The sequence below is a fragment of the Sus scrofa genome, chromosome 4 (assembly GCF_000003025.6).
Source record: "Sus scrofa isolate TJ Tabasco breed Duroc chromosome 4, Sscrofa11.1, whole genome shotgun sequence".
Classification (NCBI taxonomy): domain Eukaryota; kingdom Metazoa; phylum Chordata; class Mammalia; order Artiodactyla; family Suidae; genus Sus; species Sus scrofa.
Window position 1 is genome coordinate 79654930 of NC_010446.5, and position 1153433 is coordinate 80808362.

General features: G+C 40.1%; 6 protein-coding genes, 2 long non-coding RNA genes and 1 pseudogene across 20 annotated transcripts; 4 read left to right on the forward strand and 5 right to left on the reverse strand.

Moving 5' to 3' along the window:
• Positions 340-30559, forward strand: LOC102164310. Its single transcript, XR_002343341.1, has 3 exons — positions 340-462; positions 17513-17606; positions 30081-30559. It is a non-coding gene; the product is annotated as an uncharacterized LOC102164310 (long non-coding RNA).
• On the reverse strand, positions 19808-32035 carry MCM4 (minichromosome maintenance complex component 4). The gene is made up of 17 exons (XM_021089418.1): positions 31685-32035; positions 31494-31563; positions 31266-31355; positions 30976-31139; positions 30789-30890; positions 29888-29983; positions 29710-29805; positions 27950-28088; positions 26002-26222; positions 25423-25543; positions 24548-24807; positions 23942-24307; positions 23550-23677; positions 22555-22762; positions 21403-21631; positions 20918-21051; positions 19808-20258 (listed from the first exon to the last, which is right to left on the reverse strand). The coding sequence occupies exons 2-17, from the start codon at positions 31555-31557 to the stop codon at positions 20166-20168; spliced, it is 2511 nt and encodes an 836-aa protein (XP_020945077.1). The 5' UTR covers positions 31558-31563; positions 31685-32035; the 3' UTR covers positions 19808-20165.
• On the forward strand, positions 32446-195217 carry PRKDC (protein kinase, DNA-activated, catalytic polypeptide). 4 transcript variants are annotated; one of them, XM_021089419.1, is made up of 86 exons: positions 32446-32603; positions 33794-33870; positions 33970-34062; positions 34415-34489; positions 35193-35301; positions 37206-37318; positions 37412-37511; positions 44044-44099; positions 44181-44211; positions 44665-44822; positions 49154-49300; positions 50549-50713; positions 51164-51332; positions 52249-52298; positions 52896-53021; positions 55504-55656; positions 60761-60876; positions 61508-61667; positions 62604-62690; positions 63631-63750; positions 64001-64160; positions 70474-70580; positions 72257-72365; positions 73583-73746; positions 74390-74542; positions 79033-79140; positions 82051-82277; positions 91214-91308; positions 92785-92884; positions 95635-95768; positions 98525-98779; positions 101044-101270; positions 102032-102240; positions 102477-102609; positions 103033-103191; positions 103854-104057; positions 109252-109437; positions 109829-109933; positions 111434-111601; positions 114623-114750; positions 120526-120733; positions 121682-121860; positions 123139-123307; positions 123419-123484; positions 124747-124819; positions 126981-127129; positions 129297-129434; positions 129988-130107; positions 131928-132071; positions 132914-133065; positions 133547-133678; positions 135074-135185; positions 136332-136456; positions 136560-136709; positions 138976-139149; positions 139619-139717; positions 140943-141150; positions 143012-143201; positions 144257-144469; positions 146513-146625; positions 147952-148083; positions 149085-149264; positions 152176-152381; positions 154101-154239; positions 155213-155401; positions 155881-156105; positions 157109-157217; positions 159277-159388; positions 167437-167611; positions 170845-171019; positions 173294-173487; positions 174555-174735; positions 175227-175387; positions 177739-177950; positions 179188-179275; positions 179358-179501; positions 181405-181609; positions 182957-183024; positions 183478-183698; positions 183857-183949; positions 187345-187434; positions 187627-187698; positions 187769-187970; positions 188397-188585; positions 189176-189315; positions 190522-195217. In XM_021089419.1, the coding sequence occupies exons 1-86, from the start codon at positions 32450-32452 to the stop codon at positions 190724-190726; spliced, it is 12411 nt and encodes a 4136-aa protein (XP_020945078.1). In that variant the 5' UTR covers positions 32446-32449; the 3' UTR covers positions 190727-195217. The 4 variants fall into 4 exon arrangements, with proteins under 4 accessions (XP_020945078.1, XP_020945079.1, XP_020945081.1 ...); XM_021089420.1 differs by having other exon boundaries at positions 173297-173487; positions 190522-192628; XM_021089421.1 differs by lacking the exons at positions 32446-32603; positions 33794-33870; positions 33970-34062; ... (9 more) ...; positions 52249-52298; positions 52896-53021 and having other exon boundaries at positions 50838-51332; positions 190522-192463.
• On the forward strand, positions 217934-219552 carry CEBPD (CCAAT/enhancer binding protein delta). The gene has a single exon (XM_005663091.2). The coding sequence runs from the start codon at positions 218025-218027 to the stop codon at positions 218793-218795; it is 771 nt and encodes a 256-aa protein (XP_005663148.1). The 5' UTR covers positions 217934-218024; the 3' UTR covers positions 218796-219552.
• On the reverse strand, positions 220008-535815 carry SPIDR (scaffolding protein involved in DNA repair). 6 transcript variants are annotated; one of them, XM_021090636.1, is made up of 20 exons: positions 535650-535815; positions 528497-528643; positions 527314-527380; positions 522612-522794; positions 515851-516011; positions 444014-444261; positions 428677-428774; positions 399927-400134; positions 334992-335187; positions 332871-333088; positions 260002-260142; positions 242127-242214; positions 241141-241284; positions 240990-241049; positions 238619-238823; positions 237568-237714; positions 224321-224414; positions 223428-223545; positions 223185-223238; positions 220008-220498 (listed from the first exon to the last, which is right to left on the reverse strand). In XM_021090636.1, the coding sequence occupies exons 1-20, from the start codon at positions 535680-535682 to the stop codon at positions 220334-220336; spliced, it is 2775 nt and encodes a 924-aa protein (XP_020946295.1). In that variant the 5' UTR covers positions 535683-535815; the 3' UTR covers positions 220008-220333. The 6 variants fall into 6 exon arrangements, with proteins under 6 accessions (XP_020946295.1, XP_020946297.1, XP_020946296.1 ...); XM_021090638.1 differs by having other exon boundaries at positions 522612-522791; positions 535650-535809; XM_021090637.1 differs by having other exon boundaries at positions 223428-223542; positions 535650-535788.
• Positions 270356-273609, reverse strand: LOC110260429 (annotated as a pseudogene).
• On the forward strand, positions 535958-798286 carry LOC106510093. Of its 3 annotated transcripts, none has more exons than XR_002343698.1 (3): positions 535958-536165; positions 640762-640865; positions 757142-757990. It is a non-coding gene; the product is annotated as an uncharacterized LOC106510093 (long non-coding RNA). The 3 variants fall into 3 exon arrangements; XR_002343697.1 differs by lacking the exon at positions 757142-757990 and adding an exon at positions 642373-646980; XR_002343696.1 differs by lacking the exon at positions 757142-757990 and adding an exon at positions 795903-798286 and having other exon boundaries at positions 535960-536165.
• PRRX1 (paired related homeobox 1) lies at positions 772753-847760 on the reverse strand. 2 transcript variants are annotated; one of them, XM_021090643.1, is made up of 5 exons: positions 846109-847759; positions 790839-791014; positions 786064-786245; positions 782227-782298; positions 772753-776136 (listed from the first exon to the last, which is right to left on the reverse strand). In XM_021090643.1, the coding sequence occupies exons 1-4, from the start codon at positions 846347-846349 to the stop codon at positions 782244-782246; spliced, it is 654 nt and encodes a 217-aa protein (XP_020946302.1). In that variant the 5' UTR covers positions 846350-847759; the 3' UTR covers positions 772753-776136; positions 782227-782243. The 2 variants fall into 2 exon arrangements, with proteins under 2 accessions (XP_020946302.1, XP_020946301.1); XM_021090642.1 differs by lacking the exon at positions 782227-782298 and having other exon boundaries at positions 846109-847760.
• On the reverse strand, positions 913606-935780 carry GORAB (golgin, RAB6 interacting). 2 transcript variants are annotated; one of them, XM_021089423.1, is made up of 5 exons: positions 935614-935780; positions 926715-927063; positions 924392-924493; positions 921830-921970; positions 913606-915408 (listed from the first exon to the last, which is right to left on the reverse strand). In XM_021089423.1, exons 1-5 carry the CDS (start codon positions 935672-935674, stop codon positions 914931-914933), a joined length of 1131 nt encoding a protein of 376 aa, XP_020945082.1. In that variant the 5' UTR covers positions 935675-935780; the 3' UTR covers positions 913606-914930. The 2 variants fall into 2 exon arrangements, with proteins under 2 accessions (XP_020945082.1, XP_003481451.2); XM_003481403.3 differs by having other exon boundaries at positions 913606-915387; positions 935614-935779.

The following is a 1153433-nucleotide window of genomic DNA, read 5'->3' on the forward strand; positions in this document are numbered from 1 at the left end:
TAGTCTGGGAAACTCCATATGCCCGCAGGAGTGGCCCAAGAAATGGCAAAAAGACAAAAAAAAAAAAAAACAAAACAAATATGGGGGTGAGCTTGCAAGCAGATCCTCCCCGTTATCTCTTTGGATGACACTGCATCCTGGGCCAGCCCCTTCATTGCCACTCTGCTAGAGACAGAGGAACCAGCTAAAGGTGCCCAGATTCCTGACCCACCAATAATGAGATAATACATGTTTGCTGTTTTAAGCCACTACATTTTGGAATAATTTGTTTTGCAGCAATAGGAAACAAACACACTCTCTCACAGTACCCAAGACATGGAAGCAACCTAAAGTGTCCATCGACAGAGGAATGGATAAAGAAGATGTGGTACATACATATGATGGATTATTAATCAGCCATAAAAACAAATGGAATTTTGCCTTTGTCAGCAACATGGATGCACCTGAGGGGTATTACGCTAAGTAAGTGAGACAAAGACAGATACTCTGTTTTCACTTATATGTGGAATCTAAAAAATCAAACAAACAAGTGAGTGTAATGAAACAGAAACAGGTTCATAGATATAGAGAACAGACTAATGGTTATCCGAGGGGAAAAGGAAGAAGGAGGGGCAAGGTAGTGTTAGGTGAGTAAGAGGTACAAACTACTATGCATAAAATAAATAAGGTGTGAGACTATATTGTGAAGGATAGGGTATATAGCCAGTGTTTTATAATAACTTTATTATTTATTTATTTATTTATTTTTTAATAGTTATTTCCCCAATGCAATTTTTTTTTCTGCTGTACAGCATGGTGACCCAGTTACACATACATGTACACATTCTATTTTCACTTATCATGCTCCATCACAAGTGACTAGACATGGTTCCCAGTGTATAATAACTTTAAATGGAATATTATGTAAAAGTTTAGAAACACTGCGTTGTACACCTGAAACTAATAATATTGTAAATCAAGTATAACTCGATTTTTTTAAAAAAAAAACTTTGTAAATTTCTCTTGCGATTTCATCTATACCTCAAGTGTTATTTAGAAGTGTGGTAATCAGTCTACACATATTTTGGGAGTCACTGAAGGTATTTGATGTCTGATAATGTTTACTCAATGTTTGGAGGATAAGCTAATGTACAATAACAGTAAGCAGTTATATTTTTTTTCCAGAGCCTCACCGCAGCATATGGAAGTTCCCAGGCTAGGGGTCGAATTGGAGCTGTAGCTGCCGGCCGACACCACAGCCACTGCAACACAGGATCCTTAACCCACTGAACAAGGCCAGGGATCGAACCCGAGTCCTCATGGATACTAGTTGGGTTCATTACCACTGAGCCACAACAGGAACTCCAAGCAGTTATGTTCTTGACTTCTTTGTTGTGGATTGACCATAAGTACATGGGTTTATTTCTGGGCTCCCTATTCTGTTCCATTGATCTGTGTGCCTGTTTTTTGTGCCAGTGTCATACTGTTTTGTTTTGTTTAGTTAAAAAACTTATTTGAGGAGTTCCTGTTGTGGCACAGCGGAAATGAATCCTACTAGGAACCATGAGGTTGCAGGTTCGGTCCCTGGCCTCGGCTCAGTGGGTTAAGGATCTGGTGTTGCCGTGGGCTGCGGTGTAGGTTGCAGACACAGCTTGGATCTGGTGTTGCCGTGGCTGTGGCGTAGGCTGGCAGCTGTAGCTCTGATTCGACCCCTACCCTGGAAACCTCCATATGCCACAGGTTCGGCCCTAAAAAAAGCAAAAAAACAAACAACAACAACAAAAAACCTTATTTGAACTCACTGTTTTGACCAAAGCATCTATTTACCAGCCTCCCAGTAAGCCATAGTGTTTGCTAGTGCCTTTCCGTTGTGGACCCCGATTTGGGGGCAGAGGAGGAAGCCAGGGAGACAGATGACAGTCCATGAGAGGGGTACACCTCACTCACATACACTAGTTTATCCCACTCAGCTCATTTAATGGGATTTGTTAGACTTGGACTATTTCTGTTTTCAACCTTATCTACCATGCAGCCTTCTGTAGATCTTGGTTGCCTCATCAGCAGCTGAGGGGTGAGGACTGAATGACATTACCATACTGTTGTGATTAATGTAGCTTTGTACTGTAGTGTGAAGTCCAGAAGCGTGATGCCTCTGGCTCAGTTCTTTCTCAAGTTTGCTTTGGCTCTTCAGGGTCTGTTTTGCTCCATATAAATTTTAGAATTATTTGTTCTAGTTCTGTGAAAATGCCATTGGTTGTTTTTTTTTCCCCTCACCTGCAGCATATGTAAGTTCCTGGGCCAGGGATCGAATCCGAGCTGCAGCTACGACTTGTGCCATCGCTGCAACAATGCTGGATCCTTAACCTGATGCACCACAGTGGGGACTACCATTTGTATTTTGATAGGGATTGATAAAAAGCTTTTTAAATGAATGAAAATACAACTTACCAAAATTTGTGTCACATAGTAAAAACAGTATTTTGTGTGTGTGTGTGTCTTGAGGGCCACACCTGTGGCATATGGAGGTTCCCAGGCTAGGGGTTGAATGGGAACTGTAGCTGTCGGCCTACACCCCACCACAGCAATGCCAAATCCAAGCTGCGTCTGCGACCTCTACCACAGCCCACGGCAACGCCAGATCTTTAGCCCACTGAGCGAGGCCAAGCATCAAACCTGCATCCTCGTGGATACTGGTCAGATTTGTTTCAACTGAGCCACAATGGGAACTCCTGAAAACAATATTTAGAGGGAACTTTTAGCATTTAGTGGAATATTACACAAGAAGAGAGGAGTTCTCACTGTGGCACAGTGGGTTAAGGATCCTGCATTACTACAGCTGTGGTGTGGTTTGTAGCTCTGGCTCAGATTCAGTCCCTGGCCCAGGAACTTCCAATGCCACAGGTGCACCTGGGGGGTGGGGGGAGGGAAGAACTGAAATCAATCATCTATGCTTCCACCTTAGGAAACCAGAAAAAGAGACAATTAAATCCAAAGTAAGCAGAAAAAAAAAGAAAGAATAGAAAGGCGTGAAATTGAAAACAGGAAGTCAGTCACATCAACAAAACCAAATTGGTTCTTTGAAAAAATCAGAGCAGTAAGCCCTCTAACCAGGTTAACAAGAAAAAGGAGAGAACATACAAATGACTAATATTAGACATGAAAGAGGGTACATCATTGTGAATCCTATAGACATTAAAAGTATACTAAAGGAACACTATTAACAAACCTGTGCCCCAGATTTGACAACCCAGATGAAATGGACCAATTCCTTGAAAGATACAATCTGCCAAAGCTCACAGACAAAATAGACAGTATGATATATCTATATAAACAAAGATGAATCACTAATTAATAACCTTCCAAGATAGAAAGCACCAGGCCCAGATGGGTTCATTGGTAAATTCTATGAAGCATTTAGGGGAAAAATTATATGAATTCTCTACAAAATCTTCCGGAAAGTAGAACAGAGGGAACACTTCCTACTTCATTCTGTGAGGTTAGCATTACCCTAATACCAAAACCAAAGGCATTGTAAGAAGAGAAAACTATAAACCAATTTATCTATTCACCATAGATGCAAAAATCATCCGTAGAATATTAGCAAATAGAATTCAATAATGTATAAAAGGAATTAAATGCCATAACCAAGTGGGATTTATCTCAGGAATGCAGTTATTTCAGCATTCAAAAATCAATATAATTCATCATATCAATAGGTTAAAAAGAAAAGCCACGTGACCATATCAACAGACGCAAAAAGCTAGGATAAAATCCAACACCGGAGTTGCCGTCGTGGAGCAACAGAAACAAAATCCGACTAGGAACCGTGAGGTTGCGAGTTTGATCCCTGGCTCTGCTCAATGGGTTACGGATCCACCATTGCTGTGAGCTGTGGTTTAGGTCGCAGACGTGGCTTGGATCTGGTGTTGCTGTGGCTCTGGCATAGGCTGGCGCTACAGCTCCAACTAGACCCCTAACCTGGGAACCTCTGTATGCCGTGGGTGCAGCCCTGAAAAGACAAAAGACGAAAAAAAAAAAAATCCAACACCCATTCATGACAAAACTGAGTAAAATAGCACTAGAGGGGACTTCACTCAGCTGGATAAAAAAAAAAAACTACGAAAAAAGCCTACAGCTGATGTGATAGTGGTGACAAACTAGATTTTACACTAAGATCAGGAACAAGACTAGGATGTTCCTTCACACCACTCCTTTTCAACATTGTACTGGAGAAGAAAGTCACTTTCACAATGACATGATTTTATATGTAGAAAATCTGAAAGAACAAAGATCTGGAACTAATAAGTGACTATAGCAAAGTTGCAAGATACAAGGCTATTATACAAAAGTCAGTCATTTTCCTAATAACAGCAATGATCACGTGGAGTGTGAAATTAAAACAATATCCTTCATGTTTCAGTGGGTTAAGAATCCAGCTGCAATGGCTTGGGTTGCTGTGGAGGCATAGTTTCAATCCCTGACTCCAGTGCAGTGGGTTAAGGGATCTGGCATTGCCAAAGCTGTGGTGTGGGTTACAGCTGCAGCTTAGATTCAGTCTATGGCCTGGGAATTTCCATCTGCCTCAGGTGCGGCCATAAAAGAACAAACAACAGCAACAAAAAAACCACAGTGCTAATGTAAGTATCCTCCAAATTAAATTCTTAGGTGTAAATCTAGCAAACTGTATAAGATCTATATGAGTATACTTACAGAACTCTGATTAACAAAAATCAACAAAATAAATGGAGAGGTATTTCGTGTTCAGGAACAAGGAGACATAATATCTTTAAGAGGTCAGTTCTCCCCACCTTAATCCATATATTCAGTGCAATCCCAAAGTCCATGAAGTTATTTTGTTATTCTAAAGTTCATACAGAGGAAGTTCCCACTGTGGCTCAGTGGTTAACAAACCTGACTAGCATCCATGAGGATGCAGGTTCCATCCCTGGCCTTGCTCAGTGGGTTGGGGATCTGGCGTTGCTGTGAGCTGTGGCGTAGGTTGCACATGTGCTCGGATCCCGCATTGCTGTGACTGTAGTGTAGGCAGCGGCTACAGCTTCGATTTGACCCTTAGTCTGGGAACCTCCTTATGCCAAGGGTGTGGCCCTAAAAAGAAAAAAAAAAAAAAAAAGCCAAAGTTCATATAGAGGCAAAAGACCTAAAATAGCCAACACAGTATTAAAGGAAAAGGACAAAGTTGGAGGAATGACACTACTGGGATTCAGGACTTACTGTGAAGCTACAATAATCAACACAGAATCATATTGGTGAAAGAGTAGATCAATGAGCAGAATATAGAGAGCCCATAAACAGACCTATATAAATAGAGTCAACTCATCTTTGACAGACAGCAAAGGCAATGCTATGGAGCAAAGATTGTCTTTCCAACAAATGATATTTGAACAACTAAACATCAACAAGCCAAAAAAAAAAAAATCTAGGAGTTTCTCTTCTGTCTCATCAGGTTAAGAACCCAACATAGTCTCCATGAGGAAGCCTGTTCTATCCCTCGCGTCACTCAGCGGTTAAGGATTCAGCATTGCTACAAGCTGCAGCATAGGTCACAGATGTGGCTTGGAACTGGTGTTGCCATGGCTGTGCTGTAGGCCTGTAACTGCAGCTCACATTCGACCCCTAGTCCAGGAACTTCCCTACACTGCATGTGTGGCTGTACAAAGAAAAAAAAATTCATAACTTACTTTAGTATATCTTTTTTTTTTAGTTTCTTGCATATCTTTCACATAAACGTTTTTATTCATCGCTCTTTTATTCTGTATATTATTTACTACTTTCAGTGAAAAATATTTTTCCACACAATCTTTGTAATTATAATTTTAAAGGCTTTAAAATATTTATAACATCAGGCCATTCTCTTAATTTTGGACATTTGTCAATTGCTTCCAGGATTCCTCCTAGAACAAGTTCTTTTATCTGCATCTTTAAGCAGTTAGAGGAAAGGCTAAAGTTTCTTCCTAAGTCTTCTGGACCCTAAAAATAATCAGCCATAATTAATACTCATGTCACTGACCAGAACTCAGTTTCACTCACCTGGGTGCAGCAAAGCCAATCCACTGACCCTTGGTTGTGGTGAAGGAAAGTGCGGCATTTCCTTGCAGGCACCAAGCAAAGAGCAGGCAGCTAGTGCTTGAAAGAACTCCCTGAGGACCTCAGGGAAGGTGTTTTTTTTGTTTGGTTGGTTGTTGGTTTTTGTTTTTGTTTTGTTTTTTGTCTTTTTGCTATTTCTTGGGCTGCTCCCGCGGCATATGGAGGTTCCCAGGCTAGGGGTCTAATCGGAGCTGTAGCCACCGACCTACGCCAGAGCCACAGCAATGCGGGATCCGAGCCACGTCTGCAACCTACACCACAGCTCACGTCAATGCCAGATTGTCAACCCACTGAGCAAGGGCAGGGACTGAACCCGCAACCTCATGGTTCCTAGTCGGATTCGTTAACCACTGTACCACGACAGGAACTCTGGTTGTTGGTTTTTTTGTTTTGTTTTTGTTTTTTGTCTTTTCAGGGCCGCACCGGAGGCATATGGGGTCTAATCAGAGCTGTTGCTTCCGGCCTACACCACAGCCATAGCAACATGGGATCTGAGCCATGTCTGCGACCTACACCACAGCTCAAGGCAACACTAGATCCTTAACCTACTGAGCGAGGCCAGGGATCCAACCCACAACCTCATGGTTCCTAGTCGGATTCGTTTCCGCTGCGCCACAACGGGAACTCCAGGAAGAGTTTTTAAGGCAACTTTAGGGATGAGGGTCACAGGTGAGATCAGCTGATGGACATGGACATTCTTCTGATTGGTGGGGATATAACAGGATTATTTTAGGGAATTTTTTTTTTAATTTTATTGGAGTATTGTTGCCTTTCAGTGTTGTATGTTTGGGGCATTTTAGTCCTCTGTCTTCTGGTTCCAACCAGTCTGTTGTTGTGGTTAGAGTTTCTATCTAGTAGGGTCCTGGTTTCTGTGACGACTCCAGGATATGTATCAGATTGTGATCTCTTTCCCTTCAGGAGGAACTAGGAGTCCGAGGACGGTTTTATCACTGACCTGTTGTTCAGACAGTTATTACCTTTCTTGCTTAATTGCTTTTCCTTTGTTTCTGCATTTTTCTCACTTCTCTAAATATTAATGTTTGAGGCTCCTCTTTTGTTGTTGTTGTTGTTTGTTTGTTTTTTGCTTTTTAGGGCCGCACGTGCGGCATGTGGAAGTTCCCAGGCTAGGGATTGAATCTTACTGCATCTGCCAGCCTATACCGCAGCCACAGCAACGTGGGATCCGAGCTGCGGCTTCGACCTACACCACAGCTCATGGCAATGCTGGATCCTTGACCCACTGCAAGGCCAGGGATTGAAACCCCATCCTCATGGATAGTAGTCAGGTTCATTACTGCTGAGCCACAATGGGAACTCCTTGAGTCTGCTCTTTGGATCTCAGAGGAGGTGTGGAAGACTACAGGTTTTTCTACAAACAAGAAGCAGAGGAGACGAGGGACCAGTCACTGGGAAGGCCCCACAGGGTCCTGCTTGGTCTCGCCCATGCCAAAGAGACACATTTGGGGGGAGGAGTTAAATTTGGCTCCCTTTCATTGACAAGTCTACAGTAAGCATATGTCTTTGAGTTTGTTATCTGGACACACAAATTCATGTGCCTGACACAGTGAGGCTAAACATTGACAGTTTAGAGCAGAGAAAAATTTATTGCAGAGAAAAATGTTCCACAAAGAAAAGCCTTGGATCAGATGACTCACTGGTGAACTTGACCCAGCATTTAAAAAAGAATTAAAGCCAAACCTCTAAAACACTTCCCAAAAATTGAAGAGGAGGGAACGCTTTTTAATGCATTCTCTGAAGTCAGCATTACACAATAACAAAGCCGGACAAAGACACTGCAAGAGAGGAAATTGCAGTCCAATATTCCTTATGAATACTGATGCAAAAATTCTCAACAAAATACCAATCAACTGAAATCAACATAGTAAAAATACTATGCACCATGAATAAGTGGGATATTTTCCAGGAATGCAAAGTTTGTTCAACATAGTATACCACATTAATAGAATGAAGAAAAAAATTACATTGTAATCCCAATTCATGCAGTAAAAGCATTTGACAAAATTCAAAACTCTTTCATGATAAACAATGCTGAAAAACTAGGAATAGAAGGAAACTCCCTCAAGACGAAGAAGGCCACACATGAAAACCCCATCGCTGACGTCATCTTCAGCAGTGAGACTGAACACTTTTCCCATAAGATCAGCATTAAGACAAGGCTACCTACTTTGCCACTTCCATTCAACACATTTTAAAAGTTTTACGAAGAATAATTAGGCAAGAAAAAGAGATAAAAGTTATCTCAATGAGAAAGGAAAAAGTGGAGTTCTCTTGTTTCACAGCAGGTTAAGGATCGGGCATTGTCACTGCAGTGGCCCAGGTCACTGCTGTGGCACTAGTTTGATCCCTAGCCCAGAAATTTCTGCATGCCATGGGCAGGGCCAAAAAAAAGGAAGAAGTAAAATTATCTCTGTTCGCTGATGGCATGATCTTATATGTAGAAAATCCTAACAAATACACACAAACTTTCAGAACTAAGAAACTAATTGAGGAGTTCCCACTGTGGTGCAGTAGTTAACAAATCTGACTAGGAACCATGAGGTTTCGGGTTCGATCCCTGGCCTCGCTCAGTGGGTTAAGGATCCACTGTTGTCGTGAGCTGTGGTATAGGATGCAGATGCAGCTCGGATCCCGAGTTGCTGTGGGTCTGGTGAGTTACTGTGGGTCTGGTGTAGGCTGGCGGCTACAGCTCAAATTAGACCCCTAGCCTGGGAACCTCCATACGCTGCGGGAAGCGGCCCTAGAAAAGGCAAAAAGACAAAAAGAAAAACTAGTTGAGCAAAGGGTCGGGATACAAAATCAACTCACGAAAATCAGTTGCATCGCTATACACTAATGGTGAACAATCCTTAATAGAAATTAAGAAAACCGGAGTTCCCTTCGTGGAGCAGTGGAAACGAATCCAACTAGAACCTTGACATTGAGGATTCGATCCCTGGCCTCATTCAGTGGGTTAAGGATCCGGTGTTGCAGTGAGCTGTGGTGTAGGTCACAGATGCAGCTCGGATCTGATGTTGCTGTGGCTGTGGTATAGGCTGGTAGCTACAGCTCCAGTTAGACCCCCTAGTCTGGGAACCTCCATATGCTGTGGGTGCGGCCCTAAAAAGAAAAAAAGAAATTAAGAAAACCCTTTTACTTACAATGGCATTAAAAAGTACTTAGGAGTAAATTTAACCAAGGAGGAAGACTTGTACACTGAATATTACTGAAAATATTGCTGAAAGAAAAAGACAGCCCACGTTTGTGGATTGGAAGACTTAACCTTGTTAAGATGAAAATATAGGGACGCTGCTGCAGGTCAGCCCGCAGGGAAGCAGTACGTGATGTTGGGGATGTCAGAACAGACGAGGCCGAGGCCGTGCTATGTCTCCCATCTTGGACTTGAAGAGTGGTGGAGCCCTTTGTCATAGGCTGTGCTCACACCTGCTCCTGGAGGAGGTGACTTCCTCCTACCTGCAGGTGAGCCAGCAGCTCTGTACCGGGAGGAAGTGCAGCTACAGAGGGAATGGCTGTTCCCTTACTAAACCTTCTTGGTCTCTGGCAGACCTCTCCTGCGACCACTGCAGCCCATTCAATTCAGGGAAATGAATTCCACAAAACATAGTACCAGCTTAATCAAGGTGACAGAGAACACAGCCACTCTAAGAGCTAGATAGTCTTTTTTTTTTTTTTTTTTTTTTGACAAGTCAGGAGGATGTGAATGCTTTCACTAGGATAATTGTACCATGTTGTAACTGTTTTTCTTCCTGGCCACGCCCGTGGCTTGTGGAGTTCCCAGGCCAGGGATCAAACCTGTGCCGCAGCAGCAACCAGCTGCTGCAATGACAATGCTGGACCCTTAACCTACTATACCACAAGAGAACTCCAAGATGTGTCTGAACTTACAGTGAATTTACTCTTTCCTTTTTCTTTTCCACCTTGGTCCGAAGTAGAGTATTTTTTTCACACACTATTTTTAGAACTAAATATATTTTATTTCTTTTTTTTTCTTTTTAAGGCCATACCTGTGGCGTATGGAGGTTCATGGGCTAGGGATACAATCAGAGCTACAGCTGCTGGCCTATGACATAGCCACAGCAATGCCAGATCTGAGGCACATCTGCAAGCTACCACAGCTCATGGCAACGCCAGATACTTAATCCACTGAGTAAGGTTAGGAGTTGAACCCACGTCCTCATGAAGACTAGTTGGGTTCTTAACGTGCTGAGGCACAACAGAAACTGCTGGAATTAAATATATTTTCTGATTGTTGAAATAGGTGTTTTAATTCCTATCTCCCTGCTGTTGCCATTTATAAAACACCTGACTTTTTTTTTTTTTTTTTTGTCTTTTGGGGCTGCATCCATGGCATATAGATGTTCCCAGACTAGGGGTCGAATCAAAGCAGCCTACACCACAGCCACAGCAATGCCAGATCTGAGCCCACATCTTCGACCTACCTCACAGCTCAGGGCCACACCGGATCCTTAACCCACTGAGCGAGGCCAGAGATTGAACCTGTGTCCTTATGGATGCTAGTCAGATCTGTTTCCCCTAAGTCACGATGGGAACTCCAACACTTGAAATTTTTTAATGCTTCTGATAGTTTCAAACTTAACAGTACAGGGGAAAACTGTAAAAAACTTTGAAATGGACTGAGAAGCCCTTTGGCATATGTGATGGAAACAAGTATTGTCCGAGTGACCTGATCCTGCAGGTTTTCTGCCTTTTTTTGCTGTCTCTGACCTATTTTACAAGGCGTTAATTGTAAAAAACTGAAAACAGACAGGAGTCAGTCAGAGAAGGCATTTCTCGTGCAGAAGCACCAGCTGAGGGGGGCGTGGCAGGTCCAGGGGACACGTCCAGAGGTGAGCAGGGCACCTGAGCGAAGGCTGGCACCTCCATCCCTGTGCTGCTGTACCAAGTAAAGGGCCAGAAGCAGAGTGGCTTACATGCAATGGAAATTTATTTCTCACAGCTCTGGCAGCTGCGGATCCCAGGGTCATATCTCCAGCAGATTCAGCATCTGGTGAGGCCCCTCTTCTGGGCTTGCAGAAGGCTGATGGTGTCCTCACAGGATGGTCTCCATTAAAAGGGCACCAGTCCCATCAGGAGGCGCTCAGTCACCTCTCAAACCCACCAAGACCATCGCCTGAGGCATCAGGTTTCAACACAGGAATGTTAGGGGGACTTAGCGCTCAGCCCACAGCAGCTGGCCAGCCCTGGGCTCTGAAGGACTGCACCTGGCAGGTCACACAAACAGGAAGCTGTTTCTGCAGGAAGAGATGCTGCTTTGTCAGTAGAGTGCCTCATGCTCACACTGCTCTGCTGCTGCCTCTGCCTCTGGAGAATTAGCTGAAATCCAGGACAACAAAGTGGAAAAGTTCTGTTTTGCTCCTTTTTGATATATATTTTAAGTTTATCTGAGACATTTCTCCAAAGAAAACATTCAAATGGCCAACAGGCACACGAGAAGATGCTCAATCATCAGGGAATGTGAATCAAAACCACAGTGAGATTATCACCTCACATCTGTCAGAATGGCCATCATCAAGAAGACAACAAATGGAGTTCCCACTGTGGAGCAGCAAGTTAAGGATCCAGCATTGCCACAGGTATGGCATAGGTTGCAGTTGTAGCTCAGATTCAATTCCTGGCTTGGGAACTTCTAGGAGTTTCAGGTGCAGCCAAAAAAAGACAACAGGTGCCAAATGTTGTTGAGGATATAGAGAAAGAGGAATCCTCATACACTTTTTTTTTTTTTGGCTTTTTAGGGCCACACCTGCTGCATATGGAGGTTCCCAGGCGAGGGGTCGAATTGGAGCTGTAGCCTATACCACAGCCACAACAACACGGGATCTGAACTGTGTCTGAGACCTACACCACAGCTCATGGCAACGTCAAATCCTTAACCTACCAAGCGAGGCCAGGGATCGAACCTGTGTCCTCATGGATGCTAGTCAGATTCATTAACCGCTGAGCCACAACAGGAACTCCGAATCCTCATATACTATTGGTGGGAATTTAAATTGTTGCAGCCACTGTGGAAAACTATGTGGAGGTTCTTCAAAAAGTAAAAATTAAACTATATGATGCAGCAATTCTACTTCTGGGTATTTGCCCGAAGAAAACAATAACACTAACCAGAAAAGATACATGCACTCCATTGTTTACAGCAGCAGTTGTTATAGCAGTATTAATTATTTGCATTAACCAGGACAGGGAAGCAACCTAAGTGTCCATCGATATATGAATGGATGAAGAAGGTGGAATTCTACTCAGCCATAAAAAAGAATGAAGTTTTGCTGTTTGCAACAACATGGATGGACTTGGAGGATATTATCCTGAGCAAAATAAGTCAGAAAAAGACAAATACTGTATGATATCATTGATATGTGGACTCTAAAAAATAAACTAGTTCCCCTGTGGCTCAGTGAGTTGAAGATCAGGCCTTGTCACTGCTGTGGCTCAGGTAGCTGCTGTGGCATGGGTTCACTCTCTGGCCCAGGAACTTCCACACATTGTGGGTATGGCCAAAAATTTAAAAAACAAACTGGGAGTTCCCATTGTGGCTCAGTGGTAATGAACCCATCTGGTATCCGTGAGGATGCAGGTTCGATCCCTGGCCTTGCTCAGTGGGTTAAGGATCCAGCATTGCCATGCACTGTGGTATAGGTCAAAGACATGGCTCAGATCCTGCTTTACTGAGGCTGTGGTGTAGGCCGGCAGCTGTAGCTCCAATTCGACTCCTCGCCTGGGAACCTCCATATGCTGCAGGTGAGGCCCTAAAATGAAAAAAAAAAAAAAAAAAGCAAACAAGACTGCAGCTCAGATCTGATCCCTGGCTCAGGAGCTCCATATGCTGCTGGGGTGGCCAAAACAGGAAAAAAAAAAAAGAGTAATATTTTAACCTTGTTCTAAAAGAATCAATATGTACATCAGTACTTTGGAAAGCAGGGAACTCCACAGTCAAATCCTATTTCGTGGAACTGTGTCCTGTATCCATGAGAGGAAGAGTTTACCTAGGAGCATATACAGTTCGGAAATCTGACATTGAGAATAAGTGAGCAAAGTGTTTCACATGCTTGAAGATTTGCCACCCTGGCATCTTTTCTTCTGAAGGCTCATCTCACTTACAAATTCATTCTGAGGAAGATTTCCCATTTGATGGTGTTTGATGTGTAAGCCCTTCTAAGTAGGTCCTTGGGAGCGATTGTCATAAATGCTTGCAGACTTTCACTGAGAAAGTAACCAGACATGCGCTGTACCTGCTTCTGAAGCTTTCTTCTCTATGATTGTCTGTAATTTTTACTTCTTTGCTTGCCTTTACTATATCCGTTTTTAATTTTCAGGAGCCTTGTAGGAAGCAGTCATTACACTTTATTCTTGAGTAAGATGTTTTGCTGTAACAATGCTGGAGTCCTGGGGCAGGGAGCATATTGCCAATAATCACTTCTTCTCCAGCGCATTTGCCCTCTCCAAAGCTCCTGGTTCAGGGGAAGAGGTTTCATGCACTTAAAACATGTCACTGAGCTTGAGTTTGGCACTCTGGTTGCTTAAAAGTTCAGAATGTGTCTAATAATGTAGAAGTAGTTTTTAGGGATGTTTTACTATAAACCTGCTGGAAGTAGTAGTAGTTTTTAGGGATGTTTTACTGTAAACCTACTGGAAGCAGTCACAATAGATATGACAGAAATTGTCAGCATAGGTGCTATATGCAGTTTGAAAATGGTTTCAGTTTTCCTCAGCTATCATGTGACAATATAATTTTCCAACTAAGGAAAAAGACTTTTCGTTTTTGTGAGATTGTGCGTTTAGAGTTCACAGTGCTTAAAGCCGTGAGGTCACTCCCCTTGCCTTTGAAATCGAACAGAAGAGTGGGGAGGGCAGGCTGCTGTCAGAGGAGCAGAAGAGGAGTCTGGAGACTTGAATTTCTTGAGCCACAGATTTCATCAAATCAGAAGTTTCCTTTTAAAGGCTGATGCTAGTCTATTGCGCAGAGCAGGAGTGTACTTGTCTAACTGATCCTGGCAGTCCTGGAGCAAACCCTGGGGAATTCTGGATCTTCCCGCCCCTTCAGAAACCATCCCTACATTTCTGTCCTTGGCTGAGATCTGCTCCTCTGTGACCAGGGTTGGAGCTGGAACGTGTCTTCCTTTGCAGAGATGCCAGAAAGGGAGCAGCACTGCCTGTGGCTGTTCAGAGGCGAGAGCCCCGCATGTAGTCTGGGAGAAGCCCGCTTGTGAAATAAAATGCACCAGCCATTGCTGGGTCTCTGAGAGAAGTTTGAGAAAGTCTGGAAGCATATTTTAAAGTCTATAACTTTCCTTGAGTTCCCTTGTGGTGTAGCAGGTTAAGGATCTGGTGGTGTCACTGCACCGGCCCAGTTGTGTGGGTTTGATCCCTGGCCCAGAAACTTCCACATGCTGCAGGCACAACCAAAAAAAAAAGTTTATTACTTTCCATTTGCAGTAAATAGGCAAAGATCAGTTAGAGGAAGGAAGGAGTCTAGAGGATAAACACCCCTATGTTTTTTATTTTGTTTTTTAGATTCCACATATAAGTGAGACCATACAGTATTTGTCTTTCTCTGTCTGACTCATCTCTCTTAGCATAATGCCCTCTACGTCCATCCACGTTGTCACAAATGGCAGGACTTCCTCTTTTTTTTTCAGGGCCGCACCTGTGGCATATGGAGGTTCCCAGCCTAGGGGTTGAATTGGAGCTACAGCTGGCGGCTTAGCCACAGCAATTCTGAATTCAAGCTGCATCTGCAACCTACACCACAACTTATGGCAACAAGGAGTCCTTAACCCACTGAATGAGGTCAGAGATTGAACCTGCTTCCTCTTGGATGCTAGTCGGGTTCATTAGTGCCGAGCCACGACAGGAACTCCAGGATTTCCTTCTTTTTCTTTTTTTTGCTTTTTAGGTCTGCACCCTCGGCATATGGAGGTTCCCAGGCTAGGGGTCTAATCAAAGCTGCAGCTGCTGGCCTACACCACAGCCACAGCAACTCGGTATCCAAGCCTCATCCATGACCTATACCACAGCTCACGGCAATGCCAGATCCTTAACCCACTGAGTGAAACCAGGAATCGAACCTGCAACCTCATGGTTCCTAGTTGGATTTGTTTCTGCTGTGCCACGGTGGGAACTCCCAGGATTTCCTTCTTTATGGATGAATAATATTCCATCATATATATATACATATATATATATATGTATATATATATATGTCTTACACACTCTTTACCTATTCATCCATCAGTGGAGTCATAGGTTGTTTCCATGTCTTGGCAGTTGTGAATAGTGCTGCAATAATTATGGGGCCCTTGGAGTTTTATAAATGGCTCTTTTTATCTGGAAAATTTGTATATGCCTTGGAAAAAGTCCCTGCTTCATGGAACTTACATGGTAACGGAAGCAGACAAACAGTAAACTCTTAAATACATGTATGAGACCATGGTAAGTGCTAAAAAGAAAGAAGGGTAATGGACTGAAGGGTGACAGATGACCACATTGGGCCCCTCGGTTGGGCAGTTAGAGGAGGTCAAGGAGGTCCCTGTGCCCCTTTGTCAGGCAGGTCCTCTTGGGAAAGGGTTGCCTACAGCTCGACCATGGGTCAGGCAATGTTGTATGAAGCCAAGCGGGAACCCAGGCAGAGGCGGCAGCTGAGGGGAGGTGGGCATCACAGAGCTTTCAGATGGGCCAATATGGCCACCAGAGGAAATCCAGTGTGACTGGAAGATCCTGCATTAGCCATGGGGGCCCAGGATTGGACAGGGGTTAGACTCTGCAGTGTTTTAGTTATAAATGGCAAGAGGTTTCTATTTTATTTTAATTAGAATAGGCAACCTCTGAAAAGTCTTGAAACATGATAAATGTAGTGTCAAATTGTATGGCATTGCCAAATTGGGGTGATGATACTTTTTTTTGTCTTTTTAGGGCTGCACCCGCAGCATGTGGAGGTTCCCAGGCTAGGGGTCAAATTGGAGCTACAGCTGCCAGCCTACCCCACAGCCACAGCAATGCCAGTTCTGAGCCTCATCTGTGACCTATACCACAGCTCATGGCAATGCCGGATTCTTAACTCACTGGGCAAGGCCAGGGATCGAACCTGCATCCTCATGGATGCTAGTCAGATTTGTTTCCACTGAGCCACAGTGGGAACTCCTGATTTAATTTTTTTAAAAGATCAACTCCAGAGTTTAAGGGTAAAGAGGAGCATGTGTGTAACTCTCAACATTTAATGAGAAACAGTATATTTATATAACCCTAGATTGTCTCCCCACATGCTACTTAAAATTTCAAGGGAAAAAAATAGTTAATTTAAATGAAGAAAACTGGCAGACACTTTACTCAGGTGATCAAGGTTAACCTGAGGAGTGAAGGTCAGTTTTGTTGACCCCTGATGGATGCACTAAAGCCACAGCCTCACTTTTGTGCAGCTCCTGCCAGACCACACCCAAAATCTATCCATAATGACCATTGGTGAGATTTGAATGTCTGTAGATTAGGTGACAGTATTAATTGATTGCTATGAAGTTATTCTGTGGTTATTATATGAAGTAAGGCTGCTGTTTTTAGGATATACATGGTTTTTAGGACGTATTTAGAAGTAAAGGGCATCCTATCTGTAATTTAGTCTTAAATAATTAAAATATTTATAGAGAATGACAAAAAGTAGATTTGAGAAAATATGTTACAGGAAATTAAGGGTAAATGGGAATTATGCTATTCTTATTTATGTAAGCCTGAAGCTTATTTTTTAAAAAAGTTTTAAAAAATAAAATGGCAGGAGTTCCCGCCATGGTGCAGCGGAAACGAATCTGACTAGGAACCATGAGGTTGTGGGTTCGATCCCTCCTGGCCTTGCTCAGTGGGTTAAGGACCCACTGTTGCTGTGAGCTGTGGTATAGGTTGCAGACACGGCTCAGATCTGGCATTGCTGTGGCTGTGGCATAGGCCGGTGGCTACAGCTCCGATTGGACCCCTAGCCTGGGAACCTCCATATGCCACAGGTTCGGCCCTAAAAAAAAGACAAAAAATAAATAAAAAATTAAATTGCAGCCTTTTAAAAATAAATAACCTTAGATTTAATAAGTAACAGTTTTTTCTCAAACTAAACATGCAAACCTAACCCCATGTAAAGAGTCATTAAGTTCTGGGTCTCTTCAATCTTGCTGACTTTTGATTCCTTGGGTGGAGTTTGTTATTTATGACGAATGATGGAAGGACAGTGACTTTGTGTGTGTAAATCAAAGCTGTTCCATCTAGCAGGTCTGGTATCTTTCAGGGTCAAAGTTAGAGGAAAAAATTGAAATGCAATTACATTATATTGTAACATTTAAAAAATATTTGTAGGAATTAAGCTGAACTGTATTGTAGTGAGAAGAACCTACATTCTCCTTTCCTGTTCACTGACCAGGTGCCTGAGTCCTCAGGTCCCAGCCTGGGCAGCCACACCTGTGCTCAGAAACTACCTTGGACCATGGGGATGAGGCTGACCTTTCTGCTCGGGGGTAAGGCGGCTCCAGCTGTTGGGAGGCTCCCCTGAGGGGGCAGCTCAGGACTTGGGTGGGCAGAGCTCTAATCCTGGACTTCCTGCCTTTAAGGATGGCCTCTTATGGATGTTGCATGCTTCCCCCCCCCCCGCCCCATTTTGGGACAAACACCTCACAGGCACCTGTCCCTGCACTGCACTGAGGGTGAGCCCCTCCCTGCTTTCAGAACCCACGAGCATTGAGCCATCACACGAGGATGGAACCCTCATTATATTCATTCAGCTCACATTCCCCGAGAACCAAACTTCAGTTGCAGCTGTTAAGTAACTTCCATCTTGGTGTTGAATGACAAGGTTCAGGAAAAATATCTCTAGGGTATACTTGCGGGGGGAAGGACCTCCGTCGACATCCTCAGGGTGCACTATTTCCCAAGGGGCTCTGGGTACTGAGCACATGTTCTGGAACTTCCAGTGTTTCAGCCGTTCTGCAGGCTGAGAATCATTTGGTGGAAACCCCTGTCTTATTTCCATATCAGGTCTACAACCTGTGTAAAGGAGGAATTCTCCAGTGGTGCAGTGGGTTAAGGATTGGGCATTGTCACTGTTGTGGCCTGGATTCAATCCCTGGCCAAAAAAATCCCAAAAAATCTGTGTAAAGGAATCAGCTCCAGAACCTGGTGGTAGCAGTGGTTTTTAATTAGCTTATAATTGTGTAAGGACTTCCGATGACTTTATACAATTTAGTGAGTTCCCTGGTGGCCTATTGGTTAGGACGTGGTGCTTTTCACCTCTGTGCCAAAAAAAGAAAAAAGAAAAAAAGACAATTTTGGGCAAAGCAGCTCTTGCTGTGGCCCTGCTCATTGGGTCCCAAGAGACGGGTGTGCCCCCCACAACTGGTCAGTGGCCTGAGAACCAGCCACCTGGAGACACGTGGACTCAAGACTTCTGACTCGGGCATGGTGGGGCTCACTTTCCCACCTGACTGGACCTTGAGCAGCATCCAAACACACTGAACTGAGCTGGAAGGCCAAGCTTGGTCCTAGAGCTGAAAGCTCCAGGCCTTTGCCCCAGCCCAACCATGGCCTCTAAGTAGGAGGCACTGAAAGAAGTAGGACGCACGGAGACCAAATTTAACCCACACTAACATTTTAATGCTGTTTAAACACTCAATTAAATCATTTTTGGAGTTCCTGTCGTGGCTCAGTGGTTAGCGAATCCGACTAGGAACCATGAGGTTGTGGGTTCGATCCCTCCTGGCCTTGCTCAGTGGGTTAAGGACCCAGCGTTGCTGTGAGCTGTAGTGTAGGTTGCAGACGCGGCTTGGATCCCGAGTTGCTGTGGCTCTGGCGTAGGCCGGTGGCTACAGCTCCAATTAGACCCCTAGCCTGGGAACCTCCATGTGAGCAGCCTTAGAAATGACAAAAGGAAAAAAAAATTTTCTATGAACACTTTACTAATGAATGTTGATTCTAAATAAAAAAGGCCAATTCATGAGAGTTCCCGTTGTGGCGAAGCAGAAACGAATACAACTAGGAACCATGAGGTTGTGGGTTCGATCCCTGGCCTCGCTCAGCCAGTTAAAAGATCTGGTGTTGGCGAAGCAGAAACGAATACAACTAGGAACCATGAGGTTGTGGGTTCGATCCCTGGCCTCGCCCAGTCAGTTAAAGATCTGGTGTTGCTGTGAGATGTAGTGTAGGTTGCAGACGCAGCTCGGATCCTGCGTTGCTGTGGCTGTGGTGTAGGCCGGCAGCTGTAGCTTTGATTTGACCCCTAGCCTGGGAACCTCCACATGCCACAGGTGCAGCCCTAAAAAGCACCTCCCCCCAAAAAAAGGCCAATTCAGATCTCCTTTGCAGCAGGTTAGGGATCCAACACTGTCACTATGGAGGCTTGGGTCATTGCTATGGTGTAGGTTTGATCCCTGGCCTGGGAACTTCCATGTGTTGAGGGTATAGCCAAAAAACAATCAAAGCCTTTGTCAAACTCCAGTGACTTCTGTGTTGCAGGGGTTACTTACCACAGCAGCATTTCCACCCAAGATTTTAGCCTATGGTGGTTTTAGGAGAATGACTGCTAGGAATGAGGTAATTTTTGAATAAAATGAAATTTATTCCATTTTAGTTCTTTTATGATTTAGATAAAGTACTCACCATCATGAATTTCCATGTTTATTAAAGCTTTTTTTTGTAATGAAAAATAATGCCAGATAACCAAGTATTATTTATTCTATCATTTATTGAGGAAAATGTTTGATACATATTAGGATGAAATAATAGAAAGTGACCAGACATTGGGCTGTTTCCAGCCTCATAGTAGCCAAAGGAACAAGCCAGGACTCAGCAAGGACAGGAACCCTCCAGGCACCATCACAGATCCAGCACAAGGCCAACACCCACCTGGCTGCCTCCTGTGGTCTGTACATGGTCCAGCCCTAGTGCTCAGAAGCAGGACTTGAGGACACAGGAAGATACTCTCCACCGTGTGCTCTTTACTCTGCACGGCACCTCTCTAGTAAACTGAACATCTAAGGAGCCCGTAACGACCCCGAGGCTCTCCCCAAGGCTGCTCACGGGCTTCAGAGCAAGCGCACTGTCTTGCCAGTCACCGTCAGGAAGTCGTCATCGGCCAGGGCACGTAGTGCTTCTTCAAACATGTCCCTGGTAATTGCCTTCAGGGAGAGAAGAGAAAAAGAAGTTGTGTATGTGGAGCCCCTTGTCACTGCGGCATCTCCTTTCTTGGCAGCTGCACACTGTCTCCTGCTCCCACTCAGGAGGCAAACATTCCCTGCTGAGAGGCTCTGCTCTGCGTAGCCACTTAGCTCTGCCTTGTGGGGCCAAGAAGAGTGTCACAAAAGCAGGCGAGGAGGGCATCCGACCAGAGGTCTTTCTGTGAACAGCTCAGCCTCCCTTGTTCACAAAAGGGAATCCAAGTGTTTTATCTCCCAAACAAACTTATTACCTCACATAGATTTGATAGTTATTAAGATGTGTGACAGTAACAGTGTAACAGCAAAAATATACAAACACTCTGAATATGTTATGAGGTTATTCACCGTCACAGATGATGCTAAGAGTGTATCACGGATGAAAAAGAAAAATAGTGAGTGACAAAAACGGAAACTGATAAGGTTCAAAGGCCACGTGTCCACATTCATATAGAAACGGAAAACCCAACAAAATTCTCATTGCAGTTGTTCCCTGATGGTGATTCTCTTTTGTCTATATCCACGGTTATTACTTCAACGGTAGATGCAGGAAAAAAAAACTTTAAAGCAGCATCAAAGGAAAAGAAAACTCTATTAAACAAAATATACACATTAACACTTACTATGTCAGACTGTCCCCGAATATCTTCAAAAAGTTGCTGATATTTCAAGGCTGGTGTTTTGCCCTTGGATAAAATAAGCTTTTTCAATGCTTCAGCTAACTCTTCTTTCCGCTTACGAGAAGTGGCACTCATTCCTGATTTAAAAGAAATTAATGAAGACATTTCTGCTATAACAAAGTGAAAATGTTTTAAATTTCTATTAATGTTTCTTTAGTCACGTCACCAAAAAAGGTTAGGGGATGGTGGCTGAGTGCCAGAATACACTCAAAGTCAGAACAAGTTCTGAATTGCTTCCCATTTTCTATAAGCACAAAGCTGTGACTTTCCACTGAGCAGCCCAGGCCGTCCGCATAGAAGCAGAGCTGCCCTCGCCCAGGATGCTGGACAGCACGAAGCCCTCTGCAGTCAGACACTGCTGCGTGGGCATGTCTGTCTCTCACAACCCCCACCAGTCTGGGGAGGGACACGGTGCCCGTGCAGCGCACCTGTGGTCAGGATGGAAATGTCCACAATGCCGGTCCGAGGGTCGGTCGCAGACTGCTTTAGGGCCTCCCGGTGCAGGCGCTTCGCCTCCTCCACGTCAACTGCCTCTACCTTGTTTGAAAAGCGCACTTTGGCGTGGGCTTCGGCTAGACGGATCAGTGACTCCAGCTGCCGGGGGTACGCGGACACCATCCCTCGGCTGCTGCCAATCTTCCTCATGTCCACATAAGCCTGCGAACACACAGACAAGCTGCCACTTCTTGCATGATGACGTCTGAACCCTGGTTGCTTGGGCTCCCCAGAAGCAAACCAAACCCCTACCCACCTCTCTGTGCAGACCAAGAGGGGGGCAAGAGCCAGGTCCAGCTCGGGCCTCAAACTGTTAGGGCCGAGGGGTCTGCCCAGGACACACAGGGGCCTGGTGCTCAGAGGATGGGCTGTATCAGGAACCCATCTGGCCTGTTTACACAGCAGCCAAGGGTTACTGGGCTAACGTGCAATGAGGTCAACTGTTTAAATGCACGTATGGATGACAAATTCCATCGAGATGATATAGATGGGCAGTTGCCTATCAGGTGTAACTCTCATCAGAGCATTTTTTGGGGCCTGTGTCAGGATGTAAAGCCCATCAAGAGCGAATAAAAATCCCCAACAAACAGAAAAAGGAGTTCTACAGTGGTCTAGTATCGTCATTGCTGTGGTGTGGGTTTGATCCTGCCCTGGAAACTTCCGCATACTGCAAGTATGGCTGAAAAAAAAAGCAGCCCAACAAAACATCAGGAACTTCCTTAGTATCATGTGTGAATAACCTGATGTGTGTCTTCATGCAGTGCTGCCCATGTAAAAGTTGCTGAAAAGTGAACATAAAAACAAGTAGATGAAGACCAGAGTTACAAAACTAAGTAGCACCACCTCTATTTTGGCTCAGGTCTTAAGGATACCATGTTTACAAGTATTTAAATAGAAAAAAAGTGCTTAACATGTAGAAATGAATCCTTTCCCCTTTCGACATTTGGAAAAGTCAGTTATGCAACACAGGAGGGAAAGTAGTTGCAGAAGAGCGTCTGTTGCTCTTGCCCAAACACTGGCTGCTTCAGAGGCTGCATAGCGCCCACAGTGCTCGGGCCTTAGGCAGCCTCGAGCGGACCTGGTACCTCGATGAGCGCCTGGCTGGCGTCCTGGCTCAGCCGGGGCAGGACGGTGCTGTGTGCATAGGCGATGTAGTCCCTGAGCACTGCCATGTCCATGACCTCCTCCTGCGCCTGCTCCTCGCTTTGGTAGTACAGGGACACCAGGTGGTGCGCCAGACGCCGGTCATAGGCTTCGTCCTGGGGGTCCAGCATGAGGAAGATGAGGTCAAACCTGAGAAGACATGGTCAAGGTTCCCTGTGGAGACAGCAGTGCACCTGCAGGGATGCCCAGGTGCACACCTTGAGCGCATGCTCCCTGCAGCTCTCAGGCACCAGAGGCTCCTGAGTCGGGAAACACCGTGACAGTTCTGAAGACTGAAGATGCAAATGGAAATAATTCAACAGTTCCAGGGGAAAGGAACCATTTGTTAAAAGAGTTGAGCCATCGAAATCTAAAATCTGCTTATGAAATACACCTATGTCTGAGAAAAGTGTGGGCTACGTGACTCCTTTTCCACCAGCTACATTTTCAGAACCTTTTCTACCACACGAAGCTGCTCTCTGCACTTTGCTGCTGACCCTACAGCGGCTGTAGGACCCCGTGCCCACAGAGACAGGCTTCTGCAAGGGCCAAGGTGAAAACACAAGCCTACTTCAGGGGAGCAGAGAAACACACAGTCCTCATCTTGAAAACCCGTGACGACCGGATCTGCAGACATCTACATTGCAGTGAACAGCTTATGACGGTGGCACGCATTGTCTTGGTGCTTCCTTTCGGCCACCCCCGTGGCACACAGAAATTCCCAGGCCAAGGGTCGAATCGGACCTGCAGCTGTGACCTACTCCATAGCGTGGCAATGCCGGATCCCTAAGCCACTGTGCCACTTACAGGGAGAAGCTGGATCCTTAACCCACGGTGCCACAGTGGGAACTCAACTATTTCCTTCTCTTCATCTCACCCCCAAGCCTTTCTAAATGAGCAAAGCATAACCATCTTCCATAAAAATACACTTCCATACCTCGATAACAGTGTGTGGGGCAGCTGGATGTTTTCAATGGTGGTTTTTTTCGGGTTCCACTGAGACTCGATAGGGTTTGCAGCTGCCAGGATGGAGGTGCGGGCGTTGAGCTGACAGATGATCCCAGCCTAGTAGAGGTACAGTGCAGTTAGAAGCCTTAGTCCCTCTGTCAGGGACCTGCTGTCACCACGAGCCACAGGGCCTAGCACAGTGACCTCACCACCAGGGACAGCGCCCTGAGTCAGATTTGTGCTGTTTCAGATCAGCTTTTGCTCTGAACACATCTTTCTCAGGAACTGACCCCTCGCACAACATTTAGGACAAACTTGAGTTCTATGAGGACAGTGACAGGAAAATACCCAGAGCCTGAGCTCCAGGCCCCGGTATGTCACCTTGGCGATGGAGAGTGTCTGCTGCTCCATGACCTCGTGCAGCACCGACCGCGTGCTCTCGTTCATCTTGTCGAACTCGTCGATGCAGCAGATGCCATTGTCACTCAGGACCAGGGCCCCCGTCTGCAGCACGAGCTGCCGCGTCTCGGGGTCCTTGGTGACATAGGCGGTGAGGCCGACGGCACTGGAGCCCTTCCCGGATGTGTACTGGCCCCGCGGCACCAGGTTGTACACGTACTGCAGCAGCTGGGACTTGCTGGTCCCGGGGTCCCCGCACAGCAGGATGTTGATCTCGGCCCGGAACTTGCCTCTCCCTGTGTGGCTGAAGTCCTTCCTTGTTCCGCCAAAGAGCTGAAGCAAGATTCCCTGGACACAGACAGGCCCAGTCACCAACAGCCAGCGGTGGAAACGTGGCTGAATGCTTGAGGCGCTTTTCTACCCGGTGAACAGTGTTAGTCACCAGAGCGCAGGAGGACCAGGGGCAGGAGGCAAGTGCTCTGCAGCTGTGACACCGGCCGAGCCGTCCCGCCAGGCATGGCCCTGAGCCTGGCTCTTAGTTCCTTGAGGCTGTTTACCCAGAGGGCCCGAAACCCCAGCCCGCCTTACCTTCTTTATATCTTCGTGTTCATAAATGCTCGGAGCCAAGGCTGAAGCAAGTCTCTCGTAAATGTCTGGTTTTCTGGAAAGCTCCTTAAGCAATTCCACACGTTTCTCTGAGAAAAGTTTCTGCTCCGCCTCTTCATCGAGGCCGTGCAGACGTTTGGAGTCGGTTTTGCGGTAGTGAATGACGTCAATGTGGGTTTTGTAGACAGACTTCACGTTGCTCACTCTGGGGTTGATGCGGATGGGGACAGCTCGGTAGATGCCTGAGGGCACAAAGGGTTACTCTCACCACCCGAGGTGGGCAACTCAGACAAGGCACGGCTCTGGGCACAGCTGCCAAGGTGATACAAACCACTGTCTCTACAGGACGCGCTGCTTACACCTTTGTTTGAAACAATTTTCATTTCTCTTAAACCAGATGTACTGAATCTAGTTATAACTATCTGACTGAAACAAACACTGTGATCTTATACCGAAAACCTGTAAAGAGAGGAAGTCCTACCACTCATAGGTTATTTCTGGCAGTAACAGTGGGACAGCCTACAGCCTTTGGGGACACCACGTTGCCTTCCCCGCCAAGGCTTCCATAACTTAAGGCTGAGTGACAGTTGCTGGACCCCACGGCCAAATTCAGCGCCCATGCTCTAGGACGAGGGCGGCATGCTGTGGGGCACCAGGGGGAGCATGTCCTGGCACAGCCGCCTTGGTGACACTGAGGCCGCCTGTCCTCCTACCAGAAAAAGGTTAGACCTGAACCAAGTGTTTGGGAAGGCGGCAGAGTCAGCAATGCCAGCTCCTTCTTGAGACACCAGGGCCATCAGGTCAAGAAGCACACAGCTGAGACAGAGAAGAGGTGACGCAGGGGACACAGCCCTCACCTGTGACGTGCACTCTGTCCCCAGGCTGGACCTTGTCCACCAAGTCGTTGTGAGCAAAGAGGACGACTGTGTGTGGTGTCTGGCCAGCGGGCATGTCCTCAGGAGACTCCTGGAGCTTGATCTGAAAGAGCCGTGCAGACCCTCAAGACAGGCCGCGCCCTCCCCGCTCACAGCTATTTCCACCTCCTTGGGAAGATTTTCACATTAAACCTGCTATGGAATAAAGTGTGCACGAGAAGCCGGCACACACTCTCAGCCCAGTGGCTGCCGGGTCACCCACCTGCCAGCTGACAGACTTAGCCTCCACGTTTGGGGACCTTCAGGTTTTACATGTGCCTGCCTGATGGGCTAGAGACTCTCCAACCTTAGTATTTCCCACAGAAGCATCTCATTAAATTTGACTTAATCACAAGTGATGCTAAACTGAGGATGCTCCCTTACAGAACCCCTGCCCCTGGCAAGACCCCAGAGGAGCACCCAGGGCCCGGCCCAGGCCTCTAATGAGCCCGCCTGCCCCAGAGCAAATGAAGTGCGGTTTCAGGGGTCCGGAGTGGAGAGGGCATGTGGAGGGGCACGCACCATCTGCTTGTCGGAGAAGACGGAGCGGTTGTGGATGAGCGCCATGCTGTGGGTGGTGTGGCAGCGCTCGCAGGTGCCGGGCTCCGCAATGCGGCCTCGGTCTATCTCCACCCGGGCCGTGTGGGCGCACACCTGGCACTGGAAGAAGGCCTCCTGCATCTCGGGGATCAGCTGGGACGTCCTGATCACCATGCCGCTGATGGCAATGAGCTGGTCGATGTCTGCAGGGTGGGGAGAGGGCAGCTGTCCTCTCTGAGCTGGAGCAGACGTCCAGCCAGGAGGGCCTCAACTGAGGTGTCGGGATGGCCAGGGTCACAGAGCAGACGTCTCGCTGGCTACCCTGGGGTCTGGCCTCAGACACGCTTCCCGTGTCTGGCTTGCTCCCCCCAACCCCTTAGGTCCACTTACCCGTGCTGAGCTGGGCCAAGCAAAGGCTACCTGGAGATGTGGGCCCCAGGATGCAGCCGAGAGCCATGCTTGTGACCATCTCCTACAGTCACAGGGGCCATCCCCACGTCAAACACCATTGCTTGTCTGTTGTTTCTTTGCTGGGGCCCTGTCCCAGGCACCCCCATCTCTTCCCTCGTCTGCCTCCTGTCCAGCTCCACTTTTTGCCTCCATGCTTTTGCCCATGTTGTTCCCTCGCCTGGACCTCACTCTTGCCACACGCGGGGACCCTGGCTCCTAGTGAACCAGGTAGGCGGGTGGGCTGGGTGGGGTTCCCGTGTGCCCTTGGGAACAGGCTGAGCCTCCGCAGCCTCACCCATGGGGCAGGAGTCGGGCCCCCCTGCTGCTGAGGACTAGCACCCTGCAGAGAACCACCTTCCCCACAGCTGAGCTTCTCAGGCCGCCAGCTCTCACCAGGGCTCACGTGGCCTCTGCCATCTGGTGCCCCCCCAACCTCCTGCTCCCTCCCACCAACCCTCCTCTTCTTTTAAAATGTAGCTGTTGTGATGGTTGGATCTCTGGAAGTTTCTTGACTTCCACAACCATGGTCATTGCCAACCTCCCTGGAACTTGCCCTTTAGTAATAAAGCAGCCCAGCACCCTCATCTGGACAACTCCTACCCACCAGGGTCCCTCCACAACCTCCCAGTGTGGGGATGGTACCAGAGTCAAGTTCCCAAGGGAAAATATGACTCTTCCTTCGTAAATGGCCAAGTCCAATATTTGCTGCTGTTTATTGGTTGTTTCGCTTTTACTGAGATTTGCGCCTTTAGCACATTTACCTACAGGAGTACTTGCTAATTTCCTACAGCTTTTATACCTCACTCAACCATCACATCTGCCCTGTGTTTTCACTCCTATAGGCACCGTCCATGGTGGAGCATCCTAACTGCACTTGAACATACCCTGCATACTCAGGAACTTCTCAGGAGAAATTCTTTCTCCTCAGAAAGGATCAATGGCTCCCCACTGGCTTAGGATTAAAAGCCTAAGCTCCTCAGGCCCCACCCAGACATCCCTGCTGCAGCCATCACGTCCTGTCTGAAGTCTTGCTTCACTTCTGCTCACATCCCTTCTTTCTGTCTAGAGTGAAGCCCTTAGGTCTGCTTCCCAATCCTTCCCACTGGACCGGCACTGCCTCTACTTGGGCTGAGACTTACCCACCACATGCTTCTGCCTCTTCCACCATTTCTTCTGTAAGCTTCAGGGCAGGGACTGCATTTTATATTTGTTTTCAACACTGACCCTGAATTTAGAGAGCTACCGAGTTATGGTATCTTTTTTATGGTTTTACTTTAGGTAACAATAGGTATGGTGGATCTAAAAGCTTATGGGTGACTGGATCTGTCACTAGGTCTTGTCAATTTATAGCCCACAACCAATGCTTTTAAAGTTCCTTGATGAGGTTTTTGTTTACTTTCACATAAGGTATTTTCCTGCTATTAAAAGTGTTACCCTCTATATGTCATCTCTATCTCAGTAAAAGTGGAAGAAAAATCACCTTCTGGATTCAGGTTCCTCATATTCTTAGTCTTCAATGCATTGAATGGTCTTACTTGAATCTGATGTTCTAAGATCGAGTCAGGATAACGGTCAAAGAAGATCTCATTGACAGCCATGTCGAAAGTTGGGATAACTTCCTTTAAAAACAAACATAATGCAGGCTGTGTTTGTGTTCTTATTTCAATATATTCTTATTTTTTTATTTTTTGTCTTTTTAGGGCTGCACTTGTAGAATATGGAAGTTCCCAGGCCAGGGGTCAAATTGCAGCTGTTGCTGCCAGCCTGCGCCAGAGCCACAGCAATGCAGGATCCAAGCCACGTCTGCGACCCACACCACAGCTCACAGCAATGCCAGATCCTTAACCCACTGAGCGAGGCCAGGGATCAAACCTGCAACCTCATGGTTCCTAGTCAGATTCGTTTCTGCTGTCCATGATGGGAACTCCCAATATAGTCTTAAATATAATAAAGCAACTCATGTTAGCAAAGCATCAAAGCAAGAAACAAAAAAACCCCACAAAAACTCACAACCTGCATAATCCAAAAACGTTACCTTGTAAAATCACAGACATGCTGTTTACAAACCCTTGGGCACCCTGAACTCTCTCACCTCTGCATATTCCCACTTGAGTTAAATAATACCAGACAGACAATAGTGCCTTCATGGAGTTCCCTTGTGGTGAGGGTTCGATCCCTGGCCTGGGAACTTCTGCATGCCATACCCAAAAAAGTTGCCTTTATGATACTGTAGTTACATGAGCTTAGTAATAGAACCTCATCCTCTCATGACTTACTTTTTCTCTATAACAAAATGATATCAAAATATTCATTCAAATTTTTTAATACCTATTCCCCATTTTGCAGATAAGGAAACAGCCTCTTGGAAGCTGAGGAACTGGACCAAAGTCTCAGTTACTTAGCAGCAAAATCAGGATTTAAAACCAAGTCTGGGAGCCTTTTCTCGAGGTTACCTGAGCTGCTACCTCCCAGGCTTAAGTCCTAATTTCACCCCAAATAAAACTTAGCTCTCAACTTAAAAATAAAGCAAAACCAAGTGTACCTGCCTTCAAAGCCTCAAGCTAGATTCCATGTAGCTGCTATTTTGTTGATAAAACCTGAACTTAGTAGGTTAATGTATCCTGTTAGACTGTAGGAATGGGAACACACCTAGGAAACGTTTCCATTTAAGATACTTTAAGTCACCAAACCCAACAAGCTGTCAATTATAAGTCACCATAATTTTATATAGAAAGACACATGGCCAGTTCAGTTACGGCATGCTGTTTTTTCATTTGTTTGATCTTTTGTCCTTTTTAGGGCCGCACCCATGGCATATGGAGTTTCCCAGGCTAGGGGTCTAATCAGGGCTGTTGCTGCTGGCCTATGCCAGAGCCAAAGCAACGCCAGATCTGAGCCACGTCTGTGATCTACACCACAGCTCACGGCAATGCCGGATCCTTAACTCACTGAGCGAGGCCAGGGGTTGAACCTGCAACCTCATGGTTCCTAGTCGGATTCATTTCCGCTGCACCACAACGGGAACTCCACGACATGCTGTTGACATTACCACACGCCCCAGTTTCAAATGTTGAAGTGTGGAAAAGTGTTCCTCTTAGAGAAGAAAGAACAGGGTTTTAAGAAGTTGTTTTGCTTTGGAGGCATAGTCTGTCTGCTATGAAGTTAATTCTACTGTCCGGAAACCCGGCACACGCTCTAGATGCCTACTGTAGTTTCCCAAGGTGAAGGCCAAGTCCTTACCTGTGGGTAGCAGATGAGCTGTCTGTACAGATTTGTGTCAAATGATTTTATGTGTTCACAGTTTACGTTCAAAAATGGCTCTCCAGTAATGTTAATCTATGAAACAGAAAAAACAATTTATATTCTGCTAATTGTTTTACCACCTACTTTGAGTTTTGAGGTGAGCATATTTGATTACCTCCCCAAGTCGCTGCATGTACAGAGGTTCAGTAATGTCTATGCCAACATTTTCTTCTTCTTTAGCCAGAGGATCGATAAAACGCTGAATAAATCTCTTAATGGGGAGAGAAAAACATTAAGCTTAATGCAGGTAGGAATAAGCAACTATACAAAACAAAGTTATAAACATTGGGGTGCATATATCTTTTCAGGTTAGTCAAGACGTGGAAACAACCCAAGTGCCCATCAACAGAAAACTGGCTTAATAAGATATGAGAAGAAAAGACATACACAGTAATACTACTCAGCCATAAAAATTGAAAAATTGCTGTTTGCAGCAACATTGATGGGTCTAGAGAACATTATACTTAATGAAATGTCAGGTAAGAAAAAGACAAATGCTATATGATATCACTTATGTGTGGCATCTATAAACACAAATAAATCTATACACAAAACAGAAACACACAGACATAGAAAGCAAACTTATGGTCAACTGTGATAAAAAAAAAGAAAAAAGAAAACAAATTTACGGTTATCAAGGGGAGAGGAAAGGAGGGAGAAATTAGGAATATGGGATTAACAGACACAAGTGCTATATTTAAGATAGAAGGGCAATATGGGTTTACTGTATAGCACAGGAAGTTATAGTCAGTATAATAACCTATAATGGAATATAAACAAAAAAACACATATAATAACTAAATCACTTTTCTATACACATGAAAATAACACAATATTGTAAATCAACTATACTTCGAAAAAAATAGTGTGTCAATTTGGAGACAGCCATATTTCTCTTCTTAAAAACTTGTCAGCTACATAAGGATCTGCCCCTAAATATCACAGGTTACTTAGATGCAGTTACAAACACTTTCTTCCAGCCATTTCTGGAGCCTGCAGGATGACAAATATCTCACCTGAAAATTTTCTTTGCACGTTGCCACATTTACATCTGTTCCCCAAATCACGAGCTTCTGGCCCAAAGACTGCTCGCTTGCCACTATATCCTCTGCGGCCGGCTGTATAGGAAAAGACGACGTGAGCAGGGTCACGGGGATGGCTCACCTCGCCCGGCCCCTATGCCCGGGACCGCCCAGCACTCACCCCGTCCGAGTGCAAGTCCACCTGCAGCCCCTTGCGCGCCGACCCCAGGTCGGGCCTCTGCCGCACCGGTGTACCACGAACGCCACTCCTTGGGGTGCCCTCCACTCTTGAGCTTGGGGTGCCGTAGGTCAGCGGCGAGCTCATGTCCAGGTCCAGGGGGGCCCCTGGGGACCGGGTCCCATGGGGTGAGCGCAGGGGCCTGATTCTCGTTCACTACCCCCACCTGGGAGCACCCCACCCCAGCCACCTCCCAATCCTGCGGACCCCCGAACCCCGACCGGGTGGCTAACCTGCCGACGGCGCACGGGGCGAGCTGCGGAGCTCGATGCCTGGCGACAAGGGCAGCAGCTGAGGTTCTCCAGCTGACGGGGGGTCCTGGCCTAAGGGGAAGGGCATGGCGGCGTCGGCGCAGGTGGCCCCGGAGCCGCACGGAGACTGGGGACTCGGGGCTGACCCGGCACTGCCCGCCTGCCCTCCCCGGGGACCCCACGGGGCACAGCCCAACCCCGGGTATTCACCTGGCTGCGTAGGGGCGGCCCGCCGAGTGCTGCGACGGCTTGGGGTGGACGCCGGGGACGACATGGCTGGCTGCACGACAGGGATACTGGCTCGAGTGGATCCTCCCAGATGGACGCCCGCCTTCTTCCCGCGTTCCTGAACCCCTTCCTCTCAGCCCTTCCCCCAGCCCCGCCGACCCGCGGGGCCACACCTGAGGGTCGCGCTTGCTTTGCTCCAGCAGGGCCCAGGTTTCCCGCCGGCGGCACCGTTGTCTCCGCCCCCTGGCGGCAGCCCACCAATCAGAGCGGCGCCCTGCTTCCGGAAAGGACCACTGTGTAGCAGCAGGGGAAGCTAGACGGCCTCCCCACGCGCCCCGCAGGAGACTGACGCAGAACTCCCCGGCTCGAGTGGTCTTGTCCGCGACTGGAGCGCGATTTCGCGGGAAATCTAGGGAGATCGCCTGACTGCGTTCAGGGTCCAGGCGCCAAAGGGCGTTCCTTGGTGGAGCCGCTCCTGCGTCCTTTGGAAGTCCAAAGGATACGTCCCTGCTCCTTACACAGGGCTAGCTGTCGTCCCTGATCCGAGCCCTGGCCTGTCTCTTTCTGCCTGGGGCACTTGGTCAATTCGCCACCTGTCCTCCGCATCTACTTCTGGAGGTCGAGCCGTTGAATTCCTGACTCTCCCCAAGTTCTAACGTTTTGTTTTAAGGGTACTGTGGACCCCACGTTCATAACCCTCCCCAAATCTTAAAGTACGTGTAAGTAAGTCACTATTCCTACAGGGAGACCCCCTCGAGGGTCCCGGGAAAGGTTTCAGCACGGAAAACCGAATCGAAGGCATTTCAAGGACCGGAAAGTGTGTGCGCAAGCGCCCGGGAACCTTGCAGGTCCGCGAAGCCCCGCCCACAGCCCCACCCCCTGCGCCACCGCACTTCTGGGCCGGGGCCTGGTGTGCGCAGGCGCGATCCTCCGCCGTCATGGCTGATTCGGGGTCCGGCGTGCGGCTCTCCCTGCTGCAGCTGCAGGAGTCCTTGTCGGCCTCCGACCGCTGCAGCGCGGCGGTGGCCAGTTGTCAGTTGCTGCGTGGTCTGGGGCAGGAGTGCGTGCTGAGCTCCGGCCCGGCGCTGTTGGGTGGGTACGGTTCCTCGCTTCCGTCGGCTGGTCCAGCGTGGGCGACTAGGGCGGTGTTTGAACTGGGTCCTCAGAATTTGTGATGTGTTCAAAAGTGGTTTAACAGCTGCCTCTTAACGGCAGAGTTGAGGTATTTAAAGCAAAGCCGAGGGTGGTGAGGGAGTTCCCGCTGTGCGCAGTGGGTTAAGAATCCGATTGCAGCGGCTCGGACCGCAGAGGTGCGGGTTCATGCTCCTGGCGCAGGGGGTGAAGGCTCCCTCCTTGCCCTCTGGGCCGGGCATTTCCCCGTGTCCCCTGCGGCCATAAATCAATGCCCTGAATTGGGCCATCATTGCTCTCCACAGTGGGGAGGGTAATCGAGAGGATAGTGTTTTCTTCCACGTCACTCTCGCCTAAACCCGCCAGTCCATCTTCCAAAAGTTTCACTGGGAATATTCAGCGTATGTCTATTCTCTTGAGAGGTTATCCAGAAGTGTATTGATATTCTACCCCTTCTCAGACATAACACAAGCTTAGTGTTTAAATCAACACAGGGTTGTTAAAGTTTTGGAAGCCCAGCAGGCCTCTCATCAAGCTAAAACCAAGGTAGCAGGCATGTCCCCTTTCCTTTTTCTACAGCCCTTGGGGAAGAATTCATGTCCTTTTTCATTCAGGTTGTTAGCAGAATTGAGCTCCTTGCAGCTGTAGGAGAGAGGTCCCTTTTCTTCTTGCTGGTGCTCCTTGCTTCTAGAAGGCATGTGCAGTTCGAGGACTATTCCTCCCTATCTTCAAAGCCAGCAGCAGTGGGTCGGGCAACACAGGTGGAATCCTTATGTTCTCTGATTACCCATCTTCCTCCCCTCTTCCTCTTGTGAAGGCCCTTTTGAGTGAACTGGGGCCCCAGGTGGCCCAACAGTCTCCCCAGTTTAAGGACAGCTGAGTAGTGACCTTAGTTCCACAGGCAACTAATTTTCATTTGCCATGTAAAGTGAGCATACTGACAGGTGTGACACTAGAAGTTAGGATATGGACATCTTTGGGACCATTATTCTGCCTACCTTATCCCTATGGAACGTCATCTAGAACTTCCTGTTTTCCTTGCCAAAATATGGCCGCCTTAGGCTAGTGTTTTATCACTCAAAAGGCAACAGCTTTAGGGGGCATTTATAGAGTACTTCTTGGCAGTTTACTAATTTGTTGCTTTTTTACAGCATTACAGACTTCCTTAGTTTTTTCCAAAGATTTTGGTGTGCTTGTATTTGTTCGGAAATCACTTAGCATTGATGAAGTAAGTTGAAGATTTCCATTTTATTCTTCTTGATATGCCTTCATGTTGAGGGACTGTGATTCTTACTCATGTATACTATGATTTTTTTTTTAATTATAGTTTCGTGATTGTAGAGAAGAAGCCTTAAAGTTTTTATATATTTTCTTAGAAAAAATTGGCCAGAAGATCACACCTTATTCTCTCGATATTAAGGTAAGGAGGAAAAAACATACCTTGTGTACCAAAGTCCATTGTAACTTAACGGTGTAGATTAAACTTGGATTTTGATTTTATGTCTACATTTCTCATTGGGGAGCTTATTTATTTCTTTCTCTCTCTCTTTTTTTTTTTTTCGAGTTTACTTATGTCTGCTTGATTGTGTTAGAAATGCAGTGGGCTTTTTTTTTTTAATTTAATGAAGTGAGGTCCTAGTCAAGAAGTAGTAAATGGGAGTGTGTTGTATTTTGGTGCTGCTCTTCTCAGAAGTAACTTTAGTTGTTGTTAAATCTTAGTTAAACAACTAAGATCTTATTGATGATTTGGAATATCTCCTTTTAAAACCTAGAATACTTGTACCAGTGTTTACACAAAAGATAAAGCCGCTAAATGTAAGATTCCAGCCCTAGATCTTCTTATTAAGGTAATTAAAAAAAATTTCCAAGTGCATGTGTTTCATATTAAGTGTAACTTAAATAGAAAGCTGGAGTTTGGGGTTATGTTTTGGGTGAGAGGTTTTGGGATAAGCTCAGATCACATCCACGTGTGGGGAGGATGCACGTTTCCCAGCCATCACCTAATAATGTCTTGGTATTTTGCCTTCAGACCCTTTTGGGAAGCAAGGGAAGAATTTGGGGTTGTGAGGGGGATGAGGGGGAAGACAGCTGAGGAACTGACTTGCTCCTAAAACCTAATGCTGCTAAGAGCTGCCAGGCTCCTCCTCATTGTGCCTTTGAATGTTTTCCAGAGGGGCCTGTGTGTTGTTTTTAGTGGTTGTAGGGGCTCACGCTCACCTGGGTCTTGGTCTTAGATGCATCTCTCTTATCTTGTCTGTCTTAGGATTTCTTTGGGTCTGTTTGGTCCTTCTTGGCCTCAGTGCCTGAGATCATGGGTCTAGTGATAACTTTTCTTAAGTCTACATCCTCTTGCTTTTGTAAACCCTATTTTTCCACCACCCACCTCAAATTCCACCTCCCAAATAATTTGGCTGGAGAAGAGTCCTGATGGGTCAAGCGTGAGTATAGGTCAAGCACGAGTGCCCCAAGGTCCACGGTTGTGGGCCTGTGCTGTGTGCAAAGTCGGTTCCCTCCATCCTCTGTAAACTTTGCTGACTTGCACTCTTTCAGTTACTTCAGACTTTGAGAAGCTCTAGACTCATGGATGAATTTAAAGTTGGAGAATTATTTAGCAAATTCTATGGAGAACTTGCATTGAAAACAAAAATATCAGATACAGGTGAGATTTATATTTAAATATTATTGTAAAATATTTTAAGAAATTTGGAATTCTGTTATTGCCTTGTTGCCACGGCTTGTGTTGCTGCTTTGGCATAGGTTTGATCCTTGGCCCGGAACTTCCACATGCTATGGTCTTGGATTTAAAAAAAAGCTAAAAACATTTTACGCTAAAAAATTATCACTGCATTCATGTCGTGGCGCAGCGGAAACAAATCTGACCAGGAACCATAAGGTTGTGGGTTCAATCCCTGGCCTTGCTCAGTGGGTTAAGGATCTGGGGTTGCCATGAGCTGTGGTGTAGGTCGTAGATGCGGCTCAGATCCCGCGTTGCTATAACTGTGGTATAAGCTGGCAGCCGTTGCTCTGATTGGACCCCTAGCCTGGGAACCTCCGTATGTTATGGGTTTAGCCCTAAAAAAAAGTGAAAAAAAAATTATTACTGTGAAACTTAGGTTTTCCTTTTTTTTTTAAATGGCTGCACCTATGGCATATGGACATCCTGGGGCTAGGGGTTGAATTGGAGCTGCAGTTGTAGGCCTATGCCACAGCTGATGGCTCTGCCGGATCCTTAACCCACTGAGCGAGGCCAAGGCTCGAACCTGCATCCTCACAGACACAATATCAGATTCTTAACCCCCTGAGCCACAACAGGAACCCCCAAAACTTTTTTTTTTTTTTTTTTTTTTTTTTAAATTTTATTTTATCAAGGTACTTAGATATTTTACAGATCAACTTTTTTGGCTGAAAACAGACCAATGTGGAAACGAAAGCAATGTGTAAAGACTTTGCTTTTAGAAATTTTAATCTTTTTTTTTTTTTTTTTTTTTTTTTTTTACCTTTTAGGGCCACACCCGCCGCATATGGAAGTTCCTAGGCTAGGGGTTGAATCAGAGCTGCACCTGCCGGCTTACCCTACAGTCACAGCAACACCAGATCCTTAACCCACTGAGCGAGGCCACGGATCAAACCTGCATCCTCATAGATCCTAGTTGGGTTTGTTAACTGCTGAGCCATGAAGGGAACTCCTAAAAATTTTAGTCTTTACAAAATGATTTTTTAAAATAGAAAACTCCCAACCCGTGTCCAACTCTAAAATAATAAAAGATAATAATAAATTATTATCTTTTCTTGTCAGAAAAGATTGAGCACATAAAGTACCTTATTGTAAAATTGTTTTGAATGAAATATTCTTTTTTTTTTTTTTTTTTTTTTAACGGCCACATCTGCGCCATGTGGAAGTTCCTAGGCTAGGGGTAGAATCAGAGATACAGTTGCAGGTCTACACCACAGCCACACTGGGTCTGAGCCACACTTGAGACCTACACTGCAGCTCATGGCAACGCTGGAGAGCGAGGGCAGGGATTGCCTGCACGCTGACAGAGTCAGTGTTCTATCCTTAACCCTCTGAACTGAAACCAGAAGTCTTTGTACATTTTTAAAACATAATTTTTTTTTTTTTTTTTGTCTTTTTGCCATTTCCTGGGCTGCTCCCATGGCATATGGAGGTTCCCAGGCTAGGGGTCCAATCGGAGCTGTAGCCGCTGGCCTACACCAAAGCCACAGCAATGAGGGGATCTGAGCCGCATCTGCAACCTATACCACAGCTCCCGGCAATACTGGATCCCTAACCCACTGAGCAAGGCCAGGGATCGAACCCGAAGACTCATAGTTCCTAGTCGGATTCATTAACCACTGAGCCACGATGGGAACTCCAAAACATAAATTTATTTACATTTTTTGGCTGTACCCGAAGCACATGGGAATTGTTGGGCCAGAGTTCAAACCTGAGCCACATCTTCGACAATGGGGCTTAACCCCACTATGCTACAGGGGAGCTTCCTCTTTATTTAACTTATTAAAATGTCAGTTTTGGTCTTAATTTGTCTAAAATTTATTTTTCAGTCTTAGAAAAAATATATGAACTCCTAGGAGTACTAGGTGAAGTTCATCCTAGTGAAATGATAAATAATTCAGATAAACTCTTCCGGGCTTTTCTGGGTGAACTTAAGACCCAGGTATGATGAACTTTCTGATATTCTTTTCTCGTTGCACATATTGGGTGTATTTTTCTCCATGAATGCAGCTTTTTGATGAAACTCTTCTTCTAGATGACATCGACAGTAAGGGAGCCCAAACTGCCTGTTGTGGCCGGGTGTCTGAAGGGACTGGCTTCGCTTCTGTGTAACTTCACCAAGTCCATGGAAGAAGGTACTGCTTAACGGCACTGAGTTTCTGTCCTTACTTGAAAACCGTCAGTTTAGGAGTTCCCATCGTGGCTCAGTGGTTGAGGAATCCAACTAGTACCCATGAGGTTTCCGGTTCAATCCCTGGTCTCGCTCAGTGGGTTAAGGATCCGGCGTTGCCATGAGCTGTGGTGTAGGTTGCAGACACGGCTTGGATTTGGCGTTGCTGTGGCTGTGGTGTAGGCGGGTGGCTACAGCTCTGATTTGACCCCTAGCTTGGGAACCTCCAAATGCCGTAGAAAAGACCAAAAAAAAAAAAAAAAAAGGAAAAAAAAAAAACCTAAAAAAACCAGTCAGTCTAAACTGTATTACTTGTGAAGGTTTTTGAGCTCTCACATCAGTGGTGGACTTGCATGCGGTTGTAGGAAATAACCCAGAGGCTCTGTGTGCCCGTCGTCAGCCTCTCCTGGAGCCGTGGTTCAAGAGCACTCAGACCCTACCTGCTTCCTGCACACACTTGGCAAGAGGCACTGGGTTCCAGCAGGGTTGTCACGTGTGGACTTGTGTCTGGCAGTCCATCACTACCAGCCTCCTTCCTGCTGCCCTTTTGGGGGTACAGGCACCTCCTCCCTCAGCCACTACTGGCCTGGCTGTGTCTTGAATGTCATCATTTCAGGGTGACATAAGGGGACTTGTAGCATGTCATGTTCTGTGACTGGCTTATTTCACTTTGCACAATGTCCTCAGGGTTCATCCAAGTTGTAATGCTTGTCAGAATTTCTCTTTTAAGGTTGGCTGATATTCTATTGTGTGAGTATACACTTGGGTTGCTTCTTTTTGACTGTTTGTGAGTAGTGCTGCTGGAAAATGAGCGTGCAGATATCTGGAGTCTGTTTTCATTTTGGGGGTGAATTCCCAGAAGTAGAATTGCTGGACTGCAGGATAGTTCTGTGTTTATTTTTGGGGGACTCACCATCATGTTTCCCACCCTAATTTACATTCCCACCAACAAGCACTGTTTGTCCACATCCTCTCGCCAACACTCATTTTCTGTGGTTTGAAGTAGCCGTCCTAGTGGGTGTGGGGTGGCACCTCCCTGAAGGCTGATGGTATTGAGTGTCTTTACGTGTGCCTGGCTCCTGCTTGTGTGTCTTCTTTCCATGAAGGCCTATTTGGGTTCTCTGCCCATGTTTAAAGGGTCAGATCATTTGACTTTTTGTTATTGATGTGTAGGAGTTCTTTATATATTCTGGGTATCAATTTCTTATCAGACATGTGATTTGCCGTTGTTTTCTCCCATTCCGTGGGTTGCCTTTTCACTGTTGATTTGATGTGCAAAAGTTATTCATTTTGATGAAGTCCAGTTGATCCATTTTTTCTTTAGCTGCCTGTGATTTGGGTGCCAAATCCATGAAATCATTGCTAAGTCCCTGAATTGTTTGGGCCTTTGTAGGAATCGTTGGGCATCAGTGTGTGGATCTGATTCCTGAGTTCTCTGTTCTAATCCATCAGTCTGTGGTCTGTCCCCTGCCAGCACCACTCTGTCTTTTTGATGTCAGCCTTAGCTGTCAAGTGCAGTTAAGTTCTCACATGTTACTCTTTTCAAAATCATTTTGACATTAGAAGGCCTATGCTTGTCCATGTAAATCTTAGAATAAGTTTGTGTCTGTGAGAAAACTTGTTTGGATTTTGACGGTCATTGTGTCAGGGGGTGAGTCTGGGGAGAGTTGATGTCTTCTCTGTGTTGAGCCCTCCGGGCCACGCACACAGTGCATCTCCGTTTATTTAGGTCGCCTTTGATTTCTTCCACTCACATTTTATAATTCTTAGGATGCAGATCGTTGCCTATTGATTTTAAACTGTTTAATATAATTTGTTCCATAGCTATCAATAATGTTTTTCTGTGGTATCTCAAAATTAAAGGTTTGGAGAATAATCTATGACAGCATTATAAGGATTATGAAGTTCAATTTGTCTTAAAAGACAAATAAAACTTGACTAAAAGATTCTTTAAAGGGAAAAAAATCGGAGTTCCCGTCGTGGCGCAGTGGTTAAGGAATCCGACTAGGAACCATGAGGTTGCGGGTTCGGTCCCTGGCCTTGCTCAGTGGGTTAACGATCCGGCGTTGCCGTGAGCTGTGGCGTAGGTTGCAGACGCGGCTCGGATCCTGCGTTGCTGTGGCTCTGGTGTAGGCCGGTGGCTACAGCTCCGATTCGACCCCTAGCCTGGGAACCTCCATATGCCGTGGGAGCGGCCCAAGAAATAGCAACAACAACAACAACAAAAGACAAAAAAAAAAAGGGAAAAAAATCTTTTTGCTCTTCCTTAACATTTTTGCTCTGGTAACTGCCAAATTTTTCTACTTCCTACCTGTGTTTGCTTTTATTAGATAGGAACTTAAGAAATTGCCACTATGCCATGATTTTTTACCTGTGAAAACAGGACTTTTGTATGTTTCAGCCACTGTTGCTGCTTATCCCTTCTTTGCTGCCTCTGACTGAGAGCGCTGGGGCAGTTCTGCCTGGTTTCCCTTCCTTGCCCTCTCCCCGCCTGCCCACGCCTGGTCTGTGGCCCCTTCTTGCTCTGTCACATTGCTGCTCAAAGATCTCCTGATTGCTGGAGCCTTTCTTCTCCCCCGTGAGAGGCGCCTCCTCTGGCCTCTGTAGTCCTCTCTATCGCAGCTCCCGTGACGTGTTTTTAATCCACCAAGTGTATGTTTATTTCCGTCACCTGACTGTAGTGGCAGGGAATGTTGCTTTTGCTTCTCATTAATTGACATTTGGTGAACAGGAAAAATAATAACACTTATTGGTCATGTAATGTGTACTAAAGATTATTCATGTTGCAAGGAAAATTCCTGTAGGAATTTTCGCTAAGGTGGGTGATAATCTCTTTGTTTTACAGGCTAGCAAACTAGAACTAAGGTAAGTAACTTCTTTGTCCTTCAGGTAGTGAGGTGGGCAGAATCACGGCACTGTGACCCCAGCCCCGTGACCGTTAGGGCACACGGCAGAGGGGAGTTGGGGCTGGAGATGTTTGTCTGCTGACCTGGGGACCTGGCTATCACAGGGCACTTAACTGTGAAGGAGGGGCAGTAGTCAGAGCTGCGCTGTGACGCCAGGAGGTTGGCTTTGAGAAGGGCCCAAGCCAGGGGTGTGAGCAGGAAGAGGCAGCCCTTAAGCCTCTAGAAAGGAACACACCGTGATGGCACCTTGACTTTGTTATTTTGCTTTTTTTTTTTTTTTTGCTGTACCCAAAGCATATGGGAGTTCCTGGGCCAGGGATCAAATCTAAGCTGCACCTGCAACCAGTGCTGCAGCAGTAGCAACGCTTGATCCTTAACCTGGTGTGCCACAGTGGGAACTTCTATTATTTTGCTTCTTTAATTGAAGTGTTGCAATGCAATATGTTGATTGTTTCAGGTGTACGGCATAGTGATCTGACAATTAAGTACCATAGGAAACCGTCTGTCACCAACAAAGTTGTCATAGTGTTGTTGACTGTGTCCTGGTGCTGTGCATTACATCTCTGGGACTCAGTATTTTATAACTGGACGTTTCTACCTCTTAATCTTCCTCACCTGTTTGACTCATTCTCCCACCTCCCTTCCCTCTGACAACCATCTGTTTGTTCTCTGTATATGTGAGTCTGCGTCAGTTTTGTTAGGCTTGTTCATCTGTTTTTTAGGCCCCCGCATGTAGGTGAGATCACATGATATATTTCTTTCTGTGACTTGTTTCACTGAGCGCAGTGTCGTCTAGGACCATCCATGGAGCTGCAGGTGGCAAGACTTCATTCTTTGTTCCAGCTGAGTCGCAGTCCTACAGATACACACACAGATGTGTACCTTTATCCATTCATCTCTTGATGGGCACTTAGGTTGCTTCCCTGTCTTGGCTGTTATAGATAATGCTGTTATGAATATTGGGGTGCATGTGTCTTTTCTTTTTTTTTTTTTTTTTGTCTTTTTGCTATTTCTTTGGGCCGCTTCCGCGGCATATGGAGGTTCCCGGGCTAGGGGTCAAATCGGAGCTATAGCCACCGGCCTACGCCAGAGCCACAGCAACGCAGGATCCGAGCTGCGTCTGCAACCTACGCCACAGCTCACGGCAACGCCGGATCGTTAACCCACTGAGCAAGGGCAGGGCCCGAATCCGCAACCTCATGGTTCCTAGTCGGATTCGTTAACCACTGCGCCACGACAGGAACTCCCGCATGTGTCTTTTCTGATTAGTGGTTTCATTTCCATCGGGTAAATACACAGGAGTGGGATTTTCTGGATCACACCATAGTTTTATTTTTAATTTTTTGAGGAACCTCCACACGTTTTTCCACAGTGGTTGCACCAGTTTACATTTCCATCAGTGGTTCCCTTTTCTCTGCATCCTTGACAGCACTCAAGGTGGCCAGCCCTTGGGGCGAGAGCCGCTTTGGAAGGATGCTGGTGCTGGTCAGGGGCACCTGGTATGGCAGGGGCGCTTTGGGGCTCTGGTGTGGCCGAGGGTGCCCACCAGGGCTGGTGGGGGATGGCTTGGAGGAGAGCAGCTGGATCGGGTCCACAGGTGAAACCAGGGCAGGGTGAGCGGTGCTGATGGGTTAGGTGGGGAGTCGGGAAAGGTGCTTGCGAGTCTGGCCAGCTAGCTGGAGGATGAGCCACACAAACAGAAGCCCACACGCAGAGGCTGGTCCCCACCAGCCCCTCTGTACCCTGAGACTGCCAACACATCGCTGCCCCCCACCCTCTGTATAAGTTAGCCCAGGACTCTCCTTCCTGGGAGCTCTGGCTGCTTTTTCCAGCTGCTGCCTCTGCGCCACTGGAACTCTGGCCCTGGTTTCCTGCAGGCCTCCAGCTCTCTCAGGTGTTGTAGGCACTCCTCCTGTGGGTGCAGCTTCTCCGGCTGCGGAGCCCGATGTGGGGTGGAGACCTTGTTCTTCGGAGGAGCCTCCAGGGCTGTGATTCCCTCTCGCCGACAGAATGCTGGGGGCGTGGGCCAGGCAGAACTGCCCCTTTGAGTGGCTGTTCCTTGGTGTCTTCAGTTGTGTCTTGAGGTCGTTCTCAGACAAAGTTTTTCTACTTGGAGCTGTGATCGTGGTGTGTCTGTGGGAGGAGGGGAGCTCGGAATCCTTCCCTGCCCCCCACCCCCCTTTATTTTATTTTTTCAGTCTTGTAATTATGCTTTATGAAGATGTTTTTCTTACTCTAAAAATATGTTCCTCATAGGAAATCCAGAACTAATAAAAAAGAAAACGAAAATCACCTGTTAGTCCACCATTAAGAAACACATGTTGCTAATATTTTGGCATGTTTCCTTCATACCTTTCTAGTTCCCAACCCACACATCCCTGGCTCCTCTAGCAGCACCTCATCTAAAAGACTTCCCAGACCTTTCATCATGACCTGACACCTTGATTTTAGCTCAGTGCCATCCATTTCAGAGTTCTCAACTTCCAGGACTACATGGTAATAAGTTTGTGTGGTTTTAAGCCACTAAGTTTATGATAATTTATTACAACAGCAACAGGAAGCTAATCTAACCAGCCTGTGGCAAGATTGAGGTTTAAGCCTGGGCATGAGGCTAAAATGTAGATGTTGGGCGTAGTGTGATTCTGTGACCGCAGGCACCAGGGCTGCATACCCACCCGCTCATTCATGGGACACCTAGTTGCTGGGTGCCTTTTGTCTGCCGACTGATGCTTTGGGCGAAGTGATGAGAGTCCCCAGCTCCTTGCCATGGTGAGTGTCTGCAGGAGACAGATGAGGCGCTTCGCAGGTTTCAGCGCTTCTTTGGGCAGACACGCTGGGTGCAGTGAATAGGCATGTGGGAGTGTGGGGAGATGGAAGAGGCACAGCGGGTGGTTCTCCTCAAGGGGGAACGAGAGGCGACGGCCTGCAGGCTGGCACAGAGCCGGCTGGGAAGGGCATGCCAGGCGGAGTGGCCTGTGAGTACCCGGCGGCAGCCTGCGGCTGTGGCAGGCAGGCTCAGGAGGGCTGGGCTGCCTGATGTGGCACTCTAGTGGTGAGCTTGCCCAGCCTGTGGGGGCCAAGTGTGAGGGGCTTCTAAGGCGAGCCCTGGTTTTCCTATAGGGAGCAGCTGTGCCAGTGGCTGACCAGCTGAAGGCATCGGGGGCGTGGCCTCGGCGGGCGTGAGCAGCTAAAGTCTTGCCCAGGTTGCTGAGCGGCAGGCGGAAGCTGCGCTTTCTGTGTTGGTTACGTTTAGCTGTGGTGGCTCCGCAGCCTCCAAGCATCTGTAGGGCTGGATCCTGCGGGGGAAGGAGCCGGCTTCCGACGTCTTCAGAGAGGAGCTGAGAGCATGAGCAGGGTTAGCTCTGGAGCCAGTGCAGAGAAGCAGGGAGTCTGCTGCCAGGAACTGGCTTGTGTCTAGCTCGGCACAGGCAGCTCCAGTGGGGTTCAGAGCACAAGCTGACGGGTGCTTAAGGGTCAGCGGAGTGAAGGCTTGGCGAGGGTGCCGCCTGAACTAGGTTGCTTGTAGGGTTCTTGTGAGGTGTGTCCTTGATGCACTTGTGATCTGACAGCCTGTGTTCTCTTTTTCCCCAGATCCCCAGACTTCAAGGGAGATTTTTGATTTTGCATTAAAGGCAATCCGTCCTCAGGTAGGATGAATATTTTCTCTAATTCCTTTACAGTTGAAACTTGTGATTGTCAAACACTGATGGTAAATTTTTTTTTGATAGATTGATCTGAAGAGATATGCGGTGCCTTTGGGTAAGAGTCTACATTTAATGAAGTGGAATGTTTCCGATTAAGTTGATGCCTTGAGTGAACTTTTGCTTAAATTGTGAATGAGAGCATGATGACACCTGTGACTGACATGCCTATGTGGTAATTGATGGGAGTTTACACAGGCAGAGGTGGCAGGCAGAGGTGGTCACATTTAGATTATGTGACTTCAGAAAACTGCTTTAGAGCAACTTTCAGGGAATTCAGATTGTTTGATTCTGACTTTATCTAAACAAATCCCGATCCTACTTCTGATGCTTGTTTTGGGGTCATTGGCCAAGTCATGGCCCTCTTGGTTCCAGTGGAGGTCTGAGAGGGTCCTATGTCATTAGCGATGATTAGTAATGATGCTGGAGCTTGGGGAGCACAGTTTGACTTTTGACACTTGTTCCACCCTTGGTTGTCCTACTCTAAGTGTGATGTGTTTTGCATCTGCAGCTGGCCTGTGCTTATTTACGCTGCATGCCTCCCAGTTTAGCACTTGCCTTCTGGACAACTACGTTTCCTTATTTGAAGTCCTGTCAAAATGGTGTAGCCATCCAAACATGGAATTGAAAAAAGCTGCACATTCAGCTCTGGAATCTTTTCTGAAACAGGTACTATTTAAAAATATTTTATGCAAAAAATTAAATTCCCATATTGTGTGTGAGCATTTGAAAATGAGTACAGGCTCATCTCTGGTGCTTAGGGAAGGTTGGCCACCAGGCGCAGGGTGGCAGCCGGTCTGGGGGAGAGCTTGGAAAGCAGCAGATCGGTCAGGGCCTCAGAGCCAAGGCTGGACAGAAGAAGGGGCAGCAGTGGAGAGGCAGGAGGGAGGATGGGGGTCAGGGTCGGGGTCAGTGGTCCTAAGACAAGATGCTTCTCTGCGTTGCTAGGAGACTGAGGAGAGCCCACCTGCCCTGGGGTGTTTCCATCCAGGTGGGATGTGGGCGTGGAGCCCGAGCCAGCAGTTGGCAAGGCGTCTCCATCAACCAAGGCGCGTGTACCTGTGCTTCTGTGCGCCTAGTGGCAGCTGGAAATTCCCGAGGACCAGGCTGGTGGTGGGAGTTAGCCTGGCTGGGTTGGCCCTGATGGAAGAGCCGAGCAGCGGTGCTGGAGTGGGGGTTAGATTCACAGGCTGACCCGAAGACCTCACCCGTGGCACAGTCGGGGTCCATGCAGAGACCCCCACACCTTGTTTATGGACTTCGGGTTGTTCCTGGTTTGGGGCTCTTTGAAAGAAAACAGCTGAGAACATTCATGACCAAGTGTTTTCGTGGGCATGTGCTTTCTCTCAGTAAACACCTAGCAGTGGTATTGCTGGGTCACATGGTATATTTTAACTTATAAGAAACTGCTAAGCTCTTTTCCAAACTAGTTGCACTGTTTTACATTCCCACTGGTGAGCCCTAGTCTCTCCACATTCTTGCCAGCACCTGACACAGTCACCCTTTAATTTTAGCCCTTCTCGTGGTTGTGCCGTCACCTGCTGTGGTTTTGAGTTTCTGTTGAGTCTGTTGATGATCTTTTTTTCCTGTGGTGGTTTGTCAATTCTTATGTTTTGTGAAGTATTCATGCAGATATTTTGCTTGTTTTAAAATCAGGTTGTATGTTTTTTAATCAACGAGCTATAAATATTCTTTATACAGTCGGGAGGCAAATTCTTTTTTCAAAATATTGCAGATAGTTTTCCTTTGTGGCTTTTGTTTTCATTTTCTTAACTGCCTTTTTTGAAGAGCAGGAGTTTGAAGCTTAAGTCCAAGCTCCCAGTGTTCCAGCTGACTCTCTTGCTGACCTCAGAAACTTTTGCCAGTCCGTGGTTGCAAAGGTTTTCTCATCGTTTTCTGCAAGAAGTTTTATGGTTCATAGTTTTAGCATTTACATTTAGGTCTATGATCCATTTTGAATTAACTCTTTTTTTTTTTTTTTCTTTTTATCCCCACTTTTTAGGGCCGTACCCACGGCATATGGAAAGTTCCCAGGCTAGGGGGCAAATCAGAGCCACAGCAAGGTGGGATCCAAGCCACATCTACAACCTACACCACAGCTCACGGCAATGCCAGATCCCTGATCCACTGAGCCATGCCAGGAATGAAACCTGCATCCTCCTGGACACTAGTCAGATTCGATTCCACTGCACCACAAGGGGAACTCCTGAATTAACTTTTGTGTGTGCTGTAAAGGAAGGTTTAAAGGTGCTTTTTTTCCTCTCCCATTTTTTTGGTTTGAGCATCACTTGCTAAAGGTTGCTTTCCCTCTCGACTAACCTGGGCACTTTTGTCACAAGTCAGTTAACCAAGTGTGTGAGTATGTTGTGGACTTATATTTCACTGGTCTGTTTGTCTGTTTGTATAGTACCTCACTGTCTTTTTTTTTTTTTTTTTTTTGCTTTTTAAGGGCGATACCCTAGGCATATGGAGGTTCCCAAGCTAGGGGTCGAATCAGAGCTACAGCTGCTGGCATACACCACCTCTCACAGCAACGCCAGATCCTTAGCCCACTGAACGAGGCCAGGGATAAAACCTGCAACCTCGGAGTTCCCGTTGTGGCACAGTGGTTAACGAATCCGACTAGAAGCCATGAGGTTGTGGGTTCGATCCCTGCCTTGCTCTGTGGGTTAAGGATCTGGCATTGCCATGAGCTGTGGTGTAGGTTGCAGACACGGCTCGGATCTCGCGTTGCTGTGGCTGTGGTGTAGGTTGGCGGTTGCAGCTCCGATTGGACCCCTAGCCTGGGAACCTCCATATGCCGAGGGAGCGGCCCTAGAAAAGGCAAAAAGACAAAACAACAACAAAAAAAACCTCTGCAACCTCATGGGCCCTAATGGGCCCTAGTCAGATTTGTTTCTCCTGTGCCGTGACAGGAACTCCTTTTTTATTTTTATTTTTTTTTAGTACCTCACTGTCTTGATGACTGCAGCTTTCTGTTAAGTCTTGAAATTAGGCGATGGATGTCTTCCAACTTAGTTTTTCTTTTCCATTGTTTTGACTTTTTTTTTTTTTTTTGTCTTTTTGCCTTTTCTAGGGCCACTCCCTTGGCATATGGAGGTTCCCAGGCTAGGGGTCTAATCAGAGCTATAGCTGCCGGCCTCTGCCACAGCCACAGCAACACGGGATCTGAGCCACATCTGCGACCTACACCACAGCTCATGGCAACGCCAGATCCTTAACCCACTGAGCAAGGCCAGGGATCGAATCTGCAACCTCATGGTTCCTAGTTGGATTCGTTAACCACTGAGCCATGACAGGGACTCCTTGAGTGCACATTTTTTAATTTAAACGTTACTCCTGTGGGAAGGAAGTTTTTCCTTTTTTATTTAATAGCATTATGTAAAGTTGTTAAAAACATGGCAGGATACTAGCATGTAATTTAAAAATGTAGAAAAATACAAAGGAGATTGTTAAATCTTTTGAAATCTTACCACCAGGAAAAAAAAAATCACCATTTTGGTGGTGATGCTTCTAGGCACCCTTTCTCTGTCTGTTGTCCCCGTCTCGTTATCTCCTTTCCCCAAGGAAGAGGATGGGGAAGGAAGGAGGGAGAGAGTTTGACATCAAGGAGTAATTATTTGTAATTTCTGTAGTCCTGAAATTTTCTGCTCTGTGGGCTCTGTTTTCCTCCTGCATCTTGGGATCTACTTGATGAACTGTAGTGGCAACATACAGATAATATGTGTCATTGTATTAGCAAAAATGTGGTAACCTCTTGTCTACCATTGGGGAATTATTTTCAAGTTTATGCTACTATATACAGAAAATAATTGGGTAAATATGCATAAAAGGGACTTCCCATTGTGGCTCAGCAGTAATGAACCCAACTAGTATCCATGAGGACATGAGTTTAATCCCTGGCCTTGCTCAGTGGGTTAAGGATCTAGCAGGTTCAAGCCCTGGCCTTGCGCAGCAGGTTAAGGATCCAGCGTTGCTGTGGTGTAGGTCTGATTTGACCCCCGGCCTGGGAACTTCTATGTGCTGCAGGTGTGGCCCTAAAAAGCAAAAAATAAATAAATAAATAAATAAAAAGGGTGTTTGTTGAAAGTAAAATAGTAAAAATTTAGAAACAGCTTAAATGTGTAAACATTATAATATGTTCATAAAATGAAAAACTGTTCTGCGACTAAGATGACAGCGTGTGTTCCTTCCTGAGGAGCGTGTTCAGGAGTCTGGGAAGGGGATCTAGGATGCCACGTACCTGACGTCTGCTCTCCTGAAACGGATGGGCGCCAGGTGCTGCAGGGGCGTGTTCAAGGCCTGGGGGCTGGTGCGGGGCCTGGTTGGCCACACAGGGCCCTGTCTTCTCTCTGCCTTTGCTGATTTCCTGGCTTCTTCCCATTCTGGCCTCAGACCGTCTTAGCGGATTTAGGAATTGGGGTCGCCTGATGCCCTGCCATCCCTGTCTTTAGGCCATTGACTCTTGGCGTGGTGAGCAGTGGTCTCCTTGCTTCTCAGAGTACTTCTTGCCTCATGGAATTTCAGCTTTATATTTTGTAGCTTATTTTGCAAAATGAGATGCTGTGTCTTTCTGATATTAGTTCTGAACCCTATTCTGTGTTGCCCTACTGGGGGTCCAGTCTGTTGGTGACTCTGAACTCACTGGCCACTGGGCCTGCCTCACCGTGAGTCGCAGATGAGTCTAAAGATGATTTCTGCTTCAGCAGGAGCCTTAGCCCCGGAGCTTGTGTTACATGTGTACATTTTTCTGCATTTACCTGGTCTCTTTCAGTTGCTTTCTCTAGGAAAAATGCGTCATGTGTAATAAAGGCTTACTTAAGAAAGTGCCTTTTCCAAACCTAATGGAGACCAAGCAAGTTGACTGGTTCTTTACAGTAAAAGTGACTGTGGTGGCAATAGCCCCTAGGTCACATCCAGTCCAGCAGTTCTAGCCTTCCCACGTTTGCATAGGTTTCTTTGTTAAACATACTTCTCCAGGGAACGTCATGCTCTTGCAGGTTTCTCTGATGGTGGCCGGCGATGCTGAGAAGCACAGGAGCAAGCTGCAGTACTTCATGGAGCAGTTCTACGGGATCATCAGAGACAGCGATGCCAGCAGCAAGGATTTGTCTGTCGCCATTCGTGGATATGGACTGTTTGCAGGGGTGGGGCTCCTTCATTTCTCTTTTCAGTTTCATTCGAGTGTTTAGAGGAGTGTGATTTATTGCATTTTGAATAGCATCTCACACTTGTGGTGTTGTTCTTTTTTGCTTTGTTAATTTGTTTTTTCAGTGCCTGCTATGTACTGGAATTCTGTCTGTGTATTATTTCAAATAGTCATAACTTTCCTACAAGTTTTTAGGAGTATTATTCCACTTTACAGATGAGGAAAGTGAGGCCCAGAGAAATGAGGTCACCTGTGAAAGGACACAGTTAACAGGTGACAGAACAAGATGTAATTCCAGCCTGAGGACTAGAGATACCACGTTTTCCCTGTGCTGTGCTCCCGTTCCTGGGGAAGGGACGTCGAGCTCCATGACACTCACTGCTTAGCAAAGGCCCCAGGGCTACGGGTGGTCTATTGAGGGTTGTGAAGTGTAGCTGAGGTTGCTTCCTTCCTGGTGGATAAGTGGTGTCTGCTGGACAGACAGAGTCCCCCGCTGCCTCTCTGTGCTGACCTGCCCACCAGCGAGACTCCCAGCCTTCTACTCTCACACCTTGTTTCATCCCTGAAACGTCCTCATTTGCTTCTAGATGATCTTTCCCCTTCAAAAAATCTTCATTTGTCTCTTTTGTCCTTCCTAGGGCAGAAGAGCCAGTGTGACAAGGCTGAGAGGTGCCCAGTAGTGAGGGGTGTCTAGCCTCATGGCCAAGCGCTAACTCTTGTGGACATGTTCATGGTGCTTAGGTGCACACTTGACTGAGTTAGGTGGTCAGAGCGTGGCCTCAGGCAGGAAGGAAGGGAGAGCACTCTGAACAGGCACAGGGCCGGAGCCTTCCGGAGGCTGGGCTGCACCTTACGTCTGAGGAAGCCCTTGCACCACCCTCAGTGGGCAGTGGGTGGCCGGTCAGACTGTGAGTTATGAAGGTAGCGCAGTCCCGCGTGCTCTATGGGTGTGCTTCTGTCCCTCATCTGGGCCACTGGCCTCTGCACAGGGACTCCCCTCCTTTGTCCAGTGCCTAGAATGCAAGTGTGATTAGTAGGTGTTTTGTGTATCAGTAACAGTTTAGTATGGCTTTCAGATTTTTTTCAAGTATCTTTATAACATACACTATTTAATATCTGTATTTCTTCTCCATTAAAAAGCTTTTTAATATTCAGTTTATGACAATGTGGCTTAACACAAAACCTTATGTATCATTACTTAGACGTTGGTAAGGTTGACCAAGAGTGTTGTTTACCTTTTCTCAAGCCTTGCAAGGCTATAAATGCCAAAGATGTTGACTTCATGTACGTGGAGCTCATTCAGCGCTGCAAGCAGCTATTCCTGGTGGAGACGGACACTGCTGAGGACCACGCCTACCAGATGCCCGCTTTCCTCCAGTCTCTGGCCAGCGTCCTGCTTTACCTGGATACAGTAAGGGAAAGAGTTACTGAAAAGGAGTACATCTTTTACTATTTTATCTCAGTTCTTCAAGTAATCTGGTGGAATAGTAGGAGTTTTATGCATTCGGTACAGGCACCTTTGTGATCAAGGGGGTGTTTTTAGTTAGTATTTCGGGTTGGTATAATTTTGATCCTGAAACTTGACATTTTGTTCCCAAAGTAGGAAAAATTATCTGGTGCTCTTTTTATCTTTCTAAAAGATTAAGATTGTTGCTCGGGATGGAATTAATTATACCTTGAGTATCATTCAGATGGTTTCCTTCTGATTTTTTTAGTCACAGCAGTGAATGTTAAGCCTATTAGCAGATTAGATAAGAGGCTCTGCTGTGTGTCCGGCTGGGTTCTGGTCGCTGTGGCGCTTTGGGTATCTTTGTGCTTGTTTACTCCCTCCCCTGACTTCAGCTGGCTTTCTTCTCTGAAGCTTCCTGAGGTCTATACTCCGGTTCTGGAACATCTTATTGTTGCACAGATAGACACTTTTCCACAATACAGTCCAAAAATGCAGTCTGTGTGTTGCAAAGCCATAGTGAAAGTGTTCCTGGCCTTAGCGGAAAAAGGACCAGTTCTCTGGAATTGCATTGGTACTGTGGGTGAGTTTGGAATTCACTCTTGTTTTTATGATGATGATGATGAATACCTAACGTGTTGTTTGATATAGATAAAGAACATCTGGTTTGCTTTTCTTTTTTCTTTTCTTTTTAGGCCTGTACCTGAGGCATATGGAGGTTCTCAGGCTAGGGGTGGAATTGGATCTACAGCTGCTGGCTTACACCACAGCCACAGTAATACAGAATCTGAGCCGTGTCTGTGTCCTACACCACAACTCACGGCAACTCCGGATCCTTAACCCACTGAGCGAGGCCAGGGATCGGGCCCACAAACTTATGGTTACTAGTCAGCTTCGTTTCTGCTGTGCCACAACGGGAACTCCTATTATATCTTAAAAAAAACCATTTTTTTTTATTATAGTTGATTTATATTTATTCTATCTTTTGATGCCTCTTAAAGAACTCCTGATGTTTTGGCGGACCAAAATCTCCTTTTTCTATCTTTTTTTGAATTCTTTTCTCTTGCTTTTGAATCTTAATAGTCTGAAATTTAAAAGTAAAGATAATAGCAAACTTAGGGAAAAAGATTGAGAGGTATATTATGTTAAAAAACAATGGCTGGAAGTTCCTCTTGTGGATCAGTGGGTTAAGAACCTGACATAGTGTCCATGAGGATACAGGTTTGATCCTTGGCCTCGCTCAGTGGGTTAAGGATCCAGTGTTGCTGTGGCTGTGGTTTAGGTCGCAGACGTGTCTTGGATCTGGGTTGTTGTGGCTGTGGTGTAGGCCGGCAGCTGCAGCTCCAATTCAACCCCTAGCCTGGGAACTTCCATATGCTGCAGGTGCGGCCCTAAAAAGAAAAAAAGAAAAAAAATGGCTGTAATTTCATTGAAGGTTTGTTTTTGTTTTTATTGAGGGTTTGGTTTATTTTTCAGTTTTTCATTTTCTTTTTTTTTAGTGCATCAGGGTTTAATCAGAATATGCTCTAAACCAGTGGTTCTTCAAAAGGTAAATTCTGACTCTGATTTGAAAATTAGCCTTTATTATCTTGTGAGTTAGAGATGTTGCTGGAGGTTTCAGTATGTGAATGTATAAAAGTGGCTTTTTTGTTATTAGCCATGCCTCACATTCTGAAAAGTGTAGGATGTAATACCTGTGTATTTTTTTAGGTAAATGAACTTCTAGGTTATGCAACATCCCTAAACATGACCTATTATGCATACATTTTTACAAAAAGGGATATTTCTTCTCTTGAAACTCCAGTACCAAGTACTTAGGTGTGTGATGGGAGGCATGTCTTAGTTATTTGAAGTACAGGAAATAGAATGAGGTGAGAGATCTATGTCCGAAGGTGAGATAAGTTATTTATGACACATACCTTTGGTATTGTTTTGAAGCATTTGTTAGTGCATTGCTATTTTAGTCCCAGTTAGAAATTCATGACTTTTTCCCCAAGTTTTTATTATGCTTTCACACTATGCTATCTTCCTTAACCAAATTGTAGCCTCCAGCTGGTGGCTGTTTTCGTTGAGAGAATTCTGAAATCAGGAAGTGGTGCTTGTTCTGAGAATCCGTCCTCAGTACTTGGTGTCTGTCTTCCCCCAGGGTGCGGAGTCTGAATCTGAGGATGCCCATGCATCAGAGGAAGTTAGGACCAGAGGGTGGAAAGTGCCCACATACAGAGACTACTTGGATCTTTTTAGAAATCTCCTGAGCTGTGACCAGACAATGGTAAAAACAACAGGTCTAAAGCCATAGAAGTACCTTGGTTCCTCTTTATTAGCCTCCACGTTTTACACACTTAGGACTTAATTATTTCAGAAGTATATTTTATTAGCTTTCAATTTTTTTTTTTTTTTTTTTTTTTTTTTTTGCTTTTCAGGGCTATACCCTTGGCACATGGAAATACCCAGGCTAGGGTTGGAATTGGAGTTGCAGCTGTCGGCCTATGCCACAGCTCATGGCAGTGCTGGATCCTTAACCTGCTGAGCGAGGCAAGGGATCAAACCTGAGTTCTCATGGATACTAGTCAGGTTCGTTTCTGCTGAGCCATGACAGGAACTCCCAAAAAGTTTTATTTTAAATTTTTTAATCTTTTTTTTTTAATCCTTTTGGGGCCTCACCTGCAGCATGTGAAAGTTCCCAGGCTAGGGGTTGAATTGGAGCTGCAGCTGCCAGCCTACTCCACAGCCACAGCAACTTGGGATCTGAGCCGTGCTTGTGACCTATACCTCAGCTCCCTGCGATGCCAGATCCTTAAGCCACTGAGCAAGGCTAGATATCAAACCTGCATCCTCTTGGATACTAGTCAGATTCATTTTCCCACTGTGCCACAACAGGATCTCCCCAAAAAGTCTTATTTTTAAAATTTAAAATTTTTTATTTTTTTGGCCATGCCTACAGCATGCAGAAGTTCTGGGCTAGAGATTGAACCTGTGCCACAGCAGTGACAGTGCTGGATCCTTAACCCACTGCATCGCCAGGAAACTCCAATAGTTGTTTTTTTTTTTTTTTAAGTACTTCAAGTAATGAAAAATTAAAACAGTGTATGTTAGCATAGTTAAAGTGAGACTAGGAAAAAAAATCAATTAAAAGGAACAAAATCTCAGAACTCAAATTTAAAATTAATTACTGTAGCTGGGTCCTTCTTCATTTTGTTATTCATTTATTAGGGCCACACCTACAGCATTTAGAAGTTCCTGGGCTAGAGGTTGAATCAGAGCTGCAACTGCTGACTTGTGCACAGCAGTGCAGGAGCCAAGCCACATTTACGACCTACATCACAGCTCACGGCAACTCAGGATCCTTAATTCACTGAGCGAGGCCAGGGATCAAAGCTGAATCCTCATGGATACTAGTTGGATTCTTAACCTGCTGAACCACAACGGGAACTCCAAGGGTCCTCCTTTTAGCTTAAGAAGCAGCATTCATGATATATAGTTGGTGCTATGTTGTTCCTTTGAGCAGATCCAGCCTGGTAGATGACAAAAATGTGACAGTGTTATCATCTTGGAAGAGCTGTGTTCTCATCTGTTAAACTGACCTAATAGGTCTTATGATTGTTGGTGCACAGCTGTTTTTCATGATTAGCATAATGCCTCCTGCCTCATGTTTCTGGCCAATTTTTTTTTTTTTTTTTTGTCTTTTTGCCTTTTCTAGGACCGCTCCTGTGGCATATGGAGGTTCCCAGGCTAGTGGTCTAATCGGAGCTGTAGCTGCAGGCCTAAGCCAGAGCCACAGCAACGCAGGATCTGAGCCACATCTGCAAACCTCACCACAGCTCACGGCAGTGCCGGATCCTTAACCCACTGAGCAAGGCCAGGGACCGAACCCGAAACCTCATGGTTCCTAGTCAGATTTGTTAACCACTGCGCCACAACGGGAACTCCCTGGCCCATGTTTCTTAGTGCCTGCTTTAAGCCAGTTTCTGGCTACCATGTAACATAAAGTCTTTGACAAAGCATTAATAGCCTAGGAGAAGCAATTTTTCTCAAAAGATGGTTCCCATCCTCTGAAAAAAATCTTAGTAGTTTTTGTTATTGAGGTAAAATTGTGTAGTAATGTTAGTAATTTTACCTAAAAGAATTCTTTCTTTATTTTGGTCACGCCCATGGCATATGGAAGTTCCTGGGCCTGGGCTCAAACCCATGCCAGAGCTGTGGCAATACCACATCCTTAACCCGTTGTTCCCAATGGGAATTCCAAATAGTTCTGTCTTCTGTGTGATGTTAGGTGTATTTTGAGGTAAGTTCCATAGAATATTTTAGGAAAGGCATTTTTGAAGAAGTAATAGATAATAGTGCTTTAAAATCCATTCTGAGGATATTTGTCTGTATGCATGTACATGTGTGTATTAATATGTGTATATGTGTGTGCATGTGTATTTGCGTGAATACATACATGACAGGTGTGTATAGTGCACACACACAAAGTTCGTGAAGTAAACACTTTGGCAAGGATTGCCCTAAATCTTCTCCTCCTCTGCTGTGTATGTGTAAGTGTTTGTTATGTTACTGGCCAGTCGTATCTGACTAAAATGATATTGCCCTAATAGTTTAGGAAGTACATTTTCCAGCTTGAAACCTTTGAAGTAAATCTATAGTTTGCACAGCAGTTTCCATTGTACCTAAATTTGCATGTATATCTGTATGTCATAATGCTAATTTAATGCACTTTTTTGCAGATTTTGAACTTTATTTTTTTTTATTTTAAGGATTCTCTTTTAGCAGATGAAGCATTTCTCTTTGTGAATTCCTCCCCTCGAAGTCTGAGTCGTATGCTGTACGATGAATTTGTAAAGTCAGTTTTGAAGATTGTGGAGAAATTGGATCTTACACTAGAAAGGCAGAATGTTGCAGAGAAAGAGGTTAGATTTTGTCGTAATAATTCTGAACTATTTTTATACCATCTCTCTGTAGAGTGTTGCAGGAAATTGGTTTCTTCAGTATTACTATGTGTCATTGATCCTTTTCTATTTGAGTTGCATAATGTATAGAAAATATTCTGTAGTAGATGGTTTAAAAAGCAATTTATATGTTGAATAACAGAGCAGTTTTTTTTTTGGAAAAAATTATTGCAAGGATTGTTACTCATTCTTAAGCAATATTAAAGAGCCAGATCTTGTTTAGGGTAGAGGTTTTTGCAGTAAGATTGGGAGACCTGGGATCCCTCTGTTTCCTAGCAGGGGAGACGCTATGCTCTTGAGACAGTAGATAGTAGGCAGAGGCAGACCAGGAAGAATGCCCCCTCCCCTTTTTCTGCACTGTTTTCCTGGCCGGGGTCACAGGTGTATGACCTGGAGTGAAACTGCGGCTCAGGGCTGCTGTCCTCTGAGGATTTTTAGTACCAGAACACTCAGATAACGAGACTCGTGGCAAAATGCAGTTGACTCTTGAGCCCTGTGGTCCTTGGAGTTGATTTTGCATGTCAAGGTCTGTGCATGTGCGGCCGAGCCCAAAGCCATGTGGGGGCAGAGTAAGGCCCTTGCTGCACTGGTAACCTTCTGCTCTTACACTTATTGGCAGGGACGCCAAGTGTGGTCTGTCGCTCTTTACGCTTTCTGCTATGCATGTCTAAAGCATTTCATTAACCCTGTGCCCTGGGGACTCACCAGGCCTCTCAGCTACCCATCCGCGTTTGGAGCACACGTACTAGTCTCTGTCTCTGCTCCCCTGGCATCTTCCAGGGGAAGATAAGTCCAAGCTCCTGATCCCTCCCACTCCCTCCCCCTCCCATCAGGCAGCCACAAGTCTCTTCTCCAAGTCCATGATTTTCTTTTCTGAGGAGATGTTCATTTGTGCTGGATATTAGATTCCAGTTATAAGTGATATCATATGGTATTTGTCTTTGTCTTTCTGGCTCATTTCACTCAGTATGAGATTCTCTAGTTCCATCCATGTTGCTGCAAATGGCATTATGTCATTCTTTTTTATGGCTGAGTAGTATTCCATTGTGTATATATACCACATCTTCCAAATCCAATCCTCTGTGGATGGACATTTGGGTTGTTTCCATGTCCTGGCTATTGTGAATAGTGCTGCAATGAACATGCGGGTGCACGTGTCTCTTTTAAGTAGAGTTTTGTCTGGGTAGATGCCCAAGAGTGGGATTGCGGGGTCATATGGAAGTTCTATGTATAGATTTCTAAGGTATCTCCAAACTGTTCTCCATAGCGGCTGTACCAGTTGACATTCCCACCAACAGTGCAGGAGGGTTCCCTTTTCTCCACAGCCCCTCCAGCACTTGTTATTTGTGGATTTATTTATGATGGCCATTCTGACTGGTGTGAGGTGATGTCTCATGGTAGTTTTGATTTGCATTTCTCTTATAATCAACGATGTTGAGCATTTTCTCCTGTATTTGCTGGCCATCTGTATATCTTCTTTGGAGAAATGTCTATTCAGGTCTTTTGCCCATTTTTCCATTGATTGATTGGCTTTTTTGCTGTTGGGTTATATAAGTTGCTTATATATTCTAGAGATTAAGCCCTTGTCCATTGCATCATTTGAAACTGTTTTCTCCCATTCTGTAAGTTGTCTTTTTGTTTTCTTTTTGGTTTCCTTTGCTGTGCAAAAGCTTTTCAGTTTGATGAGGTCCCATGGGTTTATTTTTGCTGTAATTTCTATTGCTTTGGGAGACTGACCTGAGAAAATATTCATGATGTTGATGTCAGAGAGTGTTTTGCCTACTTTTTCTTCTAGAAGTTTGATGGTGTCCTGTCGTATATTTAAGTCTTTCAGCCATTTTGAGTTTATTTTTGTGCATGGTGTGAGGGTGTGTTCTAGTTTCATTGCTTTGCATGCAGCTCTCCAGGTTTCCCAGCAATGCTTGCTGAATAGACTTTCTTTTTCCCATTTGATGTTCTTGCCTCCCTTGTCAAAGATGAATTGACCATAGGTGTCAGGGTTTATTTCCGGGCTCTCTATTCTGTTCCATTGGTCTGTCTGTCTGTTTTGATACCAGTACCACACTGTTGTGATGACTGTGGCTTTGTAGTATTTCTTGAAGTCTGGGAGAGTTATGCCTCCTGCTTGGTTTTTGTTTCTCAGGATTGCTTTGGCGATTCTGGGTCTTTTGTGGTTCCATATAAATGTTTGGATTGTTTGTTCTAGTTCTGTGAAAAATGTCATGGGTCATTTGATAGGGATTGCATTGAATCTGTAGATTGCTTTGGGTAGTATGGCCATTTTTACAGTATTGATTTTCCCAATCCAGGAACATGGAATATCTTTCCATTTCTTTACATCTCCTTTGATTTCTTTGATTAAAGTTTTATAGTTCTCGTCATATAGGTCCTTTACCTCCTTTGTCAGGTGTATTCCGAGGTATTTGATTTTGTGAGGTACAATTTTAAAAGGTATTGTATTTTTGTATTCCTTTTCTAATATTTCATTGCTGGTATACAGAAATGCCACTGACTTCTGAATGTTAATCTTATAGCCTGCTACTTTGCTGAATTTATTAATCAGTTCAAGTAGTTTTGGGGTTGAGTCCTTAGGGTTTTCTATGTATAGTATCATGTCGTCTGCATACAGTGACAGTTTTATCTCTTCTCTTCCTATATGGATGCCTTTTATTTCTTTTGTTTGTCTAATTGCTGTGGCTAGGACTTCCAAAACTATGTTGAAGAGCAGTGGTGAGAGTGGGCATCCCTGTCTTGTTCCAGATTTGAGTGAGAAGGCTTTGTTTTTCCTCATTGAGGATTATATTTGCTGTGGGTTTATCATAAATGGCTTTGATTATATTCAGGAATGTTCCCTCTATACCCACTTTGGCGAGGGTCTTGATCATGAATGGATGTTGGACTTTGTCAAATGCTTTTTCTGTGTCTATTGAGATGATCATATGATTTTTGACTTTTTTTTTGTTAATGTGGTGTATGATGTTGATTGATTTGCGTATGTTGAACCATCCTTGTGAACCTGGGATGAACCCAACCTGGTCATGGTGTATGATTTTTTTGATATGTTGTTGGATTTGGTTGGCTAAGATTTTGTTGAGAATTTTTGCATCTATATTCATCAATGATATTGGGCGATAGTTTTCTTTTTTGGTGGTATCTCTGTCTGGTTTTGGAATGAGGGTGATGGTGGCCTCATAGAATGTCTTTGGGAGTATTCCTTCTTCTTCAACCTTTTGAAAGAGTTTAAGGAGGATGGGCACCAATTCCTCTTTATATGTTTGATAAAATTCACCTGTGAAGCCATCTGGTCCTGGACTTTTATTTGTAGGGAGTGATTTTATGACCTCTTCAATTTCATTTCTAGTGATCGGTCTGTTCAGTTGGTCTGTTTCTACTTGATTCAGTTTTGGCAGGCTGTAAGATTCTAGAAAATTGTCCATTTCTTCCAGATTGTCAAACTTGTTGCCATATAGTTGTTCATAGTATTCTCTTATGTTTTTTTGTATTTCTGCAGAATCCGTTGTGATTTCTCCTTTTTCATTTCTAATTTTGGTTATTTGGGTTCTTTCTCTCCTCTTTTTAGTGATGTCTGGCCAGGGGTTTGTCAATTTTGTTTACTTTTTCAATGAACCAGCTCTTGGTTTTATTAATTTTCTCTATTGTTTTTTGAGTCTATTTTATTGATTTCTTCTTTGATCTTTATAATTTCCTTCCTTCTGCTGACTTTAGGCCTTTTTTGTTCTTCTTTTTCTAATTCGTTTAGGTGGAGGGTTAAGTTGTCAATTTGGGATCTTTCTTCTTTTTTGAGAAAGGCCTGTATTGCTATAAATTTCCCTCTGAGCACTGCTTTCGCAGCATCCCATAGATTTTGAGAGGTTGTGTCTTCATTATCATTTGTTTCAAGGTATTTTTTAATTTCCTTCTTGATTTCCTCATTGACCCATTGGTTTTTTAGTAGCATGTTGTTTAGTCTCCATGTGGTAGGTTTTTTCTCTTTCCTTTTCCCGTGGTTGGTTTCTAATTTCATGGCATTGTGGTCAGAAAAGATACTTGAGATAATTTCTATGCTCCTAAATTTATTGAGGTTAGCTTTGTGTCCCAATATGTAGTCGATTCTTGAGAATGTTCCATGAGCATTTGAGAAGAATGTGTATTCTGCTTTTTTTGGATGTAGTGTCCTGAAGATATCAATTAAGTCTAACTTTTCTATTATTTCCTTTAGGGTCTCTGTTGCTTTATTGGTTTTCTGTCTAGAGGATCTGTCCATTGATGTGAGGGGGGTATTAAGGTCTCCTACTATGATTGTATTCTCATCAATATCTCCCTTTATGTCTGTTAATATTTGTGGTATGTATCTGGGTGCTCCTATATTTGGGGCATATATGTTGACGATAGTAACATCCTCTCCTTGGATGGATCCTTTAATCATTAAGTAGTGTTCTTCTTTGTCTTTCTTTATGTCTTTTGTTTTAAAGTCTATTTTGTCTGTTATGAGCGTTGCGAGTCCTGCTTTTCTGTCATGTCTATTGGCGTGAAATATTTTTCCCCACCCTTTCACTTTCAATCTATATGTATCTTTTGTCCTAAGGTGAGTTTCTTGTAGGCAGCATATTGAAGGTTTTTGCCTTTTTATCCACTCAGCCACTCTGTGTCTTTTGATTGGGGCATTCAGTCCATTGACATTTGGGGTGATAAGTGATAGATGATTATTTATTGCCATTTTGAACCTCGTGTTCCAGTTGATTCTATGGTTCTCCAGTCTTCCTTTCTTTTTTTTTTTTTTTTTTTTTTTGGTTGGATGGTCTCCTGTTATTATCTGTTTGATTGTTTTGTTTTGTTTTTTTTTTATTTTTTGCAAATGCAATATTTGGTTTTGGCTTGTGGTTGCCCTGTTTCTAGTGTTTTCTGAGGGTCCCAGCTTTTCTATCCAGCTGAGCTTCTTGGGCAGGTCTGTGCCTTCTCACCTCTGTATTCCTTCTTCATAGCCTCAGGTCATAGAGTCCTTTGCTCAGTTGTTTGTTGAATGATTGAATGGTGCAGTGTCTTCTTGGTACAACTTATTTTTCAGGGTGAAAATGAAGCTACTGGTGTTTGGGTGATCCCAACTTCAGATCCAGCCGCTAATTTACATCCTGCTAAACCTAAAGATTTTTCAGCTTTCATCAACCTGGTGGAATTTTGCAGGTATTTAAAAAATCTTAGGATTTCCTGTCGTGGCTCAGTGGTTAACGAATCTGACTAGGAACCATGGGGTTGTGGGTTCGATCCCTGGCCTCGCTCAGTGGGTTAAGGATCCGGCGTTGCCGTGAGCTGTGGTGTGGGTCGCAGACGCGGCTCGGATCCCGCGTTGCTGTGGCTCTGGCGTAGGCTGGTGGCTACAGCTCCGATTCGACCCCTAGCCTGGGAACCTCCATATGCCGCTGGAGTGGACCAAAGAAATGGCAAAATAAATAAATAAAGAAATAAAAATAAAGAAAATCTTACATGTTTAAGAGTGGAATTATCAGTTATTGGCTATAATATAGGAAGATCACTTTTGGAGATGTAAGAAGTGAAATTGTAGGGCTTAAAATATAAAACCACTTCTGCGAAGCTTTAAACTCTATCTAAATGTACCAGCTGAGGCTTTTTTTTTTTTTTAATATATTTTAAAAAGTCCTCAGGTAGGGAAAATAAGGAATGTATATATACCTGAAAATGCTATGTAATGGAATCACAGATTATAATTTTCATTATGTTCCTTATAATTTCAAAGCCAAATAAAAACAGTTTATGATGAGAACTTCTACATTAAGTTTTGAGTTTGTTTTTATAGAGACATTCTTCCTGAGACACACATAGAGTTTTTTGAGCCATGGCTGCACCCCTTTGCATATGAGATAATTCTGCAGTCTACACGGTCACCGCTAATTAGTGGTTTCTACAAATTGCTTTCTGTTGCCGTGAGAAATGCCAAGAAGATAAAATATTTTGAGGTAAGCGTTTTTTGGAGGACATCGAATATTCCTTTGTTTATAGGTTGCGTGAGTGTGTATAAGTGTATTATAAAATACAGCATTATAGTGTATTGCAGTTTTAAGGGATATTGGTTTTATGATAATATATGTATGTATGTATTTATTTTTGGTCTTTTTTTGTCTTTTCTAGGGCTGCACCCACGGCATATGGAGGTTCCCAGGCCAGGGGTCGAATCGGAGTTGTTGCCGCCAGCCTACACCACAGCCACAGCAACGCCAGATCTGAGCCTTGTCTGTGACCTATACTACAGCTCACAGCAACACTGGATGCTTAACCCATTGAGTGAGACCAGGGATCAAACCCGTAACCTCATGGTTCCTAGTCGGATCCATTAACCACTGTGCCAGGACGGGAACTCCCAATATGTATTTTTTAAGAAAAGTGGTAGTGTGAGCTGATGGCACTCTTTTTAAAAAGTTAACTAGTTGCCCTCCCTGCACCTGGCTGACTATGTGAGCTCTGCAGAGGCTCTGAGGGCCTGGTTGGTGCTGGGCCGGTGTCACCAGCACCACTTGGAGGGTCTCATGCTAATCAAACTCTGGGCCGCAGCCCAGCAGCCTGTGCCTGGGCCACCCTGGGGATGTGCTGGCTCGTGAGGCTAACCGGGTTAGTGTCCGAGGGCTGTGGTCATGAGCCCGTGTCTGCTCTGGGCGTACACCATGGGGAATGGACTCAGGCCTCTAGCTTTTGACCAGCTGTCTACCTCCCACCTCACGCTCAGTTTCTCACTGGCCTCTGCCTGCAGTGTTTTCAGGGCCGAGTTCCCTTCCCCTCTGTGTGAGGCCTGAGCAAGGGGATAATGGGTTGCCCGGGGAAGGATGGGGGAACGGCTGTTAGGACACAGGTTTAATTGGTTATCGTTCACTGAACTAATTTAGTGGTTTATTCCACAGGGAGTTGGTCCACAGAGTCAGAAACAGTCTCCTGAGGACCCAGGAAAGTATTCCTGCTTTGCTTTGTTTGCAAAATTTGGTAAAGAGGTAATTTTTAAATGATTTATCCAGTGTTATCGTCAGTTATTTAAGGATGAATGTAGGGACTTCCTGTTGTGGCTCAGCGGTAATGAACCCGGCTAATACACATGAGGATGTGGGTTTGATCCCTGGCCTCACTCAGTGGGCTTAGGGGCTTGTGTGGCTGTGGCTGTAGTGTAGGCTGGCAGCTGCAGCTATGGTTCAGCCCGTAGCCTGGGAACTTCCATATGCCACAGGTGCAGCCCTAAAAAGCAAAAAAAAAAAAAAGACTGTATGTCGAAAGTTATGTAAATGATCTGATTACATAAACATTGGTTGTTTAATACACGTGAGAATTAAGGAGTTGAAAAACACTAACAGAGGAAATCGTGGGGCTTCCTCAGTCCCCTGAGTTTTTGCAAAATAATTTGCTGACAGCTCAGAGTTAATAGATTCTTTAGCTTTTCCATATGGTGGGGATTAAGTATTAAACAAATGAACTTTTCCTGGAGATCAGGCCTTCATTTTTATTTTATTTTTATTTTTATTTATTTATTTATTTTTTGTCTTTTTGCCATTTCTTGGGCCGCTCCTGCGGCATATGGAAGTTCCCAGGCTAGGGGTCTAATTGGAGCTGAAGCCGCTGGCCTACACCAGGGCCACAGCAATGCTGGATCTGAGCCGCGTCTGCGACCTACACCACAGCTCACAGCAACGCCGGATCGTTAACCCACTGAGCAAGGGCAGGGATCGAACGCGCAACCTCATGGTTCCTAGTCGGATTTGTTAACCACTGCGCCACAGCGGGAACTCCCAGGCCTTCATTTTTAAATGAATGTGTCTGGGTCAAACAAAGACCACATGGTCATTTCTCATATTTGAGAGTAGGGTGTCTTGAGTTGAACTTGTAGTCGAAGGCTCTGTTCAGGTGCATAGCACTGACCTTCTTGTCGCCTTTCTTGCTAAGGTGTCGGTTAAAATGAAGCAGTACAAGGATGAACTTCTGGCCTCCTGTTTGACCTTTGTCCTGTCCCTGCCACATGCCATCATTGAACTTGATGTCAGAGCCTACGTCCCAGCACTGCAGGTGCGTCGTCCTGTTTCCTGCAAAGTGTGGCAGTTACAGTGGGCACTCACCCATTAGATGCCCTGGTTCAAGTTCTGCTGCCACAGAGCAGCGTGGAGACAGTCGGCCGGGCCTCTCAGGGCTCTCAGGGGTGTGAGGAGGAGACACCACTGCCAGGCCTTCCCCAGAGGCCACTCAGGGCACCTTCCTCTCCTGCCTGTCTGGGGAAGCCCCTTCCATCCTTGGTGACCTTGTTTGTACTGCCATGCAGATGGCGTTCAAGCTGGGCCTGAGCCACACCCCACTGGCAGAAGTAGGCCTGAATGCCCTGGAGGAGTGGTCCGTTTGCATCTGCAGAGAGGTGATGCAGCCCTATTATAAGGACATTCTCCCCACCCTTGATGGATATCTGAAAACTTCAGCCTTATCAGGTAAGGTTTAGGAGAATTTTGACATGTATCTTAAATAAAATGACAGCAAATAACTATAATAAGACTGCGTATTTATATTTTTGCTACTTCTGAAATTTGAGCCCAATATATTCAAAATATGTTTGGTATCTTTGTAATCTCCCCAATTCATTTCAGTATAATTGGGACATAGAAAATATAGCTGAAGTATTAAACCAATTTTTTATTTTACTCACTTATATCCTACCAAGATTTACAAAGTCTCCAAGGGCAGAAACTCTGCCTTAAGTGTCTTGAACTCCTTATAGATCCTAATAATACTACCTTGCAAAGAGACATTTTTTTTTTTTTGTCTTTGTGCCATTTCTTGAGCCGCTCCCGGGACATATGGAGGTCCCCAGGCTAGGGGTTGAATTGGAGCTGTAGCTGCTGACCTACGCCAGAGCCACAGCAACTCAGGATCTGAGCTGCGTCTGCGACCTACACCACAGCTCATGGCAATGCTGGATCCTCAATCCACTGAGCGAGGCCAGGGATCGAACCCGCACAACCTCGTGGTTCCTAGTCGGATTTGTTAACCACTGAGCCACAACGGAAACTCCGCAAAGAGACTTTTGTTTAATAAATCAATCAGAAATTAAAACAATAAGGAAACCCACTAGTAATTTTATATTTTGACCTAATCCCAACTGACTTTGATTGGTGTTCTTCAGATATAACTGATGAAGCACTAATATTAGTTAGGAATTGTCAGACAAGAAATAGGTTTGGGAAAAAATTCAGTGAATAAATTCTCCTGGTCAAGAAAAGTAGTATGTAGAATTGAGGGGAACAGATTTGCATGAACCAGGTGGACTGGATGTCATGACCAGATGGACTGGACGTTGTGATCACAGATGCAGCACAAAGAAAGGTTCATACTGGAAAAGACCCTGAAGTATTAGTAAGAATTTAAATGAACTGTCACCAAAGTCAAAAGTCGTGTTAATTTGTAAAATTTTATCTACGTAAATCATTTTCTTTTCCTTTTTGTCTTTTTAGGGCTATACCTGTGGCATATGGAAGTTCCTAGGCTAAGGCTCAGATTGGAGCTACAGCTGCCGGCCTGTGCCACAGACACAGCAATGCCGATCTGAGCTGTGTCTGTGACCTACACCACAGCCCACAGCAATGCCGGATCATTAACTCACTGAGCGAGGCCAGGGATCGAGCCTGCGTCCTCATGGATACTAGTTGGGTTCATTACCGCTGAGATACAATGGGAACTCCAGCAAGTCATTATTTTATGTTCAACTTAAATACTGTTGGTTTGAAAACAGTAATTGAAAATTGTGTGACAAGTTTTGTTTACTGTGCCTAGTTTTTATGACACCTCAATACATATTCAGAGTTCATGAAGAAAGTCACAATTTTGGGATAGTAATAACAAGTATTGTTTAGAAACAAAAAATACAAAGTAGTTGATGTTTGAACCCTATCTGACTTCTGAAATTCACTTACTATAAGGAGAGCTGCTCTTTGAGTAGTTCACTAAAAATACGTGGATTTGGTTAAAGAAAATGAATGTGGTACTTTAATTTGCTTTTTTGCATTTAGTTCTGCCAGTTACCTCATTGAAAGATTTGTATTTCGTTTAAGTTAATGTGGGACATTTCTGTGATTCTTCTAAGCAGAGGATTGTTTTATATCTTGGTAAACATATGGATAATTAGGTAGGGCAAAGCAGAGGGAGGTAAAGTAATAAACTCACTCCCTGGTCTCAAAGGCCACCCCTGTTTTAGTGATATTGCATAGGAATTAAACTCCCAGAACTGTTGCTTTAACAGTCAGAGAGCCCCTTTGCTCTTCACCCAGACCTAGCAGCTCCATTGTATCCCCCCGCCCTGTTGCTGCGTGTCCTTTCTCTGTACCTTGTGGTAGTGGGTGTGCACACAGGACGCCGTTTCCTGACCCTTGTGTCAGGCAGTTGCGGGCACCATGGGTATTTCTGCCTTAATCCTGCATGTGCATTGCCTTTCTGCACCTGAGGCATCGTCGTCGTCAGAAGCAAGCCGGGTCGTGGACTCCTCCCCCTCCCCTGCAGCCCAGTGTAGGCTTTCAGCTGCTTGTAACTTCCTCCGAGGCTGTCCTTTTAGCCGAGTTTTCTGGGGCCAAATTCAGGCCTGTCTGTGTCCTGTGTTCAGTTGTTGTGCTTCTCGATGGGCATCTGTCTGGGCCAGTTCTCAGATTGTCACGACGGTAGAGGGTGATGGATGGGATTTGGGAGAAGGTCCTGCTCCACTGGGCTCGTCTTGCGTCCCCTGGTGGGGAGCTTGGGGCTGGCATTGGTGCTGCCACAGTGGCCATGCTCTTTGGCGTTGGCTTAGCAGGAGCCCCGTGGGGCCCCTAGGATGGTGAGTAGGTCCCAGAGGTCCTCCTCCCTCTCCTCAGGTGCTGGTGCTGCCGAGCAGGGTAGGGCCCCAGCTCCTGGGGTGGGGGTGCAGGCAGGGTGGGGAGGGCAGCATGTGGGGGTCGGACTGCTAGATCAAGGTGCTGTTGGCCAAGGAGAACTAAGGGGCCCCGAGGAATCGCCCAAGGGGGTGGGGGCTCAGGGCTGCCGCCTTCTCTGCTCTCACCGTGACTCTTCCACCCACATGGTTGATATAAGCATACACACATGGTGGGATGGACGTAGGAACAGGGAGGAAGGTGTGCGTGTGTGGGTAACGCACACCCACGCTCCCCCTCTGTCCATGGAAAGGCCTGCCCTGGGCTAGTGCTACCTTGACAGCAATGAGCAAACCCATCCCCAGAACATGGCTTTGCAGAAATGCCTGGTTCCAGCCTTGGACAGGGAAGGACAGGAAGAACCTGGAATTTTGTATTTCCTGATATATTCAGAAATCAAGGAAGTGTCCAGAGAATGATGGGGAATGTTCCAGGAAATGGGATAATCTGAGCATCAAGATGGGTCATTCCAGCCAGAGCCAGAACCATAGGCTCAGGGAGGCCCTGTTAAGTGTGCAGTTACAAGTGGCTGAGTACCTGGGGTCACGTGGTACCCTTCCTCCTGCTGTGGTAAGTCACTGCAGGCCGAGCAGTGGAAGCATCACCACCTGTCATGTCCCGGTCCTGTGGGTCGCAGGCCTCAAGTCTCCCACAGCTGGAATCCAGGTGTCTGCTGGCTGGGCTCCTACCTGGGGATGAGTCTTCAGGACCGTGTGGGTTGTCTGGCACTTGAGGTCCCCACCTCCCTGTTGTGTTGGCAGTCCAGGCTCATGCTTGGCCTCCGGAGGCCTTTCTCTGGTCCTTCAGTGTCACAGCCAGCAGTGTGCTTTGAACCCTTAGACTTGGACTCTTCCAGAACAGAAGCCCAGATTCTCAGTGAATGTTCCCCAGGGGTCTCGCTCACTTGGCACAAGCAAACCAAAACTCCGTCTGAGGGAGAAGAGTTGGAGAAGCAGGGGGTGGAGCAGGTGAGGTTCTGTTGTCACGGGGTCTCGTTTCTGGGAGCCAGGAGAGGTGGGTGCAGCCATGGTGGAGTCAGCGCATCAGCACTGGAAACTGCCATGACTCCACCAGAAGAAGGTGACCCCGTGTCAAAGGCCTTATCTGACCTGGGATTAACAGGACTAGTGAGGTGTCCCAGGCGGTTCCTGGAGCCTGAACGCAGTCAGGAGGCAACGTTTGACGAGCCCAGATCGAGGGACATGTACCGCCGTCCTGGCGCCTAGTTTTGTGAATGTCTGGGTCTTGAGGTTCCAGGAGAGACCGAAGAGAAAAGACTGCTGAGTGTGACCTGCGCTTCTGCGCTGAGACAGCTGAGGGCGAAGTGGCGTGTCTGCAGCTCAGCACCCTGACCTGGGCAGCGCCTGGCTTTCACGGGGACAGGGACCTTGCAAGTCACACGCTCTTTAGGGTGGCGGAACTCTCATCAGGTTGCTAACTTACAAATAGGTGGTTCGGGAAAGAAAAGTTCTGTCCTATATTTGCATATCCTGTAGAAGATTAATTGTTTTAAAAGTAAGTTTAATAGAAGCTGCTTTGCAGCCGTAAATGTTCTTATTCTTCAGGGAGCTCTCACCAGGCTGGTGATTCTTCTGAATCAGTTATTACTATCAAAGTGGTGAAATGGTGGTTTTCTTTATTTAACATTTTTTAAATTAAAATACTGTTGAGGAGTTCCCGTCGTGGCGCCGTGGTTAACGAATCCGACTAGGAACCATGAGGTTGCGGATTCAGTCCCTGCCCTTGCTCAGTGGGTTAAGGATCCGGCATTGCCGTGAGCTGTGGTGTAGGTTGCAGACGCGGCTCAGATCCCGCGTTGCTCTGGCTCTGGCGTAGGCCGGTGGCTACAGCTCCGATTCAACCTCTAGCCCAGGAACCTCCATATGCCGCGGGAGCGGCCCAAGAAATAGCAAAAAAAAAAAAAAAAAAAAGTGTCGATTTACAATGTTGTGTTAATTTCTGCTGTACAGCAAAGCGATTCAGTCACACATACATATGTTCTTTTTCGTCATCTTTTCCATTATGGTTTATCGTAGGATATTGAATGTAGGTCCTTGTTTATCCATCCTGTGTGTTACTGGTTTGCATCTGCTAATCCCAAACTCCTAATCCTTCCCGCCCCCATCCCCCTTGGCAACCTCAGGTCTGTTCTCTTTTTTTGGCCACACCTGCAGCATGTGGAAGTTCCCAAGCCAGGGATCGAACCCACGCCACAGCAGTGACAACTCCAGATCCTTTGGCCACCAGAGGTCTGTTTTCTGCATCTGTGACCCTGCTTCTATTTTGTAGATAAGGTCGTGTGTGTGGTATTTACCTACCTATCTGCCTTTTTGGCCACGTCCATGGCTTGTGGGAATTCCTGGGCCAGGATTGAGCCCATGCAACATCATTGACCTGAACCTCAGCAGTGACAGTGCCTTAACATGCTGAGCCACAGAGGAACTCCTGTGTTATGTTTTAGATTCCACATTTAAGTGATATCCTATGGTATTTGTGTTTGTCTGACTGACTTCACTTAGTATGATAATCTTTAGGTCCATCTATGTTTCTGGAAATGGCATTATTTCGTTCTTTTTTATGGCTGAGTAATATTCCATTGTATTTATGTACTGCATCTTCTTTATTCATTCCTCTGTCACGGGACATTTAAGCTGCTTCCATGTCTAGGCTATTGTGAATAGTGCTGCGGTGAACACCGGGGTGCACATATCTTTTTGAATTAGAACATCCTCTGGATAGATGCCCAGGACTGGGATTGCTGGATCATAGGGCAACTCTGAAATGGTAGTCTTCCAACTCATCATCCCTTTTATTTAATTTGTATTCTAGCTTGAGGAACAACTTTGTTTTTCACCTATTTCTTTCTATTAGGAAGGACTTGTGGTTCTTATTTTTTTGGTGGGTGTCCTTTCCTGCTCACGGATGGTGGTGCTCAGCTGGCCCTCATGTGACTGGTCTGTAAACGGTGGGGGTTGTCCTCTTCCTGAGCAGCCCCTTCTCTCTGGTGCGTCTCATCAGGATAGCCTGCACCATATGAGAACCAGCCACTTCTCCAAGGAACCGTATTTCTTTAGTCAACCAATCAACAATGATACTTCAAACCAAGACAATCATTATTACTGTTTGTGTTCTAGAAATTTCATTTTTTTTGTCTTTTTGTCTGTTCAGGGCTGCACCTGCGGCACATGGAGGTTCCCAGGATAGGGGTCTAATCGGAGCTGCAGCTGCCAGCCTATGCCAGAGCCACAGCAATGCAGGATCCGAGCTGCCTCTGTGACCTACATCCCAGCTCATGGCAATGCCGTATCCTTAACCAACTGAGCAAGGCCGGGGATCGAACTTTTGCAATGTCATGGTTCCTAGTCGGATTTGTTTCCTCTGCACCACGACGGGAACTACTAGATATTTCATTTTTTTTTTTTTTTTTTTTTTTTGTCTTTTTGTCTTTTTGTCTTTTTGTTGTTGTCGTTGTTGTTGTTGTTGCTATTTCTTGGGCCGCTCCCGCGGCATATGGAGGTTCCCAGGCTAGGGGTTGAATCGGAGCTGTAGCCACCGGCCTACGCCAGAGGCACAGCAACGCAGGATCCGAGCCGTGTCTGCAACCTACACCACAGCTCACGGCAACGCCGGATCGTTAACCCACTGAGCAAGGGCAGGGATCGAACCCGCAACCTCATGGTTCCTAGTCGGATTCGTTAACCACTGCGCCACGACGGGAACTCCGATATTTCATTTTTAATCGTAAATTAAATTAGGATTTTTCTGTCTCTGTGTGCAGTATAGTGTGTTTTCCCTTGTATTCACCAATAAAGGATGCTTAAAATTGACTTTTGTTGACTGTTGATAGATGAGACCAGGACTAACTGGGAAGTGTCGGCACTTTCTCGGGCTGCCCAGAAAGGATTTAATAGAGATGTGTTAAAGCATCTGAAGAGGACCAAGAACATTTCATCAGTAAGGAATCCCTTGTCTTGTCTTTACTTTAAACAACGGAGAGATCAGATTCTAATGCTTGTGAAAAGTGAAAATCTTCATTTAAAATATTAATTGTTCTTATATATAAATTAGAGTTTAGAAATAATTCAAGTTATATATGAATTGAATTTAGAAATAATTCCAGTACATAATTTAGCAATAAAAATGTAAATGGTATTGGTGTTCCCTTGGCACAACAGGTTAAGGATCTGGCTTTGCCTCTGTGGTGGCTCGGCTTGCTGCTGAGGTGCGGGTATGATCTCCAGCCCAGCGCAGTGGATGAAGGATCTGGTGCTGTAGCCGCCATGATGTAGGTTACAGCTTTGGCTCAAGTTCGGTCCCTGATCCAGGAACTTCCATATGCCATGGGTGCAGCCAAAAAAGAAAAAAAGAAAAACTGTGTTAACTGGTTTATTTCCTTGATCTTATTTTCTCTTTTTTGGCTGCTCCTGTGGCATGCAGCAGTTCCTAAGATGGGGATCGAACCCAGGCCACAACAGGGATAATGCCAGATCCTTAACCCACTGAGCCCCAGGGAACTTCTTGCTATTGTTTTCTTGTTTGGCATAAGCAGTTGCAATACTGATATTATGGATGTGTGGGATTGATTCATTTACTGATTTGATCTGAAATGCATCATTTTGTCAACTTTAATTCATGGCAGTTTTTTTTTTTCAGTGATAATATCTTGAACACTTTTTAAAGATGTGGTATATAACATAATAAAAATGATGTAAATAGAGAAAACTGAGTTAGTGCAGGGAAAGTATTTTAGGTGTGATGTAAAAAAATGAAATTTGAAAAACCTTTTATGTCTGGAACTGATACTTCAAGCTCTGGGGAAAAGTCCTCCCACCTCATTATTTTCAACATCTTTTTTTTTTTTTTTTTCTCTTCTTTTTAGGACTGCACCTGCGATATATGGAGGTTCCCAGGCTAGTGGTGGAATCAGAGCTGTAACTGCCAGCCTACACCACAGCCACAGCAACATCAGATCTGAGCCATGTCTGCAATCTACACCACAGCTTGTGGCAACGCCAGATCCTTAACCCACTGAGCAAGGCCAGGGACCAAACCTGTGTCCTCATGGATGGTAGTCAGATTCGTTTCCGCGGAGCCACCACGGGAACTCCGAACACCGACCAAGCTTTAAGAAGCCACCATGTGCTCAGTTTGGAGAAGTAGGAAGAAGGGCTGCCTGCTGGCCCTCCTTGTCCAGCCACAGACATGAAAACGGAAACACACCCCTTGCCTGAGGTTGTTTGTTTGAAATACGTAGTTACTTTTCCTAAAAGTATGTCATTGGTTAATATGCAATGGATTTAGTATTTTTAAATAAGATAACTATTTAATATTTCAGTTTTAACTTTTATTATGATAAATATTGGGAAATACAACCCACATAAGCAAAAGTTGTTCAGGGATTTTCATATTTTTAGGAGTATAAGGGGGTCCTCACAAAAGTTGGAGCCACTGGCCTAGGAAATGGACATGTAACTGAAAAATTGGAAGAGCTGTGACTTCTTTTCATGGATTTACAATGAAGTTAATGCAGTACCGTGTAGCCTATCATGAGCCCTTGGAGCATCAGTAGTGGAGGGAGACAGGGAAGAGTTTTATTCTGGCTCACGTTTGTCTTTAATATTTTCACTCAGTTGTCTGCACATTCGCAAAGTGAAGCACTGTCCTTGGAAGAAGTACGGGTTCGAGTTGTGCACGTGCTTGGCCGTCTTGGAGGACAAGTCAACAAAAATCTCCTAACAGGTAACCTTTCCTTAAGATAAATTAACCTTTGCAAGTTCCTGGTGGCTCAGCGAGTTAAGGATCAGGGTTGTCACTGCTGTGGTGCTGGCTGGATCCCGGGCCTGGGAACTCTGCAAGCCCTGGGCATGGCCAAAAGAGAAAAAAAGATGAACTAACCCTGTAGCTGTATTTTTGTACTTCAGTTTGGATCCTTACAGACGGTGGTATATCCAGATATTCACTCCCATTTGTGATTTTTGTGTTTTCAAGTAAGATTTCAAAGAATCCCGTTTTGCCTGATGAAATGCTTCATCTGGGCCCTGCAGTCAGCGGGGTTCTGTGCCCTCACAGGAGTGCTCTGGCGTCTTTTCCACTTGAAGCAGAATCTGAGTCGATACTCTACATTAAACATGGTGTTGGGAATTCAAAGTTATCTCTTTTAAGGCTGATATTCTCAATATTTAGACATTTTCAGATTGTTTTTGATCAGAATTAGTGTTTTTGATTTGCTGACTTGGCATTTAGGAAGTTAGAGCCTCTTGAAAGAGAATAAAGGAGAGTAAGTGTTAAAAAAAGATTTTTTTTTTTTGTTATTGTTGCCCTAGGGCATATGGAAGGAATTTCCAGACCAGGGATCAGATCCAAGCTGTAGCTGTGACCTCTGTGGCAGCTGTGGCGACGCGGATCCTTAACCCACTATGCCTGGTGGGGATGGAACCTGCAACCCAGCGCTCCAGAGACACAGCCCATCATGGCACAATAGTGGGAACTCCCAGCAGATTTTTTTTTTTTTTTGTCTTTGGTCTTTTTTCAGGGCCGCACTCGTGGCATATGGAGGTTCCCAGGCTAGGGGTCGAATTGGAGTAGCCACTGGCCTACACCAGAACCACAGCAACACAGGATCCAAGCCTTGTCTGCGACCTACACCACAGCTCATGGCAATGCCGGATCCTTAACCCACTGGGCCAGGCCAGGGATCAAACCTGCAACCTCATGGTTCCTAGTCAGATTCGTTTCTGCTGTGCCATGATGGGAATTCCATTTTTTCTTTTTTTTGGCCAGCAGATTTTTAATCAAAATTGTGTTCAATTACCATTCTCCCACAGAATAGTAAGTCTTACTGCAATTAGAAATTAAACATTCCTGACTATGATACTAGTTTAGAAATAGCTAAGTCAGATCTGCAGGTGCCTGGTGACCCCTGGTCAGCACATCTGAACCTCTGAATCTCTGGACAGGGGTGTCCTCGCGGGATTGTCTGCGGAAATGCGTGGCGTGGGACCCACAGCGGAGGCTCAGCTTCGCGGTGCCCTTTCCGGACATGAAGCCTGTGGTCCATCTGGACGAATTCCTGCCTCGAGTCTCAGAGCTGGCGCTCTCAGCCGGCGACCGCCGCACCAAGGTACTGGGTGTGCCTGCTGCGCTGAGGGTGTGTATGTGCGCACGCGGAAATGGTGCCTTTTCTGTCTGACAGTGGGTAAAAAACTGCCAGTTTGCAGAAGTATACGTCCTTGGTAAGAAAAAGTTACCTGTCAGTTACCTCAACAGCTAATAACCTGGCAAATGTTTACCCCCCAGGGCTCTTCATAGTGCGAACATAGTACAGAGGCATTTAAGGTGATTTTTAGTCTGCTTGGTTATCTCCTCAACCAAAGAGACTAGAAACAGATAATCTCAAGTTTTTATATGATTTTGTTCATTTCCAAAGTTGGCGCTTTAAAAGCGTATTTACTCAAATTGATAGTTGAAAATGTGCTGAGAGATGAAGCACAGTTCTGGGTATGGCAGCACTGAAATACATTTCTTATGGATGTATTAGTCCCAATGTCTAAACATTTTCAGTTCATTTCTTGACTCTTGGATATGGGTGCATCAGAAGTGGACGGAAGGAAGCACTGCTCTTATGCAGGGGGTGCTCCGTGCAATCAGCTTCTGTTTGGGTGTGACGCTTACCTGCTGCAGGGCTGCTGCCTTTGGGGAGCCTTTGAAATGCTCTTCTCTTGTGAACTGAGAACGTCACCTTGTTGGACCCTGGCCTGTTATAGGTTGCAGCCTGTGAACTTCTGCATAGCATGGTTGTGTTCATGCTCGGAAAGGCCAACCAGATGCCTGACGGGGGCCAGGGCCCGCCCCCGATGTACCAGCTGTACAGGCGCACCCTTCCAGTGCTGCTGCGTTTGGCGTGTGATGTGGATCAGGTGAGTGGGTGATGAGGAACTTGAAACAGTTTCGAAACTTTAACAAGTCTTTGGAACCACTGGGGATCTGCCATCCTTCCACCTCTGGTTTAGTTCTTCAGGGTTAGGACCTGGGGCTCGGGACTTTTAAAAGCTCCCTGCGCTTTTTGAATTCGTGGCACAAAGTCTGGGAGAGAACTGCTGTTCCAGGTAAGTTTCCCGAGAGTCTAGTGTCTGGCTGTTTGCTGTCAGCCCCTTCACATCGGGGCTTGTGTCTTTTTTTTTTTTTTTTTTTTTTTGTCTTTTGTCTTTTGAGGGCTGCACCTGCAGCATACGGAGGTTCCCAGGCTAGGGGTCTAATTGGAGCTGTAGCCACCGGCATACATCAAAGCTCACTGCAATGCCAGATCCTTAACCCACTGAGCGAGGCCAGGGATTGAACCAGCAATCTTGTGGTTCCTAGTTGGATTAGTTTCTGCTGAGCCATGACGGGAACTCCCAGGGCTCGTGTCTTTCAAAGGAGTCGGGAAGAAAGGAGGAACTTGAGCAGGCAGTCAGGGAGGGGACTGGAGACGTCTGCAGGTCGCCTCTTCCTCATGGCTTTGTGGAGTGAATTCTCCATTGCTACCGCTACGCAGAAAAAATTTGAATTGTCACTTTGTTTTTGAGGCTAGCAGAACACTGATACCAGGGTGCACACATAAAAAAGAAAACTAGGCAAAAAACTCATTTATAAATATAGATGGAAAATCCTTCAGTATATGTATGAATGAATACAAGCCAGCTATGTATGAAGATGCACTGTGACTAAATAGAATTTGGGGTTAAAACTGGAGATTTACCACAGAAATAGATTTCGTAGGACTGATAAGCCTTCAGGGTATTTTAGTGAAACAGGAATGGTTTAGTTTTGCCTTTAAAATGATGAGGGATGTTTGTCTGAATGTCGCATTCAGATCACACCCAGCCGTGAAGCCCTGGCGGTGCCGTGGGGAGAGGTGATGTGGCCTCTCCTCTGTCTGGAGCAGGGCCTTGTGTGGGTGCTTGCTCGGGAGGCCTCGTGTGTTCCATCGGTCGCTTGCACTGATTTGTCCCTGGGCCACTCTAGGCCCTGAGGTCCCGGAGGGAGGGGAAAGAAAAAATGATTATTTTAATATAATTTTTAAAAAAATTATGAAAGCTCAGAGTATCAGCTGTTAAATCTAAGGATTAATGAAGGAAGGAGAAAGCTGACGTATTACAAAGTTGAATTCTCATATGTCAGTATTGACCACTTGGAAAATATGTCTACATTATGCCATTCATAACAGCATAAAAATATAATAATAAAACATCTAGGAACAAACTTCAGTGTGCCAGGCAAACAGATTTTTATAAATATAAAATTAATATGCTGTGTCCCTAAAGAATCAATATTGAGGCATTCCCTTCGCGGCTCAGTGGTTAGTGAACCTGACTAGGATCTGTGAGGATGTAGGTTCGATCCCTGGCTTCACTCAGTGGGCTCAGGATCCGTTGTTGCTGTGAGCTGTGGTGTAGGTTGCAGATGTGGCTCGGGCCCTGCGCTGCTCTGGCTATGGTGTAGGCCGGTGGCTACAGCTCTGATTCAACCCCTATCCTGGGAACCTCCATATGCCACTGGAGGGGCCCTAAAAAGCAAAAAAAAAAAATCGAAGAAAATGCCAGTTCTTTCTAAAACATTCATCAAGTTTGGTGTCATTCCAACAAAAATCCTGGAATTAATTTCATTGTTTTTTCATTTTTAAAGTTGTATTGAAGTATAGTTGATTTACAGTGTTGTGTTACTTTCTGTTGTACAAGTAATTCAGTTGCATGTACACACATACCCATTCTTTTTCGTAGTGTTTTCCCATATAAGTTGTCACAGAGTATTGGGTAGAGTTCCCTGTGCTGCTCAGTAGGTCCCCTTGATCATTCATTCCATAGACAGTAGTGTGCACAGGCCAGCCCCCAACCCCCATCCATCCCTCCCCACAGCCGTTCCCCTTTGGTAACCATAAGTTTGTTTTCTGTGTCTGTCGGTCTGTTTCTGTTCTGTAAGTAAGTTAATTTTTTTCGTGTTTTAGATTCCACGTGTAAGTGATATCATAAGATACTTGTCTTTTTCTGTCTGGTTTACTTCACTTAGCATGATAATCTCTGGATCCATCCATGTTGCTGCAAATGATTATTTCTTTCATTTTTATGATTAACATCCCATTGAGTTATGCACACACACACACACACACACACACACACACATTCACACCACCCCCCACATGTTCTTTATCCATTTCTGTGTTGGTGGGGCTTCCGTGTCTTGGCTATTGTGAATAGATCTGCCATGAACATTGAGGTGCATGTATCTTTTCAAATTATGGTTTTCTCCAGATAGGTGCCCAGGATGGGATTGCTGGATCATGTGGTAGTTCTATATTTCATTTTTTAAAAGAGCCTCCATATTGGTCTTGGTAGTGGTTGTATCAGTTTACATTCCCACCACCAGTGTAGGAGGGTTCCCTTTTCGCACACCCTCTCCAGCATTTTTTATTTGTCAACTTTTTAGAGATGGCCATTCTGACCAGTGTGAGGTGGTACCTCATTGCAGGTTTGATTTGCGTTTCTCTAATGGTGACGCTGAGCATCTTCTCATGTGCTTTTGGCCATCTGTGTGGCTTCTTTGGAGAAATGGCTATTTAGATCTTCTGCCCATTTTTTTTTATCAGATTGTTTTTTTGATATTGAGCTACATGACCAGCAGCTGTTATCCACAAAGGTGTTCAGGATTTTCTATATAAAACAGTCATAAGCTAGAAATATCTGCATTTTGGGTTTTTTTTTGTTTTTTTTTTTGCTATTTCTTGGGCCGCTCCAGCAGAAGGTCCAAGTAGCTTATGTATTTGTAGAAAGTAGTTACAAAAGTGTATGTTTATTTTTATTTTTTATTTTTTTTTTTGTCTTTTTACCATTTTCTTGGGCCGCTCCCGCGGTATATGGAGGTTCCCGCTAGGGGTCGAATCGGAGCTGTAGCCACCGGCCTACGCCAGAGCCACAGCAACATGGGATCTGAGCCGCGTCTGTGACCTACACCACAGCTCACAGCAATGCTGGATCCTTAACCCCCTGAGCAAGGCCAGAGATCGAACCCGCAACCTCATGGTTCCTAGTCGGATTCATTAACCACTGAGCCACGATGGGAACTCCAAAGTGTATGTTTGTTTTTATACTCATGTATATACATATTTAAATGTGTATAAATCAAACATGTTGAAATTTTTTTGCTTTTTTTAGGGCTGCACCCATGGCATATGGAAGTTCCCAGGGTAGAGGTCGAATCTGATCTCCTGCTGCTGGCCTACACCACAGCACATGAGGGATCCAAGATGCATCTGCGACCAAATAGCACAGCTCATGGCAAACTTGCATCCTCATGGATACTAATTGGATTTGTTACTGCTGCACCACAATGGGAACTCCCTCAAATCTATTGAAATTTAACAGTGATTTTGAATAGTAACAGTGATTACCTTTTGGAAATAGGATTGTAGATGGATGATTTTATACTTTTACTGCAATTTCTGTAAGGGGTATGTGTGTACAAATATATATAATTTACTTGCTAAGATTACAAAATAAGGATTTCCCTGAAGGTTTAGTGGTTAAGGATCCAACATTGTTACTGCTGTGGCTCAGGTGTGATCCCTGGCAGGAATTACTTCATGCTGCAGGTGCAGCTGGAAAAGAGAGAATACAAAATGAATCTTTTAGGAAATAAAAGTGATGCTTTAAGACCAGGTTAAACTTCCAAGCTGAGATGTAAGACCCTTGTACTTTGATTATGTAAAAATTGCTTCAGAGTTTAGAAAGATATTTTTTGGGGGAGATTTAGCAAAGTGCAAGAGAACTTGTTGTGGTTCCCATTGTGGCTCAGTGAGTTAAGAACAGAACATAGTGTCCTTTGGATGTGGTTTTGATCCCTGGCCTTGCTCAGGGGGTCAGGGATCCAGCATTGCCGTGAACTGTGGTATAGGTTGCAGACACGGCTCAGATCTGGCGTTGCTGTGGCTCTGGCGTAGGCCAGTGGTTACAGCTCCGATTCGACCCCTAGTCTGGGAACTTCCGTAAACTGTAGGATGGGGTACCTCTCCCCTGGACGTCCTGTGTGTGGGGCATGGAGCTGGCTCCCGGCCTGTCACCACGGGGGTGGGAGGTGGGGCTGGATAATGACCTGCATCCCGTGCTATGCATGTTCAGGTCACGTGAATCTAGATGAATCTGGTGAAAACTGGCACTGGTACCCTGTCACCCTCTCGTTAGAGGAACAGAAAGTCTTAGTGCTCTCAGGAAGGACAGCAGGCAGATGGCATCTTCCACAGAAGTGAACTAGAGAAGGAATCCAGTAAACCATCGTGGCTTTACTGGATTTTATTTTAATTTGTCTCTTGTAAGTAGAACTCTTTTTGATGTGAAATTTACATGAAGAAAAGAAACTGATGGTGCTGCTTCCTCAGGTGACAAGGCAGCTCTTTGAGCCGCTAGTCATGCAGCTGATTCACTGGTTCACCAACAATAAGAAGTTCGAGAGTCAGGACACTGTGGCGCTCCTAGAAACGATACTGGTGAGTAATGGTTGTGCTTTTCCTGTTGTTCCCACTGACTGCTTGTATTTGATCCACACTCAGACCTTTAAGGAAAGCTACCTGTCAAGGTATCAGAAGGTAGCACTGGCTCTGATTGTTATCATCTTTTGCTCTTGTCGTAGAGAACTGGAGAGGTGGCATTTTAATGAGCGGGGTACAGTATTCATTTAATTAAGTGATAGTTTTTAATATTTGTAAGACGATATTCGCTTTTTTGGTTTTTTGGGGGGCATGTTGTGAATTTGACATGCTTCATCTGATTAACAGTGTGGTGTGTGTGTTCAGGGTGGAAGGGGTGAATCAGAGTATTCTTGGACTTTGGTCAGAGTTGCAGTATTCTTTATTATTCTTTTTCGTGTCTACAGTATAACAGTTAACTCAGGTGTGAAAGGAATTTTTTGAGGTTCTCCCATTTTCTCTTGTATTTGCATTCAGTGACTAAGACCCTGGGAAGTAGTAGCTCACCGTTTGCATAGAGCATCCTGAGGTGCTGGAGGCAGAACTGTCGGCATCATCACTGGTTCACTGAGGGTAGGAGCTGTGTAGTCAGGGAGTTCCCTCTGTGGCGCAGTGGAATAAGAAGCTGACTCTAGCAGTTTGGGTCACCGGGGAGGTGTGGGTTTGGTCCCTGGTTTGGCACAGTGGGTTAAAGGATCTGGTGTTGTTGTAGCTGTAACGTAGGTCGCAGCTGTGGCTCAGATTCAACCCCTGGCCCCGGAACTTCCATGTGCCTTGGGCGTGGCCATTAAAAAAAAAAAAGAAAAGAAAAGAAAAAAGAAGCAGTGTAGTCAGTCAAATCTTTACTGTCTTTCCACACTTATAATACTTTTCTGAATTTATGCAAATGGCTTTACATTTCATTTGTTTAATGTCATTTTTATTTTTTTGGTCGTCTCTGTGGCATGCAGAAGTTCCTGGTCAGCAGCAGTGACAGCACTGAATCTTTAACCACTAGGCCACCAGGGAACTCCTGAATGTCATCTTAATTGGTTTTTACCTATTATTTCAAACCTATAATTTTGTCCCCAGTTGAACACATAGCAGATTTGTCCAAACAGACATTCTTTTTTTTTTTTTTTTTGTCTTTTTAGGGCAGCACCCGCGGCACATGGAAGTTCTCAGGCTAGGGGTCGAATCGGAGCTACAGCTGCTGGCCTACACCACAGCCATAGCAACACAGGATCTGAGCCTTGTCTGCAACCTACCCCACAGCTCATGGCATCACTGGATCCTTAACCCACTGAGCAAGGCCAAGGATCGAACCTGCATCCTCAAAGATGCTAGTTGGGTTTGTTAACCACTGAGCCACCTAGGGAACTCCCAAACAGACATTCTTAAATGTCATGTTTTTGCAAATAGGTTCGCATTTGAATCTGTGTCGTCTCTGTTTAAGATGAGATGACGTGTGTCGGGCAGAGTGGCAGAGGTCGCACAGAGAGCCACCAAACACCTGCTGTTGTCCCCGTGGTGTGTGGAATTGTTAGCAGTGAGTCCTCTTTTGGCTCTCAGAGTCGCCCCAGTCAGATGCTACTTATGGGCGGTGGGAGTTACTGAACGTTTTTAATTAGGAGGACGAGGTAGACATACCTATGGTTTAACTCCCTGCAGTGTCTGCAGTGACATCTGATTGGAGCAAATACATTTAACTATGTTTAACTTGTGGCTTCTTCAGATGGATTTATTCTAGTGTTTCTAGTCCAGAGTTTCTATCTTTGCTGTTTCTTTTCCCTTTTTGACCTTCGAAGGTAGCTTAAGTCAGGGCTGCAAAAAAAAAAAAAATCGGGAGAGATGATGATGGAAAATGAGGTGCTGTGGAAAGCACAGCTAGAGGAGGAAGTGAGAGGCTGGCGGCCCTCCAGCCCGAGTGTCCAGCGGCTTCCTCCGTCCAGGCACAGCTCAGCGCTGAGGGCCCTGAACGCCTCTGCCCTTTCCCAAGTCTGTTCCCATCACTTTCGTTAATTCTCATTGGTGCTGTGGTCAAAGGTGACAAAATCAAAGTAGCAAGGGACTGGGGATGGAGAGGGAATTCTTACTTCAGTGTCAGTTCACTCGAACTGTGCGGCTCGAAGAGGGAAACAAACTTCAGATCTCCTTAGCTGTTTTTTAGAGACTGCCTTTGTGGAGACTGCACTGACAGAAAGATCTATTTTTAGAGCCGCACCTCTCTTCCATTTTTCTCTGTGTAGCATTACAGTTTCCTTGGAATTTGCAAGGGTCTTATTCTCCTTTTTTTTTTTTTTTTCATGGCTGTACCTGTGACACATTGATTCTCAGACCAGGGATCTAATCTGAGCTGCAGCTGTAGCAATGCTGGGTCCTTAACCCACTGCACCATGCTGGAGATCAAAGCCACCCCTCTGCAGAGACCCGAGCAGCTGCACTCGGATCCTTTACCCACTGTGCCACAGCAGGAGCTCCTCCTTCTTTCCAATAAATAAAGTATTTCAGACACTTGTGAAGTAGAATCAACAGCAGTTTGTAGGATATAGTCATTGTGTTTCTAAAGGGAAAGAAAAAGACTGCTTTGGTGTTATAAGTGAAATATTCTCCCTCTCTCTCTTTTTGGACACACTGGCACGTGGAAGTCCCCTTCTTCGGGATCAACAGAAGCAGTGACAACACCTGACCTTTAACCAGCTGAGCCCCCAGTGACCTCCCTGTTCTCTTTCTCCCCTCCCCCCACAGATTTTTTTTTCTCATAGATTTTTGTTTAAAAGCATTTTCATTATGTCAAAGGGAATCTGTTATTAGAGTCTAGATTTTAGACAGTCAGATTGGTTTGACTAGTGTGTGTTTTTTCTTAATGCTCTATGTTAACTTTCATAAATACTCCAGTTATGCTCAGAAGCAGACTAGGGAATTCAGTTCTCATTTTATCCTTTCTTTCAGGATGGAATTGTGGACCCTGTTGACAGTACTTTAAGAGATTTTTCTGGTCGATGTATTCAAGAATTCCTCAAATGGTCCATTAAGCAGACAACACCGCAGCAGCAGGAGAACAGTCCAGTAAATACCAAATCGCTTTTCAAGAGACTGTACAGCTTTGCACTTCACCCCAATGCTTTCAAGAGGCTGGGAGCTGCCCTTGCTTTTAATAATATCTACAGAGAATTCAGGTGAGTAGCCACACAACAGGAAAGCATGTAAAGTTGTTTAAATGTTGAGTAGTGGTTTCATAAAGCGACTGGATTTTTTTTTTTTTTTGGCTTTTTAGGGCTGCACCCACGGAATATGGAGGTTCCCAGGCTAGGGATCTAATCAGAGCTGTAGCTGCCGGCCTACACCACAGCAACTCCAGATCTGACCCGTATCTGTGACCTACACCACAGCTCATGGCAATGCCGGATCCTTAACCCACTGAGCGAGGTCAGGGATTGAACCCACAACCTCATGGTTCCTAGTCGGATTCGTTTCCACTGCGCCATGACGGGAACTCTGGGACTGGATGTTTTTGATCAAACATTTAGTAAATAATTACATGCTATTTTCAGGGGGTTAAATGATTGGAAAAATGCAGTTTGCATTCCAAAAAGGTCCTGAGCACTAAATTCAAGCATTACACTGCACAGCCTGGTAAGAGCAGCACAAGACATTGTGCAGAAGAGGTGTGTCCGACCCAGTCTGGGTGGGTCAGGGAGGCTTCCTCCAGCACCAACACTTGGGACGAGACTTAGAGGGTGAGTGCACACCAGCCCAAGCATTTCAGGTTGGGGGATGGGGCAGCGGTCAGAGATGGGCCATGTATAAGGAGGTGAAGGGGTTTTCTCCTCCTTGTCATACAGTTTGAGGCTTGGAAGGGCCCCAGCTGAGGCTGGCCAGTAGCTTCTGTCTGAAGAGTTTAGACGTGAGGTGCATGTGGCGTAGGAGTGGGGAATGATGTTGTTAGACTCCTCCTGAAGATCACCTGCCTGTGGCTGTGTGGAGAGTGAACAGGCTCTTTCACAGCCCTGACCTAAGGCTCTAGTAGGGTGTGTTCGTTAGTTCATTGCTAATTAGGACCGATAACATGCGTGCCAGATGCTGACTATACAAAGATGTGGCCCTTTGTGAGGGTTGCATTTTAAAGAGAGGTAGAGGGAGTTCCCTGGTGGCCTAATGGGTTGAGTGTCCAGTCTTGTCCCTGCTGTGGCATGGGTTTGATTGATCCCTGGTGGGAACTTCCACATGCCATGGGCACAGCCAGAACATAATGATAATAAAATGAAAAAGAGAGGTAGATAGTATTTAATCAGTCACATAGATAAAGGTAAAATTTGTAGCTGAAATCAGTGCTTTTAACTAGTGGCACATGATCACTAAAGAGTCTTATAACGAGGAATCTGACTACATGGTCACAATAGCTTCTCAGGAAATGGCAGTTGGGATAGTGATGAGGGAGCAGGTGTAATAGTAAGAGAGATGATGGATGGATGGGGCTCTGGCTCTGTGTGTAGGCCTGTGCACATTTGTATGAAAATCGACTGGAGTTGGAAGTCATTGTACTGATTGATTGATTGATTGATTTTTGCACATCCACAGCAGTGGAAGTCCCTGGGCCAGGGATCAAACCTGTGCCCTAGTAGTGACTTGAGCCCTATCAGTGACAGTGCTGGATCCTTAACCCACTGGGCCACCAGGGAACTCCAATTTTTTTTTTTTTTTTTTTTGAGGTGTACTTGATAGAAAACATTACGTTTCTGGTGTGCAGTGTAGTGACTGACAATTTTTGAAGATTATGCCCCCTTTATAGTCATTACAGAATATTGGCTGTGTCCCCTGGACTGTGCCATGTCTCCTTGTTGCTTCTCTATCTTACGCACATAGTACTTTGGGTCTCTAAGTCTTCTCCATCTTGCCCTCCCCCTTCCTTCTCCCCATTGGTAACCACTAGTTATCTATATCCTCAAGTCTGTTTCTGTTTTGTTATATATGTTTAATTTTTTTAGAGTCCTGGTATGAGTGATATCATACAGTGTTTGTCTTTTCTCTCATCTATTTCACTAAGCATAATACTCTAGGACCATTCATGTTACAAATGGCAAGTTGTTGGGGTTTTTTTTTTATGGCTGAATAGTGTTCCATTGTATATATAAACCACATCTTCTTTATTCTTTCATTTGTTGATGGATACTTAGGTTGCTTCCATGTCCTGGCTATTGTAAATAAGGCGACAATGAACATTGAGATGCATGTTTTTTGTTTTTTTTTTTTAACCCTGGCCACACCCATGGCATGTGGAAGTTCCTGGGTCAGGGATTGAACCCGTGCTTCAGCAATGTTACAGGTGACAGTGGTTACAGTGCTGGATCCTTAACCAGTTGCACCACAGGGGAACTCCTGCATGTACCTTTTTTTTTTTTTTTTTTTTTTGGTCTTTTTTTTTTTTGTTGTTGTTGTTGTTGCTATCTCTTGGGCCGCTCCCACGGCATATGGAGGTTCCCAGGCTAGGGGTTGAATCGGAGCTGTAGCCACCGGCCTATGCCAGAGCCACAGCAACGCGGGATCCGAGCCGCGTCTGCAACCTACACCACAGCTCACAGCAACGCCGGATCGTTAACCCACTGAGCAAGGGCAGGGACCGAACCCGCAACCTCATGGTTCCTAGTCGGATTCGTTAACCACTGCGCCACGACGGGAACTCCATGTACCTTTTTTTTTTCCCCCTTTTTTCTTTTTAGGGCCGCACCAGTGACATATGGAAGTTCCCAGGCTGGGGGTCGAATCGGAGCTATAGCTGTTGGTCTGCACCACAGCCACATCAACATAGGATCTGAAAACGTACACCACAGCTCACGGTGATGCCCAATCCCTGACCCACTGAGCGAGGCCAGGGAACGAATCTCCATCTTCACAGATACTAGTTGGATTTGTTTTTGCTATGCCACAAGGGGAACTCCCTCTTTTTTTTTTTTTTTTTTAGCTATTTCTTGGGCCGCTCCTGCGGCATATGGAGGTTCCCAGGCTAGGGGTCGAATCGGAGCTGTAGCCACCGGCCTACGCCAGAGCCAGAGCAACGCGGGATCTGAACCGCGTCTGCAACCTACACCACAGCTCACGGCAACGCCGGATCGTTAACCCACTGAGCAAGGGCAGGGACCGAACCCGCAACCTCATGGTTCCTAGTTGGATTCATTAACCACTGCGCCACGACGGGAACTCCCCTCTTTTTTTTTTTTAAATGGCTGCATCCCTGGCATATGGAAGTTCCCAGGCCAGGGACTGAATCCATGCTGCAGCTGTGGTAACGCTGGATCCTTTGGCCCATTGCACAGGCTGGGGATCAGACCTGCTTGTCCTAGCAACCTGAGCTGCTGCAGTACGAATTTTAACCCATTGCGCCAAGGTGGAAACTCTCCATGTGTGTCTTTTTGAATTGTGGTTTTCTGCAGATATATGCCCAGGAGTGGGATTGCTGGGTCATTTGGTAGTTCAGTTTTTAGTTTTTTGAGATATTGCCATACTGTTTTCCACGTGGGTGTACCAGTTTATATTCCCACCAACAGTGCACAAGGCGTCCCTTTTCTCCACATCCCCACCTGCACTCGTTATTTGTATTCTTTTTGATGACAGCTGTTCCTACAGGTATGTGGGGATATTGTGGTTTTGATCTGCAATTCCCTGATGATTAGTGATATTGAGCATTTTTTCGTGTGCTTGTTGTCCATCTGTGTGCTTTCTTTGGAAAAATGTATATTCAGGTCTTCCGCCCAATTTTTAATTGGGCCGTTTGTGTTTCTTTGATGTAGAGCTGTGTGAGCTCTTTATATATTTTGAATATTAACCCCCATCAGTCATGTTATTTGCAAATATTTTCTCGCATTCAGTAAGTTGTCTCTTTGTTTTGTTGATGGTTTTCTTTGCTGTGCAAAAGCTTTTTTTAAGCTTAGTTAGGCAACATGTGTTTATTTTTGCTTTTGTTTCTTTTGCTTTAGGAGACAGATCCAAGAAAATACTGCTACAGTTTATGTTAGAGTGTTCTGCCTTTGTTTTATTCTAGGACTTTTAAAGTTTCTGGTCTTATTATATTTAGGTCTTAAACCCATTTTTTTTTTTTTTTTTTTTTTTTTTTGGCTTCTTAGGGCTGGACCTGTGACATATGGAAATTCCCAGGCTAGGTCAAATGGGAGCTGCAGCTGCTGGCCAGCGCCATGGCCAAAGCAATCTGGGATCTGAGCCACATCTGTGACCTACACTGCAGCTCATGGCAACACTGGATCCTTAACCCACTGAGTGAGGCCAGGGGTTCAACCTGTATCCTCATGGATACCAGTCAGGTTAGTTACTGCTGAGCCACGACAAGAATTCCTTAAATCCATTTTGAGTTTATTTTTGTGTATGGTGTTGGAGAGTATTCTAATTTCGTTCTTTTACATGTAGCTGTTCAGTTTTCCCAGCACCACTTACTGAAGAGATTGTCTTTTCTCCATTGTATATTCTTGACTCCTTTGTCATAAACTAATTGACCATAAATGGGTGGGTTTATTTCAGGGCTCTTTGTCCTGATCTATGTGTCTGTTTTTGTGCCAGTACCATACTGTTTTGATTACTGTACAGTGTAGTCTGAAGTCAGGGAGCGTGATTCCTCCAGCTCTGTTCTTTCAAGATTGTTTTGAATACTTGCAATCTTTTGTATTTCCATACAAGTTTTAAAATTATTTGCTCTAGTTCTGTGAAAAATCCCCTTGCTGTTTTGATAATTTTTCTTTTCTTTTTTGACCTTTTAAAATTGTGAAACATATGTGTACAGAAGAGTGTTAAAACATGCTAAAACTACCACTATTTGCAGGAGACATGACATATATAGAAAACCCTAGAAGACACCACTGATAAAAATTGTTAGAACTGATAAACTCAGTGAAGTTGCAGGATCCAAAATCATTATATGAATCAACACACAAAAGTCTATTACCTTTCTGTGTGTTCACAATGAACTATCAGAAAGTGAAATTAAGAGGACCCTATCATTTACAATTACGTTAAAAAGAATTAAAAAACCTTGGAATAAATTTGACTAAGGAAGTGAAAATCTATGTACTGAAAACTGTAAGACATTGATGACAGAAATTTAAGAAGACACAAATAAACAGATATTTTGTGATCATGGGCTAGAAGAATTAATATTGTTAAAATGTCCATAATACCCAAAGCTATGTACAGATTCAGTGCAATGCCTATCAAAGTTCCAATGGCTTTTTTCACAGAAATAGAACAACAATCCTTAAATCTGTATGGAGCCACAAAGACCCCAAATAGCTAAAGCAGTCCTGAAAAAGAACAGGGCTAGAAGCATCATGCTTCTGATTTCAAACTGCAGTGTGAAGCTATAGTCATCAGAACATATGGTTTTGGTGTAAATACTGTCATAGATTAATGGAACAGAATAGAATGCCCAGAATTGAACCCACACACGTAAATGAATAAATATATAGATAGGCCATTCACAGAAACTAGCTTGAAATGAATTAAAGATTTGAATGTAAGACCTGAAATCATAAAATTCCTAGAAGTAAACATAGGCAGTAAGCTCCCTGGCTGAGGTCTTGGTGATGATCTTTTTCTTTAGGGCCACACGTACCGCATATGGAAGTTCCCAGGCTAGGGGTCAGATTGGAGCTGTGGCTGCTGGCCTTCACCACAGTCACAGCAATGCCAGATCTGCGTTGCATCTGTAACCTATGCTGCAGCTTGTGGAAATGCTGAGTCCTTAGCCCACTGAGCGAGGCCAGGGATCAAACCCGCATCTTCTCCAACAGTATGTCGAGTTCTTAGCCTGGTGAGGCATAATGGGAGTCCCATTGACAGTGATTTTTTGAATTTGGCACCAAAAGCAAAATAATGAGCAAATGAGACAATTCAGACTAAAAAGCTGCACAGCAACAGAAATGATCAACAAAATGAAAAGGCTCAAGTTCCCTTGTGGTGCAACCTGTTAAGGATCTGGTTCTGTCACTGCAGTGGCTTGGGTTGCTGCTGTGGGCAGGTTCACTCCCCGGCCCAGGAACTTTCATGTGCCACAGGCGCGGCCAAGAGAAAAACATGAAAAGGCAGCCTACACAGTAGGAGAATATATTACAAATCATTTATCTGATAAAGGGTTGATATCCAAGATATATCAAGAGCTCAATAGCAAAAAAAAAAAAAAAAATCTGATTAAAAAACCGGCAGAAAATGTGAATAGAGATTTTTGCATAGAAGACATAGAAATGGCCAGTTGTTACGTGAAAAGGTGCTCCACATCCCCGATCATCAGGGAATGCAAATCAAAACCCCAAAGAGTTATCCCCTCACATGTGTCAGAATGGCTGTCATCAAAAAGACAACAAATAAATGTTGGTGAGGATGTAGAGAAGGGGATACACTGTTGGTGGGAATGTAAACTAGTGCAGCCACTGTGGGAAGCAGTGTGGAGGTTCTTGAAACTAAAAATGGAGGTACCATATGACCCAGTAATTCCACTCCTGGGTATTTATTCAAAAAAAGAGAAGCTTTATTTACAATAGCCCAGATATGGAAACAGCCTCCATGCCCATTGACAGATGAATGGGGACACACACTCATATACATGTGGTGAAATATTGCTCAGACATAAAAAGGAGGAAACCTTGCCATTTGTGACAACATGAATGGGGCTGGAGGGCACTCTGCTAAGTGAAGTAAGTCAGAGAAAGACAACTACTGCATGATCTCACTTATGTGTGGAATCTTAAAAAACAAAACAACAAGCTCATAGATAGAACAGAGGTTGCCAGAGGCAGGGGCTGGAGGCTCAGAGAAATGGGTGAAGGGGATCAAAAGGTACAAACTTCCAGTTATAAAGTGAGTCCTGGTGATACAGTGGATAGCACGCTGACTTTGGTTAATAACAGTGTCCTACATGTGAAACTTGCTAAGAGATCTTAAAAGTATCTTGTCCAAGACAAAAATTTTGTTACTGTGTCTTGACTGATGTAACTGGGCTTATGGTGACAAGTCCTTTTGCTGTACATATAATGTACAATTATATACATTGTTGTAATGTTATGTCAGTTACACCTCAATTTGAAAAACTCTAAAGTGTTTATAGTTCGTAGGATAATAACATAATAAAAGAAGTTCCTGCATCCTTACCACCTGGTTTAGAAATAGAGCATTATCAATATTCTGTTCCTGGGTTAATCATTCTCCGGGCTTCAATATTACTTCTAGCCTTGCTTTGCTTTTTGCTTCGTTACCTGTGTATGGTCGCTAAGCGGCACACTCTGGATTTTGGAAAGTAGCTGTTAGGCATAGACATGGCCAGGTAAGGATGGGTCAATGTTTTCACTGTCAGGTTAAGGATCCTGGGAAACTGCTGAACAGAGACTGGCTTCAGCTTCCTCGAGAGGTTCCAGGAGCTCTGTCCAAGGAGTTCGATTGATAAGGTCCTTGTTAGTCCTGGAAAGCCGAGCTCTTCAGAACTGCTGAGGGGGACGCACAGCCGTGAGTGCTGCTGCTGAGCCTGTGCACAACCCTTTAGTTTCCTCAGTCCGCAGGCGCCTGCCTCAGCTGTCGGGTGCGGGTCGAGCACAAGTCACTGGTGGGGTCAGGCGGAATGTGGGCCAGAGGGCAGCTTCTCTGGTGGGGCTGCTTGGGTCCCGCTCCTCTGGGTCTGTCCGCGTGGAAAACCCCGTCAGCAAGACCCTTGCCCGCCCTGTCACCTACCCTTGCTCCTAGGCACTCCTTCCCTGGTCCTGTCAGACCTGGTTTCCTGTCCCCTGTGCCGCCTTTCTCAGGTGCTCTGATTTGCTGGACCATATTCCAAGTGGCCTGGGGAAAAGATGCTGGAGGGAACCATGTCTGAGGGCCCATCCGTTGAATAAAGACACAGCTTCTGATGTTTCCTTCCTGTGTACTCATGAACTGTGCTGGAGAGCTTTCTTTGGACGTGATTTTGTTGTGTCATTTTTCTGCTCACCTCTTTGATTGGCTTCCATATCTAAGATAAAAGCTCTTAGACTCAGCCTGGCTTGCTAGGGCCTCCAATTTCAACCCCAGGCCCTGTAGTCCGACCGTGGAGTGCGCTTCTCCACGGCCTTTCCTGCTCCCGCTGCCTCCATGGCCTGTCCACACACCTTGATTCCTTTATTTTCTTGTCAGATCTGGGGGTGTGATGGGGAGTGTGGCAGACGTATGGTGCTTGTGGAACTCTGGGAGGCTTCTCAGGTCTCCCTCTGGGATTCAGAGTTTTTTTTTGTTTTCTAAATTAGGATAGGAGTTCTCTTGTAGCTCATTGGGTCCAGGATCTGGCTTGTCACTGCAGTGGTGCCGGGTTTGATCCTCGGCCTTGGAACTGCAAGTGTGGCCAAAAAAAAAAAAAAAAAAAAAAAAAAATTAGGATAATATTCCTGCTAAGCCAAACACCAATTTCCAGTCTTACTCTGCGTTGTCCTTGTCCCAGTCTAACACCTGCTGGTTCCTCGCTGTGGTTCCCGTTGTTCCAAGAAAGCGCTCCTTCCCAGAAGTGGGGCAGTGACCCTGTGCTTGGTCACACAACTGGAATGCCTGGCATTTTGTACTTAGTCATTCTCTGTCCTGTGTTACTGAGGAACAGATTTTCCAGGGAGAGGCTGGCCTGTGTCCGTGGCCTGCCCATGACTGGGGTCCCTGTCTGTAGGTGACCCACATGCAGCAGCTACACTTGTAAAAGGCCCAGAGATTATGGGTGGTGGTGAGCTTTTAGATTTTTGGATAGGTGGAGAGCTTTTAAAATGCCTTCATTGGAAAAGACTGTGGATGTGGTACCAGATCTTTTCTGTTATGTGTGATTTTAATGAGGTGTATGGAGCGTGGTCAGAACTGTGGCTTTAGAGTTTGGGTGTGAGCAGACCCACAGGTGGAGGGAGGTGCCTGTGAAAAGAACCTGTGTCTCTTGGGTCTGCTCTTGAGGAAGCTTTCATCTTTGAGAAGTATTTTAGGTTGTTTCATGTTTTAGAACGTTGGAGCCATTTTTGAAGACAAGTTGAGTTAAGGCATGTGTTGTTTAATAGCATTGCTTTTTCTCCTAATTTCTGTTCTGTGTTTTCTCAGCTGAGGCTCAGGACCCTTTATTTTGCAGGGAGGAAGAGGCGCTCGTGGAACAGTTCGTGTTCGAAGCCCTGGTTACGTACGTGGAGAGTCTGGCCTTGGCCCACGCAGACGACAGGTCCTTGGGTATGTCTCATTGGTGCTTTCTGCCTGCCCATAGCCTGGGAGAGCCTGTCTGCTGGGGGCTGGTTATTCCCCCGTGAGCAGCTGTCTGTCTTCTCTTCCACGGCTGACATGTAGGGTAACAGGTGAGGGGAAGATGGGCCCCCACTGTCTCAAACCCAGTTCGTACCCGAGGCATCCAAGTCTCCCCGCTAAGCCTCCCATGGCCCCCTGGTGGCCACTCAGCTTGACCCCTGTTTGGTCAGCAGCCTGTGGGGCCGTTTGATTGTAAAGGTCTAACGAAGCATCCAGTTAACTGTGGTGACACAGTTTGTGAAAACTTAGGATTGCACAAGGTAAAGAAAGCTGGATGCAGTAACCACTGACATAAGTTAAGTGTCTCTGAACTCATAAAGATAGAAGAATGTGATAAAGCTATTTGGACAGTAATTAAGACATAATTTTAAGATTCTGAGTTAGAAACAGGCTAGAGTGGCTAAGAGAGTGATGAATGATGGTCCTCACTTTCTCTCTGGAAGCCCAGGCGCTCTGAGCTGGGGGCCTCTGGATGGGCTGCACGCTGGGGCTCAGGCAGTGCTATGGGCTCTGCTGTGGGCCTCGCCACGGCTGGTGTATGGCTCTCCCTCCCACTCACCCAGACGGGGGCTGAGGGCGTGGGGATGCATCTCATCTTTTAGCAGATGGCTTGAGCTCTGTTACCCTTCATGTTGTTAGCTCTACTAATGAGCAAAAACACTTAGAATTGAGTCCTGCTATCGACAGCTTAAATTTGCTTGTCTCCACATCACATGTGGGTGAGTTTTCTCCACAAGTGAAACTTTACTCTTTTAAAAATCACTGCCAAAATGCTATAAAATGTGGTTGTAATGATCATTGTACAGCTATAAATGTAATTGAGTAATAAAAAAAATGCTATATAAAAAAAAATCACTGCCATATTAGAAAGCAGAGAAAGAAAACTTTCCCTGATATGGTATCAGAGGTCAAATAAGTTGTGCGAGACCCTTTTCTAAAATAACCCTAGAAGCCTGTAGATGGTTTTACCCTTGTACTTCTCTTCTACTCCGACAGTGGCTCTTATTTAGCTACAGTATGTTTGACCTAAATATTAAGGGGAGGTCAGGGAACTTATACCCCTGAAATAAGAGCACTAAATGGAGGTGCTCTGGCCTGCTCTGGGGGTCTCGTAAGCTGTGGAGTCCTCCTCCCATCTCAGACCCGGCCGGGAGGCTGTGCTGTGCCGGCTGGAGTTGCCGGTGTTGCTTTCTGGGCACCGCGCTATCCTGCAGCCTTGAAGATGGGTTTTGTTTTTGGACATGCACTCAATCATTTATTTAAATTTTGTATTTTGAGAGATGAAAAATACTATCTTTTGTAAAATCACCTTTTTAATTAAAAAGCTAGCCAGTAAGCCTGTGATGCTCTTCATTAATGATGACCAGTTGTCTTTCCCTCTGGAAACGGTGTCTGTGAGAGCAGGTACGGCCCAGCAGTGCTGCGATGCTGTTGACCACCTCGCGCGCATCATTGAGAAGAAGCACGTTTCTTTAAACAAAGCAAAAAACCGACGTCGGCCCCGGTATGTAATGTTGCTTCCTTTTCCATTTTTTCCCCCCACCATAAAATGAATTAGCAGTTAAAGGAGAATCTGGGAGGAATTTGTGGAAGTATGAAGTCAGTTTTCCAAAGTCATTAAAAAGCTTTCTGTTTGAAATGCTTCAAAGTATAGTTCTCGTTTATCTTGGTTAGGATAGTGGATACATTTTGAAAATTAGTTTTGTAACTAACATTTATTTTCTCAGCACTAACTTTTCATCTTTCTGTTTTTGTTTTTATTTGTTATTAAAGTATAGTTGATTTATAATGTGCCAATTTCTGCTATAGAGCAAAGTCACACACACACACACACACACACATTCTTTTTCTCATATTATCTTCCATCATGTTCTGTCCCAAGAGACTGGATCTAGTTCCCTGTGCTGCACAGTAGGACTTCATTGCTTATCCATTCTAAATGTAACAGTTTGCATCTACAGCAGTTTTTGAATACAAATGTGGAATTATCTGACTGAAATATGCATGAACTGCTATGGAGTAAGTTTGAAATGTAAGAACCAAAATATTGAAATAGTATGATTTTGACAGACAAGGAATTACAGAATTATGAAATGAAAGTACTCGAAACCAGGGCTGGGTTATTGCCCAGTGGTTTCCAGTCTTATCTCTCATTTCCATCCCAGCAGGGTCTCATTCTCCAACAGGATGGGGGGATGCCATCATTTGGCCCCGCCTGTGTTTGGTGTCTGCTGGCTGCCGCCATTCTGCATACGCCTTGGCCTTGTGGACTGGTCATTAAATTCCCTCTGCAGTTCTATTTTTTTTTTTATTTTATGATTTTTATTTTTTCATTATAGTTGATTTACAGTGTTCTGTCAATTTCTACTGTATAGCATAGTGAGCTAGTCACACACACATAGATATATTTTTTTCTCACATTGTCCTCCACCATACTCCATCACAAGTGACTAGATATAGTTCCCTGTGCTATACAACAAGATCTCATTGCTTATCTATTCCAAATGCAATAGTTTGCATCTATTAACCCCAGATTCCCAGTCCATCCCACTCCCTCCCCCTTGGCCACCACAAGTCTGTTCTCAAAGTCCACAAGTTTTTCTGTGGAAAGGCTCATTGTGCCATATATTGGATTCCAGATATGAGTTGTATCATATGGTATTTGGTTTTCTCTTTCTGACTTCTCTTAGTATCAGTCTCTAGCTACATCCATGTTGCTGTAGATGACATTTCCTCCTTTTTTCCTCCTTTATGGCTGAATAGTATTCCATTGTGTATGTGTACCACATCTTCTTAATCCATTCATCTGTTGATGGACATTTAGGTTGTTTCCATGTCTTGGGTATTGTGAATAGTGCTGCAATGAACATACAGATGCATGTATCTTTTTGAATGAAAGTTTTGCCTGAATATATATATGCCCAGGAGTAGCATTTCTGGGTCATATGGCAATTCTGTATTTAGTTTTTGGAGGTACCTCCTTGCTGTTTTCCATAGTGCTTGTACCAGTTTACATTCCCACCAACAGTGTAGGAGGGTTCCCTGTTCTCCATGGCCTCTGCGGTTTTAAAATTGATTCTTCCAGATCCTGCCACTAACTTGTAACATCTCTTTAGGTCATTTTTGCTCAAACTTGAGCATCAGAATTACTTTGAGGTCCAGTTAAAACGAAGATGGCTCAGCCCTACCCTCAGAATCTGCTAATTTTTTGGGTCGGCTGAGAATTTGCCTTTCTGTCAAGTTTACAGATAATACTGATAGAGGTGGTCCAGGGGCCACAGTTGAGAAGCACTACTTTAGGTCTTAAACCACCTTTTGTTTCAAAGTGCATTGAAAAGGAAACATGACAATACTTTGTGCTGTTCTTTTAGGAAATGCTTTTAAATTTTTCCCTCAATTAAAAATAAAGGTTTAGCAGCATTTAGGACCTATTTACCCTGTGATGTTTGGATTATATTCTTCTTCTTCTTCTTCTTTTTTTTTTTTTTTTTTTTGTCTTGTGTCTTTCTAGGGCCGCACCCGAGGCATACGGAGGTTTCCAGGCTAGGGGTCTAATCGGAGCTGTTGCTGCCAGCCATTTATTTCCACTCTGCCCTGATTGTATTCTAATGATAATACCTTAAAAGTAAATTCAGAAGTTTCTGTTGTGGCTCAGTGGGTTAAGAATGTGACTAGTGGAGTTCCTATTGTGGCTCAGCTGAAAGGAACCTGACTAGCATCCATGAGGACACAGGTTCAATCCCTGGCCTCATTCAGTGGGTTAAGGATCCAGCGTTGCTATGAGCTGTGGTGTAGGTCACGGACATGGCTTGGATCTGGTGTGGCTGTAGCTGTGGTGTAGGCCAGCAGCTACAGCTCCGATTCAACCCCTAGCCTATGAACCTCCATATGGCGCAGGTCCAGCCCTAAAAAAACAAAAAACAAACAAACAAACAAAAAGAATGTGACTAGTACCCATGAGGATGCCGGCTGGTTTGATCCCTGGCCTCATTCAGTGGGTTAAGGATCTGGCATTGCCACAAGCTGCTCCCAGCATTGCTGAGGTTGTGATGTAGGCTGGCATCTCCAGCTCCAATTCGACTCCTACCCTGGAAACTTCCATATGCTGCAGCTGCAGCCCTAAAAAGGGAAAAAAGTAAATTGAATGCCTTTTAATGAGGTTTCTACATGTATCAGGGTAGCAAAGTCAAATTTATGGTTTTAGACTCTGGGCTGCTGGGGCATGTGTTAAATACAGCGTGTTATCTCCTGCAGAGGGTTTCCACCTGCGGCATCCTTGTGCTTATCGGATGTGGTCCTGTGGCTGTTCGCCCATTGCGGGAGACCCCAGACAGAATGTCGACACAAATCCATAGAACTCTTTTATAAATTTGTTCCGTTATTGCCAGGTAAGGTGATCTTTATGTCCTATAAATGATGGGCTTTGTTTTTACCAGTAGTTTAGAGAGGCACTTAGTTAAAATGTGATCTTTCTATTCTTTAGAGAAATGTAGCCTAATAAATATAAAAGATAAGTATGTTCATTAGCCATTGCAGATCATTTAAATTTTTTTTTTTGGTCTTTTTGGGGCTGCCCCCATGCATATGGTGGTTCCCAGGCAGGGGTCCAATCAGAGTTATAGCCGCTAGCCTAGCTACAGCCACAGCAATGCTGGGTCCAAGCTATGTCTGTGACCTAACCCACAGCTCACTGCAACACCAGATCCTTAATCCATTGAGTGAGCTCAGGGATCGAACCTTTGTCCTCATGGATCCTAGCTGGGTTTGTTAACCACTGAGCCACAACGGGAACTCCAGATCATTTGTATGACAGGTGATAAAATATGGCTGTACCTTTCTCAAAGATTTATAGAAGGAAAGAACAAAAATGATGCTTTGTTGTTAGTCAGATGATACAAATGAAGTAAATTTAGAATTCCCAGTATCTTTTTTATTCCACTACATTTTTTCTTTTCTGTCCCATATTTAGAAGAAATTAAAGAGTTGGATAGCCATTGCATTTGTTAACATGCTATTCAGTTAAGATTTAGGGATCTTATTAATAGTTAAGGAAATAATGCAGTTGTTTTATTTCAGCATGTAATTAGGAATTGCCAGACTCCTAGTTCTGAATGATCTTAGATCCCATTGTGCTATTAAAAGAAAGCCATGGACCATGCTTTTCAGTAATTGCTGCACTAAACCATTAAACTGCTTACAGAGTTGAGATAGTTTCTACATTTCTCTGGAATAAATGTATTGTCCTGTTTCCTTCTGTAAGCCCATCCCCGAGTCTGGTAGCTCAGGCATGGGGAGCTCTGCCCCAGGAGCAGGACAGCCCAGGCTCTGGCTCCCCCTTTCTGGGCACTGAGCTCTACTCCAGGGCCAGGATGTGCGGGGCGTCTGGGTGAGCGCAGGGGGTGCTTCAGGAGCCATGAGCCAGAGACACTGTGGGGTTTCTTCAGGGAGGAAGAGGCGAAAGTTACTGTGTGTAATTCTGAAGGATTCTGCATTCTACTAAAGAATAGGTTGTGTTAAATACTCTACGTATTATGTATTATATATTGTAATGGTATTCATCTTATATATTAAATATACTATTTAAATGTGTATAGTATGTATATACTATAATTTTATGTGTATTGTAGGAATGTATATTTCTATTTTCAATTCAGAGAATCATTTCAAAAGCATTATTAGTATTTTATATTTGTTCCCTGCTTTAGTTTACAGAGTTAGTTTGACATGTTGTCATTCTCACAGCGGAATCAGTGCGGGGTGGATGGAGTGGAGGTTGGGGCGCTTCTTATTTTTGAAGGATATCAAGGCCTAGACACTGCAGAGGGAGGACGGCTGGCTGCAGCCCCATGATTTCTAGTGACATCAGCTCAGCTGACCCCAGGCATTTCTGCTGCTCCTTCTGTCAGCTTTCGGCCAGGGGGACTGTGTGTATTTTCAGTGAGATAACTAGAACTCCACCTCTCAGAATTGTCTTTGTTAAACTGGTGAACCCTGCCCTGCTGCCACCTTACGATTTACCCTCTTGTGCATCCTCCTGTGGGGCCTCTGCCTGGTGACTTTTAAAGGATGGGCTTAGGCATCCTTTGATGAGAGAGGTCCTGTGTCCCGCAGGAGTGCCCCGTGCCCTGGGGCCGGGCTGTGGACACCCAGGCCTGTGGGATGTAATGACACGTGCAGGTTCATCCGCACTGTGTGTCGGGGCCTTTGGGTGCTGGCGCTGTGAAAAGGGGCGGGTTGGGCAGAAAGGCAGAGGGACGGGCCCTGCTTGCTCTCAGCGGGTCTGGTTCTCCTTTGGACCTGTCCTCCCTGGTCCTTCATTTCTGCACATCCTCTTCTGCCGCTCTGACCTAACCCTTGGCGTAGAATTAAAATGTCTTCTCATTTACTCGTTGGAGTTTTATTTTCTTTGTTCTTTGCAAAAATAATGGAGTGTTTCATATTTCTTTCTAAAACAAACCTTGAAAACATGGTACTAATCTTTTATTTATATAGCTTGTGATAGGTGTTTTTTTGGTATAATAAACCCATTTCTTCTTCTTTTCAGAAATATATATATAACTGTTTTGGATTCTGCTCTAACTTCTCTAACTTAGAGTCAGAATGACTTAACCTTTTCAGAACTAGTGATTTCAGAGCATAGAAAATACATTTTTGATGTTTTTTTCTTTTTTTCTTTGCAATCTACACACACCACAGCTCATGGGAATGCTGGACCCTTAACCTAATGAGCGAGGCCAGGGATTGAACCAGTGTCCTCATGGATTTGTTTCTGCTGAGCCATGACAAGCACTCCAGATTAGTGATTTTTAATTATGTGAAAGTTATTTGTATGTCTATTTTATTTTTTTATTTTTTATTTTTTTGTCTTTTTGCTATTTCTTGGGCCGCTCCCATGGCGTATGGAGGTTCCCAGGCTAGGGGTCTAACTGGAGCTGTAGCCACCGGCCTACGCCAGAGCCACAGCAACGTGGGATCCGAGCCGCGTCTGCAACCTACACCACAGCTCACAGCAACGCTGGATCGTTAACCCACTGAGCAAGGGCAGGGACCGAACCCGCAACCTCATGGTTCCTAGTCAGATTCGTTAACCACTGCGCCACAATGGGAACTCCTGTATGTCTATTTTAATCTTCTCTTTTTTAAGGCAACAAATCCCCTTCCTTGTGGCTGAGAGACGTTATCCAGAAAGAAGATATTTCCTTTCTCATAAACACATTTGAAGGGGGAGGAGAGACTTGCGATAGGCCGTCTGGCATCCTCGCTCAGCCCACCCTCTCCCACCTGCGAGGGCCTTTCAGCCTGCGTGCGGTGCTGCAGTGGATGGACATGCTGCTGGCGGCGCTGGAGTGCTACAACACCTTCCTGGGCGCGAGGACCCTCGAGGCGGCCCAGATCATAGGTGGGTCACACCTCCCTGAGCCAGCACATCTGGGGAAAACCATCGGGATTTAGAGTAGACAGGCCCCTGGCCCCTCAAAGCTGTGGAAACGAGGAGAACAGGGGTCCTTTATTTAGTTCCACTGCTTCTTGGGCTCTCAGCAGGGGTGGCTGTGGCTCTTGGCTGAGGCTGCAGGTACGTGTCCAAAGTCGGTGCTGTTTTTTCACCCTGTTCACAGGGTTCTTTTTTTTTTTTTTTTTTTTTTTTTAAGGGCTGCACCCTCGGCACATGGAAGTTTCCAGGCGAGGGGTTATATCAGCTGCAGCTGCCGGCCTACACCACAGGCATAGCAATGCCAGATCCAAGCCTTGTCTGTGACTTACACTGCAGCTCCTGTCCACGCCAGATCCGTGACCCACACTGAGTGAGACCAAGGATCAAACCCACATCCTCATGGGTACCAGTTGTGTTCGTTAGCCCTGAGCCACAACAGGAACTCCCTGTTCACAGGTTCTTGATGACTCTTCCATAAAATAACCTTTTGAGGTTTTTGTGCCTGTTGTACACTGAGTTCTTCCTGACACGAGGATCTGTGGTCTTACTCCATGTTTCTGTGTAGCAGGTCTTTATTTTCCTTACATTTTGCTGTTTCTTGAGCATTTTTGCTGTGGTATGGCAGTGACAGTGTCGTTTGCAGAGGAGAGCAGCTAGGGTGGAACGTTTGTGTGTGAGGATGGCTCCGTCGTTGTGACCTGGGTGGCCTGTGGGAGTGGCAGCCCTGAGAGGCGCGGCCCCTGGGAGGGAGCGTCAGGAGCTGGTGGGCAGCTGAGAGATGTGCCCTCCGCTTGGAGGTTCTCTGAGCTTTTACCTGGATCCTCTCCCACGGGCTGAACTGAACCACAGACCTGCCCCTCAGCTCGTGTTCCGCTGCTTAGAGGAAGGGCCCCCACTCCAGCCACGGGGGCCGCTGACCAAAGGGACCGCCGTCCCCTCCTCAGTCTGTCAGAGGCAAGGTCTCTGTTACAGGCATTAGAGAGAAAGGCGCCTGGTTGCCTTCCTTCCAGCTTGAGGCTGGCAGGGCCAGGCCGGGGGGGCAGTGGGTACTGGGTACACATGCCCTAGGGCCAGGAGAACAGGGTTTATGCTGAGAAAATCTGACGCCAGCATGAGATTCTCAGAAGGGCAGGTCATAAAAGCTGTGCAACTTTATCGACAGCAGTAGTGGCTGTTCAGTTGCAAACAGTATCTTAAATGTGTTGAGAGATTTCATATATCCTCATTTGGAAGATTAAAATAAGGAAAAAGCATAGGAAATACACAAACCATTCTCCCCAGTTGCATTCCCCAGTGATAAACACTGTAATAACAGAGTAGTGTTTACTTTTCTAAACTTTTTCTCTCTATGTATACATAACATATGTATGTATTTTAACTTTTCAATTTCTACACATATGTGTAAATAATTTTTTGTTAACGGGATTATTCATGCTTTACTGTAATATGCTTTTTAGAAAGAAAGTACATTGGACATGCGATGTCAGTATATATAGCTTGATCTGTGAATGACCACATATTCCCAAGTTGTGTGGCTATGTCACAGTTAAGTGGTCTTCAAACTATTTTATTCATGTACTCTGAGAGGAGGGAGACATTAAAAACAGTTTACTTTCTCTCAAGCTTTAAAGTTGACCAAAAATTTTTCCTTACGGCTTTGAATAATTGAAAAAGTTTTAATTTCTGGAGTTCCTGTTGTGGCTTAGTGGGTTAAAGAACCTGACATAGTGTCCATGCGGATGTGGGTTCGATCCTTGGCCTTGCTCCGTGGGTTAAGGATCCCAAATTGCCACAACCTGTAGGTCACAGATGAGGAGGCTTGGATCCCACGTGGCTGTGGCATAGGGCGGGAGCTGCAGCTCCAGTTCGATCCCTAGCCTAGGAACTTCCATTTGCCACAGGTGTGCACATTTTTTAAAGCTTTTGGTATGATTTGGCAAATTGCCCTTCAGAAAGATCGTTATTAATTTATGATCCCACAAGTAGTATTTGAGAAGTAAGACCTAACCATTCATAGATGTGTTCTTACTGTTTAAGTCTAAATTTGAATTCTCTTAGGGTGGTTTTAATTTAGAAGTGACAAGCAATAACTGCCATTTTATTCAGCCGTCATTAAACTTGCACAATTTTGACTTAAAGTATATCATACCTATCCCCAAAGAAGAGGTTTCACGTGAATCTAGGGGCTAAGCAGGAAGCGTGTGTTAATATTTTCATGTCATTTTTTCTAGGTCCTGACACACAGTCTTCCCTCTGGAAAGCGGTGGCTTTCTTTTTAGAAAGCATTGCTCTGCAAGATATTTCGGCCGCAGAGAAGTGCTTTGGAGCCAGGGCAGCGGGTGAGAGACCCAGCCCGCAGGAGGGAGAAAGATACAACTACAGCAAGTGCACAGCCGTGGTCCGCGTCCTGGAGTTCTGTACCACGCTGCTTGGCATCTCTACGGACGCCGCCTGGAAGGTAGGCTCACGCCCTGGCTTCTTGCTCTTGGATCTCGCCGGCCCCCTGCTTTGGTGTTTCTGGCCTTCTCAGACTGTCTGCTGCTATGGGAATTACCTTTTTTTTTTTCTTTTTTTTAGTGCCGCACCCACAGCATATGGCGGTTCCCAGGCTAGGGGTCTAATTGGAGCTGTAGCCATCGACCTATGCCAGAGCCACAGCAACACCAGATCTGAGCTGCGTCTGCAACCTACACCTCAGCTCGTGGCAATGCCAGAACCCTAACCCACTGAGCGAGGCCAGGGATTGAACCCACAACCTCATGGTTCCTGGTCGGGTTGGTTTCCGCTGCACTACGATGGAACTCTGGGAATTACCTATTCTTGAAAATAATACAACTCTGCATGTGCTTTAGATTCTCATTATGTGAATGAAAGGCACATTTTAAATTTCATTTATTGGCTGTTGCATTTTAAGCTCTGGTCCAGAATCTGCCGTAGGAAACACGCCTCAGTTGGTACCTGTTAGTGTGTCTGGGAGCCTCCCAGCCACGGGTCCATGGGGTCAGTGCATTCTCAGTGCTTGCTGGATGCCAAGCCCACCCCTCAACCAGGGCTGGATGCCTGCGGCCACACTTTCCGCAGTTGTGGCAGAAGGTCTGCAGCGGAGACCCAGCGGCCCCAGAGCCTCGGGGGTGCTGTACAAGGCCCCACCAGCCCTGCCCCGGTGGGAGGAGCCTCACCTCCTGGGCACGGACACCCACGGTCGGCATGTTTGTGCAGCTCCTTGGGACCGGTTCATGCAGCACAAACCTCATGAGGCTCCTGGTGACCACACTGTGTGCGCCCTCGAGTGTGGGCTTCAATGTTGGAGACGTCCGGGTGATGGACCACCTCCCCGACGTATGCGTGGGCCTGCTGAAGGCCCTGAAGCCATCCCCGTACTGCGACGCGCTGGAGACGCTTCTCAGGGCGGAAGTCCCAGCCCGGAGGTGGGCCCTGGTCCTGGGGGTGGGTGGAGAGGCTCCCAGCACCTGGCTGCACCTGCCCGGTGCTCAGCCCCGAGATGTCCAGGCGCCACTCGCCGGCCCTCACTCGCTTCAGCTCTGTGGCTCTCAGGGCTGGGAGGTGGGTCAGCATAGGCCACTGGACATACCAGTTTTTAGTGTTCTGTGACATAAGGAGAATGGCGCTCACCTGGCTTTCCTTCTGTCTCCTGCGTGGCCAGCATTGAGGAGCTCTGTGCCGTTGACCTGTACTGCCCTGATGCCCATGTGAGCAGGGCCAGGCTGGCTTCTGTCGTGTCCGCTTGTAAGCAGCTGCACAGAGCTGGCTTCCTGCACGTGACAGCGCCATCACAGGTAAGCTCCCCTTGTGTTTCCATTTCTCTTAGCTTATTAGTCCTGTTAGTCTAGTTATTCATAGTCTTTTAAAAAACATCTGTTATGTACAGAGTATGCCAAGGTGGGGATTAGAGAAATACTTACGCCAGGCATGTCAGTGTTGCCTAGAATATAAGTATGAAAGTAAGTGTACAGAATTATAAATGTGAATTGAAAATAAAGGAAAGGATGCTGGAATAGTTCCAGCAGCCTCTGAAGACCTTTAGGCACTGACTGCCCTTGTGCATCTGAGGCCAGGAGGCAGGGGTGCATGAAGATGTCCACGACGATTGGAGGGCAGTGGTCAGTATTCGCTACCAGGGATTTTTCTCAAGGAAGGTGGGAGATTGTATTTTCTCTAAGCAACCTCCTTGCTGATAAGTCAGTGTGGCTTTGCTTTAGTCTACAGAGCAGCAGCACTCTCCTGGTACAGAGCTGCTCTCCCTGGTTTATAAAAGCATCGCACCTGGAGTTGAAGGGCAGTGCCTGCCTTCCCTGGACCCCAGCTGCAGGCGACTGGCCAGTGGGCTTCTGGAGTTGGCCTTCGCGTACGGAGGACTGGTAGGAAAGCTGCCACATGCCTGTCCTAGTGCTGTCCCGGTTCTGTCCTAGCGCTGTTGTGTGTAACACATTTGAAGCGTTTCTGGATGCAGGGATTTGTTGGGTAATTCCTTAGCTGCACGAGGACTTTAATTGATTTACATGAGGTGACTTTCTAAAGTTCTTCTTTTTAATAAAAGAGAACGACGTTCTGAGGTTGAGGTTTTGGGTCTGTCCCAGTTTGTTTCCGTACAGAACGCTTGTGAGTGTAAAGCTGACCTGTGGCCTCTTACTCCCCCCTCCTCGGTGATTCTTTGGATGGCGGATTTGGGAGAGACCTGGGGGGCGAGTCCAGAGTCCTTGTGGCTTTTAACTGTGGGGCTGGCCTCCCACGGCCTCTCTGAGGCTTGGCCCCCTTTGTCCACTCAGTGCAAACAGAGGACACCTAACGCCACTTGTCCTTCCTAGACTCTCCCCTCAAGGCTTCAGCCGTGAGATTTTCTGGAACTCTGGGAGAGTTCCTTACCCAGAGTGAAGCCTGGAAAATGGGGCCGCTCTGAACCATCTGCAGGTTAGACCACCAGGGCCCCCAGGACCAGGCCCCATAGGTGCTGTGTTTTCCACTGTCAGAGTTAACAGCTGCCTGGGGTCTCTGTGCCATCGATCTTCTCCTGTGTCCACAGTGTGAGCGTCTCGTGGGTCTCCTACTGGACACGGCGGTGGTGTCCATGCCGGTTTCAGGGGCATCCAAGAGGGGCATCGTCACCTTCTCCCACGGACAGTATTTTTACAGCTTGTTCTCAGAAACAATCAACACCGAATTGTTGAAGAACGTAGATCTTGCTGTTTTGGAGCTCTTGAAATCATCTGTGGATAATCCCAAAATGGTAATGGAATTTTCCTTTAAGTAAAATATGTTTTCTTTAGTAATGCCTGTGAAACGATTGCCCTCTTCCTGAAGTAATACATCATGAAAACAAAGTAAGGTCTCTTCTAGAAGGTTAAAAGCCCTTGCTGATGTCCAAACACAAAACCAAAGCCAGCAAAGCACAGCCTGGTGAATGGCTGGCAACATCAGTGGGTTTGAGACCTTGCTCTCTGTTTCTCTCGGGCCTCATGCAGTGAGGCCCAGCTCTGTTGGAGGGACGTGGCATCGGAGGCCCTGATCCTGGCCCCAGGCCAGCCTGCCTTTGGGTCCCCACCAGCCCCTGGCTGGCCCGTGCTCATGGTTTCCAGGGGCTCAGCTGAGTCCTCCTCCCCATGTGTTCCCGTGGAGTCCTCTTCACCTTTACACTGAACCTTTGCAAGTCCGGGTTTAACGTGTACATGACTCCGGTTTGCTGAACTTACACAGTTTTGAAATTTAACCTGGTCACTAGACAATCAAAAATTGTTAACTGTTGGTGCTCCTATTGTGGTGCAGTGGAAATGAATCTGGCTGGTATCCGTAATGATGCGGGTTCAATCCCTGGCCTCTCTCAGTGAGTTGGGGATTTGGTGTTGCCATGAGCTGTGATGTAGGTAGCAGATGTGGCTCTGCTGTAGGCTGGCAAAAAAAAATTTTAACTGTTGGAATAACCATTCTTAGGGAGAGGCCTAATTTCCTAGAGTTAATAAGCTCTTATTCCAAACAGTGCTTTTTGTCTGTTGTAGGGGAAGATTGCACTAGGAATTTGTCTTTTAAAAAGTTAGAAATAAAGGAGCAGTAGGCCCACAACACTCAAATACGACATTTTGACCTTTTAAACTATTCAGACTTATGGGGAAGATGATGGGTAAAGCTAACTCATTTACTCCTCAAACAACAGGGTTTTAATTGTTGTTTGAGGGTTTTTTGGGCTGCACCTGTGGCATGTGGAAGTTCCTGGGCAGGGGATGGAACCCGCGCCTGAGCCACAGCAGTGACAACGCTGGATCCTTAACCCACTGAGCCACAGGAGAACTCCATGTTGTTTTTTTTATTTTAAAGCACAATCTCGAAGGACACAGAAAACGTAGAAAAGACGAGTGTGTCAGCATTTCGGAAGCTGGAAAGCAGAAGGACCAGTGGTGAAGAGATTTCAGAGTCTGGGAAAGCTGCAGTGGGGCCTGCAGTGGGGCTGTGCTATGCAGGGGCCTGGAGGAAGGACAGTGGGATCGTGTTGTACAGCAGGCTTGGAGGAGGGAGAGGGGACTGGGTGTCAGCTAGCCCCGTCCCCCCAACCCTCCCTATCTTCAGGGGACGCAGGAGGCTAAAGGCACTGATTCCCTTGGATCAGGGATCCTGGGCATGGTTGAGGGTAGGGCCACCTTTTTCTAAAGAAACACCTTTAGTGAAGATTAAAATCACAGGATATAGCACAAGTATTTTTTTGAACAACATGGTGGAGTTTGAAATGCTTTTCACGGTATCAAAAGCACTTCATTGCTCCACTGGTGAGAATTTCGTTTTGTACTTTTATCTCCGCAGTTTAACATTAGTTCTTCAACTCTTCTGATCTTGGTCTCCTACTGATTTTTTTTTGAACAGCCAGAGTGTTTCTGGTGTATGCTGTATTTCTTATTTTGCCCATTTTTCTGTTAGGATGTATTTTCTTATTCATTTATAAAAGTTCTGTATCGCAAGGGTAGCAGATCTCTTCCATGTCCTTGAAAGCAGAAAGTCATTTTTCCTACTGGCCATTTGTCCTGCTTACTCGGAGTCTTTTTTTTTTTTTCTGTACAGAAGTATTTGGTGTGTGAAGTTTGAAATGCTTTACACCATAGCAAAGCAGAAGTGGCAGAAGTATTTGAGTTTTTACCGTTGGAGAGATACTAGTTGCCTTTTTTTTCCCTTTCTTTTTAAGGTGACACCTGCACATTGTTTTAATTTCAGCAATTATAAGACATTTTAACATCTACTAAGGCAGTGTTCCTTCTTAGCATTTTTTTTTTTCAGAATTCTTCAAGCTGTGCTTGCATGTTTATTCTTTGAGGTGGAAATTTAGAATCATTTTGTCCAATTCCACACACCCCGCTCCGAAACATGGAGGGATTTTGATTGTTAATACATTGTGGATAGAAATATATTTAACCAAGCTGACCTCTTTTAAAAAATTAAGGCACATTTTCTATGGTAGATCTCTCCATTTATTCAAACCTTTATTCATGTTCTCAAATCTTTTTCTCATACTGTTTATGTGGAAGGTTATAATTGTATATTGATTTTGTATCCTGTTTCCTAAGTTTTCGAGTTAGATTTAACAGTTTTGGGCAGAGTCTTTAGGGTTTTCTGTATATTGGATCATTTGCAAACAGGACAGTTTTACTTCCAAGTTGAAAGGATACCTTTTATTTCTTTTTCTTGTCTGATTGCTGTGGCCAGGACTTCCAATCTTGTATTGAATGAAAGTGGGGAGAGTGGACATTCTAATCTTTTTCCTGATCTTAGAGGAAATGTTTACAGCTCTCCATGGTTGAGTATGATGTTAGTTTGTGGTCTTGTCGTATAAGGCCTTTATTAGGTTGAAGTGTGTTCCCTCTATATCCACATTTTGAGAGTTTTTGTTGTGGATGGATGTTGAATTTCATCAGATGCTTTTTCTGCATCTATTGAGATGAATTTATGGTTTTTACCCTTAGTTTTTAATGTGGTATGCCACTTAGATTGATATGCAGGGACCGAACCATCCTTGCATCCTTGAAATAATTCTATCTTGATCGTGGCATGTGATCCTTTTAATGTATTATTGAGTTTTGTTTGCTAACATTTTGTTGAGGATTTTTGCATCAGTGTTCATCAAGGATATTTCTCCATAATTTTCTTGAGGTGTCTTTGTCTGGTTTTGGTATCAGATTAATGCTGGTCTTGCAAAGTGAGTTTGAGGAGGTGTTGGTTCTTCTTGAATGTTTGGGGGAATTCATCATTGAGGCTGTCTGCTTCTGGACTTTTCATTTGTTGAGATGTTTCGATTACCAGTTGTATCTCCTTACTAGTGATTGGTCTGTTCAGATTATTTATTTTTCATGACTCAGTCTTGGTAGACTATATGTTTCTAGGAATTTATCTCTTTGTTCTAAGTTGTCCAATTTGTTGGTGTGCAGTTGTTCGTAGTGGTCTCTCATGGTCCTTTGTGATGTACGGAAACCTTGAACACGGGGAGTTAAGTGAAAGCCTGTCTAAATTCTGAATTTGGAGGCTTTAGCCCTTTTTCTTCAATTTGGCTCCCAGAATACAGTCAGCTAGATATGCTTTCAGGCAGTATATCAGACAACTTGGAAAAACCCAGGAGAAAATCAAGGTCCTAACCAGATGAGCTGCAGTGACCCTCCCCGCCCACGGCTCGAGCATCCGCCAGGTCCTCGGTGGGCATAGGCCCTGGAGGCAGACTGTGCAGTGAGAAGGGATTGTAAAAAAAGAAACCACAGAGAGGTGAGAGAAGAAACTGTGTCCACAAAATAGGAATTACTCCCGAGAAAGAATGTCAGAGAAAGAAAAAGAAAGCTTGTGAGTTGAGATCAGCATCAGAAATTACACGTGAAGTGGATTTGGAAGATGGAATTGAGGAACTTCACAGAGAGGAGGGTAAAATGGCAAAACAGCACATAGAGGAAGATGAGGAAACTTGGGATTTATCTCTAAGGCCTGGCTCCAGGGCCTCCACCCCAGAGGGAGGGCGGGCCAAGGTGAGGCTCCAGGATGATGTTTCACAAAGGAAGGTGTTGAGTTCCAGGTGAAAAAGGCTGTCGAGGCTCTGGCACAGGGTATGAAAATATCCCTACAAGGAGCAGACTTGAAAATTCAAAACCTGGAGGGCTGACCAGGAGAAAGATCCTGAAAAGGTTCTACAAAAGGATCAGGAACCTGGATGGCGGTTGTCTTTGCAAAGCAGAGTGCATGCTGGAAGACAGAGGCAATTGTCTTTCAAAGCCCCACATAGAAGGTTTCCAGCCAGGAGGCCTGAGCGGCCAGGTCGTGAATTAGGGTGTCTCAGGGGCTCCGGTTCCTGCACCGGGAAGCTGCCAGGGACCTTCTGCACTGATGTGGGGCGGCAGGAGAGAGGGTGGGGACTCCGGGAGTGAGACCAGGTGGGTGCTGCAGAGACAGCCTGCGGCCTCCTGGATGCTTGCACGTCTGCAAGAGGTCAAGTGGACTGGGGAGAGCTGGATGACAGCAGTGGGAACAGCGAAGAAGGTGGGTGTTTGACCCCCAGGTCCCTGGGCTGGCGCTGAATCCCCACCAGGTGGACCCCCGCGTGTAACTGGCTTTATGGTTGGCCCTGAGTCCGCGTATAAGTGGATCACCTAGGTTCAAACCCGTGTTGTTCAAGCATCAGCCATTAACTCGAGGAAGGTAAAGTGTTACATCAGGAAGAACGCATGTGCCTGTACTTGGCTTGGGTCACCTGTGAGAGATGTCACATTGCCACCACGGCAAGAGTACTGAATACATAGATCTAACGATGTTGCTTTTGGGATGGAAGTGTGCGTGTGCATCCCCAGTATGTCCCTGTGTGTGTCCCCGTGTGTGTGAGCATTCCCATGTGTCTCTGTGCGTATCCGTGTGTGTCCCCCATATGCACACAGCGGGGATGGTGACAGGAGAGCTGATTTCCACTCCAATCAAGAATGACCCCAAGTAGGAGTTCCTGTTGTGGTTCAGCAGATTGGGGACCCAACGTTGTCCCCTTGAGGACTCAGGTTCAACCCCTGGCCTCCCTCAGTGGGTTAAGGGTCTGGCGTTGCTCCAAAGTGTGGCCTAGGTTGCAGGTGGGGCTCTGATCCTGCATGGCTGTGGCTGTGGTGTAGGCCAGCAGCTACAGCTCCGATTTGACCCCTAGGCTGGGAACCTCCACATGCCGCACATGTGGCTGTGAAAAGAAAACAAAAATGGCCGCAACTAGAACAAATAGTAGTTTAAGCTGATTCATCAAGGGCACCACCGTGGTAGAAACATTTGTGGAAAATGTTTGTGTTAAAGTGCTTAATGTTGTGTGGTAAGCAGCCATGAAGAGGTGGTGCCATCTTCATCTTCCAAGAATAGCTTTGGAAGGAGAGTAGATTTCATGTGTGTCCAGCAGCCGAGATGCTGAGGGTTTCTTCCTTCACGCGCGTCTCTTGCAGGTGAGTGCCGTTTTGAATGGTCTGCTCGATCAGAGCTTCAGGGACCGAGGCAGTCAGAAGCAGCAGGGGCTGAAACTGGCCAGTACCATCCTGCAGCACTGGTGGAGGTGTGACGCGTGGTGGGCCGAGGGCTCTGCTCCCGACGGTAAAATGGCAGTGCTGACCTTACTGGCAAAAATTTTGCAGGTATTTTGAGAGTCTTTGAAAATATAGTCTGTTTGCTGTTGGCATCTTTAAAAATTTGATGGAAGTTTCTTGAAAAAGCTCATTGGTTTGACAAATAAAAAAAAATTTTGACTGTTGCTGGTTACCTTATGTTTTATACCTTTTTCTGTTGTTTTACATCCTTTTATTCTCCGTATCAACTTTTATACTTTTATCTTTTTAGTGTAACTTTATATACATTGTCTTCGTGGATAGTTTAAAAATATTTCAGAACTAGAATTGTTGAAATACCGTTGAAGCCGAAGAACAAATTTATAGGTTATTTCTGAAATTTAAAAGTTTGAAAAATGTATTAAAGGAAATTGGAGGCATACCATAGAAATCTATTGTGTTTTTATTTTGCCTCTTTTAGATTGATTCTTCTGTAACTTTTAATGCAAATCACAGCTCATTCCCGGAAGTTTTTACAACGTACCTTAGCCTCCTTGCTGATTCGGATTTGGGTCTACATTTAAAGGTAAGTGGTGTAAAAGATTCCTTCCAGATTATGTTCTCCATTTGCTTTTTCCATTTTATATTTTTGTGTATTTGTGAAATTTTTTATTTTCTTAATATGGAAAATTTCAAACATATTTGAAATCAGAGAGACCGGCATAGTAAACCCCTGGGTACCTGTTGCCGGCTTCCTAGCCAGCTGTCTGTGGGGATGTTCGTTTCAGCCATAGTCACCCCCAGCAGGACGTATGGAAGGCCCTGTATCGCATTATCTGCACGTTTTGTAGTTCATCTCCAAGAGATAAGTGTGACCAGAGTGAGATTGTTGCAGTTGGAAGAAGAAATGTTTATCCTTACATCTGGATGACTAAAATGAGCTTTTTCTTGAATTCCCGTTGTGGCTCAGTGGTTAACGAATCCGACTAGGAACCGTGGGGTTGTGGGTTCAATCCCTGGCCTTGCTCAGTGGGTTAAGGATCTGGCGTTGCCATGAGCTGTGGTGTAGGTCGCAGACTTAGCTCGGATCCCACACTGCTGTGGCTATGGTGTAGGCTAGCAGCTACAGCTTGGATTTAACCCCTCGCCTGGGAACCTCCATATGCTGCAGGCGTGGCCGAAAAAAGAGAAAGGAAAAAAAAAAAAAAGCAATTCTCAGAAAAAGCCCATTTTATTTTATTTTATTGTCTTTTTGCCTTTTCTAAGGCCGATCCTGCGGCATATGGAGGTTCCCAGGCTAGGGGTTGAATCGGAGCTGTAGCCTCCAGTCTACGCCACAGCCACAGCAACACCAGATCTGAGCTGTGTCTGCTACCTACACCACAGCTCACGGCAACGAAGGATCCTTAGCCCACTGAACGATGCCAGGGATCCAACCCACTTCCTCATAGATGCTAGTCTGATTTCCTAACCCACTGAGCCACAACAGGAACTCCAAGAATTGCTGCTTTAATGAATAAAAAAAGCGTAAACTATTGCTCATTTTTACTTGAATCAATAACAAAGTATCTTGCAAATCTTTAGGATCAAGAACTCAATGGACTTTGTGATTTTAAAGTCCTATAAAAATGAAATTTTACGCTCTAATAAAATGTAACCTTTAGGAAAGCCATCTTTTTGCTAGATCCTGAAAGGGTCTCTTTGGCATTTTCTGCTGTCGTGATTAATCAGGCTTCAGGTTTATTACTGGGAGTGGAGGACCTGAGCTGCCCCAGGAGGGAGGGAGGGAACAGTGGTGAGATGCTCTGCGGCCCAGGCTGAGGGCCTGGTCTGCCTGCACCTCCCAGATGGTCTGTCCTCAGAACTGAGGCCATGCGTCCCTAGTGGAAGGAGAGGTTGCACACAGAGCCATCCTGCCCGCCTGGCACCAGTGTCCTGCCTCGCCTGAGTGCAGGCAGAGGCCCGGATGCGCCCTGTTGCGGGCCTGATGCCCTAGAAGGCATCCAGAAGTCATTGGGTCCACACAGCGCTTTCTTTGCACTCTGGAAAGCAGTCATTTGCTTGTTGTGTGTCCCTCGCTCTTCAGGGCCAGGCTGTGGTCCTCCTCCCCTTCTTTACCAGCGTCCCGTGCGGCCGTCTCGAGGAGCTGAGGTGCGTTCTTGAGAAGCTCATCGTCTCCAGTTTCCCTATGAAGTCTGAAGAATTTCCCCCGGGGACTCTGCGGTACAATAACTATGTGGACTGTATGAAAAAGGTTAGTTTTTAATAGCACCTACAATTCAAACACTGCTTGTTTGCTGTTACATTTCTTTATGAAAGAATTGAAATATTCAGCCAGAGTTCTGACTTTAAGGATTCAGTTTAATTCATTTTGAAAGCTGTGTATCTGTGGAGGCAGATGCATATCCGAATTCTATGAAACTGATTTTATCCCCATATTTATTTATTTGCTTTTTAGCGCTGCATCTGCGGCATATGAAGGTTTCCAAGCTAGGGGTTGAATTGGAGCTGTTGCTGCAGGCCTACACCATAGCTACAGCAACACCAGATCCAAGTTGCATCTGCGACCTACACCATAGCTCATGGCAACGCCAGATCCTTAACCCACTGAGCAAGGCCAGGGATCAAACCCACAACTTCATGGTTCCCAGTCAGATTCGTTTCTGCTGCACCACAACGGGAACTCCTACCCCCAATTTTAAATGGTGAAGTATTTTATGCCTAATGTATAAGTTTTGAAGAATAATACCAAAAAGAGCTAAGATAGAATATTACCAATACAGTTCAGTTTCTGAAGTTTAGTTGACTAGTGGTTATTCAAGAAACATGTGGTGGTTCTTATGTATCTTATGGTGGAAGTTTCCTGAAACAGCAGGGGCTTAGCCACGGTGGTAGCTTCCCTTTCTCCCATACAGTTCTTCATCTGCTGTTGTGACCCCTGCATAGAGCTGCAGCTCCTGTCTCGTCCCTTTTGGGAGGAAGGGAGGGGAGAGATCCTTTCCTGTAAGGGCTCAGCCCAGAACTTGCTCTTGTCAGTTCCCGCTTGACACGTACAAGTGAGCAAGGCTGTGAATGTTGTTTTTGGCAGCAGGATGCTCAGCTAATAACGTCATGGGCCAGCCAGTGGGAAAAACGAGAGCAGCACCACGGGAGGGTGGCTGGCGGTCTGCCACACTCGTGGTGGACAGAGCCCTGGGCTCAAGAATCCTGAGGCATGGAGCCTGTGGTAAAGCAAGGGGGAGAAACGGATGGTTAAAGCACACACTCTAAAAAATGCCAAGGTGGTTAAAGCACACTCTAATAAATGCCAGAATGGTGAAAGCACACACTCTAATAAATGCCAAGGTGGTTAAAGCACACACTCTAAAAAATGCCAAGGTGGTTAAAGCACACTCTAATAAATGCCAGGATGGTGAAAGCACACTCTAATAAATGCCAAGGTGGTTAACGCACACTGTCTAATAAATGCCAGGATGGTTAAAGCACACTCTTTAATAAATGCCAGGGTGCGGTAACCATGCCCTCCAAAGACAGCTGCTCCAGTACCTCCAGTCTCACGTGTTCTTACGGTGTAATGTTTCCATTGCCTGGAGAAAAAGAGATGTTGCACATTTTGAAAGATTCAGCCAGATTTTCATCCCATTGGTATGGCTTGGCCTTAAAGACTCACTGATGATAATGCAGTGCAGTGGATGTGATGCTTATGACTTCTAGGTCTAGTCTCAAAGGCTTCTGGCTGGCTCCCGACTCCTTGCTGGGTCTCGGGGTGTGGGCCCCATCGCCGTCCTGGACGGAAGCCAGGCGGCCACACGGAGAGGCCCGTGCATGTGGACGCTCTACTTCCTATCCTTTTCCTGTGATTTGATTTTTCTTTGAAACACACAGAGAAGTTGAAAGAGTAGTTAGTAAACAAGCCTCCAGAGAACCATCTCCTGTGTTCAGCAGTTAACTTTTGGTGATAGTTGCTTTATCTGTGTGTGTTTGGGGTGAAACGTGTATAGCTGGCTTCAGACATTGCGCTGCTTCACCCTGAAAACCTCAGCAGCGCATCCGCACAGTCAGGACGCAGCAGTGACACCAACCCAGGAACACCTGCTCCTTTCGCACCCTGTGCCCCTTTGTCCATGGCCACGTTTCTCCAGGCATCCCCAAGCGTGGCTGGATTTTTCAAACCAGGATCTAAACGATGGCATCACATTATCGTGTCTAGAACTACTTCCCTCCCATCCTGTTTATTTCCCATAACGTTGGATTTTGAAAGAAACCAAAGAAGTCCTCCTGGCTGCTGTCCCGTTGTATTGTTTCCCAGCATCCCTCACTCTCCTGTTTCCTCTAAACTGGCTGTTTGGCTTCAGGTTTGGTCCTGGGATGAGTAGCATTTGCTGCAGCAGCATCAACGCATCAGGAGGTAGATGGCACCCTGTCCTGTGGAGCAGCCTCTTGCCCAGTGGGCTGGCTGGGCTGGTTACTGCCTCACTTCCCAGACTGCACGTGCTTTTTGCAGTTCCACGTCACAGGTGGGGGACACCACTGTGCTGGTGCTGGCTGTGTAGCCTGCTCCCCACCAACCTTCCAGCCAGTGGTTGTTACGTCCACAAAGGTTCTCAGTAAATCTTTAGTACTTTCTCTTAATGCAAATACAAGTGCACACGACCCTGAAACACTGGAAGAAAGCTTCTAGTCTAAGAAAGATTAAAACCAACAGAAGAACGCAACTCGGAGGCAGCAGTCAGCACGATGAGAACATCAAAGAGGCTGTTGAAAAGGGCTTTAGAGACAGGCGCTGCCGCATGTGTGGGATAGGACAGGGGCTTTTGGAAATGAAATGTACAGAAGCAAAGTAAGAGCCCTCAGAACAGAAGATGGGATTGTGTCCCTCCCCTGGGCAGGAGAGTAAGGGGACCTGGCCATGGCAGAGGGGAGCTGCCTGTGTTGCAGGAAGGAGGTGTGGGAGGGACGCAGCCCCCAGGGGCCCAGGGTTGAGAAGGAGGCCCTGCCAAGGACCTTGTTATGCAGCTTCAGACCTGAACACAGTTAGAGGGGAAGTCTCTGCAAAACCTTGAGAGACTCAACTCAAATACATAGTGAATGTCATCATATGCCAGGCATTCGTTGTAGTTGCAGAAGTGACGTATATTAGCTCTTGTTAATCTTTGTGAAATTGTTATAATAGTATCTCTTTGTTTTTCCTTTGAACTTTGAGAAATAACACAAAAAGAAAAATCCAAAATTATTCTTGTCATCATTGTCACTGTTGGTATGTCTTTCTTTCTAGTTTCTAGACGCATTGGAATTATCTCAAAGTCCCATGTTGTTGCAGTTGATGACAGAGATTCTTTGTCGGGAGCAGCAGCATGTTATGGAAGAATTATTTCAATCCACTTTCAGAAAGATCGCCAGAAAGTAAGCCATTCTGTTCTAGTCCAGGATCCCAGGAACCATGTACGTTGTATTTCTGTGGGATATTATCTTTTTGTTCCAGGGTGAGTGCAGTTGCATGCTGACCGCTGAATTTTGTTTGGTTTTGTTTTCCTTTGAGGGAAAAAAAAAAGACTTACTATGAAAGTTTCAAATATGCTCAAAGCTGGAGTTCCCGTTGTGGCGCAGTGGTTAATGAATCTGACTAGGAACCATGAGGTTGCCAGGTTTGATCCCTGCCCTTGCTCAGTGGGTTAAGGATCAGACATTGCCGTGAGCTGTGGTGTAGGTTGCAGATGCAGCTCGGATCCCAAGTTGCTGTGGCTCTGGCGTAGGCTGGTGGCTACAGCTCCGATTAGACCCCTAGCCTGGGAACCTCCATATGCTGTGGGGGCAGCCCAAGAAATGGCAAAAAAGACCCCCCCCAAAAAAAAAATTCTCAAAGCTAAAGCTAAGGCTATAAATTAGACTCCGGACTGAAGAAACATCAGCTTTTTCCAGCTCGATCACCCTTTTTAGCTTTTTCCTCTTCGCTCAAAATTTAAAGCAAATCTTTGACACATGTAATTTTATCCATATTCTCTATGTATCTCTAAAATACGCTATTTTCTTAGGTAGCTATAGTATCATTATCGACTAAGTAAAACTATCAGCAATCTCATACTCAGATTTCTCTGTTCCGCTTTAGTGCTCTAGTCTGTTGGGTGATTTTAATTCTGATACATTTGGTCCCACACGTCTGCTTTTGTCTGCAGCAGCCCCTTCCCTCAGTGATTCCCTCTTGTTGTTGTTGTTGGGATGCTTGCCCCATGTGTTGTCTTAGTTATCTGTTTTTTTTTCTGTTCCTTTCATTGGACATATTCATTCAGCCCTGATGTTTCATGTAACGGGAAAGTTAAGTCTGAAGGCTCAGATTTGGGCTTGGGTTTGGTGAGGTTATTTGACGCATATACGCATGCTCTGCACTTCACATTGGCGGCATGACCGGCCCTGGTGTCGGGGTGCTGAGATGGATCAGCCACCTTCCGGGCAGCCTCTTCCTGGTGGTTTCCTAGCGTCCATTCATCAGTGTACTAGACCCCTTACTTCATCAGGACTTGCGATGCTGTAGAATAAATACTGTAATGAAAAACTGGCCCTCACCAGGCATGCCACTGACAGTATTTTAGTGAAATAGGGTGGAAGAGATGGGGTAGGTTTGATTATTGGTTTTTAAAGTAAAGACTTGACATAAAAACAAGTGAAATAATGCATTTGCAGCAGCATGGATGAACCTAGAGATTATCATACTAAGTGACATAAGTCAGACAAAGACAAATACCATATGATAGCACTTACATCTGGAATCTCAAAAAATACAAATGGACTTATTTAAAAATCAGAAACAAACTCACAGACTTAGAAAACAAATGTGGCTACCAAAGTGGGGAAGGAGATGGGTGGGGTTACATACATGCTACTATATATCAAGTAGATAATCCACAAGGGCCTGCAGTACAGCAGAGGGAATTCTGCTCAGTACTCTGTCATAACCCCTATATGGGAAAAGAATCTCAAAAAGAATGGGTATATGCATATGTATGACTGAATCACTTTGCTGTATACCAGAAACTGATACAACGTTGTAAAGCAACTGTACTCCAATATAAAATAAAAATTAAAAAAATAAAGTGAGGAGTTCCTCTCATGGCTCAGCAGTGACAAACCCGAATAGTGTCCATGAGGACATGGGTTCATCCCTGGCCTTGCTCAGTGGGTTAAGGGACCTGTGTTGCCATGAGCTGTGGTGTAGGTCACAGACGTGGCTCAGATCCCATGTTGCTGTGGCTTGGTGTAGGTGGCAGCTACAGCTCTGATTCAGCCTCTAGCCTAGGGACTTTGCTGCAGGTGCAGGTGCAGCCCTAAAAAGACAAAAAAAAAAAAAAAAAAAAAAGTAAAGTAAGGGCTTGATACCACAACTTGCTTTCAGTTGTGACAAGAAGGCTGGATCTTTAACCCACTGAGCAAGACCAGGGATTGAACTTGTGTCCTCATGGATGCTGGTCAGATTTGTTAACTGCTGAACCATGATGGGAACTCTATGGAGGCTTTTTTCTTAATTGGCATTATATATATTGAATATGTAAATACCCATATTAATTTATCTTTTGAACTATATTTTACATATTGTAAAATTCATCTGTTTTAAGTATATAATTCAGTGATTTTTTAATTTTACCAAGTGGTGTACAACCATCACCATAGAATAATTTCATCCTTCCAATGAGATTTGACATGACCACTTATGATTAATTGCCATTCCCAGCCCAGGCAATCACTAATCTGCATTTGCTCTTCATAAATTTGCCTTTTCTAGACATTTCATGTAATGGGAATCATACAGTATGTGATCTCATGTCTGGCCTCTTTATTCAGCCTGTGGCCGAGGTTCATCTGTGATGTAGCATGAATCAGTGGTTCATGTCTTTTTATTGGCATTTAAAAATAAATGTAATAATTAACCAACTATGGAACATTCGACATGACAGTGGGAAAGTACACATTCTCTCTGCCCACATGGAACACTCCTCAGGACAGTCTCCATAGTAGGTTGTGATACAAGTCTTCATACCTTGAAAAGGATTGAAGCTTTAGAAAGTATATTTTCTGTTTTTTGGTTTGTTTGTTTTGTCTTTTGAGGGGTGCACCCATGGCATATGGAGGTTCCCAGGCTAGGGGTAGAATTGGAGCTGTTGCTGCCAGCCTGTGCCAGAGCCACAGCAACGCAGGATCCAAGCTGTATCTGTGACCTATACCACAGCTCATGGCAACTCCAGATCGTTAACCCACTGAGGAAGGCCAGGGATCGAACCTGCAACCTCATGGTTTCTAGTTGGATTTGTTTACCACTGCACCACAACAGGAACTCCCAGCATTATGGACTTTTAAATTTAACTTCTTTTATTTTTTTCACTTACGCTATATATGTTGTTTTTTTTCTGTTCAATGTTGTTTTTAATAACATTCCAGGAGTTCCTGTTGTGGCTTAGTGATAGTGAATCCAACTGGTACCCATGAGGATTTGGGTTCAGTCCCTGGGCTCACTCGGTGGGTTAAGGATCTGGCATTGCTGTAGGCTATGGTGTAGGTCATAGAGGCAACTCGGATCTAGTGTTGCTCTGGCTGTGGTGTACACTGGCAGCTGTAGCTCCAATTCAACCCCTAGCCTGGGAACTTCCATATGTTGTGGGTACAGGCCTAGAAAGAAAAAAACCAAAACATTCCAGAGTTCCCATCATGGCTCAGTGGGGACGAATCTGGCTAGCATCCATAACGACATAGGTTTGATCCCTGCCCTTGCTCAGTGGGTTAAGGATCCGGCATTGCCATGAGCTGTGGTGTGTGTCGCAGATGCAGCTCGGATCCTGCATTGCTGTGGCTGTTGTGTATGCCAGCAGCTGTAACACTGATTTGGCCCCTAACCTGGGAACTTCCATATGCTATGAGTGTGGCCCTAAAAAGACAAAAAATAAAAAACAAAAATAAATTTTAAAAAATTCCATCATTGGAGTTCCTGTCGTGGCTCAGTGTTTAACAAATCCGACTAGGAACCATGAAGTTGCGGGTTCAATCCCTGGCCTTGCTCAGTGGGTTAAGGATCCGGCGTTGCCATGAGCTGTGGTGTAGGTCACAGACTTGGCTTGTATCTGGTGTTGCTGTGGCTGTGGTGTAGGCTGGCAGCTAAGCTCCGATTTGACCCCTAGCCTGGGAACCTCCATATGCCTTGGGTGCAGCCCTAGAAAATCCAAAAAAAAAAAAAAAAAAAAAAAAAAATTCATCATTACTTAATTGCTTTATCCTATGATACAAGCAAAATTTTTTCAATAATGGCAATACTAGTATTAATATTCAGAATAATTGTAGCTGGATGAGTTAAAATTTTTAATTTCGGTTCTGATTTACTTAGAATATCCTGAGGACATACAGTCTTAATTTTGTGTTCCAAAATCACTTAACAGTTTTTGGCAATGTGTGGTTAGTATACCATTTAGTTAGGAATGCTTTCATTAATTTTTGGATCTTGGAAGTTGTTTATGTTTTCTATTCTGATATACTTTTCATTCTGAATATATAAAATATGTATATAATTCAGAGGTTAGGAGTACATAAAGTTGCACTCAGGAGCCTTGCTCCTGTCCCCCTCTAGCCTCTTCTGTCCCTTCACTTTTGTTTCTACTTCAGATCTTCTACAGGTCACTCAAGATCAGCATGTGGAGATGGTCTCCTTGCCTTTTAGAAAACCAGCTCTGTAATTTTTCACTGTGTGGAAGTGTCATGGTTTTGAAGCTGCCCAACTGATGGGCTTTTGGTCAGTCTTTTGCTGTTAAAAATAAGGGCACAGTGACTAGCCCTGCACATAGGTCATGTTGTATTTGCCAGTTTATCTTTGGAGTGGATTCTTAAGTGCATGGGACAGGGTAAATGCATCTCTATAGTTTTGCTGGCTGTCACCATGGCCCCTTATTCAAACAGCTCCAATAACATATGAAAGGGACTATTTCATCATTCTTGCCAATAGAGTATGTTGTCAAACATGGGGATTTTTTCTGGGTGTTACAGGTGAGAAAGGATCTCTCAGTGTTGCTTTAATTTGTCTTATTATGAGTTAATGGGGACATGTTTTTATGTATTTAATGCTCAGATGCATGCATTTTCCAGGAAACCACCTCTGTCCTGCTCTCGCATTTCCCCTTTCCTCCTCCTCCCCTTTGCCTTTTTCCGGGAGGACCTCACGTCTCCACTCTGCTCCCAGCAGGAGCTGGAACCCCAGGCAGCATCCACGTGAACATTGCAGAGCCCGTGGAGATCTGTGTCCACAAGTTTTTATGGCTCAGTTACCTTTGGATCTAATATTTTTGCCCTGGGTCCTATCTAACTTATGAGCATTGAGATTTTAGAACTGGAAAGGATTTTAATGACCTTGTGTTTCTGTAGGTGAGGTGACCAACTCTGCACTCTTAACTTAGAGATCGATAGACCAGGTCTTGGGGGGTCATCATTCGTGTACCGTATTTTCCAGATGAGAAAATAAAGGGCCATGTGGATGTATCTCTGCACAGGAAGTAGGAGTGGTGTTTCATTACTGAGGGAGAGACTGGAATTTCTCATCAGAATTCATGGGTTTTAAATTCTGAGATGTGTGATAGTCTTCAGGCTGAGACTCTTGCAAAGCTTTTCAGATGTTTTCTGAGCAAGACCAGATTAGAAAGCAAATGAAAAGAATCCTTCCTAATACATAAATTGGCATGAAGATTTCTGGACATGAGTAAAATAATATGGTTTATGTACAAATACTTTTTGTATTTCACTGTTTTTATATATAAAATCTTTAACGTTATTTTTCTATTTCTCTTTTAAATTTTTTTTTCCTATCTTTTTAGGGCCCCACCCACAGCATATTGGAAGTTCCCAGGCCAAGGGTCTAACTGGAGCTGTACCACTAGCCTACCCTACAGCCATAGCAACACCAAATCCGAGCTGCATCTGCAACCTACACCACAGCTCACAGCAACACCAGATCCTTAACCCACTGAGTGAGGCCAGGGATCGAACCTGCATCCTCATGGATACTAGTCGGATTCATTTCCGCTGAGTCATGATGGGAATGCCTTATTTTTCTAGTTCAAAATCATTGGTGTTTACTTTGCTGGTAACGTAGTGGGCCCACGTGAAATATTTTTTTAAAGCATGAATATTCATATGATTTTCTTTTTCTCTTAGGAGTTCATGTGCCACACAGCTAGGCCTTCTGGAAAGTGTCTACAGAATGTTCCGGAGGGACGACCTACTTTCCAGTGTTACTCGCCAAGCAATTGTGGACCGAGCTCTTCTCACTCTGTTGAGGCACTGTGACTTGAGGGCTTTGAGAGACTTTTTTAGCAGAATCGTGGTGGATGCCATTGATGTGTTGAACTCCAGATTTATGAAGGTTATTAAGTTAATGTTTTTTTTTTGTTTTTTTTTGTTTGTTTGTTTGTTTTTGCATTTTTCAGGGCCACATTTGTGGCCAATGGAGGCTCCCAGGCTAGGGGTCCAATCAGAGCCACAGTTGCCGGCCTGCACCACAGCCACAGCAACACCAGACTGAGCCTCGTCTGTGACCTGAGCCTTGTCTGCCTGGCAGTACCTTTTTTTTTTTTTGCTTTTTAGGGCCACATTCTCAGCACATGGAGGTTCCCAGTCTAGGGGTCAAGTTGTAGTTACAACTGCTGGCCTACACCAGACAGCCGCAGCAACACAGGATCTGAGCTGTGTCTTCGATATACACCAGAGCTCATGGCAACGCTGGATCCTTAGCCCACTGAGCAAGGCTGGGGATCAAACCCGAAACCTCATGGTTGGATTTGTTTCCACTGCACCATGATGGGAACTCCTCCAACGGTCCCTTTAATGTCGACATTTCCACCAGTAGTCTCCACACGGCCAGCCGGGCTCTCGCTGTCATACTTGGGAGAATTTTTTACACTGGTACCCTCTGTCTAATTCCAAAGCCACTTACATATTTTTTTTCAATTGTTATAATAGCCCCCAACTCTTGGTACCAGAGTGTGTATTAGTTTCCTTACGCTGCTGTAATAAATTTCCATGAGCTTGGTGGTGTAGAACAGCGGAAGTTCATGCTCTCCAACTTTGGAGGCAGACTTCGGACCTGGGTTTCACTGAGCTGAAGTCAGCATTTGCTGCCACACTGAGTCTAACCCATTAATACTTAACATACATCGTTTAGCCCCCAGGCCTTCTCTTACTGAAGTGGTTTAACATCTTTGTTAAACTTATTCTTAATGTAGAGGGTGTTGAGTATTAAATTTGATTTATTCAGTAAAATAGTTTTCATGTTTGACAGGACCAAAGGTAATCATTTGTTATCTTTTCTTAGCTGAATGAGTCTGCCTTTGACACTCAGATCACCAAGAAGATGGGCTATTATAAGATGCTCGACGTCATGTACTCTCGTCTCCCGAAAGATGATGTTCACTCTAAGAAATCTGAGATCAATCAAGTGTTTCACGGCTCGAGTATTACAGAAGGAAATGAACTGACAAAGGCACTTATTAAGTAAGTAAAGTTTGGATCACATTTAATTTGTTAATATTTTTCATGCATGTATTTTTATGAATGCATGTAATGTGAATAAATGTTTAAACACTGAATTTTTATAGTTTTCCTACATACAGACTGCTTAGATGGACTATGATTCAGCATGTTATTGGGTAGCATGTTTTATGCTACGCACATCTTTTATAAAGAATAAAGCGTAGAGCTCCATGGTAGCACACACAGTTAAGGATCCAGCATTGTTGCTGCAACACAGGGTTGCTGCTGTGGTGCAGGTCCAATCCCTGGCCTGGGAATTTTTATATGCCATGGGTGCAGCAAAAAAAGAAAAGAAAAGAATAAATCTTCTTTCCTTTGGTCCTACCTGTGCCATACAGAAGTTCCTGGGCCAGGGATCAAACCCTTGCCACAGCAGTGACAACACTGGATCTTTAGCCCCCTGCACCACCAGGAAGCTCCAAGATATTTTTTCTTTCTTTCTCAGTGGCTTGATATATTTTTAATGCTATGATTTACAGTAAGAAAGGAGTTGGTGTACTTCGTTTTTTCCATCGTTTGAAATTAAAGGAGTGTTAAATGTTCTTCAGTAGACAGTCTAGAAAGGAGAGTCTAGTCATGAGATTCTTTTCTGCTGAATCTAGCCTTCTGCCGTGGTTCCCTCTGGGTCCATGCCCAGTACCAGTGGTGCCAGGTCTCATTCTGCACGCTCCCCGTGTCCCTACTTGTGATGATGTCACCACCACACATTTGCATAAATGAGTGGCTTGGGGGTCCTGTTGCTTTTTGTGCATTTCTCGCACCTCCTTGCCCTCCCGCCAGGCCCAGAGCTGGTGGCTTTGTCTCCGTGGAGCTCCTGGAACCAGAGGCCTACCTTCCTTGCCTCCTCGTGGCACCTGCAGGCTCCTGCACTGCTGCCCTCCCTGCCTCGAGGCTTTGTTCTGGATGCTGCCTGCCCGGTTGCCAGGGACAGCAGCTCTGTTCTGCCAGCCTGGTAGCGGGCTACAGTGTCAGCGTCTTCGCAGGCAGCGTGCAGGGGAGGGGCAGTTGCTCGGGCCACTGCATAGGCCCTGCAGCATGAGGGCCAGGCTCCCCTCCACCCCTGAGGGCCCGCGGTCGCTTTTCCTTGTGACTCTGTCAAGGATCAGGTGTGATGGGGCCTCCTGGTGCCTCTCCTAGCCCCCGGGCCTGGGCTGGACTGCTGTCACCTCCCTGCAGCCCGTGCTTGGTCTAGCGGGCACAGCGTCCTGGCGAGGGCTGACTCTTTCCGGTGCCCCGTAGGCTGTGCCATGACGCCTTCTCGGAGAACATGGCAGGGGAGACACGGCTGCTGGAGAGGAGGCGGCTGTACCACTGCGCTGCCTACAACTGCGCCATCTCGGTGGTCTGCTGCGTCTTCACCGACCTCAGGTTTTACCAGGGCTTCCTGCTCAGCGAGAAGCCAGAGAAGGTAGGCCCCGCCCTGCTGTGGGCTTGGCCGCCCGCGGGCTGTGCCTTGGTCTCCCCTGGCGTGGAGCGTCCCACCACCCAGGCATCTCTGTGTGCTTCTTTGCATTTGCAGAACTTGCTCATTTTTGAAAACCTGATAGACCTGAAGCGCTGCTATACATTTCCTGTAGAAGTGGAGGTGAGTGAAACTTCTCAGTGGTATTTCTAAGGTCAGAGCACTTACAGAGAGGAGCATGTTAAAGCACCCATATTCCAGTCTGCTTTGAACTGTAAACACTGGCAATTTTTCACAGTTTGACCTGAGATACAATCTCAGGCAACATGACTCGGATCTTTCCTTAACATGTCAAAGAGAGAAAATGCCAGTAAAAGGGGCAGTTAGGACACATCCTGAAGTTGTTTTCTGAGTAAGTTCCTCTGGTCAGTTGAGGTCTGCCCCCATCCAGAATTAGGGCCATTGTAGGTAGGTCATGGGGGCCAGGATCAGGGATTCTGATCGGAGATGCTCTGGCAGAGGAAGAGCCAAGCCAGCCTCAGCCAAGCTCAGTGGTGGTGGGAGGCTGTGGAAGGCTGCGGGAGCCTGTGGCAGGCGTGCAGAGTGCTTCTGGGTGGGAAGCGGGGCAGAGCCACACAGCTCAGCCTTCAGAGTGAGTGGCAGGGAGCCTGCCTCTGTCAGGTACAGCTGCCAACCTTGACACTGTCTTAGTGGCTCACAGGTTAGGGTGAGTGGCTGTTTCCTGCTTGGTGGCCCTTCCTAGACCTGTGTTCAAAGAAGTAAATGAGAACACAAGAACAGAGTCCTACTAGTTTAATAAGCCTTGAGACACATGCTGTGTTACTACTGACCTTACAGCCGCTGGGAGGTGCTAGAAGCTGTCATGAGCGCATAGTCAGGAGCTGAGGGTAGAGGGTGGGGGCTCTAGGCCTGTGGCAGGAGCAGCTGAGCCCAGACTGGGTCCCAGAGCCCGAGGGGCCTGAGCCTGCTGGGCCCCCTGGGGTTGTCTTCCTTAAGGGTGCCTGCCTGCCCTTGTAGGTGTTTTTCAGTCTTTTAAAAACTTTTTTGGGGCGTTCCCATTGTGGCACAGCAGAAACGAACCCGACTTATATCTATGAGGTTGTGGGTTCCATCCCTTGCCTCACTCAGTGGGTTAAGGATCCTGCATTTCCGTGAGCTGTGGTGCAGTTCCCAGACATGGCCTGGATCCTGAGTTGCTGTGGCTGTGGTGTAGGCTGGCAGCTGTAGCTCCACTTCAACCCCTAGCCTGGGAACTTCCTTATGCTACAGGTGTGGCCCTAAAAAAAGCAAAAAAAAATATTTTTTTTTGGTAAAGTGTTGCTTAAAAATTAATAATTTTAATTTTTTTTGCCAGATTGTTACTAAAACTGAAAATACGTGATCGCAATTCTAAAAAGTTTTAATTGTCTATTTTTGCCTAAAAGGTTCCCATGGAAAGAAAGAAGAAGTATATCGAAATTCGGAGAGAAGCCAGGGAAGCGGCAAGTGGGGATTCAGGTAGGATCTTCTCAGAATGAGGAGAAAGATTCCAAGAGTTGATGTTTGTTATGCAAATAGACAATAGTTTAAATGCCCCCGAGTGTTGATACTGAATTTGAAAATTCTTACTTTGAAGCGGCAAATGGAATTGTACTTTTTTTTATTTAGGGCTGCACTCTCGGTGTATGGAAGTTCCCAGGCTAGGGGTCTAATTGGAGCTTTAGCTGCTGGCCTACACCACAGCCACAGCAACTCAAGATCCGAGCTGGGTCTATGACCCACACCACAGCACAGGGCAATGCCAGAGCCTTAACCCCCTGATCAAGGCCAGGGATCGATCCTGTGTCCTCATGGATTCTAGTCAGATTCGTTTCCGCTGAGCCATGACAAGAACTCCTGGAATTGTACTTTGAAAGAAATGAAGTTAGTTAAATTCTACCAGCATAGAAATGTCTCAAAGGGGCCAGAGGGGCTCAGATCTGGTATAAGTTTTTCACAGCTGCAAGATTAGCTCAGTGTTTGTTGGTGTTTAGCCACATTCAGAACTCTGTGTTAAAATACAGTCCATCCTGCCACTCTTCAGCTCCACCTCCCGCAAAACAGCTGCCCGCAGCCCCAGCAGCCCACCTCCCAGCCTCCCTGCTTCCCCGAACCCCAGGGCGTTTGCTATGATGTTCCCTCGGCCCCAGAGATCAGCATGGCCATGACACTGTGTTTCAGGCCAACCTCTGTAGGAAGTTCTCCCAGCTTTCCTTGTTTAGAACCAACCCTCTATCTTCTACATGCTCCTTCTTTCAATTTTTTGCTTGTTTTGGCTTTTTTTAAAATGCATTTTTTAAATTAGTTTTTTTGATTAAAGTATAGTTGATTTACAGTGTTGTGCCAATTTCTGCTCTAGAGCACAGTGACCCAGTCATACATACGTTGCCTTTCTCATACTCTCTTCCATCATGTTCTCTCCCAGAAGATTGGATATAGTTCCCTGTGCTGTACAGTAGGACCTCAGTGCTTATCCATTCAAAATATCATCGTTTGCATCCACTAAACCCAAACTTCCTGTCCATCCCACTCCCTATCCCTTCCCGCTTGGCAACCACAAGTCTTTTCTCTATGTCTGTGAGTCTGTTTCTGTTTGGTAGATAGACTCACTTGTGCTATATTTTAGGTTCCACATGTAAGTGATATCATATGGTATTTGTCTTTCTCTTTCTGGCTTACTTTACTTAGCTTGAGAATCTCTCGTCGCATCCATGTTGCTGCGAATGCATTTTTGTTTTTTGTTTTTTTTTTATGGCCGAGTAGTATTCCATCATGTATATATACCACATCTTCTTAATCCATTCATCTGTAGATGGACATTTTGGTTGTTTCCATGTCTTGGCTATTGTGAATAGTGCTGCTATGAATGTAGGGGTGCGTGGATCTGTTTTTTTTTTTTTTTTTTTTTTTTTTTTTTTTGGCTGCCCCATGGAATATGGAGTTCCTGGGCCAGGAATCAGATCTGAGAAGCAGCTGCTGCCTAAGCCACAGCTGCAGCAACACCAGATCCTTAACCCACTGTGCCAGGTCAGGGATCGAATCTGTGTCCCAGTGCCCCCAAGAGGCCACGAATCCTGTTGTACCACAGTGGGAACTCTGCAAATATCTTGTGAGTTGTAGCTTTGTCTGGGTATATGCCCAGAATATGGTAGGTTTTGTTTTTTGTAGTGGCTGGACCTGAGCCATATGGAAGGCTAGAGGTTGAACTGGAGTTACAGCTGCTGGCCTGTACCACAGCCACAGCAATGCAGGATCCCAGCCACATCTGCAGCCTACACCACAGCTCACAACGCCAGATCCTTAGCCCACTGAGCGAGGCCAGGGATTGAACCTGCATCCTCACGAATACTGGTCAGGTTTGTAACCTGCTGAGCCACAATGGGAACTCCACATCATCCAAATTTTAAATGCAAAAAAGTTCTGTGAACGTTACATCCAAAACTGAATCTAGTTCAGTTTCTTTGTTGGTGATGAAGAGCAGCTCTCAGTGCGGACAGAACCCGAGCCCCCAGGCCCTGTGCTTTGTTGGCTCGGATGGTGATGGGGAACCACTGGTCTGGAGAACACCTTTGCTGGAAGAACCCTAAACCCTGCTCTCACTGATTTGAGTACATGTGTTTCCTCCTCCTTCTTCCCTTAGGCAACCCCCAGTATATGTCATCCTTGTCACATCTGGCAGACAGTAGCCTGAGTGAGGAAATGAGTCAGTTTGATTTTTCAACGGGAGTTCAGAGCTACTCATACGGGTCCCAGGACCCTAAATCCACTGCTGGTCGTCTCCAGAAACAGGTAACTCTAAAAGGGGGCAGTGGGCAGTGGGGACAGCCTCTCCTCCTGGGGTGCATGTCTGATCCCGCCAGCGCGGGAGGGGCCTGGGTTCATGTCACCTGGACTGATGTCGGCATCCCTGGCATGAGTGGGGCCTCCTTGAGAGCAGGTGATGAGGGTGGGCACTAGGTTGGTGGCTGCTTTTAGGGTGGGGTTCACTCTGTTTCTTCTTGGGTCCAGCAGCTGACGGAGTTGGTCACCCCTGTTTCCTGGGTTACCCGCTCCTGCGCTGTCTCTAGCTTGGGTGCATCTCTAGCCAATTGCTCTGAAATTTCAGGGAGAAGACATGCCTGTCTTCAGCCCCTCCCCTCCTGCCCTCTCTGCCTCCCGCCTCCTCTGCGCCGTTCATTCTGGTCTGTGTGTCCTGAGTGCTTTTCAGCATCTTGGCGCTCGATGGGCTGGTTCTCAGACATGCCTGCGGCTGCCCTGGCCTCTTGGCAGTGAGCTGTGCTGACTCTTCTAGGTGGGCGGTCACCTTGGGGGCCCTTACTCCACCTCTCTGACTAGTCTTTGTTTTGAAAGTGACTGTTTTCAAACCTTAGAGCAGAGTCTGACTCAGGAGGGGCAGGAGCAGTGCCCAGATCCCTGAAGCCCCGGCTGTCTGGTGGCGTCTCTGTGGCAGGGGTCCTGCTCCTGTTTGCCCAGGGCAGGAATGTGACTGCCAGGGCGATGCCCTGCTCTCCTGGGGAGAGGGGTGTAGACCCCATTTCTGAGACTGTGCATTTCATTCCTCACCCATTTCTGCCTCCTGGTTCTGCCATCCACTGAGGTCCGTGCTGCTGTGCTGTTGTCTGACTGTCCCTGGGCCCCGTCAGCCGACCTCATGCCGGTGACCCGCTCTCCCCTCCCCACGTGCCCTCTGTTGGCAGTTAGCAGTGTCATCTCCTACCTCCTTTTTTTTTTTCTTTGTTTGTCATATTTCATTATTTCAGAAGCATTTTCTTCTATTATATCATCAAATGTTTTAAAAATTTTAAGAAATTGTGATAAAATATATATAATCTAAAATTTAGTATTGTAACCATTCTTAGGTGTCCAGTTCAGTGGCATTAAGTACATGCACATTGTGTAGTCATTACTACTATTCATCTTTAGAAATTTTCATCTTCCCAGACTGGAACTTCACAGCCATCCAACAGTGAGCCCCTCTTCAGTCTCCCCTCATCCCCCTTCTCCCCTCCCTCCTTCATCCCGTCCCCTCTATCCCCCTTCATCCCCCATCCCTCCCCCCTTATCCCCCTTCATCCCTTCTCCTCCTCCCCCCTCATCCCTCCTCCTTTTATCCCCCCTTCCTCTCCCCTTGCCCCTCCCATAGTTCTTGGCAACCACTGCCCCTACTTTTTCACTCTGTTCAGTGAGTCACCTTTATTTATTGTGATGCTCAGATTGTCCTGGCCTGGCCAGTGGGCCTGGTCCCTATGTGCTGGCATCTCTGTCCCTGAAGTCCTTGTCGTCCTTTGAGCAGTTCCTTGCTGGAAGCACTTCCTTGCTGGAAGCACCCCCAGTTGTCTCCTTTCCCCAACCCCACCCTGCTTGGGTGCTCTTCCCGGGGCCCTGGTCCGTGGGTGGAGGGTGGCAGGGCTCCACGCACACCCACACGTCTGTGTGAGTATGTGTGAAGCCGAGCTCCACGTCAATGTCCTTTTCTAGCTCCTGACGCTCGCTGACCACCCCGCCCTGCTCTGCACACCATCACCCTCTGTTGGGCCCTCGACTATGCCCCCCCCATCCTCCTCCCCCACCTGGCCTGCTGGCAGCACTCCCCTCAGCTCCAGGGCCTCTGCCAGGAAGGGAACGGGGGCTGTATCTTCAGGTTGAGTTCGTGCCATGATGGCAAGCTGGTGCACGAGTCCTTTGGGGAGACAGTACATGGCACAGGTCACCCTGGGGAGGCTCTGCTCCTCTGCTTCCAGGACACACATCTAGAAAGATGACTGTGTTTGTGTGAAGCGGCCTGTGTCTACAGCGGGGCCCTGACCTGCGTGTGAGCAGAGGAGGGCCGTGCAGAGGGGGCCGGGCAGCTGTTCTGGGAGGCATGGGCCCCATGTGGGGTGCTGTTCACTGAGGAGGTGGTCGTGTATTCGGAGCTCTGCCGTGTGCCCTGTCTCACGAGCTTCTCCTCTCCCAGGAGCGCAGAGATGCCGCCGTCCTTAGCGACGTGCTGGAGATGGAGATGGACGAGCTGAACCAGCACGAGTGCATGGCCCGGATGGTGGCCCTGCTCAGGCACATGCAGACGGTCCAGGCCGAGCAGACAGGAGAAGAGGTCTTGTTTCCCCTAATCTTGCTCGTCTCACTTGAGAGCACGTTGAGAAGGAACGTGCACCCCACCAACCAGGCCAGATTCCATCTCGGGCAAACGTGGCATCTTCTCTCGTGTCTTGCTTTGTCATTGTTTCCTAATATCAAAATGGGAAGCTGTGCCGTTCTGTTTTCTCACGAAAGTAATTCTTTTTTTTTTTTTTTTTTTTTTTTTTTTTTTTTTTTTTTTTTTTTTTTTTTTTTTTTTTGTCTTTTGTCTTTTTCGTTGTTGTTGTTGTTGTTATTGTTGCTATTTCTTGGGCCGCTTCCGCGGCATATGGAGGTTCCCAGGCTAGGGGTTGAATCAGAGCTGTAGCCACCGGCCTACACCAGAGCCACAGCAATGCGGGATCCGAGCCGCGTCTGCAATCTACACCACAGCTCACGGCAACGCCGGATCCTTAACCCACTGAGCAAGGGCAGGGATTGAACCCGCAACCTCATGGTTCCTAGTCGGATTCGTTAACCACTGCGCCACGACGGGAACTCCACGAAAGTAATTCTGAGTGTCGTTTCAGGGTTCAGTGCTGAGCGATCTTCCTCCTTGGATGAAATTTCTTCGTGACAAACTAGGAAATCCATCGGTATCATTAAATATCCGTCTCTTCTTAGCCAAGCTTGTTATTAATGCAGAAGAAGTAAGTAATTTATTATTTCTTTAAAAATTCTTGGCAGTTATGTGCATTTACTTAAAAAAACCCACAGTGGAGAAAGATATAAAAGGACAGAGCCAGGCATTATTCACTGAATAACCGAGGCCCCCTGTTATTTGTTCAACATCGTTCTTTCATCATTTTCTTGTAAAACACGTGAACTAACTTCCAGTGACCTTTGTTATGAAGTTTTCTCATGGCTGTTAACCTTCTTGGTTTATGGCACAAAGAGCGTGGTGAAAACACTCCTGTTGACTCCACATTAGTCCAGTGGTCCCCGGGGCTCCGGGTGGGGGTGGGGGTGGGGCTGCTGCACAGGTCCCCACGGGCGGGGGCTTGCGGGGCAGAGGGAGCCCATTCATTGTGTCCCAGAGGGGCTCCTCTAGGCCGCATGTGGCAAGGCCTCGGGTGGTGGGGGCTTGGCCTGAGGCTGCTGCAGGACCCCTTCTTCAGGGTTACACTTGGTTTCTGGCTCCTGGGTCTCAGACAACACCACCCTCTTGGTTCTGGAGCCAGAAACTTGAGGCTGTGGTGTCAGCTGGCTGATTGCTTCTGCGGCCACGAGCGGGCCTCTTCCTGCTGCTGTGGCCTCGGGCGTTCCATGGCCTGAGGGTGGTTTCTCTCTGCACCTGCAGTGAGTAAAACTCCCTATTAATGAGAGTGTCATTGGGTTAAGGCCCACCCCAGTGACTCCTAACCGGATGCTCTTCTGAGACTCCATTTCTGCTAAGTCCCACTTACAGGTTCTGAGAGTTAGGGCTTCTGCATCCTTTGGGGTTCACAGTCTAGCTTGTAAGACTCGGGCTAACACGTGATTTCTAGCTCAGGACCTGTGGCTAGGACCAGCTGACTCCATGGCTGACAGAAAGGAGCTGGTGTCTGTTTTTTGGCTTGACAAGGAGGCTGCTGCAATGTGCTCACACATGAGGTTGTGGGCCTCTGGACATGACTGAAGGTGGCCCTGCAGCCTCCTATGTGCCCGGAGCTCAGGGACAACTAGGGCCCATTGTTTTATGGGACAAAATAGGAGAACTTGTAGTTACGTTTCTCTTTAAAGTTTGAACCTTTAATTTATCCTTTTCTTACAGTTTAGTAATATAGTAAAGAAGGTTACGTTTCCAACTTATAAATAAACCAGTAGACAAACTTAAAGAGTGTAAATTTTTCTTACCTGTAGGGCACATGATCAAAAAAGATTTGAGACCATACAGAGCTAAGCTGTGAGAGTAGATGAGAAACCCCTGCACAAACATTTGGAGGAAGAAGGTGCCAGAGGGGAAGGAAGGTAGTAGCCTGAGTTACACTTCAGTATGCAGTTTTTAAAATAAATTAAATGGAGTTTAGTATGCCAGAGGCACCATGGTTTTCAGAGATCTTGAGCATGTGAAGCTTATAATAAAATGACTTCTACAGCGACAGAAGAAATGAAAAAAAAATTAGCCACATGCCCCTAATTTTGATCTTCTAATTTTTCACGTATCCTGTGCCTGTCTCCCCTAGAGCTGCGTGCCATTCCCCTGGGACAGGCTGGTGCAAAATACTTCGATTTTTACTTCTGCCAGCTTTGCTGTGTCAGGAAGGTTTCATGCAAAGAGAAGATCAACAAGAAGTCCATTTCCGCTGTTTGTGGTTTCAGGGCCCATGCAAAGAGAATTAATTGAGAATCTGACTGAATTAAGCAGGAGTTGCTGGAATTTGCATCTGTTTTGACTTTAGGTCCAGCAGTAACATAGAATAATGTTCCTGAACTCACATTTTGGTCGTTTAGAGCAGTCTTGTGACATTTGACTTCTGAACTCTCCTAGGTCTTCCGGCCTCATGCCAAGCACTGGCTCGGCCCCCTGCTGCAGCTAGTAGTCTCTGAAAACAACGGCGGGGATGGGATACACTACATGGTGGTTGAGATTGTGGCAACGGTCCTTTCATGGACAGGAATAGCTACTCCTGCGGTAAGAACAGAAGCGTCCCCTCGCATCCCCAACAGAGCCTGTGCCATGTCCAGGCTTCCACCTGCCCATAGTCGTTTCCAGCCTGGAGCCATTGCAAGGGGCCTCAGTAATGCACAGAGCTCTCCTGGAACGTGTCCTGGGACAGCCTGTCTTAGGCGCGAGGTGCATCCATGGTGCTATTGCCCATGTCTGTGTGGGGCTGCATCTGTCTCATTTCACAGCAAACCAACTTCAGTGGGAAAGAGTGACTTTGATGTTAGGAGTGGGCTGAGCCGAGAGCCGAGCTGCTTGGGGTCAGGACACCAAACCTTCCACCACTTGTTGCAAAAGTCTGAGCGAGAGCCTGAAACCAGAGGAAGTGTGTCTCCCCTGCTCTGTGTGCCTGGGGCATAGCTTCTGGGTCAAGGGTCAGGGACCAGCATGACCTGGGGGTCATCTTGCCTCAGAGGGAGTCCCAGTGCGAAGGCTCCAGCACTTTGGTGGCCCTGCCTTAGATGTCGAGCCATAGTGGGGAGAGGGGCCTTCAGGGTCCCCTCCCTCCCTGTGGGGAGGTCTTGGCAGAGGCCCCTGGGAGGAAGCGTCCAGAGCCTGTGAGAGAACACGGCCCTGAGTGCTTGAGGGATGCCCCGGCCTGGGGGGAAGAGGGTGGCTTTCTAGGAGGCTGGCCAGGTAAAGTCTTTGTGATCACCTAGGGTCTCATCTGCACAGTCCCAGATGGGTTTTCACCAGGAACCACACACTTCCGTGGAAGGCCAGCTTTCTTATAAATGGACTTTGGGGCTAAAAAAATGCTTTCCCAGAATGGAATGCTACATATTAACAGAATTTCTGTACCTTTTTAGGGGGTCCCTAAAGATGAAGTGTTAGCAAATCGATTGCTCCATTTCCTAATGAAACATGTTTTTCATCCAAAAAGAGCTGTGTTTAGACATAACCTCGAAATTATAAAAACCCTCGTTGAGTGCTGGAAGGATTGTTTATCCGTCCCTTACAGGTATAAGTTTACTGGATTTTGCAGTGTTGTTTAAAGATCTTTGATGTGTTGTACGTAATGATTACAGTGAAAATTACTTGGAATGAGAGAAGGAAAAATGTAACCTGAAATGGAATCTATTTGTAAGGTGTAATGTTGCCACCAGTGCATCAGATCCAGAAGCATCTCTTGGTGGCCATTGTCTCTGGGTGGCTCCCTTCGTCCCTCTGGGCGTGTGGGTGTGCCCTGCCCCTCTCTGCCCAGGCCAGTCATGCAGCACTGGCCTGGGACAAGCTAGAACTTCCACAAGGTTGTACTGTCAACCAAGGGAGAATTGAGGCAAATGATTAGATTGTAGGAAATGTAGACCTGGATGTGAACAAAGAGGGAGCAGCAGGAAAAGAATTCTTCCCCTGAAAAATTAGCCACAGAAAATTTACATTTGTCTTCCTTCCTCCTTGTAAGTGACAGCTGATACTTGTCCTTCATGCTCATGTTTCAGGTTAATATTTGAAAAGTTTTCCAGTGAAGATTCTAATTCTAAAGACAACTCAATCGGAATTCAGTTACTAGGCATTGTAATGGCCAATAACTTGCCCCCCTATGACTCAAAATGTGGCATAGAAAGTATGAAGTAAGTATCACGTTTTGTTTGCTTTGTTTCTTTTTTAGGTTAAAGCATACCTGAATTGAAATAGAGCTGGAATATTTCAGTTTTATAAATTTAAGGACTATAACCCATGTTAAAAGTATTTCCACCCAGTTCCCGCTGTGGTGCAGTGGGATGGATAGGTCTTGGGAGTGCTTGGACACAGGTTCGATCCCTTGCCTGGCACGTGGATTAAGGATCTGGCATTGCTGTCACTGTGGCCTAGGTTAAAACTGCCACTTGATTCTGATCCCTGGCTTGGGAGCTCCATAGGCCTTGGGGTGGCCAAAAAAAAAAAAAAAAAAAAAAAAAATTCCACCCAAATTACGTAGTTGGGTTTAGAGGTCATTTGGGAGGAAAAAAATATGTTAGTGGAGTGAATAAGGAAAGGAAGTTTTTTTTTTTTTGTTTGTTTTTTTTTTTTGTCTTTTTGCTATTTCTTGGGCCGCTCCCATGGCATGTGGAGGTTCCCAGGCTAGGGGTCCAATCGGAGCTGTAGCCACCGGCCTATGCCAGAGCCACAGCAACACGGGATCCGAGCCACGTCTGCAACCTACACCACAGCTCATGGCAATGCCGAATCGTCAACCCACTGAGCAAGGCCAGGGATCAAACCTGCAACCTCATGGTTCCTAGTCGGATTCGTTAACCACTGCGCCACGACGGGAACTCCAGGAAAGGAAGTTTTTAAAATAGTGTAATTTTTTTCACGTATATTTGGCGGACAAGACGTTAGCTATTTTTGTTTGAGCATCTACTCCTGACAGCAGCATGAGCTGTGGAGCCCGTTACAGGTCATGGCCGTTTAACGGGGTGGCCCAGACCCTGCCCCCCATCCCCTGGCCTCTGCCGGAGCTACAGCCTCTCGGCTCCTCTTCACAGGGCTGGGGGCTTCAGGAAGGTGTTTCCTGACCTCACAAGGAGGCACTAAGACCTGTGCGGAACCTGTTACTTGGTGGATTTCGCATCTCCCGAGCTTCTCCTGGTTCTTTGGAAGTTGTCACTGTCCGTTGGTCCTCCTTTGTTTGCCTGGTGTCACAGACAGACATGTGGCTCAGCACAGATTCACGGGAAATGGTTCCCTTTTGTGAGCTCACATCCTGCTGTCACAGGCCTGGGAGCACCCCCCGCGTTTCCATTTCCTTCTCTTGATATGTAGACTATTCAAAAGGTGCCGCTGATGTCAGCGGTGGGTCCTGCTGGCTCACCCTCCACGTCCCATGTCAGCCTTGTGTTCATCTGCCCCCGGAGCTGCGGGTGGTCTGGGTCCTGGTTGGGTTTCATTCATTCAGGCTCGGTGCGCGAGGAGTGGGACGGTCGTGTTCTCATTGCTGACACAGAATGTGCCGTTCATGCCTCTGCTTTCTGTGCTTGTCCTAGATACTTCAAAGCTTTGGCCAGTAACATGTCCTTTGTGAGGCATAAGGAGGTGTATGCGGCAGCAGCCGAAGCGCTGGGCCTCGTGCTTCGCCGTCTGGCTGAGGGAGAAAGCGTGAGTGCCGGGCGCCTTGGAGTCAACATTCCTCCTCATCTGTGACCTGACACTGGTGTCCTCCATCCTGGAAGCTAGCCTGGGCATTGGGCATCAGTGACAGTTTACTCCTTCCTGCTCTATACAGCATTTCAGGTTTTTAAAATGGCGTGGTTTTTTAAAAATGCTCGGAAACTTGGCAAACATTTAGATGGGTAACTTAATTTTTAATTAATTTGACCCTCTGAACTTGGTCTCAGGAGTCCCATTTGGAGAAACTGCCATTAGAACCTGTTGTGGTTTGGGCGAAGTTCCAACTGGTGAAGTTTTGCGCTTGCAGCTTTTGACACAGTGTAGTGGACGCCCAGGAGGCGACCAGGGAGGGGGACCAGAGTGACCAGGAGGATGACCGGTGGGGAACCAGGATGGGGACTGGGGGGGGACCAGGAGGGGACCAGGAGGGGGACCAGAGTGACCAGGAGGATGACCGGGGGGAACCAGGAGGACCAGGAGGGGGACGAGGATGGGGACTTGGCGGGGGGGAACCAGGAGGGTGACCAGAGTGACCAGAAGGGGAGCTGGGAGAGAACTAGAGGGACCAGGAGGACAACCAGGGGGACAGGAGGGTGACCAGAATGACCAGCAGGGGGATCAGAGTGACCAGGAGGGGACCAGGAGGGCTACTGGGTTTCTGTGCTCTGCCCGCCTCCAGGCCTGTGAGCAGGACCTGCTGCATCTGCAAGCACAGCACACAATCTCCACAGATTGGCATTAAAGATGAAGAGAGCCACGTGGGCTTGGGATGGAAACGGCCCCCACGGGTGACAGGGACTGCCCAGGAGGCATGCCGGCCCTCGGCCCTTTGTCCCTGCTCCCAGGACCCTGGGCCCTCCTTCCTGGAACTGTCCTCTCCCCAGCCTCCTCTGCAGCTCTGCGTTTTATCCTCTTCTCTCTCTCTGCCCCCTTGCTGGTCACCTAACCTCCTGGTGTTAGGAACAGCTCCTCCCCCCGCCCCAAAAGAGACCGAAGAAGTGCAGTCACCTGAGCCCGAGCCTCTGTAGGTGTCCAAGCCCAGGGCCCTCCATCCGTGACTCTGAGCACTTAACTCCTCTCGGTTCTCAGCCTAATTTCCACCTTGTGTATCTAAAAAGAAACTTAATTTTTCAGATGCTGGAGGAGTCTGTATGTGAACTGGTGGTGACACAGCTGAAGCAACTTCAGAACAGGATGGAGGACAAATTTATTGTGTGCTTGAACAGAGCCACGAAGAACTTCCCTTCCCTGGCTGACAGGTGCGTGGTCCTGGGGGGTCAGCACTGCCCCCTGCCCCCGCTGACAGGTGGGGACTGTGTGGTCAGCACTGCCCTCGGTTCACTGGCCTTGCCTGCTGGCCAGGTTCATGAACACCGTCCTCTTCCTGCTGCCGAGGTTCCACGGGGTGATGAAGACGCTCTGTCTGGAGGTGGTGCTGTGTCGTGCGGAGCAGATCACTGACCTGTACTTGCACTTGAAGAGCAAGGATTTTGTTCAGATTATGAGACACAGGTGAGTGAGAAACAGCCTCATCCCCCAGTGCGGCTGCCCCCTCAGTTCAGGAGCACTTGTAGGTGGTCATGGAATGTGTCTTCGTTCACTTTGAATCTGTGAGGAAGAGATGGTGGGGCTGCCCCTGGCTCCTCTGACCTGGTACCAGCGAGGCCCCATCTTGAGTTGTCTGAGGCTCTTCTCAGATCCAAAGTATGCCTAGTTTTGAGTTCTATTTTGTCAAGTAAGTGGCTTCTGTTATTTTTTTGTTTATTTTCATTTTTTGGAGTTTTATTGAAGTATAGTCGATTTAAACAAGGTTGTGCTAATTTCTGCTGTACAGGGATTCATTTATACATGTACATACATCCATTGTCTTTCAAATTCCTTTCCCTCTTAGGTTATCACAGAACACTGGGTACAGTTCCCTGCTGTGCAGCAGGTCCCCAATGGCCAATGGTTCCATAGACCTCAGTGTGCAGATGCCAGTCCTAATCCCAAGTCCATTCCTCCCACTGCCCCCCCACCTGTCCCCTGTCCACTTTGGTAACCGTAAGTTTCTAAGTCCATGAGTCTGTCCCCATTCTGCAAATAAGTTCATTTGTATCCTTTTTAGATTTCACATATAAGTGATCTCATATGATATCCATCCAATGTTGTGGCAAATGGCACTATCTCATTCTTTTTTATTGCTGAGTAATATTCCATTGCATATATGTACCACATCATCTTTATTCGTTCCTCTGTTGATGGATGTTTAGGTTGCTATTTGTTAAATTTGTTTATTTTCAAAATTGCAATATGCTATTAAAGTAAACGTTAGGAGAGGATGCTCTTGATGACTTAACATGTTTTCATTTCTCTGTCTTACTGCATATTTGTTATGTCCTTGTTGCCTCGATTCCCTCCCCTTGGCACTTACTCGGATCCCTGTGGTAGGGCGTTCTCTGGGTGTGTCTTTTAAGGAGGGAGGTGGGTGTGTGTCCTGTCGGGACATGCTGGTGCCTGACCAGCTCTTGAAGTCATGTTAAAAATTATGAAATCCTTTCTTTTTAGCTTATTTTGTTTGACATTGTCAGGTTTTTAAGAATGAACTTTCTATTTTGGAATGATTTTATTTTCAGAAAAGTTAAACGATAGTACACAGAATTCCCACACACCCTTCACCCAACTTTCCCTCTGACATGACCCTGGTGAGTTTGCCAAAACTGAGAAATTTACCCTTAGTACATTTGTTTTGTTTTGTTTTGTTTTTTTCGAGGGCTGCACCTGTGGCATATGGAGGTTCCCAGGCTAGGGGTCTAATTGGAGCTGTAACGGCTGGCCTATGCCAGAGCCACAGCAACGTGGGATCTGAGCCGTGTCTGCAACCTATACCACAGCTCACAGCAACATCAGATCTTAACTCACTGAGCAAGGCCAGGGATCAAACCTGCAACCTCATGGTTCCTAGTCAGATTTGTTAACCACTGAGCCACTCTGGGAACTCTGTACATTTCTGTTAATAACACTATATTTGGAGTCATCAATCTCCTTCTTTTCCAGGGTCCAGTCCAAGGTACCACATTGTTAATTTGTTTTTAGTAATTCAGCCCACGATAATTATTATTTTTTATTTTTTTTGCTTTTTAGTGCTGTATTCACAGCTTATGGACGTTCCCAGGCTAGGGGTTGAATCAGAGCTGCAGCTGCCGGCCTACACCACAGCCGCAGCAACGTGGGATCCGAGCCATATCTGCAACTGACACCACAGCTTATGGTAACGCTGGATCCTTAACTCACTGAGCAAGGCTAGGGATTGAACCCACAACCTCATGGTTCCTAGTTGGATTCATTTCCACTGCCCCACGACGGGAACTCCGATAATTATTTTTAACAATGTTATATAAGTGTAGTATTGCCTATTATATTAAATTCTGAAATACAGAACAGTGCAAAGAAGAAAAAGTTATCTGTCATATCTGAAAGTATAATTAAACAGCTGTTAAATTTGTGTGTTTTTAAAAATTCCTCTTCTTTTTTTTTATCTTTTTAGGGCCACACCCGCAGCATATGGAAGTTCTCAGGGTGGGGTCAAATCAGAGCTATAGCCGCTGGCCTATGCCACAGCCACAGCAACGTGGGATCTAAGTTGAATCTGCAGCCTACACCACAGCTCACAGCTATGCCAGATCCTTAACCCACTAAGTGAGGCCAGGAATCGAACCTGCATCCTCATGGAGACTAGTTGGGTTTGTTAGCTGCGCACACCACGACAGGACTCCAAAAAAAGTCCCTCTTCTTACAGAGATGACGAGAGACAGAAAGTGTGTTTGGACATAATTTACAAGGTGATGGCGAAGTTGAAGCCCGTGGAGCTCCGTGAACTCCTGAGCCCCGTGGTGGAGTTCCTCTCCCACCCGTCCACCCGGTGCCGCGGGCAGATGTATGACATCCTAATGTGGGTCCACGACAATTACCGGTGAGTCTGCGTCGACCATTGATGCCACTTTCCACGGAACGTTTGGACGCCTTTAGAATCTGGAACAATAATGATGATACAGCATTTAAAAATATGATTGATAGTGAAGATATAACCTTATGTTTTTCCTTTTTTTAAAAATTAGAGCATAGTCGATTTACAGTGTTTTGTCAGTTTCTGTTGTATAGCAAAGTGACCCTGTCACACATATAGCCCTATATCCTTATTATAATTCACTTTACACACGTATGGGGAACATTCAGTATGAAGTTACTGGTTGAGTTAAGGATGTCATTTGTTTTCACAGCCACCCTTCTGCTCTGACCTGGTGACTCCTCCTGGGCAGGTGGTTGGGGTGAGACGCAGGGGCTGCTTGGAGCTGGCGGGCAGAGGCAGGTTTTCAGCATTGTTGGGGTTGAACAGACTCAGAGGGGGCCCTGATGTCTTGTCATTGTGTGTCTTCTCACAGAGACCCAGAGAGTCAAGCAGATGGTGATTCCCAGGAAGTGTTCAAGTTGGCGAAAGACGTGTTGATTCAGGGATTGACTGATGAGAACCCCGGGCTCCAGTACGTACCCCGCTGCACCCCAGCACCCGGGCCAGTCGGGCACACTGAGGTTCTTTCTTGGCCAGTGTGGGGCCTTTAGAGGCGTCAGAGGGCATTTGCAGATTAGCATTTTCTTTGCCTCTTGCTTTCATTTTTTTGTTTTTTTGTTTTGTTTTCTTTTAATCTGTTTTCCTTACAGTTGATTTACAGTGTTCTGTCAATTTCTGTTGTACAGCAAAGTGACCCAGTCGTACAGATGTATACATTCTTTTCCTCACCATAGCCTCCATCATGGTCTGTCACAAGTGAGTGGATGGAGTTCCCTGTGCTGTACGGCAGGGTCTCACTGCTTATCCGCTCCAAGTGCCAGTTTGCATCTGCTGCCTCTTGCCTTCACAGTGTGTAGCAGACACGTATTTTAGATCACATTAAGTCTAAAAACCCTGACCCCCGTTACTTTATTATGAAAGTGGCATGACTCACTCTCAACTGTGCCATGAGTGATGGTCTTTTCAGCTGGGAAATTGGACATGAAGCTGGGTTATTGTTTACTGTTTAACCCAGATACTTAGGTCCCACCATTCATTCAGTGTCGAATGAAAAGCTTGAAGCCTTGGGAACAGGAGGAGACTACACTGCAGTCACGCATGGAGATAAGACTCGGTTCTCATAAATTCGAGCTTTGTGAGTTACAGGGCATGTGTCCAGTGCTGATGAAACTTCATAGGAGGCTCAGACCTCATACAGTCTGTCAGCTCACCTGCAGCTGTGCTGCAGTTGTTAATTCACTGAGCTTTTAGAAATTGTATTTGGACTTCATAAATAATCGCAAATTGTAAAGCATAATCTGCTTTTTAACTAGATTAGTTTGAATATTTTATATTCATATTATGTTTTGAATACTTTATGGCACTGATTTTTGGAGTCAGTTTTCTTAACAAGGCAGTGAAGGACTGTATATCTTTTTTTTCCACATTTTCTCAGTTTGAAAACAGCTAGTGGTATATACTTATCATCGAAAACTTCCCATGTAGTAGAGATGAAAATAACATCTCCCAGTTTCTCCCCTCTTGTTAAACGTGCTAGCATTTCTCCCCTTGAAGGGATGCGTTGTTTGTAAGTCAGCTCGCTGTGTTGGTAATAGTTTTGCGTGTGGGTTCCCTGCCTTGAGCCCCTGGTGGAGGAAGAGGTGCCTTCCTGCTGGCCATATACACGGGCCTCCTCTTGCTCCCTCTCTGCCTTTCAGGTTAATTATTCGGAACTTCTGGAGCCATGAAACTAGGTTGCCTTCAAGGACCTTGGACCGCTTGCTGGCACTAAATTCCTTATATTCTCCCAAGATAGAAATGCACTTCTTAAGCTTAGCAACAGATTTTCTGCTCGAAATGACCAGCATGAGCCCTGATTTCCGGAACCCCATGTTTGAGCACCCTCTGTCAGAGTGTGAGTTCCAGGTGAGTTCTCGTTCCTGCGATTCTGAGCCTTCCCTGCCTGGTGGTCAACAGACACTGTCCACTAGTGTGAAATGGCTCCTGCCTTCCTTCCTCCCTCCCTCTTCTTTTTTTTAATGGCTGCACCTGAGGGTCCCAGGCTAGGGGCGGAAGCGGAGCTTCCTGTACCATAGCCACAGCCACACAGGATCAGAGCTGCAGCTGCCATATGCGCTGCAGTTTGCAGCAACACTGGATCCTTAATCCACTGAGCAAGGGCAGGGATCAAACCCGTGTCCTCATGGATACTGGTTGGGTTCCTAACCTGCTGAGTCACAGTGAGAACTCCGATTTCGTTTTGTCTTTAATTGAGGTATAAGTGACACCAGCGTTGTGTTAGTTTTAGGTATACAATGTAACAATTTAATACCTGTACAGGTTACAAAACCATCACCACAATAAATCCTTACTTCAGGTAGTTACAGATTTTTTCCCCTTGTGATGAGAATGTTCAAACTTTGCTCTTTTAGCAACTTTCAAGCAAACCAGCAGAGTGTCCTTGCCAGGGACCCCTTGCTATGCATCACCTCCCATATGTGTTGATCTAACGGGTGCAAGTCTGTACCTTTTCTCTCCCTCACCTGTTTCTCGCACCCTATCTGACTCTGGCAACGCCATTCTATTCTCTGTTTCTGTGGGCTTGGTTTTTTGTTCGTTGTTTTAAATTTTACATATGAATCACATCATACAGTATTTGTCTTTTTCTTTTGGACTTTTCTTTTTTTTTTTTTTAGGGCCTAAGAGAACCGGTGATCCAGTTTGTTCATGTTTTGAAAATCTTTTTTTTTAAATTTAATTTTATATTTATGTATGTATGTATGTATTTGCTTTTTAGGGCCACACCCATGGCCTATGGAGGTTCCCTGAATAGGAGTCAAGTTGGAGCTACAACTGTTGGCCTACGCCACAGCCACAGCAACACAGGATCCAAGCTGCATCTGCAACCTACACTACAGCTCACAGCAACACCAGATCCTTAACCCACTGAGCGAGGCCAGGGATCAAACCTGCATCCTCGTGGCTCCTAGTCGGATTCATTTCCACTGCGCCACAATGGGAACTCCTGAACTTATTTTTTATTGCTGAGTAGTAATCCATTGTGTATACAAACCACCTCTTCCTTACCCATTCATCTGCTGATGGATACTTAGGTGGCTTCCACATCCTGGTTACTGTGGAGAATGCTGCAGTGAATAGTGGGGTGCCACGTGTCTTTTCACATTAGTGTTTTCGTTCACTGGACAAATACCAGGAGTGTCGCTGGGTCATCTAGGAATTGGATTTTGAAGTTCCTGAGGAACCTCTGCTTGGTTTGCACCGTGGCTACACCGATTTGGATTTGCACCAGCAGTGCAGGGGCCCTTCTGCCACACCTTCCACTGCACTTAACTGGAGCGGCAGCTCACTGGGGCTTTGGTTTGCTTCTCCAATGGCTGGTGAGGCGGGTCACTTGTTTTACTGGAAACCCACTTGTGTTCTTTCTGGAGCACCTGCTTGCGTGTCCCCTGCTTTCCCCACCCGCCCACAACTCACTCTTGTCCTCCCAGCCCCCACGTAGCTCTTCTGCTCTCATGCGCCCCACCCGGGTTCCCAGCATCTCCTCGGAGAACCCTGCAGTCCAGAGTGTTGAGGAGTAGAAAAGGGGGTTTTCTCCCCCAGTGCTGATTAGGTTTTTAGTTGGCAGATAATTGTTGTTAAGACCCTGGAATTTGAAAAGGTGGTTCTTCAGCTCCTTCTCACGGAGCAACGTGAGTTATAGCACACACCTGCCCAGGGGCCCTTGATCCTGGAGGGGCCGTTGCTGCATCTGAATGTCTCTCCTCAGGAGTGTGCCATCCGCCCTGACTGGCGTTTCCGCAGCACCGTCCTCACGCCGCTGTTCGTGCACACGCAGGCCTCCCAGAGTGCAGTGCAGACCCGGACCCAGGCCGGGCCCCCCTCGGCTTGGGGGGTGATGGCCGGGCAGGTCCGGGCCACCCAGCAGCAGCATGACTTTACCCCTACGCAGAGCTCAGGTACGGTGCCCTGGGCCTGTCCATGGGATGGTGCTAGGAAAAGTGGCAGGAGCCTCGGGGGAGATATGTGGGTCAAAGGACAAGGGGGTGAAGGTCCTGGATCTAGAACTCCTGGAGGCAGAGGTGGAGGGTAGGCTGGTTCATGGGGACCAGCGTGCGGAGGGGAGAGCATGTGGTGGGGGAGCTTCAGGCCTGGATGGATGGTAGGGATGGCTGTGGGGCTTCAAGCCTGCTGCCCGAGCTGGCACCTGAAAGTCTTAGTGGAGCCCATCAAATGTGATATGTTTTTACCACAATAAGAGAAAAGTGAGAAAAGGATTGTTTCTAACTGAGAAGGACGGAAAGAGTTTCAGTACATGTATGTTCTTTTGTTTTTGTCCGGAAAAATCTGTTTAGTGCATCACATTTAAAGCCACTTATCTCACAAGCAAAGCAAAGCTAAATTCATTTACTATGTTTGTAGTTGATAAACTTCTTTCTCAAATGGTTCAGCTGTTTGCTTTGATCAGCAAAGTATAAATTGTAGCGTTAAATATCCAAATGATTCTATGTAAATACTTCAGTGTTCTTCCTTTGTGTAATTCGTTCATGTTCTGTTGGTTCTAGAAGTAGGACTAATTTGGACATTTACAGTGGACACTTTATGAGGCCAATGTTAGAAACACCAGGGCTTAGAGCCTCACAGGTGCAAAATGTCGTTTTTATGAGCAGGTGACGTGGTTCCTACTTTTCAAATGAGGGCCCGTGGCTTGGCCACCTGGGCTGCCCAGGTTGCCCACTGGGGTCCCAGTCAGTGCTGCTGGGCAGCCCTGCTCTCACGGCATGTTCTGTGGCTTTTCCCCTGGTGTGTCCCGTGTCTTGTGTCTCATCCAATGTCCTATGGTGTGTTCCCATGTCTTGGTGTGTCCTGTGTCTCATGGTATGTCATGGCTGCATGTCCCCTGTCTCATCCCATGTCCCATGGTGTGTTCCCATGTCTTGTGGCATGTTCTGTGTCTCATGGCATGTCCTGTGTCCGGCTGTGTGGAGTGACTAACCATTGCACCTGTTCGCAGGGGGAAGAGGCTCCTACCACTGGCTGACTGGGGGCAGCATTGACCTGCTGGGGGATGACATGGCCTCTGCTGAAGAGTCCTCGTCCTCGTCCTTGCTCTTTGCCCACAAGAGGCCTGAGAGGTCGCAGAGAGCCACCTTGATGTCGGTGGGACCTGACTTTGGGAAGAAGAGGCTGGGTCTTCCGGGCGATGAGGTGGACAGTGGAACGAAAGGTAATGAGGTCACCGCCATGCGTTGGAACACCTGCCTCCGAGTCCTGTCCCCTGGGTGGAGCACCCGGGAGCCTGGAGTTAGGTGTCCAGAAAGTGTTGTGACCCCCTCCCTGGAGATGTTCCAGAAATTTAGAGGTCATGAGAGGAGGCAGAACTGGGAGGCTGAGTCTCAGGAGGAGCGGAGGGGTCTCAGGGGCCATGAGCGGGTACAGGCTAGGCACCCCTGCTCCCGGCAGGAAGCACAGCCTGTCCTTCCCAGACCCCAGACCTGGCTTCTGCCTGCCCTCCAGCCAGACCTTTGTCCCCAGTGGCATTTTTATTGCCCCCCTTTCTCTCTGGGTCAGTGTCTGGGACATTGAGGACACATCCCCCTTCCCTTGTTCCCCTCCCCCACCCCGCCTCACTTGCGGCAAACCTGGGGCGCCACCGTGTCATGTGCTTAAGCGTGGGTCACATGGACTGTTTTCCTTCCTGTGCGGCCATTTCCCGGGGCATCAGTGACCGTCTCCTCTGGACCTTCTTTCTCCCCGTCCGTGCACAGGTTTCCTCTGAGCACATAGCTGTCCTCTCTCTGAACCCCCAGGCCTCCCCCTGGCCGTGACCTAAAGACCGCGCCATGTCTGCTGACCTGAGCTTGCTCCTTCTTTGGCCGGGTCGGGGGCACCTCCCGGGCACTTTGGGGCAGAGCTCAGCATGCAGCTTTGGGGCCAAGGTGAGGCTTTGAGGGAACGGGCCCCTGGGGTCGTAGCTCTGGACTTGGGGCTCTGATGTGGCTCTCATGTTTTCCAGCGTTGGGACTGGGTCTCTGCCCTGGGGATGCTCTTAGGATCTTCTCTCTTCAACCAGTTTTAGGAAACATCACAGAAGTGTCTTTTGGTGCAGGTCTGTTTTAGTCCACCTTCCTGGGCAAGAGGAAGGCCCTTTCCCATTGCTCACTCCTGTTTTCTGGCTCTGGGGTGTTTTCCTTGGTGATTTTGGATGATTTCCACATGTCCATCTCTCTTCAGGGAACCGTGGCTTGAGTCATGGATCCCTCTCCTGATTTCCTTCTGTTCATCCTCCTGTTTCCTCTTCTGGTGTCTCCTGGACCCCATCTTCTGGGCTCTGCTGTGACTGATGAAATCCTCTTTCAGGATCCAGGCGCCCTCGGTGCCTGACCGTCCCTCAGTCCTGACCCTTCTGTTATGATGTCTACTCTGATCTTTTTGAGAGATGGTTGCATTTCGAATTTATTTCCTAGATGGTCTGCTTTCGACGTTTACTCTTTCCCTGTTGTTTTGGTCTCTCTTTTCTTTTTTTTTCTTTTCAGGTCCACACCCACAGCATGTGGAGGTTCCCAGGCTCAGGGTCAAATCAGAGCTGCAGCTGCCAGCCTACACCACAGCCACAGCAATGCCAGATCCGAGCCTCATTTGCGACCTACACCCCAGTTCATGGCAACGCCAGATCCTTAACCCACTGAGCAAAGCCAGGGATCAAACCTGAGTCCTCAGAGATGCTAGTTGGGTTCATTAACACCAAGCCACAAGGGGAACTTCTGGTTTCTATTTTTCTCATGTGAAGCTTTCCTCTAATGCCTGGTGCCTGGTGATCGTCAGCTTTGTGCTGTGTTGCAGGCATTGAGGGCACTGGCAGGTGTCGGGTTGGAGCTGACTCACCTGCCCCGTGCTGGCTGCTCACCTAGAGGCATCATCTCTGCTCTCCTGCCTTCAGGCCCAGGGCTGGAGCCGGGGACCTGGGGCCATGTGGGAGTGGGGGGTTGCAGCCCTGCTGAAAGTCCTCTAGCCTTGCTGCCACCTCGAGTTCCCGAATCCCCTGTTGTCCCTTCTATGTGACTGCCCCACTCCCCACGTGGCCATGGGCTCCAAAGCCAGCCAGCCGTCTCCCGTGCTGGCCTTCGTGTTTCACGGGTTCACACTGCTCTAAAAACCAAATGAAGGAAAGGTGAAAAAGGGCAAAGAGCAAACAGTCGCACTTTTGTTTTCGGGATTGGGGAGGAGGCAGAGTCGGGCACAAGTAACAAACCTGCTTTCCGTCCTTCAGGTTCAGATAATCGGGCAGAAATACTGAGGTTACGCAGACGATTTCTAAAGGACCGAGAAAAGCTGAGTTTGATTTATGCCAGGAAAGGTGTTAATGAGCAAAAGAGAGAGAAGGTTTGTATCTGTTTCTCGCCTTCATTCTGTCGAGGGACGTGTGCTGAGAAGCAAGCTTCCCCGTTGGCCAAGAGCCGGGCCTGAAGCAGCGCCACACAGCCTCTGTGTGTGGCTGGGAGGCCCCAAGCCTGGTCCCGCCTCTCTGGACACGTGGGCTTTCTCTGTGTGGGGCAGACAAGACCACCCGTCCTTCCTAGGTTTGCGTCTGACTTCAGCCCCTCTCACCTCAAGGCCAGGGCCTTGACCCACCTCAGGACCAACATGCTGAGCTGCAGGGGGAGGCCGTGCTCGTAGAGACGAGGGGCGGCCGGCAGGGGAGCGGGAGTCCTGAGCCCTCTGCTGGGGCACAGGGGGGCTTGAGGTGGCAGCTGAACATTCCTCAGAATGTGGGGATCGTGGAAGAATTCGTTTAGCCACGGCTTCAATGTGAGACACAGGTCAGTAATGGTGACAGTGTTAGGGACCAGGTTGTGAATTAAAAAACCCGTCTTTGTTCCAGCTCAGTGTAAATCCTCAGCTTAGTCCACAGTGAGTTCAAAACTGAAGCACGAGACTTCAAATCTGAGCGTGAGCTGGTCGAACGGTTCCATTGTATCTTCTGTGGAAAGAGAAGGACCTTTCCACTCCATCATGGCTGTAACCACGACTCCTCAGGCCTCTCGCTGCCCACGCACCTCGGTGGCTTGGGGATGCCTGGCCTTGGGGGGCGGTCCTGTGCTCTCTCCGGCTGGTGGCGTTTGTGCTTGCGGAGCTGCGTTCCATGTGAACTGCACACAAAAAAGCTGGGGCCGCGTCATTGGAAATCACCAGGATTGAGCACATTGGGAACTGTTCAGAGGCCCTGGGGAGGGTGCCTGCAGTGGGAAAGCTGCAGAAACACTCCAGCAGAAGGCGCCGTGCATCCATGGCCCATGGGCAGGGCGGGCGGCCAGAGAAGCAGGTGTGAGTCCAGCAGCCTGAACAGAGCAGGGCCAGAGGGGCCGGCGGCCTCGCTGGGCACAGCCAGGGTTTGGCCTCAGACTAACAGAAAGGAAGTACAGCCTTCTCTTTTGCGGTTTTAAAAAGTTTTAAATCAAGTTCTCTGATTTCAGAGAAACTCAGGTTTTTGGTAACAGATTTTTAAATAATCTTATTGTTCATCTGCCTGGGATTTTTACTTTGGATTTCTCACCTGCCGGGCTGGTAGAGCACAGCAGCCACACCCTTTGGATAGAAACTGTCCCTGGTGCACTTTGCGTTGTGCGGCAGAGACGGTCCCGTAGCGGGGGCACTCGGCTTTCTCCACCGAGAGCCCTCAATTCCGCTCTGTGTTGCTCTTGATTGTAGGAGATCCAGAGTGAGCTGAGGCTGAAGCATGAGGCCCAAGTGGTCCTGTACAGGAGTTACCGCCACGGAGATCTTCCCGACGTCCAGATTCCCCACAGCAGCCTGATCGTCCCCTTGCAGGCCGTGGCCCAGGTCGGTGCTGGAATCCGTCTAGTGCTCCAGGGGCTGCCACTGGGAGGGCTCCCTGCGAGCACTGCTTTGTCCCTGAAGTGGGCGTGCTGAGGCCCTTGTCTCAAGTCTTGGCTGTGTTGCCTCGTGAGGCCCTGACACTGACATGAGGCCCTGTCCAGACACGCTGCTCTGTGCAGTGTCTCCATGTGCAGGTCACAGAGTGGAGCCACTCAACTCACAGAGTCCCTGGGTGAGGCCGGGTCGGGAGAGCACCAGTGGCTCAAGGGCCTCCGGCCCCATGAACTGCCGCTGGCTCAGGGCTGGCTGGGAACAGTACTTCGAATGTGGGGAAGAGTAATGTTTTCTAGCCAAATTTTGACAGAAATAGGATGTTTATCCCTTGCAAGTTCTTTGACTTTAATTGAAATGATTTTTAAAATCAGAGAGGATTATTTATTATTCTAGGTACAGAATATAATGTTTTATATTTCTAAAGATTGCAAATCTAATATTGATTATAACAATAGGCTATATCTGTGTAGCCCATTACTGCTTTATAATTTCTTTTTTCCCCCAGGGCCGGACTTGTGGCATATGGAGTTTCCCAGGCTAGGGGTCAAATTAGAGCTTCAGCTGCCGGCCTACACCACAGCCACAGCAACGCCAGATCCGAGCTTTGTCTGCGACCCACACCACAGCACACAGCAATGCCGGATCCTTAACCCACTGAGCAAGGCCAGGGATCAGGCCTACATCCTCAGGGATGCTGGTTGGGTTTGTTACTGCTGAGCCATGACAGGAGCTCCATTAAGCCAGGTTTTAAATCAGCATCTTTGGGTCCAAAATCCATGCCGCTGTGCCCTTTACAAGACTCGTGTCAAATCCAGCTCCTCCCCCGGGGGCGGCCGCTGCCACACTCTCCATGGAACCGAGAGGTGTCATTGGGTTTGCAGCAGTTGGTGCTCTCTGGGACGTCTGGTGCTGCGGGTGCCTTACAGGGCCTGTCTGCCCCCCCTCCCCAGAGAGACCCGATAGTCGCCAAGCAGCTCTTTGTCAGCCTGTTTTCCGGGATCCTGAAGGAGACGGACAAGTCCAAGGCCGCAGCTGAGAGACTCAGCATCGCTCAGCAGCTGCTCCAGGACCTCACACGCTTCCTTGGCACCACCTTCTCCTTCTTTCCGCCCTTTGTCTCCTGCATCCAGGTAAGGCTGCGTCCCACCGTCCGCCCGTCACAGGCCGGTATCTCCGCAGTTCTGCTCACTTCTCTGGGTGAAACAAGGTTTTCAGCAATGGATGTGCTCTGCTGAGGCCTCCTCTTCCCAGATGGTAGATGCCATTTATTTGTATTTAAAACTGAGATATGACAGAATAATCAGAAATGAAATGTGGCATCAGTCGTTCTGATCTTGAATAAGCCAGGCTCTTCCCCAAGTCCTGTCCCCCTTGCAGGTGTTGGCAGAGCCTGAGCTGCCTGTGCTCAGGGGTGGGGCCGCCGCCGCCCTGCATTCTGGGTGGGCAGACGTGGCAGGGCGCCAAGGCAGCCTCGTGCCAGGAAGCCGAGTGTTGCGATGCGCTGAGTGGTGTGGGGTCTGCTGGGCAGTAAGCTGGCTGCCTCCTGGGCGGAGTGGGCTGTGCATCATACAGATGATGAAACACAGTGGCCACAGTCCTACTTTGATGACCTCCAAACGTGCTCATTAGGAGATTACTTTCTCATGTAGGAAATGTTTCCTTTGCCATTTAAGACATGGATCCTTACAGAGGCCCTAATGGAAACTCTTTGGGCTTCATTTCAGTATTTTTGTAACTAGTTAACCTTCCTGGAGGGCTTCAATAATCATATTCTTTAAGCAGCTTTGATGTGCAAACTAAATAGGTAATAATTCTCCAATTAAGTACTGAGTATTCCTACTTTGTTCTTTTTTTTGGTCACACCCATGACATGTGGAAGTTCCCAGACCAGGGATCGAACCTGAGCCACAGCTATGACCTGAACCACTGCAGAGACAATGCCAGATCCTTAACCCGATGAGCCACTGGGAACTCCCCTACTTTGTTCTTTTTGGAGTAGCGTGAAACTGTTGGTGTGTTTTCTTTTTATGTATTAGTTCTATTTTTATTGGTTTATAACTTACAAATGAAACTTTTTCATTGGTTTGCTCTTGGTGATACCAAAGATTTTGCATCAGCCAGTATTTCAAAATAAGTTTCTCTCTATGTTGTATTCTGGTTTCTTTCTTTTTTTGTTTTTGTTTTTTTAGGGCTGCACCCTCGGCGTATGGAGGTTCCCAGGCTAGGGGTCTCATTGGAGCTGTAGCTGCCGGCCTACACCAGAGACACAGCAACACAGGATCTGAGCTGTGTCTTCGACCTACACCATAGCTCTTGGCAATTCGGGGTCCCTAACCTACTGATCGAGGCCAGGGATCGAACCCTCGTCCTCATGGATCGTAGTCAGGTTTGTTACTGCAGAGACCCGACAGGAACTCGTCTGTCTATTGTATTCTGAAATGGCTTTTTAAATCTGAATTTCTAGTTTTGTTCCTGTGTTTATTTAAATAAACAATCACGGGAAACACTGGGCAGGCAAGCTTGCTGTCAGGCCCTGAGCTTGGGAAACACTGCAAGAGTGCAAGGCAGGCTGCAGGTGCAGACTTGAGCAGGCCGATTTCTGCTTCGTGTCTGAAGCCTTGGCGTCTCCCCTCCCTCCAGGCCTCACTAAGCCTGCCGGGGGCGTGAGCCAGGCCGAGCGTCTCCAGGACGCTGCTGCCACCAGCACTTGGCACAGTTTGCTCTTGTCCGCGGCACCCTGCACCTGTCACACTGTCCTGACCATGCTGTCAGACACACTGGGAGGGCGTTGTGTGCAGACCTTTCAGAAGAAGAGAAAGTCTTCATCTGACACAGTGAACTCACATCCAAGCAGGGATAGTAGGCAGCTCAATTCTTTCTGTGTGGGAATTTAGAAGTGAAATCAGTTGGCCAGTTGGCTACATGTTTTTGCTTAGCAAACCCTTTTTTATAAAGTAAAAAGATACTGTTAACAGGATCAGACAGAATAGTCAATTTTCCTGAAAATGGAAGTTCCTGAAAATGAATTTGTCCTGAAGAGCTTGTTTCATTATAAGCACACACTCATAAGGTGCTGTCCCACTGATAGGTGTTTGTGCATTAAAACCATTTCATGAAGGACTTTTCTTGGGCAAAAGGAGTAAATCTTAAACCACACAAAGTCAGAGATAACACTGTGTACACGTGCCTGAAGCATAGGAGGCACTCAGTATTTGTAGGATGAGTGGCTTTTACCTAAAAATTAAAATACATTTATTTAAAACACCCCATTCCGGGTCTCACTCTCAACGTTAGCCTAGTGCTGTCTGGAAACATGACCCTCAGTTAAGACAGAGCTTTGCCGCGTCATTAATGGAAATAGAGTCTCATTGGATCTTCCTTCCTTCACCGCTCGTTCCTCTAAGGGAGCCAGAGGCTCCTGTTTACTCTGCAGACTCCATGTTCTGCCGAGACCCCTGAGGTAGAACCACGTGGGTTTGTGGTCACTTACTTGTCAGTCTTGGCGAGGGGCCTGGAGCGGGGCTCGGACACAGGCCTACTGTTCATACTGTTCTCTGAGATAGAACGCTCAGTGGAAAGTGAGGGTCGCAGTGATGATTCTGAAGTCTTTTGTTCAGTGTTATGAGCAAGTTTGCCCCTGGGTGGAGGGCGATGGAGAAGCCGCTGGATAACAGAGCTGAGGGCGCATGCTTTGTGGCGACTGGATGTGAAATCCTTGTATCTCAGATACTTTTCTCATCCACTCAGGCTCAATATTCTTGGGAACCTCGATTTGTCAGGATATGCACAATATCTATAAAAACCTTCATAGTCTGCTGGGGGTTTGATGGTTTAAGTTAATCCTGGATTGCCATTATAAAAATAAAAGGTCCTTTCCTCCTCTGAGCAAATTGCAGATAAGGAAAACATAACAGAATTACCTAGAAATGTTCGGTTTTATCACAATGAAGTCAGACTTTGTGTTTAGGAAAGCAAGTTACTCGTTGTGCAGATGGGGTCCAAGAAGCACGGACTAAAGTTCTACTATGTCTGCCTTTGCAGGAGGTCAGCTGCCGACACACCGACCTGCTGAGCCTCGACCCGGCCTGCGTCAGTGTGGGTGGCTTGGCCAGCCTGCAGCAGCCCGGGGCCATCCGCCTCCTAGAGGAGGCCCTGCTGCACCTGACGCCCCAGGAGCCTCCTGCCAAGAGGGCTCGGAGGAGACCCAGCCTCCCTCCAGATACTGTCCGATGGATGGAACTCGCCAAGTAAGCCTTGGGCCCTGGGCCGCTGGGCCCGCAGTGCCACAGCAAGTGGACAAGTTAATAGAAATGCAGTCCATGCATCAGGAATCCCTGTCACAACAGGGATGTCTTGCTCTAGGGGAGGGAACGTAAAAGGAAACCTGTTCATTTTTCTCGGTGTCCAGTTTTTTAGACTCTGTAGTACTCACCAGGTTTAATTTCATGTGGAGTGTGGTTGGTCATATCTGAAAGTTCCTAATATTTTCTGTGTTTATGCTGCATTGCTAACTAGAGGATGGTGTGTTATTTCAGTAGGACTCAATCTTTAGAAACGATCTAATATGATGACTGTTTATTTGGGAGAAACAACTTGTGTTTTCTATGATTCTTCTCTTACCTGAGGTTTTATCATAGGAAAGCCCGTGCTGATTCTGAGAAGATGTTGGATTAGGTTGCAGTTTAGCTTGCACTGCTGTTGTCTAGCACTGATGGTGAGATCTTCAGCTTCTAGGGAACAAGAGAGAAGAGGGAGGGTGGAGTTCTCACCTCGTCCCCGTCTCTGGTCTCTCTGACCCGAGCCCTGCAGGGGGAGCAGGGGCCATAAGAAAGTGTGCCCTGGGGCTCCGGCCACGTCAGGTCATCGCTTTGAGCATGTCCAGTGATGGGTCCAGCGGTGGGGCTGGTGTAGGGTGGCCATGACGCTGGTCTCTTCTATCCCTGGGAGATGAGTATAGCTGCATCTCCTCTTGGGCTCGTGGGCTCTGAGCTGTGTCCCCACCTCTGCCTGCCTCTGACTTGTCACCTCCTCCCCTCTGAGCTGGGCAGTAAGTCAGAGCTCTGAAAGAGAACCATAAACACAGGAGACTCTGCCCAGGGAAACACCAGACTCAGGAAAAGCAAGGAGGGAGGGGGTCCTTGGGTGACTGCGGGGTTAGGAAGAGAGGGCTTTTCTGTGGAGACTCAAAAGATGGAAAAAAGTCTCCAGAGGAGTGAGTACCTGAGACTGTCTCAAAGGGGAAGCTTGGCTGATGTCAGGCAGATGTTTTGTTAAGATCGGAGAGACGAATGCTCTAGCAGACGTTCAGGCTCTGAGAAAACCACTTGTCCGCAGCATTGAGGTGGCCATAGAACAGGGATAAAACGTGGCATCTTAGGACCAGGATGAGTCTGTACCTGTAGCTGGGGTCTTGACTGGGTTCCAAGTTTCAGGGCTAGACAAGGATTCCAGGAGGTTACCAGGTATGTGCAGTGTTTCTCTGATGGATCAACCTGGAAGGAGCTCCCTTAATGAGTCATCTATGCATATGATACTTTCAGATTCTACTTTAAATGCACATTGGAATAATTTCTGACTTCTGTATGGCTAAAGTCGTAAAACTTAATGGTAATTTCAGACTTTGTAAGATCTTATATTTTTACAAAACAAAAATAACATTTGTTTTTTAATATACTGACATTTTGATGTAATATCATTTCATTAGAATAGATTTAAATCTGTTGGCAATGAGATCCTGCTATATATATATATAGCACAGGGAACTGTATCTAGTCACTTGTGATAGAACGTGGTGGAGGATAAGGTGAGAAAAAGAATATTTATATGTGTGACTGGGTCACTTTGCTGTACAGTAGAAATTGACAGAACTAAGCCAATTTAATTGACAGAATTAAGCCAACTATAATGGGAAAAATAAAAATCATTTTTAAAAAATTGATTGGGACTCTCTTGGGTTTGTTTTATAGACTGTATAGGTCGATTGGAGAATATGACATCCTCCGAGGTATTTTTAGCAGCGAGATAGGAACAAAGCAGATCACTCAGGACGCATTATTAGCAGAAGCAAGAAGTGATTATTCTGAGGCTGCGAGGCTGTATAACGAGGTAAAATTGACCTCTAGCATGTCAGTTGCTTAAACATTTTTGTACTCTGATTCAAAAACTACTAACTTTAGAATTTAGAGCTTCGTAATGTTTCATTTTTATTCCCCATTTCACACAATAATTAATAGCAGAAAATGGTTTCCTAATAACCAAATGTGAACTAATTACTGTTGTACTCTTATTCTTTTTAAGAAAATTCATTGAATAAAATAAAGCATTTTTTTTTTTTACCGAGTACTATAAAATTGTAAGATGTTATTTCAGTATCTGATATTACTATATAACCTCCATTTGAGTAGTTTGTTTTCCTTAAGTTAGCAAAAAAAATTTATTAAAAGGTCAGTAAGAGTTGGTTTTGGGAAGATGACTTTTAGTTGTCTTGAGTGTTCTGTGTTCGAGGTGCCAGAGGCCGGTGAGCGGGTAGCAGGATGTACTTGAAATTGAGGTCTGCGGCCTGTGCGAGAGTGAGCAAGGTGGTAAAATTCTCTCCGTTTTTTAAAATGTCTCAATTTCTAATTTTCATTATAAGATCCTTTAAAGTAGTAAATAATCCGTGGTATTTACATCAAATTATGGGCATTTAAAGTCTTCGGTTTGGAGTTCCTTGTGACACAGTGGGTCAGGGATCCGGCGTTGTCGCTGCAGTGGCTCCGGTCGCTGCTGTGGTGTGGGTTCCATTCCTAGCACAGGAACATCCGTATGCTGCTGACATGGTCAAAAAATAAATTAAAAAAACCTTCAGTTTCTTAATTGGCTTCCTTGGCAAATTTCCCAGAGAAATGCCTCCCTCTTGGCCTTTATGTTGGTTTTTTCCTGTTAGATTCTCTCCAGTTCCTGTTCAATTTTCCCTCCTCTCCACCTGTGGTAAACGTGAAAAGAGTCGTTCTCAGTAGGGACCTTACACAACCTGCAATGCGGTGTTTTCATTTGCATCATTTCCAACTGAAATAACACAGGAACTTTCCTCTGCCAGGCTCTCAATAAACAAGAATGGGCAGACGGGGAGCCAGCAGAAGCCGAGAAGGACTTTTGGGAGCTGGCGTCCTTGGACTGTTACAACCAGCTTGCCGAGTGGGGCTCGCTGGCCTACTGTTCCACGGCCACGGTGGACGGCGCCAGCCCCCCAGACCTGACCAAGGTGTGGAGCGACCCTTTCTATCAGGTGCGTCGAGTCACTGCTGAGGCCACCGAGAGACACGTTCTGATGGTGAGGTGTTTTCTGCTTAGTGACATTGTTTAAAACTCCTCAGAAACAGGGCAGTGGTTGTGAGGCAGTGGGGTGTTTATATGACCCAACAGCTCCACAGTGTTGCTGAACCACTTACTGGTAGCTTTTAGCTTGTAGCCCTTTCAAAGCAAGTGGCTGCGGCAGCCCTGGTGGGACCCAGGGACCCGGGCGCCTCCCGTCAGGTCTGCGCTGGTCGCACTGCGGGGCCCCTTGTCTGCAGGACTTCTTCCTTATGTCTCATGGTTGCTAGATGAGCAGTGTTAGATGAACCTGTTTAAAAAATTGTAGTTTTAGGTTTGAAACATTTGAAACACTCTAAACCATGACCTGTAACGTGACGCCAAAGACACCATAGTATGAAATCATGAGGCGCCGTCGGCCCTCTGCATCACAGGCTGACTTGGGCTCTGCAGGAGGCCTGCCTGCCTTCCATCATGCGCAGCAAGCTGAAGCTGCTGCTCCAGGGCGCGGGCGACCAGACCCTGCTGAGCTTCGTGGACCAGGCTGTGACCTCAGAGCTGCACAAGGCCCTGCTGGAGCTGCACTATAGCCAGGAGCTGAGCCTGCTGTACCTCCTGCAGGATGATGTCGACAGAGCCCAGTACTACATTGAGAATTGCATTCAGGCATTTATGCAGGTAAGACAGGTACACCGATGTGAAACCTGCCATTCCTGTGACGTTTTGCTCAGGTCAGCAGACTTGTGGAGGAAAAGCCACAGCAGCAGTTTTCCACTAACTGCATGTCATGCCCTCTGGGTGCATTTGTCCTGGTGCCTCTTAGACCTTCTGTTTTATTTATTTATTTATTTATTTAGTCTTTTTGTCTTTTTAGGGCCGTACCCTGCAGCACATGGAGGTTCCCAGGCCAGGGGTTGAATTGGAGCTGTAGCCGCCGGCCTACAGCCACAGCAACAACAGATCCAAGCTGCGTCTGTGAACTACACCACATCTCATGGCAACGCCGGATCCTTAACCCACTGAGTGAGACCAGGGATCAAACCTGTAACCTCATGGTTCCTAGTTGGATTCATTAACCACTGAGCCACAACAGGAACTCCGACAGTCACTGTCTTCATCTTAGTTTTTAAATGTGTTTGAGGTTCATTAGTACACCAAAGACGAAGCTGAGCAAAGAAGAATTGGCTTCTCTAGTTGGCAGTTTTACCCTATAGGGTGTTGTGATTATTAAGAATCGATGGCAAATAGGGAGTTCCTGTTGTGGCTCAGTGGGTTAAGAACCTGACTAGTATCCATGAGGACAGAGGTTCAATCCCTGGCCTTGCTCAGTGGGTTAAGTATCCTGTGTTGCTGTGGCCGTGGTGTAGGCTGGCAGCTGCGGCTGCGATTCCACCCCTAGCCTGGGAACTTCAATATGCTGCAGGTGTGACTAAAAAAAAAAAAAAAAAAAAAAAAATTTGGTGACAAATAGAGTCAGTGGTGCCTGGTTGTGTTGCTGTTATTGAATGTGACTGAAAACCTAAATTAAAAACATTTAGACCATTTGTTAACTGCTCCTGTGACTTAATGGTTAACCACCCAGAGACATTTTGTTTAGTTGCTGTTTCATGTTGTTGAGAACTGTGTTAAGATCTAAAGCAGTCACTTGACTTGTGACCAGTGCCAAATCACTTTTTTCTAGAATTATTCCAGCATTGATGCCCTCTTGCACAGAAGTAGACTCACCAAATTGCAGTCTGTACAGACTTTCATAGAACTTCAGGAGTTTATCAACTTTATTAGCAAACAAGGTAATTTTAAGTTTATACCTACCATTTTTGTTCTCTTTACAATTATGGAAGAGTTTCAGCATTTGATCTTTTGGCTTTTTAGTGCTAGTACATTTCTTAATGTATGAGTTAGAAACTGCCTTGAGTTTAACCAACAAATAACATATTTCGAGATTGTTGAAATAAATGCTTATAACAGTCAAGCGCTGTTCTCGGCCTGAGGAAGCTCAGAGTGGTGGTTGGACACGTGGCACCTGCCAAGGCAGGTACAGGATCACATGAGGAGCCTGGGTGTCAGGACCTGCTGGGGCGGGCCTTGGGTGGGGTGTGCGGGGAGAGGGGCTCACGGAGTGCTGTCCTGAGCCTGAGGTGATGGGGGGCTGCTAGTGACGGTGCCTAGATCTCGGAGGCCTCCCCTGGAGTCAGAGGTGACATCCTAATTGTAAACCTGAATTTCAGTTTTTGTGCTAAATAATTAAAAATCAGGGAGTTCTCGTTGTGGCTTAGTGGTTAACGAATCCGACTAGGAACCATAAGGTTGCAGGTTTGATCCCTGGCCTTGCTCAGTGGTTTAACGATCCGGCATTGCTGTGAGCTGTGGTATAGGTCACAGACGCAGCTTGGATCCCACGTTGCTGTGGCTCTGGCATAGGCCAGTGGCTACAGCTCCGATTAGACCCCTAGCCTGGGAACCTCCATATGCCGAGGGAGCAGCCCAAGAAATGGCAAAAAGATTAAAAAAAAAAAATCATTATGAGAGACTTCAGAGTAATAATAAAAATTGGTATTCAGGAGTTCCCGTCATGGCTCAGTGGTTAATGAATCCAACTAGGAACCGTGAGATTGCAGGTTTGATCCCTGCCCTTGCTCAGTGGGTTAAGGATCCGGTGTTGCCGTGAGCTGTGGTGTAGGTTGCAGACGCGGCTTGGATCCCATGTTGCTGTGGCTCTGGCGTAGGCCGGTGGCTACAGCTCCAATTCGACCCCTAGCTTGGGAACCTCCATATGCCGCGGGAGCAGCCCAAGAAATGGCAAAAAGACCCAAAAAACCCAAAAACCAAAAAACAAAAAACCTTGGTATTTGGAAGTATCTACCTAATTGTTCTCTGTTTAAGTTTGGAGATTGCTTCTTTTTTTTTTAGGGCCGCACCTGTAGCATATGGAGGTTCCCAGGCTAGGAGTCTAATCAGAGCTACAGCTGCTGGCCTATGCCACGGCCACAGCAACGTCAGATCTGAAGCGTGTCTGCAACCTACACCACAGCTCACAGCAAGTCCAGGGATCGAACCTGCAACCTCATGGTTCCTAGTCAGATTCGTTTCCACTGCTCCATGACGGGAACTCCCCGAGATTACTTTTCAAGTACTTATTATAAATGACGTCACTCTGGGAGCTGTGTTACCAGTCTCTTTTCTCTATGTTACCTGTTCTTTGCAGTAGTCTTTTGAGAGGTAGGTTTTTTCCCCATTGTACAGAGCCTCCGAGAGATCCAGCACCTTGTCTAAGCTAATACAGAGAGCGTCCAGATTTTGAACTCAGGACTGTTGGATTTCAGCTTTGGTCTTAAGCACTGCTTTCCAACCAACAGAAAGAAAATCGAAGGCTTAAAACTTAGCAATGCGGAATTTAAGTCTCATGAGGATGTTCTGAATCTGTGGTGATGTGGCCTTGGGCAGAGCTCTGTCTCAGACACCACTTGGTGCACGTCCCCCGGGTACCCTGTGACGGTTGAGACCAGAGCTTCCAATAAGAAAATTGGCTGCAACTCTATGCAAACTTGTCAATTTTCAGTGCTGTCTAGGTTTTGGAATTGTGGGTGGAGGCTTGTGGGCCTGGGATGAATGTGAAGGTTGGGTATGTTTATTTCCTCATCTTTGCTCTGGGGCCTTAAGAAGTTGAGTTTTAATGTAAAAATGTATTAAATACGGTAATTTTGTGCTCCTGTTGTGAAAGATGAGACAAAATGTTTTAGTGTGGACCAGAAATTTGAATTAGTTTCTTTTGACTAATGGCAGCTGGGCTTTGGAAAGTAATGTGATCCTCGAGCTGTGGATAGTCATATGCTCTAATATTGCTTGTAGGTAATTTATCGTCCCAAGTTCCCCTTAAGAGACTCCTAAAAACCTGGACAAATAGATACCCAGATGCAAAAACAGACCCGATGACCATCTGGGATGACGTCATCACGAACCGGTAAGGTCTGACACTTTTGAGTGGAATGTGGATTCTTTGCTGAAGTTGCCACAAACTGTGGTTTAGAAAAATGTGGGGTTTGAACGTTTCAACGACGGGCCAGTTTCCACGAGTCTGTCCTGGCCTGTCTTTGCTGGCGGCGGCCCCGTGGTCATGCTCTGGAAGTGAGAGAGGGCAGGGCTACCTCTGCTCCTGTCTCGGGGCTGAGTGTTAGGGAGGGAGGTGGCAGTGAAGAAGGTACTGCTTAGGCATTTCTCATAATTCTGCTGTCATCACCTGGATTTTTGACATGGCACCTCCTGCTCCCAGCTCTGTCAACTCCTGGAGTTTTCACTTTACCAGATCTGAGAGGATTTTCCGTCTCTCATCCTTTCCTCACCTGTAACAGCCACAGGAAACCATATGTTTCAGAGAAGAGGTTGTGAGTTGTTTGGTGCAAATACAGGCAGTCGATGGAAGAACTGTGACCCTGTCTGCTGTTCTTGCCATCAGACTCTGTTTCCTTGTTTCCTCTGCTACTAAGCTTTTACAAATTTACTTTTTATACTCTTTACTTTTCATACCTTTTTTATTTTTTTATTTTGAGATAAGTTCTTACCTATGAAAAAGTTACAAGAAAATTGGAACTCTGGAGTTCCCATTGTGGCTCAGTGGAAACGAACCCGACTAATATCCATGAGAATGTGGGTTCGATCCCTGGCCTCGCTCAGTGGGGCGGGGATCCGGTGTTGTCATCAGCTGTGGTGCAGATTGCAGACACGGCTTAGATCCTGTGTTGCTGTGGCTGTGGTGTAGGCCGGCAGCTGCAGCTGTGATTCAAGCCCTAGCCTGGGGACTTTCATATGCCACAGATGTGGGCCTAAAAAGAAAAAAAAGAAGAGCTCTCCTGTGTACCTTTCATCCAGATTCATGGTTTTTAACTCTGTTTTCTTTTCCCTGGCTGCGCCCATGGCATGTGGAAGTTCCTGAGCCACAGATGGGATCTGAGACAGAGCTGTGACCCATGTGACAGCTGAAGCAACACCGGGTCACCCACTCCCAAGCCGGGGATCAAACCATTACCTTCACAGAGACGAGCCGGGTCATTAACCCTGAGCCACAACGGGAGCTCCAGCATTTTTCACATGTCCCACATTTTTCACATGTCCCACATTAGCATTTTTTTCTTTCTCTCTTTCCACATATGTGTATGTATTTTCTGAACCGTTTGAAGGTAAGTTGCACGCATATATTTCCTTACCTCGTTGTCAGCGTACCTTTTTCCTAAGACAAAGAGTATCTTCTTCGCACTGTGCTACAGTAATACCATCCCTGTTTTCATTTTAATCTGTAGCCTCAATTTCAGTTTTGTCGACTGTCCTGTTAATGTCCTTGAGAGCATTTTCTCTTCTCAAGACGGGATCCAGCGCAGGGCCCTGTGCACACTTGGCTGATGTCTTTAGTCCCTTTAACTTGGAGCAGTTCCCCACTGTCCTGCACGACCCTGACACTGGAGAGGGCTTTTCCTGAGTTTGGGTTGACTTTACCCCCTCATGATGACCGGGCACCGTGCCCCTAGCCAGAAGGCCTCCCAGGTGGAGTGTTCCTCCTGTGGTCCCCCTCTGGAAGCACAGGGTGTCTACCTTCTTTTCCCGTGATGGTCGTGCTGGCGGCCTCGTTAAAGTGGCATCTGGTCTTTCCAGAGTGAGGCCCGTCTTCCCTCTGCCACTGAAGAGCAGGGCGGGAGGTGCTTTGAGACACACCTGTCCCCTGCTTCTCCCGAGACTTACTCCTCATGCTCTGTGTCTGTGGACGACTTTGTAACCCAAACCAGTCTGTGTGTGTGTGTGTCTTTTTTTTTTTTAGGGCCGCTCCCGTGGCATATAGAGGTTCCCAGGCTAGGGGTCAAATCAGAGCTATAGCCAATGGCCATAGCCACAGCAATGCCAGATCTGAGCCGTGTCTGGGACCTACACCACAGCTCATGGCAACGCTGGATCTTTAACCCTCTGAGCAAAGCCAGGGATCAAACCTGCGTTCTCGTGGATGCTAGTTAGATTTATTTCCACTGAGCCACAACAGAAACTCCCCAAGCCAGTCTTGCCAGTGACAGTTGCAGAATGATGCTCTTCTTGCCCCACCATCAGGTTCCTGTTCATTAGTCTGTGTCTTATGAAAAAGCACTCTCCCTTCCCCCAAGTCTTCATTGACTGACGTACCTAAATTTCACAGTATTACTCTAGGAGTGATACCACGGTTCCTGTCATGGGCAGCAGAAACAAACCCGACTAGCATCCATGAGGGTGCAGGTTCCATCCCTGGCCTCGCTCAGTGGATCAAGGATCCGGTGTTGTCGTGATATGTGGTATAGTTCGAAGATGTGGCTTGGATCCCATGTTGCTGTGGCTGTGGTGTAGGCTGGCAGCTATAGCTCCAATTTGACCCCTACCCTGGGAACCTCCATGTGCCGCAGGTTTGGCACCCAACCCCTCACCACCCCCCCCACCAAAAAAAAAAGAAAAATGAAATGAAAATATAGTCTTACTATAGAATCATGGATTCCAGTTTTATTTAATGAAATAGAATCCATTACTTATTTTCTGTTCAAATTGTCTCAGATTTGGCTAGTGGGAGACCCTTCAAGCTGATAGGCCAGGCTCAACTTGCAAAATTATTCTCCTACTTTCTTCTAGAATTGTTAATGGCTTTAGTTTTTACATTTAGGTCCTTGAGAAAGTGGGAGATGATTCTTGTAGATGCTATAGGGTGGGTTAGATGTTTCCTGTTTCCATATGGAGACCTAGCTGTCTAGTCGCATTTGTACAAAAGTCTTTTTATAATTGAGTTGTCTTGGTACCTTTTTTTTTTTTTTAAATCAATGACCATTATGTCTGTGGGTCTATTTTTGAATGCTCTGTTCTGTTTCTTGATTTTTTTTTAAATTTATATTTTTTAATTGTTATTTCCCCAACACAGTTTTTTTTGCCACTGTACCACATGGGGACCTGGTTACACATACATGTATACATACTTTTTTCTCCCATGTTTCTTGATTTTTATGCATCTCTTTTTACTATAGAAATCTGTCTTCTTTACTGTTGCTTTATAGTAACTCTTGAATCAGAGTGAGTTCTTCAACTTTGTTTTCCTCTTCTTTTCTCTCTCCTTCTTTTCTTTTCTTTTTTTTTTTTTTTCCTGCTTTTCAGGGCCACACTTGCAGCATATGGAAGTTCCCAAGCTAGGGATCAAATCAGAGCTTCAGCTGCTGCTGGCCCACGCCGCCACAGCCACAGCAACGCCAGATCCAAGCCACGTCTGTGACCTTCACCAGATCTTGTGGCAAAGTGGATCCTTAACCCACTGAGCGAGGCCAGGGATCAAACCCACATCTTCATGGACACTCTCAGCTTCTTAACCTGCTGATCCACAATGGGAACTCCCCAAATTTGTTTTTCTTTATGAAAATTACTTTGCTTATTTTAGATTATTTATGTTTATATATATAGAATTTCTGTCAGTTTCTACCAAAAAAAAGAAAGAAAAATAGAGTTTGATTAGGATTTCATTGACTATGGATCAACTTTGGGAATTGCTGCTTTAACAGTATAGAGTTCTCCAATTCAGGAATGTGTTATGTCTCTGTTTAACGCCTTTTTAATTTCAGTGATTTGTACTTTTTCAGCACGGAGATCTTAGATGTCTTTTGTTAGATTCATTCCTAAGTACTTAATATTTTTTCAGCATTGTAGAAAATGGAGGGGTTTTTTCGCTGTATTTTCCAGTTATTTGCTGCTTGTCTGCCGGTTTTCTAAAAGTTTTGTTTTACCATGAATAGGTGTTGAATTTTGTCAAGGGCTCTTTTCTGCTTCTATTTAATTGGTCATGTTGGTTTTCTCCTTTAGTGTGTATATATTTATATATGTCTGTTAGGTCTGTTTTGTCTGTAGGGTTGTTTAAATCCAGTTTCCTCACCGATTTTCTGTCTGGACGGTCTGCCCTTTGTGGAAGGTGGGATGTTTACGTCAGCTATTGCTGTGTTGCTGTTTATTTCTCCTTTTAGTTCTATGAGCATTTGCTTTATTATTTGCTTTATTGTTAACTCTAACCCATTTGCTTTATGATGTTGGGTGCATAGATATTAAGTCATTATATTTACTTGACAGACTGTCCCCTTTGTCATCATAGGACAATGTTCTTTGCATCTTTTTACCATTGTTCGTTTAAAGTCTGTTTTGTCTGATGGAGTCTAGCTACCCCCACTTTTTGGAGTTGCCATTTGCTAGAAGTCTTTTCTCCATCCCTGTTTCTGTCAGTGTGTCTTTAGAGTGAAAATGAGTCAATTGTGGGCAGCATATTATTGGATTTCTCTTTTTTTAATCCATTTTGCCTGAAGACTGACCCATGTACATGTAAAATGCTCATTGAGTAGGTGAGGATTTACTGTTGAGGGTCCGTCACCCCTGGCTGCTTATCCTGCTCTCTTCCTATGGTTTGATGACTTTTTGTTTGCTGTGCTTTCACTTCTTTATAGTGAGTTTTTCTGTAACCACTACAGGTTTTTCTTGTGTGGTTACCATAAAGCTTACGTAAATGCTCTCGTAACCTGATTTTAAGCTGATAACAACTTACTTGTGATAACATTCTTAAACTTTATGCTTTTATGTCCTCATCGTCTTACATTTTAAGTTATTGATGTTACAATTTACTTTTTTTTTTTTGCCTCTGCAGCATGCAGAATTTCCTGGTCCAGGGATCACACCCACAACACAGCAGTGACAACACTGGATCCTTAACTGCTGGACCACTAGGAACTCTTCCATATTTTTATATCATGTACCCAGTACCAGATTATTGAAGTTGTGGTTATATTTAACATATTTGTTTTTTAAATTTTAAAGTAGAGTTGTCAGTGAATTAAATACCGTCATCACCATACTGGAGAATCTATGTGTATGGTTACCAGTGGGTTTTATACTAACTTCATGTGTTCCTGTGATATTAATTAACACCTCTTTCTTCCTTCCTTCCTCCCTTCCTTCCTTTCTTTCTTTATCTTTTTAGAGCTGTACCTGTGGCATATGGAGGTTCCCAGGCTAGGGATCAAATTGGAACTATAGCAGCCGGCCTACACCACAGCCACAGCAACTTGGGATCCCAGCCACATCTGCGACCTACACCATAGCTCACGGCAATGCTGGATCCTTAACCCACTGAGTGAGGCCAGGGATTGAACCTGTGTCCTCATGGTTACTAGTCAGATTTGTTTTCCACTGAGCAGCGACGGGAATGCCCACCTTTATATTTCTACTTGAAGAACTCTCCTTAGCATTTCTTATAAGGCAGGCAGGCCTAGTAAATACCCCTTAGCTTTTGTTTGTTCAGGAAAGCCTGTCTTGTTTTCATTTCTGAAGGACAGCTTTTCCAGGTATTGTCTTCTTGGTTGACAGGTCTTTTATTTATTTTTTTTTCTTTTGATATTTTGAATGTATCATCCCGTCCTGAAAAGTTTGTCTTTTTTAAAAATTTATTTTATTGAAGTATACTTGATTTCCAGCATTGTGTTAATTTCTTCTGTACAGCACAGTGATTCGTTTATATATATTCATACATTCTTTTTCATTTTCTTTTCCATGATGGTTTATCCCAGGATATTGCATATAGTTCCCTGTGCTACACAGTAGGACCTTGCTGTTTACCCATCCTATATGTTTCCTGAAAATTTTCTTTCTTTCTTTTTTTTTTTTTTTTTTGTCTTTTTGCCTCTTCTAGGGCCGCTTCCATGGCATATGGAGGATCCCAGGCTGGGGTCTAATCGGAGCTACAGCTGCTGGCCTACACCAGAGCCACAACAACACCAGATCCGAGCCGTGTCTGTGACCTACACCACAGCTCATGGCAACGCCAGATCCTTAACCCACTGAGCAAGGCCAGGGATCAAATCCGCAACCTCATGGTTCCTAGTTGAATTCGTTAACCACTGAGCCACGACAGGAGCTCCCTGAAAATTTTCTTTTGAGAACTTCACCTTACTGGGGGAGGGAGGTTTTCCCTTGTGTGATGTGTCAGAAAATCAGGCTCGACCGTTTCCAGTGGCCACGACATGGAGGCAGCTCTGTGTGCATTGGCCCAGAGTGGGTAGAAGAGTTGGTGCACTCACTCTGGAGGCCCCGCTGTGTGGGCTCAGCTCTTTTATGCTGTTTGGGTAAATGAGGGAGATTCTGTTCCAGCAGCTGGTGGACTTGGATGTGGCCTCTGTCATGCTTTCTGATGGCTCAGGTCTCGGTTTGGTTCTGAGTCAGTCCTACGCACATGTCTGTCGGGAGCTAGAGGCTCTCTTCTCTGGTGCTGCCCCTCCAGGCCTCCTCCTCCAGCCTTTGGTCTCTCCAGGCACAGCACAGAATCCCAGCCCCTGGGGCTGGCACACTCCATGTCGTGGTCACCCTGCTGGCAGACCTGGAAGGAGGGAGAGAAAATGCGGGCAACTCATCCCAGTGGCAGAGCCTTCTCTGACTTTGACTTCCTTCCACCTGAAGTTGGCTGTGTTTTATTTACTCTCAGGGTCATTGGGTGGTTATAGGTGCATTTTCTCCAGAGTTTCTAGTTGTCATCAGCAGAAGGATGGCTTTAGGGGCTTACATGGCCCTACAAGAACTAGGACTCTCTAAACTTCAGGAAGATGAGTCTTTCCTGCTCCTTCCCCCCCAGGCTAGTACAGGAACCCAGCAGGGACACAGTACTGGGAGCTTCTGCCTTGGTTTAATTTGTGCCTTCTCTCTGGGACGTCATGGTCTGTGCTGCCTGGAGTGGAGTGCCTTCCGCTGTCCCCACACCTCTGGGGGCCCAGGCCATGTTTGTGCCACAGCATAACATTCCATGTCCCCCATTACTTGTTTTTCCAGAGGCTTATCCAGCACCCAGTTTCCACCCCCTTTGCTTGCTTAGCTTTGGGAGGGAGGGGCACGTGTGTGTTGGGCATGGGATGGGGGCATAGAAGCAGATGAATGACAGGTTGTGTGTTGAGGAAAAAACAAGACAAACAAGAGAGATGTGGCTACAGTATGTCTAAGAAAATTGAAACTAGTCCCTGGATGAATAGAAATTTTGCTAATTATTAAAAAAAGAATATGACAATTGATTTACAATGTTCTGTCAATTTCTGCTGTATACCAGAGTGACCCAGTTATACATATATATACATTCTTTTTCTCACATTATTTTCCATCATGTTTTATTACAGTTGATTAGATATAGTTCCCTACGCTATAAAGCGGATCTCATTGCTTATCCATTCCAAGTGCAAGACTTTGCATCTCCTAATCCCAAACTCCCAGTCGATCCCATTCCCTCCCCCATGGCAACCACAAGTCTGTTCTTCATGTCCATGAGTTTGTTCCTTTTCTGTAGAAAGCTTCGTTTGTGCCATATATTAGATTCAAGATGTAAGTGATATCATATGGTGTTTGTGTTTCTCCTTTGGACTTACTTCACTTAGTATGAGAGTCTCTAGTAGTTAATTATTGATGAGGGGTACATTTTCCATACTTAGGTCCTTTGTCAGTATTACTGGCAATGAAAATAATGAAAATAAAATCATGGGAACCAAGTCATATATAAATCATGCTACAAATCAAAACAACCTTACAGCTCTATGACTTTATTGTCACTGTTCCCAGTGGCTATGGCCTGCTTGATGCTTGACCTTGTCCCCCTTTGAGAAGAAGACTTTGGGTTTGGAGATAAAAGGAGAAAAATGGATCTGATGCAACACAGGCTCTATTGTCCGTTTGTTCAGAGAGCAGGTTATGGGTGTGAATACTTTACTTTTGCGGAGGTGGAAGCTGTGGCCGGTACCTGGAAAATTCTGTTGAAGTATCCTAGTGATCTTCCAGGAGTTGGTTAATTAAAATGGAGATTAAATCCAGTACTGAGAATGTACATTTACAGTCCAAAAATGAGCACAGTTTGAACGAGTGTAGCGTTTCTGTCTGAATGCTACCCAGTAGCTTCCTGTGTGTCAGAGATTTCTTTCATGGGTCTGGCATTAATTCTCGTTGTCTTGTTTTGTGTAGTTGTTTCTTCCTCAGCAAGATAGAGGAGAAGCTTGCTCTGCTTCCAGACGATGCAGATGTGGGTGTGGACGGAGGTGGGGGCCCTGGGCACCAGGTGGAGAAGGAGGCTCAGTCTCTGATCTCAAGCTGCAAGTTCTCCATGAAGTTGGAAATGATAGCGGGTGCGAGAAAGCAGGTAGGAGCTGCTGCTTCTTTTTTTTTTTTATTGCTCAAATGAATTTATCACATCTGTAGTTGTATAATGATCATAACAATCTGATTTCACAGGATTTCCATCCCACAGCCCAGGCACATCCCCCCACACCCCAAACTGTCTCCTCTGGAGACCATAAGTTTTTCAATGTCTGTGAGTCAGCATCTGTTCTGCAAAGAAGTTCAGTCTGTCCTTTTTTCAGAAGGTAGGCGCTTCTGAACTTGGCTTTCTTCACACAGTAGAATCTAAGGCTGAGGAATAAATTAGTTGTTAGATTTGTTTGCTTGTTTGTTTATAAGAAGGTAAACTTGAAGAAACACTTAAAATTTTCCAAAAGCCTCTGTAGTTTACTCTATACTTGTTAATTATTTCAAAACGATTATTAGAAAATAAAGCTAATTTCAGGTATTCTCTTGTTCAGCAAAATGAATGCTTGCCAGTTAGTTACAAATTGTATTTAGGTTTAGTTTGTGGAAATCTATCATTTTTTGATGCAAGTGTGCTTTGCTTAAAAGTTGTGTATAAACATTTTAACTGTATTAGATCATACTTTTTGTGTAATTAAATCATATTTGAATGTCTTAGGGGAGCTTGGTCTGATTGCTGTTGTAAAGCAAAGAATGTAATTCTGATAGAAATAATATTTCTGTTTTGTGGGTTTAAGTGCTCAGTTACAGGTTTTTGTTTAAGATGGGTGTTGTATCAGTTAGGAATTTTTATATTTCAAATAACAGAAAGCCCAGCCCAGAGCGGCCTAAGTGAATAAAGGACATATATCAGTTCCTCAAATGACAAGTCTGAAGGAGCCACTCTCAGCTGCTCTCAAACACTCCGCCAAGGACGTGCTTCAGCCCTGGTCTCCTGGTCCACACGGGTCTTGGCCTCAGATCCCACAGGATGAGTCTCTCTGGCAGCTCCGGGCTCGCCCTTCGAAGTTGGAAGCAGCTTTTTCATGTCTTACTTCCTCCGCACTGCATCATCCTGGAATTAGTTTCTCCCTGACAATTTCCCGCAGAAGGAAAGGAGATGCTTTTTCCCAGAAGGCCTGGCCATCTCCTCCAAATCCTCAGCTCCTGGTGCAGCAGCAGTGGCCATGGTCTTGGGCATGTGGCTTCTCAGCAGGAGATAAGGGGCTCATCTCAGAGGGGACAGTGGGTGCTGGGGGTGCAGGAAGGGGGAGGAGGGGAAAGAAGGCTCCCTGGAGGTGGCGGCAGGGGGAACAGCAAGAGAGAAAGGTCCTGGACGCATTCAGACGGAATCCTGAAAGTGAGAGACTGGGAGCTAAGGTCTGCTGTGAGCGGAGGGGTTTTCTTGCGATGCTGGTTTGAGGTGGACTGTGGAGCACGTGGCCAGGAACTAGGCCTGGAGGCTCGAGGGACACAGCGGAGGCTGCTGAGGGGCCAGCCAGAGACACCATGTGGAAAGTGGGGGCGGGAAGATGCAGATGGGACAAGTCAGGATCAGCAGGAATGATGAGGAGGCTTGGGGTTTTCGTCTGAGTGGTGGAGGGGAGGTGACTAGGCAGGCACAGGTCTGATGTCCGTGTCTTTGAAGCTTAACACAGAGTGAGATTTCAAAGATATCCACATAACAACCGACTAAATAAAACTAGATAAATTGAACTTTGAAAACTTCTCCACCTCAAATGACACACCCGGGAAAATGAAGTGACAACCCATAAGATGGGAGAAAATACTTGGAAATCCCGTAGCTAAGAAGGGTCCACTATCCAAAATACATACATCAGTCCTTATAGCCGGATAACAGAAAGTCGAACAACCCAGTGAAAAATGGGCAAAGGATCTGATTAGACATTTCTCCCAAAAAGACACAAGTGGCCAGTGAGCCCATGAAAAGACTCAGCTCCATGAGACATCAGGAAGATGCAGATCAAACCACAGTGGGGGCCATGGCCCCCCCCCGATGGCAGGTGTGAGGCCACTGGGTGTTCGTTCTGTGAGCTCCTCCAGCCCCGTCACCAGTGGCCCAGCAGGCCCCCGTCTCGCCCTGCACCCAGAGAGATGAGGAGGCGAATACATCCATCCAGAAATTTGCGAGCAGATTACGTTCAAGCGAATTAGCAAAACGAGCATTATTCAGAATAGCCAGAGGGTGGAAAAAGCTGAAAGTTTATCACTAGGTAAATGGATAAATAAACTGAGGTTTATCCAGCGAAAGGAAGAAAGTTCTGATAACCCCACACGCAGAGCCAGCGCCCACCTTCTCACTCTGTCTGTGGGGAGGGTCCAGAGGCTGGGCAGTGGTTTCCGTGTGTGTTGGTGAGTGTGTTCTAGAATTGGGCGACAGTGGTGGCTGCCCAGCCTGGTGGTTCCTGGAGACACCAGATTGTGTGCGGTCCTTGAGCCCATCCCCACGGTAAATACACAGACACCCTTGTGACTGACGCCAAGGCCATGCAGTCGCTGCTCCTTAGAGAAAACTCCTTGTGTGCAGACACTTCTAAGTTGTCCCATGTGTCAGCTTGCTGCTTTTGTAATAGGGGCGGGTGCAGCCCTTAGTGTGTGTGACCCTTAGTGCCAGTTAGAGGTCCCCCTCCTCCAACAGTGGTGCCCCTGGTGGTGGGCGGCGTGAGCGGATCGCAGCCTTTTCCCTGGGGCCTCTAGGCCCTCCAGCTCCGGGCTGCTGAGGGAGCTGGGGGTGGCGAGGCTGTGGGCTGTGACCTGCTGAGACCATGCCACCTGCCCACTGGCCAGCCCAGCCCCACCTCTGAAATCTAATGACAGTAGAGGCCTCCCAGAGCTGAAGATGCTTGTGACCTTGAAGAAGTAAGATAAAGGGTGGTGATGATGCTTTGCCTATGGGATTTGTTAATGGTTAACAGCTGCCAGGAGGCATGGAGACAGAGTTTAATGTCTCCCTTCCCTTTCCTTCCTTGTGTGTTACACCTTCAGATTAAAAAGTGGCAGAACAGAGGGTGACATTTGTTCGATGGGGGCTTACAGGAATATCCTTCTGGGCAGCCTCAGGAGCGAAGGATCCAACACCAGGAAATTTGCAGCAACTCGCCATGCTCCTCCCTCACCTTTCTCTGTAAAGCTGTGCTAAAGGCTCGGGGGAGTCCAGGTTTTCGGGCACGGGCCACCGGTCTCCTCGCATGGCCTGCAATAAAGCTTGCCTGCTCCAGACTCCTGTGGCCTCACTGTGGGTCGGGCACAGACCTGCGTTCCGTGACGCGCTCTTTCTTCTGCGTGCAGAGCAACTTCTCCCTCGCCATGAAACTGCTGAAGGAGCTGCACAGAGAGGCCAGGACGAGGGACGACTGGCTGGCGCGGTGGGTGCAGAGCTACTGCCAGCTCAGCCACAGCCGTGCCCGGGCCCAGCGCCCATCCGAGCAGCTCTGCACAGTGTTGAGGACCGTCTCCCTGCTGGGTGGGTACATGCGCCGGGCGCTGCATGGGAATTAAAGTGTGTAAACATTTATAAATATTTAGAGCCAAGATACTTTGTGTCCTAATCATACTATTGAATATGACTTCTGGAGCTTTTATTTCTTTACAAAGTAAAGTTGAAATAAAAAATGTGCTCTTTATGAAAGCACTTACATGTGAACCTAAAATATGGCACAAATGAACCTGTATACAGAACGAAACAGACTCACAGAATAGAGAACAGACTTGTGGTTGCTGACGGGGAGGGAGCGGGATGGACGGGGAGTTTGGGGTTAGATGCAGACAATGACATTTAGACTGGATACGCAGTGAGGTCCTGCTGTGCAGCTCAGGGAGCTATAGCTAATCTCTTGGGTAGAACATGATGGAAGATAACGTGAGAAAAGGAGTGTATATCCATGTATGACTGGGTCATTTTGCTCTACAGCAGAAATGGGCACAACATTGTAAATCAACTCTCCTTCAATAAAAACAAAAAGTAATAAAAATGTTCTCTTTAGTACCTAGCCAAATTTTGGATGTAATATTTAATTATTCTGAAAATGTTGTGTTTACATGTAAGAACTGCCTTAAAAATTAAACACGAAAGCCTCTTCTCTTCCTCTGACAACACTGCCTTTAAGGCTGAGGGGCCTGCGTGGCCCGGGTCGCGTGCACACGTCCAGGGCTACGGTCCTGAGCTGACTCCATCGGGCACTGCCTCCAGGTGCAGCGGGACTTGGGACGCACTTCCACAGTGCCCTCAGGATCGGAAATCATCCTGTGATTGCTCAGCCATTTCTGATGGTTTTCAGGCTGGGGGTGGGGTGGGGAGGAGTTTGCCGACACTGAGATACCATTTAATCCTGGTGACAGTAATTGCTTGTTTTTGGTAACAGCCCTGGGAAATGTGCAGGGCTATTCCCGTGATCACCTGTCTGAGGGCACAGGAGTGTGGCTGTCTGGACCTCCTGGGTGGCTGCCCTTGCTTCTCGACCTCTGCAAGCTGCAGGCTTGACCAGAGCTGAGTTAGCGCCACATGGCAAGACCAGCCCTAGACCTTGGACTGCACTGGTCACTGTTGCTTTATCGGCTGTAGGTTTAAAGATCTGGGTCATGGAGTTCCCATCATGGCGTAGTGGAAACGAATCTGACTAGGATCCATGAGGATGCGGGTTCGATCCCTGGCCTTGCTCAGTGGGTTAAGGATCTGGCGTTGCCGTGAGCTGTGGTGTAGGTTGCATACATGGCACGGATCGGGCATTGCTGTGGCTGTGGTGTAGGCTGGTAGCCACAGCTCTGATTAGACCCCTAGCCTGGGAACCTCCATGTGCTGTGGGTGTGGCCCTAAAAGGCAAAAAAAAAACCAAAAACCAAAAAACAAAAACAAAACTGGGTCATTAGTGTAGATGCAGGGGGCATTTGAGCCCTGACTATTCTCTGCAACAGAGGTGCTTTGAGAAAAGCAGAGGGTAATGCTTGAATGACAGTGTATTCAGTGTTGTTTTTATTTTTTAAATGATATTTGTTTTTTCCATGATAGCTGGTTTACAGTGTTCTGTCAATTTTCTGCTGTACAGTAAGGTGACCCAGTCACATATACGTATATATATTCTTTTTCTCTCATTATCCTCCATCATAAGTGACATGATAAGATATGTATTCAGTGTTTTGATTGTTGAGCCTTGATCAGCTGTGGTCACTGTTGACAAAGAACGTTTTTCATTAATGTGAGTTCAAGAAATTCCCAATGCTTGAAGTCAATTTCTTATATCTTCAGGATTTATTTTAATTGGTTTCTTAATAGAAAATAGCATTTGTACATTATGAATATCTTCTTTTTAATTTGTGGTATTCACTTCTCAAAAAATTGTGTGTGTGCATGTGGTTGGTGTGTGTATATGTGTGTGTGTCTGGGTATGTATGTGTATATATGTGGTGTCTATTGCCTGGTGTGTGTGTGTGGTGTGTATTGTGCATATGTGTGTGTATGTGGTGAACGTGTGTGTGTGTGTATGTGGTGTGTTTGTGCGTATGTGTGTATATGTGATGCGTATCGTGTATACATGGTTTGTGTATGCGTGCACATATGTATATTGTGTGGTGTGTGTGTATGTATGTGTGTATATGTGGTGCATGTGTGTATATGTGTATTGTGTGGTGTATGTGTGCATATGTGTGTATATGTGGTGCATGTGTGTGTATATGTGGTGTATGTGTGCGTGTGTGTGCATATGTGATGTGTATTGTGTGGTGTGGGTGTGTGTTTAACCAGCAGGTGAGAGCACTCTGAGCGACTCAAGTGGGAACCTTCCATCCTCCTGGGACCAGAACGTTCTCCTGGGCACAACGTACCGGATCATGGCTGACGCGCTCAGCAGCGAGTCCGCCTGCCTTGCAGAAATCGAGGCGAGCAAGGCCAGAAGGGTCGTGGAGCTTTCTGGATCCAGCTCAGAGGGCACAGAGGAGGTGGGAGTGAGCTCTGAACACCCGTGTGTGTCTCTACCCTGCACACTGCTGCAGAAAGATGCTGCGACTCTTGCTTTGTGTTTTTAAGGTGTATTTGACAGTTACCCACAGCCAAGTTTCTTATTGGAAAAATGACATACTCTGTGTGTATCCTGGTTATTTGAATGACACCATTTTTCTTAGTCTTAAAAATGGGAAGTCTGTGATGGACCGATGTGGGCAGTTCTTCCATGAATCCTCTTGTTGGAGTCTCACCACTGGTCCCATAGACACCCCACTTGCTCATGGCAGAATGAGCTTTTCTGCTTGTTTATTTTTTTTATTTTTTTATTTTTTTTGTCTTTTTGTCTTTTTGTCTTTTTTTTTGTTGTTGTTGTTTGTTGTTGTTGTTGTTGCTATCTCTTGGGCCGCTCCCGCGGCATATGGAGGTTCCCAGGCTAGGGGTTGAATCGGAGCTGTAGCCACCGGCCTACGCCAGAGCCACAGCAACGCGGGATCCGAGCCGCGTCTGCGACCTACACCACAGCTCACGGCAACGCCGGATCGTTAACCCACTGAGCAAGGGCAGGGACCGAACCCGCGACCTCATGGTTCCTAGTTGGATTCGTTAACCACTGCGCCACGACGGGAACTCCCTCTGCTTGTTTATTTAGTTTGTGGCTTTGTTGACTTTTTTCAGGTGATGCTGTGTTTTCAGAGGTTCCTGGGTGCTCCTCATCCTGCCGTGTCCCACTCACTGTATCTGTGTCCCCGCCTCCTCCCCCCAGTGTCCCAGCCTGCAGCCTCCTCCCCGCCAGTGTCCCTGCTTACCCCCACCAGTGTCCCAGCCCACAGCCTCCCCCACAGTGTCCCTGCCAACGCCTCCCCCCGCCCCAGTGTCTCAGCCCGCAGCCTGTGACCAGGGCTGTTCAGCCGCATGTGGTTGGGGGCTGCGTTATCCTGGGCTTTAGGCCCTTCCCAGCCTGGGCAGACTGGCCCGTGCACCTGACCAGCTTTCTGTGTGCCCGTGGCTGATGGGTCCTGGTGCGGAAGCCAGGCCCCCTCAGGTTTCGGGGTCTGAATTCTAGGTGGCTGCAGGTCTGTACCAGAGAGCCTTCCACCACCTCTCGGAGGCTGTGCGGACAGTGGAGGAGGAGGCCGGGCCTTCCACGCAGGGCCAGGGGCCCGTGGCAGCGATGATAGATGCCTACCTGACGCTGGCCGAGTTCTGTGACCAGCAGCTCCGCACGCAGGAGGAGGGCCCGGCCGGTGAGTGTCTCCTGCATCAGCACAGAGTCTGAGGGTCTTGTGCGTCCTTCCATTTTCCTCTGGTTTTAAATGACTCACGTTCTCAGAGAAGCCCTGTCTTTTTAAGAGGCTGTGACAGTGCCCACACTGTGGCTGCGAGTGAGCAGAGTCAGGCTGTCCGTCCTTCTGTTGGCTTAACGGACACGTGTGTCAGTGGCTTCTGCGGCCAGCATCCTGCTCCTGGAATGAGCTCAGTAACCAGCGGCTGCACTGCCTTTTCTGTTCCAGCCAGGAAGCAAGCTGGGCTTCCCCCCATGGAAGAGGGGAGCTTCGGACAGAAGCCGTACACACAGTCCAGCCCCGTGTTGGTGTCTGTGGAGCTGGTGTAGTTGTTGGAAAGGGCATGGTGACCACAGAACGAGAGCCCAGAGGGGAATGTCGCCATTGCTGAATCTGCACTTGGTGTCTGCCAGGGTCCGCTGACACTGTCTCTCCTTTCCTGTCCTCGCCAGTCTTCCGGTCTGCAGACGTGCAGGCATATCCAGCCCGCGTGGTGGACAGTACACTGAAAGCTCTGAAGTTAGACTCCAGCGAAGCCCGGCTGAAGTTCCCCAGGCTCCTGCAGATAGTGGAGCAGCATCCAGAGGAGACCCTGAGCCTGATGACAAGAGAGGTCAGTGCCTTCGTTCTGGCGGAAGGGAGCGAGACTGAACCTGAGGACACGGGCCTGCTTCCAGCCAGACGCGGGACATGAGAAGTGTGTTTACTGCGGCACTTCCTCACCGCTGAATTGTGCTCCATTCCAAGAACACATGTCATCAGAGTGTCAGACCCACATTCCTCTGTGGTTGTCGATCTGAGCCCTGCATCTGACAAGGACCCAGGAAATAGAGGTGGGGCATCCGGGCAAATGGAGCCCTGGCCCACAGTCAGCTGCCTGTCAGGACCAAGCTGCATCTGTAACGCTCAGGTCACTGCTCCGCAGCGAGAAAAGGAGAACATTTCAGCGGGTGTCCCAGGATCCGAGGTCCCGCCCAGGCTGGTCTCTCCGCCAGGCAGGGCTAGCTGATGGCGGAAGGGCATCAGAAAGGCCCCTTTGTGGCTTCTCTGGATGGTTAACTGGAAAATAGGGCCAAGCTTTGAATGAGCAAGGTCGTGGTTCAGAAAGGGTGACGAGCTGCTGTTGACTTGCACAGCAGGCTTATAAACAGTGCCGGTTGCTGAGCTCAGGCCTCAGTGTCTGTGTGCTTTGTGTGGTAGGACTTTCCAGTAGGTCCTAGACAGGAGATTCAAGTGAATTCAAAAATGCAGCACATAGGCGTTTTTCTCAAAGATAAATATTTCAGTAAGTTATGATTTTATTTTTTCCCCAGACGGTATTTATAGATAATGAAGATGGCATTTTGAGTCTGCGAGGAAGTAAGTGGGATGGTGGGCAGTGTTGTCACGGCACTTGAGCTGGGCAGCTGGCTTGTGCTCACGGCTGCCTCAGCCTCCGTCCTTCCTGGTTTTACCAACATCCCCGGTGCATCATGTTTTATCTTGAAATGAACACCTGGAAAAGCATTAGAGGAAAATCTGAGCAAAATTTCTAAATGGTCTTGGAGTGAAGAGACAAAAACCAAGAACCCTAAAGGAAAATAATTTGATACTTCTATCATTAAAAAATAACCATATACAAAGTTGGAGAGAAAAACTAGGAGAAAAATATTTGCCACACGTGCTAGAGACAGGGGAGGCTTGCGGTCCCCGGAGGAAGCAGCCTGGGAGGGGAGCAGAGGGCCTGCGCGGATCCAAGCACATAGGGCTGGTGACACAGGCTGTCCAGCCTCACTCATGATGAAACATATAGACTAAAGGCAGATAGTTTCCACTTCTTAGATTGACAATATGTTTAAAATTATTTTATTTTATTTTATTTTATTTTTTCTTTTTGTCTTTTCTAGGGCCGCACCCACGGCATTTGGATGTTCCCAGGCTAGGGGTCTAATCAGAGCTGTAGCCACCGGCCTACACCACAGCCACAGCAACACCAGATCTGAGCCACGTCTGCGACCTACAGCACAGCTCATGGCAACACTGGATCCTTAACCCACTGAGCAAGGCCAGGGATCGAACCTACAACCTTACGGGTCCTAGTTGGATTCGTTAATCACTGAGCCACAACGGGAACTCCTAAAAATTGATCGTGTCCAGTGTTGGAAAGGATTTGGGAAAGTAGTCAATCTGATACACTTTTAGAACTGAAAACTGGAAACATCTTCTTTAAGGGAAATCTAGTGATGCTTTTTTCAATTAATATTCACATTAAAAGTAAAAAGGAATTGAAGGAGTTCCTGTTGTGGCTCAGTGGAAGCGAGTCTCACTAGGATCCAGGAGGATGCGAGTCTGATCCCTGGTCTTGCTCAGTGGGTTAAGGATCCGGCATTTCCATGAGCTGTGGTGTAGGTTGCACACTTGGCTCAAGTCTCAAGTTGCCGTGGCTGTGGTGTAGGCCGGCAGCTGCAGCTCAGATTCAACCCCTAACCTGGGAATTTCCATAAGCTGCAGGTGCAGTCCTGAAAACCAAAAAAAAAAAAAAAAGGAATTGAGGAATTTGTTTAGGAATTTCTCCTCTGGGTGTATTGCACAAGTACAAAGAGATAAACATAGAGGGTTGTCCATTGTAGGATTATCTGTGATAGCAAAAATTGGAAAATACCCTAAAAGTTCATTATAGAGCACTAGTGAAATGAGGAATACTGTCCAAATGCTGAAAGAAATAAGGTAAATCCAAAAAAACCAGCAGTGGCACGTCTCATCTGATCCCACTCCTGTAAAGGGAGGCTCTGTGCACAGCCTGGGGAGGATCTGGTTCCCAGTGGATCAGGAACCGAGAGGGAGAGGTGAGCAGGCTTTTTCTCTAGACCTCTGTCTGTTTTGTGCTCATGCTGTATATACACGGGCACTTCCACAGTGGACACGCAGTGCTGCTATAGGAAGGCTGAATGCTTCCTCATGACTAAGTCCCAGGTCTCTTTTCAGATTTCATCCATTCCTTGCTGGCAGTTCATCGGCTGGATCAGCCATATGGTGGCCTTGCTGGACAAGGACGAAGCCATCGCTGTCCAGCGCACTGTGGAGGACATTGCTGACCACTACCCACAGGCCATCATCTACCCATTCATAATAAGCAGCGAAAGCTATTCCTTCAAAGGCACTTCCGCTGGTCATAAGAACAAGGAATTTGTGGCAAGGTGATAAAAGAAAAATTAGGTTGATCAAACATTGAACGTTTATAAAAAAAGTGTGTGGTCCGGGCCTATGTTTGTTCTCAAGTTAATTAGAGCTGCTGTCAAGGGTGGGAGCTCTTAGACACCTGCTTATAGGCTTATCTGCCTGGTGTGTTACTTGCTGTAGAATTTCCTTCCTTCTGTAAACACATTTCATCTTAAAATGTTACATTCATGAAGCATTTCTACCTTTGTGCCCTTAGTAATCTGTTGGCTGAGACACTGACTAGATGGGTGCTTTCTGAGGTCGGTTCCTGAAATTGTTCTTAATCTCCAGGGGGCCCTTCTTCTTCTTTTTTTTATTTTGGTCTTTTTTTGCCATTTCTTGGGCCGCTCCCTTGGCATATGGAGGTTCCCAGGCTAGGGGTCTAATCGGAGCTGTAGCCACCGGCCTACGCCAGAGCCACGGCAACGTGGGATCCGAGCCGTACCTTCGACCTACACCACAGCTCGCGGCAACGCCGGATTGTTAACCCACTGAGCAAGGCCAGGGATCGAACCCGCAACCTACCTCATGGTTCCTAGTCAGATTCGTTAACCACTGCGCCACGATGGGAACTCTGGGGGCCCTTCTTCTTAATTAAGACTCAGTGTCATTTTCTTCAATTCTTTTGATTTGTGAGTGGGGGCAGTTGCCAGAGCCGGTGATGGGGCTTCAGCCGGAACATTGGTAAATGCACGATATTTTAGTGACCTTCTCTGTCAAGAGCTGATTTGCCTCATTGGACGGTTTTGCTTCTGTGGGACGAGGCAGAGGAAGGCACAGCTCTCGCCACAGCTTGGCAGGGCGAGGGGGGGTGGTGTGGGGGTGGTTGTCCCCCTTGCCCCCCGCCCCTGTCTTCTCTCACCAGACCAGCTTCAGCTGATCAGTTTCTTGAAAGAGAAATGTTGACAGCATGTCCAGAAGGCCTTTGCTCTCATCACATAACTTGAGGAGCTGGATGTGTTGGCTCATGTGCCCCAGAATGCCCATGTCATCTGCCAGGGGCTTGGCTTGGCCTTGTCTAGGGACTTCCCTTCTGCATAAGAGGCACACTCTCTGCAACCTCTGTTTTGGACAGAAGGTTTAAATTGCTCCTTCCCTAGGCTATGTCACTGGTGAAGTACAGTTTATACGTAAGTGTAATCATATACATATAAATTATAGGCCTTGATCCTTGGAAGATGCTTGAGCATCTCAGCTTGGTGGTTTTTTTCCTAGGATTAAGGCTAAGTTGGACCGAGGAGGAGTGGTTCAGGACTTCATTAACGCCCTGGAGCAGCTGTCCAACCCCGACATGCTCTTTCAGGTAGCATGACCGCTTCTGTTGCCTGAGCCACAGCCCAGTGAGCCCTGCCTGCAGCCGGCCTGACTTCCTTCCTTCTGCACAGGACTGGATGGAGGACATGAAGGTTGAACTAGAGAAAACCCCTGTCAATAAAAAGAAGATTGAGAAGATGTATGAAAGAATGTACGCAGCCTTGGGAGACCCACAGGTCCCGGGCCTGGGGAGCTTTCGAAGGCGGTTTATTCAGGTAGGGTGGACGGCTACACGTGCAGTCATTGGACGGGACTGGATAGTAATTGTGGTTTAAATGTCTGTTGAATTTGTAAACTTCTTTTCCGTCTTGCGCTCACTGCAAGCTGTCGATGGCGTATTTTCAGGTCAGATGATGCCAAGTGGGGCCATGGGTAAAACTTCAGGGTTTATTACATTCTGTGCTTTCGGTCCGATCCTTAGATGCGAAGGTTTCATGTAGTCTAGGGTTTGTAATTCTCAGAGCGATGTGCACGTCACATCAGAAAGGCACTTGTCTTTGCTGTGGGCTGATTGTGCCCCTGTGAGCGCTTAGTTTGTCCAGGGCCTCTGCATAGTTGCCCCCAGTGCATACATAGAACTGGGGCGTCAGGGCGGACAGGACCCCCTCTGTGTGTGTGTGTGTGTGTGTGTGTGTGTGTGTGTTTGGGGGGGCCCATCCCTTCTCTGCAGCTGCCCGGAGCCGCCTCCGCCTCCTCACCATCCCCCGACACAGCGGGCCCTCCACCTGTCACTGTTCCTGTACTGGGTTGTCTAAAATGGAGCATATATTTCATTTATACCAGGTTCATGATGTGGGGTTAGTTTTAAATTGGGGGGAACATTTCTAATTAAAGACGATCAGGTAAATCTTGACAGCTATAAGTCATCATTAGTAATACACTCTTCAGGTTTTTAAAAAAATTTTGATGTTGAGATTATAATTTAAATAGTATTTGAGTAGAAACAATACAAAGAATGACTTGGTATGTTCCAAATAGGGAACTTCTGATAATAAATGCTTTTAGAAATACAAATTATCCAAATAATATTTATATTGGTTTATGATCCAAAATAATGGCTTGAAAGATCCTCACTAAGGGAAAGTGTTTTCTTTCTTATGTTTTTCTCTTTTGCTCCAGTGAGGAATTGTGGGCTGTTCATTTTTATTGAATTACTGCCTTAATTTTGTACCTTGTCCAGTTACTCCTATTACCATAATGCTCTAGGTCAGCAGGTACATAGCAGACACACAGAGGTTAAGGGACTAAGCTCTTTGCCAAGTTTTCTTCTTCTTTTTTTGTTTTTTTTGTTTTTTTTAGGGCTACACTGGTATATGGAAGTTCCCAGGCTGGAGGTCAAATTGGAGCTTTAGCCGCTGGCCTACACCACAGCCACAGCAACGCAGGATCCCAGCCACATCTGTGACCTACATCACAGCTCATGGCAATGCCGGATCCTTAACCCACTGAGCAAGGCCAGGGATTGAACCTGCGTCCTCATGGATGCTAGTCAGATTCGTTTCCACTGAGCCACGATGGGAACTCCTTCCTTTTGTTTGTTTTTGCAGCCGTGGATGTTCCTGGGCCAGGGATCTAACCCAGCTGCTGCAGTGACAGCGTCGAATATTTCACCTGCTGAGCCACAAGGGAATTCCTGGGATTTTCCCAAGTTTTAAAAAGCCCTTGTTAGGATTTATGCCCAAAAGTTGAACCCCAGCAGTGCATGGGTGTGCTGGGTGCATGGGTGTGCTGCAGCTCCAGTTAAACCCCTAGCCATCACCCTTTCCATCCTTTCAAAGGCACCAAAGAAACAAACGGAAAGTAGGCTTCAGTGCTTTAGTGTTGAAACATTCAAGGCAAGTGAAACTACATTAAAAAAAAACCAGTTATCACTGAGTACCTGTTTATTTTAAAGAGTCATAATATGCGTAGAACCTTTTTAGAAGCTCAGACTAGGGAATTCCCTTGTGGCAGAGTAGTTTAAGGATCCAGTATTGTCACTGCTGTGGCACAGGTTTGACCCCTGGCCCAGGAACTTGCATATGCTATGGTTGTGGCCAAAAAAATAAACTAATTAAATTTTTAAAAAGGAGTCCAAACTAAACAGTAATACTTAAGGTAAATTATTATGGATTTCAGGCTTTTGGAAAAGAATTTGATAAGCACTTTGGACGAGGAGGTTCCAAGCTGCACGGCATGAGGCTCCAAGACTTCAGTGTCATCGCCAGCTCACTGCTTGAGAGGATGGGCAGGGCCTCAAAGGCGCCGGGGAACCTGAAGGAGTTCTCGCCCTGGCTGAGTGACTTCCGGGCAGAGGCCCTGCGCGACGAGCTGGAGGTTCCTGGTGAGCTGGCCTGCGGGGACCACAAGGCGGCCTCTGAGGGGAGTCCTGCTGCAGCAGGAGCTCTTCATTTCCAAGATAGTGCTATCCAGTCTCTACTGTTTTCTTTTCTTCAAAAGAATTTTAAATTCCATGTATCCTTCGCCATTAGGAAAATCTACCCTTACTATGAAGAGTACACTTAGCAAATGTCTAGTTAAGTTAGAGTTCTCTTACGTTCCCGATTATGACAAGAGCTCAGATGTCCATCCACTAATAGTAAGAACTGGTAATTTCCTCTGAACATACCACATATTGCCCCCAAATAACTTCTCTTCAGAAATAAAACACAGGCAGCGGCAGAGATACTGCAGATTTGGCCCCGGTCATGGCAGCAAAGCAAATTAAAGCAGGTGGTTTCCCAGTGCACATGAAGTTGTGCTCACACTTACTCAAGTTTATTACGTGTGCAAGAGCAGTGAGTCTGAAAATAATGTGTGGGCCTTAATTAAAAAATAATTTATAGGAGTTCCTATTGTGGCTTGGAGGATTAAGTGAGCCAACATAGTGTCCATGAGGATGTGGGTTCCATCCCTGGCCTTGCTCAGTGGGTTAAGGGCCTGGCGTTGCTGTGAGCTGTGGTGTAGGTCCAGACTCGGCTTGGGTCCTGTGTTGCTGTGGCTGTGGTGTAGGCTGGCAGCTGCAGCTCCAGTTCAACCCCTAGCCTGGGAACTTCCTTATGATGCAGGTTTGGCCATTAAAAGAAAAAACAAAAACTTTATAGCTGGAAAATGCTACCCGTCTTTTGGCAGTTTAGGGTTGCCACAGACCTTCAATTTTTATAGGTACGGGATCTGTAAAAGGCAGGAACTGTGTCTGCACAGCTAGAGTGCATGTCACCTCTTGGGACACATGCTGGTCGCACGTGAAGTGATGAGGTGGTGCTACAGACACACCTTCAGGAGGAGGGAGGGTGATAGTGGGGACAGAGCAGCAGTGTCCTGGTCAGATGTGAGCACAGTGGGATTTCTCACATCTCGTGTGAGATTATGAAAAACGGTAGCATGGTGACTTAGGTTCTTGCTCCAGTCACGAGGATAACAGACCACATGGTGAACACTAACCGTGCCTTGCACACCCACTCGGTCCCAGGACGACTGCAGGGAGCTGGGGCCTCCTGATGCACCCTGGACTCTGCTGGGGGCAGGGTTGCTGGCCTCGTCCAGCTGGACTCTACTGGCCAGAGCGGCTCCGCGGCCAGTCCAGTGGCAGCTACAGTGGCCGTGGACCCCAGCAGTGCATGGGTGTGCTGGGAAGTTCAGGGCTCGGCCACCAGCGGCATCCGAGCCGGGCCCCTGTGTTTGGTTTCAGGTCAGTACGACGGCGGAGGGAAGCCGCTGCCTGAGTACCACGCGCGCATCGCCGGGTTTGACGAGCGGGTAGGTGAGGGGCCCTCAGGGGGGCCAGCTGCACCTTGGGCACAGGAGTCGCTTAATGTCCCTCAGAGGAACTTAGCGACCTTCATATGACATTTCCAGCCTTTCGATCGTATTTGAGGATCTAGTAATGCAAAGAATAAGTGGGGTGTGTGGGGTGTGTGTGTTGGTTACACACGTGTGTAGACATGAACTCATTGTAAGAAGTTGGTGTGTTATGAGCGGCCTGCTGTGAGGCTGCCCAGCTGTGAGCTGCTTTGTCACCAGGAAGGTGGCATTTCTCAGCCATGATGGTTGGGCGGGAACGGGGAGCAGGGAGGTTGGCCGCCCTCACTGTCTATCCCTCTTCTGTGGCCTGCCTGTGTCCCTGGGGACAGCCCAGCAGCCTCGCAGGCCCTTGGTGACAGATGCTGTGCTGCCCCCGGTTTCACCTAAAATGCTTCTCAATTTTTACAGGTGAAAGTAATGGCTTCTCTCCGGAAACCGAAGCGCATCGTGGCCCATGGTCACGACGAGCGGGACTACCCCTTCCTGGTGAAGGGCGGTGAGGACCTGCGGCAGGACCAACGCGTTCAGCAGCTGCTCCAGGTCATGAACGGCGTGCTGGCCCGCGACGCCGCCTGCAGCCAGAGGGGCCTGCAGCTGGAGACGTACCGTGTGGTACCCATGACCTCCAGGTGCCGCAGCCGAGCGGAAAGCCCGACCCCTTTGCCAGGCGGGGGTGGGGGTCACCAGCCAGAGCTGGCGGGATGGTGCTTGTCACCCGTGCGGCACGTCCTCGTGGAGACGGTGAGGGAGAGGAGGCCGTGTGTGCATAACCGCCCTCCCCTTGCAGACTGGGGCTGATCGAGTGGATTGAAAATACTTGCACCTTGAAGGAGTTTCTTATGAGCAACATGTCCCAGGAGGAGAAGGCGGCTTACACCAGGTACGTCGAGTCTGAGGGCTCCTTCTCCGGCTCTGCCTCCCCCGACACGCTCCCCAGCCTGGGCCCACTGGGGACCTTTTAGGGTCTCATTAATTAGCGCTGTTGGCCACAACCTGGCCTGTGCTTTAATCTGCCTCTAGCTGGGGGAATAAAGGAAATGGAGTTCAGGGTTCAATGGTCGCATGTGTTTTATCAGAATTTCTAAAAAGGATGGGGAAAAAGAAAAATCTTACAAGGTGAGTGTTGTTGTTGCGTCCATACAGCTGAGGCAGCTGAGGCCAGAGGGGTGAACTGACTCCAGTGTATAAGTGGTAAAGGTGGGCTTATTGGTGCTTAGTTCATGATAAAGGTGCGGCCTTTTTTTTTTTTTTTTTTTTGCTGCACCTGTGGCATGTGGAAATTCCTGGGCCAATGGTCAAATCTGTACAGCGACTATGCCTGATCCTTAACCCACCGTGCCACAGGGGAACTCCAGGTGCTTTTTACTTTCTTTTATCCTTTGGTATTTTCCAAGTTTTCTACAGTGAACATGTATTTTTAAAATCAGGGATTTATTTATTTATTTGCCTTTTAGGGCTGCACCTGCAGTATATAGAAGTTCCCAGGCTAGGGGTGGAATCAGAGCTACAGGTGCTGGCCTGTGCCACAGCCGTGCAGGATCTGAGCCATGTCTGCAACCTACACCACAGCTCACGGTCATGCTGGATCCCCAACCCACTGAGCGAGGCCAGGGATTGAATCCACATCCTCAGGGATGCTAGTCAGGTTTATTTCTGCTGAGTCAGAATGGGAACTCCAGGAATATTTTTATTTATTTTTCATTAAAGTATAGTTGATTTACAAAGTCGTGCTGCCAGTTTCTGCTGTATAGTAAGATGACTCAGTCATACATATATATATATTCTTTTTTTATATTACTTTCCATTATGAAATTCTGTTTCCTTCTATCTCAGAAGATTGGACATAGTTCCCTGTGCTGTACAGGAGGACCTCATTGCTTATCTATTTTAAATGTCATAATTTGCATCTACGAGCCCCAAACTCCCTGTCTATACCACTCTCCCTCCTCCCTCTTGGCAGCCACAAGTCGGTTCTCTATGTCTGTGAGTCTGTTTCTGTTTTATAAATAGGTTCATATTTTAGATTTCACATATAAGTGATATCACATGGTATTTGTCTTTCTCTTTCTGACTTACTTCACTTAGTATAAGAGTCTCTAGTTCCGTCCATGTTGCTGCAAATGGCATTATTTCGTTCTTTTTTATGGCTGAGTAATATTCCATTGTGTATATGTACCACATCTTTTAATCCATTCATTCATTTTGTTTTGTTTTTTATCTTTTAGGGCTGCACCTGAGGCATATGAAAGTTCCCAGGCTAGGGGTCAAATCAGAGCTGCAGCTGTCACAGCCACAGCTTCTCAGGAGCTGAGTCTCGTCTGTGCCCTACACCACAGCTCACGGCAAAGCCAGATCCTTAACCTACTGTGCAGGGCCAGGGATTGAACCCTCATCCTCATGGATCCTAGTCAGGTTTGTTAACCACTGAGCCATGTTGGGAACTCCCCATTCATCTGTTGATGGGGATTTAGGTTGTTTCCTTGTTTTGGCTATTGTGAATAGTTCTGCTAGGAATGTTTTTTAGATTTGTCTTTTGTTTATGTAAAGAAAAATAAGGACAGCATGACCTAAAGACATTTTGAAGCAGTTTTGGTGACCAGCAGTAGGATGGAGGGAGAGAAGAAGGTCACAAATAGCTTTAAGGCCCATTTCTCTTCACTGTCCTCGTGTTATTTCCTGGGAGTGTTTTCTTAGCCTGTTCTCATCAAACTCTTATTCCCGGGTAACAGTTGCTGCTCAGGGCAGTGTCTACCATGTTTAATTTCAGTCATTCGAGGCCTTTCCCTAGAACTGTTCCTGCTTTCCCTAGAGGAAAAGGACACTGGTGAACAGCTCCCCTGGGGTCAGCAATCCTAGCTGTCGCTCGTGCTGCCACCCAGGGGGCCAGATCCCACTGGGACAGTGACTTTCCCTTTCCCACAGCTGTTGCCACTTTTAAGATGGGAAAGCGTGGGAAGCGTGTAGGCCAGCGCAACTGTCAATGGGGTGCATAGCGCTTTTCCAGCCGGGGGTTGTATAAATTACTTCCCACCACCTTTTTTTTTTGGCTCACTGTGGCATGTGGAGGTTCCCAGGCTAGGGATTGAACTCATGCCACAGCAGTGACAACGCTGAGTGCGTAACTGCTAGATCACCAGGAACTTCCCGCTACCTTTTCAAGACAAGGCACTTCCAGGAGTTCCTGTTGTGGCTCAGGGGAAACAAATCTGATTAGTAACCATGAGGATGCAGGTTCGATCCCTGGCCTTGCTCAGTGGGTTAAGGATCCAGCGTTGCCGTGAGGTGTGGTGTAGGTCACAGACGTGTCTCAGATCCCACGTTGCTGTGGCCCCTGGCCTGGGAACTTGCAGGTGCAGCCCTAAAAAATAAATAAATAAATAAATAAATAAAACAAGGCACTTCCAGCCTCTACTTCTAAAATTGTTGCTATTTTTTTCTTACTTCACGTGTTGCAGTTTCCCCATATAAGTATTTTCATCTAGTTGAAACTGGGAGAGAATTTAGATGGAAATGGAATTTAACTTATTAGAAGCAGCTCAGAAAAGATTCGCCTTACATGATTTAACTACTAAGCAATGTGTCCTGAAGTTGTTCTTTAGATTTTTTTTTTTTCCAAGAAAACTTAAGCTTTTGACACCAACCACAAAGTGGCTAAATATCATATTTGTATTTTTTCAAACTGGCCAGACATTGCTTTTTGCCTGTGACACATTATTGAAAACAGCTTTTCAAATTCAGTTTAAATCCATTGTCATTTAAGAAAATACTTCACTGCACTTTACGGATGTTGTATATCTGCATACTGGAAATTGTTAAAAAGAGAGAGAGAGAGTGTTTAAATAATGACAAAAGCAGTGTCTGTTTTTATATAGCTTGGGGCTGTTCTGTCTGTGGAAGTGACTTGCCTGCTCTGCTCTAGTCGCCCGGGGAGCTGTCCTGCCCGAGGCCTCTCTGAGAAGGCAGCTGTTCGGAACCACACGCTTTTCAGCTCCTCTTGTTCCTCCCTGTATGAAGTGGGAAGTTTACTGTACTCAGTTGCTTTGTACCTGAATTTTTGCACAGGAAATAGCCATGGTTCTTCAGGAGCAAATAAGAATAAATAATGATAGATTGGAAGTCTAGGTCCAGTGTAGCACGAGTTGTTAATATTAAATACGATTAAAAGTCATATTTACTTTTCCCTGTTGCTCAATGAATTCCTGGTGACCTCTGCCTCTGAAATCCTCTAACCCTAAATATCTTTCCGCTGCCGACTCCCTTTTTCCTGTGTGTTAGTGGCCCCACAGCACCAGCCCATGATTATAGAAACTGGCTGATGAGGATGTCTGGGCGGCGGGACCCTGGTGCCTACATGCTCATGTTTAAGTAAGTGCTTTTCCGACTTTGCTTTGTACTAAGTCATTCTTCTCAAAGTTGCATTTACACTATTTTTTTTTTGGCCTCAGAGAAATTAAAATCTAGTTATTTGATATTTGGGCTTCAGCCTAACAGAGAACTTTAAATTCCGAGTCACGAGAAGTTTGTTCTAATCAGACATTTCCTGTTATTAAATCATAGGGGAGCAAGTCGCACTGAGACAGTCACATCTTTTAGAAAAAGAGAGAGTCAGGTGCCAGCCGACCTCTTAAAGTAAGTGTGTTTCTGGCTTTACAAGCTGGCGGGGCCTAGGGCAGAGGCTCCATGGACTCTCCCTCTGCAGGCGGGCCTTCCTGAGGATGAGTACCGGCCCCGAGGCCTTCCTGGCTCTCCGCTCTCACTTCGCCAGCTCCCACGCGCTCCTGTGCGTTGGCCACTGGATTCTGGGCATCGGAGACAGGCATCTGAACAACTTCATGGTGAGCTTGGAGACGGGCGGCGTGATTGGAATTGACTTTGGACACGCATTTGGATCAGCCACCCAGGTGAGCTCGCCCTGCTGTTCTCGACGGGTCTGGCCTTGTGACCCCTCTGGAAACGGTTTGTCATTGTCGTTAAAGTTGACATTCTTGCAGAAAGGGAAAATTGCAGCTTTGTTTCAGCCTTATCCACAGGTTGTAGAAGGAGTGATGATAAGTTAATTATATAATCAGAGCTAAGAAAAATGTGTTCCTGTAAGAAGGTGGGAGGTTTGACAACGCCCCATCACCAAACAGCTTGCAAAGACACAAACCTTCCTGACGTCACACTCGGAGCCTCCATCTCTGTGGCCTCAGGCACGGTGATGTCACACCCTGGGGCTGCTTTTAGGAAGAGAGCAGATGTGCTCTCCCCTGGGTGGGCCACAGCCACGGGGTCTGCTTGGCCTGCCTCCTACCTGCTGCCTCTGACACACCCCGTTTTCTCTGTAGTTTCTGCCGGTGCCCGAGTTGATGCCTTTTCGCCTGACTCGCCAGTTCATCAACCTCATGTTACCGCTAAAAGAAACGGGGCTTGTGTGCAGTGTCATGGTGTGTGCGCTGAGGGCCCTGCGCGCACGCCCAGACCTGCTCATCACCACCATGGATGTGTTTGTGAAGGAGCCGTCCTTCGACTGGAGGGTAAGGTTGTTTCTACACACTTTTCACCTCTATTACAGCACACCGCGATTGAGCCGGCATCTCCCGTTATCTGATGGAAGTGTATCCTATCGTATTTACCAAAATTCTTTTGTTGTTATGTACAGCATTTTTTTTTCTTTGAAATGAACATTTGGGGTCATTTAGCTTGAAAATCACACAAGAGACATAACCTTTATTTGGAAAAAAAAAACCTGTTGTTTCAATTGAGAATATTTCCAACCCTTTGGTTCAGTTTCTCTCTGAGACAACTTTTACTTTAAAATCTGTTCTACATGAGGCTTGAAATTCATAAAGCCAGATGCTGCTTTTTTCTTAAATTTCAAAGGTTCGTTATAACACAGCCCCTAAAGGAGGCCCAGCAGCAGCGTCCTTCACAGGGAGCGTGGTTTCAGCCCTTCATGGTCATTGTCACAGTTATGTGTTCCGCCACAAGGGTTTCCATGAAAAGCCACAGATCCCTCCACTGTTACAGAGATTTGTTTATTTGAAGATCATTACTTGTTTAATCTGTTGGAATGTGATCATATATTGTTACAATAAGCAGATAAAGTCATGTTCTTTCCCTTTAGAATTTTGAACAGAAAATGCTGAAAAAAGGAGGCTCGTGGCTTCAAAAAGTAAATGTGACTGAAAAAAACTGGTACCCCCGGCAGAAGGTACATTACGCGAAGAGAAAGTTAGCAGGTGCCAATCCAGCCGTTATTACTTGGTAAGATGTTGTTTGTGGATAAAATCCTGGTGTTTCCTGAAGGGTCACCAAGTGCCGCGTGTCTCTCTTTGGCCTGTGGCGTCAGCACTGTCACCCCTGCTTACCAGCAAGCAGCGGAGCGTGTGGGGGCCGACCTCGCCATGGCCTGGCCCGGTCCCAACTCTGACACATTCCTAGACGTTGTAGGAAGATCTTTACTGGCACAAGGAGATGTAGGTTTTATGTTTGCTGTGGTCCTTTTTCAGGACAAATAAGATCCTGGTGTCACAGCCCCGAGGTGCACATAGCACGGGGGCTCGTCAGCAAGTGTGCAGGTCCATTTACCTTTAACTTGGTTCTGGCTGAGGTCTGAAACCAACAGGAATTTATAGAAATGATTCGCAAGAAGGAGACAAAGTCGGCCTTCACGATTAATTAATAGTGCAAGGCAATCTGTGGTCAGTGGTCTTCTGACAAAGGTGCCAAGACCATTCAGTGGTCTTTCCAGCACATGGCAAAGAGATGAAGGTGCAATGTCTGCACACTACATACAGAGTTCATTCAGACTGTCAGGCCCTGACCGATGAGCGAAGGCTGCAAAATACTTAGGAGACAGGGGTAAATACCAGGATGTCCTCAGGTAGGTAAAAATACAGCCCATGGAATGGGAGAAGACATTTGAAAGTCACTTAGCCAATAAGGGACTTGTGTATAGAACACTAACAATTTAGAGCAGAATAAAAAGACCACCCAATTGAAAAATGACCCAAGGACTTGAAAAGACGTTTCTCTAAAGAAGATATGCAGATGGCTAGTAAGTACTTGGCAAGATGCCGAGGTCATTAGTCATCAGATAAATGCAGGTGGGATTCCACCTGACACCCACTGGGGTTGCTGGACCACACACCAGCTTGTTACCGAGCTGGGTGGTGAGGAGCCCTCTGACGTTGCTGGTGGGGATGGAAAACAGTGCAGCAGTTCTTCGAACAGTTAACCGTGGGGTCACCATGTGACCCTGCCTCCACCTTGGGTATGAACCCCGGAGAGGTGAGAGTGCGAATCCACACAAACACCTGTAGACAGACGTTCATGGCATCCGTCACGCTCTGTCTTCCTACAGATCAGATCTCTTACCTTCAGGGTTACGAGCAACAGAAATGCCCTATGTGATGACAGGAAAAATAATGCATGGTTTGTATCTTCATATTTGTTGAACCTTTTTTCCAGTGATGAGTTATTTCTGGGCCATGAGAAGGCGCCTGCTTTCAGAGATTATGTCGCCGTAGCTCGAGGAAGCAGTGATCACAACGTTCGGGCCCAGGAGCCAGAGAGTGGACTTTCAGAAGAGGTGCAGGTCAAGTGCCTCATTGACCAGGCAACAGACCCCAACATCCTTGGCAGAACTTGGGAAGGGTGGGAACCCTGGATGTGAGGTCCAGATGAGTCAGCAGATCGGGCACAGCGAGTGTTTGAAGTGTGCCCTGAACTTTGAGCGATCCGTGAGCTGCGCTTCCTGAAGAGGAGTCTGTTTAGTGACACACTCCTGTATGACAAGTTTAATCAAGGTCATGACAGAGAAGTGAGTGCTGGTGTGTGTACAGGGTTGGGTCATCATCACAGATTAGGCTTAGGGCTCACATGGATGTTTAAGAGAGAAGCATATAGCCAGCCTCCTGCCAGCACTGGATGAAGGGTATCACAGGTTACCAATGCCAGGACTGGGGGAGACGGTGTGTGTGTGTGTGGGCATTCCATGCAGTGTTCCCACTGGTAATTACCCAGGAGACTTGCTCCCTGAGACTTTGTGACAGTAACTGGGAGGCTGTTATATTGTATTAGGAACACAGAGATAAGAACAGGTCAGGCTCTGATTATGGCTTATCATATATAAAAATGATTGTATTTGACATTTTAGGATAACTTTGTAGGGTTTTTTCTTTCACTTTATTTTCTTCTAGTTTTGATCTTTTATGACAGAATTGCTCTCGAGCAGAGAGAAGATGTAGGAGGTAAAAACCTCAGTCTTGGAGTTTCTGTCGTGGCGCAGTGGTTAATGAATCCGACTAGGAACCATGAGGTTGCGGGTTCAGTCCCTGCCCTTGCTCAGTGGGTTAAGGATCCGGTGTTGCTGTGAGCTGTGGTGTAGGTTGCAGATGTGGCTCGGATCCCGCTTTGCTGTGGCTCTGGCGTAGGCCGGGGGCTACAGCTCCGATTAGACCCCTAGCCTGGCAACCTCCATATGCCACGGGAGCGGCCCAAGAAATGGCAAAAAGACAAAAAAACAAAACAAAACAAAACAAAACCCTCGGTTTTGGTGTGCACTCTTGCTGCTTTGATCACAATAGCAGGGAGAGAAAGGGCTTTGCATCCCAGACTCAGGAGAAGTTCAGAAATTTCAAGTATGACAAGAGGGGTGACACTAAGCATTCCAGTTCTAGGAAAATAAAAGAAATGCTTGTTGAAATGAGTCTTCTTTGGAGATAAAACATGCATTCTAGAGCAGTAAGATCAAGTTAAAAATGAAGAAATGACTTTCTCTACGTCACAGAGCCTCTGGCTCTGCCCCAGCCCTCCCCACCGGGAGCCACACCCACGTCGCCTGGAGGGTCCCAGGCTGGGGGTGGAATGTGAGCTGTATCCACCGGCCTTCACCCCACAGCCACAGCAATACAGAATCCAAGCTACACCTGCAACCTACGCCGAAGCTCGCTGCAACACCAGATAACCTGCTGAGTGGGGCCAGGGATCAAACCCTCATCCTCGTGGAGTCTAGTCAGGTTCATTACCACTGAGCCACAATGGGAACTCTGGCTTTGAGCTTTTTGTGTTTTTCCAACACTTATAGTTAGAAACTTCTGTATGATTTTGAGAAATAGTAACTCTTAAGAACATTAAAGCTTTTTTTTTTTTTTAACCCACAGTAGTGTATAGCTTTTATGCTATGTCAAAAGCAAAAATGTTCATCTTATAAATTATTTCATTATATTATTTAACAAACTTATTCTGATAAATACAGGTTTATGGCATTATGGCATTAAAATAAGCCTTTATCAACAAATAGTGTCTATTCATTGAAAGAAATTTTTTATTTTAAACAAAAAAGTGATCATGGTTTGAAAAACAGTACCTACACATATGAGCTAGTAAATGTGTTTTTGCTATAGCAAAACAAGCCACTTTAGTGTTGAGTGTTGTATTTTGTTTTCTGTAACAACTAACCATAATTTTTCCTTGAGTCTTGACAATGCTAGATTTGTTCCCTGATCCCTGTATCATGGGAACCCCCTTTCTCAGGGACTACTTTTTGTATCAATAAAAGTTCATCATGACGGATGAATGTGTGTCTGAGGCCATTCTCAACATTCTCTTCTTGAAAATTCAGCGGGACCCCATGACAGTGAAGTGAATAATACAAAGTTGATTTTTTGCAGCATCCTGAAATCCTCGCCAGTCACTTGGGGTGGGCAGTGCTCCACACTGAGGGTTTGTGTCCTGCTCACACTTTGGTTCACACTTAAGCTCTGTGATCCCTGCTGAATAAAGATGCTTGGCTTGGAAAACAGGAAGTAAAAGACATCTCTACTGATTATAAGGAAACCTGAAAATATTAAGCATATTTTTATTAAGTTATTAAAGCATTTTAATATTTTTATCTCTTTTCTTTTTATGGCCACACCTGTGGCATAAGGAAGTTCCCAGGCTGACTAATGACCAGTAACTTCTGCAAAGGTGGATATTTTTGAACTTTGGAGTACTCGCTGTGTGTTCAAGTGAAAGCCCAGCTTTGGGGGTGGTACTTACTCTCTCTGAACATTATGAAATTGAGGAATTTAAGGATTGGCTATTTGAAAAGCAAAGGCCACTAGAGTTTGGTTTGATTAATTTCTTTCAGCATTGGTTTGTAATTTTTACTAGTTTTTGGTGTTTCTACTTTTCAGTTTCCTTGTTTAAATTTATTCCTAGGTATTTTATTCCTTTGGATGCTATTATATCTTGTATTATATAGTTTCCTAATTTCTGTTTTGGATTGTTCATTGCTACTGTACAGGAACACATTTTTTTTTTCTTTTCTTTTTAGGACTGTACCTGTGGTATACACAAGTTCATGGGCTAGGGGTTGAATCAGAGCTTCACCTGCAGTCCTACACCACAGCCACAGCCACACCATTTCCAAGCCACATCTGCGATCTATGCTGCAGCTTGTGGCAACACCTGATCCTTAACTCACTGAGCAAGGCCAGGGATTGAACCTATGTCCTCATGGATAATAGTCTAGTTCTTAACCTGCTGAGCCACAACAGGAACTCCTTTATTTTTCATTTTTTTCTTTTAGTTCCCAGACTGGGGACTGAATCGGAACTGCAGCCACCAGCCTATGCCAAAGCTATAGCCACATAGGAAAAACAACTGACTTTGTGTGTTGGTCTTTTCTCCTGAAATTTTGCTGAATTAATTTATTAGCTCTAGTACTCATTTTGTATATTCTTTGGGATTTTCTATATAGAGGATCACTGACTATGATGGAGGTAGTTTTACTTCTTCTTTTCCAGTTTGAATGCCATTTCTTTTTTTTCCTTGATTGATTTGGTTGGAACTCCCAGTATTGAATAACAGTGGTGAAAGTGGGCGTCCTTGTTTCTGATGTGAAGGGAAAGTTTTAACCTCTCACCAATGAATATGATCTTAGCTATGGGTTTTCATAAATGTCAAGTTGAGGAAGTCCATTCTAAGTTGCTCCATATTTTTATCGAGAAATAGTGTTGAATTTTGTCAAATGCTTTTTTTTTTTGCATCAGTTGAGATGAACCTGTGTTTTTTCTCTCTTGTCTGCTAATGTTACCATAACTGATATTCGATGTTGAGCCCCCGCCTCCTCCACATTGCTAAGACAAATCCCACTTGGCCATGATGAGTAATCCTTTTGACATGCTATAGTATTCGATTTCCTAGCACTTTGTGGAGGATTTTTGCATTAGTGTTCATAAGGGGTATTATTGGTCTGTAGTTTTCTTATAGAACCTCTTTGACTTTGCTTTCAGAGGATGAGTTAGGGAGTTTTCCCTTCTCTGATATTTTCTGGAAGAGTTTGAGAAAAACTTGCGTTGATTTTCATTCAGTGCTTTGTAGAATTTGCCAGCAAAAGCATCCTTTCCTTTGGAGAGGTTTTTTTTTTTTTAATTATTACTATTTCTAATTAAATCTCTTATTGCAGATCTATCCAGATTTTCTATTTCTTTAAATTATTCAATGAATTTTATTACATTTATAGGTATACAACAATCATCACAACCAAATTTTGTAGCATGTGTTTTTTAATTTCTGCATGTGTTTTTTAACTATTCCCAACACTATTTGTTGAAAAGATTTTGCTTTTCTCACTCTTGGCTCCCTTATCAAATATTACTTGACCATATATGTGAGGAGTTAATTCTGGGGGCACTATTCCATTGGGTCTATGTGTCTGTTTTTGTTGCAGATCTCATACTGTTTTAATTACTGTTGCTTTCTACTATAGTTTGAAATCAAGAAGTGTGATGGATCTGGGTTTGTTTTTTTCTCATCACTGCTTTGGCTATTTGGGGGGGGGGCTTTTGTGGTTCTGTATAAATTTTAGAATAGTCATTTTTATATTTCTGTGAAAAATGCCATTGTGATTTGTAGAGAGATTGCCCTGACTGTATAGATGGCTTTGGGTAGCAGGAAAATTTCCAGTGTTACCTCTTCCATCTGATAAATGCAAGATGTCCTTCCACTTCTTGGTGTCTTTTTGGGTTTCTTATAATTTTCATTGTATAGATCTTTCATTTCCTTGTTAAAATTTATTCCTAGACATTTTATACTGTTTTTTATGCTGTAGGACAGTTTTCTTTTGCAGATGTTTCTCAGTATATAGAAATGAAGCTTATTCTGTGTGTTGATATTTTTTTAAATGGCCACACTCGTGGGATATGGAAGTTCCTGGGCCAGGGATTGAATCCCACCTATAGCTGCAAACTGTGCCATAGCTGCAGCAATGCCAGTTCCTTTAACCCATGTGCTGCAGTCAGATTCTTAACCCACTGCACCACAGTGGAAACTCCTGTGTATTGATTGTTACATCCTACAAATTTACTGAATTCATTGTCTATATCCAATAGCTTTTAACTTGAGTCTTTGGGGCTTTTCCTAAGATTACATCATCTGGGAGTAGTGATAATTTTACCTTTCCCTTTCAGATATGGGTATTTTTTTCTCCGTCTTACTTGATTGTTCTAGATAGGACTCCCAGGACTGTGAATAATTTGTGAGGGTGGATACCCTTGTCTTGTTCTCAATCTTCGAGTAAAACTTTTATTTTTTCCATTGAGCACAATGTTAGCTGTGGGTTTGTGGCATATGGCTTGTTATGTTGAGGTATTTTCCTTTCAGCTGAAGGTTTTCATTATTATAAAAAGTTGTATTCTGCCAAGTGTGTTATCTGCATCTATTGAGATGATCATGTGACTTTCATCTTTCATTCTATTAATATGGTTTATCACATTTATTGATTGGTGTATTTGAACCATCCCTGCACCTTTGGGGGAAAAAAAATCCCACTTGATGATGGTATATAATTCTTTAAATGAATTCTTGAATTTGGATTGATAATACTTTGTTGATGAGTTTTGTGTTTATCAGGGATATTGGCCTAGAGTTCCCTTTTCTTGTAGTGTCCTTATCTGGCTTTGTTATCATGATAATACTGGCCATGCAGAATGAGTTTGGAAGTGTTCCCTCCTCTTCAGTTTTTTGGGGTGTACTTGAGAAGGATTGATGTTAATTCTTCTTTAAAAGTTTGGTAGAATTCTCCAGTGAAGCCATCTGGTCTTGTTTTCTGTGTTGGGAGGTTTTTGATTTCTGATACAATCTCTGGACTCATTATTGGTCTGTTCAGACTTTCTGTTTCTCTCTGGTTCAGTCTTGGTAAGTTGATCTAGGAAATTACCTGTTTTTTCAAGGTTGTCCAGTATATTGTGTATACTTGTTTTTAGTAGTTGCTTATGATCCTATGTATTTTCATGTCTGTTGGTGTTTTTTCTCTTACATTTGTGATTTTGCAGTTTTTCCTTTTTTACCTAAGCCTCACCAAGGGTTTGTCAATTTTGTTTATTTTTTTGGAAAACTCATTTTTATTGATCTTTTCCATCATTTTACTGGTCTGTTTCTTTTATTTCGGCTGTGATCTTTATTATTGCCTTCCTTCTGCTAACTGTAGGCTTAATTTGTTTTTTTCCAGTTTGTTATGCTATAGTTATATCGTTTGTGATCTTAAAATTTTTAGCCTTTTTTTTTTTTTTCTTTTTTTTTAGGGCCACACCCATGGCATATGAAGTTTCCCAGGCTAGGGGTCCAATCAGAACTACAGCTGCCAGCCTACGCCACAGCCACAGCAATGTGGGATCATAGCCGAGTCTTCGACCTACATCACAGCTCATGGCAACGATGGATCCTTAACCCACTGAGTGAGGCCAGGGATCACACCAGCATCCTCATGGTTCCTAGTTGGATTTGTTTCCACTGTGCCACAACGGGAACTCCTTAAAATTTTTAAATACATGATTTTATAACTAAACTTCCTTCACTGAACTGCTTTTGTAAGGTCCCAAAGGTTTGAATATATGTTGTATTTTCATTTTCATTTGTTTTGAGATATTGATTTCTTCTTTGACCCATTGATTGTTCAAGAGTGTGTTTATTTTCTGCATATTTGTAGAGTTTTTAGCTTTCCTCATGTTTTTGAATTTGAGTTTCTTTCCATTGTGGTCAGAGAAGATACTTCCTATGATTCAAATCTTCTTAGATTTACTAAGAATTGTTTTGTGCCCTGTCACATGATTTATCCTTGAAAGGGTGCCAAGTGCCATTGAGAAGAATGTATTTTGTGGCTATTGATTTTATAGTTATCTATTAGGTCCATTTGGTTTAATGTTTGATTCAAGTCCACCATTTCCTTGTTTATTTTCTTTTGGGTCATCTGTCCTTTGTTGAAAATCTGCTATTAACGTGTCCCTACAATTATTATATTATTTTCCCTTTCATTTCTGTTAGTATTAGCTTAATATATTCTGGTGCTCCCCTGTTGGGTACGTCTGTACTTAAGATTGTTATATCTGCTGTAATGATCTTCTTTGACTCTTGTTACCATTTTTGTCCTAAAGTGTATTTTGTCTGATAGAACTACTCTTGCTTTCTTTTGGTTTCCACATGAATAAAATATTTTTTTCCTATCCCATCATTTTGAGTTCATGTGTCCCTAAGGCTCAAGTGAGTCTCTTGTAGGTGCATATTGTTTGGTTCTTTATGCTTTTTTTTAAGGGCCACACCCATGGCATATGGAGATTCCCAGCGTAGGGGGTGAACTGGAGCTGTAGCTGGTGGCCTACACTACAGCCACAGCCATGCCGGATCCTTAACTCACTAAGCAAGGCCAGAGATCGAACCTGCGTCCAGATGGATGCTGGTCAGAGTTGTTAACCACTGAGCCAAAACAGGAACTCTGGTTCTTTTTTAATATATCCAGCCATTCTGTGCCTTTTGATTGGTGAGTTAAACACATCTGAATTTAGAGTATTTGTTGATATGTAAGAACTACTGCAATCTTAGCTTTTACTTTCTGGTTGTTTTGTATTTCCATTGCATCTTTTCCCCTCTGTTTCTGCTTACCTTGGTAAATTTGTTATTTTCTGAGGTAGTATGTTCTGTTTCCCCCTTTTTTGTTTTTTGTGGTTACCATGGGGCTTACATAAAACATCTCATAGATAGAACAGTATGTTTTAAGCTGATAATGATGACTCGAATCAAGATGGCAGACCAGGGAGTTCCCGTCGTGGCTCAGTGGTTAACAAATCTGACTAGGAACCATGAGGTTGCGGGTTCGATCCCTGGCCTTGCTCAGTGGGTTAAGGATCCAGCATTGCTGTGAGCTGTGTTGTAGGTCGGAGACGCAGCTCAGATCTGGTGTTGCTGTGGCTCTGGCGTAGACCAGCAGCTACAGCTCTGATTAGACCTCTAGCCTGGGAATCTCCACATGCCGTGGGAGTGGCCCTAGAAGAGGCAAAAAGACCAAAAAAAAAAAAGATGGCAGACTAGGAGGACATGGAACTCGCCTCTCTCTCTGTAGAGACATCACAAGTACATCTACACAGAAAACAATTATCACTGAAAACTAACTGGAGACTAGTGGAAAAGACGCCTGTGCAACCAAGGCTATAAGAATGATCCACATGGAATCAGGCAGGAAGGAAAGAGGAGTGATCAGGTCAAGACCTGTGTCTCTGGGAGGGGACTCAGAAGAAAAGGGAGGTGACTTGGGCAGACAGCCTCCCTGGAGAGTGAGAAGTTGGGGCTATACACTAGGCCCCCATCCCTAGGGGCCAGCAAGGGAAGATGAACCTTCTTGGCTGGTAGCACTTACAGGAAGGCTATAGGGAGCCTGGACTCGGCTTGTGAGCAATGCGTGAATGCTTGCTGGCTCTGAAAGCTGGGCGGGGGACAGACTGAGACCAACCCAGCATTTACCCTAGCCAGAGTCAAGGTAACACACCAGCGCCATTTGCCATGTGTTGCGTCTCCACCATGGAGCAAGGGCTGCCATGACCAAGGAAAAAAACTTGTACGTGAAATGCCTGGCATCTGAGCAGGAAGGAAGCAGCCATTACTGGCAGGTGCAGAGGCAGCGGATCAGAGAGCAGATCTTTGTCAGTAGCCAGACTGCCATACCCCATGCCCTCACCCTTGCCCAAACCATCTGGGACTGAGGGTGTCAGTGCTGGGAGGGGGAAGGGCACACACTTTAAGGGGACTGAGTGAGCTTGGACCCAATCCTCAGGGCTTCTGCTCTAGCAACTTGGGATCTGAGCCTGCCCCCAGTAGAGTGGTGGTGGCCACTGAGCAGAGGCAAAGCCCCGTTTCACACAGGGCCCCCACCCTTGGCCTCACCGTCTACCGTGGTGACAGCTGCCATCATATCCTCAGAAAAGATGTGACCGGCCTTCACATCAAATTCAGCTCTCCCATGAAGCCACTGAATACATGCAAACTATGGGGACACCCCATCAAGACCACCAGAGCTAACTATTTCATCTAATTTGATAGATGGAGCAGGATGAGCAGAGATTTATCTCAACTGAAAGAGCAAGAGAGGGTTAATGATCCGGCGTTGCCGTGAGCTGTGGTGTAGGTTGCAGATGCGGCTCGGATCCTGTGTTGCTGTGGCTCTGGCGTAGGCTGGCAGCTACAGCTCCGATTGGACCCCTAGCCTGGGAACCTCCATATGCCGCAGAAGCGGCCCAAGAAATGGCAAAAAGGACAAAAAAAAAAAAAAAAAAAAAAGAGCAAGAGAAAAGTCCTGAAAGAACAATGAAACAATTTATTAGATAAAAGCATCAGTAATAAGAATGCTAACTAAATTAGGGAAAAAAATAGATGAACATAGAATTTTAACAAGAAACTAGAAAATTATACATAAAAACACCTAATCAGAAATGAATAATTCAATAATAAATGAAAAATACACTAGAAGGAATGAAGAGCAGACTGGGTGATACAGAAGAATACATAAGTGATCTGGAAGACAAAAGAATTTACATCACCCAATCAACAGCAATAGGAAAAGTTTTTTAAAGTTTGAATGACTTTGCTGTACAGGAGAAATTTACAATGTTTTATTAATCAACTCTACTTCATTAAAAAAAAAAAAGAACTAAAAAAGTACCCACAAATCTAAAGGTTATACTATTTTTTATTTTTATTTTTTTGCTTTTAGGGCCATATGGAGGTTCCCAGGCTTGGGGTTGAATTGGAGCTACCCCAAGCCTACACCACAGCCACAGCGACACAAGATCTGAGCTGCGTCTGCGAACTACATACACCACAGCTCACGGCAACGCCAGATCCTTAACCCACTGAGCAAGGCCAGGGATCAAACCCTCAACCTCATGGTTCCTAGTCGGATTCATTTCCTCTAAGCCACAACGGGAACTCCTAAAGGTTATGCTATTAAGAATTTTTGTTAGCTATGACCTCACTACTAACCCAGTTAAGTAACAGTCCATTTATAACATTTTGCAATAGGAGATATTCTTGTTAAATTCCACCTGATTACAAAAACAGCCTAAGGGATCTTTGGGATAACATCGAGAGTACCAACATTCACACTATAAGGGTCCCAGGAGAGAGAAAGACAGAGGGGGTCAAAAATGCACTTAATAAAATTATGGCTGACAACATCCCGAGTCTGAAGGAGGAAACATATCCAGGTACAGGAAGCACAGAGGGTCTTAAGATGAACACAAATAGATCCACACCAAGAAGTATCATTAAAATGGAATAAAGAGAAAAATTCTAAAGGCAGCAAAAGAAAAAGTCATTTACGAGGAAACCAGCATAAGGCTATGAGCTGATTGATTTTTTCTTCAGGAACTTTCTAGGCCAGAAGGGAGTGGCATGATGTTTTTAAAGTGCTGAAAGAGGAAAATCTGCAACCTAGTATACTCGACACAGCAAGATTATTATTCAGAATAGGAGAGATAAAGTACTTCTAAAAACCCAAAGAGTTCCCCAAATGAACCTAAAATGTTAAAGGATCTAAGTGGAAAAGAAATGGTTACAAGAGTAAATATAAACAGGAAAGGAAAAATCCCACTAGTAAAGGCAAATAGATATTAAAGGCCGAGGACAAACTAAGATTAAATAAAGAATAAAGGGAGTTCCCGTCGTGGCACAGTGGTTAACGAATCCGACTACGAACCATGAGGTTGCGGGTTCGATCCCTGCCCTTGCTCAGTGGGTTAACGATCCGGTGTTGCCGTGAGCTGTGGTGTAGTTTGCAGATGTGGCTCGGATCCTGCGGTGCTGTGGCTCTGGCGTAGGCTGGTGGCTACAGCTCCGATTGGACCCCTAGCCTGGGAACCTCCATATGCCGCGGGAGTGGCCCAAGAAATAGCAAAAAGACAAAAAAAAAAAAAAAAAAATAAAGAATAAAGGACAAAAACTGATAAACTCAAGTATAACAATAGTAATTAATAAAGGGGTAACACATGATATCACAAAGTGTGGCAAGGGAATAAAAAATGTGTACCTCTTAGAATGAGTTTGAACTTAAAAAGAACTGTTTGAAACAAGTAGAGTTCCAGGTCTCCAACTACTTGTTTTAAAACCGAAGGATAACTACAGATTGTAAACCTACAAACGAGAGAGTAGCTAAAATGGACCCTGTGCTCACCTCCTCTCACAATGCAAGCCACCAAAATTACAACTACCTGCAGGACAACCTTCAGTGAAAAGACGAACCTGCCGGGAGTTCCCATTGTGGCTCAGCAGGTTAAGAACCCAGCTAATATCCACGAGGACGCAGGTTCAATCCCTCGCCTCAGTGGGTTAAGGATCCGGTGTTGCCACAAGCTGAGGTATAGGTTGTAGATGTGGCTCGGTTCTGGTAATGCTGTGGCTGTGGTGTAGGCCGGCAGCTGCAGCTCAGATTCAACCCCTAGCCTGGGAACTTCCATATGCTACAGGTACAGCCCTAAAAAGAAAAACAAAGCAAAACAAAAAAGGTGAACCTACCAGAAAAGGTCTACAACTAAAGACATAAAGCAGGAGCCACACTGAGATGACATCAGGGGTGGACTCACTGTATGATCAGTCCCATAGCACTGTGTGGGTGACCCTCCAGCTGGAGGATAATTACATTGCGGAGCTTTTTCCACAACACTGAGAGTTCTGGGCTCTATGGGTCAGGCTTCCCAGGCCAGAATCCTGCACCAGGAGGATAAGTCCCCAGAGCATTTGCTTTGAAGGCCAGCAGGGCTTAATTTGGGGAGTCCCAAAGGAATACAGAAAATAGAGACTCCACTCATAAAGGGCACACACAAAAAATCTCATGCTCAACCAGAACCTAGGGCAAAATCTTGGCCAGACCTAACTGCTGGTCTTGGAGGAGTCTACTGGAGTGATGGGGAGAGGATGCAGCCCACTCTGGGGACATAGACACTGGTGGCAGCCATATTTAGGAACATTCTACTGCTGCTGGTGGCTTCCATCCTGGCTCACTAGTGCCAAGACCTGCCCCTCCCAAAAGCCTCTGGGCACCAAATGCTGGGATGCCTCAGCTCACATAACAAGCTGGGCAGGGAAACAGTCCAACTCATCAGCAGACAAGCTCCCTAAAGACTTCCTGAGCCCACAGCTGTATCCAGACATGCCCCTAGACAGTCCTGCCCGCCAGAGGGCCAAGACCCAGCTCCATCCACCAGTGGGCAGACACTGGCCCCTTCCACCAGCAAGCCTGCCTAAGCCTCTAGACCAGCTTCATCCACCAGTGGACAGACACAAGAAAACCATGATCTTGCACATCCAGCTTGCCCATAGAAAGCCAGACCAGTGAGTTCCCACTGTGGCTTAGCAGAAATGAATCTGACCAGTATCCATGAGGATGCAGGTTCAATCCCTGGCCTTGCTCAGCAGGTTAAGGATCCAGCATTGCCATGAGCTGTGGTGTAAGTCACAGACGCATTTCAGATCTGGCATTGCTGTGGCTGTGGTGCAGGCTGGTGTCTACAGCTCTGATTCAACCCCTAGCCTGGGAACTTCCGTATACCGTGGGTGCAGCACTAAGAACCAAAAAAAAAAAAAAGCCAGACCATACCTTGGGTCTAGCTGGGCCTTGGCCCTGCACAATAGCAGGCCAGCATAAGCTCTGGGACACCCCAGACTCTACACCCAACTGCTTGTGTGAGGAACCAGACTCCCCACCCCCCATCACTGCCAACAATCTAAAATGAGCTCTGGGATCACTGGGCCCTGCAGCCAGACTCTAGGAATGAGTCTAGCATAACCCCAGGACCTGGCTTCACTTGCCAGTGGGCAGCCAACAGCCCTGGAGTCTTTGGGACCCTGACTCCACCCATTACTGAGCCAGTGCTAGCCCCAGGGCCCCTAGGGTTCTGTAGCCAGCCTCCACACTACCAGGGCCCACTAAACTGCCACCAGCAGCATCTGCACAAAGCGGAACCTGTCAACTAACTGGACTAGGGGCCAGTCAAGCTTAACAGACTGCCCACATAGCCCACCACAAGAGAAGGACCTATGCAGCCCTCTTAGGGGGAGCCCCTAGAGCATACAGCTTGAGCAACAAGAGGGAAGTGCATGGTGGGATTCACAGGACGTCTCATGGTGGGATACACAGGAGGCCACTTTTCTAAGGTTGAGAAACATTTCTAACTTATGCATACCAGAAAATACAAATAGCAACTTAGACAAAATGAGGCAGAGGAATAAGGTCCAGATGAAAGAACAGAATAAATCCCCAGAAGGACAACTAAGTGAGGTGGAGATAGGCAATCTACCCAACAGATTTCAGAGTAATAATCATAAAGATGACCAAATAACTCAGAAGGAGAATGGACGCTCAGAACAAGAAATCAGAATTTTTTAGCCAAGAGAAAATAAAACTGTAAGGAATCAGTAGTAGACTAAATTATGCAGAAGAACAAATCAGTGAGCTGGAAGACAGTGGTGCAAATCACTATCACTGAAGAGAAGAAAAGACAGTTTGAGGAATTTCCGTCGTGGTGCAGCAGAAATGAATCCGACTAGGAACCATGAGGTTGTGGGTTCAATCCCTGGCCTCACTCAGTGGGTTAAGGATCTGGCATTGCCATGAGCTGTGGAGTAGGTTGCAGATGCAGCTTGGATCCTCAGTTGCTGTGGCTCTGGCAGAGGCCAGCAGCTGTAGCTCCAATTTGACCCTTAGCCTGGGAACCTCCATATGCCACAAGTGCAGTCCTAAAAAGCAAAAGAAAAAGAAATGACAGTTTGAGAGATCTCTAGGACAACATCGAGTGCAATGATAATTTGTACCACAGGGCTCCCAGAAGAATAGAGATAAAGGGACTGAGAAAATATTTGAAGAGACAACAGCTAAAAAATTCCCTAATCTGGGAAAGAAAAGTCACCCAAGTCTAGGAAATGGAGAGAGTCCCATATAGAATGAACCCAAAGAGGAACATATCAAGACACATTCTAATCCAAATGACAAAAACGAAAGAGAATATTAAAAACAGCAAGGGAAAAGCAAGAAATAACATATACTGGAACTCACACAGGCCATCAGATGATTGTTCAGCAGAAACTCTGCAGGCCAGGGGGTGTGGCACATTATTCCTAAAGTGATGAAAAAGAAAACCTATGACCAAGAATACTCAACTTAGGAAGGCTCTCTTTCAAATTTGATGGCAAAATCAAAAGCTTTACAGACAAGCAAAAGCTGAAAGAGTTCACCACCACCAAACCAACTCAACAATAAATGCTAAAGGAGGAGTTCCTGTCGTGGCACAGTGGGTTAAGGACCCAGTATTGCTGTGAGCTGTGGTATAGGTTACAGATGTGGCTCAGATTCCACAGTGCTGTGGCTGTGGTATAGGCTGGCAGCTGTATCTCCAATTTGACCCCTAGCCTGGGAACCTCCATATGCTGGGGGTGCAGCCCTAAAAAGACAATAAATAAATAAATAAAAATAAATAAATGCTAAAGGAACTAATCTAGGTGAAACAGAAAAGACCATAACAAGAAATAAGAAAATTACAAAAAGGGAGGTTCTCTTCGAGCAACAGGTTAAGGATCTGGTGTTGTCACTGCAGTGACCCAGGTCACTGCTGTGGTGAGTTTGATCCCTGGCCCAGGAATTTTTACATGTTGTAGGTGCAATAAAAAAAAAAAAAATTACAAAATGAAAAAGCTCTGAAAAAGCTCACCAGTAAAAGCAAATTTACAGTAAAAGTAGGAAATCATCCCTACACAAAGCTAATAGGGAGCTTAAAAGACAAATATAGTAAAATCAATGATATTTACAATTTGCAGTTGAAGGATACACAAAACAAACCTAATGCATGATATCAAAAACAGTAATCATGGGGGGAGGAGAGTAAAAATGCAGGGTTTTTAACATGCATTTGAAACTAGGAGATCAGTAACTTTAATCACACACACACACACACACACACACACACACACACACACACAACTATACAAAAATCTCATGGTAACCACAAACCAAAAATCTATAACTGATACACACAGAAAAAAGAAAAAAGGAATCTAAACATAACACAAAAGATAGTCATCCAATCACAAAAGAAGAAAGAGGAAAAAGACCTAAAAAGCAAATTCAAAACAATTAACAAAATTGCAATGAGACCATACATATTGATAATTACCGTAAATGTAAATGGATGAAATGTGCTGACCAAAAGACACAGATTAGCTGAATGGATTCAAAAACAAGACTGACACGGGTTTGATTCCTGTCCTTGCTCAGTGGGTTAAGGATCTGGCATTGCTGTGAGCTGTGGTGTAGGCTGGTGGCTACAGCTCTGATTCGACCCCTAGCCTGGGAACTTCCATATGCCACAGGTGTGGACCTAAAAGGACAAAAAGACAAAAACAAAACAAAAAAAATAAAAACTCATATATATGCTGGCTTACAAGAAACTCAGTTCAAATCTAGAGACACACATAGACTAAAACTGAGGGAATGGAAAAAGGTATTCCATGCAAATGGAAATTAAAGGAAGCCAGAGCAGCACTAATTAGACAAAACAGACTTTAAAATAAAGACTGTTACAAGAGACAGAGAGGAACACTACAAAATGATCAAAGGATCAGCCCAAGAAGATATAACAATTGTGAGTATATATGCACCTAATACAGGAGCACCTAAATATATAAGGCAAATATTAACAGACATAAAAGGAGAAATCAACAGTAACACAATAATAGTGGGGTACTTGAACACCCTACTTACATAAATAGACAGATAATCCATAAGGAAACACAAGCCTTAAATGACAAATTAGACTAGATGGACTTAATTGATAATTATAGAGCATTCCAACCCAAAGCAGCAGGATACACATTATTTTCAAGTATACACAGAACATTCTCCGGGGTAGAGCACATGCTGGGCCACAAGGCAGCCCTTGGTAAATTTAATATAACTGTAATCATATCAAGCATCTTTTCAAACCACAGTGCTATGTGACTAGAAATCAACTACAAGGAAAAAAATTGCAAAAAACACAACATGTGGAGGCTACCCAGTATGCCATTAAACAACCAATGGATCACTGGGGAAATAAAAAAAAAAAAATTCAAACAAAAACAAGGCTACCCAAAACCTATGGGATGCAGCAAAAGCAGTTCTAAGAGGGAAGTTTATAGTAATACAAGTTTACCTCAAGAAACAAAAAAATCTCAAACAACCTAGCCTTACACCTAAAGCAACCAAAGAAAGAACAAAAAACAAAACCCAGTGTTAGTAGAAGGATAGTAACCATAAAGGTCAGACAGAAATAATATAGAGACTAAAAAAAATAAAAAATAAAAAACTCAATAAAACTAAAAATCTGGTTCTTTGAAAAAATAGACAAAACTGAAAATCTTTAGCCAGACTCATCAAGAAAAAAGGGAAAGAACCCAAATAAAATCAGAAATGAAGAAGTTACAACCAATACCACAGAAATAGAAAAGATCAAAAGAAACTACTATGAACAACCATATGACAATATAATGGACAACCTAGAAAAAAAGGACAAACTCTTAGATATAATCTCCCAAGACTGAAACAGGAAAAAAGAGAAAATAAGAACAGACCAATTACCAGCAATAGAATTGAATCAATAATTTTAAAACTCCCAACAAACAAAAGTCTAGAACCAAATGCATTCACATTGGTAAATTCTACCACACATTTAGAGAACTGACACCCATCCTTCTGAAACTATTTCAAACAACTGCAGAAAAAGGAATACTTCTGAATTTGTTCTATGAGGCCACCATCACAGATACCAAAACCATTCAAAGATATCACAAAAAAAGTACAGGCCCATATCACTGATGAACATTGATGCAGAAATTCTCAACAGAATACAAGCAAACTGAATCTAACAATACATTAAAAAGAACAAACCCCAGGAGTTCCCGCTGTCCTGCAGTGGAAACAAATCCAACTAGTATCCATGAGGATGCAGGTTCAATCCCCGGCCTCGCTCAGTGGGTCAGGGATCTGGCATTGCCATGAGTGGTTGTATAGGTCACAGATAGGGCTTGGATCTCATGTTGCTGTGGCTGTGGCACAGGCTGGAAGCTGTAGCTCCAATGTAACCCCTGGCCTGGGAACCTGTGTATACTGCCAGTGCAGCCCTAACCCTCCCCCCCAAAAAAATTCAAACACCATGATCAAGTAGGATTTATCCCAGGGAGGCAAGGATTTTTCAATATCCACAATTCAATTTATGTGATACACCACATTAATAAACTGAAGAAGAAAAATCATACAATCATCTCTATAGATGAGACAAAGATTTTGATAAAATTCGACATTGATTTATGAGAAAAAAAAACTCTCCAGAAAGTGGCATAGAGGGAACATACCTCAACATAATGAAGGCCATATATGACAAACACACAGCTAACATCATACTCAATGGTGAAAAGCTGAAAGCATTTCCTTTTTTATTTTTTTACTTTTCTAGGCTGCACTTGTGGCATACAGAAATTCCCAGTCTAGGGATCAGATTGCAGCTGCAGCTGAGGCCTATGCCACAGCCAGAGAAACACTGGATCTAAGCCACACCTGCAACCTATGCCACAGCTTGCAGCAACACTGGATCCTTAACTACTGAGGGAGGCCAGGGATCAAACCCTCATCCTCACAGAGACAATACTGGGTGTTTAACCCACTAACCCACAATGGGAATTCCTGAAAGCATTTCCTCTAAGATCAGGAACAAGATAAGGATGTCCACTCTCACCATTTTTACTCAACATAGTTTTGGAACTCCTAGCCACAGCAATTAGAGAAGAAAAAGAAATGAAAAGAATCCAAATGGGAAAGGAAAAAGTGAAACTGTCATTGTTTGCAAATGCCATGATACTATACATAGAAAATCCTAAAGATGCCACCAGAAAACTACTAGAGTGCATCAAAGAAATCAGTAAACTTGCAGATTACAAAATTAATACACAGAAATCTGTTACATTTCTATACACTAACAATGGACTATCAGAAAGAGAAACTAAGGAAACAATTCCATTTACCATTGCATCAAAAACAATAAAATACCTAGGAATAGGGAGTTCCTGTTGTGGCTCAGTGGAAATGAACCCGACTACTAACCACGAGGTTGCATGTTCAGTCCCTGGCCTTGCTCAATGGGTTAAGGATCCGGTGTTGCCATGAGCTGTGGTGTAGGTCGAAGACATGGCTCAGATCCTTCATTGCTGTGGCTGTGGCATAGGCCAGCAAATGTAGCTCCGATTCGACCCCTAGCCTGGGAACATCCATATGGACCTAAAAAGCAAAAAAAAAAAGAAAAAACCGAAACAAAACAAAACAAAAAACAAACCTAGGAATAAACCCATGTAAGGAGGCAAAAGGCTTGTACTCCAAAAACTATGACATTGATGAAACCAGAGATGACACAAACAGATGAAAAGATATACCATGTTCCTAGACTAGAAGAATCAAAATTGTTAAAACGACCATACTACAGATTCTATGCAAATTACCAATGGCATTTTTCACAAAACTAGAATAATTTTATATCCTTTTCCCCAATTTTTTATAATTGATTTACAATGTTGTGTTAGTTTCTAGTGTACAGCAAAGTGATTCCATTTGTGTGTGTGTGTGAGTATGTGAGAGAGAGAGAGAGAGAGAGAGAGAGAGACAGGGTAAGGGTAATGCCTTCAACTTTAGAAGAAATAATTTTAAAATTTGTGTGGAAACACAAAAGACCCCAAATAGCCAAAGCAACCCTGAGAAAGAAGAACGGAGCTGGAAGAATCAGGCTCCCTGACTTCAGGCCATCCTACAAAGCTACAGTCATCAAAACGGTATGGTACTAGCACAAAAACAGACACAAAGATCAACGGAACAGGATAGAGAGCCCAGAAATAGACCCAGGCACTTATATTGAACTAATCTACAACAAAGGAGGCAAGAATATATGATCGAGAAAAGACAGTCTCTTCAATAAGTGGTACTGGGAAAACTGTACAGCTACATGTATAAAAAAAAAATAGAATCAGAACATTCTCTAACACTATATACACAAAGTCAAAATGTATTAAAAACCTAAATACAAGACCAGGTACTATAAGCTCCTAAAAGAAAACACAGGCAGGACATTCTTTAACATAAATCACACTAATATTTTTTTGGATCCAAGTAAAAATAAAAATAAACAGATAAGATCTAATTAAACTTAGAAGCTTTTGCACAGCAATGGAAACTGCAATATGAAAAGACAACCTTTTAAATGGGATAAAATGTTTGCAGATGATCTGTTTGGTAAGAGGTTAAATAGAAAATTTATATACAGCTCGTAGAACTCAATAACCAAAAAACAAAGAACCCAATTTAAAAATAGATATTTTTCCAAATAAGATATACAGATGGCCACTAGGCACATGAAAAAAGTGTTCAATGTTGCTAATCATCAGAGAAATGTAAATCAAACCCACAATGAGATATCACGTCACATCTGTCAAAATGGCTATAATCAAAAAGTCTGCAAATAACAAATGTTAGTGAGAATATGGAAAAAGGAACTCCTAGTACACTTTGGGATTGTTAACTGGTGTAGTCAGTATGGGAAACAATATGGAGGTTCCTCAAGAAAACTAAAAACTAAAACTACAAATGATACCATATGAATTCCAATGTTTGGGTATATATCTTAAGAACACGAAAACACTAATTTGTTTTTCAATTTGTTTTGTATTTTTAGGGCCACATCCATGACATACTAAATTCTCATATTAGAGCTGCAGGTGCTGGCCTATGCCACAGCTGGCCAACACCACAGCCACAGCAATGCAGAATACAAGCTGCTCTGCAACCTACACCAAAACTCATGGCAATGCCAGATCCTTTTAGCCCCCTGAGTGGGGCCAGAGATTGAACCCGCTTCCTCATGGATACTAGTTGGGTTTGTTACTGCTGAGCCACAATGGGAACTCCTAAAAAAGCTAATTTAAAAAGACACATGCACTCCAGTGTTCACAATAGCATTATTCAATAGCCAAGACATGGAAACAACCTAAATGTGAAAACAAATTCACATTTCTTCTTCTTTTTTTTTTTTTTAAGCCTGTACCCACTGCATATGGAGGTTCCAGAATTGGAGCTGTTGCTGCTGGCCCACGCCATAGCCACACCAGGTCTGAGTCCAAGCCGTGTCTGAAAACTACACCACAATTCATGGCAATGCCAGATCCTTAACCACTGAGGCCAGGGATCAAACCAGAATCTGCATGGATATTAGTTGGGTTCATTAACTGCTGAGCCACGATAGGAACTCCCCAAATTCACATTTTTCTTTCTTTCTTTCTTCCTCCTTCCTCTCTCTCTCTCTTTCTTTCTTTCCTTCCTCCAGTGGTATGTGGAGTCATACCATTGGGGGAAAAAAAGCTACTTGCAAGCTCCCTCGAATGTGTGAACGCCTACCCAGGTCAGCACTCACCTAATTTTTGCCCACAATGTCCACAGGGGCCTAGTCCACTTCACTGGCTCCATTGGTTCTGCAGACTGTTTGGAAATTTGCCTGACTCTTACTAGCTGTACTGGTTAGATTCTTCCGGGACGTACAAGGTAAGGTGTTAGATTCCAAAAGACCCAGCAAGGTGTTTTTTTCATGTATACATGCCTAATTTATTGATTTAAAAGAGAGATAACAGGAAAAATGTTTTCATCACCATGTAGTTGATATCATTCCTATGCATTTTTCTTTTAATCCAAATAATAAGAATTTACAAAGTAAAAATATAATTATGCAGGCTGTTACGTTTAACTGTGTAGCTACATTTACCTACATTTCTTTGTATGCTTTTGATTAACCATCCAGTATTCCTTCATTTCAGCTATAAGGGCACCTTTTAAGATTTCTTGTAGAGTAGGTCTCTAGCAAAATACTCTCTATTTATCTGGGAATGTCCTAATTTTTCCATCATCTTGGCTGGATGTAGAATTTTTTATTTCCATATTTTTCTTTTTTCACACTGATACATGCCTCCATGGTTTCTAAGATGGAACTGACTATTAATCTTACTGAGGATTTCTTTTTTTCTTTCTTTCTTTCTTTCTTTTTTTTTTTTCTGTTTTTTTGCCATTTTCTTGGGCCGCTCCCACGGCATATGGAGGTTCACAGGCTAGGGGTCTAATCAGAGCTGTAGCCACCGGCCTACACCAGAGCCACAGTAATGCAGGATCCGAGCCATGTCTGCAACCTACACCACAGCTCATGGCAACGCTGGATCCTTAACCCACTGAGCAAGGCCAGGGATCGAACCTGCAACCTCATGGTTCCTAGTTGGATTCGTTAGCCACCGAGCCACGATGGGAACTCCAGGATTTCTTGATTGTTATGAGTTGCTACTGCTTTCAAGATTCTCTTTTTTGTTTGGCTTCCCATAACTGATTATGATATTTCTTGGTATGGATTTCTTTCAGTTCACTCTGCTTGGCTTTGTTCAGTTTCTCGGTTGTATAGCTCTGTCTTTCATAAATTTTGGGAAATTTTTGGTCTTTATATTTTCAGATATTCTTTCTACCCCTTTCTCTTTTTGGGGACTATGATTATGCAGTTGTTAGTGTACCTAAGTGTTCCATAGGTACCTTAGGCTCTGATCACTTCTTCATTCTTTTCTTTTTATGTTTCCTTGCTTGGATAATTTCAACTGTCCTCTATTCAAGTTTGCTGATTCCTTCTGCTTATTCAGTTCTGCTGTTATAACCCTCTAGTAAATTTGTAATTTAATTTCAGCTTCAGAATTTTATTCCTGGAGTTTCTGCTGTGGTGCAATGGGATTGGCAGTGTCTTGGGGGCAGTAGGACCCAGCTTCAATCCCTGGCCTGGCAAAATGGATTAAGGATCTGGCATTGCTGCAGCTGTGGCCTAGGTGGCAATTATGGCTTGGATCTGATTCTTGGGCCAGGAACTCCATATACTGTGGGGCAGCCTTTTTTTTTTTTTTTTTTTTTTGTCTTTTCTAGGGCTGCTCCTGTGGCATGTGGAGATTCCCAGGCTAGGGGTCTAATTGAAGCCGTAGCCGCTGGCCTACACCAGAGCCACAGCAACACGGGATCCAAGCGGTGTCTGCAACCTACACCACAGCTCATAGCAATGCCGGATCCTTAACCCACTGAGCAAGGCCAGGGATCGAACCCGCAACCTCATGGTTCTTAGTCGGATTCGTTAACCACTGAGCCACAACAGGAACTCCGAATTTTATTCCTTTTGATAATTTCTTAACTCTTATTGATAGTTTCTATTTGGTGAGACATCATTCTCCTGATTTCCCTTAGCTCTTTGAGCACATTAAAAGAGGTGACTTAATCTTTGTCTAGTAAAGCCAAGATGTTTGGGTTTCCTCAGGGATATTTTGTATTAATTCTTTCTTCTGTGAGTGGGTCATACTTTCCTGTTTGTCTCATAAAGTTTTGCCTTAAAACAAACATTTTGAATGTTATGACGTGTAGATCAGATTCTCTCCCCCCCCCCGCTTTTTGGCTTTTTAGGGCTGCACAGATGGCATATGTAAGTTCCCAGACTAAGGGTTGAATCAGACTTACAGCTGCCAGCCTATGCCACAGCCACAGCCACATGGAATCCGAGCTGCATCTGCAACCTATACCACAGCTCATGGCAACACCGGATCCTTAACCCACTGAGTGAGACCAGGGATCGAACCCACATTCTCATGGATCCTAGTCGGGTTCATTTACTGCTGAGCCATGAAGGGAACTCCAGATTTTCCTGTCTCTTCAGGGTTTGTTGTTGATGTTTTCTTTGGAATACCATTTGTTTAGTGACTTTTTTAGAACTATTCAATCACAGTATTCTTTGTTATGTGTGGCCATTTAAATGTTTCACCAGCTTAGTTATCAGTTTGTGTTTTAATAGTTACCTAAAATGCCATAGGCTGCTATACCCATTAGTTTTGCTCTAACATGCTTTTTGTAAATGATTAGTGCTACCCCTTGCTCTGCCTCTCAGGACCTGTGGCAGGTCCAAGCATACAAACTTTGTTGAGAATAGAGTCTATATTGCTCCCTCTGGCACTAGGACCCTGCAACAGGAGTTCACACTGCTGTTCTCATGACCAGCATCCACCCAGAGAGTGCAGGACAGCAAGAAAGACATTTGAAATGCCACAGAACTTTCTTATTGCAATGCAGCGGCTTCTTTTTTCATTAGGCTTTCCTCCAGTTGTTGGAGGTTTTAGACTCCAGAATTCCATGGAAGTTGATTCTCAGGGGTTTGCTTGCAGTTATTATGGAGGGATGGAGCTATACACCACCATTCTTAGCCAATTTGCTCCTGCTGTTTTTTAAAGGTACTCTTTTGTACTCATATCAAGAACTCACGTATTTCCACTATGGCTTAGTGGTTTAAAGTTCTGGCTTGTCTCTGTGGAGAAGCCAGCTTGATCCCTGGTGCAGCGCATGGGTTCAGGATCTGGCTTTCCTGCAGCTGTGGTGTAGGTCTGAGCTCCAGCTCTGATTTGATTCCTAGCCTGGGAAATTCCATATGGCCTGGGGGTGGCCAAAAAAACAAAAACAAACAAAAAAAAAACTTAATCTCCTCTAAACTTTGATTTTAATATCACTCTTATGCATCTGTAACCAGGAAAATATAAGCCAGTTATTTTGCTTAAGATATCCCTAAGTTTTTTCATTTTCACTGTTTGCCTCCTCTGAATCACTTTTTTTTTTTTTTTTTTGTCTTTTTAGGGCTGCACCCTCAGCATACGGAGGTTCCCAGGCTAGGGGTTGAATTGGAGCAGTAGTCGCTGGCTGACACCACAGCCACAGCAATGCCAGATCTGAGCCACGTCTGTGACCTATACCACAGCTCATGGAAACGCTGCCTGATCCTTAACCAAATGAGCGAGGACAGGGATCGAAACTGTGTCCTTGTGGATGCTAGTCAGATTCATTTCTGCTGAGCCATGATGGGAACTCCTGAATCAGTTTTAAACTCAGTCATTGATGTTTGTAATTTTTTACAACATTCTCTCTGTTCCATCCAGAGAGGTGATGACACAGACCTTATAAGACCACTCTTCACTATCATCCCCAGGATCTCACTCCCAGGCTCTAACACTCCTATGCAGGCAATGGCAAATGTCATAACTGATACCTTGGCCAATGGTGATTGTCATATGCATCCTAGTTTCAACAAGATAGAAAAAATGTGCATCCAATAACTGGGATGTATTTTTTCTTAGAAACCAGAGTGGAAATGATTAATTGGGCTAAAACAAGGCACAGAGAGTAACAGAGAGGTGTCATTTTAGTAGGGCTCTAGGAGATGGAAAGATCTTACTAGACGTAGCAGAGGAAGAACCATTGGCATTGCACCTGGGCCTATGCAGGACTGTAAGGTTTTCAGAGTTGAGTCAGGCATCAGTTGCATGCAGTGGGACATGGATGTAAAGAAGTGAGCAGTGGCTATTCACACTTGGAAACAAACCCCATTCTCTTGGCAAATAGCCCTTCAGAAGATTCTAAGGAACAAAGTAATGTGATGGCAAATTCCTCTTTAAGGTATCTTGGCAGCCACCTGAAGAACAGGCTGGGTGGGGAGAAGAGGTTGCAAGAGTGCAGATCTGCCAACCCTTCCTGGGTAAGTGGTTGTGACGGACATGCCACTAAGGTGGCAGGGGAGCTGGGGTGTGCCGGGCCGACAGGTATGGGCTGAGGGAGTCTGAATCCATTTGACAGGAATATAAGATGGGAAGGAAAATTGCTTCTCCCTGTGTTTTATTACTGGGAACATGAGCAAGTGTGTGCCAGGTGGGACACCTGACTCATAGAATCAAATACCTATTCTTAGCTCTGGCTACTTTGTAATCTGTGGGCTCTGTCTCTTAATGTGAGACAGAGTAATATGTTCACTCCAGAGGGTGAAGTAAATGCAGAATTCTTTCCCCATCACAGTAGAGCTCTAATAAAACACACAGCACTTAGCAGTGCCAGGGATGCATGACCCCAATTTCCACTGGCTTCATTCTTTTGGTCCCTAGAGTCCCTTTTACAAACAAATACATTGGGAATAAGGTTTATCCAATAAGTCTATATTTGTAACCACAAGACACATGAGAATATATCATACAGTTAAAATTATCCCTAAACCAGAAGGTGAACAAAAGTTATCTGATAGTTGAGAATCATCATCATCTGAAGAGGGCGCTAAAGTCACAGTTTCCCTCTTTTTGACACTGGCACTGCTCAAAAATATTTTCACTTTTCCAAACTTTAATTTGGAGAACTGTTCTTGTCCCATATCTTGCACCATATGAAACATCCAAAAGTGATCCCTCGTGAGGATTGAGGTATATTCTGTCTTATGATGGGGCAGCCCAATGTCCTATACAGTGCTATACAGCTAAAGCACATCCAGGCATGTACAGCCTCTAGAATTCTGAAAGGATGGAATATGTTTAGAAAGTCCAAGTGAAGTGGGCTGCATCTGAACAACTCAACTGAGCTCAACATAGCAATGCCCGCATAAACATGGGGGAATCCAAGGATCCATTTTTAAGGAATGCTTTCTAACCTGGCCGCTTCCTTTTGACAACTCTACTCAGAACACTACAGCTTGGAGTTCCCATCGTGGCCCAGGGGAAACGAATCTGACTAGGAACTATGAGGTTGTGGATTCCATCCCTGGCCTCGCTCAGTGGGTTAAGGATCTGGCGCTGCTGTGAGCTGTGGTGTAGGTCCCAGACGAGGCTCAGGTCTGGTTTTGCTGTGGCTGTGATGTTGGAGGGCAGCTGTAGCTTTGATTCGACCCCTAGTCTGGGAACCTCCATATGCCACAGGTGTGGCCCTAAAAAGCCAAAAATAAATAAATAAAAATAAAATAAAAATACTACAGCTTCAAGATCCCTAACAATGAGAAATGCAGTAAGTGGAGACATTCAAAAAATGACTGTGAACTACTATCAGAGAGCTATATTGTTATACTGCATTTTTAACAGTCTTTCACTTGTGTTCAATGTCATAACAAATCTATACTTTGCTGGCCTATGACCTCTCCTTTCTCTATTTCTGAAAGAGGGAAGAAAATTCTTAAATCTAGAAGTTATCATTGGGATTTCCCACTCTGGCACCATGGAAATGAATCCAACTAGTATCCATGAGGATGAGGTTCTATCCTTGGCCTCACTCAGTGGGTCTGGGATCTGGCGTTGGGGTGGGCTGTGCTGTAGGTCGCAGATGTGGCTTGGAGCCCATGTGGCTGTGGCGCAGGCCAGCAGCTGTAGTTCAGATTGAACCCCTAGCCTGGGAACTTCCATATGCCACAGGTGCAGACCTAAAAAAAGGTTTTAAAAATAAAAATTATCATTAATTACTGGTTAATACATTTAAAAAATATGAGGATAGCATCTTCCAAGCTCAATCCCAATCTGACATCTGGATGTACCAATCATCTCGCTGAATTTTTTTTTTTATGAGAATATGGTTCTTTGTGCATTCCCTCCCTGGAGAAGTCTTTGGTAACGTTTTTATGGCTTCTGAAATACATGTTTTTTTGGGGGGATGTGCATGAACCACACTCTATGTGTTCCTAGGTTTTACCCTTAATAGGTAATTATAAGTGTGAGATCTATATCATGTCCCTGGAGTAATTCTAGCGCATTATGTATGTCCCTCTAGAAAGCCTACTCAGTACCCTATGGTGTGTTTTCAGAAGTCACCACTGGAATTGACTGCAGACACTCCAGCGATAGTTCATGGAGCGCTGTAGAGCTTGTGGAACGTTGAGTGTTGGGACAAGAGGAAACGAGAAAGGTTGTGGATGAAGGCCAGGTCTGAACAGGGTCTGTGGTGCAAAAAATGGAATTGACCTGAAATGCCTGTCCAAATTGTAGGAAACGCAACAAAACCAGTTCAGTGTCTTTTTCCTGCATTTTACAACCCGGAAAGCGAACATGTTAATACCTTACCAACGTTTTCTTTCTCCTGAAAGGGACCCACCCCACTGCTCTGGATCCAAAGGCACTTCTTTTTTGGAATATTGAATAGAAAGAATCCGGCCTAAAAAACTGAAGTAAGAAACCACCGCAAGATGGCACTGCTCTAGTGGACCAGGAAGCAGCGCCAGGGGTGCCGGGCTCGTGGGGCAGGGAGTTGGTGGGGTTCGCCCGGGGCACTGAGTTATCTAGAAGCTCCGAGCTCGTGGGGCTTGCGGGGTGCAGGGTTCAAAATAGCTTCCCCTGGCCCCAGGCCCGCGGGGTTTGAGAGCGACCCCACCCACCACCCAGGAGCCAGCGGAACGCCGCGGGGCAGCGTCGCGATCCTCCCCCATTCCCCATCTCCTTGATCGGGAAGCACCAAGACCCAAATTCCCTGAAGCTGCGAGGCAGCGCCCCCGTGCAGAGTCCCCGCCGCCCTCCGCTCTGGTTCCGCCCCGGTGCCGCGGGAGCAGAGGCCCCGACCCACCAGCAGGAAGGAGGCGCGGCCGAGGGAGGGTCGTTCCCGGCAGCGCCGCGCGGGCCGGGCCGGCGGGCAGGAAGCGCGGGGGAGGCGCTCGGGCGGGGGTCCCGCGGTCCGCGGCCGGGGCGGAGCGTGCGCGTCAGCCGGGCTAGAAAAGGCTGCGCCCGGACCGCCAGGGGACCGCGCTCGCTGTCGGCTCGACGCCGCCATGAGCGCCGCGCTCTTCAGCCTAGACGGCCCAGCGCGCGGCGCGCCCTGGTCTGCGGAGCCCGCCGCCTTCTACGAGCCTGGCCGCGCAGGGAAGCCTGGTCGCGGAACTGAGCCGGCCGCTCCCGCCATGTACGACGACGAGAGCGCCATCGACTTCAGCGCCTACATAGACTCCATGGCCGCCGTGCCCACCCTGGAGCTGTGTCACGACGAGCTCTTCGCTGACCTCTTCAACAGCAACCATAAGGCTGGCGCCCTGGAGCTGCTGCCCGGGGCCCCCGCGCGCCCTGCGGGCCCCGGCCCCGCACCGCGACCGCTCAAGCGCGAGCCGGACTGGGGCGACGGCGACGCGCCCGGCTCGCTGCTGCCCGCGCAGGTGGCCGCGTGCGCACAGACGGTGGTGAGCCTGGCGGCCGCCGCGCAACCCACGCCTCCCGCGTCGCCCGAGCCGCCGCGCCGCAGCCCCGCGCCCCCAGCGCCAGGGCCCGCACGCGACAAAGCAGCGGGCAAGCGGGGCCCGGACCGCGGCAGCCCAGAGTATCGGCAGCGGCGCGAACGCAACAACATCGCGGTGCGCAAGAGCCGTGACAAGGCCAAACGGCGCAACCAAGAGATGCAGCAGAAGCTGGTGGAGCTTTCAGCCGAAAACGAGAAGTTGCAACAGCGCGTGGAGCAGCTCACACGGGACCTAGCCGGCCTGCGGCGATTCTTCAAGCAGCTACCCGGCGCACCCTTCCTGCCCGGCGCGGGGGCGGCGGACGCGCGGTGACGCGGGGGGCGCGCGGACTGCGGCCGCAGTGCCTGGAGCTGCCTGGCCGGTCTGGGACTTGGACAGCTGTCGCGTGGACCCTAAGTTACTATGACGGCAGCTTCTCTACATCCTACCCCTAGGATGCAGCTAAGGTACATTCGTAAGAGACTTTTCGAGACTAGCCTTTGTACTGTAGATACGAAAAAAAGACTGAGCATGCTCACTTTTTTATATTGATTTTTACAGTATTTGTAAAAATAAAGATGCGTTAGACCCACCTTGATTCCTGCGCTCAAGGCCCTTCGGACCCGCCGGGGAGGGCGCGTCTGGCCGGCTTGCGCCCTGGGGCCGGGTTCCTGGAAGACCATGGCTTTGCTTCTCAAACAGGCCGAACTACACCTGAGGACTTGCGGGTTAATTTGAGGAGACCCTCTCAGGTGGAAGGCGCCCCGGGATCGTGTCAGAAACTTGCTGGAGCGCGCCCCACCTCGAGTGGGGGCTCCAGGGACGGGGAGAAAGAGGGCTGAGGTTATCCGAAAACGTCTGATTCACCTTGACTGTAATGGGATTTGCTTTCCCTTTGCTCAGTCTTGTAGACAGCTTTAAGTAGACTTCCAAGGTGTGTCAAGTACAGAAGTCACGTAGGAGATGAAAAGAAACAGTCACAAAGCTACTTAAAACCAGCTACCTTGCCAGTACTTGTAATGTTTCAACGCTTAATATGGACGAATAAATAAAGCCTTTCCCCCAAGAGTGTGGGTACTAGGCACCCTTTCTTGGTCTTGGCTGCTACATCTATATTATGTAATGAATTAACTGTGGCCTGTCATGATTATGTAGTCATAAGGGAGGAAATGCAAGATCTTTAGTGTCCAGAGATAATTAATCCGTGGTTTTACTTTTAAACTCAGATCTCTGCCAACACAGTGAAGGATAACTGAGCTTTCCCAGTTTCCATAATCTTGGCTCCGGCCCGGGCTGGGCCAGACTAACCAGACCTCTCAGTGTCTCTGTAAGGTAGCTATCGTCAGGTCAGTTACTCTACCTACACTTCATGAGAAAGTTTTACCTCTGACATAGTTCCCCAGAACACTTTACGAAAAGCACTGAACTGCAAAATGCTTAGGTTGGACACTGATTATGGAGAGCAGTGATAGCACAATAGAGGGCAAAGGTTTAAGCTTTGCAAGGTATTCTTTGGGGAAATGTTAAAGGAAGTACAAAAAAACATGCTGAATCATGGTAAAATTTGAACACTTTAAAATTACAATGGAACAAAATAATTTTTTCTACTATATTCCTGTCTAAGATAAACACAAAATGAAGACCTCAAGCTTATTTAAGCTTTAACGTGTTTCTAAATTTGCAGAAAGGTAATAAAAAAATAATCATAGAAAAAAGTATTTAGATTTCTAGTTTACAAAACCATTTTTCCAACATTTGTCCCAGAAAAGCTAGAGTTCCATTTCAAGATCATAAAGTACATTCACTCCACCCAGAGTTAACCAATAACTCCCAGCCACCACCACCACCACCGTGAAGCCACTTTGTAAAATTCACAGATCCCGCAGCTGCAGCTGGTGTTCTGAAGGGCCTCTCACGTCACGCAGGAGCTCGACCTCCTCCAATCCCACACAGCTTGTAGGGTGGGTGGTCACCGACAGGACAAAACAGGTTAATGGCCCCACCTCCTTTCCGAGGACACGCCTCACTTCATAACTCTGCAGGGATAAAAGGTAGGCTGGTTAAAGCAAACAGCCCTGGACATTCTGTTCCCAGCAGCACAGGACACCAGAGACAGAGCAGAAGGTCCTTCCCCTGCCCATGACCCTGCTCTTCAGAGGTGAGAACAGGCTCCAATAAAAGCAAAGGAAGGAACTCCTTTTTCCTGATACTGGAGTTAGTTTTTACACGAGAACATTACAATTATCTGTTATGGTGTTAGTGGATGCACGGATGCGCGTCTCCCAGCTGGCTGTCCTGGGAGAGGAACTGTGGGGAGAGCAAGTCAAGGGCCGAGCCCTGTGTCCCAGCAGGAAGCACGCATCCAGCCTGTAGCTGGCTCCCACTTCCCCAATCCAGCAACACTTCTGGCCAAAGGACTTCCTTTCGCCCCACTTCCTCTGTAACAGGACCCCGTTTCTTCCAGTTACTCTGAGCTTAAAACTTCTTCCTACGCTGTAGAAAGATTCTCCTTCACACTGGTTAAACTTGGGCAAGTCTCATCTCTACTTGGGAATGCAGAGCCCTGGACGGCAGGGGGACCAGGTGACCAGAAAGGTGTGCTGCGCCCTCCTGGTCTCTGAGGATCAAACCTCAGAACATTTTCTTGCAGAGGTGGGGCTGAAAGCAAAGAGAGGCTTGTTGATCTTATGGAGACTGAAGCCCTAGATGGTCACATGTCCTTTGGGAAATTCCTCTGCTACTACTTGCAGAGTAATGTCAGGGGTGCCCCTCAGCCCCGCCCTGGGCCAGACACTTGACAATGTCTATGATAACCAAGTTCAGTGCTAACTCCTCTCTTCCATCATGAGCGTGTCTTAGCAGAGGAGACTGAGGCTGGAGGATCAGATGACATGGCCAAAGCTGGCATGTCTGTGTCTCCTTGGTGGGCACCTCACTGCCCTCAGCCTGGGTCTGGGCTGGGTGCCCGGCTGGCTTCTCCTGAACTGAGTGTGGTGGGAGGGGCACTGAATGTGTCCCAGGCTTGGCCAGGACAGGGGCCTATCTTTGCCCTTCTTGGGACCCAGACACATGCTGTGAGGGGTCCAGGCTGTGTGCCTGTCTGGTCAATGCCCAGGAAGGTCCCGCCCAGCCCAAAGGAGCCCAACAGCTGCCCGGGAACTGAAGGGCTTCCTGTGAATCCAGCCCAGCCTCCAGGGCACCAGCTGCTGCCCCGTGGATCCTCGCCCAGGCAGCAGGCCTGTGTGCAGAGTGTGGGGGAGCACTGGGCCTGGAGATGGCTTGTTCTGGAGCAGTACATGCCTGTATTGGTCTGGGACATGGACACTGCAGTGCTTGTCTTCCCGTCTATGAGACAGGCCTGGAGCCAACCCCCTTGCCTCCCCAATGTGGCCTGCAGGGAGCTAGCTCTGGCTTCCTTGGCAGCATGTTTGCATGAAGGAAGTTAGAGGATATGGCTGGAAAAGTGGGGAGTCCTCCTGCCTGGGCTCTTGTGACCAAGACATCAAGGTCATGGCCCCCTTGATCCTTCACCCAGCCCACAAGGTGCCTCACACAGTGGATACATAGCAGGAAGGAGATAGAGACGCTGGGTTGGGAAGGTGCCCACACAGGGCTGGAAGGGCTGCATGTGGCTGTGTTGTCTGTTAGGGCTGTACCTGCAGGTGTAGGCAGGGGACCTAGGCATGCTCCCACTGGGGGTACAAGCATGGAACTCTGACTTGAAAAAAATCCTCTTTTTAAAAAGTCAGATTTGGTAGCTATGGTTTTCAGTAATTACTGTTTATAAAGGAGATTAAGTTATAGTTTTATATTCGGGAGAGATGAAAACATGCACATGTGCTGGTCAAATGAAAGCGTGTGTGTGTGTGTTTGTGTGTGTACAAAATGTGCCTTTATTTTTAAAAGATGCAATGTATCTTCCTTTAACTTTTCCTTCTGTGAAGGCTAAGGAAAAAGACAGCACATTTCCTGTCCTTGTAATGTTACCCAGGAGCAGTGGCCTATATGACCACAGCTAGTTCCACTGCTTTCACATCTGGAGCTTGACCTTGTTAAGTGGAGGCATGAGACCAAATACTCCTGCGTCCTAATCAGAAGCTGCATGTTGTTCCCAGGAATGGAGTCGTGGTTCTCGTGGATTTTGGTGAGTGTACATTCTCACACTGAAAACTGGCAGAATCCAGACAAGCCTCATGGCCAGTGTCTCCACACAGGCCTCTCCTACACATGTGTCCGCGTCCTTTCTAAGAACCGCTGCATGGAGCCAGGGGTGGGGTGGGGGTCGGCTTGCATTCTGGTCAACTAGACTCGGCTCCCAGTGCACAGCCGCACAAGGGAACACTGAGTGGCCACCCAGGCCCCTCACCCAGAGCACACATGTACATACTTCATACACCCATGCACACACAGGTGCACACATGAGCACACACATGCCTTCTGAGCTCTTTAGGAGTAGGATGTAAGTGGCTAAGAAGTGTAATGTGTAGAAGGTATAGCCTGCCTCCATCAGAAGGGGCTGAATGAAATGAGGGTGTTCCTACCAGCACCCCCTCCCCTGTCTCCAGGTTCCTGAAGGGAACAGGTGGTTGAGGGCCACCCTTGTGGGAGCCTAGGACCCGCAGGTGTTCTGTGCGCCAACCCCAAGAGCTCAGCTAGGTCCTAGTCATAGGACCCAGCAGAGGAGAGCGAGGATGTGGGCCTGGGCTGGGCACCCGGACTTACCCCATCCTCACAGGCCGCAAACTTCAGGAGCGAAGAGATGCTGTCCTGCAGCAGCTGCAGTAACAGGAAGGGGCTGGGTCAGGACCCCGAAAACACCCCCAACCCGACCCGAGAACTGACATGTGGCTCCAAGCCACCAGCTTCCACCTCAATGCCTTAGGTCAGACAGGGTGACTGTGGTCCGTGGGTGAGTCCTTCCCCTTTTCCCAGGAAGAGAGCTGGGCCACACCTGCCAGCTCTTACCTTGACCCTCACTGTGCACTGGGGTCGAGAGGGGCAGTCCAGGAAGACTTGCAGGTGCCTTCTGAAGAGAGGTGAGGTGACCACGCGGGAGCAGGCCCCACAGGAGAAGGTGCGCCTACTGTTGGAAACAAGACCCAAAGAGAAGGCACAGAGCACAAGGGTCTGGCAGTGGACAGACACTTCCTACACTTGAGGGTCTGCCGAGACAGAGTGGAGCATTCACGTCCAGAAACCCAGGTCCTGAAGCAGGTCAGAAGCAGCCCAGGCTCAGCGGTCTGGCCGTGTGTGGAATGCCTGGAGGACAGAGGCACACGGGCAGGGAGCCTCATCCCAGCTGAGCAGGTGGCAAACAAGCCAGAAGGGCCAGATCAGGAAAACCTGCTTTAATCCTCAGTGTCTCTGCTCCTTCCCGCTTCCAAGTAAACCTGAGAGACACTCCTTCTGTCTCCAAGTGCAACCGGGTGTTGCCTTGTCCAGGCCTCAGACCACCCCCTCAGAGGCCTCAAGCAGCAGGAAAGTGATGACACACCCCAGTGTAAGCCGACAGTCACAGGGGAGCCAGATGGGGGCAGTGGTGCTGGGCAGGGAAGGGGGATCTGCTTGCAAATGACCCAGTGGGTCTCACGTTATGTTTGCTCTGAGTTCTTTTTCTCTTGCCTGATAATTAAGGAGCTGAGGAAACCTGGCTCTTCTTACTTTTAAGACAGGAGGTGGTGCGGGGCAGAGCCGAACCCCAGTTGTAAAGAGAGAAAACATGTTGTATGTGGCCTCCCTGCAGCTTGACCCTGCTCCCTGTGCACTGGGCCCCTGGCCCAAGGCACAAGGCCATCATGGAATCCCCAGCTGGCTGCTGCTGCCCTGGGGTCTCTCAGGCCAGCCCCCTGCCCCCATACCTGTCTTCTGGGCTCCGTTCCAGTCTCTCGCTGCCACACAGGTCACATACAGGCCATGAGAAGGCGGTGCTCTCATCCACAGCAACCACAGAGCCTGGGCCCACAGGAAGCAGAGCCAGGTTCAGAAGCGGCTCTGCCCCCCACCTCCCCAACTTCTCTTTACCCCTCAGGTCAAAGATGGTAACATGAGGTGCTCCAGGTTTGCTTCTCACTGAGTTTATATAAATGTTGCTAAACTTTTTATAATTCCCATTGCAAAAAATTACAACAAAGAGTAAGTTTTTTGTTTCTGTTTTTTTGGGCCATAGCATGCAACAGCTTTATGTGGGAATCTCAATTCCCAGACCAGAGATCAAATCCAGGCTGTAGTGGTAAAACTCCAAATCCTAATCACTAGACCACCAGGGAACTCCCAACAAAGAACAAGGGTTTTTTTTTTTTTTTTTTTTTTTTGTTCCACCCATGGCATGCAGTTCTCAGGCCAGGGATTGAATTTGTACCACAGCAGTGACAACGCCAAATTCTTAACCCATTGTGCCACATGGGAACTCCAAGAGGGAGGTTTTTGTTTGTTTGTTTTTTTGTTGCTATTTTAGGGCTGCACCCTTGGCATATGGAGGTTCCCAGGCTAGGGGTTGAAGTGGAGCTACAGCTGCCGGCCTACACCACAGCCACAGCAATACCAGATCTGAGCCGCGTCTGCAACCTACACCACAGCTCATGGCAATGCTGGATCCTTAACCCGCTGAGTGAGGCCAGGGATCGAACCTGCACCTCATGGTTCCTAGTCGGATTATTTCTGCTGTGCCACGACGGGAACTCCTAGCAAGAGCAAGTTTTAAAGCTTAGACATGTTACTACTTAACCAAATATTCTCATTTTTGGCCTTTTCCAACGTGCATGCACTGTTCCAAGCAGGCCATCACTGCACCATCTCATCCTGCCCTTAGGCTGCTGCATGCTGTCTACTGAGGTTCCCTCCACCACTCTCCAAACTGGACACCAGGCCTCCAGGCTACCCCAGTCAAGGCAACTGGCATCTATCTATCTGGCCCCTTCTGTGCAGGACCCTTCCCTTGGGAAAGTCATGGAAGCACAGTTACCGTGTCACAGTGTATGAGGGTTAGAGACAATGGAATCCTTTTCAGAGATGCTTCCCATGGAACCTTCAGATTCACATTGTCCACACCCACCACTGCACTGATGGTGACATTAAGTATTTGCCTCTTTGGTTGGTAGAACAGAACTCCACACCTTAGTTAAATATTCTTATTGATTTGTTAGGATCTCCTCTTATGTGACTTCACTGGTTTCCTTATTTCTTTTTCACTCTAACATTTGTGATTTACTTATTCAACAAATCCAAGTCCAGTGCTCTTTAGTGTGGGATAAAGCTTAGCACTTCAAACATAAGGATAAGGGAGTTCCCGTCGTGGCGCAGTGGTTAACGAATCCGACTAGGAACCATGAGGTCGCGGGTTCGATCCCTGCCCTTGCTCAGTGGGTTAACGATCCGGCGTTGCCGTGAGCTGTGGTGTAGGTTGCAGACGCGGCTCGGATCCTGCGTTGCTGTGGCTCTGGTGTAGGCTGGTGGCTACAGCTCCGATTCAACCCCTAGCCTGGGAACCTCCATATGCCGCGGGAGCGGCCCAAGAAATAGCAACAACAACAACAACAACAACAAAAGACAAAAAAAAAAGACAAAAGACAAACATAAGGATAAATGACACAATCTATACTTTCATGCACCCCCCCCCCGATTTGGCTGGGAAACTGGATAGTTTTACTCAAAAGAGGAGTAAAAATTTCATGAAATGTAAGAGAGAATATCTGCAAAAGACACTCTGGTAAAGGACTGCCTATCCAAAATATATAAAGAACTTTCAAAACTCAACAATAAGAATCAGAATAACCCAATGAAAAAATGGACCAAACACTCTGACATCTTACCAGAGAGGATATCCAGATGTCAAAGAAGCACATGAAAAGATGTTCAGCATCATGTCACGAGGAAAATGCAACTTAAAACAACAATGAGCTATCCCTGCACACCTATTAGAATGGCCAAAACCCAGACATTGCCAACACTAAATACTGATGAGACTGTGGAGCAACAGGAACTTTCAGTCATTGCTACAGGAATGCAAAATGGTGCAGCCACTTTGGAAGAAGTTTAGTGGTGTCTTATAAAATTAAACACAGTCTTACCATACAACCAAAAATCACACTCCTTGTTATTTCCCCAAAGGACTGAAACTGTGTGTCCACACAAGTACCTGCATGTAGCTGTTCACAGCAGCTTTATCCATAATTACCAAAACATGGAGGCCGCCCGGGCATCTCTCAGTAAGTGAATGGGTACGTAAACTCTAATGCTCTAGAAAATGGAGCACTATTCAATGATTTTTATAAAAAAAAGTGAGCTCTCAAGCCTCGAAAAGGCATGGAGAAACCTTAAAAGTGCTTATTACTAAGTGAAAGAAGTCGACCTGAAAACGCTAAGCACTGTATGATTCCAACTGTATGATATTCTGGAAAAAGCAAAACTATACAGATAGTGAAAACACCAGTGGTTGCCAGGGACTAAGGAGGAGTGAGGGCAGAACAGGTAGAGCACAGAGGATTTTACATTAAGGAAACTATTCTGTATACTGTAATGATGGTCACATGTCACACACCTCTCTAAATCCACAGAAGGTACGACACCAAGAGTGAACTCTGACATAAACCATGGACCCTGGGCGATGGTGACTTTTAACAAGAGCACCGTCTGATGAGGATGCTGATAGTGGGGGGCAGGAAGAATGCAGGGGGTCTCTGTACCTTCTGCTCAATTTTGCTGTGAACCTAAATCTGCTCTAAAAAAAAAAAAATAGTCTATTAAAAAAACATGGAATAAATGCCAAACTAAGAAATGGGGAAAAACCCTCAGAGGTGCAGAAAGGACTCCCTCTAGGCTGGCCTGAGTGTCAGGGGAGCTTCCTAAAAGAATGGACCTGAGGTGGGGCTGCAGGAAGGGAGGCCCACCTAGTACCTACAGCAGGGCTGGAGGCCAAACAGGCATAAAGGAAATGCAAGTGAAACAGCTGTCAGGTCAGCAGGCCAGGACCACCTAGGGTCTTGCTAAGGATTCCAGACCTGGTCTTGGAAGGGATGAGAAGTCAGAGAGGCATTTTAAACAGGGGATGAGTTGGTCTGATTTTCTTGGGAAATGAAGCATTGCAGATACTACTGAGATGCACTGCAAGTCACAGACCATCCTTGCTGAAAAGTGGTGAAATTAGACATTTGAGAAAAAGTAAGATGTGACCTAAGTTTCCAGAAAAACAGAAGAGTCATCTTTCCCACTCTTGGAGCAAAGAATTTCATTTTCCACTAGAACAAACATCAGGAGAAAATTTATCTGCAGAGGATAAAAGAGAATGATGAGAACTAGTAGGCTTGGTTTATTAAAATGCATTCATGTAATGCATCCTTGAATGGCTTTTTAAAAATGAAAATAATACATCTTGATTTTGAAAAGGCTGCCCAGCTAATTTGATTGTCCTTGCAAATCTGATCAAGACTAAGTCAAAGGGATGAAAAATTAAGCCAATAAGAGCTTATAACACAGCCAGAAGGGCATGTCTTCACCAATGGCAGAGCACAGGCTGGGGGGTAGAGGGGCTCCCACCCCAGGGGTGTCAGCACAGAGGCCAACACAGTCCTAGGTGGGTCTGCTAACCGAATGATGAAAAAGAAGACCGCAGTGAACCACGGTTGCTCTTACTCTGGGCTTTCTTTGGGTGTTAATGGCATTTACATTTATGTGTGAGTAAGCAGTTCCTTCCAATTAGGGACTAAGTAAGACGTGAGCTGAGGAAACGCACTTCATCTCAGATCTACACATCAATGGAAATCCCGTGTGGCGACCCAAGGATGGCTGTGAAGTGCACCATTAAAACTTTAGTATCTGTGATATTCACTTCATAAGCATCGGATGGAAAATAACAACTTTCTTAGAGTTTGAGAGTTTGTAGCATCACACTCCATGCTTGGCTGCAATTTGCTATTAAAAACCTTTACTTTCTTTGACTTATTTACAGAAATCTGTTATAACTAGGCTTGGGAAGGTTTATCACAAGTTTATTAAAACAACTTTGGAAAAGGTCCTGCCTGAGGGTCCTGTCGGAATCGCCCCAGGCTGTCCTTTGTGGACAGTTCCCTGGGCCAAAACCTTCCAGTGATGGCCTGCTCTCTGCCACATTCTCCTCACCCTTCTTTCTGGCTGAAAGAAGTTGGGAATCCAGACCTTTTTCTTCTAGTTCAAGGTTGACACCTGGCCTGAGGACTGGACTCTGCCCCCTTGTGTGATTGCATCCCCCACACAGGGCAGGGAAGATCACTGTCCACAGTGAGCAGCGTGCAGAGTGGCAAGGAGTGCAAGGAAGACAGAACCAACTCCCAAACTGTCCCCCAAACAGACTGGAATTACCTGCAGCTCTGGAAGCCACCCCTTAAGGAGGTTCCTCCCTAGAGGTGATGTTGGTTCTCAGTGAGTGACGGACTCTCAGGCCATGCTCTGTGCAGGGAACAGGCTTGCTGTCCTGCCAGGTCCAGGTGGCTGTGGGAGACCCTGAGGCCAATGGACAATCTGCCTGGGGCTCTGCTTGGACTCTGTGGGACAGACTGGGCAGAGCAGAGCAAGGCTGAGGGGCTCTTCTGGATCTGATGGAATCGGATCTGGGAAGGCCCACAGCTGGCTAAAGGGCAGGGGTCCCCATCCCTCTGTCTGGGAACTGGTTCCTGCCCCTTGGCTGGGGGCCCCTGCCAATGGTGGTTTCTGCAGCTGTGCCTTCTTTTCTCAGGCTAATTGGTTTTATCAGAGGATCTGGCTGCACTGCAGTAACAGTCGTCTGCACCCTGCGGGACAGCTTCAGAGAGACCCACAGAATGCTGCTACTAAAATGGCAAAGAAGGAAGATGGTATAGGTCAGAAACTGGATCTACACAAAGGGAAGGTGGGGCATTAGAGAAGGAATAAATGAGGGTAAAGTAAAACCTTTAACCTTAGTATAAATTGATCTGTAAGATAATAGTTTGCTTAAATAATAACAGATGTGATGCAATGCCTATGGGTAAGAGAAGTGAATGACAGCTATTATGAGGGACTGGAGGGAGGAAATGGGAATATGGTTATATCTCGAAGCAGGCAGTATTATTCGAAAGTTGATTTGACTGGTTCTAAATGTACACTGCCAACTCTGGGGCAACTACTACTAACTTTTTCTGGAGTATAATTGATAATACTGAGAGAAGAAAATGGAATCATATGACATGCTCAATTAAGATGAGAAAAGGCAGAAAGTGGAAAACAAAAAAAAGAAGGTCAATGCATAGAAAACAAACATAAAGATGATATCTATTAACCAATTATATACTCTATTATTATTATTATTATTATTATTATTATTATTGTCTTTTTGCCTTTTCTAGGGCTGCTCCCGCAGCATATGGAGGTACCCAGGCTAGGGGTCTAATCAGATCTGTAGCCGCCGGCCTACGCCAGAGCCACAGCAACGTGGGATCCGAGCTGCGTCTGCAACCTATACCACAGCTCATGGCAACGCTGGATCCCTAACCCACTAAGTGAGGCCAGGGATCAAACCCGAAACCTCATGGTTCCCAGTTGGATTCGTTAACCACTGAGCCACAATGGTAACTCCCTGTATACTCACTTTAAATGTCTAAATACACAAAAGAGACTATCAGAGTAGAGAAAATGTGAGCCAACTCTAGAGTGTCTTCAAGAAACCTACTACAAACACAAAGACACACAGAGATTAAAAGCAAAGGGATGGAAAAAGGTACACCATGCTCATGACAGTAAGAGAAAACTGGAGAACTACATTCATTTCAGATAAAGCTGACTTCAGGGCAAGTAAAGTTATCAAGGATAGAAAGGCATGACCTAATGATAAAGGGGCCAGTTCTCCTAGAAGACATAACAGTCCTTAATGTATGTGCCCTAACACGCTGCTAAACTACATGGGCCAACTTATAGAATAGCAAGGTGAGACTGACAGACCCAGGGCTGTATTTTACATTCATGCTTGGAGACTTCAATACGCACCAGTGACCAACAGGTCCACAAGCAGAAAATCACAAGGACATAGCTGAAGTGAGCAGCACCGTCACCTGTGTCTCACTGATGTTTTACAGATGAGATGACTCCACTAATCCCTCTTCTCAAGCACTCATGGGACCACCATCCAGACAGGCCACATTCTGGGCCACAAAACATACCTTAACCCATTTGAAAGTATAGAAATCATGCTAAGCATGCTCCTAAACTACAATGGAATTAAATAGAAATCAATAACAGAAGGATAGCTGAAAACCCCAAATTATTTAAAAATATTTTGAGCTAAATGAAAATTTTTAAATATCAAAACTTGTGGGTATAGCAAAAGCAGTGCTTAGAGAGAAATTTATAGCAATAAATGTAAACACTAGAAAACACCCTAAAATCAATAAATAACAATCTAACCTTTCATTTTAAGAAGAAATAAGCAAACTGAAAAACAAAGCAAGGAGAATATAAACAAATAACAAAAATTGGAGCAGAAATTGAAAATAGGAAATCAACAGAAAACCAAAAGTTGGTTCTTTGCAAAGATCAATAGAAACTGATAAACTTCTAGCTAGGATAACCAAGAGTAAAAGAGAGAAGAATCAAATTATTTATATCAGAAATGAGAGACATTAAAGGGATAATAAAGGAACGTTAGAGACAAATTTGCTAACTTAGATGAAATGTAGCAACTTCTTGAAAGAGACAATTTGCCAAAACTCCCATAAGAAACAAGGGATCTGAATAGGCCCAGAGCTACAGGCACAGCTGAGAGATACTCTGGGCTCAGTTCCAGACCACTCAACGCAATAAACCGAGTCACAAGAATTTTTTTGGGTTTCCCAAAGGATATTAAAGTTATGTCTACACTCTACTATAGTCTGTTAAGTGGGAAATAAATACATTATGTCTAAAAAGCACAATACCTTAATTAAAAAATACCTTATTGCTAAGATGTGCTATCCATCATTTGAACCTTCAACAAGTAATAATCTTTGCAAAGGTAACATCAAAGATCACAGACCACAGATCACCATAACAAATACAATCATAAGGAGAAGTTCCGAAATACTGCACAAATTACCAAATTGTGACACTAAGACGCAAAGTGAGGAAATGCTGTTGAAAAACAGCATGGATAGACTTGCTTGGCATAAGGTTGCCATAAACCTTCAATTAGTTAAAAAAAAAAAAAAAAAAAAGGAATATCTACAGAAGCTCAATAAAATGAGGTAAGCCTATCTTGAAGAAATTGAAGTGATAGTTCATAACCTTTCAAAACAGAAAGTACCAGGCCAGGGTGGGTTCATTGGTAAATTCTACCAAACACTTAAAAGGAAATTATCACCAATCCTCTATAATTTCTTCCAGAAGACAGGACCAGAGGGAATACTTCCTAACTATGAGGACAGTATTCACCTAATGTCAAATCCAGAAAAAGACATTACATGAAAGGAAAACTATAGACCAGTATCTCTCATGAACACAGACGAAAAAGTCCTTAACAAGATATTGGCAATCTAATCCAAATACATAAAATGAGTATTATACTGTGACCCAATGGGACTTACTGCAGGTTTACAAGGCTGGTTCAATATTTTAAAAATCAATTACTGTAATCTATCACATCAACAGACTAAAGTAGAAAAATTATATGATCATTTCAATAGATGTGGAAAATGCATTTGACAGAATCTAGTATCCACTCCTGATAATATCTCTCAGGATTCTAGGAAGAGAGAGGTCTTCCTCAACTTGTAAAAGAACATTTACAAAAACCTACAGTTGGAAGAAACCAATAAAGAAGCTATGTGATTTAGGAAAGAGTGAATCAAACCCAAATGATAATACAGGGAAGCCTAGGACAATACTGACCACAGACCCAGGTTTTGCTCAGAAAGGGGGGACAGCAGCTTCAGGAGGGAAAGGACAAAGGAAACGGGTGATTCCAAAAATCTGACACCATTTTTGAGGATTTGGAAAATAATTAGAGTGAGGCAGGCAGTGCAACAAAAATAAAAGTCAACATAAAACTCCACGAAAAAAACCATACAAGAAAAGTGTGGTATATATACTAGTTTCCTGTTCAGCAATAAGTATTTATATAATCATAATAATAAAATACCACTTACTGAGCTTCATCTTTGAGAATCAACCCGTAGACGAAGAGCAAGGCTTTATAGCTACAGGACAAAACGTTATCGATCTTAACGACACACAGAAACAAACAAAAGGGCGGAAAGGAAGAGGACAGGACAAGAAGGGCAGGAGAGCTATGTTTTATCTTTTCCTTCCATGTGTGCAATAAAGAGTTATTTATCTTTAGTAGACAAAGCAACAAATACACAAAATGCCTACAGCTAACATCATACCTAATAGTGAGAAAGTTGATGCTTTCTCCTTATGATCAGGGAGAGGGCAAGGAAGTCCCCTCTCCTCTTTGGCCAGGTGCTGGAAGGCCTGGCTAAAGTGAGAAGGCCAGAAAAGGAAATAAAAGGCATATAGATTGAAAATCAAGAAAAACACTGTCCTTGACCACAGATGACAGTTTTCTATGTATTATATCCCCCCAAATCAACAAAAAATCTAGAACTACAAAATGATTATAACAAGGTTGTAAGAAACAAGGTTAAAATACAGAAGTCAATTGCTTTCTTTTACACTAACAATGAACAAATGGAATTTGAAATTAAAAACACACAATAGCATTTACATTAACACTAAAATAAATAAAACACTTAAGTATAAATGTAGCAAAATACATATATGATCTATATGAGGAAAACTGCAAAACTCTGCTCAAAGAAATCAAAGATCAGACCTAGAATAGCCAGATAATACTGAAAAAGAACAAAGCTGGAGGACTGACTCAGCCCAACTTGAAGACACAACAGGGCTACCATAAGCAGGCCAGTGTTGAACTGCTGAAAGAACAAATAAATCAGTGCAACAGAATGGAGAGCCCAGAAATAAACCCACATAAATATAGTCAACTTATTTTTGACATTTTAACAGAGAAAGGGCAGTCTTTACAAAGGTGTTGGAACAACTGATAATATACACGAATAAAAATGAATCTAGAAAAAGAACTTACACCTTCCACAAAATTTGATTCAAAATGGATCAGAGACTTAACATATAAAATGTAAAACTACAAAACTCCTAGAAGAAAAGAGGAAAATCTGGGTGATGTTGGGTTTGACAATGAGTTTTTACACAGAATACCAAAAGCTCAATTCATGAAAGAAAAAGCTGATTTTAGACTTCATTAAAGTTAAAACTGGTCTGCAAAAGCCAGTATTAAGATAATGCAAAGACAAGCCAAAGATGGGAAAGAGATCTGCAAAAGACAAATCTGATAAAGGACTGCTATCCAAAATGTACCAAAAACTCTTATAAAAAAATGAACCCCTAAATAAAAAGAGGGCCACATCTCTCTATAGATACCTTACCATGGAAGATGCACAGATGGCAAATGAGCGCATGGACGTCTCCACATCACACGCACCAGGGAAGAGCGGTGAGAAACACTACACACTGGTCAGTGGCTGACAAACTAAAACACTGGTGAGGATGTGGAGGGCAGTGAGGTGGCCTGCTACAAAGCTCTGCTCTAGGGGCATGAGATGAACTTTGCTGGCTCAGCTCTCCGTCCACTGCCCATGTGTCACTCATGGCAGTGCTGGAAGACCCTCCATGAACACCACCCTCTCCAGGGAGGCTGGAGTGGACAGTGGATTCTTGTGCCTTGGTTTTTACCTCCTGAAACTGCCCTCTGTCATCCTGTGTGGACCTGGAGCATCTAATCTCAGTCTCCTCTTCTGTCTCTCTGGAGGGTCACTTTCTGTGGACGCCTCCCCATCAAGCATGGAGGTATCACAGTTTCTTTCTCATTCTACTGATGCTGTATTTATAATCATGGTCCACATGAAAACTATCTAAAACATCAGAAATACACCCAAAGAATAGAAAACAGATGTCTACTCAGAGGCCTTACATGAACATTCATAGCAGCATGATTCATAATATCAAAAAAATGTATGTCTGTATCCGGACAAAACTTTCATTGAAAAAGACACTTGCACCTGTATCTTCATTGCAGCACTTCAGCACTATTCATTGCAGCACTATTCACAAGAGCCAAGACATGGAAACAACCTAAATGTCCATCAACAGACGAATGGATTAAGAAGATGTGGTGTATATACACAATGGAATTCCACTCAGCCATAAAAAAGAACAAAATAATGCCATTTGCAGCAACATGGATGCAACTAGAGACTCTCATACTAAGTGAAATAAGTCAGAAAAAGAAAGACAAATACCATATGATATCACTCATATCTGGAATCTAATATATGGCACAAATGAACCTTTCCACAGAAAAGAAATGCATGGACTTAGAGAACAGACTTGTGGCTGACAATGGGGAGGGGGAGGAAGTGGGAGAGACGGGGAATTTGGGGTTAATAGATGCAAACTATTGCAATTGGAGTGGATAAGCAATGAAATCCTGCTTATAGCACAGGGAGCTATATCTAGTCACTTTGATGGAACATGATGGAGGGTAATGTGAGAAAAAGTATATATATGTATATGTATACACACACACATATGTATGACTGGGTCAATTTGCTGTATGGCAGAAATTGACAGAACACTGTAAGTCAATTATAATGGAAAAAATAAAAATCATAAAAAAATGTATGTCAACTGATAAATGGATAAACAAAACAGGGTCTAGCCATACGGTGAAACATTCAGCCACAGAAAGAAATGACGCCTAAAAAAAGTCTTGAAAATGTTCTGCTAAGTGAAAGCAGCCAGAAACCAAGGAACATGGAATGTATGACTCATTTACATGAGTGTCCATGAAGACAGAGGGCAGAGGGGTGGGTGCCAGAGCCTGGGAGGGAGCTGGGTGCGACTGCTGACAGACACAGCATTTCTCTCTGAAGCTAGTTAGTGGGATGGTTGCACAACTGTGTGAATACACTAGAAACAGTAGAGTTGTGCACTTTAAAAGGGTAGATTTCACCTCAATTACACTGTGATCAAAAACTAGATGCCACTTTTTTTCAAAGCCACTGAAATGACAAAAGACAAAATGTAAAACAGGAAGTGGTGGCACACTATTGTAAATGGACTAATTACCACTGAATTTCTCCCTTTAAAATGGTTAATTTTATGTGTTTTAAGTCTCATTATAAATTATTTTTAAAATTAGGAGGTTCTGGAGTTCCTATCATGGCTCAGTGGTTAGCGAACCCGACTAACATCTCTGAGGATGCGGGTTCAATCCCTAGCCTTGCTCAGTGGGTTAAGGATCTGGCACTGCCCTGAGCTGTGGTGTAGGTTGCAGACGTGGCTGTGGTGTAGGCTAGCAGCTATAGCTCTGATTGGACCCCTAGCCTGGGAACCTCCGTATGCCACGGGTACAGCCCTAAAAGACAAAAAGATGGAAAAAAAATAAGAGGTTCCTTAGAAAGATTGGGTCTCTCCTCTCCCCTTCCCACGAGTGTCTGCACATCTCCTCGGCCTGTGTCCCTTACTTCCTGGCTGCAGTTAAGAGTGGGTCAGGGTCCAAACCCTCCTCGGTGCTCTGGGTGGTGGTGATGTCTGCTCCCCTAAGGCCTGAGTGGTGACTTCTGAATGGGGGATGCTTCCTCACCCTTCTCTGCTCTGAGCCCTGGAGTGATCCCCACTCTGAGGGAGGGGAGGGGATAGGAGCTTCTCCACAGGTGGCTGGAGGCCACAGGCTATGACAGATGACCCAGGGTCTGCACATGCTCTGTCCTCACTGCCTGTCTGCTAGGGGCTGCTCAGCCTCGCAGACTCTCAGCCACCCTCACCCGCACTCCTCCAAATGGCAGTGCAATGGTCTCCCTGCCGACAGCCAGCCCCAGCTTTGCACCAAGCCTCTCCATGGTGCTGAAAGCACTGCTTCTTGAGGACAGAAATCCGATCACTCCACCTCCTTAGCATGGTTGGGACAGCAGAGCAAGACAGAACCAGCCGCACCATGAAGGCCTTCTCGCTGCCCTCCCTCCTGTCTGGAAAGCCTTTACCAACTCTGCCTGAGCAATCCTGAACATCCCAGGGCCATGACCCCTGCGTCACCAGCTCCAGCCCCCAGCCCTCAGTCACCAGCCTATGGCAGTGGAAGCACTGAGTGTTGGCCTCTTCCCCCAGCTCCATAGCCTCACAAGTGCGTCTCACGTACACCTCAACAGTGCTTTGAGGTCAGTTCTATTACCCCTGTTTCAGGGTAGAGAAAGTGGGAGACCCACATGCAGTGACTTAGAGCCCGCTTATTCAGGACTGATAAGCTGTAGCAGTTATGTTTTGATACTAACAGTGAAAGGAGATGTAAAGAGGGGAAAATCCAAATGACCTCAACACAATGATCACAGCTTCAACTCCCAGGCACACAGGGGACTGTGGATTCAAGCAACAGTGGGATCACAGCTTTTGCTGTTCATAATGGGGTTCAGGAATCTAGGGGTCCAAGGGTGGAGGAAACAGGCCCTCAAGGTTATTTTCAGAATTTCTGTACTTTCTGGAAAGTGCATTACCTTCACAGAGGTTCCTGCCTACCACCCACATCGTGTTCCCTCTGGACTGGATTTGTTGCCCCACCTGTCAAGTTTCCTCCCGGCTAAACCCACCTCCAGACCTACTCCTCTCCCTTGTCTCGCCCCACCCTGGCTGTACCAAGGCCATGCCCCACCCCTACCTCACGGGTCAGCCTTCCTCCAGACCCCTCCTTCCAGATCGGGTGCTCACCCTGTCCTGCTGTGGTCTGTGAGAGGTCTGCTTTCTTCCTGCCCCGCCCCTCTGTCTAACCACCCCCCTCCTCCCCCCTCCAACTGGGCTCAAGGCTCCCACAGGTGAGGAAGGTCCAGGCACTGGCACTTGGAAGAGCACTGGAGGCTTCGGGGCTGAGTTTGGCTGTCCTACACAGACCACGAGTTTGAGAGGCAGGGGTCTCTTCTGATTTTTTTACTTATGCAGCCAATGTCTGGAACATGTCAGGCTTCAACAAATACTGGATGAATAAAGAGTAAAGGAATATAAAATAAATGTGATATTTAAGAAAATACAAACACCTCTTCCATCAAGATTGACTACCCACCTTGAACACTGCAAGTGGAGTTGACCTGAGTGACAGAATCCAGGTCATCTAGCCTCACAGGGCTTGGCAGCTCCCAGGCACCAGCAGCCACATCCAGATGGGGCTTTGGAAGCAAGAGGACAGTGCGTCCAACACAAAGGATCCGCCCTGCAGACAGAGACACTCAGCTATCACAGCCGTGGGGTCTGGGGTAAGAGCTCTCTGGGGTTAGGGTGGGGAGAGGGCCAAGGGCACTGCCGAGGGGTCCCTGCGTATCACAGACAGACACAGTGCTGGGCAGAAAGGAAGCTCAATGTCTTGTGCACTGACCTGGAAACACACACAAACACCTGGCTTGAATTTGATTCAGAAAGGCAAATTTTGTGTCATGCAAGTTATAAATGGAAAAATACAATATAGGCCAGATCCTAGTCTGATTACTGGAAAAAAAAAAAAAAAGGGCTAAGTGATATAAGCACACAGGCCTCCGAACCCACAGGTTCTGCACCTGCAGATTCCACAAGCATGGATTCAAATGACGGTGGATAGAAAATATTTGGAAAAAGTTCCACAAAGTCCTGAAAAGTAAAATTTGACTTTGCTGCACATGGGCAACTATTTACACAGCACAGACATCTGTAAGTGGTCTGGAGATAATCTAAAGTGTAAGAGGACATGTGCAGGTCACATCATTCACATCATTTTACAGAAGGGACAGGAGTACCTGCAGACTTTGGTGTCCGCAGTGGGGTGGATACTGACGGCTGACTGTATATATTTAAACGTCCTAGCCTTTGGTCTGTTTTAAAAAATGATGCTGCAGGCAGTGGCCTCAGGTGACTTCCGCACCTGTAAAGTGTGTCCCTAACAGACCACCCCTGTGTAATCCCTGGTGTCCCCTGTAGCTGGGTCAGCACTGCAGAGGCCTCTGGTTCTGTCCAGGCAGCCATCACAGGGGTCATGTCTGCAGTGGACTTCGGGATGGGCCAGCAGTTCCGGAGCAAGGCAGAGGCATCGAGAATGCACAAAGCTATTTTCTGGCATCAAAGCTGCCAGTAAGAGGAAAATATACCTTGGTCTCGGAGAGCATCCTTGAAGAGGAAGCTCTGGGAGGTGGCTTTGGAGAGCGCGTCTTGGACATCCTGGCCCAGCACACATGAGGGGGCCACACATACAGGCATGGTTCTGGGGAGTCCAGAGTCCTCATCCTGCATTTGCAGAGTAATGTCGGTCACCACCAGCCATATCTCCCTTGGCTCTGGAAGCAAACTGTTTACCTATAATTTAAAGACACAGTCAAGGCTGTAACTTAATAGCTATTCTTATACCCCTCAACTTTTTTTTTTTTTAGGGCCACACCTGCAGCATATGGAGGTTCCCAGGCTAGGGGTCGAGTTGGAGCTATAGCCGCTGGCCTACATCACAGCCATAGCCATTTTAGACCCAAGCTGTGTCTGTGACCTACACCACAGCTCATGGCAACACTGGATCCTTAACCCACCAAGTGAGGCCAGGGATTGAACCTGTGTCCTCAGGGATACTAATCAGATTTGTTTCCTTTGAGCCATGACAGGACCTCCTATCCAAAATTACTTTTATTTTTATTGACTTTTTATGGCCGCACCCACAACATATGGAAGTTCCCAGGCTAAGGGTTGAAATGGAGCTGTAGCTGCCGGCCTATACCACAGCCACAGCAACGTGGAATCTGAGCCACATCTGTGGCCTACACCACAACTCGCGGCAATGCCAGATCCTTAACCCACTCAGCAAGGCTAGGGATTGAACCTGCATCCTCATGGATACTAGTTGGGTTTGTTACGGCTGAGCCGTGACGGGAACTCCCAAAATTATTTTTCAAAGCAATAATCTTACTTTATTTTTTAATTTTTGGCTGTACTTACAGCCTTCAGAAGTTCCCGGGCCAGGGATCAAACCTGTGTCACAGCAGCAACAACACTGGATCCTCAATCTGCTGCACCACCAGGGAACTGCACAACTGAATCTTTCTTGCAGTGACTCACGTGCACTCTAAAGTGGATGGTTAGCACCCTAGAGCATATAGGTGGTTTGCCCCAGGACTTAGCTTATTCCAAATCCTCTTTGAGGAAGCTGGGTTCCACTGATTTTCTTTCCCACAAAAAGCAGAATATAGGAAGTATAAAGAAATGCAGTGAATTGAGGAATCTGTTCCACTGGCTCCCTAGTCCTCTGTACATACACCCCCATGATTGCTGCCAGGAAGTGCCTGTGCTAAGGGAAGCCTGTTTCTTGGGACAGAAGGGGGTCCATGTTCTCAGCCAGCCCTGAGCCAGGCTCCTTTGCTCAGTGAGGCCAACAACTGCCTTGGGCCTCCACTAGGCAGGTGGCTGAGAACTGGCTGTGGGGTCAGCCCTGGACATCTGCTTCCTGTACCACAACTTCCGGGCTGCAGGCAGGAGCAGGCGGAGTGAGAGCCACAAGGTTGCTGCTCGTGCCGAGGTAACTCTACCTGCAGGTAACAGCAGCTACATCATGAACCACTGACGTCTCTCACTTGCCACCTGAGATGCATTCAGGGTAACATGCATGTGCAAGGTGCCAAGCTTCAGTGCACCCAAGCTTTCCGCTGACAGCGGGTGAAGGAGCGCAGTCAGCCTTGGAAGTAAGAGGCACACGAGGTGCTGGACTGTGTCCTCACTGGGGGCTGTTCCCTGCCTGTGAAGCAGGGACTTAGAATGGCTTGCAGGAGTGCTGCTGGTGACTAATGTCAGTCACCTTCTTGTTCCGGGAGAGGTGCTAATTCTGTTAAATGACTGGAAGGACATATCCATGCCCTCTCAGATGACTGTGACACAGGGACATTCCCTTGTGAGTTAAGGTCCAGCAGGGATTCCTGGCTTGCTGAGAGCACCCCTTCCCTGGTCTTGGCCTAGCTGACCTGTGGGTCCCGCTCTGCAGAACTGCATGAAGCCTCACAGGCACCACAGGGTCCCTTGACTGTGCAAGAAAAGGCTCAATCCTGAAATGTCTACTTTCACCCCGGAAATGAGGTTCAGCTTCTCTTTCCTTTCCACAACCTGCCTGCTTCACACCCTAATACTATCCTGGTGGCTGCAGTCCCACTGCACAAGGAATGGATTTATTAGTGTTTTACCACAAGTGGATTTGTTCTTTTGGCTGCATCCGCAGTATGTGGAAGTTCCCGGGCCATATATCAAGTCTGAGCCACAGCTGTGACCTACACCACAGCTGTGGCAAATGTCCGATCCTCACCCTGCTGCACCAGGCTGGGAATTGAGCCTGTGCTGCCACAGAGACAATGCCAGGTCCTTAACCTGCCACACTACAGTGGGAACTCCACAGGTGAATTTTGTTTCTATTTTGGTATTCCATTAATTTCTGAGAGATATTATCTTTTAAAAACCTGTATAACACTTAACAAGAAAGAGGAGACTGATTACCTGTGGTCTTCGGTAAATCACTCTGGCATAGAAACTGCAACGGGTACAGAGGCCACCAGTCTGGAAAAGCATTAAAAACGGTGAGTAATGTCTCCCTGAGAGCACAGACACAGCAAACTAATTGAGACCGTGGTAGAAACAAAGACGCCACCTGGAGAATTTCCTTTAAGAAGCGGGGAACTGGAGGCTGGTACAGCTTAGAAATGGGGTCTTCTTCAATGATATCAATTTGTGCCAGATTTGGGTGTGCAGTGAGGATATAACAGAAGCTAGGAGGAGGAAGATGGTTTTTTTCCTGTTCAAAATGAAGACAAAAGTATAACACTATTAACATAAAGCTACTTTTTGATACATACTTATTCATAGATGCAGACCACTCTCTGGAAGGCTCTGTAAGAAACAAGTCATGCTGTCTCCCTCTGGGACCAAGCATAAAAACTTCTGTGCTTCTGAATTCATTACTGATTCCAGATTTCCTTTTAGAAATGTATCCTTCAGAGTACACTGAGAACACATTCAGAAACTTCTTCCCTGTAAATAATCTAGAAACAGCTTCTGACCACTATGCTGCTGGCCTAGCACAGGTCCAGTCACTGCGCAAGCCAGGTGGCCCCAGCTTTCAGCCTGGGGAGCTATGGCCCAAAGTAGTGCTGCCAGCCTGGTGGATAAATAAGACTCCAAGTAGAAAGGAGAGACACATTTTAATCAGTCAATTTTGCTATCTGTAAACAGCTACCATAAACATTCTGATGAGGAAGGAAAGGGAAATCCCTGACTCAGCCAGGGGTTGAGCCATGAATTTGTTTACTGAATTTCTGCTCTAACTGGTGACTGAGTGTCAGCTCTACTACTGACTGGAAGGTGCTGGGAGAACCTACCCCATGTCTTGTTTGATGTGAGGCTGAGACCCTCATTGTGCAGGGTGTGTGATGGTGATAGTCGAGAGACGTCACCATAAAGTAACCTCAGGAAGGATGGACACAGCTCAGTGGGGAAAGCTCCTGCCAGGGAGGCGAGTGGGTCTGGTTCATGCTCCTGGGACTGGGCTTCTCGGGGTGTGGACTGAGCTGTGCACCTCACTCAGCATCTGGCACAAGGCAGGTGCGACCAGAGGAAGCACTTCAGTGCTGGGCTTACCTCTTCACAGGCTGGGCTGTTGCCAGGTGCTTTCAGAAGTGCCACTGGAGGCCACATGGTGTCGATCAAGCTGAAAAGTTCTGCCATCCTGGAAAAAGAAGAGATGTTTAGTAAGTGAGCTGGTCACACACAAACCTGCTCCACAGACACCAGGCCAAATGCCAAGGAACCACCATTAAGGACGAGTGATGAAGACGGTGGCACACAGACATACAGACCTTCAAACCTGACTGCCTAAGGACAGGAAGGAGACTATTCACTAAATTATGATGCACCTGATATACGCAGAGAAAGCTCTAATTCGAAAAGATCCATGCACCCATATGTTCATAGCAGCACTATTTAAAATAGCCAAGGCATGGAAGCAACCTCTATGACCAGTGACAGATGACTGGATAAAGATGTGGTACATATATACAATGGAATATTACTTAGCTATAAAAAATAATGAAATAATGCCATGTGCAACAACATGGATGGACTTACAGATTATCATACTAAGTGGAGTAAATCAGACAGAGGAAGATAAATATCATATGATAACACTTATACGTGGAATCTAAGAAGTGATACAAAATAAACTAATTTATAAAACAGAAAGACTCAACGGAGACACTCTACCAAAGGGGAGAGCAGGGTGAGCGGGGGTAGGGGTGAATTAGGGATTTGGGATTAATAGCTATACATGACTATATATAAAATAAACAACAAGGTCCTACTATATAGCACAGGGAGCTATATTCAATATCTGATAATAACCTATAATGGAAAAGAATCAGAAAAACTTAACTGAATCAATTTGCTATACACCTGAAACATTTTAAATCAACTACATGTTAATAAACACTATAAAAAAGAGAGTCATGATACTTTGCTAAGCGAAAAGCAAACAACAAATTATGTTTCTCTCTGAAGGATATAGAAATGTTTTCAGTGGTTATCTGAGCAGAGGTTAAAGGTGAAACATTTTCTTTCCTGGGCTCGTGTATTTCCTATATTTTTCTAAAACAGATACATGCTACGTATATAAAAAGAAAAATTATCAATAAGTTATCTAAAACAAAGCCAGACACCCAAGGACAAATAGTGTATGATACACTTATATGATGTCCCTAGAGGCAAATTTACAGAGACAGAAAGTAGAAGGGTGGCTGTCAAGAGCCGGGGAGAGGGGTGGGGAGTCAGTGTTTAATGGGGACAGAGCTTCACTTCGGGAAGCTGGCAAAGGGCTGGAGATGGATGGTGACAAAAACGGTTAAGATAGAAAGTTTTGTGTTATGTACATTTTACTACAACTTTAAAAATCATGTTTTAGTTGCAAAAAAGGAAAGTATATCACAAAGTCTTAGATTTTGCCAAGTTTCAACAATATTAAGAGATAACGTTTACTTTTTAAAAAGCAAGTACTATTTTAGGTGCTTAGGATCCAGCAGTTAACAAAACTGAAAACCTCAGAACTGAGAATGAGGGTCTCAGCATCAAGGAGAGCAAGATTCAAAGCTTCCTCACCACCCTCAGCCCTCACTCCAGTCACCAGAGAAAGAGGGCTGTGGGTGCGGCTTTTGGCCAGTACCAAGTTCTTGGTTAAAATCAAGGGCAAAAGTAGTGAGCGAAGGGGGACACAAGTGAAAATTCACTCTCTCCTTCTCCTGGCAGCAGCTGTTTTTGTGGGTAACTGGACAGGGGTGGGCACCCAGGGCCAGGTGAGGTTCAGAGGCAGCCACTGGTCGCTAGAAGCCCATTGGACGCTACGGGCCAGGGAACCTGCTGCGCCTCTCTTTTGTGGCCTGTCTGCTGGCTCCTGTCCCTAACCTCCTTCTAAGAGTGGCACCTCCTGCTTCTTTCCATGCAACTCCCTGAGAGATGGGCACTCATGTGCCAGCGGAGATGAAGGGTAGCATCTCAGTGAATGAATAACCCACACTCATAGACACAGACACAACCTCATTGTGGGTACCAGAGCTGGCACCTCTGATCTCCTACTGTGGTTTGGAGAAATGCATGTTCGGAATGTTGCTGTCACCTCCACACCACACAGATTCACCACCTCCTGCCGTGTCCATTAAGCCATCATTCATGCCCCTCCAACCACTAATCTGCTTTCTGTGTTTATAGGTTTACCTCTCCTGGACAATGTATATAAATGGAATAACATCATACATGTATCCTGTGCCTGGCTTCTTTCATTTAGTATAAATGTTTTAAAAGTTCATCCACATTGCAGCCTGTCAGTATTTCACCCCCTTTATGGGCTGAATAATATTCTATGATATGGATAAATGATATTTATTCATCCACTCATCAGGTGACGGACATTTGGGTGTTTCCACGTTTCGGTTACCGTGAACACCGCTGCTCCGAGCATCTCTGTGGACCCAAGTGTTCATTCGTTTGGGGAGATAATCTAGGAGCGGGACTGCTGGGTCACATGGTAATTCATGTTTAGCTTTTTGAGGGAAAAAAGTGCCAAACAGATGCCAAAATGTTTTCCACGTGCTGTATACCATTTTACATTCCTAACCATGTGTAAGGGTTACAAATCCAATTTTCGCTTCTAAGTTAGGTATAAAACTTTAGGAATTCCCACTGTGGCACAACAGGATTGGTGGCATCTCTGGAGTGCCGTGGCATGGGTTTGACCCCTGGCCTGGCAAAGTGGGTTGGGGATCCGGTGTTGCTGCAGCTCTGACAGGGATCTGATCCTCGCCTGGGAACTTCACAAGCTGTGGGGCAGCAAAAGCAGACAGACAACCCCCCAAAAGCCCAACTTTATATTTAGAAGGATTTGTGAAAAACTCCAAGTACTTTTTCCCCCTACATTTACCTTCTATTTTATGACGATGAAATTTTAATTTGAACATATATCACTTTTTTAATCTGTTTTGAAAAGAAAAAGGCTAGGGCTCTGCTTGAACAGTGGTGACAGTGGAAAGAAGTGCAGCACAGTGGAAAGAGCATCCTCTCTGTCACATGGGCCTGGTCTGCACCTCCTGCTGCCCTCACTGGTATTAGGAGGCTGCCACCTTTACACTCGAGTAAATTCCCAAAGCAGTAATCATTTACTCATAATTATCTAATTACTATCATTTTTATAATCATTTTGTCATTAATTTACTTGATTAAAAAAACTTATTTTAAAATAATTACAGTCACAGAAAGTTGCAAAGGTAGACTAGAGATCCTGTGTCCCTTTCCCCACTTTCTTATGAAAATACAGGACACTGGCGCATGTTCTTTGCCATTTCTTCACAGATGTCTATTCCTGTAACCACCATCAAGATGGAACTATCCCATCATGTTCCTTGTGCTCCCACTTCCACCAGCATCCCAAACCTCTGTTTTCCATCTCTCCAGCTCTGTCACTGAGAAGGTTACATGCACGGAGTCATATGGTGTGTGACATGTTGAGGTTTTCATTCAGCAAGATGACCCCAAGACCTACCCAAGCTGCTGAAGCATCATCAGTCTGTCCCTCTTCGCTACTGAGTGCTGTCCATGGTGGAGGTGACACAGTTGTTTACCATTCACCTTTGAGGGTCATCTGGGTTGTTCCCGGTTTGAGGCTATTACAAACACTTGTGTATAGGTTTTTGTGTGAATGCAGATTTTTTTCTCTGGATAAATCCAAGGAGTACAGTTGCTCAGGTAAGTTCAGTTTTTAAAGGAACTGCCACCTCTGTCCCTGGAGAGCCACACCATCTTACAGCCCCACCAACATAAGAGACAGTTTCTTCACATCCTCATTAGCATCTGATATTGGCACTGTTTCTCATTTTAGTTGTTCTGATGGGAGGGTGGGAATATCTCAACATGGCCTAGATGTGCCTTTTCCTAAGCACAGTGATGTCAAAGATCTGTCCATGTGGTTATCTGCCATGCAAGGGCCTCTGGAAATGTCTCTTTGTGTCCTTTATCCATTTTCTAACTAGACTGCTTATGTGTGTGTTCACTATTGAGTTTTGAGGTTCATTATTTAGTCTAAGATATAAGGTTCACAAATATTTTCTCATGGTCTGTGGCTTGCCTTTTCATTCTCTTAAAATGATCTTTTGCAGTTAAGTAAAAGTTTCTACTTTTGACAAAGCCCAGCTTACTAATTTTCCTTTTATGGCTCATGCTTTTCATATCACATCTCAGAACTCTTTACTCAGTAGGTCCCAGAGGTTTTCTACGAAAGACTGTAGAGATTTTATGTTTAAACCTAAGATCTATTTTGTGGCATGAGATTGGGTTGAGACAAAGTTTTTGCCCATAAACATCCAATCTGTTGAAGACTATCCTTCCTCCTTTGAACTGCTTTATTTGCACCTTGGTCAAGAATCACTTGGTCATAATCCCACAGGCCTGTTTGCAGGTTCTCTCCACCAATCAGTGTCACCCTCCACCAATCAGTGTCACCCTCCACCAGTGCCAGTTTCCTGAAGCCATATAATAAGTTTTGAAATTAGGTGTGATTCTTCCCACTTCATTCATTTTCAAAATTGTTTTATCTACTATAGTTCCTTTGTATTTACAAATAAGGTTAGAATAGGCCTGTCTATATCAACAATAAATTTTTTTTTTCTTTTTACAGCTGCACCTGCAGCATATGGAAGTTTCCAGGCGAGGGGTAGATTTGGAGTTGCAGCTAAGGCCTATGCCACAGCCATAGCAACACCGGATCTGAGGTGCATCTACAATCTATGCCAGCTTGTGGCAATACCAGATCCTTCACCCACTGAGCGAGGCAGTTTTATCTCTTCCTTTCTGATCTTTTTGCCTTATTGTGCTGGTTACCTATTTAGTACTTTTAAAGCACCCATCAGAACCTGACATTTAGCTTCCAGTGTGAACCTCTCTGATAGAGAAGAGACTGCGAGGACATCAAGGACAGAGAATATGAGAACATGGAGTGTGCTATGAGCGTGATGTCAGTGACAGAATGTTGGCAAAGCTGGATGAAGACAGTAGGGATGCCATTTAAAGGGCAAACTCACTGCCCTCTTCTCTCATTTCCTTTAGGCCAATTCCTTTCGCTTCTCCCATCTTTCTCCTCCCCATACCCTACACCCCAAGGATGGAAGCTGTTGAAATCTAAGTAGAAAATATACAAATGAGTCACAAAGGGAGGGGACCAACATGAGGCCAAATTCAGCATAAGAGTCTGAAATGATGTCAATACTCAGGTGCTTCTCTGGGATGCAACAAGAGCCCAGGCCTGCCATGTGGGGACAACAATGTGCTTGCAACCAAGAACCCCAAGTGGGCAGATCCATCTCTGAAGTTCTGGCTGAGAAGGGCAGCTCTTTAACCCTTTCTCCCAGTGCTCTTGGTCACTCTGATGAGCACAAGAGGAGCGGGCTTAGTTCTGGGGCAGCCACAGCAGGGCTGCTTGGAACAAAGAAGAGGCAACAAGAGCAGAGTGTGACTGGGACAATAGCGAGAGGAGTTGTAGAAACATCCACCTGAAATGCTGCTGAACTTCCTTATTTCACTAATTGTATACACTGGTGCAGCCTTGTTGTACCAGGGTGATTTCTCTTGACTAGCAGATGGCCAGTGTCACCTGGAAGCAGATCACAACTACAGCCCATTGAGAGAAAGCAAGGCTGTGAGCTCCCTTTGAGCAAACTAGATCATTCGCCAATACCTACTCTCTGGGCCTGTTCTCAGTTATTTTAGGGTTATTTCCCCACCTGATGCTATCTCCTCTAACTACCCCCAAATCTCCACTGGGTAATCTGAGACTGCCTGAGCCACTTCTTTTAGGTGTAGGTGGAGTGGAACTTGCTGCAGGAGATTTAAATCACAGTGGTGACATCACCCACAAGACCAGACACAACCTGTTCATGGAGTTAATTCATCCTCAGAGATTTCAGAACTTTTCTTAACCAAGCAAATTTTGGGGATGTAAAATGTTCTACAAAGTTGCTAATTTCTCTGTACCCACTATTAGGTTGTACTCATGGCTTTCCAGGACAGGTGATCTGTAGGTGGAGTATTTCAGAGCAGTGGTTGTCAAAGGGGGTCTCCAAGATCCTTTCAGGGCCAGAACTGCAAGGCCAGAACAATTTCCTAGGACCTTATTTTTCCTTCTCTCATGAGTGTAGAGTGGAGTCTTCTAGTGGTTACATGATGTAGACATAAAATGCACAATAGACTGAATGCAGAGCAGTGACACCAGCCCACAATCTTCTATTAGTCCAGACATTAGCGAGAGCTGCAAAACATAGAATGACACTACTCTTCTCACTAAAGCTGCCTTGTTTCAGAAAATATTTTTCATAAAAATGCTATTTATGTTACTAAGTAGGTTAATTATAGGAATTTTTTTTTTTTTTTTTTTTTTTTTTTGCTTTTGCTTTTTAGGGCAGCAGCTAGGGGTCGAATCAGAGCTACAGCTGCAGGCCTATGCCACAGCCACAGCAACATGGAATCTGAGCAACGTCTGTGACCTAGACCACAGCTCACAGCAACACTGCATCCTTAACCCACTGAGCGAGGTCAGGGATCCAACCAGCATCCTCATGGATCCTAGTTGGATTCATTACCGCTGAGCCACGAAAGGAACTCCAATTATTAGGATTTTTAGGTGAACTAATAAATGTTTAATTTTTTCCATTTTAATTTCTAATATGGTAATTATTGGTCAGTATAACCACAGTGAAAGAACTCCTTGGAATCACAATAAATTTGAAAAGTATTAAGAGGTCTGGAGACCAAGAAACCTAGAACTGGTCTTTAAACCTCTGTGCTGCCCAAGGTCCACTTCACCATCTTCCTTCCCTCCCTCTGCCTGCCTCTGTGCCCTTGACTGTCTTCCAGAAGGTAGCTTGTGTCACCTTATGTCCTTTTATGTCACCATCAAACACACACAAGCCAATGTCAAATGAACTAAAACTTTTGCCTTGATACCAAAATACATTTCCTCCAGAGGTTTGGTCTGCTAGACATTAACCAGATGGCCCAAGAGATCATGAACAACTGATAGGGGCCAAGGCAACCTTAAGATCCTGAGGTCAGATGATCAGGGACTAAAATACATCACTATGCTGGTGAGGGAGTAAAATGGGACAGTCACTTTGGAAAACAGTTTGGCAAGACGCAGCAATCCCACTTCTAGGTATCACTCAGGAGAACTGAAATCTTATGTCCATTCTGAATGTTCACAGCAGTATTATTGTTCACAACAACGAGAAAGTAAAGCGGAAACAACTCAAATGTCTATCACCAGATGAATGGATAAATAAGACTGATATAGCATATATTAGCATACCGGCAGCCATAAAGAGGAAGGAAGTACTGACACGTGATACAACATGGATGAACCCCGAAAATATGATGCTCATGGAAGAAGCAGGATGGATCCTTCATACGAAGTGTTTAGTATATGCAAATTCACAGAAAAAAAGAGTACATTAGTAGTAGCAGGGAGTGACTGCTAACAGGGATGGGGTTTCTTTTTTGGGGGGGTGATCAAAATGTTCTGGAATTAGACAGTAATGGCATCAAATCAGGTATTCTGACCATTCTCTGCTAGTAATATCCCCCCAAATATCTTATAGATGTGGGGAATTACTAAACATCTTCCAAGGCTGGTTCCATGAATTTCAGAAAGATATTTTTAAATTGTAGATAGTTGGAGAAACTGAAAAAAGGAAATGAAACACATCTCAAATTAAGCCTTTTGCACCATTCCTTTGAACCATTGCTTAAATTTATTATATAAGTGTTGGAAGATAAATTTGTGATTTTGCATTTTACACGATTATCTGCTAATTGTATTAAAAAAGTGTCCTTCGTAATCTCAATCATTTCCTCAAGATTTAGGATATAAAAATATTAATTAGCACAAGTTTGTATAAGACAAGTTCTTTGCACACTTCTGCTCTACCTCAGCACAAAATATCACACACTCAATTTCACAAGAAATAAGGGATTCTTGCTGCATGCTGCTATCTGGACCTCTGCAGACCATTCTTAATTTGGTCTCATGTCCCAGGTGGAATTTATTGTTTCAAAACTGTCACCTGATCTACTCACCAGTGTGGAAACAGGAACACCCACATTCCCCACAAATCTGTCAGCCTGTAGTTTCTGACAGATCCATATGCTTCTACCAAATGCTATTGTAAGTGCACTCTGGGCGTTCCCATCGTGGCACAGTGAAAGAAGCAAATCTGACTAGGAACCATGAGGTTTTGGGTTTGATCCCTGGCCTCACTCAGTGGGTTAAGGATCTGGCATTGCCATGAGCCATGGTGCAGCTCACAGACGCCACGGCTTGGATCCTGCATTGCTGTGGCTGTGGTGTAGGCTGGCAGCTACAGCTCCGATTGGACCCCTAGCCTGGGAACCTCCATATGCCTCAGGTGTGGCCCTAAAAAAAGAAAGAAGACAAAAAATAAAAAATAAATAAATAAACAAGTGCACTCTGACACTTAAGAAAATGTGCCTCCTTACAGACCACTCTGTTATCATGAACTCACACATCAGGTTGCCTCCCTTCGTACACTCTTCCAGAGACAGTCTGATGGTCCCGCTGGGGCCATCTACATTGGTGTGAGAAGGGAACCAATGAAACCCTCTTGCCAAGCGACTGGTCTTGAGGGACGTCACAAAACGGTAAACTACAAAGAAAACCATGGAGGAACTTGAACGACTGCAATGGCCCTGGGGGCTCAGGGGTGTCATCAGGACACAGGCTAGCCATGGCTTCTGGACACCTGGCACGTTTTGTTTCTTAAGCTTGGTGCTGGTGCCACGGGTATCTCCACATTCATGCACCACACTCTACAATCAGGCATAGTTTGTATCTGCTGTATTTCCCTATAAATAAGCTGAACCTAAAAGACTAGTAAAGAAGGAAGTACACGCACACATGCAAACGTCTGCTGCCGAGAAGTGGCAGAAACTGGAGAGGGAAAAGCAACCAGAGACACGTTTAAGTTCATGGGAGAACATGAGGAATGAACATCCAATGGGAAGGAGATACTACTTTCCTTTTCTCTATATGTTAATTATTTTGACAGCAACGACCAGTGCAAGCAGCGGCAGCATTACTGCTCCTTCACAGAGGACACTGTGACTCCTGACCCGAGGCTTCTCACAACATGTGGTCCAGCTTCAGAGGCCTCCATGACCATTCTCTGCCTTTTTAGTGATTCTGGGGAGAAACGAAAATTCTCTTGCTTTTTAAAAAAACAGTAATGAAAATTACCTTTCTTAAGCCATATTTGGAGTTCCCATCATGGCTCAGGGGAAGCAAATCTGACTAGTATCCATGAGGACAAAGGTTCAATCCCTGGCCTCACTCAGTGGGTTGAGGAGCTGGCATTGCCATGAGCTATGGTGTAGGTTGCAGATGAGGCTCAGATCTCTCGTTGCTGTGGCTGTGCTCTAGGCTGGCAGTTGTAGCTCTCATTTGACCCCTAGCCTGTGTATCTCCATATGCCACAGGTGTGGCCCTGATAAGAAAAGAAAAGGAAAAAAAGCCATATTTTCATTAATAAATGTCTAAGTAAACAGAAAAAAAATCCCTAACTAAAACTGAAGGAATCAGTGTGATTATTTACCAGGGATCTGATGTGCTTCCTGGTCACTCAAGATCATTCTAGCATACAGATGGCTCACTGCTGTTGCTTTAACAAAAATAATGGAAAACACCAAGGATCTAAATTAAATCAACACCCCTGACAAGAAATGATCAGATTTCTGATTCAAGGACCACGGATCATACCTATAAAGCAAATGAGAAATTTACAGAAACAAATTCCCCTAAAACTGTTAGTAATTACACGTCAGCTGTAGCATGGAGGATGCCGGCACCAGAATCTGATAGACCTGGCTCTAGGCCCACTTCACTGGTGCTGAGCCAAGTCATTACTTCATCAAGGTCTTTATTTAAGAACAGAATAACACTAACTAATTTTCTAGCTAGTTGGAGAGTGAAAGGAAAGAAAAGAGGGATTATAGTGACAATGAAACTCCTTTTCTTTCCACTTCCAGCATCCCATATAGACAGGAATTTCATTGGCAAACATAAAGATTTAAGAGTATTTCTCCTAAAATTAAAATGTGTAAGACTCTCTATATTTAAGAAGGCACTTAACGAAAGCATATTTTAAAAATCCGTATTTCATATTTGAGGTTAACAAGGAACACTCCACTTAGTTTCTGAATCACATGTCCCCATAATAATAGCCACTGCCACAGGCTATTATCTTGAGAGAGGGAGAAAAAGAACATATTGATAATGTGACATGTTTATAACAGCAATTAATCCTCAATAATTGCAAACCACGAAGCCCTGGGAGCTGAGTGGGAAGTTACAGTGGCTCCGACCCACCCAGCTCCCAGTTTTGAACAGAACAGTCCCACCACATGGATTTGTTATTAAAATGGAACTTTCTTTTTGGATTTCTATTTTTTAAAAGCTCAAAAGTTTTAAAACTACCGGTCCCCTGCTGGTAGATAATTATGATTTTTGTGAGAATGGTGGGGGGATGGGGGGAGTGTTGAGATTTCTAAGAGAAGGAAAGAATGAAAAAAAAAAAAATCCTGTTCACTTACTGAATTCTAGACTTACTATTGTGTGCAGGTAAATTCACCAGATAAATTCCTAACCTGGAGGGGTAGGGAGCAGTTGTTTTTAATGTTCTTGCATCAGTTGATATTTCTTCTGGTGTCTCCAATCCCTGTTTTAACTACAATCTCTGTATTTTCAACTCCACTGGCTTCATTAACCATTCTCTATCATTATTATCATATAACTGACAAGGCTAGCAATTTCCAAGTGGGTTTAATTCCTTTCCTGGAAAGAAATAGAACACTTCCAACTCTAGTTATCATCCTTCTGGATTACTCATCTTTCTCTTCCCATTTTGTTTGTAAAAATAAGACAATAAAGACATAGATCAATGCTGGCCAGAGTTCTACTTCTGAAGTTTTGGTGTTGTCTTTTAACAGCAAGTCCCCTGGCACAAGCTGGGCTGACACAGCTAAATCCCCCCGATGTAACTGGTGCTATTCTGTCTCTCGATCATGGCAGGGAAGGTGGTGGAGCAAGGGGAATGATCAGAGCCGCTTCTGAGACTGCTACTAAAAGTTCTGTTATGTTTTTATATGACCAAGAACTACTGTGACAGTTTTGGTTCAGACGTCATCATTTTTCGTCAGGTTTTTACTGAACACTCTGTTAACTGCTACAGAGGACATGACAATAAATAACACTTGGCCTCAGCACGGCAGGCTATTTTTTGTCAAAAGATAACAGGAATGAATTTACGGTGTCTGCCTGGAAACTGGATGAACCTACAAGCCCCACCCACCCAGCAAAAATCTTAGTAGACTCTCAGGGCTTCCCTGCTGGAAGCTCAGCAGTCTGAAAACTCGACTGTGACTCCAGCTCTGAGGCTACACTCGGGTGCTGTGTTAACGGACAAGTGGAGAGAGACATGCAAAGGCCAGCGAGAGCAAAGCCTCTTTACCTAACTGATGACGCGGTAAGTGCATCTTTATTAAAGAGTTTTTCGAAACACTACTAGGGCAGTAAACTTGACAATGGTTAATGCTTGGCTTACACAGTTCAAACGACTCTTTCAGGTGGTTTGTGGTTCTTGCTCCTCCTCTTCCTGTGATCAACCTGATGGGTGCGTGGAGCCTTTTTTCTAATCTGCTGTTTTTCCCCTTCAGATGCTTTACTCAGTGTCTCTATCACTGATTATACAGATAGATATGTAATATTTTCCTCTTAAGGAGTGTTCATTGAAAAGATAAAGGTAATGACTGATTTAGAGGGGTAGCCATTTTACTAAACAAATCTGTCCTAAATGGTTAAGGTTAAATAATTGTCATGTCCTTTCTGAGCCTCTATTTCCCAGTTGGTCTTTTTGAGCTATGTGAAATTATGCCCAGAAGTTTCATTTAGAAACTGTTCTTCTCCAACTGGACTTATGAAACACTATAGCTGTTTTCATAACTCAGTGTAAACACTTTTTAGGCAATCAGTTCATTTCCCCCCCAACTTGTAAAAACCCACAAAATTAATGTAAATCAATAATTAGCCACATTAAAGTGCATAGTTCTGTGATACTTTGCACATTCACAATGTCATCTGGCCCCTGTACCCGTCAGTAGTCACTTCTGCTCCCTCCTCCCAGAACCAGCAAACTGCATTCTGTCTGTTTGTTTCATATAAATAGGTTCCTACAACCTGTGATCCTATGTGGGACTATTTCGCTCAGCATCATGTTTTACATGGATCTGTGCTTCATTTCATTCAGTCAGTTCTTTGAGCATCCTTGGTTTTAGGAGTTGGCACCTTCTCTTTCAGTGACATTTTATTCTCCTTCCAGAAACTTGGGTGGTTTTCATTTTTCAAAATGATGAAAGAATTCTTAGGCATGTCCCTTAAAAGAGGGTTTCCAACCACAGCAAGGAGCAAAGAGATTCTGGACATCAAACCCCAAGGGAACTTGGGGTAATCTTTTTGAAGAGGGTAGTCTTTTTGAAGAGGGGAAATCAAAGGAAGGAAATTGCCACTGAAGTTTCTTCCCCCAGGAGAGCTCTCGCCACTGCTTATTTCCTGTTAAGGGAGCATCTGAGATGATTCCTTAATAACGACCCTACCCCCAGCCCCATCGACGCAGACTGTACAACTCCTAAACATTCCCTCTGCTGTACCTCTGTGCACGTGGGCCACACAAGGGTCTCCCAGGAGATCAATGCCCTGGTGCCCCAGAGTCACAGCGGGGCCTGGCCTCTGGCCAGTCACCCTCACCTTGGCTGGGCCCTCCTCCATCCTCCATCCTTGACAAAGAGCTCTCACAACACAACATCATGCATGTACCCCCGGACTTAGTGAGGGGAACCTAGGGTCTGGGACCAGCATACACACAGGGCGTGGTCCTTACCTCCCTGGACACTGGTCTTGGGGCCAACCTAGTCTCCATTTGTCCCACCAAAACTGAGCACCAATAATTACTGCTTAAAAAGTAAAAGTGTGCATATTCAAATCTTGATGAGGGAAATTCTACAATGAACCTAAGTAAACAAGTAATGTCCATTCCACAATTATTTATTGTGAGCCTCTCATCTGGCAGGGATTTAGCTATGTACAGGAAATAAAATGGTGAGCAAGAAGCTAAGCCTGTACCCACAGAGCCCAATGAAGGGCAGGCCAGCCTAAAACACTGGCCATGAGGTATTCCTATCCACAATGGTCTATACCACGCAAATAGGTGTGAGAGTGACAAGGCCAGGTCTGCTTGTCAATGAGCCAATGGGACTCACAGGTGGGCAGCCCAGACATGGCCCATGCAAGCCAGCTGGGGGAGCATCCCAGGGCTCCTCAGACAAGTGTTAATGTTTGCCTATTCTGCTAACATGTCACTCTCATTGACATTAGAATTTGTCCTCTGGTGGGAGTGAGGTCACGTGAATCCCATGCAGTCCTGAGCACTGGACACAAAGTAGCTGCTGCAGGAGGAAAAATCCTTAGGTGAGAACTGGCTGTGAGGGCAGGGGGGACTTGAGAGCTCCAGGCCCTGAGTACAGTGAGCTGGGGAGTGGGAGGGAGGCTTCCAGGGGCTTCTGTATTCTGACCAATGGGGTTAATTTGTGAGCATGCTATCCAAGCTTGGCTTCTAATTTACAGTTTATCGTACTTAATCTGTTACCATTAAAACAAAAGCTGGCATTTAAACAATAAATAATTAATTAGACCATTCTCTGAAATACACCCCCCTCAGAGTGCCCAACCCCCTTCTCTATCATCAAAGCGGACCAGAGATGGGGGAGGGTGTGTGTGTGTGTGTGGGGGGGGTCCTCCCCACCTTCCTGCTCTCCTGCTGGGCTGGGAGTCCTGAGAGGGAGGAGGCAGTGGGCACTCCTGGCGTCCACTACAGCTGCCAGCAGGGCTGCCCCGAGCTATGAGAAATGAAAAAAGCAGTGCTACCTGGTTCTTCCTCTCCTCCCTCAACTGCTGCAGAAGTTTCCAGATTTGAAGCCCTGCTCCAATCTCCCTCTGTGCCAAGTCTATATAAAGTACAACAGCAGGATAATCTTAACTCCATTTTCATGTTTTTATCTCTTCTTCTCTTCTCTCAAAAACCTCTAGGGCCCCTAATTTTCTCTTGGACCAATGCAGAATCCCTAATGATAGGATTTAAGGGTTTATCTAGCTGACGTTTTATTTTGGTATTTTTTTAAAATTTTAATACATTCAGATTAGGATAAATCCCAAAAATCTAGCACGGTAGCAACTAGCCAGGGAGCACAGCCAAAAAAGGTATTAAATATTCAAATAAATGAGAGAGGAGTTCCCGTCATGGCACAGGGAAATGAATCCAACTAGGAACCATGAGGTTGCAGGTTCGATCCCTGGCCTCGCTCAGTGCGTTAAGGCTCCGGCATTGCTGTGTGCTGTGGTGTAGGTCACAGATGCAGCTTGGATCCTGCATTGCTGTGGCTGTGGTGTAGGCTGGCAGCTGCAGCTCTGATTTGACCCCTAGCCTGGGAACCTCCATACGCCACGGGTGCGGCACTAAAAAGGAAAAAAAAAAAAAAAAAAAAAAAAAAAGGAATAAATGAGTGAGTTAACCTTCCTCCTAATCCTACTTTTACGTCTTCGCAGATACCATCTTACCAATTTGAAGAGAAATTTTCTTTCTGCAAGATCAAGATGTTTAAACATCCTTCTCACTTCTTTCAGGAAAACTTCTGAGACCATCCATTTAAGATTTCTATCACTTAAATCCTTGGGCAGGTCTAGCCTTCAGTTCAAAGGGAGGCAATCCAAGGTCAAAAGTCATGTTAGTTGCTTCCTTGTCATTCTAGCACTCAGGTAGGCCCCTCTGTGCTTACTAAATGCTCTTCAATAGACTTCTCCAGTACATTACTCTTAAAGGGCCATTTGAGAGATCTAAATAAAATAGTATCTGGGAATCTGGGTCAGGGGACACGCCTCTGTATTTTAGACAGATTAATTTTAACAAGTTGGGATATAAATACTAGTAGGATTTTAAACTGAGAGGTCCCTCCCCAATTTGCTAGCTATATTTTTCATACATATAGAGTTAACGTTATTTCAGAAAACTTTTTCCCCCTTAGTATTACCCCATCACATAAAAATAAAAGCACATAATAATCAGCAATAAAAAGATAAAGCTCATACACAGAATTATGACACCAAAGTAAAGTGAGGTTTTGGCTTGTCTGACCTCTAAACTGTTGCAGAGGCCACCTGGGATGACAAGGGTCAGGGGACATGCCTCAGTCACTGGACAAACAGCTTGGAGTCCTCCCAGGAGGGAGAAAGCAAGGCAGAGCACATGCCTCAGCAGTGCTGTTTTAAAGTGGCCTTTTCCTTTAAATCCAGGCTATTATTCTCTGACTCTTCTGATTCTGACCAATCAGTATGGCTGCTCAACTCCAAAAATGTGTCAGAGAAACACAAAAGACCTGACAGATGTTTTCATGCAACTGTTCTGAGGAGGCAGGTGGGGGCCCTATGTGGGGGTCCGGCAGCAAATCTCTCTGACTGCCCACCCTACCCAAAGCCATCAGAGGGAGCAGTGATTTCCGTCATGATGAATGGGGACAAGATGAAACCTGGGAGCTAAGATTTAAAAGACTCCATGACATAGGCCAAACTTAAAACTCTCTTCCAACTGGCAAAAAAGTAAATTTCTGTATTAGATATTGGAGTTATATAATTATAGTTATACTTCCCTGAATTTTGGGAAATAAGTGTATTATGCTAAAAATTTTAAGAAGTATATTTTGTTACAGTTTATGAGAGTTGCTATGAAACATAATAATTTTAGAAAAAGAGACAATTTGTCTTTACTGGGCCATGGATGGGCGACCAACAATGGATGATATCACTAATAGGCAGTTATAACAGTCAGCATTCCAAAACTATTTAATAATTTGTTTTGAAGAAATATAGTTTCCAAAAGAACAAAAACAATCTAAATATTTGGATGGCTGGATGATAAAATAAAGTTAAATATATGAGATAAAGAACTTAATTCCAACCTAAAAAAAGTATATATTTAATCACCAATTTAAAAATGGAATAGGTTCCAAAAGTTCGAATGTAAATGAATTACTTAGAGTACTCCATGCATTTCCCATGGAAAAAAACATTTCCTATGGCAATGTTTGCAGATAGTAGTAAGGCTTCCAGTGTAACCCACCAAAGCTGGACAACTATCAGGCACACGTATGGCCGCATAGTGTCACTGTAGAAGAACACGTCCTTTAGAGCCAGAGGCCCCTGGACCCTGCCTTGGCTCTGTCAGTGCCTAGCAGTATCCCCAAGGAAATGCATCCCCAGGAGTGGCCTCCTCTGGGCAGCAGCACACCCAGAGACCTGCCAGCTGGAGGATGAGCCCCATCACGGGGAGCCACCAGCCCTGGCGTGCTAGGCAGGGAGGCTGGTGCAGAGTCTATGCAGCTGGGGCAGTGAGTGCCATCAGGCCAAGGTGCAGGCAGCCCCTTGCTTACCACAACCACATGTCATCTTTTCAGATGCCTGTGATTCTGAAACTGAGGACCAAATGGGGTTCAGACTTCATAAAGATAAGGTTCATGTGACTCAATAAGCTTTCCAAATATCTGGACAGCTCTCTCCCTAATCTATAAGGGATTATTGACAGTGTAACACAGACACCATCTATAAACAAAAAGAAGCATTTGTTAGAGACTAACCTATAAGAATCAATAAAATGCTCTTGTATCTACCTGGAACTCACAGGGATCTGCCCTTCAGGAAGGCCGAGTCTTGGGCACGGTCACTACTCACCTGTTCACTTGCACAGTGCCATGGGGAAGACAGAGGAGGCACAGAGTTGGGGTCAGGGGAAAGCACAGTGAGAGATGTCAGTCAGGAAAAATGCTCAGCAGTGCTCACAGTTTAGAAAGACCACAGGAAGTTCCCACTGTGGCTCAGCGGTAACAAGCCTGACTAGTATCCATGAGGATGCGGGTTTGAGCCCTGGCTTCGCTCAGTGGATTAAGGATCTGGCGTTGCTGAGAGCTGTGGTATAGGCTGCAGATGTGGCTCAGATCCCACATTGCTATGGCTGTGGCACAGGCTGGCAGCTACAGCTCTGATTCGACCCTCAGCCGGGGAACTTCCATATGCCACAGGTATGGCCCTAAAAAGCAAAAAAAAAAAAAAAAAAGACCACAGCTGGAATAGTCATTATACAGACCACTGGAGGTGGCTACCAATGACTGCTTCCAAATCAGAGTAGCATATATGCTTAATGGGTTTTCCTCCATCAGATAACTGTTATAGGCTCAGACATTACTATAATTAAACAAAACATTACCATCAAGAGAGCTAAAATGGCATGCTATGGAGGCTACAAAGGAAACTCCAAATTCACTGTTTACATTAATTCTCTATATGACAGGATAGTTTCATTAAAAATGTTTTTTCTTTTCCCTAATTCACAGATTAAGATGATTATTTGACAGAGAACAAGCTTTCTTGCTCTGGAAAGCAAAAAGATAAGACAAATTAAGAGTGCTGCTTAAAGCTTATAAAACACCTTTTCACTAAGTTATATTTTCATTTATATAAACTGACTGATGCAAAGCTGCCTTGTTATCATAGATAGGGAAATATATAGAAAAACTTTAGAATTAAAACATGTACATAATATTTTTAATCTTCTTGATTTTAATAAAATTGTGAATCATTAAACCTGCATAATTATTTTTGCTGTCAATTATAATTTTTCTCCCAGAAGTACTTTATGGGCTTCACTCAATTTCTGGCCTTGTTTCAGAGGCAAACTCTAAGATCCTAGTTTATTGTCTTTATACAAGTACAATTAGAAATGTTACTATAGTGAACTGGATGCTACTGTGGTGTCCTCACCTTCCTCGGGTGGCCTTCTGCAGCACCTTCATTCCAGCCAGCCTGCAGGACTTCCCCTCCAATTCTCTGTCCTTCAGGGGAGCGCCCTCCGTGTGTACCTCACTGAAGAGTCCGTGGGCATCTTGCACAAGAAGGCAGACTCTATAAAAAAGCATTCACATTTGCTCTTAGGAGACAGGGTTTTTTTTTGTTTTGTTTTGTTTTTTTGCCTGTGCTCATGGCATGCAGAAGTTCCCAGGACAGGGATCAATCAACATGCCATAGCAGTAACAATGCTGGATCCTTAACTCGCTGAGCCACCAGGGAACTCCTAGGAGACAGTTTTTGATTCAGTATAGAGGTCAGAAATTTCCCTCTCCTTCACTAAAAATCCACTGGAATTATCTTCCTAAATGGATGAATCAGGATAAATGACACTGAACTGAAATGTGAACTCCCTAGATTTGTACTTGCAGATGTGTGGATCACTATCCACAAAATACAGGAGACAGAATTCTTTTGACATAAAACTACACCCTTAAAACCAAATGTAGTTTAAATGCACATAAAGACCACCCTTTCAAATCAAATATTTTATTGTTGCCCAGAAAGAGAGGATCCATTTTCATCCTGTCTGCCATGACAGAAACATTTATGTTTGCTCAACACTAAATTGAGTATGGCTGCTCAACACTGAACCAGTCACTCACGATATTGCCCTGTTTGGAGCAACGTGCTGTGTGAAGGCAGGGGTGAAAGCATGCAATTTTGTGTTAATTTATAATGCTGTTTTTGTCCCCTAACTATTCTGTATCATATATAACCTCTTGGAGGGAAGTGCTTTAGTATCTGCCCTGACTTGCCTCTCTGTTCTCTAACTTGGGAAGCCGAAGCAGAGCCCTGGGACCAGGTCCCTGTTTCCCTGATGTGGGAGGGCAGACTGGTGGTCCGACACCTGCTCCCACGCCCTGAAGTTAACACCTGCCCCACTCCTGATGCATCCCACTGCTCTGTAATCATCGCTGTCTGTCAATACACACCAAAGTCAAGATGAATACAAACATCTCCATGGATCTGCTTTTTAGAACTAGAGAGAATTTCAATCGCTTGTGTTGAGAAGGGAGAGGTGGGGAACTGGCTCCTACCTCAGCCTTAAATCTGCTCTGATGTTTGCCAGCATCTCAAACAACCAAGGCAGAGTGCCCTTTTATATACTTCTGCCCTAGAGATGAGCAATTACTACCGTCCTCTTCTACTTTTTCGCATCCAGCCAGACATGCCTTCCCATTTCATTCTGCTCATGCAGCAGGTCTAGGCCTGAGGTCCTCACTGGCTCATCGGGATGGGAACCATGGCGATCCACACAGTCCCAGCCTGAGCTGGCTTATTAGCAATGGAGCCCCATGCCCTCGGAATACTATCTTCTAAAATTGCTGCTGGTGTGACAGTCTGCATGGAAAGGCCCACGATCAACTCATCTTACCTGAACCACCAGAGACATTTTCCATAAATTACAGCATATTCAGGGGACCACAAATGGCTTCGAAGGGAGGAAGCACCATGTGGGTGACCCTGGTACCTGCTGTAAAATATTCCTTAACTCTACAAGCTTTTTTGTTCTCACTTAAACGTGAGAATGAGGGAGCGACCACTGAGGCCTATGTGGGCAGAAACTGATCTCAGGTTTGGCAGTGACTGGCACAAGGAGTCAGTCCTGCCTTTGGGGGGGCACATAGGCCAATTTTTAGAACAGTTTTCTCCATATGGCTCTTGTGCATCTTTGATCAGGTCTATGCCTAGATGGCTCATGGTCTGATGATGTTTTTGTTGTGGCCTGTGAGGCTGAGAGATGAGAGGTATAACTAATGTTTACGTAGTGAACTTCTGTAATCCGTCAATCTTTTTTGGCCGCCCTGTGGCATATGGAATTCCCAGGCCAAGGATCAGATCCAAGTCCTAGTTTTGACCTGAGCTGCACCTGTGGCAATGCCAGATCTTTAAACCATTGTGCTGGGCCAGGAATTGAACTGCGTCCCAGCATTCCCAAGACTCTACCAACCCCATTGCGCCAGAAAGGAAACTCCTGTAATCCATCAATCTTAATAAAATATATTGTTTGTAATACTGTTAATGAGGTTTATGTAATTATTTAATCCTTGAATAATGACAGCTTTGGCTCCTGCCTACTAGTCCTATGCTTTTTACTTATTATCTTTTCTGACTGCTCTTTGGGGTTTCAGCACAGTCTTGAAAAGAAGGCAGTGACAGTGGGCATTCTGACCTTGTTCTCAGTTTTAAAGAAAATGTCTCCAAAGTTTTACAATTAAGAATGATGTTGCTATAGGGTTTTTTTTGGTAGTAGACATCCTTCATCAAGTTAATGATTCCCAGTTTGCTGAGGATTTTTCAAAATCATGAATGGGTGCCAGAGCTTATAAAATGCATTAATTTATTATTAATGATTAATGTATTAATGGAAGAGATTATATGTTTTCACTTCCTTTGCTAATGTGGTAATGACAATTACAGTTTTCCAAGTGTTAAAGCAATTTTTCACTCCTGAGAAAGAACAAAGATTCTATTTGCTTTGTTTTGTTAAAGATTTTTGTATCTAAACCCATGAGTGATACCTTTTATTTTATTTTTCATATTCGATTTGGTATCAAGATTATTTTTATCAGCTTCATATAAGGAGTTGGAAGGGATTCCTCTTTTATTTGAAAAATTTGAGTGATCTGGTTTTTTTGGCAGTTTGAAAGGATTTAGTGATAAAATGACCTGGCTCTTGTGCTTTCTTTTTCTTTTTTTTTTTTAGGGCTGCATGTGCAGCATATGGAGGTTCCCAGGCTAGGGGTCGCATCGGAGCTGCAGCTGCCAGCCTACAGCACAGCCATAGCAACGCAGGATCTGAGCCACGTTGGCAACCTACACTACAGCTCATGGCAATGCCAGGTCCTTGACCCACTGATCGAGGCCAGGGATCGAACCTGAAACCTCATCATTCCTAGTCGGATTCATTTTTGCTGTGCCATGACGGGAACTCCTCTTGTGCTTTCTTTACCAGGGAAGATTTTAACTCTCAATTCAATTTCTTGAACAGTAATTGGACTATTTGGGCTTTCTAATTTTTTCTTGAGACATTTTGGTAAGTTATATTTTTTATTTTTATATAGGGATTTGTCCATTCTGTTCACATTTTTAAATTTATTAGCATAAAGATAGAATAACATCTTCTTACTATGTTTCTAATCCATGACAGAGTTGATGCTCTTATTTTTCGTTTTTAGTACTACTTATTTATATCTCTCCTTTCCTCTTTATGAGTTCTATCATAGAACCATTAACCATTTCAAAGAACCAATTCTTGGAGTTCCCGTCGTGGCACAGTGGTTCACGAATCCAACTAGGAACCATGAGGTAGGTTGCGCGTTCGGTCCCTGCCCTTGCTCAGTGGGTTGATGATCTGGCGTTGTCGTGAGCTGTGGTGTAGGTTGCAGACGCGGCTCGGATCCAGCGTTGCTGTGGCTCTGGCGTAGGCTGGTGGCTACAGCTCCGATTTGACCCCTAGCCTGGGAACCTCCATATGCTGCGGGAGCGGCCCAAAAAAATAGCAAAAAGACAAAAAAAAAAAAAAAAAAAAAAAGAACCAATTCTTGGCTTTGTTTATGTCATTATTTTCCACTTTTTTTTTTTTTTTTTTTTGTCTTTTTTGCCATTTTTTGGGCTGCTCCTGCGGCATGTGGAGATTCCCAGGCTAGGAGTTGAATCAGAGTTGTAGCCGCCGGCCTACACCACAGCCATGGCAACGCGGGATCCAAGCCACGTCTGCAACCTACACCACAGCTCATGTCAACGCTGGATCCTTAACCCACTGAGCAAGGCCAGGGATCGAACCTGCAACCTCATGGTTCCTAGTCGGATTTGTTAACCACTGCGGCATGATGGGAACTTCTATTTTCTACTTTTATGTTTATATTCTCTTCTCTTCTATTTTCTTTGTACTTACTTATTTATTTTTCTCTTTAGGGCTGCGGCATATGGAAGTTTCCAGGCTAGGGGGCAAACTGGAGCTGCAGCTGCTGGCCTACGCCATAGCAACATCAGATCTGAGCCACACCTGCAACCTACGCTGCAGCTCATGGCAATGCAGGATCTTTAACCCAATGAGTGAGACCAGGGATCGAACCTGCATCCTCATGGATACTAGTTGGGTTTTTAACCTGGGGAGCCACAATGGGAACTTTCTATTATTTTCACTTATTTTTTTATGTATGTTGGGCTGCTCCCGTGGGATGAAAAAGTTCCTGGGTCAGGTATCGAACCTGTATCACAGCAACAACCTGAGCCATTTGCATGACATCAGATTCTTAACCCTCTGTGCTACAAGGTCACTCCATTTCTATTATTTAAAACTATTTCTTATATTAGCGGCTTAGCTCATTCATTTTGAGACTTAATTCATTCTAAAATGAGCTACTGGAGTTCCTGACATGGCTCAGTGGTTAATGAACCCAACTAGGATCCATGAGGATGCGGGTTCGATCCCTGGCCTCACTCAGTGGGTTAAGGATCCAGCATTGCCGTGAGCTGTGGTGTAGACTGGCGGCTACAGCTCTGATTTGACCCCTGGCTTGGGAACCTTCATATTCTGCAGGTGCAGCCCTAAAAAGACAGAAAAACAAAAAATAAAAATAAAAATAAAATGAGCTATTTACAATGGTAACAAACCTGACTAGTACCCATGAGCACAAGAGTTCGATCCCTGGCCTGATCAGTGGGTTAAAGGATTCTGAGTTGCTGTGAGCTATAGGTTGCAGATGTGGCTTGGATCCCACCTTGCCATGGCTGTGGCATAGGTTGGCAGGTGCAGCTCCAATTAGACCCCTAGCCTGGGAACTTCCATGTGCCATGGGTACGGACCTAAAAACAAAACATAACAAAAAAATAAGTAAAAAAAAATTAGCTATTTAAACTACAAAATTTCTTCTAAATATCAAATTAATGATATCACATAAATTTTAATATTTATTATTTTTATTATATTAATCAATTTTAGGTAAATTTTCCATTATTATTTCTTCTTTGCTCCATGAGTTATTTGAAAGTATTTAAAAAATCTTTTCTACAAGGATTTAAAATGCACATATTTGTGTTATTAATTAATTTAATGCACTAAGGGGAGCAAATGTGCTCTCCAATAATGCTTCTCTTACATGTGTAGAGATCTGCTCTAGGGCCTAGCACATAGTCAATTTTTATAACAGTTTTAAATGAGAGAAGAATGCACATGCTCTAGTTGTTAAGGACAAGGTTTCCGACATGATCTGTAAGTCAAGTTACTAAGTGTATTTTGCAAATCTTCTGTATGTTTTCTAACTTTTTTTGTTTGCTACACTGATAAGTTATTGCATTAGTTATCCATTCCTTCATGACAAATCATTCTACAAATGAGAAGCTTAAAATAAAAAAACCGATTTTGTTTTACAATGTTTGTGGGTTAAGAATTTATCTTTTTTTTTTTTTTTTTTCTTTTTTTGTCTTTTAAGGCTTGCACCCTTGGCATATGGAGGTTCCCAGGCTAGGGGTCGAATTGGAGCTGTAGCTGCTGGCCTACACCACAGCCACAGCAACACCAGATCCTTAACCCATTGAGCAAGGCCAGGGATCAAACCTGTATCCTCATGGATACTAGTCAGATTCGTTTCTGCTGAGCCAAGATGGGAACTCAGAAATATATCATCTTTACAGAAGTTGGTTAGTGCCAGCTCTGATCTATTTGCATCTTCTTATCCTCAAAAGACCTCAGAGTTAGGCTAGTCTTACCTTTCTTAGCATACAAAGGGCTGAAGATCAGAAAGTTTTACTATTTGCCCAACATCATACAACATTAAATAAGAAAACTAGAAGTTCCTGTTGTGGCTCAGTGGGTTATGAAGCTGACCAGTATCCATGAGGATGTGGGTTCAATCCCTGGCTTTGCTCAGCGGATTAAGGATCTGGCATTGCCGTGAACTGTGGCATAGGTCACAGATGTGGCTCAGATCCTATGCTGCTGTGGCTCCGATTTAACCCCTAGCCTGGGAATTTCTATATGCTGCAGGTGCGGCCCTAAAAAAAAGAAAAAATAAAGACAATTCTAACAAAATAAAACGAATACATAAACATATCTTTTTTTTTTTGGGGGGGGGGCTATACCTGTGGGATATGGAAGTTCCCAGGCTAGGGGCTGAAGCACAGCTGCAGCTTTAGCCTATACCATAGCCACAGCAACACTGGATCTGAGCTACACTGGCGACCTTTGGATCTTTAACCCACTGAGCAAGGCCAGGGATGGAACATGTTCACAGAGACAGTGTTGGGTCCTTAACCTGCTGAGCTGCAACAGGAACTCCTAACATAAACATATCTTGAGGTGTGGGGAATCACCAGGCTTAGAAATTAGCCAGAAATGGAACCCAACCTCCACATTTCAAGACAGGTGGAAGTGATATACAAACAGCTGGAGTCAGAGCAATGCACAACAGACCTTCAGGCCACAGCAGCATATTGGCTCAGAGAACTCCATGTTGATGGAAGGCCCTACACCTAATGTGGCAGCTACATGGCCTACTGGGTACTTCCAATGTAGCTAATGTGGGTGAGGAACTGAAATGTAAGTTGCACCTAATTTTAATTTGTTTAAATATAAATAATCTCATGTGGCTACTGGCTACCCAACCTGACAGCACAGTCTTAAAGGCATAAGAACTAGAGGAACCCAAAATCTATAAATACTTAATGATTGGTTTATCAACCTATTAAAGAGCAGTAAATAAAAAGTGAAAAGCTGGGAGTTCCCGTCGTGGCGCAGTGGTTAACGAATCCGACTAGGAATCATGAGGTTGCGGGTTTGGTCCCTGCCCTTGCTCAGTGGGTTAACGATCCGGCGTTGCCGTGAGCTGTGGTGTAGGTTGCAGACGCGGCTCGGATCCCGCGTTGCTGTGGCTCTGGCGTAGGCCGGTGGCTACAGCTCCGATTCAACCCCTAGCCTGGGAACCTCCATATGCCGCAGGAGCGGCCCAAGAAATAGCAACAACAACAACAAAAGACAAAAAGACAAAAAAAACCCCCCAAAAAAACCAAAAACAAACAAACAAAAAAAAAAGTGAAAAGCTGGAGTTCCTGTCGTGGCACAGTGGAAAAGAATCCGACTAGGAACCATGAGGTTTTGGGTTCGATCCCTGGCCTTGCTCGGTGGGTTAAGGATCTGGCATTGCTGTGAGCTGTGGTGTAGGTCGCAGACGCGGCTTGGATCTGGCATTGCTGTGGCTCTGGTGTAGGCTGGTGGCAACTGCTCCAATTAGACCCCTAGCCTGGGAACCTCCGTTTGCCGCAGGTGTGGCCCTAAAAAGACAAAAGAAAAAAAAGGTGAAAAGCATAAGTGAACAAGAGGTAACTTTCTATTTAAAACATTTCACATTGTATTTTATCAAACACTAATATTCAAAGTGATTAAAAGGTGTTCCTTAAAAACTATCAACAAAATTTTGCTAACAATATTTTTTCTAAAATGTACTTTATCGGATTCTTGGAGAAAAAGATATAAAAATCCCATATAATTATTAATGTGTTCAATTCTTGCAAATATACTTTATACCCAAGAACACCAAGAAATCCCTGACTAGTTGCCTGATGAACATATGATTTTAGTCTGTTTAGTAGCGATATTTATTTATTTTCTTTTTTCTTTTTTGGCCGCACCCTTGGCCAAGTTTCTGGGCCAGGGATCGAATCTGAGCCATAGCTGTGACTTACGGTGCAGCAACACCAGATCCTTATCCCACTGTGCTGGGCCAGAGATTGAACCTTCGCTGCCACAGAGACAACACAGGATCCTTAACCCAAGCATCACAGCAAGAACTCCAGGATCAATTTAACAGGTGATGTCCAGAACAATGTCCCATCTATCTTAAAGATACTAGCCTTAACATTTTCACATTATTATATGACATTATTTGATATACTCTGGCTGTAAGGTATTTACAAACTCATTTCTCATGGTTGACTGGAAAAAGGAAATTTTACACAAAAATTAGGGTTCTGTGGCTTATAAATAGGTCTGGATCAAACACGTGAAAAGCTAGGATTCTTCAACATGAAGATGAACAACTGTGGCCTTTGGAGTTTACAAAAATGAGGTGCTGAGTTGCCTAAAATAGAACAATTAATGTTCAGTCCTACTGACTTAACCTCAGGATTTAAGGGCCAAAAAGGAAGTGTGATACAAATTATTTGTTTCTTCTAGAATTCTGAGTGTTGTCTCACTGCCTTCTGGCTTTCCACTGTTTCTAATGAGAAGTCCCTTGTTTAAGAGGAGTCAATTTTCATTTGCTGCTTTTAGGACTTTATCTTTGGTTTTCAACATTTTGACTATGATGTATTTGAGTATGGCTCTCTTTAGGTCTATCATACCAGAAGTTCACAGAGCTTCTGGGGCATGCAGACTAAATTTTCCCAATACAATCGGAGACATTTTCAGCCATTATTTCTTCAACTACCTTTTCTGTGCCCTCGCTACTGCCCTGCCCTTCGGGTACTCCCATTACACGTGTGCCGGTACACTTAATGATGTTTCACATTTCTATGAGATTTTGTTTCATCTTCTTCATTCTTCTCCCACCCTCTTAGCACATTTGTCATTTGTGAGATATCCATAATTGTACAGAGATTATTATGGTTTTTTTAAATTCTTCATAGATTGTTATTAAAAAGCTTTCATAAGTATTTTTTAATCTAATACTCTGCAGTCATAAATTTGAGATTAAGTTTTAACATCCTATTGAAATTACAATATTCTTTTCTTGAGAAAGAGCTTTAAGTTTGACTAAGGACTTAAATATGTCATATGTACAGGGGCCGTGCTAATCTCTTTATGTTCCAATTTCAGTGTAAGAGCACTTTTCATTCTTTCTCTCTCTCCTTTAGGCTGCACAAGTTCCATTTTTCTAGATTTAACTTCATGGATTCAAATATACGAACAACTCATACAATTCAACAACAACAGAAAAATGACCCAATCAAAACATGGGCAGAAGACCTAAATATACATTTCACCAAAGAAGACATACAGATGGCCTGTAGGCACATTACAAAATACTCAACATCACCAATTATTACAGAAATGCAAATCAAAACTACAATGAGGTACCATGGTTAATGACCATCATTAACAAGTCTACAAATAACAAATGCTGGAAAGGGTATGGAGAAAAGGGAACTCTCCTACACTGTTGATGGAAATGTAAACTGGTACGACCACTATGGAGAACAGTTTGGGGGCACCTCAGAAAACTAAATACAGAGCTATTTACTATATGACCCAGCAATCCCACTTGGGGGCATATATCCAGACAAAACTATAATTCAAAAAGACACATGCACCTATATGTTCAAAGCCTAACCCTATCCCTAACCCTAGCACTATTCACAATAGCCAAGACATGGAAACAACCTAAATGTTCACTAACAGAAAAATGGATTATGATATGGTATATATACACAATGGAATACTACTCAGCCATAAAAAGAATGAAATGCCATTTACAGCAACATGGATGCAACTAGAGATTCTTATACTAAGTGAAGAAAGTCAGAAGGAGAAAGACAAATACCATATGATATCACTTATATGTGGACTCTAAAATACACTGCAAGTGAGTCTATCTACAAAACAGAAACAGACTCACAGATATAGAGAACAGACTTGTGGTTGCCAAGCAGGAAGGGGTATGGAGTGGGATGGACAGTGAGTTTGGGGTTAGTAGATGCAAATTATCACATTTTGAATGGATAAGCAATGTGGTCCTACTGTACAGCACAGGGAACTATATCCAGTCTCTTGGGACAGAACAAGATGGAAGATAATATAATAAAGGGAATGTATTTATGTATGTGTGTACACACACACACACACACGACTGGGTCACTTTGCTGTACAGCAGAAATTGGCACAAGGTAAATCAACTATACACAAAAAACTTTTTAAAAAGTTCATGGATTCTTTCTTCTGCCAGCTCAAACCCACTTTGAGCCTATCTAGTGAATTTTTCATGTTAGTTATTATACTTTCCAACTCCAGAATTTCCATTTGGTTCTTTCTATAGTTTGTGTCTTTGTGTTGATATCCTCCTTTGGATCAGACACTGTAATCTGTAGACATGGGTTTCTTTCAGTCCTTTGAACATATTTATAATGGCTGTTCTGAAATCTCTGTCTGCTAAGTCCAACATCTTAGGCCCTTCAAAAGTGGTTTCTATCATCTTCTTTTTTCCTTGTATATGGGCCGTGTTCTCCTGTTTCTTTGAATACCTTGCAATTTTTTGTTGACAACTGGACATTTTGGATGGTATACTGTGCAACTTTGGATCCTGGCTCCCCAGCCCCAGCCCCATGCCTGGCTGATGATGTAGTTTATTCACTTGTTCGGTCACCTGTCTGAACTGCTTTTCCTTGCAGGCTGCAGTCGCTGATGGTCCTGCTTGGACTGTTTCCTTTTATCTTCGCACAGGGCTACCTAGGGATGTCCCCAAGTTAGGGAAGCTACTTACTGGTGAAAGGTTATGCTTAAGTACCTGTAGCCAGTCAGACTTTTCTCTCTACCACTGGGTATGTGTGCCTGGAGGTTACTCTTAGTTCAAGGAGTGAGGTTTTAGTCCTCATCCCCCTCCTTTCCACAGAGCTAGTAATTCCCCTCCCTAGTCACACCTGTGAGGGTGTGGCCTTGGGCAGGCCAGATGGTCAGACCTGTGTGTGATTTTATTTTCAAGCCTGGTTTCCCAGAGTTGTTCCGGGATCAAAGCAGCTGACTGTTCATCCAGTACAGTTGGAGGTGGTTCTGAGGCCTGTAGGGCAGCAAGGTTTGCACCCCAAATCTTCCCATGGAGGTTCTGAATGCTCCTAGGAGCACACCCTTCCTGTCTTTCAAGTATGACTGTGATTCCAGGAGGGCTCGCGGCTGTCTCTTCTCCCTACTCTCTGTTAAACTTGATTGCTCTTCCACTTGTTGATATGGATTCAGGGAGGTATAAGCACTCTCTGAACTGCTTTCCACCAAGATGGCTCATTCTTTTCACCAAGATGCCCATTCTTTTCAATGACACCCTTGGGCATGGAATTCTCCTGCCCTCTCAGGCAGCCCTATAGAGCTCTTCTTCCCCATATTCTGTCTTCCTCTGGGCAGTGCCCGCTTGTCCTGGACTGATACCTCTGGCCTAGAGTGGGTGCTGAGGGTCTTCTGGCCTGGCCTGTGTGCTTTATCTATCCTGGAGGTGAGCTGGGATAGGACAGTTGGGCCAGTATTCTGGGTCAACTACACTTGGGGTAGAGCTTCTGTAACATGGCCTGGAGACAGGGATGCAGGGGGACATCCCTACCAGAGTGAAACTGTGCCCTGGACTGGAAGCTGTGGGGAGGGGAGCCAACTTCTGGACTCAATCCCTGGAGTTGAGCCCCAGCATAGCAATGGTTGGTGAGGGTCAAGGGCCGCAAGCTCACTGGACTTCCTGACATTCAGTACATCTTCCCCAGTCTACTACTGATGGAGTGTTTTTCCATTTGCTGTATGCCCCCAGGACAATTTGCAGAGGTTTTACATGATAAAATTTTTTTTTTCTTTAAAAACTCTTTAATGTCACATTCAACACACACACACAAAATAACATTAGGTGATTTTAAAATGAAGCTACCTCAATTATCACGGCCCCAAGTTTACATTTTAAATGAGCCCAACTATTGCTAAGACCCTGAATTTCAGGAACTAAGGCTGGTCAGCAGTAGTCACTACAGTGATACAAGTCAACCTTCACCGCAGACGCATCACAGTTCAGTTCTATTGAGTCCGCGAGGAGCTCTCTCAGCTCCTGCACATTACCACATAAGTACCCCAGCCTGGGATAAGCAATGATTCTTTTCAGGGGTACGTAAAACTTATCTCCAATACAGAAAGGTTGGGGAGTCATCGCCATGGCTTTGTCAGCTTCTGTGGGTGTATGAACTGGAAGGCCTGAGATGAATTTTCTTCTGGGGTCGTCAGGGTCTGTGGACTCAGGTTCCAGTTCGTGCCGCCTCAGACTCACTTGGTATCTCAGTCTCATTTTGTTCACTTCTCGGTATACCAGATAAACCACAACACGTCTATGGTAATTTATTTGCTGTAAACTTGGGTATGAGGTCGTATAAACAACTTCATAAACACGTTCGCCAGGGTGCTCCAAAACATCAGATTCAGTTGTCTTTTCTTTCTTCCGGAAGACCCCTATCTGGGTACAATATCCAACATCCTCAGCTTCTGCCGGCGGTTCCCCTACACCGGTGAACTCCACTGAGTAGCTATAGCGATTTGCCACATCTAAAGCCCAGGTCTGAAACTGCACTCTACTCCACTCAAATTTGTGATCTGAATCTCTGAAGACTGAGAGCGGAAACAGGGAATTGAAATCAGAGTTCGGTGTGCTGATGACAATCATGGCTGGAGACATGTACCCAAAAACAACTTCGGGAAACCTGGCCAGATCTTCTGAATCAAAATGTTCTATTAGTTCAATACATGTTACCAAGTCAAATCCGAGCAAACGACAGTCTTTCTCCAAAACAGAGCCATGATACAAGGTAATGACTAAATCCAGCTCGCGGGGATCCAGATGGTCCCCCACACATGGGGACAGCCGAGACCCATTCCATTTAAGTCTGCCTTCATTGATGTCTACTCCGACAAGCTCTGTGACACACTTTAGGTATTTTAATATCGATAGGAGCGAAAGATCACCACACCCTAGGTCTGCAACCTTTTGAGGCTGATGTTGCTCCACTAAATTTTTAACAAACTGGTAACGTTGTTTGTATAACGGAGGATTAAACTTAATTATCCTTTTGCTGGGAACCTCTTCAACCATGCTGTGGCACTCTTTGTCTTCTGCCATTTTGTTTCCAAGTTTCGTTGGGACAAAAATGCAGATGTCTACTTCAATTCTTCCAAATCAGCGAAGACTAGGCTTTGAGTAAGAAGCATCTCCAAATGGAAAAGCAAGCCGCGGGAGCAATCTGCGCACGAAGCTGGAACCTGTGATAAAATTTTTTTAATAGCTTTCTCCAGTTAAAATATTTGTTTGTTAGAGTTTCTGTCGTGGTGCAACAGAAGCAAACCAGACCAGTATCCATGAGGATGCAGTTTTGATCTCTCTACTCACTCACTGGGTTAAGGATCCAGTGTTGCCTGTGAGCTCTGCTGTAGGTCTCACACACGGCTTGGATCCCATGATGCTGTGACTATGGTATGGGCCCGCAACTGTAACTCTGATTTGACCCCTAGCCTGGGAATTTCCATATGCTGCAGGTGCTGCCCTGGAAAGCAAACAAAAACAAAAAAGAAAACTAGGAATTCTCATTGTGGCGCAGTGGAAATGAATACGACTAGCAACCATGAAGTTGCAGGTTCGATCCCTGGCCTCGCTCAGTGGGTTAAAGGATCTGGTGTTGCCAGAAGCTGTGGTCTAGGCTGCAGACAAGGCTCAGATCCTATGTTGCTGTGGTGTAGGCCAGTAGCTGTAACTCTGATTCAATCCTTAGCCTGGGAAGCTCCATATACCATGGGTACGGCCCTAAAAAAAAAAAAAAAAAAAAAAAAAAACACCAAAAAAACCCCCACCACATTTTTTCCCTAGAGAGATAATCCACTGTGTCCTCACTTTGATATTCCAGAAGTCAGTCTTCTATTTGTTTCTTCAACTTACTTCCATGAGAAATAAAGATGATCTGGATAGGATGAAGATGGTGGAAAAGAAGGACTGGAACTCAACTTCTTTCCTAAAAACAACAAAATTTACACCCAAATGCTGGGCAATCATCAACCAAATGGACTGGAAACTTTCAAAAAGATATCCTACTCTAGAAGACAAAGACAAGGCCACATCAAGAGGTAGGAGGGGCAATTATGCGATATAAGTAACCCCATACCTCCTGGGTGGGAAGCCCCACAGACTGGAAACTAACTGGTTCACAGAGACTCACCTACAGGAGTGAGAGTTCTGAGCCCCACATCAAACTCCCATGTGTGGGGATCTGGCACCGGGAGAAAGAGCCCTGGAGCATCTGGCATTGAAGGCCAGTGGAGCTTGTGCACAGGCGCTCCAGGGCACTGGGGGAAATGGAGATCCCATTCTTAAAAGGCGCACACAGACTTTCATGTGCACTGGGTCCCTGGGCAAAGCAAAGTCTCCATAGGAATCTGGGTCAAACTTGACTACAGTTGTTGAAGGACCTCCTGGGAAAATAGGGGTGAATGTGGCTTGAGGTGGGGCAAGGACATTGGAAGCAAAGCTCTTGGGAATAGTCATTCAGCGTGCCTTTCTCTGGAGGTGGCCATTTTGGGAAAATCTGGCCCCAACCATCAGCCCTGAGAAGCCCCAGCCCAAACAACAATCCAGGTAGGCTCACACCTGCCCATCAGTAAACAGGCTGCCTAAAGACCCCCCAGGCACACAGCTGCCTCTAATCTCACCCAGAGACAAAGCCCTACCCACCAGAGGGATAGGAATCAGCTCCACCTACCAGTGGGCGGGCATCAGTCCCTCCCATGAGGAAGCCTACAGCAAGTCCCCATACTAACTTCAGCCACAAAGCGGGGCAGACACACGCCAGAAGTAAGAGAGGCTACAACTCTATGATCTGTAAAACGGTCACCACACCAAAAACCTATAAAAATGAAAACACAGAGAACTATAACTCGGAGGAGAGAGAGGGGAAAAAAACCCCGAAAAACAGCTAAGTGATCAGGAGATTCTCAGCCTCCAGGAAAAAGACTTTAGACTGTTGACGCTGAAGATAATGCAAGACAGTGGAAATAAACTGGAGGCAAAGAAGGATAACTTACAGGAAACACTGAGCAAAGAGATACAAGACATAAAACTTAAACAAGAAGAGATGCAAAATACAACAGATGAAATTAAAAATTCATTACAAGCAGCCAACAGCAGAATACAGGAGGCAGAAGAACGAATAAGCGAGGTGGAGGACATACTAGTGGAAATCACAGATGCGGAACAGAAAAGAGAAAAAAGATTGAAAACAAATGAAGAGAGTCTCAGAGAACTCTGGAACAACGTTAAACACACCAACATCGGTATTACAGGGGTGCCAGAAGGAGAAGAGAGAAGGGGACAGAATAAATATTCAAAGAGATAATCGCTGAAAACTTCCCTAACATGGGAAAGGAACCACTCACTTGAATCCAGGAAGCACAACGAGCACCAGATAAAATAAACCCAAGGAGGAACACCCTGAGACACATAGTAATCAAAATGGCCAAAATTAAAGACAAAGAGAAAATATTGAAAGCAGCTAGGAAAGAGAAACAAACAACATACAAGGGAACCCTGATAAGGTTATCGGCAGATTTTTCAGCAGAAACTCTAAGGCCAGAAGGGAGTGGCATGATATACTTAATGGGATGAAAGGAAAAAACCTCCAACCAAGATTACTTTACCCAGCAAGGCTCTCATTCAGATCTGAAGGAGAAATCAAAAGCGTCACACATAAGCAAAAGCTAAGAGAATTCAGCAACACTCAACCAGCTTTACAACAAATACTATAGGAACGTCTCTAGACAGAAAAGAAAAGGCCACAACCAGAAACAAAAATACCACAAATGACGAGGCTCACCAGTAAAGACATATATACAGTAAAGATACGAAATCATCCATGCACAATTATGCCACCAAAATCCGAAATCGTGAGAAGAGGACAGTACAAATGCAGGACACTGGAGATGCCCTTGCAGTTAAGAGACCAACAACTTAAAACAATCTCATATATACATAAATAGACTCATATCAAAACTTCAGAATAACTGCAAACCAAAAATTGACAATTGATGCACAAACAAAAAGAAAAACCAACTCAAATACAACACTAAAGACAGTCATCAAACCAGAAGAGGAGAGAACAAGAGAAGAAGGGAAGAAAAAAGAGCAACAAAACCAAATCCAAAGCAACTAATAAAAGGGCAACAAGAACATACATATCAATCATTACCTTAAATGGCAATAGACTAAATGCCCAAATCAAAAGACATAGGCTGGCTGAATGGATACAAAAACTGGGAGGTGGTGTAGGTCACAGACGTGCCTCGGATCCTGCATTGCTGTGGCTGTAGTGTAGGCTGGCAGCTACAGATCCAATTCAACTCCTAGCCTGGGAACCTCCATATGCCGCAGGAGCGGCCCAAGAAACGGCAAAAAGACACACACACACACACACACACACACACACACACACACACAAAGCATCAATCCAAGAAGAAGATGGAACGATTTTAAATATCTACGCACCCAACATAGGTTCACAACAATATATAAGGCAACTGCTAACAACCTTAAAAGGACAAATCAACAGGAACACAATAATTGTGGGGGACTTTAACACCCCACTTACAGCAATGGACAGATCATCCAGACAGAAAATCAATAAGGAAACAACAGGCCCTGAATGAAACATCAGACCAGATGGACTTAATGGCTGTTTATAGGATAGTCCATCCAAAAGCAACAGAATACACATTCTTCTCAAGTGCACGTGGAACATTCTCTGAGATTGATCACATCCTGGGCTACAAATCCAATCTCGGTAACTTTAAGAAAATTGAAATCATATCAAGCATCTTTTCCGACTACAACGCTATACGACTGGAAATCAACAACAAGAAAAAAAAAAAACTGCAAAGAACACAAACACATAGAGACTCAACAACATGCTACTAAACAACCAATGGATCACTGAAGAAATCAAAGAGGAAATTAAAAAATACCTAGAAGCAAATGACAACAAAGATATGACACTCCAAAACCTATGGGATGCAGCAAAAGCCATTCTAAGAGGAAAGTTTATAGCAATACAAGCCCACCTCAGGAAACAAGAAAAAGCTCAAATCAACAAGCTAACTTTACATCTAAAGCAGAGAGAGAACAGACAAGACCTAAAGTTAGCAGAAGGAAAGAATCAAAAAGATCAGAGCAGAAGTCAATGAAATAGAAACAAAGAAAAGCCATAAAAAAGATCCATGAAAGGTAAAGCTGGTTCTTTGAGAAGATCAACAAAAGTGATACACCCTTAGCCAGACTTATCAAGAAAAAAAGAGAGAAGACTCAAATCAATGAAATTAGAAATGAAAAAGGAGAAGTAACAACAGACATCACAGAAATACAAAGGACCACAGGAGACTACTATATGCAACTATACGCCAATAAAACGGAAAACCTAGAAGAAATGGACAAAAATTCTTAGAAAAGTACAATCTTCCAAGACTAAACCAAGATGACATAGAAAAGATGAATGGACCCATCACAAGAACTGAAATTGAAACTGTGATTAAAAAACTTCCAACAAACAAATGTCCAGGACCAGATGGCTTCACAGGCGAATCTACCAAACATTTAGAGAAGAGCTAACACCTCTCCTTCTGAAACTATTTCAAAAATTGCAGAGGAAGGGATAATCCCAAACTCATTCTATGAGGCCACCATCACCCTGATATCAAAACCAGACAAAGATACCACAAAAAAAGAAAACTACAGGCCAATTTCACTGATGAACATCGACGCAAAAACCCTCAACAAAATACTAGCAAACTGCATCCAACAATACATTAAAAGGATTGTACATCATGATCAAGAGGGATTTATCCCAGGGATGCAAGGGTTCTTCAATATCCACAAATCCATCAGTGTGATACACCACTTTAACAAACTGAAGAATAAAAACCCTATGGTCCTCTCAATAGACGCGGAAAAAGCCTTTGACAAAATCCAACACCCATTTCTGATAAAAACCCTTCAGAAAGTGGCATAGAGGGAACCTACCTCAACATGATAAAGGCCATAGATGACCAACCCACAGCGAACATCGTTCTCAATGGTGAAAAGCTGAAAGAATTCCCACTGAGATGAGGAACAAGACAAGGATGTCCACTCTATCGCCACTACTCTTCAACATAGTTTTGGAAGTCCTAGCCACGGCAATCAGAAAAGTAAAAGAAATAAAAGGAATCCAAACTGGAAAGGAAGAAGTAAAATTATCACTATCTGCAGATGACATGATACTATACCTAGAGAATCCTAAAGACTCTACCAGAAAACTGTTAGAGCTCATCAATGAATTAGGCAAAGTCGCAGGATACAAAATTAACACACAGAAATCAATGGCATTTCTATATACTAACAATGAAAGATCAGAAAGAGAAATTAGGGAAGCAATCCCGTTTACCATCTCATCAAAGGGAATAAAATACCTAGGAATAAACCTACTAAAGAGACAAAAGACCTATACTCTGAAAACTATAAGACACTGATGAATGAAATCAAAGAAGACACAAATAGATGGAAAGACATACCATGCTCTTGGATTGGAAGAGTCAATGTTATCAAAATGACTATACTACCCAAGGCAATCTACAGATTCAATGCAATCCTATCAAATTACTAAGGACATTTTTCACAGAACTCAAACAAAATATTTTAAAGCTTGTTTGGGAGCAGAAAAGACCCAGAATAGCCAAAGCCATCCTGAGAAAGAAAAATGGAGGTGGAGGAATCAGGCTCCCAGACTTCAGACTATACCACAAAGCAACAGTCATCAAAACCATATGGTAGTGGCACAAAGACAGAATTATGGATCAGCAGAACAGGACAGAAAGCCCAGAATTAAACCCACACACTCACAGCCAACTAATCTATGACAAAGGAGGCAAGAATACACAATAGAGAAAAGACAGCTTGTTCAATAAGTGGTACTTGGAAAACTGGACAGCCACATGGAAAAGAATGAAATTAGAATACTCCCTAACACCATACACAAAAATAAAATCAAAATGGATTAAAGACCTAGATATAAGACCAGACACTATAAAACTCTTAGAGGAAAACATAGGCCAAACTCTCTCTTACACAAATGACAGCAACATTTTCTCAGATACACCTCTTAGAGTGATGACAGTAAAAACAATAATAAACAAATGGGACCTAATTAAACTTAAGAGTTTCTGCACAGCAAAGGAAACCCTAAACAAAATGAAAAGACAACCCACGGAATGGAAGAAAATCTTTGCAAATGAATCAGCTGACAAGGGATTAATCTCCAAAATTTATAAACACCTCCTACCACTCCATACCAAAACAACAAACAACCCCATCAAAAAATGGGCAGAAGATCTAAAAGGATGATTCTCCAAAGAAGACATACAGATGGCCAAAAAGCCCATGAAAAGATGTTCAACATCACTCATCATAAGAGATATTCAAATCAAAACCACTCTGAGGTACCACCTTACATCAGCCAGAATGGCCATTCTCAAAAAGTCTACAAACAGTAAGGGCTGGAGAGGGTGTGGAGAAAAAGGAATCCTGTTATACCCTGGTGGGATTGCAAATTGGTGCAACCACTGTGAAAAACAGTATGGAGATTCTTCAGAAAACTATAGATAGAATGACCATTTGATCCAGCAATCTCACATCTGGGCATCTATCCAGAGAAAACCATGACTCAAAAAGACACATGTACTCTAATGTTCATTGCAGCACTATTTGCAATAGCTGAGACACGGAAGCAACCTAAATGTCCATCGACAGAGGAGTAGATCAAGAAGATGTGGTATATATACACAATGGTATATTACTCAACCATTAAAAGGAACAAAATAATTGCATATTTAGCAACATGGATGGTCACAGAAATAACCATGCTAAGTGAAGTCAGTCAGACAATGAGACACCAACATCAGATGCTACCACTGACATGTGGAATCTGTAAAAAGAACACAATGCACTTCTTTGCAGAACAGATGCTGACTCACAGACTTTGAAAAACTTATGGTTTCCAAAGCAGACAGTTTAGGGGGTGGTAGGATGCACGAGGGGCGTGGGATGGAAATTGTATAAAATTGGATTGTGATGATCATTATACAACTAAAATGTAATAAATTCATTTATTAAAAAAATTTTATAAAAATAAAAAAAGAAATAAAGATCCTCTGATAGTTAGCACATGCTGTGTAAGAAAATGTGATAGCTCTTTAGCTATTATTTGTATTACATTTTGAGAGTATCTGGAAACTTTGCAGACCTAAGTGTGAGCTGTTCTTTTTTACTAAAAAACATCTTGACTTGCTTCAACACAAGAAATGAGCCAAGTACAAAATCATTGCGTCAGACACAGAAATGCCTGATGCAGTGAGGTCCAGAGGCCTGCAGAGCTGTGAAATCAAAGTCATAAGATTCTTAATAACAATGGAACACACAAGGTTGTTAATGTGCTCCAAACAGTGCCCTGACCTTGGGTGTGCCTATTTATGTGCTAAGCAGGCAGGACTGCTGGGGGCCTAGGCCCTGTGCAGGTGCCTTCTGCATCTCCCCAGGGAAAGGCCCGGCACAGGTAACACAATCACAGGCTGGGGAGTGTAGGAAGGAAATAGCAGAGAGCATGCAGTAAGCACTGGGGTGGACTGGCTTGGCCAGGTGGTCAGGAAAAGCTCCTTAAAGACGTGATCTTAAAGCTGAGTCCTAAAGAAAGAGAAGCTCACTGTGCACAGGGTAGAGAGAGGCATTCAGAGGCATTGAAAGCACAGCGCACACAGCCCTGGGATAGCAATGATCTTGTCCATGATTGAAAAATTGAAAGAAGGCTGGAAAATAATCAGAATAAGAAGGTGGGGGAAAGTGGCAATAAGGGGAAAGACTAATATTTGGGGTTTCAATGCATTACCCTTAATTTAAAATCAGTTATATTTAGGAAAAACTTAAATTATGGGAAGCAGTTGTGAAGGGGCAGGAACAGGGTTGGGGAGGAAGCAGAGGTATCTCCCTGGTGGTGTGCATCTGGTGGTGGGTATGGGGCACGTGGCCAGGGGCCTGTGTGGGGGCATAAGGGACAGGCCTGATGGGACTAGGTGGTGAATCACTGGCACTGCGCAGCCAGCACACCCACCTCCTGCCACCAGCAAGCAGTGGGGACACTAAAAGAGTTGTTAGATCGAATGCTGTTTCAGAAATGTAACTGCTGGGACAGGGAGGAGGTTGGCTTGAACAGAGAATTCAGTCTCCTTGGACCTGGGGTGAACTCCCCGCCCGAATCAATGGCCAACAGGGGAGCTGCCAGGTGCTGTTCACAGGCCGAATTCTGCTGGCTATGTTTTGTTTGTTTACTTCATGTTAAATTTTAAAAAATATGAGCTCCAAATATTAAAATTTGCGAGATTTTATATGATTCAAATTTCCCATTGTCTTGAGAAGCCTGAAGCTGTGGAGTCACTGGGCCAACACCTGTGGCGAGGCACCAGCTTGTCAGGCCCTCCAGTGGCCCCTGCCCGCCCCCCAGCCCTCACACAAGTGCTGTCCCCCTGGCCTCATTCAGCATGCCAGCCTGCATTAGGGCCACATTTTAGGGCAGAGACAGAGCACATGGTCTTGGGGGATGGATGTGGGACAGGGAGTGTCCCTACTGGCCTGAGATTTCTAAAGAGGTGAGCGGAGTGGAGAATAAAGGGCAGCCTCAGGAATGGGCAGCCCAGCTGTGGGTCTCATTTCAGAGAACAGAGAAGCTGGGGAATCCAAAGGTAAGGATAGAACTGACCCACACAGGACTCGTGGGGCTCGGGCTCACTGTGGGTCACACAGAGCACAGGTGAGGAGGGCTGGGGTCCTGCCCTGCTCTGCCAACACCAAACTCTGCACTGACCGTCTCTCTCCAGACTGGGGGTCACTCTCTGGAGGCCTTGCCAGTTATCTTGGTCTAAGTCAGGTGAGATGACTCTATTTCTACATGGAAGGTGCTCTGGCCCTGGCAACTGGGCAGCAGCATGTGGACAAGCACAGCAGGACAACTGGCACTGTCCTCAATAAGCTCTGAAAAACAGAATTTAGCTGCAGCCAAGCCACATGGAGATTAGAACTGACATTTCAAGTGGTGTGAGGGGTCAGCACACGTGAAATTGAGCTTCCTTGCTGGGAAGCAGGTTGGGCACATCTGTTCACTCTCTGGCTGCAGGACACCAAAGATGCTCAGTAACACCCACCCTCCACTACCTGCGACCGGGAGGCTCGGGCTCTGATGTTCCACACACACTGAGCACTGGCGCACGTGAGCAGGTCACTGTGTTTTCAGAAGTAGTCAACTTAGATAAATGCTAAGACAGCACAAGGAAAAGGTCTTCCAAGGAGGAGGGGATACTAGTGGTTAGAATGAGAGCCTCAGTAGTGCATTCGCTACATAAGACAGTCTGCCATTCAGATCTCTTGGAATAATAGTCTGGCAAGTGAATGCTACTTATTTAAAAGCAATGTTCCATTCATGCCTAAAACACTGACTTTCACCTAAATAAAATCCCTTCCCCTACCTTCATGATTTTTAGCAAGTGGTGCCTGCTGGCACTGGCCAGGGAGGGGCTGCTTGAATTCTGCTGCTGGTGGACATGGGCCTGGCTGCTGGGAGCTTCAGCTTTCCAACCTGTACAATCCAGATAACTTCACTTTGCTTCACACCCAGCTAAGTGCCCACACCCATATGTGCTCAGAACCCTGGTTTCCTGCACCCACCAGGCAAATTCACATTGTTACCAATGCAGTTTATCAACAAGAAGGTGGTTTTCTCCTATCACGCTTCAGCCCACCCCTTATATCATGAGTGTGCTCCTCAGTAAAAGGGTTGATCTGCAGGAAGGGGCTCAGTGAAACCAGCCTATGGTCAGCCTGGTGGTGCTGTCCCCAATATCCAGCTCCTGAAGTTCTGTTGTAAGTGAAGCTCCTCTCTATGTAAAGCAATCAAGGCTTATTAGCAAACCCAGTGTCCTCTACCTGCCCAGCCACAGGGCACCCCATCCTGGCCACCAGAGCCTGACTACGGCACTTGGACTCCATGAATTTCTGAGACATGAGGGTGAGGCTGGGAGAACTGACTGAAACTGGTGCCAAATGAAACTACACAGCACATGCCAGCAACATAAAATAAGAGAGATAAGAGGTTCCCAGTTCAATCCCAGGCATATCATGATAGAAGGATAAAGTCCATCATGGAGTTAATATTTGTCTTTAAGAATGTTTCTTTCCTTCTCGTAACAGCCAAATGTCCCATCATTAAAGATCACTTTAAAAATTCTAGAAATGCGTGCATTGTTAATCTGTGAAAGCAATGGAACAAAGTACAAGGAATAAGGAAAACAAATGTTGATTCATAGATGGGGTTTTAGTAAGACTATAATTTAATTCCCCTTTGAAGTTTTAAATGCCCCTCCCCAACTTTTCAAAAGTATTTATTTTTCCCTCCTTTCATTCTGTGACTCAGTAAGATAGATACATAAGAACATAGAAGCAGTGTATGTGTGTGTGTGTATCTGTGTGTGTGTGTGTGTGTGTGTGTGTGTGTGTCTATGCTTGTGTTCCGAGAGAGAAGCAGATGAAGTGACATGTGGGATGTTTACACGAGTCAGGGAAGTAGTTCTGAGCAGTCCACCAAGAATTCCCGGAATCAGAATCAGGCTCCGCTGTTTTATTCTAGGTCAGTGTCAACTGAAACAGCCTCTGAAAATCAACAAGGATCTTTCTCTTCACATTATAATCCCTACTAAGCCTCAATTTAAGGACGAGAAACAGAAGAAATTAGAGGATGAAGTGAGAAAAAAAGCAAGAGAGAGAGAGAAAGGGGAAGGAAGCTGAGAGGGGAGTTTGGACCAGACCCGGGGCGGGGGAGTTGGGGGGAGTGCAGAGGAAGAGAGCCGAGGGGGCAGGGCCTTCCCAGCTCCAGCCCGCACGCAGACGGGAAACCAGATACAGCAGGACACTGTGTCCTCCTGAAAAACAACCAGACTGCACTCCTAAAGTAAACAGTTAATCCCGCTGTTTATCTTCTTAACATGAGATGTTAGCAGGATGATCCCTACTGCACAGAAATGTGGTCTCTACTCATTTAAAAATCCTATTTCTCTTTGCTAAAATAAAAGTGTGACATGAAAACTTTCTAGTATCAGTGAACAGGAAGGAATAATAATCTTTCTTTGCTGAAAGTGACTTAACTAAAGGATGGCAAAAAGCCTGAGAAAGGCCTTTTCCACACTCATACTTCCTCTTCATTATTGGAAAATACTGTATTGCTGAAATCAACCAAACAAAAAACACTGCTGCCAGCTTGGTCTTTAAGGAGGACACGAATAATGCTGACATAATTGTGGTGTCCTGGGCTTGGACTGTGGTCTCAGTTCCTAGAGATAAGACTGTGACCGGACCAAGACAAGTCAGAAGAGGACATTTTACACATTCATACAAGTTTGCCTCCAGAACGAATTTTCAAAGGTACAGTTACTCTCACATATTTTTGTTAGTTGAAATTTCTACTGAAGGAAGCAGCTGTGAGAGTCACCAGAGACCCTTATATAAGTACTTGGCCCCTTCTCCCAGTATCCTGGGCATCAGTAAGACTTCGCGCCAGACCCCTCATGGCTATGATCCACCCACCCAGGCCAGGGCTCACTCACTTGACTGGTCTCTCACCTGTGTGTGTTTGGAGCTGTGAAGTTTCATCACTTGTGGAGGACCCTGTGCCCACCAGCACAAGGACCCTTGTGACACCTTTTACCACCTACCTCCCTACCATCCACCCATAACATCTAATTTGTCCTCCATTTCTGAAATACGGCCACTTCAAAATGTTATAAAAATGGAATCAAGTAGTATATGATCTCTGGGATTAATTTTTTTCCCTTAGCATAGTTCCCTGGTGATAATCCAAGTTATTATGCCTTTTATTTTTATAACAGCTTTGTTGAGGCCTAATTTACATACTATAGAAATTCATCCCTTTTATTGTGGCAAAATAACCATAACATAAAATTTATAATTTCACCATCTTCATGTGTACAATTCAGTGGCATCAAGTACATGCACATGTTCTGCAACCAGCAGCACTAACTAGTCCTAGTCCCAGAATATTTCCCCAAAAGGAAATCCCAACCTGTTAAGCAGCCTTCCTTTTGTCTCCTCTCCCAAATACTTGGCAACATACTGATCTGGCTCTATGGATTTGCCTGTTCTAAATATGTCACATAAGTGGAATCATGCAAAATATGGCCTTTTGTGACTGGCTCCTTTCACTAAGCATAACATTTTCAAGGTGCGCCCATGTTAAGGCAGGTGCCAGTCCTGACTTTCTGTAGTTGGCTGAAGAATATTCTATTGTATAGATATACCACACCCTGTTTCTGCATCCATCAGCTGATGAACATTTGGGATGTTCCTACTTTTTTGAAGTGATATTATTATTATATTACTACATATAATAACTATAATAGTATTATGAATGATACTGCTATGAACGTTAGTATAGCAGTTATGTAGATATGTTTTCAATTCTCTTGGGTTTATACTTGGGAGTAGAATTGCTGGATCATGTGGTAACACTATATTTAGCTTTTTGAGAAACTGCCAGATTATTTTTCCAAAGTGGCTGCACTATTTTACAAGCCAGTCTGAGGGTTCCGATTTCTCCACACCTTTGTCAACACTTATTAATGTCAGTCTTTTTTATTACAGTCATCCTGGTGAGTGAGAAGTGATATCTCTTTGTAGTTTTGATCTGCATTTCTCTGGTGGCTACTGACATCGATTATCATGCACTTCTTGGCCACCTATATATCTTTGGAGAAGTGTCTATTCAAATCCTCTGACCATTTTTTATTTGGGTTATCTTTTTATATTGAGTTGTATTCGTTTTTACATATTCTAGATAAAAGTCCCCTATCAGATAATGGGGTTTGCAAAAAGTTTCTCCCAATCTCTGGGCTGTCTTTACTTTCCTTATGATGTCCTTTGAAGCACAGAAGTTTTTATTTTGATGAGACCCTATTTATGGTGTTTTGTTTTTGATTTTTGCTTTTTCAGGACCATACCTGTGGCATATGGAAGCTCCCAGACTAGGGGTCGAATCAGAGCCACAGCTGCCAGCCTACACCACAGCCACGCAATGCCAGATCCAAGCCTCATCTGCAACCTATGCCACAGCTCATGGCAAAGCCAGATCCTTAACCCACTGAGTGAGGCCAGGGATCAAATCTGCATCCTCATGGATAACAGTTGAGTTTGTAACATGCTGAGCAACAACAGCAACTCCTGTATTTTTCTTTTGTCATGTATGCTTTTGGTGTCATATGTAAGAAATCACTGCCTAATATATTCCTATGTTTACTTCTGATAGTCGCATAGTTTTAGTTCTTCATTTAGGTCTATGATCCATCTTGAATTAATTCTTGTGCATTCATTGTGAGGCAGGGGCCAACATAATTCTTTTGCAATATGGATATCCAGTTATCTCAGTGTTATTTGTTGGAATTACTATTCTTTCCCAGTTGAACTCTCTGTCTCCCTTGTCAAAAATCAGTTGACCATACATGTAAGGCATTATACATTTTAAAAGAACATATACATCATCCCAGTGATATTTTAAAAAATATGAATTTTATGAGGATAGGTCTTTTTTTGTGTGTGTCCTCACGAACTCACCATTTAATAGAGGAGATAAAGCACATATTTAAATAAGCAAAGTACCACACAGAAATTCTACGAGTCATAAATAAAATACCATGGAATTTCTGAGAAGAGAACATTACCTTCAGTCTGGACCCCAGGGAAATTTCTGCTGACTGGGGTTATATGAGACAGACCTTTAGAGGGAGGGAGCATGTCGTCTTGTAAGAAGAGGGAATATAGGCATAGGAATGGTGGAGAGGTGGGACAACGTCAGCCAGTGAGCAGTGGGGGCAGCAGAAGGTAAAAGCTAAAAAGAGCAGCTAAAGGAGAATCCTGCCAATGGGATTCTGGCCATCATATCATCTATTTATCTTTTTTTTTTTTTTGGCTTTTGGTCTTTTCATGGCCGCACCCACAACATATGGAGGTTCCCAGGCTAGGGGTTTAATCAGAACTGTAGCCACCGGCCTATACCACAGCTCATGGCAACGCTGGATCCTTAATCAACTGAGCAAAGCCAGGGATCGAACCCGCCACCTCATGGTTCCTAGTCTGATTCGTTTCCACTGCACCATGACAGGAACTCCTCTTTCTGGGGTTATTCAAATGATCTGAAATAAGAAACTATTACTTCTTTAATCAGAAAACAATTAGCTAAATTATTACAAAATATTACAGAAAGTAGATTAGTGGTTCCCTGGAGCTAGCGGTGGGAATGGGGGCTAACTGTGAAAGGACATGAGGGACCTTACTGGGGGCAAGAAAATGTCCCCAAGCTGATTTAAGGTGATGGCTGCACTAGTTGGTAAAGCTACTAGACACCACTAACTCATATAATTGAAAGAGGTGAATTTTATGATCCACCTATTTCTTTTCTTTTTTCCTTAAAAATTTTTTATATTGGATTATAGTTGATTTGCAATGTTGTTTCAGGTGTACAGCAAAGTGATTCATTATACGTATACAGATCTCTTTTTTTCAGATTTGTTCCCCATATAGGTTGATGAATGTAGGTCTTGGAGAGGACTTAATTAGGGTTTTTGACTGTCATTGGTGTATAAATCTATCTATTCTTCCCAGGATACACAGACTAGAGCCGCTGATGTGTTTATTCAGGTTCTCTGAATACTGAGCAAAGGTAACTGGCCAGAATACCTTTTAATCTAGGCCTATTACTTGGCCGTCATCATGTAGAGGACTCCTAAAGCTTCAAAACTGTGCCTCTTCCTCTCTGCTCCTCTTTGTGTAACATGCCCACCTCATTCTTTTAGTCATTTGGTTCCGAAACTTGAGAGTGACCTTTATTTTCTTTTTCAAGTCCAGTGGCTATAGCCTATCCATTTACACCAAATTTAACTTTTTAATGTCATCGCTCCTCCTCATTCCTGTTTTGCTTTCTTGTTCTGCTTGTGAACTCTGCTGACTCCTACATGGACTAGGCAGATGTTGCCCAACCGGTCTCCTGACTTCATTCTTCCCTCAAACCACTCCTGCAGGCTGCTGCTCAAGCAGTCTCAAGGAACAAAGTTAGTCACATCACTCAGCTGGCCATGGACCCTCCAGGGGACCCCAGAGACTTCTGCATATCTCCTGATATGCACAAGCATGAGTCTAAGACCAAGCACTTGAAGTCTCTACTCACCTGAATCTTGGCTCCCGCTGCCTCCTCTAATAAAATCCAATATTCCCTGCTGCTGCCACTTGTCTAAGTATGCTCACTTTTCAAATTCCATTTCTTTCATGATTCTTCTCTCATTCCAATAGCATAAACAATTGAGTTCCCATCGTGGCTCAGCAGTAACAAACCTGACTAGGATCCATGAGGATGTGGATTGATCCCTGGCCTCATTCAGTGGGTTAAGGATTTAGCGTTGCTGTGAGTTGTGATGTAGGTTGCATACAAAGCTTGGATCCTGTGTTGCTATGGCTATGGTGGAGGGCGGGGTTACAGCTCTGATTTGATCCCTAGCCTGGGAACTTCCATATGCCATGGGTGTGGCCCTAAAAAAAAAAAAGTCAACCCCCACCCCCCCCGCAAATCTTCCTTTTTCTTTGCATGTAAAACTGTTCATTTTTTGCCTTTTAGTTTTTATCACATCCTATATTATATTACAGAAACTTGAATAGATCTTTTCTCTGTCCTTTTTGACTGGAAGTTTCTTAAGGAAGGGGAACATATTTTTTATTCCCTATGTAACCATCATAGCCCTGAGCTGAGAGCCTTATGCACTGCAGATGATCAATATATGCTTGGTGCACCAAGCTGAATTAATAGACAGGCATTTACTCAGGCTTTGAAGGGAGAGAAGGTATAAGTAGTAGTTCCTACCCTTAGGGACAGGAATCAGTATTGAAATGCTTTATACAGGTAATTCACAAGGTACACTTATACTGCTGCAAAGGACAGGACAGGGAAGAGAAGTATCAGTAGAAGTAGCAAAGCTCTAAATTGGAACAAGATAAATTAGCTAAGAAAGTTTTTGCTCAAAATGTGCCAAATCAACTCAGCAGTCCTGGGCAGACCATGGTCTTGTTTCCTCTCATTTATCCCCTAACTCACTTTCAAATGAGGGTCATTTGGTATTCCCACTTTTCCATGGCCTTCCACCATGAAACCTGAACAGCCTAGGGTCTGTGAGCATAGCCTTAGGAAGAGAGCATCGGGACGGGGCGGGGCGGGGCGGGGTGTGTGTGTGTGTGTTCGAGTTTTGGTAGCACACCTCCTACGGCCTCCCCCTGATTGCCCCAGGCCACACTGGCCAAACTGAGACTCATCACTGCCTTTCCTAACCAGGGTTCTGTGAGGGTGAAGCCCTGACACTTTGAGGCCAAATTGTATGCAATGGACCCCACCTCCTATGCAGCCAGATGGTACTAGTTATGTGCAGTCTTGGGAGACGAGAGAAGAGTCTGGAATATCCTCAGAGTTCTGTGGTTCCAGTGAGGGAACCAGCTGAGTGTCAACCAACCTTCATCAGGCCTCGTGACGCAGGAGGAACAGCGTTACTCATTCTTAGATGATTGGCTTCTGAGTCACATTCAAAGCTGACTAACTGGCCTAGAAACCAGTCCTGTCTAATGCAGCATCTTATAAATCATCTGTGTTTGTGAAGCAGAAGTACATGTTCTACCTGCTTTGACCCTACCAAATAAAACACAATCTAATGCAGCAAAAAGCATCCACGGAGGGCTTTCTTATTTTTCAAATAACAATGTTGATTTTACAAGTTCTTCGGCAACCCTAAGAAAATCTGTTCTAGGAACACCAGCACTGAGCAATATTAAATTGTTTTAGGATATTTTATAATGATGTAATTTCAAAAGCTAAACCACATTCGGTTTACTGTACTCAGGAGAGCAGACAAGGGTTACTTTCAGAAGACAACTCTATTTCACAGAGAAGGAAGCTTCTCAAGTACGAATCTTCTCTGTTTCCAGCCAGCCTACCTCATAGTAGGACTGCATGCCACACTTGCCCCTTCTCCCAGCCTCCTTCTGCCTCATCTTCCCACCTGACCAGGTACCAGGAAACCCCCTGCCTATGCCCAGGAGACCAGCATCTCTCCTATGCCTGTTCATCTCCTAATACCAGCTCCTGCATGTGGACCAGCAAATGGCACCTGAAAGTGAGTTCAGGGCATTCTCCTCCCAGCTGGTGCCCACATGGCCCTCTTCCCTCTGTCTTCCATAAAGTATGGTCCTCAGGATCTCAAATTTACTAAAAGATCTAAATACAGTATACTCATTAGTGTCCTAATGAAATTTGAAATTGGAACAAGACAAATGAAGGGAAGGAGGAAATTTAGCTAAGTAACTTTTTTACTCAAAATGTTCCAATTCAACTCAGCAGCTCCGGACAAACCATGGTCGCTTCTCTCACTTGTCCCCCACTCACTCTCAAATGAAGGTCATTTCTGCAAACAAGGACTTTCTCCTACATCAACAGCCACAACATGACCACCGAGGGGAGAAAATGAACACCATCTACCCTCTGCCTAACTCTCAGCCCCACTTGAGCATCACCCGCCATGCCTGTTGCATCCTATGCAGAAGACAACTCAGACCTGCATGCTGCACTGAAATCCTCTGTGATCTGGAAGGCTCCTGGTCTTCCTTGACTTTCATGACCTTGATATTCTTCAAGGACACATGCCAGTAATTTTCTAGTACACAAAGCCTTACTTTGTGGTTTTCTGATATTTTCTCATGATGCGATCCAGCCCTGTATCCTTGGAGTGAATGCAGGAAGTGATGCTGTGTTCTTCTGAACAGCTGGCGCTGTACTTCAACTGGTCCCATTAGTGACAATGTTCAGATTTATTACTCACTTGAGGTGATATTTGTCAGGCTTCTAAACTATAAGTTACTTTTTCCTTCCTAAATTAAAAAATATTGTGTGGAAAATACTTCCAAATTATGTAAATATCCTATTCCTTATTAAATTTTCAATTCACTCTGGTATTTTTTTTTTTTTTGATCTTTTTTAGGGCTGTACCCACGGCATATGGAGGTTCCCAGGTTAGGAGTCCAATCAGAGCCATAGCTGTGGCCCTACATCAGCAATGCCAGGTCCTTAACCCACTGAGTGATGCCAGGGATTGAACCTGCGTCCTTATGGATGCTAGTCAGATTCGTTTCTGCCAAGCCACAATGGGATCTCCAATTCATTCATTTTTAATAACTGTGGGTTCATGAATTCTTACGCAGTGGGTAACATTTATTTATTTATTTGTTTGTTCGTTTGGCTGCATCCACAGCATGTGGAACAACCACACCACAGGAGTGACCTGAATCACTACAGCGACAACACTGGATCCCTAACCTGCTGTGCCACAGGAGAACTTCCCATCATTTATTTTCTTGGTCAAATTGCTTAAGACTTGACTGGTGGTAGCCTTTTCCAAGCTGGCTCCCATGTTCTTTTGCTATGTCCCCAGCGTTTTTTTTTTTTTTTTTTTTTTTGTCTTTTTAGGGCCATACCTGTGGCATATGGAGGTTTCCAGGCTAGGCGCCTATGCCACATCCACAGCAACGCCAGATCCAAGCCACATCTGCGACCTACACCACAGCTCATGGCAACGCTGGATCCTTAACCCACTGAGCAAGGCCAGGGATTGAACTCGAAACCTCATGGTTCCTAGTTGGATTCGTTTCCGCTGCACCATGACGGCAACTCCACCAACATTTTTTGAGCATGTTCCTACTTCCCACTGTAACAAAATGTTCAAGGCTCATCTTATAATTTCTCCCATGCCAGTCTGGAATCAGCCATTTCACCAAGGAACCCTGGTGTCTTTCAGATATTTAAAAGCTAATATCTGGGTGCTAAATGTGTCCTTGCTACTGGAGGGTCACTGTCCCAGAATCTTTAGAGGACGGAGCTGGGGACGTACAGCTCCTCTCACACACACTAGTACACATACACCTCTGCTGATTCATCCATAGATCCACCTTGAAAACTATGAGATTACACACTCCAGGGTTCATTTCATGTTTCTCCATTTCTATGTCAGTGTCACAAACTCAGCATGTCTACAACTGAATCCACCATTCTCCTAGCTCTCTCCAAATCAGTTAGCCTGCTCAATTTCTTCTCTCCTTTCATGGTACCATTTATCGTGACCCAAACCACAGAACCCTTCCAGAGTCTGCCCTTTCCTCCACTGTCCACATTCAGTCCTTTGCAGAGTCCTGCCTCTTCTGCCTCTTGGCTGATTCAGGACGTACCATCTCTTTATCCACAGCTCCCCTTGCTTCTCACATGGTCTTTGCAGGTTCTTCCTCTTCCAACAAAACCCTCCAAAGACTTTGGATCACACACAGAATAGAATCCCAAGGCCCTGTCGTAGCTTTTGAGACCTTTTCATGACCAGATGCTGACCAGACCTGACCACCCTGACCTTTATGCACTGGCCTCCCTGCTGTTTGGCAAACACGCCAGGCTCACCTGCCACTCAGCCTTGCATACGTTCCCCTTCCAAACACACGGAGGCTTCTTCTCTCACTTCCTTTGAGATCTTCACTCAATTATTATCTTCTCAGTGAGGTTCTCCTCTATTCTTATGTAAAAAGAGTAACCCCTCGACAGTCACTACCCCCCTGTCCAGCTTTACTGAAGTCCCAACCAATATCCATTTGTCTGCTGTCAGTCTTCTCCAATTTAAAGTAAGTTCCACTACTGTATAGGTTTCATCTTTTTTGTTCTTATTCACTGCCATGCCCCTAACACCTAAAACAATGTGTGACAGAGAAGGCACAAAAATACTTGCTGAATAAATATTTCCAAGTGGATGTCTTAGCTATATCATGTAGTGGCTCAGTATTATATCATGGAGTACGTCATAATTCAGTAATCCACCTTTTACTGAATACTGAGGTGCGTCTCAATTTTTCCCATTATTATAGGCTTTGCTATCATGAAAAATAGTGTGTATTTGTGATTTTCATTGTGTTTCTCGTGAATTAAATTTCTAGAAATTACTGAATCAAAGAGTATACTGACTTCATTGCTGTGTGTTACATACTGCTTTCAAAACAGTTATGTTTAAAAACTCCAAGAGGACTACCTGTATAAAAAGTCCTATTATTTTCTAAATAGAATATAATTAAAAATGTAAAAGTACACAGAGACATGTGACTGTTTCCCTCCCATTCTTGTCTTCCATCCTCTAGTCCCCACATGCCTTTCACAGATAATCACTGTTGCTTTTTCACATGTTCTTTCAGAGTTTCTTTCTTTCTTCTTCTTCTTCTTTTTTTTTTTTTTTCTTTTTTAGGGCCACATCTGTGGCATATGGAAGTTCCCAGGCAAAGGGTCAAATCTGAGCTACAGCTGCCACCTACTCACAGCCACAGCAATGCAGGATCTGAGGCACATCTGTGACATACACCACAGCTCATGTCAACTCTGGATCCTTAACCCACTGAGCCAGGCCAGGGATCAAACCCGCAACTTCATGGTTACCAGTTGGATTGTTTCCACTGCACCACAATGGGAACTCCCCTTTCAGAGTTTCTTATATATAAAATCTCCAAGGAATACAGCACATTTTAAACACCACAGTGTTCCTTGCTTTTTGTATTTAACCAATGTCATAAATGTTTGTGTATCAGATCACAGAGCACTTCCTCATTCTTTTTTTTTTTTTAATAGCTGCATAGATAGACTGCTGAGTAGTAGGTAGGTATTCCATTGCATGTGATTTAATTTTAATCCTCTAATACTGACCATTTAGGTTATTTCCACATTTGCAATAAACAATAGGGCCAAGAATAATCCTGTACCCCATATGTGTGTAGGTGTATCTGTAGGATAAATTCCAAGAAGAGGCAATACTGGGTCAAAGACATAGCATGCTTCAAATTCATGCTCACATGCACACCACACACATTCACATGTACACCTCCCAGTGCCCCTCTACCCTACACAGTGACAACTCATTCTCTCTTCGCCAGTGGGAGCAAAAGCACATTTTTTCTCAGCCTCATCAAACTAAATGCCACTAAAATTTTGGATTACTGCCAACTTGATAAAATTGCATTTCTTTAATCATAAGACAATGAACATATTTTACCTGCTGATTTTTTTCTATGAACTGTGTGTTCATATCCTGAGTTGCAGGCTTCTTCTCTATGAATTTCTGTGCATACTTTGTTATCAGAGAGACTAGCTCTCTCTGATATGGACTGCAAAGGTATGTTTCCAGTTTGCCATGCAGGTTTAATAGGATTCATTAGTAGTTTCTTTTGGAACCTTTGAATGTTAAGTCACAGAAAACTTCCACTTCAAGATAACTCTCCTATGATTTTTTTGAACTGTTACAGTTTTAGTTTTTACCTTTAAATCTCTGATCCATTAGCAATTTATCCTAGTGTAGGATGAGTGAAAACAATCCAATCCCACCCTCACCCTCAGTGGCTCAGCTCCTGACCTTACACCACGTATTGAATGGTTAATCTTTCCCCACTGCTTTGAAATATGTATGTTATTTATGAAATTCTGTATATATTTGGAATTTTCTCTTCTCTTCCATTGGTTTATCTATTACATGTAGAAAGAAAATCCCTTCAACTTTAAAAAGTGGCATTCACTAATTTCTGCTTTTAACAGCTAAGTGTTTCCTATCCAAAGCATTTTTCTGAAGAATAAAGAAGATAATCCCTTCAGGGCACAGTGCCTGGTTCTCTTGTCTTGATTTCTCTCCTCTACTACAAGTTTACATCCAGGTGGGTTTCTCCAGCTCAGCACTTCATGGGCACTTCTGTCTTAACCAGGATGTGCCAGAACTCTCAACTTAAACTCTATGCTTCCTGGTCACCCCACCTCAGTAACTGAGCAGCCATCAAACTACAGTCATCCCTGACTCCCTTTCTTCCGCCATCCCATGCCCAGCCGTCGGCACCTTCAAAACAGACCCTGCATTGCCCTACTTTTCGCCACCTCCTCTCTAGCATGCTTGTCCAGATCACCAGCCTTCCCAGTCTGGATTCCTGAAACAGCCTCGTTAACTTGCCTCCAGCTCCTGCTCTTCCACAGACCTTGTCATCCAGAGCAGCCAGAGCCTTCTTTTCTGAGCACATATCAGATCAGACCCACCCTCTGAAGGCTTCAGAATGGAATAAAGCTGCCTGCATCCTCTGGGTTCATCTTCCACCAGGGCCCTGGGGTCAAGGAGCCTAAACCATATCAGCTCCCTTTCTGCTCCCGGAACATACCAAGTTCATCCTTTTCTTTGCCAAAGATGTTTTCTTTGGAAAGTGTTTCCTGGAGATTTGCAGGCTGGTGCCGCCTCTTCATTTAAGTCCCTCCTCAAAGGGCTCTTTCCTGGGCCTTCCCAGTCAGTCCAGGTAAACTTGACACCACCACCCGCCACACACACACCAGGTTCTTCCACACCCAGCACAGTATCATTTCCTATGATGAGAGCAAACATTTTTTGAGCTCTTAGCTACAAAGGAGACAGAGGTGACCGCAGCCTCCATGTAGATTTATGCTGTGCTTGGATATCTTCTCACCCTCTTGCCAGGAGGTGGCCAGGGATGTAATTCCCAGCATCCTTCCTCACTGGTGACCCCATGGTACTGGTGCGGCTGTGTGATTCAGCTTTGGTGTGAGTGGAAGTCACCGCCAGGGACCAGTCAGGACAGACTGAGGGTGGAGCCCACAGGTTCCAGAAATGTGACCTCTGTAGGCACCGTGCTTAGAGTTTAAGTAGTGCAATTAGCAAGTGTCTGCATGTCACTAACTATGATGAATGACCTCAACAAGTTCATACAGTTAAATAAAACATATCATGGAAAAAACCAAACTTTAATAAATAAATGGAAAGGATGTGTTAGGTACTACCCTACAAGGTCATGGTAGCATATAGCTGAATTACTATTCCATTTGGGGCAGAAAGGCAAGGCTTTCCATTTTGAACACTTCATATTAATGCTTTTTAAAAATCTTTCTAAAAAACTTATAGTTGATTTACAGTATTGTGCCAATTTCTGCTGTACAGCAAAGTGACCCACTCATACATATATATTCTTTTCCTTGTATTATATTCCTTCATGATCTATTCCAAGAGTTTATATTAATGCTTCTGCATACACAGTTCAAAGGTTTTTCAAGGCAAAAATTTTTTTTATATATAATATGCCAAAAACATTTCAACTACTGAGTTGCAGCTTTCTCTAAAATAGAAGATCACAGTTCTTACAATTGTGATAGAAAATAGAAAATAAAGATTATTGCGGTTATTAATCATCTGAATATTAGTATTTTCCATCACAAATACACAGGTGTGGGCTGAATTTGACTTAAAACACATTCTGTTTAAGAGGAGCATCCCACAGTTTGTTTATGAAGTATTCATATTTTAACGCCTTTGTAAATCTTAACAGCTATCTTTGTGTTAGATGTTGGCTGAGAAGACTAAGACACTAGTAGTGATGATCACTGCAGTAGAACAAAGAAGACTATGCGGTGACGCTGGCACGTCTAAGAGGCTCAGCAGAGCAGACTAAGGGGAGGCAGCCCTGGGGTCCATGGTAGAGACCTTGGGGCTGACAGAATTCCTTCTCCAGAAATACTTGCGAAGACAAAGCATGTCATCTACAGAAAGAGAGGTTGGAGGGTGATATGGAAAACTGCGAGCCAAAAATGAGCACAACAGCTAAAGAAAGTTCTATGTAGAGAACCATTTTGAGAGAAGGCGCTCTTCCTCGGACACAAACAATCCCTGCCAAGCAGTCAGAGCTACACACAGAGAACTCCTTCTAAAGCCTCTATCTGGCCATGACCACCAAAGCTGGCAGCAACCCTACAGTGCTTTAAAATGAGCTTGCAGGTTTTTTTTTTTTTTTTTTTTTTTTTTTTGTCTTTTTGTCATTTCTTGGGCTGCTCCCGCGGCATATGGAGGTTCCCAGGCTAGGGGTCGAATCAGAGCTGTAGCCGCTGGCCTACGCCAGAGCCACAGCAACGCGGGATCCAAGCCGAGTCTGCGACCTAGACCACAGCTCACAGCAACGCCGGATCGTTAACCCACTGAGCAAGGCCAGGGATCGAACTCGCAACCTCATGGTTCCTAGTCAGATTCGTTAACCACTGTGCCATGACAGGAACTCCTGAGTTTGCAGTTTTTTAATCTCCTTGTGTTCTCCGGTATCTCAGAATCATTCTCCAACCAAAGGACCTCTTTGGAGGAATGGCTAATTCTAGGGCGGGGCCAGGAAACAAACAAGATAAGCCTGGAGCATCTTGTAATGTCAGGAGGGAAGAAAATGCTCAAAACGAAGCAAAACCAAGCGGGAAGCTCACACTGACAGGGGTATGTCAGAGACAAGAAGTCAGCGCGGAGTTTCAGTGGCCAAAGCTGGAACAATCTGAGCAACAAAATAAATAAAACAGTACTGGATTTTAAACCAAAATATAAAATAAAAATTCATGAGTCCAGGGAGTTTCCGTCGTGGCTCAGCGATTAACGAACCTGACTAGCATCCATGAGGACGTGGGTTCGATCCCTGACTGGCTCAGTGGGTTAAGGATCCGACATTGCCTTGAGCTGTGGTATGGGTTGCAGACATGGCTCGGATCCCAAGTTGCTGTGGCTGTGGTGTAAGCCAGCAGCTACAGTTCCAATTCAACCCCTAGCCTGGGAACCTCAATATGTCACGGGTGCGGCCCTAAAGAGACAAAAAGACAAAAAAAGACAAAAAAAAAAAAAAAAAAAGAGTCCATACTGATCTAAAAAATGAATAAATGAGGGAGAGGAGAAATCTGTTGTGCAGACCCCAAGCACTCACTCTTAGGGTCGTGGAGGGCCAGAACTCACTCCTTGGGCCTGGCTGAGTACAGTGACTTCCTTCTAAATATAGGGAAGAGCAGGGAGAAGTGTAACTTTGCAGTGGAACGCCTGACAAAGACCACCTTAGTCAGTGATCAAGGCTAACACAACAGGCCACGCTGGTGGCACACACCCCGAGGTGTGGTGAAAATGTGATCTTCCTCCAGAGAAGACTAATCATGAGTAATCCGATAAATTCCAGTTAAGGGGATGCTACAAAACCCAGTGCCCCTGAAAACTGTCAAGGCCATCAAAAGCTGGGGAAGTCTGAGGAGCTAACACAACCCAGAGGAGCCTAAGGAGCATGACCACTAAATGATGTGGTCCCTGGAAGGGTCTTGGGGCAGAATAAAAACATTCAGTAAAAATCTAAGGAAATGTGAATAAAGTAAGGACTTTAATTAAAAGATCACAGCGGAGTTCCCATTGTGGCACAGTGGTTAACGAATCCGACTGGGAACCATGAGGTTGTGGGTTCGATCCCTGGCCTTGCTCAGTGGGTTAACGATCCGGCGTTGCCGTGAGCTGAGGTGTGGGTCGCAGATGCGGCTCGGATCACACGTTGCTGCGGCTCTGGCGTAGGCTGGCAGCTACAGCTCTGATTGGACCCCTAGCCTGGGAACCTCCATATGCCGTGGGAGCGGCCCAAGAAATGACAAAAAGACAAAAAAAAAAAAAAAAAAAAAAAAAAAAAAAAAAAAAAATCAAGGCTAGGAGTCCTCTTCTGGCTCAACGAGTTTAGGATCTGGCATTGGCACTGCAGCTTTACTACCTGGCCCAGGGAACTTCCATATGCTGCAGATGCAACCAAAAAGAAAAAAATTATACTTACCCACCTTCCGAAAGTGTTATGTACCTGTAGCAGACATTATTTCAGTGTACACAGACAACGATGACCGTTTACGTGGATCCCAGGACCCCTTGCCCTAAAGCTGAGGACTCTGGTAGAGATCTGGTCATCAGCACTACAATGGGAAGGAATCAGACTTTTTAACTTTATTTTACTCTATTATTTTTTCCCCAGTTTTATTGAGATATAATCGAATAAGTTTAAAGCATATAGCATAATGGGATAATATTTTTCTTAACAAGCATGACCACTTTACTATTTTGTTACCTGTACATTTCTAAATTGCTACAATTTTAGATTTAACCTCATTTTTTACACTGACCAATTGCTTTTCCGACCAAATTTCTATACACTTAGGGAAATAGTTCCCTTTGTGGATGGGCTATCTTGCCTGAAGTTGCGCAGAAAGCCAACACGTATGTTGGCCCAATTTTTACCCCCTTGGATGTGGGTCAGCATGCTGGCCTCCTCCCTGTCTCCTACCCTGCCTCTCTCCCAACCCCCCAGGCCTCCGAGGCACTTTTGCCCAAAGAGCCTCTTCTTAGGGTAATCTGGTTTTTTAATATTGATGCTTAGTTACAGTCCTTTCACAGCTCTTTCTAGCTGTTAATAGAGCAAACTCTGGGGTCCCACTCTCAAGTAAAGTGTTACTTGATGATATATATGCTTTCCGGGGGAAAAGTGTTTAATTTTTATAGCGAGAAATATAAGAGATTCACTAGAAATTTTAGTTAATTATCTCTACGGGTAGTGCAAATTTTACTCTAGCTATTTAATGCTCCATTATTTCATCTCTGTGGGCTAACAAATTGCAAACAGAAAACAGAGGCTGCAATCCTGTAGACAAATATTTCATTGAAGATGAGTCAGCAAATGTTGCAGGATTAGGAGCCAGGTGGTGGTGCCAGCACAGGTCCTGGGCCAGGTGAGACACGCTCTCCCATGCCAGGCAGGCAGGCTGTCCTCTGGCTCAGGTTGGGGCATGACACTCAAAGAGAAACAGTGCCTTCAATGAACATCTCTGCTGACTTCATGTATATAAAGAGTAGAGGTTTTCCTCTGGAAGAATACAGAGACTTAAAACATGAAGAATTTTTCTCTCTCGCTTTCCTATTTGGAAAAGTCCCTTTTCTTTGGTTTTAAAGCTGCATCTGGGATCTAGCTTAGAAACTAGATTAGACTTGAGATCACTTCTAACTAAGTCTGCTATGCATTTCCCAAGCCATAATATTGCCATGTACCTTGACTATGCCTAGTGAATATGAACTGATGGTGAAGGTGAATGCAGTTAGCAGCAAGTGATCTCTGTGTCTGTCTGTCCACTGTCCTCTCTCTTCAACCACACTTGAGAGTGTCTGCCTGGCACTGGGCCCTGCTTTGTAAGGGATGCAGACCTGAATGATACAATTTCTCATATTGATAAAGTTTATAATCCAGTAGGACCCACAGAAAGATAAACTCAGATTTTTAAAAAGGAGCTCATGAAATGTGTCTTCACATGGGGAATCTGAAAAGTACTAAAAACCCAAAACTCTTAGTTGAGAATCCAACCCACCAATAAATCACCAATCAAAATCACTAAATAAAAAACAGTGATAACACCAAAGACTGGTGATGGTTCCTTAGCAGTGTGTGAACCCAGGTCCCTCACACATTGCTGGTTGGAAGGTAAGATGGTGCAGACCCTCTGGAAATGGTGCGGCAGCTTTTCAGGAAACTGAACACATAACTGCCCTATGACCCGACAACTGCACTCTGTCCCAGAGAAATGAAAACATGTTCACACAAAAACCTGTTAATGAATGTTCACAGCAGCTTTACTCATAACAGCCCGGATGTCCTCCAACAGAGTAACATCAGGTCAAACTCGGGCATCCATGGCCCGGAGCACCCTCAGCAACAGGAAGGGACAAGCTACTGGAGCAAATCTCCAGGGAATCATGCTGCGTGAAAAAGCCAACCCCAAAGATGACACACTGCACATGTATACAACACCAAACATTCTTGAAAGGGGAAAATGATAGAAATAGAGAACGGATCAGTGGCTGCCAAGTGCTGGGGTGGGGGCGGGGGGAGGTGGGCCCGAGGAAAGGGGTATGATTATAAAAGGGCATCAGGAGGGATTCTGTGGTGAAAGAACTGTACTTTTCTTACAACTACATGTGACTCACAGTGATCTCAATAAAAATTTTCATTAAGAAAACAAAAAAATCCCATTCGAAGTAAAGCAGTGTTTAAAACTCTACTGAACACAAGCATAGCATTCACTCCCCAGAAGTGCCTGTGGACGCTGTGCTGCACAATGATTACCATGACCCCTGCTTCCACCACAAATGCCTACCAACAGGAGACAGGAAGCAGTGAGACCCAAAGTGAGAGGCTTCCTATCACTACAGCGATGGAGCTGAGGCCCTGGAGGTGTCCCTGTGCACAGGACGGCATGGGCCTCCCACCATGCCCAGGCAGGCCGGGGGGACATGTCCAGATATCTGAGGCACAGTGGGACACACACACTCAAGCCAAGGCCTATGCTTTTCCTCTTCTGGGTTTGCTCTAAGCAGTAGTGCTTTACTCTCAAAATACACGAGTAGTTCTACACAGTGATATCTGACTAGAAGAAATCTTTCTTCCCTCTTTTCCCTTCATGTTAGAAATCTACTTTTCCACATCTTTATACCTGTTTTTTAAAATCGACTCACACACATCAGGTAGCATGGCATGGAGGTCCTGCAAAAGGTAGTAGCACAGTCCTTGTTTTCATGGCTCTGTACCGTCCCTTTTGTAAGAAAAGCGCTGCCACCTATATAGCCAGAAGCAGGAAGAGGCAACAGTGAAATGCCCAGGGACATTTACTTTCTTTCTTCATCAAAAAGTCTAGGCAATTTTCTGACTGGATACATAACTGACTTTTTGTTTAAAAATATGTTTTAGACTTTAAGAAATGTTATTAATATTAATTTTCCAAACACCAGATTATAGCCACCTGCTTTAATGGCTATGTTCTTTATAAGTGAAGCAGACAGTAACTGCTCTCACTTCAAATAAAAATAGTACTTGTAGTTGTGCTATCCGTGCCAGCGTGGGACTAGCAGTAAGTGAGAGTAACTGTGCTGATGTTGTAACTGGTGGTCCTACAGGATGGGAAGTACCTTGGCACCACACTGACAGCAGCAAACTGCTGTGAGGCACACAGACCTCAGCCTCCTGACCTTCCACAGTCTTCTCTGAGCAACAGGAAAACTTAAATCCACCTCTCCTAGGTGCTAGCCTTTTCTAACACTGCTGTACAGGTGCTGCATGGCATTTTACGTGCTTAATAGCTCCTCAAAAAAGCGAACAAAAACACAAACACTTGGCATACTGTAGGTTCTCAACCAAGTTCCTTTTCCTCCCTTGAGTACATAGTCAAACTGAAGTGTTGGATAAAGGGAGTAAAAAATGTTGACAGGGTGCTGACATTCTTCAGGCTAAGACAAAATGTTTCATGATTTCAACCTAAAAGAAGTATTATAAAAAGACTAGAAAATAATATACAAAATAATTATACAGTGAACAGAATTTGAATAATTTTTCTATTAGTGAAAATCATGAAATTTTCCATAGATGTCACCATGTCACTTTTACCATTTAAAAATTACACCAAAATATTAATGGAACAGGTTGTCACTTCCATGGTCACACTATTTCATGCACAAGACGGGCTGTGAGCAGTGCGTGTTGAGCAACGCTGCTTCTCATGTGAGCTCTGCCAAGCCTGGCCCACGCTCGGGTGCCATGTGTTAACTCTCAAATTTCAGAGTAGGTAAAATTCTGCAATTTGTTTGAAAAAGATGGGACTGTAGTTCAACTTTTATTTCACAATCAGTAGAATCAATCACAGTATGGGATATGTTGCAATTAAATAAAAATGTAAATATTTTTGTATGGGATGTAATGCAAAAAGTTGTGAAAAAAACATTTCCTACCCCCCTATCATTTTCCTAAAAATAGTCCATTCCAAAAGGTTTAACTCAAAATATGTTCTGTTTGGGTGTTGGGGAGGGGGATGTGTGTGCAGAATTCTCTTCTACATCTGTGACTCCTGCAAAAATATCTGGCAGTACATTCAGTTCTGCGTCTTAAAACCTCACAGGGCCAATTTAAAAATAATATTATAAATGTTCGTGGTTATCATCACTTAACTAATCTAAAGCAACAAAACACTTGGCTCCACAGTTTTCTCAGATCATCCTGAGGTAATGGCTGAATCCTGGACTTTGGTCTCACCAGAAAGGTAGTTTGTCAAGAACTAAATTTCATATAAATCAAGGAGCTGTATTTCACTGGCCTTTTAGAAAATAAACTACCATTATAAATGAAAACCGTATGTTGATTCTCTGAATTTTTGGTGAGTTGTGAACTCTGAAAAATCAAGTAAGAATTCTTCATCAGCTTGTCATTCCCTTTCATAGGTTCAGAACAAATAAATCTAAACCTGTTTTTCAGATGCAAATTTCCTATTCACCATTTGTCCTAATATATTTATTGTGATGATTCCAGAATTCAGTGCTTTTCTGTAACTTTTTAAAGATCTGCTGTAATATTTGTGTGGTTTTTAAAATTCATTAATACATGAAATGTGTTATGAGGTAAGACATATGTGATTGTAGATGAAAGCCTAAATTCTTATTTTCAGTAACTAACTGTATGACCTCAGTAAAGATTTTCCTTAAAATCTATTGTAATGACTAATTTCAAAGCCTGAAGCCAAAGACAGTAGCCTTTACTGTCCCCACTGCTTCTAGGCCTTGGGGACACCAAAGAGGCTGCCTGGGAGGAGCAGACCTGGAGGGAGAACGGCGCTCCTGGGGGCGGCAGGACCAACCCTTCTCCCTGGCCCTCCCTCAGGACATTGGGGTTGGTGGCATTCTTGCCATGCCCATGAAGGAGGCCTTTGACTTGGTGTGACTCTGGCACTATGACTTCCTGCCAGTAGTTACAGCTATTTTACTGTTTTTGAGTCAGCAGGGCATAGAAAATATGTTAGGGACCTGTCATGTCAGATCAGCCACATGGATTCACTCAAGGTGCAGGAGGCACAGATTTGTGAACAGCTGAATGAGAAGTTGCCTCTTCTCTAGAACTTTCAGACACCTTGCAACCTAGGCTGGTGTGGAAGGCATGACACACATTTGGGTAACAAACAGAAGCCATGAGTCCTCTAGGTCCTGCTCCCTGGGAGGCAGCCCCAAACTGCCCTTGGACCAGTGTGTCTGTCACATGCACAGTCGATGATGCAAGGCTCACAAAGCACTCTGCACACTCTGCCATGTTCCAGGACAATGTAAGGACATGACTCTCTGCTTGCCCAAGGTCATGAGACCAGGGAGGCCACCGGAGCTGGCGCTGAAGGTGAGATCTGAATTACAAATCCTGGATTCCTTCTCACTTCCCCTATTGCTCTTCTCAGAATTTACATTAACACTGTTTTCAACATAGTTTTATTTATATTTTTTCATTTTGCTTTCTATTTTCCCCAATGTTCATTCTCTCACTTGTAAATCATAAATGCTGGTATAAAGGTTTGATTTTTTTTACCTTACTTTTGCTCATAAATTTGCTGTGCTACCTGTGTCATTTTGCAATTCAACATATTTGAGAGATCAAGCATGCAGAGAAATGCCAACATTTCTGAAGTCACATTTTACCACATGTAAACTATTTTACCTGAAAATTAATATATTAGGCACTTTAATTTTACACTTTCTTTTCAGTATATAGTTCAACAATACATAAACATATACCTATACCTCCAAGTGTTATTCTGATGAGCAGTGTGGGAAGTTAACAATTACATTAAACACCAGCTGAAAATTCTCTTTTATTTTATTATTATTATTTTTTTGTCTTTCTTCCATTTCTTGGGCCGCTTCCGCGGCATATGGAGTTTCCCAGGCTAGGGGTCTATGCCAGAGCCACAGCAATGTGGGATCCGAGCCGTGTCTGCAGCCTACATCACAGCTCACGGCAACGCCGGATCCTTAACCCACTGAGCAAGGGACTGAACCGGCAACCTCATGGTTCCTAGCCGGATTCATTAACCACGGCACCATGACAGGAACTCCTCTCTTTTATTATTTAAAGGAAATTCAAGACTAAAGAGATTTACCTCTTTGTATTCTTCATGGGGTGGCAAACTATGGCCTGTGAGCCAAATTCTTCCTGCCACCTGTCTTTATAAATAAAGTTTTATTGGGACCAGCGCATCTCCTCACACACTCCTGTCCAGCGCTGCTCTCATGACACAAAGGCTGAGGCCAGTAATGGGCATGGCCTACAAGTCAATGCTTGCCAACCCTGTTCTGTACGATGAGAACAAAATGAAGCCCCACTGTGAGCTAGGCACCTCACCTTGCCTCCTCGTTTAATCCCCAAAACAACCCCGTGCAGTGGACGACAGTCCAGCCCCTGTCTCCATCCTAACAAATGTAATCCCTAAATCTCTGAGACTGTTGGCCCCTATTCTGGGGGAAAAGAAAGCGTCAGGAGGAACCCAGGGCAGCTCTGGATCTTGGGAGAGGTGGCTGTGTCTCGTCGCACAGCTGCTGGGAATCCCAACCCGTGTCTGCATGACTTCATCACTTCAAACGCCTAAGTTCACTTCTGCAAATAAATTAGGTTTAAAAGGAGAATATATTTTCTAATTTCTGGTGAGACTGATCCAGGAAGTAGCTAAGGCCCACGGATTCTTGGCTACTTTGGAATATTGGCTAAATTGGTTTATCCTTTAATCCCCAAAACAAGCCACACAAGAATCCAATGAACACTCTCCATTCAAAATGTTTTTCATTTTCCATTTAGCTATTTCCATCTAGCTATTAATGATCTCCAAAAAGTTAAATTTTGCCTTCAGTCAGAGTTTATCCCATGAAGAGCTAGAGCAATACAAACAGTTCTGTTTAACATATCCAGAATGGTTGGGAAAGTTATTCTCCCCCCATAAGATGATAATTCCTTGCTGTGGCTAGAGAAAAAACAACTTTTCCATCCAATTTTTATGACACCGATGGGAAAACATCCTAGCTCTTTTCAAAAGCAGCATGCAAGGAAGCATGATCTGTGAAGGACAGCTACTTTAACAGAGAAAGCTATACATATTTTTTGTTTTCAAGGATGATAGGAAGAGCACCCAGGGAGTTCCTGTGTTTTAACAGAGCTATTCTAAATCACATCTCATGACAGACTGGGTGAGTTCATATAAACACAGTCGGTGGTATGAGTAACAAAATCTGTTTCCATCAGAAGCCCTTTATCCTGCGTAAGAGACCTGCACACTAATGGTAGCCCAGGCCAGCGCTAACCAGCTACAGCTGGTTCGATGCTATAAAAAGAACTAATGAAAACATGAAGGCTCCCTCTCACTCCACTTCAGCCAGCCCGTCAAGACTGCATAGACAAGCCTTTCCAAATACTCTGTGAATGAACTGGCTAGGCTTGGCTCTCTGTTGTTTACTGAACAGTGTGTGCAGGGCCAGTGTATGTCCGGGAGGAGCAGGCGAGGGGTGGTGGTGGTGGAGGAACCACATGATCTATCAATGCGCGGGGCCACTTTTCCCAGTGGTCTTGGATTGCACTCTCTCACAAATGGGGAGGGGGGGTGCAGAGAAATTTTTGAAAGCAGAGCTAGAGTACTTTGAGCAATTTCTTACACACACATACACACTTTAAGTACTTAGGCTTTTGTTATGAAAGTGTATCATTAAATCTGAGGTAAATTAATGCCTTATCAGATACGCTAAATTCTTAAGGTAATTTCTCACTGACTTGCATTCTCAGAGGAAGCGATCATCTGATAAAGAAATGATCACCATTTAAATTCTTTACTCAGCTAAAATATTCCAGACTTTTAGTGCTAGATGGGACTGTGGTGATTTTTTCCATTCTTCATCTCACATATGCTCTTGTGGGGCTCAGAGGGTCCTTAGCCTAGTTCAGACCACATGCCTGGGGGCACAGCATCCACCACTGTTCTTCTACTCCATCTTTGCTAGATGTGGCTAAATGAACATGGCCAAGAATAAAACATAGTGCCTGGATTATTTCACAGTACCACAAGTTTTGACCTAAATCAGTCTTTTCACATATGATGTTACTGCAACGTCAACTGAAAGTTTAGGGAGTTGCCCCAGCCTGTCTTCACATTCTTGAATAGCCTGAATGCACTACTCTGCTGGATAAAAGGGTTTTGCCTTGGACATGCAGGGCTGACACTTGGTGCCTGAGACATGAATCTGCAGAGCAGATGCTGACTCACATGCCAGGCCCACACTTCCATCTGCCTGTGTGATAGCCCACCAGGGCCTCCTGTCATCACTTTCATCTCCATATTCACTCAAATTAATGTCAGACACCAAACCACAGATCCAGGAAGTTCAGAGAACACCAAGAAGGAATAAATGCCAAAAAACCTACACCCATCCATGTCAGTTTCAAACGTAGAAGATGAACAATAAAGAAAAAACCCTGAAAGAAGCTGGGGTGGGGGCAGGGGAGTGGTGGAAACACCCTCAACTATAGAGGAACAAAGACAGGAACTACATCTGACTTCTAAGAAATCATGCAAACAAGAAGAGCGGAGTGAAATATTTAGTTTTGAGAGAGGAAAAAAAAAAAAAAAACACCTAGAATTCTGTACTCTGTGAATAAACACTTTCTCAAACAAATATTGGGGCAACTTGTTGCCAGTAAACCTGCCTTGGAAGAAGTGGTAAAAGAAGTTCTTTAGAGAGAAGGAGAATGATATAGGTCAGAAACTCGGACCTACACAAAGAAAGGAAGAACACTGAGAAAGGAATAACTGAAAATAAAAATAAAGACTTTTACTTTAATTCTTAATTGACTTAGTACATAATAGCTTGTTCATAATAAGAGTAGCAACAACGTATTTGATTATGTGTGTTTATGTGTGAGATGAATGACAGTCACAATACAAATAATGGGAGGGAGGGATCAGGACTGTCTTGTTCTTAAAAGGTGCTCACATGCTGAAGTGATCCATGTTATTTAAAAGTGGACTTGGATTTCCTGTAAGTGTATATTGCAAACTCTAAGGCAACCACTTAAAAAAGTAAAAATGTAAGTACAACTGATATGCTAAGAAAGGAGAGAATCTTGAGACAGACCATGATGGAAAATAATATAAGAAAGGGAATGTATATACATGCATGAGTCACCTGGCTGTACAGAAGATATTGGTACAACAACACTGTCAATCAACTATCTGGAAGTTTCCAGGCTAGGGGTCAAATTGGAGGTGTAGCTGCCAGCCTACACTACAGCCACAGCAACATCAGATCCGAGTGTGTCTGTGACATACACCACAGCTCACAGCAATGCCAGATTCTTAACCCACTGAGCAAGGCCAGGGATTGAAGGTGTGACCGCATGGATACTAGTTAGATTCGTTTCTGCTGAGCCACGATGGGAACTCCCTGACTATACTTTAATTTTAAAAAAGGAGAGAAAATGGAATCATAGAAAATGTTCAATTAAACCACAAAAGGCAGAAAAAGAGTAGAGGACAAAAAAGGAACAAAAAAACAAGGGCAACAAATAGAAAACAGTCATGACTATGGTAGGTATTACACCAATTATATCAATGATCACTCTGAACATCAATGGTCTAAATGCACCAACTAAGACAGACTGTTGAAGTGGAAAGAAGACGATGACCTCTGTATTGTTCACAAGAACCCACTTTAAATATAAAGACACCTATGGATGAAAAGTAAATGGATGAAATAAAAATATTCCGTGCAGACATAATAACATGGTTATAGTATTATAGTACCATAATACCTAATATAACATGCTAACAGTAACACAATGAGAGCTAGGAGGAGTTATTTTAATTTCAGACAGAGCAGACTTCAAAGTAAGGTAAGTTATTATGGATAAAGAAGGACATTACAGGGGAGTTCCCGTCATGACACAGTGGAAATGAATCTGACTAGGAACCATGAGGTTGCAGGTTCGACCCCTGGTCTCGCTCAGTGTATTAAGGATCTAGTGTTGCCATGAGCTGTGGTGTAGGTCACAGATGTGGCTCGGATCCTGTGTTGTTGTGGCTGTGGTGTAAGCTGGCAGCTCCAGTTCCGATTTGACCCCTAGCCTGGGAATCTCCATATGTTGCGGGTGCATCTCTAAAAAGCAAAAAGCAAAAAAAAAAAAAAAAAAAAAAAAAAAAAGAAGGACATTACGTAATGATAAAGGGCTCAATTCTCCAAGAGGACACAATTCTTTTTTTTTTTTTAAAGACATAACAATTCTCAATGTATGTGTGCCTAACAACAGAGCAACGAACACTGAGACAAAAACAGAGTGACAAAGAGAAGCAGTGAATCCACTATCATGGCTGGACCACCACCCCTCTCTCAGAAATGGACAGAATCCAGCTGAAAGAAAATCAGCACAGTCATAGTTGAACTTAATGACACTATTAATCAACTGGACATAATTGACATCTATAGGCTACTTCATCGAACAACAGCAGAGGACACATTCTTTTCAAGTCCACATGGAACATTCAACAAGACAGACCATAGTCTACGCCATAGAGCACATGTTAACATGTTTAAAAGAACAGAAATTATACAGTATTTGTTGTCAGTGGAATTAAACTATAATGCAATAACAGATAACTGGAAAATCCCAAAATACATAGAAGCTAAAGAAAACTTATAGTTGATTTACAGTGTTTCAGGTGTACAGCAGAGCGATTCAGTTATACATACACATGTATATGTATATATATTCTTTTTCTGAGTCTTTTCCATTATAGATAATTATAAGATATTAAATATAGCTGTCTGTGCTATACAGTAAGACCGTGTTATTTATTTTATATATGGTAGTGTATAGCTATTAATCCCAAATTCCTAATTTATCCCTGCCCTCCAGCCTGTCTCTTCTGGTAACCATAAATTTGTTTTATATATCTGTGAGTCTATTTATTTTTTGTAAATAAGTTCGTTTGTATCATTTTTTCTAGATTCTATATATAAGTGGTAACATATATTTGTCTTTCACTTTCTGACTTACATCACTTAGTATGATAGTCTCTAGTTCCATCCATGCTGCTGCAAATGGCATTATTTCATTCTTTTTTAATTGCTGAGTAGTATTACATCTATAGCACATCTTCTTTATCTACTCCTCTGTTGATGAACATTTAAGTTGCTTCCATGTCTTGGTTACTGTAAACAGCGATGCTATGAACACTGAAGAGCATGTATCTTTTCAAATTAGAGTTTTCATCTTTTCTGGATATGCCCAAGAGTAGGATGGTTGGACCGTATGATAACTCCATTTTTTTTAGTTTTTTAAAGTACCTCCATAATGTTCTCCATAGTGGCTGCACCAATTTACATTCCCACAAACAATGTAGGAGGCTTTCCTCTTCATACCTTCTCCAGCATTTATTGTTTGTAGACTTTCGTTTGTTTGTTTGGCTGTGCCCACAGCATATGGAAGTTCCCAGGCCAGGGATGAAACCTAAGCCATAATAGTGGTCCAAGCCATAGCAGTGACAATGTCAGATCCTTAACTGTTAGGATTATTCTGACCAGTATGAGGCAATACCTCATTGTAGTTTTAATTTCCATTTCTCTAGTAATAGCAATGTTGAGCATCTTTTCATGTGACTGTTAGCCATCTTTATGTCTTCCTCAGAGAAATGTCTAACTATGTCTTCTGCTCATTTTTTTTTTTTTTTGTCTTTTGTCTTTTGTTGTTGTTGTTGTTGTTGCTATTTCTTGGGCCACTCCCGCAGCATATGGAGGTTCCCAGGCTAGGAGCTGAATTGGAGCTGTAGCCACCGGCCTACGCCAGAGCCACAGCAACGCGGGACCCGAGCCGCGTCTGCAACCTACATCACAGCTCACGGCAACGCCGGATCGTTAACCTACTGAGCAAGGGCAGGGACCGAACCGGCAACCTCATGGTTCCTAGTCGGATTCGTTAACCACTGCGCCACGACGGTAACTCCCCTGCTCATTTTTTGAGTGGGTTATTTTGTATATATATTGAGCTGTATAAACTCTTTGTATATTTTGGAAATTAATCCCTTGTTGATTGTATTGTTTGCAAATATTTTCTCCCATTCCATGGGTCAAAACAACACCTGAGACATAGAAGAAATCTCAAGAGAAATTTTGAAAATGTTTTAATAAATGAAAATGGAACCATAACTTAAGAAAGTGTGTAAGATGCAGCAAAAATAGTTCTTAGAAGGAAATTTATACTATTGAATGTATAATTAGAAAAGAAGAATCACCTAAAATTAATCATCTAAGTTTCCAACTCAGGAAACTAGAAAAAGAGCAAACTAAATCTAGTAATGGATTGGTTCCAGCACTCCACTGGGTACCAAAATCTGCAGATGTTCAAGCCCTTATATAAAATGACATAGTAGAGCTTGTCCTCTGTATCCGTGGGTTCCTCATCCCACGGATACAGAGGGTAGACTGCATAAGACATTCTGGAAAAGGCAAAACTATGGAGACAATTTAAAAACTGGTGGATTTCCTGGGTGTGGCAGAGGAGATAAATAGGGTTAGACGATATTTAGAGCAGCGAAAATATTCTGTATATCATAATAATGAATATATGTCATTACAATTTGGTTTAAACCCATAGAATGTACATCAGCAAAAATGAACCCTAATGTAAACTACTGACTTTGGGTGTTTATGACATGTCAGTGTAGGTGCATCCTCAACAAAAGAATGTACCATTCTGGAGAATGATTGTGATATGGAGGAAGTTATATGCATGCGGGAAAAGAGATATATGGGAGATCTCTGTACTTTCCTCTCAATTTTGCTGTAAACCTTAAACTGCTCTAAAAAAAAAAAAGTCTTAAAGTGATTCCGATTTTGAAAAAATTCAGTTTAGTTTTCTTTCAAGAGTGAATTAAACCAATTCAGCTGTTTTGGTTGAATTGGAATCCAAAAAAAGATGTCACTGATAGATATACCTTTCCTGCAAAAGATAAAGGAATGGAAGATATTTTATAAATTAAAAAAAAAAAGCTGGACAAATCAGCTAGAAATGATACATGGGAGGGACTCTGATTGAAACACAAACCACAAACACAAAAGCCTATAACTATGCAATGACCTCTTGCTTTCTGAGGTCTTTGTCCCATACTCTCAACTTTTACAGCTTCCTTGTGACGTTAAGGTCCACCATGACCTCTGAGGATGTAACACACCCTGAAGATGCTACAGGTGCCCAGAGGACCAGGGTGTGGCTTTTTCTATTCCAACCTTGCGGTCTCCTGGCCCCTGCAGGCATAATACTCATCTCCTTCGAGTTTCCTATCTCCACGTGGCATCAAGTATCATCCACAGCAAGTCTGAGTACAAAGGTGACTTTTGTTAATGTTGTTATTTCAGGATGGGGCTCTAGTTTCTTTTCCGTTAACACTATTTTTTTTGTGTGGCAGGGTGACGTGCCATAGTAGGCTCAAGATAAAGGTCTGCTAATGAACACTGCCCTGCAACACAGGCCTACTGTTTCTCCTTGACCTTTCTAAAGGAAAATAATGGGTCTTCTGATAGCTAGGGCAATGTTTTTCTCACTACACAACTATGTTTGAGGGTAAAAAATCCCAGACTAGTACTTTCAATGTAGAAATGAATGTGAATAATAATAAATGATTCAAAGACAACTCAAAATCTGGATCATAGTTAACTCTCCTTTGAGCTTGTAAAGGTCAAAAATGCTCTTGCTTCAGACTCCCTTAGATACCAGTGAGTGCTCTGGCTTTGTCCCCAGAACATTATCAAACAGGAGTTAAAACACAAGTTAATTTTTTAAAAAGTAACTTTAGAGTAGAAACCTGATAAACACTACCTCATCTAGGAATCAAGTCAACAACAGCAGAGATAAGCCATGTGGACAGGATGCACCCTTGATAGGATGTGGTGAAATGGCTTTTCACCAGTGATTTTCCTCTCTAAACCCATACAAGCCTAAATTCAGAAAAACACAAATTACAGGATATTCTACAAAATATCCAGCCAGTAATCCTCACAGCTGGCAAGGTGATCAAAAATAAAGAGTATCTATGAAATTAACAGTCTGAGTAGCTCAATGTAATATGGTCTGTGGATGGGATCTTGGAACAGAAAAAGGACATTAGGGAAAATCTGAGGAAATCTGAATAAAGCATAAGTTTCAATTAATAATAAGAGTACCAATACTGGTTCAATAATTGCAAGACTGTATCAAAACAATATAGGATGTTAAAAATAGGAGAAACCACACCTGAAACTTACATAATGTTGTAAATCAACTATACATCAATTAAAAGAAAATAGGCAAAACTATGTATGGGGTATGTGGGAATTCTCAGTATTATCTTTGTAAATCTAAAACTTCTAAAATAAAAAATTATTAAAATCAGTTTTTAAAAAAGCAAAGCTAAGTGTATGTTTGTAAATCCGCATTACAGAGACTATTATTGCAAAGAAGGATCATACAGAACAAAACTAGTTCCATAAAATGATGACTCAAAGCAATTATTTTATTATTTTATATTTTTATTTTTCAATTTTTCATTATAGTTGATTTTCAATAAAGTAATTATTTTACTATTTTGGTTACAATACATTCCTTACCAACAATCACCATGTTAGTAACTTCTCTGATTCCTAACTTTATGATGTATAATCCAAAAAGAGTTGGATAAGGCTGTGCAGAAAAAGCATTTGACAAAATCCAACACTCTTTCCTGATAAAAACACTCAACAAACTAGGAAGAGAAGGGATTTTCCTCAACTTTACAAAGGACATACATGAAAAACCAGCACCCAAAGTTCCCATTGTGGTTCAGTGGGTTAAGAACCTGATATAGTGTATGTGAGGATGCGGGTTTAATCCCTGGCCTTATGCAGTGGGTTAAGGATCCAGTGTTGCTGCAAGCTGCAGTGTAGGTTGCAGATGAGGCTTGGACCTGGCAATGCCATGGCTGTAGTATAGGTAGGAAGCTGAAGCTCCAACTTGACTCCTAGTCTGGGAACTTCCATATGCTGCAGATGCGGCCCTAAAAAGAAAAAAGAAAAGGAAAAACCTATTTTATATTCCTGGCTCCTTTGTTGAAGATTAATTGACTGTAGGTATCTGGGTTTATTTCTGGGTTCTCTATTCTGTTTTAGTACCAGTACCACACTGTCTTGATTATTATAGCTTTGTAGTATTGCCTAAAGTTTGGGAGAGTTTTATACCTCCTGCTTGGTTTTTGTTCCTCAGGATTGCTTTGGCAATTCTGGGTCTTTTATGGTTCAATATAAATTTCTGGATTGCTTGTTGCAGTTCTGTAAAGAAGGTCATTGGTAATTTGATAGGGATTGCACTGAATCTGTAGATTGCTTTGGGTAGTGCGGCCATTTTTTATGATATTAATTCTTCCAACCCAGGAACATGGAATATCTTTCCATTTCTTTGAATCCTCTTAAATTTCCTTGATTAATGTTTTATAGGTCTCAGCATATAAGTCTTTCACATCTCCTTGGTCAGGTTTATTCCTAGGTATTTAATTTTGGGGGGTGAGATTTTAAAAGGTATTTTTGTAGTCCTTTTCCAATATTTCATTGTTAGTATACAGAAAGGCAACCAATTTCTGAATGTTATCTTTTATCCTGCTACTTTGCTGGATTCGTTGATCAGTTTGAGTAGTTTTTGTGTGGAGTCCTTATGGTTTTCTATATATCATCCGCATACAGTTACAATTTTACCTCTTCTCTTCCAATTTGGATACCTTTTATTTCTTTTGTATGTCTGACTGCTGTGGCTAGGACTTCCAATACTATGTTGAATAAAAGTGGTAAGAGTGGGCATCCTTGTCTTGTTCCAGATTTTAGTGGGAAGGATTTCAGCTTTTCTCCACTGAGTATTATATTTGCTGTGGGTTTGTCATAAACTGCTTTTATCACGTTAAGGTATGTTCCCACTATGCCCACTTTAGAAAGAGTTTTTATCATGAATGGATGTTGGACTTTGTCAAATGCTTTTTCTGCATCTATTGAGATGATCACGTGCTTTTTGACTCTTCTTAATGTGGTGTATGACATTGATTGATTTGCATATGTTGAACTATCCTCATATACCGGGATGAAACCCACTTGGCTGTGGTATATGAACTTTTTTATATGTTAATGGATTAGGTTGGCTAAAATTTTGTTGAGAATTTTTGCATCTATATTTATCAAAGATATTGGCCTATATTTTTCTTTTTTGGTAGTATCTTTGTCTGGTTTTATTATTAGGGTGATGTAAAATGGGAAAAAGATAGTCTCTTCAGCCAGTGTTGCTGGGAAAACTGGACAGCTGCATGCAAATCAATGAAATTTGAACACACCCTTATAACATGCACAAAAATAAACTCAAAATGGCTTAAAGACTTAAATGTAAGACAAGACATGGTAAAAGTCCTAGAAAAGAACACAGGCAAAACATTCTCTGACATCAGCTGTACAAATGTTTTCTTAGATCAGTCTCCCAAGGCAACAGAAGTAAAAACAAAAATAAACCAATGGGACCTAATCGAACTGACAAGCCTTTGCAGAGCAAAGGAAATAATAATAATAAAAAAACCTTTAAAGACAACCTGTGGAATGGGAGAAAATAGTTTCAAATAATGCAACTGACAAGGGCTTAATCTCTAAAATATACAAACAACTTATACAACTCTACAGCAAAAAAGCCAACAACCCAATTGAAAAATGGGCAAAAGACCTGAACAGACATTTCTCCAAAGATATACAGATAGCCAACAGGCACATGAAAAAATGCTCAACATCACTAATTATTAGAGAAATGCAAATCAAAACTACTATGAGGTACCACCTCACACTGGTCAGAATGGCCTTCATTAACAAGACCACAAACAACAAATGCTGGAGAGGGTGTGGAGAGAAGGGAACCTTCCTACGCTGTTGGTGGGAATGTAAACTGGCAAAATAGCAATGGATAACAGTACGGAGGTACCTCAGAAAAGTAAATATAGAGCTATCATATGACCCAGAAATCCCACTCTTGGGCATATATCTGGACAAAACTTTCCTTAAAAAAGACACATGCACCCGCATGTTCACTGCAGCACTATTCACAATAGCCAAGACATGGAAACAACCCAAATGTCCACTGATAGATGATTGGATTAGGAAGGTGTGGTATATATACACAATGGAATACTACTCAGCCATAAAAAAGAATAATGCCATTTGCAGCAACATGGATGCAACTAGAGACTCTCATACTTAGTGAAGTAAGTCAGAAAGAGAAAGCCAAATACCATATATCACTTATATCTGATATATGGCATAAGTGAACCTTTCCAGAGGAAAGAAATGCATGGACTTGGAGAACAGACTTGTGGTTGCCAAGGGGGAGGGAGTGGGATGGACTGGGAGTCTGGGTTTAAAAGATGCAAACAATTGCATTTAGAGTGAATAAGCAATGAGATCCTGCTGTATAGCACAGGGAAATATACCTAGTCACATATGATGGAACATGATGGAGGATAATATGAGAAAAAGAATATATATATATGTATGTGTGACTGGGTCACTTTGCTGAACAGTAGAAATTGTCAGAACACTGTAAACCAACTATAATGGAAAAATAAAAATCATCAAAAAAAAAAAAAAGAAAAAAAAGAAAAATCCACACCCAATATCAGACTCAGAGCTGAAAGATGAATGTTCCCCCTACAATCAGGAACAAAAAGATGCCTTTTCTTGCTACTTCCATTTAAGCTTGTCCTTGAAATTCTATCCAGAGCAATTAGGTAAGAAAAGACACAAATGACAAATATATTGGAAAGGAAGACGTAAATATATCTCTCCACACTAGCCAGAATACAAGAAAAAGAAAAAGAAAGAAAGGAAATAACAAGCTTTGGTGAGGATGTGGAGAAACTAGAGCCCACATATGCACATATGTATCTGGAGAGACAATAAAATGGTGCATCTGCTGTAGAAAATATGCTGGTGGTTCCTCAAAAAGTGGTTAAACATAGAATTACCATATAACCCAGCAATACTACTCAGAGGGATATATACCCAAGAGAAATGAAAAAAAAAATGTGTCCACAGAAAGTCTTCTAGGAAGATATTCACAACAGCATCATTCATAACAGCCAAAAGTGGAAAGAAAAATCCCAAACATCTATTAGAGGATGAATGGCTAAACAAAACTTGGTATACCTATACAATGGCATACTGTTCAGCCATAAAAAAGAGAAGACAATGACAAAGGCTCCAACACAGACAAACTTTGGAAACATGATGCTAAGTGAAAGACACCAGACCTCAAACGCCCCCACACTGTACAACTCCTCTTATATGATGTGTTCAGAAGAGGCGCAGACGTAAAGACAGAAAGCAGATGCTGGGTCACCAGGGCCTGGCAGGGGCGGGGAAGTTGATGAGGAGGGCGCAGGGTTTCCTTCTGTGATAGGAAAAATGTGTTGGAGATAAATAGAAGTGGTTAAACAATAAACAGACCTGGTGGTTGCACAACACTGTAAATGTACTAAATACCTTTGAATTGTATACTTTAAAATGGTTAATTTTATGTGATGTGAACTTCACCTCTATCAAAAAATTTTGTAAAAGTAAAGGTGATGTGTGCACACACAAGACCCACATGTTCTGACAGGCATTCAGGGAACTAGTCCTAGCACACACAATTCCTCCCAAGGCAGTGACTGTAAATGGCCTCTTCTCATGTAAGCTTCCAGGCAGTCTGTTTGCAAGGGGGCATGTATGGATGGCCCTGAGCAACTGTGCATTCTTTGTGCGGTTTTTACTAAATGTCACTCTCCAAGCAGAAGTGACAGGAGAGCTGCAGCTACCAGGGGGCCAGAAAGAAAGGCAAAGAGCCCCTGGGATGAGGCTCCACTGCTGTACCTTACCCCTTAGACCAGAGCCTCCTACTTTCCACCCATGCCTCTACACAGACACCAGATACCCTTCTTTGAGAAGCACCTGGGAGAAATTCAAAATTTAAACATAAAGGTACACTGGCAGATAGCCCACCATGGTGAATGACACTTGCTCCCCAAAACATAGTAACAACTCTATCATAGCAGGAAATCTCATTCTAGTCTTTTCTGAAGAGATGATACATTAATGAACAGAATAAAAATTGGAATTTCTTGCTTTCAAAAGATTTAAAGATTTCCTGGTATCTTTGCTGACACTGCAGTTTTCTACTTTTCTACAGCTCACAGAAAGACAGGCTTTCAAAGAATGTCCATTGTTTTCTTGTACAGCCAATGTTCTATGGTTGCTTATCTGTGTGCACAGCTGCTTAAGGCACCTCTAGGTTTTCCAAAAGGCAGTTTAAGTGGCAATATTTCAGAAGGTTTGATGTTTATTTCACTCTTCTCTTCCCACTGCCCTACATACACACAGAGGCTGGTCCTCTCTGCTGGCTCCCTCCTGCAGGAACTTCTGACACCTGCATTCAGATTCCACACCAGAGAGAGGGAGGACAGGCTGGGACATGGCTGAGGACCCCGCAGAGCAGCTGTGCCGCAGTCAGAATTACTCTAGACCTGGGCGACTGCCCCCTCTCAGCTTCCCCTGAGCAACACAGACCTTATTCTCTCTTCAATTCAAAGCATGGGTTTCTGCCTCCTCAGCTAATTAAATTTTGTTTAACATTAAATGTTGTTTTCATCCTTTCATCACCTACCCGTGCCATATTTCTCTCAGTCCTGCATTAATTGCAATAAATGCTATAACCCCTCAGTCATTCTCAGCTGGATTCTTTTTTTTTTCTCTTTATAAATATCCTCACTCTAGAGCAGCTCTTACTGCTCCCCAAGAGCCCCTCCTCTTTGCCCTTTTCTTGTTCCTTTACATCCACTGAGCACCTTGCAGGGGCCCTGAGTGCAAGTGTCTCATCTTCTATATTCCCTAAAGCAGAATGTTCTTGGCAATTCCTACTCCTAGGATCAGACTCCCTGTCAGTCTCCTTAGAGGAATAACAGCACGTGAGGCGTGTCCACACAGCTGGTTAGTCCAGAGTAAAGAGAGGGACACAATCATGCATTAGGCTACTCCCTTGCCACTCCTCTTCCCACCCACACGTACTGTTATGTGTCTACTACCTTCAGGGTCCTGTACCATCTGAGGGTCCTTGACCTCAGATGGTTAAATGGGAGAAGCAAAATTTGAAAACAATATGTATTGGCTGATTCACTGACAAGTATTAGTGAATGCCTAATACCTGGCCATTATCCTCACTATATGACAAGCACCTGTCTAGACGCCCTTGTAGCTGTGCAAATAAATGCAAAGGTTCAGAACACATATCACTTCCAGGCCAACCAGTCTGAAGAAACAAGGGTCTCTGTTAACATATCACACTGTCTCTGTCTTCCAAAGAATGGCTTTGGAGGGTATGTTTGCTGCATTTTTCTGTGGCACATGGGGCTGATTAGGATCAAGCTAATTAGAACTGCACGGCCAGGAAATGAGCACAACAAGGGTAAGCCTACCAAGACTGCCAGCTGGCTGTCCCAAGTGCTCTGGGTCCAGCAGCAGCTGGAAGGAAGGCAGGGCAGAATAGGTCATGTGACGGAGGCAAACAGAGGGAAAGGGGGCAGCAAGATGTGGCAACTCAACATGAGCAGGAAATTGGATCTTACACTTGATCTAACCCGTCTGCGGGTATTTGGCTGTTCAGACACGTGGTGTTTTGTGCCAGAACTTGGCTGTCCCCTGCCCCTCGCCCCAAACACTGTCACTGTCTCCCACGGCTCTGCTCTGTGCTGTCGTCTCAGAACGCACATTCAGAGCTGCAATCTGGCTCACAGGGAAGTTCTAGTGTGACCAAAGTACTGCTCCAGATTACAGCTGCAGGCATGGGGCGGGGCAGGGGGGGGGGGATGCAGACCATCAGAGGTCTCCGGCCTCTTTTAGGAACAAAAATTTCCAGGGGAAGGAGATCAGGGACAGGCAGAAAATTCCCTGCCTGTTATATAGGGCCACCTTGAAATCATTCTTGATCTTGATGGAAAACAGGTGCTGGAAAATCACCACGGCCAGATTAAAATGAAAATTTAGAACTATGGATACACATACCATGGTCGTCTGGCTATGAATCTGGAAAATTACTCTTGTTATCTTCATAATGTTACAAAAATTTTATTTTCATAACTGTCTGTATTCACATTAGTAGGCTATTGTTATTCCTTTTGATTTTTTCAAGTGAATCACATAAAAAAGAACATAGATACTATTTCACATTATCAATAAACTCATTGAGGATACATATTCAAGGTATATGTTCACTATAAATATGAACTCCAGCAATGAAAAGTGTTGGTATTATACAGTATTTAAAGAACATGAACATACCGCTTTCATATTATCTACAGCTCTGATTCTACTCTGAAACATTTAAAATTTCAATCAGCTAGCTGTAACCTGACACTAGACCAATAAAATGATAAAAGCTTAAAAAGAGATAAAGAGTAGGAAAATGGATCCATTTTCTGCCATCCAGAAAGGAAGAACTGATACTCACACAAAGACAAACTGTTATAAATGCCAAAAAGAGATACACCTAACTGAAATATATTTAGGGACATATAGAGCAGGCACAATATTTGCAGATAAATACTCCTACATATAATCCTTACCTGAAAGGAGTTTACAACCTTAAAGACTGACATCTCTATAACTAACTACAATGCAAATGACCGTAATAGCTATAGAACAAATCGTGCTGAATATCTACTTGGAATCAGGCATTTCATAAATGTTATCTCATTTAATCTTCAAAATAAACACTCAAGGCTGACAGTGATGGTACTAACTGCACGGTGCTGTTCTACCTACATACCTACCCATCTTTTTTTTTTTCTGTTTTGGCCACCCCACAGTACGCGGAGTTCCCAGGCCAGGATCAGATCCAGCTGCAGTTGTGACCCACACTGCAGCTGTGGCAACACTGGACTCACTGTGCCGGGCTGGGGATCAAACCTGCATCTTGGCACAGCAAAGATGCTACCAATCCCACTGCGCCATAGTGGGAACTACCCATCTACTCATCTTTAACCAATAAACAGTGCGAGAGGATAGCAGTGTTCAGATTCAAACTCAAGTTTGTCTGCTTCCAAAATTTGTTTTTCTCATTATACCACACGGAAGAAGACACTATTTCCCTGGGGGAAATCAGGAGAGATTTCACGGGGCAAATGGCATAAGACTGGGTAGTGAAGTTTGCATAGGACTTCAAGAGACTGAGTAAAATGAGTAGGAAGATGAGCTACTGTGAATGTACCACAGCATCAAATAATAATTTCTATTTTTCTGCCTTAAGATAATGAAAAGAACTTCCAGAACAATTAAGAAAGAAAAAGAAATAAGATAAAACAGATTGGAAATGAAGAAGTAAAACTACCTTTATTCAATGGAGTTCCCATTGTGGTGCAGTGGTTAGCGAATCTGGCTAGGAACCACGAGGTAGGTTGTGGGTTCAATCCCTGGCCTTGCTCAGTGAGTTAAGGATCCGGCATTGCTGTGAGCTGTGGTGTAGGTTGCAGACTCGGCTCAGATCCCGTGTTGCTGTGGCTCTGGTGTAGGCCGGTAACCTCCATATGCCTCGGGAGTGGCCCTAGAAAAGGTAAAAAGACAAAAAGACAAAAAGACAAAAAAAAACAAACAAACTACTTTTATGTATGAAAAATCCTATGAAATCCACTAAAAAGCTATGAGCTAATAAGCAAATTCAACAAGACTTCAGAATATAAATCAATATATAAAAATCACTTGCATATCTACACATTAGCAATAAACAATCCGAAGTGAAATTAAGGAAATAATTCCATTTACGAAGGTATAAAAAAGAAAATATTTAGGTATAAATTTAACAAATATATCAGGCTTGCAGGCTGAAAATTATAAAGTACTGCTGGAAAAAAATTAAAAATCGTTTATTTATTTTTTTTGCTTTTTTAGGGCTGCATCTGAGGCATAGGGAAGTTCCAGGCTAAGGGTTGAATTGGAGCTGCAGCTGCTGGCCTACCTCACAGCCACAGCAATGCTAGATACGAGCTGGATCTGTGACCTGCACCACAGCTCACGGCAATGTGGATCCTTAACCCACTGATTGAATGCAGGGATCGAACCCCCATCCTAATGGATACTAGTCAGTTTTGTTATGGCTGACCCACAAAGGGAACGCCTAAAAATTTAATTAAATGAAAAGACACCCCATAGTTATGGATCCAAAAACTAAATATTGATAAAATGGCAATTCTCTTCAAATTGACAGATTCAACACCATCTCTATCAAAAAATATCTATCAATAACCCAGATGGTTCACTGCAAAAGTTATCAAGTTGATTCTAAAATTCATACGTAAATATAAGAGACTCAGAATTTCCAATATAATCTTGAAAAATAAAGTTAGAGCACTCACAGTCCCTGATATCCAAAACATACTATAAACTTACAGTAATTAAGATAATTGTGGTGCTGGCATGCAGATAGAGCAGCAACGGAGAACTGAGAGTCTAGAAATACACACAGGAGTTCCCATTGTGGGTCAGTGGTAACAAACACAACTAGTAACCATGAGGATACAGGTTCAATCCCTGGCCTTGCTCAGTGGGTTGAAGATCCGGTGTTGCCATGAGCTGTGGTGTAGGTTGAAGACGTGGCTTAGATCTGGCATTGCTGTGGCTGTGGTATGGGCCAGGAGCTGTAGGTCCGATTCAGCTCCTAGCCTGGGAACTTCCATATGCTGCATGTGTGGCCCTAAAAAGCAAAACAAAAATAAAAATAAACACATATTTATGGTCAACTGGTTTTTGACAAGGGTGTCATGAAAATTCCATAGAGGAAGAATACTTATTTTAGTAAACAGAGCTAAGAAAACTGGATATACACATGTAAAATAATGAAGCTGAACTCCTGCCTCACAGCATACACAAAAATCACTCAAATGGGTCACAGACTTAAAACATAAGCGTAAAAACTCCTAAAAGAAAATACATGGAATAAATCATCATAATTTTGGATTAGACAACATTTTCTCAGATAAGACACCAAAATACCAGAAGCATGTGCAACCAAACACCATCAAAATTAAAAACTTTTGTGTTCCAAAGAATATTATCAAAAATGTGAAAAAACCCCTATAGAATTTGAGAAGATATCTGAAAGTCATATATGTGGCAAGAGACTTATATATTCAGAATAAAGATATAAAGATATAAAAGTAAAATATAAATATAAATAAAATAATATATAAAATAAAAATATATAATTCAACAACAAAAAGACAAATAATTCAATTAAGAAAACATGCAAAGCACTTAAAAAGGCATCTCTCAAAAGAGGTATACTAAGGAGTTCCCGTCGTGGCACAGTGGTTAACGAATCTGACTAGGAACCACGACACTGCGGGTTCAATCCCTGGCCTTGCTCAGTGGGTTAAGGATCCGGCATTGCTGTGAGCTGTGGTGTAGGTCACGGATGCAGCTTGGATCCCTCATTGCTGTGGCTCTGGCATAGGCTGGTGGCTACAGCTCCAATTAGACCCCTATCCTGGGAATCTCCACATGCCAAGGGAGCGGCCCTAGAAGAGGCAAAAAGACAAAAAAAAAAAAAAAAAAAAAAGAAAAAGAAAAAAGAAAAAAAAAAGTATACTAATGGCCAAGCTGTATATGAAAAGATGCTCAATGTCATTAATCCTGAGGGAATGTAAATTAAAGCCATAATGAGATACCACTTCACATCTACTAGGATGGCTAGAGTAAAAGAGTCAATCATAAGTGTTGCTGAGGATGTGGAAAAACTGGAGCCCTCATACATTGCTGGTGGGAATGTAAAACAGTACACGTTCTTTGGAAAACAGTTTAGTTCCTCAAAGAATTTTTAAAAAGGGTTATCATATGACCTAGCAATTCTACTCCTAGATATATACTTAAGAAAACCATGAAAAATTACATCCACAGAAAAAAAACTTGTATGCAGATGTTCATAGCACTATTCCTATTAAAGTAGAAGCCACCTAGATGTTCATCAATTGATGGATAAACAGATAAACTAAATATGGTCCATCCATACAATAGAATCACTCAGTCATAAAAAGACAAGTGCTGACATATGTCACGACATGGGCGAACCTTGAAAATACAGGAAGTGAAAGAAGCCAGTCATTAAAGACCACATATTGTATGGTGCCATTTATAGGAAATGTCCAAAACAGGCAAATCCACAGAAACAAAAAGTAGATTAGTGGTTACTGTGGCTAGGAGAAAGAGGAGTTAGTAGTCAATTGGTATGGGGTTTCTTTTTGAGGTCACAAAAATGTTCTAATATTATCATATGGTTATGACTGCACAGTTTTGTAAATATAAAAACTGTTGACCTGTACATTTTGGAAAGGAAAATGTTTACATGTGAATTACATATTGATAAAGCTCTTTAAAAAAGAGGTAGAAATAAGATAGATTCCTTCAGCTTCTTTTCAGTTGAGTTCTTATTTCTACATTTCTTTGTATACGTATTAAAGAACAGCAAGGATTAGATCTATAATTCAATGGGCTTGATACTATTTTACCCTTCAGTATTTCAGACTGTGAATAGGAAGAATGGCAAGGAATTCAAAATATCTGGGTGTCAATTAGTAGGATTACTAGTAATGAGACAGTACTGAGAAAAATACAGGGCTAAATGACCTTGGGATATCATAAGGACCACCAAGAGCTGTTTTAAAGAAGAAATAAGCAAAAGTTAAGAGCTGGGAAGCTGAAACTAAAGGGTTTATTTAAGACTCAGGGGAGCTCTCATTGTGGCTCAGCAGGTTAAGACCCTGACTAGTATCCATAAGGATGTAGGTTTGATCACTGGCCTTGCTCAATGGAATGGGTTAAGGATCTTGCATTGCCAGAGGCAGCTCAGATCTAGCACTGCTGTGTCTGTGGTGTAGGCCAGCAGCTTCAATGCCAATTTGACCCCTGGCCTGGGAACTTCCATATGCTGCAGGTGCAGCCCTTAAAATAAATAAATAAATAAATAACTAAACAAATAAATAAATAAGAGAGAGAGAGACAAAAAGAGAGAGACTTATGAACCACAGAGCTAATGATTAAGAGATAATGTAAATTTACCAAGAGCACACAGGGAAGAAAAACCTAAGGAATGGGTTATGACATCATTTACGAGGATATGTTAAAAAATGATGCTCTGCTCTTATATCTTTGCATCACAATAAAATACTGAAATCACTGGAGAAGAGTGATTGCAACTTTTCTACAACATGGAGAGGAGATGTTTCAGAAAAAAAAGCACAAGTTATGATAATAACCTTATGAAAATGTGCTGCTGAGTAGGTCAATGCAATCACCACACAGGTAGGGTGCAGCAGACACAAAAGAAGAGCAGGTGGGATGGCCTGTGTGCCTCTGTGAGGAAGCCTTGTTGTCCTCCCTTGGGCCTCTCTCACCACTGACACGTATGGACTGGTGTTCTTTCTGTAGGGAGAATGCCATGTCATTCCACGTCCATACATACAAAAACGGAACATGAATCCAGCAAATCATTTCACCAAGTAACAGAAAGAAAGTGAAAACTCATAAGATCTGCAGATGTGGCTGGTGTGCACACAGCTGACAACCTTCTTTTCAAAAGAACTCTAGCAGCTGGAGACAAGATTTGTTCTCTAATGTCCAAGCACACACACACAGGCCTCTGATTTTCTCACTCAATACCTGTCACCTCCTCATTCTGCATTTCCACTACCAAGAGTCTGGGATGTCTTCAACTGCTCTAGATAAAGCAAAACTAGACCGTTGTAGTTACCAGTACCATCCAATACTGGGTGCAGCACTAAGGCCGTTGTTTGAAATGTATTTATTACAGAGGAAACTTCTATACTTCCATCATTTAGAGGCAGCGTTCACTGTTGACAGATGAATATACATAAATGTTCATTTTCTAAAGTAAACAGGCACCAACTCCTTGCTGATGAAGAGGCAAGGACAAGGGTGGTCAAAAGCATGGAAGTAAGGAGTTCCCACTGTGGCTCATCAGTAACAATCCCTGGCCTCGATCAGTGGGTTAAGGATCTGGCATTGCTGTGAGCTGTGGTATAGGTCACAGATGCAGGTTGGATCCTGTGTTGCTCTGGCTGTGGTGTAGGCCAGAAGCTGCAGCTCCGATTCGACCCCTAGCCTGGGAACTTCCACATGCCGCATGGCAGCCTTTAAAAGAAAAAAGCATGGAAGCAAAACCACTTCAGTCAAGCTTCCCCTACAGCCAGAAAACAGATGCCAAACCAACACAAATGTTGATTCATAACTTGATGTCTTTTCTTTGCGTTTAGGTTTCTATTACTTTACAAAGTTGTTTGTTAGTATTTTACAATTTTTGCAAATTCATGCTTGCTTGCTTTTTTTTTTTTTTTTTTTTTATATATATATATGGCTACACCTACAGCATATGGAAGTTCCCAGGCTAGGGGTGGAATTGGAGTTGTAGCTTCCAGCCTGCACCACAGCCATAGCAACACCAGATCCAAGCCACGTCTGTGACCTACACTACAGCTCATGGTAGTAACAGATCCTTAACCCACTGAGCAAGGCCAGGGATCAAACTTGTGTCCTCATGGATACTAGTCAGGTTCCTTACTGCTGAGTCATGTTGGGAACTCCCCATGCCTGCTTCTAAAGAACAAGTGAGCCACCTTCTACTGAGTGCTATTAGTATATGGAAGCGTCATGGTAAATGCTTTACATACATGATCTCATTTAATCTTCACCCATGAACCTGTATTATGGGAATTATTATAATTCCAATTTCACAAATAGGAAATATAATTTGCTCCAAGTCTCCCCGCTAAGTTGCAGAGCTGGAGTCAGCGTGTGAACCAAGACTAGTCTGATTCCAGAGTTTTGGTTATTTCCATTGATGGCCTGCCTCTACCTCAATGAACTTTCAAAAGACAAATGGTATTTGTCTTTGTCTGACTGACTTCACTTAGTATGACCATCTCTAGGTTTGTCCAGGTTGCTGCAAATGGCAACATTTTATGGCTGAGTAATATTCTACTGCACATACATATTACATCTTCTTTACCCATTCATCTGTTGACACACACTTAGGTTGCTTCCAAGTCTTAGGTATTATAAATACTACTGCTATGAACACTGGCTATAAATCTAAAAAATTATACAAATGAACTTATTTACAAAACAGAAACAGAATCACAGGCATAGAAAACAAACTTATGGTTACAAAGGGGAAAGGGGGGGAGGGATAAATAGAGTTTGGGATTAACAGATACATACCATTTTATATAAAAGATAAAAAAACGAGGACCTACTGTACAGCACAGGGAACTATATACAATGTCTTATAATAAGCCATAATGGAAAAAACATGAAAATGAATATATATGTATATATAACCAAATCACTTTGCTGTACATCTGAAACTAACACAATATTGTAAATCAACTATACATCAGTTAAAAAGAAGGGAAAGGAAAAAGAAAGAAAACTGGTACCTCTATTAAGAGCGAGAACTAGAATGCCTGGACTGTGGTTATGCTGTGCTGTGAGTGCTGGGCATCCCCAATACCCTCTGTACAGACAAAACCTTGCTCTCGAAACCTGCCTACACGCCCTGCTCCCAGTCATGCTTCTACACACCCCCTACCCCCAGCAACTCCGGTGCACAAAGCTACCGAGGAACTTGTTTCAGCCTTCAGCTTATGAGGCATCCCTGTGGCACTGTGTTAGCCACCCTCTTTCACACATGGAGGTCCCGCCACTGTAAGTGCCTGCCACAATGACCTGGCTTTCCTTGTGCGTCATGCCCTTCCTCTCCAGTTCCCTCTGTAGTCCCTCTTCCTCCCATTCTCCAGTGCTAGATGACCTGACATGGTGATGTGACATTTCCCTAATGTGACCTCACCCATTGCCCTGGCTGTGACATGGCAGCTCTGAAGGGGGCACAGGGTGGGGCAGCAGGTACTGCCTGTAGCGAGGAAGCTGTTATCTGCCTCTCACAGTACACGCCCTCCAGTGCCTTTGGAACTTAGCACCATGGACAAATGCAACCTATTCAAACTAGCCCTCAAGACAAATCCACATACAAATATACATACTGCCAGCTATAGGCTGAAAACCCCCAAATATTTATCTCCAACTTAAAATCCTTCTCTGAATGTGAGATTTGTACATAAAGACATTTCTCATGTGACATCTTTTCTTAGATCTCAGGAATCTCAAACTAAATATGCCCCAAACTGAATTATCAGTTTCCCCTCCAAACCAGTTTTTCTCATCAGTAAACAGCAATCATTCAACCAAGCAATCAAACTGAAAATCACTTTTTGTTTTTTGGATTTTTTTGTTTTTTTTGTTTTTGCTTTTTAGGTCCGCACCTGTGGCCTATGGAGGTTCCCAGGCCAGGGGTTGAATCGGCGCTGCAGCTGCTGGCCTACACCACAGCCACAGCAATGCAGGATCTGAGCCGCGTCTGTGACCTACACCATAGATCATGGCAACACCAGATCTTTAACCCACTGAGCAAGGCCAGGGATTGAAACTGCATCCTTATGGCTCCTAGTCTGATTAATTTCCGCTGAGCCATGATGGGAACTCTGAGAATCACTTTTTGTTTTTGTGCTTCAATAATGTTTTATTTATTTTTAAATTTTGTAATTATAGTTGATCTCTTAATGCTTCCTTCTATCTTACCCCTCACCCAGCCCTTTACCAAGTCACTACATACCATCAGAAACACTGTCTCCATTTCCCTTGGTGTCACATGGGGCTCAGGAGCCTCTGGACAACAGCAAGACCCTCTTCCTGGGTCTCTGCTTCCCCTGGGGTCCTGCCCCATGAGCATAGCTAAAGTTGTCTGCTGGACTGGTAAACCTTATTTGGGGTTAGGTGGTGGCCACGGCAAACACTGCAGTTCCTGTATGTGGCCTGTGAGGTTGTGGCCACCCTAAATCTGGGTTCTCTGCTGGCTTCTCCATCCCGGCCACTCTGCCATCTCCCACCTGTCTAGGAACTATCAAAGGTACTTCCTCTTGTGGATGCAATTCTCTTTCATCTGATTTTCACCTAACATCCATTTATCTTTCAAGTGTCACTTAAGTAGTACTTTCTTAAAATACTCATGCTTGAATCCCCAAACTAAATTCTGTCCCTTCTCCAGTGGTCTCATAGTGCCCTACTTTTTATTATCAGAGCACTGATCACAGCTTAAACTCATAAATTGTTTTGTCTGGGAATCCCTCAGCAGACTATGCTCCATGAGCACAGGATGATGCCTGGTTTAGTCAACTATGCAGACCCAGAACCTGACCCAGGACAACAGCGGATTTTTTTTTTAATTGAAAAAAGGAAGAAATATGATATAAGAGACTTCCTAAAGAAAGAGTCAAAAGATGAAAAGAGAATAAAACATCATGACATAGAGAAACGAAAATGTGCTTTTTTCCCTGAGTTCAGCTCAATGAATTTCCATAAAATTAAAATGCAAGATAATTAGAAAACCGTTAAATAGGAAGGTTCTGTCCCTGCAGGCTTTTGACCACTGGGTAAGTTCTATGAATTCAATGCCCTCACAAAAGACTAACTCCCCCATAAGAAATATCTCTTCAATGATAGGCTAGAAAGAATGTGTGTCCCTGAGGGATAAAATTAAATTATTTGTCCCTAAGTTACATACCTCAAGGAGAAAGGACATAAAGGTTTCAGGAAGGGAGGAAGAGAGGCAATGTTCACGGGCGATCACCAGGGACTGGGAACAAAGTCGTTTTGTCTAGACTCTACTCTGTTGGCAGGGAGAGAGTCACTAGGGAATCCAATTACCTGTCTTTGCCTTAGTTTCCTTCACTATAAACTGTCTCCAAGACTAGTGCTCCATTTTGGCTAAAAAAGCCTATGGCCTTATTAGTCATGCACTTATCTAATATTCATCCAACATGCAGTGGATTTAGATAAAGGTATATTTTGGCTTTGAACAGACTAACTTGCTTAATGTTTAGGGAGTGTCCTCTGGACTGGTTTTTTGTTACCTTTGATTTTAGTGATTTATAAAACTTGGGTTCATGTTGGTTACTGTGACCTACAACACCTTGAGAAACTGAGCAGAAGTGGTTTCTTTCATAACCCAAGTTAAAGGAAATCATCCAGAAAAACAATGGACAGGAGACTCTTACATACTACATTTCTGAAATCTAAAGTATATTTCTGATGATGTTTCACAGCTCAGAGGACATGAGTCTTTTGACAGAATCTATCCTAGCCTCTTCAGGACTGGCAGGTTTCAAATTTCCTTTCATTTCAAAGCTGACAAAAATTGGGTTTTCTACCATAGAAGAGAAGCTTTTACTGATCTCATAAAAGTGACACTGCTGGAATGCTGGGAACGGACTGAGACGATATGGTCAAGGAGTCAAGTTAGACATAATTTTTCATCACAGTGTTTCACTGGGAATCACCCCACCTGGTTTGGGCAGGAAGACAAGGGAGTCTCATAAGACAAGGTTGTTTATCTTTGCATAGGCCTTAATTTATTCTGACGTGGCAATTTCCAGCTCTTTATAGAAAATACACAGTGTTCAGTTCAAGGATGGTTAGACAGGTTCTTGGGTTAAGACAGGTAAGTAAAGCAGGGACAGCAAGAGATCCCTGGCCAGTCTTCCTCCTGCACCCACCACACTCATGTTCTGGACAAGGATGACTCCACATGATGTATGGCTGCAGGAAGTTACAGGCAGAAATCTCAAGTAGAAAAGAGTGTTCCAAGTAACAGGCCTGAATCTTCTGATGGTGTTTCCTCTGTTGTGTTGCACATGGAGGTGTAAAGGTCCACGCCAGGACACATGCTGCTGAGTGACTCTCCAAGGAGGTGTTTTATACACACCAGCAAAGAATTAATAGAGAGCTAAGTATAATGCTACTTCTATGTCAATTAGATTTGTAAACTGGAGAAGCTGGTCATTATTATAGCAAATGAACTGAGGAAAAACTAATAATCAGTTATATAATAAGATCTCTTTGTATCCCAAAGACATCTCAGAAGCCTTGTCCCAAACCCAAGGCCAAATACTGTAGTCTCTGTCCCCAAGGCTCCTTTTTCTGCACAGTCTACTGAGTTCCCCCAGGCTAGCTTTCCAGGGTGAAAAATGACCCCTGGGTCAGCTGTAATCTAAACACAGACTGGTTCTTACTCAATTTTTTCCCCTGTCTTTCGGCTCCAATATTCTCTATAATTCTGTCATTGGGGGATTCTATATCTCATGATATTTTTCTTATGTCCACCTGTGTAACTGTCAGCAAGTAAGAACCTCTCTGAGGCCCAGTTTCCTCATCTGTGAAATGGGATTAGTGTCCTCCAGCCTCTGTCTACAATCTCATGTGTGCTACAAGAAGCCCCTCTCCCTGCCCCCACAATGCATATTTATTACATCTGAATAACTGAATGCTGTTTTCTTGTTTTTGAGGTTGATGCCTGGCTTGCCTTCAATCTGCCTGAGCACAGCCTCATTCGGTATGTCGCAGGGTGCGTTACAAGGCACAAACCCAAAGCAATCATATGCCGACCACTGGCAACAGCTCACCTTTCAATTTCTTCTCTTTGTTCAACGAGTAAAATAAGTGTGACTATAGGAGCTGGAGGGACAGACTGTGAATCATTATCAGCTTCCTCCCACCCTCTCACCACTTGGCTCAGCACCTGCTGCCCCTACCTCCTTGGAGTTGTGCTCTCTATGCCTCACTCACTCTTATTCCCCTCTCCAGAGCCCACAAGGTTAAAGTTATTTAACCTATACCTGTCTCAGGTAATTCTACTCAGATTTATGCAAATTTAAGTCTAGCACAAAACTGGTTGACAGCCACAATTCATGTTAAAAACCTAGACAATGGTTTGACACACATATATCAAACAAAATAAAAACAACTTTTTTTTCTATAATTCCAAAAGAAATGTTCTCTAACTCTACACATGAAGGGGACTTTTCCGAAATTCACAATACTTTAAAGTAAATTGCCACCTACTAGAAGAGAACTCCTAACTAACAGAGCAATGTTTCTGTTGCTCCTTCCAAATAACATCAGAAGGCACCTTAAGAATAGGATGACTGTGGACTATTATTTCTTCAATATGTGTCTTCTTAATAGTAGATAGAAAAAGAGATCATTTGATGAATGGGTATCTATGCTTTTAATTTCTATTCTGTTATAAATCTGTCTTTCTATTTTGAGGGCAATTTAACATGGAAAGAAAGATAACCTCAGAAGGGTCTGACATAAACACTCAGTAAACAATGTGTCTACAACTCTTTGAAAACACATAAATTCAGGAAGAGTTTATATCTAAGTACAAAAGATGCCATTCCCACAATCTGTTGGAGAAAAGTACACTTTTTTTGAAGTTTAAGTTTTATATGGGGCAAAATGAGGACTTAAGCCCAGGAGGCGGCATCTCAAGTAAGCCTGAGAAAATAGCAAGTACTTTGGATCACAGGTCTGGAACTTGCTCTTATAGCCAACGAGCTACACTGTCCACCAAGGCAGCCACCATCTACATGGGGTTACTGAAAATCAAGTTAATTAAAATTTAAAATGTAGCTCCTCAGTCTCACCAGCCACATTTCCTATGTGGTCAGTGGCTACCTCACTGGTCAGGGCAGCACACAATGTCTGCATCACTGCAGACATCCTGCAAGGAGCACGGATGCAGACTCACAGCTCTCTGGGAGCCACAGATTTACCAACTGCCATTGATTCAATCAGGCTTTTAAGACATAAAACTTATTGCAGCAGTCTTTTTTAAGTATATAACCACACTATGGCTTTTTCAGAACAATGCCAATTGTGCTTGTATTACTTTCAATAACATAAACTATTAAAGGTAAAAATAAATGCAACAAACTTTTTAAGTAGGGCTTTGTATATAAATAAATAAACAGACACAATCTTTTGTAATACCATGTGTCCCAGATTTTGATGTAAGAAAAAAACCAACCAAACAAAAACAACTCATGTATGGTGAATACAGTGAAGAAATGGCCCAGAGGGAGAAGAGCCTCCACTTTCTCTAGGTGAGCCTGGGCACCTGGGCCTTTGTCTTGTCACTCACCGTACTCCGGGGGGGTCTGAGTCTCCTGCCTGCTGACACCTGAAGGGAAGAGAGTACACTCTCTGCACCACCACTCGGACCCCAACTCCCGGCAAGGTGGCAGCTCCTTGGCCTTCCACTGCATCCAGCAGAGAATCCCTCAGGGGGGCTCGGGTGGGGAAGAGCTGCTCTGGTCCTTCATGCCTGAGGGTCCCGTCTGCGCGACCACCACACATAACCTGGCAAGACATGCAAAGGAACGGTTCCAGTCTGAGTCATGAGGGTACACTGCCTACCACAGTGATGTTCTTGGGTAGTCCTCCGCTGTGACTGCAGAACACCTGAGGGATGATGAGAGTACAAAGCACATCCACGGCGTGGGCCTCGTGTCTGCAGGCCACCAACTCGGCCAAGGAGGCCCGGTGAGCCCTAGTGATGGGAACAGCGGAAATAGACCACCTCAGGTCTTTGAAAACATGTAGAAAGCACTGCTATTAAAATACCTTATGGTAATTAAAAACATTTTCTTTTATGAAGTAACAGTCCCAACAACACAAACTAAAAAACAAAATAAAAGAATGACTAGGGTTTTTATGAAGTGCCAGCACTTTGCATACTCCTGTGAACAACATAAAACCCCTTTACAATCCCAGTAAATATCTTAAAATAAGATTACAGCACCTCCAGAGTGCTCTGTGCCTCCTACATTCCGCACGTAGCAGACACGTGTAACCTCACAACCCAAGGAGGCAGGTTGTACCAATACCACCGTTTTACAGTCAGGAATGCTGAGTCAGAATTAAGTATGTGCCCAAGTCACCTAGCAGGAAGTGGCTGAGGAAGGACCCAAACTAGGCACCTAGTTCCAAAGAGCATATTCTTAACTACCAAGCTATGCGGCAGCTCCCTGGTTGCTGACTTGAGGCAAAGACACCAGCTCGTGAATTTAATACCAGACAGCTGTTTAAAATTGTGCTGAAGCAGTAATGTACTTTGAGCTGCCCTTTTTTTTCTTTCCTCTTTTGTCTTTTTAGGGCCACAGCCACGGCACGTGGAGGCTCCCTGACTAGGGGTCCAATTGGAGTTACAGCTGCCAGCCTACGCCACAGCCATAGCAACGCCAAATCCAAGCCGCCTCTGTGACCCACACCACAGCCCACGGCAACGCAGGATCCTTAACCCACTGAACAAGGTCAGGGATCGAACCTACAACCTCATGGTTCCTAGTTGGATTCGCCTCCCCTGCACCACGATGGGAACTCTTGAGCTGCATTTTAATTTCCTTTTCACATAATCCCCTCCAGACAATTGTTCTGATGGTCAAAGGGAGATTCTGCTTGACTCCACACACAGAGCAGGATGAAAATTCATCTGCTTTTCTTTCTGATTTCTTCTCAACGCTGTCTTTGGCCTCAGTGTGGTACTCTGCTCTGACTCAGGAACTCATTGCCCCTGAGGCAGGAGCGCTGGAGTGAGATACTCAGGGCCTGGAGTGCTCCCACTGCAAGTGAGGTTTAGTGGTTCTCCAAGTTCATCGTGGTGGATGATCATGGCTCAGGACCGCTAAAATTACAAAAAGCAATCTCTAGGGTATAACCTCAAAAGTTTACGTGGCTCTTTTTATCCCAAGGGACACAGATATCACGAAAAAGAAAAGCATGCTTTTTAATTTTTTTTTTTTTTTGTCTTTTTAGGGCCACACCTGTAGCATATGGAAGTTCCTGGGCTAGGGGTTAAACCAGAGATGCAGCTTCCGGCCTACGCCACAGCCATAGCCATGCCAGATCTGAGCCACATCCATGACCTATGCCACAGCTCGAAGCAATGCTGGATCCTTAGCTCACTGCGGAAGGCCAGGGATCAAACTTGCATCCTCATGGATACTAGTCAGGTTCTTAACCTGCTGAGCCACAATGGGAACTCCAGGAAAAACGCATTGTTAAAAAATAAATGAAAGAGTCTTAAATAAACTTCTTAGGCAATTATGAGAACTTAAAACTCCAATTTTAATACATAGAATAAAGATTACATATATATTTGAATATTTGGAGAGGACCAAAGGTAAACACCTCTATAAATACCAAAGCCGTTAAACACAATATTATTACAAAGCAAAAAACCTATAAGTAAATGGCAGTTTACCTGGCTTTCGGGTGAGTTATTTGTTAGGCTCTTAAATCTATATATCTGGGCCAAAGTGATGCTTCTTTTTGGAAGGGGCGTGTCCCAAATGTGTACTTCATGTGCTGTTTTTGAGTCTTCTTTGGCAACAACTTTCTGACAAAAATAAGTATTCAGAATAACAGGGAAACTTCCATTTGGGATAATGAGCTTTTGCCTAGAAAGGGAAAGAAATACAAAAGCTTAGTTGTAATGCTGTATTTCCCTCACCTTGCTAAACTGCAAATACAAAGGGCAGTGACTCACTGGCTAAGGACAACACCAAGCCAGCCCCAGTGACAGCCACCCTCTCACACGAGTGGCTGTCAGTGCATCTGGCTCTACTCCTCAGTTTAGAGAGCACGTACTGAGATTTTTTTTTTTAAAGAGCAGGTTTAGACAGCATGCACTGAGACTTAAAAAAAAATGCAAGTTTAGAGAGCATGTACTGAGATTAATACTGTAGCACCTTTAATTAGTTTTTCTGAAGCTCAAACTGAAAATAAAAACAAACCTAAGGGTTAAACCTCACTTGATAAATGACACCACAACCAACAACATTAATGATCAGCATCATGATGCTGGACTCACACAGATTCTGTTAAGGAATTTGAGGAACATGTATTTACTGTCCAGAAAACTCTCAGAGCATCCTTGAGAAGTCAGCAGCCATGGAAGCAGGCAGGCCACAATGTGGGGGAGTTACACACACAAGGGAAATAACAAAAAACTAGACAGTAACAGTCCCCCAGGGTCCAAGCATTAGGGTTTCTCCTGGAATCAGTTAAAAGAGAGAGAGAAAGAGAGAGAGAAAGAATCCTATATGTTCAATAAAAATGACAATTTGTCAGAATATCTGCTTTCACGAAGAGCCATTTTGGTTGCCCTTTACTGAGTATTATATACAGAACCCAGGCAAGCAGGAAAAAATAGACTTTTTTTAATGTTACTAAAAACAGAGAAGGAAAATCAAGTGAAATATCTTTTCATTTTCTATCACTTGTCAACACTGCCAAAGTGTGAAATACTAGGTTTGCAGTTCATAAAACAAACAGTATTTTATTCCACATGACAAATAAGATCAATTTGCTTGTTTACGGTCTAGGACAAATGTGTCCAAAACTGCAGGGTGGCAAAGAAGAATAGGATTAATGGAGTGACCTAAAGAAAACAAAGACAAAGGAATTTTCTTTTCTTCTTTCCTTCCCTCTTTTAAGGTCCAGCTAGCTAAAGAAGTTAGACTAAGAACCACAGTTGTCCAAAAAACAACCTAGACCTAATTCTTCTTCCCACAGAAGACATACTTGGGATAAACCAATCAATTTGTTTACAATTTAGTCTCAAGTGGAAGCCCCACTGCCCCAAGGACGATACTGTCTAGAGGACACATCTTTCCAGCAGTTGAGACGGAGCCATCCTGTTGGGCTGGCTGAGAGGGCTTACAGCCCATGCAGGGACCTACACCAGGACATATACCACCACATGCACTAAAGCTGTAGCAGAAAGAACATGGGCTTCTGGGGGGATTTCTCCATATTAATTAAGATCTCTCTGAAAAGCTGTCTCTGGGAGAGGTCTTGTGTCGCTGGTTCAACAATGACAGAAACAATGTTTTTTTGTTTTTGTTTGTTTGTTTGTTTGTTTTTATCTTTTTGCTATTTCTTGGGCCGCTCCTGCGGCGTATGGAGGTTCCCAGGCTAGGGGTCTCATCGGAGCTGTAGTTGCCAGCCTACGCCAGAGCCACAGCAACACCAGATACAAGTCGAGTCTGCAACCTACACTACAGCTCACGGCAACGCCGGATTGTTAACCCACTGAGCAAGGGCAGGGATCAAACCCGCAACCTCATGGTTCCTAGTTGGATTCGTTAACCACTGTGCCACGATGGGAACTCCAACAATGTTTTTTGAATGAATATTGCCCCTTTTTCTGGCTTCCTTGGGAAAGCTGCTGTTTTTTTCTGTGCTCTTTAGTGCTTTTCATAATACTTACGTCCATCTCTACAACTAAATTCCTCAACTATTAGAATGCAGCAGCTGTCTTTAAATTTTTAAATTTTTATTTATTTTTTTATTTTTTTGCCATTTCTAGGGCCACTCCCACAACATATAGAGGTTCCCAGGCTAGGGATTGAATCTGAGCTGTACCTGCTGGCCTATGCCAGAGCCACAGCAACGTGGGATCCAAGCCACGTCTGCGACCTACACCACAGCTCAGGGCAATGCTGGATCCTTAACCCTCTGAGCAAGGCCAGAGATTGAACCCGCAACCTCACGGTTGCTAGTCGGATTCGCTAACCACTGAGCCACAACGGGAACTCCTTTTTAAAAAATTTTATAATGATTTTAATTTTTTTACATTATAGCTGGTTTACAGTGTTCTGTCCTTCTTCTACTGGACAGCAAGGTGACCCAGTTACACATACATGTATACATTCTTTTTTCTCCCATTATCATGCTCCACCATAAGTGTGTTTTTGAGTGCCAAATAGTACCTAATATGTGTGAGGGACTAAAAAGATGTTTTTCAAGTTAATGAAAAAAACCCATACTTTATTCCTATTCCTCGGATATATGTACAAAGAAATGAGAATGCCTTTCAAATAGATAAATCAGACCTTATACAATTGCTTCTCATGTGCTTTCAAAGAGGAATCTGCGCATAGTATACATTTAAAATCAAGGGGAAGTGTCTGGGCACACCAGCTCCTGTGCACAGCACACGATGACTTGAGACACAGGAGAGAAGAAGACATGCTTTTGGACTTAAGAAGTCCTGGCTTTGCCACTTACTAGCTCTGTGAAAGTGGACAAATTTAATCTGTCATTCAGTTTCTAAAGATGGGAGCATGAACAGAGGCTTAGCTGTAGGCACCACCCAGATTCCTGTGAGGATGAAATGAGTAACCTGATGTGGAGTTCTTGGAGTAGCTTCACAAATACAGGCTGAGGCTGACAGTACTGTCGCTACCCCAAGAGTTACACTGTCAGTCATTTCAGGAAAAACTAGAGTTATTTAGTGTTATTTCCCCAAGGCCCATTTTCTTTCTCCTCCTAAAGATTACTAAGAAGTCTATACCATTAGCAGCAAATATAACTTTTCTCTCACCCTTCATGTACTCTGCTGCTGATATTCTCGGGTTAGACTCTGCTGGGTTCTACTGCACTGGCCCACACTCTGATTTCATCCTCTTCACAATAAGTAGGACTATCCCCATCATCAGAGGAGGTGAAATAACAACTGTGTCCGTGCCAACGGCCCATGACAGGGCTTAAACACAAACCCGTGGCTTTAAAGCCAGTCTGTTTATTTTTCTGGAGGGACCAGTGCACAAGAGAGGGAGCAACATAACTGTCTGGCAGTGACTGGCTGGCCCACAGGATCAGACGAGGCCACCAGGGCAGTGGGAGATGTGGGGGGCTGGTTTGACAAGTTGCAGTGGAGGGACATTAAGTTTAATGCACAAAAGTGCCTGGTGATAAAAGAACATCAGAGCCATCTTCTATACCTGTGCCTACAAAGTAGCTCTTGTAGCTAATCAATTTTAAATGAAATAAAATGAATTTGAAAATGCAGTTCCTGAGTTGGAGGAACCACACTGCCAGTATTTGAAGTGGCTGGTGACCACACTGGGCAGCACAGATAAAGAATGTTTCCATCCCTGCAGAAAGTTCCATGCAGCTGAGAATTTTGATTCTTAGGATAGACAATAAACCACATTCTAGTTACTCAGTAAATGCTTTTTGGTTAATCAACTGGTTGAATTTGAAAGAGACTATTATGCCCCAGCGACTTCTGGGGCAACTTCACAAGCTTTGAACCATTTAAATTCCCTCTTTCAGACACCAGCATCTGAACCCCTGCATGAAGCCCAAGTCAGCAATAACACAATGGTAACAGTGCTTGTCATGAATTTTTTTTTTTGGGCTTTTTTTCTTTTCTTTTCTTTTACGGTCGCACCCATGGCATGTGGAGGTTTCCGAGGCTAGGGGTCCAATCGAAGCTACAGCTGTTGGCCCACACCACAGCCACAGCAATGCCAGATCTGAGCCGCGTCTGTGACCTACACCACAGCTCACAGCAATGCCAGGTCCTTTAACTCACTGAGTGAGGCCAGGGATAGAACCTGCAACCTCAGGCTTCCTAGTCAGATTTGTTTCCACTATGCCACGACGGGAACTCCTTTGTGTGTTTGTGTGTGTGTGATGAATTTTTTAAAATAGTAAAATATCCTGCCCATATTTTCAATTATTTAAATACTGAATAGGCACTCTTCCTCTTACCAAAAATCAGATTATTATAAGAAAAATTTAAAGACATAAGTCCTAGGAAATATCTCTAAACTGAAGAATTAAGCCAGTTTCAGAAATAAGAAGTTTAAGGCTTATACTTCCTTTATTTTCAACTTATTTGTTAAGATTTATCTCTTGGGTTCAGATGTGTTTCTTTTACCTTCCTATCCAAATAACACCCATAGGAGTTCCCACCGTGGCACAGTGGTTAACGAATCTGACTAGGAACCATGAGGTTGCGGGTTTGACCCTGGCCTTGCTCAGTGGGTTAAGGATCTGAACGTTGCCGTGAGCTGTGGGGTAGGTTGCAGATGTGGCTCGGATCCTGTGTTGCTCTGGCTCTGGAGTAGGCCGGCGTCTATAGCTCCAATTCGACCCCTAGCCTGGGAACCTCCATATGCCAAGGGAGCGGCCCAAGAAATGGCAAAAAGACAAAACAAAACAAACAAACCAAATAACACCCATATTATTTAAGAAACTGGTTAAAATAGTGAAGTAGAAAACTAACATTTATACTTGTATTATTTTTAAATTCCCAGAGAGTAGACTTTGTCTAATTCCCTTTTTATCAAAATAAAATCACATCAAGGAGTTTAGTTCCACTCCAAAGTGAACACTAAAACACATTAAAGATGAATTCATGGAAGAGTATAAAATATGAGATAGACTTCCTCTATAAACCAGAAGTCTAGTTCTCTAGGCAAACATAAGTCTCTGACCTATTTCCTTTTTGAGGCACAGGTCACCGGAAAGTGCAATTTAAAGAAAGAACTACCAGATTTCTGGAAGTGGTTATAAACTTTATTTTCAAGGCACAGATCCTATACTTTTATCCAGTAATGAAAATTCTGCCAAATATAATAGAAAATGCAAAGAGGAGAAAAAAGCAGGAGGAACACGGCCTGAAGTTGAACTGACCTAGGTTTAAAATCTAGCTCTGCTTCCTCTTGTCTATTTTATCTTGATCAAACTACTTCAATTTTCTGAACTTTAACTTTTTCATATCTAATATGGGGATCATGTCTACCTAATGTTTTTACTGTGCGATTAGATACATACATTCAAATATACAAGCCACACAGAGACAAGTACATGCAATGCTTGCCATACACACTAGCTGTTATTTAAAACAGTACCTAATGCACTAGCTATTTCTAAAATCTCTAAATGTTATCAATTTTTCCAATAGAAGATAGTATATATTAGAAAAATTTAGTTTTTTCTGGGTTCATGGTAGTTTATTCACTTCTGTATACAACTGGGTAATTAAAGACCTAAAAAATATTCATGCATTTTTACTCAACAAAGTCACTATTGAGAATCTACACCACTGTAAACCAGCTATAATGGAAAAAATAAAAATCACTATAAAAAAAAGAATCTATACCAGTAAAATAATCAGAGATATGGAGAGAAACACATACAAAAATACTAATCACACTCATTTATTATAGTGAAATATGGCAAAGAATCTAACTTTCTAACAAAAAGAAAAACAAATCACAAAACAGCTATACAAAAGACAGACTTAAAAATTCTAATTCAAAAAATGTATTTAATGACATTGTGGGTGGAGCTCCTGTTATACTCTTGAACTAGATACAGACTCAGCTCTATATGAGCTATGAGATCCCAAGATGGTAGGACTATATATGTATAGTGCATATGTATTATACATATATTTTTATCTTTTTATGGCCACACCTGTGGCATATGGAAGTTCCTGGGCTAGGGGTCTAATGGGAGCTGCAGCCATGGCTTCTGCCACAGCCATGGCAACACCAGATCCTTAACCTACTGAGCAAGGCCAAGGATCAAACCTGCATCCTCAGAGAGACAACATCAGGTCCTTAACCTGCTGAGCCACAATAGGAACTATAGGACTGTATGTTATTAATACAATATTCTCGCAAGGAGAAAGTGCTGGAACGAACTGCACCAGAAAATTAAGCAATTTATCCCTAAATGAAAGGATTATATACAGGTAATTTTCATTTTCTCCTTTGTATTATTGCCTTTTTTCCCCCCACAATAAAATGTATTAACAGATATAATTAAACACTTAAATCAGTCTTTAACAATAAACTGTTAAACTCTTATCTATCCACCCATGCTTCCAGCCACACATCCATCCACTCATCCAACCCAATAGCTATGAGTCAACATGCCTTCATCCTGTCTCTTCTCAGCATCCCAATTCTCTCATCTGTCTATCTCTAAGTTTAGATTTGTGCCATGACAGTACCATCTCTACAGAGTTGGCTGTGAGTCTAGCACTCAGAAGGTAAACTATCCTCTTTCAGCTCCTTTGCTCCATTAAAATACAGCTGACTAGGTAACGCAGCACAATGCTATGGCTGGGCTTCCTATAGGTATGGTTTCTGGGTAAAGGATTAGACCTGCTCTATTTAATACTGTTTCTTGAAAATCAGAAATAGAAATCTTTACAAGATCAAAATGTACGCATTAATAAGTGAAGTGCAGAGTGCAGACAGAAACCAGATGCTTACTATCAGTTATGACTGGTCTCTTTCTCTCTTTTTTTGTGCTTTCAGGATCTTTTAATACTTATTTTCCTTTTGAACAAAATACTGAAAGAATAAACTTAAAAGACAATATATGACTGGTCTCTGTTTTTAAGGGTCATTCCACATTGAGTTATAAGGCATCTCCTGAATATAAACCTAAATATATTTACGTGTTGCCAGCACTACTTTTCCCACGGCAATATTAAATCTTTATCTGACAGTCTTTATCTTGTAGTGTGACTCCAGAACAGTTTTCAAATTTAGCATGAATCAGAATCATAGGCTTGTTAAAACATAGACTGAGTTTCTGATTCAGTAGGGCTGGGATGGAGCCACCTAATTTGCATTTTTAACAAATTTCAAGGTGATCCTGCTGGTCCCACCATCATACTTCAGGGATTACAACACTAGAAAAACACACATGACCATTACACCCTCCTAACTTGACTCAAGCACACAGCACACCTCTGAAGTTTACCCTTTTTAGCTACAGAACACCTACTTCATTGTTAGGACTTCACATAAATGTCAGGAAGCTTCTCGGTGGAGACTTCCGGCTTTGCAAGAACTTGTAGGAAAGTAGTACTTTCCTCCTTTGAGCTCCATTACATCTGGTGAGCTGTAGAATTTTAATGATTTAACTTGCTGACATCTAGGGACTGGCTTTCTCACCTCTGAATTAACAATAAAGATCTTATAAACAACAAGGTCCTACTGTATAGCACAGGGACCCATACTCAATACTCCATGATAAACCATAATGGAAAAGAATACTCAAAAAAAGAATGTATATATGTATACAAAATATTAGCAAACCAAATTCAACTATATATTGAAAGGATCATACACCATGATCAGATGGGATTTATACCAGGAATGCCAGGATTCTTCAACATGTGCAAATCCATCAGTGTGATACATCACATCCACAAACTGAAAAATAAGAACCACATGGTCATCTCAATAGATGCAGAAAAATCTTTTGACAAAATTCAACACCCATTTATGATAAAAACTCTCCAGAAAGTGGGCACAAAGTGAACCTACCTCAACATAATAAAAGCCATATATGACAAACCCACAGCTAACAACATCATTCTCAATGGTGAAAAACTGAAAACATTTCTGCTAAGATCAGGAACAAGGCAAGGATGTCCACTTTCACCAATGTTACTCAACATAATTTTGGAAGTCCTGGCAATGGCAATCATAGAAGAAAAAGAAATAAAAGAAATCCAAATTGGAAAAGAAGAAGTAAAACGATCATTGTTTGCAGATGACATGATACTATACCTAGAAAGTCCTAAAGACACTACTGGAAAACTATTAGAGCTCATTAATGAATTTGGTGAAGTTGCAGGATACAAAATCAATACACAGAAACTGACTGCATTTCTATATACTAAGAACGAAAGATCAGAAAAAGAAATTAGGGAAACAATCCCATTTACCATCATATCAAAAAGAATAAGATACCTAGGAATAAATCACCTAAAGAGACAAAAGACCTGTACCTTTCAGAGCACAGGTCTTCTGTCTCTTTAGGTAGATTGATGAAAGAAATCAAAGATGATACAAATGGATGGAAAGATACACCAAGCCCTTGGATTGGAAGAATCAATATCGTCAAGATGACTATACTAACCAAGGCAATCTACAGATTCAATGCAATCTCTTCCAAATTTCCAAAGTTATTCTAGAACAACATTTGTTAAAATTTTCATGGAAACACAAAAGACCCCAAAGAGCCAAAGCAATATTGAAAAAGAAAAATGGAAATGGAGGAATGAAGCTCCCTGTCTTCAGATTATACTATGAAGCTACGGTTATTAAAACAGTGTGGTACTGGAACAAAAACAGAAATATAGATCAATAGAAAGCCCAGAAATAAACACAAACACAATCAATCTATGACAAAGGAGGCAGGAACATACAGTGGAAGAAAGATGTGGTGCTGGAAAAACTGGACAGTTACATGTAAAAGAATGAAACTACAACATTCTTTAACACCATACAGAAAAATAAACTCAAAATGGATTAAAGACCTAAATGAAAGGCCAGATACTATAAAACTTCCAGAGGAAAATATAGGCAGAATGCTCTTTGACATAAATCACAGCAACATCTTGTTTGAGCCACCTCCTACAATAATGACGTTTAAAAACAAAAATAAACCAGTGGGACATAATTAAACTCAAAAGCTTTTGCACAGCAAGGAAGCCATTAAAAAACAAAAAGACAACCCACAGAATGGGGTTACAAACAATGCAACTGACAAGGGCCTAATCTCCAAAATATGCAAATAGATCACACAACTCGATGACAAAAAAAACAAATAGCCCAATCAAAAAATGGGCAGAAGGCCTACACAGACATTTCTCCAAAGAAGCCATATGGTGGCCAAAAGGCACATGAAAAAAAAATGCTCTAATTATTATAGAAATGCAAATCAAAATTACAATGAGGTACAACCTTATACCGGTAAAAATGGCCATTATTGACAATCAACAAATTACAAATGGCAGAGAGGGTGTGGAGAAAGGGAACTCTCCTTCACTGCTGGTGGGAATGTCAATTGGTACAACCACTATGGAAAACAGTGTGGCGGTTCCTCAGAAAAACTAAATATAGAACTACCATATCATCAGGCAATCCCACTCCTGAGTACATATCTGGACAAATCTTTCATTCAGAAAGATATATGCACCCATATGTTTACGGCAGCACTATTCACAATAGCCAAGAAATGGGAAACAACCTAAATGTCCATTGACAATGAATGGGTTAAGATGTGGTACATATACACAATGGAATAAAAAAGAACAAGATAATGCCATTTGCAGCAAGATGGATGCAACTAGATATTCTCATACTATGTAAAGTAAGTCAGAAAGAGAAAGATAAATACCATACGATATCACCTACATGTAGAATCTAAAATACAGTAAAAATGATCCCATTTATAAAACAGAAATAGATCACAGACATGGAGAGCAGAATTGTGGTTGCTTCAGGGGGAGGTAGGAGGAAGTGGGATGGACAGGGAGTTTGGGGTTGACAGATACAAACGACTACATTCGGAATGTATAAGCAATGGGCCCTACTGTTCAACACTGTCCAGTTTCTTGGGATAAAACATGATGCAAGATGGTATGAGGAAAAGAATGAGTGTGTGTGTGTGTGTGTGTCTGTGTGTGTGTCTGTGTGTGTGTCTGTATCTATATATATACATAAACACACTACACTGTACAGCAGAAATTGACACTGTAAATCAACTATATTCTAATAAAAAAATTACATGTGGACTAACCCCCCAAAAGAATTTATATATAACTGAATCACTTTGCTGTGCAGCAGGAATTAATACAACATTGCAAATCAACTATACTTCAATTGAAAAAAAAAAAACAACAAAAATCTCACTCCATGCAGTGGGGAAAAAAAAATTATAAGTAAAGTCTCTGGGCCCACAGCTCCATTGCTGCAGAAAAAACTGCAATCTGATGAACATTTTCTTTCACTTGGTTAACAAGGCTCCTCACATCTCATCCACAGGGTCGCAAGTCAACAAGTAACATGCAGTTCGGAGTTCCCACTGTGGCTCAGCAGAAACCAATCTGAATAGCATCCATGAGGTAGCAGGTTCTATCCCTGGCCCTGCTCAGTGGGTTAAGGATCTGGTGTTGCCATGAGTTGTGATATAGGCCAGTGGCTGCAGCTTCAATATGACCCCTAACCTGGGGACCTCCATATGCTGCAGGTGTGGCCGTAAAAAGGCAAAAACACCCCCCCCCCAAAAAAAAACCAAAAAAAAAAAAAAACCAATTAACATGCAATACACCATTCCACGCATCTTCCTAGGTAGAACTGTCTAATCTGAGCAGCGGTGTGGTACAGTGTGTACAGCAAGAATGTGAAGTCTACAGATGGTAAAAAAACACATGAAAAGATGTTCAACATCACTCATTATTAGAGAAATGCAAATCAAAACCGCTATCAGGTACCACCTTACACCAGCCAGAATGGCCATCATCAAAAAGTCTACAAACACTAAGTGCTGGAGAGGGTGTGGAGAAAAAGGAACACTAGTACACTGTTGGTGGGATTGTAAACTGGTGCAACCACTGTGGAAAACAGTGTGGAGATTCCTCAGAAAACTAAAAATAGAACTACCATTTGATCCAGCAATCCCACTCCTGGGCATCTATCCAGAGAAAACCTCAACTCGAAAAGACACATGTACTCCACTGTTCATTGTAGCACTATTTTCAATAGCCAAGACATGGGAACAACGTAAATGTCCATCGACAGAAGAGTGGATCAAGAAGATGTAGTACATATACACAATGGAATATTACTCAGCCATTAAAAGGAACGAAATACTGGCATTTTTAGCAACATGGATGGACCTAGAAGTTATCATGCTAAGTGAAGTCAGCCATACAATGAGATACCAACATCAAATGCTTTCACTGACATGTGGAATCTGAAAAAAGGACAGACTGAATGAACTTCTTTGCAGAACAGATGCTGACTCACACACATTGAAAAACTTATGGTCTCCGGAGGAGACAGTTTGGGGGGTAGGGGGATGTGCTTGGGCTGTGGGATGGAAATCCTGTGAAATTAGATTGTTGTGATCATTATACAACTACAGATGTGATAAATTGGAGTAATAAAAAAAATAAAATTTAAAAAAAAAAAAAAGAATGTCAAGTCTAGAGATTTGCGTTAAGTCCCAACCTGTCACTTACAAGCAGATGATCTTGATTGTATCACCTGAAAAAACAGAATCCTCTATGTCTTGTACAGGGTTATAACCACATTTATGTTAGAGCATTTTAAGGCAATAAGGCATATGAAAGTATTTTATACATTAAAATGATTTACATAAATGATTATTATTCTTCCAAGACCTTGGATTTATAAAAATTAGACTATACTAGAAAACTTTTAAATAGTATCCTTCCAGTAACAAACCATTTAAAACTATAATTTAAATGCAACTTAATGTTATTTAAACAAACAAAAAACCCTGATTTTTTTTTTTTTTTTTTTTTTACTATCAAAATTCAGGAATCTTTGGTGTATTGTTTTTAAACAGAAATATATGACTTTCCAGGAGTTCCCATTATGGCTCAGTAGGTTAAGGATCTGACGTTGTCTCTATGACGATTTGAGTTTGATCCCTGGGCTCACTCAGTGGGTTAAGAATTCAGTCCTGCCGCTGCAGCATAGGTTGCAGATGCTGCTTGGATCTGGTGTTGCCATGGCTGTGGAACAGGTGCCAGCTATGGCTTTAATTTGACACCTAACCCAGAGATGTCCACATGCCACAGGTGCGGCTATAAAAAGAAAAAAAAAGAAATATATGACTTTCCAAATACACAGGTAACAAAGCCTTCTTCAAGAATGCCTATAACCACAAACCTCAATGTGGTGAACACTTTCAAAGAAAAAAAAAACAACAACTTAGAAACATAAAAATGAGGTGACAATACCTAAGACAAATCAAGAGTCAGAGGAGTGACTAGGTTTTTCCTCATACTCACCTCTACTCAAGCTCTGAAGGAAAACCTGGCTCAAGACAGGCTAAAGAACCAGAGCAGTCCAAACAGCTAAGCTTGCCTTGTTGTCTAGGTTTTTTATTCCAACTGAGCTAAAAAGTTGATTTAAAAAGCCCACTCTATCAAGAAATATCATAGTAAATATTAATATGAATAACTCAATCTGCAAATATATTCAGATCACTAAAAACCAACAAAGGCAGAAAAGCGATAGCATTTTTTAAAAAGAATTCTTATAATGGTCATCATACATACATAATAGAGGCCATCTCAACAAGCCAACGGTACCCATACATAAAAAAATATTTTAATGGTTCAATCTTTTTATTTCATAAGAAATAAAAATTGAGATGACAAAACATGAGGAACAGACTAGAATACTTGAATAGCGTACCTAGAATAGAAAGGGAGGAAAAAAATCATATGAACTGAAAATACGTTTTTCTAAAACCCACAAAATGCCCCAAATTGAAATTTCATTTGAAAATTTACGGTATTCAGAAGAAAGGGATTCACACTAAACGACAATTAAAGAAATTTGAGAAGACAATGATCACAAAAGAGCTGAAGTTGACACTATTAAAATAAGAGAATCAGTAAATTAAAATCAAGAAATACTGTCCTCAAAACCCACAAAGCCTAGGTTTAATTATTACCACAAATAGAACTTAGTGTAGCTTCAAACAGAACAAACCTCAGTTAAACTAGATAAATGTGCAAGGCTGGGTAAAGGACATAATTTAAACTATAAAAGGAACAAGAATGCTCTGGGATCAAAACTGTATTTCACAGAAGAAACACAACTTCTCTTGAATGGCACAGCTAATTTTCGTGAACAAAGAAATTAGGGCAAACAAGAATGGCAGAAACCTCAGAATATCACATAGCAACCAGAGCACAGCAAAACCATAGTAGGGTGTGTCATATGCCAAAACCAAAATAGCAGCCCAAGGTGAGCTTCACCCACCCATGAGAGACACTATGGTAACTAGAGCCAGAAACAAAAAATACATTTTTGGCCCTTTGAAAGTGAGCCTGTGACCCTGAAAAGAAAAGTTCCCCGGAGATGCTACAACTAGCTGAAGGCTACGGTCCTGGTGAGGATTAATCCAGAGAAGGGTATGAAACCGCCCAGCCTTTGTTTCTCCACCTGTTCCTGTTCCGTTCATCCAGACTTGGTTGGTCCTGACAGTGTGTCCTCCTGAGAGCTTCCTGGCCCTTGTCTGAGGTGCCATCATTGCTCCCACAAACGTGCCTGCAGAGCAGAGGAACATTTGGAGGGCCTGAGGGCTACTCTCAGGTTATGACAAAGGACTCCTGAGCAGGCCTGACCTGAAAGTGAGTGTGTGGCCATGGAGCACTCAATGTGCCATTACCCTTTCAACTCTTCACACCTGGAAGAGCCTGAAGCACAGCCTGAAACACACCTTTTAGCTACAAGCTCATCACACTCCCAGGTCTCCCAGGTACAGGCTTGTCTGGAGCTCTGTGAGCCCCACAGGCATTATCAAGACAAGCAGCAAGTACAGTGTAGAAACTTCTATTTACAATTTAGACATTAAAACATTTTTATGGGGAGTTTCCGACATGGCTCAGCAGAAACGAATCTGACTAGTATCCACGAGGATGTGGGTTAGATTCCTGGCCTCGCCAGTGGGTTTAGGATCTGGTGTTGCTGTGAGCTGTGGTGCAGGTTGCAGACATGGCTCAGATCCCATGATGCTGTGGCTGTGGCACAGGCCGGCAGCTGCAGCTCCGATTCAACCCCTAGCCTGGGAACTTCCATATGCCATGGGTACGGCCCTAAAAAGAAAAGAAAAAAAAACAAAAAAACCCAACCATTTCTATGGCTGCAACTGTGTCATATGGAATTTTCTGGGCCAGGGATTGAATCTGAGCTGTAGCTGCGACTTACAATGCAGCTGTGGCAATGCCAGATCCTTTAACCAAATGAGCCAAGCTGGGGATCCAACTCATACTTCCACAGGGATCCAAGCAGCTATAGTTGGAGTCTTAACCCACTGCACCACAATGTGAACTCCTAGACATATTTTAAATAGAATCTCAAGTCATTTATACTTTAGGCTAACCTGTGTTTTTTGGTTTGTTTTTGCTTCTTGTGGTTTTTTTTTTTTTTTTTTTTTTTTTTTTTTGCTTTGCTTTTTAGGGCCACATGTACAGCATATGGAAGTTCCCAGGCTAGGGGTCGAATCAGAGCTGCAGCTGCTGGCCTACACCACAGCCACAGCAATACCAGATCCAAGCTGCATCTGCTACCTACACCACAGCTTGCGACAATGCCAGATCCTTGGATACTAGTCAGGCTCTAACCTGCTGAGCCACAATGAGAACTCCTCCTTTCCTTTCCTTCCCCTTCCTCTTTTCTTTCTTTCTCTTTCTTTTTCTTTCTTTCTTCCTTTCTCTTTCTTTTATTTCTTTCTTTCCTTCCTTCCTTCTTTCTTTCTTTCTTTCTCTCTTTCTTCCTTTCTCTCTCTTTCTTTTCTCTTCCTTCCTTCCTTCTTTCTTTCTTTTCTTTCTTTCCATGGCTAACCTGTGTTAAATTTATTACCTGAAAAATTAATACATATGACTTTCTACTTAACAAACTGTTCTGGTTATACAAAGACAAGCATACAAGGATTTGTTTTCATCAATGATAGGATCATTTGTTTCCTTCTGTCCAGGGGTATTGTTTAATGTTCTCCTCCTTCTGGACACTGTTGAGTGGGTTTGTGGGGGGCGAGGACAGTAGAGCTCCAGTTCCAGCAGAGACTTTGAGTCAGTGTGTGAGAGGGTACAGATTCAAAGGAATGGAGGTCTTCTTAATATTTCATTTTTGTCTTTAAAACAGTTCTCATTTGCAAAGTGATCTTCAAAGGAAATGATGTAGGAATCAATTATACAAGTGTTTATATCTTTTTTACAAGTTTATAACTGACAATATCAACTAAATTCTTGATCCTCTAAAATTTATAAAGATACATGCACATTAAGGTTGCAAACTATCACTCTGATGAGCTATACATACAATGGTAAAGATTATCTACATCATCTTGGTCAAAATAGACCAAATAAATGTTAATTCTAAATAGCCTGCAGCATCCTTTCAGGAAATCAAAAAAACACTCAAATATTTTATGTTAAAGCTTTATACTATTTCAATTAAATTCATCTCCAATACATTTACTGAGCACTTATTACATACAAGGAATTATGCAGAGATTGATACAAATGGTACAGTTGTATATGATTAACTCAGTAAAAAGCCCAGTTTATTAAGACAGGGAAAGCATAATAATAACATGCATTCTTGTTATAATAATCCTTTAATAATTATATGTTTTGTACATTAATTAAATGAGCATTTTATAAATGACTTTCCCTTAAATTACCTCATTTGATTCCTTTTTTCTTTTTCTTTCTTTCTTTTTTTTTTTTTCTTTTTAGGGCCACATAAGTGGCATATGGAAGTTTCCAGGCTAGGGATTGAATCCAAGCTACAGCTGCCAGCCTACACCACAGTCACAGCAACCCAGGATCTGAGCCGCATCTGCAACCTACACCATAGCATGCAGTAATGCCAGATGCTTAACCCACTGAGCAAGGCCAGGGATCAAACCCACATTCTCACGGATATTAGTTGGGTTCATTACTGCTGAGCCACAATAGGAATACCAGCTTATTTGATTCTTATAACTTCCTTGGAGGAAAGCAGGATACTAGAATTATCTCCATTTTAGAGGGGAAAACAGTGATGTGCATAGCAGATAAATGAAAACCAAGGTTCAGACTCCTACAGGTAGTGATGATATTGTAAAGTAAGGGAGCTTAGGATGACAACAAAAAGAGCACCAGCCACAGGCAAAACTTCTTCCTGCTTCTTAGGTGCTAGATACCTTCCAACCCATTAAATCCTTTAAGCTCAAAGAACACCCCGTGAGACACAGAGAAATGCAGCAGCTGCCTAAGAATACACGTTAAAATTGGTGAGTCAAGATTTGAGGTGTGTGACACGAAAAATCACTACTCTTACTGACACTTGTATGACTTCTTTGAAGAAATGTTTACTCAGATTCTTTGCCTATTTTAAAAATTGAGTTAGTTGTCTTTTTATTACTGAGTTATTAAGAGGTCTTCATATATTCTATGCAAAAGTACACACAACCATTTATCAGATATATGATATGCAAATATTTCCTCCCATTCTGTGGGTTCACTTTATTCTTTTCCCCCACTTTACTGAAATACAATCAGCAAATAAAAATTGTATAAATTTAAGGTGTACAATGTAATGTTTTGATATATGTATACACTGTGAAACAACTACCACTATCAGGCTAATTAACATAACCAACACTTTATATAATTACCAAATCTTTTGTGTGGTGAGAACACTTAAGATCTAACCTCTCAGGAAATTCAAGTATAGAATACAGTATTACCAACTACATTCACCAAGGTGTACATTAGGTCTTTAGAACCTATTCACCTTACAAAGGAAAGTTTGGGAGTTCCTGTTGGGACTCAGTGGTAAACGAATCTGACTAGCATCCATGAGGACACAGGTTTGATCCCAGGCCTTGCTCAATGGGTTAAGGATCTGGTGTTGCTGTGAGCTGTGGTGTAGGTCATAGACTCAGCTTGGATTCCCTGTTGCTGTGGCTGTGGTGTAGGTCGGCAACTGAAGTTCCAATTAGACCCCTAGCCTGGGAACCTCCATATACCGTGGGTGCGGCCCTAAAAAGCAAAAACAAACAAACAAACAAACAAAAAACCAACCAAACAACAACAACGAAAAAACTTTGTACCTTCTGACCAATATCTGCCCATTTCCCCTACTCCCCAGCCCCTGGCCACTATTCTTCTACTATGTTTTTATGAATTTGACTTTCTTAGAGTCCACATATAAAGTAAGAACAACAGTATTTGTTTTTCTATATCTGGCTTATTTCACTTGTAGCATAATGTACTTTTCACCATACTGATAGCATATTGAAGCACAAAAGCTCTTAATTTTGATGATGTGCGATTTATTGTTTTGTTGTTACTGCTGCCCATATTTTTAATTTCGTATTTAGGAATCTATCACCAAATCTGAGGTTATGAAGATTTGTTTCTGTTCACTTCTAAGTGGGAATTGATAAACTATAACGTGTTTCAGTGTGGCTTTCCTTGTGCATATCCTTCTAGGAGTTCACTGAGCTCTTGAATACATGTATTCATGCCTTTCCTCAGATCTGGAAAATTTGGGGTTATTATCTCAAGTATTTTTTTCTGCCCCTTTCTTTCTCTCTTTTCCTTTTGAGACTTGTAAACTGTGTATGCTGCTATACTTGATGGTGTTCCACAGGCCCCATACGTTCTGTTCATACTTCTTCATTCTTTTTTCCTTCTGTTCCTAAGGTAGGATATGTTCAATCTTCTTTTTTTTTTTTTTGTCTTTTTAGGGATGCACCCTCAGCATATGGAAATTCCCAGGCTAGGGGTTGAATCGGAGTGGTAGTCACTGGCCTACACTACAGCCATAGCAATGCGGGATCTGAGTTGTACCTGTGACCTACACCACAGCTCACCGAAATGCCTTAAACCCTCTGAGCAAGACCAGGGATCTAACCCATGTCCTCATGGGTACTAGTTGGGTTTGTTAACCACTGAGCCATAACAAGAACTCCTCAATTTTCTTATCTTTAAGCTTTCTAATCTTTTGTCCTGCCAGCTCAAATGTACTGTTTAATTCTTCTAATGAGTTTCTCATTTCATTTTTATACTTTTCAGCTCCAGAATTTATGCTTGGTTCTTTTCTCTCTTTAGGATATTCTCATTTTGTTCATAGTTTTCCTGATCTCCTTTAATTCTTTGTTCAAGGTCTATTATAGCTCAATGAACATAATTAAGACTATTGATTTAAATAATTCCAATGTGTGTGCTTCCTCAGGGATGGTTTCTGTCAAATTCTTATTTCCTGCGAAGAAGTCATTCCTTTCTGTTTCTTTGTATGTTTTTTCTTCAAATCTGGATATTGTGAGATTAAGCTGTGGTAACTGTAGAAATTTAATTTCCCCATTCCCCAGGAATGATTTTTGTTTGCTGAGGGCTGGAGCTATCCTTTTGGACTCTTCTAAACTAGTTTTGCAAAGTGTGTATTCTTGTGATGTATGAGAAACTAAAGCTTCTTTTCATTTGTCTCGGCAGACAGCCACTGACCAAAGCAAAGGATACTTTAAATGTCTGACTCCCAAGAGTTGGTGGGGAGAATAAAAATTCCTCTTTCTTAAATCCTCCAGTGTCTGGAGAGCCACTTCAGCCCAGTGAGGGGTGAGACAATGGCTGACCTCTGTGTCATGTCCTCAGTGATCAAAAGCAGTAATCGACAATAAAAATTCATAACACTCATTTTTTGAGGACAAATTCCTCACTGCATGAGGAATGCTTACCACCAGACAGCTGCCTGTCATGGGGCTGGGACTAGGGGATGATAGCCACTATAGTGTGAAGGCTGAATTCAACCAATATTTACTGAAATTTACCAGTGTCTCCATCAAGTTCTCCCCTGGATGCTGAAAGTATTCTATGAGACCCAAAGTTCTAAAATGGTTGCCCCAGAGAGTTTTGAAAGTTCAGTTGTTGTTTTGGTAGAGGTACACATTCCTGGAGCTTTCTGATTTGCCATCTTCCCTGACTTCACTTCAGAAACAGCTCATATTTACTAAACACTTAGCTTCAAAGAGATGGGAAATGACTGATTGGGGACATAAAGCAGTTTAGCATAAAATTTATTCTCTCAACACTATACTTTGCATATAGAACTTCAGTAGAGCTGGAAAATGCCTTAAAAATAATCAAGTTTGAGTTACTGATTCTGTAAATAAGAAAACAAAAGTTCAAGGAAGTTAGTGAATTGTCCAAAGGTCACACGGAGTCTCCTAATGGCAAAGCGATAATTATAACTCAGCTTACTAAAATTCCTAGTCTCTTTTCTACCATATGTCCTTATCTGAGCACCTAGGCATTTGGAAATAGCATGAAAATCTTTTTTGAAGTAGAAGTATCTTTATAAGCAAGGGCAGAGTCCAGAATTCACATTCTTTAGACATATTGCCTATCCTCCAAAACCAGCTTAATCCCCATTTTCTCCAGGGAGCCTGCCATCATGAGTTAATTGTAACTAGTAATTGTAGTCTCCATTTGTCTATATTACTTGCATGGAATTCATTGCCTTATACTACCATTACTTTGTAGTCATGTGTTTAAAATCTCCTAAAGAGAGAAGAAACTGTTTTTTCTTTTTATTTATCTGTTCCATGTATATATAAATAAAATAAGGTCTGAACAAATACTTGCCAAGTAAGTGACAAATGGAATCTTTCAGCCCAGACCCACAGATTAAGTCTACTTAAAATACAACTTCATAGTGTCATAGCTACACTAAGATAAACCTGAAGGCTCCAATATACAGAATAAAGTCCACTGTCCTTAGGTGATATTTGAGCCCATTCAATTTCCAAGAGTGGCCTGCATGGCCTTCATGGGTGAAACTTTAATTTGTATACTTCTCAGTATATAATACTGTGTCTTGCATGTAGCAGGTGCTCAATGATTACTGACTAAATGACAGAGGCTTAAACTATAGTGAATATGATTTAAGAGCAATGTAAAAAGCAAAAAAAGATTTAAAATATTTAACAATGGTTATAAAAGTCCTAGGGATGTAATGACTATACAGCATGGTGACTATAATTAATAATAATGTACTGCACATTTGAAAGTTGCTAAAAGAGTAGATCTTAAAAGTTTTCCTTACAAGAAATAATAGGAAAAACTGTAATTCTGTCTGGTGATGAATGTCAACTAAACCTATTGTAGTAATTATTCTACTATATATAAATATCAAATCATTATGTTATATGCCCCAAATTAATAATATATAAATTTTTAAAAATTCTAGATAAACAGAATTTTTATACTAACATTTAAAAATGTTTCTAAGAGACTAGAATGACAAAACAAAGATCTTCATTTTTACTTTTAAAATGTGAAAAAATACAGAGTTCCCATCGTGGCTCAGTGGAAAGGAATCTGACTAGTATCCATGAGGATGCAGGTTCGATCCCTGGCCTTGCTCAGTGGGTTAAGGATCCAGTGTTGCTGTGAGCTGTGGTGAAGGTCACAGATGCAGCTCGGATCCAGTGTTGCTGTGGCTGTGGTGTAGGCTGGCAGTTGCAGCTCCAATTTGACCTGTAGCCTGGGAACCTCCATATGCCACAGGTACAGCCCTAAAAAGATAATAAATAAATACATAAATAATGAAAAAACAGTATTTTCTTAGACATACTTTAGGAACTTAGGGTGAACATTATTCTATATTTAACTTTATATTGTTTTCTCTTTTTGTTTTTCTTTTTTTTCACTGCCCAAAGTATGCAAGTCACCCAAAAAGCAAATCAGAATTCCTCATTCAATATCTTTCATGCAAGGTAATAAATCTAATATAAATCTGTGCTGAATTTTACTTATATTTCAAGCATTAAGAAACACCTGCAAAAAAAGAGGAATAAATAGCTTAAGTTGAGCAAGGAAATGCATTTAGAAACTTGAAAAATGATGAAATTATATAATCATTATATATGTGTGTTTGTGTGTATACAGACACATGCATACATGTGTCAAATGTTTTACTTTTGTTTATTTATTTATTTTTTTTTGTCTTTTTGCTATTTCTTTGGGCCGCTCCCGCGGCATATGGAGGTTCCCAGGCTAGGGGTCGAATCGGAGCTGTAGCTGCCAGCCTACACCAGAGCCACAGCAACGTGGGATCCGAGCCGCGTCTGCGACCTACACCACAGTTCATGGCAACGCCGGATCATTAACCCACTGAGCAAGGGCAGGGACCGAACCCGCAACCTCATGGTTCCTAGTCGGGTTCGTTAACCACTGCGCCACGATGGGAACTCCCTTTGTTTTTTGTTTATTTATTTTTTTTGAGATGTTTTACTCTTATACACATTGTTTATAAAGCTCCATGCTGACCCACAGGAACCCTTACATATGGGATGGGTAGAGATGGGCAGTCACTCGAAGAGATGATATGAGGGAGCCTGCCAGGGAGATATGGATGTGGGACCTGGAGGAGAGGCAGGGAAGAGGTAAACAGGGGCAAGGGAGAGATGAGGGAGAGACAAAGATTAGCATTGTAACCATGCTGGTCAGATCCTGGGCCAAAAATGGCAGAGGTAGAGGAGTCAAACAGGATGCAAGCTGGAAAAAGCCAATGGATTCAAAAATTAGTTGGCCAGGAATTTACTACTGAGTGAATAATCTCAGAAGAAAAGTACGCCTAAAGATCAACTGCAATGGGCTGAGAACAGAATGTAAAACCTACACTTGGAAATGTTCAGGCTGCTGAGAGGAGGAGGCTTTCTAGGCAATGTCTGAGGAGAAGCATGGTGCAGAAGGAGGCAGACTAAGAAAGGGGCTCAAGGTAAGTGATGGAGCAGGTACTGAGGAGGCCAGGGGACTCAGGTCAGGATGTGAAAAAGTAATTCTGCTTGGATGATGTGGGGAAACTACAAAACAAATACAATACTCAAATTGAGAAACACTTAAGTTTGACACGAGCCTACGAAGGTACGACCAACACTTCATAGGCCCTAGTTGAACAGGTGGGGCCACCTTGAGTTTCATCTAAATCCATGTACTATTCAAGTTGCCGACTGCAAAGGTTTTATGAAGCACTTGCCCCAAGCCAGGCACTGTGACCAGGTACTGTGTATGCTTCACTTTGATGAGCTGTTAGGCCCGTCCTACAAAGGAGGTGCTGTTAGTGTCACAAGTTGAAAGGTGAGGAAACTGAGGTAGAAACAAATTAATGTACCAAGATTACAAAGCCAGGGATAGAGAAACTAGGTTTGAATTAACTCTGCCTTAAGTGAATCTAACACAAGGTCTAGAAAGGACATTTCCCCCAGACACAGAACTGGCTCAGTTTCTTTTTAGAGCAGAATCAGATGGACTATCTAAGGGGGGGGGTACTTAAAGTGAAATGCTTATTATTTTGGAAAAAAGACACACACAGAAACTAACTCTTCAAGTGGTAAAATGTGAGAGCTGCTCTAGACTTAAGAATAAATAGATTATCCCAAGATATACATGAAGGGAGGATAGGAGAGCAGCAAGAAAAAAAAAGTTGTTTTATCTGATTACTAAAATCATAAATGACCATTATAGATAACTTGGGAAAATCAGAAAAGTAGAAAGAAGAAAAAAAAATCATTAATAGGCAGACAGGCATATGATTATGTTGGTAATTTGTCCCTGAGCAAACCCAGATTTTTGGCAAACTGCCTTTATACTCCTTGGCTGAAATTGGAAGGCTTTTTAGAGAATCCCAAGGGAACTGCTAGATGCAAGAAGAGCTACAAGTTGGATGAGAGAAAAAGAATAAGCATGGGTGCCTGGCTCCTAATGATGCAGAAGTAGAACTTTGAGCGCCTAACTTGAGGAATTCTAGAAAAGATGCTGGGCCGCAAGAATCTGAACAACCTGAAGAGTGGTTTTCCCCTTGGCTCAGAAGTACTAAGTGTGAAAAGATGGATTTGGAAAGGACAGTCAAGACTATAATACACAACTCTCCTACCAGGAGAGTTGGACAAATGTCAAGTTGCACACTAACATATGCACATCAGAGTCTAAGAAAGAGTGTTAATGCCATGAGAAATTATAAAACACTCCTTAGGGTAGCCAATAAGAATGACAACTTTTGATAAGATCATCTGCAATTTTACCATGTGTGGCCTATCAACGTAACATAAGCAAGGAAATCTTTTAGATCACTTTGAGAGTTGTATCGGTGGCTGTTTTCTCCAAAAGGAATAAGCATTTCACTTTTAACCAAATAACATTATATTAAATATTATTCTTTTTTTTTTTTTTTTTTTGGCTTTTTCTAGGGGCCACACCCGTGGCATATGGAGGTTTCCAGGCTAGGGGTCAAATTGGAGCTGTAGCTGCTAGCCTCCGTCACAGCCACAGCCATGTCAGATCTGAGCCGCAACTGCGACCTACACCACAACTCACGGCAACGCCAAAGATCATTAGCCCACTGAGCGAGGTCAGGGATCGAACCTGCAACCTCATGGTTCCTAGTCAGATCTGTTAACCACTGAGCTACGACGGGAACTCCATTAAATATTATTCTTATCAGAAGTTGGTTACATAAAATAAAGTCAAGAACCAAGGTTTTTGTTTGTGCTTGGTACAAACAAAACAATTTGAAAGAGAAAACTTGGATTTGAGTCCTGGATGGAAGATACAAGATGCTACCATATAGTTTTTGCTCTGAAGACTTCTTTCATAATTTATTTCAATTCATTTCTTCACAAAGAGAACAAGGTCCTGTGAACATGGCAGTACATAATGCTGCTGCCCAGCCTCATTTTTAAACCCCTCCAGATAAGCTCAGAGGATGCCTCTGTAGCAACTGTCACTGCATAGAAAACTGAAGGTCTCACCAGGTGTCAGGATTGCCTTGCCTTAGGAGAACACATAATTATTTCTTTATGCCATCACAGACATCATAGACATAGAAACAGAGAAGTATGACTCCTTCACAGGAAATAAGAATTTGACCATTTTTTTCACTTGGCTACTGGACAGCTATCGCCTGCTCTGGTCCCTTCTGAAGGCCCTTCTTTCCTCTCCCCTCTCAGCATATTTCCCCACAAGCCTCATGCCACATGATGGCCACCCCCATGTGCTCCTTAGCTTCTGCCCTACCTGCTGACCTGCATTTCCAGCCTGGACACTTCATGTGCATTCTATTCTAACAACTGACTAGACCATGTAGATTCCAAATGAACCTGTCAAAAATGGAACTAGAATTCTTCTCTAGCCTCAGTATTACCCATCTTTCTTAAGAGTTCCAACAACATGCAGCTGTCTACATTAGAATCTGGGAATTGTGGAGTTCCCGTTGTGGCGCAGTGGTTAATGAACCCGACTAGGAACCATGAGGTTGCGGGTTCGGTCCCTGCCCTTGCTCAGTGGGTTAACGATCCGGCGTTGCCATGAACTGTGGTGTAGGTTGCAGACTCGGCTCGGGTCCTGCATTGCTGTGGCTCTGGCGTAGGCTGGTGGCTACAGCTCCTATTAGACCCCTAGCCTGGGAACCTCCATATGCCGCAGTAGCGGCCCAAGAAATGGCAAAAAAGACAAAAAAAAAAAAAAAAAAAATCTGGGAATTGTCTCAGATTCTTTTCTCTTGCCAGTTCTACCCTCCAGTCCCTTATAGCACTGTTATCATTTATTTCACTTATGGATAAGCTAAAATCACCAGATACATGGTTTTATTATTGTTTGAACAAACTTATCTGTTAGATGAACTAAGAAATATATTTAGCCTTTATTCCTTCTCTGATGTTCTTCCTTTATGTACATCCTAGTTTCTGACCTATATCTTTTCCTTTTTCCTGAAGAATTTCTTCTAACATTTCTTGCAAGGCAGCTCTATGTAAATAAATTCCCTAATATCTTGCTTGTCTGAGCTAGAGTTTATTTTTATTTTGTTTTTGAAGGAAACTTTTGCTAGATTAGGATTTGAAATTGGTGTTTTTTTCTTTTTAATACTTTAAACATTTCACTATGCCCTCTTCCTGCTTTCATGGTTTCTGAGGAGTCTGATGAAATTCTTATCCTTACTTCTCTATAGGTGAAGTGTTTCCCCCATTTTGAACTCTTTCGGGATTTTTTTTGTCTTTGATTTTCTGTGTGTAAGTATGATACGCCTACATGAAGATTTTGTTTTCATCCTGCTTGATGTTCTCTGAGCTTCCTGAATCTGTACTTTGTTGCCTATCATTTATTTTGGAAAATTTTCAGTCATTTTCATATATTTCTTTCCTTTCTGTCTTTCTTCTCTGGTGTTTGCATCACATGTATATTACACCTTTTGGTCACTGTTCCACAGTTCTTGGGGAATTATTTCCTTTTTATCATTCCTTTTTTCCTCTTTACACTTCAGTTTTGGAAGTTCTATTGATGTTTCTTCCAGCTCTTGGATTCTTTCCTTGGCCACATTCAGTCTGCTAAGTTCCCCCAAAGGCACTCTTCATTCTGTAACAGTGTTTTTATTTCTAGCATTTCCTTTTGATTCTTTCTTAGAGTTCTCACCTCTCTGTTTGCATTACCCATCTGTTCTTGCATGTTGTGCACTTCTTCCTTCATAGCCCTCATCATATTATTCACGGCTGTGTTAAATTCCTAATCTGCTTAATTCCAACATCTCTGCTGTAACTATGTCTGGTTCTAATGCTTGTTCTGTTTTTCTTCAAACTATTATTTCTGCCTTTTAGAATGCCTTGCAATTTTTTTTTTTATTGAAAGCCAGGCATGATGTCCTGAGTCAAAGATGTGTAGGCCTTTAGCAGGAGGCTTTATGTTTACCTGATGAGGACTTTACTGCTTGCTACAGCTGTAGTCATATAAACCAAAATGTTCTCTGGTGTCACTATTTTTGTCTGCCCTGGGTCTTCTGCATTTCCCTTAGAGGCTTCTTCTTAATTTAGGTTTGAGATGCATAACTCTTTCGTTTTATTCCTCTGTCCTTATACAGGAGTCCTGATATAGTGGTAAGCTGTAGGGTTAGGGGAAATGTTCTTGAGCCTATGATTAGGTCTCGAGCCTGTTAGTGAACCTGCACAACAGCTTCTCAGCTTCCCTGCCCCACCTTTGATGAGACAGGAAGACTGGAAGAATATGGAGTTGGGTATCTTCCTCCCTCCAGGTTTGCTGGGCTCAGATAAGACCCCAGCAGATGAGACTCTGGTTAAATAGTTTCCTGAGGGCAGGTCTTGTTCAGAAGTACAGAGGGCCCAGCTGTGTTTCAAAACAATTCGTGTTCCCTCTCCATGCTGGAGACGTGAGGGGAATTTTCTGACCTTCCCTGTGAGAACATGTAGGGTTCCTGGAGGTAAATCTCAGAAACTTGCATCCCAATCCCCCAAGACAGTGGCCCCTGGAGTTTTTAATTCTCAATCTTGTCCACCCTGAGTCTCAGCAATTTGTCTATTACAGTTAAGGTTTCTCCACCCCGGTACAGGATCCAGTGGATGTTTCTGCTCCTGCACTTCTATGAGTCTCCACATCCTCTTGTCTGTTTCTCTAATTGAGGGGGCAGCCCTGTGATTTCAGTCTGCTATGGCTCTAAAGAGCTGTTGATTTTGTTTGTTAAGCTTTTTTCATGTTGTGGAAATAGAAGTAATAACTTCCAAGCTCCCTGTATGTCAGACCAGAAACAAAGTCAGAACTCCCGGGAGTTCCCATCATGGCTCAGTGGTTAACGAATCCGACTAGAAAGCATGAGGTTATGGGTTCGATCCCTGCCCTTGCTCAGTGGGTTAAGGATCCAGTGTTGCCATAAGCTGTGGTGTAGGTCACAGATGCGGCTGGGATCCCGAGTTGCTGTGGCTCTGGCGTGGGCCGGCGCTACAGCTCCGATTAGACCCCTAGCCTGGGAACCTCCATATACTGCAGGAGCAGCCCCCCAAAAGGCAAAAAGACAAAAAAAAAAAAAAAAAGAAAGTCAGAACTCCTGGTTCTGCTTCTGGGCTTTTAAACTCATCTTGTTATCCTTCCTGGGCATTTGATGAACCATCCCTGCAGCACTCTCTAGTAGCTTTGGTAAGCTTTCAACCATTTCTTTGTTCCACAGGTCTAGTTTAATGTCCATCTCCATAAAACATACAAGCAGGAATGTTTTTTGTTATTGCTGTTCATCACATTCTGCTGCTGGGTGAGTTTGCTGGGTTTTAGGGTTTCTATACAAAAGAGGACCAGAGGCTCTCTGTGACAAAAATCTGTGTCTTAGGTGTTCTGAGTTTTCTTTTAGCATCTAGCAAAGGAGCAGCAAAGTCTCAGGGCTCTTTGCTCTTCACTGATAAAAAAGTCAAAATTTAATGATACTTATTCAATTAAAGATTCAAATTTATTTATATAAAACTAAGTCTAAGGAAAAGATAATCTGCCTCGAGTCCAATGGGCCAGACTAGAATTAAACAACAAAACCAGAGCAGCAAGAGATACGGAGGGTGCGATGTCTTGTGGGAAGGATGGTGCCACCACACCCCTTATTTTAGCTCCACGTGGTGCTGCCTCGGTGAAGGAGCTGACCCTGGGGATAGAGCTGAACAGACCACCCCTCTTTCTGTCCTTTCCCCAAATTAGGAGTTTCTGAGTTTAACTCCGGGGAAAGACTCTAAATACACTGTTCCTATGGGCACCCAGGGTGGCCGGTGCCACTGTACCATTCTGGACTCCTCACATTTAATAAAGAAACAATCCTTTCTAATATACACTCGGCCGAGTTTTGTCAAGCGTCATCATGGGGTGCCTGGGGTTATAATGATCACACCCAATCATCCTTTTTGTTACTCCAGGCCCAGGAGGTGAGCCCTGCAGATCTTACCCACACATCCAGATGGTAGCCTGCTGACCAGAAGCTTCCTCTAGGATGGCTCAGTGGGTACAATCAGGTTGGACTAGCCAGCAGTGCCACCATCCTGCCTTGTGACCTTTCCCTTATAGAAGGCCTTTCTTTATACACAAAACTTTGTAAAGAGGGAAAAACATAAGATCTTTCTTGCTTTTTTCACCTATATTTGTTACATAGTAGAGTGGGTATTTCAGTTGCTAACCTTAACCCTAGAACCATAAAAAGAGAGACTGGTTTTTGTGTTCTGGGTTTTTTTTTTTTTTTTTTTTAGGCTGCTTCCTGTTCCAGTAAATGGAATATCAGGATTCTCCACAGAGTCACGTGATAACTAGGCAGCACACAGCTGCCCTCTGGCACGGTATGTAAATGAACTCAGTCACCCTTTGGGTTTTCCCCTTTCCTTTCCCTGTTCTTTGCGGAGGACACAGAACCATAGGGAGTAACTAGCTGAAGTTTGCTCTGTACTTTAATAGCAGGCAGAAAGCCAAACTGCAAATACAATGACTGGATTCAGTTTTACAAGCAAACACTGGAACTGAATTCACCCTAGTCCGGGAAGAATGCCTGCGATCAGAACTAGCAGGAAATCCAATTCAAAACAGGGTGTGTCACCTTAATTCACAGTGTGGCCTTTACACCTTTAATGAAGGCCTTTGGAAATGAAAGCTTACTTCCGTAAAAGGTCCACAAAAAAGACTAAATTTTACACAAATGATACTAGAAATGCTATGCAGAGCATCTGAATTCCCACAGCCAGCACCCTTCGTAGGACTGTGAGCTCTGCTCATCCTCCCTGGGATAACTATGGTCATTGTCTTAGAGGATATTAATAATTACTTATTTCCTCCACCTTTCTTCCAAGCTCTGAGGCCCTTCTGACATCATGTCAGTTCTCCTCTTGTTCTCTGGGTCACTTGAGTAACCTGATAGGGGAACCTAGATCCTGAGGGCAGGAGAATAGCCACATACTTTGGCCCAAGCGCCTCTGAAACCTTCCAGGAGGCTTATGTGCCTGTCTTCCGTGGCTCTGGCTGGCTGGGGACAAACCCAAGTGCTGAGTCGGCTGTTCCAGGAGGGGTCAGGAGAGGTCAGGACCTCATCCTACTGCAGTGGTTGGGCCTTACCTAAATTACACGACTATAAGGACCAGGCAGAGGAAAAAACGGGCCAGATGCCCTTCCAAACTGTTAATCTGGGTGTATGGGAGGGGAGAGTAGAAGGAATAATATGAAGTAAAGGCTTCCCTAACTTCAAGGTTTGGGTGAGGAATAAATAAGAAGGAGGGGAATGCTCTACAGCCCCGCAAGGACATTATTTTCTACGAATTTTTAATATTTTATATAATTTAGCCTCAAGTGAGCAGCTGCCAGATTTACCAGATAAAGTATAGAATGGCCAGTTAAATGTGAATTTCAGGTAAATGATAAACAATTTTTCAATGTGAATATGCCCTGTAGTTTACTTGAAATTCACATTTACTTGATTGCCCTCTATTGCATTTGGTTTCCCTACTCGGGTGTCAGTTCCAACAAAATGATCACTAAAATGACTTTTACTGCTGGGATTCAGGATTGTGAATCAGACTGCTACCAGTGAGATGTGCCTGACCCCGGGTGACACTGGGTCCAGCCCTCACTGTGCTTTCTCATGGGGATGGAACAAGATGCCATCTTTTCATCCAATGGCAGGAAAACAAAGATGTCATAACAGCACCCAAGACTAAAACTGTAACACTGAAGAAACTAGGTTATAGATGGTGTCAACACACCACACTCCCATCTTCCTGAGGAAGTCAGTACTTCTTATTGGGAAGACTGAGCCTGCTTATGGTGTTAGTGCCATCACAAGAAAAATCTGAGAGGTATCTTTAGGCTACCCAGTATGGCAGAATAAAGAGACAACAGTGGCAAACCTGGATGCAATGTGATTTATGCTAAGGATCAAATGTAATCTGCATCACCAACCAACGTGTATACAAGTCAGCGCAAGTCCAAGGACAACAGCCTTGAACCAACAACCCTGATGCTGAGGCTGGCAGCTGCATGAAAGGGTTTAAACAGCTCATGGGTTAAAGTTATGCCTCCCAAGCCTATGTGTTCAGTAGGCCCTTTTACCTAAAGCACAACCTTCAAACCTCCACACTCTCAAATCAAGTTCTCAGGTCACAAAACTGACATTTGTGGCCACAATCCTAGCGAGGACTCCTGTGTGCAATGCCTCCATCTTACTGATCTAGTTCAGGTCAAATAAAATGCAACAGGTTTTCAATAAAATACCAGGAAGTTCATTAAATGGAATTTAGGCGAAAATACACAAAACTGGTACCAAGGCTCCAATTTTGAAAGAAAAACTTGCCTTAAAATTTAAAAATATACATATTTTAAATGTTGCTTTTAAAACAATGTGTTAGAGGGAGTTCCCGTAATGGCTCAGCAGTAACGAACCTGACTAGTATCTATGAGGATGCAGGTTTGATCCCTGGCCTTGTTGTGGATCTGGCGTTGCTGTAAGCTGTGGTATAGGTTGCAGATGTGGCTCAGATCCCACATTGCTATGGCAGTGGTGTAGGCTGGCAGCTACAGCTCTGATTTGACCCCTAGCCTGGACCGGGGTCGGGGGTGGGGGGCTTAAAAAGACAAAAAAACAAAACACACAAAAAAACAATGTGGCAGCAGAAACGTCATTAGGTTATTGTAGATTTCACAAACAATATGTAATATTGGAGTTCCCGTTGGGGCAAAGTGGTTAATGAATCCGACTAGGAACCATGAGGTTGCCAGTTTGATCCCTGGCCTCACTCAGTGGGTTAAGAATCTGGCGTTGCCGTGAGCTGTGGTGTAGGTCGCAGATGCGGCTCAAATCCCATGTTGCTGTGGCTCTGGCGTAGGCCACTGGCTACAGCTCTGATTAGACCCCTAGCCTGGGAACCTCCACATGCTGCAGGAGTGGCCCTAGAAAAGGCAAAAAAACAAAAAAACAAAAACAAAAACAAAACAATATGTAATAAAGAGCTTCCTCAGATACAGAATATTACTACCTGGAGGAAAAAAAACTATGCCCAAACAACAAATATTTTCTACTTTTGTCTTTTAAAAAGAATTTTGTCTTTTAAAAACAAGGAGCTCTCTTGTGGTGCAGCACGTTAAGGATCTGACATCATCACTACAGTGGCTTGGGTTGCTGCTGTGGCGCTGGTTTGATTCCTGGCCTGAGAACTTCCACATGCCATGGGTGCATCCAAAAAAAAAAAAAAAAAGAAAGAAAAAAAAAAAAAAGAAGAAAACAAACATATAGCACACAACACAGTGGTATTTTGTGATTTCTGACATGAACATATTTGTACCAACCAATCCTGGAAACAGAAGAGGGGGAGACTGGTCAGCCTAAGGTCACTCTGGCAGCCAGGAAGAACAGACACTTCCTCTTTCCCTGTGAGCTCACAGGCTCTCACATTTCCACGGTGGCTCTGACCAAGCCTTCAGCAGCTTTTCCAACCAAACAGGGAAAATAAATGGATTTTAAAAGTTATTTTCTTCACAAATTCGGGGTAGGAGATCACCCGGGGAAACACATATAGGAACACAGGGCTGTGGGTCACAGTGCTGTACTGCAGAGAACAAAGTACATGCTTATCTAAATGATGGGCAGGCAGCAACAGGACAATTCTCTTAGGACTGAAATTCTTTTTCTCCTGCTCATACATTTCTAAGAAGTAGGAGCACCTCTAATTAACACAAAATGCTGCCCTATCTTAATGGTTAGATTTACATCTACGAAAACTAACTGGAACACTTCCGATATGAAATGCATCTCCCCTCTATTAGAACAACAAAAACGTCTGAGTATTTTTTCTAAAATCCTCCTTGCGGTTTCTGTATTTTCTTCATTTACAACAACATACATTCCATAATATCCAAGAAAGAAATTTCTGGTTTTAACTATTTGTTCTTGAGGAGAAAGTATTAAGGAAAGGAAGATAGTTATTACTATTCATTTATTGAAGGCACTTAATAAAATGTCTACAGCAAAACTAAATGAGGTCATTCTGGAGCACCCCCCTACCACTGGATTCTAACCACTCTGCCTCTGATTTGACACCCACTCTGAGGAGCTTCTCTGTGGAGAGATGACTTAGATCCAAGAGGCATTCTCAAAATGCTACTCACGCATTTTCCTCTGAAAAAGCAAAGCCTTGAAAAGGTCACATCCAGTTAATATGGAAGCTGCACAGCACGTCAGGAAAAGGTAAAGCTGCAGGCATGTCCCTAGAAAACTCTTTGAGCCTCATCAAGTTTGCATAAGTTTTCTCAGGAACCCCAACATTCTCCTTTCTCATCAACAGACTACAAAAGAGTCAAGGAAACTTGACATCCCAGACCTGCTGTGTGCTCAACACTAAAGCAAGTCTAAGATGAAGATGAGTTCCTTTCTGAAGCCAGGACTCTGATGTGCCCTGTCACACAGCTCTACAATCCTTTGTCCCCCATTAAGTTTATTTATTTATAAATTAGTCAAACACACAGAAGCAAGGCACGGCTTTATGGCAGGGTTTACAGACTATCAACACAACAAAACAGAATACAGAGCAAAGAAATATATCCTAGGATACACAGGAATAGAGTAAGTGATAAGGGATACATTTAGAATCCATGGAAGAAAGTTATTTAAAAAATGAAGCGGATAAAATTATTTGGAAAATATTAAAATTGATCCCTATATTGATCACAATATACACTAAAAAAATTTCATATGTACTAAAGAGTTAAATATTGAAACCATAAAATTACTCATAGAGAAATAAGCAAACATTTCATTGAATTGGTGATTTCAATATGTTCTCACTGCAGTAATAATGCTATGACCTTTTCTTTTCCCATTATTTAATTCCTACATATAGCTTTAGATTAAAAGCTTGGTTTTTCTAAGCAAACTAGTAAGTGTAAGTGAACATAATCACTTTGGATACCTAATGAATTTGATACAACTAGAGCAAAAGGACATGTCACTGAAAGACAACCTGATTGGAGAACCACCACCAATCTCTTTCTGAGCCCTGAGAGCAGTGGCCCCAGCCTTGAGTCATAGATACAGATCACATCAAGCAACTGTGTCTGTGGGCTAGAGGGACTGGAATTGGAGTAAAGAAGGCCGGATAAGGAACTCTGCATCTCTGCTGCAAACTTTTGTTTCCTGGGACTACTTCAGAATTTAAAAGTTATTATATGCTCATTATCACCAGTCATTAAGGAAATGCAAATCAAAACCAGGATGAAATACCACCTCACACCAATTAGAATGGCTATTTAAAAAGAAAAGAAGGAGTTCCTGATGTGGCTCAGTGGTTAATGAATCCGACTAGGAACCATGAGGTTGCGGGTTTGATCCCTGGCCTTGCTCAGTGAGTTAAGGATCCGGCGTAGCCATGAGCTGTGGTGTAGGTCACAGATGCGGCTTGGATCCTGTATTGCTGTGGCTCTGGCGTAGGCCGGCAGCTACAGCTCTGATTAGACCCCTAGCCGGGAACCTCCATATGCCGCAGGAGCGGCCGTAGAAAAGGCAAAAAGACCAATAAATAAATAAATAAATACACAGAAAAGAAAAGGAAAATACCAAGCATTGGTGAGGATACTGAGAAACTGGAACCCTTGTGTGTATTGCTGGTGGGAATGCAAAATGGTATAGCTACTGTAAAAAACTATAATTGTTCCTCAAAAAATTAAAACACAAAATTACCATATTATAGGCCATTTTCACCCCTGGGTATATACTCAGAAGAATTGAAAGCAGGGGCTGAAACAGATATTTATATAAATGTTCATAGTAGCATTATTCGCAATAGCCAGAAGGTGGAAACAAGCTCAAATATCAATCAACAGATGAATGAATGAAAAAAAAAAATGCGGTCCATTCATACAACAGTACAGTATTTAGCCTTAAAAGAAAATGAAATGTTGACATGGTACAACATGGATGAACTTGAATGACATCATGCTAAATGAAATAAGCTAGACACAAAAGTACACATACTCTATGACTCCACTTACATGAGTTACCTAGAATAGGCAAATTTATATATAGAGAGGGTATAATAGAGATTACCAGGAGTTGGGAGAGATGGTTGGGGGGAAGAATGGGAAATTATTATTTAAGGGGTACAGAGTTTCTGTTTAAGACGATAGTAATATTAAATTTCTACACAATTACCAGATATGCATGGAAAAGTAATTTATAAAACTTAGTACCTGGACTTGCACAGAGTAATTAGGAACAATGGACAAAAAGCACATAAAGTCCTGTAAGTCCTATTACAGAAACATATATGGCCCTGAGCTTTGAAGATTACCTAAGGATCCAGTGTGGATGGCATGACAGGCTCTAGGCGCAGGGGCGTCACTTCCAGCATCAGGGCTGATGGCTACTGCCTGCTAGTGCTCATTAGTTCTCACTCACGACCCAGGGAATTTGACAAGGGTCTTCTTTACCAAGTGTTTAGAGAGTATACATTTAGAATGATACTCCAATTTTGAAACAGGAGTTTCACTGTGTTCATAAATCCTCATAAACACCCTTCAAAATAGGTCAACAACTCCTTTTGCACCTTTTAGCAGAAGGGGACCTTGGTGAGTGTTCAGGTGAAACAATGAGTGCCCCCCAGAACGACAGCTCAGTGGGTCTTGCGAATGCAAGGCAGAGCATGTAAGGGCCCGTGCACCACTGCCTGTGGCAGAGGCTCTGCTCACAAGAAAGACAAGAGTCCTTCCTTTTAACAACATTCAAAATCACAGGAAACAGTTTTAAAACATGTTCTATGATTCCATGATTACCTGTTACCAAATAGCCAAATTCTTCAAGAGTATGTGAGAAAGGTAGACCTCAGACACGAAGGGCAGTCGTGATGTTTTGTGAGCTGCATGTGTGAACATAAGGAAATGATTTGCAGTGTATGATTTACAATAATTATTAAATTTCCTTTTAAGCAGTCTCAGTATCTGTCACACATACATTACTACTGCCCTCATCTCCCTATCAGATTGTTTTCTTAGCACTGCCTACTTAACTTACTTTCAACCATCAATGCTGACATCCTCAGAATCATATCAAAAGAAACTAACTCCATAGAATTTAGCATAGATCTGAATATCCCCCTTTGTGCCTTGCTGTACCTGTAGCTTTCTACCATAACGTAAAGGAATGCTGCACCCAATTATTGACATGTGTTCCCTGTTCTGGGCTGCAGCACCATCTCCTCTCAAAGATGATACAAGAAGCACATCTTTCGCAGTGCCTAGCAGTTAACGCCTAGAACCCAGCAGCACCATCTTGGCATAAAGCAGTTATTCAGCAAGTGTCTGTGGAATTGATGGATGAATACATTTGGGATATATTAACTTTTTGAGACCAGATAGGTGCTTAGAAGTAAATTTTTGTTATACAAAGCCCCATCCCCTAAAACTAGCAGACATCTCCATACCAAATGAATGAAAATTAATCTCAACCAGTAACTGCATATTCAGATAGTTTAACAAATGTAAAACATCCAAGACAGAGCCAGACACATTAAATGCAACAAACCCTAGTTTATTTCTTAACTATTGTCAGCTAATATTTAAAGTTTTTAATAAATTGTTACTATGAGATCAGGAACTTCTGATCACAGACATAAAGGATGAAATACTACAGGCCATTTTCGGGACCAATCCCTCAAATGCACAGACCACTGTCACTGACGTTTTACAGAGCCCACAGCCAATCACCACTCCAGGCTGAGGGCACGGGGTTCGCAAGTGGGGCAAGACACAGAGAGAACAACGGTAGGCGACTACAACAAAAACAACCTGTTTTCCAAACTCTAATAATAGACTGTAGAAAAACACACATTTAGACACACACCTAACCCTAGAGCTTTTAGTCATTTTAAAGCTATTAGCAAGGATCTTATCCCAAACAACAGCCTCTTCTCCACCCCTACTGCTATGTCTAAAAATAAAATAGCACATTACACAGGCATATTTTGCTTTCTCCAGCCAGGAGCTCAGAAAACCCCCTCAAGCCTTACTGCAGCAGGATCAGTCCACTGTACACTATGAGTCAGCACTTCTCCACATTTCTGGAAATTCCTTACTAGCAACATGACCCACACAGGAAGCCAACTTTCCATTTCAATGTATAACAGGAAATATTCAAACACATTTCACTTAAACTGGAGAATTATTTTAATGTAAAATAAGTAAGAATCTACTAAAAGGCATTTGTTTAAAAAAAAAATCTATTTTAAAATAAGTAGACAAACAACGATTTGCTAAACCAGTATAATCAATCTGAGCAAAGACAATTCAGTGCCTAGAAGAGAGGAAACACAAATTAAGTTTACAATTTAACTCAGTTACTGTCCAATTTTATGTTGTACACATTACTACAAAGTTACATGACTTTGGAAAACCTATTTTGTTATATTAAGAATCTGCTAAGTTTTGTTTTGAATATTTGGCTTGGCCAGTAATGCAATTATACAGAAATAACAATGGAAATGTAAATATTATTAGGAAAGAAACCCTTTATAGCAAATATTATTATAGAATATACCTCCTTCCCTAATTAATGGATTGAAGTTACTTGTTTAGCATAAAATACATCAGTAAGTTACAGAGATTTTATGTTTCAGAAGCGATTTTTTTAGAAGATTAACAAACTTGAAAACAGCCTGTCTGTCCATTAAGGACGGCACCCAGCCCTCAGAGGGCCACGTTTCCAATTTGCGTTCAGAATGCTGCTTTCACAGTTAAAATGTCAGCTACAAGTTGTTTTCCCACAATTCTTAAACAGAGTTTCAAAACTTAAGTTCAGGAAAAAGCCAAATAGCTCAGCTATTACAGTCATTAATAAATGTATTTAACATTCGTGCAGCATCAGAATGTAAGACATCTGGTCCTAATTTCAGTTTTGGCTCAGAATAAAAGTGCCTCCCCCACAACAGTTTGATTATAAACTGTTCTTTTCCTCCTCTCTCTTTTTCTTCTTTGGAAGTTGTTGTCCTTCATTCTTGCTGGAAGCCACCTGACCACTGCCTGGAAGAGGAATGCAAAACATTCCCAGGAGCGGCTGTGACGTCAGCCCCACATTCCACCTCTCTGCGGTCAGGGCTGCCGGGAAACTCCAGCCTCCAGCAAAACCCCTCAGATGAGATAACAGCTAAGGCCTGCACTAAATCACAGTAAGAACTCCTTCACATTGCCCTTTAAAGATGGACATTTAAAAGGGGGAGGGGTACAGAGCTGGTTTTATGAAGCATATTTACCACTGATCTTCAAAATTTTGGTTTCTTTGTTTTCCCCTTTGGAGAAAAAAGCAAGAAAAAAAATGATTTAACAACAATCAACAGCAGACCAAATCACCTTAGGCCTTAGTATAGAGACAGGGTAAGATAAACAACAAAATAATTTGGGCTTCAACCAAAAGGCCTTCCTCAATTAAATAACGCCCCACCTGTCTCCAAACTCTCTTAGAGGAGGAAGAGAAGAAAGTCCCATGCAAGTATGCCTCCAAAAGTGGTGGCTGCATAGAGAAGGGATATGTGTATATGTATGGCTGGGTCACTTTGTTGTACAGCAGAAATTATCACAGCCTTGTAAATTAACTATACTTCAATAAAACTTAATAAAAAAATGAAAAGGAAAGTAGTGGATGCATTTTCTCTAAAAAGAAATATTGTATAAAGAAACTGCACAATGTAAATATTACAAATAAAATACAAACATACATGTAATCTTACATACAATTTTCATTTGCAACTTCCTAGATTTTTCCAAGTGTATTTATTAATGTGTTTGCAAATGTACTGTACATGATATTTTGTCCTCTGTTTTCCTTACATGCTTTACTGAATATCTTCGCATGCTATATAATGAACCTCTATACTTATTAAACTCTAAAACTGTAAAATGTTTCTTGGGGAGGAGAGAGGAGTCTATTACAAAACATGTTCTATGCATACCATTTTTTCTGTTTCTGCTAAATAATACCCTTGGAATTAATTTGCAGGCATAGATAATTAAATTGAATGAAATGTCTTATCACATTTCCTATACACAGAGACACTGATTTCCAAAAAGAATTATTCAATTATAAGATGGATATAAGTTTCCATGTATCCACTGTACTGTAACTTTGTCAGTATTCATATATGTATGTATACATAACTGTACATAAAATAGGCATGGAATAATGTGTCAAAGATGCTTTAATTTTTCTGATTAATAAGGACACTGAAGATTCCTTGATGAGTTTTAGGCAATTTTTATGATGAGAACTTTTAGAAAAAAGTACCACAATCATAAGTAGAAATTACAGGTATTATCAAAAAACATATTTTAGGAGTTCCCGTCATGGCTCAGTGGTTAACGAATCTGACTAGGAACCATGAGGTTGCGGGTCTGATCCCTGGCCTTGGTCAGTGGGTTAAGGATCCAGCGTTGCCTTGAGCTGTGGTGTAGGTCACAGACGCGGCTCGGATCCCAGGTTACTGTGGCTCTGCTGTAGGTTGGTGGCTACAGCTTTGAATTGACCCCTAGCCTGGGAACCTCCATATGCCGTGGGAGCAGCCCAAGAAATGGCAAAAAGACAAAAAAAACACAAAAAACAAAAAACAGATTTTACATTCATCCAAAAAACAACAAAAATTGTCATAGTTCAGCTTCTAAGTAATATATGCTATTATTAAAAGCAATCACCATCTAATACGACTATAAAATATAGTTCCTAGATACGGGCATGTGTGTGTCCCTCTGTGCTGTATTATGTGTGCACATACCCACCTACCACTAAAATGTATGTGTAAATAAGGAGCACAAGATACAGGTCCTACTTCTACCTCCAGAAAAGTTAATTGCCTTTCTGAACCTGTTTCCTCATCTGTAAGAATCTTTTACTTTGCTTACTAGATCCAGCTTGTCTTTTCTTGATATTCAACCTCTGAATCTTCATCCCTAGCACAATGTCTGGCACCAAACGTTCTTATTAATGGCAAATGAATATATTTTAATTCACTAGGTAGATTCAAAATAGGCAAATACTGGTAAAACAAGGGGAGAAATGCTCCAATATATTATCTTACTTTTTCTTCCATTCTTGAGTATCAAGTGAAAATGAAATCACCAGTTTAAGCTGGTGGTCACATTCTCTTTTTACTATGATTCATTTTAAAGTTCAAAGCACAGTGGGACAGAATGTTTTGGAATTTGAAATACCTTAAGCCTTCTGCCTTGGAGTAAAGCCAGGTGACCTAAACACATATCATTAACAAAACAAAACAGAACAAAAAGTAAGAGAAACTAGATGACAAAAACTAAAGAAACTAGCACCATCCTCACAGAGCTCTAGATGGACTTCATCCATTTTCCTAAGAGCTGCTGAGTTCTTGAGCACAGACGATTCTATTCTATTAGCTTAGTAAAAATTACAACTACAACTTGTACCAAATTCCTTCCTGACAAACTGCTCTAGACCCCTTGCATCCCTGCTCTGGGAAGAGCAGGGCAGCTTCAGGATGTTTTCTGCACAAGAATTATACCACCTGGAGGGAGAAATCTCAGCAACAGCACCTGCTGCAGCTCTTATTGCTTTTCTTCCTCTCAGTGAGCAAAGGCAGTTATGGGATGTGCTGCAGAGTTCATTAAAGACACCTGTGTATGACACTATGCCAGAAGCTGCACCCATCTGGCCATCAGAGCCAGGAGGAAATGGTCACCTAACAGATCAGACCATTTCCAGCAAAGTAAAACAGAACAGTGTTCCACATCCCTTTAAAAACTACCTCACTGACGTTATACCAATTTGGGATGAGACGAATGCCACACTAACCAAAACAAGTAGAAAAAATTATTCAAAAGCAAACTATTATTTTATTGCCATAGGCTAGGAATGACCTTGATAAGCTACTGCCTCAGCTGATTAAAAAATGGCTTCAGATCAATTATTAAAAAACCAAAGTTGTGGAGTTCCCATCATGGCTCAGGGGTAATGAACCTGACTAGTATCCATGAAGACATGGGTTTGATCCCTGGCATCACTCAGTGGGTTAAGGATCCGCTATTGCTGTGAGCTGTAGTGTAGGTTGCAACCAAGGCTTGGATCTGGCATTGCTGTGGCCAGCAGCTGCAGCTCCAATTCAACCCCTAGCCTTGGGACTTCTATATGCTGCAGGTGTGGCCCTAAAAAGGAAAAAAAAAAAACAAAAAACCCCAAAGTTGCCTTATTTGGTAAATATTACCCTGTACTCAACAAGGTTATAACTGATAAACTTATCTAAATTATTCAGTGTTTTTTTTTGTTTGTTCGTTTTTTGTCTTTTTACCTTTTTCTAGGGCCACTCCTATGGCATATGGAGGTTCCCAGGCTAGGGGTTGAATCGTAGCTGTAGCCGCCAGCCTATGCCAGAGCCACAGCAACTCGGGATCAGAGCTGCTTCTGCAACCTACACCACAGTTCACGGCAACGCTGGATCCTTAACCCACTGAGCAAGGCCAGGCACCGAACCCACAGCCTCATGGTTCCTAGTCGGATTCGTTAACCACTGCGCCACGACAGGAACTGCTATTCAGTTGTTTGTTATAACCAGTTTATCTCGAAGGGTACATCTGATGTTATACTGCAATCAAGCCTCATGAGTATTTTCTGTGATTACCTTTCTAATGGAGGAATGGGCGCTCATTAACACTCAGGAATGTTACTATTTTATTGGGCTGAATGAAACACAGAATGAAACTAATAATTAATAATGTCTATCAAGGATTCTTTTTTTTTTTTTGCTTTTTAGGGCCGCACCCGCAGCACATGGAGGTTCCCAGGCTAGGGGTCGAATCAGAGCTGTAGCTGCTGGCCTACACCACTGCCACAGCAATGCAGGATCCAAGCCATGGCGTCTGTGAGCTACACCATGGCTCACAGCAATGATGGACCCTTCACCCACTGAGCAAGGCCAGGGATCAAACCTGCAACCTCATGGTTCCTAGTCCGATTCATTAACCATTGAGCCACAATGGGAACTCCAAGGATTCTTTTTGATATAAAAGTCTGAATCAAAATTTTCTTTTCTTCTTTTTGTCTTTTTTTTTGGTCTTTTTAGGTCCACACCTGCAGCATATGGAGGTTCCCAGGCTAGGGGTTGAATCAGAGCTGTAGCTGCCAGCCTATACCACAGCCACAGCAATGTCAGATCCAAGCCACGTCCTCGAACTACACCACAGCTCATGGCAACGCCAGATCCTTAACCCACTGAATAAGGCCAGGGATGGAACCCGCATCCTCATGGATACTAGTTGGGTTCACTAACCACTTAGCCATGATGGGAACTCCCTCTTCTTTTAAAAACTCATCTGTATTGTAGAAAGCATTAGCAATTAATGTTAATAAATAGCTAAAATTCACTGAGCAACTACTATACTGACATTAGTAACAGACACACTGTTTCATTAAATTTAACATACCCCTTAAAGTACTTTTGGCTTCATTTCATTCATTTAGGTACTATGCTCACAGGTGCTCAAAACATTCCCACAATAAGCCAAAAAAGAATAACATCCACAATCTCAATGAATAGCACTGAGCTCTTATGTTGGCAACTTGCACCAACAGATGTTAAGAGAAAGAATCGCCATTAAACTCATTATTATATTATACTTCATACTTTTATTTCTATATTCCAGCTTTGTCCTTTTAAGGACATTCTTCTAAGAGACCACTACTAGGTATGGTAGTCCTTTTTATGTGTACTGGATCTGTTCACATGTAAAACCTTGAACCCGCAGTGAATGAACCTTCTACTTTACCACTGCTTGCTTGCTTCCCTTGCATGTAGATTTCCATATTCATTAAAATCTTACACTTTCAAGTCCACATAAAATCCATTTTAGAACAAGACAGAATACATAAACAAACAAATAAATGTGCATTGCTAACTTAGGTCCATGAAGAATCAGAACTGCTGGGGTAGAGGTGGTAGTCCAAGGATGACAGGTAGTCCTGGGTTGTTGAGATATGTGAGGTGTGAAATATCTAGCAGAAAAGAGAAACAGAAGGCAACTAGTTGGGAAGTGGGTAACTCAAAAGGCCACTGACTGGTACTTCCAACTTAAAAATTATAGTTTAGCTTCAGATACCACTTATTGAGCTGCTACTACTTACTGGCAGCTTTCTGGGTGCTCAAATAAGACATTTTCTTAATCTCCTTGAACAAGCCAATGAGATAGTTATTAATGCTCTGTGTCATCCCTGTGGACAAGGAGAATCATGGCAATCAAAGAGCTTGCTCATATATATCTAATGTCCTGACTTTCCTAGCTGCTGCTTGAAGGATGGGCTTCCAATTAACCTGTATGAGGGAATTAGTAGTCCTCTGAGAGTCCTGGCAGGCATACAGCCTTTGAGACACTGATGGGTTTGGGGCATACCCTCCAAGAATGGAAGCCACTATGAACAAAGCTGCTTGAACAATCAGAAGTTTGAGTGAATGGCCACCAGTAGCCTGGACTGGCCAACTGACAAGGGACATCTCCTACATGAGATTAGTATGATAAGACTGGAGGAGTGGCTGTTTTATATAATCACACAGAAACCAACACAGAGAATCAAGAAAAATGAAGAAATGGGAGATCTCTTCCAAACAAAAGAACAATATAAATCTCCAGAAACTGACCTTAATGAAACATAGTGAGTTACCTGATTGAAAGTTCAAAATAACAATCACATACATGCTCTCCAGGGTTAGGAGAACAAGGCATGAATAAAGTAAGAATTTCAGCAAAAAATAAAAAAGATTTTTAAAGCTCCAAATAGAAATTATAAAGCTGAAGAACAGAGTAACTGAATAGGAAAATTCAACACAGGGATTCAAAAGCAGTGTAAATCAAGGAGTAGAAAGGATCAGTGAATTTAAAGATAGGGCAGTATAATTCACTCAGTAGCAAACTGTTAAAAAAAAAAAAGAAAAGAAAAGAAAGTGAAGACAGCTTAAGATACTTATTGGAACACCATCAAATGGACCAATATATGCTTTTATCCTTTTATAGGGGTTCTAGAAGGAGAAAAGAAAGCCAGAAAGGGGCAGTAAGCATATTCAAAGAAATAGTGACTCAAGCTTCCTAATCCGGGGAAGAAACATAAATGAAGGTCAAAAGTTCCAAATAAGATAAATACAAAGAGAGATGCATAATGAGATACATAATTATATTCATCAAAAGTTTAAGACAAAGAAAGAGTTGTAAAAGCAGCAACAGAAAAGCAACTTGTTATGATAAGGGAATCTCCATAAGACTATCAGTGGATTTATCAACAGAAACCTAGCAGGTCAGAAGAGACTGGATGATACATTCAAGGTGCTTAAAGAAAGCAAATGCTAACTAAAAATACTCTACCTGGCCAAGTAATCCTTCAGAACTGAAGGGGAGAGAAAGAAATTTGCAGATAAATAAAAACTAAACCATTTCATCACCATTAGACTATCTGTATAGGAAACACTAAAAGAAGTTCTTTAAGCTAAAATAAAAGAACTGGAGTTCCCATCGTGGCACAGTGGTTAACGAATCCGACTAGGAACCATGAGGTTGCGGGTTCGGTCCCTGCCCTTGCTCAGTGGGTTAACGATCCGGCGTTGCCTGAGCTGTGGTGTAGGTTGCAGACGTGGCTCAGATCCCGCGTTGCTGTGGCTCTGGCATAGGCCGGTGGCTACAGCTCTGATTAGACCCCTAGCCTGGGAACTTCCATATGCTGCGGGAGCGGCCCAAGAAATAGCTAAAAAGACAAATAAATAAATAAATAAATAAATAAAAATAATAAAATAAAATAAAAGAACTGATCAGTAACATGAAAAAAATCAAAGTATAAAATTCACAAGTAAAGGTAAATATAAAGTTAATTTTAAATAGTATAAAATCTAAAATGGCAATAAATACACATTTATCAATAATTATCTTAAATGTCACTGGACCAATGCTTCAATCAAAATACAAAGAGTGGCAGACTGGATTAAAAAAAAAACAAAAACAAATAAAAGCCTACAATATGCCGCCTACAAGAGACTCACCCTAGGTCAAAGGACACACATAAACTGAAAGTGAGGGGTTAGAAAAAGACAATTCATGTGGATAGAAACAACAGCAAAGTGAGAGTTGCAATACTCATATCAAACAAAACAGACTTTAAAACAAAGCCCATAAAGAAAGATAAAGAAGGACACTTTTAATGATAAAAGGATAAATTCAAGAAGAGGATATAACACTGGTCAATATATATGCCATAACATAAGAGGATGCAAATATATACAACTAACAGACATAAAAAAAGAAACTGATGGAAATACAATAATAGTAAAGACTTTAACACCCCACTCACATCAATGGACAGATCCTCTAGACAAAATCAACCAGGAAACAGAGATTCTAAATGACACAACAGAGCAGTTAGATTTAATTAGTATTTTCAGGACATTACATCTAAAAAAACCCAGAATATACATTCTTCTCAAATGCATATGGAACATTCTCTAGGAATGACCACATACTGGGGCACAAAACTAACCTCAACCAATTTAAAGAGCACAGAATTTACTTCAAGCATCTTCTCTGACCACAATGGCATGAAACTAGAAATCAACCACAGGAAAAAAAATTGAGGGAGTTCCCGTCATGGCTCAGTAGTTAACATACCCGACTAGAATCCAGGAGGACGTGGGTTCGATCCCTGGCCTTGCTCAGTGGCTTAAGGATCCAGTGCTGCCATGAACTGGGATGTAAGTGGCAGATGTGGCTCGGATCCTGTGTTGCTGTGGCTGTGGTGTAGGCTGGCAGCTACTCCTACGATTCAACCCCCAGCCTGGAAACTTCCATATGTTATGGGTGCAGTCATATAAATAAATTTTAAAAAAATTAGGAAAAGAAAACAAACAAAACTTTAAGTCAGCAGAAAGAAGGAAATCATAAAGATCAGAGAGGAAATCAGTAAAAGAGATTTAAAAAATTAGAAAAAACCAAGACCTGGTACTTTGAAAGAATAAACAAAACTGACAAACCTCTGGCCAGGTACACCAAGAGGAAGAGAGAGCGAACCCAAACGAATAAAATAAGAAATGAAAAAGGAGAAATCTCAACTGATACTGCAGAAATAAAAAAAAAAAAAATCAGAGAATACTATGAACAAACACGCCAACAAATTTAACAACTTAGAAGAAACAGACAACTTTCTAGAAACATATAGCCCACAAGACTTGGATCCCACGTTGCTGTGGCTATGGTATAGGCCAGCAGCTGTAGCTCTGATTCGACCTCTAGCCTGGGAACCTCCATGTGCCATGGGTGAGGCCCTAAAAAGCAAAAACAAAAACAAACAAAAAACTGAATGAGGAACACTCCCGAAGACATTCTATGAAACCACCAAAACCAAAGATACCACCAAAAAAGAAAATTATAGCCCAATATCTTTGATGAATATAGACACAAAAATTCTCAAAAAAATTTTAACCAATGGATCCAACAGCACATTAAAAAGATCATATATCATGACCAGGTGGGATTCATCTCAGGTTCACAAGGATGGTTCAACGTACGCAAATCGAACAATGTCATATACCACATTAAGAAAAGTCAAAAGCCACCATGACCATCTCAAAAGATGCAGAAAAAGCATTGAAAAAATCCAACATCCATTCATGATAAAATCTCTTACCAAAGTGGGCATAGAGGGAACATATCTAACTTAATAAAAGTCATTTATGACAAACCCACAGACAATACAATATTCAATGGTGAAAAGCTGAAAGCCTTCCCACTAAAATCTGGAACAAGACAAGGATGCCCAGTCTCATCACATTTATTCAACACAGTATTGGAAGTTTTAGCCACAGTAATCAAATAAAAGAAAGCATCCCAAATGGAAGAGAAGAGGTAAAATTGACACTCTATGCAGATGATAAGATACTATATGTAGAAAACCCTATTGACTCCACACAAAAACTACTCACACTTATCAATGAATTCAACAAAGTAGCAGGATACAAGGTGAACACTCAGAAATTGGTTGCATTTCTGTATACTAACAATGAAATGTTAGAAAAAGAATATAAAAATCTTTTAAAATTGCACCCCTAAAAATTCAATAAATCTGACCAAGGAGGTGAAAGACTTATACACCAAGAACTGTAAAACATTAATCAAGGAAATTTAAGAGGATTCAAAAAAAATAGAAAGATATCCCATGCTCCTGGATTGGAAGAATTAAGATTGTTAAAATAGCCATTCTCCCAAAGCAATCTACAAATGTAATGCGATCCCTATCAAATTACCCATCACATTTTTCACAGAACTAGAACAAACAATCCAAAAATTGATATGGAACCATAAAACCCAGACCACTCCCAGACTCAGAACTGCCAAAGCAATCCTAAGGAAAAAAAGGAAAAAAAAACAAAACAAAAAACAAAACCAAGCAGGAGGCATAACTCTCCCAGACTTCAGACAACATTACAAAGCTACAGTAATCAAGACAGTGTGGTATTGGTACAAAAACAGACACAGAGATCAATGGATCAGAATTTAGTTCCAAAACTAAACCCAGACACCTCTGGTCGATTAATCTTTGACAAAGGAGGCAAGAATATAAAATGGGAAAAGACCATCTCTTTGGGGAGTTCTGGTTGGGACTAAGTGGCACAAACGCAACTAGTATCCAGGAGGCTGCACCTTTGACCCCTGGCCTTGCTCAGTGGATTAAGAATCTGGCATTGCCATGAGCTATAATCTAGGTCACAGACACAGCTCGGATCTGGTGTCACTGTGGCTGTGGCACAGGCCAGCAGCTGCAGTTCTGATTCAACCCTATGCTATGGTGCAGCCCTAAAAAGAAAAAGAAAAAAGAAAAAGGTCTTTTCAGCAAGTGGTGCTGGCGAAATTGGAAAGCTGCATGTAAATCAAGGAAACTAGAATGCACCTTCACACCATGCACAAAAATACTCAAAATGATTTAAAGTCTTAAATATAAGACAAGACACCAAAAAACTAGAAGAGAACATAGGTGAAACATTCTCTGACATTAAATGTTTTCTTGGTCAGTCTCCTATGGCAATAGAAATAAAAACAAAAATAAACCAATGGGACCTAATCAAACCTACAAGCTTTTGCACAGCAAAGGAAACCATTAAAAAAAAAAAAATAGACAACATACGGAATGGGAGAAAATAGTTGGAAATGATGTAACCAACAAGGGCTTAATCTCCAAAATATATAAACAAACTCACACAACCCAACAAAACAAACACCCCAATCGAAAAATGGGCAGAAGACCTAAATAGACATTTCTCCAAAGAAGAGATATGGATGGCCATCAGGCACATGAAAAAATGCTCAGCATCACTAACAGAGCAACGCAAATAAAAACTACAATAAGGTAGCCCCTCACACCAGTCAGAATGGCTGAAGAGGGTGTGGAGAAAAGGGAACCCTCCTTCACTGCTGATAGGAATGTAAACTGGTACAACCACTATGGAAAACAGTACAGAGATTCCTCAGAAAACCAAACATTGAACTACCATATGATCAAAAAAAAAAAAAAACAAAAAAACAAAAACCCAGAACTACCATATGATCTAGCAATCTCACTCCTTAGCATATATCCAGACAAAACTACAATTAAAAAAGATACATGCACCCCTATGTTCATTGTAGCACTACTCACACAAGCCAAGGCATGGAAACAACATAAATGTCCATCAAGAAATGAACAGACACAGAACTCGAATAAAATATTTTAAAGTTTGTTCGGAAGCACAAAAGACCCAGAATAGCCAAAGACATCCTGAAAAAGAAAAATGGAGCTGGAGGAATCAGGTTCCCAGACTTCAGACTATGCTACAAAGCAACAGTCATCAAAACCATATGGTAGTGGCACAAAGACAGAAATATAGATCAGCAGAACAGGACAGAAAGCCTAGAATTAAACCCACGCACCCACAGCCAACTAATCTATGACAAAGGAGACAAGAATACACAATAGAGAAAAGACAGCTTGTTCAATAAGTGGTACTCGGAAAACTGGACAGCCACATGGAAAAGAATGAAATTAGAATACTCCCTAACACCATACACAAAAATAAAATCAAAATGGATTAAAGACCTAGATATAAGACGAGATACTGTAAAACTCTTAGAGGAAAACATAGGTCAAATAGTTTCCAACATAAACCATAGCAACATCTTCTCAGATCCACCTCTTAGAGTGATGACAGTAAAAACAAAAATAAACAAATGGGACCTAATTAAACTTAAGAGTTTCTGCATAGCAAAGGAAACCCTAAACAAAATAAAAAGACAACCCACGGAATGGGAGAAAATCTTTGCAAATGAATCAGCTGACAAGGGATTAATCTCCAAAATTTATAAACACCTCCTACCACTCCATACCAAAAAAACAAACAACCCCATCAAAAAATGGGCAGAAGATCTAAACAGACAGTTCTCCAAAGAAGACATACAGATGGCCAAAAAACTCATGAAAAGATGTTCAACATCACTCATTATTAGAGAAATGCAAATCAAAACCATGATGAGGTACCACCTTACCTCAAAAAGTCTACAAACAATAAGTGCTGGAGAGGGTATGGAGAAAAAGGAAACCTGTTACACTGTGGTGGGATTGCAAATTGGTGCAACCACTGTGGAAAACAGTGTGGAGATTCCTCAGAAAACTAAAAATAGAACTACCATTTGATCCAGCAATCCCACTCCTGGGCATCTATCCAGAGAATACCATGACTCGCAAAGGCACATGTACTCAATGTTCACTGCAGCATTATTTTCAATAGCCAAGACATGGGAACAACCTAAATGTCCATCGACAGAGGAGTGGGTACATATAGACAATGGGATATTACTCAGCCATTAAAAGGAAGGAAATACCGGCATCTTTAGCAACACGGATGGACCTAGAAATTACCATGCTAAGTGAAGTCAGTCAGATAATGAGACACCAACATCAAATGCTTTCTCTGACACATGGAATCTGAAAAAAGGACAGACTGAACTTCTTTGCAGAACAGATATTGACTCACAGACTTTGAAAAACTTACGGTTTCCAAAGCAGACAGTTTGGGGGGTGGTAGGATGCGCTGGGGGCGTGGGATCGAAATCGTATAAAATTGGATTGTGACGATAATTATACAACTATAAATGTAATAAATTCACTGAGTAATAAAAAAATAAAATAAAATAAAAGCAAAAAAAGACAAATGAATAAATTAAGATGATGTGGTACATTTGTACAATGGAATACCACTTAGCCATAACAAAGAACAAAATAATGCCATTTACAGCAATATGGATGCAACTAGAGATTCTCATACTAAGTGAAGTATGTCAGAAAGAGAAAGACAAGTAGATCAATGGAACAGAATGGAGAACCCATGAATAAACCCATGTGTACATGGCCAATGAATTTCTGGCAAAACAGCCACAAATATACAATGGATGAAGGACAGTCTCTTCAACAAATGGTGGTGAGAAAGCTGGATAGCTATATGCAAAACAGTGAAACTGGACCCCTAGCTTACACCATACACAAAAATAAACTCAAAATGGATTAGAGACTTGAAAGTAAAATCTGAAATTATAAAACTCCTAGAAGAAAACATAGACAGTAATCTTGACAAATGCCTTTGTGATGGGTTTTTGGACTTGATACCAAAATCAAAGGCAACAAAAGCAAAATAAACAAGTGCAACTCCATCAAACTAAAAAGCTTCTGCACAGCAAAGGAAACCGTCAACAAAATGAAAAAGCAACCTACTGAATAGCAGAAAATATTTGCTAATCATTTATATGACAAGGGGTTAATATCTAAAATACATTATGAATTCTTACAATTCAACAGCAAAAGCCCAAAAATCTGATTAAAAGAAATGAGCAAAGGAAATAAATTTTTCTAAAGAAGACATCCAAATGGTCAGAGGTACACAAAAATATGTTCAATATCACTAATCGTTAGGGAAATGCAAATCCAAACCACAATGAACTATCACCTCACACCTGTTAGAATGGCTATCATCAAAAATAACAAGTGTCAGTAATGATACAGAGAAAAGGGAACCCTTGTGCATTGTTTACTAGGGAATGTAAAATGGTACAGTCACCATGAAAAACAGTATGGAGGTTCCTCAGAGAATTCCACTAATATGGAGTTTCCTCAGAGAATTCCAGCAATCCCACTTCTGGGAATACCTTCAAAGGAACTGAAAACAGGATATCAAAGAAATACATACATTCCCATGTTCACTATAGCATTACTCAAAATAGGTAATATATAGACACAAGCTAATCTTCATCAATGGATGAATGTATAACGATGTTACACACATATAAAATTTTATTCAGCCAGGAGAAAGAAGGTTATTGTGTGCCATTTCTGGCAACTTATGAGACTTGAGGGCATTATGCTCTGTGACATTAACCAGCCAGCCAAAGACAAATACTTCATGGTATCAGTTATACATGCAATCTAACAAAAACAACAGAAAGTCAAATTCATAGTAAAGTAGTTTCCAGGGCTGGCAGGTGGGAGAAATAAGGAGAGGCTGGTAAAAGCGTACAAATTTTCAGCTATAAGTTCTAAGGATCTAATGCAAAATACGATGACTACAGTTGGTAACACTGTATTAAAATCTGAAATTTACTGACAGTAGAACTTAAATGTTCTCACCATGAAAAAACAAGTGTAAATATGTAAGATGTGTTAATTAACTAGATGGGTGGAAACTTTAACAATGTATACATATATCAAATCACCACAATGTACATTTTAAATACCTTTCAACTTCATTTGTTGATTATACCCCAATAATGCTAGATGTGTGTGTGGGGAGGGGAAGGGGGGAGGGGAATTATAGGGGAAATGTTAACACTTCCAGGAGACAGAAATTAGTAGCAGTTGTGTTTGATTTAAACATTTTCCTACAGCTTTTAACTAGTTTCTGTATTTCAGAGAGTAAGTAAAGTTGAAACACGGTGAAGTTTCATGGACCATGCCCAACTTCACAATCTTTACACCCGCCAGTTGTGAAATGTAGACACACGGAAAAGAACTACATTCCAATGTTCAAATACAGAAGACGTTAACAATTTTCTAGTAATTATCAAAGAATGATACTCTCCTTGAAATTTCATTATAATAGAATTCATTTCCTGAATCAGTACATGATTTTAATTATCACTACATGATCTTTAGATTATTTTAAGATATCAATCTAAGAAGCACAAGACTATTCCTCAATATTTGATTTGACTCCTATGTGAAAGGTAGAAGAAGAGTTAAAAACAAAACAATTTGAAACAACAGAAAGACAGAACGCACTATCATTCTCGAGTACAGAGTATGCTTCTAGAAAATCTGGCAGGGTATGGGGAAGATGGCAAACTGAATCCATATGCCTTTGCTGGACCACCAGTTTACCTTCCCCAACAGCCTTTCCTAAACTAGGTGAAATGGGCCAAAGACAACAATAACTCAACTACATTTGTCTTTAGGGGAGCATCACAGGAAAGTATTGCTGCTTTCAAGATTTTATTTTCCAAATAAAAATCTTCCTTTCCCGACACACTCTCCTATTTCCCCATTGTTACTCCCTCAGCAGTTGAAGAGAACCTATGAAACACTTGGTCCCAGAACATAAAGCTGTCTCCCCCAAAATCCAAAGTACCTTAAATATTAGATAATTTGTTTCTTCTAAGTATCCATGACACTACTGGTAAAAATGGTGACAGATACAACCCAAGCAGATCTGAGAGCCAAGAATTTTGAATGTTATGACCCAGCTACAGACTGACCCAGTTGCTTTTATTAAACAACTGTTACTTAAATTATATAAACTCTGAACTCTCAGCTGTAAAATGGAAATGACAAATGCTACAGACATCCCACGAAAAAGAGCAGCTAACAAGTTAATTCTGTATTGGACTGGATTCATACTTCTTAAACTAAATCAATTATTTCTAAAATTTTTAGAATTCTAGCTGACAGATAAAATATAACCAGCACTTATATTTTCTGTTGTAAGAGGAGAGGTCTGAGGCCAACTCTGTAAAGGGAATAGAAATTCAGAACTCTCTTTTTACAGAATTGTCTTGTCTGAGAGAATATGCAAAACGGCAACCTGACCTGTTCACAGCTCTCTCAAAGGCAAAGAGTTGACCTTTAGTCTCATTAAAAAGTGATCCAAAAAGGAACTAAATACTGACATTTTTAGCAACATGGATGGACCTAGAAATTATCATGCTAAGTGAAGTCAGCCATACAATGAGATACTAACATCAAATGCTTTCACTGACATGTGGAATCTGAAAAAAAGGACACAACGAATTTCTTTGCAGAAGAGATACTGACTCACAGACTTTGAAAAACTTATGGTCTCCAAAGGAGACAGTTTGGGGGGTGAGGGGATGCGCTGGGGTTGTGGGATGGAAATCCTATAAAATTGGATTGTGATGATCATTGTACAACTATAAATGTAATAAATTCATCGGGTAATAAAAAAATATTATATATAGGATGGATAAACAACAAAGTCTTACTGTACAGCACAGAGAACTACATACAATATCCTAGGATAGACCATGATGGAAAATAATAAAAAAAAAGAACATATGTGTATATATAACTGAGTCACTTTGCTGCACAGCAGAAATTAACACGATATTGTAAATCAACTATACTTAAATAAAATTTAAAAAAAAGAAAAGAAAAGAAAAAAAAAAGAAAGTGATCCAGTGTTCAGAACCACCACCAAGAGTGTGATTCGTGATTGGGGTTAGAAAAATCCTTTAGGTATTTTTACTATTTTACTCTTTGGATTATTCTTTCAAGATTACATTCCTAAAACAGGCAGGGATGGCATTTTTACTGAGAAAAATTTTTGAGTAAGGTAATAATTGACATTCATTTTCAAAAAATTACTTTAAAATTTTCTCAAAATATCCATGAATGTTCCAAACAGCATTAAGAGAGGTCCTATATTACCAAAAACCCCCACAAAAAACAAAAAGAAAAAAAAAAAAACCCTACTCCATACATATGCTTAGGATTTGGGTCAAACAGAAAACAGAACCTCTACTGAGCAGTCATTAATCAGGCTAGTTTGATTTTTTTTCTCCTGGTCATTTTTCTTTAGCCAGCAAAGATTGGCAAAGAGACTCTCCACAGTGTCATCATGCCAGGCTGAGAGGGAATGTTGCACTTGAGAACACTTGGAGGCCCAGGGATGATGCCTGCATGGAAGTACTGTCCCTGACTGCTTCGCACTGAGTTAGCAGGAGAGCATTACTGTTAAGTGAACACCACCTGCCCTGTAAGGTTTTATCTAAGCTGAGCTAGGAGGACCTATAAACTGTGTGCTTTCATAGCTATAAATACACATATTCCCACTTCCTCAAAAATGAACTAGTTGTCTAATTTCAAGATATTCTCAGAAAGCATGGAGACCATATGGTTGTACTTGTCTCAAAGAGCCAATTTCCACTTCTACCACCAATACCAGCCCTGCCCCCAAGAAACTCACAGCATAGGAGGAGAGACTTAAGTGTGTTCTAACAGAGGCATGTGGAAGGCACAATGTAGCACGCAAGAGAGAGCAACCACGTATGCCTTGAGCTGGGAAGAAAATGGCAAGGAACGTACAAAGAGAAGGGGGAGGAGGGGTGCAAGTTTTGTCATGTGGACCAGGGGGGTATGAAAAGCCCCTCTAGTAAGAAATAACAGTGCCTTTAAACAGGGGAAAAAGTACGGACCCTTGGTGACCACAACAGTCATTATCATCTGGAGAACAGGACCAGCCAAAGGCCACCTTTATTCTGACATCTGCCTTTATCTCATAGATTACCATTATGCCAAAAATAATAGAAGAAAAAATAAGTTAGAAAAATTTCTTTATTCTAGCTGGGACATGTATGGGTATAGAATGTTGTGCTTCTATGATTTGAAGACAGAAGACAGAAAACATAATTGTTTCCAACACCTTTTAAGCAAGAATAAATTCATACTAAATTATGAACTATCATTTGTGTTCACAGGTATTACTTAATTTAATGGGTACGATTACTGCATATTGGAAATAATTCATGTGCTGAATGTAGTGTTCTTAAAGGAAGATGCACTAAGAGGGCAAGGCAACTGACACCTACCACATTTCCTCTGTGTAGGAGCTCACAGGCCAGAGCTTTATGCCAGGAACTCAAGGGTTGTGCTAACAACCTATCCTTAGAAGACCAGGGCCAGAAAGCAGAACATTTTTAAACAGTGGAACTTTTTTGTTTGCTTTTCCATTCTTTACTTTTGTGATAAAGAGTATGCATGGGCCAACTGGAAGGTTGCATTTGATATGAAACATTCCATTCATTCAATAACGTTTAATATTTAACCATAAGTTTATTGCTTTAACTGTAATGTTCTTAACAAGGCTTCTAAGTGAGATCAAAACGGGCTTGTGTTTCTGCAAGTAGCTGCCTGTGCGGCTGGATCAAAATTACTGATGTCTAGCTTCCCTGAAATAAAGCAACTTTGCTCTAGACAGTAAAGATGCAGTATCCTCTGACCTCGCTGAAAGGGTGAAAACATACTCCTTTAGAAACAAGTCCATAGCGCATCTCATCTCTAGGACTTCACCTAGTTTACCCCATGTGTGTCATCTCAGAGAGCAGTGTTGTACTCAATCCTTGGATGATACCTATACTACTCAGTACAGTTACTTCCCAGTTCTCTACAGAATTCTTACCTGAGTTTTACATGATTTTCCTAATCAATCACTGTGTGAAGACGAAGCCTCTGAACCATACAATTATGTTTTTATAGCACAGAGAAATACATATGAAAACAGGTTCATAATGGACCTTTTTATTTATTATCACTTATCTTCAGTCATATGAAAAGCACAGCCAAGTATTACCTGCCAGGCTAGAAACGAACATAAGGAGGCTCAAGAAAAAAAAAAAAAAAAAAAAAAAAAAAAAGACTGGAAATGTCGTGCTGGACCTTAAACACTGGACAAGTGTAAGCCTAATACACTTTCCACCAAGTTCCCTCAAGTCTAAGGAATCAACATTTCTCTTTGGTCCCACCAGACCCTCAACCCAGCAACACTCTCCCCGCCTTGGCTGCCACTCTGTCACTGGTCACAGCACAGCGCTAAGGTGTAAGTCAGGATCTCTCTCCATCAAGGCTTATTTTTTTTGGCTATGCCAATGGCATGCAGAAGTTCCAGGGCCAGAGACTGAACCTATGCTACAGCTGTAACCAGAGCCACAGCAGTGACAATCTTGGATCCTTAACCACTGAGCCACAATGGAACTCCATCCATCAAAGCTTCTTGAGCCTCACAACTGGACACTGCAAAGTGACAATCCATTATCCCAGTCTCTTCTCGGAGAGAGACAGTAGGGTGAGAGGGATAGGCCCTATTCAGTACTTGTTCGTAATTATTATGCACACCTTTTTGCAGAATACAGTCTTGCTAGTTGCCTTCCTGAGCACTCTTGTTACTGCAGAGGAGTCTTCATGCTTAGGCTTCTTGGTATAGAAAATGAGGAAAACAAAGAGCAAGAGCCCTGAAGGGCTATTGTGAGGTTAACTGAGATTCAGGAACGGAGCACTGTACCTGGCATATTATGAACACTAACGTAAATATTAGCAATTATCACTCTTGTACTATTTAGAAGTTTAATAATGAACTGATTAGTTGGGACAGCACTGGAATTTTGGAAGGCTGTGAACTCATAGATTTGGACCTTGTAACATAGGGATTATTTGACCTATAAAATTTACTTATTCTTAATTTTAATAGCAAACTAAGTTTTACTAAAGATTCCATTTAAATTGTTTCTACACATCTACAGAAAATAATGCCTTCATACTTCCAGAGTGTGTACTACAAAAGTATGAATTTTGGTCTGGTAACTCATTTGTGAAGTGGAACAAACACTCGAGAATGAGTAGCTCTCTTAATTGCTCTCTTCTGCATTTTGTTTGTTTTGTTTTGCTTTTTAGGGCTGCACCCATGGCATATGGAAATTCCCAGTCTAGGGGTCAAAGTGAAGCTAAGGCTGCCAGCCTATACCACAGCCACAGCAATGCCAGATCCGAGCTGCATCTGTGACCCACACCACAGCTCACATCAACACCACATCCCTGACCCACTGAGTGAAACCAGGAATCAGTCCCGGGTCTTCATGGATGCTAGCTGGATTTGTTTCCACTGCGCCACAATGAGAACTCTCTGCATTTGTTTTTATGATGGCAAAAGACATGTAACACAAATTTTACCATTTAACCATTTTTTAAAAATTTTATGGCCACACCCACAGCATATGGAAGTTCCTGGGCCAGGGACTAAATCTGAGCCACTGTTGTGACCTACACTGCAGCTGTGACAATGCTGGATCCTTCGACCCACTGTGCTGGGCTAGGGATCGAACCTGCACCTCAGCAGTGACCCAAGCTGCTACAGTTGGATTCTTAACCAACCACGCCACAGCTGGAACTCCCATTTAAACATTTTTTTAAAGCAGACAATTCAGTGGCATTAAATATATGCATAATGTATAACCATTATAACTGTCTATTTCAAAAACTTTATTGCTATCCCAAAGAGAAGCTCTATACCTATTAAAGGTACTCTCTAATTCCCTCACCCCTTGGTAATCTCTAGTCTACTGTCTCTATGAATCCGCCTATTTTAAGTAACTCATAAATGGAATCAAATAATATTTGCTTTTTGTGTGTCTGGCTTCTTTCATTACGCATAGTGTTTTCAAGGTTCATCCAAGCTGTAGCATATATTAAAATTTCAGTCCTTAAAGGATGAATAATACGTCACAATATGTATATACATTTTCTTTATTCATACTTGGGTTGTTTTCCCTTTTGGCTATCAATAAACACTGACATACAAGTAACCATTTGAGTCCCTATTTTCAATACTTTTGGATATATACAAAGAGAGGAACTGTTGGATCAAATGGTAATTCTGTGTATAACTTTTTGAGGAACAGCCAAACAATTTTTCACAGCAGCTACACCTTTTACAATTTCTACCAGCAGTGATCAAGAGTTCCTAGTTTTTTTGTCTTTGTCTTTTTACAGCCAAACTCAAGGCATATGAAAGTTCCCAGGCTAGGGGATGAATTGGAGCTGCAGCTACTGGCCTACACCACGGCCACAGCAATGCGGGATTTGAGTTGCATCTGCAACCCGCACTATAGTTCACGGCAACCCCAGATCCACTGAGCAGGGCCAGGGAACGAACCTGCATCCTCATGGATGTTAGATTCGTTTCCACTGAGCCACGACAGGAACTCCAAGAGTTCCTATTTCTTTACACCCCCATTAACACTTGTTATTTCCCATGGTTCCTGATCATAGCCATCCTGGTGTGTATGACGTGGTATCTCATTGTGATTCTGATTTGTATTTTCCTAACGACTAGTGATGTTGAGCATCTTTTCATGTATTTATGGCTGTTTATATATCTTCTTCAGAGAAAGGTCTATTCAAATTCTTTGTCCATTTTCAAAGTGCACTGCTTATTTTTTTATATCAAGTTATAGGAGATCCTTATACACTGTAGGTGTGAATCCCTTAGCAGGTATATAATTTGCAAACATTTTCTCACATCCTGTGGGTTGTCTTTTCACTCTCTCAATACTGTCCTTTGATGCACAAATGTTTTTAGTTTTTGATAAAGTTCTATTTATCTTTTCTTCTGCTTTTTTTGCTTTTTAGGACCGCACCTGTGACATATGGCAGTTCCCAGGATAGGGGCTGAATCAGAGCTACAGATGCCGGCCTACACCACAGACACAACAACTTGGTATCCGAGCTGCATCTGCAATCTACACCACAGCTCACGGCAACGCTGTAACCTTCACCCACTGAGTGAGTCCAGGGATCGAACCTGCAACTTCATGGTTCCTAGTTGGATTCATTTCCGCTGAGCCACAACGGTAACTCCTATTGATCTATTTTTAAACTGACTGTTTTTTCGGCATCATACCCAATAAATTACTGCCAAATCCAGTGTTACGAAGATTTCCCCATGTATTTTCATCTAACGGTTTTATAGTTTGATTTCTTAAATTTAGGTTTTTGATCATTTGTTAATTTTTCTACCTGTCCCAATTTTTTTTTGCATATGGCTATCCTGTTTCCCATTACTATTTTTTGAAGACTGTCCTTCTCTCACTGAATGGTCTTGGTACCCTTGTCAAAAACCATTTCAACATATGTAAAGGGTTATCTTGGAGCTCTCTATTCTACTCCATTGTTCTTTATCTCTGTCCTTATTCCAATATGACACTGTTTTCGTTATACAGCTCTGTATTAAGTTCTGAAGTCAGAAAGTATGAGTGTGTTTATTGTAGATTTTTGGTTTGTGGTTCCCATGAGGTTTTGATATAGCATTCTATATAATGCAAAATTGTTTTAAGTTGCTGATCTCTTAATTTCAAATGTGTTTTCAATATTCTCTTTTGTCCTCTCCTCTAGAGAAGCTCATTTAGCATTTGTTGTAAAGCTGGTTTGGCGGTGCTGAATTCTTTTAGCTTTTGCTTGTCTATAAAGCTTTTGATTTCTCTATCATATCTAAATGAGAGTCTCCATGGTTAGAATATTCTCGATTGCAGGTTCTTCCCCTTCATAACCCTAAATATATCCTGCTACTCCCTTCTGGCTAGCAGAGTTTCTGTTGAAAATTCAGCTGATAACCTTATGGTGATTCCTTGTAAGTTACCTGTTGCTTTTCATATTTTCTTATTTTTTTCATTTTTAAAAATTTTTTCAAGTATAGTGCATTTACTATATTGTGATAATTTCTACTGTACAACAAAGAGATTCTATTATACATATACACACATTCACTCTTTTTCAGATTCTTTTCCCATACAGACTATCAGAGAATACTGGGTAGAATTCCCTGTGCTATACAGCAGGTCCCCACTGGACAGTCATTTCATATGTCGAAGTGTGAACATGCAGGTCCTAAACCTTCAGTAATACCCTGTCCTCAACCTATCCCCTTTGGTAATCATAAGTTTGTTTTGGAAGTCTATGAGTCTGTTTATGTTCTGCAAATAAGTCTATTTGTATTCTTTTGTTGTTGTTGTTGTTGTTGTTGCTATTTCTTGGGCCGCTCCCGCGGCATATGGAGGTTCCCAGGCTAGGGGTTGAATCGGAGCTGTAGCCACCGGCCTACGCCAGAGCCACAGCAACGCGGGATCCGAGCCGCGTCTGCAACCTACACCACAGCTCATGGCAACGCCGGATCGTTAACCCACTGAGCAAGGGCAGGGACCGAACCCGCAACCTCATGGTTCCTAGTCGGATTCATTAACCAGTGCGCCACAACGGGAACTCCTGTATTCTTTTTTTTAAGATTCTACATGTAAGTGGTCATATGATGTTTGTCTTTCACTAACTTCACTTAATATAATAATCTCTAGGTCCATCCATTGTTGCAAATGGTATTATTCATTCTTTTTAATGGTTGAGCAATACTCCACCATATAGATGTACCACATCTTCTTCATCCATCCCTTTGTCAATAGACATTTAGGCTGCTTCCATGTCTCGGCTATTGTAAACAGTGCCGCAAAAAACACGGGGGTCCATGTATCGTTTTGAATTATGGTTTTCTCTGGATAGATATCTAGGAGTTGGATTGTTGGAGTTCTATTTTTAGTTTTTTGAGGAATCTCCATGCTGTTTTCCATAGTAGTTGTACCACTCTACATTCCCACCAACAGTGTAAGAGGGTTCCGTTTCTCTGTACCCTCTCTAGCATTTATTGCTTATAGTGTTTTTTTTTTTTTTTTTTTTTCCTTTGGTCTTATTGCTATTTCTTGGGCCGCTCCTGTGGCATATGGAGGTTCCCAGGCTAGGGGTCCAATCGGAGCTGTAGCCACTGGCCCGGGCCAGAGCCACAGCAACATGGGATCTGAGCCGCGTCTGCAACCTACATCACAGCTCACGGCAACGCCGGATCGTTAACCCACTGAGCAAGGGCAGGGACCGAACCCGCAACCTCATGGTTCCTAGTCGGATTCGTTAACCACTGCGCCACAACGGGAACTCCTAGAGTTTTTGATGATGGCTATTCTGGTGGTGTAAGGTAGTACCTCCTAGCAGTTTTGATTTGCATTTCTCTAATAATTAGTGATGCTGAACATCTATTCATGTGTTTTCTGGCCATCTGTATGCCTTCTTTAAAGAAATGTCTATTTAGAGCTTCTGCCTGTTTTTGATTGGGTTGTTTTCTTGATATTGAGCTGCATAAGTTGTTTGTATATTTTGGAGATTAAGCCCTTGTCAATCATTTGATTTTCAAATATTAGTATTTTCTCTTTGTATTTAATTTCTGTTTGATTAGTATGTGTCTTAGCATATTCCTCTTTGAGTCTATCCTATATGGTACTCTCCACACTTTCTCAACTTGAGTGTTTCCTTTCCTACATTAGGGAAGTTTTTGGCTATAATCTCTTCAAATATTTTCTCAGGCCCTTTCTCTCTTCTGGGACCCCTATGATGCAAATATTGGTTCATTTAATGTTGTCTCAGGGGTCTCTCATTTATTTGTCTTTTTGCCTTTTCTGGGGCCACTGCTGCGGCACATGGAGGTTCCCAGGCTAGGGGTCCAATTGGAGCTATAGCTGCTGGCCTACACCACAGCCACAGCAGTGGGGGATCTGAGCCGCATCTGCAACCTACACCACAGCTCACGGCAATGCCAGATCTTTAACCCACTGAGCAAGGTCAGGGATCAAACCCGCAACCTCATGGTTCCTAGTCAGATTCATTAACCACTGAGCCACGACAGGAACTCCAGGGGTCTCTTAGATTGTTCTCAATTCTTTTCATTCTTTTTTATTCTTTTCTGTGGCAGTGATTTCCACCACTCTGTCTTCCACCTCACTTATTTGTTCTTCTGATTTAGTTATCCTGCTAATTAATTCCCTCTAGGGTATTTTTCATTTCAAATATTGACTATTGTTCATCCTTCTTTGCTTGTGCTTTAAATCTCTCTGTTAAACATTTCTTGTAACTTCTTGATGGGTTCTTATATTCGTTTCCTCAAATCTTACTATCATTACTCTGAATTCTTTTTCAGGTAGACTACCTAGCTCCTCTTCATGTACTTGCTTTTGTGTGTTTTCATCTTCTTTCTTTGTCTGAAACATATTTCTCTATCATCTTACACTGTCTAACTTTCTGTCTGTGATCCCCTTGACAGCAAGTGTACAGATGCAGTGGCTGGTGCCCAGTCCTGGAGTTCTTGGCAGTGGTGACAATTCATGTGCATGCAGAGCACACAATGGGAGCAACAGTGACTTGTTACCTCTCTGGAGTCAGGTGGCTGCTACGGATGGGGTTGATGATGGAGGTGGCAGTTGTTCACAGGACTGCTCCTAGGGATGGTGGTGGCTTGCATAATCCCTCCTGGTGCCACCTCCAACTTTGTTCTTCTTTTTCAAGATTGTTTTGGCTATTCCAGATTCCTTTATAGTCTACATGAATTTTAGAATGGCCTGTCTCCTTCTGGAAAAAAAAATGCTGTTATAATTTTGATAAGGATTACAATAAATCTGTAGATACCCTATCATCATCTGAACAATATTAAGGGCTTCTGATTCATGAATATGGGATTTTTTCCATTTATTTATGTCTTCTTTAACTTATTTCAGCAAAGTTTTGTAGTTTTTACTATACAAGTCTTGCATATCCTCAGTTAAATTTGTTCCTAAATATTCTATTCTTTGTGATGCCAAATTATAAATAGAATTATTTTTCTAATTTCCTTTTTTTTGTCTTTTTGCCATTTCTTGGGCTGCTCTTGCAGCATGGAGGTTCCCAGGCTAGAGGTCTAATCAGAGCCATAGCCTCCAGCTTATGCCAGAGCCACAGCAACAGGGGATCCGAGCCGTATCTGCAACCTACACCACAGCTCACAGCAATGCCGGATCCTTAACCCACTGAGCAAGGCCAGGGATTGAACCCACAAACTCATGGTTCCTAGTCGGATTTGTTAACCACTGAGCCACGATGGGAACTCCTCCTTTTTTGTTTTATTTATTGCTAGCATATAGGTGATTTCTGCATGTTGATTTATATCCTGCAACATTGCTGAATTTGTTTATTAGCTCAAACCATGCACGTATGTATCTGTGTAATCTCACAGGGGAAAATCTATGTGAGGACACAGCAAGAGCGTGGACATCTGCAAGCCAAGGAGAGAGTACTCAGTGGAAACCAATGCTGCTGTTACCTTGATCTCGGATTTTCAGCCTCCAAAACTGGGAGAAAATAAATTTATGTTGTTGAAGCTGCCCAGGCTGTGGTATTTTATTATGGGAGTTCTAGGATTTAATATTGGTAGTGAGTCAAGTTTGTCTGCTGGTTGAAAAGACAAGCTGGCCAAGGGAGATGCAGGGCTGCTCTTTCCTCTCCAGTGGCCTGACGGCTCCTCCTCTCTCAGTGACCCCAAGCATCATCTTGTGACCTGCTCTCTGTGAAATAATACCATGATCTAGATATCTTTCTATAAGTGGAAATGCTTTCTCTATCACTGTGTTAAATGACCACCTATTTTAGAGATATATGGTAATTTATTAATCCATCCAATGTTAATGGCTCTTTGGGTTGGTTTTCAATTTTAAAGTTTTAAGCAAAACAGTTATGCCAAAATCTTTCATACGTATTTGAGTTTATTTATAGGATGAAGTCCCAGTAGCAAAAGTTCTATATCAACGTGTACTCACATTAATTTTTGTGACATATTGTCAAAGATGGTACCAACTTACACTCCCACCAATATTTTGGAATGACCAATACTTTAAAATTTTTGCCAAAGTATTTTGCTTTATATATTTGGTACTTGTAAGAATAAATTTTAATGTGTTTGTATTTATTACATGTATTTATGTGTTTGTTTCCTTCTTTTGAGATAGTCATTTTGAAAAAGGTCATAATGACACCAGAAAAACTGATCACATTACATCTACTTCAAATATTTTCACTTTTATAGATTTGCTAAAATTCTTAAAGATATCATTAACATCCAGCACCATCTGGCTTGGTTAACACAATCAGTCCAAGTTGTCTTTCTAGAGAGTAAAATTCATTTTCCACTGGATGGCAGAGTTTATAAAACCAGAAAGATATCACACATTAAAACTGAAAAACATAGGATTAACTTTCACTCTTATTTTATAACCAATATTCTATTTACAGAGCAAAACCCCGCAAAGAATGATAACAAAAAACTTGGGGAGAAAAAACATCCAAATAAAGTTTAGAAGTAACAATCCACATACAGCACCATATACAGAATTCCTTGTATTTTCCTTAAAAGAATGAAACAACCAACCATTGAGGGAGTTGCCCTTAAGATCCAGACCTAAAGACAACCCAAAGTCAAATAATAATAACTCATGTACCTGTAAGGTCTAAGAGGCCAGGGGGATTTGGAAATTTTTTGTGAATATAAATCTTTGCTGCTAACCTTGATCTAATTTTACTTCTCATGAGCCAAAGAAAGAGACCAGCATTTACACAGTGGTCAGCAACTCCTCAAGGCATTCTGCTATAAAGGAAAGAAGAAGAATGAACCTACAGGAAGATGATGTTAGGTGAAGATAAATTAAAAAAATTTTCTTCACCTGACCGGAAAAATAGGATGATGGGAAATTTCGCAGAGAAGAGAATTAATGGCACTGTATTCTTGAGTATGCTCCACAGAGTGACAGTTGGTCCTTACAACATTATATATAATATCCTAAAACTGAAGATAGCCACAACTATCTGTCAACAGAAGAAAAGCTTAATTGCCTAAAGTAAATATGCAATACTATATAGCAATGAAAATGAACAAACTGCTAAGTGCAACAGAATTGGTAACTCTCCCAAGCATAACTTTAAGCAAAAGCAGTCAGGCAAAAGAGAATGCATTATTATACAATTTCTGTATGATTCTATTTATATAAAGTTTTCAAACACTTGAAGGAGTCTACTGCATCAGAAGTCAGGATCATAGTCATCTGGGGCAGGAGGGAGAAAAAGGAGAGAGGGTTGCAGTCTCCAGTATGGACATTCTGTTTTTTGGACTGGATAGCAACTGTGTATTCACTTTATAATTACTGGATGAAAAGGATACTTATAATCTGTGCATGGTTCTATATGTACTTTATATTTTTCAATAAAAATATATGAGAAATTTAAATAAGATAAAGAGATGCAAGTTGTCCTCAGATACCCTTAGATTAGAAACTGATGATTACTCACTTGGAACACAATGAAAAGATTCCTCCTCTGAAGAGGAAGTATAACTTAATGATCTGTAAGTTGACTTTGAATCTAAGAATTTACAGATGAACGAAATTTAAAAACAGCCAGTAAAATTAATAGCCCTTTAAACAAGTCTGCTCAAATTTTTCCTCAGAGTAATGACTTTATTTTTTTTGTGGTAAAAATTAATATCCTATGCAGAAGAAAACAAACATGGTATCCTTAAAAATGATTTCTGATCCATTAATGACCGCTTACGCTCCTTAAGATCAAACTCTATTTTGTCTTAATTCATGATTTTACCCCCTCAAAGTAATTAGCGAAGAAATACTAAGTTAATGTGTATTATCCTACTGTCACATAATAACTCTTATGAAAATGACATTTCTAAACAAGATTAAAAACAAAAAACAGCCAGATTTCATAAAAACACACCACTTAGGCAGGAATCTTGATGTGGCTGTTCCTCCTCACCATCCCCGCTACCTGCTACTTTGCCAAATTATCAAAATTTTGCTGCCAGAAGAACAAACAAGCCATCAGAGAAAGGTCAGAGCTTCTGTTACATAAAATCTATGTCAAATCCTGGCTCCCTTCCCCTGGCATTACTGTATAATAAAGTGACAAAAATGCTCCTGATAAAAATTTCTTCTGAGACAAACTCACAGTGATTGCATGGATCAGTTCTTTGCACTCACCAGGGAGGATAGATGTGGAGGATGTCTTGTGGAAGTCCCCCAAGGCAACGTGCAGTCTCCTTGGTGAAGAGAACCTTCAGGCCAGGGACTCCACCTTGAGAAGGACTGTCACCCTGTAGCCCTGATAACTGCTCACACATGGCAACTTGGATGGTGCATTCCTCATGCAGCTCTAGAATTTTCACAGTTAATACACCAGATTTAATATCTAAAAGATTAAGAAAAGAAGAAGACCAAAAATGAAGTCTGAAAGACATATGGTGCAAGTATGATTAAATTATCATAAAAAAGAGAAGCACATTCATATAGCATTTCCTCCCTGGAGAAAATGGTCTATAACTTGGCAAAGTAAAACAGAGACTATAACATGCTCAGGGTAACATTTTTAAAAATCAAATTAACATTCGTATTGCATTTCATATATGCATTTTAAACAACAGGAAAAGTCCACTATCATAAAGAAAGTATTATACATACAGAAAACCCAGTCCCATCATTTCACAAAGCATGCTTTTTCACTCCAAAACTTGAACCCTGATGGGATTAAGATGGCTGATTAGAAGGACTGGAGCTCAACTTCTCTCCTAAAAACAACAAAATTTACAACCAAATACTGAGCAATCTACAACCAAATGGACGAGAAACTTGCAAAAAGATGTCCTACCCCAGAAGACAAAGGGGAGGCCACATCAAGAGGAAGGAGGGGCAATTATGCGATACAAGTAACCCCATACCTCCTGGGTGGGAAGCCCCACAGACTGGAAACTAACTGGTTCACAGAGACTCACCTACAGAGGTGAGAGTTCTGAGCCCCACATCAAACTCCCATGTGTGGGCATCTGGCACCAGGAGAAAGAGCCCTGGAGCATCTGGCATTGAAGGCCAGTGGAGCTTGTGCACAGGAGCTCCAGGGCACTGGGGGAAATGGAGATCCCATTCTTAAAAGGCGCACACAGACTTTCATGTGCACTGGGTCCCTGGGCAAAGCAAAGTCTCCATAGGAATCTGGGTCAAACTTGACTACAGTTGTTGAAGGACCTCCTGGGAAAATAGGGGTGAATGTGGCTTGAGGTGGGGCAAGGACATTGGAAGCAAAGCTCTTGGGAATAGTCATTCAGCGTGCCTTTCTCTGGAGGTGGCCATTTTGGGAAAATCTGGCCCCAACCATCAGCCCTGAGAAGCCCCAGCCCAAACAACAATCCAGGTAGGCTCACACCTGCCCATCAGTAAACAGGCTGCCTAAAGACCCCCCAGGCACACAGCTGCCTCTAATCTCACCCAGAGACAAAGCCCTACCCACCAGAGGGATAGGAATCAGCTCCACCTACCAGTGGGCGGGCATCAGTCCCTCCCATGAGGAAGCCTACAGCAAGTCCCCATACTAACTTCAGCCACAAAGCGGGGCAGACACACGCCAGAAGTAAGAGAGGCTACAACTCTATGATCTGTAAAACGGTCACCACACCAAAAACCTATAAAAATGAAAACACAGAGAACTATAACTCGGAGGAGAGAGAGGGGAAAAAAACCCCGAAAAACAGCTAAGTGATCAGGAGATTCTCAGCCTCCAGGAAAAAGACTTTAGACTGTTGACGCTGAAGATAATGCAAGACAGTGGAAATAAACTGGAGGCAAAGAAGGATAACTTACAGGAAACACTGAGCAAAGAGATACAAGACATAAAACTTAAACAAGAAGAGATGCAAAATACAACAGATGAAATTAAAAATTCATTACAAGCAGCCAACAGCAGAATACAGGAGGCAGAAGAACGAATAAGCGAGGTGGAGGACATACTAGTGGAAATCACAGATGCGGAACAGAAAAGAGAAAAAAGATTGAAAACAAATGAAGAGAGTCTCAGAGAACTCTGGAACAACGTTAAACACACCAACATCGGTATTACAGGGGTGCCAGAAGGAGAAGAGAGAAGGGGACAGAATAAATATTCAAAGAGATAATCGCTGAAAACTTCCCTAACATGGGAAAGGAACCACTCACTTGAATCCAGGAAGCACAACGAGCACCAGATAAAATAAACCCAAGGAGGAACACCCTGAGACACATAGTAATCAAAATGGCCAAAATTAAAGACAAAGAGAAAATATTGAAAGCAGCTAGGAAAGAGAAACAAACAACATACAAGGGAACCCTGATAAGGTTATCGGCAGATTTTTCAGCAGAAACTCTAAGGCCAGAAGGGAGTGGCATGATATACTTAATGGGATGAAAGGAAAAAACCTCCAACCAAGATTACTTTACCCAGCAAGGCTCTCATTCAGATCTGAAGGAGAAATCAAAAGCGTCACACATAAGCAAAAGCTAAGAGAATTCAGCAACACTCAACCAGCTTTACAACAAATACTATAGGAACGTCTCTAGACAGAAAAGAAAAGGCCACAACCAGAAACAAAAATACCACAAATGACGAGGCTCACCAGTAAAGACATATATACAGTAAAGATACGAAATCATCCATGCACAATTATGCCACCAAAATCCGAAATCGTGAGAAGAGGACAGTACAAATGCAGGACACTGGAGATGCCCTTGCAGTTTAGAGACCAACAACTTAAAACAATCTCATATATATATATATATATATAGACTCATATCAAAACTTCAGAATAACTGCAAACCAAAAATTGACAATTGATGCACAAACAAAAAGAAAAACCAACTCAAATACAACACTAAAGACAGTCATCAAACCAGAAGAGGAGAGAACAAGAGAAGAAGGGAAGAAAAAAGAGCAACAAAACCAAATCCAAAGCAACTAATAAAAGGGCAACAAGAACATACATATCAATCATTACCTTAAATGGTAATAGACTAAATGCCCAAGTCAAAAGACATAGGCTGGCTGAATGGATACAAAAACTGGGAGGTGGTGTAGGTCACAGACGTGCCTCGGATCCTGCATTGCTGTGGCTGTAGTGTAGGCTGGCAGCTACAGATCCAATTCAACTCCTAGCCTGGGAACCTCCATATGCCGCAGGAGCGGCCCAAGAAACGGCAAAAAGACACACACACACACACACACACACACACACACACACACAAAGCATCAATCCAAGAAGAAGATGGAACGATTTTAAATATCTACGCACCCAACATAGGTTCACAACAATATATAAGGCAACTGCTAACAACCTTAAAAGGACAAATCAACAGGAACACAATAATTGTGGGGGACTTTAACACCCCACTTACAGCAATGGACAGATCATCCAGACAGAAAATCAATAAGGAAACAACAGGCCCTGAATGAAACATCAGACCAGATGGACTTAATGGCTGTTTATAGGATAGTCCATCCAAAAGCAACAGAATACACATTCTTCTCAAGTGCACGTGGAACATTCTCTGAGATTGATCACATCCTGGGCTACAAATCCAATCTCGGTAACTTTAAGAAAATTGAAATCATATCAAGCATCTTTTCCGACTACAACGCTATACGACTGGAAATCAACAACAAGAAAAAAAAAAAACTGCAAAGAACACAAACACATAGAGACTCAACAACATGCTACTAAACAACCAATGGATCACTGAAGAAATCAAAGAGGAAATTAAAAAATACCTAGAAGCAAATGACAACAAAGATATGACACTCCAAAACCTATGGGATGCAGCAAAAGCCATTCTAAGAGGAAAGTTTATAGCAATACAAGCCCACCTCAGGAAACAAGAAAAAGCTCAAATCAACAAGCTAACTTTACATCTAAAGCAGAGAGAGAACAGACAAGACCTAAAGTTAGCAGAAGGAAAGAATCAAAAAGATCAGAGCAGAAGTCAATGAAATAGAAACAAAGAAAAGCCTTAAAAAAGATCCATGAAAGGTAAAGCTGGTTCTTTGAGAAGATCAACAAAAGTGATATACCCTTAGCCAGACTTATCAAGAAAAAAAGAGAGAAGACTCAAATCAATGAAATTAGAAATGAAAAAGGAGAAGTAACAACAGACATCACAGAAATACAAAGGACCACAAGAGACTACTATATGCAACTATACGCCAATAAAACGGAAAACCTAGAAGAAATGGACAAAAATTCTTAGAAAAGTATACAGTCTTCCAAGACTAAACCAAGATGAAATAGAAAAGATGAATGGACCAATCACAAGTACTGAAAGCAAAACTGTGATTAAAAAACTTCCAACAAACAAATGTCCAGGACCAGATGGCTTCACAGGCGAATCTACCAAACATTCAGAGAAGAGCTAACACCTCTCCTTCTGAAACTATTTCAAAAATTGCAGAGGAAGGGATAATCCCAAACTCATTCTATGAGGCCACCATCACCCTGATATCAAAACCAGACAAAGATACCACAAAAAAAGAAAACTACAGGCCAATTTCACTGATGAACATCGACGCAAAAACCCTCAACAAAATACTAGCAAACTGCATCCAACAATACATTAAAAGGATTGTACATCATGATCAAGAGGGATTTATCCCAGGGATGCAAGGGTTCTTCAATATCCACAAATCCATCAGTGTGATACACCACTTTAACAAACTGAAGAATAAAAACCCTATGGTCCTCTCAATAGACGCGGAAAAAGCCTTTGACAAAATCCAACACCCATTTCTGATAAAAACCCTTCAGAAAGTGGGCATAGAGGGAATCTACCTCAACATGATAAAGGCCATAGATGACCAACCCACAGCGAACATCGTTCTCAATGGTGAAAAGCTGAAAGAATTCCCACTGAGATGAGGAACAAGACAAGGATGTCCACTCTTGCCACTACTCTTCAACATAGTTTTGGAAGTCCTAGCCACGGCAATCAGAAAAGTAAAAGAAATAAAAGGAATCCAAACTGGAAAGGAAGAAGTAAAATTATCACTATCTGCAGATGACATGATACTATACCTAGAGAATCCTAAAGACTCTACCAGAAAACTGTTAGAGCTCATCAATGAATTAGGCAAAGTCGCAGGATACAAAATTAACACACAGAAATCAATGGCATTTCTATATACTAACAATGAAAGATCAGAAAGAGAAATTAGGGAAGCAATCCCGTTTACCATCTCATCAAAGGGAATAAAATACCTAGGAATAAACCTACTAAAGAGACAAAAGACCTATACTCTGAAAACTATAAGACACTGATGAATGAAATCAAAGAAGACACAAATAGATGGAAAGATATACCATGCTTGCAGACTGGAAGAGTTAATATTATCAAAATGACTGTACTACCTAAGGCAATCTACAGATTCAATGCATTTCCTATCAAATTACTAAGGACATTTTTCACAGAACTCAAACAAAATATTTTAAAGCTTGTTTGGGAGCAGAAAAGACCCAGAATAGCCAACGCCATCCTGAGAAAGAAAAATGGAGGTGGAGGAATCAGGCTCCCAGACTTCAGACTATACCACAAAGCAACAGTCATCAAAACCATATGGTACTGGGACAAATACAAAAATATAGATCAGCAGAACAGGACAGAAAGCCCAGAATTAAACCCACGCACCCACAGCCAAATAGTCTATACTAAGGAGGCAAGAATACACAATGGAGAATGGACAGCTGTTCAATAAGTGGTGCTGGGAAAACTGGACAGCCACACGGAAAAGAATGAAATTAGAATACTCCCTAACACCATACACAAAAATAAACTCCAAATGGACTAAAGACCTAGATATAAGACCAGACACTATCAAATTCTTAGAGGAAAACATAGGCCAAACACTCTCTTACACAAATGACAGCAACATCTTCTCAGATCCACCTCTTAGAGTACTGACAGTAAAAACAATAATAAACAAATGGGACCTAATCAAACTTAAAAGTTTCTGCACAGCAAAGGAAACCCTAAACAAAATAAAAAGACAGCCCCTGGAATGGGAGGAAATCTTTGCAAATGAATCGACTGACAAGGGATTCATCTCCAAAATTTATAAACACCTTCTGCAGCTCCATACCAAAAAAACAAACAACCCCATCAAAAAATGCACAGAAGATCTAAACAGACAGTTTAGACATACAGATGGCCAAAAAACTCGTGAAAAGATGTTTAACATCACTCATCATTAGAGAAATGCAAATCAAAACCGCTACCAGGTACCACCTTACACCAGCCAGAATGGCCATCCTCAAAAAGTCTACAAACAATAAGTGCTGGAGAGGGTGTGGAGAAAAAGGAACCCTAGTACACTGTGGTGGGATTGTAAACTGGTACAACCACTGTAGAAAACAGTGTGGAGATTCCTCAGAAAACTAAAAAATAGAACTACCATTTTGATCCAGCAATCCAAACTCCTGGGCATCTATCCAGAGAAAACCATGACTCGCAAAGGCACATGTACTCAATGTTCATTGCAGTATTATTTTCAATAGCCAAGACATGGGAACAACGTAAATGTCCATCGACAGAGGAGTGGATCAAAAAGATGTGGTACATATACACAATGGGATATTACTCAGCCATTAAAAGGAAGGAAATACTGGCATCTTTGGCAACATGGATGGTCCTAGAAATTACCATGCTAAGTGAAGTCAGCCATACAATGAGACACCAACATCAAATGCTTTCACTGACATGTGGAATCTGAAAAAAAGACAGACTGAACTTCTTTGCAGAACAGATGCTGACTCATAGACATTGAAAAACTTATGTTCTCCAGAGGAGACAGTTTGTGGGGTGGGAGGATGTGCTTGGGTTATGGTTAGAAATCCTGTGAAAGTGGATTGTTATGATCATTATACAACTACATATGTGATAAATTCATTTGAGTAATAAAAAAAAATTCCATGCAAACAGGAATCCAAAGAAAGCTGGAGTAGCAATACTCACATCAGAGAAAACAGACTTTAAAAAGAAGATTATTTGAAGGGATAACGAAGGTTACTAACTCATGATCAAAGGATCAATCCAAGAAGAATATAGAACAATTTTAAATATCTACACACCCAACATAGGTTCACAACAATATATAAGGCAACTGCTAACACCCTTAAAAGGAGAAATCGACAAAACTTGAACCCCTTCAAAATGCACAACGAAGGGAGTAGAACCACGTCCTTCTTTCTCACATGCCCCTCTACCTCATCACCTGCTTTGATTGTCTACTTTGATATGACATAGTGTGACTGGTCAGCTGCATGTATTCTAATAATCATGGAAGTTAAAAGCGGAGGATTTCTGTGGAATGCTGGGAGTTAGGGCTCTAGATTTAAATGGGTGGCCTTTAGGAGTTCCCCTGTGGCTCACTGGGTTATGGATCTGACAATGTCACTTCAGTGGCTCAGTTTGCTGTTGTGACATGGGTTCGATCCCTGGCCAGGAATTCCATATGCCACAGTAGTGATCCCCCCACATTCTTAAAAAATAGGTGGAATTTTATATGGATTCAATCACTGGCACTCATTAATTAAGCTGACTAAGTTATACAGCATTCCAACATTTCATGTGTAAAATGGGATCATGCCACCTTCCTTGAACAACATTTTAAAGAATTAAGTGAGATAAAGTTGACAGTGTACATAACCTATAACCTAGAAATCTCAGATATGTACCCAGAAACTCAGTCACAGGCACAGGAGATCTAGACAAGGCTGTACACCTCAGGGTTCTTTATAAGAGTAGAAGACTGGACCCAGCATCTTTTTCTTAAACACGGAGATCAATAAAATACTGATACAGACTTGTCATTCCAGTACATAAATATGGTAGAGCAGGATTCCCAGAAAACTCGGGATAACCATTGAATCATGCAAGAAAGAGGAGTGTGACAAGGGGAACCCACTGGATTTCAAATTTATTTGTCATATTGTTTCTGTTATAAAAACAGAAGACAAAAGATTAACATGTGTTATTAATTCTAGGTGCTGAATACACTTATGCTTTTCTATTACTCTCTGTTTTATAATTGAAAAAATAAATGAAATAAATGAGATAAAACCCTAGTGTCTGGCACAGTGCCTTGCTAATAAAAGACACCAATACGAGTTTCATTATTTTAGCTAAGTAGTTAGTAATGAGTGTAAAAATTAATATTTAAATAGTGCCAAGGTTTTAGTTATATAATTTAACTTCATTTCTTTCTTCATTTCACTTTTCTCCAGTCATTTTCCACTCTATCCCAAGTTTTCCATGCCCTCCTATCTCTGAGTCCCAGTAGCAAGTATTCACATATGAAGCAAGGTCATAGCATCTCCCCAGTACATTATTTGGGACTACACATTCTAAGGTATGTGTCTATCTTGAGACTATTTCTTAAGGTAGGAAGGAAACAGAAGGGGGAAGGATATGAACAAGCACAATGCCTAAGCTGTGGTGGTCACTATGGGGAGTAAAAACACACTTTAAAGAACAGCACTGCCCAGGAAGAGAAGACTGAGTCTGCTCTGCCACTACAGGGGTCTCTTTATTAAAAATTAGTTCACCCTCAGCTGGTGAGGAGGAAAAGAAGTCAGGATATACAGGAGTCACCATGGTGCACACGTTGTCTTTCCTAGGCAGGGCACCAGGGCAGTGGGTGGACACAGGTTCATTGGCACTGAAGGGAAAAGTCCTAGGTTTAGCGACCACACTAGCTACAGCTGCATTTCTGGACGTATCTACTCGTATCTGTACTCAAGGCTCACTCAACACTGTCCTCACCAGTGGCAGCAGCTGTTGTCCATATCATCATGGCCAGTGTCTCCAGAACCCATGGCCTTGCTCAAGTTCAAGTGGCCAGTGCCTGCCAAGGTACCACTCACTGTCTTGTGCGGCTGATTAAAAAGTCACATAGGTTTTCAGTGATTTGCGCCCAACCCTATAGTCCCCATAGACTCTGGTAAGAGTTTACCAAAGGCAAGACGCTGCAGAAACACAGAAACAGTATTACAGCAGAAACACCTATGTATCTAAGATGAATCATACTATTACTGACTGCAGTTTCTTAGAAGATATTTATAAGAACTCCTGACAATATCAAATAACTATGAATCGCGATTTGAATATCACCACAGCATGCGTGGTGCCAAAATAGGTTTCGGAGTGCCATCTTGTTTGCATACAGGGCTGTGACCAGCATGGCACTCTCCACAGAACACTAAAGTCCCCTGCACAGGACGCGCTCCCACACAGGCTTGGGGAGAAGCCAGTGGCCTGCCTTTCCTGGAGAAAGTAAGCAGCATAATCTCCCATTCATCTGAGGGGGAAAAAGATGAACAACAACCCTAGACAAGTTACGTATTCAGTGCAAGCTTTCAATCTGAGTACAAGAGATACTGGTTCTACAATGAAGATGTTATGCAACTAGATAGAAGGAACATAAAAGGCCATTCCATCACAGTGGGGCAATGTTTTCCATAAATGCTGTGAGATTCGGCCAGTGTTTCACATTGTCAAGAAGGTGTTTTCTGAATCCCAGCCAGAGGCAGTTACTCCTTCCCTTGAAACCCTCAAATATCTTACCTACACTAATCTTACAATAGTGTCCTCCTTTTAAAACGGAGATAGCATTAGCTATAGTCAAGAACACTGCAAAAGTTGAGAGAGAGCACAGAAAGCCCACAGAGCAGAGACTGGTCTGTCACCCATGCATTAATGGCAGCCACTATTATCACAGTCACTGTCACAACATTAGCTTTTCAAGGCATTTTCAAATCTATTACCATACCTGACCCACAATAACCCTATGAAATAGATAAGGGAAATATTAACTTCCCTTTTTGACAAATAAGAAAACTAGTTAGTTGCTCACATGACTTTTTTAAGGTCAGAGAGGATTTACTGGTAGGTCTCATGCTCAAAACTGAGTATCCTCACAAGTCACTGACTTGCAATGTCTCAAGGGTAAAGGCTAGTTAAGGACAGGAAACTGAGGATATTTTTTTTTCTACTTTGTTATGCTAAAATATCAGAGTTGTTTAAAATGTTAAAAAAAAAAAGTGCACTAGGCTGAGAAATGGATTCCAGTGAGGCTTCTCACTGGTTGGACAGTCAGGATTTCAACATATAAAGGGAAAGCCTAATATGACAGAAACCAAACACTGAGAAGGTGGTGTCCCAAGGACTGAGGTGAGAGTAGACATCAACAAAGCTCCAAGGTGGTTAAGACAGAGGAATGGACAATCCACACAGAAAATACACCACAGGATCTAGTAATTTCTATCCAAACATATGCTGAGCAGATGAAACGCTTTGAATTAAAATGGAAAACAGTTAACTTAAAGGCTAACATTTGCTGAATGAATACATGGATGAATGATTTATCAGATAACTGTTTTAAATAAGCCTTGATTTTAAAAGAGCAGGAGCCCTTAAAGGAACTGAGCAAGAGATGTAGGAACAAAATATGTTTGTGACTCCAGAGTTAAATGACTTCTCTGAAATATACAGATAGCCAGGGTCCATTTATATGCATGTTAATTCCAATCCCCCTCAGTGGGTTATGTTTACGGATTAGTATATAGTGTGAGGATAATTTTCACAAAATACTATACAGGAAACTAACAAAAACTATAAGAAGGTACCAAATGAAGCAAGTTAACATGTGGGGAGAAATACTGAAATCATCCTCCTACAGAGACAGAAACATCTGTAATTTTTCAAAAAAATTTTTTCATAATATAGTTGTTGCACTAACTTTAGGTTGTTCCATTTAATTATATAAACACTGACCACAGAGTGATTTGGGGTTTTCCCTATATCATTACTTTCTCCGAATCTTCATAGCCATTGCAACAGGCTAATCCATACAGTATCTTGCTTTAAAATACAGGTTCTACTATTCTCTGACACTGGTACTTTCTCTCTTCTTCATGCTAAATCATCAACAGGTGCCCAAAGTTACTCTTTTCCTCAGTCTTCACCCATCATCTACACACCCATCTACACACACACACACACACACACACACACACACACACACACACAGAATGGGATAGAAGGGCAAGAGAGCATAGCAAGGGTTAGAGATGGAGATCAGGGGAGCTCAAAGTACACCTGCTTCCTGTGCAGACAGAGGAACAGGTTTCTTGGTGTGTGGGGGGGTTAGGAGTGGGTGGGGAGCGGTGAAGAGGCTAAGAGTGATATCAAGATATCAGTTTGGGATATATTAACACTGAAATGCCTCTTAATTATTACAACAGTGTCACCCTAACTGATCTCAGTCTGATACATGAATATTCTGACCTATCACCAGACCCCCTAGAATGACCTTTCTACATGCACATTTAATGACAGCCACCCCTATTCCTGAACCCTTCAACGGCTATCCACATATAATCCAGACAACTGTCCACTGTTTAGAAACCTTTGTTACCAGTTACTTCTTACTGTTCTAGCCTCAAATTTCACAACTCTACTAAATTATTTTTAAATTATCTCTATACTCATGCTTTAAGGAAGTATTTTATCACCATCTCCCAGGTGAATTCTCTGAATACAGCTCTCCTTTTCCATCCAGCAGAGTATATTACCCTCCTCTATGTCATCACTGTACCTCTTACTTACCAAGATTTTATACATAAAAGGAATAATTTTGTCTTTTAAACCATGAACTCTGTGCTGTACCTGAATATATACTGATAAAAAATACATGAGCTGAATGAACTCTAATAATACAAATTGTGAAAAGAACTCTGGAGATTATTTTTCTATTCTTGATTTCACTGCCAATCAAGATGGTTCTGACCTACCTCCTTTACCTCAAACGGATATGATGTGTACCCAGAGGAAGTAAATTAAGCTTTGATTAAAGTGATGCTCCAAAAGCAAAAACAAACAGTTCAGTCCAAAACCAAATCTAGGAGTTCCCATTGTGGCTCCGCAGTTAACGAACCCAACTAGCAACCATGAGGATGCAGACTCAACCCCTGGCCTTGCTCGGTGGTTAAGGATCTGGCATTGCCGTGAGCTGAGGTGTAGGTCGCAGGTGCAGCTTGGATCCCACGGTGCTATGGCTGTGGTATAGGCCAGCAGCTACAGATCCAACTGGACCCCCTAGCATGGGAACCTCCATACACTGCAGGTGAGGCCCTAAAAACTTAAAAAAGAAAAAAAAGACAAGATCAAATCCAAATGATGTTTTAACTATTCACTGTATTGTACTACTGTTTTTCTCCATTAACATGAACTGAAATTTATATGTACACAATTGATCTTTCCTTTTGAGATGCTACAACTATGTCTAATTTTACCAATGATCACAAACACCTTGCAAAATTATACTTCTGTGAAATATTCAATTAGTGAGTCTCTAACCATATTATTGTATTATTATTAATGCTCAGTATATCAAAATTTTAGTTTCTGAGAGAATGTTATAAGCAGCCATCTGATTCATTTCACATATAATTTCACAATAAAATTCAGAAAGCTCTAACTAGGAAGTCTAGATCACAGTACTTAAAAACTAAATTCTTAAAAAAAAAAAAACTCCACAAAACTAAATTCTAAAGAAATTCACATCTTTACCCTGCAAAAACACAATTACCCCTTGTTTAAAATTTATGCTCCCCCATAAAATTTTAAGTCATCTGGCAATGATGAACAGACACATTTCTTAACCACAACTGCTTACTGAACTGTAAACAATTGTGCTTTCACTTCTTGATTCTACATTTTTTTCCCTTTTCACCCAGTTTAAAATATTCTCTGCCAAAAGCCACAATAATTCTAAGCATGAAACAGAAATCTGAAACCCAACTTTTATTAAAAAAAAAAAAAAATGACCAAGCGACTGTAATGTTCATCACAGTCCCTAACAATGAGAACAAACAGACTTTATTTAGCAGAGCATGCCAGCCACCTGGGATCACAGAATCACAGTGCTAGCACCAGACATGTTACTGTGACTTGTTCTGTAGCAGTAGACTCTATCATTCTGTAGATAGTGAATGGGCGACAGAAGGTCCCCCCCCCTTTTTTTTTTTTAAAGAAATCCAAGTTAGGAAAAAGCATACAAAGGCTCCAAGAATAGATCCTAAGCAAAGTTTATACAAACCCAGAGAAGGAGTACTATGGACCAAATGTCTGTGTACCCACTTCAGTTCACATGCTGAAGCCCTAACCTTCAGTGTAGCTGTATTTGGAGATTGAGCCTCCGAGAGAGCAATTAAGCTTGAATGAGGTCATCAGGGTTGGGCCCTGAACTCACAAGATTAGCGACTGTCCTTATAGGAAGAGACACCAAGAGATCTCTATCTCTCTCTGCTGAGCAGGGAGGAAAGGCCATATAAGCACACATTCAGGTTAAGTGCTGCCTACAAGCCAGGGGAGGTGGCAGAGCTCTCACTACAAACTGGCCATAGTGGCACCCCACTCTTGAACTTCTAGCCTCTAGAACTGTGAGAAAATAAATGTCTACTGTTTAAGGCCTGTTGTCTATGTTATTTTTTATGGTAGTCTAAGCCGACTAAGACAGATTTTTGTACCATGAAGTGGGGTGCTCCTATAACAAATACCTGAAAATGTGGAAGCAGCTCTAAACTGAGTGACAGGCAGAGGCTGGAGGAGTTCTGGGGTGCATGCTAGAGATACGGATATTAAAGGTGATTCTGATGAAGTATCAAACAGAAATGAGGAACAGGAGTTCCCATCGTGGCGCAGTGGTTAACGAATCCGACTAGGAACCATGAGGTTGCGGGTTCGGTCCCTGCCCTTGCTCAGTGGGTTAACGATCCGGCGTTGCCGTGAGCTGTGGTGTAGGTTGCAGACGCGGCTCAGATCCCGCGTTGCTGTGGCTCTGGCGTAGGCCGGTGGCTACAGCTCCGATTCAACCCCTAGCCTGGGAACCTCCATATGCCGTAGGAGCGGCCCAAGAAATAGCAACAACAACAACAACAACAAAAAAGACAAAAGACAAAAAAAAAAAAAAAAAAAGAAAAGAAAAGAAATGAGGAACAAGTTACTGGATACTAAAGGAAAGAGAATTACCCCCAAATCTGTATGTTGAGGCCTCACTCCTCAATGTGATGGTGTTTGCAGGCAGGGCCTTTGGGGGTGATTAGGACAGGAAGGTGGAGTCCTCATGAACTTGTGCCTATATAAAAAGAGACATAGCAGTTCCAGTCTTGGCTCAGTGGTTAATGAACCCAACTAGCATCCATGAGGATGAGGGTTTGATACCTGGCCTCAGTTAGTGGGTTAAAGATCCAGTGCTGCCATGAGATGTGGTGTAGGTCAGACACGGCTCGGATCTGGCGTTGCTGTGGCTCTGGCATAGGCCAGCAGCCACAGCTCTGATTGGACCTCTAGCCTGGGAACCTCCATATGCTGCGAGTGCGGCTCTAAAAAGACAAAAAGTCAAAAAAATAAATAAATAAATAAGAGAGAGAGAGAGACAAGCGAGGATCTCTCAGGATGTGAGGATGCAGCAGAAGGTGGCCATCTACAAATTTGGAAGAGTCTCTCATCAGGAACTAAATCGACTGGCACCTTGGATTTGGACTCCCAGCCTCCAGAACTAGGAGAAATAAATGTCTGTTGTATAAGCCAACCAGTCTATGGTGTATTATTAAAGTAGCCCAAACTAAGACAGAAGTTTTTATTATAAGATGGCAAAGAGTTTTGCTGAATTTTTTTAGTGTTGTGCAGAAGGTGAAACTTGAGAGCCATGAGTTCAGACATTTAGCAGAAGAGATTTCTAAGCAAATATTTAAGGTACAGCTTGGGTCCTCTTGACTCTTTTATTTTTTTCATTAAAAAAAAAATTTTTTTTTTTACCTCTTGACTCTTAACAATAAAACACAAGAGGAAAGACATGAATTGAAGAAGGAACTGTTAAGCAAAAAAAGCAGCAGAACTTCAAAATCTAGAAAATTCTCAGCCTGTTCAAAAGAACGGAAAGCAAGCAAGCAAGGAAGAAAGCAAGGAAGGAAGGAAGAGGGAGGAGGGAGGGAGGGAAGCAGGGAGGAAGGAAGGAAGAAAGAGAGCGAGAGAGCATGCTGGGAATAGGATACCAAGGGTATGACTAGACTATCACTTGATTTTTTGACTATAGGAACAGAAACATTGCTAGTGAGAACTGAAGGGAAGAGAGCAGAGGAGATGAGGGAAGGCTGCTGGACTTCTTACAGGGCAAAGAACTACCTGTGAATGTACATCACCCTTCAAAAAAGAGAAGGGTAACCCTGAAGGTGGTTTAGAGATCATCAGGGCTGCTACTCTCACCACAGGCCCAAGGCCAGGGCTGATTTTTTTCCCCCGGGTTTCAAAAGGTACAGCTATCTTTCGGGTTTAGGTGGGCCAAGATGCCCCTCCCAGCCCAGGGGTAGAACCTCTGCAGAGAGCCTTGGGTGAGAAGCCCGACAAAGTTGTGGGGGTGACTTTTCTCCAGTGGAGCTGGAGGGCAGAGGACTGAAAAAAAGGGGATTTTCCCTGAGCCTTAAAATCTAATACAATTTCCCTTCCTGGATTTTGGACTTGCCTAGGACATATGTCTTTCCTGTGCCTGACCGAGCATTATGTGTGGAAGCACACAACTCATCTGGTTTCACGGCGCCCAGTTGTTGAGGAATTTTGCCTCAGGATGAACTGGACCTGAGTCTCATCCATATCTGATTTAGATGCTATCTAGATGAAACTTTGTACTGTGGAGTTGATGCTGGATTGAGTTAAGAGTTTGGGGGCTGTTGCGACAGAATGAATGTATTCTGAATGTGAGAAGCACATAAATTATGGAAGGCCAGGAGCAGAACATCATAGACTGAATGTTTTTGTCTCTTCAAATTCACATGCTGAATCCCTACCATCCCCCTCCCAGCCCCCAGCCGCCTACTCACCGGTGTAGCTATAGTTGGTGATGTGGCCTCTGAGGAAAAGAACTAAGGTTAGATTGAGGTCATGAGGATGGAGGCACTGATCTGATAGGATTAGGGTACTGATAAGGAGAGATCCAGAGAGCTGAATTTCTCTCTCTCTCTCTCTCTTCATGAGCGCACAGCCAGATGGCAGCTGCCTGTATGCCATGAAGACAGCCCTTGCCAGAATTAGATCATGCTGGCACCCCAATCTCAGAATTCCAGTCTCCAGAACTGTGAGCATTAAACGGCCCGTTCTGTGGTAATTTGTTATGGCTGCCCAAGCTGAGACAGGGGCTATTACAGGTTAAATTTCCCAAATGTGGTACATGAGACCATCTAGTGTGCATATTGACCCCTTTCCCCCACACAAAGCAGGGACTTTCTTTGAAAGACCTCCTTATTTAAAAATCTTTCATAGCATTGTAGGTAATATTCTTGGCTCAGAAAATAGGATTGAAATACTGAAAATAACTTTTAAAAAGTCATATGGTTGTTAAATTAACTGTTTTTATAAATTTAACATCAATTGAAAAAACAAATAAATGCACTGACAAAAATTTCAGCACAATTACAAAATAGCGAATTACTTACTGTGGATGGTTACTAGAGTCCTCTAGTGTTTAAAGCTTATACCCACTCTCCTCTAAGTAATCCTAAAGGAAGCTAAAATTGCGTGTGCATCTGTACAGAACAGCATACCCACTGCAAGGCCAACACACTGTAAACCTTGAGGCAAAAACAACTTGCTGATGCGCTGCTAGAATCCAGGGTATCCCTACTACCATGCTATTCTGATACTTACTCCAACACCAACCCTCAACACCTTCCCACTTTCAAGGAACTATTAATAAGGGATATGCTAACAAACAACTTCTTTTTTTTTTTTTTTTTTTTTTTTTTTTGCCTTTTCTAGGGCTGCTCCCATGGCATATGGAGGTTCCCAGGCTAGGGGTCTAATCGGAGCTGTAGCCACCAGCCTATGCCAGAGCTGCAGCAATGTGGGATCCGAGCTGCATCTGTGACCTACACTACAGCTCACGGCAATGCCAGATCCTTAACCCACTGAGCGAGGCCAAGGATCGAACCCACAACCTCATGGTTCCTAGTTGGATTTGTTAACCACTGCGCCACGACGGGAACGCCTAACAAACAACTTCTAAATCATCAGTTAAATCACTTTAAATTGGGTTAAAATAGGCAAAATCTACAATCAGCTGGGGCAGTGCATGTCCCAGTAGGAGTACAATGAATTCACAACTACTAAAGAAAAGCAGATATTCTGGTTTTAGGTGCTATTTCCTTCCAAGAACACTGAGTGTGACAGTATAAAAGACATCATCTCTTGAAGGGCGTACAGGGAGAGACCAGAGAGAGCAATCATAAGTGCAATACCCAGTGGCCCTGAGGGGAAGCACTGAGAATGAATGACTTTACACGGGAACAATGGACAGGGCCAGGTAAAAGTGCAACACAGAATTGCAAAGTAGAAATCAGCAAGACTTGATGAAGTCAAATTTTCTCAGAAAAGAAACAGGCACAGATAGTGATTCACATGTGCCTTCAGCTCCAGCGATTTGGGACCCGCTTTACACTCTGGTGTCACATAACATTTTTACATTCACCACTGATACCATTTATTTACTTCATAACACTGAGACTCCAGGCACTGCTCAGGTTGCTGGGTCAGCTTATACATCCTTGAAACACTTTGCAGAGCTACAATTTGCTTATACTTCGTGTATAAGTACAACACATCAACACCAGAAGTATAACTATGAACAAACTATACTAGGCTTAGTAACTGAGTGTATATCATGAAAGACACATCTGATCCACAAAGAAGATACACAGTGTTGTGACAGGTGCAGGGAGACACAGCAAGGGAGCCTGTGAAAAATAACTAGTCAGGTAGGCTGGGAGCATGACCAAGAATGCTCCCCAGAGAGTTTAATGGTGATGAACATTTACTCCAACACGAGAGACAGTCAATGGAAATTTTTGAAAAGCAGAAGAATGATATCAGATTTGCTACTTAGGATGATGAGCCTGACAGGCTGAAAATGAGGAAAAGGGCAATGGCAGAGAGACCAGATGGAGACTGACATAGTAATCCAGGCACAAGGGAATAGGGGCCTGAACTAGTGGCAGATGGGATCAATGAAGACACCTGACCTAGGGGTTCCCATTGTGGATCAGTGGTAATGAATCCAATGAGTATCCATGAGGATGTAGATGGGAAAGCTTTTTTTTCTTATCCACTATGTAATTCATTTAGAATGAGATAACTTTGTGCAGTCTTATGTTGGGATCATTTACAACAGGAAACAGAAATGAAGATTCTTTTAAACCTCAGATATATGACAAAACAATCTATAGAACTACTATTTTTATTTTCATGTAAAAAGAAGTAGAGAAAGCATAGGTTAAATAAATTTACAGGGAACCTGAAGGCATCATTTAATTCTGTTGTATTACCAAATCTCATTTCATAGATTTTTAGATAGACTCACAAGAGATAAAAATGGACATGGCAGAAGCAGCTAAGAAGTGACAGATACGCTAGCCAGAGAGCTGATTTTGGTTTTAGTATTTCTTCCTCTGTTCTCAGGTCCCATCACTATTTTTAATATAATTCTGAAACAATTTGATATTATGAAAGCCATTATAGCCATTTGGGACACAAAAATCACAGCTCTAACACTGGGCAAACTAGTATCATAGTTTGTTTTCTGACTTAAATAACTCAAGAGTATTGATGTGAATTCCTTTTGTCCATGACTAAAAGAACAGTATTAAATACCACTACTGTACCAAAATGTGGGTCTAGATCTAAAAAGGGGGAAAAAATAAAGCCTAGATACTAATTGGCTTGCTGGTTTTACTGGCCAAAGGAAAGCTGGAGATAATCCAAAGGCAGCTTCCTTGACCCAACAGGAAAGGGGAAGTTAAGCAAAAGAACTGCAGCAAAACCTCTCTAGCAACCTGGAGGCAGCCCACACTGAGTGGGTCACAAACAGTGTCCCTTCACTTGAAACAAAGAGTGGTAAGAAAGGTAGGTCAAGGAGTTTGAGAGAAAAAATTGAACTGACTTTTTGAAGACTTTGAACTAAAAACCTACTACTTTTTTCAGCCCATGTCATTCTCATTTTATAAATCTAAATAAACATGCAGTTTTTAAACTCATCATATTATATCAAAAACCCTGTACAAATTACCAACAATCAGCCAGATTAAATGAACAGCTAACCACACGCATCTCTTTCCTAGCTTAAAACACTCAATATTCAGAGCTCCTGTTGTGGCGCAGCAGAAACTAATCTGACTAGGAACCATGACATTGAGGGTTTGAGCCCTGGCCTCACTCAATAGGTTAAGGATCTGGCATTGCTGTGAGCTGTGGCGTAGGCCTCATAAGCGGCTCGGACCCCGAGTTAATGTGGCTGCGGCATAGGCCGGCAGCAATAGCTCGGATTAGACCCTTAGCCTGGGAACCTCCATATGCCACAGATGCGGCCCTAAAAAGACAAAGCACAAAAACAAAAACAGAAACAAAAAAAACAGTCAATATTAGAAGACTTAGATTAAATATGCCTATTTTTTTTCTTTTCTTTTTTTTTTTTGTCTTTTTGCTATTTCTTGGGCCGCTCCCACGGCATATGGAGGTTCCCAGGTTAGGGGTCGAATCGGAGCTGTAGCCACCGGCCTACGCCAGAGCCACAGCAACGTGGGATCCGAGCCGCGTCTGCAATCTACACTACAGCTCACGGCAGCGCCGGATCGTTAACCCACTGAGTAAGACCAGGGACCGAACCCGCAACCTCATGGTTCCTAGTCGGATTCGTTAACCACTGCGCCACGACGGGAACTCCTAAATATGCCTATTTTCTAACAATTATTTGTCAACTAAATAGAGGGATCTTAGTTTACCAACTAACTTCCTTTGAGAGAAAAAAATCAGCCTAACATTTTCTAACTCAAGACATTTTAGTTATGAAAAAACAATTCATCAAAGAAATTAGGAAATTAGGATACACACATAGCTACATAAAATTCTTGGCTCTTCTTTTTGCTCACACCACTGTCACTATATAGGAAATGCTGACCCTCATATTCCTTCTTTCTCTCTTGACCACTCAAGTGGGGAGTCTGGCATTTCAGGGTGGTCCCAGGCCTCAGAGGGGCTCCCTGAAACCAGTGAGAGAGAAGCAGGGGCCAGATTTCTGGCTTCCCATTCCCAACAGTGCCGAAGGAACCCCACTCCAAGGAAGCCGATACATTACTCTGGAAGCTGGAACCTTCCTGTGCATCGGGGACACAGCAATGTTTGGGAAAGGATAATGCAGGTGTGAGGAGAGATGCAGAAGTGCTCAGGGAACCCCCCCTCCCCACCCCGGCCTTGGAGACTGAAACCAAACCTTCAGGTTGCTCCAGGACAAGTAACAACCAACTGTGTTGTGAAAATGTCTTACTGGGAAAACCAGCCTCATTATTCAAGTTTTCACAAAGGTATAAATTTCAGCACTTCTTGAGTAAAAGTAGTGGAACCTCTATCATTTCACATTTTCCTCCCTTCTTCTCTAATTGTGAAAACAATATATTTCATTTTTAACAGAATTCTTCTTTTTTAAGAGGAATATTAAAAACAAACAAACAAAACACCTATCCCATTACCTTTTCCAATGATAACCTTTGTCAACAGTTTTCTACATTTTATAGCATTTACTAATACTTCTAAACTATTATATATGAAGAAATTCTAAAAGCATTACAAGGGCCCAGGAGCACTATCCTGAATATTTATTACAGTTAATCATCAGAATAAGGAATAGTAATACTCTATCTTTCAATATTTCTTGAAACTGTATAAATACAACATTCTTCAGGAGTACTCACTGTAGTCATTCTCCTTTACAGTCTTATGGAATAATCTTTACTCCCTTTGGCTTTGTTTCTTGTGTCTGATTTTCCAAAATGTGCTTCAATAAGTAAAATTTTACAGACATTACTAAAACATCTTCAAATGTAAAATACTATTTTATCTCTAAAGAACAAGGCTTTAATATTAATTTTAAAAAAGAAAGAAAAATTAATTACACTGTTCTGACAGGGTCATTTCTGTCAGTAATGGACTCATATTTGTTGCTTAATGAAAGTATGAATGAATGAATGAAATGAGAGACAAAGTAAAACAAACAAATACCCACAGGTTAAAATACTAAGGCCATCTGTCATGAAAAAAACAAAAAGATGAGGCAGCAATACACTGTATTCCTCCAGTGAGTAAAAAACAAAAACAAAAACAAAAAAAACTCTGAAATTAGTAGAAAACCATCTATTTCTATTCTTTGAGTAGTGACAGTTATAGGGGTACTCCCTTCACAAGTACTTGTTAAACATCTATGTTTTCTATACTTTCTTTGCTGTGATTTATTTCAACACAAAACGGTAATATAAGAAAAGCAAATATTGACACGGTAAAAGTTCTTCAAATTAAAAATCTGTTTCATTCAGATTTTCTAATGTATCTTTATATTTCTCTGCTTGAATATAATAATGTTCACCAAATAAAGTGTTCCTTATTGGACTTTAATAATAACCTAAACAAAAAAATCTTTCAATTACAAGTACTGTGCCAGTGGAATATGCACTACTCAGGTCAACAATTACATGGAAAGATGCTTGACATTATTAATTATTAGGGAAACACAAATCACGCTCATATCTGTCAGAATGGCTACCATTAAGAAAAAAGAAAAATTGCTGGCACGGATGTGGAGAAAAAAGAACTCTTGTGCATTGTTGGTGGAAATGTAAACTGGTACAGCCACTGTGGAAAACAGTATGGAGGATCCTTAAAAATTAAAACAAGAACTACCATAAGATCCAGGAATTCCAGTTCTGGGAACATATCAGAAAGATATGAAAACAGTATATTGAAGAGATACCTGCACCCCCATGTTCACTGCAGCATTATCTACAGTAGCTAACTTATGGAAACAACCTAAGTGTCTATCAATGGATGAATGGATAATGAAGGTATATTATAAATATATGTATTTGTATATACATATTTGTGTATATACATAAAATATTCCATTGTGTATAAAAGTATACACAAGGAATATTATTTTTCAGGCATAAAAGAGAAGGAAGGTCTGTCATTTCCAACAACATGGATGGACCCTGAAGGCATTATGCTTAGTGAAATAAGTCATACAGAGAAGGACAAATACAGTAAGATCTCACTTGTATGAGTTCTCACTTTAACCTAAGATACATATACATGGAAACAACCTAAATGTCCATCCACAGATGAATGAATTAAGAAGATGTGGTATATATACACAATGGAATACCACACAGCCATAAAAAAGAACAAAATAATGCCATCTGCAGCAACATGGATGGGACTAGAGACTCTCATACTAAGTGAAGTAAGTCAGAAAGAGAAAGACAAATACCATATGATATCACTTATATCTGGAATCTAATATACGGTACAAATGAACCTTTCTACAGAAAAGAAAATCCTGGACATGGAGAACAGACTTGTGGTTGCCAATGGGGAGGGGGAGGGAGTGGGATGGATTGGGAATTTGGGGTTAACAGATGCCAATTACTGCCTTTGGAATGGATAAGCAATGAGATCCTGCTGTATAGCATTGGGAACTATATCTAGTCACTTATGATGGAGCATGATAATGTGAGAAAAAAGAATGTATACAGGTATGTGTGACTGGGTCACCTTGCTGTATAGTAGAAAATTGACAGAATACTGTAAACCAGCTATAATGGAAAAAATAAAAATCATTATAAAATTAAAAAAAATAAAAAAATAAAAATAAAACACACATACAACAACAACCCAACAAATCAAACTGATAGATCAGATTGTTGGGGGAAGAGGCGATTGGAGATAGGTCAAAGGTACACACTTCCAGTTCTAAGGTAAGTAAGTCCTGGAGGTGGGATGCCCAGCGTGGTGACTGTGGTTAATACTCCTGGATGAGATACAGGAAAATGGTTAAGAGAGAAGATCCTAAGGGTTCTCATTCTGAAGGAAAAAATAATATTTTTTTCTTTTTGTTATCTACATGAGATGATTGATATTAATTACACTTGTTGTGGTAACACATATATGCATACCAAATCATTATACTTTACATCTTGCACTTACACAGTGATATATGTCAACTACATCTCCATAAAACAGAAAAAAAAAACCAGGAAAAATTCTCTAATCTATAATTTTTAATTATATCTATAATTTTTAATTATATATTAATAGTTAATCTATAATTTTTCTTACAAAAATTAGTAACAAAACCATTGTTCCATAATTCTTTAGCCACACTCCTCTGGTACTCTAGACTGGAAGCTCGACTGAGGCTGTAGGCAGCCACTGAAAATGTGACGTTCTCCCGCACGGCCTGTCTGGCATAGCACTCACCCGAATGCCTCACAGATGCTTTGCTGTGCCAACCTATACCTATGTTTGCCTTTTTTTTTTTTGGTTATTTTTATTATTTATTTATTTATTTATTTTCCCACTGTACAGCAAGGGAATCAAGTTATCCTTACATGTATACATTTTTCCCCCCACCCTTTGTTCTGTTGCAACATGAGTATCTAGACGTAGTTCTCAATGCTACTCAGCAGGATCTCCTTGTAAATCTATTCTAAGTTGTGTCTGATAAGCCCAAGCTCCCGATCCCTCCCACTCCCTCCCCCTCCCATCAGGCAGCCACAAGTTTATTTTCCCAGTCCACGATTTTCTTTTCTGTGGAGATGTTTATTTGTGCTGGATATTAGATTCCAGTTATAAGTGATATCATATGGTATTTGTCTTTGTCTTTCTGGCTCATTTCACTCAGTATGAGAGTCTCTAGTTCCATCCATGTTGCTGCAAATGGCATTATGTCATTCTTTTTATGGCTGAGTAGTATTCCATTGTGTATATATACCACATCTTCCAAATCCAATCCTCTGTGGATGGACATTTGGGTTGTTTCCATGTCCTGGCTATTGTGAATAGTGCTGCAATGAACATGCGGGTGCACGTGTCTCTTTTAAGTAGAGTTTTGTCCGGATGGATGCCCAAGAGTGGGATTGCGGGGTCATATGGAAGTTCCATGTATAGATTTCTAAGGTATCTCCAAACTGTTCTCCATCGTGGCTGTACCAGTTTACATTCCCACCAACAGTGCAGGAGGGTTCCCTTTTCTCCACAGCCCCTCCAGCACTTGTTATTTGTGGACTTATTAATGATGGCCATTCTGACTGGTGTGAGGTGGTATCTCATGGTTGTTTTGATTTGCGTTTCTCTTATAATCAGCGATGTTGAGCATTTTCTCCTGTGTTTGTTGGCCATCTGTATATCTTCCTTGGAGAACAGTCTATTCATCTGAGATAATGAAAGCTCCATGCATGCAGTGACATGGTATACAGTGTCTAGGAGTAAACACCTCTGGAATGAATAAATGAAGGATGACCCGTTCGGCTCCTTGCCCTGTACTTCTCTCTTGCCACCTTCCCATCTCCACCATCAGATTTGAAGCATCAGTAAAGTAGCAGTATGTTAAAGAGCATTTATTTCATATAACTAAGATCAACACAGAAATATGGGTACACAAAAAATATTGCTCTGCACAAGTGATTTTACAGAAAAAGACACTGAAAATTGCTTGGTTGCTTACCCTCTACATAAAGAACAGGCAGTGAAATTGTAAGATTTAAAGGCCCCGTCTCCTGCCCCCAAATCAGCCTTCTTCATTTAACAAATAATCTCTGACTCATGGCCTGTCAGAGGGTGTTCTAAGGTAAGCACCCACGTACGTGCACTTAGTGACCACTTCCAACATTTTCCAGAGTAGCAAGTTGAAAAAAAAAGAAAATTTAGAGAGAATTCTGCTTTGGCCAACAGTAAATGTTACTACCATGACTTTGCTTCTTTCTTCCCCCTGCCTCCTTGCCCCTTCTTCTTTCTGAAGTTTAAAGGGAAATTTTATGAACAAAATCTCATGAAAAATAATGTATCTCAAGCCCATCATTTTTTGTTCTTGGTTTCACTTCTTCTTTTCTTCATTATTTTTTTTTTCTTTTTACATTCTTCCTCAACAATATAAGGAGTTCACTGTTTTTTTTCATCCAAGAATATATGTAACTTAATTTTTTAATCTTAAAAACAGACATAGACATAAAACATTATAAAAATATTTGCTGCACTGTTGCTAAACTGAGGCCAGACAAGGGAATCTTAATACTCACATCTACAGAACTCATATCACATCTATACTCACATCTAACACAACACGGACTCATGTCCTCAGTGCCTGGATCTGCCCTCCCAGGAACCTATCCAGAACAAGACAGGCCATGACCACAGGCCACTTGGGCAGAATGTCTCATGTAAATCTGGCTCTGCCACCCATTGGCCAGGACACAGGACCCTGCCTGCCCACATTCTCTCCGTTTCTAAAATGGCATCAGAGTACCTAACTGGAAGAGCTGCTGTGAGTATTAAATGAAATGATAAACATGAGAAATATTCTGAATATCACTTAATAAAAACTGGCCACTGCCACCCAGGTGAAAAGCGATGTTGGAAAACTGTTTCCCCTCAAAAAGGAAGAAGAAAAATAAAATGGTTCCTGAAAAGAAATGTGGAAATATTTTCCTCTTGCTTCTACACTCATCATTCTCTATTCCATAGTCACTTTTTTTTTTTTTTTTTTTTTTTTTAAACAGCCACACCTGAGGCATATAGAAGTTTCCAGGCTAGGGATTAAACTGGGGCTATAGCTGTGGCCTATGCCACAGCCATGGCAACACTGGATCTAAGCCACATCTGCAACCCACACTGTAGCTTGCAGCAATGCTGGATACTTATCCCACTGAGCCAAGCCAGGGATCAAACCCACATCCTCACAGAGACAGTGTCAGGTCTTAACCTACTGAGCCGTAATGGGAACTCCCACAGCCACATTTTAAAATGCATATGTGTGCAAGGCATCACACTAGAATAAAACCCAGTCATGGCCTCCAGGCCCTGAATGGTCTGGCCTTTCCCCCCAAACTCTTCTTGGTTTGTCATCCAACAAACCAATCTCTACTGGCCTTCATGCGAGGTACACGTGCTTCTCTCTGTTCTTTCGACAGTGAAGTTGAATCCCCCGAGTGTATCAAAAGAACAAAAACAAACAACAACAACAAAAACCAGAAAATAAGAACACATTAAAATTCACTCAAGTTTAAAGAACCTTGAGATTATGTCTTTTATACTGAAATGTACTAGAAAGTACTAACTAAGAAAACAAAACTGACTATAAAGTAGCCCAGAAAAGTAAGCTATCGTGAGGGAAGCAAAGAAAAACTGAAATCCACAAACTAAAGGTATTAAAGGTGTGAAAAATCTTTTTCTTAAAGTTAGAAAGATGTGTTAGATATTCCCTGAAGTATTTGATATCTGATATTAATATGCAATGACTTACAAAACTAGACATGCCCTTATTTTAACACCTAGCAACTGAACCCTTGCCCATTTATACCAGAAAATTAAACACCTGTGTTCACTCAAAATCTTGTTCATAGCACTTTTATTTATGATTGCCCAATCCTAGAAATGATCCAAATGTCCCTCCACACGTGTACAGTTAAACAAAGTCTGGTACACCCATAGCACAGCTCACCAACATAGACACATGCACATTGGTAAATCTCAAAGGAATGCTGCTGAGTGAAAAAAGTAAATTCCAAAAGGTTATTTACTATATTATTTCACTTATGTAACATTTTGGGGATGACAATAATATGGAAAGAGTGAATAGACTGGTGGTTACAAGGTATCAGGAGGGCAGGAAGAGGCGTGCACAGCCATAAAAGGCAGAACGAGGAATCCTGGTGATAAGTGTTCTGTACCTAGAGTGTGGTGATGGATACCTGAATGTACATATGTAATTAAATTACATAAACAAAACACACAGAAGTGCACGTAAACTGAAAAAAACCTAAGCAAGGCTGGCGAATGCTATCTGGATCAATTCCTGGTTGTGTCAGCTACTAGCGCTAGGGGCCATGTCATCCTTGGGGGAAAGAGGTGAAGGGGAAGGAACCACTGTGTTATTTCTCACAGTGGCATGACCTTCATGTGGATCTACAATTATCTAAACATGAAAAAATTTTTTAAAAAGACAGAAAGATATGGTAGAGACACCCACTCAAATATTTCTAGTTAGTAAGCAGGCTCAATATCCCTCTCAAATGTGAAATAATTAAATGACATTCCTCAAATGGAAGAAACCTGGGAAGAAAGGCCTCAGACTAAATAATTATAATTATAGATTAATTATGTAAACTATAATTTATCATATCTGAGGGAGATGAATAAAGATATTCATGGTGAGATGTCTTGGGGAGATATGTTATACTTAATATCCAGAACAAAAACCAAGATGTGGTTCATAAATTTACTACTAACTCCTAGATTTCTCAAACCCATCAGAAGAAAGTAAAGCCAAGCCTAATACAGTCATCTGATCAGTCAAAATTAACCAAAGCTAAGTAACACTCTTGAGTGTAAATGAAATAAGATGGGATTCTGACTGTGGTACCTTGCAAACCCAGATCCCAAGGGGGAGGAGGAGATGTTGCTCTTGGCTGCTTCTGCCAGAGCCGGCAGCAGGGAAACTGACCTCAAAATGACAGCACCTCTTGTTTCCACCACCTATGGAGTCTGGGGTTGCCCTAAAGGCTGCATGTTCTTCCCATGCAGTATCAGATTTATTGTTAGTACAGCTCATAAGGCAAGGCTCAACAATTATACTCATTTTGACAGGGAAATTAAGAGAGTTAGAGAGCTTAGATTAAGAATGGAGATATTTTAATAAATTCATCATTGAATTTCAGCTGTTTATTCAATTTCAGTTCTTAGGATTAGGGGGTTACCTTTATTTATTTATTTATTAGGAGAGTTATCTTTATTTAATATTTGCAAGTTTTTCTTTTATTTACTCAGTTGCTATAAACATATAGAAAGGAAAAAAAATTATATTGAAATAAAAAATTCTTCTGCCAGGCCACAAAGGAAGCAAAACACTGAATACTGAAATGTTCCTCCTAATAAATGTTTATAATAACATATCAAAAGGAAAGGAAAAAAAGACATAATTTTGTACAAGGCATTAAGGGGAGGATTCACAGATATGAAAAATAAGAAATTTATCTAAGGAAAAGAAACAGAAAGCAAAATCCAAATTCCTAAATATTCAGACTTCTAACAGAAAATACCACTGGAGATGGTTATATATTCATATTATAAAATTCATGGATTAACATTTGGCTCTAGTTTTTTGTTTTATATTGCTTTTGTTTTTCATTTACGGCATGATTAAATATCCTCTATTCTCAAATTTAAGAAGGAAAATCATAAGGAACATCCCAAGTAAACTATTTGGTATTGGAGTCAAACACGGCTTTTCCCTTCAGTCCAGGCATCCAATCACAGACGTCTGATGGTACCTTTCTAACCCAACCACCAGCTCTGTGCTTGACAATTTGGTTAATTCACTATAATGAGAAGCTGTAGCAGCAACTTTCAATCAGCATGCTGCAACTCATTAGAAGGATCCTGCATCAATTTAGTGAGATCAGGATTTTGGTATTTCACATATACTGAGGCCAGTGTTGTTTATTAAATGTTTGCTTCAGATGTGCATGTGTGTGTGAATGTTGTGTGTGTATTGAGAGATGACATAAGATGTACTGCTTACTATGTCACAAAAGTCTGAAAGCTACTAGAATAGATACAGCAAGAAAAAGGTATAACATAGAACCCTCCAAGTCAGCTCTTTAGACACCTGGAGAAAAAGGCATGAAAGTGGTAATGATCAACTTCATATATTTTGCTGTAAAAATACATTTTTTTAATAATGATTTTTATTTTTTCCATTAACTGGCATATTCTTTACTCACAGATGGCAGTGCAGCCTTACCTGAACGTGTCCTCTGGTAAGGACACTGATGTCTCCACAAAGAAATGGCAGATCTCTCTCGATTCTGCAGTCCATTTAGTCTTTCTGCTAGCCCGCCTCTGTTCAATGAATTATAATGTATTAAGTTTAGTTAAAAGAAAAGCTTCAGAATTGTTGAAACATTTATATTTTATAGCCTCCAATCAGGAAGAAATAAAGCATGAAAATTTTGACTTATTTAATACTATATTCTCTTCCTAGAGGCCAAATCCTTCTAGGTTAGTAATCTCTTAAGATTATTTGGAAGATCAGTTTTCTAGTTCTTAGAAATATGGGCTCCTCTGAGATCAGTCCAACTTCCTGACTATTCTTTCTCAGTTTACTTATTCCAAAAATATGTACTCATTACGTGTTTCCTGCTCTACCTAGGCAAGCACCAGATGTCAAGAATATGAAGAAGGCAACAAGCCATGCCATGGTATACCTTACAATCTGATCAGCAGACAGGAGCAAACAGATAAAAGTAAAATGGGTTCCCAGTTGTAGTCAAGTATAAAGCCTGTATGCTGTTAATAAGTAGAACATTCAAATAAGAGGATGTGGGTATGGGCCATTACCTTGGCCAACAGAGATAACTGAGTATTAATCATAAACATAAAACAAGAATACCAATATTATACAAAGACGAAAACCCCCATGTGTGGTAGGAGAACAACTCAACAATGTTTACACGGGCATTTCATAAGAGCCCCTAGCCATCAATTCTTATTAATAGATAGATAGATAGATAGATAGATAGACAAATATAAACACATCTGTATTTTTTCATTCAGTATAAACTACCTGCATAGTTTATACTGAATCAAAAAGTCAGTAGCTCCTGACACACCTGTGATCTCAAGAGAAATCAGGCTCAGCTGTTAAACCTCATTGTGACTACAGCTACATAATGTTTCAACGTATTCTCTTATAAAAGTATGTTCACTAGTCATTTCACTAAGTTCTCTCTCTTCTCCCTCTCTCTGGTGGCATATGGAAGTTCCCAGGCTAGGAGTAGAATTGGAGCTGTAGCTGCCGGCCTACTCCACAGTCACAGCAATGCCAGATCTGAGCTGCATCTGTGAACTACACCACTGCAATGACGGATCCTTAACCCACTGAGCAAGGCCAAGGATCAAACCTGTGTCCTCATGGATCCTAGTCAGGTTTGTTAACTGCTGTGCCATGAAGGGAACTTACTGAAAACAGTTGTTGAAAACAGAAAGGACTTAGCAGTGTCTGGCATTTAGTAAACCTTCAAGAAATGCTAGTCATTGGTGTTACTGATTCTGTTAAGATTCTTTTTTTTTTTTTTTTTTTTTTTTGTCTTTTTGCTATTTCTTGGGCCGCTCCTGCGGCATATGAAGGTTCCCATGCTAGGGGTCGAATCGGAGCTGTAGCCACCGGCCTACGCCAGAGCCATAGCAACGCGGGATCCGAGCTGCGTCTGCGACCTACACCACAGCCCACGGCAACGCCGGATCGTTGACCCACTGAGCAAGGGCAGGGACCGAACCCGCAACCTCACGGTTCCTAGTCAGATTCGCTAACCACTGCACCACTACGGGAACTCCAATTCTGTTAAGATTCTTATTTGCACCCTATGCTTTCCACAATGATGAAGGATCTTAATATATATCATATGCATTATCACTACCACCTACTTTGTTTAGGCACTAATTATTTCTGACCGTGTGTGTGAACAACATTCATAAAAACAAATTTTAATCACAAATATGCCCAAAGAATCTATATTTGTGCAAGTCCTTCTTCATACCATTCTGTTTACAATGAAGTAATTCATCTATACACTGCCTTTAAACAACACAATGAAAACAGGTACTACTGTCATCTGCATTTTACAGGTGATACTGGGACTTCAACACTGCACACGCTGAGACATCTACTGAGGGGCACAGCTGATGCACACCAGGCAGTCTGGCTCCAGCCTCAATAACATACCCACAGTCTGTTAAAGAATACCTACTACTTAAAAATACTAATAATATAATAAACACAAGGAAAAAAGGCAAAACACTGTATGCTTTGCCCAATGATCTAGATATCTGCCAAATGCTGATTTTCTTTTTTGTTGTTGTTGTTGTTGTTGTTGCTATTTCTTGGGCCGCTCCTGCGGCATATGGAGGTTCCCAGGCTAGGGGTTGAATTGGAGCTGTAGCCACCGGCCTACGCCAGAGCCACAGCAACCCGGGATCCGAGCTGCGTCTGCAACCTACACCACAGCTCACGGCAATGCTGGATCGTTAACCCACTGAGCAAGTGCAGGGATCGAACCCGCAACCTCATGGTTCCTAGTCGGGTTCATTAACCACTGCGCCACGACGGGAACTCCCAAATGCTGATTTTCAATCTTATGACTTTAGAGAGAAGCAAAACAAAGACAAAAGACAATCTGAAAGTAGCATATGGTTAATGTCAGGCCTAGAATCTCACAAAAAACTGTAGGAATTATAGGATGAAAGGTAAAAAGCAAGAGTAAAAATGAATGCAGAACAGTTCTCCACATGCAGGAACATCTGAAGCCTAAGAAAGAATCTGCATTTCCACCTTGTTTTTAGTCATTCGGTCACAGAATACCTCTGCTCCAAGAATTCCTGCAAGGAATTCCAAGCAGAAGCACCACAACTTAGGGATGGAAACACCATAACCTATGATCAACAATCATTAATTCTAGTAAAAACCTCCTACACATTTAAAAAACAAATAAGGTTCAATAAGACCCCTTCTACAATACATGCAAATTAACATTTCTTGTTTCCTTTTTCTCTTCAGTTTTATTTAGATGTATTTGACAAATAAATTTGTATTTAGAGTGAAAAATGTGGGATTTAATACATGTATACATGTGAAAGGAACCCCACCCTTTACTTAATTGAGAGAGAACCATTACTTCATATATTTATCTTCTTTGCTTTTAGACGTAAACTTTTTTATTTTAGGGCCATACTTGCAGCATATGTAAATTCCTGGGCCTGGAGTTGAATCAGAGCTACAGCTGCCAGCCTATGCCACAGCCACAGCAACACCAGATCCGAGCCACATCTGTGACCTATGCCACAGCTTCGGGCAATGCCAGATCCTTAACCCACTGACTAAGTCCAGGGATCAAACCTTCTTCCTCATGGATACTATTCAAGTTCTTAACCTGCTGAGCCATAACAGGAACTCCTTGGTATAAACATTTAAATTCTACTCTCTTAGCAAATTTTGATTGCACAATACAATATTTTCAATAACTGTCACCATGTTTACATTAGATCCTCAGAACTTATCCACCTTATAATAAGTTTTCACCTCTTTCATATGATATATTCCCAGAAGGAGTATTTCTGGACTGTATGGTAGATATATTTTTAACTTTCTTAGAACCTCCATACTGTTTTCCACAGTAGTTACACCAATTTCCATTCCCACCAACAGTGCACAAGGGTTCCGTTTTCTCTACATACTGGCCAGCACTTGTTGTCTCTTGTCTTTTTGATGACAGACATTCTGATAGATGTGAGATGGTATCTCACTTAGTTTTGACTTCCATTTCCCTGATTATCACTGATGTTAAACATATTTTCACATACTGTTTATCATTTGAATGTGCTCTTTGGAAAAATGTCTGTTCAGTTAATCTGCCTATTTTTTAAATCAGAGTGTTTGATTTTTTTTTTTTTTTTGCTATTGAATTGTATGAATTCATTAAATAGTTTGGACATTAAACTCTTATCAGATATGTGATTTGCAAATATTTTCTTCCTTCTGAAGGTTGCCTTTTTCATTTTGCTGATGGTGTCCTTTGCCATGCAGAAGCTTTTTAGTTTGGTGTAGTTCCACTCATTTATTTTTGTTTTTGTTGCCTTTGCTTTTGGTATTAAATACAAAAATTCAACATCAGGACCAAGGTCAAGAAGACTACCAGCTGTGTTTCATTTAGGTCTTTTATGTTTTCAGATCTTCCATTAAAGTCCAATACCTTTTGAATTGTTTCTGTGTATGGTGTAAGACGGGATCCAGTTTCATTCTTTGGCATGTGGGCTGTACAATTTTCCCAATACTATTTATTGAAAAGACCAATTTCTCTCCATAGTATATTTGTGGCTCTGTTGTAGTAAGTCAATTGGCCATATATCCACAGGTTTATTTCTGGACTCTCTATTATGTTCTATTGAAATATGTACATTTTTATACCAATACCATACTTTTTTGATTATATTGCTTTGTAATAACAGTTTGAAATCAGGTAGTGTGGTTCCTCCAGCTTTGTTCTTCTTTCTCCAGATTTCTTTGGCTATTCAGGATCTTTGTGGAGCCACACAAATTTTAGGATTGTTTGTTCTATATCTGTGAAAAATGACATTGGAATTTTGATAGGGATTGCACTGAATCTATAGATGGCTTTGGGTAGTGTGGACATTTTAACTATTCTAGTTCTTTCAATCCATAAGCACAGTATATATACCCATTTATTTTTGTCTTTCTTAATTTCCTTCATCAATGTCTTATAATTTTATTATGCTGTCTTTAAGAGACCCACTTCACTTCTAGGGACACATACAAATTGAAAGTAAGAGGATGGAAGAAAATATTCCAAGCAAACAGGCATCAAAAGAAAGTTAGAGTAGCAATACTCATAATACACAAAACAGCCTTAAAATAAAGAATATAAGAGACAAAGAAGGGCATTACAAAATGATCAAAGGATCAATCCAAAAAGAAGATATAACAATTGTAAATATATATGCACCCAACATACCCAATAAATAAAGCAACTAATAACCTTAAAAGGAGAAATTGACAATAACACAATAATAGCAGGGGACTTTAAAACCCCACTTACAACAATGGACAGATCATCCAGACAGAAAATCAACAAGGCAACACAAGCCCTAAATGAAGCATTAGACCAGATGGACTTAATAGATATTTGTAGGACATTCCATCCAAAAGCATCAGAATACACATTCTTCTCAAGTGCACATGGAACATTCTCCAGGATTGATCACATTTTGGGCCACGAATGAAGCCTCAGTAATTTTAAGAAAAATGAAATCATATCAAGCATCTTTTCTGACCACAACACTATACGACTGGAAATCAACAACAAGAAAAAAACTGCAAAAATACGGACACATGGAGACTAAACAACATGCTACTAAACAACCAATGGATCACTGAAGAAATCAAAGAGGAAATTAAAAAATATCTAGGAGCAAATGACAACAAAGATACGACACTCCAAAACCTATGGGATGCAGCAAAAGCCGTTCTAAGAAGAAAGTTCACAGCAATACAAGCCCACCTCAGGAAATAAGAAAAAGCTCCTCAGGAAATAAGAAAAAGCTCAAATAAACAAGCTAACTTTACATCAAAAGCAGCTAGAGAGAGAAGAACAGACAAGACCTAAAGTTAGCAGAAAGAAAGAAACCATAAAGATCAGAGCATAGGAAATAGAAACAAAGAAAAACATAGAAAAGATCAATGAAATGAAAAGGTGGTTCTTTGAGAAGATCAACAAAACTGATAAACCCTTAGTCAGACTTATCAAGAAAAAAAGAGAGAAGACTCAAATCAATAAAATTACAAATGAGAAAAGAGAAGTAACAACAGACATCACAGAAATGCAAAGGATAATAAGAGACTACTACATGTAAATATAGGCCAATAAAATGGACAACCTAGAAGAAATGGACAAATTCTTAGAAAAGTATACAGTCTTCCAAGACTAAACCAAGATGAAATAGAAAAGATGAATGGACCAATCACAAGTACTGAAAGCAAAACTGTGATTAAAAAACTTCCAACAGGAGTTCCCGTCATGGCACAGTGGTTAACGAATCCGACTAGGAACCATGAGGTTGCGGGTAAGGTCCCTGGCCTTGCTCAGTGGGTTAAGGAACCGCCGTTGCCGTGAGCTGTGGTGCAGGTTGCAGATGTGGCTCGGATCCCGTGTTGCTGTGGCTCTGGTTCTGGGTGGCAGCTACAGCTCCGATTCGACTCCTAGCCTGGGAACCTCCATATGCTGCAGGAGCGGCCCTAGAAAAGGCAAAAAAGACAAAAAAAAAAAAAACAAACAAAAAACTTCCAACAAATAAAAGTCCAGGACCAGATGGATTCACAGGTGAATTTTATCAAACATTTAGAGAAGAGCTGACACCTCTCCTTCTGAAATTATTCCAAAAAATTCCAGAGGAAGGAACACTCCCAAACTCATTCTATGAGGCCACCATCACCCTGATATCAAAACCAGACAAAGATACCACAAAAAAAGAAAACTACAGGCCAATTTCACTGATGAACATCGACGCAAAAACCCTCAACAAAATACTAGCAAACTGCATCCAACAATACATTAAAAGGATTGTACATCATGATCAAGAGGGATTTATCCCAGGGATGCAAGGGTTCTTCAATATCCACAAATCCATCAGTGTGATACACCACTTTAACAAACTGAAGAATAAAAACCATACGATCCTCTCAATAGATGCGGAGAAAGCCTTTGACAAAATCCAACACCCATTTCTGATAAAAACCTTTCAGAAAGTGGTCATAGAGGGAATCTACCTCAACATGATAAAGGCCATGGATGACAAACCCACAGTGAACATCGTTCTCAATGGTGAAAAGCTGAAAGAATTCCCACTGAGATCAGGAATAAGACAAGGATGACCCCTCTCACTGCTACTACTCAAAATAGTTTTGGAAGTTCTAGCCATGGCAGTCAGAGAAGTAAAAGAAATTAAAGGAATCCAAATTGGAAAGGACAAAGTAAAATTATTACTATTTGCAGATGACATGATTCCATACCTAGAAAATCCTAAAGACTCTACCAGAAAACTGTTGGAGCTCATCAATGAATTTGGCAAAGTCACAGAATACAAAATTAATGCACAGAAATCAACTGCATTTCTATAGACTAACAATGAAAGATCAGAAGGAGAAATCAGGGAAACAATCCCATTTATCATTTCATCAAAAAGAATAAAATACTTAGGAATAAACTTAACTAAAGAGACAAAAGACCTGTACTCTGAAAACTGTACAATGCTGATGAAAGAAATCAAAGATGACACAAATAGATGGAAAGACTTACCATGCTCTTGCACTGGAAGAATTAATATTATCAAAATGACTATAGCACCTAAGGCAATGTACAGTATCAATGCAATTCCTATCAAATTATCTAGGACATTTTTCACAGAACTCAAACAAAATATTTTAAAGTTTGTTTGGAAGCCAAAAGACCCAGAATAGCCAAAGCCATCCTGAGAAAGAAAAATGGAGCTGGAGGAATCAGGCTTCCTGACTTTAGACAATACTACAAAGCAACAGTCATCAAAACCATATGGTACTGGGACAAAGACAGAAATGTAATCAGTGGAACATGATAAAAGCCCAGAATTAAACCCACGTACCTACAGTCAACTAATCTATGACAAAAGAGGTAAGAATATACAATGGAGAAAAGACAGCTTATTTAATAAGTGGTGCTGGGACAACTGGACAGCCATATGTAAAAGAATGAAATTGGAACACTTCCTAACACCATACACAAAAATAAACTCAAAATGGATTAAAGACCTAGATATAAGACCAGACACTATAAAACTCTTAGAGGAAAACATGGGACAAACAGTCTCCAACATAAACAACAGCAACATCTTCTCAGATCCAGAAGGGGATGGGTTGGGGGTTTGGGATTGAAATGATATAAAATCAGGTAGTGATGCTCACTGTACAATTATAAATGTAATAAAATTCATTGAGTAATTTTAAAAAATGTCTTATAATTTTAAATGTAGCGGTTTTTTTCCTGCTTAGCTTAATTTACTCCCAGATATTTTATTCTTTTTGATGCAACTGTCAATAGGATTGCTTTCTTAATTTCTCTTTTGGATAGGTTTGTGGTTACCATATAGAAAGACAACTGATTTTTCTATACAGAGATATACAGAGGGTTCAGTTCCAGATGATCATAAAATATTTGAGATGGCAATATAGTAAATCACCCAAACTTTTGGGTTTCCCAGTGTATATCAAAGTTATGCTTATACCATACTGTAGTTTATTAAGTGTGCAACATCATTATGTTAAAAAATTTACAATACTACTGGGAAATGGCACAGATAGATTTGCTCAAAACAAGATCATCACAAACCTTCAATTTGTAAAACACGCAAACAAACCCTCACAATGTCTAGAAAGCACAATGAAGCAAGGCACTAATAAAATAATGTATGCCTGTACTGATTTTACATCCTTTACTGAATTCATTTATTACTTTTAACACTTTTTTAGTGGAGTCTTTAGGGTTTTCTGTATAATATAATGTGTGTCATTAAGACAAGTTTCAATTCAACTGTTTGGATGTCTTTTATTTCTTTTTCTTGCCTAATCACCCTGCCTAGAACTTGCAGTACTCTGTTGAATAAAAGTGATGAGTGGATATCCCTGTTGTTCCTAATACCCAGGACACTTTTCCATTTGTAAACCCCTTTCATCAAGACAGACACAACTCTGGCAGTTATCCTCTCTTTCCCCTGCTGATGACCCTTTCCATCAACACATAAAAAATGCTGTCATTCTCATTCATAAAAAAACTCAACCTCCTAACTCCTTTCAATTAACAAACAGTTCTTTGTACCTCTTAGAGCAAAACACAATGAATTTTCTATTCATACTATCTTCAGTTTCTCTCTTTCCATTCTCTCTTAAACCCACAGCAATGTGGTCCTTCCTGACCATTCCACTGAGAAGGCTCCACATTCCCTGCTCTCCAGAGTGCAAACCCAGCAGCATCAGTCTCAAATGGCTATCCTCTCTTCTCCTTAAATACATTTCTTCACTTGCTTTCCAGGACATCATGCTCTCTTAGATTTGATTCCTCCCTCAGCAGCCTCTTCCTCTGTGCCTCAACCACTGCAGAGTGCCTAGTACACAGATTCTCTGACAGACTTTCCTTTCAATGTGTGCTTGATCTATGAAATGACCTGGCTTGTGCTCTAAAAGCAATCTGGACACTGAAGACTACAAATTCACATCTAACACAAACCCTGTCAGGTGAAGTCCAGACTCCTACTCCTACTCAGATATATAATGTCTAACTGAACACAGTCAAAACCCTCATCATTTCTTTGAACAATGTCTTATAGTTTTCACTGTAGAGCTCTTTCATCTCATTGGCTGATTTTATTCCCAAGTATTTTACTATTTTTGATGTTACTGTAAAAGGAATTACTAGTGTCTATATCAATACTACAACTGATTTTTGCATGTTAATTTTGTATCCTGCAACTTTGCTGAATTTGTTGATTAGATCTAACAGAGTTTTGTTTTGTTTTGTTTTGTTTTGTGCAGGCTTTAGGTCTTTCTATATATAAAATCATGATGAAAGAAACAGAAAACACAAACAAGCAAATCGATATCCCATGTTCATGGAATGGAAGAATTTAAAATATCCATACTACCCAAAGCCATCTACAGAGTCAATGCAATTCATATTAAGATTCCTACGGAATTTTTTTACAGAAGTGAAAATTTATATGGAACTGTAAAAGACCCCAAATAGCCAAAGAAATCCTGAGAGAGAGCAAAGTGGGAAGCATCACACTTCCTAATCTCAAGCTATAAGATAAAGCTATAGTAATCAAAAGAGTATGGTACTGGCACAGAAACAGACAAATAGGAGTTCCTGTTGTGCCTCAGCAGAATCCGACTAGTATCCATGAGAATGCCAGTTTGATCCCTGGCCTTGCACAGTGGATTAAGGATCTGGTGTTGCTGCAAGCTGCAGTGTAGGACACAGATGCGGCTCAGATATGATGTTGCTGTGGCTATGGCATAGGTTGGCAGCTGCAGCTCTGATTTGACCCCTAGCCTGGGAAATGCTATATGCCACAGGTGCAGCCCTAAAAAACAAAACAGGCAGACACACAGACCAATGGAACAGAATAGAGAGCCCCAAAATAAATCCATGCATATACAGTCAATTAATATCTGACAAAGGAACCAAGAACACCCCAATTGAGAAAAGACAGTCTCTTCAATAAATGGTGCAGGGAAAACTGGATGGTCACATGCAAAAGAATGAAACTAGACCCTTTATCTTATACCACTCACAAAAACTAACTCAAAATGGATTAAAGGTAGTTCCTGTCATGGCTCAGCAGTTAACAAATCTGACGAGTATCCATGTGGACACAGGTTCGATCCCTGGCCTTGCTCAGTGGGTTAAGGATCTAGCATTGTCATGAGCTGTGGTGTAGGTCACAGATGTGGTTCGGATCCTGTGTTGTTATGGCTGTGGTGTAGGTTGGCAGCTACAACTCTGATTCCACCCCTAGCCTGGGAACCTTCATATGTCAAAGGTGTGGCCCTAAAAAAAAAAAAAAAAGGATTAAAGATTTCGATGTAAGACTTGAAGCAATAAAAAATAACAGCATAATGCCATCTGCAGCAACATGGATAGAACTAGAAACTCTCATACTAAGTGAAGTAAGTCAGAAAGAGAAAGACAAATACCATATGATATCACTTATATCTGGAATCTAATATACGGCACAAATGAACCTTTCTACAGAAAAGAAAACCAAGGACATGGAGAACAGACTTGTGGTTGCCAATGGGGAGGGGGAGGGAGTGGGATGGATTGGGAATTTGGGGTTAACAGATGCAAACTATTGCCTTTGGAATGGATAAGCAATGAGATCCTGCTGTACAGCATTGGGAACTATATCTAGTCACTTATGATGGAGCATGATAATGTGAGAAAAAAGAATGTATACAGGTATGTGTGACTGGATCACCTTGCTGTACAGTAGAAAATTGACAGAATACTGTAAACCAGCTATAATGGAAAAAATAAAAATCATTCCAAAAAAATAAATGTAAGACTTGATATCATGAAATTCCTAGAGGAAAACAGGAAAAACACTCCATGACAGGGGTCCTAGCAATGATATTTTGGATATGACACCTAAAGCACAAACAACAAAAGAAAAAATAAACAAGTGGAACTACATCAAACCAAAAAGGTCCTGTATAGCAAAATAATCAACAAAATGAAAAGGCAACCTACAGAATTGAAGAAAATTTTTGAAAATCATACATCTGATAAGATGAATCAAATACATAATCAAATATATATCAAATACAAAATACATAATGAACTCATATAATTCAATAGCAAAAAAATCCAATTTAAAAATGGGCAAAAGGCTGATAGACATTTTTCTAAAGAAATTCAAGTAGCCAACAAGTGCATAAAAAGGTCCTCAACATCACTAATCACTAGGGAAATACAAATCAAATCAGTGAGGTGTCATCCCTAATGTCTGTGAGAATGACTCTAATCAAAAAGGCAAGAGATAGCAAATTCTTATGAGAATGTAGAGAAAAGAAAACACTTTTGCACTGTTTGTAGAACTGTAAATTGATACAGCCCACTAAGTAGGACAGTTTCTCAGAAAATGAAAAATAGAACTACCACATGATTCAATAATTCCACTACAGGGTATATATCTGAAGGCAACAAAATTACTACTTCAAAGAGATATCTGGGAGTTCCCGACGTGGCACAGTGGTTAACGAATCCGACTAGGAACCATGAGGTTGCGGGTTCGGTCCCTGGCCTTGCTCAGTGGGTTAACGATCCGGCGTTGCCGTGAGCTGTGGTGTAGGTTGCAGACGCGGCTCGGATCCCGCGTTGCTGTGGCTCTGGCGTAGGCTGGTGGCTACAGCTCCAATTCAACCCCTGGCCTGGGAACCTCCATATGCCGCAGGAGCGGCCCAAGAAATAGCAACAACAACAACAAAAGACAAAAAGACAAAAAAAAAAAAAAAAAAAAGAGTTATCTGCACGCCCACATTCACTGTAGCATTATTTACAATAGCCGATATAAAGAAATAACCTAAGTGCCCATAAATGAATAAAGAAAATGCCTTGTGTATATATATGCAATGGAATACTAAATGCTACTTGGGCATAATAAAGAAGAAAAACCTTCCATTTATGACAACACTGATGGACTCAGAGGATGGATTATGCTAAGTCAAATAAGTCAGACAGAGAAAGACCAACACTATATAATCTCACTTACATGTGGAGTCCAAAAAAAAAACTTACAGGAAAGGAGCTCAAACTTGTGGCTACCCAAAGCAGAGGCAGGAGGAGGGAGAACTGGATGAAGGAAGTCAAAAGGTATAAATTCCAGGTATAAGATAAATAAGTATTGGGGATGTAATATATAACATGATGACTATGGTTAACACTGTTTTACGATATATACAAAAGTCACTAAGAGAGTAGATACTAAAGGTTCTTATCACGAGGTAAAAAACATTTTTCAATTTTTTTTAGTATCTATGTGAGGTGAAGATATTAATTTATAATGTATTTCACAATGTATATAAGTCAAGTCATGCTGGAACTTATACAGTGCTATATGTCTATTAAATCTCACTAAAACTGGAGTTCCTGTCATGGCTCAATGGTTAAAGAATCCAGCTAGGAACCATGAGGTTGCGGGTTTGATCCCTGGCCTCACTCAGTGGGTTAAGGATCCAGCGTTGCCGTAAGCTGTGGTGTAGGTCGAAGATGCAGCTCGGGATCCCATGTTGCTGTGGCTTTGGTGTAGGCCGGGGGCCACAGCTCTGATTGGACCCCTAGCCTGGGAACCTCCATGTGCCGTGGGTGCGGCCCTAGAAAAGATAAAACAAACAAACAAACAAAAAAAAACAAAAAAGACAAAAGAAAAAAGAAAAAAAAACTCAATAAAACTGAAAGAAAGAAAGAACACAATACATATAAAAGAAGATTATTACTGTTAAGGATGCAGAATAACTTCTATGTTTAAAAACTAATTGGGAGTTCTCGTCGTGGCACAGTGGTTGATGAATCCGAATAGGAAACATGAGGTTACGGGTTTGATCCCTGCCCTTGCTCAGTGGGCTAAGGATCTGGCATTGCTGTGAGCTGTGGTGGAGGTCGCAGGCGCGGCTCAGATCCCGCGTTGCTGTGGCTCTGGCGTGGGCTGGTGGCTACAGCGCCGATTCGACCCCTAGCCTGGGAACCTCCATATGCTGCGGGAGCGGCCCAAGAAATGGCAAAAAACAAACAAACAAAAAAATAAAATAAAAAATAAATAAAAACTAATTGTGGGAGTTCCCATTAAGGCTCAGCAGTAATGAACCCAACTAGTATCCATGAGGATGCAGGTTCAAACCCTGGCCCCACTCAGTGGCCTAAGAATCCAGTGTTGTCATGAGCTGTGGTGTAGGCCAGCCACTGCAGCTCTGATTCGAACCCCTAGCCTGGGCACTTTCATACACCTCAGGTGCAGCCCTTTAAAAAAAGGGGGGGGGAGATGATGTGCACAATATGACCGACTGACAAAACTGACCACATAAAATATAAACTTTTATACATTGATCCAAATATATGTACACATATAAAATAATTTAATGCCAAAGAGCAAAGCTGGGAAACTCCAATTTTTATTTGAAAGTATGGAATGAAAATAATGAGAAAAATTCAAAGCCCAGTAAACTGTGAAAAGAACCTGAAGAGTCAATTTATAACAGAGAAAGTAAAAGATTAATAACCTTACTCTCTTCAAAAAGCCTCCTCATTTTCCCACCAAGGAAAACCAAACAAACCATAAATCCCCTTTCCTCTCATCTCAGGAAATGTCAGCTCTGTTCTTCCCAGCTGCTCATTAAGCCCATTCCCTGATCCCATTTTAAACCAGCCATCTATCCCTCTTTTTTCTGCTTTTTCTCGATAAAGTTTATTTCCTTTTGACATGACAACTACTTTACTTCTTGGCTCCTCACACACACACAGGCCTTCCCCTCAAAACAAGCAGGGCCTTCACTGAAGCCTCTGTTCACTGTCCTGTCTCCAGGACATGAAACAGTACTTGCCAGGCAGTATGTCCTCAATAGGATTGGGAACAGGATTTTGTGTAATTGTGCAGGATTGTTGCGACTTAAACAATGATATTCAAATCCCTCTAATTAGCTTCCTTTCCCTTTTTCTCCAGAGATTTTTACAAACCACTACCATTCTCATTTGAGGCTATAACTTCCTCACTCTGGGCATAAGGCCTTCTGTCTTACTTTATGTAAACAAAAAATGGGCATCAACTGACTCAGGACACTACATTCATCCCACGAGTCTCGGTTACATCCTCATATTCTTCCCTCCACTCCTTTATTTAAGGCAGGCCTCCCTCCCCCATTTCTTTTCCTGGACATTAATGGCAATTACCCCTAACTCCCCTGTCTCCATGGGTCTTCCCTATTATTCTATAAATCCACCTCACCTTTTCTCTAGGATCGCTTTAGACACTGGAACTCATTCATGCCCAAACAAGCTTAGTTCTCCACTCCTTTTCTACCTTGAATCCCAGATTCTAGACACTTCTTGTCTCTACTCCTTGAGCCCCTCGCCTCCTCCCACAGCAGTTCACCGACACTGCCTGACACTGTCATTGGGCTCTGCTTGGTGTGTATCATACCTGCCCTATCTTCATGTAGACATACCCTAAACAGATCCCACACCATGTTCTTCATTGCCATGTTTATACTTTCTACTGTACTCCTTTTCCTTGAAACTCTCTACTGAGCCTGCTTTGGTGGCACTGTTTCCCACAAGTTCTCCTTCTCACTTTCATTAGGGTTCTGTCTTCACTGTTTTGTTCTAATTTAAAACACAAAAGAGATGATGTACAATGCAGGGCTGAGACATGCCCCCTCACATGGCACATCCCAGACCCCTTCACACACCCTTCTGGGCCCCCCATGGCCCCTATTTGTTCTTCACAAGCACACCAGCCACTTTCTTGCCTGTGAATCCTTGCTCTCATAAGTCTCTACATCTGTAAGTGTTTCCCTGGCCAACCACAATCACAAAAGTAACCTCTAGAGTCTATATTTCTACTTCCCCCTTTAGATATAAGTTACTCGAAAACAGGAACACACATTTTCTCATCTTACTTGTCTAAGACAACACTGGAACACTGGTGCTCAATAAAATTTGATAAACATAAATAACCAATTTCCATTAAGGAAAACAGTCTATATAAGCTGGTTATGACTGAAACAGTGACTGCTCAACTCAGATGAACAATTCCATATATTGCTTCCAGAAATCAGGACTCCGTAAATGATTCCTGGAATTACAATTCTATTCCATTAATCTTCCTTCCCAAGCAAGTAAGTATTCTTAAATTAACATTTTAGGTATTCGGGTTTTTTAAGAAAGAGGAAAATTTTTAAAAAAGTATTTAAAAAGGTGTAATTTAACCTTAAAAGCTTCTTTCTCGCTGAATTTTCTAGAGTCTTGGGAAGCTTTGTGTGTTTCTGGGGTGTGGATAAAACAGGTTCTGTAGATTTTAGCTTCGGGTTTATCAATCTCTCCATAACCCGTCTTCCATCTGATCCAAAATCCATGTGGTATTTGTGAGAGGATTCTGAATCAATGAACAAGGCATTCTCCGAGTCATTTTCTTTTTCACTATCTGATGAATACTCCAAAATTTCTGTAGGACTTGTCTGAAAAATATTAAAAGAAACGCAATTAAACCCGGAGAACTCTTTATTTAAATCTGTATTTATATATGCCTACTATTCTATTCCCTTATGATTATATTCACTGAAATAACTTTGTAAATATGGTATCTACAGCTTAAACTTCTATTCTGACACAAAATCCAAAGCAAGCAAGTCACAGACTCAAAGACAAGAGATTAAATCAACTGCAACACAGACAATATTTCACAGAATCCACCAAATTCAGTACAAATATTTCATTCTTCCTTCAATGAACTAAAAGAAATGTGCCACACATAATATCTCAGTTTCAGAAACTGAACTAATAACAACAACCTGAATGATCACAGTCATTGTAATCTCACAGGGATAGGGAAAAAGTATTGTTTTGATTTTGACTTTTAAAGTGGGGTAACTAGTATTCAATACTTGTTAAAAACCAAACTAAGAAAATTCTCTTCAAGTGTAAAACACTTTATTTACCAAAGTATTCTCCAAGGATAAAGATGAGAAACTGACTTTTCCCACACAATTCCAATATAATATTTCCTAGAGGCTAGTCTGAAACTGCTAATATCAACAGGAATGAGTCACTGAATCTTCTTCCTAACATTTTCAAAATTGTTTCTTCTTTCTTCTATTCAAATTACTGAACTACCAAATAAATAAGACTTTTTTTTTGAAAACCAGATTATAAAACAGGAATTCATACTCAACAGCCAATCCTAAAGAGAAGAATCGAAACGTTCTTTTGTGGTGTTTTCTGTCTTTGTTAGACATACACTAAAACTTTTAAGTGTCATAGGTATTTTATTTTCCCAATACTTGGTTTTGCAGATCAGTCCCACATTGTTCTAATGTCAGTAATAATTTATCCTTTAACATTCTAATTTTCCAGCCTATTAGTAGCCCCTCCTAATTTGATACCTACGCTAAACTTAATATTTACTAAATGTAAATTGTATATTTAGTTGAATGGATCTTCTGTACCCAGTCAATTCAGTGCCGCTATGGGGACTCTCAAGAGGAGCCTTTCTGTTGATGGTCAGCATGGACTGTGTCAGCGGTACTGTTGCAGGCACGTGGCTAGAGACAGTGAAGAGGATACAAGTAAATGAGGGTTATCACTTGTGGGTATAAGTGTGTGCATGTGTATGCATGTAGGTTGGCATTACGGTTTTCATCATTTCCTAATCTACACACGTTAGACAAAAGGCTTTTCACATGCGGCCTTTTTTGAAGATTTTAGAGTTAAAAACCTTTCTAAGAGCTTAAAAAGAGCTCACCACATCTCCTCTAAAAACCAGCTTGGGCAGTCACCTGTTACCAGGCACATTTAAAGTATGAAAAAGTAAATTAAAGGAATTCTCAAATGAAGAGCTTTGTTTCACTATCATTTTCACAGTCTCAGTTGTGTGCCTAAATTACTGCATTACTAAAGTTTTTTTTTTTTTTTTCTGGCCGTGCTCACAAAATATGGAAGTTCCTGGGCCAGGTATTGAATCTCAGCCACACCTGCAACCTATGCCCCAGCTCTGATCCTTAACCAAATGTGCTCGGCTGGGGATCAAACCAGCAACACCACAGACAAGCTGGACCATTAACCCACTGTGCCGCAGGAGTAACTCTACTAAAGTGTTTAATTACTAAATGCTGCTAACCCATTAATAAATGCACAAGGGTTGTGTGTTCTCCCCATAACACTTTCTGAATAAGTATTAACAAGAGGGTGCAAAAAGAACCAGAGCAGCTTACACTGAAAATTAAGTTCCTCAACAATGAAAGCTTTATATATTGCTAGGGAACTCCAATTTTTTTTTCTTTTTTCTTTTTTTTTTGTCTTTTTGCCATTTCTAGGGCTGCTTCTGTGGCATATGGAGGTTCCCAGGCTAGGAGTCGAATCAGAGCCATAGCCTCTGGCGTACACCAGAGCCACAGTAACACCAGATACGAGCGGCCTCTGCAACCTACACCACAGCTCATGGCAACGCCAGATCCTTAACCCACTGAGCAAGGGCAGGGATTGAACCCGCAACCTCATGGTTCCTAGTCAGATTCGTTAATCACTGCGCCACGACGGGAACTCCTCCGAGAACTCGAAATTTAATTTCATCTTTCTGTTGTGGAATGTCTTTTCTTTTAGTACTCTCAAGTTCTGCCCTCCCTGGTAAAGCAGGGCTTCTCAACCTTAGCACTACTGCCATTTCAGGCTGGATAATGTGAGGGCCTGTCCTATGCACTGCAGGGTGACAGCAGCATCCCTGGGCACTACCTACTAGATTGTACCATCACTCCCCACCAGTCGTGACTAAGCAAAAACATCTCTGGGCATTGCCAAATGTCCCCTGGGGGGCAAAATCACCACTTGTTGAGAACCACTGTCCTAGCAAAATGTCAACAAATAACCAGCCCACATGTGACCTGTGCTAGGCACACAAATAAAGAAGCGAAGGGGACAGAGTGCTTTGTGGGGATGGGGAGTTCAGAATGCAATAGGCATAAAACAACTTTGCAGATGTATCGCAACTAAAGCTTTGTTCAGGCTCCATGGGAATAGGTAGGGCCCAGGGAATAGGGACAAAAGAAAGAGCTGCTGCTTAATAAGGAACTGCCACCTAAAACTGCATGCTAAGTCTAAGTTATTAGGCAGAGAGAGAAGGAAGTGCATCCAGGGACAAGGAACAGGAGGATCACACATATGAGGCCAGACAGAACAGAGCATATGCCAGAAAATCTATAAGCAGCAACTGACAGAGAGAAGGCTATTGAGTGCTTTGCACACCACAGCAGAGAAGGCAACTTTATTCAGAGGCACTAGGGGAGCCACGGGACATTCCAATAGGGCCTAACCAAGTTGGATGAGAATATGGAACGATCATCCAAGCATTCTGAAGAACACACTCTAGTAAAAGCATGTAGGGAAAACAGTTAGAAGGCTATTCCACAATCAAAGCAAAACATAAAGAGGTTTAAGTGGTAGTGGGAGTAGACAGAAGTGAATTTAAAAGAAAATAAGAAAAGAGATATAACAATACTTAAGGACTCCCAGATGTTAGAAAAGAAAGTGGCCCAATATCATTGATGAATATAGATGCAAAAATTCTCAAAAAAATCTTAGCCAACCGAATCCAACAACATACCAAAAAAATTATACACCATGACCAGGTTGGGTTCATCCCAGGTTCACAAGGATGGTTCAACATACGCAAATCAATCGGCATCATACAACACATTAACAAAAAAAAAGTCAAAAATCATATGATCATCTCAATAGACGCAGAAAAAGCATTTGACAAAGTCCAACATCCATTCATGATCAAGACCCTCGCCAAAGTGGGTATAGAGGGAACATTCCTGAATATAATCAAAGCCATTTATGATAAACCCACAGCAAATATAATCCTCAATGGGGAAAAACTGAAAGCGTTCTCACTCAAATCTGGAACAAGACAGGGATGCCCACTCTTACCACTGCTATTCAAAATAGTTTTGGAAGTCCTAGCCACAGCAATTAGGCAAACAAAAGAAATAAAAGGCATCCATATAGGAAGAGAAGAGATCAAACTGTCACTGTATGCAGATGACATGATACTCTACATAGAAAACCCTAAGGACTCAACCCAGAAGCTACTTGAACTGATTAATAAATTCAGCAAAGTAGCAGGCTATAAGATTAACATTCAGAAGTCAGTCGCATTTCTGTATACCAGCAATGAAATATTAGAAAAGGAATACAAAAATACGATACCTTTTAAAATTGCACCTCACAAAATCAAATACCTCGGAATACACCTGACCAAGGAGGTAAAGGACCTATATGCCGAGAACTATAAAACTTTAATCAAAGAAATCAAAGGAGATGTAAAGAAATGGAAAGATATTCCATGTTCCTGGATTGGGAAAATCAATATTGTAAAAATGGCCATACTACCCAAAGCAATCTACAGATTCAATGCAATCCCTATCAAATTACCCATGACATTTTTCACAGAACTACAACAAACAATCCAAAAATTTATATGCAACAATAAAAGACCCAGAATTGCCAAAGCAATCCTGAGGAACAAAAACCAAGCAGGAGGCATAACTCTCCCAGACTTCAGGTAATATTACAAAGCCACAGTCATCAAAACAGTGTGGTACTGGTATCAAAACAGACAGACAGACCAATGGAACAGAATAGAGAATCTGGAAATAAACCCTGACACCTATGGTCAATTAATCTTTGACAAGGGAGGCAAGAACATAAAATGGGAAAAAGAAAGTCTATTCAGCAAGCATTGCTGGGAAACCTGGACAGCTGCATGCAAAGCAATGAAACTAGAACACACCCTCACATCATGCACAAAAATAAACTCCAAATGGCTGAAAGACTTAAATATACGACAGGACACCATCAAACTCCTAGAAGAGAACATAGGCAAAACATTCTCTGACATCAACATCATGAATATTTTCTCAGGTCAGTCTCCCAAAGCAATAGAAATTAGAGCAAAAATAAACCCATGGGACCTAATCAAACTGAAAAGCTTTTGCACAGCAAAGGAAACCCAAAAGAAAACAAAAAGACAGCTTACAGAATGGGAGAAAATAGTTTCAAATGATGCAACGGACAAGGGCTTAATCTCTAGAATATGTAAGCAACTTATATAGCTCAACAGCAAAAAAGCCAATCAATCAATGGAAAAATGGGCAAAAGATCTGAATAGACATTTCTCCAAAGAAGATATACAGATGGCCAGCAAACACAGGAGAAAATGCTCAACATTGCTGATTATAAGAGAAACGCAAATCAAAACTACCATGAGATACCACCTCACACCAGTCAGAATGGCCATCATTAATAAATCCACAAATAACAAGTGCTGGAGGGGCTGTGGAGAAAAGGGAACCCTCCTGCACTGTTGGTGGGAATGTAAACTGGTACAGCCACGATGGAGAACAGTTTGGAGATACCTTAGAAATCTATACATAGAACTTCCATATGACCCCGCAATCCCACTCTTGGGCATCTATCCGGACAAAACTCTACTTAAAAGAGACACATGCACCCGCATGTTCATTGCAGCACTATTCACAATAGCCAGGACATGGAAACAACCCAAATGTCCATCCACAGAGGATTGGATTCGGAAGATGTGGTATATATACACAACGGAATACTACTCAGCCATAAAAAAGAATGACATAATGCCATTTGCAGCAACATGGATGGAACTAGAGACTCTCATACTGAGTGAAATGAGCCAGAAAGACAAAGACAAATACCATATGATATCACTTATAACTGGAATCTAATATCCAGCACAAATGAACATCTCCTCAGAAAAGAAAATCATGGACTTGGAGAAGAGACTTGTGGCTGCCTGATGGGAGGGGGAGGGAGTGGGAGTGGGAGGGATCAGGAGCTTGGGCTTATCAGACACAACTTAGAATAGATTTACAAGGAGATCCTGCTGAATAGCATTGAGAACTTTGTCTAGATACTCATGTTGCAAGAGAAGAAAGGTTGAGGGAAAATATAATTGTAATGTATACATGTAAGGATAACCTGACCCCCTTGCTGTACAGTGGGAAAATAAAAAAAATTATAAAAAATAAATAAATAAATTAGGAGTTCCCTGGTGGCCTAGCGGTTAAAGATCTGGTATTGTCACTGCTACTGCAAGGGTTTGAACCCTGGCCTGGGAACTTCCACATTCTACAGATGCAGCCAAAAAATAAATTAATAAAAATAATTAAATTAAAATAAAAAGAAAAGAAAAGAAAGTGAAGGCAGAGTCAAAGGGAGACCCCAAGCATCTGGTTAGGCAACAAGTAAAGAAGGGTACATTTACCAAGGATGGGAATTCGGCAAACACATCTGGAGAGGGGTGGCTGCTAATACTAAATTTGGTTTTGCTATGTTAATACTGCAATGCCTATAACATAGTTTAGGTAAAACCGATCAAGAGACAGCAGCTCTATGGGTCTAGAGCCTTAAGAAAGGGATATGAGATGGAGATACAGGTTCAGGAATCACAAAAACAGAAATAGTGCATGGGAATCTGAGAGTTGGAAAAGATTGTCCATAGAAATGACGTAAAAGTGACAAGAGAAGGTCCAGTTTGGAACCTTGGGAATATCATCAACATTTAGGCTATATTCAGGTGAGAAGAGACAGAAAAGTGGATTGGATTTGAGCAAAAAGAGACTGTGTAGATATGACCCCAACATCATCTGCTGCTCAGCCCTGCCCTCAAGAGCAGGTTATCTTGAGCAATTTACTTAACTATTCTATGCCTGTTTTCTCACCTTTCATTTAGAGAAATAATAACCTCTAACACATCAAGCATTTAGTAAATGTTTTAAATTTTATATTTCTAATTTTTCTATTTACTTTTTAACTTTTTTTTTCTTGATTCCAAAGAGGATCTCTATGTAAAGAATGAGGAATACAACAAATAACATCTTCAGCAGCCAATCAAAAGGACAAGCAATGCCTTAGCCAGCAGAGGAAAAATGTATTCTTCACACAGGCATTTCTAATTTCTAATGGGAAACAAATGGCCATAATAAAAATCTTTAGGAAAAGATAGCAAGAAGCAACACTTTAGCACATTTTATTTTAGACCCGTCCTCCTCACAAGCCTGAATCCTGATGAATGTGTCCTCACATGGACACAGAAAGGAATTACAGCACACCAAACACTAGCTGTCTTGCCCCAGCCTGACAGGAACTCACGTTCTTTTACAAAGGATGGTGTGTGCCTGTGCACACATGTACACACACACGTGTGTGTGCATGAGCCGAGGTGCCAAGTGCCTAAAATGGGAAGAGAAGAATCAAAGACAGGTCAGAGGAGCTGCAGATTGAGAAGCTCCAGTTTACATTTTATCTTTATTTTGTAGAATCTGATTAATTAGAAAGAAGGGCTATGAGTTTTGGGGTAAAAAAGACGTGGTACTAAATTACAGCTCAGCTATTTTATTGTTTTGGAGTTGCACAGTTATTTCACTGACTCTCCCATTCCTCAGTTGAATCACTCAAAAATAGAAAAATTCTTCTAGAAATACTTTGAGAATTAGAGGTAACCACTAATTATTATGAAATAATTCAAGCACATGGAAAAGTATAAGAAATAAAAAATACATGTATTCATTACACAATCACCCTTCATCAAATATTAGCACATATAATTTTTTCTTCAGTATGTATTTATTTATTTATTTATTTATTTGTCTTTTTGCCTTTTCTAAGGCCGCTTCCATGGCATATGGAGATTCCCAGGCTAGGGGTCTAATCGGAGCCATAGCCACCGGCCTATGCCAGAACCACAGCAACGCAGGATGTGAGCCTCTTCTGTAACCTACACCACAGCTCATGGCAACACCCGATCTTCAACCCACTGAGCAAGGCCAGGGATCAAACCCGCAACCTCATGATTCCTAGTTGGATTCGTTAACCACTGCGCCACGACGGGAACTCCCAGTTCTTTTTTTTTAAATGATGCAGTTGAAATTTCCTGTCTCTCTCTTCCTGTTCTAGCTTTCCTCCTTCCTAGAGGTAACTCTCTCCTGAATTTGATGTTTCATTAACATCCTGTTTTTATTCTTTTTTATCACACACACATTAAGAACTGTACAGTATTATTTTGTAAGCTTTTAAACTTTGTACAAAATTATAAAATGGTATCTTATGAACACAGCTCTGAATAACCCACTTTTCTCATTAATGTTATCTTTTTTATATTTATCCATGTTCCTACATGTAGCTCTATTTCAGTGATGCCCAATGCAAGAAAGGTATGTAACTTTAAATTTTCTAGTAGCAATATTAATAAAAGGATGAAACTAATTTAACAATGTTATTTAACCAAGTATATCTAGGCTATTATCATTTCTTTTCTTTCTCAAGTCTCACTAGAAACACCTTCAACAGTCCCTTCACGGCAGTCTCAGTTTCTGCTTCCATGCACATCAAAACTCTTCAGGGAGTTCCCATGGTGGCACAGGGGAAACGAATCCAACTAGGAACCATGAGGTTGCAGGTTCGATCTCTGGCCTCGCTCAGTGGGTTAAGGATCCGGTGTTGCCATGAGCTGTGGGCGTAGGTTGCAGATGCAGCTTGGATCTGGTGATGCTGTGGCTGTGGCATGGGCCAGCAGCTGTAGCTCTGATTAGACCCCTAGCCTGGGAATCTCCATATGCTGCAGGTGTGGCCCTAAAAAGCAAGCAAACAAACAAACAAAATGCTTCCAGCCTCCACAAACCCAGTTCCAAAGCCATTTCCACATTTAAGGTATTTGTGTCAGCACCACCACACTTCTCAGCGCCAATTTCTATATTAGTCTGCTCAGGCTGCCATAGCAAAATATGAAATAGAGGAAGAGAGAGAGAAATTTTCTCTGCTTTTCTTGGAAGGCTAACCAACTGGTGCCCTCTGAAAACTTTCATATATGCTTACTTTCTTCAGGTATAAAACCCAGTTACAGAAATAATACAGAAGAGAAAATTAGTATCTTTTGCAGAAGAATAAATACTGCAGTGTTCAAATTCAGAGAGCCAAAGAATGACTACGTAGCTATGATCATAGCCAATGTTTAAAACATAATAAAATTACTAGTGTAATTCCTTTTCTCTCCTCTGATCCAATGAACTTTAGAACTAAAAGTCTCCTGAATTAGTGATTAAATATCACAAACAACAAGATTAAGACATGAGCAAGGAGTAGTTCCTGTGAATTGGTCAGCAAAGGTAAGGACAACATCCCAACCTGTCCACAGCTGAAGTCACCTGCAATTTACCAAACCCATACCGGCTCAGTTTCCAAAAGTCAGCAATACGCTGTGGGAGACATCCGATACAATTTATTTCTGACCAGCCTCCTCCCTGTGGCAGAGAACCAACTACCTTTCTACCAAGGAGATAGCCATCCACTTCCAAGCAGCCACAGGGGTGGCCTCCAAGGTATGAACCATGTGTCACTATAACAACTGACCAGAGCTGAGACAAGCAGACTCTTGCTCTGCAGATCTTGAATTGAGAGATAGAGTCTGGGAAGTAGAAGCTGAGAGACACTAATGACAAATCTCTAAAGGAAATATCCAGGAGTTCCTACTGGTGAGGCTCCCAGAGCTCCCTGAGGCCCAGCTCGCCCTTCAGCTTTTTCTTAGGTTCCTCAGGGTACACTTGCATGATTCCAAAAAAAATTTACTCTTCCTCTTAAACTGGCTACATTTATTTTCTGTTACTTGCAACTAAGAAGATTAACCATGTGCTAAATACAAGTACAGAAATGTTCCACTGAACAAATACTTATTAAGTACACACTATGTGTACGGTGTTATGCAAGAGTGAAAATTTAATGAGACATAAAGTGCTTGAAATCAAATAAAGGAGATATTATAAGCATGGCTCATGTTAAACGATCCAAACGGGCAAAGAATGGGGCCCTTGTTTCTTGCTGATTTGAAACCAGCAGACATACTGGAAGAGAGTAAAACCTATACTGAGTCTCATAGGATTGAAAAATTCTTAACATTTAAAGATAAAAAAAGAGAAAACACACAAGGCAGGAAAAGTACTATGGGTATTCAAGATATACAGACAAGTCTAGACAAAACAGAGTTTAGAGTTCACGTTGGGAGGCAAGATACAATAGCGACAACCTTAATTCTCAAGATTCGGTGTGTGGGGGTTCCCTTGTGGCACAGCAGGTTAAGGATCTGGCACTGTCATTGCAGCAGCTTGGGTCACTGCTGAGGCAAAGGTTTGATCCCTGGCCCAGGAACTTCCAAACGCCACAGTAGCCGCCAAAAAAAGTGGAAGGAAAAAAAGGAAAGGAAGGGAAGGAAGGGAAGAGAGGGAAGGAAGGAAAGGAAGAAAAATATTGGGTATGTATCTAGAGAGAGCACACCTGTTCTCTTACATAAAGATAATCAAATGACCCATCATCAATGGAGGATACGTTCTAAATTTATTTATTGGACTAGTAATAAATTTGGGCAAATTCGCTCACATCCTTCCAATGTGGTTTCTTGGTACCAGTGACTGCTCTGGGCCAGTGGTACAGTACATGTCTTCAGACTTGTTTCTATTCCCAGTCCCACTGCTGAAATGCAATTAAGTTACTATATTGTTTTAATGTACTAGAAGTCATTCAGCACACTGGCAAGTGCTAATTCATTTCTGGTCTACTACTTTAATAATTACTATTCTAAAACTGTTCGGTAACCAAATAGCACTAATGAAAATGATAGGGATGGAGTAGGATAGTTACACAGGTAGTTGTATAAGTCCCAGTAGGGGACCACAGATAGAGAAGGAAACCTAGGGAACTTTGGGAGACCACTATAAGTTAACGAGCACTCAAGAAAGCCAACAGAATGAAGCAGACTTGCTTAACTATAAACCACAAGTCATGCCTCCAGTCAATAAAAGATAAAAAGAGGCCTGCATTCAAGTTCAGCAAGAAAATGGCCCTAGGGACCAAGGGAGGGAGTTTAAGGACTGCCCTTCTGCTGATCTGACAGTACTAGTTTGACCTTATAGGGTCAAATACTCTCCTATTGGATATGAATGAGGAGCTAATAATGTAAGCCTGTGGCTACTCAAAGAATGAGGAAGAGGCAGTCTTTTCCCACTCCCCAGTTCCCTTGGATTATAAAAATTTAGCCCACCTAATGCTCAGGGCAGAGCCTCCTTGCCTGCCTGCTTGCATCTCACAAGCATCATATCTTAATAAATCTATTTCTTGCCTATCATTTTGTCTCTCAATGAATTCCTTCTGCACCAAGGCACAAAGAACCTGAACCTCCGTAAGTCCAGACGCTGGGTGAGTAATTCTAATTTAAAAACCATGGGTTCAAGTCCCAATCTGGGTTCTGGCTAGTTTCAAGTCCTAAGTGCTGTCAGTTTCAAAAATACTTCAGATAAAGAATTACTTGGTTTAAGTAAAGTACTAGGAAAAGCCAAATTTCATGAGTCAAGATAGTGGTGGTACTACCAATTGAAACAGAGAACACATTTATAAGCAAAGAAAGGGGAAAGAAGATAATTCTTTGGAACTCAAGGAGTTTTAAACAATCTCCAGACTACCCTAGAGACACAGAGCTACCTGGCAGGAGGCTGGAAATTCAGCTGCTTGGCCAAGAGGCCACGGCAGAAGAAATGACTCAAGACACTGACCTATGAGATGCCCTCATGGAAAACACCAGTGAGGACAAGCTGGCCTCAGCACTAATTTCTAGGCCCCCTGAACCTAGTTAAGGTGCATTTATAACTTCAGCCTCATAGTGGACTATCTCCTACAGATTGTATGATAGGAATCACAATGGCTCCATGACTTCCACTACTTTCAGAGATTGTTTATTTTGATCATCTATAATACTGAGTGCCAAGATTATTAAAAAAACAAAAAAAAAAAACAAAAAAAACGGACCCCCAGCAACTCTCCCTTATAATCTGGCAGTTACCTGGCAGTGCATACAACATCTGGGTGATAGTTAGAGTGAGAATGTGTGTGGAAACACATTCATACTTATGAGAGTTGATTAAAAAAAACCCAGAATTTAAAAAACCCTGCAATTTACTAAATAGGTGGATATTCAACAATATTATATACTATCTTTTTTAAAAAACAGATTTTAAACAACTATCATAAATTTTAATTAAAAACTTTAATTAGCATAATATTCTATGCAATTCATCTGATACTCTAAAGCTACTTCCTAAAATCCTATCTACAAATTTCTTCATGAGTTGTTCAGGAAAGATTCTTGTAAGTAAAGAGCTACCCATGAACTCAAGTGTCCTAATTCCTATAAATCAAATCTTAATCTAAATCTGCGTATGAAAGTCCAGAAGTGTAGGGTTTCCTGGATAAAAACTGTGTCCACTAACAAAGGGAGAAATTAAACTGCAAGATTAAGCAGATCCTCACATTAAAGCAAATGTAACCAATCAGCCAAATGAAACACTGCTCTTAAACATTCAGAAATTAAAGCTTTTAATTCTAAAATTTATAGAAAGGTCACACTAAGAGCAACAATGGACCATCAGTAATAAATGATAACCTCTTTATTTTTATTTTATTTTTTTATTACTCAAATGAATTTATCACGTCTGTAGTTGTATAATGATCATAACAATCTGATTTCACAGGATTTCCATCCCATGGCCCAAGCACATCTCCCCATCCCCCAAACTGTCTCCTCCAGAGACTGTTTCACTTAGCATGACAGTTTTTCAATGTCTGTGAGTCAGCATCTGTTCTGCAAAGAAGTTCAGTCTGTCCTTTTTTCAGATTCCTCATGTCAATGAAAGCATTTGATGTTGGTGTCTCATTGTATGGCTGATTTCACTTAGCATGACAGTTTCTAGGCCCATCCATGTTGATAAAAATGCCAGTATTTCGTTCATTTTAATGGCTGAGTAATACCCCATTGTGTATATGTACCACATCTTCTTGATCTACTCTTCTGTTGATGGACATTTAGGTTGTTTCCATGTTTTGGCTATTGTAAATAGTGCTGCAATGAACAGTGGAGTACATGTGTCTTTTTGAGTTGTGGTTTTCTCTGGATAGATGCCCAGGAGTGGGATTGCTGGATCAAATGGTAGTTCTATTTTTAGTTTTCTGAGGAATCTCCATACTGCTTTCCACAGTGGTTGCACCAGTTTACAATCCCACCAACAGTGTACTAGGGTTCCTTTTTCTCCACACCCTCTTCAGCACTTAGTGTTTGTAGACTTTTTGATGAGGGCCATTCTGGCTGGTGTAAGGTGGTACCTGATAGCGGTTTTGATTTGCATTTCTCTAATGATGAGTGACGCTGAACATCTTTTCATGTGTTTCTTGGCCATCTGTATGTCTTCTTTGGAGAACTGTCTGTTTAGATCTTCTGTGCATTTTTTGATGGGGTTGTTTGTTTTTTTGGTATGGAGCTGCAGAAGGTGTTTATAAATTTTGGAGATGAATCCCTTGTCAGTCGATTCACTTGCAATGATTTTCTCCCATTCTGTGGGTTGCCTTTTCGTGTTGTTTAGGGTTTCCTTTGCTGTGCAGAAACTTTTAAGTTTGATTAGGTCCCATTTGTTTATTTTTGTTTTTACTGTCAGTACTCTAAGAGGTGGATCTGAGAAGATGCTGCTGTCGTTTATGTCAGAGAGTGTTTGGCCTATGTTTTCCTTTAAGAGTTTGATAGTGTCTGGTCTTACATCTAGGTCTTTAGTCCATTTGGAGTTTATTTTTGTGTATGGTGTTAGGGAGTGTTCTAATTTCATTCTTTTCCATGTGGCTTTCCAGTTTTCCCAGCACCACTTATTGAAGTAGCTGTCCTTTCTCATTGTATATTCTTGCCTCCTTTGTCATAGATTAGTTGATCAGTGGAACAGGATAGAAAGCCCAGAATTAACCTCTTTATTTTTAAATGATACCTTTGTAGCTAAATACCTACTCAAGTGGTAAAACAAAAGAAAGACTAAACTAAAATCATTCCTTGAGAAAACCAATTATGGGACAGAAAAAGCTCACTTTATTTCATGCAAAAACAAAAGCCTCAAGCCCTGGTCTCAGCCCAGGTTAGAAGGCGTTTCCCCCAGTGAAGTACCTTGTGTACCTACCAGCCCTGCTGTGGGGGCAGGTGCTGGCTGCACCCTACCTGGCAGGGCGAAGTCCTGCAGCACTGGTTTCTGCTCTCCAGGGCTTTCCACCCAATTACTGGCTAGCCCAGACCTGCCCTGTGAGGATCTTACAAGATCAACAAGAGCTGGACTATGCTAAATTCACCATGTTTATCCAGGTTCAGCCTCTTTTTCTTCAAGTCACACTAAAATGAGAACAGTTGGGAATCTTAAGGAAATAATAAGAAAATTATAAGCTCTTATCTGATTAGAAGCTTTTAAATCCAGTAACAACCACTAAATATTTTTAAGGAGGATAAAAGGTAGGAGCAACAGCAAAAATGCTCAAGAAAATATGCCACAGCAACTGTGATGGTAAAATTACCAAAACCAAGACAGCGCTTAAAAATTACAGGGAATGAAAGAGTACTGGTGGCTGATAAGCCTACAAATTTAGTTAGCAAATGCTTTAATTTTCACTTCCAATTCTAAAATGGAATTCATTCACTTAACAAATTAGTTTAATGCCTGCTATGTATCAAAATTCATTCTGGGTACAATGGATATAGTGGTGGAGGGGACACCAAAATCCTTATCCATGTGGTTTTTAAATTCTAGTAGAATCATAACACACAGACAGACACAAACTCCTTAATTAACGTGGGCTGTTCTCTGGCTATTTATCAAGAACTAGCGTGAAACTTGAGTGAAAAAGAACTAGTGTGAAAAAAGATAGCAACACCACCTAGAATGGAAGACTCCAAGCTACTAACAATTTTATGTTCTATTGGGATTAAAAATAAATAAAAGCAACATAATTCTAGACAACAGAGCCTTAAACTACAGATAGGAGATATACTTTCACTGTTTACTTTGTATGCTTTTTGTGACAGAAACTTTATACATGAAAATCATTGCCAGCTACTGAGAGGGAAAACAAAAGCTACAGATTTTTCTCACACATTCAGAAAAAAAAAAAAAACACCACATCTTTTCTGAGGTAAACAGGTTTAACAAGCTACACCCATGGTTACACCTCTGTAAACCACTTGGCTTGCCTTCCTCAAACCAAATATTTCCAACCTTAAATTCCAGCCTGATGAGAACTACACAACTCAAATTCTACCAACATGGGTTCACGAAAGCACCACTCCACCTCATCTTAGTGTCCAAAATGTCTGCTCTGAGGAGCCCAACGAGGAAATGAGAAACAGCAGGGCAAAGGCTCATAAGAGAAAAGGTGACAAAGAGAGAAACTGCAACACTCAAGAAGGAACCTGCTGGGTCAAAGTTCACCCAGCAGCAGCTGATCATAAGAGCCTACGGGCCCAAGGCCACAAAGGCACTGCAGCAGAAGCAGAGACCCACCAGAACCAGGATCACATGGCCTGGCAAATAACTCTAACAAAGAAAAGCACCCTCCCTCCAAGGAATACAGCATACAACTGGAATATGGATGCAGCCTGTGACACAACCTACAGACCATTCTCTCTGTTTAAAATATATTAAAAGACACAGCCCGTCTTTGTCAACACTGTTGTCTAGCAGACCCAGACAAGGGCAGGCATATGTACTCTGGTTTGCTGGAGGCTAAGGGGCATCCAACTCAAACCTACACTCAAAAGAGAAGCCTCAAAATTAACAGAGAAGCAAAAATGCCAGCATACTCAAAAAATTAATGTGTTCATTTATGCAAATAAACCCAGAGGCAAGACATAGGTTGTTGCTCGTTATAAGCCAGGCTTTGCTTTTATTCAAGGCAAAAGAATTAAAATCCTATACAAACTATTAGGTACAAAATAAGCTACAAGGATATACTGTACAACATGGGGACTGTAGACAATATTTTATAATAATTATAAATGGAGTATAGCATTTAAAAATTGTGAATCACTATATCATACACCTGTAAGATATATAATATTGTACAGCAACTATATTTCAATTAAAAAAAAAAAAACTAACCTAACCAAAACTAAAATAAAATCCTACACAATGAGGATGGGGTTGGGGTGTGGGGTTGGAATGAAAGAAATGGAGGGAGGAGCTTGGAGAAGGGAGAAGACTTCAAAGGAAAAAAGCCAGGTAGGAGTTCCCATCATGGTGCAGCAGAAATAAATCCGACTAGGAACCATGAGGTTGCGAGTTCGATCCCTGGCCTTGCTCAGTGGGTTAAGGATCCAGCATTGCTGTGAGCTGTGGTATAGGCTGCAGATGCGGCCAGGATTTGGCATTGCTGCAGCTCTGGCGTAGGCTGGCAGCAGTAGTTCCGATTAGACCCCTAGCCTGGGAACTTCCACATGCCTTGGGAGCAGCCCTAAAAAAAAAAAAAAAAAAGACAAGAAAAGAAAAAAGCCAGGTAAATGCCCTAAGGAATGAGGGACAAACAAAAGCAAAAACAGTGAAAAGCTGGTACACAGACTCACAGGGTTACAGGGCCTAGGGTATACCCTCCAAACATGGGTTCCAGGAGGTGTTAATAGGCATTAAGAGAAAAGGGAGCACTGCCATCAATCACCTTAAATTCTGAGATTTCTTAGGAGCCTTTAATATGTCCTTCCGCAGTGTGACCTTTAGGAAGAAGTTGTAATTTTTCGTAATTTCTTCTACTTCTATCCTCTTACATGTTATATGCTGAATATAATTTAGTATTTTCTTGACAACTCACAATTCTGTTTGTGGATAACCATTATTTTGGACTTGGAGATACTGCAGTTCTGCAAATGCCAGATGGGTTTCCTTTCCCTCTATTTACAAGGTTGCTGGCTGGCCTTGATCCTATGATGCCCAAGTGTGTTTCTAGCCACCTCTCTGATTGACTATCAAAGTCACAGACTTCTTGTTTGCTTTGGGTTTGAAACCAGGAAACAGGCTCAGTGTTGGACATCAGGAGGACTATAAAGGCTAATAAAATATAGATTCTGCTTTTTAGATATTTATATCTGGGAGTTCCCGTCGTGGCGCAGTGGTTAACAAATCTGACTAGGAACCATGAGGTTGCAGGTTCGATCCCTGGCCTTGCTCAGTGGCTACAGCTCTGATTTGACCCCTAGCCTGGGAACCTCCATATGTTGCGGGAGTGGCCCAAGAAACGGCAAAAAGACAAAAAAAAAAAAAAAAAAAAAAAAGAAAGAAATTTATATCTGGCTACTTGTCCACAACTGAGTGAAGGCAAAAACACGTGCTGTAAAGGAAATCTAACAGCAATTATTTCAAAGGTCCAAGGCCTTGTTCCAGATCCAAGGTTAGCTGAAAAGCCTCAATCGGACTTGTGGCCATATCTTATATAAAATGAAAATGTTTCTTCAAAATAATCAAACTTTATCAAATATTAATCCTCACAAAATTCCTTTGAGGTGAAAAGAGGACAAACTAGGTAAAATTAACCAGAGGAAGATAAAATGATTTATATGTAGTTGTCCAGAGTTACACATCGCATTAAGTGAAGAGTCTAAGGAATTCCCAATATCCACACAGGATCCTAAACACATGATACCAGCCTCTGTCTAGAAAATAATGCCAGCCAAAAGAACAGAGGAAAATTTACAAACACACACACACACTTAACTTCAACAGCTACAAAAATGCAACAAGGCAAAATGAAATATCTTCAGAGATTTAGAAGAAATTTGTCTGCTGCATTTTCCACACATAAGGGTCAATAAAGGTGATTCAGCAAACACTTTACATTAGTATTAAGGAATTTAAAAGGTATAAAGTTTCATGATGCTCATTTTATCATTATTTCAATAACTAAAAGATAACATTTAACATACTATTGGGAATTTTATTGGCCATAATGAGCTAAAACTATATTATGTAATCCGGACAAAACTCTACTTAAAAGAGACACGTGCACCCTCGTGTTCATTGCAACACTATTCACAATAGCCAGGACATGGAAACAACCCAAATGTCCATCCACAGAGGATTGGATTCGGAAGATGTGGTATATATACACAATGGAATACTACTCAGCCATAAAAAAGAATGACATAATGCCATTTGCAGCAACATGGATGGAACTAGAGACTCTCATACTGAGTGAAATGAGCCAGAAAGACAAAGACAAATACCATATGATATCACTTATAACTGGAATCTAATATCCAGCACAAATAAACATCTCCACAGAAGAGAAAATCATGGACTTGGAGAATAGACTTGTGGCTGCCCGACAGGAGAGGGAGGGAGTGGGAGCTTGGGCTTATCAGACACAACTTAGAATAGATTTACAAGGAGATCTTGCTGAGTAGCATTGAGAACTATGTCTAGATACTCATGTTGCAACAGAACAAAGGGTGGGGGAAAATGTATACATGTAAAAATAACTTGATCCCCATGCTGTACAGCAGGAAAAAAAAATTGTGTCATTCATGAAAAAAACAAACAAACAAAAACTATATTATGTAGATAAGTCATCTCTAAAAACAATTACTCTTTAACATTCATGCAAGAACATGAATTATGAAAAAAAAAGTGTCAGGCCGTCTCAGTCTCTATAAAAGCTAGGCACAGCAAGACAGTCTACTCTTAAGAAGATACTTGGTTTAATCTGTAAATTCAAATTATCTTGGTGAAATTTTAAAGACCTATGATACTATAAAGTTATGCTGGGCTTGCCTTTTGAAGTCATTTAGAAACTTCTTACTTGAAAATAAGGTAATGCTGGAGTTCCCGTCGTGGCACAGTGGTTAACGAATCCGACTAGGAACCATGAGGTTGCGGGTTCGGTCCCTGGCCCTGCTCAGTGGGTTAACGATCTGGCGTTGCCGTGAGCTGTGGTGTAGGTTGCAGACGCGGTTCGGATCCTGCGTTGCTGTGGCTCTGGTGTAGGCCGGTGGCTATGGCTCCGATTCGACCCCTAGCCTGGGAACCTCCATATGCCACAGGGGCGGCCCAAGAAATAGCAAAAAAAAAAAAAAAAAAAAAAAGAAAAGAAGATAATGCTGACTAAAAATAACCAATTCACTAAAAAAGCATATTTGAAATATAATTGTAACTATCAGAACATTTTATATATACATGAAACCACATACATAAAACACTGTATAGCAGAGCACTTAAAACCAGCAAACATTCACCTATGTTTCTGAGCACTGATTATGGAGTGTGTCAGGAATGCTAACTCAGCAACCAACATGCAGTCAGAAGGGCTGCTTTTGGAGTTCCCTTGTGGCACAGTAGGTTAAGGATTCAGTGTTATCACTGCAGCGTGCACAACCAAAAAAAAAAAAAAAACCAATAAAGAACGGCTGCTTTCCTCACTGGCCCTTGATAGCATATGAGAAATGATCTCTTGGAATATTCAAACTGATAGAAATATCTTGCACACTCAGTACCTTGATCATACTGTACTACTCTGTCTAAATGGTATATCCAAATAATGTAATCTATGGTGAACAACTGCCTTCCTTCTGCGAGGGTGGGTTTGGTCAATCACTGAGCACTGTTACCAGCTAGACAAATCCTCCCAGGAACCAGTAAGATTATTACATTCTGCACATGCTGCTGCAGTCATTGCTTGGGAATCAAGCATGTCATGTGCAAGCCCTCGGATAGGACTCTTGGAAGCTTGTGCCTGGTTCTCCCAACTGCTCTTGATGCACCCTTCTTCTGTAGACTGTGCTTGGTATCATTTGCTGTAATAAACCACAGCCTCAAGTATATAACTTTCAAGTCCAATAATTCCTCCTAACAAATCATTAAATCTGGGGATGGTCTTAGGTACTCCAGATGCAGAGTTTATAGGATTTTATTAATTTTAACACACTCTCCATCATTTGAGTAGAGAGATAGAAAGCAATCTACATAATCCTAGTATTCAGGTATGGCTGGATATAACCTTTGGATATTGTATATTCAAATCTTAGAGAAATATCAGGCCCCACTCATGCAAACCATTTAAGATTAGATAATTAAGATTTTAAATCAAATCACCATCTAGAACAGGGTCTGGCAAATTTTCCTGTAAATGACCATATACAGTAAGTACCTTAGTCTCTGAAGGCCATATATGTCTTTCGCAAATACTCAACTCTGCCATTGCAACATGAGAACTGCCACAGACAACAACATCAACTGGTTCCAACAAAATCTCTTTTGCCAAGACAGATAAGGGGCTTGATGCAGCCTGCAGCTACAGTTTGCCAATCCCATTCCAGAACAACTGAGCTTCAATAAAAACAATTTTTCTCAATTTCCTTACTAGGTAAAGAAAAGTACAGGTTAAAAAATAATAAAACAAAAAAGTAAACAAAGGAGAATACCAAAATTCTTTTCTTTTTTTGTTTAATTTAATTAACTAATTTTATTTATTTATTTATTTTTGTCTTTTTGTTATTTCTTTGGGCCACTCCCGCAGCACATGGAGGTTCCCAGGCTAGGGGTCCAATCGGAGCTGTAGCCACTGGCCTACGCCAGAGCCACAGCAACGCGGGATCTGAGCCGCGTCTGCAACCTACACCACAGGTCACGGCAACGCCGGATCATTAACCCACTGAACAAGGGCAGGGACCGAACCTGCAACCTCATGGTTCCTAGTCGGATTCGTTAACCACTGTGCCACGACGGGAACTCCTCAAAATTCTTTTCTGATGAGAAATTTCAACATACCTTAGTGTGATATAATAAAAGTAAAATTCCAATCACATAATTATAAATTTTAAAATTCAACTTAGTATTTGCTGATATCCATTTGATCTCAGTACAACACCATCAGAAGCTATGAAGAGAAAATCCAAGCGTAAGTTGGCTCACTGGCACTGGGTACCCCTAGAACTGGCTGACATATCCCTACACTGGTTTTCTATTGCTTTGTAACAAATACCATAAACTTGGCAGCTTAAGACAACATACATTTACTAGCTCACAGCTCTGTTGTCCAAACTTTCTCCAGGCAAACAGAGTCCAGGCATGGGAGGCTGACTTCTCAGAGTCTCCCAAGGGTAAATTAAGGTGCTGACTGGCTGCTTCTCTTTTGGAGCTCAAGGCCCTCTTCCCACCTCACCTGGCTGTGAAAGGTTCATTTTCTTGCAGTTGTCAGGCTGAGGTCCCTGCTTTCTTGCTGGGAGACAGCTGGGAGCTGCTCTTAACCTACATAACTTTCCACATAGCCTCCTCCATCTCCAAAGCCAGCAACGGCAATGGATAATTTTATTCCTGTGGGATCCTCATACAACTGCTTGCAACTGATTCTTTTTTTTTTTTTTTTTTTTTTGTCTTTTTGCTATTTCTTGGGCCGCCCCTGCGGCATATGGAGGTTCCCAGGCTAGGGGTCCAATCGGAGCTGTAGCCACCAGCCTACGCCAGAGCCACAGCAACGCGGGATCCGAGCCACATCTGCAACCTACACCACAGCTCACTGCAACGCCGGATCGTTAACCCACTGAGCAAGGGCAGGGACCGAATCCGCAACCTCATGGTTCCTAGTCGGATTCGTTAACCACTGCGCCACGACGGGAACTCTGCAACTGATTCTTACAATCAAAGCTTAAAACATTTAATTTACCCAATAACTAGATTGAGTATTGCTCAACGAATATGTTGAAGTATGCCTGACAAAATTAAAGCCCCTAAAAATCACTGAGAGGTTTTGAAAAGAGTATTTTAAATAGAAAGGATCCTACCCTAACATTTAAGATGACAGATTTCTGGACTTAATCCAACTTCTGAGACACTGGACCAGCATTAACACGAATCTTAAGCATATAGGTAACACATGACTATGAAGTCAAACCAAAAAAAGCTTTTCTATCATGCTATGTTCTTAATCACACTCGTAAGAGCCCCAAATCTATATAAATTCCTTCCTTCATCATCCACAACTTGTTGATTTAATGAAAACTATCCTAAAAGAAACTGAACAAAACAGGAAATTTCTAACTTAAGAATGTAAAACAATTAGAGCTATTTTCTTCAAGATCTTGATTAAAAAAATTTTTTTTGTTTTCTTATTAGCTATTAAGTCTTAATCCATTTTACCAAGACAAAAAAGAAAGGAAAAAAAAATTTCTAAACTAGACAAAGCAAAATAAGAGAATTACATGCCCTGAGAACTTTCTACCAGTTTTGGCTACAAATCTACCTGGCTATAACTATTAAAGCTAGGTGTTGCTGGAGTTCCCGTCGTGGTGCAGTGAAAACGAATCTGACTAGGAACCACGAGGTTGTGGGTTCGATCCCTGGCCTTGCTCAGTGGGTTAAGGATCTAGCATTGCTGTGAGCTGCGGTGTAGGCTGCAGACACGGTTTGGTGTTGCTGTGGCTCTGGTGTAGGCCAGCAGCTACAGCTCCGATTAGACCCCTAGCCTGGGAACCTCCATATGCTGTGGGTGAGGCATTAAAGGACAAAAAGACAAAAAACAAAAAATAAAGTTAGGTGTGGTTATCAACCATACTTTAATAAATAAATAAAAAGGGGATTACAAACTTAAAAAAAAAAAGATCAGGTGCTATTGTTGAAATGGCCTTTCTTGTCTTCTTGATTTAATTAGGTATAATTGAAAGCTGAGTTGTCCAGAACAAATCAGAAGATTAAATCTCAGCTAAAAATGAGGATAGAATCTAAAACTAAACTGTCGCAAAGAGGCCCAAGGTAGAGACAAACAGGAAAATAACCTCTTTTTGTTAGACAGCTATAAAGAAAAGGAAAACAAAAGAGAACCTAAATAGACATTTTAGACTTCAAAGTTGCATAAGAAAGGAAAAACAATTAAACAATTCAGAAACATATTCACAATAGGACAGTTTATATTTTTGTTTTCTAGGTAACAAAGTTTAATTGCTTAGAATAGATAGTCTTCACTTTAGAAGTTTATATGGACAAATAATGATATACCTAAAACAAAATACAGTAACTGGTTTTAATAGAACTGATTTCTATTATGCTATTTTAAATTCTAGGGAAATACCAGGTTTATCTACTTTATTTTTTTCTTCTGAAATCCCTTTTGATTGACTTCCTCCACATCTGTCCCTAATCCTATTTTTAAAATTTCCGAGATGGACCAGAGAAAAAAGACGGTTTAGTAGAAACCACTACCACACCTAAAATGAGTAAAACAAATTAAAAGAACACAGGTCAAGAACAGCTCAACTTCTATTAAAAGAAAAAAAGAGGGGTTCTTGTTGTGGTTCAGTGATAAAGAACCCAACTATCATCCATGAAGACGTGGGTTCGATCCCTAGCCTTACTCAGTGGGTGAAAGGATCCAGCGTTGCTGTGAGCTGTGGTGTAGGTCACAGACTTGGCTCAGATCCCGAGTTGCTGTGGCTGTGGCATAAGCAGGCAGCTGTAGCTCTGATTCAACCCCTAGCCTGGGAACTTCCAAGTGCCATGGGTGCAGCCCTAAAAGATCAAAAGAAAAAAACCCACAATACTAACACATACACACATAGCTGACAGCAGGCTTCATAGGTAAACCTCAGGCATGAGCACTTTCTACAACTTATTTCTCCTAGGCCTGTGCCCCTGGACACTTATTAATATCAGACGACTGCTAACTTTCACGCTTTTAAATTAGAAATTTTAAAAAATGGAACTTAAACCAGAATACTACATTTTAATACAACCAAATATTGACATAAATTCAGCAAAAATTTTAAATAACGGTAATTTGGGCCCATCACAAAAATCCCCCCTTAATTCGCAAATTAATCAAAATGACTTATTTAGGATCTACTCAAAAATCACTGAATCGATCTGGCTAGAGCACATATTTAAGAAGCCCATGTAACAAAAAGCCTTAACTTCTCTTCTCAGAAAAAGAAAAAATCCCAACTAAATTACTGCCAAATTTTAAACCTGGAAATCTCAAATGCTTTGAATGCATTTCCCCTTAAGACTATCCAAAACCAAGCTAATTATTAATGTGTACCAACTCCTATGTCCAATTTTCTCATACCAAAGCGTGAAAATTTTCTGGATTAGAAATGTTTAATTGTGAAAGTGGTTCTATATCTTCTCTATTGTAATTAAAGCTGCAAAGAATATAGGGGTGCATGCATATATGTTTTCAAAATAGTGGTTTTGGGTTTTTTTTTTTCCAAATAAATAGTTCTTTTGTTTCATGTGTTGAAAACTATAAGACATTGATTAAAAAAAGTTGAGGATGACACAGATGGACAGATATACCATGCTAATGGATTGGGAGAAATAATATTGTCAAAATGACCATGCTACTCAAGGCAAAACAACCCCTACCAAAAAACCAATGGCACTTTTCGCAGAACTAGAACAAGTAATTTGAAATTTATATAGGAACATAAAAGACCCTGAATAGCCAAAATAATTTTAAGAAAGAACAACAAAACAGGAGATACTGTGCTCCCTGATTCTAATCTATCCTACAAGGCTACAGTAATCCAAACAGCATGGTACTGATACAAAAAAAAAAAGACACAGAGATCAGAGGACAGATTAGTATCTTTGTTTTCTTCAGGTAAATACTCAGAAGTGAATTGCTGGATTGCACAGTAGTTCTACTTTTAACTTTCTGAGGAAACTCCATACTGTATTCCACAAGGACTACACTAAGTTACAATTCCCACCAACTGTGCACAAGGGTTCTCTTTTCTGAACATTCCTCACCACTACTCGTCATTTATTTCCTTTTTAATAACAGCCATTCTGACATGAGTGAGAATGTATCTACTGAGGTTTAATAGTAATGATGAGCATCTTTTCATGTGTCTTGGCCATTATATGTCTTCTTCGGAAAACTATCCATCTATACAGATTCGAAAGTCACTTTTTTAATCATTTTTTTTAAGGTTGCATTATATAAGTTATTTGTATATTTTGGATATTACCCCTTATCACATACATGTTTGCAAATGTCTTTTCCCATTCAGTAGGCTGCCTTTTCGTTTTGATGATATTTTCCTTTACTGTGAAAAAGCTTCTCAGTTTGATGGAGTCCCATCTGTTTATTTTTGCATTTGTTTCCTTTGTCTGATGAGACAGATCCAAAAAACACTCCTAAGATTATAAAGTAAAAACAGCATACTGCCTATGTTTATTTCTAGCTTTATAGTTTCAGGTCTTACATCTAAGTCTTCAATCCAATTTGAGTTTATTTTTGTATACTGTGTAAAAAAATTGTCTAGTATGATGCTTTCACATATAGCTGTCCAGTTTTCCCAACATTAATTACTGAAGAGGTTGTCTTTTTTTGTTTGTTTTTGTCTTTTTAGAGCTGTACCCACTATGGAAGTTCCCAGGCTAGGGGTCAAATCAGAGCTGCAGCTGCCAGTCTATACCACAACCAGAACAACATGGGATCTAAGGCGTGTCTGCAACCTACACCACAGCTCATAGCAATGCCAGAACCCTTAACACAGTGAGCAAGTCTAATGACTGAACCATGACCTCCTGGATACTAGTTGGGTTTGTTACCACTGAGCTAAAACGGGAACTCCGAAGAGGTTGTCTCTTTTCCATTGTATATTCTTGCCTCTTTTGCCATAGCTTGGTTGACCACATAAGATAGGGTTCATTTCTGGGGTCTTTATCGTATCCATGTATCCACATGACAATTTATATGCCAGTACCATGCTGTTTTGACTAATGTCACTTTGTAGTATAGTTAATTTTATTCCAAGGTATTTTATTCTTTTAAATGCAGTTGTATTAAACGGGATCATTTTCTTAAATTCTCTTTCTGCTACTTTGTCTTAGAGTATAGAAATGAAACACATTTCTACATATTAATTTGTATCCTGCAACTTTACTACATTTATTAGTTCTAACAGTTTACCAGTGGTATCTTCAGGATTTTCTTTTTTTTTTTTTTTTTTTTTTTTGTCTTTTGTCTTTTTGTCATCGTCGTTGTTGTTGTTGCTGCTATTTCTTGGGCCGCTCCCACGGCATATGGAGGTTCCCAGGCTAGGGGTCGAATCGGAGCTGTAGCCACCGGCCTACGCCAGAGCCACAGCAACGCGGGATCTGAGCCGCGTCTGCAACCTATACCACAGCTCACGGCAATGCCGGATCGTTAACCCACTGAGCAAGGGCAGGGACCGAACCCGCAGCCTCATGGTTCCTAGTCGGATTCATTAACCACTGCGCCACGACGGGAACTGTAGGATTTTCTATATATAGTATCATGTCATGTTTCCTGATGTAATAAGCTTTTATCACTATAAACTTCCTTCTTAGAACTACTTTTGGAGTTCCTATCGTGGCTCATTGGTTAACGAACCCAACTAGTATCCATGAGGACACAGGTTCAATCCCTGTCCTCACTCAGTGGGTTAAGGATCCAGCATTGCTATGAACTGTGGCACAGGTTGCAAACACGGCTCAGATCCCAAGTTGCTGTGGCTGTGGTGTAGGAGAGTGGTTACAGCTCTAATTAGACCCCTAGCCTGGGAACCTCCATGTGCCACAGGTGCAGCCCTAAAAAGACAAAACACAAAACAAAATGAAAAAACCAAAACAAACAAAAAACCTGCTTTCACTGCATCTCATAGATTTGGGATCATTGTATTTCTGTTTTCATTAGTCTCCAGGTATTTTTTTAATTTCCTCTTTGGTTTCTTCAGTGACCCACCAGTTGTTTAGTAGCATGGTGTTTAGCCTCCACAAACACAAAGCTTTTGTCTTTTCTAGTTTTTTTCCTATAGTTGATTTTTTAGTCTCATATCATTGTGCTTGCTAAAGATTCATGACATGATTTCAAACTTCTTCAATTTATTGAGACTTCTTTTGTGGCGACACATCTTATCTATCCTGGAGAGTGTTCCATGTGCACCTGAAGAGTGTGTATTCTGCTGCTTTGGGACAGAATGTTTTATCTCTCTCTCTCACACACACAAAGTCCATCTGATCTAATGTGTCATTTAAGGCCAGCATTTTCTTATTTTCTCTCTAGATGAACTGTCCTTTTCATTTTTTTTTTTTTTTTTTTTTTTTGGTCTTTTCTAGGGCTGCTCCTGCAGCATATGGAGATTCCTAGGCTAGGGGTCTAATCGGAGCTGTAGCCACTGGCCTACACCAGAGCCACAGCAACTCGGGATCTGAGCCGTGTCTGCAACCTATGCCACAGCTCACGGCAATGCCGGATCCTTAACCCACTGAGCAAGGCCAGGGATCAAACCCGCAACCTCATGGTTCCTAGTCAGATTCGTTAACCACTGTGCCACGATGGGAACTCCGAACTGTCCTTTGATTTAATTGGAGTATTAAAGTCCCCTACTATAACTGAGTTACTGATGATTTCTCCCTTTATGTCCACTGTCACTTGCTTTTTGTATTTAGGTACCCCTATGCTGAGTACATATGTATTTACAATTGTTATATCTTCTTTTTGGATTGACCCTTTTATTATTATACAATGTCCTTTTTTGTCTCTTGTTATAGTCTTTGTTTAAAGTCTGTTTTGTATGATACAGATATTGTTACCTCAGTGTTCTTTTTTTTTCCTTTTTGCAAAGAATATCTTTTTTATCCAATTTTAGTCTCTCTGTGCCTTTAGATTTGGAACAAGTATCTTGTAGGGAGCATATAAATGTGTCTTATTTTTTTTTTAAATCCATTCATCCACTCTATGCCATTTAACTTAAGTATTTACATTTAAAGTAATTATGGATAGGTATACTTAGTGCTTAACTGTTTACAGGTTGTTTTATAGTTCTCTTTTGGTTCCTTTCTTCTTTTGCTCTTTACCCTGTGATTTGATTATGACTATCTTCACTGTTACACTGGCATTCTTTTCTCTTTTTTGTGTATCTATTATAGATCTTTAGGTTTTGGTTATTGTGAGGTTCATATATAGCTATATAAACATACATGTGTTTGTGTGTGTGTATGATCATTTTTAGTTCATGATCTTTTAAGTTTAAACACACTCTATCTCCCCAACACATTTAATGTTCCTGACAGAGTTTACATCTTTATGTTTTACATATCCCTTACCTACTTATTTTGGAAATAGATGACTGTACTACTTTTGTCTTTTAACCTTCTCACTAGCTTTATAAAGAGGCCGACCTACTACTTTGCCTTTACTCATGAAACTTTTTTCCTTTGGAAATTTTCATATTTTTAGTTGGCTGTGGTCTTTCCTTTGCTTAGAGAAGTCTCTAACATTTCCTGTAAATCTGGTTTTGTGGTGAATTCTGTCAGCTTATGAACAGCCTGCTGAATTCTACTTGTCTACTCTTTATCTTTCCTTCAAATCTGAATGAAAGCCTTGCCAGGTAGAGAAACCTTTTCTTTTTTTCATCTATACATTGTTAATTTTTATTTTTTAAATTTTATTGAAGTATAGTTGATTTATGATGTTGTATTAATTTTTACTCTACAGCAAACTGATTCAGTTATGTACATACACTTATCTATTCTTTTTCAGATTCTTTTCCCATATAGGTTACCACAGAATACTGAGTAGAGTTCCCCATATTATAGTATTTTTGTTTGTCAGGAGTTTTCCCTTGACCACTTTGAATATTGTGCCACTCCCCTCTGGCCTGCAAATTTATGCCGAAAACTCAGCTTATAGCCTTATGGGAATTCCCTTGTACATAATTAGCTGCTTTTTACTTGTTGCTTTTAATTATCTCTACCTTTTTAAATGTTTTAACAAATCTCAGATTGTAGTTTTTAAGGAGTGTGTAATCAGTAGAGCCAATGCTGCTGATAAATCATGTGGAATGAGTATGCCTTAGGATTGAAACTTTGCAGTATTGGGGAGTGGTACCATGCACAGGGATAGAAGCTTGAAAGAAGGTAGAGGAGAGACATTAGAGACAGAAACTTTAAGACACATCTCAAGGAGTTTACATAAGAGTTAGGGAATGAGGCAGAAGGTGCAAGGTAAATGCATTCAAAAACAGTGTGAGGCATTCTTGTTGTGGCTCGGCAGGTTAAGAACCCAACTAGCATCCCTGAGGATTCAGGTTCAATCTCTGGCCTCGCTCAGTGGGTTAAGGATCTGGCATTGCCACAAGCTGCAGTGCAGGTCACAAACATGGCTTGGATTTGGCATTGATGTGGATTGGCTGTGGCTGTAGTTGCAGCTCCGATTTGACCCCTAGTCCAAGAACTTCCATATGCTGCAGGTGCAGCCCTAAAAAGAGAAAAAAAAAAAAGGAATGGTGTGAGTTTTGTTTTGATAGGTAAAGAACTTTCCCTGTCTTTTGCAAACATAAATAAAAAGCAAACAGTTTGTCATTCAAGGCCTTCATGATCTTGATTCCCTACCCTTTTATTGCTCTTCTGTAAAAAAGCCTAACTCAGCTACACCAAAATTTCTGAATTTTCCCCAGAATGCTGTTTTTCTTTTTTTTCTTTCTTTTTTAAATAACTATCTTACCTAGAATGCCCTTCCTCCTTCTTTTCTACCTGGCAAACTCCTTCAATGCTAAAGACTTTGTTTAAAGCATCAATCATCTGTGAAGCCCTTCTCCCTACTCCCAACCTTCTATGAGTGAATTTCATAGTAAGCACCCACATATTCACCTTCTAGAGTCTACCATTAGTATTTCCCATGTTTGCCTTACGTATGTCTACTATACAGTTCTTCCGAACGCACAAAGAAAGAACTGTATAGTAGTTTGCTGTTTGCCTCCACTACTTAGTGTACCCATTCCTATTCCTGAATTTCTATGCACTATTTGTATACATGTCTGTCTGTACTTGAGACTATCAACTTGAAAGCCTAATCTGGTTTTTGTATACATGGCTCCAAGAGTATAGATGACATAGAAAAATTCCCCGTAAGACAGAATATGAAATAAATAAATTCTAATCACATAACTCAGTGAAAACTTCTCTTTATCTGATCTCTAAATTACAGTAACAGAAAAAAATTTTTTTCCACAATATACCTTTCCCATATATGTTGGGAGCCCTAGGTGCAATTGTTCCATCTAAAGAGCAACAAAGGGGACATAAACTTTGTATCACTTCTGCAGTTGACAGAGAAGGAAACTAAAGAGATTCCTTATGCTTTGGGAGGAGAGCAAACATTTCTTTCTGTATTAGATCACACACACACACACACACACACCCTCCAGGTGACCACAACAAAATTTATAGATACTACTCATGTGATAGGTTAACCACTTCTGTTCGACCCCATTGTTGCAGCTAGGAAACCACCTCTTCAGGAGATAATCATGAAATCAGTTCCTATGCAGAGATGAGATTAACAGAATACAACAGACCTTAAGTGTAGAGAACAGGAGAGAATGGAAGATAAATGAATGGAGATTACTTTCTATTCTATTAAAAGAAACGATTTTCATATAATGGTGGGGGGGTAGAGGTGGTGTACATAACATATCTTAAAAAATAAAAACAGACAAACCAGAAGAGTCACTGTTAAAAATGAGTGAATTTAATATGACTATAGGAAAAAAGCCTTGAACAACAGAATCCTTTTCAGACTATGGTGAAAGTATTTTCTTTCCACATGTATTTTGTTCCCCAGATGATTAGACTCTTAAATATACCCTAGAAAAGAAGTTCTTTCTACAAAGCATCCCCTTCATAACTGCCTATCATGACACAGCAACCAAGAAACACAGAGCTTGCACTGGGGATAGTCAACTGGTGACTTCCTGCTAGACTTTCTCAACTCATAAGATGATGAAATTGCTTGGTGTTGCAATGCAGTTATGGCTTTGGGTGAAAACACAGGGCATTCAAGACAGAAGTGGCCAAAGACAATGGTGCCCAGTAGGAAGTTGTTCCTACAAAGGAAATTGCAGTTTCTAAGATGAAGAGGAAGTCAAGAGGGAGAATTAAGTGTCTTAAGAACTTGAGATAATACTGAAGAAACTATTTGTGGTCTCAAATATAGTTAAAACCTTATGTAGTGTATTCAGGTTATCATTTGAAACTGTGAATGCAGCTTAGGGTACAGCTTGCCCACAGAAGTCAAATCATGTCTTCATTAAGTGTCTGTTAGCAGCTGCTGTTCTCCTTCTCTATTCTTTGCAGAAAGCTTTTCTAGAAAAATGTCTGATGATAATATTGAGTAAAAGGGACATAGGAAGACCATTCTCACTCATCTGCTCCTACACAGTAAAAATCTTAGTTACATTCCTCTTCATTTTATGAGGCCCTGTACTGCCCTCTTCATATACAAACCCTTCCACAATGAGCTTTTAGTTTCTGTAATAAATGGTAAATTCTAGGGTTTGCATATTTCCATTTGCCCATAATATGTATCCTAGTCACAACGAATACATTACTAGTCGGTTCCTTAGCATTAAATGAATTAACCCAAACTATCATTTTTAGTTCAACACAACTTTCGTAATAAGGTCTAAGGAACCTCTGGCATAAGTTGTTTCTATCTCCCTCATCTATAGATAATAGAAACTCAAGAGAAACTTCATATCCCACCCACTTATCTCTCTTTTTTATTTTTTATTATGCCCGGAATTTTTTCCTGATGCTTATAAATATTCACAGAGCAGACTTATTCCACTATTAAGCAAGAAACAGCATTGCATATATGATTTTAGTCAACAATAGGCTTTATAAACATTTAAGAGTGGAATTAACAAGAAGGGGACTATTAACAGCTTTTCATAAAAGACCACATGGACTTTCTTTCCTGTGTCTGCAAAGTGGGTGTGACCATGTCAATTTCCTTGCTATTAAGAGTAGTAGCACATGCACCTATGCAAGATTATGTGAGGCACCAAGGATGTGCTTTTTATTCTATTTTCTGAAATCTTGTTTTGGTACTATTTTACTCTAAACAATCTCTAGACACCTTTTTGATGTCTCAACTGCTTCTGACTCTGTTAACAACCACTGAGATCATCCTCCTACCATTTCTAATTTGGCTTTTGAATCACTGTGTTTTCATGACCGCTGGCTTCCTTTCTCACCTTCATTCACTTAACAAACACTGCTGAATACCAAGCACTCTGTTCAATGCTGTTGCACAAACACTGAGACGATGCAGGCTAGCTGTAGACAGGGAATTACGTGTTACAACAGAGTGCATTACATGCTAATGGAAAGAGGAAGGGCTAAGTGCTACAGGGAGTGTAAGGGCAGGAAGCCAGACCCAGGGGTGTGTCCCCAGAGGGAGGGACAGTGAAGATGGCCCTGTGAATATGTTAGAACACCAGCAGCAGAACTTCTTGCCATTTTTAAAACATATTCCCACTGTCTTAAACATGTGAGTATACATAATACATTACCTATACCCTTCGAATGCTGTCCATGAGCTTTATGTTAGTTTTCTATTATGTGTAACAAGTGCCTAAAAACTCAGGGGACTATAGCTGCGCTGGCTTATTAAGTAGTTCTGTAGGCCAAAAGTCTTGTACATTTCAACTGAGTCCTCTGCTCAGGGTATCACAAAGCTGAAATCGAAGTACTGGTTGGGTTTAGTCCTCCCAGTTCTGGAGGCTATGGAGAAAAATCTGATTCTAAGGTCATTCTTGTTGCTAGAATTCCGCTCCTTTTTGCTTTATGACTGAAGTCTCCATTTCCTTGCTGGCTGTCAGCCAGGGTCTACTCTGAGCTCCCCTAGATGCTGCCACATTTCTTGCCCTGTGGCCTCTGCCAACTGTGAGCCAGCAATATTACATAAATCCCTCTCCTGTTTCCAATTCTGACTTCCTCGGTCTCTGACCTCTAGAGCCAGATTTAAAAGGCTCATGGGATCACATCAGGCTCACTGAGAAGCAACTCTTATCTTCAAGCCCATTATGCTATATAACAGAAACTAATCATGGGAGCAATCAGGTGCCATCCTAGTCACAGCCTCAGGGACTATACAAGGTATAGCAGGGAGTGGGGATGTTGGTCATTCTAGAAGTCTACCTACCAAAATTTACAAAGTAAACACAAAAACTAGGTATCAAAATACTTGTCATCAAGGAAGAATTTTATGGCACTGATTAGAAACAGGGTACTTGGGAAGTTCCCTGGCAGCTCAGAGGGTTAGGGATCTGGCCTTGTCGCTGCTGTGGCACAGGTTCACTCTGTGGCCTGGGAAGGAAGGAAGGAAGGAAGGAGAAAAGGAAAGAAAAGAAAAGGAAAGGAAAGGAAAGAAAGAAATAGGATATTTGGGTTTGCTCTAGATACGGATTTTATTTTTCAATTCTAAGATTGCAAAAACCAAAAAAATTACAGACAACTATCAAATCTATGTCTCCTGCTTTTTTATCCTTAATTTACTCTTTACAAATGCCTGAGATATTTATATTTGAAATATCAACTTCACATAATAAAACTGAACTAATAAATAACCTTTTCCTTTAGAGTTACTCCTTTCTGAGATTTCCATTACACCCATAGGCAGCCAGGACTCGAGAGTATCAGCCTCAGCATGGTTATTTTATCTTTTACTCTATGTTCTCTTTGACATCAAGCCAAACTGAAACTAATTCATCATAAATCTTAATACTTTCCCCTCTCTCCATTTTTAAGCAACTTTGTATCTAGAATAGGGTCATGAGAAACAAGGTCTCCAAACCTGATGTCCCCTCCCTGTAATTTTTTCTTCTCCTCTGTCCATGAACAAACTGGCCCCACCCCACACATCTCAGTAAAGTCCCCACCCCCCCTCTCAGCTCACTCAGCAACCCCACGGGGGAACAAGAGCAGCTCTTGTCCCAATCACAGCTATCAGAGCACCTCATCCCAGCACCCAAGGCCAACACTCAGCATTCTCTGGACCCCAAACTCATACTTTGAGCCCCATAATCACCTCTACACCACAGAGTCAGTTTCCTGGACACCTCACCTTCTAGTCCCACCTCTGGCTCTGCACACTCCTCTCAGGCAGACATACCTTGGCTTTGAGGGGTCAGATCCAAAAAGGTTTTTCTGATTACTCTCACCACCATCCGCCTCAAGGTCCTCTGCACCTATACTGCCTGGTATTAGCCTTATCTTGCTCTGGCTCCTATCACTGTTTAACAGGTGCACTCTACAAAGCATACCTCTCCCCCCTATCAAGATGGTTGTCTGTGTGTGTATTTACTCTTCTATATCCCTCAGCATCTTATGCAGCATACACAAGAAATAAAAGAATTACTCCCTCCCCTCCACAATCCAATCTACATTTCCAGTCCTAACTTTTCAGCTGTTTTCATAATCTCTATTTCTCCTTGCCTGGAAGTACAGCGTCTTTAGAATAGAGGTTAATACAGTAGGCCATCGACTCTGGTCTCTACAGGACTGAAATAACAGCATAATTAACAGTCTGGAGTTGCATACAAGTCAATTTATTTATATTTTTTGTCTTTTTGCTATTTCTCGGGCCGCTCCTGCGGTATATGGAGGTTCCCAGGCTAGGGGTCAAATCAGAGCTGTAGCCACCGGCCTATGCCAGAGCCACAGCAACATGGGATCTGAGCCACATCTGCAGCCTACACCCCAGCTCACAGCAACGCCGGATCATTAACCCACTGAGCAAGGGAAGGGACCGAACCCGCAACCTCATGGTTCCTAGTCGGATTCGTTAATCACTGCACCACCACGGGAACTCCAAGTCAATTTATTTAATGTTTAAATTAAATAATATTTAAGACTCTTCAAATAGGAGTAACAGGAAAACAGATTCTAGGAAAATAAACTACTTCTTTTAGATACTAAGGACACATAGCAAAAGAAGTGTTAGAGAGAGTAATAGAACTTGGAAAATGTGCATGAATGTGCAAAACTGCACATACATAAGGGCTGTTTTATTTCATAAGTAAAAGATATGAAACAATTTGAAAGTTCACCCACAGGGGACAGCTAAATGGGTGAGGGTATCACCATGTGCTGGGCCACTGCACCTCAGTGGTAAAAAGGAGACTTCCAAGTCACCACAAAAAGATCTGGGAACATTAAATGTGCACTTTGAGCACACAGCTGTGTGTCAAGTATGCTGTCATTTGTCTAAAAGGGCCAGAGGATAGGAGTTCCAGTTGTGGCTCAATGGTTAAAGAATCTGACTAGGAACCATGAGGTTGCAGGTTCCATCCCTGGCCTTGCTCAGTGGGTTAAGGATCTGGCGTTGCTGTCAGCTGTGGTGGTCATAGAAGAGGCTCCGATCTGGTGTTGCTGTGGCTCTGGTGTAGGCTGGAGGCTACAGCTCCGATTAGACCCCTAGCCTGGGAACCTCCATATGCTGTGGATGTGGCCCTAGAAAAAGACAGAAAAGGGTTAGAGGATAGATCTTCATATACATTTATAGCTCTGGAAGAATTTAATAACAATGTTTGCCCGTGGGGGAAGGAGTCTTTGGGAATGAGGCAGCTTCCATCCTTGCTTATTGTGTGTGGAATGTGTGAGCCTGGTACTTAAAGAGGCCAGGCAGAGCTACTTCTGCAAGTGTGGATATGGAGCAGACTCATCCATGGCTTGTTATAAAGCTCAGTGCCCCAGAAGAAGCTTGATGCCTCGAGAAATAATGCATATACATCTTTACCATTACATTTATGTCTTTCTTCTCTGGAAGAAGAAAAGTTACAGAGGTAACATTCATGGACTTCTTCTTCTGCTATAGGTGCTGCGCTGTACATAGCACAGACACATACAGGAACAGTCACAGACTGTCTGTAAGGGCAAGCAGGTGGAACCTGCATACAAGAGGCTGCCCACCCCTTAATTCTGCCATTTGAGACAACATGGATTGGAGCTTGAGGCCATTATTAATGCTACAGAGAAAGACAAGTATTACATGGTATCACTTACATGCAGAATCTAAACAAGCCAAACTTATAAAGGCAGAGTAAAGTGGGAGTTACCAGGGGCTGGGGAGTAGGGGGACAGAGCAGATATTGTGGAAGGGTACAAACTACAGTATGTAGTAAATAAGCCCTCAAGATCTAATGCACAGCATAGTGCATACAGGCAACAATACTGCATTTTCATCATCAAGCCTGCTTAGAGACTAAAAGTTAACAATTCCAACCACTAAGAAGAAATGATTTATATTTAACAAGACAGAGATACTAATTATCGCCACAATGGCAATCATATTGCAATGCATAAAGGTATCAAATTAACATGTTGTACACCTTAAATTTACAGTGTTATGTGTTCACTATTTTTCAATTAAAAACTTTATCAATTAAAAAATTAATCTGCTACCTGCCTAAGTGTATGCAGAGAAAGCCTGGAAACTTACCTGAGACCTGAGTAGTTATGGATCCAAGACAAGCTCTGACCATAAATTCAAAGAAAAAAGCCAAATTATTAAAGACGGAGCTACATTTTAATAAACATTGTTGGATTATGATTCCTGCTTTACCATAAAGGCCACTGAAAAGACTGTGAGAAACAAAGGTATTTTAAAAATCCAAATCATAGTCTCTAAGATCCGTTACAACCGAAAGAAAGCAAATGGACACTGGATGTTTCCCAAATGAGAATTCTCTATTTGAACTAAAGAGAAACTAGGGCTTGCCAACTGGTAATTAAATGACTGAGCAGACCTAACCAGCTAGCGGAGTTGGTCCCCTCATCCAGGAGCAGGCTCTATACCTCATGTGAAAGAAAAACAAAATCTGCTTTGAAATTATAGGATCAAAAACATTGCTTGACAGATGTTAACTAGACTTATGGTGATCATTTTGCAATATATACAAGTATCAAGTCATTATGTCGTATACCTGGAACTGATATAATGTTATATATCAATTACACATTATTTTAAAAAAGAAAAACAAAGAACCAAAACAGGGCTTGAAACCACAGCCAGGGTTCTTCTGACAGCTTTTGGCCCCGATTAGGCCAAATGTGACAGCAATGCGTCTTCAAGTGAGGCCTAAGCTCCAGAGCCAAGGACCAGGAACACCTGGTATAAGTAACCTTGGCTTGATGGCCAAGAGGTCAGACGCCATAAAAGAGTTGGAAAGAGGCTGAAATCTATTTCAAGTCTATACAGGCTTAAATGCGACCATTTACTGTTTGGGCAAAATGTGTGATACATTCACACAATGAACCAAATGTTTTATTTCATAAGAATAATGCTTTTATAAAAGCAATAAATAAGCTCAGAACGCTTATTCCCCTTTCTCCATGTTCTCTTTTGAAACAATGACAAAAGCATATTTAGAACAGATTCCTACCTTCAAATGAATGCAGTAGATTCTCTATAGGCATTTCAGCCACCCTGCTCTAAGTCCCCAAAACAGCTTGCAGAACTGTGCTGGGAGAGAATGATTTTCCTTAACCTCTAGAGAGGGAAGAAGAGAGAGGGGGAGGAAGGGGGAAGGGAGGAAAAGAGGTGGAGAGGGAGAGGACAGAAAACTACCCAACAGCACGCTGGCAGCAGACACCCACACTCTCCTGACTAAATGGGAGCTCAGTGGCCCCCATACTGAATTGAACCACAAAGCATGTTTCTGCTCTTAACAGCAAAATCAGAAAGTATCATTTCAATAACATGAATAACTCTCTATAACATTTCCATACACACGGAAAGGAGTCATCCAACAAGCTACCTTTTTAGAGAGATCACTGCCAAAGGTTGGGGTAGGGAACAAGAAGGGGAACTAAGAGACTGAAGAGTTTGAAATATTCTTCCTCCTAAATAAAAAATTTTAAAAAGAGCTATAATTTTTATGCCTTTTAATTCTCTCAGAAATACTTTTGCCTCAAGATTTAGCCTATGGATCACCCCTGGAGCTTACTGTAACATGACCTCTGACAAGCACACTGCTTTGTCAGTTCACTAGGTAGAGAAGGGGACAAGACTGACTATTTGAGGTGATGCTGGCCATAAAAAAGGAACGTGAGCAAAGACGGGAGGAAGGTGCATGAATTCTTCCTATGATGTCTTATTTCTCAGGCTCTACAGATGGGTGTCCATGATTTTTTCTCTTTCTATTTTTGTGTACCTAATCTATTTCACTTTTTTTTTTAATAGAGAGGAAGACACAATGTATATATTTCAGAAATAGTAGAAATCTAATGTGGCTGACATGTAAAGGAGTGCAGTCAAAGAACAGCAGGAGGAAATGCTTATGGTGGGACTTGGCACACACATCAGCACAGGTGAGATGTGCCCCAGGCAGCCTTGCAGACCACAAGGCACAGAGGAAGAGCCCCAGTCCGACTCCCATGGGTAGCTCTGCAATAGCATTCTGAATAGAAGATTCTTATCCCACTGCACAGCACAATCACTGTGGGCCTTTAAAAATGATGCAAGTGGTTCTGTCAGCACCATGTAAGACAGGTGGGCAACCTACATCAAAGTCTCTCATTTCTGGGGCAGCAAGGCAGACCTCTACCACACCAACCTCAAAAGAACGTGCACTGCCACCTGCCCTGCTCCATGCACATACACACGCACACAGCACTCCACCTCACAGCCGTTAAGACTCGCACTTCTTCACTGTCCACCAATATGTTTTCCTGGGGCCTCTCCAGCTACCCCAAGGCCTAGACCTCAGATTGTCATGAGATATAAAGCATACAGAACCCCTGAACTGGACAACTAGAGCAAAGCACAGTCTAGGAGTACCAGCCATGCCCCTGCTAATGGTCTTCACCAAGGCACTGCTCTTTCAGATCATATTAAGACAACCTAGTAAAATCTGCCCTCAGGCTAGTGCTCCTGCCCCTGCCTGCATTCAGGGGCCCTGGGTTCCTGACCTCCCCAAACATGCTAGCTCCAACGCTGCTCTCCTACAGGACATTTCGGCTCCTCCGACTGGCTCTCCATCACAGCAACTCCCAAATCACAGAATACCTGCAGAGCTCATGAACACAGGATGGCTTTGCCCCACCTCCTGATTTTAATTCAGTGGTTTGTGGTAGGCCCAAGAATTTGCATTTCTAATCCGGCATTGCCCTGAGCTGTGGTGTAGGTTGCAGACGCAGCTAGGATCCCGAGTTGCTGTGGCTCTGGTGTAGGCCGGCAGCTGTAGCTCCGATTAGACCCCTAGCCTGGGAACCTCCGGATGTCGAGAGAGCGGCCCTAGAAAAGACAAAAAAAAAAAAAAAAAAAAAAAAAAGAATTTGCATTTCTAACAAGTTTCCAACTGGTGCTCTGCTGCTGGCTGGAGGGCCACTGTTCTACATAGTCCTCACATCTGAATAACTGGTTTCGATTCCTGTCCACCTGATACAGCCTTATGTAGCCCAAACTTCTAACCTCTCCTGGGACAGCAGACTCCCTAACTATGCTCAGGGGGTTGTAGCCCCCACCCAGGCCCTTCCTGAGAGCCACAGTGTGTCAAAGATCCACTAACAAGGATAATGTATACTCATCTTATCTCTTCCTTCCTAATGGGCAGATGGATAGAAGGCACTCAGTACAATATATAATGAACCGAATTATTAATAAAATGATTTATTGCCATGATAAATCCACAAAGTGCTTTACCATTTACAAATCTATTTCATTCTATATGTTGCCTCACTAGAAACTGACAACAATCTTTAACAGTAACTATTACTGTCTATATTTTAGGGGTGATAAAGCTGAAGTCAGGGCAGTTTTGAAGCTACCCAAGATCACAGCACTTTAGATACCTTTAGATACCTCCTTTTACATAACTGTGGTTATTTAATCCATTTATCAGATCTTTTTTTTTTTTTTTACAGTTTCATCAGCATCACTCATCACTTATTTTCAATATTAAAAAGCACAACAGCATTCAAGGAAGGTATGAAAAAAGTATGTGAATACTCATCAGAAACACTAAATAAATGCTGAATCAGAGTCCCATCCTACCATGACTGCAAACAGCACCAAAGCAGTGTTTGTGGTCTGGCAGTTCCAAAGACAAGGCTAATGGGCCCCACAAGTTACTTTAAAGCACAGAAGGCAGATTGGCAGCCAGTGAAGTTTTTGGTTTTGCTTTTTGCATTACACAGTTTTTTACTCTTTACTTTTATTTTTCTTTGAACTGGTTGCCTATATGTAGAAATTAGGCAATTTCACATACAGATTTAGATTGACAGCTTCTCTTGAAATTGAGGGGCCTGGCAATGCCAGAATCAAATACTTGCAAGGCAACAGCTGGCCAGAGCTTACTAAGGAATCCTGTGCTTGGCCAGGCCCTCTGGGCCCTGATGGTTTGTACCACTTGCCTGGTCCACAAGCATTCAAGGGTCTTCTGCCCTAGGGCTTGTTCTTACACAGATGGATTACACAAACAAGGTGAGGAGAATACATTTCTCCAGGCTCAATGAATTACAATTTGAGAGTGGTACCATTTGGCTACTTTGGGACTAAAGAGAAATAACCAGCCACACAGCAATGATTCTTATTTCCTGTTTTCTGAGAAAGTCAGTCTCTCCATTTCTATAAAAAGAATATTCCAGCCTCTTTCAAACAGTTTTACATACATGCATTCACACATATGATTCAGTAGGAAAGCCAATCCTGATCACATTGTTATGGCTTGTTGTTACAAGGATCCATTTTTCAGAGTAAGAATAAAGCCAGTGTTACATTCAAAATGAGAACTACCATTCACAACATACTCTTGAGACACACAAAAAATATACGCAAAACACACACATACAAAATGACTGTGCTTTCTTCAGAGATAGGATGCCCTCTACCCTAAATTGTAGGACAAATGCAATAGGGCATAATGTCAAGTGACTGAAATCTCAAGTTTGGAGTTCCTGTTGTGGCACAGCGGAAACAAATCCGACTAGGAACCATGAGGTTTCGAGTTCAACCCCTGGCCTCGCTCAGTGTGTTATGGATGCAGCGTTGCCATGAGCTGTGGTATAGGTCACAGATGCGGCTCAGATCTGACGTTGCTATGGTTGTGGTGCAGACAGGGAGCTGTAGCTCCAATTAGACCCCTAGCCCGGGAACCTCCATATGCCGCAGGTACAGCCCTAAAAAGCAGAAAAAAAAAAAAAAAAGAAAAAGAAAGAAAAGTTAAGACATATAATCACCATCCTGTATTTGCCAACTCTCGTTTCCACTTGGCCTCTGTGGGTACAGCCAAGAAGGACGGCTGTCTCAGGTCCTTTGTGTGATCTGATATATAGAACTGGGACCTGGGACTCCCAAACAAGCAGAGGCCTTGACTGCAGTGCTTTTCAAAAGAGAACTTCTGTCAACATTTAGGATTAACTGTGTTCCAAGCCAATGACAACAGAACTCTACTAAAAAATCTATTCAAGGAAATCGGTCTGAGACCACTATGCCGCATTCTCATCACCAGATATCTATAAAATAGTCACACTAAGAGTTAAGTGTCTTAAAGTGAAAATAAGTTAAAAAAAATGCTAATTCTAACTACCCCAAGTTAGAGAGATTACAGAAAAGTTATTGTGATTATGAGTTAATGATGCAGAGAAAACTCAAAAAGGGGTATATGTGTGTGTGTATGTGTATGTATCATACATCCTAACTTCTTAAATGTTAATAATGATGAGCAGGACTAAAACCCATAAAAAAGAAAGGAACATATAACATGAAAATAAAATCTTTAAAATTTTCCTACTGAAAATACAATGGTCAGAAAGTGCTCTTGAACTGAGAAATTCCTAGGAGACAATCTAAGCCATTCCACGTTCAGAGACAATTACAGAGAGAACAAATGTGAATGTATTTAATCATTTTCTCTTCACAAGCCTGCTGTGGGGTAGATATAAGGAAATCTTAGCCTAAAATCTTAATCTTTTTTTCATTTTTAAGATTTTTGGTCTCTTTTGGGCCGCACTCGCAGCACATGGAAGGTCCCAGGCTAGGGGTCGAATCAGAGTTGTAGCCACTGGCCTATGCCACAGCCACAGCCAATGCCAGTTCTGAGCTGTGTCCACGACCTATACCACAGCTCATGGCAATGCCTGAGCTTTAATTACTGAGCAAGGCCAGGTATCAAACCTGTGTCCTCATGGTTACTACTCAGATTGGTTTCTGCTGAGCCAAAACAGGAACTCCCTTAAATCTTAAAGTAAGAAAGTCTGTGTGAGGTCCTGTCTCCTCCCACCACAGAAAAACAGGCCAAACTGTGCAGTGAACGTACACTGCAAATCTATCACTTTTTACATACTTACCTGTGGAAAAAATACAATAATCTCTCAATATTTCTTTCTTTTTTGTGTGTGTGTCTTTTTTTGCCTTTTCTAGGGCTGCACCTGTGGCATATGGATGTTCCCAGGCTAGGGTTCTAATGGGAGCTATAGACGCCAGCCTACGCCACAGCCACAGCAATGCAGGATCCGAGTTGCGTCTGTGACCTACACCACAGCTCACAGCAACGCCAGATGGTTAACCCACTGAGCAAGGGCAGGGATTGAACCCGCAACCTCATGGTTCCTAGTCAGATTTGTTAACCACTGAGCCATGACGGGAATTCCTCAGTATTTCTTTCTTTAAAATTAAAAAAAAAAAAAAAAAAAAAAGGGAGTTCCCATGGTAGCACAGTGGAAATGAATCCGACTAGTACCCATGAGGATGCAGGTTTGATCCCTAGCCTCGCTCAGTGGGTTGGGGATCCAGCACTGCCATGAGCTGTGGTGTTGGTCACAGATACACCTCAAACCCCACATTGCTGTGGCTGTGGCGTAGGATGGCAGCTATAGCTCCAATTTGACCTCTAGCATGGGAACTTCCAAATGCTGTAGGTGTGGCCCTAAAAAAGCAAAAAAAATTTTTTTTAATTAAAAAAAACAAGTCTGCCCAAATCCCAGTTTACCTGTTAATATAATCTGATAAATAAGGACAGCAATTCTTACTGGGGTAAGGAACAGAGACCATCAGAATAAAATACATGTAAGCCACATACATTTTAGTGAGCAAATACTCATAAATCCATGGAATCACAGGTAAGCATGTTTACATTTAATGCTCTCTAACATCATTTACTGATCTTTAAGCAGCTTTAAAACCTTATAATTTCAGCACATAAGAAATCTTTCCTTTCTTTCTCATCTCTTCCTATTTTCTTCCCCAATTTTTTTTCAGAACTCCAAATTCTGTATTTCATATTTCTTTCTTATAAGTGAAAAACAAAACAAAAGCACATATTTTTAGAAATGAGTCTGAGGCTCTTTGTGTTTTCCACTTTAGAAATTCAGCTGAATAAAAGAACCAGAAATCATATGGTGAGAAAAACAAATGTTATCTTGCTCCATCATACCACGAAAAGAATGTAACCTATAATCAAAGTGAAATGAAGGAAAAAAGAAGAGAAAGGAAAGAAGTCTGACTTAAGCAAATGTCCTCATTCACGAAGACCCTGGCCCTTAAGAAACTTCATTCTAGTTGGGGAGAAAGGCAGATAAGGCAATGACTATTGGGAGCTACGACAAAGGGCACAATGGAAGCAGGAAGAATGCTATGGTGGTGTAATTCCCAAACCTTAACTTTCAACTAACACTACAGCATGCCTCTTGAGCAGAAGGGGAAGTAAGCAGTATATTCCTTTCAACATTTAACAATATAAGGCATTCTGAGAAATTTACATATATCCAATCTACTTTAAAAATACTTAATATTGGAGTTCCCATCCAGGCACAGCAGAAATGAATCCGACTAGAAACCATGAGGTTGCGGGTTCCATCCCTGGCCTTGCTCAGTGGGTTAAGGATCTGGCATTGCCGTGAGCTGTGGTATAGGTCACAGATGTGGCTTGGATCCAGCGTTGCTGTGGCGTAGGCCGGCAGCTGTAGCTCCGATGAGAATCCTAGCCTGGGAACCTCAAAAAAAAAAAAAAAAAAAAAAACCTTAATATCATTCAAAGGTCCTTGGTAAAGTGATAAATTAGTATTTTTGCCAAGATTTGATGGGAAAAAAATTTCTTCTGTTCAAGCTTTATTGAAAGCCCAGCCAAAATAACCCATGCAGAAAAATACCCCAAAGAAATGTTTATATTATAGCTTTTGATAACATGTTTGGTTTTAAATCCTTAATATTAAGTCTATAAAAGCACTTTTGTGACTTATTTGCTTCATTTGATTATTTTTTATGATATGAAATAGATTCCCAGACCTAAATACCCATCATCACAAGTCTGACCTGTAACATGACCGTTACCCATTAACTGACCAGGCTGTTAGTACTTGGTGAGCAGCTGAGGACAAGGCATCAAATTCCAGAAAGGCATTAATGAATAAGACAGTGATTGATCACAAAAAAAGAAATATTACTGGACTTTAGCCAAAAAAAATCACATATTAATACAGACACCAATACAAGCCTTCTTTAAAACTTTTATCAGTATCAACACAAACTTAATCAGCTTAAACACTGCAATGAATAGGGAAAAATGTTATCTTCTGCAATGAATAGGGAAAAACATATCTTACCTTATAACTAGTGAGCTATAAGATATGGTTGCTCATTTACATATATGCAAATTTAGTATTTTTAGAAAAATTTATTTACACATGTATAATTTTCAGGCAAAACTGATCCAACCTTTAGCTTTATGCATACTTACTGCATTTTTTTTTTTTTTTTACTTACTGCATTTTTAATACAACAGAGGCAATACATTTCTGTAACTGGAAAACAAAGATGGTAAGTGAGGAAAAAACCAAGACCCTAAGAAAGAACCATTCATTCCAACGCATGAAAGGATGAATAAAAGCCTTAAAGATGGATATATCTTGACAGTCTTTTTCTTACTTCTAATTGATCTTTTCTAGCTTTAATTTGCATATGTGACTGAGAGAAGCACTTTCTGACTACTGTGTGTTTTCTTCAGTGGTATAAAGCAATACAGCACATAACACCAGAGTGCATGTAGTGCCTACTAGATTCTCCTCTGGCATGGTTCAGAGAGCAGTGAAATTTTACCAATTCAGGCGTGGAGAGTCAACAAGCAGGCAAGGTGACATCAAAAGCAATGTTTGTATATGAAGCCATAAAAACTATATTCTTGAAAGACAAAAGTATTAATAATCTTATTTAAAACAATTAATTCTCCAGACCCACCTAACATGACAAGACAAGAGGAGTGTTTCTCACTCAGTTCAGAACCTACACTGAAACTCATCTGAATGAACTTGACCCTGGGTGGCAGCAAGCCAGAAATCTTCGTCACTGAATGACTTAACAGAACACTGTGTTCTTGGCACAAGCACAAGAAAAGGTGTTGAAATTCATGCTAAAAAGAATCTCAGCTTTCATTTTAAATAAGTTTTTTAAATATGATGATAAAAGATACTTTATATAAGGACTTTTCACTGTTTGGTATATTTTTAAATCAGGTAATTTTTTTACTCCTACTCCATCTGGTTCACTTTCAATACTTCCTGGAACAATCAAGAAAATCCCCCTTCCCCGGTCCCCAGCACTGTGATTCCCTGCTCTGGCCCTCCCCTGTACCTCCTCCTCTAAGGATATACCTGGAAAATTCCAATGTGCCCTGCACTGGCATGGTAGGGAGGGACAGCAAGTAAAGCCAGAAACAATGTATTGACTCACTTCCGCAGAGAGCCCTGGAGAAAAATGTGGGCCATAGATTAGTCCTCTCACGCAATGCAGTTAGAACAGGCAAGAGGTAGTAAAGTTATGTCATTCTCATACAGGTTACGTTAACTTATCCACAAAGCTAAGATGCAAATGAGAAGGCAAGGAAAACACAATTTAGCAGAGTCTATTTACTTTCTTCGAGAAAAAAAAGACACTAGTCTTTTCTCTTAGTTTTTGCCATCCTCTTCTCCCACTCCAGAAATGCCATCCTTGGTATAACACTAGGGTAGCTCATCCTCATGAACTACTGCATTTACAATCCTTCCTACTCTGGGGGAAACCCACACAAGTCCTAGAGTGCTCAGAGTGAACAAGATTCAAACAACAAATATTCTGCAGTCTACACCGGCAGAAATTGACAACGAAACGACAGATGTTTGTTTACTCACCCTTAAACCCTTTAAGTTTTAGTCTTAATTCTTTACTTAGCCTTAATTCTTTTTCAGATTTCTCATATCAGCACATATTCAATGTCTAGGTCAAAGCAAACAGGCATATAAAGCCTCTAACTCTGATACTGACACTGTTGTGCCTAGACTCCAGAAAAAGACCGAACCACATAGTCAAAGGATTGTTCTCAACACAGTAAAATGTTAAGGATTCTTTTAAAATTATACTTTAAAACTTACCCCTTCAAAAGTATAGTCATCTGTTCATAATTATTTCAAGTTATGTTTAAGATAAGTTTTAAGTAATATTAACAAGGAGGTCAAAGGAAAAGAATTTAAATATATATGGTTTACCTTCAAATAAAAGCTTTTTTCATTCAATTACGATTTGCTCACATGAATGTTAAAACTAATCTAGTTAGAACGAGTAAGAGGTAAGTAAAGTGATGTCGTTCTTAACACCAACTGATAACTAAGGATATATGGACCAAAACTGAGTCTACAAATAGGTCTAGGCTTACAATTTTGCTATAATTAAAGTCATCTCTATTGTGTATTTCTAAGACACTTAACCAACAAATAAAAAGTCTGTTCATTTTATTAATGTTATGTAAAATATCATTTATATTATACATCATTTTCTAGAAGGATATATACTTTCTTATGGTGTTCCACAGTATTACATAAAGCACTTCAACAATTTACACCTTGGCATAAAAATTATGAAAATTCTATGTAAAGATCACCTGATAATCCTTGAGAAACTATCCCACCTACACAAAATGACAGAGATGACCTTTGAGGGTATGTGTGTCTATGACTATATACCTATCTATGAAGGCAGTGCTTACAAAACATACATGAATATAAAGATAATGGCAACTTCAATTAAAAGAAGAGTTGTAAATGTCAGGAGTATTTTTTTAACTTTCCATTTTGATACAATTTTAGACATATAGAAGAGCTACAAAAATAATATGTAGTTTCTAAGGGGTCTTCCCTCAGCTTTCCCTAATGTTAACCTTTTACATAACCATGGTACAACTGGGAAAACAAAAACTAACATAGAAACAAATACTATTAAACTAAAAGCTTTAGTCAAATCCCTCCAATTTTTCTGTTTTAGGACCCAATCCAGGATCTCACATGGCATTTAACTGTCATAATCTCCCGATTCTCTTCCCATCTGTGATGGTTCCTCTTTCCTCATCTTTCAAAGTTGGCACCTTTGAGAAGTACTGTTGAGGTACTTTGTAGAATGTCTCTCAATGTGGACTTGTGTAATATTTTCTCATGATTAGATAGAGGTCAGGACTTCATGGTGGTGTGCCCTCAGTTCATCACATCAAAGAGTACATAACATCAATGTCTTATTAGTAACACTGATAACTGGTTAAGGGAGTGATGTCTAGGGTTCAATATGCACAGTTACTATTTTCACCTGTATCATCAATAAAGGGGGTATATTTTAAAGTCATACAAATATATCCTGTTTCTCATTAAGTTTTACCTACTGATTTTAACATTCAAAGGTGGATCTTATTATTCTTCTGGTCTAGATGATTTCCTATTTCCCTCATTCCCTCTACATTTATTGAAATTCTTCTCTAAGTCATTCTTTCTCTACTAATTATTTATTCAATCACGTATCTATATCAGTATGGAGCCACTGGTTCACTTATTTTATTCTTTGTGTTATTACTCAATATTATCATCAGCTCCAACTGTTCCAGCTTTTGGTCAAAGACTAAATGTGACCTTTGGACATTCCTCCCAAAACCCTTTTTTTGAATATTTTCTTATTTTCTAACAACTAAAGATGTTCCAGGCTCACCTTACATCTTCTCTGCCCTGCCACAGACTCAGCCATTCTTTTAAAGAGCCCTAATTCCTTTCACTGGAGTGTGGTAATGAAAACCATGGGCTTGGGGTGCTAGACTGACTTGTTGCTTACTGCTTCTAGGCCTTCTCAGTTAACAGAGATAGGAAAATGCATGCACGAGAACACATACATTTCTACATTTCTTTCTTAAATATATGTGTGTGTGTGTGTGTGTGTGTATACATATATGAAGTACATAAGTTCAGACTGATAGGCTGTACTCCAATATGGCATCATGGAATTCATTTAGCATTTCCCATTGCTTACTTGTAACTTCATTCTCCTCTAGCTCTCAGCATATGAGATGCATTTACTTATGTGCTCAACAATAGTACATATAATATTCTCAAAATTGCTACATCATGCAGCTGTGAGACACAAACATCAAATATAGTACAATGTGTACATACAGTTTGTTCTTAACCTTATAGTATTCAGCCAAAATTACTTAGGTTAGTTCCCTCTTCCTCAAACCCTTAAGTGAGGTTATATCTTTTACCACAGTTTATATTCCACTTTGGGTTCCCCTGACAACCTGATTTATTTAAATGTGTACAAAGCAAAATTTACTCTTTAAGGTTCACAGTTCTATAGGTTGTAGCAAATGCAGAATTGTGTGTGCACTGCCATAGAACACCAAGCACAGCTCCTTCACCTTGAAAACTCACATTTCTCCTTTGCAGTCAATCCCTTAGCTCAACCTTGTCAACCTGCTTTCCATCCTGACAGAAATGTAACATACTTGGTTCTGACTTGTATCACTTAGCAAAATGCATTTAAGATTCATACACATTGTTGCATGGATCCATAGTTTTTTTTCATTACTGAGTATTCCACAATGTGGGTGCATCCATTTACCTACTGAAGGACACGTGGGCAAATTCCAGTTTGAAAAGGATATGACCAAAGCTGCTATTAATATTAACTTCCATGTTCAAGTTTTTGTGAAAACACCACAGCTCATGGCAATGCTGGATCCTAGAATTGAGGTTTTTTTTGGGTTAAGGACATCCTCAGGAGTTCCCGTCGTGGCACAGTGGTTAACGAATCCGACTAGGAACCATGAGGTTGCGGGTTCGGTCCCTGCCCTTGCTCAGTGGGTTAACGATCCAGCGTTGCTGTGAGCTGTGGTGTAGGTTGCAGACGCGGCTCAGATCCCGCGTTGCTGTGGCTCTGGCGTAGGCTGGCGGCTACAGCTCCGATTAGACCCCTAGCCTGGGAACCTCCATATGCTGTGGGAGCAGCCCAAGAAATAGCAAAAAGACAAAAAAAAAAAAAAAAAAAAAAAAAAAAAGGACATCCTCAACCTTGGTATGTATGTGTGTCTCTGTGTATATGTGGTTTTTATTTATTTGAATTTTATTGAAACATATTTGACATAAATTTAAGATGTACACATGTTAACCAGTCATTTTGTAATATGACTGCCATTGTAGCAACAGTCTCATCTCTATCACATCACCTATCATTTGTTTTTTGTGATAAGAATGATATCTAGTCTCCTAGCAAGTTTGATGACTATAATACAATACTGTTGTCTATATTCACTACACTGTACATTAGTTCTCCAGGACATATTTGCCAACTAATGGCAAGTTTGTGCCTTTACATGGCATCCGTCCTGTCCCCTCAGCCCAACAGCCCCAGATAACCACTATTTTACTCTCCGTTTTTACACTTATTATTTTTTTGTCTTTTTTTAGGGCCGTACCCACAGCACATGGAGGTTTCCAGGTTAGAGGTCGAATCGGAGCTGTACGCACCCGCCTACACTACAGCCACAGCAACACCAGATCTGAGCTGCATCTGTGACCTACACCGCAGCTCATGGCAATGCTGAATCCTTAACCCACTGAGCAAGGTCAGAGATGGAACCTTCATCCTCATGGATACTAGTTGGGTTCATTAACCACTGAGCCATGACAGGAACTCCCAGAAAACAGTGTAAAAGTTTCTCAAAAAACTAAAAATAAAACTACTACATGACCCAGTAATTTCACTCATGGGTACATAGCCATAAAAAAACAAAAACACTAGTTCAAAAAGATACATGTACTGCAATGTTCATCGGAGCATTATTTACAACTGCCAAGACACAGAAACAAGCTAAGTGTTCACTGACAGATGAACGATAAACATGCATGCGCATGCACGCTTACACACACACACACACACACACACACACACACACACACAATGGAATACTACTCAGCCATTAAAAACAAAATTTTGCCATTTGCAGCAACATGGATGAACTTGGAGGGCATGATGATTTGAGAAATAAGTTAGAGAAAGGCAACTACTGTAATGGTATCACTTATATGTGGACTATAAAACATACAACAAACTAGCAAATACAGCAAAGAAGCAGACCCACAGATACAGAGAATGGTTACCAATAAGAAGGGGGAAGAAGAGGCGATATACAGGGAAGGAGTGGGAGATACAAACTACTGGGTATAAGACAGATTCAAGGATACATTGTACAACACAAGGAACAAAGGCAGTATTTTGTAACAACTATAAATGGAAAGCAATCTTTTAAAAATGTACAGAGATGAAAAATTTTTAAAAAGTAATTCAGAATGAGGTGTGAGGGAGCTTCCAGAATGGTGAACAGATCCACGCACTGGGAGAGCAGCAGGCCAAGAGAAACTCCTACCCCTTATGCCACCTACACCCCCATCGTAACTTCCCCTATACATCTCTTCCTGGTATTTGGCTGTTCCTGAGTTACATACCCTTTATAATAAAACTGAAACCATAAGTGTAAGAAAAAAATTTGTAGGTATGTATGATAACAGATATTAACTAGATATTGTGATAATTTCACAATATATATAAATATCAAACCATTATGGTGTACATCTGAAACTAATATAATGTTATATGCCAATTATAACTCCAATTAAAAAAAAAAGCTAGGAGTTCCCGCCATGGCTCAGCAATAACAAACCCGACTAGTGTCCATAAGGACACAGCTTCAATCCCTGGCCTCGCTCAGTGGGTTAAAGATCCATCACTGCCATGAGCTGTGGTGTAGGTCACAAACTTGGCTCAGAACCTGAGTTGCTGTGGCTGTTGTGTAGGCCAGCAGATGCAGCTCCGGTTTGATCCCTAGCCTGGGAACTTCCATATGCTGCGAGTGTGGCCCTTATAAAAAGACACAAAAAAATTAAATTAGAATTAAAAAAAAATCTGTATCAAGTGGAGTTCCTATCACTTGAAATAGTGGAAAAATCCTAATTAAGTTTGGAGTTGATCTTCTGCAATTAATAGAAGCTTAAAGTTACTTAAATCAATACAATGAGGACAGTCATACCTACTTTAGATGCCTGTAAAGTTAGTGAATTCAACTGCATTCAATTTACACATCAACTAGGGAGAATTATGTTAATTTTCAAATATCTGGATTTTTCCTGGATATCTTATTATCAATTTATACTTTAAATTCTGTGATGGTTATAGAATATCCCCTCTTCAGGGTGTCAATCTTTTCAAATTTATTGAGATGTTTTATGACTCAATATACGATTTAACTTGGTATGCATATCACATACATATGAACAGAACACTCACAGTATTATGTCCTAGTTACATGTGATACCCTACAAATGTCAACTAGGTAGTTTATAATATTCTTCAGATCTTCTAGGTTCTGATATTTTGGTCTAGATTTCCTATGTTATAGATAGAGTGGTGCTAAAATTTCTACCTATGATTGTAGATCTTAAGTATATACAAATTTATGATTGCTACGTCTTCTTGATGTTTTAATCACTATGAAATGCCTTTTTATCTGCAGTAACACTGTTTGAAATCTACTTCATCTAATATTAATATAACCACGCTAGCTTTCTTATACTTACTATTTGCATGCTACATCTTTTTCCATCCATTAATTTGCAGTCTATCTGTGTCACTATATTTTTTTTTCTTCTGAGGGCCACATCTGCAGCATATGGAAGTTCCCGGCCTAGGGGTCAAATCAGAGCTGCAGCTGCTGGCCTACACCACAAGCCAGAGCAACACCAGATCCTTAACCCACTGAGCAAGGCCAGGGACTGAACCAGAGTCCTCATGGATACTAGCTGGGTTCTTAATCTGTTGAGCCACGACAGGAAATCCATATGTCATTACATTTAAAATGCATCTGGGAGTTCCCGTTGTGTCACAGCAGAAACAAATCCGACTAGGAACCATGAAGTTGAGGGTTCGATCCCTGGCCTTGCTCAGTGGGTTAAGGATCCAGCGTTGCCATGAACTGTGGTATAAGTCGAAGATGTGGCTCAGATCTGGCTGGCGGCTACAGCTCCAATTAGACCCCTAGCTTGGGAGTCTCCATATGCCGTAGGTGTGGCCCTAAAAACACAAAAAGACAAAAAATAATAATAATAATAATAATAATAATAAAATAAAATGCATCTCTGGTGGAAAGGAAATAAGTAGGTCTTGCGTTTTACCAATTTATCAATCTCTACCTTTAAGTGAAACACTTAATCTACTTTCATTTAGTGTAATTGCTAATGTAGGTCTAAATTTTTGTTTTCTTTTCATCTCATCTGTTTATATTGCTGTCCCTCCCCTTACACCTTGTTCTAGAGTCTCTGAATGTATTTCAGAATCCTATTTTGACTTCTCTGTTGCTTTTTAGCTAAATCTCTTTGCATGATTTTCTTCTTGAGTATTTGCTGTAGGGATTATATGTCTTAAACTTTTCATGGTGGACTTAAAGCTAATATTCTACCACTTTTAAAATAAGTACCTAGAGTTCCCATCGTGGTGCAGTGGAAACAAATCCAACTAGGAACCATGAGATTGCGGGTTTGATCCCTGGCCTTGCTCAGGGGGTTAAAGATCCGGCGTTGCCGTGAGCTATGGTGTAGGTTGCAGACGCGGCTTGGATCTGACATTGCCGTGGCTGTGGCGTAGGCTGGTAGGTGCAGCTCTGATTCGACCCCTACCCTGGGCACTTCCATATGCCACGGGTGCAGCCCTAAAAAGACCAAAAAATAAAATAAAATAAAGGTGTTCTATAGCCTGCTGGCCTGCACTGTTTCTGATAAGTAGTTACCATTTGTTACTGTACCATTTCTCAGGGTGCTTTAATGATATTTTCTTTATGGTGGCTCAGTGGGTTAAAGATCCAGGATTGTCACTCTATAACTCACGTTGCTGCTGTGGCATGGGTTCAATCCCTGGCCCACGAATTTCCATATACTGCCAGTGCAGCCAAAAAAAGAGACAGATTTTCCTTATCTGTCATTTTCAACATCTTGACTATGATATAAACTAAGTGTGATTTTCTTGTATTTATCTTGTTTGAAATTCACTGAGCTTCTTGGATACGTAAGTTTATGCATTTCACCAGTTTGGGGAAATTTCCAGCCATTATTTCTCCAACAATTTTTGCCCCAACGCTTCCTCTTCGCCATCTCTAGGACTCCATTAAATATGAAATGGGAGTTCCCATTGTGGCTCAGGGGTAACAAACCTGACTAGCATCCATGAGGATGCAGGTTTGAACCATGAATTCACTCAGTGGGTTAAGGCTCTGGTGTTGCTGTGAGCTGTGTTATACGTCGCAGACACAGCTTGGATCCCGGGTTGCTGTGGCTGTGGTGTAGGCCAGCAGCTGTAGCTCCAATTCGACTCCTAGCCTGGGAACTTCCATATGCTGTGGGTGTGGCCTTAAAAAATCAAAGCAAAAACAAAAAAAGTGTTACTATCACTGAGGCTAGCTTCATTTTCTAAAAATCTCTTTTTTCACTTTTTCAGACTGAATAATTTCAACTGATCTGTCAAGATCACTGACTCTTTTATCTTTATCCAGTCTTCTGTAATCCCACCTAAATAGATTTTTATTTCAAGTATTGTATGCTTTATTACAGAATTTTCATTTGCTTTTTTTTCCAATTTATATTTTTCTGTTGAGTGTTTTGCTGTATATATGTTCCTTTACATCCAGAACAGAGTTAAAACAGTTGCTAAATCTTTTTTTTTTTTAATTTTATTGGAGTATAGTTGACTTACAGTGTTGTATTAGTTTCAGGTGTACAGAAAAGTGAATCAGTTATACATATACATATATCCATTCCTTTTTCCCCATATAGGTTAATACAGAACATTGAGTTGACCTCCCTGAACTACACAGTAGGTCTTTGTTAGTTACCTATTTTATATATAGTGGTGTGTATATTAATCCCATACTTCCAATTTAACCCTCCTGCCATGGTTTCCCCTTTAGTAGCCATAAGTTTGATTTCAAAATCTGTGAGTTTATTTCTTGTTTACAATTGAATTCTTCTGAATCATTTTTTATTAGACTCTACATATAAGTGATATCATATATTTGTCTTTGTCTGACTTACTTCACTTAGTATGATAATCTCTACATCTATTCATGTTGCAAATGACTTTATTTCATTCTTTTTTATGGCTGAGTAATATTCCACTGTATATATGTGCCACATCTTCCTTACACATTCCTCCATTGATGGACATTTAGGTTGCTTCCATGTCCTGGATGTTGTAAACAGTGTTGCCATGAACACTGGGGTGCACATATCTTTTCAAATTATGGTTTGCTCCAGATATATGCCCAGAAGTAGGATTGCTAGGTCACATGGTATTTCTATTTTTTCAGAAAAATATATTTTTCTAAATATATATAATACTATATATTGTTTATATAGTTTTTTAAGTAAGATTCATAATGTTTTCCATAATGGTTGCATCAATTTATACTCCTACCTACAGTGTAGGCTAATTCCAATATACAAGTCATATTAAGGTCCATCTCAATTAACTGTCCTTTCATTTAAGTATAGGTCACATTTTCTGGGTTTGTGTGTGTATAAACATAGGCATTAGAGTGATACTTTTTTTTTTTTTTTTACACTCTGGAATCTCTTATGCTCTTCTGAAGATTATTTACTTTTTTGCTTAAATGGCCGTTGGCTATACTCACTCTCCATAATGCTTTCTCACATGTAGTAGAAAGTAATTGAAATCTGTGTAGTTCCTATATCTTATAAGATATAGATGCATAATTTGGGGGTTCCTTCCTTCCTACTCTAACTTTTAAGCTCCTACAGCCACCCCAAACTCTGTGTTGTGATATCTATACAAGTTTAGCCACTTTAAACTACATTGATGGGGGCAAAAAGCAGAGAATAGTGAAAAACTCTCCTTGTTTGGGCCACCCTCGTCTTCTAAATGACAACCCCTTCAGTTTCTGCCAGCTGCCTGCCCATCTACTGTGCCTTCACTTTTATATTCTTTTTATACCTTTATATAAATATATTTCAAAAATGTTTATTTGTCCATAATTTGCCATTGTTATTTGTAAGAAAAATAATCTGAAACACGCTACTGTCATTACTAAAAGTGGAACTCCTAAGAATTTTTTAAATTAGAAAACTAGAGGACTATAAAAGTCACACTGTGATTACTTATATCATTACATTTTAATTTATATATAGTTGTAACCTGAATTCCTACAGTAGTCCTTTTTCTATTCTATTCCTTCTTATACCAGAAAACAGATAACTGGGGAAATGAAAGGAAGGAGAAGAAAGAGGAAAATGAAGGGAAATGGGATGACAGGGTGATAATGAAAGAGGAGGAAGATTTATACTGGCCCCAAACTGACAAAGTCCCTGTCCTGTTCTGTCACAAACTAAAGTTTAGCCAATTAAGAAAGATATGAATAAATAAGGATGTAAGTTCTGAAACAGATGCTATTAATGCTACTGGCACATTCTTTCACACTCACTTCATTAAAAAGAATAAAAGCCAAAATATGCTATAATATTAAGAGATCATGAACAGATAGACCATAGATATATACACACAAAATTGTAATATAAAATAAAAACCAAAAAATATCTACTCCTCAATACAACTTATAACACTCCACCTTTTTTATCGTGAGAACACACTGGACAATAGATGTTGTTCTTAAGTATAATGTTTCTATAATGGAATCTTTCATATATAATCAAACAAAATCATGACTAAAAACTCCGTATTTCCCTTTACAAATGTTGTCAGTTTTGTTTTTTTTTTTTCCATTTTTTTTGCTTTTTAGGGCCACACCTATAGCACATGGAAGTTCCCAGGCTGGAGGTCGAATCGGAGCTACAGATGCCTGCCTAGGCCACCCACAGCAACGCAGGATCCGAGCTACATCTGCAACCTACACCATAGCTCACAGTAACGCCAGATCTCCAACCCACTGAGTGAGGTCAGGGATCAAACTCGTATCTCCATGGATACTACTCGGATTCATTTCCATTGAGCACAACTGGAACTCCCTTGTCAATTTCTATGTAAACTTATTTTAGAGAGGGTTTCTGAGTGCTTTTGATTATGATAATTAAATTCTTTCAACTCTATAACGATGTATATACATTGGATAGCACTTAGACTAACAATTAATACATAGTCATATCATTTTATTCTAATTCATCATTAAAACTAAAGTGAAATTGAATGTCTTCTGAATATATAGAAATAAATAAAAATAGAGAATTATAAATATGCTCATTCAATCTACAAATACTTTCTAAGTTTGTCTGATCACTTTCTAAATATCCTCCTATGTGAGAATATAAAACTGTGCTTATTCCAATTCTGTTAAACCTTTTCCATATTTCATCTTCTGTGACATACTGAATTATTTGTTCTGCCCCTACTGTTAAGAGTACAAAAAACACAACTGGTTATTTTGTTTGTTTTTTTACCTTTTTTTAAAATTAAAGTATAATTGGAATCCGACTAGGAACCATGAGGTTGCGGGTTCGGTCCCTGCCCTTGCCATGAGCTGTGGTGTAGGTTGCAGACGCGGCTCGGATCCCGAGTTGCTGTGGCTCTGGCGTAGGCCGGTGGCTACAGCTCCGATTCAACCCCTAGCCTGGGAACCTCCATATGCCGCGGGAGCGGCCCAAGAAATAGCAGCAACAACAACAACAAAAAGACAAAAGACAAAAAAAAAAAAAAAAAAAAAAAAAATTAAAGTATAATTGATTTACAATGTTGTACCAAGGAACACATCTGTTTTATAACAATGAATCCATATTTCAAATTTGAAAATCACATTTGTTTTCCCTTTAAAACTGCATGAACTAGAGAGTTCCCGCTGTGGCACAGCATAAATGAATCGGACTAGCATCCATGAGGATGCAGGTCCAATCCCTGGCCTCGCTCGCTCAGTGGGTTGGGGATCTGGTGTTGCTGTGAGCTGTGGTGTAGGTGGCAGACACGGCTTGGATCTGGTGTTGCTGTGGCTGTGGTGTAGGCAGGCATCTGTAGCTCCAATTGGGCCTGTAGCCTGGGAACCTCCATATGCCACTGGTGTGGCCCTGAAAAAGCAAAAAAAGCAAAAAACAAAAAACAAATCCTACATGAACTACTTTCAGATCTTGTTTATGCCAGCCAGCTTCTCTTACGCACCTTCACCAAAAGCTCAAACCTCACTAGGGTTATCTGATATTTATTAAACCTATTAGCCTATACTTGCATAGGAGTCACTACATAAAGCAGAAGAAAATTACATAACAAAGCTCACCTAAATCCAATTTTCTTCACACTTCCTTAAAAATGTAGGTTACACAGAAAACTCACTGCTGTATCTCTGCTGCCCTCTATAGGAATGATTCTTGGAAGACACTAATAAGATAAATCAAAAACCCAGACAGCAATACTGAACCATAGGAAAAATCACATCAATAATCAACTCCATTTGACAAATGTCCTAAAAGGCAACATTATGGTCTTTGATTTCCATCATGCTTTTCCTCCAAGTTGTTATGTAATGATGCTATACTTCAAGAAAATGAACTTAAGTAATTAAGAGAACTTGGGACCAGACTCTATGAGTTAGAAGCTCATTCTGACATTTATTAGCTATGTCTCCATTCCCTTATCTATAAAATGGGGCTAATAACATCTAGATAACACCATCAGCACTTAGCAAAGTGTCTCAGATAAAGAAAGAACTCAGGGTTACTGTGTTTTATTAATATTATTGCTATTACTATTATTGACAAAATGGTCAGGACCACAGCACTGAAGCCAAAGTCCCTGAGTAAAATCTAGGTTCATTTTGAGTTCATATTTGTGTATGGTGTTAGAGAAATTTTTTTTGGGTCTTTTTAGGGCCTCACCCATGGCATATGGAAGTTCCCCGCTAGGGGTCGAATCAGTGCTGCAGCTGCTAGCCTACGCCATCAGCCACTGCAACACCAAATGTAAGCCACAATCTGTGACCAACACCATAGCTCATGGCAATACCAGAGGATCTTCAACCCACTGAGCAAGACCATGGATTGAACCTGTGTCCTCATGGATACTAGCTGGGTTCTTTACCACTGAGCCACAATGGGAACTCCTACAGAATGTTCTAATTTCATTCTTTGACATATATCTGTGTAGTTTTCCCAGCACCACTTATTGAAGAGACTATCTTTCCTCCACTGTAGGTTCTCTCATCCTTTGTCATAGATTACTTGACCATAGGTGCTTGTGTTTATCCTGTACCATTGATCTGTATTTCCGTTTCTGTCCCAGTACTGCTTTGATTACTGTAGCTTTGTAGTATAGTCTGAAGTCAGGATATCCGATTCCTCCAGTTCCGTTCTTCTTTTTCAATACTGCTTTTGCTATTCGGGGTCTTTTGTGTTTCCATACAAATTTTAAAATATTTTGTTCTGGTTCTATAAAGAATGAACGTCACTAGTAATTTGATAAGGATTGCACTGAATCTGTAGATTGCCTTGGGTAGCATAGTCATTTTGACAATAGTGATTCTTTCAATCCAAGAGATTCTCATACTAAGTGAAGTAAGTCAGAAAGAGAAAGACAAATACCATATGATATTGCTTATATGTGGAAATTAAAATATGGCACAAATGAATCTATCAAACAGAAACAGACTCACAGACATAGAGAACAGACTTGTGGTTGCCAAGGGAGAGGGGGAAGGAAGTGAGTTGGATGGGGAATTTGGGGTTGGTAGATGCAAATCATTACATTTAGAATGGATAACAATGCAGTCCCACTGTACAGCACATGGAACTATATCCAATCTCTTGGGATAGAACATGATGGAAGAGAGTATGAGAAAAAGAATGTATACATGTGTATGACTGGGTCACTATGCTGTACAGCAGAAACTGACTGTAAAATCAACTATATTCTTTTAAAAAAAAAAATCCAGGTTCAATCATTTACTACTTTATAACCATAGGAAAATTACTCAATCCCTCTGTTTTAGAATCCTCATCTGGAAAACAGGAATGGTAATAGTTCCCACCTCACAAAGTTACTGTGGGATTTAAATATGCTTTGTATGTAGCTAAGCACTTAGAAGAGAGTCCCACAACATCAGAAGCACTCATGATGTTATTAACAAATGCTGTTACTATGAGTTCAGTAAACTTTACACAAAGACTAGGAGAACTCTGTTACAGAGAACTGATGGAACTGTCTTTATAGGCATGTATGTATGTTTCCTAATTCAAAAACATCCCTCACCCCACCCTGGGAACTGGATTCAAGATAGATGTGAAATAATCAAGGCTTCCCACTGAGTTAAAATACAATTCTTCTGTAGAGTAAATATCCACTCACCATGTATGTTCCATTTCTACAAACACACATGAGATGCAAAAAGTAATAGCCTTGTGAGTTATATAAGGAAGGTTTTATTTCTGAAGAGCTAAGAAACAGTTATAAAACTCCCAATTATAGTACAAATCTTCCCCCTCCATGTTATTCAAAGTGCACAACTCATTTTAACACTGTAACTGACTCTGTCAACACCCTACTCACATCTCCTACCTCTTTTCAGTGATGCTGGCCCTATTTCCAACTTTCAGCACCCTCATTTCTTTGCATCAGGGCTTCATCTGGCTGTTGGGACCCATTTTTCTCTACCTGCACAGTAGTTTGTAAGAATTAGGAAACACTCCTATCCCCTGTCTCCACCAAGAAGCAACCCTCAACCAATGAATGAAGGGATTATATATAAATACTCGGGCTTCCTTAACCCTCTGGAGGCATAATTCTGATGCTTCCAAAGATTCCCAACAGCACTAAGGTCTAGTGCCCACAATGGTAACTTGCTTGATATAGATGCCTTGATTGGCTGCTATCATTTCCCAGGCTCAATGGACCACTTCACCACCAGAGAATTCTCAGGGCATGCTGCTATGGAAATTCAAGGAAAAACAAACTATAAGTAGAGGCAAGTCTACAAAAACTGCACATCACATAGTTGGTTTCTTTCAGCCTATGTGAAATACTGAATAAACAAAGGAGAGTGGTTTTAGGTATGAGCACAGGGAAGTACTAGGAAAAAAGTGCTGATGTGACTACAAGATACTGGGTAGAGGTATGCAGGTATGAGTTAAAGTCTCCTGAAAGGTAGATGCCAACACAGCATTGGCTACTACATGAGAAATTTATTGGGGGAAGTACCTGCAAAGGATAAAGGGGAGAAAGCAGGAGTCAAAGAGAGCTTTAAGGCCACAGTGCAGGTCTGACAACTATGAAAGGTGAAGGAGAAGGAAAGAGGATTCAGTAGAAGAATTTCTAATGGCAGTGAAGCACTAGGAAATTTTGGCTTGGCTGATGGTATGTCGTCAAAGTCACCCCTCAAGCAGTTCTGTGTGACTCTATCTCACAACCCTGCCATATTCCATGGTCAAGTATTGGGACAAGCCCCTGGGAAGTATGGCCCCAGTACAAACATAATAGTGGGTCCTGAAGGATGGCAGTTGGGGCCATCAATCAACTAGGTTCCTCGCAACAGAAGATCTGAGTGCACACTTCTTGTCCTGCAAAGGATGATAGTCCAAACTGACATCAACTTAGGACTTGAAAAATGTGTCTAGAGAAAATCTTCCTCTTCTTCAAGGCTGTCACATTATCATTTGCACTACAGTTTTCTATGTCTATAAACTTCATGTAATATACTATCAAACTGTACCTATCCTTCAGCAAGCTGGCTTAACTTCTCAACATTATCCATTAAACTATAGCTCTCTACTATATAAAAATATACTACAATCTGCATTGATCATATAAAATTAGGTTGCTTTCCAAAGTTTTTTCTCTTGTTAACAATACTATTTTTGCACAACAAAGGAAACCAAAAAGAAAACAAAAAGACAATTTACAGAAGGGGAGAAAACGGTTTCAAATGATGCAACTGACAAGGGCTTAATCTCTAGAATATATAAGCAACTTCTACAACACAACAGCAAAAAAACCAACAACCCAATGGAAAATGGGCAAAAGACCTGAATAGACATTTTTCCAAAGAAGATGTACAGATGGCCAATAAGCACATGAAAAAATGCTCAACATCCCTGATTATTAGAGAAATGCAAATCAAAACTACCATGAGATACCACCTCACACCAGTCAGAATGGCCATCATTAATAAGGCCACAAATAACAAATGCTGGCAGGGGTGTGGAGTAAAGGGAACCCTCTTGCACTGTTGGTGGGAATGGAAGCTGGTACAACCACTATGGAGAACAGTAGGGAGGTACCTTAGAAATCTATACACAGAACTACCATATGACCCAGCAATCCCACTCTTGGGCATATATCCAGACAAAACTTTCCTTAAAAAAGACACATGCACCCTCATGTTCACTGCACCTCTATTCATAATAGCCAAGACATGGAAACAACCCAAATGCCCATCAACAGATGATTGGATCAGGAAGATGTGGTATATATACACAATGGAATACTACCCAGACATAAAAAAAGAATGAAATAATGCCATTTGTAGCAACATGGATGGAATTAAAGACTCTCATCCTGAGTGAAGCAAGTCAGAAAAAGAAAGACAAATACCATATGATATCACTTGTATCTGGTATCTAATACACAGCACAAATGAACCTTTCCACAGAAAAGAAAATCATGGGATTGCTGGGTTATATGGTAGTTCTATGTATAGATTTCTAAGGTGTGGTTGCCTGGGGGGAGGAGGAGGAGGGAGTGGGAGGGATTGGGATCTTAGGGTTAATGGGTGCAAACTATTGCTTTTGGAATGGATTAACAATGAGATCCTGCTGTGTAGCACTGAGAACTATGTCTAGATACTTACAACAGAGCATGACAATGGGAGAAAAAAGTATGTATACATGTATGTGTAACTGGGTCCCCATGCTGTACAGTGGAAAAAAAATTGTGTTGGGGAAATAACAATAAAAAATTGATTAAAAAAAACAATACTATAATAAATGCTCTTGTACACATGTGCTTTGGGGCATGTGTGAAAATTCCTCTCAGCAGTGGCTTTCAAACTTTTTGGTCAAGAACCACAGTAAAATATACATTTATATTGTAATCCAACACATGTACAGTAATAAATCTAAATCTAAAATTTCACAAAAAATACTCCTTACTGTCATTACATTCTAATGTAGTCTATTTTATTCTAATACACACACACACACACACACACACACACACACACACACTTTTTTTTTTTGGCCTTTCTAGGGCTGCTCCCGTGGTTCCCAGGCTAGGGGTCTAAGCCTACGCCAGAGCCACAGCAACACAGGATCTAAGCCGAGACTGCGACCTACACCACAGCTCATGGCAATGCTGGATCCTTAACCCACTGAGTGAGGCCAGTGATTGAACCCACAACCTCATGGTTCCTAGTTGGATTAGTTAACCACTGAGCCACGACGGGAACTCCTATTCTATTCTATTTTTCTAATTTTATTTTTTTATTTGCTTTTTAGGGCCACACCTTCAGCATATGGAGGTTTCCAAGCCAGGGGTCCAATTGGAACTAGAGGTGCCGGCCTACGCCACAGCCACAGCAAGGCCAGATCCAAGCCACGTGTGCAACCTACACCACAGCTCACGGCAACACCAGATCCTTAACCCACTGAGCGAGGCCAGGGATCGAGTTTGCATCCTCATGGATCCTAGTCGGGTTCGTTAACCGCTGAGCCTCAACGGAAACTCATGTTTTATTCTACTATATTTTTAAAAGTCACTGAATTAGTTACAGCATCTACTAATGGAACATAAGCCATATTTTGAAAAAAATCAAGGATAATTATATAAAAACAAAATCATGGGATGCTAAAATATGAACATGTTCAATTTCACTAGAACTTACTAAATCACATAATGGCTCTACCAATTTACATTCCAACAGCACCTATTTTTATCCATCCACATTACTGACATTAGGCACTGTCACATCTTTCTTTTAATAATCTGATGAAAACAAACTATCTCATTTTTAATTTGCACTTCTCATACAACTAGTGAGACATGCTTATTAGTCATTCAGGTTTCCCTTTCCTATTCTTCACCTGATTTTCAATTGGGCTATCTGTCTCTTCTTCACTGTTTTGTAGGTCTCACTTTATTCTGGATAGAATTGTAAAGTGTCCTTTAAAAATTTTTTTAATGTAAGCAATAAATGTACTTGGTTCAAAATTCAAAACAGCATAAAAGGTAACACAAAAAAGTTTCCTATCATTTCAGATAGTTTATAGAAATATAATCTTTCCATTTTTCTACACAATTATTCTATATCCTGTTTTTGTCATTTAACAAAGCATCTTGAATATCATTTCATAAGCACGTAGTCCTACATCTTATACTTTGAAAAATGTTTTATCAATTTTATTGAGTATTTAACTTAAGTACACCAAACCACACATATTTAGAGTATTTAATTTGACCAGTTTTGACAGTACACTCCTATGAAACTATTACCACAATTAAGACAATAAACATTTCTATCACTCCCAGAACTTTCCTCATATCCCACTGTAATCCCCCACTCTCATCCCCAATTAACCACTGACCTGCTTTCTCACTACAGAATCATCTGCATTTTTTTTAGAATTTTATATAAATAAAATCATACAGTGTATACTCTGCCTCATTCATTTTAAGCGCCTGAGGCTAAACTGTGAAGGTTAAGTTACATGGACTTTGATGTGGAGGCAATGGGGAACCACTCAAAGAGTTTCATTAAGTCAGTGATGAGGTGATAATGTTTATTAAGATTAGTCTAACAAAAAGATATAAGAAATCAGTTATGAAGCAACTGAAACATAACAAACATCAGGTGAAAGGGCCAAATTTCGGGTAGAAGTGTTAAGGATGCTGTGGTTTTGAGGCCAAATATGCATGAACTGATAATGAAATAGTCAAGCAGTGAAAAAGAAAAGCCATAAATTGTGACCAAAAACACATGAAGAGGATGAGCCTGGACTAGAAGGAAGAGGGAAAAGACTTGAGACTCTTAGGCTTATAGTAACTTTAGGACATCCACACAGAAATGTCATCATGCAGCTGGAAACCCATATGGAATTCAGGACAATAAGGAGATTAGAAAAGATTTAAATAGTTATCGCTTGAAGAAAATAAGGAAAATAACTGAGGAGGAAGAGAATGGAAAAAAAGGAGGCAGGAGTTAAGGCCCTGGAGAACACTGCTATGATTAGGTAGACCACGATTGCCACATTACAGCAATGCCTCCCAGTGCCTGCCTGGAGGAAACCATTTTTTGAGTGACTTTTCAATAATAATGTACTATGTTATATTTCAATGCACATAATTAATAAAAACAAGTGTACCTGATGAGGAACTACATGGGAGAAGTAGAATTTTTTAAATACAAAGTAAGCCAAGCTCTTCCATCTCTCTCTCCTTTTTTTTGTCTTTTTTTTTTTTTTTTTTTTTTTTTTTTTGCTATTTCTTTGGTGCCGCTCCTACGGCATATGGAGGTTCCCAGGCTAGGGGTCGAATTGGAGCTGTAGCCACTAGCCTACACCAGAGCCACAGCAATGCGGGATCCGAGCCGCGTCTGCAATCTACACCACAGCTCACGGCAACGCTGGATCGTTAACCCACTGAGCAAGGGCAGGGACCGAACCCGCCAACCTCATGGTTCCTAGTCAGATTTGTTAACCACTGCGCCACGACGGGAACTCCTCCTTTCTTTTTGACTGTAAAGTTCTGCCTATTTGCATGCCTCTTCCAATATAAAAGAGCAACCTATGCAGATTCTGAGGCATTCAAACAACACCTGAATACTTTTGTGGCAAGGTTTCACAGCTGCCTTTTTTACTACATCAATAACTTGGTCAGTCATATACTTTTTCCTGACAGTTTCCTATCAGAAAGTTGCACGTAATAGCATCGACTTCACAAAACTGCTTTTTTTCCTCCACTCAGCAGTTGGAAATTCCTGGGCCAGAGATCAAACCCATGCCACAGTAGTGACCTGAGCCACAGCTGTAACAATACTGTATTCTTAACCCACTGTGCCACAAAGGAACTTCCTCACCAGATTGTTTTAAGGTTCAAATGGAAGGTGTACTGCTATAAAACTAAATGCTGAAACCTAATCCCCTCCAAATTCTGTATGTTGAAACCTAATCCCTAATGTGACAGTATCTGGGAGTGGGGCCTTTATGTGTGGTCCTCATAAATGGGATTAATGCCCTTATTAAAAGGCCCCAGGGAGACCCCTCAACCATGTGCAGACAGAGTGAGGCAACAGCTATCTATGAACTAGGAAGCAAGCCCTCAACAAGCACCATATCTGCTTGCTCCTAGATGGTGGAACTTTCTAGTCTCAAGAACTATGAGAAATAAACTTATGTTGTTTAAGCCATTTAGTCTACAGTATTTTTGTTACAGCAGCCCAAAAGGACTAATACACATAAATAAAGCAACTACTACAATACAAAGTCCAGTATATGTTTAATATACATGATGTGATTCTTTTTCTTCCTTGAGGGAAAAGCTAATGATGGCTATGTTTTCCTTTGTTTTATTTAAATTATGAATTAAATATAGCAAAGAATAAGATAAACTGCCAATAATCCTACTACTCAGAGGCACGCTGTTTACATTTTAGAGAACTATGAATGTTTGCTAGTCTTTTTTTTTTTTTTTTTGTCTTTTTGTCTTTTTTCTAGGGCTGCACCTGTGGCGTATGGAGGTTTCTAGGCTAGGGGTCTAATTGGAGCTGCAGCCGCCGGCCTACGCCAAAGCCACAGCAACGAGGGATCCAATCCATGTCTGTGACCTACACCACAGCTCACGGCAATGCTGGATCCTTAACCCACTGAGCAAGGCCAAGGATTGAACCGGCAACCTCATGGTTCCTAGTCAGGTTCAATAATCACTGTGCCACAACGGGAACTCCAGCTATTCACTCCTTATAACTATACTTTACTATTCAAGAGGTACCCTGAAAAGTCCAAGTAATATTGTAATTTGTAATTTTAACAAGCCCTACAAGCTTGAATTTGAACTGCAAGCACTAGAAAACCTGTGTGCAAGGGCTTCTTAGTCAGCAGAGTTAGTATACCTCGCCAACCACCTGCATCTTTACCACGAAAGCATTATAGTCTCTAACAGATGTGGTTAACTTTCCAAGGATAAATATATCCTTAGTTGATAGACTATTTCCCCAAAGAAAAAACCAGGAAAAAAATTTAAAGTTCTAAGAAACCGATAGTTTCTAAAGAGAAAAGTTTCTAATTAAGAGTAAAATATTATATTTTTAATTCGGTGATGGCAATAATCCATGATGAGAACAAGTATATTATTCTTTCTGTTTAAAATAAGAAAAAGGAATTCATGAAGGTAACTTCATTGAATGATTTATTACCAGTGCAGAATCCGCTCATGAAATACCAGACAAAACTTGACAATTATAAAGATAGATAACCTGTAATACGAAGCTACACACAGGAATCCCACCTTTCTTAAAAGAAATAAGATCCTTTAAAAATCCAGGAAATGAAGTAACAGGTAGTTCAGCCAATGAAGCAAGCAACGAGAAGTGAATACTGAGAAAAAACTTTAAGAAATATGTTTTTAATGGCTGGACCTAGAAATGATCATACTAAGTGAAGTAAGTCAGAGAGAGAAAGATAAATATCATGATATCACTTACATGTGGAATCTAAAATATGATACAAATGAACTTGTTTACAAAACAGAAACAGACTCACAAATGTAGAAAACAAATTTATGGTTACCAAAGAGGAAACGGAAGAGGGGGGACAAATTAGGAGTTTGGGATTAGCAGATTCAAATTACTATATATAAAAGAAATAAACAACAAGGTCCTACTGTACAGCACAGTGAACTATATTCAGTGACTTGCGATAAGCTATAATGGAAAGGAATGTGAAAAAATTTGTGCGTACACATATAACTGAATCATTTTGCCATACACATGAACACAACACTGTAAATCAACTATACTTCAAAAAAAATAAAGAGAAGTACATTTTTAGTACAATACGACAACAGAAAGAAAGTAGAAAATGGTATCACAGAAGAATCTGCTTCTACAATGAGTAAGTTTACACAGGTAAAGGGTTATGGGTCCAGTCCACATATTGAAAGTGCAACAGAAACCTTTGGGAGAGCTCCCGTTGGTTGTGGCTCAGTAGGTTAAGAACCCGACTAGTATCCATGAGGTTGCAGGTTCCATCCCTGGCCTTGCTTTGTGGGTTAAGTATCTGGCACTGTCGTGAGCTGTGGTATAGGGCACAGATGCAGCTCGGATCTGATGCTGCTATGCCTATAGCGTAGGCTGGCAGCTGCAGCTCTGATTTGACCCCTAGCCTGGGAATTTCTATATGCCACAGGTGTAGCCCTGAAAAGAAAAATAAAGAAAAAGAAAACTCTTTGAGTCATGGCACAACACTTCCTGGTCGAGTAATATAAGGTTTATTCCATGGGGTTTTATGGCAGTCTCAGGACTTTCAATGGTCTTTTGGGACCTCAGAGTTGAAATTTTACTGTATGTTTGGTATTCTGTCTTTTTCATTTAGCATTCTCTCATAAACATTTTTATTATATCAATGATAAAAAGTACTCAAAAACATATTTTAATGATAGAAAAATATTCTAAAATACAAACATACTGTAGACTTCTTTTTTATTGTGGCAAACTATACATAAAAAATTTACCATATTAACCATTTTTAGGTACACTCCTCAATGGCATTAAGTACATTCACAATGTTCTACAACTACCAACATAAGAACTTTTTCATCATCCCAAACAGAAACCCTATACCCATTCAAACAACTCTTTCTCCTCAGCCACTGGTAACCTCTATTCTAACCTCTGACTCTCTGAATTTGCCTACTCTAGGTACTACAAGTAGAATCAAACAGTATTTGTCCTTTTGTGTCTGGCTTTTTTGCACAGCATAATGTTTTCAAGGTTTATCCATTCCATATTGTACCATGTACCAGAATTTCATTCCTTTTTTTTTTTTTTTGCCACATCTGCCACATGTGGAAGTTCCTGGGCCAGGAATCAAACCTCCCTGTGCCACAGCGGTGGCAACTCCAGATCCTTAACCCACCGCACCACATGAGAAATTCCTAGAATTTCATTCCTTTTGAATGCTGAATAATAACCCACAGTATACCAAACTGAGCAGCACTCTGCTGTGTCTCCTGCCTCTTCTTTGTAGAAAGGCCTTAGCCTCCTAGAACTTCCCAAAGTTCCAAAGAACAAATATAATCAGAAAAGTGAGAAAATGGAAAAACAAAGTAGAACAATCAAGCAAGATAAAATAGTAATAATTTAGCTGTTAAACCAAGTCAAGGACTTTTAGTTCTCCCTCAAGGGCTAAAGATAATATCCTGAGCCATATCCTTGAGTTGTTTTGCAGACACTCAATTGCCGTACCCCAATGGAAGAAGTCGGCTGCATGCTAACCACAATCACAGGGACCCCAGACTAGATGGAACCAGAAGGCTGATAATGTTGACTCCTAATTACTTCACCACCAAACAATCAGAAGAACGTCCATGAGCTAATCATGTACCCTGCAACCCTCTCATTCACTCTGTCTTTAAAAATCATTCCCTGAAAGCCAGTAGGGAGTTTGGGACTTTTGAGCATGCGCTGCACATTCTTCTTGCTCAGCCCCATGTTGGGGCACCTTGCAATAAATGCTGTGCTTTCCCTCATCACAACCTGGTATCAACAGATTAGCTCTACTGCGCACAGGCAAGCAGACCCAAGTGTTGTTCAGTTATACACACACACACACACACACACACACACACGTGCGCACATACATATGGTACACAAACACACAATCACATACACATTTTATTTATTCATTCATCTGTGGATTGGTATTTGGGTTCTTCCTACCATCTGGCCATTGTGAATAATGCCACTATGAATATCACTGTTCAAGTATGTGTTTGAGTCCCTGCCTTCAATTCTTTCAGGTATAGAGCCAGAAGCAAACTTACTAGGTCATATGGTAATTTTATGTTTAACGTCTTAAGAAACCACCAGACTGTTTTCCCCAGTGGCTGCCTCATTTTACATTCTCATCAGCAATGCACAAGGGCTCCAATTTCTCCACATCTTCAAGATGTTTTTCCCATTTATTGATAATAGCCATCCTAATGAGTATGTAGTAGTGTCTCATTATGGTTTTGATTTGCATCTCCCAAATGACTAATGATGATGAGCATGTTTTCACGTCCTGGATTGCATGGAAGGACCAGGAAAATGGCCATGATGGAATAAGAGAAAGTGGATTTATCCACTGAAATAACCAAAAACAAAAAAATAGAAACAAAACCAGACAAAATACATGAAACATTTCAAGACATGGGATATCGGGCAAGAAAAACACTAACCTCTGAAAGTTGGGAAACAAAACACTGAGCTCTGCAATTGCTCCAGGAAGGGGAGCTGAGGTGGAACCTGATGGGCCCCTTGAGTTAAGGAGCTAGAGCTTAGAGTCCATGGAAACAAAAGTAGTTGGAGGAGTTCCCATCATGGCGCAGCGGAAATGAATCCAACTCGTAAACATGAGGTTGCGGGTTCAATCCCTGGCCTTGCTCAGTGGGTTAAGGATCCGGCGTTGCCATGAGCTGTGGTGTAGGCTGCAGACGCGGCTTGGATCCTGCGTTGCTGTGGCTCTGGCGTAGGCTCATGGCTACAGCTCCGATTCGACCCCTAGCCTGGGAACCTCCATATGCCGAGGGAGCGGCCCAAGATATAGCAAAAAAAAAAAAAAAAAAAATCCAAAATTCAAAGCATTACAGTTAATACTGAGGAAGGTCTTGCTTCAGTCGTGGGACCTAAGACTGAGTACTTCCCTGAACTCACCTAATAAATCATAAAGCAACACCCAAAAGGATGAACCTGTTTCCAGGTAACGGCACCCCAGAACAAAGCCCCAGAACATTTAAAGAAATGTTTTTAAAATCCAGCACCCAACAATATATAATTCAAAATGTGTGATAGCCACTCAAAAATCTGGCATGTAAGAAACAAAAAAATACAATCTATAATGAAAAGAAATATCGATCAATAGAAATAGACACAGATGACAAATTTACAGAAAAAGCCATTAAAACAACTATTATAAATATCCTCTTTATGTTCAAAGCACAGACAAATGTATGATCATGTTAAGGAGAGACATGACAATATAAAATAGATTATATTAAACTTTCAGAGATGACAAATACACTGGATAGTATTAACAGCAGATTAGACTGCAGGAAAAAGAGTATTAAACTTGAAGATATAACAATACAAACCACTCAAAACAAAACAAAGGAGAAAAAAATGAACACAACATCAATAATCTATGACATGACACCAAGTAGCCTAATTATTATACACATAATTGGAATCACAGAAGGAAAGGAACAGGGGAGTCAGGGGTGGGGGGGAGTGTTGAATAAAAGCAAAACTCTCCAAAGGTGATGAAAACTTTAAATCCACATGTAAAGAAGAGAGTTAGCTGAGCAGACTTGAAACAAGTATTCCTAGAAAGCCATGATTGTAATGTCAGTCCTTGCTTACCCCTGGAAACTCAGATTTCAGGAGGGTTCCCACCATTCCCTAAATGAGATAAGTGTCTCCCTGTGCCTAAACTGTGCTAGCTCCCCCAGCAGACAACACTGCACATATGCTGTCAAAACTCACTGCTAGAGCAATTAAGCGTATCTTGTGTGACTTTACCAGAAAAAGACTCTTGGAAGATTGCTAATTTTGCTTTTGTATCTTTTCACTGTAAAAAATCATAGCCACGACCATGACTGTATGCTAAGTTCTGAGTGTCTTCTAAGCAAATTACTAAGCCAGGAAGTGAGCTTTGGGACCCCTGATACACCACAGATTCAAGAAGCTTGATAAACTCCGAAGAGAAAGCCACATCTAGGCATATCACAATCAACAATTTAAAACAAGGAAAAAGAGAAATCGTTAAAAGATCAAGAGTAAGAATAGTTTCAGGCTTATTTTTTGGGGGTGGGTGGGAGGGCATGCCCAGGACATGTGGACTTTCCCAGGCCAGGAATCAAACCTGAGCCATAGCAGTGACAATGCTAGATCTTTAGCCACCAGGCCATCAGAGAACTCCATTTCAGGCTTCTTGATAGCAACTCTGGAACTAGAAGACAATGAAGCAATGCCTTCATAATCCTGAATAAAAATTATTTCTAACCGTAAAATTCTATATAAATTTTTAATCACACATCGAAGTGTGATGAATGTACCTTGTGACATGCCAAATCTCAAATCCCTAAATCCTTTTCTTGGAAGTTACTATAAGATGTGCTCAATAAAGTGAGAGTGAAAAACCAAAGAGGAAGATACGGAATCCAGGATAAAGCTGCTCCACACAGGAGAGAGATGAAGGGAATTCCCCAAAAGATGGTGAAGGGAAACTTAAGGGTGGCAATGTTCACAAAGCAGAGAGGACCCTCAGCTGAAATCAGAGCAGCTAGAAGGTCGTAGGAAAGAGTTCTCAAAAATAAAATAAATAAATAAATATAGAATGCCTGTTGTCTGAAAATCTTAATGGGAGACCTAAATAATAATGAAAAATTAGTTTATTCATAATATGTAAAATTAGACAAAATCACAAATGATTAATTCCTGAAAAAATGAGAAGTTGTGAAGGAAAATCACAATTAAAAGTTGCCTTGTTATGAATATTATTATTCAGAATTACATAATGCTGAATCAAATCTAATCTAACCAGACCATGAGACATCTGTCCTGGAGAAACAGAAGGATGGGAAAGCCCCATGTGTAGCAGAGGTGGGGAGTGGGTGAGGAGAGAACTCAGTATTTATCCATATTTAAAAGCACATTACATGGGTATTATTCAGAGAAAAAGAGGTAAAGAACAAAAGAACTCACAGAGTCAAAAGTGGTAGTCCCTGAGGAAGGAGTTACAAACAAAACACCAAAGGCTGTGACTAACGAATGCCATAACAGAACAGAAAGTTAGAATCAATATGTTTGTTCTTACCTTAGGAAGTTCAGGTAGCATCTCTGCAGATGTCGAAGAACTGCTTGCACAAGAAGCACAGTCAGATATTTCCACTGTGCTCTCACAGTCTTCAAATTCATCACAATCACAGGTATCTTCCCTGTCACTCTCAACCTCCCAGTCGATAAATTGTAAGTCATCTAAAAAATTCAATTTTAACCTTATTAAATACTCTTAATGTGTTTCAAATCTATTTTTCCTGTAGTTTTAAAAGACCCATGTTGATCAATACTTAAAAATTATATTCCTACTCTTACCAATAACCATCTTACTTCTCCCAACTCTTAGCCAACCCTGATTTTCAGGTAACTACTTCTATTAGTTGTCTTTGTATTCTAGAGTTTCTCTAGCATGTTCAAGCACATAAAATACACTGTTATTCCATCCTCCTTTCTGATACACTTTTTTCCCCCCTAGGGCCACACCCAAGGCATATGGAGGTTCCCAGGCTGCGACCTACGCCAGAGCCACAGCAACCTGCTGGATCCATGCCGTGTCTGCGACCTACACCACAGCTCACTGCAACACCAGATCGTCAACCCACTGAATGAGGCCAGGGATTGAACCTGCAACCTCATGGTTCCTAGTTGAATTCGTTAACCACTGCGCCATGACGGGAACTCCCACATTTTTTTTTTAATGTAACTGAAAAGTTTTCACCCATGAGTAAACAAAGAACATCCTCATTCCCACCCATGGCATATGGAAGTTCCCTGGCTAGGGGTTGAATCAGAACTACAGTTGCCAGCCTATTCTAGAGCCAAAGCAACACGGGATCCCAGCCTTGAGCCTCGTCTATGACCTACACTACAGCTCACGGCAACATGTATCCTTAACTCACTGAGTGAGGCCAGGGATGGAACCTGCATCCTCATGGATCCTTGTTGGGTTTATTAACCACTGAGCCAGGAAGGGAACTCCAGGAAAACGTTTTTAAAAAGAAAGGCTTTTTTTTTTTTTTTTTGTCTTTTTTAGGGCCACAATAGCAGCACGTGGAGGTTCCCAAGCTAGGGATCTAATTGGAGCTACAGCTGCCGCCCTACACCACAGCCACAACAACACCGGATCTGAGCCGCATCTGCAACCTACACCACAGCTCAGAGCAATGCTGGATCCTTAACCCACTGTGCGAGGCCAGGGATTGAACCTGCAACCTCATGGTTCCTAATCAGATTTGTTTTTGCCGCGCCACAATGGGAACTCCCAAAAAGAAAGATATTTTTTAAAAAGAAAGATATTTTAAAAAGAAAGATACTGAAAAGGCTCTTCCTTTTCAATACTAATTCTGGCATTCAAGACTCAGAGACTCTAATCCAACATAGCTGGAAGAAGCTCTAGGAATATTGTTGGTATAGCTCACCTGATAATTCTGATAAGAAGCCAGGTATGGGAACCACCAAAACAGTACTGAAGCACACAGCACTTAAGTTAGATATCCCTGACACACTTACTAATTAATTACATTACACTTCTCCCTAAGTCCCAATTTTCTTCTGTAAAATGAGGATACCTAGCTCACAGACTGTAGTAGGTATCAAAGGAAATAACCTACATGACATCCAGCCAAGTGTCTGGGATAAAACAAGAACATGACAAGTGGAATTAAAGGTAAAAAGAAGGAAGAGAGGAGTGGAGAGGGGAGACCAGGGAAGAGTAGAGAAGAGAAAGACAAATCAGCAGTGGTACACTCAGAGGCACTTCAAGGGATCACATAACTTGTTATGTAAATGCTCAACTTGTTTAAGAGAAGGAAGTCAACAGTTTGTTAGCTCACTAACTCCTTTTAAAGTAAGTATCATTAGCTCAAAGCATCCTTTCATTCTTAAATAGAGTTTTGGAAAGTACTGAATATCTTTTCAGTAGAAGATAGAAGTTAGAAGAGGACATATACATTTTTTATGCCACTCTTACTGAGATATAATTCACGTACCATACTATTCACCCCTAAAAAGCATAGTTTTTAATTATGAAATTATTTTCTAAAGTATGTGAAGAGAAACCAAGAGTTACATACCAAAGAATTTGATTTAATATGACTGAATTAATAATATAAACCATGTGAGAGTATGTATAACCTTAAAATACCACTTCACCTGGCCATTACTAAAATGTCAACTGACAGACACTAAGATGGCATACAGTGGCCAAAAGAATTTTGTTTTCTTTTTTGGCCACCCCGGAGCATATAGAAGTTCACAAACCAGGGATCAAACTTGAGTCAGAGCTGCAACCTACACCACAGCTGCAGCAACAGTGGATCATTAACCTATTGGGCCATAACAAGAACTCCCAAAAGTGGCCAAAAGAATTTAATCACCTTCTACAGGCGCTGTCTGTACAAACTTATCTTTGACTAAATAACTAACTAATATGAACTATCGGAGTTAAGTCAAAGTTTATTTTTAAAGCATTAAGACTTATAAAAACTCCAGATGAACTACATATTTTAAAATTTGTAAAAAGATCTGAGTTACATAATTCTAAATCTCTAGTTCTCAAGTGAGGGTGATTTTGTCCTGTAGGGGATATCTGACATCTGGAGACATTTTTGGTTGTCACAACCAGGCTGGGTCTGCTACTGTCAACCCATTGGATAGAGGTCAGAGATACTATGAAACATCCTACAGTACTTAGGAAAGCCCCCTCCCCGAACAAAAAAATTATCTGGGGCAAATGGCAAGAGCGTCAATGTTGAAAAACACTGTTTTAAGCTGTTAACAATATGATATAATATAAAATGCCATCAGAGCAGAAACTTTAGTAATATTTTTACCACACATTGGTTGTGATAGTATTTACCCAAAATAGGTTGGCAAGAAGGCAATATGGGTGTAGCTTTATGTACTAGAGCCATCCCTCACTATATTGTGCTTCACATTATTGCACTTTGCAGATACTACACTTTTTACAAATAGAATGTCTGTGGCAACCCTGCACTGAGCAAGTCTATCGGCACCACCATTTGCTTACTTGGTGTCTCTGTGTTGCATTTTGGTAATTCTTGTAATATTCCAAACTTTTTCATTATTATTATAATTGTTACAGTGATCTACGTTCATGATCTTTGATGTTACCATTTAATTGTTTTGGGGATGCCATGAATCATACCAATGGAGAACTTTATGGAAAAGTGTTTGTCCTGACTGCTCCACCAACCAATCTTTCTCCATCCTCTTCCTTTCCTTGAGTCTCCCTATTCCCTGAGACACAACATTGAAATTATGCTCGTTAGTAACCCCACAATGGCATCTACATGTTCAAGTGAAAGGAAGAGATACACATCTCCCACTTTCAATCAAAAGCAAGAAATGGCTATTGCCCTTGTGGCTCAGCAGAAACGAACCTGACTAGGATCCATGAAGATGCAGGTTCAATCCCTGACCCTGCTCAGTGAGTTAAAGATCCGGCATTTCTGTAGGCTGTGGTGTAGGTCGCAGATGTTGCTTGGATCCCAAGTTGCTGTGGCTATAGTACAGTCCACCAGCTACAGCTCCGAATCAACCCCTAGGCCTGGAAACTTTCATATGCCATATATGCAGGCCTAAAAAGCTGGGGAAAAAAAAAAAAAAAGCAAGCAATGATTAAGCTTGGTGAGGAAGGCATGGCACAGTCAGCCAAGGTGTGAATGTAAATGAAAACTTCCTTGAAGGATATTAAATGTGCAACCTCAGTAAACACACCAAATGGTAAAAAAGCAAAACAACCTACTGTGGATCCGTAGAGGTTTTAGTGGTCTGGATAGAAGATCAAACCAGAAACAACATTCCCCTAAGCCAAAGCCTGACCCAGAGCAAACTCTCCTTAATTTTACGAAGGCTGAGAAAAGTGAGGATCTGCAGAAGAAAAGTTAGAAGCTATCAGAGGTTTGTTCATGAGGTTTAAGGGAAGAAATCGTCCCCATGACATAAAAGTTTCAGATGAAGCAGTAATGTGGATGTAGAAGCTGCACCAGGTTATCCAGATGACCTAGCAAAGGTAATTCGTGATTCTGGCTACACTAAATAGCAGATTCTTCAGTGCAGATAAAACAGCCTTCTACTGGAAGAAGATGCCATCTAAGACTTTCAGAGCTAAAGAGAAGTCAGTGCCTGGCTTCAAAGCTACAAAGGATAGGCCAACTGTCCTGTTATGGGCTAACATAGCTAAGCGACTTGAAGTTGACCCAATGCTCCATCTACCATTCTGAAAATTCTAGGGCCTTTAAGAATAATGCCAAATCTCTCTACCTGTGCTCTGTTACGTGGAACCACAAACTCTGAATGACAGCACATCTGTTTACAACATAGTTTATGGAATGTTTTAAGCCCACCATTGAAACCTACTCCTCAGAAAAAATGATTCCTTTCAAAAATATGACTGCTCACTGACAATGCATCTGGTCTCCCAAGAGACCTGATGAAAATATTGTACAAAGGAATGAATTTTGTTTTCATGCCTGCTAACACAACATTCACTCCACAAAAAAGAAAAAAAAAAAAAAAAAAAGGAGTTCCCGTCGTGGCTCAGTGGTTAACGAATCCGACTAGGAACCATGAGGTTGCAGGTTCCATCCCTGCCCTTGCTCAGTGGGTTAACGATCTGGCGTTGCCGTGAGCTGTGGTGTAGGTTGCAGACGCAGCTCGGATCCCGCGTTGCTGTGGCTCTGGCGTAGGCTGGTGGCTACAGCTCCAATTCAACCCCTAGCCTGGGAACAACCATATGCCGCGGGAGCGGCCCAAGAAATAGCAAAAAGACGAAAAAAGAAAAAAGAAAAAAAAAAACATTCACTCCACAGCCCATGGATCAAGGAATAATTTCAACTTTCTAATCTTATTATTTAAGAAATTTATTTTGCAAGGCTATAGTTGCCATAGACAGTGACTCCTCTGATGGAACTGGGCAAAGTCAACTGAAAACCTTCTGAAAAGGATTCACCATTCTAGAGGTCATTAAAAACGTTCATGATTCAGAAGTTCCTACTGTGGCTCAGCGGCAACAAGACCAACTAGTAACCACGAGGATGCAGGTCCAATCCCTGGCCTCGCTCAGTGGGTTAAGGATCCAGTGTTGCTGTGAGCTGTGGCGTAGGTTGCAGACACGGCTAGGATCCTGTGTGGCTGTGGCCAGCAGCTGTAGCCCCCATTTGACCCCTAGCCAGGGTATTTCCATATGTCGCAGATGCGGCCCTAAAAGACAAAAAAAAAAAAAACACATTCATGATTCATGCATGGAAGAGGTCAAAATAACAATACTAACAGGAGTCTAGAAGAAGTGGATTTCAACCCTCATGGATAACTGCAGAGTTCAAGACTTCCATGGAGGAAAGAACTATAGATGTGGTAGAAACAACAGAACTAGAATTAGAAGTGGAGCCGAAAGATGTAACTGAATTGTTACAATCTCAGGGTGAAACCTGAAGGATGAGGAGTTGCTTCTATGGATGATCAAAGAAAGTGGTTTCTTGAGATGAAATCTACTCCTGGTGAAGATGCTGGGAAGAAACCACAATAAAGGAGTTCTTGCTGTGATGCAATGGGACTGACAGTGTTATCTGGCGCACTGGGATGCAGGTTCAATCCCCAGCCCTACACAGTAGGTTAAGGATCCAGCATTGCCACAGTGCCGAGGGGTGGCAAGAAAGAAAGAAAGGAAGAAAAGAAGAAAGAAAGAAAGGATAGAAAGGAAACAAAACAAAAAAGAAAAAGAAATGGCAACAAAGGCTTTAGCATATATATAAACTTAGTTGATAAAGCAGAAGCAGAGTTGACTCCAATTTGGAAAACAGTTCTCCTGTGAGTAAAATGCTAGCAAACAGCATTGCATGCTCCAGAGAAATCCACTGTGAAAGAGTCAAACAATGCAGCAAACTTCACAATTTATTTTAAGAAACTGCCACACCAATCCACGCCTTCAGCAACTATCACCCTGACCAGTGAGTGGCCATCAACATCCAAGCAAGATCCTTCACCAGCAAAAATAAATGACTCACTAAAGGTTCAGATGATGGTTAACATTTTTAGAAATAAAGCATTTTTAAATTAGGGAATGTATATTTTTCTAGACATGATGTTATTGTACACTTTATCAACAGATGACAGTAGTATATAAACATAACTTTTATAGGTAGTGGGAAATCAAAAAATTCATGTAACTTACTTTATTGCAACATTCACTTTACTGTGGTGGTCTGGAACCAAACCCACAGTACCTCCAAGGTCTGTCTGTACTTGACAGAACTAGCTTTGTCATCAAAGAGACACAAAATTGAATCCAACTAATTCTAACATGTTTAAACCTAAGTTTTAACAGTAAAAGTAATACTGGTAATACATATCTTTTAGAGTTACTGTGAGAAATATTATGAGAAAATGTTTCTAAAGGGCTGAGAGGCTGGGACACAGTAAGATGATAATCAATGCTAAGTATTAGAAAAGGAGGTGTTCCCACCGTGGCTCGGCTGAAATGAATCTGACTGGCATCCATGAGAATGCGGGTTTGATCCCTGGCCTAGCCCCGTGGGTTAAGGATCTGGTGTTGCCTCGACCTGTGGTGTAGGTTGCAGACACAGCTCTGATCTGGTGTTGCTGTGGCTGTGGTATAGACCGGCAGCTACAGCTCCAATTCAACTGTAGCCTGGGAACCTTCATACACTACAGGTGCAGCCCTTAAAAAAAAAAAAAAAAAAAGTATTACAAAAGGAGTGTAAATTTTTTCCAATATTCAAACCCAGAACTAAATTTCTTATAAAATTATCAATTTACCTTCACTGGCTCCATCTTCTGGACATAAGAGATTTCTGTTATAAAACCTGTCTATTCTAGAACCATGTCCATTATCTCTCTGTGATTTAAAAAGTGTTTTATCTTCATCAGACAAATCACTTCCACTGGAACTCCATGTTAGAGCTGTAAGGTCACTGGTACTCTTAGATGTGGTAGGTTCTACTAAAAAAAGAAAATATTACAAAATCATCAATTGATATAATTATTTATCAGAATGAGGTTTTATGCATGTTACTTTCCCAAAGTCACAAATACACAGAATTCTAATGATAGTGAAGGTAATATCTTATTTCAAATCTCTCCAACCAAAGGTCTCTGTGCAACCCAGCCAAGATTCCTTGAATGAAAGCGAAATTACAAAGAAGTAGAGCTGACTGAGATAAGTTATAAAAGACAAGGAAAATGATTGGAGTACAAATGAAAACTCAAAAAATATAACCTTGAGGAGTTTCCACTGTGGCGCAGTGGGTTAAGAATCCAGCTGCAGCAGTTTGGTCACGGCAGAGGCTTGGGTTAGATCCCCAGTCCAGCGCAGGAGGGTTAAAGGATAGAGGGTTGCCACAGCTGCAGCCTAGGTTGCAGCTCTGGGTCAGATTCAATCCCTGGCCCAGGAACTTCCATGTGCCATGGGTGCGGTCATTAAAAAAATAACAACAAACTTGAAATAATTATAAAGCTGTAATTTCATAGAATATTTGATCAAACCATAAGGGAAAAAAACACAAAACTAACTACAAAATCAATAGTTATCTATAATTGGAATGCTTCTATGTGTTTTTTTTTTTTTTTTTTTTTTTTGCCACACTAGGAACTCTGCTAGCAGTAATTTGCTTAAAACACTTAATAGCAGGGAGTTTCCATTGTAGCTCAGTGGGTTAAGAACCCAACTAGTATCCATTAGGATGAGGGTTCAATCCCTGGCCTCACTCAGTGGGTTAAGGATCTGATATTGCTACAAGCTGCAGCATAGGTTGCAGATGTGGCTCAGATCCAGCTCTGCTGTGGCATAGGCCAGCAGCTGCAGCTATGATTTGACCCCTAGCCTGGGAAACTCCATATTCTGCAGGTGCAGCCCAAGAAAGAAAGAAAAGAAAGAAAAGAAAAGAAAAAGAAAGAAAAGAAAAGAAAGAAATAAAAAGAGAAAGGAAGAAAGGAAAAGCCAAACTGTTTTTTGGATGGTTTTGCTATTTTACAGGCCCACCAGCAATGTGTGAGTAATTTAGTTTCTCCACATTATCAACAGCACTTCTTGTGGTCACTATTTTTTAAAAAAACTTTTATTTTATTCCTGTGCCTACGGCATATGGAAGTTCCCGAGTCAGGGATTGAATCCGAGCCACAGCTGCAGCCCATGCCATAGCTGTGGCAATGCCAGATCCTTTAGTCCACTGTGCCAGGCCAGGGATCAAATCCTGCTGCAGTCAGATTCTTAACCCATTGTTCCACAGCAGGAGTTCCCATTATTTTTTATTTTAGTCATTCTGATAAATAGGAAACCTTGAAGGAATGGGGAGACTCCACCTGAGTGGAACCAGAAATCCAAGAGAAAACCTTACTGATATTGATCAGAAAAGGAGTAGATAGCTAATAAAAATCAATTTTTCTTATATTGAGTAAGTAATTGAGTTATAATGCTAAAACTCCAAAACCCTCCCTTAGCCATATTTTAATATACTATGAGATTAAGAGATTAGATTTTATAACTCAAGTTTTATAGACGAGGAAACAGGGTCAGAAGTTAAACAGCTTCACTAAATACATAACACCTCTGATACAGTAAATCCTGGGGGGTGGGGGAAGAAAACTCTTGCCCTCAAGAAATGCACAGTCTGAAAGAAAACACTAATTAATCATGAAAAGGAAAATTAAATACTATATTAGAAGTATGTCACAATATAATGATGTCACAAAAAAAGTGGATGCTCCATTTTTTGGTTGATCAGGAAAGGAGGATTCACTGACAAAATGGTGTCTGGAAAATCAACACTTACAAAAGCACAAAAACGTGAAATAATAGTAAACATTTACTGAGCACTTTGTGCCATAAACATCTAAAATTACCAAAGCTGGAGTTCCCATCGTGGCGCAGTGGTTAACGAACCTGACTAGGAACCATGAGGTTGCTGGTTCGGTCCCTGCCCTTGCTCAGTGGGTTGACGATCCAGCGTTGCTGTGAGCTGTGGTGTAGGTCGCAGATGCGGCTCGGATCCCGCGTTGCTGTGGCTCTGGCGTAGGCCAGTGGCTACAGCTCCGATTTGACCCCTAGCCTGGGAACCTCCATATACCATGGGAGCAGCCCAAAGAAATAGCAAAAAGACAAAAAATAAATAAATAAATAAAAATAAAAATTAAAAAAATAAAAAATAAAATAAAATAAAATTACCAAAGCTATCTATCCCTCAAAAGATTAAATACTAACAATTCAGATAAACCTAAGAACCTATATGGACTTAAAGAGTTAATAAAACTAAGCTGTGTACTTACTTGCAAAAGACATTATCAATCTTTTTCATTATTATGCATCTGGAAAAGTAAATCAAATGGAAGAAGTGGAATGCTACAGACTGTATGTCTGTGTGCCCCTAAAACTCACATATTAAAGCCTAATCCTCCATGTGATGGTGTTAAGAGGCATGGTCTTCAGGAGGTAATTAGGTCATGAGGGCAAGGCCTCATTACTGGAATTAGTGCCCTATTAAAAGAAGCCCCATCGAGATCCCTGGCCCCTTCTACCATGTGAGGACATCGAAACAAGACTCTATGAACCAGGAAGTGAGTCCTTGTCAGACACCAAATGAATGCACTAACTTTCAGCCTCCAGAACTGTGAGAAATAAATTTTTTTTTGTTTATAAGCAACCCAGTCTGTGGCATTTTTGTGATAGCAGCTTCAATGGACTAAGTTGTCACTATTTCCAGAATATATAAAGAATTCAGAAACATATAAATTATAGGCACTTAACCATATATTTATATAGGTAAAATCTCTACTAGGAATTTATTACTCAGTAACTCATTTTATTTGCCAAAAAGGGTACCCTTGAAACCAAGGCCCATTCCAATGAAATTCCAGAAAGGTCATCAGCCAGGCTATGAGAATAGTTACCATGCATTTACAAACATTTCTGGGTGTCCAGTGGGTACCAGGCATTGTACTACCACCTGGTGTCATAGGCTGAATTGTGTCCCTCCCAAAACTCATTCATATGTTAAAATCCTAACCCACTGTAAACCAGGAATGATGGAAAAAATAAAAACCATTAAAAAAAATGTAACATCTCAGTACATGATCTTATTTGGATATAGGGTATTTACAGAAGTAATCAAATTAAAATGAGATCTTTAGTGTGGGTCCTAATCCAATATGACAAGTGTCCTTACAAAAAGGAGAAATTCAGACACAGCCAGACATGCAGAGAGGGAAGATAATGTAAAGAGACTCATGGAGAAGACAGCCATCTACAAGTCAAGGAAAGAAGCCTAGAGAACATCCTAGGAGGAACCAAACCTGCCAATATCTTCACTTAGGACCTTCAGCCTCCAGAGTGCAAGATAATAAATTTCTGTTGTTCAAAACACACAGTTTGTAGCACTCTTTCTTTTTTTTTTTTTTTTTTTTTTTTTTTTGGCTTTTTAGGGCTGCACCCAAAGCATATGGAGGTTTCCACGTTAGGGGTCCAACTGGAGCTGTAGCCGCCAGCCTACGCCACAGCCACCAACAACGTGGGATCTGAGCCGCATCTGAAACCTACACCACAGCTCACGGCAACGCCAGATCCTTAACCCACTGAGTGAGACCAGGGATTGAACCCACAACCTCATAGTTCCTAGTAGGATAGTTGGATTCGTTTCCACTGTGCCACAATGAGAACTCCTGAGCACTTTTTTTATAACATTCCTTGTCATATCCTAACCCTAGCCCCCTTGAATATAAAGATGAGCAATGGAGGAGGAACTGCCCTTAAGAAATGTATAGTCCAACGAGGAGAAAAGCACATCAACAAATAATAATTTAAAAATTTATTAATGCCTCACAAGGAGCAGATTTCTGACCTCAATAATAAACAGGTTTTGAGAACATATTTTCCAGGGCATTTCAAGAAAAATATTAAACAGTTTTCTTTTTATTACATAGTTTCAAGTTTTTGGTAATACATTTCTTTAAGTTCTGTCTTTTAAAGAAAATCACTATCTACAAAGGTTCATGTCTGGCCCCCTGGCCTTGTTGTTGCAATACATAAATTCAACCCCATTTCCTCAAACAGTCCAATAGGGTTTCCTACTATTTGTAACTGAAAGCCTTCTCTAATTTGCCAAGTAAGAATTTCACTAAGTAGATAGTCCTTATATTGTAGGTCTTAACTTTATTTCCCAAATCAGACTTTTTAAAAAATTCCTGGAGCCATGAGCCTGAGCTTATTTACTGGGCTCTGTTGACAGGAGTGAACCAAGGAAGGAGACAAAATTTTTTTTAATAATTACCCATAGGAGGCAGAAAAAATGGGATAGATGCTAACTAAGATGAGAGAGATTTTTCAAGAGAATATCTTTTTACATTGTTTTGGCATATTTTAACCATGAATATAGAGTCTATCCAAACTACATAAACAGCTTCTTAAAAAAAAAGCTAATAAATCAAAGGAGGACATATCTTTTCTGTCAAGAAATCAACAACACATTACCTTCCTTGGGTACACAGGACAATTCAAGGTGTTTTTCTGTAGTGGTCTTCTTTTCAGCTATTAATGACTGCAGGCAGATAATGACAATAATAATAATTAATGATGTAATAATTTATGTGAAAAGGGCTAGAAACCAATAATGTTTTGTTTTGCTTTCGTTTTTTCTTTTAAAGCTGCACCCTTGGCATATAGAAGTTCCCAGGCTAGAGGTCAAACCGGAGCTGCAGCTGTAGGCCTACACCACAGCCACAACAATGCCAGATCCAAGCCACATCTACAACCTGCACTGCAGCCTGCAGCAACGCTGGATCCTTAACCCACTGATCAAGGCCAGGGATCAAACCCACATCCTCACAGAGACTATGCCAGGTTCTTAGTCTGCTGAGCCACAACGGGAACTCCAACCAACAATATTTTGTAAAATATTCAAGCACTTATACCACACCCCCTTAACTTATTCCTCAGTTTTCCTTTATTTATATTTGCCAAGAAGTATTCCCAAAGCACATACTTGTAAGTGCTTTTCTTTTCTGCTTTTTAGGAACACACCTGCAGCATATGGAAGCTCCCAGGCTAGGGGTCGAATAGGAGCTGCAGCTGCCAGCCTACACCACAGCCATAGCTTGTGGCAATGCCAGATCCTTAACCCACTGAGTGAGGCCAGGTATCAAACCCGCACCCTCTCAGACACTAGTTGGGTTCATAACCCGCTGAGCCACAACAAGAACTCCCATAAACACGTTTTTATATTTTTCCAGAATCTCAACAGAGAGCTGTCTAAACTTTAGAGTTTATAATAGTGGTGAGTACTCCTTATGTGAGTACTTCAAAGTTATCATAAAATAGAAATTAACAGAATAACTTGCTGCCATAAGATTCGTAATATATAAGCATTTCATAAACATATTTTTTAAAAGAGTAGCATGCTCATCTGTTTCATTTTCTGAGAACATTTTCAATACGTACTCCTCACCAAAAAAAGTACAAAGGTTCTTTGTGACTATTAATATGCCACAATTAAGAAATTCAAGGATGAGGGAAAAAAGTAATACACTAAGTACAGTATTCTAAACGAAATTAAGGAAGGGAATTCCAAAGAAATATAATTACGGTGACCTGAACACTCAGGAATCTGGCATCTATTCTCTAACATTCGGGGAAAACAATACTACAACTACTTTACCGGAGTCTCCTGAAATCCTTCTCCACACCTGAGCCAGGCTTTAGAAAGGGAAGCAGCTGTCCCTACAGTCCTGCGCCCTGATCTTCTGCACTGCAGTTGATTCTCTCCTGGAAAGGATCCATATTCTACATCCCAATTTCTTTTTCTCTGTAGAGATAATTTTCAAAGAAAAAAGATAATGAAATCAACTTCATTAAATGTAGATTAACAATATGGAAACCCAAGAATGGCAGTGGTGAAGGCATAGTTCATAAACATCTCTGAATTCCCACAGAAAGAAAAGATCATGAGAGAGCAAAACCAAATATACTTGGGTAACACTTAGAACCAGATTATAAACTCCAGAGTAAAAGTGGACAATAAACCCTCCAAAATCCTTCATGTTATGATATCTTTTTTTTTTTTGCCTTTGAAGGCCACACCCACAGCATATGGAGGTTGCCAGGCTAGGGGTTGAATTGGAGCTATAGCTGCCGACCTACACCACAGCCACAGAAATGCCAGATCTGAGCCGTGTCTGCAACCTACACCACAGCTCACAGCAACACTGGATCCTTAACCCACTGAGCAAGGCCAGGGGTTGAACCCTCAACCTCATGGTTCCTAGTCGAATTCGCTTCCGCTGCGCCACAACGGGAACTCCCATGGTATGATATCTAAGAAGAAAGAAGCTGAGAGAAGCAAGGAAGCAAATGAGGACTGAGCACAGAGGGATCTGGGGTTCACCAGGAAGGAGAGCAGGTAGTCAGAGAATGCACCCAAAATGGGGGGTGTGGAGAGGACACGGGCTCTATCCCAGAAGACCCAAAGGGGTATGGGCAACCAGGACACTAATAACTAGACAGCCAAGATTACCTTCCTGATAGGGAAGAAACTGCTGGAGTAGAACTAAACTGGAAGAAATCCAAGATCAAGCAGATACCACAGAGAGTATCTCAGAAATAGAGGGTATTATTAAGGAGGAAATTTTAAAGTTTACCCTCCTCCAATGAAGAAAGAATAAAAGAATTCAAGAGAAACAAAGATAAACCCTTTCAGGGATTTAACACAAATAGGAATCCATGAAAAAGAAAAGCAAAGTAATAGGACAGAATATGAAAAACAATTACAGAAAACTTTCCTAAAATTAAAAAACCTACATTAGTAAGCATACCACATAAATATCAGCCCAGAAGCAATAAAAACCAAGATATATTCAGTAAACAGAGTTTTAAAAAATTCCTTTGAGCAATTAGTAAAAAAAACACATGACATTATCATTCTTGTTGATATCATTATTGTTGACAACAACTCTTCAAGCCAGAAAAAACTGGAATCACACATTTAAGATACTCAAAGGGGAGTTTCTGTTGTGGCACAGTGGGTTAAGGATCTGGCATTGTCTCTGCAGCAGCTTGGGTTGCTTCTGAGGCATGGGTTCAATACCCAACCCAGTACAGTAGGTTAAGGATCCAGAGTTGCCACAGCTATGGCAAAGGTTGCAGCTGCAGCTCAGATTCGAATCCTAGCCCAGGAACTTCCATATGCCTCACACGAGTTACTTTACCGTTTTTATAAAATGTCTAAAATAGACAAAGTGTTAAAATTTGCATTCTAAGGAAAATTGCAGATTTGCATTAGGAATCAAATTAAGGTCAACTACTATGAGCTGATCACTTAATCAGAAACAAAATCTGGGAGTTCCCGTCGTGGCGCAGTGGTTAACGAACCGGACTAGGAACCATGAGGTTGCGGGTTCGATCCCTGCCCTTGCTCAGTGGGTTAAGGATCCGGCGTTGCCGTGAGCTGTGGTATAGGTTGCAGATGCGGCTCGGATCCCGCGTTGCTGTGGCTCTGGCGTAGGCCGGTGGCTACAGCTCCGATTCGACCCCTAGCCTGGGAACCTCCATATGCCACAGGAGTGGCCCAAGAAATGGCAAAAAGACAAAAAAAAAAAGAAAAAAGAAAAAAAAAGAAACAAAATCTGGAGTTCCCGCTGTCACAGTGGGTTAAGAATCCAACTGCAGTAGCTCAAGTTGCTGCAGAGATGAGGGTTCGATCCCTGGCCCAGCACAGTGGCTTAAAGGATCCATGTTGCCACAGCTGAGGCATAGGTTGCAGTTATTGCTTGGATTCAGTCTCTGGCCCAAGAACTTCCATATGCCCTGGGTATAGCCATAAAAATTTATAAAAAAAGAAAGAAAAGAAAAAGAAATAAAATCCCTCATCAATGCTATTGTAGTAATTGTATAAAAAAAAGTAAGATTAAAATATACCATTGAAACTTCCTTAACTAAGAAGAAGGTAACAAATTCATAAAGATAACTTCGCCCACAACATAGATGGTATTTTGATACTTAACAGGTCTAAGCATGTTCTTTCTTATGCAAAAATTCCTATGTTGGGGCAGAACTACAAGAGGAAGAGGCATCTGTCCTCAGCAAGGTGCTACCCTCCACCAGCTTGCAGTTATCTGACAGTTCTGAAGAAGCTCACTTAGTTATCTAAAACAAGTAAAAAAAAAGAAAGAAACAAACAAACAAAAAAGTGATCTACATAGAGCAAATAAATATATATATAAAACTCCATAATACCTCCTTAACAAATTAAATCAGCCAAGGTTAGCTCTTTAAAGAAGCTCTTTAAAGAAGTGGGTGAGGCGTTCCCATTGTGCTTCAGCAGGTTAAGGACCCACTATAGTCTCTGTAAGGATGCAGGTGCAATCCCTGGCCTCGCTCAATGGGTTAAGGATCCAATACTGCGGCAAGCTGTGGCCTAAGTCGAAGATGTGGCTCAGATCCAGTGTTGCTATGGCATAGGCCTCAGCTGCAGCTCCAATTCCACCTCTAACCTGGGAACTTCCATATACAGCCGGTGCAGCCGAAAAAAACAAACAAAAATCAACAAGAACAAAAAGAAGTGGGCGGCGATACTAGGGATGGGATAGGGAAGGACAAGATGAGCCTGAGATACTCTGAGCAGGAAGTAAGAAACTGTTCAAGGAATAATGACAACATGTCAAAAGGACATATGAGCCTGCAGAAAGGGGCTCTCACTGGCCAAAAGCAGGACATTCCAGCATCAAATAAATAATGACAGTAAAGTATTAAAATCTATTGAATAAAGTACGAATATAAATCTACATTGATACAAACAAACACATAAATGATGGATTTAGAAAATCATCAATGAATGCTAAAACTAGTGGCTGAATGTTTGAGGATAAAAAGGATATATACAGGGTCACAAAGCACCTCCCCACAAATTATTTATTAATCCCAAAGGTTAAAAATAGTAACTTGACAGTGGAGAAACCTGTTAGACATCATCTTAAGTCATCAATGTTGGCATAAACCAGCATCAAGTGCTTTCTGATATGAGACATCAAGCAGAACACAAGACAACAGCCACAGTATTACTACCAAAAATGCACAACCTAAATCTAAACTGAGAAAATAGATCATTATTAGACAATTGATAACATTTGGACATAAGGGAGTTCCCTTCGTGGCTCAGCAGTTAATGAACCCGACTAGGATCCACGGGTATTTTTCCCCATGTTTCTTCATACCTACAATACTTGCAAATCTTCTAAACTAGTTTTCCTTTCATTTACTCATCAGATATGTATTAGGTATCTAATATACTCAAGGGATTGTGGCAGGTACTCTGGGGGACATGGGTTGAAGACACAGTCCCTAACCTCACAGTATCCACATTATAAGGGAATAAAGGCATAGATACAAACAAACCTAATATGGAATGAAGTTATAAGGATGATACAAAGTTCTACAGGAATACAGAATAAAATTAATTTACAACTGCTTCTTATTAAACACATAATAAGGAGAAGGTAGGATTTAAGGTGGGCCTTGACAGATGATTAAGGTTTCAATAAGCAAAAGTGGAAGAAATGGACTTACTACATACCAAGAACATTAACAAATATCAGGAGGAAAGAAAATACAATGAAAATAGTTTATTTTACCTAAAGGATAAATAATAAAGTTGGAAAATTTAGGGAAAGGTTATGACCACATTATGGAAGCTGTGAATAACAGGCAAAGCAAGGTCTGGAGCTGACAACCTGGATACAAATCCTGGCTTCTTCACTTAATTGTTGTTTGACCCTGGGTAAATTACTTAACCTCTCTGCTCTGACTCAGTTTCCTCATCCATAAAATAACAGTACCTATCTCAAAGGACTTTTGAAAAAATTAAATGAGTTAATACACATAAAGTACTTACCACAAGGTAAGTCCAAAATAAATTATTATGTGTTCAATAAGAAGCAAAATAGGAGTTCCCATCGTGGCGCAGTGTTTAACGAATCTGACTAGGAACCATGAGGTTGCGGGTTCGATCCCTGCCCTTGCTCAGTGGGTTAATGATCCGGCATTGCCGTGAGCTGGGGTGTAGGTTGCAGACGCGGCTCGGATCCTGCGTTGCTGTGGCTCTGGTGTAGGCCGGCAGCTACAGCTCCGATTCGACCCCTAGCCTGGGAACCTCCATATGCCATGGGAGTGGCCCAAAGAAATAGCAAAAAGACCAAAAAAAAAAAAAAAAGAAGCAAAATAATGCCTAAGCAGAGGAATAACAATTAAGATGGGGCCTAAGGGAAAGTCATCTCAGAAGATGGAATGGAAGCATGCTACATGGTTACACACAAATATTCCATGCATGAAGTATTCTGGGCCTGACCTAGGGTGAAAAGAGAAAACAAAGAAAGAAGCGAAAGAAAAAAAGAAAAAGAAAAAAACTTCCTGGGGCAAAATTATCTTGGCAGCCAGGCTCTAAGATGGATCACCAGCTCTTGGCATCCACAACCTCTACGGTCCCACACTATACCATTTTGATCTATGTGATTAATAGAAGACATGGCCTATCACTTCAAAGATTATGTTATAAAAAGACACCAGGGCCTCTTTCTTAGTTGCTCCCTCACTCTTGCTCTTAGGAAAGCCAGCTGTCATGTTGTGAGCTGACCTATGGAATTGGCAAGGAACAATTGCCAACAATCACAGGAGTGCTTAGAAATGGATCCTCCAGCCTCAGTGACCCTTTATTTGATGCGACTTGGGGGAAACTCTAAGGTGGAACCACACCAAGTCATTCTCAGATTCCTGATCCTCAGACACAGTATGGGAAATAAACATCTGTTTTAAGCTGCTTTGGTTTTGAGACAATCTGTTACAGAGTAATACATAGTTAACACAACTACTGAAGAGAAAAACTGGCAAGGTCTTGAAAACTGATATAATGAAGAGAGTAAAAATGAGTATCAAGTCAAAAACATGAACATTTCTAAGTCAGGATGGAGTTTAAGTGTCTGACATTATTAAGCATTTGACCACCAAGTGGCATCCATTTCAGAAATCCATCCTGAATAGATGCATCTCCAGCTGTATGACACAGCTACTTGCAAAACCACCAGGTAAGGAACTACATACACCTCCTCCCATGAAGGGCTTTCTTTCAAAAGCCTTGGGTAATCTAGATAACTGACCATCACAGAGTAACGCTGCGTCTCCCTAATTCCCGGTATTACTTAAAAATAGCCAATGAAAGTAAACCCCAAAATTCCAGACATTTGATCCTCAAACTAATAAAGGCTGACCCCAAGTATGCCATCCCTCTCGCTCTCCCTTTGTCCCTCTCTATGTCTCTCTCCTCCTGACCTTGCTGTGTAGCCCTTTGGTGTACAACGTACTCTCCAGGACCTGTAAGGAATCTTGTTTTGCAAAGTGCCCTGATGGTTTTTGCTGAAGTGCACCTTGCCATCATAATTAGAACCACAAGATCTGGTCCAGCCATAACAATGGGTGGGCAGGAGGATGTCTATGGGAGCTTTGGACAAATAATACAGGCTGAGACCTATAAAACACAGAAGAAACTGTTGACTAGGCGCCTTAGTGGACTGTGGTCGAAAGAATGATTTCACAATACACTGAGTTTAAGCTGAACTCAAGGGAAAGGTCAAATACAGATCTGAAAATCATCATCAATGTATGAGATTGCCCAGAACAAACTTGTAAAGAGGTAAAAAAGCACAAGGTCAAAAGTTAGAACCCGCAGGAAGACAGTAAAGAGAAGTAAATGAGCAGTTGCAAGACAGAAAGAGAAGCAGGTGGCAAATACGTCAAATGCTACAATGACCAATGTTATATTGGATTGAACAGTTCAATATGCTTCCTTGGGAGTTCCCAGCGGGGCGCAGCGGCAACAAATCTGATCAGGAACCAAGAGGTTGTGCGTTCCATCCCTGGCCTCACTCAGTGGGTTGAGGATCCGAGGTTGCGGTGAGCTCTGGTGTGGGTCATAGACGCGGCTTGGATCCCGAGCGGCTGTGGCATAGGCCGGCAGCTGTAGCTCCAATTAGACCCCAGGCCTGGGAACCTCCACATGCCATGGGTGAGGCCCTAAAAAAAAAAAAAAAAAAAAAAAAAATATATATATATATATATATATATATACACACACATATATATATGTATGTATGTATATATATGTATATTTCCTGGACTTTTCCTATGTCTAAAATCAGGATGTAGCCCACAATCTACAGGTATGCGTGTCATAGGCTTCTTTTCCTCCCTAAAGTGGTTATAAAACTGGCAAGGTGTGTGACACTCACTCAGTGGTATCCCAGAAGCGAGGAGATACGGTAGTGACAAGGGGGCTGAGCCATACACGGACTATTCTTTCAGATGGTTTTTTGGTAAAAGGAGCGGAGTCAAGAAAGGAAGCAGTGTCTGCTTTGATAAGTTTTCGGTCAGATGAGACAAGCATATTCGTAAGCAAGGAGCTCAGAAACAGCTTTCGAAGCGCCAAGGGCACTTACACTCCGAACCAGGCTCCCCACACGGACCCCGCGCCAAAGGCTGAAGGGCCAGGGGAGGCGACGTGGCGCAGACCCGGCGGGGACGCAGCCCCTCGCGGACCCAGGACGCCGCCGCCGCTGCCGGGGTGCGACCGGCAGAGACCGGCCGAACCCTGGGAGGTTCAAACCACACGGCCCTTCTGACCCGCCCCGGTCGCCCCACGCCCGCGACCGCCGCCCTCCAAGAGAGCGGCTCCTCCCGCTCTGCCTCAGACGCGGGCCGCTTCCACACTACGGGCGCCACAGACCCCTGGCCTACCCGGAGGAGGCGGCACCCACACGCCCAAAGCCTACCTTCGGGCCGCGCGAACCGCCGCCGCGGGGCATGTCCCCGCACGCCGCGTCCTCAAGAGCGCACCACCCCTCAGGGAGCCGGAAAGCTGCTCACCACCGCACCAATTCGGCGCGCCGCGCCGCACCACGCGCTACGATTGGAGGGCCTCGGGCTGAGGGCAGGGGCTCTCCAGACGTACCGCCCCCCAGGCGGGCCGCGCCGCATCGCACATTGTGATTGGTGAGCCCTCAGTCTGGGGGTGGGGACTCTCCGGGCGCACCGCCCTTCCGACGCGCCGCGCGGCACCGCACGTTGTGATTGGCTGGACCTCGGATTGGGGGAGGGGATTCTTCGGGCGCACCGCCCTCCCGACGCGCTGCGCAGCAGCGCGCGCTGTGCTAGGCTGTTGCTCCCGCTGGAGTGTAGTTTCCTCTAGTACCCCCGCCCCCCGCACCCGGTTGGCCGCTGGGAACTCGGTAGGGACGCCAGGTCTGGATCAAGGTTTGCTGCGGTACTCCTCCTACCTATACCTGGAGGTGAGTCCTGCGGAGCGCCCCTTGGACAGGCCGAAGCGCCGCCTTGGGAGCTATTAAAAGTCCGCGCGCTGTTTTTCAGATAAGGCTCGTACATATTGTGTTTTGTTAGGCAAGGACTCGCCTTAATAAAAATAAGTGATAACCCAAAGTGGGCTATGAATTCAACAATCGATACTTAAGGAATGGTTGCAGCCGTAAATAACCCGAGATAGGGGTGCTATTTCCCCACCTGCTGGGAGATAAGGGGGTTAGTATGCAAACAAGAAATTTTCAAGTTCAGAGACGCCAGAATCCCTGTGGGACTTGTTATAACCGGTGACTAGGTCTTAGACTCCTAGGGTCCGGAGTGAGGCCGGAGAACCTGCATTTCTGATGAGTTCCCAGGTAACGCCGTCCTGCCTCACTTTGAGAACCAAAGGCTGTTCCCTTCCTTAGACCCTGCAAGCCAGTTTGCTTAAGTGTCCCAGCATTTGGAGAGTAGATTCAAAACGGAATGCAATGGGAAGGACAGAGTATAAAGGGAATTAGGTTACAATGTCATAGGGAAGGAGTATTCACTAATAAAGATATGTCTGTGGTAGAGAAAACTAACACCGTGATTTAAGGTGAAAAGCGTCAGCCAGGGCAGGAGGGAAGGGTTCCCATTGGTACCCTCACAAGTATGGCAGAAGTGGGGTTTTGGTCTTTTGCTGCAAAAGCACTTTTGTGTTTTGCAATTTAGCCGTTTTCAGTCTTTTTCTCCTCCCTGGTGCCTATTCTTTCACCATATTGTGTTTGAGTTCCAGTGCCTAAGCCACAACTGCTTAGTATAAAGTAAGATAACTGCAATCACCGAAAAAAAAAAAAAGTATTAGCTTGAGGTAGACCTTACTAATAATGTTCCTGTCAACACTTAGAATAAGATAAACTGGTTCTAAATGTGGGTAGTTTAGGATTTAGAATATCGAGCCTCTGCCAGGGACTCCCCAAAGATTTGCTATTATTACCTCAATTAGACCTTACTGAAGCAGGAGATAGATGGGTCCCAGGCTGAGCAGCTGTAATCTGTTCCCTGTGGCAGATAACTTCAAGATAAAGGCTGCATCCTGCTTGGATAAAAGAGAGATCACCTTTTTCTCATTCTTGAGGTCAAGGAGACTTCCAGAACTACACATTTGCAAAAAGTTTCCTCAGGGTCAGAGAAAGGAGGGGTACCAGACCATAGTACATCCTGTCAACTTCCCAGAGACCCTTGTGCAAAAATCCATCCTGAGGGCAGGGCCCTGAGTCAGGTCACAGCCAGACAGGCAAGGTGACTGGCCAGAGGAAGCCCCAAACTGGCTCTGATGGCCACAGGAACTCACCTCTGAAGGTGAAACCTGGAGGTGTCCAAAAGTTACCATTGCTTTGTTACCATGCTAGGATCTCTGCCCCAGGGAAGGATTTGTACTCTGCTGGGCAAAATTCTTCCATGTGCAAAAAAGCATGGAAGACTGCGCATGCCCCAGCTAGCCCCAGCTAGCCCCACCTGCCTCTGAAAATCTTCACCCCTTTCCTAGAACCCTGGTGAGAAGTCTGCCTCCTACCCCTTAAAATTCTCTTACTCCCTTCCCTTCAGAGAATTCCCTTACCCCCTCTCCATTCTCCATTCCTTGGTCAATGACTAAAGTTTCTGCTCTGCTTTACCCAACTGCATTACTTTGATTGGCATTTGCAATTCCAAGCAAAGGACGCATTGAGGGAGTCACTGACCTGTTGGGGGTCAGTAACAAACCTGTTCATTTTCGCAGACATTTTATCTCTCTTATCAAAGGCCTGTCTGTCCCACATCTATGACTGAGCAGGACCCTATGGGGCCTTCCTGGGACAGCTGCTTTAGCTCCTCTCTAAAGTACCTAGATAACAGTGTCCGATGCATGTTTCCTAGTTGTTTTACAAGTGTGACCCCACCACACATACACCAAATGATAGATATTAACTATTTGATGACCCTGAGTACACAGTCCCCAGGTATTCTGGAGCCTAAGGACTGATAATGTTAACCCCTGTGACCCTGCCCTGTGATCTCACAATCAGCCAATCAGAGAATTGTGCACGAGCTGATCGCTTACCCTATGACCCCTCCCTCACCTGGCTTTTAAAAATGCTTTACAAAGACTGGGGAATTTAGGGTATTAGGGGGCATAAGCATGACCCTGCAATAAACATTTCTCTGCTCCAAACTCCAGTGTTTCAGTTTGTTTGGGGGTCACTGTGCAATGAGCACACAAACTTGCACTAACCCCTCTTGTGTTAATCTCTTACCTACACACTGCCACTACTGTATTTCAGGCCACCAGTTTCTTTTGCCCAGACTACTCGGTAGCCTCCTAACTAACATAGCCTAATCCACTCTTGCCCTGATCCATCACACACTTAAAATCCATTTTCCCTACAAGCATCCCCATGATGTTTATGCTCTCCATATGAGCGTGACTTTCAGTTGTCACTTGTACCCTGGGCCTCAGGGTCTCTGCATTTGCTACTCCATGTCCTGAAAGGCTCTGGCTGCCCTCTCCCATGCCAGTTTGTATACAACTATTGAAAATTGTTGAAGCTGGGAGATCAGTACATAGAGGTTTACTCTGTGATTCCTTGGGATGTTTGAAAAAAAATTTTTTTTAATTTGAGATTTAAAAAAAGCGAAACAGTTCCCGTTGTGGCTCAGTGGTTAACGAATCTGACTAGGAACCATGAGGTTGCGGGTTCGATCCCTGGCCTCGCTCAGTGGGTTAAGGACCCGGCATTGCCGTGAGCTGTGGTGTAGATCGAAAAGGCAGCTTGGATCCCACGTTGCTGTGGCTCTGGCATAGGCCAGCAGCTGTAGCTCCGATTAGACCCCAGCCTGGGAACCTCCATATGCTGCAGGTGCGGCCCTAGAAAAGAAAAAAAAAATTAAAAAAACAAAACAAAACAAAGAAACCACAAAAACCCTGAACCTGAACTCCTTAGTTTTGTTTTTGAAATCTCGGCTGCTTTTGTCCACTGATGCCAAATAGAAATGCGGAGACAGACTTGGAGGAAACAGAAAAAGTGGCTTCAATTGCCAGGCAAAGAGGGGACACAGCAGGCTAGTGCCTCAAGGACTGTGACCCCCTCCTCCCCCCGCCCCAAGAGGTAGTGAAGAGTTTTAGACTGAGGAGCAGGGCGTGATCAGCTCATGGATATTTTCCTGACTGGTGGGTGGTGAGGTAAGTGGGAGTCAGCGTCATCAACCTTCTTGTTCCAACCAGTCTGGGCTCTACATGCTTGTGGGCAGCACACAGTTGACTTCTTCCACCTGGTGGGAGCTTCAACACCTCCAAAACAGCTCCAAGGACATGGCTCAGAATATTATCCACAGTCTTTGAAGAAGAACTGAAGGTCCTTGACTTTGTCAAATGGCTAAATTTTTATTACTCTTTTTCTTTTTCTCTGTATTTTCTCACTGCTCTGATTAAATTGGTTCTTTGATGAAAGTTTTTCTGTAGATAAAAAAGCCAGGTGGAGGATGTGAGTGGGGTTCCACTCTGGGAAGGCCTCCCGGGGTCCTGTTCAGTTAGTTTCCCTGAACTCTCAGGTGGTTGAACCTCCCTCTTCATCATTTTCACAGACCCTATGATCCTTTGAAGATGTTGTAATAATCATAACCTAAATAATTATTTTAATAATTTATCATCTGGTTCCACCTATGTACTATAACATAGTACCATTTCTGTCTTCTTGATCTTTATATCCTTAGCAAAGTGTCTTCCACAAATGAAGCGCCCAAATAAATATTTGATATGAATAAATAAATGAACTGATAATTATGAAATAGAAATAATTTGCCTGAGGTTGCACAGCTAGTACGTGTTTAGGGTTTGATCTCGTGTGACACCAAGTCCATGTTTTCTCCATTTTACTATTTATAGCATACTATAAAAGTGAGCAATTAACAATTGATGACACTCAACCTGACCTAACCCTAACCTAAACATTCTCTGACTCTAACATTGACCCTCATTCTGATGCTGACTCTGACGTGATCCCAGAACTTGAACTTTGCCCCGATCCACATTACCATAACAATGAACTTCATCCTGACCCTGATTCTAACTTTTGACCCAAAGCTTAACATTGACTCTGAACATGAGGCTGAAACTTAACATGACCTTGATTCATGATCTTGACCTTGACTCCCAAGACAGGAGCCCCAGCCATCACCATGACTTGGTCCCTAACACCAGCACTGACCATTACCCTCACCCTCCCACTTGACCCTACCTTTACCCTGACGTACACCTAACCTTGCTCCTTATTTCACCCAACCCTAACCCTTAGCTTTCTTATAAGCTGGTGCTCATAGATCCTAACCCTGACCCTCAACTTTCCCTTTATGCTAACCTAAGCCTGGCTTGAGACTTGCCTATGACTCTGACCCTAAATATACCTGACCTTGACCCTATGCTGGCCTGAATAGTAGCCCTTAAGAGACATGTCCAGTTACTAATGCCAGTACTAGTGAATGTGACCTTGTTTGGAAAAACGGCCTTTGCAGAATTAAGGATTTCAAGAAGAGGTGTACTAAACACTGTTTCCTTGTGGGTAGAGCAGGTACTAGCTTGTTTGGTGATACATTTTGACACACAGAAGAAGGGAAAACAGACTTAGAGGAAGTGCACGAAGATGGAGGCAGAGAATAGAGTTAAGCTACCACAAGCCAAGAAATTCTGGGGGTACTAAAAGTTGGAAGAAACAAAGTAGGATACTCCCCTAGAGCTTTTGGAGAGAGTGTGCCCTTGTCAGCACCTTGATTTCTGACTTCCTTTTTTTTTTTTTTTTTTTTGTCTTCTTTCTTTGTCTTTTCTAGGGCCACTCCAGCGGCATATGGAGGTTCCCAGCCTAGGGGTATAATGGAGCTGTAGCCGCTGGCCTATGCCAGAGCCACAGCAACATGGGATCTGAGCCTCATCCTTAACCCACTGAGCAAGGCCAAGGATCGAACCTGTAACCTCATGGTTCCTAGCTGGATTCTTTAACCACTGAGCCATGACAGGAACTCCTCCAATTTCTGACTTCTGACCTCCACAACTGTGAGAGAATAAATTTCTGTAGCTTTAAGCTAACTAGTTTGTGTTAATTTGTCACACAGATCTAGGAAACTAAAACGCACTCTGATTCCCCATAACAGTGAATATAAAATTTACCATCATCTAGCCCTCACCCTAACACTCATCCTTACCCTGAAAATGAACCTTATTCTGACCTCAATCCTGATAAGAGCCAGAAATCAACTTTTTCCTCAGCCCTCACTGTGACCTTGACTTTCAGACTCACTTTGAGCTAGACCTTGACCATTTTCCTGACCCTCATAATCACACTGATACTGAATAGATCCTTCCTCATAACTTTGACACTGACCTTGACCCTGACCCTGAACTCATCCTGAACTTAACCTTGACACTATTTTCTGCCATTTACTACCACCATGACCTTGACCCTAACTGTGAAGATCCTTATGACCCTAAACCTCACACTTAGTATCTTCTCAGCTCTGATCCTTGTCCTGACCTGACCTCACCCACCACCTGTCCTGACTGTGAGTATGAGCTTGATCCTAATCCACTGCCTAATTCTTTCCTGACTTTGTCCCTGACTTTCATGCTCACAATGACCCTGAAGCTGATGTTGAACCCAACACTACTACATTTGTGATATTTGTTAGATTCCACATCCAAGGGGTATCCTATGGTATTGTCCTTCATTTTTGGACTTATTTCTCTTTGCATGAGAGTTTCTGGTTCCATCTATGTGGCTGCGAATGTCATTTTTTATGACTGTGTTGTATTCCATTGTGTATATGTACAACATCATCTTAATTCATTCATCTGTCAATGGACTTGAGTTTGTTTCCCTGTCTTGGCTATTGTGAATATTGCTGCAATAAACATAGCAGGGCAAGTATTTTTTAAAAGAACATTCATCCAGATATATGCCCAAGAGTGGGATTGCTGGGTCATATGTTCATTCTATATGTATTTTTCAGATTTACCTTGATCCTGTTGTCTGCAGTTTTGGTACTAATTTGCATACCCAACCACACTGTAGGAGGGCACCCTCTTCACCATACCCTCTCCAGGATTTGTTATTTGTAGACTTACTAATGATTGCCATTCGGACAGGTGTGAAGTGGTACCTCAGTATAGTTTTGATTTGCATTACTCTCCTAATGTATTGATCATTTCTTCCGGTGCTTGTTACCCTATGTATATCTGGTTTAGGGAAATGTCTATTCAGGTATTTTGCCCATTGTTCAATTGGGTTGTTGGATTTTTTTTTTTTTTTTGGCTGTTGGTTTGTATCAGTTGTCAAGCTGGTAATATTGAAACTCCATCCAGAATTCCCCTCGTGGCACAGCGGAAACGAATCTGACTAGGAACATGAGGTTGCAGGTTCGATCCCTGGCCTCCCTCAGTGGGCTAAGGGCCCAGTGTTGCCATGAGCTGTGGTGTAGGTCGCAGATGCAGCTCAGATCTGGCGTTGCTGCAGCTCTGATGTAAGCCAGCAGCTATAGCTCAGATTCGACCCCTAGCCTGGAAACCTCCATATGCCGTGGTTGTGGCCCTAAAAGGACAAAAAAAAGAAAGAAAGAAAGAAAGAAATCCTATCCTGACCTGGGCTTTGGGAACCAGATAGAGTGCCTGCAGGTTGTGCATGGAAGGTTGTACAATGGCGATTTTTGGTGAGCAGTTGCAGTAATCTGTGTTGTTTCTTTCAAGAGGTCTCCTGAAACTCCATTCTTTTCTTTCCATGTGAGCCTCCTTTTTTCTCTCTATACACCTGGTTTAAAGACCTGATCTAATGCCAGTTCAGATGAATTAATGCCAGTAGAATGATTACAGAAAGCTCTCATGGAGATGCCTCCTTTTTCCCTGGGAAAAAGATCTCTCTGTGTCTCTGTGCTGGGTTTGTTAACCTCTGGACTTGAAAACCATCGATGGGCAGGCAACTCATGCACGCTTCAGGTGCAGTCAATAAAGTAGGAAAGAAAGAGAAAAAAAAAAGAATCATACTTTTATTGTATGCATGAAGGAATAACACTTGGAAAATTAAGAAAAAATTAAAAGTTACATATATACACACCTGTCTTCCTAAATACATAAGTTCAGGGTTATCTAAAAAAGGAAGAAGGCTGTCATAACATGATGGGTCGGAACTGAGTGTTTGAACAGAGTGGCATGGAGTAGGTTGGCTTCAGGGCTCTGAAAGCCTTTGAGAGAGAAATAGCCCCCTTGGAAGGGTACTTCTTGGTATTTTAAGAAATTGGAGGAAGGAAATAAAACTACCATACTGCCCTCAGACAGTGCAGCCCCCTGGTGCTGCTAAGCCAGAGAGGAGGAAAACCTGAGAGTTGCTATTAGAGCACATTCCACAAGACGTCACCAGAGGACCTTCTGGACACAGGTGCAGCTCCAGGGCTGGAGGTGCTGGCTCAGAGATGGGATTGATGGTGTGTTTCCCAGAACCCACAACAAGCACCCAGAGGTTCGGCGTTGTTCTCTGATCACCTGGGACTCTCTGCTCCAAGATGCCTCATGTCGGGCAGAGGACACAGGTATCCCTTCAGCTTTGGATGTGGATTGGCAGCCTGGTTAGGTAGCAGTGTGCTTAGAATTCATGAGAGATTTGCTGGGTTTTGGAATGTCTTGTATTCCTCCAGAGGCAGGAGCCTAGATTCACACAGCACCTGTGTTGAATCGTGAGCTGACCATTTTCAAGCCCCTGACTGTCGGGGCTTTAGGTATGTGGAGAGAGAGGCTGGTGCTGATGAATGAATGGGGGACTTTGGTGGCATTATGGTGGGCAGCTGTGCCAATCCTTGTGCTTTTTTCTCTCAAGAGACCAAGTGAAATTTCCTTCCTGCCTTTGCAGTTGAGGCTCCTTTTCAGTATGGTGCTAGGTTATGGGGGCCTGACCAAAAGCAGGTATGATGACTTAAATAGGGTTGATTGGTATCATCAAGAGAGCTCTCAGGGAGTTCCCTCATGACTGCCAGGCTTAAGAGTCTATCTCTGTCACTGCTGTGGCTGTGCTAAGAGCTGTGTTGGGAAATCAAACCCTGGCCCAGACCACATGTCAGTGTTGAAGGTGGCACCCAAATAAATTCATAAATAAAAAGATATTGAAAGAATTGCTCAATATTTAAGGAAATCAATAAACACATATAAATATTCCTACAGAGTAGATAAGGGATTTGATAGATAAGGCACTAATAAAGGGTCACCTGTCACTATAACTCTGGTGACAGAGGGTTTTCAGTAGCAGCCTGGGGAAATAAAAGTTTTGATTTCCATTTCTCTCCTAAGGAGTGATGGTGATCATTTTTTCTGCTGCTTGTTGCCCTACGTATATCTGGTGTAGGTAAATGTCTATTCAGGTTTGTTGCCTGTTTTTCAATTGGGTTGTTGCTTTTTTTTTTTCCTCTCTTCTGTTGGGTTCTGTCAGTTGTCGATCTGATAATTTTGAAACCCCATCCTGACCTGGGTTTTGGGAACTGGATAGAGTGCCTGCTGGTTGACCATGGAAGGTGGTTCAAAGGTGATATTTTTGTGAGCAGCTGCACTAAACCCTGTGCTTTTTCTCTCAAGAGGTCTCTTGAAACTCTTATTCTTTCCAGTGAGCCTCTTTTGTTCTCTCTATACACCTGGTATTAATACATGATCTAATGCCAGGTCAGGTGAATTAAGGCCAGTAGAATTCAGTAGAATTGTATAAAAAAATCTCTCACGGACATCCCTCATGACTCCCTGTGTATAAGATCTGTCTGTGTTGCTGTGGTGGGTTTGGTAAGCTCTGTGGCTTGAAAAACTTCGATGGGCAGACAACTCATGCACACGCTTCAGGTGGGGTCAAGAAAGAAAGAGGGAAAGAGAAAAAGAGGAAAAAAAAGAAAGAAAAGAGTCAAGACTTTAGTGTACGAATGAATGAATAACAGTTGGATAATTAATAAAAAAATCAATAGTTCCATATATACACACCTATCTTCATAAGTACATATGTGCAGGGATATCTAAAAATGGAAGAAGGCTGTTATGACCTGATGGGTCAGGAGCTGAGTGTTTGAACAGAGTGGCCTTGGGTATGTTGCCCTCAAGGCTATGAAAGCCTTTCAGAGAGAATGAGCCCACTTGGAAGAGCACTTGTTGGTATTTTAAGACAATGGAGGAAGGAAATCCAACCAGCCTATTGCCAACGTCCAGTGTAGCCCTGGGGGCTGTTTAGCCAGAGAGAGGAGGAAAGCCTGAGAGTTGCTATTAGAGCAGATTCCACAAGATGGTGCCAGAAGTACCTTCTGGACCCCGGTGCAGCTCCAAGGCTGCGGCTGCTGGCTCAGAGGTGGGGTTAATGGTGTGTCGGGTAGAACCCACAACAAGCACTCAGAGGTTTGGGGTTGTTTTATGGGCACCTTGGACTCTCTGCTCCAAGATGCCTCATGTTGGGCAGAGGACACAGGTATCCCTTCAGCATTGGATGTGGACTGGCAGCCTGGTTGGGTGGCAGTGTGTTTAGAATGCTTGAGAGATTCACTGGATTTCAGAATGCCTTGTGTTCCTCAAGTGGCAGGAACCACGACCCATGCAGCATTTTTGTTGAATCCTGAGCTGGCCATTTTCAAGCCCCTTACTGTTAGCGCTTTAATTATTTGAAGAGAGAGGCAGGTGCTAATGAATGAAATCAGGATGTTGGTGGCATTATGATGGGCAGCTGTGCTAATCCCTGTGCTTTTTTTTTGCTCAAGACCTAGTGAATTTCCTTCTTGCCTTTGGAGATGAACCTCTCTTTTAAGCACAGCGACAGGGTAGGGAGGCCTGACCGAAAGCAGGTCTGATGAGTTAAGCAGGGTTACTGGTATCAAGCAGGATCTCAGGGAGTTTCCCCGTGGCTGCTCGGCTTAAGAGCCTATCTCTGTCACTGCTGTGGCTGTGGTAAGAGCTGCGTTGGGAAATCAAACTCTGGTCTGACAATATCCCAGTGTCACTGGTGGATCCTGAATCAATTTATAAATAAAAAGAGATATTGAAAAAATAAGCTCAGTTGATAAATAAGTCAATAAATACATGTATACATTCCTACAGAGTAGCTAAGGGAATTGGTAGATAAGGCAATACTAAAGGATCTCCTGACACTATAGCTCTGGTGACGGAGGGTTTTCAGTAGGGTCCTGGGTTAATAAAAGCAGTGGCATGGATTCAATTCCTGGACAGACAGTATCTGCTTGCCAAAAGTGGGTGCACAAAAATAAATAGGCAAATAAAAAATGAAGATGTTAATATAGAAATAAATTCATACATCCTAGGTAATTACTTCTGGTCAGATATCACATTGCTAAGAAATCTTCATAGATTCCATGGTGTCAGGTTGCCTGTTTTTTTTCTCGAGAGACAGGAGTCCAGACCCAGACACCTTCTCTGGGGAATGCTGAGCAGGCAATTTTGGTTTCTTTTTTTAAAATCATTTTTTATTTCCATTATAGCTGATTTATAGTGCTCTGTATCTTTCTTTTTAACAGCAGAATGATCCAGTCATACATATACATACATATCCTTTTTCTCACATTATTCTCCAACTTGTTCCAAAAAAAGTGACTAGAGATAGTTCATGGCACTATACAGCAGGATCTCATTGCTTATCCAGTCCAAGTACAAGAGTTTGTATCTGTTAGCCCCAAATCCCAAGTCTTCCCACATCCTCCCCCTCCAATCTGGCAACCACCAGTCTGTTCTCTAGTCAAGATTTTCTTTTCTGTAGAAAGGTTCATTTGTACCATTTATTAGATTACAGATCCAAGGTGTATCCTATGGTATTGGCTTTCATTTTCAGATGTATTTCACTTAGTATAAGAATCTTGAGTTCCATCCATGTGGCTGCGAATGTCATTTTTTATTTTATTTTTTTTATTTTTAGGGTTGCTCCTGTGGTATATGCAGGTTCCCAGGCTAGGGGTCCAATCAAAGCTGTATCCACTGGCCTACACCATGGCCACAGCAACTTAGGATCCGAGCCCCATCTGTGACCTACACCATAGCTCACCGCAATGCTGGATCCTAAACCACTGAGTGAGGCCGGGGATCAAACTGGCATCCTCATGGGTGCTAGTTGGGTTCGTTAACCGCTGAGACAACACGGGAACTCCTGTACAACATCTTCTTAATCCATTCATTTGTCGTTGGATCTTGAGTTTGTTTCCATGTCTTGGGTATTATGAATACTGCTACAATGAACATAGAGGGGCACGTATCTTTTTGAAAGAGGCTTTGTCCAGATATGTGCCCAAGAGTGGGATTGCTGGGCCATAGGTTTGTTCTATATGTATTTTTTTGGATTTACCTCAATCCTGTTTTCCATAGTGGTTGTATCAATTTATATACACATCTACACTGGAGGAGGGCACCCTCTTTGCCACACCCTCTACAGGATTTGTTATTTTTATTTTTATTTGCTTTTCAGGGCTGCACCCGTGGCATATGAAGGTTCCCAGGCTAGGGGTCTAATCGGAGCTCTAGCCGCCGGCCTGCACCACAGCCACAGCATTGCAGGATCTGAGCTGTGTCTGTGACCTACACCACAGCTCACGGCAATGCCAGATCCTTAACCCACTGAGCGAGGCCAGAGATTGAACCTGCAACCTCATGATTCCTAGTCAGATTCATTTCCGCTGAGCCACGACGGGAACTCCAGGATTTGTTGTTTGTAGACTTGCTAATGATGGCCATTTGGATAGGCGTGAGGAGGTACCTCAGTGTAGATTTGATTTGTATTTCTCTCCTAATGAGTGATGATCATTTTTTCCGGTGCTTGTTGCTTTCTGTATGTCTGGTTTTGGGAAATGTCTATTCAGGATTTTTGCCCATTTGTCTATTGAGGTTTTTTTTGGTGTTTTTTTTTGTTTGTTTTTGTTTGTTTTGTTTTAACTGTTGGGTTGTAACAGCTGTTGAGTTGGTAATGTTGAAACCCCATCCTGACCTGTGTTATGGAAACTAGACAGAGTGCATGCAGGTTGTGCATGGAAGGTGGTACAAAGATGATATTTTGGTGAGCAGCTGCGCTAATTCCTGTGCTTTTTCTCTCAGTACATCTCCTGAAACTCTGTCCTTTTTTTTACATGTGAGCCTCCTTGTTCTCTCTGTACACCTGCTATGAAGACCTGGTCTAATGCCAGGTTGGGTGAATTAAGGCTGGTGGAATGATATAAAGAAAGCTCTCTCAGAGATCCCTCTTGTTCCCCTGTGTAATATCTGTCTGTGTCACTGTGGTTGGTTTGGTAACCTCTGAGCCTTGAAAACCATTGATGGGCAGACAACTCACACATGTTTCTGGTGGGGTCAATAAAAAGAATGAAAGAAAGAGAGAAATTAAAAGAAATAAAGACCAGAGTTCCCATCATGGCTCAGTGGTTAACGAACCCGACTAGGAACCATGAGGTTTCAGGTTCGATCCTTGGCCTCGCTCAGTGGGTTAAGGATTGGGTGTTGCCATGAGCTGTGGTGTAGGTCACAGACACTGCTAAGATCCCACATTGCTGTGGCTGTGGTGTAGGCAGGCAGCTACAGCTCTGATTAGACCTCTAGCCTGGGAACCTCCATATGCCGTGGGTGTGGCCCTAAAAAGACAAAAGACAAAAAAAAAAAAAAAAAAGGAAAAGGAAAGAATCAAGACTTTATTGCACGAATGAAGGAATAAGAGTTGGAAAATTAAGAAAAATCAACAGTTCCACATATACACACCTATCTTCATAAATACACACATGCAGGGATATCTAAAAAGGGAAGAAGTCTCTCATGAAATGATGGGTCAAGAGCTCAGTCTTTGAACAGAGTGGCATGGGGTAGGTTGGCCTCAGAGCTCTGAAAGCCTTTGAGAGAGAAATAGCACACTTGGAAAGGTACTTGTTGGTATTTCAAGAAAGTGGAGCAAGGAAATCCAACCAGAATATTGCTGAAGGCCAGTGCAGCCCCAAGACCTGCTGTGCCAGAGAGAGGAGGAAAACCTGAGAGTTGGTATTAGAGCAGATGTCCACAAAATGGCGCCAGAAGTACCTTATGGACCCAGGTGTAGCTCCAAGGTTGCAGGTACAGGCTCAGAGGTGGGATTGATGGTGTGTTGGGCAGAACCCACAGCAAGAACCAAGAGGTTTGGGTTGTTTTCTGATCACCTGCTACTCTCTGCTCCAAGATGCCTCATGTCGGGCAGAGGACACAGGTGTCCCTTCAGCATTACATGTGGATTAGTGTGTGGCAGTATGTTTAGAATGCTTGAGAAATTCACTGGCTTTCAGTATCCCTTGTGTTCTTCCAGGGGCAGGAGCCAAGACCCACACAGCCTCTGTGTTGAATTGTGAGCTGGCCATTTTCAAGCCCCTGACTGTCGGGACTTTAGGTAGGTGGAGAGGGAGGCAGGTGCTAATGAATGAAATCAGGATGTTGGTGGCATTATGATGGGCAGCTGTGCCATCCATGTGCATTTTTCACTCAAGAGTCCTAGTGAAATTTCCTTCTTGCCTTTGGAGATGTGCCTCTCTTTTCAGTACGGTGCCAGGATAGGGTGGCCTGACTGAAAGCATGTCTGATGAATTAAGCAGGGTTGACTGGTATCATCAAGCAAGCTCTCAGGGAGTTCCCTCATGGCTGCTGGGCTTAAGAGTCTGTCTCTGTCAGTGCTGTGGCTGTGGTAAAAGCTGCATTGGGAGATCAAACCCTGGCTAGACAACATCCCAATGTCACTGGTGGATCCTGAATCAATTTATAAATAAAAAGAGATATTGAAAGAATGAACTCAATTTTTAAGGAAGTCAATAAATACATATTTGCATTCCTACCAAGTAGCTAAGGGAATTGGTAGATAAGGCAATACTAAAGGATCTCCTGACACTGTAGCTCTGGTGACGGAGGGTTTTCATAAGGGGCCTGGGCTAATAAAAGCCGTGGCATGGATTCAATTCCTGGCCAGACAGTATCTGTATGCCACAAGCAGGTGCAGAAAAATATAGAGATAAAAAATAAATAAATACAGATTTAAGATAGAAAAAAAATCATACAAGCTAGGCAATGACTTCTGGTCAGATGTCACATTGGTAAGAAATCTTGACAGGTTCAACAGAATAAGGTTGCCTGTTTTGTTTTGTTTTTTTCTTGAGAGGAAGGAGTTTGGACCAAGACACCTTCTTGGGTGAAGACTGAGCTGGTAGGTTTTTTTTTTTTTTTAAATCATCTTTTATTTCCATTATAGCTGCTCTATTTCTCTATAACAGCAGTGTGATCCAGTCCTACATATATACACGTATCCTTTTTCTCACATTATCCTCCATCTTGTTCCACAAAAAGTGACTAGGTATATTTCCCTGTGCTATACAGCAGCATCTCGTTGCTTACCCACTCCAAGTACAAGAGTTTGCATCTATTACCCCCTATATCTCAGGCCTTCCCACTCCCTCCCTCTCCAATCTGGAAATCACCAGTCTGTTCTCCAGGCCAAGATTTTCTTTCCCATAGAAAGGTTCATTTGTGCCATTTGTTAGACTCCAGAGCCAAGGGTTAACTTATGATATGGTCTTTCATTTTCAGATGTATTTCACTTAGTATGAGAGTTTCTAGTTCCATCTATGTGGCTGTGAATACCTTTTTTTTTTTATGGCTGTGTACCATGCCATTGTGCACAGGCACAACATCTTAATCCATTCATCTGTCAATGGACATTGAGTTTGTTTCCATGTCTTGGCTATTGTGAATATTGCTGCAAGGAACAGAGCGGGGCAAATCTCTTTTTAAAAGAACATTCATCACGATATATGCCCAAGAGTGGGATTGCTGTGTCCTATGTTCATTGTTTATGTTTTCTTTGGCTTTACCTCGATCCTGTTGTCCATAGTGGTTGTACTAATTTACATACCCACCCACACTGTGGGGGGGGGGGGATTCTTCTCCACACCCTCTCCGGGATTTTTTATTTGTAGACTTACTAATTAATGATGGCCATTCAGACAGGTGTGAGGTGGCACCTCGGCGTAGTTTAGATTTGCATTTCTCTCTTAATGAGTAATTGTGACCATTTTTTCAGTGCTTGTTGCCTTATGTATATCTGGTTTGGGGAAATGTCTGTTCAGGTCTTTTGCTCATTTTTTAATTGGGTTGTTGGACTTTTTTGGCTGTTGGTTTGTATCGGTTGACGAGCTGGTAATATTGAAACCCCAGCCTGGCCTGAACTTTGGGAACCATGTAGAGTGCCTGCAGGTTGTGCATGGAATGTGGTACAAAAGTGATATTTTGGTGAGTGGCTGAACTAATCGGCTGTGCTTTTTCTATCAAGAGGTTTCCTAGAACTCCATCCTTTAATTTCTATGTGAGCCCCTTTTTTTCTGTCTATACACCTGGTATGAAGGCCTGATCTAAAGCCAGAGCTTTGGTAAGCTTTGTGGCTTGAAAATCGTCGATGGGCAGACAACTCATGCCCATTTCAGGTGGGGCAATAATGCAAAAGAAAGAGGGAAAGAGAGAATGAGAAAAAATGAAAAGAATCAAGATGTTATTGTAAGAATGAAGGAATATCATTTGGAAAATAAAGAAAAAATCAATAGTTCCAGATATATACACCTATCTTCCTAAATGCATAAGTGTAGGTATATGTAATAAAAGGAAGAATACTGTCATGACATGGGTTGGGAGCTGAGTGTTTGAAGGGTATGGCATGGGTTAGGTTGGCCTCAGGGCTGTGAATGGCTTTAAGAGAGAAATAGCCCACTTGTAAGGGAACTTCTTGGTATTCCAAGACAATGGTGGAAAGAAGTCAAATCAGCATATTGCCGAAGGCCAATGCAGACCTGGGGCTGCAGAGCCAGAGAGAGGAGGAAAACCTGAGAGTTGCTGTTAGAGCAGATTCCACAAGATGGCACCAGAAGTACCTTTTGGACCCAGGTGCAGCTCCTAGGCTTCAGGTGCAAGCTCAGAGATGAGGAAGATGGTGTTTTCGGGCATAGCCCACAGCAAGCACCCAGAGGTTTGGGGTTGCTTTCTGATTGCCTGGGACTCTCTGCTCCCATATTCCTCATGTCAGGTGTCCCTTCAGCATTGGATATGGATAGGCAGCCTGGTTGGGTGGCAGTGTGTTTAGAATGCTAGAGGGATTCCCTGGGTTTTGGAATGCTTTGTATTCTCCAGAGGCAGGAGTCGAGACCCATAGAGCCTCTGTGTTGAATTGTGAGCTGGCCATTTTCAAGCTCCTGACTTTTGGGGCTTTAGGTAGGTGGAGAAAGATGCTGGTGCTGATAAATGAATGGGGGACTTCACTGGCATTATGGTGGGAAGCTGTGCTAATCATTGCACTGTTTTTTGTTCAAGACACCCAGGGAAATTTTCTTCTTGCCTCTGGAGATGAGCTTCTCTTTTCAGTATGGCACCAGGGCATGGAGGCCTGATCAAAACCAGGTTTGATGAATTAGGGAAGGTTGATTGGTCTCATTGAGAAAGCTCTCAGTGAGTTCCCTCATGGCTGCCTGGGTTGAGAGTTTCTCTCTGTTACTTCTGGGGCTGTGGTAAGAGCTGCATTGGGAAATCAAACCATGGCCACACAACAACCCCATGTCACAGTTTTTACCCAAATAAATCTATAAATAAAAAGTGATATTGAAAAGAATGAGCTCAATTGATAAAGAAGTCAATATATACATACATGCATTCCTACAGAGTAGCTAAGGGAATTGATAGTTAGGGCAATAATAAAATATCTCTAGACATTATACCTCCAGTAACAGAGGGTTTGAAGTAAGAGCCTGGGGTTGTGTAGCCATGGCATGGATTCAATTGCTGGGTAGACAGTATCTGCATGCCACAAATGGGTGCAGAAAAATAAGTAGGTTAAGTTAAAAAATAAATAAATGTTAATATAGAAATATTCATACACACTTTGCATATACATCTGGTTGGATGTCACATTGCTAAGAAATCTGGACAGATTCAATGGAGTCAGTTTGCCTGTTGTTTTCTCAAAGGGCAGGAGTCTTGACCCAGATACCTTCTTTGGTGAATGCTGAGCTGGTAATTTGGGGGTATTTTTGGTTATCAATTTTTATTTCAATTATAGCTGATTTAGAGTGCTCAATTTCTCTTTGACAGCAAAGTGAACCAGACCCATATTTAGATACATATTTTTTTTCCTCACATTATCTTCCATCTTATTTCAAAAAAAGGGACTAGATATAGTCCTCTCATTGCTTACCCACTACAAGTACAAGAGTTTGCATTGATTACCCCCCAAATTCCATTACTTCCCACACACTCCTGTTCCAATCTGGCAACCACCAATCTGTTTTCCAGTTCATGAATTTCTTTTCTGTACAGGGGTTCATTTGTGCCATTTGTTCGATTCCAGGTAGAACGGGTATCCTACGGTATTTGTCTTTCTCTGTTGAACTTATTTCACTTAGTACGGGAGATTCTACTTTTATCCATGTGGCTGTGAATGGCTTTTTTGTTGGTTGTTGTTATTATTATATGTCTGAGTAGTATTCCATTGTGTATACGTACATTTGCTTCGTTTGTGAAAATAGTAACTTTACCTACAAAATCAGGCTTCTCAGAAAGTAGAACATGTTTAGAGCTGGTATCAAGCTACCGAAGTCCACTGCAACCCCTAGAGCCCATAGAGCTTTTGGCAATTAATAGGCTCCAAGTCCTATTTAGAAGAGAAACCTAGTTTAGAAAAAGGCAAGAGTTGCTTTCATTGCAAACCACTATTGGTTTGGTGTTCTTTCTCTGAATGCAGGATATTTTTCAAGTAGGAAGCTTCAAGCCTCCTGTATTGTATCATTTATGACATTGCTATTGGGCATTAATTGCCTTGTCATAGCTATGTGCTTCTTATCCCACTTAGGAAAAAAGCATCATTTCTTACCATATCATGCTTCTCCAAAAAGAAGGACACTTTTAAGGTTGGTATCAGGCTACTAAGGCCTTCTGTCACCACCTGTTGCCACAGAGGTTCTGTCAATTGAGTGGCTCCAAGGCCTAATTAGCAGAGAGGACTATGTGGCCTTTCATGTTGCGTTTCATTGCAAACCACTACTGGGGATGTTGTTCCTTTTCTGAATGAGTTATATTTTGCAAGTCAGAAGCTTCAAGCCTCTTGTTTTTTTGTTTGTTTGTTTGTTTGTTTTTGTTTTTTGTTTTTTTGTCTTTTTTTTTTTTTTTTTTTTTGCTATTTCTTGGGCCGCTCCCACGGCATATGGAGGTTCCCTGGCTAGGGGTCAAATCGGAGATGCAGCCACCGGCCTAGGCAAGAGCCACAGCAACGCGGGATCCAAGCCACGTCTGCAACCTACATCACAGCTCACGGCAACGCCATATGGTTAACCCATTGAGCAAGGGCAGGGACCGAACCCACAACCTCATGGTTCCTAGTCGGATTCGTTAACCACTGCGCCACGACGGGAACTCTTTTTGTTGTTGTTTTTTTTTTTTTTTTTTAAGCCTCTTGTTTTTTTGTTTTGTTTTGTTTTGTTTTTTTGTCTTTTTGAGAATGCTATTGGGTGTTCATCTCCCTAACATCACGATGTGCTACTTTGCCTCGTTTGTGAATTGACCAAACTTTCTACCAAATCAGGTTTCTCCATAAAGGAGAATATGTTTGGCATGGGTTTCAAGCTACTGAAACCCGTTGCAAATACCTAGAGCCCAAGAGCATTTGGGAGAAATGTGGTTCCATTGGCTTAGACAGAAGAGAGGCCTTGGTAGGAAGTAGGCCAGGGTTGCTTTTCATTGCAAACCTCCATTGGGACTGGTGTTCTTTCTCTCAGGGGAGTTTACTTTGCAAGTAGGAACCTTCAAGTCTCTTGTTTTGTATCATTAGTGAGATTGCAATATGGTGTTTATCACCCTACCATGTCTATGTGCTGCTTTGCCTTGTTTGTGAAATGACCTACTTTTCCTAGCAAATCAGGCTTGTACATAAAGGTAAACATGTTTGGAATTGGTTTCGAGGTACTTAGGTCCACTGCAACCACATAGTGCCCACAGAGCTTTTAGCAAGTAAGCAGCTCCAAATCTTATTGAGAAGAAAGGCATAGTTTGGAAAAAAGCAAGGGTTGCTTTTCATTGCCTACCACTATTGGGGCTGATGCTCTGTCTGTGAATGCAGTATATTTTGCAAGTAGGAAGCTTCAAGCCTGTTGTTTTGGGTCATTTGTGAAATTGCTAAGGGACGCTTATCACCTTAGCATCGCTATGTGATGCTTTGCCTCATTTGTGAAAGGATCAACTTTGCCTACTAACTAAGGCTTCTCTAGAAATTAGAACATTTTTAGAATACGTTTCAAGCTACAAAGCCTACTGCAAAAACCTAATGCCCTCAGAGCATTTGGTAGGGTAGTGGCTCTATTGGCATAGTTAGAAGAGAGGCCTAGGTGGGAAAAGGCCAGGGTTGCTTTTCATTGCAAACCACCACGGGTGTTGGTGTTCTTTCTCTGGGTGTACTATACATTGCAAGTATAAAGCGTCAAGCCTCTTGTTTTGTGTCATTTGAGAGATTGCTATTGTGTGCTTATCACCCTAGCATAACAGTGTGCTGATTTTCCCATTTGGAATAAAACCATCATTTCCTACTTTATCTCCCTTCTCCAGAAAGTAAAAAAAAACTTTGAGGTGGTTTTCAAGTCACTGAAGCCTGCTGTAAACACCTAGTGCCCACAAGAATTTGGGAATGTTGGAGTTCCTGTCATGGCTCAGTGGTTAACAAATCTGACTAGGAACCATGAGGTTGCAGGCTTGATCCCTGGCCTTGCTCAGTGGGTTAAGGATCTGGTGTTATCATGAGCTGTGGTGTAGGTCGCAGAAGAGGCTCTAGATACAATATGCTTACCTAGCTTGAAAAATATTCAAAATCTATTCTCTGTGCTGGAAAAGACTGCTTGATATAAAAAGGCACTCCCTTCACTAGTGTTTTCATGCAGTACATACCCCACAAAGGAAGATACCTGCAAGATAAATCATTTTTAGAAAAGACACAAAATAAGATGCTTCTAGCTTCCTACTTGCAAACTTTATGCCACTCAGTGAAAGAGCCCAAGCCCAAGTGGTCTTTTCAACAGGAGAGCAATTGCTATCATGCACTTGGCAGGTGAGCCACTCTGTAATCCATGTTGTATATGGGGCATATGTGGAAAAAAGAAAAGGGTTGCTTTCCCATGGAAAATACCCTTGGGACTGGTGCTCTTTCAGTGAGTGGCATACGCCTTGCAAGTAGGAAGCTAGAAGCCTATTGTGTTGTGTCATTTTTGAGAATGCTATCATGTGGATATAGGCCTTAACTGGCTATGTGCTGCATTTCCACTATAGAGAAGATAGCACCTGTTCATTGGAAATCAGTCTTTTCTATCATGGAGAATATGTTTTGAATGTGTTTTAAGCTAGTTAAGCAAATTTAATTATCTAGAGCATACAGAGCTGTAGGTAGTTGAGCAGCTCTATGAGTTTGTTACACCAGAGGCCTATTGGGAAAAAGGCAAGGGTTGCTTTCTGTGGACAATGTCGTTGTGGATGCTCTTCTTTCAGTGAATGGCATAAACTTTGCAAGTAGCAAGCTAGGAGCCTCTTGTTTTGTGTCATTCCTGAGAAAGTTCTCTTGTGGGTATCATTCTAAGCTGGCTGTGAGCTGAATTAACACTGTAGTGAAAGGAGCGCCTTTTCATACCAAATCAGGCATTTTCTAGCAGGGTGAATACATTTTGAACATGTTGGAAGCTAGTTAAGCGTATTTTAAATATCTAGTGCACACAGAACTTTGGCAGTTGAGCAGCTCAATATGCAACATTATACATGAGGCTTATGTGGAAAAAGGCAATGGTTGCTTGCTGTGGAAATCACCATTGAGGCTGGTGCTCTTTCACTGAGTGGCATAGACTTGCAAATAGGGATCAGGAATCCTCTTGTTTTGTGTCATTTCTGAGAATGCTGGTCTTTCACTGAGTGGCATAGACTTGCAAATAGGGATCAGGAATCCTCTTGTTTTGTGTCATTTCTGAGAATGCTGGTCATCAGCCTAAGCTGGCTGGGCACTCCATTTCCACTGTAGTGAAGAGAGCAATTTTTCATACCAAAACAGACTTTTCCAGCATGAAGAATATGTTCTGAATGTGTTACAAGCTAGTTAAGGAAACTGAAAGTATGTAGTAGACACAGAGAACTTCACAGCTGAGTGGCACTAAAAGTCTTGTTATAACTACTTGTAAAAAATGCAAGGTTTGCTTTCTTGTTGAATACACCATTTGGGCTGGTACTCCTTCACTGAGTGGCATACCTTTGCATATAGGAAGCTAGAAGTCTCTTGTTTGTGTCATTCGTGAGATTGCTGTTGTGTTGGTATCAGTCTAAAGTGGCTATGCTCTTCATTTACTGTATAGTGAAGGGAGGACATTTTCATAGCATATCAACCTTTTCCAGAATGGAGAACAAGTTTTGAGTGTTTTACATGTTAGTTAAGCCCACTGCCAGCATGTACTGCCAAGAGAGCACTTGGCAACTCTGCAGCTCTATAAGCTTTGTTGCATCAGAGGCCTATTTGGAAAAAAGGCAAGGATTGCTTTCCTGTGGAAATCACGACTGTGACTGGTGATCTTTTACTGAGTGGCATAAACTTTTCAAGTTGGAGGCTAAATGCCTCTTGATTTGCGTCATTTCTGAAAATGCTCTTTTATGGATATTGGCCTAAAAGCTGACTACTCACTGCATTTCTACTATAGCGAATGAATGCCTTTTCATAACAAATCAGCTTTTTCCAGCATTGAAAACCTTTTGAAAGTGTTAGAAGCTAGTTAAACAAACTGTAAGTATCTGGTGCACGCAGAGACTTTGGCAATTAAGTGGGTTTATAAGACTTGTTACACCTGAAGCCTATGAGGAAAAAAAGGCAAAGGTAGCTTTCCTGTAGAAAACACCACTAGGGGTGGTGCTCCTTCATTGAATGGCTCACTTTGCAAGTAGGAAGGTAGAAGCCTGTTGTTTTAGGTCATTTTTGAGATTGCTGTCATATGGGTATTGGCCTAAACTGGCTATGTGCTGCATTACTTCTACAGTGAAGAGAGTGCATTTTCAAAGCATATCATCCTTTTCCAGAATGGAAAAAAAGTTTCAAGTGTTTTCCAAGCTAGTTAAGTCCACTGCAAACATCTAGTGCCGAGAGCCCTTGGCAGCTATGTGGCTCTCTAAGACTACTTGTACCGAATGCCTATTTGGAAAAAAGGCAAGGGTTGATTTCCTGTGGAAACCACCACTGAGGCTGGTGTTCTTTCAGTGAGTGGCATACAGTGTGCAGTAGCAAGCTAGAAGTGTCTTGTTTTGTGTTTATTCTTGAGAATGCTATCCTGGGGGTATTGGCTTAAGATGGCTTTGCACTGCATTTCCACCATAGAAAAGAGAGAACCTATTCATACCAGATCAGCTTTTTCCAGCATAGAGAATACGTTTTGAATGTGTTGTAAACTAGTTAAACAAACCGTAAGTACCTAGTGCACATGGAACACTTGGTAGCAGAGCAGCTCTATAAGACTTCTTATACCTGAAGCCTATGAGGAAAAAAGGCTTTCCTGTAGAAACACCATTAGACCTGGTGTTCTTTTACCATCTGGCACACATTTTTTCTTTTTCTTTTTTTTTTTTTTTTTGCCTTTTTGCCTTTTCTAGGGCTGCTCCCTCGGCATGTGGAGGTTCCCAGGCTAGGGGTCTAATCAGAGCTGTAGCCGCCGGCCTACGCCAGAGCCACAGCAACGCGGGATCCGAGCCGTGTCTGCGAGCTACAGCACAACTCACGGCAACGCCAGATCCTTAACCCACTGAGCAAGGTTTACGGACCGAACCCTCAACCTCATCGTTCCTAGTCGGATTCGTTAACCACTGCGCCATGACAGGAACTCCTACAATTATTATTATTATTTTTTTTAATTTTATTTTCCCATTGTACAGCAAGGGGATCGAGTTATCCTTACATGTATATAAATATATTTTTCCGCACCCTTTGTTCTGTTGCAACATGAGTATCTAGACATAGTTCTCAATGCTACTCAGCAGGATCTCCTTGTAAATCTATTCTAAGTTGTATCTGATAACCCCAAGCTCCTGATCCCTCCCACTCCCTCCCCCTCCCATCAGGCAGCCACAAGTCTATTTTCCAAGTTCATGATTTTCTTTTCTGTGGAGATGTTCATTTGTGCTGGATATTAGATTCCAGTTATGTGATATCATATGGTATTTGTCTTTCTGGCTCATTTCACTCAGTATGAGATTCTCTAGTTCCATCCATGTTGCTGCAAATGGCATGATGTCATTCTTTTTATGGCTGAGTAGTATTCCATTGTGTATATATACCACATCTTCCAAATCCAATCCTCTATTGATGGACATTTGGGTTGTTTCCATGTCCTGGCTATTGTGAATAGTATTGCAATGAACATGCGGGTGCATGTGTCTCTTTTAAGTAGAGTTTTGTCCGGATAGATGCCCAAGAGTGGGATTGCGGGGTCATATGGAAGTTCTATGTATAGATTTCTAAGGTATCTCCAAACTGTTCTCCATCGTGGCTGTACCAGTTGACATTCCCACCAACAGTGCAGGAGGGTTCCCTTTTCTCCACACCCCCCCAGCACTTGTTATTTGTGGACTTATTAATGATGCCCATTCTGACTGGTGTGAGGTGGTATCTCATGGTAGTTTTGATTTGCGTTTCTCTTATAATCAGTGATGTTGAGCATTTTCTCCTGTGTTTGCTGGCCATCTGTATATCTTCCTTGGAGAACAGTCTTCTCACTCAAATCTGGAACAAGACAGGGATGCCCACTCTCACCACTGCTATTCAAAATAGTTTTGGAAGTCCTAGCCACAGCAATTAGGCAAACAAAAGAAATAAAAGGCATCCATATAGGAAGAGAAGAGATCAAACTGTCACTGTATGCAGATGACATGATACTCTACATAGAAAACCCTAAGGACTCAACCCAGAAGCTACTTGAACTGATTAATAAATTCAGCAAAGTAGCAGGATATAAGATTAACGTTCAGAAGTCGCATTTCTGCATACCAGCAATGAAATAATAGAAAAGGAATACAAAAATACAATACCTTTTAAAATTGCACCTCACAAAATCAAATACCTCGGAACACACCTGACCAAGGAGGTAAAGGACTTATATGACGAGAACTATAAAACTTTAATCAAAGAAATCAAAGGAGATGTAAAGAAATGGAAAGATATTCCATGCTCCTGGGTTGGAAAAATCAATATTGTAAAAATGGCCATACTACCCAAAGCAATCCACAGATTCAATGCAATCCCTACCAAATTAGCCATGACATTTTTCACAGAACTACAACAAACAATCCAAAAATTTATATGCAACAACAAAAGACCCAGAATTGCCAAAGCAATCCTGAGGAACAAAAACCAAGCAGGAGGCATAACTCTCCCAGACTTCAGGTAATATTACAAAGCCACAGTCATCAAAACAGTGTGGTACTGGTATCAAAACAGACAGACAGACCAATGGAACAGAATAGAGAATCTGGAAATAAACCCTGACACCTATGGTCAGTTAATCTTTGACAAGGGAGGCAAGAACATAAAATGGGAAAAAGAAAGTCTATTCAGCAAGCATTGCTGGGAAACCTAGACAGCTGCATGCAAATCCATGAAACTAGAACACACCCTCACACCATGCACAAAAATAAACTCAAAATGGCTGAAAGACTTAAATAGAAGACAGGACACCATCAAACTCCTAGAAGAGAACATAGGCAAAACACTCTCTGACATCAACCTCATGAATATTTTCTCAGGTCAGTCTCCCAAAGCTATAGAAATAAGAGCGAAAATAAACCCATGGGACCTAATCAAACTGAAAAGCTTTTGCACAGCAAAGGAAACCCAAAAGAAAACAAAAAGACAACTTACAGAACGGCAGAAAATAGTTTCAAATGATGCAATGGACAAAGGCTTAATCTCTAGAATATGTAAGCAACTTATATAGCTCAACAGCAAAAAAGCCAATCAATCAATGGAAAAATGGGCAAAATTATTTTTTTCGTAGTTATTTCCCCAATACTATTTTTTTTCTACCATACAGCATGGTGACTCAGTTACATATACATGTACACATACTATTTTCGCACATTATCATGCTCCATCATAAGTGACTAAACATAGGTCCCAGGGCTACACAGCAGGATCTCATTGCTAATCCATTCCAAAGGCAATAGTTTGTATCTATTAACCCCAAGCTCCCAATCCACCCCACTCCCTCCCACTCCCTTTTGGCAACCACAAGTCTATTCTCCCAGTCCATGATTTTCCTTTCTGTGGAAAGGTTCATTTGTGCCTTATATTAGATTCCAGATATGTGATATAATGTGGTATTTGTCTTTCTTTTTCTGACTTACTTCACTCAGGATGAGATTCTCTAGTTCCACCCATGTTGCTGCAAATGGCATTATTTCATTTTTTTTTTTAATGGCTGAGTAGAATTCCATTGTGTACCATATACGTACATCACATCTTCCTAATCCAGTCATCTGTTGATGGACATTTGGGTTTTTTCCATGACTTGGCTATTGTGAATAGAGCTGCAATGAACATGGGGGTGCCTGTGTTTTTTATAAGGAAAGTTTTGTCCAGATATGTGCCCAAGAGTGGGATTGCTGGGTCATATGGTAGTTCTATGTATAGATGTCTCCATACTGATCTCCATAGTGGTTGTACCAGCTTCCATTCCCACCAACAGTGCAGGAGGGTTCCCTTTTCTCCATACCACCTCCAGCATTTGCTATTTGTGGCCTTGTTAATGATGGCCATTCTGACTGGTGTGAGGTGGTGGTATCTCATGGTAGTTTTGATTTGCATTTCTCTCATAATCAAGGGGTGAAGACCATTTTTTTCATGTGCTTGTTGGCCATCTGTACATCTTCCTTGGAGAATTGTCTATTCAGGTCTTTTGCCCATTTTTCCATTGGGTTGTTGGCTTTTTGGCTATTGAGTTGTATAAGTTGTTTGCATATTCTAGAGATTAAGCCCTTGTCCATTGCAACATTTGAAACTATTTTCTCCTATTCCGTAAGTTGTCTTTTTGGTTTCCTTTGCTGTGCAAAATCTTGCCAGTTTGATTAGGTCCCATTGGTTTATTTTTGCTTTTATTTCTGTTGCTTTCTGAGACTGACCCGAGAAAACATTTGTAAGGTTGATGTCAGAGAATATTTTGCCTATGTTCTCTTCCAGGAGTTTGATGGTGTCCTGTCTTCTATTTAAGTCTTTCAGCCATTTTGAGTTTATTTTTATGCATGGTGTGAGGGTGTGTTCTAGTTTCATGGATTTGCATGCAGCTGTCCAGGTTTCCCAGCAATGCTTTGCTGAAGAGACTTTCTTTTTCCCATTTTATGTTCTTGCCCCCTTTGTCAAAGATTAAATGACCATAGGTGTCTGGCATACATTTTATAAGTAGGAAGTTAGAAGCCTCTTGTTTGTGGCTTTTTTGTGATTTCACCAAAGTGGTGATCATTTGATATTGTAATGAGTGACATTGACTCTGTAGTGAAGAGAGTGCCTTTTCCTAACAAATCAGCATCTCCCCACATGGAGAACATGTTTTGAGTGAGTTGCATGTTAGCTGAGCCCACTGTCAGAATCTAGCACACAGATTTTGGCAGCTGAGCAAATCTACAAAACAAGTTGTTTGTGAGAGACCTATGCAGAAAATTAGGTGAGGCTTGTTTTTTGCTGGAAACCACCATTAGGCTTGGTGTTCTCTCAGTGACTGACATACACTTTGCAAGTAGGAAGCTAGAAGCCTCTTTTTTAGTGATGTTTATAAGTTTGCACCTTAGCGGCAATCACCCCAGGTCTCTTTGTGCTACATTTCCTCTCTTGTGCTAAGAGCATCTTTTAAAAAAAATAGTATTTTCCAACAGGGAGAATATGTTTTGAGTGTGTTGTAAGCTAGCTGAATCCACTGCCAGAATCTAGCACACAGAGTTTTTAGCAGCTAAGTGCCTCTATAAAACCCATTGTGAGAGACCTAGGTAGAAGAAAGGCAAAGGCTGCTTTTCTGTATAAACCACCATTAGGACTGGTGTTTTTTCAATGGCTGGGATACACTTTGCAAGGAGGAAGCTAGAGGCCTCTTGTTTTGTGACATTTATATGATTGCTCCCACGGGGCAATCATCTGATATCAAAATGTGTTGCTTTTCCTCTGAAGTGAAAATAACACCTTTTACTAACAAATCAGCATTTTCCAGCAAGGAGAATGCCTTGAGTGTGTTGCAAGCTAGTTAAGCCCACTGCCAGAATCTGTCACCCACAGAAGCTTTGGCAGCTGAATGCATTTCTAACCACAAGTGTATGGGAGAGACCTAGGTGGAAGAAAGGCAAGGGCTGCTTTTCTGTGGAAACCGCCATTGGACCTGGTATTCTTTCAGTGACAGGCCTACATTTTGCAAGTAGAAAGCTAAAAGCCTCTTTTTTTGTGTGACGTTCATAATTTTGTTCCCATGTAGTGATCATCCAATATCATAATGGGCTTCAATTCCTCTATCAGAGAAGACAGCACCGTTTGCTACCAAATCAGCACATTTCAGCATGGAGTATAGGTCTTGAATGTATTTCTTGCTGGGTGACACCAATGTCTGAATATATGGCTCACAGAGCATTTGGCAGTGGAGTGCTTCTAAAACAATTGATGTATGTGACGGGCCTAAATGGAAAATAGGCAAGGGTTGCTTTCTTGTTGAAACCACCATTGGGCATAGGTGTTCTTTCAGTGACTGGCATACATATTGCAAGTAGGCAGCTAGATGCCTCTTTTTTTCTGACATTTGTAACATTGCTCCCAAGCAGCCATCAGCCAGGCTAAAAGTATGTGCTGCTTTTACACTGTAGTGAAAGGAGTGCCTTTTATTACCAAATCAGCATTTTCCAGCATGGAGAACACATTTTGAATATGTTGCAAGCTAGTTGAGCCCACTGCCAGAATCTCATGCACACAGAGCATGTAGCAGCTTAACTCCTTTGTGAGGCCAATTGTTCTTGAGAGGCCTAGGTTGGAAAAAAACGCAAGGGCTGCTTTCCTGTGGAAACCACCCTTAGCCCTGGTGTTCTTTCAGTGACTGGCATGAACTTTGCAAGTAGGAAGCTAGGCACAACTTGTTTAGTGTCATTTTTAAGATTGCTCACACTCGGTGATAAGCTGAGATCACTATGCACTGTGTTTCCAGTGAAGTGAAAGGAGTGCCTTTTATTACCAAATCAGCACTTTCCAGCATGGAAAACACGATTTAAGTGTATTGCAAGTTATTTGAGCCTGCTATCATAACCTAGTACGCACAGAGACTTTGGCAGCTGAGCACTTCTGTAAACAATGTTGTACGTGAGAGGCCTAGGTGGAAAACTGGCAAGGGCTGCTTTCTTCTGGAAACAAACATTGGGCCTGGTTTTCTTTCAATGAAAGGCATTCTCTTTGCAATCAGGAAGCTAATAGCCTCTTTTTTAATGACATTTGTAAGACTGCTCAAAGGTGGCAATCAACTGAGCTCACTATGTACTGCATTTCCTCTAGTGATGAGAGCTCATTTTCCTACCAAATCAAGATTTTCCAACATGGATAAAAGATTTTGTGTGTGTTGCAAGCCAGTTGAGCTTGCTGTCATAAACTAATGCACACAGAGCATTTGGCAGCTGAGTAGCTCTGTAAACCCACTTATATGCGAGAGGCCTAGGAGCAAAGTGGCATGGGTTCCTTTCCTATGGAAACTACCATTGGGCCTGGTGTTCTTTCATTAGCTTGCTTATACTTTGCAAGTAGGAAGCTAGAAGCCTCTTGTTTGTGGTTTTGTAAGAGTGCACCAATGTGGCAATAGGACTAGCTTGCTATTTGCTGCATTTCCATCATAGTGAAGATAGCATTTTATCTTACCAAGTCAGCATTTTCTAGCAACAAGAACACTTTTTGAGTGTGTTGCAAGGTATTCGAGCCCACTGCCAGAATCTATCACACACAGAGCATTTGGCAGCTGAGCATATTTCTAAACGCAGGTGTGCAGGAGAGGTCTAGGTGGAAAAAAGGCAAGGATTGCTTTCTTGTGGAAACCCAGTTGGACCTAGTGTTCTTTCTGTGTCTGGCGTACACTTGGCAATTATGAAGTTAGAGGCCTCTTGTTTAGTGGCACTTGTAAGATTGAATAAACGCGGGAATCAGCCAAGTCAGCTATGTGCTTCATTTCATTTGTAATGAAGTGAATGCCTTTTCCAACCAAATAAATATTTTCCAGCATGGAGAAAACGTTTTAAGTTGTTGCAAGCTAGTAGAGCCCCTGCCAAAATCTAGCACACAGAAAGCATTTGGCACCTGAGCACATTTCTAACCCCAGGTGTAAGGGAGAGGCCTAGGTGGAAAAAAGGCAAGGGTTGCTTTGCTGTGGAAATGACAATTAGGCCTGGTGTTCTTTCAGTGACTGGAATATATGTTGCATGTAAGAAGCTGGAAACTTCCTGTGTTGTGACATTTATCAGATTGTTCCAACATGGCATTTATCAGATATCATAACGCACTGCATTTCCTCTGTAGTGAAGAGAGTGCCTTTTCCTAACAAAACAGCATTTTCCAAAATGGGGAACAAGCTTTGAGTGTATTGCAAGATAGTTGAGCCTACTGCCAGAATGTAGTGCACACAGAGCTTCTGGCTGCTGAACGCTTCTATAACACACATTGTACATAAGAGTCCTGACTGGAAAATGGCAAGGGATGCTTACTTGTGGAAACCACCATGAGGCCTGGTGTTCTTTCAGTGACTGGAATTTACTTTGCAAGCAGGATCTTGATACCTCTAGTTTAGTGACATTTTTAGATTGTTCACACTTGGTGATCAGCCGAGATCACTATGTACTATATTATTATTTCTGTAGTGAAGAGTGCACCTTTTCCTAAAAAATCAGCATTTTCCAGAATGGAGATCATGTTTTGAGTGAGTTGGAAGCTAGTTGAGCCCATTGCTAGAATCTAGGGCACACATAGCCTGTGGCAGCTGAGCACATCTATACCAAAGTTTTACTTGAGCGTCCTAGGTGGAAAAATGGCAAGGGTTGCTTTCCTGTGGAAACCACCATTTGGCCTGGTATTCAGTAAGTGATTCATGTTCATTTATCAATTAGGAAGCCAGAAACCTCTTATTAAGTGACATTTATACAATTGCCCACAGGCAGCGATCAGTTGACCTCACTATGTACTGCATTTCCTCTATAGGAAGAGAGCACATTTTCCTACTAAATCAAGATTTTCCAGCATGAAGAACAGGTTTTGAGTATGTTGCAAGCCAGTTGAGCCCATTGCCATAAACTAGGGCACACAGAGCTTTTGGGAGCTGAGTGACTCTATAACCCATTTGAATATGAAATGTCTGTGAGGAAAATGGCATGGGTTGCTTTCCTGTGGAAACCACCAATGTGCCTGGTATTCTTTCACCAACTGGCATACACTTTGCAAGTAGGAAGCTAGAAGCCTCCTTTTGTGGCATTTGTAAGATTGCACCAATGTGGCAATTTGCAAATCTCCCTATTTCCTGCATTTCCACTGTTGAGAAGATAGCACCTTTTCCTACCAAATCAGCATTTTCCAGCATGGAGAACACGTTTTGAGTGTGTTGCAAGGTATTTGAGTCCACTCCAGAATCTATTGCACACAGAGCATTTGGAAACTGAGCACATTTCTAACCCCAGGTGTAAGAGAGAGGCCTATTTGGAAAAAAGGCAAGGGTTGCTTTCCTGTGGAAATCTGTATTGAGCCTGGTGTTCTTGCAGGGACTGGCATACACTTAGTAAGTAGGAAGCTAGACACCACCTTTTTAGTGGCATTCATAACACTGAACACACAGAACAATCAGCCGAGCTTGCTATGTCCTACATTTCCTCTGTAATGAAAAGAATGCTTGTTCCTACCAAATAAGAATTACCTAGCATGGAGAAAATGTGATTCTGTTGCAAATTAATTGAGCCCACTGCCAAATCCTCTCACCCAGAACTTTTGGCACATATTCACCTTTATAACAACCATTGTACGTGAGAATCCTATGCGGAAAAAGGGCAAGGGATAATTCTTGTGGAAACCACCATTGGGCCAGCTGTTCTTTCAGTGACCGGCATGCGCTTTGCAAGTAGGAAGGTGGAAACCTCTTGTTTTGTGACATTTATAAGATGGCTTCAACACGGTATTCATCAGATATACTAATGTGCTGCATTTCCTCTGTAGTGAAGACAGCACCTTTCCCTAACTAATCAGCATTTTCCAGAATGGGGAACAAGTTTTGAGTGTGCTGCCAGCTAGTTGAGCCCACTGCCAGAATCTGGCACACACAGAGCTTTTGGCAACTGAGTGCCTCTGTAACATGTTATAAGTAAGAATCCTAGGTGGAAAAAGGCAAGGGATGCTTTCCTACAGAAACTACCATGGAGCCTGGTGTTCTTTCAGTGACTAGCATATTCTTTGCAAGTAGGAAGCTAGAACCCTCTTGATTTTGACATTTGTAAGACTGATGACCTATGGGTAGCTGCACACCTACCTATGCCCTGCACTTCCACGGTATTGAAGAGAGTGCCTTTTCATACCAAATCCGCTTATCCCAGCATGGAGAACTCATTTTGAATGTGTTGCAAGCTTGTTAAGCCCCCTGCACAAATATAGCCCAGGCAGAGCATTCTGCAGCATTTTGCAGGTAACACTAGTTATACATGTGGCCTAGGTAGATAGAGTCAAGTGTTGTTTTCCTGTGGAAACCTCCATTGAGCCAAGTGTTCTTTCAATGACTGGCATAAAATTCACAAGTTGCATTTCCATTGTAGTGAAGAAAGCAGCTTTTCCTAACAAATCAGGCTTTCCAGTATGGAGAACACATTTTGAGTGTGGTGCAAGCTAGTTGAACCCACTGACAGAAAGTAGTACACACAGAACAAATGGCAGCTGAGCTGGTCACTAACCCTATTTGTACGTGAGATGCCTAGGTTGAACAAAGGCAAAGGTTGCTTTCCAAAGATAGAACCTTTGGGCCTGGTGTTCTTTTAGTGACCAGCATACACTTTGCACCTAGGAAGCTTAAAGTCTCTTGTTTGTAACATTTGTATGTTTGCTGATGTGTGTTGCACCCTATCTAGCTATGACCTGCATTTTGCTCTCTCTGTCTCTGTGTGTGTTTTTTTTTTTTTTTTTTTTTTTTTTTTTTTTTTTTTAATTTTATTTTCCCACTGTACAGCAAGGGGGTCAGGTTATCCTTACATGTATACATTACAATTACAGTTTTTCCCCCACCATTTCTTCTGTTGCAACATGAGTATCTAGACATAGTTCTCAATGCTATTCAGCGGGATCTCCTTGTAAATCTATTCTACATTGTGACTGATAAGCCCAAGCTCCCGATCCCTCCCACTCCCTCCCCCTCCCATCAGGCAACCACAAGTCTCTTCTCCAAGTCCATGATTGATTTTCTTTTCTGAGGAGATGTTCATTTGTGCTGGATATTAGATTCCAGTTATAAGTGATGTCATATGGTATTTGTCTTTGTCTTTCTGGCTCATTTCACTCAGTATGAGATTCTCTAGTTCCATCCATGTTGCTGCAAATGGCATGATGTCATCCTTTTTTATGGCTGAGTAGTATTCCATTGTGTATATATACCACATCTTCCGAATCCAATCCTCTGTCGATGGACATTTGGATTGTTTCCATGTCCTGGCTATTGTGAATAGTGCTGCAATGAACATGCGGGTGCATGTGTCTCTTTTAAGTAGAGCTTTGTCCGGATAGATGCCCAAGAGTGGGATTGCAGGGTCATATGGAAGTTCTATGTATAGATTTCTAAGGTATCTCCAAACTGTTCTCCATAGTGGCTGCACCAGTTTACATTCCCACCAACAGTGCAGGAGGGTTCCCTTTTCTCCACAGCCCCTCCAGCACTTGTTATTTGTGGATTTATTAATGATGGCCATTCTGACTGGTGTGAGGTGGTATCTCATGGTAGTTTTGATTTGCATTTCTCTTATAATCAGCGATGTTGAGCATTTTTTCATGTGTTTGTTGGCCATCTGTATATCTTCCTTGGAGAAATGTCTATTCAGGTCTTTTGCCCATTTTTCCATTGATTGATTGGTTTTTTTGCTGTTGAGTTGTATAAGTTGCTTGTATATTCTAGAGATTAAGCCCTTGTCAGTTGCATCATTTGAAACTATTTTCTCCCATTCTGTAAGTTGTCTTTTTGTTTTCTTTTGGGTTTCCTTTGCTGTGCAAAAGCTTTTCAGTTTGATGAGGTCCCATGGGTTTATTTTTGCTCTAGTTTCTATTGCTTTGGGAGACTGACCTGAGAAAATATTCATGATGTTGATGTCAGAGAGTGTTTTGCCTATGTTTTCTTCTAGGAGTTTGATGGTGTCCTGTCGTATATTTAAGTCTTTCAGCCATTTGGAGTTTATTTTTGTGCATGGTGTGAGGGTGTGTTCTAGTTTCATTGCTTTGCATACAGCTGTCCAGGTTTCCCAGCAATGCTTGCTGAATAGACTTTCCTTTTCCCATTTGATGTTCTTGCCTCCCTTGTCAAAGATTAATTGACCATAGGTGTCAGGGTTAATTTCCAGATTCTCTATTCTGTTCCATTGGTCTGTCTGTCTGTTTTGATACCAGTACCACACTGTTTTGATGACTGTGGCTTTGTAGTATTTCTTGAAGTCTGGGAGAGTTATGCCTCCTGCTTGGTTTTTGTTTCTCAGGATTGCTTTGGCGATTCTGGGTCTTTTGTTGTTCCATATAAATGTTTGGATTGTTTGTTCTAGTTCTGTGAAAAATGTCATGGGTAATTTGATAGGGATTGCATTGAATCTGTAGATTGCTTTGGGTAGGATGGCCATTTTCACAATATTGATTTTTCCAATCCAGGAACATGGAATATCTTTCCATTTTTTTACATCTTCTTTGATTTCTTTGATTAAGGTTTTATAGTTCTCGGCATATAGGTCCTTTACCTCTTTGGTTAGGTGTATTCCGAGGTATTTGATTTTGTGAGGTACAATTTTAAAAGGTATCGTATTTTTGTACTCCTTTTCTAATGCTTCATTGCTGGTATACAGAAATGCAACTGACTTCTGAATGTTAATCTTATATCCTGCCACTTTGCTGAATTTATTAATCAGTTCAAGGAGTTTTGGGGTTGAGTCCTTAGGGTTTTCTAGGTATAGAATCATGTCATCTGCATACAGTGACAGTTTGATCTGTGTGTTTTTTTCACTCCCCTCTGATCAACACAGTTCATGAACTGTCATGTTGATCATAACTCAGTGTCTTATACCCTGAATAATGATGGTTCCTTCTGGTCTTTTGTACAAGTGTGATGTGACTATTTCCTCATTCCTTTGTTCCTTGGCTACTCCATGATTCCAAGAGGAATCAAGGGAAGATCCTACTACCAAGTTGGAACTCACTTCCTCCCATTCCAAGTAAAGGATTTTTAGTTTTGATCTTCAAACGTAAAAATCATGTGAGAAAAAAACTTGTCAGTGTCTCAATACAGTTTTAATTTACCTTTCTTTTATGACTGTATATTGATCATCTGTTGATGTGTATCTTTGCTTCTTTAATGAAATGAGTATTCAAGACTACTGTTATAATTTTAACTTGTTTTTTTAAACTGAGATTTGAGTGTTCCTTTAAAATTCTAAATACAAGTCTTTAATCAAATATGTAACTTGCAATTCTCTTCTAATAGTCTGTGCCTTTCTATTCTTTTAAGTTTCTTTCAAAGACCAGAAGTACTTAATTTATCATTTTTTTTCATTTATGGATCATGATTTTGTGTTGTATTTAAGAAATCTTTGCCTAGCCCAAGGTACAAAGATTTCTTCTAATTTCATAGTTTTAGCTTTTACATGTAGTCTTACTTATACATTTTGAGGTAGCTTTTGGTTATGTATAAGATGTAGATCAAAGTTCTTTTTTTGAATATAAATCACCAGTTTTTACAGTTCTATCTACTGAAGTTTATCCCCTCGCCACTGAATTGCCTTTGAAACTTTGATGGAAATCTTTTAACCATAAAAGTAAGTATCTCTTTCTGGAATCTTATTTCTATCAAAAGCACTGTTTAGCAGAAATACTGACAATGCACTTCCTTGTCTTTTTCCTGATCTTATGGGGGAATCATTCAGTATTTCACCATTAAGTATGATTTTAGGTGCAGATTTTTTATAGATGTACTTTCACAGGTGGAGGAAGTTTCTTTTTTTTTTTTTTTTCTTTTATTTTCTTTTTACAGCTGTGCCTGTGGCATATGGAAGTTCCCAGGCTAGGGGTCAAATCAGAGCTGCATCTGCCACAACCACACCAACACCAGACATAAGCCAGATCTGCAACATACTGCCATTGTTTGTGGCAGTGCCAGATCCTTAAACCACTGAGTGAGGCCAGGGATTGAACCCATATCCTCGTGGATATTAGTTGGATTCTTAACCTGCTGAACCACAATGGGAAGTCTGGAAGTTTCTATTCCTAATTTTCTGAGAGTTTTTATTAGGAATCAATGTTGAATATTGTCAGGTACTTTTTCTCTAGCTACTGAAATAATCATATATTTATCTTTTTACATCTGTTAATGTAATATGTTACAATGGTTGGTTTTCTAACATTACAATGACATGGCACTTCCGGATAAAATCCACATGCCTCTGGTATATTATTTTTTTATTTAGTGTGCTTTTGGATTTGCTAAACTTGCTTAAAATTTTTTGTGTAAATATTTTTAAGGGACATTTGTCTGTAGCTTTTTGGTTTTGTTTTTATTTTTCTTGGAATGTCTTTATGTGATTTCAGTATCAGAATGATGCAAGCCTCATGTAAGGAACTGGCAATCATTCCCTCATCCTCACATTTCTTGAAGAATTTGTGTAGAATTAGCATAATTTCTTTCTGAAATGTCTGCTAGATCACTTAAGCCTGGAGTTTCTTTGTGGATGTGGAGTTTTCTTTGCAAGATTTTAAACTACAAATTCAACATCTTTGCTAGATATAGAATACTCGGGTTATCTATTTCTTCTTCAGTGAACTTTCATAATTTGTGTCTTTCAATAAATTTGTCTACTTAAGTTGTCAAATTTATTGGAATGAAGTTGTTCATGATATTTTAATATCCATAGAATCTCTGGTGATATTATTTCTCTTATTCCTTATATTGATAATTTGTGTCTCTTCTCTTTCCCCCCTATGATGTTCTCAAAGAAATTGCTTTTGGCTTCATTGCCTTTCCTTAATGTTTTTCTCCTTTCTAGTTTTGTTGGTTTTTGTTTTGATCTTTATTATTTTCTCTCCTTGCTTACTTTTTATTTTATTTGCTTATCTTTCTCTACTTTCTTAAAGTGGAAGCTAAGGTCATTGATTTGAGAATTTTATTCTAATGTAGGCAAATGGCACTAATAATTTTCCCTAGAGAAACTTGTTTATCTGCATCCCATAAAGTTTGAAATTTTATATTTTATTTTCATTTACTTCTAAATACTTTAAGCTTCCCTTCTTTTTTTTTTCTTTTTTTTTTTTTTGAAGACATATTGGTTATTTAGAGGTAGGTTATCTAGTGCCCAAATTTTTGCATTTTTCAGATATGTTTCTGGTTTTGATTTCTAATTTAACTCCATTTTGAAGATATTTTATATGACAACTACCTTTTGATTTCTTAGGAATTGCTTTATGACCTATAATATGGTCTATTTTGGTAAGTTTCCTCTTTTTTCATAAAAAAAGTTTTTTATTTTTGATTGAGTATTCTATAAATGTCAGTTAGGTCTAGTTGGTTCAAGTCTATATCCCTTATTGATTTTTTTGTGTAATTATGGATTATTGAGAGAGTGATATTGAGTTCCATGATTGTAAGTGCATATCTATTTCTCATTGTAATCCTATCAGTTTTTTTTTTAATGTATTTTGATTTTTATTTTAATATATTTTTGTTTTCAGGTACTTAAGTGTTTTGGATTGCTATGTATTCTTACTTAATTGACCCCTTTATCATTATATCATTATGCAACTACATGTCTTTTTCCCAGGAATCATTCTTTGCTCTTAAATCTCTCTCTCTCTCTCTATATATATATATATACATACACATATATATTACTATAATAAATGCCAATTTATGATATTGATATATATCATATACAATGTGATATTTATATATGATATTGATATAGTTATCTCTGCTTTCTTTTGAATAGTGTTAGTATGTTATATCATTTTCCAGCCTTTAACTTGAATTCTATTTGTGTATTTATATTTAGGGTAGATTTCTCATAGGCAGCATAATGTTGAGTCTTGCTTTTCATTCAATCTAAAATTCTCAAATATCTTTTTCACTGTAGATATTTAGAGCATTTATATTTATTCTGAGTGGGTTTAAGTCTTCATTTTACTTTTTGTTTTCTGTATTTCCTATCTGTTTTTCTTTCTGTTTTTGTCTTTTTTATTATGTATTTTTTATGATTCTATTCTATCTCTATTTTGGCTTATTATATGTAACTCTTTTCTATATTATCTAGTAGTGGCTTTTGGATTAATATTATATATCATTAATTTACCACAGTTTACTTTGAAGTGATATATTATAAATTTATGAATAAGAACCTTAAAGAGTATTCATATTTTCAATCTTTTGTGCTATTTTTGTCATATATTTAGCTTTTATGTTGTTATTTTTTGATTTAAGCTGTTGTTTCTCATTTAAATGGATTTAGATAATAAGGAAGAAAAATTTAGTATTTAATATATTGCAGTCCAGTGTTCTTTATTCCTTTATGTAGACTTAGATTTTCATTTGGCATTACTATTTTTTGGGGCATTATTTTTTGGAAGAATTTCCTTTAAAATTTTTATGCTGCAAATCTGGTAAGAATGAATTTTGCCAGCTCTTGTATACCTAAAAATATCTTTATTTCACTTTTGCTTTTGAAAGATACTTTTGCTGGTTAAAGGATTCTTGATTAATAGCTTTTTATTTCAATACATTATGAGGTTGTGTCATTGCCTATGATTTGTACTGTTTCAAGATAGATTTGTTGTCATCTTTACATTTGCTACTCTGAATGAAATGCATCCCCCACCCCCAGCTCTCTCTTTTATTTTACTTTACTTTAGTCTTTTTAGGACTGAACCTGCAGTATATGGAATTTCCCAGGCTAGGAGTTGAATTGGAGCTGTAGCCACCAGTCTACGCCATAGCCACAGCAACACAGAATCCAAGCTGTGTCTACAACCTAACCACAACTCACAGCAATGCCAGATACTTAACCCACTGAGTGAGGCCTGGGATTGAACCTGCATCCCCATGGATACTAGTTGGGTTCACCATCACTGATCCATAATGGAAACTCCCTACTCTGGCTCTCTTTAAGATTACACTGTTGCCCATTAAAAGATGATAAAAATCATTACTTATTAGAGAAGTGCAAAACAACAATGAGATATTAGCTCATACCTGTCAAAATGGCTATCACAAAAACGTTTATAAATAACAAATGCTGGAGAGGGTGTGGAGAAAAAGAGACCTTCATACGCTATTGGTAGGAAAGTAAATCCGTGCATCCATTATGGAAAACAGCATGGAAGTTACTCAAAAAACTAAAAATGGAACTACAATATGATTCAGCAATTTCACTCCTGGGAATCTGGAAGATGTATCTGGAAGAAAGGAAGACATTAATTTGAAAAGATACATGCATCGCTATGTTCACACCAGCACTATTTACAATGGCCAAGGTACAAAAGCAACTCAAGTGACTATTAACAGATCAGTGGATAAAGAAGATAGATACACACACACACAAATATTATATATATATTAACCTCAACCAAAAAAGGTTATATATATATGTATATATATAATATATATATATTAACCTCAACCATAAAAGAATGAAATTCTCCCATTTGCAGTAAGATGGATGGACTTAGAAAATATGATGCTTAGTGAAATTCAGACAGTGAAAAACAAATGCTGAATATCACTTATATGTGGAATCTAAAAATAAAAAATAATGCAAATGAACATATGTACAAAACATAAATAAACTCACAGATATGGAAAACAAACTGTTGCTTACCAAAATTGAGAGGGAAGAGGGGATGGGCAAATTAGGCATATGGGGTTAAGAGATGCAAACTACTATGTATAAAATAGATAAGCAACAAGGATATATTGTATAGCATAGGGAATTATAGCCATATTTTGTAATAACTTTTAATGGAGTATAATCTGTGAAAATACTGAATTACTATGCTGTATATCTGAAACTAATATAATACTGTAAACCAACTATACTTCACTAAAAAAGATCACACTGTTAATACCTGCTAGAGTATTTTTAATATCAGATATTATAGCTTTCATCTATATAGGTTCAATTTTGGTCTTTTAGAGATATTTCTTTGTCTTTGCTTAACTGTTCATCCTTCTACTTAACTTCTTAAATAAATGGAATATAGTTATTGTAATTGTTTATTGTCCCTACAAATTCTATTGTCTGTTATTTCTGGGTCAGTTTTGATTCATTTTGCTTACAATTATGGGTTGAATTTTGTTTCTCTGCATGCTTTGTAATATTTTGTTGGATGTCAGACATTGCTAATTTTAATTTGTTAAGTGATGGAATTTTTGTATTCCTAGAAGTAGGCTTGAGTTTTGTTCTGATAAGTAATGAAAATATTTGGAAATCAGTTGATCCTTTTAAGCCTTGTTTTTATTTATTTAATTAATAATTAATTAACTAGTTTTTGTTTTTTAGGGCTGTACCTGTGGCCTATGGAGGTTCCCAGGCTAGGGGTCGAAATCAGAGCTACAGCTGCTGACTTATGTCCACATCAGTGCAAAATCTGAGCCGTGTCTGCAACCTACACCACAGCTCATGGCAATGTCAGATCCTTAAACCACTGAGTGAGGCCAGGGATCTAACCCACAACCTCATGGTTACTAGTCGGATTCATTTCCACTGTACCACGACAGGAACTCCTAAGCCTTGTTTGTTTTTTTTTTTCTAATTATTTAAATTTATTTTTTTCATTTTATTATTATTATTTTTAATAGTTATTTCCCCAATTTTGTTTTCTACTGTACATCATGGTGACCCAGATATACATAAATGTATACCTTCTATTTTCATACGTTATCATGCTCCATCATAAGTGACTAGACATAGTTCCCAGTGCTACACAGCAGGATCTCATTGCTAATCCATTCCAAAGGCAATAGTATGTATCTATTAACCCCAAGCTTCCCAACCACCCCACCTCCCTCTCCCTCCCCCTTGCAGCCACAGGTCTATTCTGCACGTCTTTGATTTTCTTTTCTGTGGAAAGGTTTGTTTGTGCCTTATATTAGATTCCAGATATGTGATATCATATCTTTCTCTTTCTGTCTCATTTCACTCAGTATGAGAGTTTCTAGTTCCATCCATGTTGCTGCAAATGGCATTGTTTCATTCTTTTTTATGGCTGAGTAGTATTCCGTTGTATATATATACCACATCTTCCTAATACAGTCGTCTGTCGATGGACATTTGGGCTGTCTCCATGTCTTGCTAAGCCTTGTTTTTAAACTTTGCAAAGTAGAACTAAAACAATTCATAAATAATTTTTTCTCCTCTGAGACAAAATCTGTTTTGAGTAGTCTACTTCATTACTTGTGAATAATGAAGTTTTAATTTCTAACTTGTAGGCGTAAGCACTATTCCAGATCTTTTGGAATCCAGTGTATTTTCCCTCTTTAATCATTTTGGGTACCTGCCCAATCTGGAAGATGTATCTGGAAGAAAGGAAGACATTAATTAATATATATATATTAACCTCAACCATAAAAGAATGCATCAGCATTGTCTAATGAAAAAACAGAAGAAAAACACATTTGCTATGCATAGTCAATGTTAAATATTTGTGCTGAGCCTCTAATACATGCATATCTATGTATCTATATCTATCTATCCATCTATATATCAGAGTAGGATTAGAAATGAGCTTCAGAGTTCACAAAATCTGTATTAAAATTTTGTTTCTGTTACTGAGCCACAATTTTTTCATCTATGAAATTCATAGAACAAATGCTACCTTGTAACAGTTACTGTGGGGATAAGAGGGTAACATTCATGACAAAAAAGGAAGTTCCTAGCAAAGTGATTGGAAATGGGGACTCAGCTAATGTTAGCTTCTATTCCATACATTAGGCAGCTAGTTGTAGGTAGCAACTTCCTAGGATGCTAGGGTAGGGGGTGTGGACATCCCCAAATTTTCATGCTTCACTGTCCATGCATGAAATACTTCAGATCACTCTCTAAGTCACTGGAGAAATGTTACTTTTCTTCCTATATTTTCTCTTCTTCCCAGGGAAATTAATTTTTTAAAACTCAGAATATTTACCTCTGAGCTAATAAATATTTAGATTTTCACCTTGACTGTTTTTTTTTTTTTTTGCTAGATTAAATGCAAATACGGGGGCAGAATGTAAATACATAAAAAAGAGAGATGGAAGAAACATTTTACTTTTGTGAAAGTATGAGTACCATTGCCAATTTTTTTAAATTTTGGGACTCTGGTCACAAGTAGGTTTGTTAAAGTAGTGAGCCTAAAGAATCTTCTTGTCTCTAAGACAAATGATTACTTTTCCTACATAGATAGACACTTGAATGATTGGAGCAAAAGTTGGTGATAAAATTTAAGTTGCAAGTCAACCTTCTAGGGACATCCTTATACCTCTCTCTTTATATTTCCCTTATGTACCCTTTTCCTTGCCTCTCATTTTGCTTGACCCACTCATATCTCTCTGTGCATCTATCTCAATCTTATACACATACATGGATTTATTTCTAAAGAAGAAAGTGAGGTGTGAGGTGACCTGGGTCCTGGGCCAAGAGTATAAGCCAGTTGGATGCTGGGAGGGATGGTCTTAGTAGAAAAAGGGAAGATGATCTCTTGCTTCTGTGGATGTCTTCATTGGATTCTTTTAGACCTAGCCTTCTTTGTTAGGCTACCTGGGGCTCCCCCTATTTTAGGAGTCTTATGATTTAGGAGAATCTAGAAGCAGAGAATAGTGCTTACTGTTTACTCTAAGCCCTAAGGAGAAATGTTTTATTTTCCTCTGGGGAGTCTCTTCTTTGGGTTTATATTCCTAGTTTCTTTATAGCCTTTGGTGCCTACTTTCTTTCACCTGGTATAGCGTTTTCAAGTTTCATTGATGTTACAGTACAAATCAGACTTCATTTCTTTATTTTTTTTTGGCTGAGTATGAATATACCACATTATACTTATCTTTTCATTCATTAATGGACATTTGAGTTGTTTCTGCTTCTTGGCATTATAAATTATGTTGCTATGAACATTGGAATTATTTGTGTGTGTGAATAATTTATAGATTAATCCTAGAACTGAAAATCAATACTGTGGTCTCATTATAGTGACTAAAGTAAAATTTTTCAGTGCATTGGCCACACTCCCTTTTAATTATATTTCCTTTTGGCACATAAATATGTCTTCTCTATTCCTTTTGAAACTAAATTCTCTTCTATGCCCTGAATTATCTCTCTATTTTTGATAATCATTTTGTTCTCTTTATTGACTTGTATTCAGAAGGTTTTCACAAATGTCTCAAAAATCTTTGTTGTCTAGTCATATTTAATAATTGGATGCCACTGGTGGGGTATTGTATGTGAGAAATGCTTATCAACTAGTGGGCTTGGCTTTAGAGTAGTTGGGTGGGGACCCTAGGGTTATGCTGAAGTATATCTAAGCAACAGAATCAAGATGATTTTTAAAGAAAATTTATAACTGTTTTTGAGAAAAAATGTCCTCACATTTTGCCTGCTAATGGACTCATGTCCCCATGGAATATAGTATGTGTGTAAGGGGGGATGGGAGGCAATATAGACTCTTCTGTATAAACTTTCAATGAGTCTTTTCAGCAAATGCTTATGTCTTCAGCTTTCCTCTGCTTCCCAACTTTTGTCATTACTTTGATTTCCACAGCTCCAGACTTTTCATGGTTCCATAGGGCAAACTGCCTCTCTTTTCAGCTGTCCCCCATCCCAGTGTTCATGTACTCCTGCCTTTCGGCTTCCTCTACCGTACTTTATCAGTTACCATCTTCTATCTCCTCTGTCATCCAGAAGTTTCCTGATATTGATAGCTGATTGAGAACCCATCACTAATTCCCTTTGTTGCTGTGGCTTTATACATTTAACAAATTTTATTACTGTTATTGTGTGGAGGGAGAGGAGATAGACATCTGTTAGCTTCCACTAGAAATCTTCCATTTGCCTTTTAAATGCTAACATGCCAAAGGAACAATCCTAGGAAAAAATCTCTATTCATGATATACCATGACATATTTAGCTTAGATTTCTTTGCCTATTTGACAATTAATGGTTTAATTGAAAGGACAAATATTCTTTGACTGTAGCAATTTCTTCACCCTGATGGGTGTACAGGCCATGTAAGAGGAATAGCACATTAAACTATATTTCTAACAGAATACAAATGAAAGGATTGTTTAATAGGACAGGGGCCTCTGAGAGTCTGGAAGACAGAGGCCAGGGTAATTTATGAAGAAAAAAGGCTTTATCCAGTGAATGGACAGTACCTGAGAACAGAATAGGTTAGTTAGAGAATGGTGGAACAAATCTTCATTTATTATTTACAATGTGTCGGATATAGAGATAGACAGACCGTGCCTGTGGGAAGTTTAGCTTTTAATTCTTTAAAACTTTCAAAATTGTTTTATGTATTTGTCCCTCCACCTCCATTAATTTCAATAACTTAATTATCTTTAGAAGACATTATTTTAAAGAGAAGGTTAACTTAGTAAAGTTTTAGCCTTGCATAACTGTGCTAAGCTAGTTGAGGCTAATTCTTAGCACCCACCTTCTGGAAAATGTTGGTATGCTTCCACCTGGTGGTATTAAGCAAACATTGCAGAACATAGTAATAGGTTATCCGCTTGGCTTCTCAAGCAAATCTGTTATACCTTAGGAACCCTCAACAATTTATGAAAGCCTGCTGCTGCATGTGTGAATTTACACATTTCTGCTTTCACAGTTGAGGGGTGGGCTGTGCGCAAGGGAGAATGAATTTATGATTGTAATTTAAGGAGTAATAGAAGATGAAACCCCTAAATGTCACATTTACTACCTGAGTGGAATTCACTGGAAGTTATATATATAACTTATATATACACACACATATACATATAGATTATACATACATATATGTAAAACACATAGCATATATATATAGTATATACATGTACACTAAGTATGTAAATAGTATGGATGTATATTGAAATGCGAAGAGAAGCATATGAATAGTCACCATGAAATACTTGCATAAACCATGTTAGGAACTATGCAGAAAACAGGCTGGAGTGGTCAACTACACTTAATCTCAAGCCTCACTTGTAAAGTTTTCTGAGTCCCTTTGAATGGACAGCCCAAACCATCTCAGAAATAGAGGGGAAACTGCCTTCCTAGGCCAAAGAATCAGAATACTTAAACAAGATGCTCAGTCTCTCTCTTAGGCCCTGAGATAGGGAATCAGCATGATGCAAAGCACATCATGGGCTGTATTTCCCCATGGAAGTGAATAATACTATATTCCAAAGCTGATTTTCAATAAAATAATATTTCAGCTATGTTATAAGGCCAATCTAGGATTTTTGTCTCAATAGGTCTAGAGACTATGCAAGTAATAGAAAATGGATACATGTAGGTAAGGTCACTAATGCATATTACTGATCCACCATAACTCTGAACTCCTGAACTCATTTAAGCATTCAGATTCACAATTAGTAGGGCATTTTTTTAAAAATCACGGTAAAGGATAAGTCATGAAGCAGAGACTGAAAACACAGTATCCGTTAGAGAGAAAAGTGTTCAGAGAAAGTCTGAGGCTTCTTAAAAGGCAGGAAATGATATCATTCAAAATACATAAAACCTCAGTTTTATGAAGTTTTATGGCAATTATAAGACACCCATTTGTTCTCCATCTGAAGGGCAACAGTTAAAAAGTCTGATAATATCCAGGTATGTGTGAAGGCATGAGGAAATGGGCACTCTAATATTCACAGGAATGCAAACTGAAGGACAATTTTGCATTACAAAACTTCAACCTCTTCATACTTTCTGGTCATTACTTTCTTAGCATTGCTGAGTACACACCCACATCCTTGCAAAAAAAAAAAGACAATTTTTGTATAGTTTGAAATTGAAGAACCACAAATATAATTCAGTATTCATCATTTGAAGAATAGTTTAGCAGATCATAATACATCAAAACTATAGGCTGTAAGCTATAGTTAAAAGAATGAAGTAAATCTGTGAAAATATCTGTAGGACATAAGTTGAATGAAAAAAGTAAATTGCAGGCCATACACAAATATGTGAATTCAGTAAAGAAAACTAAATAACAAAGCTATTTGTCTCTGTGTGTGCATGTGTATTTGGATGTGAACAGAGCTGTTTGGCAGGACACCTCACACAATGGCTGGGAAGGAGGTTGGGGAGGTGAGGATAGTGAAGAAGACATCTATGTCTTTAGCATGTTTTACAATGAAAGTTCTCAAGAATTGTGTACATTTGAAGTAAATAAATAATGGCTAAAATATTTTAGGAAAAAGAGAAAGTAGGAATGGAATAATTTGTAAGTTTTAAAGTAACACTGACTGTGATTCACAGAGGAAAATCCAGAGAGTCAGCAAAACTCTGGCTTTTACACATTCATACTGTTTGTGTAAAGCATCAAGGGTTTTAATCAGTTGTTTGAGAAACTCTGCTCTCATTGACATAAATCATGTCGGGTATTGACTCCTTTTCTGGTATCCCAACCCCCTAGCACAATAATACCAAGTAGGCATCTGATGCTCTAAAGACCCAAGACAAGAAAGCAGCACTGTAGTCTTCAGAAGCGGGTGGCATGATTATTACTCTGTGACTTACACATCCCTTGACGTTCCTGGATGCAAAGCTTCGCACTTTGCTGATGATCATCATGACTCTTTAATGTGTGTACACACTCTCTTCCTTCATCCACACAGCCATTTCCTGTTGGGAACACAAAAAAACATAATAGAATCATACTGTTTCCATTACCACTAGTCCCCTTCTTCTGGTCTACAATTTCACCAAGTCAGGTTTCCCCATTGTCTCCCAGTGGTTTCAAATTTAACCTATATTTGTTTTTAAAATATGACAATAGGCTGATATATTACTATCCAGTATAGTACATCACCTATCATAATAACTACACCTGGGTTTTATTTTATTTAATTCTATTCAACTAGGATTTACTAATATCCACTATAAAAGTCACTTTGCAAGCCATCATGAAAAGTTAACATGAGGCTATAATGAGATTATCATCAGCTCTTTTTCCTCTGTTTCAAAATACATATTTTTCTCTTATTTAAAAAAATCATAAGAGCTGCTTTTCAGTTTTTTTTTTTTTTCAGGTTCTTTTTTTTTTTTTTATTTTCCCACTGTACAGCAAGGGGGTCAGGTTATCCTTAGATGTATACTTTGCAGTTACAGTTTTTTCCCCCACCCTTTCTTCTGTTGCGACATGAGTATCTAGACATAGTTCTCAATGCTATTCAGCAGGATCTCCTTGTAAATCTATTCTAGGTTGTGTCTGATAAGCCCAAGCTCCCGATCCCTCCCATTCCCTCCCCCTCCCATCAGGCAACCACAAGTCTCTTCTCCAAGTCCATGATGCTTTTCAGTTTTAAAAAAGAATCAAAATGTGATATGATCTTGAGGTGTCATTTTATCCCAGAATTTCTTCTGCAGATTCACCATTCAGATACTTTCTGGCTCACAGGTTCAGAGTATGTTTCTGGAGGCAACTAGGTGAGAAAATTCTTGCTGATTTTGATTCATTGCTAAAATTGGTCTATCTTGATTTAATTTCTACCTATTTCGTTTAAATCCTCAGATGCAGGGACATGTTTGCAACCTTGGGAAAGGAGGGAGACCACATATGCCTTACATACTGACCACTCAGTAGACTTAAGGCAAAATGTCAGAGCCCTTAGTGTTTAGCCAGCAGTTAGCCAAATTTCATCCCCTTCACTTGCTCCCATTGTGTAATACTGTTCTGAGGTTTATTTCCTAGGGCAGAAGAGTCTCTAAATCTCAGGGGGAGGGAGGAGGTCAGCCTTTGCCTTTTCTGGGAGTGAGGTTCAGCTCTTTTTGAGGATCAGGGGAATTTCTAGAAATGGTAGTATAAGGACTAGGTGGTTAAGTAACAGGGTCCCAAGCTCCTCCATCCAATAGCTGTGTACATATTATTGCTCCTCTCTCTGCTTCCACTTTCTTATCTGCAAAATGGCTTTTTTTTTTTTTTTTTTTTTTTTTTTTTTTTTTTTTTGCCTTTTCTAGGGCCGCTCCCATGGCATATGGAAGTTCCCAGGTTAGGGGTCTAATCAGATTTGTAGCTGCTGGCCTATGCCAGAGCCACAGCAGCTTGGGATCCCAGCCACATCTGCAACCTACACGACAGCTCATGGCAATGCCGGATCCTTAACCCACTGAGCAAGGCCAGGGATCAAACCCACAACCTCATGGTTCCTAGTTGGATTCGTTAACCACTGAGCCACGACGAGAACTCCCCTTTTTTTTTTTTTGTATCCAGATTTTAATGTAAATATAGGTTTGTGGAAAATACATCACAGAAGTGAAAGGTCCTCATCGTGAGAAAGTATCAAATTTTGATTTTAATCAATAGTACTATTTTTCTTTTATCAAATTTAGGGATATGGCTTCACTTTTAGGTAAGCTTTCTTTCCTTCTGCCTTCCTTAGATTTATTTTGAGGTTTTTTTTCTCCCCTAACTTCATTCAATTATTTCCAACATTTCTGATTTATAATTCTAAGTATTTAAAACTATGGATTTTTTCTATACATTCTTCCAGCTATATTCTATAGGTTCTGGTATGTAGTGCTATCAACTTTCTGTAATTTTCATATTAACTTTCTTTTTTACTTTTTTCTTTTTTTGTCTTTTTGTGTTTTAGGGCCACACCCGCAGCATGTGGAGGTTCCCAGGCTAGGGGTCTAATCGGAGATATAGCTGCCAGCTTACATCACAGCCACAGCAATGCCAGATCCAAGCCATGTCTGTGACCTACACCACAGCTCATGGCAATGCCAGAGCCTTAACCACTGAGCGAGGCCAGGGATCGAACCTGCAACCTCATGGTTTCTAGTCGGATTCGTTTCTGCCCACCACAATGGGAACTCCCCATATTAATTTTCTCTTTAACCTAAGAATGGTTTAAAATAGAATACCTTATATGAAAATGGTAGAGTTTTTGGTTTCATAAATTTATTGTTGGCTTTTAATTTTTTTACTTTCTGGTCAGAGAACATTTCTGCTATTGGAATTTTGGAATTTGTACAGAAATACCTAGCTTAATGTAGGTTATCTTTTGTGAGTATACCTTCTTGTGGACACTAGGAAAATATACGTTCTTTTTTTCAGGGCTAGAGATTGATATATGGGTTTCTTTCTCTTTCCCACACACATAAACACACACTTACCTCTGTCTGAAGTATATCCTAAATTCTTACTTGCTTTAATAGTCCTTGATGACATGCTGACAGGTGAATTAAAGCCTTCTACTACTAATGCTGCAAAAGAGTACTTTGTGTTAGTATATGAACCAGTAACTTTCTCATAACTTTGTTTTGAGAAACAAAGTTTCTTTATCAATTTTTACTACTATGAAATATGGTATCTAGAGTATATTAATTTTTGATTGCTGTATAAGAAAAACACCCATTTGTTTTTTTGATGTTTCTGTGGGTCAGGAAGGTCAGGCTGTGCTTAGGGTCTCACATGGTTGGAAACAAAGTGTCCTGTGTGAACTGTGCTCTTATTGAAGGCTCAGGATCTTCTTCCAGGGTCATTTAAGTTGTTGGCAGAATTCGGTCCCTGAGGCTGAAGAACTGAAGTCTGTCCTCTTGCTGGCTCTGTTTGAGGGCAACTTTCAGCTTCTAGAAGTTTTATGCAGTTCTTTGCACTGTGGCCCCACCACAGGCCTTCTCACACTACGAATATCTGACTTCTTTCTCCAACATCAGGACCCAGGCTTAAAGGGATCTTGTGATTACACCAGGAGCATTCATAATCTTCCTTTTGATAAACTCGGAGCCAGTCTTCTAGTATCCTAATTACATCTGTAAAATCCCTTTTGCCATGTGGTGTAACACAATCATATCTCATCACATTTAGAGATTCAGCCTGTATCCTCCCTTGATTTCTCAGCCTTGAGAGGAGGGATTTATACAAGCCACAGATACTAAGAAATAGGAATATTGGAGGACATCTTAAAATTCTTCTGACCAAATGCATTTTTATAATTATTTATTTTCACTATGTATTACAAACTTTTTCATGATGTGATACTTTAAGAAACCACACAGAATATTTTAAAGCTTAAATCAAAGATAAAAGTCAAGATCATCTGAATTAAGATTCCCAACTTCTAATTTATTGCTATTATTGTTTACATTTTCTTGGTATACTTTTTTCTTATTTTATTTACAAACTTTTTGAGATTTTTTTTTTTATAAATGTCTCTAGTAGGTAGCATATTTCTGGGTTTTATTTGTAATTTTACCAGATTCCTTTCTCATTGTACATTAGTTCAATCCATTTTGATTTATTTACAAAACAGATTTTGGTCTTAATTTTGTTCTATATTTGATATTGTGCTTTTTTATGTTGTTATTGCTACTTTAAATATTTTATTATTTGGCATTTTTTTCTTACTATCTTGTGTGTGTGTGATGTGGTGTGTTTTTGTGTGTTTCTTTAAAATGAAAGGTTTATATTTCTGTTGTGATTATGATTAAGATGACTGTAACTTTTTGTAATACATTTATTCCTTGAAACTTTAGACCAAATCTGTTGATTCCCAACAGTGAGAAAAGATGAAATTTGTTCATTTCTATTTCCTCCCCACTTCATTCTCCGTAGGATTTTAGTTGATTAATTTCCTTAGTAAGGTGGAGGCAAAATGGCAGAAGAGTAAGAGGACGTGCTCACCCTCTCCCACAAATGCATCAAAAAAACACCTCTACATGTGAAACAACTCATGCAGAACATCAACTGAATGCTTGCAGGAGAACTTAAACCTCCAAAAAGGGCAAGAAACTCTCGACATAACTGGGTAGAACAAAAGAAAAAAAGAGGGAGAGAGAACAGGAATCAGGATGGGACTAGCATCCTGTGAGGGAGCAGTGAAGGAGAAAGGGAACCCACACCCTGGGAAGCCACCTAACCAACAGAAAGATCAGCTGAATTGGAGGGATCTCCAAGACACTGAGAAAAATGCAGCAGCAGGTCTGAGAACCAAAAAGCAGAGTGAGAGATGCACAGATCATCTGAACCACTGACACAGACCCCACAGCCTGAGATGCTCATGTGGGGGCTGGGGGCTGAGACTTAGGCTCCAGAGGTCAGTCCATGGGAGTAGGCTGGGGTTGGCTGTGTGGAAACAGCCTAAGGGACTAGGCAGCAGTGTGCTGCAGGTGGGGGGAGCACTACACTAAGGGCTGGGGAGTGGAAAGCCACAGCAGAGGGAACACAGGAGAAAGTCCAGACATGCAGGGGCGACAAGGAGCCATTGTTGGGAAGGGTAGAGGAGGAGGGGCAAGCCCCCATAGAAAATTCCTTGTCCCCTAGTGTGTGTGTTTGCCCTCTGGATTGCAGAAAGTGGAGCATTCCCAGTGTACCCCCGCCACCCATGACTGGAAGCCACTTGCCATCTGCTGCAGACCGGCCCCCCTGCCAGTGGGAAGCTGCCCCACTGGCCTGCTACACTCCCTGCACCCATGCCCTGGCCATGTGGAGCCATCCTTCTGGCCACGATGCTCCTAGCAACCATGCCCTGCCTGCATGGAGCTGCCCTGCCAGCCCAACCATGGACTGTGCCAGACTACAGTTTGGTTTCCCCAAATTCTCAGAAAAAGAAAAACATAAGAATGAAGAAGCTCAGAAACCATTCCCAGTTAAAGGAACAGGAGAATTCACCTAAAGCAATCAACAATGAAACAGACCTCTGCAATCGGACAGACTTTGAGATCAAAAGGGAGATAGTGAAAATACTGAAGGAATTAAGATATGAACAGTAATGCAGATTCCCTCAGAAAGGAGCTAGAAAGTATAAGGAGGAGCCAAGAAAGACTAGAAAATTCATTTGCAGAAATACAAACCAAGCTAAAGGCAATAGAGACCAGAATGAATAATGCAGAGGAATGAATTAGTGACGTGGAAGGTAGAATAATGGATATCACGCAAACAGGACAGCAGACAGATAATCAAATTAAAAAACATGAAAGCAATATAAAAGAGACCTATGGGATAATATAAAGTGGGCCAATCTACATGTAATAGGAACTCCAGAAGGAAAAGAAAAAGAAAAGGGGATTGAAAATATATTTGAAGAAATTATGGCCGAAAACTGGCCAAATCTAAAGGATACTGATATCAAGATACAGGAAGCACAGAGGGCCCAAAACAAGTTGAACCCAAATAGGCCTACACCAACATATAGTGCAATAAAAATGGTAAAAGTTAAAGATAAAAAGAGGATCCTAAAGGCAGCAAGAGAAAAGCAAAGCGTTAATGATAAGGGAAGCAGCTGATTTCTCTACAGAAACACTACAGGCCAGAAGGGAGTGGCAAAATATATTTAAAGCGCTGAGGAAAAAAATCTGCAATCTAGAATACCCTATCCAGCAAGAATATCATTTAAAGTAGAATGGGAAATCAAGAATTTCTCCAACAAACAAAAGCTGAAAGAGTACAGCAATACTAAACCCATTCTAAAAGCAATACTGAAAGGGCTTCTCTAAATTAAAAAAAAAAAAAAAAAAAAAAGGAAGAACTAGGATGGAGGAAACCACAACTGGAAAGCAGTCACATAAATAAGCCAGCATACTGATCTAAACATGAAGATGTTAATAGTAAAAAAATATTAAAATCAAAAAATGTGGGCAAGGGAAGTAAGAAAAAATAGAATCTTTTTTTTTTTAATTTTAATGATGTGTTTGGGCCAATATGATTATCAGGCTAAAGCAAGCAGATATAGGAAGGGGTTAACATGCTTAAAAAACAGGGCGACCACAAATCAAAACCAAACATTACATTCACAAAAACTGAGAAGATAAATACTCAAGCATAAAATAAATGGAAACCATCCAACCAAAAAATGAAGAAAAGAGAAACATAGAATCAACTGTAAACAAGGTTTAAAATGGCAATAAAAAAACATCTATCAAATATCACCTTAAATATCAATGGACTGAATGCTCCAATCAAGACACAAAGTGGCAGATTGGATAAAAAGCAAAAACCTTCAATCTACTGCCTACAAGGAACTCATCTTAGGGCAAAGGATACATATAGATTGAAAGTGAGGGGATGGGAAAAGATATTTCATGCCAATGGACAAGACAGGAAAACAGGAGTAGCAATATTAATATCAGACAAAATAGATTTTAAAACAAAGGCTGAAAAGAAAGAAAAAGAAGGACACTATTTAATGGTTAAAGGATCCATTCAAGAAGAGGATATTACAATAGTCAATAATATGACCCTAATATGGGAGCACCGAGATACATACAACAAATACTAACAGACATAAAAGGAGAAATTGATGGGAATACAATCATAGTAGGAGACTTTAACAACCCACTGACATCAATGGACAGATCCTCTAGACAAAAAAATCAATAAAGCAACAGAGATCCTGAAGGAAACAATAGAAAAGTTAGACTTAATTGACATTTTCAGGACATTAAATCCAAAAAAATCAGAATACACATTCTTCTCAAGTGCACATGGAACATTCTCAAGAATTAATCACATATTGGGGCACAAGGCTAAACTCAAAAAATTTAAGTGTATGGAAATTTTTTCAAGTATCTTCTCTGACCACAATGGCATGAAAGTAGAAATCAACCATGGGGAAAGAAATGAGAAAAAACCTACTACATGGAGACTAAACAACATGCTACTAAAAAACTAATGGGTTAATGAGGAAATCCAGAATGAAATTTAAAAATACTTCGAGCAAATGATAATGAAGACACAACCACTCAAAATCTATGGGATACTGCAAAAGCTGTGCTCGGATGGAAGTTCAGAGCAATACAGGCCTTCCTCAGAAAAGAAGAAAAATCTCAAATTGGCAACTTAGCCCACCACCTAAGTGAATTAGAAAAAGAAGAACAAGAAAAACCTAAAGTCAGCAGAAGGAAAGAAATCATAAAGATCAGAGAGGAAGTTGATAAAATAGAAATTCAAAAAACAACAGAAAAAATCAATAAAACCAAGAGCTGATTCTTTGAAAAGGTAAACAAAATTGACAAACCTCTGGCTAGACTCACCAATAAGAGGAGAGAAAAAACCCAAATAAACTAAATAAGAAGTGAAAAGAGGAGAAGTCACAAACGGATATTACAGAAATACAAAAAGCCATGAGAGAGTACTGTGAAGAATTGTATGCCAACCAATTTGACAACGTAGAAGAAATGGACTTACAGCCTGCCCAAACTGAATCAAGAAGAAATAGATCAACTGAACAGACTGAACACTAGAAATGAAATTGAATATGTCATAAAAACACTCCCTACAAATAAAAGTCCATGACCAGATGGCTTCACAGGTGAATTCTACCAAACATTCAAAGAGGAACATGTACCCATTGTCCTTAAGTTTTTCAAAAGATTGAAGAAGAAGCAACACTCCCAAAGACATTCTATGATGCCACCATCACTCTAATTCCAAAACTAGACAAAGATACCATCAAAAAAGAAAACTATAGCCCAATATCTTTGATGAATATAGATGCAAAAATTCTCAACAAAATTTTAGCTAACTGAATCCAACAACATATCAAAAAGATCGTACACCACAACCAGGTGGGATTCATCCAGGTTCACAAGGATGGTTCAACATATGCAAATCAATCATCCAGGTTCACAAGGATGGTTCAACATATGCAAATCAATCAATGCCATACACCACATTAACAACAAGAAAAAAAGTCAAAAGCCACATGGTCATCTCAATAGATGCAGAAAATGCATTTGACAAAGTCCAACATCCATTCATGATAAAAACTCTTACCAAAATGGCTATAGAGGGAACATTCCTTAACATAATAAAAGCGACTTACGACAAACCCACAGTAAATATAATACTCCATGGAGAAAAGCTGTAAGCCTTCCCACTAAAATCTGGAACAAGACAAGGATGCCCACTATCACCACTGTTATTCAACATGGTATTGGAAGTCCTAGCCAGAGCAATCAGACAAACAAAATAAATAAAAGGCATCCAAATAGGAAGAAAAGAGGTCAAACTGTCACTGTATGCAGATGGCATGATACTATATATAGAAAACCCTGAGGACTCAACCTAAAAACTACTTGAACTGATCAATAAATTCAGCAAAGTAGCAGGATAGAAGATTAACATTCAGAAATCAGTCGCATTTCTGTATACTAACAATGAAATATTAGAAGAGGAACACAAAAATACAATACCTTTTAAAATTGCACCCAAAAAATTCAAATACCTGGGAATACACCTGACCAAGGAGGTAAAGGACTTATATGCCAAGAACTATAAAACATTAATCAAGGAAATTACAGAAGATGTAAAGAAATGGAAAGCTATTCCTTACTCCTAGGGTGAAAAATTAATATTGTAAAAATGGCCATATTAACCAAAGCAATCTACAGATTCAATGCAATCCCTATCAAATTACCCATGACATTTTTCACAGAGGTAGCAGAAACAATCCAAAAATTTATATGGAACCACAAAAGACCCAGAATTGCCAAAGCAATCCTGAGGTACAAAAACCAAGCAGGAGGCATAACTCTCCCAGACTTCAGGCAGTATTACAAAGCCACAATCACCAAGACAGTGTGGTACTGGTATCAAAACAGACAGTCAGACCAATGGAACAGAATAGAGAACCCAGAAAGAAACCCAGACACCTGTGGTCCATTAATCTTTGACAAAGGAGGCAAGAACATAAAATGGGAAAAATACAGTCTTTTCAGCAAGCATTGCTGGGAAACCTGGGTTGCTGTGTGAAAATCAATGAAACTAGAACACACCCTCACACCATGCACAAAAATAAACTCAAAATGGCTGAAAGACTTAAATATAAGACAAGACACCATCAAACTCCTGGAAGAGAACATAGCAAAACATTCTCTGACATCAACCTTATGAATATTTTCTCAGGTCAGTCTCCCAAAGTAACAGAAATATGAGCAAAAATAAACCAATGGGACCTAATCAAACTGGCAAGCTTTTGCACAGCAAAGGAAACCAAAAAGCAACCAAAAAGACAACTTACAGAATGGGAGAAAATAGTTTCAAATGATGCAACTGACAGGGGCTTAATCTCTAGAATATACAAGCAACTTATACAATTCAACAGCCAAAAAGCCAACAACCCAATGGAAAAATGGGCAAAAGACCTGAATAGACATTTTTCCAAGGAAAATGTACAGATGGCCAACAAGCACATGAAAAAGTACTCTTAACATCCCTGATTATTAGAGAAATGCAAATCAAAACTACCATGAGATACCACCACCTCACACCAGTCAGAATGGCCATCATTAACAAGTTCACAAATAACAAATGCTGGAGGTGGTGTGGAGAAAAGGGAACCCTCCTGCACTGTTGGTGGGCATGGAAGCTGGTACAACCAGCAACCATACCACCAGTATGGAGGTACCTTAGAAAACTATACATAGAACTACCATATGAGCCAGCAATCCCACTCTTGGGCATGTATCCAGATAAAACTTTCCTTTAAAAAGACCCATGCATCTGTGTGTTTGTTGCAGCACTATTCACATTAACCAAGTCATGGAAAAAACCCAAATGTCCATCGACAGATGATTGGATTAGGAAGATGTGGTATATATACACAATGGAATACTACTCAGCCTTAAAAAATAATGAAATAATGCCATTGGCAGCAACATGGATGGAACTAGAGACTCTCATCCTGAGTGAAGTAAGTCAAAAAGAGAAAGACAAATACTGTATGATATCACTTATATCTGGAATCTAATATATGGCACAAATGAACCTTTCCACAGAAAAGAAAATCATGGACTGGGAGAATAGGCTTGTGGTTTCCTATGGGGAGGGGGAGTGAGTGTGGTGGATTGGGAGATTGGGGTTAATGGGTGCAAACTATTGCCTTTGGAATGGATCAAAAATGAGATCCTGCTGTGTAGCACTGGGAACTATGTCTAGTCACTTATGATGGAGCATGATAATGTGAGAAAATAGAATGTATATATGTATGTGTAACTGGGTCACCATGCTGTACAATAGAGAAAAAAAAAACTGTATTTGGGAAATAATTAAAAAAATTAAATTAAATTAAAAAAAAAGAAAAGTTGCCCTGCAAATCAACAGCTGGGTAGAAGCTGAGAAAAATATATGAATAGAAAATTCACAAAAGAAGAGAACTCAGTGTTCAATAAATATTATAAGGTGCTTAATCTTCCTTGAAGTCATGGAAATGGAAACCATCGAAATACCATTTAGCAAATAAGTCAAAATAAAATAACTAAAAATAGGTAAAAATTTAAAGTTGATCATTCACATACCTACAAAGATAAAAGAAACTGGAACTTTCTCACATCAGTGGAGGAAGTAGATATAGATACTTTGTAGAGCAGTTTGTCACATTTTAGAAGAATTGAAGAATTTGCAACCTAGAATTTCTAATTGTAAGCCCATAGACATAGGAATATTTGTACAATTTGTGCACTAGGAGACATATGTGAAAGGATGTTTATTGAAGCATTGTTTTTATAACAAATTTAAGATATAATTCATATCCCGTAAAATTCACCTTTCAAAGTGCACAGTAGTTTTAAATATAATTACAACCATCATCACTATCTGTGCACACAGTTTGTAAGAAGTATTTGTCAGTAGTTTTCTTGAGATATTTTCATCTCATTTTGTTACCAGGGTACTGCCGGCCTAATAGAATTAGTTGGATGGTGTTCATTCCTCTTCAATTTCTCTGAAAGAGTTTCTAAATATTGGTGTCAGTTTAGCTTAAACATTTGGTAGAATTTGCCACTAAATTCATTTCGTTCTGACATTTTCTTTGTAGTAAGGGTTTTTGGTTTGTTTCTGTTGTTTTTGTTTGATTATGATTTTTTTTTTTTTTTTTGCTTTTTAGGGCCATAACTGTGGCATTGGAAGTTCATTGAATTGGAGTTGCAGCTGCTGGCCCATGCCATAGCCATAGCAATGTGGTACCCGAGCCATGTCTGTGACCTACACCACAGCTTACAGCAATGCTGGATCCTTAACCCACTGAGTGAGACCAGGGATGAAACCTGCATCCTCATGGATCTTAGGTTCATTTCTGCTGAGCCACAGTGGGAACTCCCTGAGTTGTTTTTGGTTTTTGTTTCTTTGGACTAATAATTTAATCTCTTTTTACAATTCTATTCAAAAGTTTTTCTACTTTAAAAATAAATGAAGTATAGTTGATTTACAATGTTGTGTTAATTTCTGGTGTATATCAAAGAGCTTCAGTGATATATATATATACTTTTTGTAGTCTTTTCCATTTTGGTTTATTAGAGGATATTATATATAACTCTCTGGCTATATAGTAGGACCTTGTTTTTTATTTACTCTCTATATAATAGTCTGCATCTGGTAATTCTCAAACTACCAATCTATCCCTCCCCCAACCCCTTGGCAACCATAAGTTTGGTCTCTATGTCTCTGAGTCTGTTTCTGTTTCAAAGTTAAGTTCATTTGTGTCATATTTTAGACTCCACCTATAAGTGATATCATATGGTATTTATCTTTCTCTTTCTGATTTACTTCACTTAGTATGATAATCTCTAGGTCCATTCATGTTGCTACAGATGGCACATTTCATTCTTTTTATGACTGAATAATATTGCACTGTGTATAAGCACCACATCTTAATCCATTTGTCTGTTTATGGACTTCTATTTATTTATTTTTTGTCTTTTTGCCATTTCTTGTGCCACTCCTGTGGCATATGGAGGTTCCCAGGCAAGGGGTCTAATCGGAGCTGTAGGGGCCAGCCTACGCCAGAGCCACAGCAACATGGGATCAAAGCCGTGTCTGTGACCTACACCAGACCTCACAGCAACGCCGGATGGTTAACCCACTGAGCAAGGCCAGGGATCAAACCCGCAACCTCATGGTTCCTAGTTGGAGTCGTTAACCACTGTGCCACGACGGGAACTCCTGTTTATGGACTTTTAGGTGGTTCCATATCTTGGGTATTATAAGTAGTGCTCTATGAACACTGGGTGCATTTATCTTTTCGAGTTATAGTTTCATCTGGATATATTCCCAGGAGCGGGATTTCTGGATCATATGGCAACTCTATTTTTAGTTTTTTAAGGAACCTCTGTACTGTTCTCTGTAGTGACTATACTAACTTACATTCCCACCAACAATGTAGGAGTGTTTCCTTTTTTGCAACATCCTGTCCAGCATTGTTATTTGTAGACTTTTTAATGATGGTCATTCTGACCAGTGCGAGGTGGTACCTCATTGTCATTTTGAGTTGCATTTATCTTATAATTAGTTGAGCATCTTCTCGTGTGCCTGTTGGCCATCTGTATGTCTTTTTGGAGAAATGTCTACCTAGGCCTTCAGCCCATTTTTTATTGTGTTGTTTGTAATTTTTTTCTACTTCTTGAGCCAGATTTGATAGTTTCTTTCTCCCTAGAAATCCGTCCATTTCATATGTTATGTAATTTGTTGGCTTACAGTTATTCACAGCATTCCCTTATAACTTTCAATTTCAGTACAATTTTTCTTAATTTTTGAAATATAGTTTTGCCAGATATAGAAATATTGGTTGACAGTTTTTTTTCTCCAAGCCCTTGGAATATGTTGCCCTACTACATTCTGGCATCCATGCCTCTGATAACAAACCAGCTGTTAATCTTCTGACAATATCTTTTACATGATGAATTGCCTTTCACTTGTTTCTTTTAAATTTTCCTTTGTTTTTCACTTTAGATAGGCTAAGTTCATTGATTTTCTTGTATGTATAGGTTAATGGTATTCTTGGTTAAATTTGGGAAGTTTTTGACTATCATTCCTACAATTATTTCTGCTCCTTTTTGTCCTCTCCTGTTATTCACATTGGGCATTTTTTTTTTTTTTTGGTATATTGTTTATGTACTGCAAGTCACTGAGGCTCTGTTTATTTTTCCTCATTCTTTTTTAAAATTTCTACTCTTTAGACTGGAGAACATCAATTGACCTGTTGGTAAGTTTGATAATTTTTCCTTCTGCTACTCATATCTGCTTTTGAGCCCCTCTAAGTAAATTTTTCATTTCAGTTATACTTTTCACTCTAGAATTTCTATTTGGCTGTTTTGTATAATTTCTATTTTCTTTTTGTAATAGAGACGTTTTCTCTTTTCTAAGAGACATTGTTTTCATACTTTCTTTAAAAACATGGTTTACTTTAGTTCTTTTTTATATTTATATATATATATATATATATAACAGTTTGTTAGAAATTTTTGTATAGTAGATACAATATCTGGTTTTCTTAGCAACAGTTTTATTGTTTTTTTCTAGCTGTATATAGAATATAATTTCCTTTTTCTTTGCATTTGCCATATTTCTTATTAAAATATGGATATCTACAATAATATAAATCTGTTGAAATCATATTGCTCTCCCTTCAAAGTTCTTGTTATGCTTATTTTTGTTATTCTTCATGGTTAATAAAAATAATTGTGAATGCGGTGATTTTCCTGGAGTAATTCTGTAAAGTCTGAATTTTTTGCTCAGTTATCTAATGATTGGAGCGCTAACAGAGCAGAGAACCAAGCAGGGATTTTCTTAAAGGTTTTGAAACAATAAGTCTCCCAACTTTTGCCAAAGAGCTCCGTATGTGTGTGTGTGTGTTGTTGAATTCTTTCTGCACTTCTTCCAGTTTACAACACTGCCTTAGCCTTTGCTTCCTGATTACAAAGAACCTCAAGGTAGTTCAGAGGTAAGAGATTAGAAACTTCTCAAGGCTTTCTTTGGCATGTGCCAATCCCTGAACATGTGCATGACTACTAGATTCCCAGAAATATGTCAGAACTTTCAAAGCCTTCTAGGGCATCTCATTTCCCAATTTTTCTTTTTCTTTTTTTTTTTTTTTTTGGTCAGCCTCCTTTTTGCTCCACCTCTGGGAGATGCAATGTTGAACAACTGCCACTACTAGGTTTTGACAAATGCTCTGGGAATAGTGCTATTTGCACTGAGGGACCTTTGAGTCAGGTAAAATAAAGATAGGCCTTGTGAATAGTACATTTTTCAGGAAGATAACAGAAAGGTCAAATAGTGATGATTCCCCTGGATAATTTGAGGGATCTATGAACATATTCTGCCCACTATAGCAGTGGTTATGCCACTGATTTTCACAGCTACTGTGGTTTTGGGGTTGTTAGTTTTTAACCTTTTAAAAGTAAACACTTTTTAGATGATTGAAAACATTAAGATAATTCCCAGAGTTTTCAAAAATTTGATTTTGCCAGTGTTCTCACTGCTTTTGTGGAGGAACAAATTTTTAGTCTTACCCAACAATTACAAAAGTATTTGCACAGCCTTATTTTTAATAGGAAAAAATTGGAAAAATATGTTATAGCCAGAAAATGGACAAATGAATTGACCTCTTTATAAATGGGACTCAGCAGTTAAAATTATAGACTGATTATATATCTATACATGGATAGCTATAAAAACAAATCATAGAATGATACTTATAGTACAATAATATTTTTATAATTAAAACACATAAAGCATACTGGCTAATATACTTGATGGATGCATATATTGAAAGCAAATTATTTTTACCAAAAATGTCTGGGAAGATAAATATCATATGCATGATACTGATGGGAAATAGGATTGGAATAAAATTTAAAAATATGAGCAACTTTTCCCATGGCACTTTTTATTTTATTAACAAAAAATATGGACACATGAGTGTTTTCTATGTTACTTTTGTGCCTTTCTCTATTTAAAACTTAGGAAGAAAGAAGAAGGAAGTCATAATGGATTGTATTCTTCTGTTCCCCAAATTGACTTTGTTCAATTTTTTATAATCTATGGGTGGAGAGACAACAAAACACAAAAGTAAGATAAATAACACCGGAGCCACAATTGGGTCTATTACAAAATGATTTTAAAATGACTTTCAAATCTGGAATGTCAAATTCTGGTTTTCATTTTGTTTTTAAATAATCACAAGTTCAAATCATGCAGAACATTGTGAATCATTAGGTTCTTCCTCTCTTAAAACTCCATAGTATGTCTCTTCTCCAGGCAAGGAAACTAAACAATCAACACCATGTCTCTTCCTTTCTCCATGGTGTTGGTGTGTAACACCCCCATTGTTTCCAGGGGAGAGAAAAGGAATTGCTTTATAGTTACAACCACTTGAAAGAACATAGTACCTCTCTTTCAGAGATTTTTTTGACATCCCATCAATGATATTGGGAGCACAAGCACCTATTCCATTTTATAGGTAGGAAGTGGGAGAATCTGAATTGCCATTGATACAAAGTAATTGTCCTCATAGACTATTTGACAAGGGTTAAAATTAGAAATAAACCCAAGCCTAGCCCTTCTTGGTCTCTTAGCCAGAGAAAGTATCAAAAGCGTTCTCATTACCACATATAACCACTAGGTGTCACTAAAGATAAAACTTGTATACATTGGCAATAGCTAGGAAAGCAGGAAAAGCAAGTGAAATTCATCATGTTAATGGAGAAAACTAAAATTTCCACCTTCAGGCGACACAATGGAAAATGGCTTCCCTCTAAACCAGTACCCTCAGGAAATGGTTTCAGAACCTGTCTTGTCATATCTGTATGTGGACCCATTTGGGTTGGCAAAAGCATCCAGCAGAAACAACTAAATGATCTCATAAAATTCAAGAAGCATGTTATAGAATGACTCTGTAATTGGGGTTAAAGTTTCAAGCCTCAAATGCTAAAGTCCCTCGTGGGAATTGTGTCTAAAGTTTCAACAACTCCTCTCAGAGAGTCAGATAAATTGAATTCTCTTTAGACAAGAAAAATTGAGATGAGATACAATTTTTTTTTTCAAATTAGGTTCTTCTTTTCACTGTGGTTTCCCCCATTTATGTCTTTATGCTGAAAAACATAACTGGCAAATAGTATGAATTCAATACATATTTGATGGATGAAGGAAATCAATCTTTATTTAGTTCCTCTCTACTGTTATTTATTTATTTGTTTTTTGGCTTACAACATCAAAACATTTTTAAAAATTATTTTATTGAAATATAGTTGATTTATAATATTGTATTTGCTGTCTACTGTACAGCAAAGTGTTTCAGTTACACACACACACACAATTTTATGTTCTTTTTCAAAAATTTTTCCATAATCTTTTTCATTATGGTTTATTACAGGATTTGTTATAGTTCCCTGTGCTATACAGTAGGACCTTGTTTTTTATCTATTCTATGTATAATAACTTGCATCTGCTGATCCCAAACCCCCAATCCTTCCCTTCCCAACCCCTCTTCCCCCTTGGTAATATAAATCTGGTCTCTATGTTTGTGAATCTGTTTTTGTTTGGAGAAGTTCATTTATGTCATATTTTAGATTCCATGTATAAGTGATATCTCATGGTATTCTGATTTACTTCACTTAATATGATAATCTCTAGGCCCATTCATGTTGCTGCAAATGGCATTAATTCATTCTTATTTATAGCTGAGTAGTATTCCATTGTATAGATGAAAGTACATCTATACAATATAGCACATCTTCTTTATCCATTCAACTGTCAACAGGTATTTAGGTTTCTTCCATGTCTTGCTATTGTAAATAGTGCTACTATTATAGAGGTGTATATATCTTTTCAAATTACAGGGTTTTTTTTTTTTTTTTCCTGGATATATGCTCAGGAGTGGGATTTCTGGATCATATGGCAACTCTCTTTTTAATTTTTAAAGGAACCTCCAAAATGTTCTCCATCATGGTTGTACCAATTTATATTCCCACAAACAGTGTGGGAGGGTTCTTTTTTCTCCGTACCCTCTCCGGCATGTATTTGTACTTTTTAATGATGGCCATTCTGACCAGTGAGGTGGTACCTCATTGTAATTTTGATTTGCATTTCTCCGATAATTAGTGATGGTGAGCATCTTTTCATGGGTCTGTTGACCATATGTATATCTTTGGAGAAATGAATATTTAAATTTGTTGATTAGGTTGTTTTAGTAGTTGTTGTTATTGAGTTGTATGGGCTGTTTGTATATTTTGGAAATTTATCCCTTGTGGGTCACATCATTTGCAGATATTTTCTCCCATTCTGAAGGTTGCCTTTTCATTTTGTTTATGGTTTCCTTTGCTGTGCAAAAGCTTATAAAATTGATTAGGTCTCATTTATTTATATTTGCAATAATTATTTATTTTGCCTTGAGAGACAGACCTAAGAAAACATTGGTACAATTTATGTCAGAGAATAGTTTACCTACTTCTAGGAGTATTTAGTGCCATGCATTATATTTAAGTTTATAAGCCACTTTGAGTTTATTTTTGTGCATGATGTGAGGGTGTTGTTCTAATTTCATTGATTTACATTCATCTGTCCATGAGTGCTCAACATCACTTGCTGAAGAGACTTTTTTCCCCACTGTATATTCTTCCCTCCTTTGTCAAAGATTAATTGATTGTAGATGTGTGGGTTTATTTCTAGACTCTATTCTGTATTATTTTCCCACATTTCTGTTTTTGTGCCAATACCACAGTGTTTAGATTACTGTAGCTTTGTAGTGTTGTCTGAAGTCTGGAAGGCCTATGCCTCCAGCTCCACCCCCCCCAGGATTGCTTTGGCAATTCTGGGTCTTTTATGGTTTTGTATAAATTTCAAGATTATTAGTTGTAGTTCTGTGAAGAAAGTCATGGGCAATTTGATAGGTATTTTATTAAGTCTGTGGATTGCTTTGGGTAATATGGCATGAGGTATCTTTCCATTTGTTTTAACCATCTTCAGTTTCCTTTATTAATGCAACAAAACATTTATTATATCACCATTTTTGTGGTTCAGGAATCCAGCCAAATCATGGCTTGGTACCCTGACTCAGGCTCTCTAACAAAGCTGCATTCAAGTTGTTACCTAGGACTGTGGTCTTCACAGGGCCTGTGTCCAAACTCACTCAAATAGTTGTTGGGAGGATTCAGTTCATAGATTATTGTACTGAGGGCCTCAGGTCCTTGTTGAGTGTTGCCTGGAGGCCTCTCTCTGTTCCTTGACATGTGCATTTCCTTATGTGGAATCTCTTCACATGGAAGCTGGCTTATATTAGAGCCAGCAAGAGAGAACAGAAGGGAGAGCCAGACAGAAATCTTAGTCTTTAAGCAACCTAATTTCAGAGCTGACATCCTAAAACGCTGCCATTTTCTATTCATTAGAAATGAGTCACTAGGTCTGGCCTGCACACAACAAGAAGGGATTACAGAAAGGCGTGATTACCAGAAGGGAAGGCTTCTATCTCTTTCTTGCATTCTTTTTTTAAACATAATCTTCACCAAAAAAAAAAAAAAAAAAAAAAAAAAAAAAAAGCATATTGAGTCACAGCTTTGTATAAACAATACTCATGGGATATAATGACAAATGATCTTTAATTTTATTTCTTATTACCCCTTTAAACACATTAAATCATAAATTCTTTCCCTGCTCTTGGATAAAACCTTCAGACATACCTATAATATCTGATCTCCTGTTGCTACTAAAAAATTCCTATGATCATTTTAAGTAGAGAACTATGACAATTTAGTAATGGAAACTGTCCAACTGCATGTAATAACACAATTTATTTCACTCAAAATCACAGCTTTTTTTCCCTCACGCTACAGCTGGTGGCAGTCTGGCAGCTTCCAGAAGGAGTTAAGTTGTGTTTCTTCTATTTTTTTATACTCAACTCCTCCCTGACTCCCTAACATAGTTTGGAGAAGCTGGAAAGAGGAAGAGCTGAAGAGAGAAGTTAAGTGTCCTTTTTCGAATGATGCTTTGAGATATTCAGATGTCCTCACTAGAAACATTTGATTGCATTTCCGAAGATGCAAGCTAAGCATTTCTTCTGACTGGCCATTCTTTCTTGGTTTTTCATATACATTTATTTTCTTTAATATACATTACATTTTTTTTCTTTCATTTACTTTTCATTATTAAATGCTATGGCATTCCTTCCTTCTTCTATAATATTAGATTCCCAAGTTTTAGCTGAGTCCACGTTCATTGCTATTCCCAGCCTTCCTTATCATGGTCCATGTACAAATTCTTGGAAGCATCCTTAAGTGGAGAGGTAGGCTTTGTTTTTCCTTCCATCTTTCCTATTGGCTGCTGCAAGAACATGGTCATTGCAGATTGGACAGTGAGGTGGAAACCCTGTGCTGAGGGTCTGATGATCACGGAGCTTTGTACATTCTAGCTCTAGATTTTATTCATAAAGATAATTAAAATTCTAGTCTCCTGCTTTAAGTTTCTATCACTTGCAGACAAACAAAATCCTAGCTAATAGAAATGAACAACTAAATGAGATTTAATTATAGGAGAGCTTTGTTCATGAATAAAGTCAAGACTTAGGGGATCAAGATGACAGAGGAGTAAGACAAGTCATGCTCACCTTCTCCCACAAACACATTAAAAAAATATCTACATGTAAAACGACTGGCACAGAACATCTCCTGAATGCTGGGAGAACTTAAACCTCCAAAAAGGGCAAGAAACTCTTGACATAACCAGTTAGAACAAAAGAAAAAGAGAGAGAAGGAATCAGGACGGGACTAGTGTTCCTGAGAGGGATCTGTGAAAGAGAAAAGGAACCCACATCCTGGTAATCCACCTAACTGATGGGGAGATCAGCTGAGATGGAGGGACCTCAAAGTCACCAAGAAAACCTGAGTAGCTGGACTGAGAGGGCAAAGTAGAGTGAGAGCTGCACAGATCATCTGCCCTACTGCCCCAGATACCACAGCTTAAGATGCTTGGGCGGGGGCTGGACGCTGAGACTTGGGCTCTAGAGGAACACTGCCCTGCAACTACCACTGCCAAACACTCTGGGCAGCACCCAGATGCTTGATGACTCCCTTCCCAAGACCCTACAACTAGGAGAAGCTGGTGCAGCACCTCCTGCATGATCTAAGCCTGAGGGTGCTTCTTGAGTGGTGTGCAGGTGGCAAGGGCAAACCATTGCAGTTATTTCTGACTCCGGAGGTAGGCGTGGCCTACCACCACTGGGGATCCCTGAACAAGAACCACTTGCAGCCCCAACCACCTCCGAGGGCACCACAGAGAAGGACATTAGAATAGAACAGCACATGTTGTTGCTCTTGCTCCCCTGGGAGCATACCTGCCCTGCTGCTGCCACTACCATATTCTCTGGGCAGTGCCCAGATGCTTGATCACTGTCCATTCCCAGGAACTTACAACTAGGAGCAGCTGGTGCAGCACTTCCTGTGGGGGCTCAGTAGGATGAGGTGCTTCTTGAATGGACTACAGGAGGCAGGGGCAAACCACTGCAGTTATCTCTGACTCCACTGGTGCATGAGGCCTGCCACCACTATGATTCTGTGAACAAGCACCACTTGTAGCCCCAGTCACCTCAGAGACACCACAGAGGAGGGCCTCATGACCAAAAATCACCTGCTGTTGCTTGTGCACCCCTGGGAGCACACTGGCTCTGCTGCTCCCACTGTCAAATGCTCTGGGCAGTGCCCAGACACTTGATCATTGTCCCTTCCCAGGATCCTGAAACTAGGAGGAGCCTCTGCAGCAACTCATGTATGGACTAAGTGAGATGGGGTGCTTCTTGTGTGGTCCGCAGGTGATGGGAGCAAACCACTGCAGTTATCATTGACTCCAGAGGTGGGCATACCCACTACCTATTGGGGGTCACTGAACAGGCACCACTTGCAGCTCCAATCACCTCAAAGGAGGGCCCTGCAATCAAACACTACTTGTTGTTGCTCTCAATACCCAGGGAACACAAACACACTGCTGCTGCCACTGCCAAGTGTTCTGTACACGTTGTCAATCTGCCTAAGGCTCATTATTGTTTCCCAGGACTTTGCAACTAGGAGTATCCTGTGCCACCTTCCTGCAGGTCCTTGCTGCTTTTAAGAACCAGCAACCAGGCACTGACTACCAGCCTTACCCACTGCCTCCTTCTCCCTGGAAACACACTCAGCACCCTGGGGATAAGAGCTGCTCACATTGAAGAAAGAGAGAGCTATTATTCAAACTCCCATGCCAAAAAAAAGTAGTAACACCCCACAAAATAAAAAAGGGTGCACTTGCATAGAAGTAGTCCTCTATGAATACAGTTTGGCTTCCCTAAACTCACAGAAAAAGAAAAATATGAGCAAGATGAAGAAGCTCAGAAACCATTCCCAGTTAAAAAAACAGGAGAATTACCTGAAGCAGCAAACAATGAAACAGACCTCTGTAGTCTGACAGACACTGAGTTCAAAAGGGATATATTGACAATACCCAAGGAATTAAGGCTGAATATCAAGGAATTAAGAGCAGATATGAACAGTAATGCAGATTACTTTATAAAGGAACTAGAAAATATAAGGAGGAACAAAAAAAAAAAAGAAAATTCATTTGCAGAGACACAGACTGAGCTAAAGGCACTAAAGAGAAGAATGAATAATGCAAAGGAACCAATCAGTGACTTGGAAGATAGAATAATGGAAATCACCCAATCAGGACAGCAGACAGAAAACCAAATGAAAAAAGCACAAAAGCAATATAAGAGATCTATGGGATAATATAAAGTGTTCCAATCTAGGCATAATAGGAATTCCAGAAGGAGAGGAAAAAGAAAAGCGGACTGAAAAAATACTTGAAGGAATTATGTCAATAATCAAAAGAAAAAATCTATACATAGAACTATGACATGACCCAGCAATCCCACTCTTGGGCACATATCCAGACAAACTTTCCTTAAAAAAGAACATGCATCTGCGTGTTCATTGCAACACTATTCACAGTAACCAAGTCATGGAAAAAAACCCAAATGTCCATTGACAGATGATTGGATTAGGAAGATGTGGTATATATACACAATGGAATACTACTCAGCCATAAAATAGAACAAAATAATGCCATTGGCAGCAACATGGGTGAAACTAGAGCTTCTCATCCTTTGTGAAGAAAGTCAGAAAGAGAAAGACAAATACCATATGATATCACTTATATCTGGAATCTAATATATGGCACAAATGAACCTTTCCGCAGAAAAGAAAATCATGGACTGGGAGAATAGGCTTGTGGTTTCCTATGGGGAGGGGAGTGAGTGTGGTGGATTGGGAGCTTAGGGTTAATGAGTGTAAACTGTTGCCTTTGGAATGGATTAGAAATAAGATTGTGCTGTATAGTACTGGGAACTATGTCTAGTCACTTATGATGGAGCATGATAATGTGAGAAAATAGAATGTATATATGTATGTGTAACTGGGTCACCATGCTGTGCAGTAGAAAAAAAATGTATTGGGGAAATAATTAAACAAAAAAAATAAGTTAAAAAAAGAAACACAACATGTTGCTAGTAATGAAAAAAAAAGGAAGAAAGTGAGGGGATGGGCAAAGATATTTCATGCCAATGGACAAGACAGGAAAGCAGGAGTAGCAATACTCATATCAGACAAAATAGACTTTAAAACGAAAGCCATAAAGAAAAAAGAAGAAGGACACTATTTAATTGTAAAAGGATCCATTCAAGAAGAGGATAGTATTACAGTCATCAATATATATGCCCCTAATATAGGAGCACCCAGATACCTACAACAAATACTAACAGACATAAAAGGCGAAATTGATGGGAATACAATAATCGTAGGAGACTTTAACACTTCACTCACATGAATGTAGAGGTCCACTAGACAGAAAATCAATAAAGCAACAGAGATCCTAAAGGAAACAACAGAAAAGTTAGACTTAATTGACATTTACAGGACATTACATCCAAAAAAATCAAAATATACATTCTTCTCAAGTGCACAGAGAACATTCTCAAGGATTGATAACATATTGGGGCACAAAACTTACCTCAACAAATTCAGTGTATAGAAATTATTTCAAGTATCTTCTCTAACCACAATGGCATGAAAGTAGAAATCAACCATGGGGAAAGAAATGAGAAAAAACCTACTGCATTGAGACTAAACAACATGCTACTAAAAAACTAATGGGTTAATGAGGAAATCCAGAATGAAATTTAAATATACCTCGAGACAAATGATAATGAAGACACAACCACTCAAAATCTATGGGATACTGCAAAAGCAGTTCTCAGAAGGAAATTCATAGCAAATAGAGGCCTTCCTCAGAAAAGAAAAATCTCAAATTGGCAACTTAGCCCACCACCTAAATGAATTAGAAAAAGAACAAGAAAAACCTAAAGTCAGCAGAAGGAAAGAAATCATAAAGATCAGAGAGGAAGTCGATAAAATAGAAATTCAAAAAACAATAGAAAAAAATCAATAAAACCAAGAGCTGATTCTTTGAAAAGATAAACAAAATTGACAAACCTGGCTAGACTCACCAGGAAGAGGAGAGAAAAAAAAACCCAAATAACAAAATAAGAAATAAGGAGAAGTTACAACGAACACTACAGAAATACAAAAGCCATGAGAGAATACTATGAACAATTACATGCCAACAAATTTGACAACCTAGAAGAAATGGACAACTTTCTAGAGACTTACAGCCTGCCCAAACTGAATCAAGAAGAAATAGATCAACTGAAGAGACTGAACACTAGAAATGAAATTGAATATGTCATAAAAACACTCCCTGCAAATGAACGTCCATGACCAGATGGCTTCACAGGTGAATTCTACTAAACATAAAAAGAGGAATGTATACCCATTCTTCTTAAACTTTTCCAAAAATCTGAAGAAGAAGCAACACTCCCAAAGACATTTTATGAAGCCACCATTACCTTAATATCAAAACCAGACAAAGATACCACCAAAAAAAAACTATAGCCCAGTATCTTTGATGAATATAGATGCAGAAATTCTCAACAAAATTTTAGGGAACCAAATCCAACAACATATCAAAAAGATCGTATACCACGACCAGGTGGGATCCATCCCAGTTTCGCAAGGATGGTTCAATATACGCAAATCAATCAATGTCACACACCACATTAACAACAAAAAACGTCAAAAGCCACATGGTCATCTCAATAGATGCAGAAAAAGCATTTGACAAAGGCCAACATCCATTCACAATAAAACCTCTTACCAAAGTGGGTATAATGGGAACATTCCTTAACATAATAAAAGCCATATATGACAATACCCAACAAATATAATACTCAATGGAGAAAAGCTGAAAGCCTTCCCACTAAAATCTGGAACAAGACAGGGATGCCCACTCTCACCACTGTTATTCATCATGGTATTGGAAGTCTTAGCCACAGCAATCAGACAAACAAAAGAAATAAACACCCAAATAGGAAGAGAACAGGTCAAACTGTCACTGTATGCAGATGACATGATACTATATATAGAAAACCCTAAGGACTCAACCTAAAAACTACTTGAACTGACCAACAAATTTAGCAAAGTAGCAGGATATAAAATTAACATTCAGAAATCAGTCTCATTTCTACATACTAACAATGAAATATTAGAAAAGGAACACAAAAATATAATATCTTTTAAAATTGCACCTCAAAAAATCAAATACCTGGGAATACACCTGACCAAGGAGGTAAAAAACTTATATGTTGAGAACTATAAAACATTAATCAAGGAAATTAAAGAATCTGTAAAGAAATGCAAGGATATTCCATGCTCCTGTGTTAGAAAAATTAATATTGTAAAAATGGCCATACTACCCAAAGCAATCTACAGATTCAATGCAATCCCTATCAAATTACCCATGACATTTTTCACAGAACTAGAATAAGCAATCCAAAGATTTGTATAGAATGACAAAAGATCCAGAATTGCCAAAGAATTCAGAGGAACAAAAACCAAGCAGGAGGTATAACTCTCCCAGACTTCAGGCAACATTAAAAACCCACAGTCATCAAGACAGTGTGGCACTGGTTCCAAAACAGACATACAGACCAATGGGACAGAATACAGAATCCAGAAATAACTCAGACACTTATGGTCCAGTTAATCTTTCACAAAGGAGGCAAGAATATAAAATGGGAAAAAGACAGACTTTTCAGTAAGTGTTGCTGGGAAAACTGGACAGCTGCATGAAAATCAATGAAACTAGAACACACCCTCACACCATGCACAAAAATAAACTCAAAATGGCTGAAAGACTTAAACAGAAGACAAGACACCATCAAACTCCTAGAAGAGATTATAGGCAAAATATTCTCTGATATCAACCTTACAAATATTTTCTCAGGTCAGTCTCCCAAAGCAACAGAAATAAAAGCAAAAATAAACCAATGGGACCTTATCAAACTGAGAAGCTTTTGCCCAGCAAAGGAAACCATAAAAAAAAAAAAAAAAAAGACAACTTACAGAATGGAGAAAACAGTTTCAAATGATGCAACTGACAAAGACTTAATCTGTGAAATATACAAACAACTTATACAACTCAACAGCAAAAAAGCCAACAACCCAATGGAAAAATGAGCAAAAGAGCTTAATAGACATTTCTCTTAATATATACAGATGGCAAACAAGCACATGAAAAAGTACTCTTAACATCCCTGATTATTAGAGAAATGCAAATCAAAACTACTGTGAGGTACTCACCTCACACCAATCAGAATGGCCATCATTAATATGTCCACAAATAACAAATGCTGGCAGGAGTGTGGAGAAAAGGGAACTCTCCTGCACTGTTAGTGGGAATGTAAGTTGGGAAAACCACTATGGAAAACAGTACAGAGGTACCTCAGAATGCTATACGTAGAACTACCATACTACCCAGCAATCCCACTCTTGGGCATAAATCCAAACAAAACTTTTCTTGAAAAAGACACATGCACCTGCATGTTCATTGCATCACTATTCACAATAGCCAAGACATTAAAACAACCCAAATGTCCATCCACAGATGATTGGATTAAGAATATTTGGTATATATATACAGTGGAATACTACTCAGCCATCCAAAAGAAGAAAATAATGCCATTTGCAGCCACATGGATTGAACGAGAGACTCTCATGCTAAGTGAAGTAAATCAGAAAGAGAAAGACAAATACCATATGATATCACTTATATCTGGAATCTAATATATGGCACAAATGAACCTTTCCACAGAAAATAAACTCATGGACTTGGGGAACAGGCTTGTGATTGCCAAGATTGAGTGGGAGGGAGTGGGATGAACTGGGAATTTGGGGTTAGTAGATGCAAACTATTATCTTTGGAATGGATAAGCAATGGGATCCTGCTGTATAGCACTGGAAACTATGTCTGGTCACTTGTGACGTAGCATGATAATGTGAGAAAAAAGGATGTATGCATGTGTGTGTGACTGTGTTATCTTGCTGTGCAGTAGAAAATTGACAGAACACTGTAAACCAGCTATAATGAAAAAATAAAAATCATTAATAAAAAAAAGTTTTAAAAAATAGCCTTTACTCATACATGAACTTTTATAGCTATTCATATATGACATTGAATGAGGTTCTAGAAGAAGGTGAAATAGGGAATTTTTCCCACAAGAGGTCACTCTTCTCCCTTCCTAGTCCTTCCTCCATAAGACATAGGAATGAACACCCTGAGACTGATTGCTTCTCCAGTATTTTAGCTGCTGCTTCTCTGTTCTCTGAGGCAGCAAGCCTTGTATTATTCTTATTAAATTTCAGGAATATCTCTTGGCTTGAGGGGAAATTAATTAATAATGTGACCATAATTTTTTCATGCCTAACTTCCTATAATTCTATTTCTCTTAGATATTATGTATTGTTATATATTATAGAATATTGTGATAAGAAATTAGGGTTGTTCTTTTTTCCTAGAATGGTCAATTCCTTGTCATAGTCTGATAATATTTCTCTCTGTGATTTCCAGCTTAAAGACATGCTCCATGAACATAAGATTCTATAGCCACTACCTCCTTTTGCAAGTTTCATACTGCCTGTTAGCATATTAAATGGCAGAGTACCCAAAGCATTTTCCAATCTCATTTGATTGTGGGATCCTTTTATCGTATAGCATCTACTAACACATATTAGCACAACACCCTCTGCATCCTGGGGAGTGTGTCACAGTGAGCTCCTCATGCTTCCTGTGGTAATGGCCCATGGGTTTGATCACTGATTGCATGACAGTCTTCCCTAATTTGTAGATAAAAGCCAGACTCACGGATAACATTTCTTTAGCTTAAAATAGTTTTCTGGAGTTCCCGTCGTGGCTCAGTGGTTAACGAATCTGACTAGGAACCATGAGGTTGCGGGTTCAATCCCTAGCCTCACTCAGTGGGTTAAGGCTCCGGCGTTGCTGTTAGCTGTGGTGTAGGTCGCAGATGCGGCTTGGATCTGGTATTGCTGTGGCTCTGGCGTAGGCTGGTGGCTATAGCTCTGATTAGACCACTAGCCTGGGAACCTCCATATGCTACCGGTGAGGCTCTAGGGAAGGCAAAAAAGACAAAAATTTTTTTTCTTGTAAATTTTGCTTAAATCTTTGTGTCACTTGTTGATTTTCTGCTTGACCAAATAAATGAACAAGTAATAAGCATGTTAGAGTCAATCATGCTTAGATTTAGGCTTATTTTTCCAAAGTAATAATTTCTATGGTTGTGATTTTATGTTACACATATACGGTATCAAAGATTTGTCAGAAAATTATTTGTAGCTCTTATGATAAAGTATATTTTGACACTGTCTCATGATGAATCTCAAAAGTAAAGCTGAGGAGCTAGAGGAACTTCACTCCTTGGATTGAAAGATGGAAGCTTGAAAGAACAGGAAGGCATTTGGGGAAGGGACTTGAGGGGGAGATGGGAAGGAAAGGAAGAGGAAGCATTGCTTTCTCATTAGTGAAAACATTAGGAAATCCACCCTTCCCAAGTCTATAAACTGTCCCAAAGAAATGTCCTTATTTTCTTTACCCATGTTTCTCCCTTTTGTCTCTTTTCATTGTGTCTCAAAATGGAAAGGACCTGGTTAAGGTGAGCAGGGACTATTCTGATTTTTCTTATTTCCTAGCATTTAATTATAGGAATGGTAAATGTATGAATCTAAAAATAATGCCTACTGGAAAACAATACCTAATGGAAACTGGGAAGCAATATGCCGGCCCCACCCCTAGCATGTGCTTTATAATCTAGCTCCATTGTATTTGATTTTTTATTTAGTTATTTTAAACTTTTAATCAATAAGAACATTTATTTAAACTTTAAATAAGTTTGCTACCTTTTTGTAGGAAAAAACAAAACAAAAATCTTTCCACCTTCATATTAAAGAAAATTCTGCAAACAAGAAGCCTTAATTATTTAAGTTCTCTTTCTGGAAAAGTGGAAATTTTGTGGGTTGGGGGTAGGACAGGGAAGGGACTAGTTATATCACATTTTCATTTAGACATGGTAGTTCTTAGGAAATATAATTGAATTTAGAATGAAATTCTTATAATGGGGAAAAAAAGGAAAGTCCAAAAACAATTACAGTACACAATCTATTGCATTCTATTTTACAGTAACATTTGAGACATTTCAAAGAGACTCAAGATTCTCCCATGGAAGTTTTTAAATATGAAAAATATGTAATACTCATGGTACTTTACCATCAAGTTTTTTATTTTTAAAAGACATACAATATGTGGGGCACAGCACATCATATAATAATTTTTCTGGCCTTCCATATTACCAAATTTCAAAAGTAGATAGAAAATACAGAAACATCTACATTCAGTAAGAACAAATAAATAAAAAATACTCTGAAAAAATATGATCCAGTCAAAAACCTAGAGCTCTCTTTTTTCAAAGCTGTAAAATGAAAACTTAAAAAAATATGTTGATGGGATTATGAAGCATAAAAACTTAAGAGACTAAAGACTCATCACTGAAAAAAATGAAACATTACTTCCCTCATGGTCACCTTCTAGTATGGGAAGACAGACAGTAAACAACTAAATACAAAATGTAGTATATCATATGGTTATAAATACTACACAAAAAGACAAAGTAGAGAAGAGGGGCAGAGATTTTGGGCAAATGAGAAGTGGGCATACTTTGCAATTTTACACTTGATCTTAGCCAAATTCTGAGAAGCAATGTAATTTGCAGTTTTAAAGAATGTGGATAGCAAATGCTTCCATGAAAAAATGATATTTAGGAAAAGACCTAAAAGGAGTGAGAAGAGGAGCCATGCAGCTCCTTAGGGGAAAGGCCTTCCAGCAGAGGAAACAGCAAATGTATAGGCTTTGGGGCCAGAGCATGCTTGGGTTTCTCAAAGAGATCATTGTAGTTGACATAAGTGGGAAAGGGAAGGAAGGAAGCCACAGGGGCTTTGAGTAGAAGAAGGACTTGGTCTGACATGCCTATTTGATAACAGTCTGAAGTTGGACTATTGCATTAGAACAGAGAGCCATTAGAAGTGTTTAATAATAATCTGGGCAAGAGGTACTGGTGCTGGGCCAGAGTAGAAGTACTGCGGGTAGAAACAGTGCTCAGGTCCTGGACTGTTTTCAAAGTAAGGCTTCTGCATTAGGTGATGGATTGGATGTGGAGGTATGAGAGAAAGAAAGAAATCATGAGCAAATAGAAAAATGGACATCCTATTCTGTGAGATAGGGATGGTTGGGAGAGGGTGTATAGTAGGAATGGTATAGAAGTTAAGAGTTTTTTAATACATGAATTATGCACATGTTCTAGTATAGATACTGAGTACACAATTGGATATGAGAAATTTGTTTATGATAAACGATGCATCACAAGATTGAAGAAAAAATGGATTCGTATAAAAAAGTGCAGGCAAAAGTAGTTATTCAAGGGGAAATCAGTTTGGAGCTTAAATTCACACAGTACAGTAAAAGAAATTTAAGTTGGATTAGAAAAGTAAATATTTAAAAAAATAACATTTGGAAAAATATGCTAAGTTTTGACCTCTGGCAAAAATCTGAGTGTAAAAATAATGGAAAAAACAAAAGGGAAAAGATTGGTAGCTTTATGCAGCAATAAATTTGAAACACTATCAAAAATGTAGAATGTGAATAACAATCTAGGGGAAAATATACCATAGATATGACAAACATGGGTCAATACTCTTATATAAAGACGCTCTACAAAGTAGTGATAAAAAGACCCAAATTCAATGTAAAAAATTTAAAGATCATGAAACTACAATTTATGGAAAAAGAAAAGTTGAATAACTATATTTAAGTGTTCAAACTGACTAATAATCAAAATGATGAAAATTAAAGTATTCCCCTCTTCTGTTTTTATTTATCAAAATGTATGTTTCCAGCAACCCTGAAAGAGAGGCAGTATGGGGGCTGTATTCAGACCCTGTCATCCAGTGCTGCTGGGAACACACACCTGGACCTTCCAAGAAACATACATCCTTGGAAGAATTCATACCCTATGACACAATGACACTTCAGAGATTGCAAAGGGATATTCAGTCAAAACTTTGTGTCCGGGGATATTCATCACAGTATTATAATGCAACTATCAACAAAAGAAAAGCGATTGACTCAATGATAAGGCATACCTAAAATTAAAGCATATTATGTAGCTATTAAAATTATGTTATGGAGAATTTTTAAAGATGGGGAAACTCAAACAGTGTAATTTTTACTAAATAAAATATGAGTACAAAACATCATAAATCTAATTATGTAAACATTAAAGAAAAATATATAGGACAAAAATAGCTCCCCATGTACAAAAATTTAATGGATGTTTAATACACCTAACTAGGAACATATAGCAATTGAAGATTATGGAAACAGAAATTATCCACAACCCAGAAATATAAGTGAGGTCTTCTTACATCCTCAAACCCCAGGTGAGCCAGCCCAGACCTAGAGGACCTCTTCTAGGTAAACCATAGGACATTGAGAAATTTTATGCTAAATTTTCTGTGATATGTTACATCAGAAAGCTAATTGATACACTTAGTTACTCAAACCTGGGGAGCAACTGCTTTTCTCTCCATTATTATACTCTCTGGGAAAGGAAGGATCATACTTTCAGGAAGAAGAATGAATGGTACAAGTGAACCAGCACGCGAGGGGCAGACATTGCGCTCCCTTTACTTTATCCCTGCCCACACTTTTACCTTCAGAAAAGCAGTAACATCATCCTGTAGGGCCTTGTGAGAAGCCTGTGAGCAAAGGCTGGTCAGACCTTCAGTACTTCCTGAGTTCCTGCCTCTCACTGCTTCATTAGTTCTCATTTGAAAAAAAAAAATGAGAAATGATTTATTTCTTCACCTAGATGGTAGTTTTTGTAAATCAAGTATGCTTCAATCAAATTAAAAAAGAAAAACCAAGGCAGATAGAATGTGATGACAATAACAAATTAAATATGCATGAAGGGGAGAACCATATTCATCAGTTATTCTTGTAATACTGGGTGTCCCTTTAGTTTGTGTAATGGGGGGAAAGCCTGTACCATAGTTAACTGAATTAATAAAGTCATACTTCAGAGTGGAGAAAGGCATTTGAGTATCATATTTTTCATCAGGTGCCTGAAAAGGAAAAGCAGGGAATTCAGAAGGCATTTGAGTGTTGGAAAAACAGGTTGTCATTTCTTGGCAGCACAATCTTGTTCTTAAGGACCTTGGGTGGAAACTTTTCCCTTCCTTCATTTTTCAGCTCATATGTATTTCCATTGAAATCCAATCCTTAAATTTCTGATTCATTTACACTTAACTCATTACAGTGTTTTTGGGAACTACTTGCAGTGAACCTTTAGAACATGATTCCATTTACCAGGAGAATGAGTTCCCATTCCTGCCTATCCCAGAGGGCACATGTAAAAAGAGGAAGTGACAGTCCCCAGGAAGATTATTGGAATGTAGCTTCATAGGGGAAACAGGGCTGAACTTGGTAACTTGCTTTAATTCTTACCATCTTCAACCGAATTAATGAAGGAAAACCGAATGTCCTGAGGGCCCTCAGCAGCTAGAAATTATCTTGGTGGGGAGAGAGGCTAGAACCATCCTAGAAATGATGATGCCAGGATGATACACATATCACCTTATCTGGCTGAGTGGGCCATCAGTAATAATTACAGTAACTCACTGGGAGAAACCCTTGTAGCAAGGGACTCAAGTATGCTCTCCTGGACAGAATTAAGTAATCTCTTTGGTGATAGTGAATAAGCTCAATCTGATGAATATTTCTAGAGAGAAGCTCAACAATCTCAGAGAAGTTTCCCTACCTTCTTTCTTAAATCAACTCAATTACCTGTATCCTCTTCAAACGTCCTCTTTAGAGAAGTTAATGCATAAACTACTCTCTCTTTTGTATTATTTCTCTATTGCCTTCCATTTAGCTCTCCATTTAAAAGATCCTTCCTTTAAACCTCTGTTTCTCACCATTCATGTTGTCCTTTCAACTGAGATTCTAGGAAAATTAACTCCTATTCATACTACGCATACTTTGATTCTCAATTGCCTGCTGAAGAAAAGGAGAATACTTGACCCCAAAATATGTTGCTTTTGGCATATGGATTATTTTGAGCTGAAGGCAATCAAGACCAGCAGACTCAAAAAACAAACAATAGCAACAACAATAAATTAAAACAAAACAAAACACTTTTCCTCTTCCTTAACTACCTGAAAGAATTTAGATGGAGAGCGTGACTAAGAGAGAGAGCTGTTATTACCAAAGGTAACTTTTATCCAAATAGTATATCTGTATATCAGGGTAAATGTCTAATTATAAAATGTATACTCTTCTTATTGTCCTGTGCATTGCCCTCATCCCTTTTGTTTCATTTTTATTTATTTGTCTGGCTGCACTCTCAGCATGTGGAAGTTCCTGTGCCAGAGATTGAACCTGCACCATGGCAGTGACCTGAACCACTGCAGTGACAATGCTGGATCCTTAACCCACTGCACCACCAGGGAACTCCCTACCCTCCTCCCCTTTGAAGCCCCAGGCTTCTAACCAATTTCTTAGCTCAGGAAGACACATAAGCCTCAACTGCTGAAACTTGCCCTTGGGTCTTATATTCTTATGGGGATCCCATGCATATATAATTGGTTTTTCCTGTTAATGTCTTAGGTTAATTTAGAGACCCAGAAAAAAGAACCTAGAAGCATAGAAGAAAATTTTTCCTCCTCTACACTGCTCAACCCCTAAAATCTATATTTTGCCTCTACCACTCATTTAAATTTTTTTTTTTTTTTTTTTTTTTTTACCACGGCTGGGCAAAGATCTTCATAATGAATATATCTAGTGGAGTGGACACACTGCACATCACTCTTGATGTATCTATTTCTTGAACACTATAGAAGCATATCTCTATATCCATGTGTATCACCAACAAAGAAACTGCGCTAAGCTTCTGTGTCCAGAGTTTTATTGGGGTTTCATTACATAAGCATGATTTATTGAATCATTGGACATGTGGGGGAACTGGATCTCCAGCCCCACTTTCCTTTCTGCAGCCCTCTGGTAACATAGTTGGTATTTCTGGCAGGACCAGAAACTATCTCGAGGCCAGCATGGGTCACTTTTTTAGCATAAATTCAGTGTCTCCCAGGGGGTCACCATGAGTAACAAAGACATTCCTACCACTAAGGAAATTCCAAGGATTTATAGGCTCCCTCCCAGGAACCCAGGACAAAGATCAGATAAATTCTTTTCTTACTGAAATATAGGTGATTTACAAAGTTATGTTAGTTTCTGGTATACAGCAAAGTGATTCAGCTATATAACACATGTATATACATATATTCTTTTTCAGATTTTTTTCCATTATAGGTTATTACAAAATATTGAATATAATTCCCTGAGCTATACAGTAGGACCTTGTTATCTATTTTATCTATAGTACTTTATATCTGCTAATTACAAACTCTTAATTTATTCCTCCCTACCTTCCTCTTTGATGACCCTGTTTGTTTGCTATGTCTGTCTCTTTCGTAAGTTCATTTGTGTAATTTCTTAGATTCTATATAAAACTGATATCATATGATATTTGTGTTTCTCTGTGACTCACTTCACTTAGTATGATAATCTCTAGTCCGTCTATGCTGCTGCAGACAACATTATTTTATTATTTTTATGGTTGAGTAATATTCCATTTTTATATACACATCTTCTTTATCCATTCCTCTGTCGATGGACATTTAGGTTGTTTCCATGTCTTGGCTATTGTAAATAGTAATGCTCTGAACATGGGGGTGTGTTAATATTTTCAAATTAGAGTTTTCTCCAGTTATAGGTCCAGGAGTGGGACTGCTCAATCACATGGCAACTCTATTTTTAGTTTTTTAAGAAACTTACATACTGTTCTCCATAGTGGCTGCCCCAATTTACATTTCCATCAACAAAATTGGAGGGTTTCCTTTTCTCCAATGTCTCTCCAGCATTTAATATTTGTAGACTTTTTGATGATGGCCATTCTGAACAGTGTGAGGTGGTAAGTCATTATAGTTTTAATTTGCATTTCTCTGATAATTAGCGATGTTGAACATTTTTCATGTGCCTGTTGGCCATCTCAGTAGTCTTCTTTGGAGAAATGTCTATTTAAATCTTCTGCCCAGTTTTTGATTGGATTGTTTGGGGTTTTTTGTTATTTAATTCTATGACCTATTTGTATATTTTGGAAATGAATCACTTGTTGGACACATCATTTGCAAATATCTTCTCCCATTCCATAGGCTGTCTTTTCATTTGTTTATGGTTTCCTTTGCTGTGAAAAGCTTATAATTTTGATGAAGACTCATCTTTTTTTTTTTTTTTTTTTTGCTTGCATTTATTTTGCCTTGGGAAACTGACCTAGGAAAACAATATAATTTGTGTCAGAGAATGTTTTACCTATGTCCTCTTCTAGGAGTTTTTGGAGTAATGCCTTATGCTTAAGTCTTTAAGCTATTTTGAGTTTATTTTTGTGTATGGTGTGAGGATGTGTTCTAACTTCGTTGATTTAGATATGGCTGTCCAGCTTTCCTAACACAACTTGCTGAAGAGATTATCGTTTCTCCATTGTATATTCTTACCTCTTTTGTCAAAGATTAATTTACCATAGGTGTATGGGTTTATTTTCAGGCTCTCTGTTCTGTTCTATTTTCCCATATATTTGCTTTTGTGCGAGTACCACACTGTTTTGATTACTATAGGTTTGTATTATTGTTTGAAATTTAGAAGGCTTGTGCCTCCAGCTTTGTTCTTTTTTCTCAGGAATGCCTTGGCAATTCAGGGTCCTTTGTGGTCTCATATAAATTTTAGGATGATTTGTTCTAGTTTTGTGACAAATGTCATGGGTATTTTGATAGGTATTGCGTGAAATCTGTAATTGCTTTGGGTAATATGGCCATTTTAGCAGTGTTAATTCTTCCAATTCAAGAGCACTGGATATATTTCTATTTGTTTGAATCGTCTTCAGTTTCCTTTATCAATGTTTTTATAGTTCTCAACATATAAATCTTTAACCTCCTTGGTCAGGTTTATTCCTATGTATTTTATTTTTTGATGTGATTATAGAAAGGATTTTTTAAACTTTCCCTTTCTGATACTAAATTATTTATAATATAACATTCAGCTAAAGCTTTTGAAATTCTATAGGGAAGAGGTAATTCACAGAAGAATGCTATATGGTTTCAATGCACATTGTAACTGATTAAAAAAATCTGATATATAGAAGTCAGATTTATGATGACAAAATGAATACAATAATAATGGAGAGTTATGGAATAATCATATAGCAGATGTATTAGTGTAGACATTAAAATTATGCTCAAAGAATTTTTTTAAAGGCATAAGAAAAATATAAAGTAATAAAATTTTTTCATATGGAGAGAGAGAAAGCAAAAAGAAGAAAAACATCGTGAAAATACCTTAGCAATGATCATAGTTGGGGAAGAGTAGAAAATGATGATGTAGTAAAGCTGAGAACACACTCTCCAATCAACTCCAGGTTGTGTTTACCTGGCTGAACCTGGGGACAGGCAGTTTTGAAGTCCACACTGGCTGCGAGATTAAAACAGAAAAGCTTTGTGTCTTCTATATATCAGTGTGAGATAGAAAATAAAGCTGCAACCTAGTTTAGTTAAAGGCAATGACGAGACAAAATGTAAAACCCTTCCATATTTTATTCCTACTGAGTTCATACCACTTAGCTGTTTTGTGTGTGTGTGTGTGTGTGTGAAAGACACAGAGGGAGAGAGAGAGAATTTTAACAATAGTTATTTTAAAAATTATTCCTATTTTTATGTCAATTTTTTTTTTTTTTTTTTTGTCTTTGAAACCCATACCCACAGCATATGGAGGTTCCCAGGCTAGGGATCAAATCACAGCTGTAGCCTCTGGCCTACACCACAGCCACAGCAATGCCAGATCCAAGCTGCTTCTGCAACCTACAACACAGCTCATGGCAACACCCCATCCTTAGCCCACTGAGCGAGGCTAGAAATCAAACCTGCATCCTTATGGATACTAGTCAGATTAGTTTCTGCTAAGCCATGATGGGAACACCATATGTCAACTTTTATTTGTATATTTCCCCCTTTTTTTTTTTAAAGTGAGTGTATACTTTTCTTTAAAAAACCCAAAAGGGGGAGTTCCCGTCGTGGCGCAGTGGTTAATGAATCCGACTAGGAACCATGAGGTTGCGGGTTCGGTCCCTGCCCTTGCTCAGTGGGTTAACGATCTGGCGTTGCCGTGAGCTGTGGTGTAGGTTGCAGACGCGCGGCTCGGATCCCGCGTTGCTGTGGCTCTGGCGTAGGCCGGTGGCTACAGCTCCGATTCAACCCCTAGCCTGGGAATCTCCATATGCCGCGGGAGCGGCCCAAGAAATAGCAACAACAACAACAACAAAAGACAAAAGACAAAAAAAAAAAAAAAAAAAAAAAAAAAAAACCAAAAGGGGAGTTCCTGTTGTGGCACAGTGGAAATGAATCCTACTAGGAACTATGAGGTTGCGGGTTCGATCCTGGCTTCGCTCAGTGGGTTAAGGATCTGGCATTGCCATGAGCTGTGGTGTAGGTTGCAGACGCGGCCCGGATCTGGTGTTGCTGTGGCAGTAGGCCAGCAGCTGTAGCTTCGATTAGACCTCTAGCCTGGGAACCTCCATATGCCACAGGTGCAGCCCCAAAAGACAAAAAGACAAAAAAAAAAAAAAAAAAGAAAGAAGCAAAAGGTACAAAATGGTAATATGGCATTAAAAATAATTTTCTCTTTTCCCCTTTTTTCCTTCTTTTTTATCTACTAGAAAAAAAATGTAAAACACATTCTACATAGAAGGAAAAGGCTTTTCTTTTGTACTTAAAGGATTGCCTCCCTGTCCACATACCTATTTTATGAAATCTTCTACATTTGCACTAAAATTGGCTTTAACTCTTAAATTACTTTGAGGAGAAAATTTCCCCAAGTTCTAAGGCCAGTTGCTATTCAATGATGATAAATTGAAGCCACAGATTTTACATTTCTTTGAAACATTAAAGTATAATTCTAAAAAAAGGAATTCTCATTTTTGTATGCTCTACAAGAACTTTCCTAAATTTGCCCAGTGAAGTATTGTCAACCTAAGATTATTCCCATGGCAGAAAGGAAATAATAAAGGGGGAATCCAAATGTATTTTTCACATTTCAGATGCAAAATGCTTTTATCTCATTTAATTTAGTTTCTTATTTTGTATTAAATTTTTATTCTTTTCCGCCCTTCATTTTACCATTGAATTGCAATGATCAGGTTTGTAGATTGCCCCTAAGATTCTCTCCTTTAAGTATCTTCCATAAAAGGTTACCTTTTACATAACCCAAGTAGGAATTAAGCTCTCTTTTTAGAACCTAAGCCAGAATTTTTCCTTGTTGCTATTCTTCTGTAATCTTTATTTCAAGTCATAGGGTAGTCATTGTCAAAGTGTCATCACCAGATTCTTAGAGGCTCCTGAGATCCTTTCAGGAGTACATAAGGTCAAACTACTTTCATAAAAATGCATTTATGGTGCAAAAGCATTGGCAAATAAAACCGCTAGTTCTTTAGCATGAATCAATGCAATGGCACCAAACTGTTACGGTAAACAAAAATAAACCAGGCAAAGGTAATACAAGTCTTTCTAATATCCTGTGTAATGAAATGGGAAGCACACATAAAACACTTCTGCTACAGCATGAAATACAATGACTTCTTGTTTTTGAGGAAAAGCTCTTGTGTGATTCTTTGCGTTGTGAGCTGAACTCAACAATTTATTCATGAAACCTTTTTTTTTTTTTTTTATGTGAAAGAAGGAATGACACACGATCGTTTTTCAGCCTGAGGTATTTGGCAGACAGTTTCTTGAAAATGAGTGAAGTGAGTTTCTCACTTTGGGGAAAGCAAGTATCTGGTGCCAATGATTAAAGTTTTAAAGAGAAAATTTGAATCTTGGAAAATTTTATCTCCCACCATGAGTTTGACAGCTTCCAAATACTTAAGGACTTTTCTGATGAAACTGGTGTTGATATTAATCAGTGTGATTTTGTGTCAGCATTTGGAAGAGCTGCATAACTAAGTAAACCAATGTGTTCCAAGTTACCAATATATAATGTTACAAAACTGGATGTGAGTGAATGATCTCAAAGTGCAAGACAGACCAATGGATTTTAATAGAGTATAAAAAGTTTGATGTGATTTCAGATTCCACATTGTAACTAACACTTAATAAATTATCGCTGATCAAATTTTAGTATAATAGCAAGGAATAGTGAAAATATGTGAAAAAACCCTAGACATGACGTCAAAGGGACTACACATAGTTCAATAATTATTAGAACATTTCTTCTTCAGGCATATTTGCTATTGAAAAACAATTTTAAGAAACTAAACTACTTTGTTGGAGTTCCTGTTGTGGCTCAGTGGTTAATGAATCCAGCTAGGAACCATGAGGTTGCGAGTTTGATCCCTGGCCTTGCTCAGTGGGTTAGGGATCCAGCATTGCCGTGAGTTGTGGTGTAGGTCACAGATGTGGCTTGGATCCCATGTTGCTGTGGCTGTGGCATAGGCCTGTGGCTACAGCTCCAATTAGACCCCTAGCCTGGGAACCTCCATATGCTGCGGGTGCGGCTATAGAAAAGACAAAAAGAAAAAAAAAAAAAAAAGAAGAAAAGAAACTACTTTGTTGAAATTGCTACCTAGTTTACAAAATTCATTCCCCTAAGATATCTAAGAGTAGTAACTGCTTTGTATCAATAATTAACATGGTGAGGGGACATGAAAATGTTGACTGACCTTGGTAAAGGCACATTTTTATTAACAGTGTATTTTAAAGGTAAAGTTTTGAATAACAACTTCAATTTTTAATTTTCTTATAAATTATTTCAATTTAGCGACTGAAATTTCTCAAGAAATAACTGACCTATTAGGAGATAAGTTTAGTATGTCTGTGAAATACACTTTAGCTTTCAAGTTCCTTACAGATGAAAGCTTTTGTTCTTGGCAGTGTAAGAGATATAACACCTTTCTTGAAAACTGTTTTTAGGAAAGAATATGCTTACTTTGAATGTTCCCCATGAGCAACTAGGACACTCTCAAATAAAATAAATGTTTCCTTTATTTCAAGGCAAATAAATGATATGTTCAGATGCCTCTGAATGGGCTTCAAAAATGAGTCATTGAGTTTTTGGAGGGGTCTCACTAGACTTGAAGGAAACCAGAGAACTGAAGTAGTGCCTACAGGCACTATGGCCTGAGATTTGACCTACAAAATCCTTTAGAACCTCGACCCTGTAAAACAAAGAGATGAGTGGTGAGGAATGTTTCAGTTTCCTACTCACCAGTAAATGTTCGTCAGGTTTTGCTCCAGACCTCCTCAGCCCCACTACACTGTTGCCCAATATTTAGGGAAGTCCCCATATAAGACATTCTTCAGCTCTAGTCATAATTGAATTCATGGATAAGTGGACTTTTCCCGTCTATGTCACACTGGGATATAAGAAACACAAACTGTTTTACTAGATCCGATTCTAGAGACTATTTAATTGCTAGTTGTATAATTTTTAACAAATTACTTGTCTTCTCTGGACCCCAGTTATTTCCTCATTAAAAGAAAATGCTAAAGTAGATTTCAGTTACAAAATTCTATAATTTTATGAAAACTGTCCTGTCATTGGTTCTTAGGCTCCACAGAAGAGAGTTGCTAAGTATCTCTACACAATGCAGTTTCCCTACCCTTGCAGACCCAAACCTAAGTTATATTTTGCTGTGCTCACATTTGGGCTCAAAATCCTACTCATTTCAAGACATTAAGAAGCTATTACCAAATGATTAGAGTTGGAATATTTTCTAGATGAACTTTGAAATTAATTCCTGGTTATTAGGATGACTTCTCCTTAAATAGCTAACATTAGCATACACTATTTTAAGTGTATTAATTCATGTATTAGTTCACTGAATCTCAGCCATTTTGTTAGACAAGTGCCATTACTACTCCATTGAATACATGAAGAAATTGAGGTACCGGAAAATTTAGTACTTGTTACAGTTGCTCAGGGGTGAGGAGAAATGGAGTTCAATCTCAGCGGTCAATTAGAGAGCTGCATTCTCAGCCACAACCCAAGACTGTTTCCAGTATTCATTTCTGCCTGTTTTCTCCCTCTTTTTTACACTGCTTATTATGGAAATATTAAATCATATGTGAAAGTAGCAAGAACCTTGTCACAAATCTGTACATACATAGCACCTAGCCTCTGTAATGTTCAAACATGACCAAACATGTTTTATTTATATATTCTTTACCTTCTTCAACTACATTATTTTGAAACAAATCCCATGGATCTTATCCTTTATTCATAAATACTTCAGTATGTATCTCTAAAAGATTTCTACCAATACCATTGTCATGCCTAAGATAATTAATGGTAATTCTTTAATATGATCAAATATTTAGTCAGTATTCAAACTTTCCTAATCATCTCATAATTTTAAACATTTGTTGTTTTGCAGTTTGTTTAAATCAGAACCCCAGAGTGTTTGTACATTTTGTTTGTTCATCATGTCTTTCAAATCTCTTTCAAACCATAGATTTCGCCTCCTTTTTTCCCCCTTGCCATATATTTGTGGAGGGAACTGAGCTGCATTTGCTTATTGAATATTGTGGTGTCACCAACATTATCCTCTGTCCTCTGTAGTTCTGATAAACTGAAAATTTGATCTAGAAGCTTGGTAAGATGCAGATTTGACTTTTGGCAAGAATATAGGTATACTTCAGAGATATTGTGAGTTTGGTTCCAGACCACTACAGTAAAGTGAATATCTGATTAAACTGAGTCACACAAATGTTTGGTTTCCCAGCATGTATAAAAGTTATATTTACGCTACCACTATACTCATAGAAGTTATGTCTATTAAGTGTGAAGTAGAACTATATCTGAAAATGTATATAACTGGGTCACTTTTTTGTACAGCAGAAATTGACAGAACATTGTAAATCAACTATAATAAAAATTTTTAAATGTACATGCCTTAATTAAAAAATATTTTATTGCTAAAAATTGCTAACCATCAACCTGAGCCTTCAGCAAGTCGTAATCTTTTTGCAATAGCATCAAAGATCACAGATTACCATAACAAAATATCAAAAAATTCAAAATATCATGAGAATTACTAAAAAGTGACACACAAACACAAAGTGAACAAATACTTTTGAAAAAATTGCAACTTGCCCTCAGGGTTGCCACAAACCTTCAAGTTGTTAAAAAAAAAAAAAAAAAAAAAAAAAGCAATATCTGCAAAGTGCAATAAAGTGGGGGATACCTGTATTTCATGGATGGTGTTGTGAATGTTCTATGCACCATACCAGTAACCACAAAATATCTGGTTATTTTTCTTTTTGTTACATTAAGACCAGTGGGTTTCAGTATTGTCAGTTTGAGACACCCCTTCAATGTTCCCTTTCAATTTTTGGTCTAATGGTTTAGCATCTGTTGATGATTATCAATCATTTTCTTACTAAGTTTTGCAAAATGATAATTTCTAATTTTATAATTCCTAATGAAGTTGTTAGCTGGAATTCTGATACGAGAAAATAAACTCTAGGAGTTCCTGTCGTGGCTCAGTGGTTAACAAATCTTACTAGGAACCATGGGGTTGTAGGTTCGATCCCTGACCTTAATCAGTGGGTTAAGGATCCAGCATTGCTGTGAGCTGTGGTGTAGGTACTCCAGGTCACATAGCCACAGAAAGAGGTAGAACCAGGTTTTGAAGCCAGTCATTCTATCCCTGGGAACCATTCTTTTAACTGCTATGTTTTACTCCATTTAGAATGGAATCCACAGGTTTATGAGTCAAGCTGCTTTCACTGATCAAGAGGTAAACACACTGGCTAACACAATTTGTAAATAATATCACTCAAATAGTGTACTAATTATAAGATGATTTTTAATACTAGGAGGCTTGATTCTTTACAATTTTGATAACTGAATTTATTAATTAATAAAGTCAATGATCTTGTGAACTGAACTTAAACAGAAAGCTTGCAGAGACTTTGTATTACATCCCTGTGGTGAAAAATAAGATCCATGAAGACTAGCCTAAGGATAAGGCTCCTGAGTGAAAGGAGAGAGGAAGAAAGAAGTAGAAGGGGAAGAATATAAGTTTCTCTTTGAGGTCTAAAGTAGAACTACTTAATCTGGTTTTGCTTGAGAATCTCACGGTAAAAGACCTCTAAGGCAGGAAGTAAATTCCATAAAGGTAGGGACCACACCATTTTTATCACCAATGGATTTCTCTGTGCTTTAGGCACAAATAAAAATTACTGAAGGAACAATGAGTGTTATAGGTGTTTGATTCTTCAGCAGTGAGTCCCTATGGCTCTATAAGAAATGACAGAAAAATCATGAGCTTCCCTGTAGAGACTGAGATACACAGGTTAAAATGTCTACTATCCAGTAAAGCCAAGTATATTTGCATGGGGAAAAGAATTCACCTAATTCACCTTCTAGAGCCAAAGTAACATTTTATAGAGACCTTAAATGCCTTCCAATCTATTGGGGGCTGTAGCTGCATCAGTAAGTACACGTGTATCTTTGAAAATAACTTGCTCAATATGGTAGTCACTGTCCACAGGTGGCTATCTAAATTTAAATTGGTAAAACTAAATAAAATTAAAAATCCATTTTCTTAGTCATTCTAGCCACATTTCAGATGCTGAATAGCACATGCAGCTGGCTAGTGGCTACCAAACTAGATAGCTCAGTTCTAGATTATTTTCCTCATTACAGAAAGTTCTATTGGGAGTTCCTGTCGTGGCTCAGTGGTTAACGAATCCGACTAGGAACCATGAGGTGGTGGGTTCGATCCCTGGCCTTGCTCAGTAGGTTAACGATCCAGCGTTGCCGTGAGCTGTGGTGTGGGTTGCAGACGTGGCTCGGATCCCATGTTGCTGTGGCTGTGGCGTAGGCCAGTGGCTACAGCTCCTATTGGACCTCCATATGCCGTTGGAACGCCCAAGGAATGGCAACAAGACAAAAAAAAAAAAAAGGTTCTATTGGACAATGCTACTGTGAGGAATGAGCAGAAAATAACTGTTACATTGAAAGTTACCATAGTGGCTCATCAGAAACAAATCCACCTAGTATCCATGAAGATGCAGGTTTGATCCCTGATCTCACTTAGTGGGTCAGGGATCTAGTATTACTGTGAGCTGTGATATGGTCACAGATGTGGCTTGGATCTCAAGTTACTGTGGCTGTGGTGTAGGCTAGCACCTACATTTCTGATTTGATCCATAGCCTGGGAACTTCCATATGCCTCAGGTGTGGCCCAAAAAAGAAAAAAAAAGAAAGAAAGAGTAAATCTTGATAAGGTGAAGAATAAGTGAAGAAGTCAACTACTATCACCAATACTAACACCAATATGAACAACAGTCCTTCTCCTTTACCCACACTCCTAGATAAAATTGCCTTTCTGGGGTATGTGGCTCCCCATCTTTTGGATAAAACCTAGAGCAGATCCCGTGACTTTTGTGGTTACTCTGAAATGTGATTTTTATTTATGAAACTTATTTCTGTATTTTGTCTAATTACAAGTACATTTCTTAACTCTGTCCCTACTTTTCAGCCCCTGTCAATTTGCCTTTTTTGACGATGACTCCAGGCTGTTCCTTTGGAAAAATTTATGGTTGTCTCTCCAGGACCCATAACAATGCCTGGCATGAGTACTAAATACATATTTGTGGTTAAATAAAGATGGCCACAAGTTTTGTAAATAAAGAAAATCTAATTTTACCCTCAAGTATTCATCAAGAGTGGAAAAATATGGGAATAGGCATTTATGGAAAGATGAGATCAAAAAGCAAAATTATAGTATTTTTTAATATAAATTTTCCTTCAAAGTTAAAGTAGAATTTTCATCAAATGAAATGGACAGATTTTAAGGATTGATGAGTTTGTCCAAATTCATATACCTATGTAATCCTTATTCTCTCCAAGATATAGCGCATTCTACTCACACCAAAGATCTTTCCTGCATTTTCACAGGCAATCACTGCTAACCACCCACTTCCCAAACTGTAGCTTTGTTTTAACTATTATCAAAGAGTTGAATGAAAATTAAACACTATTTAGTGAACTCAAACTATAGACTCTTTTGTGTTTGGCTTCTTTAACTTAGCATAAATATATATCTTTAATATATGTATTTTATATTATACATATATTAATATTTACATTATATATATAGTATATACATATATATACACATTTCTTTGGTAGTCCAGCCATGTTGTGGCATTATGTGTAGGATTCCACTCTATGGGTGTACCACAACTTGTTCCTGATCTGTTAATGGATATTTGCATTATTTTCAGATTTAAACATATTATGAATAAGGTTGTTTTAACATTCACTTTTTAAAACATTGTATTTATGTTGGGCATGTAAGCTAAAAGTAGGATAGTTGGATCATAGATAGATATATTTTTAACTTTATGAAAGACTGCCAGAATGTCCCCGAAGTACTTTTACCGTATAATATTCCCACTAGCAGTATATAAAATGTTAAATTATTTCACATCTTAATAATTAGTGTTATCAGTCTATAAATTTTAACCATTCTAGTGAGTGTCATTTGGTGTTTGAGTTGTTAGTTTGCTTTTCCCTAATGACTAATTATGTATATTACTTGTACTTTTTATATACAAATTGGCAAAATGCTTGTTCAAGTGTTTTGTTCATTTAAAAAATTTTGATGTATACAACCAAATAGCCCCGCCTGACCCAGCTAGCCCCTCCCTCCAACCAGCACTGCCCACCCTGGGGAAGTGCTCGCCGGACAGGGAGTGCCAGGGCAAGCCCTGCCCAGCTACAGGAAGTGCACCCCCACCACAGTGCCCACCTCCAAGTCCCACCCACCCCTGGGAAGCGCCCTCCACCTCGGAGTAACCTGGCTGGCCCCACCTGTGCTCCAGAAGTGCCCTGCTGCTGCTGAGCAGGCTGGGCAGCACCACCCACCCTTAGAAAGCACACTCCGCAGTGGAGTGACCTCTCTATCCCCACCTGCCTTGGGAAGCGCCCCACTACCACAGAGTAAGCTGGCCAGCACCACCTATGCTCAGCAAACACTCTGCTGTGTGGGAGTGACCTATCTAGCCCCGCCTACCCTCAGGAAGCACCCCCGCTGCTGCGGAGCAAGCCGGCTAGCACTGCCCGCCCTAAGGAAGTGCTCTGCCGCCAGGGAGCATCAGGGCAAGTCCCGCCGTGCAGCCAGGAGTGCACCTCCAACACGACCAAGAAAAATATAAGCAAGATGAAGAAGCTCAGAAACCATTCCCAGTTAAAGGAACAGGAGAATTCACCTAAAGCAGTCAACAAAGAAAAATACCTCTGTAGTCTAACAGACTTGGAGTTCAAAAGGGAGATAGTGAAAATACTGAAGGAATTAGGATATGAACAGTAACGCAGACTCCCTCAGAAAGGAAATAGAAAATATAACGAGGAGCAAAAAAAAAAAAAAAAAGAAAATTCATTTTCAGAGATACAAACTGAGCAAAGGGCAGTAAAAACCAGAATGAATAATGCAAAAGAACGAATTAGCGACGTGGAAGATAGAATAATGGAAATCACACAAACAGGACAGCAGACAGAAAACCAAATGAAAAAACATGAAAGCAATATTAGAGACCTATGGGGGTAATATAAAGCGGGCCAATCTACATATAATAGGAATTCCAGAAGGAAAAGAAAAAGAAAAGGGGATTGAAAATATATTTGAAGAAATTATGGCTGAAAACTTGCCAAATCTAAAGGATACTGATATCAAGAATACACAATGGAGAAAAGACAGCCTATTCAATAAGTGGTGCTGAGAAAACTGGACAGCCACATGGAAAAGAATGAAATTAGAACACTCCCTAACACCATACACAAAAATAAACTCAAAATGGATTAAAGACCTAGATATAAGACCAGACACTATAAAACTCTTAGAGGAAAACATAGGCCAAACACTCTCTGACATAAACGACAGCAACATCTCAGATCCACCTCCTGGAGTAATGACAATAAAAACAAAAATAAGCAAATGAGACGTAATTAAATTTCCAAGTTTCTGCACAGCAAAGGAAACCCTAAACAAAACGAAAAGACAACCCACAGAATGGGAGAAAATCTTTGCAAATGAATCGACTGACAAGGATTAATCTCCAAAATTTATAAACACCTCCTACAGTTCAATACCAAAAAACCAAACAACCCTATCAAAAAATGGGCAGAAGATCTAAACAGACAATTCTCCAAAGAAGACATACAGATGGCCAAAAAACTCGTGAAAAGATGTTCAGCGTCACTCATTATTAGAGAAATGCAAATCAAAACCACTCTTAGGTACCACCTTACACCAGCCAGAATGGCCATCATCAAAAACTCTACAAACAATAAATGCTTGAGACAGTGTGGAGAAAAAGGAATTCTATTAAACTGTTGGTAGGGATGTAAATTGGTGCAATCCCTGTGGAAAGCAGTGTGGAGATCCTCAGAAAACTGAAAATAGAATTACCATTTGATCCAGCAGTCCCATTCCTGGGCATCTATCCAGAGAAAACCATGACTCAAAAATACACATGTACTCTAATGTTCCTTGCAGCACTATATGCAATAACCAAGACATGGAAACAACATAAATGTCCATCGACAGAGGAGTGGATCAAGAAGATGTGTTACATATATACACACTAGAATATTACTCAGCCATTAAAAGGAGAGAACGGCATTTTTAGCAACATGGATGGACCTAGAAATTATCATGCTAAGTGAAATCAGTCAGAAAATGAGACACTAACATCAAATGCTATCATTTACATGTGGAATCTGAAAAAAGGACACAATGAACTTCTTTGCGAAACAGACTCACAGACTGAAAACCTTATGGTTTCCAAAGGAGACAGGTTGGGGGGTAGGGGATGCACTGAGGGTTTGGGATTGAAATGCTATAAAATTTGATTGTGATGATTGTTGTACAACTATAAATGTAATAAAATTTATTGAGTAATTTAAAAACAGAAAAAATAGAACAAAATTTAACCATTGCAGGAATTATGATTGCAAAAAACATCATAATGTTATAACCCTTAAACAAGTAAAAATCGCATAACTAACAAAAATAGGAAGGGAGAGAACTAAAGGAAATGTAGCAACACCAACAGCTTCATTGCTGTGGCAGAGATAAAAATCACACTAAGATTGGAAAAGCAGTTTAAAAAATGACAATGAGACTAATTTAATTTTCTTCATATGTCTTTTTAAAAATTTTTTAACAATTTAAAAAAAATTTTTTAAAGTAATCACTTTGATACATGAGAAAATTTTATGTCACATTTAACAATTTATTTCTTTATATTTTTCTTCACAAAGTAAAATTAATTGTTAGATATTTTATTTAAAATAGCATAAAAGGTGGAATTCCTGCTGTGGTGCAGTGTGTTTATAATCTGAATTGTCTCTTTAGCCTTACTGGTTTGATCCCAGGCCCCATGCAGTGGGTTAAGGATCCAGCATTGCTGCAGCCGTGGCAAAGTTTGCAGCTCTGGAGAATGCAATATCTAGCATGTGAACTTTCATATGCTGCAGCGGCAGCTGAGAATGGAAAATAAACAAAAAATAAAATAACAAAAGGTATCATCTCATTCTTATAAAATTAATTTCATCTACCTACTCTTCTGATACTATTATTTTGTTGTGTTCAAATTTCATTAATTTTTTAATTTTTTTAAGGATAATTTCTCTTTTACTTGCCTTTTGAGTATCACATTAGTTAAAGCCTGACACATAACAAAATTTAGTATTTTTGTTATTATTTAGTTGTGGATATATTTCTGTTATCTTTATGATTTCTTATTTAAGCCATGAGTTTGAATAGCTCTTTTTAAAAAAGACTTCATGTATATGGAATATTTTAGTTACCTTTTTGTTATGGATTTTTCATCTAATTTTATGTGGTTAATTTTTTATACATTTTATATTCTTGAAGACAATGTATATTTTCTTTCTTTTTTTTCTTTTTTTTGTTTTTGTTTTTTTTGCTTTTTAGGGCTACGTCTGCAGCGTGTGGATGTTCCCAGGCTAGGGGTCCGATCAGAGCTATAGCTGCTGACCTGTGCCACAGCCACAGCAGCAATGCCAGATCTGAGGCGTGTTTATGACCTACACCACAGCTCACAGCAACACCGGATCATCCTTAACCCACTGAGTAAGATCAGGGATTGAACTTGCAACCTCATGGTTCTTAGTAGGATTTGTTTCCACTTAGCCGGGACAGGAACTCCATATTTTTAAATTTAAGGTAGAAAAATAATCTCTATAGATAAAAAGATAGAAATATGGATATTAGATCAGACTTGGTGATATTTGGTTCAAGTCTCCTATATCCTTGTTTTTGCTCTGCTTTGAAGGACATATCTCTTACAGATATATTAGAAACCGTGCTTCTAGGTACATACACATTTGTGATGATTATTTCCTTTGTTGTTATGCTGTATAACACCTCATTTATGTTAACTGTCTTGCTCTACTCTGGTATTAACATTATAAAATAAGCTTTAATTTGGTTTGAGTTTATATGTTATATTTTTATAACTTCATTTTCTGCCTCCAGTGCTTAGTTTCAACTGTGTCTTGTCAGCAACATTTAGATGTATTTTATTCTTTATTTTATCCAAACCGCTAATCTCTGTCATTTAATAGGTGGTTTCATTGCATTTATATTTAATTATTAAAATGTGCATTTATTCCTTCTCTTTTATTTAGTGTTTTTGGTTTATCACTACTTCTTTGCTCCATTTTTCTTTTTCATTTTCATCTGTTGGATTAATGCGGTTTAATATATTTCTTTTTTCTTTCCCTCTCTTAGTTCAGAAGATAAGTATCTCTGTTCCTTTACTGCTTATCCTAAACTTTCTATTGTTCTATCATGCATGATTAGCTCTAATTTTTTAATGGTGTATAAATGTATTAGTTATTGGCATCCTCCTCATGAATGAGATGCTAGCATTCTCTTAACCCACAAAAATTAGTCATCAGTTGGCTTTTTTACAGCTACTGAGTTATTAATTTAGTGACAATGTTTATTACTTTCCATATTTATGGTTATTTCTTATATGCTCTTCCTTTTCCGTAAGTTCCCTTTTCTTCTCAGCTTCGCCTAATATTTGTAGGGCCTAGAGCAGGAATATAAATGGAGGTCACATATCCTATGCCTATATATTTAACATTTGTAAGTAGAGCATACATATTATTAAATAAATTATATTCTATCCTCTTTTTTGACAAACATACCTTCCTAAAAACCTGGAAGTCTATGTTCTAAACTAGAATTCTTAGATTTCTTGGACTTTCAAGCCAGAAAAGCATGGCTTGGGAAAAATAGTCCCTTGGCCTTTGTTCTTCAGCTTGCAGCCATTCTGTTTTCACTCTGGTTCTATCCCACACAGTTAAAGGCCTTTCATACATGTTTATAGTCTCCACCACCACTACAACCAAACTCCATGGACATTTCCTGCAAACAGCAACCGGTGGGCCACCTCTTGGGTTTAGGGGTATGACTACTGGTGGCACCTCTCATTTATGGGACAACAGACTGGGGAAGGAGCCCCATGCATGATCTGTAAGCAGGTTCAGGGCTGTTTTTGTGGGAAATTGTGGGGGTTCTGGGTATTAGGACCAGGGTCTAGAAGAAGAAGCTGATTCCAGGTGGGCACTTCTCCTTTGCCCTATAGATTCTACTTCATGGATAGAGAATTAGAAAAATCAAGGGCAGAGAGAAGGCTGACAGCACAGGGTTCAGGAGAGCTGCCTGGTTCTCAAAGTAATAATATCACGAAAAGACTGTCTTTCCTCCATTGTATATTCTTGCCCCCTGTGCCATAGATTAATCAACCTTAATTGTGCGGGTTTATTTCTGGGCTTTCTGTCCTGTTCCATTGATATATATTTCTGTTTTTGTGCCAGTACTATACAGCTTTGATGACTATAGCTTTGTAGTATAGTCTGAAATCAAGGAGTGATTCCTCCAGCTCCACTCTTCTTTCTCAAGATTGTTTTGATCATTCAGGGTTTTTTCTATTTACATACAAATTTATTTTTTTTTCTAGTTACATGAAAAATGCCATTGGTAATTTGATAGTGATTGCATTACATATGTAGTTTGCCTTGGGTAGTATGGTCATTTTAACAGCACAGATTCATTTTAATAGTCTAATTCAAGAACATTGTATATATTTCTATCTGTATCATCTTCATTTTCTTTCATCAGTGTCTTACAGTTTTTGAAGTACAGGTTTTTGCCTCTTTAGGTAGGTTTATTCCTATGTATTTTATTCTTTTATATGCAATGGTAAATTGGATTGTTTCCTTAATTACCCTTTCTCAGCTACATGTAAAAGAATGAAATTAAAACATTCTCTAACACCACACACAAAAATAAACTCAAAATGGATTAAAGACCTAAGTGTAAAACTGGGTACTATAAAACTCCTAGAAGAAAACATAGGCAAAACATTTTTTGACATAAATAGCAGCAAAGTTTTTTTGGATCCATCACCTAGAGTAATGGAAAAAAAACCAAGAATAAACAAATGGGACCTGATCAAACTTGAAAGCTTTTGCACAGCAAAGGAAACAATAAACAAAATGAAGAGACCACCTACAGACTGGGAGAAAATATTTGCAATTAATGCTACTGACAAAGGATTAATTTCCAAAATATACAAACAGCTCATACAACTTAATATATATATATATATCCTGCAAACAACCAAATCAAAAAATGGTCAGAAGACCTAAATAGATATTTCTCAAAGAAGACATATAGAAGGACAACAGGCATATAAAGATGTGCTCGATATCACTAATTATTAGAGAAATGCAAATCAAAACTACAATGAGGTACCACCTCAAATGTTCATCATTAAAAGTCTACAAATAATAGGGAGTGCCCATGGTGGCTCAGCAGTAGTTAACCTGACTAGCATCCGTGAGAACACGGGTTCAATTCCTGGCCTTGCTCAGTGGGTTAAGGATCTGGTATTGCTGTGAGCTGTGGTGTAGGTTACAGATGCAGCTTGGATCCATTATTGCTGTGGCTGTGCCTGTGGCTTGCAGCTACAGCTCCAATTTGACCCCTAGCCTGGGAACTTCCCTATGCCACAGGTATGGCCCTAAAAGAAAGAGCCTACAATTAATAAATGCTGATGAGGACCACTGTTGGTGGGAATGTAAATTGGGGGCAGCGACTAAGGAAAATAGTGTGGAGGTTCCTTTAAAATACTTAGAAAAATTTAAAAACCTATGATAGGGTTACAATGTGATCCAGCAATCCCACTCCTGGGCATATATTCAAAGAAAATTCTAACTTTAAAATATACATGCACCCCAATGTTCATGGTAGCACTATTTATGATAGCCAAGACATGGAAACAACCTAAAATTCGTTGACAGAGGAATGAATAAAGAAGATATGGTGTATCTGTATATATAATATATATGCGCATACTGAATATTAAAAAGGAGTGAAATAATGCCATTTGCAGCAAAATGGGTGGACCTAGAAATTATCATACCAAGTGAGGTAAGTCAGACAGTTATCATATGATACACTTATATGTTGAATCTGAACAAAATGATACAAATGAACTTATTTACAAAACAGAAACTCACTCACAGCTGTAGAAAACAAACAAGGTTACCAAAAGGGATAGTGACAGGGGAGCAGGGAAGAGATAAATTAGGAATTTTGTATTAATATATACATACTATTATATATGAAATTGATAAAAGACCTACTAATAGCACATAGGGGACTATATTCAATATCTTGTAATAACCTAAAATGTAAAAGAATATATGTATGTATGTATATACATGTTATGCATATATAACATATATAACTGAATGACTTTGCTGTATACATGAAACTAACAATGTTGTAAATTGACTACATTTTTTAAATGGTTAAAAAAGTTATAATGTCATGAAGCACATCCTTTGATAATTTTTTCAGTGAGATACTGTGCATGGTAAACTATGTTCCCCACCTCCCCTTAAATAGTAGTTAAGATGAGCGTAAAATCCTAGGTTTACTGACTTTCCTTTAGTACTTTGAATATATTATGCCATTGTCTTCTGCTATCTGTTGTTCTGATTAAAAGCCTACTTTTAATATCATTGTTATTTCTTTATGTATAATCCAAAGTTTCACTACATGTCTCAGTTTGAATCGTAGTCATTAAATCTTAGCCCTGGTTGTTTATGGGCAGTGGCTTCATTGATCCATGTGTGCTTAATACTAAAATGATCTTAGAAGTCATCTGCGGAGGAGAGAAATTACTCTTCTGTTTCTTTTCCATCCCCTGCTTCTGCCTTGGTCCATTCAGAAGAGAAAGTTTACCCACATTTTGACCTTAAGTGTCTTTGCACTTGAGCATCTGAGATAAGCTGACTGTTCTTATCCATGAGGTTAGTTAATTATGTAAATTTAGAATATGCTTTCCAGATCCAATCATGCTAGATAGTAGTAGGGAAAGGAAGGCCTGATAGAGCCTCAAAGCCCAAGATGTTCTGTAATGACTTAGTTAAGGAACTCTACACTTGAAATGCTGACATATTATTTCCTATTTGCTGTTTAGCCTAGCTAAAATATCTCTCAATAGAGAACCCTGATGTAGGAGTAGGGTGAGATTTGGACACCAAAATTCCTACTGAAATCCTTAACAGCATTATATTCATCTTAATTTGACAGAATATATGATAAAACTAAAGCCCAGGGAGCTGAAGTGATTTTACCCTGAGTAGAAAGTTAACAAGAGAAGTGGCAGAAAATAGAACTTTAATTTCTAGCTCAGGAATATATCTAGGATTCTGTTATGTTTTTAATTTTTCTATTTTCACAATCTCTTTCCTTAACAAAATAAAATTTTCTATATGATATTTTCTACTAATGATCCTTTACACAAACTGCATTTACATAGAAAGAGCAGAGATTTTAGAATCAGGAAAAGCTGAATTGAATTCTGCTTCTGCCATTTACTAGTTCTGGAACCTAATGTTAATCTCTTTGAGCCTCAATTTTCTCATCTGTAAAAAGGGGATAAGAATATTCATCTCAAGGTATTTTAAAAGGTTACTACAGAGCTTCTGGCATTGTGCCTGGCACACAGTAGAAACTAAATAAATGGTATTGTTTTGTTATGTTGTCACTGTTACTAGCGTTTTTTCATTTTAACACATTGACTCTGGCCCTATCATGATATTCTTATTTCTTTAGGGAGCTCTTGTCTTTATCCTGTATTTATGAATGTGTGTGTTTAAGGAACTTCAATGGGACTTTCTCTGGGTAAAGATATATCTCACTTGCTGCTAGGGTAGCATTTAGTACACTGTGCATGAAGACTGTGAAGTGTGATTGATATTATAAGTGATAAATGAAGAGTTGACAAATAGATCATAGCCACTCTAATGTAGAATTAGTGCTAGTAGCTTGTTCATAACTCTTTAGTCTGCTCCAGACCCAGCATATGAGTCATAGCTCCTGAATGCCAGGCTCAGGAACAGAAAGGCCAGCTTCCTCCCTGATCACAATCTCAGAAGCCACTCATTAGTGTGAGTGCATTAAGATGCTCAGCCACTGCATGATTAGTGTGTCTCTGTTCTCCTTCCCAACTTTCTATCACTTCCCTCCATGTTTCTCATTGTTGCATCATCCTGTACTGCCTCTCACTTGAGATTCCCAAAGGAATTCTAACTGCTTTCTGGAAAGTTGGGGATGGGATTAAATTATGAAGATTTAAGAGATTTTTGCTACATTTTCATTTAAATCATCAGAGTAGGATAGATGGGTGGTTTTCTTTAATTCAAGCCTGCCAAGTTTATCCAAAGTGACAGAATAACATTTAGATCCCCAAGAGAAAAAAATATATTACTTATCCTCTTGATTATTGGGAAACAAAGAGAATATCTGCTTCTTAGATAGATCCCATATGATCCAAAATCTACAGATGCTCGGGAAGCCAAAGTTGAAGGATGCCTTTGCTATTAGGAGGCCCAGTCAATGTACAACTCCAGAAGCTTCAAGGGAAAAATAGGAATGGAAATTCCCAAATGATGATAATGTAGTTTCAGACTTTTAAATACATGACCATGAAATCCCTGAGCTTTAGTGTGTTAGAGGCAAGCCTTCCTGGATACTTTGAGTTTTGCATGAGAGAAAATAGATAGCACATGTGAATATTGACTTTCATCTAAGACAGACCTGAATTCCTGATCTTGGATTGGTATTTACTAACTCACTAATTTGTTGTCCATACATAATCTTCATCTCCACATCTAAACATTGGAAATAGTTTATACCTACTTCACTGGGTGTTTATTTGTTTGTTTTGAGGATCATGGGAACTCATGTGTATAAAACATTCATCACAATGAATGGGACTTATTAAAGGCTCAATAAATGGTAACTTTTTTAGGTGCTGGCCTAGACATGCATGCTCGCTAAGCTAAATTAACAAAATATTTATTAAACACCAATTCTGACCCAGACTCATTGCGTCATATACCTTCTAGGCACAGAGATGATCTTGTTCTACCTTTAAGAAGATTATGGTCAATATATCTTGTCTTTTGACCCTTTAATTTTCAGCTCCATGACATCATAAGAGCAGAGATTTTGTAGGTTTTATATTAATGTATTGTCATGTTCTAGCAGAGTCAATAAATTTAACACATATTCACTGAGGGTCTTTTTGTCCCAAGTACTATTTCAGGTATTTAGGATATATCAGTGCATAAATTCACCAAAGATCTTTGCCCTTGAGGAAGTTACATTATGGGCAAATAAATCTACTTAATAATAACATCCAAAAATGTGCCATGAAATATTTTTCTTGACTCATATATTGAAAATTTCCCTGAAGAACAGAAGCAATTCATAAATAACTCAACCAGATAGTGTGATGCCACTTATAAGCCACTACTGCAGATGTTGCATTTTGCAAGGTTACTAAGCCTTCTTACAGATTTTATGAGAATGACATGTGGGTGTGTGGTCTATGAGACTGTCTGGCTCCTTTGAGGAGGTGGGCTTCATACCATGTAGTTTGGGAGTCCTGGTCTCCCACCCACCAAATCAATTAATTGGTCCCCAACCTAGAAGGCAACACAGGGACACACATGGAGCCCTGGTGGTTAAGCGAACTTTCTCTGACCAGTAGGTGTATATCTGCTGCTTTTCTGGATCTGCCCCCCTTAGGGACTGTGCGCCTTCTTCATCAAGAAATCTGCCAGCATTCACGATTGGAACATAAACAGACCAGCATGTTCTGATTAATCCAAATTGGAATTATTCAAACAGTCACAAAAAGAGATCTTTTCCCCTGAAGGAATTTATATGTGAAGAGAGACTAGGATGGGAAATAAACATTTCTATAATGATTAAAGTTAATTGGCTTGAAAGGATGCCTCTGAAAGAAATGCTTTCTGGTTTTAGTTCCAATCTATTTTGGGACAAGCCTGTTTTTCATAAGATTGGTAACTGCAAACAGATACTGCCCTTTCATTGGAAACAGATGGTACAAGACATAATTAAAGAAGTATGCACTGGCATCTCAAATAACTGCTTTCAATTACAGCATTTCAAGAGTATTAAGGGGAAATATTTTAAACAAAACCACTGCAAAAATAGATTTTGTCATTAACTTTGAAATAATATTTGACTTAAGGTTGAAATTTCCATGTGCCAGGTTTGGATCTCATGGCTGATGCTGATTGGTACAAGAGAAATTGAATCATTATGGCCTATGATTCAGGGTTAAAAAAAAAATTCTCTTTTTTTTCAATGCGGAGAAAAACTGTTTCCTCCCCCCATCTCGTAGGACTTGTATTTTATTTTGCACTTGGATCTCAGTTCTATATTACAGTCTCGAGATTCCGTAGTGAAACTATCTCATAATTAACTCCAAAGTTGTCTGTTGTGTGTGTGTGTGTGTGTGTGTCTGTGTGTGTGTGTGTAGGCAATGGTTACAGGCCCAGCCCCCAATCATGAGGCATATTTATATGCCCTATAGCTCACATTGTTAAGTATATACTGTATACATTCATGCTGAGATCTATATGTAAACCCCCAAATTAGATAATATGCAAACTCATCAGATTGCCTTGGCTGGTATATTCATAATCCAGGGTTTGCTTATTGTAATTTTTCTCTTTACGTAATGTTAGTGGAGATTATAACAATTATAAGGAGGTATATAATATTGGCAGGTTACAAAATACATCACTTGTCCTTCCGTAACTTATTGGAATGATGTTTACTTTTCTTAGTAAATACTTGTTTATGTATTGAGCAATTAACACATGACAGGCACTGTACCAGTAGATAAAAGAATGAATAAAGACTGCTGCTAACTTGCCCTCCTAGAGTTTATGATTGAATGGTGGACAGAGAAAAGAGAAAAAATTGCAAGGTAGTAGGGATGGCAGAAAACACTGAATAGGAGTACTTCATCTAAGGAGAGGCTTCTACTCTATTACCTTAATCTTGGTGTTAGAAGTAGAAGAGTAAAACATCTGTACAATGATGACTCAAACACATAGTATAGTTTTGGATATAGCTCCTAATGATGATAGCAGCAATCAGGAAGATAGGGCACTATGTATTGATCACTGATGGGCATTAATTGATCAACCAGCATAGCATAAATTTACTTTTTATTATGTACACACATGTGCACACAAAGGGAGAGAAAGTGACACAGAGAACTCATGTGAGTTATACAACTGACCCACAAAAGTTGCATGGACTCTAAGCCCTGTCTAGTTGTGATGATGGATTATGTGTGAACTATCCCTACTCTCATGCCCCTGCCTTTACCCTAATTTTTGCGTCCTTGAAATGGCCGGACGAAGGATTGTGGTGAATAACAAGTAAAAGAGCAAAATACTATCCAGTCCATGCATTTATTTCCTCATTGCATTGGTAGTAAGTAGAATGTTGCAATTGGATTTTTGGACTATTAAAAAAAAGATTTTTTGATAGCCCTGAAAAGAATTAGAATATCCTTCAAGGATATATTCAGTATTCAAATTATCCATGAAGTTGTTCACATTAACCCCACCTAATAATAAGCTTTTCCTCATTTTGGACACTCTCTGTAGTATGTGTGTGTGAGCATGTGTGTGTGTGTGTGTGTGTGTGTGTGTGTGTGTGTGTGTGTGTGTGTGTACATGCACACTCCATAACCTTTATTATTAATGGGGAGTGAATTTAGGAAATACCACAAACATAAATAACATTTTTCCAAGAAAACACTATATTGATTGGTTCCCAAAGAATTAAGAGGAAATATAGCAAAAAGTGATAATGCTTTGATAAACAACAAGGGGGGAAATTTTCTAATTTGAGGCAGGAAAGAGAGAGAAGAGACAATTCTGGACTTTGGTGAGGGAGCTGTGGAAGGGACTTAGAACCTTGATAATCACTTTTGAATAATGATATAAAAAGTGAAGGAAGAAAAATCATTTTAACAAAGAAACTTCAAATTCTTCAGATAAAAGCACTTTTTTTTTTTTTTTAGGGTTGGGGTTATTCATATGGGTAGACTAAATGCTCCAATTTCTTCACTTTTCCCTACATCTGTCCACTTTACACAGCCTAATTGTGAGTGGAGTGTATTTTCCTGCTTCAACTTGGGGTTGACCATATGACTTTCTTGACCATGTGGGTAGGAGTGATAGAGGCCACTTCCACATCTATGTTTTAAGAGGCCTTACATGATTCTTCTTGCTTCCTTTGCCTCTGTTCCCTTTATGAAAGAAGCATGCCTTGGCTGGTTCTCAATCCCAGAATGCTGAGAGACACATGTAGCAGAGCCACTGCAGCTGGCCCAGGAACCTGAAGTAAGAAGCAGATCCAGCCAGGTAAGCCCAGCCTCAGTCCTAGCTGAGCCAACCCACAGACTCATTGGAAAAAAAAAAAAAAAAAGATTGTTCCTTTAAGCCACTGAGTCTTGGGGTCATTTGTTATTCAGAAATATTGTGCCAAAGTTAATTAATACATTGCAAAATAAATGGTGGTGTGTTGAGAAGGAGGAGGAGAGTGGAGATGGGCATCCTTTTCTGGCTGTCTCCCTGGTTCTCCATAATCTATGGAAAGGTAGCTATCAGGCAATGGCTGGCCTGCCTAGTGGTTGGCTGTCTTCCTTGAGTAGGTGAAATTTGCTAGAAAATTCAGAGCAAGTTCACTCAGTTTGAGGGGTGAGAAGCTATTATTTATGGTTGATAATTCTTCAAAACCTGAAAATAACTAAGCAAAACTTGGCCATTGATATCAATTTATGATTGCCTCTGCTTCTTTTATTCTGAAAGATCATGTAAGCTCCTTCATTTTTAAGGGTAATTTCAAACATTCTTTTGTCTAGTCCAGTGCTAGGTAATACAGGAATTTAGTAAATTCTACTAAAGGACTATGTTAAAAGTTCTTGGGTTGCAAGTCCTAAGTGTCAGAATCTGGATAATCAGTTGAATACTCAAACCTTTTTTCCAAACCACCTCCAATTTCAACCAAAAGCTTCCTAATTCCTTCTTGCCAAACTTTCTTACCCTCAGAATATTGGATTAATAGCATGTGATATCTAAAGATAGATGATGATGTAGTGAATGCCGAGATTTTGAATGATATAATCTCACAGCACCAATACCCCAGTTAGGAAATCTAGGCACCTTTACTTACAGAGACTGAAGACTAATTGCCTCAACAAGCATACCCGAAAATGTGTGATTGATTGGTATCAATGAGCAGTTTAAATCTCTTAGGTCAATGGTATTTTTCCCAACTGTCCTCTCACTCTTATCTCAGAAAAATCTCTTTCTGTCATACAGGATTATAAAGTTTAGGTGATGACTAGATACCCAAGGGGAAGTGTCCTGTCACACCACTTGGACTGCATTGAAGACTTGCATCTAGAAAATAAAATAATAGTGATGACGATGATGATAACACCTAGACTATTTGCTGAACTTAGGATCAACAAGCACTGTGCTAAGTGTTTTATTTGCCTTATCTTATTTAAACCACATAACAATTCTGAAGGAGTGATTATTATTCACCCCAAGGATGTTAAGTCACTTGCAGTTAACAAGTAGCTGACATGAGATTTGGACTCTGGCCCGTCAGACTCCTTGATCATTATTCTTCACTACCTTGGCGGGAGGTGTTAGTTGAAAGCATGGTTTTGGATATTCTCTTAAAAGACTAGGACATTTTCCCCCCACTTACTTGTCTTTTCCACAAGTAAAGTGTAGTCTTAGCCTTCCTTTCTCCAGTTTTGTCTTGATAGAACTCCAAAAACACTCGACAGCTTCCATATGTCAACTGGGTGACCCCTGTGTTTTTCTATTTATGTTTCCTCTTTCAATTCAACTCAAGGGCCACAACACTGAAGCCTTCAAGCAGGATGGGTTTATGGAAGAAACAGAGAAAAATCTAATTTGTTACCAAGAACTTCGTAAGGCAACAGACATAAAACTATTGTGGCCTTACCCAAATGAATGCCTTACCTCTGTTGAGTTTTATTATAGCCATTCATTTATATATGACTGAAACAATATGCTGTACAGCAGAAACTGACAATACTGTAAATCAATTATACAAAATTAATTTTTAATTTTATAAAAACCTAATAAACCAAAAAAGAAAATAAATCTCACATTTAATTTGATAATTTCTTCTTTCTGAAAATAATAAAGTATTCTCAAGACCTTACCTGAAGCTAAGGAGGGTAAATCACTGTCTTAGTCACACCAAAGTTTTGTAGAAAATTTACTCAAATAGTTTTCATGCGGCAAGCTATTTAGATCTTACTGATGAGACAAATCACACAAGTGTAAAAGAAAAGAAAACTTTTTTTAAAAAAAGACCATGAGAAAAGCATTATTTTGTGCTATTTAGAGAAGCTTGGGAGCTTTTCTTTTCCTTTGGTAAATGCCACAAAGGAGATGTTTCTCATGAAAATTTAACTGATAGACAGATTGTAACATGAAGAAGGATGGCCTCTGGGAATACTTATGGGAGAGAGCTTGGAGCCAGGACCAGTAATTATGAGACACCAAGGAAAAAAGCAGAGGTTGCATAGATGTAAAATATTCAAAAAATGATCATGGAAAATGAGAAGAAGAGAAAGAGCAAATGCTTTAAATAAAAGCAGTTCTCATTATATAAAACCTGACAACATTCACATCTGGTATAACAGAAAATATACTTGATTTGAATGTATCCTTGAAATATATTGAAGAAAAATTGGATACATGCATAAAACTATGTTGGACAGAGAGAACTGGAATTTGAATCTTGGACCTACATTTCCAATTTGAGTGACCTTGAGCAATTTTCTACAGCTTCAAATTTATTACTTGCAAAATGGAACTCATGAAATAACATATGCAGACATGCATAACATATATAGTAAGTGTTTAAAATGTATTAATTGAATCTAAATAATACAACCAGTTCTACACTAGAGGCAAGCGTGCCTATTATGGCCAATAGAACTTGAAACATAAGGCTCAGACCTCAGATTTCTCAGGACCAATCACTTGACAAGTATCAGGAAATATGATAGATTTCTATTATTATAGATAGAGCTGAAATACATGGAGTGAGGCACTGAGTGTTAAAGGGAATGAGTGTTAGGTTGTAGGAGTGAAGAATAAAAAGACCTAGTGGATGCAAATTCTCTCAATCAAATTTAAGCTTCAGATACATGTGACTGAGTGACACCACAATAAGAACAAGATTTAGGGTCAGATTTGCTTTCAGATCTTGACTTTGCTTGTGTGACTTTTGTCTAGCATTTCCAACCCTCAGATTCCCAATCCATAGAATGAGAACAAAAATACTTACTTTTTGATGCCTTTTAAGGATTACAGATGGTTTATGAAAAATGCCTAGCAGTTGGTATATATATGATACAGGGAAGCTATTGTTACTTAAAAGGCCATGGCTCCTTCAGAGCAGAAACTGAACTTCATGAATCTTTATATCTTTCATTGTGCTAAACACAATGCCTGTCATATATTAGGTATAATAAATCTTCATTGCATGGATGAATAACCAAAACATGCTCATGCCTTTTGCACTAATTGCCATCAGATGGAGCTTTTGCCTAATTTGAGAGGTTTGTTTTGCCTTTAAAAGACCAACAGCATCACCTTTGACTTCATATCATATCTCCAAAACAGAAGAAGTACAATAGACATAAATTGACTGTCTGGGGTGCTTCCCTATTAGCAGCACATTCAGATTCCACCTAAATGATTGGTTATACTTCTGGTTTTAGACTCAGTCCTGTATTCATTTCCCAGCTCCACCATGTCTGACAAGTCACTTTGGTAAAAGTTAGTTACCCCTTTGAACTTAATTTCCTCATTCATAAATAATGACCTTAATCGATGTAAAAATTAAATGAGACAGCATATGTATAATGCCAGACATATAATAGGCAGCACAAAATTTGAAACTGAACATATGACTCCAAAGTTCAGGCTCCTTATATTACGTTTGATTTCCAAAGGATTTTAGGCTCCTTAAAGAAAGGAACTATGTCTTACTCAGAAACACTTTGCATATAACTTGGTGCCAAGCATAATGCAGGGCGAAGAGTAGTATGTAATCAATACTTATGGGGCTGAATTGCTTCCAACTGTTAGCCATACTCTAAGTGAATCAAGAACATTTCTTTAGGAAAATGTGCCTTTGGACACAAGGAACCATAATTGATTCACAAAAACAAGGAATACCAAGGAAAATTTCTTTCCCTTCTTAAAGTTATTAGACTGGTTGTTTGGAGGAAAAGAAAAATATAGACATCACATCCTTTCATTTTAATACATCTTTAGGCAGTTAAACACTTGATACTTTTACATGCAAGTAATAGAAAACCCAAATCAAATTGACTACAAAAGTAAGCTTATTGTCTTATATGCTTGGAAGTGTGTGTCAGAATTGGTTGATCCAGCAGTTCAACAATGTGATCAAAGATCCAGCTATTTTCTGTCTCTCTATTTTGATAACAGTGTCAGCTTTATACTGGATGTAAGTTGTTCAGTAGTAGAAAATAGGATACGTGATTAATTTCTGGAAAGAGAAAATCAAAGAGAACATGTCACTCCCAAGCATCGTACTTAATTTTCTCTTCACAGTGTTCCTAGTTCTTAAGCAGTAATTGTCATCAGTGAAATGCAGTGCATTGATAAGCTTAGGTTAGGGATCCTGGCAAGGGATATGGTAGTATGATTGGAGTTAAGGTCAATTCCTCAAACATTATTGCTTCTACAAAGTGGTGGGAGTAAAATGGAGAAAGAAGGAAGGGGATTCAGTTACCATGTCCCCAGAAAACATTATTATGTTTACCAAGAAGATGTAAAAGTTTGGCCTGGATGACAGAGTTGAGTTGATTAGTAGCTGATTAAGTAGCTACATGGTTAACAAATTAGAGAGAGAAGTGACATGTCACATACTCCACAAATTTCCCCTTATATTACATTGTCAGCTCAGATTGGGTTAGGTTTTTCTCTACTGTGCTTTTGAAAAAAATAGGTGTCATTTCATGTACATACAGTATATTAATTATATAAGTATATTCCAATCCAACTGTGAAGTTGTTGAAAGCAGGAACTGTGTCTTACCCATCTTTCCAGCCTCAAGACAGCACAGAAGCTGGCAAATATAAAAAGCTCTATTTTCAAATATTAGTTAAAGAGCAAACAATGGGTAAAATTTCAGGAAGGGAGATTTCAAATCCTCACGTGGTGAAAAAAAAAACTTCCTTATAAGAAATGTATTATATAAATTACTAATAATCATCAATAATTTAACCATAAAGAAGATTAAAGTTGAATTAAAATGCATTTGAAGTCCCTTTTTAGTCTGGAATTTGATGATTTTCTGAGTTCACTGATGGAGATCACAATATATACTCCATGATTATGGCCCAGATGGGACCCAAAGAGAAATCAGGACATTCTGGGTGGTTGGAAGTTGCTCGAGTCAACTGTTTGATTCATGAAAATTCAAACGTTTTTCCAGGGCCATGATTTCTAAGAAGGGAGAACATTCCATTCTTCATGCCAGCTGTGATGCCCAGTTCTTGCTGATTGTCATCTGATATGGACTTGGCATTCTCTACCTGGTTATGGGCCAGATGCCAAAAATAAATAAATAAATAAATAACCAAAACTGAAGGAAGCTCATGAACCAACATAGTGCCAGAAATGGGGGAGGAAGCTTCTTTTTCTTTTTTGTCTTTTTAGGGCCACATCCTTGGCCCCACACGTGAGGTGATTCAGAGCTGCACCAGCTGGCCTATACCACAACCACAGAAGCACCAGATCTGAGCCATATCTGTGACCTACATTGTGGCTCGTGGCAACACTGCCAGATCCTTAACCCACTGAGTGGTGAGGCTAAGGATCGAAACCATGTCCTCGTGTATACTAGTTGTGTTTGTTACCACTGACACAGAGTGGGAACTCTGGGGGAGGAATTTCTTAACAGCTGGAGTAATCATTAGCTCAGACAATCTCTGTTTTGTTTTGTTTGTTTAAAACATGATTTTTTAAGATAAATACTGTTGGAATATACTTAACTTACAATCTTATATTGCTTTCAGGCATACAGTACAGTAAATCAGTTATACATAATATCCATTCCTTTTCAGATTATTTTCCTATATAAATTACTACATAGTACTGAGTAAATTGCTCTGTGCTATAGAGTAGGTTCTTGTTACCTATCTATTTTAAATATAGTAGTGTATACATGTCAATCCCAACCCCCTAGTTTATCCCTCCTCCTATGTTTCCCCTTTGGTAACTATAAATTTGGTTTCAAATTCTTTGATTATGTTTCTGTTCTCTAAGGTCTTTGGTATCATTTTTATTATATTCCACATGTTGGTGTTCTCATGATATTTGTCTTTCTCTGTCTTACTTCATTTAGCATGATAATCTCTAGGTCCATACATGTTGCTTCAAATGTCATTATTTCATTTTTTATAGCTGAGTAGTATCCCATTGTATATATGTACCACATCTTCCTTATCCAATCCTCTGTCAATGGACATTTAGGTTGCTTCTGTCTTGACTACTGTAAATAGTGCTGTGAAGTATATTGGGGTGCCTGTATCTTTTCAAATTGTGGTTTTCTCCAGATAGATACCTAGGAGTAGGATTGCTGGATCATAGGGTATTTCTATATTTACTTTTTAAAATAAATCTCCATACCGTTCTTCACCAGGGTAGGAGGGTTCCCTTTTTTCCATACCTTCTCCAGCATTTTTTGTTTGTAGACTTTTTGATGATGACCATTCTGACTGGTGAGGGTACCTCATTATAGTTTTGATTTGCATTTCTTTAGTAATTAGTGATATTGTAGCTCAAACAGTATTTAAGAAAAAGAAAAAACAAAAGCAGAACTCAACATGGCAGACATTCACTGTTTACCTAATTTGGGTACTGTGCAGGCCCTCTGGTTAGGGGGATAATAAATACATGGAGACAAGGTACTGGCTTATGATCAAGTTTAGAATTTAGAATTGAATATTTGCAAAATACACACATGTGCACACACACACACACACACACACACATAAACACAGAGTACCTTAGAAATGTACAAAACAACATCCAAGACAGTAAAGGGGGTGACTGGACAATATGATATCCAGAAATGTACTACACATAGCATACTCTCCCACTTACCCACCTAGACTGTCCTAACCTCTTGATTTGCTTCAACACTGATATTCTCTCCAGCCTATTAGAATTGATTCTCTTAAACCCTTGATTCCCATAAATATTCCCTGTGACATTAGCTTGCTCTCTGTTGAGGTTATGTTTTTAACACCATCTTTTTTTTTCTTTGCTTTTTAGGGCCACACCTGCAGCATATGGAAGTTCCCAAGTTAGGGGTCCAATCAGAGCTACAGCTGCTGGCCTTTGCCACAGCCACAGAAACATCAGATCCAAGCTGTGACCTATACCACAGCTCACAGCAATGCTGGATCCTTAACCCACTAAGCAAGGCCAGGGATTGAACACTCAACCTCACAGTTCCTAGTCAGATTCATTTCCACTGCGCTATGATGGGAACTCCAACACCATCATTTTTGGTAAAAAATTATGCATCACTCTCAATCCTTCCACTCAGATATAACCACTGTTAGTTAGCATAGTGATGTATGTTCTCTTATTTTTGTTCTATATATATTCTTTTCTTTTACAAATTAATAGGGTTTCACTTGCCATTCCTAGAATACAATTTGTTTATATAGGTGAAGCTGTGGAAGGATATATGCAAAATTGTTAACTGTGGTTTTTCTCTGGGGAAGGAAGGATGTTGGGATATTTATCTTATTCTTGCAAGTCTATGTTGTCATTTTAAACAATAAAGATGTATTTAGGTAAATTAATAACATTTATAAAAGGAGAAAATAAAATCTCTACTCCCAGTGCAGTTGCCAATAAAAAATATCTGTTCATTCATTGTCTTATGGCAGTAGTCCTCATCCTTGGGGACATGGCAGGAGAGGAAAGTATTCTGTCTGGATCCTAATTTTTTTTTCCAAGAGAGGAATAAGAAAAGAAAAATGAGAAAGAGGAGCCTTGATTTTCTACTAGAGGCTTCAAATGCTTAATAAACAAAAGAGCAAACATCAGGGAATAACACTTCAATTCATTGAGGGAATATTCTCATCAGCTTCTAAGAGGAAGGAGCTTTTGTGAAGAGAAAGCAGAACTGGCTCAAAGTTAGGAGGCATGAGTTTTAGCTCCAGGTCTGTGAAAACCAATATTGGTGAATCTGCAGAAGTTATAGTGTCCATTTTGGGTTCAACTTCCTGCCTCATGAAAGAACTATTTTTATAATATTTTAAAATTGAAAATTTTGAGGGTTCAAGCTTTTTAACCTTGCCAAGTAAGGAGGATGTAAAGGAAAAAGCAAACAAACAGCAAAATCAAAACCTGTCATCAAACTCCATCCATATTTCGCAAATGAAATGACACATTAGCACAAAAAGTGACATGGTCTCATATTCTAAAAATTAACTTTATGTAAAAAAAAAAAGAATTCTCAAAATTTTCTCTTGTTTGTCTTTTTCCTCCATTGGCAAGTATATATTTTGCCATGGATTGCATTTGGGAATCTTGGCAATAAGCCCTCTCACATTTCTTTCTGAGGCCATCATGCTGGCATGATGTGACCCTAAGCCTGACCATGAATAGCACACTGGACCCTGAAAGGCAAATTCAAGGACTCAGAGGGAAAGTAGAAGCTACACTGTAGAGCAGAGAAGTTCAGCACTGAGAAAGCATTCATTATGGAACAAATGCCACATGCCACATACTCTTCTGGGTGAAGGAATTCCACAGAGCACAATACAAACACAAGAGCTGCCTTCATGGAACTTATGTTCTATTAAGAGGACAAGATTATTAGCAAAGAAACAGCAAATAGATCGTATATCACCTGGTCTTAAATATTACAGAGAAAAACAAAACATGGTAAGTCTGATACATAGAGTCGTTTAAGTGTGAAAAGTGAACAAAGAAGGTCTTACTGAGCAGAGATGAGAAGGAAAGGCAGGGAGAGTGCCATGTAGACACCTGAGGGAAAAAATTTTTAGTACAGGAAATAGTAAATAGAGATGCGCTTAGACAGGTGTGTGCTTGATAGGGTTGAGGAACAGCTATGCACAGAGGGATGGGGAAGAAAATGATATTGCATTAGTTGAGGACCAGAACATACAGGACCTTACAAGCTCAAGCAAGACTGACTTTTCTCTGAGTGCATGGTGAGCTGTCAGCGGGAATTGAGTGGAGGAGCGACATAGCTGACTTCTGTTTTTATAAAATTCTCTGCTAATATATAAAATGACTCCACGTGGACAAAGAAAGAAGCAGGGGATCTAGTTGATGCTACAAGTTCCAGTCTGAGCAATGAAAAAGAATATTTTAGAGCATAAAATATATACCTGAAAAGTACCCCTGTGGTAGTGTAGTGGCTGTTGTTGTTCTTGCTGTTATTTTAGGAAATAGGGAAATAGGGAAAAATATGGTATTCAGTGGGAGGAAGGCTAGGATTTGGAAATTAATATCTAAACCACTATATGTCCATATATTCTATATTTTATACTTATAAATATCTGTGTAAATAGATATTTCTATAAAGATTGTATCTCAAAATATGCAGAGAAATCATTTGACAAAGTCAAACATCCATTCATGATAAAAACTCTTACCAAAGTGGATATAGAGGGAACATACTTTAACATAATAAAAGCCACTTATGACAAACCCACAGCAAATATAATACTCAATGGAGAATAGCTGAAATTCTTCCCAATAAAATCTGGAACAAGACAAGGATGCCCACTCTCACCACTGTTTTTCAACATAGTATTGGAAGTCCTAGCCACAGCAATCATACAAACTAAAGAAGTTAAAGGCACCCAAATAGGAAGAGAAGAGGTAAAACTGTCATTGTATGCAGATGACATGATACTATATATATAGAAAACCCTTAGGACTCAACCCAAAAACTACTCAAACATATCAATGAATTCAGCAAAGTAGCAGGACATAAGATTTACATTCTGAAATCAGTTGCATTTCTGTATACTAACAATGAAATAGTGGAAAAAGAATACAAAAATACAATACCTTTTAAAGTTGCACCCCCCAAAATTAAAATAACTGGAGATAAACCTGACTAAGAAGGTGAAAGTTTTATATGCTGAGGACTATAAAACATTAATCAAGGAAATTAAAGAGGATGCAAATAAATGTAAAGATATTCCATGCTCATGGGTTGGAAAAATCAATACAGTAAAAATGGCCATACTACCCAAAGCAATCTACAGATTCAATGCAATCCCTATCAAATTACCCATGACATTTTTCACAGAACTAGAACAAACAATCCAAAAATTTATATGGAACAACAAAAGACCTAGAATTGCCAAAGCAATCCTAAGGAACAAAAACCAAGCAGGAGGCATAACTCTCCCAGACTTCAGGTAATATTACAAAGCCACAGTCATCAGGACAGTATGGTACTGGTACCAAAAAAGACATATAGACCAATGGAACAGAATACAAAACCCAGATATAAACCCAGACACTTAGGGTCAATTAATCTTCTACAAAGGAGGCAAGAGTATAAAATAGGAAAAAGACAGTCTTTTCAGCAAGTGGTGCTAGAAAACTGGACAGCTGCATACAAGTCAATGAAACTGGAACACACCCAAACACCATGCACAAAAATCAGCTAAAGGAGTTCCCGTTGTGGTGCAGTGGTTAATGAATATGACTAGGAACCATGAGGTTGCGGGTTCGGTCCCTGCCCTTGCTCAGTGGGTTGACGATCCAGCGTTGTCCTGAGCTGTGGTGTAGGTTGCAGACACGGCTCGGATCCCACGTTGCTGTGGCTCTGGTGTAGGCTGGCGGCTACAGCTCCAATTCGACCCCTAACCTGGGACCTCCATATGCCGCAGGAGCGGTTCAAGAAATAGCAAAAAGACAAAAAAAAAAAAAATCAATTAAAAATGGCTGAAAGACTTAAATAAAAGACAAGACACCATCAAACTCCTAGAAGAGAACATAGGCAAAATATTCTCTGATATTAACCTTACACATGTTTTCTCAGGTCAGTCTCCCAAGGCAACAGAAATAAAAGCAAAAATAAACCAATGAGACCTAATCAAACTAGAAAGCTTTTGCAAAGCAAAGGAAACCATAAAAAAAAAAAAAAAGAGAGAGAGAGAGACAACTTACAGAAAGGGAGAAAATAGATTCAAAAAATGCAACTGACAAGGGCTTAATCTATAAAATATGCAAACAACTTATACAACTCAACAGCAAAAAATCCAACAGCCCAATGGAAAAATGGGCAAAGGGCCTGAATAGATATTTCTCCAAAGAAGATATACAGATGGCCAACAAGCATATGAAAAAATGCTCATCATCACTGATTATTAGAGAAATGCAAATCAAAACGACAATGAAGTAATTCTGGGTCTTTTGTGGCTCCATATAAATTTTGCATTGTTTGTTCTAGTTCTGTGAAAAATGTCATGGGTAATTTGATAGGGATTGCATTGAATCTGTAGATTGCTTTGGGTAGTATGGCCATTTTTTTTATTGATTTTTCCAACCCAGGAGCATGGAATATCTTTACATTTATTTGCATCCTCTTTAATTTCCTTGATTAATGTTTTATAGTCCTCAGCACATAAGACTTTCACCTCCTTGGTCAGGTGTATTCCCAGGTATTTGATTTTTTGTGGTGCAATTTTAAAATGTATTTTTGTATTCCTTTCCTAATATCGCATTGTTAGTATGCAGAAATGCAACTGATTTCAGAATGTAAATCTTATGTCCTGCTACTATGCTGAATTTGTTGATCAGTTCAGTTAGTTTTTGGGTTGAGTCCTAGGGTAGTCTATATATATAGTATCATGTCATCTGCATACAATGACAGTTTTACCTCTTCTCTTCCTATTTGGGTGCCCTTTATTTCTTTTGTTTGTGTGATTTCTGTGGCTAGGACTTCCAATACTATGTTGAATAACAGTGGTGAGTGGGCCAAAAACCAACAGGAGGCATAACTCTCCCAGACTTCAGGTAATATTACAAAGCCACAGTCATCAAGACAGTGTGGTACTGGTACCAAAACAGACAGACAGACCAATGGAACAGAACTGAGAACCCAGAAATAAACCCAGACACCAATGGTCAATTAATCTTTGACAAAGGAGGCAAGAACATAAAATGGGAAAAAGACAGTCTTTTCAGCAAGTACTGCTGGGAAACCTGCACAGCTACATGCAATTCAATGAAACTAGACCTCAGCCTCACACCATGCACCAAAATAAACTCAAAATGGCTGAAAGACGTAAATAGAAGACAAGACACTATCATACTCCTAGAAGAGAACATAGGCAAAACATTCTCTGACATCAATCTTATGAATATTTTCTCAGGGCAGTCTCCCAAAGCAACAGAAATAAAAGCAAAAATAAACCAACGGGACCTAATCAAACTGACAAGCTTTTGCACAGCAAAGGAGACTTACAGAATGGGAGACAACTTACAGAATGGGAGAAAATCATTTCAAACGATGCAACTGACAAGGGCTTAATCTCTAGAATATACAAGCAACTTATACAACTCAACAGCAAAAAAGCCAACCACCCAATGGAAAAATGGGCAAAAGACCTGAATAGACATTTCTCCAAGGAACATGTACAGATGGCCAACAAGCCCATGAAAAAATGCTCTTAACATTCCTGATTATTAGAGAAATGCAAATCAAAACCAACACGAGATACCACCACCTCACACCAGTCAGAATGGCCATCATTACCAAGTCCACAAATAACAAATGCTGAAGAGGGTGTGGAGAAAAGGGAACCCTCCTGCACTGTTGGTGGGAATGTAAGCTGGTACAACTACTATGGAGAACGGTATGGAGGTACCTTAGAAATCTATGCATAGAACTACCGTATGACCCAGCAATCCCACTCTTGGGCATATATCTGGAAAAAACTTTCCTTAAAAAAGACATATGTGCCTGTATATTCGTTGCATCACTATTCACAATAGCCAAGACATGGAAACAAGCAAATGTCCATCGACAGATGATTGGATTAGGAAGATGTGATATATATACAAAATGAATACTACTCAGCCATAAAAAAGAATGAAATAATGCCATTTGCAGCAACATGGGTGGAACTAGAGACTCTCATCCCAAGTGAAGTAAGTCAGAAAGAGAAAGACAAATACCATATGATATCACTTATGCGTGGAATCTAATATAGGGCACAAACGAACCTTTCCACAGAAAAGAAAATCATGGACTTGGAGAATAGACTTGTGGTTGCCAAGTGGGAGGGGGAGGGGGAGGGAGGGGGATGGATTGGGAGCTTGGGGTTAATAGATTCAGACTATTGCCTATGGAATGGATTAACAATGAAATGCTGCTGTATAGTACCGAGAACTATATCTAGTCACTTATGATGGAGCATGATAATGTGAGAAAATAGAATTTATACATGTATGTGTAACTGGGTCACCATGATGTACAGTAAAATTAAATTGATTGGGGAATTAACAGTAAAAAAAAGATGTGATAAGAAAAACTACTGTGAGGTACCACCTCACAGCAGTCAAATGGCCATCATTAATAAGTCCACATATAACAAATGCTGGAGAAGGTGTGGAGAAAAGGTAACCTCCTTAACGATCCGGCATTGCCGTGAGCTGTGGTGTAGGTTGCAGACGCGGCTCAGATCCCGCGTTGCTGTGGCTCTGGCGTAGGCCAGTGGCTACAGCTCCAATTAGACCCCTGGCCTGGGAACCTCCATATGCCGCGGGAGCGGCCCAAAGAAATAGCAAAAAGACCAAAAAAAAAAAAAAAAAGGTAACCTCCTACACTGTTGGTGGTAATGTAAGCTGGTACAACCACTATGGAAAACAGCTTTGAGGTACCTTATAAAACTATACATAGAACTACCATACTACCCAACAATCCCACTCTTGGGCATATATCCAGACAAAACTTTCCTTGAAAAATACACATGCACCTGCGTGTTCATTGCAGCACTATTCACAATAGCCAAGACATGGAAAAAAACCTAAATGTCCACTGACAGATGAATGGATTAAGAATTTGGGGAGTTTCCGTCGTGGCGCAGTGGTTAATGAATCCGACTAGGAACCATGAGGTTGCGGGTTCGGTCCCTTCCCTTGCTCAGTGGGTTAACGATCCGGCGTTGCCGTGAGCTGTGGTGTAGGTTGCAGACACGGCTCGGATCCCGAGTTGCTGTGGCTCTGACGTAGGCCGGTGGCTACAGCTGCGATTCGACCCCTAGCCTGGGAACGTCCATATGCCGCGGGAGCGGCCCAAGAAATAGCAACAACAACAACAACAAAACAACAACAAAAAAGACAAAAGACAAAAAAAAAAAAAAAAAAAAAGAATTTGGTATATATACACAATGGAATACTACCCAGCCATAAAAAAATAATAATAATGCCATTTGAAGCAACATGGATGGAACAGGAGACTCTCATCCTAAGTGAACTAAGTCAGAAAGAGAAAGACAAATAGCATATGATATCACTTATATCTGGAATCTTATATATGGCATAAGTGAACCTTTCCACAGAAAAGAAACTCATGGACTTGGAGAATAGATTTGTGGTGGCCAAGTTGGAGTGGGAGGGAGTGGAATGGACTGGGATTTTGGTGTTAATACATACAAACCATTGTCTTTGGAACAGATAAGCAATGGGATCCTGCTCTTTAGCACTGGGAACTATATCTATTCACTTATGTTGGAACTGGATAATGTGAGAAAAAGAATGTATATATGTTCTTGTGACTGGTTCACCTTGCTGTATAGCAGAAAACTGACAGAACACTGTAAACCAGCTATGATGGAAGAAATAAAAATCATTAAAAAAATAAAGATTTTGAATATAGGTATGTAAATATAGTGTGCATGTATCTATACTATGCACATATATATATTCTCCCTATATGTTACTAAATAAATTCTTATCCTTTGGTTTCCCTCAAATTAATGCTTTCCTATTTTAGGATCTTTAAGATTTTCACTTTTATTAGCTAGTTATTTTTTAAAAAAATTTATTGTTGTTTCCCTAATACATTTTTTCCTACTGTATAGCATCATGACCCTGTTACACATACATGTATACATTCTTTTTTCTCACATTATCATGCTCTATTATAAGTGACTAGATAAGGGGATTGAAAATATATTTGAAGAAATTATGGCTGAAAACTTGCCTAATCTAAACTTGATACTGATATCAAGATACAGGCAGCTCCAAACAAGTTGAACCCAAATAGACCCACACCAAGACATATTGTAATAAAAATGACAAAAATTAAAGATAAAGAGAGGATTCTAAAGGCAGCAAGAGAAAAGCAAAGCATTAATTATAAGAGAACCCCCATAAGGCTATCAGCTGATTTCTCTACAGAAAAACTACAGGCCAGAAGGGAGTGGCAAGATATATTTAAAGTGCTGAAAGGGGAGTTCTCGTCGTGGCGCAGTGGTTAACGAATCTGACTAGGAACCACGAGGTTGTGGGTTCGGTCCCTGCCCTTGCTCAGTGGGTTAACGATCCGGCGTTGCCGTGAGCTGTGGTGTAGGTTGCAGACGTGGCTCGGATCCCGCGTTGCTGTGGCTCTGGCGTAGGCCGGTGGCTACAGCTCCGATTGGACCCCTAGCCTGGGAACCTCCATATGCCGCGGGAGCAGCCCAAGAAATAGCAACAACAACAACAGCAACAACAGACAAAAGACAAAAAAATAAAAATAAAAAATAAAGTGCTGAAGGGAAAAATTCTGCAACTTAGAATAATTTATTAGCTAATTATATATCTAGTACATATTCCATGAGAACACTATATTAGTCCAGAAGGACTAGTGTATGCTGCAGTGACAAACAAACCTCAAAAATTTGAGGATTTAACACTATATATCCAATGTAGGTTAGCATGTAGACTGATCATCTTGGTTACCCGAGACCAGACTGAGAGAAACTTCATCTCAGATCCAACATTTGGATCCACAATTGCTGAAGTAGGAAAAGGATTCATGGGAAATACTGTACTGGATTTTAAAGCTTCTGCCCAGAAATAACACAGTTTTCCCTCACATTTCATTGGTGTAAGTCTACATAGCCATGCCTCACTTCCATGAGGCAGGGGAATGCAGTTGTACCATGTCCTTGGAAGAATGAGAAGTAGAAAAAAAATTGAACAGTTTTAGTGACTCCTACAATCTGGCTCTCTATTTCTAGTTGAATCTCAAATTTTCCTTGCTTTCACTTTTCCAGTGTGCATAGGTCTTCTCTATTCATCTTTTTTTTTTTTTTTCCAAACCTGAGGTATGTGATGTGGAGGTTCCCAGGCCAGGGATCCGCAGAGGTGACAATGACAAATCCTTAACCACTAGGCCACCAGGAAACTCCCTTCTTTATCTTAATTGGAATATTTATGAACTATAAACTCCCAAATCACTTATGCCACTCACATGACACTGTAAATTGCCTAATATTGTAGTGAATTTTGTACAGACAAGCAAGTGGCATATGCTGTTCTGAGTGCACACCTATGTTTCCCTTTGCCTCACTAGATAGCCTTCACAGATTATCTTGTCCATAGATAAAAACAGAGATGTCTATTGCTTTTAGACCCCCTTCTGCTCTTCAATAATATGCCTCTTATTCCCCACCTGCTAGGTCCACTTGGGTTTTCAATAAATGTGGGAATGGTAGCAAGCAATTCCAGATTTTCTTTGCTTCCTGAAGCCAAGCCAAAAGTTAACTTCATGCCCTTACTAGCAATGGAAAAGCCATAGCATAAAGTATTTCAAAGTTAGACTAATGCATCAGTGAGTGACAAGGTACCATCTTGAGCAATAGTGATAAGTCTCCAACTCTGATGACATTCTAAAACTGTCCCAAACAAAGAAATCGTTTTGTGTTTCCAGGTCAGGGAATAGATCTACATGTTATTTCACTCTCAGAGTATCAAACTCTGATTTTTCTTTCATGACATTTTAGAGATTATGACTACATAGCAATGACAAGTAAAGGAAGATTCAAAGTTGCCGAGAATCCACAAACAGAACCATCTTTGTTGACTTTTTAAACAATTATCTGATTTATTAAAATAATCGCCTTGGAGTTCCCATCGTGGCACAGCGGTTAATGAATCCGACTAGGAACTGTGAGGTTGCGGGTTTGACTCCTGGCCTTGCACAGTGGGTTAAGGATCCGGCGTTGCTGTGAGCTGCAGTGTAGGTTGCAGCCGCAGCTCGGATGCCGAGTTGCTGTGGCTGTGGTGTAGACTGGCAGCTACAGCTCCAATTAGACCCCTAGCCTGGGAACCTCCATGTGCTGTGGGAGCAGCCCTAGAAATGGCAAAAAAAAAAGACAATAAATAAAATAATCGCCTCATTGTTAAATGAAAGTTATTAGAGATTGTTATTTACTCTTGCAGCAGTCCATAAATGGAGTGTAAATACACTAGGCATGAAGGAGCAATAGAGTTAATGCCAAGATAGAGAATAATCCTCCAGAGGACTTGTGTGGGGGAAAAGATCAGGTTTTAAAATAGAAACTCATCCATTAGCTATGAGTGGGAAAAAACCTTTTATCTGATTTACTAAATAGAAGGCTTATTGCAATTTGGAATTGGCTTTTATTTTTCTTTCTCATGCTGGAGCCCAGCAGTGTGCATTGCCTAGAGGAGGGATAAATAAACCCTTGCCTAGTGAACAAAAAATTGAGTCAGTCTTGCTCCTTGTATCCAACAGGTGGCATTGTTGATTTATAAATGGCTTTAGAACTGATAAAGCAGCTAAGCAACTTCCACCATCAGTTTTATTGTTTTTGTTTTTTAAATTACACCTATTGTTCACAGCCTAGGGCAAACACAAACAGCACAAATACCCCTCTTTTCAGAAGCACTTTGTTTTTGAGAAGAGAAATATGGCTGATGAGTCATTTCAATGATAGAGCATTAGTAAATGACAACAAAGAGCTAATTTCCCCCATTTTGATGCCTCTGGATGAACTGAGAAGGAATTCTGTCTTCAATTCTGTTAGACTTCAATAAAACCATGACTCAGACCATTTGAATTTATACATTTATTCCCTGAATCATTTATTTCTTGAAACAATAGCTTTTACAGAATTGCAGTTCTATGCGTATTATACAAAGATAGAAAATGACAGAGCTACAAAAAGAAAAATGAGACCCCATCTTTATTGCCCAGGATTTTTACAATCTAATTACTAAGATAATATACATATAAATGCCACTAGTAACAATCAGGGCAAGATAATTTTATTTTGGGCCTAATAGTCAAAAACTAACTTTTGGTAAGAATTTACTGTGTGCTAGACACTGTTCTTATCATTTATTTGATACTCATATCAATCCTATGGAGTAGGTGCTTTTACTGTCCTCATTGTATCTAAGACCTGGGGGACTTAGGTGGCCACATCATGGCAAGTAGTGTGACTCCATTTATAAGAGCACCTGATACTGAGTTCTCATCATATGACTAGTGTTTATGACCTTTGGATGCATTATGTTAATTTTCATGTTAACAATTTCAGCTAAGGATCTTTATGTTATTTTTTTTCCTGCAGAAGTTTAACAGCCTTTCTTAACTAAACATAAATGCATTTACCTCTCTGTTCCTTAAAAATAAATAGAGATTTAAGTAAATGCGAATTTGTTAATTTAACTTCAAACATGACTAAGCTCCAGAATGCCAGTAGTTTACTAAACATCATGAGAGTGTCCATATTTTCCCATAAGGTAATAAGTTCCATTCCAGCATTATAGTAGAAATTTAAAATATGTATTTGAAAATCTTCATTGCCTCCTCTTCAGATAAAAAGCCTGTTTTCAGCTCTGGGAAGAGTGGCCAAGTGACTAATTAAGATTACAGAAATTTCATCCATTTTAATTCACTAGTATACCATAAAGTCTTTAAAAGAGAGGCAGTACATATATACATATGCTAATCTTTTTCTATCTTCAAGAAAAAAAACTCATAAACTCTAGCAATCTATAGCCTTTCCTTCAATCAAGGGAAAAAAAAAAAAAAAAAGGAATGAAGAGTAAGTGTTGAGGGGAAGAATCCAAAAAAGAAAAAAGAAAAAAAAGAGATAAATTTGAACACTGATTTCTAATCATGGTATGGGTTAGCAAGAACCTCTAAATATAATGATCTTAGCTATTTACCAAATCATTTGATAGCTCACTTTCTGAACTTACCAGTATTTTTTTTCCTCAGTGGTGAGTAATGAGATATAATGATTAATCTAATATTCCAGTTATACTTGCCACGGATACATATTAACTCAACACAGCTGAATTTCAGTATTTCTAGACTTCTGGCTACTTTACATGCAAGCTGAAAATATTTTATTTTTAAAGGGAAGTGACTAAGAGTTATTAGTATACATTTTAAATTCCTACTAAAATACTGGTAGCAATATTACTGATATCCTCTTATTACAAGTTAGACTTATAATCAATTGCCAGAATTCTGTAGTTTGTCTGAACTATTTGTGCAGATTTCAATTCAGAGTTCAAAGAATGAAACTGTGTGTGTGTGTGTGTGTGTGTGTGTGTGTGTGTGTGTGTGTGTGTGTGATTCCGATGCTTATTTTCAAAGGGTTGAGAGACAATGCATTTACATTTATTCTTGAAAGGAGAAAAACTTGCATGTAATTTTAGGCTCACATAAAGGAAAACCTATGGCTCCATAGATAGCTTAAGATTTATTTTTGCATGTTTGCATCTCTATAAGCTTAATAGTGTTTTTTCCAATCAGAGGACACTAGCTATCGGAGTATAAAACATTGCCTTGATGGTTTTCAGCTTTCTTGTTCTCTGGAAGAACCCTAAAACCAAACTGAGTTTTATATCCTACCACTAGGATTATATTCCAGAGGAGTTTCCAGATACTTCCTGTGACAAAATTGTATATTCATGAGGCAATGTATAATGAAAAAGAGGGGATTTTGAGTGTGTATTTCACCAACATCCTTTTGAAAATTTAGAAGGAAAACACATGCCCCAAGAGGCAAGGTATGGGGAAAGCAAGAATTCTTGCACTGTTTTGGAAAGGAGGAGATAATTGTTTACAAACTTCCAGGAAATCACTTGTGTAAATGGTCTTAAAAGAAACTAGTGGGGGTGGGGGTGGGGGACAGCTCAAGATGGTGGAAGAGTAAGACTTCTCAATCACATCAAAAAAACACATCTACAAGTAAAAAAACTCACACAGAATATCTATTGAATGCTGGCAGAAGAGCTTAAGCCTCCAAAACGGACAAGAAACTCTTGACATAACTGGGTAGAACAAAAGAGAAAGGGAGAGAGAGAGAAGGAATCAGGATGAGACTAGCACTTCTGAGAGGGAGCTGAGGAGAAAAGAAACCCACACTCTGGGAAGCCACCTAACTGACTGGGAGATCAGCCGAGATGGAGGGACATCAAAGTCGCTGAGAAAATTGCAGCAGCTGGATGGAGGAGGGTAAAGTAGAGGGAGAGCCCCACAAATCATCTGCAACACTGCCCCTGAGACACTTGGGTGGGGGCTGGCCACTGAGACTTAGGCTCTGGAGGTCTGTCCCAGGAAGAAGACTAGGGTTGGCTGTGTGGGGACAGCCTAAGAGGCTAAGGAGAGTGTGCCATGGGCAGGGGAGTGGTGTGCTATGGGCTGGGGAGTGGAACGCCATGGCAGAGGGAACCTGGAAGAAGGTCTGGGCCTGCAGAGGGACACGGTGCCATTCTTAGGAAGGGTGAGAGGAGGAGGGGTGGACCGTCATAGGAATCTCCCTGCACATGCATGCATGATCTCAGACTCTCAGAGGATGAGGCACATCTGGTGCAGGTTATGGGTGGCAAGCAGTGGTGGTGAGAAGACACTAACCCAGGCTATGGGGAGACCAGGCGATTCTTGTGCAGGCTATGGGTGGCTGGGCATTTCTTAGGTGGGCTAAGTGTAGTGGGAGGCTAAGTGCAACGTGAATGATCTACAGACAGCAGGGACGGACTGTGGAGGTCGTCTTGGAGACCAGAGGGAGGCATGGCCTACCACCACTGGGAGCCTGTGAGTGAGCTCCACCTGCAGCCCCAGTCACCTCACAGATCAGCAAAAACAAACAAACAAAACCACTGTACTGCAACCAAGCATCACACATTATTGCTCTCACTCCCCTGGAATACACCCACCCTGAAGCTGCCACTGCCAAACACTCTGGGTAGCACCCAGGCACTTGATCACTGTCCCTTCCCAAGACCCTACTAGGAGCAGCCAGTACAGCACTTCCTGCATGGGCTAAGTGGGACGGGGTGCTTCTTGCATGGTCTGCAAGTGGTGGGGGAAAATCACCAGTTATCTCTGACTCCAGAGGTGGGCATAGCTCACCTCCACTGGGAATCCCTGAGCAAGAACCACTTGCAGCCCCAACCACCTCAGAGGGTAGCACAAAGGAGGACATTGCCACAGAACACCACATGTTGTTGCTTTGGCTTCCCTGGGAGCACACCCACCCTGCTGCTGCCACTGCCAGATTCTCTGGGCAGTGCCCAATTCTTGATCACTGTCCCTCCCCAGGAACCTACAACTAGGAGCAGCTGGTGCAACACCTCCTGTGGGGGCTAAGTGGAATGAGGTGCTTCTTGCATGGTCTAAAATTGGTGGGGGCAAACCACCTCAGTTATTTATGACTCTAGAGGTGGGCGTGTCCTGCCACCACTAGGGATCTGAGAACAGGCACAACTTTCCGCCCCAAGCACCTCAAGGGTACCACAAAGAACTACGAAGAACAAAAGGAAAAATAGAAAAAAAGGAATCAGGGCATGTCTAACACTCCCGTGAGGGAGTTGTGAAGGAGAAAGGGAACCTACACTCTGGGAAGCCACCTAAGCAATGGAAAGATCAGCCAAGTCAGAGGGAAATCCAAGAGGCCGAGAAAAGCACAGCAGCAGGTCTGAGATCCAAAAAGCAGAGTGAGGGATGCACAGACCATCTGAACCACTGGCACAGACACCACAGACTGAGATGCTCAGTGGGGACTGGGTGCTGAGACTTGGGCTCTGGGTGTCAGTCCCCGGGAGTGGGCTGGGGTTGGTGGTGTGGAGACAGCCTAAGGGACTAGGGAGCGGTGCACTGCTAGCGGGGGAAATGGTATGCTAAGGGCTGGGGACTGGAAAACCATGGCAGAGGGAACCCAGGAGAAGGTCTGGACCCAACAGGAGAGGCAAGGCACCACTGTTGGGAAGGGGAGAGGAAGAGGGGCAGGCTGCCATAGAAAACTCCTTGGGCCCCAGTGTGCACGCTTGCCCACTGGATTGCAGAGAGTTGAGTGCTCCTTCCTGGTGCCTGGATCTGGCTCTGCTGGCACCCTTGCATGCTCCCTGCCCATGCAGATCTGGCCCTGCCAGCACCCTCATGCATGCCTGGAGCTCACACCCAGCCCGCACCGATCCATCCCCTGCCCTCACAGAGCCAGCCCTACCAGACCACCCTGGACTGTGCCAAACTACAGTTTGGCTTCCCCAAATTTTCAGAAAAAGAAAAACACAAGCATGATGAAGAAGCACAGAAACCATTCCCAGTTAAAGAAACAGGAGAATTCACCTAAAACAGTCAGCAATGAAACAGACCTCTGTAGTCTGACAGACTTTGATTTCAAAAGGGAGATAGTGAAAATACTGAGGTATTAAGAGAGGATATGAACAGTAATGCAGATTCCCTCAGAAAGGAGCTAGAAAATATAAGGAGGAGCCAAGAAAGACTAGAAAGTTCATTTGCATAGATACAAACTGAGCTAAAGGCAATAAAGACCAGAATGAATGATGCAGAGGAACGAATTAGTGACGTGGAAGATAAAATAATGGAAATCACCCAAACAGGACAGTAGACAGAAAACCAAATGAAATAACATGAAAGCAATATAAGAGACCTATAGGATGATATAAAGTGGGCCAATCTATGCATAATAGGAACTCCAGAAGGAAAAAGAAAAAAATGGGGGGGGGGATTGAAAATATATTTGAAGAAATTATGGCTGAAAACTTGCCTAATTTAAAGGATACTGATATCAAAATACAGGAAGCACAGAGGGCCCCAAATAAGTTGAACCCAAATAGACCACACCAAGACATACTATAATAAAAATGGCAACAGTTAAAGAGAGGATCCTAAAGGCAGCAAGAGAAAAGCAAAGCATTAATTATAAGGGAACCCCCATAAGGCTATCAGCTAATTTCTCTACAGAAACACTACAGGCCAGAAGGGAGTGGCAAGATATATTTCAAGTGCTGAAAAAAAAAAAAAAATGCAACCTAGAATACTCTATCCAGTAAGAATACCATTTAAAATAGAATGGGAAATCAAGAATTTCTCCAACAAACGAAAGCTAAAGGAGCACAGCAATAGTAAACCCATTCTAAAAGCAATACTGAAAGGGCTTCTCTAAATTAAAAAAAAAAAAAAAAAGGAAGAACTAGGATGGAGGAAACCACAATTGGAAAGCAGCCACTTAAATAACCCCACATACTGATCCAAACATGAAGATGTTAATTAAAAAATATATATATATCAAAATCATACAATGTGGGTAAGGGAAATAAGAAAAAATAGATTCTTTTTTTATCTTGATGTGTTTGAGCCTATATGATTATCAGGCTAAAGTAAGCAGATATAGGAAGGTGTTAACATACTTAAAAAACAGGGCAGCCACAAATAAAAACCAAACATTACATTCATAAAAACTGAAAAGAAATATACTCAAGTATAAAATAAATGGAAACCATCCAACCAAAAAATGAAGAGAAACATAGAATCAGCTGTAAACAAGGTTTAAAATGGCAATAAATAAATATCTATCAATAATCACCTTAAGTGTCAATGGACTGAATGCTCCAATCAAAAGACACAAAGTGGCTGATTGGATAAAAAAGAAAAAACCTTCAATCTGCTGCCTACAAGAAACTCACCTTAGGGCAAAGTATACATATACATTGAAAGTGAGGGGATGCGAAAAGAGATTTCATGCCAATGGACAAGACAGGAAAGCAGGAGTAGCAATACTCATATCAGACAAAATAGACTTTAAAACGAAGGCCGAAAAGAAAGACAAAGAAGGACACTATTTAATAGTTAAAATATCACCTCAAGAAGAGGATATTACAATCGTCAATATATATGCCCCTAATATAGGAGCACCCAGATACCTACAACAAATACTAACAGACATAAAAGGAGAAAATGATGGGAATACAACCATAGTAGGAGACTTTAACACCCCACTCACATCAATGGACAGATCCTTTATACAGAAAATCAATAAAGCAACAGAGATCCTAAAGGAAACAATAGAGAAATTAGACTTAATTGACATTTTCAGGACAGAAATCAGAATACACATTCTTCTCAAGTACTCATGGAACATTCTCAAGACTTGATCATGTAATGAGGCACAAAGCTAACCTCAGCAAATTTAAGAGTATAGAGATTATTCCAAGTATTCTCTTTGTCCACAAGAGCATGAAACTAGAAATCCCACCACAGGGAAAGAAATGAGAAAAAACCTATTACATGGAGACTAAACAACATGCTACTAAAAAACCAATGGGTCAAAGAGGAAATCAAAAAGGAAGTTAAAAAATAACTGGAGGAGTTCCCATCATGGTGTAGTAGTTAACGAATCAGACTAGGAATCATGAGGTTGTGGGTTTGGTCCCTGGCCTTGCTCAGTGGGTTAAGGATCTGGCGTTTTCCTGAGCTGTGGTGTAGGTTGCAGACGTGGCTCGGATCCTGCATTGCTGTGGCTCTGGTGTAGGCTGGCAGATACAGCTCCGATTAGACCCTAGCCTGGGAACCTCCATATGCCACAAGTGAGGCCCTTTAGACAAAAGACTAAATAAATAAATTATAAATAAATAAATAAATAATAAGTAAATAAATAAAAATACCTGGAGACAAATGATAATGAAGACACAACCACTCAAACTCTGTGGGACACCGCAAAAACAGTGCTCAGAGGGAAGTTCATAGCAATACAGGCCTTCCTCAAAAAAGAAGAAAGATCTCAAATCAACAACTTAACCCACCACCTAAATGAATTAGAAAAAGAACAAGAAAAACCTAAAGTCAGCAGAAGGAAGGAAATCATAAAGATCAAAGAGGAAGTCAATAAAATAGAGATTCAAAAAACAAGAGACAAAATCAATCAAACCAAGAGCTGGTTTTTTGAAAAGGTAAACAAAATTGACAAACCTCTGGCTAGATTCACCAAGAAGAGGAGAGAAAGAACCCAAATAAACAAAACAAGAAATGAAAAGGAGAAGGCACAACAGATACTACAGAAATACAAAAAAACCACGAGAGAATACTGTGAACAATTGTATGCCAACAAATTTGACAACCTAGAAGAAATGGACAACTTTCTGGAGACTTAGAGCCAGCCAAAACTGAATCAAGAAGAAACAGATCAACTGAACAGAATGATCACTGGAAATGTAATTGGATATGTCATAAAAACACTCCCTACAAATAAAAGTCCAGGACCAGATGGCTTCACAGGCTAATTCTACCAAACATTCAAAGAAGAATGTATCCCTTCCTCCTTAAAATTTTCCAAAAAGTTGAAGAAGGAACACTCCCAGACATTCTATGATGCCACCATCACCCTAATTCCAAAATCAGACAAAGATGCCACCAACAAAGAAAACTATCAGCCAGTATCTTTCATGAATATAGATGCAAAAATGCTCAACAAAATTTTAGCTAATCGAATCCAACAATATATCTAAAAGATCGTACACCATGACCAGGTGGGATTCATCCCAAGTTCACAAGGATGGTTCAAAACATGCAAATCAATCAATGTCATACACCACATTGACAAAAGGAAAGCCAAAAACCATATGATCATCTCAAATAGATGCAGAAAAAGGCCAACATCCATTCATGATAAAAAAAAATACTCTCAACAAAGTGGCTATAGAGGAAACATTCCTTAATGTAATAAAAGCAACTTATGACAAATGCACAGCAAATATAATACTCAATGGAGAAAAATTGAAAGCCTTTCCACTAAAATGTGGAACAAGACAGAGATGCCCACTCTCTTCACTGTTTTTCAACATAGTATTGGAAGTCTTAGCCACAGCAGTCACACAAACAAAGGAAATAAAAGGCATCCAAATAGGAAGAGATAAAACTGTCACTGTATGCAGATGACATGATACTCTATATAGAAAAATAAGTACTCAACCCAAAAACTACTTGAACTGATCAACAAATTCAGCAATGTGGCCGGATATAAAATTAACATTCAGAAATCAGTCACATTTCTGTATACTAACAATGAAATAGTAGAAAAGGAACACAAAATTACAATACCTTTTAAAATTGCACCCCAAAAAAATCAAATACCTGGGAATACACCTGACCAAGGAGGTAAAGGACTTACATGCTGAGAACCATAAAACATTAATCAAGGAAAATAAAGAAGATGCAAATAAATGGAAAGATATTGCATGCTCATGGGTTGAAAAAATCAATATAGTAAAAATGGCCATATTACCCAAAACAATCTATAGATTCAATGCAATCCCTATTAAATTACCCATGACATTTTTCGCAGAACTAGAACAAACAATCCAAAAATTTATATGGAACCACAAAAGACCTAGAACGGCCAAAGCAATCCTGAGGAACAAAAACCAAGCAGGAGGCATAACTCTCCCGGACTCCAGGCAGTATTACAAAGCCACAGTCACCAAACAGTGTGGTACTGGTATCAAAACTGATAGACAGACCAATGGAACAGAATAGAGACCCCAAAAAGAAACCCAGACACCTATGGTCAATTAAGCTTTGACAAAGGAGGCAAGATCATAAAATGGGAAAAGACAGTCTTTTTAGCAAATGTTGCTGGGAAACCTGGACAGCTGCACGCAAATCAATGAAACTAGAACACACCCTCATACCATGCACCAAAATAAACTCAAAATGGCTGAAAGACTTAAATAGAAGACAAGACAACATCAAACTCCTGGAAGAGAATATAGCAAGACATTCTCTGACATCAACCTTATGAATATTTTCTCACGTCAGTCTCCCAAAGCAACAGAAATAAAAGCAAAAATAAGCCAATGGGACCTAATCAAACTGACAAGCTACCTATTTTTCTATTTTCTTCTGATCTTTTCCCATACTTTTCATATAGCTATAGATATAGCATAAAAACACTTTTTGTATTTTGTTTTCTTTTAAATATAATACTATTTCTTTCTACACTTGCATTCGATACCCATTATAATCACCCTCAATATTTGCATGGCACTGAATATTTTTACTTATGGTCAAGAACCTGGGTTTTGGAGTTACCCCCCAAAAGTGGATAAAAATTGTTAAAATCTTGTCCTTGCTACTTATTGGCCTGTGATAAAAGTTACTTAAAATATAACTTATAGTGAAATGGGGATAATATAGAATCTATATCATAAAGCTATTATGAAAATAAAATGAAAAATGTAAATTAATCCTTAGGAGAGTGGCAAGCACATAGTATACATGCAATTGAAAATAGCTACCTTTATTACAGTCTATTTAAATGCACCTTTTACACTATCATTTCCTAGATATTTAAGTCATACCTATATTTTATTACTATAAAAAATCACAGTTCATATTTACTGCAAATAAACTTGTTTTTTACTATGTTTAATTTTGAAATATAATCCCTTCAGAATAAAGTCCCAAAATTGGAATGAGAGGGTTAAAAAGCATGGACATTTCACATCCCTGGACCACTTTTCTTCAAACAATTATTATCTGCATTTCCATCTGCAGTTGGTATATATACAAATTCTTCCAACACAGCCAGTACTGGACAGTATAATCTCTTTTAGTGATTGATAAGTTAACTGATATAAAATTGTACTTCATTGTTATTTCAGTAAGAATCTTCTTGCTTTTTATTGTGAACAGTCTACAAAATGATAATCTACTTATCAAATTTTGGCTCACATAAATCAACTCTTCTTTAATGTTCAAAAGTAACCATTGATTTTACCCAGAAATCTGCTTTGTCTCCCAATTTCTCCATCTAGCTCTATCCCTTCTATGCAGTTTCTCAGGACAAAAGCTTGGATTCATTTTGAACCACCTCCTCCCCCACACTTTATATTTTATCCATGAGCAAGTCTGCCTTTTTCTGTTTTTTTTTTGTTTTGTTGTTGGTGGGTTTTTTGGTGGTTTTTTTTGTTTGTTTGTTTGTTTGTTTTTGGTATTTTCTAGGGTCACACCTGTGGCACATGGAGGTTCCTAGGCTAGGGGTCCAATCAGAGCTGTAGCTGCCAGCTCACACCATAGCTACAGCAACATGTGATCTGAGCTACATCTGCAGCCTACACCACAGCTCATGGCAATGCCAGATCCTTAACCCACTGAGCGAGGCCAGGGATCAAACCTGTAACCTCATGGTTCCTAGTCGGATTCGTTAACCACTGAGCCACAATGGGAACTCTGCCTTTTTCTTCAATAGAATCTGGAATGTAATTCAATCAAAGATAACCCATGCTACAACGGGGCTAAATGGTTGTAACTTGTCTATATCGTGGTAATAGTGTGATCACTAGACTATACATGCCAAAGTTTATTGAAATGTACTCTTAGAATGGATGAATTCTTTATGTGTAACTTATAGCCCTTAAAGACTGATTTAATATTTTTCTATGCCTTTTGTGCTTTAAAAGAAATCCAGTCTCCTACACACTTTATTTTCTGTCCTATTTTTCTATGTCTGTTTTTGTGCCAATACCACACTATTTTGATTACTGTAGCTTTGTAGTACTGTCTGCAGTCTTGGAGAGTTATACCTCCTTCTTTTTTTCCCTCCCTCAGGATAGCTTTGGCAATTTTGGGTCTTTTATGATTCCAAAACAACTTTTGGATTATTCTAGTTGTGTGAAAAATGTCATGGATAATTTGATAGGTATTGCATTAAATCTGTGATTGCTTTGGGTAGTATGGCCATTTTAACAATATTAATTCTTCCAATCCAAGAGTATGAGATATATTTCCATTTCTTTGAATCCTCTTTAATTTCCTTTATTAGTGTTTTATTGTTCTAAGTATATAAATCTTTAATCTCCTTGGTCAAATTTATTCTGAGATATTTTTGGCGCAATTTTAAAAGGTATTTTTTTACATTCTTTTTCTGATAATTCATTGTGAATATTCAAAAAGGCAACCAATTTCTGAAAATTAAACTTGTATCCTGCCACTTTGCTGAATTTCTTTATCAGATTGAGGAGTTTTTGTGTTGGGTCCTTAAGGTTTTCACTATATAGTATCATTTCATCTGTATTTACTAAAAATTTTAATGTCCTCTCTTCCAATTTGGAAAGCTTTTATTTCTTTCTCTAGTCTGATTACTCTGGCTAGGACTTCCAGTACTATGTTGAATAAATGTTGTGTGTGTGGGCATGATTGTCTTTTTCCAGATTTTAGCAGGAAGGCTTTCAGCTTTTTCTCCCTTGAGTATTATATTGGCTGTGGGCTTGTAATTAATAGATTTCATTATGTTGAGGTATGTTTCCTCTATACCCACTTTGGTAAGAGTTTTTAATCATGAATGGATTTGAATTTTGTCAAATGCTTTTTCTGTATCTATTGAGATAATCATGTGGATTTTGACTTTTCTTTTGTTAATGTGGTGTATTATATTGATTGATTTGCACATGTTAAACCATCCTTGTGAACTTGGGATAAACCCAGTTGGTTGTGGTGTATGATCTTTCCATGTGTATCAGTATTTTTATAGATAAATCATCTGATAGCCTTACAGGGCTTCCCTAGTAATTAACTCTTCTTTTTCTTTTGCTGCCTTTAATCACCCCCTTATCTTTAAATTTGCCATTTTTATTATAATGTCTTGGTGTAGGTCTATTTGGCTTCATCTAGTTTGAGACCCTTTGTCCTTCCTGTATCTGGATATTTGTTTTCTTCTTTATATTTGACAAATTTTTAGCCATAAATTTTCAAATACATTTTCAATCCCCTTTTTTCTTTTTTCTCCTCCTGGGATCCTGGGATCTTTTATATGTAGATTGGCACACTTTACATTATCTCATAGATCTCTTATATGCTTCCTTTTTTTTTTTTTCTTTTTTTTTTTTCTTTTTAGATCCACTTCTATGGCATATGGAACTTCCAAGGCTAGGGATCCAATCAGAGCTGTCACAGCAATGCCAGATATGAGCCACATCTGCACACTCTACCAGAGCTCACAGCAACACCGGATTCTTAACTGACTAAGAAAGGCCAGGGATTGAACCCACATCATCGTGGATACTAGCTGGGATTATAACCTACTTAGCCACAATGGGAACTCCCCCCTTTTTTTTTAATTTAGCTTTCTGACTGCTGTCCTGCTTGGGTGATTTCCATTACTCTATCTTACAAGTTACTTATTTGTTCTTGTGCATTATTCATTCTGTCAGTCATTGCCTTTAGCTCAGCTTTTGTCTCATCAAATGAATTTTTTGTTTTTTCTCAGCTCCTCTTAGGGCTTCAGTTCCTTTTAACAGTAATAGGTATTTCTGTCAATAGCTTTTGTTAATTCCTTCAGTATTTTCATTACCTCCTTTTTGAATTCAGTGTCTGTTAGACTGAAGAAGATTTCTCCTTCATTGTTTGCTCCTTCAGGAGAATTCCCCTGTTCTTTTCACTGGGGATGGTTCTTCTGCTTCTTCGTTTTGCTTATGCTTCTCTGACTCTGTGAGCTTAAGAGTAACAATTATCTCCTGTGGTTTTGGAGTGCTATTGACATGTGATTGTGTTGCTTGGTAGCTTGTGTGAGTTTAATATTTCTTTTGGCATAAGAGCTGCTTTTGGTTTGGATGATTGATACCTCTTTTCTCAGTGTGTGCAGGCCATTATCCCCTTGATGGAGGTGTGAAGGTGCACTGCCCATGCCCACTTATGGCCCCCTCTCTTGCACTCCTCATCAATGGCACCTTGCTTCTTTGGCCTGCCCTGGCCTTCTCCCATGCTCCCTGGCTGTAGTACACCACTCCCATTCCCCTCATGCTGTTTCCTTTCAGCTAATTCTAGTCCTCTCCAGAAATGACCTCTGAAAGCTGAGCCTCAGCATCCAAACCCTGCCTGCCCCGGTGGACTAGTGTCTCAGACTAGGGTGTGCTGGGAAGAAGCACTGACCATCTATGGCTCTCTCTCTCTCTACTTTCCCTCCTCAGAACAGCTGTTGCACTTTTCTCCTAGGCTTTGAAGATTCTCATCTGCTTCTGCTGATCTCTTGACATTCAAAGGCCTCCAGAATCCTTTCCTCTTTCACAGCTCCCTCCCAGGAGTGCTGATCCCATTCTGATTCCTTTTTCTCTCTTCTCTTTTTTTCCTACCCTCTTATGTGGAGGTTTTCTTGTCCTTTGGAAGTCTGAATTCTTCTGCCAGCATTCAGTAGATATTCTATGAGAATCGTTCTACATATATAAGTTTTTAATGTATTTTGGGAGAAAGTGGCCTCCATGTCCTACTCCTCCACTTTGTTGATTTTTTAAATCATAAATTGATGTTGAATTTTGTCAAAAGCATTCTTGATTCTGTTGAGATGATCACATGATTTTTAGTTTTCAATTTGTTTTTGTGGTATATAATATTGATGATTTATGGATGTTGAACCATCCTTGAATCTCTGGGATAAATCCCACTTGATCATAGTGTATGATCTTTTTAATGTATTGTGGAGTTTGGTTTATTACTATTTTGTTTAGGATTATTACATTTATACTCAGTGTGATTTAGGCCTGTAATTTTATTTTTTGTGTGTGATATCTTTGTCCACTTTTGGTTTCAGGTTGAAGCTGGCCTCGTAGAGTAAGTTTGGAAGCATTATTTCCCAATAACATTTTAGAATAATTTGATAAAAATAGATATTAACTCTTTTTTAAATGTTTGGTCGAATTTTCCTGTGAAACTGCCTGGTCCTAGACTTTAATTTGTTGGAACCTTTTTTTTTTTTTTGGCTACATCCATGGTATATGGAAGTTCCCAGGCTATAAATAGAAATCAAGCCACAGCAGCTGCAAACTACACCACAGGTGCAGCTATACAAGATCCTTAACCCACTGTGTTGGGTGGGAATTGAACCTGTGCCTCAGTAGTGACTCAAGCTGTCAGAGACAACACCAGATACTTGACCTACTTCACCATTGCAGAAACTCCAAGATTTTTTAAATTACTGTTTCAAATTTATTACTGGTAATTGAACTGTTCACATTTATTTCTTCCTGCTTTAGTATTGGGATATTGTATAGTTCCAGGAATTTGTCTATTTCTTCTTGGTTATCCATTTTATTGGCATATAATTTTCTCTTATTACTTTTAAGGGATTAAAAGTAATCTCTTTTAACTTTTTCAATTCTGTGGTGTCAATTATAACTTCCCTCCTTCATTTCTAGTTTAATTTATTTGACTTCTCTTTTCTCTTTAGTCTGACTAAATCTTTGTCAGTTTTCTTTTCCAAGAATGAGCTCTTAGTTTTATTGATCTTTTTATTGTGGTGTTTTTTTGTTTTTGTTTTTGTTTTTTTTGTTTTGGTCCATATTTCATTTACCTCTGCTGCCTTCTCTATAATTTCTTTCCTTCTATTAACTTTGGGCTTTGTTTATTCTTATTTTTCTAGTCTTTTAGGTGTAAGATTAGGGGATTTTTTTTTGAGATTTTTGTTTGTTTCCTGAGATAAAGTTATATTAATATAAACTTCTCTCTCAGAACTGCTTTTGGTTCATCCTTTAGATTTTGGATTACTGTGCTTTTATTTTCATTTGTCTCCAGGTATTTTTTGATTTCTTCTTTGATTTCTTCAGTGACCCACTGGTTGTTTTGGAGCATGTTGTTTAGTCACTTCACGTTTGATTTTTTTGCAGTTTTTTTCGTTGTGTTTTATTTCTAATCTCAAAACATTTTGGTTTAAAAAGATGCTTCATATGATTTCAATCTTCTTAAAGTTACCAAGATTTGTTTTATGCCCTAGCATGTGATTTATCAAGACTATTCCATGTGCACTTGAAAACAATATACATTCTGTTGCTTTTGGATGGAATGATCTATATATATCTACTAAGTCAATCTGGTCTAATGTCTCATTTAAGGGCAGTGTTTTCTTTATTGATTTTCTGTCTGGATGATCTGTCCTTTGATGTAAGTGGTGTATTAATGTTCCTTACTATTATTGTATTACTTTCAATTTCTCCCTTTATGTCTTAATATTTGCCTCATATATGTAAGTGTCCAATGTAGGTGTGTATATATTTACAATTGTTACATATTTTTCTTGGACTGATCCTTCAATCTTTATGTAATGACCTCCTTTGGTTCTTGTTATAGTCTTTATTTTAGAGTCTATTTTGTCTGTTACAAGTATAGTTACCTTGGCTTTATTTCAATTTTTATTTGCATGGGATACTATTTTTCATCTCCTCCCTTTCAGTCTGTGTGTGTCTTTAGATCTGAAGTGAGTCTCTTCTAGATAGCATACATATGGGTCTTGTTTTGGTATTCAATAAGCCATTTAATGCATTTTGATTGGAATATTCAGTCCCTTTACATTTAGAGTAGTTATTGATGGGTATTTACTTATAGCCATTTTGTTAATTATTTTTTTGATTGTTTCTGTAGTTCTTATTATCCATGTTCCTCTTTTTTTGCTCTTTCCCCTTGTGATTTAATGACTATCTTTAGTGTTATGTTTAGATTTCTTTCTCTCTCTCTCTCTCTCTTTCTCTTTTTTGGCTGCACCAATGGCACACCGAAGTTTCCAGGCTAGGAAATGAACCCATACAATAGTCATGGCCTATGTGACAGTACCAGATCCTTAATCTCTGGGACAATGCCAGATCCTTAACCCACTGAGCCACCAGGAAACTCTTCCCTTTCTCTTTTTTTGTGTGTATATATATCTATTATAGATTTTTAGTTTGTGGTTACCAAGAGGTATACATAGCAATCTATATAGAGATACATAATTATCTTAAATTTCTGATCTATTAAGCTTAATCACATTTTAACAAACCTGCATTTTAATCCTCCCTGCCACATTTACTGTCTTTGACATCATATTACATCTTTTGGTTTTGTATATCTCTTAACTACTTATTGTGGATGTATAGGTGACTTTACTACTTTGTCTTTTAACCTTCTATTAACTTTATACATGGTTGATTTACTGCATTTAGTGTATGAGATTTACCGTATGTCATTACTGATGAGAGTTTTAGTTTCATACTTTTAATATTTATAGTGGTAGCCTTTTATTTTCTGCTCAGAGAAGTCCTTTTAACTGGTCTTGTAAAGGAATACAGTAAATCTGAAGTATATTAGTTTTTGCTTGTGTGTAAAGACTTTGATCTCTCAATCACATCTGAATGAGAAGAGTTCCTGTTGTGGCTCAGTAGGTTACAAACCTGACATAGTGTCCAGGGGGATATGGGTTCAATTCCTGGCCTTTCTCAGTGGGTTAATGGTCAGATGTTTCCACAAATTGCAGTGTAGGTTGCAGATGTGGCTTGGATCTGATGTTGCCATGTCTGTGCTGTAAGTCCCAGCTGTAGTTCTTATTCAGTCCCTAGGCTGGAAACTTCCATATGCCACAGGTGCAGCTATAAAAAGAAAAAAAAGAAATCTGGATGAGAACTTTCTCAGGTAGAATATACTTAGTTGGAAGTTCTTCCTTTTCTTCAGTTTAAATATATTGTACTAGTTCCTTCTACAGAGTTTCTGCTAAAAATGTCAGTTGGTAGCCAAATAGGTGTTCGCTTGGAGGGGGAAAAAAAAAAACTTGCTACTTTTCACTTGGGGTTCCTGTGGTTGGTGTCAACTTGATGGTAGAGTGCTGTCACAAATGATACATATAAAGGGATTTAAAAATGTATCTCATGACTTTCTAGCTGTTCAAAACAACTCTGTTTTCTCAGTACCATTCTTCCTGCCCTGGCACTCATTTCTCCTCCTTTATTTGTGGATATCCAGCAGTAGAAGGAGCAGGGGAAGTGCTTGTGGTAGCAACTTTGCTCACTGTATTAATGACCTACCTATTTATAAGCTTCCTGAGCATGGACACATTACTTGATTTTTCAAAATTTCTATTTTTCTTAGATAAAATAGGTATAATAACAATGCCCACCTTGTAGGATTTTTGTGATGATTAATTTAGATACTATTGTGCTAAGCACATGTTATTGGCAAGTGCTTAATACATATTAGCAATTATTATTATTCTATCATGATATCAGCATCCAATAGACAACTGAACCTGAAGGCAAAACATGGAGCAGAAAAAACCCTAGAAGTATATTTGAAGCTGAGCAAGATAAGAACACTGACAGAAAACTACTTTCCCTCCACATTTCTTGCCAATCTTGATGCTGAAATGCCTACAAATCTTGCCTTATGAATAAAATTTCACTTATCCATAATTCATAATCAAGATGTAACCATTAAAAAAAATAGAAGATAGAAAGTCATCTTTTTAGCTGTCTTTCAACACACAGACAGACAATAAGCAAGGTACAGAGAGAGAGTAAAGTGAATCTTCCACTTATATACCAAGATTATACAGACATTACTGCCAGCAAATCAAAGGGATGGCAGCTTCCCTTTCCTTCAGCCTAGTACACTTACCCATTATAGCCTACCATGTGAGCAGCAAGATTAGAATTAAGTTCCAATTTCAAAAGGGAGGAGGACAGTCATATTTCAAAAGGGAAAATATATTTTTCATATAAATGGTAATTGTGTTAGCCGAAAGTATATTATGTAAATTGTACAAACTACCTGTAGAGAAGTATGTCATTACCTGATGGGAATAAATACAGGTACTGTGTGGTACAAGTATCATTTGGGAAACCCAACCTAAGGCTCATAGACCTAACTTCCAAGGTAAGTTTGTTCCTGGTTGAGATTCTTCTCTGTCAGGAGGCAATATGGTTAGGTCACATATCCCTTTCCATTTCTTCCAGGAGTTCAAGTATAGGCTAATGCAGCCCTTGGATCTGTATTAGGGTAATAAAGAATCACTGTCTATGATGGCACCTTTGTGTCATAGTAGCAGTCGCATCGTGGTGTATTTATACATCTCCCTCCCCAGACTTGCTCTCTCCTCATATACAGGAATAGAAACAATATGAGGCAGGCTCACAATAGCACATCAGCAAGTCTTAGCCAGAATAAATGGAAAGAAAATTTTACATATGTATAATAGAACTTTTAGGTGTCATGGCTGAGCTTTTGAAAGTAAGTGGGAGGGTGTAGATGGAAAGAGGAATAAAACCCACTGCCTATCCTGCCACTCAACAGTATTTACCCAAAGAGCCCTATACCTACACTTTACCTACACTTTATTGGTGCTAGGATTGAGCACCAATCCATTGATTAACAACAATTGATTTATTGTGCTCTACTTGCAAAATAATGGGAATAGAGCAAAAAAAAAAAAAAAAAGAAATAGATAAAAATATCTGCCTGAGAAAAGTAATCGATAGGATCATAGATGTCATGTGAGTGTGGGGTGGAGTAGACAGGAAGACTGTGCATATAGGCTATGATAAAGACTTTGACTATTATGGGAAAGTATTGGAAGGTTTTAAACAGAGGAGTAACATCCTCTGACTTACATTTTAATAGGATCACTGGCTATCAGGGTGAACATAACCTGAGCACTTTCAATGGCAGAGGCAGTGGAGGGCTATGAGGTTGTTGAAATCATCCACACAGAAAGTGATGAGAATTTGGGCAAGGAATGGAAGTTAGAGGGTAATATTTTGGGTGTTTTCATTATGTAAATGACATCTGAAGTTTGAGAAAGAATGAGACCACTTGGGGAGTGACTTCAGCCAACAATTGAAGACCAGGGCACTCATTTAGAGGGCAGAGAGTTGAGGAAGAAACAACAACAACAAACTGAGAAGGAATTAGCTATAAGGGTAGAAGCTATTCTAAAAGCCCAATTTTTAAGTGTGTCAGATACTTCTACTAAATTAAATAAGATGAGAATCGAGATATAATCTTTGATTTTAGCGTCTTACAGGTCATTTGAGACCTTGATGAGGGAGTTTTAGTGGAGTGGTAGGAGGAGAAAGAAGAAAATGTAAGATCATTTTTTGGAGGACCAGCAAGGAGAATGGAAAAATTCAATAAAATATGGTTGTTGGGCAGCGTTAAAGGCCCATTAAAGCTTGTGGCATTGACTTTAAGGAAGACAAGTCAGCATGGTTAGTCTTTTTCCAATCATGTTTAGCTTCATTGGTTCTGGTGAAGGGAGGCAGAGGGTTGAAAACAAGGCTGTGGTTAGCCAAGTGAGGATGTGAAATAAGAGGGGTTTTGAGATTGTGTGAAAGAGATCATTATAGTGATAAATCATGGAGTTTAAGCTGCATAGGGAACATGGGGGTGAGAACAGTGACAGGTTCATAGGATCAAAAAACTAAAGGAACAGTGACACTGAAGAATGGTTGACTTGGGTACTACAGGGAAAGAGTGGAAATTTAGGTCAAAGCATGAGATGTTTGAGATCGAGTTTACAGAGGATTTCAATTATTGATAAGGAGTATGGAATGATTGGCTGGCATGGATATGAAGTGTTAGCTTTTATTCTAAAAACGAAAATATTTATTAAAACTATAATTAACACAAAAACTGACAAAACTTGGCATTAACTCTTTTAATACTTAGACTTAATTGTCTTGTTCCCATATGTTCCTATTCCTGTTGACTGATCTAGGCTAGCCTAACAGTACAATTACGAAACCTTTCTTTTTTTTTATAATTTTTTTTATTTTCCCACTGTACAGCAAGGGGGTCAGGTCATCCTTAGATGTATACATTACAATTACAGTTTTTCCCCCACCCTTTCTTATGTTGCAACATGAGTATCTAGACAAAGTTCTCAATGCTACTCAGCAGGATCTCCTTGTAAATCTATTCTAAGTTGTGTCTGATAAGCCCAAGCTCCGGATCCCTCCCACTCCCTCCCCCTCCCATCAGGCAGCCACAAGTCTCTTCTCCAAGTCCATGATTTTCTTTTCTGAGGAGATGTTCATTTGTGCTGGATATTAGATTCCAGTTATAAGTGATATCATATGGTATTTGTCTTTGTCTTTCTGGCTCATTTCACTCAGTATGAGAGTCTCTAGTTCCATCCATGTTGCTGCAAATGGCATGATGTCATCCTTTTTTATGGCTGAGTAGTATTCCATTGTGTATATATACCACCTCTTCCGAATCCAGTCATCTGTCGATGGACATTTGGGTTGTTTCCACGTCCTGGCTATTGTGAATAGTGCTGCAATGAACATGCGGGTGCACGTGTCTCTTTTAAGTAGAGTTTTGTCCGGATAGATGCCCAAGAGTGGGATTGCGGGGTCATATGGAAGTTCTATGTATAGATTTCTAAGGTATCTCCAAACTGTTCTCCATAGTGGCTGTACCAGTTTACATTCCCACCAGCAGTGCAGGAGGGTTCCCTTTTCTCCACAGCCCCTCCAGCACTTGTTATTTGTGGATTTATTGATGATGGCCATTCTGACTGGTGTGAGGTGGTATCTCAAGGTAGTTTTGATTTGCATTTCTCTTATAATCAGCGATGTTGAGCATTTTTTCATGTGTTTGTTGGCCATCTGTATATCTTCTTTGGAGAAATGTCTATTCAGGTCTTTTGCCCATTTTTCCATTGATTGATTGGTTTTTTTGCTGTTGGGTTGTATAAGTTGCTTATATATTCTAGAGATTAAGCCCTTGTCAGTTGCATCATTTGAAACTATTTTCTCCCATTCTGTAAGTTGTCTTTTTGTTTTCTTTTGGGTTTCCTTTGCTGTGCAAAAGCTTTTCAGTTTGATGAGGTCCCATGGGTTTATTTTTGCTCTAATTTCTATTGCTTTGGGAGACTGACCTGAGAAAATATTCATGTTGATGTCAGAGAGTGTTTTGCCTAATAATATCTCTATTTTGTAGTTGAAGAACTGAAGTTTAAAAATATAACATGCCCAAGATTAACTAGCCAGTTCAGGGGTAGAACATGGCTTTGAACTCATGTATGCCTAACTCCAAAGTCCATATCTTTTTAAACATTACTTTGAGTCCCCTCCATAACCATCTCCTAAGAGCTTATAATGGGCAGGGCAGTGTATTAGGTCCTGTGTCTATCTAACATCATCACCTTGATTGACAAAGAAGGAAGAAGAGTCTCAAAAAGTGGCATGCCTAAGCTTACACAACAGGTACAGACTGGGATCAACACTAGAACACTCTGTTTTTCTTGAGTCCTAACATTTCTGGAGTGGTAGTCAGAAAGAAAGGAGAACATTTAGCTCCATTGCCCTGGGCCTGCATGATACCAATATTTGCATAGCTCTTTATAATTACATAATTTCCACATAAAATTATTTCATTTAAGCCTCTTACAACTCATGCAGGCATTTTTTTATTTTATTTTATTTTTATTTCCCCAATACATTATTTTCTTCCCCTATTGTACAGCATAGTGACCCAGTTACACAGACATGTATACATTCTATTTTCTCACATTATCATGCTCCATCATAAATGACTAGACATAGTTCCCATTGCTACCCAGCAGAATCTCATTGCTAATCCATTCCATAGGCAATAGTCTGAATCTATTAACCCCAAGCTCCCAATCCATCCCACACCCTCCCCCTCCCCCTTGGCAACCACAAGTCTATTCTCCATGATTTTCTTTTCTGTGGAAAGGTTCATTTGTGCCATATGTTAGATTCCACGCATAAGTGATATCCTATGGTATTTGTCTTTCTCTTTCTGACTTACTTCACTCAGTATAAGAGTCTCTAGTTCCATCCATGTTGCTGCAAATGGCATTTATTTCCATTTTTTTTCACATTAAAAAAGAAGTTCAGAAAGGCTAGCCCTCCATAACATTTAGCTAGTAAGCCATAAAGGAGAGCCATGTCTTTGTTCTTTTGACTCCAAATCTAATTCGGCACTTGTTGAGCACTTCCTACCTGTCAAGTATTGTGATAAGGACTGGGAATGTAGAGGTGAGTGAGGTCCAGCTCTAGCTCTCAAAGAGCTTACCATCTAATAGGGGATATGGCCAAACAAATTCACAGAGGAAGGTAGCAGGCTCTTACTCCTAGTTAACAAAGCCACAGCATCCTGTGATAGGGAACTTGGGGATTAAGTCTCACTGGACAGAACAATTGAAGTACTGGTCATAGGGCTTCTTATTACATCCCAGTCTTTATCAACAGCAATGACCTTTTTTTGTGTGTGTGAAAAGTAAAGTATAATCAAGTTCCCACTGAAGCAAAGAGGGAGTTGATTGCTGGATAGCAAGGTAAACTTTTTCAGGGTTTTTAATATTTTTTTATCATTATCTCAAATATCTTCACACAAGGTTCCACACTTCTCTACTCCACAAGTTCCTCTCAGAAACTTTTAGGCCCAAGGAAGGAAGATTGTATCATTGATGGAGTGAGAAAAGAAAGACCTTAGAACTGTGAAAGAATGGTAGAGGGGGAAGAACACAGATTTGCATGGGTTATAATTTAAACAAGTCTCTGATGAGAAAAAAACAAAGTAATATTTTCATAGAAATCTTTTTTGGAAGGCAGCCAGACAGGCTGGGTCAACTCTGGCCTTGGAGGCCAGCTTCCATGACTATTTTGGGATTTCTAAGAGGGAAAACTGCAGGGATGAAGCACAGCAGAACAAGAGGAAGCCAAGAGTTCCATCAGCAAAGACTTCATCTTGACTTGTTTTGCAGTGGAAACAAAAGTGGGGTGGCCCTTGCTCTCTCCTGGGAATGTGATGGATATTCAAACATATTAATTTTGGAACAACAGTGCCCACAACTCTGAAAACAAGCTAACTAAGACAGAGCTATTGTTTATTAGACTGGCAGAAAGTCCCTCTGAAACCCCTGAGGATGTCCATTCCAAGTCCCCACAGCCCTTCAAAAGAGAGTCAAAATGACATAACATGTAGACCAGGAAATACTCAGCCAAACAGATTGCAACCTCTAGGCACCCCCACATATCTAACACAAACCATAATTTAGCATTTTGGAGGTAGCCCAGACTTTGTAATAATTAAAAAGGAAGCAGAATCTTCATTTGACCATCCACAAACCCTTTGCCACAAGTTTAAGTATCATGTTTTCTTCCTTGCAGGTTGTCCTTCCAGAATATAGAACCAGCTCCATGTTACAATGTTCCCAGCACTTATGTAAACATTGATGCCTAGTTTCCCCACCCCCAAATGCCAGGTCTAATCCTATTTCCTGACTCCACTCAGAATCAACAGTGCTAGGCTAAGCTTTCTTTCCTGTCTCCTACCAATTCAGCCTGCCTACCCAACTTTCTTTGTATCTTCTATTTAGTTAGCTGCTCATCTGAATGTATAAATCTATGGATAGCAAGAGTAGCTCAATGTCTCTTTCCTCCTAGAAGCAGTATATTTTTACCTCTAGAATTAATGCATTAACTCAAAAGAATGAATATCTATTAGAGTAATTTTGAGGAAACAGGGCATATTAAAGAAGGTATCTGAAAACAGAAAGTATCTTCCTCATTGCTTTATATTATAACACAGAGATGGTTACTTGATTTGTTTCTGGGTAAATTCAATTCTACTTCCACAAATGCATTTAAGAAAATACTTTGATCGCCTATGATAAGGTTTATAAACTTGTGGAATCCTATGACACAGGAAGAAAAAAATGTTAGTGATTTGAAGTTTGTCCTTCAGGTGCTCAATGGTAGGACTCAATATTGTAAAATATGTCAAATTTCCACAAATTGATTTGAAAATTCAAAGGAGAGTGGGAGAGATAGATACATGATAAACCAAAAAAAAAAAAAGGAAAAATTTTATTGGTAGAATCAAAGTGATAGGTATGAGTGTATTCACTATAAAACATTTTTTCGAATTTTTTAATATGCTTAAATTTCTGCAATAAAATATCAGTGGAATATATTACTTCTGTCACCATAATAATTATAGAAAAATATTTGTCTCCTAACTCTTATTCTTGTTTTAAGATGAATTTTTAAATTTGGAATTACTGAGTCTAAAGTATGACTACTCCAAGGTTTTTAAATGCTTGTTATGAAAGTATTTCTCCAAACATTTTTTCTAAGTTGTTATTCCCACCAATAGAACATCTGAGGCTTTTGAGATAGCATTTGTAAAAGTATGAACAACTTTAATGTTATAATTTACCTGTAATGAAATTCCCAGATCTTAAATGCACAGCTTAATGAGTTTGCTCATTATATGTGTACTCCTGTGTAACCAACATCCCAAACAAGATACAGAACATTTCCATCACCCCAGAGTATTTTTCCCTCATGCTTATTTCCAGCTGCTCTCTGTCCAACTCACTTGAGGTAACCACTATGCTAATTTCTTTTTACAAGGAATAGACTTATCTTTTCTAGAGTTTCTTCTGATTCTTCTTGCTCAGCATGTTTTTTTTTATTATTATTATAATGTTTTTAAGTTTTATTGAAGTATAGTTAATTTACAAGTTTGTGATTCTCACCATGTTTTAAAGTTTCATTCATGTTGTTGAAGTAGTTTGTTTCTTAATATCACATTGTATTGCAATACTTAGTATTGCATTGCATTGTAAAAATACACAACCAATATGTTTATTAATTCTCTTGCCAATGGACATGAGATAGTATTTTAAATTTAAAAATACGTAATTTATTGTATCATACCATTCATATGAGAAAGTCATACATGTAAGACCCAGGTCTTTTGAAGTCAGCGATTATGCACAAATAAATAGATAATGTGTACTAGAGATTTTAGGCATCCGCTTCAAGTCGGAAGAAAGATTTTTGCAACAAAGTGAAATTGCAGGTAAATTGCAGGTAACCTGGAGGTTGGACTTGTTTGAGACACAGAAATAGCAATCAAAAATTGTCCTTGGGAGTTCCCATCGTGGCTCAGTGGTTAACGAATCCGACTAGGAACCATGAGGTTGTGGGTTCGATCCCTGGCCTTGCTCAGTGGGTTGAGGATCCGGCATTGCCGTGAGCTGTGGTGTAGGTCACAGATGCGGCTCGGATCTGGTGTTGCTGTGGCCCTGGCGTAGGCCTGTGGCTGCAACTCCGATTCGACCCCTAGCCTGGGAACCTTCATATGGGCGGGAGCAGCCCTAGAAAAGGCAAAAAGACAAAAAAAAAAAAAAAAATTGTCCTTGTCCATAATTTCTTTATCTTAAAAAATATATGAATGATCTATAAGAAAAGACAATGTTCTATGGCCAATTTCTACTTTCTCTTTTGAACAATGTCAGAGAATTTCCCATAAGAAAAAGTTTATTTTCTCTCTCAACATGTTCACTATAATTAACTGGCAATGAATACTATTTTTAATTCTCATGGAATTAGGCTTATATAAGAAATGAAATGCAGCCAGTCAAAAATCGCAAAACAGTATCACAGAATTTGAGGACTAGAAGGGACCCTTGCAGTTATCTAGCTCAGAGTCCCTATTCAGGTAAAGAAAGTGAGGTCCAGAAATTACATGATTTGTCAAAAGTCCCATAATTACTTGGGTTGTTCCAGACTTGTGTCCAGAACTTTGGCCTCAGGAGGCCCTATCCATTTTAATTTTTTTTTTATTGTAGTCGATTGTTATTTCCCCAATACATTTTTTTTCCTACTGTACAGCATGGTGACCCAGTTGCACAGACATGTATACATTCTTTTTTCTCACATTATCATGCTCCATCATAAATGACTAGACATAGTTCCCATTGCTACACAGCAGAATCTCATTGCTAATCCACTCCATAGGCAATAGTCTGAATCTATTAACCCCAAGCTCCCAATCCATCCCACTCCCTCCCCCTCCCCCTCCCCCTCGGCAACCACAAGTCTATTCTCCAAGTCCATGATATTCTTTTCAATTATAATCCACAACCTTGCCCTTTTGTGGCCTGAGGCCAAGTGGCTTATATAACCTAAGTTCTATGGACCATGAATTCTCTTCTTATGTACAGAGGATTTATCAAAACTGAAGTGGGAACGTCCCCTGATACTCTGACTGTGAAGTCCTTAAGCTATGAAGCCCTTAAACTATGAAGCCCTAAGCCTCTCTGTGCTGGTTTCCTGTGCACTTCTCAAAGTTGGGTTATTCCAACATCTAACCTCAAATTGATATAGCATAGCAAGAATGTGTCGACCTCAGTTTTGAAACTTTTGATTTTTATTTTTGAAAATTTCATGTTTTAATATCAGCTGCAGTTATTCAGAATGCCTACACAGTGTAATAAGCCTCTAATAGTAAGGACAACAAAAAATGAGATCTTTAGTAAATACTCAGCTCATAGCAATAAACACAAACTTAAAGGCATTGTCAGATATATCCAAAAAGGAGTAATAGAACTGGTGAAAGGCAAAGGCTCATCTTTATATTAGACAATCATTAAGGAGGATGGTGAATGATAGTGTTCACATGAAGCTTAGGTGTAGTCTCAAGCTATTTGATGAAGCAAGTTACTGCTAATGGAAAAATCCTGGGTGCAAGCTTGTATTAGCATAATGAGACACAGAACTGTCTCTGGCTCGGTGCTTTGTGATATTCTCAGGTAAGGGCTTAGACATAACTCTTTGATGATGGACGAGGTGGGATATGCTGCCCAGCCAGCTATCCGTTAAATTCTTACGTAGCATGGTGATTCTCAAACTTGTTCAGTGAAATACCTAGAAGCCATTATGCTCTGTGTAAAGAAAGCACCAGGGCAGAGTTCCTATCATGGTGCAGCAGAAACAAATCTGACTAGGAACCGTGAGGTTACGGGTTCAATCCCTGGTCTCGCTCAGTGGGTTAAGGATCTGGCGTTGCCCTGGGCTGTGGTGTAGGTCGCAGACACAGCTCAGATCCTGCATTGCTATGGCTGTGGTGTAGGCCGGCAGCTATAGCTCCGATTAGACCCCTAGCCTGGGAACCTCCATATGCTGCAAGTGCGGCCCTAAAAAGACAAACAAAACAAAACAAAACAAAAAAAAAGCCACCAGGGTACACTAATCTATTTCATTTCATCAGATAATCAGATATATGGAACATTTTTTCTAGCAGAAGATATGACTCTATAACATTTCCATATATGGAAATATATGAACCTTTTTTTTCTAGCAGACTATATGGCTCTATAACAGAGAGTATTATAAGCAATGTGAAGTCATAGCCATGCACACTGTATACAGAAAAACAAAGTATTATGCTAAGCATCTTGGCTGTTTACAAGTACTTTCTGTTTTTCCAAAAGAGCAAAAGCTTATGGCAAATTAAAAAGGAAGACATTCTATTCACTCTTTGTTTTCCCCCAGTGAACTGTGAGAACAGAGCCACTGTTTTAGGAGCTGAATACTTCTGCCCTATACTCTGTTGGGATTCGGTTTGAGAACCACTATTTTAGAAAAAAATATTGTCCCCAAAGGGTCCTGAATTCTTCCTTTGCCTCCTCTTTTACAACCTCATCTTCCACTTCAGACTCATACCATCCTTAGGCTATTTCTAGCACCCCCTTTGTAAAAAATGATGATGATTATTATCCAAAAAATCGCTTTCCAGCTCAGATCCCGCATTACTGTGGCTGTGGCTATGGCCGTCGGCTACCACTGCAATTCGACCCCTGGCCTGGGAACCTCCATATGCTGCAGGTGCAGCCCTAGAAAAGCCAAAAAAAAAAAAATGCTTTTCAAATGTGATATAAATTACCATTAAGGTAAAATGTTTTTATCATATACAAGAAGGTTTAAATTTGTTTTAAAAAGAATAAATTGTCTTGAGTCAAAGGAATGAAGCTCTAATTGTAGGCATCAAATAACAAGATAAGGAGTTCAAATGGCAGCCATTGAGGAGAAGGAAAGGCAAGAGTGCTATCACAAGAATTACATGCAAAATTGTACTATAAAGCTACATAAAGAAAAAGCTGTAGAAAAACCTGTTCCATTTTAGGGTGGCTTGTTTAGAGTTTATATTTCTTCATAAGACACAGTATTGATTAATGAAATATTGTTTGAAGTTTAGACAATTCCTGGGATTCCAATTTTTTCCATCTAAATCGAGTCTTATTGCCTATTTCTATGTATCTGAGACTCCAGCTTGGATTGATTTTTCTTTTTAATTATTATTTTTTTGACTTTTAATTTTGAAATAATTTTAGACTCATGGAAAATTTGCAAAATAGTAAGAAGTGTTTTAATCTACTTCTTTTAAAACAATAAGTTACTGCCTTTATTAAACCAATTCCTGCCAATGATATCTCCCATCAGGGCAGCTCTGGCTCTGGTGCCAGCAGCCCCGGGATGGCTGCTCTTGCAGCAACAACTCCTAGCAAAGACCATCTACATAATCTCCACTGCTTTCTTCCTAGGTGTCCCAATGCCTGCCCCAATGAGTGACTCTAGTCAGCTCTCTGAAGGATCTCCATGTTCCTTGACAATTCCTAGTTCAGTGTCACTGTCTTAGTAGCATCTGTCCAACAAATATTTATAAAGTTTCCACAATTTGCCCAACACTTTTTTTAATTGAAATACATAAATTATGCGTGTATAACATAGTGATTCATGATTTTTAAATATCTACCTTTTTGAACATTTTTCCCAAATACTACATTGTCCATAACTATAATATAATTATCAATACCCCCTCTAAAAAAACCCAGTACAATACTACTAACTAATCGATAGACATACCTTATTCAATGTTATTAGTTGGTCCCAACAATGTCTTTTTTTTTTTTTTTTTTTTTTTGGTCCAGGATCCATTTAGCTTTCATGTCTCCTGGGTCTTATCCAATCCAGGATTATTCCTCAGTCTTTCTTTGTGTTTTATGACCTCAGAACTTTTAACAAATCCCCCAGTTTGGTTTACATAAAACTTTTCTATGGTTAGTTCAGGATACTCATTTTTGGCAAGGATCCAAAGAAAGGATTTTTCTCACTTCTCAGAGCCTCAAATCAGGAGACACTTTGTACTGACTTAGTGCTGATGCCATGGTTAAAGTGGTGACTTCCAAGTTTCTACAGGTTTTTCCTCTTTAAAATTAGTGAGTGAGTATCTTATGGAAAGATACTTTGAGAAACTACAAATAGCCTGTGTCTCATCATATGTTTGCCTACTGATATCGATTGTGATTTTTGCCTGCAACAGTTGTTACTGTGGTATTTGACAAATGGTGATTTATCTCTAGCCTCCTTCCTTCCTTTCTTCCTCTTTCCTCTTTTGTTCTTTCCTTCCCCTTCTCTCTCTCTCTTTCCCTCCCTCTCTCTATTCTTCCCTCCTTTCTTTCTTTCTGCTCAGATTGTCCCCAGTGAGCCATTGGGACTTTCTTTAAGCTGGCTCCTATATCTTTTGAACTGATTTTTGGAACATTTATTATAAGATATCTTTGTTATGGAAGCCTAGCCTATATCTGAAATAACATGGACACAAATACAGTTAGCAAATGCAACGGTTTGGATTTGAACCCAAGCACACACTTATGTGTGTGGAACTCTCATCTTTAACTGCCTTATCTGTCTTCCTTCTTCTCATTCTGTTGCCCTATGGCTACTACCATAGCCCCTGTTTATACTGAATTGGACAGTCCAACTAAACGACTGCCTTTCCCCTTCCTCTTTTCACCCCAGAGATGCAGAATGACCCCAGAAACTGTTAAGATTTCTTCATTTGAGCTTCCTCCATTGACTTCATTTGCTATTATATGGGTCAGAGAACTAGTGACCCTATAAAATCTAGATATTAGATTGAATGATATCCAGGATAGATTTAGAACCCAGGCCTAAAATAATTTCATCTACTCAAGTAATTTCATTCTACTGTAATAGAAGGTTAAAAAAAAAAAGAATGCAAATCATTCCTTACCCAAATACAACCTTCAGGTCATTTTAGGTTCCCATTGCACACTTCCCAAGTGGAGAGGGCATATTTCATTTTAAATATGTGATTTAGAACTTACACCTGAAGACATGACTGACGAATTTCCCTTGCACAAGCTAACACTATTTTCAAATATGGCATGTTTTATATTCTCCAGAGGAAGGTGTAAAGCAGGCTAAAAACATGAATTAGAGTTTTGATGGGAAATGGGGTGTGGAAATGGACCATTTTCACAGCCGGTTCTTATTTTGAAGCAATGTATGAATTTTAGAAAGATAGTGGCCCGGAGAATTATCTTCTAAGTTTTTAACTACTTTCAAAGACCAGTCAATTATAAGGAAACTTATTTACAATATCTGTGTCTAAAAAATGGAGAACAGAAAACTAAACAGAAAAATCCTAGGGAAACCACACTCAGTGTAATAGCAATGTGGTAGAGGTTTTCTGGGAACTAGATTTGGCTTTATATAATTTAGAGATAATCCAATATATTATGGCAGTAAAATGTTTTTTAGCACTTAATATAAGAGCACCACGATTATTTGTGAACCCACATTTAAGAACACTCTAGTAATGTTAATGTTATTAACATTACAAAAGTATCAGTGTACAATTCACTCTAATGAGTTCCTCAGTGCATTTCAGGGTTGGTGTTCCATTTAGAATGCTTTCAGTTGCATGAAGAAAATGAAATTTTCATTGGCTTAAATACTAAATAATGTTTAGTTTTGCACATAATAAGCCTAAGGTAGGGTACTTCTGGGGCTGACCAACTCAGCCCTCAGCGATGTCATCAAGAATAAGATGCATCCCGTGTTTCCCCTCTGCCATCCTCGGAATGTCAGCCCTCCTTGTGCCAGATGGCTGCAACAAATTCAGGGATGAACCACAATGGTGGCATTTACAGGCAGAAAAGGCACAACTGCTCATTGTATCCATTAAAAAACAATGAAGCAAGATGCCCTGAAGAAGTCTTCCCCTTTCATGTGTAGCCAAAACCTTAACTGATGCAGGCTACTTAGGGTTCAGTGGACTGGGTGGCAGCAAAATTTGACACCCCAGTTAGAAAAATGATGCTAGTAAAAAATACAAAAAATCAAACAAAAATGAAAACTGATAGAGACCTGAATGAGGAACACAGCCCTGGAAAGGCAGAGAGATAGACGAACTACATAGATATTTGGGATCTGGCCCTGACAGAGACTGTGATTTTTTTTTTTTTTTTCTTTTTCTTTCTTTCTTTTTTTTTTTTTTTTTTTTTTTTTTTTTTTTTTTTAGGGCTGTACCTGTGGCACATGGAAATTCCCAGGCTAGGGCTCCAATTGGAGCTGTACTTGCCGGCCAACACCACAGCCACAGCAATGCGGGATCTGAGCCGTGATCTCTGACCTACACCACAGCTCAGGGTAATGCCGGATCCTTAACCCATTGAGCAAGGTCAGGGATCGAACCTGAATCCTCATGGATGCCAGTCAGATCTGTTAACCGTGGAGCCACGATGGGAACTCCGAGACTGTGATTGATGAGATTTGGGGATAATAAAGTAAGATGCTCATACTATTGACATTTGGGGCCAGATAATTCTTTCTTGTTGGGGGATGTCCTGTGCACCATGGAATGTTAACAGCATCTCTGACTTCTACCCACTAGAAGCCATTAGCACCACAGTCACTGTCATAACAATTAAAACTGGCTCCAGACATTGCCGAATATCCTTTTGGGGGCACAATAACTGCTGGATAAGAACCACTGAAAGAAAAAGAATTTCAATGCTTATAAGTAATCATGGCATTCCTCTGGCCTTAAGGCTTGTTTCTGAAATAGGCATAACATATACAATTCACATTAAGGAATAATTAAAAGATGTTTTTCTGGGAGTTTCTAGGAAAAGGCTCTCTTCTCCCAGGTCTACTGCAGCCTTTTTGCACCCAGCTGGCTCCTGTGAATGTATAGTCCTGAAGCCACTAGATCGTGTGATGCCTGACCATTGTTTTACTCCTGGTTTTCCAATTACATGAGCTCCAAATCTCCCTTGTAATTTAGCCCAGTTTGCATTGGATTTTCTGTTACTTATAGTCAGAGACTTCTAACCTACACGGTGATTTTTGGCAGGTTCCATTCCAGTGGTGTTTTTAGAGGCAGAAGTTAGACTGGGGTGGGAGTTCCCATCATGGTGCAGTGGAAACAAATCCGACTAGGAACCATGAGGTTTTGGGTTTGATCCCTGGCCTCACTCATTGAGTTAAGGATCCAGCGTTGCTGTGAGCTGTGGTGTAGATCGCAGACACATCTCACATCTGGCATTGCTGTGGCTCTGGCATAGGCCACAGGCTGCAGCTCTGATTAGACTCCTAGCCTGGGAACCTCCATATGCCATGGGTGCGGCCCTAAAAAGACAAAAAAAAAAAAAAAAAAAAGAAGTTAGCCTGGGATGGCTGGAGGATTGAATAAGTGGTGAAACATAGAAGATAGTGAGTGAGAAAGACTCTTTCAAAAATTTATCAGGAAAAGAAAGACAAGACAGTAGGTAGGAGGTGGAGTTTGACAGAGGTATAATTGTGTAGGCAAATATGTGAAGGACTTGAGCTTGCTTAAATGCTAAAGGCAAGGGATTGGCAAAAAGAAGAGGCTGAAAATAGAGCCAGGAGAGAAACTTTTTAATGGAACAAAGTATATCCAGAAAGAGAAGGGTAAATGTAATGAGATTCCGGAATAGGTGGAATGGTGCATCTTGGATAGAAAGAAGAACAGTTCTCCCTTCCAACCCAGAGATGGAAAAGGAGATGCAGATAAATTTGTGGTATAGAGGGAAGATGTCAGGAATGTTATTTTTTGATCATTCCAATTTTTCTGTGAAGCAACAGGGAAAGAGGGGAAGAAGATGTGGATAAAATCCTAGGGCAAGTCTCCAGAAGTCTTAAGGAGCTACCCAGATATGAGGTGCTGTGTTTTATATACATAAATTGGGGCTATAGTCAGCTCATTGGGACCATATCTGTTTGGCCAAATGAGTCCTTTTCACTCTCCACCTTATAGAAAATGCTCCAGAAACAGGATTAAAAGAGAGATATCTGGGAGTGGGCATGAGCCTGTGATTCCTGTGATGGAAATTGCAAAGGTCAAAGGAGGCTCCCCAAATTTTGGGCTTCTCCTTGGCAACCTGTGTTGTTCATTCTAGGCTCTTCTGATATGGAGTTCAGAGCTGGGGAAGACATTATGGCTATTGGTCACTGAACAAATGTGAGAAACGACTCTTTGGAGTCCATGTTAACATGGTTTTCCTCTCAAACCTCTTGTCTGAACTTTAATAATTGAATGTTTGGAAATCGTTAAGTAGCTGCCTTAACTTGTTTAACTCAAAGGCCTCAGACATTTCATCAAGCTGACATAGGATTTACGTCTTAATAACACAATAACATTTAGCGAGCACTGTGGTTTCAGGACGATTTATGCCTGATCTGCAATTGGAGGGTGATTTACGCCCAAGTGAGGGGCAGGGTTATGAAAGACACGCTGTATCCTGCGGCTGAGTTGCTTTCCACAGGAGGTGGAGAGGGGATGGCGATGTTCACTCCCTAACATTTTTCTTTGATAGTTTTTTCCATTAGAATAAAATGAGAAGTCTGAACTAGTTCTCTGCGAAATGTTTCCAGTCACTCTGGTTCCCATTAAAGTCCAGATTGGTCTTGGACAAGACAAGGATGAGAGCAGTCATAGGAACTCAATGCCAGACAAGATTCTTCAATTCTCCCATCCCTCATCTGACCCTACTGAGGGTCTGTGCCCAGGGCATGCTGTGCACATCTAGGTGCAGAAAGCCTCAGTTTAAAGGTCACTAGATACTTTTCTCAAGTCAGTGCTCATACCCACAGCATATCAGCTAGCAGGTTCCCCACGATGCCAGGGAGCTCACAGTGAACACTGGCTGGCAGCTCCTAGAGATAATGATATAGAGAAGTGCCCAGTGGTTCTGAGCATGGGCTTTGGAGTCCGCATGCCTGAAACTGCATCCTGGCTGCACTGTTATCTAGATCTGCAACTTTGGGCCCATTACTTCATCTGTCTGTACCTCAATTGTCTCACTTAAATATTGGGGCAATAATACTTCACTCAGGGGATTTTTCTGAGAAAACTTCACTCTAAGAATATCCAAATTTCAGTAGTAGAATAATCAAAAGGGAAAAGAAGAAGGAGAAATACAAGTAAACAATCTTATTTTCAGTCTTAACACACCTTGGAAAAGCAAAAAGAGAATTGAACTTACAGTTAGAAGTCTTGGTCTAAATTCCAGCTCTTCTTTGATAGCTATAGAAATAACAGAAATGCCAAATGACTGTTGTGAGAAATACATAAGAAATCATTTATGAAAACACATAATACTCAGCAGATACTAAATATATGTTCATTTCTTCCTTCTTTCCAAGAAAGCAGGAAAAAAAAATAGATGAGTTTTAATCTTGATTATCAGAGTGTTAGGTCATGAGAATGTTGTCAATTTTGCAGAGTAAGGATTTTCTTGCATAAATTTGTGAAGCAAGCATAGGTTTCCTCCCACTTTGCCTCTTAGCCTCTTTTCTTCAGCCAAGCGCATCTATGTCCAGCCTCCACACAGACTTGCCTTTTTGATTTTTTGTCATAGGTAAAAAGCAACACTTAGTTAAGCTGTTAACTCATAATGGCCAAAAAAGTTGTAAAACCCAAGGGTGCTGGAATTTTAATACAAAATCCCAAGAGAAAAAGGAAAGTCTCAAAGACTTACAGGCACTGTAATGATAATGATAACATTTTAGGAAGACTTTTTGGAAGCAGGCCCTTTCTAGCCTTTCCATCTTTTCCACCATATCCTCTAGCCAGATAGCCTTTGTCTTTGTCTTCCAGATCCCCTGTTTTTGGCTCAAGCCAACTGACAAAAACTTGCACCAACCTTATTGGCCCCAGTCCCTTTCTTAACAGATTTCATCCTTCACTACTACATTTGTCACTAAAGTATTCTGGGAGCTCATGCACCAGACTGGAAGGGTGCTAAGTCCATGTTGTCATAGCTCTTTGTTTTTTTCCTTCTGTCACACACTCATTACTATAGAACAAATGTTCAAACTAGACCACATTTCTCATAATGCAAAGCTTCTGTAGTGCTTTCTATTTCTCATTTAAGAAAAATCTGTACACATTATTGATTTTAAATTTCACTCAGGTATTTATTTCCTGAGCAATAAGGAAATGAGAAGTGAAAACACATGTGGTTTTCAAAAATGCCTCAGTATTGCCCCATCACTTTTTTTCCCCAAACCATTTCATTTTATTTGGACTTAAGGGAAAGTAAATAAAATGATAATCCATTTACTTCAAGCAAAATTTTTGAAAGTGAGAAACATGGATTAGCATAACAGACCTGGAGTTGCTATTCCTTTCATTCAGTTCTGTAAACAGTTACTCACCACATAGCTGAAACATTGCTAGGGGCTGTCCAAGGCACAGCTTAAACTTGACTTCTGACTTCTGCCTTTATACCTTCAATATATGGAGTATATGAAATTTACCAGGTTGATTCAAATGTCTTATTTAGGTTGTCCATCTCCCTGGACTAGACAGTGAGATATTCCAAGGCAGGAGAATGGCTTAGTTAACTTTGTGATTCAGATGTCTCCTGTCCTTGGTTAAAAGCTCAAATTCATTTTGATGTAAATTTAAATACTACTTAATATTCCCCAGAGGAAAAGGAATCTCAATGCCAACAGTGTTATTGAACAACAAAGACCTTACCAAAGTTTTTGAAGGAAAGATTGAGGTGGGGATTTTAAATCTTCAATCCCAGAGCAAACCTCTTAAAGTTTTTCATGAGACATGGGCTTTCTCCAAATTCCTTTCATCTCCTTAGGCAGGTCTGAGCAGTTGTACTAGTTCAGCAGTGGAGTAAAAAAGGCCTGAAATCCAGTCCAACCTGCCCACTCCAAGCCAATGGTTGTAGCTGCTGAAAGAAATGGAATGAGCTCCTTTTTCTTTGTACATAGACACAGTCCACTTTGTAAACCATGCCTGGCAGGTATGTCTCATCTGAACAAGAACATTTTCCTACTTCCTACAAAATCTCTGATGAGTTAGAGGCCCTGGTGCTTCTTTTCCTTCTCAGTCCATGTGTGTATTGATTGATTCTCATTTAGAATAAAAGTTTTAACAAGTAAGAAACAAGTATAAAACATTATCAGATAATACCAAAAGAATATTAGAGAGAGGAGATGCAAAGGAGTCTTGTAGTAGAAAGTAGTGGTATATTCTTGAGTGCTCCTAAATTATGCCAGTAGGAAATTGTGTACTTTGGCAAAATTTGCTACAGCATCAACAGAATTCTTACTAAATTCAGATTTATCATGTGAACAATTTTTTTTCAAAGTAAAGTCTGTAACAATATTTTATACATCTCTTTTTAACTCAATAAAATTTAATTCACAGCAATAGAAAAATGAGGAAATTTCATTCTCAATTAGTGGAAGTTAGAACTATAAAATGTCTCTAGAAAAATACTTTTTTTACGTTCCAATGACTCAATAAATTCTAATTCAGATTAAAAAATATTGCCAACTGAAGCAACTTTAGCAATCTACTTTAGTAAATAAGTTTGTAATCAAAACAAATTTATATATTGCAAATAGGTCTTCCAAAATTTGGAAATTTCCTCTCTCATAAGTAAATTTGAAACTATTTTCTCCATTCTGTAAGTTGTCTTTTTGATTTCTTTTTGGTTTCCTTTGCTGTGCAAAAGCTTGTCAGTTTGATTAGGTCCCATTGGCTTATTTTTGCTCTTATTTCTGTAGCCTTGGAGACTGACCTGAGAAAATATTCATAAGGTTGATGTCAGAGAATGTTTTGCCTATGTTCTCTTCCAGGAGTTTGATGGTATCTTGTCTTCTATTTAAGTCTTTCAGCCATTTTGAGTTTATTTTGGTGCATGGTGTGAGGGTGTGTTCTAGTTTCATTGATTTGCACGTAGCTGTCCAGGTTTCCCAGCAATGCTTGCTGAAAAGACTGTCTTTCCCCCATTTTATGTTCTTGCCTCCTTTGTGAAAGATTAATTGACCATAGGTGTCTGGGTTTATTTTATTTCTGGGTTTTGTATTCTGTTCCATTGGTCTGTCTGTCTGTTTTGGTACCAGTACCACACTGTCTTGATGACTGTGGCTTTGTAATATTGCCTGGAGTCCGGGAGAGTTATGCCTCCTGCTTGGTTTTTGTACCTCAGGATTGCTTTGGCAATTCTAGGTCTTTTGTGGTTCCATATAAATTTGTGGATTGTTTGTTCTAGTTCTGCGAAAAATGTTATGGCTAATTAGATAAAGATTGCATTGAATCTGTAGATTGCTTTGGGTAGTATGGCCATTTTTACAGTATTAATTTTTCCAACCCAGGAACATGGAATATCTTTCCATTTGTTTACATCTTCTTTAATTTCCTTTATTAATGTTTAATCTCTAGAATATACAAGCAACTTACACAACACAACAGCAAAAAAGCCAACAACCCAATGGAAAAATGGGCAAAAGACATGAAAACACATCTTTCCAAGGAAGATATCCAGATGTCCAGCAAGCACATGCAAAAATGCTCCACATCACTGAATATTAGAGAAATGCAAATCAAAACTACCATGAGATACCACCTCACACCAGTCAGAATGGCCATCAATAATAAGTCCACAAATAACAAATGCTGGAGAGGGTGTAGTAGGAATGGAAGCTGGTACAACCACTATGGAGAACAGTATGGAGGTACCTTAGAAAACTATACATAGAACTACCGTATGACCCAGCAATCCCACTCTTGGGCATACATCCAGATAAAGCTTTCCTTAAAGAAGACACATGCACCTGCATGTTCATTGCAGCACTATTCACAATACCCAAGACAGGGAAACAACCCAAATGTCCATTGACAGATGAGTAGATTAGGAAGATGTGGTATATATACACAATGGAATACTACTCAGCCTTAAAAAAGAACGACATAATGCCATTTGCAGCAACATGGGTGGAACTAGAAAATCTCATCCTGAGTGAAGTAAGTCATAAAGAGAAAGATGAATACCATATGCATATCACTTATATCTAGAATCTAATATAGGGCACAAATGAACCTTTCCACAGAAAGGAAAATCATGGACTAGGAGAATAGACTCGTGGTTGCCAAAAGGGAGTGGGGTGGATTGGGAGGATGGGGTTAATGGATGCAAACTATTACTTTTGGACTGGATTAGCAATAAGATCCTGCTGTGTATCACTGGAAACTATGTCTAGTCACTTATGATGGAGCATGATAATATGCAAAAACAGACTGTGTACATGTATTTGTAACTGGGTCACCATGCTGTACAGTAGGAAAAAAAAATTGTATTGGGGAAATAATTATAAAAAAAGAAAAAAGAAAAGAATATAATACAACAAAATAAAAGAAAAAAGAAAGGGGAAAAAAAAAAACCTTCCATATATCACAATTTGGGAGAAACTGGGCATTTCACCAGGTCACTGAAGAATCCCTACAAAATGTGGGAGCTCTCACTGGGTTAAGAAACACACAATTTCAGATGGTTTTTGTTTTTGTTTTTTAACTTTACTGTGGCATGTGGCAGCTTGAAGGGGGATTTCAGTTCCCCAGTCAGGGATTAAACCCAGGCTGCAGGGGTGAAAGTGCTGAATCCTAATGGCTAGACCACCAGGGAACTCTCTATTTTATTTTATTATTGAAGTATAGTTGATTTCCAATATTGTGTTATTTTCAGGTGTAGAGCAAAATGATTCTGTTATATGTGTAGATGCACATATATCTACATTATTTTTTCAATTCCTTTCCCTTAGAGGTTATTATAAGATATTGCATATAGTTCCTTTGCTGTACAGTAAATTCTTGTTGTTTATTTAAAAAAATAAGTAAATTAAGCGTATCTCTGCATTTTTATTGAGTTACATTTGTTTATTAAACTACCTATAAACACTTTAAAAGTAAATTTCATCTTTACTTCTGTGAAAATGATAATTTTCTTAAACACTGAAGTCCTAAATAATCAAGGTTCATTCTGCTTTTTTTCCCAATGTAATTTATATTGGAATAACTATCCCTTCTGCTACACCTTCCTTCCCATATCTCTCTGCCTCCCAGCATCCACAGACACATAGACACTATTTTCCCTCCTGAGGATTCCTCAGAGAAGGGGATATAGAAGTGCTACTATTGGATGTGGTCAGGGCTCATAAATAAAAGAGTTAAATTTCAGTTACATGGAAATATGTACATCCTGCCAAGGTTGCAATCATTTTCTCACTTACAAATTCTGAGTCTAAATTAAGCCAAATCCCAGTCTTTCTTGGTTCCAAATCTTCTCTTTTGGCTAAGCTTTCATTCTTGGTTCAAAGAAAAGAAAGATTTGCTTTTTATTTTTTAAAGGGGTGCAAGGCTTCTTGGACATTGAATGGATTTTACAAAGTACCATTTTGTTGAGTGCAAAAGAATAAGAAACAGCTGGGTTACATTTCCTTTGAAATGCATATTTAGTTAAAAATTAAGTACAAAAAATAAAAAGTGTCTGAAAAAAAAAAAACAAAAACACTTTTTGGTTTTGCCAAGACCCAAACCATTTAAGAAAAAGAGAGGAGAGAAAAGAATAGTCTAAAATATTTTGCCACACCAGTTCCCCTTTCTGCACTCCTAAAGTTTGTTAAGCCCAAAATAAAATAGTGCAAGACACAGAATTAGTTTGAACTGGTTCTAGAAACGGTTATGGGTCTGTTAAGCATGAAGGGATTCAATAAATATTTCCCCTCTCTCTTCTCCTCCATCCCAAGTGTTGTTGCTGTCATTTTTTTCTTACTAGTTTCTGAATTTTGCCAAACTCTTCCTGAGAGATAGAAGGTTTCTAAACAGAGGAATTCAATTTAAGTAGAGAACTACATTCTGGTTTCTTAAGTTCCTGGAAACATGTTTGTACTACAAATAGTAAATAAATAATAAATGTGATTCCAGGGAATGAAAGATTGCTAGCTCTCTGCCAACTTGCTTTCATCACACAAGAAAACAAAAAGTCAATCTTGCCCTAGAATTATAGATAAAATGGGCCCATGTGTAGTTATGTTGACTTCAATTCATTTTAACAAACATTATTCAGTGCCTACCAAGTTTAAATCATAGAAATAAGTGCTATAAGAGGATTTTTAAAAAATTGAGCATTCATCTCAGAAGTGGATAGAGGGAAGAGAGAAATTAAAATACAAAGTGTGGACTAGAACCCCAAAACCAATAACTCTCATTTCCCAATATAGAACATATTTTATTCAATTCCAGAAATGTACATTGAAAAAACCTGAATAAAACATATCATATGCTATTACAATATTTCAGAAATACTTTTTAAAAGGGGAGTGGAGGGGAGGCAGATCAAGATGGCAGAGGAGTAAGACATCATGCTCACCTTCTCCCACAAACACATCAAAAAAACACATCTACATGTAAAACGACTCACACAGAACATCTATTGAATGCTGGCAGAAGAACTTAAACCTCCAAAAAGGACAAGAAACTCTTGACATAACTGGGTAGAACAAAAGAAAACAAAAAAGAAAGAATCAGGATGAGACTAGCATTCCTGAGAGGGAGCTGTGAAGGAAAAAAGGATCCCATATCGTGGGAAGCCACCTAACTGATCTGGAAATCTGCTGAGATGGAGAAACATCAAAGTCGCCAAGAAAAGCACAGCAGCTGGACTGAGGAGGGCAAAACAGAGTGAGAACCACACAGATCATGTGCACCACTGCCCTTGACACAACATCCTGAGATGCTCAGGTTGGGGCTGGGCACTGAGATGTAGGTTCTGGAGGTCAGTCCCAGGGAGAGGACTAGGGTTGGCTGTGTGGGGACAGCCTAAGGGGTAAGGAGCTGTATGCCATGGGCGGAAGTTGTGTGTTACAGGCTGGGGAGTGGAACACCATAGCAGAGGGAACCTGGAAGATGGTCTGGGCCCACAGGAGAAGCAAGCTGCCATTGTTAGTGAGGGCAAGAGGAGGAGGGGCCGACCACTATAGGAATCTCCCTGCACATGGCATGAGCAGGTTCTCAGATGGTGGGGTACCTCTGGTATAGGCTATGAGTGACAAGGAGACACTTACTCAGGCTATAAGAGACCAGGGGCTTATTGTACAGTCTATGGGTGGCCAGAAACTCTTGTGTGGGCTAAGGGCAGTGGGGGGCCTCTTGAATGATCTACAGGCCTCAGGGACTGTAATCTGGGTGGTCAAAGGAAGGCATGGCCTGCCAACACTGGGGGCCTCTGAATGGGCTGCACTTGCAGCCCCAGTAACCTCAGGGGTTGGCAAAAGAAAAAAAAAGAGGGCACTGCAACTAAGAACCACATGTATTGCTCTCACCCCCATAGGAACACATCCACCCTGCAGCTGCCACTGAGAAACGCTCTGGGCAGCACCCAGACACTTGGTCACCATTCCTTCCCAAGACCCTACAACTAAGAGGAGCTGGTGCAGCACCTCCTGGGTGACCTAAGAGGCACAGGGTGCTTGTTGGATGGCCTTCAGGTGGCGGGGGCAAGCCACTGCAGTTATCTCTGACTCCAGAGGTGGGAATGGCCCACCGCCACTGGAGGTCCCTGAACAGGAATCACTTGCAGTTACAATCACCTCAGAGGGCAAAACAGAGGAGGACATTGAGTCAGAACACCACCTGTTGTTGTTCTTGCTCTGCTGGAAGCACATTGGCACACTGCTGCCACAGCCTTTTTCCTTTCTTATTTTGTTTATTTGGATTTTTTCTCTCCTCTTCTTGGTGAGTCTTGCCAGAGGTTTTTCAATTTTGTTACCTTTTCAAAGAAGCAGCTCTTGGTTTTAATCATTTTTTTCCATTGTTTTTTGAATTTCTATTTCATCGATTTCCTTTCTCACCTTTATGATTTCTTTCCGTTTCCTGATTTTGGTTTGTTTGTGCTGCTTTTTGTAATTCATTTAGGTGGTGGGTTAACTTGTCAATTTGAAATTTTTCTTCTTTTTTGAGGAAGGCCTGTATTGCTATGAATGTCCCTCTGAGCACTGCTTTTGCAGCATCACATAGATTTTTGAGTTTTTGTGTCTTCATTATCATTTGTCTTGAGGTATTTTGTAATTTCCATCTTAATTTCCTCATTGACCCATTGGTTTTTTAGTAGCATGTTGTTTAGTCTCCATGTAATGAGTTTTTTCTTATTTCTTTTCCTGTGCTTGATTTCTGCTTTCATCCCATTGTGGTCAGAGAAGATACTTGAAGGAATTTCTATACACTTAAATTTGTTGAAGTTAACTTGTGCCCCAGTAAGTGATCGATCCTTGAGAATGTTCCATGTGCACTTGAGAAGAATGTATACTCTGATTTTTTTGGGGATGTAATGTCCTAAAAATGTCAATGAAGTCTAACTTTTCTATTGTGTCCCTTAGGGTCTCTGTTGCCTTATTGATTTTCTGTCTAGTGGACCTCTCCATTCATGTGAGTAAAGTGTTAACGTCTCCTACAATTATTGTATTCCCATCAATTTCTCCTTTTATGTCTGTTAGTATTTGTCATAGGCATCTGGGTGCTCCTATGTTAGGAGCATATGTGTTGACCACTGTAATATCCTCTTCTTGAATGGATCCTTTTACCATTAAGTAGTGTCCTTCTTCTTTTTTCTTTATGGCTTTCATTTTAAAGTCTCTTTTGTCTGATATGAGTGTTGCAACACCTGCTTTCCTATTTTGTCTATTGGCATGAAATATCTTTTCCCATCCCCTCACTTTCAATCTATATGTGTCCTTTGCCCAAAGGTGAGTCTCTTGTAGACAGTGGATTGCAGGTTTTTGCTTTTTTATCCAATCTGCCACTCTGTCTTTTGATTGCAGCATTCAGTCCATTGACATTTAAGGTAATTATTGATAAATATGTATCTATTGCCATTTTACACCTTGTATTCCAGTTAATTCTTTGTTTCTCCTTTCTTTTTTTTGGTTGGATGATTTCCGTTTATTTTATGCTCATGTACTTTTCTTTTCAGTTTTTGTGAATGTAATGTGTGGTTTTGATTTGTGGCGGCTCTGTTCTTTTAAGTATGTTAACCCCTTCCTGTATCGGTTTTGCTTTAGCCTGATAGTTATATAGGCTCAAACACGTTATTAAAAAAAAAAAAAAAAAAAGAGTCTATATTTTCTTGCTTTCCTTCCCCACATTGTATGATTTTATGTCCATTTTTAACATCTTCATGTTTGTCCTTTTGCTTTTCCTTGTGTTTATCATTGCTTTTATGGTTCCCCCCCCCCCTTTTAGATCTGTATGCTGGCTTATTGAAAGTGATTGCTTTCCAATTGTGGTTTCCACCATCCTACTTCTTCTTACTTCTTCTTCTTCTTCTTTTTTTTTTTTTTAATTTGGAGAATCCCTTTCAATATTTCTTTTAGAATGGGTTTAGTATTGCTGGGCTCTTTTAGCCTTTGTCTTTTGGAGACATTCTTTATTTCCCCTTCTATTTTAAATAATATTCTTGCTGGATAGAGTATTATAGGCTGCAATTTTTTTTTCCTTTCAGAACTTTAAATGTATCTTGCCACTCCCTCTGGCATATAGTGTTTCTGTACAGAAATCAGCTGATAGGCTTATGGGGGTTCCCTTATAATTAACACTTTGCTTTTCTCCTGCTGCCTTTAGAATCCTGTCTTTAACTGTTGTCATTTTTATCATAACCTGTCTTGGTGTGGGCCTCTTTGGGTTCAACTTGTTTGGGGCCCTCTGTGCTTGCTGTATGTTGATACCAGTTTCCTTTTGATTTGGAAGGTTTTCAGACACAATTTCTTCAAATATATTGTGAATTCCCTTTTCTTTTCCTCTCCTTCTGGAATTCCTATTATGCATAGATTGGCCCACTTTATATTATCCCATAGATCTCTTATATTGCTTATATTATGTGTTTTTTCTTTTGGTTTTTTTTCTGTCTGCTGTCCTGATTGGGTAATTTCCATTATTCTATCTTCTAAGTCACTAATTCGTTCCTCTGCATTATTCATTCTGCTCTTTAGTGCTTTTAGCTCAGTCTCTGCAAATGAGTTTTCTAATTTGTCTATGTTCCTTCTATATTTTCTAGTTCCTTTCTAAAGTAATCTGCATTACTGTTCATATCTACTCTTAATTCCTTGATATTCAGCTTTAATTCCTTCAGTAGTTTCACTATCTCCCTTTTGAACTCAGTGTCTGTTGGACTGCAGAGGTCTGTTTCATTGTTTGCTGCTTGAGGTGAATTCTCCTGTTCTTTTAACTGGGAATAGTTCCTGAGCTTCTTCATCTTGCTTATGTTTTTCTTTTTCTGTGAATTTAGGGAAGCCAAACTGTAGTCTTGGGTGCTGCTTCTATGCAAGAACATCACTTTGTATTTTGTTGGGGAGTTACTATTTATTTTTGGCATGGGAGTTTTGGATATTTGCTGTCTCTTTCTTCAGTGTGAGCAGGTTGTTATCCCCGGGGTACTGAGTGTGTTTCCAGGAAGAAGGAGGCAATGGGTAGGGCTAATAGTCAGTGCCTGGTTGCTGGGCTCTTAACAGCAGCAAGGACCTGCAGGAAGGTTGCACAGGCTACTCCTAGTCACAGGGCCCTGGGAAGTGGTAATGAGCCTTGGGCAGATTGACAGTGTGCCCGGAGGAGTGGCACGGCGTGTGAGTTCCCAGGGGAGTGAGAGCAATAGCAGATAGTGTTTGATTGCAATGCCCTCCTCTGGGGTGATTGGAGCTGCAAGTGGTGCCTGTTCAGGGACCTCTAGTGGTAGCAGGCCTCACTACCTGCTGGAGTCAGTGATAACTGTGGTGATTTGCCCCTGCCATCTGTAGACTACACAAGAAGCACCCTGTCTCACTTAGCCCCCATAGGACGTGCTGCACAGCTGCTCCTGGCTGTAGGATCCTGGGAAGTGACAGAGATCAAGTGTGTGGGCACTGCCCAGAGCGTTTTGCAGTGGCAGCTGCAGGGCCAGTGTGCTCCCAGGGGTGGGAGAGCAACAACACATGGTGTTGGGTCACGATGCCCTCCTCTGTGGTTCCCTTGAGGTGACTGAGGCTGCAAGTTGTGCCTGTTAATGGACCCCTAGTGGTGGTGAGCCATGCCCACCTCTGGAGTCAGAAATAACTGTGGTGGTTCCCCCCTGCCACTTATAGACCAGGCAGGAAACACTCAGTCTTGCTTAGCCCATGCAGGAGGTCCTGCACAGGCTGCTCCTTGTTTCAGTGTCCTGAGAAGGGACGGTGATCAAGCTTGGGTGTTGCCCTGATCATTTAGCTGTGGCAGCAGCAGGGCAGGTGCCTCCAGGGGTGTGAGAGCAACAACAGTTGGTGTTTGGTCTCAGTGCCCTCCTCTGTGGTACCCTTGAGGAGACTGGGGCTGCAAGTGGTGCCTATTCATGGACCCCAGGTGGTATCAGGCCACACCCACCTCTGGAGTCAGAGGTATCTGTGGTGCTTTTCTCCCACCAACTTTAGACCTTGCAAGAGGCACCTCATCCTCCTTAGCCCCCACAGGAGGTGATGCACAGGCTGCTCCTAGTTGTAGGTTCTTGGGAAGGGACAGTGATCAAGCATCTGGCCACTACCCAGAGCTTTTGACTATGGCAGCAGCAGTGCCAGTGTGCTCCCAGCAGAGCAAGAACAACAACAGGTGGTGTTCTGACTCAATGTCCTCCTCTGTTTTGCCCTCTGAGGTGATTGTAACTGCAAGTGATTCCTGTTCAGGGACCTCCAGTGGCAGTGGGCCATTCCCACCTCTGGAGTCAGAGATAACTGCAGTGGCTTGCCCCCGCCACCTGAAGGCCATCCAACAAGCACCCTGTGCCTCTTAGGTCACCCAGGAGGTGCTGCACCAGCTCCTCTTAGTTGTAGGGTCTTGGGAAGGAATGGTGACCAAGTGTCTGGGTGCTGCCCAGAGCGTTTCTCAGTGGCAGCTGCAGGGTGGATGTGTTCCTATGGGGGTGAGAGCAATACATGTGGTTCTTAGTTGCAGTGCCACTTGCAGACCATCCAACAAGCACCCTCTCCCTCTTAGCCCACCCTGGAGGTGCTGCACAATCTGCTCCTAGTTGCAGCATCCTGGGAAGTGACGGTGATCAAGTGTTTGTTCACTGCCTGGAGCGTTTGACAGTGGAAGCAGCAGGGCGTGTGTGTTTTCAAAGGTGTGAGAGCATCAACAGTTGGTGTTCAGTCGTATTGCCTTCTTGGTGCCATTGAGGTTATTGAGGCCTCAAGTGGTGCCTGTTCATGGGCCTTGCCACAGTCTGTCCCTGCCACCTATAGATCAGGCAAGAGTTACCACATTGCCCTTAGCCCCTTGCTTCCCTTATCCCACACAAGAGGTACCTGGCCACCCATAGCCTGCAGAAGAAGCTCCCGGTCTCCCATAGACTGGACAAGTGGCCTCTCACCACCACCACCCATAGCCTGCACTGGAGGCGCCCCACCCTCTGAGGGCCTGTGGACATGTGCAGGTAGTTTCCTAGGGTGGTCCACCCCTCCTCCTCTCACCCTCCCTAACAATGGCACCTTGCTTCTGCCACCCTCAGACCTCCTTCTGGGTTCCCTCTGCTGTGGCATTACACTCCCCAGTGCATAGCACACTGCTCCCCCACCCATGGTACACCACTCCTTAACTCCCCAGGCTGCCTCCACACAGACAACCCTCTCCCCAGAACTGAATTCCGGTGCCTGAGTCTCAGTGCCTAGCCCCCGCCCTAGCATCTCAGGCTGTGGTGTCCTGGGCGGTGGCTCAGGTGATCTATGGAGCTCTCACTCTACTTTGCCCTCCTCAGTCCAGCTGCTGCATTTTTCTTGGCTGCTTTGAGGTCCCTCCATCTCGGCTGATCTTCCCATGGGTTAGGTGTCTTCCCAGGATATCGGTTACTTTTCTTTTTCACAGTTCCCTCTCAGGAACGCTAGTCCCATCCTGATTCCTTTTCTCTTTCTCTCTTTTTCTTTTTTTTTTTTTTTCTCTTGTTCTACCCAGTTATGTCAAGAATTTCTTGCCCTTTTTGGAGGTTTAAGTTCTTCTGTCAATGTTCAGTAGCTGTTCTGTGTGAGTTGTTTTACATATAGATTTTTTGTTTGTTTGTTTGTGGGAGAAGGTGAGCACAAAGTTTTATTCCTCCACCATCTTGACCCTTCCCTTGGATTTTTTTTTAAATACATACATACTACAAGATCCACTGTGGTTGAATCTGGCCATGTTGAAACCATGAAGGCCAATTTTAAGGTTATACACGGATTTTCAACTGCATGGGATCAGCACCCCTAACCCCTATGTTATTCAAGGGTCAACTGTAACTGTACTGTTCTCCTAGCCAAACTCTAATAACTCCCTCCCACTACACACACATGCACCATGCAGTCTAATACAGCCTCTGGGAATTCCCTACTTCTCATTTAGCATCTAGGCATCTTTGTCCAGAGAACACCCTATTGAAATTTCTTCTATATCTTGCTTAGCTTGAGGATTGGATCCAGGTTAATATTTTTTAAAATGCTTCTGGTAAAAGTAACACTTAAACTCCTGTCTTTCATTTGGACTTCCATGTTAATAAATTTCAGATCTTTGCTTCAGAGATTATTGTGTTGAAGAGAGTTTGAAATTTAAACAGCATCAAAAGAAGAAACTTTGCTAAAAGAGGAAAGGGGTGTTTGGAGGATGTGTAACATTATTAATTTTTGCCCTTCCTCATTTTTTATTTGGACCCATGCTAAAATGAATATTTAAAACTTAGCACAGAAAAAGCTTCCCCGACAGAAAACACTTGGGTTATTGCTGAGTGTTTTTGGATTGTGTAGCAGGCTGCCATGCCTTTGGCATTGACTACCACTAACTAAAACTTGTATGTTTATAGTGCTGATGTGTGCCTGATGAGCAAGAGACTAAACCACTATGCTCTACCCCAGAGGGGAGCCCCTCTTAAGATGTAGAATGGATGTAGTTCACTCCCAAGGCTACAGTTCTCAGTGGATCAGCAATAGATGTACATATGCAAGCCAATCAAACTAGACAGCCTGACTTTTTCTTACCCAATAGAAACTTAAATTTCTGAAATGTATTCACATCTCATCATTTAGGGATTTATGCTTCAAGTCCACTATCTTTAAAGAGTTATGTGTGAACGTTCCCCTTCCCAAAGTAGGTATTACAAACCCTTAATGATAGTAAATTATTCTCTTCTGTGCTATATACTATGATTACACTATGTGGAATTTTCTAGGCTATTTTTTAAGGCACCACAGCACTAATGAAGTATTGTTTGTATGGCATACTGATTTTCTGTTTTGTTTTTCTTGAAGTTTCTCTGAGTTCCATTTTTTTTCATTTATCTTACAATAAGTAATACTTAGCAGACCGAAGTATGAAAGCCAGAGTCACTCATTGAATTTTAAACAAGACCTTTTTATGAAGTGTAATTTTCAATAACAATGAAATATTAGGAAACCCCCCCCCTTGGAGTTCCCTGTTCCATTTCTGCCTGTTTTTTGTTTTTTGTTTTTTTCCTGGTTCCCAGTGCTGCCTACAATTTTCAGAGCTTCTAAAATATAGAAATAAGGATCTGTGGAGGGTCATAAAAGTCTCCTCTTCCTCAGTCATCCAGTACCAAGAAATAAAACATAGACATGTTCACAGCAGACCTGCATACCAGTAATGACCTAATGACTTAGCTGAACTTTGGGTTTTGAGAGAGTTGAAGGCATCAAGAGCCACTATACTAGTTTTCAAAAAAAAAAAAGATGACAGTTTTTCTTTGACATTGGTCTCCTTTATACTTGAATCTAAAGAGAATAATTTCCGATTAATCTCCCCTAAGAGCAAAAGAACATGTACTTTCAAATCAATCAATTTGGATTAAAATGATCATTCTTCCCATTTGGGGGCAGTGTGATTTGAAGGTCTTCACAGAGCTTCTAGAAAACTGGTACAATAAAAGTACCACAGGAGGAACATAGGATGAAGTATGTGCAAGGGACTAATGTAATTTATACCATAATGCTTGGTAGTGGTACCTCCCCTCCCCTCCTCCCTCTCCTTTGCTTTACTTTCCTCTTGTATCCTTCATTTCCATCAGTTGTTTTAAAACTAAGTTAGTTCCTAGAACAAGAATTTTTGCTGTAGTATCTGTGGCAGACAAACTTACTTGCCTTCCTGACTGCCATCACCACTACCCATCTCACTAAGCACAGCCTCCTTTTGCCTGCTAAGGGAAGTTAACCCCAATAACAGTCTCAGGCAGTAAATCGTGATTGATCTAAGATAATCATAGCCATTCCTTGATCTTAGAAGATGATTAGATTTAGACATAGACATGTGACTTAACACTAGTCAATAGTACATGTAGAGACATTGGAGGGGGAAGATTTTCTCACCAATAAAAAGAAAAGATTTATAGAGGACAGCCCCCCTCCCTTTTTTAAACAACTATAGTCATGTCTTCCTGGAATGCCTAAAACAGCTATATGCACAGTTCATGCTTTTGACCATGAGTTAGCACCAACACATATGTCAGAAACATGGGAACCCAAGTCCTTGATGACATCACTGTGCTGCTGAATAGCCCCCCTCCAGATTCCCTGCTAGGTTGAACAACATATGCCTTAGAATTTAAGGGGTCAATATTCTTTTTTTTTTTTAATTATTTGAGTGTAGTTGACTTTGTTAATTTTAGATGTACAGCAAGGTACATCAGTTATTCATATACATATATCCATTCCTTTTCAAATTATTTTCCCATACAGGTGATTACACAGTATTGAGTAAAATTCCCTGTGCTATATAGTAGGTCCTTGTTACTTATCTATTTTATATGTATGTGTATATGTTAACCCCCACTTCCTAATTTTTCCCTCCCCTACCCTGACACCACGTTTCAAGGCGTCAGTATTCTTTTATCTGTGGCAGAAATTAGGTGAACTGCCAAAGTGTTCCACAGACCCAAGTTAAGGTCACAGCATTCTTTGTGTATGAACTTGGGCACATTATCTAAACCCATAAGCCTCAATTTCCTCTTTGTTATAATGGAGACAGAAATTTTACTCATCCCATAGACTGATATGAGGATTCATTGAATGCACATAGAATAATCCTTAGTATGAAGTCCTCAGTAAACAGTAATTAAAGTAACTTTTTAAAATTCCCCCAATTCACAATCTCTTGATGTAAACAACGCTTACCATGGAGGATCTGGATAAAAATATCACAAATCTCTAATAATAAATTCTGCTCCTTTGGGTAGTTATGTGGCCAGAAAAAGTTATTCTCTTCCCTGTCCATTCTCTGTGTGTCTGTTCCTAAAGCTGTGGTCCCAAAGAGAGTCTGGACACCCCACCTCACATACTCACACATCAAAGAAAATATGAAAGGACTTAGTATTCATGTGTTCCAGTTAAGAATCTGTGGTCTTGTTGGAAAATGTGAGCCCAAATAGTCTTTTACTTATGGCAGGGGAGGGGGGATAACTGGAACACTTAATTTCCTTTTACATGAATGCTTTCTGACACAGTACCCTACAGTCTCTCCCTTTGTCCTCCCCTAAGTAATTCCTACAATTAGCCCAACTGTTTCTCTTTTGATCTCTAAATCAGAATCTCCCACATTATTAGAAATCCTCTGCTTTTTGTCCTATTGACAAATATTACATGAAACTAGTCCTGTTTTCTTAATCCTCATTAGGATACTGTTCTAGACTTACTATTTGTGTTTGTGTTTCCTTTTGTTTCTCATTTAGCCTTATGCTTGAACTTTTCATTGATCCTTTCACAGTAAGTAGAATCCCAGCCCCTTTCTCCTCTTTGTGCTTATTCTTTATCATCTCAGTTTCTAGAAGTCTACACTGAAATACCCAACACTTGAAACCTGAATCTTTCCTTTTTGTTCTTATGCTGGCAAATTGGTTCAGAATCCAAGCACAGCCAAGCAGAGAAGATAAAGCTGGCATCACTATTACCTAGAAAGTGTTCTCATTGCTTTGGATCACAAAGAAAGTCAGCATGATTTCCAAGAAAAACTCTATTGGGTGATTAGTGGATTTATTTATTTATTTATTTAGGCTGCCCAGCAGAACTTTCTCCCTGTGTTGGGAAATCTGGCACTACAGGTTTGGAGCAACAAAGTCCCCAAGGCTAGATACTCAGTTACTCTGGCCCCTCCTTTCTAAAGGAATAGCCATGGCTACAGCATAAAACTACAGCATTGTCATGAAGAAGCAGGGACTTCTTAGGTTCTACCTTGGAATCCCAGACTGGGCCGTGGTAGCATACTAACCAGGCTGGGTTTCTAGACATGCAACTTCCCTTCTCAGAACTTGCCCTCCAGCCATCCTATTAATCTGAGAGCTACCAGGTAACCTTCCAATCATTTCCTTTTGGTTTAAATAAATCAATCTCCATTTCTGCTTTTTTTAACTCCAAATCCCAGAGTGATACATTTTACTTCTCTTATTTCATTATGCCATGGAAATGGCAGGATATTTACAGTGAGAGGGACATGGAATTAATTCTCCTATTTAATTGCTGGAAACCTTAAGTTAACATCTCTGAGCCTCAGCATTCACATCTGAAACAAGAGAAAAATAATACCAAACTCAGGGATTTATTGAATACAGTTTTCTGTGGAAAACTCTTAGCCTTTTTTGGTTAAAACTTAGTTTTTCTTTCTAGGAACTTACAATTTCCCTGGGAAACTATGGCATGCACACATATTAGTAATAATTAATATTTTTATTGATGCTTAACAATAATGCATGCACTGTTGCATTTATGAGCTCATTTAACCTTTACAATAACAACCCTGGAAAGCAGGTATTATTATTCATATTTTATAGAAAGTAAAACTGAAACTTCTAGAGAGAGTAATAAGTAGTGAGGTATCATAGTAGGAATTCAATCCGAGAGCAAACCCAGGGACTCTTAACCGAGAGCCTGTGGTCCTAACCAGCTCACCTATAGGAAAAATTACTCTGATTTCTGGTAGCACAGAAATACCAGAAGACAGATGTAGGCAACACATTCTGTTGAATTCACAGGATAGAAGAGCCTATGTTTCAGAGAAGCAAAGGAAGGCTTTGTAAGAGAAGAATGAAGCCATGTTTCTAACATGTCAGTTTGCAGTGATACCAGAATTCCAGGACTGTCAAATCTAATGTCACATTTCTTCTGTCAATCCTTTCCCATCCTCCTTGGCCTTTCCAAATCTTATTTATTCTGAAACCTCAACCAAGCATCATTCCCGCCAGGAAACTTTACCTGACTTCTAGCGACTCAGTCAGTCACCTCTTCTATATGCATCCATAACATATATCTTTACAATTATATCCTGTAAATAGTGGCTATTTTTTCTGCTTACAGTCACTAGATTGTGACCCCATAAGTGCAGGGGCCATGTCTGTTTTATTAATCATTTTACTCACAATATCTTATATTGTACCTGGCACAGAGTAAGCTGTCAGTCTGTGTGTATTGAATGAATGTGGAATGAGCATCTCCAGCAGAGAAAACCACACTGAGGCAAATCTGGCTGAAGACAAAAGGTTTGCAGGAAAATATTTTGCAACTTCACCAATGTCAAAATATTCTGGTCCCTTCCAGGATTTGATTGCAAAAATATAGATGATCAAAATAATTAGATTAGAAGAGAAGCCAAAGCAAACATGTTTGGTGTTGTATAAAAGAGAAACAAAAATGAAATGTATGAATGTGTTTAATCTTTTAAAAAAGGAAAGGAAATTATCACCCCACCTCACTATAACCACAACCACTGATTTTGAATAGATAGTGATAATTGTATGCTCAGTGTAGTTGTTTGCATGTGTGCATATGTACATATGTGTACACACACATATGCATGTGGTTATGTGTATGTATATTCATCAATGAAAAGTTGTAATTGATCATCTTGTAGACAATCAGAAATAGGTATTTTGTCCTAGACTATCTCACACTCACAGGAATAACATTGGCTCTTTCAACATAACTTTTTTTTTTTTTTTTTTTTTTTTTTTTTTTTTTTTTTTTTTTTTTTTTGTCTTTTTTGCCATTTCTTGGGCCGCTTCCACGGCATATGGAGGTTCCCAAGCTAGGGGTCCAATCGGAGCTGCAGCTGCCGGCCTACACCAGAGCCACAGCAACGTGGGATCCGAGCCGCGTCTGCGACCTACACCACAGCTCACGGCAACGCCGGATCGTCAACCCACTGAGCAAGGGCAGGGATCGAACCCACAACCTCATGGTTCCTAGTCGGATTCGTTAACCACTGCGCCATGAGGGGAACTCCAACATAACTTTTTGATTACTGTGGCTCCAGCAAGTCTAGCGTTTGACCTCTATCTGCATGCTTTTTGAGGAAAAAGATTTTTGGTTATGACAGATCAATATATGTACCTGAAACATTTTTTGAATAATCTAAGTATTAAACTATGTACCAAGAAGAAGGAGACAGAAAGTGTTATGGCAGAGTCAAGACATGGCAGGGCAGAGTGAGCTGGAATTATTACAGAAGGCTTTGTGGGCAGAAGAATAGGGATCATGAGTGATTTAGGGAGCAATTTCAGTGAGACAGAGTGCAATATACTGAATGTTATGAAGTAGGTAGAAGATGTGGGTGTGGATCACTTTTGGAAATGATGGTAAATATGGGAATAGAAGGCAAGAACAAGGACAGCATTTGGTGGCACAAAGATCCTGGCAGGGTGCTGGCCCTAACATTTTTTTTTTTAGCACATGCTAAAATAAACTTTTTTTGACAGTTGGAGACAAGATGGTGGAAGAATAGGGAGATGTGCTCACCCTCTCCCACAAACACACACCCAAAAAACACATCTACACATATAACGACTCACACAGAATAGCAACTGAATGCTGGCAGAAGAACTTAAACTTCCAAAAATGGCAAGAATCTCTTGACATAACTGGATAAAAAGAAAAGAGGAGAGAGAGAGAGAAGGGGAATCAGGATGGGACTAGCACTCCTCAGAGGGAGCTGTGAAGAGGAAAGGGAACCTACACCCCACAAGCCAGCTAACGGATGGAAAGATCAGCTGAGTCGGAGGGTTCTCCAAGACACCAAGAAAAGCACGGTAGTAGGTTTGAGAAGTGAAAAAGCAGAGTGAGAGCTGCACAGATTATCTGAACCACAGGCACAGACACCAAAGACTGAGACACTCAGGTGGTGGCTGGGCACCGAGACCTAGGCTATGGAGGTCAGTCCCTGGAAGCAGGCTGGGGTTGGCAGTGTGGAGACAGCCTAAGGGACTAGGAAGTGGTGTACTGTGGGCAGAACAGCAATATGGTAAGGGCTGGGGAGTGGAAAGCCACAACAGAGGGAAACGGGGAGAAGGTTCAGACCCACAGGAGAGATAAGGAGCCATTTCTGGGGAGGGGCGGGAGGAGGGGTGGACCACCATAGAATACTCCTTGTGCCCCAGCATGCCTGCTTCCCCGCTAGCTAACAGAGAGCAGTGCATTCCCAGCACAACCCTCCACTCCATGCTGTGCGCCGGCCTGGCCAGAAGCCACCTGCCATCCAGGGAAGACAGGTCCCACCACCCACAGGAAGGCAACCACTGCCATGGCATTCCTCGGCCAGGACTGCCCGCCCATGGGAAGTGCCCCACTGCCTCAGCATGGTCTGGCAAGCCCCTCCCAGTATAGGGAAGTGCACCGCCACGACAGTATGCACCGGCCAGCTCCACCCATCCTTGGAAAGTGCCCTGCTGCCACGAAGAGACCAGGCCAGCCCCACCCACCCTTGGGAAGTTCCCCTCTGTGTGGGCACACCCCAGCAAGCCCTGCCCAGCCACAGGAAGTGCACTTCCACTGTGGTGCACATCTACAAGCCCTGCCAGGCCTCAGGAAGAGCCCTGCTGCCACAGAGTGATCCAGGTAGCACTGCCTGCCCTTGGGAAGTGCCCTGCAGCCATGGCATGCCCCGGCGAGACCTGCCCAGACACAGGAAGTGCACCACCACAGCGGCATGCCCCGGACTGTGCTAAACTACAGTTTGGCTTCCCCAAATTCATAGAAAAAGAAAAACACAAGCAAGATGAAGAAGCTCAGAAACCATTCCCAGTTAAAGCAACATGAGAATTCACCTAAAGCAGTGAACAATGAAAAAGACCTCTGCAGTCTGACAGACTTGGAGTTCAAAAGGGAGATAGTAAAAATACTGAAGGAATTAAGAGAAGATATGAACAGTAATACAGACTCCCTCAGAAAGAAACTAGAAAATATAAAGAGGAGCCAAGAAAAACTAGAAAATTCATTTCCAGAGTTACAAACTGAGCTAAAGGCAGTAAAAACCAGAATGAATAATGCAGAGAAACGAATTAGTGACTTGAAAGATAGAATGATGGAAATCACCCAAACAGGACAGCAGACACAAAACCAAATGAAAAAACATGAAAGCAATATAATAGACCTGTGGGGTAATATAAAGCGGGCCAATCTACACATAATAGGAATTCCAGAAAGAAAAGAAAAAGAAAAGGGGATTGAAAATATATTTGAATAAATTATGGCTGGAAACTTTTCAAAACTAAAGGATACTTATTTTAAAGTACAGGAAGCACAGAGGGCCCCAAACAAGCTGAACCCAAATAGACCCACACCAAGACAGGTTATAATAAAAATGGAAGAAGTTAATGACAAAGAGAGGATTCTAAAGGCAACAAGAGAAAAGCAAAGTGTCAATTATAAGGGAACCCCCATAAAACTATCAGCTAATTTCTCTACAGAAACACTGCAGGCCAGAAGGGAGTGGCAAGATATATTTAAAGTGATGAAAGGAAAAAATCTGCAACCTAGAATACTCTATCCAGCAAGAATATCATTTAAAATAGAATGAGAAATCATGAATTTCTCCAACAAAAGCTAAAAGAGCACAGCAATACAAAACCCATTCTAAAAGCAATACTGAAAGGGCTTCTCTAAATTAAAAAAAAAAAAAAAGGAAAAAATAGGATGGAGGAAACCACAGTTAGAGAGCAGTCACTTAAATAAGACAGCATACAGATCTAATCGTGAATATGTTAAAAAAAAAAAAGACATCAAAATCATACAATGTGGGCAAGGGAAGTAAGGAAATAAATAGATTATTTTTCTCTTTTTAAAAAAATTTCATTATTGTAATGAATTGTTTGATACTACATGAAAATCAGGCTAAAGCACACAGTTATAGGAAGGGGTTTACATACTTAAAAAACAGGGCAAGCACAAATCAAAACTGGAAATTACATTCACAAAAAATGAAAAGTACACAAGTGTAAAATAAATGGAGATCATCCACCCAAAAAAAAGAAAGGAAGAATGGAGATTCATAGAATCAACTGGAAAATGAGGTTTAAAATGGCAATAAATAAACATCAATCAATCATCACCTTCAATATCAATGGACTGAATGCTCCAGTCAAAAGACACAGAGTGGTAGATTCGACAAAAAGCAAAAACCTTCAATCCACTGTCTACAAGTAACTCACCTGAGGACAAGGGACACATATAGATTGAAAATGAGGGGATGGGAAAAGATATTTCATGCCAATGGACAAGACAGAGAAGCAGGAGTTGCAATACTCATATCAGACAAAATAGACTTCAAAACAAAGGCCAGAAAGAAAGACAAAGAAGGACACTATTTAATAGTTAAAGGATCCATTCAAAAAGAGGATATTACAATCATCAGCATATATGCCCCAAATAAAGCAGCAACCAAATATATACAACAAATATTAAAAGATGTAACAGCAGAAATTGATAGGAAGTCAATCATAGTAGGAGACTTTAACACCCCACTCACATCAATGGACAGATCCTCTAGACAGAAAATCAATAAAGCAACAGAGATCCTAAAGGGCAGAACAGAAAAGCTAGACTTAATTGACATTTTCAGGACATTATATCCAAAGAAATCAGAGTATACGTTCTTCTCAAGTGCACATGGAATATTCTCAAGAATTGATCACATATTGGGGCACAAAGTTAACCTCAACAAATTTAAGAGTATAGAAAGTATTTTGAGTATCTTCTCTGATCATAATGGCATGAAACTAGAAATCAACCACAGGGAAAGAAATGAGAAAAAACCTACTACATAGAGACTAAACAACATGCTACTAAAAAACTAATAGGTCAATGAGAAAACCAAGAAGGAAATTTAAAAATACCTCGAGAAAAAGGATAATGACACAACCTCTCAAAATCTATGGGATACTGCAAAAGCAGTTCTTGGATGGAAGTTCATAGCATTACAAGCCTTCCTCAGAAAAGAAGAAAGATCTCAAATTGACAACTTAACCCACCACCTAAATGAACTAGAAAAAGAACAAGAACAAACAAAATGTAAAGTCAATAGAAGGAAGGAAATCATAAAGATCAAAGAGGAAATCAGTAAAATAGAGACTCAAAAAACAAGAGACAAAATCAATCAAAGAGCTGGTTCTTTGAAAAGGTAAACAAAATTGACAAACCTCTGGCTAGACTTACCAAGAAGAGGAGAGAAAAAACCCAAATAAACAAAACAAGGAATGAAAAAGGAGAAATCACAATGGATACTACAGAAATACAAAAAACCACGAGAGAATACTGTGAACATTGTATTCCAACAAATTTGACAACCTAGAAGAAATGGACAACTTTCTGGAGACTTAGAGCCTGCCAAAACTGAATCAAGAAGAAATAGATCAACTGAACAGAATGGTCACTGGAAATGTAATTGGATATGTCATAAAAACACTCCCTACAAATAAAAGTCCAGGACCAGATGGCTTCACAGGCTAATTCTACCAAACATTCAAAGAGGAATGTATACGCATCCTCCTTAAAATTTTCCAAAAAGTTGAAGAAGGAACACTCCCAGACATTCTATGATGCCACCATCACCCTAATTCCAAAATCAGACAAAGATGCCACCAACAAAGAAAACTATCAGCCAATACCTTTCATGAATATAGATGCAAAAATGCTCAACAAAATTTTAGCCAACTGAATCCAACAACATATCTAAAAGATCGTACACCACGACCAGGTGGGATTCATCCCAAGTTCACAAGGATGGTTCAAAACACGCAAATCAATCAATGTCATACACCACATTAACAAAAGAAAAGTAAAAAACCACATGATCATCTCAATAGATGCAGAAAAAGCATTTGACCAAAGCCAACATCCATTCATAAAAAAAAAAAAAAAAAAAAACCTCTCACCAAACTGGGTATAGAGGGAACATTCCTTAACATAATAAAAGCCATTCATGACAAAACCACAGCAAATGTAACACTCAATAGGGAAAAGCTGAAAGCCTTTCCACTAAAATTTGGAATAAGACAGGGATGCCCACTCTCAACACTGTTATTCAACATAGTATTGGAAGTCTTAGCCACAGCAATCACACAAACAAAAGAAATAAAAGGCATCCAAATAGGAAGAAAAGAGATAAAACTGTTACTCTATGCAGACTACATGATGTTATATGTAGAAAATCCTAAGGACTCAACCTAAAAACTTCTCAAACTGATCAACAAATTCAGCAAAGTAGCAGGATAGAAGATTAACATTCAGATATTAGTCGCGTTTCTGTATACTAACAATGAAATATTAGAAAAGGAATACAAAATTACAATACCTTTTAAAATTGCACCCCAAAAAATCAAATACCTGGGAATACACCCGACCAAGGAGCTAAAGGACTTATATGCCAAGAACTATAAAACATTAATCAAGGAAATTAAAGAAGATGTAAAGAAATACAAAGATATTCCATGCTCATGGGTTGGAAAAATTAATATTGTAAAAATGGCCATACTACCCAAAGCAATCTACAGATTCAATGCAATCCTTATCAAATTACCCATGACATTTTTCGCAGAACTAGAACAAACAATCCACAAATTTATATAGAACCACAAAAGACCTAGAATTGCCAAAGCAATCCTGAGGTACAAAAACCAAGCAGGAGGCATAGCTCTCCCGGACTCCAGGCAATATTACAAAGCCACAGTCATCAAGACAGTGTGGTACTGGTACCAAAACAGACAGACAGACCAATGGAACAGAATACAAAACCCAGAGATAAAATAAACCCAGACACCTATGGTCAATTAGTCTTTCACAAAGGAGGCAAGAACATAAAATGGGGGAATGACAGTCTTTTCAGCAAGCATTGCTGGGAAACCTGGACAGCTACGTGCAAATCAATGAAACTAGAACACACCCTCACACCATGCACCAAAATAAACTCAAAATGGCTGAAAGACTTAAATAGAAGACAAGATACCATCAAACTCCTGGAAGAGAACATAGGCAAAACATTCTCTGACATCAACCTTATGAATATTTTCTCAGGTCAGTCTCCAAGGCAATAGAAATAAAAGCAAAAATAAGCCAATGGGACCTAATCAAACTGACAAGCTTTTGCACAGCAAAGGAAACCAAAAAGAAACCAAAAAGACAACTTATAGAATGGGAGAAAATTATTTAAAATGATGCAACTGACAAGGGCTTAATCTCTAGAATATGCAAACAACTTATACAACTCAACAGTAAAAAAGCCAGCAACCCCAACTGAAAAATAGACCTGAATAGACAATTCTCCAAGGAACGTGTACAAGTGGCCAACAAGCACGTGAAAAAATGCTCTTAACATTCCTGATTATTAGAGAAATGCAAATCAAAACCAACACGAGATACCACCACCTCACACCAGTCAGAATGGCCATCATTACCAAGTCCACAAATAACAAATGCTGAAGAGGGTTTGGAGAAAAGGGAACCCTCCTGCACTGTTGGTGGGAATGTAAGCTGGTACAACCACTGTGGAGAGCAGTATGGAGGTACCTTAGAAATCTATGCATAGAACTACCATATGACCCAGCAATCCCACTCTTGGGCATCTATCTGGAAAAAACTTTCCTTAAAGAAGACACATGCACCTGCGTGTTCATTGCAGCACTATTCACAATAGCCAAGACGTGGAAACAACCCAAATGTCCATCAGCACATGATTGGATTAGGAAGATGTGTATGTAAATATATACACACAATGGAATACTACTCAGCCATAAAAAAGAATGAAATAATGCCATTTGCAGCAACATGGGTGGAACTAGAGACTCTCATCCCAAGTGAAGTAAGTCAGAAAGAGAAAGACAAATACCATATGATATCACTTATGTGTGGAATCTAATATAGGGCACAAATGAACCTTTCCACAGAAAAGAAAATCATGGACTTGGAGAATAGACTTGTGGTTGCCAAGTGGGAGGGGGAGGGAGGGAGATGGATTGGGAGCTTGGGGTTAATAGATTCAGACTATTGCCTATGGAATGAATTAACAATGAAATGCTGCTGTATAGTACCGAGAACTATATCTAGTCACTTATGATGGAGCATGATAATGTGAGAAAATAGAATTTATACATGTATGTGTAACTGGGTCCCCATGCTCTACAGTAGAAAGAAAAATTGTATTGGGGAAATAACTATTCAAAAAATAAAAAATAACTGAAGAAAATTTTAAAAAAAGAATATCAGATAATGCAGAAAGCTATGAATGGCCATGTTATAAAGAAAAACTGAGGAGAGGAAGATGATCAAGATGGCTTCTCTGAGCAGATGACATTTCAGCTGAATTATAGATGAACAAAAGAGAACAAAATAACAAAACAAAACAAAAAAGTTTTGTGTGGGAACAGAATTTTCCCATTGCAGTGATCAAGGGAAAGTTTATGGTAACTTGGACAATGGTGAAGTTTGTTGAATAAATGAGTAATTAATATGTGTCGGTACCCAGATACATAAAGGGGAGGAAGAATCAAAGATAATGAAAGGATATGGAACCTGTGTGGCAGACACATGAAAGATTCCATAAGGGCTAGAGTAATGACAATTGGAAGAACGAGTATTATAAGGTAAATCCTGTTTGGGATAGATTAAGAGAGAAGTGATGATGAAACATATATTCTCAGGAGTCTGGATAAAATGAGGCTGAAACTAATAAAAGCTAAGAATAAAATAGAAATGGTTGTTTATAAATCATTGTAATAATATGATAAAATCAGACGAGTGAAAAAGTATAAAAAGACAAGAGGAGAAAGTGAGGTCTTAAAAATATTTTACACCATTTAATAAAGAATGTTATTTTTCACTTAAAGCTACAGTTTCGTTTCTCTAGTAGCTGAGGACTGCAGCTGTGTAAGTCAGGGATGCCAAGATGATTGTTAAGATGTGACTTACTATTTGTTGCCTTGTCACTCCTTTGTTCTAGTCTAAGAGACAATAGGATCATATCATTCCCCAATTTACATTAAAGATGACATGTATCCAATCCCTTTCCAAGAGAAGTTTAGTCCTTTAATTTATACATGTATATTTCACTCATCTTTACATGCTCTGAATTTTCTTTCTCAGAGCTTTGCATATATTAGCAAATAAGAAATATATGACTTAGTTTGTTTAAAACTTGTTTACATTATTAGTATATCTTTCTCCACATCGCAGTACAAGAAGACTCCATTTTTTCTCCTTCCTCAATTTCTCTACTTCCCCAAAGCACTTGCTACCATTTTCATAGATATATCTCACTCTGATTATTGTTGCAAATCTAGGCTTTTTTTTTCCTTTTTTTTAAATTAAATCATAGGTGATTTACAGTGCTCTGCCAAATTCTGCTGTACAGCAAAATGGCTCAGTTATACCTATACATACATTCTTTTTAAGTATTCTTTTCCATCACAGTCTATCTTAGGCGATTGGATATAGTTCCCTATGCTATACAGTAGGCCCTTGTTGTTAATCTTTTCTAAATGTGATAGTTTACATCTACTAACCCCAAACTCCCAGTCCATCCCTCATCTTCCCCTTTTCCTCTTGTCAACCACAAGTCTATTCTCTATGTTGAGAATCTCTTTCTATTTTGTAGATAGGTTCTTTGTGAAATTTAGGCTATTTTTGACCTAAATTCATGTCTCAATAAAAAGGGAACCTTATGAGAAAACCTAAGAGATTGTTACTAGGATCATGAATAGTTGGACCTGGACAATACAGAAAAGGAATTAAAAGTTTGTCCTCCTAAAGAAGATCCCAGGAGAAGGTACGAAAAATGTCATGCTAAACCAGGCAGTACCAATAACCCAAGATTCTTACATAAAAGGAATCAAGAAAGATCACAGATGCTACAAATTCAATAGTAGATGCAAAATCTGAGTGACTCAAAAAGGCTTGGGCTTGGACCATTTGATAAGCATACCTAAAAATAAGGTACTAACAAAAGACATCCAATATCCTCATGAAATTTGGAGATCCAGGGGCCAAATGGAAGTGGCCACTAAATGTCACCCCAAAACAAGCAACCAAAGTCACTGCGTGCCATATAAACCATTCTTGTTTTATGGATTCCTTCTACATTCATACATTCATTCCTAGCTTATGCCTCTTATGGGGACATTCCCCTGATGAAGCAGAGAAGAACCTATTTCTTTTTCTTTACAGATGTGACCTCAGCCAAAGAAGATGTTGTACAGTTATCTTTCTTCCCCTAAACACAATAATGCCTAGGAGTTCAAGTAAAAATCAGCCTAACAGTAAATTTGGGTTTCATAGTCACATACCTGCTATTAGCTCTTGTGTTAGACCCCACACTCCTATCCTAGTATAAAATGTGTTTCACTCAACTGGTATTTGGCTTAAGTTTCCCCATTTCCTCACTCTAGGAGTAGTTTATCTCCCAAATAAAACAAAAAACACTGTCAGAAATTTATCCTAATAATTAGCTTTAACTTATTGCTCTAAAAGTGCTAAATCGTTCTCCTTCAAAGTTTTTGGGAACTTTAAAACATCCGTGCATCCTTTCCCATATCCCTCCTGAATTATGGTTTCACCAGGCAGAGTCGAATCTCCTGTTATTTTCTCAAATTTACTCCCAATCATTCAAGTCAATCCTGTTTTTCTTTACATTCTCCATCAATCACCAACATCCCTGTTGCACTGAGGGTCCCAATGTTTAAACCTCTAAAATGTAGTGCTTCATTGGAAGACCCCTATTTCTTTCCTATACTCAGCAATACCTAACATAGATATCAACAATATATCATATATTAACTTAATTTTCTGTCTGATATTATCCATGTATGGTTCCCATAACTCAAACTTCTTGCTGGTTAACACGATAAAGAGAAGTCCACTATATTATAATACCTGAGAGAATGAACTTCTTATGATATGGTACTCTACCTTCAGCTTTGTTTATTTATTTAGTGAGGTTCACATCTATTTGTATCTGTAGCTTTGAAATATTCCTAAGACTCTTCCCTGAGCAATGCAATTAATGCACTTTGGTTCTTTAATCCAACTTCAGGTAGAGTCAGTTGTTTTTAAGCCTAAGCCATACTGATTGGGATAGATGCTTGACAGTTTATCAATTCACCAATATTCTCTGAATTCTACAAATTGTGACTTTCCCACTTAAAATGTATCACTTATTGACTAGAGCTCATTCAATTGTTTGCAACACTCTCCACTGTGACATTATTCCTTGGCAGAAGCTCTCACATTACTTGATGCTATATAATCACTAACTTAAAAATTTCAGTCAGAGATGACACACAAGGATTTGGGCTCTGTAGCAGCAACTGTAGTCATTAGCTTAGAAATTTGTTTCTCTTGGAATTCATCTACTTCTAAATATTCTGACCAAAGACTTAACAGTAAAGAAAAAATATTCTCTGTGGTCTTCTTTGCTTACCGTCAGATAAATGTTCACTTAAAAAGTGTAAGCTAAATAATAGCTACCAGGCCAACAGTGGAATGCAATCTAAACAATCAAGGAAAATAAAATCTGAGTATGACGAGCTTGTTATTTGAAACTGTGAGAACCTAGATTATGCCAAATGTAAGATTCTTACTAACCCTTACCACATATCTGACATCAGAATAAGTCACTCAGAAAGAGTCTAGCCAACACTAGGCTTTCTCTAAACATTTCCTCTAAGCATTCTTTAGTGGAAGTTTAAATTTCACATCTTCAGGCTAAAATGAAATTCCTTAAATCTTTCCTTGCATGACTTGTTTTGAAACACAAGAAGCTCTCTCCTGATTGACCAAAATAATTATGCTTGTGTGAAGTTTCCAAGATTTAAATTGGGAATAAATCTTAGCAGAATAAAATGTCTGGCACTGATCTTTGCTGAGTATAAAGAAGCGGGGGTGGGAATGTACTCTTAGGAGAATTTATAAGGAATTTAATAATTTGGACATGGACTGCACCATCAGCTCCTAAATGCCTCCATCATCACTAAATTAAAATCACTAAACCTTGAGCAGTGCCTGAGAATTCCGGAACCCCTAGCTAGCAGGGACATTTAACTGCCTTCCTATTTTGAAAGCTTTTTTCCATTCCCAGATATTCCACATATTTTCTTTAGGTTTTTGTTTTCTTATGGTTCCATTTTAAAGAAAAATAACTTTTCAATATATCTGGCTTTTGTTTTGCTTCATGATGTAAGGTGAGAATCTAATTTTTTTTCTAGTCAATTTCAACTAATTGAGTATTTTTACTTTATAGGTACAGAGGTTAAAAAAATCAATAGTTGGATAATCAGTTTTCTAAGTGACCTACTTAACTTGTGTGGATCAAAGACCTCACTAATAAAATAATCTACAAAATTACCTACTGGCACAAGGGTGGTTAAAGAAATAGTCATTTAAGGCCCACATAAAGGGGCTTTTCATTACTGTGAAAGAGGTGTTTTGTTTTGTTTTGTCTTTTTAGGGCCACACCCGCAGCATACGGAGGTTCCCAAGCTAGAGGTCAAATCGGAGCTGCAGCCACTGGCCTATGGCCACAGCCACAGCAAAGCCAGATCTGAGCTGTGTCTGTAACCTACACCACAGCTCACAGCAATGCTGAATCCTTAACCCACTGAGCGAGGCCAGGGATCGAACCTCACGGATACTAGCCAGATTCATTTCCACTGAGCCATGACAGGAACTCCTGAAGGAGTTTTAAAAATAGACAAACTCTCCTCCTTCTCGTCTCTTCATTAAGTAAATGTACTTCTTGCCCCCACTCTTATATCCACAACACAAAACTTTCCACCTTCTGCTTTCCTAGCTTAAAACTCTCCTCAGTCCTCCATTTTTATGCCCCAAAGCTTTGTTTCTTGTTAAAATTCTCCAAGGAGGATACTTATGTCATGTTGTTCTAAGCCTATTGTAATGGAAAGAAAAGAGATGACTTTGACTTTGGATAAAACTGGATTCAGACCTTGGCTTGATTACTCAGTCATTGCTGGCTTTGAATAAATTACTTGGCCACTCTGATCTCACTTTCCTTATCTGTCCACTGGGGATCTGAGACATAAGAAGATTAACACTAATGTAAATGCACTGCTCTAGAACTGAAAGCCACAATTATTTTTTGTTGCGTGACTTTGCTTGAAGCGTAGACTGCAAATTCCTGAGATAGGTTGATAACAAAATTGGAGAATAAACACATATTACTCAGAGATCCTGGGCTTGGAGATGGATGCAGTAGGGTTTTTTTAAATCTTTGGAGAGATGAATGTATTTTCACGGTAGAATATTTACATTATGTTAGGCCAAAACATTATTGAAAGTTTATAAGAATAAAAATATTTGGCTAACCAAAGTATGGAGTACATGTGAACTTATTGTTTTCTCCATATAACAACTAATCTCAATCCTTTACCCAGCAATACTCTTCCACAGTTTGATGGAAACCTGGATAAAGATGCTTTGTACTCCTCTAGCTGGAAGATATACAAAGAATCTAAATTAGACTATTTGGATCTAAACTTTCCAAAATTTGAGATTTGAGCACATTGACAAAGGCTGAAAACTGCATATTATGCATCAAGGGCTCAGGATGCTAGAAGAACCACATGTCCATTCCTGTCATGTGGATATTTGGAGCTACCCCAGTTTATGCTTTTCCTAAGCCTGATTCTGCAGTTTTCCCGTTGATTTATGGACTGTCCCATATTCTCCCAATAAGTTCAAGTTAGGCAGAGTCAGATTCTGTAACTTGTAACAATGAATCTTAGCAAGTAAAATTCTTACTTGATAGAAGTGGAAATTGAAGCTTCAGAAGCTAAGTGACTTGCACAAGTTTTTCACAACTAATATGTGGCAGTACCAAGATATGAACCCAGACAGTTTAATTTTAGGACTAGCCTCTTTCTGCTGTGGGTTCATGCCACACATGCCATTTTTGATCTCCTGAAATCACTGGGCTGTAAGAAGATCCCCTATCCTTCAAGAATGTACTGGTGCCAGGGTTAGAAAAACAACATGAAATAGCAAGGAAACAAATGACACTACTTAGAAAATTCTTTTTTTTGTGTCTGGTTTCAGTACATATTTGTCATATCTACACAATTTCCCATGCCCTTTGCATCTGAGCATTTTAGGTTTGATTTTTAGCTACAGCAGGTTCTTTCCTCTTGGTTTAAGGTCTGTTTCTGAAGCCTAAAGTAAAAAATCATAGCCCAGGCAAACTTATCAGTAGCTGCATCTGTTAACTGCACTTTCACACCTTGTCAGTGAAAAAAAGACTACTTGCTATCTGAACCAATTCCTGCACATTTCCATCTAAGCTAGTTCCTTTCTTTATTAGCTAATCCTTTCATTCAATAATTACTGGATACCTGCTCTAGCTAGCCGTCTTGCTTATTATCTAATTGCCATCTGCTTTCTTAAGGGTACTCCTCTTTTCTTTACCTCCCTTTATCTTGGGGTGCTTTTCTAAAGTTCAAGTTCCTCCTACCTTTAAAACCAAAACAAACCCTCAACTTAATATTCTCCAGGTAGTGACCTTTATTTTTCTTCCCCTTCACAACCTTTTTCAACATTAGGATTCTTACCATTCTTGAAATTGATTCTTGTGTATGGTTTGAAGTATTTTCATTTTTCCCTTAAAATAAATTATAGCTATCCCACCTTCATTTATTAGACTGTTTTCTCATTTAGTTTGTCATGCCTCTTCTATCATATATTACAATTCCATATTTGTATACCCTAATTTGTGAGCTATTTAATTTGATCAGTTAATTAGTCCATCTCTATACCATATCTTTTAACTTTAAAATAGTTTTCTAATCTTTTTTTTTTTAGTGATTTTTGTAACTTTCTTTATATATTTTTTGTTTGTTTGTTTGTTTTTTGTCTTTTTGCTATTTCTTGGGCTGCTGCCTCGGCATATAGATGTTCCCAGGCTAGGGGTCGAATCGGAGCTGTAGCTGCTGGCCTACACCAGAGCCACAGCAACGCCGGATTGTTAACCCACTTAGCAAGGGCAGGGACCGAACCCGCAACCTCATGGTTCCTAGTCGGATTCCAGTTTTCTAATCTTAATATTTAAAACCAAAGGGATTTTCTCCCTTTCTAGAAATGAATTGGCTATTCTTTGCCCTTTGGTGCTTTACCTAAAATTTAGAAATAACCTGCCAAAAAACAATCCTGTTGAGGTTAATTTATTCTTTGAGAATACAGAGCTTATTTATCTAGACTTATAATTGTTAAACACATGTTATTTCATCAAAAATATTCTAGTGAAATTTTCACTATTCATCACTAATTCCTTAGGGCAACTTTCTAAGTAAAGGTTTTTTTTTGTTTGTTTTTGTTTTTGTTTTTACTGAGAAAGAGCACACTTTATTGGGAAGAGAGCACGCGACCAACGGGAAAGCAAGCTGCCAGGCACAAGGTACAGGGGAGGTTGGCTAGTAAAGATAACTGGGCATTGACTTCGGCCGGGCAGCTTCCCCACCTCCCCCTCTGGGGCTCAGGACACTCCCACCATTTCCTGGAAGGCAGCTGTGTTCCACTACAGATAGAGCCCTTCAGGGGTGCCTTCTTGTTTTTTATAAAGAACATTTTCTTTAGATTTTTTAAAGTCTTCATCTGTTACTTTCATCCTCCGTTCTCTCAAGGCCATCAGACCGGCTTCTGTACAGATTGCCTTGATGTCGGCACCAGAGAGGTCATCTTTAGACATAATCAAGTCATCCAGGGTGACGTCGTCGTCCAGTGTCATCCTGCTCGTGTGTATCTGAAAGATGCGGTTCTTCATCTTCTCCTCGGGCAGGGGAAACTCCATCTTCCTGTCAATGAGGCCTTGTCTGATAAGCGCTAGGTCCAAAGTAATAGACTGTTTAGTAGAATATGTTCTCTCTTTCACTAATTCTGTGTTATGAAAATTTTTAAATGTACAGAACAGGTTGAAAGAATGGTAAAATACATCTCATGTATCAAACGTCTATATGGAACAACTGTGAACATTTTATTTCAAAGTAAGGTGCAAGCATTTTGACTCTTAAAAATTGATACCCTTACATCTCTTAAAAATAAAGAAAATTCCTTTATAATCATATTATTAATCCCTAGATAAAATTAATCATAAACCCCTAATATAACATAAAACCAATTCATACTTAAATATTCCCCATTTTTCCACAAAAAAAAATCTCAATTACCTTTTTTTTTTAATGAACAAAAATCCAATTGAAGTTTAGCCATCCTATTTGGCAGTATGTCTTTTTAGTCTCTCTTAATTGAGAACAGTCCAAATACCTTTTTTTTCTTTTTAATAACATTGAATTTTGAAGAGACTGGGCCAGTTGTCTTGTAAAAAACTTCTACAATCTGAATTTTCCTGACTGATTATTTCCATCTGGTTGTCAGTTATCTTGCTTCTTTTATCTCTTGTATTTCTGTAAACTGGAAGTTTGGTTTAAAGGAATAATTAGCTTCAGGTTAAATATTCAAAAAGTATGCTTTATAAGGAATGCTCTGTACTTCAGGTTATTATACATCAGGTGACACATAAAATCAAATCAAAATTTTTTACTATTGGTGATACCAAGCTGGAGGACTTGATTAAGATGGATAGAAGTCAGATCTTTTCATTATAAAGTTGTATGCTTTTATCCTTTCAATTAGAAAGTTAAATGTAGAGAGATAGCTTGGTTCCATGCAAACATAATTTTTTTCAGCTTTGGTAAAATTGACAAACTTTAAGATATTTAAAATGTATGATGTGACGATTTGATATACATCACATTGTAAAGGGATTCTTACCATAACCACCATCGGGTAATTTAACATACCTACCACCTCCAGTATGTCTTTTTTTAAAAATGAAAACACAAATTTTACTCTCTTAGCCAATTTTAATAAAACCCACAATATTGTCAACTGTAGTCACCATATTATACATTAAATCCTCAGACATTATTCATCTTATAACTGAAAATTTGTACTCTTTTACCAGCCTCTCCTGGGTTCCCTATCTCCTAGCCCCTAGCAACACTATTCTTCTCTCTTTCTCCATTCTTTCTCTGTATGTGTTTGACTTTTTTTTTTTTTTGGCCCCCACATGTAAGTGATACCATGCAGTATTTTTCTTTATCTGTCTGGTTCATTTCATCTATCATAATGCCCTTCAGTTTTATCCAGGTTGCCACAAATGGCAGATTTCCCTTACTTTTTAAGGCTGGAAAATATTTCATTGTATACTATATACATATATGTAATACATTTTCTTTATTTTTAGTAACTTTTTAGTTATTAATTCATGTCATTCAAATACAATCCAACATATTCTCCAAACAACACATTTTATTTATTCATGTATCCAACAAGATTGTTTCCATACCTTGGCTATTGTGAATAGTGTTGTGATAAACATGAGTACAGATCTTTTTTCCAGGTAATATTTTATTTTCTTTAGATATATACCCTGAAGTGGAACTGCTGATTCATATGGTAGTACTATTTTTAATTTTGTCATGAATTTCACACTGCTTTCCATGGTGGCTATGCCAATTTACTTTCCCACCAAGGGTTCTTTTTCTCCATATCATTTCCAACATTTGTTAACTCTTATTTTTTGATAATAAACATCCTAACAAGTATAAGGTGGGATACCTCATTGTGGTTTTTTTTTTTTTTTTTTTTTTGCTTTTTTTTAGGGCTGCACTAGCCACTCTCTCTCTCTTGTCTTTCTGAATTGAAACATAATTGATGTACAATATTTTGTTAGTTTCTGGCATACTACATAGTGATTTAACATTTGCATACATTATGAAATCACTACAATAATCCTAGTAACTGGAGTTCCCATGGTGACTCAGCAGTAATGGACCTGAATAGTATCCATGAGGATTTGGGTTTGATCCCTGGCCCCACTCAGTGGGTTAATGACCCAATGTTGCTGCAAGCTGTGGCCTAAGTCACAGACATGGCTGAGATCTGAGATTGCTCTGGCATAGGCTGGCACTGAAGCTCAGATTTTACCCCTAGCCCAGGAACTTCCATATGCTGTGGATGTAGCCATAAAAAACAAAATAATTATAATCCTTGTAATCATCTTTCCCCATAAAAAATTAGTATATTATTGACCATATTTTTTATGCTCTATATTGCATTCCTGTGGCTTATTTTATAACTCAAGGTTAGTACATATTAATCCCCTTCATCTATTTTTCTTCCACCACCATTTGCCTCCTCTGACAAGACCTGGTTGGGTCTCTGTATCTAAGTCTGTTTTTGTTTTGTTTTGCTTGTTTGGTTTCATTTTTTTAGATTCCACGTATAGGTAAAATCATACAGTATTTTCTTTCTCTACCTGACTTATTTCATTTAGCATAATACCTCTATAAATGTCCATGTTGTCACAAACAGCAAGATTTGTTTGTTTTTTTAATGGCTGAATAAATTTTTTACTTTTTAATTTTTTATATATATTTTTTATCATTTACTTATTTACATATATTTTTTTCTACTGTACAGCATGGTGACCCAGTTACACATACATTCTTTTTTCTCACATTAAGTGTTCCATCATAAGTGACTAGACATAGTTCCCAGTGCTACATAGCAGGATCCCCTTGCTAATCCATCCCAAAGGCAACATTCTGCATCTATTTACTCCGAACTCCCAGTCCCTCCTACTCCCTTCCCTTCCCCCTTGGCAACCACAAGTCTGTTCTCCCAGTCCATGATATTCCTTTATGTGGAGAGGTTCATTTGTGCCCTATATTAGATTCCAGATATAAGTGATATCATATGTATTTGTCTTTCTCTTTCTGACTTATTTCACTCAGAGTGAGAATCTCTAGTTCCTGCAAATGGCATTATTTCCTTCTTTTTTATGGCCAAGTAGTATTCCATTGTGTATATATACCATATCTTCCTAATCCAATCATATATTGATGGACATTTGGGTTGATTCCATGTGTTGGCTATTGTGAATAGTGCTGCAATGAACATGTGGGTGCATGTGTCTTTTTTTTTTCTGTCTCTTTTGTGTCTTTTTAGGGCCACACCTGCGGCATATGGAGGTTCCCAGGCTAGGGGTCCAATTGGAGCTGTTGCTGCTGGCCTACACCAGAGCCACTACAGTGCCAGATCTGAGCTGTGTCTGAGACCTACACCACAGCTCACAGCAATGCTGGATCCTTAACCCACTGAGAGAGGACAGGGATTTAACTGCTACCTCATGGTTCCTAGTCAGATTTGTTTCTGCTGCTCCATGACGGGAACTCCCCATGTGTCTTTTTTAAGTAGAGTTTTGTCCAGATATATACCCAAGAGTGGGATTGCTAGGTCATGAATAATATTTCATGTGGTTCTAATGCATTGGATACTTAGGTTGCTTCCATAAATTGACTATTGTAAATAACACTACAATGAATGTTGGTGTGCATATAACTTTCCAAACTAGTGTTTTTGTTTTCTTCAAGTAATTACCCAGTAGTCAAATTGGCAGATCATATGGCAGTTCAATTTTTAATTTTTTGCGATATCTACATGTACTGTTGTCTGTAGTGGCTGCACCACTTTATAGACCTACCAACAGTGAATGAAGGTACCCTTTTTCCATACCCTCACCAAAACTGTTATTTTTTGTCTTTTTTTGATAATACCCATTCCAACAGGTGTGAGGTGATATCTCATTGTGGCTTTGATTTGCATTTCCCTGACAATTGGTGATCTTTAGAACTTTTTAATGTGTCTGTGGCCATTTGTGTGTCTTTAGAAAAATGTCTATTCAAAGCTTCTGCCCATTTTTTTTATGACGAGTTATATAAGTTCTTCGTATATTTTGGATATTAACCCCTCATTGGATATATCATTTGCAAACATCTTCTCTCATTTAGTAGGCTGCCTTTACATTGTGTTGATAATTTTCTTCTCTGTGCAAATTACTTTAATTTGATGTAGTCCCATTTGTTTATTTTGCTGTTGTTTCTCTTGCCTGAGGAGACATATACAAAAACATATTGCTAAACCAATTATTTTCTAGGGGTTTTATATTTTCAGGTCTTACATTTAAGGTTTTAACCCATTTTATTTTATTTTATTTATTTATTTGTCTTTTTGCTATTTCTTGGGCCGCCCTTGCGGCATATGGAGGTTCCCAGGCTAGGGGTCGAATCGGAGCCATAGCCACCAGCCTGTGCCAGAGCCACAGCAACACGGGATCCGAGCCACGTCTGCAACCTACACCACAGCTCACGGCAACGCCGGATCATTAACCCACTGAGCAAGGGCAGGGACTGAACCCGCAACCTCATGGTTCCAAGTCGGATTCGTTAACCACTGCGCCACGATGGGAACTCCCCATTTTATTTTTTATACTGTGTGAGAATGTAGTCCAGTTTGATTTTTGCATACAGCTGTCATTTTTTTTGCCAGCAGAATTTATTGAAGAGGTTGTCTTTTTCCCCACTGTGTATTTTTGCCACCTTTGCCATAGATTAATGGCCATAAGCATAGGTATATTTCCTGGCTCCTTATTTATTTTTTCCGTTGATGTATGTGTCCGCTTGTGCAAGTACCATTCTATTTTTGATTACTATAACTTTGTTGTATAGTTTGAAATCATGGAGCATGATACTGCCACCTTTTTTTTTCCCCCCAAGATTGGATTTGCTATTTGGGGTTCTTTGCATTTCCATACAAATTTTAGAATTATTTAATCCAATTTCTGAAAAATGCCATTGGTATTTTGATAAGGATTATGAAGGATCACACTGAATCTATAGATTGCCTTGAGTTGTATGGTTATTTTAACATTAATTCTTCCAATCCATGAAGATGGCATATCTTTCCATACGTGTCATCATCAGTTTCTTAAGTTTTCAGAATACAAGTTTTTTACCTCCTTGATTATATTTATTCTGAGATATTTCATTCTTTTGGATATAATTATAGATTGGATTTTTTAAAATTTCTCTGGTTGTGATAGTCTGTTATTAGTGCATGGAAATTCAGTATATTTCTGTGTATTAGTTTTGTATCCTTCAATTTCGCTGAATTTATCAGTTCTAATAGCTTTTTAGTTGTATCTTTAGGACTGTATAATCATGCTCTGCACTGTTATCTGTAAACAATGACAGTTTTACTTCTTTCTTTCAAATTTGGATATTTTTCATCTCTTTTCTTCTCTGATTGCTGTAACTAGGCCTTCCAATATTTGAAGATATTGAACCATCCTTGCAACCCTTGGATAAATCCCACTTGATTGTAGTGTATGATTCTTTCAGCATATTTTTGAATTCCATTTGCTAATATTCTGCTCAGAATGTTTGATCAATGTTCATCAGTGATGTTGTCTTGTAATTTATTTTTGTTATTTGTGGTGTTTTTGTCTAATTTTGGTATTAAGGTGATGCTGGCATTGTAGAATGAGTCCAGAAGCTATTCTTCCTCTTCAACTTATTGGAATAATGGAGAAAATAGATATTGTCACTTTAAACATTTGGTAGAATTCATCTGTGAAGCCATCTTGTCCTAGACTTTTTTGTTGGTAGTTTTTAAAGTTACTAATACAACTTCATACTTGGTAAATGGTCTGCTTATATTTTATGTTTCTTCCTGATTCAGTCTTGGGCGATTGTATATTTCTAGGAATTTGTCCACTTCGTCTAAGTTGTCCATTTTACTGGCATATAATTTATAGTAATCTCTTATGATATTTGTATTTCTGCGGTGTCAATTGTAACTGCTCTTATTTCTGATTTTATTTATTTGAACCCTCTATCTGTCTTGATGAGTTTGACTAAAAGTTTAGCAGTGTTCTTTATCTCTTCAAAGGCTCAGCTCTTAGTTTCACTGATATTTTCTGTTGTTTTCTTAGTCTGTTTATCCACTTATCCTCTGATCTTTATGTGTGTTTTTTTCTCCTAACTTGTGTTTTGTTTGCTCTTCTTTTCTAGTTCCTTTTGTGCAAGGTTAGATTGTTTGAGATTTCTCTTGTTTCATCAGTTAGGCTTGTATCACCTTCCTTTTAGGTCAGGATGTTCCATGTGCACTCAAGAAGAATGTATATTCTTCTGCTTTTGAATGAAATACTCTATATTAATATCTATATAAATACTAAATATTAATTTCACCTGATCTAATAGATCATTTTAGACCATTATTTCTTATTGATTTTCTGTGTGGATAATATGTTCATTGATTTAAGTGAAGCGTTAAAGCATCCTGCTATTATTATCAATTGTTCCCTTTATTTTTGTTAATATGTGCTTCCAGGTGGGTGAATATATATTTACAATTGTTATATTTTCTTGTATTGATCTCTTTATCATTATTTATTGTCCTTCTTTGTCTCTTGTTATAGTCTTTGTTTTAAAGTCTATTTTGTCTGATATAAGTATTGCTTCTTCAGCTTGCTCTTCACTTCCATTTGCATAAAATACTTTTTTCTTCCTCTTGTTTTTAGTATGTATGTCTTTCTATATGAAGTGTGTCATTTAAAGGCAGAATATATATGGGTCTTTTTTTAATCCATTCATCTACTCTATGTCTTTGCTTGGAGCATTCAGCCTACTTCTAATATAAATTATAAACTTTCTGGGTAAAGTATTCTTAGTTTTAGGGTTTTATCTTGTATTACTTTGAATATATTGTGCCACTCTGTTCTACCTGCAAAGTTTCTGCTGAAAAATTAGCTTATAGTCTTATGGGAGTTTCTTGTATGTGATTACCAGCTTTTCTCCTGCTGCTTTTAATATTCTTCCTTTAACTTGAAATTTTGCCTTTTAATTATAATGTGGACTTTTATTTTTAAACATTTTATTGAAATATACCTGATTTACAATATTGTGTTAATTTCTGCTGTACAACAAAGAAATTCAGTTATACATATACACATATCCATTCATTTTCAGATTATTTTCCAATATAGATTATCACAGCAGGTCCCCATTAATTATAATGTGTCTTGGTGTGGACCTCTTTGGTTGAGCTTATAAGAGACTCTGTACTCCCTAGACCTAGATGTGTATTTCCTTTATTACGTGAGAAAAGTTTTTAGCTATTTTTCTTTAAATAAGTTATCTGTCCCTTCTCTCTTCTCTTCCTGCAACTCATATGATGCAAATATTAGTACACTTGATATTGTCCCAGATTCTCTTAATCCATCTTAATTTTTTAAAATATTATTTATTTTTTCTGTTCTGCTTGAGTAATTTCACTACTCTGTCTTCAGTTTGCTGAACTCTTTCTATATATTATCTAGTTTACTATTGATTCCTTCTAGTATACTTTTTATTTCAGTTACTGTATTCATTTCCATTTGGTTTGTCTTTATGTCTTCTAACTCTTTGCTGAAATTCTCACTGAATTCATTCATTCTTCTCCAAGTTCTCTGAGCATCTTTATGGGCATTACCTTGAACTCTTTATCAGATAGATTACTTATCTCCATTTCATTTAGTTCTATTCCCACTACTAGATTGACTAGAAAAATCTCATGATTGAGGCATCAAATAAGGTATTTGGAAGGGATCAGTCACAGTACTGAAGAATAATTACCCATAGATTGAGCACATATTCAGTCCAGTCTAACAAAAATGAAAAGCAATATTCCAGAAGATCAAAATGTTTTCATGTAATTTAACTGCACGCCAGAATAAACTTAAGACTATTTATAGGAATGCAAGATTTTCCAACCCCCTACAAGTTAAAAACCACAATATCTGCAAATAATAATAATAATAATAAAAAAACTCTCAGGCATGCAAAGAAGCAAGAAAATATGACCTATAATAAAGAGATACTTAAATCAACCCAAAGTGACATGTAACAGACACAGATATTGAAATTTCAAGAAGTCATTAAAATATTTATTAAAGCTGGATTTCAGGAGTTCCTATCATGACTCAGTGGGTTGAGAATCTGACTAGGATTCAGGATGCAGTTTCAATACTTGACTTCACTCGGTGTGTTAAGGATCCACCATTCCCATGAGCTGTGGTATAGTTCAACGATGTGGCTTGGATCCCATGTTGCTGTGGCTGTGGCATAGGCTGGCAGGTGCAGCCCTAAAAAAGGAATGAGGAGAAGAAGAAAAAGCTGAATTTCACACATCCAATAAGTTGAGTAGAAATATAAAAGATGTAAAAATTCAGGTTTCTGGAAATTAAAACTATACTGAGTTGAAAAATATGTTTGATGGGAATAATGGCACATTAAACATCATGGAAGAAAATTATTAAGCTTGAGGACATAAAATATGAACTCTCCAAAATGAAATGCAGACAGAATTTTTTTTAAATAAAATATCATTAGTGCACTGTGGGACAACTTTTAAGTGGCCTTTAGTATGTATAGTTGAAGCCCTAAAAAGAAAAAATATATAATGGGCAAAATGTTTCCAAATTGATAAATACACAGATCTTAAGATCTGAAAAAGAAAAATCCTTAGCATGAGTCTTGATTAAACTTATACAAATGCACACTATAATCCAATTACTCATAACCAGTGATTGGGAGAAAAGCCTAATAGCATCTGAAAAACAGAAACATAACAAATACAGAATCAAAGCTAAGGATGTCTACAGATTTATTGTGGGAAACAATGCAAGTGGGAAGGCTGTGGAGCAACATCTTCCAAGTACTGGAAGAAAAAAGTTGTCAACATAGAATTCTATACCAAGTCAAATTAGCCTTCAAAAAAATAAAGAACCTTTCTTTAAAAGGGAGAGAGACAGAGAGAGAAATTCTCAGATATATAAAAACTGAAATAATGCATCACCAGCAGACCCACACTCTAAGAAACACTAAAGGAGTTCCATCAAGCAGAACTAAATGATACCAGGTGGAAGTATGCAACTACACAAAGGAATGAAAGGGATGGGTTATGTGTGTTTAAACTGAGAATTTTTCTTATTATTTACATTTCTTTCAAAGGTAATTTTAGTTTTAAACAACATTACAAATAAAATTTTTAGCAATATCAGAGTCCCCATTGTGGCTCAGTGGTAAGAAAACCAACTAGTATCCATGAGGATGCAAATTCGATCCCTAGCCCCACTCAGTGGGTTGAGGATCTGGCATTGCTGAGAACTGCTGTGTATGTCACAGACATGGCTCAGATCTGGCATTATTGTGGCTGTGGTATAGGCCAACAGCTGCAGTTCACATTTGACCCCTAGCCCAGGGAACTTCCATATGCCACAGGTGCCACCCTAAAAGTACAATTAATTAATTAATTAATAAGTAGGAGTTCCCTTTGTAGCTCAGCAGTTAATGAACCCAACTATGATCAATGAGGATGTGGGTTAAATCCCTGGCCTCACTCAGTGGGTTAAGGATCCTATGTTGCTATGGCTGTGGTGTAGGCTGATAGCTACAGCTCCAATTCGATCCCTAGCCTAGGAACTTCCATATGCCACTGGTGAAACCTAAAAAAAAAGCAAAATACATACATACATACATAAAATAACAATATAGCGTGAGGTTTATATATCTGGAAAAGTAAAATGTATTGCAACAATAGCATGAAATCAGTAGAGGAGAAAGAAAAGTATACTATTGTAAGATTGTTATATTTATGGAGTCACTTGAAGGTTGACTATGACAAGTTAAAGATGTATACATACTACAAAGCTTAAAGCAACTTCTAAAATTAAAAAACAGAGTTATAGCTGATAAGCCAACAAAGGAGATGAAATGAAATCTTTTAAATAAAATCCCAAAAAAGATAGAATACAGAACAGAAGAGATTAATAGAAAATAAATAGTAAAAATATTCATTAAAACACATAGCTTTAGATTTTTGTATTTTACTTTTACCAGCTTTAAAAAGAATCTTCCTCTCCCAAAATATCGTGCTTCCTTCCAAATCCTCTTTCTGCACATTATCCAAGTTTGTTGTCTTTAATCTCAAGAATTCAATGTTTTGACTCATTGGATCTTCTGATCTGCTTTCAGTATTTTCCAGACAAATTGTGTCCCTCTCCTCAGTGGACCTTAGTTGATGTTAACTGTGTTCTACCTCTACAAGGATCCCACTACAGTGTATTCCCTTCTGTTCAGTCCCTAACTGTCTCAGCTCTCGTGCAAGTTCTGGAATGAATGCTGCTAATCTCAAATATTCATTTCTCCACTTATATGTTGATTGGACATTGCATTTTCTGTTTCCTTATTATGTGGTTGGCATAGGCTATGAGTGATTTTACTTCCTATCTTTTAAATTTTCCATTGTTTTTAGAATATATGAGGTAGCCCCATTATCTACAGGAATCTTTCCTGTCTTCTTACTCACTTTCTATTCATTCTTCAGTGATGCATACAGAGACTTTCAACTTCACTTCAAAATTCTTTCCAAGTCCAGCAGTGCCCTTCTTGCAGACTCTAAATGATATATCTCAATCTTTACCATCCTTGATACATTTGCACATTTTTGGCTAGTCTCTACTTCTTAAGATACTTTCTTTCCTGACATTTTTTTGATACAACACTCTCCTAGTTTTTCTCATATCTTTCTGCCTGCTTCTTGTTGCTGTAAATTCCTTTCTTCTGTATGCCTCAGTTATTTGGGGTTCTTTCCTAAATACTAATCTCTTCTCATTCTAAACACGTTCCCTTCCTTTCATAGCTTCACTTTTCATCTCTGTGCTAATGATTTTCAAATAAATGTCTAAGCCAAAATGTCTTATTCAAATTTCACACCTATTGAACATGTCTATTCTGTTTCAAGGACACCTCAAACTCATTATGTCCCAAATTATATTCATTGCTATCTAAGCCTTCACCCTTCCCAATCCTACTGATCTTCTTAATCACTGTTTTTAATGATTTATTACCAACCGTATAATTCCCCATTTCCCAAACTTGGTGATCACTCCCCTATTCCCCTTCTCTCTTCCTCAAAGCCCTGATGATTCTATCTCTTATCAGATATCAGGTTATCTGGTGATCTTTTCCACTTATTACAACTACTATTACCATCAACTTAGCTCAGGTCTTTATCATCTCTTATCTACCTGTCAACAATAATTTTCCTCTTCCAATCCATTACTCACAATGTAGTTGGAATAAATGTTCTAAACTGTAACTTAATTACATCCCTCAACTGCTGGAAGTTTTAATTACTCAACATGCCTTCAGGATAAGGTCCAAACATAATAAGGCTTACAAAGTCAATAGTTTAGCCTCTCTCTAATTTAGCCTCTCATCTCACTACTCTTCTACCTCACACTCTACATTTTAGCCATACTGAACCTTGTGCAATTTTTATAAACAATTCCAGGAATTTGCTTATTTTTCTCCTTCTTTCTCCCCATGACCTTTTGGATGTCATATTAGTTTTTCTTCCCTATTTGAAGCCCTTTCTGATCCCTAAGTGCCTCAAGAGTGATTAGGGGCATTTCTCTTTGCATTACCTGTAGTTATCTCCTTCAAAGATCTTTTCTTGACTGCGGGTCTGTATCCTCTATTAGAGGATGAGTTATTTGAGAGAATAACTAATCAGTAGCATCTGACCCAGAACCTGGCATACAACAAAAACTCAATTGTTAACTCAAATGTGTATGTGCATACATACATATACAAGTGAATGGCTTATACTTACATATTTATTCCCAGTTATCAAGCTATCATTGATACTTCCCTTTGTACATGAAAAAGTATGGATACAATTCTCAGGTGGATATAACTTTTAAAACTCATAATGTCGATACAATTCAAAGTTATTTTTATTATTTTTTATTGAAAGATTTTCAAATCCTTTGAAGTAGCAGGTTCATATTATTTCCAAGTAAAAGTGAAGCTTCTACTAACTTGGCTAACTTCTACTTTGTAGATAATTATAATAGGTAATGCTTTCATGTACTCACCTTTGTCAATCAGTGTTCTTAGCACTTTACATGTAGTGAGTTATTGAATTGTCACAAAAATTCAATGAGATTGCAACTGTCTCATTTTATAGATCATAATCTGAAGAATAGTTAGATTTAGCAAGTTCCCCAAAGTTATACAGCTAGTAAGCAGAGCTGGGATTTGAACCCAGGCAGTCTAGCTAAAAAATACTTTTGATTTGAGAGCTTTTGTATATGAATGTTCTTGCCACACTTTAATTTATCTTCCAATCGTTGCTATGTTTACATATGTAAATGGTGAATTTATTCCACTTAGACTCAATAAAACCAACTCAGAATTAAATTTATCCTTCAGGAGTTCCCGTCGTGGCGCAGTGGTTAACGAATCCGACTAGGAACCATGAGGTTGCGGGTTCGGTCCCTGCCCTTGCTCAGTGGGTTAACGATCCGGCGTTGCCGTGAGCTGTGGTGTAGGTTGCAGACGTGGCTCGGATCCTGCGTTGCTGTGGCTCTGGTGTAGGCTGGCAGCCACAGCTCCGATTCGACCCCTAGCCTGGGAACCTCCATATGCCGCGGGAGCGGCCCAAAGAAATAGCAAAAAGACCAAAAAAAAAAAAAAATTTATCCTTCAAAACTGTGTGCATAAATACTAATATATCTTCTTATTTTAATATAGAGTAATGCCTCCACATGCGTGCATTATTTTCCATAAATTTGAGTGAGCATGAATATAATATTGAACTTCCTTCCTAAGTCTCAGGATTTACTATGTAATTTTCAGGGACTAGTGCAAAATGAGAATGCAGGACCCCGTTAAAAAATTATTAAGAATTTCAAGGTGTTGACAGCAGAGCATTAAACCAAGCATGAGGCCCTTCTAAGGACAGGCCCCTTTGCAACTGCACAGGAAGAACACCCATGAAGTCAGCCTTACTAATTCTCCTTGCTAGAAGCAGTAGACAACCAATCACTTTTCTACTGCTGACAATCACTTGACAGTAAGGCTGCTTCACTTTTTTGTATGTAAGGTTAAAAATTCTATCCTTAACTTTAAAGCAACACATTAGTTGTTTAAAAATAGTAATCCTTACCGCTATTATCATAGCACAAAACTTGAAGATCTAGCATGTATAAAGTATCTATGTACTTTAGCCAGTGAAATAGTACTTCACAATTTTGTGTGCTAGAAATGTGTCCCTATTTTACAGATAAATAAACAGAACAAGAGAAATTAAGTAATTTCTAAAAGGTTGCTTAGCTAGTAAATTTGAGGAGCTACTAGTTAAACCTAGAGCCACCTACTTCCGAACCCCACAATTTTTCCATTATATAATGGTACTTCTTTTGTGGTAATGAAATAAGAGCGCAATCAGTCATGGACTAAGAAGTTGAATTGTGAGATGTTTAGTCTTTGCTCTAAGAAAATAAAATCTTACTCTTGTTTTCTCTGCATGTCTCCACCTTGAGCCCAGATTCTTCAACCATGGGCATGTATGCACAAGACAATACATAATTTTTTAAAAGAACAAGCCTATCTTCAGAGACTTGGTGAGATCCCCACTGAGAATGCTGTCAGGGTCACTCTCAAATATCAGGGGTAAATGCAGTCTATTTGAAATTACACGGCCAGCTGTTGTTTTATATCATTAGACTTTTGAAACCAACTGGGAAAAAATCTACTTTTGCCAAGAGGCAAGTCTCCAGGCTCTGCAACAAATATCAATTCCAATTTGGTTGAAATTATACAACATTATTTTTTCTATGTTTCTCAAGGTTCCAGAGGTTATTCTCTGCACATTGGTTGGGGCTTAACCTGAAGTATGCTGTATTTTCCATCTAGATTGAAAGATGTACACTTACTCACCCATGCTCTCTAAAACAGAGGTGGGGCATACATTTCTGTCTAGATTGAAGAGTGTGTGCATTTATGCATGCCCTCTAAACCAGAACTAGGATATAAAACTTGGGCCTTTTGGCTGAGAACAGTGCATAACTTGCAGAACCAGTCATCCTGCTTCAGACAATGGGAAAAAAAGAATTATAATTTGGCATTTCCTCTTGTGAACAGTTACATTGTTCAGTGAAGGTTACTAGCCCTCTAGAAATTCATAAGTGGCTCTCCTTGGCAAAACTTAATTTTGCATTTGAAAGCAACTCTGATGATTTCACAGCCTTTTAGAATCATGAAGTGTTAACATTGGAAAAGACCTTGGATATCGCATAATCTAAATACCTCATTTTCTGATGAGGACATTGATGTTCACTGATGTTTCAAGGTGGTTGAAGTCATAAAGGTAGCACATGAGCTGGTCTTGGAAATTAGAGTTTCTGATCCCAGTTTATTTCTCTTTCCATTACTCCACATCTGCCTTGTCTTACTTAGCTGTCATGTCAGACTCCATTTGCTCTTACTCTGCCAGCAGTTTCCAGTTAAGCAGGGAAGCGCTTTTGAAATTGGAATACTTGAATGAATCAAGATTTATTGAGCATATACTTATATTTCTTTTTTAAAATATTCAACACCGCATTCAGCATGGTGCTTTGTATGTAGGAGAACTTTAATCATTCTTTCATTCATTTGATCAGCTAACAAGCCTTTATTGCATTAAAAAAAAACATAGTAAGTGCTCGTGAGTATGGAATTCATTACACATTTCTACCAAGATAAATAAGATATGATCCCTACCCTATAGGAACTTGCAGGCCAGTGGGACAGATGCATAAGCAATTAATAATTTTTTGATTAATAATTACGTGATTATATATTACATATATTCAATAATAAAAATACAAAAAATAAAGATTATCTTTGATAAAAATACTTTATTGAGTAGGTTTTTATATGGAATCAAATAGAACCAAATGTGAGGAATAGAGCATGAAGGGTCATGTGTTATTTTGAAATCCTGGAGATTAGGCTGCAGAGCAGGAAAGCAGCTTGTAGAGGCAGAAAGGCAAACTTACACCAGCACTTGGAGGCTATTGAACACTGGGCAAAGGAAAATAGATGTTATCATGGAAACAATGGAAATATTAAGGTGATATTAAAAAAAAAACGAGATGATCCAATCTGTATGTTTGGCGATAGTGTAAAAGTTTTATAGGAAAAGGATGAGAAGAGAGATAATTAGCAAATAATTGCAAATAATTAGCAAATAATTATAAGTAATTACAAATAATTAGCAAAATAATTATCTCTATCCAGTGTAGGTGAGATAATCCTAACAATTGTGTTTGATTATGTCACTTTCTTGCTTTGGATCCTAAAAGAGCTCCCTATTATTAATCCTTTAAAATCTAAATCTCCTTAGCCCTTCACCAAATCTCTAGCCCATACCATGTAACCATGAAAAAAAGTAATAAAGTCTTCATGGTTAAATATTGGTGCATTATTTTTAAGGCGCTTCCTCATATTTTGTCCCATTTGATCCTCACAATTTTCTGCTAAAGTAGGCAGGAAAAGGTTAAAAATCTTCATTTTATAGTTGATGAAATAAAGGCTCAGAAAGATTAAGATCAATTTATTAAGGGCCAATTAAACATGTTTATTCTAGTCTTCAACTACTCTAGGTGCATATATGTAGATGATGATGACAATGACCTCTCAGGTCCTTGACTTCTCTTCTTCAATGACTTGGCCCTCCATGGCCTCAGCCATAACCATCATGGTCATTCCCTGGACTCTGTCACTACCAATAACTGCAACATCTCCAATTTTTTCATTCTTATTCTATTTTTCCCACTCATTTCCTTTGTCAATCCAATCCCAATAATCAATCCTTCAACCTGGCCATGATTAATAACCCTACCACTTTCTCACTAGATCTCACTCCTTTGGTGTTCTTTTTCCCTTCCCTTATATAGTTAAATTTATGCCTAATCATTGGAATCACACCATGGTATATACTCTCAATAACCTTATCCTTTCTCACTTTGTCAAAACTACAGCCCATACACCCAGCTATCCCATCTTTCACTATGCCTGCACTTGTGCAGATGAATATGGCTGGAAAAAGACTTAGCTTTATAACCACAAACCTCCTGTTGGCCTTAATGTTGTCGGGAAATCAAGATGTCCATACCTAATTCATTTACTATCCGATTACTATCCTAGATGACTGCTTAATACCTCCTTTTCTTTTTTTCAAAAGCTTTATTGAAATATAATGATATTCGCTAAACTGAATGTCTATAAAATGTACACTGTGATAATTTTTACATGTGTAAACACCTGTGAAGCCATCATTGTGATCAAAATAACGAACACATCCATCACCCCTAATATTTCCTCCTGGCTCTCTTTAACCTCCCTCCCATTCCTTCCCCATCTCTACGCCATTACTGATCTCTCATCACCATAGTTTTTGTTGTCCAGAATTTTGGATAAATGGAATCATACTCATTTTTTTATGTTTTTTTCACTCAGCATAATTATGTTGAGGTTTATACATGTTTATATATGTATCAGTTCATTCTGATTTATTTATCCATTCACCATTGAAAGCTTTTATGAACCTCTTTGTTAAGTATTTTTGTGGACATAAACTTTTATTTCTTTTGTATAAACACTTAATAATTAAAGGAATAGGTCATCTGATAGATGTTTATTTATTTATTTATTTATTTGCTTTTTAGGGCCACACCCACTAGGCAAGGGGTGGAATTGGAGCTACATCTGCCACCCTATGCCTCAGCCACAGCAATGCAGGATCCAAGCCGCATCAGTGAACTACACCACAGCTCACAACAATGCCAGATCCTTGACCCACTGAGGAAGGCCAGGGATTGAACTTGCATCCTCACAGATACTAGTCAGATTCATTTCTGCTGTCCCACAATGGGAACTCCTGTTTAATTTTTAAAGAAATTGTCAACTGTTTTCCAAAGTGGTTGTACCATTTTACATTTCTATCAGCAGTATTCAGGAGTTCCAGGTACTCCATTAAGTCACCAGTATTTGGTATGTTTGGTCTTTTTAATTCTAGCCTTTTCTTTTCTCCTCAAATGTCCAGCGTTCTCCTCCCTCATCCCCACTTTCAGCTGATGACCTTTCTTCCTGTTTTACTGAGAAAACCGAAGCAAATAGAAGAGAATTTTTAAGACTCCCTTCATAACATCAACTTACCTATCAGCATATGTAGGCATATACTCTTTCCGTCTGTTATTAAACATAAACTCTCTCCATTCTCCTGTATAAGGCCATGTTAACTACTTGCTCAGAGAGCACACCTTCTTTATCTGTTCAAATGTCATTCCTTCAGTTATCCCCTCTCCTACAACATCAAATTTTCCCTTTGTACTGGAAAATCCCAATCAGCATACAAATATTTTTATCTCTTCCTTCTTAAGACCAAAAACAAAAATACTGCTTCAACTCATTGACATTAGCCCATAACTTTGCTTCCTTCTGCAGCAAAGAGTCATCTATAGTTGGTATTTCTAATTCCTCTCATTTCTTTTTTTTTTTTTTTTCTTTTGTTTTTATAGGGCTGCACCTCCGGCATATGGAGGTTCTGAGTCTAGGGGTCTAATCGGAGCTGCTGCTGCTGGCCTACGCCAGAGTCACAGCAATGCCAGATCCAAGCTGTGTTTGTGACCTACACCACAGCTCCAGGCAACACCAGATTCTTAACCCACTGAGCGAGGCCAGGGATTGAACCCTTGACCTCATGGTTCCTAGTCAGATTCGTTTCCACTGCACCACCACAGGAACTCAAATATTTTTTTTCTTTTGTCCTCTCATATTTTAGTCAAGCTATTTCCTCCATCCTGATCAAAACTACTCTTGATATGGTGACTAATAGACTCCCCATTGCTAACCCCAAATGGTCAATTATCAGGTTTTATCTTACTCGAACCTTGAGCAATTTTGACACTATTGATCACTTTTACTTGACATATCTTCTTTTGGCTTTCACAACATCAACTTTCTTGTATTTTCTCCTGTTATCGCTCCTTTTCAACTTCCTTTTGTTGCTTTATCCTGGTCTCCTTACCACTCATTGTTGCAGTGTTATAGAGTTCAATCCTTGGTCTTTTTGTCTTTAACTAGGCTAGCTCCTTGGGGATCTCACCCAGTTGCATGGTTTTAAATACCATTTTGTATGCCAATGACTCCCACCAGTCAATCATCAGCCCAGAAATCTTCCTCCAACTGCAAATTTGTATGTCTCCTCACCTACCTGAAATCCTTACTTGAATGTCTACTAAGCCATCCAAAATTCAACCTGCCCCAAATTAAACTCCTGATTTTTTTTGCTACTTTCCCTAAATATGTTTCTCTCATAGCATTACATATTTCTGTTGATGGCAGTTCCATTTTTCCACTTGTGCAGGCCAAAATTTTTGAAACATTCTCAAAAATATCTCTTTTCTTTTTGGACTGTTCTTTTTCTCACATTATACATTTAACCTACCAGTAATTCTCTTTGTCTTTACCTTCAAAATCTATCCATAACCCAATTACTACTTATCACGTCTTCTGCTACCATCCTGCTCTAAGCTACCATGATCTTTAGGCTGGGTTATCTTAGTAGCTTCCCAAAAGATCCTCCTATTTCTTGTCTTGCTCGTCAATAATCTATCCACGTGGCTCTCAACTGAAGGAAATTTTGTGCCTCCTGTGGGGTAATATCTGTAGAACATTTTTGATTGTCACAGCTGGGGGAGGTGGTGCCACTGGCATCTAGTAGGTCGAGGTCAAAGATACTCTAAATATTGTAAACATGCAGAATAGCACTCACCACAAATAATCATCCGACTTGAAATGTAGTAGCACGAGGTTGAGAAATCTTGTTTATCTTCATCATATTTATTAGAGTTATCCTTTTTAATTTTTTTAATTTTTAAAAATTCTATATTTGACTTACAATATTGTATTAGTTTCAGTTGTATAGCAAAGTAAATCAGTGATATATATATGATATATATATAAAATCATTCATATTTATAACAATTCATATATAGAGATTATATATTGTATATATATGTAATATATATATCCCCATTCTTTTTTCCTATATAGGTTATTAGGAACTGAGTTAATCTGGGCACTCTCTGTTAAAATTTCTGCAAAAATATATATCCCCATTCTTTTTTCCTATATAGGTTATTAGGAACTGAGTTAATCTGGGCACTCTCTGTTAAAATTTCTGCAAAATTTCTCTGTGCCACTTATAGTAAAACAAAAGTTTCTACAATAACCTATAGGCCTTATATGATATGGCTTCCCATTAGCCTTCTGATATCTTCAGTTAGCCTCTGTTATGCTTATTCTGTTCCAGAGGCAAGCCCAACATTAGCATTACAACCTGCTTCCTCCTCTGGCATTTTTTTTTTTTTTTTTTTTTTTTTGTCTTTTTGCTATTTCTTGGGCCGCTCCTGCAGCATATGGAGGTTCCCAGGCTAGGGGTCTAATCTGTTCTGTAGCCACCGGCCTAGGCCAGAGCCACAGCAATGTGGGATCCGAGCCGCGTCTGCGAGCTACAGCACAGCTCACAGCAACGCCGGATCGTTAACCCACTGAGCAAGCGCAGGGACAGAACCCTCAACCTCATGGTTCCTAGTCGGATTCGTTAACCACTGTTCCACGACGGGAACTCTCCTCCCCCTGGCATTTCTGACCCTCCTTACTCTGTTTTCTGTTTCCTATTTTCCATAGCAATTATTACCTTTTAACACACTAAAAAATTTATTTTATCAAGTACATTGTTCCTTCTCTGCAAATAAGCTCCATCACCATATCCAAGTGTCAAGAAGCATGGTTACATATGGGAAGAACTGAATAAATATTTTTAACTGAATGAAGAAGGTTGCTTGAAGGCAAGAAATTCAATAGGAAAATGCTGTATATAGTGGTATAGTATATAGATCAAGTCTTTCTCACAACAAATTTAAAAGAAGGACATTCCTTTCCCTATTCTCCAGTTGGGCAAGAAGTTTAAGGGACTTCCCCAAAGTCACACAATAAATAGGGAAGCCAGGATTCAAACCCAAGTCTACCTCATTCCAAACCCTCTGCTCTTTAACCAGTGTTAAACTGAACTTCAGGGAGTTCATATCATGGCTCAGTGGTTAACGAATCTGACTAGCATCCATGAGGATGCAGGTTTGATCCCTGGCCTTGCTCAGTGGGTTAAGGATCAACATTGCTGTGGCTGCGGTGTAGGTTGGCAGCTACAGCTCTGATTCAACCCCTAGACTGGGAACCTCCATATGCCGCCGGTGTGGCCCTAAAAAGCAGGAGAAAAAAAAAAAAAACTTCAATAATCAATGTGAGGTTAACATAAGCTGGAGAGGGGGAATCTTTCATGACTTTACCACTCAATAAGCTGAGCAAAATAAAGGTGGCAAAAAAAGAATAGATAAATAAGCTTGGCAAAGTTCTTATGTGAAAGAATAGAAGTAATGAGAATAGAAGAGAGAAGAACAAGAAAAGTATCTAATATATGGCACAAATGAAACTTTCCCCAGAAAAGAAAATCATGGACATGGAAAACAGGCTTGTGGTTGCCAAGGGGGAGGGGGAGGGAGTGGGATAGATTGAGAATTTGGGGTTAATAGATGCAAACTATTGCCTTTGGAATGGATAAGCAATAAGATTCTGCTGTATGGCCCTGAGAACTATATCTAGTCACTTATGATAGAGCATGATAATGTGAGGAAAAATAACATATACATATGTGTATAACTGGATCACCTTGCTGTACAGTAGAAAATTGATAGAACACTGTAAACCAGCTATAATTGAACAAATAAAAATCATTAAAAAAAGAAAAATTTAGCAATCTCAGAGAATCACAGAGCTGGCAGGAACTTAGAGGTTGCAGAGTCCTCATTTAATAGATGAGACTGCTGAAGTCCAGGAGACAAGATGATTTACTGTAGCTCAAAAATATAGTGACATGGTAGAGTCAGGATGGAAAGTTGGACATCCTATTCTAATCTAGTGCTTTTGTAATCATCTCTCATCTTTCTGTAGAAAATAGAGCTGCTCTTTAAAATAAGTGGTCCCTGCAATTAGACATAATAAAAATTTGAACAATTTGATTTAAATCAAGGATGAAGGAAGTGATTACCCAGAATAATAAACTTTTTTAACAGATTTTCAAATTCAGTTGATAGTAAAAATTAAAGTCTAAAAAATGTTGTTAAATATTCATGCTTCGGTGGTCTATTTTAATTAACATATTAATATGTACTATTAATATACAATACATAAATAACATAATTTTATATACAACTACTTTTTCTAAAACTAAAAAAATATTTTCTCTCTTATATTCTGATATATTTCCAACAGGCTTTGATCCACCCCTCTAATTTAGCAGATAGGCAATTATTTATGTATGTACATGTATTATGTATATATAAGTATTTATTTATCCCTTGTCTCTGAGCATGACATAATCTGTACTCATTTTCCAGATTATGACATTGTCATACCCACATATATTTATAGCCATCAGAACTGTGTAGAAAATAAGCAGTTTCTCCAAGCCTTGGCATGAAGCAGCTTTCCTTGAGCACCAGATTTCTCTTCTCAGTGGCCAGCATATCTCTACCATTAAGGAATTCCATTCTGGCTGGGTAACAACTATGACAGCTACAAAATAGAAGTAAAAGGGTAAGAACTCAACTCCAGAGGAACTTCCCGTGGCTTCAAGTCCCCTAGGTTAAACTATAAACTAACTTCTTCTTCAATTAATTTTCTATAGAGTAAATCGGAAAGTACTTTCTTCTGTTTAAAACACTAATATACCACAAAAAGCCACACACATGCTACAGCTGTAAGGAATGTTTCATGCCCCCAAAAGCAAGTCTACTAGAATATTTGCTTCCCTGGAATTGGATGTCTATCTACTTATATACCATGTGAATGTCTCCAAGCTCACTTAGAATTATATAGTGATTAAGTGACATCGTTGTGTCACTTTATAATGATGTAACTTTCCTGTATTTTGTGCCTACTTATTTCTTACTTGTTTATGCCTCCTGTTTCCGCAGTCTCTTTCAGTTATGTCTGAAAATCTCTAAGCAGTGATGGATGTGTTCACAAGTCTCTCCACTATAGCCACCATCATACATCTGCTAGGTTTTTCCTTCCTAACTCCTCTCCTTCCCCCTTCCCCCATCCCTCTCCCTCTTCGGGGTGTGTTCTCACAAAGCCATAGGTGGAAAATTCTCCTGCTGTCCTTGGTGCTGTTACCTAATGTTCCTCAATCTACTCATCTTCATGGTTCCAAGGCTGGTGTGTTGTAAGCAAGCATGAGGAGAATGCCTTTCTCCTCATTTTGAGTCTCTACCGAACATAGGAAAATCTACTATCCTAAGAGCTGGCAACAGATTTTCTCTTACAAAATTTACTTTGTTTAAGAAAATACCCTACTAAGCAACCTGGAGTCAACGTTAAGACCTCACAGGCATGGGGGTTGACTGGACAGAGGCCTGGGAAACTAAGGGGCGAAATTCTTCATCATGAGACTGTTTTGTTTTTCTTATGTTTTGCTTTTAAGGGCAGCACCTGTGGCTTATGGAAGTTCCCAGGCTAGGGGTTGAATCAGCTGAGCTGCGGGCCTAAACCACAGCCACAGCAACATAGGATCCCAGCCCTGTCTGTGACCTACACCACAGCTCATGGCAACACTGTATCCTTAACCCACTGAGCAAGGCCAGGAAGTGAACCCACATCCTCATCCTAGTTGGGTTGGTTACCTCTGAGCCACAACAGCAACTCCCAAGACTGTTTTATTTTGAAGAGTAATAATATCAACATGATTGGTATTTGGGGCCAGATAATTCTTTGTTGTGTGGATTTGTCCTGTGTCTTGACAAATGTGTAGCAGCCCCTCTGACCTCTACCATCTAAATGCCAGTAGCATTTCCCCAGTTGTGACAACAAATGATGTATCCAGACTGTAAAGCATGTGTAAAGCATTTGGACTGTAAAACATGTGTCTGAATGTCTCCTAGGGGAAAAATCACCTCCAGCTAAGAACAACTATCATAGAGGAATTTAAAAGAAAGGTGAATTATTAGTAAAAAATAATTTGGGAAAGGCTAAGGGAGAACAAATACACAGTTGTCCTTATTGCCATTCTAGAACTTTATTTGTAAGAAATGAGCACAGTGTAATAATGGTGTATATTCTCTGGACAATAGTTCTCACCTAATTTTCCAGAATCTTCATCTTCTACTGTACCATGTATATCCTACAGAGGCTAATTTCCTGGAATTGTCTACTTGACATTTATCTTATCCATCTTTAAGGTTCCACTCAAAGATCTACTCTCTGTATCAATATCATTCCTTCACCAACTCCAATAGTAATGAAATGCTTACTCCTTATCCATCCTGATCTAGCCACTTTATTCTTTCTAGGTTTTGCAGTAGGCTTTGGTACTGGCTCTTTTTGCACTCATTTGTCTATTTCTAAATTATCTTGCATAAATCTTCCTTCACAAGTAGATAGTAGGGTCTTCCAGATCAGGATCTGTTTTAATTTATCTTATGTTCCTGTAACAATAATAAGAACAATAATTCTTAATATAAATACAGCACTTTGCAATTTTCAAAGAACTTTCATATACATTGTTTCACTTTATTCTCACAACTTGGTAAAGTATAAATATTTAGAAGTTGAGGTCAAAGATCTTTAAGGAGACTCACTTGATAGTATAAAACTAATAAACTGTGGCTTTGCATCTAGAATATGAAACTTTTATTATTAAAAAATGAGTTTCTTTTAAAAAATCAAATTATAATAAGATTTTGCTTTTTTTGTCTTTTTGTCTTTTCTGGGGATGCACCTGCAGCACATGGAGGTTCCCAGACTAGGGGTCTAATCAGAGCTGTTGCCACAGGCCTACGTCACAGCCACAGCAACACCAGATCCAAGCCTCGTCTATGATCTACACCACAGATCATGGCAACGCCAGATCCTTAACCAACTGAGTGAGGCCAGGGATTGAACCCACAACCTCATGGTTCCTAGTCGGATTCATTTCCGCTGCACCACGATGGGAACTCCTATTTTTATTTTTTTATTGTTATTTCCACAATACAATTTTTTTTTCTACTGTACAGCATGGTGACCCAGTTACACATACATGTATACATTCTTTTTTCTCCTTTTATCATGTTCCATCATAAGTGACTAGATGTAGTTCTCACTGCAACACAGCAGAATCTCATTGCTAATCCATTCCAAAAGTAATAGTTTGCATCTATTAACCCCAAGCTCCCAATCCATCCCACTCCTTCCCCCTCCCCCAGGCAACCACAAGTCTATTCTCCAAGTCCATGATTTTCTTTTCTGTGGAAAGGTTCATTTGTGCTCTATATTAGATTCCACACATAAGTGATATCATATGGTATTTATCTTTCTCTTTCTGACTTACTTCACTCAGGATGAGATTCTCTAGTTCCACCCATGTTGCTGCAAATGGCATTATTTTGTTCTTTTTTATGGCTGAGTAGTATTCCATTGTATATATAGCTTCCTAATCCAATCATGTGTCGATGGACATTTGCTTGTTTCCATGTCTTGGCTATTGTGAATAGTGCTGCAGTGAACATGCGGATGCATGTGTCTTTTTTAAGGATGTATGCCCAAGAGTGGGATTGCTGGGTCATATGGTAGTTCTACGTATAGTTTTGTAAAGTATCTCAACTGAACAGACTGATCACTGGAAGTGAAACTGAATATGTCATAAAAACACTCCCTACAAATAAAAGTCCTGGACCAGATGGCATCACAGGTGAATTCTACCAAACATTCAAAAAGGAACGGATGCCCATCCTCCTTAAAATTTTTCAAAAGGTTGAAGAAGAAGGAACACTTCCAAAGACATTGATGCTACCTAATTCCAAAACCAGACAAAGATACCACCAAAAAAGAAAATCTTTGATGAATATAGACACAAAAATTCTCACAAAATTTTAGCCACCCGAATTCAACAACATATAAAAAAGATCATACAACATAACCAGGTGGGATTCATCCCAGGTTCACAAGGATGGTTCAACATACGCAAATCAGTCAATGTCATACACCACATTAACAAAAGAAAAGTAAAAAACCACATGATCATCTCAATAGATGCAGAGAAAGCATTTGACAAAGTCCAAATTTTAATAAGATTTTAACACTTATGAAATTGACTGATTACAAAGTCATTGGAGATATTCAATAAAATACTTATTTTCTCCAAATTTATGGTTACAAAAGGGGAAACGTTGGGAGGAGGGATGGATTGGGAAGTTGGCATTGGCATATACACACTACTATATACAAAACTGGTTAGTAACAAAGACTACACAGCTCAGGGAATCCTATTCATTACTCTGTGATAACCTATATGGGGAAAGAATCTGAAAAAGAATGGGTATATCTGTGCATGTATGGCTGATTCACTTTGCTGTATACCTGAAACTAACATTACACTATAAGTCACCTATACTACCATAAAATTTATTAAAAAAATAAAAACACCATTCTTCTTTTTTCTTGTTCCATTTTTTAAATCAATGAATTTTATTACATTTATAGTTGTGCAATGATCATCACAACCCAATTTTATAGCATTTCCTTTCCAAACCCCCAGCCCATTCCCCTGCCCCCAAATTGTCTCCTTTGGAAACCCTAAGTTTTTCAAAGCCTATGAGTCAGTTTCTGTTCTGCAAAGAAGTTCACTGTGTCCTTTTTTTTAAGATTCCACATGTAGAAAAACACCATTCTTAACCTTAAAAAGGAATATATTTGGTTTCTGTAGCGGGTAATAAACCAGTTTTGACAGTTTATAGTATGTCTTCACAGTGTAGCATTAGAAGGAGAAAATAAACTTGAGAATTTTGATAGTAAAATGGAAAAATAAAAAAAGATTAGATTGATAGAGTTTCAGATCAAGGGAATATTTTCAAGTCATAAATCTATTAACATACTGGTATATGTAGTAAAAGGAGAAATTGAAGAGACAGACCAAAGTATGCAGTTTTCCAGAGGTCACACAGTTACCCCAGAACAGGCTGGCATCTCATAGAAGCTCTCTCCACTACACCAGCCTGCCTTTCTGAGGTAAAAGACACTACACTGTGCTTAGGGAGTTACCACCTCTGGGGTGGGTAAAAACGACAAATTAAGTGGGCAGTTGCCACACGCCCAGTGCCATGAGGCTCCCATCTACCTGGGGACTCTGAGAGAAGCTTTTATAAAATAGAGCAGTTTAAAATACTTCCTTAAATATTTAAGAAGCAATTTCTGATATTCAGCCAATTTCCTATTTTTAACTGCTCCTGTTTTTGTGGAATTCTCATAATGCCTTAGAGAAAGGGGCTGCATGGTGGGGGGGGGGAATAGCTAGTTTTAGATATTTTGTCTTGTCAGTGCAGTTATGTCTGGAGCCACCATGTGGTATTGTTGTGCAATTAAAACCACCGCTTCTTTTAGCAATCTGGCCTTTCCCTGGACTAGTTCTAATTTATAAAGAGTAACTTCCTGAATTTTATCTGACAATTCCGTAATAACTGCTTACGTTCTCCCCTGATGTGGAGTTTTAAAACGTTCATGCTCTCAAGTTCCTCTAGAAGCTGAGGGAAATGGCTGGCCAAATGTGTTTGTTCAGAAAAAGCTGACAGCCCATACCACTGCTTCAAGAAAGAGGGAAAATTCTATACTTGCGGGTTGCCACCTTTTATCACAGCACCACATGAAATAGTATGCTTGGTTGCAGGCCCCTGTCGAGAGAGACCCCATGGCCTATGCACAGATAGTACCACTTGTACACACTGGCCAGAGCTGGCTCTTTGATGCTCTCCAGCTCTTCCATCATGAGAGCCACATAAAAGAACTTGAAAAATTAGGTCTCACTTTATAACTCCCTAAGGGAGAACTATTGCTGGGGGAGCATAGTGCAATAGAAGGAGCACGCTAAGCTTTGGAATTTACATCACAGGTCCTGGAATCTCTTTGGAAACCTCTGGAAAATTCCAGGCCTTGAATTTCCCATCTGTGCTTGCAAGATTATCCTTGTTACCCAACACAATCACCATCATTACCAGTTATTATGCCTTAATTGACATTTTTGGTGGGGTTTTTTGTTTGTTTTGTTTTTGGGGTTTTTGGGGGTTTTTTTGGAGGGGGTGTTGTTATATCTGGACACCCTGAAGAACCATTGCTCAGAGACCATCTTAGCTTGTTTTTGAAAAGAGACAACATCTCAAATCAAATGGAAAGGTACACTTAAAGCTAATAATAACCCCAAATACTTTTTGCATTACTTAGGAATTTTCAAAGTGCTTTCTCATACCTTATCTCATTCATCCTCACAGGAATTCTGTGAGATAGGTATTGCTAACTACAAATCAGGGCACTGAAATTCTGAGAGGTTCAGTGATTTTCCTCAGGTCACCAAATGACAGAGGCAAGGTGGAAAGCAGACTTCTGATTCTCAGTCTGTTATTCTCACTGTACCTGGGCTACCCAAGCTAAGTGGCAGAATATAAAAACAAATGCATACTCAATTAATGGAGTTTGGGATAAAAGACAAGACAAGGGCAAAACAAGAGGTAGGGAAATGAGGAAACAGAGGATTTCCATGAAACAAGTGAAATTTCAGTCATCAAAATGTAGTATGTGCTTTGAATTCTTAAGGCAAAATCCTTATCAAACATTTTGTTAGGAGGCGGGAAAGTTGATTTCATGGCTTTAAAAAAAACTCTCATCAGCCAATGTTTGTCATGATTTCTTTCATTTGAAAATGTGCTTTGCACATGTGGGTGCCCAATAAATGCTAGTTGCTAATGACAACGAGGACTGATGAACTGAAATCACCTTTGGCACTGAACTTGTCAGCTTTCACATGAGTAGCATATGATGAAGAATGCTGCATCCCATTAGTAGCTTGCTAAGCATTTGTGTCTGTAATAGTTACTTTTTGAACCCATGGTGGTGGGGGTATAAAGGCTAATAACACAAGGCCCTATATACACAATGCCAGTCATTCCAATGAAAACTGAAAAATTCAGTCAATCATATCAGGATTTATCCACATGACACCTAACATCTGGATGACCGTGTGTTTCAAGTTTTCACCAGGCGGATGCCATGTAGATGCTTCAGTCTTCTCTTAGAGACTGATAATGCCCAAAGATAAATAAATTTTATATAGCCTAACACATTTGGGGCCACAAGAATATATTTCTATCATTTATTCCTTCAGTAAATATGTTCATAATAGAGAGTACTGTGTGTCACCACTCCCTCTTTTGGTACAAGAAACCAAGCATGCACAGAATACTCACAGTCAAGCAGAGGAAGATAGTGATTACAGTGCAAGATAACAAAGGCCATCACAGAAGCATAAAAATAAAATGTCAAGGGAACACAATGCATAAATGAACTATCTGTGCCTAAGAGAGTTTGCAGAGCTTCAAAGATGAGGTGGTATTTAAGCAAAGTCTTATAACACTCAACAGAGCAGGTGTGGATGTTCTAGGTGAAAAAGAAAGACAGGAGTTCCCATCGTGTTCAGCAGTAACAAACCAGACTAGTATGCATGAGGATGCAGGTTCCATCCCTGGCATCCCTCAATGGGTTAAACTGTGAGCTGTGGCATAGGTCGCACATGTGGTTCAGATCCCCCATTGCTGTAGCTGTGGCTGGGCTGGCAGCTGCAGCTCTGATGTGACCCCTAGCCTGGGAACTTCCATATGCCACGAGTGCAGCCCTAAAAAGAAGAAAAAAAAAAAAAGGAAAATGATATATATAGAGACAAAGAGATACTAAAAAATATTTTAGGGGCGTTCCCACTGTTGTGCCGTGGGTTAAGTATTCAACTGCAGTAGCTGAGGTCACTGTAGAGGTGTGGGTTTAACCCCTGCCTGATGCAATGGGTTAAGGATCCAACATTGCCACAGCTGTGGCTCAGATTTAATCCCTGGCCTGGGACTTCTGCATGCCATGGGTGCAGCCAAAAAATAAAAAATAAAAATAAAATACTTCTTAGGGAAAAGGAGAAGCAAGGAAGTGAAATAGAATATAGGAAGTTTAGACTGGACCTCCCTGAGGTCCTGTGTATTAGAGGATCGGGTTTCCACCCTTCTCAACTATACACTTTCCATGAAAAAAGAAGTCCATGCGCACTTTAACTCTCCAACCTGATTATAAACTCTAATATAAAGTAATAAATATAAATAGCTTACATTTCTCTCTTTCTCTCTTTCTCTTTTTTTTTTTTTTTTTTTTTTTTTCCCCTGCTTTTTTCAAGGGCTGCATGTGCAACATATGGAAGTTCCCAGGCTAGGAGGTGAAAAAGAGCTGCAGCTGGAGACCTACACCACAGCCACAGCAACATTAGATTCAAGCTACATCTGCAACCTACACCACAGCCTGTAGCTGTGGGGGATCCTTAACCCGCTGAGAGAGGCCAGGGATGGAACCCACATCCTCATGGATTCTAGTTGAGTTCATAACCCACTGAGCCACAGTGGGAACTCCCAACATTTCTTAATTTTCCATATGTGTCTTGAATAATTTTAAGGTGGTAATTTTTCTAATAACTACGTAATGATTTATTGTAAAAAGTTGATGAAAAACAAATTTGAGGGTCAAGCTGAACTATGTTCTAATGCCAATCTTTTTATATTCCTCTATCCTTTTGGGACTAACTATAATTTACAGCACCTGATGCAAAATGAAAATGTGCGGTTTCTTGTTTGAAAATTATTAAGAGTTTTAGGAAGATGACAGCATAGCATTAAACCAAGATGGGGTCCTTCTGAGCATGGGGTCCTATATGACTTCTCAGGTCTTCTTCTGTTTACTCAGTTACAACAAGTTGCCTTTCCTTAGGCTTTGTTAGTAAACTCAGTGAAAATGCTCTTAGAAATCTTTCCCAAAGTGTGGTCCAGAGTAGACAAGATGATCTTAAATGGTACATAGATAGACATTTGTTTACTGTAATAGTTACGTACCAATATGTTATGATATATGTAATAGTTATGAGAATGTGTTTTAGGGAAATAAAATTTGCACATCAATCAATAATTTCATGTTTATTATTGTTTGAGACAAGGCTAAGTTAAAAATGGACCAAATTAAAGAAAAGTATTAAAGAAATAAGAATACGGATGGTATGCAGATGTTGTAGAGAATATGATATAGTACTTAAATGACTGAAGTTGGAAACAGTTGACAAATGGCTTGGATAAGGTGTCCTAATGACCTTAAATATTTAGGTAGCTTTCTTGAGTCACATTTGACCTTTGATTTTTTTTGTTCTGGTTGATCCCTCCCTTTTTGTATTTTCCCATTAGACTGGTAAAAGATTTTTCTGGTTTAAAAAAAGAAAGGAGCCTACTGGAGGCAGTCAGCAAAAATCACCCTGATCTCAAAGTCCTTCAGCCATTCACCACACCCATTTCTGATCCTGTTTTGCAGATGGAGAAAACTCTTTACTGGGGCAGAATACTTGGAACTAACTACAAAGCTGTTCTACCAGTTCCTAGGTCAGTTTTCCATCCTAGGTTTAGTTCTCCTCAATTTTATATGTGGGCATGAAAAATTTGGCAAGATTATTTGAGATAATTGCCTATATTTATTCCTATTTATCTAAAGCACATAAAATGGTACAAAGTAAAACTCATAATCTTACTCGAGCTCATCAACAATCTAGTAAAGTATTAGTATTTCCATATTGCCATTGCTTGCCCAAGGCTATCTAGAGGGCAAGTCTCTGAAGGGTTTTTATCTGGTTCTTTCAATTTCCAAGTTCAAGAAATTTTCACCAATCTTTGCTAATACACTGAACACAGAAGACAGGTATTCCATTCACAAATGATGTTTCCTTCTGAGTTCACCAAGGACTAGTACTTTATAAATTCCCAACAGGTATTAATCTTAGGATTTGGGAACAAGACATTAAACTTCCTGAGAATTCCTAATTCCCAGTCATAAGTTATTCTTAAAATACTTTCAACATTCTTTACACTCTTCACTTCTTATTAAGGTTATCTAAAACATATTTTTTAATAAATGCATGTATTAATAATTATTACATTATTTTTATTATTTAAAATAATAGTATTAAGATTAATAGTACTAAAAAGAACTATAGTTTATAGTAAATATTCAAACACTGGAAAACATCAGAAAACACTATTGGGTGGGATTTAAATAATGTAACACAGATCTTCAAACAAGTTTAGTAGCAACATACAAAATCACAGGTCAATAACATCAATTTAAGGACTTATTTTGTTTCTTTTTTTTTTTTTTTTTTTTTTTTGTCTTTTTGTTGTTGTTGTTTCTATTTCTTGGGCTGCTGCCGCGGCATATGGAAGTTCCCAGGCTAGGGGTCCAATCAGAGCTGTAGCCACCAGCCTACGCCAGAGCCACAGCAACGCGGGATCCGAGCCGCGTCTGCGACCTACACCACAGCTCACGGCAACGCCGGATCGTTAACCCACTGAGCAAGAGCAGGGACCGAACCCGCAACCTCATGGTTCCTAGTCGGATTCGTTAACCACTGCGCCACGACGGGAACTCCTATTTTGTTTCTAAAATGTAATTCCTAGAAACACTACTCATAGAAGTTGTATAAAATATCCTGTGATTAAACTTACTGTATTTATTTTATTTACAAGAAAGACTCACTCTTAACAGCACACAGAGCCATGAACACACACTTAGGCCATGGTAATAGCTACAAAGATTAGACTGTGATCCCTCCTATATGCTCCTGTCCTGATAACAAACATGTTGACCTTGAATTTCCGCTCCCCAGGTCATCATCTCCTGAGAGTCCTTTGACTCAGCAACTTCTCTCTGTTGTTTATTCAGCGTAATTCTCTCAGGAGATATTTTCCTTCCCATTTCCAAGTCGTGCTTGGGATTCAGAATTTAGAAAAGTATATTATATACAGGTAAAAGCCATGCTGGGAAGAAATATCCATGTGGAAACACTACCTAGGACAGGCAGTGATCCGGGATCAGGAGCATTTGTGTGGAATGGGTTAGGTCAAATCACTTGCGTTCCAAGGAGAAGGGCAACAACTAAGTAACGTTTTTAAGGGCACTTCCTCCTTTTTGAAATAAAGAGCCTTTTAAACCTTGTATTAGGTACTGAGTGTTCCACATGGGTTTAAAATCCACTATCTTCCCAGGAAGAAGTATTATTTAGGAGTTAATTGCTAGTTGCTTGTTTAGTCTCTCTGTGGCTGTCAGATTATCTTTGAGTGGGGGCCTCGTAAACAAGAAGCTTCCTAGCATGTCCTCCTCAGACCAAATGGACATGTGTTTCCCATTTAAACATTTCATTGCCCCAACTGAAAACAAATCAGCTGTGTCTTTGGGATGTTAACAGGAGAAGATTGGGATTTATTCCTGGACAAGCCTGAGGAAAACATTACCCTAATGAATGAAATATGTTTGTATTAAAGACTTAAAAGTGTCGAATGGGTCTTTCCCAACCTGATCTTCTCTTCCTTGAAAAGAGAGAAAAGCCCATGGGTATTATCCGAGCTTTGTCATTTAATGAGGGATGATGGATAAAACTTGCTTTGGTTTAGATAAGCATCAAAAGGAGCAGTCACTGCCTCTAGAGATTATTCACACACCTTTGACAGTGTGGTCTAGAAGCCCTTCTCTCTTGGCTTTATACAGCAAGAGAAACCCGCTTCCTGTTTTCTAAAGCCAAATTTCTTCTTCAATTCAATTTTTCCCAAGAAGGCACTCACTGATTTCTCAATGCTCAGTGTGGTCAGCAAGAAAATTGGTTCTGGAAAAAATATTTGACTTTCTGCATTGAAAATAATGGTCTCCTTAAGACTGCAAGCCCACTGTGGAGGAATTTTGGCTTATTCTATGTTGTGTACCCTGATGGAGCACAGGAAATAGGAAAATAGATTATTTTCCTTGGCCAACCTGGGGTGTGTTTGGTTTAGCAACTGAACAATTTTTAAGAGTTCAAGCTGGGTGGCGCAACAGGAAGCAACTTTCAAAACTCTGTGTCAGGTTCCCAAGCATAACTGGGAAAATTCGTCAACACTAATGATTTTATTCTGAAATATATGTGATAGGACTGCCCAGGAAGCAAAATATGTGAGGATTTTTTTTTTTCTCTTTTTTGAGTTTAATTTTGCCACCAAAAGTATGGAAACTTAAACAAACTTGAGAGCTGAAATACTCCATAGTGTTACTCAAAGAGCAGCTAGCTAACCAGAAACTGGCCTCTTGCTCATATTGGTATCATGCCACTCAAGCATGACTAGTGGTTGCCAAGGGGGAGGGAGAGGGAGTGGGGTGGATGGTGAGCTTGGGGTTAATAGATGCAAACTATTGCCTTTGGAATGGATTAGCAATGAGTTCCGGCCGTGTAGTGCTGGGAACTATGTCTAGTCTCTTATGATGGAGCATAATAATGTTAGAAAATAGAATGTGTACATGTATGTGTAAAAAAAATATATATATAATAGCAGTATAAAAAGTGTATTAAAAATTATGCTCATATAAACACTGAATTCAAAATTAGAATGGAATGTAGAAGTCACTTTTCCATCACTCAAATTGGTGAGCCACCATCTGGAAAGAGTACAACATCTAACTCTTCTGGATTTCGGCTTGCTCCTAGAACCAACACAGCTGTGTTTCAGAAGAAAAAATTTTAGCGTTAGGGGGTCAGTCTGTGGCTTTCCCTAAATCACTGTCAACCTTTCCTATTCATGTCCATCTTTTTTGGATTTTAATTTTTTAGGTAATACCCTAGCTTTTCCCCATAATCACCCTCCTATGATGTAAAATGCAACCTTCCTTGACAAAATGATTTACTTCCATGTGAAATGGAAGCACATTATCTCATACTGGAAAATCATGTTCAGTTTTTATTTGGTACCAACATTATTCTCTTCCAGAATAGATTGTTTAAATTTTAGGAAACTTCAATGTGACCAAGACAAATACAAATATAAAAAATAATAATTAAGATCACAATAATGGTTTTCATTGCTTGTTTGCAGACCCTAATCCTTTAAGCCTTTAGGGCAATTCTGAATATATAATATTCTATGAAGTCATATTGGGAATATGCTTTTTGGGCAGAGAAGCCCAATTAATTGAATTAACCAACACACACAAAATTTATTTATTACTTTGCAGCTCAAGCCATTGATTAATATCTGTTCCTGTTCCTAGATCTCACTTCTTACACTATAAAATTTTATCATAGGATCATTCAGAGAGATTTGTTTCTACTACCAAATGTTTATTGGTATCTCCAACATCTTTTTTAGAATTCTACAATCATACTATTTTTAAATCTTTTTTTTTTTGGTCTTTTTAGGGCTGTACCCGTGGTATATGGAGGTTCCCAGGCTAGGGGTCGAATTGGAGCTGCAGCTGCTGGCCTACACCGCAGCCACAGCAACAAGGGATCTGAGCCAAATCTGCGACCTACACCACAGCTCCTAGCAAAGTCAGAGCCTTAACCTACTGAGCCAGGCCAGGGATTGAACCTGCTTCCTCATGAATACTAGTCAGGTTTGTTAACAACTGAGCCGCTACAGGAACTCCTTTTAAAATCTTTTTGAAGCATAACTTACATACAAGAAAATATACATATTTTATGAGTATGATTCGATGAATTTTAATAAATTCTGTGCAATCATGAAGCTATCACCCCAGGCAAGGTAAAGCGCTCTTCCATTCCTCATGAAGATCCCTTGTAACCTTTGTAATCAATCTTTCCAACCCCAGTCCTAGGTAACCTGCTGAAATTCTATACCTATGGATTAGATTTTTTTCTTTTCTAGAATTTCATGTAATGAAATTAAACATATAGAATCTTTGTCTCTGTCTTTCTGCAATCAATATAATGTTTTTGAGATTCACCCATATTGTTGCACGAATCAATAGTTTGTTTCTTCTCAATGCTCAGTAGTATTTAATTGTTTGAATATACCACACATATTGGCTTATTCACTTATTGTGAGCATTTATTTCCATTTCAGATTATTATGAATAAATGGTTATAAGCATTTGTGTACAGTTCTCTATATAAACACATTTTTTTTTCTTTTGGATAAATAGGAATGGAATTTCTTGGTCTTGTGGTAACTATATTTTCAGCTTGAGAAGAAATGGACAAAATGTTCTCTAAAGTTGTATCACTGTTCACTTCCACCAGCAATGTACCACATCCTCACCAACTGTTGTTACGGACAATCTATTTAATTTTAACCATTCTAGGAGGTGTGTATACTAGGGAAAGATGCTGCTTTAGGTAGCTTTTTTATCCCCCTTGGGATTAGGAGCCCAATAATCCATTACCTAACATTGAAAGGAATTCATCTTGAAATGAATCCTGTGACTCAAGTGTATTAGCTCTTCTTTCAGGGCTTAGATCATTTGAAATTTTGATAAGCATTTTTTTTTTTTACCTTTGTACTTGCAATTGGTTAATATATTAAGCAAAAGTGACCTACACCAAATTTCTGAAGTGTGCTAATGAAAAAACATAACCTTTGGATATTGATTATTCAACCAGTCAAAAATTATATTCAACTTACTATATCATTATCTATTTCATTTCTCTATAATTTTCTGTTGAAAATGAGAACATTACTCAAAAATTCATTGGACGTTTTCAACTTTCTGGCTACTACTCTGAGGATAGCATCATCAGGTAAAAAATTTAGAAGCCCTGCCATAATAATTTTCATAATTTTTAAAAAGGCTTCTAGAAATAAAGATGAAGAAGTACATTTGAATATCTCAACCTACCAGTCTATAAATCCTGCCAATTTAAAGAAGTACACAGTACATGAGGCCATAATCTCTATTTTTCTCTTTTTCTCAAAAAGCATTCATTCAATAGTTTTCTAGGAAGCAAAGTCAAATAGGACTTAATAACTCTTATTAGGGAGTTTAAATTGACAGAAGACCAAGTACAGACATTGTTTTAGCAAATGAAGATGGATTCATTTTTCTAAAGAGTCCCAAAGGAAGCTAGTGAAGTAAGGATACACGGCACATTTTCCAGGGCAGATGGAAGTGCAAATTTCACACTCCAAGATTTTACAATTATAGCTTATAATGGCTACGTGAATGAAGATTAACATCAGCCTTCAGGAAACCCAGTAGTCTTAGTCTTATATAAGCCAGAGCAGGACTGAGCATGGGCTACTCAGAATACCTGAGATCATCAAACTTATTGTTGTATAATATACTATAGTATTACTGAGTGCAATTCAATATAGTGCACTCAAGCATCTCCCTCAACTTCTATAGGCAGACGTGAGTTTAGTCCATGTATATTCCAGTGGGTTAAGACTAGGGTCAGTTGCTCTGATGTTTCCAGGAGACAGACAAACCGGGCTTTAGACTGGCTGTAGGGCTTCTCCCCTCCACCCATGTAGGTAAAATACCTGTTATCTCCCTCCCTTAAAATGTTGAGCTATCTTTCTGAAACTACCCTTCTGGAATACCCTTTGTTAAGTATGATTTTCAAATGTGGCCTATAATGTTTTCCCCCATGATATTTATTTTGCTAATCATATTGTGTTCAATTAATTTATTATTAAAAGGTAGTTTATATGAGTTCTTTGATATTTAAAATTTATTTTATATTACCAGTATGTATAAAGACGAAGCTTGTCAACTGTCTTGACCAACACTTCTTTCAAGCTTTTTTTTTTTCTTTTTTTGTCTTTTTGCCTCTTCTTGAGTTGCTCCCAGGGCATATGGAGGTTCCCAGGCTAGGGGTCTAATCGGAGGCTGTAGCCGCCTGCCTACACCAGAGCCACAGCAACACGGGATCCGAACCGTGCCTGCAACCTACACCACAGCTCACGGCAACGCCGGATCCTTAGCCCACTGAGCAAGGCCAGGGATTTGAACCTGCAACCTCATGGTTCCTAGTCAGATTCATTAACCACTTGCCACGACGGGAACTCCCAAGCTCTCTAATTTTTAGTCTTTATCATTTACTGAGAGAAAAAAATTCTAATTGATATTGTAAATTTCTAAATTTTTTTGTAATTCTGTCAACATACAGTTTATAAATTTTAAGACTATGTCATTAAATGTTGTGTTATTTAAAATTGTTATAGTTTCATGCTAAATTGTTCTATTTTCAACTTTCTAATGATCCCCCCTACCCCAGTAAGGCTCTTGGCCTTTGCTGAGACCAGCTCAGCAGGATGGGGCTGAAGAACGGGTGCTGTGAAACTTAAGGAAAAAAGTTAAGGTAACACTAGACACAGAGACATTTATTTTAAGTAAAGGTGGGAACCGGGGGACTCAAGGTTTCAGGGATCAAGAGCACCACCTTAAGAAACCACACCGCTTTTATTGTGTTCTTTATGATTTTGTCAAGTGAGAAGGAAGTTGTAGATGCAGGATATAGGTGTTTTTTTTGTTTTGTTTTGTTTTGTTTTTTTAAGTTATTTTAAAAGTCACATAGCCGGTTGCTGATTAAGCTTTTATTCTGACCTTTAGGCATTTAACAATCATTAGCATTTGAGGAAGCTTGGCATCAGCTGTCTATGCATAGCATCTACAGAATCATCACTGTGCTTCTGCAGACTGCGTGCCTATCTGCAGCAATCCAGTGTGCCTAGGTTTGCACCTCGGTTCTCCTTGCTAATGCATATCCTGCTAACTACCCCTCATAAACCCCTTGGGGCCATGAGGCTCCTCTTTCTTTTATTCTTAAGAGGACGTATCATGCTGTGCAAACGGTGTGCCAAACGGGTACCTAGTCTTAAGTCCTCCTTCAGCTGACCCTATGAATAACTTACGCCTTTAGGTCTTTGTTCTTAAGCACTATGACTGTTTTCCAAGCAGGAAGATGGGGTAAAGTAAAGCAGGACAAGTTGGAGTTTTCAGCAAAGAAGCTAAGAAAATGTTGTAGAAACATGCCTCGAGACAGGCCTTAAAGTCTGTATTACCTGTCATTAATATGGATAGACCAGGGTTTTTTGGCCTAGTATTCAACCGATTTATACTTTTTTTCAAAATTCCATCCTTAGGTTTTGTGCAATTCTTGTCGACAGCATATTTGCAGTATATGTTTAATCCACCTGATGCTCATCAGATTACTTGGTGTGGGAGTGGACTGGGGAAGGAGGAGCACTCTTTCCTGGGAGGCAGGGGCTGAGTAAGGTACCTTGTGACAGAGACAGCAGGGACATGTGGGAGACAGCTCCAGACTTCAATTTTTTGAGGCTTAGAGAAGGAAAATTTTGTTATCGTTCTTAGGCATCCATGATGATTGCTTTTTTTCCTCACTGAGATTATAATTCTTTGAAAACTCAGCTGGAGATAAGACGGGAAAGGTTGGGGGTCAGGAGAAATAGGGAATACTGTCCAGACTGCGGAAAGTTCTCTACAGCCAAACAGCATCAAACACTCCATCCCTGACAAGAAGGGACATTGCACAGACAAGAAACAGTAGGGAAAGGGGGTTGAAGAAAAATACTTTGGGGCCTTCGTCTTCTCTCAAATATTAGCTCCTTGTGCTACTGCTTTGGGGCTGGGCTATTTTGTGTTCTGAAAGAGAAAAAAAAACAAAACCTCACTGGAACTCTCCTCACTCACTGTTCTGTGGACTTTACAAAGGGGTGGGGGAAAGGGGATTTTAAACATTGAGTTTCATCTTTGTACTCAAGTGGGGGAAAAAAAAAACAACCATAATTTTTCAAGTAGCTAGGCAACAGGAGAAACATCTTGTATATAATTCTGGAAAGAGTAGGGCAGTACACACACGCTATACACTCCCTCATTTCCTTTCCACATTTTTCCTTTTCTTGCTGCCACGCTTCTCTCATCTTTGAATTCCTTCCACTATGTCACCACACAGAGAGCCTGGACCTCTTAACCTACAAACCAAGACGCTCTCTATTCTGTGTGAGCTGTCCCTTGGAAGTATGTAAATCTACAATATGATTTAAATAGTATGTTAATCCTTCATGTTTATTGTCTCATTTAATCCCCCCATCAACCTATGGTTTAGGTATCACTTTACATGTATGTGTAACTGGGCCCCTAAGCTGTACAGTGGGGGGAAAAAGTGTGTTGGGAGAAATAAAAATTAAAAAAAAGAAGAAAAAAATCTCATAGGCAATAAATAATTTTCTAAGATTATACTGCAACTAAGTAACCAAGTAGAGACTGGAAACAAGATCCATGCTCTTCCCACTATATCATAATATCCCCTAAATTTCCCCTCTGCAGTGTTCCCATCAATGTGTTTCATCCTGCAACAGGATTCCCAGACCTCTCCCCCCTAAACATACACACTTCTCCTCTATCCCCATCACATGCATCAAAACTATGTCCTGGAGTTCCCGTCGTGGCCCAGTGGTTAACGAACCTGACTAGGAACCGTGAGGTTGCGGGTTCGATCCCTGGCCTTGCTCAGTGGGTTAATGATCCGGCATTGCCGTGAGCTGTGGTGTAGGCTGCAGACGCGGCTCGGATCCAGCGTTGCTGTGGCTCTGGCATAGGCTGGTGGCTATAGCTTCCGATTCAACCCCTAGCCTGGGAACCTCCATATGCCGTGAGAGCGGCCCAAGAAAATGGCAAAAAGACAAAAAAAAAAACAAAAAAAACAAAACTATGTCCTATGCTTTCAAGACCATGCAGGTCTGATAAGGGCTAATAATGTCAAAGTATGGGTTACCTCATACAACCCAGACTCCTGGAAGCCCAAACTGTGAACATAGGAATTTAGATTTACAATGGAGATGTTTTTGGAGAAAACCTTTCAAAGACATTTCCTCTTCTATGCCAAGAAGTTTGACTGGGTGAGTTAAATTATATGTTGGACTTTTTTTTAATCTCCTTAAAAATGTGTTATCTTTACTCCCTACTTTGCTAGAGAAAAATCTAGGATTTATACAAACACACCACAATTTTGCATGTGCCCTTGCTGAGGTTGTAAGATAGCCCAGTCTTTTTTTCCCACATTTAACAAATTTTGATATGTAGTAAGCATAGAAAAGTACAGAGGTCAATATCATGAACATGCTGTGCTTGCCACCCAATTTTTGTCCAACTTTAATTTTTGTGATACTTGCACCTCATATTTTTGAGGAAATGAAATATTTCAGATGTATTTGAAGCACCCAGTGTGCCCCTTCCTATCCTATCCCCTACCTCCTTACTCAGAACTTGCATTTTCTGAAAATTTTCATCTTTTTAATATTTTTACATATATGTTTATAAACAATATGATTTTAGTATGCATTTTTAAACTTTATATAGTGTCATATGTCCTTCTACAATTTGTTTTTTCCCCTCAAAGTTATGTTTCTGAGAAGTATCCCAGTAGATATGTTTAGCAATTTCTCATTTATTCCTTTCTTATTTCTACTGTATGAATACATCACAGTTTATTTATTCTTTCTGATGGATATTTCATTTTTTTCCCCAATATTTTATTATTGCAAACCATGCTGTGATGAACATTTTTGTTCCTGTCTTCACATGAACATAGGTGCATTTCTCTAGCTGTCCAGGTCTACTAGGCTTATTTTACCTCTGCTTAACTGTGTGACACTAAGCAAATAAATATGTGACTAAGAAATGGTTTTCAGGCATTCCCATCATGGCTCAGTGGAAAAAAAATCTGACTAGTAACCATGAGGTTTCGATCCCTGGCTTCACTCAGTGGGTTAAGGATCCAGTGTTGCCATGAGCTGTGGTGTAGGTTGCAGATGAGGTTCAGATACTGCATTGCTGTGGCTGTGGTGTAGGCCAGTAGCTAGAGCTCTGATTTGACCCCTAGCCTGAGAACTTCCATATGCTGCAGGTAGAGCCATAAAAAGACAAAAGAAAGAAAGAAAGAAAGAAAGAATGAATGAAAGCAAGCAAGGAAGCAAGCAAGCAAGCAAACATTTTCAGATGTCTTCAATTTGTATATGACCTTACTTTCAGGAATGCTGCCTTTTTAAAATTAAAATAACATCATGGGATGTTTTCCCGGAACTCCAGAGTGTCACCACTAATTTATTGAAAGTGTTATTTAGTGTATTTATTTACCACAACATTCAATTAATTAGGTATTTTCCCAAGAACACAAAATGCCACAAAACAGTATATCATAATTCAAATGTCCAGTGTGAAAAAATAAGAATGTGTGCTCATGGAGAGAAGTAAGTCTATGTGTTACAAGGATCTTGAAATTCATGCGGTGTTGAAGAAATAAAGGAAGGAAAGGGAGAAGAAAGGGGAAGAAAGTATATTAGGATGGGCTGAGGTGCAGTTTACAAACAGATTTTGTCACATAATGAATGGACAGAATAGAATATTTTCCCTGCCATATAACACACCAGAATGATTCCAGGTCAGTGACACTTGCAGCTTTGCTTCCTAAAGTCACTTTTCCAGGTCCCATGTTTACTTTTGTTTCATCATCCTTAAAATGTAGCTCCCAAAGTTGATCAGAGGCTGTCATATCAGTCATCCAGAGGGAAGATCAAGTAAGGGAAAGTGCAAATGGGAGATATGAACCAGGATTGAAATGATCAAATACCACTTCTGCTCACATTCCGTGGGCTAGAAATTCATCACAAGACCACACCTAACTGTAAGGGATGCTGGGGAATGAGACCTACCCAGGTGCCCAGAAGTGGTATGGTATGGTTTTAATTAAAGTATTTGCAGCAAACATTTTCTAACATTAATGAGAAGAAATAGTTCATACCAATTGAGATGGGAAACAATTTACCATCAAAAGTGTCTCTCTCTTCTTTCTTGCTCTGGAGGATCTGTGTTATTTTTATCTGCCTGTATTTCATTTCCTTCTCTTTCTTTTGATAACAACAGGTCCCCAATATTCAATCCACATAGTTTAGGGTAGGATACTCCTAGCTAAAGAGAATAGAGGTTCATGTTAGTCAGGGTCCTCTCCCCTCCCTCCCCCCCACCCCCCACAAAAACAGGTTAAGGTAATGGCAGACATGCAGGTAGTTTATTTGGAAAATGATTCCAGGGAGCAGGAATGAGGAGCCAGTGTAAAAGAGGAAACCAACACAAGGATGCATGATAATAACCACTGCTATGGTGACAGATGCCCAATAATTGTATACCTGTCAATGAAGATGGTGGGCATTTATACATTGGTTCAGTTGATGTTCTGTCTATAAGACTCGGGAAATATCCTGGGGTCTGAATGCTTTAGTAGTGACTAGACTTAGAGGTGAGGACATTGTAGTTGCACTGGTGCTCAAGTGGTACCTGAAAAAGGCAAACACTGGACTGGACTCTCAGTACACCTCCACCCTCAGGGCACAATGATAGGGTCAGGGGTGTGCATAAACCAAGCCAGGATATTAAAGTCCTCACCCAGGATATTTATAACAAAAACTGGTTTCTGGAGTTCCTGTTATGGCTCAGTGGTTAATGAATCTGACTAGGAACCATGAGGTTGCGGGTTCGATCCCTGGCCTTGCTCAGTGGGTTAAGGATCCGGCGTGGCTGTGAGCTGTGGGGTAGGTTGCAGACGCAGCTCGGATCCCACATTGCTGTGGCTGTGATGCTGTGATGCAGGCCAGCAGCTGCAGCTCCGATTTGACTCCTAGCCTGGGAACCTCCATATGCCTCGGGAGCGGCCCTAGAAAAGACAAAAAGATGAAAACAAACAAACAAACAAAACAAAACAAAACTGGTTTCTAAGATCTTCTAAAGCTCAAGGTATGTAAGTCTGCCTCTGCCAGCAGCCACTTTCCTGACTCCAAGAAGAAAAATTACCTCTGAAATGAGAGACAAGTAGAGGTTTCTCATGATGTTAAGTCCCAGTTCCAGTAATTGAGGTTCTCAGAGCTCCCATACCTGATTCCTATGGCTCCTCCTTTATTCCTCTGAACTACCTCCCATCCACCTAATAAACACCCTAATTAAACTACTACCTCAACCTAATTTCAGTTGGGTTCCTGTCACTTGTTGCTAAAGTGTACCTGACAGTATGGAAATGGATTGGTGAAAGAGGAGTGTCCATTTATTATGGGCTTTCAAATCTAGAACTACATGACCTGAGCTATTTTGTGGAACACGGAGGATCTAAACCCAATACCAGATATCGAAGACTCCTGTGGATTGGGCAATTGCAAACTGTGGAATCTAACAGAATTTCCCCCTTTTCAAGAAAATTCAGGAAGTTTGAAACACAGTGGAAAATACTGGGGCTTAAGAGGAGCTAAAGCAATAACCTGAGGTCTCTCTTCTTGGTCCCTTTCAAATCTCTCTGCTGTCCTCTCCCCTACAGAGCCATTGTAAGGTATCAAACATCTAGCCCCTGTAAATCACAATAAAGTGGGATGCAGGTTTTGAAAGAAGTCTTTAAACCAAGGTCTTACTAATTCACGGAGCTCAGAATCCTATTTCTAAGAGGGAAAAAAAAGTGGGACTTGGATGGGTTTAGATTCAAGACTTATAACTCAACGAGCTTTCGGGCACTGATTCCTAGTTAATGGAATCTCCAGAAAGTAAATCAAAAAGCAGCCAAGTGAGGTCACTCATCCACAGGAATACTAGAGCAATACCTGGGCATGAGAACCCATGAAGGTCTGCCTATGTACATCTACACATTTATGTTATGAATCAAGCTAACAATCTGTTCAATAAATGATGTTCCTCTTCCTCTCCATTACTGAATCCCTCCATAATGATCTTAAAGGCCAGGTTCCCATTCAGAATTCTTAGACTGTGTGCTTTGCAGTTCCTTCCCAGAACACAGCAGTGTGGGAAGAGCTGGGCCCTAGCCCCTAGCCTGTGGCCTACACACTTCTCTTCTCATCTCAGCCCCATCCAGCATCTAAAGTAGACATGTATACAAGGTAGCAACTGCAGCACATGTATGCAAGGACCATCTGCATGGTACTTTACCTGGGGCTATGGAGAGGTAAAGAGGCTTATGGAGACCATGAAAATGGGTTCTAGATCATTTTAACAGGAAATCCCAGATTCTGAGTACCTGAAGGATGGTCTACAATGAAGGATGCAGATTCTAGGTGGGCACATCCACCTAGCCACAGACTCCTTGCCCAGTCAGGAGTGCTGGTGAGACCCAGAAAAGGGTGTGTGTATAGGCCTTTTCAAGTCTAAACATATGGACCTTATTTCAATGTCTGGGGGTCCCCAGAGCTACTCTGGCTCCAGAGTACTTCTCTGAGTTCAATGAACAGCCCTAGTGTCCTTTAAGTAAAGACCTTTGTAATTTGAACTAGTTTGATAGGTTTCTGCCACCTGCTGCTAAAAGAATCCTTATTTTTATGCTTTTAATGCCCCAAAGTCTCAAGCAGTGGTCTATAGCCACTGCTTCCGTTTTTTAAAAGCACTTATTCTTATCATAACTTGCTAAAATGTATTCCCTTCTTCCAACACTCTAGTATACCATACATTAGAAAATCAGTAATCCAGACAATGGCCTTTTCTCCACCTCCAATTAGCTGATCTGCTTTACAGCACTTGAGTGTATTAAACCTTCCTTTCTTTTTGAAAACTTTTCTTAACCCTGGGATAACAAACAAGTTGACTTCTCAAACAGCTCTTTGTAAATTGCTTTCAGTAGCTCCCTCCCTAATTGGATATGTTTTTCAAAGTCCTGTCTTTCTCCCTGGGCTAAACTACTTCCAAAAGGCATTTCTGGAAATAATTATTTGAGTCACAATGAGAGTTCCTCTTCTCAAAGAACATGTTCACTCTTGTACCTCAAGATGTCACCACCTTAAAGATGAATCCCATAGAATCCCACTTCTATCTTCATCCTTGATCTTAGTTCCAAATCCTAATTCCATGTCTTCATTTACTGGACACTTACATTTCAGTTTTCAAATGGTATAAGACATCTAAAACTGCAATTCTCTTTTCCTGTAATTGGGTCTCTCTCATTTTTGTTGATTTTTTTGGGTCAATTTTGTTAGTGATCCATCTCCTAGTCTCCAGGTTTCAAATCAGGGTCATTTTGACTCCATTCTCTTTCACTTGTCATGAAGCCCTATTGATTATTTCCTTGCAAGATGTTTCCTTTCATCCTTTGTTTTTTGTTTCCTGTCTATCTGTTCTGTTTCCAGTTCCTGTTCTGCTCTATTTTATCTCCATTCTTTTACCACAGCAATCCTGCTATAATAGTATTTTTTGCATGGCATTTTTTTCATGCTTGATAACTTTCAGTGAATCTCTATGGCCTGAGGAAAAGCCCAAACTCCTTTGTGTGACACATACCTTGCAGGATGAAGACTCAGCTTCAGTCTTCAGTGTTTTCTTCCACTCTGCTTCAAAATAACTTCTTCATCCTCTCTAGGCCCATCTTTCTCTTGTCCCAAAACACAGACTCCTCATTCCTGATCCTTGCCTTCATCCCTTCTTCTCTGTACCCTCTCCCACTTGAAAACCATCACCTCCTCTTCTCCTGCCCAAATCCTTGCTGATGAAACTCAAGCCCCCGTTATTCCATGAAATCTTCTCCCACTCTAAGCTCACAGTGTTTTCTTGCTTCTTCTGCTCTCTTTGACACATTAATTATCTTGAACTATTGCATAAATTTGTTTATACTATAGCTGCCTTTTAAATCGGATTTTAATTTTTATGAAAAAGAGCCCCTGTTTCCCTATTTGATTTTCCTACTACCCCTCCCCCAATTACCATACACCCAATGCTATAGGTGCTTAAGAAATTTTATTTGTTACTTCATTTTTCTAAAAGAAACGGCTATGCTTTATATGAAATTTGTTTTGTCAAGTAATATCTGTTACTATATACACTAAATATGTGGGCGAAAAATATCAAAACTCTCCTAAAGTTTCCATTCTACACACACCCATTATGCTAAAACTTTCCCTTCTTTTTCCCACCATTGTCTTTGTATATGAGGAACAACAGAAAATTTTTCTTTTTAGAAAATATTTTGACACTCTGATAAAAATTCTCTTGTTCAAAATCCCTCTTACCTCCACTCTTTTGAATGCAATCTTAGACCTTAGTAGATTTGTTTTTGAAGTTCAAAGAGAAAAGAAGCAGCAAACTCAAATGTACATAAAACAACAAGAAAAAAATAGGTGACAACAGCAGTATCATTCTTTTTATTGAAAAGGAATTATTTCTACTCTAGAGCAAACAATGTATATTTTACATCATAAAGCAAGATATAATTTACATATTACATTTCTTATGAGATCTTTATACCCTAAATATCATTCCCTTTTTTATCTGATCAGCTCTTCTGGTTTGATTTAACCTGCCAAGTACCCTATAAATGAGCATCTTGTTTGGGGAGGGACTGGGGACACAGACAGATAGTTTGTATGTGTTCATCTGTTATCTGGGTATAGATGATTGTGAACAGGGATATACCTTTAAACTTTTGGCCCTGAGGCTCTCTGTTGACATCTGGTTTAGGAGCCAGAAGGCTATTCCTCCAAATAACATAGAAAACTTCTATTTTTTTAAATCAATGAAGAATGAACAAAATTGAGTGTTTGTACTCTGTGCACACTTCTCCATCAAATGCTTAGATAATAGATGTTTACGGTATTGATTCACTAGCAATAAAAGTTCCCGTGACTGACAGCTTTGGTTACTCTATGATATTCCCAGACAGTGCTTGCCCAGGCATTGGATAAAGTTGCCTAGTTTCACCTAGCACTGGGGTTATGGGCACAGGCTTTTCTGTTCACCACTGAAAATGAATGTTAGGATGAAATCTTCAAATGACCTTGTTTTGTATGGCCCTCTGTCTCTTTACTCCCTCTTCTAAGATTCCCTCCTTTTTAGCAAAATCTTTTCACATCTGATTTTTCCTTCCTGCACTGTAACCCAAACCCTCTTTTAGCTGTTCTCCCCAAACTCCAAACTCTAAAAGTTCACCAATTTCTTGGACTGTACTCATTTTCATAAAGAATTTTTTAACCTGTTAAGATACACTGTTCCTTTGAAACTTGATAATCTGCAGTAGATAGAGGGACAAAAGAATTAGTTGAAGAACACTTTAGAAAGCAAGTAACGTGTGTTGTTCAGCCAGCCTACATAAACCATTCAGTAAGAAATGTTTTAATAATATATTAAAAGAAGAGGGAGTCAGCTGATAAAAGCAAAATACATAAGATGGGCTTCTCATTAAAAGAAGTACTGAATAAACATTAGAATACAGTTTCAGATTGGTGGCTCTTTGACTGAAAAAAAAAAATACCACCACTAGTTCAATTTGACATGTCAGGGGAAATAAATGTGTTACTGAAAGTGCATCTTAAATCCCAAAGCCTTGCCTGTCACTCAGAGTTGGCATATTTGGCCAAAATCAATCTAGAGTTTTTTCAGTTACTGGTAATGAAAGTTATTAGGACCCAAGTTGGTATGGATGAGAACATAAGTCACAAATATGTCTGTTCTGTGTGTCTTAAATTATTCTTTGGTCAAATGATGTGGTTTTTGAGAGGTCTACAAATATAAACATATTTCACATTTCCAAATACAAAGTTAGAGTATTTACAGCAAGGTAGCATACCCTTGCTTTCTAACAAGGCTTTTGGGTACCATATCCTTCCATTAACATGTATACTTTTATAGTCCCTTTCCTCCCATGGCTACAAAGTGCTGGACATACAAAGAATACAGGAAAGAATGAAGGAGCAAAGGATTAGAGCCTCACAACACCCCTGTGAGGTAGGTAAGTATTGTTAATCCCATTTTACAAAAAGGGAAACCAAGGCACAGCATGGTAATATACTTTGGTCAAGTCTACCTGACAAATTACAAAAGCATGGGTGGAACAAAGAGAAAGAAACAAAGAAAAGGTCAGTCCTGGCTCGTAGCCCTAGAACTAAACTTTATCTCAAAATATTAGGAAATAAAAATAGCTCAGAATTGCCTTTTAAAGTTTTAGAATTTAGATAAACTTTCAAGATCTTATACATCTTTCAGGTTCCTGCTGAGTGGAAAAAAGACAGATGACTAAATGGCTTTCCCTCTTAAGTGTAATTCCCTTGATAGATCAGAGTTTATCAGCATTCCACCAGAGTTCAGGTGCCAAACTCCAGGACATTTTCATAGCCTCAAATAGTTTCTAATTTATTTAAAACCCTAAAATTAGAACCATTCTCAAACAGCTGCCCTATCAGTTCCTCTATGGCTGTAATGAGAATTTTGTATAGAGGAAGAAAGAAAATGAGATCCCTAATAAAAATCTCATCACTATAGAAGTAAGGTCACTGGTGATGTTGTGTAATTTGTTCTTTGTAGTGTTTGAGAAACTGCAAACTCAAGCTTGCAAGAATATTTTATATATATATATGTAAAATATATAAATATATACAGTATATATATGTGTGCATCTGACTACCCTTAAGGCATCAAAGAGATGTAGGCCATGACTTTCACAACTCAGTCTTTGTTTTCCTAGAAAACTGTCTCTCCCTCTCTCAAGTGAAAAAATATTTTTTCTAGCAAATAACCTATGACAGCAAATCATTCAGGAAACAACAAATATCTTTAACTTAAGAAGGCTGATTGCTTGGATATGGATGAAGGGTGGTGGTGATGGTGATATTATCCTCTATAGCTTAGAGCTTAAATCTAGAGCTTAGATCTAGAGCTTGGATCTTAGAATTAGCCAGACACAGCCAATCACACCGGATCAGACATATCAGTGACCAAGATGTTGTACACAGTTGCTCTTTTTTCCTGGTAGCTGATGGAAAAACCTTACCATAACCAACAGAGATGGAGACAGTGAGAAAGGGAATTCTGTCTGGCACAGATTCTTCAGAAAGACTTTGGCTTTTCAGAAGTTCCTAGAGTTTCTATGCAGAGAACTGGGAAGAAGGATAAGATAAGGCACTGAATTTCAAACAGGTCAATGAGGAGACTATAGGCAATTATTCTGAATGTGTGTGTGCATGCGTGTGTGTGTGTGTGTGTGTGTGTGTGTGTATGTGTGTGTGTAGTTTTTTGGCTGCTGTAGATTCTTTGAAAACCCATACAATCATGGGGGTGGGTGGGCTGAACTTAACTGAAGAAGCTCAGATTATATTAAGAAAAGCATATGAATAGAAGGAAAAACAAAATTAACACACACAGAAACAAGTGGTGGTGGTATCCCAGAGGGAGGAGGAACATTTGTTAGCTAATTTTCATTTTGCTCCTCTCCTGCTTTTCTCTGCCATGGTCCCAATAGCTTAGTTCTGTTTTTTGGTTTGTTTGTTTGTTTTTATTTTTTTTTCCCAGCAGATGAAGAAATGACAGAGCAGGATAGGTGTCTTATGGTTTTTGATTTCTTCTTAGGCCTGTTTAAATATTTTTTTCCTCAGTTGACTGTTGGCACCTGGTTCCTCTGTAAACTATATTCCTTGGCCTTCAGTCTCAGGTTGGCAATGCTGTTGGCCATGTTGATGCCCTGTGCAGGGCTATTGTTGGCACATGTGGCAGAGTAAGTAGCCATGGCGCTGTAGGGACAAAGGAGAGAGCAGGGAGAATAACAGGCATTAGTTTCACAAAGCTGCAAGTCTGCCCCAGATGGATGCAACTCTCAGGATGGGGGCAGGCAGGGGCAGGTGGGAGTGGGCTAAATGATCTCCGGGGTCCCTTACAGCCCCCGGTTTTCATTAGTCTAAGGCACTTGGAAAGGGTGGCAGTATTTTGAAGGGCAGGGAAAAGCAGTGGAGAGTGGAACAAGGCGAGGGGAAAAGTATTTTCTGTGTTGGATACAGTGAGTAATGATTTATTTCTGGGGTGAGAGAAGAAAGCTGCTTAGGGTGGATAGCAGGTGTTTCATCAGCTAACCAATTAAAACCATATTTAATCTTGTCCTGCCTACATCACCAGCTTGTGAGAGCAAGGAGGAAGAGAGGGAGGCGTTTGAAAAGAAACTAAAGGGCATTTTGCCTTCCTCACTCTAGGTAGCTGACTTTGATTCTCACATATTTTAGAAAATCAATGAATATCATATTAAATAGTATACTTGAAGAATCAGTTAAACAACCTAAGATGACTTCTCTGCCTTTCTTGATCCAGTAGTCTATAGCACAAAGCATTGCTGAATCAAGAGATTTCCATTCCAACTGGCCTTGATTTTACAACTTTTCCTCAAAACTATTTGAGCAACTCACCCTGTCTTTTGGGTTAGTTATTCTGGAAAAGTTTAAATCTCCTAGATAAACTAGCAAATGCTATAGTTTCAGTATTCCTGACATCAGAGATAACTGTTTCTGATTGTTCTTATTTCTGAGAAAAACCCCAAGTTGTTTTTCATTGTCAGAGACTGTAATTAAGACCTAGGAATACCGTTGGCAGAAATTTGTAATTGGTGGTTTTCTGTTAATTGCATCCATGAATTTCTTTTAAATGAAAAGGAATGGTTTCTCAGACTTGGATGCAAATTATCCTTTCTTTATACTAAACAGCTATAAGGGAACACATTTTAATTAAATGAAAATATTTCTAGTTCTTTCCAAGATTAGCAAAATACCTTTCCACTGAGGGCTGGAATGAGATAGACTTATAAATGGAATGACATGTACTCTTCTGGTGCCTGCATTCCTGTGCAATTTTGTCAGCCACTTAGGAGTTTGTGGTTCTGGGGATCAAGTGACAGATCAGAAAGAGAAAAAAACTAAAGCTATGCTACAAACAGACTATATCATTAATACTTGTTTGGGACACCACATAGTCAAGACTTTCTTTCAAAACTTATAGTCAAGACTCACAATAGCCTACTTCAGCTCAGTTACTAGCAATTAACCCAGAAAAAAAATGGGTTAAAGAAATATAATTAGTTCCACATCACTAGGTCTTTCCAGAAATATACAGCCTTAATTTAAATTCCTTATAACACTGGTATGTATGTGAGTTTGAATGCATTTGTGCTTGTCCTATGGCAGGAAGAAGACTCAGAAAGGTTCCAAAATAATCCTGTACTTTTCTATTTCATTTCTGTGTGTTTCACTCTTATTTCTGGGTATATGATCTTAACCTTCTACACAAAGTTATATTCATCTATAGCTCCCTGTTCTTCTCCTTTTAAAACAAAGGAATTTTTTTGTAATTCTTCAACTATAAGCTCCATAGATTAGACACCACATTAGCCTGGTTTACTACCGTGTCCCCAGGTAGAACTAACACCATATCTAGCACACATTCAGCATTCAAGAAAGTATTTAATGAATAAGTAAAGAGAAATATCTAGTTATTGCATGATTGAACTGATTCCTGCTCAATATCAGTGATCTCTGCTATATTGCTGAGAGTAATGATTTCTAAAAATATTTTACCACTGTGCTTTCATTTTAAGGAACCAGTCCTTCGATTAATTTTGGTATCTTTATAGAAAGAGCAAAATCAGAAGGGACACGACAAAAGCAGGGACTGATGGTTGCATATTCTTAATCCATCACAAATAGCTTTTAATAGTAGAAACAAACAAACAAACAAAAAACCATGTTGGTGCAGGCTAGACTTAAGAATAAACTATTACTTCTACCACTATCTACCAAAAGGCAAAGGCAGAAAGAGTCCCAGTTCAGGTAGGTTTCAATAAGGAGTGAGATAAATAATCAGAACAATCTGTTAAAATGGGACCTTTTTTTTTTTTTCTTACAATATACCAAGAAATCTCATTTATTTTCAAAACCCATATACATATTATCATTTAAGTTCTATATGAATTGCATGCTTCCATTCAAGACTCTACCAAAAATATATGAAAATCCATAAATCACATACTCAAGAAATTTCTAGGAAATACTGAAATGTAAGATTTCAAAGAAATCAAAGCTCTAATAGCTAAGAAAAGAAGCAACTGAATTTGGGAAATCTACCTAAGTTATAGATTATGAAATCAATCAAATCAGCCTGTCTCAGACAGATTTCTCTGAGACAATTAAATGCTAAAGATAATACATAATACCATTTTAAATACATAGTAGAGAAGGTGGAATTTTGAATTATTAAGTACTGAGAATGAAATTAAATAGCTCCTAAAAACAGGAAGCTTAAATGTCATGAGAGAGTGAAAAGAAAAAAAAAAAGTCTCTGATGGTAAACTTTAGATTGTTATGGAATATTGTGCTTTTAAATATTTGGCCTGATTTTTTGAGGGAGTTGTTGTCTGTCCTTTGAGATTCTGAACAAGCAAAGTCCTATTTAATAGAAATTCTGTCTCTCCCTCTCTCTCTCTCTTTCTTTTTTCCTTTTTTCATGATCAAAGATATGGTCCATTTTCCTTAGCAGACAAGGGGATTAGAACATTGGGGGATTATTTTAGTTTACTAAAGATGCTCTTACTGTTTTCTACAAATGTCTACTGTACTTATGATTTCAATTTTATCTATTACACAGTCGTTTTTCCTGTATTACTTTATAATTTACTAATCTCATCTGTTTTTCTAGTCTGAAGACTTAGTATGGTAACACATTTCTTGGAAATACTGATTCTCTCTTTAATGCAGGCCAGATGTTAATATCTCAAATGAGATGAATGTTGATCCACTTCCCATTTCCAAACCAAATTAATGAAATTAGAGTATATTTTGCACAGGCACAGAAGAATGGATTTTTCACTGAGACATTTTCCTTAAATATCAGCCCATGTTTCCAGAGTTGAGAAGAGCACCTTTGTCTAATTGGACTGTGGTATTGTTATTGTTACTGTCTTAGTGAAACCATGACTGTGCCTTATAGGTAGCTCCCAAGTTAAAGGGGTGGGAGAATAGAAAAATAAAAAACAGTTGATATAAGTGAATGAGTTTTGAAATCCTCTACATGCTTGATAAATGATAAGGTTTTCACTTGGCAGATGTTTAAGAAATTTATAAACTTCCAAGAGTTAGTCTAACGTATTTCAGCATTACATAGCCATAAGAAATTGGATTAAAAAACAAAAACAGAGACCATCTTAGTTCATAGCCTCTAAATAAGCATTTTTGAACACGTACTCTACAGGTAGAGACTTGGGGATATTTTGTGCACATACTAAAGAAAATGAGTCTGTTTTTCCTCTAGCAGTTTGACATAAGTCTAGTTTCTCAACTCAAAGTGCCATTTAGGTAAGTAGGGACCAGTCCTATGACCTACCGGTGACAAGTAAGATGTGTTACAGGTCAGAAAAGACAGTCTTAATCTAAGAGCAGCTTAGTCATGCTTTAAAAAGGCATTAGAAGTACGATGGAGAGGACCCACTTTCAAAAGTGACAACAGATGCAAGAGAGCCTTGAGTGGCTGCCAATCTGAAAGACTGTCCATGACCACCTGTTTTCCATGTCATCAAAACTTCCAAAGCTCTGTGTTAGGAAAAGAGAACCCTGAAATGTTTTCTCACAAGACAGAAACTAATGAGGTAAATAAGCTGTTTTCAACCAAATTTGCTGGGCCATTCAAACCAAGTAAAATGACCAGTCCTTCCTGAACCAGATTAAGCTTTCTGGGATAAAAAGGTGAGGTTGAAACTAAATAATTTTTATAGATCAAGCACATGATAACACCAAGAGCCTGCTTACCAACATCTAGAGATCCTGCCCACTGGTCTTGCTTCTGAGTAAGAACCACCTATTTGGGTGTTCCTGTTGTAGTGCAACAGAAATGATTCCAACTATTATCTGTGAGGATATAGGTTGTATCCCTGGCCTTGCTCAGAGGGTTGGGGGATCTGGTGTTGCTGTGAGCTGTGGTGTGGATCAAAGGTGGGGCTCAGATCCTGCATTGCTGTGGCTGTAGCTCTGATTTGACCCCTAGCCTAGGAACTTCCATATGCCAAGGGTGTGGCCCTAAAAAGTTTAAAAAAAAAAAAAAAGGAAACCTCCTATTCCTCTCACAGGATACAGAATATGAGATCTTGAGTACTGGGACTGGGCTTATATGATCTGGCCAAAACAACATTTCTATTTAGTTTTTAAGAATGTAAAAGTCTTTGTGCCCATGACCAAGAAACTACTTGCCAAATAAAGGGCATTGTGGAATTAGAGATGAAAAAGAAATGCTTGTATGCAAAGCATACTCTAGGACTAATGCAAATATGCTCTAGGACTTTTTTTGTAGAGCTGACACATTGAAGTAAGCTTGAAATTCTTCCTTCTCCTTATTTGGAGATTCCTAACAGTTCGAGCTCAGCCATAGGCAGCAAATGCTAACTACCAGGGTTGGCGTTCTGTTTTCACTGGGGACAAATCATTTTTGATCATTTCAACCTACCTTGAGAGGTTGTTGTGAGGAATATGTGTTTAAGATGACTGCCAAACACCAACGAAGTATGGGAAATACTATAGATACATGCTGTGGTTTTAAAGCCAGGAAACTTAAGAACATCTCCCTCTCTGCTTTCTAGTCACCCAGAATGCAAATCCCACACATCACAAAACAATTGAGGAGAACTGGGGGGAAATAATACCTGACTCAGTTTTCAGCTCCAACTTTTGTTTTCCATTTGGCGCATTTGGACAAATGATGACAAGCTATGAAAAATTTCATCCCAAAGACAAATCTGTCAGCCCAAGAAGTCTGTGTGTCTTCCTGAGATTCTAGGGCTTTCCCAGCTCGGGATTTTTTAAAAGGCTATCGAGCTTGAGGTTTTCATGACTCTCTCTATATATGTAGAATTTGGAGACCATATCTTTGGTTTGTTCTTTTGTCGGAGGAAGAACGACAGAAGTACACCTCCTTCATCTAAAAAAATTCAATGTGAGTTTTCCTAGGGAAATTTACTTTTAAAGAGAGACCCACAAAATCCTTTTGGAAGTGCTCTTTGGTGATTTAAATAATCATTTCCAACGTCTGTTTTTCAAACTCGGGAGCTGAGTTTTTGAAGTGTATTTAGCTCTTAAAGTGGACAATAGGACCATATTTCATTTGTAAACGTTCAGTTTGCACGGCATATTCAGTGAGACTTCCACCATTTTTTTTTTTTTACTTCCACCATTTTAAAGTTTTTCTTTCTAGAAATATTTTATATTTGAAGGCTTGCCTATTTTCTATCATCTCATGATTTTTGTATTTCTTTTTTGAAATGCACGTTGCTTAAACATAGGTTCCAAATTACCTCGTGAGACATATAATAGGGAAACTATCACTAGCTTGATTTTAGATACAAGGCTACATAAAAGAGTGATGACCCAACTGGCCTGAGTTGCAGCAGCCAGGACAAGAACACAGTTCTTCTGACCTCTGTCCCACATCCTACAGTCATCTAAAACCACACTCTTCAAAGTATGGACCAAGTGTCAACAGCATGGCCCTCACATGGCAGCACGTTAGAGGCACAAATCCCAGGTCCTGCCACAGACTCACTGAATCTGAGTCTGCACCGTAACACGATTCCAGATGATTCACTTGCCCAGTAATCTGTGACGAGCCCTGCTCTAGGCCATCAGACTACTTTAACTCTAAGGACATATTTTCTTACAGCTCTGGTTTCCAATAGGATTCCCCACTTGAGGACCTCACTGCTTTCATTCCTAGGACTGTAAAACCCCACTTTCTTCAACAGAGTTAATTCCCACTTAAACCCTGCCCCCAGCAGCCACCCTCTTTCCCCTCTGACAAGTTACCTTTTCAGTGTCTTCCGTTAGAATCCGTTATGAAGCCCCTCGTGTAAACAACATCTTGGGAGGGACGAGGATCTATTTTTGAAAGTGTGAAAGGGAGAAATGAGCCAAATGCGTTCAGCAGATGTCAGGCAGCACTGTGACCACGATCAAATGAGGGGAGGTGGAGAAGGAGAAGGTTGGGGGGAGGAAAATTGTGGATAAGGATGGCTGGCCTCTCTTTCACTTGTCATTAGTTGTCTTTGAAGCCCAGCCCTCCCTCTGGAAAGGGCACTCCAGACCAATACTGCAGAGCCAGGCCATTCTCTACCTTTCACAGGAAAGGATGTTTCTGCAGAAAAGATTCTTGACTACTTCATCTAAAACAGCAGTCAAAAGTCTAGGACTTGGTTAATCCCTGCTACCCAAGAGGCAAAGCACTACAAGATAATGAGTCTTAATAACTTTGGTGCTTCTGTGTGCTTTCATTTGCTTAAGGAAACAGTTCTAAGCTAAGCAGTGAGCATATGGGCCAAAGACAAGCTTTTTTCAACTGGCTACGGGTAGATAAAGAAGACACCTGCCAGGACAGTAGTGGCCTGTTAGAGAATACTTTGCTCCTCCCAGTGACTCAGTTGCCTGCCTGACATCATCACCTCTAACATGCTCAAGGGAATGAAAGAGGTCAGGACGTGCTATAAATAGAGTGACCCATACATCTCTGTTTGCCAGGGACAATCCCAGTTTATGCCTGTTGTCCTAGTGTCATTATTAATAGTACTCCCCTTTCACTCTCAAAAGTGTCCCAGTTTGAATGATAAATTATACAGCCTCCACTCTGGATATAAAAGACACCCAGAAAAAAAAAAATGTTTTGGCTGTTTCCCATCCCATAATTCTGACCATATGCACGCTATTGCTTTGAGTCTTGGTTTCCTCCTCTCTTCTTCCAGGGGAGAGCTGTGGAAGTCAGCAAACTGACCCTCTGGCAAAACTGTCTGCTCACTGTCCCCGAGTTGCATGACCAAGGCACATCATTTATTCCAGGGGGTGCCTGCACACCCCACAACGTGGACCTCAGCTGCAGGCAGGCCTCACAGATCTGAGACAAAGCCCTGAATCAAACAGGCATGTTTATGTAGTTCTCCAATCTTATACTTTTTACTATTTTTGATATCATATAAGGTTTAATTTGAATGAAAATATGGTTATGTGGCAAATATGTTGGACAGAAAGAGGAATCATGAGCACTGGCTCTAATTCTGCTTGCTGAAGGCTTAAACTTGGGCAAGTGTTCAGTCTCTTCTTTGGAACCAGATCAAGGACAGAGCTGCCACACGGGAGCATCCAAGGATTAACCAAGAGAAATGCCTTTTAATGAACGTCACATGTGAGATAACTACTTTGACATAAGAGTATCAACAGAAATAGCAAGTTCATGTTCCATAACACAAAAAGTGTATCGTTTCTTTTGCTTTTCATCACTTGTTTTTCTTTTATATTTTCTTAACAAGACTTATATTTCCTACCAAGCTTCAAAATGTGAAATCATAATGTATTTTGGTTCTAAACATAGCAGAAAAATCTCCAAGTAACAAAATAGCTTTTGCCACTTTCAGAAATTGATCAAAATATAAACACTTCAGTCAACATTGGGTCAAAAAAAAAACCATTATTATTGATTAAATTACTGCTTAAACCATCATTTTTTCTACTTAAATCTGGAGATTAATTTATTCTTCATACAGAACATGAACAATCAGATTCTATGAAATGTTGAATTATTTTTTACAAACTCTGCCTAAGAGAGAAATGATATAAAAGTATACCATGAACTGAGTAAGAAGTACTAGGTTATATGATTTTAAGTGAAAGGAGCAGAATAAAAAATAGTATTTACACTAAATCTATACTATATAAAATACTGAATTCTAATTGTAAAAATAAACGAACTATCTCAAGGTGGCGCAATTATGAGTGTTTTTAAAAAGTGTATCTAGTTTTTCTACATAATCTTCCAAATTAAAATAGAACACTCCCCCCCCAAAGCACACATAAATTCCATGTTAATAATTTCAGTTAGATTCCCATGTACAAAGTATATATTGAGGCAGGCACTGGGATTTGAATTTCCACTGAGGTCCAGATAATGTAGCCCAATGTAATTAAGGGAGTATTCATCCCCATTCATGCAGTGTACTGCCCTCATCCTCTCACTAGTTAGGACCACATGATAGTCATCTGCCTTATTGGAACTGGTATAAAAAGTTCCTCACTAGGACCCAGGAAGAAAAAGGAGCTAAACTTCCTGGTTGTGACCAAATTCAAACCAGAGACCTTGAAACATCAATCAAGCTCTGAACCACATCCATTTCTGAAGCCATTTAATGAGTCTATGAACTATCAATATTTATCAGAGAAACAAAGCAGTCATCCACTTACTTAAAATATTAAAGAATATGTTATTTCACTATGGTCTTCAAAATGTGTTTTTAATAAATCCTATAAGAGGAGTCTATATTTTAAATAGGACACACAGACATAACTAATCTTGAAATCAGCAAGGCATACTATGTCTGAGAGCTATAGAAATGTCCAATTTCTTTTGTACAGAGTCTCCATGTACTAAGACCAAAGTAATTCACACTAATTTCACAATCGGGAATTTAAAAGAAATTTCCAAATGTATTTATGGTGTTTCTTTCAAGGAATTGATTTGGAATAGGAAGAATATTTAGGTGAGGTTTTTCACTTTGATTAGAGCAACCAACTTTTGAAAAGTATTTGCCTTTCACAAATGTTTCATTTCACATCAGAAGTTTAGCATCAGCTGGGAGATGATCTCCTTTAATTAGTTTAAAACCTCTCTTTCCACCCTTAATTAGCTTTAACAGTTAAAAGGTCAAACAGAAGCATAATAAATGAATTTTTGAATACTTTTTCCTTCACTGCAATCAGCCAGAGAACACATAGCCTTGATCTGGTTTCTAAGAGTACTTGCTTAGAATCAAAGAAAGACACTAGACTGATGACAATGCATCAGGCATGTGTGTCTCAGCTTCCTTCTGGAATTAATCTACATTTTCTGATCAGCATAATAAATGGAGGTTAAAAAGCCTTTCCAAGCAATTTTCTTCTTTAATATTTCTCACCTTTTAAATATAAAAATTTTGTGTAAATTATACATTGTTTTTATATTTTTTTAAAAAATCCACACAAACTAACCCCCAAAGAACTTCCAGTAAATAGGTAAGAACTAGCAATAGAATAAGAAGGCATCTTGGATCATAAGACATTCCCACCTATTAACAAAGAATTGTGGCCGTAGAGGTGATCTGAATAATCCTAGATTTTTTTTTCTTCTTCTCCCTCTGTCTCTCTCCTTTTTTTTTTTCCCCTTCCTAACTTCCTTTCATTCAAAAATCAGTTTTATTGTGAAGTTTGCCTTTGGTCCTATACTTAAAGCCTTCCATGTTAAAAGCCTACTCAAGCATAATAACACAAATCTATAGAATTTGAAAATGGAGTAAAGTTTTGTTCCAGGAAGATTGCAAGAGGGACTCTGGGCATAGCTTAATGAACTTTTCTTTTAGATTCTTCCTCATCTTTGAAAGCTTTGCAAGAGTTCCTGAGTCCAAGAGGAGATTGCTGATGGCCTGCCCCTCTCTCTTCTGCTCCAAACCCTGCTCCTGGGGCAACTAGTAATCTCCTGTGAAAATCTGGGGATGTCAGCAAGTTGAATGTCTCTGAAGAGGTTAACCCAGTAAGAAATGTCAGCCAGCTGCACAAGCAGCTTTGAACATGACCAACCGCTGAGAAACATGTGGAAGTGGAGCAAGGGAGGGTGGACCAGTCATTCACCTGTAAGGAGAGGCCGTCCCCCAGGAGAGATAATCGGTGGGTCTTGGAGCAGGACGAGGTACGATGGGCTGCTCCACGGCAGTCACGTCTCCTGAGTAGGATTTGAGGAGGGAAGCGTTCTTATTGGCCAGCATGGCTCTCTCGTTCCTGCGAAATTTGGCTCTTCGGTTCTGAAACCACACCTGGAAGATTGTTGGGAGGAAAGAAGGGCATGAGGGAGAGGAAAAACAAAGAAGAGTTTCCATGAATGAAGTCCTTGTTGATTTTGCTCTAGAATGCCTTCTAAGAAGATATAGGCTCAGTATGGAATTCTTCCCAGAACAATAGATATATGCCATAATCCTTCCCTGTGAACCATGTTAGAGCGCTATTAAGGACAAAGACCATAATAATGGGACCATGGGGTACTTCCAATAATCAAGCCACCAGAGATGGGATCCATGACTAACACATGTGATAGCAAAATAAAGATTATAATCCTGCTGTAATTTTTTAAAAAGAAGAAAAATCTCATTAGACTTCTGCCACAGAAATAATGACATTTTTAAAAAGTTTTTTCAAAATTCTTCAAAACACAAAAACTTCATCTGCATTCATACTACTTATTGAGTACTTAAAGAAAAATTCTCCATCTTCCCAAAAGTAAACCCTGTGATAAAGATTTAAGAAGCAAATCATTTATTCGGGAGATGCAGGGAATACCAGCAAGAGAATGAGGAAGTAATGGAAGAAAAGCAACCCCTGACTTGTGTGCTACTGAAACAGCTCCCTCTGTGAACCAACTCAGTTCTGTGGAACCCTAGGGACTAATGCAGGAAACATACCTCCCACCCAAGGGGTGAGGGGGTGGTGGATTTGTACATTGGCTCCTGTCAGTCATTGGTTATCAATGTTCCAGCACTTCTGGCATGTCTGCTGAAGTTTTAGAAAGAAATGTGAAATAGAAATGCAGATACTAAAAGATGGAAATTGACTGGATTATATTTAATTGTAGGGTTCCAAGGAAATAAGCAACACAGACATTATCAATTACAGCTAATAATAAACCTAGGTCTAAGGTCTACTTGGTTTATTATTGCGTTATTAGGGACAGGAACTTATATAAGCACATTACCTATATTATTTCTAGTCATCATGTACAATTCCATTAGGTTTTATTATTTTTATTTCAGGCCTCAGCAAACAGTTTCAAAGAGATTAAGTAATCTGTTGAAGTTCACACAAGTAATAAATGGCTGAGATTTTGAGCTCAAGGACACCGACTCCTGATCATACAACTCTTCTGACTACCATGGAATTTTATTCATCTGTGTACTCATTCAAGAAATCTTTATGGAGTGCCTGCTTTGTTCTAGACCTTGGCCTACATACTGAGAATAGAGAGATGAGCTTTCTTCTCTGCTCGTAAGCAGCTCACAATCTATTAATAGAAGAAAGACATGTAGGGAGTTCCCATCATGGTTCAGTGGTTAATGAATCCAACTAGGAACCATGAGGTTGCGGGTTCGATCCCTGGCCTTGCTCAGTGGGTTAAGGATCCAGTGTTGCCGTGAGCTGTGGTGTAGGTCGCAGACGTGGCTCGGATCCTGCGTTGCTGTGGCTCTGGTGTAGGCCGGTGGCTACAGCTCCCATTCAACCCCTACCGTGGGAACCTCTATGTGCTGTGGGAGTGGCCCAAGAAATGGCAAAAAAAAGAAGAAAAAAAAAAAGAAAGAAAGAAAGAAAGAAAAAAGATACGTAAATTTGAAAAATTTCAATATAAGAATTTTAGATGCAATTATGGAAACTCATGACAAGGTATGGGAGAAAGACATCCTATGGTGTGTCTTTCACAGCTCTAAGGGGCAACATTCACATAAAATACCATGTGATCGGTACTCTGCGTAAGGCTAGGGTGGAAATCAGTGCAGGCAGAGTCTTTCCTGGCTTCACAGACTTTCAGCTCTTTTGTTTCTAGTGTGTTCCTCACATTGCTATTAGGGTTATCATTTTAAATGCAAATATAATTGTATTAGTGCTTCTCTTTAGTTTTACATCACCTACTGACTCTGAATCATTCCTAGAATAAAATCTGCATCATTCCTAGAATAGCACAAGGACCGTTCAAGAGTTAGCTCATTGTCCATCATGTCAGCCACATCCTGGTGTCACTTGGACCTCCTGCACTGATCCTCCATCATTCCAGATTCAGCCCTGGGCTCAAGATACTCAGTTATTTTTTTCACCTGCATATATTCACACTGAATGTTCTTTCTGCCTGCAATACTCTTTCCTTTTGCTCAGGTGTCAAAAATATATTTTTTTGAGATTTAACTGTAACACCATCTTCTTTGTGAAATGCTGTAGTGGAAAGAACATGACTTTACAAATACTGGCTCTGTGACTTAAAGATTCGTCCTTGGATAGTTATTTAATTTCTCTGATCTTTTGTCTCCCAATCAAATGAAGATAATAATACCTACTCACAGGGTTGTTGCGAGTTGGCATCTATTCTCTCTTTTTTTCCCCAGGCAGATTTAATCAGTCCTTCCTCTAGTCTATCATTAATTCTTGAACATTCCCTTGGTGGAGGAATCATCTTGTTCTATGATAACAGTATAATATGCACATCTGTCTTCTCTGTCCCCAGTCTATAACATCCTTAAGGAGAAGGCCAGGGTATTATTTATCCACAGCAAACCAAAACCAGTTCCAGGAGAATAACAGATGCTCAATAAATGAGGAAAAAATGAATTTTGCAAAGATGGTAAGATATGGCTTACATCCAAGAGGACTTCACAGTCTAGCTGGGGAAGTTGGCCCACATACAACTCAATATAATACATAGCATATTGTAATAAATGCCATAAATATAAAGAAGGCCAGAGTCAGAGGGAGTGGCTCAGACTGGAAAAGGGGAAGACTTCATTGAGGAAGAATAAAGTTATCGAGGAAGAATTCTGTTCTGCTCAGATAGGAAAAGTTCACAACTGTAAAAGACACTATAGAGCAGTAGCGTGGAAACAGTGGAAGACAAAACAGTTTCAACATATAAGAAAGTCATTTGTTTACTGTTGTGATGGGGATAAAATAGCTCCTCAACCCCAAAATACTCTTTCATATTTAAAAAAATTGCCATCATTTCCCTGTCTAGTTTCCTTTATTTAAAATTCAGACTGCCATGGCAAAAGTGGTACTCTCAGGCGCTGTGGCTTATTGGCCTAAAATTATTTACTATGCCCCTGCCAGCCAAGCCTACAATATAAAAAATATGAGTTTTGAAGGAAGGGAATTTAAGAGTAGAAACAGAACATGTTTGGAGAGCTGTGGTGAGCAGCACAGGGGAGGAGGATGTGGGAAGGCAGACCTCAGCACTCTGCTTTGGATGGCAGGATGGAGAGCTGAGCTGGTTGGTGCCTGTGAACCACACTCACCTGAGCCCTGAGAGACTACACCACAGTGCCCAGACAACTTTTTTTGTCACCATTTTTTTTTCTTCTCCTGGGGAGCACTCCTAGATTAAGTTCCTATTTCCCATGGGGACAATTCCTGCACACTCTCTTCAGGCTGAAGGAACCTCCAGAACCCTCCCCCTCAACTCAGCAAATGTCCCTCACAGTATAGGGAGCTAGATACAGTTCCTACCCTCCAGGCTCTTCGAGTATAGTTCAAGTTCCAATCAAGAGGACTATTACTTGCAAGAAGAAATCCTCCAAGTCCAGAATGAACACAGATATACAAACAGTACTTTCTTCAGGAAGACAGGACAAATTTGGTCCATCTCCATTCTCAAAACAGCAGCCTACCACTGGAAATATGGAAGGTAATAGAATCTTGACTCTCAGCAGAGATAGCAAAGCACTGTTTTTAAAAAGCATTTAGTCAGAAGACCCTTATTTATTTAAAATCTACTGTAGTGCTTAAAAGCACGAACTTTGGATCTGCCTGTCTCCAAATCCTAGTTCAGCCACTTCCTAGCTGTGTGACATTGGGCAAAATTCCCTAACCTCTGTGTCTCAGTTTCCTCCTCTACAAGTTGAATAAGACTACCCACCTCACTGAATCAGTGTAAGGATTAGACAGCACAACTCAGAACACTAGTTGACAGATAAAGGCTCAATTACCGTTCATTTTATCACAATTCGTATTCCTCACCACAGGTTGTGTTATTTCGAGATGTCTGGCTTGTAGTTGATGTGTCGTAGCATTCATATTAGAAAGAACTGCTATTCTCTCTCTACCCAGTCTTACCTGCTCTTACCCTTCTTCACTTCACAGAAACACAAAATCATCTACTTAAATGTGCTCTTACCATGGCTTCTAAGTGCAAGATCTTTGCTGTGTTCATTTCATGTCCCACTCCTATCCATATCCATAACTGTGTGTCTGTGTTTCTTGATGATTTGGACATTCCCAGAGTCTGGGGAGGAAGACTGAGTTGGGGATCAGAGAGTTCATCTCTTTGGCCACCCTACAGCTCAAGCTGAAAGCTAGGGCTGGAGAAGAGTGCAGAGTAAAATGTGCCCACGGACAATGTTTAGACCGTGAGTCTGGAGGAGTGGGACACATTGGGAGGAAGGAGACCTGTGGCAAGGCCTGCTCTGCCCTGCTGAAAGTCCTTCCCTTTGATTTTTAAAAATACTCGGCTGCAAAAGAAACACGAGTAGAAATGGATTCTGTTCTCATGCTACCCATTTATAATCCTTATCAGAAGCAGCTCCAATCTGAAACCTATACTTTGTACTTTTCAACAGTCTTCAGAGATGTGCCTCCGAGGAGGGAAGTACTCTGGTTACCTGCACTCTGGCCTCGGTGAGATTCACCCGGCGGGCAAGGTCTTCTCGCACAAAAGCATCTGGGTAGTGTGTCCTCTCAAAGACACGCTCCAAAGCCTGCAGCTGACTGCTGTTGAAGGTTGTCCTGTTTCTCCGCTGCTTTCTCTTCTTCTTTTCCTCTGAGTTCAGCTGATCATCTGAAATAGAAGAAATTGATGATGAGGAGCGAAAGTCACAGTGGAGGTCCCAGTTTACACTCTTTAACTGTGTATCTACAGCGAGATTGTCTCCTTTGCTCACATGCTTATCAAAGCGTTATGGCATTTCTCCAAGGGAGATATACAGATGGCCAACAAACACATGAAAAAATGCTCAACATCGCTGATTATAAGAGAAATGCAAATCAAAACTACCATGAGATACCACCTCACACCAGTCAGAATGGCCATCATTAATAAATCCACAAATAACAAGTGCTGGAGGGGCTGTGGAGAAAAGGGAACCCTCCTGCACTGCTGGTGGGAATGTAAACTGGTACAGCCACTATGGAGAACAGTTTGGAGATACCTTAGAAATCTATACATAGAACTTCCATATGACCCCGCAATCCCACTCTTGGGCATCTATCCGGACAAAGCTCTACTTAAAAGAGACACATGCACCCGCATGTTCATTGCAGCCCTATTCACAATAGCCAGGACATGGAAACAACCCAAATGTCCATCCACAGATGATTGGATTCGGAAGATGTGGTATATATACACAATGGAATACTACTCAGCCATAAAAAAGGATGACATAATGCCATTTGCAGCAACATGGATGGAACTAGAGAATCTCATACTGAGTGAAATGAGCCAGAAAGACAAAGACAAATACCATATGATATCACTTATAACTGGAATCTAATATCCAGCACAAATGAACATCTCCTCAGAAAAGAAAATCATGGACTTGGAGAAGAGACTTGTGGTTGCCTGATGGGAGGGGGAGGGAGTGGGAGGGATCGGGAGCTTGGGCTTATCAGACACAACCTAGAATAGATTTATAAGGAGATCCTGCTGAATAGCATTGAGAACTATGTCTAGATACTCATGTCGCAACAGAAGAAAGGGTGGGGAAAAAAACTGTAACTGCAATGTATACATCTAAGGATGACCTGACCCCCTTGCTGTACAGTGGGAAAATAATAATAAAAAAAAAAAAAAAGCGTTATGGCCAGATGCCATTGTCAATGTGCAAATGCAGGCCTTGGTACTATCAAGTTCATATGCCAAGAACCCTCAGCAGTTCTGATGCTTGGTTGTTGCTTCTAAATCTTGGACCAGACCTGAACTGTCAGAGGCACGTTTTTTTTTTTTTTGCATGCTCCTTAAAGCTTATTTTGTCAAAGAGGGCTAAAGGAAAATTTTACTTCTCCCAATATTCTAGACCTCTTTAAAGATGAGGGAAGGAGAATGGACTACTTTCAACCTCACTTATCTTACGCAGTATTTTCATATAGCTTCATAACCAAGAAGACCAACTATTCCCTAGTTATTTCACCTCAGCACATGCATATAAACACAAATGCAGTGTCGGGGATATACTACGTTCAAACTGATTAGAAGGATTTCCATTTTATGATGCATTTTCCTGGAAACAGCAAGTAGTTCCTAACTGTATCTGCTCAAGGCCCCATGCTGTTGCTGAGGCAGGCTTCAGCGACTTCAGCCTAGATCAGGGCCAGTGCTACAACACTGTCAACCCAAGCTGACACTAGTCTGGGATTCAAGAATGCAAGAATAGTCCCAAAAGATCTCTGAAAGAGTTTCACTCAAAATTTGAGTTCTAGAGCTGGGAATTCCATTGTGGCACAGTGGAAACAAATCTTACTAGTATCCATGAGGATGCAGGTTTGATCCCTGGCCCCACAGAGTGGGTTAAGGATCCAGCATTGCTGTGAGCTGTGATGTAGTTCACAGACACGGCTTGGATCCAGTGTTGCTGTGGCTGTGTGTAGGCTGGTGGCTACAGCTTCAACTCAACCCCTAGCCTGGGAATTTCCACATGCCACAAGTACAGCCCTAAAAAGAAAAAAAAAAAAAAAAAAAAAAAGTGTTTTAGGGCTTTGAGATCTTAGGAACTTTTGGAGAATCATGACCCCAAGTTTGTACCTGTCAAGATTTCACCTCAGTTTACTCTGAGTTGCTCCAAAGGCACCTTGGCAAGTGGATCATCCAGCCTGCCCACGGCAGTCAGAGAGTGCCTGCTGCTGCCACTCCACTCAAGCAGGAATGAGGAGTGTGTGAGGCTGAGTGGAATACCAGCTGTGCTAACACCATCAAGCCATCCCCCTGAGGCCCAAGCCACTGCAGAGGCCATGCAGCACTCAGAAATTTACAGCTCATGTGCCTAAGTCACATGCTCAGCCTGATAAATGGCACTCATACTTCCAATTTTCTCCCCAAAGAGGTTCAACCCAGGGAAACATAAGAGAAGGGAGAATGAGGATGGAGTGAGTCAAGAGCATGGCCACTTGCTCTGTAGTCAACAGAAAGTAGCTCTCAGCTGTTTTTTTTTTTTTCCAATGTGTAAAGTCTCTGGATCTTCTCCGACTGTAAACACACAAAACATTCAAGACAGCTACCAGCATGAATCCTGTTGTCCCAAGGAGAGTGACCCACCCCCCCCCCCCGACTCAGTATTACTTTACAAATTGCGGGCAAGTTCTAGATTTGGGTGGGGATTTAAATCCTCAGTGGGGGGGCTCCTAGCCCAAGATCCCTTAGTGCCTAAGGAAGCTTCCAAGACTTTTTGATGAGAGATGGCTTTTTGGTGGCTGCTGCTTCATCAGCAATGCCCTTGGATCATAGAATAGAGACTGCACATTTCCTCCTGATACATGAAGCAGTCAGAGATAGTGTTTGTTGAATTTATGTCAAGGGAAAATGTGAAACTTTTCTTGTCTTTAGAAAACTGTCTCTATTGGGAAAAAACCATCTGATCACAACCACATTCCCCCAGCTAAGAAGCTGCTGATACCCATTCTCTCAGCTTCATGGGCATGCTCAGAGTTGACCATCTCTCATTTTTTCTATTATGGTACCTCAAACAGGAGGCCTGCTTTGAAGGGACTACTGTGACACCCTCAATAAAAATGTCAGATCAATGGCATCTTGAGAATGGAGTCAATTTAATTATCATTAAGTTAAATTAATGAATTAACTTAGATTTTGGGATCTACCAAAGCCTGGAAACTTCCAACCAGAATCCCTGACTTTAGCTATTAGCAAAATTAGTTTGCAATAATGTCAGCACTAGAATCCATACACCTAGGATCACACATCTTTCAGCTGTTGCTTCTCCTTCCCTTTTGAGTACTTGGAGCATTCCTTTTTTTTTTCCCATTTTCTTTACCAAATCTTTTTTTCTACAGTTCTATGTGTCTTGTACTTCATGTCTCTCTCGGTCATTCAGGGCTTTATGACAGCACCACACCTGCAGCTCAGGCTCCTTTTAGAAAGAAGTCTGCAAGAAAATCTTTAGTTTTCATACCCACCCCAGAATGAGACGAATTAGACAGACCCTAGGCTATTTTAAGCATATAAAGGAAATCCCTTATACAGCCAATCTCATGATTTGCTTTCTGTCCTCAAAGAAAATGCTTTACCACAAATTCTAAATCCTTTATGCTGTTTGGTAAGTCAGTTCCTTCTTGTACTGCCAAACTATGATGGAGAACAAGAATGTTTTATATTTTGTTCTTAGTACTACAACCTGCTACGTAATCTCTTGGTAGTTCTTTGAAATCTTCCACTGTTCACTCAGATTCCACTGACTGTCCACCATAAACCACCAACTCCCCTGACGTGGGAGTAAGGGAAATGGAGAATTATAGTTTATGACAGAGAATAAATAGCTAGGATGACCTGAAAAGATTCCAGCAAAAGTTTCCCAGTGAATGTTCTTGTTGTTTTTAACAAATGAAAACACCAGTCCAGATCATGTTGAAGGTGAGAAAAGAAACAGAAATAAGGGGAAGAGGGGGTCTGAGGAGCCTGGATCTGGCAAATGTCCTTCAGAGCACAAGTATAATAGAAAAAGACAGTGAGAGGGCTACAGAGACAGCTTGAGCGACAGCCCTCCAGCTCATCTGTCTTTGCTCACTAACCACAAACCATGAGCTCCCAGTTTTCCCCCCAAACACAGAACAGGACCCAGCACAGTCTCATCAGCAGCATGAGAGGAAATGTGAATGTCGTAGAGGTTCACAAATGTGGGACATCTGAAATACCAATGGTAAGGATTTTTATCAGACTCTGGACTCTGGTTGAATACAGAGAAGAGAAAGGAGTGTATTTTTATCATTGCTGGGCTGTCATCTTTCTCATAAAAACTGCTCTGTAAAGATTGATTTTAAAATGTACTATCCATTCTGTGGAAAGTTTCATTTGTGCCATATATTAGATTCCACATATAAGTGATATCATATGGTATTCATGGACTTTGAGAATAGACTTGTGGCTGCCAAGGGGGAGGGGAAGGGAGTGGGATGGATTGGGAGTTTGGGGTTAATAGATGCAAACTATTGCTTTTGGAATGGATTAGCAGTGAGATCCTGCTGTGTAGCACTGGGAACTATGGCTAGTCACTTATGATGGAGCATGATAATGGGAGAAAAAGAATGTATACATGTATGTGTAACTGGGTCACCATGTGGTACAGTAGAAAAAAAATTGTATTGGTGAAATAACAATAAAAAATTAAAAAATATATATATATACTGTCCAAGGATACTGATAGCCAACTGAATGTCAGGAAATACATAATTCTTTTGGAATTCTGAAATGTAAAGGATTCACCAAAATGCAGAATAAACACAGGATACATGGATGCATTTTTATCAAAATCGTGTTTCAAGTCCAAGGTGTTTACAGATTTCATGGATGATTAAGTTGCAAGTATGCAGTTATTGCCATGCTTTCTAATAAAAACAAAATGATCTTATTAATAGGTGAATTTGCACTTGGATTCATGAGTCATAAAATACTGGCAACACATGAAACCAGAGAAATTATCTAATTCAACTCTCTTATTTTACAGATGAGGCAAATGAGGCCTAGAAGAATGAAGGGATTTGCCTCACATCATAACACAGGTTGTGACTGAACCAAAGCTAGAAGCCAGGACTTCTAAGGACACTCCACTTTTAAGTTCAAATAACAGTATTTGCACAATCGCATCTTGTCCGTGAGAGGGACAATGACACATCAGAGATATTTTAAAAACCACTATCCGGGGAAAAAATTTTCTGGGAAAGATTGGTTTATTCATACTAGCTATATAAAGAGGGTTGCAGGAAGAGGGTGCATGTGTATCACATGTTGTTATTCTTGCCAGAAGAGCCATTAAAAAATGCAAACATTCTCATGTAGGATAGCTACTTTGATCCAGATGTTCTTGGATTTTCCCTTTCAAAGGCCTCTGTAAGTCCTTGCTTCATCAATTAAATATGTGAAGGATAACTTTAGCACAGTATTAAACCCTCATCTTTCATCTTCTCCCACATTCATATTAGTACTTTTCTTTCTTTCATTTTAGGGCCCAGCTCAAAATGTTTCCTATGACACGTCTTAATCCTACCTTCTGCATAAAACTTTGCTGAAAATGCCAATATACATTGATTTCTCCATATCTAAATTCCTATCCATATTTTAATACATAATCAAATACATTTTTAAAATTCTGGTTCATGTCTTTCTATGTAAACATATTGCCACCTCAAGCACTCAGATATTCCCATAAAAAAGACAGAGTCTTTTGATGAATTAAATAAAATTTGAAAGAGCTATAGCAGTACTGTGTATAGAAGCAATCCCAGAAAATTAGAACTTTGGTGATTTACCTAAAGTTTTAGAGGGCTGAATAATTTCTGAGTTCCAATTATTCCTTTTAACAGTGCATAGCAAATAATTAGGTTAACATTATCTTTTATGACTGGATAATTTCACCTGTGGAGGAAAAAAATCCTTCTACCATGTTCCTTTTTCAAATAGGTTTGTCATCAGTTTTAGAAATGGGAAAAAGCTATATGGTTCTGACCTGGTTGTAAAGGGAGGAATCAGTCCTTCATTGTTATTCCCTACAAGAAAAACAGATCTAAGATGAATGCATGCTTTAAACAAATAGCAACACACAGGAGGAAGAATCGCTAAAAGAGAATGATGGTGTTTCCTGTGGAACAAGGTGTTGGAATATTTATGAAGCACTTCTTCAGGAAAGAAAGCCCTAAGTCCTAGGGAGGAGATCCCTTATACTTTCAAACAGAAGTTAAAGGGAACAATAGTGCTGTCCCTGGCTCTGGTTTGAAATTCATTCTGAACTTCACTTGTGGCTACTGAAATTGTACTGAAGGGAGAGTGGAGAGGGCAGGGTGCAGTGCCATCCTCAAATAGGAGGACTGGGCAGCACCCCCGTAACTGCTACTCACTAAGGCCTTGTACTCACCACGCAGGCTCCAGTTCATTTCCTAAGACCCTGACCCTCTCCTGCTCTGTATCTGTGAGAGAAGACTTGAGATTCCAAATGGGTCAGCCAAATGTAATTTAAAGGTACAGCAAAAACATATTTTAGGAATAAAATCTGAAGCAAAAATGTGTTTCGTTTGCCTGAGTCACATCAATTTGGGAAGAAATCTGATGCAAGAAGATAAAACGCCAGCTTCAGTAGCAGAAACCAACCACCACATCAAAGCCTGTCATCTGCCTTTTGGTTGAAAACATGGCAGGCAAGCGGATCTAAAGAGCAACCCGCTGATCATTTTATGGGCATTGAAGAATGTTTTCAAAGGAACTTATATTGCACAACAACTACTTACTTTAATGGGATTTGTGTGGTTCAGGCCCTGTAACCTTTGGAAAATTGAAGGGAAGTATAATTGTAAAAGCCACTAAAAACTGTTTAGCTTTTATTGCAAGGCTTATGAAAAGCAGTGAGATACAGCCGTGGCATTCATTTGAGTTTCTTTGGTTACACTAAGCTCCAATTGTAATTAAGACAGCATTTTTTTTTTTTAATAAGTGCTCCGATAAATGGCACGTGGATGCCTTCACTGCCGTAATTGTAGACTGAGTTTAGCACATCCCGGTGACAAAGCCAAGTTCAGTAGCTCATCCACATCTTCTCAGCAGCATACCTGGTATCCTCCACCACTGAGTCCCAACAATGGTCAGCAGTGACCAGGTTTCAGCCAATACAAATGCCCAACTGTGCAGCTTTTATTCATCTTAGGGTGCATTACAGCTGACAGAACCCAAACTTTGCATGATGGTCTTTGATGAGTATAGTTTTTCCTTTACTGTCAAAACTTGGCATAGATACAGTTTGCTTTGGGTCAAGTATTAGTTCTAAACCCTAGAAAATAGTGTTAAACACCTTAAACATTTGGGGATATATGTTCTTCAGAAAATAAAATGCTCTAAAAAGTGTGAAATAGCATTTTTTAATGGTTTTCACCTAAAAGATGGCTCAGTGACCCTGGTAAATCTACCATGGTTTTATGCAGATACAGCTCAAAGTTAAACTCTCTCAGTGTAGCCAACTCTCAACTGAGACAGAAAACAATGGATAATGTGAGGTATCCTAATACAATTTGTACTGCTTTTGATTTCTTCATCTCACATATTTCCTTTCACCTCTCTAGGACCAACAGATTTCCATAGAGTCAAAAATGTCAACACAATCCATATCACCTTATCTACTTTAACACTCTTAGGACATTTTTCTGAAAGAATACCTGATCAGAACCCCAAGGATATCTGATATAAAGCAAGCCTTCCTATGCCGTCCTATATTGGAACCTTAGCTTTCTTTTGGGACTACGTTGATAATTTCCCTCATACTGTCTTTTTCCAAATGATTCTGAGTCTGTGTTATAGACCTCAGAGTACAAAGTTTATGTGTGTATTTACTTGAAGATCTTATCAATGCTCAGTGAATACAAGTTAATAATCAGACAGGAAATATTCATATGCTGGAATTATTATTATATGAGTTCAGTTACCAAAGAGAATAACTTCTCTTTTATAAAGACACAAACTGCTGGCTTCAGAAATGTAACCTACTTCCAATTTCTCTATGGATGAAGCACTTATTTACACACTTTTCCATTCATTTCTGGATGTCAAACAAAGAGGAAAATGAGAACGTTTACATTGGAGCCAAACACTATAATTGGGAGGGAATGCAGTGAGATAGGAAAGTTCATTGGCTTGGTAATCAGAATGACCTGTGTTCTTCTCTAGGCTCCTCTGCGTACCAGCTGTGTGACCTTAGGTAAGACACTTCACTTCTCTGAGCCTCAATTTTCAAAACAATAAAATGGAAGTAAGACTACCTACTTCCAAGGATTACTGGAAAAGTTAATGAACATAGAGAAGGTATACAGTCTGGCACATGGTAATGTTTTTGTAAGTGGTAGATTTACAGCTACCACTGTTTGTGCAATTTCTCCTTGGAGATGGACTAGTCAAAACCACTGTTCTTCCTTTTTTCTTCTTTTCACTGTTAATATCTATTTCGTTAAATCTCTATCATAGCATAATGGGAGAAAGTTGAAAAAAAAAAAAAGACCATTCAAATATGTTGATGTGGCTAAGTTAGGCTTGATTGAGAGCATAGTCGAGATCAAGGGAGCTTGGAAAATGAGTAAAAACTGCAAATCAGGAGTTCTCTCGTGGTACACTGGGTTAAGGGTCCAGCACTGTCACTGCAGCTCTAGGGTGGTTGCTGTGTCATAGGCTTGATCCCTAGCCTTGAAACTTCCATGTGCCACGGGTGCAGCCCCTCCTCCCCCCAAAAAAATTTTACAAATCAAAAAGAACTGAGACAGAACAGTAGACCCAAAATTGCATATGGAAATCATACATTGAGGTTTGTTCAAAAAGCCTCATTTGGGTCACTTTTTTGCTGCTAGCAAATTTGTGACTTTTTAACAAGGCAATTTTCCTTTCCCATTTCAAATTTTGACAAGAAACATTCAAAAAGCAGACAGATTCTAACACTCAAAGATAGGTAAGCAACTTGTACCTTTAACAAGTAATCTTACTGGAAAGGGGTTTAAAAAAATTAGGAAAAAGAAAGAAAACAGCCAAGGGCTAAAGCCAGGCTATGAAAATTCAATGGTTTCGCAGCCTGTTTGCCTTGGGTTGACTAATTTGGTTGCCACATGTCTAAAAACACAAAAGTTGGGTCATATTACTTAATATTTATTCAGTGACTTTTTTTTCTAAATGTCTGAGCGCTTTGGTGAATTCCAAAGGGATAAAAAGAAACCAAGGAAACAAACTTCTGGAAAAAGAGTGAGCTCTGCCTGCAATTTTAAAAGCTTCTAAACTTGCAATATTCCAGGTGTGTGGTCCCCTTGGAAGCACCCGGTACTTGAATAGGATTACAAACAGAGCTCTAGAGGGGCCATAAGCTCCTGCTTTCTTTGGGTAGCATTTTTCCTTTGTAGTGAGAATTGTGTAAAAGACATAACATCAATCTTGACACTAACAGAAGAAACTGGTGTCTTCATGGGAGGAAACCACCATAAGATTTCTTTTTAATGATTCCTTTTTTGGGGTAATAGATTTTAATGTCCTCAAGAAAATATTATTTTAAAAAAAGTTTGTTTGTTTTTTTTTTTAAATATACCTGGAAGCAGACAGCAGTGAAGAGATGTACATAATTAATGAGTCAGCTCAGTTTTTGAAAGGACAGTAGTGGTGGAACAAGACTCTTTTACTTGGATAAAAAGACACTTACGAGGCATTTGAACACTTGAAAATAGAAGCACGACTTGTACTTCCTTACACTTTTTCATCTCAAGTTAAAAGGACAGACGCCTATAGCAGAGAAAGCCACAGAGAAAAGAGAATTTCTCTTTAATCACAGTAAAGATGGAGCTAGGAATAATTCTGAGACACTATGCAGAGTAAATGAGGAGAGATGAAAAGGAAATTAAAGCCCTCTCAGGTGGTACTCTGGCCCCTGACATAAAACTAATATAGAACTGAAATGTGCCCAAATGGCCAGCATTAGAAGCCTGGTATATTAAAATAAGGTTTGAGTGAAGAGAAATTAAAATTCTCTTTCGAGAATTAAAAAAGCTGAAATGTAATCAGTGATTTAAAGTTTGACATTTTCCAAGAAATATATCATACTGTAACATCTCTAGGTTTCAAATTTCTTGTCTATAAAATGGGTTGCTTTAAGATACATGTTTTTAAAATTATAACAACTAGGTATATACATTTCCATCTACTCTGCTTTAAGTTCTGTTATGGAGCAATTGTGGAAAGAGCTTTAGATTGGAAATCAGGAGGTTCAGATCCTAATTGAGCAGGATTACTGACCAAATCTATGATGTTAGGCTTCAGTGTCCTTACTGGAAAAATTATAGGTTGGACTAGGTAACTAAGATCTCTTTCAAATCCAGTACTGTGGGTTTTTAGGACTTTTTTAAAAAGTATTTTCAGTATCTAGACCAATAGAAAACTTTAATAATTGTTTGCTTAAGGCAATGACTGAATCATGACCTTTTGTTTTTGTTATTGTTCTTGGTTTTACTCTGTTTTGTTCTCATCTTTGTTTTGGAAAACCTTTGGCTAATTTCATGCCTGGAGGAAGCTTGGGTGATTGACCTATTTCTCCATAACTAGACTACTCTGCCCAGATAAATCTCTGCCCAGAAAGTAATATAAATCTTTATTTTAAAAGAAATCAGTTCACCTAAGAGTACAATCTAGAGAAAGAAATCTGAAACAATTAATCTAACCTTTATACTTACTGAACAGGAATGAGTATAACTGCTATTTCTTTTATGATTTCTACTAACTTTGACCTCCTAACCATGGTTTGGGTGACAGAAGACTTACTGGAAACACTCTCTATCAACTATTTTAGACTCATTCCCAAGTTGATGCCACTAACAATGGTAACACTTAATCTTAACCTTCACATCCTCTCACCTTATTCATTCATTTGAGCAAATATTAATTGACCATCTACTACATGTGAGGCAAGTAGTTCTCTGAGAAACTGACAAATATTATACACTGTCTACCTTCAAGGAAGTTTATCACTAATGTGGGTAATGAAGCCACAAGCCCTTGAAAAGTAGGGTAACAACAGAGAAAAGATATTCCAATAGATGTGGTGCCCATCAGAGCCAGTAATGGGTGATGGAGGAAGGCAGACACACCAATGTGGGTGGTTAAGTAAGAAGACACGGTAAGCATGAGCCTTCCTCTGTCATGTGTAAAGTTCAGCATCCCTTTTCCAGCTGCATTATGACTTGGCATTCCATTCACCCCATTTGAGTCATGCAGCTGATGCTGGTGACAAATCACGCCTTCCTCGTTTCTCATTCACATTCTTCTTTGATCTTGTCTCTTGGTCAACACATCATAGGCCTTTCCCCTATCCACAGACTCTTTATATTGATGGCTCCTTCTCCTCCTCCAATCTTAGTTAATCTGTCAGCTCTTCATAGGAACCTTCTCTGATCACCAAGCAGAATTAGCATTCCCCTAGTTATTGCCCCTTCCAACATCCAAATGAACTAGCTGCTTTGTAACTTATGACAATCTGTAAAGATTTCTGTTCAATGGATCACACACCAGAATATGAGTTTGTGGGGTCAGGAACCTTTCCAACTGTAGTATCCCAGCATGTAGCATTAGTGCTTGGCATCCTTCAGCCTCTTTTCTTTGAATGACTGAATAGATATGTTAACTGTGCTTAGTGAAAATGCCTCTTCTGTACCCTTGCTCAGTTCACACTCAGCCACCAAACCTGACAGCCCTTTCAGGGATAGGTTTCTATAAAGTCTTGGCACACACATTTTCCTATTATGAAGGGTTACTGCATTCTCTCCAAGGCATGTAAATTCCAGGAGCATGTGGTATCCAGGTCTTTCATACATGTTCTTTGTACATGACTTTGTATCAGTAATTATCTTCCCAGTTAGAAGGAAACCTCGGGGCAGGTGAATAAAGTGTGTAGAACGTTGAGCCCTTACATCTCAATGGCACTAATTAAATGTTTGACTTTGGTAATGATGACACTTACGGAATTATTGAACATTTTAGTCATGACTTGATAAAATTATTTCTGTTCCAAAAATATAAATGCTTAGCTTTAGGTTTTATTTTCTTCTAGTTAGTCACTGTGTTTTCTGTTTCCTCTCACTGTTAAAGGAGCTTGGGCAAAATCATGACTAATTCATTCTTCAACATACAAGAACATTACTGTCTGTCAACCACACCTAAACCTTAATTATATAGTGATTTCCTCTCCCGGGATATGTAACTTTTGACTAGTAAGGAAGCTGATGCACTAAGGTCATATGAGAAAAAAAATGTTTTGGGCAAAGCACTCAAAAATCCATGTGGCATAATCTTATTCCACTGAATCATGTCCCCTGCTGTTGAACGGCCTTAAAGAACTACTTGTTAATAGGTGATTTTGTCTGCCTGGAGTGGAAACCTTTGAGTAATCGATGTGTCACTGTGACTCATGTCATGCCCACCACTTCCAACTCCCCATCATCTGAGAGTTGGCAAAGAGAATTTATACTGCTCAACTCATAACAGAAAGAAGCCAGGATGGAGGAAAGACCTAATAACAAGTTTTATTGATTTAAAAGAAGATAACTAGAAGAGTTCCCGTTGTGGCACAGTGGAAACAAATCTGACTAGGAACCACAAGGGTGCGAGTTCAATCCCTGGCCTCGCTCAATGGGTAAAGGATCTGGCGTTGCCGTGAGCTGTGATGTAGGTCACAGACATGGCTTGGATCCCGAATTGCTGTGGCTGTGGCGTAGGCTGGCAGCTGTAGGTTGGATTTGACCCCTAGCCTGGGAACCTCCGTATGCCATGGGTGCGGCTCTGAAAAGCAAAATAAATAAATATGAAAAATCGTTGCAATTCTCACATAAAAAAATAATAATAAAAGAAGATAACTAGAAAAGGATGATAACCAAGGGTCAGAACAATGGCTTTTTAGTCACCACCTAAATCATTCTCTTCCCTGACATTTGTTTTCAATGTGTCTTCAATCCCAAAACAGCCATTCTTCCTTTCACATCCTTGGGTCTTTTTACAGATTTTCCCCTATCTTTAGATATTTTCCCAATTTTTAAATTATTCTCAAGAAAGAGCTTTGATAACAATATGTTGAACCAAAAGAAAGGACAAACTACCATTTAATTCCACTAAAAAAGCATTCTTTACTGTCAGAACTTTGATTTGCTGGCAGTCTTATTATTCCTTCTCTATTCCCCTCCAATTCCAATTAAATTGTCACAGGGTTTGATGATAATGGCTAACTTACTGGGAAGCCAGTACCTTTAAAATAAAGTAATAAAGTATTTTAGGAGTAAATTGCAAGATTTTATGAACTTAGGGGATAAATAGGTGATAGATAGATAGATAGACAGACAGATAGATAGGGTACATAGGTGGGAGAAGAGATTTTGGAAAATCAAAATTTATAAATATAATGTTTGCCATAAATTGGTTGGAGAAAATGTGCTTGTGGTAACTGATTAGGTGAGTGAGACCATCCTCAGTTGCAGTTTTACATTTTTTTAATCTAGCCAAAGAGGGAGTTCCCTACAAGGAAACTGACTTCCTTCTTGCTATTCAGTTGTATTTTGCAGACCCCTGCTGGGTGCCTTCACTTTGTTCTATTTGGTTGTTTACATATTAAGGTTTTTCAGAGGTAATGGTCACATTTCCCTTGAGAGCATCACTACTTTTCTTTACTACAGATTCATCACTTTGGGAGCAAAGTTCATTGACTGGAGGACTATCATGACTTTTTTTCCTGGCGACTTCAGTTTTAGCACCAGTCTCAGCTCTTCCCAAAAGCCAAAAGGGCACAAATTTTATTTGCCACTAAGCCTACCTAGGTGGTCACCAAGTGACATCCATTTAGTTAACTTTTTGACTTGAGAGAGACTATTTTTTGTATAAAAGTTTACCTCTATTTAGTGATAGCCCTAGATCAGATTTATACAATAATGATTTTATATCCTTTCCTACATTTTCAGCAATCCAATGTTTATAAGTCTTTTCATATAATTTTATCAAAAAGACTTTATGTAATCAGCAATGGATGGGGGAGTACTCCAGTGGATTAGAAGTCAGACAACCTGGGTTCTTACCCTGTCTGATCCTGAAAATCATGTGATTTTTTCCCCCAGTCATGTGATCTTAAAAATTTAACTTTGGCAAGTTGGGTTGTTATAAATTAGGGCAAGTCAGACTTTTTACTATCTTTTCCTGATTTTAAATTATAAGTTTTTCTGCAAATACTTGACCAATGAATAAATCTCTGCTCTCAAAGAGGTATATAGTAAATAATAATACATTTATTTACTAATTACTCCAATTTTGGAATCTATGATTAATGACGTATTATGTAATTCCATGGATACACATTTTCATTATCAAATCTGCAGTGTTCCTGATGTTTTAAATAACATTCAAATATCAGGGTTATTTCAACATTGAATAGATGTTTATTGTCTTTTAGATAAACTTTAAAGAAAATGTTCAGATTTAGCAAGTATTCAAACAATTGAGATAACAGCAAAGATGAAAAGCCATTTATGAAAAGTTTTGGAATTTTAAAATAATCTAACATATAGAGAGTGGAGACATTATAAAAAGTCTGTGTATGTGTGTGTGGTGTGACTCAGCTCAGAGAATCCTGGGTTGAACTGCAACAGTGCTATAAACATGAGAACCAGAAGCAGATCCAATTGCTCAAGATGGAAACGACCAACCTTTGGCATTGTGAAAGATTTTACTTGTTTGGGCTTTCTGTGTAGCCCTCTAAAACTGCTAAGACCTATCATCATTACCTAGTCTCATGCCAGCTATGTTTGGTAACTCACTTTGACATATTAGTTTCTAGGTAGGAGCTCCCAGACAATGGCTCATGTGATATCAGTGCCAGCTGGATTCAGCTGTAAACAAAAAAAGTATTTTAAATAGATATTTCAGATGTTTAAAATTTAAATAAACCAAGGCAGAGTGTATAAAGTTCCAAGCAAGTCAATTGCCAAGTTGTGCTGGTGGTACAACCATGTGCTATATCAATGTGGTCTTAAATTGCTGCATAATGCAGACATAGAGGAAAGAAAGTGTCATAAAAGGAATAGAGGTACATTAAAAATGAATCACTAAGGATGCTCTTCCATTAAACTCTGATAGTTTATACGCTGACCCCCTCCCACTAGGACCCAAGTAGTATGTGAGACTTTGGAACCGTTGGCAGTATATGTTTCAAAGTGCAGACCAAAGCCACTAGGTAAGTTTTATGGGTCCCTCTAGAAAAGCAGTTTCTTGTCAGGGCTGGAAAAATAATGTTACAAAGGATCCAGTAACAACAGAATTTAGGCCTGTTAGTTAGATTCCAAGTTGACACTTCTTCCAAAAGAGAGCATCCAGAAAAACAATTTATTCCCCAGGCTGAGAGACCAATTCTAACATTTAAGATTAAGAAAAGTTTAGTGTATAGTCTATTATACACAGGATACAGATCTGTTGGGGCAAATCTGTCTAACATTTTATTCGTTTCAACAAAGACTATCATGACGGCGATTTTCTCCAAGATCATCCCTTGTGGGGGCTCAGGACAGGAGACAGGAAGATGTATGTCACTGGCTTTCCAAAGTCTAGCTTGCCTCTAAAAGTTCCTTTAAGAATAGAGTACGGCTGAGAAGGCAGGTTTGCATACAGTCCTATACAATGCCTGCAGTGACCAACGGCCAATAAATCAATTACATCTTGTGTACACTACTTAACCTTTGGATATGATGAATATTTGGAGTGTGTTTTTTGTGGTCTCATGCCAAAAGTTAACCATGGCCTAGAGATTTGTAAACCTCAGGAAAAGAACTAGAAAACTATATTCCCCACTTTATTCTCAGTGCAGTTGGAGAGACCAGAATTCTGTTAGAAACAATGTAATTGTGTTCATAACTTCTGAGGGTTGAGAGGTCGCATTTATATGGTGCCTTTCTTCCAAAGATCATAAAACACTACACATATGCTATTTCATTTATGTCCCAGTGTCTTTATAGTATAAGCAAAGAGCACTTAATACAATTTAAAGAAAAATACATTAATAATTTAATGCAGTTTAGCAACACTAAACAAAGTAACATTTATTTAATTGAATATGTGGGGGGAACCAGTGTTTAGTACCATTTGGAATTAAAAATGGCCAATGGGTGAGTTCATTAATTTTATCGTTAATTAAAATTTTATTTTGCTTTTCTCAGCCTCTCTAGATCACATTAATTATTATTTTTTTTAACTCGTACTAAGTGCTTGATTCACACAGTTGAGCACATTGTTCTACACTGTCATATTGTCTTCTTTGTTTTCTATATATTTTACTCTCAAAGGGAGAGACTGGTATGTATTGGAAATGACACTACAAGACAGAGCCTTGAGTGGCCATCCTGTGGCTGCCCTTCAGTATCATTCAGCAAACTCACATCCTTCCTAGGCTCCTGTTTCTTTACTAATGAATGAAAAAAAGAAGTCCTAACAAAATTTTTTAAAAAATCTTAAAGGACTGTTGTGAGGTTCAAATCAATTTTTTTCTAAAAATATTGTGCATATAAGAAAGATATTATTATTGTAAACTCTGTGAAGGCAGAGATAATATTTTGTACCTTTTTTACCTACTTTCCAGTATTTAATGTGATGTTGCATTAATATGATTTCCCAAGTATTTAATTAATATTTCTTAGTAACGAGCAATTACTGACTACTTACTATTTTCCAAGAATCATGGTAAAGTACTTTACATGGAGTATATTTCACTATCTTAAGAGGTCATGTAATCATTACCCTCATATTGCAGATGGAAAACTGAGGATGAGAGAGATTGAGCAGACTGACCAAGGGAAAGAATGCAGGGGTTATGAAACTTCTGGCCTAAAACTATAAAAAAGTGGAAGAACTTTTAAGAGGTGCATAGAACTTGTGAGCATGTATTGTGAACTTGAAACTTGAAATAGATAAATACACCAACTTGAAATAGATAAATACACCAACTCCTTGATATATATGACTGGGTTGCAATCATGTGATTTTCATAAGAGGTATTTACTTCACAGAAACATTTCTGAGCATTTGACTTGGCAAAATCTGCAAAACTGAAGTTACAACCTGCAAGATATTTCTATTCTTCTCCTGATCATCAAGTTACAAATTCTTCCCAGAGTCATGAGAGCATAAATCCGATTATACACAAGGCCAATGGGAACAAGATAATTGCATAGATCTAGTATCCATCCATTACATTCAGCATCATAAATCACCGGACTGCCACAACCTCAGCTTTCTGGAATCCCTGTGTTGTTTGAAATATTCTACTATTACCATTTATGGAAGAAAAATATTACACTGTCTTTGCCTGAAGTGCTAGCAAAATAAAATTTAAAATTTAAGTGTTTATCGTTCAGAGGGTGTTCATGTGGTAGAACAATGGAAAACAAGAGAAAACAAATCAAAATTTGATTTCTTCTACTGTGAAAATGGATGAGCACCTCAACCTAAGGAACTGGTTAGCTCCACTAACAAAGTAAGTCGAGTAGTCGTCTTTTTAGCTCTTTCATGATGGAAATTACATTTGTTAGCAGACATGTGTGTCTGCTTTTCCCTCATACACACCTCATACATATGCCAACTCCATAGGGGGGAGTCTGACAAATGTGCAATTCTTGAACAAAGCAAGCAAAGCATTTGGTCTGAGTTGGCATGGAATGATCAGTAGCCAACAAATTAAACTGAGTTCATGCCCAAGGCTTATTTGAGCCTTTAAACCATGACATTAAAATTAAATTGCAATTATGAAACAATTCAGGTTTCCCATCTTGTGTTCTCTTTCTATTCAATGTAATATATGTTTATTGAACATCTACTGGCTGGTGGAAGGTCAGTGGAAGGTCAATGTCCTCCACCCCCACAAAGAGCTCATAGTTCAGTGATAAAAACAGATATATAAACTTCAAAAAAATGAGCTAAGTAAAATAATGGAGGCATACACTGTAAAACCCCAGCACAAAGTAGGGATTAACTATATTTTACTAAGTGAAGAAATAGTTACAGAAAAGGAGAAGCTAATTGCACTGGATTTTTAAGGAAAAAATACACATTTTGACCAGGGGAAAGACTGTAATGGATGGAGCAGATTGACAGAAAGCAGTATCACTCATTCCTAATAAGAGATACTCACTTCAGTTATTCCTCATGCCAGCTCCATGAAGGAGCATGTCATTGTCCTAACATTACAGGTTCAGAAAAGTAGACACCTCAAGAATGCAGGGCTGGTAAGTGATATGATCTTGACTTTCTTATGTTGCAGAAGCTGAGTGTTGGGAACTTTAAGAAGAGGAGAAAAATTAAGCTGTAGTGAAACCAGGGCCAGATAGCAGAGGGCCTCTTACAGCATATATTTGGACTTCATCTTTTAGCACAGGGGAGACAGTAATGAATTTGTCAGCAGAGGAGTGGGTGACAGGAGCAGTTTTGCCTTTCAAGTAGCATCCTGGCAATTGCATAGAGCTTGGTTTTGGCCGGGCATGTGGCAAACATTGATGCTTTATAGATTCACAAGGTCAATGCTAATAATGTGGCCCATCCTGCTACAATTGTCAGGATGCTTTAGGTGCCTTTGATTCTTAAACTTCCACCATAATATCTCTGTCCATCACCTCCCACTATATTTCTTGTATGGACCTGTTTTTAACTCTTCTGCTCATCTTGTTTTCAATCTATGAAGAATATGTGTATCTGAGTTACCAATGGTGCAAAGTACAAATACAGGACATGAAGAAGAGACAATTTTTTCAATGTATGGGAGAGCTTTTAAGGACCTTTCCAAATGATCCAAATGTATATCCTAAAAGTCCATGCACCGTCTCCATTAGGAACCTTCAGTAACACCATCCATGAAAGGCTCTATGCTACTTGGAAGTGCCTTCACCTTCCAACACTCCACCTGAGACCTACTGAACTTCCTGGGCTCCTCAAGAGTCTCACTTTAAGCAACTGGTTTATTTTAAAAATGAGAATTTCCAAAAACATAGTATCAGATAACATATTGACTTCAGGGTATTTTAAAATTGCTAATCCTACTGATACATTTAAAACATGGCGCAGTGGTTAACGAATCCGACTAGGAACCATGAGGTTGCGGGTTTGGTCCCTGCCCTTGCTCAGTGGGTTAAGAGTCTGGCGTTGCCATGAGCTGTGGTGTAGGTTGCAGACGTGGCTCAGATCCAGCGTTGCTGTGGCTCTGGCCTAGACTGGTGGCTACAGCTCCGATTCAACCCCTAGCCTGGGAACCTCCATATGCCGCGGGAGCGGCCCAAGAAATAGCAAAAAAAAAAAAAAAAGACAAAAAAATAAAACAAAATAAAATCTTTCTTAAAAAAATAAAAAATAAAACATAATTAGCTATGAAAACTCTAGAAATGTATGCAATTGTACTTTGAGACAAACATATTTCTCATCATTCTTTTGTGTTGCTTTATTTTTAAAGGCAGCAACCCCAGTTCAGATCCAAGCAAGCCTATCTCCTTTTGATCTCACAGGAACCCTTATTTCTCTTTGTCATTCTCCAGCCCTTCTTTATTTTTCTTTTTCCTTTTCATGGGTCAAATTGGAGCTATAGCTGCTAGGCTATGCCACAGCCACAGCAATGCCAGATCCAAGCAGTGACTACGACCTATACCACAGCTCATAGCAGTGCCAGATCCTTAACCCACTAAGTGAGGCCAGGGATTGAACCCGAATCCTCATGGATACTAGTCGGATTTGTTTCCACTGTGCCATGATGGGAACTCCCTAGCCCTTTTTTTTACTATAACTTTTCCTCTAGTCTTGAAATGGGCAAACCCCTCAAGACCCTCTTCCCCAAATCCCACTGCTCATAAAACAGTTTTCCGTGAATTGAGAAAGTCGCCTTCTTGCCATTTATCTGGAGGAACTATGTGCAAACCACAGTTCCAGAATGGAACAGAGAAAGAAATGAGACACATTCACAAACTCAAAGAATCCCTTTCTTTTCAAAGAACTAAACATTTACCTCTCTGAAAGAGTTTTTCAATGCAAGAATAAAAATTAAAAGTAAAAAAATAAATAAATAAGCCTTATTAATGTTTACTGGAGAAACAGAAAAGCTTTTTCCCCAAGAAAAGTCCTTTCTGTACTGCCATTGGCAGCCAGACGGCCCAAGCATTTATCTCCTGCATAGAAAGTGCTCTGTCAGGCAAGCTGTGATTAACAATAAACTGAAAAACACACCCCAGACTTCCACTGTATTTTATTTGGCAGAGAGGAATTATTCCTCAGCACAAAGTATTTGCAACTGGCATCAGTTAAACAAGAAATTACAACCTTTAAAAGCCCTATTTATCATTAGCTGCAAAAGTACAGATTTCACTGTCAATTACTCTGACAAAGGATTACAGACCATCAACACTGTGTAGAGGATAACACCAGCCTTGGCGGCCAGTGGGTCACTCTGAAGAGGGGGTTGGAAAGTTAGCAGCCAAAGAGCTCCTTCTCCAGAGACCCCCTTCAACCCATCCTCGACCAACCTCTTCCCCTTGAAAGGCTGACTCTCCCATCTCTCACACTCTTTCTCCCTTCACCCATCTAACGGAGGCTGGTAGACCAGCAAGGTTTCAGCAGAAAGATGCAATGGTTATGAAAGGCATTGCTTAAGAATCTTCGGCCAAATCAAGTCAGCAGCAACTTTGTTCCAATTCTCCTCTGAATGTGTTCTCTTGATAAAAATGGAAATTACAAGATTGGTTTCTAAAAACTAAAGAAATAATATGGTCTTATTCCTCTCAGCTGCTTCATTTAGAGGCTAAATGATTAGAAAAATAGTGAATTTACTGAATTTTAATAAGCAAAAGGCCTCTACTGTGATTCTAAAACACCCTTCCAAACCCTGAATGGTGCCTATGTATTCTTGGAAGAAGCATTTTTGCATTTCACTGAGGCATTAAACCATCTTTAAATGATTTCTCTCCCTAGGAACAGAAAAACAAATAGATGCTTTTTGTTTTCCAGGCTTTAAATTTTTTAAAGAAATTATTCTCAAATGTATATATAAGTGGTAAGACATCTTTCTCAAGAAACATATCTGTGTACCCTTATTTAGATTTAACTTTCCAAAAAAGTCTGAGGTCATTGCCAGTATTACTGCCACCTTGTTTCCAGTTAATTTAATTGAAATGGTCTTGAGGATTCTCCAAGGTTTATAGTTTAATACTATTATTCCCTTCAATATTTTGCTTATATTGGTTGTATTTATCTCAGTATACAAACATCAATATCTCATGAGAATGAACTAAAATAACATATGTAAACTACTTATATTTTGTCTGGTATATAGTGATCAATAAATGATGATGATAATATTGGCAGTAATGTTGATAAAGATGAGGAGGAGGGGGACTATGTAGTATTACAAGTTGTGTTTATAAAGGCTTTTTAATGTTATTAAGGGACATTTGTGAACATATATTTATCCATATATATATATATGTAAGTTACACATATGATATATTCTTCTTTTTTTTTTTTTTTTGTCTTTTTGCCATTTCTTGGGCTGCTCCCGCGGCATATGGAGGTTCCCAGGCTAGGGGTCTAATAGGAGCTGTAGCCGCTGGCCTAGGTCAGAGCCACAGCAACATGGGATCCGAGCTGCGTCTGCAACCTACACCACAGCTCACGGCAACGCCGGATCATTAACCCACTGAGCAAGGGCAGGGATTGAACCCTCAACCTCATGGTTCCTAGTCGGATTCGTTAACCACTGCGCCACGACGGGAACTCCTGATATATTCTTAACTGTATAAAACCATTCAGCAAAAAAAGACTAGAAAGAAATAAAATGTTAAGAGTGTTCACCTCTGAGTGACGCCAATAATAGATATTTTTCTCTTATTGCCTTCTCACACTCTTCTCTATTTTCTATGACGGGCTTATCTTACATTGACTATGAGAAAAAAGCAGATAGGATATAGGCAAGGAAAAAAATCAAAACTAAATTCCTCTTATACTTGTAAGGTGATTGTGAATATATACACTTTTCATATCTGATATGATAACCCTTTAAGAAAGACAATTGTTCCCATTTTCACAATAAAGTAACTGAGATTCAAAAAGTTGAAGTGATTTGCCCAGTGGAAACCAGTTAGGTGCCACAGCCAAAAATGGGACACAGCTTATTTTACGTCAGTTCTCTCTGATTTCCCTTTCTCCTTGCTCCCTCCTGGACCAATGGGAGTGTTTGTGTGTGCACGTGCGTGTGTGCACACTCAGGCCTACTTGCATGTTCACATTCCACATCTCTTCCAAGTCATACGTGTTTCAGAAGTGGGTCTGTTCATATATGTGGCTCCTAACCTCACCAGACTAGAGCATGCTCCTTGGCATTTGGTTTGCTGTGTTCCAAAGATCTATCACAGGGCCGTCACTTGTGGGTGACCTCCTCCAAAAATCACAGGAGTTTGGATGGTTTTATTTAGCTCTATTAGATTCAGAGAATGTGCCAGGCAGATTCTCAATCCAAAAATAATCTCCTTTTATTGGTGCTCTAAATTAACTCATGGAGGAGTGAGTCGAGCTAAATTACAGCTTTCATACAGTGAGGCCCCAGGATTTTTACTGAGTGGCAAACGGTTTTCTCTCTGTGAGAACTTTACTATTTCCTTCCTCTAAGAGAGGCTATGTTTAGATGCAAAGAAAGTGGCTGAAAGCAGATCTTGGAGAACTCATTTTATTTGACAAAGATTCTTAGTTTGAGTCCCCCGTGTGGAATATTTAAGATTTTATAGGTTTTGCCTGGCTTTTAAAGTAATTTTCATGTAAATAAAGAGATACTGATCTCTAGCACAAATGGCAAAATGTGTTCTTTGCCCGTTTTTAACTGGAAAAGTGGATCATAAGAGTTATTCGGTGAGATCTTTTTACTTAAAAAGAACATCGGACAGCTTGGCAAATCTTAACCACATCCCTGCTGGACTGCCAGCTATACTGTATGTTATCTTTTCATAACTATTGGAACTCTGTGGCACATTCTTCTCTGAGAACTGTACATTAGGGAATAGGCAATTGAAGATAAATATAAGATATTGAGATTCAAGGTGGCCTCTTCTCCTCTAATACAGACATGCCACGGCTGGTTGTGACTAAGGATGCATTTGCTAGCCTTCCCACAGTGTGGGAGTAACACCCACTGAGTTTCCAAGTAGCAGGCCAGGCCCATCTTACTGTTGTGCGGCCCTGGCACTTTCACATGTCACTGTCTCCCTTGCTTCTGCCTCTCCACCACCTTGCATGAGTGACCAGTGCAGCTGTAAGGTGTGGATCCTTTCTGTCCCTCTGTGTGCTGGCTTTAGGACACACACCACCACAGGGAGAGGAAACTAAAGGCCCAAGCCTCTTAGATTGAAACATGGAGGAAAACATGTCTATATTTTATTTTTCCACATGAACACCTAGAAGGTCCAAGAAAAAATCATCCTAAATTGCTCTAAGCCTCTGCTACACTGTGGCAACTGAGGTTCCAGCAAAGGTCCCAAAGAATAGACCAAAAAGAGTACAACCAGGCAGTGAAGTGAAAGGAGAAGATGCAATCAGGACAGTTGTGGGGAAAGATGTGAGTTCATACCTCTTACGGATTTCTTGTTGACTAGAGACATTAGTTTCTAGTAGGAGCTAATAGGAAGTGATTTTTTTAACTTAAATACATATAAACTTTTTAAAAAATAAAAATCAAGTAAACAAATAAAGTAAATTGTTCCAAGACCTCAAATACATCTAGTTTCATATTTTCTTTTTATTATTTATAAGTAACTTAATTTTATAACAATTAATACCAATATGGGGCTATAAGCTCATAAAATAAAAACTTGAAAAATGATTCCTCATTGAAATGAGCAAAAAAACACATCCACAATTATTAGTCAATATGAATTATTAACCAGATTATTGATTATGTGTTGCGGATTTAATATTTTAAAATCACGAACACTGCTTCAGTTGCTCTCTTATTTTAGCACAGTTCAATGTCCACTGAATCTAAGAGTTTTGCAGTCATATTTCTTTGATGTTTGACTCTCTTGCCAGCATACAAATCTAAAAATGGCAGCGATAGTCTCTACTTTCCTTTTTGAGTTTTTTGTTTTTATTTTTAATTTTTTATTGAAGTAGAGTTTATTTACACTATTGTCATTATTACACTGGGAAGCGATTTGAACTAATAAGAAGTACAATTGACTGGAAGTTGACATGTCCAAGTGAAAAGAACTCAAGCACAGCTGGCGGTATAGAGGCTTTTAGTCCTGACTTTGAAGAAGAATACGTTCGCCTCAACAAATTGCGTCTGAGAATCTCATGCCTGTACAAACGCCCAGTGCGAAAGAATGACTTTTCCACCCCAGAACGCATCCTCCTTCACCAAGCATATGTGAACAGACAGATAATGATAGCATCCTAAATATATCCTAGACAGATTTTTCTAAAAGAGGGGGAGGGACAATTGTTGAATGTTTAGATATGTAGTATTTATCTAGCATCATATTTTGACTGGTTGCAACCAGAAGGAAGCTATGGAAAAGCCATTTGTGGAATGTAATGGGCATTAAACAGGAGCTCAGGTGGCAGGCACAGCTCTGCAACTAGTTGGCTGATCTCGTGCAAATCGCCTCAGGTTCCTCATTTTGCAAATAAAAGGTTGTAAAGGACACCCTCTCCAGCCCCTTCTATCTCTAATAGACCATGGGTGTAGAATTACTGCGTTTAGCTATTCTAACATCAGATATCTTATAAATCAGGGCTCAAAGACATCCCAGAGGGTGAACTAGACTTCCATTGCAAGTTCTTGCAACTACCTGCAAGGTCAGAGAGCCTCAGTATCTCTCCCAATGCAGTGGATTATTAGACTCTACCACTTCCTAATTTATTGCATGAAGAGGCTGAATGACAATTAGAAGAACTGATGCCTTTGGCCATCTCTTAGTTCCTGCATCAATTGTTATTTTCACAACAACGGCAAAAAATCCTTAGATGTTACCATGCTTGAAATTTTTTATCTATAGAAACACTTCAAGCACAGCTGTTACTCATTAGACTTCAGTGGCTGAAAGCATTTGGTTACTACAGGAAAAGGAAAAAAGAAAATCAGTAACGTTTTATTTACAGTCTGCTTTCATTGTGAAATAGTAGAAGTTCCTGGGTCAATAAAAAGATGTGCTTAGTACTAAAAGCCTAAATATCCTTTCTTAAAAGAGTGGTAAATACTGTGGGCACATTTCCCAGATTTTAAGCACTATTCCAATTCTCTTATTTCCCCCCATAAGTATGCTCAACTTCTTAGCCCATGTGACTAGATTTTGAATAAGAAAATGAAGTTATAGAGGGAATATGCCTCTCCTAAATGAGCATATGTATTATACACGCACAAAAGCATACATGTGCATAATATTCCCATCTAGATTTTATAAAGATAATTCCCATCCTACAGCAAAAACAGCTGTTCTGTGAGATAGCGCACTCGCTAGCTATGCAAATCTTTAAGCAAACCCTGGATTCTGCCTGCCAAGAAGACCAGAGAAGAAATTCCAGATCCCAAAATAGGTTTGACTCCATAACTTATAAGCTCTCTTTCAACCCTGAGTTCAAAGATTCTATTCAAAGTGACTATGTTTTCCTAGATTCATTCTACTGTGTTTCCTGTGTTGGCAGGTACTATAATAAACACAAGTGAGAAGCTAAAAACTTGTGGTGCTGAAATTTGGATACATATGCACATGGGATTTTGGAGACACTTGCACCTAGAAACCAACATTAGTGTTGATAAAATCCTTGGGGGCAGCAATCTTCCTTCAAGGAAACTGCAAAGTGCTGTCGAAAACTAAAACAATATTTGGCCTCATGAAATCTATGTGGGGAAAAATGCTATTCCCACTTCTCACAGGCAGATAACATCTGAATTAGAAATCAAGCGTTCGGGAATAAAAACGGACTTATTGCACCCAACCATTTTACTTTGTAGGCAAAACTCACCCACAATTTACACTCTATAAACTTGTTCCTGCTACATCTCCCGTTCCTCCAAGTTCAGATTTCTGAGAGAATAAATTTTTCTTGATCATTTATTTCATCTCAAAAATTTAGTCCAATTCAAGATCTGATCTTTTCATCTTTTTAATTCAATTTCCAAGAACTTGCAAGTAATAAATTGTCCCATAACTCCTATTACCCGTACTCCACCACACCAACCATACATACTATCAAACATCTTTTTCCTCAAAGTTCTCCTTTTAAGAATCTGGCTGAGCAAATTTTGCCTAGCAATGCCAATTTCCAAATTATTTATGAGGGTGATTGTTGAGTTTAGTGGGCATTGGGAACAGGGGAAGAGAGGGATCACAGCTCAGCAAGAAAGTCAACTGTTGTTCTTTCCTGGTCCCCTTCATAAGCAAGGCAGTGCTGCCATTTCAAATATCCTGTTTCCTGAAAACCTGACTCTGAGATTGGTATGTGCAGGAAATTACATCATAGCTGAGTTCAGTTGTGTTGACCCTAAGTGCACCCATATTCCAGCTTTTGCCCTCTGACCCCACCTTCTTAATCACATTTGCATGCTGTCTCCACTCTTTATAGTAATATTTAGAACCTTTCTACAGCATATTCTATTTTGCAAGTCATTTATCAATGCTATTTCATCTTTTCTCTCCCTCATTCCTTTGAGGTAGAACCCTACGATTAGTAATAATAGCAAAAGCATGGTAATTGGCTTTTCTATAGCTTCTGTCTCCTGAGAACTCTATGAATATTAACAGCACACACAGCATTCTCCCAGAATGGCTTAGGTCACCGAAGGAGCGAGAAAGAATGCTATGACTAGCCTAAGTGGAATTAATTGAAGGTTGGGTTGGAACCGAATCAAGATGCCGGTGTTAATATGCCCGACTATTTAGGAAAAGTTCCAGGATCACTTAATGATGAAAAGCAATAAGGCTGTCAAATTTTCCTGGAGAATATATAGGATTAGGCCAGCTCCTAAAATTTCCCAAGGTACCTCAAGGTCAAGGGCTTTCTGCAGAAGGTAAGCGTTTTCGATGATATAAAAATTCCAAAAGCCCCAGATGCAGAAAAGTGTAAGAGAGGTAGGGGTGTGCGTGCATGTGTGTGTGTGTGTGTGTGTGAAAGAGAGAGAGAGATACTTAATTAGTTAAATATTTCTTTAACTTATTTCCATAAAGGTTCTCTAGGGCCCATTTCAATCCTCAATACTTGTCACAGATTCATTTCTTATCTTGAAAAAAATGATTCTACAACTAGGACAAATCTAATTCTTGAACAATAAGAGAATACTAGTAACTCAAAATAAAACAGCTTTGATTTTTCATCAAATACATGCAATGCAGAACTTAATAATAAGGTTATAATGCTTACTGTAATGTAAGGTTATAATAATAATTTAAGGTTATCTTTAAACTACATTATAGAAAGTTAGCTACATTCCAATATATCATATGATAGTGACTCAAGGAAGGATATTCCAGCAGGTTTACAAACCCCATTTTGGGGGGATTTTTAAGGCTCTTCTTTTGAGTTAAACCCTTCAAATTAAAAATTTAATAAAAAACACTGATGCTATGGAAAAATAATTGGATTTTTAAGCCCATAAGGATTGTCAGTTTTTAGGAAGGACATCCTGATCCTTAATAATTATTAATATAAATGCATTTTTTTTCCTGGAAAATAAACCTGAATAAATTCTACTCCAATTTTGGACTTCAATATAAAAATCACACCTGTATCAAATATTTTGTTCCTCTCTTATAACATCATTTTCCATTTAATATTATATTTGTTTTTGTCTAGATTCTGGACCATCCATTAGCTTAAGTTTCTTAAGGGACAAGCAACTTCATGTTCTCAGAGTGCTTAACACAGTACCATGTACACATAGTCGTACATTAAGTGTTTCTTGAATTAATGGCACAATAAGGTAGGTTTAAGAGTTATAATAAGGTATGGCTCCCCCCACCCCAATAGATTTTGTAGTCCCCTGAAAGCTGCTGCTAGAACTCTGTCAGCCATCCAGAGCACAAAGGTTAGAACATTCCCACTTTACATTAAACTTTTGGGACTGTGCTTCTTTATCTTCAATTCGATATGTGTCACTCACACAAGAATGGGGAAGGAAAAGGAGGGAGAGAGGAGGAAAGGAAAGAAGGAAGGGGAGGAGGAGAAAAGAAAGGGTTGGGGAGGGGATGCAGAAGGTGTGGCAGGGTGGGGGAGAAAAAGAAAATGGAGAGAAGAGGAGAAGATGGGAACCGGGGAAAACAACCTAATTCAATGTGCCTGAAATAAAAGCAAAAACATGAGAAAGAGAAAAAGAAGGGAGGAATGGAAGGAGGAAAGAAGGAAGGGAGGAAGGAAGAAAGAAAGAAATGTAGGTCATTTCTTCTCGATGTCAGAATTCATTTGAGGGGCAACTCTGCAAAAACAAACTGTTCCTCATGTTATATTCGACTTGATTAAATCTATCAGCAGTCTCTAAGATATGATTTTATATTTCACTCCTGGGCCGGCTCATAAACATTTTTAACCCAGTCTTTATTTGCTTGCTGGCACTCAGCCCATCTACTTTACTTTGTCTATTCAACAAATACTTTTTGAGGAAAAATTTCTAGGTCTGTGATTGGGCATGGAAAAACGTGGTGAACAAGACATGTCACTTCCTTGAAAGGCTTACCCGACTCTCTCCACAGCCATCTGAAACGCAAATTAATGTTCTGATCCATCCCCAATTTTTGCCAAGCAAGCATCTATTTATCACACTATCCCTCTACAAACTCCCTTTGTCTGCCTAGACAAAACCATTAGTACCATCTCTCTGCAATCAAGCCTTTTCTATGGACTCCCTCTGATCAGTTCCTGCAGTCCCTTGTTCTGATCCCAATGGCAGGGCTTGCTTGCATCAAGCCAACTTACGATCCTCCCTCTAGGTTCTTATATTTTCTGAAATTTCCATTTCTCTGAATAGTTTCTAAATTTTATTTTATTCATACTCTTCCTGGCATCACACTTCCAAGACCTTTCTTACCTGAAATCCAGATGGCTCATATTTCACCTGTCCTGACCCCATAAAAACATTTGAATGTTTAAGCCCAATTCATATTATAATGACACATTGCACAAATTCTCATATTACAAGAGGGTGGGGAATTTTGCCAAATGTATATTCTCTCATATGTTCAAATTCAAAAACTAGGTTTTTGAATTACTACTAATGGCAATTATGATTTTGCTTTTGAGGTATAACTTTGACTAAATGCTAAGAACCAACCAACTTTTCATCTACACACCACACATACTTAAACCGTTTGTGGTGGCAAAATGACTATTACATATAATAACTTCCCTCTTGCACACTGTTCTGAGTGATTAACATTTATTTACCTTTCATTATTCAACTCAAAATTCACATCTTCCATGAAATTCTTCCTTAGCCATTTGCGTGACAACTTCATCCTTTGACGCTTCTTTATCCTACCTCCATCCTGACTCCATCCTAGAATCCATAACGTGTTGCTGATTTAGGGGTCATGTATCTGCCTTTTCTAAACTATGGGGTCCTAGATGGCAAAGACTAGACCTTAAATAACACAACATTTCTAGTGCTTATAACAGTGTGTGCAACCTTGTAGGTACTCCATAAATGTTAAATGAATGGGAGAGAAGGGAGGAGTCTTACATACAATGAAATACTAATTAAAAAAAAATGACTGTAGTAGCTACTACAGACCTTCTGGTAGCTTCCGAATTTTCCAAGTAGAATATTGCCTAGAATTTAGTAGAAAGTTTCACACAGATGATGAAGGCCATCTATCTAGTCTTTCTCAGCCAAAATGTAACCAAATCATTAAAATGTTTTTCCTTTTTTGATTTGTCTGTCTTCCAAACACACACACACACACACACACACACAATTAAATCTGATCCATTTGCTCTCCAGATCTCTACCTGCTTCCTCTTTCGCTTTGACATTGTTCAACCTCAGGGCCCCAAACTCCCCACATCTCACCTCATGTCGCCACCTGGTGTCCGAAAGCAAGAAAAATGCCTAAGAAATGAAAAGGATCCTCTTAAGCTGATAAATATCAGGACCCAAGAATCATACACTTAAAGTTTAAAGTAAAAAAAAAAAAAAAAAAATCACATGGCTCTTGGCATAGACTTCTGGTCAAAAACATTAAATGTGCGAAAGTCCCTCAAAGCACAGACTTTTTTCCACTCATATCTTCATACACACAACCAAAAGAATGCTGTCAATCTTTTCAGCCCCAGACCACCTCCCCGCCATAGATTCCAAGTTTTAAAAACTTTATCAGAAAATAAACTATAACTTGTTATTTGCATTAAGTAAACTCAAATTGTCAGTCTATGGTGTCATTTAGTCTGTGATAGTCAGGAACATCATCATTTATTATGTATCCAATCAGCTCTTTAATGAGTCACTACTGTGTTCTAAGAGCTATACAAGGCTCCATAGAGTAATAGTAAATTAATATCAATTCAATAAATAAAATTTAGTTTTAGCAAACATATATTTGTCATAAGGTGTTTTGAAATAACTGAACATTAGTAAAGTTTTCCTATCACTGTTCCTAAGACGTTGGGGAACCTGAGATTGCATACCAGTGAATAAGGAAAAAGTTTACCTGGATGGATTTGTACCATGTCAAATCAATAATTCCTTAAAAAGTCTCAAACCTCTACTTTTAACTCATATTATCTTTCATCTGGTTTTAAATGTACCATTTGTTGTTCTTGCAGATTGATGATAATTTTATTGTCACAGAACTAAGAACTGAAAATGTATAGTTAAAGAGTAATATGAAATTTACTTGAACTTGGGTCACCACAAAATCACCACGTTTCAATAATGAAATCAGCAATTATATAGTGAAGATACAGGAAGCAAAAGATGCCTCAATCAAAGATCCCCAGTCAAGAGTCCTTGGAACAAAGACAAAGTTTCAAGTTTCCCATATAAAATAAGGGAGGGGGTGGGAATAAGTACAAAGCAATGAGCTTCTTCATAAGTTAAATGTACCCATTTTTTTTTCTCTGAGATTACAGTCATTTTATTATTTTGGTGCTACAGTATCCTTTCCTTTATGAAATAATCTAGTCAGAAAAGAGTAGAAAGTTTTTGTAAACGTCCTTTCTTGGCTAAGTAAGTAATGGCGCCGAGAATTTTTTAAGATAACATTTTATAGGTAAATAAATTTCTAAAGTCTGGATTATCCTGAGTGTGAATCTGAAATTAAATTTACAGGGCTAAAAGTTGAAAACTCTTTAGCTATACCTGACTTTATATTATTTTTAAGAGTATACATGTATGTGTAACTTGGTCCCCATGCTGTGCAAAAGAAAAAATAAAATAAATAAATAAATTTAAAAAAATAAAAAATAAGAAAAAATTTAAAAATCTAATTGCTTTTTTAAATGGGTTGGTTAAATAAAAGCGATTTTGAAGAAAAATAGAAAATATCAAATATCTCCATCTTTGCAAAATACAGCCCAGTTTGACAGATACTCTTAACCCTGTGTAACACTACATTTTTCTGATCCACATTGTACTCTGAGTGCTAAAGTTTCTCTTCAGTTATTTCACACTGCTTACTGAGTCCAAATTCAGTAGGCAGTTCTAGACTTTCTCTCTGAAGGTTTCCAGGTTAATAGATTTAGTAATAACAATAATAGCAATAATAATTTTTAGAGAGGGTGGCACTGGATGTAGAGGTCATTTGGCAAAAAATGTAGATATATAGCCCCAATGCTTTGACTTTTAATCATAGACTAAGCAAAGTGTTGCTTCTCAAACCAAATATGCTTGATGCTTAGCTTTAAGCAAAATATATTTCTCTCCCACCCCTTCTCTTTCTCTTTCTTTTCCCCTCTCTCTCACCACAAAGCTTTCTGATTTGAGTAGAAGTATTTGGTCACTTGCTCTTTGACCCCAGAGTCTCTTGAGACTGTATATTCATTTTAAGAATGAGTCCCTTTAGTTACCTAAAGTGTCCTCGGATGAAATTGTTTCCAGATGTTTACAAATATTTCAAGGAAATAGTCACACAGTTTTTATGGCTGAGTGATAAAGGACTCCACAGTTTCTGCTCAATTGTAAAATAAAGATCAAGTGCTTATTATAAAATAACTTCCATTCAGCAAGTATTTGCTACATGCCAGGCACAGTAGTAACCATGCCCAATACATTATCTTGCTGGATGCTCACAACGGCCCTACCTATTTGGGAGGGAGGTACCGTGATCCTTGTTTAGAGAAAAAGAAGGTGAGGCTCATAGAGTAACCACAGAAGGTGAAGTGAGGAAACGGGCTGCTCTGCTAAGTCCACACTGTAGTCGGTGGGCCCTGCCTCTCGCTCTCAGAAAAAAAGCTCTTTTTCTGATGGCTTAGCGCAGGAAGGAGAAGAAAGAATTTGCAAACGCTGTGGAGCATCCCTGAACATCCAAAGAAATCTCCTTCAAGAGGCTGGAGGGGAGGCATGTAGACCACGAGTCCTTGTTTAACCTCCATGAGTACCTCCCACGGACTTGTTCACCCAACACAACGTCAACAGACTATAAATGTACGATGCCAACATTTTCTCATTAAAAACAACCTTTCGCATATGGGGTTTGAACTTTGTCTGTTTAGTGGTTATATTGTTCTTTACTCACAATATTCTGACTTGTTAAAAAAAATTGTAAGGAGTGACTTTTTAAAAAAAAGTTCTTGATATCATAGAAACCACACTTTTTGTTTAACTTTGTTCACTCTGAAAAGAGGCAAGTATTAAGAAAGCATAAATGCCTTGCATTTGGGGCAGGGATGAGGAGGTGTCCAACCAGTTTTGGATTGTTCTAACTAATGGAGAGAAGCAAGGCATGACCATTTACAAGGTATTCAATGAATGTTAGTTCCACTGCCCCAAACAAATCATTGACTATATTTATATTCAAAAAATATTATATAGTGTCTTCATATTCGTTTACCCAGGAGGTATATATTTCTCATGAGTTTTGCCTAGGTTTCGTTTCCAGATGATTTGGGGTTCTCAGCATGTAGTCTCTGAGATAATGAAATGAAGTACCTCTGGCGTGTGCAAGTTAGAAACAGCAACCGTAGACTTTAAAAGAATCCACTAAGTGGGAAATCCATATGCAGGCAATTAAGAGGTGACTCTGTTTGTTCTGGAAATGTCTCTCCTGGAATTCAGTGCACAAGCTGCCGCAGCCGCCTGTCTCCTACTGATGTTAAATGTCATCTATTCATGCCACCTCTTCCCTTGTTCTCATCAAATAGCTACCCCCCTAAGGCTAGAATTTGAATGAATGTCAGAAATTGCTGACCTTGGCAAGTCACATTTTCCTTAGTCCCACTCCCCAAGGCACCAGAGAACTCTCAGACTTTTGACCTTGCTGAAAACCATGGGATTATTTGAATGAGAAATTCACATCCCCACTTCTCTTCTTCCCCTTCTGTTTCCCCTTTTTTCCAGGGCTGCCGATAGCTCCGTTTAAAGAAAAGCTGGGTTATACAATACAGAGCTGGAGTTCCCGTCGTGGCACAGCAGAATGAATCCGACTAGGAACCATGAGGTTGAGGGTTCGATCCCTGGCCTCGCTAAGTGGGTTAAGGATCCAGTGTTGCTGTGAGCTGTGGTCGCAGACGTAGCTCAGATCTGGCGTTGCTGTGGCTCTGGCTTAGGCCAGTGGCCACAGCTCCGATTTGACCCCTAGCCTGGGAACCTCCATATGCCGCGGGTGCAGCCCTAAAAAGGGACAAAAGACAAAATAAATAAATTAATTAATTAATTAATTAAATAAAATACAGAGCTTCCTGGTTTTGCCCTCTTAGGTTTTTGGTCCTCTAAGCCAGCATTTTTTCCAAGCTGCCATTCTCCACTCACCAGACCATATTTTTTAAAAATATCTGGAACACAAACAGCAGCTTGTTTTTTGTACCCTTGACTAAAAGTCTACCAAGCTTTTTTTTTTTTTTAATATAATGTTGTTTCAAATCATTTTAAGTGAGTTTAATTCTGGTGAAAGGTGCCCAGATTGACAGCCTGGAGGCAGAGGGTCCATATTTTTAACTATAACAGAGTGAAACAATATCAGCTACTGCCAAGGAAATTCACAGGCCTCACCCTTCTGCTTGGAAGCATTCTTGTGGGACTGAACAGATACGTGTCCACTTGACATTCACTTGCTTAGTGATTATATGGCTCTTAACTCACAATACTCTGACTTGTAAAAGAAATTCTTCTATACCCAAGTCACATTCAAATGCTGCCTCTTTCAGGGAGCCTTTCCTCCTCTGGTTTGAAAAATCCACCCTCTGATTCCCTAGCAGTTTGTCACCCTACTGTAACACTAGAGTTTTATCAGAGGGTTAATCAGACCTCAAACTATACACAGCTTTTCTTCCACACTGTGCTCCCTCAAGACTCCATAATAAAAAAAGAGACAAATGAAGCAAACATTGTCCTTCCATTTTACAGATGGGTAATGGAGGCCAAGAGTGGCCCACAGAGGCAGAAATAGAAGTAGAACTGAGGTCTAGTGTTTCTGGTTTCAAATTCCAAGTTTTTCTACTCTTCGGCTATTAAAACAAATATTTCCTAGTCTGAATGAAAGCACCACGTAATTCCCAAACCATCTTCCCTCTAAATGTGTCCTGCAGATTGCTTCTATAAATCCCCTGGCTTGGAGTCAGACTTCTGGGACTGCTGAGTTGTCCCCTAGTCAGCTACTAGTTCAGACTTGAGTCACCCTTGGATTGGCCTTCTCCACCTCACACTGTCCTGTGTCCCCCTGCATCAGGAGACGTGCAGGGCTGCCTGTTCCAGCCATAACTGGTGTAAAGCGATTTATCCCAACCCCATTTCTTCTGCTCCTTTTTTTCAGATCATTAATAAGGACACTAGTGGAAGCTCAGAAGAAGAGAGAAGCCTAATCAAATCTCAAATAAGCCCTGTTATAAAGCTGATATTTCAGTCTCGGGAAAAATACTGTTTAAATTCCCTGTGCTAAGAATTAACAAACTGTCTGTGAATGCCAGTCTCAAAGTCATCTTGTTCCAAGGTTTGGTTTACATGAAGTCCAATTTTCCTTTTCAGGTACCGAAAAGGATACTTCATGGTCTTCTTAACTGATTGCATAATGGTAGGTTTATGCTGACTATAGCTTATCATCTGCCAAATAACTCGAAACATCTATGAGACGTGTCAGAAGGTTTAGAAAGTTGAGGAAGATGAGATGGCGAAGTATTTCTGAAATCTCATGGTGCTATAAGCTGCATAATGCTGAAAGTATTGGGGACTCAAAGTCCTCTTTAAAAGCAAGATGTTATCTTTCCAAAGTTTCTTCCGAGCGTTCTCCAGCTGGTGGTTTCTTACAGGTTGGAATTCTTATTCCAGTCTGGAATCACTTCTCGGTCTTAGAAAATTCCATCTATAAGGAACTACAAAGAAAGATCTGATCAAGCCCCTGTGGGACAAAATGTCTGCCCCAAGAAACAGGAATGCAGAGTGGAAGACAGAAAGGAGTTGCAGATGCTATGCAAAGGTTGATCTAGTTCCACCTGGTAGCCTGAGGTCTTGTTGAGTGATGGGGGAAAGAGGAGGAACAGGTATGAGGATCAAGTGATCTGAGGGTTGAACATGTTAAAATTACACTGAAGGTGAGCTATTTGAGGCATCGGATTCATCTCACTGAGCATATGATTGGCTTTTTTGGCAAAAGCCTGCGTCATATGCTTTTTTAGTATCCTCCAAAGTGCTTGGCACAGTGCTGTACACGATAAACACTTGTTATCTGAATGACCTGCAGTACGTAAAGATGTTCCGATTTCAGCTCATCTGAACTATGTGCACTGCTTCGTTGTTTGGTGAAAAGACCTCAGTGACTTCTGACCTTTGGCTGCGTTAAAGCATATACACTTAAGCATGGGGTTGGGGGGCGGGGAGTGCCGTGAGTAACTCCATCCTGGGAAACACAAATGACTTCTCAAGGCATTTCAGTTACAGGGGTCTTCACCTATCTGAATTGTGGTTGTTAGCAATACTGCCTTCTAATGTTTTGCTAAATTACAAAGATGCTGCTTTTTGTAGAACTTAAAACAGAACCCTTTCTTTCTGGGAAAATTATAGGCAGTACCTGAATTACAGGCTCTAACTTTTCAAATCATAAACTCCAGAAAAAAAATTGCTCCCATTTCACACCCCGCTGCACCCAACCACTCCCTCTTCTTTGTCAACTGCTTCCAGGAGCCCACTGTGGGAAGGCTTGCAAGTTTGAGAGAAAACCCACGTAAGGAAATACAGAAAAGATGAGGCTAAGGAAAGTAAGTGCCTGGGATCAGCCCTCTAGGCAAGCTTTCTTTCATCTACTAAGCTGGTGGCTCCCATCAGCCTCCTGATCCCCCGCAGTGAGCACAGTCTGGGTGCCCACCATCCATATAGTCCGTTCAAAACACCATTATCTCTCACTTGGCCCTTTGTAATAACCTCCTAATTGCTTCTCCTTTCTCTTCGATTCTCTATTTTCCAAATTGTCGTTATATTGTTCATTTAAATATATCAGATTACAAAACTCCCTAGCTCACATCTCTCCAGTGGCTTCCCGCTGCCATCACCCTTAGAATATAAGTCCAGCTCCTCACTGTGACCTACAAGGTCCCTATCACCTGGCTCTTACTTATGTCTATGCTCTCATTTATCAAACTCCCATCATTTGCTTTCTTCCAGTCAGGCTGACCTTCTTTCTGTTCCTTGAATGTATCCATTTTTTTCTTGCCACAGGGCCTTTGCACTTGCCGTTCATTCCCAGTGCCTAAGAGGTTCTTTATTCTAATTGTCTCATGGTCAGCTCCTTCTTTTCATGTATATCTTTGTTCAATAATCCTGCTTTAATTCCTTTAGAGGACTTTCCATTATTTATAATTGAATCCTTCATCCAGTTGTTTTTTTAAGTACAGGTTTATTGCCTTTCTTTCTCAGCAGAATGAAAGTTCTGTGAAAAGAAACAATTTGTCTTTTTCACTTTTGTTATCCCCAAAACCTAGGATAGTGACAGGCACACAGCAGATATTCAATGCATAGTTGTCAAACTTGAGAAAATGAGTGAGAGAAAGAGAAAGACAATGGGATGGGAGTCTGTTCTGTAGTCATGACAGACTTAAACCTCCAACTTTGTTTAAAAATGAGATTTGCTGAGATGAGAGCACCTAGAGAGGAGGGTAGAATTCAGATACTGGTGGTTGGGGGTGGGTGTTGAAGAAGGCTGCCTGGAGTTTAAATTCATCTAGCTCTAAATTTTGCCCAGCACTGGTCCTGTAACAGTAAAGGGGGAAAGATATCCCCTTCCTCCTCACTATTGAGCCACTAAGACACTTCCTCCCAAGACAGCCCTCTAGCTGCCTCCTTCATCACTGTCGATACTATTCATCTGTACCATACCTTTATCAGTCTGATGGAGGCTTCCTGAGAAACTTCACCATTACGTAGTACACTGCATCTGGAAAAATGAACTTTCAATTCCAAACAACCAAATCAGACTGATTCTCTTAAACAGAACCCGATTCTTCACTATGAAAAAAAAAAATCATTTCCATAGCAAGACATAATACAACAGAAATTTTGGACCTGTCATTTAGTTTCACTATTCCAATCTAGTATTTAATCTAGTATTAGACCTGACACAATTTAAAAGTTTCGTACCACTTGTGAGATAAGGTAATGAATATCCACGTAGACCTGAGTTAATATTCAATCGACTTGTAAAAAATACATGCTGTCTTTTTTGTTTGAGAGGATGACAGCTCAGAGGAGCTAGGTGGTATGGTCAAGGTCAGAGCCACCTTCAAAATCAATCCGTCATCTTCAGGAAAGCTCTCTGGCTCACCCAATCTCTTCTCCAGCACTGTCTTCCAATTTACCCCTTCAGTCAAGTTCACTAAGCTTTGTATTTAACCTCAACTTTGCTGTTTAACTGTCAGTTCCATAAGGGACTTTGGAAAGATATACTTTTCTGAAGGACTATTTGCAATCCCAATACATGGTCCAGTACCACAGTTACAGAAGTCCTGTGTTCCACTGACTAAACATCAGAGAAAAGTCATTCAATTCAACCATCTTCTTCCAATTTTCAGCCACTAAAAGATAAGTGGTAGGATAATGGAATATGGGGTACCAGAGGAGTTAAGACATGTTCTGATTTTGTCAGGATTAACTCTAAGGCTTCAGGCAAGTTGCTTAGACCCCTCTGAGTCTCAAAGCCCTATTTGTAAATTGGGCATGACAATATCTACCGCTCAGCATTACTAGAAAAATTTAAACAACGTAAGTAGTATAAATAACCCAGCATAGTACCTGTTCATGATGAGTGCTCTATAAATCTTAATTTATTTCCCTTAGCTCCCTTCCTCCATTGAAAGATCCGAAGGCATTAGATAAGTGGGATTATCTCTGAGCCGCAGGAAGGGCCAAACACAAAGAAATGTAGAGACTAATCCAAATCCTTTTTGCTAACCCGACAACCCTCTTTGTTATCTCATTGATACCTTTTACATTCTTTGGGTTAATAGGAATAGAACCACACTTTACCATTACATTATAGAAATCAGTGTCACATAAAAAGGATTATCTTTCTATGGAAGCATTATGTTTGCTGCTTAAAAAATTGTTTTTAAACCAGGAAGCCCAGTTGTCTTTGGTAACTGTTCACCCCAAAGGAAAACTCATTGAGAAGGTGAGTCAGTAGGGATAACTTTCAGGACAATCACAACCAAGGTCAGCATCTGCAAGACCTGAAATATGGGATATTATGACACTTGGTGAATTACTTCTGACGCACTTAATTATGCAACAACAAGATTTGCAGGAGCATAACCACATAGTTCCCCTGAGGATGCTGCCAGTATGCTCCACAAATGATTAAATACAAAATAAACAACAGCTAACTGTGAATTATGAAGTTGTAATTCCACTAAGAGGGCTCCGGTGATGTCATAAACCACTAGAGCAAAGTTTATGTCACCAAAGGATCCCAGATGGGTTTAGAGGCCTGTAACTCAGCAGTGGTCTCTCCTATAGATATGGCTGCAGAAAAGCCTTTCCCCTTGGCTTTTGCCCCTTTGCATCTCTGCAAAGGCCCTCCTTTCTTGTTCTCTTCCTCTGAGCTTTCAGAAATCACACTAACTCTGCTTTCTCGGTGTGGTTCCTTTTTAACTGAATGGTCTGTCATTTAAGATGCTATCACATCTCTTCACACACTCTTTAAACAGAAGTGTATGAATTAGATATACTTCATTTAAAAAAAAAAAAAGGTCTGATATTTAACAGAAAAATCCATTTAGGGCAAAAACTCTGGAGCACACCTTAAAAGGAGATATTTGAGATGCAATTTTGGTATGTGCCAAGCTAATGTATGTGCCCACTAATGGAATAAATTTGTCTCCAAACATGACAAACTTGGAAAAGTTATGTTTAAGTTTCAAAATACAAGCTTTCCACAGTCAATATCTGATGAAAAGGTAAACTGAAACCTGGCCAGGAGTTCCTTTCACGGGTTCAATCCTTGGCCTTGCTCAATGGCTTAAGGATCCAGCATTGCCATGAGCTGTGGTGTAGGTCGAAGACACAGCTCGGATCTGGTGTTGCTGTGGCTGTGGTGTAGGCTGGCAGCTGTAGCTCCAATTCAACCCCTAACCTGGGAACTTCCAACTGGCCATGCTGCAGGCGTGGCCAAGAAAAAGAAAGAAAAAGAAAAAAAAAAAAAAAGAAAAGAAACCTGGCCTAGTCTTATCAGGCCATGTTGAAGAGTTACAGATGAGTACACAAAATTGCATGAATATTAGAAAAACTGTGCTTTATCAACCGTAAGAAAGAAAGGAAAGACTTTTTAAGAAAAGCAGATACAGAATACTGAACTATAACTTCGTCAGTGTGGCATACTTCCATTTGAAAACTTACTTAAAACTGAAGCGAAATTTCAAGCATTAGTATCTGTGGGCTAGATTGCCCTCTCTTTGACATATGCTCTATTTTCTAGAAGAAAAACTGAGATAAAAATCACTGAAAAATTCTTCATAGCTACAGTTTTTACAGCCCGCAATAATTTTCTCAAATTTGTTTTCTGCATTTTGTGAGGTATTTTAAACAGTACCCAGGCACCCAGTGTGTGCTTTATGTGTGCCCTTTTTTACCTCCCACTTTTTTCATGCATTCATTTATTCAATAACTGCTTTTTATAAGCCATCTACAATAGGAAAAGCATCATGATAAGCACTCTGAAGTTATAAAATATCTGCCTCTCTGCTCCTGTCTTCTCAACTTTATACACCTGGTTGAAAAGATAAGATTGACACTTGGGGAAAGTTAATAATGGAACACACAAGATAAAGTGGCTGCCACAAAGAAACGCATTATTCAATACCAATTACTATGAACGTGGTGTACATCAATGTTTTCAAACTTTGGAGTATTTAAAAAGTCACTAGGATATTTAAAAGCACATGTTTGGGAGATTCTGATCACTGGGTGTGGGTGGGGTCCTGGAATCTCCATTTTAAGGCACTTTTTTTTAACATTTTTTAAAAAATTAAAGTATAGTTGATTTGCAAGGTTGTGCCAATTTCTGCCATGTAGCAAAGTGATCTAGTCATACATATATATATATATGTATATATATATATGTATGTATATGCATTCTTTGTCTTATATTATCTTCCATTATGGTCTATCCCAAGAGATCGGATATAAGGCACTTCTATCTGATGTCAGTGAGCCAGACATTGTACTTTAAAATATACAGGGGAGAAAAAACGTATTGGGGAAATAACAATAAATAAAATATACAGGATTGGATCATAAGCACATTAGAGAAAGAATCAGATTATCTGTTATTTCTCTTCATCCTTTTTCTATCAACCATTAGAAATGAACTACATATGGGAGAGACATATACAGAAGAAAGGAAGAAAATAAGGACAAAGGGAAAGTTTTCCTAAATGAGGAAGGACTCCACGCTCCCTAAAGGAAAGCAGTAACCCAGTTATCTATATCCCTAATGAGAGGCTCTACGTAATGCCAATAAGCACACACAGCTTTAGCAAACACACGAACACTTTTCCATATGTCAGAACTGATACTCCCAACAGAGCTGTGCTTCTAATCTCTGACTAATACCCACTGAGCATGTTTAGGAGATGATCTGCCCCTCATCTACCACGTGTGTAAGCCACATGGCACACTGCGGCTCTAGATGGCTAGCACTCTAGTCCTGCAATAAACTCTTGTCAAAATGCCTCACCCACAGAGACACATTTTCTCCACATGCACCACAGGCATTAGCCATACTGTTCTATTGCTGAAGAATGCCAGGGAGATTGAGCCATTCACTGTTTGGCAAAAGAAATAAAAAGCCCTAGATGCTTCACGATATAGAAATGCAGTCTGTATGTCTTCCAGGTTTATCAGATTTCAAAGTCATACATATGAAAGTAGGTCACATATCAAACAGAACAGAATGTTTATCTTACTCTACTGGTTAGGAAATCTAAGCTGGCAAAAGAATGGCAATTTTTATGTATAATCACAGTTAACATGGTAAATATCATTCGTGGACAAAAAAAAAAAAAAAAAAAAAAAAAAAGTAAATCCCACAGAAATCTCAGAGGAGTGGCAAGACAGTGCTCTGTTAAAGACATTATATTACAGAGAAAATTTAACATGATTGGCCTCCTGGAAACATACTGGCTCTATCAGGTCTGGGATAAGAAGTCATATATATATACACGAATATATATATCATATATTCTCCATTAAATTCAATGTCTAAACTGGGAGAGAGTGTTTGTCTTCCTCAGTAACTGTAAAATCTCCAGGGATGGAGGAAGCATGTGGAAATGGGAAAGGCTGGTGCCATCTCAAATGTTAAAAAGATCTGAAATATTGTTTCATGCTAAAGAAGTGGAGAGTGGCCTGAAGGGGATGACCCTAGTCAGGAACATCTGAGCCAGACTCCTGGCTCTACCAGGCACTGATAGCCTAGTCTTAGGAGGGTCACTAGAACCATAATGGAAAAGAACATCATGTATATCTGTGTATTACTGACTCAGTTTTCTATAGAGCAGAAATTAGCACAACATGGTAAATCAACTCTAATTAAAAAAAACTTTTTTTGAATCATAAGGTATCAGTTCCTAACTATAGATCAAAAACAGATGTCTCCTTAGTCACTCCATAAGTGGCCTGCTGTTAGACTGTGACTTTTGGAGTATGGCAATATTCCTAATTTCAGGGACATTGAACGGCCTCCAACATGGATTGTTAAACCATATTGAATATATAATTGAGCCTGTACTTGTCACAGATGTCGTGGATGTAGAGCATAGGGAAAGGGCAAGCATGAAGGGGGAAGAGAAGATAGGTATTGGGGTCTTTGATTACATGATCTCATAATTCCAAGCAACAAATCTGTGTGATAGATATTAATGCGCCAGTTTTTCACACAAGGAAACCAAGACCCGGAAATCTGTCCACAGTCAACCAGTAAGTAAATTACAGAACCGTCATTTAACAGGGAATGGCCTGAAAAGAAAATAAAACACTTTGAAACTCTTAGTATCCCTAAATTTAAATTAAGTATTTTTGCTTTGGAGAGCTGGGCATACATCTATTGAATGAATTCTTGTTTTCCATATTTGATAACTTAATTTAGAAAAGTCTCCATTTGATTCCCTAGGGTATACTAATGTCCATAAATTTAGCCATTTATTTTTCAAATATTTTCACAAAAGCAGTATCTTTGGGGCCTGCTACATACCCACGAGGAAGATAGGCACAGCCATTACATGCCCAGTTTACAATGAAGAATAAGAGCCAGAAGAATTAAGAGATGCACGCATCATGGCACGCATCAGTGTTGGTTCACTGGACAATCGTGTGCCTTAAAGAATTTGAGACATCAAAGGTGGTGGAATACAGTGAAAAAAATTAAAATGGAATTACGAGAGAGAGATTCAAGTCACTCAACAGCAGCTCACTAAAATTCTCCAAGCTACACTTTTCTTATTTGTAAAATAAAAATAATTATGCTCTCCCTACCTACTTCTTTGAAGTGGCTTTATAAACACATAATAACACTGGCATATGTTTTGGAGTGTGTGAAGCAGGTTCATATTTTATCTCACTTTTTTGTTCATATTATTACTGTTATTAATCCTTTAAGACAAAGCAAGTCATCAATTTATACAAGTAATAAGGGAAGAGAATTAAGCAAACCAGCAGTCTGAGTATATTAAGTCAGTTAAAATGATTGCACTTTTAAGACCTGCCCAAACACAGCTGGAATTTCCTGGCTACTCAAGGTAGCCCTGAATCTCCAAACACCCCCTCCAAAAAAAATATCCAAAACAGTGCAGCCAACAGATATTCTCACTGCCTTGAGAAAGAAGAATGTTAGCGTAAAGAAAAAAAAAGAAGATATAAATTTAAATAACACTCCATATATTTTGAGTAAAAATGATCACACGCGGAAAAATCTCTTCTTCCCCGAGGGAAGCTGAGAACGGACTCATAACAGACAAACGTGTAGTGATATTATTTTCTGTTTCTCTTGTCAGAAGGGATTCAGCCTTTGAAATATGTGTAGCGAAACTGCAGAGTTCAGTTTCGTGATTAATGAACCAAATTACGTTTTATTTCTTAAATGTGTTGAGGATTCATCCTGTGGTCTTCCCTCAAACTTGAGGATTAGAGCTGCTGAACAGCACATCTGGTTCTGGGCAAAGAGCTCTCTGGGTGGTTCTCCTTCTTTTCCTCCCTTAGAACTAAGCAATATGGGGAACTTCAGAAACTTTTATTGGGCCAGTGTGGTTTTTAATCCTCAAAAATGATGCTTACTCTTTGTGTTCCCCGTTTCTCATGAGAAGGAAAAAGATGCATTGTTTCGCTATATCTAATTTATAATTTTTAAATTTTGTTCTGCATGATTTTATATCACTTGTTAAAACTTTCCCTAAAGAAAATATTTGCATTTATCAGGCATATGTTTTAACATCAACTTGCCTGGGAATGATTTTTACACAGACTTCATAATAACAATTTATATTTTCTCTGTAATTTTCACTTTAAATAAGGGCTAGGGGACTGTGGACCTTCATATCTGGACAAATGCATTATCTTTGATTTGTCTAAGTGCTTCTTCCTCTGTCAAAGCACACTACCGTGTCCTGGTAGTGTCACTCTCTGACCTGATCATCATTCTACAAGGTACAGAAAAATAAATGTCATTTTTCCATCTCCCTTTTCTACAAAAGTACATATGAGTCTTAAAACATTTAATAAAAGAAAATTCAAGATCCAGGAATCTACAATAATAAGATATTTTCTCCCCCACTTGTTTTGTGGCACTTTTCCTTACTAAATCATGTAAAAAACCAAAAACTTTTTTTTGAGCTCTCCAACTGTTGGTCTCAGAATGTCCTTTAGGTATTATGCAGGCTTTTCCAATTTCAAAAAGAGACATGTGCTCATGTCTAGAGAAGGTTCCCGGCTAGAACAAGCAGAAAAGAAAAAGAAACTGTTTACTCCGAAAGTCTTTACTGCTGGAAATGTACCCACTGGAACTTGAGAACCCTAGGAAATAACTGTGATGTCACAGCTCTCACCATCCTGGGGGAATTTTGTTTGCTGTTTGTGTGTTTGTTTAACTTCTCTGATGAGAGCAAGTGGGTTCAATGTGTGTTTTCTTAATTTGAGGGAAACAGTTTTAGAAAAAATAAGAAAAATCAGTCATCAAGAATGTTAGCATAAACACTGCAAAAATAAAAAAGAAATATTTTAACATCAAACTGCTAACTGTGCCTACATCAGGGTGGTGAATTACAGGTGACTTGACTTTCCCACTTACATTTTTAATGTAAAATAATACATTTTCTAAAATAAGCATATATTGCACTTTGGTATTACTCTTATAATCAAAAAATTACTTGCACTAGTGATTGCATAAACAGCCGAACCACACAATACCCCCTCTTAAACTATCTGTTCAATTTATTTGCTTACTGCAGCTGTGGCATATGCTACCCCCCCTCAAAAAAGTCTCTAATCTTAAGAAAATTCTCAAGGTAAATTAACAGTCAGAAAATATTTAGAAAATAATTAAGCAAAACTTTAGAGGAATTGAGGAAAGGGATTTATTTGATCAGAAAGATGCAGTCAAGGAAAGTGTCACAAGGTGATAGGAGCAGAAACTTGAAAGGTAGCAAGGAGGTGGGTTTTCAAAAAGCGGCCTGGAGCAAGGACATTTCAGATTAGAAGTCAGAGAAGCAGAAACTAGAAAAGGGCAAATGTATTAGACTAACTAGCATACTAGAGGAAAGTATAGAAAGAGTTTGAATTTGCCTGGTGTGTGAATGAGCAGATTGCTGGATCAGAGAGGGAAACATAGATTATAAACAGGATTTTAAAAAAGAACAGGTCAAAAAAAAAAAAAATTGGTCTTGAGGTACGAAGGAATGACAGGCAATTGCGAGTTTGAGAGAAAGGGAGAGCCATGATTTTTAACAAACGTGTTTGTGAAAAGAATGCATTCGCATTCACTAATTCATTCAGCAAATATTCTTTGAAGGTCTATTATAGCCATTCTGCCATCACCTACACAAAGAAGAGGTCAAGCGTGGGTGCGGGGAGATTCAGAAGGCTGGCTCAGCAGTGCAGGTGAGATATCTTAAGATATTTTAAAAGGAGATGAATTCAAGTGATTTTAGAAGGTAAACTTGGGATTTGAAGATGGATTGGACAGAGATGGAAAGGAAGGAGTCAAGGACAAGTCTAAAGTTTCTGAGTTTTGCACCCACCTTTGGAACACAGGAAAATAGAAAAAGCTATGAGAGGCTCGGATTGGAGAAAGAGAACGCATTAGTGCCATGTTTTCGTTGTTTCTGAAATTGAAGAAGATCTGTGATGTACAAATGGACATGTCTGAGCAAGTAGTAGCATATATGGATTTGCAGCTCCAGGCGGTGAAGAGGTGTGTGTGTGGGGGTGGGGGGTGTAGGGGGGTTGTGAAACCATATTGAAGCTGTATCCTGGGAGTCATTAGTGTATGGATGGTTACTAAAATGATGAGTCTAGAGGAGATCTCTGAGGCAAAGGGTTTAAAGTGGGAAGAGGAGGGGGAGGGGGCCTAGTATTTAAACTAGGTTGAAAAGAGGATCCAGTAAATTTGGGGTGCTCATTCTGTCACTTAATAAGCATTACTGAGTATGGCAACAGTGTGGTAGGTGTCCCACTGGTATATGACTGCTGTAATCCAGGCCAGTATTTAGGGAAATAGCACTGGTAGAAAATGAAAGGAAAAGCCACAATGTACATAATTATTTAGTGTTACCTCCCAATCTGGATTAATGGTGATGTGTGTATAAAGATTTAGATTCAATGCCTAATTCCTCTGAAACTCAACTTCATATATTTATGAATTACTTGAAGAAACAGAAAAGCACCCAATTTCCCAAACCTCAATCCCCAAGAAGGTTCTAACTGGGCTATTTTAAAATGAATTGTCAGAGAGGACAAATATATGAAAATACCTGGTACATTACATATCATTTTGTTCAATAGCCCTCTCCTTTTCTGAGGATTCCTGAAGAGCATTTAAGAGGCTTATGTGGCTTCTAGGGACCAGTTTTCTCTGCACCACACAGATCTTGGACAGCCAAATAGGGTACAGGGAAGTGAATGCAAAGAAAGATGGCAGACCAAATCAGGACACTGACTCCCTGTCACCCACCAGGCCCAAGCCAACTCTATCAAGTCCTTTGCAGACTAGTATAAATTTTTATGGATAAATACAATGGAATATTGAGAAAGCATGGTTCTCTGCATATATTCAAAGTGCTGGCTAGGCCTTTCACTTTGCCCATAGTCAAGCTGATTGAACTTAGCATATCCTGGCTCAAAGTTTGATACAGTTGGGCCCCTTGGCCTTTAAGTTGTATATCTCAATTATCTTTGAAAGGATTTGGCCTTTATATATATATATATATATATATATATATATATAGAGAGAGAGAGAGAGAGAGAGAGAGAGAGAGTGTGTGTACTAGAAGAGCACCCATCTGTTTTTATGCTTATTTATAACTATACTACCTTCCAGCACTGTGAGGTCCTTTAAAATATAAATGACATGACTGATGATGAGAAATTAAGCAAATGGGGTAAATGCTCTTACTCTCAGACAAATGTTTGTGGAAAAGCAATTTCCCTTCTGGTTCTGGCCTCATGCTTCTGTTTTTAGGAACACCCAGGCTCCAATTATCTTGAAAGCTATGTATTAACCATCAACGATGCTAAGAAGTCACAATATTCTTTCTGCCAGTTTGTCGCTCCCAGCATTGCTCTGACCTACTGACCCTCCAATGTTAGGGTGAGAAGCAGACCAAGAGAGAAGTAGAAAATCCCAAGATTTACAAAGGAGGAGAGGTTTAAGAATGTATCCTCATTTGTTAAGTCTTCTGAAACTCTTGCCGAAAAAGGGAGGATCAGTGGAGGCCAGGAGTCAGATTCTGGGGTTGGAAATGGCTGTGGGTGCCCAAGTTGCAGGCACACACAAGACTGTGGGACTGCTATTGTTCTTTCTTTCAAAGAAAGAGGCTTATGCTAACCCGGAGTAACTCTAAGGTGGCCAATGTTTTGCCCTCTCCAAAGTCTCCAGGTACCATTAGGGTTTCTGGGGCAGTTTGCAGCATCTTGCTAATACTGCCAGTGCTCAGTCTCTCAAACCTGCCTCCTCTTTATTCAATACTTGGAGTTCATACACAGAAATGTCTTGCCCACCTCCATAAGAACAAACTCTTTCTTTTCTTGTGGAACACAGGCACCAGTCTCAGCAACCACTGACCCAGGGTCATCTAGTCCCACTCTCCTCCTGTCCCTTCCTCCTAACCTTGGAATCCTGACCATCCTCATTTCAAAGGCAAGGAAGGCACAAAGCCCACCGCTATCTTCATTTTTCCCTTAAAAATCATGCGTAGTATGTGTTTATGCAGTCCCTGGAGTGACTTCACGCTATTGATATTTCCCATATTTTGCTACTTGTGTAGAGGGGGTCATCCAGTCTGTCTCTTTCTCTTGCCCAGAGTCCAAGGGCTTTTGAAGGCAGGGTTAAGTTCCAGCCCCTGCCGGGGAGGAATGCGCCCCCTTTCAGCGGGAGAAGGCTGGAAGAGGCGCCTTTGGCAAGGCTCGCAAGTATCTTCCACCTCTCGGAGAGCTGCATCCTCCGCCCTTGGAACTGGGAACATGAGTGGAGTTGGGGGTGTTTGCATCTTCAGCTCCACGGCAGAAATTGAGAACATTAAAATCTAAGATACTGTGGGCTCTATTTTACAAGTTAAAACTCTTCACGGAATTACTGAATTCTCCCTCACCCTATTTACTCCTCCTCCACGTCCCCCTCCCACCGCAAAATAATAATAATAATAATAAATAAAAAGAAAGAAAAGAAAAGATGAGAGAGAGAGAGAGAGAGAGAGAGATGAGATTAAAAGAGAGCCTGCACTTTGGGCCGGTGTGATCCGCATTCCTGCATAGGAGTTTGCTTGCAGTCTCTCCTCATCCGCCCCTTAAGAGTATTTCCAATCGCTTGCAAAGCTCCATGAAAGCAGACAAAATAGGAACCAGAGGACCTGTCCTGGTCCTTTCTCATAATTCGGATCTTGGGGATTCAAATTAATACACATTTCTCAAGTGTATTTCTCATTTGGAGCTGAGTCTGGGAGAAACAATAATGGCAAAAATAAGGCGCAAAGTTCTTGGGAATTAAAGATTTTTCATTACGTGGTACAGCAAAGGGACTGGGACATCCCGTGCAGAGGACTGCATTCTGATTCTAACTCAGACCTGCATAAATTCCTGTATTTGAGAACTGCAGGGACAGCAGAATCTTTGATTCCGATGGTGCTCAGACTCTTCTGAGAAGTCACTTGTGTATGTGATTGATTTGTTCTGACATGTTTTCTTTATTTTCTTTCATAAAATTTCCCTAACCCACCACCATTTGTGCCTTTGTTCCCCTCCCCTTCCCTAAAGTGGCTATTGCCCCTGTAATCGGCTTCCCAGATATTTTTTCATCAAGAAAAGTGGTTCCAGGACAAGTGAAATGTGGTAATTTTCTTTCTGTCTTAAACCTAAAATTGATAGCCCATAATTCTCTGTATGACTACTTCCTTGAGGCTGCCTCACTAGATTAGACAAATGAGGACGCCAAGAATCTATTAATACTCAGACCATGATGGGGGCTCCTTATTCAAAAACATATATGTAGGAGGGAAAAAACCTACTGGCCCCTGTAACACCAGTGTCTGTCCCTCCTCAGTTGTCTCAGCAATGTTTTCTGCATTTACCGATGTAATAACAGCGTTTAGAGAAAAGGAGTTTGCAGCAGTTTCTTGATATTATTATTACTGTTTGAGATGGATGGTTTTTAACTGAGTATTGTGAGCCTGCTCACTAAGCTCTTTGATTTTACAAGAATCCAAATTCTTGTGGATAAATGATAATTCTGTTTACATAAGCGTCTTCTTTGAATTGTTGAAAAGGTAGTTAAAGGATACCAAAACTATGGGACTGGTACTCGCCCCAAATCAAATTAAAACGCGGAATTTGACAAAAAGCGTCCAATCGATTACAATCGGTGTGCAATCACAGGTAGTTCTATAAATGTTTGGACACGAAGGGGGCAACAGGGAGTTGGCCCCATATCCAAATATTTCCTGTAAATGTCGGATCTTTAACTCAGAGCAATATTCCCAAGATCCTGTTGGTTGAACCTACGGGATTGGCTTGGATGGAGGGTAATGTACACTCTCGTTTTTTTCTTTGGGAGTATTCTTTCCCCCCAAAATCTTCCACCTCTCCCCTCCCCCGGGGGGGGGTGCAAAACGAAAGCCCTGTCTCCTTCTCTACAAATACACTCCCTCTGTTCCTAAAAGTTGTACCTCCTGTGGCTTCTACTGACTCCATCTCTCCTAAACGATAAAAAGTAAACACATACTCTCAGTCAGGGAAAAGTCCACACTACCAGGAGCGGGAGGCAGGCTTAGGTCGCAGCGCGCGCAAGCACGCACAGATTTGCAGCTTCCCTGTATCCGCGCCCTGGCCGCCCCGCAGAGGAGAGGGGTTCTCCTGGAGCAAGAGGCCGGCTTTGACGGTTTGCCCTGCCAAAGGAGGAAGCAGGTAAACAACAATAGGAGAGAAACTGTGAAAGAAACACATCTTTTAAAATAAAAACCAAATTGGTCTATGGATCCTCGTCGTTGAAAATCTATAGATGTCATTTAAAAGTGAAAAAATGTCCCAGAGACGGTTGCTGGCTGGGAGGGACATTCAAATTTCGGATCTGAGTGGATCTGCGTCAGTGGAGCAGGAAGATATCCTTGGCTCTGAAATTGCTGAGGTTTTTACGCAGGGGGCGGGAAGGGGGTAACATCTTGTTGGTTTGGAGATGATTTGTTTTCTCTTGTTGTAAAATCTAAATGACGCCCCTGGGAAGACCGAGGAACTTCAGGGACCTGTGTGACCTACTGCTGCTGGCCTAAGGCCCCTACACTCTGACCTGAGCTTGCTGGGAGAAGGTTAAGGTCGCCGAGCAAAAATTCATGGCTGCGAGACGCCTACCGTGTGGAAAAGGCGCTTGGCAGAGTTTTAGGAAGGGCCTCTTCGGCGAAATGAATGGTTTAGCCACTGACTCACGGCCTTAGAGTTGGGGGAATCTGCCGCCCCAGGGATCATTGGCAGCCAGGGCCTGGGACTTTAGAAGCTCACCTCCCCGATGCTTCAAACTCCAAGTGCCCTTCGCTCCAAAATGGGAGGGACGCACTACACTGCCGATTTCTCGAAAATATGATCAGCAGGAGGCCATCCAGCCCCTTGCTTCTGCAAGTAAAATAAGCAGGAATCACAACCTCTTTTCTGGATTTGCCATTTGACCACGGGGACTCAGTGACTTCCCTTGATCCTGGATTTCACTGCCTCCTCTAAGAGGAAAAATTCCAAGCTATGTTTAAAATGATATATTTAGTTGGCTCCCCCTTGAATCGAGATTATTGAGGCACAAATTCATAGTGGCAGTGCCGGCTTCATGGCCACAGGCTGGTGTCCGCATAAGAAAATTTCTGGCGCCGTAGGTGTTACAAATGCTGAGACTCTGGGGGAATTGATGTTCCGATGCGAATTCCCATCAGGAAGCGCCCTCGAGAACGTTCCCGCTCTCCCGGGCGTTTCTCTGGCCTAGAAGAGTCGGCAAAGATGGGCCCCATCAGGGAGTGTGGCAGGCCGATTGGGCGGGTGATTCCTTCGCGCCGCGTTTACACCTCTCCCTTTGTGACAAATCGATTTCCCGCGCCGCTGTTCTGCATTTGCATCCCGCCGCGGCCCGGGACCCAGCTGCGCCCGCCCGGTGCACTTAGCACCGCCTTGTGAATGTGTGCGTGTGTGCGCGCGTGTCTAATTGACTTTCCGTCTACCTTTTTATGACTACATGTGTTTCCAACAAAAGGTCTTATTAGGACAATCTGGTTTCACTAATTTAGAGGTTGGGAACGTGGAAGGCACGCTTTTTTTTAAAGAGTTTGCAGAAGTTCAGATTAAGAAATGACAGCGGGATGCACCGTCCTCCTAGGACTAGGTCTGCCTATTTTTATGACCTGTTGCTCTTTCCTTTCCCAGACTCCTGTTCTACCACCACCCCCTTCACACTCCTCAGTAGCCCCTGGATTCCTGTGTTAAAGAACCGTTTCTTTAACTGCTTGGGTATTTGAACCCAGAAGTTTGAGAAATTTACTAGGTTGGGAGTATCAGTAAAAGGAGAAAGAAACCCTTCAACAGAGGGGAAAGTGGAGTGAATGAAAACCAAGAGGGGAAGCAGAATTGTGGTGGGGAGTGCGGAGATCAGCAGGAAGCCTCCACCTTGGGCAGTTCTGAGCTCCTCTTTGCTAAAATGGCCCCAGTTTGTAATTTGAAAAATTGCAATATCAATGATCTAGCATTGCAAGTGTAGATAGAGCCTGTTTTACTTAATTTAGCTGAACAGAAAATTTAGGAAGGACTTGTTTCTAAATAGCTCTAAGAGGAAAAGGTGTCTTTCAGATGTTCCCTATCTCTGCAAAGGAGATTATAGTTCTCACTATGGAGTGGACTCCCAGCAGGCTGCAAAAAGCACCTGACTCTTGGTGCCCTCCTCTGTTCCTTATGGCTGACAGTCTAGCTCTAGCCCTTTGCCTGAAGACTCCTTGCTTTTCTGATCCACAGCCTGAGACTCACTGTCCACTATGGACTGGAGGCCCATCGCAGCCCCATCAGTCCTGACTTCCAAGAAACTCATAACATCTTCCTTGGCAACTCCTAGTACGGGCCCAAGACTAAGGACAAGGGCCTTCTGGACTCTTGCTATCATGCAACTTACCAGACCCTCTTATTCTCATCCCAGAGATGGGAAAAGAGGTTGAGGAAAGATTCCTTCTAAAAGCAGCTGCTATCTGTTAGAAGAATAGGCCCTGGTCATCTCCAGAAAGCAAGACCTATGACGCATGTGCGGGTGTGTTTGGGAATGCGTGTTTTCTCAGCTACGTTCCCAGCTCCAGGTGTTCTTCATGTAGTCCTCACCCCCTCATTCTGCATTCTGTGACCTCCTTCTGGAACTGTTTGTCTGCTATTCCTTCTCAAGCATCCTCTCCTTGGACCCTCAGTTCCCTTTCAGGGTTTACTCCCCACTAGGCCTTGTTACTACTAGAAACTCCGTGATGTGCTCAAGATCAAGCAGGCAGGTTTCTGCAGTTCTCATCCCTTTTCCTCTGGATACACGGTCCGTCCCCAACTCCACTCTGCTGCCCTTTTCCTGTGCCCTCCGCACCAGCACAGATGCCCCATGCTCAACGGGGCCTCAGCTGCACCAGGCTTAGGTCTTGCAGGGGCCATCCCTGGGCCAGCTCCCCATGGCCTCACTTCAGCTTGGGGACACTTCCCAGCTGGCCTCTTTGGCCCAGTCTCCCTCTGTACCCACTAGGAGGCCACCATGAACCTGAGCTCCCCTCTTGCTGTGGCCACTTGAAGTCAAATAACAGGAACCATAAGCATCCTGCTAGCCCTGTAATACCTGGTGCCCAGGGCTGAAGCCTTGTTGGGGCCACTAACCCTGGGCCTGCTTTTCATAGCCCTCTGCCTGCTCTTGGGGCAAAGCAATCCCTGCTGGTCTCTCTCACCTCACCCTAATTTTCTATGCAGTGGTTTCTTTACAACTGTGTTTTCCATTACGGCGCCATCCTTCAGTGCTCCAAACAGTGATAAATATTGCAACTAATAATTAGTGATGGTAAAACAAACAAACAAATTGGCAGAATCTGCAGAATTAGTGAATCCGAGTCATGGGCACAGGGACATTCAGAATACTATTCTCCCTACTCTTTGTATGTTTAAATTATTCCTTAGCAAAGTGTTTTAAAATTATTTTGCAGAGCATTTTCTTGAGCTCAAGTGTATACATCAACAATTAATTTACATCGCTGCCTACAGTGAGTGAGCATCTCCCCAACAAACCCCAATAACTCAACAAGGCAGTCTCTGCTTCTGTGCCTAGCTATTACCCTGGACTTAAGGACACCAGGTCTTCATTTCCCAGAGTTGACCAGTTTTTTGCTAGTGACAGCCTAGATCAGACTCCCTATTACCCTCTGCCTTTGTGGTAGTAGGGTGGACTGGCCCAGTTTGTGTTTGGCTAAAAAACACTGAGGGGAGTCCAGGCCTGGACCAAGGATGCAAGGTGAAGGCAGGCGGCCTTCTGGAGACATGGGCTCTCCCTGCTGCCTGTTTTAATGCTGCAGCCCTCCCAGCACTTTGCACAGGCCTTGCTTCCAGCTGTTTCTACGTCCAGTTTGCTTTGTTCTCTGTTTTCTGAGAATCTGACTTTGGCACTGTTTTTTGAAAATCATAGAATGCCAGCAGGCCCCCTGGTTCCACAAGTTCCAAGTTTTAAGACAAATCAGTCAGCAACTAATGGCATGGAAAGCAATCAGCCTTATTTTAAAACTTTCAGCCAAGTTCTGACTCTTGCAACATTGAGGAGGAAATATCCAACCCCAGGTCACCTGGGATGAGCCAGGTGACAGGTCTGTTACAGACGCTGGGACTTATGGATACACCTGGAGTCGCATTTTTAAGGCAAGGCTAATAACGCAAAAAGGAGATTTGCTTGAGGGACCGCGATATCAATCAGAGAGGGTGCGGAAAGGAGACTGTGGAAGGACTTTTCTAGAAATCTTGGGAACAATAGAGAGAGGTCCTCCAATGTGACACCTTTCTAGGCATTGGAGCCCCACACTTCCCTGGCGCATCTCTGCTGTGAGGAATCATGCCTGGCAGGAGCTCGGGTTTCACCCCAAAGGGCTTTGCCTCTCCAGAGTCTTCCCGAGTCATTCAGGCCGTTTATTCCACCGGGGGTCTCAAGCCCTTATGTAGGTGGCAGCAACAGCCGCCGGGACAGACAGCAGCTCCGGCGGGTCCAGCGCCGCCCCTCCCGCACTCCCAGTTTTCCGGCCCGCGCGCTGTGCGCAACACGAGCCTCACGGTTGCAGCTCCCTTTAGGCGGTGCCCTTCGCCACTCTGTCCGTCTGCCCTCGAACCCGCTTATGCCATCCGGAAGAAGCCCTCCAGACCGGACTGAGCATCTTTAAGCCGCTGCCTTCCTAAACAGGACTGGCTCCCTGAGTTTGCACTGCTCTGGGACCCTTTTCCAGCCCAGCCCCATCGTCCCACAAGCTGGAAGATTTGGCAGCCTCGCTCCTCTGGGACTGAGGGGCAGCGTAGTCCGCTTCGGCGCGAGTCTGCGGCGGGCAGAGTCCCTGACCTCAAATGCAGAGCCTCGGAGCTTTCCTCCGGCGTTCTCCCTGGCTACCTCCTCCGCGGAGCCCTCCTTTTCTCATCTTTTTTCCTCCGTCTGTGACCGCCCTTCCTCTGGCTACTGCCACCAATCTCTCCTTGTTTCTGACTTTCTCCCCCTGGCCCAAGGCGGGCTCCAGCCGCTCAGCCCGGACCCCCGCCCTCGGTCGGGACACGCACGCCCCTCACTCACTGTCCTGTTGCGGGGTGTCGCTGCCGCTGGTGAGTCCCGGCGACTCCAGGAGGCTCCGGCCCGCTTCGCCCACGCTCTCGTCCGCCTGCGCCGCCACCATGTCCCCGGCTTCCTCCAGGTCTAGCAGGTGACTGACCGAGAAGTTCTTTTTCGCCTGCAGGGTGTCGAGGTTGCCCGGGCTGTCCAAGCGGCCGCCCAGCGCCGGTTGCCGCTCCAGAACGTGCCCGTAGCTGGAGGTCATGGTCTCCCCCTCCGATCCCACCCACCCCCCTCTTCCCGCTCGAATCAACACCAAACGCTGTGGGCGCGAGGGGGGAGAGGAGCCGAGTGGGGAAGTGGGGGAGGGAATGGAGAGAGAGAGAGGGAGAGAGAGAAAGGAGGGGAAGAACAAAAAAAGTGGAAAGAGGGCGGGGGACCCCCTTCTGTAGAGCAGAGCGTTGTGCACCGGCAGCCTCCGACAGCTTCGGTTGCTTTCCCGAGGCCAAGTCCGGCGCGGTCCAAAGAGATAATCCACACCAAAAAATAAAATTAAAAGTCACCCTATGTTCAAGTCAGGAGAAGAAGAAGAAAAAAAATCCCCTTCAGCTCTCCAAAAGCGTTCACACGCACACGCTAAAAATAATAATAAGGGGAAGAGAGGAAAGGGGAGGCCAGCAGGGCGGGGGAGTTAGGCAAACAGAAGAAGAGAGAAGAAGGGGTGGGAGAGAAGAATCAAAGTGTGTGTGTGTGTGTGTGTGTGTGTGTGTGTGTTTTAGGTTAAAAAAGTTATTCCCAGGCAAGAGTTCAAGCACCAACAGAAGAAGGCTTGTTCCAGCTTTAAAACATCTTCAAGAAAATGTGTTCCCCCTCTCTGCACTCCTGTGGATTCTCAGGAGTGACTAAAGTTTCAGGAGGAGAGGGTGATGTCTTGCAGATGTATTGGAGAGCAGGATTCTCACTTTACTTTTCCTAAGGAGGGGGGAAAAAAAGGCTCCAAGAGTCCGAAGGAGGGTGGTGGTGGTGGGTTTCCCTGTTCCCTTCTCTCTCTCCCCCTCTTCTTGCTGAGCTCCTTTTTCCTTCTCAGTTGGATCAAGAAGCTCTCTGGCACTTCAAAAGGCACAAACTGGCATGCAGAGGAGGCTTTGTAGGGAATACAAGAAAATTGGAGACCCCTGGGAGGGCAGATCTCGACTTAATAGGAGCCTGTAATTACGTGGCAAAGCCTTTGTGCGGTGCCTGACGTTTTACAGACCCCCTTTCTCCATCACAATCTCCTTCTTCCTCCTTTCCCTCAGACCAGAAAACAGTCTGATTAAGAAAACCCCCTTTGCCAACTTCTGAGCAAGAGAGAAAGAGAGAGGGAGAGAGAGAGAGAGGGAGGAGGGGAAGAAAAGGGAGGGAAGAGAAAGCAAGAGCCCCTTTGGATTTTTAAAGTAAAGGTCTAATTATCATTCCCCTGCAATAGTATCACGGGAGAAAGGACAAACTGAAACCCACAGTCACTTCAAACAGGCTGATTATTTTGCTTAGGCATTAACTCCTCCAGATTTGTTTAAGATCCTGTTGGAAAATTTCATTTGCATGTTTTGATAACAGCTGCGGGGAAACTTGTTGGAAAAAATCCACAACTATCTCAATCAAATTTTCCTCTCCCTCTGAGTTTTTTTCTTTTTAATGTTTCCTGCTGTTCTAACAATTTTGAGTGGTGGTGGGCTGGGTGGGTCTGCGAACGAGGGAGAGAGATATTAAAGCTACATTTGGTTCTGTAGAGACAGCCTATTAAATAATGTAGTAAAACGACAGGGTTGATCATAATGGAAGGCTCTCCCACGCTTCTTCCACGGACTAAAGAGATCTAGAAGTCGCTGCATTGATTCGAGTCTCTCTGCGCTGCTAGGAATCAACGGTACAGGGCAGTAGGAAATTTACATATTTATTTAGCTGGGAGAAAGGACTCTAGGAGTTTGTCATAATTGCTCCCCTTCCCCCCCACCCTGGCCAATTTCGTAACCTCTTCAGTACGGCCAAGGTCGCTTCCCCAGGCTACGACGACGCTAAGCCGAGAAGGTCGCGCTGCCCAGATGCGGAGGAAGCAGGGGCACTCCTAGAGCCAGCTGCGGGCAGACGTTCCCGTGGCGGCTCAGGGTCCGATTCGGGTGCCACGGGGGTGGGGACGGGGAAGAGGGGCGGACGAATCCCCATCTAACTCTAGAGATAGTGCTTTGTCGTCTGTCTGCTGAGCCCTAACTTGATAGAGGACAGAGAGGTGCTGAGCGATTTTTTCATGACCGGGTGGAATTTGGTAACAGCTTTAATAGTCTCATTAGAAATGAGTTACTATATGACGAGTAAGTAAAATATTCAGTGCTTATTTGTGGCGTTTTATGTTCTTTAAACACACACACACAGTCCCTCACTCCCTTGATTACTTTTTTTTTTTCTTTCTTCCTATAGTCTAGGGGCTCGGCTCGACTGAGAGAAAGAGTGTGTGTAAATGGTTTCTGGGCTCCAAACGGCCATAGTTAGCCCAGAACTTCCAGCCCTGATCTAGGAAAAGAACATTTGATGCCATCAAAGGGCTGCAGATTGAAACCAGATGTGCTAGCCTCGGTTCTTTCCATGCATTTAATTAAGGAGCCAGGACGGAGGAGACTTTTTCATCATTAGTCCACCCACTCCCCCCTCCTCTTTCAATCCCTTCACCCTCCCCGCGGCCCGCTCGCACCCCCTGACCGGGAGCCCAGAGGCCCCCACCCCCAGCCAGCCCCGCGAGGTGCGCCAAGCCCATCGCTCCTTCTACCCAGCGGTCGTGGCTCTAAGCAGTAAACATCTGTCCCGTCTAGGCCGTGGGGAGCTGCGCGGCCGGGCTAGCGGGATGCTGGTGGGAGACAGACGCGCGCCAGAGTGGGCTCGCACCCGAGTGGCAGCTTTGGAGGAGGGTGCCTTGCGAGGACATTTCCAACACCGTTTCTTCTGAGAGCCTAAGCCTACACGTGTCAGTGCCACCACCGGCTGTGAAAGACTGGGCTTAATTGCACAGAGGCTTTCACCAGCGTCCTGCAGCATGAGCTTGGGTGCAAGGGCTGAGGAGGCTTCTCTCCAGGTTCCTCGAGGCACTGCTAGGTTAGTGGAATTCCGCAGGGGAATCAGCCTCCTCGAATCTTCCCAGAAATGGAGCAGGCCTTAGCCTCTCACTCCTTCTCCACCCTCATTTACACAGTTGTACCTTAGGTTTCTTTTTGTCCTTGCCACTGACGAAACTGCTCTTAGTAACAATGGTTTGGATAAGGGACCAAGGGCTTCTGACTCCCCCAGGGACTTGCCTCTTCCCCTGAAGACTCATTAATCTCCGTCATTTGAGGAGAAGTCGCCTTTTGGAGGAAGTTGCCTTGTCCGGAGTGTGCCATTGGCCTGTTGGAGAGGTGGCCACAGGGAAAATACAGGCAGTTGGAAACCTGATCAAATGTCTCCATTTGTGTTCTGCAGTGTTTTCCAGAGGGATCAGGCTCTCCCTTAACATCAGCCCCTTGTCATATGCCCAATAATATCAACCAGCCCTACCAATACCAACTAAGATGCTAACGGTTTCAAGTATTGAATCATACATTTGCTTAACATTTGTTAACCAAATGCATACATATATATGTATGTGTGTGTATACTTTTGTGTGTATATATACTTTTATGCATAATATTTTCCCAAAATAGCTTCCAGAATGAGAACTCAAATACCAGCCAACTGTGTGGGGATGGTCCAGCTTCCACAGCACTCACTGCCACTGTGCTAGAGTCCTGAGGTTCAGAAGTTCCTCTCCACTCCAGAAATCAGGGTAGCATTTGAGGGCTGTGTGGGGGCAGGAGGGCAGACAGAGTGCCCTCCAAGCCCAGGAGAAGCTGGATCTAGGCAGACTCCTGGGGTGTCCAAAGCAAGGGAGAGGCCAGATTGGGACAGGCTCTGAAGGCAGGCAGCAGGGCCCCTCTTGCAGTCACCACACTCTTTTTGGAACCCTGTGCAAAAAGTGTCACAGGACTCTTCACCACTCAGAAGGTGGCTCCTTCCCAGAGCATCCCATAGGCCTCAACTGCAGGCACCAAGCCCCAGAATTCTCATCACAGGGAGCCAGGGCTGCAGGGCAGTCTGGGAGGATGCTCTGGGAGGGTCCCCAAGAAATCAAATCTTCAAGGCATAAACCTGCAGAATTGATTTATTTTTATTTTTATTTTTTTGGTTTAAGTCTTGTGGGTTTTTTTTCTTTTTTTTTCTTTTTCTACTAACAATTAGGAGTGAACTGGATGCACACCCTTATTGTATTTACACAGAACATTTGTAATTTGTTGTGATTCTGGATTGTAATTAAAAACCATCAGGATAACCCTACAGGGAGATTCATGACCAAGCAGAACGCACATTCACCAGGTAAATGATGAAAGACCTTGGTTCCTCCTGCCAGGTGGCCAGGTAGGAGAAGACTGACTGACATGGTAGGTTCAGAACTGGCACCAAAGCTCTACCTCAGGTATACAGAAGGGGGCCAGTGAACTCCTTGTCAGAACACCAAGGGTCATTGCTCCTGGCCTCTCCTTGCATCCAGGTGCTAGGTCCTCTCCCGAAAAGAGTATAGAGGGAGGGGAAAATTGGTGGATCAAAGTTCTTTTGGCTCAGGTTGCAGGAACCAAGAGGGTCAAGCACCTCTAGAATTCAAGAAGGACCATCTGGCAGAAAGATGTCAGGAGAGGAGAAGCTGTGACAGGGAGCAGTTGCTCATTTCCCAAGCAGGTGGGGGGCCTAGCCTGGGACCTCAGGAGGCCTCAGAGGACAGAGAACTCTATGGCCTGTTTAGTGCCCTAATCACTAACTACTTGGTTTTTCCCATGTGACTTCTTTTGGGAAAAATTGGAAGGAGAGCATTTCTAACTCAAAATCTCTGAACATGTGTAGATCTTTCCTTGGCTTTTGCTTTGACTTCCATCCATCGATCAGTTGTTATTAAAAATATGAAGCCCTGGGTGATATAATTAACAATGACCCTCTTCTGCATGGTCCTTCAAGTGTCTGAGAGTGGCTTTCCAACCCTTCCTTATGCTCTACCCTCTTTCAAATAACTCCTATCTCTAGATTTCTTTCCTTACTAGTAAGGAAACTCGCCAAGAGATCAGACCAAGGTAGGAGGGAGGTTTGGTTCCCAGCCATGTGCCCTTGGGTGGTCTTATTCACAGTTAGGTTTGATATTGATTATTGCCCAGGGTTTCCCTGGCACTGGAAGCTGGCAGAACTCTTCATCTGGCTGGCAGAATGCCCCACCACCACCACCCCAAGCAGTTTCTCCTCTGAGGTAGAAGCCAGGAGTTGCACTCTGACATGTTAATAAGCTGACATGATAATTTCATGTGACAGGTCACAGGTTCCATGACACATAAACGACACAACACCACCCTCATGCAAATAACATTCTGGAGGGGGTGGAAATGCTTTCCTGCTCATGGTTAACATTCCAGTATGTATTCATTAACAATAAAGAAGGGGAAAGAGTGAAATGTGAGACGGATTCTGCAGGGTTCCCGTATTTTAATGTTTCTGAGAAGGATAGTTTATGCCAGACTTGAAAAAAACTCTCATTTGCCCTCCTAGTCCTGGCTCTTGTAATCATAAATGGCTACTTCTTTACAGTTCTGTCACTAGCTCTTCCAGTTTTTGATGTCACAAAATTACATCTTTCTTATTACGTACCCCCAAACTTACACAATAATTCTTTTGAATTCTTTTAGTCTCTTAAATTATGTGTAAGACAACATGTAGATTTACAAACCAAAGTTACAATAATGCTTGCTTTTAGACAAGAATTTAAAAAATAGACTAGTCTCTTAAATCATGAGGAATACAGAGTGAAGCTACAAACCATTGTTATAATAATGTTAGGTATTATAATTGCCCATATATTTAACTTTACTGAGCTCTTAATTTCTTCATATGCCTTCAGTTTACTGTCTAATTTCCAACTCTCCCAGACTTCAGACAATATTATAAAGCTACAGTAATCAAGACAGTATGGTACTGGTACCAAAACTGACATCCAGACCAATGGAACAGAGTAGAGAACCCGGAAATAAACCCAGACACCTATGGTCAATTAATCTTTGACAAAGGAGGCAAGAATATAAAATGGGAAAAAGACAGTCTTTTTAGCAAGTGGTACTGGGAAAACTGGACAGCCTTATGTAAATCAATGAAACCGGAACACACCCTTACACCATGCACAAAAAATAAACTCAAAATGGCTGAAAGACTTAAACGTAAGGCAATACATCATAAAACACCTAGAAGAGAACATAGGCAAAACATTCTCTGATATCAACCATACAAATGTCAGTCTCTGGAGGCAACAGAAATAAAAACAAAAATAAATCATTGGGAGAAACTAATCAAACTGACAAGGTTTTGCACAGAAAAGGAAACCATTATTTTAAAAAAGGCAACCTACGGAATGGGAGAAAATAGTTTCAAACGATGCAACTGACAAGGGCTTAATCTCTAAAATATACAAACAAGTCATACAACTCCACAGCCAAAAACAACAGCAACAACAACAAAAACCACAACAAAAACCAAACCAAACCAAACCAACAACAACCCAATTGAAAAATGGGCAAAAGACCTGAATAGACATGAAAAAAATGCTCGACATCACTGATTATTAGAGAAATGCAGACCAAAACTCACATCTGTCAGACTGGCCATCATTAACAAGTCAACAAATAACAAATGCTGGAGAGGGTGTGGAGAAAATGTTGCCTTCCTACACTGTCAGTGGGAATGTAAATTGGCACAACCACTATGGAAAACTGAGTGGAGGTACCTCAGAAAACTAAATATAGAACTACCATATGACCCAGCAATCCCACTCTTGGGCATATATCTAGACAAAACTTTCCTTGAAAAATACACATGCACCTGTATGTTCATTGTGGCACTATTCACAACAGCCAAGACATGGAAACAACCTAAATGTCCACTGACAGATGAATTAAGAAGATGTGGTATATATATATATATATATATATACACAATGGAATACTACTCAGCCATTAAAAAAGAACAAAATAATGCCATTTGCAGCAACATGGATGGAACAAGAGATTTTCATACTAAGTGAAGTAAGTCAGGAAGAGAAAGACAAATATACCATATGATACCACTTATATCTGGAATCTGATATATGGCACAAGTGAATCTTTCCACAGAAAAGAAACTCATGGACTTGGAGAACAGACTTGTTTTTGCCAAGGGGGAGGGGGAGGGAGTGGGATGGACTGGGAGTCTGGGGTTAATAGACGCAAATTATTGCATTTGGAGTGGATAAGCAATGAGATCCTGCTGTATAGTTCAGGGAACCATATCCAGTCACTTGTGGTGGAACATGATGGAGAATAATATGGAAAAAAAGAATATGTAAATATATGTATGACTAGATCCTTTGCTATACAGTAGAAATTGATAGAACACTCTAAATCAACTATAACAAAAAAAGTAAAAATCATAAGAAAAAGTATAAAGCTAAATGTTGGAAAAAGATATGCCATTCTAATAATAACCAGAAGATGGCAAGGGTTGCTGTATTAGTATCAGAAAAAATAGACTTTTTATAAAATAGGTTAAAAGAAACAAAGAACACTATATATTAATAAAAGTTTTGGTACATCAAGAATGTATAACAATCATGAACATTTACATACCTAATTATTGACTTGAAAAATATATGAACCCAAAACTGAGAGAACTGAAGGAAGAAACAGACAGCTCTATAACAACAGTGGGAAACTTCAAAACTCCTCTGTCAATAATAAATAGAACAACCAGAAAGAAGATAAGAAATGAAATAGAGGACTTACCACAATAAACTGACAAGTATACCTGGGGCATTTTTCAGGTTAAACTATATGCTGACCACAAGTTAAGTCTCAGTGGATTTAAGAAAAATACATTTCAAATTATTTTCTCTCATTACTACATGATAAAATCAGAAGGGAATTTTGAAAATTCACAAATTTGTGGAAATAGAACAACACATTCTTAAATAGTGAATCAATGACAAAAAAATCACAGCAGAATTTAGAAAATATGAGATAAATAAAAGTGAAAACACAACATATTCAAAGCAAAGACACTATGAGAAAACTACAGACCAATATATCTCATGATCATCAATACAAAAATCCTCAACAAAAATACTAGCAAATTAAATTCAGCAGCATATACATCAATAGAGTTATACATGAGGACCAAGTGGGATTTATTCCTAGAATGCAAGGATGGTTCAACATAAAAAACATGTACTCAAAGAAATGTTAAAAAAATTGCAACAGTACTATTTATAACAAAGTCAAAGTGCAAAAAACCTGAATACGCAACGATATTATGGATAAACTGTGTTATAGTTACATAATTAAATAACTATCTACTGCTACATGCAGTTATATGGATGAGTCTCACAAGGATAATGTTGATGGGAAAATGTGACATACAAAGAGCACATTGTGTTGTTCCATTTGTTTAAGTTGATTTCCTCCACATTCCACTTCACAAGCTGAAGACATCTCATATTATGTTTCTTACAGAAACTATAATTCAAGCAGAAAATTGGACACCCATTTCTCACTACTTATTTACCATTTGTCTTCCACAGATAATTTCTGTAAGAATAAGAAGAAGCATGTGGGGAAAAAATGCTTAGAGCATCACTTGGCCTAGGGAGCATCACATATTTTCACAAATTGCCTTTTGATATTTAGCAGAATCTTAACTATGCTTTTATGTGTTCAGTGAAATGATACACCAAGTATATAGCACTGAACACAGATGTCTGAAATATACAAGGGCATGACAATTTTCTCCTAGCTATATGGGTGTTCATGCTGATCTCAACTTCACAAACTTGGAACTGTAATAATCATTGCTACTATTTGCTGCATATTTCACTATGTGCCAAACACTGTGCTATTTTATATTAATTATCTTGTTTAATCATCCCAATAACCCCAGAAAGTAGGCTTTACTTTCCTTTGTTTACAGATAAGGAAAACAAGGTTAAATAGCTTTCCCAGGAGAGTCACCCAGCCATGATTAGCATCTGGTTTTCTCTGATGATTAGGTAATCACTCTTAATTACTTTGCTAAATGTGGTGCTGTGCTGGTGTACATAGGTGACTTAAAGAAATGCCAGTTCAATGGTCTGAAACTGTAAATATAAGATTTAGTATATATTTATCTCCAAGAATCCCTGTTTCCCTACTTTTGGCCTCCAGTTTACCCTTATTTGACCCTCTTGAGTCACCCTACGCTACAGTGGCAATTGAAAAACTAAAACTAGTGTGTGAAGAAGAGAATGTTAATCTTTTGCTTGTATCACCAATGGGTCCATATCCCTATTGCATGTTTGAGAACTGTCTTTCTGTTCTCCTTCTGGGGATGAAGTAAAAATGAAACCTATATAGTAGAATTCAGACTTACTATTTTTTTTTTTGTACAACAGTGGAAAAGAAAAAATTATAAGTGTATGTTTAGATAGCCTATAAATCAGGGGATACTTGTGCTTAGATTATTTTTCCTCTTTACTTTCACACCCACCCCATTTTTGAAAGGTGCGGTAACAGGGAAGGCTTGTTATTGTGACTCTGCCCTTGGATTATGTTAGTGAAATATGTTCTTGCTGGAGATAACAGCCTCAGTTGAAAAATGAATCTGTAGTTATACAGGTTGAAGAAGAATTTCAGCTACTGCATCCTGCTGCAGCAAGAAGGCTAATAAATACCTTGAACCCATTACTCATCTATGAGAACAAAAGGAGTTTTATTGAAGATCGAATAAAAAATATAAATAGCGAGTCAGATAGCACATGAAGTGAAGATTCCAACATTCTTTTTTTTTTCTCATGTTGCTTTAAAAGAATTTGAGATTAAAGGTGAAATAGAATTTAATGCAGCAACCCTTGTAAAGCTTGATTTTCTGCCTTTGAAGATTCTAACTGTTCATCCCGAACTTCTCTTCTCAATGCGATGTCTGTCTTCATTGCACTTGCTCTGTCTATTTACCTCAAATCCTAACAAGCAAAATGGGTACTTTAAAAACAATCCTCTAGGCCTTTATGCACTAGATACTCCTTCATTCACTCACTTAACATGTGCCGAGTGTCTACTCACCTTGAGGATTAAAAACCGAAATAAAACAGGTCTTCCCATGATATACTCACTAAGAGGGGAGATAAACAGATGTTTAGAAAATGATTTTTGTGGCAGAGTTGATGATTAAACACTGTATTTTTCAAATTAAAAAGATATTTTCTTTAATTTCTAAAACTGACCTATTCCTCCAGTCCATCACCCAGCATGGCCAAAAGAAAAGATTAAATTCAATAAGTAATGGTATCTCAGACTCTTGGAGATTGACTGTTTTCCCAAAGAGAATGCATTATCCTTGAGGATGTTGATGCTCGTCATCTTGTTTTATCCATCCTCCCGGCTTTCTTCTAGGATAGCATCTGAAAATGTTAGGCAGTGGTTTCAAGTCTTAAAGAGGCTGGGGTAGAGAATCTAAGATCCACAAATAAGATCCACAACCCATGAGTAAGTCCTATGTTGATTCCTAGGTCCAAAGCGTCTAGTTGGGACTAATTCCTGGCCTCCCTTTCACAGGTATTATTGATGAAAGTGTGCTTTTATTTCTCTTAGCTGATTAGGCCCTGGTGGTCTACCATGACTCACTAGGCTCCAAATTGACTGGCAATGAACAGCCCTCTTTGTTTCGGCCCACTGTGTTCCATTCCCTAGGATTAGGATCCTTTTGGTGAATCCCTTCATTCCTTGTCACAGCAATGTCATACTATTCCAATGGCTCAACTAAATTGCTTTCCCTACCTCCCCTCCCTTTGCATGCAGACTCTGTATATTTTTTCATATACTAAAGGAGATGATGGAGTATTTGGAGAGCTAAACTCAAGCCTTATAAGCAAACCAAGACTTTCCATTTTTCTGTTTGTTTGTGTGTATGGTTTGTTTGATTTTTGTCTTTATTTTGATAGAAGATAGCACCCTGTTAGATCATCTCTTTCGAGAGTTGCAAATAGGAAGTAGAGGGGAATACTCTTGGACTCTTGGATTTGGTGAGAAATAGTGTTGTATGGAGAGTGACTGGGGAAATGAACCTCCTCCCATCTCTTTATTTTTTTTTTATAATTTTTATTTTTTCTATTATAGTTGATTTACAATGTTCTGTCAATTTCTGCTATACAGCAAAGTGACTGAGTCACTTGTTTTTACATTCTTTTTCCAACATTATCCTCCATCATGTTCCATCACAAGTGACTAGATATAGTTCCCTGTGCTATACAGCAGGATCTAATTGCATCTCTTTAAATTTTTTTTTCTTCCCATACTCTTTTAGGCTAGAAAAAGTAGAACTTGCTCACTTTCCAGTGTGGAAAGGATGCATGCCTTCTGAAGTCTCTCTATCCATGAGAATTTGATGTTCAGGTCAGCCTGTCCTACTTCTTGATGTTTTTAAAAGAGTAGAAAAAAAATAGATATTATTTTCTCCTTTTACAAGCTTTTCTTCTAAGAATATTGAAATTAAAAATGACTCAAAATCCCATTTTGGCAGTCATTATTTGAATATCATCTACTCTCTTTTCCATTTCTATCTGCCATCTCCAGCAGATAAGTACTTTCAAATAGAAAGTTACAAGGAAATATAAAAGAACAATTTATATATTAATGTTTATTATATGCATATTTTATCATGACATTTTTCAAATAGATTAAATAGTTCTAGTTTTATAGCATAGGTTATTATGTAATATTTTAAAATACATTATACCCATTTTAGATTCAAAAGCGACAATGGAAATACCAAGAAGGAACACATAACTATAGATATCAGGGTAAAATGATGAGAAAGAGAATTAATTAAATTGCCATTATTAGCTTTCTTTGGGGAAACCAAAGCAAGAGATACAAATTTCTTCTTATTGTTACTTCTCAGGATTTTCATTAATAGAGCATAGGTTTTCCAAGAATACGTTGAAAATGTAAAGTCTATTTCAGTAAGCCATTAAGACTTAAGAAAAACCAGATGGGGAACTATAATGCAATTTATTAACTAAAGAAGAGCCTTTAGAGGATGAAGGACAATGTTGATTTATCATCCTTAAAGTCAATACAGGTCAAATAGTATTACTGACATTGGATACTTTGGAATATATTTGGAAGTGCACACATACAACAGGTCTGGAAAGGATATTCCAAGTAGAGCTTAGTGATCCATTCAGTCATTGATACCCTGTACATCTCACCCTGTGCCCAGCTGACACTGTTCTCTATTTTCCCACGAGAAGAAACTCAACGGCAGACTTTAAGTAAACTTCTATGCTTAAAGAAGTTTGACTAATAAAGTTGGATCATAGAATACTGTTGCATGAATAGAGTCAAGTTACTATTCTCAAGTATCTTTGATGCTAGTGATAAAACTTGAGTACCCAAAAGACACTTGCTGAAACTTACGGACACTTCGAAGGCAGACAAAATGTTGCCTGATATTATATCTTTTGAATTTAGTTGCTTCTGTACCTCAGGCAAGAGTGAATTATCTTGTCAACGAGTGTATAGCATTCTTTTAACAAAAGACAAATAAGTCTTAAACAGTCAAAGATTGGTGTCTATCATTGATGAAACAAAGAACAATTAAACTGTGGTTACATCAATCAAGTGCCATTTAAATTTTTTAAAATTATAGTTGATTTCCAATGTCATGTCCATTCAAGTGCCATTTATTACTATAATTTATGACAAAAAGAAAGCCACAGAAAAGCAGAAATAAAACAGGTCTTTTCTGACCCTAAGATAACAAAGTTAGAAATTACCTTTTGAAAAAGTATGAAAATAAACAATGAATGGAAAATTAAAATTTTAAGTTTATAAAAATATATAACCCTAGAAATAATTAAAACCAAACTTTTGAAATTTTTTTTTTTAATTTTCCCACTGTACAGCAAGGGGATCAAGTTATCCTTACATGTATACATTACAATTACATTTTTTTCCCCACCCTTTGTTCTGTTGCAACATGAGTATCTAGACAAAGTTCTCAATGCTATTCAGCAGGATCTCCTTGTAAATCTATTCTAAATTGTGTCTGATAAGCCCAAGCTCCCAATCCCTCCCACTCCCTCCCCCTCCCATCAGGCAGCCACAAGTCTCTTCTCCAAGTCCATGATTTTCTTTTCTGTGGAGATGTTCCTTTGTGCTGGATATTAGATTCCAGTTATAAGTGATATCATATGGTATTTGTCTTTGTCTTTCTGGCTCATTTCACTCAGGATGAGAGTCTCTAGTTCCATCCATGTTGCTGCAAATGGCATTATGTCATTCTTTTTCATGGCTGAGTAGTATTCCATTGTGTATATATACCACATCTTCCAAATCCAATCCTCTGTTGATGGACATTTGGGTTGTTTCCATGTCCTGGCTATTGTGAATAGGGCTGCAATGAACATGTGGGTGCATGTGTCTCTTTTAAGTAGAGTTTTGTCCAGATAGATGCCCAAGAGTGGGATTGCGGGGTCATATGGAAGTTCTATGTAGAGATTTCTAAGGTATCTCCAAACTGTTCTCCATAGTGGCTGTACCAGTTGACATTCCCACCAGCAGTGCAGGAGGGTTCCCTTTTCTCCACAGCCCCTCCAGCACTTGTTATTTGTGGATTTATTAATGATGGCCTTTCTGACTGGTGTGAGATGGTATCTCATGGTAGTTTTGATTTGCATTTCTCTTATAATCAGCGATGTTGAGCATTTTTTCATGTGTTTGCTGGCCATCTGTATATCTTCTTTGGAGAAATGTCTATTCAGGTCTTTTGCCCATTTTTCCATTGCTTGATTGGCTTTTTTGCTGTTGAGTTGTATAAGTTGTTTATATATTCTGGAGATTAAGCCCTTGTCGGTTGCATCATTTGAAACTATTTTCTCCCATTCTGAAAATTGTCTTTTTGTTTTCTTTTTGGTTTCCTTTGCTGTGCAACTTTTGAAATATTTAGAGCATTATATAGACTTCTTGTAAACATGGCAGGTTGAGTAGACAAGCTGAAAACAAAAGAAAAAAAATCCTTGGAGTCAGAAAGGAGACCCTAAAGAAGTTCCATGAAAAATAACATCCACTGAGATTTCCTCTGGTTTTTTGTTTTTGATCTTCCCTTTGCCTTAAATTTTCTGACTTTCACTACTATTTGAAAAAAATCTGGGCTTATTTTATGCACCTACTATTTTCCTTCTTTAGCATCACTTCCATCAATCCTTTCTCCATTGACTGGACCACTGCCACAGTTTCCTAAATGGTTACTTTATGGTCAATACTTCCACTCTGCCAAGAAAATGGATTTTCTGAAATGAAGATATGATTGTCTTGCCTCTTTCAACATTATCCAGTGGTTCCTTATTGCCTATAAAAGAGACATTAAACCCCTTAGTAAAGCAATGGCATGCTCTTCCTTTTATTGACTGGATTACCCTAACCCCCAACCCTTCTCTTCACATATCAGGACATATGCCATTTACTTGTCTATAATGGTCATCACATCTACTTTGCTTAAGATTAGCTTTTGCTCATCCTTCAGGTGTCACTTTAAGAGTTACCTCTCATAAGAGCAATTCCTGGACTTTAAAGTATTTCTGTCCTTTCTCATATCTCTTTCTCTATTCTCTATCTTAGCCCTCACTTTTTTTTTCTTTAGAAACACTTAAACTTTGTAATTATCTAATATATTTATTTACATAGAACTTTAAAAATCAGGCTCCATTACTATAAATAGTCTTCATGCAGGTATAGGCTGGATACGTCTTTTTCACTGTTCTAAGTTTAATAAATGAATATATGAATAAAACTTTAAATAGAAAGAGCTTCAGCATTCTGAATGGATCCAACTATTTCAACCTCTGCCTTCACATTTTCAGCTTCCTCTGTCTGAAGCATTTGTCATTCTCTGGAAAGTCTGGGGAATATGTGGTCATATTCCGTGACTCAGCTCAAGCATTCCTTCTTCTAGAAAGCCTGGTGTATTTGGTCACTTTTATTTAGGGGCCCTGCTGAATCACAGTTCACCTTCTTATCATAAATTGATCACATTCTACTACTTTTATTGATCACATTCTACTGGAATGTAAGCCCCTCCACCCCTCCCAGGCAGGAATTGAACCTTATTCGTCTCTATTCTCCTAGGGTTTAGCACAACACTTCCTTTCATTAACTGGATTTAACTTTACCTCCCACCCTTCTCTTTACATATTAGGACCTATGTCATTAACTTGTCTATAATGGTCATCACACCTACTTTGCTTAAGATTAGCTTTTCCTCATCCTTCAGGTGTCAGTTTCAAAGTCATCTCAGCAATCAAGCAGAACTGGTTGGGTGAATGAATAAATGAGTTTTTCTGAAATGCTTCCTAGCACTCATGATTGATAGCTTCATATTATGCCAAATGATTCTTATTAAAAATCACCACAAGATTATTTATTTATAATAGGAAGAAAAGGCAAGAGCTTTCCAAAGGAAAATTTGAAGGACATTCCATCTCTCTATAATCGATGGTATTTTAAAATACAACGTATTAGACCAATACCACCAATAACTACAACAAAAAATAGTAGTCAATATAAAGGTTAAATTCATTGACAAAACCAATCTCAGCTAAGCACCATGCTGCATGGCCCTTTGAAAAGACTACAATTGGGCATGGTCTGGAATTCAAAAATCATTGGTTTACGAAATGTAAAAAATTTAAATATATATTTAGAAAAACACTACTAACTTTCTTCTTACTCTCTCTCAGCTGAAGTCACTCTTGTCCTCGATGGAAATAAGCCTTGGGAAACTGGTTATAACTCAGTAGGACTGGTCACATTCCTCTTTTGGTTCAGGACCATCAATGTACTTTCTACCTCTAGGTCCACAGTGGTGATGTTACTTCTCCAGCTTCAAACATACACAGTTATGCACGGAGAGCCTCTGGTGCTCAAATGAGCATAAAACAGCCATTTCTGCAGGTCAGAGTTGCCTTTATAATGAATTATTGCTTTATTACTGGGAACCAGGAGAGACGTGCTGTGTTTGTCACGTTTTTGTTATTAGGCAATATCTGAAGGCACTCAAGATTTCTATTCCATACTTATCCTCTTCTGGAGCAGAAAGCAAGTACTGTAACAGCTGTGTGTGTATTTGTTTTCTTTGGGGCAGGCAGAAGCCAAAGAAACCACAAAACAGTCTAAATTACAGATCTTGCTTCACTGATGTAAGGATTACAGAAGCAGGTGCACAGTGTTTGTTTCTTCTGGGTGTATAAGACTTCTGAACTTTCATATTAATAATTTATAAGCAACCCATTGTTACTGCTATATACACAGTTTGAGTGCTGCCTTAACTACTCTATAGTGCCACTTTAAAGGACACACATGATGGTTATCTTGGCCTTATACACCTGATTCATATCAGTATCATTATTCTTACTCTTAAATCTGAGAATCCACAAAGTGTACAGTCAGAGCTACATGGCATGGATGGGATCTATGTTGAACTGAAATCTTCATTCTAAACACTCCGCATTACAAGGATCCAAAAGGGTCAAATAGAAAATATTCGATGTTTTAGGGATATTTCTCACTCTACTCTTGATTGTTCACTAAGATGAAGAGGATACTATTTCAGAAAGATACACTCCTTGATGAACCTAAAGATTAAGAACGGCCTTTTTCCTGATCTTCAGACCCTCCAAACTTGAATCCACCTAGGGGCCATGTGGAATGGCTTGGTTGTAGATTATCATTATATTTCTAATTTTCATAGATATTGCCAAACTGTGAATCACCAAATTTTGAAAGAAGTTACACAGGATTCTAAGTAGGGACAGGGCAATATGGTAAATAATATCTTTAACAACACTGACTAGTAAATACAATAGTAAATTATGTGTCTTAAAATAAACTAATCATAATTATTACTCTCCATGGGCATAAAGAAAAATGCACCTGAAGTCCAACGTGTAGCTATCCAGTTTACCTCTCCTGATAGGGAGCATAAGGAATATTTTTTGCTGCTGTGTTTCATGAGTGGGACATCCTGCATTTGGCTTCTGTGCCAAGGTGCAATGAGCAGAAGCAGCATCCAAAGGTGATGCCAGATGAGTGAGGATCAGTGTATTAGTTTGCTAGGGCTGTCATAATAAGCATAGAGGTATCACCAATTGAGTGGCTTAAACAACAAGAATTTGTCATCTCACAGTTCTGGAGGCCAGACATCTGAAATCTAGATCTCATCCGCTTTGATTCCTTCTGAGGGCTGTGAGAAAGGATCTGTTTTAATCCTTTGGCTTTGACTTATAGATGGCCTGTGTCTCTTCACATCATCTTCCCCTCATGCGTTTTCGGTAACTGCGTCGAGATCTACCTACACCAGTCATACTGAACACCAGTCATTTTGACTTGATTACCTATATTGAGTCTATCTCCAAATAAGGTCTTATTCTGAGGTACTTGGGGGGAGGACTCCAGCACACCTTGGGTGAGGAAGGGAAGTAGAGAGACACCGTTCAACCTATAGCAATCAGAATGGTCATCAACAGATGAGCAATCCAAGATCCAAAAGCAAGGAAAACTGGAGACTCAATAAAACCAATTTGTGAGAGAGTTCAGAGTCCAGAACGATTAAAAAAAAAAAACAAAAAAACCAAAAAAACAAAAAAAAACAGAAAACTTGGAATAAGTCTAAGGTGAAACGTCAATGATTGAAGGAAACTTTTATGCGATGCTCACAGTTGCTATAATGTTTGGTTCAGGAACATTTGAAACATTAGACAGGAAGAGGAGCTACAATAGTAATGATGTAAAACAAGGCCAAGTTGTGACATCGTTAATAATTAGGAGCTTCAATATTAGCATGTTTGACCCTTCTCAATTTCTTATTTGTTGTAATTTTGTTGTTTTATCTTGTTCCTTTTGAATTCCTATAGCTTTATGCTGAGTTAATTTAGGTTGGGTTTAATCTGGAGTGACTTTTGCAGCAATAAAGTCTAGTTTGCTGAAGACGCCTGTGTTTCCTATTTATTAATTTTCTGGAACATGGCGAATCCTATTAAAAGAGAACTGAAGGAAGATTTAGGATGACTCTGAGGTTCTTGGGATGGGGAAATGACAGGAAATGATGACTCCATACTGAAAATAGGGAATATTGGAAAGAAAACATTTTTGAGATTACTTCATTCATTCACCTATTCATTTATTCATCTAGTCAGTCAGTATTGAATCTATACCCTGGATTAAGCATTCTGTTAAGTGCTGGATATATAATGTTGTGTAAATTAGACTAAATCCTCATGCACTTTATAGGCTAAAGGCAAAATCAAGTTTTGGAAATGTTGAGGTACCTATTGGTCATAAAGGAACACATGTTTAAGAAAAAGATTTGCACACATGCTTTTTTTTTTTCCCTTGATGATTATTTAAAATTTATTGAAGACTCAACTTCTTCCTGGAAACTCAGTCACATCCCGTCCAGAGTCAGGCCCTGAAATATGCCTCAGACTCCTTTCATCTTTGCTCTGGCCTAGGCAAGTCTACACACAGAGGTAGAGATGGGATGGACCACAAGCTCTGATCTGTAACCAGTAAACCTGTGGTGAGCCACCCTTGGGAGAAAGGAGATTTTCATCCCTGGAAGTACAGGCCCAGAAGCAGGCTATGGATGTAGCTTAAAAATAAATATGAATTGGAGGTAGATATGTGAAGGTTGTCAGCATATAGGAGGTGGATTAAGACATTTATGTGAATGAAACTGAGATGAAAGAAGGCCTAAGATGGTTCTTGGAGTAGCCATTAGGAAGGGGTCCCACAGAACACTTAGATGAAAAAGCCAGATAGGCAGCAGAAAAACCTGGACATTGTCTCATTTGTACTCACTATTTATCCTTTTATATATTAAGAGTCTTTACTTGGAATTCTGGTATTGATGAACAATGGGTTTCTATCACTGTAATGAGGTATGGGGCTTACATTATACATGCTCTAGAGTGTTTTGGGGCTGGAGGGCATTGTCAAATGCATATGGTACTCCTGCAGGATGATTTGTTTAAATCAGAAATCTTAGAAGTATACCTAAGCCTTCTGGAGTCTTCTATTCTTTATTTTTCTTCTCTACCTCCTGACATACGATAATAGCCAAAAAGGATAGAAACAATATTTTTTGTATAGTTGATCTATTGGGGAGGAGTTTTAATTTGTGATAAATGCAGATACTCATAAGCTTGGTTAGAAATCTTAAAATATTGTTTATCTGATCCATCCAATCTAAATAACAGACTCTTAAACTCAGGAATTAATTTGGCATCCCTCTTATCCAGGTGTCCTTTGACATTCATGCAGAGCACAGTGTCTCTGGAGAAACTCAAATGACTGAGAGTGACTTGAATGACTAGAGGACAGAATCATTTGAAGGCTTTTTACATGTCTGGCAATTCCTTTGGGATAACTCAAAGGCTGGATTCAGTTGAGACTGTCAACTGGAACTCCTACTACATGTGACCATCTGGTTTGGGTTTCCTCACAGCATGGAGACCCCAAGGTAGTTGGACTTCTTACTCAATGATCCAAGACTGTGCTCCAAGAGCAAGTGCTCCAGCCACAGGTGGATATTTCATGTCCTTCTATCACCTAGTTTCAAAGTTCCCATGCATCCCATGTTTACTCAAATCAAGGGCAGGGGACATATATCTGACCACTTTACGGGAGAAGTTATCAAAAAATTTGTGGGAATGTCTTAAAAATGGCCCTGCTTGGAGTTCATTTGTGGTACAGAGGGTTAAGGATCCAGTGTTGTTACTGCAGCTGCTTGGATTGTTGCTGTGGCACAGGTTTGATCCCTGACTCTGGAACTTCCACATGTCATGGGTGCAGCCCAAAAAGTAAATAAAAATTTTTAAAAAACTTCTGCCATACTTATTAAAAGTGTTATGAGAGTGAAATGATAACAAAAATGATTAAATAAGATTGTCTAGTTGTGTATTATGGTGTGAGAATGGTATAGAACTTTGATTAGAAAACTGCACTAGAATTAGCTTTACAAATTTAAGAGGTCGTGTAAAGAACACCTGGATTCATTCATTAATTCCAAAAATATTGAGACTACTATGGTGAAAAGATCAAATCCTTGATCTCATGAAACTTACATAGTGATAGTAGGGTAAAGCACATGAAACAGATAATAAAGAAACAAAAGTATTCCACTGATTCTGAAAATGCACGAGATGATTTAAGCCTAAAGAAAACAAATTGTGTTGATAAAGATTTAGCATCTGCTGGGAAATTTAATGCTAGACCAAAAGATCTATAATCATGAGAACATGATACACGAGTTAAATAAATCTGGAAGATCTGCATCAAGATCTAAAAGATGAGGTGACTAAAATTAAGAGTTCAGCAATATTTTCAGGGATCATGGAATATCAAATCATCTTTATTCAAAAGTCATATAAGAGATCAGATTTGGGGCCAATGAAAGGAAATGGAGCCAACCATCAGAAGCAAGTTGTATCTGGAATTTTGAACACTAATGGGATTGATAAGAAAGCAAAGTGAAGTTGCTATAAAATTTCCTTTAGGTCATTAACTGTGTGTTGTGTGTGGAGCTGTCTCAAAGAATAGAGATGGGGCATGACATTAAACACAGCAATACATAAATAACTGAAGAAAGAGGCATAAGAGAGAGAAGTTATTTGCAAGGCATATTACTGTCAAAGAATTAGTACATATGGTATATTAAGAACTCTTACAAATTAATTTTAAAAAATCAAAGAACCCAATGGGAAAATGGGAAAATGGGCAAAAGCTATGAATATGAACATCACAGAAAAGGAAATCAGTCTCACTATAATCGATGACATATAAATAAATAACAAAATAAAATTACAGTATTCTCCTTTAGTAGATGCTTTCTGAACCCAGTGAAGTTTTTGTCTTTTACCTTATGATTTAAATGTTTACTTCTATACATAAAAATTTCGATATTAATGACAGAAAATTCTCCATTTCTCTGCTTTATTTCAAAGTGTACACAATAAGTATGTTTAAAAAAAACCCAAAACAACACAACTTACCCAGCAACAGGTACTTTCTGAAAATACTGTTTCTAACACTCGTTTCTCGTTTGAGTTCTCAATCTTACTCTCTTCTATGCTGTGGTGGGGGATAGGGTTTTTTTTTTTTTTTTTAAATTCTGGTGGGAAATGAATAGCTCTCAGGCTGGGTAAAATTTGAAAAAAATGCTTGTTCATTGTTCTGGATTATGAACTTCATGGTATTTCATTTCCAAAATTATTTAAGCACCTAGTTTCTACTGTGAAGCAGCATCCTAGGATAGAAATGTTGGTTCATCCCTTTGCCAGGTGGACCATAAAAAGACTGTACAAGAACACAAGGCAGCATCCCCCTGGAGCATCTCATGAAAGAGATACCATCCTTAGATGAATTAATATAATGCTTTTGCAAAGGACAAGCTGTTAGCTAAGAGCAGATTTTGTAGCAGTTTAAATGCCAAATCAAATACCCCAGTATTAAAGGGCAGTTCATCTTTTTCCTAACTTATTCCCAACATTCCCAATAGTAACAGCAATTTTGGAAATTGTTTCCTATAAGATTGTGCTCAATTTATCACCAGTAAAGTTTGACTTCTTCTTCTTGGTGACATCACACCCATATCAAGCACTCATGTTTCTGAATAAGCTCAAGGCTTTGGCTGGGGCAACCCCAGCATGCTTTCTGCCAGGCACAATGGAATGCATAACTCACAATGGTTTCCAGATATATCAATTCCCTTCCTGCCTAGGACATTGCATTGCCACATGACCTTTGCCAAGTCACTTCTTTCTGCTCTCCCATAACATAAGTTTGTAATTATGATGATCTCCCTCATAGAAATGTAATGAGAAGCTATTCATAACAAAGACTGTAAAAATTGCAAACGTGATGAGAGAGGCAGATATTAAATGTATGAAAATGATCTAAATTGAATAGCAATGTCCTCCTTGGCACAATGTGTTCTTAAATTTTATTGTAAGGACAACAGTAGCAAGAGTGCCTCATTAAGCCCTTCTGTTAATGGTATCCACTATATATATATATATAGTATTCACATCCACACACACACACACACACACAAAAGAGTATCCACTATATATAAAATGGTATCCACTATATATGTATCATATATATGTGTATATATATATATTTATGATCCCAAATATGGCCTTGGTTTTGAGCTAAATGATATGTGTGTGTGGGGGGGTATGTTTTCATTGTTCTCTTATCAGCTATACAGACTTTTTTTTCTTTCTCCCCAAAACTGAGGTCATTGAGTTAGCTGTAAATTGGCAATGTGATCTTTTTCAGTGCCAGACACATGGCATGTTCTAGTAGCTGTCTGGAATTGGGGCTGGGATCATATTCCCTTCTATCCCCAATATATGTTCCAAACACTTGTGGGTGCACTGAAGGGCAGAGGCTTAAAGAGGTGAGATCAGGCCAGGCTGGCATTCACCCTGTAGGATTCAGGGACAGAGTCATACTTCAAAGTGGTGCGAGGGAGTGATTGACAATGCACCAGGGCTGCTTATGTTAGGTGGTGGGACAGCGGGAGCAAAATAATCTGCCTTAGTACATTTTTTTTTTCAAGTTTCTGTTTATCTTCCATCTGTAGACTCTTTCAGCTGCCTTCATATTTGGATGTGGACATTGAAGTATTGCTGACCAATGCCAGAGTCACAGGAATATCCTGCCGTGCTTTTGATCTTCCCATATGACTGGATTTCCTGAATCATCATGTTACTGTGTGTGCACATATGTGCACACGTGAATCTTCTGGCACATCTCCCAGAAGTGTTAGTCCTGGGACAAAGGGTCCATTGGTGCTTTCAGAATATAATATTGATCACTTTGGCTTTCCTTGGCTCAGAGCCAGACACTTTGTCTTTCACTGCACAAGATGGCTGCCAACTCCATAGTTTCGTCTCATTGTGACAGGGCTGGGCAGAGCGTCCTGAAGAGAAGAATAATGTTTTAAAGGCTTTGAAAAAAAAGGTTGTTTCAAAATGGAACTTTGCGTGTTGCCAGCTATAGGTAGTGCTTTGAATTTGACTCTGGTCTTTTAACCCTTACATTCTGTGGTACATTCTATATTTAATTACATTATTCTATAATTACATTATGGAATTCAGCCAATCAGGGAAGTCAATGAGACAAAATAATTCACTAAGTTTTTCCCCCTATGGTTTTGCACAATTTGCTACCTAGACCACAATTTGGGGTTCAAACTAAATGATATCCAAAGGTCAAATTCACAAAAATAGAGGGAAGAAATCTCCTAAGTTTTCAAAGTGTACTTATCATGTATAGGTTTATGAAATTTATAAAAACAAGTAATTCAGAAAAGAACTTGATGCCAGTTCTTGACCTTTAAATCATAAAAATCTACCTAGATCACTAGACTAGAATAAAAATGTATGATTATTTTCAGGCAGACTTCCTTCACATCAAGAACATGATTATAAATTTCAGACCCATTACAAGCTTCTAGATTACCCAAGAAAGACACACCAGAATCTTATTTTTTTCCTTTTTAACCAAATGTTATGTCTAGGATCTGACCTAAGCAGAAGATAAATTGGCAGTATTCTCTCATTTCTGGACTTCTTATTTTCAGCCCTACTGCCTTCTGCCCACCAAAAATGTGTTGACTGCCTTTTCTCTCTTCTCCTAGGAAGACATTTGCAATTAGTCACAAAATGCCTAAATGTGAATTTATTTCATGTATAAACCTTTCCTGTATTCAATAGAAACAGTTTTTTAAGAGGCCATAAGGAAGGAACACTCATAGTAGACTTTTAGTTCCATGGCATCTGTGAGAGGGAATGTCTGAGAAATGGGCTTTCAGCCTTGCCATGATTTTATTACAGTAGTGAGACCCTGTCCCTTGCTACTGTGGTGTGTTATGCTTTGTTAGGAGCTGAATCAGCTGTTTTCATTAGCCCCTATTTTATTTGACTCCTGATTAATGCTACAGAGCAAATCTTTAATCCAGGCCAAGAATGGAATTTAATCTGAATTCCAAACATTCCAGTTGTAATGGAAAGAGCATATGCTTTGGAATCAGGTAGATACGAGTAAACTTCCTTGTCCTGTCACTTCCCAGCAGTGTGATCTTGGGGAAGGTATTTAACCCCTTTGAACTTCATTACTGATGTATGGAATAAGAAGAATAATACTACTTAGTTAATGGGGTTATTATGAGGTTAAATGAGGTAATGGATGTGAAAAACCTAGCCTAGCATTTGACACAGATGATTTCTTAATAAATGAATTTCCTTCATTGTGCATCCTCTAATGTCAGTAGTCCCTATCAAATTCTATGGAGCTTCTTTCTTAATGAAAACTTAACTATCCAAAAATTCAGCTGCAGTATTTTTAAAAAATCATTTTCCATGGTTATGATATCACCGGTGTCAAGTTTAAACTTGTGATGACAACACAGCTGTGAACTCTTTGGTGTCATATCCTTTGGAAGTAGGGCAATGTGACAGTCCTGGGGAAATTGCCATATTTGCCATTCTTTGAGTACACTTAGATTCTCAAATTCCTAGACAGAAAAGGCTGATTGAATGTCTTCCATTTATTCTGAATAGCACACCTCAAATCCTTTCTTTGAAAGTAGAAAGATTATAAATAAATGTATTATTACACACATTATATACCTATCATGTCTAACTGGATCCAATACTCTTTGAGGTTAATAATAGTCTGTTTTGAAACTCATGTTTCAAACTCTCTGAGAGTGAAACAAAGACATTTAAAATTAGAGAGTAAAATGAGATGGGTTCAACGATAAATCCATGAGAGTCTTTTCTTCTCAGAATAATAACAGCAGCCTTGAAAGTCTAGACATTAATATTTTGACCCAGGAAATCTCTCTCTCCATGCTCTTGAGGAACACAGTGTTTTGTCACAGTTGTTATGCAGTGTGCCTAGCACTGTCAATCCCGCACATCTTGATGTCATCCAGGGACACCAAAAGCAGGTTGCAATTAGATAGGGTTCAGGTTAATAGAAGCAGCACGTGGTGAATAGACCATCAGAGCCTAATCAAAAATTAAATAGATTTGAAATTCAAAACTTGGATTTTTGGCCTTTCTCCCTCAAATTTTGAAATCATATTTGGGTTCCCATCTTAATCATTTCTTCAGCATTATAATATTAAGACTCCATGTTTGTAAAATACAGGACAATGATTTTATGGTTTTCCTTTCCTTAAAACCTCTCATAGAGAAGCATGGAGAATAGAAAAATAATGAAAATCCCTTGTTCTGAGTTCAACCTCAGACTACCTCACTAGACAAAGCTTTGCATTAAGGTAGAAGTTGTGTGAAATCTTCAAATCATATAGCTGGGACAAAATTTTCTGTCTTCCTCATTAAGTAATGTCCAACTAACTCTTTGCCCCAGAAATTTTGTCGGTTGAGATTTGGAAAATATTTTGGCCTTATAGAAAATTTGTAATTGTACATCTCCCTTACCTCTGCTAACATGAATTTCAGGGAATTTGTTTTTCATGATACCATGCCTCATTCCTCTTCCATTCTCAATTGTCACATTAGCAGCTTCCTCTACTGCAGTACCATTTATTTATTTATTTATTTTTGCAAAAGCAAGACCAGCAATCTATTAGTCTTTGACAATGGCTCCAAAAGTTATCCTATTTCATTCTATAAATATAGACATGAAAGGTCTTGTGCATACCATATGCTGTACTTGGTAGAGAATGTGGATCTGCATCCAAGGAGCTTGCTTAAAAAGAAGGCATTATAGTGTTCCTCCATGAGGAAAGTAGAGGTATTCATCTATTATCCAGAGTACCGTCCACCCCTGATATTCTAGCCTAGGAGCCTGTGGGCTAAATTCGACTTATAGACGTACTTGTTTGGCCTCACAAAGTATTTACAAAGAAATTTTTGACAAGTCATTGATATCTTGAAATGGGAAAGTATTACATAAAATGATAGATTTGTGACTTTTTTGAAAAGTCAAAGGGAAAGGTCTTGTTTCCCACTTGGCAATAATTGAATGGAAGCCCAGGTTTTTTTTGTAGTCCTCATCACTCTGTTACCGTTTCTCTCAATTGCCATGGTTTTTACAGAAAATAGTGGGGAGTTCCTAGGAAGGAGGTAACCTAAATATATCTTGTTTTCCTTTTCTCTCACCTTTATTCTGCTTTCTGAGCCTCCAGACCACTGGAGCTGATTGGCATACACCATGTTCTGGTGAGACCTAAGCTCTATGGGATACCTGGAGGAGAAATGTTGTATAGAGACTTTGTCTGTGTAGCCTTGGAGAGACTGGAGATCTGCGACATAAAGACTAAGAAGTTGTGGGTCCTGGAAAGCGCCAGATTCTAGACAGTATGGATCCTTGGAAGAAGTTTAACATTAGTTCCATAGAATGTGCATTATCTTCTGGTCTTGAAGAGCTAAGCAGAAGCAAAACAGAACAGCTGAACTCTCATTACACCTGGGATTAGAAGAGAAGTAGGGTATCTGGAGGTAGGAAGCTTTACACATAGTCCCTCAACAAGAGTCATCCTCTTGTTTGTAAAGTCTGCTTCACCTTCCACAATTCAAGACTCTATAGTCACTTGAGATAGTTCAATAAGTAGACAATGAGCTCATAATGAAAAGTGATCAGTTGAGGAGAGCCCAACAGTCTATGAAGAGAAGGTAAGTCATAATGCACAAAACACCCTGCATAGCTGCAGAGGGAGACAGATGGCAACATATATTCAAATACAGCCTCAAAATTCTTCTCTGTATGTGAAATCATAATTTCTGAGCTAATAAATTCAGTAAATGAGTTGACTGAATTGTTGATTACCATTGAGATTCAAATTAGTGGCCTGAAAGATCAAATAAAAGTAATCTCTAAAGCATGACCTAATATGTCAAAAATATGAAACACATATGGAAACTTGAAGGATAGAGCAGAACCCCGCATGTGAATGATGGAAGTCCTGAAAGAAGGCACAAAAGGAGGTGAAGCAATGAAGAAAAAAAAAAAAAAGATTTTCCTCAAGTTTAAATAAAGGTCTAATTTTCAATTAAAAGGACTAATGAGAAAAGACATAAATCTGATAGGTTTTTGAAGAAGAAAAACATAGTAATGTGATTAAATTTTCTCACAAAACTGAAGGAATTTAAAAAGAGACATCAGTTTCATAAAAGAAGGAAAAAAATTATAAAACAGTGTTACATAAAACTCTTAACACCAAATCTGGAGAAGTCAAGAAAAGAATATATTCCTAGCAAAATAAAATTACTGAAGATGATCCAGGAAAATTGCAATGGATCAATTACCACAGAAGAGATTGTCAAAAGTGAAACAATCACAGGAACAGATGGATTCATAACCAGCACTTATCTAGCCATTTCAAAATAGATAATTCCAAATTTGGTCTGAAAAACCACTATACCGGGCCATAGAAAAATATGGAAAAATTCTCTGACTTATTTTTCAAAGTTTGCACATGTTTCATATAAAAAAATCTAATAATAATTGTGCAAAAGAGGGAAATAAAGGTCAATCTCAATGATGATAATAAAGAAATCCAAAATATAAGTGAATATAATTTTGTGATATATGAAAAAAAGCAATTATTTTTACAGGTATATTTTATTGCGGGGATGAAGTGATATTTCCTTAATCATCAAAAACTTGAAGATAAAACCCACATAGTTATATCACTAGATGTTAAAAAGTCATTTAACATATTCAGCAGTAATCTCTAATTTTTAAAACCAACAGCTGAGATTATCCTAACAGGCAAAATTAAAGTAATTTCAATAAAAATTAAGAACAAGATAAAGATGAGTGCAAACCCTGTTATTATAGATTATTGAATAAGTTGGCTTTAGCAAGTAAATCATATAGAAGAAACAAATAAATATTTGGAAATAATATTTAAAGGAGTGGAACCTAGATGAAGAAGATATAAATCACGTGAAAGATATAAAATAAAATATTCACAAATGAAGTCTTTCCACATTATTTGATGAAAATACCTAATATAAATAAAGTCAATTTTCCAAAAACTTATGCTTAAATTTGAAGTAATCTCAGTCTTAAACCTTACAGAAGTTTGGGGGAAATGGATTAAAAAAAAAAACTTCAGAGTTTACAAGGAAGCAGCTATTTTTTAGAATAGCCAAACAAATTTTGATAAAGGTGAATAATGAAGCGACTTGCTTTGCTATCAGAATATACCAGTAAACTGTTGAAATTGCATTAGTATGGCTATAGGCTTAGGAAGAAACAAATAGATCAGGAGAACAAAATAAAGAATCCCATGATTCCCATGATTTGATATATGAAAAGAGGAAAATAATGGGGTATTTAATAAATAATGCTCACACAGAAAGTTACCCAACTGAAAAAATAAATTGAACCATTTTTTTAGAAAAAAGTTAATTACACATGGATTAAAATATCAAATAAATAAAAAAAATAGTAATAAAATGGGGCAAGAAAATCTAATACAAGTGCAATATAGGAATATGAAAGACTTAGCAGCATAAAAGACATTTTGATAATATGAAAATCAAAGTTTGATTTTTAATTTAAAATTTTAATTTTAAATATTTAAATTTAAATATTTGAACGACAAAATGGTATATACTATATATTTTAATGTTAAGTATTTTATATTATGCATAAATATACCAAATACATTTATAAAATTGATTTGGAAAAAATATTTGCAATTCAGGAGATCACCAGATGTTAACTATGATGATAAAAAGCTCCCATTAGTTGACAAAAATGGCAAAGGATATGAAGAGGCAACCAAATGACCAACCAATATATGAAGATATTCTTACTTTAATTTTTATTTCCCCACTTCTCTTTACTCCCCATTAAATTGACAAAATGAAAAAGTATCGTTAACATCTATTGTCACATTCATGGAGACATGAGTTCTCTTATATATTACCAGTGAAATGTAAATATTCTCAGCCTTTATGAACACCGACATAGCAAAATATTAAAATTAACAAAAACATGGACACTTTAACCCAGTCAGTCCTTCTCCTGAATATTTATCCCATAGAAGGAAAAAGCCATTAGTTTGTAGAAATAAATTTTATTTGATTAGATACATGTTAAGGCACAGTTGATACTGACAAAAATAAACTAATAAAGTAAATATAGCTCAGTATAGCAACAGAATATAATGGTACAACTATAACAGGGAATATTATGGAGCCACTAAAAAGAATGAACTCCTAAAGTGATGCAACTGAAAAGGGCTTAATCTCTAAAATATACAAATAAATTATACAACTCAACAGCAAAAACAAAACAAACAAAAAAAAAACATGGATAATAGACTTGTGATTGCCAAGAGGGAGGGGGAGGGAGTGGGGTGGATTGGGAGCTAGGGGTTAATAGATGCAAACTATTGCCTATGGAATGGGTTAGCAGTGAGATTCTGCTGTGTAGGGCTGAGAACTATGTCTAGTCACTTATGATGGAGTGTGATAATGTGAGACAATAGAATGTGTACATGTATGTGTAACTGAGTCATCATGCTGTACAGTAGAAAAAAAATTGTATTGGGGCAATAACAATTAGAAAAACAAAAACAAAAAACAAACAAACAAAAACCAAACAAACAAAAACCAATTAAAAATGGGCAAAAGACCTGAATAGACATTTCTCCAAAGAAAATATACAGACGTCCAACAAGTACATGAAAGGACATCACTATTATTAGAGAAATGCAGATCAAAACTAGTACGAGCTACCAACTCACACCTGTCAGAATGGCCATCATTAACAAGACAACAAATAACAAATGCTGGGGAGGGTGTGGAGAAAAGGGTACCTTCCTACACTGCTGGTGGGAATATAAATTTGTACAACCACCATGGAAAACTGAAAGGAAGTACCTCAGAAAACTAAATATAGAACTACCATATGACCCAGCAATCCCATTCTTGGGCATATATCTAGACAAAACTTTACTTAAAAAAGACATATGCACCCAAATGTTCACTGCAGCACTATTCACAATAGCCAAGACATGGGAAACAACCTAAATGTCCACTGACAGATGAATGAATTAAGAAGATGTGGCATATATACACAGTGGAATACTACTCAGTCATATAAAAGAACAACATAATGCCATTTGCAGCAACATGAATGGAACTAGAGACTCTCATACCAAGTGAAGTAAGTCAGAAAGAGAAAGACAAATATCGTATGATATCACTTATATCTGGAATCTAATATACTACAAAATGAACCTTGCCAGAGAAAAGAAGCTCATGGACTTGGAGAACAGACTTGTGGTTGTCAAGGAGAAGGGGGAGGTAGTGGGATGGACTGGGAGTCTGTGGTTAATAGTATTGCCTTTGGAATTGGATAAGCAATGAGATCCTGCTGTATAGCACTGGGAACTGTATCTAGTCACTCTAGATGGAGCATGATTATGTGAGAAACAGAATGTATATATGTACGTGTGACTGGGTCACCTTGCTGTGCAGTAGAACATTGATAGAACACTGTAAACCAGCTGTAATGGAAAAAAAATAAAATCATTTTAAAAAAAAGAATGAACTTCTAGAATTAAAGAATTTAAAAGTAAGTTAATTTAGAGAGATTTCAGTAGTTATTCACTATGTTTCCCTTTTTTTCCTCCAATTACCATTTATTTCCCAACATTTCCCAACTATATTTGGAGTTAGGCTGAGGCCGCATAAGCTCTAACCATTGGGCTGAGAGTAAAAGTGAGGCAGTTAAGAAATGATGTGTTGGAGTTCCCGTCGTGGCACAGTGGTTAACGAATCCGACTAGGAACCATGAGGTGGTGTGTTTGATCCCTGGCCTTGCTCAGTGGGTTAAGGATCTGGCGTTGCCGTGAGCTGTGGTGTAGGTCGCAGACGCGGCTCTGATCTCGCATTGCTGTGGCTCTGGCGTAGGCTGGTGGCTACAGCTCTGATTGGACCCCTAGCCTGGGAACCTTCATATGCTACAAGGGCGGCCCAAGAAATGGCAAAAAGACAAAAAAAAAAAAAAAATATGATGTGTTTCATGCATTTCTCTTTTACCTTGCCTTGGAAAAGTTGGTGGCCATATATTCTGGATGGCCTAACTATAACTCTGAGGAAGACCGCCAATCTACATTGAATTTTGCATGATAAAAATTAAACATTTTGCTAAGCTTTTGTGATTTGGGCATTTTTCTTTTATGAAAGCTACATTAATTATGCTAATCCAGGGATTAATAGTTTGAAATGGGATGTTGCTGAAATTAAAAATCTAAAATAAATGCTTTGTATCAGCGTGAAGTAGGCTCTGATAAAATTGACATCAGGGGAAAGAAAAATAGAAATTGATGTTATTCAGTGCCCCACATCCAACTAAAGGAAAGGAAAAAAAGAAAAGGTAAAACTACCACTTCTGGTAACTTGGGCATTAGGCCAGGCCACATGCATAGCAGAAGAGATTTAAAAAGACAAACATTAGTGGTGAATATTGACTATTACTGATTGTTTTTGTCAAAATCTTGAGAAACTGATGAACTTAGGAAAAAAATTGTCCAGTTTTCAAGCAGAAGTTAGAAAGATTACAGAGATGAGAAATTTGGGATCATGCAGTGTTGGAAAAACTGCTTGCTTATCAACCTCAAAGAGTATAAGATAGTAACAAAAAATTAAGGGTAAGTGTCCCATAAAATCTCCTGGTTGGCAAAAGTGATAAAATTCAGATTTCTCACTATCAAGCCTGAAAGTCTTCAGGTGGCTATTATTAAGTTAAGACATGGGTAGAGATAGGAAAGCAAAAACATAAAGCAGATCTGAAAACTGCTTCAAAAAGATTTAGGGTGTGGTTACTGACACATGGAACTGAGCAAGTAGATGAGAAGCTTGCTACATTTTTAAGAGTCAAGCAAACTAAGATTTTAAGAAACTACACTGCCAAAGAAACCAGTAGCTTAGACCATTGTAAGATTTTGTTCAAGATATGGAGATTTCTACTCAACATCAAAATAAATTAGCATCCTATATAAAACAACTAAGAAACAAAAAGTATGAAAAACTGACTTTCAAGACATCAGGCATGAAGAAATAAAGAAAAATTAACTTCGAGAAATGGGAAACAAAGTGGGTGAGCCCTACTTATTCCAGCTTATAGCCCAGAAAAAGTGTCCGATTAGCACAAAGATAGGGGAATACAGATGGAGCATGGCAATTTCTCTGAATGGAGAAGACAGAGATGAGAGCTTGGGTAATAAAATATGGCTGGATTTTGTAGGCAGAGAACCAGAGAAGAGAGCTACACAGAGATAAAATTCTAGACATCTACAGAGGGTATATCTCAAGTATGACCCACACATGAATATAATGAAAAATCAAAGACTGAGGGGAAAAGCACGTAAAAGGATTAGAAGGAACAATCCTCCCAGCCAGAGTGAAAAAACTTCCTAATGCATGGAGCTTTGATTAGAGTCCTCAGAAAGATTTTATCTCAAGGTAAGGAAAAATCAGTCCTTAACTCAACGCTACTATGTCTAACAAAATTTAAAAGCAAGATCCAAAGGCTCATATTGCTCCCAAATAATTTAATGTCTCAGATAAAGCTCAAAAATATTTAGAGGAAAACAAATAAATAAAAAAGTCCCTAGTCATCAACAAATTCACAAAGTCTGATAGCCAATCAAAAACTATCAAACATGCAACAAATAATGGCTGATAATATGTGAAAAGTCAATCAAAACCAAAACATAAATGATAAGGAGGACAGAATTAATAGGCAAGGACATTGAAATAATTATTGTACATTCTATATGTTCAAGAAGCTAGAGAAAAGCTTGAATATGTAAATAGAAATATGGAAGGTATTAAAGAGAACAAAACCGAATTTCTAAAAATGGAAACTATAATATCAAAGATGAAAAATACAGTGGACAGGATTAATGGTAGATTAAACATTGCAGAGGAAAAGATTAGTGAATTAGAAGACATAGCAATAGAAACTATCTAAAATGAATCACAGGGAGGAAAAAAAGTTATTGAAAAATGGATAAACAGCTTCAATTAGTTGTGGTATAACTTTCTGCAACCTAATATAAATGGGAGAGGAGGGGAGGGTCAGAAATTTTTTTAAAGAAATGATGCTCTGAAATAATGGTCAAAACAATTACAAATGTTATGAAAATTATAGATCCCAAGAGCTCAAGGAATCAAAAACAAATAACAACAAAAATATGAGGATAAAGACACCAAGTGATATAATAATTGACTTTCTTAAAAATAAATTCTTACAGAAGACAAAGGAAGCACATTGCAAAGGAACAAAGATAACAATGATAGCATATTTTTCACAAGAAATTTTGAAAAGCTAAAGCAATAAAAAGATATAAGAAGAGAGTTCAGCAACATCTTTAAGTAAAAGAAAATAAAACCCCATCAATCATAGAATTCTTTATAGCGAAAATATCTTTCAAATTAAAAGTATAATAAAAACATTTTCATAGCATAAAAAATCACCAGCATACTTGTACTTCAAAAAATTACTCTAGATGGATATTTGGATATACACCAAGGAATGAATAAAACTGGAAATACAGTAAGAAAAAAATAATGTATTGGGGAAATAAAAAAATTAAAAAATAAACTGGAAATAACTATGCAAGTAAATACAAATAATTTTTAAATTTAAATTTCTTCAAAATACAATTAACATCACTTCTGGCTTTGGCAAAATGAGGAGAGTGGCAAATCTTCTCCCAAAGGAGCAACTATAAAGCTAAAATAAAATGGACAAAAATAAACATTTCAGTTTCTGGACATCAACCAAAGGCATACAACAATCTGAGAAATATACAGTCTTGAAAAAAACAGCTGAAATTTAGGTAAGGACAGTGGGAATTTGTAACATTCTGGCCTGGATATCGCCCATTCTGTCCTCCCAATTCACTCAGCCTGGAGGCTCTGCCAGGGCTGGGAAAGCCATGAGAATGGATACTTTTCTGTGTGGGTGATGGCCACATTCCATGTCATTGTCAGTATAAGTGGAATGTGGGAGAGTTGGAGAGGGTCACCTTGGTTATACTGATCTGAAGTCGTAGTCACGGTTTGGGCAAGCTTATTCCTAGCTGAAGCTGTATACTTGTACTGTGGAGACTGAAGAGAAACAAAGTTATTCATGCACTTCTAACCAACTCTGGTGCTGCATACATGCACTCAGGAAATTGGAAGAACTTGGTGGAATGTAAAACTAGGATCAGACTTTGAATAAAGTCAAATATACAGAGGTTTGAATATGCTCTACTATCCAAACACAAATTCATCTGCAGAAAACAAAAGATGTATTGGTTTAAGGTGTTTCAGTCTGACCTCTGTCTAATTATTGGCTGAAAGCATGCAAGTGAAGGGACAATCCCTTGGAGCTAGGCATAAAATTCAAAACAGGAATCAAAAAAATACCCACAATGGCAAAAACATTAGTGACCATGCCCTGGAGGGGAGTCAGATTATCCTAGGTAAGTAACTGAACAAGAAACAAACAAACGAATAAAAAACAGCATCAGCAACAACCTTTAGAGTAAAAATATCTGAATCCAGAGATGCAATTAAAAAATTATAGGACATTCAAAGAAATAGGAAAGTATGGCCCACTCAAGAAAAATAAAAGTAATCAATAGAAATTGTCTATGAGTATCCCAGAATTTGGCTTTAGTAAGCAAACTCAAAGAATCTATTATAAATATGTTCAAATAACCAAAGTAAACCATGTTAAAAGAATTAAAAGAAAATATGGCGGCAATGTATCAATAAACATATTCTCTATAAGGAAATTATTATTATTTTAAGGAACTAGATGGAAGATTTGGAGTTAAAGGGCATAATGACAGAAGTTTTTTAAGTTGCTAGGGAGATTCAACTGCAGAGTAAAAGAAAAAATTCAGTGAACTTGAAGATTAATTATTAGAAGTAATCCAACCTGAAGAATACAAAAGAAAAAATTAAAGAAAAATGTGCAGAAATCTCAGATAAATGTGGAATAACGTAAAAAATAATGACATATTTGCAATAGGAGTCCAGTAGAACAATAGAGAAAAAGGGTCCAGAAAATATATTTGAAGAAATGGACCAGGAAATTCTAAAATTTCATGAAAAAGATTGAAGTTCAATGAGCTCCAAGTAGGATTAATTTGAAGAGATTCGCAGATAAACTCAAACTATTGAAAGACAGGGACAAATAGGAAATCTTGAAAAGAGCAAGAAAAATGCCACTCATCAGATAAGGGCAGCATCAATTCAATGACAAACAGATTTCTCATAATACGCACTGGGGGACTGAAGGCAGTAGAATGATATATTTAAATGTAGAAATAGATAATGACTATTAACAAGAATTCTACTGCAAAAAAAAAACCATATCATTTTAAAATCAAGGCAAAGTAGAAATATTTTCAGGTTAGCAAAGAAAGAAAGAATTTGGTGTTAACAGATCTATCTTGCAAGAAAAACTAAAGGGATTTTTTTTATCAGGCTGAAGTGATATGATATCAGAAGGTAACTTAAAGCTGCAGGAGAGTAGCAGAAATTGTAACTGTGTGGGTTAATCTTATACAGGACAGGTTGGGGGGAGGGACAGATTGGGCACTAGGTTGCCATATGCACACTGTTGTATATGGAGTAGATGGTTGACAAGGACTTGGTATATAGCACAGGGAACACCACCCAATATTCTATGAATATGAGAAAAGGATCTGAGAAAGAATGGGTATGGTATGTGTATAACTGAATCACTTTTCCATACAGCAGAAATTGTCACAAAAGTACAAATCAAGTATACTTCAATAAAACTTAAAAATGGGTGGAAAGATAAATATATATACACACATATATGTAAAATAGAAGAAAATGATAAAATATTATATATTATTTTCCTCATTTAAAAAATATAAGATTGTATACAGCAGTAATTGTACTACTGTATTATTTTGTTTATAACATATAGAGGTATAATATCTTTAATAATAATAGCACTAAGTATGAGGTAGAGAATAGAACTATAATAGAGCAAAGTCTCTATATTTTACTGGAATTAAATTAGTATTAATTTACATCATGTTGTGAACAATTAAAATGCATATTGTAACCCCTAGAGTTACGGAGGACTGAAATATAATTCAATGATATAATACAAAAGTCAACAGAATAATTTAAATTATTCATTAAAAATACATAGCTAATAAAAAGGGAGGCAGCAAAGGAATAACAGAGCAATAGAAAGGACATAAGACATACAGAAAATTAATAGGAAAATGGGAAGTTGAAATAATAATATATAAATAATTACATTAAATGCAAATGATTCAAATAATCCAATTAAAAACTGTCATAATGGATTAAAAATAATAGCTGTCTAAAAGAGGAATGCTTTAGATTCAAAGATACAAACACACTGAAATTAAAGGATGGAAAAAATATATCTTTTTTTTTGAAAAAATATATCTTGCCAATAGTAATTATAGAGAACAGGAGTAATTATATTAATATAAGACAAACTATATTTTAAGGCAATAGATATTTTTAGAGGTGGAGTTCCCATCGTGGTGCAGTGGTTAATGAATCCAACTAGGAACCATGGGGTTGTGGGTTCGATCCCTGGCCTTGCTCAGTGGGTTAAGGATCCGGTGTTGCCGTGAGCTGTGGTGTAGGTTGCAGACATGGCTTGGATCCCGCATTGCTGTGGCTCTGGCGTTGGCTGGTGGCTACAGCTCCGATTCGACCCCTAGCCTGGGAACCTCCCTATGCCATGGGAGTGGCCCAAGAAATAGCAAAAAGACAAAAAAAAATTTTTTTTAGAGGTAAAGAAACACATTTCATAATGTTAAAAGGTGCTAAAACAATCAAAATCCATTTGTGTATGGGCAAGATAACTTCCATCCATGTCTTGTACCATGTATATATTAAAATCACTCAAATTGGTCATGGACCTAAGTATAAAGCCTAAAATCATAAAACACTCTATGAAAACTCTGCATGGAATCTTTATGACCTTCAGTTATGAAAAGATTTATAAGATGTAACATCAAAAACATGACCTACAAAAGAAAAAATTGATGAATTTGCCTTCATCAAAATTAAGAATTTCTGCTCTTTGAAAGATACGTTTATGAAAAGACAAGTCTCTGGCTGAGCAAAAATGATTGAAAATTACACATCTGATAAAGAATTTATATTCAGGATATGGAAGGAACTCTCAAAACAAAAAGAGAACAAACCAGCCCAATCAAAAAAAGTTTGAAAGTTTCTATGCATTTTTTTCCTGTCTTTATGCATCTTTATATACATTTCACCCAGAGTAGTAATAGTGTAATGACACGTTATAATTTGCTCACTTTATAATATCACTTTTAGTAGTTGTAATACTATTTCACAATGTGAATGTCAGCAGCCAATTATTTATTTTCCCCATTTTGGATAGCTCCAATGTTTTCAAAATTTTGCTGTTGTGGAATATCTTTCGGAACATAGCTTTTCCTTCATAATTTTTTTCTAGGCTAGATTCCAAGAAATGAGTTTACTGGATTATTCTATATCTTAACTTCCTAGCCTCTGTCTCTCCACCCCTTTACTCACCGTTTTGGGGGATCAAATACATGAAAGCGGACTACCACTTTTGACCTATCCACCTTTTCTGTTTCCTACTTCAGCTTGAACTCCAAACTCTCTAGGATTTTGGCACAACTGGCACCAACTTTCCTATCGTAGAGCCTCTGTCTAAAGGCATGAAACAAGCTTTATTTTTTTGTTAAGTACTAAAACTTCTCACCATTTAAAGACAAATATATCATTTCCTTTAAGAAGATGTACTCTATGTAACCAAATAAAATATACAGAATTTAAAAGAAATTTAGATTCCATTGAGAAAAGGAGAGGTGAGAAATAGATTTATCACGTGGAGAGTAATCTAGTTTACTTAGGGAGATTTCATGAAAAGAAAAAACCTTGAGCTGTGGCTTAATATATATTATGGACTTAACACAAGGAGAAAAATAAGACAAACAACTAAATGTATATTTGTTTATTGTCTGAGATCTTTCCTTTATATGTACTCTGTTTGGGGTTCAGCAAAGTAGATTAAGAGATGTTGGTTTAAGGAGTGAATTGGAACCCAAAGGCAATACAGAAGCTCAGAGTTTCTTGAACTACATTCCTGACTCTAACACTTACTGGTTAGGGGAACTTGGGCAATTACCATCTTCTCTAAGTCCTAGTTTCCTCATGTACAAAGTGGAATAATTATATTTACTCCACATGGTTGTAGTAAGAAACATTTACATCTATAAATTGCCAGTAGGTATCCAATCAACAGCAGGAACAGCAACGTATGAAACTCTTCAGGTGTAATGTGGGCTGCACATAAACAATAAAAAACGGTTACTGTATGCCATTGGTTAACAGATTTATCATTCACTATGAAGAGTTTCTGAATAAATTAAATTAGATAAAGACTGAAATAAACAAAATATAAATCAGCAGCTTATTCTAGATATTGACAAAGTCCCCATGTTCCACTAACAGTATCTTTGAGGAAATGCTTGACTTTTGCTTAATGACTACCAAAAAAACCAAAACCAAAACCAAAAACAAAAAACACAAAAGTATGAACAGGTGAAAGGGACCATTTTTGGTCTATAGTGGAGTTGAATTCATGGTTATTTTGTGTTTGTTTGTTTGTTTGTTTTTAAAAAAGGGAGAATAATGAGATACATTTTCCAAGAGTTTTAAAAAAATGAACAAAGGAAATGCTCTCAAGAGCCACTATCACAAATCACTTTTTAATCACAAGATGCCAATTAAAGAGTCAATAATGTTCACTTTGGGTCCTTGATTTTACCTTCTTAAAGATTCTAGCTAGTGTGAAAATGACCGAAGCTATAGACCATTACAGTATTGCAAAACTGCCCAGCAACTCTGGGAGCCTATAATATGGATATTGAGAATGTCATGGGCTCAGAGCAGAGTCTGGATCTGATCTAGCTTCAGTGTCACTGAAATGGGAACCTGACCAGCAGGAAAAGTGTGATCTTTTCCTGCCTCTGTGAAACACAGTGGAAGAGCTGCCAGGGGCTAACCGCTAACTGTGTGTCAGATCTTCATCCTGCTGCCTGTGAGGCAACAGGTAGTATCTTACCTATAGAACAAGAACAGAGTTCTCTCAGCAAACTTCCAGATTGTATCCTCCTACTCTGGCTCAACGTTGAGAACCGACCCTACCGATTTATTTTCACATTTCATGAGTGAGAATGAAATTCAACACACTTTTTATTCCCAAATGATAAATTAGATTTGATACACACACATAGGTTCAGTTTTGGCACCAGGAAAGAGCCCTGAGAATGTGGTAGGCTCTGGTTCCCACCGACACTATCCTCCTTTCAGACACTGATGTCTGTTACCTCTCCTACAAACACAGCATGCCTTATCCCTGCCCTAGAAATTCCATCCAGGCAGAACTGTGAATATTATAGATTTTGCCTCCCTTCAGCAGTCTGGAAAACAAACAGCTAGACCGAGCCTAACTGTTAATTGGTTTCTCCTGAGCCATGTAAATATAATAACACATATTTTTATCTAGATGTAGTAAATATACAAATATACAAATATACAAAGACTTCTAACCCCCTTGTATTGCTTTCTGAAGCCAAGTAAATGTTTTCCTGGGATCCATTTTAGGAGTATGTTGTTTTCAGAGATGGTTTATGCTGACCTGTATTATCAATGCTTGCCTTTCACCTTATAAGCTATTTCAGTGTTGTACATTTTTTAAAAAAACAAAACAAAACAAAACACCAAAGGGTTTTAATTTTTACCCTCTTTTCTTCTGTTTCTACTTCTCCACGTCCCACCTATACTAGTATTAAGTTGATTTCCTGCAGAACTCTCGTGAGCATCTGTCTTCATTCTGTTTTCCCCTCCCCTCTGCTGGATGGATCCCTGCTATTGATAGAGTCTGTGTTCAGGCCTTTTCTGCCCTCCTTGGCTTGCTTGTTTGTATTTTCCCTGACTGAGGTTGGACTGACTGTGGGGCTTTCCACAGAAGAGGTAGGAGTTTGGATAAGCCAGCAGTTTAAACAGGTTTTATGACCAGCCAGTGTAATAAAATGCATTCAGGGGTCACCCGGGAAACTTTAATCAGCACCAGGGGTCACTGGATAGCACTTCTAGACAGGGGAGACAGAAATGAGGAACAGAGATTCAAAATAGAGGACGAGGAGTTGGGGGAGGGGCTGGGGATCAACAGTTGTCAAGTTATCAGAAATAACTTTAAAAAAAAATCAATGTGTTTTGCAATCAGAAATTGTAAAAAGAGCCATAATTGCTCAGCGGAAACTGGGGATCTGCTGCAAATTTAGATGAGAATTTTACCCAAAGACTTAATTTTTGTTCCCTTGTGCAGTTCTGCATGAAAGTTTGGCCTTATGATTGGTCTCGGGATGGATATCAGATATCTCACCCTGAAGGGAGAAACATTCCCACCAAATCCTTCTCCTCTGGAAGAAAAAAAAAATTCTGCATCCAATAATCAGAGCCTGGGCAGACAAATTGGCACCACTTTTTTTTTTTGCTCTCCAGTCTCCCTTTTATTTTCTGCTAGAAATAAGACTGCAGACTTGAGTCACAATTCACAAATATTTGGTAGTATTATGTTGCAGGGACTAGGGGGAAAAAAAACAGAAGAAGGTAATTCTTAAAAGCTTTGCCTTCACTCATGCAAACAAACTTTATGCTTCTCAATAAATCTCCTGTTTTGTAAGTGGCCATTAAAATAGCAGATCATTTGATTAAAATTCTGTTTTCTTTTCACAACGGTCATTTGGAGTTTTGGGGAACCTCCAAATGTGGTCTTGGCCATGATGTCATTAGCATTTTATTAATGCATTCAAAAGGTTAAAAGCTCTTAGTTTTTATAGGGCTTTTAAAAGCAAACATTTGATTGTCTCTTGCATAAACTGACTCTGAACCCATTAAAATGTGACAACAACTTCAGAACTGACCCTGTTTAAGGGTAAAAAATTGATCAAGGATTTGCCACATTTTAATTGCTTTGAGTGAACTAGAAACTGAACTGAAGCCAATATTTGGGAATGGAAAGAATTAAATCCAGCCTAACACCTTTTGATATAATAATGATAGTTTTTAATTAGGATTTTTCCCTTTTAGACTTGAATGATTCTTTATGGCACAAAAATAGTTTATAGCTTGAAAGGTTTATTTTTTCCTCCTTTAGTCCAGTCACAATACAATCCATTTGTCATTAAAAATAAGATGGAAATATTTTTTAAAAAATATGCTTCAGGTGTCCTAGCCTAAAAAAAATGCTAAGGGCGGCAACTGTAAATCTGTCTTTGTTGCTTCTTTGGATGAAAAAGCATATGTCTGCACAGATTTGAAATGGCATTATCAAAGTTTAGACTCATTTGTAAATTAGGCACTTTTGGGAATTACATAATAAATCCCCAGTAAAATAATAAAACCCAGTGGTGCTGGGATCTGCATAGTCATTTATCATTTTCCATTTTGTCTCATTCTCATCACATATATTTTTAGGTTGAAATACCCCATTTCACAGGGTGATATTTTGTGTACAAGAGAAAATTCCAACTTTTCCTCTTAATAAAAATGTGCACACTCCATTCTTATTTTTTCCTACTCATATCATTGATTATGAAATGTTTTCAGCTTACCTTTATTGTTTTATTCATTTATTTTTAAGTGACTGATCACATTTCTCACTCTAATACATTCTGTTTTTTCAGAGTACCTGAGGTCTCTATTTTTTCTTCCATCACAAATGAACTACTGAAAAACCTTCTCCCTGAGCCTTTTTTAATTGCCTCTGTGCTTGGAAGAATTGGGGGAGCTACATAACTAGCAGAAGCAGATCAGCAGATAAGCTTGCATAACACACACTTAATTATACAAACAAGTCTTTCTGGAGAAAGTCTTCTGACAATTACCTCCTGAAATAAATATACCTCAGTGAGGTGACTGTCAATAGTAATAAAATGCGCACAATCATTTCTTAAAGCTCTTATTGTTTGCCTGTAATTAGCATGTTGATGTGATTAAAGCTACATTTGACTTTTGATAAACCCCAGACTCCTATAGATAACATTTCCAGCAGTTCAAAGCTGCTTTCATTAGAAGCGATATTTATCTGATTTGTAACCAATCAATTGGAAATAAAACTTTCCTGTGGCATGCTGTTAAAACAGCCAGCAGCAGCCCTGGTTCCCCGAAGCCTCACTTCTTGTCTATGTCCTTGAATGAGATGGATTCCATATGGTTAGGTGCAGGAGAACGGGCAGGGATTGAAAACTTAGAGAAAGCGGCTCTATAGAGAGCCCCTCCAGACGTCCTGCCTTATTTCTACTTGCTGCTTGCTATTCGAAGGCACGGTAACTGCTGTAACCAATTTTCTTGAAAAATACACTTTTGTGGGGCAGCAGAAAAGCCTGTAGAACTGGGGTTCGTTAAGGGCATTTTGCGATGTTCGCTCTGCTTCTATATTTTTTTAAGTTTATTTTTGATTCTTTTTTTCAGACCTCTTCAATTCTGATCTTAACTTTGTCCTCTTTGCCCTCTCTCCAAACTATTTCTCCTTCCATTTCTAAATTATTCTTCTCATTTTATGTCTTCTCTCATTCTGACTTTTGTTTTTGTGTGTTTGTTTTGTGTTATAACGTTTGGTTTGCAACCACTTTAATTTCCATGTTCAAAATTACCAAGTATTAAATTTTGAAGTTTTAAAAAATAGGCAAATAATTATTTTCAAAGGTTTATCTGACCCAGAAAATATGCTGAGGACTTCTAAATGTCTGTAAGTGATAGAGGAACACGGAATTAATAGTATTTATGTGTCATCACTGCAGTGATGTTCCATCCTATATCTCAATTTCTGAATAATTTCTCCTCTACACTAAGCTCCTAATCTATTTATTTTTGTTCTCAGTAGAAAGAAGGAAAGAAAGGAGTGCATCTTCAGAGTCTGTATTTAAAGTACTTCTTCTCTCTTATCTTCCATACTCTCCAAATATTTCATATTTTTAGAAATAAAATGGAGAAAGGAAAATACTTTCTATAATGGAACCAGTGTTGACATGCAAATCTTTATGGATTTCCAGCCATGGCTCATTAAAATTTGTCTAAATATATGGTAAACACGTACATAAATGCTACGTATGCCATGTTTTTTAAGTTGAGTGAATGTACATAAACAAAATATTTTATTGCTATTAAAATGAAAACATGAAATCTATGTCTGTGATGCAATTTACACTAATCTGGACATGTTCAAAATGTCTCAATTTTTATTTAATTATATGGTTTCTCAGTGCCCACTTCAATGTTTTCTCAAACATTGTAATTTATAACTTTACAGATATCCTATACAATTCCAACCTTGTTTAAGCACATGAATGTCTTTGCACAGATAGTTCAAGTGCATTGTATTGAAAACACTGATTCTTTCTAATTTTAAAATGACCTCAATTATGACATTTAATATCTTGGACCTAAGAACCATTTCATGTCTATATTACTTAGAGGCAGTTACATTTAAAACTTCAGGAAACAAGAAGAGGAATTTTTTCTGTAAAACGAGTAACTAAAAAGATAGTATGATTGGGTGTGACAAGAATGTCTCTACTGGTCTAGGGATTATGAATATGCCTTATAATCAAGAAAGTTTCTGAAGAATGCCAAGGGTTAGTGGTATGTTATGTGCCTCTTGAAAGCAGCTTTTATCATTTTCTTTCCCCTTTATTTTAGAAAATATTTTAGAAATCATTAAAAATCCATTTTAAATAGTCAATTGTAGTGGTTCTTCACTTTAAATGCATTCCCTCATTTCCCCATTTCCTAACTGATAGACATTAGGTAAGTCTGTTGGCCAATATATTATGCTAACAAAACACAAAATATTTATTCTCATCTTGATTTTTGGGTCCTTTAGTATAAGAATATTAATTGCGGGTTCTTTAGATACAGTTTTTACTTCCGCTGAAAAAATATTAAGCATATTTTAGAAACTGAAGCTTGAATTTTTTTTTTTTTTTTTTTTGCCCATAAATTGTCTTGTATTTTGGCAACCATATGATCACTAAAATAACAAAGAGGCTCAGAGTATTCTGGATTTGAGCACTGCCTTTAAAATATACTCTGCACATAACCGAAACCACAGCGACAGTATTTCAAGTGATAGAAAGAAAAATGGTTTGCAGATTTACAAAGAGAAGTCATGTACTTCTGCAAAGTTTATTCTCGTAGGAGTTGTCTGGTGTATGGATGAGTAAGATTGAGATAATATCACATCACATAAATAAAAGTAGAGGGAAAATCTGGCTTCACTGGATTTTTAAAAAATTGGTGGTTGAGTGTGTGTTTGCACATGTGTGTGTTATGTGTTTGTGTATAAGGACATATGGGTGATCATGACACCATAATTTATCAGCTTACCTTGTGTATCTTCTGTGTATATTATCTATCTTGAATTACTTGTCATACGTACATAACTTCTAAACTTTTTTTAATACTTATTTAGCCATTGACTATAGCACACAATATCAGCGAAAACTGAAAAATCTGAATTGTTTTCCTTTACAATGCCAAATTGCTGAGTGTCTGAAAATCATCAAGGCACTGGCATAATGGTTTCAGTTTTTACCCAAGTGTTTGGCCACAGGCTCTGTTCTCTTTCTGATGAGGGGGTTTGTCATCTGCAGGTATAGGACATTTCCAAAGTATTCAGTAGAGCAACTGCAGAAGTTATTGAGATGACATTCTCCAGGCTGCATACTTGAAGAGGGTAAAGTTTGAACATTTTTTCTTGCAGGTAGCCAACTCAAGTCATTCCAATTCACGTCTCTCATTTTACACTTCAGATGATTTTCTCCCACATGTCTTTGCATTTGTATGTGTGAACTCCTTTGTCTTTGCTTCCTGAAATTAGCATGACTGCATTCAAAAATTCCACTCACAATGAAAATTTAAATTTTGTTCACAGATCCTAAGTACCTTTTTGACAAATGGCATTGTGTTTCTAGGTTTCTTTGAAAAAAACTCATAGGGAAAGATCTTCTTATTTCAAGGTCTTATTTCAAGGTCTGAAGACAGAGTGGGCTTCATGCTTCACAACTAAGTCTTTCAAAGAAGCTGGATATCCATGAACTTGCGAAGGTTTAGACAGTAATAGTCCAATTTCTATTGTCCTGTTAGACAATAGTGCGGATTCAAATTTTAAGTACCTATCAATTTTTAAGGCATTGAATTTTTTTTTTAACATTCCTGATCTGAAGCACACTTATGGGTGTGTTCTGATGTTAAGGGTCCTTTCCAAAGTCCAATCACACATTGTTAGAAACAAAAACACCAGCTAAATCCACAGAAGCTCCCCAGACAAAAAGAATGAGGGCAAAAATGTTCCCTGGCAGTGTGTTTCATTTTATATTCTGTGTCTTCATGATGCTTTTTAAAGCCTACTCCATATTCATACAAAACTTATTTGCTTAAATTTAGATAAAACCATTGTAAATTAACTATACTCCTATATAAATTAGAGATTAAATTAAAAAGAAAAAAACGTAGATAAAAACAACTATCTTCTTTGCAGTTCTATGTGTGGCTGCATGGCAAGTGTGATTCTATTTTTCATTTTTCCACAACTTGAAACATACTGTGACAAAACTAGTTAAAAACGAGGTCCAATAAAGTGTAATAGAATTCTGTGAATAAGGGAATATAGTAACCTCCACATTTTGGGCCTCAAAAAACTAGTTCTTAAAAGAGACTTGGAGGATTCTCTGCCGGAAGTTCTTGACGCAAAATGGCATTGGACAAGTCTGCTCACAAGGGAAGGTTTTGGGGGAGCTGCAGACTCTCGCAGAGAAGTGAGTCACGGGCAGCATGTATTTGCATTCCTGAACATGTTTATGTGCCCCTCCTTGAATTGCTCTTTACATGTTGTATGAAGGCCTGATGGAGGTGGACAGAGTGGGCTCCAGAGACACGCCTGCTGCTTGCTCTGGTCTCAGCAATTATTGCAGAGTCACTGCAGAGCCCAGGAGAAAGAATACTAAAGAAGTTTTAAGAGAAAAGAAAAGCAAAGGAAGAGGGGAAGAAAAGAAGAAAGATCAGGCCACTCTCCGCTCCAACGGAAGCCATGCCAAGAAGCAACTAACTAAAAACAGACAGAACGGAGAGGAGAAATGAGGAAAGAATAAAATGGTTTGGAGTCAGGCTAACAAATGCACGAGAGAAAAATTCACATGATTTCAGCAGTACTTGGCATTTATCTCAGAAATTCATGTGTGTGTATAGTTTCTCATTTTTATTTCTGGAAGAATATTTTGCAATTTCTTTTTACTGAAAAAGATGAGTTATTTTTCTTCTTTTAAAATAGTGAAGAAAACACCTCTATTTCCCCCTCTTTAGGGTAGACTTTTTTCTATCTTCTCTAGCTTAATGCAGTTTTAAAATATGGTGGTTTTTGTGTTATGTTTGCTAGACGACTTCCTACTGTCTCTAACCAAATAGAGTGCTAAAACCCTAATGTCTGGACCTACTATCTTTCACCTAGTATCCTAACACCCCCGTATGAGGAGATTGAGGCCCATTGGCTTGTTTCAAAGGAAGGCAGGGTGTAACTCGGGCCCATTAGACTTTGCATTAATTTGAATAGTCTAAGCAGCCCCAGGGCTGAGGTCTGCAAGTATTTGGCTTATTAGATCTAATCCACTGATGGCTTGTGTGGTAATGAATGTCTGAAATGTTTGTCTATGATTAGGAATTTTTAATGCTGTCCTTATGGGCTCTGCTGAGCTTTCCTGCTTGTAAACGGAGGCTTAACACACTCAAATCATCCGTGGAACTGTGTGAGCTGGCAATACCCAGAAAGAAAGCTTGCCATTGTGATGCTAATTTCCCTCTCACCTTTGACCTGGAGGGAAAATTATACATCATTTGTAGAAACAGTTCCTCTGGAGTGAGAAAACCTAAGGGAAACACAAAAGTTTGTTTAAACTAAATTAAATGCTTGTAGATAAGAAATACACATGCAGTTTGAACTGGATTATTCTCTGTCCCAGGATCAAAGCTGGGGAATTTTTGACTGCTCCGAAAATCAGGGCCATACAGTGGACACTCTTATTTGGACCTCTCTCTGCAAGGCTGCAAAGACTGGACTTGAGGAAGCAAAGACCCTCAGAACAGCTGCCAGGGGCTTTTGTTCTTTTGTTTTCTTCTGTGGCAGATATGTTCTAAAGGCTCTGATAGCATCCATTTCCCATTCTTCTTCCTTGCCACTCCACCCCTCCCCTTTCCTTGCCATCCATCTTAAACTAGTTGCATGAAGATAGACACACCTGGAAATTCACTCTGAGAAGGGAGTGCATGGCTCCCACCTCTCGAGAGAGTGGTCACCAGGGTTGCCCTGAGAGAAGCTTCTTGAAATATGTTTCATCTGATGTGTACCAATTTCCAGTATTTTTTCCATCAGAAATGAGCTCACCAAAGGGGTGAACTCTTCAGGGGTGCAGTAAGAAGCAGTATCCAAGCTGACTGATGTGGATAACAGTGATGATCCATGGTACAGCATTAACCTCCTTTCTAGGGTGAATGGTGGTGGTTGGGGGCATGTATTTTAACCACAGTCAATTTAGAAGCCAGATGTCGGTAATTTATTATTGATTGAAATACTCTTTCTATCTCTTTCTACTATTGATTGAAAGGTGCAGAAAAGTGAACGCCAGATCTAGCCACTCCCATATCATGGAAATAACACAAGCTTTAAAGACAGATGAGTCTGGATCCACATGTTTATCGTACTACGTATTCACTACGTACCTTTGACTTCCCTGATCCTCAGTATCCTCACCCTTAAAAAGTCCTCACGTCAAAGGACTATTAAGATGCAGAAAGTGCTTGGCAAACTTAAAAAACAAACATAAAGCAGGCAGAAAACAAAAACAAAACCCTTAACACTCAGTGAAAGGTAGTTTTTTCCTCTCTCCTAAAGATAAAACAATTTTTGAAGTGAACCATCTTGTCGCAAATCACTCTGGAGTCTAGTCATCTCTCTTTAACAACTGATGACCCTGATAGATTAGTGTGGTCATAGACGTTAAAAGTGACATGAACAATGTCTTAAATGCTTAATATTCGGTGTCACCTGTCTTTACTGCCAGTTTTCTTGTGCTGTAGTAATCATATCTTTTTGAACCTTGTGGTGAGAGCTGTAGGTATATTTTTTCATTTATTTCACATAACAATTTTATGAAATGATCTTTCCTATTTTACAAATGATAGAACTGAGTCTCAAAATGTTACAACTGTGTGCCACCACGCAAATCATGGAGATGAGATTTAAACTTAGTTCTGCTTGGCTCTAAATCCCAAGTTCTTAAGCACTGTATATACACTGCCTTATGCTTTTCAGCCACATGGTACAGAATTTCACCATAGCATTGGTGCAGATAATCATTTAGAGTCTGCTCAAATACTCTGATGACATGCAATTCACTTTTCCATCGAGGTAATTCATTCCACTTTTTAAAAAAATTCTGTTCTTTCTACAATTATTTACTTTGAATCTGATGATCGCCACTGTGAAGCTAAGAGAGACATTAAAACAATTGCATGAAATGTATTGTAACACAGGGGAAAAAAGAGAAGAAGCTGGTGAATTCACTACAGGTCCCCTGGCCATTATCCAGTTTCTAGTAATATTCCCCAGGGCCATTAAATGTTATTTTTCATTCTTTGGAATATTTTCATGACCAACATTTTAGAACTACACTTGCTATATGTGGGTATTAAGAACTTGAAATATGGCTAACGTGGCTAGTCCAAAGTGAGAGGTACTGTGAGTACAAACTATTCACCAGATTTGAAATGCTTTATACCAAATACACACACACATTTCTTGTTAATTGGTTATTCATTGAAATGATGATATTTTGGATATTGGTTATAGAACTACATTATGAAAATTATTTTTACCTGTTTCTCTTTACTTTTCGAATTACTAGAAAAATTAAAATTATATATGCTAGACTTACATTTGTAGCTTGCATTACATTTCTACAGGACAGCAATTGTTCTGTACCTTTGAGAGTGGATTGTAACAGAGGTTTGAAATGTATCAGGTCCACACATTGCCCCTTACAGTCTCAGAGAGCAATAAAATCAAACTCTTATTTGTCTTCCACTCTGCCCTATTTTAATGCTCTGAGTACAAAGTACTTTATATGCACAGAGAGATTGTTTATCTTTTGGCATGTGAATGCTAAAGCGATTATCTCTTAATCATTCTTGTTTAAAGTTGATGAGTATTATTTATTTATGCTAGAAGTATTGCTCTTTGTGTTATAGAGAAATGCATGGCTATAGTTCTAAAAAAAACCCTTGGAGTTAGCATTGGAAAAATTCAGGCATCTGTCCTCCGTTTTGCTGAATGTGGGTAGGTGGGTGTGGAGAAAAACCATGGAGCACAGAACAGAGGGAGAGCTCTCCTAAACACAATGAACTTAAAGGTCTTTCTAGATCCTGAGTTCTCAGAACACAATGGAATATGATCCAAAGCAACCAACCATGCTGAAGACCTGAGCTGCCTCTGATAACTGTTCCCTGGGAAATCAAATGGTATTTCCAACCTCCCCACCTAGAAATGGTTTGTTCAGGTCACAGAGAGGAGTCTACAGCTGATTTCCATCTTGGAGGAAGGAATTGTTCCCGTCAGCCTGCTGCTTCCTGCCCGCCTGGGATTGCAGCTGAGCCATATTTAGCCTCTAACGCTAGATGTTTTAGTGCCTGGCTCTTTTTAACTGGCATATGTTAAGAGCTTTGAATTAACAGGTGCATAAAAACTGTCAAAAAACACTTAAATCTCAAGACAGACTGTCGGTTGTATTAAAAAATATGGTGTTACATAACCATGCACTCTCAACACATCTAGCATATAACAGCTTGGAAAGTCCTTTCTCCCTCCAAGCAACCCAGCAACATTACTTCAGCCTATGAAACAAAAGGCCATGGTCCTTTAACCTCTTGATGGATGATAGTGTGCGTGCATGTGTGCACACATGTGCGTATGTTTTGGGAGGGTCAGAATCGTACATGAAGCTTTCCCTTCTGCAATTGATTCTTCCTTCAGTTTCCAAGGTCCCCATTTATAAACTAAGCAATTGACAGAAAAAAAGAATTCCCAGAACTTTGGAAGGCATACTTGAAGTTGTTCCTTTTAAGGAAAATAAACAATTTATCATGTAACATGGTGAAATGTAAATTAAAATTAGCACAAGATGGCAGTGAGAGAAAATACTTCACTTAGAGCTGTGTGAATTATGTGTAAAAGATACTACTTGGTTAAAATACGTAGAATGAAGTAAGATCCAGTTAAATCAGAGGATGAGGTTTACTTCCATGATATTATGCTGTTTTATTATATTTTTGAAGATAATCATTATGTTTCAGTAATTGGGATAAAAGAATATAGCATTTCTGAATTAAGTACTTTCTTGCACATAATATGTAGCATAAAACATCTTAATTTAATCAGATTAAAGTTTAATATGACTTTGGCTCTCTGTTTCATAGTGATGTCTTAGAGTCAGCATTAGGCCCTAATCTACCAAACAGCTGGGTAACCAGGACCAATTCAGTTACTTTTTCAAAATCTCATTTAGTTTTTAAATTGTAATACGAAGGTGGATGGGAGTGGGGTGGGAGAGAAAAACTCCTTAACATTCCTTTTAGTTCTAAAAAGAGTAAAAATCATATGATTTATGACATTCTTCCTGGAATAAGAGCATCATTTCTAGATATCCCTATGTAGAATCCTAGGACTACTATACTGCAACGATGAGGCAGGGCTTTGTTTGCTTACCTTTTTGTTTTTTTCTGTGCCCTGAGCTTTACATTGTTTATGCTTTTGTTTTTTCATTTTGACGTGCCCTCCGTAAAACTGTCAGAGGTCAGACTTCCCAGAAAGTAGACTCTGGGATGAGGACGTGTATGCAAAATCTACTGGAGGTTATGTCTGAGGACAATGGCTGTCAGTGGTCAAGGAAGCAGGATGGGCAGAGAGAGACGTTGGGTGAGATATAGACATGACAAAGGCCTCAGCCAATCCTATGGGGAGTTCTGGCCCCAGTTCTTCCCAGCTGAGGCATGGTGGCCAATTCTTTTTGCCCCCATAACTCTTAGTCTTTGGTGGCAGGCTATCTCCCAGGAAGGGGGCACAAACTTTGGCAAGGCCACTCTCTTTAGCCTAGGACAGCTCCTAGAGAATCTTCCAGTGAGCCATTTGCCCCCAGTACTCCTCACAGCCCCCATCCTGAAGAGGTCATCTGGGTAGTACACCAGTGTGTCCATTGCAAAGACAAGTGTAGGATCTGTTCTCATGGTCCTTGTAATTTCTCTTCTGCTAGATGTCTGACCTTGGACAAAATGCTTAGTTTTGTGCTTCTTAATTTCTTCTTTGCTTATTCCCAAATTGTGGATAATAATAGAACCAGATAAGGTTATCATGAAGACTAAAAGATATAAAAAATTTAAAGCATCTAGCTAGTGCCTGACATGTAGCAGGCTCTCTTTAAAAATGAGTTTGGGGAATTCCCACTGTGGCTCGGAGGTTACAAACTTGACTAGTATCCATGAGGATGCGGGTGTGATCCCTGGCCTCACTCAGTGGGTTAAGGATCTGGCATTGCTGTGAGCTACAGAAAGATTATTTCTGCCCCACTTATGCATTAATTTGAGGCCCTATGGCTAAGTATCCCGACAAATTTGTCCGGCATCAATCTATTAATCTGCAGAGGGTTTAGATGGGATAGAAGGGAGATAGATCAAAGTACTTAGTTATTTTGCCAAATCCTTTTTTAAATATGAAACCTAGCCAAAACCAGATATCATACACAGTCAACACTGTTTTCCCATTGGGAGGTGTTAACATGATTGTTATTGTTTTATCCTTATTGATTGGCAACAAGATGTTCATTTCTGTAATGGGCATGGAGGAGAAAGCGGTTTGCTAAAGAGGACTTCATTCTAAGAAAGATCAAAATGTGGCTCTTTCATCTGATATATGTTTTCTCTTTGTTTGGATACAGGGCCTTGTGGCTGGTTTTAAAATTCCGGTGTGTATGTCAAATAGTCAGGGCTTGCTCCTCTTTCTTGCTCACTCTCTCCTTTCCTCCTTCATTGCCCACAGAGGTTTCCTTCTGGCTTTTTCCCTCTCACCACCAACCAGCCTGATGTAACTATCCCAGCAGGCCAAAGAAGGCGAGGCAATGTCATAAAACCAAGCGTTGTTGGTAAATATTTTCATTTCAGAAAAGCTGAAAAACAATTGTTATTGCGGAAGTTGAAGGGCCAAGTCCAGGAAGGAAATTCCTGAAAAGGGACCTGGCCCCAGCATTGACAATCTCTTTAGCTGGGAGATATTTTTATCTTTGAATATGGAACAGGAAGATCATTTTCTCTAAACATTAGAATGAAACCGAATCTTTTCCAGCCGGCCAGCAACTTATAATAGAGAAGAAGAAAATTACTCGAGTCCTAACCATCGGGAAGTTAAAACCATAACAATAAAACAAACTAAAAAGACCCAAACAAACAAAAACCACTTTTCGTTCCACTGTGTGAACTAAACAATCCCATCCCTCAGGGTGTATTGGTTTTTATTTTAGTTTACTTACATTTGGGCATCCATTTCGCCTCTCTTTAAAGGAGGCAGAGGTGTTGAGGGATGGAAATCAGTTTTCTAGGTTATTTATATTAGCAGTTTTCATCGTGCTATCTTGATGATTATATAGGAAATCATGCACTTCCTTTTTTTCATCTTTAAAGAAAGTATGGAACAAGTCCTTGAGAAAAAGTTTTCAATTTAAACTCTATTCATATTTGTCCTTCAGTTCTGCTAAAAAGAGATGATCAGTGGCCTCATTATTGATTTATACCTGACACCTGGTCAAAACAGACAGTGTTTATATAGCACAAACCTCAAAGTACACCAAGTCTTGTGCTGAATTATGGAGTCCTGGGAGATGGGGGCTGAAATCCATAAGACCATGGGGGTAGAGTGGGATGGAGGTGTGAGGGGAGGGATTTGGAAGTGATCTGACACATTCTAAGTATCTCCCAAGATTACTTGGAACCTCTCACTTTCCAGAGCCTCACCCCCTTTCTTGCCTTGCTCCACCACAGCCTACCAACTTAGCTGGGCCTGGTGATGTACCTACTGCCTTCAGCAGCCTACTACTTTGTGAATGCCAGGTCCCTCCCCTTCAGCTGCCAGTCCTGTGTCCACATGGTTCTATCTCCTCCCAACACTTTCAGACTTGGGTAAAATGGTACACCGCAGGCACACTACTATGCCATTCGACATCCCAGCAGCTGCCAAAACGATATACTCCAGAAAGGTGGGGAGACCTATCCTACAGGGCAAACTTCAACCAGTGAGGAAGGAAAATAGCTGTGAGTAGGCCAGATGAACTTCCTCTTCTTCCTCACATCCATGGACTGCTCTGAAGCATCATTTCTTAATTATCTGTAGAAGTGCCTACTGGATATGCCTGTGGTGCTGTCCACTACATCTCCTCATCACTGTGTCGAAGCATTGGCCAGTGCATTACTGCTTCCTAATCCTTCCCTTCCTCATTCCTCACTCTATCTGACTTCCCAAGCAAAGAATCACCAGTGAATCTTTGCCTCAGGATCCTTTTTTTGGGAGCCCTGAGCTAAGACTAGAGGGCAGCATAACTTGCTCTGAGAAAATGGTCTTTTCAGTAACCCTCACGACCTACTGTCTGAATCTTTAAAAGTGTGTGTACAATTAAGAAATCCCTCTGAGATGGAAATCCTGTGAAATCAGATTGTTATGATCATTATACAACTACAGATGTGATAAATTCATTTGAGTAATAAAAAAAAAAGAGAAAGAAATCCCTCTGAGGAGTTTGGAATGCTAGACTGCCCCCCTTAAGGTCCTGATAGCAGAGAATGGCACAGATACACATCCATGGGGGCAGCGGAGGAGAGATCTTGATACTTCCTCAATGCAGGACAAGGTAGGCACAGGCCAGCCTCAAGGGCCATTGGGTCCCTCAGTAGCAGGAGGTATCTAGCCTTGGTTGTTGTGATAACGAATCTTCATGGGGAAATCACTAAAGATAAATAGAGAAGGAAATAATCTTGTGGGTGGTACATAGCAATTTGAGAGCCCTTGTTCAGAAGAATTTGCGAGGCCGCCCTTCAAAGTTTTAGAATTATTTGGAACTTTGAGAAAGAAGAGGATTGGGGCAAGGGTTAAAGTGTCTGCAGTACAAGTCAGACAAAAGCCAACTTTTATAATGCAGTTGTTGAGTTAGAATGACTAACCGTAGTGCCTGTGAGCTAGCTACAGGTTGACTACAATTTGCTGTGCACCCTTGGTGTTTCTGTAGGGCTCAGTGTGACACTTGGGCCCATTTCCTAATGGGATGTACCAGGACTGGCTCCACTTTATTATTTGTTTTGCTACATCCTAAGCCCATTAACCAATCCATGAGTTAGCCCATGAAATTATCACTTAACAACATGACCTCAAACTTTCTGGACTAGGTCTTTTAAGTCATATACTCAAAGCTAAACTCTTCTCAGATGATAGCTCTGGGTAAAATGAGAGAGAACTTGACAGTAGAAAAGTATGTTCTAAGGGTAGAGCCCTCTGCTTACAATGAAAGGTATCTTCCAGATACTCTCAAATTAAGTTTGGGGCATTATTAGTAATTATTAAGCTGAGAAAAAAGTGACTATAGGAAAGAGCAAGATATGCAACAGCTGAGGAAGATTGATGGCAGAACCCATGACTTCTTCCCTTAAAATTTAATAATCTGTGTCAGAGTTTCTAAGTTCAGGAACAACTGAAGGGCCTGCCCAGTTGATTAGCAATGAGTGTCTGTACAGCAAAGGGACCAATGTAATACAGCTGTAGTCATAAACATATTCCTCTTAATTTAATCAAAAGAGCTCAAAAAGTCCATACCAGTGATGCTCATCCAGTTTCCATCCTGGAATATTGTGATTTCCTAACCCTTTCTTTGAGGAGTTAAAAGGAATGATGATTATTTTAATTTTAGGATAAAAAAAATGAATCATAACAATACAATTCAGAATTCACATATGACACAAAATTAAAGGTTCAACATGTATCTAATTGTTAGTAGATCTATTACTACTGCACTATTCTAGTTGATATTCAATAGTCACAGATATTTGTATGTACATAATTATGGATACACAAAAGTAAAAAATGATATTGTGTGTTGCTGTTCATCTATTGCCTCTTCTCTCACCCATCCCCTCCCTACTTATCAATATACCAACTTTTATTCAATCCAAAGACCAAATTTTGTTGATTTTTACTGATGTATCTTCAGTATCATAGCACTTGACATTATATAGTAGATATTCAAGAAATATTTGTCCGAAAAGAAATTTATCAAAGGTGGTCACACTAGTGAATAAATCTCTTCAAACCATCTCCTATTCTGAGAAATCTAAACAGGCTTTTTCCCTCTTAGGCTACACACTAAGCTATATGAAGCACAAAATTTTGAGACCTAATATGTGTTTACTCTTGTTCATTTACCCTGAAGAGTGTATTTGCTAATCAGGTAAAAAAAAGAGGCTGTATGTATAATTCTAAGGTGGTAGCAATTATATAACTTTTCATAGAATATGTGCACAGCTTCTGTGTATATGTAACAAGGCATTAATCTTGTTCCTCATCAATGCGATTATCCCCATCTTCATCCACTGAGGGCTACCAAACATCTAGGAGGAAAGCAGGGAAGGCAGCAAAGGAGATGTCTAGAAGGAAGGCTCAGGAGACAGTGAGATATGCTAAAAAAAAAAAAAAAAAAATGCATTGGAATAGGAAATAGGAGATGAAGGTCCTTGATAAATTACATAACCTCTTGATCCTCCATTTCCTCAGCTATAAAATAGAAATCACTATAGTTTGTCAATCTTAACGGAGTGACAGGACTATCCAAGGAAATCAGTACTGGAGAGCTCTGAAGTTCTATATGGCTATAAAGTATTATTATTAATGTAACAGTGTATTTCGGAGGTAGCAGGGCATTAGCATCAGACAGACATGAGTTTTAATCCGGAAACTTCCACACTAGCACTATATGATTTTAGATGGGTTACTTAATTTTCTGAGCCTCTTTTCACTTTTATATATGTCTAATCATATCTTTTAGAGTGGATGTTAACAATAAATGGCCACCTTGTTGTTAGACATAGCACTTGAACACCTTGTTCGTGTAAGCTTGATTTTAAAATGCAATCATTTTAAATGAACAGACATTTTTGGAGGATTTTGGCTCAAGAGTTTGACAAATTGGACCTTGTCATTTAGTAAATAAATGGAAACTCTGATGCATTATATAAAATATATAATGCAGACTAAATTAATTTCCTGAAGAGAAGGTCATAATCTGTTTTCTTCCAGAAAACCAAGAGAATTTGAGAAATTTCAACCAATTAACAGTAGCTTGCTCACAAACAGAATAATTGTTTTCCATCAGAGCTCAGAGCTCAGTAGCTAACTTGAACAGTAGTTGATGTGGAATAATAAAATAACCTTAGTCAACTGGAAAAGTGAATTACCCGTGATGTGACAAACAATAAAAATAAGAAAGCTTTACTAGTAAAAATGTTCATGAATGGCAGATAACATGATAAGAAAAGATAATTTAAATCAGATTTTAAAGACAAATAAAAGACTGGAAATAGCAGCAGATATGGCTTTTTCTTTTTCCTAAGACCACTGAATTTGGTGAACAAAATGTTTCAAACCTACTTGACCAGTTTATCAAGGTAAGTTTACTTATCTTGAAAAAGGGCAAAAATAACCCTGGGGTCTTTTTTTCAGTGTTACTGTTCTGTTTCTGATGGGACTTGAAGAAGAAAGTCATTTGCTAGAGGAAATAAAGCAGTGACTCAAAGGTGAGACCATTACTGATCAGATAGAAATAAAGAATAAAATAATCATGAGACAATATACTAAGGTCACCACCCAAGGTTTAATAAGAAAACAACTATGAAGATTTTCCATGGATAAAAAAGAGTCACCAGAAAAGATGAGTAGCTAGCATCTTCTAGACCAGAAGATTATAGGTAAAGGAGTAAGAGCAGGAAAGAGATGAGGCACATATGTGCAGTCATGGAGGTCCCTGGGACAGAAGCACAGAATGAAAGCTGCCAGGAGACAGCTGATGCCAGCTCTTGGACATTATGCTGAAATCTAGGACTTCCATTCCCTGCTGTCTGTTGAAAACCTCTCCTGTATCCACTATCAGATTCTGCCTGTTCCTGGCCTCCTTGCTAAGACACATGCAGTCACTTGTGTCCTGTGCTCTGGACTTGCATCATTTTGGACTCTTCTATTCTCTTTTGGGGCTGGGTGCCTCATGTTTTTAAAAATCTTCATTTCTTTCCACTTTTCTGGTTGGAAAAAAAATGTGAGTAGAAGAGAAATAAGAAATGGTGGATAATGGGGCGTTAGACCAGCCTGCAATCACAGGTGTCTTGTTAGGCCTGATTTATGTTTGACCAACTTAGAAAATGTTTTTACCAAAACAATCCAGTCCTAATTCATAGAGCTATGTAGTCTTTCGCCCTCAATCTGACTTAAACTACTAATATGATTTAAACTCTGAAATGCACACATTGCCCAAGGCAAGGATTTGAAGTGAGAGTCAAGTTTGCAGTCTTTTACAAAGTATATTTTCTCACCCCCTGTCACTTCTCCAGTTACCAGATCTTTTCCAACCTGTCTGGACCTTCTGGGGCTCAAGCATAAATCAGAAGAAATGTGGTTGGAAATGGCTTCCTTTTCTTCAAAGCAGCATGTACCCACCTCAATGGTGCATTAGAAACCCATAATGATACATGTGGTTTCCATTATGCCAAGGGAAAGTCTATCTTAACTGTTCTAAACTGTCTCTCCAGTGTATGACATCATAGCCCAAGTTGATTTTAAAAATTATGGAAAAATTCCTAGGTCAAAATCAAGAAGGGATCTTCTAGGATCTCAGATCTAGTTTCTTATTCTGAGAGACTCAGAAAGAGTATGTCTCTGATGCCTGTATGGTGGCTTGGCACGGTCTCTGAAGAAGAGACCATGCTCTGAGATTTCTGGGCTCTAAATATCACTATCCTTTGGGAACTTTAGAACTCCTCTGAAGCTGTTCCCAGACTGAGCCAGATTGATCACAAAAGGCATGGGAACAAACGTAGGACGTGCAGGCTTGAGGCAATAGTGACATATTCACAGCATTTTTCCCCTCCATTTTTTTCTTTTCTTCCTCTCTTTTTGCATCTTCCTCCCCTCTCTTTTCAATACCTTTATGATTAACTCACTTTTTTTTTGAGTTTTATATATATTTATCAGCATGTTGGGCAGGTAGAAAAGGTTAATAAATGATACGTATCTATCAAATGCCTTCTTCTAATTCCCCCCCCCCAAGATGTTTATTATTTTTACTCTGTTACTGCTTCCATCATTGGGGAGTAGCATTGAAGTCCATAGACAAATGGGTTAACTGCCATGATGAATAAGAGACCTCTATGTGCCATCAAGCGTCAGCCAGCAAATAAGGAGACCAAGGATGCTTAGGAGGACACACATCAAACTCCTTATACCAAGTATGCCAAGAGATATATGCAGGAGCCCCATCCTCCAAAAATGACAGGCTTCTGGAGGAAAAAATAGAAGAGAACCAATACTTATCACGCATTGAATATTCATTAATCATTTAATACACATTAACTGAGCACCTACTCTGTGCTAGCAACTCTTCCAGGTGCCAAAGATAAAGCAGGGGAAAAAAAAGAGACAAAGCTCTAACTTACTTTGTAGTGTGAGGGGCCAGGTACTCAGTATATATGACTTTTTTTGATGTTCCCAAGAACTCTGTATGCTAGATGTTATTATTTCTAGGTTACACATGAGAAAATGAAACTTTGGAGAGGTTAAATTATCACAATTAGAGAAAGATCCTGTATCTTCAGCTAAGTCTATTTGACTCCAACACCTATATACTTTTTGCAATATTACAGGGCAATGTAGACGAGGCTAAGGGATCCAGGAAAGAGAGACCTAGTAAAGCCTGGGGCAACCCATAAGAGCTTCCTGGAGGCATCCAGGGTGAAGAACAGACAGAGTTTAGACAAGAGAAAAGAGGGGACATAGCAAATGAGGGTGCAAAGGTACATGTATGCCTGGCCTGGTTAGAAACAAATATAAATGGCTTAAATGAAAAGAAAGATTCTCATGGGAAAAAATCTGGAGACAGAGCTAAAGAGAGAGCCACAGTTTCTGGTCTCTGGCTCTATTATTGCTAGAAGATTTTTTTTACACTTTCATAGTTATCATTTCTTTTCAGTTGAGATAGAAGCTAATCGTGGACATGTTTTTAGATGACTTCAATAATAATCAGCTAATAGGAACATCGGTGAATTGCTGGACAAAGGGCTAGCCCACAATTAGATTTCTACCATGGATATATATATTTTTAATACCCATTCAGATTCTTCTTTGGGCAGGCTTGGTGTTCATATAACTGGATACATGAGTATTTAGCCAATAAAACTGGTTGAAGTATGTGAGAAATTTATCTACTACATGAAGTCATTGTTTCATACTTGTCTGAAGCTCCCAGCGGACTCTGAACACCAGATTTTCGTTCCCCTCTGCTTTGCACATTGCTCTTTCCCATGAGGAGATTCTTTTGATATCAGCATGGGGTATATGGAATTCTTTGGGGGTGAAAGGTGTTCTTTCTATTATAGTAACTTTTTATTTAACCAGTTCATTTCCATGTAAAGGCTGCTATTGATGCAATAAAATTAGAAGGAGGATACCAGACTTGTTTTTTAATTTTCCTCTGATGGGGCAAAGTTGCTGAGCAAATTTGTTGAGCAGCTGGAATGGCTAAGGTCACACTAACTTTGAAAAAAGAAGGTCCTGACATCAACATACCCAGAGATCTGAATAATTCTGGGCTGCCTCCAATTCTGAAATCCATTTCTCCAGGCTGTTCATTTCTTCCTTTCTTTCTCCCACCCTGGTTTCTGACTTTTTCCCTTTTTCTAATGAACCCAGTACGATGTGGATGTTTTAATTCTGCCTGCTCTAATGCAAACAGTTCCTATGGTATAACCCTTAGGTCAATTCTATCAAGTATTATTTGCTCAGTCTGTTCAGGAAAAAAAAAAAAAAAAAATCGCTTTCTTCTGCCCAGATCTCATGTAATTGCATGAATTCTCTGATTTAGTTGGCTTGCAAATCTATCCCAAGGTGCATGACGGCAGAGATGGAAGGGAATTCATTATACATTCCCTGCTGAAATGGTGACCTGCAAATAATGATGGGGAAATCAACCTTGATCGCTGTGCTTTCCCTTTAGTCTAATTTCTTCTGAACTTTAGGCTGTAACTTGTTTTTCGGCTGGATAGCCCCAGGACATACTGGAGTCTCACCAAGGGGGTGCCTAGACCTGGATTTTCACACCATGAAGCTGGTAACAGTTTTGACTTCAATGCCTTGAAAAGTAGGTGATTTCAATTGCCCTGTTTCCTTTCAGAGGAAAATGCTTTCTTTGCACCTAAACAATCTTCCGGTGCTTTTGACTGACAAGCATATTGTTATGATTATGACTGGACTTCTTGACTCCTGCAGGGATAGCATTTAAAACTGCCTGAGACTGGCACAAATCAAAATATTCATCAACTTAAACTATGTCAGCTAAAATGGAAAAGCCAAAATTGTAGTGTTTTATATCATGTCAGAAGTCCATGAACACGGTGCAAAACCACTTAACTCTTTCCCTGCCTAAAGAAAATTGTGGCATGTGATAGAAGGTATCTAGATTTTTTTTTTCAAAATTACACCTATCATGCAAATGACTTTTATGTATCCCTCTTTAGTATCCATTGCTTTGGGGGAGCTTATTTGTTCAATTAACTCTTCTCCATTCCCACTCATTGATTCATTTGATCCTTTAATAGATACTTTTGAATGCCTTTACTGTGCAGGACACTGTGTGTGCCTTTGTGGGGAGAAGAAACTAAGTTCTTGCCCAGTTGCTTGTCCCATTAGAAGAGAAATGAATCCATAAATAGCTATGAAATGAAATAAGCAGTCTGGTAAGTACTACATGATAGGTAAAGATAAGCTGCCAAGATAGTTTCATAAAGGTGAAAACACAAGACATCTAAAGGGTTATCTGTTCAACCTCCTCTTTTTCAAGATTTTCTCTTTCCGTTCTTCCATTGTTGGTGGGCACTGGTCAGTCTTTTTGTGAAGGGATTCTGTCCTTCCCTGCAAGCACACTCTCAGCTATAGTTGTGTGATCATTAACCATGATGATTGATCAATTCCATTGGAAATCAAATATTAGGAGTTCCCTGGTGGCTCAGTGGGTTAAGGATCCAGCGTTGCCACACTGTGGTGTGGGTTTGATCCCTGGACTGGGAATTTCTGTATGCCATGGGCACAGCCATAAAATAAACAAATACATAAGAATTCAGATATTAGAGCAAAAAGATTTTAGTCTTAGCATGGTACCAGGAAGAGTTCAAATTGTGGCCCTGTCTACAGAGGGGCCAGAGAAAGCCATGGAGTAAATATACTCAATACAAAAAGAGAAAGCATGGTTCTGATGGAAATTCAGGTCTTTGGTGCCTTTGTGAGGCATAATTACATTTCTGTCTCAGTCTTCATCCCACTCTTTCTCCCAGCACCTGCATTTCATTTTCAGGGAGCGGGTGGGCAAGAATGAGTGGATTTCTATTACTTACATCCCAAAGACCCTCTCTACTGCAGAAGTCTTTGTAAGAAAGGAGAAAGACAGTTTGTCGTTCAACAAAGAATGAGAAAGAGAATAGGAATCTTAGCGTAGCAGTATAATGTTTTTATGCGTTAACAAATGTGTTTTTCCCCGTGATTTCCTGTTACCCTTGACCCTCCCCCACCAGGGCAGCTAGACCATGAGTCATTACTTGCCTCAAGGGAGGGTTGTCACAGCAGAACCAGAGAACAAAAGAGACAAATTCTTGGCTTTCAATTTTAAAAAGCTGAGCTTCAAGCTTCAGACAAAAAAGATTTGGAAGAATACTTGATCAACTTGAGCCAATTTTTTCCTGCCCACGTAAAATAAAAATTCCCCTGGCTGGGAGACAGGAGGCTATTCTGAAGAAGGCAAGAAGGTTAGATGCTGGTAAGTCCCTCAAAGGGACTCTTGCCCTCTCTTCTTGCCCCCTCCACAGGCTGAACCCTGGCTTGAGTGTGGGTTTTTCAGGCTCTGAAAACAGGGAAATCAGTACCTTATTTCCAGGTTGGAAGCCACAAAATGGCAAACTTCTGAAAAAATCCCTTCTACCCAGCATTGAGCTAGAGAAATCTAGTCTGGCACATCTAGAACAAAAGTGTATGGGTTGCCTCAGAGAGTTTTCCATGGTCCTAGTGTGGCAAATGTGGTGTGAGCCTAATATATTATTTTTTGGTCCTGAGAGAGGTATAGAAATGGCTAAGAGGGAGCCAGATATGGAAGAATCCCATAGACTGGTCCATGAGATGTTGAAGATGTAATCCACATTAACTGAAAACAAGGGACAAGTGGTACCATATACAACTTAGAGGATGCCAGCTGGACAGATAACAACCAAGAACCTGACCCTGAGACATGTAAAAGCAATTCTTGGAAAGTAGTTCAGTTTCCCTTTGGGTAGCAATCTGAGCTTGACCCACAATTCTCTACATTGAATACTTCCTCAAATGAAGGCTAAGTTTCAGGATGGTTTATGGTTTATTTGCACAGCCGTAAATAACTGATATATGTAACCTGAATGGCAGACTTGGTTTCTCTTCTTGAACAGCATGTTGCACTAGCAACAGGACTTAAGGGAAGAAGGTTAAGGTAATTTTCCTCATATGAGGATTATGACAGCACGGGCAAAAAGGCTTCAGGAACTTATTTCTCAGGTTGTGCAATAGAGCATGATGTCAGGTCCTCTTCATGCAGCAGCACCAGTCTCCCAATTCTCACACCTGCTCTCTGATGCTTGAAATTCCTTTAGCTGGGGGTTAAGATTTCCACTGCACTAATTAAAATACAAATTACTTTAAAATATTCCATTACATTAAAATGCAGACATCCTTGACAAAAATAACCTATTGACTTAAAGTTTCCCCAGAATGTAGGTAATTACTGTCTTGGTCTGTTTGAACTGCTGTAACAGAATATTTCAGGACATTCGGTCCTATCTAAAATGCCCATAAGGGTTTTTGCCCATGCCAAAAGGTCTTTGATACTTGGTCCTACGCAAAACCAATTGGCATAGACCATATGTGCTCATAGAAGTTTTGGACAGGACCAAATGTCTGCTAATGTAACAGAATAGTGTAGACTGGGTGATTTAGAAATAGCAAATTTATTTCTCAAATTCTGGAGGCTGGGAAGTCCAAGATTAAGGTGTTGGCTGAGTCAGGGTCTGGCAAAGATGACTAGATATCTTCTGTGTCCCCACATGGTGGAAGGGGTGAGGGAGTTTTCTGGGGTCTCTTATAAGGGCACAAATACTGTCATGAGGGCTCTAACTTCATGGCCTAACCATCTCCCAAAGGCTCCATCTCCCAATAAACCATCACATTGGGGGGTTAGGTTTTGACATGAACTTGGGAGGGACACAAGCATTCAGTATACAGCAACTGTCTTCAGATTTCTCAGGAACAGATTTTGAGAGAGCACTGCTCACAGAAATGGGACCTAGGCTGTACAAGATAAATGATTGTTTGCCCAGAATTTTGTCTAGGGTACAGCCTGGGATAAAATACACTGGTAAAATTAAGGTCCACAAAATAATCTTGTCCTTTGACTTTGTTTCAAAAGATTTTTAGCTATCTTCTGTGGTGATAAAGAATCATAGAAACATGGAGAGACATCTCGCAGTAAGGTATCTACCTATATGATACTTGGGCCATGGCTATTAGTAGTTTCTGAGGGAAATGCACTTGGGATAAATGAGCCAAGATACTAAATTATCTGTTATAATTCCAGCAGATAGTAGTTCCATATAGATGGCTATGGACTTTCAAGTCTGTTTGTGTCTTAACTGCTTGGTTTTTGCTTGGCTAAGAAAATGAGAAATGGACAATCCTGTAGGACATTAAAATGAGTGAAGGCTCTGGTATAAATACAGAGCTGGGTACAACTAACAGCCAGATGTACTGTACAAACGACAGTATTACCCAGCAACTGAAATAATAGCTCATGGAATGACCCTTCTAACTCCCATTATTCATTTCCTTCTCTTTCTCCTTCTCCCTCTAAGTGTGTGATACTATACACTGCAAGGTTCTTATTTCACTCCTCATATGAACCTTTGGCCTAGTGACTTCTCCCTTGAGAGATGCTATAATCACTGAGAAATGTGCTCCCTGTCACGTCTTATTGCTTAATTATGGCTCTATTTTAGGTGCTTAGAATCAATTTGGCTTGAAAAGACCTCTTACATATGCTCCTTGAACAGGCATCCATGTTATCTTTGAATTCATACCAGTCGGTTCCATTTCCATCTTGTTCTGGCTTGGGCAGTAATTATTGCCCATTGGTTCAGCAACGCCTTGAATTACTGTAATGAGCCATTATATTTATGTTCTTCTCCATGTAAGATACCATCAACCCTTTGTCAGAAAGACGTGAGTTTAAAGTTCATTTTTCCAATACTTAATTTTTTCTCTCACTGATAGATCCCAGTGGGCCCCCTATTTTAAATTACGACATGCAAAGACCTCCCCCTTTCCAATTCACTGTTCTGGTGACTACGCTTTTTTAACTCAAAATCCAAACATGTTGTTTTTTGTTTTTTTAGTTGTGTATGTGTTGCTCCTCAGAGCTAAAAGCAAACTGAGAAATGGTACATCCTAAATACATTCAGAGATTGCAGAACGCCTGGATAGAATATTTAAAATTAGGAATGGTCTAAAAATTTGAGATTTCTAGAGGATGCCTCCCTGATCATTTATTTTGCTTCCCATTAACAAGATATTATGTTCTGTTATCAGTGCTTGTTTTATGAATGGAATTTTCTCTCTCTTTTTTTTTTTTTTTTGCTTTTTTAGGGCCACACCCACGGCATATGGAGATACCCAGGCTAGGGGTCCAATCGGAGCTGCCAGTCTACACCACAGCCACAGCAACGCAGGATCAGAGCCTCGTCTGTAATCTATATCACAAGTCACAGCAACGCCAGATCCTTAACCCACTGAACGAAGCCAGGGATCAAACCCACAACCTCATGGTTCCTAGTTGGATTTGTTTCCGCTGCGCCATGACGGGAACTCCTGAATGGAAATCTTAAACCTTCAAGTACACTAAGTTTCTGAAGGACAAATGGCCCAGGTTGTATCCACTTATATAGCTCTGCATTTATGTAGTTACATATAGCTGTTTGATCAACTGCATGAGGAGACAATGTATTTTCGACAGTTGTTTGAGATTAGGAGCAGGCAAAAGTGGCCTGATATTAAGGTACAGGAGAACAGTATCCTGCTTCATCCTCTAGAGAGTAGTACAGGTCAGACCTGGGTAGATCTGTGTTGAGAAGGGATATGATTACCTTGGTCCAGGGTGGCCCCAGGTCTTGCCTTGCACACTGAGTTATATCTATCAGGGCCTTTTAAAATGCTGACTTAGCTCCTTAGAAATACAAAACCCCAAACATCATTTATAAAGGTCACTGGGAATGGCCTGGGTCAGAATAACTTGAGTTTGTTTTGTGCCAGTGCCCTGGAAAAGGAAGTTGCTGAATACTTTGATAAAGCTCCTTGAGAGTACTACGTTGCTAAAACCAAACAAAGAATGAGAGAAGTTTATGGATGAATTTTTACTCTATAATTCAAATGTCAATCCAGCAATGAAATATGTTCTATAGGAATTCCAATCAGAGATTTTTATCATCTAACTTAGAAACCAGCTGTGCTCTCTGTGAGCACAAAGATTTACCACCCGCAATTGCTATAATCCAGAATTATGTAAAAGTGAAAAACTTGAGGAAAAAACTATTTTAAATGCAATGAGAACCATGTTTTAGAAAATGTTGCTCCTCTACAACCTATAAAAATGACTCTAATTTAAAGAAAGAAATAGGGGCTCAAAGTATAAGAAATCAAATTTAGGAATTTGAGTTTATGCTTCAAAGTATGTTTATGATAATGAGTGACAATAAACACAATGTGGTAAACACTATCTTTTAAATAGAATAAGTGAGATAACACAAAGTAGCCAACTCCTAAATTAGCTACTTTGTTAAGAACCCTGATAACATTATGCTCTATTTGAGAAGTGAAGGCAAGAGAAGTTTAATATCAGAGAGGAACAGTTCTATAAAGTGCCCCAATAAACTCATGGCAGTGATTCTGAACCAATATAATTTGGTTCCGAGAAACTAACAATTACTGTGGATTTGTGAATCCATATATCTCAAGTCTTTTGAATATAATTTATGATTTTAAAAGATATCAGGGCTGTCCTGGAAAAGCCAGTGCACATGGTCCTCATACCAATGAGCCCCCATTCTCATTCATTTGCTCTGTTCCTCTCACACATGGGAGACAGCTGCCTTGTACAAAACTGATGCAATAAAACTTTGTCACTTATATCATCACCTGAGCACTTGGATACCACCCTGGAAAGCCAAGCGAGGTTAGTTTTTCACAATAATGGTTTCAGTGGACCTTTTATACACATATTTGAAAGGATTTTACATGTACAAACACAAACCCTCAATGGGTTATAAGGCAAAATTTTCAAGGGGTGGGATGCAGTGAATTTCATGGCCTGATATATGTAAGAGATCAAGAGTTTAGAACCACAACTTTACTTGTACTTTAAGTTTAAAATGAGTCAGTCGACCAACATGCCATAAGTAAAATTGCTGGCTCACGAATTTTCCAATTGTGAAATGAGATGATCAATTCAAATAATATGTGAGGTCCCATCCAATTCATTTATTTCATGATTCTCATTTCTCCTTATAAGTACTTAAAATATAGACTGAGAATTAAATTGTACTTACCTGTATTTAGTCAATACTATAGAACTTCATTTATTGATGGGTTTTCCCTAACAGAGGCTCATACAAGGGAGTTAAGTCTATCTACCCCATGGAGATACAGGATGCAAAACTGCCATACAGTGTTTAAGAATGCACACTAAACTGTTTGAAACTTTTTAAAAAGGTAAACAAAAGCCACTTTATAAATGCATCAGACTCGTTTATTCCTTAGAAAAATAAGAGTGTACTGGACAATGAAACATTCAGTTTTCATGTATTAATTCATAAATAAAAAAACACAGCTCTATATAAATGCCTCTGTTTAAAGAAGTCAGTAATGAAAAGCTATGAATTCAAATTACATAATATAAAAATACAAAGCTCATCTACATTACTAGAAGACAATACCCTCAAACAAACTCATCTAAAAATAGGATATCCCCAACTTTTTCAGAAATTATTATGGACACAGTATTAAATTTGTCCTTAAATTATTTTATAATAGTTCCATGTGATATTCATAGATTTTTGTGACAACCTACAATATTTATTTACACATTCACATATAGCACAATGTAGTGGTCAAGTATTAGTGACGGTAACTAACAAACTATGAAGTAATAAGAAAACCATCATTTTAACAATTTAAATGTTCCATGACAGGATAATTTATAACCAACATATAGAACACATATTTACATAACACTTTAGAAAGAAAATGTCAACTTTTTAAGATAATCAACAGTAGCAATAAGATTTTTCTTTATTATTTTCAACCTCACTGTGGAAGTGTTTTCACTGCCTAAATTTAATCAATATACTGACTCTTTTAAAAAAGAGACAATATATTAATAGTAATATTATATATATATATATATATATATATATAAAATGGTATATTTATACATATGTCTGTGTGTGTGTATGCAAGCATATCAATGAGCCAAAACTCATTTAAAAGGCAAATTGAAAACAGAAGTGATGCTAGCTTAAGCTGTCTGGTTCTTTTTGTAAAGTTCAGTTTCTAAACTGTGTTTTATAACTCCTGTAAGAGCCAAAGAGATAACCTATTACTTTTGTTGGCTGTTTCTCATTCTCTCTTTTCACATGTTAATTTCTGTCTCTATACTGACGACATAAAATAGGACTCTCATTCTCAACATTTCTCCCAGAAGTTAAGTGAGTTCAACTAGGTACTATCATTTTTCACTTTACCTTTCCGTATTTACCTGGTCAAAAAACACTATTAACCATGTAGTTTTTCTTTCATCCTTTTAAATTACTTGTATTTACCCAGTAATATGGGTACAGTGAAGGAAGTGGACTAAAATCAAGGTGAATTATGTATAAAAAACTATCATAATCTGAGATTTTAGAATGGACAAATATGTTATACTAAAACCCATTATGGATTCAAAAATTAATTCTGTTTTTAAAGAGGCATTTATCAGAGGTCATGGCATAATCTACAAGAGAAAGTTTACTTCACTGAATATCCTATTAGCTATAAAGAACAATTACTGGCATTTCATGTGGTCAGAGCAGCTGAAATGTCTCTTCCAGTAGTTTCAACTTCTTGATTCGCCTGGTCTGGATTAAGGGCAATGCTACTGGAGTTTTCATACTGTTTATCTACCTCTGGGGAAGCAGTCTGTTCTTGATGCTTTTTGTTCTCTATAGCAAACCCCAATGTCACACACTCCCCAGAAGGCTGAAATGGCCTCTCTAAATGAACCACTTGTTTCCCTGCTTCTGCTTCTTGTTCACGCAGCAGTCTTTCTACCTTCACCTCAAGCTCCAAAGTCTCCTCATCAGCTTGCACATCCAGTTGATGCATCAACTCCTCCAGCTTTTTGGCTTTTCGGAGCTCGTTTTGCTGTATGATCGTACAAAGGTGTTCAGTGAGTTGTTCTTTAAGCTCTGTCTTGCGCTGTAGATCTAGCTTTGCTGTCACATACTCTGCTTCAGCCCTGTCAAACCGCTTCCTGCAGGGACAGGTACAAAGACTGGTCCATTAGAGGGCCAAGAAACAATAATTAAACTCCAAAATCGGGGAAAAAATACATATGATGAAAATATGGCTATTGATACTTTAGGAACACTTGTCTACATGTTAAACAAAGCAGGCCACTGCTGCTGAAATTTCTACAATATGCACATTTAGATTCTCCTAATCTAACAACATTCTTTTGTACTCATTTTCTCTAAGGCTGTGCTTGAATGAAAGCAGGCTGAGAGGGTTGATTAAGTGGTGTGCTAGCTCCAGAGGGGGACAGTACAAACCAACTCCAGCACACAACTGGTTAAATTTATGAGGCAAAACAATAAGAGATGGAGAAAGTAGGAAGTCTGTACCTCTTGATTAATACATTAGAAAAGAAAGACAAATTTTGGTGGAGAAGCACATGAACAGTGGTTGGGAGATGAATATAAATGGGACAGAGGACAACCAGCAGAATGATACTGAGTGAGAGCAAGAGGGAAACATCAAGTAGAACAGAAAACTTCAGGCAAGGTTTAGGGAGGGTTTCTCAACCTGGGCAGCACTAACAACTTGGCCATATAATTCTTTGTTGTGGGGAGCTGTCCTGTACATTGTGGGATATGCAGAATATCACTGGCTTTTTCTCATTAGTTGTCAGACACTATCAAATGTCTCTCTTCTAAGGGGCAAAACTGCCCCCACTTGAGAATACCCGGGTTAAGCTGTTCTTACCCTCTCCACTCTGCAACAACAGACTTAAGAAAAGTCTGTTATATTTACATGTATAGAATATCCATAGAGAGGTAATGTCAGTCTTATTTGAAGGAGGGTAATTCTATTAGGGAAGTCACTGTGTGATCTTTTTTGTTTGTTTGTTTTGTTTTTTGCCTTTCCCATATAATGTGTTGCTTTTCTTTTTGCCCAGAAAAGAGGCTGATTCTATTTAGTTACTACCAACAGTTGTGAAGTTATGCTGTCTTACCTGTCATGATTGTCTGTACCAACTCAATGTAGTATGTAATTTCTAGTACTAGGGTTATAGCAAAAAAAGAACAAGTATATCTCTTCATGCAAGATTCTCTGTCTTGGAAGAAAACACAGTAACAAAATAAAAGGCTTTGCTTTTAGAGAACCCAGGATTCAAAACCTGCCTTTGCCATTTATGATGTGTGTACCTGTTCTGGTGAAGGTTTTTTTGGTCGTAATGAACAGATACTCAGTTGTATTATTAACTCAGGTAAACAGTGGGTTTTATTGTAGGATACAAGAGGCAATCTCACAGACTTGTCATCTGAATCAAAGGCTATTCTCTTCAATGCTCAGAAACCACAGTTTCTCTCATTTAGGCTTTCCTATCATATTTACAGCTCAATATGGCCACCAGCTGTAGGTCTATATCAAATTCACTCCACTCAATCTCTGTGTTTCAATTCCAAAATCCCAGAGGGAAGGCCTGGTTTGGCTTGGCTTGACTCATACCAATTTAAACAGAACTTTAGTGCTAAGCCATGTCATGCACCCCAGTTTAGCCTGTGGATTAAATGTTCTGCAGTTTCTACCTTTGTTCTAATCAGGTGTACCCCATGGTCAGCATCATGAACACAAAATACAGCCAGTTCCTATGGAAGAGGCTGGAGAAGAGTTATGCAGTGACTGAAAATTCCAGTGTGACCACAGGTAGCTTCTTGAACTAAGTCAAAGTTTACCTGTAAAAAGATAGTGATAATACCTCATGGGAGAATTAAGCATTAAATAGAATAAATAGGGCCCAGTGTCTAGCCCAGTGCCTGGTAGGCATTCAAGAAACAGAGTTCACCCTTCAGAGCACCAGAATAAAAAGGCATTTTTAGCAATCACTAAACATGTATCTAAAATTAAAATTATGTACAATTTAAGAACCTACTGTTTACATCTGAAAACTCATTTATATAACATTCACTTCTCATATTTCTTTTCTTTTTTTTTTTTTTTTACTGTCAAGAAAGAGAACTAAATGTTGAAAATTTCCCCTTCATTAAAAGAACTGTTCTAAAGCAGTTGTGTTGAATATCTGGATTCCTTATTTCCATACTTTATAGCATATCCTGTTTATGCATGTTCTCCCATCAAGCTTAAGAGTGCTGACAACATTCTCCATAGGTATATATATCTTGCCCCTTCCCCCAACTCAAACCTCCCTTCTCTGCAAGTCTGTGGTCTCTCTCAGCCAGTCAAAGTCAGTTAGTAAAGATTTACTGTCTGGGCTCATGAATGCTGAATTGAAATTAAAATTTACAAATAGATCCCTAGGTTTCCACTGATCTTTCACCCTGGGTAAATCACTGAAGATTCTGCATTTTGTTTATTTATTTAAAGTCTTTCTGGCCAGAAACATACATATATATTTTTGTACAGTGATTTATGTTCAAAATAGTGATTAGTTTTACAAACTGTGCTATGAATTGGGGGTCAGGTGAATAATATCAAATCAGAGTATGATGATACATTTTGGAATAAAATAATAAGCATTATACATAACATAGTATGATGAATTGCATTATACATAACACAGTAAGATGAATTGAACTGGAAATGTAATTATAGAATTATTTTAATGGAATGTTGAATGATTTAATGAGAATGCTATATAAAGGATTCTAGAAACTGTCTCTCAGTTTCAGTATTCCCAAAAATTTTTTAAAATTCTATTATTAACCCTTGGCATGTCATCGGTTTCCACTGAAATACTTCTAGTTTTTCAGTTTCTTTTCTGAGCAGTTCTGTAAAGATCAACATGTTATTTTTATTCTTTCTTAGAAGTTTTCCAGTAAACAAAGAGAAAATTCGCTTATAGTTTGAAAAATAGACTAAAACCAATTATATTTTGCAATTACTATATGCGTTCACTGGGCCCTTTTGTGAATCTCAGCTACGTTATGGGATTGTTGAAATACTATTTTTTATTTTTTTGCTTTTTAGGGCCACACCCACGGCAAATGGAGGTTCCCAAGCTAGGGGTCAAATTGGAGTTACAAGCTGCCAGCCTACACCACAGCCACAGCAACATCAGATCCAAGCTGCGTCTGTGACCTACACCACAGCTCATGGCAACGCCAGATCCTTAACCCACTGAGTGAGGCCAGGGATGGAACCTGCAACCTCATGGTTCCTAGTCAGATTTGTTTCCACTGTGCCATGATGGAGCTCCCATCATTTTCTATATCTTGAAATATTTTGCCATTTCATCGCCCTAGGAATTATTCCCTCGTTACTCATCAATTATTATTTATGCTAAAAAATTAATATGAATACAGAGAATGATGGAATGACCTAAAAGGATGATGCAATAATGAAATAAATCATCACTCAGTTTCTTCACTGGGTGGCCAAAGCATTACATTACCTTTTAATAAATTATAAAAGACTGGAAAAACCATATTTGTAATCTGTTCTTTAGCTCTCACTGAACAAATATGAGAATTATTTTTCATTTTCTACCCATAATGGCAAAGAAAATTGAAAGATGAAGATATTTTGCCATTATATGACAAATCAAAAGAATCTAATCCCAAGAATCTCTGAATATCATCTTAAATGGCAAAAGATGTGACTAAATTAAAGATTCCAAGAAGAGTTTATTCTGGATTATCCAGCTGGGCCCTAAATGCAATTACATGTATCCTTTTACAAAAGAGGCAGAAGTTTTGAGAGGAAATAGGAGGAAGAGATGAGATTATGGGGGCCCAGAACTGAGCAGTGTGCCACAAAGAATGTCAGAGCCACCAGAAACTGGAAGAGGTCAGGAATGTATTCTTCCCTGTATTTTCTGGAGGAACGGCAACCTTCCGGCTTCCAAAAATGTAAGAGAATAAATTTCTGTTGTTGGAAGTCACCCAGTTTTTCAGTTTTTTGTTACGGCAGTCCTAGCAAATCAATACAAATGCAAGGATAGGCTAGATTCTAGATAGTGCAACTGACCATATAAAGTGAAATTTCAGAGTATGAGTCTTCAGAAAAACATTTTGTAGATGAACTATGTCAAACTCAAGAATCAATGAATGAAAAATATATTTCTGAGGATAAAAGGAAATATGTTATTCTCATAGAGGTAATAATTTCAACAGGAAGAATTCATCATATAATATTTCATATACAAGTTCCTGGACCATCCTGTGTTGTTCAAATGATATAACCGTATTCTTTTAGCTTTTTATAATGTTTGGAGTCAAACATTACTTGATATAAAGAGGCTTACTATGCTTACATTCTTATTAAATTTTTTAATACAGTTGTTTTCTACAATCCTTTTTATTCTTACTTTTTAAAGTTATTCATAAAATGACAAAATATTTATTATACATGTTTTCATGTTTATCTGTGTATGTGTGTGTATGGTAGTATCTAATAAACATAGAAGGTAAATAGTGATCATTGTTTTTCCTGGTATATTGAGGGTTAAAGAAATGTTCTACACGCAGCCACACTCAGTTTTACAAGCTGGTCTGCAGAGCACATGGCAACACTGTAATCACAGCTGTAAATGGCAGCGGTGACAAATGTCTCAGGCAGACTCACTCCAAGTGCTGTCTCTTCAGAGGTGTCTATCCTGACACTTCTCTACGGAAACCAGTTTTAAGGTGAATTCTGGCTTATTTGTATGCAAGAATTTTTTGTGGACCAGCACTGTATCAGGCACTACAGAACTACAATATTATTATTAAAAAAAAAAAAAAATCAAGGAAATCTCCCACAGAACCACAGAAACTGATTGCCCTGGGGATTATATTCTAGTAGAAATCTAGACCATACTACCATGTCACCAGTCTATAACTTCTTAATAACCACTCAGATGTAAATGTAGAAAATGTTGCCTTAATTTTATATATGAACAAGATACAACCCTAGTTCTAGACTAAATTATCTATGGCTTCTCTTTGATTTAACTCAAGAGCTTACATTTTTAAAAATAACTCACACATACAATAATGATATTTATATACAACTATACTAATATTGCCATGACAAACTGTCATCTTTAGCTTGTTAAGAGAGGTAAACATTTACCACGTAAAATCTTTTTACTACATAAAAATGTATTAAAGGTCACTAAAAACAGTCATATACTATAGGATGTCTTCCCTTTTAACCAGTAATCCCACCTTCTTTGTGGTTTTCTGAAGGCTAAAACTATGACATATCTTATATAATGTTCAATGTACAAAGGCATCTTTCTCCAACCTCCTCCAGGACAGAATTAAAACACGATCAAGTAGTTTTTCTGTTGAGATATCCAGAATAAGGGAATTATTTACTTAAAGAGCTACAAAGACATAAAAATGTTTCTCTGACAAATTACACAGAATAAAATATGCTAAAAATCTAGGCTTAGTTTAATCTTAATAAAATCTTGGTTACCTTTTTAATGATCTTATTAACAGAAACGGAACCACTAGTTATAAGCTACTGATGGCATTAATTTACACAGTTAATTAATAAAAGCAACCCATTAGACCTAATAACATATGGTCAAACAACAATTACAAAAATCACAAGGACACCACAAACCTCTTTTTTAAATAATAAATAATGAATTAAAAACCACAATCAAGCATTTCCGCTTTATTAAACTGTTATATAAACATTCTGATGCTGTGGTTTACCCTGGACTAATGAGGCATTCTGATTGATTTCTAGTGTTACAGAGGAAGATGCAAAACTGAGTCATTAACACAGCATTCCCTTGTGAAAAAAGACAAATCAGGATGATTAAAGCAAAGCTGAAAAGACTGAAAATCCTGAAATTGGACTTAATTTTTTGCTCTTTTATCTGTTTGCAAACTTCATGTAATTCTTTACATGTGTTAGTTTGTCTTGAGAATATGCCATGATGATTTTTTTCTCTTTAAAAAAATGCCAATCATTGCAACTAAGAAAACACGTGCCAGAAAACCATTTTATACAGATATAATTATAAAAAAGAGAAAAAACTTTCAAGATAGACTGGTATTTTCTTTAAAATACTCAAAAGGCTTAAAAAAATTAAACCAGATTTTTTTCTTCGATGAAAAATGAATTGAGAACTAGGTTAATCCCTAGACCATCTCAGATAATCAAAGTTTTTAAAGAAAGCATAGACTTGGTGTTAGAAAAAAAGTCAAGAGTTTTGGGGAAAGTCATCCCGAACATTAAATAGCTAATAGTTTAGCAGGAAAGGCTAAAATGTAAATAAATAATGCGAGAAATGCTCTAACAAAGATGTGAACAAGGTTCACAGGTAGGGCAGACATAAGGAAGACTTTAAGAAGAAGAGATATGTGATTCTGTATAAAAGTGGAATAAAGACAGTGCATGGCAGGGTTGTTATGAGGCTCAGCGATAATACACATAAATCCCCTTGGTGCAGCTAGCAATACATTATTAACTAAATCAAACACCTTGTTCAGAGTTCAATTTCCCTAACTCACCGAGCATAAGAATAGTCAAGGCTAGCCTGATCAATCCTGTTCCTGAGGATTCCAATGTCAGCCGACACCATGTCATCCAAAGCCTGTAACTCCTTCTGAATCCTCTTTAGTTTAATGGTCTCGGCCTGAGTTCTTTTAGATCTAGAAAATGAGGAACATGAGTGGAAAAACAGAACATTTTAAAATCATGAATCCACACACAATATAAGTGAAAAAAGCAAGCTACTATATATATGATTATAATGCATAATTTTTAAAAATTAGAAAAAAAATTGAAATGAAACAAATGCTAGGAGCATTTTGGCATACTTCTAAAACTGCATTTGTACTTCTCCCCCTTATTATTCCAAACTTTATACTATTATATATTGTTTTTATACACAATAAAAAAGGTAATAGTAAAAAAATACCAATAAATAGTTTATTCATAGGTCTATATTCATTCTACAAGGACAAGAATAAATACTAAAAGGATGTATGTGAATTCTCTTTATTTTGGAACATCCAACCCAGCTATCCAAGTTTCTAGCCTTAAATTCTTCTCTCTAAGCCATTTTCATTCGTCTAATACTTAGTGGACAGGAAGAAAAGATGCCATTAAACACCATTTCTTTGTATGTCTAAAAACATCTATTTGGTTTTAATTTTCTTAGGACTCATTTCCCCAAAGTCTTATTGCTTTGGTTCCTGTTCTTTAGGCAAAACTACAGGTCCTCAAAATTCTTTCTGGGGCTCAAAACCAAACACTCTTTCTTTCCCTTTATTGAAAAGCAGCCTCATCATCTCTCAGTCCTCTCATCACCCTCAAGTACATCATCTACTTAAGAAACAGAGGAAACAAATACGAAAGCCAACCTTTAATCACGACTTCACTCATTTCAAAATTTCACACATATTCTTACAGGAGAATAAAATTCCCGATAAAACCTCCATATTCTGCTAATTTCTTCTTCTTTTTTTTGCTATTTCTTTGGGCCGCTCCCATGGCATATGGAGGTTCCCAGGTCAGGGGTCTAATCGTAGCTGTAGCTGCCGGCCGGCCTACGCCAGAGACACAGCAACGCAGGATCCGAGCCACGTCTGCAACCTACACCACAGCTCATGGCAACGTCGGATCGTTAACCCACTGAGCAAGGCCAGGGATCAAACCCGCAACCTCATGGTTCCTAGTCGGATTCGTTAACCACTGCGCCACGACGGGAACTCCTATTCTGCTAATTTCTACTCCATCATGCATTTACCCTTGTTTTCTGCTGTTAAAAAAAGTTAACCCTATGATTTTTTTTTTTTTTTAATTTCAAGTACTTTACTGTCCATTCATTAACAACTGAAAGAGGTACTGTTTCCTTACATTTCTGTCCATAGCAGTTTTTTCTGTCTTAAATCAAAAGCACACAGAGGAGAACAAATGCTGAGCCCATAAATCTTTTTGTAAACAGCTTTTCCAATCTCTTCCAAATTGAAGACTACTAAAATGCTTTTCAACAGTCATTTTGTTTTCCTTCTTGAAACATAAGTTCAGTAAGTTGAATTATTCCTATGCTTCATGAAAGATCAAGGTGTGGCAGTAAGAGAAAAAAAGAATTACTGTTTTCAAATAAATACACCCTTTTGGCAGATAAAATTCTAAACTACTCTTATGCCCATCTCCCTTCCTCTCCATTCTTATTCCTTCCCCTTTCCCTGACATATACACCAGCTTCAATAAGTAATAATTTTTCCAATGAGTAATAACTTTTCTGCAGACCTAAAAGAAAATGCCACTGAATACTTGCTTGCATTGAGTTCTCATATTCTCAGTCATTGCTTTACTGCCTGAGCTTGGTTTCCTAAGACCACAGCACACTATAAACTACAAACTAAAAGGGAAGAGTGGGTGAGGGATGGGAAATGGGAATGTAGCTCAAGTGGGACTGTTGCTGTCTGAGGCCAGTACAATGCAGTAAAGGAACAGGGACTGCTGACAAACTTACTCTGCAAAGTGCTCTCACCTTCCGGAAAAGTGAATTGTACACAGCATAGGGCAATGCTCATCATGGACCCAGAGTCATGGATAAAAAGTTAAACTATATCATGCATTTTCTATCAGTGGTGACAGGACACGTAATTATTTAAGAAAAATGTCCATAGGAAGTACAATTAAGACTTGTGGGAGTATAAGTAACTAATGTGGAATAATCTTATTCATCTACATGTCAGTTGATTAAGGCCTATATCAAAATTAAAACCTGCATTTGTTACTAATTTACTAATACTGATAGCTATTTACTGCTCCCTTACAAATGCACAGATGGACAAAACTGAAAACACTGATAACGATCCTTAAGTTTTAGTTGTACCTGCGTTCATAAATTTATTACAAATACATTTAGAAAGTCCTCCTTCATAAATTAAGACTGAGATTTCAGTACCATTTGTAAAGCATAATTTGTTTAGTAGGTTTTAAAAGCAATGGTTGTAGAGAAAATGTCATTTATTAAAACAGATATGGGGAAATAAATATAAAACAGGACAAAACTGATTACAGGTTACAAACAACCTCTCCTGGTTCAGGTGCCTCACCTTTCTGCAATAGCTTTAGCCAAAAGAGCTTTCTTACGTTTATTTTTCTCTTCCATTAACCGCTGTTCTTGCTGGAGAACTTCCCAATGAGATTTTTCTTGCCTAGGGAACAAAAGCATAAAAATGAGTTTCTGAAACCCCATTCCACACCTTACTAGACTTAGTTCCTAAGTATAAAACTTAATCAACCAGATTACGTATTTTTGTTTTTCAAAAGTCCTCTTAAAAAGAACCCATCTGCAGCTCATTATTTTGTTCTAATGGGAACAAAGACTATGATTTGAAGTAAAGAAGGCTTACAAAAACTGGCTCTTTGAAATCTATTATATGTATATAATCTAGGAACCCACAAACTGGAAGCCAGAGTACTGTGGCATTTTTTAGGAGTACAAAGAAACATGTTTAAGCTAATTATGTATAATATGCAAAATAGCAAAATAAATTGGTCTATAGCTAATGTCATGTTACATCTTTTAGAATTTTCTATAACAAATGTCTCCAACACCTAAAACTCTTAACACAATAACCAATGTTTACTTCATACTTTTTTTCCTATTTCCTCACTTCTTTCTAGCTCTTAAACATTTTTAAGTAGAGTGAAACATGAACGCTTAAATGCTGAGCTAAAGAAAAACTCCAAAGATCTGAAAACATGAACTGTTTTCAGTCTATCCAATCTATCCAATTCTAAATAAATTACGTTAAAATTTCCCGTATATTCATGAACTTACTATCAACTCAAATTAACAAGGTAATGACAAAGCCACTTATTCCTATTACTGTCACTTCTCACAACCATTATACCAAAAATCTCTATTCCCAGACCTAGTAACCAATTGCAAAATTATCCTTTTCTCCCAATTTCTACAGTTTCCACCTTAGTGCTGGCATTGACCCTCTCTCATTTTTACATCTGCGAGCATTTCCTCACCAGATACCTTAGTTCCAGCTCACGCGACACCTTATGCCAAATGGTCTGCAACACCGACACCTACATTTTCTCTAACCATTATTTTCTCTCTTCAGGGGTCTTGGTTGACATACTACACCACCAAGGAATTCACTATGCAGGTATCTTCTGCTTTCAAATCCTTCTTCACAGCTTTAATTTGCTATTGTTCTCCGGCCTATTTTTTGCCTCTTTCAAAGAAGTGAGGTATCACCTCTGAGCATTCGCTAGGATATAGCTTTCCTTTCCCTTTCTTACAGCCTCAGATTTTATCCTTTTCAACAACAGTTCCTGAGATTACACATCCTCTATGAAAACTTTCAAAAGTACCTAAAAACATAATAATTTTCCTAATGACATGCAATCTAAAATTTTCAGCTCAATTTAACACTCTCCCACCACTAACTTGTCTCAGGACTATGCTGGTAAACTTTACTTAAGGACATTAAATGTATGCACTTGTTTAATTTTGGTCTCACAATTCATGTGGCTTTATATCTCATCAAAATGATTTCTTGGTTGTAAACCTCTGGTAGGCAGGAAACACTTTAAATTCAGTACAGAATCTAGATTAGCAGAGGTGGGAAAAATATCTGAGGTTAGAAAAAACATATGACACTTCAAAAAAGAAAGACTCAAAATGGAAAAGAAATACCATTCTTTCTTTATGAGTGATAAATCAGGAGGAAACAAAGACTAGATATTCAAACATTAACTAATATAAACATTCTGATCATAAGAATTCACAAATCATAGAAGGGCAATTTCCACAAGAATATGGTTAAACTAAATTCTGGAGGTGGTTTCTAATATAAACACTTTAAATAAAGAAATCTAATGATGCAGTTGAATTAATTAGTTCTCTCAATTTCTTATACTCTTTCCTTTCACCATCGCTTCATGTCTCTTCACAAGTACCCTTTTCTGGGCCAGTGGAGATGCAATCTGGAAAATGAACGAATGAGTTCAATTTGGGGAAAAGTACTGTGCATATAAGAACTGGTTCTGGTGAGTGTAAAGGGCACAGACTTTGGATCCAGAAAGACATGATGTGAACCCCAACTCTGCTACATATTAGCTGTGTATTCACTTTGGGAAGACTATCTTTTCTGAGTCTAGGATATAGCTGTAAAGTAAAAATAACGAAGGTGCATGGCAAGGCTGTTGTGAAGACTAAGTAACAAAACATATAAAATGCTTCACACTGACTGCTTATAATATATTTAGGTGTTAGCTATTTTTCAATAGTTTATTCATTACCTTTATAGGTTAGAATACAAACAAAGAAAATGTTAAAACTGTATTTCTTCAAAGCCCAATGGGGGAAAATAGGTAAAACAGAAAGAAGTTTCATGGATATATAGACTTACTAACAATTCCACTTTCTTTTTTTCCAATTTGCAATCTGGTTTTGGAGGTAGAACCTCAGCATTTTTGTGACCTTCATGGCAATTCTCCAGTCCTAATTCCCTTGGTTGACTTTCATTACCCTGTGGTTTTCTATCACCAAGAGGAGGGGTGACTGTAGGAGGAGTAGGGGGAGAAGAATGTGGTCTTTGAGTATTGAGTCTTTGTTTTGGTGCAGAAAGCAGCTGCTCTGGAGGTAATGAGGTTGATCTATCTTGAAGTCCAAGTTTTTGGCTTTGTTCTTGAAGGGCTTTTTCTCGCTGAAGTTGTTGTCGACTTTTCTTCACAGGGAGGCGCCGCTGTGGTTCAAATGGATCTATACAGAAAAATAACGGAGGACAATTCCTTTGTGTAAGTGGCAAATAATTCTATAAAGCAATAACATTTAACTTTGATAATAATTCTTCAGGGTTTCTTTCCCTTCTATCTTAAAAGCCCAGGGGAAAACAGCCATCTTCCTGCAGAGTTTTGACAGTTCTCCAATCACACTCGTAATATTTAACAAAAACTACCCTAGTTTCAATTTATCTTTGAAGAAGTCCATTTGCCTGCAAGTCAGGCCTTAGGATACAAAGCAAGGTTTCAACATGATCTTTCAAAAGACCAGAGTAGGTAGACAAATGAATTCTCTGATATGTCTTAAATTTGTTTTATGGGTTTACGGGTCTGTCTGTTCTTCTGAAATAAAATGGTGGTTAGGTTCTCAAATGGGCTTCACCTTTCTTAAATTTTAATAGATCTTAGTGTAATTTGATATACAGGTAGACACTATATACAAAGTAAAACTGAATAAAGTCTCTTAATTTTAGGAATGCTAGTTAACCTTTTGATCTTCCAAACAAAGTCTAGTTATGCAATGTATGCAAGCTAATTTTAAAAGAAGCCTGAGCAAAGCAATAGAGGAAAATAAAACAACCGGGAAAAATTTTTTAAAAAAAGTATTGTGAACTAAATAAATAAACACTTCTATTGTAGTTTCTGGATTGTCCATACCAGTGTTAACCTTGTAAGTCAGATACCTGGAGAACCTGACTCACATATATACCGTATTTAATAAGATACATAAGTAATATTCCTGACAAAATGCCTGGGAAATGAAACTATGATAAATCCTTACAAATTAACTTGGGGCTTTGAAATCCTATGTATTGACCTTTGAAATAACATAAGCTTATTATTTAAATTTCCCAAAGAAGAGTTAAAAGCTTTGGAGTCAAAAAGTTTCAGTGTTGTTTTTTTCCACCTCAATAACCTTAGGCAAGTCAATTAATTATTCTATACCTCAGTTTCCTCATCTATCAAAACTGGGTGAAAATTTACCTGCTCTACTAAACTCATGGAGTTGGTGTAAGAATAAAGAGATATGTAAAGGAAATACAATCTTTTTTGAAGACATATAATCAAAAGTAAAATGTTATTATTGTTGATTTTAGCCAGGAACACAAAGTAGCATCCTATATCTCACAAAATAAACTTATTCTTGGCTACTTATCTTTACTCACATCATTAGCAAACATCACTGAGCCTGATTACCTTCCAGTTACACTTGTTAGCTGAATTATTAACATCCCTCAGAAAGTCAATAATGCAGGTTCCATTTTATTTTTCGTTTTCACAGAACCTCACTATGAGATTAAAAATGCTGATTTTTAAACTCTCAAACAACAAATCAGGCCACTTAAAAATTTAAAATGTGACCAAAAAAACCAAAAAACAAAAAACAAAACCCTCCTGGAATTAATGTCATTATAGCAAGGTTGCAGGATACAAGATTAATATGCAAAAGTCAATAATTTTCCTATGTACCAGTAATTAACAAGTAGAATCTAATATAAAAAAATGCAATAACATTTACATTAACACTAAAAAAATAATACCTAGGTATAAGTCTAAAAAAATATGAATAAGATCTATGAGGAAAAGTCCAAGACTGATGAATGAAATCAGGGAACTAAATAGATGGAGAAATATTCCATGTTCATGGATAAGAAGACTAAGTACTGTCAAGATGTTGGTTCATTCTAATTTCATCTATAGATTCACTGCAAACCCAATAAAAATCCCAGGAAGTTATTTTGTGGATACTGACAGACTAATTCTCAAGTTTAAACAGAGTGTCAAAAAACTCAAAACAGCCAACACAATACTGAAGAACAAAGGTGGACTGGCACTATTTGACTTCCATAATTACTACAAAGCTACAGTGATTAAGACAATGGGTATTAGCAAAAGAATAGACAAATAGATCAACAGAATAAAGAGCCCAGAAATAGGCCACATTACACAGTCAACTGATCTTTGATAAGGCAGCAAAGTCTATACAATGGAACAAAAATATTCTTTTTAATAAATGGTGCTGAAACAACTGGGCATTCTCATGCAAAAAAATAAATCTAGACACAGACCTTATGCCTTTCCAAAAAATTATCTTAAAATGTGGATCACAGACCTAAATGCGAAACCTAAAAATGTAAAACTCCTAAAAGACAACACAGGAGAAAATCTAGATGACCTCAGGTACAGCAATGACTTTTTAGATACAACACCAAAGGCAATATTCATGAAAGAGATCACCAATAACTGAACTTCATTAAAATTAAAAATTTCTGCTCTGTGGAAGACAATGCCAAGGGGATGCAAAGACAAGTTACAGACTGGAAGAAAACATCTGCAACAAACACACCTGAAAAAGGACTGTTATCTAAAACATACAAAGAATTCTTAAAACACAACAAGAAAAAAATCTGATTCAAAAATGGTTCAAAGACCTTAACAGATACCTTGTCACCAAAGAAGACATACATACAACAAACATGCATATGAAAAGATTCCAAATCATTTGCATCAGGGAAACGCAAATTAAAATAAGACACCACTACACAACTATTAGAATGGCCAAATATCTGTAACACTGACAACACCAAATGCTGGTGAGAATGTGGGGCAACCAGAACTCATTTGTTGTTGGTGGGAATGCAAATTGGCACAGCCACTTTGGAAGACAGTTTGGTGGTTTCTTATAAAACTAACTCTTGGCATGTGATTCAGCAATTATACTCTTTAGTATTTACTCAAAGGAGATGAGAATTTACGTCCATGCAAAAACCTGAACAAGGAGTTTTACAGAAGCTTTATTCATAGCTGCCAATACCTAGAAGCAATCAAGATGTTCTCTAGCAGGTAAACAGATAAATTGCAGTATATTACAATGGGATATTACTCAATGCTAAAAATAAAAGAAATAAGCCATCAAGCCATGTAGAGCAGAGGAACCTTAACTGCATCCTACCAAGTGAAAGAAAACAGTCTGAAGACTACATATTGTATGATTCCAACTATATGACATTCTGGAAAAAGCAAAATGGAGACAAAATGGAGACAACTGTCTCCATATTGGTAAGTGCTGAGGAGAGAGAAGAAGGGATGAATAGGCAGAGAAAAGAGGATGTTCAGGGGAGCAAAAATACTCTGTACACTATAATGATGAATACATGACATCACACATTTGTCCAAACCCACTGAATATGCAACACCAAGAGTGAACCTTAATGTAAACTCTAGACTTGGATGATAATGTAGGTTCTTCAGTTATAACGAATGTGTCATTCTGGTGGAAGATGCTGATAATGGGGGTGGTTAGCTGGGATAATGGGGGCAGGGAGCATATGGGAAATCTCGGTATCTTCCTCTCAATTTTGCCATGAATCTAAAACTACTCTAAAAAATTAAGTCTTTAGGAAAAAGAACTGGAGATAAAAATGTAACATACTCTTACATATTTATATTGGGGGCTGCAACTATCCAGGAGATTGTAGTAAGCTGGGAGCACAAGTATAGTTTAAAGGGGGCAATCCATAGCTGCTTCTGCCCATTAAAAGTAGCAGCTATCATTTAAAAATTTAGGTATTTTCAGAAATATTTCAATAGAAAAATTCATATTTTTACATAAAATATAGGGAATTGTGTCAATTAAGAAATCTAGATTATGCTGTGAGGGCAAAGAACTCCGGAATCTTTGTGGTTTTAAACACCAAAGATTTATTTCTCCTTAATGCCATGTGCCAATGAAGGCCAACATGGGCTTTCTACTCATCAGCCACATAAGGCTCCAGGCTGACTGCACAATCATTTAGTACTGCTAACAGGTAAGAAGAGCGTGCAGGAATGTCTTGGTTCAGCAATTAATTGCTTGACCCAGTAGTGACATAACACAATTGCTCACAATTCAATGCTGAACTAGCCCTAGGTCTGACCCCAGAACAAGGGCAATGAAAATATACAGGAAGAAGGAGAATAAGAAGTATTTGGCAAATGGCACTAATGATCATCACCCATTAATTTAAAAAGAAATGCAAAGATTAGATAATCCAAAAAGGGGAAAAAATGAAAAGATGAACACATTTTTGGGTTAAATTAAGCCTACAGGCTAAGTTTGTGATCTTTGTGCTATATCCTTTATTTAAGCCCTGCTTTCTCCACCCAAAACCACCATCATTTGAATCATGTTGATCATTCCCTTCCTTTTTAGTTATTTGTGCTGCATCTACAAATATTTATTTTATTTATTTATTTTGCTTTTTAAGGCCACACCCACTGCATATGGACAGTCCCATGCTAGGGGTCTTATCGGACCTCAGCTGCTGGCCTACACCACAGCCATAGCAACGCCAGATCCGAGCCATGTCTGCGACCTACACCAGAGCTCACAGCAATGCCGGATCCTTAACCCACTGAGCAAGGCCAGAAATCAAACCTGCAACCTCATGGTCCTAGCTGGATTCGTTTCCGCTAAGCCACAACAGGAACTCCCTACAAATATTTATTTTAAATTTTAATTTGTTGTTTAAGGGTATCATGCTATATGTAATATTTTCTAACTTAATATGATATTGCCAATATTCATCCACGTTGTTCATGTTGCTGTACCCAATCATTTTTAAAGATTGTATAATGTTCTATTGTATTAATAAAAAAAAGTCTACTGATCTTCCACTGATGGACATTTAAGCTGGATCCAGATTTCTGCTTGTGAATACTGCTGTTGTGTCACCTCTTGTGTAAGAATTTGCCTTGGATACCACCTAAGAACTGTTGGGTCATAAAGTATAACTTTAGGAGAAATGTCAAATTGCTTTCCAAAGTGCATTCCCTCTAGCAATGTATCAGATCCTGTGGATGCATTTTTTCTTCAATACATAATATTGTCAGACTTTCTGATATTTGTCAATCAAATAGTTTGCAGTTGTCTTTTCATTGGTGATAAGCATCTCTTCATATTACCTTTTCTAAGATATATCTATTCAGGTCTTTTGTTGATTTTTCTTTCAGCTTATCTGTATTCTTCATATCAGCAGCAATTGGAAAACATAATTAAAAATGATCAAGTATCTAGGAACAAATCTAGGAAGAGGGTATTCAGAACCTCTACAGGAGATTAATATTGTCTAATAAAACTCCAAATTTTTATTAAAAGATATTAAACTTAAATAAATGAAGACATATACAGTGGTAGTGTTTCATTACGTGAAGATGTGAAATCTCCTCAAATTGATCTAAAGACTCAATGCAATTCCAAAAAAAATTCCAACTGGGGAGTTTCCACTGCAGCTCAGAGGGTTAAGAACCCAACACAGTGTCCATGAGGATGAAGGTTCGATCCCTGCCTATGCTCAGTGGGTTAAGGATCCGGTGTTGCCATGAGGTGTGGTATAGGTTGCAGATGCGGCTCAGATCTGGTGTTGCTGTGGCTGTGGTGTAGGCCAGCAGCTGCAGCTCTAATTCGACCCCAGCCTAGGAACTTCCATATACCACAGATGTGGCCATAAAAAGCAAAATATTTAAAAAATTTAGAAAATTTAAAATTTCAACTGGGTTTTCCATGAAATTTGGTAAAAGATTTTAAAAAATTATATGAAAGGGTAAAAGTTCAAGAATAGCAAGGAAATTTCCAAAGAAAAAGAACAAGGAAACTAGACTGCTAGGAATATTATAAAGTTTTAAAACAGTATAGTATTGATGCAAGAATAGATAAAATGACCTACACTAAAATAAAGAACCCAGAAACAAGCCCATTCATATTTGAAGCACTGATATATACAATGGAAGAGGCAGAGCAAATCAACAGCAAAAGGTAGAATAGTTCAACGGACCTAGAGGAAAATAGTTATCTACATAGAAAAGATGAAATCAGCTCTAACTGTCCTACCACATGAAAACAAACAAAACATTCTCCACATGGATTAAAGACTTAAATGTCAAATCAACACTAAAACTCATCAGAAACACAATTCTTTATGCAATGTTTTGAATCTGTTATAGCTTATAATAAAAACAATTTTAAAAACATTCAATTGAAAATAGGGATTAGTATCTTTTAGAGCTTACAGTACAGTACTAATTCCTTAAGACACAGAAAATGTTGACTATAAAAGGACTGATAAATTTTCCCACATTAAAATTAAATACTTTCTTCATCGAGAGATAAAAGATAAGTTACGCACTGTGAGAAGATTGATAATATAACTGGCAAAGAACTAGTATCAAGAATAAAGTCATTGGAACTCCCGTTGTGGCCGCAGCGGAGACAAATCCGACTAGGAACCACGAGGTTACGGGTTTGATCCCTGGTCTTGCTCAGGGGTGAAGGATCTGGCATTGCCGTGAGCTGTGGTGTATGTCACAGATGCAGTTGGATCTGGCATTGCTGTGGCTGTGGTATAGGCCAGCAGCTACAGCTCCAATTAGACCCCTAGCCTGGGAACCTCCATATGCTGCAGGTGCAGCCCTAAAAAGACAAAAGACACACACACACAAGATAATAAATTCATGAATATATTATTTAACTAGAAACTGACAGCACTGTTTATTTCCAATTTTTCCATTATGAAATATGTCATAGATTAAGTTACTACGTGTGGCTATGGTACATATATTCTCATTAGCTGTATTAGCTGTTCACTGGATTATACCACAATTTACTTATTCACTCACTTGCCAATGAACATTTGGATGGTTTCCAGCTTTTAATATCATAAACAATATAAACAAAAGTATTAAGAATATTTTTGACATTCCCAAATGCCATATGGGTTTCTCTAGAGTAATGTCATCCTTGTTTTTGCTGGCAACCAACCATATCTTCATAGATTATTTAACTGTATTTTTAAGGCTGGAAAATAGCTGAAAAGAGCCTTAAAAACTTGAAGATTCAGCTCTGTTAGTTTTACAAATGAGAAATCTAAGACACAAAGATTTAAAGGCAGAGCTGGAAGATCTACTATACACCAATCACCGTGACTGGCTTTAAGCATACAAAGATGCTGGGATGTCTTCTGTGTTCTTAAGGTGGTCAAAGACTAGTGAGTTGGTGTCTATACTCTATCATCTCACTGAAATGATAAGTCTTGACGTTAAGGTCCTTCCAGTCTGTCTTCATCCCAAATTGCAGAGATACTTAAGAATATACTTCCACATAATGAATCCAATGTTTAATTTAGACTTTTTCATTAAGTTTTCTTACTCCTGGCAAACTCACCTCTGCTAACACATAATCTCTGTGAAATTTTGCCAAACTCCACCCAAACACCAGCACAGTAAAGTTCCTGATAACTCTGTAGCAAGCCCTTGCACAATACCCATTATCACATTATATCATAATTTGTCTCTTCACTAGACTATAAGCTCTTTGAAAGCAGAGATGATGCCTTGTTCATATCAGCATTGCTAATACAGGAGCTGATATCTGTAACTCTGGGTCAGACCAGAAACAAGGGTATTAGTACTCTGTACATCTGAAAATGGGAATGACAGTCAATTACACACAGTGGTTTAACTTTTATGATATAGTTTTTAAAGGCCTCTGGACCAGTCAAAATGTCCTCAATCTATATGATCTACATTGGCCTTACATTATAAATGTACTTCCTTTTCCACTGGTCAGCCCTAGATTATTTTCACAACCATGCTAAAAATGTACAAGCTTACCTGAGCAACATCCAACATTCCAACAAACTCTAAGAAAAGGCGGGGCTTACTTAATTTTCTCCCAGAGTATATAAGGTATGATACAAAGAGTGGTGTAAGATCACAGATGGGAGGTGCACTAAGTGGTTGTCCACTACCAGGATCACCATACAGAACTTTATGAAATTTCAATCACAAAATACAGTTTATATTATCAAGAGTATCTCATTAAGTATCATCAAATTTCTTCATTAAAAGATAAAATAGTACAAGTCCATTCAGATATTAAGCTATAAAGCTGAAAAAGGAAGCACAAAATTTTAGCTTATGCCCAAGTCATTTTATATATTTATATTTATATATATATGGCACATCTAACATCTCAAAGGCCCTTTTGGTTTGGTGACTCTTAAGAGTTGGAAAAAATCATCTGGCAAGCAGAAGTGAATGCAAGATTCCAAATGTACTACGAAAAGCACTTACTTTTTGCATTTATTCAGACCACTGTGTTCCCTTTTTCCCAATCGTTGCCTGCTTCTATAAATTTATCAAAATTCTAATATGCTAGGTACCCGTCCTTCCTTTATCCTGACCCCAAACCTCCAACCATTGATCTATGCAGCAATCTTCCTATTGCATTTCCTCTCCCAAGTCCCATTCTTTTCACAGGAAAAAGTTAAATCTCTGAAACAGATTCCTGAACTCTCTTTTTAAAAAACTGATCCCAGTGCCCTGCTTCTCCAGCTGTGACTTCAAGTACTTCCACCTCTAAGTCCCCCTCAATTCTGTCTTTCCCTAACACCCAGAACCCTGTCCCCCGCCACCTTCCCCCTCAAAAACCGCAGCCCCGCCCCTTCCCCTTAACAGACCCAAGACCTAAACTTCTACAGACCCGTCCCGTTACCTTTAGTCTGCTTTAATCGCCTCAGCTCCTCCTCAGAGAAGCCGGCCCAACCCTGCGCCATCCGCCTGGTCCGCCGGCACACCTTGAGCACCTAGACTTCAGAGCCCCGACTGCCAACACGACGGCCCAGGCACATCCGGGTTCTTCCCCGGCCTGCAGCTGACCAACCAATCAGCGCATTGAGCTCTGGGCACAAAGCCCCCCTTCCCTGCCTCAAGGCCCGGCTCCCTTCCCGGCTGTCTCCGGCAATGCCAGATAAACTACCTAAGGAAATCTTGGCCTCACTGACATACTTTTCCACTGACCTGGCTCTGCTCTTTCCCCCTATCTCCTATGTTCGTTGTAAATTATCTCTTCAAGATATAGAGGGAAATAGCGGTAGGAATAAGGGTGGAAATAAACAGGCAGTGAAGAAGAGGCTACGAGTCGGAGGACTTAACTGTCAAGCGGGGCTCTCCGTAAATTTACTGGGGCGGAGCCTTCTACCTGGTGGTCTTGGATGTTTGTACTTCGGGCCTGCAGAGGTTTCTCACAAGACTGCACTGAAAGCATCTGCAGGTCGACTCAAGCACACTCAGATTTATTATCTAATTAGAGAGAATGATTTCAGAGGATGGGGCTTAATAGTGGAAAAGGAACAGACACGTTTGACAGCATAGCTAGTTGTCCCGCAGGCTGTAGCGTCTCCCGGTTTCTGTTAATTGGGTGTTGGTTCTTTGATGTTTTGTGAATCATTATCGATAATCTGTAATCTCTCTCCTAAGGGATGTCAAAATTTCTTTCGTTAAAAGTGGTCTTTTGTCTGTTTTTCCGTTCAGAGAAGACAATGTAAAATGTCGCTACTGGGGGATGGGAAAACATTTCTTAGGCTTCTCCCGCTTGGAATCCCGATTGCAATGTACTAGTAAGACCTATCAATTTCTCATTTTAAGCAATATTTCAGAGATTTAAAAATGCGAGCGTTGTTAAAGTACATATAGTCAGGATGATTTAAAAGAAACCACTTATTTAATTTTTCAGATTTCTCTTCTCACTGTTTTGCATTTTAAAACACAGTTATTTTGGCTTACATTTAAAAATCCCATGGGTGGCATTTGGCTTTAGTGTGCCAATATTTTAAAACAGAATAAAGGAGTAGGCTAAAAATAAAATACTTACTAAGAAACGATTTGTAATGAGTATTTGAGACTTAAATAGGTGATTAGAAGATGGGATGTTTGGAATTCTCTTTGTAACTTTTAAGCTTTTATACTCTAAAAGGATTTTTGAAATATAGGTGTCCACAAACACTTCATTTTAAATGTGGACTCATTTTCCCTAGCATTTAAAAGTTAAAATGTCATCCAAAAGGATTGGAAGGAGACAGCTTCATCCAGTTTTTGAACTTAAACTAAAAAAAAAAAATTAAGATTATCTAGCTCCGAAATAATAGATGGGGATCAGTACTAGTCTGATAGTTAATTCAGTTCTCCATTTTCAGGCATCAGCCATCTAGTTCCATCTAATAAAAATGAACCACTTGTATGACGTATGTTAAATTTTATATACACACTTTTTTTAGCTCAATCTAGATGGATTTTAAGAATTATCAATAATCTTAATAGATATAAAAATTAAGGTATTTTAAAACACCTTAAAATATTTTAAAAAGGAGATTATTATAAAATTTGTCCTCCTTTGCCTGATAATATTTGTCTTAAATCTACTTAGTCTGATGTTAATATGTCATCCTAATTTTCTTTTGAATACTGTTAGCATTGTTAGCATGGTATATCTTTTTTTTTTCTTTTAATCTACTTGTACCTTTCTTTTAGGCAACTTTGTTCTTGCTTTTCTATCCAATATAACAATCTCTGCTTTTTAATTTGTGTGTTTATATCATTTACATTTAATATGATTGTTATGTTTAGGTCTTAAACCTCTAAGCTAAGCCTTAAACCTTAAACTAAAACATTCTAGTCTTTGATTTCACTTTGTTTCATCTGTTGTTTGTTCCCTTTCCCCATCTTTTTTTTTTTTAAGTAATTACTGATATTTTATTTTTCAATAGTTATTTCCCCAATACAATTTTTTTTTCTACTGTACAGCATGGTGACCCAGTTACACATACCTGCACACATTCTATTTTTGCACATTATCATGTTCCATCATAAGTGACTAGACAGAGTTCCCAGTGCTACACAGCAGGATCTCATTGCTAATCCATTCCAAAGGCAATAGTTTGTATCTGTTAACCCCAAGCTCCCCAACCACCCCTCTCCCTCACCCTTCTCCTTGGCAACAACAAGTCTGTTCTGCAAGTGCATGATTTTCTTTTCTGTGGAAAGGTTCATTTGTGCCTTTGATTAGATTCCAGATATAAGTGATAACATATGGTATTTGTCGTTCTCTTTCTGACTTACTTCACTCAGAATGAGAGTCTGTAGTTCCATCCATATTGCTGCAAATGGCATTATTTCGTTCTTTAAGGCTGAGTAGTATTCTATTGTGTATATACACCACATCTTCCTAATGATTTCTTCCATTTTTTTTAGTCTCTATTTTATTGATTTCCTCCTTTATCTTTATGATTTCCTTCCTTCTGCTGACTTTAGGTTTTGTTTTTTCTTCTTTTTCTAATTCATTTAGGTGTTGGGTTAAGTTGTCAATTTGAGATCTATCTTTTTTTTGTATTAAATTAAAAAAATGATTATTTTTCCTTTGGTAACTTATTAGGTATAATTCTGTTTTGTTATTTCAGTGGTTGCTTTAACATCATAATATACATCATTAACTTATCACAGTTGACCTTCAGGTAATATACCACTTTGCATATAGTATAAGAAACTACAAATATATATTCTATTTCAGTGCTGGCTTTTATGTTATTGTTTTCATGCATTTAACTTATATGTGCTATAAACCTCACAATGCATTGTTATTTTCATTTAAACAGTTGCTTTTTAAAAGATTTAAGTGGAGTTCCTTCATGGCTCAGCAGTAACAGACCCGACTAGTATCCATGAGGACATGAGTTTGATCCCTGGCCTTGCTCAGTGGGTTAAGGATCTGGCATTGCTGTGAACTGTGGTGTAGGTCTCAGGTACAGCTTGGAACCTGAGTTGTACCTGAGTTGCTGTGGCTGTGGCGTAGCCAGCAGCTATAGTTTTCGATTTGACCCCTAGCCAGAGAGCTTCCATATGCTGTGGGTGCAGCCATAAAGAAAAAAAAAAAAAAGATCTAAGTATGAAAGTCTTATATATATGCCCATATAGATACAAATTTCTGTGTTCTTCATTCTGTATGCAGATCCATTTTTCCATCAGGTATAATTTTCCTTCTTCCTAAGAGGCTTCTTTTAACATTCCTTATCGTACAGGTCTGCTGTTGATGAATTCAGCTTTCATATATATATAAAAGATTTTCTTGTCTTTTTTTTGTGCTTGAATGTGCAAAAAAGTTTTATTCATATTAGGCAAAATACTGGCAACAATCCCAATGTCTATTGCTTGATGACTGGATAACCAAATTGTTATATCCATGTGATGGAATACTATTCAGTAATAAAAAAGGATAAAGTACTATATAATTGACATATAGCACTATATAAGTTTAAGGTGTAGAGCCTAATGATTTGATTTCATATATCATGAAATGTTTATCTTAATAAGTTTAGTGAACATCCATCATCTCATATAGATACAAAATTTAAGAAATAGAAAAAATTTTTTGCTTGTGATGAGAACTCTCAGGCTTTACTCTCAACAATTTTCATATATAACATGCAGCAGTGTTAATAATATTTATCATTTGCATTACATCCCTAGTACTTATGTATATTATAACTGGAAATTTGTACCTTTTGATTGTCTTCATCCAGTTCTCCTTCCCCCCGACCTCCTGCCTCTGGTAAGCACAAATCCTGTCTTTTTCTGTGAGTTTGTTTATTTGTTTTTAAAGTATAATTGACCTGTAACACTGTGTTTATTCTTATTACACAACATAGTGATTTGATATTTCTTTCATTTCAAAATGATCACAATAAGTCTAGTTATATGTCACCATACCAAAGAAATTACATAGTAGTTGATTATAATCTTCACACTGTACATTTCATACCAGTGACTCATTTAAATATTTTGTCATTGAAAGATATTTCACTAAGAATTTTATATTTTTATATTTTAATACTTTATGCCATAAAATTCTAGCTAGACTTTTTCTTTCAGTACTGTCCAGATGCTGCTCCATGGCTTCTAGTTTGCATTGTTTCTGATGAGAAAGCTATCATCTTCATCTTTGTTTCCTGATATATAATGTATCTTTTTTTCTCTGTTAGCTTTGGAGATTTTTAGTTTATTACTGTTTTTGAGCAATTTGAATATAACGTTCCATGGTGTAGATTTCTTGGTATTTCCTGTGCATGGAGGCTATTTGAAATTCTTGGATGTGTGGGTTTATAGTTTTCATAATATTTGAACATTTTCTGGCCATTATGTCTTCAAATATATTTTATGTCTTCCCTCTCTCTTCTTTTGGGATTTCCATTACACATTTGTTAGACACTTACTGATGCTCTTTTTCATTTTTAACATGTTTTTTCCTTCCTTTTGTCTCATTTTGTATAGTTTATGTTGCTGTGTCTTAAAGTTCACTAGTATTTTCTTCTCCAGTGTCTAACCTTCTATTTATCCCATTGAGTGTGTTTTTTTTTTTATCACAGACATTGTAGTTTTCATGTATGGATGTTTTATTCAGATGTTTTTATAGTTTAGTGTCTGTCCTTAACTTTTTAAAGAAATGAAATACAGTAATGAAAATATTAATGTCCATATCTGATGGTTCTAAGATCTGTGTTCTGAGTCAGTTTCAGTTGATTAATTCTTTTCTTCATTATAATTCATATTTTCCAGCTTCTTTGCATGCTGCATAATCTTTGATTTTATACAAGATGTGAATTTTATCTTTTGGGGTGCTAGTTAGGAGAGGTAAGTGAGAAAATATTTTTGTTTATGGCTACATTGCAAGTAACTAGAACAGTGCCTTAGATGGCGGCTCAATCAATAAAATGGATGGACGGATGAATCAGGGTATGCTGGTGGCCAATTGGAGGAACCAGGAGATTAGAGGGCAACAATATGTTGCAGACAGCGTATTCACTATGAAGTGAATACCTACACCAAGGCAATTGAGTCTTGACTGCATGATGTCCTGGCTTTAGGATGTCTTTTCCATCTACATTTGAATACAGTTGTAATTGGATTTCAGAATTCCTCTTAATGTAGGAAATCATACTGACTCCAAGATAATACTAGAAGACCAAATTTCTCTTTCCTTTTTTTATATGCTATTTTCACTGTTTTTTTTTTTTTGCCTTTTTAGGGCCGTACCTGTGACATATAGAAGTTCCCTGGCTAGGGGTCAAATCAGAGCTGTAGCTGCCAGCCTATACCACAGCAGCAGCAATGCCAGATCTGAGCCCAGTCTGCGACCTACACTACAGTTCATGGCAATGCCAGATTCTTAACCCACTGAGTGAGGCCAGAGAATCGAACCTGCATCCTTGTGGATACTAGTTGGGTTCATTATTGCTGAGCCACAATGGGAACTCTTTCACTGGAATATTTTAAATATGTTTCTCAATGAAGAGTCAATTCCTTTTCATTACACTTGTATTTCAAACATTTTTAAGAGATGAAAATGCATTAAAGTATTAACTGGAACTTCTGGGCAAATAGCTCCCCTGTTTAGTCTTCAGTTTAATTACTATGTAATTCTGCCAGCTTTCTCCAGAAATAATTGACTGAATGAAGTAATTTTATTGGATATTTACAAACACTGTGACTTATAAAGGTCTGTGAAGTCCCATTTGGCTTGGAAATGACTGAGGCTAACCTGGCAGTGCAAAACAGTTATTTTGGGCTTAGCATATTTTCATAGTCACCAACCCAGGAAGATACTGGGAAGGAAACAGAGTAAGGTAAAATGTTTGGCCTTTATGCTCAGTCCTAGTTTTGTAATTTTAGCTGTAAGTTTACTTTAAAATGAGAGAGTAAAGCCTTGATTTGATCTAAGACACGAAGTGTTGGATCGTGATTTCTGTGTGTGGTTGTTAGAATATCTTGTTAAATTATGAATAGCCTGGAAGAAATTTTCAAAGCTTTGAGGATCAATAGTCAAAGCTTAAACATTGGTTTGTCAATCATGGGAGACATGAATTACCAAGGTCACTCTATGAGTGGTACTGATTTAATATTCTGTAATAAAGTGCTTTTGTTTTGGATTAAATAATAGGGCTTGATTTTGAAGGCATGATATCAAACTAGAGAGCAGACTCTTTCAAAGTGGGCTCTTCATGGTCTTAAAATATTGATAAGTGTGGAGAGTGGAAGCAGGACTATTGGGTAAGGTGTTTATTAAAAAAAAAAAAAAAGAATAGTAGATGTGATAAATGTCCTAAAAGGAGTTCTAAAAAGTGAGATGGTTGAAGCCACTGTACTTATGAAGCATAGAAGGAATGAATCTACTTTTAGTTCTTATTCGGATCTATATTTTAGCTATACAGGAAGATGAATACTCTCTCTCTCAAAGGTGACCTGAGAGTAATCTAAAGTGAATTTTAGTCTGTCATATCATCGATAATTTAAGTTCACCTCTCAATCACAATGTATATATTTGGTGAAAACCTCTTGAGCTGTTTTCAATCTTATAGGGTAACAGCAAATTTTGCAGGGTATAAAGATTATACAGTTTTGTGGGGCTTCCTTAAGAAGAAAAGAATATAGTGTTATCAATGCAAACTTATTTTCGGGGACCTGAAAGCCTCAATCAAGTGGAAGGCCCCTAAGCCTGAACTTCAGTAGCTTCAGGTGGTCAATGTGCTTCTAAACAAGTTTCATTTCATTTATATAGGATGAAAAGTTCATGTAAGTGTAACTAGAATTCCAGAATGGTGGAAAAAGGAGTGGATTGGGATTTAAGATTTGTGTTGTAAACTGGGCTGGTTGATACATTTCATTGTTCATTTATGGAGTGTGGCATTATAAATGGCCTTATGGAAATGACTGTAAATACAAGAACCTGTACTTAAGGAATAAAACATTCCATGCTCAATTGAATTTAGGAAATAGTACCCCTCTTAGTGAGAGACAGTAGATTCTGGCATATTAGTGGCTCTGAGAAGTGTTGCTGTTGACAAACACATCACATAAACCCACACAGTTTAACTTTGCTTATTTCAGTTTTTAACTCTTTTTGTCTTTTAATATGTGTAACACATAGCACCATTACCTGGAAGGCATTTTGAGAAATGCTTCTGTGGATGAATTATCTCTTTCAACCTCCTTAACTGTTGCAGGTGTTCTTAGAGTTTCCTCCTTGGCCAAGTGGAAACTGTCAATCTTTTTTTTATTATTATTACCCAATGAATTTATTACATTTATAGGTGTACAATGTTCATCACAATTGAATTTTTATAGGATTTCCATCCCACACCCCCAGCACATCCCCAACCCCCCAAACTGTCTCCTTTGGAAACCATAAGTTTTTTAAAGTCTGTGAGTCAGTGTCTGTTCTGCAAAGAAGTTCATTGTGTCCTTTTTTCAGATTCCACGTCAGTGATAGCATTTGATGTTGGTGTCTCGTTGTCTGACTGACTTCACTTACTTAGCATGATAATTTCTAGGTCCATCCATGTTGCTAAAAATGCCAGTATTTTGTTCCTTTTAATTGCTGAGTAATACTCCATTGTGTATATGTACCACATCTTCTTGATCTACTCCTCTGTTGATAGACATATAGGTTGTTTCCATGTCTTGGCTATTGCAAATAGTGCTGCAGTGAACATCGGAGTACATGTGTCTTTTTGAGTCATGGTTTTCTCTGGGTAGATGCCCAGGAGTGGGATTGCTGGATCAAATGGTAATTCTGTTTTCAGTTTTCTGAGGAATCTCCATACTGTTTTCCACAGTGGTTGCACCAATTTACAATCCCACCAACAGTGTAATAGAGTTCTTTTTTCTCCACACCCTCTCCAGCACTTACTGTTTGTAGACTTTTTGATGATGGCCATTCTGACTGGTGTAAGGTGATACCTTATCATGGTTTTGATTTGCATTTCTCTAATAATGAGTGATGCTGAACATCTTTTCATGTGTTTTTTGGCCATCTGTATGTCTTCTTTGAAGAATTGTATGTTTAGATCTTCTGCCCATTTTTTGATGGGGTTGTTTGATGTTTTGGTATTGAGTAGTAGGAGGTGTTTATAAATTTTGGAGATTAATCCCTTGTCAATTGATTCATTTGCAGATATTTTCTTCCATTCCGTGGGTTGCCTTTTCATTTTGTTTAGGGTTTCCTTTGCTGTGCAGAAACTCTTAAGTTTAATTAAGTCCTATTTGTTTATTTTTGTTTTTACTGTCATTACTCTAAGAGGTGGATCTGAGATGTTGCTCTCATTTATGTTGGAGAGTGTTTGGCCTATGTTTTCTTATAAGAGTTTTATAGTATCTGGTCTTATATCTAGGTCTTTAATCCATTTTGATTTTATTTTTGTGTATGGTGTTAGGGAGTGTTCTAATTTCATTCTTTTCCATGTAGCTGTCCAGTCTTCCCAGCACCACTTATTGAAACAGGCTGTCTTTTCTCCATTGTATATTCTTGCCTCCTTTGTCATAGATTAGTTGGCTGTAGGTGTGTGGGTTTAATTCTGGACTTTCTATCCTATTCCACTGATCTATATTTCTGTCTTTGTGCCAGTACCATATGGTTTTGAAGACAGTTGATTTGCAGTATAGTCTGAAGTCAGGGAGCCTGATTCCTCCAACCCCATTTTTCATTTTCAGGATGTCTGGCTATTCTGGGTCTTTTGTGCTTCCAAACAAACTTTAAAATATTTTGTTCGAGGTCTGTGAAAAATGTCCTTGGTAATTTCATAGGGATGAATTTAATCTGTAGATTGCCTTGGGTAGTATAGTCATTTTGATAATATTGACTCTTCCAATCCAAGAGCATGGTATGTCTTTTCATCTATTTGTGTCATCTTTGATTTCTTTCATCATTGTCTTATAGTTTTCAGAGTACAGGTCTTTTGTCTTTTTAGGTAGGTTTACTCCTAGGTATTTTATTCTTTTGGATATGATGGTAAATGGGATTGCTTTCCTAATTTCTCTTTCTGATCTTTCATTGTTAGTATGTAGAAGTGCCATCAATGTCTGTGTGTTAATTTTGTATCCTGAGACTTTGCCAAATTCATTGATGAAGTCTAACAGTTTTCTGGTAGAGTCTTTAGGATTCTGTAGGTATAGTATCATGTCATCTACAAATAGTGATAGTTTTACTTATCTCTTTCCAATATGGTTTCCTTTTATTTCTTTTACTTCTCTGATTGCTGTGGCTAGGACTTTCAAAACTATGTTGAATAGTAGTGGGAAGAGCAGACATCCTTGTCTCATTCCTGATCTCAGTGGGAATTCTTTCAGCTTTTCACCATTGAGAATGATATTAGCTCTGGGTTTGTCATAAATGGCCTTTATTATATTGAGATAGGTTCCCTCTCTGCCCACTTTCTGAAGGGTTTTTATCAGAAATGGGTGTTGGATTTTGTCAGAGGCTTTTTCTTCAGTTTGTTAATATGGTGTCTCACACTGATTGATACGCAGATATTGAAGAATCCTTGCATTCCTGGGATAAATCCCACTTGATCATGATGTACAATCCTTGTAGTGTATTGTTGGATGCGGTTTGCTAGTATTTTGTAGAAGATTTTTGCATCGATGTTTAATCAGTGATATTGGCCTGTAGTTTTCTTTTCGTGTGGATTTTTTGTTTGGTTTTGGTATCAGGGTGATGGTGGCCTCATAGCCTGAGTTTGGGAGTGTTCCTTCCTCTGCAATTTTTTGGAATAGTTTCAGAAGGATAGGTGTTAGCTCTTCTCTAAATGTTTGGTAGCTCTTCTCTAAATGTTTGGTAGAATTCGCCTGTGAAGCCATCTGGTCCTGGACTTTTGTTTGTTGGAAGTTTTTTAATCACTGTTTTAATTTCAGTACTTGTGGTTGGTCCATTCAGCTTTTCTATTTCATCTTGGTTTAGTCTTGGAAGATTGCACCTTTCTAAGAATTTGTCCATTTCTTCTAGGTTTTCTGTTTTATTGGTGTACAGTTGTATATACTAGTTCCTTATGATCCTTTGTATTTCTGTGATGTCTGTTGTTACTTCTCCTTTTTCATATCTAATTTTATTGATTTGAGTCTTCTCTCTTTTTTTCTTGATAAGTCTGGCTAAGGGTATATCAATTTCATTGATCTTTTCAAAGAATCAACTTTTCGTTTCATTGATCTTTTCTATGGTTTTCTTTGTTTCTGTTTCATTGATTTCTGCTCTGATCTTTATGATTTCTTTCCTTCTACTACCTTTAGTTCTTGTCTGTTCTCTCTCTAGCTGCTTTAGATATAAAGTTATCTTGTTTATCTGAGCTTTTCCTTGTTTCCTGAGGTGGGCTTGTATTGCTATAAACTTTCCTCTTAGAATGGCTTTTGCTGTATCCCATAGGTTTTGGAGTATTGTAGCTTTGTTGTCATTTGCTTCTAGGTATTTTTTAATTTCTTCAGTGATCCATTGGTTGTTTAGTAGCTTGTTGTTTAGTCTTTATGTGTTTGTGCTTTTTGTAGTTTTTTTTTTTTTGATTTCCAATATGTAGCATTGTGGTCAGAAAAGATGCTTGATATGATTTCAATTTTCTTAAAGTTACTTAGGTTTGATTTATAGCCCAGGATGTGATCAATCTTAGAGAATGTTCCATGTGCACTTGAGAAGAATGTGTATTCTGTTGCTTTTGGATGGAATGTCCTATAAATATCTATTAAGTCCGTCTGGTCTAATGCTTCATTCTGGGCCTGTGTTTCCTTATTGATGATCTGTCTGGATGATCTGTCCATTGCTGTAAGTGGGGTGTTAAAGTCCCCCACTATGATTGTGTTATTGTTGATTTGTCCTTTTAAGGTTGTTAGCAGTTGCCTTATATATTATGGTGAACCTGTGTTGGGTGTGTAGATATTTAAAATTGTTATATCTTCTGTAGTTCCCGTCATGGTGCAGGATTAATGGATCCAACTGGGAACCATGAGGTTGAGGATTCGATACCTGGCCTTGCTCAGGGGGTTAAGGATCCGGCATTGCCTTGAGCTGTGGTGTATTTTGCAGACACAGCTCAGATCCCATGTTGCTGTGGCTCTGGCCGAGGCTGGTGGCTACATCTCTGATTAGACCCCTAGCCTGGGAACCTCCATATGCCACGGCAGTGGCCCCAGGAAGGCAAATAGACAAAATAAATAAATAAAATAAAATTGTTCTATCTGCTTCTTCTTGGATTGATATTTTGATTGTTAGGTAGTGACCTTCCTTGTCCCTTAAAATATTCTTCATTTTAAAGTCTAGTTTGTCTGTTATGAGTATTGCTACTCCAGCTTTCTTTTGATTCCCGTTTCCATGGAATATTTTCTTTCATCCTCTCACTTTCAATTTGTATGTGTCCCTGAAGTGAAATGGGTCTTTTGAAGACAGCATATATATAGGTCTTGTTTTTGTATCCATTCAGCCAGTCTGTGTCTTTTGGTTTGGGCGTTTAGTCCATTAACATTTAAGGTAATTATTGATATGTATGTTCATATTGCCATTTTATTAATTGTTTGGATTTGTTTTTGATGCTCTTTTTCTTCCCTTCTTCTCTTGTTCTCTCCTCTTGTGGTTTGATGACTATCTTTAGTGTTGTATTTGAGTTGATTTGTCTTATTCGTGTATCAATTGTAGATTTTTTGTTTGCAGTTATTCTGAAATTTTAATATAAGAGTCTATATGAGATTGTTTTAAGTTGTTGGTCTCTTAGTTGCAAGGGCATCTCCATTGTCCTGCATTTGTATCCTCCTCTTCTCACAATTTCTGATTTCGGTGGCATAGTTGTGTGTGGATTATTTCCTATCTTTACTGTATATATACCCTTACTGGTGAGCCTTGTCATTTGTGGTATTTTTGTTCTGGTTGTGGCCTTTTCTTTTCTGCCTAGAGAAGTTCCCTTAGTGTTTGTTGTAAAGTTGGCTTAGTGTTGCTGAATTCTCTTAGCTTTTGCTTATCTGTGAAGCTTTTGATTTCTCCTTCAAATCTGAATGAGAGCCTTGCTGGGTAAAGTAATCTTGGCTGGAGGTTTTTTTCCTTTCATCCTGTTAAGTATATTATGCCACTCCCTTCTGGCCTGCATAGTTTCTGCTGGAAAATCTACTGATAAGCTTATTGGGGTTCTGTTGTATATTATTTGTTTCTTTTCCCTAGCTGCTTTTTTTTTTTTTTTTTTTTTTTTTGCCTTTTTTAGGGCCACTTCCACAGCATATGGAGTTTCCCAGGCTACGGGTCCAGTTGGAGCTTTAGCCGCTGGCCGACACCAGAGCCACAGCAACACTGGATCCTTAACCCACTGAGCAAGGTCAGGTATCGAACCTGCAACCTCATGGTTCCTAGTCAGATTCGTTAACCACTGCACCACGATGGAACTCCTTTCCTAGCGGCTTTCAATATTTTCTCATTGCCTTTAATTTTGGTCAATTTGAGTAATGTGTCTTGGGGTGTGCCTCCTTGGGTTTATTTTATATAGTACTTGTTGGGCTTCCTGGATTTGAGTGAGTAGTTCCTTTCCCATGTTAGGGAAGTTTTTGGCTGTTATCTCTTTGAATATTTTTTCTGTCCCTTTCTTTCTCTCTTGTCCTTCTGGCACCCATATAACATGGATGTTGGTGCGTTTAACATGGTCCCAGAGTTCTCTGAGACTCTCTTCATTGTTTTTCAATCTTTTTTCTCTTTTCTGTTCTGCATTGGTGATTTCCACTAGTATGTCCTCCACCTTGCTTATTTGTTCTTCTGCCTCCTATATTCTGCTGTTGGCTGCTTCTGATGAATTTTTATTTAAGTTACTGTATTTTGCATCTCTTCTTGTTTAAGTTTTATATCTTGTGTCTCTTTGCTCAGTGTTTCCTGTAAATTATTCGTCTTTGCCTCCAGTTTATTTCAAATGTCTTGCATCATCTTCAGCATCAACAGTCTAAAGTCTTTTTCCTGGAGGCTGAGAATCTCCTGATCACTTAGCTGTTTTTCTGAGTTTTTTTCTTTTTCTCTCCTCTTAGTTATAGTTCTCTGTCTTTTCATTTTTATAGGTTTTTGGCGTTGTGAACTTTCTGCAGACGATAGAGTTGTAGCATCTCTTACCTCTGGCATCTGCCCCCCTTGTGGCTGAAGTTTGTATGGGGGCTTGCTGTAGGCTTCCTGATGGGAGGGATTGATGCCTGCCCAGTGTTAGGTGGAGCTGATTCCTATCCCTCTGGTGGGTGGGGCTTTGTCTCTGGGTGAGATTAGAGGCGTCTGTGTGCCTGTGTGGTCTTTAGGCAGCCTGTTTACTGATGGGCAGGGCTGTGATACCACCTGGATTGTTGTTTGGCTGGGGGCTTCTCAGCAATAATGGGTGGAGCCAGATTTTCCCAAAATGGCCACCTCCAGAGAAAGGCACATTGAGGAATATTCCCGAGAGCTTTGCTTACAACGTCCTTCCCCCACAACAAGACCCATTCACCCCTGTTTTTCCAGGAGGTCCTCCAAGAATTGCAGTCAGGTCTGATCCAGATTCCTTTGGAAACTTTGCTTCCCCCTGGGACCCAGTGCACGTGAAAGTGTGTGTGCCTTTTAAGAATGGGGTCCCCATTTCCGCCACTGCTGTGGAGCTCTTGCACACAAGCCACACTGGCCTTCAATGCCAGATGCTCTGGGGGCTCTTTCTCCCAGTTGCAGATCCCCACACATGAGGGTTTGATATGGGGCTCAAAACTCTCACTCCTGTAGGTGAGTCTCTGTGAACCAGTTACTTTCCAGTCTGTGGGACTTCCCATCCGGGAGGTATGGGGTTGCTTATATCACATAATCACCCCTCTTACCTCTTGATGTGGCCTCCTCCCTATCTCCTGGAGTAGGATATCTTTTTTAAGGTTTCCGGTCCATTTGAGTGAAGATTGCGCAGCCTTTGGTTGTAAATTTTGTTGTTTTTAGGAGAGAAGTTAAGCTTCAGTCCTTCTATTCCACCATCTTAATCCCCCAGCCCATAACATCTATTTGATTGAAACGATATAGCTCTTCTGGCCTCTGCAGTTCCTTAACAACACTGACTCACGTTGTTGCATCACCCATCCCATGGTCTGTGAACATTAGATTCCAGTGACCTTCAAAAGTTGGTACTGTGCTTTGTGGATGAGGGCTTCTAGCCAGAGCATGCAGAAAAATGTGAGCAAGCCCTTATTTCCAGATCATGTTAGATTTACCTGGAACTGTCATTCTTAAAGGAATCAATATTCTAAGCAGTACATATAGGCAGACTTGCACAGTTGGACTGGGTCAGCAGCTCTTATTTAATGGTACCACCCATTAAGCAGAGATTGGCAGTGGGGCGTGAGTAGGTGCTTAACAGGGATGGAAGGACTGGCCCTTCACAACCCAGGCTTGTTCTTCATGATTCCCTAAAAGAACCCTTTAAGCATCTTTCAGACTTCTTTAATGAGCTCTCTGCTTTGGTAGTGTTTCCTTCTGTGCTTGTTTGTAGAGGTCACTACACTTGCATGGGAATACCACCCAAGGAATGTGTGCAGTGGTTGGAGAGCCAAGCAAGAGGGAGATTCTGCCCCTTCTTCAGAGCATTTCTGAATTTAGAGGCCTGAAAGGAAGTCTTTTTGCCAAGTGTGGTTTGGAATTCAAACTTAATGCCAGAGCCACCACACCTTTTTTAGCGCAATTACCGCTTAACCAAACATTTCTGAGTTCTTTAAAATGGGTCCCCTTCGTCACTTAAATATTTTAGTATTTAAAATATTTAAATACTAAATATTTCAGCTCTTCTCTGAACTTTGTCTAAGTTTTACACAATTTTAGTAATAAAGTGCTCTTTAGGGAATGCAGTGTCCAGGTGCAGTGACCTTGCCAGAGCATTTGGTGCAGTGGGAGAGAGCAAGAGAAAGATAACAGCCACCCAATATCCCTCAGGCTCTCCTAAATGAATGGCAGCTTTCCAACAAATAGAGTTGAGCTCACCATAAATGCATAGGTGAGTAGACTAGAAATTGCCCTTTCCTTGATTCAGGTGGAAGAAAAGCCCGTGGCCTGCCAGCAAGTAGTGAGTGTATGTGCAAAGTTGAAATCCTTCACCTGAAATGACATGGTAGCCCTACTTAACAATGATATTCTAAAGCAGAGGCTGAGAAGTTCTTAATAGGGATATTTTGAGGAAGGCAATGGCCTAACCTGAAAGTTACTATTGTTCTATCTTTTTTCAGTATTTATGCCATACTTGTATAAATCAGATCATTGAAATATTGTTTATCATCTTTGTTTTCTCATTTTTTAAATCTGAAAGGAAATCTGATGAAATTGAAGTCACTTCAAGTTGAATGATTTCCTCAATGGTCAGGCAATGGAAAAGTCAGAATGGTACCCTGTATATGTGTGACTTCAAACCCTGTACTTTTCACTTAACTCTAAACAAACTAGCAAACCAAACAAAAACACTCCCACCCCTGTATCCTGTAACACTGGTTCAGAAATAGACTTTTTGGCAAGTCTTTGGCCTTTTAATTTAGTTACAGTATCTTTTGTGTCCATTATTTGAAAAAATCTTATAGTCATTGGTTCACTTTTTTTTTTTTTTTTCCCGGATAACTCTCTTTTATACCAAAAGTAAAATTCCAAAGATATCAGCACCTGGTACTAAAGTAAAAGTAAGTTATATCAGAGTTTGTTGGGCTTCTGGGAGACCTTAATAAGGATTTTTAAGGTTTAAATACAAAAGTCAATAATAAATTCCTAAAAAATATAGTGTACTCATTTCTTGATATTTGGGACACTTAAACAAGAATTTAACAGTCTGATTCTAGGGCTAATTAAGCATGTGTATAATGGACCACCCTAAGAAATATATTAATAAGTTATTCATGCATGAAACTGCATATCTCTGTGGCAACTAATATTAGAACTATATTTACAATGCAGAAGTGTTACTATAAAACAAAACTAAGCAAAGAGAACCATACCAGAAGGAGTATAATATTTAATGACAAATATGCATATAATGTATCCTTTTAAAAATACTTTTTTATAATCATGAGAACATAAGATTTTGACCAAAATGTTACTATTTCCCACAACCCTGGAAGATCACTTGCTATTAACATTCTCAGTTCACTGCTGCTAACATGAGGTCACGTGCTGTCAGTATGGGAATTGGGCATTTGTTCCAAGCTCCATGTTCTATTATGGAATCTCCCTAATCATTGCAGAATGACTGTTATCAATAAGAAACCTATAATCAAGTGAGGATTTAGAGAGAATAGGATATTAAATATTGCACTCTGGATTATTCTTCCCTTCTGTAATCTAATAACCCTTTGTATCAGCCCTATCCATCTCTGGAGACTGAGTTCTAGAGGTCTTTGAACACAGCTGGACTCTCAGGTAGTTTGGTCTTCAGGGACTGACAGACTTAAAATAACTTTGAATAGTTAAGTCTGACCACGTGTGAAGTGGCAGTTGCCTTTTAATTTTAATGGAATATTTTAGAGCATTTTTATGGAAAAGCTCTTAAAGTTCTTTTTTTTTTTCACTACCTTAATGAAAGGGGAAAATGTGTTGCTGTTGCTATTATTTTTTGTAATAAATTTAAAGCAGTTCCTGCAAATCTTAACAAGTAGAATCAAATATTTAATGCTTTTGGCAAAACACCTTTGTAAAATTTCCAGAGCAAAATAAACCATTCTGCATTTAAACTTCTTTGAATAAAACATTCTGAATTTCTAAGAGGACTTACATCATGTACCAATATTTCCAAGTTAATTTAGTATGTGGAATCATCAAACCACAGTACAACAATAGTTATTCTTTTTCATATGAAAAGATTTATGCTCAAAATTTTAAACCAGGACAGAAAGCTAGCTCACAAAAAAAGGAATATTATATGTAGAAACACACTTTTTTTGCACTGTATTTCTTTTATGTATTTAAATCAGGGTGTCTTCAGACACCTGCTTTTGAAATAAGCTGCATTGTAAAAGATGTTGACACTCTTAACTCTGGAATTTCACCAAGACTGATTATTTTAAACCAGAGGCTATGATTTGCTGGTCAGAAAGAAAGAAAAAAGAAAAAAAGCCAACACCCACTTTGATTTATTGATTCCCATTGTGTAAACATGAAAATGTGGAGTTAAGAGACGTGTACCCTCAACTCTCAACAGTTGATGCCAGCCTGCTCCGGCAGATCGTTGAAGAGAGGTTCTTTTATACTTGCTAAACATATAACTTAGAAACCATCAGTTATAAAGGTCAAAGTTTAAAGGAAAAAAATTGATTTAACTGGGTGGGATGGACTAGTACTGTTTCTTTGGGCAAATATCACCTGGGAAAGCTTTGACAGCATTTAGTCACCTTATCAGATGGAGAATTTTGAGTAAATGCCTAGTTTTAAACTTTAGGTAGCTATTAAATAAGTGACTTGGCAAAATGAATGAAAATAAAAAAAAGTTTCGTGGTCATTTTTTATTTATGTTACTTATTCATAAAGACTTTTGTTCTACTCTAAATAAACTTTGATCTGGATCCCTCAAAACAATCATCATTTGTATGACAGAATGCTGAAATGTTTTTTGGAAAGAGATCTTCTAGGAAAATATTAAAATAATTATTGCTAACATTTATTTTGGCATTCTGTTCTAAGAGTTTCTCATGATTACTTCATTGAATCCTTACAACAACATTCTTCTTATCTCTCCAATTTTGCAGGAGGAAACTGAGGAACACAGAGTTTAGGCAATTTTTCCAAGGTGGCACAGGTAGTAATTGGGATTAACCCACGCAATCTGATACATGACTTTGTGCTCTTAATGCACTCTTTACCTTCAAGTATTGTTTTTGTTTGATTTTTTTGTTTATTTTTTTAAGATTACTGTAGTTAGCCAATCACTTCGAATATTGAAAAACTGTTTCTTTTAGGTAATTGAATTTACATTAGATTGAATATATGTGGATAAGAGATACAGAGAAGCTGTCATTAATATTCAGAAGGACAGTTTGTAATTAAGGTTAAGACATTTCTGCGCCAGGTAATATTTGGAATATATATATATATATATATATATATATATATGTATTTTTTTTTTTTTTTTTGTCTTTTTGCCATTTCTTAGGCCTCTCCCATGGCATATGGAGGTTCCCAGGCTAGGGGTCCAATCGGAGCTGTAGATGCTGGCCTACACCAGAGCCACAGCAACACAGGATCCAAGCCACGTCTGCAACCCACACCACAGCTCACAGCAACGCCGGATCCTTAACCCACTGAGCAAGGGCAGGGATCGAACCCGCAACCTCATGGTTCCTAGTTGGATTCGTTAACCACTGCGCCACAACAGGAACTCCATTATTTGGATTATATTAATAAAATGGAGATTAAATACTAATATGGATAAACTGTACCCTGGTTTTTAGTTAAAATCATATATCAAGAAATGATAAGGAGTTCCCATCTTGGCTCAGTGCTAATGAACCCAACTAGTATCCATGAGAATGCGTGCCTGATCCCTGACCTTGCTCGGTGGGTTAAGGATCTGGCATTGATGTGATCTGTGGTGTAGGCTGCAGATGTGGCTCAGATCTGGCATTGCTGTGGCTATGGTGTAGGCTGGAAGCTACAGCTCCAATTTGACCCCTAGTCTTTGAGTTCCTATCCTGGGAATTTCCATATGCCATGGGTGCGCCCCCCCCCCAAAAAAAGACAAAAAGGAAGAAATGACAAATTTGTACACTTTATATTCCTGCCTAGGCCAGAAAGAATTTAAGCTGATGTGTATGTACACAAACACACACATTTATATATATTGGATATGTGCATATCTGCACACATTTACTGAAGTATTTTTCTTTAAAAGAAATGAGAAAATCCAAATTAAGGGAAAAGAAGAGTAGAAAAAATAAAATGGAGCCAGGAATGAGGGAAGTTTAGTTTATAAAAACCATGTTTCAAGGTCTCATATACTTTCTGGAGCTACATCACAGTTGTGGTTCTGAACCTTTTTAGGTTAAAGCAGAGGAGAAAATAATTTGCAGTGTTATGTTATACTAATTTAAAAATAAATACTTTGATTTATACATTTATAACAACATACTAATATCAATTTTTCTATCAACATCAATAATTAATCAGAAGCTAAATCTCCTCTATGTCCTAGAGCAGACAGATCCTTTAGGAAAATTTCTCTAACAACGCACTGCCTCATCAAATTACATTTGAAGATTTTTTTTGGAATTATTGTGATTGCTTTGAGTGTATTTGCATCCTCCTCTACCATTGTTTCTGATTGCTGATGAATAATTTCTCAGCAATTGAATTACCTTTAGAGTCATTTATCAATTGGTATTTGATCTTAACCGCAGGCTTTATAATATGAAAAGTCGTAAGAGTTGGACACCGATCATCTTTCTGAAAAAATGTAAAATAATGTAACTGAAAACAGAATTTAAGAAAGAGGCCAATAATGGGAGTTCCAGTCATGGCACAGTGGAAACGAATCCGACTAGGAACTATGAGGTTGTGGGTTCAATCCCTGGCCTTGCTCAGTGGGTTAAGGATCCTGCGTTGCAGTGAGCTGTGGTGCAGGTCGCAGATGCAGCTTGGATCTGGCATTGCTGTGCCTGTGGCGTAGGCCAGCAGTTACAGCTGCAATTAGACCCCTAACCTGGGAAGCTCCATATGCCACAGATATAGCCCTAAAAAGACAAAAAGACATAAATAAAGAGGCTAATAAGGCAAAATGTGAGAAATATTAACCTCTTAAATTCTGTCGTTAGTGATAGTACACTATTTTGTATTTTTTCAGAAAGACTATTGGTGCTCAACTCTTAGATTTTTCGTATTATTATTACTTGCCCTGGTTTTTAAATGATAGTTTAGCTTTGTATGTAAATTATAATTTTCCATTATATATATATCGGTTTTTTTAGGGTCGCCTCCATGGCATATGGAAATTTCCAGGCTAGGGGGTCTAATCAGAGCTGTGGTTGCTGGCCTACGCCACAGCCACAGCAATGTCAGATACAAAAGCTGCATCTGTGACCTACACCATAGCTCCTGGCAATTCCTGATCCTTAACCCACTGAGCAAAGCCAGGGATCAAACCCACATGCTCATGGATACTAGTCTGTTCATTACCACTGAGCCATGAAGGGGACTCCCCTAATTAATATATAAATTGTTCCGTTATCTTCTAGCATACTTTGTTGCAGATAAGAGACCTGCCCTGCTGCTCTTTTAATTTTCCTTTTTATTTAATTAAACTCTTTGTCTCTTACATAGTTTAATACTTATTGTTGGAGTTCATATATTTTAATAAATTTTCCTTTTTATTTAATTAAACTCTTTGTCTCTTACATAGTTTAATACTTATTGTTGGAGTTCATATATTTTAATAAAATGTTATTCTCTCACTGCTATCAATGGGTTCTTCCATTGTGAAGGGACTCTCTAGGGGAGATTTTGTTGTTGCTATTCTTTATTGTTTTGATTATTTATTTTTTTCCTCCTGTTTTTTAATTTTGTCTTCCTTGAACTCCTACTAAATGCGTGTTAGAACTTTTAGATCTACTCTATATATCTCAAGTTTCCTCTCATCCTTTTAATCTCTTTGATTTTTCACTGAATTAAGATAGAATTTTTCAGTATACCCTTCTCACTGATTTAATCTTGAGTCCCATTCATTCTGCAATTCAGCCCATATTTCATTAATTATGATAATTTCTGGAAAGTTTGATTCTTTTTCACAGCATCCCGTTTTGTTTTATATATATATATATAGATAGATAGATAGAGAGAGAGAGAGAGAGAGAGAGAGAGAGAGAGATACTTGACACATTTTATTTTTTGGAATTTATTTATTTATGCTTTCCCTGAATTTTAGGAGATGAACAAATATGTTTAGCTTGCCTTCTTAAACCGAAGTCTACTTATGTTTATTTAAGTAAGGATTTAGAGTGTATAGCAGTGGTCCTCAAACTTGCAGATCCCTTTGAAAGAAAAGCCAAAATTTTTTCAGGCTCCTAGAGTCTACTGGCTTAGCCTGAGAAAGGCACTTGTATTTAAAATCTTCACTGGATTTCTTCTTATCTTCTACTGCTTCTGCTTCTTTATTTAAACTAAGGCACTTGGAGATAGGGCAGTGATTATCTTAAAGTTCTTTCCTTTGACCCAGTACACCTCTCCAGAGTTTTTAGTGGCCTGTGTCATTATTACCACATTCTTTGGTGACTCACCTATCTTACTATTGTGCTTTGTTTGGTTGCTGATTGAAAATAAATTTAGTGAGGTTCCTTGTGTCCTTTATCTGTCTGGTTACACACTTTTGCCTGATATTAAGATAGTTCCAATGTTGAAACATATCAATATGGACCCAGGGCGAGTCACAATTGCAAGGACTGCCACCAGTAGAATTCCGTAGGCTATGTTTTCCACAACTAAAAAGTCCAGATGATTTGACAGTTACATAACTATTTAAAGGTATTTTGGTTTGCACCAAAGTAATTAATTTGTGATCACTTAAATTTGGAGATTAAAGACATGGTCCCTGATTATATTTTTAGTTTATTAAAAGCAGTTTTGCTTCTTAAAATTATTTAAATTTCATTTTAGAATTAACTCATAATGGAAGTTCTCAATTTGCATTTTAAATTATCTCAGGGCTTTTTACATAATAGAGAAGGAGAATTTTGAGAGAAAGAAGATTGAAAATTTAAAAAAACTGTCCTATTCCCCCAGGTTAAGCATAAAATTCAAAATTTAAAAATCTTAGTTCCATCTCAAGTTGTTGATAAGCAAAAGGTGAAATTTTATTCTATCATCAATACAATCCGTGGGTAAGATAGAGCTGAATGTAATGCTTACTGTGGTATGGTAATAAGCACCACCTTGCAAAGCTTTGGCAGTATCTGGGAAGAGGAAGGGGGAAATGTCAAAATTTTATTGAGGGTTGGAAATTTAGTTTAAATCTGCTCTCAATGTGGGGACTAGAGTAGGATTGGGTAAGAAGTCTAAGATTGGTAGAAAGTGCAAGGGGAAGATTTTGAGTCAAGGGATTCCAAAGAATCTGAGTATTATTTGTCTATTGATGTTTACTGTTGAAGAGTTGATGGGTCTTTGGGGAAACTCCTCTAATGAACAATCATGCCATTTGCTTGGGTAAGACTGTTCTGGAAGATTTAAATAAAAAATAAATAACACACAAATAGATACATATTTAAAATGTTAATGAGGATGGTAGAATAGCAAAATCACATGAACCTAGGCAGTAAAGTGAGATTTCCTTCCTCAGGGCCCAGGCTTGATGTGTGAGTACGTGGCTTTACTTCTCAAGATTCTGAAAAGTCACTCAGATTGTATACCCTTCTATTTGCTCTGCAGTCAAATCTCACTGAGGTCCTCCTCATTGTCTAACTTCTCCTCACTAAAAAGTGGTAGAATAAAATTTCACCTGAAGCAAGAGAATAACTGGCACATTCGGAAGTCTTTGGATAATCATGTGATTGTCTAAAGGTTGAATCCAGGAGACCCAAAACCTGAGAGCCAGATTCTCTACTTCCCCAGCATGGGCAGGAACAAGGCGTGTAGGCTACCTGCTTCAAGCACTGTGACTTTGTGAGCATCAAGGGAGCCTTAGCCATGGAGAACAAGGCCCTGAAGGTGATGACATTTAAGCAATTTGTTTGCAGGGTGACTGGTGAGATTGTCAGTACAGGATTAGAAACAAAGGATCTTCAAAGGTGGCTTTCAATTATCTTTTGAAACTGGGTCTCCAGCTGGTCCCTAAAACAGCTGTCACCCTGTCTCAATGCAAGGAAGATGAATAAGTCTCTCCTGCGATGAATGTATATGCCATCCACTCTTCTCCCTCCAAATACATATCACTTTCCTATCTCCATATGAAAGATCCATATTTCCATTTTATTAAAATTCGCACCTGGAATATTCTGTTAATATTCCATTTTCTATGTTTAAATTGCCTCCAAATGGACATGATAACCCAAAGTTCCCATGTACACATCACATTGTTCTGTGCCTATGTATTGAACTAGAAAATATTTTTTTTAACAAAAAAGGGGGGGAGAAGATGAGTAAGAGGCAAAATGAACATTTCAAAATCTTATTTCAGTGATGCTCAAAGGATCTCTGTTGCTCTCAGAAACTTCAGAGCAAGATAGGGCCCTTTCTTTTTTGTAGCTTGGAGCAACTTTCCTGTCAACCACTCGTCTAACCTCTGTCACTAGAAAGCTATGTGCTGGCAAACTGGCCTCAACAATTCAAGGTTGGAGAACCCCAGCCAAGGCCTGAGGGTGGGACAGAACCCAGGCGCCAAGCAGTATCCTCAGGCTGCTAATTTGCTGGACACACAGAGCCCTGTTCTGTAACCTCCCCCTAGGTTGTGGGTGAGTGGAACCCATTAACATTTAAAAATATTTGCAGAAATCAGAGGGGGGAAAGGTATTTCTGGAGGGCCAGTACTCAGTGCACTTTCATGCGTGCCAAAGTTTGCTGGCATGGCTGAGGCTTTGATAGAGAACATCTGGGTGACTGCTGCTGCAGCATATAGATGGGGCGGAGGGCAGGGAACAAAGAGGGCTTGTGAGAGAATGCTCAAGTGGGGGAAATGCTCTCTGAGAAAGGCCTTACTTAATGCCTATCCCATGCTCTGCTGGGGGAGGGGATTGAGGACCGGAATGGAAGGTTTGGCCTTCACTTTGCCTCAGTGATGAACGCTGAAGACAAAGACAGCACAGCACTGGATAGTGGGGCTGCAGAGACCTTTGTTTCCAGTGCTAGATGGGCAAGTGCCGAAGTTCAAAGATGCGGCCAACAGTAATTGCAGCCATTGGCATTCTTTTTTTTTTTTTGGTAACTTTATTTAAAAAAATTTTTTATTATGATTGATTTACAGTGTTCTGTCAATTTCTGTTGTACAGCAAAGTAACCTGGACATACATTTATATACATTCTTTTCTCACATTATCCTCCATCATGTTCCATTGGCATTCTTATGCCACTCCTGCTCTTGGAACCACTGGGCTGGGAGGCCAGAGAACAGGAGATGGATTGGAGAGGAGGAAGAGTTGGTAGAATACTTTCAGTTGAAACAGATTTGTCATTGTTTCCCCCATTGCCAGTCCCATCCATATGGAAACAAGATAAAATGAGTTGGATATATCATGAATGGGTATATTTCAAACACAAAAGTGCTTTTATTTACTTAAGGTTAAGGTCAGACTGTTGAAAAATCTGTCATTTATGAGTAGAATTTTGTATTGAGTTCTGATTTATGCATGCTGCACCTTACCCAGCATACACACACATACACACATATATATAAAAATCCATGTTTAGGCATTTATTAAATCACAGAAATCTTGACCATGGAAAGCTTGGTTTTATAAGAATGAATAAACTACTACCCCCTTTACCAATCAGGTACTGGCTGTAGATACATGCTGGTCTTGGTGTTTCAGCAAATATAATGTACATACTTCATTTACAAATCCTCCCTCCCCTCTTTCCTTTGCTTCCTGTTATTGCCACCTTCTGACTCAGCTCTGGAAAACTAGTCCCATATTTTTAATATTAATAAGAGCTCTCTTCCTGGTGGATTCATCTTAGAGCCCAGACATTAACATTTGGAAGTGCTACAAGTTTTGTGATGGTAGGGGAATTTCTGGAATTTTCAGTCTCCATTCACTTAACATATTTACCAAGTGTCTACTATACCATATATATATATAACACTATAATAATATATATTGTAGTGTCCACAATGTAATGGGCACTCAGTTATGATATTCTTTCCAAAGCTGAGAATCCCAAATGATAATATTTCACATAGGGGGTTCTGGCTTGCTTGAAAATAGGTAGGCAAAACTTAACTTCATTTAATTCTCTTTATTGTTTTGGTGACTTATTCTATATTGGCTCTTACTATTTCAGATTGTTCACCATATTTTAAAACTTACATTACTTGATTGTCTGTTCTGCTGTTCAAAAACTGCTAGTAAAATAAGACTACGCCATGGCTTTGAATTTTAGGCAATCTAGTATTCATGATTTATCTATGTATATCTACCTATCTATCTCCATTATCCATCTATCTATACCTATCTATCTCTGGCCTAAAATAGGCCAAATAGTTTCCTAAGAGATTTGGCTTTAGCAAGAAGTAATTTTAAAACCACTGTTAGTCCTAAGTTTGTTTAAAATTTGAGTTTATTTCAATCGCTTGTTAAGAATTATATTCTGCTGCTCATGCTTTCACATTTCTGATTATGTTCTTTAATACTTTAAGATTTTTTTGATTTTAATTGTTTCTGAGACTTTCACCTTTCCATCTCCTCCCTTCCCAAGCAATAAACCAGATCCATCTAAATGAGGCAGATTTATGGCTGGTTGCACCAAGAAAAAACAGTTTTTTAAACTAAAATCACTAGAGGTTATTTCAGTTCCTTACTTCAGATCCTATCAGGTATTCTCTCTTTATAAAGTAAAATTGTAATAAACTATCAGCTCCTTTATCTCAGAAATAATAGATATCCAGTGCTATATGGAAATAGAATCTACAACTCAGACTACAAAACAATGATCTTGATCAACATTTAATCCGATGAAAGCTAAGGTCTCCTTTTCCAGGAAAAAAAAAAAAATGAAACATGTTAACACCAAATTTTGCTTTTGTCCTTTCACAACATTGTTTCTGTTAGTAAGAAACTGTACCCCAGGTGACCAACTCCACTTCCTTTTGAGATTAACTTACGTTTTTATGCAATTACTGCCTCGTGGACAAAAAATATTTCATATTTATCTGAGTATCAGTGTTTGCAGTATAGTAGATACTCAAATATTAAGTAGAACTTACAGTCTGGAAATGAAAGCATCATAAGGATTGAGAAAATGGAATGTTAATCATATCGGTGATCTAGAAGTTGACATCAAAAATGTGAAAATACTCTCAATTTATCCAGCCCATATTGAATGAGAGATAACCAATATGCAGAATGTTTGTTTCTCTCATTTCCAAATTGCAGAGTCCCTTTTATATCATGTGGAGGCTCAAATGTCAGAAATTATTCATTAGGTTCCAAAGAAAATCTAGCAATTATCATTAAGTCCAAGAGTAAGTCTCTGAGCAAATAATTAAGCCTGGACTAAAAGACTTAGGAGGTTCTACTTTTATTTCCTTCACTAGGCTAACTATGGTGAGTCCTTTGAAATTAACTCTCCATTTAAGAGTAGTCCTAGTAGTATAGGTCTGTGTTACAGCTTCTTAATATGTATCCAATTATCAATGACATCTTATATTTGACATCTATTTCTTTTCTTTATCAACTAGAAAATTGGCTCATGTGAACTTGCTTTGGCTTTCAAGACAATGAAATGACAAAAATATTCAGTGATTGGTCTTTTTTTTTTTAAAGATTATTTCTAGCATGATGACATATCAGAGGTAAAGGCATTGTTAGGTTTTTTTTTCATTTTTAAAAATTTTAGTGAATTGTAGTTGATTTACAATGTTGTGATAATTTCTGGTGTACATAATGCTTCAGTTATACATATATGCATATCTACTTTTTTCAGATTCTTTCCCCATATAGGTTATTACAAAATATTGGGTAAAGTTCTCTGCACTATACAGCAGGTCCCCATTGGCCATCCGTTCCATATACAATAGTGTGCATATGCCAGTACCAGACCCCCAGTCCATCTGTCCCCTTTAGTAACCATAAGTTTGTTTTTGAAGTCTATGAGTCTGTTTCTGTTTTATAAATAAGTTCATTTGTATCATTTTTTAGGATCCCACATATAAGTAATGTCATATGATGTTTATCACCAGTGATCAGTCTTAAAAATGCAATGGCTGATGCTAATTACCCACAATTAAACAGTTTTCATAGAAGTCTTCTGAGTTTGATGTCAGGGACCCACTACCATTCAAGCGTCTCAAGAGTTAAATCCATCTCATGAACATGTAACTGTTGCCAAGTCCCAAGATGTCCACTAGAATAAACCATCTGCATACAGCAAAAGAATTTGGAGTTGCCCATCTTGGCATGAGGGGAAGATTGACTTAGCTGCTATGTATGATCCCAAACTCTCTGTTTTCCATAATGTCTTATCACCTTATTTGAGTCTATCTCCCAATTACTTCAACTGTCTTGCCCAGCACTTTGCTTAGCAGCCCAGCTCTGCAGTTTTAGCCAGAGCTTATAGTCTTGCCATATATAGAGTGGGACTTTTTAAATGACAGTAAACAGTCATCCTTCCTGCCAGAAGATGTAATAAGTTTACTGAGCTGTGTAGGCATTTCTATTACACTACTCCACTGAAACAACCTTCACTGTTGTCTGAGATTCTGCAATCTTGATGTCTCTTTGGTCTAACTGGGTTATCAGCCAAGCACTGAGCAAGACTCAAAGTTAACAATCACCCACAGCCTAGCATCACCACATTAATCCCTTTATAATGTAATCATAGTAGTCGTTCTATCAATATAAGCTCAAGTGTCAGCTGGTAATTTTGATGATATAAATATGTACTTACAACCATGAACTGTCATTAATAACACAAACTTTCCTGAAATGTTCAGAAATTCAGCAGCAGATGAGATATCAGTCTTGTCATATCTATATTTCTTTAGTGCTGCTCAAATCATCTTGAATTGGTCATTATTGCCCAAAGAGAGATGAGTGTGTGTGTGTGTGTGTGTGTGTGTGTGTGTGTGTGTGTGAGAGAGAGAGAGAGAGAGAGAGAGAGAGAGAAATATTACTTTTACTCAAAAATCTAATATTAATGAGAAACCACGTTGAAAAAACAGGGTTGAAAATACACAGAGCAAGGATGTCAATGATACAAAGGCATAAAAATCTAATGGAAGGTACTGAAGTCATATACTTCATAGCAGAAGGCAAGCAGACTCTTAGTACAAGCAAAAATTACTTGGCTCTTATAGAAAACTTGTGTATATCATTGCAAGTTTCATTTAAGTGAAAGGTCATTTACAAAAGAGTAACCTTCATTAAATGTATATAAAATTGACTTTTATAAGAGTACTTTTTTTCATTTTTCTTTTTAAATGTATGTAGGATTAGCAGTGTGTAAAGAAGCGAATCCTTATTCAGGAATCTTGTTCATTTGACTATTCCTAAGAGAACTGATAACAACAAAGGTCTGAAAGAGTCACTGCAATAAAAGCTTTGGTAGAACCACTTGAGCTAGTATTCCAATGTTTATAATCTGATTTTGGGGGCTCCATTTACCACAGAAGAGATTAAAGGCTTCAATTCATCTCCTTCCTGCAGCATGCCTCATGGGGAGAATATGTGGTCCCTGGTGATGTTTAAATAGTTCTCCAGCTGGTGGGTTTCTAAAGGTGTTTCTCAACCTTTTTATAACCTCTGCCCCTCTTTGATAAAGAAAAATCCTCATGTTTCTCTGCAAATTATGTTATGCCCTGCCTGCAAAAGTGGAAGACCAAGATGGGTGAGGAGAGGGGGAGGGATGCTTGCTCCATTTACTTTCTGTGTTCTGAGTTTTTCTACCAGGTGAGAAGATTATATCAAGCTTTTATTTTTTCCTGTAGCTTTTCAAAAATCTTTTATTGTCTGCTTGTTTTTTAGCTTTTTTTTTTTGGTAAGGGCTGCACCCACAGCATATGGAGGTTCCCAGGCTTCTAGGGGTCCAGTTGGAGCTGTAGCTGCCAGCCTACACCACAGCCACAGAATGCCAGATCTGAGCCATGTCTGAGATCTACACCACAGCTCACAGCAGCATTAGATCCTTAACGTACTCAGTGGGGCCAGGGATCGAACCTGCATCCTCGTGGATCCTAGTCAGGTTTGTTAACTGCTGAGCCATGAAGGGAACTCTGACTTGTTTTTTAGATACTAAAAATGTAATATTGAACATGTTTTATTCAAACTCTGTGTCTTCCAGTTTTTGGTTCTATTAACCCTCTCTAGATATGGAAGACAGTAGCAGGTGGCTCTGACAAATGCAAAAAACAGTTTCTCAAATGCTAAAAATAAACTAAAATTTTGGAGCACAGGATATGTTTTTAGCATCTTTGGCGATAAAAATATGGATTTGGCTTATGCATACTTCAAAATTAAATGTAGTTTTTAAACTACAGAACAAATGGTTTTGGGACAAGATGGGCAACAACTGACTTCATGGGACAAGGAAAACACTATTGTGTCATTTTTCTGCTTAAGAAGTGAGAATTCTTAGGGGGTATCTTTAAATTATTAACAGTCATCAGCAAGTAATACTCTGAAGGTCATTGTGCTTTCAACTCTTTTTTTATCTTCTTTAGTTGATACACTTTTCTATCATCTGATGGTACTACATCTAGATATCCTTTATCTTATAGTTTTTCAAAGTATCTCTAATTACTAGTGAAATCTACCTTTCATTCTAGCCCTAGATGTGGAATGTGGAAGGATAAATGTTGGCATAATGCATTTGATATCCTAGTTAACAGCAAAGATATTTAAGAAAATACAAGGACAAATAGAAATGATACATTTTTTAAGAATCAGTATTCTATGAATTCAAACATCTGGTATATGTTCTTCCACTTAAAACTGGGTAACAAAAAATAATGTCAGGTTGTATCAATGAAGTAATTCTATTTTTAGAAAATTTAAAGGCTAATCTTGGAGTTCCCGTCGTGGTGCAGTGGTTAACGAATCCGACTAGGAACCATGAGGTTGCGGGTTCGGTCCCTGCCCTTGCTCAGTGGGTTAACGATCCGGCGTTGCCGTGAGCTGTGGTGTAGGTTGCAGACGCGGCTCGGATCCTGCGTTGCTGTGCCTCTGGCGTAGGCCGGTGGCTACAGCTCCGATTCAACCCCTAGCCTGGGAACCTCCATATGCCGCGGGAGCGGCCCAAGAAATAGCAACAACAACAAAAGACAAAAAAGACAAAAGCCCAAAAAAAAAAAAAAAAAAAAAAAAGGCTAATCTTAAGCTGAATTATAAATTGAAATATTTAATTAATGAGTTGGTTCATAAATGCTCATTATTGTGAAGTAAATGTCAATTACATTTAATTAACTGAGTAGTCCTGTATATATTTTTAAATTAAATTTATTTAGCTTGCTAATATGGAAAATATTATTTTCAGTAGGATTTTCCCTGTTGAATTAGGGAAATAAGGAAAATGAGTAACAATTTAAAAATTATCTGCTGAGTTCCAAAGTTTGGATATGTATACAAACCAGATCCAGAGTCTTTTGATCCCTAAACTAGAAAACATTAGACGTCTGAAAGACAAGCTCTAGTCTTGGTTAGACAAACTCCAGTCCTGGTTGACCAGATAATATTTACACAGTGCTGGGTCAGTCTCTACCTCTGGGCCCTCAGTTTTCTCAGCAGTATAATAATGGATTTGAAGTGCTTATCTCTAATAGTCCTAGTTTTAAAAGTTTCAAGATTATCTTCCCTAAAAAAGGTAATAACATGGAAGACAACATGGAAGAAGAACCACACTGTTTAGAGGCATAGTTCCCTCAACTTTCTCTTCCTGGGTCGATATTCTTCTGCTTCTTTCCAGATAGGACTGTGTTTTTCTAAAGATATCTCTTTTCTCCCTTCTTCCTAATTCATTTCATTATGGGTCATGCTATTGGCATCTTCTTTAACACCTCACCACTGTGGATCCCATATCTAGGGCCTCAGAAGTATATTTGGCTCCCTTGAACATGTTAAAGCTCTTTGCACTGGAAAACTTTCTGAATTCTCTTCAGCAGCAGCAGTAACAGCACTAGCTCTCCAAGGACTCATTGAGAGGAGTTAATGTCACTTCCACATCATCTTCCATGACCTCATTAAGACTATCCAGTTGTACAAACCATGCAGTATTGGGATCTGGAGACATATCAAGTTCAAGACTAAGGAAATCAGGTCCAATCTCAAATTAGACTTCTTTCCACACACTGTTCATATCACTTCCCTCCATCATTTTTCAATATTTTCTCTTAACCTGTTAGTAGAAATGTGCCAAAATCCCTGACACAAGCCACTCTCAGCCTCAGTATCACTGATGAGCTATAAAGTGGGTATGGGTGTTGTATCCAGTCCATCTTCTATACACAATTACTTCTTGCTTCGTTGGATGCTATATGGGTTTGTGTTGGGTGGACATAACAAAATTGAGTGTTTGCTGCCAATGATTCAAAGTTTATTGAGTGACTGGGGCATTGCTCAGGAGCAGCAATGTTTTCTTTGAAAGGTCATTGTTCTCACAGTACCTATTAACAGCTAAGCAATAATCACAAATCAACCACTTACTGAATATCTCCAATATCCTCTGTCATCCTGTTTTAATACTGTAATACCAGCAAGTTTGATTTGCTATTAGCTCATTGATATTGGATAGTTTTCTATGTGATGCACAAGTTGGAGTTTTTATTTTAAATTCCCTATTGAGTATCCTCTAAGCAAGAAAGTTAAGTGGTCTGCATGGTTGCCTTAAAGCCAAATACAGTCTTTTATTTTTTATGTGCAATAAACATATAGGAAGGTATCTGTTTCCATGAGAGACTGGTTCCATCCTCTTTAAAAGCAAATTGCAGAGAGCATTCACCAATTTCTATTATGAACCTTAGAAGTTCTGGAAATTTCTCTACTGCTACCTAGTCTGTATTCACTCTCTATGCTGGAGTTTGGTGTTAGACGATTTTTTGTAATTCAAATCGGGTCAGTTAAATTATCCATGTCCGGCATTTAAAATTCCTTTTGTAAACACATAAACTGAATGCCTTATTTATTAATGCTCAGAGGTAGTGAGTGTAGTAGAAAGAGCACTGAGACAATCTTTCCAGATACAACATTATGACAGTGGGATGTATTATATGATGGTGGTGGTGGTGGTGGTGGTGGTGGTGTGTGTGTGTGTGTGTGTGAGCACACATATATACTCATAGGTGGAAGGATTTAAGGGGGTACTTATGTATCAAGCAAACAAGACTTTATAAAAACCCCACTTAAAATACTACATATTGACTTGGATGTGTTCCCAGCTGAGTTCTTGGACTCCTTCTGGGAGACTCTTCCTGATAAGTCAGTTGATTCCTCCTGATAGTCATTTTCATGACCCGTGTTAGAAGCCATTGCTTTGGTGAAGTGTTTCCTGACATTTCCAAACTCCAGGCTAAACTAACAGCTTTCTTTGTTCTTCGTGCATTTTACATACTTGCAATAAATACAATAGTGGGTGTTTACAAATATGTCTCTCCAGCTATACTGTGATTTATTTGAGGGTAGTAATTTTGTTTTATACTTTTTTCCCTTCTTTTTAGGGCCACACCTGTGGCATATAGAAGTTCCTGGGCTAGGGTTGAATTGGAGCTGTAGTTGCAGGCCTAAGCCACAGCCACAGCAACACTGGATCTGACCTACATCTGTGACCTACACCACAGCTCACAACAAGGAGAGATCTTTAACCCACTGATCCCTTTAACCCAGGGATCCAACCTACATCCTCATGGATACTAGTTGGGTTCTTAACCCAATAAGCCACAATAGAAACTCCTGGTTTATACTTTTTTTAATGCAAGAAGTGTAGTAAGTGAGGAAGAATTTGAACTCCCAAGCCACACCTGGTTTCAAATCAATTTCACCATTATGTTGTCTTGAACAAAGAACTCAAAGCTTAGACTCAGTTACTTTATGTGGAAAATAGGTATAGTAATGTCAAATTCCATAAGGCTGTTTGAGAAGTGCAAAAAGTCCTCATATAGTTAATTTCCTTGTATCTTACCTAAAGTCTAGTGCCTACCAAAAACTTAAGAAGCATTCAAACTTATCATGTCCTTTGACCTAGAATACCCTTATAGCCTAAAGTCTACTTTCTTCCAAAAGAAATCAGCTCCTTCTAAGTAATGGCAGCCAGACAAGGGCCTTGGCAATGGTCAGGCTTCATCATTGGGAATACTTAAGACCATTTAGAGAATCAACTATTAAGGAAGCTATAAAAAAGATAATCATCTTTATGTAGAAGGTTAATTCAGATAACCTTATTTGTTCAACAGACAGTTTTGCAATACTTGCTATATGCATGACAATTGGGCCAAATACTATAAAGATTATAATCTAGTAAATGCTAAAGACTTTTAAATGAAATACACTTTAAAAATACAGCTAAATAAAGTAAGTATAATGAAGGCAAGGAATAAAAGCTGAGATCCTGAATTTCTTTCCAAATGTAAACTACATGGTTCAATGTTTAAATTCCCAGGAAACTGAAAAATTCATCTGCAAACTGCAGATGGAAATTTCAAGGTCCTTTGTAAATCAGTTCAACCCTACTTATTTAATCTTGAGTTCTCTTTCTTCCTGACCTGCCTGTCTAGTCAGAGTTGTATCCCAGCAGCTCAGTCAGCATCCCTGTGTCTATAGAGATGTAGTTTCATTTACCTGGAAGATTTTCCATCCCACTACTTAAAATGTGGTTAATTATCCTGCCCAATTCCCACAATTATAAGATAAGCTGCTGAGACTAAATGGTCTGTAAGATTTCTGAGCTCTAAAATATTTTGATTCCTTTGACCCTGCTAATGAAGGAGGACGGCAGAGTGTGCTCCCTACATTTTTACTTCTAAGTCTTATTTTCTATTCCTGGTTATCATGATGAACTGTTTTTAGCTTTTCCTGGTATCAGGGCTCCAAACAGAGGAAGCTGGAATGTGGGGCATGCATTACATGAAAAGTGAAATGTTTTGAAAGGGCTTTGAAGTGTTGAATAGGAATATTGTATTAAGAACATTCCACCAAATGGCAGAAGTCTGGAAACTGGACAAGCTGTGGATGTGCAGATGGTTATTACTAACCATCAGTCAAGTAGAGAACACAGCCTATGTGTACAGATCGATATGTTATGTGTCTTTATACATTGGGATGTACCAAGAAGTTGTCAGCAGTTGTTATCTCTGTATGTATTGCCTCCAAGAATAATAGTTAAATTGTCCATATTACACAGCCTAGAAGTTTTAGTTTTGTCTGCACCAATGTGAATGAATCCATTTAAGATGTCTCATATGAGAGAGGATGCTTCTGTAAATGCAAATTGACATAAAATTTTAAGTTTGTTTGTAGGAGAGTTGAGGGCAGGGGAGACATAGAAAGAAAGATCTTCTATCTTTGTAGATCTTTTAAAAATCTTCTTTAGCCTAATATCAGACAATCTATAATAATAGATTATAATCCACCATGTTCCACATCACCCCACAACACTTCATGATTAGAATAAAATCACTCTGCCCCTGTCAATGTTAATATGAAAGAACAGCGGAGAGTCCTTTAGGCAGGTACAACCAACCATGAGTCCGTCAGCCATTTGAACTATTACAGGGAGGTGTTATTTTTTAGAGATAAGGAACAAAGAGGTCTTAATATCCGGCTCAGTCAGGGCAGGAAATTGCCTACTTCCTGAGCTAGAGTGGTAGAGCCTGTGGGATGGGAGCCAGATATTGAAGGGAGGAGGCATGTAAGCACTGGAGACCTTAGGATTTTATTGTCGGGCACATGGACTTTGTATCAGAATGTCAAGAACTCATTTTGTCTTGAGCACAGAAAGATGCTTGGCAAAGAATTAATTACACTAAAGCATTCTTACAAATGTCATGGCTGGACATTAATTTTCACTGAAGGATATTCATTCTCAGATGTTTATGCTTTTCATTCCTAAACCTCCTCAGATTGTGGTATGTGACAACATTTTAATTTTAAAGACTATCAATTACCCTGCTAATTCTAAATTCTACTATAAAAGTGTAAAGTACCAGGTTGACCTTACATCCCTTGTCCTAATTACATGTGTTTTTATAGGCCATCTATCCAACCCCAACAACACTAACAAACTAGTTTACAAAGCACTTAACATCTTCAGCCTTTTTTTTTTTTTTTGGTTCTCATTTGTAAATCAAGATTGTTGAAGTGCACATCTCAAATGTTTGGGTTCTGAAGAAAAGTGGCATAGATTCCATAAGTATAACACTGTATGGTGGAAAAAGGACATTTCAGAGAGACCCAAGTCCAAACCTCTGCACATCCAGTTATCAGATGTATGACACTGGGAACATTCTCTAATCTTGTCAAGCTAGTTTCAACATTTGTAACTTGAATAATACCTGAGTTATATGGTTGTTATACAATTAATGACATGGGGAATTAAAGCATCTGGCAGATTATATATTTAGTTGATATTTCTTTCCCTTCCTCCTCTTCTTCCAGTATCATGTAGACTTAAAAAAAAAAGGTTCAGATTGTAATGAAAGAAAAGAATATAAAGACTAATTTATAGGAAGATCTAATGGGAGCTTCAATTTTGACAAGCAAAAATAAGAAATTGGGGCATTCTACCCAGGGAGGAATGTAATTAAAAGTAAGATTACACAATGGAATACTACTCAGCCATAAAAAAGAACAAAATAATGCCATTTGCAGTAACATGGATGGAACTAGAGACTCTCATCCTGAGTGAAGTAAGTCAAAGAGAAAGACAAATACTTTATCATATCCCTTATATCTGGAATCTAATACACAGCACAAATGAACCTTTCCACAGAAAAGAAAATCATGGACTTGGAAAATAGATTCGTGGTTGCCAAGGGGGAGGGGGAAGGAGTGGGATCGATTGGGAGCTAGGGGTTAATGGATGCAAAGTGTTGCTTTTGGAATGGATTAGCAATGAGATCCTGCTGTGTGGCACTGAGAACTATGTCTAGTCATTTATGATGGAGCATGATAATGGGAGAAAAAAGAATCTATACATGTATGTGTACCTGGGTCACCATGCTGTACAGTAGAAAAAAATTGTATTGGGGAAATAACAATAAAAAAATGGAAAAAAATATGATGGCTCTAATTAAAAGTGTATGTGGAGGTAAGTCTTCTGATGCTATTGAAATGTAGAATGCAGTGCCAGAGTTAAGGTATATATTTCATGTTTCTATGTCTTGACTCATAAATTAACTTTTACTCAGATGTTTGTATCTTGCACACAATATTCTCTCTTTTTTTTTTTTTAAAGCATACCTTGGAGATCATCTTATCTGTACATAAAACTTCCTTTTCTTAATTTACTATTTGTAATATACCATTACAATTGTAGTATATACACTACAATTTATATAAACAGTACTCTAGTGATGGATATTCAGGTGGTTACCATACTTTGCTTTTTTAAACAAGGTTACTGAGAATAATCTTGTATATACATTACTTTACCGCATGTATAAGTAAATCTGTAGGATAGAGTCCTAAATGTGGATTTTCTGGTTAAAGGATGTGTATAATTTCAATTAGTACAGACAAATGCCCTGCAAACAAGTTTTATTGATTTCGATGTACACCGTCTATGTATGAAACAGTTACCTTGAACTCTATTCCATATAGATTTATCATTCTTTTTTCTTTTTCTTTCTCTTTTTTAAATTTCAAATGTTTTTTTTTTTCCATTATAGCTGGTTTACAGTGTTCTATCAATTTTCTACTGTACAGCAAGGTGACCCAGTCACACATACATATATACATTCTTTTTTCTCACATTATTATGCTTCATCATAAATGACTAGATACATTTCCCAATGCTGTACAGCAGGATCTCATTGTTTATCTATTCCAAAGGCAATAGTTTGCATCTATTAACCCCAAATTCCCAGTCCATCCCACTCCTCCCTTTCCCCCTTGGTTATCATACTTTCTAAATTTGGCCAATCTTCTGATTTGAAGAACTTAGCATTTCTTAAACATCTTGTATTTAAGAGTTGTCTGTATCTCCTTTTCCAGTCACAGTTTGCTTATTTGGCTGCTGGATTATTGAGGTTTTCCTTATCGAATAGTGGACACTCTATATGTTGGAGACATTGGCTTTTTGTTTCTTATGCCAACATTTTCTCTCAATTCTTTTGTTTAATTTTTGCATTTATTGTGATTCTTACCATAGAAAATATTTTAAAAATCTTTTTAATATCAGTTTTTATGGCTTCTGGATTTTATTTATACTTAGAAAAAATTTCCTCACTTGAGAGAATAATTTTTTCATGGTTTCATCTGTTACTTTTATGATTTCATTTCTTACACTTAAATCTTAGATCAATTTCATATTTTTTCTGGGGAGAGATATGAATCCATATTTATTTATTTTTTTCAGGTGACTACTCAGATCTCTCATCACAAATTATTATATAATCCACATTTTCAATACCACCTTGAAGTTTTTCCTGTATATTTACTATACAACTGTATGTATTGGTATACACTTCTGAGTTTTGTTTCTTTCATAAGCTTGTCTGTCTACTCTTGTGCAAGACGTGAATTTTTAATTTTTATTAGATTTATAACAAGTCTCAAAACCTGGTAAAATGATTTCCTTGTCTTACTTTAGTTTTTCAGAAAATTTCTAATTATCTTCACTTGCTTATTTTTCTAGATGATTTTTCGAGTCAATGACATGTCCCACACTACCCTCTTATACAAATACATCCAATGCATAAATTAACTTCAGTGACATTTACTTTGAAAATTTTTTTAATATTCCTTTCCAAGTGCACTCTATACTTTTCTTATAATCAAGTGTGTATGTGTGCATGTGTTTGTATATACATGTATGTGAATATCTGTGTTTGTATATTGTATGATTCTCAAAAGAATTTTAAAATTTATTCATATTGATATTTCTTCATTATTTCTTATACTTTCTTCATTATTAAGTATATTCTTAGGTTTTGTTGCTATTGCTTTCATAAATCTTTTTCTCCTATAGATCATCCAACTGGGTATTGTTTGTAATATAAATATTGTACATTAATCTTTCACCCAGCTACCTAATAAAGTTCTCTTATTGATGTAATACTTCTTAAAATTGATTTCCTTGTTTTCTCCAGGAATGTAATCATATCATCTGCAACTGATAATAATAATTTTACCTCCTTTTTTATATCCTAGTTTACTTCCTTTTAGAATTGTGTTGGCTAATATTTCCAGGACAATGTTAAATGAAGGTAGTGCTAATAAACATTTATGTTTCAACCATGTCTTTAGTAGAAATTTTTCTCTGGAACAATTTGAATATTAAAATGATCAATTTTTCTAAAGATTTGGCACAAATACCCCATTAAATCAGATGATGATTGAGATGCATACTTCTTTGCATTATAAAATAATTATCATTCTCATTTCATTAAGAATTTTAAATATCAAGAACATATAAATAGTTAACAAAAGGAAGAGATTAGATCATGTAGTGGAATCTTTTTTAATCAAAGCAATAAAAACAGAAAGCATGGCACAACTGACAGAATGAAAACCAAACAAGACTGGCTTCCATAAATATAAGTGGGTAATTTGCTTACTAAAAATTGCTTTTGATCACAATAAAAAATTAAACTCTGTTTTATACAAAAATTGTGCCTAAAATAGGTATCTTGAAAGAGTGGAATAGTTTATTTTAAAAAAACCCACTCAGGAGTTCCTGTCGTGGCTCAGTTGTTAATGAATGAGGTTATGGGTTCGATCTCTGGCCTTGCTGAGTGGGTTAAGGATCCGGCATTGCCTTGAGCATTGGTGTAGGTTGCAGACACGGCTCTGATCCTGCATTGCTGTGGCTCTGGCGTAGGCCGGTGGCTACAGCTCCAATTTGACCCCTAGCCTGGGAACCTCCATATGCCATTGGGAGCGGCCCAAGAAATGGCAAAAAAAAAAAAAAAAAAAAAAGACAAAACCCACTCAGATCTCTTTTAAATAGATAAAAAGATGTTTAACCTGACCCATACAGGAGAAATTTACAAGTCCCAATATTAAGATACACTTTTTCATCTACCAGATTGGCAAAAATCATGAAGTTTAATAGCAAAATAGTTTGTTGGTGAGGGTGAGTGAAACACTCATACATAATTAGTAAGCATGTGCATTATTTTTTGTAATGATTTTTTTCATTATAGCTGGTTTACAGTGTTCTGTTGATTTTCTACTGTACAGCAAAGTGACCCAGTTACACATACATATATACCTTCTTTTTCCTCATATTATCCTCCACCATATGTGACTACCTATTGTTCCCAGTGCTATATAGCAGGATCTCATTGCTTATCTATTCTAAAGGCAATAGTTTGCATCTATTAACCCCAGATTCCCAGTCCATCCCACTCCCTCCCTCTCCTCTTGGCAATCTCAAGTCTGTTCTCGATGTCCATGAGTTTCTTTTCTGTGAGAAGGTTCATTTGTGCCATATATTAGACTCCAGATGTAAGTGATATCATATGGTGTTTGTTTTTCTCTTTCTGGCTTACTTCACTCAGGATGAGAGTCTCTAGTTCCATCCATGTTGCTGCAAATAACATTATTTTTTCTTTTTTTATGGCTGAGTAGTAGTCCATTGTGTATATATACCACATCTTCCTAATCCGACCATCTGTTTGATGGACATTTGGGTTGATGGACATTTCGGTTGTTTCCATGTTTTGGCTATTGTGAATAGTGATGCAATGAACATGTGGATGCATGTGTCTTTTTTAAGGAAAGTTTTGTCCAGATATATGCCCAAGAATGGAATTGCTGGATCACATGGTAGTTCTATGTATAGATTTCTAAGGTACCTCCATACTGTTCTCCATAGTGGTTGTACCAGCTTCCATTCCCACCAAGGGTGCAGGAGAGTTCCTTTTTCTCCACACTCCCTCCAGCAATCATTATTTGTGGATTTATTGATGATGGCCATTCTGTCTTGTGTGAGGTGGTATCTCATGGTAGTTTTGGTTTTCATTTCTCTAATAATCAGGGATGTGGAGCATTTTTTCATGTGCTTGATGGCCATCTGTACATCTTCCTTGGTGAATTGTCTATTCAGTTCTTTTGCCCAATTTCCCTTGGGTTGTTGGCTTTTTTGCTGTTGAATTGTATAAGTTGCTTGCATATTCTAGAGATTAAGCCGTTGTCAGTTGCATCATTTGAAACTATTTTCTCCCATTCTGTAAGTTGTCTTTTTGGTTTCTTTTTGGTTTCCTTTGCTGTGCAAAAGCTTGCCAGTTTGATTAGGTCCCATTGGTTTATTTTTGCTCTTACTTCTGTTGCTTTGGGAGACTGACCTGAGAAAATATTCATAAGGTTGATGTCAGAGAATGTTTTGCCTATGTTCTCTTCCAGGAGTTTGATGGTATCTTGTCTTCTATTTAAGTCTTTCAGCCATTTCGAGTTTATTTTTGTGCATGGTGTGAGGGTGTGTTCTAGTTTCATTGCTTTGCATGTAGCTGTTCAGGTTTCCCAGCAACCCTTGCTGAAAAGGCTTTTTCCCATTTTATGTTCTTGCCTTCTTTATCAAAGATTAATTGACCATAGGTGTCAGGGTTTATTTCCAGGTTCTTTATTGTGGCCCATTGGTCTATCTGTCTGTTTTGGTACCAGGACCACACTGTCTTGATGACTGTGGCTTTGTAATATTGCCTGAAGTCTAGGAGAGTTATGCCTCCTGCTTGGTTTTTGTTCCTCTGGATTGCTTTGGCAATTCTGGGTCTTTTGTGGTTCCATATAAATTTTTGGATTGTTTGCTGTAGTTCTGCAAAAAATGTCATGGGCAATTTGATAGGGATTGCATTGAATCTATAGATTGCTTTGGGTAGTATGGCCATTTTTACAATATTAATTCTTCCAACCCAGGAGCATGGAATATCCTTCCATTTGCTTACATCTTCTTTAATTTCCTTGATTAATGTTTTATAGTTCTTGGCATATAAGTCCTTTCCTTTACCTCTTGGTCAGGTGTATTCCCAGGTATTTGAATTTTTGGGGTGCAATTTTAAAAGATATTGTGTTTTTGTATTCCTTTTCTACTATTTCATTGTTAGTACACAGAAATGCGACCAACATCTGAATGTTAATCTTCTATCCTGCTACTTTGGTGAATGTGTTGATTAGTTCAAGCAGTTTTTGGGTTGAGTCCTTAGGGTTTTCTATATTTAGTATCATGTCATCTGCATTCAGAGAGAGTTTGACCTCTTCTCTTCCTATTCGGATGCCTTTTATTTCTTTTGTTTGTCTGATTGCTGTGGCTAGGACTTCCAGTAGTATGTTTTATAACAATAGTGAGAGTGGGCATCCCTGTCTTGTTCCAGATTTTAGTGGGAAGGCTTTCAGATTTTCTCCATTGAGTGTTATATTTGCTGTGGGTTTGTCATAAATGGCTTTGATTATGTTAAGGTATGTTCCCTCTGTACCTGCTTTGGTAAGAGTTTTTCTCGTGAATGGATGTTGGACTTTGTCAAATGCTTTTTTTGCGTCTATTTGAGATGATCATGTGGTTTTTGACTTTTCTTTTGTTAATGTGGTGTAAGACATTGATTGATTTGCGTATATTGAACCATCCTTGTGAACCTGGGCTGAATCCCACCTGGTCGTGGTATACGATCTTTTTGATATTTTGTTGGATTCAGTTGGCTAAAATTTTGTTGAGAATTTTTGTGTCTATAGTCATCAAAGATATTGGCCTATAGTTTTCTTTTTTGGTGGTAGCTTTGTCTGGTTTTGGAATTAGGGTGATGGTGGCATCATAGAATGTCTTTGGGAGTGTTCCTTCTTCAACCTTTTGAAAAAGTTTAGGGAGGATGGGTATACGTTCTTCTTTCAATGTTTGGTAGAATTCATCTCTGAAGCCATCTGGCCCTGGACTTTTATTTGTAGGGAGTGTTTTTATGACATATTCAATTTCATTTCTAGTGACCGGTCTGTTCAATTGATCTATTTCTTCTTGATTCAGTTTGGGCAGGCTGTAAATCTCTAGAAAGTTGTCCATTTCTTCTAGGTTGTCAAATTTGTTGGCATGTAATTGTTCATAGTATTCTCTCATGGTTTTTTGTATTTCTGTAGTATTCGTTGTAACTTCTCCTTTTTATTTTTTATTTTGTTATTTGGGTTTTTTCTCTCCTCTTCCTGGTGAGTCTAGCCAGAGGTTTGTCAATTTTGTTTACCTTTTCAAAGAACCAGCTCTTGGTTTGATTGATTTTTTTCTATTGTTTTTTGAATTTCTATTTTATTGATTTCCTCTCTGATCTTTATGCTTTCCTTCCTTCTGCTGACTTTAGGTTTTTCTTGTTCTTTTTCTAATTCATTTAGGTGGTGGGTTAAGTTGTCAGTTTGAGATTTTTCTTCTTTTTTGAGGAAGCCCTGTGTGGCTGTGAACTTCCCTCTGAGCACTGCTTTTGCAGCATCCCATAGATTTTGACTGTTTGTGTCATCACATAAGTTTTTAAGTTTAAAAAGCAAGAATAGCATATTATAATTTAGGGTTAAAATATGAAAAAATATTATGTATGTCTACATATACATGCACACAGAGCCACACGTACATGTATGTGTGTGTATATATATATATATATATATATATATATGCCTGTAGATACACTGATTATTTCTATAAGGACAGTGAAGAACTTTTTAGAGTGATTGGTTTTGTGGAGAACAGAATGTCTGGGTAGAGAAACACAGGTAGAATGGAATTCAAGGAGTCACCTTGAGCATATAAATCAGTAAAGCTTATAATCATTCTAAGTGAATATTTTGTGTTACAATAATTATTGGATTTTTAAAGTAGACATAAATATAGATAATGCTAAATTCTTACCTGGTAGTATGATTTTGGAGGAAATTGAAGTGTACTAATCTCATTGTCTTTGGGGAAACAAATTCTAATACTAATTCTTCATCCCTTTTTAAAGCAAGATATAATTATTAGAGTAAAATTCATATGGTTGTGGCTAAAATAATCAAGTTTATAGTAAAAGTAAAGGAAACAGTGAAATGTGATGTAGCTCATGGAGTTAGGAAAGGAGGAAGAAGAGCAAAACTCTTGACAAGCAGATAACAACAACACAAATTTTCATTAAAATTCACCATGTCTATAGCATATAAATGCAAGTGAAAGAATTCATTCATCTGACAAGACTCTTTTAATAATGTTATTTACAAAATTAAGTTAAATGACATATGTCTGAAAAAAAAGAGATAAAGGTACACCAAGCAAATTTAACTAATTAACAGACTAATTAACTAATTAATACCTGACTTAGATCAAATAAAATTTAAAGCAGCATGTAATTCTGTATTTTCCAGATTTCTTTTTAAAATAAATTATTCAATCTATCATCTCTCAATGTATCTAAATATTTCTTAAACACATTTTTTCCTTTTAACCAGAGATGTATACTTGGAGAAGAGTCATATGTTTTTTTAACTTAAAAAAAAAAAAAACTTTGGGAATTCCCATCATGGCTCAGTGGAAAGGAATCTGACTAGCATCTATGAGGACACAGGTTCAATCTCTGGCCTCGCTCAGTGGGTTAAGGATCAGGTGTTGCCATGAGCTGCAGTGTGGGTCACAGGTGAAGCTCTGATCCCGCATTGCTGTGGCTGTGGCATAGGCCGGCAGCTGCAACTCCAACTTGACCCTTAGCCTGGAAAAGACAAAAGCCAGAAAAAAAAAAATCAAAATATTTATTTATAAACTAATTTTCTCTTTAGGAGGGCATCCCATATACGTTTAGGTGTTTATATTTTTGTAAACTTAAGTCATTTACCATTTTTTTCTTCCCTTTTTTGGATTAAGGAGAATCTTTGTCATTTTTTAAGAGCCCCTGTTTCTATGCAAGCCTCCTCTCCTGCTTCTTTCCCAGGGAGCTGCTCCTCTTTCCTGGTGCTTTTCTTACTTTGTTTTTACTGAAAAATTTTCACTGAGAATATGACGTGCAATGATATGGGGGTTTTTCCTTTCAAGGTTAAGACAATGTTTTCTGCTTAATTTATGTGCTCTGTGTGTGTGTTATTTCAAGAATTAAATTGCCCTATAGCATAAGGAAATAGTTTTCAACGACACCTAGTTTCTTTCAGTGTCACCTAGGTGACAGCTTAAATCTCTGGAACCCCACGATAGAAGCAGTTAGGAAGTCCCAATTTATTTAGATAACTACAAGTCAGTTCCAATTTTGAGTGCCTATAGTGAACTAAGTATTGGGAGATTCAGAGGTAACTCAGGTGTAATCCTCTAAGGAGCCCAAAGCAAATCAGTCTCACTGATCACTTAGTGTTTCAATACATAGTGGAAGCAAAAAGGAAGATGGAATACTGCCCATGTTCAAAATAATCCTGGACTTGTTTCCTGAAATGGAGACAATTCCCCCAGTGAAAGACAGTGACAAAATCGTGTCTTTTTGACTTTTTAAGTTTAAATGACCTAATACTCAAAGGATTAAACCAAGTTTCCAGAGCTCCTTTCCTGTCTTGTACTTTCTATTCTTGTTTAATTATAAATAGTAATAGCAACAATAACCCTACAATTGAATTAAGGCCAAACTCTTTAAGCCATTATTTTATTTGTAAATGTTTTCTAAATTCCTTCTCATGCAATCACTCTGCAGTCAGCAATTGAGTTTCTGTCTAAGGGAAAACTTCAAATGAACAATAGCAGAAAAATACCATAGAGAAGACTGAAACGAAAAGTCTATTGTAGGGGTTGTTGCTTTTTTCCTTAATTAAAAAAATGCAACCCACAGAAAAGGGAATATGAAGATTTCACCATTATCTTGGTTTAGTCAACTAAAGGAGAGCATGATCAGAAGCTGAATAGGATTTCAGTTGTTTGTGTTTACATTTAAGAAAGATATTTGGTCTGTAAGAGGACTTTTTATGGAAGGTAGAGGATGGAAGCTTAATAAGACCAAGGTGGCTTTAGATAACCAGGAATATGAACACTAAATTCCATTTAGAAAATACAGGTATGCATGGGTGAAGAGTTCTTCCCCAAAGCTGCATCTCCAGATATAGGTGTGCTATAAGATAAAGGGAGAGAGGAGCGACCAGGAGAGACATGGAGAGACATGAGACTGCCCTAGAACTGGTCCCCATCTACCAGGTCCCTCTCAGCCAGGAGAGATGTGGATTGCCCTGGAACCTGTCCCCTCTACCAGTGGAGGATTTGGGGAGGGTATTCGGTAATGGAATTGTCTCCGTTTGGTACTTTCCTTGCTATACCACTAAACATCCTGTGTCTTGGGAAATCCTTTGGTCCCAGGCAAACAGGGACTGGCACCGTGCCTAAGGGCAGTCTGCACAGCAGGGTCTGCGACAGGTCCCCTGTTCCCCATAGGCTGGAGGAACCTAAGCAACATTCAGCTCTTGCAGCTTGGTTGTGATAGACTGATCAGAGGGTGACCAGAAAAGTTCACTTCCACCTGATCATAAGCCTCACTAAGCAGTAGTTTTAAAGAATTTTACCCATTTAATGTTATTAAATTATTGATGTAAATTTGTTTTTACTATTTCTCATCCTTCTAATGCTTGTAATGATTTCTCCCATTTTACTTTGAAATTGGATGGTCCTTTCCTCTCTCCTCCTAACCTTTCCCCTCCCTTCCCAACTGTCTCTCTCTTCTCTGCTCCTTCTCTCTGTCCCATTTTGTTTTTTTAAATCAAATTTCCTAGGGATTATTCAGGATTCTGTGTTCTCAAAATGGACTGACACTTTTAATTTTTTCTTTCTTTCTTCCTTTTTTTTTTTTTTTTTTTTTTTTTTGTCTTTTTGCCTTTTCTAGGGCCGCTTCCCACGGCATATGGAGGTTCCCAGGCTAGGGGTTGAATTGGAGCTGGAGCCACCTGCCTATGCCAGAACCACAGCAACACGGGATTCGAGCCGCGTCTGCACACCACAGCTCACGGCAACGCCAGATCCTTAACCGACTGAGCAGGGCCAGGGATCCAACCTGCAACCTCATGGTTCCTAGTTGAATTCGTTAACCACTGTACCACGACGGGAACTCCCGACCCTTTTAATATTTTGAAATATCCCTCTTTATCTCTCTTAACTCTTCTTACCTTAAAGTCTACTTTGATATCAGTAGAATCGTGCTAATTCTCTTGGTTAGCACTTGCTTGGTATATCTTTTTTTGATCCATTTGCTTTTTAAGCATTGTGTATTTTTATACTTATGGTATATTTCTTATAAGCAGCCATAATTATATATTTTAAAAAAATCCAATATAAACATCTGGAGTGTTTCATTCATTTATATATAATGCAATTATGATACAGCTGGGTTTAAGTCTACCATCTTTGCTATCTGTATTCTATTTTCCCCCTCTGTTTCTGTTTTTTAAATTACCTTCCCTGCCTTCTTTTGTAATAGTCGATTTTTAAAATATTCCACTTTATCTCCGCTGTTAGACTTTTGCTACACTTTTTAATGTCCTTGTTTTAGTGGTTACCCTAAAAATTATGACACACTCTAACTTATTATAGTCTATCTTAAATTAATACATGTATTAAATATTAAATACATGTAAAAAATACATGTATTTTTCAACAATGCAAGAAATTTAGAACAATATACTGTTATTCTCTACCTCACTCTTAACATTTTTGCTTTTGTCACATACTTCTATATGTTGTAAGCCTCAGAGACATTATCATTATTGTTATTTTAAATAGTTAATATTCTTTTATATATTTGACATATTTACCCTTTCCAGGACTGTTCATTGTTTCTTGCATTTCTGTTATTATTTTCCTTTGGCCTAAAATAGCATTCTTTATTATTTCTCATAGTAAAGGTCTCTTGGTTGTGAATTCTCTGCACATCAGTGGGGTCTTCTGTTAGATTATCCATCAACCTACATTGAATACGTCTTATTCAGTCAAATTTGCTGTCCTCAATAAACCTTTACAAGTTAGAAAATTTTTCTGTTGAACAACTGATGAATCCTGCCTGGCTATTTTTAGAATGATATTCCTTGGTTTTCCTTCTTCCCTAGTATTGACCTTGGGCATTATTTCAAAGTAGGTAGAGAAGGCAAATAAATGAATGGATGAAACATGTGAAAGTACTGGGTAAAACATAAGTGCTATCTAAATGCACAATGGAGTTATCAGGATCTTATCACTGCTGGAACTCTGTCTCTTTAAAGACATCAATACTTTTGTCAACCTTACTTTTTTAGTTCACATGTTTTCTTCTAATGCGATAATAAACATTTATCAATGTTCACCTCATATTTTATTCTATATGATTCATTTTGTGGTATGGCAGTTTTCAAGTCTAAATTAGAAAGTAGCTTCTTTTGGCATTCTATTTATAGTTACAAACACCAAATTCAAAACATATGATTAGTGGAGTCATGTCATATGCACATTCAACTCTTATAATTCAACTGTACATGCTGCACCAAATTTAAAAAGACGAACACTTTGAGTAGGGTGGATGATTTCACCCACAACTTCCCTTAGTGAGCACAAGAGCCAGGCAGAGCATGGATGGGAAGATGTCAATCCCTTTAGAGGCTCTCTTGGTGTGAGCATCTTACTTCACTGACCTCAGAGCCTGACCCCCAACTGAACACATGAAACATATTCATAGTTAACTAGATGGTCTTTTAAACCCTAACAGAAACCCTCCAATTACCCAGTAGCATTTTCATGCTCTATCACTTGATTATAACAAATAATTTTCTCCTAGAATAATTTAATCATAGGCCATTTACAACAACATGAACTGTATCTCTCAGACTTCATTAAATACTTCCAACAGATACCACCTTTTCTCTCACAGGTTCTTATGGAGTAGAATGAAAGTCTAGACAGAAAGATAAGCACACAAAACAATGGGCAGTGTATATGCTCCAAGAAAAGTGCTTTGCAGAGAAGGAGACTTAGAGCTAAGTAGGAAATAGGTCAGCAAATGAACTGAAGTAAAGCATTAAAACCAATAGGAATAGCATGGACAAAGACTCCAAAGCACAAAAGTATGAAACAGATCTTTAAAAAGTAAGATATTTGTGATAGTTTAAAACCCAAGTATATGCTTAGCAGAAAGGATATTAGAAATTAAAGCTATATTTTTAAGAGAATTAAGATGCTATTCAAAGAAATTTGGATTTGATCCATTTGTTACAAAAATCCATCATCTTATTTGGTTCTCAAATGTCCTTGAAAGAAAATTTGACTCCAGTAGTTTTGGACTTCTGTGTGCACGCATACACACCTTCCTCCCCCAGAGATGGGACTTAAGCTCAGATGTCCCAATTCAAATGCCATGCTCTTTCAACTCCACCAGACTGCCTTTCACTGCATATTCCAAGCTGATTCCTATACCTACATTTAGGTCAGTCTTGTTATTCATTTACTACTGCTCTGGTCATGATCTGCCTTTTCCATCTTTGGGAGAGGCCAACCCCGACAATCACTCTGGACCTTTCTTTTTTTTTGGAGTTTCAAGATGGTGGCAAATCTAAAGAGTTGTCAAAAGCAGACAGTTGGAATGCAGAATTACTGGGCTGTGAAATTTCTGCGGAAAATTCAAAACACTCTGCACTTAACACAATGCCAGAGCTGATTAGTGCAGTTTATTGCTCAGCCCCAAGGGACACCTGCAGGCTTTTACCTTCAGTCTAGAACCCCTGGCCCGAGGGAAGGTGTAATGCCACATTAGTTCCGCACTCTTTCTATTAGAGTTTACTCAAAGCTGCCGACACCAGATGTGTTACAAACGAATGTTAATTCTCCTGCAGCATCTGGATCGCATGTACAATGAGGGGCAAGATTTATGCCCTGCTGAAGCATTCCCCGGTTTTTAGCACAGAAGTGATTGAACTCCAGATGTTAACAAGATGCAGAGACCTTTTAGTATGATTAAAAACATGATTTCTTGTTTTGCTCATGACAAAAACCATTGGATTAACTTATTAGAAGTAGAGCTGCCGTCCTGCTCATTGGAAGCTGTGTCTACTTTAGCTATTGGAGCTTGTCGTCAAAGATTTTATGAAGAAAGAATGACTTACAAACTCCTAAAATCGACAACTTCAAGGGCCTTCTCAAAATCAGAGGCTCCAAAGGTAGATATTCTCTTAAGAATTTTGATAAATATTTAGACGAGAATGAAAATCAATGAAAGTACTTGTATGAATTAATTAAATTAGAATCTCCTCCCTTTCAGTAACTATACTATCAAGAAACATGGAACCCTAGTCTTAGAGCCTTAGAGCTAGAATGATCCATCAAAGATCATCTGATCTGCTCTTCCCTTCATAACTCCTTCTCTTCTTCCACCTTACAGGGGAGAAGAGAATGGTCTCTGAAGAATTAGACAACCGAGAGCCAAAAAGATCTAATGTTTTGATACAGGTTTCAAAACCAGTAAAAAATGAATTCACTGAATTCAAATCTTCTATTTTCAAAGTATTTCCTCAATGATAGCATGCACTTTGCCCATAGTTGACTTTTTCCATAGTTGGAATGCATAACATATTCAGTGTGAACATTTAGTAAATATATTTATATTTTTGTGCCCACAATTTTCATTGATTAATGGTGCATATGCTAGTCAAAGGCATCTTAGAATCCAGAAAATGCAACTTTGTTTCATTAGACAGAAACCTTGAACCAATAAGAAATCATCCTGATTTTTTACTAGTACCCTAATTTAAGTATCTGTAAAATGTATTATTATGCTAAAGAGAAAACTGTCTTCCTACAGAGATCCTATATAGACAATGTTCTTGGCCTTACCTCGTCTGAATAAAGGAGGAACTAAATTGATTTTAAAATAAAATTTTAAAATAGAGAACATGATCATGTTGAATAGTCTTCATTAATCATGACTTTAGTCTGCTATTTCCAATATACTTTTCAAGTTTGCGGACTTACTATCTGAACGGTTTATAAATCTTAAGAGCTTAAGTCATCATTTACCTCCAGTTCTTTTGTTTATTCTGTTCTGTCCTCCATGACAAAATTAATTTTCTTTATAAATCTCTTATGTGACTCTGAAGAGATATAATGTAAGTTAAAAGTAGCATATTCCTAATCATGTATAGTGAATCCTCTTTTTACAGTTTTATCTATGCCTAAGAAAGGAAGAATCCCAGGAAGTACCTTTTCTTAAATTTGTTTGTTAAGTGCTTTATTGTTTGACTCTGAGTTTCCATCGTCAGATTTATTGTAGAAATCAGCCCATTTCACATTTCCCACCACCACTCATGCATTATAGATTTAACTAAAGATTTTGTGGAAAAATGGGAGATAAGTGTTGTGTTTTCATCACAAGCTTATGACAAACAACTTAAATACAACTCAGCTAACTATTTAAACAGCCCTAGTAGACATTTTACTTATTCTTCAAGAGTCGTTTGCTTTGCTTTGCTTTGGTTTCCTCTTGTCACAATACACAGTCTTAAATTATTTTCCTTTCCTCCAGGATTTTTTGTAAGCAATTGAAAATTCCTTATCCCTATTCACACAAGCTTTCACTTAACAAGGAGTTCCAGTTGTGGCTCAGTGGGTTAAGAACCTGACTAGTATCCATGATGATGCGGGTTCAGTCCCTGGCCTTGCTCAGTGGGTTAATGATCCAGTGTTTCCACGAGCTGAGGTGTAAGTGGCAGACACAGCTGGATCTGGCATTGCTGTGGCTGTGTTGTAGGATGGCAGCTGCAGCTGGATCTGGCATTGCTGTGGCTGTGTTGTAGGATGGCAGCTGCAGCTGGATCTGGCATTGCTGTGACTGTGTTGTAGGATGGCAGAAACCTGATATGCCACAAGTGTAGCCGTTAAAAAAAAAATTTGAAAAGTTAGAAGTAATTAGAACAAAAATTGAAATTCGTTTTGACTACTCTAGATTTCATATGCTGGAGTATACAACAGAATAATGGAAAGTACATATAATGTAAGTGCACGTACTCTTTTTTTTTCCTGGCTTTTTTCAGTTTGTGTAATGGCATTGAAACTCCATGTTCTGGAATGTGGTAGTAGTTCATTCCTCTTTTATTTTTTTTGGCTGAGTAGTATTCATAATTTGTTTTTCCATTAACCTGTTAATAGACCTTTAGGTTGTTTCCAGTTTGAGGTCATTAAAAATAAAGCTGTTATGAACATTTGTACACAAGACATTTGGTGGACATATGTTTTCAGCTTTTATTGTAAATATCTAGAAATGTAATCACTGGTCAAATAGTAAGTATACTTTAATTTAATACAAATCATCAAACTGTATTCTAAAGAAATGTACTCTTTTACACTTCTACCATCAATGTATGAGAGCTTCTGTAGCTTTTCATCCATAAGACCAATGAACATTGACCAGTTTAATTTTTTTAACCAGTCTAAATGCATGTGTACTAATGCTTCATTGTGGGTTTCCCTGATTACTGATTATGTGGGACATATTTTTGCTTACTTAGTCATGTATATTTTTTCTTTTACAAAAGTCTGTTCAAATTTTTAACCATCTTTGAAACAGATTTTTTTTACTGTATAAGATATATATATATATGTATATGCCACAAACCATATATATATTCATATTACCTGATATAGTATTATCATAATATATCTATAGCTTGCATTTTAATTTTCTAATGATATTTAAAGAGCCGAGTTTGGTTTTATAAATGTTAAAAATTAAGTAAATTTAATATTTTTTCATTGTGGTAAATGGAAATCCCTGTCTTCTTCATCGGCCTAGCTAGATGTTTGTAAATTTTATGGATCCTTTTAAAGAAGTCACTCTTAAATGTTTACTTTTTCTCTATTGATTTTCTCTTCTCTATTTCACTGATTTTTGCTCTTGTTTTTATTATTTTATTCTTCATATTTCTTTAATGCTCAATAGTCTCATCTTTTTCTAGCTCCTTAAAATGAAACCTTAAAATCTCCTTATTCTTTTTTGTTTCTAATATATGCTCTAAAGCTATACATTTATTTCCAGGCACTGCTTTAGCTGCATCCCACAAATTCAGGTATACTGTTTTCATTGTCATAAAATTGAATATTATATTATTTGCTTTGCAATTTTCTTATTTAATTCATTGATTATTGAGAAGTATGTTGTTTAATTTCCAAATATGTGGGGATGTTTTATAAATCTTCTGTTATTAATTTATTATTTGATTTTGTTGAGGTCATACTCTGAATGACTTTAATCCTTTTTAGTTTATCTAGATGTACTTTATAGTTCAGTATATGGTTTATCTAGACATTCCTTTGTACTTGAAAGGAATTCTATCCTGCCATTGCTGGTATATGTCAAATTGTTTCAAGTTGTTTGGTAGTGTTGTTTAAACCTTCCAGACTGATGTTTTTTCATCTTGTTTTATTAGTAAGACAGAATCGTTTTTGCATTCAGTTATCATTGTAGATTTTTCTATTTCTCATTTCATTTCTATGGGTTTTTATTTCACGTATTTTTGAAACTCTATTATTAACTCTGCATATTTAGAATCTCTAGACATTCAGTGTGATTCTTATTTACCATTTCCACTTCTCTTGTTCTTATGTTCCTGTTTTACTTTAAATTCATGATCATATTTGTAAGGGTTATTTTTATTAAAATAAAATATTTTAATCATCTCTATCATTTCTGCATCTGTTCCTATTGATTCATTTTTCTTTTGATTATGGGTTGTATTTCCAAGTTTCTTTGTTTATTTAGTCCTTTTTGATTACTTACTGGACATTGCGAATATTATACTGATAAATTTGGGCATTTTGTTTTCTTCTTTTTTTTTAAGGACCAGCAGGAATTTCCTTTGTTCCTTTGTTCCACCCAACCTTTGATAGTGTTGTACTAAAGCCTTTGTTTTAACCCTGTCAATGTCTGTTTTGTTCATTCTATTTTTTAGTAACCATTTAACAATTTCCACCCTGCTGGGATGAATCCTGTGACTCTTCTGTTTCTTCTTTGATTTGTCCCTATTCATATTTGCTTTATTCATCATATTCCTTAAAAAGGTTTTAAAAATTTCCACCCTAAGACTAGCCTTTTGATTCTCTCCTCTTCCTTTCCCCTTTCTCTTATTAGCCTAATATTATTAGGCTCTGTGAGACCCATGAGGGGAAGCTGAGATAGCAAATTCAATAAGGCTCCCTGAATGTTTCCTTCCTTTAAAGAATGCTGAATTTTGTTTTGAGTGCCAGTTAGATTAATTGAGATTCTGCTTTACTCTTTAAGGCTTTCTTAGTGGAAGTCTAAAGCTGCCTCTCCTTCAGTTAATTTCATCCTACAACTAAGGTGTAAACTGCTTTATTTTTTTTTTTAATTTTTTTTGTCTTTTTGCCATTTCTTGGGCCTCTCCTGAGGCATATGGAGGTTCCCAGGCTAGGGGTCCAATTGGAGCTGTAGCTGCCAGCCTACGCCAGAGCCACAGCAATGCGGGATCTGAGCTGCGTCTGCAACCTATACCACAGCTCACAGCAACGCCAGATGGTTAACCCACTGAGCAAGGGCAGGGATCGAACCTGCAACCTCATGGTTCCTAGTCGGATTCGTTAACCGCTGCGCCACGACGGGAACTCCTAAACTGCTTTATTTTTAAAAAAATGTTTTAATTTTTTGACCATACCTGTGGCATGGGGAAGTTCCTGGGCCAGGGATTGCATCTGTACCAAAGCTATACCCAGAACCACAGCAGTGACAGGTTGAGCAAAAGGGAACTCCATCTTAAAAAATTTTTAATATATATTTTATAATTTATATATATAATAACATACATAATAATTACATATATATTTTTAACTTGAGTCTCTACTCCATGATATGGGTGTTCAAATAAGTCTTTCTATTTTGGATGATTAAAATACTATATGGTCTCAAAAGTGTTTTCAGGAAGAAAGCTGGAGATTATAGAGCTCATTTCATTTTCCTCACTTCTTGTAAAGTTCTGTGTCTGATAACAGTTGTTTTTTATATTTCTTATATTTTTGTCCAATTTTTGAGGTTTTTTTTTTTTTAGCAGGAAGGTAAATCAGGTACCAGTTATTCTGTCATGGTCAGAAAAGTAATTTAATCTTTACATTATTAAAAATATTTTTATGGTTTCCATATTTTCTACAATGAGCAAGTATTTCTCAGAAAATGTATGTAACTTTATTGTATGAGTTTTCTATTGTTTCTAACAAGTTGCCACAAACTTAGTGGCTTTAACGTTTTTTTTTTATCTCACAGTTCTGAGGGTCAGAAGTTCAATAAAAGTCTCCCTGGGCAATATCAAGGTGTTGACAGCACCACATTCCTTTTAGAGGCTCTAGGGGAGAATCTATTTCTTTGCCTTTTCCAGCTTTTGGAGGTCGCTTGCATTCCTTGGCTCTTGGCCACTTTCTCCATCTCCAAAGTTAGAAGCATAACATCTTCAAATCCCTTTCTGATTCTGATTCTCCTGCTCCACTTTTCCACTAAAAGATTATCTTGTGATTATACTGGGACCACCCGGATAATCCAGGATAATCTCACCATCTCAAGATTCTTAACTTTATTAACTCTGCAAAGTCCCTTTGGCAATGTAAAGTGGCATGCTCCTAGGTTCCAAGGATTAGAACATAAACATCTTGGAGGGGACCATCATTCTGCCTACCACAATTTTTAAGGTATTTGTCATCGGTTATTAGGATATACATCACCATTCTTACAATGCACTATAACAAAAGTTATTCTGTTGTCATATTCCATATACACTCTGAAAGATATGAGGGCACCAGGGTTTTGGTACCATCTAAGCAAATTTTGCTGTTCATATTCTTTAGGCTACATGATGTTGATAGGCTGCTTATGTCATAGACGATGATGCTTTGTCTACAAGATAGAGAACATACTTACAGCCAGTCGATTATATTTACCAAATATGGCCCCAGGCACTCTGGTTCCTAGTCTCTGATTTTCCTCTAGCCTACCCCTGATTTCTTGTGACATCTCTGAGTGTACCTGCCAGAACTAATTTCTACAGCTATTACCACTCCCTAAGCAATGTATTGAAAATTTTGTTTTCAAAAGTTACCCAAACATTCCCCTTTTGATATCCTAGGTCTATAAATGGTGCCATGTTTTCCTACACTTAGGCTTAAAGACACAATCACACTTGCCTAATTTTTATCTTGACCTTTACTTTCTCCCCCTAATCAATTGTCAGACTTTGGATATTTTTTTCAAAAAACTTCTCACAAGGACCTTATGTACTTTGTTTAATTTTAATTCCCACAACCCTCACTGTATTTCAGGTTCTTGTCATTATAGCTGAACTATCAAAATGTCTTCTAATGTGTCTTCTTGCTTAGAAACACTTTTGCTAGATGAGTCTTCCAAAAGATTGATTTCTGCACAAACATTTTTTGATTTTTAACCTCAGTGTCCATAAAGTAAATTTCTGACTTTTTGGTATAATGTAAATCCCCCTACACTTTCACCAATTTAAAACCTTCATATCCTATCTCAAATCCAACTTCCTTTTATTCTGTTTTCCTTGACCATTCTGGCTTTTTGCAGTCTCTCACCAGCATGAATGAATTTCCACAGCAGTCTTCTATCTTATATTAATTTATCAAAGAATGTATTGATTTATCTTTGTGTAAGTATATCCTTTTATGTTTTGCTAACTAAACTAAACTTTCCAAGTGTAGAATTCATGTCTTATAAGTCTTTGAATCCTTTATAGTATCTAATACCTAGTGTTTAATAGACATCTATTGCGGGATTTCGGGCTACATTTTCCCCAGGTTTCTTTCTTTCTTTCTTTTTTTTAAGCAGCTACAGTTTTAAAACACACGAAAGAATCCACTTTTATTGTGCCCTTATAACCATTTTGCAGGGTTAGGTTAGATATCTCCATTTGAATAACTGCATGATTTCCATCATGCAGTTCAGTTACCAATGGGCAGAGTCAGGTCGCATTATTCCTTCTTCTATTTTCTGGCCTCTTGGAATTTGACTCAATATTTGTCATTTTATTTTAAAAAATTTAGGTCTCCTTGTAACCACGTTAGTAATCATACAGGCTATGTTAATAATTTTTCTCTGAAACTGAGCTCACTCTTTTGGTTTCCTCTTGTCAGAATAATCTTCCTATAGCTCATGAATCAAATGTACTTTGTTTTTACAGCAGAACCGAAAAGATATTTTGCTTCCTTTGCTACACTCACTGCCTGTGTTCTCCATTCCTCTGTTTCAGTTCATTCTGAACTGTGCAAATAAGAAATAAAAAATACACTTGGATTTTGTTTTAAATTGTCCCAAATATCTCAAGCTTTGACTAACTGTTAAACCTCATGGAAACACTGGTTTGTTTGGCTGAACATGGAACTGGGATTTGGGGAATTATGATAATTATGGCTCATCTTATGATTCTAAGCCAAGTATTTATTTTTCTTTGCTTTCATTGCTCCATCAGCAAAAGGTAAAATTTTTTCTGTGTAACCACAAGGTTGATTGCAAAGAATAGTAAAAGTTGCATACAGTTTGTGAGCTTAAGGTTATATATAAAACCTGAATATCACCATCCCAACTCCTGCAGGGGGGTTAGAGCTTTCAGATCCTTCTCCCATGAGACCCAACAATGAATATATTTCCCAGCACCATTTTCAAGACCAAATGACATAACTTGTTTTTAAATGATAAATCTGAGAGATTTCAATATCTCAAGAATATTAACAACGATGACGATGAAAATAGCAGCCTTTTTTTGAGCCTTAAGAGTGTACCAGATTCTGGATCAAACTTTACAAAGAACTCCCATGAATTATGTATTCTTATCTTCTTCTTGAAAAAAAAAATGACTGAGGTTTTGTCTGAATAAATGACTTGTTTGAAGTCACAGAAAAAGCTTGACTTTGTGCAAAAGCTTGCACTCATAACCAGCGTACTATATCACTTCCACTGACCAAGGCACTGGGCACACAGCAGACAGCTGCAGAGTGGGAAGTCTGGTTATTTGTGACAATTTGACTCATTTTATAGCCACTAACTTGACTTGTTATGCTAAGGATATTTTAGAGAAAGTAAATTAGAAAATAACTACAGGAGTTCCCGTCGTGGCTCAGTGGTTAACCAATCCGACTAGGAACCATGAGGTTGTGGGTTCAATCCCTGGCCTTGCTCAGTGGGTTAAAGATCCGGTGTTGCTGAGAGCTGTGGTGTAGGTTGCAGATGTGGCTCGGATCCCACGTTGCAGTGGCTCTGGCGTAGGCCGGCAGCTGAGGCTCCGATTCAACCCCTATCCTCGGAACCTCCATATGCCATGGGAGCAGCCCAAGAAATGGCAAAAAGACCAAAAAAAAAAAAAAAAAAAAAAAAGAAAAAAGAAAAGAAAAGAACTACACTACTCGGCTTATTACAGTTTGGTTTAAGTATATGATTCTATGCTCTCTTTGTTGGTTTTATTTTCCTCCCTCACTTCCTCTTTTTAAAAAAAGTCTTCTTTTGCGGGGGAGGGCGTTCCCACTACATGAGAAAGTTCCCAGGCCAGGGACTGAGCCCAAGCCACAGCAGTGACAACATGGAATCCTTAACTTCTAGGCCACCAGGGAACTCCCTTTCCTTCCGTCTTTCTTTCTTTTCCCTTTTTTGATTCCTTCCTCCTTCCCTTTTCCCTTTTTTTTTTTTTTTTTTTTTTTTTTTTGTCTTTTTGCTATTTCTTGGGCTGCTCCCATGGCATATGGAGGTTCCCAGGCTAGGGGTCGAATCAGAGCTGTAGCCACCGGCCTACCCCACAGCCACAGCAACACGGGATCCGAGCCGCGTCTGCAACCAACACCGCAGCTCACTGCAACGCCGGATCGTTAACCCACCAAGCAAGGGCAGGGACCGAACCCGCAACCTCATGGTTCCTAGTCGGATTCGTTAACCACTGGGTCACGACGGGAACTCCCTTCTTTTCTTTCTAAAAGTTAATGACATTGAACTTAAATTCTCATACAAGGGTTTATTAAATTGCTATCTACTTCCAGCAGCTATCCAAGTCTTCATTACATTACAGCAATAGTTTGGAGATATTTAGAGCAAACTTTTGGCTTTCTTGTCATCTAACTTGAGATAGTAACTGTTCTTCAATTTCATTGGTATCAATGTTGAGTTCAAGACATTTTGGCACCATAATTGGGCAACTTCCTTCATCTCACAGAAATGGCACAGTTGCATACAGGATAAACCATCACCCTTAAGTACAGAGGTATTAATATATTTATTACATGTTCATTGATCTCCTCCTTAGTGAGGTATCAAGGCTTTTGGCTCTTACTAGATTCCACCCATTCATTTGTTCATTTCATTAAATTCTGAAATCAGGAGTAAACAAAAGAGATAAAATTCTTAATTTCATGGAGCTGATCCAATGCATGTATTATAGCTTTCTTCAACAGTCTTTACATATTCCTTGGGCATGTCTATGGGCACTAGATTCTGGGAATTTAATGACAAAACTCAGCTTGAATTTTTAGATTAATTATCACACAAATATTTTTATTTTGTTACTCGTTGGGTTTTATTAGTCTAGATGTGTTTTTCCTTGGATAATCTTGATTCACCTGCATTTTCCCCTTTGCCTTTTGTTTTCTTCAATAGCCTAAGCACACCCCCTGGCCAAGTACTCCCCACTCCACCTCCCACTATGCTTTAATATTTTTAAGGGCCCTGTCAGGCTTCATTTTATAGATGAGGAAATTAGACTCAAGGAAGTTAAATAATTTCCTCAAGGCCACACAGCTAGTCAGTGGTAGATTTGGGATTTCGATTCATATATATCTGACTCCAAAAAACTTTATTACCAACCACAATTTTTATTCTTGTTCTCTTTAAAAAATGTCTTCCATGCATTTACCACTAATATTTAATCACATGGGATTATAACTTCTCTGAGATAGTCTGTGACTCCTGGTATGGTTCAATCTAGACTCTGATCTGTAAATATGTGAATGGTAAAAGCATATATTATTTCTGGTACTGTTTTCAGCTTACAGTGGTTCTTATCCATTGCAAATTGTAGTATTTTTAAGACCATTCAGTACCCAGAGGAAAATCATTCATTTTCTTTGGAAAATTCTTTGGTCTTCTGTTCAGTCCTTCCTACACTATACCAATCCCCAGATCACCCAGCAGAAGCCTTTTTCTATAGATAACCCTAACATTTTTGAATGACTGTATGTAATGATGATTCACTAAAGTGACTGAGGAATTCCTTTTTTTTTGTATATGTGAGCTATCCAAGCTGCCAGTGTTTCAGCTCCCTTTATGTAAACCTCCTCACCCAAAACAGATGAACAAAAGAATTACCTTTTCTGATAACTGTTCTGAACTTACATATTTTTCTAATATAACCTGAATTGAGGGTAGAGGCATTTAAAAGGGGCCCTGTGTAAACAGAATGGGTTCTCTTTTGTACATGGGGTCAAAACACACAAGGACATAGCATGGTTAGGAGCATAGTTAGAATCTGTTTTACTTTAGCAAAGCTAATATTTTGGGGCCTGAGTTTCTGAATTTATAAAATTAGGTGTATTATACTAGACAGTTACAATATGTCAGCATTGTGAAGGAGATTCTTCTTCTTCTTCTTCTTTTTTTTTCCTTTTTAGGGCTCCACTTGAAGCATATGGAATTTCCCAGGCTAGGGGTCAAATTGGAGCTGCAGCTGCCAGTCTACAGCAATGCGGAATCCAAGCCGCATCATGAAGGAGAGTCTTAGGAACACAGATTCCCAGTCTCCACTTAGGGCTAGAAGATCTGAGATTGGATTGAGAATCTCTGTATTTTAACTAGTTGCCCAGGTGATTCTATTCTGGAGACTGTCTTTGAAAAAAGATTGTGTGGGAACCCTATAATATTCTATGCTTCAATGCTTCAGTGGACTTTTTGGGGTTTGTTTTGTTTGGCTGTGAAACCAATGTGAAATTTCCTGGGCCAGGGATTGAACCTGCACCACTGTAGCGACCTGACCTGCTGCAGTGATAACACCAGATGCTTAATCTGATGTGCCAAAAAACTCCTTCTGTGGTCTTTTTGTGTGACTTCATTAAACCTATTATTTTCCACTTAGGAACAATCCCTGTTGCAAGTAGGAGAGAGCTAATATTCCAGCTGTAAGCCTCTCATTCAAGGTTCTTGCTGCAGCCAGCAGTGTCCTTGGAATCTAGTTCAAAGCTGGAGAAAGTGAACCATGGAGCTGGGAGCCATTGGTGGAGGGGCTGGCCTGAAGGAAGTGAAGTGTTACAGCCAGAATGTACTGACGCATGACCAGGAAACCACAGACTGGTGAAAACCTTTCCAAGCCTGAGCTCTATGATCAAATGAGGTACAGGAAGTAGCTCTGCCAAGAAACCTCTCCACTGCTGCCTGGAACCCTGAGCTTCTATGCTTCCCTGAGTCAACTCTCCAAGCAGATGCTGTCGTCTATGGAGCCATTACTAAAGCATGTCCTTGCTTTGCTCTCGGGTGACTCCACTGGTGGGTAAGAGTGAGTCCCTTGCTTTTTTTTCTCTTTCTCACTTCTTTTTGGCAGAGTTTGCTGTCTGATTGCTCCACTCTGATTTTTCCAGAAATCATAGATGACTGGATCTTTATCCTTTGCCAACTGGCCATTGTTTGATGCTCAGGACCTATATACAAAAACTAAATCCTCAAACTCTTAGCAATCCCTAGATCACCTGATCAGCAAGTATCAATAGCCTGGACTTAAATGGGAGTGAATGTCCCTTATTTATCACATCATAAAATCTTTATCCCTTCTCCCAGACTAGTCTCCCTGTTGTTAATTTTAAGAATAGATTCAAACAGAAATTACATTCAGAGCCCTGTCCCAGCTACACATTGTGTCTGGATACAAGGTCAAAATAATTGTGTTCCTGTGAATTCTCTCTTTGCTTGGCCACAGTAACTGCCAGTTGCCATGCAATAAATCACATCATCATATAACAGATCCAGTTAATAGCTGAGAATAGTAGGATAACTGAATTATGTCTTGAGGGCTAAATGATGGAGAAATTGGACTGACCATGGAGCACTTCAAATTGATGGCTTAGTAATGGTGTATTTTTCCTGGAAAGAACCGGATAATTCTGAACTATTGATTTTGTCAAGGGTACAAGCTCCCATGTAGAAGAAAATAAAGCAAGTGTGATGAACTTTTCATTTGGCTTTCAGCCTGGCTTTCTTGCTTTTTGCCTTGCATTTCATGCCTATATTTTTATTCTTTAAACCCTGACTAGATGATCCAGCAATATTGGCCATGTGGCATAAAATCCACAATCTTAATCTTCTTATTACCAAAATCTCAGCAAATATGAGGTGGCCAACAGCTCTTATGAGACAATGCCCTAAATCTTACCTTAGGTTTCAATCAGTTTAGGAAACATGAAAAATTTGGTAAGGAGACAGCAATACACTCTCTGTAAAGATTTCAGAGGTCAGGATTCAGAAGACTATACATACAAACTGAATACTGACAATCAAGTGTTTTCTGAATTATTCATCCTCTGGGACTGTTATGTAAAGTAGAGACTTTGCAAACACATTGTGCTGCAGTGCATTTTGAGACATGCCATTTTTGGAAAGTGCTAACTTTGTACACTGCTGACACTAAACATTTGAAAATAAAACCTTTTTTTCTCTCTTTCTCTCTCTCCTCTACTTTTGGCTCAGTTTATCCTATCAAAACATACTTCAAAAGACTTTTTATAGAAAGAATGTTTCAAAAATATAATATTTCCAACTGTTATTTTAATAATACATGCTCTGGGACTCTCTTTATGAACCATTTTCCTTTCTTTGCTCCCATTTAGATGTATAAATATTTCATTCGAAAGCCCTAAGGAATAGTCAGCCAATCAGGTTGCTGAACTGTGAACATTCCTAACCCTATAATTTTGTCTGTAGCAGGCACCTCCTGCTGTGGAACTAACTGCTAAGGGATATAGCAATGTAATCCTCAGACTGCTCCATCTCAAGCTTGCTCTGAAGTGGAGAGAGGGAAGTAGTTTTAATTTTGATAAAATAAACTTTATTTTGTAACTTTATTATTTGTTTTTCTTTCTCCTTTCAACACTTCATAATAGACGTGTCTGGTAACTTGAAGTCAGTCTCCCCTGCTAAAGTGCCCTAGGCCACCCCATATTCTTATAGCTTTTAAAAAGGTAGCCACACAATGTTTGGTCCTGTCATTCCACAATTCAGAACCCAAGTCTCTTCTACCTTCTGTGAACCAAACCAAGCCATATCTGACTCTTACTAAACATATTCAAATGGTGATTTCCCAATGGGTGGCAATAGGAGAAGCATGAGCACTCTCATGTCACCTAGATGACATGGAGTTCTTAAAACCATGTGCAAAATTTTAAGTACCTTTCTAGTTGTTAGACTTTGCATACCAGACCTCTACTTCAGCAATTATTGGAGCATTTAATGTTACAACATGAATTTCATGGGAACTCCCGCTTTGATATAAACTCAAACATGTTGCTAGGAATAAAAAATCTTTATGGATAAAATTTAATATATTTTGAATCAAGCTCAAAGAGATCTTTTGTTGTGTGTGAAAAATAAAATAAAAATTCCCTTTATAAAATTTTATGGCTAGATGGATAGGGAAAAATATTTTCCAGGATAAAAATATTTTCTCATTTCTTCTTAAATTAGGAAAGTACAAAGTTATATGTATGCACATAAAATTAAGGCTAATTATTAGCATGCAAATAGCCAAAGTTTTCAGGAGACAATAGGACAAAAATGTGGCAGAACTTTTAAAATATTTATAATTGACCAAGGAATTATGCCATTATAAGCCTATTCAGGAAAAAAATCAGGTATATATCCAAAAATGTTGATCACTGCATTATTTCAAAGAGTGAAAAGTGTAAGTAGTTTAAATTTAAAAGAAAAAAATCCATTTAGCAATCTGAAAAAGAAATCTCATATATTTAGTTTCACTTTAAAAAGATCATTTCTAAGTATTAATTTGAGTATTGTCATCCTTTAAGTTAGTGAGCTTAAAACTATATTAAAAAGTGCTTACTGCAATTAGATATAATAGACTTTAGGGTGACAATATATACAGCAGTTGTTAACTTTCACTTCTAGTAATGAAATACAGCTTATATGTGACCAACATTCCAACAGTAGCAACTTGAAAAGCTGGTTAAATTGGAAAAAAAACCTTTTTTTGGCCACACCAGCAGCATATGGAAGTTCCCGGGCCAGGGATGGAATATGAGCCGCAACTGTGACCTAGGCCCCAGCTGCATCAATGCCAGATCCTTAACCCACTTTGTTGGGCCAGGGATCAACCCCATGCCTCAGCAGCAGCCTAAGATGCTGCATAGACAGTGTTGGATTCTTAACCCCTTATGCCACAGTGGCAACTCCTAAAATTTTTTATGGCACTGGAAAGCTATAAAGCAACAAATAATTGAGGGTTCAAGAACTTCAAAATAAAAGAAAACTAGAGAAATGAGCCTAATATTTGGTGTTGGTTTTCCCATCAAGTTATCTCCCAATTTAAAAGCAGCCAAGAAAATAATAAACTGAGGGAAGCTTTCAGCAGTTTTATGGAATTGAAGGAACAAAAATTAGATTTGGAGACTGTGAAGGTGTTCAGTATTTGGTAAATAAAAAGCTTCCATTTGGGACCCCTCAAGGTCCGCAAACTAAGAGTAAGAATGAACAAAATCAACCCTAACAGAGACTGAAACAAACTCTAGAGTCAGTTTAATCCCAGGTTAATATAAAGTGATCTGTGTAGGCCAATGGCCAACCAAAAGCAAAGTAAATGCTCTGTGCAGGGGGATAACACTATCAAAACCTCCAACTACCTTTAAAATGTCCCATACTTAAGGCTGGCATTGAATAAAATAATAGACATTCCAGTAAGCAAGACCAAATGATCAAAAATAAAGAGAAAAAAAAAACAAAACACTCAAGGAGAAAAATTTAAAAGACCTGTAGGAAAAACATTTATTAGAGTTATGAGACATGAGTTTTAAATAAACTATGACTATCACTGCTTGAAAGCAGATGATGCCTAGTACCCAGAAAAGAGCAGCCTTTGCTTTTATTTTCATCATTATCTGATCATAAATAAAATTGACATGTTTTAAAAAAATAAAAATAGGAGTTCCCGTCATGGTGCAGTGGAAACAAATCCAACTAGGAACCATGAGGTTTCAGGTTTGACCCCTGGCCTTGCTCAGTAGGTTAAGGATCCATGTTGCCGTGAGCTGTGGTGTAGGTTGCAAATGCAGCTTGGATCTGGTGTTGCTATGCCTGTGGTGTTAGCTTGCAACTGTAGCTCAGATTCGACCCCTAGCCCGGGAACCTCCATATGCTGTGGGTGGGCCCTAAAACAAACAAACAAACAAAAATTTTAATAATTAAATAAAATAAAATAAATAAATAACTATGACTAATCTTTTCAAGAAGACACAGGACAAGATAAAAAGATTTAGCAGATAACTGCAATCTATACAAATAATTAAATTGGAATTCTAAAATAAAAAGTAAAATAAATAAATTTTAAAGATCAATAAACAGGTTTAAGACCAGATTAGATATAGTCAAGATAATATTAGTGAACTGGAAGATAAGGCAGTAAAAAAAAATCTAGAATAAAGTATATAGAGAAAAAGTAAAATACAGAGGATAAGAAACATATAGAACATAGAAAGAATGGTAAAATATAATAGCAGTCCTAGATGAAGAAAGAGATGAGGTACAAATGATATTTGAAGAGACAATGGTTGACAATTTTCCAAAACTGCTGGAAAATCACAAGGCACAGATTCAAGTAATGCTATGAATGACTAGTAAGAAAATAAGAAAATGACACCAAGGAACACTATAATAAATCTACTAAAAACCAAAGAAAAAGAGAAAAATCTTAAAAGCAGCCAGATAAAAAATATTTTGTGAGTTCCCGCTGTGGCACAGTGGGTTAATGATTCAGCTTGTCTCTGGAAGTACCCGCCTGGTACAGGATCTGGTGTTGCTGAAGCTGTGGTGTAGGCCACAGCTGTGGCTCGGATTTGATCCCTGTCCCTGGAACTTCCATATGTCATGGCTGCAGCAAGAAGAAAAAAAATTTTTTTCAAAGAAGAAACAAGGAGAATAACAATTGATGTCTCAGTCAAAATAATGGAATCCAATAAATAATGGAAATCGTATTGAAATACATGAAGGAAAGGAATTTTTTATTTCAAATTTTGTACCTCAAAAATTATCTTTCAAAATTAAAGCAAAAGAAAGAAATTTAAAAACAATCAAATACTTAGATTCTTCATCAAAACTTCACTAAAAGAGATTGTAATGGGAATTATCCATGCAGAATAAAAATGATCTTAGATAGAAGCATGGAAATGCAAGAAGAAATAAAAAGAAGTTAAAATAGGATAAAGAGAAATGGAAAGGGCAGATATTTAACTAAATAAATAATAACATGGGGATTATGATATCTTGTCATGATAAGGGATACATATAAATCAAAACATATGCCTCCAGAAGCAAAAAAAAAAAAAAAAAAAAAAAAAAAAAAAAAGGATAGGAGTAAAGGAATTAAAGTTTCAAGGTACTTGCATGTGTAGAAAATGTCAAAGTATTAATTTCTATCAGCCTTTTGTAAGTCAAGGATGTATGTTGTACATGTCCAAATTAACCGCTAAAAATAATGGAAGAATAAATAATGACAGCAAAAAAAAAAAAAAAGAAACAAAAACAAAAAGAGAATAGTAAAATGGTAGAGTTAAACTCAAATGTATTACACCTGACCAAGGAGGTAAAAGACTTATATGCAGAGAACTATAAAACATTAATCAAGGAAATGAAAGAAGAAGTAAAGAAATGGAAAGATATTCCATGCTCCAGGGTTGGAAAAATTAATATTGTAAAAATGGCCATACTACATAAAGCAATCGGCAGATTCAATGCAATCTCTATCAAATTACCCATGACATTTTTCACAGAACTAGAACAAACAGTCCAAAACTTTACAGGGAAATAGGGGTTTAAAATTACAACTTCACAGGGCAACTGGTTCCTATGTAATTCTGACAGGAAGGTGAAAGTGAGGTGGAGGACTGGGTCAGAGCATTTAGGCAAAACTACCTCACCAATGAGGAGGAGCTAAACAGGAAGAAGAGAGAGGAGGAGAGGCCTTGGAGGAGGAAGGAAAAAAAGAACAGGAATGTCCTTGAGGGAGGAGAAGAAAGTGGGAGAGAGGTAGGGGGAGAGGTAGAAGGGAAGAAAGAGGCCTTGGGGGAGGAGGAGGCAGCTTAGAAGGGTCTTGGCCTCAGATCATGTACCATATATTCCTAGGCCTGGGTTGGTTCAGCTGGACCTACCCTAGAGGAAGAAGTTTCAATGGGAGAAGGGGGTCAGTGGGTGGACCCCATGTCCTGGCACACATGTAGAAGTGGTGGCCCAGGTTGGATCCAGGCTTAATAGCATGGTTAAAGATGAAATGATTTAGCTTGTTCTAGAGGTTTCTACCTGAGAAGCAGTGTAACAGACAATGGAGGGCCTATACACTGTAGCTGGGTACTTCTCTAAAGTCAGCTTCCAGTGCAATGCAAAAGAGAATTTCTTAATTGTTTCTTCAGACACTTGCATATGCTTAGAAACTAATATGGCCAAATGCTCATTTTGCACATACAAATTACATAAATGCTTTCATATTCTCAACAATGGTCTTCAATCAGTTCAGCATGGTTTTTATCCTTGCCAAAAGTAAATTTTCTAAATAGTTGAACTATCTTCATATTTTTGAAGCAATTTATGCTTTCTCTAGAATTTTTGTCATCTTTTAATGTGATGGTGGCAAAAAAAATTCCTTCAGGAATTGAGAACAAAGAAAAATAAGACTGCTTTGGATTTACTAATTTTTTTCCTTTCTTTCCTTTTTTTTTTTTTTTTTTAAAGGGCCACACATACAGCATATGTAAGTTCCCAGGCTAGGGCTTGAATCGGAGCTGTCGTTTCCGGCCTATGCCACAGCCACCGCAACTCATGATCTGAGCTGCATCTGCAGCCTACACCACAGCTCATAGCAATGCCAGATCCTCAACCCATGAGGACATCCTCACAGATACTAGTCAGGTTGGTTACCACTGAACCACAATGGGAACTCCCGATTTGGATTTACTTTTATACTTTCTCTAGAAATGAAATCAGTGTGGTCATTCAAAGGGAATGGTATTTGTTTTCTTAGTGCTCTTCCTGTGACCTGTGTGTCAGTTCTATAGCATTGCCAGTAGCCTCGATGTAATAAAATATATTACTTTCTGGAAACACACTGATAACCACTGTTGTTAGATATCATTCACAGAATTACCCAATCTTCTTTCTCAACAGACTTGAATTCTATGGATTTCACCATAACCTAAAGACTCACTTGGTTCACAGAATCTTTGGAATTTTGATAGCTCCCAAAACAGAGGTGTCATCTTAGAAATGAGCAATGCAATGTCCATAGCCTGGCTCAAAAGAGGACATTTTGATAAAGACTTACATAAGTAAAAATACTTCCTTCACTTCAACAATTTCACAATTCCCTTGAAACTTGGTCTCTCTTACCCATCATTCAATGACACATCCCACTCCCGTGCTAGACAGTGAAAGCTATTATTTTTGTTGGAACAATCAGCTCCTCTCCTGTTATGATCTTTGTCTTTTGGCCACAGAGTGGAAAGATAGGTATCTCAAGGTTCCATCTCATTGGTTACAGTGATTGGATTAATGATGGGCACATGATCTGAGTAAGGTCAATCAATATTTTCCTGGGACCAATCTAGTCTTTGAGATTTCCAAAATAGGAGCATTTTTACCTGGAGTTGCTAGCATGTCTGTAGAATGAAAGTGCTTGCTGAATGAAGCCAAGGGGAGGCAACTGTCTCACAGAGACAGAAGGAATATTGTGGTTTTTCTTCTGTTGCTAAAGACCCTGTGGCTCTGATTCTTGTATCTCTTCTTTCCACTCTCTCAATTACTCAGGTAGGCTCCAGAGCTTTGTGAGTGAAGGAATTCTTTTTTTTTGCACAAATCAGAGTTGACTTCTGCTACTAGCAAACAAACAGTCCTAATGAATGAAAGAACAGTATCAAGAGTGATAGGGAAGACAGCTACTGCCAACTGATTCCACTTTGGAGCTACTTATTTTTAGCAACTTATTTAAATATGCTCTTTTCTTTGTATGGGCCCTTGCTGACTGGTTAATTTACAAATAATCCAGGAACTCATACAGCTTTTCTCTTCAAGGGCAGTGCTTATCAAATGTGCTCTCAGGAGCTAAAGCTTCATTTGTTTCTTTGTTTTTTGCCTGCCCTTGTGGCATGTCAAAGTTTCTGGGCCAGGGATCGAACCCTGAGCCATTGTGGTGAAGCCAGATCCTTAAACCACTATAACGCAAGGGAATTCCCTGCTTTTAAAATATCAAATGTGACAAGATATCTAGATCATAACCTTGTTTGGCACAAAGTTAGTAACATCCGCTGTATTCTAGGCACTGTGCTGAGCAAGAAAAGTTTAATGAATTTAAAAGTTATTTTAGACCTCAAGTTACTTACAGCCAGAGTTTTTTTTTTAATTTATAGCTTATACCACATTTATTATTAATTACAGGAAAAAATGACTGACAACAAATTCAAGAAGGAATAATCACATGGGCTGGGAAATCTAAAGGGATGTAAAGTTCAAGCAGAGTTCTAAGGACAGATAGGTTCAGATTATGCAGAAGGAGCAGGGATTTTTCAGAGAAAAGAAATAGTGGGGGCAAATGCTCTGAAAAGAAATCATGTAGATCTGTGTGAGAGGAATGGAAGCTTGATGAAGAAGAGGACTTTGACTCATTTGATCTTGTTTACTGACCTTTTCAATTGTGATTTCTCAATGGATTTTGATTTGAGGGTGAGAAGAATCAGCTCATCACCCCATCTGGAGCTTTCCTTGACACATGGTCCCTAAAAGCATTTTGTCCTCTCCTATCCTCATGGCAACCATGGCTTCCCTTCTGATCATTCATCAAAGTAAGGGGCCATCTGCTCTGTGCTCTGTCTGCTCCATGAATGAAATAAAGGCATGTGTTATGTGGCTCCATTCCAGCTTCCCCTTCTTTACATCTGCTCTGCCCCTTTGAACAGCCCATGGGGCATAAATGATGTCTCACCTTACTGCAAGGTACATGACCCCACTGCTTCCAGTCCTCTTTTACTTTGAAAAATACCTGCACCTCCTGCTGTTCAGGTGATATTGTAGAAATTTTTACCATACACCAAACCACTAGTTATTTAGACTTCTTTGGCAGTAACACATTTTACCAGTGAAAGGTATCAAAACCTTTCATTAAAGGAAATTCAACGTTTCAACCAGTTCTTCTATTACAGGAAGAATAACAATTTCCAATTTATATATCCCAATCCCTTTGAAGCACATTATTGACATTTGCTCACTAATCTCCTCCATGCCCTTGGACTCCTCAACTTACAGGAGAGGGTTTGAAACTAGAAAAACCTTGAGACTACAGAGTCTAAAATGAATGAAAACAGGCCTGGAAGAAAAGTGACCAAACTGAAAAGAATATTGCAAAGGCATTCCAAAAAGTGTGTGTGTGTGTGTGTGTGTGTGTGTGTGTGTGTGTGTGTGAATATGTAATTGACAAGTGCTCTTTTTTTTTTGTCTTTGAACAAGAGAAGGACCCATAGATGACTAAGACAAATAACTTTAAAAATGTTTTGTATACAAAACATTCACTTTTCTAAGATTTTTTTTGTGTCCAAGACAAGTAAAATGGGACAATTATTTAACCACCCTGATCCTCACTTGGCTAATCTGTAAATAAGTTTTATTAGGGACTACATATTGAAGAGAGTGCCTCAAATGTAATAGTCACTCAAACAATTATCACAGTGCCTTGAATATAGTGAGAACTCAATAATTATCCCTTGTGTGAAAAGAGATATTAGTGAATAAAAGTAATTTGTAGAAAGCTTCTTGTCTTCTAGGTACATAGATGATGTAATTTGATAACGCTTATGCTCCTAGCAAGATATATTCCCACCATAATTTCTGTAGTGATGGACTTCTACCTCCTTGCTTATGAAAACTATACGAAACATAAAAGCTGGATTATAGAAATAGTCTTAACCAACAATTAAGTAGCACTGTGACCTCATTCTTTTTGCAGAATTTCAAAGAAAAAATAAGTCTCTGAGAGAGATAAGGAAACAGAAAGCAAATGTTTAACAAGAATCCACAGGGGCAGTAAACAGAATTGAAAGAGAGAGATATTTTTTAAAAGATTTATTGAGAAATTATTGACACAATAAACTGTATTTAAAGTGTGTGATTTGACAGGTTTTGGCATAAGCATATATGTATGAAATCACCCACAAAAACTGTCCTCTTGACCCTCTGTAATCCTTCCTTCTTCCTCTCCCCCTTTCCCTGGCAAACCAGTGTTTTTCTATTACTGTAGATGGATTTAGATTTTTCTGGAGTTTATATAAATAAAATATGCAAAACATGCTCTTCTTATTGTCTGGTTTCTTTCATTCACATGTTTTGTTGAGGTTCATTCTTACTGTTGCATATATTAAGAGTTAATTCCTTTTAATTTCTGAGTTGTATTGCTTTGTATGACTGTAACACACATTATCCATTCACTTGTTGGTGGACATTTGGCTTGTTACCTACTTTTAACTGTTAAAATAAAGCTATGAATATTTGCGTACAAGTCTCTGTATGCTTTCATTTCTACCTAGGTTAGATGATGGTAGGCATACGTTTAACTTTTTTAACAAGCTGCTAAACTGTCTTCCAAAGTGGCTGCACATTTTGTAAATCTACCAGTAGTCCAGTTCCTCCACATCCTTACCAGTCCTTGGTATGGTCATTGCTTTTACTTCCAGCCATTCTAACAGATATGGAGTGATATGATGTTAACTTGCATTTAATGATATCGAGTATCTTTTCATGTACTTATTTGCCACATGCATATTTTGGTGAAATGTCTGTTCTGATCTTTTTGCTCATTTTTAATTGGATTTTTTCTTATTGTTGAGTTTTAAGTGTATTTTGTACATTTTCAATACAATTTGTATTGATCTTTATGATTTGTAAATATTTTCCCTAGTCTGTGGCTTGTCATTTCATGTTCTAAACAGTGTCTTTCAAAGTGTAGAAGTATTTAATTCTAACAAAGTAAAACTTTTTTGTATGTTGTTTGATGTTTGATGGAACATGATTTCAGTGTCCTAAGAAATTATTTTTCTCAGAATGTTCTATGGTTTTAGGATTTATATTTAGGTCTATGATTATTTTTGAGTTTATGCATATTGTAACAGGTGTGAATCATGTGCATGCTTTGCATTTGGGTATCCACTGATTGTTGAATAGTATAGTTTCTTCACAGAATTTCTTTGGCTTCTTTGTATTAAATCAGTTGTCTGTATAGGTGTTGGGTCTGTTTCTGAACCCTATTCATTCTATCTGTAGATCTATTTTTCTATCTGTTTGCCAATACTATATTATGATTAATATAGTTGTAAAATGAGCCTTTTCTTTAAAGATTTTACTCTTCTAAATATATGTTGGTTATTTTATGTTCTTTGAATTTCATGTGAATTTTACAATTAACTTGCCATTTCTTTAAAAAAGAAGTCTGCTGGGATTCTGAGTCTGTTGAATCTGTAGACCAATTTGGGGATAACTGATGTTCTAACTATATTGACTCTCCCTACTGCCAAACACAATATATCTCTTCATTTCTTTGGGTCTTATGTAATTTCCGTTAGCAATGTTTTGCAGTTTTTAGCATACGGGTTTTGTAAATATTTTGTAGTTTTGCTCCTAAGAAGCTGATAATTTCTTATGCCACTATGAATTATATATTCAATTTTTTTTAATTTCTGATTTTTGTTTCTAGTACATAGAAATAAAGTTGACTTTTGTTTATTGATCTTGCATCTTATAATTTTGCTAACTTACTGATAGGTTCTAGTAGCTTTTTAATATATTCCATTGGATTGTCTACATAGAAAACATGTCTGTGAATAAAATTTTATTTATTCTTTTCCAATCTTGATGCCTTTTATTTATTTTTCTTACCATATTTTACTGGCTATAACTTCCAGTTTAATGATGAACTGGAGTGGTAGAGCAGGCATTTCGGTCTTATTCTTGAACTTAGGGGGAAGACATTTAGTCTTTTACCATTAAAGATGATGTTAGCCATAGGCCTTTCAGAGATGACCTTTATCAATTTGAAAAATTTCCCTTCTATTACTTGTTTACTGAGAGTTTTACTAAGAAATGGATATTAATTTAGTCAAGTACTTTCTTCATGCATTTATTGAAATTATCATGTAATTTTTCTTTTTATAATTTAATATGGAGAATTACATTAATTGATTTTGTGTATTAAACTAACCTTACATTTATAAAACAAACTCCACGTGTTAATGATATATTATCATTTTTTGTATGGTTTCACTTGCTTGGATAAAATACTGTTTATAAATGATATCCATCATCCCTACCTTTGCTTATTTGTCTTTCTCTGGTTTGGTATTTGAGTAGTACTTGAACCAAATGGTAATTTGCAAAGTATTCTCTTCTCTTCAGTTTTTTTGAAAGAGTTCATGTAAAATTGTATTATTTCTTATGTTAATATTTGGTAGGATTCACCAAATCAACAACTTAAATGAAATGGCCCAATTCCTTGAAAGATACAAAAACTGTCAAAACTCACTCAAAAGGAAATAGATAATGTGAATAGCCTTAAATCTAATAAAGATACTGCATTTGCAGTAAAAATCTTTCCATGAAGATTATAAATGCACTTGGTGGGCAAAATTTTCTTCATATTTCTTGTGCTTGAAATTGAGATTTTGGATCTCTGGGTTTATAGTTTTCATCAAAGTTTTTAAAGTGGACCATTATTTCTTCAAGTACTCTTTCTACCTCCCCCCACGTCTCTTTCAAATACACCTATGTTAGGCTGAATAAAGTTATCCCATAGCTGATGCCATTTTACACATTCTTTTGGCTCTTTTTTGTTCTCTCCGTACTTCATCTTGGACAGCTTCTATTTCTTTATTTTCAAGTTCACTTAGCTTTCCTTCTGCAAGATCCTATCTGCTGTTAATTGCATCCAGTGTATTTTTCATCTCAGACTTTTTTGTTTTCATCACTATAAGTTTGATTTGTTTTTTTTAAATTTCTTTTATGTTTCTACATAACTTTTGAACATATGGAATACAGTTACAATAACCATTTTTATATCCTTGTCTGCTAATTCAAACATCTGTGTCAGTTCTATGTCAATTTCAATAGATTGCATTCACGCCTCATTATGGATTGTGTTTTCCTGCTTCTTTGCATGCCTGGTAATTTTTGATTGGGGGCCAGATATTTTAAATTTTATATTTTGAGGTACTGGATATTTTTGTATTCTTATAAATCTTCTTGGGCTTGCTTCTGGAATCCTCTTACTTAGACACAGTTAGATCTTTGGGGGTACTGCCTTTCAGATTTGTTAGATGTGACCAGAGAATTTGATCTAGGACTAATTATTCCCCACGACTGAGGCAAGACCTTTCCCAATGTATCATAGTTATGAAGTTTTCTAAGCGTGACAAGAGCAGATATTCTTCCTGGCTGTATCATTCACAGGTCCTATTATCACTAAACTTTTGAGGTAGTTCTTTCTCTGCTCAAATGGTTTCCTTACATGCATTGCACTGATCAGTTCTCTGCTGAGTACTCACTGGAGACCCTTTGCAAATCTCTGGAGCTCTTCCTGTGTGCAGCATTGTGTTCTCTCACTGTCTTGTGACCACCTGCTGTCCTGGTCTCTCTGGACTCAGCTCTATCTCCTCAACTCAGAGAGTCTCCTGGACTTTACCTGGATTCCCTCTCCATGTGCCATTGCACATGTGTTTGGCAACTCTCACAAGACAGTAACTGGAGGTAATTATAAACTTACTTCATCCATTTTTGTTTGTTTGTTTCTCAGGGACCATTATCTTCTGTTGCCTAACAATGGGTCTGTTGAAAATCATTGTTTCATATATGTTGCCTGGCTATTTTGGTTGTTCCACAGGGGAGGATAAATATCATCCCCATTATTCCACCTATGTTTGAAATAGATGATATTTAAAAGCAACGTATCAGGTGCTGAGAGAGTTTCATATTGACTCTAAACCTTTTTTTTAACTCCAGCATACATCTCAGATTTGACATTATTCTTTAAAACAGAACCTCACTGCAGCAATGACTCTCAAATAGAACAAGAGATTCTCACGAACCACCCTTATGCCCTGCAACGCATTCAATATCAAAAGGGAACTGGAGTTCCCGTCGAGGGGCAGTGGAAACTAATCCAACTAGGAACCATGAGGTTGCGGGTTCAATCCCTGGCCTCGCTCAGTAGGTTAAGGATTCAGCGTTGCCATGAGCTGTGGTGTAGATCGCAGATGCAGCCCAGATCTGGTGTTGCTGTGGCTCTGGCATAGGCCAGCGGATATAGCTCCGATTTGATCCCCAGCCTGGGAACCTCCATATGCCACGAGTGTGGCCCTAAAAAGACAAAAGACAAAAAAAAAAAAAAAAAAAAGGAGGGGGGAACTTATTAAAGAGATGCTAGGAAAAGTAAGGAACACCACTCTCTCACTTAGACCCTTACCAAAGAAGTCTGGCCACCATTCCCTTAGTTCTTGCAGCTTCTACAGAATTACTGAATACCTACACTTCATTACCTGATGTAATGAAGTAGAGTTGGATCCAAAATTTTGCAACAGGAGTGCCCATCACTCTGATACTCATTTCATGATGATCCACAGGCATATGACTCCCTTGATGAAATTTTTCTCCTTTTCTTTCCTTAGTCTTCTCTTGAAGTTTCTGCCTACCATTTTAGGACTTCAGTACTGCCAAACAAAACCACCTCCTTTAGATATTTTCTAGCATACAGAACTTGCTGACCCATCAGGAAGAGCCCAGACCTCAGGAACAGAGTGGCTGAGTTGTACCTAAAAGAGGTTGGTAGGCTTTAAACTGACTACCATTCTCACCCATTAAATTACAGAAATTCTATAAATATGAGGCCCTCTCCTTCAGGGTTTCCTGTAGAAGCATGGGGGATGAGTATTAAACTATCCCAGAAACCAGAGTGTCTGTCCAGAGCTAGGTATCCCAGGAAGGTAACTTCCACAGGCAAAAGGATGCCTTAAAGCAAAGGCTGTGTTCTCCCTGAGCTCTTAAAGGGCATATAAGGGAGTTTGATATAATGATATTTCTTGCTTCTTTGTTTTAGGGTCAATCTCTGTTTCCCAAATTCTCACTTATATTGTGAATGCCTTCCCCCATTAGATATGACTTCTTAAATTTGTCTGATTCTCTACACACATGCAGATCTTTCCTGAGCATATCATCCTTTCTGATGGTTATTACATGGGGGTTAAGATCTTTGGTGAACTTAACCTTAACTCTAAGCCTGTCAGTTCCCTTCTCTGACTCTTTGACTTTCTCACCCTGGTCCTAATGAGTCAGAAGCAGCTTCCATTAACTGTGGTTGGGGAATTGCTATTGGCTTCTATCTTGACAGGTCCCTCTTGGATTTTGTATTCAGGGTTAGAGAGCTGATAGGTTTGTTCTTATTCAAACATCAAAAAAGGAAGAGCAAAGGCTCTGTCGTTATATCCAGGGACTTTACTGACAAAGAGGAAAAAAAACTCTACCTGTTGTCTTTGTTGATTTCTAGCCAGTCTTATGGGCCCTCAATTTACTTAACAGAGGTGGTTTAAACCTTTCTGGTTGTCTCCTTGTGGGTGGTAATTGGTCTTGATTGCACCCCCCCCACCGCCCCCCCACCCCCCCTCCCCACCGCCAACTTAAGTGTTTCTTACAGCGAGTAGAACCTCACTCCTACTCTCCTCCCTAGAGGGGAGTGCATACACTAGGTGATTTCCACTGTTCTTGAGTCACTAGAAGGATTTATGCTCCCTTGTAGGAAAACTCATGGCATTAAGCCACGGTGAAGTGTTCTGTAACCCTTAGGCATATCTTAGGGGTTGGGTTTCTATTTAAAAGGCAATTAGTAAGGGATCTTACTGTTCTATTTGGTTTTTAGGTAAGCTCTTCCTATAGGAAAAGTTTCCCAATGTTTGCTATGACCAAATGTTTTTCACGTAGATATGAAAGTCTTGCTGTATATATGTATATAATCTTTGAAATTCTCTATCTCACTACATGACAAAAGCCATTAGCAAAGCTCTAGAGACTAGCTTGATTATTTTGAGCAGTAGCAATTTTTAATTACATTTCTTTCACTTGGAACTTTAGCTTCCTTTGCAACCCCATAGAGAGGATCATGATATTGTAGGCTTAGAATGTCTGGTCTTTCCACTTCCCTCAGCTTGGATTTGTTCATAGTGTCTCTTTCAGGCCTCTGCCACCAACCCAAGACTCTCTTGGTACCCAGTACAGAGGGACAGAAAAAAATGGCACAGACCAGGTAAGGGCAACTGAATTAGAGAGGACTAGAAGAATCTGATTAGGATGCTAAAGTCAATAAAAATTCTATCTATTTACAGAAATAGAACTTATACACCAGAATGATCATTAGTGTTCTTTCCACCTACACAGCTTTGTGCTGGTCTGTTGGGGAATAAGAAAATTAATGAGGATAAAGAGAAAGGGCTGTTGTCCCAAAGTCACTGTAGAAAAGAACTACCTGACCTCACGAGAAGGCAGCAGAAAAAGGTAGGAAAACTTCCATTTGTGGGTGGCCTAGCCAGTTTTATCAATTATCAAGTCATGTACCCTAAACTATGAAGAATATTTTTTATTCCCTCTCCAAAGCGCTTTTCCTTTAAAATTATCCTCAGCCAAATTACCACATTGTTAAAACCAACCAATATTTATAGTACCTTGGCAAGAAGTTACAAATTTATCTTTAATTGAATTTTTATCAAATCCTTTTCAAAAAATATTATTTGCAAATATGGTTATTAGTTTTCTGTTGCCACTGTAACAAGTTATCACAAACACAGGTTTATTATCTTAGAGTTCTAAAAGTCAGAAGATCGTAATCAATTTTGGTGGACTAAAGTCAAAGTGCCAGCAAGACTGGTTCTCTCTGGAGGCTCTGGAAGAATCTGCCTCCTTGCCTTTTCCACTTTCCAGAGGCCATCCATCCCCATGAGCTCATGGCTGCCTTCTTATGTTTTCAAAGCCAGTAGCATAGTATCATTAAATCTTTACCTCTACCTTTTTTTCTTTCATCATTATATTGCCTTCTCTCTTTCTGACCTTTTACTTCAATTCTATAAGCCTCTAAACTTTACAAAAAAATATTTTTTTGTCGGGGTCGTTTTCAGTTGCTTACAACCAAAGTGCTCTAACTGATACATCTGCTGAAATGCACATCTCATCTCTTATTTACATCTTCCCAGTGGGTCCCCATTGCCTACAGAGTAGTAGAAGGACCGTGGCTGGTCAAACTTGGGCCTCCATGACCAGAACCCCCTCTTACCTTTACATTTTTGTCAACACTCTTATTTCTAGGGTTGTCAGTCTGCTGAAAAGCAGCCGTAAACCATATGGATTTGCTGGCTCTTCCCTTTCCTGGAGTACATTCCCCTCCTTTCTTCATGTGGCCAGTCATTATTTACTTAAGCATCATCTCCAAGAAAACACCACTGAATACTTCATTGTGCTCCTATAGAGCCCTATAAATACTTTCCCTTATTATTTACTGCCAAAGTTTGATGACCACTTTATGTATCTGTCTTTTCCATCAGACTCTAAATGTAAGAGCACAAATCTTATTTATTTTTATACCTCAATGCATTGGATATCACCTCACATTCAAAATAATAAATGGTTTGTAAACTGAAATGGATATTTCTGAATTGTAAAAAAGATTAAATTAAATACCACATAATTGAATTGTGTTCAAAATTTTATGAGTTGTTTTTAAAAGTTCTATCCAAAAAGTTGCTTTTAAAGATTGAAAATGGTAAGTGCTAATGCTTAAAAACTGAGACAACTATCCTAAATATTGTGGTTTCTCTCCAATGGCTGTGTAAAGTTCTACTGACCTTCTTTTGGAGAAATTATCAAACTCTCCATGGTTGTACTGCCGTGATCGGAGAGCATCATTGATACGATCTTTTTAAAGATGTCCATCAGATCATACTTAAAGCTTTTCAGTGTCTTCTCATTGCACTTAGACTAAAATATTAATGTCCAGGACATCTGTCCCTGCCTGTATTAATTTCCTAGGGCAGATGAAACAAAGTGCCACAAACTGGGTGGCTTAAACCGTAGAAATGCACTGCCTCACAGTTCTGGAGACGAGAAATCTGAAATTATAATGTCACAGAGCTTGTTCCTTCTTACAGTGTGGGGGAGGATCTCTTCTATGATTTTCTCCTAACTTCTGTGGTTTGCTGGCAATCTCTGGTGCTCCTTGCTTTGCATATGCATTACCCCAAACTCTGCCTTCGACTTCATATAGTGTTCTCTTCTCCCTGTGTATGTCTATTTCCAGATGCAAATTTCCTCTTTTGTTAAGTCATATTGGATGACACCCCACCCTGATGACCTCATGTTACCTTAATCAATGCAAAAAATCTCTACTTCCAAATAAGGTCTACTCGCAGGCCCTGGAAGTTAGGGCTTCAACTTCTTCTTAGAGGACACATTTCAATTCACAACAATGTCTACTTTTCTTATATCATCCCTTGCCACTTCCTTTCTTGGTTAAGCCCTAATGGCTTTCATTCTGTTCCTAGAATAGGTCAGGACATCATCTCCTCTTAGAGATTTTGTACTTCCTCTTCCTCATGCTGAGAAAGCCTTTCATCTGTCCACCATAACCTTCTCATTGAGCTCTCAGATCAAAGTCAGAGATTCTTGCCCTGAACATCCTATCCGAGATTTCTGTCTCCAACTACCTGTTATCAGTCTATTTATTTCTGCATAACCTTCACCACTATCTGAAATCATCTTGCTCTTTTATGTGTTTGCCTCCCTGTTTAGAATGGAGGCACCAAAAGCACAGAGATCCTGCCTGCCTTCTTAGTGGTGTATTTCCAGTGCCTGCTCCTAATAGGGGCTTAGTAAAAATTACTATATTATAATGAATTAAATGTACTCAAAAGTAAGGTATAAAAATAAAAAGCACTGTCTTGCCTTTTCTGTTTCCAATTTGTTTAACCTTTGCATTCTGGCAGTAATAGAACTTCATCTGTGAAAGAAAACTCAAGAGAAAACTCTAGAGCAGATAAGCATAGAGAGTGCACATTGCAGTGCTTTTATACAGGCTCTTGGTATCCTTACTTAACATGTAGTCATTTATTGGCCCTCATGTATTAAAACTCCCATTGGGTTGAACAAATCCTGCTGGGGCTGCATTGGTCCTGGACTCCAGAATTCACTCTGGCTTTGACTAGAATGGAGGTCTTGTCACTCTTTAGGCTGGTGGTCAGAATGTCGTCTGTAGCCAGGCCCAGTACATTCCTTTTTTGTACAGAAACTTTTTTCTTTTAACCATTCTAACGTGAAAGGCCTCCCAACCATTCAGACCAACCTTTGTCTTAATGGAGTCTGAAGTTCACTCTTCTGTTTATGATGTGTAACAACTGAAGTGGGAGATATAAAGTTTGCAGCTATTATGTAATCAGAACCATTTGTGTTTTCCAAAGAGGAAGGAGGAGGCAAGAAGGGGATGGGAAGGCAGAGAAGAGAAAGAAAAGTAAAAATCCCAGAACTGGAAGTTTAGAGCCTGTGCAGTGAACAGGAAGTTGAAACTCATCCAACTGTCACAAAACAACAGAAGAAAAATGCTTTATGTATTCAATCATTATTAAGTGTTCTGCATGTCTATTTCCCACATTATTTGCCAATATATATTGGTTTTCAAATGCTGGCATCTTAAGAGCAGGAGAAATATTTGCTTTTAAGATAAAAATTGTTCCATCCATTTCTGAAGTCCATAAAAACAAAAATTCCATGAGGTGAAAAAGGAGGAAAAAATGTGATACCCTCACTTTCAAGCATTCTTTACTGAAACCAAAAAGCCACTATTGTCTTTAACTTTGCAAAGCACTTTCTAGATGAAGGGCCACTCCAGGCTGAATCACTTTGTGTGCCAGTTCCATAAAACTACTTTAGGAATAAAGTGCCCAATGTCCAATGATGGTGGAGAAGTGAAAAGAGCTTCAAAAGAAAGAAAATGATTGCCCAGTGAGTTGCTAGCACATGGCTCTCCTTTAGAGACCAGGTTTCACTAAGCCAAAATGAGAGAAGGAACATTGGGGGAGGTCAAAGTCTTTGTGGATATTTTTTCTTTTAGCTCTGTTCAGACAATTTTCTAAAATAGCTTTCAGAGTTGAATCATTAAATTCATGAATCTTATCATCACATGTTAAGGCTAGAAGATGCTGGAGAAAACAGAGACCTATCTCTTTGTCTTACAGATGAAAAAACTGGAGCATAGAGAAAAGCTGTGACTTTCCAATGTCTGAGCCAAGCTTCACACCCAGTAATGTAGTTGTGTGAAAATAAACGTTAAATGTAGATATTCTGACTGTGATCTAAGTGCCCCTCTGCTGTCCTTTGAAAACTTACAAAGGGTTGCCATACTACTTCTGGAGGAGGAAGCTCACTTATCACTGCTTAGCACATTTACTTCATTTCTATAAAAGGCCATATTGAGAACAAGTTTTATACACTCCAGTTTCACATAAATGGAAAATTTGATCCCAAATGAATAGAAATGCTTGTGGTTGATTCTCCAAGGGCAACAGTTTTGATGCAGCTTTACCACTGGAAGAGTTCCCAAGTTCCTTTTCATGATGCCCATGTCTCCCAGAATGAAGGCTTTGTTTACATCACCATTAGTCACTGCCTTCCCTCCTCCTATTTACTCTACTGTTAGTCTAAGTCCACTTAACGCTTTTATCTGTCATTAGAGATTTCTGTCTTAGCTCATATTCAACATCTTTTGACTCCAGATCAAAACTCCTCTTTGAGAAGCCTAAATAATCTGACACTTGCATTGTCACCTCTTTCCTGCCCTTGGACTTAATTGGGATGCTTGTTTATCTAGTCCCTGTGCACAGTACCCTGCTAAATTCCCCTGACTTCATATCTTCTTTCTATTAATAAGCCCTAAATTCTTGACACTTTTTTCCTTTTCTTACTTTACCACCTTGAAAATAAATGGACACAAAATTGTATGTCAGTCAGCTTAGTTCATTTCTGTAACTCTTGAATATACCCATTGTGTGGGAACTTTTAAAAAATAATGATAACATTAAGAAGTGCATACACCATCAAGCTCAAAAAAATAGAATATTGTCAATAATGTTGAAGTCCGTGTAAGTTCTCCTGATCCCATGTGCCTTTCTATTCCTTCAAAAGACTCGTTGTTCCATTTTTAAAAATGATTTTACTCTTAAGAGCTGTTTAGTTTTGTTTTTGTTTAGTGTTACAAATATAGCATTATATTATACAGCCTCTGGGACTTGTTTTTCTGGCTTATAATTTTTTTCATTAATGTTTGTCAATACATAGTGCTTAATTAATTTTCATTGCTATGACAAATCTATTATATAACTGTACCACAATGTATTCTTCCTTTCTATGTTTTATTGACAGATATTTGGGTTATTTTCAGTTATTTGCTATTATGAAAAGAGCTGTTATGGGAGTTCCCATAGTGGCTCAGTGGTTAGTGAACCCCACTAGCATCCATGAGGATGTGGGTTCGATCCCTGGCCTAGCTCAGTGGGTTGGGGATCTGGCATTACTGTGAGCTGTGGTGTAGGCTCGGATCCCACGTAGCTGTGGATCTGGCATAGGCAGTGGCTACAGCTCCGATTGGACCCCTAGCCCATGAACCTCCATATGCCACTAGTGTGACCTAATAAGACAAAAAGACCATAAAAAATAGCTGTTATGGATTTGTTTATGCATATATCCTGGTTTATTTATTAAAGAGTTTTTGTAGGTTGTAAAGGTAAGAGGAAAATTCCTTGGTCATAGGCTCCAGGTACTGTCAACATAACTAGATCATATTATTTCCTAAAGTGGTTGTGCCATTTTACACACTGAACAACACTTGAATTTATCTAACTTTTTTTGGTTTATTTTGTTTTTATTTTATTTTATTTTTTTTTGTCTTTTGTCTTTTTGTTGTTGTTATTGTTGCTATCTCTTGGTTCTTGGGCCGCTCCCGCGGCACATGGAGGTTCCCAGGCTAGGGGTTGAATCGGAGCTGTAGCACCGGCCAACGCCAGAGCCACAGCAACGCGGGATCCAAGCCGCGTCTGCAACCTACACCACAGCTCACGGCAATGCCGGATCGTTAACCCACTGAGCAAGGGCAGGGACCGAACCTGCAACCTCATGGTTCCTAGTCGGATTTGTTAACCACTGCGCCACGACGGGAACTCCTGGTTTATTTTGTTAATACATGCGTCTGTGAAAATTTTCTCATTTATGGTGTTCTGAAATGTATATTTCCCTAGTTATTAGCGAAATTGAGCATTTTAAAAATAGGCCTATGGGCCATTTCTGTTTCTTCCTCTGATATAATCTTGTTTATGTAATTTGCCTACTTTTAAAAATTGAATTGTCTGTCCTTTTCTTATTAATTGATAGAAGTTCCTTACATATTCTAGCTTCCAAGCTTTTAGTCCATAATATATTGTAACTTTACTCTGTAGGTTTGTGACACTCACATACATGTACACATAAATTTTTTCTCCCATTGTTGTGCTATGTTGCAAGTATCTTGACATTGTTCTCAGTGCTACACAGCAGGACCTCATTGTTAATCCATTCCAAAAGCAACATTTTGCATCCCTTAACCTCAAGCTCCCAATCCCTCCCACTCCTTCCTCCTCCCCCTGGGCAACCACAAGTCTATTCCTCAAGTCCATTATTTTATTTTCTGTGGAAAGGTTCATTTGTGCTGTATATTAGATACCAGATATGAGTGATATCATATAGTATTTGTCTTTCTCTTTCTGACTTACTTCACTCAGGATGAGAGTCTCTAGTTCCATCCATGTTGCTGCAAATGGCCTTATTTTGTTCTTTTTTATGGCTGAGTAGTATTCCATTGTGTATATATACCGTAGTGTCTTCCGGTGATCTTAATTTTTTGATGATTCTTAATTAAAATGGTCAAATATATCTTTTTCTCTATGATTTGCTTTTTTTTGTATTTTATTTAGGAAATACTTTCCTATCCTGAGTTCATAAATGTATTCTACTTTTTTAAATTGTCAACTGTGGAGTTCCCATTGTGGCTCAGTGGCTAACAAATCCAACTAGGAGCCAGGAGGTTGTAGCTTCAATCCCTGGCGTTGCTCAGTGGGTTAAGGATCTGGCATTGCTGTGAGCTGTGATGTAGGTCACAGATGCAGCTTGGATCCTGTGTTGCTGTGCCTCTGGCGTAGTCCAGTCGCTACAGCTTCCATTCGACCCCTAGCCTGGGGACCTCCATATGCCACAGGCTCAGCCCTGGAAAAGGCAAAAAGACCAAAAAAAAAAAAATTGTCAACATTTTCTCTTAATCTATAAGGATTCGGGGTGAGTGTGGTTTGAAATAGACTCTTCTTTCTTTCTTTTTTTTCTTATAAATAGTAAATAGCAGTTTCCATTTAGTGGTAACCATTTACTGGAAGATAATTTATTAAAAAGTATTATCTTTTCTCATTAATCTGCAAAGATAACTCTGTTGTATATCATGTTTCCACCTTTGGATGAGTTTATTTTTGTCTCTCTACTTGGTTCCACTGGCTTATACATTTATCTGGTACCAATATCCTACCCTCTTAATTACAGGTATTGTTGCTTTTCAAAAAGTTCATCTTATGCCACTTTAGTTTTACCAAAAAATCTACATTATTACCTATTTTTACTAATGTAAAGAAACCCAAAGAGGATTTTTGTTTTTAGGGAAAAAAAATGAAAAGCAAAAATAGCCTTCAGTGTTTGTTTTGCAGCAAGCTCTTATAGAGGAAGTACCCACCCCAATCAGCAAGTGGCATCACCATGCTTCTTCCCTGGAAACTGCACTCAGCATCAAGCTGCCAGAGCTTTAAACTGTGTCTGTAAGCATATGTGTTTTGTCTTGACTTATGCATCCATTAACAAGCGATATCCTAAGGTAATTGCATCTTAATTTTATACCACTTCAGCTAGGGAATGTTTCATGGGAATACTGTACTTTCAGATAGTGGGGGACCTGTATTAGAGCTTTTATATTAAAGAAAGATATCTGGCAGGATGAGTCCATTGTTCAACATTTGAACTTCAAGGCAGTCTTTGAAGAAGTATACAACTCTCCTAAAAAATGAGTTGAAAATTTACCTTTTTTCTCCTCTGAAAAAGTTTTGTTAAGTTTACATGAACTATTTCTTGAATGTTTGTGAGATTTATTGGTAAAATGTTTTTACATGGTGCTTTATTTGTTGGAAGATTTAATCATGGATTTAATTTCTTTAACAGTAAAATATTATTCAGGACTCTTAGTCACTTCTTCTAAGTCACTTTTGTTAAGTTATAGTTTCCTAGTACTTTATTCATTTCACCTAACTCCTCAAATTTATTGTCATTTAGCTCTAAATGATTTTCTCTTTTTTAACTAAAGATGCTCCTCTAGTTAGCTTCCATTTTTTAGTATTATTATTATTTATTTGTCCCTTTTATTTTTTTCCTTGACCAATATTGCCAAAAGTGGATTGAATGAAGTTAGACTTTTATAAAACAACTTTCTGGCTGTTTTGAGCCTCTCTACTTGCATCTTTGTTTTTTCTTTTGTTAACTAATTACAGTCCACTAAATAGTACGTTTCTTTCTGATACTGACTTGTCCCTTGGCAAGGAATTTTATATATAAATACACCATTTGCTGGTTTATGTTATCAGGATGAAAGGATAGAGTGGCAGAGTTGTGAAATTCCACTCCATGCCCTCCTAGACTTTAGCAGATGCCAGCTCTTGGCCAATTGGGCAGAAAATAGCTTTGGATTTCAGAGAGTGAAAGAGGAAGAGTCTGAAGAGAACATAGGTACCAATTACCACACAATTGTTATCAGGATTTTCTTACTTGGTTCCTTAAACTGGATACTGGTGAATTCCAAATATGTTATTCCTGTGTGAGAGACAAAGTTTCCCACTGATTAAATATTTCCCACTTGCACTAATGATGGAACACAAGGAAACAGAGTTGCTGAGGGTGGAATCGACCCTTAGAAAAATGGACCTTTGACTATGAAATAAAATGAAAGAATGGAGAGGGGAGAAAGTGTGTGCAATTATTTATCATTTGTACAGTAAAATTTTCTTTTTAGAGCATATTAATAAACAAAACCTCATTTGATTTTCTAACTCCAATCTCAGCATAGTGAGCAGGGCAGGTATTCTGGTGAGTATAGAAAGAGAATCAAGTCCTCGGAGGTTGTTTCCTTGGAAGAGGAAGTCATCAGCTTGCCTGAAGACAGCCTTTATAATGAAACAACTAATAATAGATTTTTAAAACTTTTTGTTGAATTCCTGTGATGCACAGAGTGTTTTGAATAGATTTAAGATGAACTTGATTGAGAGGCAAGATGTTTCCATTGGCATGGCCTTCCTGAGAGTCGCCATTATTCTTTACATTTGATTTCCTTTTCAGGACCCAAGATACAATATACATCTTTAATTTGTCTCATCACTCTGTGGGGCACTTTCCAGCATATGCTATTGAATTTGCTAAGTGAAGGCATATCTCTATTTTGTAATCCATGAAAGCTGGTATTAAAAACAAAATAAATACACTTCAGGAAAGATAACATTTTTCACAACAGATGTGAGAGCAAAGAAACTGCTGACATGTTTATTAGCAATGGATAAACTGAACGTTTCAGTTTGGCCCGGCACTCAAAAAATGCAGATGTTGTATCCAGACGCAAACCTCTAGAGTCTGCAAAAGAAAATTTGTGTTGGACATTCAACAAGCTTTCTGGCACTTCGTGTTTGACAAGAAGTACCCCTGAGAGCTACCCATCTCATGATATTTTGGCAGCTTTGTTCCCTCTGTTCTGGTAAAAGCAAAGAAATGCAGCAGGGCACAGCATTTTTTTTTTTTTTTTTTTTTTAGATTTTTAGAAATGAGTTTGATAAACTATTTTTGACAATCAAGTTAGAATGAAAAAAAGTGGGTCTGTCTTGGAATAGGCAATGCCTGGGTCATCTTTCTTCACCCTAGGTTATTTTTACTAGTTGTGAATAAACTGAGCATTCTTTAGCTTCTGTAAACATTTATTTAAATGCATAAAGCCTCAGTTTAATTGCTTGATTGTCTTTTCCCTAGTGGGAAAGTACTTGACTAAACTATTAGCCAACCTCAGTATTTAGTAACAGTTTTTACATATGCGCTAATTCCAATTGAAAATCAGGCTCAACATAAGACTTCAAAGACTTCATGCTTTTAATAATGTTGATTTAGAATAAAAAACACATTAGGCAGTGTCCAAAACCCAATAATTTGACATTGTGTCTACTCTGCAGTGTATGATTACTGAGTTAATTAAATTTTTGATTAAATTATCTTCCTGACTGTTTTACCAGTAATATTAAAATAATAATAATAATATTAAAGCTGTCATTATTTATTCAACCACATAGTCTAAGTATCAGGCTGGTTGCTTTCCATGATAATAGTGACATTAGCTAACATTTTTGAGCACTTGTGTTACACACTGTGCTAAATTTTTTACTTGGATTATTTCATTTAATTCTTACAAAAACTCCTCGAAGTCAATCTTACTATTATATATATTTTACAGATGATGAAGCTAAGGCTTAGAGCATTTAAGTGACTCTCAGTAAGATTCTTTTAAAAAAAAGTTAACTAAGGGAACACTGTTTTGAGATTTTTTTTTAATAGTTATTACCCCAATACAATTTTTTTTTCTACTATACAGCGTGGTGACCCAGTTACATGTACATGTACACATTCTATTTTTGCATATTATCATGCTCCATCATAAGTGACTAAACATAGTTCCCAGTGCTACACAGCAGGATCTCATTGCTAATCCAGTCCAAAGGCAATAGTTTTTATCTATTAACCCCAAGCTCCCCAACCACCCCCTCCCCACCCTCCCCCTTGGCAACCACAAGCCTATTCCTCAAGTCCATGATTTTATTTCCTGTGGAAAGGATCATTTGTGCCTTACATTAGACTCCAGATATAAGTGATATCATATGGTATCTGTCTTTCTCTTTCTTTCTTTTTTTTTTTTTTGTTGTTGTTGTTGCTATTTCTTGGGCCGCTCAGCGGCATATGGAGGTTCCCAGGCTAGGGGTCGAATTGGAGCTGTAGCCACCAGCCTATGCCAGAGCCACAGCAACGCGGGATCCGAGCCGCGTCTGCAACCTACACCACAGCTCACGGCAACGCCGGATCATTAACCCACTGAGCAAGGGCAGGGACCGAACCCGCAACCTCATGGTTCCTAGTCGGATTCGTTAACCACTGCGCCACGACGGGAACTCCTGTCTTTCTCTTTCTGACTTACTTCACTCAGGATGAGAGTCTCTAGTTCCATCCATGTTGCTGCAAATGGCATTATTTTGTTCTTTTTTATGGCTGAGTAGTATTCCATTGTATGTATATACCACATCTTCCTCATCCAAACATCTATCAGTAGACTTTTGGGTTGATTCCATGTCTTGGCTATTGTGAATAGTGATGCAATGGACATGCAGGTGCATGCGTCCTTTACAAGGAAAGTTTTGTCCAGATATATGGTCAAGAGTGGGATTGCTGGGTCATACGGTAGTTCTACATATAGATTTCTAAGGTACCTCCCTACTGTTCTCCAAAGTGGTTGTACCAGCTTCCATTCCCACCAAGAGTGCAGGAGGGTTCCCTTTTCTCCACATCCCCTCCAGCATTTGTTGTTTGTGGATTTATTAATGATGGCCATTCTGACTGGTGTGAGGCCATAAAAACTCTTACCAAAGTGGGTATAGAGGGAACATACCTTAACATAATCAAAGCCATTTATGACAAACCCACAGCAAATATAATACACCATGGAGAAAAGCTGAAAGCCTTTCCACTAAAATCTGGAACAAGACAAGGATGTCCACTCTCACCACCGTTATTCAACATAGGCAATCAGACAAATGAAAGAAATAAAAGGCATCCGAATAGGAAGAGAAGAGGTCAAACTCTCTCTGAATGCAGATGACATGATACTAAATATAGAAAACCCTAAGGACTCAACCCAAAAACTGCTTGAACTAATCAACACATTCACCAAAGTAGCAGGATAGAAGATTAACATTCAGATGTCGGTCGCATTTCTGTGTACTAACAATGAAATAGTAGAAAAGGAATACAAAAACACAATACCTTTTAAAATTGCACCCCAAAAATTCAAATACCTGGGAATACACCTGACCAAGAGGTAAAGGAAAGGACTTATATGCCAAGAACTGTAAAACATTAATCAAGGAAATTAAAGAAGATGTAAAGAAATGGAAGGATATTCCATGCTCCTGGGTTGGAAGAATTAATATTGTAAAAATGGCCATACTACCCAGAGCAATCGACACATTCAACGCAATCCCTATCAAATTGCCCATGACATTTTTCACAGAACTACAGCAAACAATCCAAAAATTTATATGGAACCACAAAAGACCCAGAATTGCCAAAGCAATCCTGAGGAAGAAAAACCAAGCAGGAGGCATAACTCCCCCAGACTTCAGGCAGTATTACAAAGCCACAGTCATCAAGACAGTGTGGTCCTGGTACCAAAACAGACAGACAGACCAATGGAACAGAATAGAGAACCCAGACACCTATGGTCAATTAATCTTTGACAAAGAAGGCAAGAACATAAAATGGGAAAAAGACAGCCTTTTCAGCAAGGGTTGCTGGGAAACCTGGACAGCTGCATGCAAATCCATGAAACTAGAACACACCCTCACACCATGCACAAAAATAAACTCAAAATGGCTGAAAGACTTAAATAGAAGACAAGATACCATCAAACTCCTGGAGGAGAACACGGCAAAACATTCTCTGACATCAACCTTACAAATGTTTTCCAGGTCAGTCTCCCAAAGCAACAGAAGTAAGAGCAAAAATACACCAATGGGACCTAATCAAACTGGCAAGCTTTTGCACAGCAAAGGAAACCAAAAAGAAACCAAAAAGACAACTTACAGAATGGGAGAAAATAGTTTCAATTGATGCAACTGACAAGGGCTTAATCTCTAGAACATACAAGCAACTTACACAACTCAACAGCCAAAAAGCCAACAACCCAATGGAAAAATGGGAAAAGACCTGAATAGACAATTCACCAAGGAAGATGTACAGATGGCCAACAAGCACATGAAAAGTACTCCACATCCCTGATTATTAGAGAAATGTTTTTAGATTTAAAAAAAATTTTTTTCTCTCTGATTGGGATTGTTTTTATGAACTTGCAATACAATGAAAGTTCTTGAAAATTGCAATGACATTGAATGCATAAATCATATATAGGTTTTTCTTGACTTAGGATGGGGTTATATCCCAATAAAACCATTGAAAATTGAAAACATTGTAAGTTGAATACAATATTGTGTTATTGTTAGATGCATTAAATATACTTAACGTACCCAATATTCTAACTTAGCCTGACCTACCTCAGTTGTGTTTGGACACTTACATTAGCCTACAATGGGGCAAATCATCTAACATAAAGCCTATTTTACAATAAAGTGTTGAATAACTCATGTAATTTATTGAATGCTGTACTGAAGACAGAAGGTCGTGTGGGTGCAGAATGGTTCTAAGTGCTTGCCACTGACCATTATCATGGGAGAAGATCATATAGCATATCACTAACCCAGGAAGAGATAAAAATTCAAAATTCGAAGTACTATTTCTACTGAATGTGTATTGCTTTCACACCATCATAAAATCAAAAAATCATAAGTTGAGGAGTTCCCTTGTGGCTCCATGGAAACAAACCCAACTCATATCCATGAGGATGCAGGTTTGATCCCTGGCCCTTCTCAGTGGGTTAAGTATCTGGCATTGCCATGAGCAGCATGTTGCAAAAGTGGCTTGGATCTGGTATTTATATGGCCGTGGTATAGGCCAGCAGCTGCAGCTCCCATTCAACCCCTAGCCTTGGAACTTCCATATGCCATGGGTGCAGCCCTAAAAAGACAAAAAAAACAAAACCAAAAAGAATCATAGGTTGAGCCGTTATAAGTCAGGGACCATTGTACTGATTCGCTGATGACTGGCCATTGCTATTTTCTCCTCAGTCCCAGGAAAATGTCAATCTAGTGCGAGTTGCTCAAATAACTGAGCTCTTTGGAGGCAGCAGGACTCAGAAACCAAGAATCCAGGACATAACCTGTGGTTGAAACAGAAATCAGGAAAATAGTTGACCTTTAAAATAATGGGCTTAACATTTAATCAAGGTGAATAACAGCATCATTCAAAATTTGAGAATACTGTCCTCATGAGTCCCTTCCAGTCTGTCTTCAAACTCTCTTGATTTCGTACTCTTAAAACTTGATCTGAAAATAATCTATGCTAAAAACTCTTTAACATGGATAAAATTTGAAGTATCAGGTTGAAATGAATGTCCATGTGTACATGCTTCTGGTACAATAACAATGCATAAGTGTATTTTCAGGAATGTATAAAATTGAACATTTTGAATATTTATTTCTATAAGCCAAATATAATATCTTAACAATTTTCATTAAAAATAAATACAGTGATTGTGAAAATATGCATATGTTTTGTTAAACTTACTCACCTTCGTATTTTATGAAAGCCACCCAAGAAACCTAGTTTAACTTGCTCATAATCACACTCTATTTAGGACCCCAACCATATTATCCTGCCTGGTCATTTACCTCATTCATATGCTTCAAAATGGTCATGACTGTTGTTAACATTCAAATCCGTTCTTTAAAAATATAGATTTGTAGCACTGAGTAGATAAAAGAATGTATCTGAGGCTGTTATGGCAAAACAAAAGGCATAGTCATGAAAATGTTTGGACTGAAAAACAGCAACGTCATTGGAATAAATATGTTGTTTCCAACGGCAACTGTTTTAAAATGTAGAGTGAGAAGTATTTCCTCTGAACATGCCAAACTTTATACATTTAGAGCAGTGTTCTCAAACTTCAATGTGCATCACATAATTTAGGAATTTTATTAAAATAAATTTGCAGATACCCCAGGGTCCAAGTCTCAAATAAACCAGTGGTTTGTAATAGGCCTCAGGCATCTGCATTTTAACAAACTCTCCCAAGGGTCTCTCGTGCACATGATCAACAGGCCATTTTCTATAACACACTCATCTGGACAGATTACTGCATAGCCACATGCTATACACCCAGGAATGTGAATTAACTATGCCATGTTTTCCTTTCTTAAACCATCTCAGCATAGCTTAATACCATATGACCTTGAGCTAGTAACTTGTGATCACATTAGTAACTTTTACTGGATTATAAATGAAATCCCTCAGATTCAGAATTGTAATCTCTTCATAGTGTCCAGGACTATAGGCTGACAGCTTTGTCTATGTCTTTTTTTTTTTTTTTTTTTTTTTTTTTAAAGAAACCCTTGTAAAGGAAGCTAAGTTTCATGGGGACACCAAAGAACAAGGTCCCAGCTTTGAGGCATTTCTATTCTAGAGAGGGAGAAAAGTGTATATGTAAGTAACTGAAATTTCATGCAGCATTAGAGATGAATGAAGAGTTGAATATTATTTCTTCAATCACATTTGACACACACAGGCCATGTCTTCTTGAGTGAGATGTTAACAGCTGTTACAAGTTAAAAGGATTTCAGGCTAAAACCATTCAATATATGCTGAACTAAACTTGGGACTTATAAGTTCTGATAAGTCCCATAGATTTCTTTACTATGGGACTTATCAGAACTTTGAACATGGTATTATCACTCTACATGAAGGATTTTAGTATAGAGTTTTCTAAGATTTCTTGGTGCTGGAGACTGAGTAGGAAAGTGTATCAGGACACTAATGTAATATGTATCACAGCTTATGGAATTATGGTTCAGCCAAATACACAGACATCCTAAGGAAGGTGAGATCATTCCCAGGCAGGGTGTTCAGGGAAGGTCCTGTGTAGATGCTGGCATCTGAGCTATGCCCAGTGATTACTGGCAAACTTTTCTCAGCAAGGACGAAATATTCATGGAGAAAAGGAGTTGACAATAGAGTTATAAGTAGTTATCGTCTTTGACAAAGGATCCTGTCATTAGAGAAAAAGCTTTGAATTTGACAACTTAGAGAACATTTACCTTTTAAACAGCAGTGGCTGAGGAAATAGAGGAATTAAAGCTAAATTTCCCAGGATCGAGAATGAAGAGTTAGAAAGTAGATGCTTAATTCAATATTGTAAAAGAAAATGACAGCTTGGTGTGGGTGAAAAAGTAGAGTAGGAGATGCCATTTTTGGGTTTTTTTTTGTTTGTTTTGTTTTTTTTTTTGTTTTTTGTTTTTTGGGTTTTTTTTTTTTTTTTTTTTTTTTTTTTTTTTTTTTTGTGAGGAGAGGCCTAAGTATTTTATCTTAATGAGTAACATTTTTGGAAGCATCTTTAGAGATTTGTTCTAAGTTGCAGGGTTTTAACTCAAGATAATATAAAGTTGTTCATTCCTGTAGTCCCTACTTATTGGGAACCTGCTGTGTACCAGCTCAGCAGGCTTTGTATATAAACAAAGGATCTAACCTCAGACTTAGGAAAATGAAAGTCATGCTAGTTTTTTCCTTTGTTTGAATTTCATCAGCTTATCAGATCCAGCCCAATAAATCAAGACTAACAAAAAAGAATTTCTCGCCCTAATTCATTTTCACATTAATAGGTAAAATTTAAGAGAAGTCATTGACATATTTCTTTATTAGATTAAAAATCAACAAAATCTTTGCAGGACCTAACTGCTCACTTCTGCACTCATCTGCTACCAACAGATGTTTAACTACTCTTGTGCCGAATGGATTACTCCTCACACTTTGCATGCTTACTAGTTGGAGGAATAGTATGAGATTAAACACAAGGGGGGCTAAGGGCACAAAGACAAGGATATGGGAGGAACTTGCTTTACTATATATCCAGATTTATTATAAAGAGAGTAATTAAGACAATGGGGTTTTGCACAGGGACAAACAAATAGACTAGTGAAACAGATTAAAGAAGCCCAGAAACAGGGCCACTCAGAGATTGGCACCTGATACAGGACAAATGTGTCATGAGAAATTAGTGAGGAAAAGAAATTTTAAAGAAAAGATGCTAGGATAATTGGATATCCATGTGGAAGATAAAAGAAAGTGGCCTCTTACATTAGGCTGTACATAAAAACAAATTCCAGATACGATTAAAGCTAAAATTTGAAAGTAACAACCATATAGATTTTAGGAACATAAACAAGAATAAGTAAATAAAAAGAGCTTCAGCACAGGAAAGGGCTTTCTAAAATAACCACAAAGTAAAGACTGATAAGTTTGACTGTGTTAAATTAAATTTTTTTGTTCATCAGAAAGCCACAGAAAGACTGATAAGACAATATGTAGTGTGCTTTTAACGCATACTTGCAACATGTATAATTGGCAAAGAAAATGTATTCAGAATATGTGAGGTTTTTAAATATTATTCAGAAAAAGGAAATGGAATGGAAAAAAATGAACAAAATCTTGAACATGGATACATAGAAAAGAATCCAAAATGGTCAGTATACCTACAAAAATGGACATAATCTTAGTAATCATCAGAGAAATAAAAAAACAAAATGTAATGAGATATATTTACTTCACCAAATTTAAAAACAGAAATCTGACAAAACATGGTGTTGATAAGTATATGAAGTAGTGGAAACTCACATGTTGCTGATGGGAGAGAAAAATAAATAGCATCTTTAGAAAACAAGTTGACACTAAGTATGAAATTTTAAGATGTACCTGCCTTATGAATCAGAGAAGTGGTTTTCACACTTTTTGCTCTCGGGACTCCTTTATGCTCTTTATTATTAAGCATAACTCACTGTTCATGTGTGTTATATCTGTACATAACTGCTGTATTTGAAATTAAAACTAAGAAAAAATTACAACACATATAATTCATTAAAAAGTGTTGTTAAAATATTAAAAATAAATGTTAACATAGGTAACATAAGCAACACTTTTTAAGACAAAATAACTATAACTTCAAAACCAAAAAAAATTAGGGAGAAGAATGGCATGATTTTACATTTAGCAAATTTCTTTAATGTCTGTCTGGATTACTAGAAGACAGCTGCTTCTGCTTTTGCCTTGGTGCAGTATCACATGTGATGTAGGCTGTGGAAGACTCCACCCTACATTCATGAGAGACTAAGAGTGGAAAAGGAAAATAAAATATCAGTATGATCCTGAAAGTTGTTTTTCACTCATAGATCCACTGAGAGTGTCCTGAGGACTTTGGGACTCTCTGGATCAGCCTTTGAGAACTGTGGCAAAAAGAAACTCCTGCACCAGGATGCAATATGAAGATATTGATAGCAGCATGTCCAGAGTGCTCATAGAAACAACTGAATGTCCATTTAGAGTAGGATGGATAGAAAAAGCACTGCTATTTTCACACCATGGACTGCTGTGCAACAGTGGAAAGGAACCAAGTACAGCTACGTGTGTCACTATGTATGAGTATCACGAATGTAAGTTCAGCAAGTGAAGCAAGTCATAAAAGAATATATACAGAGTGACTGTTCATAGTTAATTCAAAACAGATAATATGTACCATAATGTTTTAAAATACATACACTAGTGGTAAAACTATAAGGAAAAGCTAAGCGATTAAAATCACTAAAATTCTGGCAATGGTTACCTGTGAGTGGGGGTGATTTTGAGGAAGCAAGAGCATACAGAATGCAGATGAGTGCTAGTATTGTCCTATTTCTTGATCTGGGTAGTGGTTATGTGTTTGCTTTACAACTATTTGTTAATTATATTAAAATGTAAATGTAAAATTTATTTATTTTACTCATAAACATGCTATACTTAAAAAAATCAAAACAAAAATATGAGGGAAGTCAGGGAATTTCTCTGGATGTCAGACACACACACACACACACACACACACACACACACACAGGGTTATTTCCGTTATCCATTACTGTGTAACACATTACTTACCCTCACTTAGCAGCCTAAAACGACAGCATTTTATTGTTCTTATGATTCTGTAGGTTCACCAGGCTTGGCTGGCCAAAGGCTGAACTTTTTAAGATTGCTTCTCCACATGTGGGGCTCCTCCAAGGGACGGCTGTTAATATCTAGGGCTAAGTAGCTTTCTCTCTGGGGGGGTCTCTCTGGCAGAGGAGACCATTTTACATGGTGGCTCAGGGCTCCAAGAGTAAACATTCCAAGACGGTAAGGCTCAGTGTGAGCGTGGTTATCAAGCCTTTGCATCGTGCTTGATTATATCTCAATGAGTCCAGAGCCAATGGGGGTGTGGCCTACAGAAGGGCCTAAAAACTGTAGTGGGGAGGCATGCTTCATTGGGTGTCATATACATACATGACTTTATTTATAATCACACACATAAGAATATATCAGTAAATGAATATATACATATGTACATATAAAAGTGTGTATGTATACATATGTATGTGTATATATATATATATGAAAAGTCTCCATGTTCTAAAGGTGGCCCCGCTTGAAGGTAAGAAGATGGTTCATCCTGAGAGTTGCTTGTTATGTAAGTTTCCCTGTTGCACAGTCACTGCCAACTGTATTCTCCTTAGTCCAAGTTAACTTGTTAACTAAAGTAACCAGTAAACAAATTGGGTTTTAAAAAACAAAAAAGCAAAAAATGAAACAAAACACACACAGAAAAAACCTAGTGCTGAAAATCTGCCATTCCATCTGCGCATTGACAGGACTGTGGTCAATCTGCAAACAATTAGAAAGAGCAAACATCAGCAATGCTGTATTGGTTTCTAGGCTCAGAAGTTAATAACAATTTTATTTGACTTTCTTCAGCCAGAAAATCCTTATAATGGTAATGCAATAATGACTTTTCTCAGCCTGGAAGATAAATCTGGAGTAGGGACACATCAGCTTTTGGCTCTGCTCAGTGAGTGTATGGGTCGGTCCTATGGGCGGCATCCTGGAGCACATGGATCCTGCCTGTGCCACATGAGCTTTGGTGTCAGACCCAAAGCAGGTGGGGAGGGATCCTTGAATGGAAAAATTCTGCCAATGAGCATGCTGATTAAATGGTTTGGGAATTTATTTTTTCTTAGAAATTTGACTGAAAGCCTGCTCTATTTTAGCATTTCTTGTAAGAAATTGCATGGTAGTTCTTTTTCTACTGGGCCATAAGTTCTCAGGGGACAGGGGCAAATTCATTCGTTCTTTATAACTCCCCATAGACCCTTGAACTGACTAGTACATTGTACCCATGGGTACTTAATCACTGTTGTTGATTTGGCACAGACACAAATATCAAAATCCAGAGTCACTAAGGGCATGTTAATATTTTTAGATATTAATGTTAGATATTAATATTTTTAGATATTAATAAGCCAAATATTTTTAGACTTTAAAAGAGGTTTTGTTTTGAGTTTGAGATGGAGGCCCAACTAACTTCTTTATTTCAAGCAGCCCTGTGTCTCCAACAGAAATTTTGCATAGAAAAATGTACTTTTATAAACATTCGGCTCAGCTAACTGCCTCTTGGCATATCACAGAACCTCATGCTCAGTCAGACTCCTCCAAGCTCTTAAGAATTGTCCACACCAAAGAGGAGTAACTTAGTCCATTGATCTGATGGTGATTTGCACGAAGCCTGGATAAGATGAAGCTCCTGTGGGGCTCCTGAAAAGCTCTGGAATGCAAAAGACAGAATTCTAGAGCAGAATTTTCTCTTGTCCTTTTCTTTTCTCATTAAATACAGTGTATACATATGTTTAAGGATATGTAGGAACTACTTATTTTTCTGTTTTTTTCATCTTTCCTTTCCTTATAGATAGCCTTAATTAATAACTTAGTCCAGAATTTTCATCTGAAAGTCCTATTCAAAATGTAATTAATGATCCATCAGTAAACAACATTGAAGTATCTAATTGTTGAATGAATGCTGAATGATTTACTTCAGAGAAGCAGGTGATCATTTGCATACCTAGCATGGGTCAGATACTGTTGTTCTTAGTATCTGAGAAGGCTGCCTTGAAGCGAAGACTCTAACATTATAAAGCTGGTCATTTTGGGGCATATGACTCCCGTAAAGTGTATTCCATCTCCCTATCCACTTCTTTAGCTCTTTCAGAAATGGATTGATGACACTGACAAATTTTGCTCTTTATTTCCACTTAAAGTTTTCAGGTTGGGTTTGGCTTTTCTATGCCACATACTCCCAGCTATGCCTGTCTCCTAAAGACAGAATTTTATGTCAAGTGCGTCACAGTATGAGTCTCATACTGAGATTAATCTCTTATTGTCTTTTTCCCTTCTTAAATCTAACACTTCTTTTAAAGAGTTTTAACAGAGACTTTTAAGGAAACAAGATAATAACCACCATGAATAGAGACCAGCCAGGGCCTAGCACTATTTAACAATAGCGACAGGACTCCTATTATTCTGCCAGGATGATTACCGTGGCACTCATGCCAGATTTCCCACTGCTTTGATGTAGGGCATGTGATAGGTCTCCTGGAGTTATTGCTTTACATAATGTCACCATAGTTGAACAATAAATTAAGTACTCTTACTTACCAATGTGACAACTGTGACCAGCTAGGAGAGGGAATATTCTCTGGTCACATATTCCCAGAGGTGGGCTGGTTGCTCTCCACCTGGCAGAAAATCACCAGAAAGATCCTTCCCAGCCCTGTGTTCTCTCTTCAGTGCACCGGGCTGACCTGAGGACCACTTGCAAGGCTCTCTCCCATCTTCACAGATGCTTCTGCCAGAAAGCGTAAAACTGGATTCTACTTTTTCCTACACCAGAGCATCCCTTCTTTGAAGTGCTTTCTAACTACTTTTATTTTTTTCAAGATTTTAGAAACCGCCTCTTACTTTCCTTCCAGTGTATCTGGATGTTTGAGAGAAGTTTGTTTCCAAAAGTCTTGTATCCAAATCACATACTGGTTTTAGGAAAAATACTGACTTTTTGGCTTAAACTGGGGTGTATGAATGGAAAGAAAAGTAACTTGTGTGTGATAACTGAATGGTCAGAAATAGTAATCTTATATCTCTTTCAAATTAGTGTTTGTTAACTTTTTAAATCATTTATATATATATATATATATATTTTTTTTTTTTTTTTCTACTATACAGATTGGTGACCCAGTTACACTTACATGTATGCATTCTTTTTTCTCACATTACATGTTCCCTCATAAGTGACTAGACATAGTTCCCAGTGCTACACAGCAGGATCCCATTGCTAATCCACCCCTAAAGGCAACATTCTGTATTTATTTACCACAAGCTCCAGGTCCCTCCCAGTCCCTCCCCTTCCCCCTTGGCAACCACAAGTCTATTCTCCAAGTCCATGATTTTCTTTTCTGTGGGAAGGTTCATTTTCTCCTTATATTAGATTCCAGATATAAGTGATATCACATGGCATTTGTCTTTCTCTTTCTGACTTACTTCACTCAGGATGAGTATCTCTAGTTCCATCCATGTTGCTGCAAATGGCATTATTTTGTTCTTTTTTATGGCTGAGTAGTATTCCATTGTGTATATATACCACATCTTCAGATCCAAACATCTATCAGTGGACTTTTGGGTTGATTCCATGTCTTGGCTATTGTGAATAGTGATGCAATGGACATGCAGGTGCATGTGTCCTTTACAAGGAAAGTTTTGTCTGGATATATGGCCAAGAGTGGGATTGCTGGGTCATACGGTAGTTCTACATATAGATTTCTAAGGTACCTCCCTACTGTTCTCCAAAGTGGTTGTACCAGCTTCCATTCCCACCAAGAGTGCAGGAAGGTGCCCTTTTCTCCACACTCCCTCCAGCAATCGTTATTTGTGGATTTATTAATGATGGCATTCTGACTGGTGTGAGGCGGTATCTCATGACAGTTTTGATTTGCATTTCTCTAATAATCAGGGATGTGGAGTGTTTTTTCATGTGCTTGTTGGCCATCTGTACATCTTCCTTGGTGAATTGTCTATTCAGGTCTTTTGCCCATTTTTCCATTGGGTTGTTGGCTTTTTGGCTGTTGAGTTGTGTAAGTTGCTTGTATGTTCTAGAGATTAAGCCCAGTTGCATCAATTGAAACTATTTTCTCCCATTCTGTAAGTTGTCTTTTTGGTTTCTTTTTGGTTTCCTTTGCTGTGCAAAAGCTTGCCAGTTTGATTAGGTCCTGTTGGTGTATTTTTGCTCTTACTTCTGTTGCTTTGGGAGACTGACCTGGAAAACATTTGTAAGGTTGATGTCAGAGAATGTTTTGCCGTGTTCTCCTCCAGGAGTCTGATGGTATCTTGTCTTCTATTTAAGTCTTTCAGCCATTTTGAGTTTATTTTTGTGCATGGTGTGAGGGTGTGTTCTAGTTTCATGGATTTGCATGCAGCTGTCCAGGTTTCCCAGCAACCCTTGCTGAAAAGGCTGTCTTTTTCCCATTTTATGTTCTTGCCTTCTTTGTCAAAGATTAATTGACCATAGGTGTCTGGGTTCTCTATTCTGTTCCATTGGTCTGTCTGTCTGTTTTGGTACCAGGACCACACTGTCTTGATGACTGTGGCTTTGTAATACTGCCTGAAGTCTGGGGGAGTTATGCCTCCTGCTTGGTTTTTCTTCCTCAGGATTGCTTTGGCAATTCTGGGTCTTTTGTGGTTCCATATAAATTTTTGGATTGTTTGCTGTAGTTCTGTGAAAAATGTCATGGGCAATTTGATAGGGATTGCATTGAATGTGTCGATTGCTCTGGGTAGTATGGCCATTTTTACAATATTAATTCTTCCAACCCAGGAGCATGGAATATCCTTCCATTTCTTTACATCTTCTTTAATTTCCTTGATTAATGTTTTATAGTTCTTGGCATATAAGTCCTTTCCTTTACCTCTTGGTCAGGTGTATTCCCAGGTATTTGAATTTTTGGGGTGCAATTTTAAAAGGTATTGTGTTTTTGTATTCCTTTTCTACTATTTATTGTTAGTACACAGAAATCCAACTGATTTCTGAATGTTAATCTTCTATCCTGCTACTTTGCTAAATTTGTGGATCAGTTCAGGTAGTTTTTGGGTTGTGTCCTCAGGGTTTTCTATATATAGTATCATGTCATCTGCATTCAGAGAGAATTTGACCTCTTCTCTTCCTATTCGGATGCCTTTTATTTCTTTTGTTTGTCTGATTGCTGTGGCTAGGACTTCTAGTAGTATGTTGAATAACAGTGGTGAGAGTGGACATCCTTGTCTTGTTCCAGATTTTAGTGGAAAGGCTTTCAGCTTTTCTCCATTGAGTATTATATTTGTTGGGTATTGTCATAAATGGCTTTGATTATGTTAAGGTATGTTCCCCCTATACCTACTTTGGTAAGAGTTTTATCTCTAAATTTATATTTTAAAAAAGGAGGAAAATCTAGAATGGAGGAAACCACGATTGGAAAGCAGTCACTTAAATAAGCCACCATACTGATCTAAATATGAAAATATTAAAAGAAAAAGGAAAAAAAAGACATCAAATTCATACAATGTGGGCAAAGGAAGTAAGAAAAATTAGATTCTTTTTCATTTTTTTTAAGGATGTGTTTGAGCCTATATGATTATCAGGCTAAAGCCAGCAGATATAGGAAGGGGTTAACATACTTAAAAAACAGTGCAACCACAAATCAAAAGTGAACATTACATTCACAAAAACTGAAAAGAAAAGTATACAAACATAAAATAAATGGAAATCATCCAACCAAAAAAAAAAAAAAAGAAAGGAATAAAAGAGAAACATAGAATCAACTGGAAAACAAGGTTTAAAATGGCAATAAATACATATCTATCAATAATTACCGTTAATATCAATGGACTGAATGCTGCAATCAAAAGACACAGAGTGGCATGTTGGATAAAAAAGCAAAAACCTTCAATCTGCTGTCTACAAAAGACTCACCTTAGGGCAAAGGACACTTACAGATTGAAAGTGAGGGGAAAAGGTGTTTCATGCCAATGGACCAGACAGGAAAGCGGGAGTTGCAATACTCAGGTCAGACAAAATAGACTTTAAAACAAAGGCCAGAAAGAAAGACAAAGAAGGACACTATTTAATGGTTAAAGGATGCATACAAGAAGAGGATATTAAAATTGTCAATATATATGCCCCTAATCTAGGAGCACCCAGATACCTACAACAAATACTAACAGACATAAAAGTAGAAACTGATGGGAATACAATATTCGTAGGAGAATTTAACACTTCACTCACATGAATGGAGAGGTCTACTAGACAGAAACTCAATAAAGCAACAGAGATTCTAAAGTAAACAATAGAAAAGTTAGACTTAATCAACATTTTCAGGACATTATATCCAAAAAAATCAGAGTATACATTCTTCTCAAGTGCACATGGAACATTTTCAAGAATTGGTCACATCCTGGAGCACAAAACTAACCTCAACAAATTTAAGAATATAGAAATTATTTCAAGTATCTTCTCTGACCACAATAGCATGAAACTAGAAATCCACCACCAGAAAAGAAGTAAGAAAAAAACCTACTATATGGAGGCTAAACAACATGCTACTAAAAAACCAGTGGACCAATGAGGAAATCAATAAGGAAATTAAAAAATACCTCGAGACAAATGATAATGAAGACACAACCACTCAAAATCTATGTGATGCTGCAAAAGCAGTGCTCAGAGAGAAATTCATAGCAATACAGGCTTCCTCAAAAAAGAAGAAAAATCTCAAATCGACAGCTTAACCCACCACCTAAGTGAATCAGAAAAAGAACAACAAGAAAAACCTTAAGTCAACAGAAGGAAGGAAAGCATAAAGATCAGAGAGGAAATCAATAAAATAGAGACTCAAAAAAACAATAGACAAAATCAATCAAACCAAGAGCTGGTTCTTTGAAAAGGTAAACAAAATTGACAAACTTCTGGCTAGACTTACCAAGAAGAGGAGAGAAAAAACCCAAATAAACAAAATAAGAAATGAAAAAGGAGAAGTCACAATGGATACTACAGAAATACAAAAAACCATAAGCAAATACTATCAACAATTATATGCCAAAAAATTCAACAATCTAGAAGATATGTTAACTTTTTTTAAATTCTAAGAAATGGTAACCTTTCAAATTTTAATGTAAAAATACCCAGTGTTTAAAGATACCTTAAAATTTTAACAAATAAAAGGAAAAAAGTCTGCCTTAACCAGTATGAAATTTTAATTATACTGGTTCCAACTGGTGCAGATGCTCACTTTTCCCTAGACACCTCTATAAGCTAGGTATGTGTTCCTGCTAGAGGTAAAATAGACCCCAAGTCTTCTGTATGAGACTCTCATAGACTTGCCGCTCCTCAGACAGGGTCAAGCAGCACTTGACTCATCTCACAGAAGCTATGAGAGTGGATTTCTTCTAGAAAACTACCCCCTCTTAAACAGTAATGCTATCAGGAGACTGAGCAGAAGACCAGTGATTTCCAAAACATATCCAAGATGCTTGCTAAGCCAGGACAGATCCTATTTCTGACTTTTTTAAATTTTGGAGGCTTGGAAAATATTAACTACTATAAAAACAAACAAGCAAACAAAAACTTCTTTGACAGGAGTGCCTGCTGTGGCTCAGAAGGTTAAGAACCTGACGTAGTGTCCATGAGGATGTGGGTTCAGTCCCTGGGTTAAGGGATTGATCAGCGGGTTAAGGACAAGCTGTGGCATAGGTAGCAGATGGAGCTCCAATTGGACTGGGAATTTCCATATGCTGCAGGAGTGGCCTTAAAAAAAAAAACCAAACAAACAATAAAAACCCCCAAAACAAAAAAACTTCCTTGACAGTTAGGAAAGAACACTGAGATGTCATGCCTTAAAAAATTAAATGGTGGATCTTTTTCTTTAATCCAAAGGCAGTGAGAAAACAATTTTTTTTCTGGTGATAATCCAGAATGAGGGACAGAGAAAAAAGAATTTTCCAGGAAAGATAGAACACTTTTCTATGGTTTTGAGTCGGTATTTTGTGCATATTGATTTTCAAGCAAAAGAGATTTCGACATGGAATCATCAGGAAAAAAAAAATGCCCTGTCTATATAAGGGATCAGAGCAGTGTTTATGAATCTGCTCTAGATAGAGAAATGCAACAGAAATGAGCTATCACTTAGTTGCTAAGAGTATGAGGCTAGGAATTTGACAGACCTGGGCTCAAACCTAACCTTCATCACTAGTTATCTGTGAAACTTTGGATAAATAATTCAACCTCTCTGTTTTCACTTCTTCATCTGTAGCATGTGGATAGTAATATGAAATCTACATCACTCCTAGAATTGAATGAGATCATGCATGAAGCTCTTAACACAGTGCCTGGCACAGCTTACAGCTGCTGTTAGAGTTTTTATTTTTTTTCTTCTTGCAACACATTTTTGTGTTCGTTTCAACAGTTTAACCCCACATCTCTACCAAGTTGCCAGAAGAGAATTTTCCATTCCTGCCCCTCGTAACCACACCCTGTTTTAATCATGAACCAGATTTCAACACCGTCCCTGAAAGTTCACCACCCATTACAGATTTTCTCTGTGCAGTTTTTAATTTTGCTGTACCCAGAAATGCTAAAAGCTAAAGTGATACTTAGCACCTATTATTACTGTTATTGTATTCCACTATAGTCTAGAAAGGAAAACTAGGTGACTTAGATATCATGAGAGTGAGGGAATTCACAATACCCTCAATTGCAATGGCTTTAAGACAATACTCAATGTTTTGTGCAAGGAAGGGAAAGTTTATACCTTATTAGGCCATCTCTCCAAGGGCTACAGATACCTCAACCCTTCCAAGAAAGCCTCTATCTATCCATGCATCTTATAAAATAGTTCCAATGGTGGAGCACTCTAGGTTTTAAAAAATTTATCCTCCAAACTTAATTGATGTTTTATATTATTTTTATTTCAGATTTCAATTGTGTTTGTGAAATACACCACACCCAGTTTATAATGTAATTATCCTTAGAACACTGGCAACTTTAATTTTGGAATAGATTTTGAAGATTCAGTTATGCTCCATCTGTATCAGCTCTTTCTTGTGCAATAATGGAAAACCTAACTAAATTTGGCTTAAACCAAAGGGGAAAAAAAAGGTGGAGGAAGAAATTTTTTGGTTTTCCTAATCAAAAAGGTTAGGGGAAGAATCACTTTTAGATGCGGCTATGTCCAGGGACTCAGCAAATGCCAATAGACCTTCGTTGCTTTACATCTTTCAGTTCTACCTTTTAAGTTGTGGCTTCATTACTAGGATCTATGAGTTGGCAGGATGGCATATAGCTGCAAGTCCAGTTGGCCCTAGGTTTATGTTCAACAACTACAAAAAGTTTCTTTTTCTTTCCCCCTCTCTTCCTCTCAACTCCTAGTGGAAGACTCACTGCATGTGAAAATTACATGAACAAGGAAGGTTGAATAGTTGTGAGGAGCAAAAGCAAGTTATCTAGTAGAGCAACCTCAAGTATCTTCAGGCAAGGGTTGAATGGTTATTTAAATTGGGCTACCCTGCAACTGTTACACTTTTATATATCCTAAAATATTTGGAAATAACCCAGTCCTATCCAACCATCTCAAATCATCTTGTCACATGCTAAACATCTTCTCACTATGTGTTAGGCAAGCTGTCTTGTTTGAAGAAATATACATCTTTACCACCAGCTTTCCTAATATCCACTTGTTCATATAAGCCATTGGACATTTCAGCCTAGTTGAGGAGAAAATAACAAGGGTACAATGAAAACTTTTTTTGGCTCCGTGTGTATTATTCATACACAGAGTTCAAAAAACAAACAATCCCACAACAACCAGAGCGACTCATGGCTTTGAGATATATTAAATCCATAAAAATTATTCTCCCTTAAGTCTAAACTTATCCAGACTCAGGGCACATAAAATGATATGGAACAACATTACTTCTGTCTTTTATTGAGAAAGGTCAGAGGATGTGGAATTGGCATTGATTGACCACTGAGTGGGTTCCTGGGAATGCTCCCTTCAACTTCAGAGGATCTCACAGAACACAGAGAATTTCCCGAGAGAGTTCATTTTGGAGGCTGTGTTATCTTCAGCCAGGACTAATTCTTCCATTATTTTAATCAGGGTGAACAACTGCTGTCATTCTTTTCTACACTGATATACACTTATAAAGGCCCTAGATTACTGGCTTAAATTGTTAGCCCTCACAGAGTTTTTTGTTGTTGTTGTTGTTTTGTTTTATGTAGGACAGGGATAATAGCATCATTTAATCAGTTCTGCAATTTAAGCAAACATTGGAAGAAGTTTTAACTCCCATAAAGCATGAACCTCAAATATTTCCCTCTCTGTTCTTGTATTGGGTGACCCAGAGGAGAGCTTATCTCAGTTCTCACAACCAAGAGAAGACAGAATTGGAGCTTTTCCAGGTATCTATGGAGAGAATCTGGGTCAGTGAAACCTGGTCTGGACATAGAAATTATCCCCTTGTTCTTATTTTTAGCCAATAAATGGTTGCTTTCTGAATACCAGGAAAATTCCATTTGAAAAGTTCTTATGAAATGTGGTCACACTATTTAACACTTGCAAAAGCACACAGAATGCATGGCTTTGATTTTTATAGACTAGACAAAGTTCCTCAGCATAGGTTGGACCCTGTTATCATGGCTAGCAGAGTGAGAACCACCATCAATATGTATAGGTTAATTGTGAGGCTGCTCATAGCACCTTTGTTTTTCCTAGACAATTCAGATTAAAGCAGTCTTCCTATTGTCTTTCTGGTTTCTTCTTATAAAATTAAAACATTGCAGTAGCTGTTTAGTTTAATTTAATTTAGTTTAGTTTTTCTCACATTGGTAATCAAATAGGGAGAGGAAGGATATTATCTTCCCAAAAGTAATAAAAAAATATTTTTTAAAAAAATCAGAATTTTAGGGAGTCCCCATCACGACTCAGTGGAAACAAATCTGAGGATATAACCATGAGGATGCATGTTGGATCCCTGGCCTTGTGTTAAGAATCCGGTGTTGCCTTGAGCTGTGGTGTAGATTGCAGATGCAGCTCAGATCCCATGCATTGCTATGGCTGTGGTGTGGGCCGGTGGCAACAGCTCCAATTCAACCCCTAGACTGGGAACTTCCATATGCCATAGGTGCAGCCCTAAAAAGACAAAAAAAAAAAAAAAAGTGGAAAAATCAGGATTTTAGATTTGCAAAGAGAAGCTTATCTGCTATTTTTTTAATTTGTTAAAATTTCCAAAGAATTTATGCAAAAGTTTTAAGATTCTGCATGTGTGTGTGTGTGTGTGTGTGTCTGTATATACATTTGTGCTTGAAGTACTCACATTAACTGGAGAAGGTAATTGAATTATGAGGGATTGTTTTGGGGAAGAGGTGATAAACTAAAGTTGACTAGATTATAGGATTTGACTAAGGACAAAGTTGACCGAATTTTGTTTATATTGGGGCAGTTGGTTGAATAAAATTTGAAAATCTAAATAACCCCCCAACTATTTCTGGTAGCACCTCATGAGAGTAAGATATGTTTTAATTTGAACCTACCTTTACATGTAATATTTTCATACTCTTCCTTCAAGATTTAACTGAAATTGAGGTTTCTATGGAAATATTCCTCAGCAGTCTCACACTTTCAAGTCAGCCACTTTTGTAATGGCATAATTTTTTGTTTATCTACATAGGCAACATCCTTAGTGAAGGAAGAGGACTGGCTTGTTCGTCACCTAATCCTCTCTTCTAGTTCAGTGGTTTGTGATGTATCAGTCCTCAAATGTCTGTGTTCCATAAGACATCAAAACTAGACAAATCTCATTCATTCCTTCAATTATTTATTGAGCAAATATTATGTTCCTGGCACTATTCCAGGTGACAAGGATATAGCAGTGAACAAGCAAAAAATATTTCCCTCATGCAGCTTATAGCGGAATTGGGAGACAATAAACAAATAAGAAAAAAGTAAACTATATAGTATGTTATGTAATGACAAATGTTAAAGAGAAAAGTAACATTGGGAAAGTGGGGATAGGAATACTGAGGATAAACGGATTTTAAAAATTTAGATGAAGTAGCAGAGAAGACTGTATTTAATGTAGATCCCAGGTGTGTACAGCCAAGGTACAAGACTTAAAGTATGTGGAACATAATCATGATGATTTAGAATGCCTTAATTTATAATGAATGATTCTTAGATAGGAACCCACATGTTTAACTTCTATGAGGTTGAGGAAAATAATTTTTGGCTTTTTAAAAAGATTGTAAACAAGATTTTAAAGCAATTTAGATGAAAAACTTTTCCAATTTATAACTGCAATTTAAATATTTGGTATGCATTAAAATCATTTTCTGTATTCACTGAATAGGTGCCATAAGTGTCACTTCAGCAAGCAACATATTGTTAGCCTAACTCCAATTATTTTAAGTACAGAAAGGTTATAAAACCCCACTTCTTAAAAAAATATAATTCCAATATTTCATTAATTCAGTTTTCCTATCAAGATGAATTGGTGTTATTTTCCAAAGCATGTTTAAATTTGTACAAAAAGAACATTTCCTTCTTTCTTTTTTTTTCTTTTTTCCCTTTTTTGGCCACCCCATGGCATATGGAATTCCCAGGCCGGTGATCAAATCTGAGCCCCAGTTGTGACCTAAGCCAAGGCTGTGGCAACACCGGATCCTTAACCCACTGTACCCAGTGAGGGATCTAATCTGCATCTCATCGCTCCCAAGATGCCACAGATCTCGTTGTGCCACAGCAGGAAATCCAAAACGCACATTTTTAATGATATGTTTTCTTATGTTCCAGTGTCTAACTAGTCAGAGTTTTGTGATCCAAGGAGGTCAGGGAAATTCACAAATTATGCTTTTGCTAGAAACTAAAATAATCTGAACCCCTGATGAGGAGATTTGGGAAGTATCTGCAGAAACAGGAACAATAAGTCATTTTTCGCCTTTGCTTCAACAAGTCTGCCACAGACATTTCAGTTTATTTCTGTTTCTGAGTAAGCACACATCTTGACTGTCCATCGTTGTCTGTTAGACCTGTGAATCTCCCTGGTAGATAAGTACAATACATATGTACTTTGAGAACCCTTCCTCTTTGCTTCTTTTCTAATTTTATTGAAGTATAGTTGATTTATAATGTTGTGTCAATGTCGGCTGTACAGGAAAGTGATGCAGTTATACATATATATACATTATTTTTCATATTCCTTTCCATTATGGTTTATCACAGGATATTGAATATTGTTCCCTGTGCTATAGAGTAGGACCTTGTTATTTATGCATTCTATATGTAATAGTTTACATCTGTTAATCCCTAACTCCAAGTCTATCCCTCCCTTACCCCCCCTTTGCAAACACAAGTCTCTTTTCTATGTCTGTGAATAATTAATTTGTGTTGATAAATTCATTTGTTATATTTTAGATTCTACATAGAAGTTACATCATAATGATATTTGCCTTTCTCTTTATGACTTACTTCACTTAGTGTGATCAATCTCTAGGCACATCCATTATTTCATACTTTTTATGGCTGAGTAGAACTCCTATATATTATGTACCACATCTTCTTTATCCATTCATCTGTTGATGAACATTTAGATTGTTTCCATGCCTTAGCTATTGTAAATAGTGCTGCTATGAACATAGGGGTGCATCTATCTTTTCAAATTATAGATTTTCCAGATATATGCCCAGGAGTGGTATTGCTATATCATATGACAACCCTACTTTCATTTTTTTGAGGAACCTCCATACTATTTTCTATGGCGGCTGCACCAATTTACAATCCCACCAACAGTGTAGAAGGGTTCCCTTTTGAGAACCCTTTCTCTTTATTTCACTGAAATTAGTTATTTCTCACTAGGTAATTGAAAACAAAATTTCTCCTTCAGCTGAGTTTATCTTTTGCCTCTTTCTGTGCCATTCTACAATGCACTCAGTCTTTGGCTGCTCCTTGCAGCAGTATGCAAGTTCTGATTTACTGGACGCCTTTTCCTGAGTAGCTTCTCATCTCTGAATATTGAGGTCTTGGCTGGATCAAGTTTTGCTGGTCTGCAGCCTATTAGGGGACCACTTATGCTTTGGGGATAGATTATAACAAGGATTTCTTCCATTTAAGGTACTTTTTTCTTCTTTAAAGGGAAATCTGAGCAAGAGTGATGTGGAATGCAAAGAACTTTTCTAAAGCTCTTTGGGACTGCATACAGTGAACAAAGAGGAAGGAAAGGCTGTATGTTGCTGTTTTGAGAAAATTTTAGGCCTACTAACTCACAGTGGATTAGTTGATATTTTTGCTTCACTTTTATAGAAATGGACCCAATTCTCAAATGTTCAAAAGCAGATTTCCAAGTATGTGTCAATTTTCTCAGAATTTCTTTTTTTTCTTTTTTTTTTCCTTTTTTCCTTTTTTTTTTTTTTGCCTTTTTGGGGGCTGCACTTGAGGCATATGGATGTTTCCAGCCTAGGGTCTAATCGGAGTTGTAGCCACCAACCTACGCCAGAGCCAAAGCAACACTATCCGAGCCATGTCTGTGACCTATACCACAGCTCATGGCAACGCCAGACCCTTAGCCCACTGAGAGAGGCCAGGAACCTAACCCGCAACCTCATGGTTCCTAGTCGAATTTGTTAACCTCTGAGCCATGATGGGAACTCCCAGAATTTCTTTTCTTTCTCCCTTTTGTTGGATACTTTTGAAGTTAGGAGAAGACATGTACAACAATTTCTTCTGAAATACTACATGGGAAATGGTAGGAATTTAACTGATAAAATGAAAATTTTGAATTATTGAAGGATTTGAATTATCTATTCTTCTGATAGATTTAGGTAATACAAATTATTAAGTTAATGTGCTCTATCACTTTTTCATGTGTTACCAGTTTTCACCCTCTTGTAGCTCAAATATAACTATTTCTGAAAAAAGCAAGAATTCTGAACATCTCAAAAATTCACTATGACACAGAGAAGTCCAATCTTGAGTGGACTTCAGTGAGGATTGAAAAATGAAATAAAATCTGAAGGCATATTTACAAGCATTGGATTCCCCTTCAGCATTTCCAATTTAGCCTTATCCCTCACCCTCCCCACTTTTCCCTGGCCTCCTTCCGGAAAGCTGGTGGGTTCTTTCAGAATCAGGACAACTCCTCAAGTTACACTCTATATGGAAGCTCTGGCAGTTACTCCACTGTTTTCACATAAAAGTTTTATTAAGTCTCTGCCAAACAGCTTCCCATCATGGGATCAGCTAAAGATGAAAGTTTTTTGCTCAAGTGAGAACTTTGTATTAAAGTCGTGTGTGTGTTAGAAGATGGAGATTTCTCCACGTCAGATACTGGATTTTCCAACAAACACACATCAAAGGAAAACCCTGCTTCTCAACTGGTTCTCATGTTTTCTTCCAGTTGGCTTCTTATCAAGATGATTCAGAAAGTGCTGCTCAACTGTGGTGCACAAACAAGGACATGGGGTATTGGTGACTCAACCTTGTCAAATCAGCTGGGGTTTCTCTTCAGAAGCCAGGTAATGAATGTCCACTTGAAAAGATTTCCTTCTACCAAGAAATGCAGAGAGGAGTATAGGAAAGCCTGGTTATAAAAAAATACATGGAGATTGCATTTGTTTCAAAGCCGTTATTAAAATTCTCATAGCATTACACTCTGAGTATGATAATTGCTGAGGAGAGTAAAGCCCAAGGTGGCAGCATCATTACCCTCCCCTTTCAAAGAGTGGTGCTAATGGATCCTAGAGGAGTGCCTTCCAAATTTAGGTAAGAATTAAAAATTTTAGTTGGTCAGGCTTTTAGCTATGACTAAAAACTCAGAAAAACTTGATTTTAGGCTTTTTAATCACATCTGAACATGTTTGTTTGTTTTTCAAAATTGGGTCTGATTAAAAATATTTCTAGTTGATGGAAATTTGGGTTGTTTCCAGCTGGGGCTATTACAATAAATCTGCTGTAAACATTTGAGTACAAGTCTTTTGAGAAACTTATGTTTTTATTTCTCTTGAGTAGTAGAAAAGAGTAGAATTGGTGGGATATTCCTAAAGATAGATAGATAGATAGATAGATAGATAGATAGATAGATAGATAAATAGATAGATAGAAGTTATTTGTATGGTTAATCATACAGGGGAAATTGTACAACTTTGCATTCTCACCTTAATTGTAAATGAGTTCCAGTTGTTCCATATCTTTGCCAACATTTGGTATGGCTGGTTTAAATTTTTTTTTTTTTACCATTTTATGTATGTATGTGTATACATATGGATGGTTGGATAGATGGATGGATGGATTGTTATCTTATTGTGGCTCTATTTGCATTAGCCTAATAACTAGTGACCTGAGCATCTTTTTCTGTGCTTATTTATCATCTACATATCTATTTTGGTGACATGTCTATGAAAATATTTTGCTTATTTAAAAATTTTTTTGATTATTGTGATATAACTGTTATCTATGTATTTTACATAGATTCTTTGTCAGATACATATTTAGGCAATATTTTCATCTAGTCTGTGGTTACCTTTTTATTTTCTTAAGATTTTTTTAAAGATTAAACCTTTTTAATTTTGATGAAGTCCAATGTATCGTCTTTTATTATTACGGATTTATTTTTGGTTAAATCTAGAACATCTTTGTTTAGCTGAAGGTCACAAAGTTTTTTTCACATGTTCTTCCAGAAGGGTTTTAGTTTTAGCACTTACACTTAAGCCTACAATCCATTTTGAGTTAATTTCTCTCTCTCTCTCTCTTTTTTTTTTTTTTTTGCTTTTTTTGCTTTTCAGGGTTGCAGGTATGGCATATGGAAGTTCCCAGGATTGGAGTCGAATCGGAGCTACTTTGAAGTTCCACATAAATTTAAGCATTAGCCTTTACATTTCTACCAAAAAGATCTATTTTGACTGGGTTTGCATTGAATTAGTAGGCCAATTTGGAAAGAATTGACATCTTACTATTTAGTCGTCTGAACCATGAAAATGGTGTATCTTTCCCTTTATTTAGGTCCTTTTAACTGTCTCTTCACAATGTATTGTAGTTTCTAATGCACAGGCCTTATACATATTTTGTTAAATTTATCCTTAAGCATTTCAGATTTTTTATGTTATTGCAATGGTGATTTAAAATATCACTTTAATTATTTATTACCTGCATCTGGAAGTGAAATTGATCTTTTTTTTTCTTTTTTGGGCCACACCTGTGGCATTGGAGGTTCCCAGGCTAGGAGTTGAATTGGAGCTGCACCTGCCAGCCTACACCACAGTCACAGCAACTCAGGATCTGAGCCACGTCTGTGACCTACACCATAGCTCACGGCAATGCTGGATCCTTAACCTACTGAGCAAGGCCAGGGATTGAACCCTTATCCTCATGGTTCCTATTTGGGTTCGTTAACCACTGAGCCATGAAGGGAACTCCATGAAATTGATTTTTTAAAATTTACTTTTTTTTTTTACCATACCCATGGCATGTGGAAGTTCCTGGGCCAGGGATCAAACCCATGCCACAGCTATAACCAGAGACATAGCAGTGACAACACCAGATTCGTAACCTGGTGAGCCACGAGGGAACTCCTAAAATTGATTTTTAGTGTATTGACTTTGTATTCTACAACTTTGCTGAGCTCACTTATTATATCTTGGATCCCTTTGTTTTGGCGATTCCTTGGGATTTTCTTCATAGGCAATCATGTACTGGTTATTAATAAAGATAATTTTACTTCTTTCTTTCTTTCTTTCTTTCTTTCCTTCCTTCCCTCTTTCCTTCCTCTTTTCTTTCTTTCTTCCTTCCTGTCTTTTTTCTTTCTTTCTCCCTTTCTATTAGAGAAACGCAAATCAAAGCTACAATGCAGTATCTCCTCACACCTATCAGAATGACCATGATCAAAAAGCCTACAAACAGTAAATGCTGTTGGTGAGAATGTAAATAGATGCAATCACTATGGAGAACAGTACGGAGATTCCTTAAAAAATTAAATGTAGAACTACCATATGACCTAGCAATCCCATTACTGGACATATATCTGAAAAAGATAAACATTCCAATTCAAAAGGATACATTCATGCACCTCAATATTCGTAGCAGCACTATTTACAATAGCTAAGACATGGAAGCAACATAAATGTCTACCAACAGATGAATGGATGAAGAAGATGTGGTATAAAACAGTTTGAAATCACAACAAAAAAAGATGTTATATATATGTATACACACAGTGGAATATTACTCAGCCACATAAAAAAGAATGAAATAATGCCATTTACTGCAACATGGATGGCATTAGAGATTATAATACCAAGTGAAGTAAGTTAGAAAAAGAAAGACAAATATCACATATTTATATGTAGAATCTAAAAAATTATACAAATAAACTCATTTACAAAACAGAAACAGACTCATAGACATTGAAAACAGACTTGTGGTTGCCAAGGGGCAGGGGATTGAGGGATAAATTAGGATTTTGGGATGAACATGTGCACACTACTAAGTATAAAATAAACAAGGGCCTACTGTATAGCACAAGGAACTATATTCAATATCTTATAATAAACTATAGTGGAAAAGAATCTGAAAAAGAATATATGTATGTAAAACTGAATCACTGTCCTATATACCTGAAACTAACACAACATTGCAAATTAACTATACTTTAAAAGATTGTTTTAAAAAAGTGTAGATTATGGTATTTAGGATGTGATATCTGCTGATAAAATATTTACACAATTTTTAAATTTTATGCCCCATTTACCTATTTTAAAATCCTCACTTGAGCTTTGTCACCATTAGTAAGTTCTCAGATTTTTTTTTTTTTGAGGGTTTTTTTTTTTTTTTGAGTTTGTTTTTTTGGGTTTTTTTTTTTTGTCTTTTTGCTATTTTTTTGGGCCACTCCCGCGGCATATGGACATTCCCAGGCTAGGGTCGAATCGGAGCTGTAGCCACTGGCCTACGCCAGAACCACAGCAACGTGGGATCCGAGCCGCGTCTGCGACCCACACCACAGCTCAGGGCAACGCCGGATCCTTAACCCACTGAGCAAGGGCAGGGACTGAACCCGCAACCTCATGGTTCCTAGTCGGATTCGTTAACCACTACGCCACAACGGGAACTCCTTTTTTGAGTTTTTAAGTTGAAAGCTGTTAGACATTTTACAGGCCATTTTAAGTGTTTGAAAGTTGTCCACAGATAAAAAATATAAAAGCATTAATGGAGCTCCCACTGTAGTGCAATGGGATTGGCAGCATCTTGGGAGCACTGGGACCCAGGTTTGATCCCTGGCCTGGCCCCATGGGTTAAGGATCTGGCATTGCAAAGCTGTGGCTTAGGTCTTGACTAAGGCTCAGATCTGATCCCTGGCCCAAGAACTCCATATGCCGTGGGGCAGCCAAAATTAAATTAATTAATTAAAAGATATAAAAACATTAAATCTTTCTATTATTTTGAATAAACAAGCTGGTTCAAATAAGTCTTTGTCTATTAGGGCTATCCATTTATTCATGAAAAAACTTCCACCAATAAGAGGTATGATTAAGAATCTCTTATTAACCAAGTTTTGTCATAATACATACAGATGTAAATTTTAAAATCCTATATGAATGACTCCAAAAATACTTCTGTTTATGCTTAGTCTTGATGAAGAAAAAACAAAAAGTTACTGATGCCACACAATTTTTGAGGAACCAGGGACTAATGCTTTCCTCTAAAGCTCTCCAGCCCTTTAAGGCCAGGCAGAGCCCACTTAAATGAATATCCTGGAATGCTGGCAAGTTCTGCATTTATTTATAATCTGAATACACCAAGATAGCCTTTTGACTATTTTGCTTTCCTCTCAGAAAAGAATTTAGTTAGATGATTAGCTGTCTCAGCGACCATTGGTGTGATTTAATTTAATAAATATTCTACACAAAATCCAAGTAGCTAAGAAACCGAGTAGCTAAAGTAATGTGAGCGATGGAAACTACAGAGTAATTTTCAAGGTGATTGAACTTGCAGAGTGGATCAGCTTCAACGTAGTAATAGTGAAACCATGCCTACAAGAGCAGTGCCTGGGTCTACTTCTATCCAGCCTGACCAAGGCAATCAAACCAGAGCTTTACCAGATGCCTACAGATTCTGAATGATTTGGCAGCCACCCAATGCTTCAGGGAAGGAGGAGACAAGGGCATTTTTCGATAAAAATCCATCAGAGAATTCTATCCTGGCTGCATTATATCTCGTGCAAGGGAGACATCTTGTGTTCCATTAAGCCCAGAGGCTTTATTTTTAGTAAGCATAGATGGAAGCTCTTCTCCATTATCCTAGGTGATTTTTTAGAAGACAAATTTCTCCTAGAGACATAAATCTATACTTAGGCTATAGGTGAAACAATGTCAATTTTTACCTTGGATTGAAAATGCTGAAAAAAAAAGAAAATGCTTCGACCATTTTGGCTGTGGATGGAATTCTTCAGCCTCCTATTTTTAAAAGCTTCATGCTTAGGAATTCCTGTCATGGCTCAGTGGTTAACGAACCTGACTAGTATCCATGAGGATACAGGTTCAATCCTTGGCTTTGCTCTGTGGGTTAAGGATTCGGTATCGCTGTGAGCTGTGGTGTAGGTCGTAGATGTGGCTCGGATCTGACAGATGCTATGGCTATGCTGTAGGCCAGCTGCTACAGCTCCAATTCGACCCCTAGCCTGGGAACCTCCATATGCAGTGCAGCAAGTGGAGTGGGTGCAGCCCTAAAAAGACAAAACACAGGGAAAATAAATAAATTAATTAATAAGTAAAGTTTCATGTTTAAAAAAATAGGAAAAGCACCACCGTAAAACAGAAACTTTAAAGAGAAGGACCGTCGATTAATCAGCCTGTGTTAAAAGACCAAGTTAAATCTAATGAGTTTATGAAGCTGGTTTTATATTCAGCTCATCAAATATTCATTGAGTGTCTACTAAGTGCAAGAGGCACAGGGTTGCATGAAAAACTGTGGTCACTTTAATAAGAGAGTTTTAGTCTGGAGGAAACAAAGATGTATTTTAAATAGGCTACGGAGTATGTTAAAAATTAGAAGTGAGCACAACGTATACCGTAGGAATGTTTTACAGAGGTGATTTCTGAATTTCCCCTGCTTTGTCAATCAGCTTCAGCAGAGAGTACAAATCAAAGTGTTCCTTTGAGGGCAGTTCTGTGCAAGAGTATGGAGGGTGTTCTGGCAGTATACAGGTCACTCTCCCTCTCACTAATACCAAGAAATGTGAAATTTAAACAAGCAGCTTGCATCCCTATTTACAATTTTATTCAGAAGTGTTCTGGAAGAGAAACCCAGTATATGAATCAATATAAACATATTTATGGCCGAGAAGTGAACAGGGCAGAATCACAACTAGAAAGCAGTGGACCCAAAGTTCCAGAAAGGGAACCTGGGAGACCGTTCACTCCTAAATGGCCAGGGGAAATAAATGACGATGGAATTTGACCTGAAGTTTTTGGAGCTCAAGTTTTAAGCAAAACCTAAACCTCGAAGACAATGCTCTGCCTGCAGAAATCTTATCTTGGGATGAAGGACTGTGCTGGGTCCAGAAAGTTTTAACCAGTCATTGACATGCGAGGGAGACTTTCTGGCAGGGTGTGACAATTTTGAGGCGGCACTGAAATCTCTGGTATGTTTATATAGTCATGTCCAGTTTACCTGTGTCAGACAAGACTTTGACAGGCCTACAGAGGGAACTCCACAGGGTCGCCAGTTATCCATGCTGCTGGAAACACCACTAGCCTAGCCAGCTGAAGAAAAACACATGTGTCTGCCAGAAGTAACAAAGTAATGAACTTTCCATGAGAGCTATCAGTTCTAGACAATTTGGTATTTTTAGAGAAAAGACATATGTATGATAGGTACCATGATCCTTAAGATCTGAACTGAGGTGGCTCATGTATTCCTGAAGGTGGGGGCTGTTAGGGAAGAAATGAAGCAACAATGCAGAGAATTTGTGTTCTCAAAGGAGCAGTAAGGCACAAATATCAGGGAAATATATAATAACTTACACTTTAAGGCATGGAATGTCAGAGTCTAAGGATTCCTCATGGCACCAACAACCTGTTATGAACACATAGTTTGGAATGAGAACCAAGGGGTTAGAAAATGTGAATATGCTTTACCCACAATCTAGACTCGTACTTACTGTGCCTTAGAAGTGGAAAGACAAGATATATACAAGAGTTTCACACACATTAATAATCCTTCAGGGTCCTTGGCTAGGATTTATTTAGTTCATTGTGGCCCTGTACATTTCCAGAGATTTCCTTAGGTCCAATTTAACACTTAGATTCTAAAGTTATAGGTTTTTTTAAAGTATGCTTTTTGCAGCTTATCAAAGGAGATTATACAGTTTCACAGAGACACAAGCAGACTCAATGTCTGAATAGTACCTAGGGCTTAAAAATAAAGAAAACTTCTCTAAAAAAACTGGTAAATGTCAGGCATAAGATAGTAAATATGAAACGGCATATTTCTCTAGACCTTATTACAACATCTTGCACAAGATTATTACCTAGAAAAAACTTGTTGGCCTGATGACAAATTTTTTCATTAATAAATTAATCCTGTATAAATGCCAGTATTCTTAGCAGTAATTTATTTTATTTCTCCTGGAAGCATCACTTAATCTAGGAGAGCCAGATGTCATCATTCAATAAAGTATTCAGCACTCTATCTATATGAATATTCATGAACCCAGATGCCTAGGAAATGTCAGATTACTGATACTCTGTTGAAATTGTATAGCGGAAACTGCTCAAGATACGTTTTGGGAAAAACTAGTTCCAGGCCAGAGTCTCTGATTTTATTCAGTATTTAGCTACAGCTCCATCTCCCTCCTTAATGCAAAGTTTCTTATTAACACTGAAAAGTTGGGGTTGGAATCTGAATTTGTTTCCCTTACATAAAACTCTTTGGATTTAACAGAAGACCAAGAGAGATATCACCTGCACCTTTCTTATCAAGACTTCCTTTATTTTCTTTGCATCATGAATAACCAATAAAGGTAAAAAATCTCTCTTAGAAACCATTCACCTGAATTAATGTCTATTTTCTGCCAAAGCTCAGTGGTAATATGTTGGATATTCAAAATGAGAGAACCGATTCTTGCCATAAAACCCTTAACATAAAGAGCCATTCGTGAATGATTTGTAATCCCATGTATTTGTAGTTTAATTCTGTACACTTAGAACTCAGTTCAGTGTTGGCCAAAGATTAGGACTTGATATCCTTAATGAAGCTATCAAACTGCCAAATGCAAACTTAGGAGAATGGACTACGGAATTGAAGTGAAGAAAGCAGAATGCATCTTTCGTGGCCACACTGCTCAAAGGCTTCTTAATGCATCTAGAATAAAACTTTAACTCTTCACCATGGCTTACTGTCCTACCTAATTTTGCTTCTTGTTGGCTTCCCCAGCTACCTCTGGTCTGCTGTCTACCCTCTTCGTGATGCTCCAGCCACACAGCCTCCTTTAAAACATTCAAGATCTTCAGGCCCTGCCTTATGGCTGTCTCATGTCATGCTCTGTCCCCCTCCAAAGGCTCTCAGTGAACCCCTCCTCTCCCCCAGATCTTCCTGTGGCTGCCTCTGTCTCATCTTTAAAGTCTTAGCCACAATTTCCTATACTCTCCACTATGGGAAGTCTCTCCTGAACACCCAATAATTTAAAGGGGCTTTCTAGTATCCCCATCCCTCTCTAGCATATCTTCCTGTTTAATTCCTTTATTTTTCTTCAGAACACTTACTATGTTTCAAAGTAACCTTGTTTATTTGCCACTTTTCTGTCCCACCAACTGGACTCAAGCCATGTTGAAGGCAGAGACCTTGTCTGTCTTGTTTGTTTCTTATTTCTGGCACATGTGGCCTGGCTCATAGAAGGTGTTCAATAAATATTGGTGGACACATGGAAACCAAAAAGGATCAAATAAAGCTCTGTTGTGGGTAATTGGATCCTAATGTTGAGCCCATGAAGATAGTACTTCAGGAATCCAAGCAAGGATGGCCCATATTCAAGCCACGGTGGGCAGAATGCCCAGCTTTAATGTCCACAAGTAGCCTTCTGACAAGTTCATCTAACCCAACCAGCCTCTGCTTCTCTCGCCCCTATTTATCACTCATACCAAGCCTTTCATCTGGCCTCTCCTATAATTCCTCTTGGGTATTCTGGAAATGACACATGGAAACATGGATTCTGTCCATGGGAACCAACGCACAGTTAACCACCCTTTCACCAAAGCTCCATTTAGTCTCCAGTGTGTTTGGACTGGCTGTTTGTCAGGGTACAGGGCCCTGGTCACTCTCAGAACAGGAGCTTTGCCTCCAATTGTTATAGCTGTCTGTGTCTTAATCTTAATCAGTAGCTCTGTTTTAAGCGGTTAGAGCTGCATAGTATTTGGCTTTAACCGCAGGCATCCCTGGAAGGAAAATGGGAGGATGAGAGATCAGTCAATCTGTGGTTGGAATCAAAATACTTAAGCCCAGTGGGGTCTTATCTAAAGGAGGCTGAGTATGCAGAATAGCTTGGGAAGTGAAAGGGAGAATGGTTCTGACGCTTTGGCAAAAATCAAGGAAAGACGAAAAGTGTTCAGAATGGATGGAAGAAACAGGGATCTCCAGACTGAGAATCTTATGACTTGATGGATGAATTACTTCATTTTATTGGAAAATATTTTAGAGTAGGCAAGTTTTGAAGGGAGGTTGCTAATTTTTTCTTCTCTCAATCAAAATATTTTGACAATATACCCACAGATGCTGTGTCATCCATGACCCCAGCTGCTATATATCACCATCTGTCAAAATCAGAAATATTAACCTTCACGTTTCCATGGGTCTTTTGGAGTTAATATCTGCATGCAACTTGGTGATTCAGCTACGATGACGCAGTGAAGACATAGAGCAAAATAATGTTGAATTTTGTTTGTTCCAATTTCTTCTTTCTTTTTTGTCTACAACCTCCTTGAGAGAATCTGATTAGCAGAACTTCAAGTGTGCTTGTTCAATTATTGTGGTGTGTTTATTTGTGTCCTCTACACAGGAGAGGAGAATGTTAAGTGCTAGACATACAAGGAAGTTTTTGTTTTCCAACACCCAATGGACTCTGCATTTTCCTCATTGTGTGCTGTGGTAACAGGAGATGAAAGCCATCTGTTCTCCATCCAATAATCATGTCTTCTTGATCTGCCTCTTAAAATTACACAGTTATTAGAAAGCTCTGTCATCCATTTCCTGTTTGCTAAGACACCTGTCACATGGACTTCACATTCAGAATCAATGACGGCTAGTCTGCAGGAACACACACAGCTTTTAAAAACAGAAGCCTGAGGAGTCAGAACTTCTGGATTCTTGTCTTTGTTACTCCTGTTGCATGATCTGTAAAAAGGTAATACTATCACCAACCTTGTGTAGTTGTTGTATGTCTCAGGCTAATTCATATGCATAAAACAGTTGGAAAATAGTAACCAATAATGTGAATATAAGCAGGAATTAAAGATTCCAAGTGATAGTAGGGAGTCTTCTCTACCAGAACTTCCAAAAGGGCTTCATAGAGACACATTTATTAAGAGGCTTCTTCATGTGTTGGTAAATCACACACATTTCAAATGAGCTATATAACCTATTTTGAGGTCAAAAGTTGTATATTATTTTTCTAACAAGTATGAACATCTGTTCACAATACCAGGATGCCTTAAGTGGCACACACACATTTATTTCTTAATTCTAATTTAATCTGTTCCTATCAAGATGGTGGAAAATTAAAATCCAGGTATCTGCAATGTTAGTAGGGGTAAGAAGAAATCAAACTATCCCACCTCTCTGTATCATTCAAGAACTATGAGAACCTTAGGCAATCGACAACATTCAGTTGTTTTTGTTATTGGTCATCACTGCTCATCAATGATCATTGTCCAAGTACATTTGTACCCTGCTACTTCTACTTCAGCCTTGGGTCCTAAGGGTTTTACTGAAATTGAATGCTCCATACTTCTCAAACACATATATCTCAAAGCTCTCCTCACTTATATCAGGCAATAAATGTCTTCAAAAATACTGCCACCTCCCCAGGCCACTAGAAAGGGCGAGACACCTGATTGTGGCAACAGTTATCTAAACTGAACCCAGAAAAACAGAAATCCTTTTTTTTCTTTTTAGGGCTTCACCCATGGCATATGGAGGTTCCCAGGCTAGGAGTCCAGTCGGAGCTACAGCTGCTGGCCTACTCCACAGCTGCAGCAATGCCAGATCCAAGCCACGTCTGTGACCTATACCACAGCTTACGCCAATGCCAGATCCCCGACCCATTGAGGGAGGCCTGGGATTGAACTCTCATCCTCATGGATCCTAGTAGGGTTCGTTAACCTCTGAGCCATGATGGGAACCCCCTTTTTTTTTCTTTTTAACTTATTTTTCATTTTATATTGGAGTAGCTTGATATACAATGCTTTTTAAAATTTCCCCAATAAGTTATTTTTTTCTACTGTACAACATGACCTAGTTACACATACATGTATACATTCTTTTTTCTCACATTATCATGCTCCATCATAAGTGACCAGATAGCCCCCAGTGCTACACAGCAGGATCTCATTGCTAAAATCATGGACTTGGAGAATGTTGTGTTAGTTTCAGGTATACAGCAAAGTGATTCAGTTATTCTTTTTCAGATTCTTTTCCCACATAGGTTATCATAGAATATTAAGTAAAGTCCTTTTGCTATACAGTAGGTCTATATAGATTATCTATTTTATATATAGTAGTGTGCTTGTGTTAATCCCCAGCTCTTAATTTATTCCTCCTCACTATGTTTCCCCTCTGGTAACCATAAGTTTGTTTTCAAAGTCTGTAAGTCTGTTTCTCTTTTGTAGATAGGCTCACTTGTGCATATTTTAGATTGCACATATAAGTGATATCCTATGGTGTTTTTCTTTCTCTTTCTGACCTGCTTCACTTAGCAGGAGAATTTCTAAGTCTATCCATGTTGCTATAAATGCCATTATTTCATTCCTTTTAATGGCTGAGTAGTATTCCATTGAATATATGCTCACATCTTCCTTATCCGTTCTTCTCTTGATGGACATATATGGACATTTAGGTTGCTTCCTTGTCTTAGTTATTGTAAATAGTGCTGCAAAGAACACTGGGGTGTGGGTGCAGGTATCTTTTCAAATTATGGTTTTCCTCAGATATATGCCCATGTGTAGTATTGCTGAATCATACGGTAGTTCTATATTTAGTTTTTTAAGGAATCTCCATACTGTTCCCCGTAATGGCTGCAACTATTGACATTTTCACCCACAGTGTAGGAGGGGTCCCTTGTCTCCACACCCTCTCCAAGATTTATTGTTTGTAGAATTTTTGTTTTTGTTCTGTTTTTGTTTTGTGTTTTGTTTTTTAGGGCAGCACCTGTGGCATATGGAGGTCAAATTGGAGCTGCAGCTGCTGGCCTACACCACAGCCACAGCAATGCTGGATCCTTAACCCACTGAGTGAGACCAGGGATCAAACCCGCAACCTCGTAGTTATGGTCCCACTGCACCGTAACAGTGGGAATTCCTATTTTTTTGTAGAGTTTTTGATGATGGGCATTCTGACTGGTGTGAGGTGATACCTCATTTTAGTTTTGATTTGCATTTCTATAATAATTAGCAATGTTGAACATATTTTCATGTGCCTCTTGGCCATATGTATGCCTTTTTTGGAAAAGTATTTAGATCTTCTGCCCTGACAAAGGGAAATCTTGTATTTGAGTATGAAGCTACACTACTTCCTCTATTTCACAAATTTATTGAGCATTTTCCCAGGTGTTTCAGGGCTTGTAAAGATAAAAGACAGTGCCTCTGACCTTAACAATTTAGCAGATTTCAAATTCTTTCATGAAATTCATCTAATTTAATCCTTGATTCAAGATCATTCTCTGTGGTGAAAACACAGGCAATATTACATATTCCTGTTTGACTACTGAACAAACTGAAGCTCAGAAAGGCAAACTGATTCACATGGTACCATATCCAGTTACAGAAAATGCTAGAAGTACATCCAAAGATTCAACTTCAGTAATATTTACGTTACTCCACACTAATTCAGAGTCCATGGGCTCCTTCAGAGAGGAATGTAGAATAGATTCGCCTATCAACCAGAAAGAGGCACTTCTCTAAAATGGTATAGTAAAGGGGTTACCCAACTTCACACCTTGTAAGATTCACACATTGACTGAGAGGATACAATCAATGAGACTCTCCATCACCATGATATGAAAGGAGTCCATGCTTTGGGGTGGACAGATCTCGATTCAAATACAAATCCACAATAACTTAAATGAATCTCCATGTGCCTCCATCTTCTGAGGAGTTCCAGTGACCTCTCTTGTAGCACTGGTAGAAGGAGTGAGTGAGACAGCTCATATAAAGATCATAGTCCTGTGCTCGGCCCCTGACCCAGAGGAGTTGCTCCAGAATTCCCTCCTCCCCAACCACCCAAACACACGTACACTTTACTCCAGTTTGTGCGTTCAGCAAACGAACATTTATCAAACACTATATGGGGGTCCCACTGCTTGGAAATAGGAATACAAGTATAAATAACCTCTAGTCCCTGCCTCAAGGAATTTGGCCATCTATGGCCCTTGTTTGGGGAAAAGCTTTTGCTCCACCCAAAGACTTCCATTTGGAGGGAGAAAAGAAGGGTTGGCGTCCTGGGAATGGGGAACTATCTATCCCTACTGCTATTTCAGTTGGCATATAGGAAACAGGGCCAAATCCTCTCCTGGATTTCACTCTCTCAGAACGAGTGGTGGGTTTGTGGCAGGGAATGGGATGTGGCCTCACTTTTCTCAGATACAGCTGGGAGAGCTGCATCCACAGGGAACTCTTATTTCCTATGTCTTTTGTTCCTTGACATTTTCAATATCCATCACAGGAGCCTTTGCCAGTCATCTGCTTTGCTTTTATCCTGAAATTAATTTCCTGGGAAGGTGCAAGATCCCATGAACATCTGGCCTGAATGCTCAGGCTTGTCCTTCACAATAGGTTGTTCCTTGAGTGATGCAGCCAAGTGGCAGCACTGTCTTGGCCCTGAGATGCAGCAAGGCACATGGCCCTGAGTGGCCTATGTCTGTCCAGGTCCCCTCTTCCTTCTCTAAATACTGGAAACATCCTTCATTCTTCACTTGCCATTTTGACTTCAAATAAAACTAGCCATACTTATGGTAGAAGAAAAGTTCTGGAATTCACTGTGGCATGCCTTTCTCCTCCAGAGAGTTCATGTAAGGAGCTCAAAGTAGACCTCAAAAGGATTCTTTCCAACTTACTGTGTGCACCCAAAGGCAGGTACAGCAAAGCATCAAAGAGTAAATACTGATGTGTGTGTGTGTGTGTGTGAGAGAGAGAGAGACACACAGAGACAGAGACAGAGACAGATAGACAGAGACAAAGACAGAGAGAGACAGAGAAACAGCAATAATAGCTACCGTGATTGCCCTGTTTCAAAGCAGAGGCATTTTTACTTAAGAAATTTCAAAAAGTACTCCAAAATAAATGTGAACACGTACACACTGAGCAACCAAAAGCATTTTCTCAGACTACATGTCTCCTGAGGAGAATGTGGAGTTTTTCCTTCTAGCCAGACTGGAACCTGTCCCCATGCCCACCTCACCCTGCCAAAGCTTTGATCCTAAAGAAACACTTCAATATTTCAAACTCAAACCCACAATAGCAGACCTTGTGGTGGATGTATTTCACATCATGATATTTCTAATTCACACTAACTCTCTCAAACCACACTCAGTACGAGGTACATACCACACATCCATTCCCATTTTCCTGACTGCCAGCCCCAGCTCCAACCATGCACTTCATAAACTGTTTTTTTCTTAAATCAAACTTCCTTTTCATTTCTCATGCTTCAAGAGTGCCTAAAATTTCAAATCTCCTCCAAACTACTTAAACTGGAAGTAAGATGGAGTTGTCTCTCTCTTCAGAGTTCTAAGATAAAACTCATACCTTCAACCACATTGCAAATGACAACTATGATACTTTGTGTTATCTTCTATTGAGCTCAAAACATTTTTAAAGATCGTAATATATTGTCTTTGTAGCATTTGACTAGGTAAAAAGAGGAAGGCATTGCTTTCTCATGTTGTAATAGCAAAACCATTAAGCCACATACCTAAGATCCCTCGGAATGATCCAGGGGGAGGCATGGCAGGGAGAGAAACTGCTGATTCCCAAAAATAATAATCCATGGGTTCCAACAATTCCTTGAGCTCTACATCTTCCTTGTCACTGCTCTTTATAACCATATATTTTTCTTCGTTCTTATTCTCGGATGTTAAAATTATTTAAAAATCCCTCTTCTTCCCAATCATTACCTGTTTTCCTCCCTCCAAATACATGTATGTTTCCCCCACCATGTTTAGGGTTGTGCCTGAAATTCTGACCATTGTGGTTCGAGGTGAGAATTTCCTGCTTTCTCCTCCTCTTCCTTCTAACTCAGCTCTTGGGAATAAAGGAGACTGATGTTTATTAATTGTCTAGTGCATGATATATTTAATGAGATTTTCATACTTATTACACCTTTCCTTTGGTATAATCTCCCCTCAAGCAGACTTATGTGCCATTCTATAATCTCACAGTTTGCAAGATGCAGGGCTGAGCTGTGAATCTCTGAGGTCTTGACAATTCCAGAATCTATATGTTATGTCTGCTTTTTTCCTTCCAAGATTGTTCCTGATGTTCATTTTAAACATATTTAGGTCATACTACTGTCTTTTGGATAAATGCTGCAAACATGCCATTAGTGAGCATCTTTATCCTTGTTATGGCCACTAGAATTTAAAGTTTTCTTTTCTGGAGTTCCCTGGCGGGCTGGCAGTTAAGGTCTCAGTGTTGTCACTGCTATGGCCTGGGTTCCATCCCTGGCCCCAAAACTTTCTCATACCATGGATTCAGCCAAGAAATAAATAAGTAATTTTTTTAAATATGGAGTTCCAATCATGGCTTAGTGGGTTAAGAACCCAACTAGGATCCATGAGGACATGGGTTCAATCTCTGGCCTCGCTCAGTGGGTTAAGGATCCTGCATTGCCATGAACTGTGGTGTAGATCACAGACTGGCTCAGATCCTGCATTGCTGTGGCTGTGATGTAGGCTGGCAGCTGCAGTTCCGATTCGACCCATTGCCTGGGAACTTCCATATGGTGCAGGTGTGGCCCTAAAAAATAAATAAATAAGTAAATAAAAATAAAGTTTTCTTTCCTTTTTTGGTTTTCCTGAACATTTGATTTTCTTTTTTGGTTTTCCTAAGCATTAAGTTGGCTGATCTAACATTCTTATTCCAAAGGCAGGGGATAAGATGAAAGCCAAGGCTCTGCTTTATTTCTTCAGGGATTCATTTAAATCATACTAAGCTATTCACTGACTTGGTTTCCCCTTCCAAAGATCTTAATTTAGAATAGTTTGATTTCATTACTTGTAATTGGGAGATTTTACTGAATAGAAACAAACTATATGATCCCTTAGAGAGATATGAAAGTCATCACCAGCTGAGATGACCCATGAATAAGATGGGTGAAAAGCATTCTAGAAAGGAAGAATCTGTAGGATAGATAATTTTTAGATGAAAAAAGTATTGTTGGAGGTAATAATATGTCTTAGGCTAGATATGTCATTTGGTCTCCTCACATAACTTCTGCAGGATGGAAACAAAAATAAATTTTGAGTTTTTTCCTCTCTATCCAACACATATGATCATTATGGAAAAAAATATGCGTAGGATAAAAAACAAAATAAACACGCATAATTCCACCCACCCACATGTAACGGTAATAGACAACTTGACGTATCAATTCCTAGCCCTTTTCTCTGAAATATATAATTTAACAGAAATAGAATCATACCCTAATACTTTTGAAACTTGCTTTTTCATTTATTGGTGAACATAAGGAAATATTTAGACACAATAACTAAAGGTCTTATAGAATGATATTGCGTGCTGTATCCTAACATACTTAACCTGTCCTTGAAGATTAGACAGTGAGGTTGTTTCCAATTTTCATTTTACATAGTGACACGAAGGCTGTCATACAAAAGACCTCACAAAAGAGACAAGAGATAGCAGCATATATTTGGAAGTACAATTTTTGTTAGATTTGTTAGATTTTTAAATTGTACCACAAATTTTTAATTTTTAAATTGTGGTACAATTGGATGGATGTTCCCAAATTATTTTTCCAAAGGTTGTACTAATATACAAAGTAGTGCATGGCTGTGCCCATTTCACTAAACCCGCAGATTGATAGAAATAAATGTCATTTCATCACCTTAATATGCGTTTCTTTGATTAGCCGTAATGTTGAATAATTTTACTATGCACAGTAACTATACATATTTTTTTATTTTGTAAGTCACTTATCATTTTCTGTTGTCCATTATTTTCTACCCCAGTATTAGCAGTTCACTTATTGAATTGTACAAATTATTATTATTATTATTTTCTTTTTAGGGACGCGCCTCTGGCATATGGAAGTTTCCAGGCTGGAGGTCAAATCAGAGCTGTAGCTGTCGGCCTACGCCATAGCCACAGCAATGCCAGATCTGAGCCACATCTGAGACCTATACCACAGCTCATAGCAATGCCAGATCCTTAACCCAATGAGCAAGGCCAAGGATCCAACTCTCATCCTTATGGATACTAGTCAGGTTCGTTATTGCTGAGCCACAACAGGAACTCCTTAACTCTTATTATTTTAAATGTAGTAATACATTGTATGTTGCAAGTATTTTTTCAGCTTATTGTTTTTTGCCTTTTAACTTTTCTTCTGGTGTTTTATGCAACACACTGAAATTTTACATTTCTTGGTGGTCAAATTTATCAGTATTTATTTGTTTCTTCCCTTTGGTTTCAGGCTTAGACTATCCTGAGGACTTTAAGTCAAGTGAACTAGTCCAACTTGTATTCTCTCTAGAAGCTCAGAATCTCCATGCCTCTCTAGTTATGACACTAGTTCTCAAACTACACTTCTGTGAAACACCATTCTTCCACAATTTTAACCAAGGTGTTGTGCTATAAAATATGAATAATAGCAGTCTTTCTAATTTTTCAGAAATATCCATGTAATGGAATATCTTTCAATTATAAGGTTTCGTACTAGATTTTTTTTTTTCTTAAATGTTCAGTGCTGCTCCTTGTTGCCTTTATTACTATCTAATAAAACTTGGTGTCATGTTATATATTCTGTTAGTTTAAATTTAATATGTCAATATTAAATGGTGTTGTGCAAAGATCACTATTATTTCCAGATGTTGTACTAACTGACAAGTTCAAGGACCTCTAGTGTATAGTAGATGGTTGCTATGGTTCAAAACTAAAAGAGAGATAATGTTCACAACACGTAAAAACTAGAAAACTGAAGACTAAGAATTCCAAGTGCTAGTAACCTCTTACTTTCTTTAAAATCCCGTGGCTTAATTACAAATATCTCTGGCAATTACATTCAATGAATCTGATTACCATACTCATGAAATTATTTTCCAATGGTCTCAGATAACTTTCCTAAAGGAAAGATACTTCTTTACCCACGAAATTATTATTCTCAACATTAGAAGAATAAATGGGACAAAGAAATGTATTTCTTGTTTTTTAATGCTTCCAGAGGCAGTCTTTATTGCTGTACTGGGTCTGAAAAGAACATACACAAAGGCACCTCTCAACTGGCACTCACAAATAGAAGCTTTGAAAATATGCACCTATAAAATGCATGCATTTCCTGAACTGGTAGCTGCTTTATTCACCAGATCATTAAAAGCCCATTTAGAGAGCCTCTCACCAGCTCATGTGCACTATAGGTACTTAAAGCTGGTGAACCCAGCATAGTAAGAAACAAAACAAAACAGAAAGTTGGACCAACATCTACTAAAATTTACAGAGAAAAAGAGCTCTCTCCGCAAACCTAAATTTCCTCCAACACTAACACTCTTATAAAGCACAGGTAATATGACAAAATTGCCCCACTTCCAATCTCCCAGCCAAAATCCAACACCCATCCTGCCCTCCAAGTATCAATCATCAGCCCAGGCAAGGCAAATGAACTTTTAATCAATAACAGCTACTGTTTCTTGTACCAGGACTGTTTATGATTTAAAGGGGGAAAAAATTTAAATCAATCCTGATGTGAATGTTTTCCCTATCGAAGAGCAAAAGCAACATCCTGTGTCAAAGAACAGGGTGTTGTTTCACATGTTTTCAAATATATTAAAATAAAATAAATTTGAAATTGTTTTTATCCTCATTAGCTATAGACAGAAAAGTAATTGCATAGGATGCTTTGGATTGATCAGTTGAGTTAGACAAATGCTTTCAATTTATGTTTTCACAACATTGTCTTTCCTGTTTACATTCATACATTGATAGAAATTAATGGAGCTAGAAGGGAATTTAGGGAACATCTGTCCAAAGATGGCTGCCTTGGGAGCCTTGTCCTTGCAGCTATTGAGGCAAAGGGATGAATCAGTCAGGAAGCTGTAGATGGGATTCAAACAACAGAAGGGTTTTTAGATTATACTAGTGAGTGAAACTGATCATATGTGGAAGCCTATATGTAGAATCTTCAATAGTAGGTCTGTTCTGGCTGAAGATTCTTGCTACTTTCCCTGTCTTTATCCAAAAGGCAACTCTTGCCTGCAATCTCTGGGATTTTGCTAAAAAGGTTTGTAAATCCCAGTACCAGACATGTTTATGGTTCCCTGGGTGTTCCAATTCTCCCATCAATGTTCCTTCCATTCCTCTAGGCTACATTCATGTAGGTCTGACTAAACATCTTAAGTCCTAATAATACTGTTGGTCAGTCTTCCTACATCTTGAGTCTCCCTTTAGCCAGCAAGAAATCAAACTGGAGTCTTTATGAAGCCTGCTGCATTATTCCGGCATGTTTGCACAAAACAGAAATAACTTCCCTAAAGAATACTGAAATGAAATCGTCTTGCACTTAATTGGGAAAGGCTACATAGGCTTTTGCCCAGTTTTAAAGAGTAACATGATGGGGGGGGGGCTTGGAAATAATGATGGGAGTGATTTCTTGACTGTTTTCTTTTACAGTTTGCTGAAATGGAACAAATCAATCCTGTCTTGTTTATTTATAAAACCTTAACACCAATGAGGTGGGGAGAATTAATGAGACCAGGCACAAGGAATGTGGAAATTTTCATTTCTAAACTGCTGGCACACAGACATGCATTAGTGTCTTGTGTTTCTCAAGGGTGATGAAGAAATGAGTTTTCTGCCTCTTAAAAGTTTTGGTGGAGAACTCACATTTGCACATAATTACTTACCACAATAACTGTCAACCAGGGGAAGGACCCAGCAAAGAAGCCCATATTTTTAAAAACCAAACCATGATACATGCAAAGGTGGAAGAACACAATGATAACTGTAAGTCCCCAGTAAAGAATAATTATGTGAACACAAAAGATGTTAACAGACTTATAATGTGCATTTTGTTTTAATGCTACTTCTATGAAGTCAATGTTTTCTGCATGCTACAGAAACGGAAACAGTCTCCAAAGGATCAAATGACCTGTTCAAAGAGGAATAAGTAGCAATCAAAAGAGTTCGGATTTGAATTCAGATCTATTTATAAATCCCAAGTTTTCTAAGAAATATTTTCCTGAGATGTGGAGGAAGACTTCTGATCTATATTAAATACCATAGTAACTAAGAATATAAAGAAAAGTCTTGGTGTCTGTCAGCCATAGTAACAGTTGTACCTGCTGTGTCCTTCCATTCTGGAACCCACTTACTTATAGCTGATGTCCTCCAAACTCCTTGAAGACCAGCCACTGTAATCTCTGCCAGTGTTCACCATTAAGGACACTGATAACCATGCTGAGGGTACCATTACCATTGCTTCCAAAGCAGCGAAGACTCAAAGTGGAATCACAGCTCATGGACTGTCTCTGTGAAAAAGCCATGCTCTATTCTCCACCAAAAGAGAATGGTTCAATAATAGAGTACGTACTGCATTTCATCTCCTTTGCTCCACAGCCACACTGCTTGAGTTGCCCCATGCCACTGAATGTCTCAGGAAAAGGTCCATTTCAGCTTTTGTTGGTGCCACCTCTTCCCACAGGACTCAGACTTATGCTTTTGTGTCTGGGACAAGAGATGCACTAGACTCCACACTTTTGTCTCAGTCCCACTTTTTGCCTTCTGGGACTCTGGTTACCCAAACAGTTTAACTCTGCCTATTTTCTTTACTATTTTCTGGGAAGTGTATGTGCTATTCAGGTAGTAATATCTCAGTATCTTAATCTGTCTGAAGGCTCTTGGCTTAGAAGAAGAAGGACATCTATCTTGTCAGCTTCATGACCCACATAGTCAAATAATTAAACAATAGAGAAAAATAATAGAGTAACCCGGTCTGAATATAAGAGCAAGAGCTCGTGTCTCTTTACTTTAATCTTTTCAAAGCCTTGGAAGATAAACTTAAGTGTGTATGTGCTCAGATTTCTGCTATTGATGGTAAACTGTTTGGAAAATCAATGATGATATGTCAGACTCATGGTAGGGAGGTAGAATTTTCCATTCTATTTATTGTGTTTAATTCCTTGAATACTGGGGGCATTTAGTATATGTGTGACAAAATGGGTCCAAGGGAAGGGCATTTGAAGAAAAGAAAAATGCCTACTTTTAGTATCATCCTTAGATCTTGTAAGCAAGGACTTCTGTCCGTAGCCCCATGTCTTTGGATTATCCTTGTCAACATTTTCTAGTCCCCTTCCAGTGCCTAGGAACAGTTGTGCCCTCAATGCCATCCAGGCAAGGCTTTCATTGAGAAGACAGAGATGCACATGGAACTTCAGCCAACCTCCATCCCATGAATGGAGTCAGCCAGGTGCCTCTAGAAGCTCTGAGATTGCCACCTGTGGGGTCATATCAAGTCCTTAAGAGGCTGACCTGGCAAGTTGATCACTCTTACTGACTGGAGAGGAATTTCTTTGGCAGGACCACATGAGATCAGACTTCCAGAATGGGGCTGACACACTGATTTGGAGTGACTCAAGTCGTTTATATAAATAAGGGCCCCACAAATGAATTTTTCCAGGGCTTCACATATCTTAGAGATTGCCTAGGGAGGTTCTTAACCTGATGACTTGCAGTCCAACATAACAATATTTTATGATCCCAGAGAGTGGGAGTCATGATTCTTCCCCTCATGGCTTCACAAAGGCTGGCACAATGCCAAGCATATCATAAACACAACAAACATACTTGATTGATATTGAGATCTTTTCTATCTGTCCGTCCATCCATCTATCACTTCCCTCAGTAATTGTTTCTTCTAATATATGATGTCTGGCTTATAGGACAGGTGGATTCGCAGACTTTCAAAAGCACAGTGGATTGAAGATCAATAACATTTCTAAAAACCCACTCTCAGAAAGACATGTGGGTAAACAAGGGCTAAAAATAAGGAAAACTGCATTGAAGGAAGAATACTGAGTAAAATTCTCTAAGATTAAAACTTACATATAAGAGGAAAATCTTATCCAAGCTTCAAGTAAAACAACATTGTCATCTGCCCAGACTTATAAAAATAGAAAAACAGAGCAAACAATTTTAATCTCTGAGAAAAATGCACTTTGCTCATCAAGATGACAAGAATATAAAGTGTGTCCAAGTATCTTTTTATAATTGAGAAATTGTAAAATATTATTATCCTGCTACAGCTACATTTTAAAATACAATTTAGCATTTTTCCTGATTGTAATACATTAGGCTTCCTGTATGGTTGTGTTGTTGTAGTTGTTTGCAAGGAACACATGAGCCACCTTTAGGAAGGGGGGTTTATTGTGAGGTATATATTTATTCTAATTGACCCTAGGAAATGATTGAAAATGGAGAGTGGAGGCACCTTTGGGGACTCTCTTTCTCTTTCTCTTTCTCCCTCCCTCCCTTTTTCCTTTTCTCTCCTTTTCTCACCACCCTTGAAAAGTGGAGGCATCATCTTTAGGGGTTCATCAACCAACCTAAGAACAAGGTAAGTTTGGATCACTTAACTACCTCAGACCTGTAAGTGAGTCACCAGTGCCCAAAGAAAAGCTGTTTGCTCTTAAGGGGAGATTGGATACTACAGACATTAAAAAATGTAAACACAAGTATTTAGAAAAAGTATAAAGGAAAATAATTTTGAACTTCCTACAATTCAGAGATGATTGGCATAAATACTTAAATACATTTCATTCACGTTTCAATATAGGCATTATATTCTCAACATTTTTCACAGATTTTGGATAATGTGATTCTATTTTATAGCTTACCTGTTAGGGATATACATGTATGTGTATATATATATATATATATATATATATATACACACACATGAACTTTTAAAATTGAAGCTGTCAAAAAACACTTCCATTTTTATAGAAATAATTATGCCAATTATGCTATGTGTGGAGTATCTCCATTATAACTTATGGACACCAGGCATTACATCTCTCTCCTTATTTTTTAATTTCAGTGTTATAACTTACTACATTTCATTAATTATACACCTGCAACTTAAAAGGGATTATTGGAGTTCCCATAGTGGCACAGCAGAAACAAATCTCACTAGGAACCATGAGGTTTCGGATTCAATCCTTGGCCTCGCTGCTCAGTGAGTTAAAGATCTGGCGTTGCCGTGAGCTGTGGTGTAGGTCGCAGACTCGGCTCGTATCTGGTATTGCTGTGGCTGTGGTGTAGGCTGGCAGCTACAGCTCCGATTAGACCCCTAGCCTGGGAACTTCCACATGCCGTGGGTGCGGCCCTAAAAAGACAAAAGACAAAAAAATTAAAAGTAGAAATAAAAAAAATAAGAGGGAATATTGTTGCCATCAGTTTGGTTGATCCCTTAGGAATAAATATGTCCCTACAAATCAACCTCTTTTCAATTTTCACTGAGAATACAGGGAGAGAAGACTCATGGGATTCCTAATTTTCCATAGAAGAAATCTTCTATGTTAGCTCTGAGGCCTTAATATTTGCATATGTCTGAACATTTAGCTATTTCTGCTCTATTCAAATATTAGAAGTTTATTAAGTGAATGGATCCTCTTTACCATGGGCAATTGTTATGCAAAATAGAAGGCACTTAAATTATGTTTTACTCTAAAATGAAGTGCATAAAAGGTAGTTTTGGTTGGTTGGTTGGTTGGTTGGTTGGTTGGATAGTTGATAAGAGAATCTTCTGTAATTTCTCCTGAGCATTCTTTTACTTAAAGTGTTAAAATACTGATGGCTGACTAAGTCAGGACTCTTGGAAATCTGATGACATAAAAAGTCTTCTCTGGTAAGAGAGAAGGCTGAGTGTTTCCTCTATTTTACTTAACAATTTTTGCTGTTGTAATGCATTATTTTTCTTGGATCAAATCTCTTAGGGAAGATGTGACTGTTAAAGTAATTGCTTACTTCTGCACACTCCTCCAAGTTCAAGGGCAGAACAATTCAATTGCACACTAACACCCCACTTCCAAATAAGCGCTGTTCCCATCAGTATGTTCTTTCCCTCTTGGTCTTCGCAATGAGTTTTCCACACTAGAATCAGTCTCTGGATTCCTCTCCATCTGATCTCATTTGCTTCTTATTAAACCCAGAGCCCTTTCGAAAATACTTTAATAAGGACTTTTGATCCCTCCATGTTTTTCAAGGATTTCTCCGTTTCTTCCAAACACTCAGCTGACAGATTTCTGGGAGCAGTCAGCCCCACTTGGAGGCACTTGAAACTGATGATATCATCTGAACACCCAGGGAAAGGGCTTTTGGGGGGAGCCTTGTTAGCATGGTTTACTGGGAGCCACATTGGTCCTGTTCTTCATTTCCCTGGAAGTGAGTCAGGGAAGACAGGGCTTGCAGATGTGCATTCCTTGCTTCCTGCAAATGAACAGGTTTTTATAAAAATAAAAGCAACTTCAAAGTGCCCATTTCCTTCAGTCCTTGCTCTCCCAAGTGTTTTTTTCTTACTAGAACAGCCCTTCTTGACTTGTCTACAATTTTCCAGGTGAACATCCTGAAGCCATTGGACCTTTCTACCTCGGCAGAGGCACTATTGACTTCTCTGTGCTAAGAGTAAAGAATCAGATCCATGCTAACATTCCTGTGGAGTTTTAAAAGTATCTTTGAAATAGGGAAATACATCAGGGAAGAGAGCCAAGCCTCATGGCTTCTGGATCCTGCTCTGCCTTCAGCTGGCTTTGTGTCTTTGAGGATGCCATTAGGCATTTTGTGATTTCACACTGTCTAACACCCTGCACACTGTTTGTAAAATGAAGGAGTTAAAATTTTTTATATCTTCCCAAGGGTGAATTATGATTTTAACCATGAAAGATCAGTAAAATTAATTTGAAAAAAAGTTTAATGTGGCAATTTATTTTTGGATTTGGAAAAGAACACTGGGAAATATTAGGGTACTTTTAATACCATAATTTATGCAAAGTAAAGTTTGGTAGCATAGTCTTGGTGGCAAGGCATAGGTTTTAAATGGATGAGCAATGACTAGCTAGCCATGCCACACTGGAGTATAGTGGTTTCAAGCACAGATTTGGAGTCTGAGGAGTTACATCATGAGCTCTTTGGCTCTTCTTGTGTAAATTAATCTTGTTCTTTTCAGCTACAGATTCCTTTTAAAAAATTAAAAAAGAAAAAGGAAAAGAACTGAAAAACCCAAAACTCAAACCAAAACAAAATCCTTAGATACTGTCTCTTCATACTTGAGAAATCAAAGAAAAAGTTTATGAAGTGCTTAGTTTAGTAGCTGGTACAAAGCTAATCCTTACTGATTGCAAATGACACTGATTATTATGACACTGTTTGAACTCTCACCATTTAATTTGATTCGTTTCCTCTGGCTTTTCTAAGAATACATGTCAGTGCCTTTCTCTTTGTAAGTTTATTTTCAATCTATTCAATATATTTCAGTATATAAAACAAATACAAATATTCAAATGCTGAAGTATTTCTCTAGTCCATTCATCAAATGCTTTTATTAAAATATTTCCAACTGGTAGTTCCTGTTGTGGCTCAGCCAATTATGAACCCCATTAGTATCCATGAGGATGGGAGTTCAATCCCTGGCCTCACTCAGTGGGTTAAGGATTAGGCATTGTTGTGAGCTGTGGTGTAGGTCACAGATTCTATTCAGCTCCTCCATTGCTGTGGCTGTGGAATGGGCTGGCAGCTGCAGCTCTGATTTGACCCTCCCAGCCTGGGCAACTTCCATGTGCCACTGGTGCAGCCCTAAAAAAAAAAAAAAAAAAAAAAAAAAAACCAACTGATTTTGAAAAAAATCAATACCAGTTTATAGAAATCCTTTACAAAAATATTTACTTTCACTGCAGTTGACTTGGGTTACTTTACTGAGTAATACTTCAAAGGCTCAAACATTTTTTTTTTTGAAGTTCAAATAGTACACAAAACATGGACTGCTATCCCAAAATACTTTAATAAAATTTAAAATCAGTTTCATCAGGAGTTCCTGCTCAGGTTAATGATACAGCATTGTCTCTGTGTCATTGTGGGTTCGAGCCTGGCCCTGCTGGAGTGGGTTAGGTCACACAGTGGAGTAGGTAGCAGCTGCGGCTCAGATTCCATCACTGGCCAGGGAACCTCCACATGCTGCAGGTGTGGCCTAAATAAATTAATTAATTAAATAAAATAAGCTTTGTCATAAAATTTTGGAATTTAGTTCCTCTGTGTATTTAAAAACAGATTAGCTACAGCTTCTACATCAGTTGGTAGAATATCACAACTTATTTCAACATAATTATGAGATATGTGTGCACCACATCCAATTCCAAATGCACCTCCAATTCATAACTTTTTAATTTATTGAGAACATTATTTCACCAAAATTTGTGTTGTGTTATCATTGTAAAAACATAATTTTTGTCCAATGTCAAATGTTTTTACTGAATTTACATTCATAAAACATCAGATGTTCTACTGTCAAAATAATTAATTTCTAAAAGGTTGGCTTTGATTGCATGAAACTGATGGAAAAAGAAGCATAATTGAGATAAGTTAACTTTTTTGTTTGGAGTACCTGATGACCAACATAAAAATCTCATTATTTAACTGTGAATTTCTTTTTCTGCTCATGAAACCACCCACTAATAGCTATTGCTTTATTTTGAATTCATGCACAAAAAATTCTTGGAGTAAAAAATGAGTGAAAGTGATTTAGAATAGCCATTTAATCTAAATGAAAAGTTGTATCTAGCCGAATAATATGAAGGGTAATTTCTTTGGATATAAATAGGGCACAGTTAATATAATCTAGTTACTAACTTTTGAAGTAACTGCTGGAGTTTCTCCAGAAGACTTGTGTCTTCTGGTTTTCCTGCAGTCAGTCATACCATTATGACTCCATGGTGGATGGTGAATGTCAAGAAATACTTTGTGCAAGTTACATGTTCATGGTTTACTCTCTTGAGTAATCAAAATTCACTTCTTATTTTTCAACTAAACACATACTTCCTTTTAAAAAACTGATTGCTGCTTAAAGTGTTGATTGTAAAATAAAAAATAATTGTCAAACAATAAAATAAGTGGTTGTCGATTTTACACTGTATGATAAATGACAAAACACCAGTACCCAAACTGTTCAAATTGTTCTCTTCCTGCTTCACAGACAGGACTACTCTGTGTTTATTTCCTCCACTTACTTTACATGTAACTAAACTATAATTTACCACATTTCTTATTCACAGTCACCCTGCTGACCATGACCTGGTGACTTCATGTATTTTGCAGCCCTTGCAATCAGTCACAGTATAACCAATTGCTACATCAGGTGGCCAGGAGGAGTAGAGTGTTGAATACACCCAGAACTATCTGAGACTGGAGAGAGTCAGCCATACCTAACAATTTGTGTCTGAGCAAACTGTTTTAGAAAGAGGGGTATTGAGGATCAAGAAAATGTGGGACAGAGCTCCCATTGGGGCTCAGTGGATTACAAACTCCACCAATATCTCTGAGGATGGGGGTTCGATCTCTGGCCTGGCTCAGTGGATTAAGGATCTGATATTGCTGTGAGTTGTGGCATAGGTTGCAGATGTGGCTCAGATCTGGCATTGCTGTGGCTGTGGTGTAGGCTAGTAGCCACAGTTCAGATTTGATGAAATTCCATATGCCATGGGTGTGGCCCTAAAAGAAGAGAGGGAGGAAGAAAGAAAGAAAGAAAGAAAGAAAGAAAGAAAGAAAGAAAGAAAGAAAGAAAGAAATAAAGAAAGAAGGAAAGAAGGAAGGAGGAAGGAAGGAAGGAAGGAAGAAAGAAAAAAAAAGAAGGGAGGGAGGAAGAGAAAAAAAAAAGGTGAGGCAAAAGGTGATGAGCTATCACTGGGCATCTTTCATATTTAGCCATATATGAGACTAATAACCCTGTGTCCTACAAGCATGTCTCACCCACTATAAGATGAGACTATGGTAAAAACTAGAAGAACAAAGGGGGGAGCTCCCCAACTGTGTAAAGCTTATTCTAAAGCAACTATTACAGTAAAATTTTATTCTACAATGCAGAATTTGGATCAGATGAGAAACCAGGGCAATACTCATAAACTGGTATTGTTCTGGCTTATGACCAAACCACAAAGTCATTTCAAATCTATCTGGACGTACTCTCTCTGGTTCAAGAAGAAAGAGTTAGAACTTATAGATGGAGGTCACCAGAAAGTGGATTTTAAATAAATACTAGGAAGAATTTCTCAAAATGGCACTGACAATAGAGAAATCCTCATTATAGGAAGTGCTAAATCTGAGCATGGATGTTATGAAGAGAACTCCAGTTGAAAACGATGTGCTCCAAGACCCCTTAAAAGGGTTTGTGATTCTTGATCAATGTACAATTATAAGTAGATCTTAAAAAGGAAGAATCTGAGCCCTCAGAATTTTGGAACTGTTCCAGCAGATGTCAAAAAGAAGAAAAAAATCTCTTTCATTAGCTCACATATTCTTCCAAAGACTTTTAATGAGTTTTAGGTATATTGAGAGAATCTAATCATCCTTAGAATTGTTGAAGCAAAGAATAGACTTTTGAATAAAAGAGATCTTAAGAGGTCAGCAAATCTAGGGTTGATTTTTAGTCATAATGCTTGATACAAAATTGATATAAGAATTTTTTGGAAATATTAAATTTCTGAACATCATCTATATAATAAGCATTGTATTATCTGATTGATTCTAGATAGACCAATAATGTCCAACAGCTAATAATGGAGAGAAGAGAATGCCAGTTACTTGTCTTCTTGTGAGATGATATAGAAGCTGTGCAATTATGCTAAAGAAGAATGGATGTGATATAAAAGCCATTTTGTGTATTGTGTTTAGAGTTTTCTGATATTATTGTTTCTGATGCTATTGTATTGTGATATAATTACTTTCATTAGTTTTCTTTTTATGGCTGCATCCCCAGCATATGGAAGTTCCCAGGACAGGGATCAAATCAGAGGTGCGACTGTGACCTATGCCACAGCCATGACAGCACTGGATCCCTAACCCACTGAACAAGGCCAGGGATCGAACCCACATCCTCATGGATACTAGTCAGATTTATTTCCCCTGCACCACAACAGGAAATCCCTGGCAGTTTTTTTTTTTTTAATCTGAATACTTTCCAATCCTTATTATCTTCATGGTTCTTTTTGTCTACTTATGAAGGCCTAGGCAATAAGCAGTCAAATAGAATGTTTTAAACTAGTATTATCGATTTATTTGAAACTAGACCTTGTGAAACATAAGGCATTACTACTACAAATAAACTAAGCCATAGGTCCTGGTAAAAAACAGGCTCTAACTTTCAGTCATAGCTCTGCATTTACTAGCTTTGTGACTTTAGACAAGTTATGTAAATTCTTTTGGACCTGTTTCTCCATTTATAACATGGGAATAATAATAATTTGTAGGAGTTTTGAGGATTAAAGGAGATAATGTAATATAGAGTGATTAGAAGTTCCTAAAATTTGTCTCCCTCTAAGTTGCTTGCCTCCAACTACACTTTCCCAACTGCAGATATTTTCATTGTGGAAGAGAATTCAAATTCATCAATGTGTTTGCAGTGTGCTCTATGTCTGTAGGTACTGCTACAGATATCTTGAGGAAGACAGGGAAATTTTAAAAAGGAATAGAAAGTTTTTCTTGCCCTAAGAGAAGGAGCAGCAAATAGACCAGTATGATTCTTAGGTACCAGAGTGCACATAGGTGAGACGAACCTCTGAAGTATGAGGCCATGGCGTTGAAACTAGCCTATAGATGGGAGGAGGGAGTGGAATGTCAGCAGTCCACTGAGAGAGACAAACAAATGTGACAGCCATTAAAGAGCTGAGACAAACAAATGTGACAGCCATTAAAGAGCAGCCAGTTAATCCTCAGGTAACACTCTTCCATGACAAAATTAAAAGTTGACAATTATAGTCATTTGCTAGAATTCCAGAAGGTGTATCTCAGAACGATTTGCAGACTTTCACCACAGAGCCTAAGTACAGGACTTAGCTAACAGGTCCTGAAGGGAAAACATCTTTTCTATGAGTAATTGAGCAGGAACAGGAGAGCTCAGTGGGCCAACCACAGGCTTAATTCCATCCTCCTGAGTTATCTTGGTTTGGTTGTCGCATTGCTTGGAGACATTCAGGAAGCTGCTTCATCTCTATATTTCACCATCTGTGAGATGAAGTTGTAATTTTAACCAACACATAGGGGAATTTAGGGGATTACTACACTGCTTGAAGTCAAGGTTTTGAAGAAAGTCTGCTGTTTTTAGAAACAAGAGACTATAAAGTAACACAATAATTTATTTTTATTTTACATTTGTACAGTTGATTCTCATTATTCATGGATTCCATATTTACAGATTTGTCTACTCTCTAAAATTTATTTGTAACTTCCAAATAAATATTTGTGGTGCTTTCATAGTCATCTGCGGCTGTGTGCCGAGTGCCAAAAAATTTTAAATAGCCCTACGGACACGTTCCCAGCTGAGGTCCAACAAGGCAATGCTCTGCCTTCTTGTTTTAACTCTCAAACTGTAAATGTGTCCTTTCCACGGTTTATTTAATGCCATGTTTTTAGCATTTTGTACTTTTTTTTTGGTGATTTCATCTGTTGAAAATGGTCCCCAAGCAGAGTGATGAAATGATGTCTAGTGTCCCTAAGCACAAGAAAGCTGTAATGCAGCTTATGGAGAAAAATGACACATGTTAGATAAGTTTCATTCAGGCACAAGTTTATAGTGCTGTTGGCCATGAGTTCAATGTTAATAACTCAAAAATCTACACTAAATAAGGAGTCTTTAAATAGAAACACCCATAAAACAAGGTTATGTGTTGATCAGTTGATGAAAATGGTGTGCTCAGAGGCTTACAGGAACCTAACTCTGTATTTCCCCTAAGAGCATGGTTCAATATTTACTAATTCAGTGTTCCCAGCTACTTAGAGGACATAATGCTGGCAAGTAATGAGAATCAGATGTCTCTATTATTGGTTATACTGATTTGTTTTCCTTAGAAAAATCACCTCCAGGGATGAAGGAGTGTTGAGTGGTCATTTAATTCAACTCCATAATGGTACATTAAATAAAATGAGTATATAAAGATATGACTTGATTTAGGTCCCTAAGCAAAGAAGAGTCAAGCAGAACCTGGACCAGAACCAGGCGTCTGAGCCCTCAAGCCTATCCGTGTACCACCAGACCTCACTGGCTTTCCTGTGTAAATATTACCAAACTCAGATTTGGCTACTCATGACAGGCCAGCATATCAAGTGACAAGATGTAGAGGCAAGGAAAGTACATTATTCAAGAAACTTGCTAACCAAGAAGACCCTGGGCTGGTGTCCATAAAAACCATCTTAACATCCCAGCACAGGCAAAGGACTGTTAAAGGCAATGTGAGGGAGGGTGCTGCAGGGTGTGTGAGCAGCTCATGCGCAATTCTGGAAATGGCTAGCATCAAGGTGAGGTTTCCCTGGCTCTCCAATATGACGATCAGCATCACCAATCTCCTGATTTAAACTGTTCTGGGGTCTACATACTTGAGGTCAGCAGTTTTTATCTGTGGGCCTCTGCTTCCTGTAAAACAGCTTAGGAATGTGTGTCAGACCTTTATCTACATCTTTCAGGGAACTGGGAGTTTTGTGCATCTGCTATGTGGCTGCTTTATAGTCTAGATTTTTACCAGTTTCCCAGTCCAACAGCTACTCTTTGTTTCTACATCTTCACATTTCCTAATCATGAACTCTTGAACCAGTCTTTTGAAGGTCATGGAGGGCCTGGAGGCTAAAGCAAAAGGCTTTTACTTGAAAGGACAGAGACATAAAGGCTCTATGCTGTTTCATAAGCATGGGGAAGTGACTGCTTCAGGAGATGGTCTCTAGTGGGGTGAGGTAAAAGAATCACAATCACTTCCCACATGGCTTGTGCTGCAGGCTTCACCTTCAACAGTGTTTTTCCCCCCGGTGATGTTAAGATCATGGACCGCATTTCTCATGTACCTAAGCTTAAACACACAGGTGTGCTTGCACAATCCTTGTGGGCAGCATTATGCTATATGGTAAATGGCCTTTGTGATTCATATCAGGACTAAATGATATCAACACTTACAGAAAATAAATTTTCTATTAAAATCTTCACTATTATCTGTGTGGTTTTTTAATACAAAAATACCTTTAATTATTTAAAATAAAAGGTACTGATACCTATGGGTTTTATGTCTTTACATGTAAACCGTACAACTAGATCATAATTTAAACTACCTAGGAGTTCCCGTCGTGGCGCAGTGGTTAACGAATCCGACTAGGAACCATGAGGTTGCGGGCTCGGTCCCTGCCCTTGCTCAGTGGGTTAAGGATCCGGCGTTGCCGTGAGCTGTGGTGTAGGTTGCAGACACGGCTCGGATCCCGCGTTGCTGTGGTTCTGGCGTAGGCCAGTGGCTACAGCTCCGATTCGACCCCTAGCCTGGGAACCTCCATATGCCGCGGGAGCGGCCCAAGAAATAGCAAAAAAAGACAAAAAAAAATAAAAAATAAAAAAATAAACTACCTAAACTGTCATTCACATTTTTTCTTTTAAAACTTTTTCTTAAATTAAAGCGTAGTGTTTTGACTATGAGATTAAGTCAGACAGTATTGGGAGAACCTAACAAAGCTTTTTACTTTCCTCTCTATTCCTGAGGACCAAGCAGAATTCACTTACTTTAAATTAAGACAAGAAAGATTTGGTTAATATTTAAACCAAAATAGATGACTAAGAGAACAATAAGGCAGAGGGAGTGAACCATCCAGAGATTTGGGGAAAGCATAAAGCTGACTATGTGTCCTGAATGATGTCATTGAGTTCAGTGAACACTTGAGGATCTACTAAGTACAAAGCATATTTCTTTTGGCTTTAACCTCTTGAGGTCTGTAATAGCATTATAATCCCAAATTCATTTTGATTGCTAATCAATTTGGGCATGATGAGATAATAAACAAGTAGAATTTATTCAAAGTCATAGTCCATTTTATCTAATCATTTTCTTGGTACTTTCCCTTTTTTTTTCTCAGTATATACTTGAAAATATCTTCCCCAGAAACACAAAGTGCCAATAAACTAGTTTCTCAGTACAGAAAATCAATGTCTAAAAGTGAGTCTCCAATCAGGTCCTTGGGCCAAATCTGGAGCCAGATTAACCTGATCTGTCTCTTGGCACCTGGACACTTCTATTTATAGCCCCAGGGCAATCATTGTGTAATCACATGTAAGTGAAAGGTAAAAAATAATGAGGTTTGTAGATGCACTGAGAAAGTGTGGGGCAAATTTAGAGCTGAGATCTACATAACTTTATCATCAAGTTTTTTTCTAGTCAGGTATAAGTTGTCAAAAAGCATTAATTATTAAATGTCATTGGCATCATTTTGTCGACACACAGTACCTACCAATGTTTATTATCTGCTCTACAACCAGATTATAGATTCCTTGACTGCAACTACTCAAATTCATTTGCATAGCTCTGCTATTATGCCTTACGCATTGGGGGTGCTTGATAAATATTTTGGTTGATTTGGTAATGCATCAGTGATCATTTGCAACCTCAAACTTAGTGATCTATATTTGATCTCTCCATGCTGTATCAAGATTATGTAGGTGGCAACAGCCCTTGAGAGTGCTAAGCTTCTCTGGATCTGGCTGGGAAGAATGAAAATAAACATCTCATTCCCCCAAGGTGGGCTGGAATTCCCAGAAAGTTCAGGATGTAAAGGGAGGTGCCTTGCAGAATTTCTTACCAGACATAAAGGCCATAGAAGGACCAAGACCCGGCTGGAGTCTTCTGCTAAATGGATATGGTTTTTTGGAGGAGACAAAGAATTTCAAGAACATGGTGGACACGCTCATTGCAAATCCTGTCACTTGGCTCCTCCCCCCTAAATTGAGACCTAGTCCAGTGTACAATTGTTTACTTATTTTCCTGCTTCAATCAGTCGTGCCCAATCTCTGCAGTATGTTACTGATACTCATTACCACATTCTGGAAGGCATTCTTAAAGCTTCCTTTTATGTCATTTTGTTAAAAAACATATGTGATACCTTATTCTTTTTCAGTCAGACTTCTTTCCATTTCCCCTAATAAATAATTTTTGCAAAATAATTTCCATGACTGCTACTTAAATTTCAAATGCTATTGCTTCCTTTTACAAAATCGAGTCCATTTGCAACTTTCCAAATTTGTTTTATATTCTGTAATTTCTGGAGACACAACCAAACCACAGCCTTCTTTGAATATGTTGGTGCAATCATGTATTTAAATTATAGCCAATAATAATTATTACCAGTATTATGAAAGGATTGCTTTGATCTGTCTTCCTTTGTGCCTCTCCTCCACTTACAACAGAAGAAACTTGAAAAAATGTTACCTCTTTTCTCCATTATTCCCTTCTCCAGACCTAGAAGTGCTTTTGTTCTCAGAAGTGTTCCTACAGCTTGTCATGAAGCTAAACTTGGAGAAAAGATCACAATTGGCAATTTTTTTTTTCCCACTTAGGAGAAAAAAGCTAAAGATCCTTGTATACTTAGCCACATTTAGAACACTTGCACGGAGAGGTAACTCCACTTGGGGGAGTTCCCATTGTGGCTCAGCGGTTTAACAACCTGACTACTATCCATGAGGCTGCAAATTCCATCCCTGGCCCTGCTCAGAGGTTTAAGGATCCAGCATTACCATGAGCTGTAGTGTAGTCTGCAGACATGGCTAGGATCCCACATTGCTGTGGCAGTGGTGCAGGCTGGCAACTACAGCTCTGATTTGACCCCTAACCTGGGAACTTCCAAATGGCACAGGTGCGGCCCTTAAAAAAAAAAAAAAAAAAAAAAAAAAAAAAAAGTATCTCTCAGTTGCCAGGGCAACTTGTATTCCTGCTCCTGGTCCCACACAGATTCAGGATCTTTCTGTCACAAAGCCACTGCTTGTGTTATAATTGTGTGGATTCTGAAGCACCCAGAACTAGGCAAGATGAGTGGACTTCTTGAGGGTTTCCCTAAATTTACATGAACTATTTGAAGGTAACAAAGGATATCATCTTGCTTAAAAATCCATGGAGCTTTTGATGGGGAGGGGGGGGTGGAAGGAATCATCCATAGATTTGGCACCCAGCACAACCACAGAGGTTGAGTAATATAAATAGTAGAGCCCTGAAGGAGATGGGCCTGGTTTCAATATCACATCCTGGTCTTACAGTCCAGCAAAGTACAATAAGTTGAGGCTTAGGAAAATGAACTACAATCTGTGGAACATATGAAGAATGATCAGGGAATGATTTATAATACTCATCTTGGTAATGATAAAAGTGTTGGGTGAAGAGCAATATACAGAGGGAATCTATCTTGTCCTATTGTGGTCTGTAATTGTGTTATTTTCTGGCAGCTTTTAGATACTAAACCCAGGTGTCAATTATAGTGACAGTTTTCATGTTTACTTAAGTGAAGTTCCAGACCTTTCCTGGATCACTCAGTTCTAGAAGTTGTCTAGGTGAAAACTTTGCCTAAATGAAGCTTGCATTATTTTTCCACCCTATAATTGTAAAGCTTTTTTACTTGCATCCAACTAGAAGTAAGATATTATCCAGCCACACTGTCTTGGAAGCATTCTTCACAAAGTGACTAATGATGCATTCTTAATAAATGGCACTCCAGAGAAAATAATGTTCCCTAAACATTAAACTCTATGTCTGTGGTCATTAGAAGAAAGACATCTATGTGAAACTTTACTTTCTACTTCAACTCCTGGAAAGAGTCAGGGTATTTTTAATTAATAGAGGGAGGAATTTATAAAAATTAAGTTTTACTTTTCTTATAAAAATAGCTTAGAAAAAGAGCAGAAGGACATTAAAAGCCAAAACCAAACTATCAAGTCAGTTCAAAAAGATTAAATTTCCTGACCTTAGAGAAGGTAGAATGAATGCTCATTTCTTCCATTTTGTAAACTTTCTGGTAATTTACCCCATTAGAGGAAAAGTTATATTTGTTTTATAATTTGGTACATTTTCTCAGGTAATTTGGTACAATGATTGGATCCAAAAGGGAGGATAATAGACCTAAGTCCCCTTAGAGAGCTTCTGGTTCTTCATAGAAATATCTGTTTAGAACATTCTGAGGCTAGTTAAAAGAAAGTTATGGATATCCTAGATGTTGATTCTTAGTTGCATGACCTAGCTCCTTTCCAGAAGTCTTTGTGCTTCCTTCCTCTGTGCTTCCTTTGCTGCTCCAGGTGCCTTCAAAGATTCCCCAATCTTACCATCATAGGACAGTTTCCAATCCCAACCTCAGCAATCAGTCAGTTGACCAACATTATTTTGAAGAATACAGATTGGTATCAATCACTTTGTTTGAAAACCCTGTGACAAAATATACCTGAAGAATTATATTTCAGTGTAGAGGAATTACAGGACAAAGGGTGATTTAAGAGAGGTTGTCCAGGAATTCCCTTATGGTGCAGTGGGTTAAGGATCTGGTGCCACCACTGCAATGGCTCAGGTTGATACCTGGTCCAGAAACTTCCATGTGCCATGGGAACAGCCAAAAGAAACTTAAAAAAATAAAAAAGAGAGGTTGTCCATCATCTATCTCAGACTGAGAGTTAAATAAGGTAAGCTTGGGAAAACGGCACATAGAAAATTCTCACCACGTGTTGGTTTCCTTACTTTTCTCAGGGGTCTGGAGTCTTATCCAAAAGTTGCCAAAGACACATGATGTTCATTGTTATTACTTAAACCAAATTTTGTGTGAGAACAATAGTACTAAAATCAGAAGACATTTTAAAATAGCTTCTTTTTGTCTGATTATAAAAATAATGTCATGTTCAGTGTCTAACATTTGGACACAATAAGAAAGTGTAAAAAGGCACATAAATATCACTAGAGACAATATAGTTGGCACATGGCTTTTATTTGCTCTTTTTTAAAAAAAATCTTCTCTCTCCTTTTCTCTCTTTCTCTATAATTTTTATAAAATTGAGTCACAATATTATATACCTTGTTTTTGTAAAACAAGTATATCATAAATATTCTCAGATTATTAAAATTCTTATTTTTAACCATTGCTCATCTTGTGAATGTGTTATTTATTTAACTAATCTCCAATTTTTTAACATTTGGATTATTCCCATTTTTCTGAATTGGGACAATATTATTATTCATAAATTATTACTATTATTCATAAATTATTACTGAGTAGTTAGAATAAATCCTTAGAACTAGAATTCTGGCAATAAAGGGCATGAATATTTCCAAGAATTTTTTTTTAATAGTGATTTTTATTTTTTCCATTACAGCTGGTTTACAGTGTTGTGTCAATTTTCTACTGTACAACAAGGTGATCTGGTTACACATACATGTACATATTCTTTTTTATCACATTATCACACTCCGCATAAGTGACTAGATATAGTTCCCAGTGCTATACAGCAGGATCTCATTGCTTAGCCATTCCAAAGGCAACAATTTGCATCTATTAATCCTAAATTCCCAATCTATCCCCCACCCTCCCCCTCCTCCTTGGCAACCACAAGTCTGTTCTCCATGTTCATAATTTTCTTCTCTGTGGAAAGGTTGATTTGTGCCGTATATTAGATTCCAGATATACAAGAGTCTTAATATATGTAGGTAAAGTTATATGTACACATGTCTGTATGTGTTTGTTTATGATTAAGATAGTCCCTCCAAATATTGTACCAATTTCTGTTCCTACCTGCAGGGTACGCAAATGCTCATTTCCCAAAGGTGAACATTTCAAAGCCAAATAAACAATAGCTAGAGAGAATTCAATCTGGAGGAGAAAAAGATGTAAGGCAAATCGGTTTTCTTTTCCTACCACGTATTTGAATGACTGGAGAGAATGCTGAGGAAGGGAGACTACATAGACATCTACAATATCAAATTTTGGCCACATTCTTCAGAGGAAAAAATGAACAGCGTGTTGAAGGGTTTGTGCCTTCAGAAAGCTGGTAAGATGTAATGGCACAAGATATGGTATGTGATTCTATGCATGCCATCACGTAGCTCCTTCCCTCCCTTTACCCACAGAAAATGACAGGACTTGGCCTGCTTACAACTTTGGATATATGGGAATGATGTTCCCCACATGGCTGAAGGGAAATAGCTCAGACATCTGCATTCCTGAGGCCAGCTGAGTGGCGTGGTCTTGGGGAATTTCTCTTAGTTCGAATCAAGGTAGCCACAGGAGTGGTGTTGCAGAAGATTAAGTTGAAATTGTTTTTCTCTAGGTTTAGAATGCACGAGGAGTCTTTGGTAGAAAAACTGGTTTCCAGGCACAATGACCATGTTTCCTATTTGGGTTTGTCCTGTCATCTTTCTTCAGATACTTCAATTATTTAATTATTGGAAGGATACATGAGTTATATTTTTAAGTCTTCTAAAAATTTAAACAAAGAGGAGTTCCCGTTGTGGCTCAGTGGTTAGCAAACTCGACTAGCATCCATGAGGACGTGTGTTCAATACCTGGCCTCACTCACTGGGTTAAGGATCTGGTGTTGCTGTGAGCTGTGGTGTAGGTTGCAGACACAGCTCGGATCTGGCATTGCTGTGGCTGTGGCGTAGGCCAGTAGCTGCAGCTCCGATTTGACCCCTAGCCTGGGAACCTCCATATGCTGTGGGTGCCCTTTGAAAAGAATGAAAAAAAAATTAAACAAAGAAGCATATACAAAAACCTCCCACAAGTTCACGGTCTAGAGATGGGGTATCATGGTCTCTTTTATGATGTGTTTACTTTGTATCTGTGTGGGTCCTTGTGTTTCTTTTACATAATTAAAGCCATATTGTGTGCACAGTTTTATGTCTTACTTTTTCACTTAAATACAATATTGTGAGCATTTTATGTCATAAAACATTCATTGGAAACTTGTTATTTAGTGCATGTATACTATTTCATTTTATCAGTATGCACTAAATTATTTTAATTTTCCTATTGTCGAGTGTTAAATTATCTTCCATTATTTTACCTACATGAGTAACACAATGATGAACATTTTCTAACAGAAATCTTTGCTGCATTTATGATTATTTCCCTAAGGTATGTTTTTCCAGAAATATGTATTTGTTATTTCTGAGAAAAGGAAATGATGACTAAAGCTGCAACCACAATGTTTATTTTCTATTATTTCATTTACTTTCTGCCTATGTGTTATAGGGCCATCATTTCTTTACGGATTCTATTTTTGTTTGCTTATTTTAAAATTATAGGCATGATCTTAATGACCTCTCAGCTTCCTGAAGATTCTTCTATCTCAGCTGTCTCTTCCTGACTGATCATTATCTCAAATCCCCACACTCGTTTGTCATATATATATAATGCTCCCCATGGACTGGGGCTCCTTTCAAGAGAGCCATCTCTCTGATTGTCAAGTTTCACCCAACTACTCCTGCTATATCCTGCTTGGACACTTCTGGGAATACAGGCTCTTCTCACACAGGTTTCAGATTTGATCCCAGCTCATTTGCCTGCTTGTAATGGAAAACCAAAGGTGTGGTTCCCCAGAGCTTTCATGACTGCACTGCTTTCCAGTTCTGCCCAGGACCAGGCTCACACCTGCATCACATTTACTTTGAAGCTGAAAAGAAAAACACCCTGAACATGTCCAGAGAGCCAGTGATAGGAAAAACCATGGAATTGGTTGAAATTTGTGAATTATTACTCTTGAAAATGAAACCAAAGGGAAGCAGAGCTACTGTGCATGGGAAGCCCCTGTGAAGTTCAGTGAGCTTTACTGGATCGAGCTTGGAGTTCAGTGTTAAGAGACTGAGGTTCTATTTCAGTTGTATGACTTTATGAAAGCAGTTTTGTCTTCTTGGGCTTCTTTCTACCCAACAGAAAATAGAAAATAATATTCCCCATTCCCTCACTCACCTAATATAATCCTTGAAAATGTAAAAATTCTTTCTCAGTGTTTTGTATTCATTCCTCAGAGGAAAAGAAGTTAACAGATGGCCATTTTCCCTAAAACTAGAACTCAGATAAATCTGGTGTTGTGTTTAGTACTATTGCCTAAATACATGATGATAATTTATTGTTGGCATAGAAGCTTCTTGATGACATGAGGCATGTCTAGAAGTACCAGCTCCTTTAAGCTATATCCAGGCAGTATGCATCAGACACCCGCTGCTGCTCAAATAATTGGCTTTATTTCCACATTCTTCAGTCTCCACTTTTGCTTTAGTTCCCCTGCCAGGGCTACACACCATAATATCTCATTATTGTTGAGGTTACGAGCATCAGTTGTTCATTCCAATAAGGGTAGAAATCTTTGTCTCCAGGCTGAAGCTTGTATCATTATAATAACTAGCATTTATAAAGGTCTCATGGCGTGCGGTGAACTGTACTTTATAGGCATTTTAACATATAATCCTCACAACCACCCTTTGAAAAAGGCCCAAGTCTGTTTCTAGTTTTGCAGATGAGGAAATTGAGGCCTTACTGAGTAAGAAAGACGCTAGGGTTGATACTACTCAAGCGCTATAGAACTTTCAACTTTGAGCTTTTTAGCCGATTGTAGTTACTACCTCCTGGAAGAAGCTGTTTTAGTGTGTAGCTTTTTACCACCCAACTCAAATAAAAATTAAAAATCGAGCAACTTTTAATGAAAAAAGTATTAAATTCTAGGTTGTTATTATATTTCTTTTCTTTTGGAGAAATTAAACTAGCTTGGGCTTTGTTGGGCTTGACAGGTTTTATTTTAGCTTGTAAAATGTTGCACATTTGGTATGGAAATTATCCAGGGCATATGACTCTTAACCCCAACATGCCGTTTATGTGAGAGTCAGGGTTTGGGAACTGTAACCTCTCTTTTCATGTCTCAGAACTGGTCTTTCTGTGGATTTTTTTTTTTTTCATTCACTAGAAATGTGTTCTTTTACATTTCTCAGCCCTGAAGAATGAACACTGCCAGGTGAATTTAATTTAATACTCTGCTGACCACATCACTCTTCTGTCGTCCTCCCTTTTTATTTCTAAAGGGGTCACATTTCTACTGATATGTTGGTGTGACAAGTCTTTATAGAAAAATAATCTTTTGTTTAATGGTGCTATAGGAAATGTCCTAAAAGAAACCAGTTGGTATAAAAATAAATCCAAAATATCTACGTATGTGTTTCATGGGACTCGAGATTTCTTTTTCCTTGCTAAAATGTGGAGGACAGAAAGATTTATATCCCAATTAAAAATTATGAAAGTATTTTTGGTAGTTTGGAGGTATTGCTTTCTCATAGATTCCATTAATATAACTCGTCTTGTTAGAGCTTTGAGGTGATGCTTACAGGGAGAACCCAGATTGTGGTTAAGTCTATGTTGCTGATGAATCAACTGGACACTAACATTTCTCAGGACACTTTCAGAGCCTCATGAAGACCTGTGTCTCTGAAGATAACTACTCTACCTCTCCAAAGAGATGGACTGAAGAAGCATATAGAGCAAGGATAAGCCAAATGAGCAGTCGAGGCCCAAAATTGTATGCTGAAGAACAAGAATCTTTTCAACCTTTTGGCAATTTTTCTTTCCATTACTTTGGGAAAAATGCATGCTTAAATATGGCTTTGATCATCCATCCCTTTGTTTGTTTCACCCAGAGGTATTTGGTGCCCCTTGCAAGGTGGTCCTCAAATGTCAGGGTCCATAGGACTTACCCAAGAAGGTTGTTAAGATATAAAATCCTGGGCCACTGCTAGAGATCACAATCCATTGAGTTTGGGGAGGTGCCTAGGAATCTTCTGTTCACCAACTTTTAGGATATTCTAAGGCAGGTGGCACTTTGGGTGCACTTTGAGAAGAAATTTTGTAACATACAAGGCACAGGATGAGTCCACAAATGTGTACAATGATGGAAGAGATCTGTTTTCTTTCTCAGAAACCTTCAAATTAAAAAAATAATATGGATTTTAACATTCGTGATAAATGACAGCAATAATAGCTATTATGTGTCAGACATTATTCTATGTTATATAACAGTTCAATAAATCTTCGTAATAGTATTACTCCCATCTTACAGTTGAGGACTGAAGTTCATAAAACTCAAGTAACATGTCCAAGAGGGGGAACCCAGGCCTGGCTTACCCCATAGCCCAGCCTTTATTTCCTGTCTTGTACTAACTCACTACTTCTACATAGGTCATAACATGAGGCAACACATGGTAAATATTATGAGAACAACACACTTAAGCGGGTATAATGAGTACAATGGAGACAGAGCTTACATTTATTAAGTGCTTACTGAATGCCATGATCCATATTTTTTAAGTCTTATTGAAGTATAGTTAATTTACAAGGCTGTGATAATTTCTGCTGTACAGCAAAGTGGCCCAGTCATACAGATACACATATCCATTCTCTTTCAGGTTGTTTTCCCACATAGATTATCACAGAATACTGGGTAGAGTTCTCTGTGCTACACAGCAGGTCCCCTTTGCCCAAACATTCTATATACCTCAGTGTGCATATGCCCCTTTTTTAAAAAAATTTAATCTTCTTCATTCAGTGAGATATGAATTATCATTTCACTTTTTTACTTTCAGTTTCCTCATATCTAAAGAGTGTGCGGTAAAATGCCTTGTCCCACAGTGTCTTAAGAGGATCGAATAAAACAGATGATGTAAAGTATCTAGCATATACTTGACAGTAAGCACTCAATACCTGTTAGCTACTATTATTGCCACTATCACCTTTTATGGTTGAGAAGCTGAGAATCAGAGAAGTTGGGAAACTTGGTCAAGGTTACCCACCAGCAAGATCTGGGATTCAAACCCTTACCTGTGCAGCTTTCCTTTACATGCTGTGCCAGAACACAGCCTCAGGAAGAGAATGCCCTTTCAGATCTGAGGACCTGGGAAAGCTCCATGGATGAGACAGCTCTAGAGCAGGCCTCGAAGGATGGGTAGAATTTCAAGGGCAGAAATGATGGGAGGGCACTACAATCTTTGCCTGAGCTATTTATCTTCACTGAAATTATGTCCATAATTTAACAAAATCCAAATCTCTCAGGAGTTCAGCCTTCAGAACTTCTGCCAAAATGAATCTCAGGTGGTTAAAGAATGCCCCCTGGACTCCTTCAAGACACTCACATGAAATGTGCAGAGAAAGATAGTGTATTTGGAGTAGAAATAAAGATTGGACCACAAGTTTGCTGCAGCAGCTGGAACATGGCATTCTAAAGAGGCAGGCCACAGGCATCCTCATGAGCTCTCGGTGTTAACATGAGCCTGCAGAGACCACGGCCCAGTGGACATGGCCCTGCTCCATGGGGTGGAGTGGAGGAATTTCTGCTGCCACAGGCATTTCTGGAGGAAATTCTGAGGCTAAAAATGTGGCTCCTGGGCCCTTCAATACACCTATAACGTTTAAATCACTTATCAAGGAATTGTTCTTTCAGTGCAACCCACGTGGAAGAAAGTCAGAGCCCGCAGAAGTTCAAGTTTCTCCACCAGTAAAATCAGGGCCTGAGTGAATAGAAAGGGCTTCCACACACTCATCTTGCTCGAGGCAGAGACAGGGCTGGAGCCTGCTCTTCTGGCTCCCAGGCCAGTATCCTTCCTGCCACAGCTCTGCCAGCCTCAAGTTTCTCTCGCGGGTGGCTGATGGAAAGCACCTTGATAGTCTTGCCCCCAAGGACATCCCAGAAGGAAATGGGCTTTAGAACATTCCCTTCGGCCTTCCTTAGAGATCCCTTTTACATTTCATATTTCTGTAGGAAAAACTCTTTTATTTTTTCATCCATTCCAAACCTCATTTAACCAGTTTGTTCATTTATTCACTGATGGCAACAAATATTCACGAAGCACCTATCTTGCACCAGGCACTGCATTGGTTGCTGTGGAGACAGGAGTGGAAAAAAAAAAGATGACAACCTCTACCTATACGAAGCTTACATTTGGGGGATGGAGAGGGATGGTCTAAACAAGACGAAGTTGGTCCTTTGAAAACAAGTGCTAAGGAGAAAATAAAAAGGTAAATAGGAAGTTGAGGGAAGTGGGGGCATGCAATTGGGGATTAGGTAGCCAGTGAAGGACTTACTGAGATGACATTTGGGAAGAGGTCACACAGGTACCTGGGGCAAGAGTATTCCCGGCAAAGAGAACAGCAGAGCAAGGGCTGAGGTGGAGTGTACACAAGGAGGAACAGAAGGGCAGAGTGGCAGATGGGGGATTGTGGCTTTTCTCTGAGTTAAGGGTGTGAGAAGGGATGTCACTGGGGAATTCTGAGCAGCAGAGAACATTGATGTGCTTAAGTTTTATGGAGTCACTTTGATCATTGTGTAGAGATGAGACTGAAGGGGATGGGGTTGCCACAGGATGCCAGTTATGATGCTGTTGAGATTGCTCAGTTATTGGGTTCACTATAGCTAGTCAGTGTTTGCTGTTCTTAAGGGCCTCTAAATGCTAATCATTGCTCTGTTTCCTCTATTTCCTATGCTTTGTAAATTTTTCTCCCTCAGAATCAAATGCACAAAACAAACCCCACTATATATTTCCACTGCTGCATCCCCCACAAATTCTGAACAACAACAGCTCTGACACAAAGAACCACAGGCAAAGCTGAATTGATAGAGTGGAAAATACTTCATACTGCTTCTCTCAACACCCACTCCAGTCTCATTCTCATGTGTCTTCCTGTACTTCAGAGGCTTGGAATAATGGACAATATGAAGATATTTTCCAGACTTCCTTATAGCAATGGTTTCCAAGGTGACTTGAGTTCCACCAAGCAGACATACCAGTGCAAAACATGGAGGCAGAAGTGAGCAAAGGGAGGCAGTGGGAAGGTACAGGAAGATGGGAACTTCTGGAAAACATCATGGGAGAGACCATGGATTCTTAGGGGACAATTCCATTTTACTGTCACAGGTGGAAAGTGCTGAGCAGTAATGTACTGGCAGGGAAGCATGCCCCCTAAATAGCTTTATTCCTGTTTACACAGACCCTGGCTAATACCCTCAAGCCCTCTTAGAAATTATGTCAACTTTCAGTATCCTGCCATAATTACTTTCTGATTGAATGCGTCCAAAAGGGCTGCAGAAGATCCAGCCGTTTAATCTTAGTTTTAGGCCTCAGGAAAGAGTAGAAGCAAAAGCAATTTCATCAGTGCTCTGCTCCAATTCCAAAGAGACTTACTGGAAATTCCTCACAAATAATTTCACTTACATCTCATTAGTCATAAAAATTTAGTCACATGGCCACACTCGTTTCACGAGGGCTGGGAAATGTAGGTTTAGCAGGACGCATTTTTCATCTCAATAACAAAGGATTTCTGCTAGTAAAGAAGAAGAGGAAAATGGGTATTGGGCAGTCAGCTTGCAGTTCCTGCCACAAAGAGTATGAATTCCTTTAGAGCTCTGGATACATAATGTTAAATAGCTTTTCAGAAATGTTTACACTCTCCTCATCATAGAAAACGAAAAATATAACATGGGGAAACAATTAAATGTACATGTTCAAATATTTAACTGTAGCCATAAAATTGTCTCTTTGTATCAATAAAATTTTTCAAAAACATTCCAGTGCCTAGAATATGCCAGGCTCTGTTCTAGAAACTGGGAAGAAAGCCTGGGACAAACATGCAAAATCCTTGCTCTCAAGAGAACCTGGATGCAAAATGTGTCCCAAGAGGGATCTGCTGTCTTTTATATGGAGTTCTTAGCATTGGCTATATCAATATTGGCAATTCTTAACAAAAATTGTGATTTGGGTTTTGGAATGGTGGATCTGAAGCATTCCTTTTGACATAAAACTGTTTAAATATAGAATCTGTGGTCTGTTGAAGGCCCTGAGAATTTGTGACAATAAAGTTATGTTGGCAGCATCTGTTAGCACATAGTACGGTACTCATCTTACTGTTCTCCAAGAGATGGGGAAAGAAAGAGTCACAGTAAACCATTTCGTGTAAGAAAGTGATCCAGTTAATGAGGTATATGAAGTTAGAAGTGTGTGAGAGCACTTTCAGTGAGTCTGAAAGCAAGAAGACATGAAAACGTGGAGGGAGCTGTGAGGTGATGTCGAGAGAGGGCAACAGTGGCAGGAGAAGAAACATGGTAAGTAGTATGCCTGATTGTGACTATATAAAGGAGTTGCAGTTTCATGCTGTTGGAATTGGGAATCTTTACAAACCTGGGAGAGGGACATGTGGATAATCATGCCCTCTTAGGTCTCAATGTTCTAGTCCAGTCTTAAACACTGACATGCCATGTCAAGGGACCTGCTGGATTCAGAATCTCTGTTGGAATAATGTGAAGAGCAAGTCAAGTGTCACCTCACTCTTTTCTCGCAAACTGGATGTTATTTCTTAGTGGCTTTGAAACCTCTTAGCTCATGTCCTAGAGGTACCAGGACATTTGCTTGGGTTCCTTTCAAGCCTGGTTATTATGTAATGCTCACCAAAAGCAATTATGATTTCAATTTTCTGCTCAGGTCACAAAGAGCAGCTGAGAGTGTGAAAGAGCAGTGAACACTCTTCCCCAGCATCTGTGGTGGAGAGCAAGCTGGCCCTTCAGGAGCTCCATGTACCTACCTGGAACTATGTAAAGCGAGAGCTGAGAAAGGCTCCAAGTGCTCATCGACTGCCTGACAGCCTGCCTGTGGGACCATCTCCCATAGACGTTTTCTGACAGGAGCAGATTTTTTCAGGAATGAAATCTTGGTAACACACCTTCTTTGCCAAAACGCAGCTAGGCTAGGTATTTTGGGAAAGCAGGCGAGGGAATAAAAATTAAATGCACATTATTAAATTTTGTTTCACCTGCAGCCCACTTATTTTTAGGCCCAGCATAATTGCTTTCAGACGGTGAGCCTGCTGAGTTGGTGATTTTGTTTGGCGCTGCAGAGTCATTGTGACAAAGCTCCAGGCCTGGGATAACGGTGCCCTACCTCATCTAACACCCGAGACATCAAAAGAGAGAGGAGATGAATATCTTGGTACCTCTCTGAGTCTATCCCTCACTCACCCTGGCCACTTGATTATGTTAAACCCAATCCAATCCTCTTTCTCTGCCCTTACACTCAGGTAAAAGCTTTTATCGCCCCCTCCACCTCCTCCCAGTCCTTTATGCAGCCACCTCAGGAACCCAACCTCCAGTTCAGCTGCCTGTGGATACCAACAGATGGCTCTTGCACGTGTGCTCCTGCAAATGCAGAGTGCAAATGCTCCTACTGCAAGAGGAGCTGCTGCTCCTGCTGCTCCTACTGCTCCATGGGCTGTGCCAAATGTGCCCAGGGCTGCCTCTGCAAAAAAGACCTCGGACAAGTGTAGCTGCTGTGCCTTAAGTAGGGGAGTGCCTGCTCCCAGGTACAAAGAGGGCAACATGTGCAAGCCTGCATTGTTTAATACAACCTGACATGTTTGCTACATTCTTCTCCTTTTTATCCTATAAAATATATGAACAATAATAAAAATGGTTGGTTTAAAAAAAAAAATACTACTGCCATTAGTGTAGTATCTGAACTAGATCAGAATCTCATTTTCACTCCTTGGGAGCTCCAGGTTAACCCAATCCCTCTGAGCCTTCAGCATCCACACGTGTAAAAGAGGGGCTCATCCTAGGGCTTAACACCTAGGGTTATTGTAAGATTGATTAACATAACATGATGCATATAAAAGTTGCAGCCTGGTACCTCATGTTCTATAACTTGCAGAGCAGGGTGTACATGATACAGATGGCGAGATAGATTAACAATGCATTCCAATGTGGTCAGTGCATCTAGGCCAGCCTATACAGGCCTCCAATAATAAATCACTGGATCTTAACTAAAGAATTTTAATCAGAGGCAATACTCCAAACAAAGCAGTGACTTTGGTCATCTACAGTCTGGGAGGGAAGAAACAAGACATAATTATTTTTACAGAAGTTCCCACCAACAATTTTCAAAATACATAAAATCTGATGTTCTCATCAGGGAAATCAACTTGCGCATTCTGGGGTCTTGTCTCCTGCAGTGACAATTAAAGCTGGAGAAACCACTGAGCACTGCCTCTATCTTTCCAGAACCTTCCTGCTCATGGGTTAATTCCTCCTTATTCCCTGAAGATTATACCTGTAAAAACTTTAGACTTAACATAGGAGATTCAGTTACCTTTTTTATTATTCACTTATCTTATGTTCCCATGTTATTATACTAGAAGAATTTTAACCACCCCAACACCATCTAAAAAACCATGTAAATGTAATTTGCAAGAAAACTTCTGACAGATCCCTTTGGGCCTGTTTGAGCTTGGTAACAGAATGTATTTTAAGTGAGTCTATTTTTCTGGCTAAAATGTCGCATTTGCTCTGTGTTTATATAAGAATGTATTTGCTCTCTCCCAGGGACTGGACTTCATCTTTCCATATTTCCTCTGGGGTATAGTGTAGCTCTACAACGGACCAGTGGTTCTGATGGCTTCCCGACGTTCTTGCCTTGAGAACACATGATTTGGAGAGACCAAAGCAGGGGCAAAAGGCAGGAGAAAAATGCCTCCAGAATACTGCTAAGCCTCTAAGGAGTTGGGGGCAGTAGTACCAGGAGAGTGTAGTACAACATAACAAGAGATGGACATTAAATACCTTTTCTGATGAGCAAATGATGTTCTTAAGATAACAACAGAGCATGTCACACACAAGAAAGGCTCCATCCCTTCCATTCTCCAGTTCATCTCACACTCCGCTAGATTTCCCCTTCTAAAAACCCAGCCATGATCAGGTCGGAGCGCAACATAAAGTCGTTTAGGCATTGTAATGAATGTATCCCAGCCACATCTACCATTGCTGCCCCTCACATCCACTACTCCGACCACACTGCACTCCTTCCCCCAATTCACCAGAATTTACTCTCTCCCAAGTTTTGGCTCTGGCCATTTCTTTTGACTGCTGAAATCCCATGCATGCATCAAGGCCCAACTTAAACAGTCTCTTCAGGAAAGGTTCCCAAATGCCTCAAGATGACATCGTCATATTCTCTTCTGTGGGCTTGGGCACTTTCTAACAGACCTCTATTAAAGCACTATACGTACTCTTTCATAATTGACCTTTTGAATGACCCTTTCTCCTATTATATAGTAATATATTCAGAGGGTAGGATACATGTTTTATAAATTTTATGTGTTCCATCAATTCAGAAATAGTGAATGAATTAAAATATGGTGGATGAGTCAACCCAGCACAAGGTCCAATGGTGGATCTGAGAGAAGACGGAACATGAAGGGGAGATACACCCTTTTCTGCAACTTTTCTGGACTATTCTACTGAGTGACTTTGCAGAGGGTTTACTGGGAGCAGATAAGAACTGAGCCCCTGGGAAAGAGCCTCTCTGTTCACAGAAAGGCAGGTGCACTTTGATAGGACGAAAGGAGGCCTTCCAGGTTGCCGAATTTCTCCATCATGACAATTTACCAAAGAGAAGGCAGCATGGTAACGTGTCCTCCATGAGAACGGAGGGGACCGTGTGGGAGAAAACAGGGCACAGAGATTCTTTGGCAGAAAAATCACGGCTCTGTGGGCTGGGAAATTCTTCCACTTGAGAGTCATATGCTCTGGAATGTGCAAGGGGAAATAGTCTCAGTAGGGTCTTGACTCAGCAAGGCCTGGAATTGATGTTTGGGGCTGTTCTGCAAGGTCCTGGGGCATTTAGATTCACAGCGGTCTGGGCCGAGTTGCACACGCCGGCGTGTATCAGTACAAGCCTTAAATCAGAACCACCCGTTACACCCCCTCCCCTCTCCCTGGCTCCGAGTCCTGCCCCCACCCTCCCCCTTCACTGCAGGCTCATTAAGGCCTTTCCCATTGCAGAGACACTGCATTTTGGGGACTGGTGGAGTGTTTGATATTTTCCACTCTGCGTGTCAAGGGCATTTACAGTCGGCGTCAGAATGTTATGTCGGTCTGAGGAGGCACTTTGAAGTGTTTGTGGTAGAGGCCACATGTGCAGGCAAGATGTGCCTCCTCCCCATCCCTGAGGTTCCTGCTCAGCTCTTTCCCAGCATCATGTGACAGTGCACAACACCGCTTAACCCTTTACTTCTTGGTGTAGCTGGTTATGTTCACTATTATTATTTGAAAATGAACTTCACCTCCTCCTACACCCCAACTTTGGAGATGGTGTGGAGGCCTCCCTCCCTTGTCTCTGGGTCACCCCTTCTTGGAACCTCTTTTCTTTTTTTTTCTCCGTTCCATGGCATATGGAATTCCTGGGCCAAGGATCAGATCCGAGCCATAATTGTGACCTTTGCTGCAGCTGCGGCAATGCCAGATCCTTAACCCACTGTTTGGGGCTGGGGGAATCAAATCTGCATCCCAGCACTCTAGAGACGCTGCTGATCCCCTTCTTGGAAACTTTTTGTGGCTGTTTTTGCTACCACTCAGCATGAGCTTGTGTGTGGAAATGTATTTCTCAAGAGTGTACACAAAGCCAAGGCATACCTTTTCCTACTGCGTAGATGGTAAAAGCAATGGGGTTCTTGACACTTTCCACCATCTCAGAGGCAATCCAGAGATGCTCAGCTACCTCCAGCAGCAGGGAGCCCCCAAAGGGAGCCATTGCTTTTTCGCTTTACTAAAAGATCATTCACAAGGTAGCCCTTCAAAATCATTCAGCCTAGGCTATGAAAGTTTGGAGATCTGAAACCCCGAAAAAAATTAAAAATAGGAGACTTTGAGAGGAAATATTATTAGCTGACCTAAGTGTCTTACTTAGCTATGTGGTCTGGCTCTTGCAGTCGAGCTGGGCTGAGATTGATGACCTCCAAAGCTCCTTTCAACTCTGAGGTTCAGCAAATCTCAGCCCTCAGCTAGCCTGGAGAGTTCTTGGATTTGGCAGGATGAGCCGGGTGGAGAAAGAGGGCTCCTCTCACAGACAACAGGCCACAGTCTCTCTTGGGATCAGTTCATATTCACAAAGCACTTGGCAATCCAATGAGAACAAAAGAGTTTTTAATGAACATAAATCATTTTTAGACACCCTGAGATTAAGAACTTTTGGCAAAAGTGCCTGGGGCTCTCTCCACCACCTGGTAGAGTCTCTGGAGATAGAAATGATCACATGCAATAATAGCGATGTGTCTTTATTTTAAAAATTTTAGGGATTTGAAAAAATGGAAAAGATGTGCCTTGATATTAAACTGCTAAGATACTAATAACCTTTACAATATGTCAGGTAGAGTGTGAGGCAATAATGTGTTAGGAAAAACATTATCCTATTTAAAGCTCATAATAACCCTACGAGGTAATTACTATTTATTCACGTCCAAAACCCAGACAAGTTAATAATGTGACCAAGTCATATTAAAAAATGGAGAATGGGGGACATGGACCCAAAACTTCCTGATTCCAATTAATATCTGTTATTAACTTCTATAGCACAGTTGTGCCTGTATAAGGTCAGAGTCAATGACCTTTTCATCTCCTAGGACAGCTCCTAGCATGCTGCTTGCCCTTAGCTCACATTTTCCTAGCTCTGAGTCAGGAGTGTTTTATAAATACCTACTGAATGAAGAATGAGTGAATGGCACGTAACAAGCCTGGGAAAGGCACTGAACCCTAAGGCAACATCTCTCAGTTTCTGTAATGAAAGCCTGCCCTGGGACATCTCCAACACAAACAGGACACTTTCCCGAAGCAGCCAGGGATTCATGTCCTTTGGAGCCAGGAATCCATGTTTTCTTGTCCAAAAATCCCACTCCCCCCAGATAGCATGAAACTCACAGGCTTCCTACACTTCTTTCTTCCTGTTCCATAGGTCAGTAATGGCCTGCCAACAATTAGGCACAAGGAAAACAGATTGAAGAGAACACCGATTTATACAGTTTGTTAGAATAACTTTGCTGTTTGTATTTGCTTTGCATGGGGTCAAGGTCTTTCCTAATAAATAGGGCATTTGCATTTGGATGAAGAGTCTTATTGAAATAAGAACGAAGCAGCCAAAAGGAGAGAGTTCCTAGTGTTTTACTGCAAAGATGTCTTAACTTACAAGTTGTTCCCAGGAAGGCTGTTAGCCTGGGATCAGGAGAAGCGTACCCCCCACCCCCCACTTTTTTTTTTTTTTTTTTTTTTGCCTTGGTTGGAATGAGAAATCTTTCTGGTCACTGCGTCTTGGAAATAAAATGTTTGATGTGGAATAATGTCCAAGACATATGACCCCTAAAAAGCCCCTACTTGGCCCAACACTTAAACCATGTTTTCAATCAAGAAATGCAACCTTGAATCCCCTCTGTGCCCTTGACAGTGGAGACCCCAATTCAGTCATTCCCTTATAAGGCTTCTGCTTTACATAGCTCTCTGTCCTTAACAGAGCTAATTTGTCTCCAATGTACCAAAAAGAAAAAGATACGTTTTTCTGTTGCTAAATGGACTAATCCAAGTATCTTTATTTGTTTTAGAGTTGAATTGGAGGCTGACTCTCATAGGAGAAGCGATTGGCAGCTAAATCAATTTTAAATGATGCATTTGTCATGACTGAACCGACACATAAACCTATAAAAAACAAACAAACTTGAAGGTCAAAACTACAAAACTAATAAGACTGGACCTGCTTGTTTTTTAAATTAATAAAGGCAGTCGGTGGTCCTTTGCCTGCAAGTCTGTATTACTACCAAGAATTTAACTTTGTTTTTATTCTTCTATAGTCCTTCATTTTCCTTACACTTTTCTGTTTATGTCTTCTCTGTGTTCCTCTTACTTCATATTTCCCCTTGCTCACTGACTCATACTTTCATTCTTGACATCCCTGACTTATTCTAACTGATAATGTACACTTCAGATTTGAAGTAGATTGGGAAACCAGTGGGAGATATTGCACTCTGAAAGAGAATGGTTACATCAAATCTGTCAGCAGCATTGTTCACTTTCGAGTCAGGAAAATCCCCAGGAGCTTTCACCAGAACACCTACCTTCCCTTTGCGGTTTGTTTCCTTTGTCTTTGTTTTCTCTTTTTCCTCTTTTTCTGCCTTTTAAATTTCTTCTGCCTTCTTTCCAGAGGGAATAAAAATAACCATTATTCACTGAGTACTGAATATGCTAAACACAATATTGAACCCTTTAAATTAGTATTTAATCATACCTGGAATACTCTTTGTAAAGATGAGGGATCAAGTGCCTTGCCAGACCCAGTGAGTCCAAAGAATCCGGATTCAACCCCTTTTTCCCCCAGTCCATGCTGTATTTATAGGTCATTCCATTCTCTATTCTTCCAAGAACTTTAGGCCCCCAGGGCACCTGAGTTTTCAGTCTAAAATCTGAATATCTAAGGCTTGAAACCTTGATACCGGACTCAATCCTCTGTTGGGTAGTTTTGTCAAGGGTGTGCCAAGGTTAATGAGAGGGTAAGGTGGGAAGGAATCCTTTAGTTCTCTTCTATCAATTGCTATTTTATTTAGATAATTTTTCATGCTGCTTTTGAATGCAGTTTGCTTTTATCACAGCAATTTTATTTTAGCTTAGGGTGTAACTCACTGAAAATGAAACTAATCATACTTTTTATGAGGAAAACATCCACTTAAAAAAATTAGCCCACATGCAAAACTTAAGCATCATGATTTTCACAGATAACCATTTTATTGCCACAAATTCAAATGAGGGTGTAAACAAGAACCAACTAGTGTTTTGTGCCTTAAATAGAATTTTTAAAATAATAATAATTCAAGTTTAAAGGCATTAGGCCAAACATTGTAGAATATGGCAGAGGTTAAATCTGAGGTATAGGAAATAGTTCAGGAATTTCCTTTGTTTTCACCTTGACGATTTCAGGAAGGGACAAAAACATTTAAACAAAGAATTATCCACTCAACCCCCTTTTACAGAAGTTGTGTTGATAATAGCTTTATTCGTATAGATTTGGTGATGACTTTGCCCATTATAATGTGATATTTAACAAAAGCTAAATAATAAATTCAGTTTCCTTCCTAACTTGAATCAAATGACCTTGTGTGATTTCAATGCTGAAAGAGGAACATGAAATTCAAGTTTTATAAATGGATCTCAAATATTGAGTTTTTTTATTATTTTGGTGGGTCAAGTGAATGTGAATGAAATAATGAAAAAAAAACAAACAAACAAGGAAAGTATCCACTTATATATCTTAATTTAGATCTGAATCTTTTCTGCTAGTTCCATCGAGGTCAGCTAAATCAAGGATGGTTCATTTTAAGAATTTCTATTCAATGCAATATATATTTGTAGCTCATTTTAATTGAATCATCCATGAAGATTCTCTTGACTATTTTGGGGAAAAGCATATCTATTCCCCCTCCCCTTACTAGTCCCTCCCTTGTGAATGGGGTATGCATTAATGTAACACTGGCTCTCTTCACTGCCTTGCTCACTCCTGGGAGTGACAGGGGTGAGGAAAGGGGCAGGAAGTAGTGACTAACCTGATTGGTGGTCTTCAGGAGAATTAGAGATGCTTACCCCTGCTTCTTCCTCTCTTCTTGGAAGAGTGATGTACACAGGGTACATGTGTTCACCTGTTTATCTCTGGTACTCCCTGGAGATTATGAAAGCTGGTCTGAGTCCAGTGGTGCAGAAGAATATATTAGTATAATTCTAGGGTCAAGCACAACCACTTAATTTGCAGGGCCCAGTGAAAAGTGAAAATGTAGGTTCCCTTGTTAAAAAAGCAAGAAAAAAAATTGTACTGTTAAAAGTACACATGAATTTTTTTCTTCTGCAGCCTCTTTCTTAACATGTCACTGTGTTTTTACTTGTGATTTAATGTCATTTTAAGTAAACTTAAAATTTAAATCATTAGCATGAATTTTGTCATTCATCTTTATATTGTTTAGTGCCAGTTTTTAAATGCAAATATTAGAGCATTTAACTTTTAAGCAAATCCACCAAAATTCTCAATTTGTTTTTTGCGGCTTGTTATTGGAGAGTGCCTCAAGCTGGCCAGAAGAGATGAACATTCAGCAATTAGCAACAAAGATTAAATCATTTATGAAAATCCCACAAATAGTATCATTTTTAATGGTAATCAGTTGAATATTTTCTCCCCTAAGATCTGGTACAAGAAAGGGAGGTCTGTTCTCACCACTCTTATTCAACAATTAATGGAGGTTCCAAAAAAGGCAATTAGGTAAGAAAAAAAATGTATATAGATTGGAAAGTAAGAAGTAAAATTATTTCTATTTGCAGAGATGATTTTGCATGTAGAAAATCCTAAAGAACTCACCAAAAACAGTCAACTAATTAAAATAAAGTTCAGCAAGATTGCAGGATAGGAGTTCCCTTGAGGTGCAGTGGGTTAAGCATCCAGCATTGTCGCTACAGCAGCTTGGATGGCTGTGTGGCATGGGTTCAATCCCTGGCCCGGGAACTTCCACAGCCAAAAGAAAAAGAAAAATCTGTTGTATTTTCATACAGTAGTAAGTTGAAAATGAAATCGAGAAAACAATTCTTTTTAGAAGAGCATCAAAAGGAATATAATACTTAAGAATAAATTTAACCCAACATTTCAATACTTGTACAATGTACACTAAAAAAGATGAAATATTATTGAAAGAAATTAGAGAAGACCTAAATAAATGAAAAAACAAGGGACATTTTCACCATTACTTGAGCATAATGTTTCCTCTTTCCACCAGCCACTAAACGGATACATTAGGGGAGTTGCCGTCGTGGCACAGTGGTTAACGAATCCGACTAGGAACCATGAGGTTTCGGGTTCAATCCCTGCCCTTGCTCAGTGGGTTAAGGATCCGGCGTTGCCATGAGCTGTGGTGTAGGCTGCAGATGCGACTCGGATCCCACGTTGCTGTGGCTCTGGTGTAGGCTGGTGGCTACGGCTCCGATTAGACCCCTAGCCTGGGAACCTCCCATATGCCGTGGGAGCGGCCCAAGAAATGGCAAAAAGACCAAAAAAAAAAAAAAAAACACACACACACAAAAAAAACTGATACATTAGGCCCCAGACAGGAGGGCATCTGCAGAAATTGATTCAAGCGCCTCCCACTTTCCATGAGCTCACTGCCCCAACTTGTAACAGATAGGTCACCCTTAAAGGTCTTTAAATTTTTGTACTGGGTCATGCTCAGTGTTTGACTGTTGGGGAATTGGGGAGGGAGAAGGTAAGAGGCTCAAGCCAGCCAAGATATAGCCTGTTACCAGCCACCCATCATACACACTATGCCACCATCAATCCAAAGTGGGAATAGCCACTGCAATATCTCCCCTAGAGATGTCATGGATGCACGTGTTCTTTCTTGACTTTTCCCAAGCCCACATCTAGGCTCCTGCCTGGAGAAGAGAGTAACAGGCATCACAGAGTGCAGAGGGAGAAGACAGGCAGGACCAGGGCCCAAGAGGACAGGGGAGCAGTCAGCTAAGAACTCATTCTGCAGAAGAGGTAGGAGTAGGGACTAGGAATGAGCCACGGCTCCAAACCCCTGGTTCATGGTTCATTGCCACATTGGACTTCACTTGCAAATCCCAAATCCAAAGATATAATAGTTAAGAATTCAAGAATGTGATCACAGAACATTAAATCCCAAATGTGGGGATCTTCCTAAGATAGGACCCTGTATCACTCTATCACTATCCTGATTGCATGTTCACATAGCCAGCCCTATCTAAGTTTGAATATTAGGAAGTTCTTTTGCCCATATTAGGAAGAACATATTAGGAACATATCAGGAAGTATATGTTACTTCTTTAATATTAGTTTCATCCCTAACAAAGGTGATAGTTTGGCTCCCATTTGACCTGCTACTTTGTCTTATTTCTCAATTGGTTTGGGTTTCTGGAAGGATGGAGATTCCTTAAAGACTAACCTCACTTACCTAAAATCTGATCTTGAAAAATAGAGAGAAAACAGCAATTAGGTCATATGAAACCTGAGGCCAAGTTCCATCCCTATCCTCCATCCTCCAGATTGGAGGCAGGGTTAACTAGCAGTTCAAAATACAGCTTTGGAGTTAAACCAACTTTGGGTTCAACTCCAAGTTCTATCAGTTAATGCTTCTTGCCAAGTTATCTTCCTCCCTTTGCCTTACATGTCAAATGCATGTCTCTTTCTAACTATTGTGAATTTAAAAAAAATTTTTTTTTCTTTTCACGGTCACACATGTGGCATATAAAAGTTCCCAGGTTAGAGATCAAGGCAGAGCTGCAGCTGAGGCCTATGCCATAGCCACAGCAATCTGAGATTCAAGCCACATCTGCAATCTATGACATAGCGTGTGGTAATGCCACGTCCTTAACCCACTGATCAAGGCCCAGGACAAAATGTCAATTTCTTAACCCAATGAGCCACAAAGGGAACTCCTATTCTTGTGAAAATTTAATGAGAAAATATATGTAGAGCATGACAGTTTTCTATCTTACAGTAACTGCTTGAAAAATGCTTGTTTTATAATTTAATCTATAATATAAACTATGTTTTAGCCAAATCGAAGGCTTTGAAGACATACTGTTGAATAAGCATCATAGAAGTGTGATATTGACACATAAGGGACACAGATCCAAAACATTTTAATGACACTAAATAGACAATAATTTGGATGGTTCCCTCAAAACCCCAGAACAACCCCTTACAAATTCATTATGGGACATCACGAAGCAGGAAATTCCTACTTTTATCTATAAGTTATCATTAAATTCATTATCAAAGATGATTTTAAAGATATTCAAGATTATTGTCCACTTATGTTTAAAGGTTCATTCAATGTTCTAAAATAGATCAATGTTTAATAGGTTTCAATTATAATAATTTTTGCTAATCATTTTCTCTTGTTTTTCTTTTTTCAACTGTCATCTAGAAGATAATTATTCTAGAGTATGATTTCCTTACGGTTCTTTCCAGGAAGATAAGAAATGTGTTTTCAGGGAAGCATTATTGCATTGTGATATCATCTTCCAGTGAGTTCTGAAGCCAGAGAAGTCAGATATCAAAACCCAGCAGTACCTCTTAATTGTTCTGTGACATTAGGTAAATTCATTAATTTTTCTAAACTACCCTTTCTTCACCTGTAAATAAAGATTGTAATGGCACTTCACAGGGTTGTTGGAAAGAGTAAATGAATATGTGTGTATATAATTTCATTATTTATATATATTTATATTTTTCATACAAGTCTATATATGATATTTAACATGATAACTGGCATATAGTAAATATTTAATAAATACTTAATGCTATTGTTGTATTTCTGTGTTTGTTTTCACTAACTCCTCAAAGTTTCCATAATTTTTTAAAAAAACTGATACCCACTAACTTGAATACTTGCCCAAAATATGTACGTTTTTTAGAACAATAAGACTTGCAAAGATGCTATCAAACGTCTCAAAGATTTTTTCATAGAACTATGAACTATGAACTATGAACTCACAGGGAAGCCAATGTCCTTACATCTGCATCAAGTCTTTGCTCTGACTGAGAGTTGGGTGTTGCCTTTTGTGTTCAGGGAAGCAAGATTTGACAAGACCATTTTTTACTCTTATTGTTATAGGATAATGGTATTCTAAAATTGTACCAAGTCAAAATGTAGATGCTACCATATGAAATAATAAAATTATTACTACTGGTTGTACAATTTTGTGTCTAAAATTATGTTAGATGTTTTAGATGCATCTAAAATGCCCCTGTGATGTAGATATTATGATTTCCATTATAAAAGTGATAAAATCAAGTTTTGGTGAAGTTATAGGAATTAACAATGTCTCATGCCTGATAAGTGGCAGAATTCAGATTTTAATATGGTTCTGTCTGTTTCCAAAGCATGCTGCCTGCTCAAGCAATAATTCTCCTTCAAAGTGATCTTCTGGTTCATAGAATTTTCCATTGTAACAGCAGAATCCTGATTCCTAGATTTTAAGGTATGGCAAAATACGTCAATGATCAGAGGTCAGCAAAGCATGTACTTGAAAAACTTTAAGATCCCCATGTTTTTACATATAAAGAACGCATAGCTAACAGTATACCTTGTGATGAAGATTTAATACTTTTCCTCTTGGATCAGGATCAAAAAGAGTATATATACTCTAAATGTTACTGTTCAACATTATAACAGAAGTTTTAGTCAAGGCAATCAGGCAAGAAAAAAGAAATAAAAGGCATTCAGATTGAAAAGGAAGAGGCAAAACTACATTTATTTACAGATGACATGATCTTGCATACAGAAAATCATAAGGAATCCACAAAAATTTTTTTTGAGCCAATAAATCATTTCAGCATTGTGGCAGAATCAAGGTTAATATATGAACATGTGAATTAATATATGAAAATCAATTTTATCCTACAATTTTTAAATTTATTATAATTTTATTTCTACACACTAGCAATAAGCAATCTTCCTCATTTTTTTTTGCTAGGTGTATACCCAAGAGAAATAAAACTTATGTACATAAAAAACTTGTACATGAATGCTCATAGCAGCCTGATTTACAGTAGCCAAAGAATGGAAAGAACATAAATGTCCATCACTGATGAATGGATAAACAAAATGTTGTATATCCATACAATGGAATATTATTCAACATTAAAAACGAAGTACTGATACATGCTACAATGTTGATGAAACTTGAAACTATTATGCTACATGAAAAAAACCAATTAGACCTCATATTGGGCACATTTAAGAAAAATGTTCAGATTAAGCAAATCCATAGAGGCAGAAAGTAAATTAGTGGTTGCCTATGGCTGGGGTATAGGAGGAGAACAGGATGAGGAGGTTATTGTTAATGTATAAGGGATTTCTTCTTGGGGTGTTGAAAATGTTCTGAATTTAGATTGTCATGGTGATTAAACAACTTCGTAATGTATTAAAAACCACGAACTGAACAAAAAAAAATATATTGAGAGTAACCTACACTGGGCAAGTCACAATGTTAGGAGTGCAAAAATAAATATGACATGGTTTATACTAGAGAAAAAATAGAAAAATGTTAATTCACACATATTGAAAGGGAAAAATGACAATGCACCAATTTAGTTAAATAAATAAAAGTCATGAACAAGTAAGTCAGAATATAGGAAACAAATATATGATGAAATATTCACCCTTACTATTAATCAAAGAGATACAATTTAAAACAGCAATAAATTGCTCTTCTTTTCTTTTTTTCCTTGCAAAATATTTTTTTATTTCCCCAATACATTATTTTTTTTCTGCCATACAGCAGGATGGACCAGTTACACCTACATGTATAAATTCTTTTTTCTCACATTATCATGCTCCATCATAAGTGACTAGGCATAGTTCCCAGTGCTACACAGCAGGATCTCATTGTTAATCCATTCCAAAGGCAATAGTCTGCATCTATTAACCCCAAGCTCCCAATCCATCCCACTCCCTCCCCCTCTCCCCAGCAACCACAAGTCTGTTCTCCAAGTCAGTGATTTTCTTTTTTGTGGAAAAGTTCATTTGTGCCTTATATTAGATTACAGGTATAAGTGATATGATATGGTATTTGTCTTTCTCATTCTGACTTACTTCACTCAGGATGAGAGTCTCTAGTTCCATCCATGTTGCTGCAAATGGCATCATTTCATTCTTTTTTATGGCCGAGTAGTATTTCATTGTGTATATATACCACATCTTCCTAATTCAACCATATTTCTCCAAGGAAGGTATACAGATGGCCAACAAACACATGAAAAAATGCTGTTAACATCCCTGATTATTAGAGAAATGCAAATCAAAACTACCATGAGATACCACCTCACACAAGTCAGAATGGCCATCACTAAGTCCACAAATAACAAATGCTGGAGGGGGTGTGGAGAAAAGGGAACCCTCCTGCGCTCTTGGTGGGAAGGGAAGCTGGTACAACCACTATGGAGAACAGTATGGAGGTACCTTAGAAAACTCTCCATAGAACTACCATATGACCCAAGCAATCCCACTCTTGGGCATCTATCCAGACAAAACTTTCCTTAAAAAAGACACTTGCACCTGCATGTTCATTACAGCACTATTCACAATAGCCAAGACATGGAAACAACCCAAATGTCCATTGACAGATGATTGGATTAGGAAGATGCTTTTCTTTTTTAATAATCAACCAGAAAATTTGAATTTGAACACCCTATGCTGGCAAGAGTGTAGTGAAACAGGTAATCTCATATGTAGCTGACGTCATTTTGCAAAGTTATATTAGCATCATTTTGAAAAGCAATTTGGAAATATATATCGAGGGCAATAAAAATGTTCATACTGGTTGACCTAATAATTCCACTTGAGGTTCTCCATCCTAAAGAAATAATTTGAAGTATGAAAAAGCCATTTGAGAAAGTAGAGAGAAGAAATATTAATTAAATCCCTGTGTGATGCTAGGCTCTTGAGATATATGATTAGTTAAATATTCTTTGCTTCATTTACAGAAAAGGAAATTCAGGTTCTGCAAAATTAGGGCTCCTGTCCAAGGTCATACAGCTTATAAAAGGCAGAGTTAGGTTCATCTCAGATGATCCAGCTTCAATGGCACCAGGGTCTCAACTGCAATGGTGGCTTTCCTGGGGGAAGAACATTCCTCTCACCTCAAAGGTAACTATTATTTTACACTTGACATTTGCACTGTCAAAACAAATGAACAAACAAATAAGAAGTAGACTTGCTAAGTATTGACATGTTTAACTTAAATGTTATAATTGCTCCACAAAGTAGTTCTACCAACATAAAATCCAACAGCTATGTGCTGGAGGTCCCATTTCCCTACATCTTTACCATCATTTAGTGTTATCAGACATAAAATTTTGCCACTATGATGGGCATTAAGTATTATCTATTTATGTATAATTGAAACTTCTTTATAAAGGCAAAGCAGAAGCATCAAAATTTCCTGAGCTATTTGGTTCTGGCCATATTTATCTTTTATAAAAGTCAAGCAGACATATCTAAACTACTTGAGTTCTCACTGTTTAAAGAATTTCCAAAGCTTTGAATTTTGCCAGTATGAAGATATTTTCTAGAACATCGAATAGTCACTGAATCTCACTTTTTTTGAGACCCCAAAGGAAGCCTAGGATGAATTTTAAGACCATCCATACAGAAGTTATGTAATCTTGGACAAGCAACTTAATATAGAAACAAACTCATATTTATCCCAAAAGGATATTGAAAGAGATAAATTAAAGTTAATACACTTAGTCCAGTGCCTGGTCAAAGTAAGCACTGACTAAAAGTAAGTGATAATACTAATACTATTAATAATATTGAAGTAGTATTTGGCCATCAGATTCCAGATGATCCTGAAGCATCATCTACATTTAGTTCAAAAAAGCATTTTTAAATTTTATTTATTTTTATAATGATTATTTTTTCCATTATTGCTGGCTTACAGTGTTCTGTAAATTTTTTACTGAACAGCATGGTGACCCAGTTACACATACATGTATACATTCTTTTTTCTCACATTATCATGCTCCATCATAAGTGACCAAACATAGTTCCCAGTGCTACACAGCAGAATCTCATTGCTAATCCACTCCAAAGGCAACAGTCTGCATCTATTAACCCCAAGTATCTCATCCATCCCACTCCCTCCCCCTCCCCTTTGGCAACCACAAATCTATTCTCCAAGTTCATGATTTTCTTTTCTGTGAATACTACTCAGCCATAAAAAAGAACAAAATCATGCCATTTGCAGCAACATGGATGGAACTAGAGACTCTCATCCTAAGTAAATCAGAATGAGAAAGACAAATACCATATGATATCACTTATATCTGTAATCTAATATATGGCACAAATTAACCTTTCCACAAAAAAGCATTTTTTTATGGCATCCAATTTTTAACACTTTTTTAATAGAAATCCTGGCTGTCAGGGTGAGGTATAATGAAACCAAACTCTGCTTTGACATATTTTCTAAGGCCAGGCCCAAATCATAAATCATTATATATGTAACCCTGGAATATTTCCTATTTTTAAGTTAATGGTATAAGAGTGAAACTCTGAGAACAGAACGTGGCAGTCGGGGATGGGGGAAACATGTCAGCTTCCTTTCTCTCTTCATTGTCTCATTAATTGGCACAAATCTAGATTTGCTACCAGAGTGATCTGTACCCTCAATTTGGAGTAAAGAAGGATGTCAGTAAATACATTCAAGCTACTCAAAACTAATTACTATGAGTTATTTGATCATAAAGAAGGCCTTTCATGGAGAAATTATGCTGATCCTCCAGAAAATGGTCACCACATTTTCTTGGCCATGCGATACACAGCACACTTGGGAATAGTTCACATGAAAACTTTGGCTAGTAGCCTTGTCTAGTGGCCTGGAATTGATTCTTATATTGGAAGGATTAAAAACCAGTATTGTACATGCCAGGCTACTCAGCATAACTCAGCAAATACACCTCTGCTTCCAGAAGGCTAAGACCAAAATTCTTGGCCAATGATCTATATTGATTTTTATATTTTATCTCATGGATAATATTTTCAGTAGATTTCACCTGAAAATATTTTGTAAAGTTCCCACTTTTACCTCACATATCTGAGGCAGACAGAATATCTCTCTGTCAGTTTTTGGCAGTAGTGAACTCTAGAACCTTTGTGAAGGAGATAATGAAAACTTGGACAGGTGTCATGTCCAAATTTAAATCTCATATTTCTTGAAAAAACAGCAAGACTAAAAGAATCCTGTGTACAGTACAACTCTGATCCAGTAATTAATATTTTGGAATCTTTTCTGCAGAGTCTTAAAAAATCTCTTAAAAGTTTTAATTATTTTCCTGCCTTTTGAAAAATGGAGGCTTGACCTAAAGTTAAGGCAGTGCATCCCTTTGACATGGGAATAACAGTACTAAAAGAGATTTACTTAAGCAAACAAAGATCAAATATCTTTTCTGGAATGGAGATGTTTGAGTCAATGGGACTCTAAGGAGTTAAACTGCTTTCCAGGAGTTCCCGTTGTGGCACAGTGGTTAACGAATCCGACTAGGAACCATGAGGTAGCGGGTTTGGTCCTTGGCCTTGCTCAGTGGGTTAAGGATCCAGCGTTACTGTGGGCTGTGGTGTAGGTGGCAGACGCAGCTCGGATCCCGCGTTGCTGTGGCTCTGGCGTAGGCTGGCGGCTACAGCTCTGATTGGACCCCTAGCCTGGGAATCTCCATATGCCACAGGAAGTGGCCCTAGAAAAGGCAAAAAGACAAAAAACAAAAACAAAAAACTGCTTTCCACAATAATGAAAAATGTTGAAGTTAGTGGTGACAATAATCTAATTCTTGCAGTTATTTTCTTTAGAGAAATATTTCTTTCCTAGGTATGTATAAGATTACACTTCTTATTCTTAGACTCATGAAGGTGTTTTATGTTTTTGAATTGTCCTTCCCACATAGCTGGCCATAAGTGACCAATCCTAAAGCAGATTAATAAAAATCAACTTATACTTTTTACCAGTAGGCTATCTTGCTTTCTGGAGGAAGTTAGTATGAGCATCTACTCCAGCTATGTCAACTAATGCAGAACAAGATTTGATATATAAGTTCCTGTTTATAATTTTTACACCACTTATTCTGTTTCTTAATAAGTGACTCTCTCTCTTTCTAGTTAACCCCCAAAGTGATAGAAATTTACCACATAAAATCTAAAAGAGGTATCCCTGAACACTGGCCAGTTCTTCCCCAAATTGTGCTTCAAGGATCCAGGATCCTTTTGTCTTCTGGCTCTGCCATCTTCATCATGTGGATTCCAAGTTTGCATGTTCATTTGCATCAAGCTCCGCAAGGGAAAAATCATGGAGGGTGAAGCACAGGAAATTTTTATGGCCAGACATTGGGGTAATATACATTACTTCCATTCAGATTCCACTGCTTGAAGGCAAATAATAAACATAGATTTAATGGAGGCTAAAAGTCATACTCAAACTTCATGCCTACGAAGAGAAGTAAATGGGTTTGGCTAATAGCTGGACAATGTTAAATCACACTATCCGTGTTTCTTCATCAATCAATTTTTTTTGGCTGATCCCATAGCATGCAGAGGATCTTGGGTCAGGGATCAAGCCCACACCACAGCAGTGACCTGAGCCACAGCAGTGACCTGAGCCACAACAGTGACAACACTGGATCCTTAACCCACTGATCCACCAGGGAACACCTCAATCAATTTTTTTTTTCCTTTTTAGGGCCATACCTGCAGCATATGGAAGTTCCTGGGCTAGGGGTCCAATCAGAGCTTCAGCTGCAGGCCTACACCACAGCCACAGCAATGTACGATCCAAGCCGCATCTGCATCCTACACTGCAGCTTGCACCAGTGACAGGTCCTTAACCCGCTGAATGAGGCCAGGTATTGAACCTGCACCCTCAATGATACTAGTTGGGTTCTTAATCCACTGAGCCACAATGGGAACTCCCAATCAGTTTTTTAAATTGGAAATGTACAGTCTTCCTTGGGAGGCTAGAGTTCTCATTTCTAGCTTACTGAAAGCTGAGGGAAATGAAAGATTTTCATACAATAGAGGTCAGAGGAATTAGTTGGCATTAAGAAGTTTCTTCAGCTACATGTGTTATAATCTTTATAGTCATATATATCAGGAGTGAAGACCAAAAAACAAAAAGAGAGACTTGGAACTCTGCTCTTCACCACATGTTAGTGGAGGAATAAAGAATGAAGTGAGACTGGGATTGCTAGATCCCAACCTGGATTTAGCTGTTGATCTCTAACTCATGGGGTATGATAAATAGATTCAAAAATAGAGACAACAGAATCATTACAAATCTCAGTTATCTGCATACTAACGGAGAAGATCACTTTTAATACTTATGAACTCATCAGAAAATTGTTCTGATTTCTATATATATATCTACTCTCCTCTTGGATAATTTTTTTCCTGCAAAAGTCAGTTTTCATAAAGATATGGAGCTGGGTCATTGTGGCTTCCTAGCAATATAATCAATTTCACTGAGGCTGGGTTCATTCAAATTTCACAGCACAGATAGGCTAGTATGGCATCACAGTGTTGAAGATTCAGAAGGCCATTCAGCTAGACTCTAGAGATGCATCTCATTAGTACTATCTGACATTGGCCTTTCTGATGACTCTCCAGAACCATAAAGTGAAATGCTCCATATGCCTTCATTTTCCTGCAAAGGAAGAACCTGTATTTTTCACACATATTAATAATGTCTAGGGACTGATATTTAATACTTTAAATGACTGATAGAGGTGAATTTGTTTATTTGTAAAATGAATTAATGCTTATCTTAAATATAACAAAGCACTTTGACAGATTCTGCAGAGAGGTGGAGGAGAATAGCAACAAATAAGTAGTCTAGGTAATTTTATTTGCGTTGGGAGAGGAGATAAGAAATATATACACCTACTGACCAAAGGGTACAAAGGTTCAGTTACATAGAATGCCTAAGTCCTGGAGACCTAATTATAGTATGGTAAATATAGTTAATACTGTATTGTATACTTGAAAAAAGAGTTGATCTAAAATGTTCTCAACATAAAAAAGTCATAACTATGTGAGGTTATGAATATATCAACTAACTTGATTGCAGAAATCATTTTTCAGTGTGTACATATCTCAAAACATCACATGGTATACTTAAATATATATAATTTCCCAATTAGACCTCAAAAAATTGGAGAAAAGATATATGTAAATTTAACTAAAATGTATGACATAATAGTGCTGAAGCAGAAATATTAACATGGCATATTGGCAGTACATATGATTAATAGATTAATTCTGATTAGATGATATCTAAGAGGGCTCACAAGGGAAATTATATTTTAGTTGGGTCTTAAAGGAAGATTGGATTATAGATGGTGGATGTGATGCAAGTAACTTTATGTGAGCAAAGGTACAGAAATAAGCAAGTTCATAAGTTTGGGGAGTAGAGAGTAATCTGATTTCATGGAAGCAGTTCAGTCATTATTCTATAAATATTTACTGAGTGCCTATTATGTGTCAGATACTATTATAGACTCTTCAGAGACATCAATGAACAAAACAGATTAAAACAAAACATTACAAAAATCCTGAGTTGGATCCTTTATGAGTAAGAGAAGCATAGAAAATATAAGAAAAAGTAAGGTAAGAATAAAAAGTTGAGGTATATTGATGGCCTTAATTCATTTGCTAATAAGCCAAAGAGAGAGAGGAGACCCACGGAAAGAATTCTGAGGAAACAAAATTAAATAAGGAGGATAAGGGAAGAGCTGGTAGAGTATATGAAAAAGAAATTGTCAGAACTTAAAGTTCCCAAAAGAAGAGACAGTGGGTCTCTATCTTTTCACCAATGGGTATCCATGTCTAACATAGCACTCTCAACAGAGTAGGGACATGATATTCTTTTAGATGAATACATTTTTGAAAGAAACCAGGAGATAACACTATGGATCTCAGAGTTTGCAAAAATTTTAAGAAGTAAGCAGAAAAATCTTTAAGTATTAAACCAGATAAGTAATTATGCTGGTTATTCTCTTTGTTCCTCACATTCCTCAAATCAATTATCCACTCTTCTCTACCTTGCTTTCTACCCCCTAGAAAACTGACCTCTACACATGCCTTACCTAAGATTTCTTGCTTTCTGGCAACTTTGGCTTAACCAATGGAAGACAGCAGCATGACGCAAAGGGTAAAAGAAGAGCAAAGTAAGAAATTTCTTCCCTGCTTCCTTCCTGCTGGCTGGTGGTATGGCAGAGGCTGATTTTCCCCTAAGGAGGCCACAGCTCATACCAGATTGTTACAGCTCTTATTTGTTTGCTAACATTCCTCTCCTCACGTACAGCTCTGTGGCGTGCTTTTCTGCCCTCTCTAGCCCCTGGAGAACTCACCACCCCTGGTTGGCTCCCATAACCTCCTCATGGGGTTAATTCACTTCACTAAAATTTACTTCAGTAAAACGAAATCGAAACCATTTGAAGGTGCTGTTTCCTACTGTGACCTGACTGATGGAGTAATTAAAACCTTCAGAGATCATGCCTGATACTTTAGGGTGGAGAAACTGAATCAAGGTAGGGTAGGTCAACCAGTCAATAGTAAGCAGGAAAGTCAAATCTGTGAGTGGAGAGTCTTTTTTTAAGTAATATGAGAGTGAATAGAAGGAAAAACGTGAATGGAAGGCATGATGTGAAGAAGAAAGGGCAAGGGAAGTTGTTGCTCTTTTTTTTTTCAAGGATGGGAAATAATTCATATATAAATATGTTCAATGGAATGAGCCAATAGAAAAAGAGAAAATAAAAAATTTAAGTCTCATAGATGATAATTAATAGAGCACTATTCCAGAGAAGTCAGACCCAAGAATATTGGTCAAACCTATGAAAGAAATAGAAACTTTTTCTCTGAAAGGAAAGAAAAAATGCAAAGTTGGTAAAAGACAGAGATGGAATTAGTGATAGAAAAGATGAAAGCTAAGACTATATCTGAGTGTCCCTCTTTTCTGGGCAACACGTCATGTGGTAAAATTAGCTCAGATGGTTTTAAAAGACTGTCCGGGATTCAAGAAAAATGGAAAAAAGAGAATAAGTTGAAATGTTCTGGAATTTAATTTCTATAAAATTATATTGGGTAAGAGATGATGACAACACTGCTTTTCTGTCCTTGATCTTGCAGCACTGAGTAGACAGATTAGAGAAGAGGAAAACTTCTACTTTAGTGGAAATTGCAATAGTCTAGGGCAAGAATTAATGAAAGTTGGACCTGGGCAGTGAAAAGTAAGGCTGAGTGAGGATGCTGCAGAGAGTTGATTCAAACATTTATTGACTGTTCTGTGCTATAGAAGGCACAATAGCGATTTTACATGGAGTGGAAAACCTACTTCCTAACTTCAAGGAGCACACAAGCTAGGTGGGAAAGCACAGATATACCAAAAAGAGAACTACAGTAAAGGAAAGACTATTGAACAGAGAGTCAGATCCAGATTCTAATGCCTGCCTGCCACTAACTCAGTATCAGATCGTGGGTAATTATTTTCCTCATTTGCACTTCAATTTCCTTGTTTAACCAATGAAGGAGTTAAAAAACTGATGGTCTCCTTGGTTTCTAAAAACCATTCTTGATTGAAAGGAATATGGGCTCCTGGAGAAATACCTGATGCTAGAGCTGGGACAGCTAAAAGAAAAGATGAGTCTGGAGTATCTTGTGGTCCAAAAAGGAAGACAATGCTTGACAAATAAATAGATAGGGTATTTCAAAGGAAGCCAACCAAAAGGAACTTCTAATTGCTAAAGTTGGAGCAATTTGGTCAACAGAATAAATGACAGTATAAAATTATAACCTAACATGTAAAATAAATGTACATGTTGAGATAAATGAATAACTAACTTTTAAAAACGAGAAGAGTCAAAGCCTTCTTATAGAATTCCAAGTAATATATGTAGATACTCCACACTCCAAGAGGTGACGCTTGACCCTCCCTTCCACCCAAATATACCTTGAGAATCGTCTATGCTCTGTGACTCACTTCCAAAGAACAGAATAGGGAAAGGAATATAGTAACTTTACACTGGAGAAACCTGGTAAACACAACATTAACCAAAAGATAAAGGTTAATATCACAATAAAGGCATGAGGTTATCATATACTGCCATTATGGTATGACAAGAAGGGCATTTCATCTCTATGATCTTCTTCCCCCAACCCCATAATTCCAGGCTACTCATAAGAAAGTCATAAGGCAAACACTGATCGGAGGACATTCTACAGGATCCCTTGCTAATATTCCTAGGCACTGTCAAGGTCATTTAAAAAAGAGAAAATACTTTTTGGTATGGAGCTGCAGAAGTTGTTTATAAATTTTGGAGATGAATCCCTTGTCAGTTGATTCATTTGCAAAGATTTTCTCCCATTCTGTGGGTTGTCTTTTTGTGTTGTTTAGGGTTTCCTTTGCTGTGCAGAAACTTTTAAGTTTGAGTAGGTCCCATTTGTTTATTTTTATTTTTATTGTCAATACTCTGATAGGTGGATCTGAGAAGATGTTGCTGTCGTTTATGTCAGAGAGTGTTTGGCCTATGTTTTCCTCTAGGAGTTTGATAGTGTCTGGTCTTATATCTAGGTCTTTAATCCATTTTGAGTTTATTTTTGTGTATGGTATTAGGGAGTGTTCTAATTTCATCCTTTTCCATGTGGCTGTCCAGTTTTCCCAGCACCACTTATTGAAGAGGCTGTCTTTTCTCCATTGTACAGTCTTGCTATACAACCCCATCCAAAATTGGGCAGAAGATCTAAACAGACAGTTCTCCAAAGAAGACATACAGATGGCCGAGAAACACATGAAAAGATGTTCAGCGTCACTCATTATTAGAGAAATGCAAATCAAAACCACTCTGAGGTACCACCTTACACCAGCCAGAATGGCCATCATCAAAAACTCTACAAATGATAAATGCTGGAGAGGGTGTGGAGAAAAAGGAACCCTAGTACACTGTTGGTGGGATTGTAAATTGGTGCAACCACTGTAGAAAGCAGTATGGAGATTCCTCAGAAAACTAAACATAGAACTACCATTGGATCCAGCAATCCCACTCCTGAGCATCTATCCAGAGAAAACCACGACTTGCAAAGACACATGTACTCCAATATTCAATGCAGCACTATTTACAATAGCCAAGACACGGAAACAACCTAAATGTCCATCGACAGAGGAGTGGATCCAGAAGATGTGGTACATATACACAATGGAATATTACTCAGCCATCAAAAGAATGAAATACCAGCATTTTTAGCAACATGGATGGACCTAGAAATTATCATGCTACGTGAAGTCAGCCATACAATGAGACACCAACATCAAATGCTTTCACTGACATGTGGAATCTGAAAAAAGGACAGACTGAACTTCTTTGCAGAACAGATGCTGACTCACAGACATTGAAAAACTTATGGTCTCTGGAGGAGACAGTTTGGGGGGTGGGGGGATATGCTTGGGCTGTGGGATGGAAATCCTGTGAAATCAGATTGTTATGATCATTATACAACTACAGATGTGATAAATTCATTTGAGTAATAAAAAAAAGAATATTAAAAAAAAGATAAAATACTGAGAAAGGGTCACAAGTCAGAGGAGACAGAGGAGACATGACAACTAAATGCAATGTGCTTTTCTGGATTGAATCCTGAAACCAGAAGACCTTAATGGAAAAATGGATGAAATTCAAATAAAGTCTGGAGTTTGGTTAATTTTTTTTTTAAAATTGGTGGTCTCTAAAGTCTCTTCCAGCTGGTAGCTATAAGAATAGCATTTATTATCTAATTGCTTCATAACTGTGCTCATATTGCTTACAAAGTGCCAAGAACATACGAGGTAAGGGAATCATTAAAGCAGGATGGAAGGCTTTAATCAACTTTTTTTCTTCTCTAACTTCCTATAGTTGTGTGTTTCAGTGATGTAGTGTGTGGTTAGGGCAAAGCAATTTTTGAGACAATAATGTAAGGTTTTGGTAAAGTCTCTTGTCTGTTACTTTCCCAAAGTAGCCCTCACCCTCTGCCCTAGTAAGCACAGATTCTGGTGAACCAGCGGGTTTCCATCCATTTGCAACCCCAAGTGTTTGAGTCTCCTAAGCTGCATCATCCCAAGGCAGCACGCTAGGAAACTGCTGCTATGGTAATGGTCGCTGTGGCAGGGCTACCTTTGGCTCATTTGATTTTCCTGGACAGTTTCTTTGCCTAAAAAAAGTTAATGGAGCCCCGATGTGAAATCATGCTGGCTCTGATTCATGACATTTTCCTGAGACTTTATAATGTTTCTTTTTACTAAATAAGCAATTTCAGGTCAGGTAAAAATGTGAGTAAATCATGCCTGGCTCTTGCTCCAGATGTATCAATTTCTGTTCATTCTCTTTTTTTCTCTTTCATGGCTTTGGAGCAATAAAAATAAGCAATGCCTCCACTCTGGAGCCTTTCTGAGTATGCAATATATAAACGGTATACCATGCAGGGAGTAATATTTCCCTACCTCGGCTATTACCAACCGTAGCGTTTTCTCTGGCAATTATCTGAAACAGAGCAAGAATGTGGAGTAATGATTTTGGCACACTCAAAACCCTGGGAGGATCAAAGGGGCTGATGTGACAGTTCATGAACAGGGAGGAAGCAAACCTCCCCCACTGCCAACACTAACAGAGTCCTGTGCTTCAGAGTCTGAGAGAGCCCAGTTGCCAAGTGTCTGCCTGCATTTTGTTTGAGGGGGCCGGGCCCAGAGCAGGTCAGGAAAATTATGGCTTTTATCGAGCACACACTATGGCTCTCTTTGAGGATGGCCAAAGTCTCAGTCATTGCTGGTAACTGCAACACATGTGGTCTTTTCAAGAGAGGATGTGAATATTTTCATTAACCAGGAAAGAAGCTGCCCACATGAGACTTCATCTATTTGGAATATTAGGGCAAGCCTGAAAGAGGTAAGATGTTTGTCAAGAAATTAAAAGTGAGGCCTCTGGAGGCAGATTGCCTGAGTTTTAACCCTGGCTCTTCAACATACTGTTCTGTATAACTTGAGCAAATTCCCTAACCTCTCTGCCTCAGTTCCCCCATTCAGTAAACAGAATATAATAACAAAACCCAAGTCCCAGGAATGTCCTGGAAATTAATAGATGTGAAATACTTAAAACATTTTCTAGCACATGGTAAATGCTCAATAAATGTCAGCTGTTAGTATTACTTTTATTTTAATCATCGTTATTCAGAAAAGAAAGTAATCAGGTTTGGGGATGTCCTGTGAGCTATTTTCAGTCTGTTAATCTTCCAAATATTCACCAAGGGTTTAAAACGTACCAGGCATTGTGTTAAACACTGAAGATAATTCAGGGAAATACAAGCCCAGCTCTTTGCTGTAAAGAATTTGTATCTTGGTGGAAGAGTTTTCTTAAGTGTGCACAAAGGACTATTCCACATGATAGAGTGTTTTTCACTCCGATTTGATTCTAATGTACTTTGGGATTTCAGGAAAAGTGACTAGTAATTGGGATTGGGCACTCTATGTGGAGGAAGAAGCATCTGCCAGAACTTGAACTACAGGTAGAATTTTTTGTTTTAATGGTAGATATTTGAGTGGATGTGAGTAGCAGGCAGGTGAGGGGCAGGGTGGGGAGGACTCAAGGCAGATGAAATAACAGAGGGAAGATGCTGAGGAGGTGCTTGAGAGGCAGGAGAGGGATGTCCAAATCCAAGGCTTGCACCAGGGGTTCTTGGTGGAAAGGAGTCCACTGAAGTAGAAATGACAGTCAGTGGAGGGCCTTGAACAGACTTGGCCAAAGGAGTTTGCATTTTTATTTCGTAAGAAGTTGGGCCTCTTTAGGAATGAATTAGAAATAATTGAATAATTGATTAGAGGTGTACTCTAGAAACTGACTCTGAAAGAATATCCTGCCTTGTCACTAACTTTCCCACACAACACAGAAAGATATATTCATCATTTATTGCTTTTTCCAGCACGTAAGTTAAAAATGTAACAAAATACCTTAACAGAATTCTAGTTCCTCAAAGATTATGTGTTATGAGCTTTATAATTGCAGGGTACTTTTATCAAAGGTTTTATACAGAGTGTTACAATTAATCTCAATAATTTTCATGACAAACGGGATTTGCCAACAGAGATTTCACTTTTAAGAAGGGTCTCTATTCCATTGCGCCACGTGCTTTATTAATTTAGTGCTGGCACTTGGATCCATGTAACTCATATAAAATATTTCTCATACAATAGTTTTGATCAAAAGGCCAAGTTATTTCAATTATGTAAATATATGAGAAGAAATCTCAACAAAAATAGGTTTTCAAAAATTCCTTGAACTTAAATTCAAAACTTCATTCCAAATGCAAGCCACAACCTCTACAAAAAGAACATTTTGAAGAAGCCCATATACATCTGTATTATCTTTGGGATACTAAGCAACTTGTATTTGGGGTCCATTCTTTTCTATTTTAAAAGCTGCTTTGAATAGCCCTTCATATATTTCCACTCTCCCTCCTTCCCATCAATAAACTCCTCTCTGCTAGATACCATACCAGATGCTTCTGTATTAGTTTCCATCAGTCCAGGTGTTTTTATTTGTTTGTCTTTCCTATTAAGGCTTAACTGTCAATGGTGATAGGGGAAAGTCCTAAATCAAGCACCATATTAATTATTTAATGAAGTTCTCTTACAAAAGCTTACTCTTTGATTAGAGAGGTACTACTGCAAAGCTTTTTAGGAAGTTCTTCAGGCACTCTTTGAGAGGCTCTGGGTAACTGTGACCTTTGAAGTCAATTAGGATTCTTAAGAACTGGACTGGGGTTGTGATTCCCATACAACCTGAAGGTAAGCCAGTAACTCAACCTATCTGAACTTTGGTTTCTTAAACTAATTTAAAAATTTTATGGCTGCACTCATAGCATATGGAAGTTCCCAGGCCAGGTGTTGAAATCTGAGCTGCAGCTGTGACCTATGCTGCAGCTATGACAATGTTAGCCAGATCCTTTAACCCATGGTACCAGGTGGGATTGAACCCACACTTCCCCAGTAAACTGAGTCGCTGTAGTGAGATTTTAATCCATTGCACCACAACAGGAAATCCTTAAACTAATATTTTATTGATAATACTTTCTACATGCTGCAAAACAATTAAGGTATACATATGGGCAAAGCACTTTGAGCTCCTTCAATGAAAGTAATTTTAGGAATTATTAAATAAAAATAACAGGAATGGCAATAAAGCCAAGATGAAAGAAAATTGTGCTGCCTAAATTTATTTCTTCCTCCAAGAATTTTTCCTCATCCTTAAAGGGGTTAAAAATAAATAATATTTTTAAATGGCCACCCAAAAGACTGGCATGTAGACTATTAAACAAGAGTGATACAATTCTGTATACTTAGTTAACCAAAAAGAACATTTCAAAGCAGAAGAATAATACTTAAAAATTATCAGGAGAAAACAGGTAAGTTAGATGACAAGGTCTACAAGATCCTTCCCAATACAAAAAGTTTAGGGCTCTTGAAACAACTTCATGATAACCCTCAGTGCAAATTTTAAGACACTCATATGGAAGTTCTTAGAATTTGAAATAGTCATAATTTTTGCTGTTCTTCAACACTAGGCCACTTCAGAACTCATACCTTTTGTTGGGTGAGCCAGAGAACATGGTGTTTTCCCAGGGTTCTTTGTTTTAAGTAGAATTATGCTCCAGTTAGATTTCCCTGGTTTGCTTATTTCACATTTTACTGAAATTTGGCATTCAACTGCTCGGTGAAACATTGTACCACGGTTGAAAGCTCCAGATCATTTATTACCTAGGGTCCTCTCAAATTTATTCCCAGAGAATGAGAATCTGAGAGCAGCTGAAAGAATACTTCTAAACCTGTCCTATTTTTCCAGAGACAGCTGAACTCAAGTGTAGCAGTCTAGGCACCTTGTCTGTCATCAGAGAAGTATATGGTCAAGGTCAAATATATTACAATTCTCCAATACCACCACCACTTATAGCTAAGGGAAATCAGGTTGAAATGAACAAAGGAGGCTGAATAATAGTCTTTTTCGTAAGATCTTTATAAAGTTTTAAGATAATACATGTAAAGCACCTGATATAGGGAAGGTAGTCATTATTAAGGAATACCTAGATTTATTGGGCTCAACTCTAATCACACCCACACCTCACTCTAAGCCCTTGCCAGAAAGAAATCTGCAGTTCCCCATAATTATTATGCTATCTTTTGCCACTGAGCCACTGTATATGCTGTTTCCTTTGCCTTTTCCAATACCCCATTCCTTTTCCTTCAACTGATTAACTGCTATTTAATATTTTAAATTTCAAAATGTATTCATAAATTCAACAAATATTTATTGAGCACCTACTATATCCGAGGCACTGCCTTTGATGCTGGACATATATCAGGGAATAAATCAGACCACAACCCAGCCATGTGTTCCCCTAATAAGTCTTGTAATACTTATTATTCCTCTTTATCCTCACTAGACTGTTTGTTCCCTAGGGGTGAGGATCAGGCCTTTTATTAAAACACAGTATCTTTTGTCATCTGCAACAACATGGATGGACTTGGAGGGTATTATGCTAAATGAAATAAACTGGACAAAAACAAATACTACATGATATCACTTTATGTGGAATCTAAAAATATAACAAACTAGTAAATATAATTTTTAAAAAGAAATGGGTTCATAGATATAGAAAACAGGTGGTTACAGTGGGGGAGGGGATAAAGGGGTACAAACTATTGTTTATAAGTTACAAGGATAGATGGTACAACGGAATATAGCCAATATTTTATAATAACTATACATGAAATATAACCCTATATTGTACACTGGTAACATATATTACTGCACATCAACTATACCTCAATTAAAAAAAATACAGCACCGGAGTTCCCGTTGTGGCTCAGAGGTTAACGAATCCAACTAGGAACCATGAGGTTGCGGGTTCCATCCCTGGCCTCACTCAGTGGATTAAGGATCCGGCATTGCCGTGAGCTGTGGTGTAGGTCACAGACGCGGCTCAGATCCCGAGTTGCTGTGGCTGTGGTGTGGGCCGGAGGCTACAGCTCCGATTGGACCCCTAGCCTGGGAATCTCCATATGCTGCAGGAGCGGCCCTAGAAAAGGCAAAAAGGCAAAGAAAAAAAAAAAAAAAGCACCAAACAAATGTCTGGTGTAAAGTAGGTGTTTGGTATTGAACAAATAAGTTAGTGAGCAAATAAAAACTAAGAATAATTGAGAATAACTGGAAATAGGAAAGGGACAAAATTTTAGTAATGTTGTCAGACCATTATAACATCAGCATAGGAAGAAGAGCATTTTGGAGTTCCTGTAGTGGTGCAGCGGAAACAAATCCGACTTGTATCCATGAGGCCGCAGGTTCAATCCCTGGCCTCACTCAGTGGGTCGGGGATCTTGTGTTGCTGTAAGCTGTGGTATAGGTCACAGATGCAGCTTGGATCCAGCGTTGCTGTGGCTGTGGTGTAGGCTGACAGCTGTAGCTCTGATTCAACCCCTAGCCTGGGAATCTCTATATCTCCATATGCTGTGGTGTGGCACTAAAAAAAGTGAAAAAAAAAAAAAAAGTCATCTAAAAAAAGAGAATTCTTATTTTCTGATTAATTGAACCCTAGAAACTTTCTTGCTAGCTGCTAAGGACTTTATTCTCAAAAATCACAGCTCTCTGAAAGGAGAATTGTAAACCTGTTTGATTCCAAGCACAAGTTTAAGCTTCCCCTTAAATTTCATGTTTTTCCCAAAGGGAAAAACATTCTTTAAGATGTTTGTAAGTAAACTAACAGGGAAACAGAGAAAATGGAATGAGACTGTCCCAGGGAATTGAGGTGTAGACTGACCATTTCAAAAATGATTTTGAAGAGACCAGTGCAAAGGGTGGCACTTGTCAAAGAAGAGCATGAAAAGAATATTATGGAAAGAGATTGAAAGTTAAAAAGCAGGAAGAAAAAAAAAGTTGTTAAGAAGAAAGCTCTGTGGAGGAAAGACATTGACAGTTAAAGACCATGAAAGCAACAGAAACAATACAAGTAACAAATATAATTACCGTAAGTTACTCACAAAACTGCTTTATTTGATTTCCTCCCTGGCTGTCTATTAGGTGGGTGTTAGTCTTCCCAGTTCCCAGGAAACTAGCGCTCAGAGACTTGCCTGAAAATCACAGAGCCAATAATCAAAGTTCTTTGATTTGTGGTCTAAGAGTTTCCCCACAAAAAAAGGAGAAAGATAAGATAAAAAATCAAAGAAGAGAATAAAAACAAGAAGTACCCAACAAATGTTTGTTGACTGAACGGGAAACAGATGTAGGACAGGAAACAGAGACTGGAGATGCAAATTTCGACCTCTGTGGAGACTATGTCTTAGGAATCACTAGGTATTTTCAAGACTTTGGCTCCTGACACCCACAGTTATCAGTGTTATGTGACTAAGTGGCAGAAATGACTATTCTGAGTTTATAAATTAAAAGATTAATGAATGTAAGTCAATAATTTGAGAAGAATATCAGTCAGGATTCAGGTGGGAAACAGATGACATGGTCAAAAGGTGAAAAGCATTTAATGAAGGGACTATTTACAGAGAAGAAACTAGAAGAATAACCCAGAAACTGGCAATAGAGGGAAGTGATTTCTTCTCTAGACCTGAAGGGCAAGGAGAGGGAGCATGGGCCACTTTGATAGCTGTGGCCACCAGCAAAGGCTGCTTGGCAGGAATTGAAGTCTTTGGGTCTCAGACAGAAGAGGGCAGCCATGGTAGTAATGGAGGGGAGAGGGGGGCAAAGCCAAATGACTTTCTCTCCAAAAAGATAAAATCAAGAAACAAGAACAAGAATAAGGGGAAGAGAAGAGGGGCTGTACTACTTCCACAAGATGTAAAAAAAAGAAGAGGAAGAATTTTTAAAGGTGTGTGAATTCAGAAAATGGTAATGGAATATATGTATATGTATGTGACTATTGAATATATATGATTTATCTTTTAAATTTTTATTTATTCACTTTATAATAATGCAATGAGCCTATTGTGGCAGGCATTTAGAACTCCTAAGGTTAACATGGCAATAGTACAAAACTCCTGGTCCAAAGGAAATCATACTTTACTGGGGATGAAGTAACACGAGGGAACAATATGAACAACAATAATAACATCAACAAAACAATATATATTATTAAAGAAGTACATTCACAATTCCATGTTGCTGAGAGCAAACACAACTCCGCCAGTGGGGAAAGGGGGAAGATCTGTTTGGAGAGGGCTGGTGAATGTGGTGACTTTCGACCTGCATTATGAAGAAGCAGTTTTGGAAGCAGACCAATGAAATGAAGCTATTCCAAGTACAAAGAGTAGCCTAGGCACAGGGACAGAACTGAAAAGGACCTGATAACCTGAGGAGTGGGAATAATTTGGTAATGCTTGAGTTCAGGTGTGTGCATCATGTAAGGAACCATTGACTTTATTCTATAGATGGTGGCAAGTTATTAGACCTTTTTTAAATTATTCCCCAGTACATTATTTTTTTTTCTACTGTACAGCATGGTGACCCAGTTACACACACATGTATACATTCTTTTTTCTCACATTATCATGCTCCATCATAAGTGACTAGAGATAGGTCCCAGGGCTACACAGCAGGATCTTATTGCTAATCCATTCCAGAGGCAATAGTCTGCATCTGTTAACGCCAAGCTCTCAATCCATCCCACTCCCTCCTCCTCCCCTCTGGCAACCACAAGTCTATTCTCCAAGTCCATGATTTTCTTTTCTACAGAAAGGTTCATTTGTGCCATATATTAGATTCCAGATATAAGTTATATGATATGGCATTTGTCTTTCTCATTCTGACTTACTTCACTCAGGATGAGAGTCTCTAGTTCCACCCATGTTGCTGCAAATGGCATTATTTCATTCTTTTTTATGGCCAAGTAGTATTCCATTGTGTATATATACCACCTCTTTTTAATCCAATCATCTGTGGACGGACATTTGGGTTGTTTCCATATCTTGGCTATTGTGAACAGTGCTGCAATGAACATGGGGGTGCATGTGTCTTTTTTAAGGAAAGTTTTGTCCAGATATATGCCCAAGAGTGGGATTGCTGGGTCATATGGTAGTTCTACATATAGTTTTCTAAGGTACCTCCATACTGTTCTCCATAGTGGTTGTACCAGCTTTCATTCCCACCAACAGTGCAGGAGGGTTCCTTTTTCTCTACACCCCCTCCAGCATTTGTTATTTGTGGACTTATTAATGATGGCCATTCTGTCAGAATATTAGAGCTTTTTAAAGCAGGAAAATGATGTGGTTAGATTCGTAAACTAGGAAGGCCATTATTGAAATATTTCTGGAATTCCTATTGTAGCTCAGTGGTTTAAGATCCCGACTAGTATTCATGAGGATGTGGGTTCGACCCCTGGCCTTGCTCCATGGGTTAAGGATCCAGCATTGCCATGAGCTCTGTGTGGGTCTCAGATGTGGATCTGTCATTACTGTAGCTGTGGTGTAGGCCAGCAGCTGCTGCTCTGATTTGAACCTTAGCTTGGGAATGTCCATATGACACAGCTGTGGCCCTTAAAAAACAAGCGAACAAACAAATAAATAAATAAGAGGGAGAGATATTCCTTTCATTTTAGAGATTGGAAAAAAAGAATAGTCAGGAATAAATTTATTTTCATTTAATTTATATTTTGTTGTTGGTCATGCTTTCACAGGTTTATCGTATTTGCTTGATAAAGACCATTTTGATTTGAGATAAGGAAAAGAGAAGGAGTGAAAGATGAAATTTATTTTCACATTGGTGTCTTCGGCTTACAGACATCTTGGAGCAGTGTCACAGGTGAAGGAGATCTGCTCATACACTGACCTGGGCAGGACCTTAACATTTAAGAATTAAGGAATTTCCCTTCTGTTTCCCTTCTCAATGTGGCCAGCTCACCACCTGCCCACCAATGAAAGAGAAATGCAAAGGAAAATTTATCTTTTGCCCAGTGTACCCCTGGCAACACTGAGAAATAGAGCTGAGAACTCAAGAGGCAAACCAGAGTCCTCTGCTTCTCTACATTATTCCTGACAACAGATGGGAAAAGGCAAATGCTACCTCCTGTGATCAGTGCTGATGCTCAGCTAGGAACCTCACTCTCAGTAGCTACAGATTTTCCTAATTGTTCATCTTAATGTAACTTGACACTGGGTTCTATTGCCTTTCACAAGAAAGGTCTTGGGAGACTATAAACCTATGTGGTTGGGAAAAGAATGTACTGCACGAAATGGGGAAGGAGAGGAGCTACAGATTTCCAACTTTCACAGCTTGTCTGCCTGTGGAAACTGTGCTGCAACATGCTCTTGAAATCATTTGGGTGGGCCTTGTTTCTGAGGAAATAAAGAGGCCCCAGAACCTCCCAAGCGAGTGAAGGAATGATTTCCAGATAGTCAAGTGGAGCAGCCTCTGGCTGCATGAGCTAGCTATGCTTGGCAGTCTTTCCATGTGGCTGGCCAGTATCCTGAGGTTAGCAAAGCAGAAGGCAAATCTTTTGGGAGCTAAAAGACATGTGCACGCGCCAGCATTTTTGACAAATGCTCAGTTAATTGTTTTCTATGATTCTTCTCTTGAGACACAAACTGTGTACACCAGGCACCAAGAACTACCCCCTCCCACCATCCTACACCCCAGGGGAAACTTCATAATTACACACATTTGGGCCAAGCGTCTACCCCACAGGAAATGGACAGATCAGCCCCTGCAGATGAAAGAATGATGCAGGGCATGGGAAAGCAGAGAAATCCCCCGAGTGAGAAAGAAGATAAACTCACACAAGCAAAGCCAGAGAGTTTCTATACCAATATGAGAAACTCAGAATTTCTTATAAGGATACAAAGGAAATGATAGTCAGGAGAGGCTTGGGTAAATTAAGGAGAAATTTGGATTGTTCCATAACTGGTAAAGAATTTAGTATGTGGAAACCTCAGCGTTCCAGGATAGAATTCAATTTGGGATTAGTTCCTGGAAATTGTGGCATGTACAGTGGGTTCAAAAACAAATTATGCATATGTAGAGGTGAAACAGAGATTTAAACTGTAAAATCCATGAGCTTCATGACTGTTTTCTTCCAGAGTTAGCTCTGTTACAATTTTGCCTATTTTTTTGCCTACACATTCTCTAGTTATGTGTTCATCTCTTGCCATTTGCTCATCAAATATTTATAGTTCTTCACTGCACAAGATGCTTACGTACTTACTCTGCCCTTATTGAATTGAAAAGTTTAGAAGATGCATCCCTTCTGAACAAATGCTAATTGGATCAGAATCTTGCCGGTAACATGGCATTGCTTACTCAAGCAATAGACTGGAATGGTTAAAGAGTCTCCGTTTTACTGCTGACACTGCTCTGAGATCGGCTTCAGTGAGAGAACCCAATTTTGACTTATTTTTATCAAAGATTTTGGATCAAGAGATGTATGCATTAGATATAAAATTTAACCTTTCTCTATAACATTGTCAAGGTACTTTGTTATTTCCATTAAAAGTCGATTTTATGAACATTGAAAATGCTAAATCAATTTCACAGCGAAATCTGGGTTCTAAATAAGTTCCAATAAGGAAACTAAGTTGCTGAGTTACTGATTTAAGAATTAATCATTCTCTTTGAATTCGAAACTCTCAAAGAAAATGGAAATTTCCTTGAAAAGAAACTGGAAGTAAAAGGTGTTGAACTCATAAAGGCGAGACAAATAGTTGGGTAATGGAGTGTAAACATCTATAAATAAACCTCAACAAAATGTTACATGATACAAGGGAGTATCAACAATTTTAAAAAGAACTTATCAAAAATTTTGTCATCAGAAAATACTTGAGTTAGACAAGAATTGATATTGATGAATTCAGATTTTAAAATTGGACCAAGACATTCAATATAAGAGGTGGAATAAAATGAAATAAAGGCAAAGAAAGGAATCTGAGAACCAGTGGACATAAGGAGAAATTAGACTGGTTTTTCCTTTACAAAATAGAAAAAAAAAATCAAAATCAAAAAAAGAAAAAACATAATAAAATAAAAAGGTAAAGAACTTATCCTGAGCAATCATATTGACTTCTTTTAGGAGGGAGTTCCCTGGTGGTCTAGTGGTTAGGGAAAAAATGCTGTTTTATTTTATTTTAGTATGTTTATTAACCAAGAGACAGCTGGGTCTGTCTGACATAGAAATAGTGACCAGAAAAGTTTGCTGGATAAAAGATATCACTGCAATTCTGAAATAAGTACAAGACTATCTGCATATAGAATGTACTTTAAGAAGCACTAGTAAAATATTCTGGTATGATTTCTTTGGGAAAAAAAAAAAAGCCCTCAATGACCCCTCTTCCAGGCATGTGTCATGGGTTTTTTGTAGCTGAACTCTTCCATATTAACAAACTAAATTGCTCTTCCTTTCATTCCTTTGGCCACAGGACAGACGAAATTCACCAACGTCTCTACCACAGATATTCTCAGATGGTGCTAATAAAAAGAAGAAACCCACACCAGAATTGGTGGTCCACATTGTGAGAGTTGCTAAAAATCATTACAAAGCAATAATTATCCTACAGCATACTTGGTGGCTCAACATTCTGAAATGCAAGTGTCAAGAGCATACAGTTTCAACGATGTTGCTAATGGGAGCTCAAGTTTTGTGTTGGGTGGTCTTCTGTTCTGCCTGGTGGTCTTGTTTCTGCCTGCTATGACAGCACTAATGGTTTCATGTAGTCCCCAGTCCTACACAGTATTCACTTGTCTCTTTTTAGTAATGCACCACAAGTCATAAAAGACAGACTACCCAGAAATGACACTGCAAGTATTCCAGACATTTTCTCTCTTGGTGGTGACAGTTCCAAATCAAGCTGGCTCAGTATTTAAGTCAAAGCATTTTTCTAAGAGGCGGCTCAAAATGCAGTCTTAGATCTGGAAAATTAAACTGGGCTCTTCTTGCCTCTTCCATCATTGCTTGTAATAAATATTCAACTGTTGGACCACAGCTAGAAACTTATGATAGATGATGCAGAATATATTCCAATTCTCTCTTTCCCAGATGCAAAGAACTCATCCTTTGGTTAGAAAGACTTAACTACCTTTTAATAAGTATATGCAGATCATTTTACAGACTTTCTTGCCACATTCATTTAGGGTTTTATTTCCCAAGGTCTCACAACAAGTAAAAAGAGAAGGTTCATAGCTGCACAGAATGTCAATATAATCTCTGATGAAAGGGTCAGAGCATCATATATCCCCAAATTAACCCAGTTAGCTATCCCAGTTTTAACTCTAAAAAGGTCAGAATATTCTTCATCATAAGCTGACTATGACTCTCTACCCATAAGACTAAAGACCAAGAATTTACTATCAATAAAAGTTTTGGAATCATCAGTTGGGTTGAATTTGAGGATTCAGTCTGAGTACCCACGAACCACTATTCCAAAGTAATCTTCCTATAAACTTTTGCCTATACCATTCACAAATGCTTTTACTTATATCGTGGCCTTATATTACGGCAAATGTTTCACAGTCATTCTTTTGTTGAGTAAACACAAATTGAGTCCCGGTAGGACTTTTGAAGAGCTAAGAAAATCTTCCAAAAAGGAATAATACTTGAGCTGGCCATTCTAGGTTCTTCTGTCATATCCTGAAGAAGTGTCCGGCACAAAACCTGCCACAATATATTATAATAAGTCTTCTTCTTTGTCTATTTATATTCCCATATTATAAGTTCCTTGAAATGAAATACCAGACATATTCATCTTCATATACCCAATGCTTTAGCACTGTGCCTGGTACATAGTAAAGGATCCATACATGTTGTTTTTTTGTTTGTTTGTTTTGTCTTTTTGCCTTTTCTAGGGCTGCTTCCCATGGCATATGGAGGTTCCCAGGCCAGGGGTCGAATCGGAGCTATAGCCACCAGCCAACGCCAGAGCCACAGCAACGCAGGATCCAAGCCACATCTGCAAACTACACCACAGCTCATGGCAACGCCGGATTCTTAACCCACTGAGCAAGGCCAGGGATCAAACCTGCAACCTAGTCAGATTCGTTAACCACTGCACCACAACGGGAACTCCAAGGATCCATACATGTTTTAATGAGTAGATTAAACTTGTCCCTGTTGGACTGAAGACAGAGATAGTTAAAGGATGAATTAGTTTTAGTCCTTTCCATCAAGGTCTTTCTAATTTATCACATGGTTGGATACAGAGTGGATGCTCAATAAATGCTAGTTGACTAGTCAATTCTCAGACAGTTACTTTTCTCCAGTGGAAAGAAAAGGTTACCAAAATGAATGTATGCCAGCAAAGCCAATTACTGTGTTATTTCTCTCTTTCCGGTGATTTGAAAAATTTCCTCCTCTCACTCAGGACCCCAGATACCCAAGAACAAGGAAGAATCTGAGGCTAGGAATGGTTTAACCACACCATCCATACAATCTGAAGCCAAAAAATTATCACATGTTCTTATACCAAGATATGAATGATATTTGAAAATACAAGCAACCTAGATCATCCAAGATGTATGAATTTTAGAACTTCTGATTACAAAAAAAAAAAAAAAAATCAGAACACCTATTCTTAAACATATTCCAGTTGGACTTTTGCAATTGTGTGAGAAAATAAATATGAGCCCATTCTGAAATGGTAAAATACAAACAAATTAGGGTATAATAGAAAAGATTAGGGCTATAAACAGAATATGTATTTCTCCATTAAAAATACATTAATCTGGTGAGTGTACATGTGAGGAAATTATTTGAGGCCTTTACTAATTTATGTACATTCCTCAACAGATAGCTTAAAGCATGAGATCTAGTGTGAAGTCAAAGCCAAAAAGTACCAGAGAAGAAAAGAAAGCAGACGGCAGAAGAGTAGGGTTTCGTAAGAGCAAAGGGATACCGAAGGATAAAGGAGGCAGCACACAGTTATACAGCCTGATAGAGAAAATGGGAAACTTATTCAACAGATTCCTAACTGATTCTGAGGTTCCAGGCACAGCGCTAAGAACTGTAGAAGACACTAGAATGAATAAAATCCAACCTAGTTAGGGAGAACTCGGTCTAGACGGCAGTCTTGGTAGGGGAGTGGGCAGAGAGAAAAAAGGACAGCTACACATATAATTATAATAGAAAGCAGAAATGATCATTGCCAGAGAGAGACTTAAATAAAATGCTATGGGAATTTAGTGAAAAGAAATATATCTTCATTAAAAGATACTTTAGGGTAACTTTATAAAGGAGAAAATATTGAAACTCAGCCTGTGATGGAAGGAATTCAAGAGGTAGAAAAGGGAGAGAAGGCACTCCAAATGGAATTAACAATGTGAGAAAGGCATGAAAGCAGGAAATCTACTAGATCTGTTTAATGAGTGTCAAGTGTTCCATTTTGTCTTACTTAAGACTTAAGGTCTGCATAGGGACATAGTGAGAAATGGGGCTGACATGGGCTGTGTATAGATTACAGACAGCCTTGAATAGTAAGCGAAGGGATTTGGGATTTATTCAGCAGTGTTTGGGAGCTGCTCAAGGGATGAAGAAACCAGAGATGTATATTCAGAAGCTTAATCTAAAAACAATGCAAAGAGTAAGTTAGATGAAGATGACCAGAGTTGGGAGATACATTTGGACCGGTACATAAAACTTAATAAACATCTTCGAGAAGGTGACTGCTGGAATGTCATGATACTATTAAATGTGACAAGTACTGCTGCCTGTTTTATTCAATGTGGTAAAGTGAGTCATCAAAGACTTGGATGGGAGCCTAGCCTGAACTGGAATTGAGTCAAGGAATGACACCTGCGGGACTTCAGCAGCAGGTGTGAACAAACAGGCAAAATCAAAATGACCAATGGCTTTGATAGTTAAGCCCCATATAGGGTCTCATGATAGATGGAGGAAGAAGTAGATTAAGATCTCAGAGAATGTGAGGTAGAGTTTAGCACTAGGGTCCCTTCTAGTGAGGGTCACTCTAACAAGAGACTTTAAGCAAGTGTGGCCTTTTTGCTAAGGTGATTCCAACATTTCTTTGAAAGTTCTGCCTTCAAGATGTCTTTCCAGGAATTAAAGAGCCTATGAGAGTCTTTCTTGATCCACCAAATTAGTGACACAGATCATAGTAATACAATATCTTCCCAATGATGTGAGAACTCAGCTTAAATAATTCCTTCCTCTAGAGGTACTTTTTCTCAAATCACCCATTTATTCACTCAGCATGTATTTACTGAATATCTACTATTTGACCTGACCTAGTCTAAATGTTTGAGAACAGATAAAAAAAATCACTACCCTCCTGGAGCTGACATTATAGTAGATAAATGCATTAAACATAATAATTGAGCAAATTGTGCAGTGCATTAGAAGGTGGCAAGTTCTACTGAATAGATAAATAGATTAAACAGGCAAAAGTAGAAGAGAGTCAGAGGTGTCACAAGGGTGGAGTTGGGTTTGAGGCGACTTACAATTTTAAAAACTGGTCAGGGCAAGCCTGATCAAAAGGGTGTAATTGGAGCAAAGGCTCGAGGGAAAAGAGTAAGTTACCCATAGAAGAATGCTCCAGATAACCCACTAGCTCAAAAGCTTTGAGGCCTGGATGTTTTCTGTGTTCTAGAAAAAATGAGACTAACGTGACTCCAGAAGCAAGTGAGGAGGAGAAGACTAAAGGGAGAGATCAAAGAAATGAGAGACAGACTGCAGATCCTGAAGGGTCCTGAGGCCATTATAAAGACTTTGGCTTTTCCAGTGAGGGACACGTGGAGCCTTTGGAGGCTTCAAGGCCTAGGGTTGACAGGATCTGACATGCATCTTAAAAGCATCAGTCTGGCTGCTATAGGAGAATAGACTTTAGGGAGTTAAGTGTGGAATCAGGGAGACTATTTGGAGGCAATTACAGTAAAGTGAAGTAAGATCGTATCTTGGCACAGATTAGCAGTAATAGAGGTAGCAAGAAGTGGTCTTATTCTAAATACATTTGTTAGCAAAGCCAATGGGATTTCATGGGGGATAGAATATGAAATGAGAGAAGACAAGCGTCAAGGATGACTCAATATTGTTCATCTGAGGAACAAGAAAAATAGCGCTGCCAAAAATTGAGGTGAAGAAGGTAACACATGGGGCAGATTTGGGGAGGACAGTTAGAAATTCAATTCTATACATATCGTGGAAATTATACATAAGCAATTTAAACTCAAGAGAGAGGGCTAGAGATATAAATTTGGGAATCTAGTATATTGATGGTATGTAAAATTAAGAAACTAGATAAGTTCACTGAGGGAATGAATGTTGATAGAGAGGAGAATCTGGGCTGTTAGAACATTAATAGTTCTTGGGGGGTGGGGAAGAGAAAGAACTACTGACAGAGATTAAGACAGCATAACCAGGAAGGCAGAAGGAAAACAAAGAGAGTGTGTGTTCTGGAAGTCAAGTAAGCAGAGAGTAGCAAGAAAGAGGGTTGATCAATGGTGTCAGATGTTGGTACCATATCAAGTAAAATGAGCACTGAGAATGACCACTGGATTTATCATCAAGGTTGTGAGTGGTCCTGACCCTGACCAGAGTAGTTCTGGCAGATGGGTGAAAGCAAAAAGCTGAATGAGTGGGGTTAAGAGAGAAAGGTAGTGGAAAAACTGGAGACAGAAACATACATATACAACTCTTTGGAAAAAAATATTCTGTAAAGGGGAACAGGAAACGAGGTGGTAGTAGTAGAAAAAACGTGGGATAAGATTTGGTTCTTAGGGGGTTTTGTTGCTGGTTGTTTGTGTTATGGACTGAACTGTGTGTTTCCAAAATTCATATGTTGAAACTTTAACCCTTAGTATCTCAGAATGTGATATACTTGGAGAAAGGCCCTTAAAGAGCAAATGAAGTTACAATGAGGCAGTTAAAGTGGACCAGAATCCAATAGGATCAGTATCTTGATATGAAGGGGAAATTAGGATACACAGAGACAGACATTAGAGACATGCAGACAGAGGGAAGACCGTGAGAAGACCACAGTGACCAGCTAGCCATCTGCCAGCCTAGGAGGCAGACCTCAGGAAAAAACAAGCCTAACTCCTTCATCTTGGACTTCTAGACTCCAGAGTTATGAGAAGATAAATTTCTGGTGTTTAAACCACCCAGTATGTAGCACATTGTTATGGCAGTCGAGGAAACTCAAATAGCAATTTTTTATGTTTTGAATTTTTTACTTTTGCTTCTGCTGGGGAGGGGTTACTTTTTTAAATGGAAGAAATAATAATAGAATGTTTACATGCTTTTTAGAAATATCCAGAGGGAAATAATTATTATCTAGGAGACAGAGGAGAAAAATGATAGATATCTGTTGAAAAGGTGAAAGTGTATGGCATCTGGTCTTTGTTATTCATTTCCCAGACCTCCTCTTAGCCTTAGGGCCTCTGTTAAGCACCCTAAACTAAACCTTCTCTTGTTTCTTGTTTCTTTTTTTTTTTTTTTTGGCTGCACCAGTGGCATGTGGAAGCTCTCCGGCCAGGGATTGGATCCAAGCCACAGCTGCGACCTACGCCACAGCTGTGGCAACACAGGACGCTTTAACCCACTGCACAGGGCTGGGGATTGAACCTATACCTCCACAGCAAACCAAGCTATTGCAGTCAGATTCTTAACCCACTGTGCCATGTCAAGAACACCTGATTTATTGGTAATGATTGCACCAGAATCAGTAAACTTAATAAGGGAGAGGAGGAAACTCTAGAAAACCTGGAAAAATTGTGGATCTGTTAAGAGAAATAGTTCAGAAGAAAAAAAGTTAAGTGGAAGGAAAGAGAAAGAGACAGAGTTGATGTCAAGAAAAAAGTCAAGAAAAAAGAAACAAGACGAGTTTGAGTTTGGTAAGACATGCAGGTGGAGATGTTCTTGTAGGTGCTGTAATCATTGAAGAAAAATTTAACAAAATCCAGTGAAAGACATGGAGTGAGTCTACAAGCAAATCCTCTCTAAAAGATTATATGTTCCATGAACAGTTTTCTTATTACAAAGAGTTCCTGCCATCACACCACTTTTTTTTTTCAATAAAAAAAGACATGAAATAATTATCAAGATAAAGTCATTAAGATGAAAAAGTGGTTTGGAAAAGGGAAGTTGGTTAAGAACCAGTTCCATCTGGGGAGAGGAAAATAATATTCAGTCTTGACATCTTAAAGATGGGCCTAGGACAGCATATGAGACCAAGGAAACAACACTGGGATTGTAGAGCTAGTATGAAAGAATATGGATCTTCTTTCTGCCAAGTCCTGCAAATTAGGAAATCTATAAATATTAGCCTCATTTTGCAATTGTGGGAGAATCGTGGTATACTGAGACTGATTAGATTCATAAAAAATGTAATTTGAAGTGGTTCAACATGTCACAATGAGTCAGTACCAAAATAAGGATTGGAACCCGGGACTTCTGGCTCCTAGCCAGCGCTCTCCCCACAAAACTGTATTTCCCATGTTTTTCATTTTTGATCTTGAGCTAATTTTCAATCTCTCTCTCACTTTCCAGCTCTCTCTCCCTCCCTTTCTCCCTCACATACCACAGACGACCCTTGTCCATATCCTCCATAAATCATTTTATAATGAAGTGCCTTTGTTGTTCTCCTCTCTAGGTACCCAAAAGAAGATTACGGCAGAGAATCAGGGCTCAACATTAGGGAAGATAATTGAAGGTCATTCAGCTGAAAATAATTCATATTTATCCATGGCTTCCTTTACCAGAGCATCTGGTTTCCGTTAGCCAGCATGGTGTCCTCTGGTTCTAACTGTGGTGGCCTATGGTAACCACATTTTTGCTAAAAAAGAAAAGAGGGCTTTCTTACATCTGTTCCTGAGATGTTTTTCCATTCTTCTTTGTACGAAGCAATGCTCTGCATTTAGATGTACGCAGACAAAAACTTCATGGTGCTAAGTACTGGTGACTGGCCTGCCCCTAGCCAGCTTCTCTGTGACTTTATTATTCTGTCAAGATTAATCAGAGAAGTAACATTAGGAAAGCTAAGGTCAACCACTTCACTTACTAACTCCTGCCAGAACATCACAGTACTAAGCAGGTTTAGATTTATTCTCTTGGTAAAGAGATTTTCTGTTCTTCTGTCCATATACCAAGAATATATTAATTCACTTACTAAGCTATTAGCTGAAGCCTGAAAACTTAATTTTATTTTTAATTTTTTGTCCATGACTGCTGTATTAGCAATAGAAACTCATACCTATATTTAAATCAGAACCTCTTGCAGCCTGTTTATTAATAAATGAGCTTTTATCATTATCCACTATTTATCTTTTTAAAAATATGTGATTTGGTCGAAAGGACAAAACATGAGAGAGAAGAAAAAAGAGAGCTTACTGTCTTACAAATAAATATTCCTTACCAAGGGATAATGTAGGAAAAACCCAAATGGGTAAATATGAGAAACAGAGAACTTGGAAATACAATCAATAGTAGGTGAATTTTGACCTTAACCTAAAATGAATATTTCTGCAATTAATAGCAATAGCTCAAGCTTATCAAGTACTTTTGGTGCATTACACTTAATGATTTAGGTCCCTTGTTTCATTCAATCCTCACAACAAACCATAAGGTAGATAACATGCCTATACCCATTTTACATAAAAAGGCTGACTGCCATAGATATATCTGTGGGGTTCTGACTGGAAAGAGATGGAGCACTCAAAAACATGTTTGGAGGGTGTTTTTAAAGCCCTATTTGCCAATGTGTAGGCAGGGTGTTAAGGAAATCATAAGGGATAGAGTGTACCCTGATGCTAGCAATGTTGGGGCTATTACCATCCCTAAACCTGGGGAAGGAGAAGATGTTTATAGCAACCAGGACAGCCAGGTGGGGAGGGGTATATGACAGGATCCCCTTTTACAGAGGGATACAGCTGGCCTATGGGAAATACAAAGGAAGAGCTAGAGGGAAAAAATACGCCATCTTCTTTCTCTTTCCATGCTCTAACTTAGCTAAAACGGAACTCTGGCTAACAGAAACAAGAAGGCCCACATCCAGGGAGCCTGTGGATATGTCTGCAGAGGTCTGACTACTAGGAAGAGAGAAAGGTGGAGAGGGTAGAAAGTGGATTGAGATGGGCAGTCACTTTTTCAGGTCACAATGATAGAGCAGGTCCATGGGAATCAAGGTCACTAAGTGATGGAGCAAGATTTCAAATCCATAACTGACTTTGGAGCTCAGGCTCCTAGCACCATGCTCTACTACTGACGGCTTTGACTAGCAAAGAGAAGGGATGTTAATTCAGAGTACAAGGAGATAAAGAGCAGAAGGGACATGCAAAACTCTGACATCTGCTGGATGTAAACCTTTGGCAAGACTTCCTTGAGTTCTGATTTCTCATCTACGAAATGTGTCTATAATACAACATGTAGCTTTTTTTTCACTAAATGCATCTAAAATCACCAATTTCATTATCATTGTTCTGCCTGGAGTAGAAATGAATTCCTCAAACTTACACGCAGAGACAGTAGCCCTGCTGTGGCAGAGTTTACTGCATTGTGAATAACGGCCTGCTTTGTAAGCCACATGTCATTGACCTGGGGTCTGAAAGAAAGTGGCCATGAAAACTTCTGTTACTTTTTCTTACTGTATTTGTGTCACAGAATAGAAGTGCCCACTCATTTCACAAAAACTGATTCAAGAAATTTTGTATCTATGGCAAAAGTTAGGAGAGGCTATTTGATTCACAACTTGTTCTTTGTGAAAGAAGTTACTTTAACAAAGATGATCAGCTGACAATACACAGGTCTGAGAAGAGCAGTGCTCATTAAAGTCCATACAGTGCCAAGCTCTTATGGGATCTAAAGAGATGTCTCATAAGAGCTTACAAAATATTGTTAAAGAACTTCCTGTGCCAAAAGCAAAGGTGAAAAAATGGACTGCAAATCAGAGGGAAAGCCAAGGTAACAGGAACCAAGTAGAAAATGCATGACAGGAGAAGTTTGGAAAGAAGTCCACGGTTATAACAGAGCCTTAGTTTCATTGACATGAGATTACAATAGTATCATATTAAGTTAAAAATTGCGTCCAGGATAGAATTTCAATGGAGGATAGGAAGATATCTTCTAGTTTGTTTCCTAGAACTTGGAAGAAAAGAAAAAGAAATGGAAAACATGGGAAAAGATAAGAGACCTAAGAGATGAATACAGAAGATCCAACATCCAAAAACTGAGCTTTGAGAAGAGAGCATAGAGAGAAGAGACAATCAGAACAATAAAACAAGGATTTTTTTTTCCCCAAAGTTAAGGGTGAATTTAAAATAGATGACTCTACAAAATGCCCAAGTGACATAAATGAGAAGAGCCTCGCATTTAGGAAAATCACTGTAAAAGAACTAAAACATAAAAATGTTAAAAGCAGGTCATAATAGCCTCCAGGGAAGTTTGTACCTGAAGGCTTTGTTAACTAATGCTATGGTGGTGATCATTTTGCAATATTTACCTGGAATCAACACTGTTTATATGTTCAACTTATACAATGTTATATGTACATTTTTGTCTCAATAAAGCTGGGGGGAAATAGCCTCTCAGACTATTTATTTATTTTCTTTTCATGATTTGACACACATATATTACATATGTATGTATATGTGTATCAAATATATATATATATCAAAATGGTTACCACAGTAAAATTAGTTAACCCCTCCATTTCCTCACATAATTACCTTTGTGTGTGTGTGTGTGTGTGTGTGTGTGTGTGTGTGTGTGTGTGCAGTAATAACATTTAAGATCTACTCCCCTAAAAAATTTCAAGTTTAGGAGTTCCCGTCACGGCTCAGTGGTTAACAAATCTGACTAGGAACCATGAGGTTGCAGGTTTGATCCCTGGCCTCACTCAGTGGGTTAAGGATTTGGGGTTGCCGTGAGCTGTGGTGTATGTTGCAGACAGGGCTCAGGTCCTACGTTGCTGTGGTTCTACTGTAGGCCGGCGGCTACAGCTCCGATTAGACCCCTAGCCTGGGAAACTCCATATGCCATGGGAGAGGCCCTAGAAAAGGCAAAAAGACAAAAAAAAATATTTCTAGTTTATAATCCAGTAGTGTTCATTATAGCCACCATGCTATACTTTAGCTCCCTAGAATATATTCATCTTGTAGCTGGGAGTTTGTACCTTTTGATCAGAATCTCCCTATTTCCCCAACACTCAGCCCCTGACAACCACTATTCTACTGTCTATTTTTATGAGTATAGCTTCTTTCAAATTTTGCATGAAAGTTAGAATATGAAATATTTGTCTTTTCCTGTCTGACTTGTTTCACTTAGCACAATGCCCTAGAGGTCCATTCATGTTCTCACAAAGATAGAATTTCCTTTTTATGATTGAATAATATTCTGTTGTATAAATACCACATTTTCGTACTTTATCCATTGATGGACACAGATTATTTCCATATATTTGCTATTGAGAATAATTCAGCCTAGAATTTTATAACCAGGATATCAATAAATATAAGAGCATAATAAATATATTTTAAGAAAAGAAATATTGTCTTAAAATTCAGCCTTTCAGGGAGTTCCCATGATTGCTCAGCTGGTTAAGAACCCAACTAATACCCATGAGGATGCAGGTTTGATCCCTGGCCTCATTCAGTGGGTTAAGGAGCCAGCATTGCCACAAGTGCAGCTCTGACTTAACCCCAGCCTGGGAACTTCCACATGCTGCTGCAGATACAGCCCTAAAAAGAAAAAAAAATTCACCCTTTCATAGGCACTCACATTCACCCTTTCATAAGCTATCACTTTCAGGAATAAAGCAATAAAAGTAGAAGACATTGGACATAGCAAATTGTGTATCTAATGCAGGAAGACATAAAAGGAAGACGTATTGCCTATCATAGGTCTAACCAGTTCAGATAGTTGGGGGAGAAGAGTGAATGGCATTGATTTCCCACTTTTTTTAAAGGTGTGGAAAATTAAATAGTATAGATATTAAGATGTAGCACTTGGAAAAACTCAAGAATATGGTCAATAGAAAACACATACATACAAAGCAAATAAGAAACTTCAAGGCTAATAAGTAAAGAGAACTATATAGGAAAGGCATAGTCCAAACAGTACCACAAGTCAATACGGGCATGACTTTTATCTAGAGGTTTGGGTCAAGCCTGGAGACAGAGAAAACAGTGAGGAACCTATATCAGTTATCCAGGTAAGAAACAATGGTGGTCTCATCCAAGGTCATAGCAGTGGGATGGAGATGAGTTGGAAATCTTTAGAAATATTTAGGAATTTGAATAAACAAATTAAGAGATTGATATCGGAAAGGGGAGAGTCAAAATAGACTCCATAGATTTGTTTTAGAAATCTAGGTATAAAATAATACATTTACTGAGAAAAGAAACACTGAAGAAGAAAAAAGTTTGGAAAGTACAATGACGAGCTCACTTGAGCCTGAGATGATGATGGGCTATCCAAGGGAGAATGACAAATAGGTACCCAGATATATGGTCTGGAGTTCTGGAGAACCGGCTGGTTTAACATATGGTATCTTAAGCTATGAAAGATTGTGGGTTAATAACTCATGATTGATGGTTATCTGGGCTTGAAAATAAAAATATTAATTGATAAGCTTCTACAGAAAATAATTTAGAATAGTAAGCAATAACATTTATGTAAAATCTTTCTAAAGTTTTATTTTGGTTGTTTTGATCCTTATAAATATTGAATTTTTGGGAGTTCCCATTGTGAGGCAGCAGAAATGAATCCAACTCGTATCATTGAGGATGTGGGTTTGGTCCCTGGCCTGCTCAGTGGTCAGTGATCCAGCATTGCCATAAGCTGTAGTATAGGTCACAGATGCAGCTCGGATCCTATGTTGCTGTGGCTATGGTATAGGCTGGCAGCTGCAGCTCCAATTTCACCCCTAGTCTAGGAAATTTCATATGCTGTGGGCAAGGCCCTACAAAGTAAATAAAAAAATAAATATTGAAAATGGGATCCTGCTGTTTAGCACTGGGAACTCTGTCTAGTCACTTATGATGGAACATGTAATGTGAGATAAAAGAGTGTATACATGTAAGTGTAACTGGGTCACCATGCCGTACAGTAGAAAAAAAATATATATAAATAAATGATATAAATAAATAAATAAATAAATGCATCTGAACAGGAAAAGACGCTCAATAGCACTAATCATCAGATAAATGCAAATCAAAGCCACAATGAAGTATTATCTCATGCCTGTCAGAGTGGCTAGCAACAAAAAGAACACAAATGGTAAATGTTGGCAAGGATGTGGACAAAAGGGAATCATTGCATATGTTGGTGGGAATGTAAATTGGTAAAGCCACTGTGGAAAACACTATGACAGTTCCTCAAAAAACTAGAAATAGAACTGCCATATAATCCAGCAAACCCACTCCTGGGTATATATCCAAAAAAAAAGAAAATATTAATTCCAAAAGATACATGCTCCCCAATGTTCATAGCAGCATTATTTATAATACCTAAAATATGGAAGCAACCTAAGTGTCAATTGACTAATAGATATGGTATGTGTATATAATGGCATAGTATTCGGCCATGAAAAAGAATGAAATTATGCAACAACATGGAGGACATTATGCTAAGTGAAATGAATCAGAAAGAGAAAGACAAATTCTGTATCACTTATATGTGGAATCTGAAAAACAAAACAAACTAGTGAATATAACAAAAAAGAAACAGACTCATAGATATAGAGAACAAACTAGTGGTTACCAATATGGAGAGGGAAGGGGGAGAAAGATAGGGGTAAAGGATTAAGAGATAAAAATTACAATGTATAAAATAGAAAAGCAACAAGGATCTATTATACAGCGCAGGGAATATAGCCAATATTTTATAATAATTATAAATGGAGTGTAATCTATAAAAATTTTGTATCACTATGTTATACACCTAAAACTAACATAGTATTTTAAACCAACCATATCTCAATTAAAAATAATAAGGAAAGAAAGAAAAGAAAAGAAAAAAGGAAGGAAGGAAGGAAGAGAAAGAAAGAAAGAAAGAAAGAAAGAAAGAAAGAAAGAAAGGAAGGAAGGAAGGAAGGAAGGAAGGAAGGAAGGAAGGAAGGGAGGAAGGGAGGAAAGAAAAAAGAAGGAAAAGAAAGAAGGTGTGGGTAAAAAAAAGAAAAGAATGCTTTCCATTTCATCCAACCAAAATAATTTCAAAATAATAAATATTTTCACTTGTGTCTCCTCAAACTCCGTGTTGATACATAGTCCTTCCAGACTACTTCTCTCTCTCCTGAATCCACTTCTCTCCCAGACCATAGCTAATCTCCCTTAAATCCTACACAAACTTATCTTGTCTTCTGGCTTCCTCACTCCCCACGTCTTCCTCTCAATCCTCCATCACAAAAATCTCAAAAACAATTCAAGCAAATTAGGCAGTGGGGAAAAGAAACTGTGCTCAGTATGCCAAGCTAGAGTCTTTTTAGTGTCAGAAAGGGTCAAAGGTTGGGAATATGTATATACTGATAAGCCTTATCCCATTCTATATGTACTGTTTCTAAATAATGACCTAGATGTGTTGAGTATTCAATGTAGTTAACAGCAAAGTGCTTTCCAGAGGAAGTCCAGCTTCCTGTCTACCTCATAGGTGCTGCAGTTGTAGAACTGGCCCTTACCTTGTCTACATCTCTCCATCATCAGTCCTGAGAAGACTAACCAAACTAATCAAGCTCACAGAGGATTGAGGTTTATCAATCCAATTACACAGTCCCTCCATCTACTTATTCTAAGGGGTATTCCAGAAAAAATATTTTTCCATCCAGGATACTACCCTCTCATTATCTGAACAGTTCATAAGGAAAAGGCTACTTAGCAGAAAATAAAAACAGATGGAAATTCACATGATCTTAAGCAAAATCTTCTATTCCTTCTAGAGGTGGGTCTGTAGGATAAAGAATCACTGTCCCACAACACCCCACAGCACTTAAGCATATGTGTCTTCTAATTCCCGGTCTCTGGACTCCCCAGTTGTAGTTTCCTTTTCTCTTCCTCCAGATTGAACTGTCTTCTGTGCATTCAACTCACTGTCCATATGAAGGAAAATACAATGGGGTTCCAATTACTAAATTAAAATCACATTCTAGAACTGCCTGCTGGAAATTACACCCAGGTGACCTTCACTGGAGTTTTGTGTGTTCCCAAACACTTCAAGCTCTGATTTACAGACAGTCTCTGGGCCCACTCCCACAGACGGCAAACCTTATTTCTCTATTTCCAGTTTAGGAGAAGGCATCTCACTGCTGTCCTGATTGTATGGCAGTCATTCAGCAGAAGAAAACTTATCAGCATCTCTCAGCTGTGTTACTCTCCTGTCTTCTCTCTTGTATCTCCTCTCTCTCCTCAAATAACCTCCCCTAGTTACCCAACAGTGATGGAAATGTAAAAATGAAATTTTGTTCTTCAAGATCAGAGTCACCAGCCAAAGGAGAGATTAATTACAGTGTTTAGAGAGAGATAAAGTCTGATTCAGATGGTTTTCAAAGATTTTTTTTTCTTTTTCTTTTTTCATTCTTTTTTTTAATTTTCATTGAAACTTTCGCAAATTTTACTTTGATATTGCACAGAGAGAATTTATATTCCACAATTTACATAGTTGCTCTCTGACTGATTTGCTTCGTGTCCACCATAATTCCAAGTGCCATTTTATCTTTTATCTCCTCTTAGGATAGGTTGTTCACCTATCGCTTGAGGACACTGGGACAGGGGCGTGATTGTATTATAGCATAGTGCTGGCATATAGTTAACATGATGACTCAACATGGCAGGACAGGCATTGGCTCCCTGTGCCTTCTGTCTAGACATTTCTCCTGCCAGTCCTCTCCAGATTTCTCAGCTCTCCTCTTCCTTTCTAGGGGCAAAAACACAGAAGTGTTTAGAGGCAGAAACAGAAACAATCATTCAGTTCGATAATGTGTAAGCACAATGAAAAATAATTCACCTGGACAGATAAAGGATGAAGTAGAAATGAGGAGAAGACTCTTTTAAGACTGGAAAGAGAAGAGGAGTGGGGGATATAATGGCTTGTTGAATTCCATTTTCTGGCTCTTCCATGCCTCCTGGTTAAGATATCAGCAGCAACTTTCATTTAAGCTCTGCAGTATTTTCGCTTTGAGTCTTGGGCTCTGGATGGAAGTCTGGAAAAGCCATTGAGAAGTTAGCTCTTCCTTCCGCACTCCCACATGCACATAGAGAAACCCATACACAGACACAACTGGCACACCCACAGAGAAGCCACATGTGCACCTAAGAACACATGGACAGGCAGACAATAAAATCGCCCGGTGGTATCCAGAACCACTCCAGCCACAGATGCCTTCTGCTGCAGACAGCACATGTGTTCACATTCTCACCCCCACAGGCACAGAGACCCACACACAGATGCCACAGCCACACTCACAGTCCTTACTGAGCTGTGACTTTTCCCCTACATGCCCTGTTTGAACACGACTGTCTCTAACTAGGATTTCTCAAGTCCATCTTTGCCTGGCTAATCAAATGTCTCTCTATGGAATCTCATGAAACTTCAACTTCTAAATTTCTCAAAATAACTAAGAATGGAAGAGAAATAAAGTACAATTCACTGGACACCTGGGGGAACTGAAATTTGCAAAGTTATGTGGAAAGACTGTCAGGACTAGTAGTGCCCCATCTCCCCAGAGATTTTTTAGTGGATGGACATGTGGGTGACCTGGAAATGGTGACAATGTAATAGTCACCAAAAGATGACAACTGATACTAAAAGGAGAAGAAAAACATGACCATGACCCATGGTGGAAAGAAAATGAGCTTTAGAACCAAACAGACTTAGGTCCAAATACAGCAATGCCATTTACTAACTGTAAACTTGGGCAAGTTATTTAATCTCTGAGTAATGATTTACTCAGCAATAAAATCTAAATTCCAGTAACTTTATGAGGATTAGGTGTAGTTATATATATATATATGTACAGTGGTTATTACAGTGTTTAGCTTCATAAACATGTGTTTTGTTTTTGTTACTGAAGTTGTTCCCAAAATATCCTGTGAGCCCTCTGGACAAAAGACAATGCCTTTAGTTTTCAGACTCTCTCAGCCAAATCAGAAAATTTACATGCTAACTCTTTCCTTAGGGATAGAGTGCCATTGTTACCAATATCTGATAAAAGAATAAGTGAATGAGTAAATATATGAATGAATGAACTAGTGGTGTGTAACTTGTTCCTACAATCACCAGTATCTAATACCGAATCTAGCATGCAGTTCTAATGCTAGAGGTTTCTCGGTTTAATAGGAGAGATGGCTAGAAAATAATTCTAATAAAATGAGAGAGGTATTGCAAGCTTTTATTAAAGCAGAGGGGGGAGAAAAGTAACTGTACTGGGGGACAAAAGGATGTTCCAAGAAAGTTCTTCAAAGCAGGGATATGTAATCTAGATCTTGAAGAATAAATGTTCATTAGACACAAAAACTGATGAAAGCATTCTAGGAAGAAGAAGAATCATGGATAACAGTACAGAAACACAGGTGACGCTTACATGGGACAAACTGAACAGGCCAAAGTAGCTAGAATGTTGGGAACATGGGGTACCAAGCCCAGGATTAATTCGGGAAAGATAGCTTGGGGAATTAGCTTCTAGAGAACTTTGCATAATCAGTATTTTTGCATAAGAAGACATTATCTCTAACTCAGAGGGTGACAGACAAGAAAATGACATGGTCAGATTTGTATTTTGAAGAGATCATGAGAACATAAGCATGGGATCGATTCAATAGGACAAGATGGTAACTTAGAATATGTCAGTTTAAATCTTCAGCCTCTTTCATATGCATGATTACAATAGTTCCCATAAGACAGAGCAAGAGTGTATATAAAGAATGGGGTTTTCGGGAGTTCCCGTCGTGGCTCAGTGGTTAATGAATTCGACTAGGAACCTGAGGTTGCGGGTTCGATCCCTGGCCTTGCTCAGTGGGTTAAGGATCCGGCGTTGCTGTGAGCTGTGGTGTAGGTTGCAGATGTGGCTTGAATCTCACATTGCAGTGGCTGTGGTGTAGGCTGGCGGCTATAGCTCTGATTAGACCCCTAGCCTGGGAACTTCCATATGCCATGGGTGCAGCCCTAGAAAAGAAAAAAAAAAAAAAAGACTGGGGTTTTCTCAGCAAAAATTAATGAAATTGAATTGACAGGAATTAGAAAAATGATTAAATTTGTGGAGTGAGAAGGAAGCGTTAGAGATGACTGAGAATACAAGGTTATGTGATTTATTAAATGTTGTTTTATTAATTAAAATGGAGAACCATCCAGTTATCTACTGCTACATAATGATTTATTCCCAAAACTTAGCTACTTAAAATAACACAATCATTTTGTGATTCTCTCATGGTTTTGGAGGCTGATACCCTAGCTATAAGATTCTTGTTCAAGATCTCTCCTGTGTTGGTGGTTGTGGCTGGAATCATCTTAAAGACTTCCTAATTTGTATGCCTAAAGGTTCATACTGGCTGTCAACTGGGATTTCAGTCAGAGCTATTGACCAGAGCACCTACATATGGCCTCTTGCCTGAAATATCCAGATTTCAGGATATCTGAAGGGTCTCCTAGGCGCTCTCACAGCCTGGAAGCTGGGTTCCAAGAGTAGGAGTTCCAAGAGAATCAGATGGGAGTAGAACTTTTATGACCTGGTGTTAGAAATTACATAAAGTCCCTTCTGCCACCAGTCACTTCACTGGTCAAGGTCATCACAGGACCACTCAGATTCAGGGAGGGAACATGGAGTCCCAAAATCACATTACAATGTCACAATGAGATACCCTGTGGCAGTTATCTTAGGAAAATATAATCTGCCACAAGAACATAGAAAGCGAATCTGAGTCCCATTCCAACTATGTTTCATGTGTCTTCAGAACATCCAGACGAAGAAGATAAATGGGAAATAATAAATTTGGTTTTGGATTTCAGGATATCTGAAGGGTCTCAGAATATATATGGTAATGGGAGACATGGAGTAGATGTTATGTTTCCCTAGGGAGTAGAGAAGAAAATAGAAAAGTAAGGAACAGAGGAGGAGGAAAGAGGATAATGGAGAGGAGAGGAGGGTAGTTATGAGCTTCCTAAGACTGCTGGAGCCAAGTCCTCACAAACTAAACACCGCAGAAATGTATGGTCCTACTCTCTGGAGGCTAGAAGTCCAAAATCAAGGTGTTACCCTGCCATGATCCCTGTGAGATTCCCATGGAGAAAGCTTCCTCGCCTCCTCTAGTTTCTGGAAGCCTCAGATATTCTTTGGCTTGTGTCAGCATAACTCCAGCTTCTGCCCCCCTCTTCACATGGCCTCCTCCCTTGTGCATGTGCTCTACCAAATTTCTTTTTTCTTATAAGGACACAAGTCATTTTGAACTTAAGGCACACCCTACTCCAGTAGAACCTCATTTTAACTTAGCTAATTACTTTTGCAATGACCCTATTTCCAAATTAGGTCACATTCGGAGGCACTAGGGGTTAGGGTTTTAATTTTTTTGGAAGGGCCACAGGTTTTTGTTTTTGTTTTTTTTTTTTTTTTTTTTTTGAGGGGGCACAGGATTTGGGGATGGAAGAAAGAAAGATGTGGTATAAAAGTACATAATTAGCAAGAGGGCTGAACGGTTTTCATTTGAGTCACAACTGGGAGGTTCTCAGAAATTTTTGTGGGACGAGGCTTAGTAGAGGAGCAGAAGTTAATTTGTGAGATGCTGAGGAGTGAAAGGAAGATGAAGAAGAGTAGTAGTCAGTCTACATCATGGAGCTAAATAAATTTCATAGCTACTTCCCTAAGAAGTTTGCTCCAAAGTTAACATTAGTAACCTCTTCTTCCTTTTTGCTAAGTTCCATATGCAAAACTAAAAAGAAAACTTGAAACAGGGATGGAAAGAAAAAGAATTTAATTGTGGGGAGCAAGCCAGGACTTCCATTTTAGGAGATTTCTTGTGGCTTTCCTATAACTGAAAAAGCAGCTTTCTGGCATGATCTGGTCCAGGATGGCCACTTAATGGGAGGACCCAGAAGCTGTTCATGAAAGTACAAACTGCAGATGCAGAGACAGGATGTTGCAAAGAGAAAACAAGCGATTAACTTAAGAAATAGTATCAAAGCTTTGGAGACTGGAGAGAGGATACAAACACCAGGAGAAAAAGGATGTGGCCAAGGCTAGGCTTAATTATTTATTTCCTTGATGCCTAAGGAGCATCCAAGCAGAGAGGCTGTTCTAGGCAGCTTCCCTTAAAACCCTAGTTTCCACAAGTGAGACACAGTGGAAGCAGATTTTTCTTCTCAAACACTCTTCAAATACCTGTTCCACACACCCAAGCCCCAGACTCACTGTCTCACTCTTGTCTGAATCTCCTGCTCCTCTTCCACAGTTTATTCTCATATTTTCGGCTCTCTTTCATTAAATACTCCTTACTTCTGCTTTTCTCATATCCCTTTCTCATAGTTGGTCCAGTCATAAAACAGACAACTGAAGGGGTACTCTATCTCCCTCCCTTTCTAAAACTTTCTTTCATCCATAAAATCAATCATCTTCATCTTTGTTCATATGTCCTAGGTCACGGTGACAGCCAGAAAAAGGAAAAGACAGCACTTGCCTGGTTTCCCCCAAAAGTTGGAATAACATAGACACACCCCTGAACTTCATGCCATGAACTAAAGAGAAGTGGCAGAATTTGAGCCGGAGCTTTACATACTGAATGTGGTTAGTGCAGTGATTCCTAAGGGTGTCCCCAAGGGCCCACTGATCCTTTATTCTTAAGGCAGGTGAGAATTATGACTTAGGATTCCCTTCAGAGGGAGTTTTGCTCTAACTGTTTGAGTGTACAATAGTTCTAGTGATCCACCGCCTAATTTGCTAGCTTTCTGAGAGGAATGGGGTAAAGGAGGGTGGTACGTCCATTTTTTCCAAAGCGTATGGAGTAATAAATGAAAAAAATTATCTGTAAGTACCTAGATAAAGGAAGGAATAGGAAATGTGTTGAGGAATGTAGCTTGGCACAAGTTAAGAAATAATATCACTATGGTCAGATGAAGTATAAAGAGTAATATAACTTGGGAGGCAGCAAAAGCATAGCAGACAAGAGAGCAGAACCAAGAGCCAGGCTCCCTTTGTCCAAATCTTAGCTCTATTGGGATAAATTTTTTAGTGTCTCTGTGCCTCAGTATCCATAACCATAAAATGGGAATGACAATAATAATGGTACCAGATCCACGAAGACAACTAATGAGAAGACTAAACGAGTTAAAAAAGATTTTAGAACAATTAGGTCCAAGATAACACTACATAAATTTTACTTTCATTATGAAAGTTAAAAGTTGAAGCTAAGTACCTAAAAGTACATAGAATTTTAAAATTTTAGCCTTTAATAATATATTTCATATATCATGATGTACTTTATACAGTACTTAGTCCAATAGGGCATTTTTAGTTTAAATGTCAGTTTTATTTTAAGCCATTTTTCTCATAAAACTTTAAAATTTTAAGATCTAAAATAAGTTTTTTAAAAATGTAGCATTTTGTAAATGTTGTTTGTTCTTTACTCAAATATCCAAAAATATAAACAGAATATATTTGGTTTTTATAAAAGGAAATAAAATGAGGTTAACTTTGAAAATGAAAACCAGATTTCTTTTTAAACTTGGCTTTAGATAAATACACATGCTATTGTTTTCCACAATAAAATGTAGCCAGTGTTTTGGAGGGATTGGTATCCTGAGTATCAGCTTTAATTAATGAAATTTAAAATCCAAATCCTTAACCTTTACCATGTTTAAGGTGTGGCCTTATATAAATTGGCAATCTATCCATGATTTTACTTGGTAAATATCCAGGTGACACTGAACCAGCTAGCTTTGGGTACCAGTAACATATACCTCTCTACCACTGCCTTTAAATGCTCTACTTACCTACACACACAGGCGTACACACAGACATATACATTTGCATCAGCTAGAAATGCTTTCAATAGCAGGTAACCTTAGAGTGGCTTTAGTAAATATGGGATTGTGTTTTCATATAACAAAAATGTGGGCAGGTAAATGGCTTCTGGCACTAGTTCAGTGGCTCAAAGATGTTAAGGCTTTCTCTTCAGGTTGTAGGATGGTTGCTTTATAAGCCATCACTTCGGAGTTCCCATTGTGGCGCAGTGGTTAACGAATCCGACTAGGAACGATGAGGTTGCGGGTTCGATCCCTCCCCTTACTCAGTGGGTTAAGGACCCGGCATTGCCATGAGCTGTGGTGTAGGTTGCAGACGTGGCTCGGATCCAGCGTTGCTGTGGCTCTGGCGTAGGCTGGTGGCTACAGCTCCGAGTCAACCCCTAGCCTGGGACCCTCCATATGCCGAGGGAGCGGCCCTAGAAAAGGCAAAAAGACAAAAAATAAATAAATAAGCCATCACTTCAACATTCATGGCAGGAAGAAAAGCAAGGAGACAGTAAAAGCACCACGGATGTCTGTCCTTGTATCAAAAATGAGAAATCATCCCTGGAAACTCCCTTCCCCCCTTCACACACATACAGCCAACTCCCCATTAGTTGTGATCCAGAATTGGGTCAAAGGACTGCCAGTAGTTGCAAAGGAGGCTGGGGAAGTAGGGAATAGGTTATTAATGATGGTCTTAGATTAAATATGATTCATCACGTGGACCTATGCATTACCATCCTGAACAAAATTAGGGCTCTTCTATCAAGGAATGGATTATAGCTATGGGGTAAGTACCAAATAATGTCTGTCATAATAACTTGCCACTTACTGGGAGCCTGTATGTAAAAGGTACAGACCTAGATCATTCAATCTTCACAACACTAAAAAAAATTTTACTTGTTCTCTAGTCTTTATAAATAAGGAAAGTGAGCCTCACTAAAGTTGTAAGTACCTCACCCTAGGTTGCACAACTAGTAGGAGGCAGGCTGAGATTTGAGCTCAGGTATTATTCTAAGCTCATGCACTTTCTACAGTATCATACTGCCCATAACCTTACCATCTGTCCTTTGGTCATCCCTAATTCTATCTGGCAACAGCATATATCTCTGACTTCATACAGTCTTAGTCATAAGCCTATCCCCCCAAAAGTGTAAGACACTTGGAATCGATTTAAAAGACAGTACGCGGCCTCTGCATACATCAAAAAGTCGACAATACAGCAGTGAATAGGACAAACAGGCTCATAATCTTTGGGTTTCTCTTCTAGTTGGGAGGAAAGGAAATAAGAAAATAAATAATTTCAGATAATGAGGGCCTTATGAAGAAGATGAAACAAGATTATGTGATAATGAATAATCTGCAAGCTACTTTTGATAAGATGCCTAGAAAGGGCTGTGTCCTAATTGCTAGAAGGAAATAGCCTGGTCAGATTTGGGGAAAGTGAACTCCAGGCAGTGGGCCTAAGAACTACTAAGGCCCTAGTTTCAAATTCATCTTTCATTTATTTATTCATTCATTCATTCTTTCATATTTATATAAGAAAATTTTATTGTTGAGCAGCCAGAATGTTAGGCACTATATTTGTTGTAGGGGACATGGATATGAATAATACATAATTGTCTCCAAAAGTTTACAATGTAAAAGGAGAAATGTTTTCCATGAGGAATAAGTGTAAAAATAGAAGTGTCCACTGCTTGGGTGGAGCAAAGAAGGTTATGTAGAGAAGATATTATATTCCATATTCCTAGCACTGTAGGTACTATAAATATTTATTGAATTGGATTGAATGAACTGGCCATTGTCTTGATTAATTTTCCTCAAATGTTATGCTGGTGCTTTAATGGGGACATATTTCTAATGTAAGTGTGGATGAAAATAGGGAAATCGGCTTCAGTTTACATAAATCCTATATCTGTAAACTTGACTAGACTGCATGTCTTAATGCCACCTAGCTATACCATAAATATAATGTTCATTATTGTTTGGGAAAAAAAAAAAAACTACAGAGGCCCTGAAGCAGGGATGCTTTATAAGTAAAGAAAGTTGACGCTGAGAAATAATAATTGAGAAAGACATGATAAGAAATGATTTCCTGAGTTCTCTGGTGGCCTAGTGGGTTAAGGTTCTGGCATTGTGCAGCTGTGGCTCAAGTCACTACTATGGCATGGGTTTGATCCCTGGCCAGGGAACCTCCTCAAGCTGCAGGTGTGGCAAGAAAAGAAAGAAAGAGGGAGGGAGGGAGGAAGGAGGGAAGGAAGGAGGGATGAAGGAAGAAAGAAATGATTTCTGATGAATCCATATTTTATTCAAAATGCAATGAGAATTCTGACAAGTTTTAAATAAGCAGAGATAGCATGATCCAATTTATTTAAAATCACCATGTTAACTGTGAAAAGAGGCTTGAGGTGGCCAGAACAGAGCTGGTAGAGATGGCGTAAAGACAGATAGTTCAAGGTAGATAAACATTATGACACAACTTACTTTTGTAGAAATATGTTGATTTGTCATTCATTCCATTTTGTCTTGCAAACCACTGTGGTTTATCACACTCATATGCATGTGTTCCAATGAATTGTACCTACTGTTTTCTTCTGAAATGCTTTTTTTAAAAAAGGCCTTAAGAGCTAAATATAAGACCAGATACTATAAAACTCTTAGAGGAAAGCATAAGCAGAACAATCTCTAATATAAATTGCAGCAACATCCTCTCAGATCCTCCTCTTAGAGTAATAAAAACAAACAAATGGGGCCTAATTAAACTTAAAAGTTTTTCACAGCAAAGGCAACTATAAACAAAACAAAAAGACAACCCACAGAATGCAAGACAATATTTGCGAATGAAGTGACTGACAACGGATTAATCTCCAAAATATACCAACAACACATACAGCTCAATAT

Bases quoted from the DNA above. Each gene is read 5' to 3' on its own strand.
- MCM4 (XM_021089418.1), bottom strand. From the start codon at position 31,557: ATGTCGTCCCCGGCGTCCACCCCAAGCCGTCGCAGCACTCGGCGGGCC. The intron at 29,984-30,788 runs GTGAGATATTTG...CTCCCCATTAAG, and splicing joins CGTGCAAAGAAAATTTTCAG to AGATTTATTCAGCGTTTTAT. The intron at 21,052-21,402 runs GTGCGCTGCACG...CTTTTAAATCAG, and splicing joins CATTTCCATCCTGACCACAG to GAATGAGTGCCACTTCTCGT.
- PRKDC (XM_021089419.1), top strand. From the start codon at position 32,450: ATGGCTGATTCGGGGTCCGGCGTGCGGCTCTCCCTGCTGCAGCTGCAG. The intron at 109,438-109,828 runs GTATTTTGAGAG...TGCCTCTTTTAG, and splicing joins TACTGGCAAAAATTTTGCAG to ATTGATTCTTCTGTAACTTT. The intron at 177,951-179,187 runs GTGATAAAAGAA...TTTTTTTCCTAG, and splicing joins AACAAGGAATTTGTGGCAAG to GATTAAGGCTAAGTTGGACC.
- CEBPD (XM_005663091.2), top strand. From the start codon at position 218,025: ATGAGCGCCGCGCTCTTCAGCCTAGACGGCCCAGCGCGCGGCGCGCCC.
- SPIDR (XM_021090636.1), bottom strand. From the start codon at position 535,682: ATGCCCCGCGGCGGCGGTTCGCGCGGCCCGAAG. The intron at 527,381-528,496 runs GTAAAGTAGTTG...ATCTGCCTGCAG, and splicing joins AAGGATTTCAGGAGACTCCG to TCATTAATAGCTGAAAAGAA. The intron at 428,775-444,013 runs GTTAAATTACAC...TTCATTGAACAG, and splicing joins GCGAGAAAGAAGCTTTTAAG to AGGCGGGCTAGCAGAAAGAC.
- PRRX1 (XM_021090642.1), bottom strand. From the start codon at position 846,349: ATGACCTCCAGCTACGGGCACGTTCTGGAGCGGCAACCGGCGCTGGGC. The intron at 791,015-846,108 runs GTGAGTGAGGGG...CTTCTATTTCAG, and splicing joins CGACACCCCGCAACAGGACA to ATGATCAGCTGAACTCAGAG. The intron at 776,137-786,063 runs GTGAATGACTGG...TTGTCCCTACAG, and splicing joins GGGACGGCCTCTCCTTACAG to CGCCATGGCTACTTACTCTG.
- GORAB (XM_021089423.1), bottom strand. From the start codon at position 935,674: ATGGCGCAGGGTTGGGCCGGCTTCTCTGAGGAGGAGCTGAGGCGATTA. The intron at 927,064-935,613 runs GTAACGGGACGG...TTTTCTGTATAG, and splicing joins GCGATTAAAGCAGACTAAAG to ATCCATTTGAACCACAGCGG. The intron at 921,971-924,391 runs GTGAGGCACCTG...CTCATTTTCTAG, and splicing joins GCTAAAGCTATTGCAGAAAG to ATCTAAAAGAACTCAGGCCG.